At 43.5% G+C, this 1,137,589-nt stretch overlaps 7 protein-coding genes, 1 long non-coding RNA gene and 1 other non-coding gene across 17 annotated transcripts; 6 read left to right on the top strand and 3 right to left on the bottom strand.

The window, feature by feature from the left end:
• Nucleotides 1-32,505: 32,505 nt before the first annotated feature.
• Nucleotides 32,506-36,298, top strand: SFR1 (SWI5 dependent homologous recombination repair protein 1). Of its 4 annotated transcripts, none has more exons than XM_026494063.4 (4): nt 32,506-32,662; nt 33,429-33,547; nt 34,137-34,544; nt 35,612-36,298. In XM_026494063.4, the coding sequence occupies exons 1-4, from the start codon at nt 32,650-32,652 to the stop codon at nt 35,801-35,803; spliced, it is 732 nt and encodes a 243-aa protein (XP_026349848.2). In that variant the 5' UTR covers nt 32,506-32,649; the 3' UTR covers nt 35,804-36,298. The 4 variants fall into 4 exon arrangements, with proteins under 4 accessions (XP_026349848.2, XP_026349845.1, XP_026349843.1 ...); XM_026494060.4 differs by having other exon boundaries at nt 32,605-32,748; XM_026494058.4 differs by having other exon boundaries at nt 32,607-32,903.
• On the bottom strand, nt 33,648-138,302 carry CFAP43 (cilia and flagella associated protein 43). The gene is made up of 39 exons (XM_026494056.4): nt 138,106-138,302; nt 134,765-135,018; nt 130,289-130,385; nt 127,137-127,304; nt 123,899-124,049; nt 118,620-118,779; nt 115,584-115,651; nt 112,570-112,701; nt 108,329-108,445; nt 105,428-105,508; nt 102,283-102,431; nt 101,313-101,416; nt 97,893-98,033; nt 96,912-97,084; nt 95,494-95,643; nt 93,319-93,449; nt 91,246-91,393; nt 90,651-90,752; nt 89,819-89,896; nt 77,786-77,911; nt 74,168-74,272; nt 72,590-72,706; nt 71,413-71,637; nt 69,610-69,816; nt 67,654-67,743; nt 67,277-67,357; nt 66,529-66,654; nt 59,700-59,819; nt 56,066-56,173; nt 53,521-53,607; nt 52,139-52,227; nt 50,124-50,337; nt 48,852-48,964; nt 47,697-47,856; nt 42,407-42,571; nt 40,454-40,534; nt 39,893-40,046; nt 39,530-39,704; nt 33,648-33,949 (listed from the first exon to the last, which is right to left on the bottom strand). The coding sequence occupies exons 1-38, from the start codon at nt 138,168-138,170 to the stop codon at nt 39,538-39,540; spliced, it is 5,004 nt and encodes a 1,667-aa protein (XP_026349841.3). The 5' UTR covers nt 138,171-138,302; the 3' UTR covers nt 33,648-33,949; nt 39,530-39,537.
• An 11,941-nt stretch (nt 138,303-150,243) lies between these two features.
• GSTO1 (glutathione S-transferase omega 1) lies at nt 150,244-162,591 on the top strand. 2 transcript variants are annotated; one of them, XM_048218935.2, is made up of 7 exons: nt 150,244-150,276; nt 150,839-150,975; nt 151,199-151,307; nt 155,236-155,458; nt 158,289-158,387; nt 161,489-161,595; nt 162,363-162,591. In XM_048218935.2, the coding sequence occupies exons 1-7, from the start codon at nt 150,269-150,271 to the stop codon at nt 162,514-162,516; spliced, it is 837 nt and encodes a 278-aa protein (XP_048074892.2). In that variant the 5' UTR covers nt 150,244-150,268; the 3' UTR covers nt 162,517-162,591. The 2 variants fall into 2 exon arrangements, with proteins under 2 accessions (XP_048074892.2, XP_026349851.3); XM_026494066.4 differs by lacking the exon at nt 150,244-150,276 and adding an exon at nt 150,533-150,610.
• Nucleotides 162,592-162,690: 99 nt separating this feature from the next.
• Nucleotides 162,691-186,362, top strand: GSTO2 (glutathione S-transferase omega 2). Of its 2 annotated transcripts, XM_057308390.1 has the most exons (7): nt 162,691-163,857; nt 169,170-169,280; nt 169,544-169,652; nt 171,713-171,935; nt 173,090-173,191; nt 184,978-185,084; nt 186,064-186,362. In XM_057308390.1, exons 2-7 carry the CDS (start codon nt 169,250-169,252, stop codon nt 186,221-186,223), a joined length of 732 nt encoding a protein of 243 aa, XP_057164373.1. In that variant the 5' UTR covers nt 162,691-163,857; nt 169,170-169,249; the 3' UTR covers nt 186,224-186,362. The 2 variants fall into 2 exon arrangements, with proteins under 2 accessions (XP_057164373.1, XP_026349852.1); XM_026494067.4 differs by lacking the exon at nt 162,691-163,857 and having other exon boundaries at nt 169,121-169,280.
• Nucleotides 186,363-194,499: 8,137 nt separating this feature from the next.
• ITPRIP (inositol 1,4,5-trisphosphate receptor interacting protein) lies at nt 194,500-218,217 on the bottom strand. Of its 3 annotated transcripts, XM_048218934.2 has the most exons (3): nt 218,004-218,082; nt 208,437-208,600; nt 194,500-198,194 (listed from the first exon to the last, which is right to left on the bottom strand). In XM_048218934.2, the coding sequence occupies exon 3, from the start codon at nt 198,179-198,181 to the stop codon at nt 196,523-196,525; it is 1,659 nt and encodes a 552-aa protein (XP_048074891.1). In that variant the 5' UTR covers nt 198,182-198,194; nt 208,437-208,600; nt 218,004-218,082; the 3' UTR covers nt 194,500-196,522. The 3 variants fall into 3 exon arrangements, with proteins under 3 accessions (XP_048074891.1, XP_026349849.1, XP_044238029.1); XM_026494064.4 differs by lacking the exon at nt 208,437-208,600 and having other exon boundaries at nt 217,994-218,217; XM_044382094.3 differs by lacking the exon at nt 208,437-208,600 and having other exon boundaries at nt 218,004-218,217.
• Nucleotides 218,218-218,603: 386 nt separating this feature from the next.
• CFAP58 (cilia and flagella associated protein 58) lies at nt 218,604-324,438 on the top strand. The gene is made up of 19 exons (XM_048218933.2): nt 218,604-219,479; nt 225,095-225,166; nt 236,716-236,997; nt 239,014-239,162; nt 242,033-242,189; nt 243,049-243,243; nt 246,727-246,864; nt 248,831-248,990; nt 252,816-252,898; nt 256,228-256,419; nt 267,829-267,990; nt 268,926-269,072; nt 274,514-274,654; nt 275,424-275,647; nt 278,124-278,235; nt 280,278-280,382; nt 317,152-317,271; nt 319,796-319,929; nt 323,659-324,438. Exons 3-19 carry the CDS (start codon nt 236,854-236,856, stop codon nt 323,768-323,770), a joined length of 2,475 nt encoding a protein of 824 aa, XP_048074890.1. The 5' UTR covers nt 218,604-219,479; nt 225,095-225,166; nt 236,716-236,853; the 3' UTR covers nt 323,771-324,438.
• Nucleotides 324,439-355,063: 30,625 nt separating this feature from the next.
• LOC130543009 (uncharacterized) lies at nt 355,064-418,033 on the top strand. Of its 2 annotated transcripts, XR_008957985.1 has the most exons (4): nt 355,064-355,425; nt 356,344-356,432; nt 357,748-357,925; nt 416,307-418,033. It is a non-coding gene; the product is annotated as an uncharacterized LOC130543009 (long non-coding RNA). The 2 variants fall into 2 exon arrangements; XR_008957984.1 differs by lacking the exons at nt 357,748-357,925; nt 416,307-418,033 and adding an exon at nt 356,531-356,800.
• Nucleotides 418,034-477,710: 59,677 nt separating this feature from the next.
• Nucleotides 477,711-1,045,804, top strand: SORCS3 (sortilin related VPS10 domain containing receptor 3). Its single transcript, XM_057308491.1, has 27 exons — nt 477,711-478,378; nt 649,507-649,574; nt 724,282-724,381; nt 775,237-775,395; nt 840,671-840,744; nt 887,841-887,905; nt 905,544-905,662; nt 935,085-935,174; nt 943,254-943,433; nt 950,532-950,678; nt 952,167-952,269; nt 957,748-957,824; nt 960,901-960,992; nt 971,119-971,226; nt 996,485-996,602; nt 997,611-997,744; nt 1,007,959-1,008,072; nt 1,011,143-1,011,314; nt 1,013,653-1,013,839; nt 1,019,657-1,019,790; nt 1,028,923-1,029,046; nt 1,030,436-1,030,548; nt 1,034,613-1,034,744; nt 1,036,455-1,036,554; nt 1,037,591-1,037,696; nt 1,043,013-1,043,173; nt 1,043,906-1,045,804. The coding sequence occupies exons 1-27, from the start codon at nt 477,743-477,745 to the stop codon at nt 1,043,968-1,043,970; spliced, it is 3,678 nt and encodes a 1,225-aa protein (XP_057164474.1). The 5' UTR covers nt 477,711-477,742; the 3' UTR covers nt 1,043,971-1,045,804.
• Nucleotides 1,045,805-1,124,621: 78,817 nt separating this feature from the next.
• Nucleotides 1,124,622-1,124,781, bottom strand: LOC113252587 (U1 spliceosomal RNA). The gene has a single exon (XR_003314938.1). It is a non-coding gene; the product is annotated as a U1 spliceosomal RNA (small nuclear RNA).
• Nucleotides 1,124,782-1,137,589: the final 12,808 nt, after the last annotated feature.

The following is a 1,137,589-nucleotide window of genomic DNA, read 5'->3' as shown; positions in this document are numbered from 1 at the left end:
AGGAAAATGTGGGACGGTTAATGGCACAGGGATTCATTTTTTAAAAGGGGCAGCCAGATAAGTGATGTTGACTCCAAAGAGGGACGTGTTAGTGACAAGATTTTAGGCACTTAGCCACCAAATATAATGGAGAGGTACTGCTGGGGAAGGTAGAGGACCTTTTTGCCGTTCAAATCAGGCAAACATGGTCTCCATACATCCAAAGACATGTGTGGACTCCCAGAAACTCTCTCATCTCAGCTACATTCCCTGGAGCCATTAGACTTCCCTAAAGGGTCAATATACACCGATCTACATAATTCTCATGAATACCTGCTTAGTGCCCGGCTCTCCAGGACCCCTAAAGACTAGCATGAGACTCTTGGTACTGGTAAAATGGGGAGTCTGAACCTGGAACTCACTTAGGTGGTATTCCCACGCCGGAGGGGAGCCGTTGGATTCCTGCAGGGTAGCACTAATGCGTGTCTGCGCCCTGCTATCGTGGGCACTCACCCCACGTGGAAAGGTAGCGGGCCACCAAGCACAACCTGCAGGGGTCTCACTCCTATGCCCCCAACATTCCGCACCAGAGTCACACACTTCAGAAGCCTTTCCATGACCTAGAATGTGACACTACGGGGTTCTTGCTTTCTGGGATATTCCTGCCTACCCCAAATAAATACTTACTCAACATGTCTGCTGTCAATCTCATAGGAGAAGAGCACTGGGAATCTGGAAGATGGGGAGCTTTCAGCATCAAATTGACATAAGCCTGCATCATTCATTCATTTACTCATTAATTCATGAATTACACAAAAACATGTTGGCTCCTGCTTGGAGCCAGACATTAAACTGTATGTTGAGCGTTCGGTGATGAAATGGAGACCTATTATCTGTCCTTACCAAGTTCACAAGCTAGTGGAAGAAGGTAGGTCTTCAACAATGTATTACTCTGCTAAGGTTGCCGGGACAAAATTCTGGTGGCTTACACAACAGAAATTAATTTTGTCACAGATCTGAAAGCCAGATGTCCAAGACCAACATGTCAACAGCTAGGTTTCTCCTGAAGCCTCTCCCTCCTTGGCTTGCAGAGGGCTGTCTTCCGGCTGTGCTCTCATGTGGACTTTTCTATCTGTGGGCATCCCAGCTGTCTCACAATGTGTCCTAATCTCTTGTAGGGACACCGGTCAGATTGGATTAGAGCCCATCCTAACAGCCTCATATTAACTACTTGATTAAAATCCTATCTCCAAATTGTGGTCACATTCTAAGATACTAGGGGTTAGGCTTCATCATCTGAATTTGAGGAGGGGGACATAATTTATAACAAATGGTGCTCATAATAAACAATTATGCATCGATATGTAATTAAGAATGGATAACTATTATAAAGAGAAAATTCTGGATTCTATCAGAGAGGAGGAGAGGTCATCCAGAGGAGGGATGGGAGGGCAAATCCTGCTAAGAAGGTAACATTTAGACTGATAGAGGAAGGTTGAGCAGAGGTCTACAGGTGAAAGGAGGGGTTGAGATTGTTCTAGAATCTGGACAGGAAATAAAATATTCAAGAAGGCTCTGAAGTAGAAGAAGCAAAGGAAGTTTGAGGAAACGTGATGCCGATCTATTTAAGTGTACCGAATGAAGGGAGGGTGGCAGTAGGAGTGAAGCTAGAGAAAGAGAAGGGGCTAGATCACACAAGGCCTCATTAGCCACAGGAGGGAGGTGTTTTTAGGTATTAGGAAAATGTTCTTAAATTGACATTAGGAAGCAACTCCGTCCTGGCACCGTGTGAGTGTTTGGATTATTAAGAAAGAAGAAAGACTGGAATTAACGTTTTCTAAGGTCCATTGTGTGCCAGATATTTTATATACATTATTTTATTTATTCCCTATAGCAACTCTAAGAGGTGTGTACTATTATTTTTTTTTTAATTTTATAGCCGACAAAAGTGAAATTCAGGGAGGTTGAGTAACCAGACCAAAGATTTTATATCTAATAAGTGGCTCCGGAGAGGGCAGAGGGCCTGTAAATGGAGTTAATGATTGATCATATCTCCGTGATGAAGTCTCCGTACAAAACCAATGGTGCGGGGTTCAGAGAGCTTCCAGGTACATGAACACATCCACATACCAGGAGCGTGAGGCATCCCAGCTCCACGGGCACAGAAGCTCCTGTGCTCAGACACTTCCCAGACCTCGCCCTGCATCTCTCTTCATCTGTCTGTTCCTCTGTATCCTTTATCATAGCCTTTAATAAACTGGTGAACACACAGAAGTGTTTCCCTGAGTTCTGCAAACCCCTCTAGCAAATAATTGAATCCAAGAGGGAGGAGGTCATGGGAACCTCTGATTTATCGCCACGGTGGACAGAAGTTGTGGGTAACCTGGGGACCTATTACTTGTGACTGGCATCTGCAGTGGGGGGCAGTCTTGTGGGACTGAGCCCTTACTGTGGGGAATCTGACACTGTCTCCAAGCAGACAGTGTCAGAATTGAGATGAATTGTAAGATACACAGCTGTTGTTGCGGAATTACCTGATGTGGGGAACCCTCCCCCCCACTTTTGTGACCAGAGTGTCCAAAGTGCTGTGGGCTTGGTAGTCATGTGAGAGTAAAGGAAGACACAAGAGGTTGGTTAATTGTTTTTTTTCCCACACAGTGGCAGAGCCTATGTTCTGTTCAACTCTTGAACTCTTGTTTCCCACTGCCTGGTCTATCATTAAAATTTAAATATGCCCATAGCTTTGAACTGAAAGAAAATAGGCAATATCAAAATAGATCAGGCCAAGAGCAAATGACAACTTAAATCAGAATTCAAACCATCTGAATAGTAGGGGTATTTGCCGCCAACAGCATTATGGTGTTGGTATAATCTATTGATGCATTTAGATAAAAATCTATCTATTAGGACTTGGCAACCATGAACCAATCATTTAACGATAACCACTGTATAAAACCAAACATGCTAACCAACCATTGGAATCAGCATGGCTTTTTTTCCCCCCTTAGGGTCTTGTAATAACATAATTCTCCAGGGACAATGGAAAAGTCAGACCCAAAATAGATAAACTCCAAAGTAATTCACCCGGCATCCTCTAAGCTAACTCAATAGCTAATAAGCCTATGTGTATGTGTGCATGTGTGTGCTGTGTCCAGAGTCCTGTACTAAGCACTTTGGGAGAGAAGGAAACTAAAAGAATTCAAGTGTTTATATTCCAGTTACTCAGCGTTCGTCATTTGTTGTGTTTGGCAAAACCATTTATAAGAAGACATTATCTTCGTACATGGAGTAAAAGAAATCTTACGTTCATTCAAATTCATATATCAAGTTCCTACCATATGCCTGGTACTAAGGGAGTTGTCTTTTAAATGTTTTAAATTAACCAGAAAAAAATGAAATTCTTGCTGAAACGAAGGAACAGAGTCAGATTTAGGACAGAGCAGTGACTAAGACACCGGAAAGGTGTTTCTTCTTCCCTGCTCCATTCAGAGCTGTGTTAATGAGTCACATTTAATCAATTTGTGATGGACTAGAAAGAAAATTTCCTTAAGTGGCAACCGGAAAAATATTCATCCTCCCCAAGTTGTCTGCTGACTTTTAAACAGGTTGGGGAGAAAGGATGCCTGTTCTCGTGTAGCCCAGATTGGCACCTGGTGACCAGATTCACTTCCTGAGCAACGTGGAGTAGAGGGGGACCCCGTTTTACATGGCTGCCAAGTTTTTGTCAAATGAGCATTCACTACCTCGTTAATCTTTGTGAACACAGAGTTTTCTTTATTTATTTGGTTTAAAGGAATGTTCCTTATCAATGGATTTCTAGGGACTTTGTGACCTTCTTTCATAAAGCAACATCACATGATCGTGATATGTTGTTCTGATGATACTTTCATCCAGGAATCCTGAAGCTTTGGGACATACTTGCCTTATATCCCTAAGAGACAATAAGAAGTTCACTGAGAAGGAGGTGAGAGAAAATAATTTTATATTTAATGAGATAATTCCAGTACCTACGGTCAGCGATTCAGCTCTTTTGTTGGATAGAAAATCCACTGATTTTTTTTAAAAAAAATGAATTCCTACATAGTAAGATAAAAAGATACAATAATTATTTGTTGTAGTTTGCTACTATATTTCTGAGACCAGAAGACCATATTTCTGCCTAGCTTTCTCTTTGGTTGCATGCACGCCTGGATAATAAGACTTCCTGTAAACAATCATGACAACAGCACATGTCACAGTTTATGGAGCAGTTTGGCTTTTGGAAGGATGCAGCTGAGACCCGGTACCAACTCCTGCCCTTCACCCATGGGCTTAAGGTGTCCATCTGCTTTGTCTGTCTATAATGGTTCTTGAATTGTTCCCAAACTGTGTTCTTTGCTGCCTTTTTTTATAATAACAAAGCACCTGGTTTCTTTACTTCTATTTCTAATTTCAGATCTATTCATTCATTTATCCACTCAGAACCCATACGTATTTGTTGAATGAATAAACAAATACCTATTGAGTGTCTACTCTGAGCAAGGCATTGGGTGTATGGATACAATCGAGGATGAGATGTAAAACATGCCTTTAAGGAATTTACAAGGTGAATAAAAAGATCTATGGATATCCAGCTGTGGGCGTCAGCTATTGTTTCATGAAAGAGTTGTCATTTGAGCTAGACTTAAAAGGATGGGTGTATCAAGAAACTGTGGGTGGAGCTGAAATTTCAAGCACAGAGTCCAGCATGAGAGGCACAGACCTAGTATAGATTAAGGCTTGGGTGGAGGGTGGTAGAACATACCATGAAGAAAGAGTAGATCGGGAGAGGTTGGAAGTGTAGGGAGTGCCAGTCAGATCATGGGGAATCTGAAATACCAGTCTGAGGAATGTCTACGTCGTTCCATGGGTGAAAGGGATTTATGGGAAGTCAAGAAATGGAAGGATGGGAACTGGGTGGAACAAAGATTGATGTGATGACAATGTAGAGTGGACCAGGAGAGATGAGAAGGTGAGACCAATAAAGGACACCAGGGCAGTCGTAGAGGTGAAAGAAAGGGCTGAAGTTTAGCAAGGCAAAGATGAAAGAAGGAAAGGAGCCAAGGGGGCCAATATCAGGGAGGCTGGGAAGACACAGGGCATTGAGTGATTGCCTCTAGGTTGAGAAAGAGGGTAGGGCTTAGGATGACACCGAGATTTTTCCAAGCCAACCACTGACCACAGCAACTTCCCTCCTTTCCCCTAACTCAAGAGACCTTCTACCTTTCTCAGAAGACCGCCTGTTAGAGCTTACAGAAGGATATGGGAAAAAAAAAATCATTCCCTTGGTTTGGACTTTTTCCTGCCTCCATTTTGTCCTATGTTCATTACCTAACACATGGGAGGTTTAAAAAAATGGTTTCATTTTCTGTCTTGAAGAATTTAGAATTAAGACAGTAGTATAATATTAAAATATATCACCTATAGATAATACACTTAGTTTAAAACCACCATGTTTTATTTCTAACACATGCTCTACTAAATTATCTGGAACTCGTTTCTTTTCTTTTTTAAAACAGTTATTTATTTTCTAAAGATTTATTTATTTGAGAGACAGAGACAGCACACATGTGTGCTTTTGTGTGAGAATGAAGGGGGAGGGGCAGAGGGAGAGAGAGAGTCTCAAGCAGATTCTGAGCTAAGCGTGGAGCCTGACGTGAGGATCGATCTCATGACCCTGAGATCATGACCTCAACCAAAACCAAGAGTCCGACACTCAATCGACTGCACCACTCGGGTGCCCCTTAATATTTATTTATTTAAGTAATCTCTACACCCAGTGTGGGGCTCCAACTCACAACCCTGAGATCAAGAGTCGCATGCTCCTCCGACTGAGCCAGCCAGGCGCCCCTATAACTTGTTTCTAATAACTAAACATTTATAGATTACTTGTTATCAAAAGATAGCAATGAGCCAAAGAAAAATATGTGAAGTGTTAGTGTTAATAATTGCTACCCTTTCATTATCAGAGAAAATATACCCCTTAGGTTCCAAAAGATTTCCCCATTTATGGAAGAAATGAAAATCCTGTCTGGGCTGGAAGTCGTTCCTAGTCTTCTGTTTGGCACTGTTCACCTGCCCACCCTGGCAGTGTTAAACCTCTCTAAGAACTGGGGTAAGCCAAGTTATTTGTACTTTCTGTGCTCAGAGTTTACATGGAAGGGCTGTCAGAAGCATCAAGGAGATGAAAAGTTCACTAGTGCTCGTAGAAAAAAAGACGAGCTCTCAAATATGAATTACTGAATATAAAGAGACCCGTTCTTTCAAATGTATGTTAGGCTTGATCTCTATCGGGGAGAAGGAAAAACAATTCAACAAAATAGCAGGAAGCCACCTGACAGATGGATTTATTACTGGATTTTAATGGCACGTAGCCCAAAGATCTGAAACGTCTGCACCAGGTGATGCCCATTCTCTTGTGCTGTCGGCCATGATTCAGAAGACAGGCTTGGTTCTCACAAAACACGTCCACACAAGGACTATCTTCATTAAGACGAAGACCACACCCTATTATCTGGTTTGTGGTTACCACTATTTTCCTCATGGGTATATCTCTAGTACACAGACTCACACTGAAAATCATGTCTTGTTGCCTGACATGCTCATTGACTCAACATTCCAGTGATTATAACACTCATCCAAAATTTTTTTAAAGATTTTATTTATTTATTTGAGAGAGAGAGAGCATGAGAGGGAGAAGGGTCAGAAGGAGAAGGAGACTCCCCACTGAGCAGTGAGCCCAACATGGGGCTTAACCTCAGGACTCTGGAATCACGACCTGAGTCAAACGCAGACGCTTAAAAGACTGAGCCACCCAGGCGCCCCTCATCTAAAAATTTTCTACCTATTCTTTCATCAGTGGTTTCCAACTTGTGTTTTGGGACTCCTGGTATTTTAGCCATTTGCCAGCATCAAATGTAAATCAGATTATTTAAATTCAGTAAAATTCACCCTTTTTTGTGCTCCATGAGTTTTGATAAATGCATATAGTTGTATAACCACCACATTCAAGATCTAGAACAGTTCCATCACATCCCCAAATTCCATTGTGCTCCATTATAATTTACCCCATCTCTAGCCCCTGTCAACTCCTAATCTGTTTTCTATTCCTATGGTTTCCCTTTTCCAGAATGTCATGTAATGGAATCATACAATACATAGCCTTTTGAGCCCGGCTTCTTTGACTGGCGTTTGAGATTAATCCGTGTTGTGTACATCATTAGTTTGCCTCTTTTTATTACTAAGTCATATTCCATTGTTTAGATACACAATTTTTATACATTCATATGTTGATGGCCGTTTGGATTGTGTCCCGTTCTTGTCAATTATGAATAAAGTTGCTTTAAGTACTACGTCCTTATGTTGTATGAACACGAGTTTTTATTTTTTGTGGGCAAATACCTAGGAGTGGAATGTTGACCTAGATAAATATAGATTTAAGATAAGAAACTGACAAATTGTTTTTAAAAATATTTGTACCATTTTGCGTTTCCACCAGTCATGTATGAGAGGTCCACATCTTTGTCAGCTCTTGGGATTGTTCATTTTTATGATTTTAGTCATTCTCATAAGTGTGGAGTGGTATTATGGCTTTAATTTGCATTTCTCTGTTGACGAAGATATGGACCATCATTTCCTGTGCTTATTTACCATTCATATATTTTCTTTGGTGAAGTGTCTGTTCAAATATTTGCCCGTTCTCAAGTTGGATTGTTTTCTTATTATTGAATTTTGATAATTCTCTATATATTCTGGGGATAAGTCCTTTTAGAGAGAGGTGTTTTTGCAGATATTTACTTCATCCCAGTCTTGTGGTTAAACTTGCCATTTTCTTTACTTTCTTTGTTTTTTTTAAAGATTTTATCTAGTTGAGAGAGAGGACGAGTGGGAGGAGGGGCAGCAGGAGAGAGAGAAGCTCAAGCAGACTTGTCACTGCAGCTCAGAGTGTGACGTGGGGCTCAATCTCACAACCCTGAGGTCATGACCTGAGCCGAAATCAAGAGTTGAACACTTAACCATCTGAGCTGCCCAGGCGCCCCTGCCGTCTTCATTTTATTTACATGCAAGCATACACTATATATATAAAGCATAACCAATTTGTAATTTAAAAAATAGAAGTTTTTATTTCACATTCATTTATTACTTTTTCAATGTTCTTCCTTACTTTATGTAGACCTGAATTTCTTTTTTTTTTTTTAAGATTTTATTTCTTTATTTGACAGATAGAGACAGCCAGCAAGAGAGGGAACACAAGCAGGGGGAGTGGGAGAGGAAGAAGCAGGCTCATAGCAGAGGAGCCTGACGTGGGGCTCGATCTCATAACGCCAGGATCACGCCCTGAGCCGAAGGCAGACGCTTAACCGCTGTGCCACCCAGGAGCCCCTAGACCTGAATTTCTGACCTGTACAATTTTCCTTTTCTCTAAAAAACTTCTTTTAACATTTCTTGAAAGACAGGCCTATTGGCAACTTATTTTCCCAATTTTTGTCTGAGAAAGTCTGTATTTCTCACTAACCCCTTTTATTATCACTTTTATAGCAGAAATGATTGACAATAATGGTATTTGATCATAATCTCTGTGATTTCATCTGAAATTTGTTCATTGGTCAGATGTCTCTGTTTTTTCAGTAGCAACATTAAATATTAAGCATGATTTGTGTTATTTGTTGCAGTATTTATGATTTATCCTCTAGGAAAGATGTGCACACACAGGGTGATTTGCTTTAGAACTATTAATTTCATCTTTTTAATCCACAAAAGAATACAAATCATTAATAGTGTAGTGAGTGTTAATGGACTTTGGTATTATGGAGAGGATGTGACCAAGGAGCTCCAGAGTATTTGGAAAGAGAAGTGGGCAGGGCACGTCAACTTATTACCATGGCTCTGTGCACAGCGTTCTTTACGTATAGACTGAGGATATATCATCTGTTATAGTGGTCATGGCAGTGGCCTCCCAGTTCTACCCCCAAACTGTTTACTTTAACTTACTGCCCTTGTTAATGATGGTTTAGGAAAGAAATGTGATTCACTTATGGCCAATTGTACATGAAGAAAGCCTATCTAGGGACTTCTGGGAAAGGCTTATTGCTTCTAAGGAGACAAGAGATAACCCTTTTCTCTTTCAGGATATTGTTACATCTGGATGTGATGTGGACCTGCTGAAACACTACAGCCGCACGAGCGAAATCACCACCGTGAGGAGATGAGAGTTGAAAACATCCTTGTTCCTCATGGCAACGTTGAGTGCCAGAATAAATAGTAACGGAGCCACCCCATCTCTGGATTCCTTGTATGTTGAGACTACAAACTTCCTTATCATTTAAGCCAATTTGAGTTGGTATTTTCAGTTATTGGAGTTGAAAGCATCCTCGCTGATACATAATAATAAATAATGGTATTCTCCAAGCTTAGCTGTAGATAAGTAATAGTATTGTCTAAATGTACACAGATGCTGTTGCAAATAATAAAATATAAATTCATTTTGAATGTTAATGAAGTCAAAGTTTTCCTCTAGCATTGCCTAATTTTTTAATCAATTGGTTCCAAAAGTACAAATATCATCATGTGGAACTCTGTAAAATACTCTGACCTTAAGAAGAGGTATTCACATTTCAAAGGTTGAGAGTAATTCGCTCAAATGTAAAGACTCAACTATGGCTCTCTCATTATCAAGACCATGAATACCCAAGACTTATAAATACCAATTCTCAGAAGATGCTAGAATCTTTGAGATTAATTTTAGTAAAAATGAACATACTTTGAATATTAATATCATAAAATCTTGGAGCTCCAAGAGGTCTTAGAGATCACCAAATGATAACGCAAATGACAAAATTGAGACCCAGATAAACTAAATATGTTATTGAAGGTCATTAATGGTAGAGTCCAGACTAAGATGTATGTTTTTGTTTGCTTGTTTTGCTGTGGCCTTTGGGGAAATGTTCAAGATGCTTTTTGGGCCTCTTAATTATCCTAACTACTGAGGAGCTTGAAGGATTACCAAATATTATGGACCAAGCATGTGCCTCTAAAATCCTGTGCAGTTTTAACAATTCTCAATGATGAACTTCAGCAGAAAAACCCTGCTCTTGATGATTTGACCACCCATTCATTTCTCTTGGGAGTAAGAAGTAAGCTCACCCATTCTGCATAGTAACAAGATACTCGAAAGGGCGGGATTGTTAGTGTGACATAAACTCAAATGTATTTTATAAGGTAATTTTTTTGTTATGTGCTTCATGTTTATCAGATTATGCTCATTTGATCTATATTAAATAAAACAGCCACAGCAGGAAGAGTACCTGAAATGGGGTACTAAAATTTAAAAGAAAATGTTATCATTTCTGATTATCTCAAATCTTCCACCTCTTTGGCCTATAGAGCATTTAATTAAAATGTTAAATGACCAAAAAATGATAAAGATCCAATTATCCAATGCTAAATATCACTGATCATCAGGGAAATACAAATCAGACCTACAGTGAGATATGACCTCACACAGAATAGCTAAAGTCAACAACACAAGAAGCAACAGGTGTTGGCAAGAATGTGGAGAAAGGGGAACGCTTATGCACTGTTGGTGGGAATGCAAACCGGGGCAGCCAGTGTGGACAACAGGATGAAGTTTCCTCAAAAAGTTAAAAATAGAGCTACCTTACGATCCAGCAATTGCACTAGGAGGTATTACCCAACGAATACAAAAATACTAATTCAAAAGGATACCTGTGCCCCAATGTTTATAGCAGTGTTAGCCACAGTAGCCAAATTATGGAAATACCCCAAGTGTCTATTGACTGATGAATGAATAGAGAAGATGTGAAACACACACACACACACACACACACACACAGGCATATTACTCAGCCACAAAAAAAAAAAAAAAAAGAAAAAAGAAATCTTGCCATTTACAATGACATGGATGGAGCTAGAGAGTATTATGCTAAATGAAATAAGTTGGTCAGAGAAAGACAAATGCCATATGATTTCGCTCGTATGTGGAATTTAGAAACAAAACAAATGAGCAAAGGGAAAAAAAGAGGGAGGGAGAGAGCAGGAGGCAAACAAAGAAACAGACTCTTAACTATAGAGAACAAACTGGTGGTGACCAGAGGGGAGGTGGGTGGGGGATGGGTGGATTAGCGGACGGGGATGAAGGCGGGCACTTGTGGTGATGAGCACCGGGTGATGTATGGAAGTGTTGAATCACTATACAGTATACCTGAAGCTAGTATGACAACGTATATTAACTAAGTGGAATTTAAATAAAAACTTAAAAAGAGAGAGGGAAAAAAAGAAATATCTTCATTTAAAAAAGTCCAATGGGGCGCCTGGGTAGTGCAGTCGTTAAGCGTCTGCCTTTGGCTCAGGGCGTTATCCCGGCGTTCTGGGATCGAGGCCCACATGGGGCTCCTCCGCTGGGAGCCTGCTTCTTCCTCTCCCACTCCCCCTGCTGTGTTCCCTCTCTCGCTGGCTGTCTCTCTGTCACATAAATAAATAAAATCTTTAAAAAAAAAATAAATAAATAAAAAAGTCCAATAATCCTCCTCTTTCCCCAGAACTAACAAGAAGCAACTTACACTTCACTGTAATTTTTTTAATAATAATCCCACGTAACTTGGAAGAGTATCATAAATCAGGTGCAGGTCATCAATAATAATATATTACCATAACTGAAACAACATTTGAATAGGTAATTTTGGAGGGAAGTAGACAATCTATACCCAAAACCTGGAAAAACAAACCTAGACTGAGCAGAAATATCTGAGTTGATCGCAGTCGTATTGACTTAACTATATATAGACCCTCACACCGCTGTTCAAGGCTGCGTGTTTTCTTAGCAATAACTTGTGGCTAGAGAGCAGTATTCTTGGCAAAGGAAAAACACAAAAGGGACTCTTCCTTTAAAGGGATAAAAATGCAGCAGGTATGTGACCTTCGGGTTTCCATTTTTGGTCTTTCTGAGTTAACTCAGGCATCTGAGAAAGGGCTGGGAGAGTTAAGTTGTTGATGTAAACCTTAACTTGCTTCATCAGACTATGAGGATTTTTTAGGTTAGGAGAGGGATACAAATGGGTGACTGATGAAAGACGGGAGGGTTTCCTCTGATGCTCAGACAAATGGACTTGGGAGTAGGGTAGCGTGGGAGGGAATTTCCATTAGTTCAAGATCTGATAAGTCAAAGAGGTTTTTACCACAAAAGCTGGGAAGGGATTTTGAAATATAAAGTTAATTTCGTCAGATCTTACATGACCGAAAAGCCTCACAGCAATCATCTCCTTGCGCTCTCAGAAAGTTCTTCCAACCCATTAGAGTGCCGGCTTTATTATAGTCTGTGCACTTACCCAGAACACCATCAGGCTTGTTCTAGGGCTCAGGAAATGCTTGAAAAAAATGTAAGCCATTGTTGGTTATTTTGTTAAGCTTGACAATAAAGCTAACAAGTTTAGGCTTTTTGTAACAACTTGGGCAGGAGGCCTTATACAGGTAGCCACAGATTCCCCCTCCCCATGTAGAGATGGACACTGTTCTGCTCCTGGACATCAGTGCCCAGTTAGAGAACGAAGAATACAAATCAGAAAAGCTAGTATTACCCCATGGGCAAGACTTGCTGGAATGATTTGGTATCAACAGGACATCAAGGGCCAACAGCAAATTTAATGCCTTTGGACATCATCCTGGCTGGTCTGGTTAATGAAACCGAGGGGCCAACGTGACCTCCTTCCCCACATAGGACATTGTCTTTTGCCCTCCTCTGCACCTGCCCACACTTTCTCTGCACCTCTAACACTTGAATGCAGCTGTTTGTTTTCTTGAAGTCCTTGGAGAAATGGGCCGGGTTTTATCTTTTTACTCCCTTCCCAACACCAAACACAGTGCCTATAGTATAATGGACATTCAACAAGTTTCCTCTTTGCTGAGCTCCTGATGAATATTCCCAACCAGTACCATCTACCTCCATGGATAGCCTGGTGGCACTTCAACTGCCACATGCTAAGTACCAGACCCGTCACTCGCCCCCGTCCCCTCCCCTAGGCCGTGTCTCTGGTGCTGTGTTCATCTTTGCGTCTACAGCGCCTGGTCTGTATCCAGACCACTGTAGTATTCAGAAAATATTCCTTCCAATGGAATGAGAAGTAAGGAAAAAGAGATCAGAAAAGAAGTATGAGGAAGAAAAGAAATAAAATGAAGAAGGGAGTCACAAAGGTAACAAAGAAGAAAAGAGGAGAAATGAAGAGGGAAGAGGACGATGGCGCATAGGAAGGTGAGAGGGGTAAGGTAGACTGGTTTTCCCTAAATCGGGAGGGATAGGATGCATCTAGAGCCCTCAGAGGAAGAGCTAGAGCACTCTTCCAATTTCTTCCACTTCCCTTCCAACATTTTCCTAACTGCTTCCAATTTGGGTTAGACTCTCAATGTTTTGAGAGTGTGATGAGAGAAGTGACTTGTGGGCATGTTTCCACCTTCTCGGCCATTCTTGCAGCACAGGTAATATCAGCAGCTGGGCTCTTTCCACTATGGAGCCCGATAACAGTTGGTGAAAATAAAGTGTGATCAGCTTCCTCATTTGGAACCTCGGAGTTCTTGAGATGAGGCTCTGAAATGAAGGGCTGGGCTTAGGTTTCATTTGCTTTTCCCATGGGGAATGACTCCCTGTTTTGCCTTAGGTAAGTAAAGGGACAAGATCTCGCTTGCTCTTCTGGTCCTGGAGTTTTTACAGTCTTGTAACTTACTGTATGGTGTTCTTTTTTGGGGGTTCTATTGCCAGCTTATTCTAAGTCTGATGCTCTAATCTCTTTGAGTGATGACATGTCATAACTGTAACCCCAAGACATTTTCAGGTAAAGGCAGGATGCAGGCACTCCTTGATTTTATTTGTGGGAGGTACATTCTAGCCCACAGGGAAATGTGTAAGAAATATTCTGTCATTGTAAGCGGCTTGGTAAAATCATGCTGACATCTGGTAGTTGTGAAGGGTGTTTAGATCAATGAAAAGAACATTTTCCAGAGAAATTATCCTTTTTTCAACACTTGTTCCAAAGAGAGAATTAAAGGACTTCTGTGATTTTTTTTTTTTAACCAGTGAAAGCACCTGCTATTCCTAAGGCAGCCGTCCTTACATGCTGAGTCTCAATCATACACTCCAGATTCTGGGCATCCCTGGGAGACGTTTTTCTTCTGGGATGAGAATTTTACTGAAATATAAATGGGCTAGAGTTTGTGAGCTAACTCCCTCAGTCAGCACATGAGACACGATGTGAAAACCAACGACAGGAGGTCCCTTCCTGCTGAAAGCTCTGGCCCAGAGACTTGAAGGATATTCTTTTTTGCAATCGTTTAAACAAAACAGTACAAGTCCTCATAAAAATAAATTGTTTACAGGATACAAACCCTAGTAAGAGATTTCTGTAGATTTCTAATTTAAATGAATATATTAAAAACAATCCCGCTTGTTGCCCCCAGGCATGGGGCTCACAAGGAAATTAGACAACTGTATAGGTTAGGGCTCAGTACAACCCCATACAACACACAGACTGTCCAAAAAAAAAAAAAAAAAAGGAATCCTTTTCATGTAAGAAGAACAGCACATTATTTTTATTTTTTTTAAGCAGGCTCCACTCCCAGCATGGAGCCCAATGTGGGGCTCAGACTCACGACCCTGAAATCAAGACCTGAGCTGAAATCAAGAGCTGGATGCTTAGCCAATTGAGCCACCCAGGCGCCCCAGCACATTCATTCTTTTTTTTTTTTTTAAGATTTTATTTATTTATTCGACAGAGATAGAGACAGCCAGCGAGAGAGGGAACACAGCAGGGGGAGTGGGAGAGGAAGAAGCAGGCTCATAGCGGAGGAGCCTGATGTGGGGCTCGATCCCAGATTGCCGGGATCACGCCCTGAGCCGAAGGCAGACGCTCAACCGCTGTGCCACCCAGGCGCCCCCCAGCACATTCATTCTTAATAAAACAAATGACATCCGCCATACAGCAGAAAAGTGAGCACACAGTTCATTTTTAGATGAGTCGGATATTCCACAAATCATTAACTGCGAGGATGAACCCTGCATTCTGCTAACAGTGGCTATCTTGGTGCAGCTCTATGTACCCGAACGCATCTGAGAACCTTGCACTTCGGAAGGCAGCTAACAGCCTTTGGCAGAAGACAGATGTGGCCTCAGAGGTAGAAGCCTGTTGGTATCTCAGAGATCTTCTCAGCCACACCTGAACTCCAAGATCATGGTGTATCATTGGTAAGAATATTTTCAGAAAAGAAGGGTAAGTCCATATATTTGCTGTTTTAAAGTAATATTTAGACCTGGTGGATGGAAATCTCCAACAACAAAGATGGGTAGTAGAGGAAGAAAATATAATTTAGGATACTTTGAGAGCTCCTGTAACCTTCATGCAAAAGAGTGTGTTATAGGAGAAAACCTGAACTAATGAATGAAGAGTTCACTTCTAGCTTTGCAGTAACTGGCACTCAGATAACACACTGCGTCGTTGTAGCTAGCTGCTGAAGGCACTGTTTTATTGAATAAGCAAGTATCATCATGTTTGTAGGTGTACAAATAGATATTAAAGTGTTTAACAATGGGTATCTATATGAAATGGAATATTGCTCTGCCATAAAAAAGAACAAAACCTTGCCATTTGCAATGATATGGTTGGAGCTAGAGTGTATTATGCTAAGTGAAATAGATCAGTCAGAGAAGGACAAATACCATACGATTTCACTCATATGTGGGATTTAAGGAACAAAACAGATGAACAGGGAAAAAGAAAGGCAAACCATAAAGCCGACTCTTAACTATAGAGAACAAACTGAGGGTGGCTGGAGAGGAGGTGGGTGGGGGATGGGCTAAATGGGTGATGGGGATTAAGGAGGGCACTCGGGTGCTGTATGTAAGTGATGAATCACTAAATCTTGCTCCTGAAACTAATATTACACTATATGTTAACTAATTGGAATTAATTAATTTATTTATTTATTAAAGATTTATTTATTTATTTTGGAGAGAGAGCGAGCAGGTGGAGGGCCAGAGGGAGGGGAAGAGAAGAAGACTCTCTGCTGAGCATGGAGCCCAACACAGGGCTTGATCTCAAGACCCTGAGACCTTGGCCTGAGGTGAAATCAAGAGTCAGATGCTCAGCCTACTGAGCCAGCCAGGTGCCCCACTAACTGGAATTTAAATAAAACCCTGAAAAACCAACAGAAAAATGAAAGAAAGAAGAAAGAAAACCAATGGTTTTATTTTCTTACACTTGTAAATAATTCCTCACGATCTTGTTTTAATATTTTCCGTGAAGAAAAAGTTCATTAAGCCTAGGATCATTAGATATCAATCTAATCCTTTCCAGTGTTTTGGTTAAGTAAAATTAGTATTATAATGAGACCACACTAGTGGTAATTTCTATATAATCTGGCTTAAAGTGTTGGTAAACCCATCCTGCCTCATGACAACTTTGAGCTGCCTTTGATGTTATTCTTGACTTTGGATTTCATTAGTTCTATTTATGGATTGCGTTTATATGACATTTTTTGGGGTTGTTTCTGAACACACTTGAGTGTATCTGCTTTCTCTTCTTCTAATACAGAATCAACACTCCCAGTATGTTGTTTTCAATGACTAAAAAGTGGGTTTATCTTTAATCCAGTGCTCATAATCCCACAACCAACAAAGTCCACTCTAAGACCAAAATGCAGTCATTAGATTTTCCCCGTTAGTCCTGAGTACTTTCTAGAAGCCACCACTAAGTGCTTCTTTGTGAATGAAGGCAGGTGAGAACAGTTACCTTCCTTTCCTGTCATGATATTAGTCATTTCTGAGGTGCTGCCCTGAGGAATGCAGGGGGAGGAGTGGAGGAAAAATCTGCTCTCCAGACCCTGTCCAGGTTGAATATGGTCGATATGCACACACTAAGGTACACGAAGCCTTCTGAGATGACTGTGCCAGGAGTAAGACCTTGCACATCCTGTCTTGAGTCTTGATTGATTCAGAGCATGATTCAGTGATCCTCGGTGTGGGGGCTGAGGGTTGATGGCCCATGGCAAGTCCTCCCTGAAACATTTTAATAGAATCTTTCACTGGAATATTGACGCATCTTCTAACTGCCAAAGACAAATGCAAGGCAGGCGATCTCTGAAATTTCAGTCCTAGAAAGCAACGTGTTTTTTTGCCCAGCACTTGGCAATAAATCCTTAACTTGATGTTACTTAAACCACTGGCTAATGACATAAAGAAATGTGCATCCTCTCTGGGAAATGGATATAGTTACAAAGGAGACAAAATCAATCAGCAATGGGAAAGAATAATCATTATAGAAACTGTATGAAGCTAAAAATAAATTTAAAAATCCACTCTACTGTAATGGTGGATACGTATCATTATACATTTGTCAAAACCCATAGAATGCACATCACAAAGAATGAGCTCTCATGTAAACTATGCACTTTAGTTAAGAATAATGTACCAATATTGACTTACAATTACAACAGATGTATCACACTAATGAGGAAAATACCAATAATAGAAGAAGCTGTGATTGGTGCGGCGAGAAGGTGGGGGGATATACGGGAACTCTGTACTTCCTGCTCAATTCTTCTGTAAACCTAAAAGTTTTCTAAAAAATAAAGTCTATTAATAAATAATTTTTCAAATTCAATAAGTATATGTAATACAGCTAATATGTAGAAATGCTTGCTGCTGCCTCAAAACTTCTGGATTTGAAAAAGGAATAAATCTTGAAAGTAATTGATTCATGGGCTGCTTGTCTTTGTTTCCATTGCTTTAAAAATAATAACACACATACAGAAAGGTACACAAATTATAAATATTATATATTTATAGGTACACAAATTATAATAATAGAAATTATAATAATAGAAATTATAATAATAATAGCTTAATGAATAATCACAAAGTGAACATACCCTCATAACCACCACCTAGGGCAACAAATAGAACGTCACCAGCCCTCAGCACCTCCACTTTTCAGGACCTTTTAGCACCATAAATTAATTTTCTGTGTTTTCGAAATTATTAAAATGAAATTATGTGATATGTAATCTTTTGTGTATGACTTCTTTTGCTCAACATTATAAGATTCATCCACATGGTCGTGTGTAATATTGTGCAGCTTTCAATTGTATGAATAGGCTACATGTTACTTATACATCGACCCTTGAATTGTTTCAGACTTTGACTACTATGGAAAATGCTGCTACTTTCTTATACACGCCTTTTGTTGAACATGTGCACAAAATTCCTGGTGGACCTGTACCTCGGAATGCCCTCGCTAGGTTATAGGGTTTGTACACATTTAACTTGAGTCACTAATGCCGGATGTTCCACAGGAGTTTACATTCCCACTAGCAGTGTGTAAGAGTTTCGGTTGCTCTATATCCACACCAGCACTTAGTATGGTCAGTCTTTTTCATTTTTGTTATTTTAGTGGGTCTGTAGTAGTATCTCACTGGGGCTTTATTTTTAATTTCCCTGTTTACTAATGAGGTTTCCTACCTTTTCGTGTATTTATTGACAATCTGGATAGACCCCCTTGGTGCAGTGTCTGTTCAAGTTTCATGACCATTTTTAAATTAGGATTGTTTGTCTTTTTCTTATTCATTTCCTTGATATTATCACTTATACATTTTGTAAATAACTTCTCCCAATCTGTGGCATGTTTCAATCTTCTTAAATCTTTTCTTATAAACAGAACATGTAATTGTTTCGTTAATGATAAGTATGTTTTATCTCTTATCTAAGAAACCTCTCCATTTCCCAAGTTCATGAAGATATCCTTTCTTGTAAGTCTTTAAATTTTCATTTTTTTTAACCTTTCACATTTGGATCTAAATCCTCTTGGAACTGATTTTTGTGAATGGTATGAGCTAGGGGTCAAATTCAGTTTCTTCCCACATGGGTATCCCGTTGGCCTAGCATCATTTATTTAAAAGACCCTTCTTTTCAAGCACCTGGGAGGCACAGTTGTTTAAGAATTGGACTCTTGGTTTCATCTCAGGTCAGCTCAGGTAGTGATCTCAGGGTTGTGAGCTTGAGCCCCTGACGGGCTCCAAGCTCAGCACGGAGTCTGCTTCAGAATCTCTCTCCCTCTCCCTCTGTTCCACCCACCCCCCCACATGCACTCTCTCTCTCTCTCTCAAATAAATACATAAATGTTTAAAAATAAGTAAATAATTAAATAAAAAATAAATGAAAGATCCTTCTTTCTAGCATTTCTCTTTAGTGCTTTTTTTTAAAAAAAGATTTTATTTATTTATTTCAGAGAGAGAGAGATAGAGAACATGAGCAGGGAGAGAGGCAGAGGGAGAGGGAGAAGGAGACTCCCCACTGAGCAGGGAGCCCAATGTGGGGCTTGATCCCAGAACCATCCCAGGACCCCAGGATCATGACCTGAGCCGAAGGCAGATGCTTAACTGACTGAGCCACCCAAGTGCCCCAGTGCTATCTTTATCCTACGTCAAGTCTCTACTTCTATTGGGTATTTTTTGGACTCTGTTTCACTGTTATTCATCTCTGCTTGCTTCAATTCCACAGTGCCTAGATATGAAAATATATTTTTTTTTAAAGATTTTATTTATTTATTTGTCAGAGAGAGAGAGAGAGATAGTCGGCGAGAGAGGGAACACAAGCAGGGGGAGTGGGAGAGGAAGAAGCAGGCTCCCAACGAGGAGCCTGATGTGGGGCTCGATCCCAGGACTCCGGGATCACGCCCTGAGCTGAAGGCAGACGCTTAACGACTGAGCCACCCAGGTGCCCCTAGATATGAAAATATCTTGATAATAACAAGATATCTACAACTTGTTCTCTGTTTTTTTTTCTCTGTTTTTTTTTTCCAATGCATCTGGCTGTGCTTGGACCTTTCTTTGCATTTCCAGTTAAACTTCACAATGAGCTTGTCAAACACACGTAAATATGCAAACATCTGCCAAGAATTTTTAAAAAATGAAATTGCACAAAATCCATATACCAATTTGAGGGAACTCAATATCTTTAAAATGTAGTCTTCCAATTCGGGAGCACTTGTCTACATCTCCATTTATTAAGGTCTATGAGTTCTTAGAATAATGTTATATAGCTGTATGTATTTTATAGTTTATATGCTTTATAAACATACAGTTAATGTTTTAATGTTTATAGTTTATATGCTTATGTCTTATAAACACAGTTTATATGTTCCATAATTTTATAGTTTATACATTTCATAGTTATCTGTGTAGAAGTTTTGTCTTTCCTAAGTAGTAATGTTTCTGATGCTATTTGAAATAATGTTTTTAAAAATTTCACTTTATAGTTTAATAGATTTGTTTATCATTTTGACCTTATGTGTAGTAATCTTGCTACGGTCTCATATTATTTACCATAGTTTATGTGTAAGTTCTCTTGGATTTTCTGTATACTCAGTCGTATCATCTGCCGATAGTTTTGTTTTTTCCTTTCCAGGCCTTCTCTATTTTCTTTCTTTCTCTTTTGCCTTATATTTTGTAATAAGAATTACATCATCATTCAGAATGATGAATAGAAATGATAATAGTGAGCATTCTTGCTATTTTCAATTTTAAAGGAAAAGTTTTCAACATTTCACCATTATATTTATCATAGTTTTCAAATTACTTTATTAGATAAGTTTTTAAAAATTACTAATTCGCTTTTACTTATCATGAATTAATGTTGAACTTTATCGAGTGCTTTTTATTAACCGTCTAAATAGATGGTCATATATACATATATATATATTGGGGGGGCAATATGGTGAACTATGGTGATTATCAAGTGCTAAAATAGCATTGTACTCCTGCAAAAACCCATTTTGGTTCTTCTTCTTATACATTTCATGATTTGATTTGTTTGTTTAGGGAAAAAAATATTAAGATTCTAATTCCTTAAGCTCAAGGTTAATAGAGTGTAGAAAAAGATTTTGTGGATTAAAGGATTTGTTTGTGGTATATTCAGCAATATTGGGGCTCACACAGCTCCAATAAGAAAGAGTTTTCCAGGAAATTCTTCCAAGAGGGCTCTAAATTTACCCTGTTTAAAGCTAAGCCTCACCATCAAGCTATTCTTATAAATCCGAATGTGGTCTGGGTACAGAAGCCTTAGGAAGAGAGATTGTTACTCCTAATTTTTGTTAGGGTTTCAGATTCACTTCACAACAAGAAAGCCAGCCCTTGAGGTAAGCACTTAATAAAAATACAAATAATGAAATTTATTATGGTGATCGTCCTTCAATGTAAAGCATTACTTGCAAAAACGAAACTTGACTCTAACAGAAATGTTCATCCCGGCCTTCAGCAGTATGAGGCATCTGGAGAAGCCTAGACTTGGGTCTCAGAATTTGTGCCATGTTCTTTGAGCCATTTCCTTTGTGTCTGGATAATGAGATTTCCAAATCCTTTTCTTCCATGCCCTGAATTAACATGGAAAACTTAGTAAGAGGGTCTTAATGGAAGAAGTAACACTGAGCCACACCGTCAGAGGAGGGTTGCCCAAGGCTATTCACCAGATTGGCGTCCTGCAGTCCTCATTAATCAGTCCTGCCAGTCAACACCTAGAAATGTGCTAGATTCACGTACTTATCAGGAACAAGCAATCAATAAGTTACTCTGAGCCTCAGAGGATTTCTGAGAGGAAGATGAGTCAAGATTTAGTCATCAGTGTTTTCCAAAGCTCGAGCAGCTACCTTGAACAGCACTGTTCTCTCTTCTTGGGGATGACGAGTATAGAGCATGGGCTAAGGCAGGAGGTGTTTCTTCTATGTTTCCTATTTCTTCTTACTCGCACTCTTTAGGAGGACAACCTTCTATATAGTGACCCTAGGAGATGCAGGTGTACTTATCCATCCATAGCATGTAGCACAAGTAACAGAAGTGGGTAGCAACCAAGATTTCAGTTTTTTAAAAAATTCTGTATTTCTAATATGGTTCCTCTAACATAAGGGGGGTTAGGTGATGCACAGTGGGGTTCTCCATGGATATTTTAGTAAAGTCTTAAGGGTGCCCTAAAACCCAGGACTCTATAGCTTCAGACAATGAGATGCTGGCAATAGCGGACCATGTACTCCTGCAAGTGGCCAAGCACGGGGATGACATGGGTTCTTTGTGGAACAGAATGAAATAAAGCCATATTTCATTTTTTCATATGAACTAAGAGCAATAATATCAGCAATAAAAGTGACCAAAGTCTTTACCCAAAAAAATCCCCAAACTTCTATAAAACAAATATTTGGTGAATGCTGAATAAACACTTAAATCAGTTTACTGATGTTTCTTCTTAATATCCATTTGCTACCTATTCATTTGTTATCTGTTGTACCTTAGCAGACACAAAAGTGTAAAGGAGAGTGCATAGAAAAAATTGTAATTGGAAGCATCCTATATCTTATTTTTTTCCTGCAAATTTAGAAAAGATCACCCTAATTTCAATTTTACCTGTAAAACACCTTGAACTAGCTCATAGAACAACATTGTTCTATTGGAGCACAATCTGAGCAAATTTGGCTAAATGAAGGAGATGAGAAAAGTTCTCTGATCAAGCAGGTCTCTTGTCTTGCCCCTGACACTTGTCTCTACCCTCGGCTTTAAGGTAATCACCACCAGCATCTCTACCTTTACCACCATTATGTGGAGAGTTGCTATCTGGTAATTCCATATTAAACACTTTATCTGCATCATTATATTTAGTAGAGTAGATATTATTACCTGATTTGATAAATTATTTGAGAGAAGAGAGAGAGCATGGGGAGGGGCAAAGGGAGAAAGAGAGAATCTCAAGCTGACTCTGAGCTGAGCACAGAGTCCAATGCAGGGCTCAATCTCATGACCTTGAGATCATGACCTGAGCTGAAATCAAGAGTCAGACACTGAACCACTTGAGCCACCCAGGTGCTCCTGTTTACCAGTTTATTAAAGGATAGGAAAAAGGATACCGATGAACAGCCAGATGAAAAGATGCATTGGGTGAGGTCTGAGAGGGTCCTAAGCACAGGAGTTTCTGTCCCTGTGGAGTTGGGTCGTGTCACTCTCCTGGTACATGAATGTGTTCACCAGCCTGGAAGCTCTTCAAACCCCATACCATGGGGATTCTATGGAGGCTTCCTCACATCGGCATGATCAATGATTAACTCTGCTTCTAGCCCCTCTCCCCTCTCTAGAGAGGTGGTTGGGGGGGGCGGTGTCTGAAAATTCCCAACTTCTAATCATGGCTTGGTCTTTCTGGTAACCAACCCCCATCAATAATTCAAAGGGCACAGTGAAAATTCTGCCTGCTGTTAATATTCCCCCATCCCTTGCTCTATTAGGCTGCTACACTGTAACTTTCTCTTCTTACTTTGGGATTTTCACCCTTTGAGTTACTGATTAAATAATTAATCATTTATCCTTAAATTTATCCATTCCGAACACACTTATTGAGCACCTATGGTAAGCAACAAACTTTAATAAAAGGAAGGGCATGAGTTCCGGAAGATGAGAGTAAAAGTAAACAGAATAACCAGGAGTATGTCCTGCAAAGGCAAGTGGCAGGCAGGGAGAGTTAGCCTGAAGCCTAGGGCTTGGGAGACTGGGACTCTGATGATACCGGAGGGCTGCTGAGAGGAAGGAAAGGTCATTGAAGAAAAAAAATCCTCCATATAACAAATTTCCCCAGGGCTCATCCTGATTGAATCTATGTGATAAATACTGAAGTGTCCAATTTGTCTTTGTAAATTCCTAAAAAATATATTTACTTTTCCATTTTTAGCATCTAGCACATCTTCCATAGTGTCAGTTTACTGGTTGTTTCTACAGGGAATTTTATCTGTAAGTTTAACTTTCTGTCAACTGAGTAATGGTGGAACTGGTAAATTCAGGTGTACCAAAATGTACCCAAACTGGAATTAGAAAAACTCAGAGCTTGGAAAGATTACTTTTTTCTCTGCAATTCGTAGATGAGAAAACTGAGACCACAGAATTAAACTGAATCTGCCAAAGTCACACAGCACTTCCGTTGTTAGTAGCAGGGTGGGTAAAGGTCTTAGCTGCTCTGAATTAGTCCTATTCTTTGCTGCAGCCCCATTTCCAGCAGAATGAATGAATCAGAGAAAAACAGTTGTAAACATCAATATGTATCATTTGTACTCACCCAAAGTTGTAGTCAAACAAAAATCCCAAATGACTTTCCCACTTTCCCAATTTAAACCGACAACCCATGATTATGTCATGTGTAAGCAGCCTCGTCTTCACCGTTTGTGACCGCAGCCCGTTCCTCCCGGTTCACCGCACACAACAATGAAACGCAGCAATGGGAAGGTTTGGAATGCTGAACAAAATTGAAGTAAGGTCTGTGGCTTTACAGGCTTATTCATTTAAAATTTTACCTACTGTAAAATGTGGCTTATCTAATTTATAAGATGTAATCAGTTTTGCCCTGATTCTTATAATACTGCATCAGTCTAAGAAAGTATTGTTATATCTGTAATTCATGTTTATATCTTTATTAATCATAAAATCTTAAACTTCCATAATCTTTTTTATTCAACTGTATCAAAGGCCTGAAAGAACATGAGGTATGCATTTCTCATTAAGGAAGAAATCATGATTTTCTCAGAACATAGCCCCAGTTACGGTGCCCAGGTTTCATGGTGTTTGATCTGTAGTTGGACCTCAAATCCCAGATTAAATCTGCAGAGTAACTTGTAGTATGGCATGACCAAGCCTAGTCATCAGTAATCTGTTATTTAAAAAGTGGTGGTGTTTTTTTTTAAAGATTTTATTTATTTGACAGATAGAGATAGCCAGCGAGAGAGGGAACACAAGCAGGGGGAGTGGGAGAGGAAGAAGCAGGCTCCCAGCGGAGGAGCCTGACGTGGGGCTCGATCCCACCATGCCGGGATCACGCCCTGAGCTGAAGGCAGACGTTTAACCGCTGTGCCACCCAGGCACCCCTAAAAAAGTGGTGTTTTAAAAACAAGAGTTTTATTCTCCTTAAGGGCAAGAATTTTGAACTCTTGATGATGGGTTCAGTTATGAATGCAGCGATCCAGGAAAGTTTCCTATAATCTTAGCTTGAGCGGTTATTGTCTGGTTTATAAAGCTTGCCTTCAGAGTTGCTAAATCATATGCAATTGTTCAATTTTAGCTTTTTCGTGCAGACCTATGATGGTGCAACTTAGGATCGCTCAACTCTACCATGGTGCAAAAGCGATATGCACTCAGTAGAAACCATAAAAATAGAAAATCTTAACCTTACGATTTTGAATTTTGATCTCTACTAAGCAGTGGTGGGGGTCCGTGCAGTCACGAGGGTAAACAACCCATACACTTAAAACCATTCTGTGTCCATACAAACGATTCTGTCTTTCCCTCTCAGTACAATATTCAATAAATTAATGAGATATCCACCACCTTATTATGAAATAGATGCTTTTGCCTAAGTGCAGGCTGATGCAAGTGTTCTCAGCACACTTAAGGCAAGCTAAAGCTAAGCCAGGATGTTTGGTAGGTTAGGTGTATTAAATGAATTTTTGACTTAACGACATTTTCACTTTGGGTTTTTCAGGATGTGACTCCATCATAAGTAGAGAGAGATTTATGCTCTCATTAGTCCACATAATTCTAAGCTGTAGTCTTTCAAACCTGTAATAATATGCTATTTTCAATCCCTAAAATCAAGTCACTTCAGGTACTGGCTCCCTACGTCTGCAGTTTGATATCTGTGAATTTCTTTTTCTGAAATGAGTTCTCTTCCTAGAGCTTATTTCGGGAACTTAATCCCATTCTCAGCACAGAAGAATTCTATCTAGGTTGAGGGAATCAGCAAGTCTGATTCTTTCAAACTATAAAAATGGAAATAGTCAGAGCAGATTATATTGGTTCGTAAAATTGGTTTGATTAGGATTGATTCATCCTGAAAATTAGTGACTGAAAATAAACTGCTATCCCTATAGACAATTATTGGAATGAAACAAAATCAGCTTCACATCCCTGCAAAACCTAAGGGAAACAGCTCTGAGTGAAGATGATACATACTGGTGAGGCTGATTTTTTTAAAAAAAGAGGAACATCTTGCCAAAGATTCAAACTCATTCCTTTCGGGGCAGCTTAATTGCACAAGCTGTATGTTAATTATTGTTATGTTAAAGATTTGGCAGCTTTACAAAAATCTTAAACTTGTACGTGCAGGTTTAAAATACCCTATTGCAATGGCCCAGAGTTAGGCTAGGAAAGCATTTCAGATAATGGCAACCTGTAGTAATGCTTTTTTTTTTTTTAACCTATGGGCAGCTTATAATTTATAGTTTCATAGGAATTTGCTTAACAAATGTGGACGTGATTAGTTGCCTGCCTTCCAAAACCCAAACCTGTGTTCTTCGGTATCATGGTATGCCATCTGCCCAATGACAGGCTTTCAAAAGTCTGAGAAGACCATGTTTGCTGATGAGTGTTATCCCTGCATTTGGTGTGAATTTCACTCACAGTAGATCTTTGGTAACGTCGAAGTTGGGTTTTCAATATCCAGCGTTCATAGAAAGGCATAGAGTCACGGGTTACAACACAGTGTAAGGAAGAAGAGTCAGCAGTGCAATGGAGGTAGACTAAGCCATCTCTCCCATGCACTGTGGAGAACTGGAAAACAACTGAGGAACCGTCTCTTGACTTAAAAAAAAGATAAAAGTTTGTAAATGGCTCTAAGAAAAGGATAATTTGACTTCCTTACAATGTCACTTACATCGAAAAGTGAAAAATAACAGAGATGGTATAGATACTTGATAGCTGCTATAATAAAAACCAGAAGGGCACGTAAGGGGAAATTTTGAGAGGTGGGAGGTTTGGGAAGAGTTTGAGTTAAAGGAGTACACTGTTGCAGGAAAAGTATTATCTGTCTTACTTTTGTGTTAACGCTGTTGAAATAGCCGGGTGAAGTCTTGGAGGACCAGGTCAGGGTGAATGTAGCTGTATTCTATGCTTCTTTTCCAAGATCCTATCCATGCGAAACACATATTTGCACTATAAAAAATGGTGATCTCATTTGTCAGCTGAGGATCACCAGCATCATCATTAAGTTTCACACATTATTTTTTGGCAGCCACAGAGGTGTGACAGTGGAGAGTTGGGTCATGTTGAGGTCACTGACAAGTTAGGCATGGTGTGGGGGACATGGGCACGAGGCAGTCTTGGAAGAACAGGAGAGAGGCTCGAGGAAGAGATGGCTTTGCTCAAGCCACTTCCCCCATCTTTGAGAATGCCTCTCCAAGGAATCCTCCCTGGGAATTCAGATCTCTTGCTCAGGGGCTCTGCATTCGGCGGGTTTGGTACTGTTCATAAGGCCCATGATTAAAATCTAAGACATTTTAATGTTGCCTTTGGGAATGGTGGGAAAGGGATGGAGTTTCAATCTAGTCGTCAGATCCTGAACTAGACCAGAAAATTCCTGGTTATAGGCTGATTCATGGATTTTCTCTACTATTATACTTATCATCAAAGTTTGTCAAGGGTTTAGAAGAACATATGAAAAAAGATCAGTAGTGTCCTAGATCATGGTAGAATGGTCTCTTCACTCCTTATTTTCCTGGTACCATGAGACATTCTTGCTTCTCCATCTAAAAAATATCACTAAGAAGAAAGCTTTTATACTCTCAAGACTGAAACAATAATGAGAGGCAAGGGTAGAAAACTGCATTGACTTCTTTGCCGGCACTTCAAACAGATTTTAATACTGTGAAATTATCTTGGGAGTTGTTATCTCTCAAACTTCAGGTAGTTAAGGATGATTATAAGACATGTTCTGTTGCTTAAGGATTTGCTGACATCTAATGCCTTTTTTTCTCCAAATGAAAGCAGCAGTGACATTTGAGTTAATAAAGGATCTGAGAAAGATGTGGCCTTTGGCTACACTTTTATTAGCATTACCTTTCCACAGTCTAACTCCTCTACCACGACCCTCCTTCCCACACACACCCTACCCCCTTCCTCACCATTATTAATCTAACCTGAATCACTCTATTCTTCTCCAAGAGAACACACCCCAGGAACAGCAATGAATCATAGACACTCTTGCTTCTCTAGTCTCTAATGGACTTGACAAAATGCCAGGTCTAATAAAAGAAAAGGACAGGAACACCAGGTGAATGGAGCTCTTTAGGTTCTTCTTCAGTATATTACCCTCAGTATTAGTTACCAGATAAGTTTTCTAGTTGCCCAGTGGTGGATAAGTTTTTATCACACGAATGCTCTAGACCCTCCCCATGTCTTCACACTCGAAGTAGCCATCCTACGCAGGAAGGCAACCTCTCAGGCATGCCTAGTCTCTAAGCCAAGGGCTCTTTCATCTTGAGGTTGAAAATAAAATCTGTTCTTGCTTAATGTAGCTAAAGAATATTAGTTTACCCACAAAGGTCACACTTGGGTTAAAAAAAAAGTCTTCAACAGTCTCTACAAATCAATCAATTATACATTATAGAATTCCATAGGAGATCTTTAGGTAATAAAGAAAAGACATAGAAATAGTTTGTCAGTTACTCAAATGGAAATTAATAAGATGACAGCACTAAAACACATATTCTTTACCATGGATAGGTCTATGAGAATTGAATTCATGGCAAGAGAAACAGAGAGGAGTTTTTGAAGATTTTCAACTTATATACAAATGTCGGAAGAAATATTGAAAGCCACTTAAGAGAATTTAGTAGAGTTTTTTGAGTGTTATAAATTTGTATTATGAATTTGCCATAATGGACATTATATATCAACTTAATAATGTGGATTTTACACAATACCTCACCCAATTGGATTTTAATCCTGGTTTTAAAATGTATATTTATATTTTTAATTGTTAAAAAAAATCTATGGATACTAGGTATATCTACATGATAAAAAAAATTGTATTAATACAGAAAAGTCAATGGAATGGAATTTAGGTCACCCTGATTACCGTTAAGATTTGTAAAATAGGGGCGCCTGGGTGGCTCAGTCGTTAAGCGTCTGCCTTCATCTCAGGGAATCAGCCCCACATCAGGCTCCTCCACTGGGAGCCTGCTTCTTTCTCTCCCACTCCCCCTGCTTGTGTTCCCTCTCTCGCTGTCTGTCTCTCTCTCTGTCAAATAAACAAATAAAATCTTAAAAAAAAAAAGATTTGTAAAATAATGCTAAAACTAAGAATTTTAAAATAAATAAATCCAGTGAAATGAAATTTTAAGTTGTAACTTAAACGTGTGTGTGTGTGCGTGTGTGTGTGTGTGTACATTTACATGGAGAAAGAGAGAAAGGCTATTTTCTTCTTGCTATTAAAAAAGAATAAAAAGCCCTCATAAAGATTTTTAGGCATATGTCATCATCCCACTGACAATAATCACAGACTAAGGGAAGAAACGTTTACCACTCCCTAATGAATAACAAAGTAGCTAACAGTAGCCTTGGGTATTGCAGAAATTTAAAAACACACAGGGAAAGCCTGCCTTAGGTTAATATTAATTACTATTATCATAGAATTCTATTGTTCAAATTGTTCTCTATGGTAGAATAAGGAGTCCTTGCCCTCTGGCTCTCTAGGGCAGTATTTTTCGCACCCTGAAAAGTTTCAAGTAACATACGATGTCCTGCGCGTCACAAACAACAAACTACTTGTAAGTTGATAGATTTTGGGCGCCTAAAGTCATGGAAATGTTCACTAGGCTTTATCTAAAGATACAATGAAAACTGTACCGGGGCTATATTCCAGATCCCTTACACCAAGTTGAGAGTGGAAGCTATGTTTCCACTTGGGGATGTCACTGGAGTAAGTAAAATACAAACTTAAATGTGGGAAGATCATTCAGTTCTAACAACATGTGGAAGTCAGAGATGTAGGTCAACAAATGCACATTTCTAAAATACAGGTTTTTCTGAACACTTATTCTGAAGTTCTTTGAAAACCTGGCCCAAACAATCCCGTTTAATATAGCAGTTCACATAATAAGCAAGTCAGAACATTTGCAAGGCAAGATGTTGTTTTCCTTTATGCATCCAGCAAAAACACAGCTCTAAGCTTGGGCTGTCATGATAAAAGGATTTTGGAGCAGCTGATTTTAAAGAATCATAAAAACAACCCAACCTTATGCCCCAAGGTATAAAGAATATGCAGAGTCTGCATTGTGCTTCTAGTGTCAGGACAAATCATTCTGCTCTTTTCAGTGTTAGTAGTTGATGCCAATGGGTGAGTAAATGGAGAAATAAATGTACAGACAGACCTGTGGCTTGATGAGGTGAATAACACTTGTATCAGAAAATCATGAGTTCTCGGGCGCCTGGGTAGCGCAGTCGTTAAAAAGCGTCTGCCTTTGGCTTAGGGCGTGATCCCGTTCTGGGATCGAGTCCCACATCGGGCTCCTCCGCTGGGAGCCTGCTTCTTCCTCTCTCACTCCCCTGCTGTGTTCCCTCTCTCGCTGGCTGTCTCTCTGTCACATAAATAAAAAAATCTTAAAAAAAAAAAATCATGAGTTCTCTTTTTCATTTTGTAAATTCCTTGAGGTTAATTTATATAATTTTTGAAAAATTTGGGGCGCCTGGGTGGCTCAGTTGTTAAGCGTCTGCCTTCGGCTCAGGGTGTGATCCCAGCGTTCTGGGATCCAGCCCCACATCAGGCTCCTCCGCTGGGGGCCTGCTTCTTCCTCTCCCACTCCCCCTGCTTGTGTTCCCCCTCTTGCTGGCTGTCTCTCTCTCCACCAAATAAATAAAATCTTTAAAAAAAAAATTAGAAGGGGAATATATATTATGAATTATATATGGAGGCACCAAGTTTTCTGCTACTTATGGCTTAAATTGTGTGGGGTTTTATGGATTACAGCATCTCTAAAAAAATATCTGGCCTTTTTTGGGAGATAAGTGGAAGAATGAAAGAATTATATCATGCATACCTTTATTATCAATTACAGAATGGTGACTATCGTTGCATATATAAAATAACTACTGAGTGCTTCCTAAATATCTACTGCTGTTTTCCCTGCCTGTCATGAATTCTCATTTACTCCTCCAATCAATCAATAGTTGATACTATTATCCCTATTTTACAGATGAGGAAACCCAGGCAGAGACAATACTTTACAAAGGGTATAAAATAATGGTGTCAGGATTTGAACCTAGGCAATTTGCCTCCAGGTTTATGTCCTTAATCCCTGCACTGGGTTGTCTTCAGGTTCTGTATTTATATCTGACTGCTTAGGACTCCGTTAATTCCTCAGGGTCCTGGCACTTCTAAGCTATTAATTGTTTGTAAAGGGACAGTATCAAGGTTTACCAAGGCCATTCATCAGGTTGAAAACCCCAGCTCCTTAAAATTCCCAACTTCCATGTGACTCAGTATTACTGAGTAATCGTCTTTCCCCAAACCCAGTGCTCCACCCAACGTATGTAACTTTGTTGTTGCGCAGCAACAGAACGTCGCCACCAGGAAGTGAGGATTTTTTTTTAGATGTTTTATTTATTTTTAAAAGTAATCTCTACAGCTAAGCTGGGGCTCCAACTATACCACCCCCCCAATCAAGACACATGCTCTTCCGACTGAGCCAGCCCCCCCCCCCAGGATGATTTTAGATGAAGGCGCTGCCCAGTACTCAGCAAGGGCCATATCTGCCTCAAACATCTGAATTCTGGGCCAACACAATCTTATTTAGTGATTGGTCTGCTTCCTGTGTAGCCTAAAGGGGCTACAGTCTCAAAGTTGACCAGAAGAGAAGCCAAGCTACAGAAATTTGGGGGTAGATACAGTAGAAAACCGGTGACAGAACCGCCGTTTGCGGCACCAAAGGCTGGAAAAGAGCTCAACCCATCCGAGAGAGGGAACACAAGCAGGGGGAGTGGGAGAGGAAGAAGCAGGCTCATAGCGGAGGAGGCTGATGTGGGGCTCGATCCCATTACGCAGGGATCACGCCCTGAGCCGAAGGCAGACACTTAACCGCTGTGCCACGCAGGCGCCCCCATCCGCCGGGCCTCTTGGAGAGATTTCTAACACGTTTGATTCTCAACAGGCCATTTAACCCAGCGCTGCTCTTTTGTGGTCTCTGCCTTAGGAGAGTTTAGGGCCGTCAATCTAACCCACAGCCGGCTCTGCGGGTTTGGGCCCCGCCGGGTGTGATGACAGACTTTTGCGGTGGTGAGCGAGGAAAGAGACTAACGGGCGTGGGGGTGGCGCAGGAAAGCCTAACGGCGGGGGAGGGGCACGCCCAGCCATACTTCACACACACAAAAACAAGGAAGCTGGAAGGGAAGGCGAGGCCAGGAAAGAGGAGGGGGGAAAGCCGCGAAAAGAAGCACGGCCCCCTCAGAACCCGTCACGGCGCTCAGAAACTCGGCCCCGCCCACCCCCATCCCTGCCGAGGCTCGCTGCCCACCGCCGAGGCTCGCGGCCGCGCGCGCGCAGCACCGCGGCGCTCTGGCGTTGGGCGGAGCAGAGCGCCGAGCGTCAGTCCACCGGGCCAATCACACGTCTCTGCGGACTCCGCGTGGCCCCGCTCAGCCTCCACCGCCTCCCGGGCGCTCGAAGCCGCGCGCGCGGAGTCCCGCCGCTCTAGGGCGCCGAGCCCCGCGGAGCTGCGCGCGACAGACAGTCCGGCCAATCGTGCGTCTCTTCCGCCTCCTCTGCGGCCCCGCCTCGCCGCGGCAGCGCGCGTTTTCTACGCTCTGGGGATGGCGGAGGGAGGTAGAGTGTGGGGCCGCGAGTGAGCGGCTGAGAGTCGGGCTGCTTCGGGTGTCTGTCGGGGAGTCGAGTAGAGCTCCCTTTCAGCGGTCAGGGCACCTCTCAACCCTTCCTCTGACCTGGGGTCTCTCGAGGGCTAGTGTGGGTTTTCTGCCGTGGTGGAAGGAAGAAACTCCTCCCTCCTCCCATGAAAGTTGATGCCTTTGTTTGAGGACACAGACTTAAGCCAACTCTCCTTTCCAGGGTCTGTTCGCTACTTAAACTACACAGACGGGCGTACATTTATCTGCGCTTGTGTTCCTGGTTCCTCAGGCCTGAGTAGTCACTGGTTCTAGTCACACAGCTTTTTAGGGTTTAAGGTACTGTGACAGGTCTGATTATAGTTTTTCGAGTCAAGATTTCAATTGTATTTCCTTTCATTTAAAGCTGGCAAAACGAAATTAAAGAATTCCTGAAGAATTACAAAGTCGTTATTCTCCCCACCCCCTACATGGCAGATTTGAGGATATCTTGATAGATAACACAAGTGGAGAGTGTTTATATGAGACGCTAGCTAATTTGTCCTGAAAAAACTAGTCACCATGTGGACAGTCTTATTTAGGAAGGTAAAGGGAAAACTGCAAAAAGTGCAAGAATGAATCACAACTAAGTGAAGTTGCTGGCTTATTTGTGGATGTTATATGTACAACAGTAAAAAGTTCTTTTACAAAAATTGAATGTATAGAGGTATGGGTTAATTTTATTTACATTCTGATTTTTTTTTTTTTAGAGGTAAACGATTTCATTTTCAAGATGGAAAGCCCATCCGACTCAGCTGTGATTTTACCTCGCACTCCACGGGCCTGCGCCAATCCACCATCTCCCCGAACAAGTAGCTCAAGAAAACAAGTATGAATATCTTAGTTCTTCCAGTGGAGCTATTCTGTATTTCTAGATATTGTGCCAGTTGTGTGTCTAATTCTACTGAAAAATGTCAGTTAACATAATGTGTAGATCAATGAGTAGATATTTTATTAACTATTAAATAATTTTAGGTCTTCACCCTTCACCCCCCCCCCCCCATTTTCATCTTGAATCAGTTATTTTCATTTAGTTTCAGATCAGGTTACCGCAAAATTCCAAATTGAGGAAGTCTGAATTGGCTGTATTCTGAAGGTCTTTGGCGGCAGGGATCTAGGTCTTTTCCTTAATTTGTAACTCTGAAGCAGTAGTCAGGAATGTGCTAGTTGCTGAACAAATTGATGACAGGGATAAGCGTCTCAACACTGTTTTAGAAGGGATCTGACTTTGCTAAAATAAAAAGAATAAAATTAATGGGGCTTGCAGGAATTAAAGACATTTTGTGATGGTTACTTTGGATAGATGGAGATATAAAGCCATCTAGTGGTGTCAAGTATAGAAATGTAAGGTCTTTATTTTTAGTAGATTTATTTACACAGGAAGGTTTTTCTTGATTAATGTTTTGTGCTTTTTTCAGCCTATGAGTGCCACACTTAGAGAACGATTAAGGAAAACTAGATCTTCATTTAATTCCTGTTACAGTGTGGTAAAACGTCTTAAAGTAGAGAATGAAGAAAACAATCAGACTTTTCCTGAGAAACCATCTTCAACAGAAGAAAACTGTTTGGAACTTCAAGAAAATTTTAAACACATAGATGGTGAATTCAAAGAAAGTACATATTTGAAAAACACCTTCAAGGATATCAGTGCATGTGAATCTACATCTCTTGTTACTGAGTCATGCAGTGATCTCCAAAGTGATTTTGTGAATGAGGATCGTGCCAAACAAGGATTAAGTGAAGAAAGAGCAAAATTGGTGAAGCAGATTGAGGAGAAAGAAGACTTTCTTCGGAGGCTAAAACTGGTCAAAATGTATAGATCAAAGGTGAGAAGAATTTCGAACCACTTCTTAATTTTTCTTATTTTTAGATAATTATAGGAAAGTAATTTCAAAGAGAAAATAAGATTATTTAAGCATAATAAGCAGTAAGCCATATTATCGAGAAACCAGGCTTCCAACAACTGTAACTCAAATGTAAGTCATAGATTTAGAGCAGAAGAGGCCCTTAAACACCAGATAAAACCTCAGAAAGTCCCAGCTCTCATTTAATATGCAGTTGAAGTGTTTCTCTCTAGTTCCCGGCCTATAGCAATATTAGTATCAGATGACAGAGGCAAGTACAGTGAGAACAAAAGTGACAGCTGCCAGTGAATGATTAAAAAAGCTAAAAACAGGCCACAAAGTACAATAAAAAATATTTTTAGTAATAGTCTTGTGTTCTTCCAACTTATTAAAATGTTCCAGGTGTTTTGTTTGATAAAACAAATATGAATTAGATTTTTAGATTTCAACCCAGAAAGGTGAATTAAGTAGTGGTTGGGCACTTGGAAGAAGATAACCTTTACTGACCTGGATCATTCATGTATATGTAGCGGCCCTTCTTCCACAGAATGTGGTATAAATGGTGGAAGAGTAGATCTTATTTGCTGTCTTGAATTTTTAGGATTTTTCTAAATATCACTACTTGGGTTTTATGAGATAGTGAATTGAAAAATATTAAGTTGAATATTTTAATTTATATTTTATTTATATTAAATTGAATATTTTCATTTTTTTAAAAGTACAGCTATAATAAAGCATTTTGTTTTGTTTTAACCTATATTGTTGCTTCTTCACATAGTTTTGCCCTGTTTCATGATTTGATTTGTCCCTGAGGGTAAGGATGGTCCAGAGGTTGGACCAAACAAAATAGCCATAGAACTCAATTTCAGTGTCACTGTAACCATTCTACTAAAAGCCATCCTACTTTTTCCTGGGTAGAAGTCTCAGTCCTGACCAAGTGTGTTACCCTTTAACCCTACTCATTTACTAATTTAACAACTTTCATTATGTAAGTTAAAATAGGATGCCTGGCTAATTATTGACCTTTTTTTTTTTTTTTCCTATTTCAGAATGACCTGTCTCAGTTACAGTTGTTAATACAGAAGTGGAGAAGCTGTAGCCAGCTGTTGCTTTATGAGTTGCAGTCAGCTATGTCTGAGGAGAACAAGAAACTCAGCCTTACTCAGTTGATAGACCACTGTGGGTTAGATGATAAATTGCTACACTATAACAGAAATGAAGAAGAATTTATGGGTGTTTAATTTATAATTTTTTCTCCAGAACATTTTTGAGAATGACAACTTAAAAGATACTTAATACATTTTAAAAGGAAGGTAGAAACCATTAGGGCTTAAAGAAAGGTATCTTGATGAACATAATTTAGGGCACTCTGTTATATAAATATAAAATAAGTTCTAAAATGAAAATTTAGTATTTTGGATAAATTTGCCAAAGAAAACTTGACATTTAAAGAAATGTGAAAAAAATTAAATCATGTTTAAAAAATAATTTGGTCATTTCTGGAAGTCAATTTTAGTACACTGTTTTGTTTATTGTGGTAAAAAGTTCTGTTTTTTTAAGGTTTTATTTTAAATGTTAAAAAGTAGTTCAGTCTGGTGAATGTCTAAACCTAAAGTGGTCTAAAAATGCCTGTCTGTCTCCTAAGTTTATGAACCATGTTTCTGTCCCATTTACAACATATTTCCATCTGGATGGTATAGCAGGTAATTAAACTTGTTCATATGTCCAAGATCTTATTCTTCCCTGTCTTTTCAAATTTGTTTACTTTATTCTTCATCTCATTTAGTGAAATGGCTGTCTATCTCTTAAAAACAACATATTCTCATCCCCCACTTCAAGGCATACAAGGTTCTTCACATTCATCTGCCTTTCTAGTTGCTGCTATATTGTACAATGCTACCTGTCCTTGTGGCTGTATATAGAAATGTGACCCAAGCTGGCCCAGTCTGAGAATTGGAATTGTGCTCAGGAAAAGAAAGCCCATCTCTTTTTGTGGCTGAAGCTATTGTAGGTAAATTTGGAAGCAGAAAAGATAGTATGTGCTCTTACTAAGAAAGGCAAAGATGCTAGAGAACTTTGTGGATCAGTGGCTTCCTGGTTCTATCATCCAGTCCTTCCTGAGAGCCTTATGGATTTCTGCTTTTGGGTCCTTTTAAGGGGTAAAACAGCTTTACTTAGTTAAAAAAAAAAAAAAAAATCCTAAAAGAAAGTACTTCCCTAAAGTACTTCCCTAGTAGATAAATAGCCACTATCCTAAGGTTCCTCCTCCAGGCATACCTCGTTTTTGGCCCAATCCCGCCCCATGATCTAACAAATCATTAATATTTGGCATAGCAGGAGACCTTAGAACCCTGCTTTTGCATCCATTCTAATTGTTAGTGTCCATGCTGGTACTACCCTTCCCCCTTGCCACACACCCCCGCCTCTTGCCCCACACAAATTCCTACTTTCCAGACACTGCCATCGTCATTAGCTGCCATGAACCCAAGAGAACTGACCCAGGCCTCACATGGGCCTCCCCTGACCCGGAGATTCCTAGATGGGTATCCCTAGGGAGCTATGCTGTTGTGAGCCTACAGCCTTCATGGCTGCTTGCTGCACAGCTAGAAGGCCTAAATGTGGTATGGGAAGTGGTTTCCCTAGTGATGGTGCTGGTGTTTGGCTGCAGCTGCTTACTGTTGATTAGGACATCCCCTGGAGTCACCCCTCACATATAAACTTGGAGGAACTTAACATCAGTGGGACTCTAGTTCTGGGAGAGTTGGGGAGAGCAGATGGGGACATAGTAACGGACACTTCCAAGGCACTGGCTGGGTGCTAAGGGCTCTAGCAGTACAGTGGACACTCCTGCAACAGAGGTGGGTCATGGAACATGGATCAGGCTTATGGGAGAATTTGATGCCCAAGATGGCCATGAGGCGGGACCCTTTTTTATAATTTCTGTTGAATTTCACCTCTATTTAATGGGATACTTTTATTTTAAAAATCACTGAATACTATATTTTTATTCATAAAAATGAAAGCTACCACTTAGCAATTGCTTTGTGCCAGTTTACAAAGTACGTTAACTCATTTGAGTGTTAAAATTATCGGCATCACAATTTTAAAGATGAGAAAATTCAAGATAAAGTAGTTATTTAAAAACTAAATAGTTACTTAAAGCTCAAGTGGCAGAGCCAGGATTTGAAACCAGGCAACCAAGCAAGAGAGCCCTACTAAGAACCATGCTATATTTGACGCAGTTAATTATCTTACTATTTGATACTATAGATAATTTAAAGAACTATAAAAATATAATTGCCATTAGTTTAGCAGAAGCTGAGAGGAATCAGTACTATGGACAGTATCAAGAGTGGGTTGGGTGGATGACCCATGTGCCCTTTCAAAGCCAGCCCCCCAAACCAGAAGATGTCTCCTGTTAAAAAGCGCTGCTGGTAGAATATAGCTTGCAGACGAGATTTCTGCTAACCTCCACTCTATTCATGCCTCAAAGCAAAAAGCGTGAATTGTCAGAGTCACCCAGGTAGCCACTAAGAAATAGAAATTACATATAGGCTGTTAAGATCTAGGAATCCACGGTAAAATTTGTGGCGTTGACTATTTGCAAATGGGCCTAATAAGGCGACTAATCCTGGTCACCTGGAATTTATATCACCAGAAAAAATGGAGAGAAAAAAAGCCTAGTAGAGCCATGATTGACTCAAACCAACAGGACAGAGAACTTTGACGATCTCATCATAAGTACAAAGTATTTGTACTCTTCACACATTTCACCCTTGGGTTCAGCCTCCCACCCCCACAATCACCTTCTCAGAGATAATTTTGAAGGATCCAAGATGTAGGAAATGTTACCAGTGGGCACTTGTCTGCTGAATCAGTCAAATCAACTACTTGAGGAGTCATTCTGGTACAAAGGAGGGCTACCAAAAATGATGTTGGGCCTATTATTTCTCTTATGTCCCCATCCAGCATTGATCAGTATAAGGGTGATCAATTATGGTACTACCCTGGCAGTCTCAAGAAGATTGTAAATCTCTTACAGATTTTTTTTCTAAATAGAAGTTGTTACGATAATAGCTCTCTTGCTTTACCTACACCTGTGCGCATTGGATATGCTGTTGCAGGTTACACTTAACATTTAATTCACAAATTTCAGAAGAATGAGATGATGACATGTGAAAAGATTGTGGAGATTGTGGTCAATGATCCCAGGATATCATCTTAGAATGCAGCAGTCCACAGGCTACATAAGGGGGAAGAAGTTTTCTGAGCATTTAATCTTCTCATTTAATTATCATCATCTATTACAATGAATATGTAATGTAGAAGACTATGTTATGTTTATGCAGAAAAAATATGTTGTACTTTTCAAATGATTTAAGGCTTGGTAAAAGGAAACAGTTCATTTCGTTCTCATTGCTACAATTGAGAATAATCCTAAATGTTCTGAGAAACTTTTTTCTGATTACAGAAGAAATGCTTGCTGAAGAAAAACTGGGAAATATAGAAAAATATAAAAATCATCCATTAACTCATAAGTTTTCTGGTAATTTTATAAAATTAGAAATGCCAGGAGTGGCTAAGAATTTTTTGTCTTTATGACGAAAATTAAGACTAAATGAGTAAATGAGTAAAATACATCTTGAATATTTTCAGTTCATTCTTGAATGAAAACAATTCATGATATTTTACACATTCATGCAAGACAAATATTTTTATAATGATTAAGGTTAAAATTAAATAATTTGCTATTAAAAATATGCAACTAAGAAGACTCTGTACTTAAATTTCCTGATATGGGAGAAAAAGAAATCATTTTAATAAAATGAAATTATTTTTTAAATGATTGATTGCCTTGTGTTTCCTACCAGCATTTTTTTTTAAATATGCACTTCTATATTGGAAATAGATCAAGGGCACGCAGGTAAAAAAACCACATAATTAACAAACTTGATCTAACCACCTACCAGCATTTTTATATTTGACCAAGAGCAGGAAATGTTCTCATCCTTAATCGTTCAACTTCAGCCTGCAGTATTGAAATCTGTTCAGCTTGTTGTTTTGCAATATTTGTTAACTTTTGTTGTTGCATCATGTTTTCATATCGTTCTTTGGCAATCTTTTCACAAGTCAGTTTAGACCCTACCCCAAAAATGAAGAAGAAAAAAATTAGTTGGATTATTATCTATATTTTCAAATATAGAGATAGCACTCAGAATCAATTAAACATGTGGAAGAAATGCTGGTAGCTTTGTAACTACTAACCAGATTTCAGGAATAGTGATTACTTTTAAAGAAACTTACATTGAGTAAAGAAAAAATATTCTTACCCATTGCATTACAGATGTCTTTTCTCTCTGAGACAGCCACCAACTCTTCTCGTAAATTGCAGCTTAGAGTATAATTTGCTACATCTTTTTGATTGCTGTACCTTCCCAGTTTTTTTAGTAGCTTTTTGCAGTTCTCCACATTCTTTTTGTGGGTCTGAAATTTTCGTTCCCATGACGCCCCACAAAAATAATTTTGAAAAAAAGTATTTTACAAAGACATTATCTTTTAAATTTAAATTCATTATCATCAAGATATCATCTTATCACCATATTCCCAAAGAAAGACTATCAACACTTCTGTTACATAAATCACAACTTAATGTGAAATTGGAAATTCAGGTACACTCAGATATCTCCCAAGGGGTTAATTCTAGTATTAAAAGAAGTTTACCACACTTGTTGCAAAGACACTATTCAGGAGCCTCTAACTAGATCCTGAATGTGAATAATGGACCACAATTTTATTAGGTTCTGTTTGAATTCATGATTTGGAACACTATTACTTTGTTCAAATAATTCACAATTGTTGGGATTATAATGATCAATATCTTTGAGACCTACCTTCTCTAAAACAGCAATGGTTTGCTCCATTATTCCAATCTGAATGGCAATCAGAGTCTCATAGTTTGGTTCATTTAGGTACTTGGAGAAGAAAAAAAACCCCACAAAATATGTAAGAATATTTTTCTCTACTGTTTCAATAGATAACTTTAAAAAACATTCTTAATTTTGAAAGTTACCATTTTCATAAAAGTTATCTAAGATCAATTTGACTTTCATGCCATAATATTTACTTGTATTTAGCTATTGATACACTCACTTGTATATTAATAATTACAAATGCCTACAGTTTATTTTCTCATTCACTTATCCAACTCACCAAATATTTATTAAGTGTCTAATTTGAGTCCTACATTAATAGTGTTCCAGTTAAAGATACTAAGGGAGATACAAAGTTAGATAACATGACTTTAGCTTTCCAAAGAAAGAGCATGTAGATATAATTAATTGCCAGAAAATATGTATAGTGACATGCACATTCAAAGATGGTTTGAGAAAGGATGTGGTTTTTCTGGACTGGGGAAATCCAGAGGCTTTTAGAGGAGGTGTCATCTAAACTAGACTTTGAAAAATAGATTTGGGATGTGAAAAATGTGAGGAACGGTATTTCAGGTTGAAGAACCAGTAATGAGCAAAGGCACAGAGGTAAAATCCTAAAAAATATTAATCAGTTTGTTTTGAGAATACTAATGTATAAGAGGAACAGTGGGAATGAATTTGAAAAGTTAGGCTGAAGGATGCAGATCACCTACCTAAAGATTCCGTAATTCACAGGTAAGAAGTTGCAGTTTAAAATGTTTGAGCAAAGTAGTAATGTTATTAGAGCTGAACAGCAATATTAATCTGACAGCAACATATAGTATAGATTAGATAAGAGAAAGCCCAAAGGTCAAGAGATCTGCTAGGAGATTTTTTTTTTTTAAGTTTATTTATTTTTTTTTTTAGTAATCTCTACAACCCAATATGGGGCTTGAATTTATGAGCCTGAGATCAAGAGTTACATGCTATTCCAACTAAGCCAGCCAGGTGCCCCCAGTTGGATTATTATACAATAGTCTAAATCATGGAAAAGAAAAACTGAGCCAGGCTAATGGCAGTGGGGATAAAGAATGAGGGAATAAGTAGATAAACTAGGCAAGACTTGGAAGACAGGGGAGAGGGGAATCAAAGATGACTACAACTATAAGACTGAGTAAGTGGTTTAAAAGAAAAGAAATAAGCACATTAAAAAGGGTCACTGTTGGGAGGTGGGAATGTGGAAATAGAGCTTGAGGGAGACCAGGAACAGAGAACTTGCATCAGTTTTTTAGAAGTGATCACTGAAGTTAGAAAAATCGAGATCATCAAAGGAGAGCGCATGGAAGGAAACAGAGCAAAAGGCAGGATCATAAGGAATAGCTGTATTTAAGAGTTAGGGGGCGCCTGGGTGGCACATTCAGTTGAACATCTGACTCCTGATTTGAGCTCAGGTCATGATCTCTGGGTTGTGAGATCAAGCCCCAAATGGGGCTCCCCACTCAATGTGGAATCTGCTTGAGATTCTCTCTCCCTCTACCTCTCCCACTTGTGCTCTCTCTCTCTCTCTCAAATAAATAAATCTTAAAAAAAAGGGGGGGGGTTAGAAGCAAAAGAGAGTTCAGTAAAAGAGGCAGAGTGGCCTGACATGTTAAAAGAAAAAGAGCAGAAAACAGGGTTGAAAAAAGCCAGAGGAATGGGCAATTAAGATGGTCAAATGCTACCAACAGTTGAGGGATGGTGATGAATGGGGGACAGACCACTGGATCTGACAATTAGGAAATACTCAGAAGACAAAGAATTTGTAGACACATCGTGAAAAACTACTGGCTTAGAATGTGCTTGATATTACAAAGATGTCTTATTAAATACTGTTTGAATGAATGACTACATTAATGAATGAAATTAAAATTATATAATGGGGCAGGGAGAACTTACCTTTTGACGATCTCTTGAAAAAAACAGCATCTGAATATCCCAAGCCTTCTGATTTAGATCTTCCATTTCCATCTCCATTTTCTTATGTTCCCACTCAATCTGAAATATTCCTTTGTGGACCTCTTTACTTTCCATCATGCTAGCAACTTTCTTTTGTCCTTGAGTCTTGAAAAAAAAAGTACATTTTGATATTCATAGGACTCTACATACAGAATACAGAATATATGAAGTTGAATTTTGTTCTTAGAAAACACTTGGATTACAGAGGTAATTCTATCTTCTTTTTTTAAAAATTATTTTTATTTAATTTTTTTTTGAGAGAGAAAGAGTACATGCATGAGTTGGGGGGTGGAGAGGGAGAGGGAGAGAGAGAATCTTAAGCAGGCTTCATGGCCAGCATGGAGTCCCACACAAAGCTGGATTTCACGACCCTGAGCCAAAATCAAGAATAAGACCCTTAACCAACTGACCACCCAGGCGCCCCTCTATCTTCTTTTTAAAAATATAGCAGATATTAAAAAATTATTGATCACTAAAAAGCTGATAGGTACTAAACAGAAAGGATTATAAAATACATTGGAGTGGCATAGCCAATTTACTTTATATGTCAGTAATTAGGCAGGAACTCCTTTTGCCATCACCAATCTACCAGTCTGCATGTATTTGTATCCCTACTCTCTACCCTGCTCCCTGACGCTATAGACAAAGGAATATAGTTTAATGCAGCTAGGCACAACAGTATCTGGTAGGTAGCTAGTGGAAAAGCAAAAATAATAAAATAAAATAAAATAAAATAAAATAAAATAAAATAAAATAAAATAAAATAAATAAAATTGAGTGGGTTAAATATATTTAAATACCTAGATATTTTGCACTTCACTTCAAATTGCCTACATGAAGTTCAGGAATATTTTCATGAAGTTATTCTCCCAGATTGCTAATAGTGACACTTTTGTCTCTAAAATAAATTTGTATAAGAGTTCCATCAGTTAACATTTTATATCTTTCTTCTTCAAAAACTTAGCTTTTTGAAGTTCATGCCATTATATTATACCATACCACCTGCTACTCTTTTTAAAAATTATTTTCATCTTCTGATCACTGCTTGGCCTCTCAATTCCTTGAGTTACTCACCTTCGACGATCTCTTCTCCATCTCACTCAGACACCCAAATCCCACAATTATACCCTCAATCTTGTTGTATGTAACAGCTCCAAAATCTTAAGTTCAAGCATTTCTCTAGGGTAGTGTTTCTCAAATATTGGAGATATTGCCCTTCCATAGGCAATTAAAATTATGTTTGCAGAAATTTTTGGCTGACACAACTGGAGGGAGGTGCTGTTACTGGCATCTAGAGGGTAGGTGTCTCACACTAACAACAAAATATGAAGGAGAATTTAAGATACTCTGAGAAAATAAAGCTGATGGAATTCCTCATCAGTAGACCTGCTGTACCAGAAATGCTAAAGAGAGTCCTTCAACCTGAAATTAAAAGGCACTAAACAGTACCTCAAAGTCGTAAGAAGGAATTAAAAAAAAAAAAACTAAATTAAAAATGCAACTACATAGGTAGATATAAAAGTCAGCATTATTGTATTCTTTGTTTGTAAGTACTCTTTTTTCCTCTATGATATAAAAGAAAAATGCACCAAACAGTAATTATAAATCTATGTTGATGGACACATAATGCATAAAGATGTAATTTGTGACAATAACAACAGAAAAGGGTAGGGGCAGAATTGTACTGGAGTAGAGTTTTATATACTAGTGAAACTAATTTGGTGCTAATTTGAATTAGTTTGTTATAAAACTAAGATGCCAATTGTAATGCCCATGGTAACCACTAAGAACACAACTAAAATGTATATAGAAAAGTAAAAGGCAAAGGGATCAAAGTGGTAGTCTGCAAAAAAAATCAACTATATACAAAGTAAGACAATAATGGAGGGATTGAGGAACCAGAAAATATGATAGAAAACAAGTAACAAAATAGTAAAGTCTTTTTTTTTTTACTAGCAATTACTTTATATGTAAATGGATTAAACTCTACAATTAAAAGGCAGAGATAGGCATGATGGATTAAAAAAATTCCAGTGATATTCTGTCTAGAAGAGATTCACTTTAAGATTCAGTGAAACAAATAGCTTGAAAGTGAAAGGATAGGAAGATATCATCTGTGCAAATTGTAGTCAAAAGACAGCTGGGGTGGCTATACTAATATCACACAAGCACATTATTTGCTGATAAGAAGCCAACCCTTCAAGAAGATACAGCAATTACAAACATATATGCACTAAAAACAGAGCCCCCAAATATATGAAGCAAAACCCAAGAGAATTGAAGGAGAAATAGTTCCATAACAGTAATTGGAGATTTCACTACCCCACTTTCAATAATGAATAGAACAAGTATACAGAAGATCAATAAGGAAATAGAGGATTTGAACAACACTATAAACTAATTAGACCTAAGAGACATATACAGAACACACCACTCAATAATAGCAGAATACACATTCTTTGCAATTGCAAATGGAACATTCTCAAGTATAGACCATATGTTAGGCCATAAAATGAATCCTAATACATTTTAGAAAATTGAAATAATAAAAAACATCTGTTCTGACCACAAGGTAATGAAACTAGAAATCAATAACAGAGGAAAAGTGGAATATTCACAACTAGGTAGAAATTAAAAGACACATTTTTAAATAATAGGTCAAAGAAGAAATCACAAAAGATACTAGAAAATACTTTGAAATGAATGAAAGTGAAAACGTAACATACCAAAACTTTTGAGATGCATCAAAACCAGTATTCAGAGGGAAACTTATAGCTATAAGCACCTATGTTAAAAAAAGGAGAATGATCTCAAGTCAATAATCTAACATTATTAAACCTTATAGGATTATCAAAAGAAGACCAAACTTAACCCAAAGCTATAAAAGAAGGAAATAGGAAGGTCAAAACAGAGATAAATGAAATAGAAAATAGGAGAGAATAAATGAAACCAAAATCTTTGAAATCAAAATTGGCAAACCTTTAGCTGGAATAAGAAAAAGGAGAAAAGACTCAATTTGCTAAAATCAGAAATAAAATCAAGGATATTACTACTAACCTTACAGAATTTAATAACATTATAAGAGAATACCATGAACAACTGTATGCCAACAAATTAGATAAACCTAGATGAAATAGGAAAAAATTCTAGAAACACACACACTACAAAAACTGACTCAAAGAGTAACAGGAAATCTAAATAAACCTATCCTAACTAAAGACCGAGTCAGAATAAAAAACCTCCCAACAAAATAAAAAGCCCAAGACCACAATGCTTCATTGGTGAATTCTACCAAATATTTAAAGAAGAATTAATACCAATCCTTCTCAAACTCCTTAAAAAAATAGAAGAGGAGGGAATACTTCCAAACTCATTCTTCAAGACCAGAATTACCCTGATACCGAAGCCAGACAAGGACACTACAAGAAAAGAAAATTATAGGCCCACGTCCCAGATGAAAATAGATGCATAAGTCCTCAATAAAATATTAGCAAACCAAATTTGACAGTACATTAAAAGGATTGTATACACATACACACACTCCTAGGCATATGTTCAAACTGCTGAAAACCAAGATAAAGAGAAAAGCCCAGGGGCGCCTGGGTGGCACAGCGGTTGGGCATCTGCCTTCGGCTCAGGGCGTGATCCCGGCATTATGGGATCGAGCCCCACATCAGGCTCCTCCGCTATGAGCCTGCTTCTTCCTCTCCCACTCCCCCTGCTTGTGTTCCCTCTCTAGCTGGCTGTCTCTATCCTGTCGAATAAATGAATAAAATCTTAAAAAAAAAAAAAAAAAGAGAAAAGCCCAAAGGCAGACATATTATATGAAAAGGAACAAGATTTAGAAAAATATATAGTAGACATCTTGTCAGAAACTCTGTAAGTCAGAAGAAAATGAACCCCTTTAAAGTGAAAAGGATGAAGAAAAGAGAGAAAAAACCTGCCAATCCAGGGAACCTAGCAAACTATCAACAATAAAGGTGAATCAAAGACAATTTCAGACAAAGAAAAACTTAGAAAATTCAATACAGGCAAACTTGCAATTCAGTTAAAAGAAGTTCTTTAAGCAGGGGTGCCTGGGTGGCACAGCGGTTAAGCAGCTGCCTTCGGCTCAGGGCGTGAACCCGGTGTTATGGGGTTGAGCCCCACATCAGGCTCCTCTGCTATAAGCCTGCTTCTTCCTCTCCCACTCCCCCTGCCTGTGTTCCCTCTCTCGCTGGCTGTCTCTATCTCTGTCGAATAAATAAACAAAAATCTTAAAAAAAAAAAAAAGTTCTTTAAACAGAAGATATATAAGACAGACACTTTAATCCACACAAAGATCTCTTGAAATAGGGGAAATGAAAGGAAATAGAAAATGCTTTCTTCTTATTTTTCATCAATCTAAAAGATAATTATCTAAAGCAAAAATGATGGCAGTGTTTTGTGGGTTTAGAGCATTTGTAAAAGTAAAATGTATGGCAACATTAGCACATAATTCTCAAATAGTACAAAATCCCCAAATATTTGGAAATTAAATAACACTTCTAAATAGCCCATGAGTCAAAAAGGAAGTTACATGGGAAATTAGAAAATATTTTAAATGGAAAGAAAATGAAAACACAAAATATCAAAATTTGCATAATACAGCTAAAATCATGCTTAGAAATTTATAACATTCAATGCTTATACTAGAAAATAAGGTCTGAAATCAGTGATCTAATCTTACTTAAAATTATCATTAGGTGAGTAGATTGAGCTTAACAGAATGATGGCATATTAGAATGAACATTTAACTTTGTAGTCCTGAACTTTTTTTTTTTTTTAAGATTTTATTTATTTATTCGACAGAGATAGAGACAGCCAGCGAGAGAGGGAACACAAGCAGGGGGAGTGGGAGAGGAAGAAGCAGGCTCATAGAGGAAGAGCCTGACGTGGGGCTCGATCCCAGAACTCCGGGATCACGCCCTGAGCCGAAGGCAGATGCTTAACCGCTGTGCCACCCAGGCGCCCCAGTAGTCCTGAACTTCTTAAACCTTAGAATCATCTGGGAGGCTTTTAAAAAATACCATGCCTCTGGGTGGGGCCTGGACACACGGTAAAGTTCTTCAGGTGATTCTAATGTACGGCCAGAGTTAGGAACCACTGATTTAACCGAATGAAAATGATTTATCATGGAAATGGGAGAATAATGAACAAATTTGGTACAGCAGGTTATATGTCGGCTTTCTTCTTAAAAAATGAAAATTACCCGAATCACAGAATTCAAGTCTTCAATTATGCTCTTGTTGATGAGAATTGCATCAGGATACTCCAGCAATAACTGAAAATTTTCCAGTTCCACTTGTCCTTGTTTAAGGAGAATTTGGATTGTCAAATTCAACTGGAATCTCACTTTCTCTTCCTGCAATCTACATTGAGAAGACTTCAAAGTAAGTAGTTGAAATATACTTATATTTCAAATTTCATCTATTATCTGAGAACATAAAATTCAAACTTAATTTTCAACTTGAATTTCAAACTTAAGCTGAAGGAAAACCTGCTGGAGATTAACGCAAAACATCTTTTCCTGATGATAAGCTTTCTTGGAGGACTCTAAGATACCTCCTCTTGTTGATATAGAATTACACTTGGGCTCCTCAAAGAATGGCATGGACAGAAATGCATTCACAAAGTTTTACTTTATGATTAAGAAAAGATTAATATAAAGGTTGTAAGTGGAAAAAAATTGAGATGCTACCAGATAACACATCTATTAAAGTTCTGACTATGTATTGACTTCTGATATTTTATTAACAATGTTTAATCTGTATGCTACTTCTACCTCTTTCTGGCTAAGTCCCGTTCCTCCTCAGAGCCTAGATCTGAGGATGATGTATAGTGATGAATTTGGGACACCAGAGAAGCATTTATCAAAGTGGCTGCAAAATAAGGAAAAAGCGAAGCAAGGACTTAGAACAGCATCCCAATCACTCAGCAAAATACAAGCTCTCTTAAAGAAAAAGATATTAGCTGGCTAGTTGTCTACATGGGAATTTCTTGGATATCTGCCTAATTTTCCAGAGTTTGCTTGTATGGCTTTGAGCCCAAAAGTGCTGACTAGCAGAAACAAATTCTTTGTATTATATTAATGTGGAAGGAGCAGGTTAAAAAATAGTAAGGTTTTCCCACAACTTACCTATTTCTAATAAGAGCAATGGAACCTATAAGTAAGTTCCATTCTGAAGTAAGGTCTTTTGTAACAAAATGCACTTTCTCAAAAAGAATTTTTAAAGCCCAGCAAGAGACCAGTCTGTGCTGGCCAAAAACCAGCGAGCAGGCTTCCCCCCCCCCGCCCCATGACAACACAATGCAACAGCCCCAGCTTAGACTCTGTAAATGAACATGAATGAAAAGTTCAAATTACACCATGAGTTCATGGGACACTTTTTCAATTTCCTGCTGCAACTTCTCATCATCTTCTGTTCTCCTCCGGAGGAAAGCCATCATTTCCATTAAGCCAGCCGCTTTCTGCTTTACCTGAAGGAACCAAACCACAAACACCTTAGAGCATATGGGGCTTTAGAAATAAAAGCAAACTAATTTTAAAGAACTTTAGAAAACATAGATGTTTTAACTTAGTTACAAAGCCTTAATAAGCCCATTTTTCTAGAAGATTAATAAAAATTTAAAGCCTTCCCATTATGTAATATAAGATACCTAAAATGTACATGGCACATTACATGAATATTTTGAAAAATATTAAATTTGCTTCTCACTAAAAAATCAAATATGCAAGAAACTATAATTTTCCTTATATCTTATATTAAAATTTGTTCTCATCATCTCAGATAAAATGATAAAATCATAGATTCCTCAGCAAAAATATGCCAGTCTGATATTTGTGGTGCTGAACTTGGGGAATTTCGGGGAGGGGAGGCAGAAGGTGGTCAAGAAACAGCATAAGGAATGAATTTTTTCCCAATTAATACATTCTCAAATTGTTACCTTTGCCACATTAAAAAAATATTCTAGCAAATATAAAGTAGGTTCTAGTGAAATGTAATTCTAATCTATGCAAAAAGGGATGAGGACAACTCAACACCATGGCAGAGAGAAAGGAAGTTGTGTCTACGACAGTGCTGCCCAAGAGAAATACAATGTGAGCCATAAATGCAAGCCACATATTTAATTTTCAATTTTGCAGGAGCCACATTATAAAAAGTGAAATGAAACAGGTGAAATTAACTTCACTAATATATTTTATTTAATACAATAAATATATCCCAAACATCATTTCAACTGTAATGAATATAAAAAAAATATTGAGAGATTTTCCATTCCTTTTTCATACTAAGACTGCTAATTCTATGTATACTTTCTACTTACAACATGTCACAATCAGGACTGGCCACATTATTTCAAGTAAACAATAACCACATGTAGCTAGGGGCCACCATTTTGGACAGCGTGGGCCTACAAGTATAGACTTACACTTAGCTCTCCATATCACTAAGGTTAATATCTTATCTCATCATTATTATTATTACTAACATTAATAACTACTACCTTAGCAGGAAAACCTAAATAATTAACATTTCTGGAAGCATTGATCACTATAAACTATATATTTGATATTAGTACACTAAGTAAAATGAAATTGAATTGAAATGGAATAAAATAAAATGTCATTATATACTTTCTGTTCATTTTCCACTTTCGCTCGTCTGGTTATGCAGAAATGATCCCAGACCGAGGGGTCCAAGCCTTCTGGCATGTTATTAATATTGTCCAAGTCATCCATGGCTTTCATTAACTGGACAAAGGCATCCTTATGCAATTTCCCAGATTCTGGTCGTTCTCCAAAAGGCACAATACTGGCCGCATCTGAGTGCGTTTTCTGTTTGTGAATCCTGGTATTACCAATAAAAACCCATCAACCTTTCACATCCTCACACACGAGAAATCAATGTTAAATTATACAACCCTTAGCATCAGTATGACATCGCATGACACTTTCTTTTGGCAAGAGAGGCTTGTGGGTGGATTATTCCAAAGAGAAAAGCACCCACTTTGACCTTCTTCCATTCTCTTTGGATGCCCAGGCATGACCTTGGCTGGACTACTGATGTTCCTGACTGTTGTCAGCACCGGCAGCTTTACCTGCACTAAAGAAGTCTCCCTTCTGTGTATTTTAAGCAGGCAAGTAAATGCCCAAGAGGAGTGTGGATATTCCCTGGTTATGTCCCACATATCCTCTGCTGGTATCCTTTTTGCAGATGAGTAGCCTGGAATATTTCTGATATAAACTGAACTGGAAAAGCACTTTTTAAAAAATCTACATTAATGGATTAGTTTTGTTTCCCTGGGCTGTGGCTGGGAAGGGAAGAAAGGTACAAAGATTTGTACCAGACACTCACTATCTAGATGCTTTACAATATGCTGTGAAGTTACTGTTGTTATCCTCTTTCTCTAGATGAAAAACGTCTGAGAGAAGCTATTGGTCCAAGACCACAGGTCTGACAGATGGTAGAGTTAGGATTTAAAGCTAATTCTGTTTGACAATAAAGCTTATGCTCTTTCCACTGCTGCCTCCCAATATGTGGGAAGAGTTGCTTCTTTCTTCACAGGACTTATTATGACTCACTCCTTTAAAAATAGGGAAACCAAGATATGAGGTATGTTCTAGGTTGAATTTCCTGGGTTGTGTGTAAACTGTTAAAAGTGAGACAATGAGTCTGCATCTCAGACAAATATGAGCCTATACCTTTGTAACAAATTCCATGATTTCTAGCTTACCTTTGATTGAAAATTTTGGAAATCTGAGTTTGTAAAAATTTGGAAATCTGTGAAATGAATTCTAATGGTACTCTCAGTATAAAACCCCGATTATTTTAGAACCCTTTTTGATAATGGTTATTTTCAATCATTTATACTGGCATTTTCCAAACTTTATCTTGAACACAATCACATGAGATGCTCTCAGTGGCCAAATAAGTTTGGAAAATACTGCTTACTCTATTTTTGTTTGTTTTTTTAGAGAGAGCATGCACGTGCACATGAGTGGGGGAGGGGCAGAGGGAGAGGTAGAGAGAGAGAATCTTAAGCAGGCTCCATGCTCAGCACTGAGCCTGACTTGGGGCTTGACCACACAACCCTGAGATCATGACCTGGGCCGAAATCAAGAGTCGGACGCTTAACCATCTGAGCCGCCCAGGCGCCCCTCTATTTTTTGTACTTGGATACACAAAGGCCAAAAACAAATTCTGAGACGTTCTTCAGTAAACTGTTTAACTTTTTCTTTTAACCCAGTATTTTCCCAAACATATTTTGTCCTGGAAGCCTTTCATGTGTAATTCCAATTCATACAACAAGGGCCTCACATTTGCTATAACACATCTTGGGAAAATTGTAGATCTGTATACCATCAATATCTTAAGAGCAACTATTTTCATAGGACTATGATAGCACAATGCTTACCTTGATACTTAACTTTCTGAATAATGAAATCATTTTTCTTCATTGCTTACCTTAAGATGTAAGAATAATCTAAAAAGCCCGAGTTATGATAAAGACACTTGAACATTTTCACATAAAAGATGTTACACTGAATATTTCTATCTAGTTGGGATTGAAAAAGCCAAAATCTAACAACACTCCTCTTCATTTACAAACTTTTTTCCTCAGAAAAATGATAGCAAAGGAGAAACAAACCTTGGTCGGCGTTTAAAAAGTTTGTAGAGTATATCCACCTGATGACTGGGAATTTCAGAAAATTCTTTTTTAAAGCTGCGATCCAGAACCTAAGGACAGAGATATCATGGCTTGGATTGCAACTTTTTTCAGTAGCCCTTTCTTTGTTGACAATACTTTTTAAAATATAGGGTTGAATCACTTTGATTTTAAAAATCCATGAAAATTTGGTTTATAAAGTAGACTTATTTGAGGGTGACACTTGCTATGCAAGGATTTCTCAAAGATTTATTTTGAATAGGAAGTACCTCTGTGAATTACAAATATTATTTCATATAAGGTTCTAGAAATCATTCAGAACTAAAATTTTCACAAAATAATATTTACGAGTAAAATATTCAAGGTATTCTATTCTATTCTTTATGTTTTTCTATCCTATTCTTTTCCATTATAAAACTACTGATCATACATATGATCCAGTAATTCCACTACTGGGTATTTACCCAAAGAATATGAAAACACTAATTCAAAAAGATATAGGCACACCTATGTTTACTGTGGTATTATTTACAATAGCCAAATTTTGGAAGCAACACAAGTACCCATCGATAGATGGATAAACACACACACACACGTACACATATATGATATATATATATGATACATATATGATATATATATATATATATCATATATGTATGATGGAATATTACTTCGCCATAAAAAGAATGAAATCTTGTCATTTCCAACAACATGGATGGACCTTGAGGGTATAATGCTAAGTGAAGTAGGTCAGTCAGAGAAAGACAAATACCACATGAATTCACTTATAAATGGAATCTAAGAAACAAAACTAATGAACGAAGAAAAAAAGAGATACACAAAAAACCATACTCTTAAATACAGATGATTACCACAGGGGAGGTGAGAGGGGGTATTATGTGAAATAGGTGATGGGATTAAGAATACACTTATCATGATCTATACATAATGTATAGAACTGAGTAATATATAAAATTGTTGAATCATTATATTGTACATCTGAAACTAATATAATACTATACATTAATTATGCCGGAATTAAATTTAAAAAAATTCTGGTCATAGCCTACTAAATTGATTTCATGACCAACTAGTGCGGACTGCAACTTAAAGTTTGAGAAGCCCTAAAGTCTAGGTGATATCTCTCTTTTTCTGTACAAGAAATTTAAACCAGAGAAGTTACAAAAATTTATTTTACACAGTGATTATCAGAAATATACAATGGCTCAGAATTCACTGATAACTGAGGATTGTAGCAGGAGAAAATCTATGAGGAAATTAAATTACATCCCTTTTAATCTCCCCCAAACCTAAGCAGCAACTCTACTGCATTGATGAGTGGGTAAGACAATGGCTCTCACTTTGTCTTCTGCCAATAAGTTGTCATAGTGTTCCTTGTACACATCAAGGTCTTCTCTGGCTTTCTGGATGGCCTCTGAAGTCTGGTTCTATAATAACATCAAGAATAGGCAATTGGAACTGAGTGTTTCAGGATAAACAAAAATATTAGGGATACTAAAAATAAGAAATTTCCTAGTACAAGATAAATGTGTCAGTGAAATATCCATTATAGATAACATTTATAGCAGAAAGGAAATCAATTGGAGACTTTCAAAGGAAAAACATCTAATCACCTCTTTCTAAGTATACCCAGCTATGTGAGTGTGTAAGTGACTGTGGAGCAGGAAAGTATGATGATGAAATTGCACAGGCTTGGAATTCACATGGGCTTGGCTTCTGAGAGACTGAATATAAAAACAGACAATGGCCAGACCATATATACAAATAGAACTCTGACCCACAGCCCCTATAATAACTAGCCAGGAAACTAAACCATATCCTCAGCAGTGATCAGTCCCATACTTTCAGGATTTGATCAGTAACTTTCAGCTTTCCTAATTTTTGCCATTTCCAGTTTAAGACCAAACAGAGAAAGCCAAATATGCTCCCCAAATTGATCACGTAAGTTGCCTGTCTTCTAATTAACTTGTCCCTGGCTTCCCAATGCCAACAACAACAACTACTTCTTCTTCTTCTTCTTTCTTCTTCTTTCCTTCTTCTTCCTCTTCCTCCCCCTCCCCCTGCCCCTCCTCCTCCTTCTTTCTTCTTCTTCCTTCTTCTTCTCCTTCTCCTTCTCCCCCTCCCCCTCCTTCTCCTTCTTCTTCTTCTCCTTCTTCTTCTCCTTCTTCTTCTTTCTCCTTCTTCTTCTTCCTTCTTCTTCTTCTTCTTCTTCTCCTTCTCCTTTTTCCTCTTCCTCCTCTTCCTCTTCTCCTTATCCTTCTCCTCCTTCTTCTCCTTCTTTTTTTAAAGATTTTATTTATTTGAGAGAGAGAGAGAGGAAGCGAGCATGAACAGGGCAAGGGAAGCAGGGGGAGAGGGAGAACCAGACTCCCCGCTGAGCAGGGAGCACCATGGGGCTTGATCCCAGGATCCCAGGATCCCAACCTGAGCCAAAGGCAGACGCTTAACTGACTGAGCCACCCACGTGCGCCCCCCACCCCATGCCAACAACTTTTAATCAGGGTGCTCCTGAAGCCCTCTCTCCTTTCCATTATAAAGCTTTCCCATCCCCCTGCCTGCCTTTGAGTGTCCACCAAATACAACCGATGGTGGCTGATCTCTTACTATATCAAGTTCTGAATAAATAGTCTGCTTATTCCCGTTTGGATGGTCTTCATTTATTTTCACATTTCCAATTCCTGCTGTTTTACTTTCTAATGGGTGACTTGTGGGATGCCTGGGTGGCTCAACTGATTAAGCGTCTGCCTTTGGCTCAGGTCATGATCCCAGGGTCCTGGGATTGAGTCCTGCATCAGGTGCCTTGCTCAGCAGGGAGCCTGCTTCTCCCTCTGCCTGCTGCTCCCCCTGCTTGCATGTGCTCTCTCTCTCTCACAAATAAATAAATAAAATCTCTAATGGGTGACTTAGGCATGTTACCAGTCTCTCCAAGATGTTCTCCTCACCTGTGAAAGAAATTCAGTACCTTGCAGGGGTGTTATTAGTAGGGCTGCATTCAGAAGGTGCTTTGCATATGCTATTTAATGGACTTTTAGCAAAAACTAAGTACATATGCCATATATATGATACTTTAAATCATTCATTCATAAATTATCTTTATTAATATTACTAATAAAAGCTGACATTTTTTGAAAATTATGTGACAAGCATTTTGCATTCATTGTGTCTTTAATGAAACATATCTATTCATGCTCTTTATTAGAGTTTTCCAGAATATGACAGTTTTTCATTCTATAAGCTAACATGTTACATGTTTCGTAAAACTTAGGGTTCCAAATGATCCAGAGAGAATATTCCCAGGGAAGAGTTTGCAAGTAGCTTAAAAGGTTATATGTCCTGTCCAAGGTCCCACAGTGTCACAACCAGTCAGTGGTTAAAAGCGGGTGCTTTCAACCATGTCTCGTTTTATAAACCATATGTCATATGAAAGTCACATGGTTCCTTTGACTAAATGATTACAGATGCAGAATCCCATAACTTCATTAACAGATAAGAGCGGGCACTTTCACCTGACCCTGGAGCCAAGTCCCTGGCAGGGAGCCAAGGAACACACACAGCTGAGAGGAATGTGAAAGAAAGGGTCTAGTGTGTGAGCTCTTGTTTTTTGTTTTGTTTTGTTTTGTTTTTTCTAAATAGATTTTATTTATTTATATGAGAGAGAGAGAGAGACAGCACGAGCAGGGGGAGGAGCAAAGGGAGAGGGACAAGCAGACTCTGCTGAGCGCAGAGCCCGAAGCAAGGCTCGATCCCAGGACCCCAAGATCATGACCTGAACCGAAGGCAGATGCTTAACCCATTGAGCCACCCAGACGCCCCTGAGAGCTTATTAGACAAGGAGCATGACTGTCAGAAAATGCTTGTACTCAAGATATCAGATACTATCCTTACTTTCTCCTCCTGCTTCCTTGTAAGGTAGTTGTTCAGGAATGCTTCTCTGGAGCTTATTTCTTCATCCAACAGTAAAGAAAATACAAGATTATTTATTTTCAATTCCTCCTGTAGAAATATTTAAAAAGGTAGGGAAAATGATCACTACATCTATTTGAGAAACGATTTTCTACTGAGGGTCATAGACTTGACACTCATCAAGCCGGCTTATGACATACAAATAAGAGAAATTCTTTTTAAGAAAAAGGGAATATAGATTGTGGCACTAAATACTCAGTTATTTTAACTTTTCATCTTTTCATTGTAAGAGAAAACACATATAGAGAAAAATACTAAGACAATGTATAGTTTAATGAATTATTATAAAGGTAAAACACACTTGCAATCACCACACCGTTCAGGAAATAGAACTTTCACATCCCAGGAGCCCCTTGCATGTGTCCCCTTCACAGTCTCAACACTGGTAATAATTACTTTCCTGACATTCATAGTAATCACTCTCTTGTGTTTCTTTACGGTTTTTATCACCCAGGTATATCTCTCTAGGCACTATAGCATCGCCTGGCCATTTCAAAAATTGTCACATTTTAAAAATCTCTTATAATCCAGTTTCCCTTCCACCCCTTTCCTTTCTTCACGTTTTCTGTAGTTTCACCTCGCCTGGGCTTTGCTCTCTGCAACTTCCAGTGACTTCACGACATGAAGGATGCTGATGAACTCACTGGAAGTTGATGTCACATACTTCCTGAAAACTGGCAGCTGATCAGAGGCCTGCTCAGACACATGTTTGATCCTTTTGGCAATACCTTAGGTGATACTACGTTCTTTGATCAGGACACATATAGCATTAGGGTGTCCGCCTTTTTGTGATGTTAGTAACTGTAGACACTCAATGCCCAGGCCCATTAATCTATGGAGAGTTGCAAGACGGTGATATTCTCTTTGTATGGTTCCCTTTTCACTTATAAATTAAAATTGTTTCATAAATAAACAGATGCTTCTCCTTATCTGCAGTGTAGTAACCTAGTGGTATAGTTCATCTAGGAAGGTACAATCAATACTTGATGCTTTCTCTTTATCAGTTTTTACATAATGAATTGGTTGTTATCCTTTGAAGGTGAATGATAGGCATTTTTCTTTTTAAAATATCACAAATTCACAAATTAAACAACTTTGGTGGGTTTCAGTTAATTGCAATGATTATCACTGTTGAATCTTCAACTATTCCCTTTAGGGGAGCTTTTAAAATTGGCTCCTGAGTCCTTTGGATATTACCTGGTAGTCTTTGACAGTTTCCTCATTATCTTGTATAAAAAGATGTTCTCATTCACCAAAACAAAAACAGCATTTTATAAACCATGGATAAGCCCGTGTTTTCAGCAAGTTAAGAAATAAATCACTTAAAGTTAAACTGAAGTTTTTCCTGAAGCCTTAATCTTTCAAATTTTGTAATTAATTGGACAATTTAAATATAAACAGTTTAAAGTGGACAATTTAGGGGGCGCCTGGGTGGCACAGCGGTTAAGCGTCTGCCTTCAGCTCAGGGCGTCATCCCGGTGTTACGGGATCAAGCCCCACATCAGGCTCTTCTGCTATGAGCCTGCTTCTTCCTCTCCCACTCCCCCTGCTTGTGTTCCCTCTTTCGCTGGCTGTCTCTATCTCTGTCAAATAAATAAATAAAATCTTTAAAAAAAAAAAAAAAAGTGGACAATTTAAAAGCAGCCATATCAGAATCTATATCTGTATCTACAGTCATATAAATGCAAGTGTGTTTGCAAGATCCCTGAAAGGAAAATTTTATCACCACCAACGACCTCCCCACCCAAATGACAAAACTAGACAAGTCCTGGTGTGTTTTAATTAGGTAAACAAAACTTAGTTAAATGGACATTAAAGGTTCCTTCTAGTGAACCATTCCTTTTCAAGAAGTTGAAATCTCTGTGCTGTATTGACTAAAAGGTCGTGATTCATGGAATGTCTTAAGACTTCGTTCATGGAAACCTAATCATAAGCAGATGGTTAGATATGTTGGCAATTTAGCACCTGCTGGAATAAATGGGTGGACAGACTCCTGTAATCCAAATTCTTAACCTGCATGTTTTTTCGTTACCCCAACTCATTCCTGACATGTAGGCTCAATCTTCTCAGTATTTGAGTTACTGGTTCAGCAGAAATCAGGAAAAACAACTTTGTAGTCAAAATGTTACCCAACTGTATATTGTTTACTTTATTGTAAATACTGGCAAACAGTGGTCAATAAATAGTTTTATATTCCTTAAAAAAAAAAAAGATGTTCTGAGCTTATCTTTTTAAAATAACAGCTTTATTAAGATGTATTTCATACAATTCATCCATTTCATACAAGTCAAGGTTCATCCATGCTGTACCATGTATTAATGGTACTGTTTATTGCCAAATAATATTCCATTATATGGATAAACCATATTTTATTTATTTCTATGTAGTTGTTGGACATTCGGATTGTTTCTACTTTCTGGGCATTATGACTAATGCGGCTCTCATGACTAGTGCTGGGGCATTTAATTCCCAATGTCCCCCCACCCATCTACCATATACACACTCCCTCCCTGTGGGGCCAGTGGTTATGTTCAGTCTATAGCCAAGACTCCCAAGGAGCAGCCTCTCTCTCAAGGCTACAGGTCTTGCTGGGTCCTGGTAGCAGCTCCCTTCCTTTGCCTCTTTAGCTCTAGAGATGTTACTGTCTTCTTGCTATTTCTAATCTTAGTTTTTCACCATTCCTTGCTGTTTCCCCTTAACCCTGACCATACCTCAGTAAAGAGTGTTTACATTAAACCATCTTAAATGTAACTCTTTCAGTGTACCATTCCTGTTGGGACCCTGAGGATAGAGACAACCTCCTGGGGGTTCCCTTATCTTCTCTCATCTTTTTTGGCTGACCCCCTTGCTTTGGGAGACACATACAAATTTTTGAGATCTTGTATTTCTCAAAACATCATTATTCTCCTCTTATACTCAATTGGTAGTTTGACCACGTATAGAAATCAATGCTAGGAATCGTTTTCCCTCAGAATTTAAGACTTCACTCCTTGGTCTTCATGCTTCTAGTTACTATACACTTCTTTTATATTCTTACTGCTGAATCAAATTAACCCAGATTTTTCATCAGATCTTTTGGGGCAGGTGGATTATTCATTCATTTAACACGTAGTATGAGCCCAGCCCCTTGCTAGTTGCTGGAGATACAGGGATGAATAAGTTCATGGAACTTATAGTTTTGGGAGCATTAAAAAGTAATCTCATATAAATTAAAATTCAGTTGCATTAAGTTTTAGAAAGTAAAAGAACAGAGCATATACTCGGAGGCTCTAGCCGAGTCTGAGGAACTGGCTTGTAAGCTGGGACTGACAGCTGAGTAGATATGGGCCAGGAGGCAGAGCTGGGAGGAAGGGGCACTGAGGTGAGCTCAAGGCACCGGAGATGGAAGCACGGCAGTGAGGGGGAGGGTGGCAGAGGTGAGGTTGGAGCAGGAACCAGGTCTGCACGAGCAGGACCACAGTGCCAGAAGGGGTGTTGGTCTTTTTCCTAAGAACAAGGAGAGGCCCCGGAGGCTTTCTTTAAAAGAAAAGGTCCTGTGAGTAAAGCTTTTACTTACTTGGTTGACAACCATCTCTGCCTTCACTCTCCTTTCAAAGAGTCTTTTCAAATGTTCATCAAAATTCTGTGTGCTTTCTTGAATGGAGTTTTGAAGTTTCTTCATTTCTGCTTCTAATGACTGGAAGGAAGTCGATAACAAAATTAACATTTAGGAACATCAAATGCTCTAAGGAAAGGGTGTTCACACTTTGCTGCAAGGGAGGGGGAGGGGGTGAGGGAGGACAGGCCTTGTGAAGTGTCCTGGGCCCTCCACCCTCTTCAACCAGAGATGTTCCACTTGGATCTGTTTAATATATTGTGAGTCTGAGATTTTTGCTTTAAAAAGATTACACTGGAAAAAAAAAAGGAAATAACTCATCATAGCTAATGGTGCAGGCAGAGATAGGCCTAGTAAAACAAATCATAGCAAATCTTTCTGGAAAATTCTGACTCTCTAAGACAGAAATTTCCAGATATATAATCTGGCCCTAAAAAGTTTTGATTTTTTTTTTAAGCCATGATATATCTTCATGGAAATTTTTAGATTTTAAGGAAATAAAGACTGAAGTATATGGATATAGAGGTAGAGACAGAGATAGAAATATAGATAGATATAGACACATACAGATATATGTATTTATACTCTCTTGTTCTCTGCATATGTTGTCTGTCCAAAACATCTACATCAGGGGAAAAAAGTCCCCCCTGCCTTTTCTGAAATTCCACCGGGACTTAGAGCTAAGCATACAGTAGCTAAGTAGAAAGCTATAAATTTATATTTATTTTTTTTAAGATTTATTTATTTATTTGAGAGAGGCTGAGAGAAAGAGAGAGAGAGAGAGTGCATGCACGTGCACATGAGTGGGGGGAGGGTGCAGAAGGAGAGAATCTCAAGTGGACCTTTCCTGAGCACAGAGCCCGACGTGGGGCTCAATCTTACAACCCATGAGATCATGCATGACCTGAGTCAAAACCAAGAGTCAGATGCTTAACCGACTGAGCCATCCAGGCGCCCCTATAAATATATATTTTTAAAGACATAATATCTGCAGATCAACCCCAGACATACCATTACAAATAATTTTCATCTTTAAAAGTTTTTATAACTTTTAAGATTTTGATATAACGTTAAATTTATAGAAAAGTTGTGAGAATAGTACAAAGAATCCCCATATAATTTTTATCAAATTAATCAACGCTAATATTCTGCCCCATTTGCTTATGACTTGCTCAATCTCTTCTTTCTCTTTCTCTCCCCCTATCTTTTCTCAACCATTTGAGATTAAGCTGCAAACACTTAAATACAGGTGAGTCGTTTTGTAGTCTGTCACTGAGTTTAGGTCTGTGTGATGTTGTCTCAGGCTTAAACCAGGTGGTATATTACTAGCAGGAACCCTACATGAATCATGTTGTATCCTCAGTGCACCACATCAGGAGACATGATGTTGGTTTGTTTCATTATTGGTGATGTTAACTGTGATCACTGGGTTAAGTACTGTCTGCCAGTTCCTCTATTGTACAGTTACTTTTTTTCCATTTGTAATTAATTAATTTGAGGGAGAATACTTAGAAACCATGTAAAAATCTTATTCCTCATCAAACTTTTATCTACCAGTTTTAGTATCCATTGATAATCCTTACTTGAATAAATTATTACTATGATGGTAATGATAATATTATTATTTTAAATTTACTTTAAAAAGCCAAGTTCTGGGGTATCTGGGTGGCTCAGTCCGTTAAGCATCCAGCTCTTGATTTCAGCTCAGGTCATGATCTCAGGCTCCTGAGACTGAGCCCTGCGTCAGGATCCATACTGGGCATGGAGCCGGCTTAAGATTCTCTCTCTCCGTCTCCCTCTGCCCCCTCTCACTCCTCTTACACATGCATGAGTGTGGGCGTGCCTGTTCTCTCTAAGTTAAAAAAAAAAAAAAAAAAGCCAAGTTCTGTCTATGCTGGTTTAATGAAGTGAGAAACTAATTCTGGGAAAGTGATGGAGAGAGTTTAGCAAAATGTAGAGGCATTTGACACAAGGAGAAACACCACCCAAATTAAGCTAATTAAACAATGAAGAAATACTAAAATAAAACAAATACAGAAAAAGCACACTTCAGGGTCAGTTTGCTTGTCATAATTTATGACACTATCTCATAGGAATGGAAAAATTCCCACGGACTGTGGGCCCAGTAGTTGTGTATCAAGGCCATGTGTTCCTGGATAATGGAAGTACCATCACACGGCAAATGGCCAAAAGCTCAGCCTGCTGAGACCAGATTGTCCGAGGGTCTGTAGCCCACCCTTCTCTCCAGTTTGAAAGGAACTTTTTCTAATGTCAGAACAGCCTTTTGCTCTGTGCTTCAAATGCCCCACAGTTTTCTCACTGCAGGCCCCTGTCATGTGTTTTCAATCTGTCTGATCTCCATTCCCTGCTCTTCAACCTGTCATTTTTTCTCATTCTTCCAATTCGAGCATAAAAGCCACTTTCTCAAGTAGGCCTACCTTGAGTCCTGTCTTAGGCACTATCTTGAGTCTTAGAAGCAAAGCCTGGAATAGGATTCCAGGGTACGCAATTTTTGGAGGGAGTGCTTTTTCAGAGACACCTGTAAAGTGGGGAAGGGAAGCAAGCAAGGAAGGGACAGGAGCTGAGCAACAATGTGCTCTTAGGTGGCCCAGCCTTCGCCTGATTCCCAAAGGTATAAGGGTAATTGAGAGGCTCTGCTGAGCAGTCCCAATTTGGGCTAACTGGGCGGGACTTTTGTATCCCCATCTCATCAGTCAGTCACAGGCCTCTCTGGATAGGGGCAGTGGTATAACCTCGCGTGCTATAACAAGGATGTCCCCTTGATGAGTCAAGGGCAAGGCACCAAAGGTCTCAGGTATGAGCCTTTAGTTACAATGCACAGCAGTGAGGGAATGGGCATGCCAGCCTGAAAAGGGGACCTAGTGAATACCAATGGCCCCAACTACGTCAGTGCCTCTGTGTTTACTGTCATAGATGGCACCTGAACTTGTCTATCTTGATTCATCACACTGTAGTTAAATAACTATTTTGTGAATTTCCAGTTAATGTGTAACTCCCTCCCCTCAAGGCAGCGAGCACTGTGAGGGGCCAGGGCTGCGTCTGTCTATTCAGCAAGCATCCCTTGGGACCTGACACAGTGACCAACACATAGTGGGAACCAAAGGAATATTTGTTAAAGAATTGGGTGTCACTTTTCCTCAAACATTCCTGGGAAGATCTAATTTTAACTAAAAACGTCTGTAACAGATGCTGTGAAATGAGAAGCAGGGGAGATGAAAGGTGGGAGACTAAATAGGAGGGTATGAATGAACAACGCAGAACCCATCAGACCAAGAATTTCTCCCAGCCCTGGACAAAACCATGGCCTGCTCTTAAGGTTGAAGGTGGCAACCTTTCATATGCAAATTCCCAGGCCCTAGGAGAGTGCCTGGCACATAATAGCAGTCAATAAATTTATCCATTCATTCAGGAAGTATTTATTGAGTGCTTATTACGTCAAGCACAGTTCTCAAAACTTGGAATATAGTAACGGACAAAACAGACCAATTCTCTTCCCTCACGTTACATCCTAGTAGAGGAGTCAGGTAACGTGTAAACAAGTACGGATGAGGTAGGCCAGGTGGGGATGAGCACTCTGGAGAACAACAAAGCTGGGTGGGGGGGCAGAGCGGGGCTGATGGGGAGGGAGTTTGCCATGCTATGTAGGAAGATGAGGTGACAACCGAGTAGAGATCCAAAAGAAGTGAGGCGGCAAGCCGTATGGCTAAATGGGGTGAGAGCACCCCAGGTAACGGCCACGGCATGTCAAGGGCCCATGGCAAGAATGAGCTGTGGGTGCTGGCGTCAAGAATGTGCTGGGTATCTTTGTGGAACACCAAGGAGGTCAGTGGAGCTGGCACAGGGACCGCGAGAGTGGTGGGAGGTAAAACAGGAGGGGTAGGGATCAGGGGAGCGGGAGGGCAAGGAAACTAATGCCATAAATCGGGTAAAAGATGACAGTGTTTGGATTAGGGTGGGAGTTGTCGTGGTGCCCAAAGAGGAGCTCCTGGAAAATCTTAAAGAAGGGACTGGAGGTGCAGTCTCAGGCAGTGCTGCTTCTGGAAGAGGGAGGTGCCTCTTGGAGATGTGGGTGAAAGGAAAGAAGAAAGGAACAAGTGAAGATTAAGGGTCCTGCAGAGACCAAAGAAAATCGTGAAATCAGCAGACACACTGGCCTCTTCCCCCTGAAATAAGAACAGCGCTGCATGAAGAACTTGATATCAAGTTGATAATGTTATCTGCACAGAAGGGGAAAAAAGGATTAGTCCAAATAAATTCTGAATATAATGTGCAGGTGGTCTGCCCTCCATGGGATATATCCTAAGAGCAAAAAGAGGTGCCAGGAAATCTTAAAACCTACCAAGAAGTTTTGCTTTTGGTAGAGGCATTATATGTATATTGTAGGACTGAGCAGATGAATAAATCTATACTTATACTTGCAGAACTAGAGCTTGCACTGAGAAAGGAGATCTAAATGCTAAATTAGGGAAAGAGAGAAGAACCCTATGGTATGCTGAATTGGAATTGGAGGTAATAGTATGAAGTTTTGATTCTATCTGTCTATCTATCTATCTATCTATCTATCTATCTATCTATCTATCTATATAAAATCCAGGAGAAAAATACAAAAAACAAATGTGGCGATATTAAAAGTTGGTGGGTGTAGGTATATGGTACAGGTATACTAGATATATGGTATATGGATGCACTGTTGACATAGGTGTATGGTATACAGATGGTACTACTCATGCAACATTTCTGTACATTTGAATAACTCTAAAATAAAAATCGACAAAAAAATAATCTAGTGTTGGGAAAATTGGTGTAGATATACAATGAAATAAGATTTGTCATGACTTGATAATTGTTGACGCTGGATGAGGGGGTCATTATACTACTCTCTCTAAACTTTTATATGTTTGACATTTTCCATAATATAAAGGTTTTCCCAATAGATTAAGAAAAGAGAAATTGGAGACAGTGAACACAGATTTTTCTAAGGGTTTTCTGAGGAGATACTTGGCTATGGATTGAGAGGAAAGTGAGGTCCAAGGACTTTTTTTTCTCTTTTAACTTACTTTGAAATAAATTCACACTAACTCAAAAGTCACAGGATAGCAGAAAGAATTCCAGAATCCTCTTCAAAGGAGTCTTTTTTTTTCCTTCATTTTCTTTTCTATACGATGACAGATGGACCCAATGTATAATATTACAGCATGTGTATATACTGGAGGGAACATTGACATGGGAAAAGGGCATATTGCCGGAATGGTAAAATGGGATGGGATTGGGTGCACAAGTGGAGGACTGGGCTTGGGCAGGTGCAAGGCCATTTCATCCCTAAGAAACAGAAAGGGACAGTCTATGGATTTTGTGCAGGCGGGGGGTAGATGTGAGGGTGGAAGAGTAAGGAAAATCTCTTCTAGTGGCTTCTCTCCTCCCAGTGAAACAGAAAATGAGGTGAGTAAGCCGAGGGGGTCAGATTTTGGAAGTTTGGAGACAGAGGAGAAAGTGGGACATGCTCCTCTAGATCTTGCCACTTAAAGTGTCATCCTCTGACCAGCAGCAAGCCACACCACCAGGCTGCTTGTTAGAAATCTCAGGATCCTTCCATTTCCTCAAAATGACAGAATCAAATCTACATGTTTGACAAGATCCTCCATGTGATAAGGACTCAGCTAGGGGTGGGAGGGATGGAATAGCATCACCAAACAGCTCTAAAGACCCAATAAAGATTGAGGTCATTAGAGGGAAAGCAGTCAGTATTTTTTTTTACCCACAGCATGGTGCGTGGTACGTGGTGCAGAGAAGGCTGAGTACTGGCTTCAGCCACAGCTGGCTTTTACCCACTGAGTATGACCAAGGAGCAGGGAGGTGAGAGTGTTGGCAGCAGGCTATTTCACAATAGGAGACCATGGAATAAATGCCACCACCTTAGCCATCTATACTCCCTAACTGCTTGACATTTTTACTGCATTCAGATGGCTCATTTTGGCTTTTTGGGAACTACTATCTTAGGCTGAAATGTGAGGGCATTGTCGCTCCTGAGATACAGCCACCATAAAGCTGACAAACTGCCCTGCCTCAAATAACACCATGATTTTCACCTTCTTCATAGAGGAAGAGATATTTTTTATTTGGTTGTACGCCACCAGCTTTCATATCTCTATTATAATCGTAAGTAATTTTCTTTTTTTTCTTTTTCTTTTTGTTTTTTAAATTAACATATAATGTATTATTTGTTTCAGGGGTACAGGTCTGTGAATTGTAAGCAATTTTAATGTGGGAATGTTTCTTTGTGATGCAAGGAGATAACAGTAGGAGATATTTGTAAATATCTCAAGTTAGAACTCTAAAGTATGTGCTGTTGATTGTGTCATTCTTCTGTCAAGTCCTTTCCTTGAGATTGAGAGGAAATCAAGCAAGAGTTATTACTGAACTCAAACAGATATAGAAGACACAGAGCAGTGCCTAGAACATACCGTAAAAGATGTTCATTAAACATTTCAAGAATGAATGGATGACCAAATGAACTGTAGCAATCTGGGAAATGTTGAAATCTTAAAAAAGGAACTTAAAAAAAAAAAAACATTGCAATACATTCTTTTTGTTTTAAATTGTGTTAACTCTTCAAACTTATCTCTACCCACTTCCCCAAATTCTCTTGAGAATTTAAGCTGAAACAGGATCCTTAAACTACTAACAACACTGAGGGAATAAAGAACACTTAATTTGAAAAGATATTGAAACAAAACCTTGATAGGGTATATTAATTCTTTGCTCTTCTGACCTTTCTATACTTATCTCTTTCTTCATTTAACTCTTTGACTTTCTTCTCATAGTCTTTGAACTGTCTCCTCTCCTCTTCGGACCATACAGCATCAGGTTTTGCCATGAAAGCAGGCTGAGGAATCACCTGAAGATAAAAAGAAAGCATACACCGGGCGCAAACATGTATACAGCAGTACAGTAAAAGGTCAGAGTTCTCATTACGGTTAAAAAAAAAAAAAAGAGCCCTTTCAAGGGATATAGTTCTTCACATTGGCAAGACAATGGCCTGACACTTCGATGAAAGGATATGAAAAAAGTTACAATTGTTTTTCTGTGACGTAAGCGAGAGTGGGCAATCTGGGATGCACAGAGGCTCTTAGGTGACAGGTTCAGAGATGTATGGTGATATCTTCATAGCTAGAACTACACCTGGGCTCCAGGGACACCTAAGGCACGTATCAAAGGGAATGTTTCTTTTTATATCCAGAGAATTACAGATGCAACATTATCACTGCTTTTTATAGAGACCAAAACCACTATGGTTGCTTGTTTTTGTTCTTTTGTTTGCTTTATGCAAGATGGGGAGGCAGGCCTGAGGTTTCAAATTTCTTATTTGCCTAATGTGGTATGTTTATGAGGTACTGGGAGGTAGTATATTTGTTGCTGTAGAATTTCTAAAACTCGGGTCAATATAGACAAGAACGATCAAATCTGAGTAGCTCTCTCTACCCCATTCCATCTTCCATAAGAATGTCCAGAGATCTCACCATTCTCAAAATATCTTCCTTCTTGACTTCCAGAACTCCTCCCATCATGTCCATCAGGGCTCGACGCCTTGTGTTGGGGCCCTGGAAAAGAGCCAGGGTCAGGGAGGGCAGCTAAGACAGAGATCTGGCCCTCTGGTGGAATCAGAGGCAGCCTCCCACACAATGTTAGAATGACTGCATTTAGAATTGGGGACGGTGGTGACTAGCATGGAGGAAAGAGGTGAAGGAAGCCACTGAGATTCCAGGGACCTCTGACCGTGACAAATGCCCTGATGTGTTTCTATAGTGGAGTAAACTACAAGACTATTCAACCAAATTAGGAACAAGTATCCCTAAAGGAAAGAGAGTCTTAGGTACGTTTAAGCAGAACTGCATACCCGTGTCTGAAGCCATCGCTCCATTTCCCGGGACACGGTCAATTCTGCTTTGGCTTTCAGCCATGGATTAAGAAGTTTCTGAGCTGTAATCTGAAAGAGAAAATATAGTTTCCTGCTGTTGTTCTTACACAATTTAAACCAAACCTTCCTTCCACACACCAGGGAGGAGGTTAGAAGTTATCGACAGGATAAAGAAACCATCCAGATTTCACAATCAATTTCCTATCTTGGGATAAACATGAGATCTAGAATGAGAGGGTTGGGAAAATTGATCGTTAACTTCTCTATCAGCTCTCAAATCTCTTCTCTCACTAAAGAGATTATAACAGGGATCTGATTTAAACTAGGGGGGTCAGGAAAGGGGTTCAAAGGAGTGTCATTTAAGCCAAATCCTTTAGGATGGGGGTCCTGAGAAGTCAATAGCTTGGAGCATTCAAGGAATCGTGGGAATGCAAGTGTGGCCGGCCCAGAGCAAGGTAGTGAGAACAGCTAAAGAGGAAAGGGGCCATGGTAGGCAGTCACAAAGGGGCTTGTTATCTGAAGTGACATGAGCAGCCACTGCAGGGGGTTAAGCAAGGGAAGACATAAGTTTGGCTTGTAACAAGATCACTCTCGTGATGTGGAAGGGGTTAAAGAAGCCACTGCGGTGCGCTTGATCAGCACATACAGACTGCCCACAGCAGGATCTTGGTGAGAGCCGCAGAGTGAGGCCCTTGCTATCACCGTGCTCCACAGTCTTAGGCTACACGGCAGGAGTCTGGTTCTGGAAGAAATAATTTCCTTAAACAAGTACAGTAGACTGTAGAGATGAAGATGCACTCTGAAGGATAAGGGTTTGGGTTCAGACCCCAACTCTGTCACTTTCCAGCCTTCTAACTGTGGTCAAGCTACTTAACCTCTTTGTGTCTTATTTCCTTATCTGTAAAATAGAGGTAATATTAGTACCTACCTTGTAAGGTCTTATAATGATAAATCAGTTTCCATCTATCTAGGGCACTTAGAATGGTTAGCTGGCTTTTAACAAGGACTATGTAAGTGTTTGCTATTATTTCTAAGCAACACTCTTATCTTTTGTCCCAAAGCAATCAAGCTGGTTTCATATGAGCAAGGTTTGTTTGTTGTTGTTGTTGTTTTTAGTATTTTTAATTTGGTTATATTTTAATTGTTTTCTTTAAGCATTTATTTGTAGCCACCTCTGGCCAAACACCTTTTAAGAAGGCTGACCAGTGGGGTGACTGGGTGGCTCAGTCAGTTAAGCATCCGACTCTTGATTTCTGCTCAGGTTATGATCCCAGGGTGGTGAGATCGAGCCCTATGTTGGCCACTGGACTGGTCATGGAGCCTGCTTAAAGATTCTCTCTCTCCCTCTCCCTCTGCACCGCTGCCCCGCCCCCCTGCCTTGCACTCTCTCTTAAAAAAAGGCTGACCGTTGAACCCCCTTTCTCTGGGATCCATACTGCCTTACTGACCCAGATAATTACTGGAGCTTCATCAGGCTCTCTTCCACAATGTGATCCAAACTTCTTTGATACAGGCACTGGACCTAAGCTGGGTCAAGGAAACTCTTCCTAGTTAAATGTGGAATTAGACTAAGAGATTCTACTTTGGACCAGCTGTCCACTTGAATGAGAAGAAATAAAGTCGAAACTGCCAGAGGAAGGTGAAATGCAGAGAGAAGTAACCTAAGAGATAAAGTGGACTTCTTGACTCCCCACAAGATTCCAGTCTTTGGTCCCTGCTTCTTTCTAGGCTTGACATCCAAATCTTCCCTAGATTCCATAGGATTCCAAAAGAAATTCTCATTATTGCTGAGGCAATGTCAACTGGTTTTGTTTCTTGTGACCGAGAATACCACCTGAAACAGTCATTTCCAGTAGTGCACACAGGAGATAAGTAAGTAAGAACATGGGAATATGTCCTGAGAAGAAAGGGAGGGATAACACAGCTAGCCAGTACCTCTTTGTTTTCCACAACGAGGGTTCTCTCTGGCTTCTCGCAATCATCAAATTCTGGTTGCCAGACCACTTCTTCCAAGTCCAGATCTAAAATAATTTCTTGAATTCTTACATTTCTTTCCTTTACACGTGCAACTTCAAACTCTTTTTGTTTATACGCAGCATCAAACTCATTGTTGAAAGCAGTTTTCACCTTGTAAATGACATCCTGAAATATCAATGTGATACTGAGAACACATCACGTGTTCTAGATCATTACTAGTAACATGGTCCCACGGTTTTACCCTCCCTCCAAAATCACTTTATAACTTATCAGGAAGTTAATCTTTCTAAAATACAGTTTATATTAAGTCATTTCTTGGTTCAGTAATACACAGTGGCATCCTACCATGGGTAGGATTAGGGCAACAGCATAACTGTTATCCCACAATCTACTTCCTGAAATGGAGGCTGTAACTCAGAATGCAGGTATGTGCGTAAATGTTGAAGTAGGTGATGGACACTTGGAGACTCTTGGGCTATTCTCTCAACTTCTGTATATGTTCTAAAAAAACATCCATCATAAAATATTTTAAAAGCGATGTGTGATATTTAAATTGGGAAATGTCTTTCCTTTGAAACATTGTTTGGGGGAAATGTGGTAAGGAAAGGATGGCCTGTAGAGGTTGTTTGGAGAATTTCCCAGAAAACCATAATCACACGCAATATTCTTCCTCTATATGGTCAGGTCATTCTTGGGTAGGAAGGGTATCTAAGCTGGCTAGCTGGATCAGCCAGTTGCCCAGGGGGCAGTGAGTCCAACTGGATTGCTCCCACCTGTGCCGGTGAGTGGAATGATGGTCGACTCAAAGTAGCCTTTATTTTACCCTCAGAGTTCAGTCTATATATCTATCCTACTGAAGATGAAACCATTAAAGCAGGTAGAAAAATTATCTTAACAGCTGACATCAGAATTTTTCTTGGGCTGAAATTAACCTTCTTGTAGGAAAATGCCTTAATAAAACAGCAGAAAGGTGAGACACTGAGGGCATGGGTCAGCAAAAGCTGAGCAACAAAAGAGGATAACTGAACAGTTTTGGATATATATGCACAGGAATTTCAGGGGTTGGAGAAGAAAAGAAAAAAAAATAGGAAGAGAGAGCAGAGTACCATGGTAGGAGGCTGGAACTCAAATGGCAGATGGGGTTGGAGGGCTTTCAGGAATAGGAACAGCCAATATTAATTTTCGAACCATCCACGTTGGTGCAATCTGTCACTGAAATTTCAAATAATTTTGGTAGGCATATACAGATGTGTTCTGAGACTGACTTGTTCAGTGGAGAGTAAGGAGTAGGAGCTCAGAGTTTGCGGGATGCCACACCTTATTTCAGAGTCCCAGAAGAGGAGTTACGGAAGTCTTAGAGAGGAAATTGTATTTCCCCAGGTTAGGGGGGTAGATAAGCAATCACATCTTGACCCTACAAGGAGGTCCTAACGGACACCCGAGTTACCTAGAAGATGGCATTCAAGGATCTCTTTTATCTTTGAGCTTACTGAGGATCTAAGTAGAAGAATCGTTTGTTTGTGGTGTCAGCCAGGGTAGATATTCTTCAGAAAACCTGTTATAGAACCCAGTCCAAATAGATGAAAGCAACTCTTGTACACAAGTTCTGTTTGAAGAACATGGACACACTAGCCATCTGGATATTTCTCTATGTACCTTAAAGACATCATTTGATTAGCATTAGATTTCAATTTGAGCCTTTGCAAGATGCCTCATGGGACTTTTTAGAGATTTTAGAGGATAAAGAAAAAATTCACCTACTTTCAGTAATACAATTTGGTTGATTTTCTCCTCTCTGGAATGAAGTTCCAACTGGCTTGACAACAAAGAGGCTTGTACGCCAAAATCAGTACTCAGACTGCCAAGCAGGTAATTGGGCAAGTTGGGATTTTTTACTGCCACTTCTTCTTCTTCTTCATCCTCCTCTTCATGATGCTTTTTAGCCAAGGTAATTGTAGACTGAACCTCTACAATTTCTTTCCGTAGCTAAATATAGAACAGGTGACACAAAAGTTATGCCATGACAAGAATTCTCTAAAGGGCAATTTTGCAACAATGTAAATATTTCAGTCATTTTAGATATTAAATTGTCTTGCCAACAACTGAATTCAAAGTGATGGATAGATCCTGAAACTGATTCAGAAGAGATTTAAGCTTTGGAAACTAAACTGTGGGTAAGTCAAGAGAGTAAAAATTGTCCTTGATAGTATGTCATATTTATATTTGTCAGGATGACAGCCGCTTATACATATCTTGAGCCTTTCTGGTAACTAAACATTAAACAATATACCTTCTCTTTATGTTTACAAAGAAACTTATTCACATAGGACTGGTGAGTGTAGGTTAAGAACTGGTGAGTGTAGGTTGAGAAGACTTGAAGTATGCCTTCATTTTATGTTTCAGAAGAAGAATGGAAGCAATGTTCTGGCCAAAACTACATTGATGGGGCAGTGTTTTGTAGTGGTCTGATAGAGATTGCTGCTTTAAAACAAACAAACAGCTGGAATTGCTCTAGGAAAACCATAATTCCACCAAAACAGATACTACTTCATCTTTGAGCAATTATTTAAGAATATAATCACTCGTGATAAAAGAAGATAAAAAGAGTAGGGTAGATGAAGACAACTTCTGACCAGAACAAGAACAAAACCCCAGATCTCATTTTTTAAAAGTATGTCCTGCTATTTGAGGGCTCACTAGTATTGTATAGGATTATAGGCTTCTTGATTTATTGTGTGGATTTAGCTCCTGTATTTATTAAAATATATTCTACAAATTAACAAGGAATGAAAATGTAAACAATATCTAAACTAATCTTAAGTTGTATCCTAACTCAAATCTTTACAGAGACCCTAAAATAAAACATATTACTAATATAAACACATATATATTGTACTTTAAGATATTCTGTTTCAAAAAAAGTACAATAAAATTGTACTTTAAGACATTCTGTTTCAATCTTCTTTTGCTGCAAAACTCTCTTTAATTCTTTCAACTCTTCTTCCGTGCGTTCTTTCATTGGAAAGTTCTCAACCACGTAGGGCATGTGAAAGCACTTGAAAAAAAAAAAAAGCAAGATGAAATAAATTCATTTGTAGTACAATTGTGCATATCAGAGGTAGAGTGAGGGATATTATCCCCGATCAAAATTAATTCATAGGTCATCATGCATGAGTGGAATTGACAGTGGAAACTTTCTTTAAAATAAAACAATGTACATCATTTGTATTGGTGTAAACTTTGGGTAGAAATACTGTGCTTTTGGGGCACCTGGGTGGCGCAGTCGTTAAGCGTCTGCCTTCGGCTCAGGGCGTGATCCCAGCGTTCTGGGATTGAGCCCCACATTGGGCTTCTCTGCTAGGAGCCTGCTTCTTCCTCTCCCACTCCCCCTGCTTGTGTTCCCTCTCTCGCTGTCTGTCTCTCTCTGTCAAATAAATAAATAAAATCTTAAAAAAAAAAAAAAAGAAAAAGAAAAAAGAAATACTGTGCTTTTGTGAGGGATTTAGTTCTAGAGCAGTGGTTCTCAACCAGGAGTGATTTTGCTTGCCCTGCCCCCCTACTCCCCAGCCCTCTGGGGACATTTGACAATGTCTGGAGATACATTTGATTTTCACTAATGGGAGTTTTGGATGCTACTGGGGCCTAGTAGATAGAGGCCAAAACATCCTACAATCCACAGAACAGCCCTCACAACAAAGAATTATCCAGTCCCAAATGTGCTGCTCTTACAAAACCCTGTTTAAGAGCAATACTCAATCACAAATATGCAGCGTGGCCATATACTTTATTATCCAAATGGGGGGGGAAGCATATTTGAAAATGAGAAGGGTGCTCTTAATAGTTACTCTAGGACCACAGGCATAAACTGGGACTGCTGGTCACCCTACACAAAGAGGGAAATTGTGTTGGGAGGAATCTCAATGAAAAATTATTAAAAAACCCAGACGTTTAGAGGGTACAGGTAGAACTGTGAACAATATTGTCTAGTTTTCGATTTGTGTGGAATGTGAGCGAAGTGGCCTTTTGGAAGAGCTAGATATGAAGAGCAGATGCAGGTAGTTCAGAGAGGAGAGAAAATCTTAAGAGATGGTGGCTTGGAAGTGCCCCGGGACTGAGCAGAGGGAAGAATGATAACAAGGGAAAGTGGCACGATGAGGTGGAATTTGGTATAGGGAGGGCAAGGATGCTCTGAATGCTTTTCCATGTATGCATTTTCTTAAAATTCTTTTTTTTTTTTTTAAAGATTTTATTTATTTGACAGAGACAGACAGCCAGCGAGAGAGGGAACACAGGCAGGGGGAATGGGAGAGGAAGAAGCAGGCTCCCAGTGGAGGAGCCTGATGTGGGGCTCGATCCCAGAACACTGGGGTCACGCCCTGAGCCGAAGGCAGACGCTTAACGACTGCGCCACCCAGAACCCCAATTTTCTTAAAATTCTTTAAAAATTTTTTCTGCCATGACTTTCAATGAAAGTTCTCATCAGCTAAGGTGTTGTACCTGGAATTATATCTGTTACCTTAAGAGCTCGACCTTTCACAGCCATCGAATTCCAGCATTCTTCTTTAATAAGTTCAGCCAAATAGGCTTTGGCGAGGTTTTGCATCTCTGTGTCCTTTCTTATCTTGCAGAACGTAGATGAAGGGAAACAATAAACATGAATATGTGGCTTCTTAAAAAATAATTTGCACTGTAAATTCACTGATCAGTCAAGGCTGCACATTTAGTGGCTGTCTTCTTGCCCCACCACTCAGAGCTGCCCTGTGCTGAGATGCACTTGGGGAGAAACACTTTCCTGTTTCAAGGACTTTTCCTGAAGTTTAGTCTGGAGGCTTGTAATTCCCTTCCTTGAGGGTCAGGGTGTCAACACAAACACCTCTAAAGGCAGGCAGGTCCTAAACACGAGGCCAGTTGCATGGTCACGGTGGGCTGGACAGCTAAAATGCACACTATCACGGATCTGGCGCGTTGGTGTAGGGCTAGGGAGCGAACCCACTATGCCGGGTCTTCCTATTGTATTAGAGAAATTTGAAAATGTGTATTTTTTATGAAACTACCAGATATCTAAATGTTGGCTTAATTCTTGTCAATGCACATTTGAAATGCCAGTTTGTGACCTCTGTCTTGGGGTCACTTAATTCTTCTATTATTTATATTCACCATAAATAAATGTGCCATGACTCTTGGGGATCATATACTTGACCTTTTCTCAGTTAGAAACATGTTACCTTAATTGGTTTTATCTGCTTAAGTAAGCCAACCGCTTGACCTTTAAGTGACTAAGAATTCTTGTTTTAATGGAGTTTGCTAAAAGACCTAATATGAAAGTGAGGACCAACAATCTTTAGTCCTTAGGATCCTCTTCAAAACCTCTTTTGAACTGTTCTTTGTTGGCAGAATTATCAGCAAACTAGTTAAGAATAGTATTCCCCAGAGCAGAAAATGTCCTATTTGTTCATTCAATCACTCATGTTTATTTTATTCATTGTCTGATCAAAGGCTTTGATTTGTATTTTATATCTTTTTTATCCATTGAGTTAGTGGCTAATACAGTTTTAAATTATTTTTTCCTTAAATAAACAGCTGTTTTGGCCTACCAGTTGTCAGAATCTGCCTGATTTCTGGCCCACCCAGCCCTCCCCTCTCCACTGCTGAGGCTATTTGATCAATCCCTCCAGACTCAGTCCCTATTTCTGTGTCCAGGTTGTCATTAGTGGGCTTTGGTCTTTTCCCTATGGTTGCAATCCTGACCGGGGCTAACTAATAGCCTGGTCCCTTTAGGACTGGTATTTTCTTCCCAAATGTGCCTGGGTTTATGGTGCCATCTGCTAACACTGTTCTATGCTGGACCATCTGGTTTCACTATCACATCCAATCTGGGGCTAATATTTCTTCAAAGCCCAGAGCTCAAAAAAAGGTAATAATACTGGGGAAACAAGCATGTGAAGAGCCTTTCTCTGAACCAACGACTGCCTCCGAGGATTAAGAAGGCTTCTGGGAAATATGCAGGAATTTGGTAAGTGGCAGGAGCATCTGGAGCAGACGCATGTAGTGGGGGTAATCAGGGTGGGTTTATCAGTGGTCTGTAGGTCAGCAGGTCAGAGGAGCAGGTTTGTGGGGACGAGTGGTCACATGTGAGCTTGGAGGGAGAAGCAACACTAGAGTGAGGATGGGGGTAGGCACTCAACCCAAACTCAATGCAGAGTGGTTAAGCTGAGCCAGCTAGGAAAACTGGTGCCAGAATGGGAGCAGGCATTCCAGGCTCGAGTGAAGCCAGGGCCAAAGGAAAAGCCCGAAGCCTGGTAGGCAGACTGGGAGTGCTTGGCTCTTATCCAAGTTGTGAAACCTTAGCCAAGGGAATCTAGGTCCAAATCCTTAGCTTCCTCAAGTCGGGACAACAACAACCTACGTTTTTGGATGGTTTCAGCCATCGGAAATAAGTAACATTCAAAAGGCCCCTAAACTGGTGCCTATTTGTTATAATAAGAAAATGGGATCGTTTCTCATAGCTTTCTGTTGAGCGTGACAAAAGCCGAATTCTTTACCATGATGTACAAGGTCTTCAGGGCTGGCCTCTGCTCCCACCTCATTCCACTGTCTCTCCTGTCCACTGTGCTCCTGTTCTTCTGGCCTTTCTGTTCCTGGAATACTCCATTTCTGCCTCAGGGCCTTCATTCATGGTGCTTTCTCAGCCTGTCATTCTCTTCCCCTCTCTGCATAGCTAACTCCTCTCCTTTTCAATCCCAAATGAAATGTCACCTCTTTCAAGTAGTCTTTGACCACAGAAATAGATGCCCCACATCTATCACAGAATTCAGTTTACATCATAAAATACAGAGAGATTTGTTTAGGGTCTGTCTTCTCCACCAGATTAGCCCCATGTGGGCAGGACCTATCTGTCTCAGTAATTGTATTCCCAGCACCAATAATAGTGCTGGCATGTAATAGATGTTCAATAAATGTTGCAGAATGAATGAACGGATAGATGAATTTTACCTCCTTGAGGTAGATTTTACTTCTTTGAGTCAGTCTAGTAAGGTCCTCTTGGTCCTGATTCTGTTATCCAATATGTTTCCTTTCATCCTCAGCCTCACATCATTCACTAATTTGACAAATATGCCTCATTTCTATATCTTTACCTCAGTCATTAATTAACAGGAGAGAGTTCTGGAGCCTCTCTGCTAGAGGCATCAAATTATCAGCCTCTTTTTGATACAGTTGTTTACCCACTTATAATCTACTTCAATGTCCTTGAATCCAACCATATTTCCTTCTCTTGCTTAGAAAAAACTGTTTTTATACTTGCATACTCAAAAAAATTAAATGTACTATGCAGGTTGACAAAGAGGTAGCTTAAGAACATTCTGTGTAAATAGATAATAATTGGAATTCTTTTGTGGATGCCATACTCAAATATACTGAAACCAGAGGGAAAATGCATGATGATGATGAAACTATTGAAACTATGTTATATCATGGCACAGGACCTGGGATCGCTAGCATAGATGACAGAAGATAAACTGGGGACATGGTAATTGCTAATCTTCTCTATTTTCAGAGTGGCCATACAGTAGATGATGCTCAAAGCATAGAAAAATCAGTGAATAAAGGGAGAAAGATTTCAATTGTAATTAAGAAAGGGCTAGTGGCATCTGGGTGGCTCAGGCAGTTAAGTGTCCAACTCCTGATCTCAACTCAGGTGTTGATCTCAGTGGCATGAGTTCAAGCCCCACACTGGGCTCCACGCTGGGTGTGAAGCCAAAAGAAAGGAAAGGAAAGGAAAAAAAGAAAAAGAAAAAAAAAAAAAAGAAAGAAAAAGCAAGCAAGCAAGCTCACTAAACCAGAAGGTCCAAAGTTGGCATAAGGTGGCTGAGAGGATTTCTAAAAATGTTCAAACATATGGTGGATGATGGTTGGAATAAATGTCATGAAAGAGAGACAAACATCAGATGTGTGGCTGGCCTAGACACTCTTCTTTCCCCTAGCCCCCAAGTTTAATAATTCTCTGACTCATCGCATTTATATGTACTAGGTTTTTTGTTTTATTCGCATTATCCTAGAAAAGTTCTCCTTCCCATTTTCTTTTTACTTCTTTCATTATATTTCTTTATGGTGCTTAAATTAGATTTTTCAGTACCTTTTCCACTTCTTCCTCATTTTCATCATGAAGCCTTTCCAGTTCTTCAAGATCTAGGCCAAATTCCTTTTGGTCTAATTTTGCAATATTATCTACTGTTTCATTTTCTTCCATCATACTCAGAACCTGAATTTTCAAATAAGAAAGAATGATGACAAGTGAAGAATTAAACTTTATAGACATGCTTTTCTGAGTCTCTTTAGACAGCAGTCAGTAAAAAAAAAGATGTTTTGTTTATCTAAATGTAACTATCAAGTACAGCATTAGATTATGGGCTTATTGTGGCCTTTTAAATTTTCAGATTTAACCCTTAAAACCTGACTCATCTAAAAACAACAACAAAGATGTGTAAATTCATCACTTCATTGAATGAAATTGAGGAATTATTGATATTTAGGTGTGCTGATGGTTTTAAGAGTTCTTATTTTGGGGTGCCTGGGTGGGTCAGTCAGTTAAGCATCTGACCCTTGATCTCAGCCCGGGTCTTGATCTCATGGTTGTGAGCTCAAGCTCCATGTTGGGCTCCATGCTGGGTGTGAAGCCTACTTAAAAAAAAAATTAAAAAAAAAAAGTTATCTTCTAGAGGTACATACTTAATAATTCAAGATGAAATGATATAATATCTGGGATTTACTTCAAAATGATCAGGAGAGGGAATAGTGGGTGAAGGTATAGATGAAATGATATTGGCTATTGGATTTATTATTTTATTATCATCTCTCCTCTTATATATCTTTGAACATTTATAAAATAAAAATTATCTTTAAAAAAGTATCTTTAGGGGCGCCTGGGTGGCTCAGTCATTAAGCAACTGCCTTCAGCTCAGGTCATGATCCTGGGGTCCTGGGATTGAGCCCTGCATTGGGCTCCCAAGGAAGTCTGCTTCTCCCTCTCCCGCCTCCCCTGCTTGTGTTCCCTCTCTCGCTGTCTCTATCAAATAAATAAATAAAATCTTTAAAAAAAATTATCTTTAAAAGTTTATAACTTCAGAAAACTCAGGGCCAAAGGATATACATTGTAACATATATGACAAAGTACTAATATCATCAATACATAAAGAGCTCTTACAAAAAAACCAAAAAAATCAGAAAATATACTAGAAAAATTAAAGACTTCAATTTCAAAATGGTTGACTGAGAATGGGCTTTATAATCATCCTTTCCTGCCTCAATCCATAAAATTAAGAGGAAAGAAGTGTATAATAAATAGATAAGTTTATAACTATAATTAAGAGGAAAAAAGGATCCTTCTGTACCACGGAATCTGTAACATCTGAAAGATGAAAATCAGATGGATCTGAATGATATGTGATAGTCTCAAGTGCCCACGAGACAATACTTAACAAAACGTAGAAGCTATACCAGATATAGGAGCATAGGGTAACCTAGAAGTAACTGGCAGAGTGATTAGTTGAGGGTACTACATTAGAAACAGGGAGTGGGCAGAACCTGCACGTACATGTACTGCCACTTGATAAAACTCCCTGGGGGCCCAGCAGTAGTAACATGGGTGTTTGCTGCCAAGTGGAGGGAACTGGAATGAATATTTGGGTGGGAGAGATAAGGCAATGACAAGGAGTGTGCTAGTGGCTAGAAGGAATTCAGAACATCTCCCCCTGCCACAAGATAGGTGGCCAAGCCACTTCCCAACACCAGCCACCCCTTTTCATTTTACTGAAAACAGATCAGAATACCTGCTGAAGTCAGATCTCCTACACATCTTCCAAGGCAGGTTCAACTGGTGTAGTGGAATTATAATGGGGCATGTCAATTTTAAAGATAAGCACACAACAGTAATAATAATAGACTACTAATAGTTGGGGAACAACAAGACCATTAAAGAGAGACAATAAATTCAATAAACAGAAGACTTGTTACACAGAGTTAATTAAACAAGAGTGGAATTTTACAGTAACTAGGGATGCAAAATATTGTGTCTCAAAAAGAATCAAGAGATTATAGAACTTAAAAGTTTGATCTTTGAAGAAAAAAATTCAATAGATGGGCTGAATAGCAAGAGGACACAACTGAAGATAATTAGTGATCTGCAAGACTCAGTTAAGAATTCTGCTGGGTATAACCAAAAAAATAAATAAAAACATAGAAAGTGTGAAAGAAAAGTGAAAGCACTTGTATGACACATCTAGAAGGACCTATAACTAATACACTTCAGAAGGAGAGAATAAAGAGAACGGGGGCCACAGCTGTTGAAAGAAATAACAATGGAGAATTTTCAAAAACATAATACAGCATAAATACTGAAGAGTGTAAGGGCATAACCAGCATGGATCAGGCCCAGGTCTAGACACAGAAATACTGTGAAACGTAAGAACCAAATCCGAAACATTTCTGAAGGGGAAAAGAATATTGCCAAGTAGAAGAATCTGTCTAATAGAAGACCCACCTTAGCAATACTAGATGGAAGAATACATTGGATCAATAGCTTTGGATCAAATTTTTCAGGGTAAGAAAAACCTTGAATCTGTAATTCTATAGTCATTAAACCATCATTCAAGTGCAGAGTTGATATAGAGTAATTTATAGACAGTCAGGGGCTCAGAAAGTTCACCAATACCCACACCTCTGAAAGGATTATTAAGGATGTACTACTGCCAGAGGAAGTTGGGTAGAAAGACTTAAGTCTAAATAAGATTTACATGTTTTTAAGAGTCTTAAAAACTAGCAATTCAGAGCTATAATTCCAAATGGTATCATTGAGAGAAGGTGAGGGAAACAGTGGAAGCTGAAAAAATAAAAAGCAACAATAACACACTGAAGATCTTGTCTCATCTGGAGGGTGAATATGGTATGATATACACTAAACCAGAGCTTCTCCAACTTTGATGTGCCAACGAATCACTTGGGGGTCTTGTTAAAGAACAGATTCTGATTCAGGACATTCAGGATGGGATTAGGATTCCAGGTATTGTCTGCGCTGTGGTGCTCTTCCACTGACTAGGAAGGCACCAGATGACGCAGAAAAATAGAAAGTCAAGCATGTGGGTTATTTTTTTTTAAATAGAGATGGAATTATGACTACCAAAATAGTAAAGAAAAATAGAAAAATGATTTAAAAAGTATGAGCAATCCAAGAAGATAGGAAAGAGGGAAAAAGAAATAAATTGAAAATATGTTAAATAGAAAGCCAAAAATAAAATGGCAGGAATAATTTTAAACATACCAATAATCATAGTAAATGTGTCTAAACTTACCTATTAAGAAGTTCAGACAGGATTTACAAAAAATAATCCAGCTGTATATTGGTTAGCAGACAAAAGAAAGTTGGAAATAAAGGAATGGAAAAAGGTATATAAGTAAGTGAAATATATAGCAAAAAAATTAATACAGCAAGAAGAAATATAGCAAAAAAATAATATAAAAACCAAAATGTAGATTAAGAACATTAAAAGAGAAAAAGATAGATATTTCATAAGGATAAAAGGAATAATTTATTGAGGAGATCTCTTGTGCACATTTTGGCATCTGACATAAATATTGCTAGAAATACAAAGATAAATTGACAAATTGCTAATCATATCCTAGAAAATAACAGTTCAAATAGCAAAAACATAAATATGAATATAAAGAACTTGACACAATTAGACTGATCTAATAGGAAATTAAAGAACATCAGGCCTCCCCCCGCAAAAAACCCCTCAGAGAATAAAACAGTCTTTATAAATGCACATGCGACAGTTAAAAAAGAGACTGGATACAAGGCTACAAAGATGATCTCAACAAGCTTTATTTACTGACCACAGTGAAATAAACTTCAAAGTTAGGAAAAGAAAGATATACAAAACAATCTATAATAATATACAAGGCAATATGAAAAATGAAAACAGACAGATGCATACACTCTTCTAAGAAACCCTTTGGTTGATGTGTTCAAAATGGAATTGCAAATGTTTACAACTAAGGGAAGATGAGAAAGTTACTTATCAAAATCAATGCAATACAGTCAAAGTGGTACTCAGAGGTATATTTATAGCCTTTCACACATTGAAAAACAATAGGAAATAAACCAAGTTTTCAACTCAAAAAAGTAACAAAATGAGGACAAATAAACCTGATGGAAGTAGGGAAGAACAAATAAAATTCTCAACTGATAAAACCCTAAAATAGTCAAACATATAGGTATAAAATTATATATAATGTTCTCTTATCATAAGAGTCAAGTCAATAAAAACTGTACCATATTAATAAAATAGAAATGCTATTATAAAGTGTGATTAAAAAAAGACAAAAGGCATAAATATACAATTAGGAGTACAGAGCTGTATTTGAAAAATCAGAAAAGACTTGAAATTAGAATATTATATACATTTATTTATTTTAAAATCTAGACGAGACAGACAATATTCTAAGAAAATATAATTTATCAAATCTATACTTGAAAAGAAATAGAAAACTTGACAAGACTAATGACTGTAGAAAAACTTGAAACAAAGAATCAACTCCTGTTACAGAAATCAGGCACAGACGGTGTGTGAGTTTTTCATTTTTTTAACCAAATCTTAAAAAAAGAGAAAGAGAGAATTTGCACTTTATATAAACTGTTCCAAAGCATGCGGAAAAAAAAAATAGAAAACTACTCAAGTCACTTGTTAAGCCTAGTATAACCCTGATATAACTGGACAAAGAAAGTACAAGAAAACAATATAATAGAGATACAAAAATCCTAAATAAAATATTAGCAAATGGAATCTGGTGTAAAATTACCAATGTCTATTGGAGGAACACAGGGTACTTGATAAACTTCACAATAAAATTCACAATAAAAACTCTTAGGTAACAAGGGATAGAAAGGAATTTTACTTGTGAAAGCATATCTAACAGATGCTGAGGCAAGTATCACACTTAAAAGTTAGAAACTTTCCCATTAAGCTCAGGAAGAAGACAAGCATGTCCATCCACTCTCATGACCACTATTATATTAGAAGCCCTTGGCATAAGACAAGAAAAAGAAATGAAGTATAAAAATTGATAAGAGATACTAGCTGGGCTTGAAAAAAACATAGAAGACACCAGAGAATCCCTTACTGAAAAGATAAAAGAACTAAAATCTAGTCAGGCTGAAAATAAAAATGTTGTAACTGAATGCAATGTCAAGTGGAGGCCATAAAAATGAGGATGAATGAATCAGAAGAGCGAATCAATGATACAGAAGATAAAATTATGGAAAATAATGAAGCTGAAAAGAAGAGGGAAGAAAACTCAGTGATTCCGTAAGTGAGATAATATCCATATTACAGGAGTCTCAGAAGTTGAGGAGCAGGAAAAAGCAGCAGAAGGTTTATTTGAACAAATTATAGCTGAGAATTTTCCTAATCTGGAGAAGGAAACAGGCATTCAAGTCCAAGAAGCACTTGATTCTCTTCAAAATCAACCCAAATTAAAAAAAAAATAGGTCAATACCTCAACACATTATAGTGAAGTTTTCAATTTACAAAGATAAAGAGAAAATCCTGAAAACAGCTTGGGACAAGAGGTCCTTAACCTATAAGGGTAGGCACATATGGCTGGCAGCAGACCTGTCCACAGAGACCTGGCAGGCCAGAAAGGGCTGGCATGATATATTCAACATGCTAAACGGGGCAAATATGCAGCCAAGAATACTTAATCCACAAGGCTGTCATTTAGAATAGAAGAGATAAAGAGTTTACAAGACAAACAAAAACTAAAGGAATTTGTGAACACTAAACCAGTCCTGTAAGAAATATTAAAGTGGGCACTTTGAGAAGAGAGAGAGCCCAAAGGTAACAAAGACCAGAAAGGAACAGAGACAATCTACAGGATTAGCAACTTTACAGGTAATATAATGGCACTAAAATCATATCTTTCAATAATTATGCTGAATGTAAATGGACTAAACTCTCCAATCAAAAGGCATAGGGTATCAGAATGGATAAAAAAAACAAGACCCATCAATCTGTGCTTATAAGAGACTCATTTTAGATCCAAAGACACCTCCAGATTGAAAGTGAGGGGGTGGAGAGCAATTTATCATGCCAATGGACATTAAAAGAAAGTTGAAGTAGCCATCCTTATAACAAACAAACTAGATTTTAAAGCAAAGACTGTCATAAGAGATGAAGAAGGACACTATATCCTAATAAAGGGGTCTATCCAACATGAAATCTAACAATTGTAAATATTTACAATTGTTCCCTACAATAGCTCCCTAACTCGGGAGCAGCCAAATATATAAACCAAATAATAAAAAAAATTAAAGAAACTTACTGATAATAATACAATAGTAGAAGACTTTCACCCCACTCACAGCAATGGACAGATCATTTAAGCAGAAGGTCAACAGGGAAACCAGGGTTCTAAATGACACACTGGACCAGATGGACTTAATAGATATCTTCAGAGCAGTTCATCCCAAAGCATCAGAATACACATTCTTCTCGAGTGCACATGGAACATTCTCCAGAATAGATCACATACTGGGTCACAAATCAGGTTTCAACTGGTACAAAAAGACTGAGATCATACCATGCATATTTTCAGACCACAATGCTATGAAACTTAAAGTCAACCACAAGAAGAAATTTGGAAGGACCACAAATACATGGAGGTTAAAGAACACCCTACTAAGGAATGAATGGGTCAGTCAGGAAATTAAAAAAGAATTTAAAAAATACACAGAAGCAAATGAAAATGCAAACATGACAGTTCAAAACCTTTCGGATGCAGCAAAGGCAGCCCTAAGAGGGAAGTATATAGCAATACAAGCCTTTCTCAAGAAGCAAGAAAAGCCTCAAATACAAAACCTAACCTTACACCCAAAAGAGCTAGAAAAAGAACAGCAAATAAAGCCTAAATCCAGCAGGAGAAGAGAAATAATAAAGATAAGAGCAGAAATCAATGATGTAGAAATTAAAACAAACAAACAGTAGAACAGATCAATGAAACTAGGAGCTGGTTCTTGGAAAGAATTAATAAGATTGTTAAACCCCTAGCCAGACTTATCAAAAAGAAAAGAGAAAGGACCCAAATAAAAAAAATCATGAATGAACAAGGAGAGATCACAACCAACACGGAAGAAATCTGAATAATTATAAGAGAATATTATGAGCAATTATATGCCAACAGATTAGGCAATCTAGATGAAATGGATACATTCCTAAAAACATAAAAACTACCAAAACTGAAACAGGAAGAAATAGAAAACTTGAACCCATAACCAGCAAGAAAATTGAAGCAATAATTAAAAATCTCCCAATAAACAAGAGTCCAGGGCCAGATGGCTTCCCATGCTCATGGATTGGAAGAATAAACATTGTTAAAATGTCTACGCTTCCCAAAGCAATCTACACATTCAATTCAATCCCTATCAAAATACCACCAGCACTTTTCACAGAGATGGAACAAACAATCCTAAAATTTGTAGGGAACAAGAAAAAACCCTGAATAGCCAAAGTAATGTTGAAAAAGAAAACCAAAGCTGGAGGAATCACAATTCCGGACTTCAAGCTGTATTACAAAGCTGTCATCATCAAGACAGTATGGTACTGGCACAAAAGCAGGCACATAGATCAATGGAGCAGAATAGAGAACCCATAAATGGATCCTCAGTTCTATGGTCAACTAATCTTGTACAAGGCAGGAAAGACTATCCAATGGAAAAAAGACCATCTCTTCAACAAATGGTGTTGGCAAAACTGGACAGCCACATGTAGAAGAATGAAACTGGACCACTTTATTACACCATATACAAAAATAAACTCAAAATGGATGAAAGACCTAAATTTGAGACAGGAATCCATCAAAATCCTAGAGGACAACACAGGCAGCAACCCCTGTGACCTCGGCTAGAACTTCTTGCTAGACATGTCTCCAAAGACAAGGGAAACAAAGGCAAAAATGAACTATTTGGACTTATCAAGATAAAAAGCTTTTCCACAGCAAAGGAAACAGTCGACAAAACCAAAAGATAACCGACAGAACGGGAGAAGATATTTGCAAATGTCTTATCAGATAAAAGGCTAGTATCCAAAATCTATAAAGAACTTATCAAACTCAACACCCAAAAAACAAATGTCGAGAAATGGGCAGAATTCATGAACAGACATTTCTCCAAAGAGGACATACAAATGGCTAACAGACATGAAAAAACGCTCAACATCACTTAGTATCAGGGAAATACAAATCAAAAGCACAATGAGATACCACTTCACACCAGTCAGAATGGCTAAAATTTAACAACTCAGGAAACAACAGGTGTTGGTGAGGATGTAAAGAAAGGGGAAACCTCTTACACTGTTGGAGAATGCAAACTGGTGCAGACACTGTGGAAAACAGTATGGAGCTTCCTTAGGAAGTTAAAAATGGAACTACCCTACAACCCAGCAATCGCATTTCTACATATTTATCCAAAGGATACAAAAATAGTTATTCCAAGGGGCACAGGCACCCCAACGTTTTTAGCAGCAATGTCCACAATAGCCAAATTATGGAAAGAGCCCAGATGTCCATTGACATTTAAATGGATAAAGAAGATGTGGTATATATGTACAATGGAATACTACTCAGCCATCTAAAGAATGAAATCTTGCCATTTGCAATGAAATGGATGGAACTAGAGGGTATTATTCTAAGCAAAATTAGAGAAAGACAATTATGATATGATTTCACTCAGGAAATTAAGAAACAAAACAGCTGAACATAGGGGAAGGGAAAGAAAAATAAAACAAGATAAAAACAGAGAGGGAAGCAAACTCTTAACTCTTAACTATAGGAAACTATAGGAAACAGACTGAGGGTGGCTGGAGGGGAGGTGAGTGGAGGGATGGGGTAACTGGGTGATGGGTATTAAGGAGGACACTCGATGTAATGAGCACTGGGTGTTAGATGCAACTGATGAATCACTCAATTCTACCCTGAAACTAATAATACACTACGTGTTAACTAAATTGAATTTAAATAAAAAATTTTAAAGATTTATATTATACATTTTAATATATATTTTATGTAATATATAAAAAATATATATGTAAACTCAGAGATAGCAAATAAATTCTTACCCAAATCAAAGATAAACAATGTATTCTCCAAGTCAAATCAGAGTTTTTACTTTGAGATTGACAAGACAATATTAAAATTCAAATAGAAAAATAAATGTGCATAAAAAAGGCCAACACTTTTCTATTTTTGAAAAAGAAGAGTAAAGGGAGAATTACCTTCAAGGTATAAAAATATTTTATAAAGAGATACCTATCAAAATAGTTTGGAATTGGCCTGGGAAACGATCAATCCTCAATTTCAGAATAGAGAGTCCAGGAACAATACTGTATACGTGGGAATCCAGGGACTGACAGAGGAAGCACTGCAAATCATTGGAGAAATGTGGCAGAGATATTTTTGAAACTTGGTTTTTCTTAAAATGTCTTTATCCTACTGCCACACTCATTTGATAGCTTGCCTCAGTGTTTGAAAATTAATAAATTTGATCCATACCTCATACCATTCATGAAAATAAATTACAGGTGAAATAAAGGAGTATTAGAAAAAAAGTATGTGAGACTCTGTAAGACCTTTTAAAATCAGAACAAAAAGCTCTAAATAAATATCAATACATTTGGATCAATACTTATAAATTCTGCATTTTAAAAGGCATATCATAAAAGTTAAGACACAAGACAAAAATATCTGTAGTATATTGGGTTGAAACATATAAAACTGTGATTTCATGTAGCTCAACCTAATAATAAAGCCAGCTCTCGGTTTTTCCCCTTGAACACCTCTATGCTCTTTCCCCCTCCCAGCTGACTGTGACAAGCTCAAGCAAGGCAACCTCAGAAGCCAGGTGCGGAAGCCAGCAGACTCTCTGCCATCTGCATCTCTGAACAACTGCATGGAACAGAGCAGCTAATGACCTGAAATAAACTTCCAATCCCAATGCCACCATATTTTTGGAGTTTAGTTATTGTCACAGCTTAATTAGGCCTAATTACCACAAATATAAGTTAAAAATTAAAATAAAGAACTCTACAATCAAAATGAAAAAGACCAACAACCTGATAGAAAAATAGGCAAAGGATATGAACAAGGAATTCACAGAAGAGGAAGGTCTTTTAGAGTTATGAGAAGATATTCAACCTAATTAGTAATAAGGAAAATCAAACAAAGGGGAGGAAATTCCCAAAGAAAAATCTGAGGCCATTTCCCAGAACTGAAGGACAAAGGTTTTTTATTGAAAGTGCTCACCAATGTCTAGCACATGAGAAAGACAAAAACTAGCAAACAAACTAGGGTCCTGGTACAAAATAGGTGACACACTCAAAAGGGCTAACTGGGGAGAGGGACTTTTACAAAAGTATCGTCAGGGTAAAGGAAACCAGCAAGGCATAATAAAGCATCTCAAGCTAGCAACCACAGACAACGATCACCACTCCTATGTGTGAAGGGCAAGGTGGGGAGTGGCTACCGGAAGCTGGAGAGATCTGTAGCTATAGGAAAGGGCTGGCTGTCACTGCCAAATCATAATACCACAAAGAGGTCACTGGAGGAATAAATACTCTGACCTCTGATCTCCCACGGAGGCCACTCACTGACTATGCCCAACCAGAAGCCAGAGGCAAGACAGCACACTGATAACATCCACAAAGGCCAGCCTCTTGGGGCTGAGAACAGGGTGGAAAAGGGTGGGGGATGTATCAGCATCCATCAACTCTATCCAGATGCACAACTGTGAAATTTCCTAACAGTTGGGATTCAGGATCCTATAAGTTTACAGAGACAAAATCTGGTTACTTAGAAAGAAGTGGGAATCAGAAAGGTATTGGATTCTCTAACGCAAACACTGAGAGCTAGAAGATGATGGAGCAAGCCTTCAAAATTCCGAGGGGAAATCAAGGAACACTGAGGCAAGCTATCAAATGAGTGTGGCAGTGGGATAAAGACATTTTAAGAACAACCGAGTTTCAAAAATATCCCTGCCACATGCCCTTTCCCAAGAACAGAGCCCAAGCATTGTACGAGTCTAAGGGGGCAGGCACCACGCACACTGCCTTACATGTAAACGGCATGCCAGAAGCACGGCTACCCGGTCAATGAGGTCCGCAAGCACGGAACAACACAGCAGTCCTGCTTAGGAAGCTACTGGAAGATGTATGTCAAGAAACCAAAGAAAAATGCATGGAAAGAGGGGCTCCAACTCATGGGGCAGGTGAGAGGATTTCCCAGATGGATAGATAAGAGGAGTTCCTAGTTCCTTAGACTGGAGCTGGAAGATGGAAAAGAAGGTCCTAAAAACCAACCAACCAACCACTGACGGTGTGACTACCTCAGGTGTTTGACTGAATTGAGAAGTTTTTAGCATTTTGAGAGAGTCTGAATTGGTAATAGATACATAGAAAGGCTTAATCTAAAACAAAGGCAATTATTAATTCCAGAAAAAATATGATTATACAAATGGAAGTGTAATCATAACATACCATGTGGCTCAGCTATGAAGAACATTTACGTAACTATAATGGTGCGCGTGCTGAGTGTGGAGTCATGTGTATGTTGTAGTGATGGGGTGTAAAAGAACCTAAATACTCATCTTCCATACCAGGAAGCCCACAGTTAGCGTCAAAATAGAAATATCAAGAAAAAACAGTAAGAAAAAGACCAGTTAGAAAGAGGTAAATATTCAAACAAAAAAGCTAAAAGAATTGAAAACATTTACCTCGGGCATACAGGAATCACAGTGAAGAAAAGTATGGCAGGTGTTGCTTTAAAAACATTTTTAATTATATAACTCACTATTTAACCTGTAAAGGTATAAACACATAACTTTGATAAAAATAAGTACTAAAAAAAAGAAGTAAGACCCAGTGTCAGGAAGACCGAAAAGAGAACCACTGCTCATATATAGCGTGGTCTGGTACAAATGCCACCATGTTACAGCACCTCAGAAAACCGAGCTTACCGGCAGAGGGAAAAATGGGTACAGCTCCTCATGCTGTGTTGGATAAAATAACGCTCAAAAAGAAATTTTAGACTGAGGGCCAGTATTCGTTTATGAAATCACAACACTTACAGTTTTAGCAAGTGCTTTGATTCCTGTTTTTATCTCTTTCCTTTTCTTGGAAAACAGTTTCACCTCATTTTTGATGGCCTGAAATGGAACAAGTGTATCACTTAAACAAGCAAGGGAAATGATGGTTATATGACAGGTAGATACCTGCCCACAGAGGTACATAGATACATAGGTAGCACTTCTCTGGAAACAATTTTGTAAAGACTAATAATACAAAGTGTACATGGAACACCACACTGCAGAGCCTAGCTTACGTCCACTGCTGCTATGTCAGGGACCCTCGAAGCAACTTGCCAGTGATGTCATTTAGAAGGCCAACGGAAAGAAGATAAATAATAATAATAAAAAAATTAAATAGAGAATAGCTGGCAAAGGAAACCAGTCTGCTATTTTATTGGGAACTTGAGTGAGACTAACAACCTAAATCGAGACACAAGCTGCTAGCTTTGTCACTTTCCTGCACATCTGAAGCCACCATGTCCTTTCTCCTGTTCCTGGCCCACCCACTTTCTTTAAATCAACTTTGCAGCATCCCCCAACATTGACTCCAACATGAAGTATCTGATTATTCTTCACTTTGGCTTCCCCTAGACACATTTGTGCTGTTTCATTTTAGCTTAAGTACCGTTCCTAAAGCTAATAACTTCATCTAAAAGGCTGGGCTAGATTAAGGTGTTTGCTTTCAGGAAAGTTTACACTTGTATGACGTAATGCTCTGCCAAGTAGTAGCTCGTTCTACTTTCTAACTTTCCAATGGGTTTTCATAGGAAACTAATCTATTTGGCACGCTTACAGAGCATTACTTCAAACCTCTTCCATGTTTTATAAATACCTCTTGGCTTTTTTGTTGTATCCAGGGAATTTCCTTTATATTATCAACTTGGACTAATTCCTCTTGTGATGAATCAGTGCTTGGCTTCATATTCTCATTTATCTTAGAAGAAGACAGACAGACATTTTCTTAAAATTAAAATTATTTTCCTCCCACTCTACTTCATATATAATTGCTTTGAATCTCTTTACACTTGTTGCGTTTTTAAAAAAATACCAAAAATTTTGCCTACCCAAGATGTAATATTTTAATAATTTAATTCCTACCAGTCTGTCCTTATATCAGCCACACTTTTCTCTGAGAAAGCAAAAATGATCAGACAAGTCACACATTCACCAAATCACTCTTTGCTCCTGCCTATCAAGCCCAGCCCTGCCATTCGTACTTAGGATCTCAGTCTTTTCCTCCTTCTTGGGGTCTTTACAGTTAAATTAAAAAAAAGAAATCCCATTGCTCTTCTGCTCCATCCATTCCTCCTTTCTACTGAAAACTGATATCTGATTTAGAAAGGAAGAGAGAGTAGGTGGAGGGAAGAGGGGAAGGAAGGAAGGGAGGGAGGGAGGAAAGAAGGACAAACGCTATATTGGAACTCAACTGTGTGTTCAGATTTTGATTCCAAATTCAAGGACTCTCCTTGTTGCATACTTAAATAATCATTCTCCTCATCCATGGTGTTGCTCAGAGAAATTAAAAGTTTCTGGCAATAATGGATAATGTCACTGGCTAGGTTTCCTCCAAGCCGCCTATATTAATAAAAAAGAAAAGAAACGAGCTACAAAATCACAATTTCAAAAAGTCACATTTTAGCAGCATTATTTCCAAATACCTAACCATTTCTACAAAAAGAAATATGGGGTTAATTCTCCACAGTGCCCTGTAGTTATTAGGACTCTACTTCTTAGAGGTGAGCCCTTCCATAGGCTCCCAGACACGACAGTCCTCTTGACCTCTCTGAGGTGACCTCTCCTCACACTGCCCGTGGATCCTACATGTCCTCTGTACCCACCTGCCTTGGCCACTGCACAGAAGAGCCACTGTTCTGGTGGAGCCTTAGAACATACTAGGCATTGCTTTGCTTCACATACATAATCACATTGTCATATTTGGTTCTCACAACCCCCACCTGCCATTGAGGGAAGTGTCACTTCCATGCAATATACCAGGGCGTCTCAAACTTTAGGCACATCAGCATTGCGTGGATGAGGGTGTGTTACGAACAGATTCCTGGGCCCCACCCACAGAGATTCTGATTCAGAAAGTTTGGATAAGGACCAAAAATAAGCATTTCTAACAAGCTTACGGTTGCTGCAGACCCCACCTTGAATAACATTGTTATAGACAATTTAGAGAGGGTATTATTAGGTGCCTAAGGTCACAAGTTAAGTCCTGGACCAAGGTTTCAAAATCAACTTTGTTTTGCGTCCGAAGTCCACGTGATTAACTTACCCACGGATGGAAATGGCCTCACTTCTATAAAGAGGGTTCCAGCACTTGTTCGCCGTTGCTGGAGACGCTGTTTGTTCACTTAGTGTACGGGATGTGTTAGGACTCCCATATGAGATACAAGCTAATATTTTACTCAGATCCCATTCACAGAATGGGCATGATGGTGCCGTGTTCAAATGAGTCTCTGAAGTAAGTGACTACCAAAACCGTTATGACATTTATTTAACATTTACAAATATCGAACATTTTCACAATGTCACTGGGAAAGGCCATGTTTTGTTACTGTTTTAATCACAGGAAGCACTGCAAGGTATTATTTTTGCAGAAATAAGTTGCACGTTAACAAATGATATCCATCGACAGACCAAACAAGGCAACATAAAAAGTCCAAGCTGTCACCTTCAGGCTCTCTACCCCTTGGTCATCATTTATTAGCTTGAGTAGTATTTTTTTAGAATTTTAATTTTAATCTAAGCAAAGCCTAAATAATTTAATATTGTCTAAGCAAAGTTTAACTAGGGAAGTATATCTACATGTGTGTGCACATGCATACAAATCTATGTCAGGTTTTTAAGGGATGAATAGGAGTTTGAAAAATTATCTACTCTTCAGGTTTGCCCTGATTCCTTGTACTCCTTCAACAGGTGCTATGAAGGGGAGGACTGATCACCTCATACGCACTAATCATGTCTTGTTATTTTTTGTCTTTTGATGCTTTGACATCTGGGGCCTTGCTGACCCTGGAGGGGCTGCCCCTTTCAAGACCTGCCAATTGCTACAGACAGGAAACCACTCACCCTGGAGCCACCTCTCAAATGTAAAACAATCAATCCACTTCCAACACAGGGCTACTATTTCCCTGTCTTAATCACCCCTGGGCCAAGTACCAGACAACCAGGGCCAGCATCCATGCCCCAGAACCTGCTGAAATGGTCCCAACTAGCCAGTGCTAAACCTGCCTACTCTTTCTCATGGAAACCAAAATAAGGCTTTTGCCCATGTTTCCTTTGTTCTCTCTGCCTCCTTACCCACCTAGGGGCTTTCCCACGTGGCCCTGCCACATAGCTTGGCAAACCCCCTTCTTTTAGGATCTGTGAGTGTAATAATATTTTCAGTGGCAGTTGCCTCCTGTTATGGTGGCCTTGCTATACATAAATAGTCACAAAGTCTTTATTTTAAAACACTATACCCCATGAAGTTGCTTACTGTATACTGTACCTACCTCCATCTCAGGTAAACCAGGGTGCCATCATCTCTCCCATTCACCAGAATGTTTTGTCCATCCATTGAAATTTTCACTGATTGAATCCCACATCCCTGGTGAGAATGACTCCGACTTCGAACAAACGTTTCCTCAATAGTTTTAGGAACAAAGTGCAGAAATTACAAATGCAATTCTACCACATGGTTTTTCTAAGAGGGTCACATGCACTTTTGCTTGCGGGTAAATCTTTTTGTATTTGTTAACAACATTTTATTTGGCATGGAAGTAGTGTCTTAGTAACTCATAGTACTGAAAATCCCGAGTTCAAAACACACTCACCAATACTGGTTTATTTTCTCATTTGTGTAGCATGGAAGGAGAGAGATTGTTATCACCAATTTGTAATAGGAAAACCAGACACACAGAAGCAACTTCCTGAAGGCTACAAGTTAGGGGAGGGTCAACGTCAGTGAGCAGAAATGGCAGACTCAGGTGCCTTCAAGAGTCAGGTAGGTTTCATTTATGTGTGATGAGTGGCTGAGAGAGGGTAATAGGCACTGTGGAGAACGGAGGGTAACAAGCCCCACATGGAGGACGCTAAGCCAGTTCAAGTAGAAGCCAAAGAAAACCCATCACTGATTTGTTACACAGGGCAACAGTTTAAGTTCCTTGACTAAAAACTGGGATTTCTGTGTCACACTGGTTCTCAACCATGATTTTTTTTTAATTTAACTTTTTGAATAGGCAAGGCATTCAAATGGTTCAAGATTCAAAAACTAGAAGAGTATGCAGTGAAATCTCCTTCCTGTCTCCATTCCCCAACCACCTCCCAAAGCCAATCAGCCAATTAATACTTTAAATGTCCCTTCAGAGGTTTTTAAATGTATATGAACAAATGTTTATGCGGACATAATTTTAAACATAAATTGTAGCATAATATATTATGCACTTTGCTTTTCCTTCTTAAAAGCAGATCTTGAGGTTCTTTCCATATTGTGGCATAAATATGTTCTCATTCTGCATAATATATATTTTCTTTATGTATTGTTTATATAGCGTTATTTATTTATCCAGTCCTCCGCTGATGGTCATTAGGTTGCTTTTACAAACAGCACTGCCATGAATAACCTCAGATATGAGGCGCTTTGCATAGAATCACCCAGAAGAAATTTCATGCCACCATCAGCAGTGACATCTATTATAAATCATTTGAATAAGAGACAATGTAGCAAAGTTGGCAAATTGTCAACTTCAAAATAATCTCTAAAGGATTCAAGAGTTTTCCTGTATAATGATAGTATCAGTTTTGCCCAGTTGTAGTTCAAATATGGTTTCTTACACAGATGAACAAGGAGAGCCAGATGTACACACCATGGCCCAGTTCATCTGTGGCCCTGCAGGAGTGTGTCATGTAGGTGGTTGCAAGGCTCCAGGTGTGTGGGATAAGAATCACTGACCTCATTAAAGTATACTGATAACCAGTACAACATGGCCTTAAAAACCTAGAAAAGGATCCTCCACATTTGGGTGAGAAGAAACTATTTTCACTTTTTCAATGGAAATCAGAAATGGTAGCACTATTGGGGATGTTGGGGTCTGCAAGTGATGAGGGAAGATTCAGTAAGGGCTACATCCTCTCCCTTATGCTCTTCTAGCACCACTCAAAAGAACTGGGTGGGGGAAGGGGGCAGCAGCAACCAGCCCAGAGTCGCTCCAGGCCAGGGAGACAGGAGTAATAATCCCTAGGTTTGCACAGCAATTCACTATTTCCAAGGCAGTTTTGCATATACCCTTTCCCTGGCTCTCATCAGAATCCCATGGGTTGAGAGTATGGAAGGTTCCCCCAATAATACAGATGAGCCCCTGAAGCTCAGTGAAGCTCAGTGAGTATCCAAGACGCGAAACTAAGTGGCGACAGAGCTGGGCCGCAGCTCACCTACAGTATCCCTGTCCCACGCTCTTTATTGGCAGATCTTGGTCTACTGGTTGGTGTTTCCTCCCTTGGAAACTCAAACCTCAGTACATAAAAACACCTGTAAAATGTTTAAGTCAATACTACCATCAGTGGTAAATAAATGATGATTAATTTACCTAAGAAAGAAGCCCAATTCCTTCCCTAAGGGCTTTTTGTTCCTTAAATGAGATCAAGATACACATACCAAGGTAAAAAAAAAAAGGGGGGGGGTAGCTTACCAAAGTACGAACATCTCGGATGCACAGAATTCCCCCTTTAGCTATTGTTATGAGCCACAACCCATGTGGAGACAGAGAGAGTGTTCCAGGCCCATAGTGTTTGCTTTGCACTTTTTGGTGTGGCTTAAGCACGCAAATACCACTGTGTTCCTGCCGATCAAAGAACAAGACCCCATTATAGAAAAGATCAGGGGAGCAGCACCTTAGAGCTTGCACTTGTGCACATATGGTCAGATTCAAATCTGCAAACACTGTCAATGGAAATAAACCTGATACACCCCATTTCTTGCACCACATTTTCATCTCTGTTTGCAAATTAAAGTTTTTTCTAACCAACTAAGAGAGAAGTCTTTAAACATTAGCTACCATGAAAGATCCCAGCCTACACCAACAATCTTTATTTTTTAAAAAATATTTTTTTAATTTATTTGGAAGAGAGAGAGCACATGCACGAGCAGGGGGGAGGGGCAGAGTGAGAGGGACAAGCAGACTCCCCGCTGAGCAGGGAGCCCGACACGGGGCTTGATCCCTGCACCTCCAGATCATAACCTGAGCTGAAGGCAGAGGCTTAACTGACTGAGCCACCCAGGCACCCCTGACAATCTTTATTTACTTTTTCACATGCCCCCATGCTCAAGTCCAATTACATGAGTCAGTATTCCCTCATGTACTTCCACCTCCAAGACCCTACACATGCCATGCCTTTTGTCTGGAATGCCCTTCCCCACTCCATTCCTATCAACCTGTCTCCTCTCTACCCCCTGCCAAGATTGTACACAGTATTTCTCCATGTCTAAGTCTGACCTATTCTTCAAAAGCCAGGTCAAATATTACTTCCTCCGTGAAGCTTTCCTTGAATTCTCCTTGCCACAAACATTTCTTCTTTCTTGGAATCTCTGTGTCTCATACCTTGCTGACATTGACTACCCTGGGAGAGTAGGGTTTAGAAGGAAGGGTAGTAGATAATCTGGGCCAGTGTGTGTAGCAGGAGTGGTATTATACGAGAGATGCTTGAAATGAGTGTAATGCAAGGATGGCAGAAACACAGTTTATCTATTTTGTGCAATTTTGCATATGGCTCAGGTGCAAATTTCCATGGAAAACCATTGACACCTGACACCTGTGGAATAGATGTTCTAAGGCTATGTTGTTTATAAAGGCACTAAAATAATAGTGTTAGCTGCATGTTTATCTAACAAGTAGGATGTATGTAGCACAAGTATGACTGTGCTCAAAGGTATGTATGATGGATTAACAAACAATGCTAATAATATATATAATTCGAGAATATTATGTTACTATAATAAAGCCATTTATTAACTGGACTATAGTGTTAAAGCACGGATTGTGTCTAATTAATACAATGTGTCAATCTTGATTTCTAAGATAAATAACAGCATACTTAAGTTTTGGCATACTTGTTCAGGAAGAAGGTAGCTGCAGATGTATGGCACTTGGTTACAGAAGCCATATATTTGGTGACTTTGAAAGTCCAGCACAGCAGAGGACAGGCTGTGTTCTATCTCATACCGGAACCTGTGAATGAGTGCATCTTTCAGCCTCCCTCTTTCATCAGTAAAGCTCGCAGAAACTGTAAGATTTGAGGAAGAAGAGAGTTCATTTGTGCTGTATATTGATTTTATTTTTTAATCATTAGGAACAACTACGAAAAATGAAATAAAAATTTAAATGCTCAATTAATAACGCAGAGGCTATTGAGAAGATAAAAATTATTCAAAAACAACTTCATTAGAACTTCATTAGAACTACTTGAGTATTAAATGACTGATAGTGCATAAAATATCCTTTAGAAGGCCTTGGCTAATTTAATCAATTAAGTAGAGACATATTAAAAGATACTCATGATGGTCTAGAGATTCTTAATTAAGACACAAGAGTACTTTGAGATTTTCAGCTCTCTTATACTCTGTAATTATGTATTTTCAAACTAGATAACCAAATATATTTGTTTCCTAAAACAGAGTGTCTATTCTATCTGGCCTCTTTATCCAAAAAGCTTTCTTTTACAATTTTATCAGTGAAAGTAACTACACAGTAGCCAGTCTGAAGTTAACTATGTATATTTGAAGCTACAAAACAAGAGATATCACAAAATGACAAATCAATCTGACAGAAGTGCCAGTGGATCCCGTTTCCCTTCTCTTGTAATAAGATAGGTTCATATGAATGACAAGGCCTAGAGGAAAGTCCACATTTCACATTGTTAGCAGCCACATCAGTTTTACTTTGTAAGATGCACAAGAGACGGCCATTTTACCTCTTCATGTGCTAAGAGGAAAAAAATGCAATCACTAGGGGGGCAAAAAAAAGCAAGCAAGCAAGCTAAGCAACTACTCATTTGGGCCCAGCACAGAACTGGCTGCCTGATTTTTCTTTACCTTGTGGTAGTATTTTAGGCAGAGTAAATATTTCCAATCTGCTTCTTCCTGTTTCTGGAAGTGGAAAAAGCACCATCACTTCTACTATGTCTGTTTCCAAAAGAGACACTGTGGATATTTGTAAAATGTCTTTGCCCATCTCTGAAAGCAGATGGAAATCATCATAAGTGGTCATTCATAAGTTTAAAGAAGCTTTTGTCTTCCCAAGTAAGATACCACATTATAGAATTGGCTTCACTACATATTAAGATTTCAATTTATTTGCTGCATATTTAAAGTGTCTTTTAAATACATGTGATGGGGACATTTTTGATGACTGATGAGGAACTGTCGTGATTAGATATCCAGGTTGGCAAGTTCAAGCCGCTCAGTAGGGCTCAGCTTCTTTCCGGGTCAAGGAAGCCCTCTGGGGTCTGCCATGTTCACCCCACTCAGCAGCACCTCAATGCTCCAGCCCCTCAATGCTCCACTGTGGCCTTTTCATCCACTCCTGATACCAGACCAAAGAACATCAGTGTTCTTTGCATCTGTAGTCAAGGTATTGCAGGGGTGGTGGAGATGCCCATGACTTAATTAGTTTGCTTCTCTGGAAGTCAGGCCTCTGGAAGGTGCCATGCCTGGGGCACACCTTCAGTTCTTTCTGGAGTCACTACTCCCCCTTTCAACAGGGGCTGTTCTATACGTGTCCACTTTATCAGCCTCTCCCCTCAGGTGTTCAACTAATGATCTCTCCTCTGACATAACAAAGAAAACCAAAGACATCCGATACAAAGCGGACCTTAGTGTTCTTATCCAGAAGGCATTTTTGTATGAACAAAATGCAATCCTTTGCATCTCTGATTTTGAGCCCATGTCACCAGTCTCCTATTAGACCATGTGCTCTCAAGGACCTCATTTTATCTTCCTGTGTCTTTCATGGTTTCTTCTATTCAGCTCTCAAGACTCCCTGGTCTTCAAATTGAGCCCTTGCTGCAGCCCTGCTTCCCCACCACGGTTGCCATCTATGCCAATTCTCTTTTCTCTGGTGCAAACTCCTTAAAACAGGAGTTGCTACTTACTGACTTCACTTTCTGACTGCCCAGCCCTCAGGGCACTGGAGTTCATGCCAGTCCACACCCTCATCCAGCCTTCCTCCCTCAAGCTCTTTCCAGAGCGGGTGACTCCCAGTGCTCTCGTTACTCTGGCCTGTCCTGTTTGCTTCACTGTGCCATCTTCCTTGGTCCACAACTTCAGTGGAAGTTGCTTTTCCCATCCCACACTCTGACTGACCAGATATATTAAAAAATGGAATATTTAGGCAGGATATGCAACCACTCTGAGGTAAGCCATAGGTCCTACCATACTCCACGCTTTCAAATTTACATATTTAGCTTACCTGTTTGGTCTCATTAAGGAACTGGATTTGCTTTTACTCTGTCTTTTTTTTTTTTTTTAAGATTTTATTTATTTATTCGACAGTGCCAGAGACAGCCAGCGAGAGAGGGAACACAAGCAGGGGGAGTGGGAGAGGAAGAAGCAGGCTCACAGCGGAGGAGCCTGATGTGGGGCTCGATCCCATAACGCCGGGATCACGCCCTGAGCCGAAGGCAGGCGCTTAACCGCTGTGCCACCCAGGCGCCCCTTTACTCTGTCTTCTTAAGCCATCTCATCGGCTTCCATAATTTCAAGATCCAAATTCTATCATTGAGACTTGAACTACAGATCTCTACTTCCAAACATTAGCTAAACATCCCCCACTGAAGAGCTTATTTAGCTTCAACTCTAAAGAGCTCGTCAGCTCACACTATCCCTCAACATTCTGTCTTGAGTTTTTACTTCATTTGATGAAATCACAGGCTAGAAATTTTGGAGTCATTGCTGATCCTCCCCTTTCACATTTAATGGAAAACCAAGTCCTATCAATTCCATCACTCAGAGCTGTCCCTTCCTTTCTCTTTCCATGACTGCAACACAGTGTGTGCACTGTGGATAAGAGCAAAAGCCCGAGGATAGACTTCCTGAGATCGAGTCCTGGCTCCACCACTGCCGAGCTACATGACTCTGAACGAGTATTAACTGTGCCTCAATTGCCTCATCTGTAAATTCGGATAGTAAAAGTCTCTACCTCATAAAAGTTGTCTGTAAGGGTTAAATGAATTAACACATACCAAGTTCTTAGAACACTGACTATCACATGGCAAGGAATCCCTCAATAAATGTTGGCAGCTGTTATGATTAATATCACCTCTTGCCTGGGCTACTATAATTATTCCCTAACTCATCTTTTTTATTCCATTCTCTTGCCTTTCAGCTCTATCCTTCACGCTTGTGGCAGAGTCGTCCTCTAAAATCCAAGTCAAATCATACCTGTCTCATCTTGAAAACTTCTGATGGTGTCTCATTACCCACAGAAAAAAGTCCAGACTCCTTGGAATCATATTTAAGACCTTCGCCTTCTTTCAGACTTCATTGCCATGATCGTCATCTAGTAAACTCTTCTGTTTACCCATTATACCAGACTTCCTGCCATTCCAAGTGCCTTTGCTCAGTCTTTTATCTTGAGCTGGAATACTAATATGCCCCATCCTCCACGACTTACACCCTCAGAGAACTCTCCCTCAATCCTCCACACTTCCTTATCTGTGTCCCCCTCTATGCCCACTCCTTTCCTCATACCTGGCAGAATTAATTGCTTCTTCCTTTGAGACTACATAGCACTCTGCTTATTCCTCTACCACTAAATTGTCTCCTTGACCTTCCCATGCCCCCACTGGCCTAGGTTCAGCATTTTACACCTAGTAGTCACTCACTAATTTTAAGAAGTCAATGAATAAATTTAAAAATATGTTTTGGGGTAAAGTATACATATATATCTGGTCCTTAAGACAGAAAGAAAAGTATTAGTTCTTACTATTTATCATATAAGTGTTACCTCACCTGCCAGGTCTGTAGTTTACCTGGGCATGTGGATGGCATTACTGAAAAAGCTGGATATCATTTTGTTTAAAGAGGAAATATTAAAGATGTATATAATAAAACTTTCCTTAGATATCTTTATTAAATAGAAATGAAATATTTTAAAATACATTTCAAGGATAAACCAAACTTTTTTTGGTAATAACATTATATATATCTAGCATTATATATATATATATACACACACATATATATATTATATGCATATATACACTATATATAATGTCTAACATTAGAAATATTGAAATTAATTCATTAATTTATTTAAGAAGGTTCGTTTAACATCAACTATATACCAAGCAGATATATCAAAAACCCTTTAAATATGATATAGGAATTCTCCTATGTAACTTAGATGTTTCTTTTTTAGAAAATATACCACAAATAATTGTTTCACTAGAGCCCTATTTCCACAACCTTAAATTCTTTGGAATGAAGTCATCAATATTTTAAATTATGTAGTACCTATGAATCCAAGGATCTGAAACAAGCTTGATGGATTGGCATTGATAATAAAGACAAAACCTTCTGATGTTCCAACTAATAGATATATCCCTCGCTGGTCATAACTAGAAAAGAAAGAAAAAAAGAAATCTGAGGATCAGATTTTGCTTGTTTCACTAATAAGATGGTAAGCAAATTTACTGAATGACAGTGTGGAGATACACTCAAAACCAGTCATTCTTATGTTTGTGACATTCCAGGTTAATGCTATTCCAAATTGCAGTTTGTAAGTGCACAGTCGAGAAGACTCAGTGACTCTGAAGCCCAACTGCCTGGGTTCTGCTCCTGACATTTGCCATTTCCTACCTGTGTAACATGAAGCAAGTCACTTAAACACTTTGTGCCTTATGTCCCTGCTCTGTAATGGAGACAAAAACATCCATCTCATGAAGTTAACAGAACCAAGTACATAGCACATATTAACTACTCGATAATTATTTGTGTAATTAAAAGGAAGTATTTACATTTTTGCTTATTTATGGATAGACTATCTCTGGAAAGAAGACATGAGAAATTGGGAACAGGCTGTCTCCAGGGAGGAGAACTGGGTGGATGGGGACAAGAGGGGGAGACTTTTTGCTACGCCCCCATCTGTACTTTTGGAATGCTGAACTGAGTCAGTGTATTCATTTTCAAAACAAAACATGTAAAACTTAAAATTGAAAGAAATTACGGTTTGGGGCATCTGGATGGTACCAATGGTTAAGCATCTGACTCTTGGTTTTGGCTCAGGTCGTGATCTCAGGGGTTGTGAGATTGAGCCCCACATTGGCCTCCGTGCTCAGCACAGAGTCTGCTTAAGACTCTCTCTCCCTCGCCCTCTGCCCCTCCCCCTTCAAGTGGATAACCTTAAAATAAAAATTATGGCTTTCCTGGAATTCTCAACTGACAGGCCATGACAATGTTGCTGCCAGAAGCAGGAAGTACTTACAGGAGGTGCTGCACAGACCATTCGGAGGGGAAGGCCCTGTGAATTGCTTGAGGGGCCTCAGCATCCCTGACATCGAGGAAGTGGACAGAGCCACCCATGGTGCCCACAGCCGCAGAGAGGGAGGAAGGAGAGCAAGCCAGAACTGTCGCCTGTTTAAAATAACCCCAGATGCTTAACTCCACTGCGCCAGAACACGAAGCCTGCTTTACCCACATAAGAATCTACAGTTTATTTGAAAAGCCCTCCGGATGAGGACAGTGGCAAGGGTTGTATGGTATTACAAGTTAGGCATGCAGCATTCCTGAGCTAATTGACTGCATAAGTCACAGGAATCTGTATGTTATTCTTTTATCCTAACGTTAGAATCATAAAATTATAAAGAGATTTCTTGAGCTTTAAACCATGGCTTCATTTTTATCCCTAAATGATTTTAAAATGATTATACCAATAATAACGAAAAAATAAAACAAATTTAAAATACATCCATAGCATCTTTTGGACATCGTCACCGAATATTAGTGATGTTTAAAACTCAGCATTCATCTGCTGGATAATGGTAGATCCTGGGACGCTGGTGTGATGGAGGAAGACAATAACCATATCACCACCCCATGTGTTCTGTAAGCAAAGACATGCATCACGGATTCCTGCTCATCTCACAATCATTTACAGAATATGATGTCTAGCAGAATAAATTTGCTTTCATGACACTTAAGCAATCAGCTTTATTCCTCTATAATTATATTTGTAGGTTGTTTTGAATAAAATCATAGAACATTAGAAATAGAAAAGACCTTAAGAGATAATCATTTTGTAGAACAGAAAATGGAGGCCAAGAAAAGAATAGCAATTTGCCTCAGGATCCCATAGCTGATGATGAAGCTGAGAACTCAGGTGTCCTGCCTCATTTGAATGCACAGTTGCTCAACCAAGGAGGTTTTCATTTTATTTTTAAAGGTGAATTTTAAAGGTTGAGTCTTCAGTGGTATCTCAGTGTGAAACTGGAAATGGCGAGTGTCTTTCTATTTTTCTTTTTTTTAAACTGAAAGTCTTTATGGGATCTCTCAGTGTGTGTGTGTGTGTGTGTGTGTGTGTGTGTGTGTGTGTGTGTTCTCAAAATAATCTGTTGAAATTATCCTCCATTCCAGGGCAATAGTAGGCTGGGCTAAACATGGACAGCAGTATCTGGAGGGGTCTTATGTACCTTAGCAAGTACCATCAAGGGAAGCTGCTAGTGTCCAGATATCCTCCCATGATAGTACTGGGCCAGGTTCTCTGAAGCCCACTGTCTAAAATGTTCATGGGGAACACAGTCCCAGGCATCGCAGGGAGATCTGGCCTCAGCATTGCAGGGTCAGTGTACTTATCAATTCCCCACAAGGTAGCAGAATTCTCCAGTGAGGAAAAACCACCAATTATTCCCAACTCGGGCTGAACCACATGAGTAAACCGTTTTGAATAAAATCATATTCATGGTTTGGAGCTCAATGAAGGTTTGTCCAACTAACTGTGAATGCTGTCTGAATTTCTCCCCTCTGCTCTGGTGAAGTGAAGATCTCTGGTGCAGAAAGCAGACCTTCTCATGGTGCCTATCTCTCTCCTTAGCCAAGAAGAGCAAGGTTAAGTCCTGATTATAGGGACTCCTGGGTGGGTTGTTAACCATTTGCATGTCCTTTGTGAAAGCAGATGTGATCAGATGAGCTTTAAGATCTTGTCTAGCTCTAGCAGTTCTAATAGAAATGAACACATCTGAGCTCTTGTCACCAGAGTGTGTAGTCTACTCATATTTCAGTGCTTTAGGTAAGAATTTTTATGTTTACTTGTCAGGGTGAGTTTTATATATCCCGTTGAATTGTGTATCTTCTGCATCTTGTAATTTTCTTATGTGAGGTATGACACTTCCTCTTGTTTTATAATTGAGATTTTAATTTTATAAATGGGAAGGATTGTTACTTCCCTACCTACTACCAAGATCCAAGATCCGTATCTCACCTAGAACTGTATAATACATCAAAGGATGATAATTTTAAAGGAAAATAGCATTGCCATCATTTCTTGGTCCTTTTATGTTTTTAAAATATTATTTTATGTAAAATGTACTATGAACATGGCAGAAATAATGGTATCTCCTTGTTGCGAGTGTTGTGAGCAATTGCGGTTTGTCACCCAGCACCCAAACACCTTCCTTCTGGAAAATTCCTTGAATAGCTATTGAGAAATCATCTCTCCTACTTTGGGGGTTCAGTGAAACAGATCTGACTCCCATTTTCAAGGCTGAGCTTAAGCCAATTAGCATTTCTCATTCCCCTGTCCACAGTGATTATTTCAGAGATGTTATTAAGACATTAGAAGACATTTAGCTTCATGGAAAGGAGAAATTTCTTTTCTCTTCCTCTTCCCACTAGAGGAGGCTTTCTTCCCTGATGGTCTGACACCTGTGACGTTGACACCTGTGGCATTTGGGTACAGCTAAAAGAAGCCTGAGATGAAACTACAGACATAGAGAGAAAAACAAGATCCTTGGTAATATCATTTGAGTTGCTGGACTGAGCCACATCTGAGACCAGACAAATCCTATACTTTATAGCTGATTAAGCCAATAACCCCCACTTTCTTATTTTTGGCTCAAGCTGGTTAAAGTGGCAATTTTCTTTCATTTCTAACTGACCTCCTTGAGGTTAGATGGGGCCATTTAACAAGTTATGGCAAAGGGAGTGATTCATTTTTTAGTAAAAGCAACTAATTATTAGTTCAAGACTCTCTGGCACTCCCTTCCCATACTGTGGCCCTGAGGAGCTACTAGTTGGTGGACCCTCCCTCAGCCTGGCTCCCTGAGAGAGGGACCCTGGAGCAGAGACCCTGCCAATCCACAATGAACTTACAGCACGAGTGAGATATAAACCACTAGGACTTCGGCAATAACTGCCGCCACAGAAAAACTTTCCTATACACCAATTTAGTACCTTATGTTCCACCCTCTGGGCTGTAGAACATATTTTATACACAAGAATTATTCTAAATATATAGGATAAAAATGCAATAAGCCATCTGCATCAAGTATTTCCACAGACTATTGACATGTAATTATGAAAACATAGATTGGATTAGAATTCAATATTTTAATCCATTTATAAGGCACACTTACTGGGGTATTCAGATAAATCCTGCTGGCACAAGTACCATCTTCTATATACCAAACACAAACTTCCCCTGAATGTGTGAGTGTCTATTAAACAAAAAAAAAAGGAAGAAAAAGAAAACTCTAAATGGAATATAAGACTCTGTTATGGAAGCATGTTCTAAATCCCTTTATAGTATGCCAATAACTGATGATTTAGTATAAAATGTCAGTTTACTTATATGGATTATAGTGACAATCACAACATTAGTACTTCTGATTTGAACAAAAATTATTATCTTTTTTTAACTATTATCTTTAATACAATTTAAGTAACATATAATAACAAAGATCAGAAAAGTGAAATTAATTTACCATGTAACATAATTGAGTTACTTGGAAATTCAACAGGATTATTGTTTAAAGAATAAAGCTAGAAATAGGAAATTATATGTTTTTTTTTTTTAACTAACAGCCTTTGCTTTAAAAACAAAACAAAACAAACAAACATGGGTCTTGAACTCAAGATCCTGAGATCAAGACCTGAACTGAGATCAAGAGTCAAGAGCCACCCAGGTGCCCCTAACAGACTGCTTTTAAGAGCAGTTTTAGTATTACAGAAAATTTGAGCAGAAAGTACAGAGTTGCCCTTACCCTCCTCCACACACATACATACTATCTCCTCTATTATTATCTTGCATTAGTGGTGCATTTATTAGAATTGATGAGCCAATATTGATTCATTATTATTGACTAAAGCCCATAGTTTACATTAGGGTTCATTCTTTGTGTTATCCATTCTATGGGTTTTGACAAATGTATGATATGTATCCACCATCACAGTATCATACCAAATAGTTTCACTGCCCTAAAAATTCTCTGTGATCCACCTCTGTCTTTCCCCACTGAACCCCTGGCAACCCCTGAACTTTTTACTGTCTCCATAGTTTTTCTTTTTCCAGAAGTCATACAGAGGAAATCATACATCTTTCTCAAATTGGCTTCTTTCATTTAATGTTATGCATTTAAGGCTATTCTGTGTCTTTTCATAGCTTAATCACTCACTTATTCTTAGTGCTGAATAATATTCCATTGTATTGATACGCCACAGTTCGTTTATCCATTTACCTATTGAAGGACATCTTGGTTACTTCCAAGTTTTGGCAACTATGAATAAAGCTGCTATAAACATTCATGTGAAGGCTTTTGTGCAGGCATAGGTTTCCAACTAATTTAAGTAAATAACAAGAAGCTCAATTGCTGAATCATAAAGTAAGAGTATGTTTAGTTTTGTGAGAAAGTGCAAACTTGCAAAGTGGCTGTACCATTTTGATTCCTGTAGGCAATGAATGTTTCTGTTGCTTGCTAGCAACTTGATATCCTTGCTAGCACTTGATATTGCCAGCGTTTTAGATTTTAGATATTCTAATACGTGTGTGGTGTCATCTCATTGTTTTCATTTGCAATTCTCTAATGGTGAATAATGTTGAACATCTTTTGATATACTTATATGCCATCTGTATATTTTCTGTGGCAAAGTATTTGATCTTTTGCTCATTTTTTTACTGGGGTTGGTTATTTTCTTATTGTCGAGTTTTAAGAATTTTTTTACATTTTGGAAACCAGTCCTTTATCACATACATGTTTTGCAAAGATTTTTTTCCCAGTTTGTGGCTTGTCTTTTCTTTCTCTTAATGGTGTCTTTCCCAGAGTACACATTTTTTATTTTAATGAAGTCCAACTTATCAGTTTTTCCTTTTGTGGATTATATTTTTGAGTTGTGTCAAGAAAGTCATAGCCAAACCCAAGATCACTTCGATTTTTCTCCTATGCCATTTTCTAGGAATTGTATAGTTTTTCGTTTTACATCTAGGTCTATAACCCAATGTGAGTTACTTTTGAGAAAGTATAAGGTCTGTGACTATGGTGATGATGATGATTTTGCATGTGGATGTGCAGTTGCTCCTGCAACCATTTGGTGAAAAGACTATCCCTTCTCAACTGAATTGCTTTTGCTCCTTTGTCCAAGGTCAGTTACCTATATTCATGTGGGTCTATTTCTAGGTTCTCTATTCTGTTCCATTCACCTATTTGTCCAGTCTTTCACCAATACCATACTGTCTCAATTACTGTGGCTTTGTAATAAATTGGATAGTGTTAGTTCTATACTTTGTTCTTCAATATTGTATTTGCAATTCTGAGTCTTTTGCCTCTCCATATACACTTCAGAATCAGTTTCTTTGAATCTATAGGTAAGGTTGGAAAGAACTGACACCTTGACAATATTGAGTCTTCTTTTCCATGTACATGGAGTATTTATTTATTTAGATTTTTATTTCTTTCATCAGTTTTGAAGCTTTTCTTATATAGCTCTTGTAAATATTTTGCTAGGACTCCCAAAATCCTAATGGATTTATTGATGAATTATATATAAAAAATGAAATGTTTCTTGAGATCAATAAAGGTAAGCGTTAAACACCAGGAAAAAAGTTTCTTTTTTGAATGTAGCAGGTGGATTACTTTTCCTAAGTCAATTGAATTCATGTTTTGAGCATGGCTAGTATTTCATTTTCATCCTCAGAGGGTCTGTACCACTCTGAAAGAGGGTAAACATTAATTGTTTAATGAGTTTCATAACTCTTTAGCAATGAAGGTGTTGAAAGATCTGACTTGGAAAACTTGGATGGTGAGTATAAACAGGATGGCTCCTAAGATTTCAATTGCTTTGACTGTTTTCAGACACTTAATATTATGAAGTCACAATACAATGATGTCATCTAACTGGGGAGTAGATTTGATGATGGAAGTGGCTGGCATTTCTTCCACATCCTCAAGAATACCCTCTGCCTCCTATTTGTGCAAGTTTGCACATGATCTTCCAAAATCTTTTCTTTAAATCCTACTGTGAAATAATAAAGTGTTCCTTACCATGCAGTATTCATTTCCGGGTGGGATAAAGTCAATTGCCTGAAATTTCCCATCACAAGCCTCTAGGACTTTATCAAAAGTTGGCTTCTCACCAAGAGTATAAATATAAACAGATCCCTGTGAAATATACCAAAAAAAGAAAGAAAGAAAGAAAGAGAAATATGATGCAATTGTTGTGTATGCAGTTTAACAAATATTAAATGTTCACTGTGAGCAAGGCACTGTGTGAGACATTACTTAATAACTTAAGTAAGGCCCTGACCTTGAGGAGCTTAAAATCTACATGGTTAATTTGTTTGTTTATTGATTCACTCACTCATTCATTCATTCGTCATTTAAAATAATCAATAAATGGGACTTTCTTCTTTTCTCCAACTCCAAGCATTTGTTTTTTAAGTTATAAAACACAACAAAACATTTTTTCTGACTTCAAAAATATTGTCTATTTATCCAAAAAGTTGGAAAATGTGGAAAACCAGAACTAAGTCTTACCACATACTAAACCACGGTGGGCACGGATACAAACTTAAATAAGCCTTTGTGGAAATTGTGGAGGTGTGGCTGAAGCTGTTACTTTATGACTTCTTTATCATTCTCAGCTGCCAATTCACCTCTCAAAAAAATCTATCCTGTCATTTGTGACTCTCTGCCAATTAACTGTAATATGGTGTGGGTATTTAAGTAGCAATAAGAAGTCTGCTTTCAACTAACAGCAAGTTCTTCAAGTTTACTTGAGTTAAACGTGAATATTTCTGTTCTTGTTTATTTAAAAAATACAACTCTGTAGAGTCTAAATTTGATAGATATTTACTGATTTTACCTTTCATTCATTCCTTCAACAAATATTGAGTGGATACACTGTGCTGGGCACTGCTCTGGATCCTGGGCCTACATCAGACTAAAATTCCCCATCCTCATGGAGCTTACATTCTGCTGGGGGATTCAGACAATGGATAAGGTAACTAAATAAACAGCAGTGATTGTAAGAATCAAAAATAAATCAGGGAAAGAGGATATGGCATGGCAAAATAAGAATGTGAAATTCTAAACCGAGTATCCAAGAAAGGCTTTACAGAGGTGACTTTAGATAAAAGACTTGAAGGAAATGAGGAAAGAAAGGATTCATGTGGATTCTATGGGGAGAACATTCCAGACAGAGAGAGCAGCCAGTGCAAACACTGAGGGAGGAACATGCTGGGTGAGGTTAAAGAATATAGCATAATGGCCAGTATGACGACAGCAGGGTGAACAAGAAGCAGGGTAGGGGGAGATAAGGCCCAGTTGTGAGTAGAATCCACATCATGAAGGGATTGTAAAGCATAGTGAGGATTCTGGCTCTTAGTCAGAATAACATGGGGGAATCACTGGAAGGTTCTGAAGAGAAAATGGAAAAATTTTTCTCACTTTGGCTGCAGTGTTGGGGATACAATTTATTCTATCATGTACTGAGAAAAGTGTATTAAAGTCTACCATTGAGATTACAACTTTGCTTCTCCTTGTCATTTTGTCATATTTTGCTTTATATATTTTGGGACTATTTTATTTAGTACCTACATATTTTAAATGTTTATATATTCCTAGTGAATTTTACCTCTTACTATTCTTGAAATAAGCTCATTTATCTTTAGTAATGTTTTTTTGCCAGAAAGTCTATTTTGTCTAATATAAATACAGCACCATTGGCTTTCTTTTTGTTAATGTTTGCATGTTAGATCTTTTTCTTTTTACTTACTTTCAATTTTTAAATTTACTTTCAATGTTACTGTATTTTTTATTTTTATTTACTTTCAATCTTACTGTACCCTTATGCTTTAGCTGCATCACTTGTAAACAGTACGTAACTGGGTTTTGCTTTTTTTTTTTTTAATCCAGTATTGTAACCTTTGCCTTTTAACTACATCTATTATCTGCTTTACTTTCACTGTAATTACTAATATATTTGAGTTTAAGTATTACATTTTAATTTATGCTTCTATTTTCTTACTTGTTTTATGGTTCTTTTTCTCTCTTTTCTTACCCTGTTTTGGATTGCTTTTTAAAAAATGTTTCACTTTCCCCATCTATAGTGTAGAAATTTCATCTACTGTTTCAGTTCTTTCAGCGGTTACCTTAGAAGTTACAATATGCATACTTAATTTATAAATACCACAAGATTACTTAAAACCTTTACTTTCTGCCTAGGAAAGTAAAAAATGGACTTGAAGCACTCATTCCATTTACTCTTTCCCCTCCAGTTTACATTATTGTTGTCTGGGATTTTAATTCAATTCTATTTTTAAACCCAACCTCACATTATTTTTGCTGTTTTATACAGGCAGTGTTCATTTACATTTCTCCACACATTTACTACTATTCATTCTTATAACACAAACTTCCATCTGGGAACATTTTCCTTCTGCCTGAAGGACACTCTCTAGAATTTTCTCTCGTAATGGTCTGTTGCTGACAAACTCTCAGTTTTGGAGCATCTAAAAATTTCTTTTTTCACCCCTATACTGAAAAGTATTCTTACTGGATATAGAATTCCAGGTGGTAGTTAGCTTACTTCATTACATTGGCATACTTTTTCTTTAAATGGACATATAGTAAATATGTTGGGCTTTGCTGGCCATGTAATCTCTCACAACTATTTAATTCTAACATTGTAAATGTGTGAAAGCATTCACAGACAATACATAAATGAATGGGTATGACTGTGTTCCAATAAAACTTGATTTATAAAAACAAGCAGCAGGCTGGTTTTGGCCTACAGGGCCATAGTTCGCTGATCCCTCCTGCTCTACAAGGAAGGTAGCATTCCACTATTTCTTACTAACATTATTGCCACAGACAAGTCAGCTGTTAGTCTAATTGAAATTCCTTTGAAATAATCTGTTTTTCTTTCTGATTGCTTTTAAGATTTTGTCTTTGGTTTTCAACAGTTTTACTTTATTAAGTCTAAGTGTGAGTTATCTTTTTAGGTATTCTGCGTGAGATTCACTGAACCTCTCGAATCTGTAAATTCATGTCTTTAATCAGTTTTGGAAAATATCTCTTTAAATATTGTCTGTACACCACTCTCTCTCCTCTCTGGGGTTCCAATCAAACATACACTGTATCATTCATGTCTCCTACTCTCCCTTCTGTATATCCTACCCTTTTGTATATCTGGGCTACATTCTAGATAACTTCTTTTGATCTATCACCGGTTCACCAATTCTCTCTTTGGCTGTGTCTGACCTTCTGTCAGACCTATTCATTTCATTTTTACTTTTTTAGTATATTTTCTCTTTTAGAAGTTCTATTTCAGTCTTTCTCCCTTCTGTTAAGTTCCATTTTTTTGTTGTTTCCTGTTCTCTATAGATATTTTAGGATTGTCAATTATTTATTATTTATTAGAACATAGTTAGCACAGTTGTTTTAACTTCAGGTATTTACCAGCATGAAATCTTTCCATATTTAAATTTAAGTTTCCTTTAGGCAGAAAATCATTGATCTTTCCTTATAACCCAGCTAAAGTCATTGCCTAACAATATAAATTACTGCTAACCCTGTCTTTTGAGAGTCATTCCATTAATTAGGAGTCTTTCTAACAGTACAATTAAGATGGAGATTTTATTTTATCCTGCATTTATTCCCCTTCCCCTCTTCTTTTACAGAACCATATTTTCCTTAGAGAACCATCATTGACCCCAATCTCAGTCCATGTTTGGTTGGGATGACTCTACACAGGGTCCAAGGGTAGGCATGTGACTTAGGCCTGGTCAATGACAGCTTAGAATCCTCCTGGACATAGTAATTGCCACATGGGTAGAGAGGTGACCCAAGTAAGCATAATGAGTCTAAATTCCAGGACATTTTTTCATGGTGTCCTTCCCACTAGGGTCACCACGAGGGTAGAAATATAAACTAGAGTTTCAGGAGGCTCTCTGGATACCTCACAGGAGAATCTGCATGGGAAAGGTGACAGCAGAGAGGAAACAGAGCGAAGAGATGGTCACAAAACAAGGTCAGCAACATCATGGGAGCCCCTGGAATCAGATTAACTCCTTGCCCTTTTAGTTACACGCGCAAAAACAAACAAATGAATAAACAAAACACTTTTTGTTATTTAGGTCTTTTAAGTTAGGTATTTTTTCATTTGTAACCAAAGGAGTCCTGACTGGTAGAGTATCACTATGAAGCACTACATTCTTCATTCCTGTAGTGCAATGATAATAATATTTGAAAATTGTATATCAAGATATCACCATCTAGCATACCTTGTCTGTTTTAATCAGCAACATGTGGTAATTTGGGGAAAATACCATATGTTCCACAGGCCCTTCAATCTCAAGAAAATCCTCTACTTTGTAAGTTGAATCTTTAATAGTAAAAGAATACACAAAGCCATCCTAGAGACCAAGAACAATGAGATAAACAAAGAAGATCAGTCCCAGTCAATGCAGAGCATACTTTCCATGCCATACGAGCTAAGACTTATTGACTACCATCCACAGTTTATTTTTAGAATCATCATCAATGTTTACATTATCTAGAACGCCCTGTCTTATCTTTATTTAGGCAACTTTTAACCACCCTTCCTGGTGAAGTTTCAATTTTATCTCTTTTGTAACACAAAATTTTGTGACCTAAAATTTTACCAATCTCTCCTTTCTTTGAACTTCTCTAACATCTATCTTTTTTTTCCCCTCAAGTAATGTCTTCTTTAATGAAGTTAGAAATTTTTTTATTAGTTTCAGAGGTAGAATTTAGTGATTCATTGGTTGCATATAACACCCAGTGCTCATTGCATCAAGTGCTCCCCTTAATGCCCATCACCCAATTACCCCTTCCCCCACCCACCTCCCCTCCAGCAACCCTCAGTTTGTTTCCTAGAGTTCAGTGTCTCTTATGGTTTGCTCCTTCTCAATTTTCACTTTATTTTTCCTTCCCTTCCCCTATGTTCATCTGTTTTGTTTCTTAAATTCCACATATGAGTGAAATCATATGGTATTTGTCTTTCTCTGACTGACTAATTTTGCTTAGCATAATACCTTCTAGTTCCATCCATCTAGCATCTATCTTTTTACCACTTTCTTCATTATACAGGAGGTAGGGCAAATGAAGCAGTTCATTAGGTGGCTTATATATAGAGTCTCCTTACTTCAAGAAACACTAACCTTAATATATATTATTTAATCATTATTATGTGCATTTCTTCTCAAAGAAGAAGGTACCTTCAACTCAAAGGTAGGGAGTGTGCTGTTTCTTTTCTTTTCTTTTCTTTTCTTTTCTTTTTTTTCTTTTCTTTAATAATTTTTCTTTTGTTACATCAGTCACCATACAGTACATCCCCAGTTTTTGATGCAATGTTCCATGATTCATTATTTGCGTATAACACCCAGTGCACCATGCAATATGTGCTCTCCTTAATACCCATCACCGGCCTATCCCAATCCCTCACCCCCCCTCCCCTCTGAAGCCCTCAGTTTGTTTCCCAGAGTCCACAGTCTGTTTATTTCCTTTATATCCTCCTTTTGTGTTTCTCTCATAGTGCTGGAAAGAGGGCAAGTATCCAGTAAAAATTAGTTGGTTGGTTGGCTGTAAACAGATTTAGGTTCATTTAACTATTCTCAAGAGGAATTTGAGTTGTTTTCACAGTAGTCAAGAGGCTTTAGGCAATTAATCCATCATTTCTAGATTGGATCCCACTATAACTAAAGTATATGCATTAGTGAGATAGCTGGGTTTGCATACTTGGGAGCTGGGGGATAAAACATGCAAGGTGCTTTCTCCAAACTCATCATCATCCTCCATTTCTCATGGAATAGATGCTCCCACCATTCCTTTAAACTAGTTGTTTTGGCTTTTTTTTTTTTTTTTTTTTTAAGTAATCTCTACCCTCAGTGTGGGGCTCAAACTCACAACTCCAATATCAAGAGTCACATCCTCTATCGACTGAGACAGCCAGGTGCCCCTAAACTAGGTTTTAAAAAATGTCAAGGGTGAGGGGCACCTGGGTGGCTCAGTTGGTTTAGCACCTGACTCTTGATTTCAGCTCAGGTATGGTCTCAGGGTCATGAGATGGAGCCCTGTGTTAAGGTTCTGCACTGAGCGTAGGGCCTGCTTAAGATTCTCTCTCTCCTTCTCCTTCTGTCCCTCCACACTCATACTCTCTCTCTCTGAAAAAAAATAAAAATAAATGAAAATAAAAGTAAAAAATGCCAAGGGTGGCCTTGAGAAGGGCAAGAGTCATAAAAGGCCATAAATGCAGACTAAATGTAGGAGGTGGGGCGGCAGTGGCAGTGGCAGGGGTGGGGGGAGGATAGTCTATTGTAAGGTTGTAGGGGAGGGGGACGGATTACTAGGTGAGTGTAGGTTTATGAGTTCCAGATTGCTTTTCATTGGTGAAGCTACATCTCCCACCCTGACATCATGGCCCAACTGCCCTCAGGGTCCTGGAAATGTGATCTGTGGCAATGGAAGAGAAAAAGCTAACAGTGGTCTTGGGACATCTACCAGTAGACCTGAGATTTTAGTGTAGGTCAGCTCCAAACCTTAGCACTGAAACAACACCGAGGAAAAGCAATGTCATCTGACCCCTTTGCATACTTAACTGAGGCTGTATGCTCTAATAATTGAGAGCAAAGACTTTGGAGTTTGACACATCTGGGTTCAAGCCTCAGTGACTCCATTTACTGGCTGGTGAACTCTGTAAGGCTTGGCTCCTTCCTCTGTATAAGGAGGATGTCAATATTTCAACTTGATAATGTCATTATGAGAACCAATAAGATAATACATGCTATGTAGCACTTAGCATGGTGCCTGGTAAAAAGTAAGCACCAAATAAATGAAGGCCATTAATGCTAATTCTAATATGAACAATAACAGTATAATACATGTAAGCTAAATGAATATGCACAGGAGGCTAAGCTGAAGCTTAGACAAAAGGTTCTGTTTGTGTCTGACAACCAATATATTAAGTGCACAAACAGGCATGAAGTTGGGTGACAGATATTAGGTGTTCTGGGGGGCCCAGAGTTTTTAATTCTACTTTTGATTATTTGCAATAGTCCAGATATATGGCAGTCCATTTTACTGTTCTCTCTACTTTTATATACATATGAAAAATTCTTCATATAAAAAGTTTTATAATAGTATCCCAAAAGAAAACAATTTTAATAATCTGACAGAACCCGACACCCCAAATTATGACTCATAACAGTAAGTAGCAGCAAATGGAAATTGTATATATTCTTGAAAGCAATTAATTTTGAAGAAAAAAATACATTACAATTCCAGAAATCAGCACGCCTCCCTTCTGATATACCATGGTGACTGGACTGATAAGATTTCTTCCCTCTTTTGGAAAAGAAAAATAAGGTAAAATAGGTGACACATAATTAAAAGTGCAGTACAAAGTAATTAATCTCATTCGCTTTCCTAGGACTATTCATTTCTTTGTAATCCTTTCCAAAAATCAACTTCCTATCAGAATATGTGTTATCATGCCTTCCAAACAATGAATAAAAAAAGCTGCTCAGCATTGATTATTAATGTAAATCACATGAGTTTTTTAAAGCTCTGTATCATCAGATCTGTGTAACTAACATTATAGAATTACATAGTTAATATATTTTCTTATTTTAGGAAAGCATTGTGAGAGATTTTAAGATGCCAGGAAAAAATAAATAAAACCAAACCTAACTTATTATCAAGCTGCATACTTAAGATTTGTACATTTTATGGTATGTAAATTCAAACCTCAGTAAATAACTAAAAATGGATAAATAGAAGGTAAAAAGAAAAAATGTTCTATAAGAATAATTGTTAGTAATAAAATATTGTCCTTGGGGAAAAGAACAAAAGCGTATTATCTTTTATGTAGATAAACCATGAGAACTATAAGATCAAAAGCTCAGAAAGCATCCATCAAATTATTTGCTTACTGTATACTACGTGCTTGACATTTTGCCAGATGCTAAGAAACATACTGTTCTTTCCTTCAAAGACTATTCACCTCTCAGCAATTCCTTCTTTTTCAATCCAAGTACCACTAGAGTCCAGGTTCTTATGACTCAAGGCATAATCTAGATGCCTGATGCTTATAGCCTCCGGCTTCTAGGATCGTCCTTTCTTGAATGATGGCTAAGCTAATCTGCCCGTGCACAATTCCTTTTGGAGTACATCCCTATTCAGAAGTTTTTGATGTCTGCCCGCTGTCAGCTGAATTGAGTATAAACATCTTAGCTGGATATTCAAGGTCAGACATGGTATGTATGTCCTTTTGTTCCCCACTAGCCCTGTGTAACACTCAATGCTCCAGACAGACTGGACCACCTTTTGTGTCTCAACCTTCCCCAGTTTTTCTTGTCTCTGCAGATACCATTGACTGAAACTCCACCTACCCTCATCTGCCTGTGAACCCATCCTGCAAGGGCCATTTCAAATGCCACCTTCAAAATGACTTAACTTGGCCTGTTCCCCTCATTTGAATTCCCACAGCACTTTGTTAAGTTTCCCTTTAATAAAATTATCTTAATCTACTTGGCTATAATTATCTACTTGTTTAGTTCTCTTTAATAAAATATAAATCCCTCAAGGGTAAAAATCATAAGATCATATATTTACCATTTATATCACCTCTGAGGCACCTTGCTTAGTGTCTTCCACATCGTAGAGGTTAGACAAATATTTATACTAAAGCATTTATAATATACCATGAAAATTATTAGGAATAGTATGGAAGAAGGAAATAGTAAACAATATAAGACTATATATGATTAAGTCCTAAATTGTGTATAACATATTACAGATGTGACAGCAGTTTGGAAATGAGAAACATTGCTTTCGAATTCATTTTACAAACACATATAGGCACTAATTTACTCTGTAGCAGTCTCTGGGATTAAACTTTGGAGCCAAAGGATGAGTAAAACATAGTTCTTGACTTCAAAGAATTGATACCTGGTGGGAAAGACAGACATGCACACAGGAAATTGTGAAAGCACAGGATGAGGCTCTGTTACAGGCTCTGTTAGAAGATATCCCACACAGGGGCACTGAACTTTGCCCTAAGGTTGAGATGACACCGTGGATGCAAGATTAGAGAGAACTTAGCCTGGAGGGTACAAGTGACAGTAAAGGGAAGCCATGGCAGGGGCAGGAAAGTCAAACCTAATGGCCCCAGTGAAGTCTAAGCCAGGGAATGGCAGCAGGAGTAGATGAGGGGCACTGTGCTGAGGGAAACTTGCTGTAGGAGGTGGTACTGAGCTAGAAGCTCAAGGATTCGGAGAGCAAATTGGCAAGGGAGTGAGCTAGGAGGCAGGTCTGTGAAATGACAGGAAGAAATGACCAGCTAGATCAGAAAACTCATCCTGGGGAGTAGAAGGAAAGAAAGTGAATGGAGCAGGTAGGATCAAATTGAGAGGGCTTGGAATCAAGGCAGAGCAGTCCTTGAATTGCATGCTGAAACGATCTTTAAGGACAGTTTGGCAGGGATGCGATGCCTGGTTTGGGTTAGCTATAGATTAAGGCCAATGAAGTCAGTCCTAAGGCTGCTGCAGAAATCACAATTTGTGAAATAATAAGAGGAACTGGAATGGAGAGTGCATTGGACAGACTGGGGAGCTTGCCCTAGCAAGGCTCCCTTCTCAAAAGGTCTACACCTAGCCCCTACCAAATGGACATTAGCTCTTGTGACTAAGGCCCAACCCTGGCCACAGCTGATGGGACCAGGAATGGATACCAGATCTAAGGAGAATAGATTATATTCTCTTAGAAATTCTAACCAAGGAACACAAAGGTAATTTTCAAGATGACAGTTAAAAGATAAAGTCATTGTGAAAAAAATGCCTTGAGAAGGGTGGAGAGCAGGAAAAGGCATAATTTGCTGATTAAACAGAACAGGCATATACATGGGAAAGGATACAGCATAGGAGCTAAGAACTTGGACTCTGAAGTCTTATTGCCTGGGTTTAGGTGTCAGCTCCACAGTTTACTAGTTACCTGAATTTGGGCGTTTGTCTTAATCTCTCAATGCTTCCATTTTTTCATCTGTCTCATGGAGATGAAAATGTATCTCCGTATAAAGTGTTCTGAGGATTACATGAAATATACAGAGTATAGCAAAATGCCTAGAGCACAGAACAGTCAATAAGTCCTAGCAATGAGGAACACCCACGGGATTTGGTAACTATGGGATAAAGGAAAGAAAGGATCAAAGATGGCTCTGAGAAGGAGAAAAATAGGGAACACGCACCCATCTTCAAGTGTAAAACCATCACCAATGGTACACTTCGAGGAATAATGAAGTAAAGCAGTTTCTCACCCTTTGGTACTGTGTCTTCTATCTTAGTAAGTAGAGTCACCTTCAAGGTTTCTCCATTAACCATTAAAAGATGACCCTCTTCACAGCCAACATAGAGGTCACTTGTTGGAGTCCAGCAATGCATAGATGGGTGAAGCGAAGGAAAGAGATCATCTTTAGGCTTTAGGGAAAGATTAGAAACCCTGTATTAAGACAGCATGCATGGTTTAAGAGCCAGAGAAATACCCAACAGAATAACTTCCAGAAAGAAACAAATGACTATGGACCTACATACATTCATTAGTCCCACCATTTGCCAAGAGCTAAGTGAATTCTTGTTCCATTTATCTCTATTTTAATTCAGTAAGAATACATAAGATGGTCTTGCCAGTACATTTGGAGTTCTAGTGTCACAGATTTTCATGAAAATTTTGAATAGTAACTTCTACACTGTTTCTTCGTAGAGTTTTTTGGTGTCTTGAATCTAAGAAAGACATTGTCTAGCTAAAATCACCCTTTTTGAGGAAGACTTTCATCAATGTTTCACCCTCCTGATCCTGCAGGGGGGTTGGATATGATTTTCCTTGAGTGTCTATGGAGAGATTGGCCTAGATCCTTAGCTTAGTTAGCTTTTATGGGAAATGAGAAGAGGACACTTGCCTGATTCTGGTGGCCTCTCTAATGTGGTTCATGAAACATCCTATGTGATTTTGATACCATGGAAAACTCAAAGAGAAATGCACAAAATCTATGGAATGTGCCTAAAAGAAAAGTTGGCTTTGGGGAGTAAAAATAATATGGACAAGGATCTAAGGCAAACTTTTCCTGTAAAGGAAGAGGCAGTTGAATATTTTAGGCTTTGTGGACCACATAGGTCTCTGTCACATATCCCTATTATATTTTTAAACGCCTTTGTAAAAAATGTAAAAGAACATTCTTAGCTTGGGGGCAAACAAAAGCCTGTCATGGCTTGTTGATCTCTGCCTTAGACTGTAATACCTCAGTGGCGTGTCCCCTAGAGCCTTAAATACTCATGTCTGGCAGGGGAGGGCCCCCTTTGTCAGCATGGAGCAGGTCTCCTTTTAAGTATAGGCCTACCTGCTCTCCTTCCTGGAGGTCAAGGCAGCTGCGGCAGCTTTTTAGGGCATGTGCTCCCCACAGCACTGATTAAAATTCTGAATTCAGAATATCATAATAACAGCACTCTTTCCTTTCTATTTAAACAAGTCAAACATACTAGTTTACTTACTTATTTATATTGAGAACATAACATTTAGTGCTACCTAAGCTTTTTGTTATGCTATAGCATTACTTAGAATTACATTAGCTATAACATAATGCTTTTTTCTTTAGGATCCTTACACCCATTGGAACAGAAAACATTTTTAATAAGCTATTGGCCAAATTAACAGAATTTTTAAATTCCTTGAGAGCTCCATGTTTATCGCATTCTTTTGATCACCTTTTCATTCATCTAACAAATATTTATTGAACACTTACTACATTCTAGGTACTGTTCTAGGCAGAGGGATGTAGCAGTGAACAAAACAGACAAAAAAATCCCTGCCCTCATGGGGCTTACATCCTGGTGAGAGGAAACAGAATAAAAATAAGTTAAGAAGTTAAATATATAGAAGATTATATGTTGAAAAGTGCTATGGAGAAAAGGAAAGCAGAAGTTGGGGAATACTGCAACTCTATACAAACATTTTTCCTTTAAAAACTCCTCAATATATGCAAGCCACCTTTCTAATAAATAATTATTCGAATAATGTATTATATACTACTCTTTTAATTTAGGACTGGTTCATAGATTCAAGGTAAAGCAGGTACAGAGCTGTCAAAGTAATTATTTCTACCAGATTCCCAACAGATATAAATTTGTTATGTAATTGATATTTAAACAAACATTTATTGAATGTTGGTTATGTACCAGGCATTGTGCCAAGTCCTAAGGGATCCCTCTTCTCAATAGGATGATCACTTGTTGAGGGAAGAAGAAGTATCAACAAATATCAGAATCAGAAAACATGGTAGGTTAAGCAAAGGGGTGTTTAAATATTGCGGGAGAATTGATTAGAAAGCACTTCATTCTTCTTGGAGGAGTGAAGGAAGTGTGGAGAGAGAATTATCATTTGGAATGGACCCTGAAATATGACTAAGACAAAAATCATACATAGCAGCAGTCACCATGATAATTTTTTAAAAGGATATTTGACTTTGGTCAATGATTGATCTATTTCATGCCCTCATAGCCTTGGATTGTTAGAAAATAAATTCTTGATTAATAACCTGGCCACCCTACGGGCCAAAAAAAAGGGGGGGGGGGAACCACCCAAAAGGATTAAACTGCTGCTGATTAATGACATTTTTGTGGTATCTAATTGAGAGCTGACTCATAGGGAAGAGTTACTCACTGAACGGCATTATTTAATCACCATTATTTAAAAGTTTCTTGGGTTGTCTTGATGCCATCTAACCTTAGGCTATATATCACAAAGGGACAGACTCTTACATTATGGCAATGGGTTCAAAAATCTTTTAAAAAACACACATATCTGGTTCTCACACCAGTGGATCTATGTGTATGCAACAGAAGGTGAAGATTTAAAACTGGATTTTTCTGGCCTTATTATGTTAAATTAGTATTGTGTTTGACTTTTCTTACTTTAAGATAAACCTGGGCTTACCTTTCTATTACTCTCTTTCATCAATAAATATGTTCTGTGCCATTTAAAAATGAATGTGATATAACATGCATCATGTGAACAGAAGCAATAATTTTTAATTCTAAAAATTTTAAAAGAAAAATGTGCCAATAGTACTATTTTAAAATATTTGTTGATAACACCACCTCATTGTTTAGCTCTCTGGAATCATAAATCAAACATTTGATCACTTGAAGACCAAACATGAAAAATTAGAATCCAACTTAATATTATTGCTTTAAAAAATGCAAGTATCCAAATATGTTTCAGAATACTTCAGTTTATAAAAGGAATTCCTATTTAGTGAATTCTGTTTAAAAAAAAAAAAAAGGTAGATGGAAAAAGAAAACTGGACACTTGAGATTAAATTCATTATCTTGGATCCAGTTTCTGTCCAGATAACATCTGCCTTTGATTCCCCCATGCGACCGCTAGATACTGTTTCCCATGCCTTAAACAAGTTGTGTAATGCGACGCAGGCCTATTTAAAGGCCTATAGCGTGCTATAGTGTTAGCTACGAGACATAATGGGAGTATTTAATGTTTGTGATTTTGTAAAAGTCCATAACCTGTTAATTTTTAAGACTGTTATGTAGATCAGTTCATTACTGATTTCTCTGCCATTGGTTGGTACACAGGTCACATGAAATGTCATTCAAAGGAAGGAATAGAATCGAGACATTTGAGATCTATTTTTGGTTATGCTTTCACTCACTGTATAGACATTAATCAATGTTTTCGCTATTTTCCTCACCTTACTTATCTATAAGATGAAAAAAATATTGGAAAAATTAATTTCTAATGTAAAAATAAAGTATATGGCTTTATTAACATTCCCCATGTGATTTTAAAATGTAGAACTTTAGTATTAAATTTGTTTTCAGAAAAAGGTTAAAATGCACTGATTACAAAAGTCCTAGGAAACAAAGATGTCTGTTTATTATGAGCATTTTAAAAAATGGTGACTCCATATTTAAGTATTTAAAGAAGGCATTTCATAGCATTTTTCAAATGACAAAGACAGATGCCTTAATTTTACGTATTTTATGTGGGGTTCAACCTGTTGTGCAAAATGTGAAAGATGAGGGCTCCTACAGAAATATACGGCGGAAGAAAAGATTCTAGATAGTTGAAAATGTGGGTTCGTAGGCATCAAATACTAAACACAGAAGCTTTTTTTTTCATGTTGTAAACCTTGATAGCTGATCTGCTTGTATTTACTTTGCTGCCCCATTGTGGCTGAGTGTGGTGGTGTTTCTAAGGCTAGGATTTGTGCTATCAAAAGGAATTGGTCATTGTCTGTATTTAAAAAGCGAACAATGATCATCCTGTAGAGGAAATACTAAGAGCAGACACAACCTTTTCTCTTGCTTGCCAGAAATTTTTAATAAACTAATTACCACACTGAGTTATTTTTAACATCTATAGCTTAATTCTCTGCAGTGGCCAAAATATTTGGGAGCTTCTACTTCCTTTATCCTTGGCTTGGAGTTTTAACACAAATATTAGCATAACAGAAGTTGAAGAGGCTGAGCAGAATCAAGCTCCTCACAGTTTCCCAAAGGACTTGCCTGTGCTCTCTCTGCTCCCTGCCTACCCTTGACCTATACCTGCACCTCCCCCTCGTTTACTAAGCTGCAGCCATCACAGGTTTTCTTGGTTCCTCAAATACACAGATTTCTTTCCCCCAGGGCCTTTGCACATACAGCACCCTCTACCTGAACACTCTTGACCCTATTTGTAGCACTGAGCCTCCTTGTCCTTCAAATCTTAGGGTATGTGTTGTCTCCCCAGCGGCCTTCCTTGACCAACATATGTTAATCTCTTCCTCACTTCCACCCTCCTCCCATTTATCCCATTACTACAATTATCACATTTTGCAATGATTTAATGTATGTCTTTACTTTTGGTGGTGGTGGTGTTGTTGCTGTCTCCCTGATACAATGTAAGCTCCAAGGGTAGGGGTTATGCCTGGTTGGTCATCATGTGATCCCACTGCCTAAGACAGTGCCGGCCACACAGGAGGAGCTTGATAAATATATTGAATGAGTGAGTGTGTAGCTGTTAACAAACTCCCGTTTGAAACTTTCTTCCACTATTTTCCATGGCCGCCACCTTCTCTCCTGGATTTGTTCCTACTCCTGTGTTCCTTGTCAGAGTCATCTTCTAACTCTCGATTCTTGGCAAATCAGTTTCCTCTCTGGCTCTCTCCCCTGACACCCTGACTCTCCTTTCTATCATCCCTCCCCCACTCCAGTGCTCCACTAACCCTTCTGTGGTAATGACTCTGGTATCGGTGTCTTCAACCCTACCTTCTCCACCCCCGCAATAGGTCCGCTTGCCCAACTTCCACCTGGCATCTATAACCCCAAATTCAGTATGTCCAAAACTGAAATCAGGTCTGGGCTCCCTCTTTCCGTTATCAGTGCCATCCTTCCAGTTAACCAAACTCGAAACTACAGAGCCTTCATCTCTTGTCATCTCCAGGGCTAATCTGTATTGCAAACCAGGATGACCCTCTCTATCCTGCATGTCTCAAGGGATGATTTTGAGAATCAAATAAGCAAACAGGAGGAGGTGCCAGGTAATTACCCTGAAAGTTTCTGCCTCTTCTCCTACTAGCCCAGCAATGGCTGACACTGGGAGCACAGGTCCATAGATAAGATCCTTGGGCAATGAGGTGGGGAAAATGACATCTGTTTCATTAAAAAATGACCCATCTTCCATAGGTAGTTTTATTGACCTTTAGAAAAAAGAGAAATTAGAATAATCAGATGAACAAAAACTAGTCGCTGATATAACTACTACATGTTGGTGATAAACAGGGTGGGGAGGTATTGTAACTTTTAAAAAACAAACAAGTAAACAAATGAGATAAATGCCAAAGAGTAAATTTAAAAATATATATCACAAAAGGACAATAGTGCAGTTATAAATTAAGTACATAGGAATTTTCAAAATTTTTCAAAGTTAATATCTAAAGCAGGAATTATACATTTTTTTTTAAGATTTTATTTATTTATGTGACAGAGAGAGACACAGCCAGAGAGGGAGGGAACACAAGCAGGGGGAGTGGGAGAGGAAGAAGCAGGCTTCCCAGCGGAGCAGGGAGCCCGATGTGGGACTCGATCCCAGGACTCTGGGATCACGCCCTGAGCCGAAGGCAGATGCTTAACGATTGAGCCACCCAGGAGCCCCAGGAATTACACGTTTGAACACCGGCAGGACCAGGCAAATGAGCTGTGGCCAGGTGGGGGACTGTAGCAAATGGGAAAGTGTGTTCCCTCCTAAAGGTGTTATAGGTGCCACTCAGTTCCAGCCAAGAGGGTTTGTTGAGAATTCTGGTTCCAAAATTTCAAGAAACTATCATTATCTGGATATTTATGAGAAATCTCTCAAATGTTAAAATTTGACAATTAGTTCAAATAAAAATCAATGTGGGCCAAAATAAACATATAGATCTTCCTTGGTTTATGATGGGGTGATGTCCCAATAAACCCCTCATAAGTTCAAAAAATCCTAAGTCAAAATGCATTTAATACCCCTAACCTACTGAACATCATAGCTTAGCCTAGCCCTACCATAAACGTGCTCAGAACACTTAATTAGTTGGGCAAACTGCATTAGTTGCCAACTCACAGTTGGACACAATCATCTAACACAAAGCCTATTTTATAATAAAGCATTGACTATCGCAAGTAATTTATTGAATACTATAATGAAGATAAAAAACAGAATGGTTGTAAAGGTATAGAGTGATTGTCAGTGTATAGGCTGTTTACCCTCTGACCACGTGGCTGATGGGAAGCTGCAGCTGCCACTGCTTAGCATCACGGGAGAGTATTATAACACCTATCTCTAGCCTCGGAAAAGGTCAAAATTCAAAATTTGAAATACAGTTTCTACTGAATGTGTATCATGTTGGCATCACCCTAAAGTTGAAAAATCTTAAGTGGAACCATTCTAAGTCAAGGACCATCTGTATATGTAGGTTGTATTCAGCTACCTTTGCAACCTCTGATAACAAGAATTCATTTTGGGGGCACCTGGGTGGTGCAGTCAGTTAAGCATCTGAGTCTTGGTTTCAGCTCAGGTCCTGGTCTCAGGGTTGAGAGATCGAGCCCTGAGTCTGGCTCTGTGCTCAATGTGAAGTCTGCTTAAGACTCTTTCTTCCTCCATCCCTCCCCTCTCAAATAAATAAATAAATCTTTTTATTAAAAAAAATTCATTTTCAAATCTACCATATGTCTACTTTTAACCCATAATATGGTTATAAAGGGGTGTTTGAAGAATTCACATCTTTATGCATTAAATTCAAATTTTCCTTGGTTATGTTTTATGTATGATAAATAATTTTTTAAAACTATCATGTAAAAACAGTATCTACTATTCAGAATTAAGTCTTGAGTGTTTTCTAATAATGCTTGCTTTCTAAACCAGGACAATCCACTCACTTTGCCTCTCACTTTAGTTGCTTATAGAAAAATCACAACTCAACATTCAAGGCAAGCAAAAGGAGAGAAGGCTGGGATAAATTATTTGCCCACCTGGCAAGGATAAGATAGAAACATTACCCATTTTATGAATGTCTCTGCCTAGAGACAGATTTGAGTATTCACTGGGTTCTTATAAAAAAGAAATTAAGACACAAAGAGTACTGACCAAAAGAAGGTGTCTTTTTTAGGGTTCTCCAGTTAGACAACTTTACATTTTTCTTAAGAAGGCAACTTTTCAAAAATTGCAATTTCAAGGATATACATGTCCAATATCAATGTAGTCTTTAACTTTGTGGAATACACTGAGAATGGTCAGTTTAGAGACACCTTGAGTCTGAACTCTCTTTAACAAACACACCATTATCATCAATCACCAGGACACTGGTCATAAAATTTCTTTTTGACCCAGTTCTATTTAAGCAAGTAACTCCCATGACCCCACTATATGCAACTACCCTTCTGTTTATAGATCATGTGGCTGAAGGAATAATCTATATGCTTTCTATATCTAAAAGTTTTTTATTTTTGAGATTCCAATTGGGCATCAAAGTAATAGGATCAAAATTCATAACTATCCTTTCTATAAATAGGCATGTTTTGAAATACCAAGAGCAAATCAAATTCTGGTAAATTAAACCATGTTGGGAAAAGATTGAGGACGACTTGATATTTAAAAGAAACTCATTTGGGGCACCTGGGTGACTCAATCGTTAAGTGGCTGCCTTTGGCTCAGGTGATGATCCCAGGGTTCTGGGATCGAGCCCCACATAGGGCTCCTTGCTCAGCGGGAAGCCTGCTTCTCCCTCTCATGCTCCCCCTGCTTGTGTTCCCTCTCTCCCTATCTCTCTCTGTCCAATAAATAAAATCTTAAAAAAAGAAAAGAAAAGAAAAGAAAAGAAAAGAAAAAAGAAAAGAAAAGAAACTCATTGAGAAATTAAGTCATATGGGGTGCCTGGGTGGCTCAGTTGGTTAAGCATCTGCCTTCCACTCGGGTCATGATCCCAGAGTCCTGGGATGGAGCCCTGCGTTGGGCTCCCTGCTCAGTGGGGAGCCTGCTTCTCCCTCTCCCTCTGCCTGCCACTCCCCCTGCTTGTGCTCTCCTCTGTCAAATAAATAAATAAAATTTTAAAAAAAGAGAGAGAAATCAAGTCATAAAGAATCCTTTCAAAATGCAAGCAACCACTGCAAGGTAATTACATATGTTGAAAGATGTTATAACATAAGATGTTTAGTATGTACATATAAAGCCAGTTAATTCATTGAATTGATGCAATCACATTACAGGAATGCAAACTAAAACCACCACTTTGCCGTGTAGTGAGACAGTCTCTTACTTTGCTTTGAGATGATGCTCCTGATTACTTCTCTCAATGGTCCACACAGTCACCGCACTTGGACTTGATAAGCACAGCTGGTGCCAGTTCATAGGGTTAAAAGTCATCTGGCTTACATCCATACCAGGTTGTGACTTCTTGCACAAAATGACACCTAATTCCCAGTTCCTTAGAGGGAAATTATGTTTTATAAAAAATAATTCATTTGAATTTCACATCTTGAGAACATTTATCTAATTATTTGAAAACAATTTACATAAACTGAGTCTTAATTCACAATATAATTTATTTAGTCCATGATGTTAAGTATCAAATTTATTAATAATTATGCTTATCATTATACCCTTCTAAGAAGCAAAATAATTATGGGTTTTAAAAATATTACTCCATCTCAACTAATCTTTGACAAAGCAGGAAAGAATATCCAATGGAAAAGAAGAGAGTCTCTTCAACATATGGTATTGAGAAAACTGGACAGCCACATGCAGAAAATGAACCTTACACCATTTCCTTACACCATACACAAAAATAGACTCAAAATGGATGAAAGACCTAAGTGTGAGACAGGAATCCATTAAATCCCAGAGGAGAACACAGGCAGCAATCTCTTTGACCTCGGCCACAGCAACTTCTTGCTAGACATGTCTCCAAAGGCAAGGGAAACAAAGGCAAAGATGAACTACTGGGACTTCATCAAGATAGAAAGCTTTTCCACAGCAAAAAAAAAACAGTTGACAAAACCAAAAGACAACCGACAGAATGGGAGAAGATATTTGTGAATGTCTTATCAGATAAAGGGCTAGTATCCAGAATCTATAAAGAACTTACCAAACTCGACACCCAAAGAATAATCCAATCAAGAAATGGGCAGAAGACATGAACAGACATTTCTTCAAAGAAAACATACAAATGGCCAACAAACACATGAGAAAATGCTCAACATCATTCAGCATCAGGGAAATACAAATCAAAACCATAATGAGATACCACCTCACAATAATCAGAATGGCTAAAATTTAAACAACTCAGGAAACAACAAGGTGTTGGTGAGGATGCGGTGAAGGGGGAACCCTCTTATACTATTGGTGGGAATGCAAACTGGTGCAGACACTCTGGAAAACAATATGGAGCTTCCTTAGGAAGTCAAAAATAGACCTACCCTACAACCCAGAAATTGCACTTCTACGTATTTGCCTCTCATGGCTAATCTCTGGTTGCCATCATTATGATCTCTTAATCAAATCTTCAAATCTGCCATATTTTCTTTGACCTCAGAGCATTTGCATGTGCCTTTCCTCTGCTTAGAATCCTCTTCCTTATCTTCTTCACAGGTTGGTCCTACTCATGCTTTAAGTACTGTTACAGGTTGAATTGTGTCCTCCCCCAGATTTATATGTTGATGTCCTAACCTTCAGTACCTCAGAATGTGACTGTATTTGGAAATAGGGTCTTTCCTAACTTAAATGAGGTCATTTAGTGTGGACCTATTCCAGTAGGATGAGCATCCTTATAAATGCAAAGGAGAAATTTGGAGACTGATCTAAATACAAGCAGAACACCATTTGAACATGAATACAGTTATTCACAAGCCAAGGAGAAAGACCTGGAACAGATTCTCCCTCGTAGCCCTTGGAAGAAACCAACCCTGCTTACACCTTGATCTTAGACTTCTAGCCTCCAGAACTGTAAGACAATAAATTTCTGTTGTTTCAGCCATTCGGTTTGTGGTACTTTGTTAATGGCAGCCCCGGCAAACTAATCTATCCATGAGTAGGTGAGTGAATAAACAAACTGGTATATTCAGTCCATGAAATAGAAAGGAATGAACTACTACATATGGCAGCAAAAGAGAATTTCAAAATAATTATGTTGCATGAAAAAAGTAATTATGCAGCATAAAAGACAGACAAAAAAAAAAAAAAAAAGAGTCCATAATGGATGACTCCCTGGACATAAAAGCCTAGAAAATGCAAACAAATCCAGAGTGATAGAAAACACATCAATGACTGCCTGGGGGCAGGGGCTGAGGGATGGGGCAGGGATGGTGTAAGGGTGTGTGTGGCAAGGCCAATAAGGAAGGATCAGAAAGGGGTACAAGGAGGGGCTCCTGGGTGGCTCAGTCGTTAAGTGTCTGCCTTCGGCCCAGGGCCTGGGATCGAGCCCCACATCGGGCTCCCTGCTCCACCGGGAACTTGCTTCTTCCTCTAGCCCTGCTTGTGTTCCCTCTCTCACTGGCTGTCTCTCTGTCAAATAAATATCTTTTAAAAAAAAAAAAAGAAAGAAAGAAAGAGGTACAAGGAAACTTTGGAGTGATAGATATATTTATTATCTTAATTATGGTGATGGTTTCATGGGTGTGTACACAAGTCAAAACTTACCAAATGATATTCTTTATACACGGGCAGTTTTTTAATATGTCAATTATGCTTCAATTAAAGCTGTTTTTTAAAAAAGAAATTGCATAAACTAAATGTGGTTCTCTGAACCTAGATTATTATATTTTTGGGTAAGAAATGCTGGTGTGTACGGTATATCTTCAATCATTCCTAAAACAGTTTGTACTTCCCCTTAAAAGAAAAACTCCCCCCCACCACACCGCTGAAGGAGTTTATATTATATATGGAAGAGTGAGTACAGCTTTGAGGTTGGTCCTATGAAATGACCCAGCAAAGACCACAGATGTGTCTTATCCACAGGTATTTCCTATACAGTTGGCAAATGTGGTGTAATGTTCCATTCTCTAATGTTCCATTCTCTCTGAACATATAACTGTTCTAACATATAATTACTCCCAACTTAGCTCTAATAGAGAGTACATCTTAATTTCATCATTAATGGAAAACAGGCAAACCACTCAAAGCTACCATTTATTTGAAGGAAAGATGAAACTTTATACACTTATTATTCTTTACCCAACAGAGGAAATATTATAACACATCAACAAAAAGATAATTTTGCTTTCATACAGCTTTTGCCCTGCAAATTTTATGCCTAGAAGTAGCAACTATATTAAACCTTCTGATCAGGACTTCTATTCCTTCCATTTTTAACTTGTTCCAGATTTTTCACATCTATATCTTTTGATACAATCCAGAAGGACAAGATTAAAATGTTATCCAATGAAAGGAATTCTGCAGCATGCTGTAACTTACCAAACGGCTAGTTCAAATTCTGGGAGAGAGGAGTAACTAGCCAGGTAGGTGCCACAGTAACTGAATGAAAGTAAAGTGTAGTCCAGAAGAATGTTGCCTAAAATAAAAAAGTCATTACAAGGCTTTAATTATCATGTTCAGATTAACCAGTCTTACAATTTATTTCTTTTATCTAATGATATTCACATTTCAAAAGCATTTAGCTCTTGGAATAACAGATCTCCTAGCTGATTTCTAAGACTATGAACAGAAAGCTGAGAGCAAAGTTAAGGGTCTTCTTTTTAAAGACATTAGAGTTGGGGTGCCTGGCTGGCTCAGTTGGTAGCGCATGTGACTCTGATCTCGGGGTTGTGAGTTCAAGCCCCATGTTGGGCATAGAGATTACTTAAAAAAAAAAAATTTAAAGATATTAAACTGAATTAAGACCATTAGGTCACTGTCTCTAGACTTCAATTAAAACTGAGCATACTGTACCATGTGATTTGAAATGACGCAAGAAGGATTATATATTCCATAAATATATGAAACATTGTAATTTGAAAAGTTATTCAAACAACTTTAAATACTTTGGGAGGTTGTAATCATTCTAGATTACTTCCAGATCTCTATACCTTGGGCTACAGCTGGCCCTCTGTTTAGTATCTTCCATTTCTTGGAACAACTATAAAAAGTTCTTTCTCATTTGTCCCTGTAGTTGAAGACATGAAACAGAACTTTAAAAGTCTTAGTAACAACATGTTTAAAATGTGCATGGTGAGGATGCTCCTGCCCTCCTTCATATGAAGATTTGATTTCCCCTCTATCTGCTATTCTTCAGTGTGGTTCCATAGGTACCAGCTCTGCCTTCTTCCATGTCTGTCTTTTGACATTCATGTCTCTGTTGCTAGTTCTCTGTACTTTTAAGATCGTTTCCTGCTTTTTTGCTCTTCTCATTTTAACTGACCACAATAAAATGCTAAACTTCATCATTTATTGAATTCATTTAGCATAGTCTGCTCAACATAGAAAATTTGTATTCATTGAGCATTCAATGCAAAAATAAAAATTTTTCTATGGGATAGAGACCTCGATAGAATAATTTGCTATCCCTCCTATAGACATTTCCTCTCATAACTTAAGATTATTAATTTTATATTTTATTTACTATTTTCAATTTAAAAAATACATGGTATTTGAACACACACACACAAAAAGCTTTACAAGAAAATATATCCTCTGTAATCTCTCTACCAAATTTAGCAAATTTTTGGTATTTTTGTCTGTGCTTACATGTAAATATACATTTTTTCTTTAAATATAACTTTGAAAAAAATATGTTGCTTTTCATAGCTATAACAATCATGGATTAAATATTATATATAACAATTCATTTACAAGACAGGTCATACAGTGTTACTCCTATTGTTTACATTATATTGAGCATTTTATCATTAATAATTCTTAAAAATGTGATTTTTAATGTTCATATAATACTCCTTTATGAGATGTTTTAACTTATTTAACCATATTCATATTACTGGAGATGTAGGAAGTTTCCAATCTTCTATTATGACAGTGCTTTTAACTCCTATGCATACAAATCTTTGAACTGTATTTCTGATTTCCTTCAAATTGAATTCTAGTTCAATTCTAGTTCAACTGACTTTAACTGGGTCAAATATGGTAATATTTATTTCCCAGAAAGATTGTATCAATTATTCACACCTTGGGAGGATGGGCTAAATGGGTGATGGGCATTAAGGAGGGCACTTGCTGTGATGAGTACAAGGTGCTGTATGTAAGTGATGAATCACTAAATTCTACTCCTGAAACCAAAACTACACTATAGGGCAACTAACTTGAATTTAAATAAAAACATGGAAGAAAAAAAAATCATTCCCACCTTCAGCAAGAAAGTGCGCTACCAATTCCACTGCACTCTGCCTAGCAGTTACCAGCTTTAAAAAATCATGATCTTGATAAGCAGAAAAACCTCATCTTGGTTCAAACATCAAGTTTTTAAGTGAATACTTAGATAGAATATTTTTGATGATTGTGGTCATCTGTGGTTTTGTGCTTTGGGCAGTTACTTTTTCCACTGTTCTAATGGGACATTTGGTTTTTTTCTTATTGTTTCATAAACACTCTGAAAATACTTGATCATATTTGTTCCAAATATCTTCCTCAGTTTATTTTTTGCCTATTAATTTTTCATGGTATTTTTTTTTTTTAAAGATTTTATTTATTTATTCGACAGAGATAGAGACAGCCAGCGAGAGAGGGAACACAAGCAGGGGGAGTGGGAGAGGAAGAAGCAGGCTCATAGCGGAGGAGCCTGATGTGGGGCTCGATCCCATAACGCCGGGATCACGCCCTGAGCCGAAGGCAGAGGCTTAACCGCTGTGCCACCCAGGCGCCCCTAATTTTTCATGGTATTTTTGATGTTCTTAATTTTTAAATTTGTATGTAATCAAATTATGCCAATTTTTTTCTATTTTTAATTTTTTCCTTTCTGTGAAAAGTTCTTACCCATCCTGAAATAATTTCAATACTCTACCAAACTTTCTACTTTTCAAATGGGTTTGCTGTTTATATTGAACTCTTATTTTTGTCTGATACATGTTTTGATGTACAGTATAACATGAATATCCAAGTTGATACTTTTGTTCAAATTGGTTTTTTTTTAAGGTTTATTTATTTATTTAAGTAATCTCTACACCCAAGGGAGGAATCAAACTCATGACCCCGAGATTAAGAGTCGGATGTTCCACCAACTGAGCCAGCCAGGCTCCCCTCAAATAGTTTTCTTAACATCATTGTTAAATTGTTATATAATCTATATTATCTATTTTGGGGAGGAGGGGAAAGTATACTCAGCTTTTATGTATTTGAGCTTGTCCACAGTCTTCAATTCTTCCACTGATATGGTGATCCCTGCACCAATACCACACTCTTAATCACTGTAGCATAATATTAAAAGGACCCACTGTCTTACCATCATTCTCCTTCCAATTATTTCTATTCTCTACTTTTTGTTCTTCTAGGTGAACTTGGACATCATTTAAGTCCTCCTTGCTCTCTAAAACATGATAAACTTAGGAATTATTTTCTGTGAAGAACTATATAATAACTGGGCTTTCCATCCAGGAATATGTCTGTATATACTTAAATATTTTAAATCAATGATATTATTGTAGTTTAGTCACTGAGGTCACTCACATTTCTTCCTGAATCATTTCTAAGTACTTAAATCTTCTAATTGTGTGCGTATTTTGAAGCCAGCATCTTACAGAATTCTTTCATTAGTCCTAGTAAACTATTGTATTACCCATAATCTCTTTTTCCATAGCTATACTTTTACTGTTCTATATTTTATTGCATTGGCTAGAAATTCCAGGTTGATACTAAATAACTGTGGTAACAACAGGTATCCTTGATGACTTAGTCATCATTTTATTGCGAATGCCTTTAGAGTTTCATTATTTAATATAAATGTTGGCTACTGGTTTGAATTAACTTTTAATTGCTTTGGCAGGACTATAGTCAAATAAGCAAACAGAGGAAATTTTAAAGATGAACAGTAATTACAGTCCATATAGACAGTTACCAATGCATGAACAGGTTACACCTTAAAAGTTGTTTTTAATATGTTGAGAAGACAAATTTCCCCACAAATAAAATGTCATAAATTATAGATAAACTCCCTGGCTTAACCCAAAGACTTATTTGACCCATAAGCCTAAATAACTAAGACCAGCCTCAAGCTCTCCTGAGCTTTCTATCCATGATGTGTTAAAGGAGGGAATCACGTGCAGCAGCCCACTGTGGGTCAGCTACATCTATGAGTAAGTCAATAATAATAAATGGTGGGTAACAGTGATTGACATATTATATGTGTGTGTGTCACACTGACATATCAGTTATATATGTGTTAACATGACATATATAATTGATATATCAAATATATATCCACATATATAATTTCATTTATTAGCATTACAGCCTTAACAGTAGATCCTACCGTTACCCCCACACCTAAGGAAATTGAGGCTCAGAGACTTTAGAACTTGTATGATATCAATTTACTTGGATTTTCAATAAATCCTTAGAAAAGAAAAAAAGTGTTCTGAAAAAGCACTAAACTGCATTTAGTGCTGTAATAGTCTTCTAGCCCAGTGCTTCCCAAGTTTAATGCATGTATGAATCACCCAGGGAATCTTGTTAAAATGCAGATTCTGATCCACTAGGTCTGGGATGGGAGCCATTTCTGCATTTATAACAGGCCTCCTACGTGACGCCAATGTTGAAGGTAAACAGACTTCGAGCACAGGCTGTAGCCCACTTAATGAAATTCTCTGTGCTCAGCCTGATTCCTTCTTTAAAATTGAGTATTATGAAAAACAAAAATAAACATAAAACACCCTTCATTTATAAGAACAGATTTGGTCACATAACGAAATCCTTCAGTTACGGCAAATGAAGAGCTTTGTAGCTTACCTTTTAATTTGTTCCTTCTGGTCAATCCAGGAAAGTTGTATATGTAGATGAGTGGTCTTAGCCTCCGGTCAGAAAAAGCCACAACTTCATAAGGAATATTAGTTGCCACGACACCCACAATTCCATTCATACACTGGAGTACAGTCTTTTTCTTGGTTTCAATATTAATAAATATTACAAAATTCCCACACGGATAGCAGATGGTGCTGTTGTTGATAAAATGAACGTTCTGCTTAGGGAATCCTTGGACCCATCTTTGAGAAAAAAATATGTCACCATCAATATAACACATTTCAAATACTTTTTTTTTAAACAAAGCAAACAAAAAGGCATCAAAATATTTGAAACACATCTATTCCATTTTCACCCCCTTTCTGCCCAAAACAATTTCTAACATAAAAGAACACATATGCTGGCTGTGAGACCAGATTGAGTCCAGGCACTATAGAAATTTAGACTTAGGTCTTAAAAGCCTTCTTCAGAGACCTTTTTCAGTGAAGCAAATCCTCTTATCAAACCTGAGAAAGTCTCAGAAGGATTTCTGGGTTGTTGAACACTTGGAAAAGAAAAAGTAAAAACAACAGAGAGAGTGGGGCGCCTGGGTGGCACGGTGGTTGAGCGTCTGCCTTCGGCTCAGGGTGTGATCCCAGCGTTGTGGGATCGAGCCCCACATCAGGCTCCTCCTCTGTGAGCCTGCTTCTTCCTCTCCCACTCCCCCTGCTTGTGTTCCCTCTCTCGCTAGCTGTCTCTATCTCTGTCAAAAAAAAAAAAAAAAAAAAAAAAAAAAACAAAAAAAAAAAACAGAGAGAAAAGAGCTTGATCTAATAGAAAACAGAGTGTATCCTGGGCCATTCTATTATCTTTAGTTTTGATTTTAAAAATAAGTTTTAAAAGGATCTATATTCTAGAAACTACAAATCACTCTTGAAAGACACTGAAGAAGACACAAAAAGATGCAAAAATATTCCATGCTCATGGATCGGAAGAATAAATATAGTTAAAATGTCTACGCTACCCAGAACAATCTACACTTTCAGTGCCATCCCGATCAAAATACCAATGACATTTTTCAAAGAACTGGAACAAACAGCCCTTAAATTTGTGTGGAACCAGAAAAGGCCCCGAATCGCCAAGGAATTGTTGAAAAGGAAAAACAAACCTGGGGGCATCACAATGCCGGATTTTGAGCTGTACTACAAAGCTGTGATCACAAAGACAGCATGGTACTGGCACAAAAACAGACACATAGACCAATGGAACAGAATAGAGAACCCAGAAATGGACCCTCGGCTCTTTGGGCAACTAATCCTTGATAAAGCAGGAAAAAACATCCAGTGGAAAAAAGACAGTCTCTTCAATAAATGGTGCTGGGAAAATTGGACAGCTAACATGCAAAAGAATGAAACTTGACCACTCTCTCACACCATACACAAAGATAAACTCCAAATGGATGAAAGACCTCGATGTGAGACAGGAATCCATCATAATCCTAGAGGAGAACATAGGCAGCAACCTCTTTGACATCAGCCACAGCAACTTTTTTCGTGACACATCTCCAAAGGCAAGAGAAACAAAAGAAAAAAATGAACTTGTGGGACTTCATCAAGATAAAAAGCTTCTGTACAGCCAAGGAAACAGTCAAAAAAACTAAGAGGCAGCCCAAGGAATGGGAGAAGATATTTGCAAATGACACTACAAATAAAAGACTGGTATCCAAGATCTACAAAGAACTTCTCAAACTCAATACACGTGAAACAAATTATCAAATCAAAAGATAGGCAGAAGATATGAACAGACGCTTTTCCAGTGAAAACATACAAATGACTAACAGACACATGAAAAAATGTTCAAAATCATTAGCCATCAGGGAAATTCAAATCAAAACCACATTGAGATACCACCTTACGCCAGTTAGAATGGCAAAAATTGACAAGGCAAGAAACAGCAAATGTTGGAGAGGATGTGGAGAAAGGGGATCCCTCTTACATTGTTGGTGGGAACGCAAGTTGGTACAGCCACTTTGGAAAACAATGTGGAGGTTCCTTAAAAAGTTAAAAATTGAGCTACCCTATGATCCAGCCATTGCACTATTGGGTATTTATCCCAAAGATACAGACATAGTGAAAAGAAGGGCCATATGCACCCCAATGTTCATAGCAGCATTGTCCACAATAGCTAAATCATGGAAAGAGCCGAGATGCCCTTCAACAGATGACTGGATTAAGAATATGTGGTCCATATATACAATGAAATATTACTCAGTGATCAAAAAGAATGATATCACAACATTTGCTGCAACATGGACAGCACTGGAGGAGATAATGCTAAGTGAAATAAGTCAAGCAGAGAAAGACAATTATATGGTTTCTCTCATCTATGGAACATAAGAACTAGGAAGATTGGTAGGAGATGAAAGGGATAAAGAAAGGGGGGGTAATCAGAAGGGGGAATGAAGCATGAGAGACTATGATCTCTGAGACACAAACTGAGGGCTTTAGAGGGGAGGTGGGTGGGGGAATGGGATAGGCTAGTGATGGGTATTAAGGAGGAAACGTATTGCATGATGCACTGGGTGTTATACCCAAGTAATGAATCATGGAACTTTACATCAAAAACTTGGGATGTACTATATGGTGACTAACATAACATAATAAAAAATTATTATTAAAAAATACTAAATTTATGCTTAAAGACGGTGGGGAAGGAAAGAGGGCACTAGTTTGGTGAGAGACTTCCAGAGCCTGGAGAGTAGAGGCGGGACCGGTGGAAGATACTGTAGGAAACCCTAAAATGTGGAAGCAAAGAAATACCCTTTTTATCTGTGCAGCTCTTTATGCTTTTCAAAGACCACTAAAAGTGCAAATAATTCCAAAGTTAGCGGACAGTAGTTAGAAGGAAGGGATAGACGGCCCTAACTTGGGGGGGGGGTGTCACCAAAGATGACAAGGACAGGATGGCAGAATGGGTGTATGTTGGGGGTGGGGGGGTAGGTAATTTAGGAAAGGTCAGGGAAAACGGAGTACTGAGCCAGAAAGAGAAGGCAGAAATGAGGAGAGGAGGAGAGCAATTGTGGGTACGTGAGAGAGGGGTAGGGTCGCAGAAAATGGGGGAGGGGTGGTGGTTGTGCAAACAGCTGGAGATGTGGTCACTGAATAGGGGGATGGGGGAGGGAAACGAGGTCACAGAGGGAAGTCTGCAGGAAAGCGTTGGGGGGTAAAGAAGAGGTCCAAGTTGGGAGCGCAGGTCTAAAGAATAGGAGGAAGAAGAAAGCAGGGAGGAGATTAGGTCAGAAGGAAGTTTCTGGGAGACCCAAGTCAGTCGCTGGGCGGTGGACCCCGCACCTCACGGAGAGGGACGCGCCGGCTGTGCCATAGACGTTCTCTTCGCGCTCCCGGCCTTGCGCCATGAGCCGTGTTTCTCTCAGCCAGGTCCCGGGCAGGAAATGCCCGAGCCCGGCTCGGGTCTGCAGCCGTTACTCCGAGGTCCCGCCGCGCCGCCCGCAAAGCGTCCGCTTGTACCACAGTATCTAGGAGACTATAACCCCTGCTCCCATTGGTTCTGTCCTGTAGACTTGCTCCGTCTCGAGGCTAGTGGATTGGTGGAAGTGCTGCCGCGCCTTAGCCAATGGGAGAGCGGTGAGCGAAACGAGGGGCGGGCCCCTCGGAGTGGGTGCTGGACCGCCTAGCCCGGGGCAAATATTTACAATATTAATAATATCAGTAGCACAGGTTAATATTGTGGGCTTACCTCGCCAGACATTGTTCCAGGCGCCACGCAGACATTATTTCCTTTAAGCTTCAAATCACCCATCAGCTCCATTTCACAGATAAGCAAAGGGAAATGGAGAGAAGCAACTTGCCTCAGGCTGCAAAGTTGAGTGGAACGTAAAGCCAGGCGTCACCTACATCTAGAGCGCCAAGCCGTTAATTACTATATTACTCTCAAATGGGCCCTCAGCTGCTTCAAGGAGGCAGACAGCTTCAGGAATAACCTGACTGAAAGGTCAACATCTTGTTTCTTCCCTTCCCCCTCATACCGTCTGTTCCCTCTCTCCCTTTCCTTCTCCCCTCCTCCCTTACATTCTTCTCTTCCCTTCCCTCCCCTTCTCTTCTTTAGGTCTCTCTTACTTGTCTTGCCACTTTTTCTCCTTCTTTTCGTTCACCAATATTTACTGAGTATCTCCCATGCCTTGATCTAGTCACTAGAAACAAAATAATGAGCGAAACAGATAAAATCTCTTCCTTCTTGGAACTTAGAGACTGGTGGAGTCCAGGAAGGGGAGGATTGACATCCACTTCACTTCACAAATACAGAATTATAGATTGAACTAAAAAGAAGAGGAGCATGATATTGTTAGTAAATGTTTATGTTCAGGTCTTTGATGTGGGGAAAAAAGGCAACAGAAAAATCAAATTTCCTTACTACTTATGGTCCACTGACAAGTCCTTGAAACAGGCAGAGTGACATTCTTCTAGGAACTCAGCTGCCTGGATGTGAGTACTTTGCTAAGGGCAAAAGGCAATCGTAGCCTGACCCCTGGATCTTGTAAGTCTGCTTTAATATATAAAAATTCCTTTGGAAATTTCCTTTATCTTTACCCCCAGAGTTAGGTGTTGGCAATCATTACCCAAGCATATGACCCACTGATATACACCCGAAGGGTCTCATGACTAAAGTTTTATTGGACAATAATAAATGACCTTTTCCTAACAATAGCTAGCCCCCTCAAGGTCCTGGAAACCTTGCTTCCAAATTCTTTAGAGACTTTCACTATCCCTAACCCCCTCCGGACTTGAAAATATATAATTGGCCACTCCTCACGAAGCTCTTTCTGCCCACAGGTCCAGACCCTGTGCTTTGATAAAAACACCTTTTGCACCAAAGATGTCTCAAGGATTCTTTCTTGGCCATCAGCTCTGAACCCCAACATCTTTCCTATATCAGTCCTCCCCTAGCTGGATGGGTAGTCAGAGATGATTTCTGTGTGTATGTGCCATTTTCACTGAGAGCAGGATGAAGAGAGATTGTTGGGGCTGGCAGGGGTCAGGGGAGTAGGCTGGGCAGAGGACACTTTTTGTAAAGGTGTTAAGACAGGACAACAGATTGGATGAACTGGGAAGGGTAGTGTGATTGAAGCAGAGGGAGATGAGAAGAAAATACTGAAGATGAGGCTAGAGAAGTAGCCAAGGGTCAGGTAAAGGCCAAGTTGAGAATTCTGGTTTTCCTCCCAAGAGCCAATGCAAACACATTACATAATTAAGCAGGAAAATGTCATGATCAAATCTGTCTATAAAAGATTCTGGCTGCAGGAAGATTACCAACTGGCTAGGAGAGTAGGGAAAATAGAAATAGGAAGATCTGTTAGGAGCCCATTTCATGGTCCTAACAAGGCAAGCAAGGCAGGGTTTTCAAGCTCACCACTACTGGCATTTGGATCTGGGTTGGAGGGTTGGTGGGAGTCCCATGCAGGATGTTTAGCAGCATCCCTGCAGTAGAACCTCCACAGCTGGGATAATAAAAAATGTCCATGGACATTGTCAATCATCCATTGGGGGCAAAATCACCCTTAGTTGAAAACCACTGATCAGTTAATGTATTAAAAATTATTTTAGAAGGTGAAAATCTGGGGCGCCTGGGTGGCACAGCAGTTAAGCGTCTGCCTTCGGCTCAGGGCGTGATCCCAGCGTTATGGGATCGAGCCCCACATCAGGCTCCTCAGCTGGGAGCCTGCTTCTTCCTCTCCCACTCCCCCTGCTTGTGTTCCCTCTCTCGCTGGCTGTCTCTATCTCTGTCAAATAAATAAATAAAATCTTAAAAAAAAAAAAGAAGGTGAAAATCTATAGGATTTAGTGGTAGATTGATAAAGAGGGATAAACGAGAAGGAAGAATCAAGGATGGTTTTGGATATCTGATTATCTGTCAGAGATAGTGGTGCCCTTCACTAAGACAGGGTGAAGAAGGAATGGAGACATGTGTTTCTGCTCTAAAGAATTTTTTTTCCTAAAATGTAAGGGCCCAACACACACAGCGCTTAGTGTTGAAGAACTGCACAGAATTGCCTGACAAAATCCCACATTTCTGAGTCACAGGGAGAAGTGGCATGAAAAAAGGCAAGCTTTCCCCTCTGGTACTTCCTAAACCCTGGGCAGTTCTGTTCCACTCCCTCACTGGTTGGCTCATTTGTGTTTTGAATAAGCCCTCCCTCCAAACATACCTTTAACCACAACCTGAGCATCTTAAAGCCAACAGCAAAAAAGAATGTAATGAGGCAAATCCTGCCACTGCTCCCAGGGTAAGTGATAGGTAGAGGATATAAGGTAGGCCGGAAGTGTGTACTCCGGAAAAGAGATACTGACCAGGCTGGCATCAGCCATGATCCTGGAAACCTGAACTTGCCCAGTGCTAGAGCAAAAGAGGAACTGAATGGAATCAAATTGAAAAAGCCATCTTACGGCTATCTTACATCGGGAAACACTGACTGGGGTTTAAATGAAAAGGTCTCCAGCTGGGTTTCTGGGCTATCTATTGTTGATATCAGGGAGGAGGTGCCCTGATCTCGGCACCATGCCAGTTACAGGAAGATGAGTGGCCTTAGTCTGGAGGGGGAAATATAGATCATACCAGAGGATGGACTGGCAGGGATAGTTCAGGAAAATCTGTTCCAGTGCTCACTCTGACAGATTTACAGAGAGTAGAAACAAAAGCGTTCTCTAGAAACAGGTTCTTTCTCTAGTCAGTGACCCAAAGGAGCAGCCCTAAACCTCTTAAGGTGATAGCCAGTATGCTCCACCATTTGGGGGAAGCACCCAACCCCCCTAAACACAATCTACCACTCTCAACTCCCTTTCTCCTTGCAAATCTCCACCCTACCACTGTTAGACCAGCCCTGGACAGAATAAGCCTTATTCTCAACATTAGGTTTTATTTTTTTTAATTTTTTTTAAAGATTTTATTTATTTATTTGACAGAGATAGAGACAGCCAGAGAGCGAGGGAACACAATCAGCAGGAGTGAGAGAGGAAGAAGCAGGCTCATAGCAGAGGAGCCTGACATGGGGCTCTATCCCATAATGCCAGGATCACGCCCTGGCCAAAGGTAGACGCTTAATGACTGCGCCACCCAGGCGTCCCTCAACATTAGGTTTTATACCTTTGTAGGAGAACTCCGCTCAATGCCCCCCAAGAGCAATGGTCAATTCAAGTTCATTGAACCCTAAAGCCAAAACCTGTCCATAACCAGCCACGGAACCAAAAAAAAAAAAAAAATGCTTATGTCCCACTAAGAAATTATTTCACTCCTGGCTTCTCTCTGGTCCAAGCCAAACTCCATGACGTCTGAAAGATGAATTTTCACTAAGTTTTTCACCCATTAAGTAGGTTGTCTAGGACCATTTAAACATGGAAAAAGATTATATGGCATACTGGAAAGCATTTCATTAAGTAGATGAATGAATGACCTCTAGTGTATTGCCTAATTATTTGCTTTTTGTGAAGGTAGCAATGTTTATAAGAAAAGTCGAAAAACCAAGAAGTGAGCATTGTTTCTCTGGGTAAAAAGAAATGTAAATAATGAGGGTTTTTAAGGTAAAGGAATCACCATTTGCAGTAGGCAGTACCTTCCTATTCTTTGGTAGTTGGCCCATTTTATAGTAGTGGATGATAATAAACCACAATTTATTGAGCTCCTACTCTGTGTTGAGAACTTAATAAAATCTGGATTCTCCCAACAACCACAGTACAGAGGAAACTGGGGCTCAGAGAGTTGAAATATGTAACTCAAGTTGGCATATTTAGTTCTGCATAGATTTCCTCTCTGCTCAGCTATAATAACAGCTGAGTCTTATGCCGCTTCTCTGTGTCTGCTACACATTTATGAAACATGTCTTATTTTATCCCTACTGCATAGACAGGGAAATTGAATCTCAGAAAAGTTAAGAATTTTGCACAGGGTATCACAATCTCAAATGGATTTGAGCCCAGGTAGTTTTAATTGTCTTAAAGAGCCTTTCTTTCCAGAGATGTGCAGACTAGAAATTTTAAATCAAACTGGGCATTTAATTTAAATTGAGCATTTTTTTTGGAAGAAGAGGAAAAATAGGGAATCCTTCATAATTCCCAGAAGTTTTAGAATAAAGAATACGGGTGGGGCGCCTGGGTAGCGCAGCCCTTAAGCGGCTGCCTTTGGCTTTGGCTCAGGGCGTGATCCTGGCATTCTGGGATCGAGCCCCACATCAGGCTCCTCTGCTGGGAGCCTGCTCTTCCTCTCCCACTCCCCCTGCTTGTGTTCCCTCTCTCGCTGGCTGTCTCTGTGTCACAAAAATAAACAAAATCTTAAAAAAAAAAAAAAAAGAATATGGGACGAGGTTACATTTTATGGAAATTCTGGGACAATTAGTAAAAATGGCTGAATGTTATTATTTTGTGCATTTAATCTAACATTTTTGGGCTTTGCTTTCACATTTCAAATATTTTTATAGTGTATGTAGAACATACCTTTTTTATTACATTTCTTGTCCCCACTTGCTTCCTTGATCTTGATACTAAAATAACTACACTTGGTTGAAACGTGGAAAGGATTTGCAACCAACGTCTAAGTAAATAATATACTGGATATACAGTGTTAGACAATGTTTTAAAGATGACTGAGAAATTTAGTTAGTTTAAAGGGGAGAGGGGAGATTATCACATCAGACCCACCCTGAATTCCAAGGCAAGAATATAAATAGACACCTGTAAGCCATTTATCGAAGTATTTTAAATGATTTATTAAAGTTTAAAAGTCAATATACAAATCACAAGAATGAAAATTAAAAATTCAAATCAGAATTTTAAAATAAAGCCAAAATTGTTGTTTCATTTTTTATTTTAATTAAATCTTTTAAAATATTTCATATCAAAAATTGTCATTCTAATGTTCAATGTCCATCTAGTCAAAGTAAAGAATTAGTGTCAGGCTTCAACATGTTTCACCTAGACCTATGTACATAAATAAATGTAGGCATTATAAGCTTTGTATTATATTGTAAAATATTCCTCAGTCTCATGTGTTACTATTGCTAATGCCGCACTAATTCATGAGAACCCCTGGAACCACACATTGGAGCCCAAAGAGAAGTAAGAAAATAGTTACTTGATTCTACTGGGAAAGGGTACTTAGTAAGGAGAGCAGTGATGCTTTCATACTCTCAAAAACGACTAGATAAATTTATTAATCTGTCTTTTCTCTTATCCAAGCATTGCTGCCACTCAGATCTCCCCTACAGTCCCTGAATAGTTTCTGCCTCTGATGTCAGCAGAAGTACATTACACAGGCCTTCCAGGGGTCAAACACAGTAAGGAGTCTGGTTTCCGGGACCGGGGGCCACAGCGGAGAAATCCGGGGCAGGAAGAGGGTTAGTCACCACGGTAGATCTTTAGGGTCGCCATGGTTCTGGGGGAATGTTGAGCACTGTATCCTGCACCACAGAGACGTGGGCCCGCTAAAGCATGGGGTCCCTGGCAGGGGGCACTCCTTGCAGTGTGTGTGGATGGTACTATGTCACATATGTTTGACAAACTATGTAGTGAAAGATAAAATAATGTGGGAGAAAAACATTGTAGGAGATGATGAAAAAGAAACACAGTGGAATTTATAAGAAATATGACAACAACAACAACAACAACAACAACAACAACAACAACAACAAAAGTGTAACAAAAAGTCGGGAAGTTACCCCTGCGGAAAGTACCTGGTTGTGGAGAGCATTGGTATGGGTGGGGCAAGGCTTCTGAGGTCGCCTAGGGTCTTAGATTCTCCCGCAATTTTGCAGAACACACACTATCAATGGATTCTAGCATGGACTTCATTTAAAGACATCCAAAGGCCATTAATAAATAGACAAAAACAAATCAATTTGCATTGTGCCATAAATACCACTTAAAATAACGCTTTAGGAGAGCAGTAAATACCAAGTTTTTGAAGACCATGGTTCACCATCATTACATATTCAAAATTTGAGTTTGGATGTCCTCTTAAAAAGCTTCAAGGTTCATCCACATTAAATTCTCCATTGAACCTTCCTACAAAAGGAAAGCTTAAAAGCACTAAAACCCATCAATACATTCCATTTTATATCCTTTCATCTGACTTTCCTTCTATTTTCTTTGCCCATAGCGTCTTTCATACTCGTGCTCCCTTAAACTAGAAGCAAGGAAACACTGCTTTCCTAAAAAACACATTCTGCAGCCATATGTTTTTTTTTTTTTAAGATTTTATTTGACAGAGAGAGAGAGACAGCCAGCGAGAGAGGGACCATAAGCAGAGGGAGTGGGAGAGGAAGAAGCAGGCTCATAGCGGAGGAGCCCGATGTGGGGCTCGATCCCATAACGCCAGAATCACGCCCTGAGCCGAAGGCAGACGCTCAACCACTGTGCCACCCAGGCGCCCCTGCAGCCCTATGTTTTTACTGGTAGAAACCCGGCACGACAAGTCTGGGATCGGATGCTTCATTGTATTCTATAACAAATCTTGAGTCCACAGTAAGAAAGTGAAGATGAAGTGGTGAAATTACACATTTGAGTTCCGATTATACTCTCAGAGGCTATGTGATTTAGGGAAAAGAGCCCCCAGCCTAAAAGTTCATGTTTTTATTCTTACTTCTTACTGGATTTGCGATAACTGGAAAAGGTGAAAATTTCTGAAATTTAACTTCATCGGCTGTAAAGTGAATCTGGTATTTTCCTTGCCTATATTCACAAATTATTTATGAAGTGTAAATGAAATAATATACCTAAAGATGACTTTATGTAAAATGTACACTATAGGCATGTGGTCCTGTTACATGGTTGCGAGTAATTTCCCTCAGCTATTGAGCTTGGGAAGGAAGGTGATTTACATGCACACTGAGGGCATGCAATGCCTGGTGGGCTAACTCTAAGAAGGAAGATTATCAAGTTCCCTTAAATTGTTCATTAGCACTGGTAGCACATGTTTGTGTTCCAGCAATTTGTATGATCTGTTTACTAAGTTGTAACGAAAAATTTTTTTAAAATGAAAGAACATTGAACAGAAAACTTCAGAAGCATCCCACATGGTAGGGTAAATAATGTTTCAGGTGTGTGTGTGTGTGTGTGTGTGTGTGTGTGTGTGTTTATATTTGATCACTTTAAAATGCATTTTTTTCTTTTAAAAAAGTCAGTAGGTACTTTAGAGGTAACTGTGAGCAAGACATACTAGATTTCATCAAATCTCAGATAAAATAATAAGGGGAAAAGCCACCAAAAAATTACAAAACACTCCTTTCTCATCACTCAGAATTTTTATTTTATACTTATTGAAAGTGCTCTTTAAAACTTAGGTAGATTTTTTATCATAAAAGAACTGAAACTTATTGGGCCCCCTGGGTGGCTAAGTCGCTTAAGCTTAAGCGTCCAACTCTTGATTTTGGCTCAGGTCATGATCTCAGTGTTGTGGGATTGAGCCCCACATTGGGCTCCATGCTCAGCAGGGAGTCTACTTCTTTCTCTCTCCCCCTGCCCCTCCCCCACTTGTGCGCATGCGCGCGCTCTCTCTTTCTAAATCTTTAAAAAAATAAATAAAAGAACTGAAACGTATTTAGAGATAGATTTGTATCCTATATTACTCTTGTGGAAGTATAAAAAAGAAAATATAAGTGACATGAGTTTAGGTTTTCTTACAACTTGTTCACTTTTACAATCCAGGCCTTTTGAGCTTTTTGTTTCTTAAAAATAATTAGCCTAAAATCCACATGCTAAAGAAACACATTTTGGGGTGGCAAATTTTTCTTCCCTGCAATCCCTTTTAACAGTAGCTCGGTTGTTTTTTTGTCTTTGTTTTTCACCTGTTCTTTTCAAAATCAGTTTCTCAAATTAAAAAAAATTTTTTTTGAGATACAGCATATAGCAATAACTCAGACTATACAGAAAGGTTTTCAAATGAAGACAGTCTCCATCTCATTTCTTCTCATCTCATCCTTTCCTACCTCAATTCCATTGTCCAGAATCCACCTTCCCACATAAGAAATGGAACATAACCAATATTCTGGAAGCACCCCACCATGCCATGTGCCTTCTCTTTTTCTTTCTCTTCCTTGCCCCAAAGGTATTCACTCTTCTGAATTCTGTTTATTGCTCCTTGTTTTTAATTCCATCATATATACATGTGCCATAACTGACATGGTTTCATTCTGCATGGTGTTTGTTTGTTTGTTTAAGTAGGCTCCTTGCCCAGCATGGAGCCCAATGCAGGGCTTGAACTCACAACCCTGAGATCAAAACCTGAGCTGAGATCAAGAGTCAGACGCTTAACTGACTCGGCCACCCACCACCCCTCATTTTGCATGTTTTTAAAGTTACTATAGGTAGTCACGCCATATGTATCATGTTGTGACTTGCTTTTATGACTCGAACTTATCCTTTTGAGATGCATTTATGTTCATAGCTTCAGCTATAGTTTATTAGTTTTCATTGCTGGATAGTTGGCCATTATATGAATATATGAATACACCACAAATTATTTATTCATTGTACTCTCACTGTACTTTTACTATCCCCCTTCCTTTTTTTTTTTTGGCTAGTCGATCTCCTTTCTTTATTCCTATATGGCTTCTTCTTGTGAAGATTATAATGATTTTTTTTTTTCACTTGACCTTGTCTGGGCCCTATTAAATCTTTCACTCAGTCATTCAGCCTGTATTTTTCCATGGAATCTCTTTGATGAAGGCTGCTATGGACTGTCATAGAATGTTAATTTTGTAAGAAGACAGGGGCTCCCAATTTTTAAAGAAAATTTAAATATAACTAATTAAAATAATAACAAGAATGAAACACTTCATTTGAGTTTCAATGTTCCTAACTCATTTTATAAAAATATTAATTTCAATTGATCATATACTAACAAGTATAAAATTATTCAAATTACATTCCTGATATTTATAGCAGCATTATGGACAATAGCCAAATTATGGAAAGAGCCCAAATGTCCATTGATTGATGAATGGATAAAGAATATTACTCAGCCATCAAAAAGAATGAAATCTTGCCATTTGCAATGACATGGATAGAGCTAGAGTGTATTATGCTAAGTGAAATAGAGAAAAACAAATACCATATGATTTCACTCATATGTGGAATTTAAGAAACAAAACAGATGAACGTAGGGGAAGGAGTAAAAGAAAAGAGAGGGAGCAAACCATAAGAGACTCTTAACTATAGTGAACAAACTGAGGGTTCATGGAGGGAGGTGGGTGGGGGATGGGCTAAATGGGTGACTACTATTAAGGACACTTGTTATGATGAGCACCGGGTGTTATATGTAAGTGATGAATCACTGAATTCTACTCCTGAAACCTATATTACACTATATGCTAACTACCTAGAATTTAAATAAAACTTGAAACCAAACAAAAGACAAACAAAACCAAGTTACATTCCTAAAAAATCCTTAAAGAATTTTGTATCAAGTGGTGTATATAGTCAATAAAGACAGGTGGTACCTGGAAGGTAGAAAACTGTTTCTTGGGCACCTGGGTGGCTTAGTCGGTTAAGCGTCTGCCTTCAGCTCAGGTCGTGATCTTGGAGTCCTGGGATCCTGTCCCACATCTGGCTCTCTCTGCCCCTCCCCCACCTCTTGTGATGGAGATCTCTCTCTCCCTCGCTCTTAAAAAAAAAAAAAGAAAGAAAGAAAGAAAAGAAAACCGTTTCTTATCACTGGGAACTCCAACTCTAAATCTTTAACCAACAGGATCACTTCATGTTAGCCCCCTCAGGTTAATTATTGACAATTATGGTTCTAAAAATCTGAAATACCGTGCCCTTTCACCTATGGCTAACAGCAGTGTGTATTCAGATGGTGACATTATATACACAAACACAAAGGGCTTGGAGTTGATCCACTATAATCCACAGCAGTACTATAGGACAGTAGTTTCCCGGGACAATATAGCTTCTTTTCAATCTCTTCCTTTGAGCAATTAACCTTTTACTTTATTGTTGAATTGGATCTTTTAAATTATTACAACGAAATGTTACACTAATCAGACTAATTAGGGGACAGGCCATTACAAGTAAAAGTGTTCAAATAATGCCTTGACCTCAAATTTTTAGGTTAGCCAATTAGAGATTTAAATTTGCAGGGTTAATTTGCATGATATCATAAATGTGCTTAAAGATCTTCTAAAAAGTTAGTGTTCTAAAAAAGAGTTGAGCAAGGCCTGAGCAAAAAATGGGCCTTGATTTTTTTCATTTAGTATCCGTAATAATAAGCATTTATTTAACATTTATTTTGTGCCAAGAGCTGTTCTAAGTGCTTTCTATATATTTACTAATTTAATACTTCTTCAAACTCTATAAGGGAGGCAGGAAGTCTTTACCACTGCGTTTTACAGATGAGAGCACTAAAACACAGAGGGAACTTGCTCACAGTTAATAAGGGGTTATTATAATTCATATGGTTTCATAATAAATTCATACATTGAATCATTAATTCATAAATCCATATGTTGAAACCCCAACCTCCAGTACCTTAGAATATGAGTTTATTTGGAAACAGGTTCATTACAGCTGTAATTAGTTAAATTAAGATGAAGTCATACTGAAGTAATATAATATAATATAATCCAGTAGGACTAGTGTCCTTATAAAGAGGGGAAGTTTGGGCATACACGTGCACACACGGAAGATGCCATGTGAAGGTGAAGCCAGAGATGGGGCGATGCTTCTACAAGCCAAGGATGCCAAAGATGGCCAGTGAAACCAGCAGAACCAAGGGGAGAGGCATGGAATAGATTCTCCCTCACAGTCTTCAGAAGAAACCAATTCTGCTGACACTTTGATCTCAGACTTCTGGCCTCCAGAACTGTGATAGTACATTTCTGTTGTCTAAGCCACTGAATTTGTGGTACTTTGGTAACCTAACCCTTGCAAACTAATACAGGGGTGGAGTCAGGATCAAACCCAGGCAGGAAGGCTAAGATTGGTGCGCTTATCACCTCTTTCTCTGCCTCACCCATAACAGAACTAATCAAAAATAAAAACAGACCCTAATGCCCTGAGCAAATAAATGGCGCAGGAATTACCCACCAGCTTTCAAATCTAGGCAGAGGGAGAAAACACTGACTACCCTTTTCCTGTGTCTATACCACGCACCCTGGAGCCTCTTCCTCTCTACTCGGTTAAGGGGCTGTTTCAGCAGTGGCTCTAGCCAGACGTTTTTCATAGATCTACAGTTGAAATGTACTCAGCTCGCTATCAGGACTTTGAGCCTGTGTCCCTACTGGGCTTCAAAATCCAAACCTTCGATAGATTTTTAATAGATTTAATAGATTTTTGAAATCAGCACTGCCATTCTGTTAGTAATATCCACATTTGTGTGGTTTTCTTTGGGTTAAAATTAAAAGGATCCTACGGGTGACGTGGGGAACAATGGCCCTCCCAGTAGTCACAGTAGTTAATACTGACAAGGAAAGGAAAAAGCTGTGCAGATGGCTGGGCGACCTGGCACCGGACCATGGACAGGTATCTTTGCAGAGTAATTTCTGAACTGTGAGCGAGCTCTGGGCCCGGGGTTCCAAGCCTTGAAATCAGGGGGCCTTTGGGGCGGAAGGAAAACTGCAACCAGACCGGTGCCACGTGAAAGCAGCCGGGTGAGGGGTGTGGGAGGTCAGGGGCAGGGGCAGGGTGAGGCGTGCACCCTCGTGGAGGCGGGACTGGAGACAACGATCCTTCTGGGAGTGGGATTGGCCCTGACGGCGTCGAGCTTCTTCTGCGCCTCTGGACGCGGGCGCCTCTCTTGGCCGGCACAGTAAAAGCAGCCGCGGTGCTCTAGCGCCAGCCGGGCAAAACCGGGAAGGTCAGCCCGAGGAGGGCGCGTCGGGTGGGCGTCTCGGCTGCGATTTCCCTGCAGGCTCTCGGCCACAGGGGCGGCGCGTCCCTCCTTGCCAAGAGTGGGAACGGAAACCAGGGCGCGGCGGCCAGGGCCGCCCACCCGGATCGCCGCGCGCCGCTTTTCTTTTAGCGCCTGGGACCACGCGGGGCGGGAGAACGCAGCCCCCATCGAGCTGACTGCCGACCTCTGCAGGCACTTCGGAGAGGAGGAAGGCGGAAAGGACGGAGGGAGGGGCGACCCACTTCCTGAATCGCCTGCAAACCCGGGACGCGAGCTCGGTCTGCGCTGCGCGGCGATGTCCGGAGGGTCGGCCAGGAGCCTAGCGAAGGGTGAGGTCGGGCGGCTGCGAGAGATGGGGGAGCCTCGGCCACTCCCAGCCCCGTGTCCTGGGGTGGCTGCTCCAGAGCCACCTGGGGGGGGTCCCCCCACCCGCGGGGATCGGGCCGGGGCCGCAGCGCGCGGAACCTCTCCGCCGCCTGGCCCTGGGATGGCGGGAGGATGGGGGTCCCCGCCGCTCTCCGGGCGGTGACCGCCTCCGCGTCTCCCCCGCAGGAAGCGCGCCCCCGGGACCGGTCCCCGAGGGCCTGATCCGCGTCTACAGCATGAGGTTCTGCCCGTTCGCGCAGAGGACACGCCTGGTCCTGAAGGCCAAGGGAATCAGGTGAGGACCCAGGCAGCTGCTGCGGGGGCGGCCCGGTGGGAATCTCCGATGGAGCCCCAGGGGCTTCCTTTCCTGCAAAATAAACTATTCTCAGACTTTTGAGGGGACAAAGCAAATTATGAACCCACTACCCGGAGTGAGGGGTGGGAGGAGTGCCACAGATTACACCTGTTCAGGACACCCCATTTCGATCAACCTAACCATTTTATGGAATTGAAAAGCTGAGGCTCTCTTAAGGTTGATAGCGGAGATCACAGGTAATGACCAGCAGCCGCTCTCTTAGCTCGGGTAGATCACTGATTCCTGGTCCACTGTCCTTTTGCTTTCACCCCACTTCTGCATTCCTGTCTGTTTTATGTGATACTGTTTGCTGTTGTTCTGATTATGTAGTCCCTTCCCTAATAGTTGATAATTTACTCTGGTACAGAGTCCGGGCCTTGACCCTCCTGGCAGAGTCCAGAGTCGACTGTACCCTACATGCTTCTGTAGGTTGGGTTGGTGAGTCAAAGTGTGTATGATTAAAAATTCAGTCTTCTGCGAAGCCTCTTTGAAATTAAAAACCAAATGGTTTTTGACGTAATGGTTATCCATGGGGAATATGCGATAGTCACTTGGCTCCTGACACCATGTATCCTTTGGCATTGCCTCCCTTCCCATGACCTTTGGAATCTGTTGAGCAGACATTAGATACCTGTGCTGAGGAAGTTTAGAACATAGACCCCATTCTACCCCAAAGATACAGATGTAGTGAAGAGAAGGGCCATATGCACCCCAGTGTTCATAGCAGCATTGTCCACAATAGCTAAATTGTGGAAGGAGCCGAGATGCCCTTCAACAGATGACTGGATTAAGAAGATGTGGTCTATATATACAATGGAATATTACTCAGCCATCAAAAAGAACGATTTCACAACATTTGCAGCAACATGGATGGGACTGGAAGAGATAACGCTAAGCGAAATAAGTCAAGCAGAGAAAAACAATTATCATGTGGTTTCACTCATTTATGGAACATAAGAAGTAGGAAGATCGGTAGGAGAAGAAAGGGAAGAAGGAAGGGGAGGTAAACAGAAGGGGGAGTGAACCATGAGAGACTGTGGATGCTGGGAAACAAACTGAGGGCTTCAGAGGGGAGGGGGGTGGGGGAATGGGATAGGCCGGTGATGGGTATTAAGGAGGGCACGTATTGCATGGTGCACTGGGTGTTATATGCAAGTAATGAGTCATGGAACTTTACATCAAAACCTAGGGATGTACTGTATGGTGACTAACATAATAAAAAATTATTATTAAAACAAAACAAACAAACAAAAAAACATAGCCCCCATTCTTAACAAATTTTCCATCCATGTGCTTAGGGTTTATAAACTAACTTTAGTCTTCTAGGGGGAGAATTAGGCAGACAATAATTTTCCCGACGGGAATGTAAGATGCATTCTAAAGAAAAAAACCCCTATTTTCGGATTAGCCATCACTTCACTAAGATTTGCATCTTATTTGGATGAAACTGATTCTGAACGCATAGCAAAATACTCAACATTTAGTAACATGTATCCAGAACATTATATTTTATCCAAATACTGCAGCCTTTGCTGTATTAAAATTCTTTTATTGCAAGTAAGAGTAATCTTATTCAGATAGTATTAAAAAAAGATGTATCTTGTGCTCATGTAATTGAATAGTACAGAGGCAGGGCACAGTTGGATTGGGGGACATAAAGTCCTGGTTTCTGGGCCCCTCTGGAACTCTAGGTTGAAAACAACCCTACCTTATTTATTGGGACAGTTTTCCAAAGGAAAATTGAACTGATTTTACCAAATAGTGTGTGTATGGGGGTGAAGAATGGTGACAGCCGCCAGGTAGTGCACACAACAGAGGTCTTCTACATTCAGGGATCAGATTTTAGTTGGCCGCCCAGAAGACTTTCATTAGAGAGGTGCTGGATTTTTGCTACATGGTATCACCTAACAAAGCATGGTTTTCTTTAAAAGTGCATCTTCCAACTTGTTGTGGCAGGTGTGTTGACTTCTTGGCTCATAATGTCAGGTTACCAAATGCATGTGTGTTCTAAGAACCTTCTTTATCACAAAAGCCCGGGGATCTACCTTTTGTTTTCATGGTATAAAATTTCAGAAATGTTGATAATTCCTTGGCAGGGAGCTGGCCTTGTATTTCTTTTGCCGGCTCATACCTGAGTGTCCAATAACTTGTCAGCACATGAACCTCTTGATACAGAAATATGTTCTAGAGTTCAGTGTAGCCCTTCCTGTTTCCATTGGGGATTAAATATTTAAATCCTCAAACTAAACAGTGTTTCAACTACTGAGAGGGATGGGCAAGTAGGTGTTGGCGTATATTATTATTATTTTATTATTATTATTATTTTAAAGATTTTATTCATTTATTTGACAGAGAGAGAGAGAGCACAAGCAGGGGGAACAGCAGAGGGAGAAAGAGAAGCAGCCTCCCTGCTGAGCAGGGAGCCTGATGGGGGCTCGATCCCAGGACCCTGGGATCATGACCTGAGCTGAAGGCAGACGCTCAACCGACAGAGCCACCCAGGCACCCCTGGCGTATATTATTTTCGAGTAACTAACCTGTTCTATTCAACAGTTACCCAGCTTTGACAATTACATGGAACTGGCTTTAACAATTCTATGAAACTTTCCTTTCTCTTGTTTCCTGTACAATCTCTCAGGCAAGAAACAAGTTAGATCTAATTACAGTCTGAATAAGCTTGGACTTCATCTGTTTTCTTCCTTTTGGGCTTGCTTAGTGTGATTTACCCACGTAACATTTTAAAAAATATCAGTACGTGGACATTTAATCTGAAACTTTATTTTATGGGTGGATTATTTTGGATTCCTTAATACTCTTGTAAAAGTGAGGAACTTTCTTTTCAATTTAGCAAAAGGAATTGCATTTTATCATGTTGATTCTCGTATAGTAGGTGAATACAATTCAGTTAGTTACCTCATATAATTGACAATTAGAATACCTCTTAGCCCAAAGTGAAGTATCTTATTGACAGTCTTGAAGCATTTCTACTTATTTATTCATTCATTCAGCAAATATTTACTGAGTGCCCTCTGTCTGAAATAATTTTTATTGTCTTCATAGCATTTAAATCTATATTTAAAATGTCGCTCATTTATACGTTTATTAATATGAACAAGGCACACAGAATCCCTGCCTTCATGGAGCTTATGTTCTAGGGAGGTGACATAATAAACATGTAAATAAACGAGCAGTGTAATTTCAGGTACATTTCATCAGCTCAATGAAGAAAGTAAGACAAGACGATCATGCAGTCAAGGCTCTCAGCAGCTTCAGGGAGGGTGGTCAGGGAGGGCCTCTAGGAGGATGCGGTGTCTGACCTGAGAAGACAGGCAGAGATGGCGGAGGAGCAATAAATAACAATTAAATAAATAAATAAATGAACAAAATAAAATTTTTAAAAATGCTCTAAGGTGAGAACCTGTTTGACAAATTCAAGGAATGTAAAAAAGGCCAGTGTGGCCAGCTTGTAATGACCAGAAGGCAAGTCCTAGGAACAGGTGTGACAAGAAGGGGCCAGATCACATGCTAAAGAGGTGTTTAGGTTTTATCCTCATCGCAATGAGGAGCAATCACTGGATTGCAAGCAGGAGGATGGCCCGACCCAATTTGCTTCTGTGTGTGGAAAATACAGGGAGGGCACAGTGGAAGCAGAGAGGCCAGTGGGAGACTACTGTGGAGGTCTAGCTGAAAGGTCTTAGTGATCCACTGGGCTTGAGGAAGAGGGAGCAAGGGAAAAGGAATCAAGACTGAGTTGAATCCTAAATTTGGAGTCTGATCCGCTGAGTGGATGGTAGGGCCAGTGAAGATTTACTCAGAAGTACAAAAAAAAAAATTTTACTCTCTTCATTGTCTTCTGTGTCTCTTTCAGGCATGAAATCATCAACATCAACCTGAAAAATAAGCCTGAGTGGTTCTTTAAGAAGAATCCCTTTGGCCTGGTGCCAGTTCTGGAAAACAGTCAGGGTCAACTGATCTACGAATCTGCCATCACTTGTGAGTACCTGGATGAAGCCTATCCCGGGAAGAAGCTGTTGCCAGACGACCCCTATGAGAAAGCTTACCAAAAGATGGTGTTCGAGTTATTTTCGAAGGTGTGTATAAGAAATCTCAGCTCCTGTTTGAAAAAAACTTTGTTTTTTAAGCTAAATCAATGCTGTCATTTATGATTCCGTGAGGTGGGAAAGGAAAACACAGCCGTGTTCGTATCTGCAAGCCCTGTCATCATCTGGTTCCTGCTTCTCCTTGCTTCTCCAAAGTCAGCCCTCTTCACTCTTCAGACAGTTTTCCTGCCCGCTGAATGTTTTCTTTTCCCAGACTCACCACCTCCTCCTAAACTCTTGCTGGAAGGCTCTTCCCCCTTGCCAGTTTGCCTGGTTAGCTCCAAGTCCTCTTTCATGTAGCTGCTCAGCTTCTGCTGCCTTCCAGAAGCTTGTCTGGGCTGGGTTCATACCCAGCTCTGGGGTCCCACAGGTGCTAACTTCTCCCTGTCAGTGACTGCCCACCTTCTTGCCTTGTGTTGTACCAGGACTCTGAGCTCCTTTCAGGTGAGGCCATGTTCCCATCACTGTTGGCTCACTGCCTAGGTCTGTGACTAGCCCTGCTACTTCCTAGCTGTGTGACTCTGAACAAGTTACTGATTTACCTCTGTGCCTCAGCATCACTTGTGGAAGGAGTGTAATAATTGCTCCCTTCTTGCAGATAAAAATCAGTTTATATAAAACACCTAGAGCAGAGTCTGACACATGGTAAATGCCTTGTTGTCTCTTGTGGTTCTAGCCACAGTGTCTAGCAACAGGCATCTCCTGTGTGTTGGCGAGAGCTGTCAACTGACTGAGTAAATGGCATTCTAGAAGAACTGTTTGTGTATTAATCAGCCTCAAGGTTGTAGATAGTTCAAACAATTGGTATTAACAAAGAAATGCCCAACAGTGGACAACAAGAATAGCTGTGTCAGGTTATCTCTGTAGCCCTGTTATTTGTCAGGATATGGGTCAGCATGTCTTGTCTTCTTTGAATGGTTAAAGAAATACCCAGAAGGTGAAACTTACAGAGAGAACATATTGTGTAAGGAGAAATTGCAAAGGGAAACCAATGGGGAAGAAAGGGGGAGTTATCTAGCTTGGTAGAACGAGAGGGAAAGAATAGCACAGATGCCACGGTCGAAGGTAATGGATAGGGAAAATGACAATTACAAGAAAGATTTTGGAGGCTTAAAACAAACAGTAACAAGAGATTCATTATAGGGGCATCTGGCTGGCTCAGTCAGTATGTGACTCTGGACCTTGGGGTTGTGAGTTCAAGCCCCACCTTGGGTGTAGAGATTACTTTAAAAAAAAAAACAAACAGAGACAGAGATTCATTGTATTGTTTCAAAAGAAAATAAGCTAAGAGCTGGAGAGATGACCACCATTACTTCCCACCTCACGTTTAGGGAAGAGGTGACTTTAGGTACCATATGACCCCACCCTCCTGGCCATAGCTCGGCAAACCAGAAATGCCCCTACCTGCATCCCCAGCCCAATCATCTTCTCTCCTGAGATGTTGAAACTGAGACACAGAGACTAACAGTAAAGGTGTTGAAGCTTTGGGGATGTGTGTATGTGTGTGTATGTATATATAAAACTGGAGATTAAACAAACCAAAGGCATACAAAAAATAAATTTTTAAAAAGATTTTATTTATTTATTTGAGACAGAGAGGGTATTCACAAGCAGGGGTGAGGGGCGGAGGGAGAGGGAGAAGCAGACTCCCTGCTGAGCAGGGAGCCCGCCAACTCAGGGCTTGATCCCAGGACCCTGAGATCATGACCTGAGCCGAAGGCAGATGCTTGACTGACTGAGCCACTCAGGCACCCTCCAAAAATAATTTTTTTAAGGAAGCAGAAATTAAGAGCATTGCCAAGGGACTTGATATATAGGAATGGTATGAAGCAGACATTTAAGGAAAAGCCTGGATAAAAAAACCAGGCAGGCCCAGACGGAGCCATGGATAGAAGTGGTGCCTTCAAACCTTCAGTTCCAATGAGGGCAAGCTGTATGGACGTGGCTGGGATTTCAGGACACTCCTGTATTTTTATAAGCACCTGTTGACTTAAACTGGGATGGGCGGACTTCCGTCTCTTGCAATGAGATGATGCCAAAGACTGAAGTATTAAAACACACAAACCCCTCCAGCACGACCATGGAAGCATCTGACACCACACCTTTTGAACAACCTTCTCGCGTCCTCCCCAAGGGAGAAAGCAGAGTCTCTTCCCCAGCTCCCTTTGCGGTTGGGGCAGATGCCTGGGACCCCGGCTCCTTCTGTCAGAAATGCCCATGATAGAGCTGGATTCGGAAATGAGCCATGGGGAGAGACAGGCTTGGGGTGGGGCCCTGGGTCTGCTGGTGAGAGTGGCCAGTGGCAGAGCTCCAGGCTTTCGGGAGCAGTGGCAGTTGCAGGATTAAATTCCAGACCAGAGACGGCTCCAGGGCTCGAGGCAGTGGTTAGCTCAGAGTCTAAAGTCTGGCAGCAGCATGAACTGTTGGCACCCAGTGCTCCGGTCACAGGCAGCAGCGGGCGCTTCCCGTCGGGTCAGTTCTGAGCATGATTTCCCAATGTTCCAGCTTAGTCCCCAGCCTATTTTTTCAGCCTCTCAATAATTCTGAGTCACTCAGTGTCTTCTTAAGACCTATTTGGCTCAAACTCACCAAAGTGGTTCTATTATTTGCAAATTATAAATCCTGACCAAACAGCACCTTATGCCCCCCAACCGTTTCTAAGATCAGTACCCGATCTCTGTGAACGTTTCAGAAATCGGTGCACCTTTCGGGTTTCTAGAACACCCTGATCTGGGACTCTGAGGGTTTGATCATGCTTTTCTGTGAGGGGGCCGGTATAGTTTGCCTCACACTGATAACTAAGAAATTATTCTCTTTCTAGATTCCATCTTTGGTAGCAAGCTTTCTGAGAAGACAAAATGAGGAAGACTGCTCTGGCCTAAAAGAAGAATTGCGGAAAGAATTCAGCAAGCTTGAGGAGGTAATCTCTTCTCCCAGCTTTTGTCAGAGTAAATGATACACTGTATCCACCCTCTTCTTCCTTCTACACTATTCTTTATACTTCCCTTTCCCAAATCACTTTGTGGCAATTCGTAGTAACACCAAATAAGGAATTTTAGGTTACGTCAGATTGCTATAAGCTATTGTGTTTAAGATACAAACCAAAATACCTAAAAATATTTTGTCATGGCTTGCTTTTAAAAACATTTTTGTCACACTGACATTAAAATAACAAGGAAAAAAATGCACTAACATTTCCACAATTTGTCACCTTTTTTCATTTTCCATGCCTGTGTCTAGTCCTTGTCCATATATTAAAACAAAACAGAAAGAATGAAGGGGGGAAGGAGGAAGGAAAAAAGGAAGGGAGGAAGAAGGAAAAATTAACCATAATCAGGGCATAGATACCATGCTGTGTTCTTTTTTCTACTTAACAGTACATAATAAACATTTCCCACCACAGAGTTTGTCATGAATCATAAAGCCTGGATGAGTTTTTACCTCCTTTGGGGCAGAGCTGCCATTTGGGCCTTTGGATCAAGTCTTTCTCTTGGTCTTGAGACATTCCATTCACTCTCAACCTTGGGTTTTTACTGAGGGAGGACATAGTTCCTGCCTTGTATGGGAAGGCATCCTAATATTTTCAGTATTAAGTTTGTTGTAGATTTTTTGGAACTTTTTTTCATTAAGAAAGTTGTTACTAGTTTGCTAATTTTAACAAAAGTCATGAATGTGATTTTGTTGAATGTTTTGTTTCTATCTATTCCGTCTATTGAGATGTTCATGGGTTTTTTTCCCTTTAATCTGATGAACATGGTATTATTGACAGATTTTTCTAGTGTTGAACCATCCTAGCATTACTGAGATAAAACCTACTTGTTTCCAATGGATTTTTATATATACTCTAGAACTAGTTAATACTTAAAGGATTTGCATATGATTAATGAGGTTGGATTATTATTTTGTTTTCGTATCAAGGATATTCTAACCTGATAAAATGAGTTGGGTTACTTTCCCTGTATTTCTAATCTCTGAAATCATTTGATAGGGTTTGGCTGTTTCTGCTCTTTTACTAACTAGCTCAGTTCAGTAGCTAATGCACTTACTTTCAGTCTTTCTTGATTGTATAGTGCATTAATGACCAATACATTACTTCTAAATAACATCTTAGTTGCATCCAATTAAGTTTTAATAGGCAGGACTTTCATTGCTCTTTTTCTTTTTCTCTTTTTTTTTTTTTTTTTTTTTTTTGCTGTTTCCATTGTGATTATCTCATTGCCTAGCTATTATTTATCAGTGTACTTGTAAGTTTCCTAAACTTTTTGCTATTTTCTAATTTAATTACATTATGGTCAGAGAATACATGTAGGATATTGTTTCTTTGAAGATTAAGACTTCTTTTGTGTTTAGCAACCTAGTAGAGTCTATGAAGCCCTTCTCAGCATTTTTAAATGCTTAAATTAAAATATGTAAGATTAACCCTACTGTGGTTTATTTCATAATGGAAATACCTGCTAAATTTGGGGTTAGTGGGGAAGGGAGGAAATACGTATTTTTTTCCCATCTACCTTCATAGACTCCAGATTAAGAACTCATGCCTTAAAGTGAGTAGCGCCATTTCCATGTTTTAGGCTGCTGAGCGGGTTATTTTCTTCTGACTGAAACTGCCATACATAATTTATTTATACACAATATAATAACCAGACACGACAGTTGAAGGTCAGACCCAGTTAACATTGATTTGTTGTACAATTCAGAGTGCCTAATAATTGCAAGGCACTCTACTAGAAAGTGTGGGAGGCAGAAAGTAAGATATGGTCTATTCTCTTCAGATGATTAGCTTGGTCATAGACAAAAGACAAATACACCAGTAGATAAAAGCCATCAATCTACGATGCAGAATGTTATATGAGTCCTGAGGAAAACTATGGAAGTTTTATAAAAGGTAAGTTGGTTTGGTGTTAATTTGTTCCTCTACTTTAGCAAAACCATTAACACCAATGCATATTCTTGAATTTTAGAAACATAGTATTTGTGTTTGGTTTTCAAATACTTTTGACATCTGTTTAACAGTTAACCCAGTTATTTCCAGTGTATTTTGAGTCAGTTTTTTATAGAAGTATTACATACAGAGAAGTACCCAAAGCATGGGTACAGCTTGATGAATTTTTACCAAGTGAACATAGTCATGGAACCAGCATCCATATTAAGAAACATTAGTTTGGGCTGTTTTTATACTTCATACACATGCAGTCATATATTCTGCACTCTTTTGGGTCTGGCTTCTTTCATACAATATTAGCTTTGTGAGATTCTTCCATGTTGTATGTAGTTCACTCCTTTCCTTTGTGTTTCGACATATGACTGTAGCACAGTTTATCCATTTTACTCCTGATGGACAGTACACATGGGGCTGTTACAAATTGTGCTGTGATAAACATTCTTCCACCTATCCTTTGGTGAACATACGTTCACATTTCCATAGAGTAGAATTCCTGGGTTAGAGAATGCATGCACTCAGCTTTAGTACATACTGTTAAAACCTGGTTGCAACAGCTTGTACTCCTCCTACCAGCGGTGGTTCCACACCCTTGTTAACTTTATCTTGTTCATTTTAACTATTATGATGGATGTGGAGTGGTATGACATTTTAGCTCTAACTTCATTTCCCTGATGACTAATGTAGTTGAATACCTTTTCACATGGTTTTTGGCCATTTGAATATCCTTTTTTGTGAAGCTCAAGTCTGGTCCCGTTTTCTAATGAGTTGTTTGCCTTTTTTCTTATTCCCAGGAGTTCTCTCTATATTCTGAATACCAGTCCTTTGTTGGGTATATGCATTACAAAGATCTTGTATTCTGGTGCTTGCTTTATTTTTCTCTATTTTCCAGTTTATTTTATTGGTTGTTTGCTTCGTCCCAAACCTGGAGATTCTAACATTCAAACAAAAAGCCAGCTTGAATATGTCAGGGTAAAAGCTGCTGCTCTCACTTGCTCTACTTAACTTGCCTCCATCATTTCTGATGAGTCGTCTTACTAAATGCACAAATAACAAGTACTCTTATGCTGTTTAATGTCCAGGTTCTTACCAATAAGAAGACAACCTTCTTTGGTGGCAATTCTGTTTCTATGATTGATTACCTCATCTGGCCCTGGTTTGAACGGCTGGAAGTTCTGGAGTTAAATGAGTAAGACATTTGAATATTTTGTGCATAATTTAGGATAATGATAATTGGAAGAGTGTATATTGACCTTTTTTCTGAACAAAAATTAGAATATTTTATATAACTGGTATGAATAGGAACAGGCAGACAGGAGGAGAGTCTTGGACTATCCGGCCGGAGTATATATACTCACCACCCTCCTCCATTCTTGGAGTGTGTGTGGGAGGGGTGGACAGAGTTCTATGACATGTAGTAAAATGTTTTAAAAGTAATTTACCCCTTCCCTTCTGGTTAAAAATCCATAAGGATGTACATTTTTATAAGCATGTCATGCAGGATTCTATGACCAATGCTACCTCCCATTTACCAGCAGGATTCCCACGCTGTTTTCCAAACTCCATGTTTTGAAGTTTGGCAGCCACCTTGGCTTACTCTCAATCCTTAGGGCTTAGAGTATTCAGGTTTACTTTTAGTCATAATCTGGCTGTAGAATAATAACTATATAACATTCATGGTTGTCTTTCATGTTCTCCTTTTAAAAAGTTATCAGTCGGCCTGGACAAATTCTCATGCTGAGCAAGTCACTTCACTCTAAGATTCCTTTTCCATAAAACAAGGACCTCTACAGTGTCTTCCAAATCTAATAATCTGATTACGTGCATTTTGAAGAAATATTTTAAAAGATTTAGAGGAAAACAAAAGGAAACTGCAGAGTGATAATGATATAGGAGCCTTTGTAATGCCTTCCTAGTTAATCTAGCTCATGCCTTCATCCTTTTCCCTTCCCACAGTTGTGCAGACCACACTCTTAAACTTAAGCTCTGGATGGCAGCCATGAGGGAAGATCCTGCAGTGTCAGCCCTCCTCACTGAGCCCAAGGTCTTTCGAGGTTTCCTCAGTCTCTATTTGCAGAACAGCCCCGACGCCTGTGACTATGGGCTCTGATTGGGGCAGGAGTCAGCAGTGAAGAAATGTCTGGGATTTTCCTTCACTAATATGAATAAAAATAAGCTTTAATTGTACACTGGATCACCTTCTCTGATTCGACATCATGGCTTAACTGTGGGGTCTCCTTAAGGCCATCCTGCAGAAATGTAAAGCACATTTCCTGTCTCAGGATGCTCACCTGATTGTAAGGGTTTTATCATATTCTGTGCTTTATTCATAATCTATGAAAACCTCTAAGTCATCATCTCTGGTGAGAACTGGACTTCAACCTAGATTTCTTACTGCCCATAGGACATTTCCACTTGGATACCCTGTTTCAAGAGCTGCCCTCTCAAGTTTTCAATTCCTCATTCTTTCTATCAACCTCACTTTCTTATTCCCATTGTCACTACTGAAGACCAGACTCATATACCTCAAAGTCAGGTGACTAGCTGTCCTCCTATTTGGTCTCCCAGTCTCCAATCTGTATCCCCTTCAAATTTTTCCTACCAACTCCCGTGCTGGGTACACAGCAGGCATCCCATAGATATAATTAAATAGTGTGAAGACTACATCCATCAATTCAGTGTAAGTCTGGATGAGTAAGTCAGGAATATTCATGCCATCTTCCATATGCTTCCATAGCCCACTGGGCTTCTATTTAATTTTTATCAGCACCTCACCTCCATGAAAAGAAGGTAGGTCGGAGAGCATCATTTCATTCTACAGATGATTTCACCAAGACCCCGAGGTTGTGAATCCTTAAGATGCTGGCAGAAAGATCTGGAGAACACAGCCAGCACACTGCTCCTACTATCAAAATCAGGGAGCTGTCGACCCGCCCTATTACCGTTTCCTGTACTCAAACGTAAGAGCGCATAACAATCACCTAAGGCTCACCGCTTGATTTCCGACATAGTGGCTCCAGGGTGAGCTGCGAGGTCCACATTTGAAATGCTCCCCCCGCCCCATGGTGATGCAGGCGATCTGGGCACCGCACCCTGAGAGGCAGTGAGAACCGGTTGACTTCACAAAAGGCGAGCTGCCCTCGGCCGCTACCAACGCCCAGGCTCCGGGCGGACCCATCTCTGCCGCTGTCCGCCTGCCCCACCCTCCAGGCCCGGGTCGGCTGCGGGCGGATTTTTCAGTCGGATGTAGACCCGGGCGCAGAGGTACCACGGCCAGCCACGACCTGGCTCCCACTTTTGCCAGCCACAGACACGGGTAGGACTTGCCACTTCGGTGTCCAGCAGCCTGTAACGCGGCCGCCCATTGGCTCAGCTTCGTACCGTTCGACCGGAGAGCTTCCAAAGGCTTTAAGGATTGGCTGGATCTCCAGGCGCCGCGGCCGGTTGGCGGGTAGGATAGCGTTCTGAGGGGCGGGTTCCGCCTGGGCCCCGCCTCCCTCTGCTGGCACCGCCCCCTGCCGCCGCCTCCGCTCCGCATCCGGTTCCGTCCGCTGGGCGCGCGGAGCTACTTCGGGGTGTCTGTCTTTATCACCTCCGCTGGGTGTCTGTCTTTATCACCTCCGCTGGGTGGGTCTGTCCGGTCTGCGAGGCATTGGAAGGGAGAAGGGGTTTGAGGTCAATTCTGGATTTGGGGATTTTTCAGGAATTTCGGGTTTGCCTAACACTTTTAAAAGAAAAATCCAACAATTTATCTTCATCAAAGTTTCATCAAAGATTTTAACATCCAGAAAAGCACAAGGTCTTTAAAGCGAATCCCTTTAGCTTCAAGAAAAAAAAGAACCTCACTAAATTGTTCTTATTTTTCTGATTTGGCTGGAGACAGGTAAAGACGACCTCGGATCAGGAATTCTCTCATCCTGCATTGGGCGCCACTAGGTTAGCTACATTACAGGGCACTGGCAGTCAGGGGAATTTGGTCCTCGGGAAAGTCCTCCCTTTGTGAGTACTTACGGGACTTTCCTGCTACATTCAAATGCTAATAAAAAACATGCTCACTAGATACGAAATGCCTCTCAACCAGTATCCGAATCAATCCTCCCCAAACCACAGAATGTATTGTTACTATTAGCTCTAAATTATGGATGGGGACACCTGGACATAGAAAATGGTGTATTTCCCAAGGTCACCAAGCTAGTAAATGCTGAAAAGGTGATTCAAATCCAGCCTGAACTCTTTTAACAGTCATTCAGAGATAAGAGCTTACTTACACTTCTGCCAGGGTCTGGTCTGTCTTCATTCCCTAACATTTAGAGGTTGAGCCAGGAGAGGATAGTATTTTACAAACGTTTGACTTTGGCTAATTTCAGGATCTTGAAAATCTGTCTTTGCTCATTCAAATGTTATCAATATTAAAATGTTTAAAGTTTTTTTCTTCGATCCTCCAAGCTGTAAAGAGAAATAAGATAGGAAAGCAGAATCCAGTACTTAAAAACAAAGCCTCCTTTGGCTCATTTTTCCCTAATGGGAAGATGAAGTCCCACTTCTGATAACTTTAGTGATCTTATTTGATATATTGCAGATGGGGGGGGGGGGGTTGGATTGGGTAAAGGTGGTCAAAAGGTACACACTTTCAGTTATAAGTAAGTCCTGGGGATGTAATGTACAATGAGATGACTATATTTAACACTGCTTTGTGGTGTATTTGAAAGTTGCTAAGAAAGTAGATGTTAAAAGATTTCATAGGGAGAAAAAATTTTTTTATACCCGTATGAGGAGATGGATGTTAATTAAACTTATTGTGGTAATCATTATGCAATTTAGGTAAATCAAGTCACTATGCTCTGTGTCTTAAACTCATACAGAGCTGTATGTCAATTATATCTCGATAAAAATAAAACACAAAAGTCCCAAAGACATTAGAACACAGGATTCCCTGTGATCCTAACTTCTGGAGACAGTCCTGAGTTTAGGCCTATTTGACAATAGAGCCTTTTCTCTTATTTATCTCACTCTTTGAACTTGGTGAACAATTTTGAACACCCAGTAACATAAGTTTTCATGTAAATTAGGCTTCTGAAATATTAAGAGGAATGTCCTCCGGTTTCTGCTACTGTCAGAGATTGGTGTGGGGAAAAGAAGATTTTAAAAACTGCAAAAGGCAAACTCCACTTTCTTTCCTTTTCTCGAAGCAGAGACTTGTGTAATTAGAGTAAAGAAATTATTTCTGCAGTGGCATTCTTTTCCTAGAAGGCTTGAGTCATTATCACCCATCACTGAAGTTTCCCACATTTTCAAAACAGATCTGATTATATTTCAGGTAGCTAGAAATGGTTTGGAGTAGGTTTCATGTGGTGCTATTACTGTTTTGGGTTTTTTGTTTTTTGTTTTTTTTGCTTGAGTGAATCAGTATAATAGAGGTATAAACATGATATAATAACATAAGAAAGAAAGTTTGCTTACAGGATTTCAAAAAGGTAGATATTGGTTCTTAAAAAGGAAGTAGAGGTAAGTCTAAAGGTCGTAATTAAAATCTTTCCAGGGAAACCATAGCATTCAGTGGTAAGATTAAAAACCACATTACTGAAATGTAGGCCGCAGCATTCAACCCATTCAGCTGGCATTAAATTGGTAACTGGTGAAATAAGTATTCTGAGTTGAATTTCAATTCTAATGTGCTTGGCAAAGCAGAATTGCAGTGCATTTCATCTTTATAGATACAAAATTGGAGTGCACTACGCTATTAAATGTGTTCTTATTCACTAATATTAGTCATTAATTTTCAAGTACACTGAGCTCTTACTATACTGAGGATGTGCACGATTTCATTCAATATTCAAAACCTATCAAGTACGTACTATTTGTGTTCTCTTTTTACAGATGAGGAAGATGAAGGTCCAAGAGGTTAGACAGCTTGCCTAAGTTCCAAAGCCAGGGTTTAAATAATAAGGCCAAGCGAGAATCTTGATACTATACTGCTTCCCTTCAGAAGAAATGTTTCCATTGTTCTGTCTGTTCTTTTCTAACTACACCAAATACACTCCCATTTTAGAGCATGACTTCCCATACACACATATACTTTTAATAAATAATATCTTCCAAATCTTAGAGTTCATTTCCCTTGAAAGGTGGCAATGAGAAGAAAGTCGGAAATACATTCTCTTCTAGCATAGTATAAAGGTGATTCTTTAAGCTTCTACTTTACAATTGGAACTCTCAGTTTGTCCATTGCTAATTCAATCCTTGTCAATATAGAGCAGGGAGGGGCAGATGAAGGCCAGCAGGCCAAATCCAGTACACTGCCGGTTTTTGTACAGCCCAAGAGTGAAAAATGGTTTTTACATTTTTAAATGGTTTCTAAAAAATCAAAAAAAGAATCCTAATTTGTGCCACATGAAAATTATATGAAATTCACCAAGAGTGAGCCCTCATGAAAACTATGGACTTTGGGCAATAATGTATCGGGGCAGGGTTGTCGAGTGTAAAAATGTACCTCTCTGATGGGGTTGTTGATGGTGGAAAAGGCTGTGTTTATGTAGGGGTAGTGAGTATATGGGAAATCTCCATATATTCTCAGTTTTGTGGTGAACCTAAAACTACTCTAAAAAAAGTCTTTTAAAAATATATATAAAATTTAAATTCAGCATCCCTAAATAATGTTTTATTGGAACACAGCCACCCCCACTCATTTATATATTATCTATGGCTGTTTTCACTCTAAAATGTAGAGGTGAGTAGTTGAGACAATATGGCTGGAAAAGCCTCAAGTATTTACTATCTTGACTTTTACAGAAAAGTGTGCCCAGGAGTTGAACTTCTAGGCTTCATAATCCTCGCTCTATCTCTTGTTAGTTGGGAGGTGTTTGACAGGTGACTTGACCGTGCCAACATCAGCTCAGTTATCTTTCAAAAAGAAATTATAGAATTCTAATAGGACTATTTTAAGGATTAAATGAGTGAGTACACATAAAGCACCAAATACATGTAAGTAATCATTTATTTTTGTTTTAACGATTTCACATTCCTCTTATGACCCTCCCTTTAGAATCTGGATATATTTTCTCTCAACTCTTTGAAATCCGCTTCCTTTTTGTGGGATACATTTGTGTGCCTGGGAGTCATCTGCTTGTCTTCCAGAAGCTCCCCCATGACATGGTTATGTTTTCTGCTTTCATTTTACCACCAGTTTGTTCTTCTTGATCAGAATTAGCTCCAAAACAGTAGTCGTCCTATTACGTTATGTCTCCCAAAGTACAAAATTGTTAGCATAGCAAGTCAATTCATCTTTTCCAATACCAGATGTCTTGCTGATACATACGCATTTTATTTTCAGAGAACATTTATTCAAACATTTTTGCCATTCTCCAATTCTTATAAAGTGACAACTACTCAAAATCACATGAAGTCACTCTGACTTAGCAAAAAAATGTAACTGAGTCACTATTCTGAAGATTTTAAAAGATTCTTATTCAATAGAAAAAAATGTTAGCCTATTAACCAAGAATTTCTGGATAGATTGGAATTACCCATTCATAAGTTACATAATTAGGTTCTGTCATTTTAATAAAGCTATTTAGATTCAACTAACATTTGAGCAGCTATTATGTGCTATATCTTTTTCAGGACTTACATTCTTTCCTCTTCACACTGTTACCACCTTTAGAGGTCAAGACAATAAGTCAGGCTTTAGACTTTTAAAGTTCTTTGACCTCACTAGGTGGTCACATTTGGCAAGTAATTTCATTTTTCTGAGGCTGTTTTCTATTTTGTAAACTAGGAATAATTCTAGCTGCCTAACTGAGTAGTCATGGGAATCAAATAAGGTAGTTAATGGAAATCATTTAGTGTGAGTGGAACATACCATAACTTCCTTTCCTTCTCTTCCTGTCAATCTTATATAATCCATCGACAAGCAACTCCCATTTCAACTAAGTAGTGTAAAATTAAAGGAATTATTTTACCACCTGCTGAATTTCAGGATCTCAGCCTATCAGGGTCTGAGCAAAGACCAGATACCTCTTTTATGTAAGGTAGATGGAGGAGCTATCCTAGTGGCCTCACATTGCTGGGTTGTTGGCTGTGTTTTCCATAGCATCAGAAAGAGTTTTCTCTGAAATGTATGCTGGGGTTGGTAAAAGTTCACAAATTTGTTTCTGACTCTAGGTAAAGAATGTCTCTATTCATCACCTGTTTTCCATAACTGGGGCAAAAGCTCACAAATAGGCCCTAACTAAGAGGAAGCAAGTGTGGTCGGGTCTAGGGCACAAAATTTAAGGAGGCTCTCACTCCCAGGGTTATGCAAGATCTCAACACTAACAAGTTTTTCTTACTTATCTGCTACATCCTGAGGAAATTTGGCTTTATATAAAACAAACAAATCTTACTCATTATAGGGAGGTTGTGTCCAATTGTCTTAGAGATGCAGGAGGGAGGGCTTAGGATTGGAAAGAAAACATATCATTACCCCGGTCAAGTTTTATTAAACTCCCTTTAAAGACACGCTGGAGTTCAAATGCCCATTCTGCAGGGATTTTTTGATGTGGAGAGACCCCAGTGAATGCGCTACCCACGTGTTCAAGGCAAGGGGTACTTTTCAGGGGTTTCTTGCCCACTTCCGACTCTTAGGCTTCCAAATCGGGGGATGTGCTCTCTTGGTTAAGTTATCCTAGCTCCCAGATCACTCCCCCTCTACCCCCCTCGCCACCCTACAGGCCACCCCCACCCCCACCCCCGAGCTCAGTCGCTCAAAAATTGAATTTGGGGCAGGAGGAGCGCGCTGGAGCGCGGCTGTCCTCGGAGCCTGCGGCCGCGGCGAACGTTCCACGCTGCGCAGACGCTCGGAGATCATGGAGGATGCGACTAGGGCCTTGGGGAAAGGTGAGCGCCCTCGACAGGTGTCCCCGGACTGGGGGCGCCGCGTGGCTGGGAACGTTGGCTCTGGAGAGGGGCTGCACGGCCTTGGCCCCCAGGCCAGCGCGGCGGGGAGGGATTTGAAGGGATCCTCTGCACAAAAGCCACATACAAATGTGTCCTGGACGTGGGAGGCGGGGCGCGCGCAGTTCTCTTGCGGTCCCGGGGAGGCGAGTGAGCCCCTCTCCCCGTGGGCTTACGGGCCCCTGCCTCCTCCCCTCCCCCCGCAGGAAGCCTCCCCCCGGGGCCGGTCCCAGAGGGCCTGATCCGTATCTACAGCATGAGGTTCTGCCCCTACGCGCACAGGACGCGCCTTGTCCTCCGGGCCAAAGGCATCAGGTGAGAAGCCGGAGGCCAGAGCCGCACAGGCGTGCGGGGTGTTCAAAATCTGGGGCGTCCTGCTCACACTTCAGAGGGGCTCCTTGTGTCCCTTCTTCGGAGGCAAAGTCAGTAAATGGCCAGCCAAGGGCGGGTTCTGTAGCGGGCGGTCCTGAACCGCCGAGCTTTCTTCGGAGCCGTGTCTGTGCGTGAAACTTTCAGGACCGCTCGGGGCAAAGCTAACGGCGCCTCCGGGGCGAAGGCTCCCTCCCGCCACGCTGCTGAAGGCGGGGCGCGGCGGCGGCTCCCCGGGCCCCCTCGGAGGCTCCCGCCAGCGGGCCGCGCCCCAGGCGCCGTCAGTGCGCTCGCTCTGCGCGGCGCTTCCCGCCTCCGACGGTTGTGCTTATCCCTCGTTCCTCCGCGCTACCCAGCCCCACTTCCACCGCTGCCCCCGCCGCCGAGGCCCAGTGTGAGTTCTTGAGGGTAGGGCTTTGTCTCTCCTTCATGAGCTAGAAGAGAGCCTGGTGCAAGGTAGGTGCTGAAACATATTTTTTTGAAACATATTTTTTGAATGAATGAACAAATCGTTCCAAACAATGACATAGAAAGAACTTCGGTCAAGAGGCGTCTTGAAGGTTCTGACATACTTGAGAAATAGGTACATTTTCTTCCAGAAGGAATTTTGTAAAACCAGCACCTGCTGAGGAGGTCTGGACATGGAAGGCAGAGCCACTTGTCTGGAATAGGGCCGGAGGGGGCGGGGGTGCAGCTGGCCTCAAAGCTGAAGTGAGGTTTTGACTCTTGGAGAGCCCGTCCTTTAAGGGATGACTTCAGCGTTTCAGATTCATGTCAGAGAGATGCTAATACAGAGAAATTTTAAACAAAATTATGTAATTCTGCTTTGTTGAGTGTATATGGAATGTATTTCCAGATTCTTCCTTATTGCTCAAGTCTCCTTGGCCCTAAGGTTACCTATTTAAAATAACAATAGCCCAATGTTTTACCCTAGTGACAAACTGATAGCTTAGGAAAGAATGTAAGTATTTCTTTAGGGCAGGGTTTCTCAGCCTTGGCACTATTGACATTTTGGGCCAGGTAGTTCTTCCTTTGTGTGTGTGTGTGTGTGTGTGTGTGTGTGTGTGTGTGTGTGTTGGGGTGGGGTGGGGTGGGGTGCTATCCTGTGTGTTGTTGGACATTTAGCAGCATCCCTGCCCTCCATTAGCTTTGACAACCAAAAAATGTCTCCAGACATTGACTTGTGTCCCTGCAGAATGGGGCAAGATCACTCCCTGTTGAAAACCACTGCTTTAGGATTTAAGACCATCTCCTTGACTGAGCAAAGAACATACTCATTTGTTTCCTTTAATTTTTTAAACATAAGTGAGCGCTTCTGGTAACTTTATAGGCTTGAGCCTCTAATAATAATTAATAATGAGAAGAATAAGAAGGTTATTGATGCTTATATACCTAGGCACGGTCCTGAGCACTTTAGACATACCCACTCACTCAGTCCTCACAACAATGCTAAGAGATGGGTACAATTATTACCCCCATTTTACAATTAAGGACACTGAGCACAGAGCAGTTAAGGAATTTGGCCAACATCACAAGCTAGACTGCCCAGACCCCAGGTACTCTGATGCCAGAATTCAAGCTCATAACTGCTAACATTTACCATATTCTGTTGTGACCTGTTAATATCAGATTTGCATTTGCAAGCTTTAAAACATACAAAATTCTGGAATGCTGTGGTTGAGTGTGTGCGCTCTGAGTCAGACTGCCTGGCTCTCAGTGTGGCTCTGCTGTTTCCTCGCAGTGATCATGGGCAGGAGGCTCAAACTCCTGGAGCCAGGAATCACAAGGAGCGTGTGAGACAAGGCAGAGAAAACATTTAGCACATCTTAACTATGTGAATGGAGACAATGATGTTGTTATGTATTTTTCTCTGGAAAAACCTAAACTTTGGAAAACTTATTGCAAACTTAAATTTTATAAACTGGTTGCCTCTGTCTTCGGGATGAGTGTCTGCCTGCGTAAGCCTCTCATTCTTGTTCTGTCTTGTTTTCCCTTTGCTTTTTAAGACATGAAGTTATCAACATTAACCTGAGAAACAAGCCTGAGTGGTACTATACAAAGCACCCTTTTGGCCAAATCCCTGTCCTGGAGAACAGCAAATGTCAGTTGATCTACGAATCTGTCATCGCTTGTGAGTACCTGGATGATGCTTATCCTGGAAGAAAGCTGTATCCATATGACCCTTATGAGCGGGCTCGCCAAAAGATGTTATTGGAGTTATTCTATAAGGTATATCCGGTTTTTTAAAAAAGTCACTTACAGTCCATTTTACTTTGTGCGTCTTTCCCAAACTGCAGTTCATTTTTTAAAGCGAAATCATTGGTCACATTGTTTTAATACTCCCTGCATCTTAGGAGGGTAACTAGTATGGAATAATAGTAGGGCTGTCACCTCTAATCTTAAAAATTAAAGGCTTAACTGATAGGCTCTTTTCTATTTCAACTAGCAGTGTCAAGAGGTATGGTTATGGCACAGTTATGACCGTGTGACTCAAGGTAGGAATGTTGAAAGAGCTGAGAACTGGTGGTGTGTTAAAGGGAATATGTCTAAAGTTTCAGGTAAAAAAATGTTGGGGTGTGAGGAAGGGAATACGTGAAAGGGGACTGCCCTTTATGCGCAGCAACAGTGCCAACTGTCCAGGAAATGTGAAGAAGAGAGAAAAGGGGGGGCCTCTTGATAATATAAGAAAAAAGGATGGGGAAATTTTATGATAGAGCTCTTTGAAAAGAGCTAAAAGGCCTCCGGGACATCAGTGGCTGACATAGCTTGAGCATTTATGCTGTACCAAGCACTATCCTACCTGCTTTATAAAGGTTACTCATTTAATGCTCACAGGTGCCCTTTAGTGTGGGTACTGTTATTGTATCCATTTTCCAGATGACAACACTGAGGCTTAGAGAGGTTAAGTGCCCCGCCTAAGATTGTACAGCATGGAGTAGCGGAGCAAAGAAGGAGCGCTGGAGAACCCCTTTTAAAGCACCCTGTTTTACCATGGTGCTGTGACAGTGGATTTCTGGAACCATAGGGATGACCCTTCGAGGAGGTGGGGGAGCCTGGATGTGGGTGTTGGCCTGTTAAGTTGGAGTGATAAAGCTCCGGCTGCATTTTTTTTTTAAGATTTTTTATTTATTTATTTGACAGAGATAGAGACAGCCAGAGAGAGAGGGAACACAAGCAGGGGGAGTGGGAGAGGAAGAAGCAGGCTCCCAGCGGAGGAGCCCGATGTGGGACTTGATCCCAGAACGCCGGGATCACGCTCTGAGCTGAAGGCAGACGCCTAACGACTGCACCACCCAGGCGCCCCTCTGGCTACATTTTTAGGCAGAGCAGGAGCACAGAGTTTCCTCAGACTTCTCCACTAAGAACCTGTGTTCTCTGATTAGGTCCCGCATTTGACCAAGGAGTGTCTGGTAGCATTGAGATGCGGGAGAGAATGCGCTGATCTGAAGCTGGCCCTGCGTCAGGAATTCTGCAACCTTGAAGAGGTACAAAAAGAGCCCCTCTCCTGGTCAGATACAGGGGAAGAAGCAATGCACGGTCGCTAGCCTGGTCACTGTGACAACCCCTGCTCTCACACACTTATTCTTTCTGCTGGTCTTTGATCAGTTCAGCTACTAGTCATCTAATTTTAACTTGTGGGTGCTTGCCCTCTGCTCACCTGCTATAGAATTATTCTTGAAAATTTGGCAAGGAAACAATAGCCAAACTAGGGAAAGAGCCCAGCTGTCCGTTGACAGATGAAGGGATAAAGAAGATGTGGTATATATATATATACACAACAGAATATTATTAAGCCATCAAAAAAATGAAATCTTGCCATTTGCAATGATGTGCATGGAACTAGAGGGTATTATGTTAAGTGAAATAACCCAATCAGAGAAAGAGTTATCATTTGATTTCACTCATACATGGAATTTAAGAAACAAAACAGAGGAGCATAGGGGAAAGGAGGGAAAAATAAAACAAGATGAAATCAGAGAGGGAGACAAACCATAAAAGACCCTTAATCACAGGAAACCAACTGAGGGTTGCTGGAGGGGAAGGGAATGAAGGGATAGGGTAACGATGATAGACATTAGAGGGTGTGTGATGTAATGAGCATTGGGTGTTTTATAAGACTGATGAATCGTTGAACTCTACCTCTGAAACTAATAATATGCTATATGTGAATTAATTGAATTTAAATGAGAAAAATAGCGAAAAAAAACCCATACATACCAAATTTTCTTTATCCATTCACCCATCACAGGACATTTAGGTTGTTTCCATATCTTGGCTATTGTGAATAATGATGCAATAAAAATAAACATGAGTGTGCAGAAATCTCTTCGAGATAATTATTTCATTTCTTTCAGATAATATATCAAGAAGTGGAGTTTCAGGTTCATATGGTAGTTCTATTTTTAATTTTTTGACAAATCTCCATAATGTTTTCCGTTGTGGCTATACCAGTTTATATTCCTCATACAAATTCCTGGTATAAATATATTTACGTCTGGGCTCTCTATTCTGTTCCACTGATCTATGTGCCTGATTTTGTGCCACTACCATACTGTTTTGATTCCATTTATTTTTATCTTCTCTAATTAATTTTAAAACTGTAGTTTCAATGTAAACATCTTGCATTAAATCTATTCCTAGATATTTTTTTGATGTTATTTTATATGGAATTGATTTCTTAATTTTTTTTCAGATTTTCTGTTGATAGGGTATGGACATGCACCTGGCTTTCACATATTGATTTTGTATCCTGCTCTAATATTTATTGTATATTCTTTGGGGTTTTTTCTCAATATATAAAATCATGTCATTTCCAGGAAAAAGAAGAGAAAAGAAAATCTGGCAAGGAAGGGGGAAAGGCATGTGATGAGTTTCTTCTTTCCCTGAATCACTACATTCCTTAAGGAGCTCTGCATAGCTTCTGTACCTTCTGCCAATGAAGCTAAGGTTTATATTTGTTAGGGATTTTGTCTGGCTGCTAGTAAAAGGAACCTACCTACCGTAAATTTATTTTATAAGGCTTTATTCTCTTACACAAAAAAGCCAGAAGTAGTGCAGTATAGGGCTATTTTGATAGCTTTTTAATGTTTACTAGGGTTTGAGGATCTTTCTCTCCATCTGTTCTGTCATCTAGTACAAGCCTTTCATCCTCAAAATGACAAGATAGTTGCTGGAACTGCAGCCATCACATCCAAGCTCCAGGTTGCAGAAAGGAGAACGGAGGGGAAAAAATGGCAAAAGGCCATGCCCCTTTATTTAAAGTCTTTCCCAGGGGGCGCCTGGGTGGCTTAGTCAGTTGAGTGGCTGCCTTTGGCTGGGGTCATGATCTTGGGGTGCTGGGATGGAGCCCCATGTTGGGCTCCCTGCTCAGTGGGGAGTCTGCTTTTCCCTCTGCCCATCCCCTTGCTCGTGGGCATGAATGCTCTCTCTCTCTCAAATAAATAAAATAAAATAAAATAAAATAAAATAAAATAAAATAAAATAAAATAAAAGGCAAAAGAAAAAAAGGCTTTCTCAGAATTCCTACTCAATGACTACTTAAATCACATTGGCCAGAACTTAGTTGTAGCATAACTATGTGCGGGGGCGGGGGGGGGGGGGTGCGGCTGGGAAATGTAGTCTTTTTGCTGGGGACACCTTGGATGAAATCAGGGCCCTGTAAGAAAGAGGGGAAAGTGGCTTTGGGTAGGGTAGGCAAGGAGCAATCTCTGACGGCAGATCCTTCCCTAACCTGGCAGTAATACAGCTCCTTACCCCTTACCTCTAGAATAATCTGGAAGGTGGTTCTATGACTTCCTTTATCTTTGTTCTAGAAACTGATACTTTCCCGTGATGGGTGGGTTGTAACTCTGTTGGCAGCTATCAGAATGCTGTTTTCACCCCCTTAAGGGAAAGTTGATTATCAGTATTCTTCCATTTGACCTTTGTCAAGTGGAAGCAGATTAAATTTATTTACACTTCCAGCTACCTATCTTAGATTTGTACCATTGCAGTATTTATGGAACGAATAATCATATAAGACAGACCCTCAGAAAGAAGAAAAAGAAGCTCTGATTTATAGCATTTTCTGATTTCAGTGGTGTACATACTCCCTCCCAAGGCTGATTTTGACCTACCCATGTTGTGTCTCTAAGCTCGGGGTTGAGAAGAGATGTGATCGGTGATTGGTCAGCTCTGGCACATCACTGAATAACACATTTCTGCTTTATCTTCAGTAGCTGAATCCTAGAAATAACCTGTTAACTAGCCCAGGTTTAGGCAGCTCTCACTGATGGTATTTAAGGACCTTTGAGTAAATGAGCATTCAACATTGTTTGATTCGAATGTGGCTTTGTCCCATTGTTAGCAAGAATTATAACTACAATGCAGGCAATATCAGAATCTGAAACATGCCCAGTTAGCTTGAATTATTTGATCCAATCCTCTAAATACCAGTATATTGACTCTAGGAGAGTCTAGTGAAATAGAAACTTGTCAGAATAATTTTGATAGAGAATGTTCCCTGACTTGTGTGACTCTTTTACATGGTTTTGCATAATCAGGATTTTGTGTGAGCTGAAAGTATATTAAATATACATGGTCCTTCTGAGGGATAAGCTAGTTAGGACACCGACACATCATCTTCTGCCATGTTATTCACAAGCAAATTTACAGCCTTAAACTCTGACAGTTTCTTTTGACGTAAATGCCCTGACTTTAAAACTTTTCTTTCTTTTTTTTTTTTTTTTTTTAAGATTTTATTTATTTATTAGAGACAGCCAGCGACAGAGGGAACACAAGCAGGGGGAGTGGGAGAGGAAGAAGCAGGTTCATAGCGGAGGAGCCTGATGTGGGGCTCGATCCCATAACTCCAGGATCATGCCCTGAGCCGAAGGCAGACGCTTAACCGCTGTGCCACCCAGGCGCCCCTAAAATTTTTTCTTAAAAAATAGTTTCATCAAAATTAAATGTTAATCGTGCTTGTTCTATAACCACATTTTCTGTAATAGGTTCACAATTCTTTGAGATGCATGACTGCTGTTTTCATGATCAAACCAGCAGCCTCCCTGCTTGCTTTCCTGTTCTGGGGATTTTCGTGAGTTTGAAAACGACAGGGATGTCATTCCGTAACCACACTTTCTGTTTTCAAACCAACTTTCTAGTCTTTACTGAATCCGTCGCAGCGGTACTCATCTTTTTAGCTTTATTCTTTTTTTAATGCTTGTGATTGATTTCACCGTATCAGAACAGCACTGGAGCCCAGCTTCATTTTATCTGTGTGGATTTGAATGTGCCAGACCTTTCAGTGATGCTACTGCTGGCCCTCCTCCTCCCCCTCCCCCTCCCCTTCCTCCTCCCCTCCTCCCCCTCCCCCTACCCCTCCTCCCCTCCTCCTCCTCCTCCTCCTTTTTGCCAGTGCCCTCATTCTAAATGTTTTCATTGTGGAGGCAGTCAGCTCAAGGGCAGTGAGAGACAGGATTTGGCCAGATTTCTCTGATGCTTCAGAAGTTTGCTCTAATTCAGTGTTTCTGTGCATAATGAAATCTGTGTTCTGGCTATTGTTTGATCTCCTGCTAGTCATCAGCAGAACTCAGTAAAAGGGAATGAGAAGGGCGGGAACAGAGATATCTCTGGAAAAACCCTGAGTGAGTGACAACCTGCCTAGTAACTGGAGGCCTTCAGCTTCGGGGGCCACAGGACACTTGATGTTTTTAATTCTTGGCATTCCCCAACCTCCTTGTGGTATCTCCGCACAAAGCTTCCCCTGTCGCCAAATTTGATTACGTGCCTTGTGTGTGCGGCTGTTTGCATGAGGTCAAATTTGTATAAGTTGTATTTACAACCCCAAGAGCATCTCTGGTTAAATATTTTCTTGATTCAAAATTTCTCCCATAACCTTAACTTTTATTCTGTCCTTTCTCCTCTCCAGAAAGAATACATTTGTGCCCAGTTAGATATCGTCTTGGTTAAGTTTTGCTATTTTTCTTTCTTAATTTTTATTAACTTCAATAATGAAATTATTTATATGTTGCTTAGTTGTTTCTCTTTTGATGTCACTAGGACAGGAAGGAAAGAAAGTTTGTATCTGGCTAATTGTTCACTGAAAATAATTTTCTATAGCCTTTTGTGTATGGCAAACTATTTATAAGCTAAATTTATCTTGTTATCAACTAACTTACCGTGTCTACAAACTAAACTCATTGTTACTAGCTATTTTTTATAAAAGCTTTATTGACATAATTCACATACCACAAATTCACCCTTTTCAAGTACACAGTTCAGTGGTTTTTAGTGTATTTACACAGTTGTGCAACCATCTCCACTAGTTAATTCTAGAACATTTCATCATCTTAAAAAGAAATCCCTTAGTCATTAGCCTTGGCTTCCCATTTCTTCAAAACCTTCTCAGCCATAGGCAACCACGAATTTACTTTTTGTCTTTACGAATTTACCTGTTCTGGACATTTCATATAAATGGAAACATACAATGTTAGCCTTTCCTGAGCTTCTTTTACTTAACATAATGTTTTCAAGGTTCATCTTTTATTCCTTTCTACGGCTGAATAGTATTGCATTGTACGGATATACCGTATTTTGTTTATCCAACATTTGATGGACACTTGGATGGTTTCCACTTTTTGGCTACTACAGAGAATGCTGCTGTGAGCATTTATGTACAAGTTTTTATGTTGGACACATGTTGTCAGTTCTCTTGGGTTTGCTCGCTGATCTAGCGTGTCTACTAATATGTCATTTTTAGTCGTGACCGCCATCCTTCCACACCACGGAAGTGATTATCCTCTATTGACAGTGGCTAATTGAGTGGTTTTAGTGCTTTTGTGACTTTGGTAACTCCATCCGTTGTCCAATTCTGACAGCTGCTTTCTAGGTAAACTAATACTTGCCGTATTTCTGTGAATAGCCTTCTGCTATACCATCTACCACCATGTAAATAATAGAATAATAATTATTCCTATTATTTAGAGCTTAATTTTACTCTTCTCCAATTGTAAAGAAATACTTGTTCATTAGAGAGACTCTGGAAAATACAGAAAAATATAGAAACTCAGACAAAAAAATCCATAATCCCAGTCCCCAGAAACAACTACAGGTATCATTTTGGACTTTTTGTTTCCTGTTCTTTTCTGCTATGTGTATTTTTATGCAATTAAAATTGTCCTATATATAGAACTAGGTTACCATTAGGATGTAAAGATCTTCCCATATTTTTATAATATATCTGTAAATGCTTGTTTATATGTATAAGAGCGTTTATTAGAGAAGCATTATTTATGAGGGTGAAAAATTATAAACCTTAATGTATATTAGACAGGGGTTGGTTAGATAAATGATGTTCGCCTTGTGGAATTCTGTACAGCAGTTTAAAATGAATGAGGTAGATTCATGTGTACTGACATGAAAAGATTGCCTAGAAATATTTAAGTGAATTACACAGTAGTACAGATGGCATGATCCCTTCTTTGTAGAAGAAAACAGATGTACACAGGTGTACGTATCCATGTAAATAAATGTCCAGGAAAATGCCTAGAGAGATACACATCACACTCCTAATAGAGGCTGCTACTGGGAAAGGGATTAGTACTGGGATGGGAAGGAAAAGTGGGTAAAAGCAGGGATGGGGAAGGGCAGATCTTTGTCATTTAAACTGCTTTCTAGCATTTGAATTTTTTTAAATAATGAGAATGTATTTCTGTATTACATGTGTAATCTTTAAAAATAGAAGAAAGGTCACTTTCAGTCTACATAATTTGCCATGTGTATAAACTGGAGTTATTTATCCAGCACCCCATCAGGAATATTTAGAGTTTCTAGTCGTTTACCGTCCTGAATGGTGTTGCAAGAAACAGCAGCTTTTTTTGCATAAAAAAACATTTTCTCTATTTGAGAATGTCCTTGGGTCAGACTTCCAGGAATGGAATTACCAGATCAAAGGGTATGAACTTTGAGAGGCTTGAGCTGTGTTTGCTAAATTGCTTCCCCAAAGACTTGTGCTGTTTGCTCCCCCACCAGCAGTATATAAAAATTCTCTTTGCACTTCCCCTTTTCACTGTGGGGAGATTTCATTAAAGAAGATATTTGCCTGCTTTGGAGAGAAGCAGTAGTTTTTCGTTGCTGACTTAATTTGTATTTCTTTGATTGGTAGTGAAGTAGATGAGCTTCCCTGAAATCTACGCAATCTCTCTGTGTTTTGTTTGTGAAAATGGTCTGTTACCCATCTGTCTATTAAGATCTTCCTGATTTTCCTTGTTGAGTTGTAGAAGTTCCTCTTAATGAGTTCCTTATACATAAAGGATATTTGCCTGTTTTTCAAAAACACGTGGTTTTTTTTCTTTTGTTTTTAACATGTAGTCTGGCTTATCTTTTTTGTACATAATAGAAATACAACATTTAACAATATTGTGCTAAATAGGTCTTTCCTGTTGTGATTTCTTCCACAGCTTTTACGGGTAAGAAGTCATCTTCCCATCTAGGGGAAATTAAAAACATTCACTTGTATTTCCATCCACCATCCATCACTGTAAAGGTGTTCGACTTGTCAAGCGTTGGCCTCCTCGCTTCCCTGGCTACTACTGTACACATATATGCTGACGAAAGGAGGACGTCCGCTAAAAGGAGTCCAGCGTAGAATTTTCAGGATGGTCCTTTAATCCCCAAATGTTGACAGATGGCATTCTGAATCTTCATAAGGGACTCCAGGTCATAACTGAGGAGCCGCAGGAGGGGCGTGTTCTGTCCCAGACCCCACCTCTGAGGCTTCGTTCCAGAGGAGAAATGGTTTTATGTCCTCCCAAGTTTGTTTCCGTACCGCTGGTTCATTTAACAGGGAATCGGTTTGTTCTCCTTAGCGCCACCTCAGCTCCATTCAGTGTAACAGGAACCTGAAATTTGACATCTTGAGAACCTTCTCTTACTTTTATGGACTCAGGATTTCTGCCCTGGAGTTGAGTGTTTTTCTGCTGCTTCTGGGGAAGGGCCCGCCTTGCTTCTGTATTGGCAGGTGGTTTTGTGTCCTTAGAGGGCCAGGGGTGAGGGGTGAGGGGGGTGGGGTGGCGATGAGAGGGGGTAAGGGTGCGGGGGTGGATGCTGCTTCTTAGGAACCGTTTCCATCAAGAAAAAACGCTTTCTCTGTTCTCCAGCAAGGACAGCAGCGCCTTTAGAAGCCACCGGGCGGAGGCCGTGACAGTGGCGCAGGGCAGAGACCTCTCCGGGTTGAGCACAGTTGGTGAAGCTGATGCCAAGCTTCACTACCCAAGCTTCCAAGATGGAAGCTTTTTAGAATGCCTCGTGTGAGGAAGTCTGGGATTTGCTTCTGCTTATGATCTTGCGTCTCTCCCAAAAACTTATAGATTTCTCTTACCTCTTTGGTGAACCTCCTGGGGGAGCCATGGCCAGGGCGCCTCACCACCGATGGCCACTAGGGGGAGCCCGACGCGCTTCTTCCTTCCACCTTCTGTCTCTCGCGAACCTCTTTTGGGTCCTCCTGGGGGAGCCCGAGAGGCCCTCGAAGAAGAGACAAGGGGCTCTTGCATCCGGGCTTTTTCATGCTCAGCGGGTGGAAATCCTACTGTCTTATTTTACTGTTTATCCTAAAATCTGTTAGAGATGCTAACTGGCTGTAAGAAAGCGACTGAGTTTAAACTGAGAACACAGGAGAACTATTTTAGTAGAGTTGCCTGAAGACGTTCTTACTGATGGAATAGAAGAGGAAAAAGGAATTTTGTAAAAATTTTAGTTTTAGTCATCTCTACACACAACGGGGGGCTTGAACTCCTAACTCTGAGATTGAGAGTCCTGCGCTCTACAGACTGAGCCAGCCAGGCATCCCAGGAGAGAATTTTGATAAGGTTTTGTTTTGTTTTGACCGTGATTTAGTCTCATCTCCCAGTGGGGTAGGTGCTCTGGCGAAGCCCCTGAGCCCCTGTTTGAGAGAGAAAATAGGACTGGGGAGGCAGTTCTCACAGGGAAGCTCACAGCTGGGCCAGCCTTGGCTGTAGAGGGGCAGAGGCTTTCAGAGTTTGCTGATTCTCAGCTTCTTGCTGATACTTAAATTTAAAGAACAAACAATTCACAAGAGGCTTGGCAAAGCTGCTGTGATTAGAGTCCTTATATTTACATATTTGAAGTTCAGGGACACAAGGGCTGGCTCTCCTCTGGGAATAAATAAGGAGAATGCTGTTTTTGTCTTAGCTCTGCAGGACCCAGAGAGCTCCTTTAACTCCGTGGGGCTGTTTCCTCTCCTGAAAAGCGAGAGTCTCTTTGTGCTTCCACCGGAGAGGCAAGAATCCATCCCCGCTCATCAGCATGTTTTCCTCTCCCCTTCAGCTGCCAGGAAACTCAAGTCAAATTCAAAGCTTTATTTAAGGAACTCTGCAGGACCCCGGGCTTGATATCTTGATGTCATTTTCCTTCCTTGTTTTGACCTTCTGTTCTAACTTTTGTTTTTCTCTCATCTTAGTGTTTTATTATTTTCCATTTTAATATTTTATGCTATACATTTTTCTTTACACTGCATCTCTGATCCCTTGTGTAGTGAGCATGGTGTAAATAAATGGTACAATGGGAGGGGAGTCCCACTAGAGGAGTTCCGGTGACCCCGCCCATACTGATGTTCTGTGATTGTCAAGGGAAAGGCCACTGCACATGTCTGGAAGGTTATCAGGTTCACATGGAAGGGAGCTCTCCCACTGAGGGTCTTAAAGATTTCAAGAGGGGCGCCTTGGTGGCTCAGTGGGTTAAGTGTCTGCCTTTGGCTCAGGTCATGATCCTGGGGTCCTGGGATGGAGCCCTGCATTGGGCTCTGCTCTCAGCGGGGAGTCTGCTTCTCCCTCTCCTTCTGCCCCTACCCCTCTGCTCGGGCTCTGTCTCTTGCTTTCTCTCAAATAAATAAATAAATAAATAAAATCTTTAAAAAAAGAAGAAGAAGAAAGTCCGAGGGAATGTGAATATGTATTTTGGGGGTGGGAGAGTCTGGCAGAGGATAAGTGATGCCTCACCTATTTATCCATATGCTCATCCTGACTTTCTATTGTACCATGTACTTCGATAGGGCTTGACTTACTTTGAGTATTTATATAAGAATTAATTGTATCTATGGGGCGCCTGGGTGGCACAGCAGTTAAGCATCTGCCTTCAGCTCAGGGTGTGATCCCAGTGTTATGGGATCGAGCCCCACATCAGGCTCCTCCGCTGGGAGCCTGCTTCTTCCTCTCCCACTACCCCTGCTTGTGTTCCCTCTCTCGCTGGCTATCTCTATCTCTGTCGAATAAATAAATAAAATCTTAAAAAAAAAGGAATTAATTGTATCTATAACATCATGTATATTAAAGACATACTCCTACTTTGAGTAAATAAAAAGCTTTAAAAGTATATACTAAATAAATACCAATTACTAAGCAGTTATTCACTTTCAGAATATTACTTTACCAAAGGACCTATCATGGGTTCCAATAAATGTCCATATATGATCTGTTTTGACAAGGACTTTCCCAGGAGCACTGCTGCTCTGTAAACAGAAAAGCTATATAGATGTTCCAGGGCTGATCGATTTAGATTTCATTCTCGTCTGTGCCGTGAAGGCCAATAATAAGCTGGAGGTATATGTTTTGAAGCCAGGGTAAAAGTTTCGGTAATTATTATCCATTTGTGAACATAAAGAAGATTGGATGCTGTCTGGAATCCATAAAAACTGAACAGTTTGTTCCTTTCTGCTGTAACTCAGATCTGTTTTCCTTATGCCTTAAAATAGCCTCTGTTTTGAGTTTTCATTGGCCAGATTCCACTGGTTTAGTACCATCCTGTTCGTTTTCTTGAACAAAGTGATGCTACCTAACGTTTTTTCAGACTTCCGACACTAGTCACGGGAACTCCTCCGCGCCATATTGGGGGATAATGAAAACTTGGACTTTAGGGCAACAAGATTTGCTTTCTCCACTGAGAGGGGTGGTGGGTGGGGGACCTGATCCATCGATCTTTTCTGTCAGAGATGCGTCTGCTTTCTAGATGTAACTTCGGACGTCTCTGTGCTTTCTCATCGTAAGAGCTTATGTTTATTCATGCATGATTACGTCACTCCTCACCATAACCTCTGGGGTGGGCGCTATTTTACAGATGAGAAAACTGAGGCTTGGAGGAGGAGGTAGGTAGGTAAGTTGCCCGGATTCCATTTTGAATAGGAGGACCAGGTCTGGCTGCCCCTGAGCTGACGTTCTTAACTACAACTGCAGACTACATGAGAGAGTCCATAAACTGGAGTATGAGCAGTGAAGCCTGAGCAATAGAGACAGGAATATAGAAATCCAGATAAAGGACATAGGAAGCCGGCTCTATAGCTATAGGGAAGTATGTAGTTGACTATGAGTTATATGGGTCAGAGAGAGTTGTTTGCTTGATTTAATTAGGTAATTGGCACCGTACTTTTCTCTTTGGAAAGACCTGGCCCAACAATAACCTCTACTAAGCATTTTTGCTTTTAAATTTTTCAACTACTTTTTTTTTTTTTTTTTTTTTACTGTATTTTGGCTGTCTGTTAAGAGTATATCTGTTTGCTTTACGGTCCATCTATCTGGGTAAACTTGTCCCATTTGGAAATGAGAAATTCTATTTTAATGTAGAAAGTTGGTAGTGTTGAGTGGCCAAAAAGTGTGAAGTTCAAAGAGCTAAGATAAAAAGAAAATATAAAGACAGTGTTGAGATTTGAGGGCATCCACTACAATAGCATTTGCTCTTTCCTGTGTTAGTTTTGAATCAGGAAATAAGTCTAAAGAGGAAGACCTATAGAGACCGTGGTATCCCCTTAATTATGGATAAAGTGGATCCTGGAAAATGGGGATCGCAACTGCAGCAAGCAGGGTTGCTAACGAGGTGCCCTCCCTCTCAGTCATGGGCAGTGCTGGTGTGGGGCAGGGCCCCTGTCTCCAGGGACTGAGCTCCTCCTTGGAAAGCTTAGCACTTGGAGGAACCTTCTCGAGGCTAAGAGATCAGGGCTGTGCTCCCTCTGCCTGGGTTTTCCTCCAGATTCCGTAGTCAGATGAGCCACTCCGTTGTTCCAGTGCTGAAAGGGGGGAGGGACTGAGCATGGCTGGGAGTTTGGCCTTAAAGGAAGTGGAGGAAACCTCAGGAAAAGGGCAGACACATTGTGTAACAAATTGGAAGGAGAATCAGAGCCTTGGTTCTCCCTCTTTGGGAATCAATTTGATATCTGTATTTAGCATCTATAAATATGTCAGCAAGTAAGTAAATTAACTTGCTTTTGTTCTGTTTAAACTTTTAGATTCTTGGCTATCAGAACACCATCTTCTTTGGTGGAGACTGTATATCCATGATCGATTACCTCTTTTGGCCCTGGTTTGAGCGGCTGGATGTATATGGAATCGCCGAGTAAGACATTTGACTGTGGGGTTGCACTGGGTAACAAACAGAGTGACCAGCCATTCACCATGGAAATGTAGGGATGTTTAAAGTAGAAGAAATTACCCGGTGGACTCAGGGAGACCGTGTAGGGTCCCCAGGCAGAACACGGGCTTTTTTCCCATGATGCTCAGAGACGTTGAACTTGTGTGGGCACCTGCTCTACTCCCGGCCAGTCACAGGGTGGGTGCCGGACAATTCTGGCAAGGGGGAAGCAGGTCGTGCTGAGACAGAACCGCTTCTGTACCCTCACAATGTGCGGGCTCGAATCCACCCAGCAGTGCTCTCCCGCACCTCCCACTTTGGCTGTCTCCGAAGGAAGGTCAGATAGAACATATTTAGATATTCGAAACTATGTGTCAACATAAACATTACCAAAACCTGTCTTGTCTGGGGACGGAGTACGGAACCATGGCCCTGGAGCCCTCCCCTCCTGGATTTCCCGCTCACCAGTTGTACTGTCTTGAGCAAGTCGCGTGTATATCCTAAATCTCCATTTCCTGATCCAACTTTGGAAGGGCTCGGTCAGCTCCATTATTTCAAGGTTTGATGATGGTTTTGCTGATTTTTAAGAAGTGTTTTTGGAAACTCCTTGTCTTTACTTTTTTCAAACTCCTTAAAGTGAAATCTAAGAATGACAGGGGGTTGTCTCTTTGTGGGTGAACAGTGAAGCCCACACACTTTATTTTTCCGGAGCAATTGGTCCACAGGTATTTTGACGGTGTTGTTAAAAGCACCAACTTCTGTAATTCAAAACGCACACAGCTGTTTCCAAAGTAAGATTTTCCTCCATATATGGTCATGATCAGTTGATAATAAGGTAACTGAGATAACTTTGTGGCCCAAATAAACCGATCTTTTGTGTCTTGCGAATCTAAAAAGCAACGCGTGCCACGGTTCCCGATGGCCTCCCTTTCAGACAAGCTAACGGCTCTTTCCTGTCCTGCAGCTGTTTGAACCACACGCCAGCACTGAGGCTCTGGACAGCAGCCATGAAGCAGGACCCCACAGTGTGTGCTCTTCTCATAGATAAGAACATTTTCTTGGGCTTCTTGAATCTTTATTTTCAGAACAACCCTGATGCCTTTGACTATGGGCTACCTTGCTGAGCCCCAGTCCACCCCTTCACCATCCAGAATTCCCAAGCATGTCGTGACTGCATCAGAAATTGTTTTGGTGGGTCAGTCAATCTCTGTTCATTTTCTTTGAGGTTCCCAATAAACGTGGAGACAGAAAATGTATTCTTTCTGATAATCCATTTGTATGACTCTTCTGGCCCATACCTTCTCATGATTCCCTAGAAATCTCTAGTGCCCAGTGCTAATGTCCAAGCATTAGCCTGGGAGCCTGAGTGCCTCCTGGCTCCTTGGCCTTTGGCCCAGTTTGACCTCCACATTATTGGTGCTGATGCTAATATGGAGGTTCGAGGCGTGCCCATCAGTGATGTTCATCACCCCAGATTGGCACCGTCCACAACCTCCCTGGTGAGCAGGAAGCTAGAGAAGAGGAGGAAGAAGAAAACACTCCAGGTCCAAATGCTCTCCATTTGGCACACGAAAGCTGCCGTCCATATGGGCGTGCGTGAGTGTCATTCGCGTTCCCACTCAGGCGTGGGCCAGGGAGACACCGAGGGTCTTATGACTGAAAGAGTTCCAGAGCAGGAAATGAAACACCCGTTGTCCGCCCGGACTAACGACGTCAGGATTTCACCGGTGCTGTCAGGGCTCAGGATGGCTCACAAAATGTTCTATAGCCGACATCCTGCCTTGAAAAAATAAACACGCCCCAAACACAGTCACAGGCAAAGGTCACTTGGTTGGATTTGCGTCACACCCACTTTCAGTTTGCCCCAACAAATGCCTCTGGTTGCCTGTTGTGTACCGAGCCCGGGGCCATGTCGGGGGTAAAGATGACAAAAACGCGGAGGCCCCTGGTCATTCTACTCTTCTTGGTTGAGGTTTGAAACCGAGTGCTTTGCAGCTGCTTGTCTGGGCCCCGTGTGGCACCTCTATGCTCGGCCCGGCACTGCTCTCCACCAATGGTGACAAAGATCCCAGGAGGTGGCCGGGGGTGCTGGCAGGTACCAGAGCCTGGAAGCTTCTATCACTTGCCCCCTAGGAGTGGGACGGGCCTGTCCAATGCCATTTGATCTCAGGGTCTAGGGATCAGCCTGTGATCGTTTCAGCTGTGTTCACGCCTCATCTTTTCTCAGTCTCCCGGCCGTGAGACAGACCAGGCAGGGGTGGGAGTGATGTTTTGAGCTGTCAGTGCCCACTGAGAAGCTGTCTGCAGCCCCTGCCTCTGACTCAGCCCAACCACCCCAGCTTCTCCCCACGTCTCAGCCCGGCCCCGCCATCTGCTGCCTCTGGGTGGATTTGGACTCATGTAAATAGCTCCCAGTGTGACTTCGAGCCAGTTGGACAGAAGCAAGCCTGCTTGGTGAGGTGGCCTGGTGGCCAGAACAGGCTCCACGTGACATGGGCAGTCTGCTGTGCCCGTTGCCACAGTCCCTGAGCCAGTGCAGAGTCAAGGCTGCGAGTCACATTTTCCTCGTTTCTTTGCTGCGCCCCCGTAGCCTCTGCTAGGACTTGGGGACTGATCGGTCTCTGTGGGTGTAAATCCTGTGTGCTGGCGAGTATTTGGCGTGAGACCAAGATCGCTGTTGACACAACAGATAATGGCATGTCTTTGGATGACCAAAACCAAAGATGTTCTGTTTGGGGCTCTACATACTAATTTGGAAAGCTTGAAAAACCAGGCTACACAGGATGAGAAACGTGCTCGTGGGGAGAGGTTGCAGGCTGGTGGCGCACAGCCCAGTTTGGGGTGTGGATGCCTTTCGGCCAGGCGTGCTTTCTGTAGTTGGCCTTGGTCACCTGCACTGCCGTCCACGTCTCCCTTCTCACTCCTTTGCGTCACCCGTCTGCTCCGCCAAGGACTCGGTTGTCAACCTCTGGATAAAACTACAAGGATTTAGCCTGGAGACAAGAGGCAATTAAATCATGCTCCGTGAGGAGCTTTTAAAATACTGTGTCTTTTATTGCGGGAGACGGCAGAAATAATATATCAGGGTTTTAAAAGAAATGCAACAATGAAAAAAAAATAGGAATTTTTCTACCATCTCGTGTCAGAGATAACCACTTTTAACAATTGGTATATATCTTATAAAAGCATGTTAAACCTACAGATTTAAGGTGAAAGCTGTTCTCTATGTCCTGCAGAGCAGAAAAAGAGAAAAATAGTTTGAATCACAGCATTTGAAAGAGCCTCATTGTCATACATGAGGTTAACATCGGAATCCACGACCAGAGGAGGTCCTGTGAAGCTTGCTTTCTTCGAGGTTCTGAACTGGAGCCCATCTGGGCCGAGTCCAGTGATATCCAGACGCAGTTGGGGTGGGGTGGGGTGGCTGGGACAGCTGGCCGTGCTGGTGGCGGTGGGAGGGGGAGGGGAGATGGTGACTCAGTGTTACTTGAAGTTCCTTCTAGCTCTAAATTTCTCTGATCTCGGACAACGCAGTCACCGACTGTTCAAGTGCATTAAATCTGAATTATAAGGTACAAGCTGGAGTGTGTCTTCTGCGGGTGCCTCCACGTTGTTCTCTGGAGCTTTGGTGGCAGGTGGCAGTGGCTGGGAGTGAGGGGTGGTGTCTCTTTCACTAATTCCTCACTTTCATGTCTTGCCTGGTCCTTGTTTCCTTTGTCAAAGTCAGTGGCCTTCTTGATGTAGGGGTTCTGTGCTGCTTTGCCTTTAGAACCAAGCTTAACTCTGGTGGTTTATGTGGGCCTGGTTCCATTTGTTATCTAAAATCTTCACAAATATCCAAATATCCACCTTGGGGGGGGGGGGTTCTTGTGGATTAGCCTCCAGCCTTCTCCCTTCCCTGCACACACCCAACGCTGTGCCCACCCAGGAGACTCAGTTCCCATTCATCTTCCTCTGTGAGTCCCTGGAAGGCTGGACATTGGTTTTTTCAAACATTTTGCTCACCTCTGGCTACTGAGAGGTCTTGAGCCTTTGCGAATGCTGTTTCCTCCACTCTGCAGTCTTCCTCGGAGCAGCCTCTGTTTTTGATTTTTTTTTTTTAACCAGCCTTTTCTCTTGCAAAGTTTAGATAAAAATTCTTTGTGCCAAGAGGTAGTGTACCAGCGTGGATAAGAATAGGGCTGTTCAGTCAGACATCCCGAGCTCAAGTCCTGGCTCTGCCACTCATTAAATTCTGTTGCGTAACCTCCCTGAGCATCAGTTTCTTATCTGTAAAATGGGACCATTAAGTTTCTATTTCGTAGGGTTGTTGAAGAATCGTGGGGCCATCCATGAAAGGGCTCAGCGCCTGCCAGGTAAATGCTCAGCGAGTGGCAGACAACCCTGTTACCATGGCGAGACTTTGGCAAAAGATCAAACTTGACCTCTGTGTTCATTCTCCCATCACTTTGTGGGACAAGATGTCCTACATCGCACATGGCTTGACACAGTTCGGAGTGTTTTCTGGTTCCATGAGTGTAGGTTTAATCTCAAATGACCTGTGAGCCCTTGGAAGCTGGGACTTTTGTCTCTTCTCCTCCCCTTCCTAGCTCCCCAAGCCCAGTTGATCATTGAATCCCTAAATCTTGCCATATTGTTGATGATGGTAAAATAAATACCCTTTCCCGTGTTGTGGAGAAGTACCCAGAATCTTGTTTCTCTGCCCTCTTGGACTGCGTTTAAGTAAGATGGATTTGAAATGACTGAAGGCCTGCGCAGTGACTAGGCAGTCTGAGCGCTGCATGGAACACACAGGCGCCCCAGGGGCATGCTGGTCAGGGAAAGGACGCCAGGCAAGAACTGTGGAATACTCGGTCTCGTCACTTTCTTCCAAGGATCCAGCACTGCAAGAATCCCCTTCCAGACAGCAAGGGTCCCGGCAGGCCTGCTTCCTTGTTGGTAGCAGACAGTGTGGCTGAAAATCAAGAGTCAGCTCTCTGGCATTGGGCAGGCTGCAAAGTGCATTTGTGCAAGCTTGTTGGGCCCAGGACAAAGCAACCGAGGCAGGCTCTGACGTGCAGCCCACCCAGGGGAGCCTGAGCAGACCCTCTCCTAGGAGCACAAGACTGGGGTTTCTAAAACTAGCATGGTGATCTGTTAGCAGGAGCAGCCTTTGATAAATCTGGGTTTATGCTTCCAAAGCCGGCGAATATCTGAGTTATGCTCAGGGATTTAGAAAGTCTCTCAAAGGGTGTGTGCATGTGTATTGTGTGTGTGTGTGTGTGTGTGTGTGTGTGTGCGTATTTGCATGTTTCTGTGCATTTCTGCCATAGGAGGAAGGTACCAGGATAAATAGAAACGTTATAGATGGTAAAGGGAGGAATCCTTTTCAAAGTTCCATCCTAAAATAAAATGGTACTTGGCCATTCATTTGCTAGAGAGGAAGGCCCCCTTTGAGGACTTTATCTAGGACAATCTGATAGCAGCAGGGGTGGGGTGGGGTGGGGTGGGGGATGGACATCCCAGGTGCAGTGGCAGCAAGAGCTGCTTAACCAGGAAGCCAGAGGAAGAGCTAGCTGGGGCTCTGTGGCACCCTAGCCTAAAACCCAGGCTTCCGGTGTGTGGAGGAAGGAACCCCAAGGTAGAGTCAGAATAGAAGACCTTCTGTTTATGGTTTTTGTTTGTTGTTTTCTTTCAGTTTATTGTCCAAGTCCTAAGCTAAGTGCTTCACACAGGACCTTTTTATTCAATCGTCTCAATGGCTCTATGAGGTGGACAGTATCATCCCCATTTTATAGAATAAACTGAGGCAAATCCAAGGCTCATAGAAATTACGAGACTTGCTGAGCTAGAACGCAGCGCAGCTAGGATTTGAACACAGAGCCCAAGTTCTCAGCCCCTGTGCTACTTATACAGCCTGGAATCTCAGGCTCCTTGGTCTTGCATGGCTTTGTCATGTGAGATGTTGGGGGACTAGTGGGCAGTACCTCACCCATGGGTCTCCATTTTGAGTGGGTGCGTGGAGGCAGGGCAGGGGTCCGTACTTCCTCGTCTCTCCCTGGATCATGAAACATTCAGGCTGCGCGATCTTGCTGCTAAGTGTGGTTCTGGATGGGTGGAGCCTGAGTCGCTTCCCTGCCTGGTCAGATTGTAGAATGTGGCAAGGACGACACAAATGTGTGGAGAGGGCTTCTAGGAATTGGTCTGGACAAAGTGAGGGATATCGAGAGGGCAGAAGGCCACCAACCTCCTAGGCCCTGCATCTGGCTCTACTTGAGGTCTCTGCGGTCTCTTGGCTGCCCCAGACTCCTGGGGGAGGGGTATGTATGGGCTGACTCATTGTCCTTGGCTGGGCTATCTTGCGCCTGATTCAGCGCTAGCCATGCTTTTCGGAGGAGACGCAAGACAACTGTCCGCCACTGGAGGTCCAACCACTGTCCTAAGAGACATTTGGTCCAACAGAGTCCAGTGTACCCTCCAGAAATAAGTGAACAGTGAGGCCTTGGGGGCTCTGTGAGAAGTGGCAGGAAGTGGGTCTTAGCTTTGTTTCTATTTTAAATAAAGTTACCTTAAGAGAGACCTAAAAGATCACTGATGAGTGGGTTTTAAAGAAACAGATGGAACCAAATTCTTCCCAACCTCCGAGCCCGCCCCTGTCCTACAAACCTCACCTGGCACTTTTAAGACCTACCTTTGCCCAGCACGGAAAGAAGATGTTCTGTCCCTGAACATCTCTGAGGTTTATGTGGTTCCATCTTGCTGGAAGAGAGTTTGCTGCTGACAGCTTTATTCTCTGGTTTCTCTGTGGGGCTATAGAGGAACATCAAAGGAACAGAAAATGCCACTTACGCCAGGAAAGCAGGGGCCCTACATTGTGCAGGAGGAAATAAACCAGCCCCGGGGCCCAAATGAACAGAACACACACATTTGGGGACAGAAAAACAATCACGTTGAGTCAATTTTCTTTGGGGAGGCTCTTCACATCTTCCTGTGTGTAAAGGAGCTGAAACCGTTACAGCCCAAACCCAAAGCTCATCTGGGAGTTCTCAAATTCCCTCTTGCCATGCAGGCCTCAGAGCCACAGCATTGCACTTTCAATCACTTCACGCTCTTTACTGTTCTCTGGCTTACGTCTTGGCCATCGGTATTGTCTTCCTAATAGACCCACGTCCGTGCGGCAGAGCCCTGGTCTTATACTTCTCTTCCCCACATACTGCCTGATCCAGGGTGGAACTCAAGCTGTAGTGCTCAGTGCTTGGTTAAAAATGCCTTTTCCCCCTCCGGAGTCATGATGATGGACTAAAACCCGGGCAATTTAGTTTACTTTTACGGTAAGATATGTGGTGGTGAATCTGTATACACCAAGTTGGTGAGTACCTATCACAGCAGTTCTCAGAAGGGAGGGTCACGTCAACGCAGACTTCACGCACTGAGATGTTCACTGCAGGGTTTAGAAGAGCAAAAAAAGGGGAGACACTTAAGTGTCCCTCAGGAGAGGCTGGGTAAATTAGGGTACATCCGTACATACAGGGAGATAGTAAGGGAGCAGCTATTTTGAAAAATACGGTAGAACCAAATGTTGAAAAATGATATCCAAGAAAAGTTAGACGGTATGATGCAATTTATGTAAAAAGGGAAAGGGATGCATGCACACATGTGATAAAATTCTGGAAGGATGCCCAAGAAACCTCGTATCAGTTACGGCTGGGGAATGGACAGAGAAGTAAGGGCTGGGTGCTTTTATCTGTTACTTAATTTTTCTGTCAATGGTTGAATTTTTTTATCATGACTGTATTGTTTTTATAAAATAAAAAAAAAAAGCAACTAGTTAGAAAAACAAGCTATTTTTGGATGGCAATGAGAAAAGTTAACTCTAAAAGATGCCCTTTCCAGGGCGGGGGCCCGGGGGCAAGGCAGAGAAGGGTGAAGTGGGGTGGGGACAAGTCAAGGGGTTATTGGCTCTCTCTGCTCCCGGTCTGCTGGCCAAACCAAACAACCTTCCATCTCTATCCCATGAGGTGGAGACCGCATGGAGCATGAGAATGTTCTGAATCATGGCCGATGAGGTGACTTAAGTTAGAACTTCCGGGACACTGACTGACCCTGCCACAGTCACCACTGACCCCACCCATCCTGGAAGCCGGCCATAAACCCCCGCAGCACCTAACACAAGCACTGATGACACAGTCAGGGACTTCACGTTGGGGGCAAATCAAGCTACTGTCGCATTCACAAATCAGCGATGACTGCTGCTTGCTGTATGAAGTTCAAATTTACCTTGGCTCAGCCTTGAAGGCTTTTCTGTGATCAGCCCCAACATTTTCGAACTCATTTGCTAAAACTTCTCAGTATCTATCAGCATATATACCAGCCCTGCGTGGGTTCAAATCCTGGCTTTGCAACTTACCCTTCCGTGCCGGAGCACCCCCTCTGGGAAATGGGGAGGACATTAACAGCACGCACGGCACAGGGCTGACATGGGAATGAGACGAGTCAATGTACATAAATGCACATAGAAGGGTGACCGGCACAAAGCAAGTGCTATTAAATGTTGCCTGCGTCTGTCACGCTCCCCCCCTCGCTCCACGGTTCTGGCTGGAACACTTTTCCAGCTCAGTCTCACCCATCTTTGAGAAGCTCTCTCAGGCAATGCCTAATCCCGAATCCCCCAGGGAGTGGCGGTTCTTGGACCTTCAGAATCACCCGGGGAACTTGGCACAATACAGACTCCTGAGCTGGACCCCTACTAGAGACTCCAGGGAATCTGCAGTGTGGCCCAGAAGCCCGCACCCGGGGGACACGCACATGTGTAGTGCGGGGCTGCCGCCGGAGAAGCAGGCTCTCACAGGGCTCCTCCTTCGCACCAGCCAGCAGTGTGTTCCCATCTTTCTTGTGGCCCTTCCCAACCTAATCGACGTCTTGGCCTCTTCAGCACCATCAAGAGATGCGGCAAGATGCGGTCTGCGGCACCTTCCCCAACGAGCGAGCAGATGCCCGGTGGGGTGGGATCAAGCCTGCTTGGGAAAGGAGAGAGCTTCCTCAGAAAAAGAGGCCTGGGTGTCCTCAGTGCAAAGGCCTATAAAATGCCCGGATGGACGAAAGCCTCTTTCGAAGACAGTCTCTTTCCTCAAAACCCAAAAGCTTCGTGTTCCTTGTAGCTCCCACATGTTTGCACACTGAGCTCTGTGAAAGAAGGTCTTGTGCCGGCATCCCCCACGTTCCCCTTCTGGAACTCTGTAGGCTGCTGCAAAGATGGGCTAGAAAGGTTCTATTTTGTTATTTTTTTTTAAAGCTTCCTGAAAGCTTAAGACTCAAAAGCAAGTGAAAGCTTCCGCTGGTCAACAGGAAACCCTCCCTGCTCCCCAACTCTGCCCGGGGAACCTCACAGACTTCCTGAAGTTAAAACAAACACTGTGACCAGTTTCTACTCCTTGCAAGAATTTAATTCTTCCTTTAATATAAATAAGGCAGCATGAAACACCGAGAGCTCTGCTGCTTTCTGCTTCAGAAGCAGCTTTGGCGCACAAAAGATCCCCACTGACCCGCCGAGTTGTCGTCGCTGGATAAACAAAAGGCCAGAAAGTAATTTTTCAGTGAACTTTCTCCTGGAAGCCAAGGGGAAGCCGAGGGAGGTTCAGGCTTGGTCTTGGCTTCTGGGACCTGGTTCCTGGCTGTGGGGTCTCCTCCAAGCACAATAAGATAAGGATGAAGGGGGAGGGGAAAGGCAAGGCACGGGCAATAATAAATACGGAAATTCACCCCGAATTCTGGAAACAAACACAACTGAATGGGGGGCTTGGGGCTACTGCTGGGGGCCACGTGGACATGACCCTTCCCAGCAGCAGCCCGGCCGCCAGGGTGCCGGGGAGACACAGACCCACATCTGCGCAGTCCGACTCCAGCTCACACGGAAGGGTCGCTACCGGCCTCAGGGCCCCATCACGGCCGAGCCTCCTGAGCAAGTGAGCCCTGTCAGGCAGACCGTCCATCTTCCGGGACCCCTGGGGCCAGGTGAGAGCACCCCTGGGCGAGGGACAGGGTCCTCGGCAGCCTGACATCCCCGTGGAACGGGTATGTGGTTCGGCAGGCCTGGCCCGCTGAAACCCGGGAGGGGAACCCAGGTGCTGGTTCGGGTGCGCTCATTCTCGCCTCCCCCTCGGCTTGCTGCAGGGTTACTGAGGCAGTACCATGGCAGGAAATCCCAAAGGGCCAGCGAAGCCACAAGTGGAGGAGTGGCTTCCCAACCCCCCTACACAGGCCTGGAGTGCCGAGCAGTGCTGGCAGTGCCGAGGTGACCTCTCTGGGGTTTGGCGGCTGGGTCGGCAGTGTTGTCCCTGCGTGTTCCCAGTCAGCTGAGCCTCTTCGGGTCTTGGTCATCTGTGCGGCTGCCAAGGCCCCTCCAGAAAGGGGGGTTCTGTGCAGGGAGGGCGCCCCGCTGGAGTGAACAGGTCTTGGGGCCAACGGACGGAGCTGGGTCTCCTCTTGCCTCCCGGCATGCTCGGTTCTAGGACTGCGACCCTGCTGAGGAAAACTCAGGGCTCTGGCATCCCTCCCTCACTCCTCAGCTCTGCCATTTTCTCTGAACTGGGCATCAGCGGCAGACCCCAGCACCCCAAGGACAGGTTCTACTCTTCACCCCAGTCACCCTGTGTCTCTTGCAGCTTCCACCTTCAGGGTCCGCCCTCCCCCAGCACATGGATGGTCAGAGACCAGCTGCGGAGCTTGTCCCCAGCATGGTAGGTGGCACAGCACACTGGGGGAGGGGGTGCACCCTGAGTGAGACACGGAGCTGAATAAGCGGCCGACTGAAACTTCTCTCTGCCACCAAGTACCCACTTCTGTGCAACAGACATTGGCCCCTTGGGGCCTTGAATCTCTTCTAGGTCTTTTCTCCAAATAGTTTAAAACATGGCAGCCGCAGTTGGACCGCTACTGTGCAGGCTGGGGACGGAAGCTGAAAATTCCAACTGTCCCTGTTAGAGCCTTGGCTGCAGATGCCCGGGGCCAAGGATTACTGGAAACGGGCTGCGGGGTCTTAACACGCATCCCCGTCAGCATCCTGCAGACCCTCTGTTGATACTGAAGTAGAGACCGACCTGGGATGTAAAAATTACACCCGAATCGATGTCTGCGTTGTCTTTAGCTCCATGTGCAGAGAGGATTTTGTCCTCATCTTGGCCATTTATGGTGACCCAAAAGTAAGCTGCAAAGGATCGACCAAACCCGGACAATAACTTCACCAGGAGGCCCGAGTGGCATGAAAGCAAACCAGCTTCCAGCTTGAAATTCTGTTTCCTCTGCGCCGTGGGGCCTGGCTTCCCTGCTGGGCTGAGCCGTGGCGCCCCACAAAGCCCGCCATTTTCCCGTGACAGGGCCTGCAGATGCCCCCAGAGGTGTGGACAGGTGGGGTGCCCTGCGTCCTGGCCGTCTGGGTCCCGGACGCTCTACAAGACAGCAGCTTTGTGGGGCAGGCTGGCATGGTCGGAGGGGATATGGAGGGAGTACTCGCTAATGAGCACCGGGGCGTTCTTGAGCATTTCGTAGAAGGAGTCCACTGTCTTCTGGTAGAGACTTCGCTGCAGGACGAAGGGCCGGAAGAGGTTGAGAGGCTCGGCCCTGCGAACGGCCTCAGGGAGTCCCATGCCATCGGGCACCTTGCGGTTGCCGATGAAGAAGTGATGGAGCTTCTTCTCCAGCAGGCTCTTCTCCAGGAAGCGAAGCAGCTCGTGCAGGCGAGCGTCTAGCTGCCCGGCCTTCCAGTCGGCCGGCCGCCGGGACAGCAGGAGGTGCAGCAGGGCCGTCTTCAGGTGGTAGTTGCCCAGGCCGCTGGGGCCGGTCAGGCGGCCCTGCTTGGACAGCAGGAAGGAGGCGATCTGCAAGCAGCTGAGGTGGCAGGCCCCCTCGGGCAGCGCCTTCGATGTCATCCGGAGGAAGTGTCGCTCGTAGACGGCAAAGGACAGGAGCCAGTCGGTGCTGGACGCCGGGGTCTCCCCGGAGGGCTCCCTGGGAAGGTGGGAGACAAAGTACAGGTCCGAGTCGTCACACTGGATCACAGGAATCAGGTTGAAGGGCATGAACTTCCCCGAGCGGAACTTGATCTTGAGGGAGCCTGGTGAGTCCAGCTGCCCGAAGGCCAGGTCGAACTCGTATTTGTGGGCAATGCGGTGCCAGGCCCTGGTGAGGGCCGTCTGGAACCACTTCATGACCTGCAGCGTGTCCAGGTACGGGGAGTCGCCGGCGCACAGCAGGGTCTCCAGCTCGCTGCCCGGCCGCGCGGGGTTGTCCCTGCCATGGAGGAGACACAGCATGTCTTCCCCCAGCGTGGTCTTGCCGCAGACGCAGCCCAGCGCGTCCTCGTCGGCCCGGACCACCTTGATCTGGCCGTAGCCCTGGCGGTCCAAGGGCACGGAGCGGCGGGAGCAGCAGAGCTCGGGGCGGAAGTGGTAGGGCTCGGGCGGCATGAAGGGCACAAAGAGGTCACACAGCAGCGGCTTGTCCACCTGCCAGTTCTCGTACATGCTGTCCACGCCAATGAAGTCCTCCACCTCCATGTCCGTGTCCCGGTTGCAGAGGCTCCGCAGGGCCTCCAGCAGGTCATCCACGAAGCCTTCCACGAACTCCCGCGTGCGGGCCGCATCGGCCGTGGCGCCCCGGATGCAGTGCTCGTAGAAGTGCTCGAGCGTGGCCTTGTTGGGCAGGGTGAGGCCCCGCAGCGGGGCGCCCTCCAGGCCGGGCAGCTCGTCCTCGTCCCCGCCCGGGCACTCCGGCGAAGGCCCGTCCTGGTAGTCCTGCCGCCACACCTCGATCACCAGGAAGAGGATCACGCAGATGGTGCTCCACAGGTCCCAGGCCGTGCGGGTCTCATTCTGCTGCTGGCCTTCCTCCGCCACCCGCTCCAGCGCCTCCCTCTCGGCCACCAGCCGGGCCACCTCCTCCTCCAGGCGGAGCTGCTCCAGCTGCAGCTTCTCCTGGTGCGCCTGCATCTTGCGGATGATCTCCTCCTCGTTCTCGGGGACCGTGGCATTCTCCCGCGGGAACAGCAGCGGGTGGTTGATGATGGCTGTCACCACCACCAGACACACCCGGAAGAGCCCCAGAGCCATGGCTGGGACTTTCCTGCCAGACAGAGAGACAGATCAATGGTCACACTGAGCTTCCCTCCATGCCACTTCCTCCCCGGACCCTCACTCTAACCTCTGTCCCACTGAGCTGATGAGAAAGTCTCGCAGTTCTCCCGCCCAGCTTTCAGTCTCCCCTCGTCCCATGCCTCGGGATAGCCTTGGAAGAAAGAACCACAAAGCCCTGAAAGCCAGCAATCCTGGCTGAGCGACTTGTGGAGGCTGTCCTGTTTGTCTGCTCAGGCTTTCCTCCTTCTGGAAGCAGCAACGCACTTTCCCCAGGAGCCAACCCTTTTCTGGCCCCCGTCCTATGGCTTGGGTGGGGATAACCCCACCCCCAGCTCCAGGGGTGAACATATAACGCAGGCCCAAGCTATTCTGTACCCCCGCCCCCACAGTGTGGATTCACTAAGGAGCATAGGACCTCCCTCGGGCCAATGGGAGGGACACAGAGGTGGGATTTGCTGGGGCCGATGGGAGAAAGACTAAGTTTGCCAGGGAACAGGATCACAGCTGCCAGAGGCTCTCTAGACCTCAAAGGGGGGTCTGCTTGAGAAAGATGCCAACATAGACAAAAGCAGATTCCCTGGATCCAGCTATGCCTGAAGCCATTGCCTCCGGACTTTTAAAGTCATCTAAGTCAACAATATCTCCAACTTTGTTTAAATCGGTTTGAGTTGTTTTCCTCTACTTCAACCCACCTCTTCCCAGTGAATGCCTTGTGGTGAATGTGACTTTCCTTAAGGCATTAAAGCCTAGTGGTTAAGAACAAGAAGGCTGAGTTCCAAAGCCATCCCTGTCATTGATTAGCTGTGTGCCCCTGGGCACGTTAACACACCTCTCTGAGACCCAGTTTCCCTACTGGACGAGAGGAAAGCCAGAGCACGCGCAGGCCACAGTACCGAGGGATGTGGTGACCCACGCGGACTGCGAACACGGCACAGTGGATGGTGCAGAGTGCAGACTCATTGAACAGCAAGTGTTTCCGAAGCAGTTTTGGGCCCTTGTCTTCTGCCACTGTAAACCCCTTCTTCTGATCCGTAAGACCTCAGCCCAAATTCAGACCCTGACCTCCTGGCCTTCTCCTGGGTCTCTCCCCAGGGCAATCTTGGAGACAGCCAGAGTGACCGAGTCATTGGATTTCCTCTCCTGAGTCGTCTAAACATTAAATCTGACTTCTTAATTGTGAAGGGAGACACTCCATTCCTCCAGGACAAACGGATTTTTTAGATCTCAAGTGACTTTCAGGGAAGGGCTAACCCTTCACAATCCTGGGAGTCAGATAACACAGAACCTCGGCCCCATCCCAGACCTATCGAACCAGAATCTGCATTTTAATACTATCCACGTGAAAGTCCTCCAGGCGCAGTCGCACAGGATAAGCCTTACATCACGCCCTCTCCTCCCAGGAAGGAACCTTGGGAAGTAACAACGGGCCTTTGCCATGCTTGCCCTGCCCTCTTTGTGCCTGGAACCTCAGCGAGGAGAACAAATGGCCAAATGAGGCTGTTGGACGGCAGAGAGCACAGAGGGCCCCCCGGACATTCTGTCTGCCAGTGCGGGCTGATAGGAGCTTCTCCACTTTGCTTGAGCCCCATTCCCTAACCCTGAATTTACACCCCTGAAACCACTTGTTCTGGTTCTTACCCTAACGGTGCCAAGGAACAGGGACGTGGCATCAGGTAAAGACACGTCTGCAGGTTCTAGCCAGCAGGGCCGGGATGTACGTGAGCTGAGTTGCCACACGTGGGTAAAGCCTGCTGCTCAGATGTGATTCCATCCCATACACAGCTGGACACGCAAGCAGGAACCGAAAGCGGGGTCCACCGGCAGAATTCAGCACGCACACACATTCAGGCCTCAGAGGTGAACTTGAGGAGGAGATGGAGGACAGGAGAAAGTGCAGGACATCAGGCCGGAAGGGGTGTGGGGTGAGGAAAAGGTCCAGGGTGAAGCTAGCCAGCTTTTCTTCCCTAGGACAAGGAGCGGCTTGCTAGATCATTGGTGAAACAGGTCAGCCCTGGTTTCCCCATGAGAGAAACCTCAATGGAAAGTCTTGCCGGGGTGGTCCAAGGCAAAGCCGTGAGGCTGGCTTCTTAACAGGGATCAGGGTTTTAGGATCAAGGCGTGCGGTGCTAAGTAGCACAGCACCAGGCAGCAATCAGCTGGGAGAGAATTTGGAGGTTCTGAGGTCCTTGGGGGCCCCTGTACTATAGGCAGTCCCCTTTGGGCACAGCAGACCCTGACAGGTCACAGTCATAGTCCTGGGCAGCCCCTGACCCTGGAGGTCAGCCTCCACACCAATTCAGGGTAGGACGTCAGCAAGCGGGGAGCGGCGCCATCGTCAAGCCTCAAGACTGGGAGGTCTTCCTTCTCTCTCCCCAGCAGCTTCCATGGGGCTGTGTGCATCCTCATGCCTTGTTCAAGGGCTGTAATGGCCTCCTTGTACACCGGGACAGGCAAGTTTCAAAGCTCCAAGCCAACTGGAGCCATCAACTCTGTATGCAAGGGATTAAGAGGATGGATTCTGGAGTAGCCAAGACGGGGCTAGAAGCCAGCATGGGCACGTACTAGCTATGTGACCTTGGACAAGTCACCCAACGTCTTAGACCCTCAGTCTCTTCATCTGTGAAATGGGCATAATCATACCTGATGTTGTAAAGCTTGAATGAGATCATGCATGTAAAGCCCTTAGCAAAATGCCTGCCCCCGAGCAAGTTTTCTCATGAAAAGGTATCTGTGATGGGATGGGGAAATGCAGTGACCCTGCCTGTAGGGGTTCTTGAGGGGCCCCACAGATGCCCCTACAAGGTACTCTGGCAGGATGCAAGCAGCCCTCAGTGACACTGACAGGAGTAGGGTTACCAGACTCACTGGAGCATGAGGGCGATGGGCGGACAAAGGGCCTGGGTTTGAAATGTGACTCTACTCCCTGCCAAGGGGCCTTGCCTCTCCAGGGCTCCACGGCTGTCCCTCTGAGATGGCGCTAAGAGCAGAGCCTCCCTCCTAGGAAGGCTGAGTTAAGGGAGATAATCCATTTCAGGTGCTTGGCACAGAGCCTGGCACAGAGTCGATGCCCTTCAACATCCGCTCCTTCCCTCTAGGCCTCCACAGGCCTCTGTTTTCTCACCTGCTAAGCACACCAGCCCTGCCAAGTCCTAGGGGTGTGGAGGAAAGCACGCTCGAAAGTGCTTTGAAAGCACAAACGCTCCTCTAGAGTAGCCGTCCCTTGGCGTGCCACTCTGCCCACCCTGCCCCCCAGCAAAGGGGAGAAGGCTTGGATCCTCCCGGAGGTGGAGTTCTGACTCACTCCTTACTTAAACCATCAACTCCCTCCCAGGGATCAGATGAGATCCCAGTTGTCATTTTGCTCCTTTTAACGTGTGGACAGGCCAGCTCTGCTTATGGCAACCTAAGGGATGGGGAACAGGCTGAGGCTGCCATTGGTCACTAGACGGGGCCAAGCTGGAACCTCTATTTCCCCTTCCCAAACCAAGCCACAGGGAACACTGCCCTGGGGGCCATGGGGCCAGAAGAATGAGGAGAAGGAACCAGAGTGGTGCGACTTTTATTGGAGACCATAGGGACACACAGGTATTTGGGAGGCTCTCTCCAAACCATGAATACATATGCATGTACGTACACACACACACACACACACACACACACACACACACCTTCCCAAAAGGCCCCTTTCTCCAATTTCAAAGTTGTCCACCTCTGCCTTGGCCCAAGGCTCTCAGCCCTACGAGGCTACCCCAACACATGGCCCAAGACATCCAGCTGGGTTCAGCTGAAACATTAACTTGGGTCACTCTGAGGGCTTTTGTCTGTCTGCTTGCCAGGAAGCCGGCAGGAAACCTGCAGAGTTCCTCTCCACCCCCGCTCCTGCCCATGGAGTGTGGTGGCCCATGCAGGTCACAGCTAAACTTAGCCTGGCAAAGAGCCAGGGTCACGAGGCAGCAGGGGCTAGGGCACAGGGCTGCGGGTGGTCAACCCAGACCAGTGGTTTTCTCAGACCCTTATTCCGCACCAGGCCAGAAGCCTCAGACTCGGGGAGAAACCCCAGATGGACTCTCTGTTCCCTGGGGTCTGTCACTCCTGCATTCCCCAGAGCCCCCAGCACCCCAATCCGAGCTTAATCCAAATCAATGCCACTAAGAGCTGTCTAACAGACACAGGCTTCCGTTTATCAGGCCTCACTAGGATGTGCTGGGTGCACAGCGACCCCTATAACCTAAGTGCGTGCTGTCCCTGTTTCACAGATGGGTTAACCAAGCCCGAGAGACAACCCACAGATGGGTTAACCAAGCCCAAGAGACAAAAAGCAGTTTTCTAGCCACACGACTAGAAAAGGCACAGCTGGGTTGAGATAGTCTGTTCTATCTGCTCCACCTGGAAAGCCCAAGTTCTTTCCACCCTGATGTTTCCAGAGCACCTACTATGCACAAGGAACATTCTGGATGCTGTAGGGCTCACACACATGAGCCCAGCACGATCGCAGGCAGAAAGAACACCACAATCCACACATGGAGGCAGACAGCCACCAAGGACCGTCACAGGACTGAACGAGCTGGGGAACGTTAACGGCGCATGAGCAGTAGGTGACGAAAACGCAGAGTTTCATTTCTGTTCTTTGGGGGCCCCTCTTTGTCTGTGGGCCTTCCTTGTGTTCACTAGCAGGGGAGATGTGGGTGTGCAAGCCTTTGGCTCCACGTCCCAGTAGCCCTCTCCTTCCAGACAGAATTCCCACAGCAAACCTGGAGCAGTGAGAGCCTGGGTTCATCCACACCCCTTCTGCCCCCTCACCCACCTACCCCCACCCAACGCTGGCTGGTGGGCCTCAGGACCCATTTCTCAGCAGCCAGCAGTCCCCTGGGACAGTGGTTCTCAAAATGTGGTCTCTACTGGGCAGACCCCGTGGGAACTTGTTAGTAATGCGAATGCTCGGTGCAATCCCAGCCCCGCTGATCCGAAATTCCAGGGCCGGGGCCCAGCACCTATGTTGTAACGAGCCCTTCGGGTGGTTCCAGCACCCACTCATGTCTGAGAACCAGCCCTGCCCAAGCCAGGCAGGCCTCCAGGGAGGAGGAGGGTGTGGTTCCTGTGGTGTCCCTGCAGCCCAATCCTGCAGCTCGCCCCGTGGGTCAGATGCAATTAGCTCTGCTAATTACAACAGCAAGAGCCGCCCGCCCCGGCGTCCCCTTCCGAGCTGAAAGGAGCAGCTGAGGCGGTTTCCTTATATATTTAGAAGAAAGGAGGAGGTTGATGGCAGGGGAAGCCACCTGCAGCCCAGGTCCCGGGGCATTCCTTGGGTCCCTTTCCCACTGCTTCGCTCTGCATGCTCTGAAGAAGGGACCAAAGGAGACCAAGCTGTCAGTAAGTTTGGGCTGCACCCCTACTGTGCGCCCGGCCTTGTGCTGAGTTTCTCAGGCCCAGCTGGCAAGGTACACGGCTGTTCGGGGGCAATAAAGCCACACATTCAAGGAAGTCAGAATTTAGTGTTCTACTCATCTAAGCCCCATTTTACAGATGAAACTAAAGAGACCCAAAGAGGAGACTCACTCGAGCAGGAGGGTAGGGTCAAAGTGGCCCAGGCAGGCGGGCCCTCCCAGGGATTCACAGACGGACAGACAGCTGAGAAGGCACGGTGGGCGCTTGTGTTCTCATCAACAGCAGCACTCGGCTAAGTACAGCTAAGTACTCGGCGTGTATTCTGTCGTTTGGTTCTCAGAGCACGAGTTAGGTAGTTGAAACAACCTATCTTATGAAGAGACTGATGATCAGAAAGGTCCACTGTGTGGCTTCTAAGATTCCCTGTCTGCAGTGAGCCTGTCCCCCTTTCCTCTGCGCTCCCCCCACCCTCCCAGGGGATGAGCAAGCCCTGCCACCTCCCAGGCATCACGGCCAGGAGCGACCACCCAGATCATCGAGTTGGCTGTGCCTCGAGGAAACAGGACCGTAAGAAAGTTTGATCCCGAGTCTTGGGGGTGGAGTTTGGGCCCCATGAGCAAGCAGTCTGTCTGCAGCCCTGGTGAGGCTCTCCTCTGCGGTCTGGCCTGTCTGTCTGATCCCCGATTCCATGCCTCTTTCTAGCAGAGCCCACGCTGCACACTGGTGTCAGCTTCCCCGCCCAGCCCAGGGGCACCTTCATTCAGGGCCAGCTCAGGGGCCCCTCCTCAGGGAGCCTGCCCCTGGGTGCAGGCCTGCCTTGCCCTTCTCAGAACTCTTGCAGGTGAGGCCACCTTCTCACTCTTCCCTTGTGTCACTTTGCCCACCAGTACCTTCCTAGCTACAGTTCCAGCAAGTTCCCAAAGCTGGATGTCCTCCTGTCTCCTCCAGGGCACCAGGCTGCCCAGTATGTCGGTGAGAGCTGACTAATCATGTGTTAGAGAGGAGATGGTCGCTGTGGGAGTGACATGTCTCCACAAACTCCTTCCTCTTCACCTAACTCAGGCCCGGGGGTGGGTGAGTGGGGTGTAAACGGACTCACTGTAGATGGCTCCCACCCTCCAGCACAGGAGTCCCCTGCAGGAGAGGAGAAAGGCCTTGTAGACTGGCCTGCCCCCCAGCAAGGCCATCGCTCCCTGAGGTTCCTCTCTGCCTGCACCCCCAATGGGGGTGGGGACAGGGGAGGGGCTGAGCGGCACTGGGGAGGGGCTGGGTCCTGTGGACTCAAGGCTGGGTAGGAGAGGGAGGGCAGAGCAAAGACAGCAAGTGAGAAAAGAGGAAGGAAGAGGACCAACAAAGCGTAATTGAGAAATGGGTTGAAGGGCGAGGTGCTGGGCCCCCGGTGTCTCTTCTTCTCCGTGTCCTTACAGCCACCCCCATCACCTTCCACCCCACCCCTCCCCGCAGCAGAACCTCTGTCTTGGCGTCCAGCCAGGCTCGCCTGCCTTGGACCTGCCACCCTCATGGCCACTGGGCTCCTTCCCTTCCCTCCTTCCAGTCACCCTTCCCGAAAGCAGGGCTTGTAAGACCAAATGTGGGGGTGCGGGGTGGGGAAGGCCCCGTAGTGAATGGACGAGGCTGCGGATCCTAGAGATGCAAGTGGCGGGCGCAGGGCAACCGGGTCCCACACGCTCTGTGTACAGGACAGAGCCGCCACACTGCATGCGCTGTGTGCCGAGAGCGGCACCATCTTTTTTTTTCTCCCAAGAGAAGCCAGAAATCTGGATTTTATCAACATCCCTCAAATTTACAAGGTCGGGTGCTATTTCAAAAATTCTTTGAAAGCCATGGAAGCCAAATAAAATATGTCAGTGGGCCACCTAAAGCCTGCAGGCCCTGGGCCCCAGCCCCCTCTGTGTGCCTCCTTTCTCCTGGCCACCAGCACTCCCCAGCCCCTACCGAGCACCCTCAAGGCTGCCCTTGACCCTGGAACTCTCCTTACTTTTCCCCCTCAGCAACACCACCTCCTTACTATTTTCTCTGTGAACAGGACTCCCTGAAATAGCCCCCCGGCTCGACCCTTCTCCCCAAACCCAGTCCTGACTGTATTCCAGCGTCTCCCAGTCATCCCAGCAGCCACCCTCAGCATAATCAGAACCAGCATTTATGAGGGCGGGCCTGAGCCAGGCCTGCGCCGGAGATTTACATCAAGCCTTCTCCACAGCCTCTCCGGGGACTAGAAGAAACAGAGACTCTAGCCTATCAGGTACGCACAAGGAGCACTTGGAGCTACTGTCCAAGGTCTGTGGCCCCCGGGAGAACCGGACCCCCACTGCCCCTCCCTAACCCAGGGGAGATCCTACACTGGGCTCAGAAGAAGCAGAGGTCAAGACTGGACCCTGGTCGGGGTGGGGGAGAGAGCAGAGAGCACAGACAGCCCCTCCATCTCGCCCTGCCAGGCCTGGTGGAGGAGAGCCCAAGGCAAAGTTTACACTGTGAGGGGAGTGGCCTTCTCGCCAAGGTGAGCTCTGCTGTCACCGCCCGTGGCCTGGCCGGACTCACAGAGGGTGCCGAGTCACACAGGCCAAAGCACTAAGTTTCCTCAAGGCCCGATTTCAGAAGGGGAGGGGCTTCCAAAAAGTCACCAGGATGCCAACCCCGTCCTCCGGTCTGGGGTCACGCAGCTGGTCAGCGAAGTGCAGGAAGGACAGGGGCCTGGACTCCGCCGATGTGGGTGGGAGAGCCCACACCCTTCCTGTTCCCGCTCTTCCATCAGCAGCTCACACACATCCCTTGGCAAGCAACAGATGGAGAAGGCAGGGGAGCCACCAATCTCCCAGGAAGGACATGGTGTCCTTCCGTCCAGCCACGCTGCCTGAGGTCCCCACAGCACATCATGGGAAATCGCAGTGTCCTGGGACAGACAGAAGCCTGGTGTCACAGAGGCTAAGGCATGGCAGGGAGCTTGCAGACCCCAGAGACAGGAAGGGGCTCCCCTAGCAGCCTTTTGTCTTGGCCCACATCCAGCTTTCTCTCACCTGTTCCCCCCCAGGGCACCCTGAATCCAACAGTTGCTGCAGTGGGTTGAACGCTGACCCTCAAAAAGATAAGTCCACAGGCTAACACCCAGACCCTGTGAATGTGACTTTACTTAGAAGGAAGGGTCTTTACAGATGTAATTAAATTAAGGACCTTGAGATGAGCTCAGCCCATATGCCCCAGGTGGGCCCTAAATCCAGTGACAAGTATCCTTATAAAGGGGCAGAAAAGGAGCAAACAGACAGAGAGGAGAAGGTGCTAGAAGCTGGAGGCAGAGGCTGTAGCGAAGCTGCCACAGCCTGGAAGGCCTGGAGCCCCCATGCGCTGGACGGGGCAAGGAAACAGCCCCCCTCGGGGCTGGAGACGGTGTGGCCCTGCGGGTACCCCGATTTCAGACTTCAGGCCTCCAGAACTTTGAGAGGTTTGTTTCTGTCGTTTCACCACCCAGTTAGTTTGTGATGTTTTGTCAAAGCAGCCGTGGGAGGAGAACAGTCTCGAAGCGCAGCCTCCTCGCCCACCCTGTTCCCCTGCCACCTCTGAGGCAGCCTTTGCCCGGCACCCACACCGGGGGCTCCCCAGCCTGGCTGGCACGGGCCCCTGGCATCAGCTCCCCCGGGCCCTCCCTCACTCCCAGGCATGCCGGGTGGCCTCCTTGTCCCTGGAGGTCTCCCTCCTCCATCTCATTGGGTTCTAGTTTCCATTTGACATGGGTCAGAGGTTTAAGACTGATGTTCGGGGCCTGGCCCACCCAGCCTCGGGGGACCCCTCAGTTCCCTTCCCACCTGCCCTGGCCACTTCAGATGATTGACTGTCCCCTGAACATCTCCTATATAGCCCCCAATTCCCTGCACCGTGTCCAGAGCACACAACCCAAACCCTACCTGATGGTCTTCACAGCAAGCCCATCTCAGAAACTGCCTCCAAGAGCCTTCCTGATCCCTCTCCACCCCCACCTCCTGAGACAAACCCTTCTTTCTTGAAAGGGATACAAGAACAAGCTAGGGTGGGGGGGCGGAGACGGCATATGTAGTAAGCCCTTCTGAGTGTGGCTAAGTCTGGTGCCTCGTGCGGATGGCATCCTGGAGATGTCCCACAGCTGGGACCCCACAGTGCTTGCTCCCCCCTCCTCTCCTTACTTAGCTCGGCTCACCGGTGCAGCAGCCCCATTCCACAGGCGGGAGCCCGCGGAGCCGAGAGGAGGAGCATTCGCTCACGGTCTCACAGGAAGAGAGCAGAGGAGCCAGAGGCCATGCTAGGCCCACAGCTCCAGACCCCGCCATCTCCCTGCTTCACCCCTTCCTGCTCTTTTATCACAGTGAGCCGCTTGAGCTCTGGTCTTACCCCACAACTTCCAGGGCTGCCTGCTCAGGGCACCAAGGATGCGTGGGGTCCTGGGGACCCACCAGGGTGCTCCCATCCTGTGCTCTGGAGACACCCGCTTTCAAAAGAAAGCACACATGTCCTCCATCCTTAGGAAGGATGCGTTTCTTACAGCGAGTGTGCACCAAAGTGTGTCCCTTGATCCCCGGATTCCCACCTCAGATTTCTGGACCTGAAATCACAGGGGCGTGTTAACAATGGAAACACAGAGGTAACCACTTCCCGCAGTGAAGCAGCCCTCATACACAGTCAGATGTTGGCTTGGCTTGAGCTCGTGTTTCTCAGAATTTCCCTCTGCCCCTGGGCCCCATCTCGCCCACAAGAGCGCTGGCTGGGAGGGAACGTTAACACCCACCTCAGGCAGGGATGCCAAGGCTCCCCAGATGTGCCCCCTTCTCTCCCTGCACCCTGTGTTCTCTGCAGCCCCTACCTCCAAGCAGAGCGGGGAATGCTCCGGAAGAGCCACACTCTGGCTGTGGGGCAGGGAGGGCCAGGAGGGCAGGCCGCAGTGACAGACGGCAGGCCGCAGTGACAGAACGCAGGCTCCAGACAACAGCGAACACGCTGGCTCAATGGGGAGGGTCTGCGAGGGGCCTGAGCGGGAACCAGAGAGAAAATACAAAGGAAAACAAAGTGGAGACAAAGCCCTCCCTTGGCCACCCTGCTTCCCCTCTCACAGAGGAGCTGGGGATGGATGGAATGAACCAGGTGGCTGGGCGCCACCTTCCTTGTGATCCCTGGAGGAGAACAAGGACAGACCAGCTCACAAGGGCCCCCAGGACTTTTCCATAGTCCCCCCCCCCCCATCTGCCGTCTCTTACTCACACCCCGGCTTGAGGGATTCTAGCCCCCACACAGTGAAATCCCAGGCTGTTCTCCCACCCTAGCCCCCCGGGGCTTGGGCGGTACTGGACCCAGTGCCTGTGCCCCAGCTGGGCTGGGGGGAGGGGGAGAGGGGAGGGGGGCAGGGGGAGAGCTCTGGGCCTCCTGCCTGTACACACACACACACACACACACACACACGCTTTGTGCCTGCAAAGATCTAAAACGCCTTTCATCTTAATAAAGGGGACTAGCAGGAGACACAAAGGCAAGATGGAGGCCAGCCCAGTTGTAAAACGCCTCAGAGCTTGTGGGGGCCTCTCTGCCTGTGCTCTCTGCTGCAGGAACCTGCGCTGAACACCAGGGCCAGAGTCGGCCTGCCCTCCCTCTCCGGGGCCGCCTCAGTCAGGGTGAACCAGATCTCCCGTCCGGGAAAGCAGGGGGCCTAGACTCTAAGTCCTGAACAGTTGGCAAAATTATCCCCAGAACCGTCTCGCACTGCACGGAGTCCTCTTCCCTGTGAATCAGACAAAACGCCGACAACCAGCCACGGGGATGGAATGATGCCTGCGCTCTGCCCTGGCTTCTGCCCGAGATGGCGCCTGGCACATAGCAGGGGCGCCTGAACCAACGACAGCAACCAGTGGGTCAGGCTGGGCAGGCGGCAAGCGGCCCCCGAAACTGCCAAGTTCACAGGGACATCCTCCACCCCAAGGCCACCCAGGAAGAAACAGCCCAAGAGGTTCAGCTGAGGAGCTTAACACTTTGCAGAGGCTCAGTGCACAGCAGTGAAGGGGCCAGACCCTGCAATCAGAGGGCCTGGGTTTGAATCCCAATCTCTCACGGTGACAACAGTACCTCCTTCTTGGCATGGTGGTCCCATACATGGTCATGCTCTGTAAAGGACATGGTTATCTGCTGTGGTATGGGTGATAGCCCAGGTCTCTGCTTTGATTTGTTAAATCCTGCATCTTAGGGACTCCCCTGGGGAGACGGGGGTGACCGACATCCCTGCAGCATTCCAGAAGCCTGGGGACCTGGTCTGGTTGTCTCCTCTACCTCCCTGTTTCTTCAAACGGCCCCAGGGGCTACCACAGAGGGAGAGCAGGAAGCTTGGCACCTGGGGAGTTCACAGCTTGCGCCCCCCCCCCCCCCGGGTCTGGCAGCATCGACACTGACCGATCTTCTAGGCCTTCTAAGCACCTAGAAGGAGAAACCACAGTGGGTCCCTGATGCCTGGCATTAAAGGTGCAGGGGTTCCTTGATGCTTGCTGAGTGAATGAATGACGTTGGGGGAAAGAAAACCTCGCTGCTTTTGAAATGGGGGTGTAGTGGGAGGTCCCTGATGAAGTCACTTGTAAGGTTTTGCTTCCTGGGAGGCGCTCTGCAGTTAGAAAAGCAAAGTGCTAAGAATGGTAAACGCCTAGGGGAATGTGAGCAAAAACCCTTCCAGACGAGGCCCGGGAGACAGACCTCAGCCACTTCAGGTCTGGACGGCCTTCTTCGAACTGTAGGCTGACTCACCACCCGTGTTTACCAAGAAAACGACCCAGGAATGAACCCTGACACAAGTTTATCTGACCCCCAGCTGCCTCTCCCCTTGACGCCCACTTCCTTGCTTGAGAGCCTTACAGAAATATAAGATAAATGGAGGATACAGGATTTGAAGCAAATTCAGGAAAAGCAGCAGAGAAGCAACCCTTGGTGGACTGGCAAGCAGTTCTCCCTTTCTGGGAAAGAACAGCCCAGCCCCGTGACCCTGACACCCCATGGAAGAGTTTAAAAAACAGCAGCCATCGTGTGACATTTACAGAGATTCAGGCATTGTGCAAAATGCTTTATGGGTCTCATCTGCACAATAAACCCCTGAAAGAGGCACTATCTGTGTTTTACAGATAAGGAAACTGAGGCACAGAGTGGCGAGGCCACTTGCTCACCATCAGCACTGGGATTCGAACTCAGGACTGCCCTTCAAGCCTCCGATCTTCCCATCATGCTGTGCTGCTCAGTGACTTGATTATCTATGAAATATTACATGTGTCTATGGCCTTTCCTGCACCGTTTAGGACAAGGCGCTGACAATTTAAGTGAAATGTGGGCTTGAAGCAGGGAGTGAGACTTAATGAGCGTTCAAGGCCCCTCCCACCCAGAGACTCTGGGTGTGACCTGAGATGTCTGAGACTGCTTTTCTGCTGAAAGGACAGTGCGTTGGGACAAGGGAGGGAGGGAGCACCCTTCTGACAGTGGACAGTGCCTTTTGCCAGGAGGCATCAGAGAGAAAGTGCCTTCTGGAGTGGCAAGCAGGGGTAGGGCCTAGGCATCCCCCATTCTCTTCCCCTCCAGCCCAGACTTGCTGTGGTCCTGCCCCTTCACTGACTCTGGAACAAAGTCTCAGCAAACAAAGGACCTTTTCATGACCTTCAGGCGGGTCCCTGACTGCTGCGAAGACGGCTACTGAAACCGGCTCCCAGGAGCACAGTTTGTTATGAGCGCGCGGTTTTGTACCAACAAGCAGGACCAGAATTACGACAACGCCCTCCCCATGGTTTGGTGCAGGTTACAGGAGACTCTCCTGTATCCACTTCAGGGAATGACCTGGGGGAGAGAGGAGTAGCCCAGGAGAGCTCCAAAGCTGAGCCCTCCCCCCAGGCGGCCAGGCAACCACTATGGCATTCACCTGCAAATGAGTCATTTGAGAATTGTGGGCTTTGTCTTTTTTCCAGGACTTCCATCTGAGGATCTTAAAGTGCTCTGTACTTTCTCTAGTACTGGCTGCTCCTATCCCCATTAGACAGGCAGAGAAACTGAGCCCAACTGCTAATACCACAGAGTCAGAGAGGGAGGGGACCTGGAGTAGGTGGTCTGCCTGTTGTCTTCTGACCTCTGACACTCAGACTTTGTGGGATTCTGTTCTTTGGCAGGACACAGTTGACACCCATGCCCGTCCTCTCTAACACCACTCCCCAAATCTCGGGTATATCTCAACCACCTCCAAACCTCTGTATGAATTACTGGGGAGGAAGGGATTCCACAGCTTTAGTTTAGGCCAACTTGAAATTCGATGGGGCGTGCCAGAGCTGGTGAGAGGTGAGCTGTGAGACCTTGCTTCTGTTCCCAGCTGGTATCAACTCCTGGGGCAGCGGATCCCACACAGTCCTCCTCTCTGCGTACCTTTGATTATAAAGCTCCATGAAGCCAATGAATCCCGAGCACATTCACTGCCTTGCACATTGTACATGCACAACCAATACTCGAGCAATGAATGAAGGTCCCCTCTCTTAAGTCAGTCCCTGTAGTGAGGACGTGGGCATCCTTGTTTCCCACCTTCCTTTGGAGGTGAGGGTGGAGAAGGAGGGAAAGCCACTTTTCTGATCTCCCTATCACTGATCCCCTACCTCCCACTCTCCCCTACCAGATTCAGGTTGTAGAAGGGAAACCCAGGGCCATGGAAGCTGCCAGAAGTTACTGAAAGGAGTCATGCTCTTTGCTCTAAGTCACAGCTCAGAGAACTAAGACTGCAGCCCTCAGCACTGAGCTCTATTCCCCTGGGCCAAGTCCAAGGCCCAGAGACCAACTGGCTCCCAGCCTAGACCTCTGAACTGCAGCCCCTCCCTCTTCCCCCTGCCCAGCCCCTGAGAAACACACCTGTGGATGTCACACCTTCTGTGCTCCCTCCCTTCAACATGTGTCTTACAGTTGGGATGGTTCTTATTCCTCCCGGTCTACCTTAAGGTGGAGGTGAGGTGTTGCCGTGGGCAACAGTGATGTCACCTTCCAGGTGCTTCCATTCTGCTGATGTCAGGGGGTGGGCCACTGGATACAGGGGGAATATGCTTTCAAAGAGAAAATACCACAGGTCCCAAACTGCTGAGGAAGGCCCTGCAGACCTCTTAGGCACCCCCGCAGGACCCTCTTCCTTGCCCAGAAAACCTCACCCTTCTCTCCCTCTGGAAGGACGCCTGCTCAGACCAAGCATCAAACCTGACTCTCCCTCCCACAGAGTTGGCGGAAAGTGGGGACTAGCAGCTTTGTCCTCAGCTCTGAACAAACCACAGCAAGGGCACCAATGAGCTCCTTCCTTCTAAGCCTCTAGGACAGTCTGGGTCCCTACAGCCTTGTCCTTTGGCCAGACATCAGTGGCACTAATGGGGAAGCTGGGGTCCCAGCTGGGCAGAGAATATGGATCCTCGACTGAACTCTACTGTCTTTAAGAGCACGTACTAGCCCGATCAGAAGTCTGTGCTGCGCACAGTGCTCAGTGCTTTCTACACATGTCCTGTGAGTGGTTATCCCCATTTTACCGATGATGAAACTGAGGCCTGAAACAGTCAAAGCACTGGCCCCAATACAGAGAACATCCATGTACTGAGCAGTGGGGCCAGGACTCAACCCAAGCCCACCCTACCCCAAAGCCCACGTGGATCACATTTCCTTGGCGCTGGGGCACCTGAAGACTATGGCTTACTAAAGATGAGCCATGCGGGGCCAGACAGAGCTCACAGAGAGCCCTTTAAATCCCGAGAGGCCATCTGGGCAGGCCAGCTGACCCGAGGCAGCCAAGGCGAGCAGTGCCTTAGTACTGCTTCACACCCATGCTCGCACAGGGGCTGCCCTAAGTGGCCAGTCTGGGCTCTTCCACTTCCCCAAGCATCTGTGCTGATTAGGGACCATGTTTCTTTGCTCTGTGCTTGGCTTACTGTTGACCCATCCAGGCCACCTGACCAAATCCTCTTAATTTGCATACAGCATTTACCCCTTCGTCTTGGCCTCCAACCCTGGAGCTGTATAGTGGTTAACTTATGCAAATAAAACTCTATGTAGCTGGGAGCTAAAGCTTATAAAGCACTAAACAAATTAAGTAAGTAAAATAAAAATAGCTAAATTATGCAAGAGGAAATGGAGAAATCCTATCAGGTAAACACTGCCCCTGAGACACTGGCCAAGGAGACCTACACAGCCAGGCTGACTGGAGTACTGGTCTACCTGGCAGGTGTCTCTCCACTGATCAGAGGTCCATGGAAGTCAAGAGAGTCCCGTGTTATTAGGCATCCCCCTCCCTCCATTTCCTGCTTTGCTAAGCACGAGCTGATCTTTGGATTCCCATGTGGCTCGCCCAGGACGCAGGGACCAGATACTATCTAGTCTGCGTGATGGTGATGGTCATTAAGTCTTCCAAATTAATAAACTAGCATTCTAATTTGCACACCCACTTCCGGGATCTTCTAGAGGTGACTCAGTAGTCCAAGACCAAACCACTCGGAAAATTGTGGAGATGGGATTTCTGAGTAGGCACAGCTAAGAGCTAGACTTGGGACAGGTGACGTGATCCACATAAATACCACCTTTATGCGAAATCTGCTGGGTACCAGCTGATCCTTCCCAAGAGACTGTGAGGCACCCTCACTGGATGAGAAGCTAGTTTGTTTAAACTGCTGTCTGTAGACAGTATGTAGTAACATGCTTCATTTCAGCTACCTAAGTGCTAAAATGTACGGTGTGGAAAATAAGTGATATATGAGGGTGTGAAATGGAATTTGGGGAAAGATTTCCTGAACAAGCTTGGGAAAGGCATTTGCAGGTGAATAGGGCCTGGACAGGGAAGGGAAGAGGGAACAGATGGGGACTGGGGGATGGGAAGTGCTAGAACAGCATGTTTGGACACTCGCCACCACCTCGTTCCACTCCTGGGGGCATTTCCTGCCTGGGTCAGGGGCCCCGTGTAGCTGTGGCCTTTTCCCTCTGCACCACATACAGGTGGCACTTACTCATCACCCTCATGTCAGGCCCCAAACTGGATTTGCCACCTCACACTGCCCAGCAATTAAAGAGAAAAGTCAGTTGATACTTGGGCCACGCCTCCCATGAGCTGTCAAGGCCAAGAGTGCTCTTTCTTTCCTTGCCTTTCTGCTGCCAGATGAGTTTTCCATCTTTTCTCCATCTGAGCAGAGAGTGGGTATTTCTTCCTTGGACAAAGAAAAAAGCAATTGCTCTTTCCTTCTTCCCACAAGGGCCCCCAACCAAACTTTTTTTTTTTTTTAAGATGTATCCATTTATGAGAGAAAGAGAGAGAGAGCGCCTGAACAAGAGAGAGCGTGTGGGGGGTGGGAGGCGCAGAGGGAGAGAGAGGAGAGGATCCCAAGCTCCCAAGCAGACTCCCCCTGAGTGTGGAGCCTGGCACTGGGCAGATCCCATGACTCCTGAGATCACGAGCTGAGCCAAAACCGAGAGTCGGGTGCTCAACCAACTGAGCCACCCAGGCGCCCCCGAACTAGCTTTTTAAGCTTGTTTCTTGTTCTGTGAACGTTCAGTGACTGGGACTCAGCTTCCAGACTCCTGAATACTTCACTGCTCTGTGCCTTAGTTTCCTCATCTATTTGGGGATAACAGTGCCTACCTCATAGGACTACTATGAAAATTAAATGACTTAATGAAAGGAAGGTGGTTTTGGGGGGGAAAAAAAGCCTGGCAAATAAATGTTAAGCCCTCAATAGTGGCTGGTTATCAGGGCTGCTATGTATGGTTGCACAGGTGGTGTACTGCTCAAGAACACCTGGCCCAGGGTATGGTGAGGATGAATCCAGCTCCCAGGTACTTGTCCAGCTATGTGCCTCGGCCATGTCCATTAAGATGAGGCCCCAAGGTGGTACCCTAAATGTCACCAAGGCGCCATCCCCTTGCAGCGAGGTACATCTTATTGTAATTCACACCAGGAGCGGAATATACTAGCAACAGCTTTGGTGGTTATTATTAACATCCCTTGGCATTCTCGGATACATCCCTCTCCCCAGCAATAAGGTGCTGCTCCTCAGCTCCCCAGCACTCTAGGACGCTTCTCTATTAAAACCCCACAAGCTCCACTACTACCTCATCCCTACTGAGGGGACTTCTCGGCCCCAAATATGGAGCCACAGTTTTGGCCTCTGAAGGGAGTCTCTCCTTCATAATGGCTGATGGCCAGCTATCTCTGGTGACAGGCATGGGCAGTGCATTACCCAGTGAGGAGTTCTAGTTGTTGGCGAGTTACTGCTTACTTCTGAGTAAGACCTGTCTCCCTGTCTCTCCTAATCAGTGAGTCTCTGAGGTTAGACAGAGCAAGTCTTCTCCTTTTCTCAAGTGCCAGTGCTGGAGATTCCTGAAGGCCACAGCCTCAGCCCCCTCGGCTTCTCATCCCGGAGACAAATGTTGCCGGTTCACTTCCTTTTCCCTCACAAGACGCACTTTGCAGAGCCCCCTTGCCCTGCCATCCCCTCTCCTCTGGACCAGTTTCCTTTGGCAGTGCTGTCCCTTCCAAGAGATGGCATGGAGCACTGAGCGCATGCACTCCAGGGGCCCAATACTACCCTTCCAGGGGCTCTGCTGGTCACTGCCTCCCACTGAGATGTGTACCTCCTCCATCAGACAGAATCCCCCACCTTCTCTTTATTGACCCCAGGGGTTCAAGAAGGGAAAAATACAAAACAGTTTTCTCTAAGATTTTATTTATTTGAGAGAGAGAGAGAGAGAGAGAGCACGCACGTGAGAGAGCACAAGCAGGGGGAGGGGCATAGGGACAGGGAGAAGCAGGCTCCCTGGGAGCAGAGAGCCTGACTGGGGCTCAATCCCAGGACCCTGGGATCATGACCTGAGCTGAAGGCAGAGGCTTAACCCACTGAGGCACCCCGGCATCCCCAAAACCAGTTTTCTCCCAGACAGTACTTTCTCAGGTGGGCAATTTTGCCAGAAGCCTCTACCAGAAGTTCTTCCCTATCACTGTCCCCAGATAAAAAGTTCACCCCCACACCCTCTTCTTTGTGTCCCTTTGAGCACCACAGGAGCTGGGGGCCATTCCTGGTAAGGTGACAACTTCTGGGATGATGGCATCGGGTTAAAAGTTCAGATCCTTGAAAGCCAGAGCTTGAAATTGCCGCATCTTTGAAAATTATGGAGCTAGGGTATGGCATTTGAACAAAAGCCTTTCCATCCACCCAGGGAGCGAGCAGAGTCAGTATAACCACTTTATGGTTACCCACAAGTGGAAAATACGAGGGCAGAATGGCCCCGAGCAGCAGCAGGCATAGGGAATTAGCAAACAATGAAAGCCACTTAGGCACGTAGGCTGGAAGGATGACTCCAGAGCACAGCCCATTATGTTATTAATAAAGACATGAACGGCAGCAATTCTACCTGTGTCTGCCATGCCATTTTCACAGCTAACCTGGACCTGTGACTACACCAGCCTCAGATCAGCTTAACCTGGCAGCCTCTCCGAGGCAGAACTGGTTTGTAAAAGGGAAGGGCCCTGAGTCAAAACCAGAAGAGTAACAAGAGAACAGAACAGGATTCTCAAACTGATTTGGATCCCAAGGACCGGGGTCTCGGATCTGCCACTATCTGGAGCTCTTTTGTTTTGAAGGTGGTGCCTTCTCAAACCAGGCAGAGGATGAGAATGGCAACGTGCGGTCCCTGAGTGGCTCAGTGAAATATTTTCCCTTCCTGGTTGGTTTTTAAAGAGGAGCGTTTCGGATGGGAAGCCTGGCCTCGGGGCTTCTGAGTCCCTTCACCTGGAAGCAGAAAGCTAGAGACAACTGGGGAGGGGTGCGGATGGGTTAAGGGTCAGACGGCAGAGACTATTTGAATCCGCAAGAGAAAGTTCTGCACAGCGTGGGGTCTCCTCCACTAATAGTCCCGAAAGAGGAAGCTGTGGAGGCTTCATCCGGCCCCCATAACCCCCTACCTTCACTACCTAAAACCGAGAAAAAACACGCTGCACTCCTCCTGCCTCCTTCCAGGAGGGGAAGGAGGCTGGCCAAAGGGCCGGTGACCTGGCCTGTCTTTCTGCCCCGGCACTCCGCTCCGACGGTCAGAAGTAACGGATCGTCGGGGCACCGGGCACAACGTCGCGGCCCCGCTCCAGGCGCCCCGAGGAGGAGCTGCCCGCCGCGCGGGGCTGCAGCGAGGTGCCCCCGGGGTCCGCGCCCGGGGCTGGAGCGGAGACACGGGGGCGCAGGACTCGCGCGCCTCCAAAGACCACGCAGCCGGGGCTCCCCAGGCAGCCCAACCCCGGGCGGAGCAGCCGCCCGCGCCCCCCGGGACCCCGCTCCGCGGCCAGACCGCGGGCGCAGCGCCGCCTACCCGCGGTCCCCCCGCCCCGCGCTCCTCTTCCCACACCACGCGAGCTGGACGCACCGGGACTTACACTGGCTTTCGTCCGGCTCCCGGTCTTGGCAGGGACCGCGCCAGACCGGCTGCGCGCACGGGTCCCCAGGGCCCGGAGGCCGCGGTTCGCGGGCGGCTTCGGCCGAGCGTCCAGCCCGGCACTTAGGGGGACGGGGGCGGCGACACCCCGGCCGGCTCCTGCCTTCGGGCCTCCATCAGCGCGGCCCTAAAGGCTGCGGAGTTACTCATTTCCTGGATGTCACAGAAACTTTTTCCTCCTTATAAGAACAAAACACCCGCCTCTACTCCGGGCGGCGGAAGCTTCTTAAGGAGGACCAGGCGGGTTGCGGGGGCCCGGAGCCGGGGCCGCCGCAGAGGTCGGCCCATTGACCCCCCGAAACTCCAGAGGGGCGAGCAGAACTGGAGGGTGACCGAGCGAGTCGGGCTCCGGCCACCGGAGTCAACTAGTGCGGGCGTACGGGGAGTCGGGGAGGACGCCCTTAAAAGTCGGTGTGGGCCGGCGGAATGGAAGGGGTTAAATCACCGCCAGTCGGCGGTGCGTTTTCCCGCGGCGCGTTTTACGAGCGGCGGAATTCCAGGGGCCACCTCTTTTGTCTTCGGGAGGGAAATATAAATCGAGACGCGACGCCGGCCCTTTTCTTTTTTTGCGGCTTGAATGGATTAAAATAACTCAGCAAATTGAACGAGAAGCCAATGCTTCGTTGTTTTTCTCCCCGAGTAACCCGGCACAAAGGAGCATGGTGACTGCCCGCTTCCATCTGTAGAGGGCGCTGTAGGACCCAAAGCTTGTTTACCGTTGTGCGTGGGACCCTGTTTGTGAAGTTCGGCGCGTGGGACAGCGGCCGCGCCACCCTGGTGGTCCTTAATGGGTTATGAAGTCCATAACGTATTCTTTTCCACTGGTGAGCTGCTGCAATGTCACAGCCAGTAGAAGTGGCCGGCAACGGTTTGAAAAAAAGCTGCATGAAGAGGGTTTGGGGGAGTCACACGCCACAGAGGGCGCCTTGGGGAAATTATGAGAACACACTGTCCAAATGGTTATCACCATTGCTGCTGCTGTTGGGTCTTAGTTCACCTATTTCCCTTCCTCTCGGAGCCGGCCAAATAACTTTAACACTCGCCTGGAAGACATTAGGCTGAGTCTCACAGATAAACAGGCGGTGAGACAAAGTGCTAAAAATAGACCCCCCTGGCCCTTGGCCCAGGTTACTCTTGTTTTCAAGCTTCTGCTGTTGCTCATAGAGCTTTCCTTACATCAGGGACAGATGGCAGAGTTTTGGGGGCGGGTGGGGAGGGATGGGGAATGGGCTTGTAGGGGCCAAGGGCAGGCTGCCCCAAGATGGGCCAATTTGGCAGGAACGTTATTTTGAGTTAAAAGCAATCAAGCCCCGGCAGATTCAGGAAAAGCTCTTCACCCCCTCAACCGCCTGCCTGCACTAGGAAGAGAGCTATTAACAGATTCCTCTTTACCTAAGAAGCTTCTCTGCATAATAAGGCAAGTTTCATTTTCCAGACTTCTCCTTTCCACGTCTGGTGACGGGTCTTTCTCCCCTTTGTATCCTCAGGCCCCTACCCCGCTCCTCAGCTCACATTACCTCCTGTCGCCTCACTGTCTTTGGAATTTCCGCATCTATATGGGTTCCCCTTATAGAGGAACCTAAATTTGATTTTCTCCTGTTAAAAAAATCTATCTCATGGCAGTTTGATTCTTGGTCTTGCTAGTAGAAGGACCTTAACGGGCAGAGGAAATTCTTCCTTCTTGACTGAGCGATCTAGGGAAACATTTGTGAAAGAGCTGTGTATTGCCAAAATGTCTGCAAAACAAATGCCAAACGTCTGTCATTCTCCCCAAAGCAGGCAGAAGAAATTCTTGGAGGGTAGGGACACTGCCCTAAGCACCCCTACACTGGCTTATAATCCTTGGGGTAAGAGTTCAGGGTTCTGTATGCTGGAATGTGAAGGTTAGTACTGAAATGTCCTCTGGGATTGTCATTCTGCGAGCAAAGTCGTTTCAGCAATTTCAGCTGTGTATATTTATTTATATAAGGAACATTTATTAGGTTTGTCTTTCCTTTAAACTTGATTTCACTCTTTGTGTCCTGGTGTGTCCTGCATTGGCTCCTCTCTGCTCTCAGCGCAAAGTTCACTATGTAACCTGGCACACAGGCCGTTCATGAATCCTCCTAGACTTGTCTCACCAAGTTCATATCTCACTACACGTTCCACACCGAAGTCCTTGCGGTTCTTGGAACTTGTGCTTCTCAGAATGTGATATGGGCTTTGTTCCCTGCCCCTACCCTGTAGATATGCACATGTGCTCTTTCTTCTGCCTGCAACCGACATCCACCTCTTTCTCTAACCTGTCACCCCATGCACACACACTTTTTTCTGGCCTGGCTAAGGTCTTCAAAATAGGCAATTTCTCTTCCAGGAACTCTTCCTTGAATTACCATGCCTTGGTTAGAATCCGCCTCGCCGCCACGTAGTTTCCACAGTGCCTTGTGCTTACTCTAGAAAGTGTTTTTAGAAGACAGGAAGGAACAAAGATTCAGCTTCTGGGAGCAGGAGGGACCAAGAAGTTAGGGACCCTCTGCTTCAAACACAGAACAGCTGAAAAAAAAGGTAGCGATGATTGAAAGGAAGAAAGGGGGAGCTCTAGGGGTGAGGCAAGAAGATAGAACTCAGAAGCACCTCGGGAGAGTTGTCTTATTTTATTTTTAAAGATTTTATTTATTTATTCGACAGAGATAGAGACAGCCAGCGAGAGAGGGAACACAAGCAGGGGGAGTGGGAGAGGAAGAAGCAGGCTCATAGCAGAAGAGCCTGATGTGGGGCTCGATCCCAGATCACTGGGATCACGCCCTGAGCCGAAGGCAGACGCTTAACCGCTGTGCCACCCAGGCGCCCCGAGTTGTCTTATTTTAAATAAGCCCAAAGGCTGACTGGAGGTGAGGACTCACTCAGGCCTTGGGTTCTAGAAAGGCAGAGATCTGGACTGGGGACCCCTGCCCACAACTGGGACCCTACCAAGGAGCTTAGGGACTAAAGGATGGAGAAAAGAACTCTCCCACTTGTCCAGGATCCCAGCAAGGAACTTTGTGGTTTGTCTGGGGCTCTGGATGAACCGAAGTTGTCTGCTATAGAAATGGAAACCACTAGCCTGGCTATGGCACGCATAGGTGTGAGGCCCCAATTTACACAACCGGTGTGGTGAGGGAATCCTGAAGTCAACATAAAATATCAAAGCTGTTTCCAAAGTGATGACTCTCCTTGGTCCTGTCAGAAGTGATTGAGAAACCCAGGTGTTTCTTCTGCTCTCTCGCAGCATAAACAATGCCCACTGAAGATGAACTTATAATAAGAAATTATAAACTAGGGGACAAACCACATGAGGGATGGGATTGGTAGGTATAATAAACAAGAGAATTAGCCTCTTAAGAACTCGATACAACAGCGCAATTTGAAACAGCCTATAAGATAGTTATAGTTCAAAATAATTACAAAGATAAAATGATAAAAAAAACGATAGAAATAACACTATGAAAAAATGGGCAAATTTGAAAAGTACAAATACAATATATAGAAATAAAAAGTTTAGTCATTGACACTCAAAAAAACTCAATGGTTAAAATTCTTTTCTTAATAAGCAGTAATAATAGTCAAAATAGTCCAATAACAATAACTCATTAAAAAGGGGAAGGGGCACCCGGGTGCCTCAATCGGTTAAGTGTCTGACTCTTGGTTTTGTCTCAGGTCATGATCTCGGGGTCCTGAGATGGACACTCAGTGGGGAGTCTGCTTTTCTGCCTCCCTCTCCCTCTCTCTCTGCCCCTCTCTCTGCTCGATCTCTCAAATGAATAAATAAATAAAATCTTTAAAGAAGGGAGGGAATAAAGAGAAGTGACATGTTAATCTCATTTACAAATACTCTATCAGAAATCCTAATGAAAATATTTCAGAATTCCAGCAGTATATCAAAATACAATTAAACACTTCTGTAGCATGATAAAAGTCAGGGGTGAAGTTCAGCCCCAGAACTAGTATCATGCTTAATGGGAAAATACTAGAAACGTCCTGTTCAAGTGAATGCCAGATAAGGACGTCTTCTTTCACCTCTTTTTCTTTTTTTTAACTCGTCAATTTGGAGTGTGATTGGTTGTAAGTAATAGAATACCTGACTATAATTTTGTATATGTTTGAGACTACAAGACACTTAAACAAATGGATTTATTTTTCTCAAATGAGAAGTCTGTATATAGATGGCTGCTTGGGTTGAATGCTTTGACAGCTTTGGGTCTGGTCAGAGGTGATGTACATATTACAAAAGCATCCTCCAAAGCTGTTTTCACCAATTTAGACTCACTGATAAGTATGAGAATGATTGTTTCCCCATATCCTTTCCAGCCCTGGCTATTTCCTAACTTCAACTAGGGTGGTTCTTTTTTTTTTTTTTTTTTGAAATAAACTTCTTTTTAGAAAAAGATTTTATTTACTTATTTATTTGAGAGAGAGAGAGAGAGAGAGCACATAGGGAGAGGGGAAGAATCTCAACCAGACTCCATGCTGAGCTTGGAGCCCGATGCAGGGCTCAATCTCATGACCCTGAGATCATGACCCTTGCCGAAATCAAGAGTCTGATGCTTAACTGACTGACCCACCCAGGTTCTTCTAGTATGCTTCTTTTATAGGTAAAACAGATATCTCAATGTGTTGATGTGTACTTCTTTAAATACAAGCGAGGGCTGAACGGAACATGATTATTGGCCATTTTTATGTCTTCATTTGTAGATAGTCGGTTATAACTTTGCCCGTTTTTCTGTTGGCTTGTTTCGTGTGTGTGTGTGTGTGTGTGTGTGTGTGTGTGTGTGTGTGAAGGTAAATAGAATTCTTTTCATGACCTCAGGTGCTGGATGTCACTTCAAATTCCACAGTGAAAGGTGACTAGTGACCAACACCAGACCAGCTGTAGGGCGGTCTCACACTGTACTTCACAGTCAAGAATATTAAAATAAACCCAAACAAACATGGGGACAGATTTCCTGTTGACCCCCAGCTGTGATTATCCCAGTATGTGGAATAAAATACACGACAAAGGGAGAAACAGGAAGCCAACGCTAGTCATGAACAGGGTGATGGATGGAGGAAAAAAGAGCATCTTCCTTGATTTGGTCAGTCTCTTGCCATCATGAATTCACCTTTGTGTGCAGTTTCAAGAGGTAATAAGTTGGTTTACGGAGCATTTCACTGGAGCAGGCTGCTTTGCTGAGACCTCAGATGTGTCCGTTGAACAGGACAGATGACTTACATTTGGCTCTTTCTTTCTTCAAGGCCTGTGCTGGGAATTGCTCCCTCTTCTACGAATTTTGGAACCAACAGGTTAGAGATTATTTACCCATAAAAGTGAAGTCGAGAGAAACTAGGTCACACAGTCAGGGTCACATTATTGTTCGGTGATGGCACAGTAGGTAAAACTTCCAGCACGTGGTTATACTATCGCTTTAACCACGTTACATATAACAACTCATTTAATTCTCGTAATAACCCCACACAGAAGGTATCATTAGCATTCCCATTTAACAGATGAAGAAAATGAGGCCCAGAGAGGCTAAGTAACTTGTTTGAGGTCACACAGCTAATAAGCGGCAGAGCCAGGATTTGAACCGGCACTTTGGCTCCAGAATCTTGACCTCAACTACTATGCTATATCTTTCTGTTCAAAGTAAATCCCCTTCAAATGTACAACGACATGGAATTTCCCCAAGAATGAGATTACAAAGGTTAAAATGTTTTTTACCTCAGAACCCAATATACTCACATATAAAAGATTCCCTAAAAACAATCCTTGTGCTTACTACATGTGAGACACTCTGATGTGTTCCCTCTTCTTTTTCTACCCATCTCTTACCCTTCTTGAAAATAAAAATGCAGGCCACAACTTACTAATGAGTCATGATCCAGAGTCAGAGAAAAAAATCTTCTTAATTTTTTTTTTTTAAGATTTTTATTCTTGGGGCGCCTGCGTGGCTCAGTCGGTTGAGCATCCGACTCTTGATCTCAGCTCAGATCTTGATCTCAGGGTCATGAGTTCAAGCCCTGCATTGGGCTCCACGCTGGGCATGGAGCCTACTTAAAAGAATTTTTTTTTAATTCTTTATTAATCTCCACACCCACCATGGCACTTGAATCCACAACCCTAAGATCAAGAGTCGCACGCACGCTCCGCTGACTAAGCCAGCCAGGCGCCCCCCAAAAATGCTTCTTTAAACCACTCTTCTAAGTCGCATCTCTGTTATGAAAGCTGTTAGTGGTTTATAGATGTTAAATTTCCAACCACACACAGCACGTGGAGTGGGGAAAACTGTCAGATAATTTCTGTCAAACTTGTTTCCGGTCAGTGGGTATTCATTGCTCTCCCTGTAGTTAATGTCTAAAGATGGTACCCTGGGACTTGAGATCACTATGCTGTAATCCTAGGAAAAAACCTGCCTTTACACATTCACTTATTCATTTACCCACTCATTAATTCAATAAATATTTGAGCACCTACCACATGCCAGGCGTTGTGCTAAATCAGGAGTTGGCAAACGACGGCTGGCAGGCCACCTCCGGAGCGCCACCTGTTTCTGTAAGTAAGGTTTTACTGGATCAGAACCATGCCCATTCATTTCTGTGCCGTCTGCGCCGGCTTCCGCGCTACAGTAGGAGAGCTGAGTGCAGAGGCCGTGTGGCCGAGGAAGCCCACAGTATTTCTTAATCTGGTCCTTTACAGGAAAAGCTGGCAGATTCTGGTGCTAGAGTCTAAAAATACAATGTCAGTTTAGACTGGTCTCTGCCGTCCTGGAGGTTTGAATGGTCCTGCTCAGCTTCAACTGGGTTTCAAGCGCCTTGGCGGGGGTGGGGGAAGGGGGGGGAGGAGGGGCTCGGGGCTTTTTGCCTCCCTCCCATTGTTGCCTCTGAGAACACCTGTTCACAGCAGGTGCTCCGCAGTCCTGTTCTGCTGCTGAAATTACTCAGTAGATCTGGCAGCAGAGATTGGAAAGAAAGAAACCTACTCACAGGGTAGAAAGGAGAGTTTATTCCTTTAACATAACACATAGTTTCATTTTATAGATGCCTGTCTGCTGCTGTGGGGAGCCAGTCGTCAACTTCCATTGAGTACCTACTGTGCATCTGGCCCTGGGGGTAAGAAAAAACATTTGGCTCAAACCTTGGCGCTTGTATCAAGGAGAGAGAAAGGAAGGAGATAAATGGATTTTACTGTACTCCTGAATACTTCCGTGGGGGGGCCCGGCGTACCTGGGGGTGATTTTGGTTATAACCACCTTAGGGTCTCAAATGTTTGTGTTCCAATGGCTTTTAACTTCCCGTCGTCACTAAGCACTCCTGAAAGTAACTGCTGTGTGCGTGCGTGTATAAGTGAATTATGTTTTTTCTTCCTTCATCAAACTTTCTGTTTTGACTGTCTCTTCTGGGTCAGCACCATAGATATATTTAAAGAAAAAACTGGTCCTTCGAGTCTGGTGGGAAAGACAGAAATAAACACATGGTTACAATATTGTGTACTGACAGCGACACTGAGGATTTTCTAGCAACACAGAGGAGGAGTACCGAACTAGGGAAGACTTCCTGGAGGAGATGACACTGAGCTGAGCTTGGAAAAGGCCAACTGGACAAAGAAGGAGACGTAGGATATTCCTGACAAGGGACCAGCATATGTGAAGTCTAGAGGTGTTCGAAAATAGGGTGTCTTCAGGGAATAGCAGACATAAGAGCATCGGCCCATCATCAAAGGGATTTGTGCTTTGATTTTTTTTTAAATTATTTATTCACTCATTTATTTATTCAATTTAATTATTCACTTGTGGTGGGAACAGGTTGTGTGGAGCTCCTCAGTCTTTTGAACTAATCTGGTTAGCCAGTTCGTTTGCGTAAGTCCTCACTGTCTCTTGGAAGGCATCAAACTGCAATCTTGGCCTGGCCTCTCTCGCCAGAGCACCCACTGAATGAGCCGTCAGACCCAAACATAATCTGACTGGGGGAAGCGCAGTTGCCGTTAAGCCAAGAAAATGCAAGGCAGGTTGGACGACAGTGTGGTTGTGGCACTGTCATCCCCTTCTGGTGAAAATTATCGCCTGCGGTGGGAGATCGCCCACTGCTTCTACCTCATGGCCAATCTTTCAGTCTTCCTGACGAATCTGCCCGAGCTGCGTCGCCTCCTCCGGTATCAAGAGGGAAGTCTGTATGGAGACCCTTTGGGAACCGATGTCAAATGCTCAACAAATGTTCTGTGAAGTAGATTAGGAGCAGATTAAAGGAATAAAATATGGCCCGCACCGTTTTGGAGAGCACCAGCCAGCTGGGGCTCTGTTCTGCCATCCAAGGTGAGCAGGGGGTCGGCTGATAAATGCTAACAATTTTCTGCAACATGTGGGCTTTTAATCTTCTCAACAGCCTGCAGGAGAAATGTTAGATGTGATGACTGGAGCAGTTTCTGCCCTGCTGTTTTGGGCCCCAAATACAGTTTTCAGATTTCATGGACAGTAAATTCAAGCAACATCACAAGAACGCCTGCATAAACAGGATTTGTGTTGGTCAGGGCTTTGGGGTTTTCCGGGCGTGTAAGCAATGGACACCAACTCCATCTAGCTTAAAGAAAGGAGGTGAATTTGTTGGGAGGTCCTATCTGGCAGCACTCGAGAGCATAGGTGTTGCCCGGCCTTCCCAGGATTGTTACCAGGCTCTGAAGAGGCATCAGCCATCAAGGAGGTCCCCTTCTGCCGGCTCTCCCTTCTTCCCTTGGGCCCATGGGTGTCCCTCCATGTTCAATTCGCTTTATTCTTCCCCCTAGGCAGCCTACCTTTCTCTGCCTCTCCTGGGCTTCATGTGCTCAGTTCCAGGCCCCAGCAATGAGTGGCTTGCAACTCTTGACCCCAATTATAGATCCCCAGGAAAAATAATGGAATTGACCTCATGTGGGTCAGGTCTCCACCCCAGCCCTTTCAGCTCTGGCTGCAGGGAGTCAGATAAGGCCATCTACAACATTTTGGCTTCTGGGAGGTACATACTTCCTGGTGGGAGTTACTAGTTTCAGAGAAGGGGATTGTGGGCTGCTCAGACTCCCCCCTAAATTGCCTCCAGGACCCCTCTGATCCCTTAGAGGAGTAGGTTTCCTTTAGGGCACAGTTGCTTTGCATTGCAGGCTGGGAATTTCCATGGAGGACCACATCTCAGTGTTTCTTTCTGCTTTTCTGGAGTTTCACTTTATATCCTCGCTGGGTGCTATGGAGGAGGTGAGCGCTATGTATGTAACGCTGTCCTTATTAACGAGTCATAACACAGCTTAGAAATCCTAGGAGGATACCGTGCGAGGCACTTACATCCAGGTTTAAACAAAGAGCTTTGCAGAGGTGTTACAGTTCATGACAATGTATTCAAGTTATCTGGCAGAGCAAAGGGGTGTGTCCTTGGCTGTTCCTGGTCTTTGTGTTTGTAGCCACTTCTCTGCATTCACCCACACACCTTGTTATCAACATTAGTGTCCACTGGCTCCTGAGAGGGACCCCATCCTCGCTGTAGCAGGATTTTTGCGTTCTTGCCTTGCTATCTGCCCAATGCTCCTTCCCATACTTGGGATTCCTTCTATTTTCTTCCATGTCTCTAATCCATCTGTATCATTTAAGGTGAAGTTCAAGGGCCATGTCTACCGTGTAGCTTTTCCTCATATGCCATCCTTCACTGTTCTTCCTTATTTTAGAACTCATTCGATACACATTCACTTAATAGTTATAAACTGAGAGGAGGGAAGGCCATTTATATTAGTTTGCTGGGGCTGCCATAATAAAGTGCCACCAACTGGGTGGCTTAAACAACAAGAAACTTACTTGCTCACAGTTCTGGAGGCTGGGAGACCAGGGTCAAGGTCTCAGTGGGTCTGGTTTCTCTCCGTGGTTGCAGATGGCCTTCTCACTCTATCTTTCCCCTGTGTACATGCATTCCCGGTGTCTCTTTGTGGTCCCAATTTCCTCTTTCGATAAGGACACAATTTAGATTATTTTAGGCCCACCCTCATGGCCTTGTTTTAACTCAGTCACCTCTTTAAAGGCCCCATCTCCAAATATAGTCACATTCTGAAGTAAGTGAGGGTTAGGGCTTCAACATATGAATTTTAGGGGGATATGGTTCAGCCTATAACATCAATGGAGATGGGGCTGAAGAAAATATAACATGATCCTTGTCTTCTTGTTGTTTGATAGCCTGGTAGAGAAGACAGATATTAAGCAACCATTTCTGTGAATACACGATTAATTACCATTGTGGGAGGGTCCAAGAAATAGAACACATGGTACTTGTAAAGGTAATCTGGTGCTGAGGGCTGGTCAGAAAAGATCTCCCTGAGAAGGTGAGGTCTGAAGGAAGGGTGGATGGGAGTCAGCCAGGTGAAGAGGAAGGGTTGAGTATACCGGAGGGAAAGATCTGCCTCTGTGAACTCCAAGCAGTGGGAAAGAACATGACATACACAAGGAATTGAAAGAAGCCATTGGGCTAAGAAGTGAGCTGTGGGAGAAGGCACCAGAAAATCAAAGGGGCCAGATTACACTGGATATTATATTCCGACATTCTCCTTTCAGTGCTTATGACATCCAGCCTTGGACTGTTTTAAAATTTTTTTTGTGTGGGGGAGGGGTGCCATACATGTTTTGCTTCTCCTTAAGCTCCCAGAGGAGGAGATCCTTTCTTCAGCTCCTTTTATATTCTCCACAGTATGCAGCATAGGTTGGGCATATAGTAGATGCTCAATAATTAAGTTAAGTGGATGTAATGAAAAATGAAATTGATAGAAGCAACTCTTGTCTAAAATGGGCTGACCCAATCTTGGTAGTCTGAGTTTCTCCTTGAGACTTTAAAAGGTGAGGACTTTTGGTAGTATGATGCCACCTAGTGCTCCTTTTTATTACAACAACAAAGGGGAGCAGTAATCTGGAAAATTGGAAATGAAGCACTTTCTTTCATTAGCATAAATTAATTTGTCCAACCACCCATCCTCTCATCCATTCAGCCATCCAAGTTGATGTCTACCTACATCTCTTTCCTGTGAGTTGAAGGTGTCATGTTCCTTTCCACTTCCCGTGGATCTCTGGTTTCCTTTGTTCTGGTCTTTTTGTCCCTATATTTTAAGTAATGCTCTCAGGCATCAGTGTCTAGACTGACAGAGCACCCATTGTGCTCAATATTGGCATGGCATGTTCTAGATGATCTAGACCATCGTATAATGTTAGAATTAATTGCAGATTTTCCTTTTTCTCTTTCTCCCAAAGCCAGATTGTGAATGCAAAGGGCAGTGACTCTGCCATAGTTAGTGCTGTGGTTCCTGTGGCCAGTCTTGTACCTACAACGTAGCCAGTGCTTTAAAAAAGTGTTTTCTGGATTGAATTTCTGTCACCTTGACAGGTCATCTGCTTGTAAAATAATCCTTCAGGGGATTCTTGGGAAATGGGAAGACATATAGCACCACAATGGACTCCAGTACAAAATATGGGTGGCCAGGGCCCTCTTAGTCTTTGTTATGTACCTTCAGGAGTGTTATGGCATCTCTCTGGATCACGGTGGTCCCACAACCTGATAGTCCCAATGTGTGATCAGGTCTCCTGTAAACACACAAAGTAGCCTGAGTCGTGTTTTCTGCCCTATGTTCACCTCATTCTAATTAGCTTGGCTTGCAGTTTGATTCAGCCTGCTTCTCCAGCTTCATCTGCCACCTCCCCCATCACCTCCATGCACATCATGCCTCAGCCATATTATGTCATGTTTGTCTACCAGATATACAACCTCTGTTCATGAATGAGATATAATTGTACAAATGTGGATTTTCTCCAAGTTCACTCACAAACTTAGTAATGTTCCAAATAAGATTTCTCATGAAGAACTTGAAAAACATCCTGAAAATTATATGGGGTGATGGAGGTTCATGAGAAGCCAGTGCAGTCTTGACGGAAGTAGGGGTGGGGGACTTGCCCTTCAATCATGATGACTGGCTACAGAACCAGCGTGGTACTGGCACAGGATCAAACCAGAGTGCTCAGAACATACCCATATGTATTTGGGAACCAAGATGTTGAAAATGGGCTCACTCCATTGAGAAAAAAAAACCTGGATCCTTATCTCACACCATATGCAAAAGTGAACTCCAAATGGATTCTAGAACTGAATGCTAAGAAATAAAATTATGAAACTAATGGAAGAAAATGACAGAGACCTTTATGACCTTGGGGGAGTTGAGAAGGACTTGTTAAATCATTTGAAAAAGTAAAAAAAAAAGAAAAGAAAAAAGAAAAAGAAAGAAAGAAAGAAAAAAGATGAAGGGCTGCAAAATGAAGGACTGTTGTCTTACAAAGGACATTACAAGCAAAGTTTCCAGTTTTTGAAGGCAGATTAATGTCCAGACTTTACAAAGACCTCTTGCAAATCAAATAAAAAAGAAAAAGAGCAATTGAAAAATAGACAAGGCTATAAATAGACACTTCACAGAAGGAGGCTCAAGTGGTTTATAGATGTATGAAGAAATGTTCAATTTCACTAGCAGTCAGAGGGATGCAAAGTAAAACAAAAATATGTTGACACTACTTCCATGATAATTGACAGAATCTATCAAATTGGCTAATTAGACGAGGTAGTATATGCAAGGCACTTACGATAGTATCTGGCACTGAGTAAACACTGTGAGTGTTTATGAATCTACAAACTACCATGAGCTGACAAGGATGGGAGTGGGGGACAGAAACCCTTGCACTATGCAGTGGAGCATAGTATAGGGCAGCAATTCGGGGGTTCAATCCAGCAGTACTGGGTGAAGGTAAGTACCCAGGGCTGCTTCCGGGTGACTAGGCACCTTTGTGCCATTGGAGAATAGTGTCCACCACTAGGCAGATGAATTTGAAAAAGGCTACCTTCTGGATGGTTATAGCCTTCTAGGTTCATGACAACCAGGGAAGAGAGCTTTTGTGGGAAGAAAAGGGCACATCTTCCTTCAGCGGGGCACACGACATAAGGAAGAGTAGAGGCTGTGTTCCAGCCCCCACATGCCCTGTGGCTGGATGTGTTTGTACAGGACAAGTTGCATAACCCAATGCGATGGCCCTGTGCATCCCCTGTAACTTTACAGTCTCATTTGAGGCATGTATTTCTTAGGAATTGCACATGGGTCCATAAAGGACCAGGGACAAGGATGATTATGCCTGCATTGTTTGTGGTATTGGAGAGGTAGAGGTAGCCTTGGTATCTGTTTGGGGAATGGAAGTTACGTGTGTGGATGCCCAATATGGAAGGTTATGCAGAAATCAGAAGTGATGAACTAGGGTTGCAATGCCAACTGCAAAAGGACAGATCTGGAAAAAGAATATGGAGTGAAAAAAAGTAGAAAATAAGGTGATCCCTAAGTCCAATATCATTATCAAACATTTAAAAAACACACTAATAAAAGTGTATATACTTTTCAAAAATACATATCCATGCACAGTAGCCTGAATGGCTATGGGACTGAGGAGAGGTAGGAGTAAGGATGGGGATAAAGGGAAAAGATAATACAAGAGAGGGGTCTCGCGCGTTTCAGGAAGCGAGTTGTTTACTCCAGCACTCTGTACCTGAAGGCTAAAGGGGATGGTGGAAGAGGGGGAGAGGGAGAAGAAACGGTCATGAGAGAGGAGCCCCAGATGAAAGGTAGCTTTTTAAAGTGTGGTTCCACATTCGTTTTCCCAGGGTGCTTCGAGCGCTGCACCCTATTTTTCTCACCACTAGTGACTAAACCCTTTGAAGGCAGGGTCTGTGTTTTCTCTACCTTACTTTCCCTTCCGTGTCTTGCGTACCGTAGCTGCTTCATTAGAGTTGAATTGACTCGAACTGAGATTATTTCTTGTTCCCGCGACCAAACCTTTGTCACAGAGAGCAGACGGTGTCTGCCGGTCCTTCCAGAAACCTCTGATGCACATTTCCATCTAAGCTTTAGTCCTGGGCTGGCCCTAGAGGCCTCCGGGCTCTGCCCCACCGCCCTCTCTCCTGGAGCCTCTTGCACGCACCTTGGGATTCCGCCTAGCCTCTTAGAGGCCCCGCCCCTTCGCCTCCTTGGTCCCGCCCCATTCAGGATAATTTGCATATGCCTCTAAGGGACACTGCCCAGGCGCCCGCCCCAGAGGCTCCGCCCCTTTAGGTCATCCGCCTGTTTCCCTAGAGGGCGTGGCGGTTGCCAGGCGACGGGAGGACGCGCCGAGCGCTGGGTTTCTGCCCGCTGCGCTGGATACAAATAAAGTGGCGCCCTTTTAGACGCTGGGGGGAGTGCACAGCCCCTTCCTCAGACTCGGGCCCAGTTTCCGCGATCACCACAGCAGCCTCTGAGGCTACCCCCAGAAAGCGTCAGGATGGCCGAGGTCAGGAGTCAGTGCCCCTCTTTCTATCGTCTCTCGCTCGACTCCTCCCCTTAGTCCCTCTCCTACCGTTGACTTATCCCCTGTCACATCCATTGATTCCGACATTTCCTCCATCAACATCCTGTCCTCACCTGCAGCCTCACCCCATTCCTCTGTCTCGTTGGTTCTGACCCCTTTACCAGGAGAGAGACAGGAGTCTCTTCTTCAATTGGGTAGACACACCCCGCCCCCACTCTTAAAACTGGCTCTGTGTTAAACATAGTATGAAATTCATGAGTTCCCAGACTCACACATGACAGGCACCCACTCCTAGATTTTGAGCCATAAGGTGATACCACAGGAGAGACACGAAGAAATATTGATGTCTCACTGACTGGGGGGACCTGGAGGAAGGCTTCATAGATACCCACTGTCACCCTTATTCATTGATCCTTGTCCACCTGTCACACCATGATTCCCTATCATCAGATCACCTGCTGTGACACATCTCCTTTAAGCTCTTCACCCACCACCAATGTCCTGTCATTGATCACTGTGTTAAAATCTTGTAGCGTCATTCACTCCCCCTCTTTGCAGTATACCCCATCTTCAGCCTCACTGATGAGGGGTCATTTCTGCAGTCCTTTATTGACCCTTTGTCCATTAGCCCCCTCATTTGTAATTTGGACAACCTCGAGTCCCTGTCATCACTTGCTAGTCACAGTCCCCATTCATCATGGTCCTACCCCATTCCTCCATCGTCCCATCAGAGTCCTCCCTCATCTCACCTGTCACAGGGTCAGTCTCAACCAGGGTCAGCTACATAATTGGTGGGACTCAATGAAAAATGAAAATGCAGAGCTCCTTGTTCACAAATGATTAAGAATTTCGAAACGAGACAGCAGAGTATTAAACCAAGCGTGAGGTTTATTGAGCAAGAGGCCCTGTGCACCCTTGCAGATTGTGTACCCACCGGAAGCCTGGTCCCCTCTTCTCTCATCACCATCACACTCTCATTCTGTTCTACTTCCTTCTATCTCCTCTACACCATTCACATCCCTCATCATTCCGTCTTCTCCTCCACATCTAGTCTCCCCTTATAAACTCCATCATCCTGTGGGCAAAGCTCCCTCCTTCCTTAGCATGCAACCCCCTTCCCACTCTCCTCCTCTTCACTCCTGGGCTCCTCACGCTCGTGTTCCTCTCACATCCACACAGCGGTGGCCACCATACCCTGTTACCCTAGCTCGTTCATGTCCCTTTCCTCCCCATCTCCTCCTCCTGTTCCTTCCAGCTCTCCTTTATTTGTCCCTTTATTTGCTTTTGAGCATTCCCTCCTTTTCTCCCTCGCCGGTCATCTTGGTTCATTTCATTCTTCATTCTCCACACATAAACCCCAGATACTAACACCATGAACAGATTATTTCCCGGTTCCTTCCCCTTCATGATCTCCTCTCATTTCTTCCCTTCTTCTATTTTTCTTCTCACTCGATGTCAGCCAGGTTTTCCTCACCTCTGCTTCTACAAGTCTCCATTAACACTCTGGCCTCATTTATCACGGCAGCTCTCCTGTCCCTTTTCCTTGTCCTTCTCTCACTGATTGGTATTCCCCGTGCCCAGAGCAGTGCCTGGCAGATAGTAAACGCTCACAGGATAGGTGTTGAATGAAGGAACATCACAGTTCCTTTCTGACTTGTTCATGTCGAAATGGTACTTGCAAAATAGATACCATTATATGCTCTGACGGAGCAGACACCAACTGCTTATTAGTCCGAGCTCAGAGACTATTTTTGCCGTGCTTTTAGTGGCCATGTATTTTTAAAATGACAATATGAACAAATCTGTTTATAAAAGTTCTTATTAAAAACTTTGCTTTCTTTGATATTTTCCCATTCCTGTGCTAAGTGCCAGGTGTACAGGGAAAACCTAGTCTGCAAACAAATCTTTAGGCTAGTGATCAAGCGTTGACATGAGCACCGTCGAAAGGGCTGGAACCGAGAACGTTGCCTTGCTGCATCTTGCTGTGTGCTCATGTTTAGCATTAACAAGGGGAAAACACAGGGCAGCAGCAGCACCGTGTTTTCTTAATACGATTTTTCTCTCCTTGGTGGAATTGCTATATTGTGATGTTGGCAATAAGCTGCTTTTAGTCGGGAAGGAAACCTCTGTTGAGTTTAACATTAGTACCAATGTTGTTATAGAAAATGTTATAGATATACTTGCTACTCCGCATCTATTTTAAGATGCGGGTTCTTTTGCTTGGGTGCCATCTTTGGAAATCAGCAGTACGAGTGTTTTGGAAAACCAAAAATATGTAGACTTTCTCTATATTGGGCAAGACAGGCTTGTCAAGGCGGAAGGTAAACGAGATTGCTTACCCTAAATCTGCAGGGTGAATTTAAATTTTACTTTCTTTGGGGGATTAGAGAAATCATCTCAGTTGATTTCTTTGATTAGCGATGGGGTGTTGATGTTGAAGCTCTTTTCGGGGTAGACTATCGAAGCGTCATGTTGCATACCTAAATAAGGCCTTTCAGACCTTCTCAGTTCCGAAGTCTTGAGTGGGTCTGCATGGCCTACAGATTAATCCGCTTCATAGCCCCTAGAATTCCACTGAAGGCCTCCAGTCTGTCCTTATCTCCCTGTCTCGTCTTCTCTTTCCTTCTCCCTGTCGGACTCCTTATACTTTAGCCAACGTGAGCTTCTTAGAACCAATCGCAAATCCTGGATACTGCTGGGCCCTGAGCGTTTGTTCAGGCTTTGCTGTGGGCCAGGCATACCTTTTCTCTCCATGTTCACCTGTGAAAATTTCGCTTTCCCTTCTGGGCCTGTTCAAATACCACCTCCTTTAGGAAATATGCTTTTATTCTTGTTGCTGGGTGTAATTCCATCTTCCTATAGGTCCCTTGTAGAATGTTGAATCCATTTTATGGCAGGTATCAAATTCCTTACTTCCATTGTCTGAAAACAATTCCTTACTTCCATGGCCTTAAATAGTCGAGATTTATCGTCTCTCAGTTCCGGAGGCTAGAAGTCGGCAATCAGGGCATTGGTGGGACTGTGCTTCCTCTGACTCTAAGTAAAATCCTTCCTTGCCTCTTCCTGGCTTCCGACAGTAGCTAGCTATCCTTAGCTTTCCTTGGCTTATAGCTGCCTCAGTCTAATCCCTGTGTCCGTCTTTGGGTGGTGATTTCCTGTGTTGGTGTTCCTATCCAAGTCCCACCCCCTACTTTTTTTTTTTTTGAGATATAATTGACACGTGACATTGTATTAATTTTAGGTATACAACATAATGATTTGATGTATATAATTGTGTATATATATATACATACTGCAAAATGATTACCAGAAAAAGTTTAGACATCCATCACTACACAGTTACAACTTTCCCTCTTCTTATAAGGACACCAGTCCTATTGGCTTAGGGCCCACCCTACTCCCATATGACCTCAAGTTAACTGATTTTATATATAATGATTCTACTTCCAAACAAGGTCATGTCTACAGGTACTGGGGGGTAGAACTTCAACATACCTTTGTGGGGAAAAAATTCAACCCTTAACACTAGAGAAATGAGAATTCTTGTATAACTGACTCCCAGGTTCTCATCTAAGTCATAGCCAGATATGTTTGAATTACATCTGTATGTCTGGGCTTTAAAAAAAAAATAATTTGTTGTCCATCTGAGCATGGGAAGCGAATCTGGAGAAGGCCTATGAACATGGCACAGGGGGCGTCTCAATACACCTGTGGAGGTGACCTCACCGAATTATTTTAAGAGATAAAAACGATGGAATATCTTTTAGGAGACTATTCCATACTTCAGATGGGGTTTATTGTCAGTCTGTGAGACTTCAAGGTATCGACAGCAAAATCTCCTTATAACTGACCATGAGATGCCATGGCTTTCCTCTGCAGTCCTGGGGGCGGTAAGAAGCAGAATGAAGTGAAAACAAATCAGGGCTTGGAATAGTCATAAAAGCTATCAAAATTTATTGGGTGCCTCCTGTTTGCCAGGCACGTGGCCAAGTGTTTAACATGAATGATCCTATTTAATCTGCTCTTTGACACCACGTGGTAGGAAATATTACTATTGTGTACATATATATAATATATTGTTATTATATTATACATATTATTATCCTAACACACATGTGTACATTATACATGCATCAGGGGATGAACAAGATGTCTTTCCATCATGTAGTTTTGTCAGTGGCCTTTATTTTGCTTCGGTGAAGGTCTCACCTTCATAGCTAATAATAGCTAATAATCCCCGAATAGTAATGGTGTACATGTTGCAATACTCATTCCTCTCCCTGCTCGTTTGTACAGGAAAAGAGTGAGAAACTAGCCCTGGAAGAAACTGCATTTGAAGAAATCGAAAGGGATTTTCAGGAGGTTCTCAATGAACTTTCAGGAGACAAAAGTCTGGAGAAATTTAGAATCGAATATGAGAAGCTTCATGCTGTCATGAAGAAGTCTTATGACAATGAAAAGCGTCTGATGGCCAAATGCAGGGAGCTAAATGCAGAGATTGTGGTTAATTCCGCGAAGGTCGCCACTGCCCTGAAGCTCTCCCAGGATGATCAGACCACCATTGCCTCCCTGAAGAAGGTCAGTGATCTTGTAGAAACGAACCGAGGCAGAGGGGCCATAAACGCATCCTATATTTGAAACGTCTTTCTTTCCTTATATTGGCAGCTCTAGGCTGGTAGTAAATGAGTTATTAAGTAAAAATTTACATGATTTATATATTCATTAAGCCTAGGGACTAATGTTCATTTTCAAAGGAAATAATTAGCCTGGGTGAATTTCACTATGCAGAAAATAACGCAGAACCTTACTGGCCTGGTTTCTAAGAAATAGTAGGTTAGCTAAAAGAGTTAGAGGTAAGTAAATGTAATATTAGGGACCTCGGTATGTCTTGTTTGATACAAGATGAGTAATTAAATATCTCATGATGATAGCTTGTTAAGGATTTTTTTAAAAGGATATTTTCATATTTTTGCTTTTCCCACTGTTTTAGGAGAAATTACCTTGAAAATTCCTAGATAGTAAATTTCATGATCTTGCTTCCTCCTTAATCCTCCCAGTTCCTCCTAACGGGAAACCAGGGATTCAGTCTGGGGAATATTGAGGAAGTTTGGCTCCTTTTTACCCTTTATTTTTTTCACTCTCAACTGTGTTGCATTATTTTGAGGGTAAAATGTAAGTGTTCCTCGTTGATCTCAGGGTGATAAAAAGTTAAGAGATTTTAATTTATAATTGAGACCCTAGTGATGAGAAATAACTCATGAACTTTTTAGATAAGTCCCTTGATATCATACAATGAAACGTCACCCAATTTAAATGAATCTCCAAGACCAGTGCAAATGATGACATCTGTTTTCTTAGAAACGACCTTTTTTAAAGTGCTATTTTCTCTCTATTGTCATTTTCTTCTTTTGCCGAGAAACCAATAAAAGAAGGCTTTAATTCATTTTCTGATGAGAAAAAAACCCCTTTTTTATTGTAAATTAAAAAACTGGAAATGGAAGTCATGAACTGATTAAAATATAATTGGTGATTGATCGGGACAAAACTTCATATAATCGTATTTTCATTTAACTATCCTTCATTTGTTCTGCTGAAAATAGTACTTACGTTTGCTACAAAAAAAATACCCCATAACTGTTTTGAATCACTAAATTATGTAAAGTTACCCCAGACCCTTCTCTCTTTCTAATGTAATAGTGAGCACGAATTTATGGAAATCCTCTCTTCCGCTCATTTTATGACTTGTCAACATGAAAGTGGAATATTGTCACCTCGAGCTTATAGGTTCTTACCTGTATAAAGGACTCACATTCCAAGGGACAAAATTTTGCTAAAAAAATTGAGGAGCAGGGTAAAACTCAAGGCTGTTGCAACATTTACTATGCTTTGGTCACTTATTTGAATGGTTGTAATTCCCTTTTAAGTATTTATGCTAAGATTCCACATTGCATTTCGTAACAGTAAGAAAGCCCAAACTGCGTGAGTTGTTTCCACTCCCAGCGAAGGGCTTTGTTTTTCCCCTGTGAGCATTTGATGAGAAAAGGACTGGGTGTGGGTTTCTGGAATGAGAATCACCGAGGCTGTTGTATACAATTACGTGACAGCGAAGACCACTTTGCTACGAATTGTTCTAAAGCTGACATTACCCCCAGGACTGCTTACTTGGGACCCGAGAACAAAACAGTTTTTAAATTTGGAATCTATCAGGACCTTCACATTTACGGCTTGCATCCAAGGCCACTCCTCATTATTTTTTTTCCTCCAAAAATGTCTGGACTTGGAAAGCACATACACTTTCCCTTTTAATTTTGTAACCGTATCTTAACATCTTTATTAGAAATATCCCTCTCGTTACAGCAGCCCCTGTAGGATGTGAGCCAGGACTCCTCCTAAAGCTGCTGTTGGGTATTGACTGGCTCCTGTTGAGCAATTCAGTAAGTCAATATCAATGGGATGCATAATGTACAATATGTAACCTTCTTTCCCCATAAATGACTGCTATAGTGGAGTTGTTTCGTTATTCTGTTTGCTCAGTTTATCTTGCATCTGGATCGTAGTTTTGTTTTTCTCACGAATGTCCCGTGGCCCATATAGGAAATCGAAAAGGCCTGGAAGATGGTGGACTCAGCCTATGACAAAGAACAGAAGGCCAAGGAGACGATCCTTGCCCTGAAAGAGGAAATAGTGAACCTAACCAAACTAGTGGAGCAGGGGTCTGGACTGTCCATGGACCAGGATAGCAAGTAGGTCATGACTTCTTGATGGGTGTTGAACTTGCTTTTGCGGAGGCCCCCTTTTCGGCAGACGGCCCGGGGCTTGCAGTGTCACCTTGAATGTTCTTTGTGATACAAGAGTCTCCTGTTGTGGTTTCCTGGAGATCGTTTTCCGTCTATCGCTATTTTTTTGTTTTTAATTTTCCCTTTCTCCGTACCCAAGAGCTCCTAATTTGTGGTTATATTAAACTTCTGGCTCTGCGGAAATATGAACTATCTGAAAACGAGTATAATATTTTAGGTTTCTTTCAAACTTTTGTGGACTGGGACTGGCTGCTTTTCCGCTCTGATTTCCAGCTTCTTCCCCAACTCCCATGATTAGCCCCATCACCATCCTTCTTCCTTCTCAGGTTCTAGGCCAGGAAACATGTTCTAGGCCACTCCGTTATCCCTTAAAGCTTCGTCTTGTTGATTCTGTCTTCTAAGCGTCTCTTCTGTCTTTCCCCGCTTGCTATTAGCAGCGCTAATGCCTTGCTTTGGGCCCCTCATTCTCTGCTGGGTTTGGTGATGGACTGCTCACTGGTTTCCCTGCCTTCAAGGAGACATCTCCCCTCTGCACCACCTTCCACATCTCAGATTTAGACTTCTGAAACATGAACCTGTGTGCTTCTATCTCCAGTACGTGTTCCAAACACCTTCAATAGCTTCCCATTCCCAAAGGATGCAGCCTCGTCTTGAGCTTGTCTTTCAGGGTCCTGCATAGATCTGCCTGTCAGCCTCACTAGATTTGTCCAGAAACACCATGCTTGCTTATGCCTCCACACCTTTGAACATGCTGTTTTCTATGCCAGGAATTCTTTTGCTTCCTTTTGCCACACAGTAAGCAACTATGCACCCTTCGAGACCTATCTCAAACACCGTCTTAATTTCATCACTCTCAGCATCTCTGTTTCAACCTCCTTCCCATCCCTAGAACCAATGACTAAGCATGAGAGTCACTTGTTCTGTTTCCATAGAACGCAACCAACATCTATCTCAAGTATGGCACTGATCACATTGTACTGAAATTAGTTGTTGATACACTTTGTTACCCATTAGGCCGTGAGCTCCTTGAAGGAAGATACCTTTACCTTCCCTTTAGGACTCTAGCACTGTGCAGGTCATGCGAAACCTTGCATTAAGTAATGAGTCGGGGTGAGCACACACACTTCCTTAGCCATTTTTGACCATATCTAACTGGTGTCTAGATTTCTCATGCTTTGTAGGTGTATTTATCCAATGTGGAGAGATGGTTCTAAGTGCAGGCGTTGGGGAGGGACTAGGAAAACTAACAATAGATGCAGTGTCCATAATAATGGGCTCCATTTTCTCATTAAAGAAGTCAAGCCTCATCAGAGCAACTACTAGCAATGGGAGGGAACTGACCAGTTAGGGGGAGTATTTTTTTTTAAAGATTTTAATTTATTTATTTGAGAGAAACACAGAGAGAGAGCGCACAAGTGGGGAGAGGGGCAAAAGGAGAGGCAGAGGAGGAAGCAGACTCCCTACAGAGCATGGAGCCAGATGTGGGGCTCGATCCCAGCACCCCCGCCCCCCGCAAAGTCAGATGCTTAACTGACTGAGTCACCCAGGTGCCCCAGTTACGGGGGAGTATTAATTCTCATTCTGCTCTGATTTCCAACTTCTGCCCCAACTCCCCCAACTCCCATGATTAGTCCCATCACCATCCTTCCTCCTTCTCAGGTTCTAGGCCAGGAAACAGGTGGAACATGGTGAGGAAGAGAAGAAACTATCCAGGCCAGAATTTCACCTTCAACAGTGCACTTAGGTGTGGCTGTCTTCATAGTAACCTTAGAATTCAAGGTTTTGTTTCCGGAAAAGAAGCAGAATGCGGGCTTGAAGGTTCCTTATTAAATAGTTATGTTCTATCAACATACTGGTAAAAAAAACATTGTCAGATTACTGTGCTTCTGACAGTCGGTTGATGACTGTCCGTGGCAAGTGCCTCAAGTGCAAGTTCTCTGCTTTCTCGGGTCTCATGTAGCTGCCTTGCTGTAGACCTTAGCTCTGCTGCACAGGTCAGAGCAGACATAGTCTTTCTACTTTCAAAACACTAATTCTGCAGAAAGTCATGCCAAATCGTACGTAATGGTTTTTGAGATGTGGAAGTAACTGGTTTGCAATTCAAATCAACAAATATTATCACATACTCTCTCAAAACTGGCATCATGAATGATTTTCCAAATTTTGTTCTTGGGAACATTTTATCTGGGTTGCATCCCTTTGGAAGAAACTAATCTCTATGGGTGAATGGATAGAAAACTGGCAATGTGTATTATTTGCTTATGTTTATACTTCATTTTAGAGTTTATGGCTGTGATCATAGCCCTCCACTGGATATATTAACCAAATAATCTCTTAAAGTAATATCTCCTTAGGGTTAATTACAAGAATTGACGATAGCAATGTAGTCTTGCTGTAACAAATTCAAATAATACAGAGGCGTGGAAACTAAGGAGTAAAAATCATCCCTCCAATTCTTCCAACCCTATATTCCACTTTTCAGAGATAACCAGTTACCAGTTTCAATCAACTTTTCTGCACTTCTATAAAAATGCCTATAAAACACATGCACACACATATATACAGACACTGTAATTATTTAAAGATAAGAAAAGGGGTCATATTATGTATATTATTATTGGAACTTCTTTTTCCGTTAACAACTCACAAGCAGCGACCACGTCCATGGTCAGGGCATAAAAATCTTTCTCTTTCACACCTGAGTAGTGTTAGTCTTTGACCTGAAGTCTTGCCTATGAACACCAGCTCAGAGGGTGATAAGAAGGACTCCTGAGCCGATGGCCTTTTAGTCTGACTCCTGTGTTCTTCTTTTCCAGTATCCGAGATTTACTGAAGTTCAAAGAAGAAGTGACCAAGGAGCGAGACCAGCTCTTGTCAGAAGTGGTGAAATTACGAGAGTCCTTAGCTCAGACCACTCAACAGCAGCACGATGCGGAGCGATGCAGGGAAGAGGCGGAGCAGGCCATCAGTCAGGTCTGCTCTGCCATGGAGGGCAAGATGAAAGAACATTAACTTCCAGAAGTCCTTCCCATCTTGTTCCTCTGTTAGATTTACCCCCTGGTGCCCAAACGAAGCATCCGTAGTCCTGCTTGTTTCTCTGGTTTGTTCTTGCAAGAGCAGTTTGATTTGTGCATTTCCTCTCAACAGTCTGTGGCTGAGAAGTCACTAAGACCGGGCACTGCTTACAGTTTTGGCCTAGGAAGGTGTCCCTGGTAGAGGCCAGGATGCCCTGCATGTGGGGATGGTGGCAGTAGTTGCCTTGCCTGTTCTCCTTTGTAAGCACTGTTTTGAACTCTTTTATGTAAATCCAGAAGTCAAATAGATGATTCTCACATGCAGTCTCCAGGAGAAAAACATGAGACTCCTTTGAGCATGAGACGACAGAAAGATTTTTCATAGATTTTGGCCATCATGATAAAACTGTAATGCTTTGTTTAGTAATATCCAGGACTCATGTGAAACAATTTCATATTTGGGGTAGCTGGTGACATTTTATTTAGATCCTATTGATAGAGAATTGGATGAATTCTCTCTGAATTCTTTTCATGCTTAACTTCTAGAATTCTAGGCTTCCATATTTCATTGGATTTTACACCATTCTTTGTGGATTTGTTCCCATCATCTGGGTGGATGTTTGGTGTTAAAGCTCTGAAAAGCAATACAGAATATTCTTGAAAAGTTTAAACATTGGGGTTCAACGATGACTGTCCTGCAGGGGAAAGGCTACTACAAGGTGACTGCCCTGAAAAAAGAAGATCTGAGAAAGGGAGAAGCTCGGCTTCTCCTGGCATGGGCTTCATCTCTTTCCTCCCTGTCCTTTCTGTGCCCCTAGTTCCAACAAGAAATCCAGCAACGTCAGAACGAAGCTTCACGGGAGTCTCGGAAGAAGGAAAAACTAGAGAAAGAGCTCAGACAGATTCAGACGGACATGGACAGCAGGCAGACAGAAATTAAGGCCCTCCAGCAGTACGTGCAGAAGAGCAAGGAGGAGCTTCAGAAGCTGGAGCAGCAGCTGAAGGAGCAGAAGGTACGCAGGGCGTGGGCTGCCCCGTGGTCCCCGCGAGGGCAGGAAAGGTGGCTTTGGAGCACTTTGAATTTTCTTTGGAAAGTAGCAAACTCTCTTCACTAGAGATGTGGGTAACATAACACTTAGCATTGCGTTGCTCTTTGAACAGTTGGGAGAGGTAGATATGACCTCCTTTGTTTTTTTTTTTTTTCTTTCAGCTCCAACGGGTTAATTTCTTTGGAACCTTCTACTGATGTATAATGTACGCATAGGAAAGTGTGTAAGTCACAAGTGTACAGCTTGATGAATTTTCTCCACTTACACACATCTTGGTCACCTGCACCCAGCCCAGTAAACACTACCCCAGACGTCCCCTTGTGTCCCCTCCTGGTCACTCTCTCCCCCGAAGTTCACCTCTATTCTGAATTCTCAGCAGCGTTTAGTTTTGTCTGTTTTTGTACTTTACAGAAATGCAATCATACAGGGTATCCTCCTTTGTGTTTAACTTCTTTGGCTCAGTGTTCTGTTGGCGAGATTCATTTATGTGGCCGCATAGTTAGAGAGCGGCATTGTCCAGTATGGTAGCCACGAGCTACGTGTGGCCATTTAAATTTAAGTTATTTAAAATTAAATAAAATGAAAACTTTAAGTCCTCAGTTGCACTAGTACCATTTCAAGTGCTGACTAGACACATGGGCTAGTAGATACCATATTGGACAGCACAGCTAGAGAACATTCATGTCATTGCAGAAAGTTCTATCGGATGGAGCTCAATAGACCTTTCACACTCGTGGTATTCATTGTGTGACCATTATATGATTTATTTTTAACAGACTTATTTTTATTTTTATTTTATTTATTTACTTATTTATTTATTTATTTTATAATAATGTTTTTTTATTATATTATGTTAGTCACCATACAGTACATCCCCGGTTTCCGATGTAAAGTTCGATGATTCATTAGTTGCGTATAACACCCAGTGCTCCATGCAATACGTGCCCTCCTTACTACCCATCACCAGTCTATCCCATTCCCCCACCCCCTCCCCTCTGAAGCCCTCAGTTTGTGTCTCAGAGTCCATAGTCTCTCATGTTTCATTACCCCTTCTGATTACCCCCCTTTCTTTATCCCTTTCTTCTCCTACCGATCTTCCTAGTTCTTATGTTCCATAGATGAGAGAAATCATATGATAATTGTCTTTCTCTGCTTGACTTATTTCACTTAGCATTATCTCCTCCAGTGCCGTCCATGTTGCAGCAAATGTTGAGAAATCGTTCTTTTTGATAGCTGAGTAATATTCCATTGTATATATGGACCACGTCTTCTTAATCCAGTCATCTGTTGAAGGGCATCTCAGTTCCTTCCACGATTTAGCTATTGTGGACAATGCTGCTATGAACATTGGGGTGCATATGGCCCTTCTCTTCACTACGTCTGTATCTTTGGGGTAAATACCCAGTAGTGCAATGGTTGGATCATAGGGTAGCTCAATTTTTAACTTTTTAAGGGACCTCCACACTGTTTTCCAGAGTGGCTGTACCAACTTGCATTCCCACCAACAATGTAGGAGGGACCCCCTTTCTCCACATCCTCTCCAACAATTGTTGTTTCTTGCCTTGTCAATTTTTGCCATTCTAACTGGCGTAAGTTGGTATCTTAGTGTGGTTTTGATTTGAATTTCCCTTTGGCTAATGATTTTGAACATTTTTTCATGTGTCTTAACAGACTTATTTTTAAGTTTCCAAGTTTAGGAAATCATATTCTGTCTTTATGCATTTTAAATATGGTACTATTTTTAACATTTCCCCTATAATAGCAGTTTAAGGTAACTCAAATAGTAATAATTCTGGTCTGTCTTTTCTCATTTCTTTTTCTTTCTTTCTTTCTTTCTTTCTTTCTTTCTTTCTTTCTTTCTTTCTTCTTTCTTTTTTTTTTTAAAGAGTTTTGTATTTATTTTAGAGAGAGAAAGGGACAGAGAGAGAGAACGTGTGCTTGCGAGCTGGGGGAGGGGTAGAGAGAGAGGGAGGGAAGCAGGCTCCCCATTGAGTGCGGAGCCCCAGTCAGGGCCCCATCCCACAATCCTGGGATCATGACCTGAGCTGAAATCGAGAGATGCCCAACCGACTGAGCCAAGAAGGCATCCCTCTTCTCTCATTTCTTAAAGAAACAATTCATGTAATTGAGAAAAGTTATTCCTTGAAAGTATTTTCTCTTAGGAAGGTTCCAAAGAATTGCCAAGCCATACAGCATTTTGCCACTTAAAAAATAGATATTAGAACACATTTCTTTGCCAATTGCCTCATTGATTTTGTATATAGGCAGGAATCAGATCGGCACGACACAATGCGCAAGTATCCACAAGGGAAACGTGGGACGTCTCAGAGCATGAAATTTGGGACGTTTTTGAACATGATGATCAAACTACAGTGCTTTGTTTAGCGACATCCAGGACTCGTGGAAAAGACAGTTTCCTTTTTGGCATTGCCAGCTAGATTTTATTTAGTCCCTACTGACAGGAAATTGGATGGATTCTTCCCATGTTGAACTTCCGCTCACATCAAGTTATATTTTGGAATAATTGTCTAAACTATCTTCTCTCTTTTCCCTTCAGCGCATTTGCTATCCCTCCGTCCTCCCACTAGTCTGCCAATAGAAATGACTCCACCCCACCCCAATAGATTCTTCCTTTTTTATTTTTTTTAAAAATATTTTATTTATTTATTCGATAGAAATAGAGACAGCCAGCAAGAGCGGGAACACAAGCAGGGGGAGTGGGAGAGGAAGAAGCAGGCTCATAGCAGAGGAGCCTGATGTGGGGCTCGATCCCGTAACGCCGGGATCACGCCCTGAGAGCTTAACCACTGTGCCACCCAGGCGCCCCCCCCCTTTTTTTTTAATGAAACTGTGTCTGCTCAGGACAGTCAAAGTAGGGGAGAGGAAACCCTACTGACTGAAGTCAGGCAGACAGAAATCATTGCACTGCTGTTCCACGGTTTTGACTTCAGTTGAATTCAAGGGGAATTGTCTCTGCGTTGGTGTCGTGAATGGTTCTGCTCACGAAAACGTGGTAGGCATGTTCATGCAGGATTTGCTTCTGAAGACGGAGTGTCCCAGCCCCACAGCTGATAAAACCCATTTGAATCTCTAGCTCATTTGCAAAGATTACAGCAATTGTTGTGTATGTGAAGCTTGCCAAATGGCAAACAGGCATTAAAATATTTATCCGCCACCTGTGAACAAGACTTCCCAAGGCTCTCTGGGAAAAAAAAATGATGCTGTCTGTGTTATTCATTAGAAGACGTCGTTTTCCTCAGCCATTTAACGTTTATCATATTTGAGTGCGTTAGTGTTTTCACCGGGGATAAAGAACAATTTCTACAAAGACAAAGAAAGTGTGCTTGCTGTGACGGTCCCAGGAGGTTTGTGGGGGCCTCCTGTGTGGATAGGCAGATACTGTAATCAGATTAAAAAGCATTAACCAGCTCGTTATGCATCTTTCAGATCTTGAACGAGAGAGCCACAAAGGAGCTGGAGCAGTTTCAGATGAGAAATTCCAAACTTCAGCAAGAGAACGAACAACACAGTTTGGCTTGCGAGCAGCTATCCCAGGAGAACCAGCAGAAGTCTTTGGAGCTCAAAGTAAACACCAAGTGACCGATCTGGTCCCTAGCACTCCCTCCTTCATTCCCTATGAATATAGGTTTGCCTTTGTGGCTGGAGCCCTTGGTGGGGTAACCTGCATTAGCCTTGAGATGTCAGAGGCAGGCGCAAGCCTCCAGTGATGGCTTTCTGCCTGGAAGTAGATACTTCGATGCCTTCCATTCTTCTAAGACCGCAAACCTGAATATTGATCATAGGATTATGCAAATATTTTCGAAAGCAAGCTCAGATGCTCACGTCTGTAACTTAGCCTCGGAAGTAGCTAGTTGCCCTGAGCTAGAAACCATTTACGTGAGTGGGTAGCAAAGAAGTCAGATTATATTTTACTATTTGTCTGGAGAAGGTGGATTGGGAGGGGTCGGGGATGGATTGGTTCTACTAGGTATCTACTTCCATTATCGTAGAACCATGATTTTTACTTTTGTCCACTGTAAATTTCATGATCGTCTTTCCATTCTTCTCCTGGTCCTCAATGAAGAGTGCTTGCAAATTATGTTTGGATAACAGTTGTATACTTGGGTATGTATTGTATACCTACATGCATAACAGAGCAGCCTTATTCTTTATCACTGATTCTGAAAAAGTCCATAAACCCTCCTCTGGTTACATTTAGGATACTAAGCACAAAATGAGTGACCAATCAAGAATGATACATAGATTTATCAGTGAATCATAACAGTTTTTGCATCACAGGCCCTTTTGACCGTCTGATGACAGCATGTACACACACACACACACACACACACACACACACACTTATTTGCACATCTTGCATCTTGTTTTGAATGCAGTCTTAGGTTTCCAGGATTTTTTCTGAAGTCTACCCACAGGGTCTGGATTAATAACTACTGAGTTAGAACATTCTATCATTCTAATTGGAAAGGGCCCTAGTTCAGCTAATTTAGACCATGGAAATCTGAGGCGGAGGAGCATTTAAAGCAGTCCAGAATGGTCTGACTTGAAACCATTTATAAGAAAGCTGTAAATTGAAGCAGAAATGAAATGGCTACTTAAGGCAAAATAATATATTAGCCCCTAAGGTGAAATTAAAGTAAAAATACTTACACCATTAATTCTCTTCTTTGATAACATGAATGGGGCACCTTGAAAGATGAAGTATTTTTGTTATCAGATTCTGAACCTACAGGATTCTACTTCTAACAATAATCCGAGAATAATATGCCCGGCTAATTGCAGTTTCTTCCTTGTCAAGAGCTGGGGATAATTGCTGATGTTTATTTGCGGAAGAATCACTGGTTGCTTTTCTGGTAATTTCTACGAATGGCAAATTAAAAAAATGAATTTAATTTAAATTTTTAAAAAATTCATAAACCTTGAAGTCCATTGACAAAAATCTAGTGCTTTCTTTTGCTAGAACTATTATTTTGGTACTTTTTGCCTTTATGTAGACCTGCCTATTTGTGTTGCCCTGCCCACCTGTCTGTATGCATGCCCACTGGCGAACATCCTCTGAGGAGGGAGGGCCCTTTCTCTAGTGTATGTTACTGTGCTACGTTGGCCACGTGGGTTCACAAGAGGATGAATATGTTATAGATTGTCGTTACTCTTCTGAGAGAGATCACTCTGTGAGCCCATAAAAATTGCCAACCAAATACAGCATTTGTACACCAAATTCACACATTTATGATACATACGACTCAGCAGTCTTATCCTGTTTGATTCCACAATTCGGTGGTATCTTGGGACATCAGGTCTAATCAGTCTTTTTACTATTTTTTAGCTTACGTAGCCACATATTTTATTCAGAGAATAGTTCTTCAATTTCTCTCAAAACCAAACACTGTGTGTTTTTGTTTCACCCGTAGAACAACTTTGCGCTCACACAGGAACAATTTCCTTCGATTGGTTCTGAGCTTACCATCATGAAGTCACCGGTCCTTTATTTACTGAGCGTCCCTGGTTAATGCTGTCTCACTAATTACAGGCGAAAGAGGAAGAAGTCCATCAGATGCGTCTTGACATCGGGAAGCTCAACAAAATCAGAGAACAAATCCATAAGAAACTGCACCAGATTGAAGAGCAAAAGTCAGAAGTGGAACAGAACAAGGAAACTCTAAAAAATCAGATCCTGGGATTGGAGAGAGGTGAGCCAAGAGCCATCTTGCACTATGTTTTATTCTTTTGTAAACATTTCATTGATGACTAATGTCATTTGGTAACCCAGGGCTCTATGCGTAGGAACACAAACCCGCCAAATGTCATCAGGAAAACAACTTTCAAGCTGGTAAGAAGCCAATGTGCAGGAGACATCATTTCGAATATCTTGAACTAACTTACCTTAAAAAATTCTTCAACAGACTATTTTGGCATCATGTAAATCCAGCCAAAAGTATTGCTCAGCGCTTGCCATGGGAATAAATAACGTTTGTACTCTTAGGTCTTGGGTCTACATGGCCGTCTGCTTTAGTCCCTTTTCTCATGGCAGATGGGGATAAATTAAAACAAATGTCCCCCACTAGCACTATCTGGGACAAAATTGTACCAAGCATCAGTGGGGCCAAAATAAAAGCCTCCCTCACTTCTTTTCTCCGTTAGTAATTTACCATGTGGTGAACGCTTGTTTTACCAGCTATCACATTGCCCTGGGGAGGAAACATTAAAGTGCCACGGAAGGCCGTTATAGCACAGAAAAACCATTAAGGATACAAACTGTGGAGTCATGTCTACCTGGGTTCAGATCCCGCCTTCATCGTGTTTACTGGTGGGGGGTGAGATGAGCTAAAACATACAAAGCACTGTGGACAGTACCTGACACATAGTAAGTGCTCACTAAATGGCATCTATTATTATCCAGGTGCGTTACTGTTTGTATAAATAGTAAGATATAATGCCATCTCATTCTGAAAAAGAATAGAATTGAAAATAGGATTTACTAGACAAATTTGGTGTGGCAGAAACAGCTCCGGGCTTGGAGACAGAGGCTCCAGGTTTGAACTTAACCACACCAGAGTATGTGAGGCAGGAACACGGTGTCGAACTTACGTGGGCTACGGTGAGTTGTAGGTCATCGAATGAGGCAACACACCTGAGAGCATACAAACATACATTGCCTCGCTAAAAGTTAGGTGAAACCTAAATCTCTAGGTAGGGTTATGAGAAATCCCGTTCACCCTTGAACAACATGTGTTCCAACTGTGTGGGTCCACTCATATGTGGATTTTTTTTTCCGATAAATACGGTACAGTATAAAATGTATTTTCTCTTCTTTATGATTTTTAAATACCATTTTCTTTTCTCTAGCTTACTTTATTGTAAGAATATAGTATAGAATATATATAACATACAGAAGATGTGTTAATCGACTTTTTACGTCATCAGTAACGCTTCTTCTGGTCAACGTAACAGTGGTTACGTTTTGGGAGAGTCAGAGTTATATGTAGATTTCGACTTCATGTGGGATTCGCATCCCTAACTCCCGTGTTGTTCAACAGTCAACTGTATTTGTTATGTAAGCCTTTGAAAAGTGCAGGTATTTTTCCTTCTAAGACGTTAGGAAATAATCTTTTATTGAGGTGCAGTTGTGGCTTATCTTGACAATGTCTCCATTCATCCCCTCAATAAATTGAGAGCCTACTATGCGCAGGCACCAAGGTTGGCATTGGGTGTATGGAGGTCCCTGCACTCAGAATGCTTACAGTCTTGCATGAGTTTACAATCTAATGTCTTCAGTGACAGGAGGAAAAATGGAATTACTAGAACATATTTTGTAACTGGTTTAGTGACTTTCAAAACACTCCCATATTTAAATTTCTGTATTTTTGCTTGCAATAGTTCTAAGTTTTGGAAAAAAAAATTCATTCGGTGTTGAACCCAATTCTTCATCCTTAAATCATGTTTACAGAAGTCATCATGCTCTCTCCTCTGGTTATTTTATAGATCTTGTTAATGTCATTATTTCTTCTTAGGGACCTCTTCCTTTTGATGTGCCTGATCAAAGGGTGGCATTAGACATAATAGTTAGGAGCACATGTCCTCCATGTGTTGTGATTTTCTATCACAAATCCCAAGAAACTAACTGATAAACTGCCAGAACCAATGAGAATTCACTGGGGTGGCAGGTTATAAAATAAATATATACATATCAATAGCTTCTTTTCATACAAAGAATTGGTTAGAATATATGATGGAAAAACCCCTTTTCACAATAGCAACTAAAGTAATAAAATATCTATAAATAAAGTTACCAGGATATCTGCAAGACATGTATATAAAACATGCTACAGAATTCTATTGAGGGGTATAAAGGAAGACTTGAAAAATGGAGAAGTATACAAACTTCCTGGATGAAAAAGCGTGATATGATAAAGATATAAATCTGCCTAAATTAATCTATACATTTAATATTTCCAATAAAAATTTTAGGAAGTTATATTGTTGGGACTCGAAAACTGATTCTAGAGTTCCTCCAGAAGAATAAACAGGTGACAATAGCCATAAAATTCTGGAAAAGAGGAGTGATGAGGGAGCATTTGCGTTACTAGGCGTTTAATATTATAAAGCTTCAGTAATCAAAGAGTGTAGTGAAAATGCCTGATAAACAGATCAATGGAAGAGATTGGAAAAAACCACAAAAGACCGAAGGTTATCATCTAGATAAAGGTGTTGTTTCACACCAGCACGCAGTATGGGTTGTTAAGAAGATGGTAGCATGACAGTAAGTTACTTTTTGGGAAAAAAAAAGTTAATACCAGATGTGGAAACCAGAAAGCCTAGATCAAGAAGATTAAATGAAATAAAAGCTGAGGGTTTTTTTTTCTTTAATGTATCAAAGTTTCTCTATATAAAGGCAAATTGACCAAAATATTGCCAAAGAGTTAGTATTTTTGTCATATAGAAAGAGTTCTTACAAATCCATAAAGAGGATAAGTCATGAGAAGAACGGGCGTAGGGCAAATGTGGGCAATTTTAAAAACAGAGATACAAGTAAATGGTCTTTTAACTAGAAAAAGTAGTCAACTTTACTACTGATCAAAGAAATGTAAATTAAATACAGACATAGGGTTTTAATAATCTATTAAATTGCCAAAGAGATCAAAGAGCATGATAATACCCAGGGGTGGTTTGGGTGTGGATGTAAACTGCTCTTAGTTTTCTGGAGCAAAATTTGGCAGTAGGACAGAAAGGCCTTTTTTTTAATCGCCTTCGATCCAGGACTACTTCTTCTAGAGTAACAAATGAACAAGAACTTTCACAGAATTATGGCTTATAATTGCAAATAAATAAGTAAAATGGAAGCAATTTAAATGTTAAGGTGGGGGATTGGCTAAATAAATTAATGCATTTTCGTATAGTGAAATATCACAGAGCCATTAAAATTCTGTTGTAGATGCACATTTATAATATAGAGAGGCATTTATTTTATGTTAGTTAATTATAGAAGCAAGCTACAAAACAGTATGTGTCGTATAATTCACTTTTGGTGTATATATATGAGTGTGTGGATGTCTGTATTTTTATGCACACACATATTTGCGTAGGAAGAAGTCCGGAAGGAGACTTATCAAAATCCTAAGTAGATTCTGGTTGACTTGAATTTTTTTCCCTTGTGTTTATTTGGATGTCTCATTTATTTCTGCATTCCTAATTACGTGTGTAATTAAAAAGATTGAAAAAGAGCAAGGACTTTTGGAGTCAGACAAACCGTGCTCCCAGCCTCAGCCCTGTCACCTCTTGGTTGCAGACGAGTGGCATGTGGCTTAATCCCGCTGAGGCTCAGTTTCCATGTGTTCAGTGGGACAAGAGACCTCCTTCACTGAGTTATAATGAAGATCATGGAACACTCAATAAATAGGAATTTTATAGCTGCAGATAAACATGTCAAGCAGTTTCTAGGTCGCATTGGCTTTGGCCTTGGCAGATTCTTTCTTGGGTCAGCTCCATATTTCTTCTTCTTCTCCTTGGTCATTTAGAGGTGGAGGCTTCAAAGAAACAGGCAGAACTTGATAAGAAAGCAATGGATGAGCTTCTGAGAGAAAGGGACATATTAAATAAGGTGAGTGTGTTCCCGTAGCGCTGTTAAATAAATGTCTTTCTTTAATGCTATGATATCTGCCTCTTACTGTTGTGCAGGGGAAAGAAAACTCTGAAGCGAACAAAAGTAGATTAGGGATAAATAATCGTGCTCTGTTTTCTTCCAAGCTGCCGGGCGAGTCCACCCGTCGTGGGCTGAGAACCCTAACTGCATTATCACCTGTAGCACAGAGGGATGTGGGGGGAATTATCATATAAACGAGCAGGGATTTAAGAGTGTTTTGTGGATTCTGATTTTATTGCTCGTGTGTCATTTGGCATCCTAAGCGGTTGATCACAATTTCTGAATTTAATATCTATAATCTGCAACTTTTGCTAGTCCAGAAGGTACAAGTGAGTGCTCGTACAATTCTACCTTCGATGAGTTTGGTGTAAGAAGGGCCAGTTGATGCCAGAAATCTTCCCTCCATCTTTCGGGGAATGTTGTAGGTTTCCGTTTTTGTTTTCAGCCCTTGTATCTCCTAGTGTTTGAGCTCAGTCTGGTCCAAAGCTGAGGGAGGGGTTGCGGGGATCTTGGGGTCCGGAAAGCTTCCAATCAAGGCAGGACTACCCCCGCCCCTTTCCTCTCCAAACCAGTTCAGAGGATTCCTTCCATTGACAGTCAGTCACTCTTAGGAGGTTAACTACTTCCAAGGATTTGGGGTAAACTTTCCTGCTCAGGGATTTCCTCCAGGGAGGGAAAAGCAAAGGGCCAGGTGTAAAGTGGGGAGGCTGTTGGTCAAGACAGTCATCTCATCAAGTAGAAATAGCCTATATTTTTTTATTCCAACTTTCATTATTTCTTATGTTTCCCAGAATTGAACAAATATTGACAAAATAGACCACTCTGGAAGCTTAAAGAAGACTATTTGGGGATCTCAGGAAATAGTAGAAGATTACCTACCCTTACATGCTGAGCATTCCTCAGAAAATCATTTTTTCGCATAATCCTGGAAACTGGTCCTTTATTCAATAAATTTACACATGCAAACAATGTTGTTGGATTTAGATTTTTAAACGTATTTTTTTTTAAAGATTTTATTTATTTATTTGACAGAGAGAGAGACAGCCAGCGAGAGAGGGAACACAAGCAGGGGGAGTGGGAGAGGACGAAGCAGGGTCCCAGCGGAGGAGCTTGATGTGGGGCTCGATCCCAGAACGCCGGGATCACGCCCTGAGCCGAAGGCAGACGCTTAATGACTGAGCCACCCAGACGTCCCTAAACGTATTTTTAACACATGCGTTTTATCCATTTATATTTTATGTATACTGGTAGACAACCAATAGATTTTCTGCCACAATAGGACACGTAGCACAACATTAATTTTACAATTATTTGTTTGACTTGAAACATCAGTTCATCCTCCAGGGCAGGATATACTTTTTTTTTTCTCTGGCCAGTGTGCATCCTTACTTAGTGCCTAACACAGCGCCCGACCCTCTGTAGAGATGCAACCAACCTTCGCTAATAATACGTTCTTTCCCCACTGACTTGAAATGCCCCCTCCGTTGAATGAATGAGTGACATGGTTTTGACAGGCAGCAATGTTAATATGTTTTCGTTCTTTCAGTGTCATGTTCAAGTGGCTTTGTCTTTTATAGTGTGGATGTTTAATTCAGTACTTGAAAATCAAGTTGACCTTTTCTATTTTCTGCATCATCACCCAACTGAGGCGTAGTGTTTATATGTTCCAGTGGTTTTCTGACCTGGCCGCGGGTCCATATTGCTTAGAGATTTGGGAAGGGACAATCCCGTGTCTCATGGGACCCAAGGATACAGCTGGGCCTTGGGAACTGATAGGAAGCTGACCTGACATTCTTGGGATACTGAAAGCCCTCTCTCGCCACCACTGGATTTCCTGCTGAGTTTTGCTTTGGTTCCTCTCTTTTGGGGAAGAATGCCTTCCTGTTCCCTGGTCTGTTTGGCAAAAAAAAAGAAAAAAAAAAAAAGCCTATCACCAACAGCTCCCAAGTTTACATGCTCTGTTGAGTTGCAGAAAGTTAAAGGCCCTTTTTCTAAAGTCCCTGGTCCATTCACTTGTGGCCAGAGAAGTGAACCCTTTTGCATGAGCTCAGCTGCCAGAGAGGCACTACAATTAACTTCTCATTTTCAGGGCACAAGCTGGCTTTTTGGGCAGCCAATCCAAGGAATTTCTGTCTCACTAGCAGAAATCACTTGAGCAGCGTTAAAAAAAAAATATGTTGGCGCCTGGGTCCCTTCCCAGATCCACTGAATCGGCATCTCAGTTGGGACACAGGCTTCTACACTTTTTTAGAAACTGGCTTAGTTGTTGTGTTATTGTGGTCAAATATACATGACAGAATTTACCGAGTAACCTTGAGTATATTCACGGTGTTGTGCAACCATCACCACGCTCCAGCTGCAGAACATTCTCATCGCTCCAAAAGGAACCCCGTCCCTGTAAAGCAGTTATGTCCCCCCATGCCCCACTTCTCCCACCCCTTAGCGACTACTAATCTGCCTTCTTCCTCTGCGGATTTGACTATTTTGGATATTTATAGAACCAGAATCCTATTAGACATGACCTTTTGTGTCTGGCCCCTTTCACTCAGAGTAATGTTTTCAGGCTTCAACCATGCTGTAGTCTGTATCAGGACTTCGTGCCTTTTTCTGGTTGATTACTATTCCACTGGGAGGATATACAACATTTTGATTACCTGTTCATCGGTTGATGGACATTTGGGTTGTTTTCCCCTTTTGGCTGTTGTGACTAGTGCTGCTGTGAACATTTCATGTACAAATTCTTGTTTCAACACCTGTTTTCAGTTCTTCTGGGTGTCTGTACCCTGGAGTGAAATTGTTGGATCATATATTAATTCTAGTTATTTGCATTTTTAACGAGTTGGCTTTATTTTACTTTGTAGTCAAAGCCCTGTTCTGTGATTAGGTTCAATTGTTCTAAGCTCACAGGAATGAGGCGAAGCCGGAATGGAGGTTACCTTTGGGGTCAGTCAGCCCTGGACTCAAATCCCGGTTCTGCCAATCCCGTGTTGTATGAACTTGGAGGCAAGCAGCTTAACTTCTGAGTGTCAGTTTCCTACCCTTAAAATGGAAGCAAGGTAGTGCTCACTTCCTAGGGATGCTGTGGTCACTTCTTGTACTAATGTATGTGTTTGCCTTGTGCAAAATTAACAGAGTAGGCTCTAAATAAGCCGTAGAGAATATGATTATCTTTATTCATCCAAAAAATGATGTATCTAATTATTTTAGGGATGAAACAGGGGGTACATTTATCCAAAAATCCCCACACATTTTGAGTAACGCAACCGCTCTGTTTTCCTTATTTTTAGAATATGCTTAAGGCGGTCAATGCGACCCAGAAACAGATAGACCTGGTAAAGCTCCATGAGCAAGCCAAGAGGAACCTGGAGGAAGAAATCCAGAACTACAAGGATGAGGCTCAGAAGCAGAGAAAGATCATCTTTCATCTGGAAAAGGAGAGAGATTGGTACATCAGTGAAGCCAGCGACCTTACCCAAAAGGTAAAGTCACCCCTTGATGATGTGGGTGGAGCACAAGCACGTTCTTTCTGATGGTCACACGATGTAGCAAAGAGGATTTCTTCAGGTTTGAGCTGGTGGTTTGCATGAGAATTTAAGAGGAATGATGTCAACAGAAGAAAAGCTGTCCCAGGGTTGACCTGGGTCAAATTGTGAAATGGACAAGGCCAATGCTTCTGGGGTCTCTGTTTCCCCTTTGAGGCCCCTCCCCTGTTACCCTGCTGTGCAGTTTCCCTGGGCTGGATGCTTAGCTTGGGGGTGGGGGGTGCTGTCAGCATCATCCTCTCTGCACCCTTTGTTCTCACCCCCTCACATCTGTCCCTAAAACCCTTGTCCCTCAGATGGAGGATTCCAACTAGTTGTTAGGAGAAAGGCATCTAATTAAATGGCCTCAAATTAAGGTGTGAGTGACTCCTGGCATCAGGTAAATGTTCACACATTCAAAGGGCATTTTTATTTCTCAACTCTTGTGAACCTGAAACCTCACGGTGGTGGAAATTCACACGTTGAGTAGCTAACTCCCAGATCTGTACTTCCTGTAAACTGCGGAGCTGGGAGAGTGCTCACCCAGCGTCTTGAAGAACGATTTCGGAGATTTCAAATCTACTTTAACCAGTTGTCTTAGCACATTGCCAGCATTAAGCATGAGGGGTTGGACTCTGCTGTTTTCAGTGCATTCCCAGATGGCGTAGAGCAGAAGGTTTCACGAGGGGGGTTTCATGGTGTCAGGAAGGGGCTTTGGGGAATGGAGGAACGTTTTAAGTATGAGACTGAGAAGAGGGTTTGGGAGAAAAGACTGGTTTAATGAGATTTCTCCCCTCCCCCCCCCAGGCAAAATGTTCTCTGCGCTGCAGTATAAGCCCTCTCTTTGATCTCCTCAGTGAAATCTTCAGTGTTTACCAGGGCTCCTGCGTGTTTACGTTTTGTTTTGTTTTGTTTTTGGACTGGAATCTCAGTGAAAATGACAAGGAGGACAGCCAACGTTTGATTATAAACATTAAGAAAGTGGGAAACAAGCTTTACTGTTAGGAAATCAGCTTTTTCCCCGCTTAGGCTAAATAAATGCTGAGCAGAGGTTTGTAGGACGTAAGTTTGGAGGAACACGAATGCATATGCTCAGTCTAGCCCTGACTGGACGCGTCTTCCTTATAAAAGATCACCCCTGCACGCCCCTACCCCCACCCGCCCCCGTGATTCTTAGAGCCCTGATCGGGGGGCCATTGGAGTACAGTGTGCTTCTCTTCTGACTTAATCATCTTTTAAGCTCCGTTGATTGATTTCCTGACTCTGAGAAAACCAGTGGTCAGTTCAGGACCTCGTATTCTCCAGCCTGGGCTAGCCCATCAGGCCCCGCATCCGTCAGCTTCAGCTGTAACAAACGACCCTGAAATTTCAGTGGTTTATAGCAACAAAGATTCATGTTTAGCCTTTGTGGGTCAGCCGCTGCCCTGCTTCGTGGCCTCTTCCCTCCAAGCTGATTCTGTTGGGATGTGCTGGCCTCTTTCCGAGGGAAGACAGTGTAATAGTGGACCTTGTGATGCTCTCCGAGCTTCTGCTGGTAAGGGAAGGGCACGGGGCTTGTCCACTCATATTCCCTTGGCTAAAGCAAGTCACATGGCCAAGTCCAACGTCCCTGGGTAGGAGTATAATCCTTCTAAGGGAGAGGCGCTGTATGGTGAGACAGGAAATAGATCTGAACATGTAATCTGTCGCCGCTTCCTGCTTCACCTTCCTGATGATAATCCGTGTCTCTCCACCCCTGGCTGCCATCACACTATCAAAGTTAACTGTTAAAAATTCCAGTGTGATCTTGGTATCACTCCTGGCCTTAACAAACCTCTGTCACTTCTCAGCAACCTGGGCCAGTGCTTCTAACATTTTTTTGCATCCTTAGCACATGTAGAAAATAATATGTCTATAGCTTGTTGGGAGTAAGGTGGAGACTGTCCAGGGCTGGAGGGGACTAACCTAGGGATGCTAGCTGCCCTGGTCCCACCTGGTAGAGTCAGTATTTTGGTACATACCTATAATCCGCATTAAGACAAAGCAATTGTATACTGTGATTTATGGGACAGAGTCCAAGCTCTTTGTTCTCCCTGGAAAGTCCTTCCTTCCCGTCTCTGCCTCGCAAACTCCTCTTTATCCTTCAATACCCAGCTCAAATGCTCATCTCTGGGCTCAAGCCTGCTCCGACTCTCTCTTTTATGGATTTGTTGGTATCTCTGCAATGCCACTTATCATCCTTAGAGTAATTATTTTCTTTTCCACATTTGTTTTTCCTACTTTAGAGTGAGCTCTTGGGAATGATGATTTTATCTCATTCATTTCTTCATTTCCAGTGTGCTGGTAAATAGTGGGCACCAATAAAGTGTTTGTTAAACAAATAGATGATGAATGATAAAAAGGACACTAGGGGCGCCTGGGTGGCACAGCGGTTAAGCGTCTGCCTTCGGCTCAGGGCGTGATCCCGGTGTTATGGGATCGAGCCCCACATCAGGCTCTTCCGCTATGAGCCTGCTTCTTCCTCTCCCACTCCCCCTGCTTGTGTTCCCTCTCTCGCTGGCTGTCTCTCTCTCTGTCAAATAAATAAAATATTTTAAAAAAAAAAAAAAAAAGGACACTGTCACTGATTTTAAGATAGGATTATTTCTTTTTCTGTTTCCTTGTAAAAGTGTAGAGGTACCAAGTTTTGCTGGTAATTGTTTCTCATAATTCTGATGTTTAACTGCACAAGATTAAATAATGTATTGCTAAATCATTTAAGCACAAGTTCTTAACAAATTCTTTATCCACTGCAACTTTTCTATTTCTTACTTAACCCCTGACAGCATAGGTCAGTAGCTACAGCAACTTGGGTCATCTCTGGACTTCTTTTTCTTTCTTTTCTTTCTTTTTTCTTTTCTTTTCTTTTCTTTTCTTTCTTTTTTCTTTCCTTTTCTTTTCTTTCTTTCTTTCTTTCTTTCTTTCTTTCTTTCTTTCTTTCTCTTTTTTTTTTTTTTTAAAGATTTTATTTATTTATTTGACAGAGGGAGAGAGCCAGCACAACCAGGGGGAGCAGCAGGTAGAGGGAGAAGGAGAAGCAGGCTCCCTGCTGAACAGAAAGCCCATGTGGGCCTGGATCCCAGGACCCTGGGATCATGATCTGAGCCAAAGGCAGATGCTTAACAGGCTGAGCCACCCAGGCGCCCTTTTTTTTCTTTTTTAAAGATTTTATTTATTTATTTTAGAGAGAGAGCGAGCGAGCAGGAGGAGGGGCAGAAGGAGAGGGAAAGAGAGCATCTCAGACTCTGCAGAACCTGACTCACAGCTCGATCCCACAACCCTGAGATCATGACCTGAGCTGAAATCAAGAGTCCAGTGCTGAACCGACTGAGCCACCCAGGCAGCCCTGGACTTCTCATTAAGGACCTGCATGTCCTTAAAACATATAAGGAATAGTATAAGAAATATGCCCCTCCCCTATTTCTTTCTTTCTTTTCTGCTGCACACACACACACACACACACACACACACGCACACCTCATTCCCACAAACAGAACATTCCCTTTCATGCATTCTATTTCTAGGGAATTAACGACTAATATCAGGGACTGGGGATAATGTCACGAAACTGACATTTTCATCAGCTTCTAGAGTGAGTGTACATTGTTCCAAGTTTTAACCCAGCAATTTCTTTTGTAAGAACTCAATCTATGGAAAAATAAGAAATGCAAAGGGTTTTATAAAAGGATATTCTTTAAAATAAATTGTGCTATGCTTATCTGATACAATATTATGTACCGTTAAAACCACGTGTTTGAAAAATTTTTTTTTAAAATGGGGGACGTGTTCACAATATGAATCTGATAAAAACAGAATGCAAAATTACTTATATGGTTTGCCCTAGTTTTATCTCTGTGCATAGAAGAAGGATTGTTATTCAACTTTGAGCTCTTCATAATACCTATTTCCTAAATAGGTCCAAATATTTTTTGAAAGAATGAATGGAAAGTGTAATTAGAGATCTGAATTAACCACTCAAAGACTTACTTTTAGTTATTTATATTAAATTCTTCTTCACTAATATATTTATCATTATGGGTCTTCCCCCATTTTAAATTCATTTGAAACATGTTGACATAATGGACGATCTTATCTGAGTTATCCTCAGCAATTTTAGCTGTGAGTGACTCGCGGCATGGTCTCTTCTGCCTTCTGGGCTGCAAAAACAGTGTCAACATTTGCCTTCTGGTTCTTTCTGTTTAGAGAAAGAAAGGTGAAATCTTAGATACTGAAAGCCCTACATTACATTTTATTAATTTAACTTGGCATTTGCAAACGAGGAAGAAGATCCTTCTCTGTGCCAGAATTGGATGGCTTAGAATCCTAAACCTTATCTCATGTGCTTGTCTCAGTCAACACTTGCCATACTAAGGCTGCATAATACACAACCACCAAATCTCATGGGCATGCAGAAATAAGCACTTCTTTCTTTCTTTCTTTCTTTCTTTCTCTCTTTCTTTCTTTCTTTCTTTCTTTCTTTCTTTCTTTCTTTTTAAAGATTTTATTTATTTATATGAGAGAGAGAGTGCAAGAGACCACAAATGGTGAGGAGGGGCAGAGGGAGAGAAAAAGGGAGGAAGAGACTCCAGGGCTCGATCCCAGAACCCCAAGATCATGACTTGAGCCCCCCAGGCCCCCCAGCACTCACTTGTTCCACGTCAGCAGTTGAGTGGGACTCAGGTGGTCTAGGCTTGCCTGCACTTGGCTGGAGGCTGTGAGTTGGGTCTGGTTTTGCTCTACGTGTTTCTGCTCCTCCAGGATGCACGGTGTTCTCATGGAGAAAGAAAGGAAAGCAAAGGGCAAACCCAACGGCACAAGCACATTTCATGGCTCTCTCCTCTGACTTCCCGTTGGCCATGGCAAGTCACATGTCCACGCCCAACAGCAAGGGGAAGACTCTTCCCATGGAGGTGGTAGGGGCAGGGAGAGGGAGTGAATATTTGCAGAACCCTAAGATAATCTAGTTCAGTGATTCAGGGCTCTTTGTCCTCATGCTTTCTGCTCTGCTGCACTCTAACTTTTACTCCTTAGTTAGATTGAGAGGCACCAGGAATGGCATTATGAGTTGGGGTCCACTACATTTACTGACATTTTGTAAATTCTGGGTAAAACCATTCCTGGTGAATCATTAAATCTGTGGCACATGTTGCACATTGTGCACTTGGCTCATTTTAGATCCCCTCCTTTCTCATTCTAAATATTAAACTTGTGGCCAGTGCCCTTCCAGACATTTTATACACCAAATAGCATTCTTTCACAATTGAATCCTTACCTCCATGTTCCTTAGCTCTCTGCTTATTTGCTTATAACAGTGTCAAGCAAAACTCTCCTCGACAAAGGTTCCAAGAAATGAATAATAATGTGCTTTCAAGGGCTTACAAGTAAGTGAGGAAAGCAAAAGTTGATCAAAGAAATATTGTTGATTGAATAGGTTCTTCATAATGAAATGAAACTCCTGTTTCTTTGGTTATACAGAGTATCTTTCACAGTCAAATTATAAGCTTTTTGTGTTGGTATAAAATTAGTGTCTTAGGGATTACTGTTTTCCTGCAAAACAGAATTTGATCCGTAGAAAAATCAAATGGATTTGTTAAGTACTAATATTATATAACACGACAGAATATTAACCTATTATGACAATCTATTATTTATTAAATGATTAAATTATGATCTGCTTGGTACTTATATGATGGTGTGAATGTATGTATCTTTCCACTTAAATCCTCGTAACTGCCCTCTGAGGTAGATATGATTATATCCCTCATTTTATAATATAATGTAATATGTTATTTATTTTTTCTAAAGATTTTATTTATTTATTTGACAGAGAGAGAGAGTGAGAGTGATCGCACAAGCAGGGGGAGCGGCAGGCAGAGGGAGAGGGAGAAGGAGTGGAGGCTCCCCGCGGAGCAAGGAGCCCTATGATGCAGGGCTCGATTCCAGGACCCTGGGATCATGACCTGAGCCGAAGGCAGACACTTAACTGTCTGAGCCACGCACACACCCCTAACATAATGAGTTATTAAGAACAGAAACATAGAAGAGGTGCCCGGCTGGCTCAATCAGGAGAGCGTGTGTCTCTTGATCTTGGGGTCGTGAGTTTAAACTCCATGTGGGGTGGAAAGCTTACTTAAAAACAAATCTTACCCCCCCCCCCAGAAACATAGATATGCCTCTCTAAATTCAAGGTAGAGAATAAAATAAGAAAGCAAGAAAAATAGAGAAGACTTAAAATCTCACGTGCTTGGCCACATAGGTTTTTTTGTTTTGTTTTTTTTTGTTTTTTTCCAGAGATTGAGTTTTTCAGTTTCATTATGAAGGTAAAGGCATTGTCAGCATTCAAACCATTGACACTGAGTCAGAAAATCTTATTGGAGGAGTTTATTATACTGATATTTCATCAAATGTAAGTTAAAGGGCTCCAAATTCAGTGACCTACTTTCTTATCCTGCCTTAGTCTATGTGATGTTTTGACTATGCTGCAGATTTCCAGCATGCATTATTGATTTTTATCTCACTCCTACTTCTATTGGCAGGTTGTTTTAACAGAAAAAGAAAAGGTAGTAGGTTATAAACTCGGACTGTACCCTCAGAGTGCACTGTAAGCATTTTCTGGGCTAGTCTGAAGTGGGCTTCCAAAGGCTGGGATCTCCGAGTCTCTGGCTGTAACAAAGCCTTTCATATTTGGGTGTGATTTCTCCCATGAGTTGGTTGGAGGTATCTAAAGTTATCTAAAATTAATGAAGCTCCAGCCTCACAGCTGGCATCTCACATTCTCTGATATGCCATTTTCAACAGGGACCATTCTGCTGACTAAAGGTTTTGCTCCTACTTAACACCCCACACATTTTATGAATTTTCAGGATTTGACATTGGTTTGAATGATTTCCACTGAAACAAATTGAGTTCCGACACTTAGAACTAAATTGCTTTGTAAATTGTCTGTTCCCTTAGTTTCAATATTTTTTTCATTGTCATTTAACTAAAATATCTTTGATCTTCTTGATATCATGATGAGTTATTATTACTCCCAGCTTCAAGAATCCAGAAGCAAGTGCACTGTGGTTTCCTGCACTGTTGCATGCAGAAAGACGGACCCTGCTAGTTGGATGCCCCCAAAAGAAATGCCCTTGGCTGCATCCTTTCTCTGGATCTTTCTTTCTTTCTTTCTTTCTTTCTTTCTTTCTTTCTTTCTTTCTTTCTCTCTGGAGCTTGCTTTCTTTCTTTCTTTCTCTCTCTCTCTCTGGAGCTTTCTTCTTTCTTTCTTTCTTTCTTTCTTTCTTTCTTTCTTTCTCTCTCTCTGGAGCTTTCTTTCTTTCTTTCTTTCTTTCTTTCTTTCTCTCTCTGGAGCTTGCTTGCTTTCTTTCTTTCTCTCTCTCTCTCTCTCTGGAGCTTTCTCTTTCTTTCTTTCTTTCTTTCTTTCTTTCTTTCTTTCTTTCTTTCTTTCTTTCTTTCATTCAGATTTTTATTTATTTATTTGACAGAGAGAGAGAGACAGCCAGCAAGAGAGGGAACACAAGCAGGGGAAGTGAGAGAGGAAGAAGCAGGCTCCCAGCGGAGGAGCCTGATGCGGGGCTCGATCCCAGAACTCTGGGATCACACCCTGAGCCATAGGCAGACGCTTAATGACTGAGCCACCCAGGCGCCCTGGAGCATTCTTCTTTCTGTGCAAAGGATGTTTCTTGTTATAACATCTCTCGAAGTGATTGAACAAGCAAATTTTTTCTTTTCTCTGATGTGCTGCTCGATATTCTGAATGCTGATGATGCTGTTCAAAGTGTTTTTCAATCCATTCATTTCACTGACCCCCAAAGAGGGTGATCATGTCCATAGAAAGGCTAAATTTTAGTCTAAGACAGTGCCTTTCCTTTTTTATTTTAATCAAACAATTAACAGTTCTAGTAACAGATACCTTATTTAGGTTTTACATTTATTTCTAAGTTGTACATCTTAGTTACTGGTAGTGGTAGCTTAAAAGACTGCCCGTTACTCATTTTTAAGGATTCTTTTTTTTTTTTTAAAGATTTTATTTATTTATTTGACAGAGAGAGAGAGAGCCAGCGAGAGGGGGAACACAAGCAGGGGGAGTGGGAGAGGAAGAAGCAGGCTCCCAGCGGAGGACCCTGATGTGGGGCTCGATCCCAGAACGCCAGGATCATGCCCTGAGCTGAAGGCAGACGCCTAACGACTGCGCCACCCAGGCGCCCCTCATTTTTAAGGATTCTACAGATATGGATCAAAGAAATGACGGGAAAAGGAAAGGGGTTTCTTTTCATTTCAGATCTATGCACATACCTTTTCTCCAGACCTCCTTGTCTCAGATTTTCTAATTTTGTTCCTTGTAGGCCCTCAACCAACCATCCAAACCGTTCCCACAGTCTGTATTTATTCTTACTTTGCGCCACTCTCTTTCCACACAAAGTGGGTGATCTCAGTAACAATAAAACAGCAAAAGCATGTAAAAATACTTTGTACAAATCTGGTGGCATAAATTTAAAAAAATGGCTGAAATAGGTAATTCCTTTGAAAATACGTACAGACATCAAGGTTTAACTTGGAGAGAAGTAGTAAACGTCGGAAAGCAGGAGTATGGAAGCCACTGAAGTTGAGGGAGAACTAGCTCCAACACTCACAGAGGGCCCAGTAACTGGAGACCTGAGTTTCTTCAAATTTTTAAGAATCAAATCATTCTCAGGCTATGTAACTTCAGAAGAAGTGCTGCTCATGCACTTTGCGTTCGTTGAGGTAACACGATTGGCATTGCTGCCATGTTACATGGAACCCATGCCTTCTGCAGGGATAATGAGTAAAGACTCCAGGCCTGGGGGAGAGCTTGGGGTCCGACACGAGTCCTTGATTGGGATGGCCGAGGCATAAAAAGGAAGAGGCAGTTCCCACAAATGGTGTAAATCCCAAATATTTACTGTTTAGGTAGTTCGTGTAGGACCATTCTCAAAGAAACTATCCATCTGCCTTCCAGTGTTTGATTCCCTCACAACACCCAATACATGTCTGTTTCCTGGTTCTCCTTATTCCTTGATTACCCATTTTGTGGTGGAGTCACTCCCTAGAGGTGAACCTTATTGTCTTTTCATCACTAATGCTTTTACAGGGCCTGCCATAGATAAGTCCTCAGTACGTGTGTATTGAGCGAATGAATAAATGGGTGAGGGAATGAATGGCTGAACAGAAAGGTACTCTGTTCACTTTACGACACTAGCAGAAACCTTGATATTAAAATAGAATGGAAAAGAAAGTTATAGACTTCGATCACTTGTGAATATGTATGCAGAATCCTAAATGAAATTCTAGCAAACCAAATTCAACAGTACATTAAAAGAATCATCCAGTATGACCAAAGAGGGTTTATCCTGAAACCGCAAGGATAGTTTTCTATTAAGAAAACTATTGCTGGCACTATGGAAACGTAAAGTGTTACAGCATTTTGGAAAGCAATCTAGCAATATCTATGAAAGTTGAAAATATATATGTCTTTTGAGCCCGATATTCCGCTCCTGGGAATCCATCCCAACAGAAGTGAAAGCACAAGTGCATAAGGACCCATGTACCACAATGCTTAGTGCAGCAGGGTTCAGAGTGGCGAAGAAGTGGAAACCAAGCTAATGCCCATCAGAGGGGAAGCGCTGAGTCTCTGATGGCTCAGCCGCACGGGAGTGTTAAGCCACCTCTAAACAGAGTGCGTTAGAGCTACTCCACATGACCCCAAAGTACTGTTGAGTGATTAAAAAGCAAGGTGCATGCAAACATATATAAGATCACGTTTTGCTTAAAAATAAAAACAAAACCTGAAAAGCAAGACAAAGGAAGACAAACAAATCCCCGTGTCTGTATGTTTCCTAGCTGAGTAGCTGTGGACGATATTACTTTCTTTGACTGAAATTTCCTTTTTTGTAAACTTAGGGTGATAATAACACACATCTTGTAGGGTTTTTGTGAAGAGTAAGTGAGCTAATACATACACCTGGTACATAGAACGTGTCTAAGACGTATTGGCTGCTATTATGCTAGAAGACCTGAATAGAGTATGTAGAATTCAAAGGAACCGAAAAGGCATTTACTAACATTTAATCCCATCCCTCCCTTAAGTGTGTCTGAGAAAACGTTGAAAGGTATTTACTTAAAGATACGAAGGATAAGTAGATTAAACACTAGCCATCATCACCTCCGATGGGAAAACATGAGGGTTTCTTGGAGCGTATTTTCTGGCATACGAATTCTACAGGCGGAGAAAAGAATTCTGTAGCGCAGGGATTTGGGGACACGCTGTTCACACGTAGCCCACGCTTGAGTTGCAATGAGTATGAGCATGGCAAGGGTCTAAGTACTTTTTGACCTAGATATTTGCAGTTCTAGATACAGTGCCTCTTCTTCCCAGGAACCTTCCCTGGCCATGTTACTGCAGGGACATGCCCGGCCTTCTGGTCTCGGTCACGTGGCGCCGTTTCTCTCCTTCAGCTGCAACCGTTAATTAAGAGAACTCCCCCGCCACGCGGTAAAACTCCGAAGCATTTTTCTTGCGCGTTCCAGCTTTTGTCCAGACCATAATTCCATTGATTCAATCAGTCTTCCTTGCAAAAGTTTTTCTTCTTCAGGAATTTTCCAAGAAGTTTGTCCTTAAAAAATCAATTTCTGTGGACACTGCCGCTGAGAGTCATGATTATGTAATTTCCGCGGGATGGATTGCTTGTTGAGAAGTATTGGCTCACGGTGGAATTCTGCGCCTCGGTTTTTCATACTTGCAAAAAACAGGCAGTTATTCTCACATCTCATCTTGCCTAGAAGTGTTTTGTCCACAATAGAATGCATTTTTATGAAGTCCTTTGAGTTTCCCTGACGGAGCGAGTTTGACATTGGCAAGACCGCGTTTTGATTACTATCGATGTCCAAAGGCCACTTTTCTTTCTCGCGGTTAAATTTCCGAAGCTGTGAGTGTGGCCAAACAGCTAAGTTACTTCTTATCTTTCTTAGTACTCCGTGTGAGGATCTGCTTAAACTTGTGCCTTTTCTTTCTCTTTTCTCTTTTGGTGGGTGGGTGTTCAGGAGAGGTTTTCAGAATTGAAAGAATTTATTATTTTTTTCCCTCTTGTGATCGCAAAACAGCTGTGCTAAGCCTTCATGCTCGAGCAGAACTCTAGCGTCGATAAAACGTATGTTTGCCCCTAATCAGTGGGGCTGAATTTCTGTGTTGCACCGCAGTGATTATAACCAGTCAGATTTTCTGATTGTGAGCTTTCTACCAGCTACCCTTAGATCAAAATCTCTGTTTGTCCTGAACTGATAACCACAGATTGGCTCTTCAGGCATGTCCTATACTTCTTTCTTCTCCAGGTCCTCATGAACATGAAAGACATAAAAATCCGTGAAATGCAGATTATTGACTACAGCAAAAAAATAGTTGAATCAGAGAATAAATTAAAACAGCAACAAAACCTGTACGAAGCTGTGAGGTCAGACAGGAATCTCTATAGCAAAAATCTGGTTGAGGCTCAGGTAAGGAATATATTTCTGTCTTTACATTTTCACTCCTCCCTCTTCTGGGTTTAAAGCAGTTTCTGTTTTCCTAATGGCAGAATTTAGAACGGGGCAAACGAGAAGTCTCTGGGAATTCACCTGAAAGAGAAGATCAGGGTGTTTGAAGTGGAAATGACACAACTTGATGGGATGTGAAGATTGTGGTCCTGCTTTTAATTATTATGCAGAATCTCCAGTCTCCTGTTTCTAATTTTTAAAACTGCTGATAGCTACCATGACTCAGGGGGAGCAGCACACTCCTGCCATTTAATTGCAGATCTTTGCTTTGTGATCTTTTAGTTATAATGTTTGTCGTGGGGCCAATTCCTCCCTTGTAAAATGAGGAATAAAGCATGTGGTGTTGTATGTGTGTGTTTTTTGTATGTGTGTTGTGTATGTGTGTTGTATGTGGGTTGTGTGTATTTGTTGCATGTGTGTTTGTGTGTTGTACGTAGGTTGTGTGTTTGTTGTGTATGCGCTGTATCCTATGTGTTGGTGTATATGTTGCGTATGTTGTACATGTGCGGTGTGTGCTGTGTTGTATCTGTTGTGTGTCACATGTGTTGTAGGTATGCTGCGCATGTCACATGTGTCACATGTGTTGTGTGTGTTGTGTGTTTGTTGCATGTATGTGTTGTGTGTTTTGTATGTGTGTTGTGTGTATGTTGTGTGTGTGGCATAGTCATCACGCATACTTTGTGTATAGCTCATGAGAATGTTTTGAGAGTTAAAGCTATGAAGCACTTGGAGGTTGATGGGCACAAGACACAGAGGAATAGCCAGTGGTTATTGCTCAGGAGACCATCGTTTTGAGAGAACCTCCCTTAAAAGCTCTTGAATATGTGTTGAACTTCTATACAGACGGTGATGTCTATTTAATTCCCTTTCAGACATTTCTCCTTTCATTTCATTAGGATGAAATAACGGAAATGAAGAGGAAATTAAAGATTATGACCCATCAGGTAGATCAGCTGAAAGAAGAAATCGCAGCCAAAGAGTCAGCGCTTGTGAAGCTGCATCTGGAACAGCAGCGGATAGAAAAGGAGAAGGAGACTTTGAAGGTACGGAACTCAGAATAAAAGTGATGGAGCAGTAGTCTTCTGTCTGCCCCCCTTGAGGCAGGCTCCGTGCTCGCCGAAGGAACGAGGGACAAGGGACAACCGAGGAGCCGGGTCAGGCTTCCTTATGGGCAGTGCTCCCGGTAGAAGGGGGAGGAGGCCAGGTGCATAAGCGCCTAGTTCACCAACTGCTATCATCACATCAGCAGGAGAGAACCGAGCAGGTCGGCAGTGCCCAGGAAGTCCCGGGGCTGGCAGGCTTGCCACGGTCCCTTTCGTATCACCTCTGTCTTCATATATATTACTGTGACACATCCTTTTAAATCTACTAACTTGGAACAGTATATGTCTACTAATATAAAGACTTTTTCCAAGAATACATACCAAATAATTGTACCATTCCAAATCCTCGAACAAATACATTTTCTTATACACATTCACTAAACCTAATATTTTTCTTTTCCTATCCAGTCCAATGGATTTCCCTTCTAATCCATTTGACCCAGGAATTAAAAAGGAACCAAGAGTATGAAAGTATCACTTCCATGTATATGCAGAACGCTCCTGGACGTTTCCGAGCCGCTTGGAGGAACTCTCTATAGCAAATGAGAGACAGGGTGTCTTGGTTTCTGCACATAATTAGGTTTCAAAGATAGTTCCTAACTTGAAAATGTGTAGCTGGTGTTGGACAGCTTTAATGTCAAATTTCCTTGATTCCAAGACGCCCTGGATTGAAATATGCCCTCTCAATTTCATAATAGGTTTTGTCAACTTAATGATAGGTCTTCGTGGAAATAAAACAACTATATGAAATCAAGGCATATTTGGTTTGAGAAAAATTAAAATATAACAAAAGTGCCTTTACAGAAAGGACATGATAATTGATATTTACCTGATGAGACTTTCATTTCCCCACTCTAGCTTATGATAAAAAGGAATAAAAAATTGTACATTAAAATTCATATCCATATAAAGAAATATAAATATATTTTTTAAAATTAGAAAATATCCTGCATCTTTGCCCCTGTTTTCCTTGTTTGAAAGAATAATTTTGTAGATGGTAGCATGTCTACCCCGGAGCCTGTAGTGGGATGGGTTTATTTATCATTGAATGAATCTGAAGAATCTTATTATAAACATTGCTTGACCCCCGGGCCTCATGGACCCATGTTAGCAAGGCTTCAGTGTAACTCTATTTGGTACATCATCTCTTTCTTTTTATAGGATGACATCGATCCTCATCTCTTACTTCCTGACTAATGTTCTTTTCAAAAGATTATTACCCCATAATGGGGTCCAAGGTGGAATTAACTGCCTTCTACAAAATTCTGCTTTAGAAAAAGCAATGTCCTAGGCAAAAGATCAACTATTCCTAGTTCCCTAGAGTTTGACTTTGGTTAATATTTGTTTCAATTATGCCCTCCATCATCATGCATATAGAGCTCCAAAGAAGCATCAAAATAAAAGAAAATAAAGGACAATAGGGCTCTGGTTTTTGGTCCCGGACCAGCAGAGCTGGCAGCGGGTGAACGTGGGAGATGAGTAGAAAGTGCTTCTGCCCTAGACAGTCTGTTCTAAGTGGGGAAAGCTAGGTCTGGGGAGCTTGGGGCCATCGGTGTTAGAAAGATGATTGCTTTGGACTTCCTATGAAACCAGGATGACTTTCCCCCCCGGCATTTCCCATTGAGGTAAGAATGAGGAACAGAAAAAGGATGCCTGCTTGATTTATTATTTGAGGTTATCCAAGGGTGACTTGCAGTGGTGCTTCGACTGGATAATTCTGGCCTATCACGAAGCCTGTTTGACATTCTTTAGAAAAATATGACAGCTCAAATGTTGAGTTTCAGCCTCTTGACTTTTTTAGCCTCACATTTGAGTCACGATTCATACAGGTCTCTGGATTTCATGCATCTGAAGTTTGCAAACCCAGGAGGGAAGGGCAGATTTTCTAGTAACCTTGCTCCAAGAGACATTTAGCTTATTATTTTTGCATTCTACAAAGCTCTGTGGGCACATAAGCCCTCCTGGAAGGGCAAGTCCCCTCCTGTCTGGTAGACCGTGGGACACCTTTTGACAGGGCAACCCAATTTACTACTTCTCCAAGATGACAAACAGTTGTCCATAATAGATCATTTTCGTTCTCATTCAACCCCCTCAAAAGAAATGCCTTGCTCCTTCCATGTTTCTTTTCCTTTCTTAGTTGCTACCAGGCGCTACTGACTCCTCAGTATTCTAGACATTGTCAGCACATTATGGTTATGACAGAATGTCAATAGTCCCCTTAGATATTACTGCATGTGCGTTCATCTGCCCATTCTGTCTCAGTCTTGTTTCATCAGTGCTGACGGAGCCGTCTCATTTGGAGTGTCCTAACAAGCCCCTGATTCTGCCTCGTCACCTCCAAATCATCCCACATCATTGTGACAGCACTTTGATTCCTGGTGAATAATTCAGTAGCGGATTCTCTCTGTCTAGAGCCCAGCATCACATTAGTGACTGGCTTCAGGGCACCTTATCCTTTTACTGGGATGACCTGGACGGGAGCTGCCATAGAGAGAGAGCGAAAGCCCAATTATTCTCAGGGCTGGAAAACTTGAGGTGGTCCTATTTGTCTTAGATGTAAACAGATGGTTTCTGTGACACCCAGTGAATGTTGGGATCATGTACGCAGGGGTGAAACACCTGTGTGTACGGTTCTTGAGATAGGATATATACCCACTGCCACATCGGATGATACATATTCCGTAAACACCTATCGCAAAACTATTGTGGAGGCAGTGACTAAAGAGTGTGTCCTGTGGGTGTATTACAACTTCATACCACCGGTAACACTTTGAGAGATGAGGACACCTCAGGTCCCACCTAGAACATTGCCTGATAGGCTTTCAGGCACACAGCAGTTACCGTCTCTCCTGGGTGAGACAGCTCAGATTTATAGCTGCTAAATGCATTAGACTCGAGGTATTTTGTTGATGTTAACATTTGCTGCCATAGTCTAATGCCACATCTTGTTTACAGCCCATAAATTTATGACATAAGGAGACCACTCAGAATTTTGATATATTATGAAAAAAAAAAACCCCCACACACAGAGCAATGCCAAACGCGTGAATGGTTTTACATTTCAGACAGATACTTTTACACGCTGTTGATTGCATTTTAATATAACAGAGGTTTTATTTTGTTCTGCTGATGGATTCTGATCAGCTCTTGGCACTTAGGAACAGGGAAGTGAATGTTGCACATCTGGGAAAATAAAAGTTTTATTAATGAAAACATGAGCCACAGAGGTATTTTATGGCTGTCTTCACTGTCACCTTAACTGATGATAGAAAGAGAAAGACTGGTTCTTTGCTCTCTTTCCCAACAGGCAATCCCCCGAAGTGGTAAATACTAGACCAGATCTTTTCTCAATAAGCCTTTCCTTTTGCTTATCCCCAAACCAAAACGTATTTCATGAGTGAACACACCAAATGTCATTAAAGAACCCTTTGGTTTCACAGTAGCCGGATGTATTTAGTCTGTGACATTACATGTCTGTTACTAGGTATGCAGTATCTTCTGTTTGGACATGCTTGAGCTATGGAATTAATGGCTCTTGGTCTCCATGAGTCCAACCCAACTAGAGCTGGGTTGGGTCACAGGCACTTGTAAATATGAGGTTTTCTATCATCCCGGTCAACTTTTTGGGTGGGTGGGGGTGTCCCAATACTTCCTTGAAGGAAAAAAAATGTATTATTTTTTTTACTGTCATTTGCCAACCTGCAAGCTATTGAAAAATTAGAGCCTCCATGTCATCTTGTCATCTCCCTTGTGTTTCCAGCCGTGGGTGAAATCAGAGCTCTCTTCTCATTTGTTTCTTCTGGTGCTGACCTGGTCCGTGGTAAAAACCTGTCCTTTCCGCTTGGGCGTGGAACCCCTCAAAGACGCACTCTTCTTTCCTTTAATGTGAATACCTCTGTGGCTCCTCATTGCATACTCTGTACAGTCCGTGGCACACAAAACCCTTCCCAGTCTCCTCGGTTTTACCTCCTGCTATTCCCTACCCAACACTCTAATAATCCAGCCACACCGGCTGCTTGGCTGTGTGGTAAACACACCAGGTACTTTACAGTTTGCATGCTGGTCTGTTTAATGCCTTCCCCCAACACAAGCCTGTTCTCTTAGGAAATATCTCTCAGTTGCCAAGGCTCTCACTGGTTCTTCCCTCTAATCCCTGGGCAGGCAGGAGGTAGAATCTCATCCCTGGGTACTCTCATGTCCTTTTCTCCACAGTGGATAGCATTTCCACACTGTGATGTGTTATATTTGTCATTTCTCATGGATGATGAATCTTTCAAGTCTTACTCCTGTATTTCACCTGGAACGATTGGCTGGTGATGGCAGCCACGGCACAGGCTTTGGAATCACAAGATCTGGGTTGGAATCTAAACTCTGCCGCTTACTGGCTGTGTGACCTTGGGCAGTGAATTTGCTTTTCTTTGTCTCCTACACATTGTATTTGTAAATGAGGGTGAGAGTAGCTATGCAAAATGCCTGCTATCATGCCTGAGACACGGTAGGTCACAAACATACTCATGGAATTGGAGTGAATGTGTCCTCTGACGAGAGGTATTTTCCTTCTGAAACTGACCAGTCTGTGGCACCCTGACCCCATCACTCTTACAAATTCCGTGTAACCTCAAGAGCCTCAAGATCTGAGCTCTCCTAGGAAACCTCCCTGACAACCATAGTCCTCTGGCCCTCCTGCAACATCAATTCCCTGTCTGTGTGCTAATAAACATATTGAAAAATCACTGCCTGGACTTGTTAATGTTCACATAATTACTTGTATATCTCATCTTCTCATCTAGATTGGAAGCATCTGAGGAACAGGATCTATATAGCTTTCTATACCATGACATCTCTTCTGTTCCATCAAGACATTTTATAAGATAGACACTTGTTTGTTATCTTTATTAATTTTTGCTTGCAACAGGCTTTATCTCTGTAGTTTGATGTGCTGGTGGTGTTAGGACCATTACAGGAGCTAGTGCATACAAAGGCCCTCCCCTCTGTCCTCACCCCTACGTCCTCCTCTGCACTATTCTTTGTGAATTCTCACCTTGTTTAGCTGGTAAGAGAAGAGCTGCTGAATACCAATGAAGCCTCTGCTACATGTATATAGAAAAATGATGGAAATCCCTCAAGGGCACAACTCATAGAATAAACATGATCACTATAATGTGCCTTGCTGTTTCTTTACAGGCCTGTGTGTGCATGCGTGTGTGTGTGTGTGTGTGTGTGTGTGTAGCTTGTTTTGCTTGTGAGAATGATCAAACCACATTAAGCGAAACATTAGAGTGAAGTCTAAGAAGAACAACTGTGTGTCTGAATCTGGGCCCTGCAGTCCAGTCGGTACTGCCACAGAGCGAGATCTCTCGGTGTCTTTCATTCTTTGTTAGGCCGAGCTGCAGAAGCTAAGACAGCAAGCTCTGGAGACCAAACACTTCATTGAAAAGCAGGAAGCGGAAGAGAGAAAACTCCTGCGAATCATCGCTGAGGCGGATGGGGAGAGGCTGAGACAGAAGAAGGAATTGGACCAGGTAGGACCATCTCCTCACCAGACCTGCAGACCTCATCAGCAGACGCCGCTGTTTGATTCAACTTTTCATGAATCCTCATTTTTCTCTTAGCTCTTGCATTCAATCTATAGGAAGAACAGCAGTAGAAGGCCATCTTCCGTTGATTACTTGTGAAATAGTCATTCATTATTCAAGTCATATTTACAAGCCCTTACTATCCTCTAGGCCCTTGGGGATACCCTGGCCAATGGGAAAATAAGACCCCTGTTCTCCGGGAGCTTACATTCTAGTACAGTATAATTGCTCACATGTAATTGCAATGAACAATTACATAATTCGGGAGTTAGAAACTCAAATGCATAATTAGGGGGTTAGAAACTTAAATGCTTTCAGAGATTTGGCAGGTTGAAAAAAAGAGAAATTGGCCAGTGTAAGACAGTAAGGAGTGGTGGAAACTGGCAAGAGCTAGCCCACCATAAAGTCATTCAAATGTTAACATTTATAAAAGAATGGGTTGGGGAAACAAACAAAAAAACACCCACAGGCCAAGAAATATGGGATGATGATGATGATGATGGATGATTTGTTGCACTTTTCTCTTTCCCATGGGACTGCAAACACATGGGAGGAGCTGTGTTGACTGTCTAGCAGGATCTTTCCAGTGCCCTGCCCACTGGACGCCTAGCACACATGGACATTTGAGAGATCTTTGATGGGATGAAAGAGGCTGCCATAACGAAAATGAGACTTTTTGTTTCCCTGACGGCCATGCCTTTCCCTGTCTTTCTAGGTCACCAGTGAGAGAGATATCCTCGGGTCTCAGCTTGTCCGGCGCAATGACGAGCTGGCTTTGCTCTATGAGAAGATCAAGATCCAGCAGTCCGTGCTGAATAAAGGCGAGAGCCAGTACAACCAGAGGGTGGAGGACATGAGAATTCTCAAACTTGAGATTAAAAAACTTCGCAGAGAGAAGGGGATTCTTGCCAGGAGTGTGGCTAATGTTGATGAACTCAGGTAATAAGAGACCCTTCAGAGGTGAGGGCACCACGGTCTGGGGGGAACTCCTGAAATGACCTTATGTTCATTGCTTGTTGGTCGTGGAAGGTCTTTATCAAGTTATATAAATTAATTTTTTTATATGATGGAATTATAAGCAAATAATGAGAACTTTTCCATAATTCAGAATCTACATTATGCCCATTCTATGTCACCAAAAAAGTGAACTAGTCTCCTCTCAAGGGAATATAAGTGAGTGCAAAAAGATTTTCTAGAAACGTATTCTGGCTTTTAAAAAAGAAATTTCAAGACAAATCACAGATACAACCTAGTTACAATCCAGAAAATCATTTCCCCCAATGAGCTTTTTAGAATTTCTTTAAGAAGGCAGCATGCAGTGTTATCAAGCAGCAATATTTAAATTTAATCCTGGTAACATTTGCACATCTTCTTCTTGGAATTATATACAGAATGAAAAGAAGGGAAAAAATTTAATTTTATCACTATTTGAAAACTCTGTTTCCTTAGAAGGCAGCCAAATTTTATATCTCACTCTTGATTTATCTTCTGCAGCTTTCACTTTAGCTTAGTGGGCCTTCTTCTGGCTTTAAATCTTGCATTATACAAGATCTACTTCCCCTTTGGGAAAACCTCACCATGTTTTATACAGGCAATTGCAGGAAACCAAATAAGAGGCCTGGTGTTGTCCCTGTAGCTGTCCTTATTCCCCACGGACTTGTAGATGAACGGTATCCTTGACCACCTGGGGACAAGGACACGGTCTGCATCTGCTTCTTAAATGAATTGGATTAGAAGATAGTTTTGATATTTAGATGCAGTGAATATATTCAGGAATAGCAAGAGAAGTTGCCACTATCAAGGCTGGATCAATACTTTTTATTTTTTTTAGAGTCGCTCGTATTTCAGATGATGAAAGTAGTACAAACTCACTGTAGACTGTAGAAAATGTGGGAAATGCAGAAAAAATATAAAGAAGGGATTAAAAAAATCACTCATAACTTTACTATCTAGAGGTACCACCACTGACATTTCAAAGACAAATAGATTCATTCTAAGTCGTTTTTGAATGATCTCGAAGATCATCGCTAAACTTGCCAGCCAGGAGTTATTTTTATTATATACACAAAGGACCAAATTCTACCTATTCCTAGTTAGTATTGCTGGTTTGTGGATAATCGATTTTATTTTTCTCTTCAGTGGAAAGACACCTTACTAAAGAAATTGGAGGCAAGCTGGCATGAATTTCATTCTCAGCCTTGCCACCCACAAGCTGTGTGACCTTGGGCAAATCACTTCACTTCTCTGAGCTTTAGACTTGTAGTTAAGCATGAAAACAAACACAATGTGCCTAGCGCAGAGTCTAGAACAAAATAAGCTGTCAATAACAGTAGCTAACTCTCCCTCCCGCTCTCCTCTTCTGCCGACACTCTAGAAAATTGAAGTGTTAAAAATATGCTTTTAATTCTAAGCAGCTTGTGCTGAGCTCCCTGTCGAGTGAACATCATGCAGTTAATTCTAATGGTTTGTCTTGCTAATGAGGGGAAGTTGTATTATTGGTTTAAATGAAGCAATTAAGTTAAAGAGATGGTTTGGTATTAGTAATCTGCACACCCACAGCAGACGAGGACAGATAATAATATCCTTATTGCCCACGTCGACGTGAGTGTTTGCCTCTTCTCTGCCCCCCAGCAAAGCACCTTGTTCCGTAGGGTGGCGGCCAGCTTCGGGTCCTGTGAACGGCTGTAGTGCAGGGCCGACTGGTTTAACCAGAGATTCCGGCAGACTGGGGCGGTAGGTTTAAGCCAGAGCTAGGTCTTCAGAACTTGTGCAGCCACCTGTGTACTTAGTTGTGGAACATCAAATAAAATATCGCTTCTAACTCGGTCTTTCTCAATCTTGGCTGCACATTAGAATTACCAGGAGGACTTCGCAATCCACGAAAGCCAGGTAATGTGCTTGACCATTTAAGGCAGAATCCCTGCGGGGATCGGGTGCAGGCAAAGGTGGGTCGCACGGCTCCCCAGGTGATTCCAATGCACAGTCAGGGGGAACAGCACTGCCCTAATTGGTGTCAGGTTATCACCAAAGCCTCAGTGTCCTACAGGTGCCATCTTTTGTGGTAGAACATAAAAGATAGATTGTTCTTTATATAGAGATATTTAGAAGCATTGAAGAGTATATTGAAATTCTTATAATTCGCTTCCTCCCTATTCTTTCCATATACTTGTAAACTCTTTGGGTATTCAGAACCATGATTCGGAAGCTCTGGTACTTTCATTAAAGCTAACGCTGAAGTTTGCGCTCTGCAAAAGGCTTGGTAACATCTGGGTCTGGCCCAGATGGAAGACTGGTCTGTGTTCACAGAAGTCTCCCTAATGCCAACTTTTTATGTAAGATGTAGTGGGTCTGTAGCCACACAAAGACATGATTTTCAAATCGGTGGAGAATTTCTTAGTAAGTTTGTCTTATTCAGGCAGGAGCTTTTCCACATGCAACGAGAATTCTTGAAGGAGAGGACACGATGTCGCGCCCTCGAGGAGGAACTGGAGAACCCCATGAATGTGCACAGATGGAGGAAGCTTGAGGTACAGCTGGCAGAGCCTTCCTCTCCTCCCCAGATCTCTCCTCCTACCCCACACGATCTCCTACCTAAAGCACAGGAAGAAGCTCAGTTGTATTTAATGCTATGCAAATTGTCACCTAGAATGTAAGTCTGGATCAAATGTAAATTGGGTTGTTTCAAAACCAGATGGTTTACTTGGGTTTTGTTTAAAAAGTCTTGGACAAAATCCCTTCTGTTTAAAGAAGACCCAGGGTGAGCTTCAAACTAGCCTCATCAATTGACATTTTTCCTGGTAGGTAGTTTCTGGTCAACCAGTTATCCTGAGGCTGCCTGTCTCAGATTGTTGATTGCCTTCAGCCACTGGCATCTATACCTACTTTCAGCTGGTCTTTGCATTCTTTGCCAAAGCAAACAAGGCTCTTGTCAGCTAGCTTTTTTTTTTTTTTTTTCCCAAAGGACTAGCATTGTGTAGCCAAACCCCTTCTCTTAGGATCTGGGGACACAGCCAACATCTCACTGGTAGGTGATGGATAACAAACCTCATATTTTATTTTATGACTTCCTGATAGACATTACCATCAGCCCTGCAGATAACAGTTAAAGACAAGCTCTGCTTATTCAAGGAAAAGAAGGTCATCTGTCCGAGTTATAGCCAGCCTTGTGGGTGCCAGGAGGGGCTTCGACTACACCAACAATTAGGGTTTGGGGAGGATAAAATATATGACATAAGAAGGAACCATCAGCCAAGTCAGCTTTTGGTTTTCATTTCTATTTTTCCTTTTTAATGAAGAAAGCATTAAGGATAATGCATTATAAATTGTTATGTAAACACGAGGCCTGAATTTTAAGAAAGTCCAGTCTTGCCAGATGAATGTATGTCAGCTCTAGTCCCTGTATGTGAACATCGGTTGGCGCTGCTTAGTGTTTCTTAAGCAAAGTCAAAGTCAGTGAAATGTTTTCTCTCCCCAGTTTCGACCCTCATTTATTTCTCTTTAAATGCCAAGAGTGGTGTCATTTACTAAACTAACAATAATATGGATGTGTCTGGGGAAGTAGAGCTGAAGACTTAAAATTCATTTACTGTCGTATTAGTTTATTCCATGTGTTTTCAAGCAGATCTTTAAAGTTTCCAATTCCGTGTCAATTTCTATTTAAAAATTAGAAAATATTGGGGAAGCAGATGAAAATATTTAGCTGCTAGATTAATTCAAAATGTCAGTACAGTTGAAAGCAGAACTTTGGCTCAAAGTCGAGAGGACAGATTATCAATTTATAACTGTAGCGTTTGTTTGAATTGTACGCAGAGTTCCTGAAGGTGCCTCAAAGCTTTACGGATTGATAACCCCATCTGAGAGCTAAATGCCATGGTCGTGTTTTGCTGCCAATTATTAGCAGAAGTCCGTATCCTAGGAACCTTCCCCATCATAGGCTATAATGAATCTTCTTGTTGGCAATTACCAAAGGAGAATCCTGAGTTTGAATAAATTAGGGAAGCCTGTCTCATTCATTCGGAAACAGAGGGCATAGGAGGAAAAACCTCAGAGCATAGTAATGAAGAACCGCAGGCCTCGGAGCCAGGCATTCTGGGCTTGAATCCAGCTCTGACCCTTACCAGTGTGGGTGGACGACTTACTCCTCTGAGCCTTAGTTGCCTTCTCCGTAAAAGGGGAAGACTGTCTCTTAGGACTGTCGTGTGCCTAAAATTTGATATTGTATGAAAAGCACTTAGCATGGTGTCGGGATGGTGGCAAAGAATCAAGTATGCATAGTTGCTGTCATTATTGTTATTATTAGTATTATCACTGTTCCCCCTGGTGGAATAAACATCTTCGTTTTCCATTTATTGGCCAACTAGAGCCAATAGACAAGACATTAGCTTCAGTCTTTTTTGGTGGTCATTGCAATCTGTTATGCTTTTTTTTTTTTTTTTTGGTTTTAATTCTCTCTGTATGGGGTCTGCAGGTTTGCAATACATTTTAGTAAGACAATAATTATTTTACAAAGAGACTTCCGTGCTTTGAACTGATGCTATCTCAGCTGCTTTATTTTGTTCCCTTTGAACAGGCCAGTGACCCCAGTACCTTTGAGCTGATACAGAAGATTCACACCCTGCAGAAGCGCCTCATCGGCAAGACGGAAGAGGTGGTTGAGAAAGAGCTGCTTCTGCAGGTAGCGTCTTCCTTTTCTGGACTCACTGAGCAAGCGCGTTTTTGAGCATCCCCAGCTCTAGGACTGCTTGTAGAATTAGCTATCTGGCACCACTGCACGCCCCGTCTTTAACTGTAGATGGCAACGGTGACTCACACACAGAGAACAAACAACATGATTAATTGGTCTTTTATGCTGCCATCACTGATATTTCAAGAATTCTGGAAAATTAAGTTGAAGGCCAGACTTACTGCATTGGGTGATGTGAGCCTTCCCCCCCTTCTCTACAGTTTTATTTGTCAGGTTCTTTTAAATACTTTTCTTTATGTCTTTATATAATGGGAAATGCTATGATTTTGATTTTGAAAATAAGCTTTCACATAGAGCACAGATGATCTGTCCTCTTGAAGATTTGTGAGATGAACTAGAAGGAGAGACTACTTTTTGTGGCTTTTATGCATTCAGTTTTTCTGGAGCAATCAGGAATGGTAACATCCTTTTAGGCCTGTGCCTTGAGTATAGGCTGTCACCACCGTTACTGCCGTCACGCCGGATACCGTGCTGGTGGTTCCCCTTACTTGCCTCAGTTCCTCTTCACAGTTTGTGGGTGGGGTGGACATTGTCACCCCCGATCCGTGGATGAGGAAGTTGGGTTCCAGGAGTACGGTGTGGATACGAATGTAAGCTCCGTGTTAGGGGGACAGGGTCGGAATCCTGCCTCTGCCAATTTATAGCTGCGTGAGGTTAACTTCTCTGCACTCGAGGTTCTTAATCTTTGTTATGGGACAATAACAGAACCTGGGGGAAGGGAGGTTGTGAAGATGCAAAGAGCTAAGTGTTATGCTTGGCACATAGCGTTTAATAAATATTAGCAAGTATTCTTATTATTTCTAACTCCAAAGCCCATGATCTTGACTGCTGGGTTGCCGTTGGTAAGAACAGGAACGTCTATACCTGAGCAAGGGACTTCTATGCATTTACCCCTTCTGTTGTACATTTTACCTTAAAAAGACATTGTCCCTGGGGTTGGGTATATAAAGGAAGTAGCTCTCCTGAGCGTGGCTTTGCTGAATGGGCCATAGGGGTAGTCCTTTTCTCTTATAGATGAGCATAGTGGTTAGGAGGGCAGACTTTGGAGTCAGAAAGATCTGGTCTTGAATCAGCTCGAATGCTTTATATTACATGACTTGAGGGAGACTTACATAAATTCTCCAAACTTCAGTTTTTCCATCTGTTCAATGGGGGCAGTAATACCCCGTTTCTTTATGGGAGGAAACTTCTCCCATCAGAGTATACAACTTGGAAGTCCTGTTGTGAGGATAACCAATCAGTGCAAGGGCACTGGGGTCTGGCGGGTAGTCCAGGCTTTAGGCTGTGACTCCACCCATGCAACCACAAGTCACGTCCCGAGGCCATGCAACTGGGAAGTGGCAGAGTGGGGACGCAAACCAGACACCTCCAGAGCTCGTACTTTCTACCAGCACCTTACCTTGCCTTTCTGAATATTATCGCGTTGTTTTCTTTAAAAAGAAGGAGATTTTGTTGTAAGTTTGTTTTGTATTTCACTGACTGCTCTAATTTTATTACTTCTTTCCCTCTCTAGGCTTTGGATTTATTCTGTTCTTTTTCTACCTTCTTAACGCTGATGCTCAGCTCATTAATGTTAAATCCACTTTCTATGAGATGCATTTACAGCTATAAAATGTCCTTTAAATGATTTCTTGAATTCCTCCCCGCAGGGTTTGAAATACAGTATTTTTCATTTTCATTTAGTTCTAAATATTTTCTGTTTTCAGAATTATTTCTCCTTTGAGAGTAAGTCTTAAAAAATATCTGCTATTCCTCTTACGGTAATTAAAAGTACAACTTTGAAGTCCCAAATATATATGCAGTTAAGTTATCTCTTAGTTACTGATCTCTCATTTTTTTGCGTTGTGATCTGCATTCTACTGATTCTTTGGAATTCGTTGAAACCTGCTTTGGGACCAGTGAAGGGTCCGTTTTTGTAACTGGTGCCCGTGTGCTTGAAAGGGTTGTGTACTGTCAAGCTTCGGGAGTCTCTATGATGTTCACCAGGTCAGCCTTGTTGATTATGTTGTCCGGATCTGTATCTTTCCTCATTTTCTTTGTCTGCATAATCACTGAGAAAAAATTTGAAGATTTATCTATTTTTCCTTGTAGTTCTGTCATTTTTTTTTTGCTTTAAGTACATTTAATATTATGTTCATAAGGTGAGTACAAGGTTGCAATTGTTCTTTCTTCCTCGTGAATTGTGCCCTTAATATTACGTGAGAGTCTTCTTCAATCCTTAATGCTTTTACTTACAAAATTGTCTGATACTAATATAACTCTACCTGGGGTTTCTGTGCATAAGTTCTCTATACTTTTAAACTTTTGTTGTCTTTATATTTTAGGTGAGTATCTTGTAATTTAAAAAACATCCAATCAGATGTATTTGTCTTTTGATTGGTATGTCTAGTCTACTTGTATTTATTGATAATTTTAGGTTTATTTCTAGCTATTTACTTTCTATTATTTACCCTGATTATTTTAATGCTTAAAAAAGTTCTGTTCCTGCTTTCTGTTGGATTGAGTTTTCTTTATTCCCTCTTTTTGCCCTCCACCAGTTACTTTTCTCTCCTCATTACTCCTATTCTCCTTTTCCTGGCTTATTTAGTTATTTTCTGCACGACTCCCACCACTCAGTGTAATTCTCACTCTCTGTCTAATGGATTTCCTAAAAAATGGAACACGTAAAGCGGACATCGAGTCTAAACCAATCTACAGTTGATCCGTATGCTTATTCTTAACCACACAAGGACCTGGATGCTTTAATTCCAAATTCCCACTATGGTCCTGCCAGCATCAGCCAGTATCATGATTTTATAGAGTCCATGAATATTTATTTGGATTTACCAAGATGTTTACCAGTTCTTTTGTTTTCTTTGTTTTTTTAATTTTTTAAAGTAAGCTCTACATCCCACGTGGTGCTTGAGCTCAAGTCCCCGAGATCAAGAGTCACATGCTCCATTGACAGAGCCAGCCAGGCGCTCCCAGTTCTTTTGTTTTCTATGTCTTCATCTCCCCAGTTCCTTACTTCTAGGTTCCATCCCCTTTTGAAAGTGCATCCTTTCATAGTTATTTCAGTGATCAATTTTTCAGAGGCTAATACACTCTTTTGCTTATCTGAACATATTTTTATTTTGGTCATACTCATAAATGATTCTGTTGAAATTCTATTTTCTCTTGGTACTTTCAAGCTGGCAGGCCCTTGTGTTAGCTTCGAGTGATGCCATTGAGAGGTCTGCTGTTAGTCTCGTGATTCCTGCTCCTCTTCAGGCATATCCTGCCTGTGCTTCTGTCTGGTTGCTAGAGCTCTGCATTGGCTTTGGTGTCCTGGACTTTCAGCACAATGCATTTGGTATGAACTTAGCTTTGCTGACTGCGCTTAGGATTTGCTGTTTCCTGATTCTGAATCTGAATTTGTCTTTGAATAATGTCTCCTTTTTATTGGGGTGCCTGAGTGGTGCCGTCGGTTAAGTGTCTGAGGTCGAGGCCCGTGTAGCTTGGAGTCTGCTTGAGTTTCTTTCTCCTTCTCCCTCTGCCCCTACCCCCTGCATGCATACCTGCTCTCTCTCTCTCTCTCAAATAAATAAATAAATAAATAAATAAATAAATAAGTCTTTAAAAAAAATAGTGTCTCCTTTTATCTTCTTTATTCACTCCTTCTGGAACTCTTACCAGATATAGGTTGGATTTTCTCATTCATTCTTCTTTACCTACTGGCCTCTTAGATATTTTCTTCTCTCTCTCTTTTTTTTTTAAAGATTTTATTTATTTATTTGACAGAGACAGCCAGTGAGAGAGGGAACACAAGCAGGGGGAGTGGGAGAGGAAGAAGCAGGCTCCCAGCAGAGAAGCCTGACGTGGGGCTCGATCCCAGAACGCTGGGATCACGCCCTGAGCTGAAGGCAGACGCCTAACGACTGCACCACCCACGCACCCCCCCCTTCTTCTCTTTATCTCTTATGTTACATTTTTGCAGCTTTGTCTTTTTACTCACTAAGTCTTTCAAGGTGTGCTTATCTGCTAATAGCCAATTGAACAAGATTTCCTTTTCAATGATTTTATTTTTATTTTCTAGAGGTTTTTCCCCCCATATGAATGGTCTTTGTTGCTAGTGTCTTGATTTTTTTCTTATGTTTTTATTCCTTCCCTTACGTCTTCAATTAATTTAAACATTTATTTTATAGTCTTCATCTGGTTGTTCTATTAGTTGAAGGCCTTGGCGATCTTTCCTATCATGTAATATGACTGCTGACTTTGATTCATGCTGGATCTTTTTCCTTTTGTGTTGTAAATTCGGCTTGTGGACTAATTTTCAGAAAGGCTTTATTTCTAGGATTCAGGAACAGTTCAGGTTAAGGGTCCGCCCTTCCATTTGTTCCTACCAGGTGCCCTAGGAGATACCACTTGCTTAGGATAATTTCTTATATTAAATTCTCACCTTGGAGCTTCTTGGACAACTTAGTTCATGTATATTAGAACCCCAAACTCTTGTGATGGAAGAGCCATGAATATACATTCTCCACACAGCCCAAGAGGTGTTGTTAGATATCTTTGTGGTCTTCCTGTCCCAGTGGGTGGACTTCTATCTATCTATCTGTCTATCTATCTACCTACCTACCTATCTATCTTCTTTTTTTTTTTTTAAAAGATTTTATTTATTTATTCGACAGAGATAGAGACAGCCAGCGAGAGAGGGAACACAAGCAGGGGGAGTGGGAGAGGAAGAAGCAGGCCCACAGCGGAGGAGCCTGATGTGGGGCTCGATCCCAGAACGCCAGAATCACGCCCTGAGCCGAAGGCAGACGCTTAACCGCTGTGCCACCCAGGCGCCCCTACCTATCTATCTTCTATCCATCATCTCTTTTCGCACAGGCCTAGGACCTTGTCTCTTATCCTTTTATGGCTTAAAGTCCAAGCCCCTTGTGCAGTGAATCCAGCCACTTGTCCCACTCAAGCCCCCCAGACATTTCTTGTCTTCTCTTCTCTAATCCCTAGTTTTCTCATCCATAAAATGGGGACAATGATAGTTTTTACCCACAGAATTGAATGTGTTAAGTCCACATAGAGATTTGCCAGTGCGCTTGGTTATCCTTACCAATGTTCTTATTTACAGTATTATGATCATTAACGTTATTGACCACAAAACAGTGTTTTACAGCTCGCCAAGGTTTAACATCCAGCCTCACTCCTCTTTATTCAGTCCTTCATTTAAACTCTCTTTGAGATGGTTGGGTTGTCCTGTGCCTGCGGCAAGTTTCCTTCTGGGGCTTGCATATCCACATACAACACACCTTGTTGTCTTCAGGAAGCCCCCGGCGCTCCACAGAATTGGACAATTTCTCAGTGTCATCTGTTTTTTAAAATTATTGGAGAAATTTTCTGCACTTAGAACATGTTGCAATTAGGAAGATTTTTGGTTGAATTTTTCTGAGTATCAGAACATTTTTAAAATGACTATTTAATGTTACATGGCAATAAAGAGACCCCATCATTTCCAGCAGCGGATAAGATAGAAGCCTATTTTTTTTTTAAAGATTTTATTTATTTATTTGACAGAGAGAGACAGCCAGCGAGAGAGGGAACACAAGCAGGGGGAGTAGGAGAGGAAGAAGCAGGCTCCTAGCGGATGAGCCTGGTGTGGGGCTCGATCCCAGGACTCTGGGATCACGCCCTGAGCCAAAGGCAGACGCTTAACAACTGAGCCACCCAGGCGCCCCAAGATAGAAGCCTATTTACCCCCAATAGACTGTGAGTTCTTTGAGGAAAGACACTTGATAATTCATCTCTCTAACCCCAATGCCTGATACGGTAGCAGGACATGTAGGAAGTACTCAATAATGATGGACAGGCTCCCTGCCTGAGCAATTCCTACTCAACCTTTAGGCCTCAGCTTAAATGCTGTTTCTGGGGGGGTGGTTCCAGTTCCTAGGTTGGGTCTTCTGTTCCCATATGTTGACTTGACTTTTCTTTTTCTTCTTCTCTTCTCTTCTTTTCTTTTCCTCTCCCTTTCTTTCTTTCTTTCTTTCTTTCTTTCTTTCTTTCTTTCTTTCTTTCAATTTTATTTATCCATTTAACAGACAGTGAGAGAGGGAGCACAAGTAGAGGGGGTGGGAGAGGGAGAAGCAGGCTTCCCACTGAGCAGGAAGCCTGATGCGGGGCTCGACCCCAGGATCCCGGGATCATGACCTGAGCTGAAGGCAGACACTTAACCACTGAGCGACCCAGGCGCCCCTTGACTTCTCTTTCATGCCCTCTTTACACTTGTAATTCACAAAATAATTGTAATTATGTGTTTAATGGCTCCTGCTAGACTGTAAGCTTCACAAAAGCAGAGCCTGCATCTGTCGTGATGATCATTTCATTCCTAGTCTTGCCCACAGATAGATATTTGTTTAGTGACTGATGAAATGTTGCAAGAATGGTGGTCATTCAGTTAGTGGTATGTCTGTTAGCCATTTAAGTTCTGTCTTTGAGCTCTGAGAGATTATGGGGATTATTCTTCCTGTTGCCTTTGCATTTTTGTTACTAACTTCTAACTTTATAGGAGTCTGGTATTTACTGTGGGTTTACGGATCTATAAACTTGATGCAAACTGTCAGTGTCCCTTTTGTGTGCCGAGGCATGCTGATTCATGGGGTACACTCAAAGTTCTCCCCTTGCTCTGGGTTAAGGTGAAAATGGTTCTTGAGCTTGACTTTACAGCGTCAGTGGTAAGACGAAGTCTGCATTCCTGCGAGAATTGGAATCTAAGGTGTAGATGGAAAAGATTTCTTTTCTTTTGCCTACCAGTCTACCCTACTTTTCCCTTCAAGGGAGCAAGGCCAATGCAAGCATACCTGAGACGTGCCTCCCGGTGGCCTCTTCTTTCTGTTTTTTTTTTTTTTTAAAGATTTTATTTATTTATTTGACAGAGAGAGACAGTCAGCGAGAGAGGGAACACAAGCAGGGGAGTGGGAGAGGAAGAAGCAGGCTCCCAGCAGAGGAGCCTGATGTGGGGCTCGATCCCAGAACACCGGGATCATGCCCTGAGCCACCCAGGCGCCCCTCTTCTTTCTGTTTTTAATGCATTTATTCCTCATCTCTTCTGAATCCCTCTGTGTTAATGACTTCTTTAAAAAACAAAATAGCATCTGTAGGACTAGGCAGGCATATGTGCCATGAGCGACTGCCATCTATTACCCAAGTATCATTACATCATCATCAGCAGCAGCAAGATGGGATTCCAAATAATGGTATAAGGTATGATAGCATTAGAGTAGGAAGCCCTAACCTTTTGCCAGAGCACTTAAACACCCAAGAAACAGACACAACAGTTGGGACTTGTGTTTTCCAAGTGTTTAAATATGGAGTAGCAAGCTCAAATATACCCACCTTTAGGGCAGGCAGGTAACAAAAAAGACCACAGTAAACTGTGTATCACAATCAGAAATGGCAACAGAAACGGACAGGGGCCTCTGCATCAGAGGCAAAAGGGAGTGCTGGGGACTGGAGTGCACAGGGGCTGTGCGTCCCTAGGGAACACCTAACCCCACCCTAGTTCATTGCGCTGTCAGGCCATCGGAGCTTTAATTTTTCAAGAATAACTTGAAATGTGGATTTTTATGTTTCCTATACTGAATTTTAAATATTGGTGACTTTAGAGCATTGTATGGACTTCCCAGAAACACAGCTGCGAACCACCCTTGATCCACACGAGGCTAGTTTGCAACCTCTAGCTTCAAGGCCTGGGGGAAAAAGAGATTTAAAGGAACAGCAGCAGCACAATCAGCTTTACTTGTTTCAATTTCTTTGATCTAGTCCTTTGTTGTGATTCCTTGATGGAAGTACAGAGCATAAAAATCAAAAGAGAAAGAGGAGATAAGAAGGGAGGAGAAGGAGAGGCTGCAGGTGATTTATGGTGATGGACAGTCAGAGGTGAATGAAGCTGAGTTCTTTCCCAGGAGGCAAGCAAAAAGGCGGAGAAACCTGGGGTGTGTTTTGTGGGGCCAGCCATGTGGGTGCATGTAATAGAAAATGGACCTTCTTTTTTTTTTTTTTTAAAGATTTTATGTATTTAATTGAGAGAGAGAGAGAGAGAGTGCATGCACAAGTGGGGGGGGAAGGGGGAGAGGGAGAGGGAGAAGCAGACTCCCCACTGAGCAGGGAGCCTGATGCAGGGCTTGATCCCAGGACCCTGGGATCATGACCTGAGCCAAAGGCAGACGCTTAACCAACTGAGCCACCCAGTGCCCAAAGATGGACCTTCCTAAGATGTCTTTTCCCTTGCTGCTGATATCTCTGTCTTAATTTCATTTTATAAGCTTTTCTAAAATGGAAAAGGAATTCCCTGAATTGTTAAAAAGACCACGGGTTGCCTCCTGGCCCTCCGATGCAGGCAGCAGAACTATTGCTGGTATCCACTCAACTAATAGTTACTGAGTGAGTCTATGTGCCAGGGCACCTGGGGTTCCAGGGGTTCACTTGATCTTGGCCTTGGAAGACCTTGGAGCCACAGTGCAGTGTAACAAGGGCTGTGATTCTGTACAGGATGCTACAGCACTCTGAAAAAAACGTTGGTGTGGTCAGGGGTCTCAGTGTGGATTCCCCAAATCAGAGAATGAGACATGGCTTGGGTTCCACTGGTTTAGGAGGTGGTCTCAGCTGGAGTGAGGGAGCAGGAGAGTAAGACCAGGAAGGAGGAAAAGCCAGTAGAGGGAGGGAGACAGCTGGGCGCCTTGTGGACATCTGAGTTCCAGGGCTACTGGAATTTCTCTGAGGAGCCACATCGAATTGTCTTGTCAAAGGAGGGGAGACTCGAGATTGTTCATTGACTCCCATTCCCCACCGGCTGACAGGTGCCCCGGGGGCATTGGGTTCCTTCTGAAAGCAGAGTGAGACACTTTAGTTGTATCCAGACCCACATCTGGGGAAGCCCCGGCCTGAGGCAGAAAAGCTGACTCCACCTGCACTTGAGGCAGAAGCTGCCAGAGTATTCCAGGAAATGATGGCCGTGCCAGGCATTTCCTCCATAGCTGAAATTTTGAGATGGACTGAGAGGATGAGAGTCGGGGCTGCTGTAGGAGATGAGCTTTCCCGACAGGTCCTGAAGACCGGCAAACAGTAGACCCTCTTCCTCCCAGTCCCTTACTCACTTAGCTTCTCACCGATCCAACTTCAGAAAAGGCAATGGGCATTTTTCCAGCCAAGTTCCCATTTGGCCTCCCCCCTTCCACTAACCTCCTGGCATTCCAGTTGATATCCAGTAACCAGATGACATGGTCATACTGTGGTTCATTTAAAAGATGGCGCCCTGATTTTGCCGTAATCACAGCCATCCTTTAGTGCATGATTCCTGCGTGCTGGGCTCTGTGCTTTCCCCGCACACAGACCTCGGGGTGGTGGTGAGCACACGGTGAATGACAGCTGGCTGGAAGGGAGGGTGAAATAATGCGTGGTTCACTTTTGGAGGAGATCCAATGTGGGGGAAAGGAAGTAAACTCAACCCCCACACCATGCACCGCGGCTTATGTCACCCAGCACATGCATTGTACAAATGAGAACACTGAGGCACTTCCCTTACTATGTAGACTGGGAGAGTTAATTACTTCGGAGGGTTATGACGCATGGGAGCACACTACCTACCGAAGTGACGCACTGAAGTGACCCCAGTGCGGAAAGAACTTTGGTGAAGTTCAGGTGCGTGCGGCTTAGGAAATTGTCGCCTGCGTTCTCCAGTTTCTCCTGCCTCGAGGTCGAGGGAATGGGCCTGCCCCTCAGATAAGTAAATCATGAACTGAACTGGAAATCGCTGCTTCTTTGGTGGCATCTGGTTTCTGCCCTTTCAAGGTGAACTTTCTCCCTAAGTTAGTTTTATGACTGACTGGGTGCAAGTCTGGTTTACTTAACTGTAAAATGGCCTGAATGATAGGAGGGTTTGAATGGATCAGCACAAGGCAGTAGCTATACAGGGGAACAAACCTCCTACAGCACATTGTAAGAAAATTCTTTGGTAAGGGTCTTCATTTTTCCTGATCTTCTGATTATCTTACATTTATTGGGCATTTACAATGTGTTAGGCATTCCTCTAAGTGCTTATATGGATTATTTCATTTAATCATCCTCACACTCCTATGAGATGAAAACTGTCACCTTGCCCCTTTACAGGCGGGAAATATGAGGCACAGGAAGGTTGGGAGACTTGCCCCCAAGGCCACACACCCGGTACCTGGTGGAGTTCTGAGTCTGACTTCGGCAGTCTGGCTCCAAAGGCTCTTCACTGTGGAAAACCATGGCCATTGATTCATCTCGCGTAGACCACTTTGGTCACTGATGGGCAAAATTCACCTTTCTCACTGCGTGTACAGCCTGACTACTCTAAGCCTGGTCCTAGGACCAGGGGCATTGGCATCGTCTGAGAGCTTTTTAGAAACGCAGACTCTCAGGACCTTGCCAGGCCTAATGAATCAGAATCTACATTGAAACAGGATCCCCAGGGGTGTAGGACACTGGTTCAGATAGTCACCCTTTCTTTGCAAGAGCTATGGTTCCTAGAGCCCCACGCCCCCTGGTTACTAGGAGCACGGTCTTGTTTTTTGCCTAACCTTCCAGCACTTCAGATGTTTTCTGAACCCTGAAACACTTCTCTGAAACTGGGAACTCATCGCCTTGTCAGGATCCTTCGGTTCCTGTGAAGATAATGGGAAAGAACCGCATGAAGCCCTTGGAGGAATGCCTGTCTCATGAGAATTGGCCGGTGCTCAGAAAATATCCTGGTTTCTGGCTTAGGGCAGGATAACCTCATTCTCTGGTCCCCAGCTCCTGAACTCCAGGGCCTGAGACCTAGGAAGGAAACTGACAAAGGAGTGCCTCCAGGATTTGGGGCATGTTTTAGGGCCCCATAAACTCTCAATGGCTAGTGGTGTTACTATGCAAAGTCTAGAATGTTTCTTTGTTGGTAGAGACATGAAAAATCTCGATCCTGTTTGAGGGCAGCATGGATGGATTAGGCAGAAGCTGCAGAGAGTTTCGGAGAGTGGAGGGGAATGGCGGTCACAGCTCATGTTTACAGCCCGCGGACGATGTGCCCAGCTGCCCTGCGCTGAAGCAGTTTGCTTTCACTGTATCCGCGGGGAGCCCAGATGAGCTGGTGCTGTTACTGTTTCTGTTTCACGGAGTGGGAAACAGAGGCTTCACAACAGACCATGCCCAGGAGTTTACGGCTAAGATATGCCAGCGCTGCCATTATAAACCAGGGCTTGGTAAGCGATGACCCAACGAGGCCCACACCCAGAATGGTGTTTATGCATTTAAGGGGTTAGAAAAAAATGGAAAGAATGATCGATCACATCTCAGGACATGTAAAAATGGAGTGAAATGCACCTCGCGCTTCTGCGTCCACAAATCAAGTTGTATTGGCGCATAGCCACACGCATCCATTGGTGTGTCATCTCTGGCTCCTTTTGTGCTGGGGCAGCAGAGCCCAGCCGCTGTGGCCGACACCGTATGGCCCATGGAATCCACGAAAGTTACTCTCCGGCCTTTTGCAGAAAAGACTCGCCGACCCCACTTCTCAACCTTCGTCATCGGAGGCCAGACCCGAACCATTCACCACTGTTCTGTGGTGCCTCCCAGTAAAGCCGCTGAGCATTTCATTTCTAGGACTACTTCCCCTTCCCCAGTTCCAAAGGAATTGCTCAACTGAGAAAGGACCGCTTCGAGATATGGAAGGCAGCATTTCCGTGTTGCTGGCGGTGTAGCCTGCACGGACGTAACGCTCTGGCTCCGTTGGCAGAGTTTAGTGTTCATCCTCCGCAGAGCTGAGCTGATGTCAGAGATGCTCCCTCCCCAGACAGACCGAGGGACAGAAAGGCACAGCGAAATCTGCGGGCCAGAAGCCCATCTGCAGGGTTTTGTTCTGTTTCAAAGTCAAGGGGAAGGAGAGTGAGATGAGAGGGGGCAACACCTTCCGCAAAGTGCTGTCCTGGCCAGAGAACGTGGAAGGTGTCGGGGATGGTTGAGGAGGCTGCTGCCCCAGCGTGCCCCTTGTGGCTGCTTCCCCACTGTCCCCTCGTGCTGGGACTCCCTGGGGGACGTCTGCTTCCTGCACCTGCCCCTCAGGTGTCAGGGAGGGTGGAGGGGCAGCTGGAGACGGGTCGTTCAGAAACCAGAGTGCCGACGCCGTAAACGGAGATGGGCCTACCTCCATGTGGCCTGCCTGTGGGGCGCTGGGTGCCTGTGTTCCCCTGCTGTGTGCAGGGCTTGGTGTGAACACTCTCAGAGGGGGGCCCCGGGGCGGCTTGGGCATGATCTTCTAGCGCCATGGCACCCGCGACGGTCTGCTGGGGACGTCGTCGAGTGCTTTCTGGGCGTCGTGTCTCACACTCCCCACTTGCCGATCTGGGGGCCGGGAGAGTGTGTATGCTTGCTCCCCAACGTGTTTCACTGGTCTGTGATGGAATGAGAACAATGACTGGGGAGCATAAGGCCAATTTTACTTTTTAGTTTTGGGGACTGCATTTTCTACCCCCTGCGTTCTTCTTTCTTTCTTTTGGAGACGTAAAATGTGACGTATTTTTTTGAAATGACATTCTCTTTTATTTTTCATACATTCCTTTATGGAGTGATTGGTGAGTGCTCCTGACCATTTCGTATTTGCTGAGAGCGTGGATCCTGTCGCTAGATGATGACGGTTTGAATCTCAGCTCTGCCATGAGCTCTGAACCCCTGGGTGGGTTACCTAACCTGTCCGTGGTAGCTAGGTTTCTTCATTTGTCAAGTAGGGATAATCATCGCTATCTCATGGAGTTGCTGGAGGGATTATAGTAATATATGTGAAACATTTAGTGTAGTCCCTGGACCAGAGTAAACACTACATTAGTAAACACTACATTACCTATTAGTCTTTTTCTATTTCATGTTAAAACTTAGCAGCAGAAGAAATTAGTAAGACTGTGCTGGGGCTTTCAAGAGCTTGGCCGGTGGTGGTGGGGGTGTTATTCATGTCTAAGAAATCTAAAGTGAAGGAGCTCTGACTTTATCTCTTCATCTTTGCAATAGCCCCATTTAACAGATGAAGGGGCTAAAGGCCAGAGGTCTATGGGCACTCAGGAAATGCCTGCCTGCCTAAGAAAAAGGGCAGTTGTGAGGACCCGCTGGTCTCCTTGGCAAGGGAGCAGGTTTTCATATGCAGATGTTTGGGGCTTTTCTTAAAATTGCATTCAGCTTCATTTAAGGTGAATACGGTTCTCAACCTGTGTCCCCTCACCCTTGCCTAAGTATACTTAGTGTTCTCAGTTATCACCTGCCTTCTATTCCCTCTCACTAGCTCTCAGTCAGTGTGCCAGGAATAACTTCCCGGGGCGTGTTAGAGTCCCGCAAGCATTAGGAGTTTGTTCCTTCTTTCCTTCCTTCCTTCCTCCCTCCCTCCCTCCCTCCCTCCCTCCCTCCCTCCCTCCCTCCCTCTCTCTTTCTTTCCTTTTTATTAAAGATTTTATTTATTTGACAGAGAGAGAGACAGCCAGCAAGAGAGTAAACACAAGCAGGGGGAGTGGGTGAGGAAGAAGCAGGCTCCCAGAGGAGCAGGGAGCCCGATGCGGGGCTCGATCTGGGGCTCAATCCGGGGCTCGATCTCAGGACCCTGGGATCATGCCCTGGGCCGAAGGCAGATGCTTAACGACTGAGCCACCCAGGCGCCCCTACATTAGGAGTTTCTTAAAAAGAGATTGGCTCTGGTAAGCTCCATTAGGCAGACAGAGGTTAAAAACCAGTTTATACCTTCAGCCGTGAGTCCCTTAAACATATGTGATTCAGCCAACCCAAGGACATACTCAGCGGCCTGGAGCACTAGATCTTTGCTTTGCTTTAGGAAGGGTTTTATTCGTGTTACTTACTTTGAAACAAGTGCTTTTCAAGAGGGTCTGTGTTGATGGACTCCCTTCTCCGCACTCTTGTTTTCATCTCAGTATTAAGAGGATGGAGGCAGTTTAAATTGTCAGGAATCCAAGAAATAGCAGGCCTGATTCCAGAGGTTTCATTAACAAAGGACAGACAGATATTAAATGTGCAGCAGACATCGAACCTCTTCCCTCTCCTCAAGGGAACACTTTCTCCGCCCGCAAGAAACAAGGAGCCTCTGCCCAACTGTCCACCTATTTTTCTAGCCCTCCCGTGACTCCTTTCTCCTCCCCACCCCCATTCCCCCAAGACTGGAAAGGGAGGCATTGCTAACCTGATGGGCACATAGCCCTAAGAGGCCTGGGCCACATATCGCTGGCAGGCCAGGCCGTTATGTGTTACACAGCCCCTGCCCATGTGCGGACGCTCTCCTGTCCACCCATTCGAGCTCCGTTGTAGTTTTGACTAGGTGGCTCAGCCTCATTGGGTCTATTCTGTCTGGCCCTCTGGAGTTTAAGAAGGACAGAATAAGTGTCTTGGTGTAGATAATTTCTCAGCCCAATGGACTGGGGAGCCTTTCACGGGGGGAGACCGTGGGGGGGGGGGTCATGTAGAAAAGCCTAGTGATGAAGAGCTCGGACTCGAGCAAAGCAGGTTTGTGAGTTCAAGCTCCCGCCTAATACTGTGCGGCCCCAAGCAAGTTACTCAGCTTCCACAAGCTTCAGTGTCCGATTTGTAAAGTACGAGGATGATAATCCTTTCACGTGAGGTTTTGTATAGATTAAGTGCAATCCTCTTTACCAAGCCCAAGCCCAGTGCCTGCACTTCGTGAATGTTGGCTGCTAGTGTCATGGTGTTGCACTTTGGATGCAGATTTTGGAAGGATCTCCGCAACGGTAGCTTATCTCCACTAAACAAAGCGGTTTGGTGTAACAACTCAGCATTTCCTATGTGACCTCACTTTCAGGAATAATTGCTACGCCCACCTATCCTTCGGGCAGCCTTTCGCTTTACGTCTATGGTGAGCAGGTCATAAATCGGTGTGCTCGTGGGATGGGTTCTGTGGTGACCTCAGTATCAGTTAGCTCTTGCTGTTGAACAGACCAGTTTAAAACTTAGCAGCTTAACATAGTACTCATGTATTTGGCCATGATTCTAGCTGACGATTTGGACTGGGCTCACCTAGCCAGTTCTTCTGTTGGGCTTGCCTGGACTCCCTCATGTTTCTGTAGGCAGCAGGTTTTGGGGAGCTGGTTGATCTAAATGGCATCATTGGCATGTGTGGTGGTTGGTGTTGGCGGTGCTGGGATGATGGCAGCGGCTGAACCACGTCTCCACTAGGCTAGCCCAGGTTTATGCTCATGATGACAGTCTCAGGGTTTCTAAGGGCAGCAAGAAAGGACAAGCCCCAGCATGGGCTTTGAGCCTCCATTTGTGTCATACTTGCTAATGCCCCATTGGCCAAAGCAAATCACATGGCCAAGTTCAATGCGGGAGACGACTGTCTAAGATCATGGATACATGCAGCTATTATTGCAACAATATACCCCAATTTCTTATCTTTGGTGAGTTTGTGTGGAAATACTTTGCATTTAAGCTTTCTAGTGCTACAAGATTTTTTTTTTCAATCCTTTGTCAGATATGGTATTTTAATGTGCCTGGCATCTGGTTGCTATCCTTAGATTTTATTGCTGACATGCTTTTCTTTTCTTTAATCTTTTATTCCCTTTATTTGGGAAATTATAGTTTGCTGCAGGACATAGTTCTTTTTATAGAAGAAACAGCTGTGATGTCATAACTGAGCATATTTCCTTAGGGAGATGCATTTATCCCCATGCATTTGGAAAAATGATCCACAATCCGTTTGTTCGTTTCTATTTTGGTGTCTGACTTCACATTGAATCAGAGCAAATATGTGAGCTAAAAGTGTATTAGTTGATAAATTAATCTCTAAAAAAATGTTATTTACTATTTTCTTTTGATTTTTAGTTATTGAGCTCTAATAGGTGAGGGGATGCTACAAAAACTTAATTTTCTTTCTTTTATAAGGGTCAGTTGGAAGTTTCACAAAACCTATTGAGAAGGAGACTAAGAGGAGTTTTTGATATCAGAAACTATTCAATTCTTTTCATTAGAGGAGTGCTTAAGCAGGAAATTTTTTTTTAGTAAAAACAAATGCAGTGATATGACTAGTAACTGAAAATGGAAATAACTAGATTACTTAGAGTCCAAACAAAACATTTTCAATAAAGAATTTCTCAGTGGAACATTTAGATTCTTATTGAATCTGTATACAATTATATCTTACTCCCCAAACAAAACAAATTTTCAGTGATAAATGTTTTTGGACAGCAGCAAGATTCAATTCCGTTCAAGATGCAGATTTATTTGTGAAATTAGAAGAAAACAGGCGCCCACCTGGGGGAGTCCTGTCTATCTTTAGCTGCTCTGTTGCTGTTTCACCCAGAAATACCTCAGAGATAGAGGTGCTCCTTACAAGGATGAGAAAAATTGCAGCTGGAGCAGAAATTAATCTGTATTTATAGTCCAAACACCTACATGAATCCTTAATCTGCTTTTTTATGATTTTAGGGGAATTTATAGAATCGTTTAGATTGGAAGAAATCTCCAGTGGGTCATCAAGTTTCCTCTCCTTATAATGGCAGCCCTGATTTTATCATCCTTAAAGCAGGTCTGATAGATGGGTGTCAAGTCTGGCTCATGTTTCATGCATTTAAAAAGGTATATTCCCTTGCCTGAGTGTATTTAATGTGTAGGAGACAGACTGAGAGCTGCCTATATGCCCAGGAGACCTTTTCTGAGTTCCTGACACACAGTCTCCTCAGGAACAGATGCCAAATACCTAGCATATTAAGCATCATATCGATGCCATCAAACCAAGTTTGCTTTTGGCTTCTGACAATTGGAAATATTTTCCCCAGTGCGTATAGGGACCGAGTGTGCTGTTCTGAGATGATAATAGAAAATCAGTCCCTCTTAAATCCTTTTTGTCCTGCCTCATCCAGAGATCTACCATCCTCACAACTAAGAGAGCCTGTTTGGAAGACCAATTATGAACCAAAAGGTATTTTGGGAGGGTTTCTAATGTCTGCAGAAGTTTGTGGACACAAAGGAATATAAGACATGGTCCTGACCTGCAAGAAATTTATATTCTGTTTCAGAAGATTTCTGAGGTATATCTGGGAAAAAAAGAGACTGGTCTCTATGAGCAGTGTCTAAAAAATCCAGACTATCACTTTACAGTTCCACTTAGTGAACAATACCCAATTATGCATCATTACATTATACTGGATACAGACAATAGTGAGTGTCCAATTATGCAGAAAAGACACTGTCGAGGAGAGAATATGATATGGTGTTTGTTGTTTAAAACAGCTGTAAGCGCCAAAGGCGTAGCAGTAGGGGAGATGAATAAGAACTGGCTTCCTCACGGACAAAGAAGATGTGATCGGGCTTTACTTTGACGTGTTAAAATTACTTATCCAACCATTGCCTAAAAATATGTGTTGAAGAAGAATGGGGTAGCAATTGCGAGCTCAGACCTAGTTTCGAGTCCTGGTTTTACCAGTGTCCAACTTTGTGACTCTGAGCAAGCACCTTACTCTCTCAGGGCCCAGCTGTGGAATGGGCAGAGTAAGAGCACCGGGTTCATAGGGTTGTTGTGAGGACCAAACGAGATAACTCATTCAAACTGTCTTGGACAGAGCTAGTCGTGCAGGGTTAGGAAGAGCTAAGTGCACATGGCGGTGGGGGTGCTGGTGGAGGAAAGGCCTGTGATGGAAAGTTTTCTTGAATGAGGCACATTTGGAAACAAGTGAAAGGGGCATTTTAGGTGGAGGGAAAATGAAGAGTCAAAGTTCTGAGATGGGGTGACTATGGTTGGGGTGTGGAGATGGGGCAGAATAGAAGGGACATACGGCTAGCTATTTGGTGTCAGAGAGCACCTTTGAATATGTTAGGTAGGGACCAATCACATGGTCTTAGAGACCAAGGGTAGACATTCAGCTTGCTCCCAGAGACAAGGATGGACTAATTATCATAATGGCTGCGACTCCCATGGCAGAGGTTAAAGGTTTGAATGCCTATTGTATTATTATATGTCCAATCCTGTGATGGGTCCTTTATGTTAATTATCACAATAATTTTTTTATTTATGTATGAGGCCAGTTTTACAAATGAGGAAATTGAGGCTCAGAATGATTAAGTAATATGGTCAAAGTCACAGTGCTAACCAGTGGCAGAACTGGGTCTCAAACCCATGTAGTCTCTGGTGAGAGGTGAATCCATATTCTAGCCCAGCTTGGTTAGCCTTCCAGGCCTGTGTCCTGCAGGATATTAACTAGTCAGAGGAGTGGTACAGTACACGTGACCAGGAGGAAAGACTGAAAGGGGCAAAGGGTCAGGGACTGGGCTGAAGGAGCAGCCAAGAGACAGTTGTAATTTGGGCCCAAGTTATTGAGGATATTGTTAAGAGACAGGCACTGATGGTGAGGAGAAAGGAATAAATCAGTGAGATCTTTAACAAGACCAACTTAAAGGACTTGACCATTGAATGTCTGTGAAGGTCAAGGGAGAAGAGTCAAAAGTGGTTTTCAGTTTTCATCCTGGTCAGGGATGACTCCCAGGGTGCTGTTGGTGACCCATGGCCTTGGGGCCCAGTAGCTACACCACTCCGCTCCTCTTGCTTCTGCTCCCCACCTCCCAAGGTTGTCCAGGCTGAAACTTGGACCAGGAGACTCTTTGAACCTTAAACAGAAGATGACAAATAAAACAAAACAGGGAAGAACACCCATGTCACACAAAGGCTGCAAACAATTACTATCACAGAAAAACTAAAGACTTCAGTAATCCTTTAAATCCTGTTCCACTCATCCTGATTATATCTCTGGTACGGATTGGCAGTTAAGGCAAAAGAAATCTTTCCCGCCATCATGTGTTCCAGTTGGTTACTGCTGCCATATTGGAAAGCTATTGATTTTTGCATGTTTATTTGTATCCAACCCATCCTACTACATAGCTTCTCAGTTAATTTTCTGAGGTTTCTAGTTATATAATCATGTCTTCTCTAATAAGTGATGGTTTTCCTCTTCTTCTCCGTAAGTATTCAATTTGTTTTTATTTCCTGACTCATCACTTTGTTTATAATATTAGTTATTTTAAGAAATTAATTGGAATAATGGAAATGATGTTGGGTTGTTGGGCACCTGACGGAAGGATGGATTGGAAATCAGAGAGGCTGAGATAGAGTGAAAGGCCCAGAAGCCCCTATAGTAGAACCATAATGTTATGATGCCCCAGGAGATTGAAATGAAAAAAACTGTAATAGTCACAAGAGAACATGGACTGGCCTTCTTATGGTGGGCAGGGCACAAAAGACGACTTTCAGGCCTCAACTCCGAAGTCCGTGGTCTAGTTCACAGTCGCCAGGAACTTTCACTCTGTTTTTAATAGAGTTTGAAGTTTATTGTAATCAATTTATCTGAAAAGAGGTGAGAAAATGGAAATTAATTAGAATTTGAAGTTTATAAACAGCTCCAGGAATGTGGATTTAAAAGAAATTAGCAGGTATTTAAATTTTCTTCAATATTGCCATGGTCTGACTCTTAATCTAGCCCGAGGCAAAACATCACATAATAATTACAATTTAAAAATGCTTTTTCCAGTTGACAAAGCAATTTTACATATATTGTCTCATATGGTCTTCAACAACTCCTAGTTGGATGATGATGGAAGCATCTAACATTTGTCTAGCGGGTTACGTTTTGCATGGCGCTCCCACCTACACCACCTCATTTAATGCTTACACTCATTGATTTCTAACGTACACTCTAAAGGTTTGTCTAATTATCTCTACACACAGATATTCTTTTCTGTTTCTTTTTTTTTTTTTAAGATTTTATTTATTTATTTGAGAGAGAGAGAGACAGCCAGCGAGAGAGGGAACACAAGCAGGGGGAGTGGGAGAGGAAGAAGCAGGTTCCCAGCGGAGGAGCCCAATGTGGGGCTCGATCCCATAACGCCGGGATCACGCCCTGAGCTGAAGGCAGACGCTTAACAACTGTGCCACCCAGGCGCCCCTCTTTTCTGTTTCTGAAAATAAAATTCCCCAGAGAATGTCTGTCCTTGCTTTGTCTGTGCACTGAACCCCTCTTCGTTTTTGAAAATCCTGTTCAGGGGACACCTGGGTGGCTCAGTCGGTTAAACACCTGACTCTTGATTTCAGCTCAGGTCATGATCTCAGGGCCATGAGATTGAGCCCCGAGTCCAGCTCCGCACTCAGCGGGGAGTCTGCTGGAGATTCTCTCCCTCTCCCTGTGCCCCATCCCTCACGTTCTCGCTCTCAAATAAGAAAATAAATCTTTAAAAAAAATCCTGTTCAGGTAGGACATGGTTTTTACCCTCTCCTCACAAGAGGGAGGTAAGAGACAGAGGTGAGTGGAGAGAGGCTGAACGACTCAGCTCAGAAAGGGAGCACCCAGCCCCATGGCCCGTGTGGTGGGGGTGTAGCAGAAGGTGGCTGACAGGAAGTCCCCTTGGCAGCTGTGAGGGTTACGGGAACTTCAGAGTGACCTTCTCATCTTTGGCTTTTCCCCAAAGTGAGGACAGTGGGGAGGGTGGCTGTGTGAGGGTGTGTCGTGTGCTCTGTAGAGGATGAGGTTTCATAAGCAAACACACGTGCACACGTTTAGAGGCGCCCCATTCTGCAGTGCCTGTCACTTCCCTCAACTTTAGAAGAGAAAGAATCTCGTTTGGCTGTTGGCAGAGTCTTTCAGTGAAATGTGTCCCATTTTGCAACAGAACTCAGAGGACAGTCTCACAGAGGCCAAGGAAGGAGGGAATGTCAAGGAGGGAGTGGGTTATCACGGTTGGCGTCTGCCACGAGAGCTAGAACTCGGAAGGATGTGGCCACAAGGACGACAGTCACTGGTGCCCTTTGAGGGTCCAGTTCTGGGAGGTTGTTGGGCACGAAGCCTGACTGCCAAGGGCCTGGAAGGGAAGAGATGGTGAGAGAATGGGGGCAGTAGACTTCGGTTACCGGTGTAAGATGTGTAGCTCGGAAAGACCAGAGGACAAACACTAAACACACACATAATTTAAATACATTTTTGTTATAAAAGTTTCAAGGTATCGAGAAACATAGAACAAAGCTTTTTGTTGCAGCCCCACTGCCCGAGTGTAATGGAATGACATGTGCTCTTCCAATCCTTGGGAAACATTTTAGAGACAGGGTGAAGCTCATGTCGACGTCAGGCGTGAGCACAGAGGAAGCACAGAAGGAGAGGAGGAGACTCGAGGCGGGCATGTGTGTTTGCGTGTGTGCGGGGTTATAGAATGTGTGCCTGGGTGGGTGCGTACCTGTGTTATTCACACGCACACACCAGGAAAGTACGCGAAGGCCAGCAGCTCTTCATTCGATATGGACCGGAGGGGAGAGAGAACTTAAGCAGCACTGACGTCTTGTGATGACGAGTGGGGTCTCTTAAGGTGCTTCTGTCTGTTCAGAGCAGGTGGTCTGCTGGGAGTGAGTGTGACCATGGTGAAACCGGGGTCCAGAGGAGAGAGATCTGAAGAAGCTGCTGAGCAGATGACCTATGGGTGCTCACAAGAAAGGAAAAGGAGAGTTTCTGTGAGGAAGCAGAGAACAAGTCCATGTGCCTACCTTGAACTCGTAATGGCTCCGCTCAGTACCTCCTGCGTTGCCCTCCAGCCGTGCTGGGTGGCCTGGGAGCTGAGAGTGGTCAGCGGGAGCCAGGTGGCCCTGGGAACGTGCCTGGCGGGTGTCACAGGAGGTCGGGGCGGAGGGCTGAAAGTGTTGTGGAGGGCACTCCGGAATATTTGACCCTGGGGTCGAGGTGGGGGAAGGAGAACCATAAAGCCAGGGGGAGGCTAATGGGCTGAGGCTAGCGGGAGGGTTGAGTGATTGCAGGTCCCAGCGAGGGCAGCGTGAAGGAGGGAGGGAGGCGGCGGGTAGGAACCTGCATTCAGAGAGGGGGAGCATGGACTTAGGGCACTTTAAAGCCAGCTCTGGAATTAGCGGCATTCATAGTAAACTGGCCATGGAATTTCAGGTAGACTATTTCAATCAGATAAAAGCCAAACAAAAAACCAAAACCAAAACAAACAAAAAAGCCCAGGGCTATTGTACTATATCTGACTCTATTTCCCAAATTTATAAAAAATTTCCTTGTTATTTACAGTCCCTTTGTGTCATTTCTGAAAATCAGTACGTCTCCAAATGGCAGCTATTTGAGGAAGACTTAATTCCTCTTTAATGTAGACTATTACTGATGCTCCCTGACTTGTGAAATCCTTCCACGCTGCAGGGCCTGATGCCATTTGAATTACTCCTCAGTAACGCACTACTCAAGCTACGTTTTTGTACCTCCCCTCACCACCCCCACTTTTGTTTTATGAAATCTGATCTTTTAATCAGTTGTGCTCCCCACGTTGAACCTTTAGCTACGCATAGACTTAGAACTTCAGGCTTTGACTGGTTTGGACAGGACATCAAACATAAAAGTTTTTTCACAGCTTTTCGCTCTTCTGTCTGCTAGAGATGGTTGCGGCTTTGCAGTCTCTTCCTTGCAAGAACTTCCATATATTCTCTTCCCCACCTGGGGGAGGGGTCTGCCTTTATCAGAACAGATCTCCTGGCTTTTGAGATACATAGTCATGATAACAAGGAAGGAATAGGTGGGCAGCATGTGAAGAAATTTCCTGGGGAATTTTGGAGTTGAGGATGTGAGAGCAGCTGCAGGTTATGGGAGAAGAGCGGTTTAAGTATTCATGTGGATAATACACCCCCTTCATAGTCATTGATGCCAAAGAAGTACTGAAGTTAGCCTGAAATTACTTTTTGGTGGCCTCCTTTGACCATGATACTTCTCTGTGACTGGTGCACACCTGGATCTTACTGTCCGTAGGGCTACGCTAGAATCATCACTGTCTAGACGCAAGGAGACCACGTTAATAACAAAGTAGCCCCAGGACCACTGAGTAACATGAGCTGATTCCGTGGTGGTCCATGGGGCAACAGAAACATTAGGAGACTGACAACAGAATGTCATTTCTTTCTGGTTGGTACATTTCACGTCACCTTCTCGCCTTATGGTCTACTTCTGGACATGAGCCTATTTTGTATTACAGAACTTAATACAAAATTTTCCACTTCCCTAAAATTTTATTAAGTACTTTATGGAACAATTTGTGTAAGGTCTAATTTTCCAAGTTGTCGGCTGTGCAGCGTAATGACCTCATACTTTTTCGTCTAGTTTCATACCATTATTTATATAAAGAGGTGGCTGGTTTGCATTCAGATTAGGCAAATGTGAAAACTGAGCATGTTTTTTTTTCTACAATTTTAGATCTAAAGCAACATTGTTGCTGTATTTTAGTGCCCTCCAATAAAAATAAATAAAAAGCCGTATCTGTAATTGTAAATTTTCTAGTTGTCATAGTAACAAGGTAAAAAGAATCAGGTGAAATTAACTTTGATAATATACATTATTGAACTGAATTTATCCAAAATAATTATTATTTTCACATGAAATGAATTTTAAGTTATGTGATATTTCAGATTCTTTTTTTGTACTAAGTCTATAACATCTGGTATTTTATACATAGAGCACATATCAATTGAGACTATCCACATTTCAAGTGCTTAATAGCTGCATACGGCGAGTGGCTTCCATACTGACTGGTGCAGATCTACTTTTTGGCCATGATTACTTGAGTATCAGCTTGACTACTAAATTCTTTCTAATTTGATGAGTATGTCTATGTAATCTGAATGATGACACTCATAGGAGTGACAGAGAATTACTTGGTAAGAATCATTCATTCATTCATTCATTCTTTTCATTTATTTGCTCATTCACTCATTTTCATTCACTCATTTATTCATTAGGTTAGAGTTCTACTTCATACCATACACTAAATTTTACGCATATTGCGAAAGTTATAGAGTAGAATAAAAGTGAGTTTCTATATGTTCTTGGAGGGTGGAGTAAGTCCCCCCTTTTTCATTTGGGAAAAAATTATAACGTAGAAAAGTAAAGTATAATAGAACAAATATACCTGTCACCCATCCAGAATGGTGAATTTTAATGTTTTGTCACATTTGTTTTAGACTAAAAAAATAAATAGAGTAGCTCTTTCAGTTTGGGTGGACCCCTTGAAGTCCTATTTCTTTCCTGACTTTTCTAGAGGCAACAACTATCAGGAATTTGATGTGTATTCCTTCAGTGTATTTTTATGCTTTTACTGCGAATTGATGCATCTACAAACAACGTAATTACTTCGTGTACTTTACATTTATGCAAATGGTCTTACAGTATATATATTATTATTAATTTTGTTCTTTTTTCCACACTCAACATTATATTTTGAGAAATATCCATGATGATATACATAGATGCTGTGGATAATTCTCTTGCATATTTCTTTCTTTTTTTAAAAAAAGATTTTATTTATTTATTTGAGAGAGAAAGAGAGTGCAGGAGGGCGGACAGAGGGAGAGGGAGAAGCAGACTCCCTGCCGAGCAGGGGGCCCAATATGGGCTCCATCCCAGGCCCCTGGAATCATGACCTGAGCTGAAGGCAGATGATCCACTGACTGAGCCACCCAGGTGCCCCTGCTTTGATGTCAACTTTCTAGAAGAGAGTTTTGTAGTATGTATTAAAGGCCTTCTAGTGTACTCAGAAATTCTACATTAGGAATTAATCCGGAGAAAAAATTCAGTTGTGCATAACTCTGCTGCACTGGAATGCTTATTGTCGTGTTATTTACGTTATATATAAAGTTAAAGAGGAACCAGGGATGATAACACACCATAAACTGAAGAATATAGTAGTTTCTCCTTATTCTCAATTTCACTTTGCGTGGTTTCAGTTACCTGTGGTCAACCGCGTTCTAGAAGCTAATGATCCTCCTCCTGACACACGGTCAGAAGGTCCGTGGTAACCTAAGTTTACGTACGTCACAACGCCTCCGTCATTCACCTCACTTCGTCTCATCTCACATCATCACAAGAAGGGCAAGGACAGCACAGTAAGATGTTTTTAGAGAGACCACATCCACACAACTTTTATTACAGTATATTGTTGTAATTGTTCTTTTTCGTTTTTAATCTCTTCCTGCACCTAATTTATGAACTCACCTTTATCATGGCGAGGCATGTATGGGAAAAAACATAGAATGCATAGGGTTTGGTATTATCTGCAATTTCAGGCATCCACTGGGGGTCTTGGAGCTTATCCTCTGCAGGAAAGTGCTGACTCCTCTGTAGCCAAATCCACCCACGGATAAAATCCCGAGCAGCACTGCGGTAATGCTAGTGGTGCAGCTAATCTGAGGAAACTGGGAAAGCCCCCAGGGGAGGTTACTCTGAGCAGCATTTTGAAAGCTGAGAGGTGTTGGACAAGGGCTAGAGCTGGGAGTGGGGGGAGGGCATTAGGGAGGAATGGGTGGCCAGTGCCAAGGCGAGGGGGCTTAAAAGAATCCGGTGGATTAGGGAGGGAGAGTGACTCAGTGTGATGGGCCCACAGGAAACAGGAAGGAGCCGAGCAGGACGGAGCCCTCTCTGCTCTGAGCCCGTTCTGTGATGTCACGGTCCTATGAATATTTGGAAGCTTTTTAGGATTTAATCACAAAATCCAAATTACTTGGTGTTATTTCAACTTGAGTATGTAATTCCATCAGAGTATTTCTTGTTTTAAAATTTAATTTGGCTTATTTAAAACTATGTACCACTCCAAAGAATTTTCCAGGTTAGCAAGATTTCCCTCAGCTGCCTTTCATTGGCCCCACTGCATGTTTTAATAACTTGATTGTGTAAGGCCCTTTCTTTGTGCAGCTGTCATTGTCAGTGTATAGTGGCACAGCTGCTCTATTCTCTCTTGATGCCTCTCCACCTTGGCCATCCCTCTGGTGTGGCTGTTAACTGAGAATGGTGGAGGCAGGGTGCTTGATAATGGGTGGGAAGAAGCCAAGAGTGTGCTGGTCCGGGCTTGGAGTCATACTGGGTGGGTTAGAGTCCTGGCTCTGCAATTTGTAGCTGTGTGATCTTGGACAAATTACTTAGCCTTGCTGAGCCTCAGTTTCCTTAATACATGTTTGTCAAAAGGATGTCCTGCTGCCTCCTTATAATGGAGCTCACCGTCTTCTTCCCGAAGCCAGCTCCTTCCCTGGCTTGGGTGTGCACATTCATGGTGTGGCAGCTTGTCCAGGCACCCAGAGGCTTAAAATGCCAGAGTTTCTGACTCCCCCATCCACCTGCTGGTCAGTTGCTGAGGTCAGTTCCTGAGTCAAGTAAATTGCATCTCCCCATGCTCTTGCATCTGTTTCTAACCTTACATGGTTTGTCCCCCAGCCACTCTTCTGATGTAGGTCCTGACTTCTATTATCTTAGACCAGTGTTCTCCAATGTAGAGCACCTAAGACAATCTACTGAGTGTTGGAAGAAAATATCGGAACTTCTACATATATGCACATTTTAATCTCAGTCTTTAAAATGCTCTATTTTACATGTGTCTTATAAATTATTAGAGTAGTACATGTATATAATATACTATAATATATTAATGTTATTAACATATTATTCACCAAGAAACCCTCCATGGTTTCCTCCTGCCTATTGTGTTGAAAGCAAACTCATCTGTCTATCATTCAAGACACACATAGTCATCTTTTTTTTTTTTTTAAAGATTTTATTTATTTATTTGACAGAGATAGAGACAGCCAGCGAGAGAGGGAACACAAGCGGGGGGAGTGGGAGAGGAAGAAGCAGGCTCATAGCAGAGGAGCCTGATGTGGGGCTCGATCCCATAACGCCGGGATCACGCCCTGAGCCAAAGGCAGACGCTTAACCGCTGTGCCACCCAGGCGCCCCTATAGTCATCTTTTCTAGTCTAGTAAGATAGTCACTTGCAACTGTCCTTGCATATACTGCAGGCTTACTGGATGCTTTTATGCTCTCACCTCCTTACCTTTATACTTTTGTTTATATTCTTCCCTTCTTTTTCTTTCCACTTGCTATAGGAAGCAGTGTGAATAATGCTTAAGGACAAGGATGGAGAGATATACACACATGCATATATATATACGTATGTATATATACATACGTATATATATACACACACACACACATATAAACACATATTTGTACATATCTACCTATATCTGAATCTGTGTATATATACACACATATAGGTATAATATATGTTTATCTCAATCTTTGAAATGTTCTATTTTATATAGGTTCATATCTTGGTTCTGCCACTTTCTAGTTGTTTTATTTAGGTAAGTCACTGACACTTCCAAGCCTCAACTCTCTCATCTGGAATATAGGGATAATAATCAATTCTCAGGTTTGTTGCGATGATTTATTGAAATGCCACATTTGAGGGACGCCTGGGTGGCTCAGTCGGTTAAGTGTCTGCCTTCGGCTCAGGTCACGATCCCGGGGTCCTGAGATGAGCCCCATGTCAAGCTCCCTGCTCAGTAGGGAGTCTGCTTATCCCTCTCCCTTTGCTCATCCCTCCCACTAGTGCTCTCTCTTTCCTCTCTCTCTCTCTCTCTCAAATAAATAAATAAATAAAATCTTAAAAAAAAAGGAAATGCCACATTTGAGCTGAGCACCAGGCCTGATGCATCCATAGTACCTGTTCTGTAGACAGAGCTGCTGGGACAGCTTCTGTTATTCTTTTCCAGTATTTCTTGTCCAGTTCTCCCAAATTCTGAGATTACGCAGGAAAATGAATATTTTCATAACATAAATATATTTACTAAAGAGCTTGCCATTTATGTGACTGTTACCTATACTCAGACATCCCTACCAGCATCATGTGACTAACTCCTGCCCATCTTGATATCGTTGGTCTCTCTTTTTCAGTAGGATTGTCCACTGTTATTATCAGCCAACAAGACATTCAAATACAATGCAAAGCAATTGTAAGCTTTGCAAAAGATGCCAGATCACTTGAAGTCAATGCAAGTGATATTAGAAAAATTCTAGAATCCTATCAAAGGCAATGGCAAAGCAGCATCTGGCAGGAAAAGAGAAAATCAAACAATTATAAGTGTAGGTGCCTCAAAACAGAATGTTTTAAATATCAAAGGATTAAGAGGGGATTTGGGAGAAATTAATGAAGGCTTTGAATATTTCCGCTAACGGAAGTCTTTTAAAAATAATTGGCCCGAGTACTTAACTAAGATACAAAAAGCATTAACCATAAAAGAAATTATGGATAAATCTTACTACATTATCATTAAGAAAGTCTGCTCCTCAAAAGAAGTCGTAAAGAAAGCAAGGCACAAACTTTATATGTCTTTATCCAGAATATACAAAGAATTATAAATCAGTAAGAAAAAGACAACGGTAGAAAATAGGAAAACAATGTGTGTGAAACAGGCATTTCTCGGAAGAGGAAACACAAATGATGAAGACACTTGAAAAAAATGCTTAACCTTATTTTATAAGAAGGGAAATAAAATGTATGACCGCATTGAGATACTGTTTTACTATTTCTAGAGGGACAAAAGGTATGATGTCTGTATTAGTTATTATTGCTTGGCTTTAAATTACCACCCATTTGGCAGCTTAATACACATTATTTCATAATTTCAGCAGATAGGACTCTCGACATGGCTTAGTTGGGTCCTCTGCTTGGGGATGCCTGGTGACACTGAGCAATAGCAACGATGCAGACCAGTGGGAATTTTTAGAGCACACTTTGGAAAATCATTTTTACATTCTCCTACAAAGTTGAACATTTATGTTGCTTAAGGTTCAGCCATCCCGCTCCTAGGTCTGCATGCTGGGAAGACTTGTAACTGGGGACTAGGGAACATGCAGGAGAATGTTCATGGCAACATTGTTGATAAAAACAAAACCCTGGAAACAATCCAAATGCCCACTGGCAGGAGAATGCGTAAACTGTGGGATTTTCACCCAACAGAGTATCAGATAAAATACAGAACACGGAAGCGCACAACGGCGTCAATAAATCTTTTACCAATTATGTTGAGTAGAACAAGCAAGTCAAGGAAACTAAGTATGCTGGGATGTATTTTTATAAAGCTCAAAGCAAAGCAAAATTGAATAATAGATGTATGATAAAACTCTCTGGAAAACTCAAGGGAGTGACAACAGCAGGGTTCGGATGGTGCTTACCTTGGCTGATGGGGGCAGTTGTGTAGGCACGGGGATGGGATGGAGAAGGGAATGCACGGATGCTGTCAGGTATTGATGTTCTATTTCGTAAGTTGGGTGATGGATTCATCATGAGCATTCATTTTCTTATGATGCTTTATAGTTATATATGCTATATGTTCTTTTGTATGGCTGTTACATAATAAAAAATTTAAAAACTGTTGTACTGCAGAAGTCAGATATATGAAAGAAGTAAAATTGCACCATAATATTGTTAGCTATGTAAAAAAAAAAAAAAAACAAACCCTGAGGCGCCTGAGTGGCACAGTCGGTTAAGCGTCTCGCTCTGGGTTCTGGCTCAGGTCGTGATCTCAGGGTTGTGAGATCGAGCCCTGTATTGGCTCCGTGCTCAGCGCAGAGTCTGCTTAGGATTCTCTTTTTCTCTCCCTCTGCCCTTTTCCCCCCACCCCTCAAATAAATAAATAAATAAATAAATCTTAAAAAAAAAAACCCACTTATTTTTTTAAGTTTATTTATTTAAGTAATCTCTACACCCAGTGTGGGGCTTGAAATCATGACTCTGAGATCAAGAGTTGGGTGCTCTTCCAAACGAGACAGCCAGGTGCCCCCCAAACCCAATAATTTTAATTCATCCTAATTGTACTTTATTACAATTAAAATGCAAATTTTAAAATTATAAGACAAAATACTCAAAAATTAAAGAAACTCCTAAAATGAATTTTAGATCCGTTTTTCAAGGAAAAAAATCTCAAACTTTTTCTGTACTATTTATTAGGAAAATTGATCCTATTCTCAGTGGATCGACTTCAAGTGGCTTTATCTATTCAATCTGTCCTTTGGCAGTGAGGCTCTTCTCTAATTCATGAATACAAGTATTACCGCTATGACTACTGTCCCCACTGAGACCCATCTGAAATCTCCCCCTCTCCGCAGTCCATCAAATGAGTATCGTCTCTACTTCTGAACCTACCCACTACCCAGCACTCCTAGCACCTCTCTGGGGACCTGGCAAGACTTGGGCTTATTTTATGACTTAGTTATTTGTTTTTCTTCTGCCAAAAAGTGAGCTCCTTGAAGTCTGGACCTTATCTATCTTTGTATGAAACTAGCACAATCATATGCGTCGTGCTGGCACTGAGTAAGACCTCAGTGGACTTGAATTTTTCTAGACCTGTTTCATTAGAGGTTTTAAGAAAAGCCAACACCATCCTGACTTAATATGTGCAAATTCTTCACATACGTGAAGTTGTGAGGTAAGGTACAAGGGTAAAACCAGCCAGCAGTCTCGGTAATGAAGTTCAGGTCGATCTAAGCAATTATAGACCCTGTCCAGGACTTCGCAAACATATATTTGCATTTGAGAACAAAACCCGTTGCAAAGAGATCTCTCAAGAAAGTTTGTGCTGTTTCTATCAGAAAGTACCAGAAGCATTTTTCCTATTATTACAAAAATGGTAAAGGTTAGTGCGTGCAGATTTCTCCTATGCCTCATAAAACACTTAATCGTCTACATCCAGAGCCAAGAACCACTGTGTAACCAAGCAGTTTCCTGCTCATGAGGAACTCAGCTGTGTAATTCTGTTTCATCCCCAAATCCTGCATCTCCCAGCCTCTCCAGGGGGCTTTACCACTTCATGACATCATAAACAAGATAGGTCCAGAGTTCAGGTTAGCTGACATTTTCGTTATAAAGCTAATAAACAAGAAAGCCCCAAGGTATCAGCCATTATTTTCCCTTTCCTAAAGCTAGATAGAAATGTAATATGTTTACAGAGTTTCTCATTTATTTTCCTACTAACGAAAAGAAGCATTTCTAGATAAATTAGGCAGTGCTCTGGAGTTGCCTTCATATAAAGAGGGAAGCAGTTTTACTTAAAATTTTAAATTTGGCTTTAGTCCTCTGTTAAGGATTATGGATGGGGGTGGGAAGGTGGAAAACAAACTAAAACCAAACAAATAGGCAAAAATGTAATGCATTTTTTTAAACTGTAGAAAAGAGTTCTGTGTGCAATTAGAATTCTTGTGTTTAAGGAGGCTGTTTAAGAAGTCCACACATTATTTAGTTTCAGAGTTAAGCTTGCATTTTCATGTGTCCGTATGCACACGCCCCTACAAGCAGAGATTCAGAGCCAATTAATGTGAAGACTTTTGCCAGTCTTATGAGTTAAAAAAGGCATTTGAAACCGCTTGCACTATCAGAAACTGCTATAAACCTTTTACTAAGAGATCAAGGTTGTATATCAAGTGTTTTCATGAGTTATACAAAACACGCGTGATGAAAACGTTTCACTCAAATGTATATGATTTATAGGACCAACTGGCTCATTAGGGTGAATTATATAAGTTCGGCTAACTGGGAGTTGTGACCCAGTGATCTAATTAAAGTGAAAGTTCTCAACATAAATATATCTCACCTCTGTTGATGTGTATTACTAAAATATGATGGACATAGTTTGCTGACAATATAATTGCAAGCCACAAAATTACCGAGCATCTACAATGAGTAGAACACAATAGCAGGTATGAAGGACACGTAGAAAGATCTGTCATAGTTCTGACCTTAAAGGCTCATAATACAACTGGAAAGAATGGATTCATAGGGATTAAATACCGAAGTAATGTAAATGGTATCTTGACATTTTGGAAAAAAGATTTTCTGTGTATTCTGTGCAGTTGGGTCTCCCAGAAGGAGTGATTGGGGGATTTTTTTTTTTTTTTAAACCAATTTCTTCTTGAACCCACTGGGTGAGCTGGAGTGAAGACAAGGTGCTGTCTCTTTCTTTGGAGTACATGGTATCCAAGCATCTCAGTGAGTGGCTTTAGCCCTGGTGGGTATAGATAAGCATGTGATTTTGGATGAGGAGCCAAGCTGCCTGATTCACAGGAATTAGCTAGTTCACCGGGTGAGCGATTATTTGCAACGCACGCCCAAGCAAATTGATGAATCCAGGGTGAACAGAATCAATGCACTGGCATTTGCCAAGCACGGATTCAGATTAAAGCAGAATACATTAGTTCGTCTTAGTCAGTTATTGCCTCAAGTAGGCGAGCTGAGGAAGAGGAGGTGTTAAGGTGCACGTGGAATGTGAACTACCTTCTGTTTGCAGTTGAAGATGCAGAGTGAAAGACAGGGAATATAAACAGACGGTGAATATAAAATTGTAGCTCGGCGGGGAAAGGAGTTCTGTGAGCAACTCCATTTCTTCCTCCGAATTGTACCCAGAATAGCACTGACTCCTATTTGCATAGACTGTTCAGAATGTAGACTTTTAATTTATTGTCAGATAAAATACAAACACCTGAAGTCTGAGTGACTTCGTGTCTGGAGTTTCCAACCTGGGGTTACAGACCGTCACCGTGTAATGACAGCATTATTTGAAGCTAATACTGTAATTAATTTCTTACCACTCTACTCAGCCGATGTTAATAATGAGCCGTGCTGTTATCCAGGATAACTTGGCAGAGACTCTTGCAGCAAGAGAATCCATAACATGTCTGACAGTCTGTCCAACTGAGAGGATGGGATGTCTAGCAAGGGAGCATCATTTCGAGGATGGACATAATATGTTTTATGCTTGCAAGTCGTGTTCCGCCAGGGCGAGAGCTAGTCTCCTGATGGTAAGAGTCTAGCTTTTTTCCAGTATAGCTGTTCACAAAATAATTTAGAGAGTGAGGCATGCTACGAAGTAATATTGATGCGCATTATGGACAAACTCTGAATAAATAAAGAAATGCCAACCCGAAGATGCGATCTTTTGTTGGTGGGGAAATAATAAACTATTTATGATTTTCTTATGATGTTTCATTGACATATGGTGCTTCTAACCCAGTGACAAATTAATTGATTTGGTTTAAAAAGAAATGAGTGCAGCTTAACGAAGAAGGACAGGATATGTATTACAAGGCAGCTGGTTCTGCCACTGCTGGCTTATGGAGACAATATCCATCGGACAGCCTAATGAGTCTCTCTGTTGCATAAGATAGATTCTCTTTATAATAGAATTGCACGCTTTGTCTCTAAATGGGGTTATTATACACACCATTGCACAATGTTTGAAGAGCTTGGTTGGCCCTTGTAGAGGGTTAGGAGAGAAATAAATTGGAAAACAATCGTACTTAAGACCTTCAATCCATCAAACACTCCATATTTATCTAAATTACCAGAACGCTCTCCCAAAATACAAATCTGTATGATACACACAGCTAGAATGTTAATGCTGACCGGCCTTCACTTTGGTTTTATCAGTTAGGTTTTCTATTGTAAACACAGACCAAAATTCATCCACACTGAAGCCTGGTAATGCATTTCAGCCACAACCCCCCACTCCTTTTCCCTCTGCTCTTCCCATTTCCACTGTCTTGGTCCCTGAAGTTTCATTTGGTATTCTCTCCACCCACCATGAACACACATGCATCACTTGGCCCAGGTGATTTAACTCGTAGAACTTTTCGACTTTGAAAACTGTAACAGTTTTAATGGTAATTCACTCAGCTTCTTCACTTTTCTCCGCACTTGTCGGTCCTCACTGTTCAGTCGCTCAGTTATTCTTTAGAATAAATCCATTTTGATTCCTTTTACAGCCTTGGAAAAAAACCAGGAAGTGGAAGTGGGGGAAGATGGGCTAAATGGCGGCCTCATTCACTGTATGTGAAAAACACATGTCCTGTTAGAGGGCGTGGGTGGAGCCCATTCAGCTGGCCTAGGTTGGGAGAGCATGGAGCTGAGTCATACTCTTATCTCTGGGTGCTCTCCCCTGGCTGCCAACCCAATTTCACCTTCTGGCTCCATTCTTCTACCGATAGTATCACGTAGCCTTTAGCAATTACGTAGCGCAATTTCCTCCAAATTCTTTCAGCGTTATAAAATGTCTTCAAGCCCCAGAGGAGGCGTTGCATGGCAAAGTGATTCTTTCCTATACGACGACTGGATTTTTGACTTGTCACACTTTGGACTTTGGGACACACCGTTCATTGTTGTTGACCTTGGGATTCTCACTTAAGAGGCGAGGTAGCAATATTTGCTTCTTCCAGCCTCTCTCCTCTGCGTCTCTTTCCTCCCTGCCAAGAGCAGTTGAAAAGTGTTCCGCCTGGGAAACTTTCGAAGGTTCTTGGAGTAAGACGATCTTTTCAGCTTACGACGTTATTATATCCCAAACCAGATTGCTTCCTTCTCGTCTTTGTGGGGTTCTTTACTTTTCAAGTCTACCTGTATTCTGGTAGAGAGGAAGGGGAGCTGAAAGAAATGGACAAAACAGTTTCATGGGCTTCTCCACATATTTATTACCCTCTCCAAATTAAATCTTGAAGCCTTGTCAGAAGTGTTATTTCTCCAACAGAGCAGGCATTAAGTGGCTATAGAAAATAAACTCACCTCCTGACATCTTTCCCATTGCTTGCTACATCCATTTACTGGGAAGATTATATGTAAGGTGTGATGGGAGGTGTTGTACAATAAAGGAAAATCACCACTTTGTAATTCTGTTCATTCAGTTTTCTTCTTTTGCACGGGCTTTTGGATTTCCTTGTCGTTTCTGGAATTATTTCTTAAATGTTGAATACTGTTTTTTTTTGATACATGTTTCTCTAGAATCTTATTCCATCCAACTAATTCTTAAGTTACATACATTCTTTTAAAAGTGGAGTCGTGTTATTTGTGATAAAATTTCTATAATTTGGCCAGGGGGAAGAAAAATCTAAAATAAATGGTAACAATGAGTAGTTAATGAATTTTCTTCTACTGATTTTTTTTTTAATGATTCTCATGTTCTCTGTCAAAAACAGATTATTTGATGACAGTGCTAAGAATACTTAGCTCCAGGTAAAAATTAGTTTCCATTTGCTTGGAGGTGTCATTTACTGAGAGGGCTTTTACTTATATTTTTTCTTTAACATAATTACCTTAAGGAAATAAATATGTACAGAGACAAATGAATAGACACACTAGTCTTTATCAATGTGTGTTCAAATTATTGCAGTTTAGAGAAATGGGAATCCGGAACTGAGATGCCTAAGAAATAAATCTTCCCTTGTATGTAGTTTCTGTAGTTCAAGAATCTGAAAACACATTACAAGCAATTAAACTTTAGGGTACAAATGGGAATTCTATATTGTTTGTTGGTTAAGTTCAATTATGAAATTATGATTTGCTGTGGGTTCCTCGCAAGCCCTTTCTTTTAGTTCTACCAGTGTGCACGCCCTAGTTTTCTCGGCTTTTTACCTATTCTCTCAAACTACTTCCAGATCTCTGTTCTTCCCATACCATATTTCTTAAAAGACTCGCTTTCTTTACTTCCTACTTCTGATTTGTTTTCCGGCCTTTGTGACTTTTGCTCCCCCAATGTTACTGCACACTCTCTAAGGTCAGTGGTGTCGTCCTAATAGGCCTCTCCCAAGGCCATTTTCAGTCCCCCTTCTGTTTCTTTTCTTAGACCATCTGATATCACTGACCACTCAAATCACGTTTCCCTTTTTAAACCCTGCCATTTCCTGGTTGGGAGACATTCAGTTACTACTCTCCCTTGTTCCTTTTCTCTGGGTCTTTCTTCTTTGCTTCCTCCTGATATGCTGGCTCTCCCAAAGATCTCGTTGTTCTGGCCCATCCCAAAAGCCATCCTTGGATGATGGAGCCACTCTCATGGCTCTAGCCATGAGCCACCTCCAGTTCCAACTTGCTCTTTAGTTCCAACTCTGGGATCCCATTTTCAACTCCTCTTCTCAATATCCCACGACACCTGAAGCTCAACATATCCAGACCCCACTGATGATCAGAAGAGAATGTTGGAACTCTTCCTCCCCCCCCCAACACCCCTTCTTTGCTAGCCTCCCTGCCTCCATTACCATCACCCTTCAGCCCCCAAGGTGTCCATATTAGAAGCCTTGGAGTCTTCTTGGTCCTGCTCCTTCCTTCCTCACATGTCTGATCTTCCACTCAATCTCACTGATTCTATCTCAGGAATGTCTTCACATCTACATCCTCTCCATCTTAGTTGCCTTAGGTCCATCCGTTTTCATCTTCTGCTTACCCTGGTCCCCTGAGCAGTCTCCTTACTCTGTTCTCTGCCTTCCTGCTGGAGCTATTCCTCTGAAGACAAATCCAGGCACGGCTCATCCTTTCCTCCCAAACCACACAGCCTGGAGCCTACCTATGAGCCCAGCCTCTTCACTCCACTTCTCCCTCCTTTGGCCCAGGGCACCTACTGAAACTAGACTTACTTCTCCCCTTTCTTGACTCTGAACCTTGGCCTAAAAACCTTTCCTTTCTTCCTCTGCTTGGGGAAAAGTACTCGTTCTTCAAGCAACAATTCAAAGGACATTTTTGTGAAAGCTCCCCCACTCCCTGGTTTTACTGGCCACAACACTTGTCCAAGTCTTCCATCTCTGCCCTTGTCTCTCAGTCATGTGATCATAAGTTTAGGTAGAGAGAGACTTTCCCTTCCTCACGTGTCATATTATTTGTACCCAAATGCTGGGCCCATCCTAAGCCCTTGACCGGGGTTGTTTGGACGTACTCTTGATAGAATCTACGGTGAATGTGATCAGTGTGGCCTTCCGAAGCATCTTAGGGTGGCCCCAAGTCCTCCTGAGCTTGCTGGTAAAGGCACTTTCCCTGTGTTGATGGGGCTGTTTACCTCCCTTGTGGTTTTGCTCTCCGCCAGGAAAAGGAGAAACTGTACGTGGAGCTGAAGCACATCCTGGCCCGGCAGCCTGGTCCCGAGGCTGCAGAGCAGCTGCAGCTCTACCGCCACACGCTGCGGGAGAAGACCAAGCAGCTGAAAGTAAGTGGGAGCCCCCGCCTCTGCCCGGCCACACGCGAGGGACCTAGACAAGTCCACTGTCTCGGTTCAAGGAGCCGGTCTCCCAAATGCCGCAAGCCACAGAGGCTGGCTTTTTTAGAACCCCAGTCCCAGGAAGAGCAGGGCACATCTCAGAGCTAGCCCCCTGCATCTAGACCAACAGACCCACGAGTCTCTGTTTGCTCAAAGAGGGAGGGAGCTGAGCAAGTACGGAAAGAGTTGGAGGGAGGATGATGGCACCAGAATGGAAATTTGGGGGATGGGCGTACAGGGATGATCTCAAGATGAGTGAGAAGACTTGGATGGGGGGAAGAACAGAGGGAAGGTTTTTTTTTTTTAAAGGGGAGTTTCTTTTCTTTTTTTTTAAAGATTTTATTTATTTATTTGACAGAGAGAGACACAGCCAGTGAGAGAGGGAACACAGCAAGGGGAGTGGGAGAGGAAGAAGCAGGCTCCCAGCAGAGGAGCCTGATGTGGGGCTCGATCCCATTACGCCGGGATCACGCCCTGAGCCAAAGGCAGACGCTTAACGGCTGAGCCACCCAGGCGCCCCAGAGGGAAGGTTTTAACACCGTCATCCCCCAGAGCAGACCGCTGGGCCAAAGCGGGTCTTTGCTATTCTAGTCCAGCTGCAGTACATGTGTGGAAAGTACAGGCTAGTCCCCAGTCCCCAGGGTCGGCCCTCGCGACCATCTCTCAAATCAGTCACTATGGAAGGAGAGTAAAATCGCTTTAGAATTCCGTGAGCATAAATTCCCTTCTAAGTGACTTCAGAACCTCAGCTGGGGAGATGGAACGTTTTATTATGACACGTGCCTTTTAAAAGTTTTCTCAAAAACTGTGTTCCCATTATATCTGGAGCTTTACCTCCTGAGCAAGCGCTTAGATATTCTTGGCATGTCAGCGAAGTCTTACACACGCGTGCGCAGAACGTAGCACACGCCGGCTGAATTCTGGCACTGACCTGCGCAACGAGGGTCGTAATCGTCGCCTTTCTGCCTGGGGTGATAGAGCTGCCATGCTCCTATAGTTCTCATCCTTTCACAAATAGGACATTGTGAAATCACAGCCTTCTACTGTAAAAAGGCAGATGAAACAGAAGTGTAATTAGAACGTGAATTTTCAACTTATCACTCAAGTGTTTATTTCATATGAGTATCCAGAGATGTATTTCGAATTTTGCATGAGGCATAATCTTTTGATGATTTTCATCCTTTTAAACAATCGTATATTCCAAACAAAATAAAAGCTCATTGTCTCAGGAGTGGGTATAGATTAGAACAGCACATGTCTGTCTCACACTGTCAGCCACCTTCAGCACTGGATGGCCTTATATGGCTCACAGGGGCTTTTTGGTATTTTAACCCTTTAACTCAGGAAATCGAGAATTTTGCTCTGCTGAAATGTGACCCCTGGTGGAAGAGGTCCAGAGGTGGTGGTCCTCAGCCTGTCTGCCAGTTTGTCCTCATTATCTGGGCTCTTTTAGGAAATGCTATAGTCATTGTTTGGAAACAGAGCCTTTGTTCCTAATTGCTTAACTATTAAGGCAGGGTTCCTCCCAACATGAAAGTCCTATTCTTTAGCTCTTGATAGCATAGTCGAATCGTTTTTCATAGGGATTAAGGGAAAATGTTCAGAAGCAGATGAATACTCAGAAGACAAAGATCCTCCTTTTGTGCAAATTTTCAAAATAGTGAGCAAGAGGGGAAACAAATCTGTTACATGCCCCTTAGAATGGTAACCTTCCTTCCTTCCCTTTGGTTTCTGTGGGGTGCACTTCTAGCTTGGGCATGCTTTACACGCCCTGTTCAGATGAGTAAATTCCCACTCTTCTTGCTCAGCTGAGACCAGAAGCATCTATGGGACACCGGAGTGGAAGAGGCAGGTAATCAGCGTTCCTGTCACACATGCTTTAGACTCTCAGCTCCCTGCTTCTCAGAGCTTAAGTGCTGCGGTGCTGGGAGAAAGGAAGAACCTGTAAAGAGTCCCAAGGAACACAATGAAGAGGTGATAGGCATTTAGCAGAATAGTAACCCAGGAAAACACATTAATTGAACGCCTACTTAGTGGTCGTGGTGGCAGGATGATTCCAGAATAATTTTTACCCTAATCCTCAAATGTATCCCTCTCCCTAGTGATGACTTCCCTGAATGCTCTTTAAAAAGGCTTTAAATGCAATTTGATACTGTGTGTCTGAGAGTTTTTCTGTCTCTGCTCACAATATATCTGAAACACACCATACATGTGTGCGCATACTTGAATATGGCCTGAGAGTTCTTCTAAGCAGAGGTTTTACTACGTTTGTCACTGGATTAGGAGTCTTCAGACCCGAGTCAGATTTTTACCTACACACAGACCTTGAGAACTGGCAGAACTGAGCAGATTAGCTATTAAACTTGGGGCACGGTTTTGTATCGTGCATGGCAGTAGACTAGAAAAAATTTCCAGGAAAGGATATTGTCTCACTGTGTCTCTTCTGCTAATGTTGCTTTATTTGTCATGTTAGGTTTTGTCTGCGGACTTGAATATGTATGAATCACAGAACCAAGAATATAAATATGAGATCGAGAAACTTACCAATGAATTGATGAACTTAAAGAAGAAATACCTAGCTCAGAAACGTAAAGAATACATTCAGAAGTAAGAATTAGTCAAATGTTCTTCTAATTTTATTGTGCCTATTACCTGCTGATAAGAAAATAATTGGCAGACAGTTACAGAGTCATGGAATCCATGGGGGTAAACTAAGGCACAGGGTGAACAAATGACATTCTACAGGTCCCCACTGGTTTGTGTCAGAGCAAGATGCATGACTCATCTGATACTAAGGCCTCTCCTTAGGACCCTAACAGGGATCCATTAATATCTGCTCATCGGTGGACCTCCCACGGAGCAGAGGAAACATAGTGTGATTCCCCCCTCCCCCACTTTTTCATGGTTCTCGTGATAATCATGCCATAACAATGTTTGCAAATGAGGTTCACAATCAGGCTTGTCTGAACGAAAAGCACATTCACGTTTACAAACACAAATAATTTTGCTAAGGGGTGGAAGCTTGGTAACGCTGTTCCTTCCAAGAATGCAGCTGTGCCACTGTGATGACGAGTAGCTCTCGGATCCTTTTTACCTACGTTTTAGATAATCTGTCTCTGAACCATCTTTATGTCTAGTAACTGACTTCAGTATCTGCTGGGGGTGTGACGTGAGCTCTTATTCTTCCAGGAGAGGATGATGCCATCGCAGGTTAACATTTTGGGTTTCGGGGTGCCTACATGTGGAATGATAAATGTGTCTTCACTTGGTTATCATCATTTGGCTAACGCTAGGGTGAGAGAGTGGGCCCGAGTGACTCAGTGGGTTTGAACCTTGGCTTGGCCGTGTGGCATTACCCAGCTCATCCAGTTAATTCCGTAGTGGCTCACACTGTGGGTTTAAGTCAGGTTGGGTATTTCATCCACGTGGGTGTTGCAGGGACATGGGGGAAAGCGGGACATCTGCCTGTGATTCGTCAGTGGCAAACAACTACGTGAAGTAACTGGATGCAAATTGATTTGCCAGGAAAAATTTACCCTTCTTGTAAATCAGAATATTCCCTCGTTCCACATTCAGATGCCAGCTTCTCAGTAGAATAAAATCCTGCTAAAAATTAGAGCTAATTTTGGTGGGTCTGTCTTGATGTATGGGTCTGGCAACTACCTGATTCAGAGTCACTGGTGGGATTGGTTAGACATGCAGGTTCCCAGGCCCCATTTCCAGACGTTTGGGTTCTGTGGGCTCTGGGTGAATTTGCAGTTTAGTCACTCCTTAGGTGATTTCCACGCACGCTGAAGCTGGAGAAACACTGATCTGAATGGCGTGAAGCAGTGCGTGTCGGGTGGAAACACTGGGTTTTTTTCAGGACACGAGGGGCGTGCTGTTGGCTGGTTCCAATGTGAGGCATGCATCCAGTCTGGTGACCTTTGACCATTTTGATCACACTCTCTTAATCAGTAAAGCACTTTTGAACTTGTAGCCCCCATATATATGCATGCATACTAAATATACATGTGTTTTGACTTTTAAAATGAAATTTTGATTTTAGAATAGTTTTCTACCTCCAATATATTTTAACTTGTCTAAATTGCATGCAAAATACTATTGTCCCTTTGTCAGTAAGTGGTAAGCTGAGATTTTTTTTTTTATTTTTGAAAGACAAAATATGAATAGAATCTTAAATACCGTCTTTGCGCCTCCCAGTGGGTCCTGTTGCTCATCTTGTAGAGTACATGCAACCATTCTGGGGACCAGCAGTCTAGCTTACACAGTTACAACCAGCCAGCTTAGCTAAGCAGTTCGATAACTCTCTAGAGCGGACTAACTTCCCCACCTTGGCCCTGCAGCTTGGCCTGTTGACCTTATTGATCCCCTCCTGCACACACTCCCCAGTTTCCTTGACACAGAGAGCCTGTGGAGCCAACAGAAATGCCCCTCTGTTGGCTCAGCCCCTCCCAGTGGGGCACCCACTAAAACTGAAATGCCCCCACCCGCAGGCCCCTCATGGATATTTAAATTAAACAGAATTACAGTTAAATTAAAAAGTCAGTTCCTTAGGTGCACTAGTCACGTTTCAACTGCTTAATAGCCATATGGAGGTAGAGGACACAGCCCTGGGCTCCAGATAGACAGCTTTGCCATCATCTTGGAAAGTTCCATTGGGTAGCACGGCCCTAGAATCCTTGCTTTAACTCGTTCTTTCTGCCCTAAAATACTCATTACTTGTAGCCACTCTGACCTGGTTGGGGTGTCATTGGCAGTTCCATTTCGGTGGGGATCCATACACTGGAGATAGACAGAGAGGGGGTTCACAGGAAAAGAGCAAAAGGATTAAGGTGCTGAAGGAAAGTATGCTGAGGCAAGAACAAGGGTGCGGAGAGGGTGTGGACTGGAAGGGAGGAGGCTGAAGGGGGCCAATGTGATGGTCTACGAATATATGACAAAGGCGACATAAAGGAGACGTCATTCCTCTCAGTCACCGTAGACCAAGCCAGCAGCGGTAAGCTGAAGTTCCTTCAGAGAGGGAAAGTTATGTTACTGAAGGCAAGAGAGGGATGGGGGAGGGGACTGCCTGCATCCCCCAGCCATCAAGTAGGCAGGTGGCGAAGTACTAGAAAAAACCCTCTTTACTGGATCCACTCAAGGCTAAAGCTTCTGTCCTGCTTATGGAGGATGATTTTTTTTTTTTAAATAATAATGAAATCAATCCTGCTAAGAGACTGCTGGATTGATTAACCAAATCTCTACAGGTTCTTTCCAAATGGAATAATTTAGAATAATCTCTGTGGATGTTTTCCCTACACTTGCTCTTTATAAAATAGCAACTCATGCCATTTTTGCCTTTATGCCTTCTTTCACTTTTCTCAAACACCCTTTTCATCATGTTTCCATGCTGACCTGCACCCTCCCGCACCTGCCTCTGACTCCCCTGCCCCGGACCCCCAGGCTGGTCTCGAGTTTACAGAACTAGTCAGATTCCTTCCCCACAGGTGGAATTCTCTCCCCTAAGGTAAATCACTTCTAGTTGCCAAGTCTAAAGGGTTTGGCCTTAGTTGTTAGCTTAATTTTTATTTTTAAAAAGGGATTCCACAGATGTTTTTTGTAAGACCCCTAAATACACTATAAGGAATTTGTGTAAATTTAAGCTACCTCTGCAGGAGACCTGAATGTGTATGTGTGCGAATGTGTGTATGTGTGTATGTGTGTATGTGAATGTGTGTGTATATACGAGTGTATTTAAAGGAGATATGTTGTAGATTTTCCTTTATCTATTGCCGAAGGTGCCATCTTATTTATCTTTCTCAGATTTTCTTGTATCTTAAACTATTTCTAATAACAACTGCTGCCTGTCTAAAGTTACAGAAAAATTTGTGTTTTATAAATATCCAAGTTTGATGAAGATACCTTGCGTGTGGTAAATATTTATAAGTTTCCACGGAAACTTTGGAATATAAAAGTTGATAAATGATGAATTAGTCATTAAAACTGGGCCAAGAGAAAGATTCTTCTGACTGATCTTTTTAGTTAAACAAGTGTTTTATAAGACAGGAAGATGATTACAAGTTGAAGTCTCAAGTCCGTAGTGACTGAGTTATAATGAGGTCTTATGTCCACAGTTAGATCAACATTAGGGCGGCACCTTTAATTGTGTCTTTCCCTAATTCTGTGTGTTATCAGTGGACACCTAATTAGATTTAAACAGCCCCCTTGTCTAAGACTGGAAGCTTTAATCACAGCAGTTTTCAGGGGCTACCTCACCCTAGGAACTTAGAGAACACCAAACTTAGAAGAGGAAAAAGATGTTAAGGAAGTTAACTTTCACTTCCTGTCTTACAGAAATAAGGACAGAGTATCCATGGATAACACCTTCTCAATGGCCAAGCCAACTGGCCCTCATTTTACTGGGGGTGGATTTCCCCTCAACAGGCCATCCAAAGTGAAGTCCTAACCTGAAACTCCTGGCTGGGTGCATTGGAACAGCTCCTGAAATTCGCTTTGAAGCATTTTGGAGGAATCTCTTTCAAATCCCTTGGACCCCAAATATTTAGAGAAATCAGTGCTCAAATTCCAGGATGAAAAGAAATGCAAAACTATCATCGTCATGTATATCTAAGAGTGATGACATTCTACTTGGTCCTCACGGATGTTAACAGATTGTAATTATATCATTCAATTAGGCTGACACGTTGCATAAAGCAAATCTTTTGTTACTACCACATTGATTGATTTGAAATGCACCACATACCTAGACACTCTGTAGAGATGGAAGTTTGGATCTGAATTTCTCTATTATAAACATCAGTGTATAGGTTTTACATTTACAAAATATTTTTGAAAAGCAATGCATTTCTTATTAATAAGAATCTATTTTAATTATTCCTCATTAACAAGTCATTGCATGAGGTGAGAAAAAACAGACAAACTCATGTATTTAAAACGTGTTTTGAGAATGATTTCTATGTGGAATTTCTTTTCAGGCCTGGGGTATGAAAATCTATTCCAAAGAGACATACTAATAAATACTTCATCATAAAAAAATAAAAAAGAACCTTTGTAGAGATTTTGATCTTTGCTTTGGTAGAATATGTAATTAAAGTTTAGAACTACTTTGAGAAATATTTAACATAAAGATCTGATTCAGAGGAACCAAGACTTTAAAATGAGGGGCTTGGTCTGGCGTCCTCTGAGGGCTTGCGTTCCTTAGACCGCCCACTTGGAGAACGGAGTTACGTGGGACAAGGATCTGTTTGGCTTTCAGGCTTCAGGCCGACATTTAGAGTCGTTGAATCCACTGTATTGTCTTTCTGTTGAAGCCGCAGTTATGGGGACTTCAGTTCAAAGTTTCCTCATTAAGAGAGTTCATTCGGGAATATTATGTATGGACACTCTGGTCATCTCTCTCACAAGAATTTGACCTCTGCGATTTTTTTAAATCATAGAGGAGTAAGCAGCTCAAGGATAGGACAATATAAGTGGATCATTGCATTTGTGCTGTGGGACCAAGTTTCCCACAGCAAGGAGCAGGAGACTTAATGACCCCAAGGTGCTTGTTCGGATTATACAGAGAGGTGGGATTTTAGAGGGATCGTCTGCATGTTCTGCTGTCCTTCTCAGTTCACCCCCAGAAGCAGATACAAGACGATGATGGCCGTGAAGTGATTTATTATGAAGTGATCCCAGGAAACCCACTAATAGTGGGGAAGTAGGTCAGAGAAGGGAAGGAAATCAAGCTAGGGGGGCATTTCAAGTCAAGTTCCATGGTGGAGACTTTGGCTACATTTTGCAGTGGGCTCTGGAGACCATGTAATCACAGCTCTGAGCTGTCCCTGTCAGGGGTGAGGAAGCCGGAGTGTTTGCAAGCCCCATGCTGGCTGTCGTTGGTCAAGGACTGCTCTGCAGGGGTCCTTCTGCCTGCAGGCAAAGCAGGGTGTGGCAGCCTTGGGGGCAGCCAAGAGACAGAAATGGCATTTGCTGACTGTCACAGTGAAAATGCTAAGGGCTGGGGGAAGTGGGTTAGGCAGTGCCACTCTCTGTTGCTTTTCTCACGTGGTCCCAGGAGGAGAAGGACAGATGGGAATCACCCCGCACTGTAGCTGGTGACCCTGTGGTGAGGTGTGGTCATCAACTCTTAGTATACTGTCTAGGAGGGTGGAGGATAGGTATGTACCCTAGAGAATTTGCCAACAGCAAACCCTAAAGAATCACAGTGGGACAATTTCCATTATTGAAACTCACTGGTGGTATCTTACCTCAGGGACATATTTTGTTTAGACAAATGACTTTTGCAGGTAAGGTAAAGCAAGGCAAAGTTATTATACATGTATAACACTGGAGATTTTCCAGTCCATTCAGGGACATTTTGGAGGATATCTATAGCCAACTTCCTTCCGAGTCCTTGGGGGGCTTTATAAGAGGTTCACTTCTCTAGGGAAGAGGGGTCTATGATTCTTAACCTATTCCAGTATGGTAAAGACTTTGGAGGCAGATGCTGGGTTCAAGTTCTGACATATCGTAACAATGAGTTGTTTTGAGGACTAAATGAATTAATGCAGAGGCAAGATTAGAACACTATCAGGGTCATAGTGACTAATATCTGCCATTTTTATTACGTAGAGATAACTTACATTTTGAAATTAGAGAATAAACAATGTTTATGACACTACAATGTTGGGATGAAATTGGATTTGGTAAGGTGATTTATAGTTGAATATCTTGCAGAAATGCTACATTGGGTACCTCACGAAAAAGTCCGTGTATTTATTTTGTAACTCTGATCTGGGGACAGATCCTTCACCTTCAGAAATCAGAGCTTCCAGAGGGAAAGACCCTGGTGGCCTCCAGCTGCCATCTTCTTGTTTTTCCTCCATGGGATGGGGAAGGGCGCTCAGCCTCTGTGGATGACAGAGGTCCCATGAGCCAAGATGGCGCAGGCTCCCGGAGGTGACGGGGCCACTCAGGATGGCTCACTATGCTTATGTTCAAACGTAGGAGGAGTAAATTAAGGTTTGAAAAGGTGGAAGATACTGCTGCTGCTTCTCATTTACTGCACACCCTGACAGCCCAGGGTATTATAAGCAATAACGATTTAGGTGCAGGTGTTACCACCACAGCCACAGTACAAAAATGAGTTGTTAAAAACACTGAGATTTGCAAATCATTAACGATAACTGTGAACTCACAGTGGGCTGAGGTGCTTTTAAAATCACAAATTTGAGCTGCTTTGTAAAGCAACATTAGGAAACCGTACAGTAGCATCATTTTACCCTGGGGTTTTCAGAGTTTCAGAAAGAAGTCATGTTGCTAAACCAGCCATTGACTCTCCACTGGGCTGATGGGGGAGCTGGGGTGGTTTCTCTGTGGATGGAGAGAGACATGATAAAAGGGACTCCCTGGTCATTATTGGCTGCTCATAGCTTCTCAGTGACTGCGCTCCTAGACAGGTTTTATTGTGCTTACCTCTAAAGAAATTGCCCAGAGCAAAGGTTTGTTGCTGTGATAAGCCTTAGAGACGGAGGTAGTTATGCTAAGAGGAGGCAGTAGCAAATCTCAGGTCATGGGCTATAATTTAGCTATAAAAATTTATCCAGGGTTGATAATTATCGTTTGATCTCCTGGCTTGCTCAGTCAGATTCTGAAGTGTGACCTAGGCCAAGATACCCACTGGAAAATACTATATAATGAATTTTGAGCAATGTGGCATTTCAGAGCCTGGACTATTTGAGGAAAGATACTAGGTCTTTTAGTAAACATAGTCAATTATATGGAGATCTAGCTGGAATAGGAGCAAAGGGAAGGCATTTAAAAATATTAAAATGGTAAAATAGTTTAAAAATATATCTCACTATTTTCTTTGTAGTGCATGGGAAATATTTTTATGGCATTATCCATTTTTAACTCCTAATTCAATGCTGTTTTAGTACACCATTTCTCATATCTATTATTTAAAAGTTCCATTAGGATTTTGAGACCCATTAGAATTTTATAACAGTATGAAATGTGATATCAACAGGGCACTATTTTTCTTTTTTTTATAATTAAATATTGATTTTCCCCTTTATTTTAAAGCACATATTTTAAGTGTAAAGTTTAGTAGGTTTTGACAAACGCATATACCCAAATAACTACCGCCACAATCACCACCTTCTAAGAATGCCCTTATGTCCCTTGGCAGTCAATACTCATAGCCCCCACCCAGCCTAAGCAACGACAGATCTGTTTTTCATCATTATATGTTAGTTATGTCTTTCTTAGAATTTCATATAAGTGGAATCATACACCATATACTCTTCAATGCCTGGCTTTCTTTCATGTAGTATGTTTTTGAGATTTACCCATGTTGTTGTGTATATCAGTAATTTATTCATTTTTATTGCTGAGTAATATTCCATTACGTTGACATAATACAATTTGTCTATTGATTTACCTGTTGATGGGAATTCAGATTGTTTCCAGTGTTTAGTTATCATGAATCTAGCTGCTGTGAACGTTTATGTACCAGTCTTTATGTGAACAAATATTTCATTTCTCTTGGGTAAATGCTGAGGTATGAAACTGGTGGATCAAAAGGTAAGTGTACATTTAACACGATAAGAAACTGCTGGACTGTTTTCCTAACCAATTTGACCATCTTACATTCCTACCAACAATGTGCGTCAACTGCGATTACTCCAATCCTTGTCAATATTCAGTATTGTCAGTATTTTTTAAGTCATTCTTTTGGCTATACACTGATATCTCATATTTAAATTTATATCTCCTGATAATAATGTCAAGTAGTTTTCATGTGCTTTTGGTCATTCATATGTGAAGTGTCTTCAAATCTTTTGCCTACTTTTTTTTTTTTTATTGTATTAGGTTGTAGACGTTTTTTTGTGTCTTCTGGATACAAAACCTTTGTCAGACGGATTGCAAGTATTTTCGCTCAGCTTGTGGCTTACCTTTCCATTTTCTTAACAGTGTATTTTGAAGAGCGACATTTAAAATTTTAATAAGGTCTAATTTATTTTTTGTTTTCTTGTGTGGTTTATACTTTTCTTGTCCTAAGTAATTTGTGCCTATTCCAAGACAGTAATGATTTTCGAACCTGTGTTTTTCTTAAGAAGTGTTAGCTTTTATGTTTGTATTTATGATCCATTTAGAGTTAATTTTATGTATGGTGTGAGGTTAGGGTAGAGGTTCATTTTTGTTCCATATGGATATCCAGTTGTTAAGCACCATTTGCTGAAAAGACTATTATTTCCCCCTTGAATCGCCTTGGAACACTTGTAGAAAATCAATGGACTGTTTGACTAGTTCTATTTATGAACTCTCTGTTCTGTAGTTCCATATCTGTCTCTCTCGATAACAAGAGCTTTATGGTAACTCTTAAAAATTAGATGGTGTAAGAGCTTTAATTTTTTTCTTCTTTAGAATTATCTTTATTATTCTAGATCCCTTGCAGATCTATAAACAGCTTAGAATCAGCTTGTCGATTTCTACAACAAAGTCTGCTGGGAATTTGGTTGGGATTGCGCTGAACCTATAGATGGATTTGGGGAGAATTGTCATTTTAACAACATTGAGGCTTTCAAACCATGAATATGGTATATGTTCCCATTTATTTAGATAGTTTTAAATTTCTCTCATCAACTTCTTGTAGTTTTCAGTGTACAGATATTGCACATGTTTTATTAAATTTATGTCTAAGTATTTGCATTTTCTGATGTTACTATAAATGGTACTTACATTTTTACTTTCCATTCATTATTAGTATGTAGAAATGCAACCTTTTTTTTTTTTGTATATTATTTTGTATTCTAGGATGTTGCTAAATTCATTAGTTTTATAGCGTTTTGGGATTATGTAAAGTTTTCTATGAACATAATCATGTTTTCTACAAATAAAGACAGTTTCTCTTTGTTTCCAGTCAGTATTCTTTTTTGTTCATAATTACTATACTTGTACTGGCCAGGAATTTCGGTACAATGTTAAATTGAAGTGGTGAGAGCACATCTCTGCCTTGTTGTTGATGTTAGGGAGAACCTTTCATCATGAAGTATGATGTTAGCTGTAGGATGTTCATAGATGCCTTTTATTGGGTTGAGGAAGTTCCCTTTTATTTCTTGTTTGCTAAGAGATTTTAATCATGCATATATATTGAATTTCATTGATTCTTTTTTGCATGTATTGAAATAATCATCTGTTCTTTCTCGTATTTTGTTAACATGATCAATCAGTTTGATTTTCAAATGTTAAACCAATTTTGCATTTTTTTGGGGTAAACCCTACTTTATCATATTGTCATTTTAATGTATTTCTATGTTCTTGAATTAGACTTACTGATATTTTCTTAAGGATTTTCACAACTATATTTATGAGGTTTATTGTTCTGTAGTTTTCTTGTATTATATTTCTCTGGTTTTTGTGTTAAGATTTTGCCGGCCTCATAAGCTGAATTCTCTATTTCCTGAAATACTTTGTGTAGAATTGATATTATTTCTTCCTTAAATATTTAATATAATTTGCCAGTAAAGCTATCTAAAATTATACTTTTTCTTGTGTGAAGGTTTTTTTTATAACAATTTTTTATTATGTTATGTTAGTCACCATACAGTATGTGTGAAGGTTTTTAAATAGATATAAGGCTATTCAGTTTTTCTGTTTTATCTTGTGTCACTTTTTATAATTTGTGTCTTTGAAAAATTCATGTATTTCATATAAGTTGTTGAATTAATTGACATAAAATTGTTCAAAACATTCTTATCCTACCCCAAAAATTGATAAGATCTGAACGAATGTTTTCTATTTCATTCTGGATATTGGTAATTTGAATATTTTCTCTTTTTTTCTTATTTTATTTTATTTCATTTTATTTTATTTATTTGTCAGAGAGAGAGAGAGAGAGAGAGGCAGGCAGAAGGAGGCATAGGCTCCCCACTGAGCAAGGAGCCCGATGCAGGACTCAATCCCAGGACCTTGGGATCATGACCTGAGCCGAAGGCAGATGCTTAACCGACTGAGCCACCCAGGTGCCCCTCTCCTTTTTTTCTTTATGAGAGTCTAGCTAGGAGTTTATCAACAAAATTTTATTGATATTTCTCAAGAACCAGCTCTTTATTTCTTTAATTATTCTCTAAAATCAGTTTTTTATTCCATTGACTTCTGGTCTAATACTTAGTATTTTCTTCCACTTATTTTGGGTTTAATTTTCTCTTGTTTTTATGGCTTCTTAGAGTAATTGATTTTAGCCCTTTCTTTTTTTTTTTTTAAATAGCCTTTAAGGCTACACATTTTCTTCTAAACTCTGCTTTAAATGCATCCCACTCATTTTAATATGTTGTGATTTCATTATTATTCAGTTTAATTAGTTTCTACCTTCTTTTATGACTATTTCTTTTACTCACGGGGTGTTTAGAATCATGTTTTTAAATTTGCAAACATTTAGGTACTTTTCTAGATAGATTTTGTTACTGATTTTTAACTTAATTCTGTAGTCATCAAAGAACATGTTCTGTATACTTTATTTCACTATACTATTTTATCTTATTTTACTTTAATTCTTATATAGTTAATACACAGTGTTATATTAATTTCAGGTGTACAACATAGTGATTCAACAATTCCATACATCACCCAGTGCTCATCATGACAAGTGCACTCCTTAATCCCCGTGATCTATTTCACCATTCCCTCACTGTCCTGAGTACTTCGAATCATTTCAAATTTATGGACCAGAATACAGGTTATCTTATTTCTTGTTCTATGTGCACTTGAAAAAAGATATGTATTTTTTGCTTCTGTTGGGTGGAGTGTTGTATAAATGTCAGTTAGGTAAAGTTGTTGCTAGTCTAAATTTTTGCTGATTTTCTTGTTTTATTGATTACTGAGAGTGGAGTGTCAAATCTGCAAATGCGATTGTGGCTTTGTCTATCCTCTCACTGTTAGTTTTCACTGTGTGTACTTTGAAGCTTTAAATAGTACATAAATATTTAAGATTATGTCTTCTTGATAACTTGACCTTTTTTATTATGAATTATCTCTATTTCTGGTAATACTGCTTGTCCAGAAGTCTACCTTGTGTAACATTAATATAGTCACTCCAACGTTATTATTTGTAGTGTCTTCATATATCTTTTCATATCCTTTTACTTTTTTTTTTTAAGATTTATTTATTTACTTTAGAGAGAGAGAGCACAAACAGGAGGGGCAGAGCAAGAGGGAGAGAGAACCTCAAGCAGACTCCACTCTGAGCATGGAGCCTGATGCAGGGCTTGATATCACGACACTGAGATTATGACCTGAGCAGAAACCAAGAGTCAGATGCTCAACTGACTGCGCCACCCAGGTGCCCCCATATCCTTTTACTTTTAAGGTATTGGTATCCTTATATTAAAATATGCTCATTGTAGATAGAATATAGTGGAATATTGCTTTTTTCCCCCCAAGTTCAGTGTGGCAATGTTGTCTTTTTAATTGGAGGTATTAGACCCATTACATTTAATGCAATTATCAATATTGTTTAGGTCTACCATCTTACTATTTGTTTTGTATTTGTCCCATCTGTTTATTGTTTCTTTTTTCCTGTTTGCTTTGTGTTGAGTTTTCTTTTCAGTTTTCTTGAGGTATAATTGACAAATAAAATTGTAAGATATTTAAAGTATATGTGATGATTTGACATGTATACATTGTGAAAGGATTCCTCCCATTGAGTTAATCAAGAAATCCATCACCTCATATATTTACCTTTTGTGTGTGTGTGTGTGGAGGGGATGACAACATTTAAGTTCTAGTCTTAGTAAATTTCAATTATACAATGCAGGGTTGTCAATTACAATCACCATGTTATACATTAGATTCTTAGACCTTATTACCTTATAACTGAAAGTTTGTATCCTTTTGCCCACTTCTCCCTTTGCTTGTTGTTATATTGTTTTCTGGTTTGTATTAGACTGCAGATATTCTTACCTTTGTTCCCCTGAATGTAATTTGTCTTTTGCTTTATAAAATTTGTCTTTATAATTGATTTTTAGGATTTGATTATGATATGCTTTGGTGTGGTTTTCTTTATGTTTATCCTGCTTGGGGGTTATTGAGATTCTTGGATCTATAGGTTATAGTTTTCATAAAATTGGGAAAAATTTGGCCGTGATTTCTCAGATTTTTTTTTTTTTTGTGCACACTCTTTCTGAGATTATTATTATTTTTACGTTAGACAGTTTGGTAGGATTGAGTTGGCATTAAAGTCTCTATTTTTCCTCCTTTTTTGTTTTGTTATTCATGTTGGATTGTTTCTTTTGCAATGTCTTAAAGTTTTCCTAATATTTCCTTGGGCAGTGCATACTCTGTGGTTAAACCACATTTAATACTTTTCTTATTTTAGATATTATGTTTTTCAGCTTTAGAAGTTTTATTTGGTTGTTTTTATATCTTTCCTCTCTCTCTTTATGTTCATGCTTCCTTTACATCCATGAACATATTTATCATAGCTGTTTTGAAATTCTACTAATGTCTGCTATCATATCATCTCTGTAATTTATGATTATTTCTATTGACTAAATTTTCTCCTGGTCTTGGTCACATTTTCCTGCATCTTTGCATGTCTGGTAACTTTTTATTAGATGCTAGGTAATATGAGTGTTATGCCATTGAGTGTCTAGAGTTTGTTGTATTCCTTTAAAAAGTGGGCAAGTTTATTTTGGTAGATAAATTGCTTAAGAATTACCTTAAAGGGTTATCCAAACAATTTTTTAAAAAAGATTTTATTTATTTCTTTTTGTGTGAGAGAGAGAGAAAGAGAGAGAACACACACGAGCTGGGGGGAGAGGCCAAGGGAGAGGCAGGCTCCTGTTGAGCAGTCAGCCCAATGTGGGACATGATCTCAGGACCCTGGGATCATGACCTGAGCCAAAGCCAGATGCTTAACCAACTGAGTCACCCAGGTACCCCCAAATGATTTTTTATTCTGGCTTATTTTTAGACTTAAAGGAAAGTTGCAAGAATAGTTCAAAGAATTCATTGATATCATTCACCCAGATTATCTAATTTTTATCATTTTATTATATTTGCTTTGTTCACTTATCTATTTATGTTTTTTCTGAACCATTTAAGAGTAAATTGTAGAAATGATATGTCTTTATTTCTAAATATGTCAGAGTGTATTTCCTAAAAATGAGGAAATCTGTTACATAACTCCAATAAAAATCAACCTCAAAAAATGAACACTGATATAACACTGTTTAAATCCATAGAATTTATTGAGATTTTTACAAGTTGTCCCATTTATGTTCTTTATAGCAAATGAAAATTCAATATCGTATCTCTTTAAATTCCTTTAATCTAGAAGAGATCTTTAGTCTTTCTTTGTATTTAATGGCACTGAAGTTTATTTTTCAAACTTAATATGATTTCGTTTAATGTTTTCTTTTTTTTTTTAAGATTTATTTATTTATTTGAGTTGGGGGAGGAGCAGAGGGAGAGGAAGAGAGAAACTCAAGCAGACTCTGCACTGAGTGTGGAGCCCAAAGCAGGGCTCTATCTCACTGCCCTGAGATCATGACCTGAGCTGAAATCAAGAGTTGGATGCCCAACCGACTATGCTACCCAGGTGCCCCATGTTTCACATTTTCTTATGGCTACATTTAGGTCATATACTCTTGGCCAGAATATCACAGAAGTGATGCTGAGTTCTTTTCAATGCATCATATCAGGAGGCAGATGACTGGTCTCCTTACTGACCATGTTACGTTTGACAGTTTACTTGAGAAGGTATCACCGTGTTTCTCTACTATAAATTTACTCTTCAACTCTTGTGACTAATAAATATCTAGTAGGTAAATAATCTGAGACTATGTTAATATTCTCCTCCTCCTTAAACTGTACCTAGTAGTTTTAGCACCATTGATGAATCTTTCCTTAATCAACCACAATTATAATATTTTGTCAAATGGTGATATTCTATCATTCCTTTTCTACTTATTAGCTGGCTTTTGACTGGGAAGAAGAATGATTCCTTCCTTCTTTCCTCCCTTCTCCCCTTTCCTCCCTCCTTTCTCCCTCCCTCCCCCTCCCTCCCTCCCTTTCTTCCCTTATATTTTCTAAGCTACTTGTATAAACAATATGATTGCAATAAATATGAGAATTTTTAAGATGAACAAAAGCTTTCAGAATGTGAGCCCTTTGGCAAATCAACTATTTCCATTAAGATTTCTCATTTAATGATATGATGACAATTGAAAGAATATTCAGTCAACAGTATGTTTTGAGCTTCTATTGTATATAACTTATTGTGCTAAGTGCTTTAGGAAATGTAAAGGTGTCCTTGTAAATTTTAGAATTTTTGAGTTTTCTCTTCACTTCCAAATTCTTTTATATCCTTTTCCCCAGAACTGTTCTCTACTTTATTCTATCAAGCAAGAGACCATGTGTCTACTTTTTCTCTAAGGCTGATTCCTCCATTTGTGCCCACAACCCTGTTCCCTTTTATGTCTTACAGAATCTTGTAAGCAGACAAGATGGCATAGTGGTTAAAAGCACACAGATTTTGAGACCAGACTAACTTTTTAATTTGAATCCATATTCTTCCAAGTATAGCTTTTTGATCTCAGGCAGGTTAAGTAAGTCCCCAGTCTTTGGACTCTCATTTGCAACATGGGGATAATAACCCATCTCAGAATTACTATGAGGATTACAGGAGATCACATGTGATATTTGCACAGTGCCTGGCACATAGTAAGTGCTCAATAAATGTCAACTTTAATTATTATGATCTAAAAGTCATCTCCTTGCCCTAATAATAGCCTGGAAAGTTTTAAAATATTGTTCTATGTGGTCAGGTGAATGGCTAATAATCGTGAAAACTGCTTAACTGCTGTCTGAATGGATATGGTCAAGAATCCTCCCTGGATTGTGAAGTCTTCTATTATGCCCTTTAAATAGGTATTAGAAGATTGAATGGTTATTAAAATATATTGTGCCAATTCTGTCTCTTTCACATAAGTGATTAGTCTTTCTTACACTTAATCTGAGACAGAATGCCAGGAACTCTTTCCTCCAGTTCCATAATAACACCGTTCTTTTCTATTTAAACAAAGACAATGTCTTTTCCTCCTTCCCATTGTGATGATGCATGGGAACTTATTGAATGTAACAATAATTGTAATAGCTGCCATCCCAAAGGCTTTTAAGAACCCTAATGCTGAGGCCACACCCTGACTCTTTGGGAGAGTAACCCATATTCTCAAACCTGGTTGCACATGGGAATCACTTGGGGAACTTACAAAAATACTGATATCTGGGTCCTTCCCCAGAGACTGATTCCACTGGCCCAGGGATACTGTGGACATTCAGATTTTTTAAAGCTCCAAGGTGGTTCTGATGCACAGCCAGACTTGACAATGGCTGCTTTACGTATGGCAATTCCTCCTGGAGAGAAGCCCGTCTTCAGACCCAGGTAGCAACCTCCTGGATCATGGCACTTGATTTCAGAGGCAAGACTTGAACTGCTAAGTTTGACTAATCCTATCACGTCCCACATCATGACATTGAGGTTTTCCTCAGTCTCTAATGAAAACACAGCTCCTGGCCATTCCATTCTCATTCTGCTCAAACTGACCCAATCCCCTATCCCTTCTCTCCTTCATCGTGCCCTCTAAACTCTGACCTGTGATCTGCAAACGTCCTGCATCCTCAACATTTTATTCTGAATGGAAGTTCTCTTCTTGCCCTTGTCCTGACACGCCCCTGCTTCCCTGGCAGCCCTCTTAGGGGGAAATCTTGTTCTTAAATCTCTCAGAAGTCATGCTCTTCAGGTTACGGATTTGGAGTAGGTATTATCTTTGCTCTCCATTTCTACTTTAATTCCTATTTTTTTTTCTCCTTCAAAATATCAGTGCATTTGAAGTTAGGCCATCATACTATATCACCTACCAACCCTCAAAATTTAATTCCCTACCTGCCCACCTTCTGGGCACTCTTTTTGTGCCCCAAAGGCCTTAGCTTGAGACTCATTGTGTGGTTTTTAATGCCTACTCCTCCCATTGATTCTGGTGACTTCGGCAGCCATGTGCATGACTGACACAATGCCTTGGGACCTCAGTTCCTTGAGTTCCTCACTTGCAGCAACTTTTCTTCCCTTCCACCTAAAGTCACTGTCCAATTATTTCACCAGTCTTGAAATCTTGATTTCAGATATTCTGTCCTCTGACAGCAGCTTCCTATTCTTCCTGATAATATGTTCGAGAATAACCGATGCAATAGTTTCCCAACATCATTGACCCCTTTCAAACTTAAACTCCACTGCTTTGTCATTATTCATCTCTTTTCTTCCTTTCCCTCCATATGTGGCTTAGATTTTATTGCCCACAGTTACCATTGCTTCCTTGCAAATATTTTCAGCTCCCTTGGCCCTCTCTGTTGCAATGGCCTGGCAAGGCTCCTAGTGCATGTGTGCACCCATTGCCTTCTTTTTACTATTCTTCCTCGCCTTATCTTCTTACTTTCAACTCATGGATTGCTTCATACTTATATGAGACTACAGAAGCCATAATCTTTCCACCAACAAATCTGGATATCTACTTGGACTTTTGCTTGTCTTCAATTCTCTCCTGTTAAGAGGTGAGAAGTGACTCCACTCCAACCAAGGCCAACCTCTCTTTTTGTGTTCTGGATCCCATCTTCTTGCTTCCTCAAGGACGTGCTGTTTCAGGAAGTTTTATTGCCTCTCTCCTGCATCATTGGTCTGTCCTACTCTATAGGATCATTCTCAATAACATAGGTATTTACCCACATGGCCCATTAAAAACTAATAAACAATTCTACTTGATTTTACATCTCTCTTTAGTTGTATCCCAATTTCTCCTCTTTCTTTTCCAGAACATCTTCTAGAACCCATTATCTATCCTTGGTTCCCGTCACTCTTCAACCCTTCAGTGCTTAAATCCAATCTAGTTTCAGTATCCAGCCACACCTCTGGAGACACTCAAGTCAGCAAACCTTTCCCATCCTAATCTTAAACAGTCCCCTCAGCAGCATTTGACCCAACCGACTACTTCCTCCTCCTTAAACACAATTCCACAGATGTTCTCCAATATGAAATTGTCTGATATTTTTCTCATGATTAGATGGGAATTATGGTTTTTGAAGAAGAGGACCATAGAGGTGCAGTGCCCTTCTAACCCCCTCATACCAGCTGGTGCATGAGAGCCACATGGCATCACAGACAAAGTTCACCTTTATTATTTGGTTAAGGTAGTGTTTGCCAGGCTTCTCCACTTTAAAATTACCAAATTTTAAATTTAGTAAAATTAATTTAAAAAAATTAAAATTTTCCCTTTCCACACAGTGTTCTATGGAAGAGAGTCACTAATTCTTATGCAACCTCAACCCGTGAAGGGATGGTAATAAATAAGTTCCACCAAGAAAAATACATTTATCCCAGTTTTCGGATGAGGAAATTGAGGCATAGGGAGGTTAAATGAATGTCCTAAGGCCACACATGAATGGATGATGAATGATGTAGGCTAATTATCTAAATAACTTAGAGCTACCCGACTTGCATTTATTCAGACAGGCTTGCATGAAGGATTAGTTTGGTTGAAATGGCTTAAAAAAAACCCCACAAACCTCCAGGTAATTGCAAACAAATGTGCTCAGCAAGACAATCATTTCCGCAGGCCGGTGTGCACACCAAAAATAACAAGGGATACCAAACAAATTAGCCATTGTCATCTAAACCTCCATATGCCTACTTCAGAGAAGAGAACATTTGAGAGAAGTGATTGCAACTTGTGTGGTTTGGAGCTGGCTGGCATATGTGTTTCATTTGGCCTGCATGGTATTTAAAACTATTTTTTCTCTCAGTTGTCAACTTTCGAAAATTGGGAAAACTGGGAAATTTCACATACAAATACAGTTTTCACACTTTGCTCCGAAATTTGAAAGATTTGGCAGCATTGGCTCTTCCTTTACGTATGACAAGGGTCATGTGGTGCCCAGTCACTGCCAGTCCTCTTGGATGATTCTCTCTCTGGTTCTACAGGGTCCCATGTAGCCACCTCATGTGACTTTTGGCTTTTGCAGCTGTCTGAGTCCAACACCCCTGCTAAGAGAGACCAAATCACGGTCTGTAGTTGATCGAGGGGTTACCGAGATAGAAGGGGAGTTGACGTCTTCTGTGGAGCTCCTGAGAAGGGAAGCGGAGTCAACCACCCCAGCTTGGCCGACAGTCTCCAGTGAATGTAAAGCAGAATGGTCTGCAGGTGTCTGTGATCTGGCAATGTAGCAGGTGGCCCCAAATATGCTGACTGCCTTTTCACCTGAAGTGTTTAAGCAAAGGCAAGAAGATCATGACTCAGCAGAGACAGGATCTGCGCACTGGAGAAAGGCTGGAGCAGGCCCACTGGAAGAAGCACAACTCAGATACAATGCAGCCCTGTTTTCCTGAAGAATTAAATGAAAAGGTTGATGGAATGGCAATTCTACTCATAAAGAAGTATTATACCTTATAACTAATTATCCAGGGAAGACCACATTAAAGCTCCCAGTTATTAAAAAAAAGTATGGAGCACCTGGCTGGCTCAGTCTGCAGAGCATGTGACTCTTGATCTCAGGGTACAAAGCTTGCTTTAAAACATACGGGAAGCAAAGGCTACAGCGATCGGCCTCACGTATATAAGCTACAGGGGACGGTGAGCAGGACAGAGATGTAGGGAGAGAATTGGGCAGTGGCACAAGGTAAAGGGACCGGCAGCAGATTGTGTCTTGTTGTAGATGGAAAAAGAAGGTTGAGGACGTGACGGAACGATGCAGTTAAAGGAGCAGCGTGCTTCTCACTGGGCAAGCTGCATGCTGGATTTTATCTTCTGACTGAACAGCTTTGGCTTCCTTGAAATAAGAGGAAAGCCAGATGTAATATAAATAATTTGCACAACCGCATCTAAACACAGCCTGCCAAAGATCGTGTTTCAGTCTTTTTTTGTTGTATGGTCTTCTGCAGACTGATGGCAGAGCGGGTTTTGGTTTAGGTGGTTAAAAGGGGTGCTCCCTATCTGGTTTGTTACCATTAGAGATTGTTCCAGCTTTACCCTGAGTTGCAGTCACCCATGTTTACGTGGCTTGTTCTAAGGCTGTTTATGTTTACAGATGTGAAGATTTGCCTGAGGAAGCATTTTGCTTCTGTGACTCTTTTCATCTATAAAGAAATCACTCAAATTAATCTGGGGCGTGGTGTTACCGAGTCAAGACAAGCGGAGCGCGCCTATCCATCAGGTGGGCTTATTACCCTAACGGTGATACAGACATTAATCTCCTTGGCGTCAGTGGCATTTGAGACGAGAAAGAAATGCTTGCGGCAGCTAATTATACCTCCCTGTATTAATTACCATGTTAAGTGACAGTTTTGTTCACACCTTGTTGTTTGGCTAAGGAAAAAGGAAAAGAACAATTCTGCGTCGTTCTCTGAAGATTTAGAACAGGAATCTTGGCCCTTGTTCTTAACAGAATTCAGGTCGAAATAAGGGAAGGAGAGAACTATTCCACTTGTGTTTGGTGGCTTAATAGAAAAAAAAATTAATGACTTTCATCTTGTTTTGACTCAGACGCCTACCTGAGATATGATTTGAAATGAGTTTCCTATTCCTGACTCCCCTTGTTGAGGACCCAGGGATTTATCAATACCTCACAACAACAAGGAACATTGCTCAGTGCAATTTGACACAGATGCTGCTTCCTGCTCCGCGGAGCCAACCACATGTCTTCTTAACTTCTATAGATTTAAGCAGGATTTATACTTCATGAACCCAAGTGTGTATCCAAATCCTCTTGTTATTATAAAGAATGACAACAAAAAAGTCATCCTCTGAATAAGCCAGTCTTGTTTTCTATAAACCTCTAAAGAAAGATTTGTACTTTCCCCAGTCCTAGCTTTAGAAGAAATAAACCCAGTTTGGCCAGCACCCCTCCTGGAAAGCAGCATCTGAGAACAGCCCCTGGGGCCCCGTAACTTTGCAGGCACTAATAGCAAGGACTCTGCAAAGGAGCTAAAGTGAATTTGTCATTGGCTTTTCTTTTTTTAAAGTAGGAAGCAACTTATGTTTATGTTTGTCTTTCTGGAACATTGGCGTGTCGTGCTGTTATCTAGGCAGAGACATTTTTATTATTTCTTTATGGGATTTATGACCAGTAGGGTTATTTCCCTGCTGACGTTTAGCATTGCATTTTAGAATTATGCCCACCTGACACTTCAGGAAATTTCCTTTGAAGAGGTTGTATTTAAGCCAGAAATGGCCAAGCTCGTCCAGAACCCACTTTTCAGCCGCTACTATCTATGCAGTGGAAGAAGGAGTCTTTAAGTTAAATTGATTTTACTCGTTCGGAGTTAACTCTACCATCTATTTTCCTTTTTCATTTGAGTTATTCTCAGCTGGCATCCTTGCCTGCATATTGATATGTAGCCACTGCAGAAAATGTGGCACCTGAGCATTGCACGAGTGTCTCATACACGTGACACCCACGGTGCGGATGCTGTGTGCGGGGATAGTTGGGGTTGCTGGGAAGGTCACGTAGGCGTCATGGAAAGAAGAGCACAGGACAGAGTTGAGAGAGACTTGGATTAAATTCTGGTTCTTCCAGTGACTAGTATTCATTGATTTCCCACCTTCCAAACCCTGGAGGGTGGTTGTAAGGGACTTCTTGAAATATACGTATAAATCATAGGAGATGAATAGTAAATATTAGTTTATTTCCGACTGATAGTTGTTTCCCTTGGGAATTATATCAGATTCAGAGTCCGCGTGAATATTACATATGTAGCTTGGTGTTCAATCACTCAGTGGTTTCACATCTGAGAAGCACCAACATACTCTAAAAATTGTATTTCTTATTTGATCAGCAATCCTACTTCTTCCAAGATGGGTCTGGGAATAAAAGTTTAAACTTTTATTAAAGTTTGACTGGCACGTATGTATGTTTCTATACCTGGGTGACAAAGCACTCCATGAAAAGTACTATACTGTACCAAGACACTTTGATCCTATTCAAAACATTAAGATCTAAGTTTAAGCTATTTCAAAGGTCTGATAATTTCCACTTTCATTCCCAACACAGAAATGACTCTTTATGGAGCCCCCAACCCCAGCGGGAACATTTCTGCTGCTGTTCGCAGGAAGGGAGCACCCTTTCATGCTCAGTGTGGACAATCGCTGATTGCATCAAAAGGCTACCCCCTCGTGTAGATGATAGAAAACACACTGTCTTTTACTTAGCTGCTAATGAGTAATGGCTCCATGACCAGAAGCACATGTGGCTGGCCTCCGCAGGGCTATTGTGAGAAGGCAAACACTTTTTATCCTCCATGGTCTTGGGTGCTGCCTCAGGCTTTGCCAAGAAGAGGCCGGGTATTGGGCCATCATCTTGTGAGCAGTCTGAGGCCCAGGAAAGGCTTGAGCAATAAGCATGGCTGAGTACCATTATTATGGAGAGACATAGCTACTGTGTGCTCTGGCTGGTCACACTGTTTTCTCTCTCTCTTTTTTTTTTAAATTTTAATAATGTATCTTATTTAACCCAGTCTATCAAAATATTATCATTTCAGCATGTAATGAATATAGTTAATGAGATATTTTATATTTTTAAATGATTTTTTATTATATTATGTTAGTCACCATACAGTACATCCCTAGTTTTTGATGTAAAGTTCCATGATTCATTATTTGCATATAACACCCAGTGCTCCATGCAATACGTGCCCTCCTTACTACCCATCACCGGTCTATCCCATTCCCCCACCCCCCTCCCCTCTGAAGCCCTCAGTTTGTTTCCCAGAGTCCATAGTCTCTCTCACACTGTACTCTCTTTTGTAGCAAAGTTGACTTGGGAAACTAGTCTAAGCCTCAAAGGGGTGCTTCGTGCGTGTAGAATCAGAGGAATGAGACTGAGAGGTTTTTAGCATTACTTTTTCCTTTTTAAAATTATGTAAGCAATAAATTTTCATCACAGAAAGATTGGAAAACATGATATACAACAAAGAAAAAAAAAAAAGCCACACACACCACTTAGAGATAACCGATGTTAACATTCTGTTGTGTAGTCTTCTACACTTTTTTGTGCACCCTTATCGAGTTTTGCACACTCTAGGGCTTGAGGATACTTCATCCTTTTGGAGACTTAGGCCCTGGAAATAGCAATTGTTTTTTTAGATTTTATTTTGAGCAGGGGCAAGAAGGAAAAGATCTCGGTCCTGTAAAACCAACTCTTTTGCCAGATAAATGGATGGATGGGCTGGAGAAAGGAGGGAGGAATAGAGTAATGGAATATTTGGAATGAAGACACCTTAAATTAACTGGTCAAGGTTGGGTAGCTTTCTTAGGGTGGGCAGGATTTTGTCCGCCAGCATCCTGCCCTTGGGGGAGCCTCCTTTCTCTCTACTTGATGTGATCTGGTTAATTGTCAAATATGTTGTTACGCCCTCTGTCTAGATCACCTGGCCACAGGGGGAGCGTGTGACCCAATCTGAGAAATCATATTCTTGCCAACCTCATGGATGCAGTGTTCAGGGGTGGGCAGGTGATCCAAACAGGGCTAACCAGAGTTTCGTTGTGTTTTCCTGGAATTGATTTGTGAACATTAGGCGAAAAAGTCTCTTTATAGTGAAGTGGCTCACTGGGGAAAATGGGCAACAAGGGCTGCCTGATGCCTTCTTGCCACCACGTGGCAGAGAGCTTGTCCAAGAGCTGGGACCAACAGTGCAGAGATAGACAGGGAAAGATCATAGATAGACAGATAATAGATGGACAGATGATTGGTAGATAGATGAGAGAGAGAGAGAGAATAATGAGAACTTTCGGTCATTAGTGAGTTGACGTTCTTTGAGCCCTTAGATCCAGCCAGCCTTAAAATTCTGTTATGGAAGCTAGCTAAATTTTCACTTCTACTTAAGCTAGTTTTAGTTGGTTTTGGTTAAATATAACTAAGAGTCAAGACTATCATATTTCTCCAGCTCCTTGGGGACAGGGGCCTTATTTCTAAGCACACTGCCTGGCACACACCTGCCCAACTCGCTATCTCTTCTCTTTTGTCTTCAAGGTATAGTTTTTCCTCCCTCGAAGACTTCAGCTTCCAGCTCTGCTTTCATGGTGGTGATGGGCCAGTCTCTTCTGGGGAAAAGAGGAGCCCAAAGCATCCTTTTGGCAATCAGCATAAGGTGGGACCTGTGACTTCTCTGACAGCTGATGGGGTCAGATGGGGAGGGCAGGCCCAGTTTTGATTAATAGGCCTGTAAAATGGAATTCTGGGACTGACCTCCACTCAACTCAAGCAACACAAAGATAATTGACCTTTGGAAACTGCCTTTGTCAGTCTTTTTATTATTTTTATAGGAAAGTCCCGCAAACCAATTACATCTCACAATGGGCCTTTTATGGTGCTATTAGTTTAATGCAGCTTTCAGAGAAATTAGTCCTCAGGGAGCCTGAAATTCTAGAAAAAAAAAAAAAGCCCTCCATAGACTTATTTGACTTTTGGATTAGCAGGAAAGATGGATTGGTAGCATGATATCCCCTATAGTAACTTTTGACATTTGAGCCACCTGACCGAGGTACCAAATTCCCATTTTGGGCCCCTGGCGACTGCCCCAAGCAAAAGGAAAAAATAAATTTAAAAGAGGGCAAGCTGGCTCTTTAAAGAATTCAGTCTACAAATCAAAAAGGGTTTATTCCCCCTCAGTCTAAGGTTAAGGAAGCCCAAAGTGAGAAAATTGAAATAGAGCTTCTGCTCAAAGGTTTGCGTTTTTCCAAATGTGTGAGACAGATGCCTGTCTCAGATCCTCACATGTTGGCTCTGCCCCTCTGGCCCTGGCCACAGTGATTTGCAGAGTGACAGTCCTAGGGCCACTGTCACAGAGTCAGGCTGTGGGTCTGGGCGGACAGAGAGGAGGTGCCATCTCGGCAAACGCACTTTGCCCTGGCCCAGGGATCAAGTGCATGGGGGGACGGAGGCCCTGAAGCGTGGCGGGGGGGTGGTGGTATAGAGAGAGCTAGATGGTGGCAAGGAGACCAAGGACTTGCAACGGGTCCTTTCATTGCTCAGAGTCTGATCTGCACGTTGGCTGCCCAGCTCATCCCTAGGATGGGGGTGGGGGTGGGAGTGGGGGGCAGGTCCACAAGGGCCAGAGGGCGTTCCCATCAGCCCAGCCCTCACCCTTGAAACCCCAGCCCTGCCTGTCTCTGTGTTGTGTGGTCATTAGCCAGGCTGCCCTCAGGAGCTCACGGTCCTTCTGTCCCCTATAGCTTGAGGACTTTCGCTGTGTTCTTATTCTCTTTCCCTCCCAGTTCCTGCTTTGTTCTGGCTCTGGTCTTGTCATATGCTCCCTGCGGACCCAACCAGGGCTTTTCTCTGCGAGCGTCTGCAGCCATCTGCCTGTGGGCTTCCTCTGGCTGTCGGAGGATCTTGCTTAGCCTGAGCAGGTGGGGCAGGCTGAAATGCAGGGGTCATGTCACGTGGGAGCGGCCCTCCACTGTTCATGTGAGGGTGTTGGTGGACTAAGACCCAGCTCCCTAGCCTCTGAGGTGGGACCATTTTGAGGTATGTTCCACATCTCCTGGAATTCCCCGGTGCAACCAAGCCCCAATTGCCCAAATGGTAAACTTCTTATGAAGCCCCTGTGTTTGCTTCCTTCCTCTCCTTGCCTCAGCCCTCACTCCCCTCCCGCTGCTCCTCAGAGTCAGCTCCCAAATAACACTCCAATTCAGCCTTGTCTCCGAGCCTAGCACCAGGGCTCACCCCCTAAGCCAGACCTCATACCTCGTTTCCTATCTGCTCTGACTCCCGCCCTCTGCCTCCAAGATCTGAGGTGACTTGTCCCATACTGTCCTGGGCCCTTCTTCCCCTCCTTACCTTGAACTCATAAGACTTCTCAGATCATATCTGTCTCCCCCACACCATGACCTGGCTCGACTGCCAGGAAGCTCCCTCGTTCACGCGGCCGGTATTTCTGCTGGGTTTGACCCAATCCTTGAGTGGAAAGAATGGAATCTCTAAGGGAGAAAAGAATAGAGAGAAAGAAGGAAATCCTGAAAGGACCACACCCTCAGTATGAAATGTAGGGCTGTGTCTCTAGAGAAGAACGGGGTGGCTGGAGAGCTGTGTTCACCACCCACGGGCCGCGCCCGTCTCTGGTCCTAACACTGGAAACGGCAGATGGGTTGGCTTTATTAGAAATGGGGCTGTGCCCTCTCTTTCCTTTCTCATAACTGCTCCCTTTGGAAGCAGAAGCGTCCTGCTCGCCGGGCAGCAAGCTCGGGCTGCACGCACTGCTTGGGTGTCGGTGGGCAAGTTATTTAATGTCACCATCGCTCAGTGTCTTCATCTGAAAAATGAGACTTATCATGTACATCTCATAGGGTAGTTGCAGGGAAACTAAGAAAACGTGATGAAGGGCTTAGCCGAATGCCTGGCACATAGTAAGAGCTCCGTAAGTGCTAGCTGTCCTTATTAACCTGGTGGGTACTGCCTGGTTCTGTTCATTATCTTTTGATATTTTGTCTCCGTGCAGGCAGGAGGCATGCGGGAGCATCTTTCTTCCTCTAGGTGTCTATAGGTTGTGTATGTAGTAAATATGTACAAAGATGCATGTGTTGGGACCAGGTAGGGTCACATCCTAACTGTCCAATCCTTGCTTTTTCCTCCTGACCTTGTAGGCATGCCGCAGCTTTATCTACTGCAGAAAGTTCCAGTTGCATAGAAGACACGTTGGCGCTAGTGGATTGGTAGAGTCCTGGCCTCTGCCATGAGGCCACCTGGGGGTTAGGGAGCGTGGAGAAGCAGTTCTAGCTGTGACCAGGGGCTCAGTCCCATCCCTGTGCTCCTCAGGATGCAGCCTGGTTAGGATGAAACGCTTCTGTCCGCAGCCTCTCTCTATTGTGCGTAAAACCTACAGTCAGTGCGGGGGGTCTCCCAGGGAAAGGCCAGTGGGTAGTGCAGCAGGGGGGGTATTTCACCCTCGGAGGTGCAAAAGTAAGCTGAAGAAGTCACTTAAATAATGGTGTTATCTGCTGCTTCCTTGTCAGTGTTCCGGACAGATAAAGATAAAACAGCCGAGGTAATTGTGGAGATGGAGTGTCGCTGGCAAATGAGCTAAGCACAAAGACCATTTCCAGAGACAGATGGAATGGAGGCTCCGGTAATTTTTCTTGAATCATGTTTAAAGTGGCACAATCCGAAAACCAATTCGGCAGGAGGGCCACTCCGGGGGTCCCGGGCCACCTGAACTTTGAAAATATTAAAGTCCAGTGAGGTTGACCAGTAACAAAGAAAGCACACTTTGCCCAAGTAGCCTGGAATAGGGGTGGGTTGAGGAGGGGAACTTGATGGTCACTCCCTGGAGAATTCCACCCCCACAGTGCTGGGGGCCAAGTGCCGACGTGTGATCACTGGTGGATCTGGCGACACGGCCATCTGGGCTTGGCTTGGCTCCAGGGCCAGGAGAAACGATTGCATAGATAGGGGTGGGCTCAGCTGAGTACCCTGGGAGATTTCCTCCCTCCGAATTTGGTTTGTTTGGGGGCATGGGGGCAATGGATTCGAGGAACCGGGCTCTGTGGATCGAATGTGCCGGCAGCGTCCTTGGGCCCAATGCCAGTACTGCAGTGGGGAGGAAGCAGGTAGGGGACTTCCCTCGACTCACTCTCAACCTGCTAATGAAGGAAGTAATGGGCTCTGAAGGTAAAATGACAACTTCTTATGGAGCACTTTGCAGCCGTTGAAAACCATGTCGTAGAAAACTGTCTAATGACTCGGGGGGAATGTTCGTGATATATTACTAGGGGAGAAAAGTAGACTACGAAACAGCATGCAGGTATCCTCTAGGTGTTTGCTTTAAAAATTACAGTTACGCACCCATATGCAAAGAAAAATGACTGAAGAGACAGCTAAGATAATACGTTATTTACAGATTTTTTTTGGCTTTGAATCTTTCTACATTTTCCACTTTTTCTGCAATGGGCGTGCATTTCTCCTGGAATGAGCCAAAGAGATACTAAAATTATACCTTATGTTCCTATTGTATTTATAGTTTTCAAAGTTTTCTACATACAGACTTTCATTTGGCCCTCCTAACAGTTCTGTGAATTAGGTAGAACAATTGTTCCTGTTTCACAGATGAGGAAACTGAGGCTCAGAGCAAATGGAGGGCTTGAATACCGCAGTGCCCAGCATGTGTGTCCCTGAGCCGGGGCTAGAACCCAGATCTCGTGTATTTGGGCTGTCGAGTTCTTTGCACCATGTCTTAGGGGTTTTGAGACAGGACCGTCAACATCATCTGCTACCTCATGTCACACCCCCAGGAATGCTCACCCCGAGCCCCTGCCGCAGACCAGCTCCTTTGTTACGTATGCGCTCTCAGATCTGAGTTCATTTTTCTCTGTGTCGTCCGATACAGTAGCTGCTAGCCACCTATGGTTATTTAAATTTGGATTTAAGGTAACAAAAATTAAATAAAACGACACATTTGGTTTTTCAGTTATATTAGTGACATCTTCAGTGCACACTAGCCATCTGTGGCCATGCTGCCTTTGCAGATATCCGTCACCGCAGGAAGGGCTGGCAGGCGATTTTGGTTGTTTATCTCCCTTCATGATTACACATTGGTTTATCCAGTTATTTTTGGATTCATGTCTGTTCCCTGCACTAAACTGAAGTCCACCAGGGCAAGGATCACCACTGATTTGCTTCCTTCCATATCCCCAATGCCTAGACCAGTCTTTTTTCAAAGATTTTATGTATTTATTTGACAAGGAGAGAGAGAGAGCGCGTGCGCGAGCACAAGCAGGGGGAGCAGCGGGCAGAGGAAGAGGGAGAAGCAGACTCCCCGCTGAGCAGGAAGCCTTATATGGGACTTGTTCCCAGGACCCCAGGATCATGAGCTGAGTTGAAGGCAGACGCGTAACTGACTGAGCCACCTAGGCGCCCCTGAAGATCAGTCTGACACATACAGGGCGCTTATTAAATGTGTGTTGAATGCTCTCTGTGGCTTTAGGATGAAGTCTACCTGCCTCAGTGTGGCTTCTCAGGTGCTGTGCCAAAGGGTCTGCTCCCCCTCATCAGGCTCCCTCCAAACATTCACCTCCTTGTCTCCAGCCATCTGGTTGCCTAGGTCTCTTTCTGTTCCTTAGATGTCCCATTCCGCCTTGTCACCGAGACTTCACAACACTCTTCCCTCTGCCTGCAGTCCCCTCCACCCCCCGCCACTTCTCCTGGATGACTCTTTTTCATCCTTTGGTTCTAAGGATTAAAGCTTGAAGGACCCTGCCTCCGGGAAGCCTTCCCTGTCTCCCTGAGTCTGGGTCACATGATCCTCCTGTGTGCACTCAGAGCACTCTGAACTTCCCCACCCCCCCACTTCACACGTTGTAGTGTAATGGTCTCTTAAGGTCTCTCTCCAGTCAGATTGTAAGCCCCGTGGGACAGAGGCTATGCCTCTTTTACTCCATCATGTCCCCTTGTGCCTAGATCAGTGCCTGGCACAAAGTAATCGTCTGGCCAACAAATGCTCATTAGGAACCCACTATGTGCCAGGACCATGTCGGGCGCTGGCAGAGAGTAGTGGACAAAAGAGACATAGTTCTGACCTTGAGAGGCTCCCCCAGTCTTTAGAGCCCTGCAAATGTGTGTTGAATGACTACAAGACTGAGGCTGTGTCTCATGGGACTGGCCTAAGACTCCAGCTGTAGAGACAGCACGGCAGGCCGGGGCTGTTTGGTGGGTATTGGTCACAGGGGAGGTTCTGGCTGTGGGCACTCATTTTCCCAGGTGAGATTTCAGGTGAGGTATGGGTTTGAGAAGACTCTTCAAAACCGACTTCTCTGTGCCGCTGTCTCTCTCTCTCTCTCTCTCTCTCTCTGGCGGTCCTATTTTGTTTCAAATCAATGTGAAAGTACTCTTATTACCCCACCCGCTAGCCTATTAAAACCGCCTGGGCTTGGTTGCTTTTTCAAAGCATCTCAGGTCTTTTCTCTTGCTTGGTGAAATGAAAACAAAATTATTCTAGTGGAACATTTTATGTGAGATGCAATCTAAGAAAACAGCTTACAGAACTGAGGGCTCATTGGGAAGCAGCCCGGCTTGGAGGGGCGGGAGGGGTGAGGGTGCAGACAGCACTTTCTCCAGGAGCAGGGAGGGCGGAGCCAAGGGTGTAACTGTCTCTAGGCGCTGGGGTGGCACCCAAGCAAGTCACCACACAAATTGATGACCCTTTTTAGTGTTTTTATCCCCCTGGGATTGAATTCTTATTTTAGTCCAGAATTATGCAGCCCTTCAGCCAGGAGCCTCTGTCCCTCTCCCCCTCCTTATATCTTCCCATTCTCTTGCTTCTAATGTTTTTTTTCCCCTCTACTTCGAGTTTTTACTGCGCGCCTAGCCCCAGCCAGAGCCTCCACTTCCTCTGACACCCACCCACCATGCGTCTTTGGTGGTAAATGAACCGCCCCAGCAGGAGATGAAGATTTCTAGCTCCTCTCCTCCTTCCTGCTGAGGCTCCGTGGCTGGGAGTTTTCAGCTCAGCCTGTTTCTTTAAGTTTTTCTTTAAATTCCGGTTAGTAACACACAGCATAGTACGAGTTTCAGGTGAACTACAACTTAGCACCTCCATACAACACGGGGTGCACGTCAGAGCAAGTGCACCCTTTAATCCCCACCCGCCCGTGCCCGCACCTCCCCTCGGCTCACCATCAGTCTGTTCTCTGTGCTTGAGAGTCTGTGTCTTGGTTTGCCTCAGTCTCTCTTTTTTCCCCTTTTGCTCCTTTGTTTTGTTTCTTAGATTCCGCATATGAGTGAAATCATACGGTATTTGTCTTTCCCTGACTGACTTATCTCATTTAGCAGAAATGTCATCGCACACGGCGAGATTGCACTCTTAGTGATGGCTGAGTAATATTTCACTGGGTATGTATGCCTCTTCCTTATCCACTCCTCGGCTGGTGGACGCTCGGGCTGCTCCCATAGCTGGCTATTACAGATAACGGTGCTGCACACACGGGGTGCGTGTATCCCATTGAATTAGTATTTTTGTATTCTTTGGGTAAATACCCAGTGGTGCAATTGCTGATCATAGGGTAGTTCCATTTTTAACTTTTTGAGGAACCTCCCGACTGTTTTCCAGAGCAGCTGCCTGAGTCCGCCCTGTCCCTGTTGCTCAGCCTCTTTCTGATGGGATGAGCTCTGACTATGAGCCAGGTGATCAGGGTCATCGTGCGGCTCTACCCAGCTGACAGTCAGCGACTCTGCATTAGGACAAGGCAGCATCAACGCGAATCTCTGAGTCCCACTCCTCCAGGTGCCCAAGTTGCGGGAGGAGAGACTGAAGTCCAGAGAGGTGAGAGGGGAGGATGAATTCACATGCAGCTCAGGTGCCAGACTCCCCATCCAGTGCTCTCTTCCTACTGGGAAAGTCTGGAGGGTGAAACACTGTCCTTTTTCTTGTGGCGCCATGCTAGGGACTCTGGAATCCCATCTGTTTGTCTTCTTCCAGAACATAATAAGGCTGAGGGAGGGTTAAGTACGTGGCTCTGGACCTGATGTGACAGATGCCCTGGGGCCAGGCTAGCGATGGGAAGCAACAGGGAGTGGTGAGGACTGTGGTAGACTGGAAACTGCCTGCCTCAATTAAAAGAGGAAGGAGAGCCCAGTGTGGCCTGATGTCTAACTTCTCAAGAGGCACCAGAATTCTGGACTTTTTAAAATAGACAATCTGATTGGCTGCATTAAAATGGGAAACCCAGAGTCGGTCAGACAAAAATTCTCCTGTGACCTGAGTTCAGGCTGCTCTTATGTGGACTGAGTGTAGCCCGAGCTCTAGGCACAGTGATGGACCTGGGGGATCTGACAGGGACCGGGGGGTAGAGGCAAAGGCTGCCAAGTGTTGAGATAACATCGATGAACATTGGCCCACTGCCCGGCACTTCCTTTCCTGCCGCTTTCCTTGAAGAACTTCCTCAGACAGGGAAAGAAATTGTAGCAGAAGAACGCTGTGGAGTTTGTGTTTTAAGAGTAGACGGTTAAGGTTAATGCGGGTGGAACTTTCTATCCTATGCAGACAGTGAGGAGTTGCGGGGGGCGGGGCGGATCTTGTTGTAGGAACTGACAGAATTCCCAAGTCTAGCTGAATTAAAAAAAAAAAAGCTGCCAGTGAGCGCTTACGATGTGCCAGGCATTACATGTTAGGTAATTTATTTAAGCCTCACGATGACCCTGTGGGGTGATTTAGCTCTCTTTTTTTTTAAATGGGTGAAGAAATTGAAGCTCAAAGAGTGTAAGTAACTTGCTCAAGGACACACGTAAGTGGCGTTCTCTAGCACTATGCTTTCCCTTCCAGAGTTCTCCCCGCCCCCACAAGGCCCAGGCACGTGTGCCCGTAAGCACCCCCACTCTAGATATAGACACAATTTGGAAAGTCATCCTGAGGCTCCTATTAAAAAGTGACTTTCATATCTTGCAGTTTTTCATTAGTGAAAACTGTCTTTGGATGAGCTTACCTTTCCCACGAACTGCGGTTTATAGGCTTAGCAAAGGTATCAGCGAGGGTTCGGTTGTGGTTTATTTCCCAGCTCCGGGAGAAGTGCTCAGCCCGGGAAACAACCCAGCCCGTCCTTGTGGCAGCCAGCAAGCTGGCAGCAGGCGAGGAGCGAGCACTGAGCGGAAGTCGGCTCCTTGTCCTTTCTTCCCGTTCCCTTTGGGACTCAGCCAGGCTTTCTTCTCTCACTCCTGGCCCTTCCCTCCACGATAGAATAGGACCAGCCTGCTGCCCCCCAGCTCTCTGTCCCTTGTTCAGCCTCGGCCACGGCGTCAGGTGCATGGTGGGAACTCGGCACCCACCTGCCTGGGAGTTTGAGTATGGTCAGTGTATGATCTGAAGCTCAGAAGAGACTATCTGTCGTATTCCTGTGAATGACGTGCATTTTATTTTTTTAAGCAAAATCAATGTATCTTAGAGATCCTATACTTGCTAGGAATAGAAGTCCCTGGAGTTAGCTTAAGGAAGGGCTATGGGCCTGCTGGAATCCAAGTAAAATCTGGGGCCGCAGGAGAGGTGGGAACCAGGCTATTCCCAGGCCAGCAGGGGCAGCAGAATGCCCTGACCTCGCATTAGTGCTTCACCATTAGTGTGACTCAGCTAAGCTCCACTTCTGACCTGCTCCCGTCTGTGGCTCAATCTCAAAGTTTCCATTTCAAATTCCCAGAAGTGACAGGCCAAAGGCCATCCCATGGGCAAGATGGCCATCAGTGATGGAATCAGCTGTGGACAGGGCATCTCCAAAATGTTTTGTGCCTCCATCATTTTACGGCAATATTATTATTGCAGCGAAGATGAGATCAGAATGCCCAGAAGGGGTGATGTCATCCTTTTCAATACTCATCCTCAAATGCCTCTGCTGTAAATTTTTAAAATTAAAAAAACATTTAATTAAAAAAATTACAATATGCACTTGCTGGTGTTAAAGCCAAGTGATCCTTCCTCCATGGGGAAAAGAAAGGGAGGAAATCAGAGGGCAGGAAGTCAGGGCTCTAACCCATCAAGAACAGGTGGCATTTGGGTTTAGATGTCAACTCAGACCCAGGGCTGTCCTAATTTTTGATGAAAACAATGTAGAATGAGGGACATTTTTGCAGCCAATCCCCAGAACTGGAATAGTAATGCTCCATACTGAAGTAGTCAAGAACATCCGGGACAGTGACTGGCACATAATAGATGTTCAGTAAATGGTAACCGTGATCACCAGCTCCCAAAGGCAGAGCTCAGCAACGACATGGGACTGAGTTATTAACGGAGTAACTCATAACCCACCGTGGCCCACAGAGAGCAGTGACTTGTGTGGAATGGACTTGGTGAAGAACAGAGAGAGAGTCTGGATTGGCAGAAAGAAAGCTGGAAAGGAACGACCATGGTAGTTTTACAAAAACACTAGTGAGTATAATTGATATGCTAAGAAAGAAGAGAAAATGGAATCGTATTAAATGCTCATTTAACACCATAAGAGACCAAAAAAAAAAAAAAAGAGTGGAAAACAAAAACAGGAAGAACAAGGGCAACAAATAGGAAACAGGAACAAATGCAATATTTATCCACCCAGATCAATAATTACCTTGGACATCCATGGTCTAAAAGAACCAATGAAAAGACAGAGATTGTCACAGTGAATGAAAAAATAACACCTGAATACATGTTGTCTACAAGAAACTCACTGTAACAAAAAAGACACATATTGATTAAAAATGGATAGAGGAAAATATACCAGGCTAACACTAATCAAAAGAAAGTAGGAGTAGCTACGTTATCTCAGAGCATATTTCAAACTAAAGATGGTTATCAGGGCTTATGATGGGTAATGATGATTGTGAGTTTGAAAATCCTCAATGTGTCTCCAAATGCAGAGCTTCAAAAGAGCCCTCTCAAAAAGTCCAAAAGAGCCATTTTACAAAAATCTGAAATCACAGAGAGCATCCTCGGGAGGCTGTCGGGCCAACTTGACTGTCTCTTGGGGCGAGAGGACAGGTGGGTGTGGGGACCGACCAGGCTGGACAGGTTTCCAAAAGAAGACTCAGGAGTGTTTCACGCCAGGAGGATCAGATCCCTCCAGGCACCTGCCTGCTCTCCTAGGAGCTTGGAGAGGACAGATACCTTCAGGAAGACATGCTGCTGGGAACCCCAGCTCCCTGGTGGAGAAGGGCCGCGCTGGCAGGAGTTAGCGGCTGAGCCCAAGTTCTGCTTTATTCCCAGAGGGAGCCAAGGGAGCCAAAGGTGGGCTCGATGGGGACAAGGGCCAAGTTTAGCTCTTCTGGCCCAGAGGTTTCTGTAGCACAGAGCAGGGGTTGGGGGAGAGGTCCTCCCACTCCTGATTGGCCCCTGTACCTGAATGAGTGTTGCCTTTTTGACCAGCACAGGGAAGGACAAGCATACCTCCTTTGGAGACAGACCGAGCTACACTCCAATTTCAGCTCCACCTCGAATTATCTGCATGACCTTGTGCATCTTCCCCTCTGTGTCTCAGTTTCCCTCATCTGTAAAATGGAAATAGTAACATAAGGTTGGGGTGCTGGTAAGTGCGCAACAAACATCAGCCATTATTATTAACCAGTAAACCTGGTCAGAGCAGAAACCACTTCTCTTTCCTCAGCTGATCTCTCGAGGGCAGCTTGGCTCATATGGGCTCTCTGGCCCGATGGGCTGAATGACATCCATCTGTTTGTCTTCAGACCTCAAATACGTTCACCCGTCTCTGTTCGCTGGTGAGCTCACCCACCAGGCTTCTAGTGTCACGGTGAGGGACGCAGATTCTAGAGCTGGAATGCCTGGGGTGTTTTTTTTCCCCTTAAGATTTTTATATTTTATTTTATTAATTAATTTGAGAGCTAGAGGGAGCCCAAGAGAGTGGTAGAGGGAGAGGGAGAAGCAGACTCCCCGCTGAGCAGGGGAAGGGGGGGGGCCCCACCACAGGCGGGGCTCGATCCTAGGACCCTGAGATCATGGCCTGAGCTTAACCGACTGAGCCACCCCGGTGCCCCTGGAATGCCTGGGTCTTAATCCCAGTTCTGCTACTCAGTAGCTGTATGACCTGAGGCATATAATTTAATCTCTTTGTGCATTTGTTCTTCAGCAGTTAAAGTGACCTCCTCACTTTTTAGCTTTCTTGCCAGGAGTGAACGAACTCCTACACGTAAGGAGCTGAGAAAGTCTCGCGGTGCCTTGGGATCCTGCTCCTCCCCTCCGAGGGACGGCGTGGGGCGGGGGCTGCGGGGTCTGCTGGGAAGTAAGGGCCTGCCTCAGGAGCCCGCTTCCGTTCAGACCTGCCTGCACTCAGTCCGGGGGCCCGCTACAGCCCCGCGTCCTCGTCCTTGGAGAGGCGGCTGGCTCTTGGGGCTCAGATGGAGCCTGGAGGGTGGAGAGGGTACGGACTGCCCTTCAGCGGCCCCGCGGGTGTTTGCTCAGCCTTCCAGTTGCCCATCCAGAAGCCCATCCAGATTCCCATCCAGGTGTGAGGGGAGCACAGTTGGCTAATTAAGCTGAAAGCAGCGTGGAGGTGCCAGGCAGGAAGTGGAGACATCTGTTCTCTGATCGTCCACGGGCTCCTTTGCTGCTGCTTCGTAAGAATGGGCCCCCTCCTCCCAGCCCAGCTGAAGGCGGTGGGAGGCACAGAGGGAGGGCCGTCAGGGGGAGCTGTGATGGGGGGTTTTCTCCGCCTTCTGTGCGTGCTTTCCGGGCCTGGCCTGTTCACGCAACATCTACCTTTGCTGGAGTTGGTTTCCGTTTCCGTCTGAAGATAGCCTGCCCAGCTGAGCTTCTTTTAACTCCGTGGACTCAATTCTGTATCCCTTCTCTTCTCCTGGCTCCATTTATTTATTTTTATCATGTAATGAGAGCTCCGTCTACTGCCCCATCCAGTGAGGAATTCAGGGCCGCAGTCTGGATTATTAAGGGTGAGAAGCCCTACAAAATTTGAACAAAACCCCTCATGGGCCTGGGTGCCTGAGGCCAGCGTGGTTCCTTCGGATGCAAGCACCTCTCAGCTCTTCTTAGGGACGACAGGTCCCCAAACCAAAGGGAGTGCGAAGTCATCTCTTTCTTTGGTCTGTTGTGAAGTCAGAGACTGGACACACACATTCATCAACGTTTAGTATGTCCCCAGCCCCCAACGTTTAGTACTTCCCCAGGACGGAAAGGGGGTGAGAGGAAAGGTAACTGAGGTTGCTTAGGAAGTACTACTCAGTGAGCGGTCAGTTCTGGATCTTCCCGTGTGTATCATTGTTCATGATAAAATATTGATGGAGTGGTTCTATGTGCCAGACGTTGTTTTAAGTACCTTTCTCTGCAATTCCCAGGACAACTGAGTTCAGAGTCATATCCTGAACCCAGGTCGCTGATCCAAGCCCACATCATTATCACATGCTACACTGTGTTTTCTATTTTATGTGTTTTATGTATTTTTAAATTTTTTGGATTTTAATCCCATTCGTTGTCCTTGCCCTCATAGTTAAGGCTGTTACCACCATCTTCGTTTACAGGCTAGGACACTCCGGAAGGCCCGGGATGGTGAACTAAATCAGTAGCCGGTGAAGAATACAGTTACGGGGCTCCTGGAGCAATTACTCAGGTAATATCAATACTCATTGGAGAGTGTGAGTTTGCCTCAGTTTCAGCTACTCATTGAAAGTGACATTGTGACTGTTGGGTTCGCTGTTCTGTCCCCAGTGCCGAGAGCTGTTGGCCTGCTAACTGCCTGTTGAGTGTGTGGATTCCACAGCAACCTATGTTCCAGTCGTCCCCATGACTATGCCTTGTGGGCAGGGCTGTGCGGGCAGGAAGGCTCTGGTCCTCCAGGGACGCCGGCCCCAGCACCCCGGCAAGGTCCTCCTCACGGGGCAGCCTGCACACCGGCCTTTTGCTGCCTGTGGCGTATCGTTCAGTCTGGAAGACTAGCGAAGGAATAAGTGAAATAAAGATATGCTGACAAAATAAAAACTCACCCCAGTTTTATGAATTTTAACCTTCAGAAATACTTGGAAACCACTGTAATTTAATGTTTCCACCAAGGTCCAGAAAGTGTGCCAGTATATCAAATTGAAATCAGGTTTTCACAACTGGTGGGCTTCTGTGATGTCTGCAGTCACAACACATCAAAAGAAAGGTGTATTACACGAAATGAAGAAGAAACATTTTGTTCTCGGAATCACCCACGGTCCACCACCCCCCACCTGTAAGGGAAGGGCAATCGTTGCTTGTTTTAGGGTTTCCCACGGCTCTGTCAGTGGTTGGTTGGACATCGGGGGACGGGCTCGCTCTGGTTGTGTCCAGGTCTTTTTCCAGATAGCCGTCTCTCCCTACCTGCCAGGGTATTCTCTCTGCTCTTGGCGAAGCTGGGAAATCGTTGACGAGCCTCAGTGCTCTCCTTGTGGTCTGAATAGGGTTTTGGGTTCTCCCAGCTCTTCTCAAATCAGGTGGTGGAATCAGACACACTTAGCTTACGTTTCTAGCTCAGTCATGAGCTGGGTGAGCTTGGGCAAGTCATTAAGCCATTATTACTATTACTTAAATTTGAGAAGATCATGAATAACCCTTAGAATTGCTAGATAAAGACAAAGAATAAAGATATATTCTACTCTTCCACTGATGACCCCCAACTCCAGACGACACTGAGCGTGTGCCCTGTGGTGTGGTGTCTGGGAGCGCAGCTCTAATCCTATAGCCTTCTGCTCTGTTTTAAACGTTCCCGGGGTGCCTGGATGGCTTTGTCGATTAAGCATCTGACTCTTGATCTCAGCTCAGGTCTTGATCTCAGGGTCATGAGTGTGAGCCCTCCACTGGGTTCCACAGTGGGCATGGAGCCTATTAAAAAAAAAAAAAGAATCGAAAACATTCCTGCGGAGTTTGCGTTGTATTCCATAATATGCCCATGCTTGTTTTGATAGAAAATGGTGCTCTCTGCTCCCACATCATCAGATAGAGAATCAACATTCCATGGTTAATAGCATGTGTGTGCATCCTGCAGCCCTCTAGGACCTTTGGCATCATCTGCCTGCAACCACTCCTCCTCCATTTCAAAGGCACCGATGTCTGAGAAAGCATGACCACAGTGCCTGGTGCTTGGTAAGACCTCTTTATTTTTCAATTTGTTTTTAAATCATATAATTCAAGTTTTTAAGCTGTGCTTTAAAATTGAAGTATAGTTGACCCACGTGTTGCATTAGTTTCAGGTGTACAGCATAGTGATTGGACAATTCTGTATGTTATAGAATGCTGCACTCACCACAGGGTAGTTCCCATCTGTCACCATACACCGTTATTCCAGTACCATTGACTCTATTCCCCATGCTGTACCTTTCATCCCCCTGACTTTATTCATTCCTAACTGGAAGCCTGCACCTCCCACTTCCCTTCACTCCTTTTCCCCCTTCCCACCACTCCCTCCCCTTTGGCAACCACCAGTGTGTTCTCCGTATTTATGGGTCTGTTTCTGGGTAAGACCTCTTTAATGTTGCTTGAAAATAATCTCTGGAATAAAGGCTGAAGGGTAGTAGGTAAGGGACTCCTTGGAGAACACCTCTTTGGCCTTCCCTCACCCCCAGACCTGCTGCCCCTCTGTTTTGATGTGGTTCCACCCCCACCCCTGGGGGCCAGGCGCTTGCTGCTTCTTGAATTTGTCAGCATTTCCCCCATGGATCTCAGACTGACTAATTAGCCTACCCTGCCTGATTGCCGAAGCCACGGGGCCTTTCCAGGCCAGCACTTTTCCACATGGCATCTGCTGAGAAAAAGCAGGGCTGAGCCTTTAACCCTGTCTTGTCTACAATGTGTGGGTATGCATGAGCTCGCTCGCAGGTGGTTGTGGGTGATACCCCCGTGGCTTGAGGGAGAGGGGCTGTGGCTTCTGCTCCTAGAGCCAGTAGATATTTCCCTGCATGGTCAGAGATGGTCAGAACACTTGGAAAGACTTAAGGCAAAGATTCTCATCAATGTTGAGGATGATTTAGGGGGAGAGAGGCATTGGGTAACTGAAACTACTACCCTCATTTTGATGCACATTTTATTAATATTTTTTTTGCCATCTAACTTGGCCTTTTAGTTTGAAAGAAATCAGGATCAGTCAAAAAAAGGTCAGGCTGAGGATCGGATAGTTCTCTCTTCCTCTCTCTTGGATTTACTATATGTTAAAAGTGGGTCATGTCACCAGTGATCTCTTATGCTTTCTTGGCTCACATACCCTCTTGCTAATGCAGGACCCCAATCCTGACCAGTGCCCCTCAGGTGTTCCCGGGTGTACCCAGGAAGTTTCCCATGAAGCAAGTCTGGTCAGCTGCTGCAGGTTTCCGCTCGGCACCTGCCTCTGGGCCAACTGTGTATGTCTACCTCGGCTGGACATGGCCATGGCCACAGGGCACTCTGCCTTCTCCCCACCTCCACCACCTTCCGCCACAAAGCAGCACAGTCTCCCTCCATGAACACCTGCCCGTCCACGGAGGCATCAGTAATGCCCCAGAACTTTTGAGGTGCTAAAGCATGGCAGTCTGTGGCACGGTTGGAGGGAATAGCTGTCTTTACTTTGTGCTTCCCGAAGCAGCCCTGCCTGCAGCTGCTGCCTTAAAGAGCAGTCAGGCGTAGGTCTCTTTCATTTTTTCTTGAGGGTCCTCTCTCCCTGGGGGATCGGGACAGTGTGAGGTTAGAATCTGCATAATGGGTTCAGACTGTTTAGGGTTTGAAGCCTGGTTCTCCCACTCAGTAGCTGTCTGTGTTGGACAAAGTTCTTTATTTCTTTAAGCTTTAACACCTTTATTTGTGAAATAGGACTAAAACAGTGGTATCTGATTCAGGATTGTTTAGGGGCTAAATGAGCTGATGCACACGAAACTGCATGGATGCCATGACGCTCCGTAATGCTAGCTGATACCGGCTAATAGGGCCCAAGTGATACAGCTCAGGGGCTGGGCAAGGACAGGGCCAAGCGGCAGATTCTGCACTATCAGCAGGGTCATGCCTCCCCTCTCACCTTGAGGACTTGACATTGGGTCAAGCTTTTCCTTATCTCCCTCTTCCCTCAGGAAGTTCACTGCTGGAAACTCCTCAGTCCTCCTAATGACCAATTTGTCAGATATTCCGAAGCATGCGTGAGTCCCACAGGTGATACAGCATAGGCTCAACATGGGACCGCGTTCTCCATTCATCTGATTGTATCTTTTTATCTACACATCTAAGCAAATGGGTATTTATATATTGCCATTTGCTGTATTTGTGTGTGTGTGTGTGTGTGTGTGTAGACACTTGCTGCACACACACACAGACACACACACATATTTGATTACAGCTACTCAGTTCTTTGATGTTGTGGTTTAAAAATCTCCCCTGTGAGCAGACTTGCTTAGTAGGCTCCGTGAGAAGATGCCAGTGGAGGTGGAAGGAACTTGCCATGGTTCCCCATGCTCAAGAAGACTTATCTGAATGGGGCATCAGAGGATGTGGACTTGCCTCCTGGAAGGCCTAGTCTGATAACAAAGGCATGATATTGCATCTTGGAAGAGAGAGGTTTTCCAGAAAAATCTGCGAGAGCCACTGTGAATACACTGATGTTCTCTGAAAGCAGGAGTCTCCAGCAGACCCACTTGGCTCCGACTTTCCTGGCAATGAGTACATATTCTGTTTTCTTGCATCCCCCACCTCCTCTCGCATATGACAGAATTTTCTACCATCTTAATGTGCTGTGATACTATGGAAGGAAGTCTGCTCAGGTTAATAATGAACCCAGATGGGATTGAACTTGGCTTGGGGTGTGGGATTTGTTTTCTCCTGGGGTTACTTGTGTTTCACAGTCTTTGGCAGGACTCGGGTATGGGAAGTAAACACTCGCTTGAATCTCTTCCTACACTTTCTGCTCAACCCTTGCCTCAAGTCCAGATGCATTCTACCTGCCGGGGCTGACAGTCTGGGTGAGGTTAGATCTGAGTCAGGACTGGTCCGCAGAAGCGAGCGTGTCTTCTGAAACACATTTCCAGGCCCCTTTCCGCACGTGGTTGGTGAAGTATGGGTGCTCGATACTCCCCTACAGGCATCCTGGATTTGATGGGCTCTGGCATATACCCAGTTCCTTTGACACTACATGCACTGCTCTTCCTTCTCTCCCACTCGAGGAAGCACGTGGGTAGGTGTTATGAAGGATCCTTGGGAAAATCCTATAAAGGATTTGAGATCCCTGGCAATGGCCATGTGATGGATTTTTCCCTTTCTAAAGGGTACAGCATATACTAATAAATTATGGCCACTGTTCTTAAGGTAGCCCGAGGCCCCTGCATCCTCTCAGTTACACGCATACCTGCTGTGAGGGAGAAGGTAGAACTTCTACACACCCTGTGCTTGGGGCCTCATGTTTAGGCGAATTTTTACACAAGTTCACACGTGAGCATGCACACACATCTTCAAAGAATTAAAGGAAAGTGGTCCCTTTGTATTTTTTAAATAAAGCAGAATGTTGTAATGTAAATTCACCACGGGGTTGAATTTTATCTGGGGGCCCATAATCTTTCTCCAGGATCCCCATTCGGCAGGAGTTGAGCAAATGACTGTTGTATGAATCAGACTGTGATCAGACACCAGGGATGGTTCCCGTTCCGCATGTAAAGGCAGTCAGAATCAAATTTGAAAAACTGCTGGCCTGATGTGTATGGGTTCCTCTCAGCAGAAAACAGCCATGTTCTTGGACCCCCACCTCACCCCACTGCAGGGCACCCCTGCCTTCTCCCGCCCGGGATCTCTCCCTCCTTTTCTCCACTTGTGCTGGTGTCTGCATGGTCTGGTTCTTTCGTCCTATTATCCAGCACCGTCGCCTCATTGTTCAGTTAGGTTCTGAGCCCAGGCAGCTGCGGCCTCAGTTTCAGCTCCACCAATCCCTATATGCCACATGGCCTGGCTGTTTAAATTCTCTGAACTTCAGTTTCCTAATCTGTAAAACTGGAATAATAATGCCTTCTTCATGGGCTAAGGACAAAATGGTAATATACACCACTTAGCACAGAGCCTAGCATCTGACATGGGTTTAGCAAATGCTGGTTAATATTAGTGTTACTATTAATATTTAGCATTCATTCATTCATCTGACATTATCCTCTGCGTCTGTACCTCCCTGTTGGCTGACACAGAGTAGGAACACAGCATGTGTTAGCTGAAAGAATCAAGTCAAAGGGATTGAATTCCTTCTTAGGTCATGGGTCACGGCAGGAGTCAGTGCTGTCCCTACTCAAAGGCAGGACCCAGGAGAACTTGGAGAGACCAAGGAGCTGGGACTTGGGGAGCAGGCGTCAGCTAGGGATGGCTGCCTGGAATCTGGGCTCATCTGGGTCCCTGACTCCATTCTGAGTCTCGCCTTGACTACTGCTCCGATCATGGAGGACCCCTCATGTCCATGGATGGCATGGAGATGGTCAGGGTCACCTCTGCAGACCTCTGTGCCTGCCAGGAGTGCTGTCATACAACCCTGAGCATAGCTATGGAAGACAGAGACTGTGGCCATTTAAATGCCCTGAACGTTCCAACCTCTTGCCTTATTTTTGTGGAAAACCACGGATGGATGCAGGAGATGACCCACTCTCTGCTCCTCTCTTGGGACCTGACCCACAGAACCTACTCCAGCTTTGATCTCCATCTCCAGAATAGCCTTCCCTTGGCAGCTCAATACCTCTACTTTCAGCCCTCCCCTTTCCTTCTTTCTTTGCTAATGATTTTTGTAGTTAATGAGGATCCCCCCCTTCGCCGTTCTCCACTTACTGACTTTGCCATCAACTCTAGTAACCATCCAGCTATTTATAGACCACTGGGCTTCTCAGCTCTTCCACCCCAAATTCTTCCATGACCCCTTTATTTTTTCACAACTGTAGCAAACAAGGTATGTCTTGGCGAAGGTGGTTATTTCTCTAATAAGGAATCTCAGTATGTGAAGAGACACTGCTGTCGAATAATTAACAACTTTGTTGGGACCCTTGGCTTAAGACCGAGTGTTGGGCAGCTCAGTTAATGCTCATCTGGAGGCATCTAATATTCTATGGAGTTTTCTCTTGATTAAAATGGAACCTAATAATAACGATGCCTGCAAGGAATAGTCCCCTCCCTGTCAATCATATCGTCACAGAACTCTGCATCTCCATCAGTTGATTAAGTCCTTCTCGAACATTTGTTGAACTCCGTGTTGTGCTGTTCGCTCCAGGGAAGTGGCTGAGGGAGCTTTAGAAGAATAGATACCCGAGCCTCACTCCAGGATCTCTGGGCATCCGAAGCTGTCCACCAGACTCTCCTGTGTAGCCAAGCTTGAGAACCAGGTGCCGGGGCGGGGGTGAGGGGTGGGGGGAACAGGTGCTCCTCAGCGTCTGGAAGCTCAGTAGTGTGTTCAGTAGCTGCCATGTGCCTGAATAGGGCTGAGCACTCTCGCAGCCATGGTAGCTCACCTTCTCAGTTCTGTACCTTAACTGCTTAAGTTTCTTAAATTCTAAGCATAGATGCTGATTCCAAGACTCAGGATCAAAGTTATACAGCCTGCAGGTGCAGGGCGCATCTCCAACCCCGAAGCTCTCTGGCTACAAAACCCACCCTTTTGCACCCTGTCAAGTGATTTATGCCAGGAAAAGACTCAAGGCCATGTATAATTGAGTGCCAGCTCCTTGATTTGGTTGGTCCAGTAGGCATTTAGGAGGGAGAGGGCAAGAGGCGTGGTGTTTGGAGAACTCAACCGTTATTCTGCTGAGGAGGTGAGATTAAAGTGGGACCTGGCAGATCCCCTCGATGAGCTTGGAAAGCGTAAGTAGACAACGCTTCCTCCATTCCTGGGCAAAATGAGAGTAAACAGGTGTGTGTTGGGGGAAGGAGGTGGATGCCATTGACGATTTACTTGCCAGGCTGGGGCCTCCTGGAATTTGTGATCCTCTAGGGGGTCATTGGCATCTTCCGCTCTGCGAGTTTAGAACTTCAGCTTTTTCAATTGGCTTGGCATTGAGGTTCTGAGGAACAGATCTGCTGTGGCCAAATAGGACTCTGCTCCCACGGGAATGGGGCACGTAGCGGAGTGTGGAGTGCTGGTGTGGAAATTTACAACAGAAGCCCTCCCAGCCATATGCACCTGCGGGAAACATGGCCTCCTTGTGGGGGGTGTGGTGAAGGGTGGTTCTTGAGAAAGCCCCCACCGTACATCAGAATACTGTCTGAGAGCCTGGAAAAGAAGCGAAGGGTGTTGGATATTTACCAGGAATATTGCTTCTTATTTATCCTGAAGATCTTTTTGCCTTATTCAGAAGTATGTGTTATTACAATCAGACCACCCACACAATTAGGCAGAGATAACCGCAGAACATTCTCTTTTGTCTTTCTGTGCTCCATCCAATACTTTTTGACAACTTTATGAAGGTAATTTGTAACTAATCAGATACAACTTATCTCACTGATTGCACGTTTATCTTCTTGATTTTTAAAATTGTGGTCAAGTATATATAACAGGAAATGTACCATTTTCACCATCTTCACGGGTACAGATCTGTGGCGTGAAGTACATTCCCATTGTTCTGCATTCATCACCCGCCCCCATCTCCAGAACTTCTTCATCTTCCCAAACTTCCCGGTCTGTCCTCACGAAACACTAACTGCCCACTTGCCCTTTCCCTGGCCCTTGCGTCCTTAAGGACACTCGAGTCTCCCCAAGAAGGAACTCATCAAGTGCGTAGTAGTCTGACCTGGGATTGTGCGTAACCTGAGTCATAGAGCAGGTCTGGAGGGAGGTCTGGGGGCCTGAGCCTGCTGTGGTTGTGAGACACGGATACACGGATACACGGTTCATGGATCGTAGAGCTGGAGGAAGAGGTTCTTTCGAGGCTGGTACACTAACACCCCCCCCCAGCCCCCAAAGCCCACCTCCACCTCAAATTCCTCCCTGGCTAATGGATTCAGGAGATGCGTGATGCCTCTTCCTTTTCTCCAGACACTCTCCAGCTTCTTTCTGGACATATGAGGAACACCAGTTTCTGAGCCTTCGGAATATTTATATATGTGTGTATGTATATGTGTATATATATATAAATATGAATATTTATATATATATATAATATGTATATATATATATATGTGCTTCCTTTACAGTCACTCTGTTGCAAGGCTGCTTTTTTGACAGCCCCTTGAGGGCTGTAGTAGGGACAGTTTAAAATGATTTATATATTTCCATTGGCTAAAAATTGGGACAATTCCAGAAAAATCTGAGCTCCGTGTGTGTGTGTGTGTGTGTGTGTGTGTGTGTAGATGTTCGTATTTATGTTTCTCCTATGTTAAGTGAATGGTTCTCAAGGTGTGGTCCCTGGGCCAGCAGCATCAGTATCACCTGGGAACTTGTTAGAAGTGGAAATTTCGGGGGTTCATTCTTGACCTACTGAAACTCTGGGATGAACCCTAGAAATCTGTGATTTAGCAAGTCCTCCACATGATTCTGATTGCAACAAGGTGTGAGAACCACTACGTGACATACATTACCTAATGTAGCTTTCACAAAAGTGCTGAGAGAATCCCCATAAAGAGAAGACAAGGGAACTTAGAAAAATTCAAGATAAGGGGGTGGACCAGGTCTCCCCCCAAATCCCATTGTCAAGGATTTAGGGATTCTGAAGATCCTGGCAGGTGGCACTCTGGTGCTTTCCCCTTGCTTTCCTGGCAGCCAGTTGCTGCTTAGATAGCCTCAGGCCCTCGCCAACATAGGGAGGGAAAGACAGAGAGACCAGGAGAGAATGCAAATGGGAGTAAGGGGCTTGGGGTCAGGGGGCCATTTGTGCAAAAAGCAGTCAGGAAGCCTCTTTCCGCCCCAGTTCCCTTTGTCCTGTGTGTAGCCAGCTTGCCTACCTCGGAGGGGCCCCCTGGCTTCCTCTGGCATCGGCAGCTGGCTGGGCTCTGCAGGAGGTGGCCGCTGAGGTCTGCTGGGGAAATGTCATTACTCAGGGTGGGCAATCTTGGAGCACGGAGCACTGGAAGGGAGCGCAGGAGGCCAGCTTGTGGCTCTGGGACTGTGCAGAGATGGGCGCCAGGGCCATGTGGTCCTGGCTGCTGCGTCCTGTGACCCCCGGGGAGCTGTAGCTCTCACTGCTCACTAGCCAGCTGTTTCTGGTGCCTCTGAACGAGCATAAAATTCCTAACTATTTTTCTTTAGCCTTTAAAGTTGGCTCTAATGAGTGTGAAGTTCGTTAATGGAAAATCAACATGTCTTTCTGACTCTCGCTCTGACAGCCTCAGAGGCTCCTGGGCATTGGATTCTTAGCTTGTATTTTGCCGCTGGTCCGACCTGAGGTTCAGATGAGCCGTGGTGAATTCGTTCAACCAACACTGGGGAGCTCTTGCTCTGTGCCAGGCCAGGCGCAGGTGGTGGGGATGCAGCATTGAGCAAACAGCCGCTCCCCGGAGCTTACCTTCTAGACGAGGCAGTCAGAGACTTTTGTTTCTTTGTAGTAATAGTACGAAGAAGGTGAAACAGTGTGATACAGTGTCAGGGATCAGTTGGTGCATAAGACACCGTCCTGAAGCTCAGGGGTTTCAGATACCGCACCTGGGGCGGCTCCGTCGGTTAAGCGTCTGCCTTCGGCTCAGGTCATGATCCTGGGGTCCTGGGTTTGAGCCCCTGCATCAGGCTCCCCGCTGAGCTTCTCCCTCTGCCCCCCTCCCCTCGTGCTTTCTCTCTCTCTCTCTTTCTCTCTCAAATAAATAAAATCTTTAAAAAAAAAAAACCACACCTATTCAATTTGCTTACAATTCTACGATCAGGCTTGGAGTCAGCAGGATGGGTTCTTTTCAAATCTTGCTGATGGTCACCTGTGTGGGCTGCATGGCTGGCGGGTTCGCAGAGTCTCTCTCTCTCTTTCCGTGTGGTCTTGGGGCCTCTCACTCTCCCTGGGGCGCCTGCACTTACTCTGTCCAGGAGGGGAGCTGGACTTCCTAAATCAGGGCCCCAGGCTTCCAAAAGCACAGAAGGGGAAGCTGCCAGAGCTTCCTAAGGCACAGCGTCACCTCTCCCATGGTCTGTGGTTAAAGCGGGTCTCAGGAGCAGCCTAGAACCAAGGGGGTAAGACTTTGTGAGGCGTGAGGACCTGGAGGCATGACGGATCGGGGATCACCATTTAAGGGCCATCCCAGATACGCCAGAGGAGGCTAGACTGACGAGGTGTTAGGTGGGCTGGTCGGGGAGGGGGGCCTCTCGGAAGAAATGACATCTGAGCTGAGGCCTGCCTGACCGTGTGGAGCCAGGCAGGTGCAGATCTGGGGTGAGCATTCTGTTCAGGACAGTGTGGCTTTCTCTACCATTAGGCCCTCCGTGCCCTCTGCTTCCCAGGCGGGTGCTGGATACAGTCTGCTGTGACAGGGGTGGCAGAGTTAGGAAGCTGGAGAAGACAGGGGCCTCCAGCGCAGGGGCCGGTCAGCAGTCAGCAGGGACGGACCAGGTGAACGGCTTGGGGACATTTTCCCAGACTGCTTTGGGGGCAGCTGTGGACAGATGCTGCATCCCTGGCCCTTTGCCCAAGGAACGAATGGAATATGGGCTCCAAGTCTGAAGAAGCTCTTTGTACGCTCTTGGTGGCATCACTGCTGCCAGTAGCGGTTAGTTTGCTTCTTGGGAGGGGACAACCGTGTGGAGGTTTCGGGAGTTGTCAAGTGTCAAGTGTCTTGTCAAGTATCTGAAAACAGCCCTTAGGATTTTTTTTTTTTTTTTTAACAATACACATAGAATCAAGAAGGATTGCAGCAGTCCTTTCTCAGAATGTGGTCCGCAGACCCACTGCCCCAGAGTCACTCGTGAGTTTGCTCCAATGCAGATCTCAGTCCCATTTCCAGAGGGACTGATGGGACTCTGTGAGAGATGGGCCCCAAGAATGGACATTTTATAGGTGTTTCCCAATGAGTCATGTGTTCATAAAAGCTCAGGGAGCACTGCCTTAAAACCTTCTATGGCCCCAGATGCAGTTACGACTGAATTGCTTGGAAATGAAGGTCCAGCCCATATGTCACCTCCTCCAAGAAGCCATCCAGATTCCCTTGGAATGAACCCTTTCATATGTATCCTGGGGTACTTAAAATACATTGTTAAGATGATCTGGTCGAGGCCCGTGGGTGGCTCAGTTGGTTGGGCATCTGCCTTTGGCTCAGGCTGTGATCTCAGGATCCTGGGATCCAACCCTGCGTGGGACTCGCTGCTCAGCAGGGAGCCTCTTTCTCCCTCTCCCTCTGCCCCTCCCCCCTGCTTGTGTGCACGCTCTCTCTCTGTCAAATAAATAAAATCTTTTAAAAAAAGATGATCTTGTTACACATTCTTTGTTCTTGGCAAACTGAGAGCTCCCGATGGTGGGAACAAGTTTTATGTGGGTTTCTGTCCGTAGTGCTTGGCACAGTGCCTGACACACGGTAGATAGGGTAAGTGCTCATAGTGAATGAATAAATGAACGGAGGGAACCCTAAGGAACACCTAGTCCAATCCTCTCTTCTTACAAGTACCTACGAGGTGAGGCGACTGGCTCCCAGCCGCAGGGCTGAAGTGCAGAGCCGGGACTGGTGCTTAGGCTCCCAGGCTTCTCATCCAGTGCTCGTTTCTCCCACCCAGGCCAACTTCTTCCTTAAAGGGGCAGACAGATCAGTTCCACTCAGAAATTAACCCTGACCATTTCCCCACCTTTCCCCCAATCTCGCTGTATGTCTGATCCAGATTCTTCTTTGCTCTCCCCACTCAGGCCCGACCTGGGGACAGGGGCAGGACTATTGATAGAAGAGCTCTGAGGAGCCCCCTCAGGCCTGGGCCCCAACTCCAGCAAGACATAGATTTACTTTGCTCCCCTCCAGTTTCCTTCAGTTCACAGCCTGCAAACCCCATTTGGGGTGCACCCATCTGGGCCTCCTCCAGATGAATGCAAATGACTGCTCAGAGCACCTCCCCCTTCATTGTGGGCAGCAAAGGGCTCAGGGTGGGATTTGCATATTGCTAATTACTGTTGATTCCAACTCTAGAGAAAATCATTGATCCATTTATAACTTACAGTAATTTGGAAAGCAATTACCTTCTGGCATCTCCTTTCTTGCTAAAAATGTGTCATTATTTTTTTCTATGCTGTTTTCAAAGAAAAATGATCTGGGCATTATCCATGAAGGACCACCCTCTCTGTGTGCCTGAAAGAGGTACATACATGCAATCTTGAAGGCCTAGAACTGCAACCAGAGTATCTAAATCTTATCCAGTGCCCATGCGCAAGGTGCGTGTGCAATCAGGCTTTGGCGGAATTGGAAACATCTTTGTGTGGCATATGTAATTAATACAGACGCTGAATCTGGGACCTTTCTCCTCTCGTGTATGTATTGGGGTGATGGTGGGTACAGCCTCTGGAAGCAGGCTGTCCAACTTGGAATCCGGGATCTCTCCTTTACTACCTTTGAGACTTCAGACAGATATGCCTTTTTGTGCCTGGTGTTTCTTATGTGTGAAATAAAAAGGCTAGCAATACCTCCATCCCCAGATTTGATATAAAGATCAAATGAGACGATGTGGGTAGGGTGTGCTTAGCAAATGATAAATGTTAATGTTAGCGATTACCTTTCCTTGGTTCTAGGAGTTGTTTGTTGTGATACGTCAACTTCTTCCAAACTCCTGTTAATGTTGATATTTTGACCTCTTCCTATACATCATGGCATATAGAATGGTAAATCCTTTCCAGAAGGTTTTCAATCGACTTTGCCCAGATCCATCAGGGGAATCGCTACAGATGGGAGCTATAGTCTTACAAAATACATTTCTTAAATAATAAAACTGGAAAGTCCAAATGACTCCTTGATCCACGGGCTGCAGAATGGATGCTGTGTTGGCAGGCGTGAAATCAACATTAATTTTGTGGTGTATCTTCATCAGAACTCTTGGGTGACCAGGCGCATTGTCAATGAGCAGTAACACTTTGAAATAAATCTTTTCTGAGCAGTAATTCTCAGCAGTGGACTTAAACTATTCAGTAAACCGTGTGGTAAGTAGATGTGCTGTCATCCAGGCTTTGTTGTTCCGTTTCTAGTGCACGGGCAGAATAGATCGAGCGTAATTGTTAAGGGCCCTAGGATTTTCAGAATGGTCAGTGAGCATTGGCTTCAGCTTAAAGCTTCCAGTTGCTTTAGTCCCTAACAAGAGAGTCAGCCTGTCCTTTGGAGCTTTGAAACCAGGCACTGACTTCTCCTCTCCGGCTATGAAAGTCCTGTATGGCATCTTCTCTAATAGAAGGCTGTTTGGTCTCCATGGAAAATCTGCTGTTGAGTGTAGCCCCCTTCGAGAATGATCTTAGCTGGATCTTCTGGATGCCTTCCTGCGGCATCTCCAGCAGCACCTGCTCCTTCACCATGCACGTTTATGTTGTGGCGAGGCCTTCTCTCCTCAAGCCTCACGAGCCCACCTCTGCTGGCTTCAAGCTCTTCTTCTCCAGCTTCCTCACCTCTCTTGGCCTTCACAGAATTGAAGAGAGTCAGGGCCTTGCTCTGCATGAGGCTTTGGTTTAAGGGAATGTTGTGGCTGGTTTGATCATCTATCCAGACCAGCCAAACTGTCTCCATATCAGCAATAAGACTGTTCTGCTTTCTTATCATTTGTGTGTTCACTGGGGTGGCACTTGTCATTTCCTTCAAGACCTTTTCTTTTCTGTGCACAACTCGGCCAACTGTTTGGTCCAAGAGGCCTTGCTTCCAGCCCGTCTCAGCTTTTGACAGGCCTTCCCCGCTGAGCCTAATCATTTCTAGCTTTTTGATTTAAAGTGAGAGACCTGTGGGGCGCCTGGGTGGCACAGTGGTTAAGCGTCTGCCTTCGGCTCAGGGCGTAATCCCGGCGTTATGGGATCGAGCCCCACATCGGGCTCCTCCGCTATGAGCCTGCTTCTTCCTCTCCTGCTCCCCCTGCTTGTGTTCCCTCTCTCGCTGGCTGTCTCTATCTCTGTCAAATAAATAAATAAAATCTTAAAAAAAAAAAAATAAAGTGAGAGACCTGTGACTCTTCGTTTCACGTGAACACTTAGAGGCCGTCGTAGGGTTATTAACCGACCTAATTTCAATACTGTTGTATCTCAGGGCTTAGGGAGGCCTGAGGAGAGGGAGAGACGGGAGTGGCTGGAGTCAGAATGCATACTTTATTGATTAAGGAAGTTCTCCATCTTACATGGGCGCGGTTCGTGGTACCCAGAATGATTACAACAGTAACATCAGAGATCACGGATCACAGATCACCATGGCCAATATAATAATAATGACAGGTTTGAAGTATTTCTAGAGGTGATACAGAGACACGAAGTGAACAAATGCTTTTGGAAAAAGAGCGCTGAAAGACTTGCTCGATGCATGGTGGCCACAAACCTTCACTTGCTAAAAAATGCGACGTCTGCGAAGCACGCTCAGGTGAAATGCAGTAAGACGAGGCACGCTGGCAGCGCACCGAGCGTTCTCTGCCAGCCGCAGTCTCCGATGGCCCCTGGGCGGCATCCTCTGTGGATAAGGGGGGACTGCTGGAGGTTCTGAATGAACCGGAAATAGAGCTGTTTCTTGCTAGCGAGAAGCTGCGGCAAGAGAAGGTACAAGGCAAAGAAGTGTCTCCGTTTCTCCAGGCTTAGCGCCGTGCTCAGTTGTCTTTAATTTTCTTGTCAGGGCAGACAGTTTAAATATCCTGTCTCGTTCGCCCAGCATGCCTGGCCTGCTAACTTGTGCTGTAGTTAGATACGTTTTAGCGGGTGCGCTTTTGTTTCTTTTCTTTTCTTAAAAGAACCAAGTAAAGAGTAAACATGTTATATCTTCTTTTTTCCATTTAAGTAAATATCTCTCTTTCCTTTCTAAAAAGCTCCTCACTCCGTGGGTTTGCATCCTGGCATTTATCCTATCAGCTCTCAATTCATGCATCTGCGGAAGAGGCTTTGGAAAATCATCTCTGCCTCTTCCTCCCAGCCCGAAGCCTCCGCTGGCACAACTAAAAGCCCTTTCTGCATAAAAATGCCATCTTCTTTTGGTCACACATGTAGCTGGAGAATGTTTGGTGGTTAAAGTGCAATTGGTTAATTTGTATCATGCGGTTCCATTTCTTTCTCTGTTGACAAAGGCACTTTAATCCACCGATAGCCCTGTCCCAAACGCGGGAATGTTCTATGTCTACGCTAACACAGCAGCCTCGAGCCACAGGTGAGCACTTGAAATACGGCTTGTGCAATGGAAGGGTTACATAACGGAGTTATGTTTTGTCATGATAACCCTTCCATGATAAATAAATAAACTTTATTTAATTTTAATTAGCTTGAATTAAAATGAGAAAAAGCCACGTGTGGCTACTGGTCACCACTGTGGACAGTGCAGGTCTGTGAGCAAGATCACTCCTGATTAGAAGGGAATGGTCCCCAAACGCTGCACCTGATAAGGGTTTGTGTGTTTCCGCCGGGGGCGGGCTGAGAACAGGGGGGTCATTGGCATCTCCCCAGACCTCCCTGAACTGCTTCAGACCCTTTCTTCCACCAAAGGTACCCCTCTGTTCTCTGCTCAGTGGTTTTAACACATCTGGCCATTGGGTACCCAAACATATCTGAAAGCGTGTGGTAGGTCCCCTGAGCAATAGATGGGGAGCTCTAGAGCTGGCCGTTCAGATCCCTGCGATCACAGGATGTTTGAGCACCTTCCTTAGTCTTCTGCAGCACAAGCCCGTTGATGAGTTGTGTGGAAAGTAATAGACCAAAGGGGTCTTTGCCTTTGCCTTCCAGGCTCAACACTCTTCCATAACCAGGGAGCTGGTATCATGAGGCAGAGCCCAACCGGGAAAGTAGACAGCACTGTGAATTTTCACAATGTTGGGCATCTAATACAACGTGATGGAGGAGTTTCAAGCCAAAAAGGATAGTGAGGCAACTCAGAGCTTAGCTACAGCAGAAAGTAGCTGTTCCCTCTAGGCTGGAGGGTCAGAGGGAAGACGTGGTCTTACCAGAGCCCAGGGGTGGGGACAGGTCTGTCATCTGGTGGAAACTGGAGCCGTGGGGCAGGTGTTTCCGATGGGAGAAGGAGCCGGTTAGGAGAAGCGTCTGTTGCCATAGACACTTCCTGGGAGACAGAGAGATTCTGACTTCTCCCTTTTTCCCACCCTCCAGTCTCCTACTAATGCTTCCCATTGGGTCAACGCAGCCAGAAGCCAGCTGATAGAGGAACCCAGGAAGGGCTCCTCCAAGGTCTCCTGTTATAGAGAACGGAGCCGGGGAGGGACGAGGACTGGTCTGGAGTCTCTGTGTGTGTGTTTAAAATAATGCGAGCCTCTGTTTCCCCAGCACCCAGTTACAGAGGGCAAGAACCACACATGTCTGTGTTTCCCTTGCTCCTTTCCCCACTGTTCCCTTCCCTAGTGCCACCCATCTCATCTCAATGCCCGGGTCAGAGCACAGCTGGAGCGAGTGTCAGTGGTGTTGCTGGGGTATGGACGTCTTAGAAAGGATGCTGTGGAGTGAAGTTCACTCATGCATGGTATTAATGGTTTGAACGGAGTTATGTTTTTGTCATGAACTATTATTTGTTAATTTCAATTAAATTGAAAAACTGTTGCCACAACTTAAGGAGCACAACAGACATTTTAACCATTTTACAGCTCAGGGCCATTAAGTACATTTGCACTGTTGTGCAGCTCATCTCCAGAGCTCTTTTCATCTTGCAAAACTCTGCTCCCTGTTCCCAGCCCCTGACCACCTCTGTTCTTGTCCGTTGCCATGAGTCTGACTGTTCTAGATAGCTCTGAACTGAATGATTTTTGAAGTGACTGCCATCCTGGAGATTCTGTGATTTAATCTTAAAAAAATCTGTAGTAGAATGTCCTCCCGATTTAAAACAAAACAAAGAAGACCATCTGGGTAGGATTGCTGTGGCTGGCCTATTTCCCTTCCAGCACGGAAGGACAGAAGTTCGGGAAAGCCTGTGCTGGGGGCTGGGTCACTGCCGAGATCCTGGCCCTAGAGGAGAGATGGCAGGACGGGGCTTTGAGGAATTTAGCTGGGAGTATTTGGAGTGAAAAGTCAGAGGCAAGGCTGTCTCTCCAGGCGCTCGTCTCTCGGGTCCACGGCAGGGCTCTGATGCAGGCGGGCCAGCCCCTCGGGGGCCCCATCGTGTCTGAAGAGCCCGGTACTGTTTGGGTTGGAAAGGGCCTCAGAGGTCCGCTGATGCAGTCCTATCATTGCACAGGCAGGAAACTGAGTGGACCCAGCCACCCGATGGCAGAGGCAGGACCAGAACCAAGCATGTAGCAGCAGAAGGAAGACAGGCCATCTGCCTTGGAGGACAGGCTGCTGTTATGGAAGTCTGGGCAACATCTCTCTGTTAGTCTGGATGGACACTTTCAGTTACCCTTGTTAATTTTGATCTATTTATTGGGAATTTGCAGTCATGTGGACATGGAACCCATAGACCTCGTTGAAAAACAGGTTGAAATAAGTAGCACAGGTTGGTAGGTAGTTGGCCCACTTACCATCTCTTCCCGCCTCCATAGCTTTCTGAGGTCCTGAGGTATTTTAAACAATCATCAGGCGTTTATTAAGTGCCTGTTACATGCTTGGCCCTGTGTTGAGAATCTATCCATGAAGTAAGAGGAAGGGAAGACTTGGCTCTTGTCTTGAAGGAACTTGAACTTCCTGGGGCACCAAATGGCAGTGAGACAGTATGTGAACATGTTCTGCCCTGGGGGCATATATGTTATTGTTCAGGGCGGGTGGGGTTGGGGGCCCAGATCCTTCCATTCACTTTTAAAAAAATAATCTGATTTTACAACAGTTTCAGATTAACAAAAAACTGCAGAGATAGTAGGAAGAGTCCCTGTAGACCCCACACAATTTTTCTGTTGGTACATCTCGCATTAGTGGTGGGTGTGTCCTGAGCAATGAACCAGTGTTGACTCCCAGCCTTTGTTCAGATTTCCTTATTTTTTGCCTAATGTCCTTGTTCTGATCCAGGATCCCATTCAGGATACCTCATCCCATTTAGTCATTGTGTCTCCTTAGCTCCTCTTGGTTGTGACAATTTTTCAGACTTTTGTTGTTTTTGATAACTTTGACAGTTTTAAGGAGTACCCTTCAGGTGTTTCGTAAAATGCCCTTTGGGGGAGAAACTAGGGAAAGATGCCCTCTCTGATGGGCTGGGGTTGAGATAGGAATGGAGGAAAGAGACAGGTTTGCCTTCCCCACAGAGTAGTCAGGAGGTTGTGAAGGCCGGAGCGGGGTGCACTCTGAGGAATCAGGGAAGGCTTACTGGGGGATGGGCTGTGGGTTGGGCAGCATTAAGGCGGTGGAAGGAAGCTCTGAAAGGACCATATGCCAGCATTTCCTCAAAGACAGAGCCTGTTCTCCTACGTGATCTTGGAACCATGTCCTTGGGCATGTGATGGCATTGGGCTCCTCACACTGAACTTGGCAGAAGTGTCCGTGTCTCCAGGGTGGGCAGGAGAGGAGGTCGCTGGCTGGGGCTCAATGCAGGCTGCACTGGGCCTGGCATGACCTGTTGGGGGTTCAGAGGGAGCTCAGGGGGACAGGCTGCCCGGTGTCTGCCAAGCAATGGTATTAGTTAGGAGGCCGATAGCCCTGGCAGAAATGTTTGGGACATGACAATGATTTGTTTTTATATTATTTAATTACATGACGTAAGCAAGTGAGAAAATGAACCAACCTTCCCCTTGACACTTAGGGTGCAGCTTGGGAGGAATAACTGAGCCTGTGGAGAAGGAAAGGAGGTAAAGATTCAGGGTAAACTTGAAGGGACCAAGAGGCCCGAGAGATCTCCCCAGAGAAAGGTCATTCTGTCTGTGCGTCCATGTGTCCATGCATCCAGCCATCATTCCAGCCGTCCTTCCAGCCATCCACCTATCACCTCCTGTAAGTGTCGGCAATGGCAGGCCGCATCCTCAGTACACACTGAGCCAGCCCTCCCATGGCCCATCCAGTGGATTGACTTTTCTGACCCACAGGCCCCTCCCGCTTAAACACCTCTTGCTGGAGTTCCCACCCGGTGCCGGTCCTGTACCAGATCCCAGAGGGAATCAACAGCAAGCATAAAGGCAGCTCCGCCTTCCAGACACTGTCCCCGTAATGAAGGCGGCAGCACATCCCCTCTGAAAGGAAGATGGAAACGTCTGACGGCGTGACAGAGGCTTGTGGACAGCAAGCAGCAGCAGCAGAGCACAGGAAGTGCAGGGGCAGACAGCTCAGATCTCCGAGCAGAAGTGAGCCGTGAAGGATGCACGGGGTGGAATGAGGGCGATATAAGAAGGGAGAGAAATAACGTCCTGCTGCGGCTGTTAGTACCAGCATTTTACAGATGAGGAAGCCGGGGTGAGAGGCGAACAACATGTCTCATGCCACAGGGGCAGGTTTGGGGCCCAGACACTCAGACTGCAGTTCTGTCCGACACTCTGGCTCTCTGGCCACGGGCGGCAGGGAGGGCCTTGCCACCACGCCCCCCAGCACTTCCCTCCCTCTCCGTGCCCATCGGAGGGCCCTACGGCCACGCACCAGGTGCTGGGTAAGAGTTTGTTCCACTGTGGACTAAGTTGCCATCTGAGTTGTTTGAGATCCAGCCGATCTCTAATATCCATTTCCTAACACCCACGCTTTTGCAGCAAAGAGGAAATGGGGTGGGGTGGGAATATTGGGGAGAGCATTCTTTCTTTTTTTTTTTTCTGATGTAAAGTTCGATGATTCATTAGTTGCGTATAACACCCAGTGCACCATGCAATACGTGTCCTCCTTACTACCCATCACCGGTCTATCCCATTCCTCCACCCCCCTCCCCTCTGAGGCCCTCAGTTTGTTTCTCATAGTCCATAGTCTCTCATGTTTCATTCCCCCTTCTGATTACCCCCCTTTCTTTATCCCTTTCTTCCCCTACCGATCTTCCTAGTTCTTATGTTCCATAGATGAGAGAAATCATATGATAATTGTCTTTCTCTGCTTGACTTATTTCACTTAGCATTATCTCCTCCAGTGCCGTCCATGTTGCAGCAAATGTTGGGAACTCATTCTTTCTGATAGCTGAGTAATATTCCATTGTATATATGGACCACAACTTCTTAATCCAGTCATCTGTTGAAGGGCATCTCGGCTCCTTCCACGATTTAGCTATTGTGGACATTGCTGCTATGAACACTGGGGTGCATATGGCCCTTCTCCTCACTACATCTGTATCTTTGGGGTAAATACCCAGTAGTGCAATGGCTGGATCATAGGGTAGCTCAATTTTTAACTTTTTAAGGGACCTCCACACTGTTTTCCAGAGTGGCTGTACCAACTTACATTCCCACCAACAATGTAGGAGGGATCCCCTTTCTCCACATCCTCTCCAACAATTGTTGTTTCTTGCCTTGTCAATTTTTGCCATTCTAACTGGCGTATGGTGGTATCTTAGTGTGGTTTTGATTTGAATTTCCCTGATGGCTAATGATTTTGAACATTTTTTCATGTGTCTGTTAGCCATTTGTATGTCTTCATTGGAAACGTGTCTGTTCATATCTTCTGCCCATTTTATGATTTGTTTATTTGTTTCTCGTGTATTGAGTTTGAGAAGTTCTTTGTAGATCTTGGATACCAGTCTTTTATCTGTAGCATCATTTGCAAATATATTCTCCCATTCTGTGGGCTGCCTCTTAGTTTGTTTTGACTGTTTCCTTGGCTGTGCAGAAGCTTTTTATCTTGATGAAGTCCCACGAGTTCATTTTATCTTTTGTTTCTCTTGCCTTTGGAGATGTGTCATGAAAAAGGTTGCTTTGGCCGATGTCGTAGAGGTTGCTGCCTATGTTCTCCTCTAGAATTTTGATGGATTCCTGTCTCACATCGAGGTCTTTCATCCATTTGGAGTTTATTTTTGTGTATGGTGTGAGAGAGTGGTCAAGTTTCATTCTTTTGCATGTAGCTGTCCAATTTTCCCAGCACCATTTATTGAAGAGACTGTCTTTTTTCCACCGGATGTTTTTTCCTGCTTTATCAAAGATTAGTTGCCCAAAGAGCCGAGGGTCCATTTCTGGGTTCTCTATTCTGTTCCATTGGTCTATGTGTCTGTTTTTGTGCCAGTACCATGCTGTCTTTGTGATCACAGCTTTGTAGTACAGCCCAAAATCCGGCATTGTGATGCCCCCAGGTTTGTTTTTCCTTTTCAACAATTCCTTGGCGATTCGGGGCCTTTTCTGGTTCCATACAAATTTAAGGACTATTTGTTCCAGTTCTTTGAAAAATGTCCTTGGTATTTTGATCGGGATAGCATTGAAAGTGTAGATTGCTCTGGGTAGCATGGACATTTAACTATGTTAATTCTTCCGGTCCATGAACATGGAATATTTTTCCATCTTTCTGTGTCTTCTTCAATGTCTTTCAAGAGTGATTTATAGTTTCTAGAATATAGATCCTTTACGTCTCTGGTTAAGTTAATTCCAAGGTAACGTATGGTTTTTGGTGCTATTGTAAATGGGATGGATTCCCTAATTTCTCTTTCTTCAGTCTCATTATTCGTGTATAGAAATGCAACTGATTTCTGAGCATTGATTTTGTATCCCGCCACATTACTGAATTGCTCTATAACTTCTAATAGTTTGGGTGTGGATTCTTTTGGGTTTTCCATATAGAGTATCATGTCATCTGTGAAGAGAGACATTTTGACTTCTTTGCCGATTTGGATACCTTTTATCCCTCTTTGTTGTCTGATTGCTGTTGCAAGGACTTCTAGTACTATGTTGAATAATAGTGGCAAGAGTGGGCATCCTTGTCGTGTTCCTGATCTTAAGGGAAAGGCTTCCAGCTTTTCCCCATTGAGAATGATATTTGCTGTAGGCTTTTCATAGATGGTTTTTATGAGATTGAGGAATGTACCCTCTATTCCTACACTCTGAAGGGTTTTAATCAGGAAAGGATGCTGTATTTTGTCAAATGCTTTTTCTGCATCCATTGAGAGAATCATATGATTTTTGAATTTTTCTTTCTGGATAAAATCTAAGACACTGATAGATTTGCGAATGTTGAACCACCCTTGCATCCCAGGGATGAATCCCACTTGGTCATGATGGATAATCCTTTTAATGTACTGTTGGATTCTATTAGCCAGGATCTTGTTGAGGATTTTGGCGTCCATATTCATTAGGGAAATCAGTCTGTAATTCTCCTTTTTGATGGGGTCTTTGCCTGGTTTGGGGATCAGGGTAATATTGGCCTCATAGAATGAGTTTGGTAGCTTTCCTTCTGTTTCTATTTTTTGAAATAGCTTTAGGAGAATAGGTATTATTTCTTCTTTGATTGTTTGGTAGAATTCCCCAGGAAAACCATCCGGGCCTGGAGTTTTTTTTTTTTTTGAAAGTTGTTTATCACCGACTCAATCTCTTCATAATTAATTGGCCTGTTTAAAAAATCAATTTCTTCCTGTTTCAGTCTTGGTAGTTTATAGGTTTCCAGGAAGGCCTCCATCTCTTCCAGATTGCTTAATTTATTGGCATAAAGCTGTTGATAAAAGTTTCTAATAATCCTTCCAATTTCATTGGTGTTGGTTGTGACCTCTCCTTTTTCATTCATAATTTTATTAATTTGGGTCCTTTCTCTATTCTTTTGGATAAGCCTTGCCAGTGGTCTGTCAATTTTATTAATTCTCTCAAAGAACCAGCTTCTAGTTCTGTTGATCTGCTTTACTGTACTCCTGGTTTCTAATTCATTGATTTCTGCTCTAATCTTGGTCAACTGCTTCCTTGTGCATGAGATCATTATTTCTGTTGCACTCCGAGAGAAAACAGCATCCTTTAAGTACATGACTGTCATCCTGTCCACAGCTGAGTCCCCTGGGGAACCTGAGAGAGCTCCTCTAGGATGTCTGCCATAACCCACGTGCCCTGGTTTCATAGGTAGGTAAACTGAGTCTTCTAGAAGTTATTTTACTGGCCAGTCCAGATTTTCTCTCCTTCTAGCCCCTCCTGGCCCAGTCCCTGCCCACTGGGGTGTAAGTGGCCCTGCCAAGTGATGCTTCTCTGGGGCCAGGGGCCCCCGGAGACCACTCTGAGCCTTCTCTGGCCTCTGTGGCAAGCCCAGTCTGACCCCAGAGGGAGAGAGTGTCTCTGCTACATGCGTGACTTAAAATAATGGCAGTTGTCTTAGCGAGAAGAGACAAATAAATCACTAGGAAGGGTTTTTCACAGGTCAGGTTTGGGACTCAGATACATTAATATGGAAAATTGCTTTTCCTTCTGAGTGGGGGCTGGGAGTGGGTGGGGCACGAGGGCTCGGGCTTCCTGGTCCGAGGGGCGGGACATGTGCTCGTGCCCGCAGCCACTCTGGGGGCCCTGAAGTCCCTCCTACACTCAACACGGAGACCCCACCACTCCTCCTGGCCCACTGGAGGGGGAGTGCCCTCACTGGCATCTCAGAGTGCCCACCCTGCGGGACTTGCCCTCCTCCCTCTGCCTTTGCTTGGGCCGGTCCCCTCTGCTGTGGCCAGGCTGTCCTGCAGCTCACCCCTCCCATGTGTCCAGCCGGGAGCCCTCAGGGATATCTCTTTCTGTGAGCGTCTACACCTCCTGCACCAACCCTCACTAGTGGACACTCATAGGGGCTGCTTAGCGGGTTTGGTAGCTGCCCTGTCCTCCCACTTGTTTGCGTTTCCTCGAGGAGAGGGAAGGTATCCTAGGGGCTGCGGGCATGGGCTCTGGGTTTAGACGGACCTGCCTTGTGCTTCTGTGAGAGTCTTTGGCCCTTGAGGAGGGATTCAGTGCACACAGAGCACGGGCTTTGTATTCTGAATTGGGACAGCTCGGAGTTTAAATTTTGGTTCTGCCACTTTGCACTTTGGGAACGCGGAGAGGGTACTTAACCTCTCTGAGACTCCTTTTCCTTCCGTATAATGGGAATAACTCTAGTAATTATCGAATCAGGTAGTTGTGAGGGGCACTTACTACCACGTCGGGCCCCGAGTATGAAGCCCGGGGGGAAAAGGCAGACCTCTGATTCCCCAGGCCCCGCTCCGACTGATTCGCACAACCAACTAACACACCCACACGCTCCCTGGGAAAAGGAATCTCCCCTCGTGAATGAAAGTCTCCTTCTTCCAGGGCTACGTCTGGGGGAAGGGTCTCTGTGTGGGTGTGGGATGGGGCTGCTGGGCCTCACGCTCACACAGCTGCCCTTTGCCCTCCAAATTCTCCTTCCTGGTTTCTGTGAAGTGGAGGCCCTTGGATTTTCAAGTTATACTTTACTAAGTTTTCAGGTGTGTCCATAAGACCACGGGGAATGGAAGTGTGATAAGAAAGAGCAAAAGGTTTGGGGTCCGAGGCCCATAGCACTTTCTGTGCAGGCCACAGACCTTTTCCTCGTGGGCTCATGTTTGGAAACTGCGTAGAGAGGCTGAGGGTCAGGCCCCAATGATCCCAGTGTCAAAGCTGGGCTCGGCCACAGGGGAGCTGTACGAGGTCGGGCAGGGTGCCGCGTGTGATAGTGTGTGCTTCCGAGGATTGCTCTGGGACTGTGGCAAGGTGGGGCAGGGACAGTGCTTGCTTAACATGGTGCTTGCCCCAGGGAGCGCAGGTGGTAAGGAACGCATCCATTGTTGGTAACAAACGCAATCTCGTTACTCCCTTCACTGTGGCTCCCTGCACTGGGACCCCGTCAGTTAGCTCCCACTTTACCGCTCCGAGAAGCTCCACCCAAAGACGTCTGAGTCTCCAGGAGCTTGGAGTGCAGAAGTCCAGGCCGACTGCTCTGTCACGGACAGCGGTGGAGCCCTCCCTCAGGCCCCTGAAGGTGCTCTCAGGCTGAGCCCCCCATCTGTGGGGTCTTTCAGAGGGAGGGGACGGGGAGTGGAAGAAGGCGAAGAAAGATGGGTGCAAAATCATTCTATTAGAATGCCAACAGCTTCGTCTGCCACCTTGTTAAGAAATGTATTAGTTTCTGAGCTTTCGGAAAGGAAGGAGACTCAAAGGTTGTGGCCACAGGGATGACAGGGCCCATTTGTCAGGCATCGCACGTTAACCCCACTTCTTAGAAACTCCATGTCTATCCCCACAGCTCCATGCGGTGTGCTCTTGTCATCCTGTGTGTCAGGGTCGGGGACTGAAGCACAGAGAGGTTGAGCACCTTGCCGGATTCACACCACTAGCCAGCCGGAGAGTCAGGATTTGGACCCAGGCACCCTGCTTTGCTTTCAGGATTCTTACCGATGCCCTCGTCTTTGAGGAAGGGAAATCATAGTTCAGAGAGGCAAAGACACCTTCCCAGGGACACAGAGCTGCCTCAGGACCCTGGTTGCCCGTTTCTAGCTTGGCCTGGTTCTGTTTCAGAGTCAGCATGGTCCCCTGGAGTCCACCAGCCCCCAGGGAGGTGGAGCGGGGTCCTGGCGGGTGGTGCTGGGCTGTTCAGGCAAGGCCTATGGGGAGGAGCCGACCCTGGCAGCAGGGGCTGCTGCAGCTGCAGATGGAGGGGCTGAGATGAGGGGCCAGCACCGAGCCCGGGCTTCCTGCCAGAGCCGCTGACACCGAGTTGCATTTTGTCGTCTGCTCCCTTCTCCTGATTTAATACAACCTTAAATAATAACAGGCAAGGGGTCGGGGGGATGAGGAAGAAAGAGCCCAGCCAAGAGTCTGCGTAACAATCTCATCAAGCCTGGTGTTTTCCCTTTGCTGTTTGAGAAGCAATTTCTCCTCCTATGTAAACATTTTATTTTTTATTTTTTATGATGATTCCGGGCTGAGCGGCGCCAGGAGCCGCTGCTCGGTGCTTTCCTCCGGTTCCCTCTGGTCCTCAGATGCAGGCAGAATGGGGCCTGTAACCATGGCAATTCTCTAATGTTCTCTTTCCATAAACCATAGACAGAGGGGGAGTCTCCATTATGGCTTCTTCAAGGAGAAAACAAAGCTTTCCCCGACTGGGGCAGGGCAGGGTGGCAGGGAGGGGTGGAGGGGAGATGATGAGAGGCTTAAAATTTTTTTTTTCTTGTCATAGAGATGAATTGCCTCAAAATTAGCTCAGTCCAAACCATGGTTTCAGTAATTAAACAAGACACAGCCCGGGCCAGGCATAAAACTTGTGCTCCTTAAATATTGGTTGAAGGCACGAAGGGAGGGAGGGAGGGTTGGGGGAGCAAGGATTTGGGGAACAGTGAGGAACGGTGTTGGGAAGTGCTGCCGACCTGTCTAACGGACTTCTTGCAAGAGGTAGATGATGTATGGATCGTCCTACCTGAAGGCTGGGGGGATGTCTCGCTTCCTTGCCTCCCTAGTGCTGGGCACATGGTCTCTGGATGGTCAGCATCAATACGTATTTGTTGAAGAAATGAAGGGAAAGAGTGGATCAAGTTTTTAACTTCTTGGGGGTGGTCCTAATTGTACTGAGGATGTAAATATAATGAGAGATATGAATTCTTGCTGTAAAATCCTACTCCTTGAAAACATACATCTCATACGTCATCTCAGGGTGCTTACAGACTCACTCCTGGCCATCCCCAGACTCCACAGGGAGAATTCCTGGCCACATCAACCTCTAGGTGCCCTTCAGAATTTCTTAGGTTGGATCATCAGTGAGTGGTTTACTGGGCTGCCTTGGTTTCCCCAGTGTAACTGAGATTAGGTGGATCCGAAGAGGCAATTTTACTCTTTATTTTTGTTAAAGATCTTATTTATTTGAGAGAGAGAGAGACAGAGCATGCACACGGACAAGAGAGAGCGAGCACTGGTGGGGAGAGAGGCAGAGAGAGAGAGGAAGAAGCAGGCTCCCCACTAAGCAGGGAGCCGGACACAGGGTTGCATCCCAGGACCCCGGGATCATGACCTGAGCCGAAGGCAGATGCTTAACCAACTGAGCCACCCAGGTGTCCTGCTCTTAATTTCTAAGTTCTGGGAAGATGAACAGGGTTCACCTAAATACTTTGGAGCCCAGGGGCCTCAAGAGAAATTCCACTCCAGACACCTGCACGCAGAGAGAGAATTCCTCTTCCAGGAAAAGTCTCAAGAGTGTGGACCTTGACCAGAAGTCCGTTGGCATTTCTCTTGTCCTCAGGGCTGCCACATTCATCGTCTCCCTGTGTGGTTGGGTGCCACAAACTGGTGGTTTCGATTTCTCACAATCACAAGCCACGCACCTGTTCCCCTCTGTGCTGAGGGGAGAACTGCCGAATCTGAAGGCTGGGAACTGACTCTTGTTCATCTTGGTGTCCTCAGGGCTTCACAGCGTGGGGGTCCTGCTTAGGGGACCTCGTGAATCTTCCAGAGCATTACCATGCTGGCAGTCTAGTACCCTCTGTGTCTTCGTTATCCAGTATTATGAAAGTGGTTTACAATACAAAAGGATATAACCTTAGGCATCATTGCTGATCTTGAATTTCTTGCCCTTGGCTTGAGAGCTCAGGGTTCTTTCCTGTTTTACTCATCAAAAGCATTCTTGTACCTAAAGTGTTCCCTCCCCCGCAAAGCATTCCTTGACTTTCACAAGCAGAATGTGTTACTTCCTTCCCTGTTCCCCAGCTCTTCTCTTAGCATTCAAATGTCACCTTTTTATGGACTCACTTGTTTCCTTTATTGTAAATTCCTGGAGGGTGGAGACTGGATCCAATTCAACTTGGTGTCCCACAGTGCTTTGCATGTAGCAGAAACTCAGCAAATGGGGGACCTGGTGAATAGCAGGAAAGCAGATGGTTCCTTATGACGAGGGATGGGCTTCCCCCCTCTCTAGATCCGTGCCCTGGGCTGTGTCACTTTGCCATTCCTTTCACAAAGGTGGATTGCCTGCCCCTGCCCTTGGATGTGAGGTCTGGCCATGGGACGTGCTTTGCCAGCGGGCTTTGAGCAGACGCGATGCGAGCAGAGGCTTGGGATGCGCTGCGGCAGTTGCGTTGCCCTCTCGTGTTTGACCAGCACCTGCCTTGCGCAGGGCCCCGCGATGAGGATGGGAAACTCGCGGAGCAGAGCTGCCCGCCAGCCTGCCAACCTGTGAGTGAAAGACCCGTGTTGTTGTTGCCACTGGGGTTTGCAGGGGGTTTGTTACGCAGCAACAGTTTTTTAAGACAATTGCTAACCTAAAATACGGGCTGAGAAACAGAGAAGGCCTTGATGTGTGAGTTGTTTTTAAGGGATGGCATGGACTTTTTAGAAAAAAAAAAAAAAAAAAAGGAACATTGAGTAGTGACTTGAAGAACCCGGTGGTCGTTGCCCCGGTGAAAGACTCGAAGGGACGTGGAGGAGGGGTAAGATTTCCCCCAAACATCTTCCTTTCTAAGCCGGGCCTGTTGCTGTTAAAACCTGAATGATGACAGCTTTTGTGGGTGAAAAAAAAGAAACTGGGCTTCTTTGAAAAGTGGCGCATTTCCCCCATAGTTACAAAAGGTGTTGTTTACCGTTGCTGACTTCTGTGAGTGACTCTGCAGCCTGAAGTGATGTCCACGTGTGTGCACGAGGGTGTGTGGATTGCAGACAGAGTCTGACTTCGATGCCTTTTAGAAAATTGGACTGCTCCATCATTCTGTCATGGGGTTCCCTGGCTGGCTTGTTGCATTACCAGCGGCATAAGGGATGGGACACGAGAGGTGAGGGAGCCTCATCTGGTTTCCGCCCTCGCCTGTGGCTTGATGGTTGTCACACGAGGAGTGGTCTTCAAAATCTGGAGGTGCCGGAGCATAGCGGTGGGCAAACTTCTCATCCACTTCTGATCCACAGCAGGTCTCCAAGGAACTGGAGCCCAGTGATGGAGAAAGGGTTGGGGGCCAAAAGTCACCCTGCAGAGCTTTGTGGTGACCGACAGCTGGAACAGTAGTTCTCACTTAATAAACCTTGACTGACCATTTACTAGGTGGCAAGCACAGCTAGGCACCAAAGCAACCCCTTGCTCCCTGCTTTCTTGGAGATTATGATCCGGAGGGAAGGTAGACATTGATAAATATTCATACAAATAGATGTGAATTTGTAAATGTGACAGGTGCTACACATGGGAGCTACTTGGGCTATGACAGCTAATAATAGAAGTATTTGACTTTCGAACATCAGAGATGGGAGATGACTTCTGAAGCAGCTTAAAAATCTTTGTCTTCTCAGGGTCCTAGCTACTCCATATGAAGCCATTGTGCAAATTAGGAAAGGACTTCCCAGCTCTCAGAAGCCCTTGGCCTTGTGGTGCACGACCCGTAGGGTTGTGCACAGTGGTCCTGCTGCTCAGTCCCATCCTCCGTTTGTCCTCGATCCACAGCCATGCTCCCACAGCTCTGAGATGCGGGTCTGGACCTGCCTCCCTACCTCGCGTGGCCAGGGCATACCGAGCCCCATGTGTTAGGCACCTGGGGCGGGGTTCTGCTCCAAGTGCAGGGGCTAAAAGATAACATTGTAAGAGCATGACCTTCTCTGGTACAGAACTTGAAGATTTTCCATTATTTTCCATAATAGATCTGGCGTTTTGATGGGTGGAAAACATACTTTATGTAGTCTGATCTGGGCTCTTGCTCATTTCTCTTCTTCCTACCCTGTCCATATTGATGCTGGGAAATACGGGGGCTTCTCTCAGGATCGGGGTACAGGAGTTTTCAGACCGTCCTGGTCTCCCCAGTGATGTCACTAGCCCACCTGATCATAGCTCATCTTGCTGGCACGCGATGGTGGGTGGGGCAGAGGCTGGTAGATTTCCCGGCTTCTGGAGTCAGTAGAGATCCTGACTTGGCTTCCCCTTAGCTCTTCCTACCAGGGCATCCCGTGTCTCTGCCATGCCCTCCATCTGCCCCATCCCAGCTGGTCTATATCTAGCCTTTGCAGCCTTTCGCCTCTGCCTCAGTGGACCCCACAGAGAGCCAAACAATTCTTGACTTGAAGTCAGTGCTGCATGCAAACGGAGAGGCTTGGGAGGGCCGCACCCAGCTGGTTCCCTCGCTCAGAGAGAGTGAGCCTGCGTTCTGCAGGGTTCCTGGCACAGCGCTCTCTTACCCGCATCCCCCACACAAACGCACTCTGTCCGCTGCATTGCTTTCAAAGTCCTAACATGGTGTGTGTCCAACTTGCCATGGCCTCGTAACCTGCTTCTAATCTCCTCCCTCCTAATCCAGCCTTCCACACGGCTGTCGCTTTCTTTATCATAAAACAAAGCTCTGGTTAGAAACATCTGCTCAGGGGCGCCTGGGTGGCACAGCGGTTGAGCATCTGCCTTCGGCTCAGGGCGTGATCCCGGCATTGTGGGATCGAGCCCCACATCAGGCTCCTCCACTATGAGCCTGCTTCTTCCTCTCCCACTCCCCCTGCTTGTGTTCCCTCTCTCGCTGGCTGTCTCTATCTCTTTCAAATAAATAAATAAAAAATATTTAAAAAAAAAAAAAGAAACATCTGCTCAGAAACCTTCAGCAACTCTTCACTGCTCCTAATTAAGCCCAAACTTTTCAACACGGTGGCTAACAAGGTCTTCGCTCCTGGCACCAACTCACCTCACTGACTTCGCCTCTCATTTCACTGCCCCTGTGTTCTTGGTGTCGGACCCCGGAACTCCTGGTATTCCCCAAACACACCAGCAGCTTTCATACCGCTGTGCCTCTGCTCTCCCTGTGTCTCTCACAGCTTCCCTTTCTCTGTGCTGGCTGGAGAGTTACTCCTTTCCTTGCACGGCCCGATCCAAATGCCGTCTTCACTAGGAAGCCTTCCTTAAATCCCCTGATGGGAATTAGCATGTTGCTACTGTGTGACAGCCGATGTCTCTGCATTTCTTTTCCTGGCTGTTTTTCTTTCTAGGTTTCTTGATTCCTCGAGCTCTAGGAAAGGCTCTTGGCCATCTTTGTTAATGTGCTCGGTGATTGGCAGGGTCTCTCTACGGTGGGTCCTCCAGGAACAGTGATCGCTGTCAGATCAGTAGGCCACAGAAGATGTTGTCCTTGCCTTGATTGTCCGGATGAGGAAACATCGCAGGAACATGAAATGTTGTGAATGCAGTGCTAACAAATGAGTCAGCGATGGTGGAATGTCAAAGGGTGTAGTCGCTATGGAAAACAGTCTGGCAATTCCTCAAAAAATTAAACAGAATTATCATACAGCCCAGCGATCCCACTTCTGGGCACATACCCAAAAGAATTGAAAGCAGAGGCTTGAACTATGTTCTATACCCTTGTTCATAGCACCATCATTCCCCATAGCCAAAGGGTGAAAGCGACCGAGGTGTCCATCTATGGATGAATGCAAAGACAAAGTGTGGTTTATACGTACAGTGAAATATAGTCAGTCTTGAAAATAAAGGAAATTCTGATATGCACTGCAAGCTACATGCATTGAAGACTTTATGCTAAGTGAAATAAGCCAGTCCCAAAAGGATAAATATTCTATGATTCCACTTATATGAGGTACCTGGAGTTGTCCAACTACTAGAAACAGAAAGTAGGCTGGTGGTTGCCAGGGTCTGGAGGGAGGAGATGTGGGGGAGGGGCTGGAGGGAGAAGTGGGGGAGGGGCTGGAGGGAGTGTTAGTGTTTAATGGGGGCAGAATTTCATTTTGAGATGATGAAAAATTTCTGAAGCTGGGTAGCACTGGAGATGGTTACATAACAATGTAAATATACCTAGTGCCCCTGAACTGTACGCATAAAAATGGTTAAATTGATAAATTTTATATTATGCATATTTCACCACAATAAAAAAAGGAAACAGCAACAACAAAAAGAATCAGCAAGTACAAATACTAGCCTGTATACTAGCCTATATATGTACTGGCTGCAGGTTCACTAGTCTTTGGTTGCGAGTGCCAAGGTGGGTTTCAAAGGCAAAGGGGGGGTGTTTTAGCAGAAATGTTATGAACTATTTGGAACCTGCCTAAGAAAGAAGTGGGTGAGGGGTCTTCTGGAGTCATGGCTGCCTTGGTGGGAGGTTCCATATCTGAGTCCCAGAGGTTGACTACTAAGGACCACTCAGGTCAAGTCTTCTCTCTTCCAGGTGCGTCCGGCCAATGGGAGAGATGAGCAGGTGGTAGGCAGGCAAGAGAAAAATGAGGTCAGGGACCCTCCCCCCGCCTGTCTGGCAGTGGCTCTGGTCCTCTACTGCCAGCATACCCAAGTACTGGGCAGTGAATGGGAAGAAGAGAAGGAAAAGAAGGCTTCCTGGAAGTTTCCCACCACTCTTCTGCTGCACTTCCTGTGGTCAGAACCCAGCTGCGTAAGGAGTCTTTACTCCTGGAGATAGTATGGGAATAAATGTCAGGCTTCTATTTCTAGGGAAGAAGGAGGAATGGATACAAGTTGTCCACTGGCTGGCTTTGCCACGAGGTTGTTAAAGCACCTTCGGGACTGGGGTGGACAGAGTCAACTGTGTCTTCTTTCTTCTCCCAGTATCAGATGTCTAGGCTTTGGTCTTCTTTGGCTGACTTGGCCCCTTCCCTGGGCTGAGTATAGAGCAGGGGATCATGTGCCCAGTCTCACAGGGAGATGGTAAAAAACCAGAATGGAACCAAGCACAGACATCTTAGATCAGGAAGCTAAAAGTGCTATTTCAAACTTGCTCCTCCCACCTGTCCTCTTCGTTATGATGGGATATAGGTTGCTATAGTGATGGGAAGATGAGGGAGGGGATTGTGGGTGCTGAAGCTGCTTTCACCTACACATAAAACTTTGTAAAAGTTTCCTCCAAGGAGCTGGACTTGGCATAAGGCAAAGCCTGCCTCTAGATTCCAGAGGGCTTGAAAAGATTTCCCAGGTTTCTGTCCACCAAAACAGGGCTTGCAAGAGGCCAGTACTGTTAACTGGGGAGTCCGGCAACATTCCAGGAGGGGGAATGATTCTGTGCAAATCCTAAAGCACTGGGATGAGCTGAGAAAGCTCTCCTGCTTTGGCCTTGGGAGTGGGGGCACGAAGAGGGGTGGTCAGGAACGCAATCCAGGAAATGGCCCTGTCTTCTCAGTGCAAATGGACAGCGGTGGCGTGGAGCCCAGCTCTGGCATTTCCGGGGATTGGAGCCTTGCTCTACCACTTTTTCGTTGTATGACCTTGGAATAATTTCATTTCTTGAGCCTCTGCTTCCCTACTTGTACAATGTGGATAATACCAGCTCCTGAGAGAATCGCATTAGGGAAAGCATACAGCATGCTTAGCCCCGTGTCAGGCACATGGTGTGGGTTCTACTGGTGGTTATCTTAACTGGCATTTCCAGGTGACGAGATCCTGGGTACTTCAGTGTGTAGAGAGTTACAGTCTTTTTTTTTTTTTTGAAATTAAGAAGTGCTTCAGGAGCGAGGAAAGGGTGGGAGTGGAGGAGGGGTGCTGTGGCACACAGGTAAGGAGCCCCAGCTTCTTTGCTCCTGAATTATTCATAGAAACAGGCTTTGAATATTGAAATTGGAGGCCATTTTTCATTATCATTATTACCCAGAGAAATGACTCCGTAGCTAAATTTTGAGGCTGGGAAGTACACTTGATTCCGTTTAGATTGCTTCCTTAAAAACTGCTTAGGGATAGCCCCAAACCAGCACCTCATTTTGGGACGTGTGAATGCAAGGGCATAATCCCACCTTGTCAATTACTTCCCAAAATGAAATCAGGAAGGGGGGGATTGAGGGGAATGGGGGGGAGGGAGAAGGGCTGTGGGGCTGTAGAAGGACCTTGGGCCTGATGGATGTGGGGCCAGCCTGGACAGAGAAGAAGTTTTCTGTGTCTGTGCCGGGAGGGGCTCTGAGGAGCCTATCTGGCCATATGTCCCCATCCCCACTCCCGTGTTCTGTCCCCATCGAGGCATAGAGTATTGAAAAATTCCTCCGCTCCACCACCGGGTCACCTGGGGCAAGCCCTGTTCCTGTCTCCATGCCTCAGTTTCTCTTTCTGAGAAATCAGGCTGAGAATATGTCTTTTGGAATTGTTATGAGGGCTGAACAGGATGATGGGCATGACCTAAAGGAGACTTTAAAAAAAAAACTGTTAGAAAACCTGTGTCCCTAGCTGCTGCCCCACTTTAGAGGTCTAGTCCTAGGGCTTAAGCATTGCCCCTTTCAAAATGTAGAGACAAATGTCCCTGTAAGGTAAGAGCTTATGCCTTTAATCATAATAAATCAGTTATCTCTGGGGCTGGAGGGGGCCACTGTTTCTTCTGTGTGTTGTGGGTGGGCAGTAGAGGAGGTGAGGGTAAGGAGGAAGGGGGTGTTGAGGAGAAGGGGAGAAGGGCACTTAAATTGGAGGCAGGGACAAACGTGCAGCTGGACATTTTGGGCAAAGGCCAGTCCAAAGATGTTCATGCATAGACATGCACGCATGCACGCACCCCCCGTGTACCCACACACACACACACACGCTCAGGCACACGCATGCGCACATGTAGTTGCCGAGTCTGGGTGTTTTACGAAGCCTCCTTGGACCACCCGTCTCCACCCACCTGCTCCAGCCCAGCTGCCCCCGTTCAAGGCAGACACGTTCGTACCTGGTGGATGAGATGTAAGTAGAGGTGGCACGGGCTGGTTTCTGGGACATGCTTTAAGGCAGCGGGCACATGCCCTTGGTGGTAATTTAATCGTTGTCTGGGAGGTTGGTTAGGGTTACTTCTGTCTGTCTAATGAGTTAGTAGCTCGAGGGGAAAGGATTACCTGTTCTGTGTCATGCCCCCTTGTCTCCCACCCAGGGCCAAGCCCAGGGCTCCGCAGGTCTCCACAGGGTGCTGACTGCCTGACTGATGAAAGCAGGTGCCGCCCACTGATGTGTTTTGAACCCGGCTGAGCTTTAATTCTTTTTTTTAAAGATTTTATTTATTTACTTGACAGAGAAAGAGACAGCCAGCGAGAGAGGGAACACAAGCAGGGGGAGTGGGAGAGGAAGAAGCAGGCTCCTAGCAGAGGAGCCTGATGTGGGGCTCGATCCCAGAACGCTGGGATCACGCCCTGAGCTTAACGACTGAGCCACCCAGGCACCCCTGAGCTTTAATTCTGGGACCCTTTCAGTGAAGAGAACCCCGGCACAGAGAACAATTGGATCAGATTTGACAAAGCAAGCAGGGGCCCGCCCTCACCCCACTCCCAGAGAGAGCCCTACCCTGGCGATCCTTTTCTCTGCCAATTCTCTCCGTTCCACTCTGTGTGAGGACTTCCTTTCTGGGTTCTCCAGCCCTCCCCTCCCCACTCCCGTCCCCACCCAGGAAGAAGGGGAAGAAGCTGTGGTGTACTGAGTTGCACAGGTGTGGGCCACTGGTCATTCCCAGAGGCCTGCAGAAGGCAATGCCTTAACCCAGCAAAATAGACACTGGGGGGCCTCTCAGCACTTGACGGTCCTTTCCAGAGCCCCTGCTCTAGAAAACCACGCAGGGGCTACATCTTCACGATAAAGCAAGGCCTTTGGGGTCTGTGGATTGTGCGTGTCTGGATGCTCTTTGCTCCGGGCAAAGGTTGTGGTATTTTCCCTTCCCTCTGTCAGGCAACCGAGCAGTCACATGTCACACCGGGGCAGACCCGAGCTTGAATCCCAGCTCTGCTGCTTCTGAGATGTCACAGAGTCCCCATGGGGGAGCATTTTGTCCATTCATGAAACCAGGGTCGCAGGAGAGACTTCTTCCTGGATGCTCCGTCTTGCCAAAGGAATCCTTTCCTCTGCCACTCTCTCGGACCAGCCTAGCCTCTTTGTGGCCAGCTGTGCATAGCCCGAGACGATGCTTGGCAAGTGTAAGGGCTCTAATTAAACTTCTTGTAACTCATGGCAGAGGGGACAGGTCGTCCTCTAATACGTATTTTTTCTGTCTTCTATAGAACATCTGATTTTCCTCTGGGCATGTGGCCAACCACATAAAGATCGTATTTCCCAGTCTTCTTTGTCGATAGGTGTGACCACGTGACAAAGTTCTGGTCAATAAGGTATAAGTGCTATTTGTTAGTGTAGGAACACCTTCGTTAAGGCAGTGGGCACACACTCATTGTCCCTTCTTTTTTCTTTCTCTTTCTTGCTGCCTGGAAGACATAGATGTGATGGCTGGAGCTTTAGCTGCCACATTGGACCATGAGAATGAGGACAACACTCTAGGGATGATAGAGCAGTGAGATGGCAGGAGCTTTAGTGTGTGAGGGTTTTATGGAGCAGAACCACCTTACCAGCCTTAGATTACTTACCTTTAAACTTTCATGTAAGGGAGAAGTAAGCTCTTATTTAAGCCATCTCATAGCTGAACCTAGTGAAAACCAATCCATTAAGAAACTCAACACATTCTGACCCCTAGCTACATATTTTAATCACCTGGAGGTCAGTTAAAAAAAAAAAACAAACAAACCATCCCAGACCAAAAGACCTAGAACTTCTGGAGGCTAGTAGAGTCTGGGCAGAAGTACATTTTTAAAGCTCCCCAGGCAATTCTGATGGGTAGCCAAGGAAGAAAAATCACTGCTCTCCATCAAGCAATGCATTTGTTTCAAATCTCTGTTCCCAGCCCCCCAGAGGGAGGGGAGGGGCACAGAGGGGGGTGAGGAGCTACCCACTCTGTGCTGGTATTCAGAGGGGTTTGGGATGGCAGTTCTTAATATTTCTGTGCACCACTGAGAAGCTCTGTGAAAAGCATTCTGTGGTCAAATAGGCCCAGTAACACATTAGCATATTAAAGACTCTGAGAAGTACTAAAGCAAAGAAACAGGATTAACTTTGTTAAATTCACTGTTTTCCAAACCTATGTCCCAAAGTACACACCCCTTTTTTCTTTTCTTTCTTGCAAAGTCCATATTAAAATCCTACAGAAGGATTTTCATATGTTGGTTTGGGCAAAGGCCAGAGATTCAGCAAAGCAAAGATTTGCTTTGGGGGTACTTCTGTGATTTTCAGAGCTGGGATTTTCCTAAGACTCCTCCATTGGAATCTCTGGTTGTAGATTTGAAAAAGTAGGTCTGGGTTCTAGGAAGTGTGGAGAGAAAAGGAAAGAACCTTCTGCCTCAGGGATAGGGCAGGAGAAGCTGTCTTAGAGGGTTTCCAGGTGTCCAAGGCCTGCTCTCGCATCGCAAGTGGGGGCTTAGGGCAGGGTGTCCAAAGCTGCGTGGGAAGGGGATATCTATAGGTGGGTTGAGGGAGCCCATAAATCCTGTGGAATGATGACACATTTGCTTGTGGGCTTACCTTCTAATGGAGAGTAGAACCCTCCAGAGGGTCTAACACTCAAAAATTTAAGACCGCTGGCTCAGAGAAAGCCAAGCTTCAAAGAAATTCAGAAAGCTAAGCTGATGACATTCAGCACAAATTACCAGCATGCTGCTCGGAGGCCGCACCGCGGCAGGTGAGTTAGTCCGCGGAGCAGACTGGCCCCTGGCCTTGCTTTTGGCTGGGCTACTACAGGAGTATCACTTTGGATTGAGTCCCCCGTGCAGTGGTAGGGGGACAAACTCTGGGCTTCCCAAGGGGTGGTCAGGCCAGGATGGTGGGGGATTGAAGAGCAGGTCAGGAACCGGGGAAACTTTGTCCAGAAGACGGGCTCGGTCATTCCCATCCTTATCTGGAACCGTGCTCTCTCTCACTCTGGATTTGCTTTAATTCCCAGAAAAGAATTCCTCCAACAAATCTCATCTGTGCTTGCTCAATCACAGAACTCAAAGAGGTTTCCAGAAATAAAGTTGGAGCCGGTGGTGCCCCATGTGCCCCTAATGGCCAGGTGTGCTTATAAGATGGGGGTTTTTGAGGCTTGGTTCCGGCTTGAGGAAGGGGCTATGTAGGTGAGGGAAAAAAAGGGAAATGGAAAGTCAGGACAAGGGCAGATGTCTCTCAACTGGGCCAGTTTTATGAATGGGTGTGTCTGTGGAGAGGGTTCCATACTCGGGAAGTTGGGCTTTGAGGTGTTTCTGCAGGACCCTGCCCGCCTTCCCTCCGCTTGCATGGTAAGGCACAGACCCTCTGCCTGACTAGCAAACCCCCACAGCGTCTGGTGGCTGAGTCCCCTCCCGTCTCATCGCGCTCCTCCTGTCCCTGGCGTCCTCTGATTCCGCCACAGTGGTCTTCCTTCTGGTCCTGTAAGACACCTTTCTTCCTCCTGCCTCAGGGCCATGGCACAGGCTGCAATATTCTCTTCTGTCCCTTTTACCGGACGACTCCTACTCATTCTGTTGCTCTCAGCCCAGGGCGCCTCCTTCCAGAAGCCTTTCTCAGGCTCCTGCTTTGCTCAGTTCTGGTGGGAAGCATCATTTGAATGGTCTTTTACATGAGGGACAACCCTTGGGGTACAATCCCAGAGGAAGTGCTCCAAAGAAGGGCCTCTGAGCTGTGTACCGCTCCTTGCTTGCCCTTCCCAGAGAAGCCAGTTGCTCTCATGGCTTCTGTCATAGTTATAATTTTACAGCTCTTTGAGTTAATCGTTAAGGTCCATCTTCTCTGCTAGATTCAAGCACCATGAGGCCAGGACGATGCCTGTCTTGCCTTGGCACCTAGCCCAGTGCCTGGTGCAGAGGGAGTGTTGACTGACTCAATGAGCGAAATAACGGAATGATGAGAAGAACCAGTTGCAGTGCTCCATGCAGCGTGTATCCAGAAAAGTAGCCTTGGCCGGCCTCCCCAGAGGCTTATTTCTGCCCTCCTTCTATGAGTAAGACATCCGATGTGCCTAGACTGTGTATCTATGTGAGGGGATGTGGGGGGAGGCGTGTGTGAATGTGTGTAAAGAAGGGCCAATAGGAAAAGGAGTTACAATATTAATTAATCCAAGCAGAAAAGCCAGGCCTATGCAATTTGTTCTTTTTTTTTTTTTTTTTGCTTGTTCATTCGTTTATCAACTAATAAGTGCATACCGCGTGCCAGAAAATACACTGTGCAGTGAGAGGGATTCTAGTAGGAGCAAGACAGTGTCCCATCCTGAAGGAACTCACAGCACAGTAAGAGAAATAGAATATTTACAGTAATGACTACCCTAGCAGCCATAACACACCTGCTGGTTTTTAAACAGTCACTGTATGCCACATGCTGCCATTCGTGCTTTAAGATATTGGCCCATTTTTCTCCACAACCCTCTGAGGTAGGAATACCATTCCTATGGATTAGGAAATCCAGGCACAGAGAGGTTAAGTCATTTTCTCAGGACCATACAGCATACTTTACATTCTAAACTCCATGCCGTGCTGTTGCCATACAAAGTAGAACAGGGGGAGTGTCCACGAATGCCCAAACAGTGCCGCAGGGCTTCAGGGGAAGGGCTCCCAGGTGAGCTTGGGAACCTGGGAAGGCTTTGTGGAAGAATGATGTTTGAGCTTACAAGCTAGGGAGAATCTCGGGAGCTGGCTGTTCTCAGTGGGGTGCGGTTGCCAGGTGAGCGGCCTGATGGAGGAGTCCGGGAGAGCAAAGGCAGAGGGATGAGGAAGGGCAGGGGGTGTCTGGGGAAACAGGGCAGTTCAGTGTGGCTGGAAGTGAGGGTATGTGGAGAGGAGGGCAGAGGAGGCTGAAAAGGAGGGTCCAGCCTGGGTAGGATCTCAGGCGCCACTGAAGGCCTCATCGCGGGCTATGAGTAGGGGACAGATAGGAAGACCGTGAGGACCGTGAGGACCTGGTGTGCCCTGTGCTTGTGGTTCCTCTGGTGTGAGGGATACGGAGGCAGCTCTCACTCAGCCAGGTGAGTGCGGGCTCTGTGAGTCCCAGGTAAAGTTGCTCACTGGGGGAGGGGCCACACTGACTCCAGTGATGCTCCTGTTACCCCCAGGAAACCCTTGACAAGGTTCTCCGCTGCTCAGGGGCCCCACCTGGATGGCCGGCAAAGGTCACTCATAAACTGAGCTGTTCCCTGAGCCTCCTGGACCAATCGCTGGCGGAGCGGGCAAATCCCGATAAGGATCCTTGAGTATCCATGGATTTACCCCTGCCCAGGATTTACCCCTGCCAAGTGATTTCCTTGCTTATTTTGACCAAGATTTTCCAGCATGCCTCAGTTAGAGCTGTGGGTGGCGGGCGGGGGGAAAGAGGAGATGGTGAACATAACCCACTGTGCAAGTGACGGCAGGAGAGGTCTAGGGAAGGAGGCTCGGTGGGGGCTGCCGAGAGCAGCTGAGAGAACATATGAATTCTGTCGTTGTAAGTGAAGATTAAACAGTGGAGAGAATGGGGCTTTGCTGGCAGCCACTGGATTAACAGCTTGTAGATTTCAATAGTTGAAAGCTGAGTTTATCACGCAGGCCGTGAAACCTGGCTCTTTAAGATGAGCTATGCCGTTGTCGCTGGAAGTGGTTGAAAGTCAGAGGGAGGGCGATTTGCAGCCTGAAGAGGCTGCCCCTCAGAGAGGAATCATGGCTCCTGCAGCAGCAGCCAGGGAGGAGAGATCCTGCCGATTTCCTAACACCGTGAATTTGAGTTGCTACGCCCCAAGAAAAGGAGATGCTATTTTCAGGATAGTGACTGAGAGGAACTGGTTGAAGCAGTAACAGCAATGCCCCACGGCCAACAGGGTAAAGCTCTAAATCCTTGGCCCAGAAGCCTCAGCCTTCCCCCCAGCTCCCCAGGGGCCTCCTGAGCCCATTTACAGTCCCGCTTCCTGGGGGCCCCTCACAGGCCTGGCCTCGAAGGACCTACCCTCCCCACCCGCGGTGTAGTGTTTCTGCCTAAAGGGCTTGTCCTTGTTTTCACCTGTCTAAACTCTTCCCACTCACCAACACACACTCCTCTCGTGAAATATTTCTGACGCCCTACTTCTCCCCAGGTGGGAAGGCATCTCTGCTCCTGCAGGAGCATCTCCCTTGTGCCATAACATGTGGAGACTTGGGACAAGACTCCTACTGGGTTGTAAGCTCCGGGAGGCAGACGGTGCATCTGGGCTTCTCCATGTGTCCTGTAGCATGTAGACCAGTTGGCCAAGTACCTTGCCCGTGGCTGCCACATCACACGCTATCTGTTCATTCTTGGCTTTCCCATCACATTCTTTGACCCACAGTAGCCAAGTCACTGATTCCCAACGTACGGTGAACTTTCACATCTCTGGGCCACTCATTCATTCATGCATTTGACATACATTTTTGGAGTGCCTCCTGTATGCCAGACTCTTCCACTTCCAAGACTCAGGGGTGAGCCCATGACCCAGACCTGGCCAATTGGAACATTCCATTCTAGCCAAAGAGGTTGGTTACATACAGTTGGGCTGGTGACACAAGCCACACCCTTGAAACTCAAATCTAACACTGCTGAGGACACTGTTGGGGAAGGAGCTTGTGTGTTCCTCTGGAGTTATTTAATTACAGGTATCAGCCTGGCTCTTCTGGGGGCCACCCATGGGTAGTGAGAATCAAGTCCCACCAAGGAAAGCAGATCTGAAAGGCAGAGAGCTGGAGCCTCCTGGTGACATCCAGTAACTGCCTAGATCCAGCTATGCCTGAAACACCCCTAGACTTCTCAGTTCTATGAGCCAATCAGTCCTGCCTCAGCCGGTTTAACCTGGACTTCTACAACAGATGGCCAGTGTTCTCATTCAGATAAATGTTAACATGTTGGCCTTCATGGAAGTAAAAACCAGTCCTTTATTCTCCTGGGTGTTCTAAACCTGGGTCTAGAACATCCTTTGCTTTCTTGCTGCCAGGAGAGCAGTGGGTACAGGTGGAGGGGTTGTTTCCTTGTGTGTCACCATCCTTCAGGCCTCACTTGGTTGGAGCCTCCTGCTTTGTCTAGGCGCCCTCTCACATCTCTTGGAGAGCATGGGATTAGTAGCACACACAGGATGCAAGATGGGCTCTGGACAGTAGAAGGAAGCTGATTCAGAGGCCATTGCTCATTCTGATCAATAATTGGGTGTTAGTATCCCATAGGATTTGAATGGGAACAGTTTCGGGTTACTTTTGTATTGGGTGTATATTTTTGTCATTACTGCGATTGTTTTTACCCTGGGTTTTACTTGAGTTGCCATCCCTCTTCTGCCTCTTGAGATCCTGAGGTCCCATCATTGCCCCAGGGACTGAGAATGTTCCTGCACATTTAACGAAGTCTGCAACGGGTGTATTTTTAGTTGGCTTGTTTGCATCTGTTCTCTCCCTGTTCCCGGCCTGATTGACACCCGCTGGGTGAGAGGCACAGGAGCAGAACTTTGCTCTGGGAGAGATTTGGCTACAGTGGCTGGCTTCACAGCACCCCTGTTTCTAGCTTGTGAGGGGGCATGGAGATTTCCATCTCTTTTAGCTCGCCTACATTCTTTTGTTCAAATGGACTGACAGGAGGTAAACTGGGCTTATTTACCACCTGTCCACGACTAGTGCATCAGAGAAATGAGAGGCTTCACTGTCAGAAACCCCCCTAGGTTCAGGACAGTCTGCTGGAGAGAGGAGTTTTCAAGGCATATGTGTCTCTGGCATGGAGAAGCTTCTCACAGCAGAGACCGGGTTTGCAGACAGCCCTTGCTCTGTGTTGGAGCACCCCACAGCCCTCTGCTAGCGACAGAGAGCCGGAAAGCTGCTCAGGGTCCAGGCAGGAAGCAGACGGCCCATCCATGATGGGCGGATGGAAGAGAGTATAGTGAAAGGACAGTTCATAAGGGCACAGGTTTAAAGGAACCAGCAAGGGGTGTAAAGCGCCTTGGGATGAAGAACAGCAGGAAATTGTTCCCGTCATTGTCCCCCACCCAATATGAGGCACAAACCACACCCTGGGAAAGTGACAGCTGCAGAAGGACCTGGGGTTTTCAGTAGAGCAATACAACTGTTGTCCATCTGGGGCTGGGCTGCTCTGTCCTCTTGCCCTCTGGTCTCCTGTTGGCTGAGCCCAACCCAGTGGGTGAGGGAGTCTTATTGATGCAGTCCGTGGATGCCAGCCTCTGGGGCACTGACCAAACTGAGGGGGTGGGGAGTGCACCGGCAAAGAAAAGCAGCCAGCTCTCAAGGGCTAGCTTCCGTTTCACACAGGGCTCTCTGGATGCAAGAACCAGATCCGCTCATGGTCACCCTGGGGGAGGAGTGCATGATGGGATGGAACCTCCAAGGCAGGAGTGCAGGGGGCTGTGGAGTTTTTGAGAAGATCTCTTCTTAAGCTCCCTAGGGTGACTGTGTGTGGATGCCGCACGAGGTGGCGGGAGGCGCACATGATCTGCCCGGCCCCTCTGTACCCCGGCCTTGGCCTTTGGCCTCATGGAAAAGAGGCAGTGCTGGGAGGGTTAGTGCAAAGTGTGACGTGGCTGGACTTCGCACTATTTGTACTGCTTACGGACTCCCCGTCAGAGTAGAAAGTAATGGATGCTCGTTTCAACACACCAAACAGCACAGAGCCCTGCAAAGGGAACGGCTGACTCCTTCCTCCGTCCCCCAAACCGAGAAAACAAACATTAATGGTTTGGTGTCTATCCTCTTCTCTGCACTCAAATACATTTAAATGTTTACAAAATACCCAGGCAAGTATTTTTCTCCAAACGTGGGATCACACAATGTGCATAACCCTACAATCAATGTTTTCCCATTAAAACTGAAATGGATATCTTTCCAGATAAATCGATAAATATAGCCCCCACTCACCTTTTTAAATTGCTTCCGAATATTTCATAATACCCATATATAAAGATTTTGCTAGAAAATTGCACTTCTCTTTCAATTAGCCAACATAGAGTTCTTGGTGACCGAATGGGTCAAATCGCCATAAATACGACTGGGTTTTGGTCTTTGTGTACTTCTAGTCTAGTCAGGGTTGTAAGAGTGGGTGTGGGACAGAACTCATAGATCAAGGGAGCCTGTGCATGGCACACACTGGCCCAGGCTCTTGATGCTTGAGGGGAAGATGTGTGTGCTAAGAAGTCCTGGAAGGCCCCATGCAGGGGGAGGAGGTGGTGGTTTGGGCTGGACCTTGGAAGGAGGGAGAGTCACCATTGCTATTTTACGCACGTGCAACAGCACTGATTAGCCACCAACAACGCATTAGGAGGCGGAGGGTCTGCTGGGTCTGTGCTGAGTGAGACAGCAAGCATTTGTTAGTGACATTGTTTGGATGCAAAGAGAGAAGAGCTAATGTCATTCCAAGTTCTTGAAATCGGTGGGTTTTTTCCAAGTAGGTTAATTATCCCTCTTGCCCATCACCCTTTCACACTCTCCATTCGCGTAACAAACTCTATTTTCATTGAAAGCTCATATGTCAACTCGACTCTCGTCTGTGTCCAAATGATCACAAATTTGAAATCAGGCATGTTTCTGTTAATGAGGTTTGACATGATGCCCATTAGCCAGTGAATACCCCTGGCCCCACTGGGCTGGGGCTCATCCCAAGGGCATCGCAGCACAAGCTACCATCAGCTCCCCGCAGAGCAAAAATAGCCCTTGCTCTCTGGGTGGTGTGGGAGAGCGGAGACCACGATTCCTCCTGGTCACACAGTGGGTACACCTGCCTTTGGCCTGGCCTTCCTCCTGCTGTCCCCTTGCCTTGGCCTCCACCCCTCTGCTGCCCCCTCTCCAGCATCTCGGAATGCATTCCCTCTGCTTCTAGGCAGCCAGCCATTTTCTCGGGCTGCCTGTTTGTACCCTCTTCCCGGTAGAGAGACAAGAGACAAGACACTCTCTTGTCTACACTTCCTCTTATGTTTCTAACCAGCTCACCAAAACCCCACCTCTTAGAGTCCTTATCGAGGGCAGCAACAATCTGATCCAGGCCCGATGTATTTCTCAAGGTCTACGCCCTGGGGACACACACTTTCTCCTCATGCCCCCGCCCCCAGCTCTGAACTCCTGGAACACTCCAGAATTTCTCACCTCCTTACCTCTCTGTTGCTGTAACTCTTGACTCTTCCAAGGTTTGTGGGCATAAAAATTCACCACCCATCTCCAGTGCAAAGTTACACTTTATGACTCTTTATTCAGAAGCCTGAGGAATCATTACAAGCTCTGATGAGGAATGAAAGAGACATGGAACTTGATGCAATCCCCTTTAAATGGGAAAAACTCCCAGTTATGAACCATGTGGGGGAGGCAGATTCTTGCCTTAAAGAGGTGGTGCCAGGAATTGCTTTTCCTCTCACGGCGTTCTCCGAGCTGCTGAAATATCTCCCTTCATTATTGGGAGCCTATATAAAAGCCGGTAAACTTTTATTGCAGGCGTATTATAGCTTTACTTCAAAACACTGCCTCCCCCCCCACTTGGCAGCACTGAAGGATGGATCTCATAGGCAATTTGCAGCTGCCATCCAGGCCCCCTTTGAGCAAGAAAGGTGGTGGGAAGTCTCTCTGGGAGCCCCTCAGACAGACTCAACTGCTCCAGGCTCACTCCCCCCAGACTTCCCACTTGGCCTCGCCTTGCCTCATCCAGGGCCCTGCATGAAGGTCGTGGGGCCACTTGCACAGAAGGAAGAAAGAGCGTCATCAGGATGGGAGAGTCATTCCTAATAGTTCCCAATTTGGGTGGCTGCAAGCAGAAGATTCTAGAGAGAGTTGGAGACTGGCCAGAGTGACCCCAGTTGAAATGGAGATTGTTGGGAACAGAGGAGCTGCTCTCTTTGCTCGACTCTCACAGGAACAAGCCCCCAGCCCCACTAAGTACTTCAGGCCTTAGAATATGATGGCAGCTGGGGAGCTGGGTGGGGAGCCCTGGCTCTGACATTCAACTCTTCTCTATTTTCATCTTGATTTCCCCACTCATTGGCTTCGTGTCCACAGGCAAGGACTTCATTTCTCTGCTTCTTGGATCTCTCATGTTTTAGGAGGGAGAGGTGAGGAGTAAGCGAGTAACGTAGGTGGGTCTCCCAGTGCTGGTCCGAGCGTGAAGTGGGTGCCTGATTGATGTGGGCCCGGGGCCTTCTCCTCCTGGACTCAAGCTGCTTCTGGGGCGGTCATAGATTCCCCTCGCATTCAGTCCTCAGTGGTCTGCTCTTATTCATGACTGTAGGAAATACTTCTAACGGTAGACCCTCTAGGTCTCTTGCAAGGCCAACTCTAAGACACCATGTGTCCATCGTCCTCTTTTCCATATACATTTTGGAACCATTAAAAAAAGTTTCTTTTTTTTGGTCTTCTCTTGATCTTTTCTACATTCTCCATTTGTTGGCTTGGACTACCTGAGCTCTCCCAAATGGATATCTGGCATAAAGGCCAAAGTCGAGGTTCGGGATAATGAAACGATGGTTCATACTTTTTAAACATCCCTTATATACAACCAAACGAGGTCATGTGTTGGGTATATAATAGTGAAGCATTGCCCAGTCCTGCCTAAAATGATTTGCAACTGACCCTTTAGATCAGGGGTCGGTAAACAACAGCCTATGGGACAAATCCACTCCACCATCTGTTTTTGTAAATAAAATGTTATTGGAATACAGCCATGATCATTTGTTTACAGACTATGGATGTTTTTGCGTTGCAACGACAGCGCTGAGCCCACGAATCCTAAAATATTTACTTGAGGACACATTTTGCCGACCCCTACTCTAGATCATCCGCTGGTGTGTTTCGAGGCTCCTGCCTCAGCTCCAAGGGCACACTGAGGAATTCACTCCACGCAATCCGCTAGGCAAGCTCTCCAGCTGAGCCAGTCATTTACTGGGAAAACTTTGCTTACGTGCAGTACATATATGTGGCCTGGGTGTCACATGACCTATATGTTCACTGTGCGTTTTAGGCAATTTGGACCTATCCTGACAAATTCTTTAAATCTCAAGATTCATTTCCAGGGCAAGGCCTATCCTGGAAGACCCTACCCGCTGAAGGAAGACCCGGAACGCAGTTAGCTCAGCTGCAGGTGTCCTTGATGCTGCTCTCAAGCACTGAGAGTCCAGCACCTTAACAAGTAGCATCTTATGTTTGTTAGACAGTTAATGGTCTTCAAAGGACTCTAAAATGTGTTTTCGCTCAATTCTGCTATCGTTCCTGGGAGATACACAAAACAGAGTATTGTGTATGCGAATGGTAGGACCTGGAAGAGTTCAGACTCTTTCTACACCATGCCTTAGCTATATTTTCACAATTACTGCTTGATTTTCAGCCTCTCACTAAGCCTCCTTCTGCCTTGCCTGCCGATCTTGACACATAGGCTTTGCTGGAATGACAAGATCTCTGGCTTTTATTTTGGTATTCATCTTGCCCAGACCTACTCTTGACTCCTTGAACTCCTAAAGTCCCAGGCCAGGCCCCTCCGCAACCTCTCCCCGTCTGCCCTCTCCTCAAGAATTTCCCTTCTTGTGCTTCCTGCTCAAGTTCCTGCCATTCGCTCAGTATCAGACAACTTGCCCCCTTGTAATACATTCTCTGGACACAAATTGAAGCCTTCAGGCAGTTGGTAAGTGTTCATCTTGTTTCATAATGGGTAGTCCTGAGGTTAAGGATATTTACTTCTAAAGAGCAATGATGTGGTCCTTAAAATCCCATGAAACTCCAGCTCCTGACTTCCTGAAAGCCCACTTCAGGGACTTTGCGCTAAGGTAGGTATGTCACTTTTTGCTTCTTTCACCCTCTGACCAAAGCCACGGATTCATTCCCAGGACCCTAGGGAATGACTGATTCGTGGCATGTGCCATTCTGCCGCATGCAAGGACCCCGATGTGGTCCAGGGCAGCACATGATGATACCACTTCGTGTAATAGAAGCAATTGCATCCTAGTGGCGGGGTTATAATGACTTCATGGAGTACCGCTGAATAGTCATTCAGCGATTTGATCGATTGGGGTTGGCATGGAGAAAAGACAGGAAAACCAATAATCAGATCCAGTAACGAGAGTTTTCCTTGAGTTAGAGAAGTCAGAGCGTCATTAGTGGTCACACACCCCAAGCTCCTCAATGTAACCATGAGAGAGCTGAGACTCAGAGTGTGGAGTAGCTGGTCCGGGGTCTTCCTGGGAAGTAGTGGCGAGACAGACATTAGAACTAGGGTCTTCCGATTTATCCTGCACCAATAGGTCCCTCAGGGTTCGGAGGCAGTCAGGAGACCCTTCAGGAGAAAAGGGGATGATGGGACTCATTTTATCTTTGTGATTTATTTTGAGGAAAATATTTTGCTCCCTAAAAAGATATGAAAGTCACTGCAGCAAAACATGCTGACTCTTGGTTTGGCAAATTAGAAACCCTTAAAGGAAAACTGAAAAGTCATTATACAATTGACTTCCGTTTATTGAATGTCTATTGTGTACCAGGTACTTGACACTCAGTGGCTCATTGAAGCTTAATAACATTCCCGTGAGGTAAATATTATGATCTTATTTTAAGTGGGGAGACTGAGTACTGTACAATTTAAGACCCTTGTCTAAGATACACAGCAAGTAAGGGGGAGGAATTTTATTTCAGACTGAGGTCTCTCTGATTTTGAGCTATATTCTTCCTCATCACCCCCAGCTTTCGTGTCATCTGGTCTCTTCCACAGCCGGCTCCCTGGGGAGATTCCAGTCTTCCTCTGCATCTCATGTCCCTCTAAGCTGACGAAGATCCTCCTTTTGTTTCTTTGGTAGCATTTAAAAACTGGACTGCAGCAGTTCCTTCTGGCTCGCTCTCTCAACCCTACCCTCTCCATCCTCATCTCCCCACCTCCCCCAGTACAAGACTCTCCTGTTCTGTAGAAAAGAAAATGAGCAGCACATAGAAGTGACACATTCATCAAGAATGTTGCTGGTGCTAATAGAGGATATGAATGAGACACTATTTTGAGATAAGAATCAATTGTTTGTCTTCCAACATCCCTGATTCTTTCCCCTGAACAGTCTTGCATTTTTGTAGTGTGGAGAGGGAATGAGTTGTAAGCTTGGGGAGACGGAGGGGTTTCTGGCTGCTAGTTGTAGATAGGCTGGTGGCCTAGAGAGCTGTCTCCTCCCCTAGATGCCATCTCTTCTCTGAAGGTAGTTATGACTGCATTGAGGGTCTTCCCTGAGAAATGCTAGCCGTGTGCTGGCCGGAGGGTTCAGATGGTACTGGTATTGGCATAGAGGCTCTTCAACCAGGAACATCTCCAAATGGCAAATAAGCCTTTGCTTCTGGGGAGAGGATGTAGCCGTGAGAACATGCCCATTGTCAGAGGAGGGGACAAAGGCTGCAGGAACCATACTGGTAACGGTATCCAGACAGATGGGGAACGTGCACGTAACCAAGGCGTCATGGCTCCAGAGGCTCAGCATAAAGTCAGGAAGGGGGAAAAGAACCCTCAGTGTATGCTTACCTATTCTTCCAGTTCCTATTGTCAGCCACCACCAGAAATGACCCGTGTGAGGTCACACAGTAGAGGAATTCTCAGCAGGAGCGAGTAAAAAAGAATTGGGGTCTGGTCCTAACTCAGCTGCAGGCTCACTGTGATGTAGGGCAAGAGAGGTCCTGTTACTGAGACTCGGTGGCTTTTTACTTTGTAAAACAAGAGAGTTGGGTCAGCTGGTCCTTTCCTGCTCACGCCTTTCCACCACAAAGGTGACATCCATACCACTCGGGCCAGAGCTGCATCTGCTGCCCTCTGGTGTATTTGCCATGTCTGCTGTGGTTGTCTTGGCTGTGTATAGCACGTGTGTGTGCAGTCATGGGACACGAGGGCAGGGAGATGGGGGCAGAATTCTAGGAAGCCAAGTGAGCAGGGAGAGATAGGAAATAAAATTTTGCCTCTTCTTTCTGGACTCCTGAACCACCCTTGAGTGGGGCCTGAGATACTGCTTAGAGGGAGCTCCCATTGTCCCAGCCATCTCCGGATCACTGTCTCTCCCCCAAAGCATTCCTCCCCTACACATGTGGTCTGCCCTAGAGAAAGCAGGGCTAACGCTGTTAAGCCTTCCTGCTGTTAGTACCATGTTCCCCTGCACACGAAGGGAGCATGTTTTCCTCGGATAGAGGTGAGAAAATGGTGGAGATTTTGGCTTGAAGAGTTCCGGGGAAGGTCAGCTCGTGGAGCTCACTATGCCAATGGGGATTTCACCCTTAGTGGCAGAGGTGGTACCTGCAGTCTATAACTGTAGGAGGACTACTTGTCGGTGGGATGACTGAGACAGAGATGCTCCTTTATGTTGTTACCCAAAGGTGAACTCTAAGTTCAGGAATAGGGAACCAACCAAATGGTACATCTGCCTTGAAATTCCTTCTGGAGCCTCCTTGTCCTCTGGTATTTCAGGACGAGGGTCGTCCCCAAGTTGGACATTTAGGTTTCTCCCCTCATTTATTTTAAAAACACCTACCTGCCTGATCTTGGACTGTGCCAGAAATTCCAGTGCTAATGCTTAGTCCCTTTTTGTTGAGGCATTGCTATCTTTAGGTTCCTTTTTTAAGAGCAGATATTCTGTGCCTTTAAAAGAATATAGACATCTATAAGTCTGTAACACCTCTGTATAAGTTACATTATCAAATAGTCTCCTTCCAGTTTACTGGGAATATACCCAAAGAGAATGGTGGATGTAAAGAGTAAAATGTCAGAGGGCACTGTTTTCTTTGAAGCATGAGACGCTGCCTTACGGCAGGCCTGGGTGAGGTACATGGGAGGATCTGGGCGACCAGGGGCCGCATGCATAGAGTGGGCATAGAATGAGATGCGTATAGCTGGGCGGGCTCTGGAAGGTAAGGTGGGCAGGAGCCAAAAGCAGATACTAATCGCTAACATCTCTTGAACATGTAGTGTGTTCTAGGAACTCACATGTGCATTAGCTCATTTACCCCTGGAGCGCTCTTGTGAAATAGGTGTTATTATCACGGGCTTCCTTTTATTGATGAGGTTCCCGAGGCATAGAGAAGTTAAATAATCTGCTCAAGGTCACAACTAAAATGTACCAGAGCCAGGATCTGAAAACAGTACCACCCCAGTGCCCATACTCTCTCTCTCTCTGTCTCTCGCTCTCTCTCTTTTTTTTTTTTTTGGCAAAGTTCACAAATGTAAGGCTGTGAAATGTACAGAAAATATGTATGACTCTTAAGATTCTATTTGAGGTTTTCTCATCATACAGCAATGATGATTCTTTACACTGCACGTCTCTTTACTCTCTACAAAGTACTTCCACATATATTCATCTTGTGGGATGGGCTGGAGGTGGGGAGGGTCTGCAGACTGGCTAGTCAGGGCCTTTGAGTGCTGCTGTATAAGAGGGAACATCTTGACTAGGGGAGAACTGACCGTCTGGAGTGACTGTTACCTCTGTCCTATAAAATTTTAGGCAGGGCTTCCACACCTTCTCTTCAAGCCTTATTCTCTGCTACTCTTCCTGGGATTCATTGGGGCCACAGAGCATGGGGTTCTCTTCAGAATAAAGGGACCCCAACTGGTTAGCAGCCAATAAGACTTGGGTGAATTTTGGGGTAATAGATTAAGTTTTCTTTTTCTGAAGTCATGGCCTGATAATTATGGGCACAAACCTAAATTTCATTGGGTCAGTTTGGGGTGGTGGTGATGAAGAGGGGCAGAAAGGACCTGGACTCTGTGGTTTTACAGGTCTGGCTTTAGTCCTTCCTTGTTCATTCAGTCACTCATTTATTCATTCAAAAATGTTTTGAGTGGTCATTCTGGCCTGGTCCTGTGTTGATTTGTGAAGGAGACAGTGCAGGGAGAGGAAACCATCCCTGGCATCGAGGCATTCCCAAGCCCATTGGGGAGAGAAGACTCCCACTAGAGGAGTTTAGCACCTAACCCAAAGGCCTCCTTCTCTCCGAAGCTTCTGGGCTCTTGCATTTACATGGCTCTCCCTCCTTTCTGGGACCAAACAACATTTCTGTTCTCTTACGCTCCTTGACATTGTTCTTTTCTTGAGTTTTCCTTGTGTTTCGCATCTGGACCATGGCAGACCCTGCTGTGATTTCCATCTTCTGTTCCATCTTCTCTCCAGTGGGACTTTTCAAAACTCATTGTCAAGGGGAGTCACCTGGGGAACTTGTTAAACTATATATTTGGATCAGTAAGTCTTGTGTGGAGCCTGGGAGCCTCCATTTCTAACAAGTTCCCAGCTTCTACAGTATTAGACACGGACCGAACCTTTCAAGCCAACTTGTTGATTTACTGAACTGGCTAATGGCCGTGTCACTTCTTTTCTCTGGCTCTCTTTTTCCCATAAGCCAGATGAGGAAATTTTTTGAAGCTTGACAAATGCCCAGTTTCAGTACCACCATTTCTCTCTCCTGTTTCTTGGCTGGCAGTGATCACGGAAGATGGTATTTTTCCCCCACACGTCCTGTTGAGAATTTTCTCTATATAGTGTCCTAGAGAATGACTTCTGGTCCAACAAAGTTGGCTTGAGGATGAATCCCATTCACAACCCTGGATGAGATGTGCCTTAAGGTCTTTTCTAATGGAATGATTTGGGGTGTGTGGGGAAGCTGTCCTGGGGACCACACACAGATGCCTCAGGATCTGGTGCCCACGCTGAGAGATGAAGGCATTGCTGCCTCTGGAGTCTCTCATCCTACAAAAGCCCCCCAGCGCAGGTCTGGGAAGTGAGAGGAGGGGCAGGAAGACAGAGAACAGGTGCTGGAAGGGTATGATTAAGTTGGTGGTTCTCAACCATGACTGCACATTAGAATCACTAGAAAGCTTGAACCAATAGCGATGCCTGGAGCGACTCCTAGATACTCCATTTAATCGGTCTGGGATGTGACCTGGGCAGCAACATGGAAAAGTCTCCCAGATGAATCTAATGTGCAGTCAGAGCTGAGAACCGCTGATGAAGCCCACGTGGTGGAGCTCAGCAAGTGGCAAGAGCTTGAGGAGCTGGGTTCAACCTTCCATCGTGGCCTCGAGAGAAGGAGAGCCCTGACCTCCTTCCCCCAACTGGCCATTTTCAGGGCTGCGCTAAGATAAGCTCTTGGAAGTAGCTTTGGTTCAAGGGCTTTTCTGGTTAGAACGGACCCCATCTCAGAGGCCAAGTCAAAGGTAAAGGATTGGAGGAAAAAGCAGCAACTCCTAGTTTTTGTTTTTTTGTTTTTTTGCTTCAAATGCATCCATCCTCCAGAAAACAAGGTAAGGGAATCCCTTCTGAGATGATTCTCTCTTGGCGGGATGTCGTTATTATTGGCCCTGTTGATCTAGATTGGCCTTTCTTGTTGCTGTGTGTTGTGAGGGGACCTCTTCTTCCTGGCTGGGGCTTGGCGCTGGGAGGGAGTTTTATTCCCATCCCCCTCACCTCCAGGCTGCCCTTCTCCTCTCATTTTCCTCCGTGATATGCATGTCCATCTCCTCCCCCCGCAGTCCTGCAGAGCTCAGCTATTTGTTCAAGTGCAAGGACTGGATTAGACTGACTCCGACTAAGGTGTAGGGGACTGAGCTCTGCCCATACCCCAGCCCTTGAATTTGAAAAGAGGATGCTTGCTGTCCTAGAATACCTTTAGTTTCTAGAATTCTAGGCAATAGATGAAGAAAGCTGAAGCACTTTCCCCATCACCATGGGGGAGATTGGCTGGGCTTTTTAGAGGGGAAGGGATAGTGTCCCATGCTCTTCCCTGTCTCCTCTAATGGTGAGAACAAGGCATTGTTTGGAATGAGCCAGACACCTGAAGAAGAGCAGTGCCTCTTCCGTCTTAAAAAAAAAAAAAAAAAAAAAAAAAGACAAAAGGGGGTCTGCTTTAGGCCGTTTCAGCATTGTTCTAATTATAGTGTCCATTTGTAACCAAGACTTTGGCCTTCCAAGAAGGCTTGATTACGACATTCATAATTCATTGGCAGTCAGTCTATTACCGATTCAATGATTTCTCCAGCCAGGGAGAGAATTTTGATCCTTTAAAAACTGATTTTTCACATTAGAATAGCAAAAGCAATTAGTTTTATTTTTAGCTTGGTTAAGCAAGAGCTGTAATGAAGCTGAAAGAAGGTTTATTCCCTTCTTTCTTTCTTCTGTTATTTCCCCTGAGCTACTTTGGGAGAATTCAACCCAGAAGTTTGCCCCCTGCTGCTGCAGGGTCTTTGCGGGATGCCTCTGGCTGCTTTAGAAAACCTGCAGATGACGAGTTTGTGAAGGTGGGGGGTGGCTTCTAGACTTTGGTATGTAGCCCTGTATTTCCTGAGGCCTAGACCCCACCTCCCCTCGTTGTGAAGGTGGGGGGTGGAAATGTGTGTAGGGGTGCGCTTGGCAGCCTTAGTCCCTAAACCCCACGTCTTATCTGGAGTTGGTGGCATGAACAGCTGAGAATAATAGTACTTGGCATTCAGGGCCCTTGTTCCAACAGGATGAGCTCAACTTACCACTCCCGGCTTGACTCCCCCGGCTCCCCTGCACTGGCAAAAATGGTTTACACGTGGACTGCAAGTAGGACCACACACATTTCTAACTCCGTTCCTTGACCCCTGCCCTTGCCCTTCCTTACACCCTGGAGATTCCTTTCCTCTGAATTCGTGGGGGCCAGCTCTACCTGTCAGTGTAAATTCCTAGCCGGGGGTGGTCAGATGCTGCCGAGGACCACTAGGCGATCTGGCCAGACTTTTTACCCACTCAGCCACCTACAGGGCCCAGGGAGGTGGCTTAAAAGAGGAAAGCTGATGGTAGTGAGAAGTGTGGTGACCTGCAAAGGCCAGACTCGGTCTAAAGGACGCAAACCACTCTTCAGTCTTATGGAAGACTATTTTCAGGTTGAGCTTCTGCTCTGGTGTTATCAGATTTTCTATTTTTTAAGAGCAGCTGAAAATCCAGATTTTAAAATGTAAGATCTCCTTATTTTAAAATGCTCAACGAATTCAATTTTCTTTAAAACCCTGTGTGGGCCCCAAACCCACATCTGGGAGCCACCATTTTTGTTTCCTCAGCTTTGAGAGCATACCCCACAGATCCCAGGTCAAAACCTCTGTGTTTAAAGCATCTTTGAGCTCCTGCTGCCTCTGGTAATCCTGATAGATGGGGTGGAAGAGCCAGCCCTACACGCACCAGGTTCAGAGCCATAGGGGCTCCACAGTCACACAGGGACCTGAGGGCAGAGCCAGCATTAACTGGTGGCCTTCAGGGCAGAATCCCCTCTGCTGGTACCACACAAACCCGTGCTGATGTCGTCTGATGTGTGGTGTCAATTTTTGTAACATCTTTACTGTTTCCCAATTTTAATGAAAAATGAGGAAAACACTTCCCTGGAATGGATTAGATAAAAAAAGAAGACTTTGCTCCTGGGAAAGGCACTATTGAAATTTAGCACTGAAGAGGCACTACAGAGTCCCTACTGTGGGCCAGAGACTGGGGAAGCCACAGGGCAGAGTGAGCCACCCAGACCTGGTTCCTGCTGCTGGTAGGCAGGCTTCCAGGCACAGGACTCGGCCACACTCCTCACTGCATGTCTCCCAGCCCTTAGCCCATAATAGGGACTTAGCAAATTGAACTAAAGACAGGGCAACCCAAGTCAGACACAAAATGGAGGAGAGGCAAAACAAAGCTTCAAACTAAGCTAGTCAAACTGTTTCATCTCGATTCGGGGATTTTATTTCTCATGAATCTGATCTTGTATGTCATGGCATTATTTTCTCTTGGTGAGAAGTAGTCTCTTGTGAAGGACTAGTACCTCGAACTGATATGGAATAATACACCATTATTCAAAGTGATATTGCCTGAAAAACCTGAGATGGGGCTGGGGGAGGGGGGCAGTAATGGCAGACAGCAGGCAAAAATCCATGGTTAGTAACATTGCTTCTGAATCCTCCCCTCCTTTTCCCTCTTCTTAACTTATCCTGACCCCAGCCCCTAAGCTATTCCCAGGAAAAATGGAGCATTGCTGTGTGTCTCCCACCTGTAGGCCCTGAAAAATGGCCTGCCATTCTCAGGGAGAGAGTATACAAATTGGACTCCAGTGGAAGCCAGCTCGAAGTGTTGGATGAGCCTCTGACAGAGGACATGAATCTTGGCCCCAGGTGCCGGTGAAGGATGGCGGTGCTGACAAGTGTACCTCAAACACCTCCTTTCGGGGGGAGCCGTCACTCACCCCTCTGAACTCTCGCAGCTCATGCTAATGAGGACCCAGCTCCTGTACCATCCCGGCCTGAAAGCTGGGGTGGGGAGGGGGCCCGGCCTCTTGGCAGACCTAGAAAGGGCAGCCCTTGTGGAACTGTGAAGGAGACAGCACCTCGCTCTACCGCTCCTACTTTCTAGGCGGTCTCTCCACCTGTAGGGGCCTTTTTCATCTCTGCCTCTGCTTCACCTTCTCATTTGTCCTTCCTCGGTGTGGACTCCCCTCTCAAATGGCTAAGCGAATGCTATTAAGGATTGTGTGTGTTATTCAGTCCTGTTGGTGGCTTTGCTGTTCACACGGAGATCCCAGGCACAGGACAAATACTTAACCTTAGGAACAAATGGCTGATTGTCGCATTTCAGGGAGGTGCTAGGATGCTCTTGAGAGCCCTGGTGAAAACAGGGGCTCCCTTTTTACCAACAGGTGGCCCTGTCAGCTGCGGGGCAACTGAACCCCCACGGTGACTGTGGTGACGACACGGTGACGGCAGACGAACATCTGTGACGTGCTTGCCACATGCCAGGTGCTATTAAGAGCTTCACATCCACGAGCGCACTCACTCCTTCTGTCAGCTCCACGGTGGGCACTATAATTATTCAGAAACAAAGAAACCAGGGCTCGGAGAGTTTAAAAAAACTCGCCCCTGTAGCTAAGAAGCCTTACTGGGAGATTCTCCAGAAATCCTGCCTTTCCATAATAAAAATGTGGAGGCTTAGTCTGCTCAAATGCCACTTCCTTTGTGAGGCGTTCCCCAAATCCCACGCGATCCCCGGTGACGTGGAGTTTAAGAGCGAGGGACTTAAGACTTGAGTTTGCATCCCGTCTTTGACATGTAGAAGCTGTGTGATCTAAGGCAAATGACTTAACTTCTCTGCTTCCCACCGGATCCAGTGGGATCAAGCGGACCAGCTGGTTGTGAGGGGTAGATGGGAGGGTGCAGGCAGAGCTGGGGCGCAGTGCCACACCTGCCTCTGTTACAGGGCACGCGCCAGGCGGCCTCCCTCCCCCCCAAATGTTTCATGCATGCGTTTGTCTTCCTCGTAAGACTGAGTATCTGGGGGCAAATTCCATGTGTTACTCAGCTTTGGAAAATATTTCCCGTGGATCTTCGGAGAGAGCGCATCGAGTCGGTGACTAGAATTGGGATAATAAGAGCCACTAACACTAATGCCTACCTCACGCTGCGCTCAGCTCGGTGCTTCCGGCCACCCGGCTAAGTAGGTACCATCGTGCTGCTTCTGCAAGTGAGGGGATTGTGGTGTGGGCCGGTTAAGTCATTTACTTAGGATCCCACTGCTGGCAGGGGAAGGAGTCCGGGTGGACTCGGGGTCGGGACCCCTAGTCTCTGCTCTTAGTCCCCCTGCCGGCGGGCGAGCCACTTCCCGCACATCACTCAGCTCATTTAGCAGCTGGGGCCGAGCGCTGGGGACTGCCAGCCCCGCGCTCCTGGCTGGAGGTGTGCCCTGTCATATGACGCTGTGATTAATTGGGAGAGAAGCTGTAGGAGGTTGACATTTCCCAGCCTCATCTGTGTTTCCTGCCCACACACCGGGCCCTGAATGTCAAAGCCCCCCACGCTACTATGCTGGAGGGGAGGAGGGAAGCCCACTCACTATTATTAAGCAATTAAAAATACGGGCTAAGCAGATGTGGGACAGCCACGCTTCCCTGGTATGTTGGGCAACAAGGTAGCTGGCTGTATGTCACTCACGCGGAGAGACGCTGAAGGGACTGAATGAAAAATGGCTCCTCTCAGCATTCAGGGCAGGTGGCTCCGAGCATCTCACTCATCACCTTGCCAGCTCAGCGACCCGAACAGCCTGGACACGATGAGGAGTGGGGGCTAAAGGGTGTACTCAGTGGCCTCTGAAATCCATGGCTATATCATTATATGCACAAAAGTGAGGTGGAGTCTAAAATCTTTCTCTGGATCCTTGGGTCTGTTCCCAAAATGAATGTGCTCCTCATTCCACTTCCCTACAATTGTCCAGACCTCAGAAGTCAAGTTCATGTCAGGTTGGACCCAAATCATTCCTATTTTTCATTTCCACCTATAAAGATGAGTCCAGGATTTAATCTATTACAGGAAGAAATAGGGACAGGAGCTGTTGGTGCTATGGTCTGAATGCTTCAGAATTCATAAATGGAAATCCTGACTCCAAGCTGATAGTATTAGGAGGTGTGGGTCTTCGTGAACTGATTAGGTCAGGAGTGCAGAGCCTCATGAATGGGATTAGTACCCTTGTAAGAAATGCCTGCGAGGGGCGCCTGGGTGGCTCAGTCGTTAAGCATCTGCCTTCTGCTCAGGGCGTGATCCCAGAGTCCTGGGATCGAGCCCCACATCAGGCTCCTCCGCTGGGAGCCTGCTTCTTCCTCTCCCACTCCGCCTGCCTGTGTTCCCTCTCTCGCTGGTTGTCTCTCTCTCTGTCAAATAAATAAATAAAATATTTAAAAAAGAAATGCCTGCAAAAGCTCCCACCAGGAGCAACCACTTTTAAAAATCTTTTATTTTGAATTAATTTTACACTTACGGAAATAGTTGCAAAATAGTCCAGTTTCCCCGTACCCTTCTCTGAACATCCCCTCATGTTAACAACGTCCATAGCCATAGAGCAATTATCAAGATGAGGAAATTAACCTTGGTCCAATCTATTAACTAAACTACAGGCTCTGGATGGTCTTCTACTTCTGTCCCTTGTCTATCCCAGGACCTTTTACAGCATCCCACATGGCATTTAGTTGCTATTTCTCTTTCATCTTCTGCAGCTTCTAACAATTCCTTAGTCTGTCCTTGCCTTTTATGACCTTGACCCTTTCAAAGAGTATAGCACTGAGGGCACAGCTTCACTTCCATGGAAAAACACCACTTCTATGGTATTTTTGCCCAAAATATATAACCTCAGTCCAATCAAGAGAAAACATCAGACAAACCCAAGTTGAGGGGCGTTTAACAAAATAGCTGGTCAACTGATACTTTTTTGAAATAAACTTGAGCCTCTGCTTTTATACTCTGTTGATCTCAAAATAGGTTTGGGGACATTGCTCACTGGGGTAGAAAAATAGGACACTCGGTTGGAGTTTTAACATGCAACCTTGTGAGGGAGCAGTGGATCTTCTCTTGGGTGATGGAGATCATCCTGGAGAAGTGGTTGGAGCCATGGATTCTGGTCTCAGCTCTCCCCTGACAGTCAGATGCCTCCCAGATGTCTTTATATGAAATGGTGATAAAGTACAGCCTTAGAATCCAATGAGGTCATGTGGAGGGGCTTTTTGATTCTCAAGGGACAATGCGAGCTTGAGCTTTCTCAGCCAGCCAACTTCCCCACCTTCCTTGTTAGCTGTAGTGTTTGAGGGAAACCAGGGAGGAGAGAAGAGGAAATGTTCCAGATGTCTATATCCCCCAACTTTTTCTAGAGGACTGTAACCTTTGTAAGAGGAGATGTAGCATTTCTTTCGACGAATATTTTTGATCATCCACTGTGTGCCAGGCAGGTATGCTAGGTGCTGGGTGTATGGCCCTGAACAAAGCAGATCGAAATCTCTGCCCCGTGCAGGTAACATGCTAGTGGGGGAGGCAGACAGTAAGCCCAATGAATAAGTAAATATTAGATGGTGATGAAAATCCGTCTTTGAATTGGTGAAAGTTGAAATACTTTTGGATAAAATCCACGCTGGGAGGCTAACAAATGGGAATGGTTATAAAATAACAGATAGCTTCTATTAGGGGTGGGAGAATGGGTGTTGCCAAATGTCTCACCCACTTAAGCTTTCTCACTTCAAGTTTCAAATCAAACTCTTACTTTGTGTAATTAGACAATCCATGTAGCAGTGGAAGTGTCAGTCCTCTGACCTGGGAAAATGCCTCCTGCTCATTCCCTCTTGGCCCCCAGCATCTCGGGAGAGAAGATGAAGGAATAAAAGCACCAGGAGGAATTCATCCTTGGAATACTAATACCGGCATAATCACTGAGAGACGGATTGCACGCTTCATTCGGGGATATTCGAATGAGCATGAAGAAAACGGTGGAAAGATACATCCCAGACTGTCAATCCTGTTAATATCAGAAACCTGGTGTTTTTGAAGAGTGCAGGGTGGCAGTGCTGGGGGGTGAGGTGGGCAGGTGGCAGGAATACTCAGTATCCTTCTCTGTTTGGCTTGTAGTAACAAGTGAGTACTGCTTTTATAGTTGAAAAGAGAAAAATCTAACGGAGCATTTTAACAGACAAATAAACAGGGTGAATGAAAGGTTAGAAAGATCTTATGAGACTTCTGAGTCTCTGAGTTTATAGCTTTTCTTCAAATTATTCCTTCATCCAAGCAGACACTGTTCATGGTCTGTGTGTGCCTGCCGGTGCTAGAGGTCGCGGGGATGAGGGCCCGTAAAGATGAATGCACTCGATTTCTACTTTCGGTAGCTTTGTTTTTTAATACACTGTTTTTTTATTGGTTTACCTGATTTATTTCCTCTTTAATTGAGGTGAAATTCACATCACATAAAATTAGCATTTTAAAGTGAGTAATTCAGCGACATTAAGGACATTTACAATAGCGTGCAACCACCACCTCCAAAACATTTCCGTCATCCCCCAAAGAAGGCAGTTACCTCCCATTTTCTTCTCCCCTCTGGCAGAAGCCCCTGGCAGCCACCAATCGACTTTCTGTTTCTGTGGATTTATCACCTCTTCTGACTATTTCACATAAATGAAATTTATACAATATTATCTTCTGTGTCTGGCTTCTTTCATTTAGTGTATTTTCAAGGTTCTTCCTGGTTGTAGCATGTGTCAGGGCTCCATTCCTTTATTTGGAATTCCTAATTTTCCAATATATATATATTCATTCATTTAATCCACTCATCTGTGGAAGAACATTTGGGGTTCCACCTTTTGGATATTGTGCTGCTATGAACATGTATGTCCATATATTTGTTTCAGTACCTGTTTTCAATTATTTTGGGTATCTACCTAGGATGGAATTGCTGGTAAATACTGTAGCTATATTTAGTGGTTTGAGGAACCACAGCAGCTGGATATTTTACATTTCTGTCAGCAATGTATGAAGGTTCCAGTTTCTCCACATCTTCACCAGCACTTGTAATTTTTTTAAATAGTCATCCTAAGTGGATATGAAGTAGTATCTCTTTGTGGTTTTTATTTGTATTTCTTTAAAGACTAATGACGTTGCTCACCCTTTCATATGCTTCTTGGCCATTTGTACATCTTTAGAGAAATGTCTGTTCATGTCCTTTGCCCATTTTTATTTATTTTTTATTTTGGAAGATTTTGTTTATTTGAGATAGAGAGTGAGAGAGGCAGGCAAAAGGAGAAGCAGGCTCCCTGGGGAGCCCAACGCGGGGCTCAATCCCAGGACCCTGGGATCACAACATGAGCCAAAGGCAGACACTTAACCGACTGAGCCACCCATGTGCCCCATCTGCCTGTTTTTAAATCGGGTTGTTCATCTTTCTTTTATGGAGCTCAACAGTTCTTTTTCTTTTCTGGCCACCACACTGCTATCAGATACATGATGTGCAAATATTTTTTCCCCACCATTCAGCTTGTCTTTATACTATCTTGACGATGTTCTTTGAAGTAAAAAGATCTTTAATTTTGATGAAGTCTGATCTATTTTTTCTTTGGTTGATTGTGCTCTTGTTGTCATCATTAAGAATCCATTTCTCAATCCAAGGTCATGAAGATTTGCTTCTAAGTTTTCTTCTAAGAGTTTTATGCTTCCGGCTAAGTTTATTTTTCTTCATTCTTGTTTTCCCCTGTTTCTTTAGACTGAATAATTTCAATGGACTTATCTTTAAGATCACTAATTTTTCCTTTTTCCTGCTAAAATATGCTGTTGAAACCCTCCAGTAAGTTTTTCATTTGCTAGATTTTTTAGCTCCAGAATTTGCTTGGTTCTTTTTTATAACTCCTATCTCTTTATGGATATTCTCTACTTATTCATACATTATTCTCCTGGTTTCCTTTAGCTCTTTGAACGTATTTAAAACCGTTTATTTAAAGTCTTTGTCTAGTAAGTCCAATGTCTATGCTTCCTCAGGGACAGTGTCTGTTAATGTTGTGTGTGTATGTGTGTGTGTGAATGGAGCATGCTTCTTTCTTTTTTTTTCCTAAATTTTTGTTGAAAAATGGACACTGAGCATTATAATGTGGTAACTCTGTACATCATGTTCATCTTCAGACTTTATTTTTATTGCTTGCTGTAGACTTTAGCTATTTGCTTAGAAATTTTTCTTTCTTTTTTTTTTTTTTTAAAGATTTTATTTATTTATTTGACAGAGATAGAGATAGCCAGCGAGAGAGGGAACACAAGCAGGGGGAGTGGGAGAGGAAGAAGCAGGCTCCCAGTGTAGGAGCCTGATGTGGGGCTCAATCGCAGAACGCCAGGATCACGCCCTGAGCTGAAGGCGGACACTTAACGACTGAGCCACCCAGGCGCCCCTGCTTAGAAATTTTTCTAAACTATTTTTACATTCTTTATTGTATGGTCTCTGGAGTTTCTATTCCTTTTGAGTTCAGCTAGTGTTTTGACAAAGTTTTTCCTGGATTCTAGGAGCCAAAGGAAAGGGAGTGGAAGGAGGGAGAGAGGGGTGGGAGGGAGAGAGAGAGAGGAAAAAGGAAAAAGCCCTTAAAGGATCACATATTAAAAATGTGCCCCAGTCTGTGGAGATTTGCTCTGTACAGGAGTAGTCCTTCAATGCTCAATTAGACCATTAAAAAATTTGCCTTAGCCCTCCTTTCCTACCTGCACTGAGCTTGAGGTCAGCCACAGGTGAAAGTGTAAGGTCTTCTCAGGTCTCTTCTGGGCGTGCATTTACCCTGAGCTTATATACGCACGGCTTTCTTAAATCTCCAGTAGACAAGGGGACTTTTGAATGCCCCAGTTTCTCAAAGAGACTTCCTCCCTGCTTTAGTTCCCTGGCTTTAGCTCATTGTCGCATGCCTCAACTATAACCTTTTGCCTTAGGTGGCTTCAGGTTTTTTCCTTTGCTTCACAGTAGCTCTAAGGAATGCCCACTGCCTTTTCCGCCCCGAGTGGGTTCCGTGTTAGGCCAGCCAGGGACACGCGGCTCGCAGCAGCCGCTGTGTTTGAACAGACAGACACAGCTGCATGTGAACAAACCCTGCTCCCCTCCCTCGGAACCAGGGACCCCTGTGGGTAACACAGGCTAATGTCTTCAAGACCACTGTCAAGTTGGAAAGGGGCTGGGTCAAAGGGTGACTAAACAGTCACAAAGCTTTCTTGTCATTTTAAAGTTGCCTTTTTATTGCTTCAGAATTCACTTGATTGCTATAAACTTTGGCTGGTTTTCCAAAGTTTTGACAAAGTTGATTCTGACAGCCTTTCCTTGGTGTGTGTGTGTGTGTGTGTGTGTGTGTGTTTATTTATTTATTTATTTATTTATTTATTTATTTATTTATTTATTTATTATTTCTGTGGAAAGATGGGCTCTTAGAACTACTGATTCCACCATTCTGCTTTTTTTTTTTTTTTTAAGATTTTATTTATTTATTTGACAGAGATAGAGACAGCCAGCAAGAGAGGGAACACAAGTAGGGGGAGTGGGAGAGGAAGAAGCAGGCTCCTAGCGGAGGAGCCTGATATGGGGCTCGATCCCCGAACGCCGGCCGGGTTCACGCCCTGAGCTGAAGGCAGACGCTTAACCGCTGTGCCACCCAGGCGCCCCCACCATTCTGCTTCTTAATAAACAAATTCATAGTATACAGCTGGATGAAGTTTTGAATTTTCACAAGACATACACATCTCTATATTCACCCTCTAGATCTTTTTGTGTTTTAAAACATATTTATATCTCCTCCTATTTCAAAAATTGCTTACGGTAACTTATAAAGATGCACATAGTGTCAATGATGGAAAAAATAATCTTAAGTGAGGAAAGTGGAGGCAGGAGAAGTAATGAAAGAAGAAGGAAAACAAAACCAGGAGTAAAACATTACCCCCAAGTACATGGAATCATGTCTCACACACTTAAGAGAGGCAGGATAGAAATCGGTCCCTGGGTTCCTAGCTGGGGACGCAAAAAGTAAAACGCATCACGTGTAGATTTTGCAGTGTCCGAGGATAGAAGCGAACTAGTGGTTCAGTAGACATGCAGCTGTATCAGGTCCTGAGGCTGGAAGAAATTTCTCCTGGAGTTACTATTAAGAAGACCTTGATGGAATTAGTCAGATGTGTGACCTTTAATATCTCCAGTAGTAAATAAACCCCACAGCCCAGATCCCAGGCCTTCTATATATGCACAGCACGGAATGCCAACAACACAGTGACCCATTGAAGAGTCATGACAGCAAGCCTATAAGGGGCCCAAATGCTGCTGATTGGATGGGTGGCGGAGAGAGCTATGGAAATAAGGGGGAGTCGTGAATTAACTGCCCTAAGCCTCAGTTTCCCTAGTTGTAAAATGAGAATAATAATAGTTTCCAAGTATATACCAGAAAAAGAGAAATTATGTATGTCTCTGGTGTGTAGTATGAGCTTGCTAGATCTAGTGACAATTATTGTAATTTTAAAGACTTGTTTAGAGACTACTGATGACCTTTAGTCCCTTGGTTGAGTCACTCCATTTCTTTTCACCTGTTCCTCTATTTCTAAGCCCTGGACCATGCCACCGAGGCTTTCAAATGGTTAAACTGTACTCAGAGCATTTGATACTATGGACCTAAGGGGTGGTGAGGGTGTGCAAGTCAGGATGTTCCTAGTTCTGGAGCTCCTGGTCCTGCCGTGGATCAGTCCCAGGACTCAGTGGAGGCAAATGTCACTCTTACTGGGGGAGGAGGAGGAAGTGACTATGTCCGCCCCGCTCCCCCCTATATCCCAAGACCAGCTGCTTGAGGTATGCATCCCTCCTTGTATACAAATCGGGCTCAGAGAGGAACAGAATGACCATGTCTCCTTGCCATGGATAATAAGAATACAATTCCTTATGTCAGCAGCACAGCCCATGGTCGCTCTCAGGTTGGGATAAATGCACATGGCATTTGTCCTTTTCCTTGGATGATGACCACAGCCCAGATGGGTGTGACTTCCACGGCTCTGGTGTGGAACTGCCTGAAGGGCAGCAAGGCGCCCTCTGACCTCTGGTAGGATGAGCATCCATCTACAATTACAGCCAGGCCTCTGCTAGTGTCTCAGGAAGAAGCACCTCTTTATAGCTGGTCACGAGCCTTTAATATATGACCCTTAAATCATTTAAAACTGGGCCAGCCTGAGCAGCAGTGAATATGCCAGTGCAGCCGGGAGCAGTCTCGGGCGGGCCCAGTGAAGTGGCCGGGATGATCTGATAGATTTGCTTTATCTCCAAAAGTCTATCACCCTGCCTCTCTCCTCCTTATTAAACCAAGCTCCCCACTCACAGGAAATACAACTGCTACCTGATGTTTATATATCTTCAGAGAGTAGTGTAATTCAGAAACCAGGGAGAATGGTTTAAAACTATTTATTGAAAAGAAGACTGTTTCTTGCATGAAGTAATCTTATTGGAAAAGTTACCTTATTTCTTCTACTGCACTTGGAAAATCTAGACCATCTGTAAAGCAAAGGGCAAAACAGAAATTGATTTTTGTTGGCATGAGGTTGGTTTTTATACTTTGATTAGTGGCTTGAAGCTGATGAGTCATGTGATGGCTCTGGTATTTGGGGGGAGGGTATTCAGACTGAGATCATAATAGCTATTTCTAACCTTGACTTGGGGCAGAATATTGCGGGAAGTCTTGTGTCACGCCAGGTCTCCAGCTATTTGAAACCTTATGATATCTTTGTGATTGGTCTTTTGCTTCAAGCAGGCCCTTCCTTTCCCTCGCTGTGACATTCCTAGACTTTAAAGTTCTGAATGGATTTACATCTATGGGTAAATTTTACACTCATTGTTCTAGCCTCCATGTTCCTCTGAGATCTGACCCAATCTGACTACTTCTAGACTGAGCTCCCCCTGCCTCCATCGTGTGAGCCCTCTGCCAGCCCCAGTCCCTCTCGCTGCTCCGCACACATCTGCATACATCCAGACCACTCCAGCATTCATGCTTCCCTGTGCTCTGCTCCCCCTGTTAGAGTGTTTACTCCTTTCCTGGGTGTCTGTCCAAAGGTACTCTCAGAAGTCACGACCCCCATCTTGCCCACCAGTGGACCTTCTCAGTTCTCCATGAGCTCTCTATCCTCTGAGCTTGATGTATTTACTCGGCTTGCCATCCACTCAGTGTGGATCTTGAACCTAGAAACCTCTCATGCTGATGGCATCTGCATGGATCTTATGAAAATTCAACTCTACCTGTTGGAGAGGGAGAAGGAAGAAGAAAGAGGGAGAGAGAGATGTCATCTATTCCCCCCAAATTTCATATGTTGAAGTCCTAAGCTCCAGTAATGCAGAATGTGACTCTATTTGGAGTGTTAAAAAGAAAACCACAGGCCCAAAACGGTGTCAGTTAGGTCAAGGCCCCTTAGTCAGCAAACCACGACTTGATACCTAACCTAATTGCAGTTTCAACCCCCATGAATGTAACCTTCAACCAGACAACATGGGATTTCCTGGTCAACACTAGGAAATTCATCGATGGACCCTTTCCGCTCCCTTTCCGGGGGGGGCAACCTTGCCTAAACAATAAATGTCGCACTAATGAATTCTTTTCATGCTTTCTTTTTAACACCCTCTCTCTGTCTTTAAAAACCTTTCTTTTGTTTAGGACAGCAGAGCTCCCCTCTACTTGCTAGGAAGGATGCTGCCAGATTCATGAATTGTTTAATAAAGTCAATTAGATCTTCACATTTACTTGGTTAAATTTTGCTTTTTAACAGGAGATGGGGACCTTAAAGAGGTGATTAAGTTAAAATGAGGCCGTCAAGGTGGGCTGTAAGCCAGTCTGACTGGGGTCTTTGTAGGGAGAGGACATTAAGATCCATAAAGGGACACACACACACACACACACACACACACACACACACACACACACAGGAAAGACCATGTGAGGACGCAGCCAGAAGACAGCATCTGTAAGCCAAGGACAGAGGCCTCAGGCTTCTGCCCACACCGTGATTTTGGACTTCCTGCTTCCAGAACTTTGAGAAAGTAGATTCCTGTGAAGTCCCCCGATCTGCGGCATTTTGTTAGAGCGGCCCGAGCAGCCTCCGCCGCTCGCTGGGAGCGTGTCCTGGAGGGAGTGTGAGGTCCGAGGAGTGGCTGCAGGCTCGGTTCCTCAGGCTCCCGGGAACGTGAGCGTCTCCTTATGCTGGATGTGCAGTATTTGAAGATTGTCTGTCTGTCTATTTTCTACCATCTATCTCTCTCTTTAGCCATATCTTATCACATTCCCCCCAATCATATGTAACTACGTAATCTGAGGCTCCACGAGAGAGCTTCCCAAACTGGCTTGGACCCGGGAAACATCACCTCACCAAGGCGGGGCACGCCGGCTGGAGTGGCTCCAGTGGGAACCTATAAGCTTAAAGGAGCAGGGAGGTGGTATTGGCTGTGTCCTGACCTGTTTCCCTGGGGGTGGTGCCATGCACGGGGCACTGGCGGGGGAGCGCAAAGACCCAGTTCTTGACACATTCCATGCAACACGCTGTTCTGTGATCCACCAGACACCACTTATCGAAAGCTTTGTGTGTGTAGGTCTCCGTAATTCTCTGCCTTTCCAGTCCGTCTTCCACCAGAGAACAGAGTTCATATAAGAAATCTGAGACTCCTAGCAACACCTTCTGTGACCTTCTGTTCACATTTTAGGGAGTGAAAAAAGCCCCATCAAGACAGTGATGTTTCAGATCATGAGCTCGTAATGAAGGAGAGTCCTGAACAAAAATTCTGTGCAAGAGGAGGGTCTGTCCTAGATTTCCTTCGCTCTCGTCTCACAGGCTAGGTCTTGAATGGAGGATTGCTTATTTGGTATTTGGGAATTTTATTACAAATATTTGCTGAATGTTTTTTTCTGTGGCAAGCACATTTTGAGGACAGGGTGGGGAGTGAGGATGAGGAGGCAGGGGGAACTCAGGCTTTTAAAAGACATAGACTAGTTTCCTGCAGATGCCAGGGGATGAGCCCTCTGAAAACTAAAATTAGCGGTTCTAACTCATTTTCCATGGAAGGGCCAAGGGTGGGTCGCTCCAAAATGTGCCACTTTAGCATATTGATTCTTTTAAATGAAAGTCACTTCTAATTATTTTAATAGAAGTTACAGTCTGTGCAAGAGGGGCACTCAAACCCTCCTCTGTCCCCCCGAAGGCAGGAAATAAATCTCTCCTGTGAACGGTCCCCTCCCTGTAGCAGGAGATAAAGACCTCCCTGTCACCAGTGATGGGAAATTCAGGGCCCAGGATGCTGTATAATCACTCGTTACTTTTTACTAATTCATTACCACAGCCCAAATTCTGTTTAAAATTTCTTACTAATTGAAGCGCCCAAAGTTAAGCTTTCTTCGTCATCAATTCCTCCAAGGTTTATTGCCTCTTTATCTAGAAAATATAAAAACCGCCTGCCTCGGTCACTTGTTCAGGTGTTATTGGGCCTCCTTGTGCGCTTAATAACTTCGGGTGTTCTTCTCCTGTTCATCTGCACGTGTAAATTTAATTCTTAGTCTAGCTAGAAGACCTTCAAGAGTAGAGGAAAAGTTTTTCTTTCCGCATATCCACTATGGGCAAAGTGCCTCTTAGAAGACCGCTGCCCTGTGCAGGACGCCCCGGGGGGGGCAAGCTCAGAGTACCCGCTTGGAGCCAGCTGATGCCGTCCGGATGAATGCCAGTCTGCCTTCTGCCCTTTGAGCCCGCACCTCCCCAGTCAGCGCTGCCTGCAGAGAGCCCTAAAATGCGGCCCTCTCCCCCGTGTTTCCCTCCAGACAGAAAGGGCCCTTCTGGCGATGCTCCCGTCCATCACGACAGTTGGTTGGTACCCTGTGTCCGGGCTGGGACTTCTGATCTCAGCTTGGAGCTTGTTGATGGGCTGATGACTGCTGTTCTCGCTGAGAGCCGGCAGGACATGGTCAAATCACTGTTTGAACGTGGCAAAGTGAAGAACCGCGCTTGTATTTACTCCGTGCTTTCAAAGGCGGCCGTCTAATGTGTAAGACCACGGAGACATTAGATGAACAAACAGTTTGGTGGAGAGTAGAAGAAGTGGACACAGCCATGATTGGCTCCTTCATAGACAAACTTTACTTTATATGGCTCAGGTGCAAGAGCTTAAAAGAACTCCAACGCGTAGGTAAGATCTGGGAAGTCTCAATTATGCTGCAGATGTGGGGAGCAGTGCCTTATGCTAATGACAGTTTTTGTCAGAAGATGGTCTCCTTTTTGTCACCAGCTTGTCCCTTCAATTAGTTGAAGCCCGAGGCCATAAATTAAAAGCCAGAAAATACAACGCAGCAGATTGAATTTAGGTTCATGTGCTGGGTTTGAAATATATGAGTGGCTGCTAGAGACCAAATTTAAAATGAACGGTGGGTTCCTAATGCCGAATCCACTTGACTGTCTGGTTATTGGCATTGGAAACTCAGTCTCCACTCAACACCATAAAAGGGAGAGCTCCCTCCCCCCCACCTTCACCATGACCATGGCTTGCTCTCCAGGCTTCCTTGAGGGGGCAGGACCACCCTAGAGTCCGCTGATGCCATTACACCTGTGGAAACCTGCTCCTGGATTGCTGTCCCTGCCCAACCTGGAGGAGGCAGATCTCTCTTGGGGTCCCCCTCCCCCTCTGCCATCAACAAGAGAGGTGCCCAAGAAGGAGTGAAGGCTGGAGCGCTTTACCAGCCCTGGGCTTAAGATCCTTTCTTCCTGGCCTGGGTCTCAGGGTGTGTGGAAGGCAACATTACAGCCTGCTTTTGCCTCATGCATAATTGGTGAGTCTCTGCTTTCTGGGGAAAGGCCGGCTCATTCACAGTGGTTCTTAACCCTGGATGTGTGTTAGAACAAGCCGGGAGCTTTGGAAAAACACTGATCCCCAGGCCCTGACTCCTAGAGATTTTAATTTAATTGGTCTGGGATGGGGCCTGGGTATCGGATATGCGGTGTGTGTATGCACACTCTTCTCAGCTTATTCTAATGTTCAGCCAGAGTTAAGAACTGCTGGTTTGGAAGAAAAAGTGATCCATTTTCACTGTTCGAATTAAGCAGATTTTTTAAAAAAATCAGTCCAAGACAATGTGATAGGCAGACAATGCAGAATTAGCTATGCAGAGAGAGGGAATTAGAGACTCTAGGCATTCATGACAAAATTAACCATGTACCCTTTACACTGTACTCAAAATAGGAGATATGAGAAGGCTCTGAAAAGGCTCTTCGGGGCTCGGATAGGACTAGAAAGTAAGCGGCTTCAAAGCTAGACCTATCCATGTTGCAGATATTTCCTCAATCAAGTTATTCCATTCCTGCATTCCTGCGTGCATGCATGTGTGTGCTGCCTCCTTGTTAGGCACTGTTCGGTGTCAAACACTTTAATAGGCTCCAGGCTGCAAAGATGAATAACTTTAAGATGGGAACTCTGAAAGGGTTGGAAACACAACAGAGTAGGGTTAGTTTCCTTAATCATAGATACTGGGCTTTTCACCTGGGCTCCCGTTCCTTTGCAAACGCCGGAACCCAACATTCTGCCCTTGGGTCTTCCTGGGGGAGATCCCACCACCACCCTCCCCCCTTGTTGCTTCACCGCTTGGGAAATCTTCCCACTGGCATTTTCTGCAGGACATTTTTGTATGATGATGAGTGGCATATGGGCACTTCTTTGTCAGACACACATTATCTTAAGTACATCCTCATTCCCATTCTGCCTGATTCCTTTGGTGATTACAGAAAGTTGGAATGAATAGGCGAGCATGCGGGCACAGGAGGAGTGGTTTAGAATTGATCAAGGTTGAGTACTGGAGTATATAGGTATGCATAATATCTGTATCTATGGCTTTTTAAGTAACGAAAAAGTACAGATGATCTCATGGTAACTTCACAACACACTTAGTAGAATGTTGGGCAGGAATTACACCTATTTTAACAAACAGGAATCTGAGATGCAGAGAAATTGGCAAACACCTTCTTCTGGATTCCTCTCCTTGTGGGTGGTGGACGCACATCTTTAGGCTTTACGCATATCTGGAAGTACTTCCCTTTCCAGCTTCAGGCTCCCCTTTGCAAAGTTCCCAGCCCAGCCTTCTCCACCTCCAGACCTGCCCGAGGAGCCGCATTCCAAGGGGCACTCCTCAGCCGGCTGACTAGACATGACCACAAGGGGGCACCAAAGAGTTTCTATTACTTCTGCGTGCCTGCCTTTCCAGGGTTTTCTGCTGTGTAGGGACTAGGGAATAGTGCGAACTGAGAAGAAGGGATGATGTTGGAAGGTAAAGCCTAAGCCCCAGCTAGAAAACAGGCTAGACAGCTGAGGTGATGCCTCTGGTTTTTACTGTGGTTGGAGAGATAGGGAATGCTCCCGGGTAGGGTGAGGTTCCAGTGTTCTCAGGACCAGGGAGATGGCCCTATGGATGTTTTAATTTCCCTTTCAGAAGCAAAGGAAGATAAGGTCAGTGCAGCAGGTGTTTGTTCAGTCGGTCATTCCCTGAGTGTGGGTGGGACATGAAGTCTGAAAGGTAGGCTGTGGATTAGTAGGACTATGTGGGTCATGGAAGGGAGTCTGGATTTTATTCCAAGTGCCAAGGGGTCTGTGGAGACTTCCAAGCAGGGGGGTGCTTTACCTCCGGCTGCTCTGTGAGGAACAGACGGCAGAGAGCACAGCATGGACACCTGGGAGGCAGCAGGGTGGCACTGGTGAAGATGGAGAAAAGCAGGGACCCAGGATAGCTGTTGGAGTTAGGACTGCTAGGATTTCTTGGCGGGTGGCCACCAGAGGTGTGAGAGAGAAAGGTCTGGGCCCCGGGTGGGTAGTGGTGAGATTTATGGAGGAGAAGGGCTTTGGGAGGGCCAGGAGGGGAGGGACCAAAGTTCTCTTTGGTCATGGCGAGTGAGTAATGCTACCACATTCCCACAGAGACATGCCCAGGGGGCAGTTGGATTTATAGGTCAGAGCTCCGGTGAGAGGTGCTTGATTAACGGGATAATTGGCACATTCAAGGGGAGGAGCTAAATGCTTGGATGCCAGGTGGGATCTTCACCAGGTAAGAGAAAGCAGGAGGTAGACGCCTGGCCCCTGGGATTCCAGAGATGGCTGCCATGTTTCCTGGTTGGAGGGTTCAGGGTGGTGGAGGTGCAGGGGTCTGGGTTGGGGTGTCCATAAAGGCAGGACAGGCCTGGTCAGAGGGACTCATTCAGTGTTAAATCTCGTTAAGGGCTGACAATAGGGAGACTGAGTCAGGGGTTTTACTGAGAGGAAAGAGCTGGCTGGAAGGAGAAGTGTAGACTTACAGAGAAGCCACCCAGGGAAGGAAAGTACAGATAGTGGGATGTAGGGAAAGCCTCCCGGGCCCTTTCTGTGTGCACACTCCCTTCTCTGTCTGCTTCAGAAACTGGCTGTCTGGGGCAGAATAATGTAACGTGTGAGCACTTGTTGGGGAACGAGGAAGCCAAGCCTTGGACAGCCACCCAGCCAACTTCTGAAGGATGAGGGAGCCTCTTTGCTGGCGGGAGTTGTGATGATGGAGCTGACTGGGAAGCCCAGGGAGGTGCTGAGAGCACAGACCTGCGAACGCTCCAGAAGAACAGGACGCGACAGCATCTGAGGCTTGAAAGCTGGAAGCCAGAGTTATTTCAGGGCCTTGAGCTTTGCAGAGTGGCTTCAGAAAACCCTGGCCCAGGACTGGTCTGTTCAGAGAAAAACTGTGACAAGAACATGGGCAGGTCAGGGCATCTTTAAACCAAGCTCCACTAAAACCTCTCCAATCAGCACGGAGGACACGTCCACTGGCTGCACTGAGCTCATCCTCTGTGTCTGTGGCCTTGTCCTCCGTGGATTCCCTGCTGCTCTCCACTTCTGGGGAAGCCTGCTGCCCTCTGAGCACTTGGCTGGCTTGGTCAGCCCCGTTGGTGGCGCTGGTCCCAGGGGGCCTGACGGCAGCAAGGGCAGTTACCGTCTGCCTATCTTAGCCCTTCTCCTGGGGTGGCCATGGGGATTCTCACTGGTGTTTTTCCTTTGCCTTACGTTATTGCTGAGAGGCTGCTGGAAAACCCACAGCTGGGACCTGTACTTGGTTTATCTGGAGAACGCTCAGTAGGATGGAAGCAAGGAACAGAGCCGTTGGGAGATGGGAAGCAGAGGCCAGGCGAAGAGGGACTGGAGGAGGCGGCCCCGAACAGAGAGCAGAGCCACCGGCAGCTTCTGAAGAGATGGACAAGCTGGTGTGTCCTCTGTGGGCACGTGGGAGGGCTGTCCCCTCCCTCCTCTCAGGGTCCCATCGAGGCAAGCTGGGTTGCGCCCCCCCCCCCCCCCGCCGGGACAGAGATGGAGAAGGAAAGCAAGCACCTGATAGATGCCCTGGGGACCCTAACTAGCTATCCTGCAGCCCCTCCAGACGTCTGCCTCTCTCCAGATAACAGAGCGCACACAGCACAGCGAGAGGCGTTTTTCAGGAGAATGCCATCTCCCTTACAGCCAGCTAGGGCCCATTGTGTACCCAGAGAGGAAGCAAGAGAGAGAAATATTTGGGGGAATAAGTGTGTGGGAGAGATGTGCTGTCGGCGAGTGAACGTTAAGTGGAATGGATCTTGTTGTCTTGGTAGCTTTCCCTGAGCTCAGTAACGAGATCGCTCTGGGGTCTGGGCTCCTTGGCGGCCTGCCCCTCCCTGTGCCATTCATATTCATTGAGTTCCTTGCGACAGTGTCACCTGGGGAAGGAAAGGGGAGCACAGAGCAGGGGCGGGTGGTGCCGATTTCCTCCAGGGAGGGGAGCAGGCACCCCTGTCTTCAGGGCTCACAATCAGCTGTCCCCACCTTGGGACACAGAGCAGAGGGGTGAAGTGGGTTAGGCGGGCTTCTTTACTGAAGGAATGGAGAGGAGGAGTCAGGTGTGTGTTTGGCCCAGACCCTAGCTCTCAGACATTCGGGAGATTCCAGCCCATGTGTGAATCCTTGTCAACCAGCCTTTTAGAACCTTGGTAACTTTCCTGTCTTGGTTATTTATTTGTATTGAAGTATGAATTCCCATACTGTAAAATTCCCTCACCGGCCACGTCCGATGGGTTTTAGTAAATGTGTGGGTTGTACCACCATCACCACGATCCCATTTTAGGACGATGTTTGTTTTTATTATCCTGTTTCTCTGAGAATGATTAGCCTGGATGCTTATGGGAGGGGATGCCAACAAGAGCCGTAGTTCTTACTGTGTAGGTCCAGGGAGCCAGGGGCCATGATAACATCGTCGTGTGAGATATCACATTTGCTTTTCACAGGAGTCCAGGGAGATGGGCAACCCTCTTATTCCCATTTTGCGGATGGAGAAACAAAGCTAACAGAGGTCGAGTCACTTGGACCAGGTCCCACTGCCACAAGGTGGCTGAGCTGGGATTTGAGTGCATACCTCTCTGCGTGCCGAGCCGGCAGCGTGCTCCCACCAGTATCGTGTGGGGCATCTGGAGGCTCTGATCTGGCTACACATCAGACTACAGTCGAATGACTTCATTTTTTAATTTTTATTTTTTAAGATTTCATTTATTTATTTGAGAGAGAGAGAGAGGCACAAGGTGGGGACAGAGGCAAAGGGAGAAGCAGACTTGCTGCTGAGCAAGGAGCCTGATGTGGGACTCGATCTCAGGACCCTGGGATCATGACCCAAGCCGAAGGCAGACGCTTAACCGACTGAACCACCCAGGTGCCCCAGTCAGATGGCTTTAAATGCGACAGATCCTGACAGCATGCTGCAGCCCTCTAATTTTGTGACTCATAACCAATTTGAGTTTATGGAAAATGGAAAATTAACCCCTACCCCTGATTGATTCTGATTCTCACCCAGTCCTGGGTTCACCGTCCTTTTGGCTTTGACTGCACGTGGGAAAATAACCACTGACGGCGGGGCTCCTGCTCTGGCCCTCAGACAGCAGAAGGCAGCCTACGCCGGGGGCCTTCCCGTGTGCCGCGGGGTAAAGGCACTTGCACACGCGGCCGTTCCACAAACAGCCTGCCGGCCTCTAAAGTAATGGTGTTTGCTGAAGCCCTGCATCTCTCCCTTTCAAAATCAATCTTCTGATTGTAGGCCTGAAAACCAGACGCACTGTCTTCTAACGGCATGCCAGGGGTTAGAACCGATTGCTCCACACCACGTAACATGTGAAATATGATCTTTCTGTCGGGGCATATCTGAAAAGAAAGAAAGAAGCACCCAACAACAACCCTCTGTTGAATTTTGAAATGTAAATGTTTGCTAATGCTTTGCTGAAGACAGCTTCACTTGGGCTGAGAGCTATGTGTAAAGAAACATTAAAATGCATCATTTGCTCAGGGCTAAAAGTCATCAGCTTGTGATATTAATGCCCTTTAAAAAATAATTTGTCGGCATGAAATCAGAGCATGCCTCGTGCAAAGGATTGGCTCTTGTCAATTTTCTCATGGATCTCCTCAGTTAGAATTGCATTTAGATCTTGCCAAAAATGAGAGTTTTTCTTCCCCCAGTCTCTCTCCCCCTCCCCCTCCCTCTCCCTCTCCCTCTCTTTCTCTCTCTCTGCTAGAAGAGAGGTAAGGGGGTTAACTTTGACTTCATGGAGTGTGAAGGGCCCCAGCCCCACAGGCTAGAACCATGTTGGTCAGCTAGAAGGTCATGGGTTGTTATGTTGGCTGCTTCTCCATCCTCGACCTATGGGTTTCAATTGGGGCTCGTCTGGGCAAATGCTGGGAAAAACAAAGGCTTAGGGACACCTCGGAGAGAGCGCCCACAACAGGTCACCTAGAATTATTAAGGCCACTATAGCCTCCAGTGACCAACACCTTCCTCAAACTGGCTTATGCAACAAAGAGGGAAATCTTGCCGGGTATGGGAGTGTGGTTCGCAGAGCCCAGGGCTGGGAAGGGCTGGGGCTTTTGTCCACCTGTGCTCCTGACACCCCCTCTCCTGGGCGTGCAGGGTGGGGCCGTGTGAGGAGTGTGGTTGGAGGAGAGCTGAAGAGGTTGACCAGGGAGCTCTGGTCTTCCCTTCCTGCCTCATCCGGAGCAACCCCGCTTTCTCTGGCAACTTGTGGTGGAAGATTCCATTTGGAATAATGATTCCATTGTGAAGGAAGAAATTGGAAATGACTGGACTACATAATTCCTTGGCTTCCACACACGTTCTGCTGCCAGGAGATTCCTGTCTGTGATTTATCACCTAAGGCATCTAGGCTTTCCTTTTTAATTTCTTCGTTTGAAAAAGTTTCAAGCATTTTAAATAGATTCTTTAAAATATATGTGTGCATACATGCCTTTTATTCATTTAGTCATTCACACGTTTATTGAGTGCTCGTAGGGGTTCTAGGATCTGGGGACAGAGCAGTGAACACAGGAGAAGGCACAGGGGAGGTGGGGACAGGTGGGGAGGTGGGCACATGCGTGTCTGCTCTTGGTGCAGCTGGGGGGCTGCTGCCCGTCCTGCTCCTCCCCACCTGTGCGGGGGGCTGCCGTTCTGGGTGTTCTTATGTTCCCAGCTCCTGGTGAGGTCTAGGGCGCGTGTGTCTCACGGCTGCCGCCTCGGAGCCCAGGGAGCGCAGAGGATGGCTTGGGCTCCTCGAGGAGGCGGCATTATCTCACACCCAAGAGTCCGGAGTGGGAAGTGATGGGCGGCCAGAACTCCTGACCAGTTCCAGAGTGTTTCAGAGAAATTCCTGGGGCCTGAGGTGCCCTCTTGCAACCTCCCTTGAGGAGTTCCAGGAGTGCAGAGAAGGGCAGTCATGTGTTAGTACTTCGGGCTCCATGTCCTGGGCACTTTTGTTTCTAAGCCGTGGAGGCTAGGGATCTTTTGTGGCTGGTTGCTGGGCAAGGGGCACGGAACACAGAAAGGGGAGAGGAGAGCCTACGACACTTCTGGGGCTGCCTCCTTTCCCAGGTACAGGGCAGGGAACGAACCTAACAGCATAGTACAGTGATTAAGAGCTCAGTTTCTGGAAACAGACCAGGGTCCCAACTGGGACCTGTGCTCTGCTTCCCTGGATATGGCTACTTCTGTAAAGGAGCCAGGTGGCCGTGTCAGGGAGACCCGAGAGAGAGAAGCAGAAGGAAACAGGCAGGGAGAGCAGAGCTAGCTGGACCGGGGCTGCTCCACTTAACAAGACAGGCATGTCCCACACAACCATCTCTGAGATCTCCTCTCTCGTCTGGTTTCCCACCCGCATCCCCAACTCGGAGCAACAGGCAGGCCCAGTGAGGGGTGGGGAGAAGTTGGATGAGGCTGGAGATGAAATGAGTGGAAGACTCTCTCCCTTTGCTGCCACCTGCCACAGCTCCCAGGCCACTGCAGAGCTCCTTCCCATGGTCTGTGAGCCCGGGATGACCTGCTGGTTAGAGCTGGGGACTATGCTGGCTGGAGGTACCCGGGAATGTGCCAGCCCAAGCGTCAGAGACCCATCCTGCTTTCCCTCTGGGAAAAGGCAATGAGATGCCAGAGAAGAAAATCCTGGAGGAGGGGGTGGGACCCTGGGACAGCAGCTCTCGGTGAGAGCCAGCGAGGCTGTGAGCTTCTGGAGGGCGGGCCCCATAGATAGCTTGTTTCCCTGGCACTGGGCAGAGGGCCTTGCGGGACCAATGACATTTGGGTGGAGGGACAAATGGCCAAAGCTTGAGGGGATTGCGGTCAGGCTCCCGGTGCCTGCTTCCCTGCTCACCTGCCGTGCGCGCCTGCTGAGCCCCGGTTCTCCCGCCTGCAGAGAGCTGTCTGCTAACCCACGTCCCAGGAAGACGTCCTGCTGAGTGTGCTGCCTTTCTCGAGAGTTTTAAAAGGAAGCAACGAGAGGGCAGTGCTTTATCCAGACTGGTAATTCTCAGATGCGATCTCCTCTACCTGTTTCCTCAAGATTTTAATTGGCGTTCTGTAAAACTTTTTATTAAATCCCTTGTGAATTTGCCAAACCTTGAACATTTGAGCTCCATCTTGAAGATTTAAAATGTACATCAACATATCCGGGCTCCGAACAGTCTTGTGGTTTAAAACAACCTGTTTGATTTTCTTAAAAGCAATAATTAGTCTTTCTGACGGATGGCTTACAAACAATAGAATTCACTTGTTTTACGGGTGCAGTTCAACGAGTTTTGACAAACATATACACTTAGGTAACTAACTCCACAGGACATTTCCCACTGCCTGGAAAGGTCACTCATGACCCTTCGTGGCCATTCTCCCCCAACCCCCGAGCCTTGGCAACAGCGATCCGTTTTCCATAGTTCGAGTTTTGCCTTTTCTAGAGGTTCCCATAAATGGAATCCTACAGCAAGTAGTCCTCTGTGTCTCTGGTTTCTTCCCCTTTGCACAGTGTTTCCTGAGGTTCAGTCATGCTGTGTGTCTTAGCAGTTGGTTCCTTTTCACTGCCAAGTAGTAGCCCCTTGTCTGCAGCACCCCCAGGTGCTGCCCCAGCCATCAGCCAATGGAAACTGCTCGGCTCTTTGTGCATTAGTGCTTCCGGGGACATAGACTGTCATTTCTCGTGGGTAAACAGCTGCGTGTGAACTCGTGTCATTGTATTTGATCAAGGGACATTTAAATTGAACATCTGTGAATAAATGTCTAAAGAACTGTTTCAGAAACACAGCTCACCTCGCTCGAAGGCTGGGCCTGTCAGCGCCACCGAGGTGGTCCCCCTCACGTCCGCAGGCAGAGCCCAGGTCCCTAGCCCCAGGTCCCTAGCGGACATTCAGGAGGGAGAATGGGTGACCCTCGTGAATCAGCGTTAGAAGGGCAGCAGCTTCTCTCCCGTGGTAGTAAACTCAGCCCCTGGCTGGGCTCTCTGCTGTCTCTGCTGTCTCCTGGGTGGGGAGACTGCGACTCCGGTCTGGGGGCCAGGCCCTGTGTCGCTTCTCCCTGGTTCTAAGAGGGACAAGGAGCTGCAGTCGTTGCCACCATGAATACCATCACCCTCGCCGGCAGATGGTGGAGGAGAGGCTAAGTGAGAACTCCCGGAGCATATAAAACGAAAGCCAGCCAGAGGGACCCGCAAGGTAAATGATATCATGACCAGGCGCGTAAAGGCAACAGCATCTGTCCCCTGCCATGGCGGGAACGGAGCTGGGGTGCTGGGGAGCGGGCTGCTCAGCACATGCTCCTACCCATCTCGCCTGAACAGAAGAGCAGTTTGGGAGCGCCGGGTGGTCTGGGTTTTAACCGTTTAACGAGCAGCCTGCCTTCCTTTTGTTTGTTGTCAGGCGCTCTTGACAGACTCCCGTGATTTTCCCATTCTGTTGATCAGTTCAAGTTGGAAATGGCACGTTGCTCATCCCACTTTGCGTGGGGTGTCATATGTCATAGGGGATAGGCTTGCCTGGGTGGCCAGCCTCTCTGATGTGGGGGCGGAGACACGGGGCCGAGGCACAGGGCACGTGCAGTCAGAACCAAGAATTTAGAAACTCCTTTTCTTCTCTTTAGCTCCTCTCAGCTCTCAGGCCCCACTGCTATCTGGAAATATTCCCTAGGTATTCTGTGGTTTTATAGAGAGAGCACAAGATTCTGGAATCCGACAGACCCGGTTTCCAATCCGGCTCTGTTACGGACCAGCTAACCAGCTAAGGCCAGGCCTTCATCTCGTCTGTCAAATGAAGGAGTGTACCCCTTCAGTGGTGTTAAGAGGAGAGTATGAGACACAGTGTCTTTTGCGCATAGACCCCCAAGCCTGGTGTGTATCAGATGTATAATACTTAGGCGTTCATGACCCCAAACTCCTGGACCCACCCTACACGTCCCCCAGCCACGGTGCGTGCCTGCCCACGATGGGGAGGAGGAAGGTAGGAGTGTGTCCTGGGGGGGAAGGCACAGTGTTGAGACACTCGTCTACCAGAACTGCTCACTCAGCGTCCTAGAACCCTAAAATCCCAGGCCTGGGGGTTTCCTGAAAGGTCTTTCATCCAGCTGCCCTCCCCATGCTGGAGAAGGCTTCCCAAAGCCTATGCTGAGTGGCCATACAACTTTTCCGGAACGTCAGTGGCTGATTACATGGTCTCTGTCACTTCTGAGCCACAACCTTAGGGCTAGTTCCTTACCCTCTCCCTGCCTCAGTTTCCTCATCTGTAAAGTGGGACAATGATAGTACCAACCAAGTGGGTTTGCTGCTAGGACGAGGTGATAGATGTAAAGTGCTTAAAGCAGTCCTTGGCAAGAGAATCCCCTCAATGAATGCCAACTTCAGAGATTTCCATGGGGTGCCTATCTGGTTCGGTTGGAAGAACCTGCGACTTGATCTCAGGGTAGTGAGTTCAAGCCCCACGTGGGGCGTAGAGATTACTTAAAAATAAAAAACCAAAAGCTTTCCTTGTTGCGCATAACTTCTCTGTGATGAGGAACTTGCTATGGCGAGTTATGCCCCGTATCCTTCCTAACACCTCAGGCAGCTTTGTGTCCAGGAAAGGGGGCTCTCCCTGTATGCATGAAATTTCCACTTGGGAGTCTATTTACTATCTTTCTCAGGTTTCCTTCTTTCCTTCCTTCCTTCCTTTCTTTTTTTTCAGAGAGCTCTCATTTCTTCTCTGCGTCTTTCCCCCTGTTACCCTTAACCCTTTCACTCAAGAAAATATCATTAGGTTGAACCATATGAAATTGCCAGTTTGTGTATCAAAAGCTGCTGAATGCCAGCGATCTCATATGGTTCAACCTAACAGCGGGTTACTCAAGCAGCACTATCTTTGGGCCCCCAGAACCACAATCATCACTGCCATGTTGAACACCTGCTGCTGGGGCCTGTCCCAGGTCTGGTGGAGGGGGGTGCCCAGGAGTCTGTATTTCTAATAAGGTCTCCACTGACGCAGTGGAAAGAATACTGGCCTTGGAAACAGGATACAGATTGGGGAGCATCCTATGTCTGGCTGGCCATGCAACCTTGGGCAAGGCACTTTCTGTCTCTAGGCCTCTGCTCTCTAACCTCCATGATGGGATTTTCCAGAAGGTGATCTCTCAGATCACTTCCAACCCTGAACTCTTATGATTTACGAAATATTTGTTAGGTGCCCACTAGGAGCTGAAGGTTACAAAAAATAAAGCCCACACCTGCAAGGAGATTACTCTAGTGAGGGAGATCCAACCCAGGGCAGTGGGGCCGAGCAATATCATATGGAGGATAATGCAGTATAGCCGCTGAAGTGCTTTCACTGAGGAACGAAGGGTTGACCGCAGCTGTAAATGATGGCTGCAAGTTCAGAGGAGGGTGAAGACATGGCGGACGGGGTAGGCTTCCTACTGGCAAGGGGGACTTTGAGGAGGGTCTTGGGGTGAGAGAAGGAAGATGTACCTTGCCTTTATTTCTCTTTGGTGTTCCCAGCACACTGGCTCCTAACATTTCAGCAGCCTTAAGGTACTTCCTTCGTCCACTTGCTCATTCATTCACCCGTCTATCCATTCATTATATCCATCAACAGATATTGGGTGCTGACATAGAGTAAACAAGATAAAATTAGTCTCTGTCCTTATGGAGCTTCACAATGTACTGGAAAGATCAGATAAGCAATGAACACACAAATCAATCAAAATATGAGATGTAGTGTTTTGCAGAGAATTAAAACAAGATGACCCATTAGTGACCACATGGTGTCTTGGATCGGGACAGGGGTCAGGAAAGGCCTCTCCGAGGACATGACATGTAAGTGGAGATCTGAAAGTCAACAAGGAACCAACCAGGACTAGACCCGCACAGAGGACTCTAGGCAGAGGGAGCTGTTGGTGCAAAGGATGTGAGGTGGGAATTAACAGGAACAGAAGAAAGGCACAGCGGGAGGAGTGAGGTGAGAGATGGGAGGGTGGTACACAATATATCTGGTGCAGTAGGCAGGGGTCAGAATGTAAAGGGTTTTGTAAACCAGGATAAGGATTTCATGCTTTATTCTAAGTGCAACAGAGGACCATTGAATGGCTTTAAGCAGAGGAGCCTAATTTGACTTATGCTTCTGAGAGATCTCTCTGGCTTCAGAATGAAGAATGGTTCTGAGGAGGCAGAGTGGAAACAGGAAGCCTGGTGAGGTTATTGTCACGGTCCAGAGGGGCAGCGGCGATGGTGTAGACTGGAGGAGTAGTTGACAAACAGTACACGGATATTTAAATACCCAGGGTGGAGGTGGCGGGGTAGAGAGACACAAGGAGGTAGGGCACGTTCTCAATAGTTAAAGCAATGTTTCTCAGACATCTTTTTCCTGCCCTTGTGGGGGAATGTTGTACACTGGCATCAGAAACAGTGCACCTGGGGCACCTGGCTGGCTCAGCCAGGAGAGAGTGCAACTCTTGATCTCAAGGTTGTGAGCTCAAGCCCCACGTTGGCATGGAGCCTACTTAAAAAGAACAAAACCAAAACCCAAAGAACAATGTGTCAATTCGGCAGTGATTGTCAGCTGGGATTCCCCTAGAGCTGGTAAGAGCACAGCGTTGGGGGAGGCCATGGGGGGCACGCCCTACTCCAGTATCCCACCAACTGCCACATGGTTTTATGTCTGATTACTACACAAATCCCAACTGGGAGTGAGGGCCTAGGGTAGCTGCCCAAGTGATAGGAAACATTTATAAATACAGCCCAGTGTGACCTCCTGAAAGCTTGTTCCTTGCCGTGTTGACCGCCTGAGGACATTTTGATTCCTTGTGGATAAATAAAGTCATGTTAACATTAATTTTTGTCAAAAAATGATTTTCGAGAGCAAACTCTAGTAAGTACATTTAATTTCTTGATCATCTTCTGCTATGTGATGAACCTAAAAATTTCTAATCATTTTGGTTTTCATTTCCATTTTTATTAGGAGAAATTCTATTCCATATCTACTGTACAATGAATATTTGGTTTGTCACTCAGGGTTTTTATTTTTCACTTTTTTGGACCGTTAAAGCTTTTGCCATGATGACTGATTTTACTTTTTACAGGTCCAGTTTTCTCGGGCTCGATTTTGCAAATCTAAATTGTGCCGAGGAGATAAGATTCTTTAGTTACATTCTCATTATAATGAATTTATTATGTACAGTTTTAGCTACTGTCAGTTCTATTTTCTATTCTGTATTTTCTACCAGCAGTATTCATTATAAACTGAGAGAAGCAGCGGCGCCTGGGTGGCTCAGTCAGTTGAGCGTCTGACCCTTGATTTCGACTCAGGTCATGATCTCAGGGTCCTGAGATGGAGCGCCGTGTCAGGATGTGGGCTCAGCAGGGAGTCTGCTTGGGATTCTCTCTCCTTCTCCCTCTTGCCGCTCCCCACCCACTCTGCCCTGCTCATATGCTCCCTCTTAAAGATAAATAAATGAATAAAAATAAAAAACTGAGAAAAGCTGATGGTTGTATTTATAGTCTAGCTGATTCGCGAGGGTAATATGAGCTATCATCTCAGGTATATCAGAATTGTTCTCGAACAGGGCAGCCCAGGCTGGTGCTGAGTGCTCAGGCTCTGGAGTCAGGGTGGCTGGTTTCAAGTCCTGGTTTTACCGCCTTCAAGCTGTGTGGTGTTGGCCCCAGTTTCTTCACCTAAAATTGGGTGTCCACCTTCCGGTGGACTGAGTGCACACTGAGCACTTGTTACTCTGCAGCAATAAACGGACCTGATTCATTACTCTGATGAAGGCAGCAGCCGCCCCCCCCCCTCCGTGAAGAAAGCCAGAGTGGGTGGAGTTTATGTCCATTACTCCATGTCCCTACTGCACTGTCTTCATCCATTTTACTATCTGCTTCTATCTCCCCAGAAGCCTCTTGGGTTCTCATCCCCACCGACTAAAGTTTCTCAAAATGAGATCCATAACCTGCAACAGAGTCTGTTTGGAAAGTTGTTAAAATGCAGATTTCTGCTGAACTCGAATCTTTGAGGTCCGCCCCCTGAGTCCTTTTTAATACGCTCCCAGTGATGCACCCTAGATATGAGAGACTTAGGTCCTTGGCCCCAGAAGTCCTTCAAGGGTAGATAGCGATCTGCCCCGCCCGCCAGGCCAGGTGTCCAACAGCAAGGTAACCCTGAACTGCCCTCTGCCCAAGGTTTTGAGCAATACCTTCTAATTAATGAGCGCCCCAGAAGGGCCAGGAGAACTCGACCACCTTCTGTGATTCCTAGGGTCTGAAAGCCACCATCTGTGTCAGACTAATAGGCTTGCCCCCATTCATAATTTTAATTGAAGCTGAGTAGAAGCAAGTCTGTCATTTTTAGCTGTCCAAGGTTAACGCCAGCAAAATGGCATCATGACCAAGGAGTGCTCTGGTTTCACGTCAACAGGTCACAGACAATGCAGAACACATCAGCGTAACCACATCCAGTGTGAATGTGTCTGCGGTGCACGCTCTCGACTTTGTCTTCATACCCCGTCAAAACTGACAGCGCCCACCACAGATGAGCCACCGAGGAAAACGCAGATTTGTTGGGTCAAGTCTGCAGGCAGGGAGAGAAAACGCTTAACATGATGCTGTACTCTCCTTTGTCTCCGTGTAAGGCTGACGAGGCTAACCCATCATTGCCCACTTCCCATGAGCCTGCGGGACAGACGGAGCTGACAGGCTACCTGGAATCAGGTGGTTTAAACGTCTTCTGCAGCCATTGGTCGATAGCTCTGCCTGCAGAGCTCCCCTTGCTCCTCTCCGCACTGGGCTCACAACCAAAGAGTGAACATCCAGATTGGGGGAGTGCCTGGAAGGGCCCAGAAGCCTTAGGGTTAGGGTCAGGTTGGGCTGGGAGAGCTAGCTCCAGCTCTGCAGCGGAGGTCTGTGCTGATTGGTGGGTTGTTAAATCTTTTGAATATCACCCTGGGGAACAGCTTAAAAATTTTTTCTCAGTACAATGCTCCAGGCAGTCATTACCAATTGATAACTGTTGGTAGTTTAGATGAAACTTATTTACCATCTGTGGATTAAGGTCTTGCCTCCCCCAAGGGTATTTGGTTTTAAACAGTGTGCTCTGGAAGTTAAAGAAAAGGCTCCCAGGACTGGACCTCTAAGGCTGTAACTTCTGGTACTGGACTTGGAAGGAAGTCGGGGAGGGGCGCGGGTTTCCAAATCTCATGCCCTGACTGGCTCTGACCCTTGAACACAAGACAGGGTAACGGGGGCAGACAACAGAAAATCCCCCCAAGCCCTCAGCACCGTGTAGGCTTCCAGCAGAGCAGAAGCAGCTCGTCAAGGTCTGCATTCAGTCTCAGCATCCTCCAGGTTAGAAGATGGAGTTGTCAGTGGTTTCTCTGCCACACATTTTCTTTTTTGCTGCCTATAGAAGGCAAAAGTCACTTAGCATCTAAACAGCATGACTTGTGCCCTAGGTAGAAATAATTTTGCCATATTCATATGCTTTTCCTTTGTCATAAGTAGCAACATGCCCCTGATTTTAAAACGATTATGGTCATGCTATCCCCAGCGACAACCTGGGCAAACATGGAATTGCTGTGAAGTAGGGCTTCTGGGGAACCGGAGCAGAGAGGGAGCGGCAAGGGAGCATCTTGGAATAAAGGTCTAGATGTGGGTGGATGGTCCAACGGGAGAACATGGCCGCCCTCCACAAGGGCTGGTGACACTGTGGCATGCTGGAATAATTTCTCTCTTCAGGATTCCTTTGTTTGCGTCTAGACTTGGCTTTTCTGACTTTCAGAGTTGCCATAACCCTCATTTCACCAGGGAGAGGACTGAGGTCCAGAAGAGTTAACTAACTTTTCCGAGATCACACAGCTAGCTCAAGACCGAGGCAAAGGTAATGGAATCCTAACTGCAGCTTCTATTCACTTTAGACAACACGTCAATGTCATTTATTCATTTCTGGCGAACCCAGGGTGATCCTTAGGAACACGAATTACCATATAACATTGCAGTGCAGGGCTGGCTGAGGTGTGTGGGTCCTTTCGCCCCTACGCTCGGTCGGCTCATTGAATGTTATTTTGTTGTTTGCTCCTGGCGCCCCTTAGGTCTGTCTTTGTCATCGTCAATCTCTTAGTGTGCCTGCTTGAAACAAATCTTCTAAAATCTATTTCCCCACACACTGTTGACTACGAAAGTACATTAGTAATTTAATTTTGCATAATGATTCTCCCAGCATGGCTGGTGGAAATCTCAGCAATGCAGTCTTGTCTCCTCTCTCTTTCTCCTCTCCATTTCCTGGGCCCTCTGCACCCTCTTGGGCAATGCATGGTTCCAGGAGCAGGAAAGAGCAGGATCCATATCCTGAACAAACAGTGTGACTGTAGGCAAGTTTCTCAGCCTCTCTGAGCCTGGGTTATCCTTCGGGTCTCTCAGGCAGAATGTGAGGCCTAAATGCCCACATCGAGTTGTCTTTTAACCAAATCTAGTTTCATCCCTGCACTTAGAGGCACATTCCACCTTCACCATAGATTATGGCTGGTTAAGGGCATGTCCGTGCTCTTCGGTAGGATTCAGAGTCCTTGAGGTTGGTGACTGCGTTTGCTGAGTCTGGGTCCCCCTGCCGAGCACAGACTTGCTGCAGGCTCTCCGTTCACGCCTGCAGAGGGAGACTGTTTAAAGTCACTGAGTGCTGTTGAGGCAGCTTGCAATGGCTGTGTTGTCACCTGCAGGCTCAGGGACACAGGCCTTTTCCTCTTCTCCGTGCCCTAGAAGAGGCAGTTGCTGAAGCCCGGACATCCACGGGGGTGGAACATCTCTGTAAGTCACGACCCCTCTTTGGAACGTGGCCCCATGGCGGAGAGTCCTTCTCCCAAAACAGAATCAGATTCCGGGAGCCAGCTTCGAAGCCCATGTGTGATGAGCCGGCCCGCTCCTTCCCCGTGGGCACAGAGTCCCCTCGGAAGCCGTGATTTTGAGTGGCTCTGAGTGTTTCTCTCGAGCAGTCTCCTGACGCCCTCACGGCTGGGTTTGGTTGTCCCATCAACCACTCTCCACACGCCTGGCCATGTGGAGGCAGAGCGGCTGGTGGGAAAAGAGGAGGTGAGAGGAGCCTTGAGAATGGAGACGAGAGAGTGAACCAGGGGTCCCAGGGAGGAGAAAGGGACGGGAGCCGGCTCCCTGCACCTGCTTCCTCATGAAGCTGCTATTCCTGCCAACAAATCTCCCTTTTTAACTTGGGTCATTTCCGTGGGTCACTTGGGTTTTGATCCCCCTCAACAAATAACCCCCAACTAATTTCTTCTTTAAATAAGCCATGGGGGTCACATGGTAGGTGTCTTGAGGGCATTTCTGTTCTTCTTCTTCTTTTTTTTTATTTAAGAGAGAGAGTCAGGGGGAGCTGAGGGAGAGAGAGAGAGAGAGAATCCCAAGCAGGTTCCACACCCACACCCAGCTCAGAGATGATCCCAGGACCCTGAGATGATCTGAGCCAAAGTCAATGGTCAGAAACCTAACCTCAACTGACTGAGCCACCCAGGTGCCCTGGGGCGTGTCTATTCTTATCTTTCCCCCAATGCACAATATAAGGCCGGGCAAGCAAGAGATGCCGGCGGCATAGTAGTTGTTGGTTTAATGAATGATGAGCCTGGGTAGCACGAGGCTGGGCACAGGGAGTGTGTTTGCCCCTGGATGTGTCAACAGTTGTCCAAACATTTCAGGCAGAAAGGGATCACCTCTGTTCCCCCATAGAGTGTGTGTGTGTGTGTGTGTGTGTGTGTGTGTGTGTATCCATGGGTCTGGTCCTCTAAACCTGTCATAAACCCCGTTTATGGAGTGTTCTGCAGTGTTTTTGAACACTTGAATGCAATATTCTTAGATTGCCTGGTTCATTTAGTAATTAGAATATGTCACTCTCACAGGTTACTTGAACCTTTACTTCCGTGGTTTTCAGCCCTGTCTAGCCTCCTCCAGACCACTGCTAGTGAGCCATTTCGATAAAGTTGTAAATGCATTTGCTGTATTTTTCTACCTAAGTTATTTGCAGCAGGTTTTATGAAGCTTGTAAATATGAACTGATTTTCTTTTACATATGTGAGTCAGCCTTATTTTGGTCTTAAGTGGACTTTATGAACCTGCGCGGATTAGAATAAACACTGAAGCCAGCAATCAGTTCTATATTTAGCTCTTAAACAGCTAGGATTTTCGTGTGTGTGTGTGTGTGTGTGTGTGTGTGTGCTGAATATTAAGAAAAAAGATTATGTGTGAGTACTGACTGCTGCTGTGTGTGAGGCCAGTTGACTTGGAGATGGGTCTAGCAGAATTCCTGGTCAGCTGGGGCCAGAGTCGGTAGCTGAGAAGACTCTTTCTCTCCCAAAGGCCACTGTTTGCTTACCTGCAAAGTGGGGAAGAAGAATACTCCCCCATTATTAGGTTGTATCTGCAAGGGGGGTAGCCCATATTGGGCTGGTTGTGCAAAGGAAGCAGGGGATGCAAAAGGACCCACCACAGGGCTAGTGTCTAGTTGGTACTCAGTAAATACTTACTACTTCCAGAATCTCAGCCTTGAGTGAACTTTAACATTCCAAAGGACAAATGTATGTGTCTTCTGCTGTGTCCCTGACAGTTCCTAAGAAGCTCGGGGCCAAATAAATAAGAGTATAATACAGATTTATTACATTGGATGCAAGTGTCTGCCTGGGTCTTTATTTTATCAGAGTCCTGCCAGAGAAAAGTTTCCACTCAAACAATGTTGTCTTGGATCATGGTGAGTAATAGGGCAGCAAGGTGGGGGAAGAGCAGAGGGGTGCTCAGGGTCTTTCAAGCTTGATTGCTTGGGTTTATGTCTCAGCTCAGGCCATTTAAGAGCTGTGTGACTTTGGATGTGTTATTTAGCCTCTCTGTGCTTCAATCTCTTCACCCGTTAGAAGGGCACAATACTACTAACATTCTAGTGATCATATATATATATATACACATATACATAATATACACATATACATACACATATACACATATACATAATACGAATGCACATTAAGTACTGAGCGTGCCTGGCCCACAGTGTTTGTCAGCATTATCACTACCTTTGTTATTGTCACTAGTAGTTAGAAGAATGGATTGTGGTGGCAGAAAGATTGGGGTTTGAGTCTTGGCTCTGACACTTACCAGCTCTGTGACCTTGGATAATTGTTCAACCTTCCCAAGCCTCTGTGTCCTCCTCTCTTATTTCGGGGTATCTTTTATCTCCTGGGGTTATTACTACCATCAAATAAGACAAAACGTGTAAAGCACTTAACATCGTGCCTGTTGTCGAGAAAGCACAACCAGTGTTTTCTATTTTATTATGTGGAGAACTCCCCAATTTAACACCATTCATTCAGCAAATATTAGTAAAGCCTGTGCTAAGTGTGGGCTCGGGCATGGAATAAAGTTTTTCCCTTCTTTAATGAGGAAGCTCGCACATCTCTTCTGTTTCAGAGGAATATTTACTTCCTTGACCCTAGTCAGAACACTGTAATCTTGGATAAAAGGTCTCTGGAGGAGAAACTTCCCCCCAAGGGAAGACTTGGCTCTGGCAGTTGGGGTTCTCATGAGGAGATCCCAGCTACAAAGCGGTTGCACCCTTGGGACCTGGGATGGGAACTGATGACGGAAGTAGATGTGGGCATTAGTGGGGCGGCCGCTCAGCCCAGTCTCTGCTTACCTTCCCGATGTTGTTGTTAACTGCGCCCCGTTCCACCTGCACACTGTCCTGAGCTAGATAGCACATGAGTATTTCTCCATTCCTGATCTAATTAAGAAATACATCTCCTTCCAGCTCAAAGGAGTGTGGTTGGAAGTACCACTTGGCCACCTCTGGCATTCGGGAAGGATCGAAAAGGCGAGTCTAGTGTTAGGGAGGCCACAGGAGCAGAGAACCATGGACAAGACCTCTCCTTCCCTCTCCTGGAAAAGTGATGGATGTTTATATTTTCCTCTCTTTTTCCAAGACAGTACACATGGTAGGAACTTCGTCGTCCTCCTAGACTGTGCAGGGGAGTGGCTACTTGCCGGAGAGAGACAAGGCAGAGAGGGAGGCCAAATTAAAATGACAACTGCACAGCAACACTCAAGTGAAAGGAACTGGCAGCGGGCCTGGAGGAAGACCCTTCTGGCCTTAATTTGAATCCTGTTGTTTCTCGGTTGTTCCTTGTTGTCATTGGGGGAGGGGGACAGTGTGCAGCTGGGCCTGTGTTCTCACCCCTGTGTCCTTGCTGTTACTGGGACCGCCCAGACGGAGGACAGGTACCACGGGGAGGAGGCGTTGGCTGAATATTTTGGAGCAGTGTTCTCCAAGACTCTTATTAAAAAGTAATTAAGTATAAATAGCAAAGTAGAGCTGTCCCAGGGTTTCTACAATGCTGATGTGTTACTTTTAGTAGCAGGAAAAAATATATTTGTAAAGAATAATAAGACTAATAGTAAAGTTCACAGAGTGATTATTGCATGTCAGGCTTTTTTTCCCCAAGTGTGTCACATGTACTTTGATGTGGGCAACAAAGGCAGAAGAAAAATTATTAAATTTCCTTACTATCTACAGCCCATTGACAAGTCCTTGAAACAGGCAGAGTGACATTCCCCTAGGAACTCAACTGCTTTGATATTGATTCTTTGCAGAGGGCAAAAGGGCAATCTTAGCCCAACCCCCAGGACCCTGGAAGTCTACTTTAATATATAAAAATTCCTTTGGAAACTTCCTTTATCACTGCACCCCCCCCAGATACATATTGACCATCATCCTCCAAGCATATGACCCACTGATACACGTCTGAAGGGTCTCATAACTAAGGGTTTACTAAACAATAATAAATGACTTTTCCCAACAATAGCTAGGCCCTCCTCCGGGTCCTGGAAACCTTGTTTCCAAAATACCTGGGAGGCTTATGCTATCTCTAACCCCCTCCTAACTTGAAAGTATATAATGGGCCACTCCTCATGGCCCAGTGCAGCTTTTTCTGCCTACCGGTCCTGTCTCTGTGCTTTACTAAAACCTCTTTTTGCACCGAAGTTGACTCACGAATTCCTTCTCGGCCATTGCATCAAACCCTAACATCTTTTCCTACATCATACTTATTTGCTTAATCCTCACAGCCTCTGAGGTGGAGAGATTCTCATTATCCCCCGTTTCCAGATGGGGCAACTGAGGCTCAGAAATGTTAAGTAACTTGCCCAAGGTCAAATGGCCAACCAGTGGCAGAAATTCTACCTAGGCAGTCAGGCTCCAGAGTCTGAGCTCTTAACCCAACTCAGTATCACCTTCCAAGCGGAAAGTCAGCCTGGGATTAGGGAACTAAGGCACAGAAAGGTTAGGTAACTTGCTGAAGTCACACAGCTAGGAAGTGAGAGCAGGACTCAAACTCAGTCGGCTTCGTCTAGCTCTAGAGACTGTACCCTCAGCAGTTACTCTGCTTTTCCTCTTTCCGAGTTGGGCTCCTTAAAAGGATTGTCACGAAGCTCAAGGTAGACGAGGTAGGCGGCTGTGTGTAGACAACTGTAAAGCACCACATGAGCCATTCGTCTACTAGGTCTGGGGGCTAGAGCGCAACTGGAGAAACTCACCTTGTGTTCAAGGAGCCTCAGGGAGAGGCTGCAGAAAAGAGACCCCCACATTTGCAGTGAGGAGGCTGAGCGGTACAGGTGTGAGGTGTGAGGGGATCTTAAGACCAGATGGGGTGGAAGAGCGGAGCCTTTCTCTTCTGGTGCTAAGTGTGAAGGCCAACAGTCTGGCCCTTGTTACCTGGGACCCTGGCGCAGAGAGCCCCATGCTAATATAGCATCCTCACCAGTGACAACAAAAATGTCCTTTTAGCCAAAGACTTTCTATCTCCTTCCTCCCACCCCACTTTTCCTTTCTCCAAGCTGCTTCCGAGCATTTCCCGAGGTTATTGGCTCTTTTCAGACACCTCTGCAGCCAGGCCCTAATTTGCATCACCACGTGGAAATCTGTACCTGGAGCTGTGCCCCGCCCCCCAGCCGTAAGATACCTACAGAGCTGCACTTACCAGCGACTGGAAGTGGCACAGAGACTGCAGCTCCTTCCCTCCAGTCGTGTCCCCCCCAACACCACCCCCTCCATACTGGCATCTGCTGAAGGCCAAGTTGTCTTCCACGGGGGCACATGCTCTTGTCTTTCTCCTCAAGTCCACTTATGGCACATTTCCTTGCATCTGCTCCGAATTGACTTAAATGTGAATCCACGGAACACAACCGCGCACCCCCCCCCCCCCCAGAACTGTAACTTTGTTAAATTTTGCTCCGTCACAACAGTTGTCTTCTTCTTCTTCTTTTCTGCTTGCGGATGTCCTGTCAACAACAGAGACTAAATGACAGTGTTTGGAAAGATAGCAACATGAATCACATGGAAGTGATTTGTTTTTAATCCACCACGCTGCAGGCTGGCCCCTAGTTATTTGTGAATATGTATCAAGCCCGAACTTTGAAATTTTGATAATTGGTTTCTTACAGTTCCATTATTTCTCCTTTTCCTCTGTGTCTGATGCGTGTGGAAAGTTTCCCAAGTATGCATCCAGTAAATGAAACCTATATATAAAGATAGGCACGGTGACATAAAGTAAAATACAGCCTTAGTTACTCACGTATTTAGTGACTATTTATGGCATCTTCCTTGTGTCAGGTACTGTATGTGGAGCTGGGGACAGTCATGAACAAGGTCAGTGTCTGTCCTCACGAACTTACTGGCTAGCGGAACACAAGTCAATGAAAGAGCAAATAGACATTTTACACATTGCGATGAATTCTCAGAGTGAGACAAGTATGGGTATTGTGAAAGAAAACCATGGAAGGAAAAATTCAGGAAGGGAGTGCTTTCTGATCACCCAACCCAAAGACCTCATTTAGCCGATGAGAAAAGACAGGGATGAGTCATTTCCCCCCATCCTATACAAACGACTTCTGGTAGACCCGCGGCGAAAGCAAGCTGCTGTCTCTCGGAAGAGAGACCGTTAGATGTGTGGTGAAGCGCTCCATCTTCTTGCGATGAGTTTTCTAGAAGGATTTATCTCAAGGACATGTGAGTATATATAGTTAACACATTTCTGGGGAAATGCTAGAAAGCATTCTGGTATTCCTCTTTTTCGCATTGCTAAGGGCAGGAAGCTGTGGAAGAAGGAGTTCTTCCCTCTCCTTCCAGACTAACTAAGTCGTCTTAGGGTAAAGTTCACTTCCATGCATTGAGCAGAAGAGGCCCCTAAACTCTGGACCCAAGATCTGTTAGATCCAAAATCCAGGTGGCTCATGCTGAGAAGGAATTGGAAGGAAAAGCAGGGCCTGTGAGAAAAGGGGTAGAGAGGTGGAGAAAAGAGAAATGAAGGTGGTACCAAGAGAAGAAGAGAAACCAGGACAACAAGCTACTGGCAAAGTAGGGGCAGGAGCCCCATTACTTGGCTCGGTGTGTGTACCAGCCCAAGGGACGATAATCCCAGTTCACTAGTAAACACCACCCCCATTTTGCTTGTGCCCGCTATCTCTGCCTGTGGTCCCCTTTCCACATGGGAATACTTTTTTTTTTTTTTTAGATTTATTTATTTGATAGAAGGAGTGAGCACAGGTGGGGGGAGGGGCAGAGGGAGAGGGAAAAGCAGGCTCCCCCGCTCCCCCAGCAGGGACCCTGACATGGGGCTCGACCCCAGGACCCTGAGATCACAGTCTGAACCAAAATCAAGAGTAGGTTCGCTTACCCCACTGGCGCCCCTCCACGTGGGAATTTTGAGGATGGAACCTACTTTGGTTATCTTTGTGGTCAGGTCTTCCTGACGGGTGCGAGTTACCTAGCAGCTTATTACAGAGCTGGAGGTGTCACCCCTGCGCTTGTCTCTGGGGCCACACACACCTCCATCCTACACTGTGTCAGCAGAGCACTTACCATGAAGGGCAAGGTAACTTCTCTTGCTCAAAAATCCTGAATCTTTCCCTATTGCATGTTATACTAAGATCAAGCTAGACATCACAAGCATTCTGATTTTCTACTGCTTTGTAACAAACCATCCCCAAACACAGTAACTTCAAATAACTATTGTTACCTTTCATGATTCTGGGATTGATGGGCTCAGCGGGGCGATTCCTGCTTGTCATCCCTCATATGGTTGCAGCCAGAAGTTGTCCACAGGCTTCTTCACTCGAATGTCTGGGGCCTGGGCTGGGATGGCTGGATCAGCTGGGGTCTGTTTAGACATCTCTCCCTCTACATGGCCTCTCCACGTGCTAGCTTGGGCTTCCTCATGCCTGGTGGTCATAGTGTAGGCATACTTCTCACAAGGCTACTGGCTTCGCCGGAATACAGGAAGAGGAAGTTGCCAATCCCTTAGGGTCTAGGCCTGGAAACTGGCATAGTGTCACTCTCATTTTCTGTTGATCAAAGCAGTCACAGAGACCATCTCCATTTAAAGGGAGGGGACATTGATTCCCATCTCTCAATGGCACAAGTATGGAAGAATTCATGGCCATCTTTAATCTGCCACAAATCTGCTCCTTCCATATGGGAACACTTCATATTTATAATGAAAGCAAACATATCTCCATTCACTTTTTTCTTTATAGGCCATACTTGCAAGGTTCTTCAACCTTCAGATCACTTACACCCTTTCCAAACCCCCTATGAGTCCAAATTGTCAAAGTGCCCCTTTAAGACATGATGTCCAGGACTTGATTCATGATCCCAGATATGGCTGTCCCCGTACAGAGCGCAGGGAACTGATCAATATCTCTCTTCTGGGAAATGTAATTCTATGTGTGCAGCTTAAGTCTGCATTCCTTTTTGTTTTTTATCAGCCATGTTACATCGTTGATCCATATTGAACAAAAATGACATTTTTATTATAAAAAGTAATTGCAGCAAATGTATAAAATATGAAACAACACAAAGAAGAAAATAAGCTCACCTGTATTTTCACCACTGAGAGTTAACTGCTGCTACCTTTTGAGTCCTTTTTCTATTAGTGTGTGTGTGTGTGTGTGTGTGTGTGTGTCTTTTCGGTAAACTGGCTTTTATCCACTGAAGAAAACGGCGTGAGGATCTTCCCCACGTCAGGGAATTCCTTCTACGTGGTCACCTGCAGTGGCGACGACATACTGTACTTTGTGCATCACCATCATTTTTTTAATGAAATGCAGCTCAGCCAGGTCTTCTCCATTCTGTACTTGAGTAATTCTGTTTTGTTTTTTTTTAAACTTAAGTGTAGGACTACCTTTTTCACTTAAAGTTATCTTTTTGCTTTTAGGGTAAATTACTGTAGCCTGTTATGATCTTTTAAGTCCTGATTTCATCAACCAGTCTCTCCCCGGTTTATATGATTTTAAAATCAATAATATGAAAATCACTGATATATCATTTTAAATAGGATAGATCCTCATAGCATTCCCTTGGAGGCCAGTCTCTACATTTCATTACTCCATTGATCAAACACTCTTTGGCTTTGATAATTAATCATTTCATCTGTACTATCAGATGGCTTGTTTCCTCATTTGAAAATGAGAATTTTCAAAAACAGAAAAAAAACAAACACCTGCCAACCACTTTACCATTTGGATTATGTCTGCTATGGTCCTGTTCATGCCCATATTATCATTTTATTAAAGAAAGGAGTTTGGAGTGGTTTGGTGTAACTTGTTCATAGAACCCATGCTGTTGTTCTAGAAGAAAAGAAATTCATCAATTACTAATATCTAATTCAATTCGCTTACACTTCATGAATGTATGGGTTGGACCTAAAGGTCTCATCTTGAGATATCTCTCAATTTGGAGATTAAAAATAATTTCTTTTTCAGATTAAGTTTTTTTGTTACTATTGTTTCTCTCTGTCATATGCAATTGCTGGTGGGAAACAATGGGACTAATTAGTTCCTTCAAAAAATATTTAATTGAAAAATGAACACATTTTTCTGTGTTCAAAAACCAACTATTTAATTTTCCAAGGATTAAATACAACTCATTAGACTGTAAATAATAAAATCCATTTTTAAAAATCCAGATTACTTCGCAGTTCCCCACAGTCCTTCAGAGAGTACCCCCAGTGGCTCAGCATTCTCATCTTTAAGTCCTGGAAGCACACTTCACCATGTCTCAGTTGGGAAAAGCGATTTGGACTCATCAAAGCAGTGATGAGCTTTCTTCTTTCTTCTCATTTATCTCAGATTTCTGAACCCTGAAAAAACATTTGTTCTACCCTCTCCGTATGAAGATTAGTTTTCCTGAAATAATGGAGGCAAAAGAGAAGTGGACCAGTTGTGCTTTCTATCTGCTGTTCTCATTGCATCAGCTGCTTCAAGTAATGGCTCCATTTCTTTCCTTTGTAAACTACCCGAGCGCCTGCTCATCTGAAGTGCCTCCGTAGTGCCTAACGCAACGCTTTACTGTTGTAGGTGTATTAATCAGAACTCTCGGTTGCCAGGGATAGAAATCAAAGTCAAATGTCCTTAAACCAAAAAACATAAAATGTATATAGACGATCCAACAGCAGGCAAACTTCAGATACAGCTGGATAAAAGGATCCAAATCATGCCGTCAGGACCTGGATTCTCGCTCTCATCTCTCCTCAGTGCGTTTGTCTCCGATTTCACTCTGAGAATGAAATTTCCCTCGGTGTGGGAGCTCAAGGTCTGCATCTTCACGCCCTGAACTGTGAGAAAAAGGACATTCCCTTCTTGGTTGCTCAAGCCAAAGTCTTAGGGTTATCTGTTTAACCTGATTGGCTTGGATTCGGTCATGTGTCTACTCTGGAGCCAATCAGTCACCACGGCCATGAACACGTGGTGCTCCAATTGGACTTACCTGAGTCACGTGATTACCCACAGTGCTTGGGGTGTAATCAGCTCTATTGAAGGGGCAGTTGGGAGAGTGCGGCACTTGTACTTCCGCCAGAGGAAAGTCAGAGTTTCATTATCAGGAGAATTAAGGATGGATGTTGGATAAACAGAAAAACACATAATCATGACAAGTTTTGAATATTTTAATTAATTAGTCCATTTTTTCCCACCAGCGGTTGACAAAGGGAAACAACAATAATAAAAAACTTAGTCTGAAAAAATTTATTTTTAATCTCCAAAATGAGAGAGACCTCAGGATGAAGACCTTTAGGTCCAACCTGTACCTTCATGCCAGGTAAGGGATTGGAATTGGGTTTTAATATTTGACCAATTTCTTTTCCTCCAGAACATGTGAGTTATTTTTCATCTTGTGAATTTCCTGGAAGCAAATACAACACTTCCTATCATCTATCCTTTAAACAAAAGGAGATTTCTCACTTTCAACTAAAATAACATTTGTTACAATAGTATTAGAAAAGATAGGCTCCTAGATTGTGGTGGCCTTGGCAGAGTGGGGATCTTAAGGATGAAGTCCCGCTAATGCATTGTAGTCCTTCTATCAGTGGTTTGATTCTGCCCTCCTAAAGTGCAACCAAGAATAGGAGTCCAGAGGCTGGTGCTCTGATGATGATATGGCCTATTTGAAACAGTATCCAGTCAGAAAAACAGAGCACATGCTAGGTAGCCCAGTAGAAGGAATTTAACATGAGGAATTGATTACAAAGGCATTGGGAAAACTCAAGAGCCAGATGGGACCACAAGGCAACCCAGATATTAACTAAGCAGGAAGCCTCTAGGAGCTCTAAGGTGCAGGGAATAGAGGGAGGAGATGGAGTGATCAGACTCAGGATGCTGGGGCCATCTAGCAGGACTTACAGCACGAGGGGCTGCCCAGCAGGAACTGAATATATGAAAAAGACTGCCCGATGTGAGTTGGAACCAGAGAGGGGATGCCAATCAAAGCAGAAAGAAGGGGAGAAACACCTTAATTTCTCCTCTCTTTTGCCCTCCGATCTCCCAACACGATCTCTCACTGGCTAAACCAGAAGGCAGCTAGCAAGGCGGTCAGGGAAGTGTAGCTTTCAGGGCAAAGGAAAGGAATGTATCTGAGACCAAAGCAGCAATGAGTGACACACTGCTTGTAGCAAGATGTGAAGACTGGGGCTGTTTTCGCGTGACAAATTAACAGCTTTCTTACTAGTCCTTTTCTTTGTTGCAGTTAAGAGGATTTGAAAGCTTTCTGCTTTGAGGAAAAGGAAACTCATATTTGCTGATTCTGATCATGGGTCTACTAGACTACCAGGGACCAGGGACCAAAGAAAGGCGGGGAGGGAGGAGCAGCAGGAGTTTGCAGAGGAGGGAATGAAAAGAAAAAGGGCTGATTCGTGGTGTGACGTATCTTGGAGAAGCAGTGGGGAGTGTCGGGATTTCCCTCCAAACTGGAGAGGTAGGGAGAGAAAGAGAGTATTGTCAGTGGTTCCTTAATCCTTTGAGTCCTTCCCAGCCCTTCTTCCTGGAGAGTGAAGAGCTGGGGGATGTATCTGTCCTGTTGGGACCACAGAGTGCCTTACAAAAGGCCCCTGAGCCCCAAGCATGGAATGAGATCAACAGAAGACAACCAAGAGCGGAATCTTGGGAGGGGTTGAAGTCATTCTCTGTAAACTCCAGGGCAGATCATAGTAGCTGACCCTTCTATTACTCTGTTGAGGATCCTACCGTATTTGCCTCTCACCAGGGCTCCCCTATGGGGGAGCTGCTTCACGGTATCCCCAGACCTTGCTCTCTTTTCTACTCACCGTGTGTGGGCGTTGCCACCTGATGGGTAAGCCCAAGAAAATAAAGCTCAAAGCTGCAGCTCTGAGTACTTGGTTTAGGTACAGAGTTTGAACAGTGTGCATTAGGTAGTAAGTTCAGATAACGAGAACTGAATTTTCTGAATGTGGCTTCAGAGCTTTGGATAGTGAGGGTTTGGACGAGACAGTGAATCCTGTATTTCAATATTTTAACAGCTGGCACAATCAAACTACTGTGTTCTAATTGAATATCAGTGCTGGCCATAACCCTCCCTCCTCCAGGAAGCCTTGGGAGGTGATGGCCACCCACAGGCATTTTACCAGGTCTGTGGGTGCTCTGGAAAGGCAGTTGTGATGGGAATCCATATTGAGATTTCAACTCGTGCTTTATGTTGTCGTTATAAGCTACAACATTGGTTCAAAAGCTTGTCCAAGAATATAGAACACAGACAAACCTCTGAACTCCTTTGCCTCAGGAACTTCTGTGTTGCCAGGCTACAGCAGACTTTCCCTTTGCTTTTAAAAGCCCAGGCTTTGTGAAAGGGGAACGCCAGGCCAGTTGTGCCTCACGGAGGCACAGCCCAGGGCCAACGTCAGTGAAGAGATGTGTCTGGTAGAGTCTGAACAGGATTAGTCAGTACAGAGTTTTAAGTTTGATGGTTGTTAAAATTTTTAAATGGAGAGATTCTACATCTAAACCCAGAGTTCAGGCATTTTCCAGAAAATTGAGTGCTTAGTCGATATTAGCTCCACATTTGCAGTGCCGGCAACGGGTGCGTCCCCTTCAGAAGGTGTGCGTGTCTGGTTCGCCACAGTCCCTACCACTCCATCTTGTCTTCCTGACCCAGGCTTGTGTTCTTTGCCATCTTGTCATCTTCCGTCTGCTAGGTACCATTAATTTGCACTACCTGTTGGGCTTCCTAGGTAGTTGAGTCTCTGACTCCTGGGCTAGATCAGGGCTTTTGGAGGGGAGAGGCAGAGGCAGCTGGAGGGGGAAGCAGAGTTGAGATTCTCTGAGCCTTGGAGAAGACTGGCTCCTGTGGGTCTTGTGAAGGGAAGAGGCCAACTCCCCATGTTAGGACTGCTGTGAGGTAGCTTGGGAAGGCCTGGGAAACCGGAGACTGCGCCCTTGGTTATCGTGTTGGAAGAGCTCTGGGCTCAGGCTTGGATCTGTCCCCTCAGGTGACCAGACTAGCTTAGACCAGGATCACCCAGTGGTAATTGTGAGGACTGAAGATGAGGGGATTTTCATCTGAAAATTTAAGATGTACCAGAACCCTGGAACTTCTGAACAGCACTTAAAGGAAGGCCCCCAGGATTATAGAACTGAATACCCTCTGGTGATATGGGAGAGAGTTCAGAACAGAGTATTGATTAAGAGAGGAGACATCGACTGTTATATATTAGCCTTGGGGATGTCTGGCTGTGTCTTCATGTCTCCCTGTATCGAGAGCTGGGATGAATCCCATTCTTCTACCTGCAGGGCTGGATTTATGTGGTTTGCTTATGCGCTGTCACCAAGGAGCACTTTCTCTTTGTTTTGTCATTGTGTGAAGTTGCATGCCTGAAATGATCTGGTGATGATTTTTCAAAAAGCCCCAAGCACAGAGCTCAGTAATTTTTTTCTTAACAGCAGATGTTCTAATAGTCTGTCTCCTTTGCACGGAGAAATATAAAGAAAATTATGGAGCCACCACATATATCCGAGCATCGGCTGATGTTCCTATGGGATTTTGTGGTAACTTCCTAAGTGACTTCCCATATTTTACTTTTCCAGTACATTCCATGCACTAGTCTCAGAGTTCTTTTCCCAACTCCTAAGACTAACTCGTTCATACTCAGTCTTTTACAGTCCATCTCTGGATCCCTACACCTTCATATAAAGCCCAGTGTCTTTAATAGGCTTTCTAGACCCCTTCTGCATCACCAGCTTCATCCCTCCACCATCATGTGCTCCACTCAACTTCCCGAATACTCCATTCCCTGCTTCTCTCGAGGCTTCAGCTCAACCTGCTCCTTCAGCCTGAGGTGTCCTTTTCTTCACCTCTTCTGGTTGAACTCCTGTCAAACTCCTATTCTACCTTCAAAACCCACCTTGAATGCTACCTTTCTCAAAGACATTTCTGTTATTCCCAGTAGGCATCAGAATGCTTTGGGTCTCTATCCTAGCCCCTTCCCTAAATTACTGTGTGTGTATCCCCTATCCCCTGCTCCCCCATCCCATATCCAGAACTCTTTAAGAGTAGCAGAGTAACAGCCCTCAAGAGAATTTGGACAAAAGGCAAATGAGAAGAATCTTCTGATAATTAAATTACAAAATCAACCTAATGGGCCAGCAAAGTCATATATAAAGACTACTTACATGGTGAGAATGATTCCTGGTTCAGAGCATAACTTGATTGAAGCTGTTTTTAAAATAGCGTCAATAAAACTATAATCTGGGGCTGGTGGGAGGCATGTGTGCATGGGAGAATCTGTCTTATTATATCTTCCTCTGGATGGTTAGCATCATGAATTAGCATATTTGTTAAGGTTCTGAAAAGTCCTGTACTAATGAACCCTTTTTTTCACTTTATTGGATATAGTATTTCTTGGATTTATGTGACTTATATTTTTCATACAACATTATGGAACAATTTTTCATAGAATGCTAATACTATCTGTTGGACTAAAGAAAGGATATATCACTCAGAAGGAGAACTGGTCTATATTGAAGCTGGAAAAAAGAAAAACAGAAGGACCAATGGTGTCAGTGTCCATCCAAGGGCATTTGAAGGAGATGGTATCTTGGCCTAAAGTCTGGGCTGTTGATTCCTGCAGCTGGTGGGTTCTTTCCAGGGAGATAACACCATGTATCCCCTAGACCTGATCCTGTAGGATCATTTGAGTTGGACAACAAATTTCCCTTATTCTCACTTTATGCTCGCCAGACAATCTGATTATTTAGCTTCCAAAGTAAATGTCTTACATGAAAGAAATAGTCTAGCCTGAGGGCAGAGCATTTAACCCCCTTGCAGTTCTGTTAAGGTAGTAAATTGGCATTCTGGGCTGTACATCAGTCCCTTGTGACCTTGGTTAGTGACAGTCCATCCCTGAGATGGTGATTCACTCTCTCTGGAATAAAACAAAATCACATTTCAGAACCTGCAAGGCTGTGGATGATATCCTAGTGCTGTAGTGAAGGACAATGTCAATACCTAACATTTACGAGGCACCATTTCAGTTATCTGTTGCTGTGTAACAAATAACCACTTAGTGGCTTAAATAAAAAACAATCATTTCGATCCCCCCGCCCCCACTATTTCTGTGGATCAGGAATTTGGGAAGATTTAGCTGAGCAGTTCTGGCTCGGGTTGTGGTCAATGGCTACAGCAGCTGGGGGTCGACTGGCATCTCTCTATCTTCATGTAGACTCAGGACTTCCCTGTTTGTTCTCTCCATGTGAGCTGTTTGGAGCTTCCTCACAATATGGCATCCTCAAGGCTCCAAGAGCAAGATTCTCCGTGAACCAGGTGGAAGTGCTATCAATTTCTCTGATCTTGCCTCAGAAATCACGTCAGTTCCACTTATCTGCTGTTTGTCACAGGAGAGTTACAGGCCCAGTTTCAGAGTGAAGGGAACTAAAATCCCCCTTGGGAAGTTCAGTTGGGAAAGTCTAGATGGGAAAATGGCATGGTTTTAAAGAGCATGTGGAATGGGAGGTAATATTGTGCTCTCCTTTGGAAAAGGAAAGGTTTCCTTTGATGCAAGGACTTACTATATTCAATTGCTTTGCTAAATCAATCTCTCTCTCTCTCTCACTCACACACACACACACCCATTATACCCACCCCTCATTTATTCCTCACAACAAACCCACGAGATAATTCTTATCATTCCCCATTTTTACACAGGTTAAGTACTTGTCCAGGGCCCTGTAGTTGGTCAGTCATAGGGCTGGGCGTTGAAACCAGTGTGCGTTCTTAAACAGTATGCTCCACCACCTCCTGGTGAGCCAAGGTAAATGGCACCTGAGGAAGTTCCTTGCAGTCTGTCGGCCAGCCTTCCTAGTGACTCCCACCTGACTGTGCGCGCTAAGTGTGGTGGGAGGATATTTCAAGGTGTTGAGCAGAATGCCCTCCTCCTTAAACCACCACACTCCTTTACTTGTGCCTGTTCCTCACCACCTCTGGTCCCAATAACTACATACAAGTCCCCCCTTCATGGAACCAGGCCACATTATTAAGTTTCTGAGTTTTTGTTGATGGAATAAAAATGTCCCAGTACTACTGACAATGTTGGTGCTCTGCGCAGGTCCCCCCATTAGTGTTCCTGAGCTTCTAACAGTCAGCACCTGTGACTTCTTTTCAGAGGCCTGCCCTTGGCCACCGGGAGCTTCCTCTGCCCAACCATATGAGGAAAGAGAAGAGAACTTATGTTCCCCCAAGTTGGTCCTTGGCCAGTGCCTAAAGTATTGGGATCGTGAGGGCCAAACCCTCTGTTCCTTGGTTGGGACAAACCTGAGGGGTAACTTACACTCCAGAGCACCCCTGAGGGATCAGGGTGAAGGTATCCTCCATGGGACTTCCATGAAATTGCACCCTTGGCTTCTTCCCCCTTTTCTCTTGTTTTCCCCACTTCCCTGGAAACACCACCTTTGAAAAACACGCCGTCTGCTTCTGGGGAACCTGGCACCTCAAATGGGAAAGGAGAAGGGGAAGGAGCTAGAGGAACTCCTTCAGGACAAGCCCGGTCCTTTGCCAGATCAGAGAGTTACAGGGAAGTTAGGCCAGCCTGGCCTGTCTCTTGTCCTTCAGAGTAGACCCCCGCTCCCCCTTAGCCAAATGACAGAAGCTGTGCAGTCTGACAGCCACAAGCATAATGCTCTGGACCAGGACGCCCCCTCCCCCACCTTCTAACCTGCCTTCTTATGCCCCTTTCAATGGGACAAGCCTCCTAGAATGAAGTTTAAAGGGGTGGTGGTCGCTTAAGGAAGGTCCCCCCCCCCTTCCATTATATCTGACCAGGGTGATGCTGGATGGAAGTGACGTGCCACTGAGCTGGGGGGGGGGGGGTTGGAACCCACATGGAACTAGGAGTTAGACTTCTTGAACCTAGCTCAGCCCCCAGGTAGCTCTGTGATCTGTTTTTTCATGTGCAGTGTAGTTTCTGAGATCCCTCCAGCTCTAAATGTCTGTGCTTTCAAATGACATGTTTGGTGCCTCCTGAGAGCTTATGATCTTGTTAGGGAAACACGACACAATTAGAGGACTGTATATGACAGACTATAGTACAAAGCTGAAATCAGTCCAATTAAGAGGAAAAAGGAATGGTGCAGAAAACAAGTAAGGGCTGATTAGGATGAGTGGATCTCTGTGGGACAGTCTTCAGCAAAGCATTCAAGGAAGAATTTGAGAGGGGCCTTGGAAGTTGACTATTGCTTGGATGAAGGAAGGGAAAAGCCACCCTAGTCTTATTACCTGTGTGCACAATGAGGGAGAGGCAAGGGAATGGAATCCTGGTTATCATCTAATTGCTGTTCCAGCTCTAAGTGAATAGAACACACACACAGCTCCAGTTATAATATGCTAGTTATTTACAGGGCTGTATTTCTATTCTCCCTGGCTTAACACACATCACTGGAAATCTGACATTCAGAATTGGCTTTTCCAACCCCCTAAATTTTAATTAAAGTAATTATGTTACTAACAGAAGCTGTAATTTATCTTCTCCCTGTGTTTACAAAGAGGAAAAAAAGGCAACTTTGGCCAAGCACATTTTCCCTGCATCCTATTGCTGGTTTGGTGGTGGGGAAGGGAGGATGTCTTTGTTTTGGGGGGGTCCAGAGACCATATCGCTCACTGGTCTCTTCTCTCTGAGACGCAGAGGGCCCTGTTACAGCTGTCTGGAATGACTGGGCTGGTAGTCTCAAAGTGGGCTGCGCTGTGTCATTCAGAAGCAGCATCTGAGCTAACGGGCAAGTCCATGTTCTAGCAAAGTCCTTTTGGCACCAGGCACGCTGTGTGTGTGCATGCATGTGCATTTCTGGCATCGGTGGGAATAAGGAACTCAGTGATTTAGATGAGAACTTTCCATGCAATTAACTTCTTGCATCTTAAAGCAGGTGCTGAAGGGAGCCATTGGGCCAGTCTGCTTTGTAAATACCCATCCCCAGATGCAGGGCAATTCAATGGAAATAATTATACTGGGTCAATTAAGCAGAACTCAGACCTCCTCCTGTTAGTCTGTCTGAATTTTTTTATTTCCATGAGTCAGGTTTGCTCAGGATTTAAAAGCCTTTACCTCTGGGAGAGGGAGCCTCTAGGGAAACATCACTGATTTGTGCGGTGGTGGTTGCTGGAGAAGGTGGCTGTGCTTCCCAGGCAAGAGCACTTGGGCTGAGCCTCAGGCAGGGCTGGGCTGGAGTGCTGCCTCCAGCACTTAGCAGCCCTCTAAACTTAGATAAGTTACTTAACTCTCTAGGCCTCAGTTTTCTCATTTTAGTCGTGGGGATGGGAAGACAGCTTCTATCCTCATTCTTTCTTGAGGATGAATTGAGAAAATGCTGGTAAAGCTTTGAAAAAAAGGTCCTGGGATATAATCAATGCTCCATAAGCAGCAGCTATTGTTATTATTGTTCTCAACAGAAAAACTGGGTATTATTATAACTGGGCCACCTATGATGACCCAGTGGAAACATTGAGAAAGGCTGACATGTGAAGAGCTAATTATGCTCACCTCCAAACATGCAGAATTTAAGGACACCAATAGGTGAGGTTATGAAATTAAACAATTAGGGGGTGATGTAAGGGCTGGACACAAGAAGGAACACCAGAATTCAGTGAATTCTGAAGACCCTTGGCTGCAGAGACGCTCAGTCCATTTGTAGATTACCGATGGCATGCCACAAAGGCTGGGAGGGAGGCTGGGAAACTAAGCATTGGGGACCATTGTCAGGTTGAAAATGAATCAGAAATGAAATGACATCACCTCTAAAACGATAAGGGAAATCAATAAAAAAATGCACTCTGACAAAAATTTAGTTTTTCACACAATAATAGTATTTATTGAGAACTTACAGTTTGACAGAGGCATTTATGTGGGTTCCTTATTTAATCCTACCATAACCTATAAGGTTGGTTCTATGATCATCTCAGTTTTACAGACACATAACCCTTCAGAGACGTGCGTACTACAGAAAATGAAAGGTCACTTTCTTCTTAAAGGGGTTCCTTTAGAGCCTGCAAGAGTGTAGACCCACTAGAAGCTTATGCGTGGGAGGGGCTTACGTAAACTCTGGAGAATGTGGATTTAGTTGTATTCATACAATCATTAAACAACCATTTATATAGCTTCTACTACAAGATGCTAGGAACTGAGTTTGGTGTTGAAGATACAATGATGAACAAAAAAGTAGGTGTGATCAGCTTCTGAGAAGATGGAACAGATGTACTTTTCCTCATACCTCCTGCAGCTACGAAGAACAAAACCCCTAAACATTGTATGTGAAACAAACATAAGACCGAATGATGGGAAGAAGATGGCAGATCAGTTAGAGACCTTGGGACCCAAGGAATAACATGTGAATTCTCTGTTTTTGTTTCTGGTTCTTGGTTTCATTCATTCATTCATTCATTCATTCATTCATTCATTCTGCCTCAAGTATCCCAGACTTGGAGATGAAGAAGCCATCAACTTGGAAATGCCCATGCACACAGATAATACAAATCCCGCTCTCCCTAGCCAAAGGACTAGAAAAGCGGCAGATTGGCAAGACAAAGAACTTTTAGACTATAACAGCTTTACTCCAGCCAAATACCACAGAAGCAACTCTGGCCTCACTTCTACCCATACCTGCAAAGGCTGAATGGGGACCGTAGACTCCTACCTTCTTGCAGATGTAACAAGGTGCTCCAACCCCTGCAGGTGTAGTGTCAGAAAAGGCCATGGAGGAAGCCAAGACTTTCATGTGCTCTAAGTGGTAATGGGGCTCCCCCTTTCCCTACCCGTGATGTCAGTGGAAGCCACTTCTACCACCACACAGCAGTAATGACGCATCCCTACTGCTCCCTGCTAGAGTGGTATCGGGAGAGGCCTACTGGAGAGTCAGGATTTTTACCTCTGCCCATGGTAATGAAGCCAGCCCCTCCCCCATGCTTTTGTATCAGTGGAGACCACATGGGAAGCAGTAATGAAACAAACTCTAAGCTTTCCAGCTAGAGTGGTATCAGTGAAGGTTTGGGGGGAACAGGAAGCTCCCACCCTTGCCCAGCGCCACCCCTCAGGTACCAATGGAGGCCAAGTAGGGAATATGAGCTTATACCTCTACCTGGCAGCACCAAGTTACCACCCCCACCTTTTCCCCCACCAGGGCTCTGTCAGAAGACAGCTAAAACAGGTTCAGATGAGATCCAGAGTCCTAAAACATAATACTCCCAATATCCAGGTTTCAGTAAAAAACCACCTGTCATACCATGAACCAGGAAATTTCATACTGAATATAAAAAGACAATAGATGCCAGCATAGAGATGACAGATAAATTAGAATTATCTGATAAAAATCTTAGAGCAGTTATTGTAAAAATACTTCAACAAGCACTTAAAAACAAGCTGGAAACAAACGGAAATATAGAAAGTTTCAGCAAGGAATTAAAAGATATAAAGAAGAACCGAATGGACATTTTAGAACTGAAAAACATAGTAACTAAAAATAAAAATCTCAAAGGACCAATTCAACAGCAGAATAGAGGGAACAGAAAAAAGTAATTTAACTTGAAGATGGAAAAGTAGAAATCATCCAATCTGAACAACAGAAAATAGACTGAAAAAATAAAAAAGAACAAAGTCTCTGGGGTTTGTGGGACTGTAACAAAAGATCTAACATTCACATCTGGGACTTAAAGAAGGAGAGGAGAAAAAAGATTGGGAAAGAAAAGTGCTAAAAGAGATAATGGCTGAAAACTTCTCAAATTTGTCAAAAGACATGCCTACATATTCAAGAAGCTGAGTGAACCTCAAACAAACAAAACAAAGAAATCCACAGCAAGACACATTACAATCAAACTTCTGAACACTAGACACAAAGAAGAATCTTGAAAGCAGCAAGAGAGAAGTGACACATTACCTACAGGGGAAGATAATTCACATGACAATGTATTTCTCATCAGAAACCATAGAGGTCAGAAAGAAGTGACACAACATTTTTCAAGTGCTGAAAATAAAGGAATACCAACTCAGAATCCCATAGCCGGTGAAAATATCCTTCAAGAATGAAGGGGAAATGAAGACATTCTCAGGTGAAGAAAAACTAACAGGATTTGTCACCAGCAGACCTACCGTAAATGAATGACTACAGGAAGTATCCTAAAAAAGGAAGAAAGGAAATGATAAAAGAAGGAACTTTGAAACTTAAGGATGGAAGAAAGAATGTGGTAAGCCAAAATATTGGTAAATAAAATAGATTTTCCTTTTCCTTTTGAGTTTTCTAAAAATTTTTTATGGTTGAAGCCAAAATTATAACACTGTCTCATATGGTTCTAAATGTATGTATAGGAAATTTAAGGCAATTATAAATAAAAATTATAAAGAAAAATAAGGTATTTATACTTCACTCAAACTGGTAAAAGGAAAAACCGACAGGCTATGATAAATTGTGTATGTTTAATGCAATACCTAGAGTGAGCACTAAAAATTTGTACAGAGATATATTCAAAAATGTTATGGATGAAATAAAATAAAACTGGAATTTAAACGATGTTCAAGTAACTGACAGGAAGGCAGGAAAAACCAAACAGATAAATTAAAAACAGAGAAAACAAACAGAAAACAAAAAATAAAATGGCAGAGTTAAGCACTAATGTATCACTAATCACATTAACTGTAAATGGTCTAAATATACAAAATAAAAGACAGATAAGCAGAGTGAATTAACAAACATGACCCACATATATGCTATCTACAAGAAGTGTACTTCAAATATAACTATGAAAGCATGGAAAAGATATATCAGGAAGACATTAATTAAAAGAAAGCAGGACTAGCCATATTAATGACAGATAAAGTAGACTTCAGGACAAAAAAATTACCAGAGACAGAGACATTCTATAAGGACAAAAGGGTCAGTCTAACAAGAAGATAGAGCAATCTTATATGTGTAAGTATCAAACGATAAAGCTGCAAAATGTGTGGAGCACAAACTGACAGAACTCAAGGGAGAAGAAATAGACTCATGCACAATTACAGTTAGAGAATTCAACACCTTTTCAATTGTCCGATTGATAAAGCTAGATAGAAAATCAGCAAGGACATAGAAAAACTCAACAACGCTGTCGACCAGCATGATCTAGTCCATATTTATAAAGCACTCCACAGTAGAATATACTTTGTTTTCAAGTACGTACAGAACATAACTAAGATAGAGCATATCCTGGGCTATAAAACAAACCTCAGTATTTTCATATTTTAATAAAATTATTTACTATTTTAATATTCAAAAATTGAAATAATGTAGAAGGTGTCTTCCTACCACAATGGAATCACAATGGAAATCAATAATCAAAAGATACGAGGAAAATCTCCATAAAACATGAAAATAAAAGAATATACTCCTACATAATCCAGGGATCAAAGAAGTCTCAAGAGAAATGAAAAAAAATGAACTTAACGAAAATAAAAACACAACATATCAAGCTTTGTGGGATACAGGTAAAGTAATGCTGAGAGGGCCATTTGTAGCACTAAGTGCGTATATTGGAGAAGTAGAAAAGCCTCAAGTCAATAATTGGACCTCCCATTGCAAGAACCTTGGAGAAGATAAAGTAAAAAGAAAGAAGTTAGTAGTCAGGAGTGGCGGATATCACTACTTATTCTGCAGACATCAAAGGATAATAAAAGAATACTACTAATAATTCTAGACACACAAATTTGTCAACTCAAACAAAACAGAGCAAGTTTTTGAGAAACACCAACTACCACAACTTATTCAGTATGAAATAGATCGTTTGAATAGCTCTGTAACTATTGAGGAAATTGAATTCATAATTTTAAAAACTCCCCCGAATAAATTTCCAAGCCCAGATGATTTTACTGGAGAATTCTATCAAGCTTAAAGAAGAATTAAAAGCAATTCTACATACTATCTTCCAAATAATAGAAGAGGAGGGAACACTTCCTAATTCATTTTATGAAGTTAATATTATCCTGATACCAAAACCAGATAGATAATACAAAAAAGCGCCACAGTACAACATCATTCATAATTATAGACACAAAATTCTGTAACAAAATATGAGCAAATAAAATCCAGCAACATATAAAATAAATTTTATACCATGGCCAAGTGGGGTTTATTGCAGGGATGCAAGATTGGTTTAATGTAAGAACATCAATCCATATTAATAGGCTAAAGAAGAAAAATTAACTGATCATATCAATTGATGCAGAAAAAGCATTTGAAATTTAATACCTATTTATGATAAAAACAATAATAGGAATGAGGGAAACTTTCTGGTTAAAGAGTACTACAAAAAACAAATAGGGAACATTGTACTTAATGGTGAAATACTGAATGCTCTTTCCCCAAGGATGGACAATCTTATTGTTTTTCTTCAACATAGTTGAATTCAACTGGAAGTTCCAGCTAGTGCAGTAAGGCAAGAAAAACAAACAAAAGGCATGTGGACTGAAAAGGAGGAAATAAAACTGTCTCTGTTTGCATATGACATAATTGTTTACATAGAAAATGCCAAGAAATTTACAAAAATAATCCTAGAATAAGTGAGTTCACAGAATACAAGATAAACATACAAACATCAATTGTATTTCTATGTGCCAGTAATTAATTCATAGTACCAAAATTTTAAATATAATACTATTTATAATCACTTAAAAAATGAAATGTGGGAATCTAACAAAGCATGTATGGGAATTATGTGCTAAAAACTATAAAATACTGATAAAAGAAATCAAAGAAGGTATAAATAATCAAAGAGACATACTGTGTTCATGGATTGGAAGACTCAATATTGTAAAAAAGTTAGTTCTCCCCAAATTAATGTGTGGGTTAATATAATTTCTATCAAAATCCTAGGGAGATTTTTTTTTTTTAAGAGAGAGAGAGTGGGGGTGGGGGCAGAGGGAGAGGGAGAGAGAGAATCTTAAGCAGGCTCCATGTTCAGCATGAATTTCAATCTGTGGCTCCATCACGTGACCCTGAGATCATGACCTGAGCCGAAATCAAGAGTTGGACGCTTAACTGAGCCGCCAAGGCAGCCCCCCAGCAAGATTTTTTAAAACATAGATAAGATTTTTCTAAAATTTATACCAAAAGACTAAAGCTTTTTATCAAAAGTATTAAAATAGCTAAAACAATTTTGAAAAAAGGAATAAAGTAGAAGAAATCAATCAACCTGATTTCAAGACTTAATATATAGCAGAAATAACGAATTCGGTATGGTACTGGCACATTTGATGGATCAATGGAACAGAACAGAGACCTCAGACACAGACCAATAATATGCCCAACTTATTTTTGATGAAGGTACAGAAGCAATTCATTGGAGGAAAGTTAGCTTTTCAACAAATGGTGCTGGAGCAACTGGACATCTGTAACCATAAAAGTGAACCTCAACTTGTTTCATACTTTATACAAAAATGAAATCAAAATGGATCATCAGCTAAAATGTAAAATGTAAACTATAAAACTTATAGAAAAAACCATAGGAAGAAATCTTCAAGGCCCAGGGCTAGGCAAAAAGTGTTACTGACACCAAAAACATGATTCATAAAACAACTGATAAACTGGACTTCATCACAATTTAAAAATTCTGCTCTGTGAAAGATCCTGTTAAGAGGATTAAAAGACATACTATAGACCGAGAGAAAATATTTTTAAACCACATGTTTATCAAGCACCAGTATCTAGAATATGAAAAGAACACTCAAAACTCAACAGAAAAACAAATCAACCCAAGTAGAAAATGAGTCTAAGACATGAAAAGATAGTTTACCTATGTGGACATATGGTTGGCAAATAGTACATAAAAAGATGTTCAGTTTCTGGGCATTCATACTCCTCATCTTGGGGACCTGGGCTGTGGGGTTTTGTGTACTATCCGACAGAAAGTGTTGACAATGCTGCTAGGATGAAGCTAGTGAGATTTTTGATGAAATTGAGTCACAGAACTGTAACCGTTGAATTAAAGAGTGGAACTCAGATCCATGCCATAATCAGGTGTAGACGTCAGCATGAACACGCATCTCAAAGCTGTGAAAGTGACCTCGAAGAACAGAGAACCGGGACAACTGGAAACATTGAGTATTCGAAGAAGTAACATTCAATATTTTATTCTGCCAGACAGCTTACCTCTGGATGCACTACTCGTGGATATTGAACCGAAGGTGAATTCTAAGAAAAGGGAAGCTGTTGCAGGAAGAGGCCGAGGCCGAGGAAGAAGAAGAGCACGTCCTAGGCGATCATGTCTCCCAAGATTACTTTTTCAGAGTGATATGTACTTTTTGTACAGGTTTGGTTTGTGCCAGTTTTTAATAAACAAAAATGTAGGAAAAAATAGAAAAAGATGTTCCACACCCTTCACCTTAGGGAAGTGCAAATTAAAGCCACAAGGAGATTTTATTATGTATCAACCAGATCGACTGAAATAAAAAGTAGTGATAACACTAAATGCTGGAGGGGATTCAGAGAAACTGGATCACTCACACATTGCTGGCAGGAATGTGAAACAGTACAGCCACTCCGGAAGACAGTGTAGCAGTTTGTTAAAACACTAAATACATGCCTACCATGGAACCAAGCAATGGTGCTCCTAGGCATTTATCCCAGAAAGATGAAGCCTTATATTCACAGAAAAACCTGGATGTGAATGTTTGTGACAGTTTGATTCATTATAGTCCCAAAATGGAAACAACTCACATGTCCTTCAATGGATTAAACGAACTGTGATACCTCCATTCTATGGAATATTATGCAACAATAAGAAAGAATAATTACTGATACAAGTAACAACCTGGATAAATCTCCAGAGAAGCAGGCTGAGTGAGAAAAGCCAATCCCAAAAGGTTATATGCTATATGATTCCAGGGAGAACATTCTTGAAATGACAGTTACAGTGCTGGAGAACAGATTAGTGGTTGCTAGGGTTTAAGGGGAGGTTGGAGACAGAGCAAAAGTGGGTGTGGCTATAATATAGCAACATGAGGATCCTTGAGTGATGGACTTGTCCTGTAGCTTGGCTGTTTTCAGAGTCAAGATACTGTTGATATTGTAATTTTGTAAGATGTTACCATTGAGGGGAACTGGGTAAAGGGTACATGGAATGTCTTTGTGTTATTTCTTATAACTGCATGTGAATCTACAATTACTTCAAAATTAAAAGTTTAATTAAAAAATAGGTATGACCCCTTTGCTGATGGGGTTTATAGTACTCTGGAAGAGAGAGTCATTAATTAAATCTCTATGTAAATACATAACAATTCAACTGTAATAATGCTTTAAAAAAGAGGTGTCTAGTCCCAGGAGAACATGTGATAGGTAGGATGGGTGACCACATAATTTAGTACTCAAACTGGGACACTTTTGGGAGTGAAAGGAGGTGCTATTATTAATGAGGCTGGGAAAGTAAGCCTACGTTGGGGCTCATAGTCACCCTAATAATAGGTGGGGGGGGGGGGCTGAGGTCAGGGAAGGCTCCCTGAGGGAGGTGAAACTAGACCTACGATCTGAAGGAAGATTGAGAGTGAATTAGGCAGGTGGGGAGGAGAAAGGCAACACAGGCAAAGACCCCACAGCAGGAGAGCCTGCACCTGTGGGAGCAGGGGCACCCAGGGTGCTCCCAGGAGTACTGGCAAATAATCCCTGCCGGGTTTTCTGCAGGAGAGGCCTCATCTGGACTCTGGTTCTTGTGACCTGAGCAGCACCCCCCATTCCTTCTGCCTTTCTGATGCTGAACTTGGGTGTAAACCACGTTTGTTTTCAGGCTATATTTAGTTCCCTGCTTTGCTCTCTGCTGCGCTTGAACAATTTTCCAAGAACTGCCAGCTCTCTTAGGTCCCCTGTGATGCTCCTGATTCTGAGTGTGGATGGGTGAAAAGAGTCATGGCCCAAGCTCAGGGGTGGGAGGGCTGCAGGGCATCCATGATACATCATCTCCTTCTCCTTTGACTGCAGCTACATGGCCTCAGGCCGTTCTTGAGGGTGTCCATCCTTTTCCCCAGTGGGTGCTTCTTCTGAGCTTCAGCACGCTCTTTACTTGGCTCTCTTGCTCCTCTGGAAGCTAATCCCTGCCCTCTCTTTCTCTACCCAGGCTCCTCATTCTTGCTTCTCTTGTATCCAAACTTGCACTCAGGAGATACCACCATCCATGGGTTGCTCTCCTACTGCTCAAGCTGCCCCTTCCCAGGCTCATCTGTGTGTCCTCCTGGCTCACCCTCTTACCAACGTCAAGGGTCTCAGTCAGATGCTTTCATTTCCCATGCTGTCTTAAGAGACCTCCTTTTCTCTAGAAATGTAGCATTGCTTTTAGAGTCACTGGGGAGAAAAGTAAAATAAGAACTGTTTCCTCCAACCTTCTTTCTCATTGCACCCACCTCATTGGATTGATGCCCTTCTCTTCTTTTGGAGACATGGGTAGGGGGCAAGGGTTGACAAAGTTGTTGATGACTTTCAGCAGCTTAATGCGTGTGTTCTTCCCTGGAGGTTGTTATGTTTCCATTGTTGACGTTACTTCTTCAGCCTGAACTTGTTACTTGAACACAGGCCTGGAATTCATGGACCACAATTTTCTCTTCCTTACTAGGGGTGTCATTCAAAGATAAGGATGTCACCAACCAAATCATCACCCTCTTCTTAATTGCTAGGCATGTTGCAGGAACCATGTGCCCCATCAGTAACAGCTACCAGCACCAGTTCTCATTGTGTGTCCTTGTGTGGGGACAGCAGAAAGAACCCTGGCTTTAGAGCCAAAGAAACCTGAATATAAATATTGCCTAGGTTATGTTGTATGACCTAGAGCAGGAAGATAATCTAAACCACTGTGTAAGAACTTAGCTCTGACGTCAGACAGATCTGGATTCAAACCCCTAGTTCTGTCACTCACAAGCTGTGCAACCCAATCTCTCTGCATCAAGGTTTCCTCATCTGTTAAATGGGGACAAAGTACTGACCTCTACAGGACCGTTAAGAAGAGTAAGACCATTTATAGCCAAATTTACCTAGCATTTTATCTGTGCCACACTTTGTTCGACTGTGCATTAAATTAATCTTTACTATGACTCTGTACTGTAAGTATTTTCACCATCCCCATATACATATGAGGAATGGAAGCACAGAGATGTTAAGTAATTTGTCCAAGGTCACACAGCTGGAGTTGGGATGCTTGGCATGGGAACACAGGTAATTTAGTTCCACAGTTTGGACTCTTAAAATCAACATTACTACACATCTGGTCTAGAGTTAGTGCTCAGGGTATGTTAACACTCATCATTAACATCAGTGTGATGGCCTTTATCATCACAGCTCCACCTGCATGCATTTCTGTTTCTCAGTCTATGGACTGGACCCAAGGAACACTACTTTGGCAGAATTAAGTAAAGCAATGGCATAGAAGCCACAGAGGGGGACTTAAAGTCTTATTAAATGTCAGTGTTGATGTTGTTCTTTCCTGCTCCTCCCTTCTTTCCTCTTTCTTTTCTGCTTTTCCTAGTCATAAAGTCTTTGGTGCCTTTATGGCCAAGCTTCTTTTTTTGTTTTTTCAATTTTTAATTAAAAAAATTTTTTTTTTTTTTTTTTTTAACAATGGCCAAGCTTCTTAATGTTACTTCCTATACTGGGGCATCTGGGTGGCTCAGTCAGTTAAGTATCTGACTTTGGCTCTGGTCATGATCTCAGGGTCCTGGGATCCAGCCCCTCATCCAGTCCCTTGTGGAGCTTCATGCTCAGTGGGGAGTCTGCTTGTCCCTCTCCCTCTGCCCCTCTCCCCGCTTGTGTGCTCTTTCTCTGTCTTAATAAATAAATAAATAAATAAATAAAATCTTAAAAAAAATGTTACTACCTATACCTATGACCACTGGGCATATGGTCACCTGTGGTAGGGAAGAGCACCAATCAAATCGTAGAGCATTTGCTTCTTTAGAAAGTGCACACGTGCTAAAAAGAACAGATGACTAAAAGCTGCAAGCAGAAGTGTTATTATTTACACTCATCTGTGTCACCTATGTTTGCACATTTATCGCGGGCCAGTGCTGTGCCCGTGACTGGGCAGTTGCGGAGGTTATAGTGTGGAGCAAAACGGACACTTCCTGCCTTCATGGACACTCAGTGGTAGGAAGTCCTGATCCCAGTGGTCTTCTGACTGCTTTCATCTGCATTTCAGGGTTTGTTTTATAATCATTTCCCTCTGTAGAAATTCGGAGACTTACAATGTGAACTGCTGTTTTGATGTTAATCAATTAATTAATTTCCTATTTAGTTCCAAAAAGGATGTGAAGTGGCTTATCAACACTGCACAGATATAGTAAGACCGAAGAGTATCAAACAATAAAAGCAAACAGTATTTAGTAAAAGGGGAACAGAGGATAAAGATCTTGTTCTGAAGACAGTTAGAGCAAGTGAACCTGGGACTCAGCTTGACTGTAGAGACAAGAGGAAGACAAAGTGAGAAGACAAAGCCACTTTAAGAAAGTCTTTAGAAAAGGATGTCAGTTTCACAGGAGACATCCACTTTTTCCTGGCTCTAGCTTTTATGAGGAATTTGTCTTTAGATCCTAATATAAGGAGTGCTGAACATGTTATAAAATATGAGAAACAGGCATAATTGGAATGCTTCTCTGTATGTGATGGCCCTGGGTGCTGATGGCAAGATCTATTACAATATTAAAGGTTTTGGAGGGGGGGGGAGAGAGAAAATGAATATGAATGAGAATGTATTTATGATGTCAGGAAGAAGAACAGTTTCCCAAAGTGTTATTTCACTGTGATGGTTAAAAAAAACAAACAATCCTGAAAGAAGTCATATTAGGGTGGCAGTAGTGTAATCTCATGGGTAACTTACAGGATACTGTTTGCTTTCTCCAGTTGTTTGTAACAGGGACAGGAGCCTGGAGGGAAAATGTATTCTCAGTAGGGCCTTCTTTGCTCTCCCCATCGGACCTGGGTGAGAGGGTTAATCCGGCTCCCAACATGCCTTTCCTAGCCGAAGTAGGCATTATACCGGCAAGGGAAATGACAGTCCGTTCTAAGCCTAGCCTCTCTTTTAAATTCCAAATAAATATTGGACGGCTCCCATCTTACAGCAATAAAATTTGGTGATGGTGATGAAAGTGATGGTGGTGACAATAATGGATTCAGTGTCAGGTACCATGGGATAGTGGGGGTGGACTTCACGGAAGAGCTGGCATTTAGAGCAGACCATGACGGAAACTGTGCCAGACGGCAGAGTACAGACTTAAGGAATATGGTAAGAAAGTTCATGGAGGTAAAGCAGTGTGCGGAGCCTTCCTGCCATTCTGAGAAGCTTGGACTTTATGGACAATGGTTGGTCATGAAGAATTTTAAGGAAGGCGATCCATGACATAATCTTCCTAAAGATTTTTTTTTTTTTTAAAGGCATCTTTGGGGACACCTGGGTAGCTCATTTGGTTAAGTGTCTGCCTTCGGCTCAGGTTATGATCCCAGGGTCCTGGGATCCAGTTCCGCATCAGGCTCCTTGCTCAGTGGGGACCCTGCTTTCCCCTCTGCCTGCTGCTCCCCTGCTTGTGCTTTCTCTCTCTGACAAACAAATAAAATCTTAAAAAAAAAAGGCATCTATGGAACTGTGCTGTCTAAAGCAGTAGTCACTAGTCACATGTGGTTATTGAGCTTTTGAAATGTAGCTAGTAGTTGAAATGTTAAGTAAGTATAAAATATACATCGGATTTGGAAGACCTAGTATAAAATACGTAAAAATGCTTCAATAATTTTTATGTTGATTATGAGTTGGAATGAAAATATTTTGGATATATTCAACTCAAGAAAGTATATTATTAAAATTAATTTCATTAATTTTTAATTTTTAATGAAGCTACTAGAAAATTTAAAATTAACTATGTGGCTGACTTGATTCTTTTATTGGACTGTGCTGGTGTGGAGGCTGGCTTGAGGAAAGAAGAACTGAAGACCAGGAGAAGACAGGAAGTCATAGTAAAACCCTAAGACAAGGGGGGATGAGGGTCAGATCTAAGGCAGTGACTCTGGGAATAAACAGGAGACAACAGGTAAAAAGGCTTTTAAAATAGGACTTGGCAATGAGTATTCTGGATATGGGGATTAGAAGGAGGGAGGAGACAAGGTTGCATGTTAAGTGTCTCGTCAGGGTGATGGAGAAGAGGAGGAGGATGGTTTTTAGAACTTGATGCCTATGGGTTTCAGTGTGGACCTGCAGATGTAGGAAGCAGTGGGAAATTCAGATGAAAAGCTCCAGAGAGAGAAGAGAGTAGATTCAGGAGTCAACAGGCAGGAGGTGACAGGTGAAGCACAGAAATGGGTGAGATCTTTGAGCTCACTCAGAGGGAGAGAATGAAGCACAGAGAACTGGGGTCATGCTGGAGGTTAGGGCTCGGAATGTAAGAGTTGGCCGGAGAAGGGGGGTTGGCTGAGCTTGACGGGGGCTGGTCAGGGAGGACCTAAGAAATCCTGGTACCACATAGACCAAAGGAGATCTTTCCAGATTACAAAAGCAAGAAGTGGAGGCTGTTGGCCACGCTGTCTCAAGGAAGCCACCAGGTGGTGTTTGTTGGGAGTAAGGCTTTGATGAGTCACCTGAAGGCAAATGTTAGCTTGCCAAATGTCCAGCAGGGAGTGGTAGGTGAGGAAGGGGAGACTACTGGTGGAGGGGAGAACTCTTTGAAGAGGTTTGCACACTAGCAAAGGCTGGTGGGGACTGGGAGCCTGCGGAGGGAGAGGCAGCACAGGGCTGAGGACAAGAATTGTTAGGCAAAGGGTGAAGGAGGGAGAACGTGAAGGTAAGAGGGGCGATAATTGATAGAGCAAGGCTAAGAGGATGACTTGGAGGCAGATGTGTGAGAATAGGACATTTGTTAGTCTTTCATCCATTTTTTCCAAATAAATAATAGCCACATCTCCAAAAGCCCACCTGGAGGATCCGACCTTTCCGCAGGCTCGGTCTAGGTCCAGGTTAGATCCAGGTCAGATGGGAGAGGGAGCAGGGTGTTGCCAGCATTACTCTTGCAGACAACTGTTCCCCATGGGATTGGACAGCACACCTTCGCTGTGGGCCTGCGGCTTGGGAGGCGTCCCGCTCCCGGGCTCTGTGAATGTCCGCTCAAGGCCTTCAGGAAGGCCTGCCTGAAAGCCCAGACCACTTCTACTCTGACACCTAGCACCTCTGCCCAGAGCCCACGCAGAAGAGAGGCCTCGCGTCCCTCCCAAATCCCGAGCTCGAGCTCGGGCTGCAGCTCCCGGCCTTCCCCGGCAGGGGCGCTGGGAACCCGCGGATGACCGGCTCTCGTCCAGCGCCCGATCCCGCGCCCACCTCAGCCTACGGTGCCGCAACTTTTCTTGGGGCGTTCCGCCGCCCGCGGTCCTTGGAAAGCTCGACTCCAAAATCCGCCTCACTCTGGGCTGGCTCCGGCTGGGCTCTCTGGCGCAGCCTCCTCGGTTCCCAATTTCCGAGTTCAGCACCGGCTGGAAAAACATGTTCGCCAGGGTGGGGGCTCCCGGGACCCGCTGGTTGCCGCCCTCCGTGGCCGGCGCCGAGTCCCAGGCCTCCTCGGCCTCCTCCATCCCTCCTGGCCCTCCCCTGGCGCTCTTTCGCCTCTTGTTTTCTCTGGCCTTCCCCCTTCGCACCATTATCTCGCCTTTCCTCCTCCACCTCATTTCTCCTCTCTTCTCCCTTTCCCCTTTCTCTCTTCCCCTCCGTTCCCCTCTCTTACCTTCGCCCCGCCTTTCTCCTCTCCCTTCTCCCCCAGTTTCCCTCCCTCTGGCTATGCTTTAACCATCACCCACAAAGGAACTCTTCCGCTAAGAGGAGGGGAAGGGCCTTCAGGCCGTCACGCTCTCCAAGCCCCCTCTCTCCATCCTACTTCTTTCTTAACAACCCCTCCTCCAGCTCCGCGCATCTCGCCTTTCCGGCCACTAGATATCACGGGAGCTTCTCGGAGGCGGCGGGCGGCACTACGTGCCGGGGCCTCTAAACCACATCTCCTCCTCGTCCTCGAGTTTAGCTTCCCTCTCTCCGAAGTCTCTTTTCCTACAGGGCTCCAAGGGTCCTAGCCCAGATTGCATCCCACGCGCCCAGGCTGCGCTCTGCAGCGGGGTACGGGGGGCCTGATAAACCCTCGCTGCTCCGCGCCGGGGGCCCTCTCATTGGCAGTCGACGCTTTGAAGGAACAACTGAGCCCGCTCAGAAACGAATCTGGAAGAGTGAGGGCGCGACCTCAATCCCAGGCTAGAAGACAGGGGCTGGACTCCGCTCCCCCCCCCCCATCACTGTCTTCCTAAGCTCTGAACAGGGGTCCCAGGAAGGAGAGCGGTGGATCGGGGGAGAGCCGGCAAACCCCTGACCCTGCCGCCGGCGCCTCCCTTTTCTCTTCCCTCGCCCTCCAGGGCGTTTAAGGAATAACCAGGTTCCATCCGCGGGCGATGGGGGAGCATGTGTGAACGGGGCGCCAGGAGGAGGGGGCTATCCAGGGCGGCCTGCCTTGCTCTCAATATTGCCTGAGGACTCGCAGGCTCAGGAAATGCAAACACAGCCCGTGCGTGATCCGAGCGCGCCCACGGCCCGAGCGGACCCCTCCCCGCCCCACACCCCATGGCTCACACTAGCACGCACACATACGCGTGCAAACGCGCACGCACGGAGCCGCGCGCCCCGCACACCGAACCAGCCCCGGGCTCCACCAGGTGCCCCCAGCCCGCGGCGCCCGCCCACCCGCCAGCCCCTGGCGCACCTCTCACTTCACCCTCTCCCGCCTGCGCGCACGCACGCGCACGCACGCAGTCCCCGGGCGGGGGCGCAGGCCGTGAGGGGCGGGGGGCGGTGGGAGGGGCGGGCTCTGGAGCCGCGAGCGGAGTCCCGGGTCCGTCCCGCGCTCTGCTTCCGCGCGCTGCCTCCTCACGCGAAGGCTCTGGTCTTCCCTTCGGCTTCCGAACCCGAACAGTTGGCGCTGAAAACACTTTACTCCTCCTCCTCCTCCTCCCTCGAGACCCCCCTACCTTCCCCGCGCGCCATCTCCCGTTCCCCACAACAGGCCCGAAGAGTAACCCCCCAAACGCAGCCAGAAGCGGCTCCCAACTCTTCGGCGGGAGCAGGTTGGAGGCTGGATTTCGGAGAGACTCCGGATTGGGGTCCGTCGCCAGCCCCTCCTCCTGGATCCGGCTTGATTTTCATGTTTTAAAAGAGGATTTTCTCATTACCTTTGAACACTCCTTTTAACAAAATTTCTGGAGGAGCTCGGTGAGGAAGATTTGGGGGGGATCTTATTTTAAGGGGGAAAAAGCACCGAGGGGCATTTATTAATTTTTCTTGGGTTTTGGAATCACCCTTTGGACGAGAGAGCGAGAGATCGAGAGCGAGGAGGGAAGAGTGGAGAGGACCCGCGAGGCGCGCCAGCCCGAGCCGCCTCCTTCCCGGCCGCCCCCTCCCCACTCCCCCCGACACACACTCGCTCGCTGGCTCGCCGGCGCGCGCACACCCCCCGCGCCGGACCCGCACCTCGGCGGGCGCCACACTCTCGGCAGCCCGAGCCGCGGCAGCCGCAGCGGGATGGAGGCAGCGCGCACCGAGCGCCCCGCAGGCTGGCCCGGGGCGCCTCTCGCCCGGACTGGGCTCCTGCTCCTGTCGACGTGGGTTCTGGCCGGCGCCGAGATCACTTGGGGCGCGACGGGCGGTCCTGGGCGCCCTGCGGCCCCGGCTTCGCGGCCGCCGGCGCTGCTTCCTCTCTTTCCGCGGGCAGTGGTAAGCCAGTGGCCGGAGCAGCTGGCGGCGGCGCGGAGAGGCGCCGCACTGGGGCGCCGGCCCGGACCAGAGCCGCTGCCCCAGCCAGGAGGCGGCAGCGGCAGCGGCAGCGTTGGAAAGAAGCAGGGAGAAGCCGGGGGACCGTCGCCGGAAGGCGCGCGGTGGGAACAAGGCACCCCGGCTCAGGGCAAGCCTGGCGGCGCGAGGAGGAGTCGCCGGGCGCAGCCCCCCAGTGCCCTGGAACGCGGGGACGCCCGGGCCACTGCCTTGGCCGATGGTTCCAAAGGAAGCCGCCCTCTGGCCAAGGGTCTTCGGGAGGAGAAGGCGCCGCGGGCCGGGGGAGCGGCGGCCGAAGAGCTCCGGCTGCCTAGCACCTCGTTCGCGCTGACCGGGGACTCAGCCCACAATCAAGCCATGGTGCACTGGTCGGGACACAACAGCAGCGTGAGTACCCGCCCGGCGGCGAATCTGTCTCCTGACAGCGGGGCAGAATGGTGGGCGGGAACGGAGGACAGATAGTTGCTCGAGGGTCGAGGCAGAGGCTGGGGCGCCCTGACTTGTAGAGAGAACAGGTTTATCCGGCTTCCCCCACGCCCCCAACAGGTTAGCGGAGTTTGTTGTAAGATGGTGTGTGCATTTGTTTGCTGGAGACCCTCGGTTTGGGGCTGCCGGGAAGGGAGGGGGGAAGAAGTGTCTTAAAGACGAACAGGGAAGGGATCTGCGGTCCCTTTCCCTGGTACTCGGCTTGGAGAGTCCGTTTTCCCGTCGGGCGCTTGAATTCGTGGGTGAGGACGCGGCCTGAATTGGCGAACTGACGGATTCCTGCGACTGACGAGCCTCCCCCTTGCTCCCCTCCAATCACGCGAAAGGGAACCCGGGAGCTGGAGGCCACTCGGACTCCCAGACTCCTGCCGGCCTTAGGGTCGCTGCTCTTTGCTCCAGGCGCACTTTCTCCCAGCCCCGGCGGGAGGTTGCGCCTTGTCCGCCCGAGCCCCGGCCTTCAGGTCACAATGAGCACCCCTTCAAAACCCAGGCAGCTGCCTGGAAAGCTATAGGAGAGGCAGTTAAAAAAAAAGTTTAAAGCGTGAAGTGAAATTCAGCACCCATTTCGCACCCCTCACCGTTACGCACGCACAAGCACACCTAAGTCTCTGAGCAAAAAAACTCTCCTCGCCGGCTGCGTCCCGCATCACAAAGGGTTCCCAGAGTGGAGTTGGGTCCCTGTGCTTCCTGCGTACCTTTCCACCCTCTTTCTCTCCGCGGCCAGGTTCCCCTGAGAGCAGCTACCGACAGGTGGCGCCCTTGAGTCCACTCCAGCGGCCGCGGCGCTGGTGGCCCGGCGTCGGGCTCGGAGCACAGGCGGCCCGGGCAGCTACCGCAGCCGGCAGAGCGTCCTCGCAGAGGCTCCCCCACCCCGCCGCCTGCCGGGACCCAGCGCCTTGTGGCCACGCCAAGAAACGCCTGGGAACGCGATCTCCGGCGGAGGTGGGGGGGGGGCCTCCCGCGATCTACCCCACTCCCCTCCCGTCCGCGGCCCCCCACTTTCAGCCAGTCTTGCAAAAATCCTTTCCGCTTCGCTGGCTCTCCGGATCAAATCAGAACCCGGCGTTGGGCAGAGTCGGGAGGATGATGGATGTCTGTACAGGCAGCTTTGGGGAAGTCATTTGATCGGAAAGCACCGCCCCTCCCCTTTGTGTTTCTCTTTATGACTGGCATTAAAGATTTCCCTCGAAAATTCTGGCCTTTTTTAAAAGGGGCTTGGGGGTGTCTCAGAGGCGAGGAGTGAATAACAGGAAAGCCAGGAGTCCGCAGAGTGTAGCACATGGGAGCTGCCGAGTACAGATTTCGTGTTTTTTAATGATACACAGCACAGAGCGGGCAGCCCAGCCCGGGTACAGATGCTGGGCTGGAAGGATTTGTGCGGTCTGGCTCCGCAGCGGCGCGGTGGCTGGCTTCATCTGGCTCCAGTGAAGACTCCATCGCTTCGGAGTGCCCAGCTCTGGGCATGGGGGGGTGGGTATGGTGTGCCTTGGCGGGGATGGGCGATTGAAGTCTTTCAAGTCCCCAGAGGAAAGAGGGAGAGAGGGAGAGGTAATTCTCTGACAGCAGGGGGTGTGAATCAACTTCGTTTTAGTTTGATAATGAGGAAGTGTGTGTGTGTGTGTGTGTGTGTGTGTGTGTGTGTGTGTGGTTTTGTTCACATTCATACTGGGTGAGGAGGATGAAGAGGATGTGTGGAAGTGAATGTATCCCTAGGAGGAGGAGGTGCTGTCCTCACATATCTATGACTTTATTACTGTCACATTTGGACAATATAAATTCACTCTGACTAAAGAGTTTCCTTATGTCTGTGCTTTTATTTTAAGGATCATTTTTTGTGTGTTGACTTATCGATGGGACTTTAGAGAGGATGCTTTTTGCAAACAGTAACATGTGCATGGCCTTCTCTGCCCAGGTTCAATGCAGATGTGCAGCAGAGGAAGTGAGGGGGCAAGTCTAGTCCCAGGCCCCCTGGGGAAATGGTTTGTATTTGAAAGAGAGGCAGAAGTGCCTGGGGAGTGGACCAGTTGGCCTTGGAGCCCTTAGTGACAGCAGTGAGATTTGGGCAATCCAGGAACAGCCCTCGGGATGCTTCTTGGTTGTGTTCTTGGCCAGTCTTAACTGTGGCAACTCACGTGGGTGCAGGGACCCTCTCCTGTTGTCCTGTCCTTTCTTTCTGGTGGAAAAGAACTGCCTCTTGAGCACCTGGGCTGGATCTGCCTCTTCTGACCACACTGTGCAGGCAGTATCAGCTGGAAAGTCTTCATTGGGTATCAGATCTGTGCAGCTCTGAGGGAAGAGGGGGAAACATGTTCACGTGGCCCTATCTTTGAGAGACTTTAAGGAAACACCCCTATGAGAGGAACGGGGAAACCAGTGTCTGCAACATTACTAGGTTGGTTTTGTTCCCCATCCCCCTTCCCTGAAGACAGCAAAAGAAGATGCTGTAAATAAAAGCCAGGGTGAAGAGTGATGGGGATGATGAACTTTCTGGAAGCTTCCGTCATCATTGGTTTCAAAGTGGGGGCAGATGTTCTAGCATCAGGCTCTTTTGGCATGAAAAGAGAGTTCCATCTTCTCTTCTGACTTCCAAAGTACTAAACACATCCTTTTCTGGGAAGGCCACTAGTTTAATTTTGAACACATTGGGGTTTCCTGGCCTCCTTCCAGGTGCCGTTGGTGGACCTCATTATTTGACGTGAATTCCCTTTGGAAGGGAGGGTTTTCAGTCAGCCCATATAACTGAAATGAAAGTCCACTCTGACAATTTGCAGTCAGGCCCTCAGAGCTGGACATGCTCGGCTCCATTTGTCCAACTGTGCCCCGGGGGCATCAGAGGGAAATTCTTATGCAAGGCTGGGGTCATGGATTCACTTTGGTTCAAAGACTGTGGTCAGATAGCTTGGGGGGGAAAGGAGAAAGTGCCCGGAAGGCTTAAACCGGAAGCTGTCAAGAAAGGACTGGAGACTGGGTCCCTCTCTGACTGCTAGTTACTACGCTGCCAGGTGTTCTGGGGGAGAGGTGCGTGGACTTGGGCTCGGAGCCTTTACTCCTCTACTCAGGAGGGGCATTTGCCACCCTTTCTCTCTGGCAGTCTCCAGCTGGGCACCTGGTGATTAATGGGCAAGAGAGTGTTTCACAAACACCCCAAGGGAGCTCCATCCCCAGCGCTTGCAGGGAAACAGAAAAACACATCATTCTGCCCTTCTCCTTCAAATAAAGGAAGATGCCTTCTGCTTGCTCAGTGAATTGGCAAAGCAAATGGTTCTGGAGACGGGAAAGTTGTAAAAGCGATGGTCCTCTTCTCCATGCCCCCTCCTCCTTGGAGTAACCCTGGCTGGGGATCCCCCTTCCTGGTGCTGAGTTGAGAATGCTGCATTCTCCCTTGGATGACCCCCATCCCTTTCCAGCAGCTCACTGGCAGGGGAGAGCGATTTGCAGGCTGCTACCCCTGCAGTGTGTGTCTGGTTGGAGTGACTTGCCAGATAGTTTTCAATTAATGTGCCCAACAATGCACCTTGGTGAAGAGAAGCAGGGAATGCTGATAATTCCGGGTCCCCTCCAGATCACCCTTCCCTAGCACGCGAGGACACGCAGATGCTCCCAGGCGGGATTTCATACCTTTAACTAATTCAGCTGGACCGTGTTCTAAAATATTTACTCCTAATGTGCAAAATAGTGACAGCTTTGATCAGATTAATTGTATTTCACTCACTGGAGCAGCTAATTGTGGCTCTCAAACAGATTTTTCAAATAGCTTTTGGCTGGATTGTCTCGCCTTCATCCTCCCTGCTCACAATCCTCGTGTCACAATATCTTAATGCATTTTGCCTTCTCAGAGGCTTAATAAAGAAGCCTGCCACCGAAACTGTTCTTCAGGGGTTTGCCAAAAAGAATCTGTTTTTAATTAATATTACAAGGGGAGCCTCTCCTTTGAGATGGAGCTGGGAAATGCAGTGGGACAGAACGGGCACTAATTGCTCCTGGTCACTGTCGGCCTGGGGTTGGGGGTGGAGTGGGGAGAGGAGGGGGCTGGACACGAGGCTATTTGTCTCTATTTGTCTGCTCTGTGTTTCTTCTGATGGCTGGGTTATAGGGTGTGATTTGCTTCTCAGATCCTGCAGTGATTTCCAAGGTGAGCAGAATTTGCAAACTCCTTAATTGGGAGGCCTGATTTAATGATTGCAGAAATGCAGTGGTTGGAACTTGCTTCGTAGTTGGCAAAGAAGGAGTGCTGGGAAGTGGCTTCCCCAGTTGTGTTGGATTTAAGGAAAGGGGGGATTGTGGCTCCAGAGGCAAGAAGGCTCAGGGGGCGCAAGGGAGAACTGCTTTTTCATTGGGCTGTGGAAATCGTGTTATTGGCACTGGGGAATTTTGGAACTGGATGATAGGCGAGACCTGAATCATCTGGGAAGGAGCAGAGAGGTGTGACAAAGCCAGACCAGCTGAGATAGGAAGATGCGCCAGGGGTTTCTCCAAGGGTAGGTACACCTGAGGCCTGGTGGCTTGACTCACCTGTTGATTTCCTGCTTTCTTTGGCCTCTTGGCGGGCTTGAGATACTTCCCTTACAGAGGGAAAATGTCAAAGGATGATTTTTCAGCAAGTTTGGGAGAAAAGGGGTCTTATGGAGTTGGAGGTGGAAAATAGGGGCTTTGAGCATCAGCCAGCCACCTTCGGTGGGCGGAACCAGCATGGGGGGAGGGGATGGCTGGAGGCTGGCTAGCCATGCTCACCCCCTGGTGTGGGGAGTGATGGAGAGAAGGGTCTGCATGGTGCTCTGGTTTCACTGGCAGTGAGTGAAGATGAGAGAGCTCTAGCTCATATGCAGGGAGGGACTCAGCCATGTTCCACGAAGTGCGTGAAGAGTGATAGCCTCAAGTCTTCTTGAGAAGAAGCTATGAAGGAATTAGAAGTCCTTGTCCCTTGGAATGCCAGTGATTTCTTTCTTGGGTTCTTCATCGTTTGACAGTTACTATGACCAGGCATGGTTCAGCAAGGTATCTACCTTCTGGCTCGAGTGCCTTCACCTTCTTGGATTCAAATCCAAAGTCCTTTAGCCTGGCGTTCAGGGCCCTTCACTGCATATGTCCTGGGTCTACTTCTCTACCTGTCTGTTTGACTCTTCCCTGATGGGTTCCTTCCCTCTAACCAAGGGAGCTGCTTCATTGTCCCAAGCCCCATTGCTTCTGAGCCTTTGCACCTGAGGTCTTCTCCACTTAGATTACCCTTCTTCCTTCATTGAGACGCACCTGTTCTTCACAGCTCTGCTCAAGATTCAAATGCAGTGTCTCTCTAGAACTTTCCTTAAGCGCATTTGTTTCTCTTTTTCCTGATTGTAGAATTTAAAGACTGCATCACACATGTGATCATGATTTAGTTCAGTATATGTTCATTTTAACTTTGTATTATTTCATAAGTGTTTTCAAGGGGAAGCATGAGGGGCGATGGATGAAATACTTACGACCTCCCCCACCCCACAGTGTGAGGTTTGGTCTTCTCCTTGTGGCATGTGGCACAGAGCTTGTCCCATGGCTCAGTACATACTCACTGACCTGACCTCGGGGAGCTGGGCAGTGCCTTAGCTGCGTGGGGAGGACAGCCTAACACTGGCTCTTAATAGCTTTGAGTTTATATAGCTGGTTGATTACTTCATATATGAATTTTAGCATAAGGTTTGGAGGCATCTCTACACCACTTAGTAAGAATATAGAAATAGGCACTAGGCAATAAACCTGGCTTCTTCCTCTTGGACTTCAGAGAGCAGACGGACTTCCAGAAGGTACTCAGCCATTTGCTGAGTGTTTCCTACACGTGCAGGAGTGTTCTGGGCACTGTGGGGTCGGTAGGGATGTGAGGAGGGAGAGACAAACAAGGATAAGACACCACTTGCCTCAAGGTCCTTCCAATATGCTTTGGATATGAGACCACTATCTGTAGAGTTAAATAACACATGACACCAAGATAGAAGCCAGGGGTGATGTGTGGTTAATTGTCAAGCAGTCATTTCAGGCTATGAGCTCAGAGGAGAGAGGGTCCCTGGGGGAGATACTATGGCATTGAGACTCACAGAATGTCAAGGTTGAACGTGCACCGGGGTAATTGTCTTCGACAACTCACTCCACGTAGAGAGGAGGGGTTTGAGACTCAGACAGAAACATGGCATCCTATGGTCTGGACTCTGTACTGTTCCTTTTCTTTGTGTAGCCACCCCTTACTGGGAGTCTGGGTTTTCTTCTTTCTCCTCGGGTTTACAGACCATTTTTCTTCCAAGAGGACTTATGCGTTTTCACTCAGGGGAGGTAGGATGCTGCCCATTTGGTAGGTAGGATAGACTGAGGCCTAGGACAAATATACATGAGGCTAACCAAAGAGGCTTAGGATTAGGTTCACCGCTAGTTCCCTGGCCATGGCCTACATCCACCCTGCCCACCCGCTGAGGTGTCTACACACATAAATACCAAGCTCCTCCATGTTGGACAAGCTGTATCTTACTAACTGTTGTTAGGGGGGGCCTCTTGTGAGTCACCTCCTTATTCGAGTTGGTGAGTGAATCGAGCCTGGTTGCATCACCAGGCATATTTTGCTCATTTATTTTGATCAGTGTAGTTGGGGTTTAATTATTTATGGAAATGCTTTTCTTTAGAGTACACTAATAAATGCGCTGTAGTAAATTCGGAAAAAGTAATGGAGTCTAAGAACTTCGGGATTGCACAAATAGCTTTCTGCTATTAACTCCTTCCATCCCTGCTGGGTTGAGGTGAGAGGGACCTGGAGCACAGTGGGGCTAGCCACACAGGACTGTTGGCCAGTAAAACTACCCGCTGCTATGCGGGGGCCTGTTACCTGGCACCCACTGGATGAGAACCTAGTTTAGGGGGAAAACTGGAAATAGAGCTAGATAGGGTAATCAAGGATCCTGCTTGGTTGTGGATCGTGGGGTTACTTGGTCTGGGTGTGAATTCTTACTTGTGGAGTATATTCATCATGAATGAAATCTTATTCAGAACTTATTGGGAGCAATCGTATAGTAAATAGGAGCTTGGGTTCTGGAACCAGATGACTGGGTTCAAATCCTGCCTCTGTCTCTTAATAGCTGTGTAACATTGGGCAAGTTGTTATTCTTTCTTTGCTGTTTGTTGATCAATAAAAAGAGTGGTAATAATAGTACCTCTCACACTGGGCTGTTGGAAGGATTCAGTGAGATCGTGTACATGGCAAAGTGCTTAAGAGAAGTGCCGGACTGGTAAGCCCTCCGGGTACTCTAGTTTGCTTTAGTTGTTATTTTTGTATTAGAAAGGGCTTTCCCTTCATTTTCAGATAGAAACATTGAAGCAGAGGAAGGAAGTTCGTGCTCCAGGTTTTCCAGTGAGCTGATGGCAAAGCCTTGGCCAGAACCCTCAGGGTGATGCTCGCTTCAGGCACCTCCCGTCCTCAGTCCTCGGCCAGATGAGTCTCTGTGATGTCCCTCATATGTGCTGTGTGGAGATAGACAGTGGAAGAGAGAGAGAAGCGAATGACTGGGGCCTTTGAAATTCATATTCAGAATTTGTAATAGAAATGGTTAGAATTGCATAGTTAGAACAAGAGTAATGATCATACTAACGAACAGCTTATATGGTGGACATTTTTGGGGGATTTCACTGAACGGTTAAGGAAGGTACCCAGGAAGGTGAAGAGTAGCTTATCTCGATTTGGGTGTCTATAATTAGACCTCACAGCTAATGTCGGAAGACTTCTTGAAGGAGGTGAGTGAGATGTGTAGCTTCAGGAAAGTAGGAGAACAGTGGGCTGCTGGGGCTGGGTGGCAAATAGACTCATCTACATGGAAGCCATAGGATGGAGCTTGATGTTCCAGCTTTACTCGCCCTCTTGATCTCCCAGCTCTCTCTGCTTCGTGCCTGGTGTAAAAACGGGAATATCCATAACTAGGACTATCTGCAGAATATCTGCAGCCTTTTTCCCAGAAATATCACACTCACCAAACCCACTAGTTATTTTGTAGTGATCACTACTCATCAGGATACAGGCCTGTATTCCCTTTTTGCCTGTACCCTATTGTACCAAGACTGGAACCCGAGATCCCTACACAGACACTAGAGGGAGTGTTACCCTGGGAAAGAAGTGAAAATAAATAGGATGAAATAATAAAAAAAAATGCTGCACAAGGAATTGTTCCAAAGGAGAGAAGAAGAGAAACAGTGTCCTGCAGGTGCATGGTGGGAGGGGTGGTTTGGTGACCCAAAGATGCATATTGATTGACAACAGGGTAGTTCAGTCCCTGGGGGGTCGATCATTCAGCCTCTTCCTGCAGAAAAAAGGAAATGGGTGTTTTGTTCAAATCTGTCCTTTCTGCAGTCCATTCGACCCACTAATGGCCCAATTAAGACTCTAGAAGTAAATTTGGCAGGAGTGATGCTCAGGCTTGGTTCCCCTGTCTCTTGTGCATTTTCTCCCTTTCTGCCCCTTCACTTCCTGCGTGCGCATGGCCATCAGTCAATAGAAGCCTACTGAGTTGAATGGATAAGTACTTTCTTAAATACTTAAAGCTGCCTGAGTAAAGAATGAGTGTCCTGAAGGTAGAGGAGGACCTCTTCTTGCTGCCCCCCGGGCCTAGGCTCTGCACCCCTGGCCCTCTCCGTTCTCTCACCGGTGCTCAGGTCCCACATCCTGGATTTAGTACTTCCCCAGTCTTTTTGGTGTCTATGATGAGGTGGACAGTTTCTCTTCCAGATGGTTAGAGTCAGGTTAAAGATTACACTGCTGCATCAGAAATGAACTTTTTCTTTTTCAAATCTGTTCTCAGTGGGAGACGGAGAACAATTACTGAGTTGAACATTTTTTTCAGGGCTAGAAAAGTAGCTCAAGCTGCCATATCTGAATGTGATTACATGTAGCGGAGGAACTTGTTACAATAAGAGTTTTGAGACCATAAAACTGGAGATGCAGAGAAATTTGTTTTCCAGGGTGGTGGTAGGTAGAGGAAGCTATTTTTAGAGGCAAAAGAGTTGCTCATATCACTGTGTTATTGTCAGTGTTACTCATCCTTGAAAGCAAACTTTTGACTGGAAGATTTCTCAAAATGCTGAAATGTCTTTTGGGTTATGAGAAGGTCCCCAAGCAACAGTGACTTTGAACAGATCTCTGAGCCTCAGTTTCACTGGCTGTAAAATTGGGATAATGGTGAACTATTGGATTGTTGGTAAGCCTAGAGACGATGCGTGTAAAGGGTCTAGCATCATAGGCCGTTTTGTTGGTAAGGAGTGTTCTCATTATTTGTCTGGGCAGGAAATGGGGTAGACTGACAGTCTATCCTTTTCATAGCGGATCTCTTGGTCCTCTGCCCTATTCCCTTGGCACTTGGTGTTTCTCCGCATGCTGGCCTGACTTCTGTCCACCAGCACCAGGGGCTGTTTGCCCATTGGAACTCACTTGATCACACAAGGCGCAGGCTGGAAGTGTCAGTGCAAGAATCAAGTTCTTGATTCCCATCAAGGACTAGGGAGCAGCCACTTACCAATGGCCAGTGGAAGTTGGTGGATAAGTACCCCAGCTCCCTTACCCTTTAGGGTGGAGTAAATCAGAGACTTGTTTTCCACACTCTCTCCCAGAGTCATTGGGATTAAGCCCCACTTGCCTACTGTGGTAACTTGTTTGCTTTATCAGCTCCCTTCCCATCCCTCCCTCATGTCCCCACTCCCCTGACAGTATTTCTTGAGATCACCTCCCAGATAATCTTCTTGAATTCAAGTCTTTGTTTCAGGGTATGTTTCTGGAGGAACGGAAACTAAGATACCTTGGTTATTTCCAAGTGTGTTAGTCTGGGCTTTCTAGAGAAAGAGAAGCAATAGGTGTGTGTGTGTGTGTGTGTGTGTGTGTGTGTGTATACATGTACATATATATACATATATGTATATGTAGGACATGGAGCAGTAGGATATGAGATTTATATATATATATATAGTGTATATATGTAAAGGAAGTTACTATAAGGATTTAGGAGACAGTATAATAGGGGCTAAGAAGTCCTAAATCTGTGGTTGGGAAGCCGGAGTTGATGTTGCAGTTCCAGTCTGAGTCTGAGTCGGAGGGCAGGAGACCAGTGTCCCAACTTGAAGATGGTCAAGCAGAGAGAAAGAATTATTTCTCACTCAGCCTTTTTGTTCTCATCAGTCCCTCATGGCTTGGACGAGGGCACTCCCATTGGGAGGGCAATGTGTTTTACTCAGTATACTGATTCAAATATTAATCTCATCCAGAAACACCCTCACAGATACACCCAGAGTCATGTTTGGCCAAATCTCTGGGTACCCCACTGCTCAGTCAAATTGACACATACAATGAACCATCACGCCAAGCCAGGAATTTTGCTCGGACTCTTTTAAAAGCCTGCTCAGGGCTCTCCTGTAGTAAGGATTGGATGTGGGGAAGGAGATGAAGTCACTGACCCTACTTCTGAGACGGTCTTCCTTTTGAGTTGGCCCCTACCAGAAGAAAGGAGCCTGCTCCGGGCTTATACTGAGTGGCAGGAATGTGGTGCTGGGGCTTTGAGGAGGGGATGACACCTCCAAATTAGTGTTCCCTGCCATGTGACAAGGCTGAGGAGCCTCGCCTCACTCCAGGGTCTGTGCGGGGTCTTCATAATACACAGAGGCTCCCTCTAACTGTTGACAGATGATCTCCTGCCTGGGAATGGGTGCAATTCCTCTTTTTCTTAGACATTGTCAGGATTTGGGCAGGGAGCAGCTGAGCTTGTGTTGGTATGTTCCTTTCTAAGATCTCATCAGCGAGGGGCATCATAGTATTTTAGAAAGAATATTGGCTTGGGAGCTGACACCCCTAGATTGGGGTTTCTGATGTACACTAACTGTCTTCAGCAGGTCACCATTTCTTAGGTGTAAGAGAATGAAGACTCTTCAGTATATGTCTATAAATAAAAGTTTTTTTTAATGGGTGCATCAGTAAAGAAAGGGTCTAGAATGATGATAAAAATACCAGAAAATGCTTCTTTCAAGCACGCATAAATTTGGTCTTACTCAAGCAGATGTGCATTCATTCATTCATTCCTTTGCATAGTGTGATGCTAAATCAAGTCCCTGAGTTTTCTGGGATTCAGTTTCTTTATCTATAAAATGGAAGCGTTGCATAAATTGATGCAGGCCCGTCTCAGCACAACCTAGATGTGATATTAGGTCAATCATTTCTTTATGTGTGAAATGGGGACAATCCTATTTGCTCCCTTTATGTCACCGTTAAATAATGACATAATGCACCTGGAAGCATTTTAAAAAGAACTCTTCTCAAAGCAATATGAATGGGGGTGATATGAATCCAAGGTGTTAGTTCACCTTACCTCTCCTTTATTAAGCAGCTAGAGGTCCTTCCACAACAGATTTGAGACCATGTCCAGCCACCACCCTGTTTTACCTTCTCCCAGCAGAAGTGAAACGCTTCCATTAGCACACATACCATGGTGTTAAAAACCTCAGGCTTTCTTATTCTAGGCACGATGTACAATTTATTTCAAGTCACATCTGATATAATAAAATTCTCAGATGGGAGTGTAATAATTTGGATGTTTAAAAAAACATTTGTTCCAGGACTTGACCTGCATTGATTGCTCAGCCTTATTCCTTTCAGATAATATGAAGTATTTGGGGAGCATCTGCTGTAATGTCTACTGATGCAGACCGGACACCCAAAAAGCATATAGTCTTGTGTGTGGGAAACACATATTGGGAACATATTAGAGAACAGAGAACAGCGTGAGATACTTAGGAAGTGCATCAGATATCATCTGGGCCACGGTGAAGGAAGGCCAATACGATGTGGAGAATAGCATGCTTGTTTGATTATCTACAACAGAATCCGGTAACCTGGTTGACAATCCTCACAACTAAATCTGTGTGACGTGATGAGAAGTGTCCGAGCTTTGAGATCAGGTAGTTTGTTTTGTGCTCTGACAGTTGCTCAGGATTCTGCCACATGAGTTTGGGCTGTAGCTTTCTCATACAGCTTTTTGTTTTTGTCTTGAGTTTCTAATTGTTTTATCTTCCTCCTAGACAGAAGAAACGTCTGTTTCTTTTCCATTGTACTAAGATATTCCAGCTTCTTAGTTGTGTTATTAGAGGTTCTAATTTGTGCTGATTTCTTTCTCAGTCTGCCTTCCTGTTGTCATCTTACTCCTTCTATTTGTTCTACTCCTGGGTTAGTGCTTCTGTTCCTTGGGCTCCGTTCCTCTTTTTTGGGGGCTGATTTTCACTTTCCTGAGGTTTATCCTCAAGTATTCTTTTGTAGAGAGGGCACAGGAATGTCCTGGCTTATTCCTGTGTCCTGATATAAGTATTAATAGATTGCTTTTAATTCTCAAAAGATCCTGGCTGATAAATTATATGGCCACCCAGTGCTTGAGCCATAGTTTTTTTTTTTTTTTTTTTTGCCTCATTCTTGACATGTCAAATATTTACTTGGCTCTCACATTGGCTTGATGGTTTATCTGGACATAGAAATCTAGGGTCAAAAAAATTTCTCTTGGGGGGCGCCTGGGTGGCATAGCGGTTAAGCATCTGCCTTCGGCTCAGGGCATGATCCCGGCGATCCGGGATTGAGCCCCACATCAGGCTCTTCCGCTATGAGACTGCTTCTTCCTCTCCCACTCCCCCTGCTTGTGTTCCCTCTCTCGCTGGCTGTCTCTATCTCTGTTGAATAAATAAATAAAATCTTTAAAAAAAAAATTTCTCTTGGATCTTTGAAGAACTTAGATTACTGCTGGTTTTGCATCATCTGCTAATTTTGTATTATATGTGTCCCTCTCCTGCTCAGGACGGATGAGGGTAGGGAAAGGAGGTGTCTAGTGTGGGCCACCTGTGGCTTTGTTCAGGTTAGGGATGCACAACCCTTTAAGGAGACCTGATGCATTACAATCAGATTTATATAGAATCAGCAACATGTGTGGGGGATGAAACACTATGGAGCAATTTGCCATAGACACTTACTGTCTGAATACCTTTAATATAAAACTTAGCCCAAAAAAGAGTAGTTTTAGTCACTTTACATTTTAAAAATGTAAGACAGCTTTTAAAAAGTTCATCAATATTCAACAGGTATTTGTGGAGTACCTGCTGTGTGCCAGGTGCTGCTGGGCTCTGAGTATATTATGGTGATCAGTGCTCTGAAGGAGAGGTTCATGACATTATCAAAGATTACACTGGGCACATTTCACTTGGAGAGGGCAGAGAGGCAAAAGCAGATGAGCTGAGATCTCAAAAATGCACTGGGTTAATTAGGTGAAGAGGAGAGGGCAGAATGTTCTGGGCACAGAGATTCTGGAACATGAGGGAAGAAGGTATATGAAAGGGACAGAGAGAAGGACATTGTGGCTGGAGCAGAGGGTTTGTGGGCTGGAGGCTGGTGAGAGATGAAGCTAGGTAGGCAGGCATCGGTAGGGCCTTTTGGGTCCAGGGGAAGGAGTTTATTCTGTAGCCTAAGAGCAAAGGGGTAAGCCATTGGGAGGATTGAAAGTAGGAGAGTCATATCATTAAGTTTGCATTAAATAAAACGCCTCTGATCATTCTGTGGGTTAGATGGGAAAAGGAGGCCAGACTGTCGCTGCAGCTAGAGAGGGTGATGGCTAGTGTGGTAGCCATGGAGGTGGGCAAGGAGAAGCCAAAGGAAGAAGTACTTAGCAGGTGTAGTTGATTGTATTGTTGGCTTCTCTATATAATTCTTCACTCCTCCATATAACCCCCTTTGCATTGGGCCCTGGGAGTGCCCTTTCTCTGGGGTTGGGCCTTCCTTCCCTTCTTCCTAACTTTGGGTTTGGCCTTGTGTCTCACTTTGGTCAGTGGAAGAAGTGCCAGTTCTAAGCTTAGTTAGCAAGAGACATCATGTGTCCACCCACTGTCTTGTGCCTCTGCAGTAGCCATGAGGAAACATGCCCAGGCTAGTTTGCTGGTCCTGAAGGAGAATGACACAAGTCATATATAGCCACTCCCAGACAAGCCTAGCCTACATTAGCCCAGTCCAGAGCAGCAGAACTGCCCAGCTGGGCCTAGCTGTGTCAGCCAACCTCCAGCTGCCCTATATAGTTACGAGCATACGTGATTTTTATGAGAATAAGTGGTTGAGATTTGAGTGGTTTGTTCCACAGCATTTGTGCAGCCAAAGTTAACTGATACAGCCGGTAAAATCAACAGAACTTGCTAGATTGGGTAGAGCAAATCTGTGGGAACATAACTAGAGTATAAAGTAAGGTTCACCTATATTTCAAGGTCATTAGCCTCATATGTGCTCGGGGCTATACTTAGGTGTGTCTTTGGTGGTTTCCTGCCCCTCACCTCTCTTTATAATTCATGGCTTTTCCCAGAGCTGAATGAGGTAGGTCAGAATTCATGGTCCAAAAGAATTAATCTTCCCCCCTTTTCCCTTCTCTCTCTTTCCAGCAGCCTACTCGGATTCCAGCAGAGCGTTGGAGCCCAGCGATTCTTAGGTCCCTCAACGGGGGCCTTCAAGCCCTAACACTCGGTGTATTCTTGTTCGTTGAAGTCAGTTTCTGCTCTAACTGTGAAGATGGGATTTCACTTCAAGTGGGGCAAGATGAAGGGCCGGGGATTTTTCTTGGTCTTGACTGATTATTTAAAATATATTAGTTCTGATAAAAGATTTAGCTTTTAAACAACACATTTAATATAGGGAATTGTGTTTTATTTATTAATTGCAGTTGCAGAGAGATTGGTAGGAGTTGCACTAACGTGCACTGTTGTGATTTTGCGAAGTATAGTAATTACTGTAATATTTTGTTGAATTATTAATATCTACTATGCCTGCAGGAACATAAGCTTCTGCAGTCAAATTCATTCGCGATTGCCTTTCCCCCCTCTGGTTCTGTTTTGTGTTTTCTTCTCTTTCTTGTACACTTATGAATTTTTTAAGAAATGGAGTTGGAGGGGCAGGGTTGGTTATATGGTGTGAAACACCATTGTCACCCTGTAACTAACGTAGGCAGGCAGAGGAGAAAGCCTGTGGTTTCCTGTTGGTCTCTGGCCCCAGCCAAGCCTGTCGGCAGTACCAGACTGAGGGATGCTGAAAGGGCCATGTCTGGGAAGAAAGGACTCATCAATGTGCCTTTTCAGGAGCTGAGATGCAGAGAGGAGATAGCAGGGAGGCCAGTGTGTGTGTGCACACGTGTTATGTGTGCACGTCTCCAAGCAGGGCTGCTCTTTCTTGTAGGTGGAGTTGGCAGGTGTTTGGGTGTAAGAGTGGAAATAGCGCTAGCTTCCTTTATTAATTGTTTTAGCAACTACTGCTAAGTGTCTGTTATGTTCTCCAGTAAGATCACTGTGGATGATGATGGTAATGATGATGATGATGATGGTGATAGCTTAGGTGTGTGGATGGGCTCATGGTGCGGTAGGAGTCCAGATCCAAGCACAAGGCACATGTAGGAGTATCCCTTTGGTTGTGATTATATTGAAGTTGGAAGACCAGCCTTCACATCACCATCTCCCAGCTTTACAAAATGGCCCAAGTCAGTCAATAACCCAGACTCAAGTTTGCTTATCTGTTTCATAGGTGCAGGAAGCAAGATGCAATCATATTGGAAAGGGTGTTATAGACTACACATTTCCAGACATATTTAAGGGAATGCCTTTGTTATTAAATCATAGGAGAAGTGGCCTGTATTTGTGGTGTGATTTCTGAGGGGCAGCAGGAAGTGTTCCCTGCTCGATATCTGTTTTTATTTTGCTAGAAACTTCACAATGCAGGAATCATTCTTTCGGGTTAACGTTAGCCTCTGCAAGATCCTCTTAAAATACCAATATTCGAGAGACAATATTTAAGAGCTGGAAAGAACAAATAATGACCTAACCGCATCCTTTTCCAGATATGGAAAGTGTGACCAAGCGAGGTTGTGGAGTGATCAGATTCATCAAGATGGCGGAAGCTCCCATCCCCATGTCCATCTCCCTGATCCCTCATCCAGTGCTCTTCCTACAACACCCTGATGCTCTTCCATTTTCCATGAAGTTCTCAATACAGTCTAGGGCTTTTTCTCCCAGAAGGGAGCCTTGGGCAGAACGAACACATTCAGTGACTTTGGGGAGACACAGGGGAAGGGATGTTCTAGGTGGTGTAGTCATGCTTGGGTCAGGTGGGCCTCACTCCACCTCTGACTGGCTCTGTCACATTGGGCAGGTCACTTCTCTGCAACCTGCTTCTCTCCTTTATAAAACTGGGATTATAATCCCTATTTTATACAGCTTTTGTGAGGGATTAGTGAACTTGGAAGACTTGGCATGGTTCCTGCCCTGTGGTGGAGGATACTGGAAGGTGATCTTAGGTGGTAAGAGGCCCTGAAGATTAGTGTGGTCTACCTCATAGTCGGTCTCTTCCTGAGAGCCTTGTTGCCCACTGTGAGGGTGTGTGTGAAGATGAAAGGGAAGTTGTACTTTCCAACACTGCCACTGCCCTTCCCCAGGGTGGGGGAGAAGGAGAGGCCCGTGAGGTGTCCGGGGGAGGAAAGCCTGTCATGGCCAGAGGGATGAGCCGAGACTTACCAACTGCCCTCCTTTTCTCCTCATCTCAGACAGTACAGATCCAGCCCCACTGGGGATGGCAAGAGGTGAGGCTGAGCAGCTCCAAAGATCAGCAGGTGACTCTGAAGAAGAGACAAAAGGCCTTGCATCCACAGTCTGCATGGTTCTGGGTCATATGGGGCTCTTCTCCTTGACTTAACTTACTAATGTGGTTTCCTGAAAATGGTTTCAATTTTTTTTTTTTTTAAACTGAGAGTTTATCTTGCTTCTAACAAGTCCATCCTGAATCCCTCGTGAGATGGGTAGGACCTGTTGTTTCTTGGTGAATTTATGGCAAGTGAAACAGGGCCACCCGTCGGTTAGAACTTGGGCAGAGGATGGAATTTCCAGAGGGACAGAAGGACATCTGAAACACCCCAGAGACTGTGTCTGCTCTGAGGTCCTGGGGCTGGTCTGGCATTTGCATCAAGTGAAATAAGAAAAGAAAGGGACCAGGGAAGTGTGTTCCGTTTCCCTTCCTGGCTCTTTTCCTCCCCTCTGTCCAGCACCATCCACTGTCTTCCTTCTCCCTGCACCGGGAAACGGTTCTAACATCAGTCCTGCACTGTCTCAGTTCCCTTTCCTGAGGCCTTTGTGTTTTATTAGACTTTTTTTCCAGCTTTACTGAGGTATAATCGAAGAATAAAAATTGCATATATTTAAGGTATACAATGTGATATTTTGACATATGTATACATTGTGAAATGATCAGCAAAATCAAGCTAATGTATCCTCACCTTGTATAGTTACCTTTTCTTTTTTCTGGTGAGAACATTTAAGACCTATTCTCTTAGCAAATTCCGAGTATGTAATATAGTATTAATTACAGTCCTGGGGCTGTACATTAGCTATCCAGAATTTATTCATCCTGCATCATTGAAACTTTGTACTCTTTGACCAAGCCCTCCCGATTTCTCCTACCTTCTAGCCCCTGGCAGCCCCCTTTCTACTCTCTGCTCCTATGAGTTTGACGTTTTGAGATTCTGCGTGTGAGATCACACAGTACTTGTCCTTCTGCGCCTGCCTTATTTACCTAGCGTCACGTTCTCCAGGCTCACCCACATTCTCACCAATGACAGCGTTTCCTTCCTTTTTAAGGCCAAACAATCTTTCATTGTGTGTGTACACACACACACACACACACACACACACACACACACACACATATACACCACATTTCCTTTATCTAGTCATCCATTGATGGACACTTAGGTTGACTCTATATCATAGATATTGTGGATAATACTGCGATGAACATAGGACTGCAGATCTCTCTTTGAGATACTGATTTCATTTCCTTTGGTATACCCAGGAGGCATTTTAGGGATAGGGACTCTTAAAAATCTTAGCCTGTACTATTTGTCTACCTTTTCCACCTTCAGGGCTGGCCTCAGGGAGAGGGAGGCTGGTGCCATTTCTGGCCAGAGATGCTTGTTTCCTTTCTGACTCCCCTGAACCTCAGAGCACCACTAGGAGCTGAGAGGGAGGGCTGTGACCAAGGGCTGGCTTTCATCTCTCTGTCAGTTACTTGCTGCCTTTTTTTTTTTTTTTTTTAAGATTTTATTTATTTATTTGAGAGAGAGAGGAGAGAGCCTGAGCGGGGGGCGGCGAGGGAGAGGGAGAAGCAGACTCCCCACTGATCAGGGAGCCTGAAGCAGGGCTGGATCCCAGGACCCTGAGATGATGATCTGAGCCAAAGGCAGACACTTAACCAACTGAGCCACCCAGGTGCCCCCTGGTCACATGCTTCTAAAACTGTGTTTTCTTTGGCTACGGAGGCAGGGAATTGAGATCTCTACTGTCTCCCCCGCCCCTCCTCCAATCTTATTTATTTATTTAAAAATATCTATGTAACATAACAATTGTCATTTGAACCGTTTTGAAGCGGCATTGATGATACTCCTGTTGCTGAGTACCCGTCACCACGATCTGCTTCCCAAGCTCTCTCACTGCCCAGCAGAGACTCTGTAAATATGGATCAGTGACTTCTTATTGCTCTGAATTCTCTTCGTCATTATCTGAGCAGGTGTGGGGGCTTCTAGCTCGTTCCTGGATTCTGCTTCTCCTACCCCATCCCTAATCTCTCCCCCTCTTCTCCTTTTCTCCACCACAGGGGCCCGTGTTGTTGGGGATGAGGACAAGGCTTGTAGTACTCAGGGCTGAGAGATGGGCAAGATTTCCATCTCCTCCCCTTCATGTTCCATGTTCTTTATTTATGTGATGATTTTCACCCAGAGATCTGTGCCGCCTTCTGCCTTCCGCTTGTTCTTGGCATGGGGCATTATGCCACATCACTGACAGGCTGGCCGCTATGTCCAGGGTAGTCTTGTACTTGGGACTTTGTCTCAGCGGAGCCTTTTTTATGGGAGACTTGTTTCTCTAGAGCTGAGATCGGAAACAACCACACTCCATAGTTGAGCTGTTATCGCCTGTATTCGTTACTATCTTTGTCATTATAAGTAGTGAATGATGATGATGAGCACTGTGTTGTAGTTTGGGCACTTTTATGTGTTTACGAGTAACGTATATCGTCCTGCAACAGTTCAGAACCCATTGTGAGCAAATTCCGAATTGTGCTTCTGTGCTGTGGCTGATGCTGAGCAGAGAACAATGCGGCTTTGGTCTGGTCTTCTGGGAACTTGAAACCTAAGATACGTGTATGTAAGTAGAGGCAGATGGAAACATTAAATCCACACTGACACCCAAAGTGAAGCCTTTGGGGAGGCAACCTAACATTTACCGAGGACCTCCTAGGCGTCAGGGGTCTGTCTTGGGTCCTTTGTATGCGCTGTCGCCTTTCCCTGTGCCGGTGAACAACGAGCTGGGGCTGCTGTTACACGGGTCCCTTACAGATGAGGAAACCGTGATGAAGACAGGTTGCCTGGATTGCCAGGGTCACACAGCTGATATGCTACAGAGTAGGTAGTGAAATAGAAGAACAGGTCCCTGAGTCTGCTATATTGTTGACATAGAAACCAGGGGGTTGCAGAGTTTGGGTGTGGGGATGGGCTGAGAGAACCAGAGCGAATAGTCGGGTAGAGAGGAGGGCATGAACTTTTATTTCATTCTAGAATGACACAACTTTGTAAAAACCACAGACAACACGTAGTGTACTCTTCCTGTGCCAGACGTTGAACCGTGAGCTCCGCATTCAGCATCTCACTTAAAGTTCCTCGCCTTTCCGAGCGGCTACGATTATGAGCCTCCTTGTAAGGATGAGGAAATAAAGGCACAGAGGGGTTACATTCCTGGCCCAGGTCACACAGCTGCTGAGTGACCGAGCCACAAGTCCCGCGTGGGCCCGGCTGACTTGAGAGCTCCTTACAGGCGGGGCCAGAGAGCCTCCTCTAGACCCTTCTCCGCCTGCTCCCAGAAAGGAGGGCGAGGCTTTAGGACTGTGGGGTTCAACTACGGATCCCACCAGGGCTAAGATGCATCTCCAACTCCTGAACCTTTCCCCACTTAGACCATCTTATTCTTCTCTAAGGTGAGCATTTTTTCTTAAGTTCTGGTGTTTCTAGGTCAGGAGCAGGAGGAATAAAGACTCAGAGGTAAGAAGTAACAGGGTGTGTGTGGGAACCAGGAGAGAGAGGGATGAGGTGAAGTTAGATCATGGAGGCATTGCACATCCTGCCGGCTTTTTCGGCTTCATTTTTGTTGGCAATAGGCACCCCTTAGTCACTATGAGCAAGGGCGAGATGCAATTAGCAGAGGCATCAATCCTTCTCATTCCATCTCAAAACCCATCCTCCCTCCTTGGTGGGAGGGAAAACAAAGGCTCAGAGAGGCGTGGCAGCTTGCCTGGAGGCTCCCAGGAAATTGTTTCAGGCAGTGAAACCACAAGCCCACAGTGCTTTCTCTCCTTCCTGGAGACCCGGCTCTGGCAGCTGCTGGTTGGTCCCCTTTCCTCCGCTTGCTCAGCCTCCTCCCTTCCCACCAGCTGTGCCCCTGGCCTGCTCCCTCCTCTCCACCATGAGCTCTGCACAGTGGCACCCGGCCCTCAGCCCTCTCCATCATTAGAGCAACCAGTGGGGTTCTGCTGTAATTAAAGGAAGCCAACAGGAGGAAGCAAAGCAGAGCAAGGAAAAAAAACAATCACCAACAAAACATCTTATTTCCCACGCAAACTCCCCACAACTAGCGTCTATTGGCTTTCGTGGGAACCTGCTTGCTTTAAATACAGCAAAGGGAAACCCCACAGGATGATGTGGGAAAGCAGGTTGTTAAGATACCTTCAGGCTGCCAGACTGGGGATTTACTCCTTTTTTTCTGCCCTCCCTACCCTGCAGGGCAAAACCGATCAAAGGTTGGTATTGCAAGAGACCTCGAAGGTCCATTAGTGCAACTTCACTCCCAGGGCGGCCTTCCCTCCAACCCCTGCCTCTCCCAGGACAGCATCTCTGACACATTGTTACCTGGCTCCCACTCTCCCCGGGTTCCCCAAATTTGCTGGACCAAAGCTCAGGTAGGGAGAGGAAGACACTTTAGCTAGCAAAAAAACTGGCCACCCACGCCTGTTGTCATTTACGGCCTGACTCCAGAAATGTCTAATTAATTCATTTATCCAATTAGCCCCTTGCTCTCTGAAATGCTTTTTCTTGGTTGCTGAGCAACCAGGATAGACTTTGAACACATGCATGCTGCTGGTGAATGAACCACTGGTTCCTTCTTCACCCTGGCAACCCCCTGCCCCTCTGTTACTTTTCTGATGCACAGTAATGAAGACCATCTCCACCAATCTCCAGCCTTCTCACCTTCCTCAGGCCTCTGGATGTGTTTGCTGCCCGACTTAACACATTTCTGAAGGTAATTTTTATACCAGGCATTTGTCACAGACAAGGAGAATGACAGAATGACAGAATATACAGGTACACGTTTGCAAAATAATGGAATTAGCCTGGCTCAGGCAGGACCCAGGAAAAGCTCAGCTTGTGCCTGGGGACTGGGGGGGGGAGGGGGGGGCGGGGACCCTGGACAATGTGAGGCTCGGAGGTGTTCAGGAAGAGGAGGGGCTGCCTGTCTTTGGGGGACCAGGCATAAACAAGGCTAGCTTGACTAGGCAGCCATTCAGTTTGTGTTGCAGGCTACCTTTCATGGGGTATTGTCATCCCTTCCCAGTCGGGAATGCATGGTGAGCAGTAAACAGGAGGGGGGTCCGTTAAAGGAGGCCAAAAGGGACAATCTCAACCTAGGAAGGCAGTGACGTGCCTTGGGGAATCATCCTGAAAGTAGAACATGCTTCTGTTTCAGGCTGTGAAAATGCCACGTACGGCCCCAGTGAGTTAGAATGTCAGAGCTGGACTTGGGGCCCAAACGTTCACCCTTCCCTGTTTCTATAGATGAGAACATTGAAGCTTCGAAGGAGAAACTTTTTGCTCAGAGCTAGCGTTTGGGTCTCCTGAGTCCCAGACCTTCTCAGTTGACTGCATGGCTTCTTGTCCATCTTATTAAGGGACCCTTGTCCATAATATTACTCACTGGAGTCACTGAAACTTACTTTTCAATATCCACTTTTATCTTGGAAGTGCTGAAGATTTGCAGGGCGCAAGGATCTTGGCATGTGTCCCACCATGCACTTTGGCCTGTGTCTACAGCAGATGCTGGGCACGTGATCCAGCCCAGTATTCAATATGAAGAGGACTGGTCCTCGCCCTCAGAGAGCCCCTACCGTAGTGGAGGGGATGGACAGGAGAGGGAGGAGGGACTTCTTCTTAGAAGGAAGCATTTAGAGAGGAGGATCTGGGCCATTTGATCTGATGCAGATCCTACGGTTGAAGGGGCTGGGGGGGGAGGATGGGGGTGGGGCTGTTCTCCACCAAGAGGGAGCATGGGCCAAGGTCAGGAGGTGTGAGAGATTGTGACATGTGTAGGGGCTGGAGAGTGGCTTAGGAATGAAGCCTCTGGGCCGTTTGACTTTTCTGGGATACACAGTAGATGGCTTGGTGCTGCCCATAACAGCATCCGGAAAACATCACCTCCTGCTTGCCAGAATAGGGAGAAAGCACAGCTTTCTTATCTTTATGCATGGGTGGGGATGGAAAAGCATATGTCAGGTTTTCTGGATGGAAATGACTTCCCCTCGAAGTTAGTTCATAAATAATGATGAAGGCCATAAAAGTACACGTGCACTGTACACGTATTCAGCTACCGCTGTGGACCCAACTCGCCAGGAGCAGCTGCCTAGAGAAAGAAAGAACTATGCATTGTCTCAAGTGCTGGCTCCCAGAGCCTCCTGCAGGACCAAGGGAAACTTTTTATTGAGAAGGACCCGTTCCTTGGCACTCACAATTGTGGCAATCACTCAGTCTGCAAGTTCAAGAGATAGCGAAGGAACCGGCTGTGGACGATGGTCGCCTCGATCAGGTTCCTCCCGTTCAACCAGTGCTTCTGTGCTTCCAAGCATTGCTCCTCAGGGTGAAGTTCTCCTTCCTTCAGCCATCCAACCAAATTCCCCTGGTGTCAGGCACTCCTCTTCTCCCCCCGCCCCAAGGCTGGGCTTGTTTTTAGAGAACCTAGAGATGGCAGACAGCATTATGGGATATTCTTTTATATAAAATCTCCCCTGGGAATTTTCTTAACAAGGTGGGTTGAATTCCTCTAGGAATTAAGCTGGGGGTGACTGCTATTTTTCTGGGAAGACTTGTTATCATAAAAGGCATGCTGGGCTGAAAATCACATTGGTTTGTCTTTGGAGCAATCAGACACACATGGCAATCTAAGGCTTTGGTAGGAAAGAGTCTGTGGCTTTTTACTCAATAAATATTTGATTCACTGGGGCTTTGCTGGATGAAGCCACCGTCTGCTTGGATCTTCCTAGACCAGAAGGTGGAGTCTCCGGTAGTCACTGCCTCTTGTTCGTTCCTTTGATTTTCTTTGGTGAAAAATGACTCTTGTCTTGGTGAGGTCTGTGAAATCCGTTCTTTTCCAGATGGGGCTGCTAGTGTGTGGAAGGGATTGGAACTTTCTCTCCCTCTGGTCACCCCTCGCCATCCCTTGGGTGATTCGGTTGCCCATTTTCTGGGACGTGTCCACAGGGTTTGTCTCCCGCCCCCCCTTATATAAGGAGGCGGTGTGCATCTGTGCCAGATTTCATTCAACCCTGTAACAATCACCCCTTTATGACATCACTGCTCATCACCATGGAAACATCCCCCGAGTCACAGAGACTGGATTGTGGCATCATAGCATCAGGCAGGAGGAGGGGGAGAGGAGAGAAGAGGATTGAGACTGCCCAGTGGGATGAAATTCCAATAAAATACCGTGCGATGGCAGGAATGTAGGACTTTCCTGTTTGGATTCTTGAATGGAGAGTCTGACCATGGCTTGCCAGAGTAAACCTCGTCTAACAGAAGGAGGAGGAGCTGTTAGGGAATCTGGCCCCTGGACTCTTCGTTCTTGCTTAGGGAAAATTAAATAAATTTAATGAGAGCTATCCTAGATTTTATATGTATTTCTCATTTGATCCTCATAAAATATTCATGAACACTTGGACCAGAGAGGTTAAATAACTTGTCTAAGGTCACACAGCTAGAAAAGGCAGAGCCGAGAGTTGGAGGTAGAAGCTGTAGTCTGTGCTCTCACATGGCTTGCAGTTTTTTGCGTGTGTGCACGTAGACAATTATTAAGTAAATAAAATATAGTTAAAAGTGTGTGGTAGATGTGGAGAGACTAGACATGGTGCTTCCATGAGGGGGTATTGGAGAGTGAGTGGGAAGGAACTCTTGTATATTATTAAATTTGGAGCATGGCTCTGCATCTAGTAGGTGTGCCTTGAAACACACAAGGCACTGTGCTGTCTGAGGCTCTGACCTGCCTGAGCTTGTCTGCTGGGCCCTGTGGCTATTACCCTTCTCCCTGGCTGCTTTCCTCTGCCTGGACCCTGCTTCTCCATTTGTCTCCTCCCTTTACCTGAAATATGCCTGCCAGCCCTCTTCCCTTGATCCTGTGTTCCCCTACCAATTCCCCCACCTTCCCTTTCTCTAGACTGTAAACTAGAGAGAGAAGATATTCTCATCTGATATAAAAGATCCTTGGTTTACCCAAGGATCAACCTAGAAGATCTGTTGCAAAAATGAATGAGCAGTGGCTCTTTTTATAGGAAAAAAAAATATGGCTAGGTTTTACAAGGTTAAAAAATATTCTTAGAGACTTATCTAATTTTGGCTACTAAATGAATGGGTAAGTAACAAATGAGCATTAAAAGGGAACTCCCTCCCCCCAGGGAAGGGGTCAGTCATGTTTATTTCAAGATTTATTTACTTGAGAGAGAGAGAGAGAGAGAGAGAGAGAGAGCAAGCACACAAGAGCAGAGGGAGAGAAAGAATCCTCAAGCAGACTACCCACTGAGCTCGGAGCCCACCACGGGGCTCGATCCAGGACCCTGAGATCATGACGTGAGCCAAAACCAAAAGCCCAACCAACTGATCCAGCCAGGCACCCCCAGTCCTGTTTAGTTCAATAGAGTGTTTGCTGTTGTTTGCATGGTTCAGGCCGATTGTGATTTCATATTGTGTTCAAGTGGTCCAGCAACATTTTCTGTTAGTAAAATTGGTGCTAGTCTGTAAGATGGTGGCAGGTAACTTAGTGTTCTCCAGGTTTCTATGAGCCGTAGGTGCTTTGCCATGGGCCACCTCTGGGCCCCCCTATCCTTGTGCCCCACTTGGGCAGTAGATGCGTTTAAGGAGGTCCACTGCTCTCCATTTGTGCCACCTTGCTGGGCTTTTTGGAGTATTTGCTGCTTGAGTTCAAGTCCTCATCATTGCTTTCCTAGGACTTAGGGTAGACCGGTCTGTGTTTGGTTTCCGAAGTCCAGGCTACCCATCTCAGCTGAGCATCGTACTGATTGAAGCTCTGCTGTTATACGTTATTGCAACAGGTGTGTGTGCGTGCGTGTGTGCGTGTGTGCGTGCACGTGCATGCACACATGTACAGTTTTTAATTAGTAAACCATATTAAATGCACTCACAATCTACATTTGTTCTTTCTAGGACCTAGAGTATCTCAGTCTGACTGATCAGGGGGCCCTTTATCGAATCTGTCAGAACCATTTATGACTGGTGCGTAACAGAATTAGTAAGTGGCTTATTTTTTTAAGTGATGCATGAAGATTCATATCATGAATTAGTTAAAACCCCACGCTTGGGAGTGAGATAGACATGGTTTTGGATCTTGGTTGGACCTCTTACTTGCTAAGTGATCTTGGGCAATTCACTACGATTCTCTTGGTGCAAATGTCTTCATTTACAAAATGGGTATGAATCTTAGTACCTACCTCATGGAGTTGATGTTCTGATTCCGTGAGACACACCTGTAAACTTGCCGCATTTTTGTCTTGTCCAAGTTAACTATAATTAAGTGGGTTAAATGTACTATCTGTGTTTTCTCCAATAATTTGTGAACACTTTTGAACTCAGTGCACAACTTTGACTATAATCTAGATCACATCTAGATTTTTCAAATTTTGATGTAGAAGGATCAGAATAATTGGCTTTTTTTTTTTTTCATCATTAACAGGCTCCATAGGTGAAAGGGGCCCAGAAAGTATAACTCCTGGTATGGAACTGATTTCTGAGAACTGAGTCATATATTGGAGATGGTTTCCCAAGTGTGACCCTGACCTTAGGGCTGTAAGAGAAAATTAAACAGGTGTAGTCCTCTGCCTCCAAGAGGAAATGGTTCTCTTCACATGGTGCTGCTAGAGGGGAAATTCAGCCAAATTTGTGTATGGATCGACACGCACACCCTGACCACGTGAGAGAGGTTACTCTGACCTTCAGGAATTCTTTTCATCTTTCCATATCCTCAGATATAGAAGTGGAGAAGGTAGGGGCTACTAGATCCTTTCCCCCCATACCTTTATTGATGTGTAACATACATGCACTGAGTGCACAGATTTTAACCATACATCTCAATCTTTCTACATATGATTACACTGATGTTACCCCACTAAGTAAATGAGATCAAGCTATAGAACTTTACATTTATAGCACCCCAGAAATCTCCTTCTTTACCCCTTCACATCGGTAGCCTTTCTCCCTACAAGTAATCAATATTTTGATTTCTATCAAATTTTGCCTGCTTTTGAAATTCACATAAATGGAATAACATAGTGTTATAGGCAGCTTCGGAGATGGCTTCCAGCAATCTCTGCCTCCTCATATTCATGCCCTTGTGTAATATCCTCCCCTTGGGTGTGGACTGGCCCGTGAAACCTGCTTCTAATGAATAAGGTATGGCAAACGTGATGGGATATCACTTCCAAGATTAGGTTACCAAAGACTCTGACGTGAATGCTGCTTGTGTGCTCTCCTTCTCTGGCTCTCATTCTGATGAACCTAGCTGCCATGCTGGGAGCTGCCTTCTGGGTAACAGCTGGTGAACTGAGGCCCTTGGCCCAACAGCCCTATGGGTGATCCTGGAAGCAAATCTCCGCCTGGCTAAGCCTTGAGATCACCAGAGTCTGGCTGACACCTTGATCAGAGCCTTGTGAGCAGCCCTGAGCTGGAGGATTCTGCTAAGTTGCACCAGGATTCCTGACCCACAGAAATGGTTGAGACAAGAAATGTCTCTTGTTTTAAGCCACTAAGTGTTGGTGTAATTCATTAGTAGTAGATAACTAATATGTATACTATGTTCTGTTTCATGTCTGGCCTTTTTCACTGAACTTTGTGTCAGTGAGGTCTAGCCTTCTTGATATATACATAGCTTCAATTTGTTCTCTTCTATTTCTGTAAAGTATTACAGTGTAGGAATATACCCAAATTTTTTATCCATTCTTTAATTGATGAATATCTGGGTTGCTTCAATTTTTTGGCTAGGTGAACACTGTGTGTGTGTGTGTGTGTGTGTGTGTGTGTGTGTGTGTGCACTACTTTATCTTGATATATATATCCAAGAGTAGAATAACTAGATCATAGAATAGACTTTAGTAAATACTACCAACTTTTCAAAATGGTTACACTGATTATACTCCCTCTAGCAATGCATGATATTTCCAACTTTGCTACTTCCTTGCCAAGGTCTGATATTTGCAATGTTCTATTTAAAATTTTTATTTTAGCCATTCTGGTGGATGTGTAGTGGTATATCCCATGTGGTTTTTAATTTGATGACTATGGATGTTGACCATTTTCCATATGCTTAATGGTCATTTGGATATCCTCTTTATTGGAACACCTGTTCAAATATTTTGCCCATTTTATATTAAATTGTTTTTTAAAAATGGATTTGTAGGAGTTCTTTATAGTCTGGATTTAAGTTCTTTGTCTGATATATTTATTATAGATACCTTCTTCTGGTCTGTGGCTTGCTTTATTATTCTATTAATGGTATATTTTTATAAAGGGGTGCTCTTAATTTTAATGAAGTTAAATTTGTTAGTTTTTTCTTATGAGGTTATAAAATCTTTACTTCTTCCTGTGTCAGGAAGATATTTTCCTTTGTTTTCTTCCAGACATGCTTTGTTTTAATTTTTATATTTAGGCCAGTGACTCACCTTAATTTCTTTTTTTATATGCTGAGTGTCTGATTTGAAGAAGGGGGTCAAATTTATTTCCTTTTTTCATATGTAACTCCAAATGACCCAATGTCATTCATTGAAAGGGTATCGTTGTTGCAAATTAGGCATCTTTACTTGTGTATGTCAGTTTTTGAGTTCTTTATTTGGTTCCATTGCCCCCCACCCTCTTTTTTTCTTTTTTGCTATTGTAACACCAGTGTTACCTGTCTTAATACTATAGTTTTATAATCCATTTTATTATTTGGTAATTTAAGCTCATCAACTTTTTGTGTTTCCTTCATGACTGTCTTGGCTCTTGGCCCTTTACATTATATATGTAAATTCCATATTCGTTTTAGAATCAACTTGCCAATTTCCATAAAAAAAGACTGGTAGGATTTTTTGGCTAGGATTACATTATACCAATTGGTCAATTTGGGGAAAATTGACACTATTTGGTTTTTCTTAATTTCTTTCAGCAGTGTTCCACAGATTTTAGTGGAAAGGTCTTGGAAATTTTTCAATAGGTTTATTCCAAAGAATTTCAAGTTTTTTTATGCCATTTTAAGTATAATTAAAAAAATTATTTTCTAATTGTTTGTTACTTGTATTATATTAGGTTCTTTTAAATTTTCTTTGCATACCATCATGTCATCTGTGAATAATAGAATGGTCTTTTCTTTGTACCTTTTATTTCATTTTCTTGCCTTATTACACAGCTTATAGCCTTCCTCCAGTGTGGAGTGGAAGCAGTGATGGCAGACATCTTTCTCTTGTTCCTGAGTTCAGTGGAAAACATTGAATATTTCACAGTGAATCATCATGTTTGCTGTAGCTGGTTATAGATACCTTTATCAGGTTAGGGATAAAAGCCTCTATTTCAAGTCTACATTTGATGATGATCTCTGACTATTCGAGAAAAGTAAAAGCTAATCTATAGGAGGGAATAATAATGATAACATGAATAAGAATCAGAGAGGCAAGAGAGAAAAGAAGGAGATGACATATGCTGACAAGAAGAGTAAAAGAATTTCCTAGATGCCTCCTGTGTTTCAGGCACCGCGAGAGCTAAGGTGAGCTGTGATCGATAGGTCCCCTGGCCAATGAGGGCTGAGGCTGGGTGAGAACTCAGGTCTTCTGGGAACCAGGGAGTATTCTTTCTGCTGCACCCAGAGTGAAAGTAAACCAAAGGAAGACCTGTAAGCAAGAGAGCAGCTATTGCAAGGTCCTACTATGGGTTTAGGACATTGGTCTTCCTTGCATCTCCCCATCTCTGTTTCTTCCTGTCTCTTTCTCAATCTGTGTCTCTGTCTCAGTCATGATATTAATCGTGGACTCCAGCTCAATCTCATGCTCTCTACAGTGAGGAATGGTGGTATGTGTCTTCTTTCCCCTTCCATCCAGATCATATGAGGCTCCTCTGCTCTGGGCTACCTCTTATTTTAATTCAGCTTTTACATCATGCCAGTTGACCTGTCACTCAGATCACGGTGGCTGGAGCATGAGATTAATGTGCGTGCTTGGTGGCTCCTTGGTGTCTCGGTGTCCATGCTTTGCAAGTATGACCATCCAACATTTGCTGGTACACATGGAATAAGAAGGATGAGCAAGCTCAGCCTGGAGTGAAGGCTGCACCCACCATTCCACACCCCAGGCAAGCCCAGCCTTTCGTGGTGACAAGCCAAGATTATCTGTGGTGGCTAAGACCTCTGTCTTGGACCCGACCTAGCTGTGTTTGCAAGCCAGGCTGCTGCTGTGCTACCGGAGCTTTCTGTAGCTGGCCCAGTTCTCCTGTCGGTTTTGCTTTCTCTTTTGCAAAGTCTATCCTGAGGCTATTGTTTGGTTTTCTTGTCCTGACTGAATTAGGATGGTTCCATTTAAGGTGAAAACAATATAAAACCACCACAAAAATGCACCAAAGAAGAAACAGAATAAAGAAGTGTTTTTTACTCTTTGAAAGACGAATGCAAATGTGTTCTTGCAGTGGTTTAATATATTCGAAATGCTCCCTTAACATTAGCCAATCTATCATAGCTGCTTGGGAATCTGGTGCATTTATTTATTATGTTGCAGAAAAGTTTGTTGAGGAAGAGGCTGAGGGTTGGGCTGAGAAGGTGCCTGCCTGAAGGCTCCTGAGTCATCATTTTCATTGCTGAAACATTAAATACCTGATGGTCCCCAGGACTGACTATTGGAGGGGAGGTTCAGGGGGCAAAGTATGGTGGGAATGAGGCCATTATCTGACATTATCCTGTTGTTCTATGCAGGCAGTAACCTTTATCCCATCCCAGGGCTACAGCCAATATCCTCTGAGTACGACCTTCTGGAGAAAGTGTGGATAATGCAGAGCTATTCGTTTCCCATTCCTGGAGTCAAAGAATTCAGTGTGTGTGTGTGTGAGTGTGTGTGTGTGAGTGCGTGCGCACATGTGCGTGTGTGTGCGCGTGCACGCATGTGCATGCTTAGTGAAGAGGACCATTGAAATTGCTTCCAGATCTGAGATTTTTCTAACTTTTTCTCTTAAGTGCAACGTTTTGAAGTAGGAGGGATGGTGCGTGACCAGTCATTTGTTTATAGCAGTAGGCAATCCTACTTCCTAGGAACCTTCTAGTAGTGATATAATTGATGTCAGTTGTAGACAAACGTGCATGGTCTTAGAACAGAAAAATGTGAGTTTGTCAAAATTAAATTTCTTACCTGGGCATTGATAGACCCCTGGAGTGTACTTTTAGAACAAACAAGGATGGGCTTCAACATTTCACACCTTCCTACTTTCTGCCCTCAGGGTGTTGAGTTCGGGATGGTGATGTGTGACAATGGCACGAGGCTTTAGGAGTAGTGAACCCTATTGAAACGAGGTGACTCTGTCATGTGGGGTTGCCTGGTTGGGTGGACTAGACCTAGTCCGCTCCAGGGACTTCCAGAAGCAGAGTCCAGACCTATAGAGGCTGCTGTTGAGTGACTTCATACGTGTAAAGCTCTTGGCTGTATCTGGCACAGAGTAAGCCCTCCATCAATATTAGTGAACATGAATGTTATTGCTAAAAGGGAGGTGATGCTTAACAGCTATCTGGACCTGGTAAAAGGCAGGGAGAGTCAGGGTTTGGAGGCAAGACTGCCATTTATGATGAAGGCTCAAGTCTGGAGGCTTAAGACAAATCAGAGCATCATTCACTGAGAGATCAGGACAGGGAAGGATGTGGAAACCCTACTGTAAAATAAACTATTAAAAAGTTAGGCTCGGGGCGCCTGGGTGGCACAGCGATTAAGCATCTGCCTTCGGCTCAGGGCGTGATCCCCGCATTGTGGGATCGAGCCCCACATCAGGCTCCTCCGCTAGGAGCCTGCTTCTTCTCCCACTCCCCCTGCTTGTGTTCCCTCTCTCGCTGGCTGTCTCTATCTCTGTCGAATAAATAAATAAAATCTTTAAAAAAAAAAAGTTAGGCTCATTTAGCCTGGAGAAGAGAAGACCTAGGGGTTCGGAGCTCTTAATATTTGAAGGGCTTCTGGGCAGGAGGAGGAGAATTGTTCTTTATAGCCTTATGGATAAAAGTTAGGCAAGAGATGAGGCATCGCAAGGAAGCTGTTTCCGTTGCCCTGTAAAGAGGAACTTTGCCCTGAGAAGAAGTGGTTAGCAGAGTCTCGGGAGCTTTTCAGATAGCTGTCCTGGGGTGTGTGGAGGACATTGGAATCTACCTTCAAATTTCCTTCCAAAGTAGAAATTAAATGGGATGAGAACTGGCTTCTCTTACTTGTGGAGAAGTGAAAGCTGTTGGGCTGGCTCATTTGAGCCAATCAGGGTTGGTGAGAACCTCGTCCATCTTGAAGGAGAAATGAGGGGACCCACCATTTACTGAGCACTTCCTGGGCATCAGGAGCATTGCCATGGGCTTTCTTTACATGACTTGCCTGTCTGGGAACAGAGGTGAGCAGTGCAGAAGGAAGCACGTAGGTAGAATACGTTGGCCAAGGCTCACATTTTCCTTTCCTAATCATCCCCTGGAACCCCGGGCCGTTAACTCGATTCTTTCTTTATGCTAAGTCCACTTTTTTCTCATCTAAATAAATGATTTGCAGGTAGAATACACCTGCTTCTAACCCTTCTGGAACTTTCTTCAGAGGCTTGGATGGCCCTCTAAGCATGGATTTTTGCCTTGTCAGCCAAGACTTTCTTTTTCCTGCAGAGTCCTTGCCCAGGACTCTCGATCGCAGTGTCCCATTTCTCCCCCTTTCCCTCGGTGGAGAGTTCCAGAAAGCCTTCTGTTGACCTTCTTTTAATTGCTAATAATTATTCAATTTTATATAGCCCAGAGTGATAAATATTCATGAATAGCACAGTGCATCAGGATCCAACACTTTAAGCTATTGTGTTTTTTTAATTAAACTGAAACATGGAATTAAATGCAATAAAAGGAAAAAAAGAGAGAGCATATGTATGGATCTATTTCAGTCCTGCTGTGGGACTGTGTGGGCGGCAGCTAGGAGGCTTTGACCTGGATGTTGTGATGTTCTGTCTTAGAGTTTCTAGAGGAGACACCTGAAATATCTGGACGTGGTCAAGTCCATTCCTTCATTCACACGTTGTTTCATTAATTCACTCAGCACATATTTACTGCTATGAGCCCTCACAGCGGTGCTCAGTGGGGTGCCGACAGACTAGAACAGGGACCTCAAGGAGTTCATGGTTTAGTCCTGGAAGAGAGAGGCCCACAAGCCAACCACACTGGAGCTTCTTGGTAAGTGTAAAGGGGAAGCATGAACTAGAACATTCCCAGAGGAGCAGAGGGCAGCTGCCTGGGGTGGTTGATGAAGCAGCATAGAGGTGGTTGATCCCCATCAGGGCTTATTAGTTGGTCCTGCGTTCAGTGCTTCTCTTCTCAGCCTCCTGAGTCTCATCTCTGGCCGTGTCCCAGAAGAGGGCGGCCCACCTGCCTTTCTCTAGAGAAGCTATGCAGGGTACGGACTTGGAAGTTGGACTGCATGAGTTCTCATCGTTGCTCTGGCACTTCCAGTGGGTGAATATGACCCTGGGTGGGTCATTTCACCTCCCAGAGCCTCAGTTGTCTTGTTTGTAACATGGGGATTATCATAGAACCTACCTCACAGGGCTGTTGTAAGGGCTACACTGGTTGATGCATGTGAGGTGCCCAGAATGGTGCTTGGCACACAGAATGCTGAACTCACCACATGCCAACTACTACTGCTCGTTGCTCTGAGGCCTTGGTCCATGAATTTCTGGGGCTTCTCTCCTGCCGTAGGGCTTTGAGATTCTCTAGAGGTCCCTTGGAAGGTTTGACTCCTTGAGGAAGCAGGAAAACCACAGTTGAGCCATTGTTGAGAGTTCTGAAAGGCTCCTGAGAGCCCACCTTGGGAGCCAGCACCAGGAAGGCAAAGGCAGGGCCTTCACAAATACCTTCCAGAATGCCCCTCAGAGACGCAGCAGGAGCCCCGGTGGGCACCTTGGGGATCAGAGAGCAGGGGGGAGTGCAGGGGGAAAGTAGCACACCTTCCTGTGGAACCTTCTCTCTCTGGGGAGGAAGACATGCTCACGAGTGGGAGTAACACATGCTGCACTCCGTGGGTCGTGTTTTCCTGCTTTAAAATGGGAAATGTGAGTTATTTATTTGTAGCACACGCATGGAGAGATGCTCATGAACCAGCCTGGGGATTTTCTCCAAGTAAACAAACCCACTTTCTGGAGAGGCGGTTTCTTTTTACAGCCGGATAGTTAAAGGAGCCCAGGAAAGCTCACCATCACCAGAGAGTTTCCAGCACCTTGGTGCCCCTTCCTTTGCTCTGGGAGGCCCATCCCTGCCATCCTCGCCTGCCCCTGACTGCATGGGCAGCCCTCCCACTGAATACCACCCAGCTTGCCTTTTTGCCTCAATTCATCCTGTGGCTGTTTAAAATCAGGTGGGGTTGCCAGGTCAAAGAGGTTGTAGGCATGAGGAAAAGGCCCTGGGGTCTCTGTCTGATGGGATGACCTGTTAGAGTTGATTTTGTTTCAGAGCCTTGGTTTACACACTAGCTCTGTGTGTTTTTTTAACAAATCACCAGCCTTCTCTGAGCCTTATTTCTTCATCCATCACAATGAGATTGATCACAGTCAAAGCCAGAGCTCTTACTAGAACCTTCCAGGCTGCATGATTATGATTGGGCCTCGTCAGTACCCTCACCTTACCTTTTTCTTGTTCCCCTGGTTCACTCGGTCTGGCTGTATTGGCCTCTCTGTTCCCCAAGAGACCCTCAGTGCTCCTGCCTCAGGACCTTTGCACTGACTCTTCTCTCTGTCCTTGGCTAGCTGCATGGTTCATTCTCTCGTGTCCTTCTGGTTTTTACTGAAAACTACTTTCTCTGTGAGGCCTGCCCTTGCCCCCCAATTTAAAATTGTGTATCTCTCCTCACATTCACCTTCGTTCCCTGCTTTAGTTTTCCTCAGTAACCATCTTGCATATTACACATTTCACTGATTATCTGTCCCTCCCATGGGAATGCAAGCTCCATGAAGACAGAGAATTTGTCTCTTTTGTTTCCAGCTCCCATGTACTATAGCCTGCAGGGGGCGTGGGTAATGACAGAGATGGGGAAACTCAACAAAGCAAGGTGGTAGAAACACTTTGTGATTGCAAGCTTTCTGGCTCTTTTTTATCTCCTGAGCTGTGGAAAGAAATGGCCTCTCCAGAAAGCAGTTTGTTTACTTGGAAAACACAATCTTCGTGCTGATTCAATTCCTGATTCTATTCGGTGCCTAATAGATATTTGCTGAATGAGTGACTATGAGGCCAAGCCTGGGGCCACGTGGCCTGGATTCCTCCACTTACCGGCTCTGTGAACTTGGGCCAGTTCCTTAGGCTCACTGACTTTGGTTTCCTTTCTTGTGAAAAAGGGGATAATGATGTAACTACCTTGAGGGGTTGTTGGGAGCGGTCCATGCAAGTCTGAAGAATACCTGGTTATCTGTGCTTAGCAGGTCAGCTATTACTTTTTAAAGTACTTTCAGCTCTCCCATTCCAGTTCCAGGCAGAGGGATGCCTTCTTTCGGGTTAAGGATCTTGGTTCAGGCCTCAGGAATGGACTCCTGTAGGCACTGATATGGTGAGCGCACCCTGCCTCTCATGCCGCCTGAGAAGAGAGAGGGTTGGGCATATAGCTAATGCTGGGCATATAGCAGATCGGGCGAAACTTCATCCAATGCTTTTATGTTGCTGAAGTCTTCGGAGAATGGACGTCCAGGCAGAAGAGAAGAACTCTGAAGTGACACCTGGTTAAGAAACTCGGATGCCCTAAGTTCAGTACCTGGGGCGAGGTTGGGATGGAGGAACCAGGTTCTGGGTCCTGGAGCAAAGCTGGGAGCCGCTCTTGAGAGTGGATGCGGGCAGCCTCTGGTCTTCTGCTTTCTTCTCCAGGAGCTTGGCCAGTCTTCCTGCAGGATCTTACCTATTCAGATCCTCCCTGGCATCACCGCCAGTCTGGGGGTCACTGGCTTTTAGCCCGTGTTCTAGGGGCTCTGCTTACCCATGACATCTAAGCGTGCTTTGGCTCACGTCCTTACAGAGCTCAGAGGAAGACCCTGAATGTGCCGGTTCTAGAGATAGTTACGCTCTCCCTGTCCACCATATTCCTCGCAAGGGACCATTCAATCAAGGTGACCTTGGAGCTGGGTCTTGATGGGTCCAGAAAGCTGAGGAAGACTTGGAAAGAGAAAGCCTTTTTTCTTTGGGGACAGTGATCAAACAGGAAGCTTGAGCATGGGCTTGTGCCTTGGCCCCTTAGTCTTAGAGAAGTATTTCTTAGGGCCAGAATGCCCAAGAGTCTCAGAGCCCTTGATTCAGAAATAGCAGATGCTTGGAAGGGAGCCCTAACTCTCTGACCCTTGCTGGTGCTCTTGCTTGCTTGTTTATGGAGAGGTGGAAGAAGGGGCCTCCCAAGACCTACCTGGTATGTCAGGGAAATGTCCAGGGTGATTTTGTTGTCAGCATGAAGCCCTGAGGGAGGGATGACTGAAAATGGGAGAGAAAGGTCTTTTTACTCTTTCTCCTTGGTGCTATTGTGATGGCTCATTATATTGTTGCTGTGGGTAACTTTTGGTGCCAGCTGGTGTCTATCATCTGACTCTTATCCCAACCAAACAGCAACTTGGAGAGGGATGGGGCAGCCAGTTATATAGGTCTGGTAATTCTGGGGCGGCTCCGCATCACCAGTGGCTTGCAAGACCTGGAATGGGCCTGCCTTAGTCCGCTTGGGTGGCCCGATGGACACCTTAGTCTGGCCCTTAGATGCCGGCGTGGTCTGCCGTGTGGCAGCGTGCCACGGTCCTCCCTCCCTAGACTTCTGTGCTGGCCAGCCATGCTCCACACCGACCACCCGTGGGACCCGTGGACAGTTTTTAACTCACTTGATAGCACATCTGTAGAATGGGGATGACAGGAATACCTATCTTATGAGGGTTTTGTGGGGACACGCACAGTGCCAGGCATTTCTTTAGAAAGTGCTCAGGAAACGTTGGTGTGGATTATGAGTTTGAGAGAAGGGCAGGATACGTAATGGCTGTGGAGGAGGCCCAGATGGTGTCTGCGAGTCACAGAGAAAGGGCGCCACCCCTCACGTCCAAGCATGAGCTCGCTGCCCATCCCTGGTGTCACCTCTTACACCGAGTCTGCTGCTTCCCGGCCCCTTTTAGCGGGCAGAGGCTGCTAGGGCCGGCCACCATTGTCCTTCTAGAGTGAGATCACAGGGCCACGGGCCTCACTCGGCCCTCCCTGCCCAGCCAGGAGCAGGGGGCAGCGGCTGCGAGGGTCACCTGTACACCGTACCCCACACATCCAGACCCATGTGACATCTTCCCTCTGTTTGATCCTCAGCTCCAAAGCCTGAAGCCCAGCATGGCTTCCTGCGGTTTATTGGAATTCCTTACCCTGCTGACTCCAGCCCTGGCCCACCTTCCACACCTCTGAGACCTTACAAAAACTTGCTTTGCCTAGAAATAAGGCATGACTCCATGCAATATTTTTTAATAGGGTGCACCTTGACATTTTGGGCAGAGAAAACATTCTTTCTGGTGCTGACCGTCCTGTGCATTGAAGGACTTAACATCCCCCCTCCCCGCCCCCCCCCCAGCTGTCACGGGCATCCCCCCCCCCCAACATGTGTCCTCGGACGCTGGCACCTAGCCCACTGAGACCCACTAGCATGGAGGTGGGATAGGTGTTTGCTTCTCCTCTTGTGGGTTTCTTTGCTGATTTTCCTTCCTCTTTGGCATTGGCTTACCCCCTCCTGACCCTTTGTCTGCTCCTCATTGCCTGGTGGCAGTGATGTCCTGCAGCTCTGGGGTGGGAGGGAGGCAGCGCCAGGGAGAAGCCCAGCTCGGGCAGCTCAGTGAATGCAAACGGAATGGAAGTAGGCAAGCGCAGGGGGGCCACAGCATGGGGCATCCCTGGAGGGGCGTCTGGGTCTGATTTCTCTTGCAGACCGCACTTGTCAGCTTCCCTGTGGCAAGAGGAGGTCAGGGAGGAGGGCACTGGGTTTCTGGAAGTGAAGCTCTGACAGGGGTCTGGCTTTCCCAGAGGCCACAGGGGCTCTGTAGGAGTGCTCTCCAGATCTCAGTTCTGGGGGGTGGTAGACGGTGGGGCACAGGCGCCTGGAGCAGTGGTGACCAGCTTGGGGCTGGGGGTGGGGTTGCAGGAACTGCCAACTGCTACAGACTCAGGCTGTAGAGACGTCCGCCTTACACACCCCTACAGTCAGCCTCCTGGGCAAATAAACTGACAAAAAGCTGATCATCGTGAGCTCTATAATACCCAGACTCAGTAGATTGCTGAGATGAAAAGCTGGGGTCCCCATGGGGCTGGCTCTGTCCTGGTGTAATAAGCCTGGAAGGTTCAGGAGCCTTGGGAAGGAACCAGATGAATTCAGAATGACACACAGTTTTTTCTTCTGGCCTGTTTTCCTGCCTTGCTTTCTTCCTTGCTACCCTTTCCTAGCTATGCTGTTCCCATCCCTTTTTCCTTTCTCCTTGCATTTAAAAACTTTCACTGTACCTGATGGAGAAGACCCAGGCTCCTATGTAGTCAGTGGTCTTTCTCAGATCCACAAACCCATCCCTCTCAGGCTCTGCATTCATCCATCCATCCACCCACCCACCCTTCTGTCCACCTGTCTGTCCGTCCGTCCATCCATCCATCAGTCCATCCCAGCCCTGCTTAAAATCATCCCTCCACCAAGTGGCCTCTCTTTCCCAGCAGGACAATAAGCTCCGTTAATCAGAGCACACAACTCACGCTTCTTTTTTTTCCCAAGATTTTATTTATTTGAGAGGGAGAGCGCATGAGCAGGGAGAGGGGAAGGGAGAGGGGCAGAGGCAGAGGGAGAAGCAGGCTCCCTGCCAAGCAAGGAGCCCAACCGACCGGGGGCTCAGTCCCAGGACCCTGAGATCATGACCTGAGCCGAAGTCATGCACCTAACTGACTGAGCCACCCAGGTGCCCCCATGACTCACACTTAAAAAAAAATCACCCAACCTGACAGGCCTGGGGAATGAAGTGCTGTTTGAGACACTGGGGTGCTCCCTGGCTGTCTTGCCTCTTCGGTTGCCTCCAGGTAAGGAGTGGCTGAGTGAGTAGAAAAGCCCTTTCCTGAAACCAACTGTCACCAGTGACTGAGCTTTTTTTTGATGGTGCACACCTTTATTCTCTAATGTGAGACAACCCCAAGATCAAATGTCTGGGAGAAGTCACAGTAAACAGAAATTCACATTAAGGTGTAAATGACTGATGGGAAGTTCTCCTTGGAGTGTGCGTGGGGAGCAGGCGCTCAGAGAGAGAGAAAGAGCGTGGAGCGTGGGTGGGAGGGACCTATGCAGGGGTGAGGCAGGGGTGGAGAAGCCCTTCAGGATTCTCCTGGGACAGTGGTTTCAAACTGAGAGGTAGTAATTTCGGCAGATCAGTGCTTAGGCTCCGGATGTTTCCAGATCCACTGTGTGTCTGCGGAGGGAGGTGGGGAGCTCAAGGCTGGAAGTCATAGGCTTTGGAGCCTGATTTTCCTGGTTCCAATCTTAGTTCCCACTTCCTAGCTGGGTGCTTTCACACAAGTTCAAGGCTGAGGTTCTTCATCTGTAGGATGGGGATAATACTGAGCTCATAGGGTCGTCATGAGGATTTGGTGAAATAAGGCGTGTTCTTCACTTTGCACAGCGCCTGGCACATAGCATCTCACAACATGAGTCCCCACCATCATCATCATCCTCTGTAGCTTTGGGAGAGGCACTTGGAGCAAAAGGAAGAGGAACTCACATCCCTGAACCATCAGTCATAGATAGCATTGCTAGGTTTAGCAAGTAAAAGCACAAATAGATTTATTTGTTATTTATCTGAAATTCCAATTCCACTGAATGTCCCATATTTTATCGGGGAACCCTAACCAATCAAGCCTCTCAGAAGCTGGGTCTGGATCTCCTCCCCCATCTTGGTCCCAACTAGGATTAGCCACAGAAGTGGTCCGGGAGGAAGTGGGGGGCAGCGCTGTGAGGGGCTGCCGGGCAGAGGCTGTGTGTGTGGGGGGAGGGGCGGGGGAGACTCAGCCGTGACGCAGCGCTGCGTGCTCGGTGGATGCGGAGGGCGTTGTGAATCAGAGCGCGTAGACTCCAGCGCCTGCCAGCAGGCCGTGGGCAGAGGGAGTAGCAGCGTGCATGGAGGTGCTCCAAGCGGATCCCAGAGGCAGCAGCACGGCGGTGGGGACTGCTCCTGTTTTCTTCTTAGAAGAAGCAGCTAGCGGAGCTCTGAGTTTTCCCACCCCAGTGGGTGTGTAGCGCACCTCACTCTACTTTTCTCCTGTTCCTGCTCTTTTTCTTCTTCTCTGTCCTCTTTTCTTCCCCCTTCGCCCTCCCCCTCCCCCCCCTTCCCTCCCATAGCAGCCTTTTTGAGAGAGCTGGTGTGGGTGGGATTCTGACGCATTCTTGGTTACCTGCTGTTCCACACCCACAGGCTTCTGCCCCTCCACGTGCTGACTCCCGGAACCTCCCTTGGCAGCACGGCCTGAGCCCCCAGCAACAAGGGAACACCCAAGGGCAGGTTCTGTGTGATCTGGGTAGGGGGATGAGCCCCGGCCCCACCACACCAGGTGGGCAGGCATGTCCCGGATGCGAGGATGTGACATGCAGAGCTGCCATCATTTTTCGTGTAACTGGGGGTGTCCTTTTATTGGGTTAACATTCTGTTCCATCTGTTTAGGGGGCTCAAAACTCCGGCCCCCATTCTTTTTGCCTTGGCATGAAAGACCTTTCATGACTTGCCCACTTTATCTCTTTCTTGTTGTTTCTCCCGTCACTCCTCTCATCTGAATTTCCAAGTAAATGGAAGTGCTTTTAGTTTTAAGAAAGCTCTGTGCCCCTCATACTTTGAGGCCTTTATCACTCCGTGTTTTTTTCCTGTCTCGGCGAGATCTCATCCTTCAAAATTCAACCCAGGTACCTCTTCCTCTGAGAAGCCCTCCTGACCAGCCTCTGTCCGACTTCACCTTCAGGGCTGTTTCTTTGGTCTGCTTTGTCCGTAGTGCCAGTGAAGCCCTTGTTACCTTGTGAAATTGTGATTGTTTTCATATCCGTCTCTTATCCACATTGAAAGTTCTTTGAATCATGTCTTTTAATTATTCCCGCCTCAGGGCCTTTGCGTGTGCTATTGGATCTTCATGGAACACCCTCATTCTGTCACTGTTCATGCAGCAGTCCATATCAACCCTCAGGTCTCAGCTTAAATGTCACCTTGTCAGACAGGTCTGCCCTGACTCACCTTACCTCTAGATAATTATTTTGTCAGTCTTCACTACTAGAGGATAGCACCTAGGAGGGCAAGGCCCTGTTAGCTGGTTCACCAGTGTGTCCCCATGTCTTAACCCAGCGCCATTTACTGATGGGCTGGAGAGTGAGAGGCATGTGGAGCCGAAGCACTGAAGGCCAGGAGAAAAGGAATTCCAGGTCAGGATTCTCTAGATGTGGTTAATGGAGAGGGGACATGGGGGCTGATTCCTCTGCCACCATCCATTCCATCTTGTGTGTCATTACCTTAGTTTGGAGCAGCTACGTCCAGTGGGTGCCATTATCGTTGCTTTCCCTTTGCACATTTTAAGTTTAATATATATGTCTTTGAAATTCTTCTGTTTGGTTACTATTCACCAACAGAAGGGTTCTTTTTCTGAAAATATGAGGATGTTTAATGAGGAGCGCTACAGTGCCTCAGTCAGCCCTGGGTTTTGGCCCACCGAGGGGCTGGGTCCTCTGTCCTTGCCTGCAGGTGGGAGACTCCCTTATAAATATATCTGGCCCTGGGTGGCAGCATTCACAAAGGCCCGTTCTTGGTGGTGAAGCCGATCTCTGGACCCTGGAAATCCTCCAGGCAAGGGGATGGGGAGTGGATCTGGGGATCCAGAAGTCCAGTTCCTGGAGCCCCTGCTAAGAGTGAAGCCTGGCCACCTGGGAAGGGATCTGAGAGATTCTCGGCTCAGAGCCCCACGCTATGTGCAGGAGGAAACCAGAACTCAAGGAGAAGAAATGCTTTGCCCAGAGTCACAGAGCTGAGGCAGGACTGGAACCCAGGTTTTATGTCACCTCATCTGGGGCTCCTCACCCTCTTCTAGCTGGACCCTCCTATGACACGGGTTAATTCAGAGGTGTGCATTTCTGTGCAGCAGGGAGCTTTACATTTATTTTCATTGTATAAACATATATTTTCCTTCTTTTGCGTTCCTCCTCTCCCTTCCGTTCAGCAGTGTGAACACACTGAGCAGATGAAGGCACAGTCTTGGGTTCGAGGGTAGTGGGCGGGCAACAGGTGTTTCCCTGTGACCCCTGATCCAAACAGGCTCTGCTGAACCCTGGCTGTGCCTCTTGGGACCAGACAGACTGTGGTGAGGGCTCCCCTCTCTTAGCCACGATCTGATGGTTTCTTGATGGAAGAGAGCACCTACGTGTGTTCAGAGTACTTCGTTTTTCAGATACAGATTATAAAAGCCTGTTTCTATGCAGCTAACCTTCCGAAGGGTCTGCTGGAAAACTATTCTGCAGACTGCTTTGGTTCAGGTGTGAGGTTGCAGCTGGCTCTGACCACTGCATCCTTCTAGGCCACTGTCCAGGGGATGGGCTTGGCCAGCAGCCCACAGGCAGCTTGCTGGCAGTGTCGTTGCCCTCCTGACATGCAGTAAGGGATGGGGAAGGGAGGATTCCATGGTAACGAGGCTGGAGAGCCCTAGCGCCATGGTGTCATGGCAACCAAAGAGAGGAATTCCATCCACATAGTGACAGAGGGACCCTGGGACCTCTCCCACTCGGCTGGCCCACTGCATTAGCAACCAGGCTGTGGCCTCCTATGATGGGAGCTGGGTGGGAGGAGGGTGAGAACCACTCGGGTGGGAAGGTTGGAAGAAGTTGTTTTGTGTGTGGGTTTAGAAAACTAAAAAAGAAAATATTAAGAGAAACAAATAAAGAAGGCTCTGCTGGATAAGTACCAGTAAAACAGAGAGAAATCAGGCCTGTATTTACAGGACATATTCTGGAAAGTGTGTCCTGATTCATCTCCTCACTCAGGCCATTTTGTTTTTCTATTTCATGCCTGGTCTGAGCATCTGACCCTGGTCTTGGAGACAACACTCATTTCCGGTTTTCCTCTCTCTCGTGACGTTGTTTTCCTCTGTTGCTTTTGCTTACTCAGGATGTGGCGTAGGTGCTGCAGTAACCCTCGTTGGCTGTTGTGTCCCTCACCGCGTGGCTTGTGGTGTTTCCATGTGTATCTGTTTTGGCTAATTGCATGGATTGTGGTACTTGACCCCCGACACTGGACAAGTGTCTGCATTCTTACTGGGCAGTGTGGACACAGGCAGATAATTGCGGGTCGATCAGGATCTGATTTGGGGTCTGGTGATTGGGTGCAGCCTCCGGTGCTGGAGTCTTCTAGCAGCCTGGCAGTCTTTTTGAGCTGGGACCAGCTCAGTATGGATCCAAGGAAGGATTTGAGCCTTCATTCTCCTTCCTCATCAGTTGCAGAAGGGTAGGGACATTGGAGGATATGGGAAGCCTTGGAAAGAAAAAACAGAGGGAAGCATGGACTACAGCAGGGAGGTCTGTTCCTGTAGCAGTAGAGAAAGGACATGGGGTCTGTGACCTCTAGCTGTAAGTCTGGATTACACGTGCCTTGGTGGTCAAGATGCAAAGCGTCTTTGAGGCCTTTGGCTGTGATGGGTCGAGTTTTCTGTGTATACACAATAAACTCCCGTTAAGGTTAGGCCATGGCTTAGACTTCTCTATCCCCCATGCCACCTGCACAGGGATGGGCCCCCGTATTTGGATACCTCATATTTGTTGAATGAGCTCTTGTTCTTGTCCTTGTCAAACTTATACTCTACCTGAGAAAATGGAACATCTCTCTATGAATTACCAAATCCAGGGACATTAATAGGCTACCCGTTTTCAAGTGTAAAATAAGGATTTGCTGACCACTGAGTGAATGTTTAGAACATATGGGGGCAAGGGTTAGAGATCTAGAGATTGGAGAAGTTCAAAAAAAGAGCGTGATCACCAAGGCTGGTGATTTAGGCTGTGAAGGAAAACATGCCTGTATCCCAGGGGGCCTCAAACTTTAGTTGAATCAGAATCATCCGGAAATCTGTTTGAATAAGCAGCTTCCAGGGCCCTGCTCCAAAGATTGTGGTTCAGGAGTCCTGGGCATCTGCATTTTTAACGAGGTACTTCGGTGACTCTGTTGGAGGTCAGCTGGGGACCACACACTTAGAAACCCTGGTCTGGCTTAAAGGCAATCCTTGTACAGCAAAGCCTCTTTGAGCCACATGAGTTTTGAGGCTTACTCTTCTTAGGGGATTTGCAAATAGGTTTAACAACAGTAAGATAACGTCTGCAGGTCTGGCAGATCTGGGAACCTTGCCTTCTCCAGTAGAGGAGAAAGCATCGATTCAGTCTTTATCTTTAACTGGTGAAGTGAGGAGGCAAAGGCAGGGGGCTGAGCTCCAGTGTATGGGTTGGGAAGTGGTGCAGCCCTCGCTGGGTGTGTGAGCTTCACACACAGGCAGCGAGGGTGAGCGCCTGTCGTTTCATGGGCCGCACCGTGGGAGCTGTGAAATGCAGGAGAGGATAGAGAGTTTCGGGGGAGGACTTGCTGTTTTAGGGGGTATCTCTAAATAGGAAAGCAAAGCCATTTATAAGTCAACCTACTTCACAGAAGGTTCAGAAGAACCCAGTCCATCTACCACACTTTCATTCATTCTGACTTTTCTCGCGGCAGTTGGTTATTGGGAGGGTGCCGATGATTATGTTAACAACCCTGACAGTGATACGCAAGAGCTAACATTTGCTAAGCGCTTTCTGTACATGCACAGTGCTAAGCACTTAATAGTCATCATCCCATTCAGTCTTCACATTGACCCTATGAGGTCTGTGCATCTTCAGTTTCCACTTAACGGTGGAGGAAACTGAGGCTGCCAGAATAACTTGCCTCACGATTCACAGCTGGCGATGGATGGAGCTGAGGTTTGATGCTTGTCCCTCAGTTGGAAGCCGTATGCAAGGACAGTCATTTTTTTTAAAAAGATTTATTTATTTTTTTGAGAGATAGAGTGCGTGCGCGCATGCACACAGTGCGGGGGGGGGGGGCAGAGCGAGAGAATCCCCAAGCTGAGCATGGAGCCCGCCATGGGGCTTGATCTTGCGATCCATGAGTTCATGACCTGAGCCGAAACCAAGAATCAGACACTCAACCGACTGAGCCACCCCAGGCACCCCTCTTCTGTCTTCTCCCATTACCTCCTTTTCTCATGTGCCAAAACGTGCATTCTCCGCTCATCCAGTTTATCCCGTATAGCTTCTAGTTTTGGTGGTTTATTATGGAACATGGAGAGTGGAAATGGAATAGAATAAATAGGTTTTTTTAAGCGTGCGTTTGGAACAAAACCTTTCAGTAAGACTCACGGTGCAGGTGGGACGAGCACGGATTCTGTGGGAGCTGCTGCGGAGCTGGTGATTACAGAGCAACAGGGCCTTGATTATCTGTGTGGCTGTGAGCAAAACCCCTCTTCTGTGCTTGCGACAGGCATGCACGGCTTGATAGATTCAAGACCTTTTCCCTCCTGTCCTCTCGGTGGGCGGATGGGTATGCTTATCAGCATGCGTCCAAATACAGATACAGAACCCCAAACTACCCTTCCCTGGGGTAGGTGCCCCAAGGGGGTACTTGGTTTGGGGAGGCAGCAGGGCATTAGGGAAGGAGTTTTGGAAGTAGATGGTTTAAATCCTGCCTTTCTCTTTGCCTTGGGCTACTTAATTTCTCTTGGTTGCTGTGAACACGGTTATTATAAGTGAATGCAGTGGCTGCTGTGATGTGTCGCCAAGATTCCCCCCTTCTGGATCAGCCTCTGTTTCCCTGTGTTCCCCCACTTCTGCCATTAGTGTGGGCAGCTGAGTCCTCCCCAGGAATCACCCTCAGCCTAAGAGAGCTGCCTAGCCCAAGGGCATACCTGTTCCTGCGGGCAGCCTGCGTCCATGTCAAAGGTATAATGGCCTGGCATCTTGACCCGAGGCTGGATGACCCCAGACTCCTGTGGATAGACTGGGGCCTCTGTTGGGCATCATCCCTCCGCCTTCGCAAAGAGGGAGACTTCATGTCCTTCTGCCCAGTCCTCAGACTTCACTTCTCCCTGGGCTTTTGTCTTGAGACTCTCCCCTGAAAAAACCCTCTTGTATGCAGACCTCTGTTTCAGAGCTCCAAGTACCCAACCTAAGACCCTTCTGTTTTGTGATAATTAAATGAGATCGTTGATCTAAGTGCCTAGTGTGGTCCTTGAAAAGCAGTAGGTCCTCTGTAAATGTACCTTTTTGTTATTAGCTTTAACATTTCATAAAATTTATAGCTATACAATTTCAAGCCACTTTTCTGTATTTTGGAAAAAATATTGAATATGCAGTTGTGATCAGGGCTTAATAAATTTCAGAGAAAGTAGGAATTCTTTGGAGCCATGAAGGAAGACTTCCTATTGATTCATGTCAAACTTCATTATAAGAAGTGGTTTGGGACATTTGGATCAGGTCTGTGTAATGGAATTTTATCATTTTTAAAAAAAATTTTATTAGAAGTCTTATGCTCTCTAAAGGATCTTCCCAAAGATATTTTCACTTTTAGGAAGAGCTTAACCAAACTCAATCTTTTAGTGGGGAATTAATGAGGAAAAGAAGTGCTACAAATCCCGTAGGGGAAGAGGGAGTGTGTTATCATCCACATCTGCTCTTTCAGTCTTCCTGTGTGTGTCTGTGTCTGTGTCCTTAAGAGGGTATATGTGGTTCCTTATAGGGAACTTAGCTGATGGTCATCAGTGGGAGTGGTTATTAGGATACTCCATTGAGGGAAGAGTGTCTAGTATATTGCTTTGAAATAACCTTTTGCAGATGATTATAACAGAAGTAGAAAGGGACTGGAAAGGAGTGGAAAGAAATTCATGCATTACTGAAATGTGTAACATAAACAGTGAAAGGCCTTTTTCCATCCTTGTCTCTCTACACAAATTCTATTCCCTAGAAGTAACCACTGTCATAAATTTAGCACGTCTCCCTTGAATTTTCTCTATATGTGCATGATCATATTCATATATATTTATAATGATACAGGTGCATACGTATATATATATATATGTATATATATATGCATATATGTATTTTTTGATGAGGTGCCATCGTAGATTCTCCTGTGTAACATACTTTTTCGCTTCCTCTAATTGGGTGTCTTTCCAGATCTGTATATATAAACCTCCGCCATTCTTTCTGATGTTTGTGCACAATACTCCATGGAATGATTGCACTAACATTTATTTAAGACTACCATTGGTAGGTATTGAGGTTCGTATTGAGGTTCTTTCCATATTTTCAATATAGTGAACCAAGCTGCAGTGAATATCCTTGCTCATACATCCATTCTACCATTTAAATAAATGACCTTCAGCTCTCATAGGGTTGGATGCACAACAGTGGCTGAATCAATAATTGTTGAATTGATTTCCAGGCTCGGTGCAGCTTGAGGAGAGATTAAAAGGCCGAGCTCTCTTTAGTGCACAACCAGGCACTGATTTTTGGGGAGACATTGACTATCTGATATAGATTTGGACAAGAAAGAGTGTGGTGCACCGAAGGCTTCCTTGGTGAAAATTTGTTTTGATCTGATTGTCCAGCCCCTGGTCCTGCCAGCCCTTCGTTTTTATGTCACAGAGAACCTTTCCTGTACGGTGGGCTTTGCCTGTATGCTGATGTCAGGATAACTGGTGTTTCCTTCCTTTGCAGTTATAGGGTATGGGCTTTGATCCGAGCACATATGTTGATGATCACAGGGCTGTCACCCAAGCCAGGTAAAACGTTCACAGGTGTTTTAGGTTTTACATGAAGTGAGGGCTGTTCAAAGGGAACAGGTGCGTCGTGCGGGTGTTGAGCCTCCAACATGTAAATACACTTCGAAAATGATCCCCTATGAATAGTTAATTTTAAAATGCATCCAGAACACACTCTGTGACATAATAGTTGATCTATAGCCCCATTAATGCTTCTAAGTGAAGGGTCTAAGTTTAATGAAGCCATTCAGTATATTCATGGTCCTGTCTAATTCTATCACCCAGGAGCCCACGCAAGCCCAGTGCACCTGATGCTGCCTGGCCCTTCGTGCTTTAGCAAAGGGCGACTTTTTAAGGGGCTTTTCTACTGTATTACTGCAAGTTCAGCAAAGGAGGTTTTCATGAGGGCCGCTAACTGGAGCATCTCCCCAGGAAATCATGGACCGTGCACATCCAGTAAGCAGCGCCGTCATTTTGTCAAAGCATTCCCTCATTTCCTTCACACAACACTCTTGTGGAGCAGGGCGCACGTTAGCAGCCCCATTTTACAGGTGTGAAACCTGCGGGTCAGAGTTCACTGGCTCATGCAAGGTCCCACGGGATCAGTGATAGGGCCAGGACCTAAGACCAGGTTTCCTGTTTGGAAGTCCTTGGATTCCTTCTGCAAACACCAGCCCATTATCTAAGTTGTGTACACAGACTGTATACACAGATACGCATCACTCTGAACACAAAATGGGTTCAATGTGTTTGCTTTCCTCGGTGAGCATTTTTAGGGTTTTCATTTACTTTTGCTACTCAGCAGGCCTTTTAGTTCCAGTCTCATGGTTCACTGTACTGCTGACCTTCAGCCCAGCTGCCTACGCACACGTGTATCAGCTCTTGCAAATTAAATAATAAAGCCATTTAGGAGGAAAGACGTGTGATGTCATTATAAGGAAACTTAATTAGACCCCTCACGGAACAAATGGCTATTGAATGCCCACCCTGAGTAATTCCGGCCTTGACACAGAGAAGGAAACCAAGCTGTGAAAACAATGGTCCCTACCCCCAGGAGCTTGCAATCCAGGTGAGGAGAAGAGAAGACAATTAAATGACGCAGGGAAGTGTGTAACCAGTTGTCCATCATAAGCCATGGGATTCCTCCGGTCCCTGGGATTTTTGAGGAAGTGGGGTCCCTGCGGGGTGGGGGAGTCCGGGAAGCAGCATGGGTCCCTATAGTCTCACCACAGAAGGGTCTTAGAGGCTGAGTCGCACTTAGATGAAGGGAATGGGAAAAGGAAGGACATTCTAGGATGCTGTGAGCTCCCAGAGTTTGAGGGTCAGTGAGGAAATGTCAGATCCTAGTAAGCAGAGCTGATGCATCTTGGATCACGTCCGTTAGCCCCCAGGGCAGCTCACACAGGTGCCTGAATCACTGACTCCCAGGACTTCTTTGCACAGAAAAGGCCCGGGGTGTATGTGTAAAAGAATCAATATTTTGGCCTACCAAAATATCTTGCAGACTGAATACTTTGGGCTTTAGCTTTGGTGTCCCTGATGACTGGGTCATCACCCCTACGTCCTCACCTGATCACTATCATCCCTGGATGTGGGGGCAGAGCTCTCGAAGGGGGCTCATGCTGGTGTAGGGAAGACTTGTCCTCAGGCTGCCTCCTCAAGAATATAAAACCAATCCTGCATAGAGATCACTGTTCTACCGAGTGTATGCCCGGGAGCAAACAGGTCCAAACTCTGAGAAAAGAGAGTTAGCTTTAGGCTAAGAAGTCTAGTCTTGTTTCAAAGAGGTGGTGGGAATTGGCCCTCGAAGAAGGACTGGGATCGGGGTGGGTGGGAAGACCTTTCGGGGCCAGAAGAGCCACCTGCATAAACACGGGGGCAGCAGTGTGATGGTCTGTTTGGGAAAGGGTGGGTCTGTTTTTCTGGAGGGTGGGGTACTTGTGGGATATGAGGAGAAGGAGAAGGCCACTCTCGTGTGGGAATCTTTAATATCAGCTTAAAAGATTTAAGAATTTGGTACACAGCATTTAAAGTTATAATCAGGAAAAATAGATACAGAGATAATCAGGAAATTCTTGATTGTCAGAACATAACAGGAGCTAATAGATTTTTAAAAGTACGCAAGATTTTAAAAGATGGATGATTTACAGTTACTCATTAGGATAATTGCATCTGGGTGCAGTGCGAGCTTTCCTCTAGAAATAATATATTCCAAGATTCTTAGAAATTATTTTCTCACCCAGCACTAAATAAAAATGTAATAAATAACCATTCAAGAGGCTGTTGACATATTGCAAACATAACATGCCATGGAACAGAACGACGTCAAAGCACCGCCTAAGGCTGTACCTCAAATGTCTGAGTGTGTGGGCAGGCGTCGAGCTGGGATTTCAGGGCTGGGATGGTTTGCCCTGAGCCATCCGCCTTCTGTCCCTTGATCACTTCGTGAAGGTAAATGAGATGTGCATTTAGTGTACTGGTCAGGAAGCTTTGGGTGGCAAGTGACGGAAACTCAGCTCAACGTGTTTAACCAAACGTACAAAATTAACTGAAGCTCCACTGAGAAGTCTGGGGTGGATGTAGCTTCAGTTGTGGTGGGACCCAGAGGCTCAGTTGGGTGAGTCTGCCTATTTTCTGTCTCTACTTCTAACTCTGCTTTCCTCATTGTCAGCCTTCATTTTCCAGCAGGCACTCTCTGTGTGGTAGGTAAGGTGGCAGTTCAGAGCTTGCGTTGACAAAAAGAGAGGCAGTCTCTCTTGTTGTTGTCCTCCTCATCCTCCTTGCCCTTTCTTTATTTTTGTTTCTGAAAAAGTTGTTCCTGCTTGATTCATGGGTCCACCGTACCACTGGACCAATCACTGGTCAGCTCGAGGAGACGGCTCTCTCTGATTGGCAGCCTCATCAGAATAAAATGGGGTGGGGAGAAGCAGTTTCCCCAAGTTAGGTATATGGACCATAGCAGAGAGAGAGAGAGATTGAGAAAGAGAGGGAGTTTGAGAAAGAAAGAGAGGGAGAGGAGAGAGAAGCTCAGATAGAGGTAATACCAGCTGATGCTTGATGTCATGGGGTGGGGCCCTATGGTCCTATGGCCTTAGGTGTTCTCTGCTCCATACTGTTAACCCCATACCTGGGGACTTTGCCTTAGGTCTGAATTGCAACAAAGGAAGTGGCTATCAGAATTAGGAACCTAGGGGCGCCTGGGTGGCTCAGTTGTTACGCCTCTGCCTTTGGCTCAGGTCATGATCCCGGAGTCCTGGGATTGAGCCCCGCATTGGGCTCCCTGCTCAGTGGGAAACCTGCTTCTCCCTCTCCCTCTCCCCCTGCTTGTGTTCCCTCTCTCACTGCCTCTCTCTCTGTCAAATAAATAAATAAAATCTTAAAAAAAAAAAAAAAAGAATCAGGGACCTCTCACAACCAACTGCAACGCAAGCTCTTTGTCTGGAGAAGGTGACTTAACTCTTTGAATTTCCACCCCAAATGCCAGAAAAAGCTATTCATACTGATCGAAAGCAATACTTGCTTAGAGGATGAAGATGTTGAAGTTCTTCTCTTAGAAGTTACCAGGATGTAATCCATAGAGAGTTTTCCATTGTGCATTGCCATACTTGGAATAAGGCTCTTGGAGGAGATGAGTTAATAGGTCATTTGCTTTTGACTCCCAGGCTTTTGTGCTACTGTGTCATGTTCCTATTTACTGAGCTCCACCTCCCTGGAGAACAGTCTGAGCTTAGAGAATGTACACATAATGTTTAGCCTTTCTCTGTGAGGGCCTCTTAAAAAGCTCACAGCAAACAGTTTTGTGCCTGCTTTCCACATCACTGTTGGGAGGAGGGAGATAAGGGGTAGAAGATGGATAAGATTTTCTCCTTTTGGTAGGTTAGGAAAGTAAGACATAGGGTGGGCTAAGAGATTTGCAAGGGAGTATCAGTGGCAAAGCCTAAAGATGGAAAACGGCACTCCTCATTTGAAATCCGTTTTCCTAACAATCGGTCGTCGTCTTTTCTGATTTCAATATGCTATTTCCTTTCAAAAGAATAGCACCTTGAGCATTCACTCTCACTGGAGAGCCCATTCAGATCCATTGGTAAGCCCAAAGGGTAATAGCCAAGAAATCATTTAATGAGATCTAGACCATTTTACAAGGCATGCTGAGTTTCCATTTATTTGTAGCACTGCATTCAATGTGCCCTTCTCTGATTTTTCTCTTAAAATAAAGTAAAAAGTTTGTTTTCTGTAGCTTTTCCAATGAGTGCTAATCCTCAATGGAGTGGTAATGAAGGGAGTGGATGTCTAGTTCAAAAGTTCAGGCAAGAGTAGATATTATTGACAAGAGGTTTCTAAGCAGGTATCAAGTGCTGAAGTAATTGGTTTGTGATTTTTTTTTTTTTTTTTTTAGTATTGGGTGGAAAATGATCTTTCCCAGCTCATTGAACATGGTAGTAGTACATTTGTAGTATTGTGTTTCCTTTCTGCAGCAGCACCTGCTGCTGCTGCTGCTGGGGGGTGTTGCTAAGTGAGTGTAGTACCCAGGAGTTGGCAGACTGTTTCTGAAAAGGGGCAGACAGTCAATATTTTTGGGTTTGTGGGCCACAGGGTGCACTACCTGTCTTTGCTGTTGTTGTGTAAAGCTGCCGTGCGCAATATGTACAGGAATGGGGGAGCCTATGCTCTAGTAAAACTTTATTTACAAGAACAGACGGAGGGCCATATTTGGTCCACGGATAGTAGCTTGCAGATCGCTGGTGTGCACTGTCTGCTGGAGTCTATGTGGACTCCTCTGCCTGAGCGCACCTGAAGGACATGGTGTTCTCCCAGCGTTTCTGCACCCTCCATCCCACTCCCTTCCCGTTTCTTGTGCAAGTATATTATAGGATTCGTTTTAAATGGTGTTTCATAAAACCCCTTTTCTAGTCTCTGCATTTCCATCTTAAGAGCTGTGGACCTTGGACTGGATTCAGGGGCCTGATCTTAGCTCTGTAGAAGCAGAGAACAGTCTTCCGGTTCTAATGCTGGTGTTCAGGTACATGGTCTAGTAAAATGGCTCTAGACAAACGTTGATGAGTCCTAGGCTGTGTGACCCTGAGCAAACTACCTAACCTTCATGAGTCTGTTGTGAACTGCAAGAATATCCACCTTGCTAACCCCATGGGGCTGTTGTAGGGATTACTCATTCATTCTGTTTCTCTTTACTGAGCACCTACTTTCTGCTATCGCTTTTGCTAGGCATTGGGGATATATTGGTGAACAGAACACTTATCAAGGTTAACTTCAGGTGATCAAATTCATTAATGTTAGAGGAGACAAGACTTCAAATTGATTGATTATACAAGAGTTTAAAATTTCCTGATCCTTTTAAACAAAAATCATCCCAAAGACCAAAGGAGATTTTGGGCTCCTTGTTTAGAAGCTGAACTCTAAAGAAAGCCAGTGGGAGGGTGGTTGAGATAAAATGATAAGTGTTGGGGGTGAGGGCAGGGAGAAAATGAAAGCAAAATGTGTTAGAGTGGCCTGATGGAGCTGCTTCCTACCAAAGTTCCCTTCTGAAAGAAATCAAAGAGATTTTCAACTCCATCTGGGCTCTCAACCTAAGGAGATTACCATTAAAGTCAGCTAGTCGAGGGTAAAAATAAGAGTGTAGGAGGATTCATTCTGAAACGTTGTCAGCAACCAGCTGGAAAAGATAGCAGTTGCTGTGATTACTAGGAAATTTCTTGGAGGGTGTAGAGGTGTTTATCAGGTAATCTAATCTATCACCCATTTCAGTGGCATTTGGGTAGTTGGGTAAGCATTTCAGTTTCGAAGAAAATAGCACCCAACAGGAGAGAAAATGACACGGTTATTTCCAACTCTGGGTCATCTTGGGCCGTGTGGATTTCTTGTCAATCAGAACTGATAGCCTGTTCCAGTTCACTTCTGTGATATTTTCTGAGAAATAACTCTGGGCCCTGCGTGGGTTTGGAAACCGAGGGTGGGGTGGAGGTGGGGGTGGGTATCTAAGCACAAGCAGACCCCAATTCCAGCTCTCTGAGGATCAGCTTTCTGGAGAGCGTATGTGAAGAGGCTTTGTAAGGTGTGATGGAACACTTCCCTAGAGCAGCAAGGAAGTAGGCCTCATGAGCGCAGATCCCAGGACGGCGCCTGGCAAAACCAAAAGTGTGCAAATCATTGTGGAAAGAATGCCGGCGTATGTTTGGTCTTCCAGTCATGCCAGCTCATTTGGAGATTCACAGATGCACCATGTGCCTGTATAGATTTGGCTCTGTGTGTCTGGGCTTTGCCAGGCCAGCTCTTCTTCTTCTTCAACACTCTGCCCCGCGTTTTTTCTCCCTAAAGGTTTTTTCTCTTCCCGTTTCCCGCCTCCTCCACCACAAGTCTGGTTCAGATGCTGCACCTTACCCCCTGCTTCCATTCTCCCATTCCACATGCCTCCGGTACTTCCCTGAGACTCATGGGACTGCAGTTGTTTGTATTCTACAATGGAGACCGGGTGCTGGGAATTAAAAAACGTGTGTGAAATTTGGGGGAATCATAACATATACACATAGCCTGAACATATTATTTTGGTGTGAAACTGAGATACGTATATTTATTTACCCATTTTTTAAAATACAGGCAAGCGTAGGTCTTGCACATTGGTCTGCTGATTAGCATTCTAGGTCTTCATTTTTGTTTAAATCATGCCTATAACACATCATCTCTAATTTCCTATGCCTGATTTTTTTATTTTATTTTTTAAAATTTTTTTATGGAGTAAGAAGACAGTGGGAAAACAATTCAAAGGTTCTGGAGTCTTCCCACACCCAGTTTTTTGTTTTTTTTTTTTGTTTTTTTTTTTTTTTTTTGATGGGCAGCAAAGCGAAGTTTATTGAGTGATAGTGCAAAGCTCCCAAGAGGGAAGGGACTGGAGAGGGTGGCCACCAGGGTTTCTAAGTCTAGCGGTTTTTATGGGCTTGTCGGCAGGCTGTTTTAACCTGATTAACCCTCCAGGAGCCAGTTGCCCAATCAGGTTTTTGTCATCTACCTATCATGTGGGAAAGGGTGGAGGGCTCCTTCCAGGGAGGTGTAAAATCCTTTTAGGGTGGTTTCCTCTTAGGACCCGCGGGCCCCTTTTCCCTGCCTGCCTTTCTTCCAACTATCCTACGTTAATACTTCCAAGAAGATGACATTTGTGCAGAGACATGAATGAGACAGAGTTAGTCATGAGAAGATTAGGGGAAGAGCATTTCAGGCAGAGGGAATTGGACATGCAAAGGCTGTGAGGCAGGACTATGCTTGGCGTATTGAGGAGCACGAAGGAGGCAAATTTGTCTGAGAAGCGAGCAAGGAGGGAGCCCTAAAGTATGAGGTAGACTCATGGGAGGGGTCCGGAGGCTGTGGCAAGTAGGATAGCTCTTATTTTGAGTGTAACGGTGAGCCAGTAGAGGGTTTTTAGCTGGGGAAGAAAGTGGTATGACATTACTTAAAATCACGTTGGGTGTTTTATAGAGAATAGACTGTAGGAGGGCAGAGCTAGAAGCAGGGAGACTAGTTAAGGAGGCTGTTGAGAGATGATAATTCGGACTAGTGCATAAAAACAGTATTACCAATTTTTCTAGAAACATTGAAACAGAATCAGCTTTTTTCCTTCTGTTTTTGGTAAGTCTTAAATGAAGTTTGGGGCTAGAAATAGTTTGTAAAGTGAGTGCAGTGACATGGTTTTGAATATTTAAGTAAGTGGCGATCTATGTGAAGGGCTGCCTGGGCTGCTCCAACACCAGGTCCAAGGAGGACGCAGGGGAGGGGGGTTTGCCTTTTCATTGTCTGTAGCTCCCTTCCTGTAGTGCTGGGGGCTTGTAAAACAGGTGAAGCCACACCCAGTATTTTATACTTTTCCTGTTCACAGCTGATTCAACCACATTTTTAAATGACTTACATTTTATCAAGTCTTTGCAAAACATCCAAATAAGCTTTTATAGGAACATGGATTTTTTTTGTATTCATTTTCTGTTGATTTACACACTGTTTAATAATCTAGTTATAATAATAAGTATGACAGCTATACATAGTTTTGAGAATAAACGCAATTAGCTCCCGTGAACACATGATGCAGCTGGTGGGAGAAGTAACGCCTGGGTACACGAGAAAGGTGTAACATGTAAATCAGGTGGCAGGACTGGAATGAGGTGGGCATCAGAAACAACGAGAGCATCAGTTAATCAGCAGGGCGGGTAAGCAAAGTTCGGTTTAGGGAGCCTGTTCTTGATTGAGCTGGTATGGCGCCTGTTCAAGTAGGTGTTCAATAATTTGTTAAATGAATGCGTGAATGATCCGGTAAGTGAAGGAGAGAACTTTTGGGGATAAACTTTTATAGGGCCGATGGTATTTGAACTCATAATTGGACATCTCTATCTATAAGAATGCTGAATCCATATCAAAAGGCTAGAACTTTCCCCACCGTCTTTGAAATGAAGAGGTGAACAGAAATCTATCTCCAATGAACAGGGCGCAGATTTCTGGGTGAGCCTACCAGCTGGCTCCCCAAACCCCTGCCCCACCTTCCAACACAGCGGCCATCTTGCTGATGACTGAAGTGTCTCCTTTGCTCCCTGGATACTCCTTCTGCTATTACTTCTTATTCCAGCCCCTTCTACTTTGGCTCTGAAACCTGTGAAATGTTCAGGGACCAGAGTTTCTAGATATACCACTGAAGGAAGGCTTTGTATTAAAATTCTGTGTTGTAAACCCTTTTAATGAATCTGGTTTCACTGCAGCATATGGAACATCAGCTGTTGAGGGAGGTTTCATACACATCAGCGTCCTATTTCTGATAGAGCCCCACTTCCCTGTGGATAATTTTACCTTACCTGTAAGGAGACACTGACGAGAAGCTAATGTATATGTGTGATACACACACATACCCACCACATATATATGCATTATGGACACACACACACACACACACACATCTATGTAAAATGATTTTTCCCTTAAACATGAAACATATAAGTATGGGTACATGGAAGATTGCTATGGAGATAGGGTTCACCTCTTGCAAACCAGGGATCATGGAGAGACACAGACTAAAGATTTTAGAGTGTATGTGTGTGTGTGTGTAGTGGTTAACAGAAGCAACATCTGTCTGAGCCACTGTCTAGAGATAACGGCACTCCAGGGCTTATCCACAAAATGGGAGTAGTATGAAGTTAGATCCAAGAAGCAGAAAAATGTGGTGATGTGGTGGCTAAGAGCAATATATGCTAGCTTCAGATAGTTCTGGGTTCAAGTTCTAGCTCTGCTACTTGCTATGTGGCTGGGTCACTTTAGCTTATTGCTTTGTGTTTTTGTCTATCAAAAGGAGAGTGATGGCACCATCTTCACAGAGCTGGTGGGATGATTAGATTTTTTTTATATGGAAAGTAATTCACACAGTGTCTGCTCCACGGTAAAACACTTAAAATTGTGATATTCTTGTAAATATTAGTTGTATCTGGAGACAGCACAATTAGGTCCTGCTATCAGGGCACTTTTTTGGGCTGCTTGGGATCAGGAGACCTTCACTGAACTAGACTCTGATTAACACTGTGTGGTACGAAGGGTAGCGCTGGGTATTTTGGAGGTGGGGGATCAAAGAAGTAGATTTCAAGATTGCATGATATAGATTTGCAAAATAATAGGAGAGGGGGCTCATATCCATACAGAAGGACAGAACTGCATTCAAAGAAAATGTATAAATGAGTATCTCTGATGAGCTCCCATCCCATGAAGGGGTCAAGATATCGTGGGCATTTTGTTTCCTCTGCTTTTAATCTCCGATATTAACACTCAGGGACTGAGAGCTGGCAAGGACGCATCTGCTTCATGTCTATTTCAGAAACCAGAATAGAATGCCTGTTGCTTCCCCTCCCCCTCCCCAGTCCAATCCAAGCCTGTTCTTCTTTATCTCTTATATTGGGAAAGATTCGCCTATGACAGTCTTGAGACCTAATGTCAGATACACTCGGGATGCAGTTCTTTTATTACTGAGAAGGTTGGGACTTTACACGTGAGAGAGGTTGAGATGAATGAGTTTCCATTGTATTTATAGAAACTCAGTGCAATATCTCCCAAGGTATAAATAGAACAATGGAGTGTTGACAAAGGCGCTGGTTTTCTGTAACTGTGAAAAACCTGCAATTATTCCTGGAACTATACTCATTGTTTATCTGCATCTGAATTTTAATAAACAGGGCTCTTGCTGCTTATTCATGAATTTTCAAATGGAAATATATCTCCCATTATTATCCCCTTCTTGTGAGTCAGGCCCCATCTTGCAAATTTGCAGCTGAGTAAATATACGGAACATTAGCAGCAATTAGATAATTGGTGCCCTGGATGAACCCACCCGCAGCTGTGAATGAATACGGACTGCACCAGTGTCACCTGGTGCAGCTTCCCGATGGCGCTGCATGCCACCACAGGCTTGCAATTAAGTATAGAAGTTTACCAGCCCGTGTCCTGGCCATCCTTCCTCCTAAGAGACCCAAGTAGCAAAGTGAGGGAGGTTCCTTGTTGTCCATGTGAATCCTTGTACATTGAAAGAGTAGACGCTAGAGAATTTAGTTTAAAAAAAAAAAAAAGAGTAGGTCCATTTTTCTTTGCTTGACTGTTTGTTAAATTGCTTATGGTAACTTGTTTGGTGCATACAGACAGCAAAAATTCATGCTTGTACTCTGGGTTGGGGAGAAAGGAGGTTGGGTTATAACTCTTGTTTTTCTGGAAATCTCCCCAAACTTGCTGGCTTTGGGTTGTTTTCCCCCCCCCCCATCATTGTTTGGACTCTGGCAATGATTTGAGTTCCCTTTCCACTGTCATATTTTCATCTTTCTTCCCTTGGGATTCTATTGCTCCCATGTTGAGTAGGATGCCTTTTCCAGATCATTCTTTACTCCTGTCCCTCGGGCAATCACATTTGAGGTAGCTAAACTGTTTTTTTTTTTTTTTTTAAATTGCTAGTGACTCCAGTCATGTTACAAAGGGGAGAGTGGCAAGAGGGCTTCTCCATCCCATCATATCACTATGATGGAGGCTCATTATGGCACAGTGGAGTTCACCCCTTTGTCCTCCTCTGTCCCCCTCTTGTCTTGCCTTGTCCCTTCACTCTTGCATTTGGTTTGAGAGCAATTCCCTATAGACCCCCAGTCTCTCATTCTCATTCTCATTCTGCAGGCTAGCAGCCCTACCCAGCCCCTCGCTTTCCCAAGTCACTGCTTTCATTTTGTATTGCATATACCTTCTGCGTGTTTGGAAGGATGTGGCTGCAGTGGGATTTGGATGTAGCAGGGTAGTGGGGAGATTTGGGCTGGGTGTTTGGGTCTATGAATGAATCACATGGAATTCATTCATCTCTGGGGGATCATTTCAGGCCATCTCACTCTGTCCCTGCTTAGAGCAGGAATACCATATGGGTCTGGAACAGAAGGGCTGTGAGGAAAACTCCAGGAGAGGCAGCAATCCTGGTGGGATTTGTTGCCAGTCCTACTCTGTGTTTTAATATGTACCATCCCCCTTTATAAACTTGGGGTACATTATCTTTTATGCTCCTTATTGCCATTGTTTTCTTAACATGGCTAATATCTGATGTCATTCATATAATAATGAAAGTATATTTCCCATATGGAGCACCCACTCTGCCTTATGTATAATTATACATTATTTCAACAGTCTGTGAGATTAATTTTATTATCCTTATTTTATAGATGAGGAACTCAAAGTTCAGGGAAGTTAGTAAATATCTCAAGGTCACACAGCTAGTAAGTGGCAGGGATGGAGTCCAAACCCAGGCTTGTCTAATTTCAAAGCCAATGTTCTTAAGCACTGTGCTAGATAGCAGGACTCTAGTCATTGGGGGCTACAGTTGACGTCTGAATTTGCCTCTGCTTGAGAGTGAGATGTTAACTGTATAGCCTACATTTTAGTTCCTTAAATCATTTGTCCATTTTGGAAGACATTAAAAACACAGGCAGCAAGGCTTGGTGATGTGTGTGTGTGTGTGTGTGTGTGTGTGTGTGTGTGTTTTCATACCTTTGCTGAATTTTCCCTTCCAGCTAGAAACTAGTTTTCCCAATACTCTCCTCTTGGTTCTCACTGCTGCCAACACATCAGTTGTATCAACCACCTGAAACTGAGCTGGAGGGGTAGAATTTATTTGCAGACATTTTAATTTCCCTGGTGATAAGCAAATTAATTTTGTTGCGACTCTTTACCGTTCTAATTGAATGATGGAATGTCTCTGAATGTGTTTTCTAAAATAAAAGGCAGTCAAAGTCTTACCATCCACCAGAAAGAACAGGATTTGGACCCAGGTTTGCAGTTTCCCTTTGCCCTACAGCCCAGTCCAGCCCATCCTCCCAGGGTTGAGAAAAGTCATTTGGCAGAAGGGTGTCAACTCTGTAATCTAGCCAGACGGCTGTTGGTCACCTCTGCTGGGGAAGACCTTTACTTTGTTCGTTCATTTATCAGCTATTTCTTGAGTGCCAACTAATATATGTAAGAGGCACTGTTCGAGGCCCAGTAGTGAACAGAAAAGGCAAATCTCTGCTGGTTTTTGGAAGCAGATGATAAACTAATGAATAAACGTCACATAAAATCCTATGAAGAAAAAGCAAAGCAGGATAACAGATACATAATGTTGAGGGAGCTGTTCCAGAGGGCATCTCCCAGAAGGCGGTAATTGAGGAAAGCCGGAATGAAGGGAGGAACAGCATTGCAGCCAGAGGGAACAGCAAATCCATGAGGTGTATGCTCACCATGAGACCAGCTGACCCCACCACCACTCTGTGCAGAGCAATGAATTGACCCGAACTGGATCTTCTGTAGCAGCCCTTGCCTGTGGCTCCTCGTGGCTTCCTCCAGACCAGCTCCTTCAGAGAAGGCTTGTAACATCTGTGTCTCTCACTCATTAAGAAATCTGTTGGAGAAGTAAGCAGCACCCCCACCAAAAGGCAGTGGGGGAAGCATCAGGCCAAGGTGATGGTAGCACGGGTTCATGCTTTCTGCCTTTCTTGGCTAAGAAACACAACTTATGAGTAGATGGAACATAGCAGTGATGGGAGATTAGATGAAAATCACCAGGATCATTCACTGGACGTGTTTGTCCATTTTCTATTATGTGCAAGAGGCAATGGGACGGGGTGGGGCTGCTTTGGTTTTCAAGCTCCTTCAGCAATAATTTCCTACTATTATTATTTGTTTTTTTAAACAAATATTTGCTCTCATTCTTGGGCATTTACAATATGGTAGATACTTTTTAAAAAACACTTTACAGGGATTAATTAATTTAATCCTCACAATAAGTCTAAGAAATAGGTTCTTTTATTGTCCACGTTTTAGGATTGAGAAAACAGAAGCACAGAGAAGTTGGTCATTTGCCCAGAGTTGCACATTAGCTAAGTATCTCATCCAGGTTTCAAACCTGGGAACCTGGGTAGTCCGAGTGGACATCTCTACTTACCATGGGCTGGACACCGTGGTCAGAGCTATAAGCTAAGTTCTCCTATCATCCTTATATAAGAAAACTGAGGCTCAGAGAGGTCAAGCATCTTACTCAAGGTTACGTAGTTGGGTAGTTGTGCAGAGGCGAGACTCTAGCTGTGCCCCCTCCCCAGCCCAGCATTTCTTCAGGAATTAGGATCCAGGTGAGGAATTTTCCAGCCTCTGGGCATGATGGTGGAGTTGTACTGGAAGGATTTTTGGAAGCCTTACGGGCTACTGAGTTCTTTTCAGTCTGGGCCTCGAGGTTTGGCTCTGGGATACCTTGAGGATAGTTCAGAGATGGGGATGTTTGAGCTAAGGTGGTACCCTGTGAGTTCTGTCACCAGCAGAGACGCGAAGGGAGGCAGGAGGTGGCCAGCCACCCCTGGCTTTCCTGCTTTCCCATGCTTCCTGTGATGTGCCTGTAGTGCAGTTCAAACAGCCAAGTCCCCATTCATTGTTAGGTTTTCATTCTCCCTGAAATGCATCTCCAGCACCTGGAAGACCCTCCACTTTTCCTTCTCTTGTGATTCTTCCAGTAGTAACAATAATAAAATGAGAGTAACAAATACATTTCAGTAGTACTTCCCACTTAACAAAGAGGAAGAAGCGGACGTTCAGAGAGGGTCTCGTCCTGCCAGAAGCCACACAGCGAGTAAATGGGCCAGAACCCGATCCTCGTTGCTTGACTCTTCCCCCCCGCCCCTGCCATGCCGGCTCTCCGGATCATTTCCTAATTAGTCTATTTAATGGTTCTCTGTCAGGCTGGCTCCAGTTGCCCTTGCAGAGACAGGCTTGAATGAAATCAAACAATTTTGCTGTTGAATGAAAACATTCACACGATGCTGTTTTCTAGGCCATCCTCACATATGGTTCTCTTGGCTCAGGGAGCCACTCCAGGTTTGGGGAGGGCTGCAGAGGCTGAGAAGGATGGGATGTCCTTGTTACAGGTGAGCCCGTTAGCGATTGCAGAGCCCGACAGCCATCTCCCTGCAGGGTGGGTGGGTCCGGGGAGGAGGAGACGGGGAGGCTTCCATGGTGTGGTGCCCCTCTCTCTAAGAAGATGCCCACGGCGGCAGGATGGCTGTTGCCCTTTCTGTCCCAACCCTGTGACCCTCTTTCTCAGTGTTCTTGGCCCCTGAATAACCTAAAAGATCACAGAGGCCTGAACTGGGTCATTCACCACCACTCACACTGTGTGGGGGTGAGATGGCGGTTAGTAAAGCAGCAAAGGCTCCTGCCACCCATTCTAGCAGGTGAGAGTCAAGAAAATAGATCACACAGCACAGTAGCAGGTGCTCAGTGCTGTGGCCAGCACACAGAGCATAGAGGTGCTGTAGGTCGGCATCAGGGGTGCTGCTCTGTCACCTTGTGTCATCTCAGCCGCCTCCCCACACAGCGAGGTCATCGTCCCAATTGCAAGTGGGGTGATGGGAACAAGGAATGAGCCCCAGCCCCCCTCAGCCGGCCCTAAACCTCAGGAAGAACGTCCACTTTCACTGTTTGTCCTTTTCCATGGGATTCTCTCTTTTCTCCTTAGCTTATGACACCCTATTAGCAGGTGTTTTTTTTGGGTAGAGACGCTTCATCAAAGTGTGGAAATTTCCCTCTATTTCCAGTTTGCTGAGATTTTTTTATTGTGAATGGGTGTTGGGTTTTCTGCACCAGTTGATATTATCATGCAGTTTGTCTTCTTAAGTCCACTATTTTTATTTTTTCTCTTTCAAGTAGGCTCCTTGCTGGGTGGGGCTGGAACTCATGACCCTGAGATTGAGACCTGAGCTGAGGATCAAGAGTGGGAGGCTTAACCAACAGAGCCACCCAGGCGCCCCTCTTCTTAAGTCTGTTAATGTGATGACTTTAAGTTGATTGGTTTTCAAATGTTGAACCAGCCTTGCATACCTGAGATAATCTCATTTGTTTGTGTTGTAGAATTCTTTTTATACATTGTTGGGCTTGATTTGCTAATATCGGTTGAGGATTTTTACATCTGTGTTCATGAGAGATATTTGTCTGTATTTTTCTTGTAATTTTTTTTTCCTTCCTGGTTTTGGCATTAGGGTAATTTTGGCCCCATGGAATGAGTTAGGAAGTGCACTCTCTCCTTCTGTTTTCTGAAAGAGGTTGCCAAGAATTGGTATACTTTCTATCTTAAATAATTGGTAGGATTCTCAGGTGAAACGATCTGGACCTTGTGATTTTTTTTGAAGATCGTTAATTATTGATTCTGTTTCTTTAATAGATACAAGGCTCTTTAGGTTATCTCTTTATCCTTGTGTGAATTTTGGTAGCTTGTGACTTTCAAGGAACTGGTCCATTTTATCTAAGTATCAAATTTATGGATATTTATTTATTATATTTTTTATAAAGATTTTACTTGTTTATTTTAGAGGAGTGAGCAGGGGAGGAGCAGAGGGAGAGAGACAAGCAGACTCTGCCCTGAGTGCAGAGCCCCTCTCCGGGCTTGCTCCCACGACCTTGAGATCATGACCTGAGCTGAAATCAACAGTTGGACACTTAAACAGCTGAGCCACCAGGCAGCCCAATTATTTATTATCTTTTTAATATCAGTGGGATCACTAGTGATGACTACTCTTTCATTTCCGATATGGGTATTTTGTGTCTTTTCTTTTTTCTTGGCTATCCTCCCTAGAAGTTTGTCAATGGTATAGATCTTTTCCAAGAACCAGCGTTAGGTTTAGTTAATTTTTCTCTATTATTTTCCTGGCTTCAAGTTCTTTGACTACTGTTCTTCTTTTTCTTTTTTTTTTATTAAATATTTTATTTATTTATTCGACAGAGATAGAGACAGGCAGCGAGAGAGGGAACACAAGCAGGGGGAGTGGGAGAGGAAGAAGCAGGCTCATAGCGGAGGAGCCTGATGTGGGGCTCGATCCCATAACGCCGGGATCACGCCCTGAGCTGAAGGCAGACGCTTAACCACTGTGCCACCCAGGTGCCCCTGTTCTTATTTTTCTTATTTCCTCACTTCTGGTTGGAATTGCCCTTCTTCCTCTAGTTTCCTAAGGTGGAAGCTTAGGTTATTGATTTCAGATCTTTCTTGTTTTTTAACATATGTATTTAACGTGCTGTAAATGTTATAAACTTACCTCTGGGCACTGATTTTGCTATATCCGATGAATTTTGATCACCTGTATTTTAATTTAGTTCAAAATATTTAAAAATTTCTCTTGAAACTTCATTTTTATCCAGTGTTATTTAGAATAGAAATGTGGGGAATTCCAAATATTGGGGTAGAATTGGGGTATTTCACCACTATATGTTATTGATGTCTCGGCTGATTCCACTGTGGTCTAAGAACACACTTTGTATGATTTCTGTTCTTTTAAACTTGATAAGGTGTGTTTGTTTGCTCAGAATGTGATCCCTCTTTGGTGAAAATTCCATGCTTTCCTGGGAAGGCTGGGCATTCTGCTGTTGGATAGAGTATGATGTCAATTTTAGACTTAGGCTAAAACTCCAGGGTTCCTCACCTTTTCCTCCTAGCCCAGAAAACGGTACTTTTCCAGGAGGGAAGCTTTGGGATAGCTGAGAGTTACACTTAGGCAAGTGGCCAGGTCATAGACAGCATCAGGAGATCCAGAGGCTAGAGGACAGTAGGGCAGGGAGTCATAGGCTAAGTCAACTAGGGGTTGGGGCAGGAGGGACCAGTATAATTAAGCTTGTCCTGTGTTCTTACATCTGTGCTTGGTACTTTACATACATTATTTTGCATCACCTACACTGGTGCTTTCTAAAGGGGGGTATATCCAGGGAGTGGACAAGGTATTCTTTTGAGTGGTTGGAACAAAATAGTAGATCTTCTGTTTTTAATTTTGAACATTTTCATTTTTCTATTTTGGGGTGTATTATTAAATGTATGTCACACATTAGTGCAGAGCTACAAAGTAGATAAAGTCTGCTGCTCACCACCGCCAGAGCTAAAACCCTGCCCTGAGCCATCATGATCTCGCTTTAGGATCATGGCCATAGCCTCAGGTCTCAAATCCAGTTTCCTTGTTTCTGCCCTTTTCCCCGTGTGTTCACACCAGGTGATCCTGTTCCACAGAGATAAGTACCCCTTCCTCCCCACACCTCTGAGCGCCGCCTGATCTAGTTCTTGTCTCATTTCAAGCAACTCCAAAGTCCTTACCACTTACCTTCTCTCCTGCCTCTCATCTCACTCACAGCCACCCAAGTACAAGGCCCCTTGCTGCTCTGGCCTCATGGTTTTGTCACACTGTGTGCTCAGCCTGGGTGCTCTTCCCCAAGCCCGCTTCAGGTCCTTTAAATTTCCACCCACTGCATTTCCTATTCTTCCTCCCTGCTTCATTTTTTCTTCACAAAATTTATAACTGTCAGACTCACAATTTACTTTTTCATGTTTCCTGATAATCTTCCTCCAACTAGAATTCAAAATGCACAAGGTCAGGATTTTGGTCAGTTTGGGTAATGCTCTGTCTTCCACATTCAACACAAACATGGAAGGTTCTCAGTAAATACCTGTTGAATGCATGAAAGAATGAATATTTCAGGGGGTGTTATATTTTGTTGACTGTTGGGGTAGAGAGTAGAAACCTATATCCTCAGAGAAGGGAGGCTGAGCCATGCCACTAGAAAGAAGCAGAGCCGAGTGTCAAATCCAGGAGTTTCTGATGCCAAAGCCCGCACTTCCCCAAGTTGCTTTTCAGGAAGAGAGTGGGGGGTTGCAGAGAGAAGGGGGTGGGGAATGGAGGAAGGGAAAGAGGTAAGGAGGGAGGGGAGAGAGAATGAGAATTAAACAAATAAGAGAAATGATCAGAACCAAGGAGAGCAAACATTAGCCGTGTCAAGTCAGTTCTTTTGGGGCAAGAAATCATGTTCATTCCTCCACGCCCTTGACATCTGGCCTCTGGAATCTTTTTGGAGTGGGAATGTGGTTCTTTTATTTTACCTGAATCCTCTGAAATTGAGTCTTAGGTCAGTGGAGCCAGATCCTCTGGTTCCTCTCTGCCCCCCCCACCATGGTAGACCATTGTCATCCTTATTTGGAGGGCTGTCCTTAGTGAGTTAGATGCCAATTGACAGTGCAGTTCTGCCTGACTAGGGAAGGGAGAAAGCACTCGAAGGGCTTCTCTGTCATTGGAAGAGGAGCCATCCTCCCGCTCCCCTTTCCCACCAAAAAGGAAGTATGTTCTGCCCTTAAAAATGGCAGCACACAGTACAATGAAAGGAAATAGAGGTCTGTTTCCATCTGTTCTGTAGTCCCTTTCTCTTACCCAGAGCATCATTTCTTCCCTTCCAGCCTGTCACCGACACTGCTTTGTTGCCTGCGGTCTGTGATCTGGTCCTTTCCACTGAGTGAAAAGGACCAGGTGTCTTTCTTTCTCTTCCTCCCTTTTGGTTGCTGCCTTTGCTTATGAGCTTCTTCTCTTTGATGATCACGTATAAAATCCAGGGACAGTGACAATTAGGAGGCCCTTGAGGGCACCACCTGCATATATTATGCTTGTGAGATGGTCACATTATCAACTGGAAGCAATTTCAGTGGGAAAAGAGGAGGCCAGGGCTGGGCAGCGTGATGAGGTGTAAGGCACACGGTGCCTTGGGACGGTGAATTTTGTTACTATAGAAAAAAAAGTTCAGGATGTGACTCTAAAGTACAATTAGAGTCTCCCAAATCTGGTCGTGCCCTGATGCTGTCCCTGTGATTTCTACTCTGGGAAAGAAATATGGAGGCCAGCAAGGGAGGGGCTCTCCAGCCGCGGGCTCCTGCTCTGAGGAATCCGGTGTGTTGAGTGTGGCAGTTTTATCAAAGACCGTAACACAGAACACTCTGATTGTTCCTGAGAAGTGAGTCAACATGATGGACAAACTAGGCCAGCGGCGCTGGGAGAAGTCCAGGAAAGTGGGACAAGTGTCAGGAATATGGCATTATGGAACATCTGTTTACCTGCTAGGAAGAATGTTGGAAAAGCAGGACATTCTGGTTTTATTCCATAAAAATAAAGAAGAAAACTTTCTAGACAAATGCTGCCCCATAGAAATTTAATGTGAGCCACACATATAATTTAAGATTTTCTTTCTTTCTTTCTTTCTTTCTTTTTCTTTCTTTCTTTCTTTCTTTCTTTCTTTCTTTCTTTCTTTCTTTCGGGAGGCTCCACATCCAGCATGGGGTTCGAACTCATGACCCTGAGATCAGGAGTCACGTGCACTATCATCTGAGCCAGCCAGGTGCCCCATATAATTAAAAATTTTCTAATAGCCAGGTTAAAAAAAAAAAGTAAAAAAGAGGTGAAATTGCTTTTAGTAATATATTTTATTTTACCTACTATCTCCAAAAAGTGTAATTTCAACAGGTAATCAATCTAAAATATTAATAATGTTTTATTATTTTTCCACGTGAAGTCTTGGAAATCAGGTATGTATTATACACCTGCAGTCCATCTCTGTTCCAACAAGCCTCATTTCCAGTGCTCAGTTGTTACACCTGGCTGATGGCTACTGTATTAGTCCACGCGGATCTAGAAAATCCTTTTTCTTTCTCTAAAATCTCTGTTCTTTTATTTCTTCATCATCATAAACATTCCCTGTCTTGCTTGCCCTTTGGTACAAGGGTGTCTACTGCATATGTGCTCACGAGTGGGTTGGGTTAATTCAGGTCTTTAGGTTTCATGAGCGTAATTGAACGTAAGGATGGAATGTAAGGAGGATGAACTGTCTCCCTTCACGTCTGTATTTCTTGGCTCAGGCCCTAAGGGAATGGGGAGTTTGTGGAGAATGGATGGTGGAAGCAGTGCAGAGAGAGACATGATTGTGGGTCACTGTCTGATCTTAGGCTAAACCATGTCACCTCTCCATTTCTCTGTTTCCTTCCCCATTAGATGGGGATGGTGGGTCATGTATACCTGCCTGCAGGACTGTGGAGAGGATAAAGGAACACCAGATTAGAGGATACTTGAAAAGGTACAAACATCACATGCTCATAAGACAGAGTTATTATTATTATTATTATTATTATTATTATTATTATTATTATTATTTTAAGGTGATTGAAATTAGCCGGGTCCTCTCTGTCTTTGCATGAAGGTAACCTTGTTGGCAGCAAGAAACCGTGGGAATTATGCTCATGTTGATCTGGAGCGGTTTCTTTGTGCATGTGTTGGGGTGAAGGAAATAAATAGGAGTGGGTTTTAGGATTGAGGCACGCGTGCCTCCCTGTCCTTCCGCTTGTATGTAAGACCACGTCAGGAAGCTAATCAGCCAGCTGAGCTTTCTGCTCGGGGAGCTCTCTAAAGTAAACAAGTTGGGCAATTTAAGCCACCGGAGGCAAATTTACCTTAATGTTCAGCGGCTCTGAATTCCAGGGACCCCCTGCATCGGGTTACCATCCCGTGCTTAAGAGAGCCCCTCACCCCCAGGAGATGCTGTGCACATCTGGTCGCAGCCTCTCGGAAGCTCTGGAGCCTGGCGTTTCTTCATCGCTGTGAAGGCACTCACTTGCAGGAGGTGTTTTTCTTTGTTAGACAGCCTGTTTTTGCTTGGAGTTAACACTGTGCTTATTCATTTGAGCTCTTGCTTTAGGCAAACAAAATGGCAGCTGAGGTGGTGGGTGGAGCCCAGAGCCAGGGTGTAAACCTGAGGAGCCTCTCCCCCCTCATCTGTTTTGTAAATGGCATTAGTGCCATCCTGCCACGCTGCCTCCCCAGAGGGAGTCTCTCGGGTACCTTTCTGGGATCTCAGCTTTATTCCTCGTCTCCTCCTCTAGTTTGCCAGGTAGACTGCTTCCAGGTTATTCTTCCGAAGTTGCTCTTCCTCTAAAATCTTCAATAGCACTCCATGGTCAGGTTAAATCCATTCCCTGGGGCTACACTTCAGAACCATTTGCGGTTTGGGTCCTAGTTATGCTTTTCAAGGTGGACTGCCTTCCTTCCAGGGAACAAGCCTTGCCTGATCCTATCTTAATGCCTTCACATTTGCTCAGTCAGAGTGAACCTCCCAAAGAGGGTGACCAGTAGTCTCTGTTGACCCGGGACTTGGGGATTCCTGGGGTTCGGGACTTTCGGTGCTCAAGTGGGTACAGTCATGGGTGAACCAGGACCAGTGGGTCACCCCCTTCCCACACCGTCTCTACCTATTGAAATTGCACCCACTTCCAGTGTGCTAATCAGTTCCTTGCTGGGCTTATGAGCTTGGGCACTCGTTGTCTACAGATTCACATGAAACAGGCTGTTTCTGTTGTCTTTTGTCATAGGTGTTTGTGCTCCCCGATTGTCTCCCCATCTATGTGTAAGTAATTTGAGGACAACATCACGTCTCATTCTTTGCATCCTTTGGAGTGCCTGGCACAGGCTCTTTCACGTGGTAGGTGTTTAGATCTTATTTGATGCAGGAATGAGAGAATGAATTCTATCCTTGAAGTGAAAGGATGTATCATAACTACATTGATTTTTAGTTTTATCAATTACAAAATACATATTCATTGTGTTTTTACAGAAAACACGGAATAGAAAAGCACACGTATATTGCTTGAAAGCCCACTATCCAGAAATTACTGTTAATATCTTTCTATCTCTCTAATATCTTCTCTCCCTCCTTTTCATCCGTTTATCGAATCACCATCTATCTGTTTATATATCTTTTAAAAAAATACTTGTATCTTATGGTACATATTACTTAGGATTGTTTCAGAAATTTTGCTCTTGGTCTTTTTATCATTCCTGATTATTTCTTAAGGATAGGTTCCTAGAGGTAGAATTTCTAGGTCAGAGCCTTCTGAGTGATTTTAAAATTTAGGCAGGGTGCAGCTTGTTGTTTGCAGGTTACCCCTGATAGAGGAAACGACCTCTAGAGGTTAAACCTTGCTTAGATCTCAACGTTGGTCACATCCTTGCCCTTCTGTGCTCTTCGAAGACCTGAGCGGTGGAGGTTCGAGGAGATGGAGTTCTGTGGCAGGACTGAGAGAACCCGGGCAAGGCTGAAAATGAACCGTGTTCTCAGTAGTCTGGATTCTGGGAGTCTGAGTGTGCCCAAGACCATAATAGGAGGGTGGTGGAAGCCAGGAAAGGGTTTGGGAATTGGGTTAGGGCAGTGCACTTGGTCAGATTAGGTCAAATCAGGTCAGAGACCCTTGACTTTGGGGATGTAGTACAGTGAACCAGAGGACTTGGCTACTGCAGTGAGTCTTGCCTCAGGCAGGACGCCTTTTACACCCGTCCTGCTGGAAATAAAGGACTAATTTCTGTGATGGGGCTCTCCCGGGGCTTGCAGGTTCAAATAGCATCTCAGTATAAGCCCTGGAAAATACTATCTGGCTGATCTTTCCCAGCTCCAGCTTGTGCAAGCTTAGCAAGTGACAGTGGGAGTCCAGGCTCCCCGGGAAGCTAGTCCGGTAGGTCATAAGCCTGGGGTAGATCAGCGCTAACAAGTGTGGATGACCAGCTCTGGTGATCCAGTTAGTAGAGAACTCCCTCTGCCTTGAATGGGCTCAAGCCTCTTGATCTCAACAATTACATCCCAGGTTAGATGTCAGACTTTGGTGTGATATCATATTGCTGGCAATACTTAAGGAAAACGTTGCAGAGTGGGCATGTTCTAGAAGGTTGGAGACAGGCAGTTATTCTTGCTTTCAAAGTGGTCTGTATGAGCTAGTTTATAGATTCATGAGCTGGTTTAAAATCCTCGGCAAGATTCTATGATAGAGTATTCAAAAGATGGTTTGTGTAACCTTGGAAAAGCAAATAGTAATCGCTAGGAATCATCGTGTGCTGAACAGGAAGCAAGTCTTGTTCAGCAAACCTCATTCCCTTCTTTGCAGTAGGGGTGTGTATCCTAATTTGAGCAAGGTATTGGAAAAGCCTCTCAGATAACCTTGGGCTCAAGGCAGAGGTCTTTGGGCTGGGTCCGTTATTCATGGAATATACTCCGAGTACTTTTTAACGAAGCATTCTTCAGCCAGAGACAGGTTTCTAGAGCTACAAGGTTCTACTCTTGATTTTGCATTGTTAACATTTCCTTTAATCAATGACAGAGAAAGAAATATGTAGGTGACACGAAGATGGGAGAGATAATGGATATGTTGGATAAAAAGATTCAGATCCAAAATGATTAGTTCAGGCTTGAAAAAAGGAACTTAATTTATCAAAATGATGGTTAATAGGGTCATATGTTAGGTCTTATCCTTGCATTAAAAAAGTAAAACAACTGCCCAGATACAGGATGGAGAGGCTTGGCAGACTCATATGTCAGAAGATATGAAGTGTCAAGTTCAGTATGTGTCCGCTTACGTGAGTGCAAGTGCCGAACCTGCGGTGAGGCTGGAGAAAGTCCTTCTCCCTTGGCACTGCTTCTGCTACACTGGAATGAGGTGACTTGTTTGGGCACAGCACTTTGAGAGGGATGCAACAGAAGGCAGATGGTGTGCCAGAGAGGAAAACACGGCAACCTCCACATCTGCCAGTGACAGGCCGTGTGTCCCTCAAGGCAGGTGCGCAATCTCTTTGAGCCTCAGTTTCCTTGTCCATCAAATGGAGCAATTAATAGTTACCTTATTAAGTTGTGTGAGGATTATATAATTAGTGAACATCCCTTAGAACAGGCCTTTGTTCAGACTTGGTGCTCAGCAAATCCTGGATTTATTTTTGCTGTCCCTGCTAACAGAGTGAACACGATTCTAGGAAGAGTTGAAAGTCGTGTCAAGTGAAGATATGTAGTCTGGAGAAGAGTCGACTTGGAGGCATGCGAGACAGATGTGTATGATCTGCCAGACATCGTTCACTCAGGAGTGTTTCGTTTGGATTATTTCATTTGCCTTTCTGGTAGGCCTGTGAAGTACGTACTGTTCTGTTGGCATTTTATAGATCAGGCAAGATGTGTTTAAACCAAGGCTCTGTAGCTAGTTATGGACCGAACTGGTCCCTTTGCCTCCCTGTCTAAACTACTGTGTCACGTCTCTTGCATTCTAGAATACTGAAAACGGGCAAAGGATTAAGGGAATGTATTTCGGGGTGAATGGAGAGATCCATCTAGATTGGGCACCATGAAAGAGCAGCTACAGTCTCCCCCCACCCCCCTGACCCCCAGCCTCCCCCACCTGCCTCTCACTTTTCCACCATGTTTTCCTCAGTTGGGTCCTTCAGGCATTTTGTTGGGTGATTAGCAATATCCCTCCTGGAGTGAAAAACATAGGGAGTCCAGGCTTGCCATTCTACCTGCGGATGACCCAGGGCCGTGACTGGGAGGGCAGGGACTCATGGGATTTGACCGTGGGTGAATGAATTCCCAAGACAGCCAAAAGCTGTCCTTATCTGGTCTCACCCCCTACCCTGGCTCCTGCTGAGCCGACTGCCTGGTGAGGAGGCCTGGAGGGGCCTTTGAGAAACACCATCACCCTGCATACATTCACGTCTGCGACAGATAGCTACTTCTCTGGGAGAAAGCGCGACAAATGATCCATGGGAATATCGTGGTGACCTTTTCAGAGGGTTTTCTTGGGTCCCAGCCAGAGGCAGAGATGCAAATTGATGTGGCTTCTTCGGCTGCATCTTCATTTACTGAGTCATGTTCCTTCTGTGACAAAGAGTCAGGCTTGGGGACTAACTGTAAATCATCTCCCTCCCAGGAGTCACTGCTCAGGATTCTTCCAGAAAGGGCTGCCTGATTCCTGACTCTTCTTCCACTCTGATTGTGGGAGCCTCAGTTTCCCTGTCACCTTGACTCCAAATGCCAGGCTGTAGGACTTGGCTCCCATTCTTTCTCTCACTGTGATGAGTCCCTTATGCCCCATGTATTTTTCCAAGTTTTTCTCTACAGTCTGCCCCCTCCATGGTTTGGCCCAGGTTATTAAGCCCATGTAGATTGACTGGACTGAGTAACTGAAGGGCAGGGACCCTGATCCCTATACCTAGAATGTGCCTGGCCCTCTGAAGATGCTCAGGAGACCCATTGATAGAATGAGAAGGAAGGAAGGGAGGAACACAGGTGGGCACCATTTGGCCCTTCAGGATTCTCTGGTTGTTTCACGTGGGTGATTAATTGATACTACCTTCAAGCTACGGTCTCAGAAGTCAGAGGCCTGCGTTCAAATCTCAGCCTTTCCACTAACTTGGGCACCTTAGTTCAATTCTCTAAGCCTCACTTTCTGTAATACAGGGAGATATCTCATAGGTTTTTTTGGGAGGTTGAAATGAGATTATGGACACAGTCTTTTTTTTTTTTTTTTAAAGATTTTATTTATTTGAGAGAGAGAGGGAGAGAGAGAGATAGAGCATGAGCAGGGGGAGCAGCGGGGGGGGGGGGAGAAGTGGACTCCCCACTGAGCAAGTAGCTCAAATTGGGGCTGGATCCCAGGACCCTGGATCATGACCTGAGCTGAAGGCAGACACTTAACCGACTGAGCCACCCAGGTGCCCCTGGACGTAATATTCTTAGTCACAGCAAGTGCTCAAAAAATCGTTGCTGGCTCCAGTGCACGTGTCAGGAGGGCAGGACTCCACCTTATGTTACTACTATTGATTTGGTGTTTAATTGGCCCTCAATAAATCCATCTTGAGTGCGTATTGGATAAGGACCCCAACATACAAAGAAAACAAGAAAGGACTCAGCAAAGGAATCTGACACATTTATAATAAAACATGGTATCGTTTTACTTTCATAGAATTGTGCTAGCTCAGAGGCTTAATAGCAGACATTATGGGAACAAAGAGAGGAACAGAGAACCATGAGGTCAGGGCCATTGTTACGTCAGTGTTTTCTGTTGGCTCCGGACACAATGTTCCTGAACTGTGGTGCTCGTACTTGAGAGGCGAGCCTCTCCAGCACGACACTGCTTTTAGAGATTATGATGGATCCTGGCGAGAGAGGAACACTCAGAGCCAGGCTCTGCTGCAGGAAGTTAAAAATGCCAAATGCCTTTGCCGTTCGGTCCCCCAAGGGGGCGGGTGGGGGTGTCGGTATGAAATTATTAGAGGGATGAACTCCGATCTCAGTCTCCTTAGCTTGGAGCCACCTCTGCGTCTGCCCACGGCTGCCAGCCCTGTTCCGATGCCTTGGTCTTGGGCTCACGTGCACATTGTGGAGCAGAGATGTCTCACCACTTCCCTGGAAAGAAACAGCCATGCTAACAAGCAGGATTGGCAAGAGGGTGGGATGGGGTCATAGCAGTGCTTTGTCATCTAGAGGGGCTGTTTAGCTGGGGGAGCTTGGTGTAGGGGTTCTGGTGCAGCTGGGAATACCCAGAATGATGGTGGGCATAAGGGTAGGAGTGACCAGACCCCATGCAGGCAGGGGCTGCTGGAGAAGGAGGGCCTCCTCCAGGCCCTGTTCCTAGCCCTGGTACCTGAAAGTTGAGGGTCTGAGCAGCAAACATTGGAGGAGGGAGCTCCAGAGCCAGAGTAGGGCAAGTCAGGCTACAGTCAGCCTGCAGTAAACAGGCTGATTAATCAGGGATGGATTCAATTTCCCTGCAAGAACGGCTGTGGATTGTCATGGGTGTCTACAAAAGAATAATGACAACCCTTGAACTCGCAGAATGCTTTATGCTTCTGAAAGTGCTCTGGAGTTCATGAGCTTCTCTGATGCTCCCAGGAGCCCTAAGAGGTGGGGAAGGGAGGGCTGGCACCACTCTCCCCTGGGCAGAGATGAAGAGGGGCCAAAGGACCTGTACAAGGCTGCCACCTAAACCCAAATGCGGTGGACCTGATGCCTACCCTAATTTCTGTTCGTTCCTTCTTTCATTTATTCACCAACTCTGTGGGTGCATTTTTTGTGTCAGGCGTTGAGTTCGGTTTAAGATATAAGGAGATCTGGAGACTTGCCTTCAGATAATCCCAATAGTTTATGTGTTTAAACAAAGCAGCTTTGCAGTGTTTCCCCTTCAGTTTCTCTTGGGAAGCACCAGGTTTGGTACTTTGCTGCAGTGTCCAAAGGTTTCCCTTTTTAAAAATTTCCTCAATCCCTATTTTTGTGGTGGGGGAGGAAGATGGGAACCCCCGTGTTGAGCTGGCTTGCAAACCTAACCCTGCTGACATGGGGCTGCTCTTTGTTCAACAACTGAGGTCATAGTCCCCAGCAATGTCTTTAGATGCATGTCTGTCCCCAGACAAATGATAAGCTTCTTAAGGGTCCTGGTGTCCTGTTTATCTTGCCAGTCTGCCCTCATTCTCTCACCACAATAGGAAGCACTCAGCAATAATAATTGGATTGAGTTGGTGGAGTTATTACTATTTTTAAGTTGTCTGTGTGCCTAATTGCATGTTTGTGTGTTGTGAGTATGTATATGTTAGGTTGCTTTAATCTAAAATGTGAGAAAATTGTCTGCTTTTGTGATTTGTTTTCAGGGATGCAAGAAAAATCTCTTCCCTAGAAATAAGCCCTATTTCCCACTCTAGTGTGCAATGCTAATTTTTATCATGAGAAACGTACTTCTTTATTAGAAGGATAAACATCTATAGTCCTGTACACTTTAGTATGAATTAGTCAGTGACTTTTTCTTTTAGTTGTAGGAGAAATGATAGTAGTGAGAGGTAGCCTGGAGCTCCTGGAGATGAAGAGGAGACAAACGCAGGTATGGGCAGAGAAGGTAGCCAGAGCCCCGGCACCAGACTCAAACTGCTGCTTTTGTAATCTAGCTGAGAGCTCCCCTTGGCCCGATCTTCCCAAGTAGATTGAAAGGGCTTCAGGGGCAGAGTTTGCACTTCTCCCTAAGAAGCATTTACTAAGCAGTCAGATCATAGACACCGCTGTGCCTGTGCACAGGACGGCAGGAAAGCTGGGTTGCCGCATAATGGATCACACGGGTGTGATGGCCTTAGCCACTGTCACCGTAGGAAGGAATCATGGGGGGTCCACTTGTGGGCAGAGAGGCGTACCTCTGATATCCTCCTCCGTAGCCTGTGCTGGTAATGCTCAGGACCACTTGACAGGAGAGACTTTTCTGCAGGCTTTTGATGGAGCTGGCCAGACCTGGGTTTGACCCCACCTCGGGCACATCATACCTTTGTGACCTTGACTGAATGATTTAACCTCTCTGATCACTAGAGATAAAAACAACGCTGACCTTGTGTATGCGATGGGAGTATAAATGACGTGACATGTATGTATGCAGGGCTGGTTACTGACTTAGTGTTAATAGGCCTGGCAAGTGAGGTCTCTTTTCCTTAAAAAAAAAAATTCTTTTTTATAGTTTATAAAAGAATGTACACTTTTAGGTGTTCAGTTTAGAAATTCTTTTCCTGGAAGGGGTGGAGTACACATCCAAGAGTCAGTGAAGAACATCAAGAAGGAGAAGGGCTCCCGGAGGGGGCTGTTCCCCCGCAGCTCATCTTTCAAGTGGTTCTCCTGCCTGGTGAATGTCTGCGGGCAGGGGGCCGGGCTGCTCCTCCTCGGGAGCCGTGCCGCTGCATTGTTCCTGGCACTTACGCCAGCCATTCGGGCTCTCCAAAAATTGGCTTAGGAAATAGTTTGAAAGTTATTACTTGGGATTCAGGAAACTCCAGGTGGCTTTTGAGAGCTGTCCCCAAATGCAGCCAGAGATGCACCCTCAGCTGTTCACTTTCAGGACTTTCATTATTTTTCATGTTTGTTTCTGGCTGGAGCCAGAGCTGGGGTATTCATGAGCTCTCACCGTCTGTTTTTCACCAATCCCTTTGTTTCTTTGGGAGAAAGAAGCTTGCTCCCCAATCCCCTGTGCCCCATAGTAGGGTTCAAGGAAACTGGCCGTTGTAATTGTAAATTACCTATGAAAAAGACAAAGCCCTTGGCTCCCTTCCTGGCTGAAGCTTCAAGATCAGCGGTGATAGCAGAAATTAATGAAAGCTGCCGCTGAGCCGCTGGCCCGTTGGAGGCTTCAGAGATGAAAAAGCCGCCGTGGAAGGCGGCTTTGGGGATGAGCATTCTGATAAGGATTTCTGTTTGGGATACGGTTATTACACATGCCATGGGCTCCAGCCAGGCCTCAGCTTTCTTGGAACTAGTTCCGATTTGCTCTCTAATAACCAGTTTTCTTTTCTTTCAAAATGTGACCTTTCCCCCCCCTCTCATCTGACCACCACCTCCCCTAGAAACAAATGCAGCCCTCCAAACACAAGACGGTAGTCACTCAAGGTGAAGCCAGCGTCTGCATCTCTCTTTTCTTCTTCTTTTTCTTCCTTTTGATTCCAGAATGAGTCTTGGTGGAACTCCGTCCCTTTCATCTTGGCACATCCCCTTCGGGCCAGTGTTAAACAGCTGTCATACCTGGGCTGCCCAGGAACCCACTTATGAAACAGACCATGCAGGCTTCTTAATTGTCCTCCTGCGACTCGACTAAATTTGTCATCCTAATTTTTGAACGCTTGAGTTCCGGGTATCATCACTGAACGCAGCCCATCATTTGTCCTCAGCCAGACCCTCTTGTGAGTTGATTGGATGGAGTGCAGAAGCCTAGTGGTTGGGGTCTGACTTCAAACAAGGACAGGTTGGAAAGGAATAGGCCATGGAAAGGGTGTGAGCTTGTTAAAAACAAAGTGATTTTTTGTTCATGAGCAAGGGATACTTTGTTCTCACTGTTCTATTATCTTCCCCAGAGATATAAACACTTGAGTGGAAGGGAGCCTCTGGGGGAACATGTGTGCCCCGAATCATGGTGTGTCATGCACACATACATGTGTGTTTTGTTGCATGGCAGGGCTGTGTTTTAGAGAGCACAGTGACGTTTCGTTATTTTGTCAATTTAGAAATCTATTTTAGGGGCGCCTGGGTGGCTCAGTTGGTTAAGCATCTAACTCTTAATTTCGGCTCAGTTCCCATCTCAGGGTTGTGAGATTGAGCCCCGTGTCAGGCTCTGCAGCTGGACATGGAGCCTGCTTAAGGTTCTCTCTCCCCCCCGCCTTTCCCCCCTTCCTCTTGTTTAAAAAAAAAATACATATATATATATAAATAAAATGTATATATATACATTTTATTTATTTATTTTTTAAAATTTTTTATTATGTTAGTCACCATACAATACATCATTAGTTTTTGATGTAGTGTTCCATGATTCATTGTTTGCGTATAACACCCAGTGCTCCATGCAATATGTGCCCTCCTTAATACCCATCACTGGCCTTTCCCAATCCCCCACCCCCCTTCCCTCTGAAGCCCTCAGTTTGTTTCCCAGAGTCCATAGTCTTTCATGGTTCATTCCCCCTTCTGTTTACCCCCTCTTCATTCTTCCCTTCCTTCTCCTACCGATCTCCGTGCTATTTCTTATGTTCCATAAATGAGTGAAACCATATGATAATTGTCTTTCTCTGCTTGACTTATTTCACTTAGCATAATCTCCTTCAGTCCCGTCCATGCTGCTGCAAATATGGAATCGTTCTTTCTAATGGCTGAGTAACATTCCATTGTATATATGGACCACATCTTCTTAATCCAGTCATCTGTTGAAGGGCATCTCGGCTCCTTCCACAATTTAGCTCTTGTGGACAATGCTGCTATGAACATTTTAAATTGACGTTGATGAATTTAACAGTTATGGTTTTGGATATTATTGTTGGCATTCCCAAAGAGCTATGTGTAGTGTGGGTCCTGACAGTTTTGTTTTAGTTTTTTGTAATGTGAATGCCTCACTTAAGTTTGGATCACGGGGTATCCATTTAAAGAGGCATCTGCTTCGAAGACCACTATCTCGAATAAGCACGTTGCCAGTCATGGGCCACCTCCCCCCACTGAGGGGGCTTTGTTTTAGAGATAGTGGTTGATTTCTATAACTGACCATTTTGGGCCACTTGCTTTTCTCTTCCTGCTCTTAATGTTTTAAATTTACCAAGAAAGGGTGAGCCCCCAACAACCTAGGCTCCCACCTCCAACCCCAATGAAAGCAGCACGCCTGGTCAGTGTGCGTGTGCGCGCTCTCTCTCTCTCTCTCTCTCTCTCTCCCTGCGATCTCACTCCATGGCCCCAGGTGTGTTGTATCATCTCCAGGAAAAAATTTTTTTGCTTTTTCCAAGTTTCCTGATGGTTGTTGCTGAAGGTCATCTTGCAGTCTTAAGAACCAGAAGGGCTGGCCCAACCACAGCATTCCTAATTGATAGGCTGAGACCTGCACACAACACTGTGGCATTATAGTCATTTTTAATGACTTTGATAGTTGTGCATATTATTCGATGAAGCAGTTGTTATATTCTCTGGAGAATGAGCCCTTCCGAAGTCTGTTTCCCTTGCACCCTTTGCAAGTGAACCTATTCTTTTCTTTTCAAAATGTTTCTGCGTCTGAGTCCTCCTTTGACTTTTTCAATTGGAAACTTGATTCAATTATTTGTCATCTTTCCTGCTTGTTCAGACTTTTAATGTGATGACTTTTTCTTTGTTCACAACTCACCCACTCATCATGACATTTTACACCGATCCAACCCAGGCAATTGCCTGAGACAGGTTCTCGATGCATTTAGAAGCAGCAATTCACAGATGTAGCCTCTTATAAACACGTGGTAATATTAGAAGAACTTGGGAATATTTGAACCAGGGGTTTTCTCCCGCTTGCTCTTCCTTTCTGGACGGAGGTAACATATCTCCTTGAGGGGCCTCTGGCCAAATTGCAATATTTGCTTCCCAGTGACAGATTTTCATGGGTTTCATCTCTCTCTCTCTCTCTCTCTCTCTCTCTCGGGATCCCAAGGCAGAAGCGTAGATGTAAAGACTCTGAGGCAGACACATTTGTGATTGCACGTAAATGGAAACTATCAGAGGCATTGAAAAATGAAATGGCTTTTAGGTCGTAGTCCAGGAAAACGCTCACTTTGTGTGAATTTTGATTCATGAGGACAACAGCGTACAGTTCAGAATGGACAGCAACTTGAAGTCTTCCCCCGGAGACTCACAACCCAGCACCCACGGTCTGAAGATACACAGGGAGTTCCCCGACGGCACGTGGATGCCCTGCAAACGCCCACAGCCTAGTCAGCGAACTCTCCCCGCTTCTGCCTCGCAGTAGTGGCGGCCGCAAGTAAAGTCAGCGGAACCCAAGCCACGTGCTGCCCACCCCTGCTGGGTGTCTCGGGGTTGCCTGGTGGAGGTGGACTCCGCCGGGCGTTCCCAAATCTGACCCGCTGAAAGTTATTAGCTACTGGCCATGACTGGATCCAGGCTTATATTCGCAGAGAAGTTGAGCATCCAGCCGCGCATGCTCAGTGCAGGCATAATCTTAGTTACCGGCTGCGGCGGCCGTGTTGACCCGGATTGTCTGTATCTGAGAGATGTCAGAACACGGGGGACAACTGAAAAGACCATCTTGGTTCTCTGTCCGAATGCCTGAGACAGGTGAAGCAGAGGCTGTGTTTGCAGAACAGCCAGCAGGCGTCTTCAGAATTGTTCAGGTAAATGGATGCAGTCTCTTTTGAGTTTCGCTGCCATGGCCCCAGGGAAGGTCAGCATCCCAGGGTGAATTCTCAGGCCTGGGCTTATTATTGGCTCCACTCTGATGAGGCTGACCAAATTGCCCAGTGCCAGGTTTGCCCGAATTTTTCTTCTTCTAGGAGGACTGAAAGCACTCCAGGCAGATGAAAAGCCTTTTTTATCAGTGTCCATTACCAAAAAAAGGCAAGGCACCTTGGACATACACGGTGTCTATACTTCATAGAGAAGGGCTCTCAGAGTTGTCTCCGAAACAGGGGCAGGTCAGTGCTTTCTGGAGTCACAGCCATAGGTGCTCTTCAATGAGGTCCTCTCCTCAGGCTTCAATGCTGAAGGCTCCCGGTGCATCTGGAGGGATCTGGAGTCATGGCTGCCCATTTATTGGGACAGGTGAGATCACACCTTCCTCCCCCACCCTGCCACACCTATTTCTCTCCTTTGATTGCATTTCCACTAAAAGCCAATCAGAATAAAACATGGAGTTCAGGCACCTCTGTAGGACTCCAGGATTCCTGGATGGTAATGTAGGTTTTGTGTTTATTCAGCTATCAAACAGCGTTCCACTTGGTACCTCCTTTGTGTAGGAAGTATGTGAGGAGATGCAGTGTGTATAATGGTGAAGAGGAAAAACTTGGGCCACAAAATGGCAGTTAGTATTACTTTTGACATGATGGAAAATATTTCCTTTCACTTGTATATAGAATTTCTTTGTTGGCATGATTAAAAAATATAAAAATGTACATATTTAAAATTTTGCAATATAGTCTAACAAAGACACACTGAGTAGTATTTTCATTATATAAAACTGAAATAATCAACATTAATTCTAGCAGATTCCTTAAAAAATATCTGCCTGTACCAAATAGTCCTTCTATTTTTCAAATCTGTGAGACCTTCTTTCCTCACTCATATATCACTGAATCAAATACTTGATTCATAAGTTTGTGTCCCTTGATATAATGAAGGCTTCGTAAGAGCAGGTAATTCCCTAGATCAGACAGTGATCAAAATACATTGAATACCAACCCTCTGCTTTGTCTCACCTCCTTGTTCTGCCTCGATGCCACCTGCCTTGATGCCACCTGGGAAGTCTTAGCTGATCTCCTAGATTAAGGGTCCCCTTGTTTATGTTCTCAGAGCCTTAACCTGATTTTCTACAGCCTGCTCCTCTTGTTACCTGCTTAGCGTTTCTCTCCCAGGTAACTTTCATAATGATATGGACCCCCGTTTCCTTGTCAGGAGTGGATGCCTGCATCAGGGTCACATGGGTGCATTGTTCCCTGGGAAATCAGTGGATCAATGTGCATCACACAGAGCGTTTATAAAGGAAGGATACCTGCTGGTTTTTAGTTCATTGTTTCTGTGTGGGAAAGTGGTTTGTATGGAGAAATCACATAAAAAGGGTGAGGTTCTTTGATTTGAGGCTAAACTTTCTTCCAGGATCTTGCCAACTGCTTGGCCTCATTAAATCAGGAAAAAGTTTACCTTTCCATCCACGTGATAATATTAGCTTCTCATCTTGACAGTCTTGGTTTCAAAAAATAAAGCCTTTCCTTTGTTTAATTATTAGAAGGCAGTGCCAATATTCACCATCCAGCCATCATAGTAGTGCACTTGCCCTCTAGGGTCCTGGTGGCCATATTCATCTTGTTATGTATCCAGACTTTTGATTTTTATTTATTTTTTAACTAAGCATCCACCATATGCTAATACCATGTTGGGGATGCAAAAATCTTTGTTCAAATGGTCTCCCTAAGTCTCATGGTCCAGTGTTAGGCTTTACGGAAGCTCCTGGGAGGTTAAGTTTAATGCTGGAATGGTGTAGTGGAGGGCGAAGTGGGAGGGGTGCTGTGACAGGCATTCACCCTGTGCTAGAGGTCCTTGACTGGATGGATCATCGTGGCGTTGAGGGGTGTTAGGAGTTGGGTGCCCCAGAACTGTGCCCAGTTATAGAAATTTTCTCTAGTAGTCAGTGTTCCGGAGAGTGGGCTGTCAGGACAGCCTGTGGACTGAGTTCTTTCTCCTGGGGAGCAGATGCGTTTGTTCTGAGCCGTCCGCATGCCCTCCTAAGCCCCTCTGTGTGCATGAGTATGACTGTGTGAGATAGACGGCCCGGGCCAGAAAACACAGGCCATCTGCCTGGTCTGTACTGATGTGGACATGGAATCTTGAAAGAGAGGTTCAGAACAAGAAAATGAAAAGCGCCCTTTTCAGGCATACATGGAAAAGCCAGGGCTCCAAGAAAAGGATTTCAGAGTGAGTTTCCCTAAACCTTCGATCATTAATAATGACACTGCTGCTGCTGCTAATTATGCTAATAATATCCGCCGTAAGCTCCCATAATGATGCTTTCAACTTCACCCAGTAGTTCATCACCTCTGCTGCCCCTCACAGTGCCATGACATGGACCCTCTCATCTTCATATTGTAAATGGAGAAACCGACACTTAAAAGCATCATGGGCCTGTGCATGGGGTCTGGCTGTCACTCCAGAGCTCTCCGTGGCCCCGCCATCACTCTGCCCTTTATACGCCATCCTCTGAAACCGTTGTTTCAACAAAACAGAACAAAACAAAAAACTGAAAATGAAGAGACCATCAGAGGTGTCTTTGCCCTCCCTCCTCTCCTCCCTGCTGGGACCCCTTGACACACTGGGCCTTCTTGGGTGATATTTATGCAGTATTTCCTGTTGGATGAGAGTCCTAGCTTGTAATAGTTAATTTTTCTATTGCAGTAATGATGATGATGATTAATTATGGTGATGCGGTTTTTTTTATTAAGATACAAAACATGTGCCGAGAATAGTGCAGCATTTGCTTTTTCTTCTGTAATCCTCTCACAAGTCCTGTGAGGAGCACATTGTTATCTCTGCTGTTCCAGACGGAGGAGCTGAAGTTTAGAGAAGTGGAGTGACTTGCCTAAAACAGGATAGCTAATGAGGAGCAGAGCCAGCATTTGAGACCAGGTCTGTCTGATTCCAAAGCCCATGCTGGCTTCCAAACCTGATTTTCTCCCTCATGAATGTTTTCTACTGCTGGGTTTGCAGAATCTGGACTCCACCTGCAGCTCCAGGATGCATCATGATCTCCGCAAAGTGAAGGACAAGCAGAATCTTCTCCCTGTTCTTTCTCTCTTGCCTTTTGCCTCTCTGCAGGGTGCTGGTGTGGTGTCGCGTGCCTGGGACCCATTTTAAGGCTGTGCTGCCCAAGACGTGAGTGGCGTATTAAAACTGGAGACTCATTGTTCACTTCACGGGCGTTAATCAATGGCAAATTAGAATGGAATTGATATATGCATATGACATGCACATTAATTCCAAATGTGTTTATCGTAATTAATGCTATTACAATGAATACCAAAGGAATCAGGGAATGATTAGCTACACTTAGTATTTGTTACGGTTTGTTTAAAAAAGTTAAACATAAAATTAGTTGAGGTTTGAGGAGTGATGTTTCATTTTCACGGTGAACATGGCTGCGAGCCTTGGGTTTTTGTGAGATGGGAGGTTTCAGGGGGGCTCCCCATGCAAGATTTTACAGAAAACTGAGTTAATGAGGCTATCATCCTCAATTAATGCTGTGGTTTTCCTTTCGAATCATTTGTATCTCACAGCTGCTCCCTGTTGTTGTACCTATATTAAAAAAACTACCAACACAGAAAGATGCAAATGGAGGAGATAGAAAAGTAGCCTATAAAACATTGAAAAGGATCAGTGTATACTTTTAAAAGACATAGGCTGTGTTGGCTGGGTGGGCTATTCGTATTTGCTGACGTCTATGATGTTCTCGCACCTTCCTTTGTGTGATTCCCCATCTCATCCTCAGAATGACTCTGAGGCAGATATTAAAATGAGAAGACTAAGCCTCAGAGAAGTTGACTTTCTCCAGGTTACGTGACTGCTGGGTGGGGAAGCAGGGATTTGACGTCAGGTCTGCGTGAGTTCAAATTGTGGCTTGTTTCACTGAGAGTGGCGTACTTCCTCCCAAGTGGCAGTCTTCCTCCGTCTGTACCCCTCGTCTGGTGGGTCACCTCCCCAATGGGTAGATCTGGTTGTAAAGAAGACAGGAGGAAAGGGAATGGTTGGTTCAGGAGGAAAGAGAATGGTCGGCTCAGGAGGAAAGAGAATGGTTGGTTTAGGACAAACCCAACTCTGTCAATGGACCAGCTGCTCAGTGTTTGTCCTACCACCGGTGACTTTTATTTTCAAAGGATGGGTTTTTGAAGAAGAAATAGGTCCTATGGAGGAATCTGTTTAACAAACATTTGTTGAGCACCTACATATGCTGGGAATTCTTCCCAGCCCTAGTGAGACAGTTGGACAGCACGGTCACACACACAAATAGCTTATGTTATAGGGGAGTAAACAGACACACAGATACTTCCAAAGTGCGGTGACAAGTCTGCGATAGGTACATGAGGTTCCTGGAGAATCAGCGAGGAGTGCTATCACCTAACCTGTAGATTGTAGGGAGACAAGAAATACTTCCCATATGTGGTGTGTAGGTTGAGCCTTGAAGATGATCAAATGCCTTCTTGGTCTAAACTACTGTGCTACCCTCTGTATGGATCCTGTAAGCCTGGGGATTCATGGTCTGCAAGAAGGGCACTGCTGGGACTGTTCTCAGTGCCTAGCACAGTGCCTGACAGTAGGAGGCTTCAGGAAGTGTCTGTTGAATGGATAAGTGCACATAGAAATTGCAGAATAATTCCCCCAAGACGGTTTCCTCTCTTCACCTTTTCACTTCTGCACTGAATATACCAGCGTCTGGAGGAACACAGCTTACCCTACATTGTTAGGAGTCATGGGTTTGAAGCCTGGATCTGCTGCCTGTGAGCCATGAGACCTTGGGGAAGTAGCGCACCCCTTGTCTCTGAGTTTCCTCATCTTTAAATGGGACTGATAATAGCTCCACATCACACGTTTATTGTGAAGCTTAAATGAGCTAATGCCTGAAAAAGCCCGGAGAGCGGTAGCCAGCACACAGCACGCCAGCATCGGCTCTTCCCTTTGCCATGACGTCGTGATTCCTCTTCTCAGACAAACCTCTCTTTTGGCAAATTCTGGCTCTTTTCTGATATCCTGTGGTCTGATTCCAAAGTCTGTAATCTGATGGAGTTTGATGATACTTTTGAGGACATGATTCCATGATTTCTTTTTTAGATAACTTAGTGAGTCCCGTTGAGTCTGATTTTACACATAGTCAACCATGAGATCTTGTTTTGGTTGTTTGTATCAGCCAGAGTGTGTGCAGCCATGGGGAGGGCCGGGCTGTTGAAACCAGTGGTCTCTCTCCTCTTTTTTCTCAATGTATTAGTTCAGGTGTTTTTGTTTTTTTAATATTTATTTCTTTGAAAGACAGAGAGTGCATGAGCTCACAGGAGGGAAGGGCAGAGGGAGAGGGAGACAAAGTCTTAAGCAGATTCCTGCGGAACTCAGAGCCCAGCGTGGGGTTGGATCTCAAGACCCTGAATTCAAGACCTGAACCAAAAGCAAGAGTCGGACACTTAATGCTACCCAGGTGCCCCCCCCCCCCCACGCTTTTGGAGTTAAAGGCAACAGAAACCAGCTGGAATTCACTTAAGCAAGAAAAGGAAATTTGTTGGAAAGATACTGTAGGCATTTTGGGGAATAACCAGGCCTCAGAAAAGGGTGGGGCCCAGGGAAATTCCACAGCCTCAGGGGCAGGAGTCTGCAGACCTTTCTTATGGATCTCTACCAATAGTGTAACTAGATTCTTAATAGATCCGCAGGAGAAAGAATCCAGTTTTCCGAGCTATGGCCAGGTGTCCCCCATTAAACCATCTGCTGTTGCCGGGGCGGGGTGGGGGGGCTAGGATTGTGAAGCAAACACAGGAGTGTGTGGAGGCCACCACTTACGTGGGCCAGGCGGTTCCCAGGGAAAGGTAGACAGTGTATTTACTGCAGCTAATTTCTGTGTAGCCTGGAGAATGATGAATTTACTTCTTGTTTTCCAATTCTGGGAAGATCACTGCTCAGTCAGGTGTGGTTACTGAGCACCTACCATGTATCTCACTCAGCAAGGAGTGGTGTTTGTGTGAGTGTGTGCACATGTGTGTGCACGCCCACGCGCCTGGTGGTCCAAAGAAGCCTACTTAGGGGACCTTGTCTCTAAGGAGGTTACAGCACAAGGGCAGAACCAGGCTGAGATGGTTTTATCAATTTGGACATGATTGTGACCAGTTGTTTTCCTGGTTCCTTTTTTCCTAAGCTATTTATAACTACCCCATATTTTGTGCTCCTTACAAATTGGGGCATTTTTGGCCCAGGGGGTCTGTATTAAGGGTGGATTTCAAATGAGAGCATACAAAATACCATAGAGTTTAGTGAGTGCTTCTTGTATGTCAATAACTGTACAAATTCATTATTTCTCTTTTCTTACGGAATTCGGTCAGCCCCCTAAGCAGCAGGCACTAGGAGTATGCATGTCTCACAAGTGAGGAGGATGAGGCCTCCCAGTAGGTAGCCTTCTCAAGGTGATGTACCTAGTGTGAGCTGAAAGAAGGGACTTGAACAAGTTTCAGCTTTGTAAAACACAGAGCCAGCACTCCTCACTACTATACTCTGCTAGCTTTTACTTTTTGTAGGATTTAGTCAGTTGTTTTGTTTGCTTTTCACATGTTTGATATTTTCCATTGTTTTCCCTTACATTTCCACATGAAAGATTTCCCTTTTTTTTGAAAACCATAATCTCGTTGGTGTTTCTTGAGCCTAATTATAGGTCCCTTGCAAAATAATGGAATTGAATATTGTGCTTTGAAAATCAACACATGAAAAAATTATTAAATTTATTTTGCCTTAGTCAGCATCAGATATAATTTTATTTTGTCTTAATCTGCATCAGACACAGTTTTTAAGCAGTCTGTTTGAAAATATGTTCAAAGGCAAGGTGCGTATAGTATAAACTAGTAGGTGGCATTGACCTAAAAGAAAACTTTGGAAGGGAAAAACTTAGAATATTTTGTGTTAAAAAAAAAAAAAAAAAAAAAGAAACCCAGGGACAAGAATGAGATTTTTGTAAATATTTGGAACACGGATATTGGGGAAGGTCCTTTATTTATATATTTATTTGAGATTTACTTATTTGAGATTTATTTGTTTGAGATTTATTTATTTATTTATTCATTTGAAAGAGAGCACGCATGTGCAAGAGCACAAGCTGGGGGGAAGGGCAGAGGGTGAGGGAGAAGCAGACTCCCCTCTGAGCAGGGAGCCTGACACAGGGTTTGATCCCAGGACCCTGAGATCATGACCTGAGTCACAGGTAGAGGCTTAACCAACTGAGCCACCCAGGCGGCCCCCCTGGGGAAAGGTCCTTTAGAATGATGGATTATAGGGAGGAAGCAGAGCACTTTAGTTCCCACTTTAATTTTGTCTTCTGTGTCAAGGAAAATGATCTCTGGACTGAATGAACAATGTGAAATGAATACGTGTAGATGAACATGGATACAAGAGGAAAGCCACAAAGGTGTGCGAAGAGACTTACAGAAGGGGTATCTGGGTGGCTCAGTTGATTGAGTGTCTGACTCTTGATTTTGGCTCAGGTCATGATCTCAGGGTCCTGAGATCAAGCCCTGCGTTGGTTTCTGCACTGGGTGTGGAGCCTGCTTGGGATTCCCCCTCTCCCCCGCCGTCTCCCTCATATTCTTTCTTTCAAAAAAAAAAGAGACTTACAGAATAGCATATTGCTCTAAATAAATTCAAATCCTCTATCATGGAGGAGATTTATGCCAAGGCTCTGGAAGATATGACACAGGGGATCACTGTTAAAGACTGAGGAATCTCAAGAATGAGGTAGACAGATGTCAGATGATGGGTGTCATAACCCTGAAGCAGTCAGTGGGCTTAATGAGGAGGTGGTGATGATCACTGGGATGCTGTGAGGATTTGATGCGAGCAATTCATGTTAGCATAAATCTTTCCTTCTTTGTAAGGGTCACTGATCTATTAAGTGAGAAAAAAAATAACACAAGCAAAAAAATCTCGGCAACATATCTGAACAACGTCCTTGTGAAATCTTTGTGATCAATATGGATATGTATTTGTATGTAAGGGAAACTGGATGGATGAGTAACTGGTCATAAATCATTCTCAAAGGATCCTGACCTATGTTTTGAAAGTTAATCTGGAGATAGTCTCCTAGTAGCCTGCTGTAAGGGGCTGTCCTTGGCTCTACCCTCCTCTCTACCTAAGAGATATTGGCATTGTTTCCCTCGGTTTGGGGAAGATATTTCCCAATTCATCCAGTGTGCAAATAATACAAAGACAGGAGGGACAGTGAATACTAAGACAGAAACAGGATATAAAATGATATTTATAGACCAGAGATCTGGGCCAAGTCTAACAGAACAAAATGTAGCAGGGATAAATGTAAAGTTCTACAAATCCCAAAATTAAACTGCACAAAATCGGATGAGCTCCCTCCTGTTTCAGAGAATTAGTATCATGAGTGAAATATTATTAAATGGCTGGGGAAACAGTAAGCTCAAGGATCCCTATGAGTCAACTCTGATATAATAAGCCAAAAAAGATCACAAAACCGTAACCGATGTTGATACATGCATGGTGTAGAATGAGAGTGGGGACGACTTCTTTGTGCCCTGCTCTTTTGAGTTTAGACTACTGTGTTTGTAATGTTTTAGCGTGCACTAGTTTTTCTGTTTGGGTAAATACTTGGTAGGATATGGACACATTGGAAGACATGTAGGAGAGAGAGAATCTGATGATGAGAAGACTTCAAGCCATGTCCTGCGTGGGATGCTTGAAGAAACAGGGACTTACTAATATGAAAAGAGAAAGGGAAGGCAGAGAAGAGACATGATAACAACCTGTAGACACAGGAAGGGGCGTCAAGTACAAGAAATATTAGGACTGCTTAATATAGTCTCAAATTGCAGAACCGGTGCTCATCTATGGCAGCTGCAGGGAGACAGAGTGGGGTTCAAAATAAGGAATAAATTCCTAATAGGAATGCCTGGTCATGAGATGAGTTTTCTTAAGAAGAGGTATTTAAGTTTCTATTATGGGAGGTTAATGCTCAGTTGGAACACCAAGTAGGGGGAATCTCAACAGATATTCCTGTAGATTGCTGGTGTACCTGCAATGGGGGGACTAAGCTTTTGAGTGACCTGGGTTCTCACTGTTCTGCAAGAGGTAAGCTAGCCTGCAGTCAGGGAGACTAGTTAGGAGGACCTTGCTACTGTCAAGGTGAAATGAAGCTTGGCAGCTGTTTGGATGTAAAGGTTAAGTAGATGCGGAAGAGTCTAGGATATATCCATTTTTCCAAACCCCTTATAAAGCACAGTGAGTGAATCCAATGTGGCTGTAGCTTGCTGTATGATCTGGGCCAACTCATTAAATGGGTGAGGTCTTTAGCTTCCTCACCTGTGAAATGAGAGGCTAGAATCAGGATCCCTTTCATTCATGACATTCTGGGATGAAAACAAGCTCTAAGGATCACATTTTCGGAAAAGTGCATTAATGGCTGAGAGGCTGCCCACTTATTTAATATGATAGGAGGAAGGAAGTGAAGGTGGCTCCTACCCAGATATATTTTCTCATATTTTCCTGCAGTGACTTTATATAGTGACTAGAATTTCACTATTTAGGTTTTATTCAATTGAATTAAGACCTCGTCTTCTCTCTTAAAAGCTGAAGAAATGCTAATGGAAGGACCACATGTTAAACCATAGTTAATGGTTTAATTCTAGCAGGAATTAGGTTTTTGGTTCATTTTCTCTAAAAGCTCCAGCTAAACACAGGCTCTTAAGGAACTTTTGGTGTTAAGGAAAGGAAGGACCATGGTGGAGCAGAGGACAGGGCACAGATTGCAGAGTTGAGTGATAGACGTAGAGTGGTGGGGAATCACCATTGGGGGTAAACGTGGAAGGACTTCAAGGGCACACCTAAATCATTTGAGTTTTGCTGTGGGTTTGCCGGCTCTCTGGCTGGGTCACAGATTCATTTAGCTCCTTCCATTTTCTTGAGAATAAGCTCTCAAGGTTAGGTGTGTTCCATTGTAATGGCTGTTCTGTCTGCTCAGTCACTGAAATATCACCTCCTCTCACCAGCGCTTGAGTCTGTGACATGAAATTAATTACTCTCATCTGAATATTTCCTGCTAAAAAATCAAAGTTTACCAGGGACACCTGGATGGCTCAGTTGGTTAAATGTCCAACTTCAGCTCAGGTCATGGTCTCACGGTCCTGGGATTGAGCCCCATGTCAGGTTCCCTGCTCAGTGGGGAGTCTGCTTCTCCCTCTCCCTCTGCCTCTCCCCTTGCTCATGCTCTCTCTTTCTCAAATAAATTAAAAAAATCTTAAAATCAACGGTCAAAGAATGGTCTGAGGCAGTATATAATACAGAAGTTACTGTTGGGTTTCAGATGATTACTCTGGACTTAAAATAGAAAGTTTAAATATTTTCCATGTATTTTGAATGCCTGTAGACAGATGTTTGTTTTTGTCTCTTTAGCAACCTTGGAAAGAGTTTGCTGGTGGAATTCAGTGAGAGTTTTAAGAAAAAATAAAAAATCTTCATGGAAACAGGGACTTTGGCTTCAAAAATAATTTATTAAACTCTTTCTAACAATTAACTACTCAAGTAGGAGTATGTCTACTCTATTGACTGACCTTCTTTTAATTAAATGCTGTACCTGGCTAGGTATCTTTTAAGAATCTGGCATTGACTTTAGACAACCATGGGGAATCTGTCCAAATAAGATTTGCGTGGGTCTCCCCCACAGAAAAAGGTCTAGGGCATCTTCTAATATTTTAAATTAAGAGTGAGGAATCCATTTGATGGATGGAACCGGGGCCACCTTCACTGTTTGAGAAAGGTTAAATGATATTTACTAGCAAATTTTCGTGCCAAGAAATATAAAAGGAAAAGTGATCTACATCCATGTAGAATGATGGGCCAGGTCACGTCAGGAGGACTTGTGTGCTGACGTCTTGCCTCGGCTTCCATTAAGGCTGGCTTCTGAAGGATGCTCGGATTATAAGATGGGTGTAAAAACAAGAACAGAAAGAATGCAAGTTTTTGTTGATAGCAACATTTAACTTTAACCCAAAGCCCATTTCCTAATACTATACGAATGATTAACTTTGGTAATAGAAGTATAAGAATGATCCTAATGTGTGACTTTGTTGATAGTTTACCCTCTGTTCCCTGTAAATGTGATTTTAAAAGATACTTTCATTATTCTAGGGTAGAGTTTTCAAAGGACTTCCTCGTCCATGATCTTATCTTCTAATATGACATTGTCCTTGGGCTTTATATGGTGGCACCATATTATGACTGAGGCAGCATTATCATGATATTCTTTAGGGATCAGTGACCTAAAAGTTCAAGGCTGACTTAGAACTAGGGAATTCTGTGCCACCGTTATGGTGACCATATTTTCAGAAGCCCCAGGTATACTTTTTCCTAATTATTTATGTATGTGCAATGACTAAATCATATTTACATCCTGAAACAGAGGCTTAATTTGATAGATACGATAGACCTGATATGATTTAGTGAAATGTGGACTGGGCCAGGCCATCTGGGAGGTAGGACTTCAATTTGTGGGCAGTTTTGTTTACTAAACTTCTACCACGTGCCAGGCCCCGCGCTACTTATTTTGGGTTATGTGCTTAAATTCCTACAATAGCTTTTTGCAAAAGCTATTCTTACCCAAAGGTGAGGTGACTTGCCCCAGTTTGCTGTAAATAATGGTGCTGGGATTTCCACCAAGGCCTTCCTCAGTGAAGAGCACACGTGGTTATTTTTATTTTTTTGTACAGAAACCATCTTTATTTTTTTTTAATTTATTTTTAAAATTCAAATTTGGTTGATATGACATAGTGCTTCTATCAGTCTGTCATATGGGCTGGCTACCTCCGAATCATCTGGGGCCCATGTTAAAAATCAGACCATCAGATCAGACCACCCCCCCCAGGACCTGCTAAGTCATAATCTCTCCAGCTGTTGTGGGCCAGCTCTGCAGGTGATTTGGATGGTTCTTCTGCCTTTGACCGTAACCTTGTAGAGGGCGAGACTTTTGCTGTGCACTTACTCCTACCAGCAGATCTTAGAGACAAAGTCCAAAACAGTGGGGAAAAACCCGTTATCCACTGGCGTTTCTGGTTTTAGGTGCTGTAATGGGAGATGTCAAGAGAGACACTGAAATATAAGCTTCCCTGGGCTTGGTGGTTGAGCACAATGTTAGGGCTCATGGCCTTGCTTGCGGTGCTATGACGTGGAAATTTACTCAGGAAATGATTCCCATCCAGCCCGTTTGTAGCTTGGGATATTCACAGAGGAATGAAAACCGATTATAGAAGTCAGTCCCTGCTGGGGCCCCACCAGGCTGGGCCCTGACCTCCATGCCCATGCATCGGCATCTCGTTTATTAGCACCAATAAAGAGTTATTCCACTCATTAGTGGATGGCAGTTTGAACCGCAGAATTATACCCCATTCCTGCCAGCTCGCTTTACTCATTTTCTCCTTTTCCCCAAGCACTAAAAAAGTCCAGATGGAGTCAGGGTGGGTTGGAGGGGGGATGCCAGAGAAAAAATTAAATTAGAAAAGGTGCTATTGAAGTAACCTAGCTAATCTTAGCAGAGATCTGTGGCTAATGCATTGCAGGTGAACTCATTCTGTTTCACTGAAAATAGTATCATGTGTCTGTGTGTGTTAGTGTATAATGGGGAAGAGAAGAGACACCCAGAGGACAGATTTATCTGGAATTGTTGAACAACAACTGAAACCTGACTACTGATAGGGCACATTCATTCATTCACTCATTCATGCAGTCCTTCTGCAAGGAGCTATATTCACCACCTGCTGTGCTCCTGAGACTTGTCCATGTGTGAATTTTCTAGGTAAGAGAACTCGGGACCCACCATTAAGGAATTTAACAATTTAGACCAATAACAAGAATGCATGAAAGTTAAGTAAGGGCATAAGAATTTGACGAGAAATATCATAAGAGACCAAGTGAATGTTGCAGAAAGCAAGTGATAAAGTAGTTAAGGAAGAGCCTGGGTTAAAGGAATAATCATAAATGATTTAGAATTAAACTTGAAACTTGAGTTGCAAAGATGAGTGAGATTTACATGGAGATGAAGACATTTTTGGGCAGGGAGAGTGTGTGTGGAGGTGTGTTTGGGGCTTTGGCAAATAGTCAAGCCAGTCATGGTGTGTTCATGGGGAACATGTTGGTGAGTCAAGAGAGAGAGGTGGAGTTTCCTTTAATGATCGAGAATGATACTACTATGCCTTTTCTCTGTCATCACACTTGTCACACAGAGTCATCGTGTTCTGTGATCCTATCTTTCTGTCCCATTAGATTGAAACTCCTCAAGAGCAAGGACTATCTTTTTTTAACCCTCAAGTGCCATCCCTTACACAAATCCGGCAAATAATGTGCACCCAGTTAGTGTGTGGGGACTGAACTGTGATATATCTGGATAAGGGTGAAGGACCAGTCCCTTCACCTGCTACGTGCAGGACACCAGCCAGAGTCGTGTGCTCGTCTATAAAATTATTAGGTTATTATGTGGCTCCTCATCAGTGTAGTTAGAGGAAGCCAAAGTTATTCTGAGCTCCACAGTACTATTATTGGATTAGGTAATTAATAAACCACAGAGGAAAGTGTCCAATAATGGACAGATATTTATTAAGGATCTACTTCTGTCTGGTCCTGTGTTAACTACTATGGAGGTATATAGAAGATTAACATATGGAGAAATAGAGAAGCTCTGTCTTTTGGAAACATACAGCCTATTGGACAGATGAGAGTCCGTTATATGAAACCGAAATTAGCCAAAGAATGTCTGGATAAGCCAAGTTACCTGCCTGGGCCTTGGTGTATTTTTATCTATAACATTGGACTGGATGATCTCTAGTGCAGCAGGGGTAGATAACTGTGCAGGGCAGGTCATGCTCACTCAGCACCTTCTTCATAAACAGCCTTTCTTGGCAGGGTAAGGGTGGGGTCAGGTGGAGCTTGGAAGGTACCAGGTGGGGTTTGAGTGGCAGAGGAGAAATCATCCAGAAGTGGAAGAAGCCAGAGTGACGGGTCTGAGGCTGGAGTGAGCACGCAGACTGGAGGCTGCCTGTGGAATTAGAGTGGACCTCACAGGGCATCGACCCTCTGGCCCCGGGCAGGGTGATGTTGTCATGCAAATCCCTTAGGAGGTTAAGTACCTCCCTTCACCAGGGGCTGGCAGGTCATCGGCTGGGATCCTGAGTGTTCGTGCTTGGTGCTGGCGCATGGGGAAATCTTCCCGATTTTCAGATGAGTGATTCTGGGACTGAGTGCTAAGGACGTGACGTCTTAACAGTTCTGCCTGCTTTTAGGACCCCCCTGGGGTAGTCGCTTGGCTTTTCCTGAGACTGGAAGGTCTGTAGCCACGTTCAAGATCAACCATTATCTTCAGACACCTCACCCACTCCAGCACTGAACAGCTGCGGTTGTCCAAGTTAAAGGTTGTTTTTTTTTTGTTTGTTTGTTTTTTGGCCCAGTTACAGCTCACAAAAGTTTGTGCCTGCTTTGTCCAGGTGGGTCTGCCAGAGGCCCCCTGACCCAAATGGTCTGTCCCCACATCATGTGGCAGCACAGCCCAATTACAAGTGACCAGGGCAACAGCCCACTTAATTTTATGCAGTTAACACCTAACCCTTGGTTTCCTTGGCAAAGCAAAGGCATTGGCCTTTTGGCCTCTTCTGGTCTGGTCAGCAATTACCCAGTTATTAAAACTAAATAATTGCCATTAGCGCCTGTCCTCAGTGCATCCCAGGTCTCACTGCAAGCTCATTTCCATCTCATTTGCAAAGCTCTCAGAGGCAGAGCTAGGAAGGCTCGTCCTTCAGACGCCAGGCAGGTGCAGCAGCAGAGCCGGCTCCCGGGCACCCCTTCCTCAGGCTGTCTTTTGCTCTTAGAGATGGCGCCCCGAGTTTTGTGCTCTCCTTCACGCTTCTGCTCCAGGTCCCCCACCTGTGTGTCTGTTCCTGTTTGTCCGGTGGGCTGGGGTTCTGTTGTCGGGGGAGTAGGTTTTCCTCTTGCCTTTTCTCAGCTGGGTAGTGCCCCGTGGTGGTGGTTTGAAATTCAGTTTGGGGGCGTGAACTTTCTCGCCCCATTGCTTTCTCTTTCCCTTTCTTTCTTTTGAGTTCTCCTTTCTGAAGAGATTTCTCTTCTTAAACTCTGGCATTACAGGGAGGCGTTCTCGTTTTCTCCGGGAGACGGCTCTGCGAGCAGGTGTGTGCTTGATTCCTGCACTTGCGGCTTTCTCCCCCAGCCGCCCCCGCTGCCGTCGCGCTGGTCGCCGTCGTCTGAAGTACAAAGGGAAAGTCGGGATTGCAGGTTGTCCTTCTCTTGATTGTATTCTTGGCTGTAGCTTCTCAGCCCTTTGCGGGAAGAACTCCCATCAGGCTGGGACGTGGAAACAGGAGAATTCGCAGCCCCCCAAATAAATGCTTCTCAGTGCAGGTTGCTGGGGAACCCTCACACCGAAGAATGGATTTAGACCGAACCCCAGCAACTGCTAGGTTCTGGCAGGGGAGAAAAGGTCTGAGATCTGTGTTGGAGGCAGAGAAAATTCTGACAGGGCCTGTGTGCATATGTATTCGGGAGTCTAATTAGGCCCTCAGTGTGTTTGCACTATGTTGCAGTGGCTACAGTATTATTCGATTTTAACTACTTCCAGAGGGCAATGATCTTTAACCCAGATTTATTCCTGGTCTTTTTTTTTTTTTTCTTTTTAGGAATGTTAACTAGAATGAGGGTTGCTGCATTTTATCCTCTGGTCATGGGCTCATTCATTTATTCCTTCCTTTCTTCAGCTGTCTGATGATGACTACCGGATGTGAACCGTGCCACAGCTGGGAACTGATGGAGTAGATCATGATGATGGGAATGGTCCATAGGTGCCATGGTCCAGGCTCTCATTTTGCAGACAAGAAGCTTAATCTCTCATTTCCCCATCTGTCTAGTCTCTCTTTAAGGCCCAGGCTCCAGGATATCCTGTTTTCCAAATGTCTTGTGCCTCATCACTTTACAATGACAGCAAGGACTTTATGGGATTTGTGAGCTGATCATGTGATCTAGCTGGCACTCCTGGTCATGTGGCCCTCCAGGTTTACAAGTAGAGCTCCCATCCCTCTTGTGGTTCTTCTTCCAGGTTGCTTCTTACACCCAGGGCAGGAGGGAGGGGGTGTGCTGTTCTTTTTGTAGTTCCCCCTTAGTGGCCTGACAAGGCCAGTCTGCCTCCACGGGTTTCCCAGGATGACCCCTCACATGTCTTCGCCCTGCTGAGGCAGCCAGCCCCTGCTAGGGAAACTGATTTTAGCTTATTTTTATTTTTTTTAAATTTATTTATTTTTAAATAATCTCTACACCTGATGTGGGGCTTGAACTCATAGCCCCGAGATCAAGAGTCGCATGCTCCTCCGACTGACCCAGCCAGGCGCCCCAGGGGAAACTGATTTTAAATCTGAGGCTCTGTTATGGATTGAGTTGTGTCCCCCTCAAATTCATATGTTGAAGTCCTAATGCCCAGGACCTCAGAATGTGGCCTTATTTGGAAATACGGTCATTGCAGTTATGATTGGTTGAGTTCATATTGGAGTCGAGTGGGCCCCTAAAACAATGTGACTAGGGTCCCTATTCAGGAGAAATTTACACGCACACACAGAGGACACCATGTGAAGATAAAGTCAGAGATCAGGGTGATGCGTCTACCAGCCAAGGGACACCAAAGATTGCCAGCAAACACCAGACACTATGGGAGAGGCATGGAGCCTTCTCTCTCTCAGAGCCCTCAGAAGGAGCCAACCTGTCCACACCTTGATCTTGGATTCCAACCCCCAGAACTCTGATACAGACATTTTCTGTTGTTGAAGCCACCCAGTTTACGGTACTTGGTTACAGGAGCTGTAGAAACTAACACAGGCTCCACACACAGTGAGAGTGCTCTCCCAGATTTGTGGAGGGGAAGATCATTGCCTGGGGAGGGTGAGGACAATGGAGGGGCTTCTGTCGTCTTACTGCCATCCCTACAGTGCAGGGATTCTTGGCCAATAAATCATTGGGCCGAGATTTTGTGTAGTGGTTATTCTCATAGATGTTTTTGGTCCGTTACATGTGACCTTTTCTCCAGGATACGATTGGACTTTCCTCGCCCATGTGAGAGCCAGCTCAGAGCTCACTTTCTTGAGATCTTTCTCTGTTCCCAGGCTGGGGTGCATGTTCTCTGCCCTCCCTCCCTGTAACTTGTCTTGTATTCTAACCATTTGTGCTGCTTTGCCAGTTCAGTGGGTGTTCCGCAGAGGACCTGGTGCTGTCCTGGGGAGTGGGGGCTGCTGGCTGACACGGAGGAGGCCCTGTGCTCAGGGAATTGATCAGCAGTGGGGCAAGTAGACGATAAGTATGTGAGTGGATCTGAGTAATGTCAGATCATGGCGAGTTGTATAAAGAAAATAAATCGAAGTAATGCAATAGAAGGGAGTGGGAGGCTTGGACATAGGGAAGTTAGGGAGGCTTCTCAGAGCGGGGATAGCTGAGTTGAGACCTGAAAGAGCAGAAGGAGCCAGCCAAGCAAAGATCTGCAGGGAATGTCCTGGGGTGGGGAGAGTGCCAAGTGCACAGAACCAGAGGGGGCAGTGGGCCCAGCACACTCTTGCCCGAGTGGTTGGAGAATGGCAGCTCAGCAGGAGATGGGGGATGGGGTTGAAGCGATGAGCAGGATCGGGGTTGTGTGAGCTGTGCCTCCTGCCAGAGCAAGCTGATTGTGTAAGGACCTCATAACCTTTGTCACTGCAGCACCTAGCACATGGTCAGTGTTACATTATGTACACATGTATGTGTGTGTTTACAAATAGCCATAAACACCTGTGTGGACACATGCTAGTTAAAAATCACTAAATGCCAGACGTCACTGGACATTTATTAAGGATTCCTTGTCACGCAAACTCTGCTGTCCAGGGTGTATCAAGAGACAATAAGTAAATAAATACGGTTTAGAGATGCGAAGGCAAGATGTTGAGAGTTTTAATGCGCTCAAGGTCACACGGTTTCCTTAGCCAGCACTGCCTTCGGCCTTTGTTCAGAGCCTATTAATTCTCTTTCTACGTACTGTTATAATGATGTTGGTTGTTAAAGTTTCCTGAGTCCTAGCACATGTAGAGCAACAGATTAGAAATTGGGAAGCAAGTAGGGTGGGGAATGGACACTGGAGGCAAACAGCATGATGTGGTCATGACGTGATGGCGGGCAGACTGGCTGCAAGAAAATGGATAGGTGTAAAAGGAGAAAGCAGAACCGCAAATCCAGAATGCTCATTCGTGTGAGGCTATTAATTCAGGGCAAGCAGGCCTAAGCATCGCAATAAGCTGAGACACCCTGTATTCCAGCGTGGTAAAAGTGCAGGCTGTTCACAGTGAGGGTTCTGAAATACTACAAAAAAGGTTACATTTTGCTCCATGTATTTTGTCTAAGAAAATAGGGAAGTGAGGACCATTCTAGAATAATTTCCATTTGAAATGGTTCAAATTAAAAAACAAATCTGGTGCTTAAGGGTAAGCTTCGTTTATCTGGAAAACATATGTCTATGGAATTCTACCTGCTTGAAGGGTGTCAAATAAATGAAAATGCGATTGTTTAGCCTTCTGATCTTCAAAAACCTTCGTACAAGTGGTAGATGATTTTCTGTGACCTCCCAATCAGAGGAAGGAATTATTATTTCTGGTTTTTTCCTCCCGAAGAGCCAGGTAGAAAATGATGAGCAAACAATGACATTATTATAGTGGCACTTTAATGGGTGTTCAGGGAGCTAAAAAGTCAGCAGAGGCACTGCATGAAATATTCATGGATATTTTTCCTTTTCTCGCCTCTTCCCTCCCCAAACACAGGAGTGGAAAGCTTCCAGGGCAAGAGTTCTGAGTCCAGGAAGCCTGCGGAAGTGGCTCCTGCAGGCCTGTCTTTGACCTCTCGGGGGAGGGAGGGAGAGACAAAGCTCTTCCTCTCTGAAGTCAACTTTCTTTTTCTCATTCTGACATCTTGGTTCTCCAATAAACTGAGCTGCACCTGTTTGTTACAGAGGCTCCAGGATCCTGAATGGATATTGACAGTTCCAGCTCCCCTTGGGAATGAGCACAGGATTTTGAAGATGCAGATTTTTCCCCTAAAGGCTTCTGGGAGGAGGTGCATGGGATCAAATAGACTGGTATCATCAATGGGAGAATATGGAGGGTGCTTCTCAATAACTGCCTGCAAGCTGTTGACTGATACAAAGTCAGGAGGTCCCCAGGACCTCTGTGGCCTGCTTTTGTCCTAACGATCCTTGCAGAAAGTGTGGCCAATCTATGGTCCTATATTGCCGGTGTGCACTTTTCTGTGGAAACCCATTCTATGAAATTCTAAACCTCTGAAGTCAGATTTTCAGAAAAACACTTTTCTACAACAAGAATCCTCACTCTGCCCAGAGGCATCTTGCCCTGTCCCACCTTCAAACATACACTTCTCTTTTCCTCCCCAGGCAGATGGCCTTCTTTCCACACAGATCCTATTCATCTTTTATGGTCTACCCTTGGCCTCACCACCTCCATGAAGTTCTCCATGACCACTCCAGCCCAATGGCATTTCTTCTTCTTCTCATCATTTGTTGCCTGACTGTTCATTTGGTACCTGTCACACCTATCTTCTCTTCAGTGGTGTGCTGGTAGATGTTTAAGAACTGGCTCTCTAGAAGAGGGGGGAGAGCCCTGATTTGTAGCACTTGCCAATTTCTGCAGTGTAAATACCCCTGCAAAGGTCAGTTTCAAGCCAATGACGTGATGTGACTCAATTCAGAGCTGGGAAGAGGTGTGCCTGTTTGGCTTTCTCCAGCTGGTACCAGCTGCTTCTGGCGCCCAGTGCTCTGGGAGCCCCCCCCCCCATATCTTTCTTACCTTCCCAGCTAAATTCTAAGGCTCAAGGGTGCACAACTCTGACTTTGCATTAGAAACACCTGGGGAATCTATGAAACATTCCAGTGCCCAGGCTCCACCCCCAGAGATTCTGATTTGCCTGGTTCTTAGAAGGAACCAGGCATCAGTAGATTTAAAAGCTTCCCAGGTGATTCAGATGTATAACTGAGGTGAGAACCACTGCTCCAGATACAGGGAGGATACTTTAGGTCAGTTCTTCTCAAGTGTGATCCTTGGACACATCATCCTGGGACTTGTTAGAAATGCTAAATTTTGGTTCATACTCCAGACCTACTGGATGAGAGACTTGGGGAAGGAGGGTTGGACCTGAAATCTGTAGTTTCGTAAACCTTCCAGGTGATTCTGGTGTATGCTAAATATGAAAGCTACTATCTTATGTCTCCTGAATCCTTATTAGAACTAAAAACAGTTATAGGCACACAGCTGTGCCCAATCAACACTTGTTGATTAAAATCTGTCAAGGAGAGTACATTTTCATGAAGCAAGCTTTTTTTTTTCTCCTCTCTTTGTGATTTAGTGCAGAGTACCTTAAAATAGAGATTTCTTCTTGCACACTGAATCATGTGGTTCACAAATATTCAAGGATCTAAAATTTAATGTTCATTCAGCTCTGCAGAAACAAACTTCTTACATAAAACTAAATACAATGGCATTCATCCGTTCATTCACCAAATGTGTGTTGATGGTGGGAACAAAGTACAGTGAAATTCATTCATTCATTTATTCAATCATTCATCAAATATGTGTTGGCTGGGAGCCTCATGCCAGGCACGAACAATTTGTTATCAGTTCATCTTCACCTGTGGTGGCCGGCCAGCACGAGGGCAGCACAAGCATGGATTTTGTGCTTGATCTGTTACTTACAAGCTGGGTGATCTCATGGCAGACACTTACTTAACTTCCCTAGACCTTTAATTTTTTTCATAGTTATTAGTATTCACATAGGATTTTCTGCCTTAACTGACATAGGATATCTGTCAAAAACTTACAATAAGCATCATAAATGATGTCGAAAAAAGAGACACTTTCTCATTATAATCAGAACAAGAACCAGGGTACTTTTTACTATTTTTACTTCTCAACAGGTAGTAGAGCAGTGTTTCTCAAACTTTAACACGCATGCGAATCACCTGGGGATCCTGTTACAATGCAGATTCAGGGCAGTCTGAGGTGGGGCCTGAGAGTCTGCATTTTCAGCCAGCTTCTGGTGATGCCAGGGCTGCTGTGTCATGGACCATACACTGAGCAGCAAGGCTCTGAGGTCCTGGCTGATGCAACAATAGGAAAAAGAAATGAGGGGGATGAGAATTACAAAGGAAATTATTTACAAAGGTGATTGCCTACTTTAAAAATTGACAAACCACTAAAACTAATAAGGGATTTGTGCTTTACACATTACAAGGCACCTGCCTGCCTGGTGAGGTGGTTGTGAGAGTCAAGTGATGGTAATTTGTAAATCATAAGGTGTTCTAGAAGTTTCAGCTAAGAAAATAATGACTTATTAGTGTCTGAAAGCATAGTTAATTGTACAGCATTGCCTAGTCCATTGATTTTTTTTTTCCAAAATCTTAACTAAGATTCACCCAGCAAGCTCTAAGAATATATAGTATCACTTGTTTCCTATGTCCCAATCATTTCCTTAAGTAGATTTCCCCATCCTTTGAAGACTGGGGGCTTCTTAATCTCCTTTTGACAGCATGGTGAAGAGAAAGGATGGCAAATAGATTTTATCTAGTAGTCACCTCTGGTTGATTGGCAGGGCTTCCTGGAGTGTGAAGGCTGGGACTGCTTCCAGACCTGAAGGCATGAGTGCTATGATCGATTATTGATGTCTGCCTTTGACAGAAGACAGGAGAAGTGATGGGCTGGTCGTTAAAACCGGACTGACTTAGGTTGGGGTGTCTACCAAGAATCAGACACTGCCAGAAACTCCTCTCATTAAGCTCTAGGACCTCCTTCTTGGTCCATCTCAGCCCCCCAGCTTTACCTTTCTTCTGGTCCCATGGAACCTCATTTTTTCCTCTACCTCACACATACATACACACACACATGCACACATACCCTCTGTTCCCTGTGATTTCTCTCTCCACGGATCTGAACAGAGTGGAGGGATGTCTCCCCAGCTCCACTCTTCTTCATAACCCCCATTCCCTTTTGGGCTCAATTCCTGATCTTTCTGTGGAAACAGACAAATACCAACATGAAGAATTTAGGAGGTTTATGGACCCTTCCAAAGCTTTATAGTCAGGGAGCTGGTCTCTAGTTTCTAACCAGGTCAGAGGAGTTTCTGAAGCTCTGTTTCCTTATCTGTAAAATTAGAGATAATGATTTTGACATCCCAGAGTTGCTGAGAGATTAAGTGATGTATAATGTATGTGAAAATACTCACACCAGTGTCTGGTCTACAGTAGGCAAGCAGTCAGGGTTGGTTCCCTCTTCCAGCTGGTCCTCTGCACATGGTGTGCAGTGTTTCAACAATGTGACATCGGGTGGGCGTTGTGACCTGACTTAGTGTAGAAGCTAGATGACCTTCATATATGCTGTTGGATGGGAAGAAAGAAGAACAATTATTTTATTTAACAAAAAGTTCCAAGGCTCTTGCTCTGTTTCAGGTATAATTTGGAGTGCATTATAAATATTAACTTATTTAATCTTTATAGTAACATTGTGAGTCAGGTACTGTTTCACAGATGAGACCACGCCCCTGGGAAGTTAAGTACTCCTTTTGTCCAAGGTCACCCAGCTAGTCAGTGTCAAAGCTGGGGTTCTCACCCAGGAAGTCTGGCTGCAGAGTCTGCACGTTCAACCACTGCACGTGCTACCTCATCCAGCTCAGGGTTGGGGACAGCTTGGTGCCTACACACACCAGCTTGCCTTTTGGAGTCAGAGATGGTGGAGATTTGTTTTGTTTCCTGGAGAATTCCTTCTCTTCTAGAGTATCTGGAAGCAGCTCTTCTCTTTGACTCTGGTATGATCCTGCTGCTTTCAGGAGAAATGACCCAGGAGAAAGTCAGCATGGGAGAGAGGGGAGTGAAACAAAGTCTGGGACAGACCCACTGAAGCTATAAAATCAGGCTAGAGAGAACCTAGAGAGTAAGGCTGTGGTCTGACTTCGGCGATATCCATGAGAAGAGTGGAGAAGGTGGGTCACAGAGAGCTGGTGGAACAGAAGCCTTCACCAGATCTGGTTGATATTTGTTTCCTTGTCCCAGTGCTGGAGCCGCACCCTGACTCCCATGCGTTCAGTGAGGGGAGCACTGTGGGACGTGAGTCAAGTGGCATTCTCCTAGTACATGATAGGGCTTGTTTGCTTCTCTGTGTCCAGTGTGGGCTCTGTGGGAGGAGCAGGAGTTGTGTTTGCATCTTAAGCACAGACACAGTGCTGGGCATGCAGTGGGTAGATGAAGTGTGGATACATGACTTATTAAAGGAAGGCCCCTTCATACTGCTGATGGCTGGAGGAGGCTGGCTTCCAACCTGGTGCCAAGTTGGGCCTTCACCTTGGTTTTCTCTTGCTGCTGGTATAGGGACCATGACAAAGACAGGATTTGGGGAAGTCATAAGTGGAAGGAGAGCAAATGCTACCCCCTGGGCTCAAGGAGATGTGGGGCCATAATACATGAAGGGTATAACTCTGCATTATAACTTGAATGATACCTCCTTCCCATCCCCTCCCCTCCCCAGATGTCCATATTGGCCTTCTGTGACATGTTCTTCCATCATTCTCTCCACCATGACTGCCTGTGGGGTTTAATTTAACATAAATATTACCTGTACTCCATTGTGGTGGGTGATACTCATTATTGCTTAGGTGACAGATGTCAGATTTCTAGTTTTTCTGGGTTTAGAGGAAGGATAGAAAAGTAGTCATTCTTTGGGTTCACATTCCTCCTTTTTAGTTTAGTTTAGTTTTGTTTTGTGGATAGCTTCACGTCCAGTCCTCCTCACCACCCATAAAATGTGGTTCTGATTCTCAAGGTCTTATTTTCCCAGCTCAAGTATAAGCCTTCCAAGAGCTGGTTCTGTGACTTGTTCTGATACAACCCATGATTTCCATAGAGAAGATGATCAGTATTGGTACAGCTACTCTGTGCTGGAGCAGCTGAGAAAAAGACCTCCCCAAGAAAGTAGGCAAGGTCTGCTTTCTGAATCACTGATTAAATGAAAAGCTCTAAGGAGCCCTGGGCTCTCTGGCCTATATGCTAAAAGAAATTTCACCTTAAGATATAGGTGCAACCCTAGCTCCCAGGCCTGTAGAAACAACACCTTTTTGTAATGCTGATTCCAAAGGACTGGATTGTGGCAACCCCTGAGGTTCTACTCTGAAAGCTAAGGGTCACTGCTTTCTTTACAACGGAGGCCCTCCCGTCTTTCCTTTGATTCTTGGGGATTTACAAGTCTTTTAGAGCCTGGCGTAATATCAAAGATGGGCAGTAGGTGCGGCTCATTAAATTGTTTTACTGCAGGTGAAGCTCAAGGTGGTCTCCGGCCGGACAGATGCAGGGAAGGAGAACCCAGGGCTTTCACTAGATAAAGCAGAGTTAACACTTGAGTCAAATATTTTCTGAAAAGAAACCTCTACGTACATTCTCGTGACCTGGGTCGTTTAAAACTGTTGGAGCAGAGCTTTTCAAGGTGTGCCTGACTTGTTACCGGGATGGTTGTCTGAGCTCCAAAGACGACTCAGAGTCATAGGGGAGGCGCCGGGAATCCGCAGTTTTGTAAGCTCTCAGCTGACTCTCGTGTGCACGGAAGTTTGAGAATCTTTTGGCGAAAGCACTCTCCCTCCTTCAGGGGGAGATAAGTAGGCACATCGATTGGCGTTTAGTAGCGAGGAGGTGGTGAACAGGCATCTTTTTGAGAAATCTGAGAACTTGTTAGATTAAAAAAACACCGGAACCCTACTTTTTCTATCTGTAAATTGCGTTCTTTAATGCAACGAATAGTTGATGAGAGGTTGTGCTCAAGATGGGGCCACGGGAAGTGGGTGGAGGAGAGGGAACTCTTGATACGCAGGAAAGAAAAAAAGCCGTCATTTTGCTAATCTGAGTTTTTGTTTTCCTCGACAGTGTGGTATCCATGGCCACCACACAGAGCGCCTATAATAAGCCACTGAGGCCCTTGAAGGCGATGGTGAAGTTTCGCTCTCCGTGGTGCTTATTAGTCATTCAGTGCTTGTTGAGATTCTCCTGTTGGAGAATTTGCTCTTCCGGGGCTTCACAAGTCACCCTTTGCTCCCTCCAGCCCAATTTTCTATGCAAGAAGCATCTGCTTCTCTGCCTAATTGGAGGCCTTCCTCCTCCTGAGTGACACTGGAGTGACCTGACGTTGGAGGCACACTGCGAGTGCACATTGCACGTGGACACGTGTGTAAAGGCCTGGACGTGGAAAGGAGGTACCGGGGCAAGGGCGGCAGGCGGAGTCCTCCTCCCTACGCAGGTGGCATCCGAATGGCTGGAGGGACTAGCTCCACCTTGGAGCATCCTCTCTGCAGAGACTGACGTCGGGCTTCACTCTGGTCTCTCTCCACTGCCATGTCTCCTCACCCGGCCCTCCGTCTCCCAAACCTCCCACCTTCCTTGTGCTCGTGAAAGTCAGAAGAGAGGGTCAAAGAACCACCAGTTTACTTACACGTAAAGAAGTGGATGTGTGTGTGAGGCTCCTCACAACTCCCCTGGGGGAACGCAGAGAGGGAGAAATGCACCCCCAGGGAGCTTCTAAACTGCTGTGCATTGGGCCTCTGTTAGCTTATAGCCAGAGGGAAAGCCAGGGTGAAGCCAATTCACAGAGGTTGGGTCTGGAGGCCACCCCAGGCACTGTGCCCACAGGGGTGCTGCTGGCTGTTTCCATTTCTGGGAGCAGTTTTATTTATTTATTTATTTATTTTTTTAGCATTTCTTTTATTATTTTATTTACTTATTTGAGAGAGAGAGAGAGTACAAGTAGGGGGGAGGGGCAAAGGGAGAAGCAGACTCCCCGCTGAGGGGGAAGCCAGACGCAGGGCTCGATCCTGGGACTCTGGGATCATAACCTGAGCCAAAGGCAGACGCCCAACCTACAGAGCCACTCAGGCACCCCTCAGTAGCATTTCTATAACACAAACAACAAAATTTCTGAAAAATAAAAAGTAGACTGATTCCATTTATAATAGCATGAACACAATAAAATACTTAGGAATAAATTTAACTGAAGAAGTGAAAGACCTCTATGCTGAAAACTATAAGAAAATGATAAAAGAAATAACAGACACAAAAAATAGAAAGGTATCCTGCATTCATGGATTAGAAGAAGTAATATTGTTAAAATGTCACTACTACCAAAAGCCATCTATAGATTCAATGCAATCCTTTTTTTTTTTTTCTGTGTTGTGCTTTTTTTTTTTTTTTATTTATTAATAATGATTTTTTATTATATTATGTTAGTCACCATACAGTACATCCCCGGTTTTCGATGTAAGGCTCGATGATTCATTAGTTGTGTATAACATCTGGGAGCAGTTTTAGAACCTAAGTACCTGGTCAGGTATTTGGCATGCCGCAGTGGACATTCCCACCCCTTGGGGGTGAGATCACCTGCTGTCCTAGCTCTGGAGAATGTGCCCAGGTGGGTGAGATGCTTGCTAGGAGCTGGGGGCCCAGGTGCAAGATTCAGTGTCAGGTGGAAGAGACTGGCAGGCGTTACCAGACTACTTAGAGGGGGTGGAAGGGGTCTTCAAGATGTCTTGTTAGAGCTAATGGAGGCCCACCAGGAATTGGCACCTGGCTTCTGGGTGATCTAGGACGTCTGGTCAGAGCCAGAAGGGCATTTTGCTGCCAATTTCTAAGGCAGGGCTGTCGGGGGTGAGCACTGACTTGGAGTCTGACGTCTACTTCTGTCTGCATGTGTGACCTTGAATACGACTTGCCGTTCTGTGTGTCTTAGCTCCTTAGCTGTAAAACAAAGGATTTGGCTTGGCAAGCCCTAAATCCTGACTTGATCTTATAAGTTATGACTTTTGGTCAGATGACTCTTCTTTTGGGGGCCATTTAGGGTAATGATGCTGGTGATATCATATCACCAATGGGTAATAGCTGTTACAACAGTGTTAGCTGCCCAGTATTGAAACAGGCTGCCTTGAGAGGTGATGAGCTCCTTGTTAAAGGAGTATTCAAGCAACATCAAAGAATGCTTTTGAGCGGTTCCAAGAAAACTTCATCAGAATCATTTGGTCATTTAAAAAATTAGATTCCTGGACCCCAACCCCAGAAACTCCAATTTGGCAAGCTTGAGATGGAACATGGGAATTTGCCTGAAAAGCGAGTCTGGAACAGTTTGCTGCAATAGAGAGGTCAAAGCAGTTTGAGAAACCCCAAACTACACTGTAGCCTTTGTTGGAAGTTCACAAGGGGCAGGAGCCAGATAAAGGTTCTGAGAAATCTGATAGAGAAGGAATCTATTTGATTTTGATGAACTCAGCGTTTCCAGAGTTGAGTGTGGGTCCTCATTGTGTATAAGAGGAGCAGGGACTCCTATGATGAGGCTTCGGTACAGTTCCATGGGACTCTGTGGGGTGCTGCTTCTGTGGGGTTTACTGTTTCACGGGAAGATCTGTGACAGCACTGTCCGGTAGAAATACAACATGAACTCCATAGGAAATTTAAAATTTTCTAGTAACCATATTTTAAAAAGTAAAAACCAAACAAAAAACAAAAAACCCATGAAATATTTTTCATGATTTATTTTATTTAACCTGGTATATTCAGAATATTGTTATTTCTTTTTTAAAATTTTATTCAAAGATGTTATTTTTTATTTGAGAGAAAGAGAGAATGTGCATGAGCAGGGGTAAGGGGCAGAGGGAGAGGGAGAAGCTGACTCCCTGCTCAACAGGGAGCCTGATGCTGGGCTTGGTCCCAGGACACTGGGACCATGACCTGAGCTGAAGGCAGACACTTCATGGACTGAGCCATCCAGGTGCCTCCAAAATATTGTTATTTCAATACATAAAATTATTAATGCTGTATTTTGTATCCTTTTTCCTACTAAGCCTTTCACATCTGGTGCAGTTTGTACTTGTAGCCCATCCGACTTGGGACTGGCCATGAGCCAAGTGCTTAGTAGCCACAGTTCTTGGATAGGCATCGTACTGGACAGAGCAGAGCTCTGAGATCTTTGCTATTCACCGTGTGGTCCAAAGGTCAGCATCACCTGGGAGCTTGATGGAAATGCAGATTCTCAGGCCCCACCCCTCATCTCCTGAACTGGAATTTGCATTTAACACTACTTGGGATTCTGTGCACCTCCAAGTGTGAGAAGGTGGGTTAGATGACCTGCCTTCCTATTCCAGGATTTCCTGTTCCTCAGATTCTGAGTGGATGCAGTTAACTGATAGGTACCCCTCACATGGGAAATGGGAGCCCCTGTGTGCAAAAGTAGGTGCGTTTGATTCATGGAATGGCTGCTTGACCCCCAACCCTGTAAAAGGCCCCTGGGGCTCTCTGGACAGAGGATGGACACATTACATAATACTGAATTGTTGTACTTTCAGTCCCAGTTGTGGTAGGAGTGTCTTACAGAGAGACCTAACCTCAGAGAAGACTTCCCTAGAGAAGCAATGTTTAGGATGAGAAATGAAGGAATAGATATCTAGGCAGTGTAACAGCATTCGTGTGAGCCCTGAGGCTTCCAGAGGAGGTCAGGAGACTGGAGAAGTTGCTGGCAGGGGGTCAGATCCCTCAGGGTGACTGAGGCCTGGCCCTTCATCCCAGCATGGCATTCTTTCTCAGGGCATCGTTGGGCTGTGAGCTCCTGGCAGGCAGGCAGGCAGGCAGGCAGTGCCCTGAGAAACCTGTGTCTCCCCAGCAGCGGTGGGCTGATGCCTAGTGACTTTGAGGACTGATTGATACATTTTCAGGAATTTTTTGAACTGGGTAATGCACGCGAGTTGTTTGAAATTGGCCGTGATGACAATATTTACACTATGGAAATCGGTGAATGCTATAAATCAGGGCTCTTTTATTTTTTCTTTCAGCGAGCTGGTGTTTACACATTTTCCAGCGCATCCCTGCCAGCTGATAACAGTGCTGGTCGGCAGAGCCCGAGCCAGAGGTGGGGAGCAGGAACTCAGAACGGGGAGCTAGGCACTAGCCGTGTACTGCTGGTCAAGGTCTTTCGCCCCTCGGAGCTTCGGGTTTCTTATTTTTCACGTGGGGATATTGAGACAGATTTGAGAAATCAGTGAGAAGAGCTGCTCAAACTGTAAGCCTCAGCTCAGGTCCACACAAACCAGATTTCCTCCATCCCTCAATGCTCTGAGCGTCCTCAAGAACTGGGATTACCAGTTCTCTGCTCCTTTTGAATTGTTTTTTGATTATAGTTTTAAGTTTGACCTTATAAAAGATGATATTCTATGTCATGTTTAATTCTGCAAGCTAGTTCCCATCCGTTTTGGGAGAAGGTGGGATGTGCCTCCCGGTAAAGCAGAAACTCCACGAATAATTGTTCGGTGCCCTTACATTCTCCATTCCCCCTGCCAGCCCCTCTGCTACCCCTCTTGCCACCCCTGTGTTCACAGCTTTCAGTGGGAGATCCGGCTTTACTTTGGACTGAATGGACTGTCCCAGCCCTTCCTGTGACAGCAGGAGGGAGGCTCCCCTCGTCCTCCTCCGAGGCTCTCTGGAGTTTATGACTCGATTTTTTGAGGCTGCGTTGTTAAACCCCATGCCTCAAAGGCTGAGCAGTCTCCCCATCTCTTTCTGAGCCTGTGCTGATTTCACCATTTCCCCAGGAAAAGGGAAGACAGTGTTGTCCCTTGCAGGGTGTCTGCCGTGTATTGATTATTTAAGGATAATATTTCTGGCAGTGGAGCAAACGAGGCGGGAAATGGCTTTTGCGGGTGATTAAATGCTGAGATGATGTGGCAGCTTCCGTCTGTGGCCATGAGTCCCAATTACCTGACAAGAAAGAGAGATTTGGCCAGCAGTCCTCCTGCGAGCCTGGGTTCAGGGCTGTGGGCAGTGAGAAATAATAGCCAGGGCATTCTGTGCTGGCATCCTGGAACGTAGAGGGAGCAAGGAGGGACCATCATGGATTCTGGTCCCGTCATGGCTGCAACTTGATGGGTGACCTTGAACAAGTCGTTGCCCATCTGTGCCCGAGTTGCCCTCTCTCTGCATCATGGACGGGAACTCCATGATCTCCAGCATCCCTCTCAGCACAGAGATCGTATGATTTTACGAACTTCACCAGCCAGCAGAGACATTCCTATTTAGCCTTGTTTTATGTTCTAATTCCCAAGGACATATTTCTAGTGGACTGTACTCCAGAGACTCTAATTATTTCTTGTTAGCTGAGAATAATTTTAACAAGCAGCAATAAGCTATGAGGATCCTGGTCTGGGTGTGCATTCAATTTTAGAGTGTTCTGGGTATTCAGTTTAACTCAACCAACATTTATTGAGTGTCCACTCTGGAGATGAAGTATGGTGCCTTGGAAGCAACGTAGGATTTAGGACTGAACGCCTGGGTCTTGATCTGTGATTTGCTCTTTGTTTAACGGTGGCCTTGAGCAGACACTTAAACTCTCTGAGTCTCAGTTTCTCCATCTGTAAAATGGGGATAGCTAGAGCCCCTTCGTCACTGAGGAATAAATGAGAGAATGTGTTGGAAGCACCTAGCACAAGGCTTGAGGCATGAATATGCTTGATAAAGGTTTCCCCTTTCCCTGTTAGGTGCAAGGTCTTGATTTGGTGTCAGAGATACAAAGATGCATGTAAGTCAGGGGATTCTGCAAGATTCCCCACTGAACTTCAGGCAGACGGACACCCAGTCCATGTGAGGCCCACATCAGCACTTGATGTGGGAGTGTACTGATCGGGGGCTCAGAGATGTCCAGCTTATAGAGTTGTGACCTAGCAAGCCAGTGGTCAGCGTGCACCTGACAACAATGATGAAATGCAGCCCCAGTGCAGAGGGACCAGTTCTGTAAAGACGGAATGACAGACTGCAGTGCTGCCTTGGTCTTGGGCATGGCATTTAGACTGCCTCCCTCCCGGCGCCACTGTCTTCCGGACAGAAGGGCACTGGCATTTATGTTTCCAGTGCCGGACTAGTACCATGGGAGCAGGATGGGCTTCTGCTGATTCAAAGACGCAGCCCTGAAGCCAAGAATTCTCACTTCGTTTGGAGACAAGGTGTGCTCCCTTGAATAGCAAGAAGCTGGAGGCAGAGCTGAGCCGTTGCTTCTGACCCTGGCAAGTGCGTGATAATGTAACACTTCCCCTCCTGCCCTTCTCTTCTTTTCTTTCATTAAATAAGCAGGTATTGAACACTTGTTGGTGTCAAGTGCTAAGGGTCCTAGAGTGAGCGAACCTAGTACTTGCCTCTGGAAGAGGCTGACTGGGAGACAGATATATAAACAAGTATGCTCAGCAAAGTATTATAGGTGCTGAGGACGTTGGGAATAGAGTTGGTGGCCAGGTTGGGGGGTAGAAGGCAAGAATCTACCTGGATGTGAGGGGCATGTGGTCGTACCAAGTCATGTAGAGAGGGGGTTCGTGGGAGTCCGTAGTGGTCAGGGGAGGTTTTCTGCGGGGAGTAAGCTCTGCACAGTTTTCTCAGGTCTCCTGCAGGCCACGGAGTCCTCCTCACACTCCGTGGACTTCTCTGGCACTCCCCAGGATGGGGGAATTCTTAGGTCTGTTTTGAGTTCTTTCCGCTAGGCCAGCTTGAATGTTGCCAAGATGTTGCAAGGGTAGTTAAAGTTGGCATGAAGCCCGCATCTGAAACTCAATTGCATTTGCCTTTTGAAAATGGGACAAGACATTTATGCTTAATATTTGGGTATTTTTGTTGTTGGCTTTTTAAAACATTTCCTTTTTCAGGTCATACTCTGCTAGTGAAATAAGATTAATTTGAAATGGAATTAAGTGCCTGTTCTGTGTAGGACACCCTTGCCAAATAATTACATCAAATATAGTTTGCACGGACGGTTGTCTCTTTTATCTTTTCATAAAGGGCAGTCTGGAATTCAAACGTGTACCATGCCTGCCTCTGAACTGGCCTGTTCTTGGGTCTTTACCTAAGATCACTGTATCAGCTCATGCTTCTCCGAGAACCTGGGTCAGGCAAAATTGTAATAATCTTATATCTCAGGACTCAGAGAACTTTTCTGTACTGTCTTCACTGAAGGTATCAGCTTTAATCAAAATGAAAGTACCTGGGCTTATGCAGCAGTGGGGGTAAAAAAGAAAAAAAAGCCTCACAAAGCCTTGATTAGTTCCTCTGTGTTATATGGCACCAGTGAGAGACAAAGAAAAACCTACAAGGAGGGAGAGATGGAGGTGTTCATAGAGCGAGAGAGAGAAATGGGGGTGTTGGGGAGCAGAGACTTTTGGCTCACTGTACACGCCCAGGCCACAGTGGAGCTGTGGGCTTGCAGATGTCTGCGGCCCTGCCCTCCTCCTGGGAGCCCCCGGGGCTGGGAGGGGGCTCCTGGCATCTAGTGGGTGGAGGCCATGGAGGCCGTCACATAGCCCGCGATGACGGGAGAGCCCTGCACATGAAGAGTTATCTGGCCCCCAATGCCGATAGTGCCGCTGTTGAGAAACTGTCTGATTTTGTGTGTGGCTGTGGGTGTGTGTGTTTGAAAGGGATGAGAGTTGACTGTGACCGTTGAGAGGATACTGTTATTATTTCGGGGGTGGATTAGGCTCTTGTTTCATAAACTTGCCCAAGCATTCGAATGAACATGTTTAGCTTGTTAAAAAAACACACAGTTGACGCTTGAACAGCATAGGTTTGAACTGTGTGGGTCCACTTATATGTGGATTTTTTTTTCGGTAAATGCAGTACAGTGCTGCAGGCACATTTTCTTTCCCTTATGATTTCCTTCATAACATTTTCTTTTCTCTAGCTCACTCTATTATAAGAATAGAGTATACAATACATGTAGCGTGCAAGGTATGGGTTAATTGACTATATTATCGATAAGGCTTCTGATTAACAGTAGGCTATTCGTAGTTTTGGGGGGAATCAAAAGTTAAATGCAGAGTTTTGAAGGCACAGGGTTTGGCATCCCCGTATTGTTCAAGGGTGAGCCGTCTTTCCCGGCCCCGCTCCCTGTATATGAAATCAGAATCGGCAGCGGGGGTGGGGAGGAACCTGTTTGCTACTCTGCCACAGAGCCTGCCACGATTTGGTAACATAATGGATTAGGTAACAGTGCTGGTTGAACATTTGTTTTTTGCCCCTTCAGATCAATCTGGATCTTAACCTCAGCTTTGCCCTTTGTCAATTTGTGTGACCTTAGACAAGCCACATACTCCCTGAGCCTGTTTTCTTATCCTCGAAAGAAGGACGACCACATCCATCTCCTGGCTGGCAGTGAGCATACAGGGAGATAATGTGCATCGGAGCTCCTGGTCAACAGCAGGTGTTTACACCTGTCACATGAGTTCTGTGTTTGGTAATCAGGACGCCCACCAGTCATCGACCACTTACATGCCAGGCACCCCGTCAAGTGCTTTTACCGTATCTTTTCCACTTAGCTTCACAGCAACCTTGTTTTATAGCTGGGGCACATTTTAGGTACTCTGACTGTGGTGGGCTGGCTCCTGGCCTCCAGGGTGTCCATGTCCTGGTGTCTGGAACATGTATGTGTTACCCTACCTGGCAAAAGGGACTTGGCAGAGCTGCTTTAGTGAAAGGTTTTGAGATGGGGAGATGATCCTGGATTATCTGGGTGGGCTGGACATCATCACAGGGGTCCTTATAACAGGGAGGAAGTAGGAGACAGGACAGTGGAGGCCAGAGGTTGGAGTGATTTGAGGAAGGGGTCGCTGGCTGCCGACCTCCAGAAGGTTAAACAGGCAAGGACTCGGATTCTCTCCTGGACCTTCCAGAAGGAGCAAGCTCGGCTGACACCTTGACTTTCGCTCAGTAAGATCTATTTCGGACCTCTGAGTTTCAGAACTGTAAGAAAAGTAGATTGGTGGTGGGGCACCTGGATGACTCAGTTAAGTGTCTGACTCTTGGTTTTGGCTCAGGTCGTGATCTCAGGGTTGTGAGATCAAGCCCTGCTTTGGGCCCCTTGCTGGGCATGGGGCCTGCTTGAGATTTTGTTTCTCCCTCTGACCATCCCCCTCCAAAAAAAAAGAAAAAAAAAGAAATTTTTGTTGTTTTTAAGCCACCAAGTTGTGGTCATTTGTTAGAGCAGCCGTCGGACACTAGTCCACTTTCCGTGGTCTCATATCCAGAAATTCTCCGTGAAAGAAGGTGGGTCAGATGTCTGTTGTCTAAGCAGAGAGAGGAGATGAACACAGCTGGAAAAGCTGGGAGAATTTGCGTCAAGGAGCAAACGAAAACATCTGAGAGAAGAAGAGAGTAAGGGCCCTTCTAGGTGGTACTGTCAATCCAGAGCACCCCTGAGGGCGTGGGGAGGCTGCCGGCCCCTGCGTGTCCAGCTGCTGTCTCGTAAAGGCATTTTGCGATCTTGGAAATGACTTCTCTCGAGCATAGTGATCAGCTGACCCCTGAGATGTTGATCCTTCCATCTGGTCTTGTGCCTTTTCCTTTGCCGTGTGGCACAGTGACCCCTGCTGCTGGTTGTCATCTTCCAGAGCAGCTTTTGCCTCCCGGGTGTCTCTGATTAGAGAGGATGGCAGGGGAGGCCCCTTTGCAACCCTGTCTTTCCCACGCACCAAGCCTCACCCTGCACTACCCTGTGCCAGTTGACGAGGGCGGTGTAAGTGCTGACTAACACGCTTATTAGAAGTAGGAATTATTTAAGGAGATGTGCACATCATTAACCTGTCATTCATCAGAGGGAGGCTCGGCGGGCGTATTAACCTTAAGCACATTGCTATTTTGCTTGTGGGAAGGAGGAGGGAGGCTGGTGGTGGGATGGGGGTGAGGGGAGGTACAAAGAACTGGCTGCGTTGTGGAGGATGGGGAAGAGTTGCCCTGAGTACAGACGCAAAGGGGAGAAAAAGCTGAGCGTAATTTGATAACGGGAGTATTTTTGGCTGGAGGCATGAATTGCAAATGGAAGAGAAGCAGCACATCACGGGACTAGAGGCATCTGTGAGCACACAAACCAATAAGATCACTATAATAATAATAATAATAGTAATAATAATAATAATAATAATAATAAGTGTCCCCTCATGCTGTGACTTGTGGAGGTCACCCTGAGTTGACAAGGCGATGACGAAGAGGTGGAGAGGCAAGCTATTAATAACCTTGGGCACGACCCTTAGCTTTCTCACCCCTTACCCCGAACCCGTGCGTGCTTGGCTTTGCCTAAACTTGAATGACATATGAGCCTGTGCCATGTAGTGTCAGGCTCTTGTTTCCAGATGGACCAGGTAGTTTGATGAAATGGGCAGGTCTGGTTCTTTTCCCTGTTTGGATCTGGAGGGGCTTCTGATCCAAAAGCCAATTTTCCTTTTGTGGGGTAATGGGGTGTGGACGTGGCTGTCTGGGTGGGATGGGAGATGAGGACTCTCGGCCGGAATGTGCCAAATGGAGGCTCTCAGACCAGTTCCCTTCCAGGAGCCAGGCCTGTGGCCAGCCAGGTGGCATCCACCAGGAGTTCCCTGTGTCTTTTGTCAATCACACGTTTGCTGAGTGCTGTCGGATGATCCTCATCTTATAGGGGACATAGAAGTGTTAGATACGATCTCTCCTCCGGAGATCACTGTCTTCTTAGGGAGAGAATAGCAACATAAGGGCAGGAGCTATAGAATATTATGATTAGTACTGTTGCCAGCACTACTCAACAAAGTATCATCCTCTAGTATCAGGGAGCAATGTAATTGTTATGAGAGATGGTATGTGGCTTTATTAGCTGTACATACTAGTACTGGTAGTAATAAACGGAGAGCACTGTTGTACCAACATGAATGTGTTCTCCACAGAAAATGAGTGTCACTGGAGATTACAGGTAGTAGGAAACTCTGTAGGCAGGTGCAGCCGTAGTACTGACATCTGACATCTGCGGAAGGTTCCAGAGCTCGTGCTCACGTTTATGTGTCATGGGATCTTCACAACAGTCAACTGTAAGTCAGCTGAAGCCCAGAGATGTTAAGTAGCTTGCTTATATCACACAGCTGCTAAGTAGAAGAGCTGGGGTTCAAACCCCTTTGATGCCGGGGGAAGGGACTCATCCCCTCCACCACAGCTGCCCACCCCACAGAATGTTACATATTCGTATGTGGTACGTGTGTCCCAGTGCTTGACATTCCAGAGGTCTTTGCCAGGAGCCATCTCTGAGGGTCATAGAGAGGGAGTGCATGACGTGGGGTTGGCTGTATTCTGGGCCTTTCAGAGGACATGGCTTTGAGTCACCTGCTAGCTTAGGTTAGGAGAAAGCACACACACACACACATGCACACACGCACACGCACACACACATGCACACACGCACACGCGCGTGCACACACACAAACACCATGAAAAAAAGAAGACCCAACACACAGAATGAACAAAGATATAGTCCTAAAAAGCCATAACCACTAAGAACATTTGGCTGTGTCACTGTTGCTCGCTAATCGCCCAGTATCAGGATTCCTTTTCTATCTTCCAGAAAGGCAACAGCAGATGACGAGTGGAATTTACCCAGTGCCCCCATTTCCTTCTGCTGACCATCAGGCCCCATCTGGGCATTTGTAGTTGTGCTGGTCTTTGGTCTCAGAGTAGATCTTTCTGCTCCTCTTCCCTGGATCTCCCGGGTCTGCCTCCTGCCCCTGCCAACATTTGCACAGTGGGGCTCTTCCTTCAGATAAACGAGACACACTGCTGGTATCATTTCTGCAGGTAGACAGGATGCTTGTGTGTCTTGGCCAGCGTGTGTGCCCATGTACACACCCACAAGCACGCCTGGGCCAGCTCAGTAATCTGGAGCAGGGGCTGCCATCTTGTTCATGGATCATTTGCATTACGAGTTCCAAGGCAGCTTTATTATTTTAAGCCTCCCTGATGATATTTCCTGTGACTGACAGTCACTGTCATGTTTCTGCCTGATACTCCCTGAGCCTGGAGTTGTTAACTTGGCTTAGGGGTGTGTTACCTGGTGGTGCACTGTTGCTCACTCATGCTGCACCCACTGTTCATTTCAGCTGGCCTGCTTCCATCAGGAGGAGAGGGCAGTGGCTTGGGGACCAGGGAGAACAGGCAGGGCCTCCCCTTCGTCTGGGGCTGTGTTGCTTCTCAAGAGTGGGCTTCTCTAAGCATCCTGTGGCTACAGTGAGGCAGGACGGGGCAGTGCTAGGGAGCCTTTGAGAAGAGACTGCACAGATGTCTAGCTCCTTACAGCAGTGTGGCCACCAGACCTTACAAGTAGCCGCCAGCCCGTTCTGGCATACCTGCAGAAAGGAGATCGCTCCATTCCAAGGCAGCTCATTCTATTGTAGGGTTAGTGCTCTCTTTCTTATGCTTAGTCATAAACACGTGGTGAGGTGAGAAGAGCGCTGGGCTAAGAGTCAGGCATGGGCCAAGGTTCTTCTGACTTTTACTGAGAAGACTTGGGGTCCCAGGCAAGTCACATAATCTGTCTGGGCCTCACTTTCCTCAGCCTGTGAAATGTGGGGACTGGGTTCCCAATGTTTACTCTGAGAAGCTTGGGCTTTCTAGAAGGTTCTTCAAGGGAGGTTGAGGTGGGGGTTAAGGGTTGGGTGGGACTCTAGCCAATACTAAATGAGAATATTTACAATTTTGTGTTTTATGTATTGGGCTTTGAGTAAATGATGTTTGTAGATAAATACGTTTAAAAAAGAATAGGGCTGGCTCAGTCGGTTAAGTGTTTGACTGTTGGTCTTGGCTCTGGTCTTGTTCTCAGGGTCGTGAGTTCAGGCCCTGCAACGGGCTGCATGCTGGGCATGGAGCCTACTTAAAAAATATAAAGAATAGGGTTAGATAACTCAAGGTCCTTTTCAGTGTTAATGTTTTATGATCTTTGAAATATGTGGAAATCACAAGGAAGTCTGTTTAGTAGAATAGTAGTATTTTAAATCTATTTTACACAGCACAAATCTAACCCCTCTTACAAGACAGCCTTCCTACTGTCTCCAACCTTTCTGAAGTCTGTACGTGCAGGCTTTGAATGTGAATATTACCTCAGAAGCAGCGCTGGCCAGACTGGTGAAGTAGGAGAGGTTTGTTTTGGTGTCCTCGTCCCTTCTTTCTTTCCTCTGTTACTCTTTCCCACCCAGGTGCCTCTGCGGTTTCCCATTCCCCATAGACCATCAGACCCCGTCTGTTGTCACCGTGGGGACATTTTCTGATAACCATACCCTGGTTACCAAGTGTTAGCTGATGGTGATTTAAAGTTTTAATATTTTCCAAAATATTTGGGAGCTTTTGAAGACTGAAGTCTAAATCTGTTCTCAAAAAATTAATCTCTGCTGATGAAGTCTGTGTTTGTGAGATAAACTGTGTGGTGGGAAGTTGTGTGTCCATAGGCTGCTCCTGGCTCCTCCACCCCTTCCTTCCGGGAGTGTTTGCCGCAGAGGTACATTTCCAGTTCTGCCTTACAGAAGTGTTTCCAGAAGTAAATCCCTTGGAATACTAATCCTAAATGCTCTGAGGTAAAGGGACTGTGCAACCAAGCGCCTTTGGGGAAATGCTGGGTATTATGTTTTCCCTTCAGAGAGTCATGGTACACCCTGATCTGTTTCAGACTCCAAGAAATCCACCAGCAAAGGGTCCTGTTTATCTTTGTTCAATATGGCGTTTCCCAAACTATTGACAGTATCCTACTTTCCTCTAAGTAACACCGTCTAACATCCCTCAGTATTGGTGTTCCCTGAGACACAGCTGGCAGATTCTAGAGCATCCGTTCTCAGGGCAGTTTTGTTCTCTAGGGGACCCTTGACAAAGTCTGGAGACATTTTTGGTTGTCACAGCTTGGTGTGGGACAGGGAGTGCTCCTGGCATCTGGTGAATAAAGGCTGCGTTATTGATAAAGGGTGCTGCCACATATCCTAAATGCACAGGACAGCCATCCACAGCAAAGAGTTATCGGGCCCCACGCCTGGGTGACTCAGGCTGTTAAGCATCTGACTTCAGCTCAGGTCACGATCCCAGGGTTCTGGGATTGAGCCCCACGTTGGGCTCTCTGCTTGGCAGGGAGTCTGCTTCTCCCTCTCCCTCTGCCCCTTCCCCCTGCTCATGCTTGGTCCCTTACTCTGGCTCTCTCTTAAATAAATAAAATCTTTTTTTAAAAAAAGTATTATCTGGCCCTGAATGTCAGTAATGCTGAGGGAGAGAAATTCTGTTCTGGAGACAGGCAAGGACAGGGTCTGGGGTCATGTAAATATGAGGCAAGGCCCTGCAAAATCAGGTACTCAAGCCAGGCCATTTATGATGAGGAATATTTTCTGGACAAAGCTGAAGGAGATGCAGGTAGCTGATATTCCCTGAACAAAAATCCAGAGCTCAGTGTTCCTGCAGGCTCAGAGGCAGCGCCCAGCTTCCCTGCATCCCCCTATGTGGGTTGGGATGAAAGGCCCCTTCTCACAGCAGAGCATCTGGGATCAGGGCTGACAAGGTGCATCACCTTGTTCTTTTCCTCCCTTCCCAGAATCAAGCAGTTTAATACCATTATAGGATGAGCCTGTTTCCCCAGCTTGCAGATTGTGCTTTATTTATTTCTTTAATCTTGCTCCAAGCCTCTTTTCTTTTTCTTCGACAGGGCTTGGCTGCTCCTTCTGGAGATGTTGACTTGGTGGAAAAAAATGTGCTTGCTGTCAAGCACAAGAGTGTTCCGGGGACTGGGATTCTTTAAATCCTGGTGATTTATCTGTTCCCATAAAACAGAGCAATGATGCTTGTTAGTCAGCAGAACTCACACCTGCAGTGCCCCCCCGCCCCCAGGCCTGCTCAGCTTCAGGGAGGGCAGAGGAGACCATTCTAGGTCTCAGGTTTTCTGATTCTTTAAGTCTGTGAATGTAGAGCTTTTGGGGAGCCGTGGATCTCTTTCAGAATCTGATGGAAGTAAAGGATCTTCTTACAGAAAAGTGCACACAGATGCATGTGCACAGTTTTGCATGTGATTTGACGTGGTGCGTGGACTGCTGTGTTCGGGAACACAGAACCTGACATGCCTAATTTACGGGACACTTCTTGGAGACTGTGGCTGTTCTGTGGCTCTGTGTTGAGCATTATCATTGGGGAGGACAAGGAAAGGAGCCACCTCAGTTCTCGACCCCAAAGAGTTCTTGGGGAAATCAAAATTGCCACAGCGAGTTAGTGACTCCTTGTATTTTAGCTCATTTGTTCATTCATTCAGCACATATTTTTTAGTTCCTATATGTCAGGTACAGTATTAACTACTGGGAAGTCAAAGATCGAAAAATAATCTTCTTTCTCTCAATAATGAAAGATATAGTAATTAAAAGACAAAAAATAAAGAAAATTGAAACTTGAAGAAAGAAGCTGGGGGGGAGTGGCTTCAGGCTCAGAAGGAAGATGTGAGCTGGGTCAGAGCAAGCCATATGAGACCAGTGCTTCCATTCAGTGGGCACTGGCTCTCCTGGTCTAAGATCCGCCTGCTGGGATTGAAGAATTGTGCAGCATCAGGCAGGGTCTGCTTTGGTGCCTGGCACTTGGTCCTGGACTCAAGCTTGGCCTGAAAAGCACTAAGAAGTCAACCAGAACTTTCCAGTGCTCCAAGAGACCACTGCCTACTTCCCCTTTTCAGTACCCTCTGCAGAGCTGGGGCCACTTTTGTAACTTTCCATAGGTGTTATAGGCAAGAACAGAGGACACAGGGTCTCCACCTTGGGGTTTTAGGACTTGTCTCACCAGTTAGGGTCCACAGCCCCCACAGCCCCTACTGAGCATAGCAATGAGCATGGTAGGGGATAAGGCTGACTTTTCTCATCTCGGTCCTTATTGGTGGGTCTCATTGATGTGGGAGTCTCCATAGAGAAAGTACTTTGCAGAATGATGAACACCTCTGCAATGAATCCTGTTAATGCCATGGTTACCTCTGTTTGGTCTGCATTGTTTGGGCTCCATAATGAATTGTAATGAATCCAGTAAAACAACTAGACTCCTCATTTCTGGCTAGGACACATACTTTGGGCAGCCTGGGAAGAGGACAAGCTGGTCTGTTTGTTTGAGCTGGTGAGTGCTTTGAATTCAGCTATGATCCAGCCTAACCAGCTGATGCTCCTGGACAGGATGGGCAGGTGGGATTTCTTTTCCTGAAACGATTTCTGCTTAGCCCCAGGTTGTGATGTTCTCACCTGAAAAGGGGCAATGAAGTTCATAGCAGTTGGATTCAAAAGAAGAAATCACTTTTCCATAATTGGTACCTTTCCATTCTCCTTTTAGAAATGCCTAACACCACTCTCCAGCTCTGAATCCCCAGAAAACTGCAGTGCAGGAAAGGAAAAAGACCACCCAGAAATTACAGTTGTAAGCAGGTAATGAGAACCAACTACAAGCAGGCAGCATTCCGTTGTGAGAATGGGGTTGCAATTACAGATTTATACGGCACCGTTCTCTGCTTTCAATATAGCCTGTTGACATCTCAAACTGAGAAGCCCATCGCTGTGGCTTGGGCACCCTCCTCCCGGCTCCTATGTCAAGAGAGATTTATTATTCTTACAGACTCCGCTCATTGTACCACCCTCCAGGTGGGCCCATGGAGGGAGGATTTTATTTTATTTCATTTTGCTGAGAACCACGGCTCTGCAGAGGTGTTTGCTCTGTCTCTCAGGTAGGCTCCTGAATCTAGGTGAAGAAGGTGGGGAAATGGAATCAGGCAGTGGTTGCATTGAAAGAAAATGAAAATGGAGCCAAAGGACCACTTATTGCCACATTGTGGGAGCAGAAGACTGGGACAATAACCGTAATATCTATCAGTTGGGGACTGGTTAAGTTAATTATGGTCCATCCACACACTAGAATACTACGCAGCTGTTAAAAGGAGTGAGGAAGATTTTATTGCCACTGATGAGGACGGATCCATGGTATCATGTGAAATGAGAAGAATGAAGTGCAGTGCAGTGTAGCTAGTGTGCTTCTTCCTGTTGTTTCAAAGTGTGAGCTATGGATAGGTCCTTAGTGTCTAAAGGGTGATCTCTGGAAGGACTTGCAAGCAATCTGTCATATTATTTGCTACTGGGGAAGGACTTGATTAAGGGACAGGGGAGGCAGGAAAGTTTTTTGTAGAAGACCTTTAGTGCTTCTAGATTATTTTTTTCTATGTACTTGTATTACATTCTCAAAAATCACTTAAGGCTAAAAAATGAATTTGAAATCTAATAATGCCTAGCAAGGTTTGCTTTTGGAAGGATGAGCAAATTGTGGTTTGAACGTGACTAACCGAAGCTACCCAGAAATGAAAAGTTGTCTCCAGGAACTCCCGTTATTGTGTGGGATTTATCACTGCTAATGATAAGTAAGAACTAGAACCTGTCAGGTGAGGTACGATTTTACCTTCATTTATGGGGATGAATTGAGTACATTATGGTCCACATAAATTGCATTTATACCACACCGATTTGTTATGTGCCATCTATTAGAAGCTCTGACTTCCCTCCTAATGACATCATTGTTTCCACCACCCGGGCTCCCTGCCTTTTCTGCCAATGTTTTGGTATTCTTCAGCAAGGTTGGCGTGGAGGGTCTGTTTCTCAGGGCTCTCAGAGTTTCCTGTGAATCTCAGGGGTCAAAGAGGTAACGTAAGTGTTTGAAACTGCCAAGTAAGGGAGGCAGTGAAAGTGGTAAGGCTTTTGGCAACCAGAGTGGCATGGAAAAAATAAATTAAATTCAGCTTGAAAATAATCTGCAGGTCATACCTTGTTCAAGGTTTGGGGGGTTCTACCCTGTCCTGAACCTTTCTCTCATATCCCATTTTCCTCCTCCAGTAATGCCTTGGCCTGCACATTTGGTAGTCAGAAAGTATACTCGTGGGCACTGACATGGAGAGTCTGTGGGGGAAAGTTGGCTAGGTAGCCGGGAGGTAGCCCGACTCTTCACATCTCCATGCATTCTGCTTCAAGTTATTGAAAAATGAATCTTCTCTTTTCTCTTGGACATCAGATTCCTGGAGGGCGAGGATATGTTCATTTTACCCAGGGCAGAGGCTAATCTTACCTTGGGCTTTTCTTCGAAAACCCAGGTCATGCAGGGTGTTAGTGGGATATAGTGTTGCAACTGGGAAGCTCTCTTCCCAGGGCATATCTCTCTGCCAGGAAATGTAGAAACTAGAACAGATTTGCTGAGAAAATTAAGTAAATGAATAGAATCATTCTTAGCACAGTGTGAATTCAGAACAAGAACTTGATAGCATTAAGAAGAAAATGGTTGCCCTTTGAAAGTGTAGCTGTATGTGGAGGTGAACACGTGGTCGGTCCTGCTCTGAGCCCTCTGCTGCTACCCCCATAAAGAGAATATATGGTTGTGTGACTTGTGGAGTGATGTTTCCTCTGTCTGGCTTTCTCTGTCTAGTAGGGGTCTTGGCGATCCCAGTGCCGAACTTTGTTGGATAATTCAGGACATTCTCCCTCATCCTGTCTCTTCTTAATGGGTTGGCATGACTCAGGGATTCTGTGCCAAGGCTGCCGTAACTCTCCTCAGTAACTCACCCATGCAGGAGTTTCTTCCCCAGAACAGGAGAGCGAGAGCCCATCCAGGTTCCATATAACACTGCTTCTGTCCTCACAGAAGCACCCCTGTGCAGACTATATTCGAAAGCCATCCACAGTATTAAATAACACAATGCAGCAGACAGCAGTTCCTATAAATTACTGAAAATGGTGCTGAAAAGACAATGTAGGGTGCATAAATTCAAGTATTTAGCCAGAAGCCCATTAACTTAGGGCTGACAAAAAGAAAGGAAGAACATTAACAAACCACTTCTGGTAGGAGTTTGCAGTGGCTGGGGAAGTAGGTGAAGGAGGAACAAAAGATAAGCTATATTGGAAAGAAGGCCAGAGAAAAGGAAAAGAAAAAAGGACAGAGTTTCTTTTTAAGACAGCAGGAGAGAAAAATCTCTGGTCTTGAGTTGGAATCCCCAGGTAGACTGATTGCCATTGAAAGGTCCCTTTGTTCCCACTGTTTGGACAGCCCTTCCCTGTCTCTGAGTTTAATAGTTTTCCCATCTAGTGGCTCATGTGCCACCTCCTCCCTGAAGCTCTCCCGGATGTTCCAGATGAAAACAATTTTCCCTCTTAGGATTTAACTGTGTTTCATTGCTGATCTCTCTGTTAGTGCTGACTTTTTATTCTGTGATGGTTATTTGTGTCCAGTTTTTTTTTTCTACAAATATATTAAGTACTCTGAAGGCAAAGATTATAACTTGGTGATTGACATTTTAACAACTATTTTACTGATTGCTTACTATATACTACTCCCAGTGCTAGAGGGGGATACTTAGATGAGCAAAATGTCATCTTAGTACTAGTGGCATTTACCTTTAGCAGAATCAATATGGTTCTTTGCATAATGCATGTGGGATCTCTACTGAATGAACCAAATTCAACCCTCTCTTCCCTGTTTTAAGGATGAGGAAATTGAAGTCCTGAAGGCTGCTTGATCTTCACAAGATGACACTTCCGGTTTGCATAAAGATGGAGACTCCTGCAACTCTGTTCTTGATCTGTTTTGTAGTCTACAAATGGCATCATTCTCCTGGCCAGTTGTGTGATAGATGAAGGCAGGACTGGGAGAGTCTGGAGCTAGCCCTAGCCCCCCACAGCTGGGAATAAAATGCTGAGATCTAAAGAAAGAATATGCATGAGCTATTCAAAGCAAGGTCAGTGGAGTAGTGGGTGTGTCTCAGAAAGGTTGAGACAGGGCTTTCTGAAGTAAGGGGGAGGCTGTGGTGGAGTGGAGGGCTGCAGCCAGACCCTGGGCTCAATGACACACCTTCCTTTAAATGGGCACTTTGCAGGTGTTTGTAGAGTACTAGAGGCAATATGGACTCAGAGCCCTACGAACAAGCATGTATCTATTCAAACTTGGGATAAAATAACCCATTGTCAAACTTGGAAAACAGCCTTCCCTTTTCCTGGTTGCTATGCAGATGAGTTGGAGCTGGAAGATAACTCCAGAAGCCATCTGATTTAGCCCCCTGCCTTTATGCCCGTTAGGATATTGCCTCCATTAACAGATGATTTAAGAGAGGCTCAGTGGAGTTTAAGGGTCTCAAACCACCCAGGAGAGATGCCTAGCCCAGTGGTAGTCCAGAGGTGATCAATGGTATGTGGAGTGGCCATTTTGTGAACGTTTTTTATTTTTGAAATTTGTTTGTTTGTTTATTTATTGTTATGTTATGTTAGTCACCATATAGTACTTCATTAGTTTTTGATGTAGTGTTCCTTGATTCATTGTTTGCGTTTAACACCTGGTACTCCTTGCAGTACGTGCCCTCTTTAATACCCATCACCAGGCTAACCCATCCCCCTATCCTCCTCCCCTCTGAAACCCTCAGTTTGTTTCCTGGAGTTCATAGTCTCTCATGGTTCATTGCCCCCTTTGATCCACCCCCTTCATTTTTCCCTTCCTTCTCCTAATGTCCTCCATGGTATTCCTTATGTTCCACATATAAATGAAACCATATGATTGTCTTTCTCTGCTTGACTTATTTCACTTAGCATAATCCCCTCCAGTTCCATCTGTTCAGATGCAAATGGTGGGTATTCATCCTTTCTGATGGCTGAGTAATATTCCATTGTATATACGGACCACATCTTCTTTATCCATTCCTCTGTTGAAAGGCATCTCGGCTCCTTCCACAGTTTGGCTATTGTGGACATTGCTGTTATGAACATTGGGGTACATATGGCCCTTCTTTTCACTACATCTGTATCTTTGGGGTAAATACCCAGTAGTGTGATTGCTGGGTCATAGGGTAGCTCTATTTTTAACTTTTTGAGAAACCTCTATACTGTTTTCCGAAGTGGCTGTACCAACTTGCATTTCCACCAACAGTGTAAGAGGGCTCCCCTTTCTTGTTTCCTGACTTGTTAGTTTTTGCCATTCTAACTGGTGTAAGGTGGTATGTCTCAGTGTGGTTTTGATTTGAATTTCCCTGATGGCTAATGATGTTGAACATTTTTTCATGTGTCTGTTAGCCATTCATATGTCTTCTATGGACAAGTGTCTGTTCATGTCTTCTGCCCATTTTTTGACTTGATTATTTGGGTGTTGAGTTTGAGAAGTTCTTTATAGATCTTGGATACAAGCCCTTTATTTGAAGTGTTATTTGCAAATATCTTCTCCCATTCTGTGAGTTGCCTCTTTATTTTGTTGACAGTTTCCTTTGCTGTGCAGAAGGTTTTTATCTTGATGAAGTCCCAAAAGTTCATTTTTGCTTTTGTTTCCCTTGCCTTTGGAGATGTGAACCTTCTTTTTGAGTTGGATTTGGGTGGATAAGGCACTTCATTCTTTTGACATCCATGCTCCTCAAGGATGGACTCTAAGCTACCCCTTTGGCCCTCAACTTGAAACATGGGAATCTTCGAGTCTAAGATTTTGCATTCTGGCCACTGTGCTTTGGTGACATAGGAAGACTTGGAGAGACATTCATGCTACTCTGATGTGGTCAGGAGCTGGGGCAGCTGCAGACACACAGGGTCTCATGCCAGGTGTCTCCCTTAGCTCTTCTCTCATCATTTGTACGCAGAGAAGCTCTTCTGTTGATGCATAATGGATCATCTAGAGTTTCTGTAACTCTGGGAAAGTTAGAGTTCTCCAAATTGGTAATGGTTAGGTGGCTGTGTTCAGAGCAGATATTCATATTTTCTGGACCTCTTTCCATAACAAAGCCAGAGATTATAATCTTCTACAGAGTTGTCATATTTCTGCTTTGGAATCAAATCAGAAAGAAGGGAGGGGAATAGATGAGAGGCATAAGCGTATAGAGAAAGCTGGACCAATGTCTGCATTCCCTGCAAAGAGAAGCTCATGTTTTGGTAATAATTCTGGTCTTAATTCAAGACACAGGGCCCAAGAAAGTCAGAGTAACCCTGAAACATCATAGGCCTATCGTGTTAGAGGTATGTGGGCAAGAGGGCATGGCGGGAAGTAGGTGGAGAACGCATGATGGCGCTTCCACACTGACCCTGCTGGCCACTGCCAGATTGTAAGGTGTGGCCTTAATGCCACTTCGGGTCTCATCTTCCTGTGGCACGTGGTTGTTTTCTCTTTTCCACTGCATCCCGTTCTGCTTTGCTTCACTAGTTAAGCATGTTAACGGCTTTATAAGACCATTTGGTCCTTGAAGGCAGTGAGTGTTTTATTCCCTGTGGGTTGCTCATAGCATTTGTGCCATTCCTGGCGATGAGAGGAAATGCAGTGAACATTTGTCCTGATGGTCTTGGCAATAGTTCCTGTTTTAGAAAGTGAACTTCTAAGAGTTCTTGGTATCAGGGTGGCTACAGTTCTCCTTCACAGTTATTATTTCCTTCAAAAAAGGATTATTTAGAAGCAGCCTCCTTCATGAAACTTCTAATGACTGTGACTTACATGGCCTACCTTTAAAAATTCCTACATTTTGTAGGTTGTGTGTTATTCTTTGTTTGTTTCTTGTTCTTCTACGCTCAGGTAGACTGTGGGTTCCTTGGGTCTTTCACAACAGCTCTGTCCCTGCTTTGAATCTGAGTGATTTTTGGGTGATTGATTTCCCAAGTTTCTCTGTTGATGAGTTTTCCCACATCAGTATCATGGCTGGGCAAAGAAGGAGAGGAGACTTGGAATTTGTGCTGAAATATATATACATACAATATATGTACATATGTAGAAATGCATATGTATATATGGGTATATACACAGTGTGTATATATAATTCTAAATAAATGTATGTGCTCATCTTTAATATGTATATATAATTTTATGTAAATTATGTGTGTATGCAATATGTATATAATTATATATAAATGTATATGTGTATATGTGTAATAGACATGTATTTTTTCTCTTTTTAATCCTCACAACAAACCTGGGATAAGCATCATTATCTCCATTTTTGATAAAAGACAAGATTTTTATCACTGTAGAAGTGAGTCATTTTAAATGCCAGATAACATAACCCCATCTCCTATAGATGCATTTTTTTTTTTTTTTACCTAAAGTGGATGAATAGGAAGTTGAACTTTATATACAATAAACACAGACTCTACAATTAGGGTAATTGAAATAATGAGTCCACACTCTTGTTCTTGTCCAAGGTCACACAGCCAGAAATCTGTGAACCTATAATTCAACTTCAGGTCTGATTCAAATGCTTCTATTCCTTCCTGATTGAAAGGTAAACAGTCATGGAGGGCTGTGTTGATGAACTTGGATTCTGCACCACGGGTGACCATTAAAAGCTTGGTGGGGAGCGAAGTGTGAGATTTGACTAGATGCTTTAATAGGATCATAGTGCTAGGAGGTTGGGGGATGGGTGGGAGGCTCTGAGGGGGAAGAGCCATGAGTGCAAGTCCGTGGCATCACCATTTTCCAGGTGAAAGATGAGAAACATCTGAACTGACATCATGGGAACTGAGGATGCAGTAATACATTATCATTGCAAAGATAGGGTTCTTAGAACTTAGCCATGAGTTTGGGGAATGGTTAGGTTAGTAATAATGGCCATCAGACTTCTCTTATGGGTGCTGGGAAGGCAGTGATGACCACTAATTGAGACAGGAATACAGGTAGGAACAGGGATTTGATTTAGCAGGAGAGAGATGGGAGGAGAATGTGTATGATTTTGATATATTGTGGTTGAAGTACTGGTGGTTCAAAAGGTTGGATTTTTCTAGGAGACAGTTGGATTTATAGGACTAGAGAGCAGGAAGGAGGTCTGGATGGAAAAGGGAAGGTTTGGATCCACTGGCACTTAGGTGGTAATGAAACTGTCATAGTGGATTAAATTTCCCAGAAATGGAATGTGGAGAGAGAGGGGAGCTGACAGTGGACTCTGGCAATGGCCAAAATTTAAGGGGTGGAGTGAAGCAGGGCAGCAATAGCAAAGCTGGAGAAGATGCTGGCAGAGTGTTAGGAGGGTCATGACTGGAATTTTCACCTCTGTTTCTAGGCCAGGGTTAAGTAATATGCAGCTGCCACTGTTCTTGGCAGCTACCTCTGAAGAGTTCTAAGATCTCCCTGTCTGGATCATTCATCCCTGAATTTCTGGAACAGTTGTGATTCTCAATAGTTTGTTTTGCTGTCAGACTTCATGCCCATATTTTCATCAGGTGTTGTGTCTGGGATATTGGTTTTGAAAATGTCATACATGTATTGCTCATCAGCTCTTTGGAGTATGGGGTATTCCCCTGTGCACCTGTTTTCCTTCAAGGGTTGATGGTTGGGATGTTTTTTATCATGAGGCCAAAGTGGTGAAGAGCCAAATGGCTGCTGTTGTTGGGAAAGACAAACAGTGATAAAGGGGGCTCTGGGGCTCAGAACAGATGCTATGGTCTGGGGTGGGAGAGGCTTGAGAGTTCCAAGGTGAAGTAGCTACAGGAATCTAGGGGAAATGGACCAAAAGAATCTCTATCAGAATTTAAACAAAAGATCAGGGAGAGATATAAAGGTAGATTGTGTGTGTGTGTTTTGTGTGAGTGAGTGAGTGTGTGTGTGTGTGTGTGTTTATGTGCAAGAGAGAGAGAGAGGGAGAGAGAGAAAATTGATATTATTATCTAGCATATAGTTGATGAGGAGGGATTTAGAAAGTTACTTCAACAGACAACACCCTCCTACATCCCTTCTTATAGATTTTGCTGCCAGGACAAGAAGTTTGCTATGGGATTCAGGAGGGACTATACTGACATTGAACTCCTTGCCTAAGTAGCCTGTCCCTGTGGATGTCATAGCCTAACACCCGCATAGGGCTTGGAGAGGATGAGGATCCTGTTTCTCTCTGCCCTAAGGAGGGTCCTTCATGGACTAGATGGGGGTTACAGAAACGGTGAAGACAAACCACAATGGGGCCAATCACTGAGAACAGTATTCTCAGTCTTATCAGACCCACTTCCCCCTTTTTATAACAAATATTTTGAAACACTCACTTTATAGTACTGAAATGAAATTCAGAGATAATGTAACCTGCCTACACACATAATTAAAATCAACATAATGCCCTGACTCTAATATAAAGGAGAAATAAACGGGGAGTAATTTATAACTAAATAGCATGTATTTCAATAAATGTTCGGGTATGACTACACTGGAGATGTAATGAAGTCATCATCTGCTTGCTCCTATACCTAGAATCACAGAGAGGCAGCTACAAAAGCAGACTGATACAGGTATGTGGTATTGGCAATACAAACACTTGAATGGTGTTGCCATTTACTACGTGATTTTTTAAAAATGGCAAACATTTTTTTGTAAAATCCTTTATAAAACAAAAGGCAGTCTTCTTATAACCTACATGGTACTTATGTGCTTAGAAATTTCAGTCTATTAATACTGTGAAAAATACTTTCTGCTTGTATGTAAAATGAATTTAGTTTCTAGGCTTGGTTAATGACAATTGGTTCTTCCCTATAAGAATGTCTGATGGCTGTTTCAAGCTGTGTGAGTGTGAGATGATTTTTCCATGGCATAACCCAATGTAGAATGATCAGCATTCCTGCCTCTGCCCGCTAAAGCTAGTATTGATTGCCTTGTTCTCCCCAATTTTCAAAGTGCTAAGGGCCGGTAGATGCCCTGCTGATACCTATATGAGGTGTCCAATAAAGCATTATATATATATGTATGTATGTATATAAAAAGAGTTGGTGGTAGCTAGAAAAGACCAGTTCTACTGGGAATTGAAAAGTTCCAGTTATCTTCTGTAATCAATCCTTGGGAACCACAGGAGCTGTACCTAGTGCTGCTTGTACAGAAGTCTAAACAGCACCAGGGACAGCTCCTGTGGTCCCAAGGATTGATTCCAGAAGCTAACTTGAGCTTTTCAATTCCTGCAGCTTAGACCAATTCCAAGTCTTACCTGCCACCATAACACTTCTTTGATCCTGGCTTCCTGATTCAAGGCTCTAGTTACCAGCTTTAGCTTTCTTCATAATATGAGTTATGTGCCTAATGGCCAGGCCATCAGTCAGGCCTCCTTGCCCTACTTTGGACTGAGAACCCTCCTGAGTGGTGGTGTGGCTTTGGCTGAACCTTTTTGGTTGGATCCAAAGTAGGAAAGGATCACAAACTAAGATATTTCCTAGTAACGTTCTTGGGGAGGGATTCCATGAGTTGTCTACCTTTTAGCTGGGTGGAGTATTGTTGTTTTTTCACATTTGGATTTAGCAGGGTCTGAGATTCACATAGTTTGTTCTGTATCTGTGAAAAGCCTGTCAGTGCCATACCGTCTGTAGCCAGAGCTCTTAGTAGTATTTTCTGAAGTGTGAGACTTGTGGGAGTTCATCTAGTGCATGGATGTGGCTGTGAGTAGCATTGGCTGATTTGGTGAGATACTTAATTCTTTTCAAGTTGCTTTTGATCCGTTTAGAACATCAAGGAGAGAATCTCAGTTTGGGGCTAGTGTGTCTTAACACCTTTCTAACACCTGATAGTCTCCTATTTTAACAAAAAATGGTGGTTTCAGTCTCAGAGCCCACAGCAGGGGACAGTATTGGCTAGATTTTAATGACCTTGTTTTCCTTGCTTTGCAATTATTTTCATGATTCCTCTGCATTTATGGCAGGTGATATAGATTTTCCATTTTGGTAGTAATACCAAGTTTTCTTTTGAAATCAATTAATTTTAGTAAGAAGAGCCAATTTAAAGAAATATGTGCATTTAGTACAACTGTCACACAAATGTAGCTTGCAAAGTAGGTAGGGAAGGAAAGATTGAAGTTTAGGAAACACCGACATTTCGTATCATTCAAGGAGCAGGTGCTGGGTGTAATATAAGTCCTAGGACAGAGGCAGGCCACACTTTGAGGGTATTGGCTGGTTGTCAGGTCATTAAATTATTGGTTTCTTGCACAGACCCACTCCAGACTATTTACTATTCTTGTTGCTGTCTTTGTCCCTGGATAGGAAAGCAGCATGTTAATGCCTCATATAATTGGTGATGGATGGCCCCAGCCTGTCAGTCTCTGACACTTTGAGTGTTCAGTAATTTCATTATCTCCCCATTTCTCTACTCTTTGCAGCCTAGCACTTGTGACAAGGTGGCATTCATCCCTAATGACATGGGCTGGGTTGGGATTCCCAAGAATCATTTTGTCTTTAGGAGGGGTGAAATTCTTTGAAAGAGGCATCCCCCCTTCTTAATTCCTCAGTTTAGAACAAAGCAAGAAGCTGGGCCAAGAATATTTGCTGCTGTAAAAATAGAAAGAAAAATAATAGCATAAGTAAGAAGGCTGTACAGTGAAACTTTTAGTGACCAGTGACACTGCTTGAGTTAAATGTCTTCTAACTCAAAATGGAATCAAAGTTTTTTTTCCTTCTAAATGCATATTTTAAAGCAAACATGGATGTGGGTTGGATGTCCACTGAATAAATAAGATCAAAGGAGCCACATTTGACATGGGCTTGATGGAGCCATACTGTTTGTTTAGCCAACCTTGGCCAACTTTGTGGCGGTGAAAAAGGTAGCAAAACCTTGAATCTGAATCAAGGCTGATTTTTTTTTTTTTTAATTGAGAAACAGTCCACAAGTGTGCTGGGTACTTACAATGTTGGCTGTAATTGTTTGTCTAACTCCTATGGGCCACATACATTTATTTCACCTAACCTTTACAGCAAACTGTAGCTTCAGAGAGGTAAGACTTCATACTGGTTAAATCAATTGCCCAAAGTCACATAGCAGGCAAGGTAGGACTAGGATTTGAATTTCACATTTCTCATTAATGTCTCTACAATCAAAATCCATGCTTTGGGAACTTAGCTGCTTTTTTCTTAGAAGAATTTTTCTAGCCTGGGTGGAAATATTTCTTCCCACTGCTTTTTTTTTTTTTTTTGTTTTGTTTTAATTGCAAAACTTTCCCAAAGATAAGAATCACCCTGGGAGATTGAAAAACAAAAACAAAACCAAAACCCAACACCTTGGATGTTTGAATAAAAGAAGAAGCAAAAACACACATATGGGTTTCTGGGCCCCAAACCAGATCTAACTGAATCAGTGATTCTGAGGGAGGGACCTGATTTCTAACAAGTCCAGCAGGTGTTGACAGTTATCAGGAAAGTTTGGGAAACAGTACATAATCTCATAGGGTAACCCCAGGGGTGATATTTGAAATATTTAATAACCTTGCAGAGACTGGGCTTGATCAGTCAGGAAGGACCCTGGCTGTTGCTAGAGCAGAGTTCTAGAGGTCCTCTCAGGGCCAAGCCTTAGTTCCTTGGGTACAGGATGTGAGAAATGCTTGAAGGTCTAAGCAGTGGGTTTGGGGCTACTTGGATGGTGGTGGGATGTAGGGAGGGCTTGCAGCAATAGCACTTCCTTAATGGGCCTAGGACTATGTCAATATTTGAGCTGGCAGGGCTGTACTAGTGAGTACCAGCTGAATATCAGCCTTGGTAACCCTCACATGAGAAACGGCAAGCTGGGGTAGAGGCTTCTTTTTCTTAAGGTTCCTACTTCTCAACCTCAAGCCATCTGCAGGAGAATCACAGGAAGACTCTTTTTAAAAATGCAACTTTGGTACTACGACAAACCTATCACAATGGCGAAAATCCAAAACACCAGCAGCACCAGATACTGGAGAAGGTGTGGAGCAACAGGAACTCTCGCTCACTGCTGGTGGGAATGCAAAATGGTACCTCCACTTTGAAAGATAGTTTGGCAGTTTCTTAGAAAACTAAACATACTCTCACCATCCAATTTAGCAAAATTTGGTATTTAACCAAATGAGTTGAAAACATATGTCCACACAAAAACCTGCATATGGATGTTTATAGCAGCTTTGTTCATAATTGCCACAACTTGGAAGCACCCAAAATGTCCTTCGGTAGGTGAATGGAAAAATAAACGGTGGTACATCCATACAATGGAATAGTACTTGGTGTTAAAAAGAAACAAGCCCCAAGCTGTGAAAATACATGCAGGAACCTAAAAGGCATATTATTAAGTAAAAGAACCGAATCTGAAAGGCTACATACTTATGATTTCAACTCTATGACATTTGTGGAAAAGACAAAACCATAGAGACAGTAAAGAGATGAGTGTTTGCCAGGGGTGAGCAGGGAGGGATAGGTAGAGCACAAGGGATGTTTAGGGCAGTGCAAAGATGCTGTATGATGCTGTCATGGTGTGTACGTATCATTATGCAACTTTCAGAACCCACTGACTGTATGACACCAAGAGTGAACGTAAACCATGGACTTTTGGTTTAGACCGAGTCAGTCGCTGAAAGAACCTGTGTGTATAAATTTCCTTCCTCATTCCTGATTACTCTGATGGTGAGGCTAACCCCCATCTTAAGCTACTAGTTTCAAAAAAACACCTCTGCTATGAAGCATTCCCTGATTCAGCTAGCCAGGACTGACTCCTCCTACTCCTAAATTTGTAGAAATTGGTGACTGTGTCATTGCTCATTTTCAATTTGTGTATTTTCACTTCTTTTGGTAGAGGGAGACAGCTTTAACGTAGTGGCAAGGGGTATAGCCAGACAGCCTTGGGTTCAAGGTGCATTTTCACCACTTATTGTTGGTGTCATCTGGGGAAGTCGCTTCATCTGTCCATACCCATGCTTCCTCATCTGTAAACATGGGGAAATTAAGAACACCTGTCTCATTTGGAGCTTAGGGCTAGTAGGTTAAGGCACCATAGGTTTTATTATTTGTTTTCCATTTTCCCTCCTCCTGGAGGGAAATAGTGTGGGGGAATGGACAGGATCTGCAGCCAGACAGATCTTTGATTCTGACCTCGGAAAAATTCTTTAACCTTTTCAAACCATAATTTCCTCATTTGTAAAATGGGAATAAAAATGCCTACCTCTGGTATATATGTATATATAAAAGATTTATGTATTTATTTATTTGTGTGTGTGTGTGTGAGAGAGAGAGAGAGAGAGAGAGAGAGAATGAACATGGGCAGGAGGGGCAGAGGGAGAGGGAGAGGGAGAGAGAATCCCAAGTAGACTTCTCACTGAGCATGGAACCTGACAGAGGGCTCGGTCTCAAGACCCTGAGATCATGACCTGAACTGAAACCAAGAATTGAACTCTTAACCAACTGTGCCACCCAGGCCCCCCTCTGGGCATATTTTCGAGGGTGAAAAATATACCAGTAAAAGGCCCAGCTCTCTGATTGGCTCAGTCTGTGCTAATATCTCTTTTGTGCCTGTCACTCATGCTGCCATAAAAACAATGAGTATGTGAATGAATTAATTATGTATTGCAGTGCAGTGCAAATGGAATCTTTGAGGGTAGATACGAATCTGCTGAGATGATAATTTTTACATCTGAAGACTTTCATCTGGGCATGTATGTTTTGAAGCAGAGCCTGAAAGGAGGAACTAACACACTGAAACATACGTTTAGTTCTAACACCAGAATTGTACATGAATTTACAGATATGTAAAAGCTTACAGTGCCATTGTAGTATATGGCAAGGGCAGGCTTCAGATCCTGTTAAAAAAATTTGGAAGTTTCACTTCTGAAGGTCTTAAGTTTAAACATGGATAAGAATAGAACGTACAATGATTTTGAAAGATCCTGGCTTCTTTGATGCTAAAATGGGATTTGTATTCTCTGAGATTTTCCCATTGCCAGCTCACTAAGCAATTGCTCACATTCTCTCTTTTCACTTTATTATATTTTAAGACATTTTAAATATTTTGGTGAGTCATTCTTCTTGGTAATTAGATGTAGTGATTAGAATAGCTTTTATATTCCAAGGCATTAAGTTTCTTTTATACACCTCAACATCATCATTTTCAGTAATGATCTAGTATTTAACAGTGGTTTCACGAAGATTCTGGATCTCTGAAGCCAAGAAAGGGTGAACCTGTCAGGTGATGGGAACGGAGGACCAAAAATCTCCTGATTCTGGCTATATTTAACAACTGAATCATCTAAGATGAGAGAATAGAAGAGAATAGAAACTGAGTAGAACTTATAACCGAGTTAGGACTTATGGGGTTTATGCAACGGTTGTTTTTCAACATCTTGTAATAGTTCTTGGGATTGAGATACCACTTTCAGCCTGAGCTGATAGATCTCTTTAGGATTTAAAGAATGAGATACTAGACTGACGTTTCCCCCAGAAAGCAGTGGGCTCATTCCGGGAGAGGCCTGGTGGCAGCAGTGCTGAAAAGTGAAGAATGTGCAGCACTGTGACATCCCAGCTCCACATCTGAAGCCCAGATGTAGCAAAGGTGAAGAGAGGGAAGGAACTCTGTGCTGCCATAGTCTAGTCCCCAGGTCCAGTTGGGACCTACGGACCATCTACAGAATGGCTTTCCCTAAAAAATGAAGCATAAACAGAATCTGTTACCATTCAAAGCTATGAACAACTTCTGGTCTTCGAAGAGGTCATCATTCTGGTGTTGGGGCCAAGTCATGGGCTCAGAGAAGATCTCAGAGGTGTGGTAGGAGGCACCAAATTGAGGGTTTCCCCCCCTACTTTTTCTCCTTCCCTCTTACACACTCGATTAGTTGCATCATAGTGGATCTGTAACCATGACACTCGGAGTGCTGAGGCTTGAACAGGATGGGGATTTGTTTCTCTCCCATGTCCAGGTGTAGGTGGGTAGTCTAGGGAGGGAAGGGGACTCTGCTCCACAGGCTCAGTCAGAGGCCCAGTCTCCTTCCATCTTGTTGCTCTGCTTGCTTCTAAGTTTGTCCTTTCCCCATGGTTGAAGCTAGCCATTGTCATGTCAATGCCAGTAGTGAGTGAGAAAGGGAGCAGTCAATTTCGCTCTAAGCAAGCGACTCAGAAACAGCACGCACCGCTTTCACTCACATTCCACTGGCAAAACCCAAGTGTTACAGTCACTTCTAGCTGCAAGGGAGGCTGGGAAATGAAATCTCTAACTGGATGGAGACTAAAAGGTGGTGGGAGGGGTTTCAGCTCTAGAAGGGAGAAAGAGAAGCGAGAGTTGGTCGTCTTTGTCACAGATCCCATCCCTTAAGTCAGTGGCCCCTCTGACTCTACTGTCAGATCCCAAAGGCATCCTCACATTCCTCCGTGAGGCTGCCTTTGGGGGACGGAGGGGCTGTGGGGCTGAGCATTCAAGCTGCAAACCTTTCCTCACCTAGCTCACCTTGATTTTACTTTGTTTTATGCATTGGATTTCCACATCGATTTCCTTTAAAGAAAGAATGGGCTAAAATATTTTTATAAACCACTGCTGTAAGCACTTTCTGGTAATCCTCCATACTACCTATCACTGGCACTTTTTTTACTTCCACCTTATCACCTCTCTCCTTTTCTGGGTATCTCTGGGTTGCTGTTTATAAGGAATGCATTTGATGCTCCTGCGTGGGTTCCCCAGGCTCATTTACTCACTCAGGCTCTTACTGCAGGTGAGTGACCCCATTATTGCTTCTGAATTCTCATGAAAGGCAGTATTTTGTTCCTGATCATTTTCTCCTTTAGCTCTTCTTTGGAGGGCCCTCCTCCAGGGCTCAAGGTCTCCCTCCTTGACTAGATTTACTGCTGTCACAGAGTTTCTTCATCTTCAACTAAAGCCGGTTTCAAACCCCAGGGAAAGAGCCATCTGTCCTTGCTTACCACACAGCGCTGGGACCCAGATCAAACCTGAGGAATTGTTTTTGGAAGTCAGCCCCCCCGTTGATGGGTGTACACCTCCCATTTGCCTCCAGCGATGTAATTACCTTGTTGGGATAAAGCATTCTGTTATCTTAGTAATAATACCTTGACATGGGTTAGTGCTCTACGGTTTTCATAGCTTTTTCACATGGAGCATCTCATTTGATGCTAACAAGGACTTGGAAGCAGGGATTTTCCTCATTCCTATTTTAACATTGAGGAGACAGTTGATAGAGGTTAAGGGACTTGGCCCAAGGCAACACAGCTACTAAATGACAGAATCAGGATTTGGACTCAGTTCTTCTAGGCTCTCCCTTCATGTGCATAAATTCTTGTTTATATGGACTGTAGAGAGGATGAAATAGGTTGTTGAAAGTTTCTTTCATGGTTCTTGCTTCATGGGAGGGACACAAAGTGAATATTCATTTCCTTCCTTCCTTATCATACCTGGTACTTTTATAAAGGTGCCCTCATTTACAGTATTCGTATACTCTGATAGCCCTGGAAATAGGCAGGGTGGGCATGGTTATGTCCATTGTACAGATACAGAGGCTAAAACAGACCAAGTGGCTCTACCACTGTCACATAATCGGCAGCAAAATCCACCAACTGAGGCTTAGTGTAGTCACTTTCCATGAGCTTAGCTGCATCGGGGAAGTGGGATCCTAATGCACTTATTTTATTTTTTAAAATATTTATTTATTTTAGGGGGGAGGGGCAGAGGGATAGAAAGAGAGGAGGGGGAGAGAGAGAATCCTTAAGCAGACTCCCCACTGAGTGCAGAGCCCGACACAAGGCTCAGGCCCAGGTCCCTGAGATCATGACCTGAGCCGAAACCAAGAGACCAATGCTCAACCTACTGAGCCACCCAGGTGTCCCTAATGCACTTATTTTAAAAATTGATATTTGATATTTAGAAGTTACCAAAGCTCCTGGTAGAGGTAGGACAAGATTTGGAAAATTGATACCAGTCGGGAAGCCAGAATAGATGCCACATCATATGAATTGGGCAAACCGATTTGATTTCTACCAGAAATACTAGAGGCGGCCTGGCTGCTGGGTGTGAGCTTCCTGGGTGCCTTATGAAAAGATCAACTCCAGACACTCTGAAGTTTCATTAATTCATTCAAACAAGGAGGTTTAAATAAGTAGATAAATAGAGGAAGACAAACCATGAGTTATCACCCTTAGCTGATTCTTAGGTGCTGCATGGGAGTAATTTGGTTTTCTTACACAGCCCACCCAAACCTAATGAGCACCTGATCTCTTTAAGTCATCAGGGGGATACAAACCATGGTCCCTGTGCTTCAGTTTTGTACTCTTGAATAGAAGAAGACTAGAGCTAGGATTATAAACAGAATATTTATGACTAAGTCCAAGTCATTCCACCATTCTGGGTTGTCTCCTCTGATTTTCTGTGTGCCCAGAGGCTGAGTCTAAGCATAGAGAGGTTGGGAGCTTAGTTACAGGTGACATAGGAGTATGGATAGTGCCCTCAAATAACAGCAGCACAACACTTGATTGTGACAATGAGGAAGCTCTAGAACATTCTTCAGTTGGGGTGAAACTGGAATAATTATGCTGGTGGCGTTATAAATCAGAACAATTGTTTTAGAAAGCAGTATGACAGGTTGTACCCAAAGCTATAGCATTGATCATGGCTTTTGATTCAGTAATACCACACCTTAGAATTTATCCTAAGAACTTGCCCTAAATTGAAAAGAGGCTATCTCCATGGCAAAAAAAAAAAAAAAAAAAAAAAAAAAAAAAAAAAAAATCACATTTAAAACAAAAAGGAAACATAGTAAAGTATATTCCCGGATAACAATAATGATCATTATGAAGTCTTTATGGAAAAATGACAATACATTTATGATAGATTAGGTGAAAACAAAAAGGTAGCTCAAAATGGCACATGTCCTAGATCACAAGTCTGTACAAAGGTCTACATTTCATCCGACCAGAAAGGAATCCTAGGGGCGCCTGGGTGGCGCAGTCGTTAAGCATCTGCCTTCAGCTCAGGGAGTGATCCTGGCGTTCTGGGATCGGGCCCCACATCGGGCTCCTCCACTGGGAGCCTGCTTCTTCCTCTCCCACTCCCCCTGCTTGTGTTCCCTCTCTCGCCGGCTGTCTCTCTCTGTCAAATAAATAAATAAAATCTTAAAAAAAAAAAAAAAGAAAGGAATCCTAAAGCTAGGAGAGGTAATGTGATGATGGATGACATTTTTTTCTTCCCAAAATTGTCTTTGGTGTTCTGTGGTTTTCATAATGAAAACATATGGAAGAGAACTAAGGGATGTTCACCAGAGTAAGGTTTGCCCTGAGCTGTTGAGACCTTTCCATTTTAGTTGATGACAAAGTCTGGAGAACTCCCTGGATCCCTGGGGCTCTGGGGGCAGAGCCCGTTTCCATAGAGCTTGTAACCCAACCCTTTTCTTCCAGCATTCTGAATGCTGCTGGGAAAACATCCCAGGATGTGCACCCCCAGGGAGCATTTACAGACACTTCTGGACTGTTGCTCTTTTTAAGAAACTTTTAAATTTTTAATTGAAGTATAGCTGACATACAGTCTGAACTATTGATCTTAGGAAGCTATCTCGTCCTAAAATCTCTTTACTAAGTTCCCTGTACTGTGTGTGCGTGTGTGTGTGTGTGTGTGCGCGCACGTGCGTGTGTTTTGGGGGGGGTTCTGTTTTGTTTTTGGAGGCTTCAACCTACCACTGCTTGTTTTGCAGTCTTCGTTGAGGAATAATGTAGAACAAATTAGTTTTTGGGGTTTCTCAATCCGTGGAAAGGCTTTAGGGGATCCATGAACACCCTGATATTGAGTGGAAAATTGTACGTTAAGTGTGTGTTCCCGTGGAGAGAGGACCCATCATTTCATCATTTTCCGTAAGAACTCTTTGAGCCTCTGAATTAAGGAGAGCTGAACTGAAGGCTCAGGGCAAGGAAAAGTAAAGAGAGAACTAGACCTGAAGGAGGCCACATGAGCGGCCTTCTAGAAGTTTAAGAATCGCCTGTTCGGAGCATCTCCCATTGGTGGTGGCAGGGAACAGCATCTCTCCACTGAGCGCCTACTCCATCTCTCTGATCCTTTTTTTTTTTTTTTTTAAACTTGAGCTTGATTTTTATAGCTGAACTTTGTGAATGTGAGGGTGACAGCCCAGAAGTTAAAATCATTCTGTGGCTTCCAACACTTGCTGTTCTCCCAGCTTGTGACAGATGGATTTATCGCTATTATTCCATAGAATATGATGCATGATGAGGTCGTCCTCACACCAGAAAAAAAGCCTTCATAATTTACCTTCAACTCTGGCTTTGAGTGAATGCTGGAAGGCCTGACTCTGCCATGGTGTGAAACAGATTCCTGGGAAGGGGTACTGCTCAGTTGTCTGACCTTTACAGCATATTTAAATACATATTATGGCGTTCACGGTGGTAAATAATATAGCTAAGGTTATGCACAGAGGAGAGCTGACGGAAACATTTGCAGTAAAGCTGTGGGCTGCCCTGGCGGGGAGACAGGCACTTGGCTTTGAACTAGAATTTGGAATCTGGGTGGGGGAGTGACAGCAAATATTTTCCACATGGGTGCCAGTTACTTTGGCACTGAAAGAACTAAGACTCCCAAAGCTTCTAGATGAAGTTGGTTCCATTGATTCAGGGTATGTTCTGCTTCTACGAGGTGGTGGAGGACATAAGGATGGAACTTCATTTATTTTGCCATTCGCCAAGCATTGATTTAGCACGTACTGTGTGCTAGGCACTATTTTATGTGCCCGGGATATAAGGACATGGCTTCTGCCTCCAACTAGCTAACAGTAAACAGAGATGGGTAGAAATAAGAAAGTTATGATAATGTGAAAATCAGTGGAAGCACGTATGGAGCATGAGGAAACGTGAAAGAGGGACTGATTAGAGGAGTGCTTAGCTCTGTATGGAGGGCTCAGGGAGAGCTGAAAGTACGAAGGTAAAAATATGACTTGGGTTTTGAAGGATGGATAGGAGTTCACCTGTAATGCGTGGCTGGGAAGGATATTCCAAATAAAGGGAAAAGCATGTGTAAAGGCCTGGAGGCAAAAGAGAGAATGGAGCATTGGGTGAAGGTGGTTTGCATTGCTGCCAGGTTACGTGAGATGGTAGGGACTGTTGGCACGTGAGAAGACTGGGTTCCGTCATAAATGGGCCTGGTGTGCTATGTGATTAAGGAAAACAAGCTAACATTTCCTGAATGCTTACTTTATAGCAGGTCTTCTTCTGAGCACTTCAGATGCATTATGTCATTATGAAGCAGGTGCTAGTATTATCTCTGTTGTACAAAGAAACAGAAGCTCAGAGAAGTAATTTGTAAGAGGTCACACAGGAGAAATGGATTGATGGTAACTTAGAGAAGTATTAGTGATAAAGACTGATAAGTAAATGGATTGGCGAATATTTAGGTGGAAAAATCAACAGAACTTGATACATTGGATATAGAAACACGTGGGAAAATATGAGGGGGGATTTGAAGATGATTTCTAGAATTTTGTCACAAGCAATGGGAAGGATAATCATGTCATTCCCAGAATACTGGAGGTTTCAGGAGGGAGCACTAGAGTTCCATTTTAAGTGTGCTGGGTTTTAGATACCTTTAAGATATATAAATAGAGATTTAAAAGCTGAAATAAAGGTCTGTGTGTCACACATCTCCCATGACTCAGCATCTTAAACAAACACATAATTGGCTTAGGACTGTGTGAGTCAGCAGTTTGGGCTGGGCCCAGCTGGTCTGTTGCTCTGGTCTTGGCTGGGCTGCCTCACGCATCTGTTCTCCTGTCCCCGTCCTGGGCGGTGGTCAGCTGGGTGTCTCCCAAACCAGCAGGCTAACCCAGCCTGTGCTCCTGGTGGCGAGGCAGGCAGGGCTGTTAAAGAGCATGTTGAAATGCGGTGTCTCTGGGGGCCCAAGCCCAGAACCGGGGCACCATTGCTTCTGCCATATTCGTTGGGGTCAGAACAAGTCAAAACCAACCCAGATTCAAATGATGGGGTCATAGTTTCTGGCTCTCCATGACAGAAGCTGAGAGTCACAACTGGGAATGTGCGTGGGGGCCGGGACATGTGACAGGTGGGTCACACTACAGGCAGCCAGCCACATGTGTCCTCCAGGAAAGCAGGACCCCTCTGTACTTTCAGAGCACATCTCCCCTCTTCCACCTTCCAGCTCTTACTCACGTCTCACCCACCCTCCTTTAACAGGCATTTTGTGGTTGTCTGTTGTGTGGGCTGGCCACGCTGCGAGCTGCTGGGGATGCGGAAGGGAATGAGGCATGGTCTCAGCGCTTGAGGTTAAGGGCAGACACGTACCTGTTCGTGGTTGAGGATGAGCCCCGCCTGTCCCAGACCCTGCCCAGTGTGCTTTATCTGATGTTCCCCTGATGTCACCGCGGTGGCAGTCCTGGCCCCTGGGCACAGGGGTCCACTTCCTGTGGGTGTGCAGGAAATGTGTCACCCACCAGTGGGATGGGTTATTTCTGAACATGCTTCAGACAGAAAGCACACTCTCATGTAAGCAGAGCCATATGCCACATCTTGAATGTTAAAATTTAGCCACCACTGAATCATCTAGAGATGAAATAAAGGTTATGAGACTTTTAAGGCAGAAAGAAAGGCCTTTCAAGTCTATTTTTATAACATTTCTGATTGTAAAAGACATAGGAGTATCTATTGTAAGAAATCAGAAAATATAAAAACACGTAATGAAAATAAAATCCACGATCATGCACTGATGATTATGCGAACATACATGAACATGTATTTTGTAACATTAGGTTAATACTTTAGATAAAAAAAATTTTTAACATTGTCTTTATACAGAATATACACATAGGCATATTCATTTAAAAATATTTGCTAGTATATATCGTGTTTTATAAATTGCATTTTACACTTGACATGGCACAATTATACATTCTATTCAATACTTTAAAATGAGAACGTGAGCATACGATTTTACCTTGTTGTCCGGAAGTACCAGAATGGATCTTTCCTTGCTTGTTGGTGTCTGTGTTGTTTCTGGTAGTTTGCTGTTGGGAACAGTGCTGTTGTGTCCTTCCTGGTACCTAAACCATTGTGGGTATCTGATTGTTTAGTCCAGATTTTGTCCTAGAAATGGACGTACTGGGCCAGAGGCTACAAGCACTTCTTAAAGAGTTCAGGTGGGTATTGAGGAATGGCTGCATAGAAAGGTGGTGGAGCCCTTACAGTCTCAGCCTCCGGAGTTGCTGTGATCCAAGAACTCTCTGGGTGGACGTTGTGGAAACTTTCCTACAAGTATTTGTTTCTTGTTTCCTTCCTTCAGTTTTTGTTCTCTTATTCGGTAAACATTTATATATAGAGAAAGTAGGTAGAGAGTACTAAAAATATCAAAGATGGGTCATTATACAACTTGATGCATTTGTCAAAACTCAAAGAACTGTGCACCAAAATAAGTAAGTTTTGCTATATGTGAATTTAAAAAAATAAATTTTAAAAAATGGCTGAGACATGTCTGTCGCTCCAAGGAACTTAAAATGCAGTGAAAGACATAAGACATGCACACAACAATTCCAACACAAGACAACATAATAAAATCCCATATAGGAAGGGAAAATATTGGCACATTTCGTGTGCTAGGGACTGGGCCAGGTGTTTGGCACGTTCCTTTATTCGCTCCTTTCCTGGGACTACATAGATGGAAAGCCAGAGCACCTGCTCTCAGAGTCCCCAGCTTCCTGGGGTCAGACCTGCCCACAGTCACCGCTGCGACAGGTGGTTACTGTGGCAGGTGCACACGCATGAGCAAGGGGTCCGCCTGGGGCAGCAGAGGCTGGCTTCTGAGAAGAGGGGGAGTTCGATACGAGACACAAAGGAAGAATAGTGCTTTGCCTCATTTCTTGCTCACAGTTGTTTGAAAGGCAGGGGTCTCTTACTTGGTTTACAGAAGAACAAACTGAGGCTTATTGCAGAGTGAAGTGACTTGCCCAAAGTTACTGAGCTTACAGTGGTAGAGCCATAAATTCCACCTAGATCCATCCTCTCTGTCCTCGTCACTGGGTCCCTGGGGAGGGACTGGGGTTGAGGATGAGCCTTGTGAAACAGGGAAGAAAGAGAGCTGGAGGGGACTCTGAAGCCGGGAGTCCATGGAGAGCAGAAGTTCATTTAGGGCAGTAGTGCGGGGAGGTGATGGGGGAGCCAGACTTCAGAGGGCCTTGCATTCTAGATGAGGGCTACAGGCCTTAGCTGGTCGGTAGGGAAGCGATTGATACTTTGAGAACAAGAGAGTTGCCTGCCTGAGAGGTGTGCGTCAGAAAAGATGAATCTGATAGTAGCAGCCTCAAGGGTTAGATGAGGGGGAGGGGAGACTTCTGTCTCTCTCGGAGAATCATCCCGCAGATCTGTGCTAGGCTGGGGAAGGTGGGGCATCCTAGCCCAAGCTCAGTCCCCACCTCTTCCAGGATTTTGTTTGCTCTAGAAATTCTTTTATTTAATCAAAACAGTAGGAAAAAAGTGTGACCTAGATTTTGTTGTGTTATCTCAGTTAAAATAGCAACTAAACAAAACCTCTTCCACTCAAATATGATTTCCTTTCTGTTTTCCATCTCCACTCCTGGTTCATGATTCCAAAAATAAGAAGTTTTGTTTTCTTAAATAATAACAATACACATGTTGAAATACTCCAAGGAGTCATGAATGTGGTGCCCGGAGCGCTTAAGGATGGGAGAGACTGGGGCCTGAGTGTCCCGGCCCCCAGCAGAAGCCATTCAGGCAAGAACCAGATTCTTCCTGTCAGGTGGTCTTGGTGCAGCTGGGGCCGGTGGCTGCCCTGTGGCAGGGCTGGGGGATGACATAGCAGGGTGACGCTGTGCTGCTCCCCAGGAATCTCAGCTGGGGAAGGGCACCATGCAGAGCGTCCCAAAGGACAGCCAGAGTAGTTGGCTTTGGGAGGAAATGTGGGCCAGTTTCACCTCCATTTCCCTGTTGATGAGGGTGTTCTAGGTGGGAATCTGAATTTTAAGTCTTTTTTTTGAAGCAACAGAAGGAAGCACCCACCTCTTTCTTTTCTATAGTGCCGTGGTCTGCCTCCACCTCTAACTCCAGGACACCGGCAGCTTGGTCTTGAGCTCCAAAATTACCCTTAGGGGAGTTTTGTTTTCATGTTCTACAAGGCCCCTGCCCACTTCACCCCCTTCCCCGTTTCAACCCGCTTTGATCTGCCACCCGCCAGCCTCGCTGACGTTCCTTTGGTTCCATAAATGTGCCAAGGTCTCTTCAGCCTGAGGGCCTCCAGCACTACTGTTCCTTGTGAGGGCTGTGATTTTCTTTCTGCTCTTTAAGCTGCCAGCTACTTCTCCTGATCCGTTTACTATTTAGAAAGGGCAGTTCTGATCTCTGGATGTGACAGATACCACCTTTACTATTTTTTTTTAATTCAGAAAACGTCATTGTAATTTGTAATTATACATTCATTTCTTTGGTTTACGAGTCTCATCTTTGCTATAGGGGTAATACTTCCTGAGAACGGGGACATCTTATTTATGCCTCTCTCTATATAGTGTATGTATATATAGTAATATACATACCTGGCTCAGTGGCTGAACATAAAAGTAACAATATAAAGAGAGTGCCTTTGATGGGTGTCAGCATGATTTGTTGGATGATTGAACCCGAGATATTCCATTTCTGTGGCCGCATCAGCTCATTTCCAGTGTGACTGGGTGTGAGCGTAGTACACATCCTCAGAGCAGAGAGGCTTTCTTTTCTTCAAGGTCGGGCACATTGGCTTGTCCTTCCTGTACCCCTTGGCCTCTCTTTGTGGGTGGGTGGCACTGATGGCCCAAATGAGAATATTCCATTGAAGACCCTCTGGGCTGGCAAAGAATTATGTTAAAGGGATATAATCCATCTCTGCCATGAAACAAAATTTGGAACAACATTTTCATGGGTTTATTGAAAAAAAAAGAGAGGCTGTTTTCCTTCTATTGTTGTCGTCAACATTTTAGATATTCTAAAACCTGTTTCTTCAAGCAGGAAAAAAAATTCTTTCATTGATAACGTATATCTGGGTGAGTCAAATCTTTTGGGGGGGGGAGGTGTCTATGAGTAGTTCAGGAAAACGCATGATTTTTTTTCACCCTATTCCAGAGTAACTTTGCCATTTACCAAGTAGAAATCGGTCGGTGTTCCCTCTCAGTCACATAACATTCTGCTAGAATCGCTCTTGTCTGAGTAGCTTCCAAGTTGCTCGTCACTCTGTGCAGTGGGAGTGGTGGTGTTCTGAGTCTCTAGGCATGTTGAGGACGTGAAACCAGCTTTCCTTTTATGTCAGAGACGGTGTTCAGATGCTTTCTGCTGTCTCTCCCGACCTGCAGTGATAGGTGTCACTGGCCCTTTCTGTTTCTTACCTCCCATCTTCCTGCCCACCTTTCCTATTCCAAGGACACACACCACCCTAAGTAATTGAGTGAGACCCTCCTCAAACCTGGCTTTTATGGTGACCCAGCCTCAGCTGTCCCTCACTCAAATCCTGTGTGTGAGATCTTCTCGCTGTTCCCAATCATCATGCCTCTGCCTTTGTAGATATTGTTTCCTTTGCCTGGAACGCGGCTCCCTTCCTGTCCCTCCACCAACCACTGTCTCCTTATGGCCTCCCCTTATTCATTCTCTTAGGACTAACTCAGGTATCAGTCCTCCTCCCGGAAGCCTGCCGAGAGAGCCTTCTCTCTGCTGACAGCACTTCATGCTGACGGCCATCAAAAGCACTCTCTTTATATTGTTACTGTATGCTCCTCTATCTAATGCACTAAATGTGAAATACTCTGGGGGCAGCACAGAACCAGGTTTAATTTATCTTGGTATCACTGGCACACATAGTAGATCCGACGTATCAATTAGTGAGTATGGAGAATCACTTATTTGCTCCAAGACCTTTGCCAAAATAAAACACAGCAAGTTAATTATTCTTATCTAGCTCCTATTTTTAGTCTTTCAGCATTATTACAGCTTGTAAATATAGTTGATAATTATTCTTCCTTTTCTCTTTATCTTCATCATTAAATCCTAATTGAGACCCAGTCTGGGAATGATAAGTTCAAAGATGCTCTCTGTGGATACACATGGAAGAAATGGGAAGATGCAGTCCCTATTTTCAAAAAGCTTGCAGTCTCAAGGAAGAGGCAGTATTAGCAGAACAAGTATTAGCAGAAGAAGGATGTGCACGATGATTGCTGATATGTCACGTAAACCACAGTGATTAATAATGGTCAACCACAGTCGTGAAGAACAACATGGAAGTCAGCCATTGGGGATCCTGTAACATAACATTCTTGGATACATTTAAATATAAATAAGTAAAGATTTGAAATTGATATACAAAGTAGATTCATCATGATCGTTCATTTAAAAATATTATTCTGTCTTGATTGTCATTTATGACCATTTATAATGGGGTATGTATTTGCATTGCCACAATTACATATTAAACAGACATACTTTTTAAAAAGGTAGGCCTTAGGCTAAGTCAATACCTAAAACAAAAACAGTTTTTCATTATGTATATAACTTCATAGAATATAATCTCATTAATACCAAACAGGTTGCTCAGTGGATATACATATTTATATGTAGCTATAATAAGCATCAGCGTACTCTTTGCTCTAATTTGTGACTTAAGTATGTTTCTACATTTTCCCCCTGTATTAATATAGGCATGTAGCTTCAGTGTTCAATTTGTAGAAACAATGTGGAATCCATCATAGAATATGCTATTAATTGCTTGAATATGTCTGTGCTGTTGGGTATTTAGGTTGTTTAATTGTTTTTTCCCCCCCTGTGAGGGATGGCAGTGTTAGGAACATTTCCATACAAATAGCTTTTTTCTTTTCTACTTTTGAATGATTTCTTTGGAATATAAAAGTATATTACCCAAAGTGGAATTAGCAGAGGAATGGGCATAAATAGCTTTGTCATTCTGCTAGAATATTCCCTGGTAGGCCTGGGCCAGCATACAGTAGAGAGGATACTTGTTTCTTTAGACTTCATAACTTCAGAATTAATTTTCACTAATTCAAATCATATCCTGGCATTTCAGAAAGGAGTTAATTTGCTTTTCTATATTCTGTTGAAGCTGGGCCGCCGGAGAGTCGTCCTGCCTTGGTTCCCTCTATGTTTCTTTCTGGATAAACTACCTGTCTTTTGCTTTCGGATATCCTTGCTCCGGTGCCTACAAGCGCAGCATTGGGTCTTAGACCCAGGTGGATATCCTTTCCAGTAGGAGGGAGAATAGAACTGAGTTGCATCACTTTGCTAATTGTTTTCCTTTTATTTGCCTTTCCCTCCCAGCTAATTTCCACATTACACTAATGACACTTGTCCCAGGTTCCGTGTGCAGGACGCTTACGAGCTTAGTGGATTCTTAGCTGTGCCCATGGGGCCAGGAAAGGATTGACTTCTGCTCAGTCACCTTCCAGACCCACCAGAGGCTTTTATAAATCACGTTGTGTTGAGGAAAGAGCGAGGCTTTGAGGTCCAGCTGGACTTGAATCCCAGCTCTGCACTGTGTGACTCATGGAATCTCTAGCCCGAGCTTCCCCCGCTGGATGCTGGGGAAAGCAGACCCTGGTTTGGGGGGTTGTTTGGACCATCAGATTGGTACTATGTAGAGTGGTCTCTCTAATTTCCAGCCCCTGCCACTTACCTCTCAACTTTCTCTCCTCTATCTTTTAAGAGAAGTGGAACATTCCAGAGTTAGTTCTAATACCAGCTAATGTTACCCAATTTCTTTCTATGTACCAGCCGCTGAGTTCTTGATTGACAGTTTTCTTGTTTGTTCCTTACTGAGGGCCTGTGAGGTCGGGGTGCCTGTGGACAGAGGTAGAGAGAGGGGCTCTTGGGGAAGCACACAAGAAGGGGTGTTGGAATGTGAATCCAGGGCTGTTGGCTTTCAGGATTTGGGCTTTAACTACTAGACATTTAGTCTCTAGGGTATTTCTCTGTTAAATAGTATATACACTAGGATACACCCCAGGAGCTCAGGGGTGCTTTGCTCTTTTCTTGTTTTAAAGGGTTGCTTTGCTCTTGCATGCATCCAGCCAACAAAGGCTTTTTGAGAATGCCCATGTGCGAGGGGCCCTGCCATCCTCAGCATCCAGTGGGGGCTCTCCTGTGCAGGCCTTGCTGTGAAGATGAGCAGCACAAGAATGTCCTGTCAGTGGTAGCTGTAGGCCCCAGTGTCTGTATCGTGCCATGCTGGGCAGCTGGGTGTCCCATCTGGGGCGGGATGTGTTCGTGCTGTACCTAGTGCTGCTCAGGGCTGGGGTCATCAGAGGCTACTGGAGAATTTCAGTGATGCTCATAAGTAAAAAGGAAGCTGGGCTTCTGCTGACCCACAGATCTCATGGCACAAGGCCCTTAAAGTATGGGTTCATTCTTGTTCTGGGTCAGCTGGGAACAAACATTTGGCAGTCATTAGCAGATGCTCTGTGGCTACCGTTACCTTAGCCCTACTCCCGTGTGTCCTGTGCCTCCTGCCACCTTCCTGCAGACAGTACTCCTGGAGGGGTTGCTTGTGGAGTTCTTGATCAGCTTGAGTCACTGGAGTTGTGGGAATAAACCTAGCTTTCCAAGAGGCGGTTGGCCTCCTCAGGAGGTTCCCACAGGTGATTCTGGTCTGCTTGGGAACGGAGGTCTTGAACAGCTGGCAGCCCGAATGCAGTTTGGGAGGAAAGCCCACCTCTGGGCACAGATCTCAGTGCATGAAGGGGATGAAACAGAACCTGCATTTTAAAAATAAGTTTCTTAAATGTGTCTGATTCCTGTGATCCACGAACCACACATAGGTTCTTACCTGTTGCATGTGTATGTTGTATATATGTATACAAACACACACACACACACACACACACACACTATACAACTGTATCTCCACCTCATTTTCTCTCTCTGACCCTCCCCCCACCATACCCTCCTGCCCTCAGCCTCCCCCTCGCTTACCTATCTCAGTAGGTGCTTCATCCTCCCCTCATATGTCCACAATACCTGAGAAGCCCTTGGCACATTTTAGATAGTGGGTACATGCTGGTTGCTTGAATGATCCCTTTCCTGTAATTTTGGGCTTAACTCTGTGAAGTAGAACCATACCCCATACCGAGCACCTGGACCCTTTCTGTGTCCTGGGTGGTGGGAGACGGGTGTGTGTGTGTTTCTTCCCTTTCCCCAGATCACCTGAGACCCACATGGAACCTACTCTTTTGAGTCAAAGTTCCAATTTTAGAAGAAAAACTAGAGTCTGCCATAGGATCCCTGCCAGGAGGTGGCCTGGAGGCCTGGAGTGTGACTCAAAATGTGGAGGTGGAGCTTGGATGTGAGGAGAACAGAAGGAGACTGTAGAAGGATTGTCATTGTCCTTGCTCCCAGGGAGCTGACTTCGTTCATGCGGCCATCATGCCCGACCTACACTTTCTCGTGTCTTCCTTAACCACTGAGCTAAGAAGAACAGTTGGCTTGAGGTTGAGTCTGTGGTTCCATCTTGAAGGTTTTGTTCAGTTATTTTGAACTTAGCCTTGACAGAGGCTTAGCCAGCATAGAATTTAGTATACACCATGCTGCCATGGTGCTGAAATTGCTGAATTCATCGGCACCCTTAATCAGGAGGGAGGTGGGATATGAAACACTGAGAGGGAACAGCCACATTGTTTTTCAGTTAGAATATATCAAGTACTGTCATTTATGTGTCATGGGAACTTTGCTTAGTTACATAATCTTCCCAAGACTCTGGTTGATCCCTAAAAGAAAAGGGAATAATGGTCGTGACATTTCACAGGACTGCTCTGAGGGTGAAATGATGTAGTGGAGGTAGATGTTGACATGTAGTCCTACTACTATTACTGTTATTAATTGAAATTTATCCACTGGCTACCATTTATCCTATAAATATTTACTTATTAACAGATACTTAGAAGCATCTAGTATGTATAAGGTCGGGTGGTGTTTGTTTATTTACTTCTTTGTAAGAAAGATCAAGAGGTTCAAAACTTGCTCTCAAGCATTTCACGATGTCCTAAGAAGATACAAAATATTAACATCCCAATTCAGTAAGAAGTTGCTGTAACACTAGGATGCATTGAGAAGGAGGGACAGTCTGTCCGGAGAAGTCAGGGAGGGCCTTGTGGAGGAGCTGACTTTGACCCGAGGCCTAAAGGGTGGCTGGAGTAGTTCAGGTGTAACAGTTAAGAACATGGATGAACTGAGACAGAAGGAATTTACTGGCTGATTAGACATAAAAGACTAGAGGTTAGTAGCTTCAGGTCAGGCTTGATACCGCAGCTCAAATGCCATCATCAAGGACTTACGTTCCTGTAGTATTTCTACTCTGGCTTATGCAGTGTTGGCTGCATCCTCAGATTCTACATTGTGTTACCTCAGCAACTTCGGGCTCTCCTTTCAAGAGAGCAAAATGGTCATAGTCTCCTAGAACTCACACCTTCAGTCCATATTACTTAGAAGACATGGGTCTCTTCTGATATTTCCTGAGGAAGGAAGGGGATGCTTCTATTTCCCAGAAGCCCCAGCAAGACTCATCTTGGTTGTCATTGGTTCCATTTTGGTAACATGTCTTTCCCTGAACCCATCACTGTCCCATAGGGCTTGGGTGGATGATTGGCTTAAGATAAATAGAGCCAGCTCCTCAAGCTGAGAATAGGGTCAGTGCCATGGTCCATGCCACCTGAACCATACGGCTCATCATGGGGAGAAACTGGTTCCCCAAAGGGACATTGTTCCCAGAAGGAGAGGGCATGAATTCCAGGCATGGAGAAGCTAGCTCTCCACTACACAAGTAATGGGGATTTAAAGTCTGCTTTTTCGATGAGAAAATAGGGAACTGTATTTCAAGATCAACTCTTAGTTGAGAATCTAGGGATCAGCGCTATTCAGCAGAACTTTGCGCAATGATAGAAGTGTTCTGTGATCTGCTGTGTCTAGTATATTGGTCACCAGCCACATGTGACTGCCGGGTGTTTGGAATATGACTAGTGCGACTGAGGAACTGAGTTATTAATTTTTTTTTACTTAATTTTATTTATTGACTTAATTTTGATTATTTAAATTTAAATGGGCATGTGTAGCTAAAGGTTATGGTATAGGAGAGCACAACTCTAGAGTCTAGAGAGGCTTCTGCAAGATCATTCAGCCAGGAAACAAGACGGAGGCAGAGAGAGAGAGAGACAGGGAATATGAGAATGAATAAATTAAGCCTGAATGGTCTGGTTATGCACCATTGTGAGGAGAATTGAAAAAAAGCCACTCAAATCATGTTCTCTGTTCTTTGGTTCAGATGAGTAACCCAGAAAATAGAACCCAAGGGGAAGGGCTGGTGACAGGAAATAAGGATAGAGACATAGAGACCTAGGTCAGGGCCACGTGGACAAGGCACTCGTGCCTTGCCAGTCACTGTAGATTCTACCCTGGAGGCAGTAGGGAGTCAGGGAGGAGTTTGAGAATGGTGTATCGTATTTGGGTGTTAGGAAGGCAGCCTGGCACTTTGCAGAACAGAGGCTTGTGGACTAGAGGCAGGGAGACCGGAAGGAGGCAGTAGCAGTAGTGCTGATGAGAGAAGATGAGGGTTTGAACTTGGGGAGGTGGGGTGGGCCTGCATAGAAGGGCAGGAGATGAACATCAGGGGTGGAAGAGTAGGGGGTGGGTTGCATGTGGTGCGGGTAGGAATATAGCAGGATTCCTGGGTGTTTGGCTTGGACAGCTGAGGGATGATCACGCTGTCTTTGAGATGTGGCAGTCCTCAGGGAGGGCGTAGGTCTGAGGGGTTCCTTGATGAATACTCTGCAGGGCATGTGGTATTTAGTACACCCATAGGAAGATGCCCACAAGGTTCTAATGCATTCTGTCAAGGAGTATACATTCCACCTGTGGAGGTTAGGGCTTCATGAATCAAATCATTCGAAAAATAATTCCACATGCCTAATGACTGTCTTCCTTAAATGCTGCATGTGTTTTTTTGAATGGTGTTCTAGGTACATTTCTGCATAACAATCCGCTCTGAAACTTAGTGATGCAAAAGAAGAGCATTTTATTATGTTCTTGGATTCTGTGTGGGTCAAGGAGTTTGATAGGGCTTGAGGTATGCAATGTCTGGAGCCTCAGCTGAATGAGTCAAAGCCAAGACTGGTTGGCTGGGGCTGTAGTCATCGGAGGCTGTCTTCCCACATGTCCAGTGACTTGGCCGAGTCCTCGGCTGGGCTGTGAGCTGCAACACTGTGGTCCCTGCATGTGGTCTGTCCTGTTGTGGGCTGGGTTGTGCTTCCTCATGTGTGGCATTTGGACCTGAGAGTGACAATCCTAAGGGCACTTAGTACCACTTCCCCCTATATGCTATTGGTCAGGGCAGTAACAAAGATCTGTCCACTGTCAAAGTCAGGGACAGGAATTTCACTCAATGGAAGGAGTGTCAAGGTCAAGTTGTAAGATAAGCATGTGAGATGGGAGATAGTGAGGAATAACTTGGCCACAGCTGGAGAGATGCCTGTGTACTGGGGTAATGGATGATTCTGCCAAGGGTGGCAGGCTTGAGCTGATACTGGAAGAGTAGGTGGGGGGATTCTGGCAGGCAGAGAGAAACAGGAAGTGGAGAACATATGGCAGAAGGGAGGGTTTATGTTCCTTTTGGGGTCTTCTAGACCAGTCTCCTTAATGCCAAGGGCCACTAAACAGGCTAAAGGTGTTACTGCCACATCTCTGTGGGACACCAAGAGATACAGCAGTTTCAAAGCCAATGGCTTCTTTCTACGTGATGGCACAGCACATTCAACATCAGGTTTAAAGTTCCCTGTGCCCACCCAGGTCGATCAGCCTTGGCAAAATGCAAAGCCATTTCTTTTTCTCCACTGTTTTCTGTTCTATTTGGAGTGGGAGGAGCCTCTACACCACGGGATTGCAAGTGTCACCCGAGTCTTTGAGTTAGTGCAGTTAAGTACCCTTGTTAGTGCAGAAATCACATGAAATATTTGTTTATCTGTTCCCCGCCCCCAACATTAGATTGAGAATCTCTGGAGAGAAGAAACTCCATTCTAGCTTCTGGAGCAGAGCCAAGTACATAGCAGGTGCTCAATACAAGCAGGTTATTCGTTCAAGGTTAAATGGAAACAGTGCTGAACACCTGGGCATTTTTATGCCACCCCAGTCTGTCATGAGGTCCAAACTTTTTCTGCTCCTCACTTTTTATTTCGTCTCTTTGTCTCAGAATCTGACCAGCTCCTCTGTGCTCCTTATTCCTCTAGAACAGGAATCTGATCTGTCCCCAATTTCTGTTTCTATATCTGACAGTCCCTGTCTGAAAACTGAGGCTTCGGTTCCCATACACACTTTCCTGCTTTATGGAGGCAGATTGTTGAGACCAGAGTCAGTATACAAGAAGGGCTGCCGGCTCCCTTTCCCCTTTTCCTTGGCCAGTCTCCCTGGCTGGACTCTTTTGCTGTAGCTAAGATATGTGAGGAACTTATTTTTTACAGAGATATTTTGCAAAAGATAAATTTCTCAGGACTGTGGCCATGGATTCTTAGCAAAAGGAAGGACAAGGAGATATGATCAAACGTGTGCTGGTGAATCAATACAAATAAATTATGTGTTCTTTGTTATTATGTCCTAGGCTACACGAGAGAGAGCTCTTAAATCATCCACCATCAGCTGCTGGAGGTTCTGCTCCTTTCCACAGAGTTATATGGAGACAAAGTCTAGGCTTGTGTTATTTTAGGCAATCCATATAACTTTCCAGTGGGGATATTGGTTTGGCTGCTAGGGGAATGCTGGTGGCTGCAAAAGACTGAGGGGAGCAGTTCTTCTCTAGGTTATGGTGTGGTCCTGATTACACACTAAATATTCTCTACCTCTAGTGTCTGGGATTTGTGACCACTCTCTTGCTTGAATGGATGGCCCTTTTACTAGGATATATGGTAGAGACCCCTGGACACTGACTAAGTGCTTGTCCAAGAGCTTAAACAGATTAAAATCTACTCCCCTTCCCCACTCTCTACCACATGAATGGGGCAGTTCTTCATCTGTTATGTCTTGAGATGTGGCTGCCATGGCGCAGTTCTCAGCCATTCTGGGTCAAGCTCTAGAACAAAACCAACTCAGGAAGAACATGGAAATCTGGGCAACCCACAAGTGAGATCCAGGCATATGGTTTGTGAATGTGCTCAAGAGGTGACCAGATACATGGGTTAGGCCAGAAAATGTTAACCTCAGGAGGCAAATTCTTAGAAGTTCAGGGAGTTAGTCAGGCAATCACAAACATGCCCATCTATCTCTTAGGTAGATGGACAAGAGCAAGAGTGGGCAAAGGGAGAACTTTGGCCATAAGCATGTATCCGAAGAGAGGGAGGATACACAGATTCAGGGAATTAGACTGGAAACTCATCCAACCAACCTGGGGGATGAAATGAGTGTTAGGTTATGGAAGCATGCAAGATGGTCCTCTTGTAAGTGTTGGAGCTGGATTCAAGTGCACACCTTCAAATCGCAATGAAGCACACCAGCTTCTGGGAGACCTCTGAGGCATCTTTGACTCCATTCTTTTCTGTTGTGTCCCGTTTGCAATTCTTAGCAACAATTTTCAGAGGGTTTTTTTTCCCCCTCCTTCTTTTCTTCTCATTGTCATTGTCTCAGTTCAGATCTTTTATCTCTTAGGTTTGGACTATTGCAGCATCCTTTTCACTGGCCTCCCTGTTTTTCCTCTTCACTGATCCACCCTTCATATTCTGGGACAATTTTGTTTCCAGAACACGGGTGCCAACAAATCATTCAGCTGCTCAAGCACTAAGACATCTCTGTGCTATTTGCTGAGTAGAGTAGAAACTCCTTAACCTGGCATGGTAAGCAGAATAGTGACCTCCCCAGATGTTCATCTACTAATGCCTGGAGCCTTTGACTATGTTAGGTTACCTGATACAGGGGAATACCCAATGTAATCAGAAGGATCCTTAAACAGGGAAGAAGAAGGCAGAAAGAGTAAGAGACTGATAGAACGTGAGAAAGAGTGACGAGCCATTTCTGGCTTTGAAGATGGAAAGGAGCCACAAGCAAGGAATGGGTACAGCCTGTGGAAGCTGGGAGAGGCAAGGAAATGGTCCTCTTCTAGAACCTCAAGAAGGGATGAGAAACACAGCCCTAACTGGCACCTTGATTTTTGCCGCTGAAACCCATTTTGGACTTCTCATCCCCCAAACGGTAAGATAATACAACTGTATTATTTTAAATCCCTACATTGTGGTAATCTGTTACAGAAACAATCGGAATTTACATTCCTTGCATTTAAAACCATCATTATCAGACTCCAGTCTGGGTCTTCATCTCTGTGCGCCTGAAGCAGACCATCTTCTGGTCCTGAAATGTGACCAACAATTCCACTCTCCTTGTGTTTTCTTGTGATGCTTCCTGAGCCCCCCCTGCAAAAAATATTTTTTTGGCTTTCTTCACCTACTAAAATAAGCCAGCTCAAATATCACCTCTTGTAAAAATTTTCATGGAGGGTAATCCTCTAGTTCATCCCAGTTTGGAAATCACTTATTACTATTGTATGTCAACCTTGCAGGGTTACTGCGAGACTCACCTGAAATGTTAGGTAGTATGTATCTAGCCTGGTGTAAGTCAGACCATTTCCAGTTTTCACCAAAGGTAGTCGTGTAAATATTAATCTCTCTTCTTGCATTGAAAGTGCCTTAGGTCAGGAACCTTGTGTTTCTTGTCTTTCCACCTTTCACAATATTTAGCACAGTGCAGAGCCCATGAAAGAGTAATTTATAGGGTTGGATAGGAGACAAGTTGTGATAAATGGCAGATCACGAATTGGGTGATAGACCATTTGCTCCACCATCACGTACAGGGGATGGGGTTGGGGGAGGAGTTGAGGAGGGGGTTCTAGACACTGTCCCAGATGCTGAAGCTATAGTAACAAATAAGACAGCTGTTGCATTTGCCCTGAGGCATCTTACAATCTAGTTGAATCCCTGCTCTTGGTTTCATTTGAAGCACCTCAGGCTGGTAGCTACTTCTAATCTGGGATTTGCTGATTCCAGAAAATCCACTGGGGTCAGCAGCTAAAATGGTGTGGCTGAGAGCTCTTTCAATTCCTGAGACCAAGAGGGGATGATGCCCCTGACAGGAGTGGCAGAAGGAGGGGGGTGTGTGTGTGTGCGCCTGCAGGCGGGACTGGCAGAGACAGACCCTGAAATGAAAATAGACAAGTGGGTAGGATCACACACCAGGCAAAATGGACTTGATGGACCTGTGATCTTTCCATTGCTGAGGCTGTCAATGCATGTCCACATAAAGCAAGCACCAGCACTCAGGGAATGCTCTGGGCTTTCATCTCTACATCAGTGAGAGGCCTGGCGAGGTTGCTCTTTATTTTGTAAGCTTCAAGTTGTCATCACTAAAGAAGTGACATGCTCCCTCTCAGGACATGGCATTTTTCTACTCTGGTGGCAAATGACCTGGTTTGCTCAGAGACAAACTGGGATGGAAGGGACCTGATGCATGCTGAGGGCTTTCTGTGCACCTGACAGAAGATACCTTTCATCTAATCCTCAAAACAATCCAGTGAAAAAAGTGATATTGGCTTTGTTTTCCAGATGAGGACACTGGGCTCCATAGGCTCAGCCTCTTGTCTCAGGTCACACAGAGTAAGTGGCAGAGCCTGGATTCCACACCAAGACTGGTGTAGAGCTTTTGCTCCTTTCCCAAGGAAACAGATTTCTTACCTTTTCCTTTATGTTGATTATCTCCGAAAGCTTCACTTGGAGCCAGCATTTCATCTTTTATCTGCTCACATCTGTTCCTGCCCTTGGCCTCCTCCTCAGGGGGCGCTGGTGGTGGTTGGATGGAGGGGGGTGATGGGCACATAGGAAGGTCTGAACTCAAACTCCTAGTTAATGGCAGACCTTGAGCTAATGAACTCTAGTTCTGGTGAGCTGTTGTCATGGAATATAGACAGTGGCAGGGAATTCTGGGGTCATTTGGCCCCACCCCTGTTACTGGGCTGCATGCTACCTAAATCATTTCCAGGAGATGGCTCTCTCTCTCATTTTCACAGTCCCTTAGGGAATGAGAGTGAATGGATTTTTAATTAATTTTTAATGGCTCGTTATACAAAACCAGAACAACCCCCTACTATTCAACAGCCATTTTTCACAAGCTCCTTGTTTCAACAACACTCTATTTCCATTTCCTTGATCTGTCACTTACCTTTTTCAGCAACCAAATTCTGCAAAGTACTTTCTTAACAATAGCCCTGTTTTAAATAGGGATGACTAATGCTTGTTACTTTTTGAATCTCTTACCCCTTACTTGGATCATGCAGGAATAAACAAACCAGTGTTGGGTGTTGACCTAGACAGTTTCCTCATTTGGACAATGTGGATAATGGTATCTACATTTCACTGTGGTTATTTCCATTATCTATATAATGCACATAGAGCACCAAGCACAGTGCTAGGCACTTAGTAGGTGCTCAATATATATTCGTGTCCCATCGCTGCTTTTTCTGTATTTGTTCTGTTCTTGTCTAAGCTACTGTACTTGATCAAGTCATGCTTTTGTCATTAGATCTAGTATTTTCATTAACCTATATCCCTTCAGGTATAGGTATATACCTTTGTCTTTTCTAGAAGTCCCTATGGAATAACAGCTCTTGAAAACTTAATACAGTCATATTTAGAAGATTGTTTTCACTATCTTCCCTTCTTGCCCTTGCCTTGCTCCTTTCTCTTACTCTCTTGTGTATATTCATGAATTTCTCTCCTAAACCACCTCGAATTCTCCCTTCTGGAGAGACTTGCAGGCTAGGGTTATCTAAGGAAAAGGGACTAAGAAAAGTTTACAAAATACTCCAGAAAGAAGAGGGTGGGATATTTCCATTTTCCTCCCATCTCCTAAGATCTTCATTTATACCTCTTTTCCTCTCTGAGGACCTTGATTACCCCAGTCCAGACCCATCTTCTCCTCCTTTGAACACCTGTGGCAACAGTTTCAATGCATTGGAAGTGTTGTATCTCTGTTGCTTATAAGCACCACATCAAGGAACAGCATAATGATACTCTTACAACATAATAAGAAGAAAAGCAGGGTCCCTGTCCTGAAGGAGCACATAGCCTCATGGTGAATATACACATGCAAATAGAAAATTACAATATAATCTGGCGAGTAGCATCATTGGAAGTATGTGCAACAAGTTAGGGGAACATGGACCAAGGAGGACTCATCCTGTCTTAGAGGACAATTGAGAGACATCAGAGTGTTGATGACATTTGAGCTGGGCATTGAGGAACCAGAAGGAGATCAGGGAAGAGTGGGGGAAGGACTTTCAAGGAGAGAAGAGAGCTTGTGCCAAAGCTTGGGAGCAGGGAACAGGGAAGAAGATGGGTATTCCGGTGTGACTGGAATTTAGATGTCATTTGGGAAAGTGACTCTAGAAGAAGGTTAACATGTCAAGAGGGGCCAGGTTGCAAAAGACCTTCTGTGCCGTGCTGAGGAACTTGGATTTGATTTTAAAGGCAGTGCAAAGTCAGTGGAGATTATTTGGCAGTTGGTCATAGGACTGGGTCTCCGCTTTAGAAGGGTCACTCTGGGGTAAGGGTGGAAGAGGGGCGAAGATCAGAAATTAAGTCAAGTAGTGATTTTGGAGGCCTCTGCAGCCATCCATCAGCTAAATGCACTGGTCCATTCTTCATCTATGAACTGTCAGTGGCACTTCACACAGCGGATCCCTCCTTCCCCCTTGAAATGCTTTCTTTACTTGGCTCACTCTCCTGGGTTTCTTTCACCTCGCAGACCATTCTGTGTCAGTGAGGGTCTCTGAGTCCAGTATTTCTAAGGGAAGACATTGAAGGCAAAAGTTGCTTACAAGGCTGGAGGAGTTTGGAAGAGAAAGGCAGAGTGGCTTAAAGATTGGTGACTGCAGAAACCTTTACAGGTCCCTGCAAGGAGGAGAAGAAACAGGACAGGAGGTCAGGGTCTCCCCTCACCCCATGGGCTCTTGCTGTGTGTGCTGAGCTGCACCTGCAGGGGCCGCGGGAGTCTGTGCTTCCTCTCTCTGCGACCCAGCACAATTGCTATGGCTCTCGCCAGCTCCCTTGCTGCCCTTGTGTTGTGACTGCAAAACAGAAGTGGGAAGAGAGTAGCTTTTCCCTTTTCTGCTGGTCCCTACTAGTACACTGCCTCCCCCATTGGGTCAAACTGGAAGCCACATGACAGGGGAGTCTTAGAAATACAATTCTCTGTTACCCACAATACATAGGAAAGAGAATGGGGAGTATACAGCACAATTCTCCCTCTTTGGCTACTTTGAGCATCCATTTCTCTCCCCTATTCTTTTTTTTTTTTTTTTAAAGATTATTTATTTAAGAGGGAGAGAGAGAGTAAGAGTGAAGGAGAGTGCACTAGTGGGGGGAGGGGCAGAGGGAGAAGCAGGCTCCCCACTGAATTGGAAGGCTGACTCAGGGCTCTCTAGATTCCAAGGACTGTGGGATCATGACCTGAGCCAAGGGCAGACGCTTAACTGACTGAATCACCCAGGCGTCTCTCTATCCCCTATTATTAAATAACCCCTCTTTTCCTTCTTTTCAGCGGTAGCATGAGACACTCAAAATAGATGGATCTTGGTTTCTTCTTCCAGTTCAGTGGGTCAGGTGCTTTGTCTTCTTTTTGACAATTGAATCCTCCTTAGGAACCAAGAGTTCTCTCTCAACAGAGCCAGAAGTTGTGGGGACGTGAAGAAGATACTGTGTCATGGCTTACTGGGGACCATCATGAGAGACCCACTACCATGTTTGCGCCTTGATTCTCACACTGTTGTATTTTGACCATGTAGTGGTCAAATGCACATCATGGAAGAGAGCGCCACAACGTCACAGTGTTGGCTCCCAGCTAGGGTTTTCACTGAATCTTTGAAAGTCCATTCAACCATTGTACCTAGCTAGCTGCTTCTGGGTGATGAAGTTTGTGGTAAGACCAGTGAATTCCTTGGACATGGGGAATGCAAACTTCATTTGCTGTGAAATGAGTTCCTTTGTTGGAAGTAATGTTGTGTGGGATACCATGACAGTGAATAAGGCGTTCTGAAATGGAAAGATTTTGATTCTAGCATAAGCACTGTAGGTAGGGAAAGCAATCACAGAGAAGAAATTGCGCCGTGTGTGTGATGAGAGGGGTGCATTGTAATCAACCTCCAGGTGCCATAGTGAGGCTCAGCCTTGGTTTCTGGATGTTGGCAGGTGGGGAACATAGCTGTTGCAATAACCACATCATCTTGGTGAGAGGAAGTCCATGTCAAGCCCAGGCAAAGCCTTCATCTTTGCCACAGTGGGGGCTACAGAGGAGCCCACAGAGCAAACACTGGGGTATTTGGGGGAAGGGGCTTACTGGTCTCAACTGAAGGCCATCTTATTCACTTGATTACTGAAAGTCTTCCCTATAGTAAATATCATTTGATGAGCATTCATGCAGGACACAAATACTCACTGTGCCAATTTTGAGAGGTCCAAATACATGCTGGTTTTCCCTTTCTCACTCCCCTGACCTCTGGATGCTGGAACACCCCAGCTTTCAATCCTCATATCTTTACTCCATTCACACTCCATCTCCTGGCGATCTAATCTAGTCTTGTGTCTTTAAATACCAACTAATTACAGACAATTCCCAAATGGATATTCCTGTCCTAGATTCTCTTCCCTCAACTCCAGACTTATTTATTCAGCTGACTATTGGACTTCTCCCTTTGAATTCTCTTAGGCATCTCAAACTTCATGTTCAAAGCTAAACTTCTAATCTTTCGTCCAGACTTTCTTCTTCTATAGACTTCATCTCATAAAACGGCAACTCTGTGCTTCCACTTGCTTAGTTCTGAGCTCTGAGGGTCATCCTCAACTCTTCTCTTTCATTCATACCCCGTAGCCAGTTTGTCAGCTCTTCTGCCTGCCACTGCCTTCAGTATTTGTAAACATCCTGCCCCTCATGTCCCTTTTCCTGCGCACGGCTGTTGCTCTGCTCTAACACACACCCTGTTTCACCTGGATGATTACAACAGGATCCTAATTCACTTTGGTCCCCTTCCTGCCTTTCTCGACGCAGCAACCAGAGTGATCCCATTAAAAGTAAAGTCCTCTATCAAAATCCTACAGCAGCCCCGCATCTCACTCAGTGAGAACTGGAGTCCTTATAATGGTTCACAAGTTCCAGCAAGATCTACGTCTCCCAGTATCTCCCTGGCCTCATCTCCTGCTCCTCTCTGCTCCAGCCTCATTGGTCTCCTTGCTCTTTCTTGATTATGCCAGGGATACTCCTGCCTCGGGATCTTTGCATTCGCTGCTCCCCTGCCTGCAATGTTGATTACGCACATAGCCACACGACTTAACCTCTTGCTTCATGCAAGCTTTTGCAGGAGAGTCAGTTTTTCATAGAGGATGTTCCTGGGTTCCTTCATCTTCTCATTTTCTTTAACCCCCCCCCCCACAGTAGCACTCACCATCATCTGACTCTGTCATTTACCGACTTATTTGTTTGTTTATTTCCCCTGCCAGAATGTCAACTTTATGAGGGCAAAGAAACTGGCTTATTTTCTTCAGCGCTGAATCTACACTACCTGGCAAACGGAAAGCATTCTGTATGTATTTGGCTAGGGAATGAGTACAACAGTTACGAGGACCTGAAGTTGGGTGATACAGTTGCCCAAAACGTATTTCAGAAGACTCAGTGTTTGTCCTCCTATGTGTGGGGTGAGAGAGGAACCAAGGGTCATGCTGAGGTTCTATCTTGAGCCACAGAGTGGGTGAAAGGCCCTTATCAAAAGCAGGGAAGGGGATAACAGCTTTGTGGAGTTCCATACCTTGTATATGACAGAGTTGCTATATTTTGTACTGTTTTCTTGTCGTCTTAACGAGACTGTAAACTCAGAGCAGGCAGGGAGCACTCTTGATGTCATTCCGAATTTGGCACACATCCAGCACAGCTCAGGCTACCCAGTTGGTGCCAGACATCCGGGTATTGGAGATCAGTCAGACTTGGGACTGCGAGTACTCAATTTCTGTTCCCTGATTGGGGGGGTGGAATGCTCCCAGAGGTGTGAGGAGGACCCTGGGACTGAGACTCTGCTGGAACTGAAAAGTACACCCTTGTAGGCAGTCCCGGAGGGGTACATTTTAGCATCCTTGTTATGTTACCATAGTCAACTACTTCTGGTAAAGAAAGCCACTGTCTTTATTCCAGTTGGCTGGAAACAAAGAACTTGTTGGGCTTTCAGGTAGGGGCAGGAGTGAAGTGGTAGGTTGTGAGGGGGATGTGCAGAGAACCCCATGGATTTCAATGCACCGAGATTTCAGGAAGGTTTAATGAACTAAAGTAATTTTCCTTCAGAGTAAAATTTTACAGGCATTAAAGGTCCTCCCTTTACTGAATGTGCTCACGGGTGAGAGCGTCCTAATGATTTATGAATTTGCAGGTTATGCATTATCCTTTCAGAGGACGGGAATCCCCCCGGGCTGCCTGCCTGCCTTCTGAAGCTGAGTCGCGGGGGTGGGGGTGGTGGTGGTTGCAGCGGGCAGGTGAATACGCAGGCTCTGATCTGTGACCTGTATTGCAGTTGGGGTCTAGAATGGATGAGTCGTTTTAGGAGGAGCTTAGCAACTCTAGAATTCCCCTTTCCCCCCCACCAAATAAAAATCACTTGGAACCCTTCTCTCCTGAAGAATAATTATCATGCTCATAACTCATATTGCCATAGTACAGCTTATAAAGCAGGTCAGCTTTCCTTACTTGATTGGAATCAACAATCCCATGAGGTTGGCAGGGGCAAGTGTATCATTATCCGCGTTTAAGGACATTGGAGCAGATTCTGAAAACATAAAGAAGTTGCTCAGTCTTACGCAGTGGCATGTGGTGAGACTGGGTTTTGATGCAGCCCTCAGATTGCATGTGTTATGTTATTTCCAGGCTGCCCTGCAAGCGCCATCCAGGAGGGCGATGGCTGGACCCATGGGGTAGGTGAATCTAGACATAGGGACATTTGGAACGGTTCTGAGGTGGAATAGGGACTGAGACTTCTTTGTCTGCAGTTCTGAGTGTGGTTACCTCCTCCCTCATAGGAAGTGGGTGGGAAGAGTATAGAAAGCTCCCTTATCCCCACATATCACTTTCCCCAGCCCTGCCAGAGACTTAAATTCCTGAGATCAAATAGATAATCCTGGAAGCAGCAGGTTGAGGATGACTCTGCTTTTCACGAGGACAGTAGCCACTTCTCTTCTGATCACTTTATCATCAAGAATCTTATGCTGTGCTTGGCATAAGTCAGGAATAGATGAATGGCAGAGAAAATGGAAATGGGAAATAAAGACATTAGTTGCTGCCTGCGTGGGTCTAAAGAGCAGGCAGTTAGCCAAGGGCTGGCCTGAGCACCTGGGGGCAGCAGAAGACACTAGATGCCTGGGGACAAGAGAAGTGGAGGTGGGTGGTCACCGAAGACAGCACCAGATGATTTTGTAAGAGGCTAGCCATGTCCTTTATTGTCCCATTATATAAGTCCCTTATTATAATATAGTCCCTTAATATATGTATTACTATATAATGTATATGTTATATATATAGTAAGTCTTGTATTTTAATTAGCCCCCTTATATATATTATTTAGTAGAGATATTATGTATATATTATATATACACACATAGTAAGTCTCTTGGTATAATATTGTGCCCCCCTTGTTATCACTGTCCTCACTCTTATACAACTTTTTATCTGCCCATAGTTGACCACAGGTTGGGCTTCCTCTGTCCTTTCTGCATGAGCCCATTGTCCTTTGTGCCTTCTTTCCTGACCTGGCATGGCCCACGTGTCCAGGTGGCTCACGTACACATGACATTGCATTCAACACATGATTGCTCCTGCCTGTAATGGCCCCCGCTGCTCTACTTCCATGCTACTCCTTGTAACTGGAAAGGCACCCCCCTTCCTTTTCCCCCATCTATCTCTGTTCAATTAAAAACTGAAAGAAAGAAAGTGAACGAGCTCCATTTTAGTATATCCAAATTCTTACCATACTTTAAGTTCCAGCTCATGTAATCTTTCCTTCATGGAGACTTTTCTGGTCACATTCTAGGGACTTAATTGCTTCTTCTTTTCAGCTCTTATAGCACATTATCTGTACCTCTCAAATACATTTATCATCTCATCTCTTCTTTTATTGTCCTGCATCCATAATTCATTCAGTGGCCCCTGTGTAGTGCCTGCCAAGTGTCAGGTGATGTGGCGTGCATTGGGGATGCAGAGTTGAGTGAGACCTGATTTCTAACGTCAGCGAGGCCACAATCTAACACACAAGTCAGACATACAGAAAAGTCACATTGACCCTATGTGATGGAAGCTGTGAGAGATGAATAACCGGAGTGTAATTCCAGACAAGAGGTCAGATGCCAGTTTAAGGGTGCGTGTGTGCGTGTGTGTGTACTCATTCTATATACATAGACCTTTCTAACTGTATTTATATATACACACACATACATGTCTAGGGACTTCTCTCCACACTCTCTCTCTCTCTGTGTCTGTAGGTAAATAGCTTATATTAAGAGAGATGCTATTTACTCATGAATTAGTCCAATTTATTTTCATTTCTCCTGCTGTCTAAGAGCCCCCAGGATTGTAGCCGGTTAGGTCAAAAATGAGCTTATTTGACAAACCTGGGTCTCCCAGCAGTTTGTCTAGTTCTTTTCTCATTCCATATCTCTGCTTCCTATTACCTTCTCCAAGAACAAAGAAAACAAAAGTTACCTTCACCCTTGGGCCTTGAGCTCTGGATCTCTCCCAGAGTCCCAGAGTTTAGCAGGTGCCTTTCTAATTCACTGAGGTGGAGCCCAGTAAATATTTGTGAAATTCATGAGTAAATGTTCAACTCCTTGAGGTCAAGGATGTGCTTTTCTCCTCTCTGTATGACTGCTCATTGCCCGCCCACACAACCAACTCACATCAACATTTGCAGAATGGGAGAGTGTTGCATTAGAGCAGAGCAGGCGTGCTGTGTCAGATAGCCATGGGTGGGGATGCTGGCTCCGGCTCTTGCTCATTGTATGCCTTGGGGGGCAACTTGCTTAGCTCTTGGGACTCAGGTTTCTCATCTGTAAAACGGGAATGTTATATTACACTTGCTCAGTTTCAAAAGTTTGCTGTGAGGCTGGAGAAGCACCCAGCGCCGTGTTTATTACATGGCAGGGGTTCAATTAATGTTTGCTCACTGCTTTTCCTTTGTTGATTTTGACTGTCCACCCTCCTCTGGGGGCATCTGCTGGGGAGGAGTCAAGTCAGGCTTTGCTGTAGGTCTCAGACTAGCCCCGCTAGCCTTCCTGTGCCACCTCCCATCCAGTGGTGAGTCCCGAGGCCCACTCATGTCTTCCCCTTCTGATCTGTGTACTTGCCCAGGCGTCTGAGGCTTAGTGGGTTTACTGCATCTGCTTCCAGTTTTCTTCCCTGCTAATTCCCTCCTCTCTGGAGGCCTTTGGATGGCTGTGAGTGGTGAGAGAAGCCAGGGATGGGCAGGCTTTGTTTCACTCTTGGTTTTGTTTGCTTGGCACAGAATATCTTAAGGCTAAAGGTTACATTATCATATCTTCATAGCTCTATTATTGTCCTTCTGTGCTGGCTCCTGGGGAAAGGAAGCTTCCAGCCCCAAATTCTCAGTGTTTGGACCTTTCCTCTGGGGAATGCTGGGGTGCGTTTGCTGAGACATCTTCCTCCTACATCTCTTGCTGCGTGCTTTCTTTGTAAGGTTTCACTCCATTTAGAGGGGGGGATGCTTCTCTAGATGAGGATCTCGAACATGGTGGAAGGTTGGGGTCACCACAGCACACAGTTGGGAGAGGAATCACGGTGGGATGGGAGTCTTTCTCTAGTGTGGTTTTCCAGTTACCACAGGAAGATTTCTGGACCCTACCCAGGACCCACCAAGTCAAACCTCCTAGGAGTGGGACCAGAGAATCTGAATCTGCAAGGTTTCCCAGTGATGGTTAAGCTCCAGCTGTACTCATGGAGTGGAAGAACGGTGCTCTGGGTACTTGGTCAAGGTCACATGTTATCGAGACTTTAACTTGAGTCCCGTCCTTTCTCTGAGCATCAGTTCCTTCATCTATACAATGAGGGAGAGAGACTAGATTAATACCATCCCCGTCTGAAGACTATGATTTATTGCTAAAACACCATTATTCTTCATTGGCTCAAAAATGATTATTTTTAGGAAACTTTGACATGTTGAGCTTACCTGTTAGGGAGACAGAAGTACAAAACACAAATCCTGCCTCAACCTAGTCGAGAAGGCAAATCCTGTGACACCTAGAAGGGATCAGGATAGTGTTTGACTAAGTGCCAAGTTATGTAATCCCGTTTTAAGTGCAGTAGGACTTCAGAGGAGAGAGAACTCTGATGGCTGGTCCGGTCCTGGGAGGCTGCCTAGAGAAGGTGGGCTTCAGGTTGTTTCTTGAACAACGGTCAGGCACGTGCAGGTGGTAATAAAAGGCTGAGGCATAGATGATACAATGTAACAGGAAAGAAACCAGGCAGGGATGTGAGAACAGGTTTGGTTTATATTCAGCACCTTGAGAAACTTGGATTGTTAAAGCAGAAGACAGCATCTTGAGAACTATGGAAAAGTGGTTGGAGGAGTGTGTGTGTGTGTGTGTGTGTGTGTGCATGTGCACGTGTGTATGTGTAGTGCCTTACATAACAAGCTAAGGAGTCTGGAGTTCATCCTTAGGCAGAGTGAATCAGCAACAATTTCTAACCAAAAAAGTGCACAAATCAAGAGGCATAATTGGAACTATCTACCATGAAGGCAGAAATAATAGTCCTAGAGGTATGGAAGGGTGTGTCTGTCTGGATTCCTCAAGAAGCAGACACCAACATGAGATTAGATGTATAAGAGACATTAAGGACGGAGAAGATGGAGGGAAGGAAGAAGAGGGTCTAAACTTTGAGTAAGGAGACTGATAGGATGAGAACAGCTCTTGGTTCTTTCCAGGGCTTTCCAGACCCAGTTGTTTGTTAGAAGCTCTGTTGGTTAAGTGGAACTCTTACCCCCTACACCTCTTTCTTCTCTTTATGTGGACTTTATACTTTTTGGCAATTGTTTGATGTCCCTGAAGGCTTGATATTGGGAGAAAATGAAATGGCCTGATTTGCTCCTGCAGAGCTCTGAATGGGTGTTCTGACCTATTTCTAGAAGAGCACAGTTTGGAGTTTGTCCAGAATTTGGGTTGGCCAGAACATAGCCAACCCATGTTTTTACATAGTGACTGTGATCATGGCTTTGTAGATGAAAGAAGGTAAAATGAAGGGGAGACGAAGTCTGCTGTGTGTGTGTGTCTCTCTCTCTCTCTCTGTGTGTGTGTGAGTGAATCCAGCAAACAGGAATTATTGGTGCATTCCTAGGCATTTGGTTGGAGAGGATGGGGATATTAAGTCCTTTGCTTTTGTTAGCCCTTGACTTTTACAAATGGGGAAACTCTCTATGAGTGGGAGAGGCAAGGACCCCTGAGAGACTGTGGGGAGCAATTCTCTGCAGTGAATGCACACTCCTTGCTGTTGGGCTGTGTTCATAGGACAGGTAGTGGGTAGATTCTCCTGTTCTGCAAATAGCCATGTCATTGATGTTTTTCTTGGCTTGGCTGTTTCTTGCCCACCTACCACTCTCCATCAAAGAATGCACTCTGAGAAGAGCCCTCCAGTCATGGCCCTGCAGAGAAGTTGAACATCCCAAACCAACTTTGCCATGGACTCTTTCTGACCTATAATGGGTCACTTCCTTGCCTCTAATTTTTTCTTAGCTTACATAAAAGGAATGGAAATAGTGCTGACCGACCCCATGGGGTGCTGGATGAGAATAAATCTCCAAGTGAGTGTTCTATTGTCAGTGAAATGCCATAAAAATGTTCAATATAATGGCTGATTATTTTTCTGTAATCTTAAATAGATACCTAGAATGGGAAAGTTCCATCTTGGTAGCAGAAATTCATTATCTTGGAAAGAGTTTAATGGCTGCTGTGCAAATGAACTGGAGGAAGTTAAATTGTGGAATGGGAAGGAGCTGAGAAAAGTGAAATGAGTTGTGCATTAAATTTAGATAAACACAATTATGTGTAACTGGATTATCACGTGTGCAGGCAGGCGCTGTATATAAGGCACCTGCGTTTTGATTAAAATCGATTCAGGTGCACACGCTTGAAATCCTTGTAGATTCGAAGTTGTGTCTGAGCCGCTGCCCAGGCACACAAAGGGCAGGCAGGGAAACGTCTGGTATCCCAGTCCCTGGCTGGAGAAGTTTAAAGGACATAGGACCAGTCTGACCAGCCCAAGACCGTTTCAGGAAACTGCTAATGCTGCTACAGGAAGTCCCACTCTCTTTCATGTACAGCTTCCTTATGGCTTTTTTCCTTTCAACTGAGTCAGGAAAGTGGTCCTGGAGTCCAGTGGAGTCCAATGACCTGCTTACTCCATGATAAGGACAGATGCCTAATGGTAGATGTCAGATGACATCAGAGGATGTTGGGGACTGGGCCTGCCTGCCATTTAAGTCTCTGTGGCTGCTGCGGCCTTAGTGAGGGAAACACAAAATCTCTTTGAACCTGTCTGTAGATGCATAGAGTTAGGCCCCGTTCCTTCTTACCCTTTTAGGTCCAAGTCTGTAAGTCAGAGTCATCTTCAGATCAAAAGCGAGCCCAGCCTCTGATCCCTGGGTGGCTGGAGGAGTGATCAGAGCCAGCCGGCCGGTACCTTGCCTTGAAGGAGGACAGATGTAGAGAAACAACTGTCGATACCCAGTTAATTCCTGTTGGCATGTTTTATTTCAAATGCAAAGCATCGCCAGGATTAAAATAAATGCTACCAGTTACGGGGGTGCATTAAATTAATAATTGTTTTCCCTTGCTTGATCCTATAATACCCCTCCACTCAACGGATAAGTACTAAGCCCTCCTCTGGGTGATTTGAGATGCACTGTATATTGTTACACAAACTAAAGTAAGCTTCCTTTTTTCTCCCCTTTTGCTCCTCTCCTCTGCCCTCCTCCCCTGTCCCCACTGCAGGTGATCCTTATCCTGACGAAGCTGTATGACTTCAATCTGGGGAGCGTGACTGAGAGCTCACTGTGGAGGTGAGTGGATTAGAGGTTCTTAACAAGCTACTCTGGCCCGGCTTATGTGAAGAATGCCAGCCACACGGTTGGGAAGCACGTTTTGGAAGAGACAGAAAACAGTCCTCCTCATGGAAGGCCTCTTTAATGCCCGGGGTGGAACGGATGGCCCCACCCGTGAATTCCCCTAGCACTCTGCTTATCTCTTTGGGGGCCTGTCACACCTTCTGCTTGGCTCCGTTGTTGCTTTTGAGTTCCTGGTTCCTGCCGAGTCTCATTTGCTTGAGGAACACACTTCTGGTTAGAGAGATCAGATAAGCCTGCCCAGAGCAAGGAGAGCCTGCTGGAGGGGGGATTCTTGCCTTGGGTGTGAGTCTTAGCCAAAGGACCATTTCTAGTCCTTTGCATCTGTGAGATACTGTGGTTCTTACCTGTATTTGTGAGAATAGACACATGTGAGGATCAGGTCCACACAGGGACCTTCGTGGGATCCTTAATATATGCATTTTATTTATATATATATAATTATTAATATATATTGGTAAATTTAATGTACATATTTAGTAAATATTTACTATTTAACAAGTTTATATATTTAATAAACGTTTACTATATATTTAATTTCATATATATTAAAATGTATATTGGTAATACATGTATTTTAACATAGAGAGAAATGTATATTTTACGACAGCATTGGTATAAAGATAAATGTATCAATATAGTATATGAAAACTTTTTTCAGCCTAAAAGTTCATCAAAATCTTGCCATTTGCAATGATGTGGATGGAACTAGAGGGTATTATGCTAAGTGAAATACGTCAGTCAGAGAAAGATAAATACCTATGATTTCATTCATGTGTGGAATTTAAGAAACAAAACAGATGAATATAGGGGAAGGGAAGGAAAAATAAAATGAGATAAAGACAGAGAGGGAGGCAAACCATAAGAGTCTCTTAACTCTAGGAAACAAACTGAGGGTTGCTGGAGGGAAGGGGGTGGAGGGATGGGGTAACTGGGTAATGGGCAGTAGTAAGGAGGGCACGTGATGTAATGAGCACTGGGTATTGTATGCAACTGATGAATCACTAAATTCTACCCCTGAAACTAATCATACGCTATGTGTTAACTAAATTGAATTTAAATTAAAAAAATAATTTTTGGATCCCTAAAAGTACTGTAAGCCCTAAGCCCTGTGCCCATTGTGCCTACTGGATAAGTCTGCTCTGGTGGGATGCTGGTCACAGGGGACAGGAGAAGGAGGATGTGGGTGATTCGGTCAGAGAGAGCTTGAATGAAGCCATGACCCGAGGAGTTGCTCTGGATGGGGAGCACGGGCAGACTCGCCCTTCTGTACGCCGCACACATACCTGTGCACGCACGCACACACACACACACACACACACACACATTCATTGCCAGCAGTCACACAGGGCAACAGCAAATTGCATCAGTCCCCATGAGTCGACACTTCACACTCTGGGAAGGCTGTGTGTCCCTCTGGTTTGCTTCGTCATTGGTAAACCCTGGGGAGGACACTGTCCCCAAAGGCCATTCACCTGGCAGTGTCATCATCCCCAGAGCTCTCTCCTGAGGGTTTGGAGCCAGACACGGCTGGGGTGTGAGTATCTGTGTGCCTTGCTGCTTCTTCATCTGACCTGTTTGTTTGCAGAGGACTAACCAGAGTCTGCCCCAGGGAGGGGGAGCAGTGAGAGCATCTATTAAATATTTAGGGGTTAATTGCTCATATCGACTCAGGCCTGCCTCCATTTGCACAAGATGTCCAAAACCTAATTTTGCTGCTCAGTGAAAATTGGCAGAGATATAAGTAACTGGGGCTCGTCTAATAGATGAGAGCATGCCTATTTCCACTCACATGGGACTCCCAGGGAATTAGAGCCTCAGAAACCTTCCCCTTAGGTCTAATCGCAGTGATACCGTGCTGATACCTTAAGCCTGACTCCCATGCTGTCTTCTGGGGACAAATAATGAAACAAGCCAGAAAATCCTGTCCTTACAGTGGGTGAGAGGTCTACCTGGCAGCCCGTGTTTGGCTAGTTCTAGGGGTGGGCCAGGTGAAGCCAGGGAGCCAAGACCAGGTGCTTGCAGCTCGGGGCCCATATGTGATGAAGTGTGTGGCCCTTGGTCATAAAACTCAGTGTATTCCCTGGTGTGTAGCAGAGACTGTAGACTGCCGAGTGGCCCCAAGGGCATCCTGATGTCTACTTGCCAGGATTCAGTCCCACCTTGCCCACCTAAAGAGCTCTGTAACTGCAGGATCCTTACTTTATCAGCTTCCCGGGGCTGATGTAGCAAAGTACCCCGGACTGGGGGGCCCTAAAGCAGCAGAAATGTGCTCTCTCTCAGGTTTGGGAACTAGAAGTCTGAGATCAAGGTGTCTTTAGGGCCACACTCTGTTAGGAGGCTCTCGGGAGCACCCTTGCCTCTTCCAGACTTGGGGGCTGTTGACATTCCCTGTGGCTGCGGTACTCCCTCCCTGCCTCTGAGCCCCCACGGCCCCTCCTGTGCCCCTGTGCCTTCTCCTCTCCTGTCCCTTTTGAGGACACTTACCATCGCAGTTAGGCCCATGGCATGGTTTCATCTTGAGATCCTTAATTACACCTGCAGGGACCTTTCTTTCACACAAGGTCCCTTACAGGTTCTGGGGATGAGGATGTTGAACGAATTCTTGCGGGTGGTCGCCATTCAACCCATTTCTCTTGCCCTGAATGTAAGTTGGAGATAGTACAGAAGCTACCTTTGCTCCAACCATGTAGTCCTTGCTGTTCCTGAAACACACCACCTTCTCGCTGCCACAGCCCTTACCCTTGGCTCTTCCCGCTCTTCTCTGCAGGGCCGGGCAGCGCCTAACTTCTTCCCGTCTCTGTTTGCCTAATCAGGGAGGCCTTTCTTGAGGACTTCACATTGCATTACTTAGCTTGCATTTTCCTCCTTGGTACTTACCGCCATCTGGCATGCTAAATATCTTACTTATGGATTGATTTATTGTCTGCCTACACCCACTAACATCTAAGCTTGTGGAGGGAGAATTTTTGTCCGTTTTAATTCAGGGCTGTACTCTCAGTGCCTAGAACAATATCTGGCACACAGGAGATCCTTAATGGTTGCTCAGTGAATGAATTAATGGATGGATTGCAAGGATTAAATGAAATAATAAATGTATAAACCCTTAAGACGGTGACTCACATGTAGAAAGTGTTCACTTAATTTTAATGACTAATGATTACTGTAACCCTCAGTGTTTATATAGTGTTCATTACATTATTGACTTTGTTTATAAGGATCCACTGATGTCAGGGTCCATGTGGTGGAAATTACAGGGCACCAACGGAATGTATTCTGTGTTATGGATGAGTTAGCAGAGATCTTCAGGGGATTAGGGAGGAGAGAAGAGTGATTTAGATTGTTGTTCATTATGCTGATTGGAGGGAGTTAAAATATCAATTTCTAGCGGCACAAGGATGTTCTTTTGTAGATAAGGTTCTCTGACCTGGGTGTTGGACTGATGAGTGGGATAGGATTTGGCAAATGAGAAGTGGAAAAATGTCTCTAGCAGAGGGAAATGGCCAGGTAAGGCTGGGCTGCTGGAGAGAAGAGAGCCAAGCAGGAGGCAGAGAGAGCAGCTGGTCTTGGACCAGGGAGGAAGGGTTTGGGGTCTCATCATGTTCACAGAAGGGGCCAAACAAAAGAGGGTAACACAGAGTGTGGTTTATAGGTAATTGACCCATACAATGCGATTTGGGATTTGGAAAGCTGGTGGATGATGTAGGCTTTCCCTCTGGATAGATGTTACATACGAATGTATTTTTGTGCTGTGTTTCCAGGGGTCCATAGGTCTGATAAAACCCAGCTTGGCAAGCCGTGGGTAGAGCTGGAGTGAGAAAAGGGGCTGCTTCTAAACTTCAGGGGAATTTTCCAGTGTGCTGTGGCCTCACAGAGTTTCTTCAAACCTTTCACTGTCTTCCCCACTCATCCCCTAAAGATCTGTGTCTCCCATCCTCTTTTCTGTCCTGATAATGATGATGTATTTTGCAGTTAGAGCCTAGAGCACTGTGATCTCCCTTACTAATACAGTGTGCGGAGAAAGGAAACGAAATTAAACACACACCCTTTCAGTTTCATGATTTGGCCCAACATGCTTAACCAAGTCGAAATTGAATTTGGGGATTCTTCTTCAATTTTCTGTACAGCAGAGGAGCCTGGAGCAGCAACTGTCATGACAAGATGACATTCCCTGCCAGGTTACAGTGTGATATAATTATTTGCCTCACTGGATTAATAATTCAGAGGCCATCTACTTCTAAATAGACAAAAGACTGTTTAAAAGCATTCAGTGTGTGTGTGTGGGGGGCAGTATCTTGTGCCCCCGTGACATTCTTTCTGAAACTCCTTGGTACTGTTATACTGAAGGGGCTCCAATTTTTTTCTCTGCCACAAGGATGGCTGTGTAAGCTGGTTATTAGCACAACCATCTGTTGGTATCCCTTAGTCAAAGGGCATTTTCCATATAGGAGTCAAGCTTATAGACTAATGAGGTTGGGGACTGACATTTTTTAAAAGACACAGGGCTTCACTTTCAGGGCATTTTCAGTCCACAACGTGTCAAGTCTGGAGGCTGCCCATCAGTGAGGAGGGATGCTGGCACCCCTCTGTTAGATTTTATAGAAGCCTGACCCAAGGAGGAGAGATGAGTTAAAGGCAGGGGGCCCAGCGTCAGTGGATCAGTTTCGTCCTCACCGAAGTAATTACGAATGGAAGCTCTGGGACTAAGTTCAAGTCCGCACTCCTCCACTTAGCCACTGAGGGACGTCAAACAAGTTTCTTTACCTCTCTGTGCCTCCGTGTCCTTACTGTACAATGAGGACTATATTGGCTCCCACCTCACAGCGTGGGGATGGTATTTTGCATGAAATAAAATGCTCAGGCTGCCTAGAAAAGTGCCTGGCGCCCAGTGCCTACCAGTGGAAAGCACTCAGAGAGGGTTGGTCATCATCATGTCACCTGGTAGCTGAGCTGCTTCTCTCTGCCATCTCCTCTACCTGACAACAGCGGGAGACACATTGTGCTCTTAGAAAAGCAACCAGCCTGGGGTACATGGGTGGCTGAGTGATTGAGCGGACGACTCTTGATTTCAGCTCAAGTCAGATCTCAGGGGCATGAGATCGAGCCCTGCACTGGGCTCCCTCTCCCTTTGCTCTCCGCCCCCCTCCCCCTGCCCGGTTCTCAGTCTCTCTCAAATATATAAAATCTTTAAATAAAAAAAGGAAAAGAAAAGCAACCAGGCTGCTCGGCCATTTCTCCTGGGGCCCACAGAGCTGATGGAGGGGTTCCTGGTTAAGGTGTTTCTAGAGCTTACCACTTCCTGCACACATCCTCCCAGGCAGCTCCCCTGCCCCTCCTCCCTGAGAGGGGTGCCCCTCCTCCGCTCACCACTAGCACCACTTACACTGTGTTGTGATTTTTTTCCAGCCTGGGACCCTCTCAAGAGCAGGGCCCCTGTGCCTTTCTTGTTCCTAGATCTACAATGCCTAGCCCTTGGTCTGCACTACAGAAGGGCTTGCAGATTGGAACTGAAGCACAGTAGCCCCTGTTCAATTGCAGCCTCAGCCTGTCGCTTTCCTTGTATTGAGTTGTCTCATCCTCCTGCCACTGGGGAATCCCGTGACTTTTCATCTGGTCCGCAAGCTGTTGACTGGACCATTTATTCCCTCCCCTAATTGTTCTGTCAGTGACCTTTCTGGGGGACGCTGGTGTTCCTTTTTAATAGAAAATGGAGACCTTTGGATTTATTAATTTTTTGTTTGCCAAGAAAACCCTGATAATAATTGCTAAGACTTCCCAGAAGTTATTAGTTTACAAATTTTAATGACACTCATGATTTATTTATGTGTTTCCCTCCCTCTACAGCTGCTCACCCCAATTCCTTAGTGGAATTCCTGCTGAATCTGAGCGAATTAATAGAAACAAAACTGCAGATTGGAATGACATTTTTTTCGTTAGGCTGTTAATTAAAAACTTTCCGTCCTATTCGCTAGGCTCTTCATATGTGAAGTCCCGAAGGCTGGGCTGATGATACAGGCTGTGAAATCCTCTCTCTAGAACTGGGGCCTCCTTCTATTTGCTTTCGGTAGTAATAAATCTAGTGAAAGCTCCTGAATGGGTCACAGAGCATTCAATTGAACAGATATTAATTGAGCATCAATTATATAAGCAGCCCTGTGCTCATTGCTGGGGGATGCAGGATAATTGTGTCATGCTTGTTATCCTCAAGGAATGTTTCGTTTGGTTGAGAGGTAAGATTAATGTACTAGGAAACAACATTGGGCATATGCAAGAATAATATGTATATGCAAACTACAGTGCACTCTGCAAGGAGTGGCCTTGCTCTAGAAATACTTCTATATTTTTATTATTATCACCCACCTCATTCTATAAAGGATGCAAAACAATTCTAGGAAGGAATTAGAGAAGTGATCAATAGGGCACCTATTTTTTTGTTTTGGTGTTTAAAATAAAACATCTTATTTCTCTGTTATGGTGGAAAACTCCTGAGAGGAAAGACTATTTCATATACTCGTGGTTCCCATGGTTCTCAGAAACACCTGATAATAGGTGGGACTGAATATGGGTAGTGGTTACAGCAGTGGGTCCTGGATTCAGATTGTCCGGATGTGAATCCTAGCTCTAATGCTTATTAGCTGCACCACTTTGAGCAATGTTTTAATTTTCTAAGCCTCACTTACTCACCAATATAATGGGATGACAATAAGGGAGCTTTGTGGGAAGTTAGTGAGATGGAATATGGAATGCAAAATGCCTGCAGTCAAGTTATTACTTAATAGAATCATTATTGTTTGTTCACAGGTCCACATCCTCTTAGCCCAGCAGCTTCTACCAGGTTCTACATGAATGTGGCTGGTATCTTTAGGAGGGCGGGGTACAGAACACATCTAGAATCCTAAGGGCATAATGCCTGGACATGATACACTTCTTTTTTTTTTAATGAATGTTTTATTTATTTGAGAGAGAGAGAGAGAGGAGAGAGGGGCAGAGGGAGAAGCAGGCTCCTTGCTGAGCAGGGAGCCCAATGCTGGGCTCAACACCAGGACCCTGGGATCATGACCTGAATCAAAGGCAGATGCTTAACCACCTGAGCCACCCAGGCATCCCTGGACAATGATATACTTCTACTGAGAGAATACTCTGGAGTCTTCTCCTTTGGATACTCATCTGTGCTTGGCAAAAGGGGAAGGTTAATACCTTTCTTGGTTTTTCTACACCAGGTGCTGATAATGATTGATTCTCGGGTACAGGATACAAAGCACAATCTGATTTAAGTTACCTTAACATAGTGTTGAGTTAGCTCATCCATTACTGGTGATTTTCTTTTTAATGGAACCATAATGGAATCTAAGCCCATTGAAAAGTTTTGTTACCTCCCAAGTAATCAACAGAGGTGGGATCATGTGTATGTCTCAAACTTGGCACATCCTCAGAATTACTTGTGGAATGTGTTATAAATCTAGATTCCTGGGCCCTCTCCGAGATTCCAGTTTAGTAAGGCTGGGGATTACTCAGGATGTATAATTTTCAGTGCACCTTAGTGGCTTCTTACCATCGGATAGGACCAGGGACCAGTGAGCTCAGAGGAAGCCTGGCTCTGGGCGCATCTCACTTACCAGTAAATTGGATTACTCTTGCCATCCTTCTGTTTGCTCATAAATAGAGGTGTGAGATTAAATGATCTCTCAAGTCTCTTTTAACTCTCAAGTCCACAGATCCTTCCAACCTGGGAAAGCAAACAAGAAGATGCCACCACTTTGGGATTTATGATGTGCAGCAGGTAACAGCCTCAGTCCTGAGCACAGCCACCTTCTGTCAAAAATCGGGTAGTGTCAACAACACAGACACAGCTCTGCTAACGTGCTGTTCACTGATGGGTAGTGTCCAGTTGGCAGGTGTTTGCTGGAACACCTCTCCAAACTAAATTTTAAATTCATTTAAATTCATTAAACAAAAGGAGCATCATTGAATCTATGAAAGTCTTTGTTTCAAAAAACAGAATAAGAAAGGGGTTTGCCCTAAATACTGAGCCCTCAAACATCTTCCTTTGTTAGAGAATAGAGAAATGAGAACACTGGAGAAGGGGGTCTGGATTACAGATTTATTGTTTTCCTATTTATTATGGGAAAGAGGGGTCATTTTTATGGCCTAGTCTTTTTTTCTTCCATGAGGCAGGACCCAGACATGTATAAATCTTGATTTTTGTCCAGCGGCTGAGAGAATGTAACACTTTTGTATGGATCGTGTCTGTTGATTGTGATTTTATGTTGTTTTCGCCTTCATCCAAATGCAGTGCCACTTTATCACAATCATAAATAACTTCACCATTTGGAGAAGGGGTGTGAAATTCTTCCCATCCCTTTCCCCAGCCTGAGCTCCCTCTCATTTTCTCAGCAGTAGATTCATTAGCCTTCTAATGAAGTTAATAAGTAAACAGGATCAGACAGTACCTTCTAAAATAACATTTATAAATGGATGCATTTCCCTGCTCTCTAAGGTAAGCCTTAATTTATTTCCCTGCCAGATGTCCATGTGTGTAAAACTATGATAGGTGGGCCCTTGGAATTTGGTTTGAGGCCAAAAAAGAAAAAAAAAAAGGACAATTTTCCATTCACATGGAGCCTATTTCCAAGTTTATAGGAGAGTGGATTTTTACATACCCCATTCCTGCTTATATATACATACATATATGTATGTATATATGTATGTATGTATAAAATGCCTATAAAAATAAGCTAGTCAAGCTTCATAGTTACTTTCTCATCATTTGGTAGTCAATTACTTTGTTGGACATACGCTAAAATGTCTTTAGGAGGCTTTTGGCCACTTCCCCACAAAGCCCACTGCCCTAGATATTATTTGGGAAGCAATAAACTGGTAAAAAGACCTCTTCTTTTCTCACGCATGTCTGTGAGGGTTCTTTTCAGGAATTGCTGAGTTTACAAAGGAAGCATTTCACATCTTGCTGTTGCTTCTAAATGCTTTGTGCCCAAGTTAAAGCTGAAGTCATGTCTTAAAATGCAATACATAGAGTTTATCTTTTAAAAGCTCCCCCTTTCAGTGGTACTTATCTCTTAAACTGGTATAATATGTGTAGTCACTGCTCACGTGAGTGCCTGGCACGTCTCATATTTTGGGGAGGAATGTGAGGCCTGTGCGTTGAGCATTCCATTTTATGAATGGATGAACCAGGGTCCCGAATGGGTTGGTGCTCAGTGATTTCAGATCCGGGACCCAAATCTAGGTTTCTCCATTCTCAGCAGCCCCCTGCTCTTGCTGTTATATTAGTAGTCACTCTTTCCTGGCCATTCTAACTCAGCCACCGTTCATATTTCATAAGAGATCTACAGCCAAGCCACTGCACTGGGGACTAGGAATGGGTTTCTTGGATATTTTCTAAGTGATTTTCAATTCTGGTGGATCATGAGAACCACCTGGGAAATATAAGAAAAGCCTGTTTCCTGGGCCTTCTTCCAAACCTATTGAGACTGTTTCTGGGGTCAAGATCTAGTTGCTTATAGTTTGAAGGTACTCCCCACTTGATTCTGATGTAACTGCCAACCTGAGAGATGTCATGTCCACCTTTGCTTCTGAAAGGTGTATGATAACTTCTTTTGGGGAGTTTGCCCTCAGCATAGCACCTTTCCCTGTTAGCTGTTGTCTTTATGGCTGGTTCAGAATGAGAGGCACAGCCATTCATGCAAAAATCTATAGTTGCACCCTCGTCTTTATAAATGACAACCATAAAGGTTAATAATTGGAATGAGCTCTGGCACCTACTAATTAGTTCGCATTCTGTCAGCATCAAGCTTGTTTAATTGGCAATTAACATTGATTTTAGAGAGTGGCACCACAAGAGAATGGTTACAAGGTGCTGCTATCCATGGAGTTGTGCTTGAGATGAACCCTATGACGGTGAGTTGGCAGCTGGAAACCCAGGCTCCCTGGGGGATTGGAAGGCACAACAAATGGGAAGTGGTTTCCAGGTGACTTTGGAAGGCTTTCTATTCATAATTTTTGGTTGCAAGCCACAGAATTAATCACTAATTTAGGCAAGATATAGGATTTGTTGGAAGGATACTGGGATCACTCAGCATTTGGAGGAAGAGATAACAATAAGACTCCAGGTAGGAGAAAACCCTAGGCATCCCTAGGGACCGTGGTATGTCATGGCTCTATTCTCTACATCTCCAGCGACCACAGCAGCTGGATGTCATGGCTGTACTCTCTAGTGAGCTACCATCATATGACAACAGCCTTCCCTGTGATTTAAAGTCCTGAGAGAGACTTGAAAGGACTACTTGAGTCAAGTAGTTGAAACTTTAACTATGTTTGGGGGTGAAAATTTCCTGGCCTAGGCTATCTTTCTTGTTCATTCTTATGCATAGGGAGACTGGGACCACCAGAAAAAAAAGCTAGGGAAGGGTTTTGGGAATACGAGACCAATAGCCTTCAAGAGTATCACATGTTTTCTGATGAATTCTAATGTAAAGAAGACTTAAAATACACAAAATTTTAAAGAGCATTCCTTTACTTTTATTACTGATTTGAAAGACTCATTTATAATGTGTAGAAGCTTTATGTATAAAGATATCACTTGTAGCAACCTTGCCAAGGATTTTATCCCATTTTGGTAGAGATGAATCTGAGGTTTTTATAATCAGCAGGTAATGGAGATGAAGTTTGACCTCATGTCTCTAAAACTAAAGTCCATGCCGGTCTCAATTGGCCATACTGCCTCCCCAAACAGTTGTAAACTTAGGTTGTAGTTAGTGAGCACTTTCTCAGTTTTGGATACTGCATTTCCATGTTTGTTCTCCGGAACTTTAGACAATGTACTATAGTCCCAATGGTCTTCATAAATGGTGGCATTAGGATTGATTCGATATGTTGTCTAAAAATCTTAATTTTTGGAATTCCCCCTTCCCACCATCTCACCCAGAGATCCAGATAAAATGCTCTTAATCATCTGCAAATTCTCACTTGTTCCTTTTATGAAGGATGGTTTTTGATTATAGGATATTTTTTGGGATGAGTGCACGATTTGCAGTCACACACATTTTTAACTGAAATTTTTACTGAGATAATTGAAGATTCACATACACCTTGAAGAATAATACAGAGAGAGCTTGCATACTCTACACCCAGGCTCCCTAATGGCAATATTTTGTCAGACTATCATATAATATCACAAGAGTTTATTGACATTGTTACAATCCACCAATCTTCTACAGATTCCTTCAGTTTCAGTTGTTCTCATTTGTGTGTTCGTGTGTGTGTGTGGGGGGGGTGTAGGTTTGTCTATCCACCACCGCAGTGAAGATACTGCATACTTCTATCACAAGAATCTCTTGTGTTCCCCTTTTATAATCACAGCCACCTCCCTTTCCCCAGACCCTTAGTTACTGAACTTCAGCAACCCCTAATCTGTTCTCCATTTATAAAATGTTTCATTTCAAAAATGCTGAAGAAATTGAATCATACAGTATGTAACATTCCAGGGTTACCATTTTCACTTAGTGTAATTCCCTGGAGTCCAACCAGATTGCTGTGTGTTAATAGTTTGTTTCTATTTATTGCTGAGTAGTATTCCATGTATGTATGTACCTTACATGGTTTAGCCTTTTACCTGTTGAAGGACATTTAGGTTGTTCCCGTTTTAGGTTATTGCAAATAGTGCTGTTATGAACATGTGAGTACAGGTCTTGGTGCAAACATGTTTTCATCCCACTGGGATAAATGCATAAGAGTGTCATTTCTGGGTCATACTGTAGATGTGTGTTTAGTTTTAGAAGAAACTGACAAACTTTTTCAGAGTGGCTGTACCATTTTTTATTCCTACCAGCAGTATATGAGTGATCTAATTTTTTTTGTAGCCTTGCCAGCAAGGATGTTTTCACTATTTTAAATTTGAGCTACGATAGGAGGGAGGCAATAGTATCTCATTGCGGTTTGAAGTTGCATCCGTGGTAGGCAATGATGTTGAACATCTTTTTATGTGCTTACTTGGCATCTGTGTATTGTCTTTGGTGAATATCTGTTCATGTCTTTTGCCCATTTAAAAAAAAAAGGCTTTGCAGATATTATTGAAATACAAGAAGCTGTACATATTTAATATATACAACATGGTGAGTTTGGAAATAAGTGAAACTGTCACCACAGTCTCTGCCATAAATATCCATCACCTCTAAGTTTCCCCCTGTCCTCTTTATTCATTATTATTATTTTTTTTTGTGATAAGAACTCAACATAAGATCTGCATCTTAGCACATATTTAAGTCTGCAATACAGTATTGTTAACTATAGCTTTATGCTGTACAATGGTTCTCTAGGACACAATTATCTTGTATAACTTAGAACTTTGTACCATTTGATTAATACCTCCCCATTTCCTCTCCCCCCAAACCCTGACAACCACCATTCCATTCCCTGTTTCTATGAGTTTGACTATTTTAGATTCCTTGTTTAAGTGGTATCATGTATTTGTCCTTCTGTGTCTGGCTTATTTCACTTAGCATAATGCCCTCCAGTGTCATTTATGTTGTTGCAAATGGCAGAATTTCCTTCTTTTTTAAGACTTAATAATATTCCATTGTATGTACTTACCACATTTTCTGTATTCGTTCATCCAACCTTTATGTTGGTTCCATATCTTGGCTGTTGTGAATAATGAAGCAGTAGACATGGGAGTGCCGATATCTCTTTCAGATTCTGATTTAAATTCCTGTGGATGTGTACCCAGAAGTGGTATTGTTGGATCATATGGTAGTAAAACGACCATACTGTTTCCATAGTGGCTGTACCAGTTTTCATTCCCACCAACAGTTTTTGGATACTGTAGCTTTGTAACGTATTTTGAAATTAGGAAGTGCGATGCTCCTAACTTTTTTCTTTTTGCTTACAGTTGATTTGTCTTCTTGGGGTCTTTTGTGGTTTCACATGAATCTTAGGATTATTTTTTCAATTTCTGTGTAAAATTCCATTGGGACTTTGATAGGAATTACATTGAATCTGTAGATCACTTCGAGTAGTATTAGATTTTGACAGTGTTAACTTTTCCAATCTCGACATGGCTGTCTTTCCATTTATTGGTATTTTCTTTCATTTCTTTCATCTATGTTCTGTAATTTTCAGTGTATAGGTCTTTTACCTCTTTGGTCAAGTTTATTCCTAAATGTTTTATACTTTTTGATGTTATTGTGAGATTGTTCTGTCAATTTCCTTTGTGGATAGTTCATTGCTAGTGTGTGGATGAAAAGTGAGGGCATTAGGCTAAGTGGAATAAGACAGAAAAAGAGTAAAGAGAAATACTGTAGGAACCTTCTTATATATGGAATTTAAAAACAAATGAAGCCAAACTCAGACAGAGAACAGATTAGTGGTTGCCAGAAGTAGGGAGTGGGAGGGGGTGGGAAAATAGGTGAAGGTGTTCAAAAGGTACAATCTTGCAGTTATAAAATTAATAAGAACTGGGGATATATTATACAGCATGGTGATCTTAAAAGTTGTCATCACAAGAAAAATAGTTGGTAACTATGTGTAGTGATAATGGACGTTCACTAGACTCATTGTGGTGATTATTTCACAGTATGTACAATGTCAAATCATTATGTTGCACACCAGGAATGTGTTATAAGTCCATTAGATCTCAATAAAGAAGAGAGAAATGCAACTGATTTTTGTATATTGACTTTATATCCTTCAACTTTACTGAATTTGTTCATTAGTTGCAATAGTTTTTTTCCTGAGACTTTAGGGTTTTCTTATTATAACATTATAATAGCATGTCATCTGCAAACAGATAATTTTGATTTGATTTTGGGATTTGAATGCCTTTTATTACTTTTTCCCCCCCTAATTGTTCTGGTTGGGATTTCCAGTGCCATGCTGAATAGTAATGGTGAGAGTGCTTTTTCATCGAGTGCAGTATTAGCTATGGACTTTTCATACATGGCCTTTATTGTGTTGAGCTAAATTCCTTCTATGCCTAATTTGTTGAGAATTTTGTGTGTGTGTGTGTGTGTGTGTGTGTGAAAGGATGCTGAATTGTAACAAATGCTTTCTCAGCATTTATTGAGATGATCATGCAATTTTTATCTTTTATTCTGTTTCTGTGGTCTGTCACACTGATTGATTTGCATATGTTGAACCATCCTTGCATCCTACGGGTAAGTCCCACTTGGTTATGATATGGGATCCTTTTAATGTGTTGTGAATTAGGTTTTTGTTCATATCTTGTTGGAGATTTTTGTGTTTATATTCATCAGAGATATTAGCCTGTGGGTTTTTTTTTCTTTCTGTTGTTCTATCTGTGCCTGGGTTTGGTATCAGAGTGACACTGGCCTCATAAAATGAGTTTGGAAGAGTTTCTTCCTCTTCTCTTTTTTGAAAAAGTTCAGGAAGGATTGGTATTGATTCATCTTAAATGTTTGGTAGAGTTCACCTATGAAATCATTGTTTCTGGGCTTCTTTATTTGTTGGGAGCTTTTTGAACATTGATTCAATCTCTCTATTTGTTATTGGTCTGTTCAAGTTTTCTATTTTTAGGGGGTTCAGACTTGGTAAGTCATATGTTTTATGGAATTTATCCATTCTTTCTGGTTTTTCCAATTTGTTGGCATGTAATTGTTCATAATTGTCTTTATAATCTTCTTTATTTCTGTGATATCAATTGTAATGTTTCCTCTTCCATTTTATATTTTATTTATTTGAGCCTTCTCTATTTCTTAGTCTAACTGAAGATATTTTTATTCTTTTATGTCTTCAAAAAAACCTAACTCTTAGTTTTGTTAATTATTCAATTATTTTTCTATATTTCATTGATTTCTACTCTACACTTTATTATTTTCTTGCTTCTGCTAGCTTTGGGCTTAGTTTCTTCTTCTTTTTCTAGTTCCTTGAGGTGTAATATTAGCTTGTTTGAAATCTTTTTTTTTTAATGTAGGCACTTATTGCTATAAGCTTCTCTCTCAGGGCTGCATTTGCTTTATTCCATAAGTTTTGGTATGTTCTGTTTTTGCTTTTCTCAAGGTATTTTTCTTTTTCTCTCTTTTTCTTTTTAGAGAGAGAATGCATGTGGGAGCAGTGGGGGGGGGGGCATGAAGAGGGAGAGAGAGAATCCCAAGCAGGCTCCACACTGGTGGATTGATACTAGGCTCAAACTCACCACCTTGAAATCATGACCTGAGCCCAAATCAAGAATCGGATTCTTAACCGACTGAGCTACCCATGTGTCCCATCTCAAGATATTTTCTATTCTCCCCCCTCCTTTTTTGGGTACTGATTAAGAGTGTGTATTTAATTTCCATATATTTGTGAATTTTTAGTTTTCCTTTTGTTATTGATTGCTAATTTTGTTCCATTGTGGTCAGAAAGAATAATTGGAATGATCTTAATCTTCTTAAACTTATTCAGACTTGTTCTGTGACCTAGCCTGTGATTTGTTCTGGAGAATGTTCTGTGTGCTGCTGTTGGGTGGAATGTTCTCTATATATCTGTTAGGTTTATTTGGTCTGTAGTATTGATCAGGTCTGTTTCCTTATTGATTTTCTGTCTGGATGATCTATCAACTATTGAAAGTGGGAGATTGAAGATTCTTGCTGTTATTGTATTGTTGTCTATTTATTCCTTCAGATCTGTCAATGTTAGCTTTATATATTTAGGTGCTCTAATGTTGGGTGCATATATATATATATATATATATATATATATTTTCTGCATCTCTCTTTTGAATTAACCCATTTAAAATTATGTAGTGGCATTCTTTTCTTGTGACAGTTTGGGCTGGTGTAAACATAGTCACCCTGATGCTCTGTTTTGGTTACCATTTGCATGCAATATCATTTTTCATCCTCCACATTCTACCTGGGTGTGTTCTTAAACATAAAGTCAGTCTCTCCCAGACAGCATATAGTTAGAACTTTAAAAAAAAATACATTCAGCTACTCTTTCTCTTTAGATCAGTGAGTTTAAAACATTAAATTTAAAGTAATCATTGATAAGTAGGGACTTAGTATTGCCATTTTGTTAATGTTTCCTGTTTTGTAGTTCTTTCTGTTCTCTTGCTGTCTTCCTTTGTTATTTGATGATTATTTGTAATGAAGAATATTTTGATTCTTTTATTTTATTTTTGTATTTACTAAAGGTTTTTTTTTCATTGTGGTTCCTTTGAGGCTTGCATAAAACTTTTTATAGTTGTTAATAGCCTATTTTAAGGTGATAACAACTTCAATTGCATACAAAAACTCAACACTTATTATTCTCTCCCCCAACGCCTTTGTCAGTGATGTCAGAATTTAGTTTTTAAAAAATTTTAAATATTTATGTATGTAATTATGTTTGTATGTGTTCATTTATTTAAAGGGGGGTGTGCACAATGGGGGCGGGGAGGAGTAAAGGGTGAGGGAGAAAGAGAATCTTAAGCAGGCTGCCTGCTCATCGCCAAGCCTGACTCGGGGCTCCATCTCAGGACTCTGAGATCATGACCTGAGCAAGAGTTGGATGCTTAATTGACTGAGCCACCCAGGTGCCCCAGAATTTACTTTTTTTACATATTACATATCCATTAGCAAAATGCTATGGTTATAATTATTCTTAATACTTTTGTTTTTTAACCCTTATACTAGGGTTAAAAGTGATTCATACACCACCATTACAGCGTTAAATTATTCTTTATATATTTATTTTGCCAGTGAGATTTATATTTTCAGATTTATGACATCTTTTGTATGTTGAGTCTTTTAATACATGAACGTGGTACACCTCTTCATTTATTTAATTCTCTAGTGGTTTTCATCAGCATTTAAAAATTTTTACCTGTATATGCTTTGTTTAAGTGTGTACTTAAGTGTTTCATTTTCTTTGGAGTGATTACAAAAGGTATTGTGTTTTTAATTTCAGTTTCCTCATGTGTATTGTTAGTGAATAGAAACAGAAATGCATTTGTGTTTTGTCTGTTGATCTTGTATCCTGTGACCTTGTCCAACTCATTTAGTATTTGCTTTTGAATGCTTTTTGTGGACTCAGTGCTCTCTGCTTGGTGCCTTTTCTACATCATGGAGTAAATACATCATGGGACAGAGTGAAGTTCCCCAATGAGGGCTCCGAGTCCAGGAAATTTGGCTCTTCTATGACCATGCATTAGGTCTGTTCATTTAATGGGACTTACTCTGTGCAATTTCTGTGCTAAGCACTGTGGACCATGCAAAGATGTAGAGGATTTTCCCTTTTAGGAATCTCCAGTTGAGACAGACAGGGCAAGATAGAGATAGAGAATACAAACCTTTCATATTATTATTTATTGTTAGAAGTAAGTAGAATAGAAGTTTAAAGCAGAGGCTTGAGAAAGGAAGGTATTCTTTCTAGCTTTGGGAGATCAGAGGAAGCTTAATGTAAAGAGCAGTATATGAGGTGGTCCTTGGAGGAGAGAAGGACTTTGATGGGTAATGTGAGGGGATGGGCATGCTAGGTAAAGAAATAGATAAAATCCCGGGGGAGAAAATGACCAGGACCGGTTTGGAGAGTGTTCAGGAGACCGGGGAGTTGAAGTGTTAATGCAGGGCAGGGAACGCAGCTGAGGAGGAGGCTGGACAGGAAGTGAATGTCACATTGGGGAAGACTTCGGTGCCTGATGGAGCAGTTTGGAACCTTTCCTGTGGCATAAAGAAGGAAGAGCACAGGTTTATGAATAGCAACTGTACATCGTAGCTGTGCTTTAGAAAGGGTGATCTAGTGTGGGAAAAGTTGTAGCCTGGAGGATCAGTTTCGATATGGTTAGGACATTTGGATTGTTTTTTTTCCTCTTTGCTTTTTTATTTATGCATCTATCTTTGTATTTGATTATGTGTTTATTTATCTTCTGACCCTGTAGACCCTCCGGTGATCTGATGAATCTGTTTAATGGGTCAGGAATGAGGAAGGCAGGAGGTTTGTGAGCTCCAGGCCCCCTTGCTTGAGGGAAACCAGAAACTTCCTCCGCACCCCCCCCCCCCCCCCCGCCCCTGAATCTCTGACTGGCTTTCAGATGTAGAAATGTGGGTTCTATACCATTGAGGTTAAAGTGTGGTGATTGGCTTACGAGTTGGACCTGGTGAGGGGCCCTCATGGACAATGTCTTGCTTCACTGGTTTTCTGCACTCAGACTAAGGTCAGACTTTAGTATTCTGAAAGCGTGGGGCAGAGGATAAAGAAGGTGGCCTAACTTCGTAAGGTTATTCTCTTTCATTCCTCAACATGTGCTCGCTGTGGGGAGAAGGGAAGTGGGGGCATAACAAGGCTGCCTGTGAAGAATTTGGAATTGCACTTAATTCTGATATACCTTGATACTTTGATACCTTATGGTGTCATTCTCTTTAAACTTATCTACCTGAATTCCCTAAGATTTGAGAATTGAGATGTTATACAAGATTGCTTCTGGCCAACATGGAAGAAACAGTGAGTTTCCTAAGCTTCTACTTTTCTTCTTCTTTATGCATATTTAAATTTTTAGGCAATAATTTCACAATAAAAATAATTTTCCAAAACTTGAAAAATGAAGAGTACTCTAAAGAAATAGTCACCATCTATAATCCTGTTCAAAAATGTTGTTTCAGGGCACCTGGGTGGCTTAGTCGTTAAGCGTCTGCCTTCGGCTCAGGACGTGATCCCAGCGGTCTGGGATCGAGTCCCACGTCAGGCTTCTCCGCTGGGAGCCTGCTTCTTCCTCTCCCACTCCCCCTGCTTGTGTTCCCTCTCTCGCTGGCTGTCTCTCTGTCACATAAATAAATAAAATCTTCAAAAAAAACCAAAAACGTTGTTTCAGTATATGTATACCTATCCCTGTTTTACCTGTTTTCACATAATTGAGATCCTCTTGTATCAATGATTTTGTTTCTTATTTTCATATAAAATTTGAGTAAGCATTTTTCTATGTTACTCAGTGTTTTACAAACATAATTTTAATGTTTGCATAATAGTGTATTATATTGCTGTTCTGTAATTTACTCAACTATATTCATCTATTTTTGGAGATTCAGATTGTTTTACAGTTTTCCACTATTTTAAAAATGTTGTAATGAATAGCTAGATACATCAATCTTTGTTTTCGCCTGCATTTTATATTATTTCCTTAGGATAGACTTCTGGAGGAAAAATTTTGAGACTTTAGTATACATTGTCAAATTGGTCACGAGAAAGTTGCTTTTCTGAAATTCTTATGCTGGGAAAAAAAACCAGTCACAACAACTCTGAAATTAAATGAGAGAACTTAACACACGTGTTTGCAGGCTTTAGGGTAATTAGTAGGCTTAAAATCATTGTGAAATTATTAGAATAAGACTTGGGTAATGAGATCCTTGAAAATGATGTATCCCTAGAGTCCAAGAAGACCATGCATGTCTCCTGCTGACTGAACATCTCCAGTCCATTCTGCATCGATAAAATGGAAACAGCAATAACCACATCAATACTAACAGCTGCTCACACTTACTGAGCACTAATCATGTGCCAGGCACTGGCTGGAGTGCTTCCATGTGTTTAATGTAGACGTATAATAAGCCCGTGCCATCCCCATTTTACAGCTGGGGAGCCTGAGAGCCAGGGAGTTGAGATGACTTTGCCCCAGGTCATGCTGTTGGTAGGTGGTGGAGCAGGGATGTTGGTCCAGGCCCTCAGATCCTAGAGCCTGTGCACTATATCCTACTGTAGATAGTCATTCATTTAGACCTGACCGAGATTGGAAGTTGTTTTGGGGGTTCCCAACAGTCTGGACTTATAGCCCACTGAGTGTAAGTCTCACGTGAAGGAAGGAGAGCAGAAGAAAATACCTCAAGGCCCTGTCTGTGCAATTGTCAGGGCAGGAGCCTGGGAGGGTCTAGTCTTTAACTACTACGAGGGTTTGGAATAGTGTTCAACCTCTTCTCTCTCTTTTTTTAAATACGATTTTATTTATTTATTTGAGAGTGAGAGAGCACAAGCGGTGGGGGGGGGGTAGGGGAGAAGGAGAGGGAGAAGCAGGCTCCCCACTGAGCAGGGAGCCTGACACGGGCTTGAACCCAGGACCCTGAGATCATGACTGGAGCCAAAGGCAGATACTTAACCAACATCCAGGTGCCTCTCAGCTTCTTCTCTTAATAACCCCTAAAGGACGTGTTGAACAGAGCTTACCTGTTCATGCCTGTCTTACCTGTTACCTGTACCCGCTTACCTGTACACTCCTGAGAGTCACTGTGTAGATAGGTTCAAAGCACAGACGCTGGCACGTACTGCCTGCGTTTGAATCCCAGCTTGGCTCCTTCCCAGCTGTGAGCTTCAGGCACTTCTCTGGGCCCCCCCTTTTTAATCTCTAAAGGAGTGACGACAGTCCCCACCTCACTGGGCAGCTGAGAGGACCCCAAGTTAATACTGGTAAAGTGTTTGGAGCAGTGCTCACTCCCAGTAAGCATGTGCTTTGTACTGGCTTCCATTCCTGTTGCGACTGCTCTGCCTTTTGTCCTCACCCCTCAAGGCTCCAATGAGGGCTCATGCCGCCCAGGGCTTATTCCCATATTTCCCAGACACGATCAACGCAGGCTTATGGAGCGTGCCCACCTGCTTGAAGCCACAGGTATGGCGGGGAAGCAGACAGACACGCTGCCTGAGCCTTCGCTGCTTCCCTCCAAAGTGGAGGCAGAGATCAAGTAGTCTCGACAGGGCTTGAAGGAAAGCACAGTCTCCACAAGACAGGGAGGCAACAGGAACTTACCCAGTGGAAGGATCAGGGAGGGCTTTCCTGGGCATATTAGTTTCCCATGGGTACTATAACAAAGTGACGTGAACTGAATGGCTTAAACCACAAAAATGTAGTAACTCACAGCTCTGGATCCTGGAAGTCCGAGATCAAGGTGTCAGCAGGGGTGGTCCTTTTTGCTGCGAGGAAGGATCTGTCCCATGCCTCTCTCCTAGCTTCTGGTGGTTTACTGGCAATCCTTGGCATCCTTGGCTTGTAGAAGCATCATGCCACCTCTGCCTTCATGTTCCCGGGGTGTTCTCCCTGTACGCATGTCTGTGTCCAAATTCCCCCTTTCTATAAGGCCATCAGTCATACTGGATTAGGGGCCCACTCTCTTCCAGTACGACTTCATCTTAACTAATTATATCAGCAAAACCTTGTTTCTAAAACAGTGGGTGTTTTGCTGGGGGTGAAATATGAGGCAGAATTAATCAAGAGCCAAGGGGTTAGGGAAGAGAAAGGGGGATACATTCCAGTCAGGTCTGTGCAAAGATCCTGTGGTGGAGGGGAGAGGAGTTTGCCTTTTTAAGGAGCTAGAGTAAGCCAGCGGGTGTGGGGCGAGTGTTCTCTAAGATGTGCGGTGGGGGCAGGGGACATGCCCTGTGGTATCTTGTTAACCATTTTAAATAGTTTGGGTTTTACTTGGGGCACAATGGGAGATAATTAAAAGGCTTTAAGCAGGGGTGTTTCATCCTGTAATGAATGTTTTAAAGATTTATTCTTATTGAACCTTAATTAAATTTTTATTACTGATTCTGTGTTAGCATGAATAGAACTTTTTTTTTTTTTTCTTATTTATTATCTACTTGTAGCTCCTCGGTGCATTTTCTTTCCACACATTTTGTATGGTTATCTACTGGTGACTTGTTTTCCTTATCATTTTGTACATATTTTTTTAATATAATACATAAACTGAAAACGTGGAATCTGATGCCAATATTCCCCCATTCTATTTTTTCCCGTTATCATAGTTTTATTTTTTTCATAAAGCAGGAGTTTCACATTTTGTAAATAATCAAGTCTGCTAATCTTTATTTAAAATCGCATTCCTTCTTTCTTTCATTTGTTAAGATTGAAGAGCTCTCACCTTCTTCATGTATTCTTACACAGCGGCAAACCCGTCCCTTCGGTGGGAAATGTCTGCTAAAAATTGTCGAATAAGCTGTGACATTCATTTGAGGAAACATCTGCTTGTTTTGTGCTCAATTATCTCATCAACTCCTCCCCCGAACCTTATGAAGTAGGTAAGATTGTACTTTTCCTTTTGGCAGAGGGGGAAACTGAGTTTTTAATACAATGAGTAACCCGCTGAAGTTCTCATATGGGAGGATTTGGGCTGTTCACCTCCGATAAGCAGACTCATGACTTCTTCATCCCCAAGGAACTTCTCAGCTGGGAGGTCTGAGTTATTTCTTGGGTGGCCTCCATCCGACCCTCTGGACCTCAGTACCTACTAAGCAGACAGAAACGAGAATGTTCCCACTGGAGCAAATGCTGCGTTCCCATCTAGGCTGCGCCTCACTTTCCAACACGCCTGCCTTGCCTTACGCCATTTCCCGTTCTGGAACTCCCTCTTCTCCCCTCCTATTCACTCTTGGGATTTAGGTTCTGATTTCTCCCGGAGACTTTCCTGAGCACCCTGTTGCTTCTTTCTTTTGAGTCCCTTAGACTCTGTTCTCCCGCCCACTCAGCTGCTGCTTGGCCTTACCGTGTCTGGCTTCTCGAGATCACTCACAGCCCCTGGCTGTGTGCTCTAGACGTCACATGTGCTCCATAAATGTCTTTTGGGTAGAGGAAGAGCATGATCCACCTGAGCGTCTTGGGCCTTCATATTGGGAGTGCGTGGAAAGCCTGCCCGGGTCTAGCAGCCTTGGGTCCTGCGGAACCCCAAGTGCCGGGCAGCCTCCTCTGGACACTTGGTCCTTGGTGCCCCCTTTGCTCCTGTCACCAGCCTTGCAGTGGCAATGTTTCCTGCTCTGTGGCTTGTCCTCTGTCACACTTAGATGGTGTAGGATGGGATAAATGGATATTTTGGAGTGACAGCGTGTGTTGGAAGGCAGCCAGCTGATAGCTGAGAATAGCACGCACAGAATGCCACAGTTATCGAAATTCACGAGCTGTTGTGAGGCATTTGCCAGATTGCTTCTCAGGGTTGACCAAAGGAACATTGCCAAGAGATTGGGGGACAAGTGGGGCCAATATGTGCTTGGGGGTGGTTATAATTGTTAGCACATCCTGAATGGCTACTGTGTGCCAGGAATAGGTCGTTTCTGATATTATCTCTAATCGAAACACCCTGCTGGCAAGATGTTTCGGTAAGTGCTGGGTATCGAACCAGCGGTGCAGGATGGCATGTGTGTGGGGCTATTGCATGGCCTTCTGGCTTTGCTGTCTTGCCCAGAGATGTCAGGAACTGTTACATGTTTATAAAAGCCTTAAGATTAGGAGGAAAAAGAAAAAACAAACAAACAAACAAAAAAACTTCGAGAGATTTTCCTCTGCTAGGAACCCATAGGACTGGGGGATTGCTTACTGTCATTGCAGCCACAGCCCCAGAGCCAGAGTTTGGCCTCCTTGGGATCACCGGATGAATGCAGTCCCAGAGGCACCATCCAGCCTGGGACATCTTAGGACACCTCACTGACCTCTTCATACACACTGGCCCCAAAACCACACTCAGTTCTTTTAGGGTTCCGCTCACTTCTGTCACCAGTGCACCCCTGGAGTGGTACCCAGTATTAGGCTTCAGGAGGTTTGTCTATAAGGGTGTCCCTGGGTGATACCATCTTCCTTTCATGGCCCTTCGGTATGTTGTGATGGGTGGCATCTGCCAGTGAGCGCTGGACCAGAACGTACCCCACATGTTTGCGTCGGTGACATCATTAGACCTGCCACTGTGCTCCTTGTTGTCCACTATGAAAGCGTCAGTGATAAGGCGGGTGCACCAAGTTCATAGAGGCTGGTATGAGCAAATCGTGGGGTGATGATGCATGCCACCCCAAGTCACCAAAGGCACGCTGGTGTTCTTTCAGTCTCTTTAGAACAAACCATACTTTTTCCTGCCTGGGGACTTCACATCTGTCTGGAATATTCTCCTTCTCTCCCTACCGCCCCCTTTCCAAAAGCCTGCCCCCAATCTTATTTTTTACAAGCCTCACTCTTTTTAATTTTATTCTCTTCTTTTAAAAATTTCTTCAGTGTGAGCATTTCTTCCCCAGAGAGGCGTGGTCTAGCTGTGCTGTCTACCCGAGGTTTCCGCACTGGTCCAACTCTGTCTCTCACAGCACAAGATGTTCTACCTCTTGCAGTCATTTCATTTTATGACTTTTGTAGGGATGTTTCCTTATTTCACTACTGTTCCTACCTTCCCTGCTGGACAGATTCCTTGAGCTCAGGGTTGTGTTTGTTTCAGACAGCCGATTCTCATGGTCTCCTGTGACCTTTTCTCACCACCAGGCACTGCTGCGCACGTGATAGGAGCCATGTGATGGAAGGAAAGAAGGGGGGAGGAGGACAGGGAGGTAGGCAGGAATCCACAGACAGAAGCCAGAGCAGACAGGTAGATGTGTGATTTCCAGTTCCCTGGGTGGCAGTTCTTGAATGAACCCCTTGGACATCCCTTCCTTTATACGTTCTCTCGCTTAGATTGCTGATATTTAGTGCTAAAAGAGACACATTTCATCAAGTCTTCCCTACAGACTGGTAGGGTTGAGGACAGTGAGACTCACAGAAGGCAAAAGACTTGCTCTGTATCACTTAGTTAAGACAAGAGGTTGGACCAGTGGTAAAACCCACACGCTTCAGACAGGAAGGCAGGCACCCTGAAAGATCTTGGGAGCCTCATCTTTCAGGATTTGTGACTAAACCTTTTGCCTTTTAGAGGAACAATAGGAATCGTGGGGAACTTAAGACATGAAGCCAATCAAATGCTGGGCTTTTACCTAGGAGCAGTTGCTGAGTCTGAAAAGCCTTTCTCTGAGAGGGACCTTGAAAGAGCAGGGATTTTTTCTGTTCCCTACAGGGAACCTACAAGCTGCTCACAATGCACCCGACAATGAGTCAGGCTCTGCCTCAGAACAGTCCTGGGGGTGGAAGGCTTGTGCATCTTTGGCCTTCTTTGCATGGCAGGGCTTCCTGTGTGGTGGCTGCCTGCAGGGCGTCTGTCCTCAGCCACGGGTCTCCCCAGGAGGGAGATGTGTAAGGGATCAGACAAGAGTCTTCTGTTCGCTTCTCACACTCATCCGCTTGTTGCTGACACCTTCCTTCCATGTACTGTCCCTGAAATTTGAAAAGGGAGGGAGCAAGGAAATAGAGAACCTAGGTTCAGCCATAAACAGGGAGTTTGGATAAAGGTCTCAGAGGGAAAAGGGAGCCAGTGGGGTGGTTCCTTCGAGGACGTGTGCTGAAGCATGGCTTACTACTCACAGTCAGGGACTCGAGGCGTCGGGGTCTGAACAAGAAGAAACAGATTCAGGCAAGGGAAACGGGTTTATATAACAGAAGTTAAGGACTTGCGGTGCGAAAGGAGCAGGGTGGTTCTGTAAATATGTAAAAAGACATGTATTTCTGAAAAGCACATTGTCTAATTATGTTGACTGCTCTTCAAGGATAGATTTGTTGGGTGTGCTGGTCTAGGAATTCTTGAGAATAGCCAAGGTTGGGAGCAATGCGTGGTGATCGTCAGTCATCGTTAGCTTTATAGCCCGAGTCCCTGGAGTGAAGTCCGTCCAGCCGCTTTGTTAGGTCACGTGAGAAGTAATTCTGGTGCTGGCAGAAACCGGAGTTTGAACGCCAACTGCCTCAGTTATTCGCTGTGAAATCCTGGACAGGCTGTAGAACGTCTTCAGTCTTCACATCGATGTCTTCATCTGGAAACTGGGGACAGTGTTGACTTCCGAGGGTTCCTGTGAGCAGTAACTGAAATAATCTTCAAATGCCTGTTGTAAGAGGGATTCGTTTATTAATTTCCATTTTCTCTCTCAATGATTTAGAGAAGGTGGTCCTCATGCTTGTGGAGTTCATATTTTCCGAACTGCTCTTTACCAGATCAGGGTCTTTTTTGGCCCCAAATTTCTTTCGGAGTTTCTCACTCTTGAACACGTACCTGTGACACTGGTTCTCTCGGTGTACTTTAATGTAAGTAGGAAGATGAGGGCTTGGGAGGATTCTGTTGACTTGTCCAGGGTCACTGGGTGTCGTTCTGCTAGGAGGTTTTCACACCCTTGTTTTATTCCCATTCAACACACCATCTCCTGGGAGCCGGGTGTGTGCTGACACGGTGGGAGGCAGTGGGGACTGCGGGCGGGGTTGGGGGGAGATAGATCACATTCCTGCTCTCATGCGGCTGACAGAATATAATAGTCTGTCAGTGAATAACCAGGTAAGCAGGTGATAACCGCTATGGAGAGTGCTGCAGGGGTGTGCGATGGGCGCTAGGTGGAGCTGGGAGGGGAGAGGTGAGGGGCGCCTTTATTAGCATGGCCAGGGGAGACTGCACCTGGGAGCAGGGACTGGGAGAGGCCAGGGCGGGGGTGGTCCGTGGGGTGCCTGGGGTGCAGAGTGTAAGGAGGTGCTCCCTCTGAAGATCCCACAAGGGCCTCCTTAAAATTTGGGCCCTAGACACCCTGCTTGGCTGTCTCATGCTAGTCCCAGCTCTGCCCAGGAGGTGATAACTGAGCTGGGACCTAGAAGATGAGGAGGAGCCAGGCCTTCAAAGGGCTGTGTGGTCATCAGTTAAACAAGAGAGTGAAGATTGCCTTTGCTGGGCCCATTTCAACGTGGTGTGAAGATAATCCACGTAAATCCTAATTGCCAAAATTGACCCATCAATGTTAAAGACCCTTTTTAAGTGGATCATTTTCTTCCTTTTACACAGCCATCAAATGCAGCACTAATGAGGGGTGGTATTCATCTTGTTTTACAATCCTGAGCTCCTCTGTATGCATTAGCATGCAGGAATCTGGCTGCGTGTGGTTCTTACAAACACGCACCCCATCCTTCCTCATATTTCCATGTACGGCTGTTTTTAATTGTTGAGGAGCCTTGTGGCTCAGGCCAGGTGGCCCCATCCCTTTCCTCCTCAGCTCTGACTTCGCAGTGCTTTAGGGTTGGTTCTCTGACTGAGGGAGAGTGTCCTAGCTGCCTTCCTGGGGGGAGGTGTCTCTATCAATAACATGCACAACTAGAGATCATGAATTAAAAGCACTTCCATGATATTAACCCATCATTGAGAAATGCCACATTGCAGAGTTCCAGAACTGTGAGTGAAGTTCTAACTCCTGAGCCATGTATGATGCGTGACTCTTTCTGACATGGTCTGAAGGAGCATGTTTCAGACATAGCCTCGCACTATTGCAAAGCTGGGCACGGGATTACCTCCCTGTCCAGCGAACTTTCCCCTGCCCCTGCTTTCCTGATGGCATCTCTCTGATGGAACCCTCCAGGCACAACCACCAGCCATGTCTTCTCAAACCCAAAGCAGGACACCCCCTGTGCCCTGGGTAAATGTGTTGGATTGAGGGTTGGAACTCAGCACTCAGTTGGCATACCAGGAAGCAGCGTCACTGCACACGTGGTGTGGTGCTCACTGCCTGTGTCCTCTTGCTGGCTCCGTCATTCTTAGCTGCACGTCAGTGTCCTCATCTGCAGAATGGGCATGACCATGGTGGCACATACTACCTAGAGCTGTGTGAAGAAAAGGAGTCATTACATAGAGAGCTCTTGAAACAGTGCCAGTATATTGTAAGAGCTCTAGAAATGCTCTGTATTATTATTATTATTATTATTATTATTATTATTATTTTATCACAGAGTTGATGTGTATTCTGAGTTTCAACAGCTCTTAAAGGATGGTGCGTTTTACACTATTTTTATCTTACAGATGAACCATATAAACAAAAAGGACATAAATTTACTAATTTATTAAAGGACATCAATATTAAGTTAATATTTATCATTTCTATCCTTGGCCCTACATTCTGGAGCTGTCCTTGGCCAATCTAAATCTTGGGAAAGAGAAACATGGAGACCCCTTTGGTAAGAGGCGGTGAGTGGGGCTCATGCCTTCATTCATTCGTGCATGCGTGCATTGATTCAGTGCCAGGCTCCTGGCCAGCCCCTCCATGAAAGTGACACATCATTATTATAGGTAATTGATGTTTTCGTTAAACACTGTTGTAACACTTCGAAGAAAAGTAGCATCAGTGCCTGGCCCAACAGTGTGAGAAACGTTTTGAGGGAGACTTTGGACAGGGGTCTGGGGACTGGGTGAGGGTTCAGGTTGCCTTGGGCCTGGGGACAACAGAGGGCATAGGGAGCTAGCCAGGAGGGCAGACCCCAGGGTGGCCAGGGTGTGAAGGGAATGAGAAACAAGTTCACCCTGGAAAGGGAGAGGTCGGCCATGGTGAAGGCAGCATTTTGCCATTTTGAGAGTGACCCCACTGGGCCTGTGCTCAGCTTGGTTTGGATGGGACGGGCCTGTCCCACACTCCCCTCTTCTCTGACCGTTGCTCCTCTCCCTTCCCCTGGACATCTGTCTTGGAAGGAATCTTGCAGTGAGTCCAACTCAGAGGCATCCATCTGCCTCTTTTGTCCATGAGTCTCCTGAATGTGCTGTAGAGCGAGCGGAAGGCCAAAGGCTCTAAGGCTGCGGGCTCTCAAGGAGCCTAGAAACCAACACAAAGCACAGGAGTGAGCAGAAACCACAGCGGGCGGAACAGCTCTGCCTGCTCACGTGAGACCCTGCATGTTTGGATGTGAAGATATGACAGGTCTGAGAAGAAACAAGCCTGTAGTCTTCACATACATCGAGAGATCACTACATGCCATGCACCATTCAAAAATGAGACATTGCTTAACTTTTTAAATTCTCACAGGAATCTGAGGAGATGGATACGATCATGATCCCCATTTTGCAGATGAAGAAATAGAGGCAGAGGGAAAGCTTCACAGAGAACTCCATTGTGGATTTGGTCTTGAAGGATGGCTAGGGTTTAATTACGCAAAGAGAAAGGAGGGAGCTTTCCAGGAGGGGAGGTGGGGAGGCATGCAGTCTTATCTACAGGGTCCCTGTGGCTAATGGGTGCAAACCAACTTTTTAAGAGTCAGGATTCAGCAGTGGTCCAGTGTCGTGTTTAGAGTTCTCCTTCAGAATGTGGAGCTCCCGCCCTCTGCCCCATGGTGAGCACTAGCTCTGGGCCTTTGGCAATCCAGGTGGACCTTCAAATGCAAATTTCCAGAAAGATAAATGAGAATTGGCAGCTGTATTTAATTATGCAGCCTTCTGCAACGTGTCTACAACAGACGTTTTTCTTACAGAGAGTAATTATTCTTAGCATGCCCATCTGAGTGAGGTTATGCTTTGGTAATTGGTTTTGAATCCTTGATCCATTTTTATTTGAGCTGCCTTGCTGGAATCCTTTGTCTCAATGTTTGTGAGGTGAGGCCAAAGCGCTCCTGCCTCTGAGACACAGCTTAATGGTGGTCTTGTTTCTGCCCTTCCTGGAAACCTGCAGAGGAAGGCCGGGAGTCCCCCCGGGCGATGGGCAGACCCTCTCTGTGGGATACGCTTGCTTAGTACTCTCAAACCCTGCTGAGAGGTCTTCATTTTGCTCCTTTGCCTTCTAGTTGTGATTACAGTCTTAACTGATTGGAACAGTTGTGCTTTAGGCAAGGAGGTGACTTCTGCGCTGTCCCACATTCTCAGGCTGCTCTTCTCTCTGTGACCCATCGATTCACAGATTACCCGACACTCGTCTACTCGGCTGAATAAAGCACACAAACTTTACACCCTAGTCAACCAAATCCTACTCCGATCCTCTCTACCCATGTCTGTAATATAAATATAATACTAACTGCCACGTGAAACTTAGAAGATGCCATGAGCAATGCATGTGATCAAAGTTGGCAAAGTGCTTTTAAATTACATGTTAAATTATAAATGGCGGCTATTGTTACTGGACTGAATTCTAGCAGCGACTCCTGCATGACCTTTGGCAAGTTGGGTTTCCTTCCTGGATTTTCATTGCATTGTCAGGAAGATGAGGGGGTGGTGACTGATGATACTCCTGAGTAAGTATTTTTGAGAATCTGTTTGCATGCAGGGCCTTTGCTCTGGGGAAGCAAATAGAGGTTCCACTCTCAGACTGCACGGGCATCGACATTACCTGGCCACAACAGAACACAATCCTGCTAAAACACCAGCTTTGGGGGGCTCACCCTTCTGGGACTCTGGTCCAGTAATGAGGGATAGGGGTATGGGATCCTCTTTTTCTTTTTTTGCAAGCATCTCAAGGGATTCTGATGCGGTTATAGTCTACCAGCCATCCCTGGGGAATTCCTGCAGCACAGGAAGGAAAGCCAAGGGAGAGTGAAGCAGAAGGCTCCTTGCGCCGACCCTCCTTTTGGGGTGTTTGGGTTTCCAATGAGCTTCCTCTCTTGAGTTCCAGGTCCTCATGTGTGTGTCTCATGTGCTTGCCCAAATGTGCACAGGCACGCCCACGGCACACACCATTACAAACAATATGGGTTGAAAAGTTTGTTTTCTGAAAAGCACAATATGCTGGAGTCTTGGCAGAAGGAAAATTATGTTATGTGCTGAAAGCATTATTTGCCATGCGTGAAAGCTTATGGCTAGAAGGACTGATGTTCCATTTGCAAAATGTGATTTATAATCATGTGCACACTCGCTCACACACACACACACACACACACACACGGACACAAATACTTGAGTATGCTCCCACACAACAAATGTGTTAAGAAAAGAGCAAAGAAAGATCCAAAGAATCCTTGCCCTCTCTGCAGCAGTGGGCAGGGGACGCCAGTGTGTCAGTCATTCTCACAAGAAGAGCTTTTGCTTCTTGTTTTCAAAACTAGCAGAAAATAGAAACAGAGCGAAGGCTTCTGAGACAGAAATGCAGTCCGGGGTGTGGAATGCTGGATTTCCTTGTCCCGGACCCACTTTCCCTCAGTGGGATGAGACCCCTGGTTCTTTGCTTTTCCTTCATCGCTGGCCAGATTCCTTCTTACCAGGAATCCATTCATTCCTAAATGGGGTGGACAGCCGGTACCCACTCCAGAGTGCTCCCCACTGCAGTGAGCAGGCTTTTGAGCAGTGGGGCCTAGTTCTGAGCATAGAGCAGTCAGTCAGCAGCCCCATTTGGCTTTCACCTGACTATCTTCAGAAGCACTGTCCCACCTATTCAGCAGGAAAGTGTGCGTGCAAGGTAATTCCTCCTCTTTTGTAGCAGAAACAATTGCCTTTGGTGGGTAGAGCCCCATGTTCTCTTTTGGATGCAGAAGTGACACAATCAGCGTTTGCAGATGTACAATCTCTCATTTTTATTATAATTGTGGCATATCTTTAATTTGCGTGGCCTAATGCACTTAATCCATAATTATAAAATATGCCACTAGCCCTTGGCCTCATTCTGCTCTCCCACCACAGAGGCAGCTTGGTGTTTTTATTAATTTAACTTTATACAGGCTAACAGATTGCCATAAAGGAAAACAGAATTTCTCAACCAGTTCAGCTAATAGCTGTGCTTCAGCAAAGGGCCCTGTGGTATGTGTTGGACTATAACTACCTCTCTCCAGCTCCACTTGCCGTTTTTAATTGAATTTCTATCCCATGGATATCATGTTGGAACTATTCATCTGTTCCACTAAGTCTTCTGATATTAAACAAGTTCTTCCAGGTTATTATTGTAATACAAATACTGTTAGACAGTTGATTTGCATTAAAAATTCACTGCCGTGGCGAGGCTAGCACAGTGAGGGGTGTTTATCCTGAACATGGCCAAGCAGAGAAATCACATTAATAGGGGTGAGAATGTAGCCTGCTTATCTTGTTTGCTTCCTTCATAGCCCCGTTCTTTGTTTGACTGAGAGGATTTGGTCATGCTGACAAATTTTGATAAATGACAAAATACCAGGCATTTTTAGATAGTGCTTGGTTTGATTTTAGGTATCTGCCATTCAGATCTGGCATGAAGAGGCACATACATTCAGCTGGGTTTCTCTCTTACTTTCTTTTTCCTTCGCTATCTTGTCGCTAGCTCACGTTGCCGCTCTGGTTGACGTTAGGAATATCTGCCACCAAGAGCTATTCTAACTGTTAGGAGAAACATTTTAAAAGGCCTTATTGTCCCCTGAATTGTGTGTGCTGTTCCCTTTCTAGCGTTTGCCACTTACACTTTCTGATTTTTGTAGACTGACAAGTTCACCAGATTTTCAGAACATTTAAACTATGGGGGCTTTATGAAAACCTCCAAGGTGAATTTTCTTAATAAATGAAAAGAAACCTTATATGTAATCGGGATGGGTGAAGTTAGGAATGGCTTTACTGTGTTTTCCAGCTCTGTGAAGGTGTCGTCATGGAGGGCGACTACCATCCTGCCTGCCCTTGTTCCTTCAGAGTGTAGTGCCTGACCTCAGGAATACCTCACCATGTTCCTAACCACGTCCCTAGCTTACATCTGTCTTCATCATTGTGTCCTCTAACACCTACTGCGATGACTTTCTCCATCTGTGTTAGAAGACACCTTCTATACTCTGGCCTCATTGTCTTCAGCTCTCTTCTTCCACCAACTACTAGCACCAGTCTTGGTCCTCCTCTCACTTCCACTGCCTGACCTATGATAACTTGAACCTTGAAATTCCCCTATGTAATCACATTCTCTTATTTCTTCAATTTTCTCACACTCTTATGTCTGCTGAATTTGTTTTTGAGTCTATTATGTCTCCCATTTTCTCAACTGCTCCTTACCTTCATGTTCTGAAGTCACATGTCTTCTCTTCCTTAAAAGACTATCTTCTTCACAGGCAGGGGTCAAGCCTTCTATAGACAGTGCTTTGTTTGGAAGAGATAGATGCTCAGTGAATGTTTGCCAAGTGGTAGATCTTTTCAAGTCAAGAGTGGTTGACCGATCAATAGGAAAATTACTCTCTGACCTTGATTTTGGGATAGGCATTGGATCAAGGATGCCATCTTGACACAATACCATTATTTGAACTTTTGTTTCACAAAAGTGATTTACACGAACCATCACTTCTGACTTCAAGTTCTTGCTCTCACCAAGTAGTTGTATGACCTTGGGCAAGTTACTTCTCTTAACTTCAACTTTTTCATCTGCAAAATGGAACCTAATGATAGGGTCCACCTTATAAAGTCACTGTGATAATTACATTAATTAATGTTTGTAAAATGGTTTGCATAGTTCCTGGAATTTAGTGAACTCTTAAGAAAATGATACTGATTATTACTAGGAATCCTTGACCTGCCAGAGTTTCAAGCCTGTGTTTGCTTAAGAGGAACCTCTGAAATTTCAGGTTCAGCTCTGAAGTGTTGGAGAAATTTGAGTCTATAAATTGTGGCTGAGACCCAGTTGCTCTAATGAAATTCCTAGTTAGTTATTGCCGCTGGCCTGCCCATGTCCATGAGAAAATAGATGGTCTCACAGGCTCAATGGTGCATATTAGAAATGTTTCTAAATTGTAACACCTGCACGCCTGTCTGAGTGAATAACTGCTAGGCTGATGGTCAATGCAGAGCTCTACAATGGACATAATTATTAGTGTTTTTGCATCTCTAGACACTGTAACACTGATGGGAAAGCCTCAGAATGGCTAAATAGACTTACATGGCAAAAAGAAGGTGGTTCTTTTTCACATAACACTACAAACAGAAGCCCACAGGGTCCTAAAGTTTATTTGGGAGTTTTGAACCATGTCTTTTCTCGCTAGTTAGTATTACTCCGGATGTCAAGGTTAGATGCCAATAAGTAGCAAATAGTATTTCTCACCTTGGCCTGGTTGTTAGACCTGATCCTTCTTGAGAAAAACAGCAAAGCCTGCTGACCAGGGGGGACTGTGACTTCAGCAATAAGTCACTAAGGGCAATAAAGTTTCCTGAAAGGGATTGTGTTCTGAGGATTGTAATCATCTCCTTTTGTAGCCAGTCTGTCTTGGATAACTGTGTCATCCAATGTAATTACTTGCTTTGATTTTTCTGGCTGTTGGAGGGTGGGGCTTGTTTTTAATACCTTTACCCTTTATCTTTGGGTTTCTGTCCTTTTAGCTGTTAACAAATCAGGTTCCAGAATATTTTATACTTATGCAACCTCCAAATTAATCTGTAGAAGCATAGAAATTGTAGATCAATTAAAGGTCTGTTTCCATTGGCGAGATACCAGGGACCCTAAAAGAACTTCTGGTCCTTGTAGGAAATGATCATACCTCAGTGTGATCTAAAAGAGAGCCTGAGTTGGAGCTGAGGAATCTTGGATAGAGCTTTCATGGCTCCTACACTTGTTGACTGTAGAGTGGAAGGGATGTCTCACGCATGTGCAGTGCGGTGGCTCCATGCTGATGCACCACGTGGCCCCTCACCTGGGCCGGCTCCACCTGTTTCCATCGTCACACCTGCTGTTTCTCTGTGACTTCTAGCCCTGCTTCATCTGGTCTGCCCACTGCCACCCGGCACGCTCTCAAGTCCCCCACACTGCTGTTTCCCCTGAGATGTCTCTTTCCCCATTCTTCCCTTTGCCTTTTCTACTTTACATCTTTCAAAGTCCAGCCCCAGCAATTTCAGTCCATACTGATCTGTGTGGCATTGAGCGATTCTATTTACCCCTCAGAACCCATTTCCTCATCTATAAAATGGATACAGCTGTATCATATGTCTGATGAGGATTAAACAAATCAGTGGTTAGTGTGCAGGTTTTTGACCCATAAAAGATGTCCAAGAAATGTAATTTCCCACAGGGATTAATTTAGTGTACCATCGTTTATCCCTTCAAGCTTGTGTGTGGGGACCTGGACCAGGCACTGGGGATAAACAGGGTAGAGATTGGCCACACTCTTAAGGGGCTTAGAATCTAAAAAAAGAAAGATGTCCATTAATAATTTCCAAGGCAGAGCCTTGTAAAGGAATGCCACAGGAGAGACAGAAAATAGGCTAAGAGAGGAGAGGAAGGCTAGCTTTAAAGGGTGATGAGAGGGAGGGTCCCGGGGAAGGAATCAGATACCACAGAGGATGTCCTTGCTGTGTCATTATCTGTAATTTTCCAAAGTTCCGAAACATATACAGATTGTATTTTTAATATTTTGACTTTGAAAATCTGTAATCTCTGTGTTATAAAATTTGTTTTCTTAGGAGGTCTTTTGGCTAATGACATTTCTATTTTGAACAATTTTTATTTATGTATACATGCCTTACTATTTTCCAGAAAGGATTTCAGGTGGCCTGATAGTATCTTGACTGTCATCCCAGTGCCTATGTTAACTCCAGCTTTTAGGAAATAAGCACAGAGCTTTTCGACTGCATTTGTTTATGAAATTCTTTGGTCTTTATTGAGCATTAGTTTGGAGACAAGGGTATAACCATGGAGATCTTCATGGAGAACTCTGTGTGTCCACTTACTCTACAAAGATGTTGTGCCTGTACTCTGTCTGGGAACAGTGCTGTGCCCCTGGGGGTCCACATGTGGACAAGACATGCATGGTCTTTGCCCTTGGCAAGCTGACATGCTAGTGGGAGAGGCAGCTAAGAAGCAGATCAGTTAATAAGCAGTATAATTATAGTTGGTAGTAAATCCTATGAAGGAAATAAACAGGTGCCATGGTAGGGAAAGGGGCTGGTAGGGCAGGGCTGTGGAGTACTCCATTAGATGAGCATTTTGGGCAAAGGACTTGATTTGTCATGGAAAGTACTTGATGTTCAAGAAGATTTACTCAAAACCTTCAAAGGCTATGACCTCTCATCTCCTGTGTTTCTTGTCTTCAACTATAAACGTGTGCATGTGTGCTTGTGCACATGTATGTACGTGTCTATGTTAGATAAAGATGTTCACAAGAGAAAAAAATGAACTCCTCAGTTCAGACAATGGTTAAGTAATTTGTCTTATAGGATAAAATAGTATATTACCATTCAAGTGATGTTACAAAGGTTTTAAAATGACATGAAATACTTGTGTGAAGAAGCTAGTAAAATTATGTAGGTTGGAATGTAAGTACATAGAATTATACCATTATCAGTCATGCTTCAGTCTCTGGGGAATATATTCTCTTTACTCCAAATATGGAGGGTTTTCATAAAGGGATTAGAGAGAATTGCATAATCTGCTGGAAGGGCTAGGAACAGAAGTAGGGGATGCCCCACTGACTGCAGCCTGCAGCATCCTAACGGATCTCTTTTAAGGGCTCAGCCTAAAGCTATGACAAATCTCCAGGAACGTCTGGAAAGCGCCAGCCTATTCCATCAGTTTCCATCGGTAGAATCGGTGGTTTTCAAGGACGGCTTTATGTTACAAGAGACTTTTCTGAACACATTTTTCCTGAGACTTCTGCCGCATGCGAGGACTCAATTTTGGAGAGTTTTAGGACAGACAGACTATGATGGGTAGTCATCATATCCATCATGTTAATTTCCTGTTGTTGCTGTAACAAATTACCCCCAATTTAGTGGCTTAACACAAGTTTATTATTTTACAGTTCTGTGTGAGAGAAGTTAGACACAGGTCTCATGGGTCTAAAATCAAGGTGACAGCAGGCTGGGTTCTTTTCTGGAGGCTCTGGGGGAATCTGTTGCCTTGCCTTTTCCAGCTGCTAAGGTGCTTGTATTCCTTGGTTCATGATTCCCTTCAATTTCAAAGGCAGCAGTGGCGGCCAGGTCTTTCTCATGTTGTATCTCGGGATCTACCGTGGCTGGGAAAAGTTCTATACTTTCAAAGACTCATCTGATTGGATTAGGCCCACCTGGTAGTCCAGGAGAATCTCCCTATCCCAGTATCTGTGGTGACCTGCATCTACAAAGTCCCTTTTGTGGGTGACGTATTCCAAGATCTCAGGAATTAGGGTGTGGACATCTTTGGGGATCATTATTCTTTGTTGTCATGTACCTGAAAACGATGGTGGAGCTAAGCCATGACTAGCCCACTGTCTAACACATGCATTTGTCTAACTTGCAAAAGGCACCTCTTCTAGTTTCACATGGCACTTTGATGAGAAGATGGCGCCTATGCGTGAATTTGAGAATTTACCCCTTCTACTGAACAGATGTGGCCCTGAGCCAGGGCTCCCAGCCTGTCCGGCAGAGCACTGATTGGGTTTCAGACCAGTTTTTCCCTTGACAGGATGTCCTCAACCTGTACAACAATATACGGAGGCCCTGGGCAAGGTCAAGGAGTAGAAACATCTAGAGGAAGGTTGTTGAAGTCTATTGAATTTCACCTGCCACTTCTTCCTCAGGATGGTGGAGGTGGTGGTTGTCAATGTGGCTGACACCTTGGGGCAGGTGAGGATTCCACAGCTCAAATTCTTCTCCCCAGGGCTCAAGACATCTTGGATTCACATCCTCATAGTTTCATCTGTACTTTTAAATAGTTATAAATCACCTCCTCAGCCAGGCTGTAAGTTCCTGCGGGACAGCAAAGCTACCTTGTCTTCTCCTTATGTTCCTTATAGCCTAACCTGATATTAGATGCTTAATGACACGTGTGGCCTAAATGAGCCAGTGACTGAAATAAAATGTGATGGGGGTTGTAAAAGATCTTCGAGGCTTACCAACACATGCTGCCATGCTCTTCTTCCTATAGTCATACAGAGAAAAAGTATCAGACATCAAAGTTTATCTTCCTTCCCTGAGCACTTCTTTCTTCCATGGGACGTCCCTCACTCCCTCCCCTGTGGCTGCTGCTGGCTCTCTGCCTTGCCTTTCCTCTGTCCAAATCTGCTGGCTGGTATTGATGCTCAGGTATGAGTTTATGACTGCGATCTGCCTTTCAGTGATACATGCCTTCGATGCCTAATTACAGAATGAAAGTCTTTAATTTGTGTGAAGATCATTGTCAGCGCAGGTGGGAGAAACATCTTGAGGTCCAGGGCTTCCTTGATGCCTCAAACATCCTATCATGTAGGTTTGTCACCTCCTTCACTATTGCCTTTAGCAGCCAACCTCCAGCCCCCGCCCATGGGGAGGAGGCATTCTTGCAGAACATTCGAGCATATTCTCTAACCGCAGATTAGAAATCCTGCTTTCCCCCAGCTGGACCTCCCTGACTTGCTCTGTAACTTTATAAATGCAGATAAGCAGGGAGTTGGCCTGTATCAATGGGGTCATTACTGAAAAGATCGCCATCACAGACAATTCATTCTGCAGTGGGAATGTCATGATGCGAGCCACAATTGGATTTCAAAACCACACGTGTGTCGCTCTACATGCAGGGGAGAAAGAGATTAATATTTCAAAATTCCCAAGATGGTTCTCTGAATCTGACTTGTTAAAATATATAATTTCTGTAGTCCAAAAGATAATGCCTTGAAGTTGAAACCATGATTATTTATTTGCTCCAATTTCAACATTACTTATGCAGCAAAGTATGAAAAAAGAGTTATACTCTTTGATAACATCACTAAACCCACGTTTAATGCAGGTTTAAAAGGACAGCTGCTAGTTTACTGGTTCTCCTGATCATTACAAACACATGGAGTGTTAGCAGCTGTGCAATAGTTATGTGCAGAGTACAAAAGAGATACAAACATGGGTGAGCGCATATAGATTGTAGTTTAATCTCCCGGAATATTTCTACTGATCAATTACTGCAGCATAGTGGTGTGCAATCGTCCCCTTTAAACCAGAATGCCCTGCCTCTTTGTGAACTTCAGCTCTGTGCCTTGCTGGGGGAAAGAAACGGGAAAGAAATGTGTTAGAAATGCATAGAGCCATACTTTGTAATCAGAATATTAACATTTTGATTGAATTGATGGAGCATTTAAATGGAAATATTCAATTGCAAAGACCAAACTTGGGAGGGAACCTACAACATGCAGACAGAGTTTGAGCCTTTCTTCTTGATTAAAGTGAATTCTTTTAATAGAGAAAAGAGTAACAATCTTAAGAACTTCATATTAAGAATAGAAGGGCGGGCAGTGTTCATTTTTCAATCGCTTCTATTTAAATATAGATAAGTACACACATTGGCAGCTCTAAAGGCAAAGTCTTTGATTTACTGACATTTGAAGAACTGTATAGTAGTTTTATCAAGAACCAAGTAGAGTGAGCAGAAAGACCCTGGAATGTGGTGTGTTACCAGATTTGGATGCTCGCGCTGCCTCCGTTGCAAAGGGGCTGCTGTAGTGTTGGCCAAAGCACCTCGCTGTCTGAGCTCAGTTTTTCTCCCTGGCAAAATGGGAGCAACAATACTAGCCCTAAGGAATTCGCATGTTTTTCATGGGACCGAATGGGATAAAAGCTGTTTGCATCCTCAGCAGTCAGCAGCCATCTCTGTTCCCAGATGGGAAAAAGTCAATCCCCAAATGGGATCTGAAGCCAGAGGTACTGAGCTGCTCAGTGGATGCACAGTGCAATTTAGAAGGGAGATTCCCCTTTGAAATCATAGGTTCTCCTTTGAAGGGTTTTAACAGATCACATGCAGTGATCAGTACACCAGTCATTTTAGAGTAGGGGAGAAATATCTGAAATTTCCTTTGCAACAAATTGTGGTTAGAGATCCACCTGATTAACTTTCTACCTACTTTATTCTCAACCCACCTGTGAAATGCCCAGATTTATTATAAAGGTGGTTCCCTAGTTACTTTTTTTTTTTTTTTTTGGCTTCAATGCATGATCAAAAGTAGGACTATTTCCTGGGTCAAAAGAAACCTCCTGGCTTTAGACACTTTTAGAACAGAACCTGTTGTTTGGAAAAAAAGAGAAAAAATGACAGAGCATCAGCTTATGAAGCAAGTATCCTCTGAATATCTAAGGTTTTGAAAGGAAATCTTGGTAAATATGGTCTCCTTGTTTGTGATGAGGAAGGAACATGATCTCCTAGAACTATAGAATTCTACAGAATCATTTTACAAATAGAGCAACTGAGGCCCAAAGAAAGAAAGCATGTTCTATTTCAGGAAGGAGCATCCAGACGGACACTTCCTTATGCATAACATGCCCTGTGATTTGTATATTTCCTTGGACATCTTTCCAACTTGGTGCTGCCTTGTTCCATGTTATCACTGCCTATTCCAATCTCCCCAGCCACGGCCCTCTCCCAGCTGCAGCTTGGGATGAGAGAATCTTTGCAAATATCACAAGAGCTAGTGAACATTTGGGCTAGAAGAAAGAATGCTGATTCACTATTTCATTGTCACCCACTGTTTCTCCTCTTGACCCTCTCTTCCACTTCAGAGAGAATGCTGCTGATTTCCACTGAAGTATAGAAAAGTGTCCTGGTCCTCAGGAGACCAACATCACTGAATTACATGGAGGAAGAGCACACATTTTAAGGTTACAAGTGGCTGTACCATCTGCTTGATTAGTTCTCAGTAGACAGCATAGGGGCTTTATTTTTCTATTCCAGAGCAGAACAGTGGGTGTGGCGAACTTTCCTGGACCTCACTCAATCTGGTTGCCACAAGGTCTGGGGAGCCCAGGAGTCTCCACTTCGGGGTGAGTAGGTTTGACAGCAGAGGCGGGGAGGGCATCTACGGGAAGGAACTACCTAATTAATCACAAGCTATCAGAGCCCATTGGCAAAAAGAGTCTCTGAGGTCTTAACGACACCCCTCAGTAATGTTAAAAACCAGCTTGGTATGACTTCATTTTCTTAGAGACACATGATTGATCTGGCTATTGGTGAATGGAGACACTGCGGCTTCTTTCCGTAGATGGTGTCATTAGATGAGAAGATTAAGTGCCTTTGCGCAGAGGCTATGAGGAGACTGTGAGTGATTCACTGGCAATGAAGGGAAGATAAAGAAAATTCTGAAATATGTATTTTTAAAGGCAGAACCTTAGACTTTACCTCATTTATTAGCATCATGAAAAGCTTGGTGGAGAGTCTGAGCTAAGAAAAATGGCTTTTTGGGTCAGGTCTTTCAGGGATGTTGTACAGAAAAGCCAACTGGGGCTAGTCTCTCTGGGGAATGTCTTATTTCTTATTGGTGATCCTACTGAGCATTTCAGGGCTCTGAAAAGAGGTGGGGGTCTTTTTACTTGGAGCCTGTTAGGTATTACGGGGCCAGATTGAGGCAACTCAGCTTGTTTTATTCCAAGGAGGCAGGGAGGTGGGTTTGTTAGAGTGGCCCCTGAGGCTGATATTCTGCCTTTGCCAAGAGTTCCTGGACTTCCTATAGACGGCATGGCACCTTTTCTTCCGGTAACCTTCAGTCCCTTCTGTGTGTGAACTGTGGGGACCAGCCTCTCTCTTCTTTTGGAGATTCTGCTGTCCAGTTGTGAATAATGGCTGACACTACTGACCTATGAAATGCATAGCGCCAGGCCCTCGCTGTTCACTGCCGGATTGTATAAAACGCACAGAAAAATACATGAAGAGTACTTAGAACACATTCTGGCTCAAGCAAATACTCAATAAATGTTAGTTATTATTATGATTAAAATGTGTATGAATTGGAAGTCAAGGATTACAGAGTCAAATATACAGAGAAGAGCAAAAGGGTAAAGCAGGACAAGTACTAGAGGGGGCTTTGGGCCTGTGATCTATAAAAGCATTTGTATCCCCTCTGAAGTCATTCAAGTTCAAATTTTTAAGTACTTATTCAGGAGGACGTAGCTCATAAGCTTCCAGTTTGCAATGCTATGGATGATATAGGTCTTCAGAGGAGAAATAATTTAGTGCATGTATGCTGTGATCACTCCATTCATTCATTCATTCCTCAAACACGGAGGGATTACTACCTACTGGGTTACATTGGAGGAGATACAAAGATAAATAAGACCTAAAAAGTGGTATAAAGCAATCCAACATCTAGGACCTGTGACATAAAAATCAGTATGTTCTATGAGAGACCTTGAAATAGAATACTGTAAAGTCCGGAGAGAAGCTAGGGCAGTGCACTTTGGACACCAGGTTAAGGAAGCAGTCAGCAGACTTTGGGGAGCTGTCAAAGGTTTTGAGCTGGCCACATGAGGATTAGATATGAAAGCTGGGAAGGATAATCAGGTGATACTCTATGGGATGTATGTGGTGGGGTCTTAGAAAAGAGGGACAAGTTTCCACTGGGTATAGACAGAAGGTGACCTTTTCACTAAGTGATATGACTACAAAATCCATCACACTTCATAGAACATCCTGGTGTAAGGAAAAGTAGACATTTCCAAAATCAAGTATTGAACTTCCATAAGTAGTAATTGGGGTGAAAAAAAATAGTGCCCATCTGAAAAACTCTCCAGAATCTGGTCCCATGCACCTTTCTAGCTTTTCTTTTTTCCCTGTTCCTCCAGGCATGCTTGCTACCAATCATAGTAGACCCAGACTGGCTTCTTTGCCCAGAGTATCCCTTGTGTTTCTTGCTTATAGACTGTTTTCTTACACCATGCCTTCTGCTTCACTGAAGTTGGTAGGAGGTCGGGAAATTGTGGGTGGACTAGTAATACATTTCTAAGTCAGTAGTTTTGACAAAGAGTTCCTGAGAATCCCCTAAGTGCCAGGCACCATGCCAGCAGCTGGAATGCAGCGACCAGGCTGATCTCTGCTCCAAAGCCAGGCTGAGGCAAAGGAGACTGATGTGTGGCTCACCCACGCAGGAAACATTGTCTCCATGTCCCCTTACCGATGCTCAGAGCTACAGCCAAGTGGGCTGCAGTCTCCCACGTCAGTGGCGTCTATTCACTGCACATTCTGGAATCACGCATTTTGGCCTTTATCAGGGTCATGTTAACAAAGATCTCAAGGAAGCAGATTTCAGTTTGTGCTGCCAGGGACACTTAGTAGCTTTCTGAGGGCATACACACTTGAGTTTCAAGTGGACAAGAAGCACTTTAACGATGTTCAAAACATTCCTTTCTATTCCACAGACTTCTGTGTAGTTGGCTTTTGTGGCAACAGAGTCTTCAGTACTCAGCAGGATTTTTAAAGTATATTTTTATGTACTTTAGTTTTGTTAGGATTAGAAAAGTGTTAATGGCCACCATTTTTAAAAATGTTTGCAGGGTGTTAAGGCTCAGGAGAAAAAGGTTCTCCTTCAAATATAAAATTCATAACCAAGAAATGATCGTTTCTGTTTCTTTTTACTTCTCTTCCATTCCCAAGCTTACCCTACATACACGAGGTGTATGATGTAAAGCAGATGGTGCATAAAACTAGCCGGAACGTATGTAGGGGGAATAGCCCATCATCTTGGAAAGTTTGAGGTACACCTTAGTGTTCTCTGAATGTTTTAGGATTTCTACTTTCATTCTTAGTAGTTCTAAGAATTTCTCTTGGTTCATATGATCTGAAGCCAAACAGCAAGGCAGCAATGTCAAGGGAATGGTTAGAAAAGAGAGAGCAGGGGCACCTGGCTGGCTCAGTCAGTTAAGTGTCTGACTCTTGATTTTGGCTCAGGTCATGATTCAGGGTCATGAGATTCAGCCCCGCATTGGGCTCCATGCTCTGTCTCCCTCTGCACCCCCTGCCGCATGCTCGCTCTCTCTCTCTCAAATAAATAAAAAAATCTTTAAAAAAGAAAAGAGAGCAAAAAAAGAAAACATAGTTATATCTATTCTCTGTGACAGGTTATTTGGTAATGTTCAAAGTAAAGCAAGAACCTCAGAGCCCGAGAAGACATCATAGGTATTCCTCCCATTTAACAGATTGAAAAACTGAGGGTCTGTAACTATCAAGTGATGGTCTCACAGATACCCCAGCTAGATAACAGTTGTGTGAGGACTAGAGTTTGTGTCTCTTGGCTCCCTATTCCGTGCTCTTTAAATGCATCTTTAATAGTTTTTTTTCCAGTGAAAGTAACCTGGTCCATAGTTTTATACAATGGAGTTGGGGTAGAGGCTTTTATTTGGGGGCATTCCTGTATGGAGGCAGCAAAATCTATCTGGATCCCTTCCTCATCAGCAGCTCTAACATTCTTAGTCAAGTGCTGCTTCTCTCTTTTCAATATTCCTGGAAATTGAATTTGAATACCTTTGTTAAAATAATTGGTGAATTCTTTCCATTTACTTTGTGGCCTTAATTTATATATATTTCCATTTGTTTAGAATAGGCACATACATAGAATATGCCCCGAGGCCATATAAGTAATAAATTACCTGTATTTATATGTGTCTAATGTACATTATATATATAATAATGTATACAATATACAAAAATATTATATATGTATGTGTGTGTGTGTGTGTGTGTACATGTATTTTTTCCCTGAACATAAATTTGGAATTATAGTCCTTTAGGTTAGAACCCAGGATAGTCACTAGGTGTTGATTGGAAATGGCATGTGATTTAGAACCTATTTGCCATTCTGCTATTTGTTTAAATTAATATGTAAAATTTGTAACATAGTTGAGAAAATTTTTTCCCTAGATTTCCTGAATAAAATGTTTACTTTTATCTTTAGTGGCAGTGTTCAGGCTTGCTTAGAGAGTTTCTTTCTTTCTTTTTTTTTTTCCTTTTCACAGTTTACCCACCACCTCCTTCATCCAATTTTTGGAGTAATCTGACTGGAACACAGGCAGGTTATCCACTCTCCTGTCTGTGAGCTCAGTGGCAGTGTTGTTTGACGGTTTCCCAAAAGGAATATTTGGGTGGGAGGATCTGGGTAACCCTAGTGATTCAAATTTCTTCGTTTAGCAAGTAATTTAACGAATACCTCACTAAGCATAGTAAGGAAAATATTTATTCTAGAGTGTCTGTTTTATAGGAATTTGTGATTTCATTGGGGAGATAAAGGACTCACATAAGCAGTAATTATAGGAGAATTTAAAGCCTTATTTGAGCAAATGGTATAGACCCTTCGCTGTTTATAATAATGCCAAGGGACTTCAGAATAGAAAACATTCATGGTGAGCTGGTTGGGAAAGGCTCCCTAGGTAGGAGCAGCTTGGGTGAGGGCCGAAAAGATAGGTAGGGAAGAGCTGGGCAGAGAGGCATCATGGAAAACATTCTAGAAGGATGCATGGCAGGAGCAAGGGAGCCATGTGGGAGACTTGGGCTCATTCAGTTCTGCTGGTGTGGAGAGGGAGTGCAGAGGAAATAACCAGACTTACAGTCACGAACACGGAGGGTGGAAAGATGGAGATTTCAGAGGGCTTTCAAATTTCCAGTGATGAGTTAACATGTGCCTGTGTGCTTGCTACGTAGAATGCCACTCCTGGACAAGAGTCTACTTATAGGAAGGGGTAGAACTGCCACTCAGGGTCAGGTTGTTGGGTGCGTACCTGAGGAATTTCCCTCTGCCCCAAGATCTCCAGGTGGTGATATTGATGGTATGTGGCTCCTATCCAGAATTTTATTGGATCCCATGTGAACTGGATTGTTTTCAAATGGTACCGCTTTTGAGAATTGTGCTTACCTCCTCTGCGTCTTTGTTACTTTCTTGTTTTCCTCATGAGTCTGTGGCTGTTTTAAGTTCTGCTGCATCTCTCAGGATTTGCCATGGCCAGATCTGCACGCTGTCCAAGCACACATGCCTGCACATTTCATGCCAGGCGGGCCTCCTCTCTTATCTCCCGTACCTTCCCAGCAGCAAGGGGGTGGAAAACCCCTTGACACAGCAGGAGACCAATGAGAGTGCTTCTAAGAGTCTGAGTTTATGGTCTGCTTTTTTGAAGGTGGCCGGGAAGCTGTGCTTTCCCCCAGGACCTCTTTTCCTCTTGCTTGCGGCATTGAGACATCATAGATTTCTTTTAGTGAGCATTGTAAAACCGTTCCCCTTCCTTTCACTTTTTAGAGTCTCATACAATTGTAACAGTTAACCTCTTTTAAACGATTTTACTCTTGACTTTTATCCCCCTGCTACTGAGAATAAAACTGAAAATTAAACGTTGAAATCAAATCCATAAATCCCTAGCTACCACCAGAGCAAAGTGATCCGCCGAGTGGTTGGGCCAAAAGCCTCATGGGCGGGTTGAGCCCAAGGATTCCACTTGTTTGTGTCTCCCTGCAGAGCATCAGAACTTGTGGTGGTCAGCGAGAAATGCAAGAGGGCCCCGTGGAAGAAGCCCTTGTTTTCTATGTTTTCCAAACACGTGCTCTACACTTACCCATGCCAAGTGAGGATATTGTCCATTCTTGTTTCTTCACTCTTACATACCCCTCCACCATTCAATGTGTACTCTGTGTCGAGTCAGCACGAATAAACACAATGATAAAACCTTGTAAATGGCAAGAAATTTGGAGATTACCTTTATCCAAGCCCAGAGGTTATATTTAAAATACTAAGGAGCTGATAGCAATCGGTTGGTGTGGAGAGAGGTCGTAGGGTTGGAATACGGTAAGGAGACGCCATGGTGTACAGATGTTACCCTTTTAGTTTCTGAGTTGGGGAGGATCCGGGGGGAGACACAGAGATGTCTGGGAGATGTTTGGGGGCCTGGGGCATCAGCAATTTACCAAATTCCATTATTTTAACATTATTATGGTTGCATAACAGCCCTGCCTGTGCCTTATTATAATTCATATATTTTGCAATTCTATTAGCAGATGTAAACATTAGGAGTGTTCTGTCTGCTGGAAAGATTGAGTACTCTATCATTATGAAATGGTCTTCTTAATCCATGGTAATATACTTTGCTCTGAAACTCACATTTCCTGATGTTAGTGTAGCCGCTCCAGATTTCTCTTGATTGGTACATCTTTTCCCATCATTTGCTTTTAATCTATTTGTGTCTTTATATTTAAAGCATATTTCTTGTAGACATCATAGTTGGGTCTTGCTTTTTTATCCAATCTGACGGTCTCTGCCTTTTGGAATGTTTAGACCATTTCTTTTTTTTTTTCTTAATTTAAATTCAATTAGCTAACTTAGCGTACATCATTCATTTCAGACGTAGTGTTCAATAATTTATCAGTTTTATGTAACACCCAGTGCTCCTCACCATTTACTTTTAATGTGATTATTGATATGTTTGGATTTAAGTCAATCATCTTAGTCTTTGTCTTCTATTTGTCTCATTTTCCCCTTGTTCCATTTTTCCTTTTTCTTCCTCCTCTGGATTGAGTATTTTTTGTTATTTCATTGTACCTTCTTCTTCTTTTCTTTTCTTTTCTTTTCTTTTCTTTTCTTTTTTTTTTTTTGGCTTATTGGACTTAACTCTTCAATTGTGTTATTTTAGCGATTGCTTTTGGGTTTATAGTTCATGTCTTGAAATGTTCGCGGTCTAGACTCAAGTGACATTTTACCATCTCACGTATGGTATAAGAACCTTATGACAGTATGCTTCTGTTTCTCCCTTTCTAGCCCTTGGACCACGTGGGCACGTATTTTACCTCTACAGATGTTATAAATCTCACAACATATTGTTATTAGTTTTGCCTTAACAAGGAGATTTTTTAAAAAGACTTTATGTATTTGAGATAGAGACAGAGAGCATGAATGTGGAGAGGGGCAGTGGGAGTGGAAGAGTGACAAGCAGATTCCCTGCTGAGCAAGGAGCCCGAAACACAGGACTTGATCCCAGGACCCTGAGATCATGACCTGAGCCAAAGGCAGCCGCTTAACCGACTGAGCCACCAAGGCATCACTCAACAAGGAGATTTTTTTTTTAAAGATTTTATTTATTTATTTGACAGACATAGAGACAGCCAGCGAGAGAGGGAACACAAGCAGGGGGAGTGGGAGAGGAAGAAGCAGGCTCCTAGCGGAGGAGCCTGATGTGGGGCTCGATCCCATCACGCCGGGACCACGCCCTGAGCCGAAGGCAGACGCTTAACCGCTGTGCCAGCCAGGCGCCCCAACAAGGGGATTTTGTAAATGAGATTTAAATCAGAGGAAAGACTTACATTTATCCACATAACTGCCATTTCTTTGATCTTCATTCCTTTGTGCAGATCCAGATTTCTATCATTTTGTTTTGTTTTTTGTTTGTTTCTTTTTCTTTCAGTGCTTTAAAAATATTGCTTCACTTTCTTGTCTGCTGTCATATATATCTTTGCTCCAGTCTTTGTGATATATCTTTTTGTCTCTGTATTTTTATGTCTTTACTACCGGTATTAGGCAATTTGATTTCGATGTTCTTTGATGTTGTTTTATTCATGATTCTTGTGCTTGGGAATTTTTGTGCTTTTTGGATGTTGGTTTATAGTTTCCATTAAATTTTGAAAATTTTCAGCCATTATTTCTTCAAATATATTTGCCTCTCCCTCCCCCCCGCCCCCCACTTCCTTTGGGGACTCTAATTACATGTGATGTTGTCCTGCAGCACACTGATGTTCTATTTATGTCTTTTCCAGTTTTTTAAAAATTTCATTTGTACAGTTGCTATTGTTATGGTTTCAATTTCACTTGCCTTCTGCAGTGTCAGATTTGCCATAAATCTCATTTAGCCGAGACATAGTAGTTTTCATCTCTGGAAGTTTAATTTGTGTCTGATTTTTATATCTTTCAAATATATAATTAACACGTACACTTTTTTCCTGGCTTCTGGAACACATGGAATAAAGTTATAATAACTGTTTTAATGTCCTTTTCACTAATTCTATCATTTGCGTCGTTTCTGAGAGGGCGTTGATGTCTCAACAGCGGCAGTGTTGGCATCGTGGTTTGGCAAAGTTTTGGTTATGGGGGATTGTCTGTGCCCTGTAGGATGTTTTGCGGAATCCTTGTTCTCCACCCACTAGATGCCAGGAGCATTTTCAGTTGTGACAATTAGAAATTTCTCCAAACGTTGACTAATGTTCCCAGGTTGGAGGGGGTGAGGAGTCACCCCTAGCTGAGAACTAGTAGTTTAGATTGATTGATTTTTTTTTTTCTTCTCATTACGGGTTGCGTTTTTCTGGTTTTGTCATGCCAAATAATGTTTTATTTGCTGCCAGCTATTACGATTCTTATCTTACTGGGTGCTGGATGTTTTTGAATTCCTATAAATATTGTTGAGCTCTCTTCTGGGACACACTGAAGTCACTTGGAAATGGTTGAATTCTTCCAGGTGTTGATGTTAAGCTTTATGAGGTGGCATCAGATGGCAGTTTGTTTAAGGCTGATTTTGCCCCGCTACTGAGGCAGAACTTTTCTGAGGTCTTCTCCCTGATACTCCATGAAGGTCACCACTCTGGCTGGTGGGAACACTGATGTGACCTTCTGGGATTGTTCCCTAATCCTTTCAGGTGGTTCTTTCTCCAACCCTGGGGGTTTCTTCACATGCACGAATGGAATAATACTCAGCTGAAGACTTGAGGGGGATCCTCGGCATCCTGTGAGGTGTGTCTGCTTATGTACCGGCTCTTCTCCAGCACCGTTTCTTGCAAACTCGAGCCACCTTTGCCTGCCCACCCTCCCCATGGCTTCAGCTCAGCTCAGGGAGATCACTGGGCTTTACCTCAGTTTCTTTCCCTGCGTGTGGCCTGGAAACTCTATCTCTGCCGTGGTCTGGGACAACTGAAAAGCTTACCTCGTTTGCTTCTTGTCTGTCAGACATCACTGGTGTTCATTGGCTGATGTCCACTGACTTGAAAATAATTGTTTTTATATATTTTATTTACATATTTTTTAGTTGTCTCACGTGGGAGGGTAGATGCAGTCCTGGTTACTCTATCATATCTAGAATCAGAAGTGCCTGTACCTTATTTTGTACGTGATGGAACCGAGGTCAAAAGAGGTGAGTGTTTACCCGAGGTTTCCTCAGCCAGTTTCGAGGCAGAACTGGCCTTGGTCCCCAGATCTCTTTCTTCCATGTTTGTACTCTTTTAGTCATGTCACACCCTGCAGTTGCTGACTCCAAAGGCAATGACTTGGCTTCTGGATCTTCAGTGACAAGATTTTAAATCACAAACAGAGTGAGGCTTCTGGAATCTCCCTGCCTCTTCCTTGCTCCTTATTTGTTAAATGCGTTTTTCTGTAGACAGGGTTGTGACCTCTGGGAAGAAGATGTAGACTGTGTGTCGGCATGAATATTTTGTGAAGATTCTTGTTTTAAATTTTACAACCTTATATTGTTTGATGTTGTAAAAATATGTACTGGGTTGTTGATGTGTCCCTTTAAAAAATTCTGGTTTGATGATTAAGATGTCCATTCAGGGTTCCATCCATCTCTAGTTTGGAGGAAACCTGGATTTTAAGTGTAGAAAAAACTTTGTGTGTGTGTGTGTGTGTGTGTGTGTGTAGAAAAAACATAGTAATGATGGACTAGCTCAGCACTGTGTTGAGGGAACTGAATCAGGGTCGTTGGGATTAAGTGTTATTTTGGCTGAGGGGAGGTGCAAAATGACACGTCTTACACACAAACTTTAACCAAATCAAGATCAATAAAAATATCTCCAACATGACTGACCATTCTTTTTTTTTTAATATTTTATTTTTAAGTAATCTCTACACCCAACCTGGGGCTCAGACTTACAACCCCGAGATCCAAAGTCACATTCTCTACCAACGGAGCCAGCCAGGCGCCTTCATGACTGACCATTCCGTTCTGTGTATGTTCGTTCTCTCTGTAAGCTTCTACAGGCAAAAGCAGAGGCCATCGTTGAAAAATCTCTCTCCCCGCTTGAGACCTAGGACACAATCAGTCTGTGTGAGTTCCTCCCTCCCGCTTTGTGTCGTTGGTGTGAAACGTGAGGCTGGGCCACGTAGCGTGTACTTACCATGTGTCTTTCTCTCCCTTGTTTGCTGTCGTTCTTAAACTGGGCAACCTCCTTCCTGCTTCAGGGCCCTGACACCTGCCTTTCCCGCTGCAGGGCTCAGGCACCCCACATGCATCTGCTCTTTAGATCCAGCCTCACTGGCATCTCCTCTTAGAAGACACTTGTCCCCACTAGCCTCTGCCGTAGTTCCTTTTTATTTCCTTTGGCGTGCTCCTCAATTAATTTTGAATTTGCTTATTAACACGCTAGTTCACGATGTATCCCACCCCCCCAATCGTGAACTTCACGTGAGCTGCAGTTTTGTTTGCTTTACCACTGATGGAGTGGCTGATTTGCGTCAAGAACAACGGGAAGGCGTTTGGCTCACAGTTTGTGTTTGTGAAAGAGGATCACGATGGAGAGCTGATGGAGATATTCGTCAGGTACTTGGGGAGTTGAATCTCCAAGAGCGGTGAGTCAGTCCCCTGGGCATCACCAAGTACAAAGCATAACCTCAGTCGGAGTATAAAGCCACTGAGGACAGTGACCTCTTCCGTCCAGTCCCTACGCTGTCTGCCTTGTCAGCTCTGGCATTCAGAACAAGGGAGGGCACAGTTCACCCTAGTTTGATGTCACTTGAAGTGTGATTTCCTGGCTTTCAAACTCTATCAGTGGTAGGTATTGGTTCTTTTCAATGCGTTTTGTCCCTCCTGTCCTCTTTCATGCCTTGTCTGACTTTTGGTTGCCTGGTCTCCTGGTATGGGTTCTTTAACTGGTGCTTCTGTGGGGTCTGTTTCAATGAATTAGGGCTTATCGCTGTCCAGGTACCCAAGACGCCTTACCATCCCTGCTGTGTATGTGGAAAGGCAGCCAGCAGTCTAAACGGCAGGATGAACAGCGGCTCCTTGCTTTTCCAATTATTTCCTGCTCAGGCAAGCCCTGTCACACTCAGTAGTCTGGTCAGCCTGCTGCTCTTCTGAGACTCTCCTTCACCCATCCTGATAAGGACCTCAGGTTTTCTCCTGTGGCAAATTTATGCCTCTCTCCAGCACCTGTTCCTGCTACCTTTCTGCAGGACTCCGAGCCAATAAATTCATTTCTGTTTAGCTACTCCTTGTCCATAAATTACTTTTCCCTGCCTTACCCGGGCCCTTCTGTTTTATTCACAGCCATTTCGGGGTCATCCTCTTAATTATTCTGGCTGCTCACCGACTGGACTTCCTCCCTGTTATTTGTCATGAACTCCAGTGTAATCTCCTTTCTTCTCTCCACCTTCTGCGTTCTTATCATTGTTTTACACACTTGTAACTGTCAAATCAGTTCAGTTTTATAAGCCTACAGGTTCTCTCAATGGCAGTGTTCCTCCCAAATAGCCATAGAGGGAAAGGAAAAAAAAAAAAGCATATAGCTCTTCTCAGCCACCAACCATTTCAGCCTCAAGCAATTACTGAGATTGGACTGTGTGCAGCCCCCTGGGTGGGGGGTGAGCTGTGGCACAGGTGAGTGTAGAGTAGGGAATACAGAATTCCATTTTACAATAAATATGGAACCATGCTGGTTCTTGAGCTGGAAAGTGACTTTGTGCTCACAGCTGAGCTGTAGGAGGGTGGATTAGACACCACTTTGGTCCCTGGACTGAGGAAGAGGATGTCTGGAGGTGGACAGCAAGCTCGGGGAGCATTCCAGCAGTCCAGGCAGCCCATGATGTGGAACTTGGGTTATTCAGAAGGAAAGAAGGAAGAACCAATGCGAGAGGTGTTTCTGAGGCACAGTTGATGGGACCTGGTCCCGGTTAGAGGTGAGGGAGAGGAGAACATTCACTATGATTGTAATGCTTCGGACCTGGGCGAGTCAGCAGGTTTGGGCCCATTGCAGAAGTGGGGAGTGGAAGAGGACAAGGAGGTGGGGTTGGGGAGGAGAAATGGGTGCAGGAGTGCTGCGGTGGAGGAAGTGCCCGGCTCAGTTTTAACATCCTGGGATTGCAATGGCAGTGGTTCATTGCACAGCATTTGGAATGTGGGATTGGAGCCCACGGGAGGGACTGGTGCAGAGTAAATTTTGGGAGTCATCCAAAGAGAAGTGGGAGGTGAACCAGAGGAGCAGCCGTATGCGTATGAAGAGGCAGCTAACAGTGCAGGCGGCAGGTGTGGAACCCCAGTGTGGTATGGACGGGTCCTGTGGGCCGTGGACACTCAGGTGGATGGACCAGGGTGGCCAGGCGCTGTCAGCAAGGGCTTTCCCATAGAGCTGGGCTTTCCTCTGTCCTCACCTATCATGTCATTTATATTTATTTTTTTCTCCCTTTTCCGTGCTTTCCCACATCTGGATGCTATTTTCATAGGTATTAACAGTCTTCAACCTCAGTGTTTTCCTTTCTTTCCCTTGTCATTGAGTCTGAAAGTGGAAGGTAGAGCATAAAGGAAAACCATCAGGTGCAAACCTGTATCTTTTCCTTAAAGGCAGTGAGTGATTGCCTTTCTTTGCAGAGTGTGCTGGGCAGCAGGAATGGAATCAGAAATCCTGCTTATTTCCCACCAAGAAAGAAAGGAATTGAACAAAAGTGCTGTAGAAGCCAGGGTGTGCTTTGCCTTCCTGAGAACTCTCAGGCGCTGCACGTCCGCTTTCCTGGGCCAGAGAACTGGTTGCCCCAGTGCCTCTGCGCCCTCACTCTCCTTTCCAGTCTGTCTCTGTGTCTGTGTCTCAGTCTGTGTTAGAATGGAGAAATGCATCCCCTTCCTCAGCCAGTCTCATCGGCTGTCCTCAGTCCCACTGCACCGAGTTGTGGCTTTGCCAGCAAGCCAAGGCTCCCTCTGCTCTCTGCGTGCATGCCTCCATGCCCGTGCACGCTTACACATGTGTTGGAGGTAGACTTTGGGATGCTCTCTTGGCCTGCTAGCTTTGCCAAGGCCATTGAATTAAGCAGGCGATTTCCTCTCACTTTGTCTCTCTGTAAATTTCCCAACCATATGGTATGAGGAGAGTTCTTGGATTATAAATAAACAACACTGCTCATAAATCTCGGGGTTTTTGTTTTTCCCTTCAATGGGAATAAATAGAAACCATAGATTTGTAACTTCAGAAAAATGTGTTGAAGAAGAAGATAATGTCTTTCTCTCTCTTTATGTATATAAATATTCCCTCCACCCCATTTCTTACGGAGTTTCTTTTTACTGAGAGTCATCTTTTTGGCTGGATTCCATTTATATTTTATTGCTGCCATTTTCCAACCTGGAGGTAAACTGTTGCTTTAGGCAACGTGAATATGGCCACACAGACCTGGCCAGATTGCACCGACCAGATGGGTTTGGTGCATCTTTTTCCCTGCTGGAAATGTCAGTTTCCTTCTTTACGGGACACATACTTCCTCACTGGTTTTGTGGCAAAAAGAAAAACGGAAGTGGTGGAAGTTTCCCATTTTCTTCTGGAAGAAGCCCAGCTTGGGCATCTTGCATGTCTGTCCATTGGGTAAGCTGCAGCTTGGCCACTCTGAAGTTGCAGATCCTTTTAAGGCATGAAGAACCACAACATTTGGCAGCCCTTTTGTTTGCTTTCCTACTACTAAAGCTACAGTGAATCAGATGGGCATGCCAACTACCAAGGACAAATGCCAGGATAGCGTCCTGGGACTAGGGTGGTTCAGGCAAGGGACAGCTCAAAGAAGACATGGTTCAGAGTCTGAGTGCAGATCTTGGTCTAGGAGGAGATCTGAGTGTCGGTGCTGCTAGGTCAACCAAAGGTAATGGGAGCTTCTGGTTGGAAGGGGGCAGGTAGGCAGCGGACACAGTTGGGGGTCAGCAGACTGTGACCCCTAGGCCAGATCCACACTGGCTCCTGTTTTTGTAGAGCCTGTGTGCTTAAACACAGCTTTCACATTTTTAAATGGTTGAAAAACTAAAAAATAATACTACATTGTGACACGTTAAAAATAAGAGGAATTCGCATTTTAGTGTCTGTGCACCACGTGTTGTTGGGACTTAACCGTGCCCAGTTGTTCATGTGCTGCCCTAGACTGCTGTGGTGCTACCGTGATGGAGTTGAACAGCTGCTCCCCAAAGTCTACAATACTTGCTCTCTGGCCCTGAGCAGAAAAAGTCTACCGTCCCCTGGCCTCGGGCTCTAGGAATTACAATCAGAATGGTGGAGAGCACCTTTAGGGGAGGCAGTGGCTTTAGAACTGGGCTCTGAATTCTAGGCTGCGGGGCGTGCCCCATTGGGTGCTGCCCATACACCATGTTGATTAGAGGCAGGTCAGCTCATTTTCCATGCAAACCCGAGACAAAGCCCCATCCTCTGAGGATGTCAAAGCGATGATACTTCCAGCTTTGTTGGGCTTTGGGAGACTGGGGTTAATCTTTCAGAGTTTTCTAAGAGGTAGAGAGGTCTATGAGTCCACCATATTTCACTTCAAACTTGGTCCTTGTTTTATTTGAATTGTTTGATATCATACCAAACAATTTCAAATAACATAATTCACGTAAAGGCATCGACTATTCAATACCTTGCCCAGGATTTTGGCTTTTCCAACAGTGATCTCAGTCAATGCATTTTGCTTAACCCAAAGAAGTGAGTATCTACACATGGAATTAGAAGCACTGGACAGGCTGTTGGGGGACATTTTTGAGATGGGGTGACTTCATATATCATAACATATCCAGCCATTAAGATCAGTTCTACTAAAATCTGTAAGATTCTTCAAAAGGCAAGATAGTTGAAGTTATTCATTTACTTTTCTTTAAGGGAAATATATTTTTCACTCTGGGAAGCTGTATTAAATTCCAAGATTTTAATTTCTTTGGTATTGTTCCCCTACAACTGACTTAATGGCTTCTCTCACCCATTATTCTTTGGTCTGGTAAACTATGGTATGATAGGGTCAGGGATGGAAGCTAGGGAGAAAACAATTTCATCTTTCTCTTGTGAGTGAAGAGCATAGCCTTCCTTGCAGGTGAAGCCATTGTTGGGTGGTCCTGGGAATGCAGTGCTTTGAGCAAGTCCTGCTCTGGTCCCCATGCATTGGAATAGGTTGCCCGGGGTAGTCCCACTCGTGCCTGCCAACCAGCCTTTAACACACACCCAGATAGCTGCAGCCCATACTGACTTCTCGTACTTAGTCCGGCTGGCTCATTCTAGTGGAGGCGGAAAGTAGAGGGCTAAATCTCCTTGGTTGCACATCTCCTCCTTAGCACCATCGAGAAGCTGGTTTAGAATTGGGTTGCAGTGGCCCGTATTGAAGGCATCTGCCTGTCTCTTTGGGTCAGAGAAGGGTTCTATTGAGAGCTAGTATGACATCTAGAGAAGAACTTGAGTTCCGAAGTAAAGCAAAACTGGTTTCAAATACCCACTTTGCTACTTACCAGATAGTGAATTTGAGCAAGTCACTTGGCCTCTCTGAGCCCAGTTTCTTCCTTTTCTTTTCTTTTCTTTTCTTTTCTTTTCTTTTCTTTTCTTTTCTTTTATTCTTTTCTTTTCTTTTCTTTTCTTTTCTTCTCTTTCTTATTTTTAATGAACATTTTTCATTGTGGTAAAATATACATAATACAGAATTTATCAATTTAACCATTTAAGGTTATAAATCATTGGCATTAAGTACGTCCACCATGTTGTGCAATAATCACCACTATCGATTTCTAAAACTATGTAGATTTCAAGCAGAGGCTTTTAACCTCTACTTGGGTGATTAATTTGTTCCACACTTTTACCATTTTTTAAATTTTTTATTTTGTGGTGGGAATTCTTAAGTTGTACTCTTTTACCGAATTTCAGTTACACAGCACAGTATTATCAACTATAGTCACCATAATATAGATTAGATCTTCAAATTTTATTCACCTTCAAACTGAATGTTTGTATCCTATTACCAGCTTCTCCCTATTTTTCCCTACCCTACAGCCCCTGGTAACCACTCTTCCATTCTCTGTTTCTATGAGTTTGGCATTAAATTTTTGTTTCTTTGTTTCTACATGTGAGTGATACTGGGCAGTGTTTTTCTCTGACTGACTTATATCACTTAGCATAATGCCTTCCAGTTTCATCCTTGTTGTCAGAAATGGCAGGATTTCCTTCTTTTTTAAAACTGAATAATATCCCCTTGTATATAGAGACCACATTTTCTTTATCTGTTCATTGGGCATTTGGATTGTTTCCGTATCTTGGCTGTGTGAATAACGCTACAATGAATACCCCTTTGGGATTCTTTTTTTTTTTTTTTTAAAGATTTTTATTTATTTATTTGACAGAGAGAGAGACAGCCAGCGAGACAGGGAACACAAGCAGGGGGAGCGGGAGAGGAAGAAGCAGGCTCATAGCGGAAGAGCCTGATGTGGGGCTCGATCCCATAACGCCGGGATCACACCCTGAGCCGAAGGCAGGCGCTTAACCGCTGTGCCACCCAGGCGCCCCACCCCTTTGGGATTCTGATTTCAGTTCTTTGAGGTGTATACCCGAAAGTGAAATTGCTGGATCCTATGGTAGTTCTATTTTTAATTTTTTAAGGAACCTCCATACTGTTTTCCATACTGGCTGCACCAGTCTCATGCTCACCAGTGGCACCGAAGGGTTTCTGTTTCTCCACGTCCCCCCAGTATTTGTTATCTCTTGTCATCTTGATAATAGACATCCTCTCAGGTGTGAGCTGATATCGCACTGTGGTTCTGATTTGCATTTGGTAACTGATGGTGTTCAGCACCTTTTCATGTACATGTTGGCCGTTCGTGTGTCTTCTTTGGAAAAATGCTTATTCAGGTCCTTTGCTTAATTTTGATTGGGATATTTATTTATTTATTGATTTATGTGCTACTGAGTTGTAGGAGTTCCCTGTATATATTTGATGTTAACCCCTTATCATTTGCATATATTTTTTCCCTTTCATAAATTTCTTTTTCATTTTGTTGTTGCTTTCCTTTGCTCTGCAGACATTTTTCAGCTTGATGTAGTCCTACTTGTTTATTTTTTGCTTTTTTTGACTTCACTTTTGGTATAAAATTAAAAGCATCATTGCCAAGACTATGTCAAGGAGCACACCCCTTATATTTTCTTTTAGGAATTTTATGGATTCAGGTCTTAAATTCAATTCTTTAATCTATTTGCATATGATTTGTGTGTGTGTTGTAAGATAGGGATCCACTTTCATTCTCTAGTTTCTTCATTGGGAATATTGGGATAAGAATAAAAATTCCTGGGCTGGTAAGAAGTGCCCGACACTTGCCTGGTTTGTTTTCCTTTAATGGGGGGTTCTGAGCACCTAGAACAGTGTCAGCCAAGTCATAGGTGCTGCATAAATATTTGGCAAAAGAAGAGATAACCAACAAGTTATACTCCTGCTCCTTTGGTGAGTAGAATGTGTTTCAGGGTGTTTTAAGTGAGCTCAGAATCTCCTTAGGAGCAGGAAGTCATGAATTAGTCAGTCTTCTATGTAAAAAGATGAAATGCTGATTTCAAAATTCTGAAACTTCACCGTCATGTTCCCGTGGCAGGGATGAAATAGATAGGTATTCACTACACCTATTTTATCTTTGTCCAGGACAAACAACTAGACTACATTCTTTCATGTAAATGTACCACAGGACTGAATTCTGGCTGGAGAAAGAGGCTAGAAGTGATTGATGCCCCTTCCATACCTGGTAAAAACACTTCTTACATCATTCCCCATGCTCACTCATTTCTCCTTCCACCAGTTCAGTTGAGAATTCCTAAGATCTGTAAGATCGCACAACCTTGATCTCAAAGGAGCCTGGGTCTCTGAATCATTGCCCCGAGTCAGAGCCCCCTCTGGCCCCTTACCTCCCTGCTGGTCCATATTGCACTATGATGTGAGTGAGAAATACACGAACATAGTGTTAAGGCACTGAAATGTAACTAAGTGTCGATGGTGTTTGCTACGACAGCTAGCTACCTCAATGCCCACGATCTCTGAAATGCATATCCACTCCTTTTCCTCCTACATTACCTTTGTTCTCTAGCCAGAATGTCTATTTACTATTCCCAAGATATGCTGTGTTTTTCCAGCGTCTAGCATTGTGCCCTTCATACCATTAGCACTCAATAGTAACATCTGTTGATTGATTTCTGGGTCAAAGAATGAAACAGCAGCGTTCTATAAACTAAAAGCATGTTTTAGGTTAGATCTGATGTTTCAGAGGAAATATGCATTTGGGTGTGATTCTCCACTGTGGGATTTTGTATACAGCTCTTAAACATGGTTCAGCTTGCTTGGAACATTAAAACTAACATTAAAGTTACACAGCCCTTTCAGGGAGATTCCTGCCATGTAAAAGGAAAATATAGCCATAGAGAATCCCAGAAGCGTTAGAGTACCCTTGCAGATAGGCTCCAGCCAGGAAAGTGGCTCTTAGACCAGATTATATGAACTAACAGTGAATGGTAGGGGCCCCAAAAAATAGAGCATCCATGCCAAGTTTTTCCATCCATATTCAAATGTTTAAAATAGAAACAGCCTATCTCTTCCACCGTTTTAGAAAGCCTCACCTAACTTTGCATTTCCACCTCTGATGCATTGCATGGCCAGTGTTGAAAACCCAGAAAGTGACAACTACTTAGCTTTTTGCTGTTTACACAAAGCAGACCTGGACAGAGGTTGCACAAGGGCAGAGAACTGGAGTTGCCCAGAGTTGTTCTCTTTTCATCCATGAGCTACATTGGACATCTTGCCATTTTCTTCATGCTAAAATTGATGATAATAATAGAAGACATTTGTTGAGTGTTATGTGTCAAGCCTTAGGTTGACATTCCCTTTACCCCATCCATCAGCTGCTGTGGGAGAAGTGGTCACCATCTGCAGGGCAAAAGCTTAACTTAGATCAGGCTTTACCTGGAACCACCTCCTTGCTGGTCTGCTACTCCTTGCCTGTCTTACCTTCTTCTCTTCAGATAGCTTTTGCCTAAAAACACTCCTTCAATACTTTCTGAGCTTCCAAATCCTAGATGCAGGCTCTGATTTTAAGGAACTCAGCCCAGAAATGTTTTTCTTCTTTCTCAAAGCCCATTCATAATCTGTGCCAGAGGTGTTAGCTCCACTCTTATTTCTGCCAATGACAACACGATTCTCTTAGGCTCTCAGGTGGCTTGGAATCTTTGTCACCACCACCAGCCCCTTCTCCTTCATCTCTGCCCCCTGTCCAGGAAACAGATTCTGTTTCTTCTCTGTGTCCCTATTTCATTTTTTACAACCTACTGCCATCAGACCAGTGAGACAGATTGCTAATAAGTATTTCTACCTCCAGGAGGACATGCTTCACTGATCCATCATATACCTCACCAAAAGATTAGTCTTCCCAAACAGGCTCCTATCACGTCCCTGCCTTATTCAAAAGCCTTTGGGGCCCCTATTGCTTGTAGATAAAGTTCAAGCTCTTCAGCAGATATTCAAGACCCTTCACAGGGTCTTATTCTCCTAATCTAAACTTACACCCCTTTATGCCTATATAAGAACATTTCTTTCCGGCCTGCCCCATTTCCCAATGATCTTCTGAAAATAATGTGCATGTTTCAGGTTCGAAGCCCTTGGACGTGCTCTTTATTTTGCATTGGCTTTCCACACTTCACCTTTTCCTCAAGGCTCCCTTCTCCCATGAAGTCTTTCTTCCTTTCCTCTGAGATCCTTTAGCACTAATGAATGTCTCTGTCTTCAACACTGTGGTCCTCATCATTGTGTTAATAATGGCCACCTTTTCTTAAGAACCTGTAATACCGACATTGTGATAAGTGCTTTGTGTGCATTTCCTCATTGAGCTCTCAAACAACCCTGCGCAGTAGTTGCCTTGGATAATTCTGCCTCTTTTATAGGTGAGAAAACTGAAGTGCACAGAGGTTAAGTGACCTGCTGACGATCACCTGCTCTGTCAGGGGTGTGGAGCCGGCCTTGAAACCACCATGCCTCTGACTCCGAAACTTGGCCATTTAACCATACTGCTATCCAATTGCATCTGTTCTAACTGCTTCCTACCCATTTATCTCTTATGACTTATTAAAACAGAGGGGCGCCTGAGTGGCTCAGTCGTTTGAGTGTCTGACTCTTGGTTTTGGCTCAGGTCATGATCACCCAGGTATAGGATCAAGTCCTGCATTGGGCTCTGTCCTCAGCCCGGAGTCACCTTCAGGTTCTCCTTCCTGCTCATGTTTTCTCTCTGTCTTTCTCTTTCTCTCTCTCTGTCCATCTCTTTCAAATAAATAAATAAAATCTTTAAAAAAATAAAATGGAGTTGAAGTACCAGGGAGTGGACACTAGGGACTTAGGGCCCTTGTCCTCACAGAGTTTTATCTAATTGCATTTTTGAGCCCTTTTCCTAATCACCACCCCCCTTCCCCAAGCTTCTCCTTCTCCTCTAATCTCTCCAGAAGAGTAGTTGATCAGAATTTCACTTATGTGCTGCATCATTTTACCTGTCATTTTCTGGTGGTTCAGGTGGTGGGCTTTATTCCTTGGCCTTCAGGACTCACTCATGTCCTGATTTCTAGTTATTTAATGAGAGTTGGTTTTGCCACCCCAAGACCCTATGAGTCTTTCAGACTGCTGTCCTGTAGGTGCCTAGATTAGGGGATCCATAGGCTGGTAGACCTTTGGTAAGCTGAACACTTACTTCAGGCACACGCTCTAACTCAGGCAGATTTTGCAGGACCTCAGTGGCACATTTGCATCCTTAGAGCATAGATCTGCATTTTGGAAGCAACCAGAAGCCATTTGGATCTTGATCAGATGCACAGAAGGTTGGAGATGGCAGGGGCTTTTGAGATCAATGATTCCAACCCTCTCATTTTACAAAAGAGAAGAGTAATCAAACTGTGAAGTGTTGTTTTGGGTTGAAACAAGGAGTGTCTGTAACAACAAGATTCTGGAAACCTGATAGACCAGAACTTACAGTGTTGGCTGAGTGCTGAAGTTTGAGTCACTGGAGACACTCAATAGCATCATGTTGCTGCCAGTCCTGGTGTTTGTTAATGTGTTGAGAGACACTCTGTTCCTAATCAGGGCGCTGGCTCCTCTCCACATCTTGACTTGCCCAGTTGAGTAGTACCCTTCCCCCTATGGGAGCAACCCATCTCAGCAAAGATGCTGAATTCCAGGGACTTGGAGTGGACATGGGCCTGACGAATGTCTCTGCATGTTGAGGGGGGTGGGCTCTGGTGGCTTGGTCCAGAGCCAAGAGCCCTGCAGGCTGCCACAGGAATTGGCAGTGAAGGTCTTTTTGTAAAAACCACTGTCCTCTCTTTCCAGCCATACTTTTGGCCTGGGCTTCTGCAGCTTCTGTGTTCCAGAGATCCCAGATCCAGGTGTTTGGGATAAAATGTTTTTCTGTTCAATAAATTGCTCAGACTGTAGGAAGTTTCTGCTTTCATTTCATGAAGTCATTCTTGTTTTTGCGAGGGGAAATGGGAAATGGTGGAAAGATGGCCTTGGGAAGGAACGGAAGGATTTCGGGGGACTCAGCGGGTTCTTGCACTGTGCTTTATGCAGATTTCTCACTTTAAACAGAGGGTTCCCAACAACTCTGCCTGGTGGCAGTTGTTATACCAGTATTAGAGATGGGGAAACTGAGGCCCAGAGAGATAAGGCAAGGTGTGCAGTGTCATATTAGAGTAAGTGGGGAGAGCAAGGCTTCCAGCCTAATTTTGACTCCAAACACTCTCCTCTTTAATACCCATAATGCCTCCTAGTTCGCAGTGCCTTTGGAGATCCCCTGAAAGGCTGAGTCAGTGCACCCCCCACCATGGATACCTTGTGAAACGTTTGCTCCCTTACCACTGCTTGAATAACTAGCCACACACCAGGGTAGAGCCCAGGGGACTTGGGATCAGTTGACCTTGATTCCTGTTCCTACACTGTTGTTTACTGAGCCACTACACCTCTCTGAGTCTCTATTTCTTCATTTTATGAAAAAGATAAAAAACCTATGTCAAAGGAACTTCATGAGAATTGAATGAAATATTTCAAGAGAAAGTGTTTTGCATAAGGCCCTGTGCATAGGTTACCTAAATGCCACAGTGATTTAGGGTGGCACTCTTCTGAGAGGTCAATTATGAAGCCCAAGTGTGTGCCAGAGGCTTGATTTGTGACCTCAAGAAGCTTCTAGTTTGGATGGGGACAAGTTACTGTGAAAATCAGAGGGTATAGGCCAGGCGGTGCTGTAGATACCTAAAAGCAGCAGAGCCTCAGAGAAGGACAAGATCCCAGGGCGGGGGGGGGGGGGGGGGGAAGGCTTTCTGCAGGAGGCTGGAGCTGAACTTTCAAGGGTCTAGAGAAGAACAATGTGTGAAGAGGAGATTTGCAAGAAGTCCATAACTTTAGTTAAAAAAAAAACAAACAAAAATAAAACATCTTTTTGTGTGTTGTGGTCCTCTTGGGATTGGGCCGTCGTCCTTTGGCACAGGGCTGTGGCTCTCCACAGGTGGCCATGGAGTTCCTGGGGGATGTCCGTGACCTTCCAGGGGATAAATGACATCAAACTCTTTTCTAATAATAAAATGTGTTTTGCCCTTAATTTAGTCTCATTTTCTCACTGGTGTGCTGTGGGGTTTCCTAGAATCTATGTGATACAGGTGATTCCATAACAGATTAAATGCAGACATACATAGGAAAATCCAGTTGTCTTCCATGAAGCCAAGTATTGAAGAGTTTTGCAAAAAAAGTGTGCAATGCCACTTTTTCTCACTAAATTGTCTTTGTTCTGGAAACTGTAGTTGTTTTCCATAAAAGTGTGGTATTTCTGATTTATTGTTCTTACTTTAAAATGAGTGAATAAGTGTAAAGTTTTATCCAGTGTCGTTTCTAATATAGTACATACAGATGTAATGTGTGAATTCAATCTCTTCAGGTCCAGTCCTCCATAATGTTTAAAAGTCTGAAGGAATCCTGAGTCATAAACATTGGAGAGCCATCGTTAAAGGCATGGTATTCCGGTGTGAAAATGCAGTCAAGGTCTCATACTTTCACAGTGTTTTGGTATCAAGATGTATGTCCTCTGGTATCTTAGAACACATATGTCTGGAAGATTTAGAATCGTAATGCCCAATGTTGTCAACTATGCAGTGAAACTTGTCTTCCCGTCTATTACCGGTGGAAGTGCAGATTGACTGGAATGTTTCTGTAGGGCAGTTTATAACAAGATCCTTAATGATCATTTGTCCCCTTTGAACTAATAATTGCACTTACATAAATCTATTCTAAGGAAACAAATAAAGATTCACATGAGGATTTATGTACAAGGATGCACACTAAAGTTCTAGCATGTAAAAATTTGGCCCGAAACCGACCAACTGGCCAAGAAGAGAGTTAACATAAATTGTGATACATTGTTATATTGAAGTGTTGTGAGGCTTTTAAAATGATTTTTGAAGAATATTTAACAACATGGGGGAATGCTTAAAATATTATGTTAAATGAAAAAGGAGGACACCAAACAATATACAAAGAATGACCCCCGAGTTTTAGAAACGTACACGTGCACATAAATTAGAGAAAAAAGCACACCAGATGTTCACTGAGGTTTTCTCTATATGGTGTAGCTACAATTGATGTCTATGTTGTGCATTACTCTTTTCTATATTTCATGTTCTACCATAAATTTTCAGTACTTTTATCTTTTAAGAAGAGCAGAGAGTGTGGCATAGGAACCAATCTCCTGAGTCAGCCCGTGCCGCCTGGGCTTTAGGTGACAGCTAGCTCAGATTCAGGAGGGGGCATTTTGCAAGGGGCCACAGTGATGGTTTAAGGAAGACTCTGTGACTTGAGGATAAACCCAACTTCTAGCTGAGTTGCCTTTTCTTACTTAGACTTTCAAAAGGAAAGCTTTAAAAAAAAAACAAATAAACTGGGGCTGCTTTCCATGCCCTATAGTGCTCTGGTCTCTTGTTTTGAGCATTTGGCATGTGGAATGTCAGTCCCAACTGGGCAAATATTGAAATAATGTTGGGCAGCTGACACAATGGAGGGAGCGTGGCTATCAGTGTATAATTCTTGTAAAGGAAGGGGTGTCTGGGCCCATGAGGAAATGTGGTGATTAAGATATAATAGCCTTAAATAGAAGAGCTGGGATTCACTCCTTGGTATCTGAGAATTTCCTCTTCTTTCCTGTGTTGGGAGATATCTGGTGTTGGAAGACTTTCGTCGTCTTTTTCCCCTGAATGACCGGCAGGATAACTGGTAGAGCCAGCCCTGCGTGAGGGAACATCTGCTTTGTTCTTAGTCTCTGACAGCAGAACATTTTCACAGTCAAAATGGAATGTTTGAATGTGACTATTTCAGTTCCTGGAACATATTTGCTCAGTTTGAGTATCTACCCTGCATGGCGTTATTCAGCACGCTTTAGGGGTTAAAAGAGACATCCAAGGGAGTTCCTTGACCTCAGAGAACTTATTCTGTCTGGAGAATGAAGCCTCATGCAGAAAAAGTTAAATAATGACATGAAACAACAGCAGAAGAGAGGAGATGTCTGTCCCCAGAGAGCAGGTGCGGTGCTCCCTGAGAGCGACACAGAGAAGGGGTGCTAGGAAACCAGAGACGGGAGAGATGAGAGGCTTCTTGGAGGAGGATACAGCAAAGGGACAGGCTCTCTTCTTTACAGGGCTGACTGCTCCTGGGAGGAACAGACTCCCGTTAATTGACAGTAACTAATGACTGCACTGAGTGCTCACCACATACAAGGGCATTGTGTTTATCCCTGAGAAGAAAACGATTTACAAATGAAGGGGACCCAGAATTGAACTTGTCTAGGGTCGTGGGGTGGTCCAGAGGCTCGCCATCAGCTCACATTTCTCCATTAGGCAGCTACACATTTTATCCTGGTGGTTTCTGGAAGTGCACGAACAGACATAATTGCTCACATGTCATAGGGACCCAACCGGCTGCATGTAATTTTAAAGGGAAGTGGTAAATATCTACTCCCCAGACAGGGATGCCTTGCTAAAACTGCCCAGCACCTTCTAGTTCATGCCTCATTATTTTTTTCCCCAGGAAAACTTAGTAGAAAAAAAAAAGTTGATTCTGTTTTCCCTAGACTTTAATTTGCAAGCATTGGCCACCTGCTGGAGGCTATCTCTGATGATGTGTAGCAACCCCTCCATCTTCTCTCGTGCCTTTTGGTAGCTTACTGCGGATTTGATGGGAATGGGATGGCATTTGCCGTCCGCTGGTGACTGTGTAACTACAACTCGGAGGCTGTTTGCTCAGAACTGGACAGGACAGTTTCTCCTCCAGCGATTATTGTTCTACCATGGGGGCTCCCAACAGCTGACGGTGAAGTGAGCTCTGTGATATTAGGGCTATTGAAGCTTCACAGTAATCCTATGAAGGCAGTATTTATATTCTCATGGAGTCGATAGGAAACACGAGACTTATGTAATTAGCCTGAGGTTCCGCAGGCTGGATTTGAAACCAAATCTGCTTGACTCTGAAATGAATCCTCTTATGATTATGTTGGGCTGTCTTTTTGAATGCAAATGATTATCTATAATAGGGTTCCTCTACAGATGTGTCAGTTTACTATCTACATTGTAACCACTCAGTAACAAATCACTTTATTGCAGTTATTTTTACCTATAGGAGTGATACATGGATACCTTTTTATTTTAAAACTTTGCAACATTACAAAAAGACTCCTGTTCCTGTATCCAAGGACACCACCCCAGTCTTTTACCCAGAGTTAACTTCTATTACTAGTTATTTGTGTTTTGCTCTAGAATGTTTAAAATATACTGTGTACACACTTAGAAACTTAATGGAAATATATTTTATTTCGTCTGGCTGTACCATTTGTGTATTTAATATATGATTGTTCAGTAACCCTTTGCATGTAGTCATATGTTAGGGACTTTTCTAGGGCAGTAATTTTCAGATCTACCATATTCCTTAATGTCGTTATACAGTGTGTGTCTGTGTATATGTGTGTGTGTGTGTGTGTGTTGTAAAACACACTGTGTCTTATTGAGTCTTTCTCCTAATGATTGCCATTTCATTATGATCACATGAACAAAGGTGCAGTGAATTATGGGATGTCACACCTTTGTGGGGGTCTTCTCATGCTTTTTTTTTTTCCTCTGGAGGACTTCTTTCCTGTCCTTACCTGTATGACACAAACAGGCCTCTTGGCTGTGATAGGATTGAGATTGTCCTTTTGAATCCTCACTATAACAACCCAACAACCTTAGTGTCTGAACTGAGGTTCTTCAGTGAGGACCAAAGTGCTCCCACAATGAGAAAGACCAAGGATCTGAATGTTGGGCCAACCCCACACTCCCAGCCTTCCCTCCTAGATCTGTGCTGGGATGGAGCTGCTGTTGGATGTCCATTTTATCTGATATAAGCCATGGATCCTGCATGATCTGGTCTTCAGGGTCAGCTGACCCCCAGTTTTCTGTATTTGAAACCCAGTGGTGGCTCTCCTTGAAATAGCCGGGGCAGGAGGACATAGAGATGGGTTAATTATCCGTGTCATTGTGCCTCTCTGTGAGACCAGGTAATGCAGCCGAGGAGCCAGATGACACAGAGAGGTCACCCAGAGCTTTGTGCGCTTCTGCCTTGGCATTGGCCTGCCTGTGGTTTTTTCTAAATGGAGGATGGGACCAATACCCGCTTGGAGAATGAAGCTATTTAAATCACTTGCTCTTGGCTTGAGGTCTGAAATTAGTTATATGGCTAGTTACTTGCGGTCAAGCTGGGCTCCTGCCATTGCAAAGATCCAAATTAATATGGCTTGGAGCACATGGGCCTTAAGATGAGAAGTGGAACAGGCCAGAGGGGAGCATCACTGGTTTTCCCATTTCAATCATAAAGACTCTCTGGGCAGCCATTGGTCTGGAGCTGTGCTGTGGAAACTCCTGACCTTGACCCTAGAATGCTCTGTGGTTCACCACACACCAGAGCCCCTAATTGCCTGTGGCTTTTGATTGTTGACTATCCTCAGTGTAGTTCACTGGAACATACTCAGGGGGAGTGGCTGGTGGGTGCTTCCCCAAGGCATGCCACTTTGAAGCTTGGTTCTGTCTTCTGATTTTCCAGGCAGCTGGGCCATCTTGTACTTTCATGGTAGCAAATTGAAACAGTGGCCAGAGATTCTTTAATGATTTATTGGACATTCACATGCCTTACCCCCCGTTAGTGTAAGGAGTGTAAATCAAGGAAAAGAAAACGAGGTGACTGCCGTTGAGAAAATACAATCTGGGACATTCATACAAATGACAGTCGTAGCATTTATGGCACAAGGGCTTTTATCAGATCCTAGACTAGGTATCTCACTCCTCTTCATTGACACAACAGCCACTGTATTGTCTGAGCTGAGCATTGGCGGAGCAGAACACGGCTAGTTCTTCCAGCTCTGTGTCTAGTTGGCTTTGCCCCCGTCCCGTCTCCCTTGTTTTGTCTTCTTAGAGCTGTGCTCTGCACTGTCAGAGATTCAAGAGAATGTCATTTGTTATTTCTCTTTTAAGGAGCTTTTAGCAATGGCTGAAAAGAAAATTTGCCCATTTGGAGAATAAATAGGGACTCCAAGGGGCCGTTGATAACAAATGAAGAGGAGGGCGTGGGCTGAAATTGTAGGAAAAGTCCCCACCATGTAATCAGTACGAAGAGAGCTGAGAGTCAGAAAAGGGGGAAGTCTGGACTGTTGCCAGCCATCCCTCACTGGGAGAGTGGGAAATGGAAGGTAGGCGGGGCGGACAGTGAGGGCTTGAATGCGGGGCTCAGGCAGGCATTTGACCTGATGTGGCAACCAGGCTGGGAAGGGTGAGTTAGGGCATCTGCAGCCCTGGCAGGAAGCTTGGGAAGTTGTCTCAGAGACAGAAACAGGGTGGGAGTCAGGCTGGTGGTGGGGATGGTATGGGCTGATGCTTTGATCAGCTGGAGCAGGGGCCGCCAGATTACACACTGCCTGTTTTTGTAAATTCAGTTGTATCAGGACCCAGCCACACCCATGCATGGACATACCATGTTTGGCTCTTTTGGAGCTAAAGGGCAGAGTTGAGTGGTTGTGACAGAGATCAGGGAAACCTAAAATATGTACTCTCTGGTCCTTTTCCAGAAAAAAAGTTTGCTAACCTGAGCTGGAATGACACAGTGTCCGAAAGGGGAAGCAGAGCCCAGTGACTGGCACGTGGCAGGTGCCACAATCGATAATAGGTGTATGTGAAGAAATGAACAAAACAAAATAAACTTGCTAATAGGAAAAGGAACAATGAAGCCTGTGATTGCTGAATTTGGATGACCTCACAGAGAAAGGAGTCCATGGAGGAGATGAGAGACTGAGAAGAGAATCCAGGAGTGAAAGACTTGTGGTGTCCCTGCAACTTTGCTTTGCAGAATCCTGGGCAAGGGTTGCAGAGGGAAGGAGGAGGGGGCTGAGGAACTGGGTGGTGAACGAGGGAAGGCAGCTGGCTGGGTAGGGGAAGCAGTGTGCCCACTGGATCCCAAACATCTGGAGGGCCGGTGAGAACTGGCAGAGTGCCTTCCAGAGTCCTCTCACCTCTGGCAGGAACATGGCATTGGAACGGGAGGTGTTGAGTTACGGCTCATCTCTACTGGGAAGCTGACTTGGCTGCGTTGGCAGAAAGTTTTTCTTTTCTGTTCTTTTACTTTTAAAATAGCAGCCCATATGCTTGTTGCCACCAGCCTTTCCCCCAGAAGCTCACTAGAAGAGTGGGAGCTTGCTGGGTGGATAAAAGTATACCGTATTCTCAACTCAACTCTGGAAGCTGTCATGGAGAGAGTGGCCTAGGCGAACAACCAGGGTTACAGCAGATGAGGCTGGGATGTTCTCCTGGAACGTGCCAGCCCACATAGAGCTCTTCTGGAGGACTATCAGGATAGGACAAGAGTGCCTGCATAGTTGTGGGGTTCAGGCCGAGAGTCAGGTCCAGACATAAACCCGATTACATCTCAGAAGTTGAAGATGCAGGGCATCCAGCCTGCCAGTCAGCATTGGGTACCTGGGGAGTAGGTGAGTGGTTGGCAGCTGGGAGGCCCAGCTAGATAACAAGCAGGAGGGAGACATAGAATGGGTGACCCACTATGGTACCGATGGGAAAACCAGGGTTAGCATTAGTGGGGCCAGGATTCAGGGCCCAGATGCTAACTGAGTTCAGATGCTCTGCAATTCAGGACTCTGGAATCAGAGATAGCTGGGATGAGACTGGTCAGAAGCTATGGACATAGGCCCTGGGAATAAAGGACTTAGTTGTTGGAGCTGGAGAGTAAGGGAGTGTCTGCGTCCTTCCTGGAGAAAATTTTGTCAACAACCAGCAAAATAGAAGTTACGCATAGAGTATGTAGCAGTAATTACACATCAGGGTCTCTCCTCTGAAACTTTTCTTCATAAATATGTGAGAAGCCATGGACAAGAATATTCATTGAAACACTGCTTACTATCACAAATTTTAAAGGAAAAAACCCAAAATATTTATTAGCAGTTGAAAGGATAGACAGTGGTTTATTCATAAGCTGTCATGCTCTACAGCAGTTAAAGATGGATGAATTTGGGGCACCTGGGTGGCTCAGTTGGTTAAGTATCTGACTCTTGATTTCGGCTCAGGTCAAGGTCTTGGGGTCATGAGATCAAACCCCATTTTGGGAGCTTGGGATTCTCTCTCTCCCTTTCCCTCTGCCCTTTGGGATTCTCTCTCCCTCTTTTCCCCTGCCCCTTCCCCTGCTCACAAGCTCTCTCTCTCTCAAATAAATAATTTTTTTTAAGGACGAATTATGGCTAGGTGTGTCAACATGGATAAATCCCAGAATTTGAATGTTGGGCAAAATAAGCAAGCTGCAGGACATACGTCCTGTATAAAAGGCTTACGTAAATGTGAAAAACTCTGAAAGATTGTATGTTGCTTATGAACATTAATACCTGTTAAATCTAGTAGTGGGCATATGATTGGCATCTCATATTTTTCTGTGTGCTGGAAATAATTCATTAAAAAGACAGGAAGAAAGAGCAGGAGAATGTAGTGGAATAGCCTGCTGGACTTGGGTAACCTGAGCCAGGGCACAGAAGCCAAAAGGCTGTGGCCTTGCGCCTCTCACCTGTTGCCTTCCAGGTTCGCTGTGTGTTCGGAGGGATTCAGAATGGTAACCAGCATCGTGCCAGGTTCATAACAGGTGTGGGATGCATATGTGTGATGCTTCCGGTTTTCTGGACATTTCAGTGTTGGGAGCCTAGTGTTGAGATTTGAGAGGCTCGCTTTGAAATAGGAGAAAGGAGCCTGTTTCCTCCAAGTGACCCCAGTGGAGAGGTCTGGAGTGACAAGGTGGAGGATGGTCTGCTTTCTTGTCAAAGTGAGTTCCGTGGGTGCAGCTGTCTCTGGCAATGGGGCTGAGGCCTCTTGCAAGCTGCCTCTCACCCTAGGCAAAGGGGGTCCCCCAAGCTCTGTGGTCAATGTGGTGTGCAGCGTCCATGCTGGAAAGGACGGACTCCAGGGCACCTTTCATCCCACAGGTGTCCAGGCCTCTTGAGGTGTCCTCAGTGAGTGAGACCTTTTTGATCAGCCTGAATGAGCAGAGGAAGCTAACACGTGGAGAAGCCTTTGAAGGGAAGTCCCCACTCTGGGAGAAGTAGCCACTCTTGGAGAAGAGCAGAGTTTCTGCGAATCTTTAGTGCAGTCTACGGAAAGAGAGACCATGTGTGGTGCTATAAGCACACTACCTTTGATGAGGCTTATTTGGATTCTGGAAGGAAGTTTGTTGTGACATCAGTCATGCAGGGAGCCCTGAGGATTTAGCTCTTTATAAAAGTAAGATGTTTGCTATGTATGGAGTGAGGAAAATCCGCTGGTTGGAAAACAGCTTAGCTCCATGTTGCTGGCATAGGATATTTAAGATCCAGACGGGGCCTTATGATTTGGGGAGTTAAACCTCTTGTTTTGACGATAGAATAGGGCTTGACAGACGCTCTTATTGGCCAAACTCTAGTCAGGACCCTTGGGGCTCTTTGTGAAGTAGGCTCTGCCCTTGGGTGTGTCCTCAAAAGCCCAGTTTTACTAAGAATCCTGCTAAGTCAGTTTAGCCAGAATCCCCTCCCCTCAATATCTGACTGGTCTCCTCACCCCTACCATGTCTCATCACCCTGGCCTGCCTTCAGTAAGAATCCCATCAGGTCAGTTTATAAAGGAATTACTCTACCCTCTAGTAATATTCCATCCACTCCCCCCCACCCTTCTCTTTGGCTATAAATTCCTTGCTTTTCATTGTATTCAGAGTTGAGCTCAGTCTCTCTCATTGGAAAACCCCATTGCAGTGGTCTCTATACGTATTGCCTTTGTCCTGAATGAAGTCTGCCTTACCATTTTAACAGGTGTTGGGGTGATTTTTTTCTTTAACAGATGTAGGGAATTGGCTTGTCTAGGGTAGCACTTTGCATATGTTTCAGAGTCACTTTTAGAGTCTGGATTTCCAGACTCCAGGTTCAATGTTCTTTCTTCACACCATGCTATCTTTATACCTTCAAGAGTACAGAACCAAGAAGTGATTCATCCTATAAAATGTTTTATTTGGACCATTAAAAGTATGCAACTTACTGCCTTTAGAGATTAGGCTTTCTCCTTCCCTGCCCTGGAGAGGATTGGAGCCTGGGGTGATTGGTCATTTAACCTCAATGCTAGTGTGAGTGAACCACAGATCCTTCCCTGGCACCAGATGCTGCTAGACTTTTCCACATGTGCCAGCATCCAACAAGATGAGATGTGTTTTCTAGGTGTGACTATGTGTTGAATGGCCACCAGACATTAGCAGTAAGCCAAAAACTCGATCAACCAAGAACATGAATGACCATTCATTCATTCTTATGAAGATAAAGCAAAATGGAATAATATACAAACCAGTACATTGAGCACTTACTTTGCATCAGACAGGGTGCAAGGCATTGGGGTTGTTACAAGAAATGGCTCTTGCCCTTAGGGAGCTATAGTCAAGGGAGAAATCCTAGAATAAAAATAGTATGACTGAAACGATAGGATGAATGCTAACATAGAAATGTATACAAGGTGATATGGGAATACAAAGGAAATTGTGATTAATTTCCCAGTGGGAAAGCTGGCAGGAGGGTGGTATTGGTGGTGTCAGAGGTTGGAGAGAAATGTCCCGAGCAAGGAAATAGCACAGGGATAGTTCACACAAAGGGAATGATACTTATAGAAATGGAGGGCAGTGAAAACACAGGACATTCAGGAAAGTTTGGTGAAGCTGGAGGGAAAGGGGCAGGGAGCAGGTGGCTGGAAATGAGTCTAGTACTGAAGACTAAAGCCATATTTGACAAGACTAAGCTTGGAAGCTACAACCTCATTATGTGCAGGCAGTGGGTAATTACTACGAGGGATGAGGTGGAGAGACCCGAAGGTTGAAATATAGCCTGTTGACAGCATGGGGGATGGCAGGAGGTGGAGAAGGCTGGAGGAAAAGCCTCCTGTTGCAGGACTATTGCAAAAAATAATGATGCATGAGCCACAGCATTGACGTGAAGATGGAAGGACTAGGGGTCCAAGTTATTTAGGAGATAGAATCATTAAGACTTGGAGACCGAGCTGGGTTTGAGAGATAAAGGCAACAAGAAATATTGGGAGTGATTCCCTGTGCTTAAAGGTAGACAGGAGACAGAAGATAAGAAGTCGCTTTGGGGGGGGGGGGGGTTGGTTCTAAAAGTTACCACAGACACTGACCATGTGGAGCCAGTAGCCTAGGGAGGGATTTGAAATACTGCTATTTGTTTATTCAGTAAACATGCCGAGTGTGTATGATGTGTACAGCCTGGTTCTGTACATTTTGGGGAAGGGAGAAGTGAATGTCCTTTTTCTTTTTACATTTATATTTTTTTGACATTTCATTATACCTACATCCTATCAGGAGGTTTCCCATGTGTCTTATTTTTGCATCCTTACAAATGCCTTGTGAGATCAAATTTCCCTGATTGTTTTAGTTAAGAAGCCTGAGGCTCTAGCAGGTTAAGTGACTTGCATGTGGTCATGCAACCAGAGAGCTGCGGATCTAGCAAGGAAGTTGAGATTTTGGGGGGCGCCTGGGGGGCTCTGTCGGTTAAGTGGCTGCCTTCGGCTCAGGTCATGATCCCAGGGTCCTGGGATCGAGCCCCAGGTCGGGCTACCTGCTCCTCGGAGAGCCTGCTTCTCCTCTCCCTCTGCTGCTCCCCCTGCTTGTGCAATCTCTCTCTGCTAAATAAATAATTAGAATTAAAAAAAAAGAAATTGAGATCTTGCAACACCCAAAGTTCATGTTCTTTCATCTCACCATAGTGTTCTCTGAGAACGCTGTCCTTTGGGAGCTGACGTTGTGCTAAGGGGACCAGAACTTAAAGAAACTCATCACGACGATATCACAGAGCCAAAAGGAGGCACGCGCAGTGTGCTTTGGGCATGCAGTGGGCTGGGGAAACTTATTCCAGGGCAGAGAGGGGGTGAGGGTGACTGGGAAGAGGGTTAGTGAGGCCTTCACAGAGGTGAGGATGGGCATCTCAGCTGGGAGTGGGGACATGAGATTTGCTCCATTAGATGGGGTGGGGATAATTTTTAAAGGTCATCACACACTACAAGCCTTGGCTGCTAGGCTTGTAAAACAGCTGTGGGCCAGGGCAGGAGCAGATTTTGGAGAGGAAGTGGGTGAAGAATCCGGGAAAAGGCAGCAGCAGGCCGTTAGTTCCTAGGGGAGCACCCAGGCAGAGCCAGGCACTGGGATCTGAGGCAGAATGCAGGCACCGCCATGCGGTCAGGTGACCACAGGGAAACTAAACTGAGCTCAGACTTTCTAAAGCCTGGGTGGGAGAAGTTTCGTGACCTAGCCAAAGAAGGCAATGGGGGAAAGACAAGGTGCAGAGCTGATGCTATCGGTGGTTTGAAAAGGGAGGGGGCTACGTGTGGACTGGGGTTGCGGAGTGAGGCAGAAAGCATGGTGGCGAGGCTGGCTCCTGGGATCCCCCTCTTAGACACCCGCTCTCCTTCCTCCACCATGGAAAGGCGGACCTTTTAAGCTCTTGCATATAGGGCTTCCTTCCACCCAGGTTGGCTGGACTCTGGTGACCTCAGGAGCCAGTCTGGCCTCTCACACAGCTCCTGGCCGGAAACTGTGTCCCTCCGCAGCACCACATGGAGGACCCTGGGCTGAACTCGGAGCGGGGGAGGTGGACAGGCAGTCTCCAGCAGCAACTTTCACAGACAGCTTCACAAAGGGCAGAAAAGTAGGTCTCTGAGAAAGGCCGGGAGCAAAGGGGGGTGAGCTTAGGTAGTAAGCAGATGCACTAGTCTAATTGCTCTTCTAAAATTAGTGGGGCCTTTTATCTCTGAATCACTTCTGTGATTTGGGAACAAAGGTGCAAGTTGAAGGAGAGCTTGGCTCCCCTCTGAACACAATCCCCATTTGGTAAAATGATCTCTCCCTTCCTTTCTCTCTTACCTGCAGGTCAACGGATTATGGCACAACCTATGAGAAGCTGAATGACAAAGTGGGCTTGAAGACTGTCCTCAGTTACCTCTACGTCAATCCCACCAACAAAAGGAAGGTAAGACTAGGGCTCAGGGGTCCTGAGCACTCCCCATGCGGTAGTGAGTCTTCCTGGGGCCGGGCAGGAAGAAGAAAACCAGTAGGCATGGACTCCGTTAGAGAGGGCCTGCTTTCTAGGCCAGGGGCATCACAGAGCTTGCTTGTAGTTCTGCCAACTGCTTTGACACGAGTAGTCACGATAATAATAACAAATTTCAACAACAACAGTAAAATGATGTAACTAGTGCCAGGGATGCCTTATCCCATTTACCCTCACAGTGAATCTGTGGGCTAGAAGTTACTGTTGTCCCCATTATACAGATGAAGAAATTGAAGATCAGAGAGATTAAGTAATTTTCTAGCCCGAAGGCAGACAGTGGTAAGTAAAAGATCTGTGATTTAAGAGTGGCTCTGCTTGTCTCTGGAGTGGAGTTCTTCCAGCCTCCCTCTTGCTGCTCTGTGTTCAGAGAGCTCCTTGTAAACAGGGAGTCTGTTTCTGCCAAGGGAAGGATAGGTAGGTCCTGGATTCACCTGCTTGACCTTGAACTCCTGCTGGGGAAGGGAGAGCAGACCGGCTCTGCTGGCTCCTCTGTTCTCTGACTTTCCAACTGACTTAATAGCCAGGATGTGCAGGAAATCATAGAAGACCAGACCGTGGTCATGGAGGCCCACTGGTTGGAGGGGCCTGGGAGTCCATGCAATGATGGACCGTTTTAGAAAATAAATATTGTATAATATGTTGGCTCTGGGGTGGGTGATCTTTCTGCAGCCAGGAAGGCACTGCTGTTTAGAAACTTAGGCAGGCCTAGCCCTTAGAAATACACCAGGAATCTAAAAGGCCATTTCAGTGTTTCTCAAAGTCTGACAATGGTACTCCCTAGCTTTCGTCTTGCGATCTGATTTGCATTCCCCTGTAGGTTTCCAGCCCTTTCTTTTGTGAGAATAAATGCAGAGGTGAGCTTCAGCCCAATGTGCAGATGTCCCTGACGTCTGAGTCCAACCTGGTGGAGGCCAAGCTGGGATGATGATGATTTATGCCGCTCGAAGAACAGCTTTGACTCAGTCCCATAGCAGGAGCGCTCACAGCCCCCTCTCTTCTCACTCCCTTCTCTGACACCCCTAATCCCCAGCAAAGGGAGGAAATAGAATGTGTGACTCCTGGTTCAGCGTTGATGATGGTGCCCCGTGAACTAGCTAGGAGGCCCCAGACCTGAGACTATGCCCACCGGTCAAGTGCCAAAACCCAGGTGATCATCAGGATGGCTGTTTGTGCACCTGTTACTGGCTTTGGTGGAGTAGTTTCTCTTTTCTTTGTCCCAAAGTGCTGTCATCTCCATAGTTCTCAGTTTTGTCATGTGACTTGTTGAACGTCAGAGCTGGAAGGGATCATCGATTTTATCTATATGAGCAATTATTATTAGTTTCTGAACTTCAGTGCTTTTGCAAAAGTGAGTAACGCTCTAGGTCTCTTCTTTGGAAACATGCTCCTGCCCACAAAACTGGAAAATAGTTTTTAGCAGTTTGTGAACAGCTGGGATCCCACCCATGGACCTGGGATGTCCATGGAGTCTCAGTTAAGAATCCTTTATCTGTACCAATAACCTCATTTTACAGATGAGAAAACAGAAGCCAAAAAAAGCCCACAGAGCCAGGTGAGAGGTCAGGACTCTTGATTCTCAGTCCAGATATCTTTGCTCCAGACCGTCCTTTGCACCTTTTCCTCCTGTACAATCACAGCCTGGTAGTTTACGATGTACAGTCTAGTCCTGTATTGGAAGCTTGAGGCAGTTGCTTCTTGACCCAGAGGAAAGCTAGGCGCCACGTCCATGATGGGCCCATGATAAACCTGGACTGAATGCAATCAGCAATGGTCTGTCTCAATCCTTCCTCTGCCCTGCCCCCTTCGTTAAGAAGGAAGCTGAGGTCCACAGAGGATAGACGTCCACCCATGTCACTCAGCTGGTTGGTGGCAGTGGTGCCAGTTGATCTCCTGACTCCCAGAATAAAGCTTTTTCCATCCTACACAAGTGACTTGGGGTTGGATGGAATCACATCTTGGGGTGTCCGCACTGTGGAAGAAGCAGGTTTTTGACGTGCGGCAGATGTCAGTCAGTGCTGATCTTTGACCTATGACCACACAGAGTTAATCGTATTTTCTTGTAGTTGATAGGTCAGCCATCTTTCTCCCAAGTGAGATGTAAAGGGTCACACCTGTTGGCATCCATTTTGGTGGTAATCTATCCTGTCTGTTTCCTGCTGGGCTTCTACTCATAATGATGTCTCATTTGATCTTTTGCTGTTTTTCTCTACCCCTGACTTCTTTATCTCTCCTTGGTACAACCTAGAGGCGATTAGAAGTGCGGGAGGGTTGTCTGGGTAGCTCATTCAGTTAGGCGTCTGACTCTTGGTTTCAGATCCTGATCTCAGGGATCATGAGATCAAGCCTGGCGTCAGGCTCTGCACTCAGTACAGAGTTTGCTTGTCCCTCTCTCTCTGCCTCTCTCCCCACTTTCTATCTCTTTCTAAAATAAATAAATGAAATCTTAAAAAAAGCGCAGAAACAAAGGGTTGGTTAACACAGATACTGAGGGTCAGAAAGAACAGAAAGCTGGGATTTAGAGACCACTGGTGCAGAAATTCTGTCTCCGTTTCTCCTGCCTAGAGGTGATATCCACACCATGGGCTCTCTAGAGCAGTTTTTCATGGGAATTAATTCCCACTTAACCAAAGTTCAGCCTATTTTGTCTGTCTTCTCTGAGAAATGCCATCAAAGCACAGTTAACTCCCACTTAAGAGTCACTGCTACCCAGAAAGTTAAAAGCATAGATATTTTCCTCACTCAGCTTGGGGAAAGACAAATGGCAGGCTATTGCTGTGGTTTTATTTATTTTCTTTATTAGCAGTAGAAATTAATTCATAAAGAGACTGTGTGATCCTGAAGTGCTTTCTGAATCATCCAAGGGAAGATGAAACTAGATTCTCTTTCATTTTATGGTAAATGTTTTTGATTGTCTTCTGAGGCTCTGGATGCTGAAAATTCACAAATACTCTACATAGTGACTTTTCTTTTAACCAGAATATTCAGTTTACTAGAACTACCCTTATCCAGCCACTTACGCAAAAGGACAGATACAAATGAATATACTCTGATTTGCTTCTTTATTGCTTAGTGCTCTGGGTCATTATGACCTTGTAATTCAACTTTTTCGTTTCTTTGTTAACTATGTCTTAAAGTTTAAACCTGTGGTCTCTGGATTCTCATCTCCGCTCACATTATTCAAGATCTTCTGATCCTCCAGCACCCAAATTATCTGTAGCTGCCGTGTTCATCGACAGCCAGTGAAAAATCCAGCAGGTTTTCAGTTAATCTTGTGGAAACACTTGCTTTTTACTTAATGAGTTATTTATTTAACAGATGGCCACTACTTTCCTTGGAGGCTGTGAGGACATCAGAGATCTGTGGCCCCTGGCAAACAGTAGATTGTGCTTGTATTTACATAGTAGTTGGTTTTCTAATGCTTTTTTGACAACATAAAAGCTTCAAATACAGATAGCCAATAAACCATTACATTGAAAGTAGAAGTGTTAGCATGTGTATATCCTTCTACCAGTAATAGTCTTAGCATTAATTGAGCACCTACTATGCTCAGCTGTCTTTTAGGAGCTTAATCTGTATAACCTCCAATCCTCCCAGCCACTTCAGAAGGCAGGTAAGATAAGAAAATGGCTCTGTGTTGATTACCTCAAGGCTGTATTACTTGTAAATGGGGAGTCTGCAACAACTTTCCAGTTGGTGAGGGGAATGAATGACAAATTCATCAGGATACATCCTTCCAGATCAGGGAAGTTGAGATTTGCACTAGCTGTATTTACTGGTCTTTCCTATGTGAGAGTATTGTGTGAAATACTGTGAGCTACTCCAGTTGAAGGTGTTCTAGACTCTCCTATGATGTCGTGACATCAGCATTATTTTAATGACCGTGACCTGCCCTGATTGTATTTGATGTGAATTCTGCATCCCTCCCTGTTTGCCTTTCTCCAGCCATTGGCCAAATAGCTCACTTCCCCAGGTGATGTCTGAGCCTGGCACTTTGGACATGAAGAGAGTGTGTTCGTTCTAGAAGCAGGTGTGTGTGAGGTTTGTGTCCCCGAGGAGGGGCTCTGCTGGGGGGGTGGGGCTCTGAGTTCCCTCTCACAGCTTCTTCTGCTCACAGGAGACAAATGTCTCTGGGTTCCTAGAACTGTCAGCCGGTGCTTGCCCTCTGGTCCATGCAGAATGGCACACGCCAAGGTCAAGCTTGCATTGAACAGATCTGTGCTTCGTACAATACAAACATGCTGATGTCTTTGTGCCCCAACAAGAGAGGGGTTTGGATCCTACGGGAGCCTATTTGAGAACAAATCTTTAGGTGGATAAGGAGATGGAGGCATGCTATGGCCTGATTGCGCTGGCTCGAAAGTGGCTGCCACCTGCAGATTTGGAAAGAGTCCTTTGGAAATGACAGAGAGCATAGGAAGGTCTGACTGCCAGGGAATGTGGCTAAATTGCTGCAGAGTAGAGGTGGGTGTGCCTCTTGGGGGGGGGGCTGTGGGTGGGGAGGCTGTATGGTCTGATACCAGAATAGGGTAACGACTTCTTATTGAGCTTCTCACAAGTCCCAAGCCCTGCGCTGAGTTCAATTCTATCCCCTTTTCTAAGTTTCAGTCCTAATCCCCTGAGCCTGGTACTTTTATTCCCATCTGACAGGTGAGGAAACTGAGGCTCAGACAGCCGAGCCCCTTGCTTTTTGTCAAGTAGCTAGCAAGAGCGGCCCAGGATCCCCACTCACCTCTGTCTGACCACAGAGGCCACGCTGTCTGCTCTGATCCATAGGTTGGCCGCCCTGGCACAGGTAGAAGGACCAGGTGGGTGCAGTCAGCACCCTAATAGTGTCTGCTGCTTGGGGTTTTCTGCCCATCAGTGTTAGAGAATTCGCTGTTTCTTGGAAGAGGAGGGGAGTGTTAGATCTTCCCTTCCTAATTGATTTACCATTGAGGAGGATAATTACTTCCAGGCTCCCCTGCCTGGGAACCCCCAGTCGGATTTCTCTGACAAGAAGCCACCTCTGTCAGGCTGTTAGCGAGGCATTGTGAATGTGGTTGGAGCTTGGTTATTCCCATAGCGTTCTCCTAATGCGGCAGCATCACCCTGAGCCCCGTGACACACGGGGACACCTCGAAACAAAACAAAACACAGGATGTGAAGCTACTGGCGTCCTGTGTTCCCTGACTGTGTCTCCTGCGACTGTTGGGGGATCAGGGAAGTCCTTGGGGTGGTACACTTTCAGTTCACTGGTATTAAAGTGTCTTACACGGAAGCAGAGCAGTAGCAATCATAAGTGGAGAATGCGGAGAGATAATGTCAGGCTGTTTAGCAATCTGTTAAGTGACTAGCTCTGAGATAAGTCTTTTGGAAGGGAGTTTTCTGCTTTTAGAGATGTGCAGTCTGCTTGGGCAGGGACTGCCGGTGAGGGATGTCGGCTTGGCGGGAACTGCGGTGGCCGCTTGGGAAAGGGGCTTCTACTCATGTGCCCCAGGTGACTGTGGGCCTGTGGGAATGAGGGCCCGGTGCAGCTTGACATCACTGTCGTCATTTCCTGATTTTCTCTGCATATTTTCATATGAAAATTTGTATTCTGAAATGTTTTAGATGGGCTAGGACGCGGAGCTTGGAGTGTGGGGCCTGGCGGGCTGTCCCAAATCCATGTCCGTTCCTTGCATCCAGCCGGCCTCCTGTGCCATATTCTGGGTACTAAGTTGTTCTCCAGCCTTGAAGTTGATATTTGCAATGTGGCCTTTAGGGGTCACAGGATAAGGATAAGACTTGGTGCTCTTACTGAGGGCCCACGGGGATGCCTTTTTGGCCTGTGTGAGGCATCAACTAAGCGGAGTGTGGCTCACAAAGACTTCCCTTTGACTCTAACGAGTCACATAGTAGGTCCTGCAGTGCAAAGGGACCTGGGGGGTCACTGAAGGGAAAGACCTTTAGAGTAGGAATAGAAGGCAGACCTCTGCTTTCTGGTCCTGGCTCTGCCACTGGGTAACTGTGTGTTCTTAAATAAGCCAGACCCCACTCAGAGCCTCCATTTCCCTATCTGTATAATGGCAAGGTTAGCTCCTACCGTTTTTGAGGCTCCTTCCTGTTCAGGTTGCCCAGATGACCACCATTTGGACAGTGCCTCTCAGAGGGCTACATTGTAATATGTGACGATGCTTGGACTTTGGGCTCCATGCACAGCCAGTTGGGTAGTCGTTGGAAGGTGTGATCCCCATAGCTCTTGGTTTTAAGGACACCTGTTGGCCAGCTAAGCTCTTCCATCCAGGCTAGAAGCTTCTTTTCTGAAGTTACAGTTCCTTGGTCAGAAGGCGGATGCTTTCCTCTAACCTACTGGCTCTGCTGGTTTAACCGAGAGCAGCGTCCTCCTCAGGGGCACAGCCGCGGGCTGGCTTCCATCAGCACGAGGTGATGCAGGTTCACAGGAGCGTCCCTGTCCTTGTCCAGGCATGCACAGCCCTGCTCTTGCAGGAGAGGGAGCTGGAGGTGCTGTCGGAATGTGCTTTGGCAGCCCAGGCGTGAGGACACGATCGTGACAGCGGGCAGTGCCCCGGCTCGGCTGCGTCCCACTTCCTCCTCCGTGGCTACCTGCTCGCTGCCCCCTCAGCCAGGCTTTCTCCCTTCACAAAATGTGCATAATAAGCCGTGTGTCAGAGAGCAAGTAAGACAAATCCCTCCTCGTGCTAATGTTCATTTCTGTTTCCAAAGGTGACAAGTGTCTGCCATATTAATGACAGTGGTGTTGATAATACAGTAACAATGATAAGCAGATGGCATTTTTTGAGCGTTAACTATGTGCCCCAAATTATTCTAAATGTTTTCCGGGAATTGACTCATTTAATACTTCACCAGCAACCCTGGGATGTTGGTACTATCATGATTCCATTTACAAATGGTCAGAGTCTGGCATGAAGAGGTCAGTGACCTGCTCGGGTTCGGTTGGTGATGGTCACTTAGTCTAATGTGCTCACTTTTACTCATGTTTAATTTTAGACTCACTGCAAGTTGGATCTAAAAGGGCCCTCTGGGACCCTGTGGGCTCTCATTTAGCAGAAGAGGCCACTTGGGGACTTGTCCCGGGTCCTGGAGTCATTTGCGGCAAAGCCAGGACTGGAACTGGGTCTACTGTCTGCTAATCCGGTGCTCTCCACAGGTCCGCAGGCTGTCGGCTGCTGGAGCGCTCAGATCTTGCGAATGAATGCAAGTAGGGAACAGATGGGAACACGCACTGCCCCCCCACCCCGCCGCCGTCTCACTGAACGTGTGTCGTAGCTGTAGGGTCATACAAACACCCGTAGCGTCTTGGTTCTCTGGTCTCTGTGGGAATCCCATTTCAGATGAACCTGGCTGAGAAACCAAGGGCCCGAAATCCAAACTGCCCTTTGCACACTGGAAAGGACGATTGAGAACGATTGAGTAGCGCGCTCACGGCGAAATGGCTATCCAGGAAACAAGGGGCTTGTGCCCTTGGGGAAGAGATGTTGGGGAAGGAACTAGGGTTTCTGGTCTAGGCCTTTCTCTTATTTGTGAAGATTGGGAAAATCATTTAAATTCTCTAAACCTCTGTTACTCCATTTGTAAAATGGGCATAAAATGGGCATTTTTTACATATGTCTCCTTTGGGAGCAAAATGAGAAACATAATATTGACTTGGAGGAAATAAGCTACAGAAAGGGAAGAGAGGATTGTATCTTCTGAGATGGAGCTGACATTATGATCACAGACTGGAATCAGCTTCCCCGCGTACACGGGCTCCTTGGCTGTGCCCCCCTGCTGACCGGAGGGGCTGCCAAGCCTCCCCTGCTGGGCTGCCTGCTTCTCGGCTTCCTGGGGGAGAGGCTGCAGCCCTCAAACCCTGGGTTTTCAGGGGCCTCACATCCTGCCCCGTCCAGGAGGCCCACTGCCACCTTTCCCCCTGCAATCTTCTTCCCGGTCTCTAAAAACCAAGCTTGCTGACAGCCTGAGGGAGATGGATTATTCTGCTGATGGAGAGAAATGGTAGCATTCTTGTTAATTCACAATCACCTTGTTTTTCTTGCCTCATAAATTAACAGTTACCAAGAGGCTAGAGCAGTGTTTATGGGAAAATGTGTGAAACGAAGGAGTGAAAAAAGGAAAAAGAACACATCTTGGACCAAACCTTCTTCCTTTAATGATTCCATGTTCAAACCTTGCCTCTTAGTATACCCAGAAAGTGGTCCAGAGAGTAATCCCCCGAGAATGAAAGCATCAAACTTCGTTGAGGGCTGAGGAATTTAATAAAGGAAAATTAAGACATCAGAAGAGGGTGGGCACTGGTTTATAGGTGTCCACCTGCCTTTGCAAGTGTGACTGGTGATGGAGTGGACGTGAAGTGTGGTTCAACTCAAACTAATCACTTAAAGGAAAGAGAATCTAAAGTAATTCTTGGAAATTCACTCTTTAGTCACAAAGTCCCTTTCTCAGCAAATATATGTATGTGGTTCCCCATATAAATTACTGCAGTGTGCTCCAGCCAATAATTTATTTAAAGGCTCATTAAAATGATTACTAGTTTTTTCTTTTGCATTTTATTTGAAAATGGGAAGAATATAAACCTATAGCCTGGCTTCTCTCCAAAGTGCCCTTTGGGGTTTGCATTGAGTATATCATATTTTTTTTAATAAAGATATGATTTGCAGTAAGATTGTTCAGGCATTTAAGAGGAATAATAAAAATTAGCCACTTACTGCACTTTTTAGTGGCTTGTGTTTGCCTAACCTGTTTTTTAAAATTTGATTTTTATTGGATTTGGGATGTGTGAGTGTGTGTGTGTGTGTGTGTGTGTACTTGTGCATCTGTGTGTTCAGAAAATATCAACAAAGAACATTACGGAACCTTCAGAGTTAAGAAATAAGAAAAAAAAAAACCCTCTTCCTATTCTGGGCAAACTCTGGTTTGGCATGAACTAAGGATCAAAGGAAAGCCTGTGCTCCTGGGTGGTCATGTGAGATGCTCGTTCTGTTTTTCTGCCTGGCTTATCCCAGGGACCCTGGCTGACCACCATAGTTACTCAGTGAAGCCTCTGGGGAAGGATTCTGTGCAGGGGGAGATGCCAGGCAAGGGTACAGGTGAAGGCTGAGGCAGTGATAGGAGTGGAAAGTCCTAGGACTCAACCCAAAGGAGAGGGCATTGAATTGGCACATGAAGGAGTCTGGTTGGGTATGAGAAAATAACACGATGGGCTGACAAGCGCTTCCACACCAGGCCCAGATGACCTGTGGAGATGGTGGGAATTTTACATGTTAAAGGCTGTTAAAAAATCACAAGGTATCCTGGTCAGAAGGACTTAATAAAGCACCAGGCTTCGAGGAAGATGTCATCCTGTGGCATAATCAGAACGAGTGAAGAGTAGAGGCAAAAATCGGGCTGACTTGGAAAGAAAGCTTGCAATTTGGAGCAGAAAGGAAGAACAAGGACGATCCGTTAGGGGAGGCAGGCTGTTGAGGTTTTCACAGACGTACCGAGTTTAGCAGTTGCAAGTCAAGAGAGGGAGTGGGATTAAATATTGTAGGTCCCCCCAGATCTCAGGGATGGAGGTAGGACTGAGGGCGGGGGCATGGGGAGCCCCAGCAGGTGTTTGAGCAGGGGGCCGACAGCATGAGAGCTGTCCGTGTACAGGAGGGCCGACGAGAGCCCACGGGCGGATGAGGTGCCCGTGTTAAGCCTTGCACACCAGCTCTCCATCCTTGCCCTGCCCTCCCCAGACCTCTGGGTGTATTTTCTGAGCATCACAGGCAAGAGCAATTTTAACAAAGAGCTTGGGATGGCAGGAGGATGTGTTCTTCCTAATGTTCCGACGCACAGTTATATAGCAAATGGATCTCGCTGCCCCTGAGGTAGAGATATCTGTAACGAAAACAACCACCACCACCAGTGAAAGAAATCACTCTATTTTTTTCTTCCTTGGTGAGCTCAACCAAGCAGAGAGATTGCTACTGGCGTGCATGACTCGCCCCCAGCCCGGCCCCCCATTACTGGCCCAAGGTCAGACCGACAGACGTCCGTACTCGGCGCACACTCTGTTGGTGAGCGTGTCTGGGTAATGAGGGGCAAGCATCCTGGGATCCTCGGGTCTGCCAAATGGCTTGGGGGCTGCTCTGCAGCAAGGAAGTCCCTGTCCCTGAACACTGGGGGTCTGAGCCGGCAGTGCAGAGCCAGCCGCTGACCTCAGTGACAAATGGAGACCAAGCTTGGTGCTGGCAGCTCCATGTGGAGGGCCCCCCGGGAGCAGACGCAGACAGTCAGCTCTGCCATTCCACAGCATGAGTCTAACGCTGAGAAATGGCTCGGGCTGTCTTATAATGACCAAATGGAGGAAAGAAATGAGCCAGAGAGGGAGCAGCCATGAGAAATGTGCCTGAGTATCTCCTTGCTTCCAGAGAAAGGAGGATGTGTTCAGTTTAGAGACTTGCCACCTGGTCCTGATTCCTCCCTAGTGCCCAGCAAGGCAGTGTGATTGTGGAGGGAAGAGCTTCACAGCACAGCCTGGTTCTGACCAGCTGGGTGACCTTGCACATGTCATTTCACTTCTCTGCACCTTTGTTTTCTCATCTGTAAATGGGGCTCCCAATAGGATTAAAAAAACAATTTTAAGAATTAAATAACTTCTGCGTGCCGTGCACAGAGTAGGTGCTCAACAGTGTGCTTTTCTTTCCCCGGGTTAAATGAACCTCTTTGCCTTTGTCCCCTGCTCCGTGATGCTTCTCACTCCCCAAGGATCCCATGTCCATCTAGCTGACTTCGCTCTCCCGTGAGAAGGCATCCGTTTCCCTCAAACTAGCATGAGGCAATGTCCTTTCAACTTCTGTTTTTTTAAAAATTTTTTAAATTTTTTATTTTTGTAAATATTTTTTTATTATATTATGTTAGTCACCATACAGTACATCCCCGGTTTCTGATGGAAGGCTCGATGATTCATTACTTGGGTATAACACCCAGTGCACCATGCAATACGTGCCCTCCTTACTACCCATCACCGGTCTATCCCATTCCCCCACCCTCCTCCCCTCTGAAGCCCTCAGTTTGTTTCTCAGAGTCCGTAGTCTCTCATGCTTCATTCCCCCTTCTGATTACCCCCCCTTTCTTTATCCCTTTCTTCTCCTACTGATCTTCCTAGTTCTTATGTTCCATAGATGAGAGAAACCATATGATAATTGTCTTTCTCTGCTTGACTTATTTCACTTAGCATTATCTCCTCCAGTGCTGTCCATGTTGCAGCAAATGTTGAGAAATCATTCTTTTTGATAGCTGAGTAATATTCCATTGTATATATGGACCATATCTTCTTAATCCAGTCATCTGTTGAAGGGCATCTCGGCTCCTTCCACGATTTAGCTATTGTGGACAGAGCTGCTATGAACATTGGGGTGCATATGGCCCTTCTCTTCACTACGTCTGTATGTTTGGAGTAAATACCCAGTAGTGCAATGGCTGGATCATAGGGTAGCTCAATTTTTAACTTTTTAAGGGACCTCCACACTGTTTTCCAGAGTGGCTGTACCAACTTGCATTCCCACCAGCAATGTAGGAGGGATCCCCTTTCTCCACATCCTCTCCAACAATTGTTGTTTCTTGCCTTGTCAATTTTTGCCGTTCTAACTGGCATACGGTGGTATCTTAGTGTGGTTTTGATTTGAATTTCCCTGATGGCTAATGATTTTGAACATTTTTTCTTGTTTCTTTAGCCATTTGTATGTCTTCATTGGAAAAGTGTCTGTTCATATCTTCTGCCCATTTTATGATTTGTTTGTTTCTCGTGTATTGAGTTTGAGAAGTTCTTTGTAGATCTTGGATACCAGTCTTTTATCTGTAGTATCATTTGCAAATATATTCTCCCATTCCGTGGGCTGCCTCTTAGTTTTTTTGACTGTTTTCTTGGCTGTGCAGAAGCTTTTTATCTTGATGAAGTCCCACAAGTTCATTTTATCTTTTGTTTCTCTTGCCTTTGGAGATGTGTCATGAAAAAGGTTGCTGTGCAACTTCTGAAATGAAAAATTGCCCCCTCTGCATCCCTCCCGATTTCTTTCTCCAGCCACCTGCCTGGCGTGTCTTTTCACTGATGCATTGATTGCCTCTACCTCACTTAATGAAGTATAAATTAAAAGTGATGGTTGTCAGCCCTGGGCAGTGTGCGCAAAGCAAGTTTCCACCCATTATCACCCAAGCCCCATTAAGTAGTTGGAGCTGGTAGAGCAGGGATTCAGATGCAGGGCTGCCTGCCTTCAGAGCCCCAGATAGTTCCTCAAGTGTTGTACCCCCACGGAACAGCACCGCTGTCTATGCAGACACACATCTGGGTGCATCGCTTCCTCTTGGCGGTATGCAGATGATCCTTCTTGACAATTGCGGATCTCCTTGCTGTGCGGGGCCAGGCCCAGGAAGCAATCAGGCACTTCAGGCCTAGATCCCACAGTGGGTGACATTGTGTTTAAGTGGGACTCTCCCTTGGGGCTGAGCTGGGAGACGAGTCAGTAGCCAGCCCCTCGGAGACTGCAGTTACGGCAGCAGCGCCAGGTGCCGAGGACACCCCATGGATGCTCAGCCCGCTGCTCGACAGAAGGAATGGGTCGTGGTCTGACTCGGGCATTAGAAAGACAAAAAATGCTTACGTTTATTGTGCACTTACTGTGTGCCATGCCTACGGTTTTACACGAACATTTTTCTCACACACACAAGTATATAAGATAACACAGTTACTCTCTGTTTTGGGAGGAGGGCATGGGGAGAGGGTGAGAATGCTTCACGGGAGAGGGAGAGAGAGAGGAAGTGATAAGCGTGCAGGGAGAGAGAGGGGGAGAGAGGATGAGCACGCTGAGGCAAAAACACTAAGTTCTCCTAGGTGGACAGCGGTCAAGCCAGGTTTCGAACCCGCATTGTCCAACTTTGAAACACAAGGTCTTAAGACAGTGTTTTATTGGCCTTTCTAGGCTTAGATGGGCACCATGACCTTCTAGAACCTCTCTTTGCTGTTTACAAAGGAGTGTCGCTATGCAGAGGGATACGTTTCCCTCTAGTTCAACAATGCCATGGTCCCGTGCTAAGAAGTTCTAAAGAATGTTCTCTGCTGAGGGGAGAAGTCAGAGGAGTGTAGGGTTGCCAAGTTTTCTTAAACATAAGACAAATGATAGGGTGGGGTGGATGGGGGCAGTAAATAGCCTGTGGAAAATGCCTTAGCATTCAATAATTCACAAGAGCAAGCAGCAGGACCAAACTCCGGCATTCCCATTTGGAAGCCCCCACAGGGCGGGGGCTGGCCCGGTTCCTGAGGGTCTCTTTCCACTTGGGCAAGGAGCCATTTTGTTCAGATCCTGACTCTACCTCTTAGCAGCTGGCGGCTTGCACACGTTACTAAATACTCCAAGCTTTCGTTTCCTTGTTGTAACCAGAAGAATATTCGTACCCACCTCAGAAGCTGATACAAGTATTAAATGAGAAATGCTTGCAAATGCTTTGCCAGCAACTGACCCCTCGTCCTCAGTTAGTAAAGACGATTTAGTATTACTCTTATCATTGCCCTAATTTCAAGACAACTGGCTCCCATGGGGTAGTTTCGTGTCTGCACATTTATGAATGGACACCCAGCCTAGCTGAGCACCATTGGCCTCTTTCTCTCGGACATTAGGTGTGCTGTTTGGAGATGCAGCTGGTCAGGAACTCGAAGGTTGTCTGGTTCAAGCCTCTCATTAAACCGCTAAAGAAACCAAGTCCCAGTTAGGGGAGCCACTTATTCAAGGTTATACAGGCACTTAATTGCAGAACCGTGGTTTTTGAAATCAGATTTCTGGCTTCAAGCCCAGTGTTCTTCCTATGAAGTTGCACAGGAAGACACGACATCACGCAGGCAGACCAGGAAAGACACATAGTTATGGAGGATGCTGATAACTAGGAGCTTTGAGATGCTCTTTGTCCTTGTCCAGTAAACCTGGAGTTTCCAGGGCACTGGGATTAGAAGAGGCCAGGTCAGTCTTTTGGACCAGTGGGGAGCCATGTGGTCATGGAGAAGGGCCCCAGGACTACGGCAGACCCAAAGCAGCCAAAGGCAGCAAAATGAAAGAAGTACAGTCAAGATTGAACAACAGAGAAAAGGTTGACATTGGAGAAGGTCTGCTAAAGTCCAAAGGGTGAGAAAAGGCCCCAGAGGGAAGCAACAGTCAGAAGGGATGAGAGCAGGAAGACAGGCCATGGAGTACAAGAGCTTGGGTGCAGGGACCTGGACTGAGACTGTAAGGTTATTGGCAGCCCATTTTTGTAGGGTGTCTTTCGCTTGTCAGGGGGATGGTCACAGGAGAGGCACTTGACTGATTAAAGCAGTCGGCCTGGGCCAGACAAGAAGGACAGTCACATGAAAAGAGTAGCAGAGAGATAGGATGCAATTATCCAAAGTGGTCCTTGGCCTGAACCTCTAATCTTCAGTCATCCCGGGGGAGGCAGTGACAGCGGAAGTCTGCATGGGAGATCTCCTGACTCGGCTCTGGACCTTCGCAGAGGGAGTGAGCTGATGTCAGAGCAGCATCTTGCACACAGGTTAGCCCTGCAGAGGCGGCTTGGAATAATAAACTGCTGGTTTCCTGGTCTCAGCTGCCCCACCTTGATCCCGAGTCGCAGAGCATCAGCATTCGATAGCTCAGAGCAGACCAGCCTCGCAGACGCAAGGTTGTAAAAAGTTATTTCTCGGAGAAGATTCCCTCCGCATTAATGACCGTGTGACGTGGCTGTCTGGAGGAGCTGTCTTGCCTCGGCTGGACCCCAAGCCAAGTGTAAATGGTTTCAAGGACTCCATGTCACCCTCTTCTCTTGAGCAGCTATAAAAATCATTTCTCTTTGATCTCACAGATGCTTGCTTATGAACTTCCTCCTGCTGAGTTTTCCCCTGCAGTCTTAGGGCAGGTACTTGGGGCCCGACCGTCAAGCCCTGGAGGTAAGGCAGAAGGAGGCGGGGAGGAAGCAGACCGTTACCACAGTCATGCTCTCAAAAAGTGATACAGTCAGAACTTTTCGTTTATTGTCAGGCATCACCACTTTGATATTGCCAGGCCTTACTCAGAAACTTTCAAGAGCTCCCTGGTGTCTATGGGAGAAAATCTGCATACTTGTGTTACAGCAAGTGGTGCTGAGCTTAACTGTCCACTCTTCTCTGTGGCCCTCTCAGCTGTGCCAGTTCTGTGACCTCGGACAAATTTTAAAAGCTCCAGACCTCAGACGAATATCCCTAAAATGGAAATCATCACACCTGCCTGTATCAGTTAGGATACTTGGGCTCGAGGAGCCACAGAAAGCCTCGCCTTGCCCTGCTAGAGCATGGGGGATTTAGTGCTTCCTGTGATGATGTTTAAAGGTAGGGTACTTTCCAGGTCGTTAATTCACCGATGCTGTGACATTGTCAAGGGCCAGCTTCTTTTACTCTTTCTACTCTGCTGTCTAGAGTGTTGGTCTTTGTCCTCAGGCTGCTTTCCTCATCCTCATTTCTAGCATTACATCCAGACATGAAAATCCAGAAGAATAGGAGACAACACATTTCCCAAATGAGACACTCCCAGCACCGCATCCCTGGCGCGGTCCTGTTGCCAGGACTGGGCAGACCAGGGCAGCCAGCATGCAGCTGGCCACCTCCAAGCACATATCCACATGCAGGGGGCACTTCAACAGAATTTGTCAGGAGGGAAGAAGGAGAGGCAAACAACAACGCCTGTCACACTGCCTTAGGGGGGCCTTCGGAGAATCAAATGGGAAAATCCATATAAATCATATAGACGTTAACACCTTTCCTGCTCACCATCCTGCCCATCTGTATGTCCTGGTTCTCGATGATACGTGTCTACTCCACTTACTGAAATCTTACTCCTCTTTCAAAGTTCAGCTTGTACCTTCCTTCCTCTGTGAGGTTTTCCCTGATATCCCAATATCTCACTTTCTTTTTTTCCCATAATGAACTTTTGCCCCCCATTCCTGATACTCTGTGGGCGGTCTGTGGATGGTCTGCATCAGATGACCTGAGGAACCTTGAAAAATATTGAAACCCACCCCATTTCCTCCTGGAGATTCTGATTCTAAAGGTTTGGGGAATATTGTTTAAACAAAAAAGTCTCCAGGCATTCTTGATGGAAAGCCAGGTTTGGAAAATAATTTCTAGAACTTAACATCAGGGCTTCATCACCTGCTGTGAAGAGGTAGGTAAGTTATCAAGTCTTGTCCCTGGCTGGAGAGCGGGAACCCTATCTCATATATTTTTGGGTTTTGCTTAACCCACAGCCTGGGCGCAGGTGTGCTAGGAGTAGTTTTTAAAGTGTGTTTTCATGAAGTGTTTTGAGTGAGAGGAGTTTTTTAAAAAATTTCCAGATTTCTTCTAGATGTGTGGGTTAGTGTACTCCTTTCATCTCTACCTCTGGTATTCTAAGACTCATAACCAAAAGAGGCTTGCTGGTGTGTTCCTCTGCCCCCTCCTGCCAAGGGATAGAAGGATCTGCTGGCCAGTTCCAGTCTCCCCACTCAAGGCTCCTCTCCTCCTCTCAGAATTATAACCAATTGAGAAGGTCTGACTGTGGTTTCCTTTATAATAGAAGAGGCGGAAGAAGTAAAAATTGCCTTCACATTATCTCTGAAAACAGCCAACGCTGGGAAGGGGCTCTTTGCACTGCTTCCTTGTCACCAGTAATGATCTCTGCAGCAAGTGACGGCGTTTCCAGTTGGAGTTCCAGGGAGCTGATGGGGATCCTGAGCAGCAGAGCCGTCGTCTGCTCTGTGAACGTCCTCCCTGTGACTGCGGTGCACGCTGGCTTGCTTTGGGCACTGAGGGGGACTATGAAGGAAGAGCAAATACCAGCCCATAGCACACTCACTGTGTGCTGGGGTTGGGACTGTCTTTATAGGCGTGCTATGATCAATGCTAACACAGCCCTTTGACCCTTGTGAGTTAGGCGCTGTCATTACCCCTGCTTGGCAGCTGTGGGAACGGAGGCTGAGAAAGGTTGAGAAATCTGCCCCTCTAAGAAGTTGATGACCTAAGTTTTAAACTCAGGTTTGATTGACTCCAAATTCCATACTCTGACCCACTCGCTGTCCTGAGTTCTAGAAAATACACATTGCTGTTTTCAAAGGGTCTGGAGTGACTGCCATTGATTCTGAACTCTGGCTGCCCTTCAGACTTCCTGAGGGGCTATAAAGCCACCCACGCCCAGGCATCGCCTCAGGGACTGTTAATAGATCTAGGGTCGGGTGAGGCCCTGGATTATATATGTAAGGTTTCCTAGATCATTCCAGTGTGTTTCTAGCATCAAGAACTTCTGGTTTAATTGGAGTGAAGGATATTCAATCCATTGACTCTTTTGGAGTGTGTCTTATGCCCTGGGCCTTTGCTTTCATGGAGGAATGCCCAAGAAGGTGAGAAGGGCTGTGGGGCCCAGAGGAAGGAGACGCGGATTCTGCCCAGCAGGGCCAGGAAGGCTCTGAGTGAAGCTAGTATTTAAGCTGAGTAAACACAGTAGTAGGGCTTTACTGAGGATTGGCGGTGGGGGTGGGTGGGAGGGCTCTCTGGGCAGAGGAGGCAGCATGTACAGTGACGGAGATGTGTGCGGGAGGGAAATGTGTTCAGGGGTGCCCAGGAACGTGGGTGAGGAAGGGCGAAAGCATATGGGAGGAGGTGGCAGAGGGGAAAGAGCAGTGGTAGGGGCTGCATGATTAAGGGTCTCCTGTATTGGGCTAGAGACAGGTTTGTTTTTTTTCCTTGATGGAATAGGGAGTCATTGGATCTGATCGGTGTCTTAGAAAGATCACTGGGGGCACAGTGATTTAAGAGGATGGTGAGACTAACAGCAGAGAGTCTAGTATGACATCGCCTTACAAAAGCAAAAAAAAGATTAGAAGCCACCTGAATGCCCAACCATGAGAGATTTATTAGTAAATTAAAAACATTAGTATGATGGAATACTATGTAGAGATTAAAATTATTTTTGGTGCTATGGAAAGCTATGTGTTATTATATAAATTTTAAAAATGTGATAGAATGATATGTTAGAAATAGAACAGACAAAAAGAAAGAAAGAAAGAAAGAAAGAAAGAAAGAAAGAAAGAAAGAAAGAAAGAAAGAAAAAAAAAAAAAAAAAAGAAAAAGCTGCCCTGATGTTCTAGGAAGGGCCGACATGGGCATGGACTCTTGCAGCGGTGGAAGGATGCCATGGGAGTTGGCCATGAGAAGAGCTAGAGAGGTAAGTTCAGCCCAACCTAGTGCTTGCTTGGATGTGGGGGTACCAGAGAGGATTGGAGGGTAGGTCTCGGGATTTCAGTTGAGTGGCTGGGTAAATGCGTGGGGGTTGGGGCATTCATAAGCCATGCATGGACTACAGAGCAAGAGGCTTTGGACCACAGGTAGTTTGGTTGGGATACATTGATACTCTGAGACACCCAGGTAAGAAAGCTTTTAGGCAGTTGTACTGATGGGTCCAGATCCTAGGAGACCAGCTTATGCTTAAGAGCACACATAAGTCTTGGCAAACAAAAATAAATTCAACAATACAGTCTGTTTGTGATTCTTGTTGTTGAACCTAGGATTGAGGGCTTAGCAGCCGAGCTAGCCATCAATTCAGCAAACATTTATTGAAAACTTACTCTGTGCTCAGCACAATGCCAGGCACTGGGATCACCAAGATGAATGGGACTTGGTCTCCGTCCAAGAAACATATTATAATAGAGAGATGTAGTAAGTGCGTTGGTAACACAGAAGGACGGGCGATTAATTCTACCACGAGTAGTTAGAGGAAGAGACGGAGCAGAGGTCACATTTGACTAGGCCTGAAAATATGAGTTTGAGTTTGCCAAGTGGATCAGTGTTTTATGCATTGCCACCGCAGTTGAATTTCACTTTAGAAATTAAGCATATTTGAGAAAAAGTGGGTATTAATTTGAATGCCAGGAAACGGAAAATTAAATCCATTAGAAGAGGCCACTGTAAAATTCAAGAAGTTCCTTTCTAAGAGGACGGCACACACTGACTATGTTTTGCAAACCCTTTTAAGTTCTCTCTCAGGTTGGCTGCCTGTCACTTGCACTCAACCACGAGGCAAAGTGACATTGAATATCTGATATGTTTTCCTCCAGTCCGTACTAGCCAAGTCAAGCTTGGGTCTTGGAAGGACAACCCTTCCCCAAGCTCTAGGCAGATGCCCATTCCCCATGGCTGCTTAAATAGGAACTGGTGAACCAGTTCTTGCTCACTTCAAGGGGCCTTACTGAAGGTCACACAGCAAAGTGGTGGCAGAATCCCACTGTCGTACGCACCTTGCCCCGCCATTGGGTACTTCCAAATGATACTTCCCCACATGTTGGCTGCTCTCCTTTGGCAGTGCTTGTGTGTACTCTTACCTTTAATTACAAGGCACAGCAGCAAGTAGTGGTTTGCATTCAGGTGCCAGTGGGGATGGAAGCCAGCCAAGTGGTAGACGCTTGACCCGGTGAAGGATGACTGATTGGCAGAGTTTGGACTCTGGTCTTTCCCTTTCATTTTGCTGCAGTTTAATGTGTTTCTGTACTTCCACGGCTCTCTGTGCATCGGGAGCCCATTCAGCCTCAGCCTGCCTCGTTCTCTACTGTTATTCGTGACTTCAGTTTTTGACTGGGAAATAAATATAGTGCAGAGACCCAAACCTTCTCAAGCTGATTTGGCTCTCAGTTAGTTGGCAGGTAAATTTATAACCTGAGACTAGTCTGTGCTTTGACATCTTCCAATTGAATGGCCTTTATTGGTCAAGGAGGAATGTTTTTTGGGGAGAAACGTTATGTGAGATAATTTGCTTCTATGCATTCCCTACCCTGCTCAAAATCCGCCAGCGATTGCCCAGTGTCCTCAGAATTCAGGCCAGACTCCACAGCAGGAGACTAAAGCCCCCCTATAACCTACACCAGATATTTTCTCCTGCCTCATCTCCCTTGTTCTCTTGCATCTTTATAGGATTCAGACACGCCATGTTCCCTTTCAGCTCCCCAAGCAGCGTATGTGCTTATGCTCACGGTGTCTTCTTGGAATGATCCCTCCCATTCTCTTCCTACTACCTGACTTCTAACCATCTTTGGGGCCCCATGCAGTGGTCACGTCCATGAAGAGGCTTTTACTGATATACTCACCCAGTGTTTCCTCCCACCTTGCATATTATCTTTTAACCTTTCTGTCTATAGAAATATGGCTCGCTCTCTTGGGACAGGCACTGAGTTTTTCCCATTCTTGCACCCTTTGTTGTGCCTGGTGCACCGTCTTGCAGGCTTTCAGAGTGCAGTATCCTTGTTGCTTTTTTGGAGGGAAACCATGGTGCAGGTGTTCAAGTTTGTTCCAGGGTAGCTGGATCTTAGTCACCTGTCGATGGTTCTCAGTCTGTCCCTGGGCAAGGCCTGTGGAGGGCTAACGAACGAAGAGGACCTTTGCTTCAGGTTTTATCCCAGCTTCCCAAATCTGCTTTCCTGGTCCAGATGGCACCTGAGTTTGGCTGTTCTATCCTGGACTCACCTTCCGTGTTCAGCATTCTGCTGGCCTCTCCTGTCATTGCAACAGGACTAATGGCTTCCAGCTGTAATAGCTTATAGTCTTCCTCCAGCATCCCCTGCCAGAATCCAGAGCCTAGCACCTTCTGCTGGGGGGAGAGAGCTGAGTGAGGGGACGTTTATGGTGGAATTGATTGCTCCCTCCTTGATGCTTTTACAGCATTCTGTTTATCTTCTGTCTAGCATGTATCTCCCTGCAGCTCAGCCATTTATGTTTCATCTCCCCTGCTAAACATTGGATGCCCTAGGCTAGAAACATGCATTATCTGTTCAGGCTTCCTGATACCTAACACAGTGCTTGGCACTGGGTTGACTTTCATTTCAACTAAGCTGAAATCAAGAAGCAATTATTAACTGACAATGGCCCAGAAAGTGCCCAATCAAAGCAGTGAACCATCTGAACTCCATACTATGTTCCTGCCACTACTCTTCCTAAAATCCTTAAGTGTATCCCCTTGGCCTTGATACTCCTGCATACTGGAGTTTTATGGGGCTATTTTCTGTCCTCTGGGTAGAAGTATCATGGGGGAAGAGGGACATCAAGCCAGGCCAAACTGTCTTCGAGGCTCTGTGAAGTGCCTGCCCTCACCTACTCAAAAAACTAATTTCCTTGTGGGGTTTCATCCTTATCCTATTTTAGAATGTCCAAAGAGATGTGGACATGGGTTTCTTTTGCTCCACAATACTCAGAGGGTAGAAGGTAACCTACATTTTAAAAAATGTTATTTATTTGTTGTTGCTGAAAAATGAAAAAAGATATGGGAGATCAAGCCCTTTATCACTGGACTTACTGACCCAATACATCGCAGTTATTCTTTCTGGCTGTCTCTCTCGAGTCATGCAAAAATGCTGGATTTTAGATAATCCAGGGAAGAATGAGAACATCTTTGACCTCATATGGTGATGCTCTTCACTACGCTTGGCCCTGGACAACTATCTGGTCCATGCAGAAGTAGCTGACTTTGAAGCCATCTCCACTCCCTCTGTGCTGAGCTGGGCTGCATATACATTCTCTAGGGTTCTTAAGGTCACCAACTTTGTTCACAGTTTACATGGGCACTCATAGCCACCATCATTTGAATTTCTGCCACTCTAAATGATGCTTATCAGAATCAGAGAACCTCAAGCCTTCTTACTGCTGTTGAATAAGACTCTAAGGACTTGGACTCTCCTCTTTTCAGCGGGAGCATCAAAATTTAGACAATCTGGCTAACTTCCCTGGACTGGTCTAGATTTTGGAGAAGAAAACAAAGATGACTTTAGGGTTGGCTTCTAAGTACAAGCTTCTTTCTCTTCTTTCTCTGGCTCTGAAACAAGGTAGCAAAAAGTTATAACATTCCCACTAGGAGAGAAGAGAGTCTAGTCCTTGCAAACAAAGACTTAGCTGCCTGTCTGGCAGGGCTTAGGTGGGGAATTGGGACCTTACTTTTGTTTCTGGCTGATTAGTCTGAAGCATTGAGAAAGAAGACATAATTTTATGTCCTACTAGTTTATTCTGCTATGTTAAATTCTCAATAAATCACCCTGCTATAGGGACAGGGGTTGTCTTTTTTTTTTTAATGATAAAAACATTTTGCATTCATCAGAGAGGCAATGTGGATAAAAAGATGAGAATGAAGGAGATCTGTCTAAAAGATGGAAGACTGTGGCAGGAGAATCATGGGTGGGACCTGCTAAGTGGGGCATGTTGTAGCATTTCCCAAGGACTGCTACGAGGCTAACACTGTAGCTTCTAGAGAAACTGTTGAAATATTTTGGAATACTGAACATTTGAAGAGATCAGTATCTATTAGAGAAACTGAATTTGTATTTAAAAATCTTCCTACCAAGAAGTCTCCAGGCCCAGATGGCCTTACCAGTGAATTCTTCCAAATGTTAGAGAGAAAAAATAACACGTCTTAGAGAATTCTTCAGAGAATTTAAAAAAAGGGGGGAAACTTTCCAAATCATTACGGGGACAGCATAACCTTGATACCAAAGCCCGAGAATGACATTAAAAGAAATAAAAATTACTTATTAATTCCTGTCATGAACATAGAAGTAGAAATCCTTAACAGAACATTAACTAATTCAAGCCAGCAAAATATAAAAAGGATAATACATCACAACTAAATTGGATTTATTTCAGGAAGGTTATTGCAAGGTTACTTTAATATTAAAAAACAGAAGTAATTTAACACAATTATATAATAAAAGAGAAAATCATGTGATAATCTTACCTGAAGCAGAACAAGTATTTGATAACACTCAGCATCCATTGTGATAATAATTCTTAGCCAATCAGAAAGGAAGAGAACTTCCTTACTATGATAAAATATATTTTTGAAAAAAACCTACAGCAGACGCCACACTTAACGGTGAAATTTTGAATGTTTTTCTCTAAGATTGGGAACTGGATAAAGATGGCTACTCTCTTCTCTTTTATTCAGCATTATAATGAAGGTTCTAGGCAGTGCAAAATGCATGAAAGAAATAAAATGTGTAAGGATTGGAGAGAAAGAAATGATAACATAATTATGTGGAAAATTCAAGAGAGTCTGCAAACCACTAGAATTAGTAAGTGATTATAACAAGGTCACTGGATACAACGTCAGTTTATAAAAAAATATGTCTCTGTGGTTGTAATGAGAAAATATAAAATTAAAAAGATGAAATTGTTCTGTTCATAATAGCATCAAATAATGTGATACATAGGTAATATAACAATATAATAAATAGTGTAATAAACAATGAGCAAGGCCTCCGTAGAGAAGACTACAAAACACTGCTGAGAGAAATTAAAGAAGGCCTAAATAAATTGGAGAGAAAACATTGCTTATGGATAGAAACAATATTGTAAACATGTTAATTTGCTCCCACACTAAGTCAAAACAATCCCAATAAAAATTTCAGCAGATATTTTCTGTGGAATTTGACAAGCTGATTCTAAAATTTATAGAAAAATGTGAAGGGCCAAGAGTGTATAAGACAATCTTGGAAAAAAAAAAAAAGAATTACACCACCAGATATCCAGACGTATTTCAAGCTGCAGTAATTAAGACAGCACGGTATTAGCACAAAGATAGAAAAATAGAGCAGTGGACTAAAGCCCAGAGTAGGTGTGTGTTTACACACACATACACACACACACACACACACACACACACACACACACACAGCATATATACGCTTGCTTGATTTAGAACAAAAGTAACATTGAAATGTGGTGATAAAAAGGTGATCTTTTAAAAAATATAACTTGATCTACTGAATATCCTTCCATATTTTTTAAAAAGATTCTTAACTCTTGTTTCACTCTCTACACAAAACCATTCCCGATGTATTACAGATAAAAATGTGAGAGTGAAAACCATAAAGCTTCCCAAAAAGAACATCAGAGGTCGTCTTCATGGCTTCTGGATTGGCAAAGATTTCTTACATAGGCCACAAAAAGTTTTGACCATAAAGAGAATATTGCTAAATTGAACTTTAATGGAATGAATAACTTCTATTCAAAAAAAGCATTATAAGAGAGTAAAAAAGACAAGCTACTTGATAAGAGAAGGTATTTGTAATACATATATATGACAAAGGACTCACCTAAAATATATAAAGAACTCCTAAAGTCATTAAAAAAACACTGACAACTTAATAGAAAAATGGGCAAAAGATTTGAACTGACTTTTCACCAAAGAAGATATCTAAATGTTCCATGAACACATGAAAACGTACTGGTCAGTCATTGGGAAATGCAAAATGAAACCACTCTGAGATGCCTTTATATAACCAATATATTAGCTAAAATGAAAAAGACAATACTGAGTGTTGGCTAGGACGTGGAGCAACTGGAACACCCATACACTGCTGAAAGGGATGTGAACTCTTATAACCACTTTGAAAAACTGGCAATATCTACAAAACCTGAGCATACACATGACCTATGACCCACCCGTTCTACTCTGAGGTATGTGCCGTCCAGAAATGCATGCATATGTGCACCGCACGACATGCAGAAGAATGTTCATAGCAATAAAAGCCACAATCTGGAACCAACCTAAATGTCAATCAGTAGTAAAATGGATAAATAAATTATAGATTATTCAAAGAATGGAATACCACACATTAAAGAGAAAGAATGAATCACTGCAAGTGACAAGATGGATTAATCTCATAGAATGTGGAGCTATACAGGCAAGACAAAAAAGTAATCCTCCGTATGGCTCTGTTGATATCGTACTTTAGAATAGTTATAACTAGTCAATGTTGGTAGAAGGAAGAATAGTGGTTACTTTGGGGAGAAAAGGGACACAAGGTAGGTTTCTGAGGTGCTGCTCCTGTCCTTTTTCTTTATGTTGAAAGAGAATGCACAGGCACACTCACCTGTAAAAATTCATGAGGCTGTGCCTTTATGATTTGTGAACTTTATGTATTTTGACTTTAATGCATTGTTCACATTATTTTGTAAGGATAAGAAAGTGCCTTGATTTAAGAGAGGACCATGACTGCTCTATTCAGCAGCACACACTTGTTTCAAAAAAATAACCACACACATGTACATGCACCAAAAACAAACAAAAATTGTTTGCTCTGTGCTGTGCTCTGTCTTCAGACCAATATGTCCTCAGTCATGTTGGGGAGGTGGGGGGTGACATAGTTGACCCTTGAGTACTATGGGAATGGATTTTGACTTAGGGAGGTCTTTGATCAAGCAGGACTTCCTGGGTTCCTCCCTACCACACCTAGTTCATATTAGAATGTAGTTAGCTGTGGTGATAGCTCTCTTCCTAGAGCAGGTCCCCTGTCTAAATTCTCTCAAGCATTTGTGGGGGTGGGTCAAAGTTTCTTCCTGAGTCTTTTGGATCTAGATTGTTTTCAGCTCAGCATAATCTGCATGCTAAAGTAGCCTGTCATGGGGTGCCTGCCCTTGGCCTCTACACTTTTCTTATCTCTAAAATGGGAATAATATTAATGCTTACCCTATAGGGTGTTATTAAGTATCAAACACAATAATACATGAAAGTGCTTTGCACAGTGACAGGCATGTAGAGTATCTCATAAATGACAGATCTGGTGGTTGTGGCACAGCCGTGAGTACTGGCTAAGGAGGGGCTGTGGGGCTGTGGATGATGCCTGTAGGGTACTGAGAGTAGAGTTGCAAATACAGAACTTTCTTCTTGCGGTGCTCGGTTGCCTGTCTCTTCCTTTGGGGCCCCATTTTCAGAGTCTCTCCTGAGCTCCAGCCACATTGCTGCCTGCCTGGCTCACGCTGCCCCTCTCTCTCTCCCAGTGCTGTGTGTGGTTATCGTGGAGGTACTTGTATACACTTCATCAGCAGAAACCAAAATTGTTTGATAAGTGCTTTGTTGTCGTCAGACCATTGCAGGGGCTTGGATGTGGAGACAGGCCACTCAAATCTCTGTAAATGCTACGACCCATCTTTTGCTTTGACATGAAGTTGCCTACAGGTTGGTAGCCTTGCTGACTTGCAGATTCCATGGTTTCAAAAGAAACCAGAAGCCCCATTCCCACTGGTAGAAAGTGTTCCCACATTCAGGGATTGCTCAACCCTGTGCTTCTTACCTGCTCCCCACCCTCCCTCGTGGGTACCAACTTAACTGAGACATTCTCCTTCCTCTTCTCCTTCTGCATGGAAACCAATTTTTAAGTCCTACCAAAAAAAACAACAACAACAACAACAACAAAACAACAAAAAAAACAGGAGCCCTCACTCCCTCTGAGCTCCCAGTCTGCTCCTTGGGGTGGGCTTATCGGAAGGCACATGTACCAGCAGTGGGGACAGCAGGGGATGAGTCTGTGTTAAAGCTAAACTTACCTCTGAGAGTGGCGAGTTGGGTTGTTTGCAATCCCAGGCATGGCAGCTCCTGTCCCAGAAACAGCAGCCATGTGTCCTATAAAAGTTAACACTGCCTCCTGTTCTACTCTACTACCCCCATCCTCATTGCCCGATCACTTTTCCTATTTCTCCTTTTAGGAGGGAAAATGTGATTGACCAAGGAAGGACTCTGTTGGAAAGAGGTGCATTTTGAAAAAAGAAGGTTCTATGCAGAGACCAGCAGTTAGATCCATGCCTGCTGTAATTCATGCAGATTGGGGAACAACTTCCTCTTCTCCATGGATACTAGAAAGGAGGGCTGATACCATTAGAAATCCCATACTCCATTTGGGACAGAGGAAAGCTCAGAAAATGCTGGGATTTAGAGAGAAGAGGCTCATTCTCTTTCCTCTTGAGGGACGCTCAATGTGTTTAAAAGCACAAAGGTTCTGCCAACACACAGGTGCCGTCCCTTTGTGGATGGTGAGGATGACCTCTGGGGCAGGAATACCCCAGCCCCATGGACTCAGAGAAAGGCAGTGCTTCCCAGGGTCCACCTCCTAACCCAACACTGGCTTGTGTGGCTTTTACTGACCTTGGACATAAGCATTCAAAAAACAAAATTGCCTTTGTCAGGACACCAGAGCTATTTTTGTCATTGTAAAAATGAATGAGGATGTTTTAGGACTCTTTATAGCAGATTCCCAGCAGGGCTAAGAATGGTCTTGGCACTGAGGAACAGACAACACATATACAACCCAACTATACTGTCCACCTCTCTGACTGATTCGGGATACTGATCCCCCTGCCTGGCCCTGTCTTGAGTGCCCCTGGGTTTTGCCTTCCCCCAGAGGGTTGGTAGCTATATGCCACCATGACAACAGTGTTCTGCTGTGCCTGATAGAGGTTGCAGAGAATGGTGGTCTACAAACCACAGAAATGAGGGCTTTACCAAATTAGTGAGTTATTATCAATAAATTCTGATGTGTGGGTGCTTCCTGCCAGAATGGAGAAACCAACAATAGGAAGCTGGGAAACCAGCCTCACATGTCACATAGACGTCCAGTTGGGTGTGAAAAACTGAAAGACTGGGTGGGTATGGGGGTGATGATAGAGAAACGGGCAGTGGGGAGGTAGGTGGAATGGAATGAGGAACTTCTCAGGAGAGAAGTGGTCTAGCTGGGAACTGAGTTTGCACATGGAGCAATGCATTTCACAGCATCTTCAGGGTGCCAGGCCCTGGGGACACAGTAGCTAAAACCCAGATATAGCCCTGCCCTCATGTTCTTGACTTTCCAGTTTGAAGTCTATTAGCCTTTCCCTTTTCTTTGACCCTGACATGCCTTATGCACTCAAGGGAAGAGTCTGAAATGAAAGAAAGCTCTTCAAGAGGAAGAAAGCACAGGAAGTGAATGAGTGAAGATGGGATGTTCCTCTTCTTAGGGGTTATCGAACTGGACAGACAACTGTAAACCCAGCATGCTTTCCATTATCCCAGTGTTAATGGGTCACAGTGGTGTCTCTGGGGACAGCATTTCGTTACTGGCCACTACTCTCCCAGCCCCATGGGTTACCACCCTCATTCCTCCCTGTCACGCATTAAATATTACTTACTTTGTCAAGGAATGTGAAATCATGCTAATAGTAGCCCAAGCTAATTCAAGCTAATTTGTTGCAGAAAAGACCACCATCCAGGATATAAAGGAAAAAATTGCTTTATTAGTCACTATTTGGGATTCCATAGCCCTCCAGGTCGTCTCTATGTATGAATAACCAAGCTTTGATAGTCAAAGCCCCGTTTGTTTTTTCTCCCATGTTTACAGAAATCAGTAGATCCCTTCAGCACACATAATCTTCGCCTCACTCTAGAAGCAGAAAATTGAGAGTTGGCTTTATTTAAAATTGCTATGTTCACTTTGTCTTTAAATTGCTATGTTCTCCACAGATACTATGTTTGTGTTTGGGCATCAGTGGGGAGACCTGGGTGGTGAAAGGAGCTTTTTGCTTATATGCCATAGGGGAAGCAAAATAGTTCTGAATGTAGCCGAAGCCTGGCAAGTTAGGCTTTTAGTTTGAATTGGCAGTTCAGGAGAATGATAGACATGCTGAATTATTTCTCTCAGTAAGAGAGTGAAACGCTTTAAGGCTTTCTCTTATGGGTTCAGCGTGTGGAGTATTAAGAAGTTAAATGTGACTTCCATCTTTTACTTCTTAAGAAATTCGATGCTGTCTCTTGGAACCTCTTTGCAGCGTTTCATAAATATATTCTGTTTTCCTTCACATAGGTAGGTAATAAAGAGGTCTTAGGGCAGAGATCTCTGGGTTGGTCCAGATTTTGGATCTTCGTTCATTGTGGTTTGTGGAATAGAGCTAAGTGCGTGTGTAAATTTGTACTGCCTTTAAGAAAACCCACTCCATAAACATTTGAATTGTAAAATCCGTAGGCTTTGAGTTCCTGTGCGTATGGAGTAGGGCAGGTGGAGAGAACAGTGAATTTATTGGTCAGTTCCTTGGTGTATTTCACTGTTCATTTGCAGATCATTAGCTACTTGGCAGAGAACTGAGAGGAGAGAAACTTTAAATTGCACATTGAATATCAATTTGAAGTGAAACGGTAATGAGTCAGTGGAGAAATAAGATTCGATTTACACAAGTTCAATTTCTTCAGTTTTTGTTTAAGCTGCACGTGTCCACAGTACAGGTGTCAGGTGAGTCATGGGAAGCATCCATCTAAGATTCAGAGGTGAAGCCAGGATCAGGAGAAGGCTGAGCAAAAATAAAGGGTAGCAGCCGGCAACGTAGGACTCCTCTGAGCATGCTCACCTTTACACCTCTGTTCTCCTCTTTGCCACACCCTTCTGCTTATTTCCTGTGAACCCGCTACCCCATCAAGGTCTTTTTCAAAATGTCAATCCCTTGGAATGAAGCCATGTGTAATCACTACCCACAACCACTGAGATACTACCAATTGCCTGTTTTGATCAAAAAAAAGAAAAGAAAAGAAATGGCTAATTTTAGTGTAGTATGCAATAGCGAGTTTTAGGGTTAGAAATATTGGATTTAGTTCCTGTGATATTACCTACTAGATCTTGGGTTATGTTTCTCTACCTCGCTGGACCTTTCTCTGAACCACTGGTTAAAAGAAAGAGTTCTAATGCATTGGGGTCCTGGTGAGGGTTAAATGAAGTGCTGCGTGTAAACAGTTCTTAGCATACAGCTTGGCTCTTAGCAAGAGCTAGGAATATTAGCTATTATGATTGTAATTATGATTTTTAAGGCTATTTTTATAGATCTGGTTTAGTTACAAACATGTTTCATAAATTGGTTTTGGAGAAAACCTGCTGGAAATTTCCATTTGAATAGAAGGGCTAATCCAAGTGGCTTGGGGAAAAGCAACATTTTCTTCTGGCTCAGACTGGGGAAATGCTGTCTTAGAAGAAAAGGGGAGTGGGAGGGAGGTAGATGTCTGCACCACAGAACTCCAGAATCCACGTCTCCAGAGCAAGGACCACGGAGTTCGAATGTTCTTTCAAGCTTTCCAGGTGATCTTATGCACACTAAAGGTGAAACCTATTCTCACAGGGGTCTTGTAACTAAAAAGCCAAGTCCTAAATATAAATGATTTCAGCGAAGTGGTGTTATAAGAGGACCATCTCAAGTTGAATACTTTTTTTTTTTTTTAAGAAAGACTGCTTTTTGACCTTTTCTAGAGGAATGATCATTCCTATTACAGAGTGCTTCAGATATCTCTAGTGGGCACTGGCAATATATTTACATTTTCTGGTCATCTTTACTATTTACAAGTAGTTTCTTTCTTCGTCTTCCGTAATGCTGCTTATAAGTTCCCTATGAAGTATCTAGCGCGTAACAGCCCCTTCAGCGCATGCTACTCAGTACTGAATCTCCCCTTCCTTTTAAGGTTGTTTCTTGAGGGCAGAAGCCATCTTGCTCAGTTCCCAGTTTCAGATGTACCTTCCTCACTGCCTTGCACATGTAAGTCTCAGTTAAATAAGTACTGAGCAGTCAGGTTTACCTACCAGTCCATGCACCAAGGGTGGAGGTCAGAGATGGGCAGATCAAAGCAGACACAACACACAGAGTCATGATTATCTTGAATCCTGGACAGGCATTCTTATAATTCAGCCATTCTTCATTTTGACTAATCTTGACAATAGCAAGGATGCTCATTATTGTCCATTTTTGAGGTCCTAACAAGTTGTGATACTTTATATACATTATCTCTTTTTTAAAGATTTATTTGAGAGAGAGAGAGAGAGAGCACGCACACTTGATCAGAGGGAGGGGGCGAAGGAAAGGGAGAGAAGCAGACTCCCTACTGAGTGTGGCGCCCCACGCGGGGCTTGATCCCACAACCCTGAGATCACAACCTGAGCCAAAACCAAGAGTCAGATGCCTAACCAACTGAGCCACCCAGGTGCCCCCTTTACATACATTATCTTATTTAACCTGCACTTCAACCAACCAACCAACCAGTAGATTTTATTATCTCCATTTACACCAGGTTCAGAGAGCTGAGCAGGTTAGCCCCACCATGAGATCTGAATCCAGTTCTGCCTGGTGGCATGTCTGGTGTCCATCTACTACACCTGTATTTCTCAAATGTGGTTCCTGAACCAGGAGCTCCTGCATCACTTGAGAACTCATTAAAAATGTAAATTTTCAGACCCACCCCAGATTGCTTGACCCAGACCCTATAGGGTGGGGCCCGAAATCTGTGGTTAAGTAAGCCCTTCTGGTGGTGGTTTTGAAGCACATGAAGGTTTGGGAACCACAGCAGGACACCAGCTGTGTCTCACAGTCCTTACCACTCTAAAGCCTTGTTCCTCGAAGTGTGGTCTGCAGACGACCGCATGGGCTTACACAGGAGCTTGTTACAAATGCAGAATCTCACACCTCTCAGCACACCTATAGAATCAGAATCTGTACTTCCGTGAAATTTTTGGCCATCGATGGCATATTGGAGTTTGAGACACACTGCTCGAAACTGTATCTTTTCTCCCCTTAGTCTTAAATTAGCCCTTTCTGGTCTAGATGTCTAGGATCCTTGGGGTTTGCATTCACTCATGGTACAGAACCAAATGCTGAGGGGCCTTCCTCCATGGGACTGAGTACAGAGCTGTGCGTGTTCTTTTCTGATCAGATTCAAGTTGACTTCTGCACGTGCTTGCCTCCCTAGCCCAAATGCATGCACACACTGACACCGAATACTTTTATTTGCTTCCCTTTGATATCACCTTAAGCTAGGCACAAGAGCCAGGGAGTAGCTGGAGTGATGTTAACATGTTGTAAACTAGCAGGAATGGCAACGCTTGCCTATTAATGAGCAAAGAGAATGGCTAATTCCTGCTCATTTCTATTCTGGAAACTAAATGTAGAATCTGAAAGCAGCAGCTCATTGCTCCACAGTTGATGCTAATTACTTTCCAACCATGGTATGAGTAAATAGGTGATGTTTAGAAAGCCTAAAGTGTAGGCTCTTTAGGGGGAAAGACACACACCTCCTGGGGGCTTAGTGTGTAGTTATGGAAGTTACAAAAGGAATATTTGGATATCCCACCTCTGACAGTAGTGGGGGGTTCAAGGTGATTCAGAGAAGGATATTAACAAATGGTGCCCTGATTCCCTTGTCGTAAGTAGCTCTGTTCCTGTGGCACACGGAACCCATCATTCTCTCCTGCAGTCCTTGATTTCCTTTTGAGTCCAAGGAAACTGACCCATCATGGTGAAGGCTGCATCTACATTTCACAGTCCATTTTACTTGTATGAGTCCTTCAGACTTGCACGGCCACATCCTGGATGGAGGACTATCAGGCACTAGCAGTTTATTTCCATTCTGCAAGGAACGGGAGACGAATTGTTTTCTTGTGGCAAACACCTTACAGCCGTGATGCTCACACTCGTGTATTTGTTAGAACAATCTCGGTGCTTGTTAGAGGCAGCAATTCCTTCTCCCTGTGGCAGAAAGTCCAAGCGAAGGTGTCTGAGGTAGGAAGACACAGTGGTTAGCAAGTTTTCAGGTGATTCTGTTGGTCTTTTCCGGGGTGCCACTACTGGCAGCAATGATATCAGTGATAACCGTGGGATTTTAAGAAGATGGCTGAATTTCTCCTGTGCCATAGTGAAATCGTTGGGTTGGATGAGCTTGCTCTGTAATAGTTTTCCCAGAGTTAGTTAACTATTATTTCACTCAGACATATCTGTTAACATTGCAACGTACCAGATATTGTGCTGAGTGCTGGGGATAAAGTGATAAATCAGATATAGTCCGTGTTCTCAGAATTGTCACAGTCTGCTAAGGACACAGACATACACAGCAGTGAGTGGCACCAAGCACGGTAGCTGGATAGTAGCAAAAGGACATTGGACCCAAGAAGATCCGGAGTAAGGAGTAGTGACATAGAATGAATTTGTTCTAGTAGCTTTCTATATTGGGTTCTCTAGGAATGTTTGTCACAAGGGGAGACCAAGAATCATGGGGAACTAACTCTTGGTCATATGGGAAGAGCAAGGTTGCCCTTAAAAATTTCCAGTCTGATAGAAAAGACAGGTCCAGATATTTAACTAACTGATTTTCCTCCAATTGATAAGGGGTTTGGTCACTAAGAAGCAAAAACAGACCAAAAAACAAAATAAAACAAAACAAAAGAAAACAAACAAACAAAAAAAACCCCGCAAAACAAACAAACAAAAAAATGACTCCTAAGAAAACTCATGTTGCCAAGAGGGAATCTCAAAAGGGACTCTGGGAATTTGTGTCACTTCCAAAAAATATGGTGGTCTTATTATTAAAAGCTTAGAGGAGATGTGGTTCACTTCATTGCCTGGAGTTTTGAAGGCTATGTGTCCCATTTTTCATTATCCAATAATAAATATCATAGTGAAAGTCACCTTTAACACTTAAATATTGCTTGGATTTTATGAGATTGAATTGAATGGACTACCATGGTATTAAAAAGCCGTATGGGTGAGGTACTTTTATCACACATGCTTCATAAAGCTGTATATAAAGCAAGCGCCTGTATACCATCCTTTAAAATGAGAGCATTCAAGCATGGCATTTAGGCACGAGGGGCCTCTGCTTGTGGATTAAACCTGTTGGTAATGCCAATTTTTAAGAAATAAGAAGAGGAGGCTTGAGGCAATTAGAATAGGATTTGTTGCTGGGAAGGGTAATCCACCTGGAACCGTGGCTTACATCAGCAGGACATGTGGATTGCAGCCGAGCTGGAACGTGGGCATCGTGGGAGGCAAGCAGATCTGTAAGGAGACTCACTAGCCCGTAGCTGACTGTGAGGTTCGTGCAGCTGCTCTGGCTGTCCTGTTGCTGGTGGTCTGTGGCACCTGTTTAGACCAACTGTATTATTAACATTTTCCATTCAGCAGAGGGATTTACAGCAGCGTCACTGTACAAGGGAGGAGGGAATTTGGTGCTTACTAGTCTCTTTGGCTTGATGTTGTCATCCTAGTTTTTCTGTGCAAGAAAGCGAGAGGCAGAAGCTGACCAGTTCTGGCCACAACTCTCTTATTTTTTTTTTTTTATTGAGGTATAATTCACATAATGTAAAATTAGTCCTTTTAAGGGAACAATTCAGTGGCATTTAGTCCGTGAACAGCATTGTACAACCACCACCTCTGTCTAGTTCCAGAACATTTTTATCACCCTAAAGCGAAAGCCCTGAACCAGTAAGCAGTCACCTCTCCCAGCCCCTGGCAACCACCAATCTGCTTTCTGTCTCTATGGATTTACCTGTTCTGGGCATTTCGTATAGATGCGGTCATAGAATATGTGACCTTTGTGACTGGCTTCTTCCTCTTAGCATGTTTTCCAAGTCCATCCATATTATAGCATGTATCCATGCTTCGTTTTTATGGCTAAATAATGTCCCATGTGTATGTCCTATAATTCGTTGATCCATTCATCTGTTGACAAATGTTTGGGCTGTTTTCACATGTTTTGGCCACATTTTATGAATACTGCTACTGTGAACATGAATGTACATGTATTTGTTTGAGTATCTGTTTCCAGTTCATTCGAATGCATATGTAGGGGTGGAATTTGAGTATTTTGTTTGTATAAAATATTCCTTGCCTCCACCCGGCCACCAGGGCTCTCCCCTGGGAGGATGGTACACCTCTCTTCAATGGGAGCAGGCTCGTCCATACGACTTGCATGGGCCACTGAGAGCAGAGGTGACTAGCGCCTGTTGTGAAGAGAAATCTTGTGAGCCATTTTGAGGCTCTGCCAGACTCCTTTTCCTCATTTGAGAGTTCTGTAGGTGCGTCAAGGGCTGCTCCTTCAGGCAGGTCATGAATGCAGGCCTCATGGGGTAGAGCAGTGGGTCTTCTGAGCTCCCTCTTTAAGATACTAAGTTGCACTGCGGGGGCGGGGGGACTTAGTGGATGAGGGAAACTCAGCCACTTTTTCTGCCATGAAAAAGCTTACAGTTTTACTGTAATTTAAGCAACTAGTTGTAAGCTCTGCAAAGCACTACAGAGTGAAGAGGGAGGAATCCACAGAGCTTTCTTACAGGACTTTTGGTATGGCCTTAAACAACAGATCGAGTTTAGGTGTGCAGAGTGCAAAGAAGAACATTCCAGGAAGAGGGATGGCCTTAGCAGTGGCTTCAAGGTGGGGCAGCAGAATGCCTCAGGAGCAGTGAACTGGGCGATCCTTTTCAAGAGTTAGGCATTCTGGGGACATGGGGTTGGAAAGTTCTTTTATTTATTTTTTTAAATTATGTTAGTTACCATGCAGTACGTCATTAGTTTTTGATGCAGTGTTCTATAATTCATTGTTTGCGTGTAACACCCAGTGCTCCATGCAGTACATACCCTCCTTAATACCCATCTTCAGGCTAACCCATCCCCTCACCCCCATCCCCTCTAAAACCTTCAGTTTGTTTCCCAGAGTCCATAGTGTCTTGTGGTTCATTCCCCCTCTGATTTCCCCCCCTTCATTTTTCCCTTCCTTCTCCTAATGTCCTCCATGCTATTCCTTATGTTCTACAAATAAGTGAAACCATATGATAATTGTCTTTCTCTGCTTGACTTATTTCACTTAGCATAGTCTCCTCCAGTTCCATCCATGTCGATGCAAATATTGAGTAATCATCCTTTCTGATGGCTGAGTAATATTCCATTGTATATATGGACCACATCTTCTTTATCCATTCCTCTGTTGAAGAGCATCTCGGCTCCTTCCACAGTTTGGCTATTGTGGACAATGCTACTATGAACATTGGGGTGCATATGGCCCTTCTTTTCACTACATCTGTATCCTTGGGGTAAATACCCAGTAGAGTGATTGCTGGGTCATAGGGTAGCTCTATTTTTAACTTTTTGAGGGACCTCCACACTGTTTTCCAAAGTGGCTGTGCCAACTTGCGTTCCCACCAGCAGTGTCAGAGGGTTCCCCTTTCTCCACATCCTCTCCAACATTTGTTCTTTCTTGCCTTGTCAATTTTTGCCATTCTAACTTGTGTAAGGTGGTATCTCAGTGTGGTTTTGATTTGAATTTCCCTGATGGCTAATGATGTTGAACATTTTTTCATGTGTCTGTTAGCCATTCATATGTCTTCTTTGGAATTGTGTCTGTTTATACATTTGCCCATTTTTTGACTTGATTATTTGTTTTTTGGGTATTGAGTTTGAGAAGTTCTTTATAGATCTTGGATACCAGCCCTTTATCTGAATTGTCATTTGCAAATATCTTCTCCCATTCTGTGGGTTGCCTCTTAGTTTTTTTGACTCTTTCCTTTGCTGTGCAGAAGCTTTTTATCTTGGAAAGTTCTGTTGGAACTGGTAAGTGAAGCACTCTGACCTCCAGGCTCAAGGAACAGTTCTCTGTAATCTGCCATTGCAGATACCAAGCATGGCTGTCCCTCTGCTCCTTCCTTGTGCTTAGAAGGTTGGACACCTATTTCTACCACAGTGGTGATCAGTCTTTACATTTTTGGTTTTTGCTTCACACATCTCAACTGTGCAACCTGAGTGACCCATCTCCTTCCACAAGTGGATTGTCTGTTTTTGCCCCCATCTCACATGGGGACTTCTGTTCTCAAATGTCTCAGGGAGCAGGTGGGGAAGAAAGGCCCTGACATTTGCTAAATGCCAGTATATGTCAGGAGGTTTCCAAACATTACTGCTCTCTCTCATCTTCTCTAAACCCACCACCGTGTTGAGGGTGGGCATAATTCCATTTTTTTGTCCCCCAGAGAAAAACTAAAGGTTTGCCTAATAAACGAGCTAATAAATTGAGATGGGCTATGCCTCTTACTCACTCTTGTGTCCCCCATGCCTGTCCCAGAATCTGGCACATAAGGTCTTCATAAGTGAATGTGATGAACGATTGGCGTCATGGCTGACTGACAAAATAAAAAAAAACAAAAACAAAAACAAGGTCTGTTTGATTCCAAATCTAAAGGGGATGAGATTTTGTAAGATGTTTGTTCCGGGACTGTTTTTACCTCATAAATACGAAAATACACTCCGGAGCTGTGGTGAATGTGGTCAGGGGCTAAGATGACACAGCTCTGGCTGAAGGAAGGAGGGAGGGACTCTGCGGGTTCCTGGATAGAGCTGGCTTAGCTAAGAGTGTGTTCCCATTTATCTCTTGTCCTCCTTCTCTGGACAGACTGCTGGGTGCAGGAAAATCCCTTGGCTGATCCTTTTCAAGTACATCGTCAAGGACATTTTCTGGCCCTTTGCTGTGGGATGAGAGCTTTTTGAAAACCCTAGCTAGAAAAGGAGGGAAAAGTGAAGAAAGCAAGGTGAATGTAATTTCCTCTTTAATATAGACTGTCATTTAATCTAATATTATAGAAAATGATTAGATCTTAAAAACCTATAAATTACATTTGACAACTCTCTGGTGTGCCTCTGCTTTCCCTCTCGGCAATTACACTGTGCAACAGTGGGCTGAGGAGGAGCAGAGCTCCTGAATGCAGTTTGTTTATTGGCTCTTAATGAGAAGCAATTAATCTAAATCACCATAGGGGTGGATCCTTTGCCGAGCTTTGGAATCGGAAGTGGCAGTTGGACCTTTTGACAAATGTGCTGCTCTATCCTTAACCACAACAAAAGTTGGTGAGGGGAGGAGTGGTGTTTGTTTTCTTCCTTTGAGCGCTGAGGGAAAAAAACACACCGGCACACTCACACACACACAGAGCAGCACAGAGGGAAGAAGAAGAAGGCCACCGCGGGCACCTCCATCTCTTCCCGCCATCTCTCCTCTCCTGCCTCTGCCCACCCTCCCCACTGAGGCAGCTGGGGCTCCTCGTTATGTCGCTCCCCGTGAGGCCCTCTGCTCCGTTTATTACTGTGATTGTGGCTTTCTCTTTCCTGCCGGCCTGGGGACCACCTGGCACAGGATGAGGGGTCATTAGAGAGAGTACCTGCCTGGAGAAATTGCTACCTCTCTGTCCCCTCCCATCCTGCTTCACGTGGGGAAAGAGAGGAAGCATCGCCAAACAACCAACAGGAACCCTTAAAAACCCTACAGGAAACAAGTGCGCACACAGATCGCCACAGGCTCTTTTGTTTGGGGAGAAAGGGGTCAGATTTGCAGCTGAAAGGACGAAAACAGAAGGGAGAGGATGGTGAAGGAGAACCTTTCCAGTAAAGGCTTCAGTTTGACTGTTTTCTGCCTTTGTTCGCCTGCACTTCTTGTCATTCCCTTGCTCATTTTTACTGTGCTTCCTGCGCAGGGCCCTGTGGCAAGAAGGATTCAACTCGGGAGGTAAAGTTCTGAGTTGGAGCCCAGTTTTCCCACTTGGTAACTAGCCCTGACCTCTAGCAAGTCGCTCAGTGCCTGCTGTGCTGGTTTCTTACCTATAGAATGGGGTGCCAGGGGCAGGATCCTGGCCTCCCAAAGATGTCCTCACCCCAGAATCTGAGAATGTGTTAGGTCACATGGCAAAGGGGGGATTCAAGTCCAGATGGAATTACGGCTGATGAATTAGATTTTAAGTTAGATCTTAAAAACCTATAAATGGCTGACGTTGAGTCAGCCAACGTTAAAATAAGGAGAGTACTCTGGATTCTCCAGATGGACAAGTGTACTCACAGGAGTCTTTCCAGTTGGGAGAGAAGGAGGGAGCAGTCAGAGGGAAGCCAGAGGAGAAAGACTGGCCTGGCCATTGCTGGCTTTGAAGATGGAAAGGGGCCAGGAGCCAAGGAATGTGGGCAGCCAGCCTCTAGAGGCTGGAACAGGCATGAAAATAGATTCTCCCCCAGAGCTTTCAGAAAAAAGCTCAGCTTTGCTAACACCCTGGTTTCAGCCCAGCAGGACCCATTTGGGGCTTTTGACATCTAAATTGTAAGATACAAAATTATACTGTTTGAAGCCACTAAGTTTGTGGTCATCTGTCCCCAGCACTGGGAAATGAATATAGTAGGCAATAGTACCTGGCCTGACTTCCCCAGGGAGGAGAGAGAGAGAGGATCAAGGAGAGAATATCTGTGGAAGGACTTGGCAAATGTTAAAATGCAATGCAATCCAGAGCCTGTGATATTGCTTAGTCTGTTCTGAAGGTGAAGGGATGCAGAGCAGGTGTCTTGAGCTGGGGGCGGTGCTTCAAGGGTCTCCCAGCTCCTTGCATGGTCTGGCTCCATTTTGTTTTCTCTTTCTGGTAGCTGAATGTCTCCCCCCTGGGAGAGTGGGATTGGTGCCCCCTTTCCCTTTCCTTGGGCCGATTCCCATACTGGAGAAGGACTGTAAAATGCCATCAGTTATTATAGCCTGGCTCTTATGTGGGTCATTGGCCCAAAAGCTCCCTTGGAAAGTTGCCTTGTTCATTGTTGATCACATCTAGCATTTAGCTGTGTGTGAGCCCCTTCCTGCCCCTTTGAAGTGTGGGCAGTACATGAGGAATGGGGAGTTGAGTTCTAACGTTGTTCACATGATCAGTGTTCTTACTGGGCAAGGTGGTACTCCCTGCCTGCAGTGACCTTGACATTAGTTCCAGTGATGCTCTGGACTGAACAGTCTCTTCCAACCCGACCAGGACATGGGATATTACCTATAACCCATTTAAAGGTCATCTTCCCTCTCCTAACTAAAATAATCTTTGCCAAATATCTAATGTTAGGTCTCTGAAAATTGCCTAGGTCAGGGGCTTCTCATGTGAAGAATAAGATCCAAAGGGAAAAATAGGATTAGCAGGGGAATTTACAAAAGCCCTTGTTCCCCCCCCCTTTTCTTTTAATGTTCACTGAATTAAATAGTAAAGATAGCACACTAAATACATACTATGTCAGTGACAATCTGCAATTCTTAAATTAGTCATAATGGGTACTGTGCAATTAATTTCCACTTACCATCCTTTGTACCCTGGAATCTTCTCAGGATGTCCTTCCCACGCAGACTTAACAAGATGCTTATAAATTAGGGTTTGTTTTGTGGCAGATAGTATGAAGACTTGTGAGCATTATTTTCTCTATCTCTTCATATAGCCTTTGCCTTTGTGAGTTTAGGATTTGAAGCAGTGACTCCTCACTCTGGGGTTCCACCTTGTTCCCAGGCAAGCACAGTAGCAACCTGGAGGCTTAAAACAGCAAACACCTTGGATGACCTTGATGCACCTGATTTGATATTTATCAAAACCTCTCCCAAAGCACCTGGTTATTATCTGTGCCCATGACAACGTTGTGCCAGATCCCGTGTCTGCTCCCCATCTAAGCTGTGTCTCACATACTCTGTCTGATGGTGGGAGTCCACAGCCGGGTTTGCGTCTTTCTTTAGTGCTTCTAATGTGGCAAAAGACGAAAAGAGCAAATCAAAACCCCTGCATCGAACCAAAACAAGACATTAAAAAGAATTCAACAGAAGTCATGAAAATTACTTCTAACCCAAGTCCTATAGACTTCAGTTTTGCTATTTTTTTTTTTTTAATTGTGAAGTTTTTTCCTTCTCTCCCCGGGGTTGACTTGCTTTTTTAAAATATTGGAAATAAACACCTTGCTGAAAAATTATATGGCTATTGATGTGTTAAATTTGTCTGTATTTCCACAAAAGAGATACTGGAGTGGAGAGGAGCCCTGAATGGCGATCCTGGAGGTGGGGCTAGTCATGCCTGGGCCGCCCGCAGTGCTCCGGTGAAGATTCTGCCCACTACCTTTATTCAGATGGAGTGAGCTTCTCTGGCTAGGGCACCAGTAAGCATTGAAGAGTTGGCCGAGCAAACTCAGAGACCCTTGAGTGACCTTCCCCAAGCCACGCATCAGATGTTTATTGAGCATGTGCTTTACTGAGCCCAGCAAAGAAAACCGGAGTGTGAAATGAGTGAAGCTCTCTGCTTTGAGGAATGGAACACCTCGGTAGTCAAGTGAGATGAAGACAAGGGAAACAAAATGTAACTAATGTTTTTAAATATAGACAAACACTTAGAAATTTTCAGACATTTTATTTTTTTAAAGATTTATTTATTTAGAGAGAGAAAGAGAGAGCGCGAGCACCAGCAGGAGGGGCAGAGGGAGGAGGAGAGAGACTCTCAAGCAGACTCCACGCTGAGCCTGGAGACTGACGCGGGGATCTAGCTCATGACCTTGAGATCACAACTTGAGCTGAAACCAAGTGTTGGACACTTAACCAACGGCACCACCCAGGTGTCCCGTAATTTTCAGATATTTTAAACCTAAATCCATAGTTCCGTGTGATAACAAATTTGCCAGTGGAGTTCATAGAAAGCAGACGTTGCTCTGTTGGTGTATCCAGGAGGCTTCATGGAAGGGAAGGAATTAAAGTGGGCCTTGAAGGAAAGAATGGGCAGGGAGGATGCTGGGCTTTCCAGGCTTGAGAGTAGCATTAGCAAAGACAGGAATGTTAGGGTAAGGCATAGTGATTTGAAGAAAATTTGGGGGGGGGGGGGATGTTTCGTAGAACACATGGTTGTGTGGTCGTGGCTGAGCCTGAGAGCAATATGGAAACCCAGTTGTGCAGTGACCGAGGAGCCAAGCTTGGTTTTCATGACATGTGAGGGGTACTGGAGTTTCTTCCAGAGAAGAAACAGCATGTTCAGAGCTGGGTTGGGGGCAGGGGGGATCCATCACGCAGTGCAAGGTGGGCTGCATGGTTTAAAGCATGGGACTAGGTAGGCAGCAGAGATTCCTGCTCCAGAGAGTAGGTCAGGAACACCAGTCCTGGGCTGGGAGGTACTTTCGTTGCTATCTCCATTGACATCCCCCCACTATCCTACCTTCCCCCCACACTTTTCCTGTGCTCAGAGCAGTGCCTACAATGTGCACAGATACTTATCCAGCTCCCCAGTTTTTCTAAGAGCGGGCAGTGGGTTGCATAATCCTGTTGAAGATTCTTGAAAGGGCTAATGGGAAAGAGTGTGTGTGTGTGAAGAGAGAGAAGGAAAAAATTCTTATGAAGATAATATCAGCTCATTGCAGAATATTTGGGAAAAATAGGAAAGTATAAAGAAAAAAATGAAAATTACTTATGATCTTACCACACAGTTGTAACTGCCAACATGTAGTGAATTTTCTGTCGAGTTGTTTATCTATGCATAAATTTAGGCATGAGATATAAACAACATTTAACAAAATTGAGATTATGCCTTATGTGTTTTCAGCCTGCTTTTATACACACTGCTTAAGCATTTTATTATTTTTCACATGTCATAAAACTATTTGAATTCATGCTGAATGGCTGCATAATATTCCGTTGAATGAGTTTGGCCTACTTTATTTAATCATTCTATCAGATATTTGTGTTGTTTCCAGTTTTTTATTATTCTAAATAACCCTGAGATGATCGTATAGGTGCATTAGCCTTTTATTGGGTCCCTGATGGTTTCCTTGGACAGATTCCTAGAAGAGAAATGACAGGATCAAAGGTATGAATATTTATAAGAGACTTGTTCCATATTGCCACTTTGCTTTCCGGAACAGTCATGCCAACTTCTAGTTGCTTCCACACCAATTGTCCATCTACTTCACTGCACTGCCTTTGCCATGGTCACCAGTGTCCTCCAAGTTGCTGGATTCAGTGGTCAATTCTCGGCGCTCTTCCCACTTACTGTCGGTCACATTTGCCACCGTTGAATACTCTCTTCCCTGGGAGCCTGTCTTTCCTTGGGTTCAGGGTTTCAAGGACACTGTACTCTTTGGGGTTTTCCTTCCCTTCTCACACTCCTTTTCTGGTGCCCCCTTATCTCTTTGACCCTCCAACAGGGCACAAGAGCTCAGTTTTCTATTTGCTGTCTTGTTGAGCTGCAGATTCACATCTTCAGATGCTATTCAAACACGGATACCTCCTCCGTTCATATCTGCAGGCCAGCCCACTCTCTGAAAATATGCCTTGTCCACCCATTGTCTACCTAATGGCCCCTTTTGGACGTGTTAGGCATCTTACACCTAGTCTTTCCACAGCCATGTTTCTTCTTTCCCAAGGCCCCAGCCTGCCCTTCTACGGGCTTTCCTATCTCATAAATTTTGCTTCCCAGTTGTTCAGGCCAAAACCCTATCAGACAATTTGAGTTATTTCCAACTTTTCATTATGATAAGCAACATCGAGATGAACATACAGGTAGACAACTTTGTAATGGGCTTCCTCACTTTCTCTTACACCCACCGTCTCATCTATAAGCAGATCTTTTTGACTTTTCCTTAAAAATATAGCCAGAGGGGAGAATGAATAACTCAGTTGGTTAAGCATCTGCCTTTGGCTTAGGTCATGATCCCGGGGTCCTGGGATTGAGCCCCACATCAGGCTCCCTGCTCAGTGGGGAGCCTGCTTCTCCCTCTTCCTCTGCCCCTCCCCTCCCGCCTCATGCTCTCTCTCTGGCCCTTCTCTCTCTCTCTCTCAAATCTATCAATCAATCAGTCTTTAAAAATAAATAACCAGAGACGTAGACAGAGCACATCTCAGTACCTCAGCACTCACCTTAGCCCAGGCCAACAGCTTCTCCCTCTGGATCATTACAATGGCCTCCACCTGGACGCTGACACTGTCCTTGCTGTCCCCCGCTCCTGCGAAGCTCTATGCAGTCAGCCCAGTAGCCCGAGTTCAAGGGTCAAGAAACAAACCATGGCCTGTCAGTGCCTTGCTTAAAGCCCGCCAGTGCTTTCCACATCACTTGGGATAAAGACAGGATGTTTCTTTTTTTTTTTTTTTAAAGAGTTTATTTATTTATTTGACAGAGATAGAGACAGCCAGCGAGAGAGGGAACACAAGCAGGGGGAGTGGGAGAGAAAGAAGCAGGCTCATAGTGGAGGAGCCTGACGTGGGGCTCGATCCCGTAATGCTGGGATCACGCCCTGAGCCGAAGGCAGACGCTTAACCGCTGTGCCACCCAGGCGCCCCAAGACAGGATGTTTCTATCACCTACAGACCCCATCTCCAACCCTCTACATCCTTCCTTCTGTTCTAGCTCGCTGGACTCCTACAGCCTTTTTCAAATGTCACCTTCTCCCTGAGCCTTTCCTGACTGGTAAAACTGCAGACCTTCTTCAGCACTTCCCATCTCCATGCCTGCTTTATTTTGCTCTGAAGGATTTATCACCATCTGAAAAGCTACATATTTTACTTATTTGTTAGCTTATTGCTTATTCTTCCCCCACTAGCGTGTGTGCTCTCTGAGGGCAGGGTTTCTCGTTTGGTTTGATTATTGTTCTTATTCCAGTCCTTATAATAGAGCCTGGCATAAAGACAGTAAATAATGGTTGAGTAAATAGTGTTTATGTGTTTGTTTGATTACTTTTACATTTTCCTTGGCATGTTGTTTTATGTCATTTTGTGCCTAACTGTATATTTTTATTTTCGTGGGTTTTTTTTAAAGGTTTTATTTATTTATTTGAGAGAGAGAGCGCGCCAGTGCGAGCAGGGAGGGGCAGAGGGAGAGGGAGAAAGAAGCAGAAGCAGACTTGGCACTGAGCGTGGAGCCCCACGTGGGGCTCGATTGCATGACCTTGAGATCATGACCTGAGCTGAAACCAAGAGTCGTACGCTTAACTGACTGTGCCATCTAGGCGCCCCTATTTTTGTGTTTTTAAAAAAAATTGTGGTAAAATGCGCATAACATAAAATTGACCATCATAAACCTTCCCATTGTTGGGCAACCAGGTTCCAGACTCCCCTTATTTTGCAAAACTAAAAGTCTCTACCCATTAACAACTCCTCATTCTTCATTCCCTAGCCCACCACCATTTTACTCAGTCTCTATGAACTTAACTACTCTAGGTACCACATGTAAGTGCAATCATATAGGATTTGTCTATTTGTGACTGCTTGATTCACTTAGCATAATGTCCTTGCATTTCATACATGTGGTAGCGTGTGTCAGAGTCGCCTTCCTTCTTAAGACTGAATAATAGCTCATTGTGTGTATATGCTGCATCTTGTTTATTCCTCCATCAGTGGACACTTGGATGGCTTCCACCTTTTGGGTATTGTGAATAATGCTTTTATGAACATGGGTGTACAGACATCTCTTTGAGACCTGCTTTCAGTTCTTTGGGGTATATCCAGCAGTGGAAATGCTGGTTTGCATGAAGTTCCATTTTTAATTTTTTGAGAACCACTATACCGTTTTCCATGGAAGTTGTACCATGTTACATTCCCACTAGAAATGCACAAGGCTTCAGTTTCTCTACATTCTCACCAACACTTGCTAATTTCAGGTTTTAGTTTTTGTCGTTTTTGATCATAGCTGTCCCAGTGGATGTGAGGTGTGGTGTCTCATTTGTGGTTTTTATTTGCATTTCCCTAATGACTACCGATGATGAACATGTTTTCATGTGCTTTTTGGCCAATTTTTATGTGTCTTTTTTAGAAAATGTCTATTCACATTCTTTGCCCAGTTGCTTGTTTTATGTTGTTGAGTTGTTGTTTCTATGCTTTTCCCCCCAACCGGCCTCAATGATTGTTGCTTTATTGGTGATGCTTGTGTTAAGTTCTGGAGGACAAGGAGAAACATACCTAATACAATGGGTTGAGGTAGAAAGACGGGGAGTCTCATCTTGGCGAAGTGAGTGGCATGTATAAATGGTGGTAGGTGAAAGAGACATGTGTAAAAGCATAAATATGCATTAATGTATATCTGTAAAACGTATGTAGTTTACATATTTTTCTCAAAAGAGGATTTATATGCACCCCTGCCCCCCAATTGTGGCGATTAAAATGTGTCTATACATTGCTAAATGTCCCCTGTGGGGAACCACTGCTATAAGAGGTGTTGGATAGATGGGTGGATGGATGGATAGATAGATGCATAGATGGATAGACAGACAGATAGGTGGGGTGGTGGTGAATGCTGGTATATTGTTATATCGTGATTAAAAGCCTTATCTATAACCGGCTCTATTTATGTGTAAGTCAATATTCAACAACCTATCAATTATATCAGTTGGTTTGGGGGTCAGTTTAAAGAGCGTCTCTCTTATATTCTTTGTGAGCTTGTATTGATATTATTGTTATTTCTTATTGAGCACTGTGCTAAGCATCTCCCATTAAGACTGAATTATACAGTAAATTATGGTATTTCTCCTTTTCTATTCAGAGGGAGTTTACTTGTATTCTGAGACCATTTTCAAAGCACTGAACTCCAGTTTGTTCTTTGCATGTCTGAGCTCTCTGTCAGAGTGAGAGACTGAGAAACCTTTAGCTTTCACCCATTTTATAGATGGCAGACAGAACAGAGAGGATACAATTGACTAAAATAACATATTCTTCAATGGTATTATTTAAGACATGCCAAGCAACAGGAAAGGGTGTGTTGTGGAAAGATTTGTGGGGAGGATGTTGACCTCTTCAAAACTAATTTTGACTGGTTTAGATACAAATAAACTTAACAGGCTTTTGAAAGCATAAGTTGGCTAAGCACAGCCCCTGCCTGATTCCTGAATTCCATGTGTGTCCTTCGCAATTTGCAAAACTCCATTAAAATTAGGGCTGCTGTTATTCAACTTCCCGAGGAATTTCCTGCAGAAAAACATTACACACTTAAAAAAAAGAAAAGAAAAGAAAAGAAAAGAAAAGAAAGAAAGAAAGAAAAGAAAAAAAGATATTCCAAATGTTGATAAACTGTAAAGCTTGTCCATTTCCAACCTGAGATGCAGACAATTCACGTACAGTAAACGGCCAAATCCGTAGAGACTGGTTGTATGAGTTTCTCACCCCTAGCTCAGTGATGTGTTTAATTCCTTCAAGGGCTGGAATCTTCCTTCGAAGAGAGGAGAGTGGTCATTCAAAGCCACAAATGAATTTAGCAAATTCACAATTACCTACTGATGGGTATTCATGGTGGCAAGGTTGATATATGCTAATAAAGTGCATGTTTCTTAAAATATTACCAGCTATGTAAAATGTAGTGTTTTTTTTTTTTTTCTCTTTTACCCTTTCATGGTTTTTCTAACTGGGGTAAAAACCAAAAACAAAAAACATCTGATAGGAGATATGCCCTCTCATCAAACTCTTCAAATGGTACAATAATACAGTCTCGTTAATTCTGAGCACGATTTTGTACAGTAGCTCTCTAGAACTTTATCATCTTGCACCTCTGAAACTCTGCTCACTGAAGAGCAACTCCCCTTCCCCCCACCACCAATCCCTTTCATTTTTATCCACAAAGCTCAGGAATGATGGGAGCCAAGAGGGAGGCTTATAATCCCCAAATTGCTTCAATTTGTCTCCAGCCTCCTTCTCACTTCAGTTGTGCTCTTGCCCTGGGTGATTTCAAGATAAAGGTTAATGTTTATTTAGCAGTTATGCGCCTGTGCTAAGCTCTTTGAATCATTATCTCATTTAATCCTCTCAACAGCATTGTGAGTTGGATACAATTTTCTTCTTCTTCTTCTTCTTCTTCTTCTTCTTCTTCCTCTTCTTCTTCTTCTTTCTTCTTCTTCTTCTTCTTCTTCTTCTTCTTCTTCTTCTTCTTCTTCTTCTTTTTAACTTTTGTTCTAACAGTTTATTTCCTGTTTGGCTTCCTACTAGTTTAATTCTTCATGGCCTCTAGGGAAGAAGTGGCTATGAATGAGAGGAGGAAAGGGGCTTTCTTGAAGCGACTTTTTTAATTTTAATTTTAATTTTTTTGGTGGATTTCTTAGAAACGCTTAGGAAAAGGATGAAGCTTTGCTTCTCTGACTCCTACCTATCCCTTGGTAAAGATAGTAAAGAGCTGTGATTTCAAGGTGCAGAAAGTGTTAGTGTTAGAGACAGGTAGTGGCCTTTGGGCCACTCAGAGGAGGTGGTAGGCAAGTTGCTTTCCTCCTCTGGGCCGCTGTTTCCTTATCTATAAAACACAACTGATGATACTTCACTTAATTTGTGTGAGGTTTTGATAAAGTATCTGGTGGCGTGCCCAGCACAGATTCAGAATCCAGAACATACAGGTTTCTGTTTCCCTTCATTTCATTCTTCGCAGAAACTGGGATTGAATACAGACACTGCCAGTGGTATCAAAGTATATAAAAGGATTTCTGATGAGAATGTCAGAGAAAGGTTGCAATAAAAATGTGCTCTTGCCAACAAAACCTCTCTAAAACCACCACGCGGTGTCAAGATGCCTTATGTATGCATTCATTAATGTGTGTGTGTGCTCCTATACACAGCATTGGTGTACGTGTGAATGCGTGTCTGTGTGTGGCACACATACATGCAGCATTTGTGTGTGGATACATGATCTGTGTGTGCAAGTGTGTGTGTGTGTGTGTGTGTTTGTGTGTGTGTGCCCGCACACTGGGGAAGAGAATACGTTGTACTAGATACTTGATGGTAACCCTTATTCAGTATATAGTATATAAAATAAAGTCCGTTTGTGATGTTGGTCTTATCTTCTAATTAAAATCATAGGCATGAAGCTTCTTTATACCTGCATAAAATAAGCAGTTTAATTTCTCTGCACCAGGGAAAAAATGATTTCATTGCCTGTTATGTAGCCCATCAGCACATGGTGGGAAGCAAATCAGGGTGGTGATGAAAGCTTCATTCTTCCTCAGCCTTTTTTGTCCTCTCAGACGTTGTGAGAAGTGTAGATGCACCCTCTGAGGTGTTCTCAAGGGCAGTGGGGGTGCTTTTATCTGCTACCCCTACCCCTTCACAGTGTCAAGGGAGGTGAAGCTATTCTGTCAATGAAAAATCCATCTCAGAGCATTTCCCCTACATTATTCACATACGAATGAAAAAAAATTATATTGCATCCATTCCTTAAAAATTTGCTGATAACTAGTAATAACTTATTTCAATGAAGCCAAAGCAAATATTTGAGAAAAAGAAAGTAAGCTTGTCTTGGAAGCTATAAAGGAATAAAAGAGGAAAAGGACTATGAATCTTTGCAGTTAAAGGGGTTGAATCTGTTTTAAACCTTACTTTATAATAGTAATACATACCATGGGTAACATTTTTAAAATCCTGCTATTTAATAATTTTATTTTATAAGGTATGGGAATGGTTTTTGGCTCTATCTTGTACTTTGGGCCCTGTGGTTCGATCATGTGTAGAAATAGCCCTAACGACTGGTTGCAGTGTAGCCAGAAGTAGGAGAAACTCTAAGAGGAAATAAACTCGTTTGCTTGTTCAGTCACTCAGCAAACATGAGGAACTCAAAGAAGCTGAGTCTTGCTGAATAGTAAAGGTCAAAAAGGGTTGTGGTACTGATGAAGTCAGAGACAAAAGTGGGGGGCAGAGTTTGCTAGGCTGTTTTAAGGATTTTAGAATACAGGAAGATCAATGATAAGCCATTGGATGGTTTTATGTAGGGGGATGTTGGAATCAGATTTGTCTTACAGGATAGTAGTTCTGGCCACCGTGTGACAAAGTGGATTGAGGGCCAAGAGGTGACAGCACTGAGATTGGCTAGGGGTATTTTACAGTAATCCAATGTAGAGATTATAACGTTTTGGACTATGGTAGTTATAATGGCAGGAAGAGAATGGATCTGATTTTAGAGCTAATGAATAGGTAAAATACACGGGGTTCAAAGACTAATTAATTTTCAGAGGTGAGTGGGAAAGGAGAGTCAAGGATGCATCTCAGGTTTTTGGCTTTCTATTGAATCACTGGTAGAAACATGAAGTGAGCCAGGCAGGACACGGTGGGAGAGGGATAGGACTGAGATCAGATACATTGTGGGGCATGGTTAGTTTGAGGTGTTTGTGGACATCCAAATACAAGAATCTGCCAGGAAGCTGGGTCTGAGATTCAGATTGAATTTTTGAGTTTTCCCTAGAAAGATGGTAATTGAAAAAAATAAAAAAAAAGCTTGGAAGAAGTCACTGAGAAACAGTGCGTTGAATAAAAGAAAAGAGGGTCTGGTCTACACTGAAGGTTTAGCAATAGTCTTATTATAAGGAGAGCAGAGAAGGTTGAGTATTCAAAACAGACCTAAAGGAAGGCAAGAGGAGCATGATGTTATGGAAGCCCCCAGAAGAGAATGCTGCAAGAAGGATGCAATTGCCATGGGTATTGAAGACTGTCAGTAGTTCAACTGTGGGGAAGGTCCAAGTGTCTAAGTGTCTGTTGGATTAAATACTGGAAAGTAGGCACACCTTTAGTGAGACCAACGTCATCGAGGTACTATAAGTAAAAGCCAGTCTGTACTGATGGGAGGGGGGTTTTATGTTAAGTACTGAAAGGTCAATGATAATTAATAGCGATCACTTGTAAGACTGTATGTTATGCCAAGTGCTCAAAGCCATTTTCAGATATCGTGATACTCAATTATTGTTGTGGGAACTGAGGCCTCTAGAGTTAAGTAGGTTTCCAAGGTGATTCATGAGGAACAGAGAAGCGTTGAATTTGAATCTGCTCCCTCGGATGCCAAAACCTTTCTACTACACCATTCTGTCCATTTGGCTTGGGGATGATGCACTTTCTTGAGCAGCGGTCTTTGCCCCAGGGGCCTTTGGGGATATGGGCTTTGGAAAGTATGTAGAACAAAGGGATCCTTGAAACCACTTAAGTCAGTTAAATCACTCAAACAATTCATTCAGAGAGAACAAAACAAACAGTGGGATAAGAGGGCAGTGGGATAAGAGGGGGATCCTTTTCAAGACTAAACTGAAGTAAGAACAATGGTCTGATGAAGAGTGCCCTGGACAATTGAGGGAGGGGGAGAGGGGAAGGGCTGTGTGATGGTCTCATGGTCAGGGGACAGAGGACCATAAGAATATGTTCCCATTACTTAAAAGACGGACATCAACAGTGAAAGTGCCATAAGATGGACATCACAAATCGAAGCCTCATTTGTATGCAGACCTAACCATACATAATATTCCAGCTCCATTCAGTAACGAAGGACTAAATCAGGGGGAAAATGCCAATATTTCATATAAAGACCCACATGCCCCTTTCTGTGCTGTGATATACAAGTGCAGATGCCTTTATATTTATGCTTGAATTTCCTGTATTTGCTCTCTCACGCTAACTCAATCTGTATTTTCTCCCCTCTCCTTTCTGTAGATCATGCTTCTTAGTGATCCTGAAATGGAGAGCAGCATATTAATCAGCTCGGATGAGGGGGCCACCTATCAGAAATACCGGCTCACTTTCTACATCCAGAGTCTGCTCTTCCATCCCAAGCAGGAGGACTGGGTGCTGGCCTACAGTCTGGATCAAAAGGTGAAGAAACACTGTTTTTATTCACATCTTGTCACCCCGGTACCACCTGGCGAAAAGCACTTGTTTACTGAGTCCAAATTTTGGAGGGGATTCGGTGACGTTTCATCATTCCAACTGGGTTCATTTTGTCTGCAGCAATGAACTTTCCTCTCTGCTCTTTAGTATCAAAATATGCAGTCAGGTGTATGTCACTTATTGGCAGTGCTGTTTATCATTTCATAGGCTTAAGATGGTTTCCTCTATAATTTTACTCGTTTGACCTTTAAAACAACCCTACAAAGCAAGCAGGAAATGCGTATTCATAGTAATTTTATAGTGATTGTAGTAAAGGAAGGTGCAGAAGGGCTAAGCTGTTTGTTCAAGCCAGTAGTTGGAAGAGCCAAAGCTGGAATGAATGTTGTCAGGTTCCAAGTCTAGGGAATATTCCAGCATGCCATGCTGCATTGATTTGGTAAAATTTGAATATATCATTGTTTGTAGTTTAGCAAAGGAGGGGAAATCTCAAACATGTCCATTTTGTTGTTTTCTAAAAGTACCTTCAAGATATAATAACCCATTAAGTCCTCCTCTTTGAGCTCAAGATCCATTTATCCAGCTGTGTACTTGACGTTGTCTATCGTATGCTTCAGAAACCTCTGGTTCAGTGTATTCCAAAAATGGACTTCTGCTCTCCCTCCAACATAGCTGGTTCTCTTCCAGTGTTCCCTAATTGTATCCATTTGGTGGCAAAAGTCAGAGACCTAGGAGGTATCCTTAATACTGCCTTGTTCCTAAGCTAGCATCTCTAAACTATCATTCTCTCTCCATCTCTTAATTCCATGGGCTTCTGTTACCACCACCACTCAAACATAGGATATATGTGTCACTCGAGTGATGACCAGAGCCTCTCCCAGTGTGTTTATACTATCACCTGAACGATCCATTTCCCAAATGTAGATCTTAGGATTCCCACCCTTTCTCCTTGCTCACAGAAGAAAGACCACAGTCCTCTGTAGCATCCGCTAGGACCTCCTTAGCTGGTCCCTCCTCCGATTTGACTCCCCGTTACCACTCTCCCTTGAGTGGCCTTCTTTCAGTTCTTCATCCCAGCTGTCTCCCTGGCTCCATTTCCTGGGCCTGGAATCTTTTTCCCTGAAGTCAACTTCATCGCTGTCAGATCTCAGATCTAGTATCACTTCCCCAGGACGTCCTCCCTACACTTCCTGACAAATCCCTGACAAAGTTCAGCGCTCCACGGTGTAGTGCTGTCCACCTCCCCTTCAGAGGGCCTGTCACGGGTGAGATTTACATCGACTTATGTGGTCTTTGAATTACCTGTGTTCCTCGCTGGACTGCAAGCTCCAGGAGGGCAGGAGCAGGTCTGGTTTTGCTCACCGATGTAGCACCAGTGGTAGCACAGTGCCTAGTACTTAATAGATTCTCAGTAAATATTTGTGAGGTGAACAGGTTCGTGGAGGAAAACATAAATGCTATGGTAATGAGCTTGCGGGAGCTGACCAACTTCTAATAAAGAAAAGGGACTTCAGATTATTCTCCTTTGTATTTCCTTAGTATAGAACCTTAGTACAGTGCTTGATGCCAAACTATTATGTAATCATGTTGTGGAATCAATCAGTGAAAGAAAATAGATAATTATAAGCACTGCCTTGTGTAGAGATACCCACAGATGAACCTTAATTGAAATAGCTTCGCTTCTTCTCTTCTCTCTTAAAACCTGAGACAGTTGCTCCTCAGTATATATTAGAATATGTGATTGTAAATGTGAGTATGTGTGTGTGAGAGAGAGAGAGAGAGAGAGAGACAGACAGACAGGAAGAGAGAGAGATGTCAGCACCTTTAAACAATAATTTCAGCATAACCTTTACATCTCTCATTAATGGAGCCTCATGGTGGGTGCCAGGTGCTTAATGCAATCCCCTAAGGACAGCCACATGACATTTGCAAAGCAAAAGCCATTGCAGATACATTTCTTTCATGGCATCAAGTGGATATTGTATGAAAGACTTAGCCAAATGTCAGGTAGTCTGTGAGTTTAGATGCTTCGTATTGCTATGAATTTTGAAGCTGTATTGAAAAAAAATTAAATTTTTTGGCTATTGTTAAAGGCTGGATGGTAATTTATTTAGATGACACTCAGAAATCCTAAACTGTGTTTTTATTTATATAGAGACAAGCTAGATTAGACATCTCACGCCAAGAGGTTGATGAAGCAGATGCAGCACGCCTTGGGTGTATCTAGAAGGAGGATCCTTTTCCCCCATCTCCATAGCACTGAGAACATCTGGGGCTTTGCTCATGATGTAGTCTTGTGGATATCACGCATTCCAAATACTTTCAGGCTTGGTGGCTGCCTTTTTTACAGAGTAAAAATATTTGGAAATGTGGCAGTGGGTGATGATGGATTTTCCTAATCACACTGCACATTTCTGGATGTATTATTTCTTAGATACTCTTTCTTGTTGACATCTTTTGCATAAAGTGGCTGAATGTTCTTTAGGCCCATAAAGTTTCTAACTGGTACCCTGCCATTCTTTTAAATAAATGGTGTGAGGAGGCAGACAATGCCCCTGGCAACATTTGCAGAGCTGCGTAACATACCTAGCCTCCATCTTCCAGGGGTTAGAAGAGTTTGTCTTTGTTTTGGAATAATTAATTGGTTTAGAGTCAAGGAGAGGGATGCTATGCAGCAGCAGATGGAGAGTTGAGATTGATATACAAATGTCTTATTTCAGACTGGAACCTTCTCTGATGTGCATGCATCGAGGCAGCTGGTTTCTTCTAGAGAAAATGAAAAGCATTAGTAGGAAGGTAATGCAGCATCGAAGGGAGATGTTTGTGGTGAGGAGTGAATCGATGTTTCCATTATTGTGCCTTTGATGAAATGCACTAGCAATTTCTTTAGAATCGGTAAGGCTATCTCGTTAGGTTGTATGTATTACAAAAGACCTAATTGAATGATATTTTAAAGGGACAATATCCAATTGCTTTACCTTCCAAATTGCTACCTCAGAGCTGCAGGAGACTTGCCAAGCGATCTCACTGGGTAAAGGCACTGCTGGAGAATTAAGGAAATACCTTCTGGATAGAACACAATTGTAGCTAGAAATTGAGACATGCACTTAACGTTGTGTTAGCTGAGATGCTGAATGGCAGGTTGTGAGCCAACTAGGAACCGTGGCTACCTTGTACTGGTCAAGGCCAGGTTGTGGAAGATCACCCAAGCCTCCCAACTTCCAAACCTGCAAAGGGGTGGGGAGGTAGAGACAAATGCACTTTGCACTTGACCCTTTGGAGGGCCATGGCTCTCCAGTTTTGATGTGTCACAGTATAGCAAAGTTATTCTGTTTCCTGTTCAAGTTGACCTGGGCTTTTGACTAAGTCCTTCCATTCTGGCCATCCTAGAAACTTCCCAGTTCCTGCTAATTCCTGTGCCAGCTCCTCTCTGTCCTACAGATTCTCCTGGCACTTTGCATTTTAATATAAAAGAACTCAGTACTGACTAAAGACGAGAGATTCTTTCTTGGGTATACGAATCTCCGGAAACGCTTTATAAGAATCTTTGCGAAACAGCCAGCAAAAGTAATAGGTTATGGTTGATCAAATTTGGAATAATAAAAGAAAAGCTACTCCTCTCCTCTCTGAATCAAAGCCCTAGAATGTCTTTGGAGGGCTGTGTATTTACGAGTTATTTAAGAAGTAGGATTCTCTTTTGCTTCCATCAGGCTATGGCCTCACTGGTGACTGAAACTACACTGTGATGTTTTGGATTTGCTGGAGGGCTCAATAATATTATTCAAACTGAGATAAAAAAAAAAAGACTTTGAGATAGGTTTTGAGGACTTTACAGTCCTCTAAATGGATGGGTGCTGTTCTCATTGCTGTAGAAAGCTAGATTTTTAAACAACCCTCATTTTGACAAGAGACTTGGTGTAGTTTTGTTTTGTTTTGTTTTTAAGGGGGCACACGCTCATGTATTCACAGATGCATACGTCCTGGCACAGGGGTCTTCCGTGGGAGACAGTTGAAAACAGCTATTTTTCTGCAGGAGAAGTGGAGTTACAAAACTCTCTGTTATCATTTATCTTCTTGGCAAAATGAAACTTTAACAGATACAGCTGGCTTTGGAGATCAGAGATGAGGAACTCCACGGGATTTCAGACTCTGTTGTTTCTCACACACTTCTGGGCTAGACTGGTCTAGAATTAATATTTTCAACATAAAAACCACTTTCTGAAACACTAGCACACATAATGAAGGGTTGCTCTTCTAGTAGTTGGGCGCAGTGGGCCACTTTGTGTGTTTTTTTGTTGGTTTGTTTTTTTGTTTTTGATCACCTGCTACCAGCCAAGTTCAATAGTAGCTGACAGACTGACAAGCTGGTTAAGGAGCTGATGCAGGGTCGGGCATGGTCACTGGCCAAACAGAGTCCACAGAGGAGGAGGTGATGGGCTTCCATGCAGGCTTTGCTGGTTGGACCCTATCCGGGGCTGCCGCATCCTGCAGGAACAGGCAAATTAGAGTATCTGGAGTGTGGAGGGCCTGAAAATTCAAAAAGAAGTTTAAACCTGTACTCCGGGAATGCTGGATACAAATTATGCTGTTCCTTTCATTTGTATTCTCCTGTAAACCCTCAGATTAGAAATGTAATTGTATTCAGAGCTCCAGGATTAGCAGGTGATGACAACGTTCCTCAGTAGCCATTGGCAGAAACAGGCTTTATATCTCCCCACCTGGTGGGGATAAAGCTGCTGGGGATTAACTAGGGATGACTGTGGTTTTGAAGCGTATCCTCCATGGAATGAGAGTACTACTGAAGGGCACCTTCTATTTAAAGAAAAACATTGCGATTTCATTAGGTCCCTTCCATGCCTGTAAAACCATTTGTGTATCATTTAAGAGAAAGAAAATCCAGAGCCCCACTCACCAATGGCAAGCTGACTGCTCTTCAAGAGAGCTCCCTCATGAGTACAGTGGGGATGTGCTATCTCCATCACCATAGAAACACCGGTTTCCATGAGGCCGCTTGCATGGACTTCTGCTTGTCCCTTCCTTGACTAGCCTCTCTAGACTTAGGAACCAGTCTACCTGACCCGACCATACCTTCTATCCTGCCTCATTTTCTGCCTATTTAACCACTCACCCTGGTATAACAGGACCTGGCCTTTTAAAGTCAGGGTCAGTCTTTAAACCTTTTAAGGAACGGTGTAGCATAAAAATAGGAAAGTTCACATCTCATGAGCTCGATGAATTTTCGTAAACTGAATTCACCTATGAAACTAGTACCCTGATTAAAGGAGCACATGACTGGCTTCCCAGAATTCCCTTGTGCACTGTGCAGTCACTATCCTCCACCCCCCGGGGGGGGGCTGCTATCAGTCAGGGGTTATTTTTTTTAAAGATTTATTTATTTACTTTAGAGAGAGAGTGAGAGAGAATGAGCAGGGGGAGGGACAGAGGAAGAGGGAGAGAGAATCCTCAAGCAGACTCCCCACCGAACGGAGAGCATGACCTGAGCCGAAATCAAGAGTCAGACGCTTAGCCAACTGAGCAACCCAGGTGCCCCTGCGTATGTCTCCTGATACACATTGCCGAGGTGTCTTCTAGGAAGGCAGACTCATTTGGATGACCATCGAAACTATGTCAGAATATGGATTTCACCTCAATTTTGCTGAAACTGGATATTCTCCTTATGGCACAGAAAGGAACACATTTTTGAAAATGAAACGTGTGAAATTAATTCAATTTTATTTATTTAGTTACTTAGTTATTTTTTTTTAGCTTTGACATTGAGAAATATACTTTTATTTGGAATTACATTGCTTTAAAAATCAGTGTCTCATAGTATAAAATAAATAATGTAAATAATGCCTTATTAAAAATTATGCTAACAATTTAAATATTTGCAGAAGCATATAAATTTTTTAAAAAAGGATTACCATTGTCTTTGGCTGGGTTATAAATTATTTTATCCCATTAAAAAGTATAGAGTTTTTAGTTTAAGGTGGCCATTTGAACAGATACCTTGGGCTGTGTTTTCTCCTGAAACTCACTAAAACAACAGTAAAGGTATTTTTTTTTTTTTTAAGTCATAAGCCTATAGGGACCAGAAAAGGAGAGGAAATGGCAACATAGTTTTGAAGGTTAGAGAGTAGGTAGATTAGTGGTAATTACTTTAGCAGACCTAAGAAAGCTGAGTCCTAACTCATCAATGGAGAAAGCAAAGAAGTAACCAGTTTTCATCCCAGAATCCCAAAGAGACACAGGACTTAATGGTACCTGGCAGGAGAAAGAAACAAATGGAAAAACAATTTGGAAGTACTAGAGATTATGCAAGGAGAAAATTAAAAAAAAAAAAAAAAGGGCACATAAAGAGCCCTGTCCGAAGAATCTGACCAGTTCAAGAGAAAAGACCTCTTAAGGTTACTCCTGTGGGGAGTCCCCAATGACGGATCCCTGCCCTAGTCACCTTACTGTGAAGACCAGAGTCCTGGGGCTCACCCATAAACAAATAGATTCCAAACAGCTTTTCAGTGTCATACTATTAAATAGAAGCAGATAGAGAAGGATAGTCAGATATTTGAGGAAAGTATCTCATTTAACAGACAAAAAAATAAACACAAGGAGAAAAAATTGGGAGGGAGCAGAGCTTATGCAGGGAGAAGAACAATGCGGAAGAATCATGAAATTAATTTTCAAGGGGCTTTTTGAAAGTTTCCTTACAAATGCTCTGGATGAATCGGGCTTACTCAACATCATTGAATTATTGACTTTGGTTCACTAATTCTCTAAAGTTGATATTTTTTAACTTCTCCTTCTCTGTCATTTCCCTCACCTGCTGTCTTCTAACTTTTCTTCCAAGGAATTCATCTTTGTCTATTCCTTCACCAGTTTAGCCAGAAATCAGCTACATGACATTACAATGACCCTGCCTGGCGCAAAATTGAGGCAAAACCCGTATTCTGACATAATATTGATAGCCATGCAAATGAGTTTGCCTTCCTCGAGGATATCTTGGCAGTGTGTATCAGGAGACATACACAGGGGTGTCTGGGTGGCTCAGTCAGTTAAGAGTCCGACTCTTGATTTTGGCTCAGGTCATGATCTCAGAGTTGTGGGATCGAGCCCTGCATCAGGCTCCTCCTTCAGCCGGGAGTCTGCTGGAGATTCTCTCTCCTTCTCTTTCTGCCCCTCCCTCCACCTGGCACGTGCGTGTATATGCACGCTCTCTCTCTCTCTAATAAATAAATAAATCTTAAAAAAAGGAGCCATGCATATCATAACTTTGATCCAGTGATTCAGTTACTCCAGTTCTGAGACTGTACCAAGAGAATAATACCAAATACCACAAAGTTTTAGGTATGATGATGTTTATCACAGTCATTCATAATGGGAAAAACTGCATGGAAACTTCCTGAATGCCTAACATTAAGAGAGTTTAAATCATGGTCCATACATGCCAGTATATCATGCGGCCATCCAAATGGTGGTTATGATGAACATGTAACAACATGAATATACATTAGCTCCTATTTGATACAGATATATCTCATATTATATGCATAATATATATACGCATGTATATTTATACATTCATGCATAAGACATGTTAAGTAAAGTAGTGCTATTTGAATACAGATACGCAAAAAATAAAACAAGACAATGGGAGGAAGAAAGGAAGCAAAGAGGGAGGGAGGGAGAAAAACTTTAGAAGGAATGGAATTTGGAATATTCCCAAATATTTCCTGGGTTCTCTTCAGACGATGAAATTATGTTTATGGGTTTTTTTTCCATACCATTTGTTTTCTAAGTTTTCTATTATTTCATCAGATTACTTTTATAATTGAAAAAATTCTAAAAAGTAATCCACTTTAAATAATTTGTGTTCTGTCCTCGTTATAAGATAGTGCTCTTACAAAAACATTTTAGGTGTGAATAGGGTCACTTGAGGTAAAATTGTCTCAAATCATTATTGAAATTCCTTTTCAAGAGGCAGTGTGGTGTGGAGGGAAATTTCCCTGAACTCGGATTGCATTGTGTCTAAGATTTCTCTTTTCTTAAGCTTTGCTCTTCACTCTGGTCCCTTTTAAACTGAAACTCCAGAAATTGTTTTTTCTCCTAACAAAAAGTGCACTCTTGTTGGCTACAACTTCAATCTATATTATGTACAACTCAGCGATAGATACAGGTTTTATTATTTAGAAGCACCCACTATAGACAGATGTTAAGGAAGTGATTTATTCTGGTAGTTTTTTCAGATGAATTTTGTGACTATACCCCAACATTGAATTAGTATTTGGTTATTTGATTTGATAGCTGTAATGGAAACAAATACTCTGGAGCCAAAGGGTGGAGACATATGCAGTGAATTAAGGTCTGTGCTGAGTAACTCTTACACACCCGTGTTATGTTATTCAGTGCGGGACATATAGGTGCTTCTCAGAAATGGAGGTATATGTCTTTAAATATCTCCTATGCATGGGCAGTGACAGGTGCTTTTATGTACATTATTATGTTGAATTCTCGTAGGAGTCTGCAAGGTGGATAGTATTATTTCCAGGTGACAGGTGAGCCTATGACTCTTGAGAGCTGTGTTCACTTGCTCAAGGGCACATAGCCAGGGAGGGGCCTGGCCTGCTCTTTCTCCTAGGCTTTCTGAGATCCCCCACTACAGCTCACCAGCACACCTCACTCTCCCTAGTGGGTGGACAGCCTTCCCACCCATCTGGGCAGAAATGCGTATGGGCCACTTCACACTGGATCCTAGCCCCAGAAAATGCTATAATAATGAGACAACAAAATCAGCCATGCCAAGACTCGACCTTCGGATGAATCCAGTGGCTTTTCTGTCACATCCCTCAGCTGATGGCACTTTCCAGGATGGGACCTTGAGGCCGGAAGCCATCAAACTGCTTACTGATGTTAGGCCATAGGACTAATTAATTCTGCCTCCAGCAGAGAAAGAAACAACAAGGCAGTTGTGTTTCCTTTTCAGGTTTTGTCCATTTTTGCTCTCTTTGCCCATTAATTTGTTCCAACGTGTGGGTTAATATGTAGATTAAACCAAAGAGTTTGCCATTTAAATAGGTAATACTATGATTTGAAGTTTTTTAAGGAAGTTTATGGAGACAACATCTTTAATATGGTAATGAAGATAGAAGTTGAAATCATTTAACTTCATTTACAAATCATGAATATGTATTATGCTTTAAATGAAAAGAAGGGCTAAAACAGATATAGTGTTTGTTCAATTTACTAAAGAGAAGACAATTTGTCAAGATTTTTTTCCCCCAAAACTCAAGCAATATGCAAATGTAGGAAAATCAGACCCCCATGTTAATTCCATGGCATGATGAATATTTTTATAATCCTAATTAGTACCAGTCATTTAGTCTAGCAATTTCCCCCAATCTAGCCAATTTGAAATTAAAATAGATGCCTTGATTACAAAACTCATTAGCACAGAAGCACCCTTCTCACTAACCAGTTCGTTTAAAATGCACAAACTGAATGAAGTGTGGAACACTTGTGTTGTCAATTGGCATAAGTGAAGTGAGTCTTAATTGGAAGCATTGTGAAGTATTTGTATTGCTGCATGTTTCATTGCAGTATAATATATCATTCATTAAATGTAACAAAAGCAACTTTTAAATGGTTTAATTAAGCAGAGTTGGTGCACTTGGTAATTTTTATAAAGTCGAATGTCACAATTGTTTGCATTTGAAGTCCTGATGGGTATTAATGTCAGGAAGACGGAGTCTGACTCTGCATTCATCACTCCGATTATGTGAAGGATGGCAGATTTAATGTGAGAGGAGAAAATTAAATTCTAGAACATTGACTTCTTACTTAAAAGTACCCACATGCATATTGTCCTCCTGCACGTGGCCGTGGAAACTCCCGAAGTGCCTGATTTCTGGCTGGGGGTGGAGAAGAAGGGCTGAGGACGAGGAGTGAAATGGAAGGTGCAAATAACAGTTGGAGATTTTTCTTTTTGTCATTTCTTTTTTAATTTTCTTTTTTAATCAAGGGAGGAAGTAGTAGGTGGAGAGAAACTCTATCCAATATATTTTCATCTACTCAAAAGAGCAATAGAGATGTGTGGCAGTGCAGATTGATGTTCTGTCTAAGCCAAATGTGGTGGGAGTGGGAGAGGAGGGGGAAACTGGCTCCAGACCAGGGAAATACTGGAAACGGGGACTCCGCAGAAGTCCTGAGCTGGAGCCAGATAGCAAGAAGTTCGAGGCTGCTTTTCGTGTAGAAGTTTATAGAATGAGTGGCCATAATGGCGGTTCTGGATGCATCAGGTGTAAGACAAGCACAGAAGCCACTGCTCTGTTGATATTTACTCTCTGTGTGTTCCAGATGTCAGCGGTTACCTCATGTTTATGGAGTATTTCAACCCCGCATCAATGAGATGTAAAACTCAGCCATGGCATTGGTCTAATCGAATTTTAACAGACACTGTTGATGTCCTGCCTATGCGCATTTGGTATTTCCACTGTAGTGTGTTCTCACTGACATCTGATTGCTAGGATTTGCATTTCTTTGCTGGAAGCCTATCTCCAGACCCTCTAGAGGCTACCGCACTTCTCTGCACATTACACAATAGAAGTGCCGGGGAACCAACATGTGGGAGCAACCCTCAGCCAGTGACCAACAGAATTTGGTGTACAGATCTTCTTGTTCCCTCACTTCTCCTGTGGGACAACTCTGAGCCAAGTGCTACACACTTTTTTCCCCAGAGTTTCCCATTGCAGGTAAGCTTTAGCTGTCCACAGAGTTAGCTGGCTTTATAATATACCATGTATTGACTGCCTTCCATTGCCTGGGTAATTTCTCTATTCCCATACTGTCTCCCAAATAAACTACTTAATTCTTGGGTCATTGACTGCTCCTGGGGGGAACTAGAACCAAGTATGCCAGGCATTTTGGGATCAGGTGGTGGTAGCTGAAGAATTGTGGTGTCAAGGATCATAGCACATTGGTTCCCACTCGGGAAATTTCCTTTAACATTTCTGCGTACCTAGTCTCTCCGCTGTCATGCCACCCTCTGGGGAGGAACACCAGAAGCTGAATGATGCCCCCTCCCGCAATGATGTCCACTTCTGAATCCCCAGAACCTGTGATTACGTTTCCCTACAGGGCAGGAGGGACTGGGCAGATGTGATTAAGTTAAAGATCTTGGGATGGAGAGAGAATCCTGATGACCCATGTGAGCCCAGTGCAATCACAAGGGTTCTTATAAGAGGGGGGCAGAAAAGGAAGAGTCAAAGAAATAACAACAGCAGAAACAGAAGTTGGAGTGATGGTGCCATGAGGGCAGGGAATGCAGGCGGTCTCTAGAAGCTGGAAAAGAAAAGGAAATGGGCTCTCCCCTGGAGCCTCCAAAAGCAATGGCAGTCACGTGGTTACCTTGATTTTAACCTGATACTGATTTCAGATTTCTGACTTCCAGATAATATTTTAATGTATATTCTATAAATTCTGTTTATATTTATAAGTTAAATTTATATTCTATAAATTATAAAAAACAATAAATTTGTATTGTCTAGGTTTGTGGCAATTTGTTATAGCAGTGATAGGAAACTGATACCCTCACTGACCTTTCCCACAGCCTTAGTAGGTCTTCTGTCCCACAGCAGAGAAAATCCTCAGCTTGTCTTCACCTTCTTCTTGGATGCCCAAGCATCCACAGACCCAGACTCGGCTAGCCAGGCTATACTTTTAACTCCTCTTTACACTGATCCATGAAGTCCTGAAGTAAGAAGAGGTCCTCTTAAGAGGAATTCTGGTGAAAAAAAAAAAAAGTTCTCTGTCTTGTCACATATTGTATTATTTTGCTAGGCCTGCCCTAATGAGTATCATAGACTAGGTGGATTAAATAATAGAAATGTAAGGTCTCACTGTTCTGGAAGCTAGAAGCCTGAGACCAAGGTGTCAGCAGGACTGGTTTCTTCTGAGGTCTCTCTCGTTGGCTTATAGATGGCCATCTGCTCCCTGCATCTTCACATGGTCTTCCCTCTGTGTGTATCTATGTCCTAACCTCCTTTTCTTAAAACGAGGCCAGTCATAGTACATTAGGGCGCACCCTAATAACCTCATTTTAACTTAATTAACTCTTTAAATGACCTGTCTCCAAATACAGTTACATCCTAAGGTACTGGAGGTGAGGTCTTCAACATATGAATTTGGAGGGAATACAGTCCACCCATAACATAGACACATGTCAAGGTTGGTGAGTAATCAATGTCTTATTGAGGTTTAGGTCTCTACTGTCCTGTGTGAGGGGAGAGTAGGAGTCCTAATTTGTAGCCTGAGATGTTCCTAAGACATGTGGAATGGAACCAACCACCAGGAAAGATTTGCAATGGGGGTGGGGGGTAATGAAGTGAGGATGGGACTTAACCCAAGATGGAAATCAGAGCCACATGAAAGATTTTGAGACTAGTCAGGAAGGTTGCAAATGATCTTTGGGCTTGACTCTGGATAAAGTTAGGAAATCAGAGAGGGCACAGCAGAAAGGATGTTGCCCAGGGCAAGGAGACCATTGGGAAGAACGTTGAGGGAACAGAGTCTGAAAGAAGCCTGAGATGGAAACTTATCCTTTAGACTCATGGCTATGTGCTTGTATAATCTAGATTTGTTTAGTTTGGTTTTATTTTGGTATTTTATTTTTATTCTTTCTTTGCACTTGAAAATGTCAGTAGATCTCAGATGTGCCAGAAGTTATGGAAAGAGGTTTGGTTGACCTTAATGTGTTACAGATCTTCCTCCTCCTCCTCCTCCTTCCTCTCCTCCTCCACCTCCTCCTCCTCCTTTCTCTTCTTCTTTTTTGAGCATAGTTGACACACAATGTTACATTAGTTTCAGGTGTACAACTTAGTGATTTGACAAGTTTATACATTATGCCATGTTCACCACAAGTGTAGCCACCATCTGTCCCATTACATCGCTATCACAGTATCATTGACTGTATTCCTTATGCGGTGCATTTATTTCTGTGACTTACTCATTTTATAACTGGAGACCTGTATCTCCGTCTCCCCTTCACCCATTTTACCCAACCCTCTATCCCTCCTCCCCTCTGGCGACCATCAGTTGTTCTTAAAATTTATTGTCGACTTCCCTGTAGTTTGGAGGATTAATTTAGCTTAGCACATAGGCCATCATACTTTGGATCCTGTCTAATTTCCTACCCCTCTTTCTATGTACTTCCTTAGCTCCTGCCACAGGGAATGCACCCTCCTGTTTCACACCAGAATACCTTGGCACATCCGCTTCCCTCTGGGAGACCTTCTCCCCTTCTTCATCTAGCTAGTCCTAAAACTCGGTGTAAATATCACTTTCTAGAGAAGGCTTTCCCTGGTCAAGATTGTCTGTGGAAACATAACTAAACTACATTTTTGAGAAAAATCTGGAAAGAAGCTATTCATTTCAGCATATGGAAAGCTTTTTATTTTATGGTTTTATATTTTGTAAGTACATAAGGAATGGAAGGACTAATGTTTTTCTCAGTGTTTACAGCCTGCAATGATCTTAAATTGCCCCTGGACAAGAGATAAATAAGACTTGGATTAACGTAATAATTGTGGGGTTGAAAAGAAAGGGGCAAATGATAGAGTGATTTGAAAATAGAAGCCGACTTTGTGACTGCATAAAGTCACAGGGAGGAAGAGTGCCTGATGATTCTGACCATGACAAGAGCCAAAAGGACACCATCGATCTGATAGTCTGATTGCCTGAAAGAATATCTAAGGCCGAGGGCTGTGCCCACAGCATGTTTCATTCCTGACAAAGGAGGTGCCTGTTTCTCAAAAGCACAGAGTAGTAGAGGGGAGGCCCTGGTAGGCATGGCTGCCAAGGTGTACCATGGAGGTAATAATGACCTTCCTTTGTGGTCGCTTTTCCCTGTTAGCTACTTTTCTGACATTTTGCCCCATTGCCTCCCTCAGCTGCTCAGAGTGCCGGAGGCAGCAGCTAGCAGGAGCTGTCTAAGTTATTGAAACAAGGCTCTTTAAAATGGAGACTTTTTCATTTAAAGCGCTTGGTAGAGATACCAGAGGTTGTAATCTAGAAGCTTTGTAATAGGCAGCTGGGGAATGAGTGAGGGAAAAAAGATATATTAACTTTCCTTTCTTCAAATACTGCTGTACTAATATTGAGCTTGAATGTTTTCATAATTAAGATGTGGGAAGGCGGCAGAGGAATCCACTCTCCCGCGTCTGTCAGGCCTGGATGGTCTCAGAAACCGTCTAGCCCAGAGGCCCAACCCCCGAAGGGAGCTTTCGAGTTTCACGAGTAGATCATTACTTGTGATACAGTCTGTCCACCCTTAGGTTCATACAATCTCTTTCCCTTTTTTGACGTTGACATGCCAGTTTAATCGTCAGGTAAAAAGCTGATATTATTCGTGTGATCTCCATGGGTGGTGTCGCACCATCCGTCGTTAAAAATCACTGAAATTATGTCACAGTGTTGGTCTTTTTACCTTCCCAGTAACTTACTAACAGAGACCAGAGTTTAGCAAACCCCAACATTCATGTTTTAAAATACTGAAAAAAACTTCTTCTCAAGTGAAAAAATGATAAGATAAAGGGGAAAATGAAAAGCGTAGAGAGCAAAAACCATTTCTCTGCTTTAAGCATATGCCATTGAAAGTATCAACAGCCTGCTCTTTATCACACAGATACCAGGTCAAGGATATTACATTCAAATATTTACTGAGAACCAACTAGGTGTCAGGACCTAGGGATTTGGTAATGAAGGGTGCTGACGCTAGTTCTGTGGTCATGGGAAGAAGAAACATTGATCAGGTAAGTAATTGATGGCAGTTCTGACAAGTGCTACTAAATGGAAATATTGATTGTTACAAGAGCATATGTTGGGGGGAAGGTCTGACCTAGTCTCAGAAATGTTTGACATTATTGCTGCTCTCAGAGTTAAGATACTCTTTTGAAGTTAAACATTTTTAAGTGCTCATAAACATTATTTAAAGTAAAGCTAAGGCCAGTGTAAGAGTTATCTTCAGATTTCTTTCTTTCTTTTTCCTTTTTTAAGAGAGAGAGAGCAATGGGGAGGGACAGAGGGAGAGGGAGAGAAGAATCTTCAGCAGCCTCTGGAGCCCAGCATGAGGCTCGGTCTCACAACCCAGAGATCCTGACCTGAGCTGAAATCAAGAGTCAGCTGCTTAACCCACTGAGCCATCCAGGTGCCCCTAGTTGCTTTCAGATTTCTGTAAAGACTTTATCGAGGTATAATTGATATTCAATCACTGCAGAGTTAAGGTGTACGCATTGGACAAATGTTGATGTGAATGTACTCACACAGCCATAACTGCAGTCAAGAAAAGGAGCATATCCATCACCCACCCCCACTCCAGAGTTTCCTTGTGCTCCTTCGTAATTCCTTCCTCCCACCCTTCTTTATTACCTCTCTGCCACCATTGTCCCAGTTGGGGATTTACTCGCTGTCACTATAGAGTTAGTTTGCATTCTGTGGAGTTTTTGTAAAAGGAATCATACAGTGTAAACTCAGTTTTTTGCATGGCTTTCTTCTCATCATAATTATTTTGAGATTCATCTGTGTTGCTGTGTGTATGAGTATTTATTTATTTACTTGATGGGTAGCATTCCGTTTTATGGATATACCAAAATTGGTTTATTTTTTCACCCATAAATGGACATTTAGCTTGAATCTAGGTTTTGGCTATTACACATAAGCTGCTGTGACCATTGCTGTGCAAGTGTTTCTATGGCTATATGCTCCTATTTCTGTTGAACAAATGCCGAGTGGTGAAATGATTGAGTCATACGGTAGATGTAGCTTCCAGTTTTTATGAAGATGGCAAACTCTATTTCAAAGTGGTTGTACCATTTTACACTTCCATGAGGAATACATGAGATGTGCAGGTGCTGCCTATCCTTATTAATACTCACTATGGTCTGTCTTTTCAATTTAGCCTCGATTCTAATAAGCCTGCAGTTGTATCTCATTGTGATTTTAATTTTCATTCTCCTAGTAACTTAGCTCTTGTGAACATCTTTTCATGTGCTCGATTCTGATCTATATTTTCTTTGGTGAAATCTCTGGGCAAATATTTTGCCCACTGAAAAATCGTTTTTATATTATTGAGTATTGAAAGCTCTTCTATACTCTGGATAAAAAGTCCTTTATCGTATATGTGGTTTACAGGTGTTTTCTCCCATACCATAGTGTGTCTTTTAATTCTCTTAACAGAGTCTTTCAGTGAAGAGAAGTTCGTAATTTTGAAGAAGTGTAATTTGTCAATTATTTATTTTTGGATCGTGCTTTTGGTGTCATATTTAAGAAATCTTTCCCTGAGTCAAGGTCACAAGGATTTTTTTTCTACTGCTCATTTCTAGATGTTTTATAGCTTTATGTTTTATATTCAGAACTGTGATCTATTTTGAGTTAAATTTATATATGGTATGAGGTATGAGACAAAATTTATTATTATTGTGTATCTCCATTGAGTTGGCTTTGCACTTTTGTCAGAAATCAGTTGTCCATATACATACAGGTCTTTTCCTGGACTCTGTTCTTTTCCATTCATCTAATTTTCTATCCTGACACCAATACTACATTGTCGTGATTATCGTAGTTTTCTAGAAGTCTTGAAGTCCAGGAGTATAAGTCTTCCCAGTTGTTTGTTATGAAAGTTCTCTTCATCATTTCAGGTATTTTGCATTTACATATGAATTTGAGAATCAACTTGTCAATTTCTACCCTCCAGTAAAGCCTTTGGAATTTTTATTGAGATTACAGTAAGTCGATAGATCTATCAAAGGACAATGGACATTTTACAAACATTGAGTCTTCTAATTTATTTATTAGAATAATAAATTTATTTTTTATTTATTTTATATTTATATTGTATTTATTTATATTTTATCTCCATTTATTTAGGTTTCCTTTAATTTAACTCAGTGATATTTTATAGTTTTTAGTTTCTAGATCTTGTACCTCTTTTGCCAGACCTATCCCTAAACATTACAATAAATGTGATTTGAAAAAAAATGGTATTCAAAATTCAATACTTAATCTTTGTTGGTACTTTATAGAACAAGTAGAAAGAAAAATCAGTAAGCATGTAGAATTGAACAACACAATCAACTAACTTGACCTAATCGATTTTGATAGAACACTTCACCCAAAAAAAGCAGAACACACATTCTTCTTAAGTGCGTATGGAGCACTTACCAAAATCGGCCATTCACAAAGGACTACACTTACTGTAACTCTTCACTCATAGAATGGAACTATTTTGACTAGTTTCAGAGAAGTATGAAAATTACCTAATGTGTGAAGAAGTATTTTGAAGCCATTAGAGAGACTTTGAGAATCAAGAATTAATAGTAGGAAAAAAAAAATCCTTACTACTAAAGTGTGACTTTAAAATGTCAAGTAAGTACAAACCTCTGCCCTCACATCCCATTGTATACTTTAGTTCAGTGGGGAGAGATCGAGACAATGCAGTGGGAGATGAAAAAAATGGCTTTTGGGGGGATGGTTCCTGGAAAAGGTGTCAGATTAGCACATGGAGAAGATATTCTCCACAGTGCAAACAGCGGCCTGAGTAAATTTACGGACGTGGGGAAAGGGAAGTATAGCTAAGATTCACGAGTACTTTAATTTGGCTGGGGCACAAAGTGCATGATGGGGAGTAATAGGAAGTGTGGTCAGAAAGTGAGTCTGTGGTCAGCCTGGTGGGGTGGATTTGGTATTAACCCAGGGAGTTTGTGCTTTATTGTGTACAGATGGGAGACTATTTCTTTTCTTTTTAACACAGTCCATGTAGAGGGTGGAAACTATTTAAAAATAACAAAGGCTATTTGAATAAGTCATTTCTTGACCATGAACTAACCATTAAAAAACCGAAGAGAACTTCAATTTTGTCTTTAATCAATTTCATGTGAACCTCCAATTTGTTTCAGAATTTCAGATGCGAAGAAGGTTTTTCTCTGACTCTGTTTCTCTGGTATGAGACTTGAACTTTCCATCAATGGTCTTATCCCAATGAAGAAATCCATTCTAGACTGGGTGATAACCTGACTCTAACACCCCTCTATTGTCATCAGAAATAGCCCTTTGTGAATGCTTCTAGTCCTTGAAAGGAGAAGGCACATCTGGGCTTGAAGAAGAGAGGATATAGATCTGTGTTTTCTGTTTTCTGGGGACTCTCCCTTGGAGTTTGTTCTATAGCAATTAAAGTCTGGGACACAGTTTAGCATTTAATCATTTCCCATTCTTCAATGTTTGTTGTACATCTCAGCTCTGTAACAAGACCCCGATTTCCTCATGCCAGAGCCTATCTTTCCATTCTGCAAACCTTTACTGAGGACTTGAAGGGTTTAAATAATTGTATGCAGTGCTTGCGTGGCTACAATGATGATCAGACTCACCTTCCCTGAAGTAGCTCAGTCTTGAACTGTTCACCGCATCCAGTGCCATTGGAATCTTAGGAAATTTCTGAAGTCACCAGCGGGGAAGGGTCTTTGAAGGATGAGGAATATTTGGGGAGGGAGAGATCTGAGTTTGAGAGGATGAGGGGGATTTCACCAAAGAAAGGAACTTGCTAAGGGTACTTATGTACAAGGATACCCAAAGCATGCTTGGCGACAGGTCGGTTATGAAGAAAGAGACTCAGTTAAGAAGAATCAATACTTTAGAGGACACCTGATAGTTAATATGCCCCTGAAAATGGGCCTCCACGAGAGAAATAGAACTAGGCTCTGGAAAGAGAATTGGACTCAAAAATCCTGGATTTCATCCTATGCTTCTCTTTTTCCAGATGTGTTATCTTGAGTGGATGACTTAGCCTCTCTGAGCCCGCTTCATTTTCTGTAGAATGAGAATAACGATGGCGAGCTCACAGGTGTATTGTGGGAGCCCTATGAGAGATGGTGTTATGGATACGCTAAGTCCCTCCTCAATGTGACATCTCTGCTTGGCAGAAACCAGTTCTGCCTGCTGCCGGGCCCCACAGCTGAGTAGATGATACCACTTTTCATATGATTTGGTGTCTGAACTGGCTGAGCTAACTTCGATTTTCTTCTCCTCAGGGCAGTTATTTGCTTCTTTTTAAATCTCTTTTTTTTGTTACTTTGAATTTTAACTTCTCTAAGACTTAAGGGGGTATATTCTCTTGGGTGAAGTTATCTGCCAAGATTCTTTAGAACTTCAGTCTCCTTAATGCCCAGTTGTCCAGACTCAGAACTCGAAAGGCCAGAGGTCTCAGGCAAAAGGAGGCTGACTGGGTAATAGTTGGCTAATAGGACCGTATATCATTGAGGACAATTTCCCAGCAGAAATCGTCAGCCATTGATTAATATGGAGTGTGGACGTCTGTGACTGGGCTGTCTTTGCCCATTAAGTCACAAGCTGGGCTTCTGACTCCATTTGCAATTCATCAGGGTCCATGTTCTCTAATTACAGAGTTGAAGACAGCAGTGCTCGGATTATCCAGCTCTTTCTCTTTATCACGGAAACATACACAGAGGAGGAAATTCATGACAACGTGCGAACTATGACATTTTTAGCATTTCAATTGTGCCAGCATCTCTTGGTGGTGTTGCTTTGGATGGCTTATGTGTGTGTACATGAACTCACACTCTGCTACAAAATGAAATGGGGAGAGAATAAAACCCATACTTATTGTTTCTTTAATTAAACTCATTGGTTTTTATTAATACTTCTAGGTATGGAGTTCATTGTGCATAATCTCATTGGTAAATGTTTTTGTAGTTGTTTTGCTTCTCTTAACCTCTCTGCTTTTTATTTATTTATTTATGTATTAATTTATTTATTTTTAAAGATTTTATTTATTTGTTTGACAGAGAGAGACGCCAGTGAGAGAGGGAACACAAGCGGGGGGAGTGGGAGAGGAAGAAGCAGGCTCCCAGTGGAGGAGCCTGACGTGGGGCTTGATCCCAGAACTCCGGGATCACGCCCTGAGCCGAAGGCAGCCGCTTAACGACTGAGCCACCCAAGCGCCCCTGCTTTTTATTTTTTTAACTCATCTTATAGAATTTTGAGCTAGACAGGTCTTTAGTCCAACTCCTCAATCCTCCATATTTCAGCTCTGGCCAGCAGCCACACAGCTTCTGTTTACATACCTCCAATTTCAGGGAGCTCAGTCCCTCAGTGCAGCCAGTTCTGGTTTTGGAGAGTTCTGATTACTAGCTAAGGCCTTACATGTAAAATAAAAATTTTCTTGGGGTGCCTGAGTGGCCAAGTTGGTTGAGCGTTCGACTCTTAGTTTTAGCTCAAGTCGTGATCTTGGGGTCGTGGGATCAGGTCCCACATCTGACTCCATGCTCAGCACAGACTCTACTTAGGTTTCTCTCTCCTTCTCCCTCTGCCCCTCACCATGGTGTTCTCTCTCCCTCTCTCGAATAAATAAATCTTTTAAAAAATGAAAATTTTCTCTCTTTTAGTTTCCACTGGAAGTAGTTTCTCTTATGTTCTACCTTGTTCAGACACTCTGTTCTTTGAAACGCACAAGTCCCCCCTGTCTCCTTAAGAAAGCCCTTCAAAGAGGTGACAGAGGACTCAGGACTTGTTGTCTTACTCCTCTGTCTCCAGAACTATTGTCTCTTGTTCCACCTGGTAACATCTGGACATGCTGAACTGTGGCCCTATTGGTGTAAGGCTGGAGGGTTCATGCTCCAGTGGCCCAACTGTTGGCTTTTTAAGCACACACAGAAAGTTTGGACAAATGCCTTTTGTACCTAAACTTGGCTTCACGTCATGGATCCAGCACATTCAAGTCCACTGGTGAAGCTGAGCATTCCTATGTGGTTCCCAGTTCTTTCCCACTATGCTCCATCTCTCATCCTTTTTTTTTTTTTAATTTTTTAACCACATGGCCACCCTCCTGTGGTAGGCAGAAGAATTCCCTTTCCCTTGGACAACCTCCCTGCCTTTTGTTTGGTTCCCGGTCCTCCATTATTGCTTCTGATTTTTTAAATCTTTTTTTTTTTTTGCATTAGTGAACATATCAATATGGTGGTAGTATAAAGTGCAGTCTTCCTAAAACTCAGTTCTCATCATGCCCTCCCCTACTGAATGAATGAATCAATGAATTAATAAATGAATGAATCAATGAATCAATCAATGAATCAATCAATGAATTAAATATAGCAAAGCGAAAAATAAATGTCTAAAACCAAGAAGAGACAAGGACAGAGTCTTGGAACCAGTATTTAGGGTATAGAAGAAAAGGGAATGGGAAATAGGAGCTAGTGAATACCAAATATATATTAAGCATTGTGCTAAGGTGCTAAGTATTTTACTTAGGCTAGTTTTACTATTCCAGCCTCTTTCTGATTCATTCATTAATTCCATTCATTTCAAACCTCATAGTGGTTTATGTGTGTATGTGGTAGTGTGTGTCTTTTAAGGTTAGTTCATCTTGCCTAGTCTGCTTTGTTACAAGAAGCCCTGGGTTATAAAATATCCTCCATAGGTGGTTTTCTTTTGTTTCTGCTTGAGCTCTAGGAGTATCAGTGGACTAGACAAATTTATGTATATTCTGCATTATGATTTCTGCATTATGCAGATCATATGCATTCAAACTTCAGATTCAGAGCTCTAGCTAGCCTTGGGTTTTGTTTCTTCTCGAGTGACTCTTCCCATCTCCCCCACCCTAATTCAAGGCTGTGATCAGAAGGCAGTTTGTTTCTGCTTCCCTAGAGAGCGGCTGACAGATTTCAAGTCTCCATGTCATGTATCTGATAACGCTTCAAACTTTATATATGCACTGTTTCCAGCTATTTACCTTGTAGGGCATAAAGACAAGAATCATTTCCTTGTGTAGATATTAGAACCCTCCCCTTGGTTCCCAGAGCCCGTATTGGCTTCACAAAACACCATGGATCACGATTGAGTAAAATCCTATTTACCACTTTGGTTTTGAGTTCTCTGTTTGATTTTGACATGCAGGAATTTACTTTCAAACTTAGAAATTATTTCATATTTTGAATTTTTCTTTATTTACTATGTCAAAATGTTTGTTAAGAGATGAGGTCCCATTCAGTTGTGGCCCCTCTCTCTCCTGAATAATCTTCAAGCTAACCCTATGAGGTAGGTATCATTACCTTGATTTCATGGATGGTACTGAAGTTCAGGATGGTTAGGTGAGTTTTCAGAGGTTACAGAGCCAGTAAGTGGCAGAACAGAGATGTACAGCAGCCAGCAAAGGAGACAAAGGAAGCATGTTGGTAGAAGCAGGAAGAAAACTAGGAAAGAGCAGTGCCATGGAATTTAGGGAAGGAGAGTGGTTCAAGATTAGAGAAGAATCAAATGCTATTAGAGGGGTAAGGACTAAGAAAATCATTGGGGTTAGCAATTTTCTAAAGAGACAGATTGTGTTTAAGTGACTCTTTGAAGCAGACCTGGAGGGCAATCCTGTAGTTCTGTCCTCTTCCTTCAACACCACTAGCAAATAGGCACTTGCTTTTTGATGGTGATGGTGATTATCCAGAATTTTCCTTGGAATTGTCTTCCCATTTGAAAAATTTATGCAAAAATGTGGAATCAGGTCCAGCTTTATGCTCACCCTTTGAATACATGTTTTCTTTGGGAATTGCCTATAGAACCCCTTCAGGGGAAAATCACTGAAAGGAAGGATCAGTTAGGACAGGCCAATTAGAGGAAGTGGATGAGGTCATTGTAGCCTTGTAGGGGGAGACAGAACATTCTTTCAGGAACATAGACAACACACTGGGCACTACACAAAGCTCTTCATACTCAATATCTCAACCCTTTGGAAAAGGGCATGGTTAGTCCCATTTTATTTATTAATTTATTAATTTATTTTTGGTGCAAAATGGTGGTTTTATTAAAGCATGGGAACAGGATCTGTGGGCAGAAAGAGCTGCTGCACTGGGGTTGTGAGGGATGGCTGATTATATACTTGGGAGTTGGGGGTAGGTAAAAAGGGAGGTTTTCAAAAAAACTTTCAGCTACTAAAAAGGACCTACAAGATATTGGGATCCCTTGCCATTGTCAAGTTAAGGTTGTTTTTCCCTCTAGTAAGGCATTAATATGGTGATGGGGAGCTTCCTGGAGGAATGTCACACATATCCCCCCCAGGGGTGAAGTGGTAGGGGGTTGCAGGGTGTCAGCTTGTGCTTTCTCCTTAGGTAGCCTTCTGCTCCCTCATCGTTTCCCCCCTTGAACAATTTTGACTCTGAAGTCTTTAAGGTTGTTGGAAGTGGAAGGTCTTATCTTCTCTAACTTCTTCCTGCTGAACAGGGGTATAGAGATGTCCTTACCTATGGGTCAATTTTGGTCAGTTGGGGAACATATAGGGGAGTTACAAAAGGTGGGGGCAGCTGACTCCAATGTGGACAACATAGTGAACCTCCGTGAGTAGAAAGGATCATCTGTCCGCTGGAAGGTGAGGCAGGGAAGGAGTCTTGGCACTGGGCAGGGCGACCCTGGAAATGACAACAAAATAAAGTTGATATTATAATGAGAAAGAGAAGTCTGAATAAAAGACCTTTGATAGCTGACCTTTGATAATTTTCCTCCAGTCCAGGAATTTAGAGCAATCACTAAAGGAAAGAGAGATCACTTAAAGTGCCAATTTGAGTGTTCACGTTAGTTCCACTTTAAAGATGAGGCAGCTTAGGTTTTAGAATATTGATGTGGACCAAGGTATAAGAGCCAGAAATGACAGAGTTGGGAATCAGAGGCTGGTTAGACTCCGTGGTGAGGCATCCTTAATGCTTCAGGTACCAGCGTGGGATCTGTTTCGAGTGGTTCTTGAAGTTTCCAGGGGCACATTGGGGGACTGTGACTGCCAGACTCAAAGTGAGAGATCAACACGTTCCAAATTGTCTTCTAGACACTAAGATGTTTGCCCAGGGAGAACTCAGGTCACAGGTGATTCAGGACCTTTATGGGCTCTGAGTTTGGCTCACTGGTCTCTTCTTAAGAGTAGACAGGAGCCAGAAGGCTACAGGCTGTGGAGGCTACAGGCTGTGTGTGCCTCATGATAGAGGAGGGGAGATCGGGAGATACAGCTGCTTCACATGGAGCCATTTCTCAACCAAGCTGAGGTGAGAGTTTCATTCATCTATTTATTCATTCATCCTACAGGCATTTATGGATTCATCTGAGGTGAATAACCATTCATTGAGGACAGACTTGTGAAGGCAATAAAATCAGAAAAATGGGAATGAGGGTATGTCCTGCAGAGTGACACAGGAGTGCCTACCATATGTCAGGCACTGAGTTAGGGGTATAAGGACAGCAAAATGAATAAGGTAGTAAAGAGATGAGCTGTCTAATATAGTAACTGCTAGCCATAAATAAGATAAAATTCATTCCAAATAAAAGTTACATTCCTTTTTTTTTTAAAGATTTATTTATTTTAGAGAGAGCATGTGCATGAGTGGGGGGGGGAGGGGAAGAGGGAGAGAATCTCAAGCAGACTCCCTGCAGAGTGTGGGGCTCAATCTCAAGACCCTGAGATCATGACCTGAGCTGTAGTCAAGTGTCAGATACTCAACCTACTGAGCCACCCAGATGCCCCAAACAATTCCATTTCTTGTTGCACTAACCACATTTCAAGTGCTCAGTAGCTGCAGATGTCTACTGTATTGGTTAGAACAGCTCTAGACCATGTTCATCATTACAGAAGCTTCTATTGGACAGCATCAATGAGAGCAAGCCTTGGTTCTGGAATCGGAAGACCCAGGTTGGAACCTGGCTCTGTCCCTTTGCAGCTGTGTATTTGTGTGAGTTCTTGAGTAGGTTTAAAAACTGTCTGCCTGCCTTTCTGCCCTTATCTGCAAAACAGAGAACATAGTACAACAGCAGACTAGGGACTTCTTATAGAGCGCTCCCTGTGTTCTAGGCATCATTATAACTGCATTATGTGTATTAATTAATGTGATCTTTACAACCACCCCCATGGGATAAATGCTGTTGTGAGCTTCATTTCATAGATGCAGAGATAGGAACAGAAAACTCATGCAGCTCGTTAATGGTGGAGCTGAATAGGAACCCAGACAGTCAGGATCCAGAATCAATGCTCTCTGTCTTCATCACAGTTCCGTAATGATGGCATCAATCTCACAGCGATGTTGGGAGAATTAAATCATTTACTCCATTAAGATCTTAGTATCTTTCTGGCATGGAGCGAGAGCTCAGGAAATGTTAGCTGCTATTATGCTGGCCTTCAAGGAAGTTAGAGAAATTCTTATTTTCTTCAAGAATCCAGGAGGGGTGGACACCGTGTTCTCCCTGTTTGTAGAAAATAACAAAATGTGGCAGAAAAAGGACTGTCGTGGGAGACGGGCCCAGAGCCCTTGTCTGTCCTGCCTTGGACGTGTCCCCTTCTCTCTTTAGCTTCCTCATCTATAAAATGTAGGGGCCGAGCCAGAATGACCCTGGACTCTGCTTCCTTTTCCAAATTCTTCGATTCCATGATAAATGGGGCCTAATTTGCATGGCACATTGCAAGTCATGTATAAATATTAGCTTATGCAACTGGTTAATCACTTAATGTCAGATAAATGTGCAGAGCAAGGTGTTTAGTGTGTTTACATACACTGTACAAACCACTTTGTCATTAATTGTGCTCACCCAGCATCCTCGCGCGGGTGCAGGGAGGCAGGGAGCTTGGCCTGGGCGCCTGGCCCCCTACCCTGCCCTTCTGACTGGCCTCTGATTTATGCCGGGGGCTCCTGCCTGCGCACTTGGAAGCTGGGGTTTTGAAAATATGTATGCAAACAGCGCAGCCCTCAGAATTGGAAGCACAGGCAATGTTATCTCTGTCTTCAGACAGGCTGAGCTCCTCATGGGGACTTCATTTTTCATCCCGTCAGGGAAAAGATGGGAATTACCATCAGTGTACACGTGGATGTCAGACCTCTCCGCTCCCCCCCCCGCCGCTGCCCCACCCTGAACCTTCCTGAAGTTTTACCGCAGGTGATCCAGGACAGTTTCAGGGCAGTTATGGGAAATTTCTCAGGTGTGATAAAGATTCTCTGGGTTTTTGTTCCATTGATTTTTATGGGACAGTGGATGGCTGTAAAGTTGGAGCAGGCATGATGCTGCAGGCTGCCTGATGGCCCGGACTGTGTGCAGGATGCCAGGAGGGGTCCGGGCTGAGCAGGACGGTGCCGAGAAGGGATGCACTTTGACCTTGTATCCAGAGAAGATTGGTGCTCCTGAGAATTTTGGTGAGCACTGAGTGAAGGGACTCTTTTTCAGAGGGACAGACAGGGTTAAGGGAAGCGACACAGCACGGCCCCGCGCCCAGACTGGCAGCAGCAGGAGGCAGCGGTAGGGAGCTGTGAGGACCTGACACCTGAAGGACCCAGGCGGGAAACTGCTCTGTGAATTCCTGGAGTCATCCAGGTGGCTGAGTGGAGGCGGGGGCATCCAGCAGCTGAAATCGCAGCCAAGGGGAGCCCATGGCAGACATGTGGGGCCCCTGCAGGCAGGCAGGGAGTGGGGAGGTGGAAAGGCAGGGGGTGACCTCTCTCTCTTCTCACCTGCCAAGTTCCTCCTTTTGCCTGAACCCACTGGGGAGGCCAGGAAGCCAGGTGGGCTGATGCAGCCCATGCGGGTGAGCCCTGCAGGGGTGAAGGACCGGCCAGAGAGGCGCGACAGGAGCTATGGATTGAGGACGAGTGGAAGATAATTGTCACAGACAGATGCGGGCAGCTGTGTGGTGTGAGTGGGAGGTGATGGTGTCAGCGGGGAGAGCGTGGGGAAAGGAAGGGGAGTATCTCCAGCTTATGGAGTCTCCTTCTTCCACCGTTTGTAGTCAGCCGCCCTTTAAACAACCCAGCATCCAATATTGACTGAGCTGTTAACAGCAAGGGTGGAGAGGGAGTCTGCTTAACTCAGACCTGGCTTTTCTTTTGACCACTCACTCAACGTTCTCGGCTTCAGTTTTTGTATCTTAAAGCAGATAAATTGTACAAACATCACCATATGGTTCTTCAATTACGATTAGGTAATGAACGCAGGACACGCAGCCCAGGGCCGGGTGCGCCCTGGGTGAACGGAAATCCAGAGGACCCAGGCGTGCAGGTAGCGAGCGGCTTGCTGAAGGCAGGTATTCAGAGCATGTACATGTGAACAGATGCAGTGATGCGAATTGCCATGTGTCACATAGCAGTGTGTGCAGAGATTCGTACTCAAAGTGTTTAGGAGGCAAAGACCAATGTGATATGACAGAGGGGGTAGTTCTATATTAGGGGAAGGGGAAGTCCTTTCTGAAAAATTAGTACGAAGGCTGAGATTTGGAAGATGAATAGAAGCCATCCAGCAAAGCCAGTGAAATGTGTTGAGGAGGGGGAAGAGGAAGAGAGGGAGGAGGGGGAGAAGGAGAAGAAGGAGGAGGGGGAGGAAGATGGGGAGGAGGGGGGAGGGGAATTAGGAGGAAGAGGGAAAACTGTTCTCCTTTGTGTCTCTCCCTCACTGGGTCTTCCTTCTCAGAAGGCTCTCAGGGTTCTGCCTCGTATTCCTGTCATTTCCTAATATTGAAGAGCCCATGGGCACTATTCTTGGACCCCTTCCATCTCTGCCCTCGCTCATTTATTCCTGTTATTATTATCATTATCTCATCCAGGCTTGTGGTTTTAAATGCCATTTATTTGCCCTAATTATTATCCCACACCTCTCCTCTGTACCCCACACTTTTTTATCTCCCAATGCCTACTTGACTTCTCAACATGAATGTCTCCTAAATATGCCAAATATTCCATTCTAAAATCAAACACCTGGTTTCTGTTCATTCTCCTTTGCAAATTTACTCCTCTTGCAGATTCGTTCTTCTGGTTTTTCAGGAAAAATACTTTGGAGCGTTGGCTCGTCTCTCTATTTCACACTCTACTGTCAGTCCCTAAGCAGATCATTTTGGCTCTATTTTTAAAACACATCTAGAATCCCACTACTCCTCATTCCCTCCCCCACTGCTCCGGTGGGTCCTGCTGCCGTCTCCCCTCCCTCCCATGGGTTGGGGTTACAGCTCTTTCTCCCCTGCCTACCTACTGTCGATTCTCCATAAAGCAGCCCAAATGAGCTATCAAAATGTGAGGATTATGTCATTCCTGTTTTCAAAACCACCAGTATTTCCCATCTCACTCAGAGTAAAACCTACACTCTTTTCTGTGGCTCATGAGATCATCCATCATCTCCCCTGTGTACCTGCCTCCATGCTGCTTGGACCCCGCCTCCCACTGCTGTCCTGTGTACTCACTGTGTGTCCCAGCCGCTCTGGCTGCAGTCAGCAAACACAGCCCTGTCCCAGTCCCCTTCTCTAGCATGCTGCTCACTGGGATGCAGGCTATTCGCTTGCCTTGGGTTCTCACTGCCTTCAAGTTTCGGCGCAAACACCATCTTCTTAGCAATGCGTTCCCCAACCACCTGATGTAAAGTTCAAGTTCTTTCTGACCCATTCCTGGCACCACTTATCCTGCTTTGTTTTTCTTCATGACGAGTTGCCACCAGTCAGCATGTTAATTCTTGGATACATGTCTGTCTCTCCCACTAAAATTATAGTTCCAGAAAGGCAGGGATTTGGGTTGTCAGTCCTGGGATGGGACTTCAGTACCTCGAACAAGGCTTGGCACAGGACAAGTGCCTTAGACTTACCTGTGACCAACTGTGTGAGTGAGCCTGAGAAAGTCCTATATAAGGTCCTCACTATAGGGAGGAACCATCCTTGGCAGCTTGTTCCCCAAGAAAGGAAGGGAAGTTACTCCAGTGTAGAACTGAGGGTTCCCATTCATCCTGAAGTCCTAACTCAGGGCTGGGCTTTTAAACCAGTTTGTCAATTAATAATTATTAATAATCAACTTTCTGTGCAGCCCTTTGTTGGGTGCTATGAGAGATACCAAAAATATGTGATATAATTTCTGTTCTCAAGGATCTTTATAGTCTAATTGAGGTGAAACACACACACACACACACACACACACACACACACACACACACACACACATACACAGCAGTAATGAACAATACTAGGTGATGCCAGTAAATATTAATAGCTATGTTCCAGGCACTGTATCAAAATCTTACATTCAGAATGTCATTTGATTTTTATAACACTATGAGAAAAGTACTGCTGTTATCCCTACCCCTGCCACTCCAGCTCCCTAAGAAAGAAACCAACAAACTGGTGAGCGAATGGATGTCTAGAAGGCATGAGTAACTTTTTCAAGGTGAGTGTTGGAGTATAATTTGTGAGGAAGGGAAGTGAGTGAAGCAGCAGAATCTGGATTCAAAACCACCTGCCTGACTGTCAGTGGCATACTTGCAAACATGGTTTCTGAACCAAAAACAATCATGGCGTAAGATCAGTTCTGAACAAAAGCAATCGTTGGGATGATTTCTCATTGGTTGTCTATTTATAGGAGTGCCACCAGACAGGTGCTTTGTGAAGGACATGAAATGATGAGCAACCCAAGACGATGATCTTGCCCGAAGAGCTCAGAAGATAGGACATACATTCGAACTCAGGATAGCAACTAGAAATCTATAAGTATGGAGATCTTCCAGGGAAGAAGTCCCTCTGTGATGAGGTGATTGGCTGTTACAGAGAAGGAGAAATTTTAGGTTGGCCTAGAAAATAGAAAAAAGAAACCGTGTAGCTAGAGAGGGATGGGGAAGAAAAAATAGAGAAGTCAATGGCAAAGCATGATTCTGGTTGCGTAGTATCATTTCTGTTTAGCAAATTCTTCTCTCAGCTGAAGTATCTGGGAAGCCATTCTGATCTCAACCAGGCTGTCCTAGGTCCCTTCCAATTGTTGCAGACACATGTCCATCTTAACATCTACCACTTCATGTTATAACCACTACTTTTTGCTCTGTGAGCAACAGTGGAGAAGACACCTTGTCTTTTCTTGGTGACTCCCAAGTACCCAGCACGTGCTAAATACCCAGTAACCAGCTCGTGGATGAAGGTCCACATGTCACTGATGTCTAGTAGAAAGTCTCCATGAAAGGATCTTCTTCCTGTCAATAGCCCTTGATCAAGGAAATATATTCAGACCTGGCTGAATGTGAAGGCTGTCACACCATTCTTGTCGCATGTAGCTCTCTGATGTGGCTTTAAGCCATGATTTGATGTGTGAGCTGTAGTTTTTGTTGCATCTGTGTTATCAGAAGAGGTGGTGAGATACTTCATAGCCAGGATATTTTCAGAGGGTGCTGCCCATCCTATTGAATGTTACTGACAGAACGATGTTGGGTGGTTTCGAGAAGGTAGTGTTGAAGCAAGTTTTGACTGCATATTTTTTTCTTCTTCTTCCCCTTCCTCCTTTAATTCTATGAGGGACTACGAACAGAGACACATATTGTTCATATTCTCACATTTGGCACATATTTATTGAGCACCTTCTATATTCCAGATACTGTGTTAAATGCTTCCCTGTGCTTTGTAACTCATGATAACCTGGTAAGCTTCGTTATTATTATTGTTATTTTTAATTTGGATACTGAAGAATTAAATACATGGCATGGAGAAGTAAGTAAATTGCCACTATACCAAGAGTGAGGCCAGAGCCTAAATGAGAAAGTAATTCTATTAGGAGAATATGAAAAGGAAGCACAGTTTTAATTATGGAAAGACAAATTCAAGAAGGAGAGAAACATACTATACATGTGTGTTGAGTCCTTCTATGCTTCTAGCAGTAAACAATAAATGCCAAGGTACATCCAAAGAGGTGACATTTAGGGTCTCTGTCCTCAAGAGGCTTACAATCCAGGTGGAGAGAAAAAGTTTAGCAGGAGGTACCATTTTAACCAGAAAGAAGAACCAAAGGATGTACCTTATTCCCTGTGAAACAGCAGTGAGATGACATATCGGCATGGAAATGTGTAGATGAAGGTTTGCAAGGCCTGACAGAGATCATGGGGAAATGAAAACAATGATCTATGAGAGTTATTGATTAATGAATGATTTTTTTTGAGTCTGATACTTTTATGACGACATTTTTTTTTCTCTTGGTAAGTTTGAGAGAAAAACCAGAAATGATACTATAGGAAAGGGTGAGCTTTTCTTCATGGTATAACATGGCTCTGGCCAGGAAGAAAATTAACCAGCCTTCCAGGTGATCAGGAAATGAAACCCCCTTTCCTCCGGTTTCCCATTTCTCAATTGATGGAAGCATATATAAAAGACTCTTGGAATTTAAAAATTGAAGGGATGTTGAAATATCAGCTCTGTTTACACATGAAGAGACTGGAACCCAGAGAGTGTTCCCTAAGTCAGTCGTAACTCTTGGCAGAAGCAGAATAGTCCTGCATGTCAGCTCCATGCTGGTGGAAAGAGCACCAGACTCAGAGTCAGCGGTGTGGATCTAATGCATTTCTGTGGGTTTCTGTGCAACTCTGGGCCTCACTTATCCTCTGAGTCTCAGTTCTTAAGTCGCAATGGGAGGTTATGATACTGACTTCACAAGCTCTTCAAGAGGAGTCCACGAAGAAACATAAGGGTGTTTTGTAAACCATAAAGTATCATATGAATGGCCGAGATTGTTAATTCCACTTCCCTGCACCACCTTTTGAAGATTATAGAAACCATCCAGCACCCACTGTTTCTCTGCCTGGGGTTCAGTGTTTCTTTCTGGAAGTGAAGGATACAATCTGAGATAGACAACAAGACAGAACCAAGCAAGGTATTTGGAAAAAGAAATTGGTTTTTCAGACCAGACCTATTCAGATTGATAGAGGGCATCTCATCATATTCGGCCATTAACCAAAATCACCTTGAAGATTATCTACTTCTTAGAAGCTCAGAAGATCAGGGAACTACCACTTTAAGTTCCACTCCAGCTAATATGTGAGTTTCCACCGCATTGCCCCAGCTACTCTTGCATTCAATAAACATGAGAGATTGCCCTGTAATAGCAACCAATGCACCCAGACACACACTTTAATTAAAGGAATACATCACACAATAAAGTGCATTTAAATGAAAAATCTTTCTGTTGGAAGTACACTTTCTATTTTTTGTTTCTGTGGTACTTTTCTGATGTTTAAACACTTCTAAGAGAACAGGAAGGGCAGGCTAGGGTCAAAGGGAGATTCTCCATGGAGATGTTGGGGGTTTCGGCTGCCTTTGCCCAAATAGTGTGAGGTCAACCTTATGTGGTGACAGATGGTGCCAACAGCGTCTGTTGTGGCCACACAGTTAACAGGATGGGCGAGCAAATGGAGCTGGTGCATGTATGGGATCCTGTTAGAGGATTTCTTCATTTCAGGAGGAGGAGTCATGGCTGGAGAAAGAGGGAGGGTGAGTGAGAAAAAATGACAGAGTTGACATCGCACGTTGTAGATGTCTGGCCTGACTACAAAGTCTGAATGCTCATGTTGCTTGGATAGGAGACTGAGCAAAAGAGCCATCTGCCTCTCCCTATGCCCATTATGGCCTTTTTCCTTATCAACTTTATTAAAAAATAATTTATGTGTAATAAACCACATTTATTTAAATTATATAGTTCAAGAGTTTTGGCAGTTGTAAGCTCTTTCAGAACGACCACCAAGATCCAGAACATATCCATCGCCCCCACCAGAGACTTCTCATGCTCTTTTGCAGACTATCCTTCCCTCCACCTCCGGCCCCAGGCCAACACTACTCTGCTTTTTATCACTATTGATTAGTTTGCACTTTATACAAATGGAATCGTACAGTATGCACTTTTTGTGTGTGTCTGGCTTCTTTCACTAAAGCGCAAGGACTCTCACATTCCTCCTTGTGGTTGTGCTTATCTGTAGTTTATTCCTTTCTATTGATTATGGTGTTTTAAGGTTAACACAGTTCTTACTTTTATTACGTGGATGTATTTGCTGGTTCCGTACCTGGGAAATTCTCTATGGATATCTGAGCTGAGGGCATTTGTCACCACATTTTAGGAGTCAGGGGACTGCTCTAGTGACCAACAGGGGTGATCATCATTTTCTAGTCTGGGTTGCACAGTGTAAGATTGAGGCCGGCATCCCCTCCTTCCCTCCCTCCCTTCCAATTTCCCTTCCTTTTTCCTTCAATATTTATTGCACACTGACTATGTCCCAAGCACTGCTCGAGGCACCTGGATATACCAGGAAACAAATCAAACAAAAACACAGACAGCTAGAATCTCTCCCATTATGAAGTTTGCTGTATCTGTCAAATTAAAAATAAAATTATAACATTTATCATTATAATTGGTTTTATGTAGTGGGCCAACTGTTGCTATAGCTGATCTAACAATAGCATATATTGTTAGTTGGTCATAAGTGCTACAAGGAAAATAACACAAGGAAGGGAGTAGGGAGAGCCAAGATGGGAAAATAGCAGCTTAGGATGGCCAGGGAAGGATTCATCTAGACTGCTATCTGAGCGAACCAAAGATCCAGAGCCAGTGCTGTGGGTCCTCAGTGTAACATGAATATTCAGAACATGAGCTCTTGAAGGTGGACAGGCTTTTTAATAGCACATAAGGGATGAAACCTCCTGACACCCATTCTTGGGTTTCCCAAAGGCTTTTGCCTCCACAGAGTTAGGTATTCTTCCCACCTCATTTAAGTTCTCTATGGTATTTAGTTCTGGTGGCTAAAGTGTGAAAAGGATGTGGAGAGAGGCGCCTGGGTGGCACAGTTGGTTAAGTGTCTGACTGTTGATTTCAGCTCAGGTCATGATCTCAGGGTTGTGAGATCGAGCCCCACATCGGGCTCTGCATTTAGCGTGGAGTCTGCTTGTCCCTCTCGCTCTGCTCCTGTCCCTACTCATGCTCTCTCTCTCTCTCTCTCAAAATAAATAAATAAGTAAAATCTTAATAACGGATATGGAGAAACTGGAACAGGCTGAGAAAACATATAAGTTCAATGTGAAACCATACTTGGGAGGCAATCAGATGGACTTTTAGACATTGGATAGTTTGGGGAGAGCTTGTCAGTATTTTCTGGTGAATGTCCTTGCAACTTAAAATTAAGTATTGAATGACTGACAGTACTGAAGGCTGTAATGAGGAGTGTGAAATTCTGTAGAGGTGGGGCTGGGTAAACAGATTTGATACATTCATAAGTCTAGATGGGAAGGAGGTAAGGAGGCCCCTTCCCATTAAGATAGTAACCTGAAAACTTCTAGCCATTCCCCATAATAGCCCTAAAAGACATTTCAGTCTTCATTGACACCCGTGCCCTCTGGTCTTTGAGCATTTTAGTGCCAGCAGTTCTAGCCTCTTTTCTTCCCTTCATACACACATCTACAAGGGTGATTTTCAAGGTCTGCCAGTCAAGTGTAATTACATTAACTGGTGGGGATTTTATTCTTCTAAGAGTAAAAGACTGGACTATACACCTAGTAGACGCTACAAAAATGCTATATGTTGAGATATTATCATGAGTTGTCAACTTCAGAGCACCTGGAGAGCTATGGCAGCATATGGTTAAAATCTTGGAGTTTGGAGTCATACAGGCCTGAGGTTGGGTTGTACCTTTACCCGTCGTCACACCACTAGTAAATAACACTCTGTGAAGAGATTTTAAAGCACGTATTTCATAATGTGAAGATTTAAAGAGATAAACTGAACCCAGCTATGTATGCACAAGGGAATATATTAGAATATATTAAGATTGAGTTTGGTTTATTTCTAGAATGCAGATCACTTAATGTTAGAAAAATCTAAAATGTAATTCGCTGTATTAAAGGCTTACGGAGAAAAACAACAGTAACATCTCAATTGACTCATAAAAAAGCTTGAGTAGCATTCAATACCCATTAGTGATTTACAAAATGAAACTAAGAAAACAAATAAATGAAAAAAAAAAACCTTAACAAGTGAAAGAGGAGTGCTTTTTTAACCTGATAAAGATTATTAATAAAAATACAACAAACACTATGTTTAACTATAAAATATTAGAAGCATTTCTTTTAAAATCAGGAGTAGACAGGGATACCTACCGCAGCGTCAAGTCAGCATTGTGCGTGAAGTCTTAATCATCATGATAAGAAAAAGAAAATCATTCTCTGTAGATAGAGACTATGATTCTCCACATATAAGATTCAAAAGAAACTATAAATTATTAAACTTAATAAAGCCTGGCAAAATCAAATGGATTTTTATTCCCCAGCAATAATAAAACAAATAAAAATAAATAAATAAAGTTAAAATATAGAATATTTTCTACCATCCAAAAGCAATAACATTGGCAAGTGATAGAGAAAACTTTAAAACTTTTAAAAAGACATAAAAAGAAATCAAACTAAGTGGAGAAAAATACCATGCATATTTACTGGAAGCCTCAAAAGCATAAAAATGTCATCAGTTGCTGTGTTTCAGTACAATGCAATCAAATAGCAACAGGTGTTCTTAGGAACATAACCAACCAGACTTTCTAATGCATAAAAGATAGCTAAGGTCTAAGAATAAGGCAGACTGATCTGAATGGGATAAAGTGTGTGTTGCTAGGCTGGGTTGGAGAACTTACCAGATGTCAAAAGTTGTAGTTAAATTTGTGCACGTGCGTGCACACACACACACACAGAGGCATAGGCAGATTGGCAATTGATACAGAATAGAGAGCTCAGAACGGATCCAGACAAAACATGTATGGGGAACTTGATAATAACAAAGTTGGCATATGAGAATAGTAGATATAAGATGGACTCTAATTATTATGTTGAGACAATTATTTATACGTAGGGGCAAAATATATTTTAAGATACATAAAAGTAAAATTCCAGATCTATTTTAAGACTTAAATGTAAAGAAAAATACACCTTTTTGTTAAAAGATTTTATTTATTTATTTGAGAGAGAGAGTGGTGGGGGGGGATGAGGGGCAGAAGGACAGGGAGAAGCAGGCTCCCCACTGAGCAGGGAGCCCTGCACGGGGCTCCATTCCAGGACCCTGGGATCATGACCTGAGCTGATGGCATACACTTAACTGACTGAGCCACCCAGGCACTCCAAAAAATATTAACTTTCAAGAAGAAAATTTTGGAAACTATCTTTCATACCCTACGAGAGGGAAGGGTTTCTTAATTAAGACACAAAAAATGCTAACCAAAAATTGAATACATTCAAGCTATATTAATTAAAGTTCATAATAATGGAGAATAGTTGTTCATTAAAAGATACCATAGGGGTGCCTGGTTGGCTCAGTTGGTTGATTGTCTGACTCTTGCTTTTGGCTCAGGTCATGATCTCAGGATCGTGGGATCAATCCCCTTGCTGTGCTCCTTGCTCAGCACAGAGTCTGCTCAAGATTCTCTCTCACTCCCTCTACTTCTGCCCCTCCCCCTGCTCTCTCTCTCACAAAATAAATAAAATCTTTTAAAAAAAGATACCATAAATGGTGTGTGCAAATATAAGCCATAGACTTGGAGAAGATATTTGCAATACACATCTCTATCAAAGGATAAGGATCTGTTTTGTATAAAGAAATATAACAAACTTATAAAGAAAATACAGTCAAATTAGCAAAATAATTGCCAAAATAAATGAAAAGACATACAATTTAAGAGAAAACATGAAATAATGGCAACCAAATATGAGAAAAATACTTAGTCTCATTAGTAATCAGTGCAATGCAAATTAGAATGACAATAAGGTACCATTTAATACCTGTCAGAATGACAACACTAAGACGCTATAATTTCTTTTTTTTTAATAATATTTTTTATTATATTAGTCACCATACAGTATATCCCTGGTTTTTGATGCAAAGTTCCATGATTCATTAGTTGTGTGTAACACCCAGTGCACCACGCAATACGTGCCCTCTTTACTACCCATCACCAGCCTATCCCATTCCCCCACCCCCCTCCCCTCTGAAGCCTCAAGTTTGTTTCCCAGAGTCTATAATCTCTCATGCTTCATTTCCCCTTCTGATTACCCCCCTTTCTTTATTCCTTTCTTCTCCTACCGATTTTCCTACTTCTTATGTTCCATAAATGAGTGAAACCATACGATAATTGTCTTTCTCTGCTTGACTTATTTCACTTAGCATTATCTCCTCCAGTGCCGTCCATGTTGCAGCAAATGTTGAGAAATCGTTCTTTCTGATAGCTGAGTAATATTCCATTGTATATATGGACCATATTTTCTTAATCCAGTCATCTGTTGAAGGGCATCTCGGCTCCTTCAGCAATTTGGCTATTGTGGACAATGCTGCTATGAACATTGGGGTGCATATGGCCCTTCTCTTCACTACGTTTGTATGTTTGGGGTAAATACCCAGTAGTGCAATGGCTGGGTCATAGGGTAGCTCAATTTTTAACTTTTTAAGGGACTTCCACACTGTTTTCCAGAGTGGCTGTACCAACTTGCATTCCCACCAACAATGTAGGAGGGATCCCCTTTCTCCACATCCTCTCCAGCAATTGTTGTTTCTTGCCTTGTCCATTTTTGCCATTCTAACTGGCATAAGGTGGTATCTCAGTGTGGTTTTGATTTGAATTTCCCTGATGGCTAATGATTTTGAACATTTTTTCATGTGTCTGTTGGCCATTTGTATGTCTTCATTGGAAAAGTGTTCATATCTTCTGCCCGTTTTATGATTTGTTAATTTGTTTCTTGTGTATTGAGTTTAAGAAGTTCTTTGTAGATCTTGGATACCAGTCTTTTTATCTGTAGTGTCATTTGCAAATATCTTCTCCCATTCCATGGGCTGCCTCTTAGTTTTTTTAGACTGTTTCCTTGGCTGTGCAGAAGCTTTTTATCTTGATGAAGTCCCACAAGTTCATTTTATCTTTTGTTTCTCTTGACTTTGGAGATGTGTCATGACAAAAGTTGCTGTGGCCAATGTCGTAGAGGTTGCTGCCTATGCTCTCCTCTAGGATTTTGATGGATTTCTGTCTCACATCGAGGTCTTTCATCCATTTGGAGTTTATCTTTGTGTATGGTGTGAGAGAGTGGTCAAGTTTCATTCTTTTGCATGTAGCTGTCCAATTTTCCCAGCACCATTTATTGAAGAGACTGTCTTTTTTCCACTGGATGTTTTTTCCTGTTTTGTCAAAGATTAGTTGCCCGTAGAGCTGAGGGTCCATTTCTGGGTTCTCTATTCTGTTCCATTGGTGTATGTGTCTGTTTTTGTGCCAGTACCATGCTGTCTTTGTGATCACAGTTTTGTAGTATAGCTTGAAATCTGGCAACGTGATGCCCCCAGCTTTGTTTTTCCTTTTCAAAAGGTATCCAAATAAGCAAAGAAGAAGTCAAACTGTCTCTCTTCACAGATGACATGATACTCTATATGGAGAACCCAAAAGAATCCACCCCCAAACTACTAGAAGTTATAGAGCAATTCAGTAATGTGGCCGGATACAAAATCAATGGTCAGAAATCAGTTGCATTTCTATACACAAACAATGAGACTGAAGAAAGAGAAATTAGGGAATCCATTCCATTTACAATAGCACCAAAAATCATACGTTATCTTGGAATTAACTTAACCAGAGCTGTAAAGGATCTATATTCTAGAAACTATAAATCACTCTTGAAAGACATTGAAGAAGACACAAAGAGATGGAAAAATATTCCATGCTCATGGATCGGAAGAATTAACATAGTTAAAATGTCCATGCTACCCAGAGCAATGTACACTTTCAGTGCACTCCCAATCAAAATACCAATGACATTTTTCAAAGAACTGGAACAAACAGCCCTTAAGTCTGTGTGGAACCAGAAAAGGCCCTGAATTGCCAAAGAATTGTTGAAAAGACACTATAATTTCAAGTACAAGGGAGGTTGAGGTTTAATGGGAATCTTAGTACATCCTGGACAGCAGTTCAAATTTGAACAATCACTTTGGAAAACAATTCGGCAGTACCTTTCACTCCAAATAAGTACAAATCCTACCATTGAAAAGTCAACTCCTGAGTATAAATCCTGGGGAAACCCTTGCCAGGAGACATATGCATGAATACTCATACATAATTTCTTATTACATCAAAAAAGCTGGAAGTAAATAGGTGAACAGATGAATAAATTGTGTTATATTGACACCGTGGAATATTACTCAGCCACGAAAATTAATGAATGAAAATTGTGTCGAACATGGATGGACCTTGGAAAAATAATTCTGGGTGGAAAAAAATCCCATCCAAGTAGGACTTTATACCAAATGCCATTTTTATACAGTTTCCTAAAACAACATATACAATATTATTCATCTTGAACACTGCCTCGGGGGAAAGATGTGTTTAAGCTGATTTGACTCTTGGAATCAGGAGAGTCGTGTTTTCATTTGGAGGACAGCATTTTTAACGACGACTTTGATGCAGTACCAGGGACTCCATTATGTCTCATTTAAAGATTAAGTTTTGCTTGTTCTCCCATGCTGGTAATATTTTTTTTTCTGCCACTTCTGGGTAATTATCAAGGTTATTTGTTGTTGAAATGAGGGGGTTTTTTCTTGAGGGAGCCATCTGCTTCTTCTGCAGATCTCTACATGACATGGTTGTACTGTAAGGGAATGTGTAGCTGGGGGCGGGTTGGGGGAGTCCGACACAGAGGTGGTCCTGGTGACCGTGGTAGAAAGGCCTTGTCTTCGATGGGCAGTCCTGCTCAACTGATGCATAGGACCCCAAGAGGGAATCAAAGAATGGGAAGGTAGTTTTCTACTTCTAACTGGTGTTGAGCAAATAAAGAATCTTCTCTGCAGATTCAGGGATGAGTAAAGAGATCAGTTAACCAGAAAGTCCAGTTGGGTCAGCCAGGCAGTGAGAGGCTGCTAGGGTGTGTAGTGTAATGGTTAAGGCATGGACTTTTAGGTTATACAGTGCAGTCTAGAAAATAAAACGGGGGAAGTAGTCATAGGCTTTACGGCTTTTATTATTATTATTACACTTGCTTTTGAGAACAGTACTACAGAGATAGTAAATATGAGAAGTTCTAGCACATAGGATGTTGCTCACTAAGTGCACAGTTAGAGAAAGAAAACAGTCCTCTTAATTTCATTTGTTTCACAAGGATGGATCCTTCCCTGTTTGGCTCTACTCTTCATCCCCTTCAACTTGGTTCACTTGTTTGTTGCGTGTGGCATGCAGCTGTTTCCTACATGAAATCATGAGGTCCCTGACTAGCAGGAGCTGCACTGAGGTCATATATATAAATCATATATCACATTAAATATATTTTTTATATTCCCCGCAGTGTCCAGTAAAAACTTCATTAGTCAAAGCACAATGAAGCAGCCTCCAAGAACTGGCCTCTGGCACGGAGTGTTCACTGGCTTCTGTAGCCTGTACAACACGTGCTTCTCTCTGGACTCAATTTCTAAACGATGCAGGGTTACACCTGTTAGGTGCTGTGTATGGTAGGAATCTTTTGGATGGAAGCGACAAAAATCCTATCTCAAAGTGGCATGAAGTGAACGGGAGTTTTGGGGGTAAAATAGCTGTGGCATTGAAGGGAAGACCTGGCTTCAAGCGTGTTTGGGTCTGAGAGCTCAGACCTTGCGTGAGCGCAGTTGTTTCTTTTTCGGTATCTTTCAGCTCTATTTTTGTTCAGACATTGCCTTTGTTCTCGGGAAACTTCCCCCTCAGAGTGGCAAGGCGGCTGCTGGTAACTCTAGGCTTCTGTGCTAGTGTGTGGATGACCTTGGTGGAAAGAGGGATCATTTAGTAGAAAGTCATGGGGTTGGTTCTGATTGCCTTTGATTGCGCCCCCTGCCCACCTTTCCAACTCATTACCAAGCCACTGCAGTTGGTGGGGACCTGGATCGTACACTGACCCTGATATCCGGGATTAAAGTGGGGGAAGTTCCACACAAGTCTCATGAACTGGTTCGAGGAGGATTGGACCCAGGCAAGTTTGACGTTACTGGGAAACATCAAAATGTAGGAAGTAGGAAACAGAGATGTTCAACAAAGAGGTTCTTATGTTGTCTTATGCAGAAACACAGGTTTGACATTTTTTCATCTGCATTTTAAGGTTATTACGTGTGAGGCTATATTTTCATTTGTTTCTCTCCTAACTTTTAAAGCAGAATATACAGTAATGATTTGAGACAGACTCAACATGATCAGATTAAATTGTTTCTGTCAGAAGAGTCTAGAAGAAGCCATAGCGCCTCATCCAGATTCTCCCTTGATTAATTAGAGTAACTTACTCTAAAGTCAGTTTCTCTCTTTCTTTCTCTCAAACTTATGTTCATGGGGGCACGAAAGAAATATTGAAACTCTTCCACCTCATCTGTCAAACCCCAACCTGATTTTTTTTTTTTCTCGTCTTCCCTCATTCTCCCAAAGACCCATCTATTCTTCCTGCCACTTAAGCTTTACCTTCTCCTCTCCCTTCTGACCCGTGTTGAAATCGTTGTACCTTGGTGGACTGTCACTGACTTCACATCTTTCCATTCCCACAGTTACCAACTCAGTTTTTGTGTTTATTTTGCAACACTTGTATTGGCTTCCTAAACATGCTTTAGATGTCCTTCCAAGTCTCTTCCTTCTCTAAGCATCCTGTGCCAGGTTAACATTCCTAAGAATGACATGTTTGAACATTCTCCAGATGTCATCCGTGTCCTTATTTTACAGATGATATGACTGAGGAGAGATTGAGATAACTGCTGGCTGTCGTGCAGCCAGTCTGTGGAATTCCACCTGATGTAGCATGTCATCCCCACGTGGAAGAATAACCCGTGGGTCTCTATTGCTCGTGCTTAGAGTTAGCATTTGGGCCTTCCCTTCTAGAAGGAATTTCTACTCTACCATTTCTACTTCTCCTCTTTTCATGCTTCATGTTCTACACATGTTTGAGGCATGTTCATTTCTATAAACATTTATCATTCTGGTTCTTTCTCCTGCTTCTCTTACCTCTCCAACCCACATGCTAACATACTTCCTTGATCAAGGCACTTTTCCGTGAAGCTTTCTGTAGTCATCCGCAAAAAGTGATCACACTTCCTCTGAGGCTTGACATTTCTTTCTTCCTTTCACCTAATGCTAAATGTAGCTATTTATCCAGTATGTAAGTGCCACACCCTGTGTTCAGCACTTACCCTGCCTTGCTCATGATGTGCACTCCCTTTTGGCATCTAAGAACCACGAACGGCTGGAATGAATTCATCTTGTCATCTTTATTATTCTTCAAGCATCCAGAACTGTGCCCTGCACACAGAAAACCATCAATATGGCATTTGTGGAATGGGTGAAAAATTGAATAAAGAAGGAATGTACTTCTTTCTGAATTAAAGATCAACTTGATACAGGGGCCCACTCTTCCTGAATAAAGTGGCAGCTGATTTTTTTGTTCTATGTCAGAAGGATACTGGTTACCATAGAAATGCATTCCTTTCTCTTTCCTTCTCTTCCCTGAATTTTGCAGAAACACCAGCAACTAACACTTGAATTTTGAGGTCTTAGAGCTCTTATCCTTTATGACTCCACTTAACTCAGCTGACTGAACCAGAGCCCAAGTTTGCCCTCTGAAAATTCTTGCGTCTGGTAACATGCTCTTCTTGCTGCATCAGGATCCTTCCTGGCTCTGTCACTGGCATCCATGGGGCTGCCCATACTTACCTGTTATTGGATATCTTTATGGAAAGAGAATCTTTTAAGGCAAGGGCCTCATAAATATTGACCATATAAGATAGTTTCTTCCAAAGTTGTCAAATGTTCAGTGGTTCTCTATTGCTGTCAGGGTGAACTACAAGCTTGTAAACTTGAAATTCTGCCTTTTCGCGGTTTGTATCGTAGATGCATCAGCCTCTGATTCTCTGTACAAATCCTATACCCCAGGTTTATCTCAGATGCACATTAGTGAGGGGCAGGTTATATATAAGAATGATTTTAGACTAATACATTGGTGTGGACATGCCCTGACTAAAGAAAGCAAGAGCAACTTTACTTAAAAAAAAAAAAAAAGGCCAGTAACAAAAGCTGGATTCAAATCACAAAGTTGAGACCCTGCACCAAACCCCCTCCAAAACACAAACACACACACACACACACACAAACCAGTCACCTGATCTTCACCATCACCCTCATCCTCCTTATGCAGTTCTGTCACTGTGCCATTGTTTATGTACGAATTTTGCACTTCCTGAAGGGCTGTGAGCTCCCATATCACCCAGTCAGAAAGGATTTCCTTGTCTGAGCTCCCATGACACCTGTGATCTGTACCTCCCCCAGCTCCAGCTCTCGATGTCTAACATTGTATTAGTCACTGCAAGCATCACCCTTCTCCAGATCATATGCTGCTAATGTGTGGGGTACATATCCGAGATAGCCTCACCCCCAAAGTGCATTGCATAAAGCTTTGCCATTACTGCATTATCAGATAGCGCCCACTGGCTGGTACTTGATCCATCAGTATGTATATACACTAAAATGGAATTAACCAATTAGTTGAATGAATATCTCTTCCGTGCTATTTTACAGAGTTCAAACACTCTTTTTTCTCCTACCTGAACTCTGACATATTCTCATTTTAATAGTGAATAATTCTAATAGTAATTATAATAGTCTTCCCTGAGATGGGATAATTTGGGTTGGCTCACTTGACATATTTATAAATATCCACCGGAGAGTATAAAGTGAATCTTTGTGGTTTTGCCCTTACAAGTACTAGGAAATACCAAGTTTTTGTTTGACTGTTTTTTTCATCATGTCTCCGATCTGCTTCAGAGATTACAGTAAAGAGAGGAGAAACTTGGGGGGCGCCTGGGTAGCGCAGTCCTTAAGTGTCTGCCTTTGGCTCAGGGTGTGATCCCGGCGTTCGGGGATCGAGCCCCACATCGGGCTCCTCTGCTGGGAGCCGCTTCTTCCTCTCCCACTCACTGCTGTGTTCCCTCTCTCGCTGGCTCTCTGTCAAATAAATAAATAAAATCTTTAAAAAAAAAAAAGAGAGAGAGGAGAAACTTGGGAGATGTTTTACACGTGACTAGTTTCAGACCTGGGTTTAAAAGTTACTAGTTCTAGCAAATAAACAATCAAAACCAAAATGCAATTCTTCCACAAAAAGACCTGAAAGAAACTTAAAAAGCATGTTGCTAAGTGAAAGAGGCCAATTTGTAAAAGCTACATTTTATATGTTTCCAACTATATGGCATTCTGGAAAAGGCAAAACTATGGTGATAGTAAAAAGGTCAGTGGTTTCCAGGAGCTGTAGGAAAAGGAAGGATGGGTAGGTGGGGCACAGAGGATGTTTTTAGGGTAGTGAAACTATTGACTGTCGTACCACAATGGTGGATACTTGTCATTATATGTCATATAAATGTCGTACATTTGTCATTTGTCAAAACCCATAGAATGTACACAAAGAGTGAACCCAAATGTAAACTATGGACTTGAGTTAATAATAATGTATCAACATTGGCTTATGAATTGTAACAAGCGTACCACACTGATGCAAGACCTTAATACAAGGGGGAGGTGACGGATATGTGGCAACTCTCTGTCTGTACTTTCCACTCATTTTTCTGTAAACCGCAAACTGTTCTCCCCAAAATAAAGTGTATTAATTAAAAATTTTTTTCATTTAAATAATTTAGACAATAAAATCATCCCCAGTTGTCAAGGGATGACTTCTTCCACATTTTACCCAGAAAACCACCTTGGACATTTTGGGAAGTTGGTGAAAGGCCATGGCCAGTGGGACTAAGGTTAAGTGGATTGAAAGTACACTGGGCAAGCCAGAAATGACGGTTTATTCTTCTTCACACTTTTACCAAACAAGGAGCTTTTAAAACAATAATTTCTAGGGTGCCATCAAGATTATTGGAATGAAGCATGAGAGACTATAGACTCTGAAAAACAAACTGAGGGTTTCAGAGGGGAGGGAGGTGGGAGAATGGGATAGGCTGGTGATGGGTAGTAAGGAGGGCACGTATTGCGTGGTGCACTGGGTGTTATATGCAACTAATGAATCATCGAACTTTACATCAAAAACCAGGGATGTACTGTATGGTGAATAACATAATATAATAAAAATATTATTATGATAAAAAAGATTATTAAGTCTATAATAAAGAGACTTTAGAAGAGATAGGGTTAAAAAAAAAAAGATTGGAATGCCTGTGGAACATAGTCCAAATATGACCTGGTTTTTAACCTGCTTCCCCTTCTACCAGCCAACGACACGCGTGAGGTTACCCCAGGCTCACTCCTGATCAGAGTGCTGGGGTGAGTTATTCCCACAAACTCCCCTGCTTACTGAAACACTATTTTAGAGTTCCCACCAGTCTCAAATCAACAGAATAAAAGTGAAACCAAGTCCAGTAGATAAATGGGTCTGTTTGTTTTCATTTCAGTTACTGGTTTCATGTTTTTACTATGAATAAACAAGGGCTGGAAATGGAAGCACATATGCAGATTTAATGTTTCATCTCCCAATTCCTGTCTGCTGGCTGCTCCTGAAATTGCTTGGCCCATAGTAGTGGCTGCCTCTCAGCTCCCAGCCTTAGAAGAAAGGGAGCAGAGAGTGCCCAGTGTTGGTTGGAGAGGAAAGTTGCAGTGGGGAGGCTACTTTTCGGAGTTAGGAAAACAGCTCCCGGCCCTTGCCTTCTTTGGCACTGATGGATTAAGTCATTGTTTTGGGCACAGCAGCTTTTTTTGTGCCTGGGGCTGCCGGCAGAAAGCTGTTTGAGTCAGAGGCTGTGTACCGTGCCATATTGGCAATTCTGTATTTTCAGCATTTTGTCAATGCAAGGAGTAAGAGAAATTGTAATTGAGACTGCCTTTCTATAAATCATGCCACAGAGAGTGAGCACGTCCTAGTGATGAGTCCAACAGGAACTTTTGTCCCTTGCCCGGGGACAGTGGGGGGGGGTTGGAAAATCAGTCTGAGGAACCTCTGTAGTTGCTGAGCAATGCAGGGAGGAAGAGGTGGAAAATAAAGTCTACATTTCCTGGCAGATTATGAGCTGTGCACGGGGATAGGCGGGGGGGAGACAAATAGCAAGAAATTATCAACTCCTTGAATTCAGTTGAAAGTGGAAAGACCAGATCACATGAGGAGCAATTCCAGTGCACCTACGTGGACAGACAAGGAGTCAGGAGCCTCCTTGGAGGAGTCTCCTCCATTTTGAGGAGAAGCCAGCCTCTCCTTTCTCAGCCTAATTACTTTCATCTTTGTAACTTGACTCTGGCATGGCAACACTGTCAGAACAATACTGTTCTTTGTACAATAACGTGAAAATACAAGTGGAAAGCAAAATGGCAGAAGGGGCGTGTATATCTGTATGTAACTCACACTCCATAGGTGATATGCCATAGTACAACGAAGCCTGGGGAGAGAGCACATCCGATAGACCCTGCGTGATTGTGTCCATCGTCTTCTTGGTCTTTCTCAACGGGCTGAGCATCCTTCTCTGTTCTTGTAACTATTAACGGAGCCAGGAGTGCCTTGGACTGTTGTCTTTCGCTGTTCTTGGAGTGTGAAATGCCAACATGGGAGGGTTGTAGGGCCACTTTATGATCAGATGAAGATACAAGCCCATCTATTGGGTTACTGGTTTCAAAGGGATGCTAGCATTGATCCCATGGACCCTCCCAGCCCTGGATTGCAAAATTTTCATGAAATAGGGATGCAGTAGGGGCAGGGGAAAAGGAGAGGACATCAGATCTTGGCCCAACCCATGTCTTTGTTCTTATATGCATGAAGGAATGTGAATTTTGCATTATTTACCTGGGGAGGGGGGAACTTCAGTAACCCCAATACTCATATTTTTCCCCCCAAACTGCCACTGGACTGGAGTTTCCACTCCAGGCATTTGACTAGAGAAGAGGCAACCAAGGAGTGATCTACATGTCTGTGTGTGCACAAGGTGCCTCCTTAAGAATTTAACAGGTGTTTTCCGGACCCGGAGCTTTCAGACAGAATGTGCAACAAAACAGGGCCTGTGTGCCTGGTAAGTAACAGCCCTTGTAGGGTCAGGAACTTCTGCTTGGTGACAGCAGTGCTTTCCCAGTTCTCATAGTTTCTTTGTTTATTTCCCTTTTGGATTTCTAGAGTAAGTTCTTTTTGAAAATGCTGGTCTTTAACAGCTGTTCTGAGGGGTTTAGGGAAAGGATTGTTGTCCTATTTTTCAGTTTCGTCTCTCTCAGTGCTGGGATCAGAGAGAAAGGCAGAAGCAAACTCAGAGGAAAAAGTATCCTGTCTTCAACAGGGATGTTCCTTAGGAGAGCTATGTCTCCCTGGCTCAGGCCTTGGAGGAATTCGTGTTCTGTGTGAGGCAGTTCCCTTGCTTCAAGGCTTTTCGCTTAGTTGGCAGCTCTCCCCAGGAATTACTCTTGGTTTACACGTTAAAAGCAACAACCACATCTAGAGATGGATCCAGCAGGTTGAAGGAAGGACTATGGAGACACTGGTCCCCATCGCCTTTGGCTGCCTTCTGAGCGAGGAGACACTTGTGTGGCACTTACTCTTGCCGCGGCTCTCGGCCTGCCTGGCTGGGTTTCTCATAAACTTTTCCCGGGGTGATCGTCCGCTGAGCCACCTGCGCTGAAAACTTCTAGCCGTCTGTTTCTGTGACCAGCGAAATCACCCTGCCTCAGGTCTTCCTCTGGGGCAATTGGAGTTTCTGCACATTAGGATTTGGGGATCTCTGTCCAGTGCTCTTTCTGTGCAGCATTGGGCACTGCCTGGCATTCTCTGGCTTCAAAACCTGCACTGAGTTTTGTTCGTGTATTTTTTGTTTTATTTTTTGTTTTACTTAGGTATTTATTTTTTAATAATCACCTATTGATTTGTTTGTCTCCCCCACTAAACGTCAGGCTCCCCCTAGGCGGCCGTGTTTGGTTTCTGTCTAATCCTGAGCCCTTAGCAGAACATGCGCAATAGGTAGTTGTAAATATTTGGTGAGTCCTTATTACTTGTCTATAATTTTCTCCTTTGTCCCCCCCACACAACCTGAGGAATCCGTTCATGCACGCAACTCCTGACACCAGCACAGACTCATTTGCCTCTCAGGTTTGAACTGCGGTAAATGCCACCGCTTCCCATGTGCTCCGGTTCTCGGAATCGTCTCCCTGTCTCTCTCAAACCCGCCTTCAGTACGCGGCAGATAGGCCTTCAGACTATATCCCGAATATGGTCAGTTGCCTCATCTTCCTCTACAGCTCAGTGCACCGAGGCCACCTCTCGGTTTCTGTGACTCCTCTTGTACTCTCCGCCTGCAGAGTGAAGCCATGCCCAGACCTGCCTGGCGTCCCCTCCGCCTCCCCAGCTCCACCGCTCACGCTGTTCCCAGCCGCCTCTCCTCCCTGGAGCACCGCAGCCATCCCTTTAGTGTCCCTGCCGGCAGTCGCCTCCCCACTCCCTGCTCTCCCCCAGCAGCCGGTGAGCTTGAAAACTTAGATGGTAGCCGCCTTCCCCTCACGCACCTCTGGTCATTTCCGGCCTGCACAGAAGGACCGCAGGTCCTAGCTAAGGCAGACCGGCCGTGGGACATGATGCTGCCCCTGGGTTTCTCTCTCACTTCCTCTCCCCCTGCTTCTCCCTCATGGACACGCTACTTCTGCTGTCTTAGGTCCCCCTTCGTCCGATGTTCACCTCACCGCTCTGTCCCTTCATTCAGCTTTCTGCTCAAGTGTTTGCCCTTCAGAGAAGTCCTCTCCGACCACCTTCACAAAATGGCCCTACTTGCCACGCTTCCGTTTTCTCCTTAGCTTTATCTCTGCATGACGCTATACAGCAGATCCTCATGATGGGCCCGTTCTGTATCTGTGAGTATACTTACCGCTAAAATGGGTCATAATCCCCAAATCGACACTCAAGGTTATTTTCATGGTCATCTGTGGACGTGAGCAGAGCGGCAGAAAAGGTGAGTCGTCCCAGGTACATGTTCTCAGCTGAGGTTGAGGAAACACTCTACCCCCGTCTAGCTCTTATGCTATAAGCAGTTGTCCTTTCTGTAGTCTTTTTTGTGCCATGGTTTTGGTAATTTTTGTGCTCTCCTGGGGGTGGTTCCACTATTTAAAATGGCCTGCAAGTGTAGTGCTGAGTGACTATGATGTGCGTTCCTGTGATGGGGTGGCCGTGAGCTCAATGTTAGTGGATTAACAGTACACATTCAATAACGTGTCTTTAAACAGAGACACACCTAAGACAAGGCTGTATATTGGTTGTTTGATGAAAATGTGACCAGACCTTCCCCTAGGAGCAATGGTTTAGTATTTGCTACATCAGTGTTTGTGGTGACTATTTTTTTATAGCTATGAAAGTTAGTTTTTATTGAGTATTTACTATGTGCCAGATATTTTACTAAGCACTTATATTCTCTAATTTAATCCTCAAAACAATTCTATGAGTTAAGTGTTATTATTATTTTAATATTTTATTTAAATTCAATTAAGAACATAACCACTATGGATAATCAGAAGTGTGTATATACACAAACACACACACACACACACATATATGTGTATATATATTTAATTTATAAATAATAATATATATTGTTAGCATATATATTATTATATTATACGTATATATATATACTTATTTATACTTATTTTTTTATATATAAATATCTGTCCCCCACTTCCGTGTAAACTGCATGAAGTCAGGGACTGGCAAACTGTGTTTTCCAGCATCTTGTTCTCTCCTGTATATTTAGCACCTAGAACCACATGTGGTTTATGGAAGGTGCTCACTAAATTACTGAGTTCATTAAATGGATGCAAAAAAATGAGTGGAATATAGTCAGGAATGTCTCAAGAAAAACATCTGACAAAATAGTAGTTTCATTGTGCCAGACATTCTCATTTTATTAGGCACCATGCTATCTCTGATCTTGCCATAGCCCTACAAGGTAGGCATCTTAGAACCCCCTCCCCCCAACCCCTGAAGAGGTCTGCTCAAGCTCCCACTACAGCGTGGCTCAGAAGCTCTGTCTCCATGTTTTGAATCTTGACTTGTACTGTTACTGAGCACATGGGCCAGAGAATCAGACAGCTTGGTCTGAATATAACCTCCACACTAGCTCTGTTTTCAGGCAAATGTCTTAGTTTTGTCCAAATCTTTGTTTTCTGCTTTTTAACATGAAGATAACCAGAATTTTTCTACTGGGTAGTTGTAGGGATTAGGTAGGATGATGCAAACCACTTAACCAAGAGCCTGATACATGCTAAGTGCCTGTTAAAATTATTATAGACTTTGAACTCCTGATGTTGGAAAAATAGGTCAAAGGGATGTGAAACCAAGCCAGGAGGCACTTAAGATAAAGCTCCTGTCAGGACCCCCTAACCAGTATTAAAGATCAGTACCTAAGAGCCAGGTTGGCAAACTTTCTGTAAAGGACTGAATAGTAAATACTTTAGGTTTTGCTGGCCATATGATCTCTGTTGCAACAACCCAACTCTAAATAAATGAGTGTTCCAATCAACCTCTCTTTACAAAAACAGGTGGATCACAGTTTGCCAACCTCTGCTTTAGGCCAATAGTACCTAACCTTGTCTGCACATTAGAATCACCTGGGGAGCTTTAAACAGACCTATGCCCAGGTGGTATATTCCCAGAGATTCTGATATTATTTTTCTGGGGCACAGGCATTAGTATTGCTTAAAACTCCTGGGTGACTCTCTTGCAGAGATTAGAATCCCTGATTTGGATCATTAAAGCCATGAACAGAAGATCCTCAAAGCAGTCGCTGTCTTCCAGCCCCTACCCTATCACCCTCCTCACTCTGTTTTAGAACCCAGGGATCAGCACTGTTTGAGAGCTCTAGGCGAGGGTTGGCCAGGCTGTGGTAAGTCTTTTTTGCTTAGTGCATAGACCGTATCCCTTTCGTATCTAGAGGGAAGTCTAATTATCTGTGTAATAAATGCATTGTACTTTTAGGGAACACAGTCCAGCTGTTACTGTGCATTTTAGCTGAAGCTATGCTTTTTGCTATTTAATTGTATTCCAGCATTGGCAGTTGAACAGAATGGTATTTGAGAGACAACACTCTGCCATTTCCTTTGTCAAGGCCATGGCTTCCGTAATGGAGCTAGGAGTGGGTTCCCAGGAGTCAAGAGATATCTGACTTAAGGTCAAGTCACTCTTCTCTAATAGGCCCCAGAGAAAGCTTATGGTATTTCGATCTCTAAGGAGCTCTGAATTTTTAGCTGGACATGGCCTACCTGTGATGGGGTAGAGCTTGGCTGAAGATGGGGATGAGCTTAGTTATAAATGTCTAAGCTTCCCTGAGAATTATCTGGAGCAGTGTTTCTCAGTGTGTGGCTCCTTAGCATGTACAGTCATCTGTTCCTTGTTAAAATGCAGATTTTAGGCTCTACTCTTGACCTCCTGATTCTAGAATTTCTGGAGAGGTGCTTGGATCATGCATTTTTAAATAAGATATCTGGATAACTTTGAAATTTGAGAGCCACCATTCTGGAGAAAGCCCTTCTTCATACTTATATAAGAAGGCTGAGCTTGGAGAATTTAAGTCTTCCTAAAAACAGCCCAGTGAGGTCATTGATAGAGCTAAGACTCTAAGTACCAGCTAGCTAATGCTGTGTAACCAACTCTCCCTAACTTGCAGGCTTGAAAACAGTAAACATTCATTATTGATCATAACTCTGTGGGTTAGTGGATGGTTTTTACTGTCTCAGCTAGATTCATTCAAGTGTCTGTGGTCATCTGTGGTTGAGTAGGCAGCTGTGCTGATGTCAGTACACTCTCTTATGTTTAGAGGTCTGCTGGCTATGTGGTGATTTGAGATGGCCTCCACTAGGACACCTAGATTCTCTTCTCTGTCATCTTTCAACCCCCATCAGGCTAGTGTCATGTGGGCAGTGACAGCACTCTGAAGGATTGGAAATATTCATGGCTTCTTAGAGACCACACTCAAAACATGGACACTGTCACTGCCACGGCATTCTGATGCCATGACAAGTAACAAGGACAGCCTTGATTAAAAGGGTGAAGAAATAAATTCTAACTCTTGAGGGGAAGGGCTGAGAATTCTTTTATAAAGGTGGTAGATATAGGGAGACTGAATGAATCCACCAAAGCCTGCCACACAGAGTCCTGGGCCTTTCTCATCACATTTAAATGCCTTTAGAAGAAAGTTTATCTGCCAGCTTGTACAAATGTTTAGAGAGCATGAGTAGTAATATTCTGTTGGGTTCTATTTCTAGGATTACTGTTCTTGGATGAAGAATCAAAAATCATATATCTTAAGGGGCATAAGAAGTCGTTGGTTTAAACCCCATCTGGCGCTTGAATTTCCTGATAGTATCACCTTAATCAAAGTGCACATCCATCTTCTACTCAAACACACCCCGTGAGGCCCTGGAGAACTTGCTGCCCTGTGAGGCAGCTTTTCCACCCTCAAAGAGTTCTTTCCATTAGAATATTATTTCTTACATCAAGCCAATATTTACTTCCATTTAGATTTGACCTTTTGGTCCTACTTCTGCCCTCTGAAGCAGCACAGAAGAAAGTTCCATCGCCCTTCCATGGAAGAATGTTTTTCCACATTTGAATCCATTATGAAACCTCTTTGCTCATTGGTCAGTTTTCTGTGCCAACAATCCCAAGTTTCTACAACTTCTCCTAGGACATGGTTTGAGCTCCATCACACTTCAGGATGTTCCCTTGTAAACACTCATTTCTCAATGACAGCCAGGTATTTTAGAATGAATACTGGTTTGGACACCTGCATGGCTCAGTTGGTTAAGAATCCAACTCTTGGTTTTGGTTCAGGTCGTGATCTCAGAGTCATGAGATTGAAACCCATGTCAGGCTCTGCCCTCAGCAGGGAGTCTGCTTGAGATCTCTCTCCTTCTCCTCGCTGACCCTCCCTCCTCTTGATAAATACATAAATAAAGCCTTGAAAAAAAAGAATGAATAGTGGTTTTGGAATCAGATGTTCTAGAATATGCTTTGAGATCTTGATCAAATTTATAAAACCCATGAGGCCTCCATGTTCTCCTCCTAGAGGGGTAGACAAAAATAACCATCTAACCATTTATTTTGTGTCATTTAAACTAGAAAGCATATACAAAAATGCCTGTTGGGGCAAATCCTCTATAAATGTTAGTTTCTTCCTCTCCCCATTTATTCTTCGGAAGGAATAATCTCTGAAGTACACACTGTTTTTTTCCTTTACTATCTTGAGTTTGAATGAACTTTAAAATTTTCTGGCTATATATTAATACTAAAATCATGTGCATGTTGAATGTCTACCTGGAGATATGTTTTAAATGGTGTTTCATATGTTAGGGGAAGTGAAGTCTTCATTTCTTCCAAAATGAAAGCAGGTATCATTTTGATACTTAGAGAAGGTAATTTAAATTAAATGAATGACCTAAAACTAAGAGATTTAAGTTCTTCACGCCTCTTTTGGATTCAGGCTTTTAGGAAGGAAAAACAAATCTGAACTTGGAAAGGAGTTAAGGACAAATTGGATGCAGTGAAAAGGCCAGAAAAGTAGGTGATCAAGTGGATTTAATAATAAGATGTGGTGTGAAACCAAAATCAGTAAGGAGAGACAAAACACAGGTAAGGGTGGAGGGATGTGAGTCAGAACAAAAAAGTCAGCTCACAGAGGAATACCAACATTTGTGTTCAAAGGGCACTGCTTAATATGAGATATTTCTGAATCATAATGTATAAAAATGAATAGAATCTGATTGCAAAGGAAAATGGTCAAGAGAATAGGCTTGTGGAGACAAAAGAATGGATTTTGGTAAATACTATGTAAATTGTTTATAAGATTGTTTTATATGACTGTTGGCTCAGAAAATGCTCTTCAGTATAAAAGAGGATAAAGTGAATTGTGAGAATGACTTGTAAATAAAAATGCTGGATAGATTCAGGGTACAGTGTCATTCATGCACGGCATACCCAAATGAGCCATTGTTCCTTTAAGGTAATATTAACTTGTTTTTCTTTTAAATTCATGCAGTTAATTTAAAAAAAAAAAAGATAGCACATGCAGTAAAAAGAGCATTGAGATGGGAGTCAGGAATTTGGGTTTGAATCCCAGCTCCACAGCCGAGGAGGTGTGGGAACCACAGGCAGGACACAGAGGTTCTCTGAGATGTCGCTTCCCCATGTGTAAAAACAACTGTCCAGATGATTCAGTCTCAGCTATAGAAGTTTACTATTCTCTGATTCTGTGTTGTCGAGCAGCCCAGGGACAGTTTCTTTGAAAGGGGGTCAGATCAAGATTTCAGAGGGGGTTCCTGTCATCCAGGAGCCTCTAATCAATTATCAGTTTGAAGAGATCACCTGAAGTTTTGATGCATTAGCGAATGCGTGAAAAGATCACTGTTTGATGGAATTAAATACAAAACAATTGTAGAACTTAAAAAGAGAAACCTGTTATTAGAATCTGATTGGGCACTGGGTGTTAAATATGAGAAAAGAGATACTGTTTGTAGTGCATTCTTCCCTTCTCCCCAGCATCTTATAATAATGAGTTGTATGAATTTGCTTTTAAAAGTAGTTTTTCAGTTTTCCTGTTGTAATTTTGCCTCTTTGGGCCAAGTATGGCCACAGATAGCATCATGGAAGGGAGATAGTTTGAATTAATATGGAAAGAAGAGTAGACTACACAGATTTGGGAAGGGAAGCGAGGCCTTTTGGGTGGAAAGAACAGAGCTTTAAAAAGACTTGGAAAAGAATATTTATGTATTCATTCAGTGAATATTGATGTGAGCATCTATCTATGTGAATATTCTGTGGCATGGTGTTAAACACTTGAAATTATTACGGTAGCAATCCCCACTACCTACAAAGGGAGACAGACATCAATCATATAGTTACACGACTATGTAATTCCATATATTTTTTAGTATTTAAAAAAATATTTATTACTTATTTGAGTTGGGGGAGGACAAACAATGATGGAAAGGGACAAGCAGACTCTGCATTGAGCCCAGAGCCTGACATGGAGGTTCAGTCTCATGACCCTGAGATCATGGCCTGAGCCAAAACCAGGAGTTGGATGCCCAACCAACAGGGCCAGGCGCCCCTGTAATTTCATATTTTGATGAATGTTATGAAATAAGAGACTAGAGGGCCATGGGGGCAGAAGGTACATGGGCAGGAGGTAACCAAAGAGGGCTTCCTTTAGGAACTGTTATTTCTGCTGATACCTGACATGTGAATAGCAGTTCAGTACGTGAATGGAAAGAGGGAGAAATGCAGAGTGGCAGGAGAGCATTTTAGGTAGAGGGGATAGCATGTGCAAAATCCCTGAGACTGGAGAGCCCACGACATGTTTGAGAAGCCAAATGAAAACCAGTGTGGCTGGAACTTGGAAAATAAGGGGGAAAAGAGAATCCTGGAGAAATAGGCAGGGGGCATATGAGCATGGTGTCACCTCTTTGACAGAGTGTAGACATCAGTCCCATTATGAGCCAGTTTCTACATGCCCAGTGGGAGGGGGGAAGCACTCTATACTGAGGGGTGGGGGGCACTGGGAGAGTGGGGGTGAGCATGATCTGTGCTTTGTGTTCTCAAGTGGACATTTAAGTTGCTAGCACCTCCATCAGAGACGAGGATACTGACTTGGGAAATATAGAAGGCTTTTGTTATTCAAATGTACACATGGCCTCTGACATTGGAGTCCTAGTTAGGAGGGTAAGTCCAAGGAGTCATACATATTTACCAGACTTTCTTGGTATCCCTTCTCCCTCTTCTTCAAATTTGTCTCAAAAATGCACCCCTGGGGGCAGTGGTGAAAGGGAGTAAGTATGATAGATATAGAGTGTCTTTCTAGAGGGTCCACTCACCTGAAGATTTGTGAAAAAATTAATCTTGTATTCTAAGCACATATATATAGTAGCATGGACTACAAAACATCCATGGAAGTTCAAGATAAGAGTTAAGAGATATGAAGATCTTTATCCTTCTATCAGACTGCTTAAGGCCAAACCCTCAGATTCCTGGTGGGAGCTGTATTCTCTTTGGCTGTGGGAGATGTTTGGATGAACAACTTTGAGAAGCATGGAGTCTTAATTTGTATTTGATGCTGTTTATAGGATATCCTGTGCCTTTCTCACCAACTTCCTACAGTAGCGTATTTTATGAACTCGCTTTTAGAAGTAGTTCTTCATGTTCAGTGTTTTAATCTTGCCTCTTTTAGGTTTTGAGGGAGGGTGTTTCCAAATCCGAGGAATGAGTGTGTATCTGCCTCTACTTCCCTGCTCTTACAGGCTTCACTCCTGCTGCTCATCCTGAAGCCTTCGTTTTACCCACAGCCCACACTCTCATGCAGTTATTTCCTCCTCTTCTTCTTAAACCCTTTAGATGACCTTATTTGGCTCCTTTTCCTTCTCTGTTCTTTCTCCTTTTTGATGTGGCACTTAGACCAATGTGCGCTGATCCAGGGCCAAGCAAATGATACTCTTGGAGGATGAGATAATGTTTCTGTTTTATTTCCAACATCTTTCCTAATGACCAGAATTCTTCACCTTTGTTAGTTGCAGTGGTTGGGGGGAACTTATCCTTCAGGCCAGTTCCTACTCATTCATGATGACTCAGCCCATGGCACAGTGCCCGACCCAGCAGCACTGACCACTCCTTCTGTACATTCCCCCAGCCGTTGTCCACCTCTGTGGGCATCGGCCTCGTTAAGTTGTGTGGCACTTATCTGTTGACATGTCTGTCTTCCCACCGAAGTTCTGAGTTTCTGGAGATGAGGGAACCTGGTGTTATTCATCTTTGGATCATTAAACCTGGCACTGAGCCTAGCACATGCTAGGTGCTTAAGGAATACTAAATAAGTTGAGTAATGATGTGAGTTAATAGACTACAGGGAGTATTTACAATTCTTCACTTGGGGACATCCAATGTCAGAGAATAGAGACACATAGCATAAGGGGATGTGTCTTATGTTCCAGATGCTTAGAAATGGAATGGGGGAGACTTCAAGGGAGGGTTGCTAGATAAAATACAGGACACACGAATAAAACACAGATAACTTTGAATTTCAGGTAAATAACAATGTTTTTAAAAACACAAGCAGATCCCTACTGTTACATGGGATCTGTAACCTGTTACCTACTTACACAAAAAATTATTTATTTTTCATCTGAAATCAAATTACCTGGACATTCTGTATTTTATTTACTCAATCTGGTAACCCTACTTCAAGGTCAAATAGTCACATTCTCTCCTTCAGGCATTTGTATGTTTACTATGCTAAGATTCAGGTTACAAATGGGTGGCCCTCAGGCAATCCGTGGCCAGCTAAATCAATACATCTCATTTGCCCTGCAATACATTTTTAATTTTTTTTGCCAAAACTGAAAAATACAGAGATTTCTCATAAATATCTGAAATTCCAATCCCCTTGAAAAATTACAAAGCCTGACCACACTAGATTAGCTCTCTTTGTCCAGCTAAGGAACAGCTAAGCCCGTTTTTAGATGGAGCATGAGCTTTCTGGATTCCCTGTTTCTCCCCAGTGTTGTGGGAAAATGTCATCTGCCAGACAGTTTATCACACTTGCACCTGTTTTCCTTAGAGTTGAGAGGAAAGCCATATATTGAGCTTGTGTCTCTATCAAAAGCAGGAAAACAAAAGATAGCCCTCACGTGGCAAGCGTTTCAATAAAAGTGGGGAAAATCATCTTCTTGAGTAAGAAAAGAAAGTTTCTTCATGTGTGAAGTGCTAGCAAAATGATCGTGTGTCTAAAGAATACTATCAGTGGTACCGCGTTTCTTACACCTCCCTCACACATTCATGCTACAGACTTGAGGGCATTTGAGTTCCTGATCTCCACTGGAAAGTAAGATCCCTGAGGGCAGAGCCTTTTGTCTGGTTCATTGATGTATCCTAAACCCGTAGAACAGTGCTTGGTTGTTAATAGACATTTGATCAATATTTGTTAAACAAAGGAGTGACTGATGTAAGCCATTTGAGAGAAAGAAAACCTCTATGGTTAGAAATCTTGGAGAAGAGAAGAAAAATGTTGCCTTCTACAAAAGAATGGCAATACTAGGTGGATGCCTATTTTAAAAATAAATATATTTATGCCTTATATCTGTCAAGGGCAAGAGAAAAAAGCTGCTAAGGACAGCTCTGTACCCAGAGAGAGGGACATTGAATGGGGTTGTCCCCACCAGTTATCATGGGAAAGGCTTTTTGGAGAATATCTGAGGAAGGAACCAGAAGCACATGTTGGAAAGGACTCTTTGCTACTGTGTGACCCTGGTTTCTCTCCTGCCTTCCATAAATACTACCGCAACACAGGGGATTCTCCCTGTAGTCCTACGTAGCCCAGCCAGCTCTACCACATCCTCTGTGGCTACCAAGGAAATAAGTGCGGAAACCTTATTTTTAACAGAAACCAGCCTCATTTTATTTGAAAGACAAAGACCATCCTGACCATGATTCAGCAGAATGCTACCAAAATTCCATAGGCTTTGAGGAAAAAAAAAATCAGGACAGCTGTACATTAAGTTTGAATTTGCTACAGGGGAGAGCTTTTATATAAATGTGTTCCAAACCTTTCTTCCCTCTTTATGGACAATATGCTGGCTCTAGGGAATCTGGCTGGATCACCAAAAACTCCCATAAAATGCATAGTTTGTTGCCTCTTCTGAGTATGTCTGGTTACTGCCATATGGTCATTATTAATTCATATTTATTCTTAGAAAATACTATCCTTAGGGGTGTGGTGAAAATGTATAGGAGAGAAAAATATAGGCAAATGAGATTTTGGCTTTTAATCACAGATTCAACAATCTGGTCATACACCAGACTTCTGGTCTTACAACTAAATGCCTAGGAATAAAGATAAAAACAATACAAAAACAAAAAACAAAAGTAGAGAACTGTATTACTCTTGGTGGTAGGTGTAAGATGTCTGTATATTTGACCCTTGAAAAATACAAGAGTTAGAGGCACTGACGCCCTGTGCAGTTGAAAATCCATGTATATTTTTTGACTCCTTAAAAACTTAACTGCTAATAGACTATTGTAGACTGGAAATCTTACTGATAACATAAACAGTCAGTGAACACATATTTTCTATGTGACATGTATTAGATGCTGTATTCTTACAATAAAGCAATCTAGAGAAAAGAAAATGTTACTAAGAAAACCATAAGGAAGAGAAAATACATTGACAGCACTAGGCTGCGTTTATCGAAAAAAAAAATCTGTGTGTATGTGAATGCGCTCAGTCCAAACCCATGTTGTTCAAGGGTCAATTATATTAGTCTCACGTGAGCTGCTGTCACAGAGTAGCCCGAATTAGGTGACTTGGAGCAATAGAAATTCATTGTCCTACAATTCCGGAGGCTGGAGATCCAAAATCAAGGTGTTGGCATGGCCATGTTCCCTCTGAAATTTAAAGGGGAGCCCTTCTTTGTGTCTTCTTTGCTTCTGGTGATTTGTCATTAGTCTTGGACATCCCTTGGCTTGTGGACACCTCACTTTAATCCCCTGTCTTCGCGTGGCCTTCTCTCTGTGTGTCTTCATATTGTCTTCCCTCTGCTCCTGTGTGTCCAAATTTATCCTTATGAGGATATCAGTCATATTGGATTAGGGCCCACCCTGACCTCATTTTAACTTGTTTACATCTGCAAAGACCTTATTTCCAAATAAGGTCACATTCTGAGATGCTAGAGGCTAGGACTTCAACATATCTTTTTGGGGGGACCCAGTTCAAGCAATAACGTCCTAATTAAATCATATCATTCTTTGGACTTAAGCTTTCCAGCTACAACTTGTTGTTCCTCTGGTGGAATATTACATTGATTAGATTGCCTCTAGTTCTTCAGCTATCAGATGCTTTTCCCTGGCAGGCTGATGTAATTAGGGAACTAATAACTGGATCAATAAGGAAAAGAGCGTGTTCTTTCATATTTTCCATCTGTTCCAATGATTCATTTAGGGCTTTCTGTGTGTGTGTGTGTTGCCACTGAATACGTGGTTGTTAAGAGATATGAGACCATGACACATAGGGGAAGAAGGGAGGGGAGAGCATCTGGTTTGTTCTCTGGTAAAGGTCCAGGAATGTCATCCTTACAGGGAGGGGGCATCATGAGGCAGGATGGGGAGGAGAACAGTCTCATATATGTAACTTTGTATAAATAAGAAATGCTTTTTTTCTTTTATTTTGTTAGTCATCGTACAGTACTTTATTAGTTTTTGATGTAGTGTTTCATGCTTCGTTGTTTGCATATAACACCCAGTGCTCCATGTAATACGTGCCCTTCTTAATACCCATCACCGGGCTAACCCATCCCCCCACCCCTCCCCTCTGAAACCCTCAGTTTGTTTCCCGGAGTCCATAGTCTCTCATGGTTCGTCTCCCCCTCTGATTTCCCCCCCTTCATTTTTCCCTTCCTTCTCCTAATGTCCTCCGTGCTATTCCTTATGTTCCACATATGAGTGAAACCATATGATAATTGTCTTTCTCTGCTTGATTTATTTCACTTAGCATAATCCCCTCCAGTTCCATCCATGTTTTTTTAAAGATTTTATTTATTTATTTGAGAGAGAGCAAGTGAGAGAGTGAGGGGGAGAGGTAGCACCCGGCTTTGTGCCTAGCGCAGAGCTTGATGTGGGGCTCGAACCCATGACCCTAGGATCATGACCTGGGCTGAAATCAAGAGTCGGAGGATTAAAACCAACTGAACCACCCAAGCACCCCTAAACAAGAAATGTTTCTGAAGATGTTTAATGTTTGGAAAATCTATTTTAGTGTTGTATGAAGCACATTGGGTTGAAGCCATGCAGGACTATTTAAACAGCATGCGAGCTAATACGTTGCTTGTCCTAGGAAGGATTCACCGTTATCCATGATGATCTCTGTGTAATACCATTTTGTGGAAAATCCCATATTGCTTTGTCTGATTCCAGGTCCCTCTTGGAAAAAATTGGAATTTTAATTTTTGGACTTTTAAATTTTTAAAGGTAAATATAACGTATACATTATAATTAGAAATTACTATTATAAAAATATAAGTAGAATAAAACATTGGCTTATATTACTATTGAAATATTATATCCATTGTAAAGAAATTTGAAAATGATAGAAAGATTAAAAAGTATGTGTTACCCATGGTCCCACAATTCAGAAATAACCACTGCTAATATTTTGCATATTTCCTTCTGATGTGTTTCAAGTTTTTGCAATACTTTAAATAAATTAGTGTCAATGTATACATGTTTTGCAATATATTTTAAAATAAATAATATATCATAAGCATTTTCATATCATTAAATGATCTTGTAACACTTACTATTGAATGGTTGCCTAAATAAAGAATTTAGGCATTCTCTTTGAATGTTAGAGCTTTTTAAATTACTAAAGTAATGCATGTTCCTAATAATTTTAAAGACCCTGATAACCAAGAGAAAAAATACCAATGGCTTCCAATTTTACCCTTGTGGAGATAACTAGTAATAATATTATGACATACGTTGCCTAGCAGTGTAATTGTCTGAATTTCTGTCTTCCACTGTTCATGGCATTTTTAACCTTTGTAATTCCAGCACTTAGTTCAGTGCTTAAAGCATAGTGGTTTCTTGATACACTTTTAGTCAATGAATGAAGGAAGGAAGAAATGGATGAACACGTACGTGAATGGAGAGACTGCAAAGATCCAGCTTGTGGTAGAATAAAATTCATTTCAGACTCAGCAACTTACTGTGGATGGAGAGACAAGGTATCTAACCAAAGGCTCTTAATGAATAGGAGCCTGCTTTTTCTGTTCATCTAATCAGCCTCTAGGCAGAGAATTCAATTTAATTTTTCTCCCATCAGTCAAACGGAAGAGCTGAAAAAGCAAAACGAGAGACAAGGGAGCAGGAGGTGGAACAGGCTTGGATGAGGAGATCAGCAGCTGATCTCTTGTTCTTTCTCTGTTAGGAAGAGCTTGAGATGAGAGGAGCCATGCTTCTCCCAAGGGTGAGTCCTAGCAGGAGCTGTGGTGGGGGCATTCTGCCACTACTGGATCCTCCATGATGGAGGGACTAATAATTTCTCTGGAGGATTGAGACTCCAGCAGTGTCAGTGTGACCCCCATGGCTCTTCCCTGGCTTGTCTCTAGAGTTTGCAGCAGAGAAAGACACAATCATGTTGGGTTTTATTTGACAGGATTTGGGGCTCTGCTTCTATGATCGGGATCTGGGCTGACAGAGAGTCTGATATCTTTGGGTTATAGAAGGCTCCAACCCAAGTCTCTTCTGTATTTAATTGGGAAGCGTGTCTTAAGTCTGAGCATCTTTCTCTCAGACACCTGCCATGGGAAGGAGAGTGACCCATTTCTTAAAACTCTGCATGGAAATCTCAGTCCTTGCAAAAAAAAAAAATTATATATATATATTCTTTCCAATGCAATGGTTTGGTCCTTACCAACTCTCTCCTTCCTCCCAACACTGTCCCCAATATAAATATACATACAGATAAATATAGGATCAGCCACAAGTAGTTGGATGTATAGAAAATGAGACAGACAGGAAAATGGACAGACAGCCTCCACCTCCTTTTAGCCAGTGACAGTCATCACATCTCTCCTTCCTCTTAAAAGCTTCCCCCATTAGCCAAGTTCAAGACTTCAACCATATTGACACCTTTGTTCTTATTGTTTTCTTCACCCTATAAAATCTCTATGCACCTTCTCTCCTGTCCATACTACCTATCCCCAGAGGCCTAGCTCCAGCTATGTTGTTCTAGGAAGGTTCATTGTTCCATTTACATTCCTGTTAATCTTGCCTGTTTCTCAACTTCTAGAGCTCTAGTCTTTGGCCTGTTTTCCACTTTGGTGTGGTGTATGTATATTTGAGAGTCATCTGTGTACAAATTGAGAGATGGGAAATATTAACAGGGGTGAAAATGGAACAATGAGGCTTCCTGGAACAATATATCTAGACCTTTAGAGATAGCTGGTGTGGACAGGGCAGAAGGCAGGTAGAGATTTTGTATGTATAGTTGAGGTTCAGGAAGGGTTGTCATTTTTGCTTTCTGAAGAATTGGATGTCGTTCTGTGTGTTCTATAATTTTAATGGCATAGAGCTAGTTGTTTTCTTCACTACATTGGTGAATAAAGAAAGGGACAAAGGGTGATGGGGGATAGTTTTGCCTATTTTTCTCATATGCAGAGTTGAATACACATAGTAGTTAGTGCTTACTGATGGCATGGGAACCCAGTTTGGGTAAATACTGGGAGAGTTGGTAGAGCTGGTGAAGTATAGTATAAACTGTGATCAGCTAAATCAGGATTGACATCTTGGTTTTCATACAGTTGTTACAGTCACTTTGTAGAACCAAGAACCAGTATTTTCATTCATAAAATGGGAATGCTAATATATCTCCTTAACTACCTTGTAGGACATTTTGAGTTTCAAATATATATATATATATATATATATATATATATATATGATGTGATAATATATCACAACACACACATGCACATATTTCCTTGCTATTTACTGAACAAAAAGAGATGTTTTTATGTAGTTCATGGAATCAATGTCCAATGAATATTTGAATTAAATTGAAATGGGCTAAAACTTCTTTAAGTCCCCTAAGGCTTATTTGAGATTACCAGAAGCTCATTAAAAAATTATTTCTGTATGAGTTGCAAGATTATGGACTCAACATTACAGATGGCAGCATTACCTGGGTGTGGTATGCCAGATAGCACATCCTTATAGGGGAACAGTATTTGGGGATGTAATAATGGGAAGATACTTCATCCGACCTCATTTCTATAAACTTGAGGCCCATCTATTTCTGCCTTTCCCAATTTCCCCAACTGTGAAAGTGTGGAGAACAAAAACATAATAGAATTCTCATTATAAACTAGGCACCATGATTCCATAGAAGAAGACAGGAGCCAGGCATCAGCAAACTTAAATCCTGGTTCTTTTGACCAAAACTTCCCCAAGACGGAGTTTCATTAACTGTGAAATAGGAGGTTTGTGTGCTCACCTGTATATGTATTCTATAACCACTGATACACAAAGGTGATTTGGGCATGATTCCTGCCCCTCTTATGACTCATAGCCTAACGGCAGGAGGGGCATGCCAACCAGTATTGCCTTGATGTGAACAGCTTCTTAGAGGCAGACAGTGAAAATAACGATGGTACCTGGAGGGAGTGGTTGACTCTACATGGTAGATTAGAAAATGCTTGAGAGGAAGGATTCAAGTTAGTCATAATTGCCTTGCCTTCCTTTCAGTGTCATATGTGAAAGAGCAATGTGGTCCATCTATTATTATTATTAATAATTATTAATTATTATTATTATTATTATTATTATTATGTCAGAGCTATTATACTTCCAGGCATACAATTAAAAATAAACTCCATACTCTTGGCTAGTTTGTTATAGGAATGTTGGCCTTTCTCTTATGTGTTAAAAAGTGGTCAGACTCTACATCCATAAAGTAAGTTAATGTGGAATCTGACTTTATTAGCCATGCCAGGGGTTCTTCTTTATTTTTCTAAAGTTATGAAGCTCTTCTAGAATTTTTTCTCATTGCATGAGTTATCCATTTTTATGTGCCTATTTTAATTATTGATTTATTCAACAGAATTTAGTGAACACTTTATATGTGTTGAAGGAGTCTAATCACAACTAAATAATGAGACAGATCTGAAAGACATAACCACATATTACCTCATGATAAGTGCTCAGTGGAAACCAAAGATGAGTGCAGTGAATTGAGAAGGGAGAAAGATGAGTGGCTTGAAGTGGTTGGAAAAGGGTGCATGGAGGGAGCCACCCACACTTGGTTAATGTTTACTTAGGCGTAAGCATGGCCTTATCTCTGTGAAGACATGGGAGTATAAAGAAGCGTGGTATCCTTATTGGCAGTGGAGAGTCCATTTCATTTAGATTCTGTGTCGGAGCAGTGAGAGATAAAACTTGAACAGCACAGTATTTTGTACAGATACCAGCTGATGAATATTTTTACATGTGGTTTATTTCCCTGAGAACACAGAGTCTACCTCTTCTTTACCTTCATATACACCAGAGTGCCTTACACGTAGGAGCTAGTCAATAAATAAATTTTAAATAAATTTTGCTGAGTTGTTTTGGGTGGAGCTAAAGATACCATGGAATTTGAAGAAAAATAAGAATTTTATGAAAGGCTTTACCCCTGAAGGAGAGAATGATGGATGGCATCAGAAAGGATTTACTGCACTCAGCTCAAAAAACATGAGTCTTTTGGATGTATGTTGAGCACCTACTTGGTGCTAGAAGTCACCGTGATAAGCACAGCATGGTCGTGTTCATAGGTTTTATCTAGATAAAATGGATGCCGACTTGGGTGCATTAGGCACTCTCGTGTGCTGGAATGTCCTTATCGAGGGGGATGCCATGTGTATTTATGTTGACCCGTGCCCTTGATGCTTATGCTTTCCTCACTTCATTGTTTTGCAGCTCTACAGCTCCATGGACTTTGGAAGACGGTGGCAACTCATGCATGAACGCATCACACCCAACAGGTTTTACTGGTAAGCCCCATCCACAGACCCATTACCCTCTTGGATAAAGAATTATCAGAGCATAGCACTCAGAATAATACTGGACACCTTCAGCACTTGAAGACAACATGTGTTCTAGCCCTTTGCTACTTGGTGTGGTTCACGGACCAGCGGCATCAGCATCACCTGGGAACTTGTTAGAAATGCAGAGTCTCAGGCGAGACTTCCTGAGTAGGAGTCAGTGTGTACCATGGTCCCTAGTGACTCAGTGTGTACATTAAAGTTTGAGAAGCACTGGGCTAAGGTGCTCCATGAGAAGGTCATGACCAGGGGCTGTTGGCTGGCTGCTAATCTCCCTTTGTTTGGGAAAATTATATATTTTGTGTACTCATTCTAAAAGCAGTATTTCCTAAAATGTACTCTGAAGAACACTAGTTCCACAAAATACTTCTCCTTTCTTAAGCATTTCTATGGTCAAGCAATCTTAAGTAATGATTATTTAAGTCTGCCTCACTGAAGATGCCGGGTTCATGTTAGGGTAATTAAGACCCTGGAGAAACCCAGAGACCGAAGCAGCCTTCCAAACTTATTTCACTAAAGAATCCTTTTCCCATGTCACACGTGATAAATCCTTCAGAACAGCTTCTGTGAAGCACATTCTGAAAAGCCTTTTTTAAGAGTGAGTGTATGTTCCAAATGGAAAATTAGCGCTCCCCCTATCAGAAAGTGTTTTTATTAATTGGTGTTCCTTTATATGTGAGTGCTATTTTTACCTTGGTGGTAACAAAGCTAAACGTGGTTTGGTATAAGTTTATATTTTGTTCTTCCCTGCTGCAATGTGAAAAAACACTTCTTGTATCTTGCTTTCATTTCAGCAGAGGTATGGCCCAAGGAATAGAGATTAGGAAACATGCACCCAGGTGTTTAATATGCTTAATTATATACTCAATTAAAACAAAACCAAAATTAATCTTTGAAAGTAGTCCCTATTTCCTATCTCTTTTTAAGCACCTTAGTTCAATGCCCTTAAAAAGTCATGAGATGGCCTTTTTTTGTCTTATATAAGGTGCGGGTGTGTGTAGTGGGGGATGGTGGTGAGTACTTTGTATAGATAGATAGATAGATGATAGATAGATAATTAGATAGAAAGATAGGTAGGTAGACTTAAGACAGATAGATAGATAGGTAGATAATCATACCAACATCTTTGAAAGCAATGGCCCCACCCAGGCCCCTCTGTACGCACAAAACTATGAGCAGAATCTAGAAAGATAACTGCAGAAGCATCCCATGAGTACGCAGTGTGTACCAACCTACTAATTTCACACAGTGAGTGGGGGGTAGTGCTCTTGGCTCAACACCTGGATTATCCCCACTAATTTTGCCCTTTTCAGACCAAATATTATTTGGTCTGTACTGTTATTACACTTATTATTGTGTCTGAACTATTAGGAACTATTAGGTTTAGAATTATTAGGATTTTTTAATAGACTAAGGCAGAAAAGCACGTATTTATTCTCTGATATTCCAGCTATCTCACTACAGCCCTTTGCTCAGCCAAGAGAGACCAGTTTCTCGGTGTGCCATCACTCACAGGTCCCTCAAAGAGAGAGAGAGAGAAGAAAAAAAACCCTCTGCTATTTCTGGAACAAACTCTTGAGATGGCAAGGCTGTTGGCTGACTAGGAAGTCAAGTTGATGGAAAAGGAAAGTACAATAGACTGGATAAGCCTTGTCATCGTTTCTGAGGGAAATTAAATTAAGTGGACGATGGGCAGCATTTTCCTATGTTTTGCAAAGAGCAAGAAGAGAAGGTTCCAGCTGCGGTCTGCCCTCCCCCTTCCTTTGTGTAGCAGAAAGAATAAATCCCCAGGTCCTGATAATTGTGTTTCATCTGTCCTGCACTCTGTGATTCTTTCATATATGCCCCCATGGGGAAATATAAAAGTTAGTGCCCGTGCTGGCTAGCCAAGTGGTAGCTGGCAATTCCATCTTCGTAATTATCACTTCTTCGTTTCTGATGTATAATTGCCATGATTATTCTTCTAGGTGTCATAGGAGTTGCAGTGAAAGAGCTCACTTTACATAGACATTTTTTTCCCCAATGACAAAATCCGTGTCTGTCTAAAGCTCTTAACCATTTGTTTTGAACAGACGTGGCCTGTGTGGGTTAGGACTAGAAACATTCACTCGGAACCTCCTTGAGGAAAAACAAAGTGTGCATCTGTCTGATGTAGAGCCCTGCTCTGGCTGATACAAGGACTCTTCAAGCCATGGTTCCCTCATCTGTATAATGGGAACAAGATTCTTCTTGTCAATTTCGTAAGGTTCTGTAAAGGACCAGATATGATCAATTGGACATTTGGCAATTTCATCTCTTCAATTGCATATCAGATTTATCATTTCTACATTATAAGTCATTAAGAATTATGCTTATTAGCATTTCCAAAGACCATGACACCTAAGTGAGTCGTCATTTTTCTGGGACACAAATTTGTATCCCATGCCTGATGATGAGATTTGTATACCTGTGGACATCTGATAACAATTGAGTAGATCTGATTTATTATGAAAGATCCACTTCTCAGCCTAACCCCTACTGCCCTCTACTCTTTATTGAGACATAATTCTTGTGCAGTGGTACAGCCAAAACAAAACAACAGCAAAAAGCCCTAAAACTACTTCTCTGGGAGAGATGGTGCAGTTAAGTGTTGGGGAGGGTGGGGACACACAGGAGGGAGTGTAGTCGTGCTAAAAACAAGACATTGAGATGAAGGATGACGTTAATACTTTTATCTTGTATGTAGACAAAGAGTGAATGTGCAATTCACAAGTAATATCGCCCAGATATTGCTATCTATAATTTGGAGATTTGCAGTTGTCTAGGGATAGATCCTTCGTGAATATAAAGTTTCTTCTCCATGCTACCTTCAGTTGATGGAAAATAGCACCTGGGGGGGGGATTTGTAGGAAAAACACGGTGATCCAGAAGGAATTCTTGCCAAGGGTGCTGGAGGGAGAACTGACCACACGTGCCTCATCTTTGCTGTAATGGCTATGAACGTGTATTGGGAAGAGTAAGGGGCTGTCATTGTTATCCATTTCCTCCTAGTGCCCCACAGTGCCTTTGAGTTAGGCAGGGCATGGGCATAATGTTCATTAGCAATAACAAAAGCTTCCTCTGGAGGTAAAATTTTCTTTGTGAATTCCAGATGCTCTAACCCCATCAGGAGAGGTCACCTAGGAATCTTACATTATGGAGTGATTCAGCTGTCCAATGCATGCCCAGAGAATAGTATTGACTGACATGAAAACTCCTTCTTTATATGTGACCCTTTCACTCATTTGATACCTGGTTAACAGGCAGATCACCAGGCCTGTCTTATGTTCCCATTTATCACCCCAGCTGCTTTAGCAATTATAATTTGTATGCAGAACACAAAAACGGAATGTGTGTCTTAACATAATGCCTTTCTTGTCTGCTTGGGCAAAGCTATCATGGGGGAAAAAGTATGTGTTTTCTTTTGTTTTGTTTTGTTTTGTTTTTTAATATCCTACTGAGCTGCAAATGAATAGTATTTCCACTCTTCCATTGGGAGATATTTAACAGGCAGGCGCATTCTGCGGTGGGAAGATTGTTTTCTTTGCACATCTAATGTGGATACTTGTGGTTCACAGCTTTGCCTTTATGGTCCCTCACCCTCCCTAGGTGTTCAACTTCTTCTGGTGTGACTTGGCTGGCCGCTACATGCCTCTGGTCTGATGGCATTTGCTTGTATAGAATCTTGAAAGAGAGAAAGCATGTCTCCAATATCTCTTCCTTATTAACTTCCCCTTCATTATTCTGTCTCCTGAAAGATTGGGGTCTTTTTTGTTCCCATTTCTTGCTGTCACTGCAGGAGAATGTTCTGATAAAGTAATACACCCTAGGGTATAGGGGACTGTAAACTCTTAATCCTTTTCTGGGATGTTTGGGTTGCAACAATGACTGATCTTGAGTATAGGAAACCCTATAAGAGGTCGATAGATGTAGTGTTGGGTTTATTTATTTATTTATTTTATTGTTTTTTAATTTAAATTCAGTTAGCCAACGTATAGTACAACATTAGTTTTTGATGTAGTGTTCATTGATTCGTTAGTTGCATGTAACATCCAGTGCTCATCACATCACACGCCCTCCTTAATGCCCATCACCCAGTTACCCCATCCCCCCCACCTCCCCTTCTGCAACCCTCAGTTTGTTTCCCAGAGTCAAGAGTCTCTCATGGTTTGTCTCCCTCTATGATTTCTTCCCATTCAGTTTTCCCTCCCTTCCCCTATGATCCTCTGCGCTATTTCTTACATTCCACATGTGAGTGAAACCATATGATAATTGTCTTTCTCTGCTTGACTTATTTCAGTTGGCAAACTGAACCTTGAGTTCCACCCATGTCATTGTAAATGGTGGGTATTCATCCTTTCTGTTGGCTGAATAATATTCCATTATGAACCACATCTTCTTTATCCATTCATCTGTCGAAAGGCATCTTGGCTCCTTCCACAGTTTGGCTATTGTGGACATTGCTGCTATGAACATTGGGGTACAGGTACCCCTTCTTTTCAATACATCTGTATCTTTGGGGACAATACCCAGTAGTGCAATTACTGAGTCATAGGGTAACTCTATTTTTAACTTCATGAGGAACCTCCATACTGCTTTCCAGAGTGGCTGTACCAGCTTGCGTTCACACCAACACTGTAAGAGGGTTCCCCTTTCTCCACATGTAATACTGGTTTTAGATCAGCCCACTTTAGAGGGGCAGGAAGACGGTCTCTTGAGGACTGCTCTTTTGAGCTGTTATGATGCCTGGTTGCAGGCTGAATTAGTGGCTGGTGTATAGGACAGTCAGGGTGGGCTCCGCGTCTCTGTTGTACTTTGATTAAGGTCAGTGTACTCAATGTAGATTTCTGGTGATGGTTTGTGCCAGCACCTTCTCTCTCCTGGTTTTCAGAAAGGCCATAAGAGAGGGTAGGAAAAAAGGAAAAGTAGATAGGAGGTCCTAGGATAATGTCTTTTAAAGGAGAAAGGCATGGAAAAAGACAGCAGACTAAAAGTCTTCTCATTACAATCTTGCATTTTCAAGCTCTATTCTTCTTGTTTTCCCCAGTTTCTTTTTGTCTGCATATGCTCATTTATTCATAGCGTACACACATTACATGTGAATTTCTACAATCTACTTTTCCTCCTCTTAATGTTCTATTACACCAATTTTTATGTTATAAAATCTTTATAACCATCGTTTTTAATTGTCTATGCAATACTTCATTATATAAAGATATATATTTTATTACTGTGTTTTCTTTTTATTGGACATTGGAAATTTTCACATTTTTTATTACCATAAATAATAGTTTCATTAATATTTTGTGCATATATCTTTAATATCTAGGATTGTTTTCTTGCACCAGTGTTTAGGTAGCCCAAGTAAGAACTTTGATTGTGTTTTTTCCCGGTCTCAGCAGAGTGTTACATTTAAGTGATTATGACCCAAATTCAATACAGAAACATTTCAGAACAATACTGCTTTTTACTGAACATTTTCTTAAATGGGTTGCAAAGAAGCATTATATCACACAGCACACAGTGAGTCTTTCTAAAACTCCTTTGCCTGTATTTGTCTCCAGAAGTCCTGATCATCCGGGTTACCTTCTCATCTTTCCTTCTCTTTCTATGGGCTCTCAGTCACAGAGGCTTACTGTAAAAGCAGTGCCCTTCCAGAGCTCTCCTTCCCCTCTTCACCTACACATTCCTCCCCAAGTATCACAGGCTTTTCTTATGTATGGTGACCTACCCTCTGTCCTTTACTTCTCCACCCATCACCCTCACCCCACCCGTCCAGCAAATGAATGTAATATTTGTTAGGCACACATCCCTCAGAACATGGAGCAGGGGGAACTGGTAATTGTTTGGGTTTAATATTTTTGGTTTGATTACCACCAGAAGGGAAATAATTATATCAAAATACATATATTTTGAATATCTTTAAAACCTGTCATTAAAAATATTATCAAAGTTGGGGCACCTGGGTGACTCAGTCAGTTCAGCACCTGACTCTTGATTTTGTCTCAGGTCATGATCTCAGGGTCGTGAGATCAAACCCTGCATTGGGCTCCGCCCTGGTTGTGGAACCCACCTAAGAGTCTTTCTCAACCTCCCCCTCTGCCCCACCTCCTGTTCGTGCTTGCTCTCTCCCCCTCTCTCAAAAAAAAAAAATCAAAGTTGTGTGGTAACATACATTCCCACCCATAACATATGCAAAAAATAAGTCTATTTATAGTTAATATTTCCTCCTTGTGGCAAGCAGCTTCCAAAATGGCCCCCAGTGGTCTTTGTCATCTGGGATCATGCCATTATGTAGTCTCCTGCCTTTGAGTTTGGGCTGAATTTAGTGACTTGGTTCTAGTGAATAGAATGTGGCAGAGGTGATGAGGTGTCACTTCAGAGATTTGGATTCAGAAAGACAGTGGTTTTCATCTTAGGTGTGCTCTCTTACTCGCTTAGCCAAAGCAAGCTGCCATGCTGTGAACTGCACTGTGGAGAGGCCCATGTGGCAAGTATCTGGGGGAGGTCTCCAGCCAGTAGTCAGTGAGGAACAGAGAGTCTCAGTCCAACCACCCAGTTCCAACAAGGAACAACTGAACCCTGCCAACAACTGCATGAGCGTGCTTGGAAGCAGTTCCTTCTCCACTTCTCCTTCAGCTGAGACTTCCAACACATTGATTGAAGCCTTGTGAGGGGCCTTGAGGCACAGGCAGCCACTTGAGTCTCGTCCTGATTCCTGACCCATAGATACAGGAAGATAATAAATATTTGCTGCTTGTAGCTGCTGTGTTTTATGGTGATCTGTCACACAGCAAGTGTGCACAGGCCCTTTTGGAGAAGTGTTAATTTCAGTTACAGCAAAAACTCCCCCGTGTCTGAGTCCTAGACCTACCCATCTCAGTGCAGGAGCAGCTGTGGGTGTAGAAGACAACGGGCAGACACGCAGGAGGTAACAATGGGGAGTGATTACCTTGAGATAACACGGTTGGTGTGAACCCTCTCGTACCTTTACCTCAATTTTGAACTCTGTAGATATCACCTATTCTGGAACTGTATCCTATGTTTTGCTTCAGAAATGGGCTCCTTTCATCCAGGAACTCATTTACATCGAAACTATGATTCCTGAAGTACTACATGGCAGGTCATCTTTAGGCTATTAATACATTATCCACGACAGAGACAGAGTTAAGGAACAGGCAGAATGGCTTGAGATTGCTTCCTGGAAAATCAAGGTCTTTTCAAACAAAGTTAACATTATGGGCTGAATCTTTGAAGCCGCCTCTAAATGTGCATCTACAATTTTGCAAACACAGTCATTTGCAATCTCAAGTAATGGGATTTAGGCATCGACCTGATATAAGAGATCAGATTTAGAGGCCCTTTGCAAACCAGGGTATGCCACAAATAATATTTAATTCAGCTCTCCCTTACATTTTTAAATGGTGCAGCAATTTAAAAATGCATTACATTCAAAATAATACATGCAAGGTCAGGAGGGGAGATGTGAAAACTCAGCTTGCAAGCAGAAATCAGTTTCTACTTTGCTGCTGGGGGCTGCCCATGCTGTATGTCTGGTTGCATCTTGGCCTTGGAAGAGCTATGTTAATGCTAAGAGCAAATGCAATGCTCAAAAGCTATCCATGGTAGTCAGCCAGGGCACTGAGGAAGACCAAATGCTCACCACTTTGAATGAAATCAAGATGTGTTGGACTCATGTGATAATTACGCTTAGCACATACGTGTTCTATGAGCAACAGAAGTTAAGGGCACATATGGAGCTATATACTTAATGACTTCTCTATTATGAGGAGAAGACATCATTATTTGACCAGCCCTTGGGATATCTGAAAATACTTGCATGTGTTAAACAGAATTCAAAAATAGCCACATTACTCACCTAATCCAGTGTAAGAAAAATTACTTGAAGTGGGGGAGACTGTACATATGAATAGCCATGAATCGTTCTGCAGCCTCATGAATAGGGAATATGAGAACTGGTGGGTCAAGAAGAGGCCTAGGGAGAAAAGGAAGAGAAGAATGGTGAGCTGAGCAGCCCAAGGAGAAAACACCAAATTGAAGGCTTGGAGGCTATTTAAAATGCAGGTTGGATGCAGGGTTGCGGACTGGAGGAGTCACCCTTTTCTCACTGAGGAAATGGAAGAATGTTCTGTTCCAGCTTGGGCTAGGGGTGTGTATTAGTCTGCTGGGGCTGTCATAATGAAATACTATAGGCCGGGCAGTATATACAACAGAAATTTATTTTCTCACATTCCTGGAGGCCGGAAGTCTGAGATCAGGATGTAGATACTCAGTTTCTGAAGAGAGCTCTCTCCTCGCATGTGGATGGTCACCTTCCTGCTGTGCCCTCACATGGTAGAGAGGGAGAGCAAACTCTGGTGGCGCTTCTTGTAAGGACACTAATCCTTAGGAGTTAGAGCTTCAATGTCTGAATTTGGGTGGGGGGGTGGCACTATACAGATCAGCCCATAGCAGGGTGTCAAGCCGGGAAGAGCTTGGAAAGGAATGCAGACTTTCTAGAGAACCTCTTACCAACAAGTGTTCCAGAGCAGAAAGGGCTGGACATGTGGGGAAAGATGGAAAGGCAATGCCAGAACTACACAAATAATTTTAAAAAGAAACAAACATATTTTACTTTTTTTTCTGATTATAGATACAAAAGAAGCTCATTGTAGATATTTAAGGAAAGGCAGGAAAATAAAACGAAAATAATTACCTATAATTTCATTGCCCAGAGAACACCACTTAAAAAAATCAAGTACTTCTTCATAGACTTTTTTACCTATTATAATTTTGAACATAAATATTTAAGTTTTCATCATAAGTGAGATCATGCTGTTTATAAGATTTTGTAACTTTTAAAAATGTACTTCAGGGGCGCCTGGGTGGCACAGCGGTTAAGCATCTGTCTTCGGCTCAGGGCATTATCCCAGCGTTATGGGATCGAGCCCCACATCAGGCTCCTCCGCTATGAGCCTGCTTCTTCCTCTCCCACTCCCCCTGCTTGTGTTCCCTCTCTTGCTGGCTGTCTCTATCTCTGTCGAATAAATAAATAAAATCTTTAAAAATAAAAAAAATAAAAAAAATGTACCTCAACATTTTCCTGTACCATCCTCTACACTTTCCAAACATAACTTAAAACTTGTATTACTTGCATTGTATTCTAATTGGTGGGTATATAATTTAATCATTCATTCATCGTTTAACATTTTTAATAATAATTTTTTATTATGTTATGTTAGTCACCATACAGTATATCCTTACTTTTTGATGTAGTGTTCCATGATTCATTATTTGCGTATAACACCCAGTGCACCATGCAATACATGCCCTCCTTAACACCCATCACCGGCCTATCCCAATCCCCCATCCTCTTCCCCTCTGAAGCCCTCAGTTTGTTTCCCAGAGTCCATAGTCTCTCGTGGTTCATTCCCCCTTCTGTTTACCCCCCCTTTACTCTTCCCTTCCTTCTTCTACCGATCTTCCTGCTATTTCTTATGTTCTATAAATGAGTGAAACCATATGATAATTGTCTTTCTCTGCTTGACTTATTTCACTTAGCATAATCTCCTCCAGTCCCGTCCATGTTGCTGCAAATGTTGGGTAATCATTCTTTCTGATGGCTGAGTAATATTGCATTGTATATACGGACCACATCTTCTTCATCCATTTGTCTGTTGAAGGGCATCTCGGCTCCTTCCACAGTTTGGCTATTGTGAACAATGCTACTATGAACATTGGGGTGCATATGGCCCTTCTTTTCACTACATCTGTATCTTTGGGGTAAATACAGTAGTGTGATTGCTGGGTCATAGGGTAGCTCTATTTTTAACTTTTTAAGGGACCTCCACACTGTTTTTCAAAGTGGCTGTACCAACTTGCATTCCCACCAACAGTGTAAGAGAGATCCCCTTTCTCCACATCCTCTCCAACATTTGTTGTTTCTTGTCTTGTCAATTTTTGCCAACTGGCATAAGGTGGTATCTCAATGTGGTTTTTTTAAGTAATATTTTTTATTCTATTATGTCACCATACAATACATCCCTAGTTTTTGATGTCAAGTTCCATGATTCATTACTTGCGTATAACACCCAGTGCACCATGCAATACATGCCCTCCTTAATACCCATGACCAGCCTATCCCATTCTCCCACCCCTCTCCCCTCTGAAGCCCTCAGTTTGTTTCCCAGAGTCCATAGTTTCTCATGGTTCAATCCCCCTTCTGTTTACCCCCCCTTTCCTTTTCTTTTCTTTTCTTTTTTTTTTGAAAAAAAAATTTTTTTTTAAGATTTTATTTATTTATTTGACAGAGAGAGACAGCCAGCGAGAGAGGGAACACAAGCAGGGGGAGTGGGAGAGGAAGAAGCAGGCTCCTAGCGGAGAAGCCTGATGTGGGGCTCAATCCCAGAACACCAGGATCACACCCTGAGCTGAAGACAGACCCTTAATGACTGCGCCACCCAGGAGCCCCCCCCTTTCTTCTTCCCTTTCTTCTCCTACCGATTTTCCTACTTCTTATGTTCCATAAATGAGTGAAACCATATGATAATTGTCTTTCTCTGCTTGACTTATTTCGCTTAGCATTATCTCCTCCAGTCCTGTCCATGTTGCAGCAAATGTTGAGAAATTGTTCTTTTTGATGGCTGAGTAATATTCCATTGTATATATGGACCACATCTTCTTAATCCAGTCATCAATGTGGTTTTGATTTGAATTTCCCTGATGGCTAATGATTTTGAACATTTTTCATGTGTCCGTTAGCCATTTGTATGTCTTCATTGGAAAAGTGTCTGTTCATATCTTCTGCCCATTTTTTGATTTGATTGTTTCTTGTGTATTGAGTTTGAGAAGTTCTTTGTAGATCTTCGATACCAGTTTTTTATCTGTAGTGTCATTTGCAAGTATCTTCTCCCATTCCTTGGGCTCCCTCTTAGTTTTTTTGACTGTTTCCTTGGCTGTGCAAAAGCTTTTTATCTTGATGAAGTCTCACAAGTTCATTTTTTCTTTTGTTTCTCTTGCCTTTGGAGATGTATCATGAAAAAAATTGCCGTGGCCGATGTCAAAGAGGTTACAGCCTATGTTCTCCTCTACGATTTTGATGGATTCCTGTCTCACATCGAGGTCTTTCATCCATTTGGAGTTTATCTTTGTGTATGGTGTGGGAGAGTGGTCAAGTTTCATTCTTTTGCATATAGCTGTCCAATTTTCCCAGCACCATTTATTGAAGAGACTTTTTTCCACTGGATGTTTCTTCCTGTTTTGTCAAAGATTAGTTGCTCATAGAGCCGAGGGTCCATTTCTGGGTTCTTTATTCTGTTCCGTTGGTCTATGTGTCTGTTTTTGTGCCAGTACCATGCTGTCTTTGTGATCACAGCTTTGTAGTATAGCTTGAAATCTGGCAATGTGATGCCCGCAGCTTTGTTTTTCCTTTTCAACAATTCCTTGGTGATTGGGGGCCTTTTCTGGTTCCACACAAATTTAAGGGCTGTTTGTTCCAGCTCTTTGAAAAATGTCATTGGTATTTTGATCAGGGTGGCATTGAAAGTGTAGATTGCTCTGGGTAGTATAGACATTTTAACTATATTTATTCTTCCGATTCATGAGCATGGAATATTTTTCCATCTTTTTGTGTCTTCTTCAATGTCTTTCAAGAGCGACTTATAGTTTCTAGAATATAGATACTTTACATCTCTGGTTAAGTTAATTCCGAGATAACGTATAATTTTTGGTGCTATTGTAAATGGAATCGATTCCCTAATTTCTCTTTCTTCAGTCATCATTTAACATTGATCTTGCTTCTAAACTTTTCCTATTAAAAAAGGCATTGGAATGTTATTTTGAAAACCTTTAAGTAATTATTTGTCCAATGTCTGATTATTAGAATTTTTAAGGATAGAGTAAAATATATATAATATTGTCATGCCAAATTATTCCCCAGAAAGTTTATACCAGTTTCCACTCCAACTAGTAAAATACCACTTCACTACACCTCATAAAATTTTAATTTAAGAAGTAATCTAATTCAATATGCAAAAATGGATTTTCCTTGTTTTAATTTGCATTTCTTATCAGACCGGTGAGTTTAGACATGTTTTCAAGTATTTATTAACCATTGTATTTCTTTTATGTGGCCATCTGTTTTTTCTTCTTCTTTATTATGAGTTCTTTATATGGTCTCTCATTTTGTTTCAATATTGTACTCAGTTTGTTCTTTGGGTTTTAATTGTCTTACTATTTTTAACATACTTTTCAGTTAAACAAATTGATCACATCTTTTTATTTTTCCCATTATAATGTCTTCATGTTCAGGTAGTATCCTCAACCTGTGATCATGTGAACATTATCTGAAATTTTCTTATTTGTAATGCAGCTTTATTAAATAATTATGCATAATGTATTTTTATACATTAGATATACATCGTATATAATATATTCTATGTACAAAGTACATATACTATATGCTGTGTATATATTATCTATATTAGGTAATATATAGCATAAAAATACTGAACATTCTCTGATACTATGCTTCAGAAATTTCATATTAATAGTTGTCCATATCATCTTGTGACCATATTATAATCAGTTAAATAAATTAATCATTACATTCATACTTATGGATATTTTTAGAATTTATAGGGTTTCTTTTTTTTTTTTAAGTAAAATAAAATCCAAAGAACATATTCCCACTTAGTTCTGTGCCCTGAACTGATTCCTCTGATAATTTCCTGCAAGGGAGGCTCTAGTCATGTTGGTGGCATTAGTCAGCTTTTATTCTATGGGATTGGTTGGTCCTCTGTGCCCTGAGCTGGACCTTACTGTGTTTAATTATTGTTTAGAAGACAGCATAGTGCCTAGCTGGGCAAGTCTCCTCTCCTGAAAGACCTAACAAAATAAAACAAAAATGGAACCCTGACTTCTTTTTCAAAATATTCTTGACTTATCTTACTCATTTATCTATTCAAATGAATTTGGAATCACTTTGTTATGTTCCAAAATCTCCCACTACCCCCCCCAAAGCAGCTAATTAGAGTATTGAGTAGAATTGAGGCAAAGCTATGAATTCATTTGGAGAGAACTGCATTTTTTTTCAGTATCCAGTTTTCATTTTTGGCCACATGGTTTGTCTCTTCTTTTACTCCACTTTTGTGTGTTCTTCAGGAGAGCTGTATCATTTTCTTCATATGAGTCCTACACATTTCTAGTTAATGTTTTTCCTAAGACTTTCCACTTCCGGTGCTGTTCTGCACACAGCATCTCTGCAGGTTGGCGTGATTGACCTGGGAACCATGATGTGGAGCTGTAATTTGCCTGTGTGCCTATAGAGTTGGTGCCATTACATACTTTACACTGTAAAGAAAATATGTCTTTGAAACTTGAAGTGATTAGGAGAGTACAATGGGACTGGAGATTGATTCTTTTGGGGGTTTCGAGATCTACATTGCAGGAGAGCACTGCCCTTCTTAGCCGTGTGACAATTGTACTTGATCTCTGACCCATTAGTCAGAAAGGGTACCAGCTGGTCGACCCTACCATTGCCTCCTGGCTGAATGCCCGTCTTCTTAGCTGGGCACTTAATGAGTACTGTATAAATATTAGCTATAAAATTAATAATAAAACAACTTACAAGATAAGCAGATAATTGGAAGAAATGACCATCCTCATTAATTAGCTGGCATATAGCACTTAGCATCTCTTTGAAACTAAACAAGGTTGGGTGTGTCTGAGTATCTTTTGTGCGCCCCCCCCCCATATTCAAATCCCATTGCCTAATAGTTGGTGTTTGCATTTCTGATCTGTTTTTCTGGCTCTCAGCATATGTCTATTATTATATGTGCTAGAACTATTCTTAGAGAAAATTATTTCTGGCTTGATGTTAATAAAAGTAAATAAAATGTATAAGACCATAAATTAAAGACTGTGCTGTATCAGATGATGTGTGCTTTAACAGATGTGATGCAGATGTTGAGGCAAGTCCGTGCGGATTGCCCAGGGCCCATGGCCAAAACGGGAAACACCAGAAGAATGTTAGATCGAGTGCTATCCCTCAGAGGCTGCGGGGCCCAGTTTAGCCTGGTATGCTCAGCAGAGGCTTCTTGGAGGAGTTGGGATTGAAGAATCTTGAAGAGTGGGTTGAACTGGTGAGGAAGAAAGGGAGGCAGCTTTTCCTGGGAAGGGAGAATCATTGGAACAAAGCGGAGGCCATGATTGGAGGTCATGTGTGGAGGGCAGTTACTGGATCTGCTGGAGCAGGGTTTCTCAGCTTTGGCTTGTGGGTATTTGGTCTGGAGGATTGTCCTGTGCATTGTCAGGGGTTTAGCAGGATCCCTGATCTCTGCTCCATAAATGCTCACATCACCCCTCCCCAGGTTGTGACCACCAGAAATGTCTCCAGCTATTCTGATATTGCCAAATGTTCTCTGAGAAGCAGAACCGTCTTCCCGGGCTGGGCCCTGCCAGGGAGAAGCTCTGTGGGAGAACAATAGGGTTTGCACTGAGAGGCAGTGAGTAATAAAACTGGTGTAGATTGGATTTGGATTGTGTAGGGCCTCACATACCGGGGAAGTGATTTAGACTTGTCACTCTGGCTAATGGAGGGCATTCATCTTTTGTGTAGGTGAATGGCATGTATGCATGTTTTATGAAGATTTATTAACATATGGTACTTTTTTTGAGATGCTTAAGTGCATTTCTGTGCAACTCACTGTCAGTAGATAAGCTATTGGTTTTTCTCAGGGCAGATGCAAATCTCAAGTATCCTGATCCTGAGTTCCATTCTCCAATGAGAAATTATGGAACTGTAGACTTTAAAAAATATGTGTATCTAATATATATATATATATATATATATTTTTTAAAAAAGATCACACTTTTATGTACATTTTAGTTGATACAGTGGCATTAAAATTTTTATTAAACTAAGGATTTAATCATTTTAACATGACATTTTTTATTCTTGTCATCTTATGATTTTTGTACCCATGAAAGCAATTTCTCACAAAATTATAGTTCTAATATGTGCCCCTTTCAGATTTTTCTCTTTTTTTACTTGTACCTAGCCTGAACAGTTTTCTGTATGTATGCATAATTTCATAAAGATCTTTTTAATGGTGGCAAACTGTTCCACTGAATTGATATACTCTCATTTAGACTAAAGAATTATGGAAAAGTTAGAGTGAAGGACCCTGTCATGTTATGAGGTTTGCTGATTTCTCTGACAGTGCTCTTGAAAGCTCTATGGGGATTCCCCTGATTTGCCCCAGAGACTGCATGATTCACAGAAAAGCCTGTAAGGGGCTTAGTGATCAGGTCCTTGGCCCTCCCTTTTTTGCTACTCAGCTTCTTATTAGTTTTATATACGAGGTTTCTGCATACAATGTCCTTTGAAGATAGAAGACCCTTTATCAAAGAAACAAAAATGTTTACAAAATCATTGATCTAGACTGATCTTTTCATTTTACACAAGCTGCATACGGACGGGAGTCTTCTGGGTATCTTTCCTCAGTGCTTATAACATCCTGACGAGTCCAGCTTCATAGTATAGACAGTGTCTCAATGGTGGCAAACTACATAAACTGTTGTATGAGTGAGGACATGACCTGGTGACCCTCTTCTGTATCAATGGGCTCACCATGTTTTGAAGAGATAATTGCCCACACTTACAAAAACATGGTTTTTTTTTAATTTATTTTTTTAAAGATTTTATTTATTTGAGAGAGAGCACAAGCAGGAGGAGCAACAGGCAGAGGCTGAGGGAGAAGCAGACTCCCCACTGAGCAGGGAGCCCGACATGGGGCTCGATCCCAGGACCCTGGGATCATGACCTGAGCTGAAGGCAGATGCTTAACTAACTGAGCCACCCAGGTGCTCTAAACACAGTTTTGACAAATGAACTGCTAATTCACAGAGCTAGATGGATAGAGGATGGAAGCCTGTGGGGACTGGATTGGAAGAAATGGGCCCTATCATCTCTGGTGGCAAATGGCACTGAGGATCATTCATTCAGTCACAACCTAACTTGTTTTGTTCTCAAAGGGATGCCTGAAACAGGTAACTCTTTTAGGCAGTTAGACTTTTTTTTTTTTCAATTGTCAGCATAATGCCTTTCAAAGACAGCAGTTTTGTGCCTGTGTGCATGTGTTTGTGCATTTCTGAATCTAGCTACTGGCATATTCTACCACGTTGACCCCCTTTGCTTGCAACGAGGGACAGAATCCTGAATCAAGAATCTATGCTGTTTCTCCTCCAATCCCCCCACTCAGGATATGTTATCCTGCCTCAGGCATCTCACTCACGTTTGCTCTTTGAGAAGACAGCCTGGATGATGGATTAGGGGCAGGCCCTCCCCTTTCTCATCTCCCCCCCCGGCCAGCCCTGTCCTGTTCAGGCGCTCTCCAACCTTTTCTTCCAGCAGTATTGAAGGGAAGCTGTCAAGTAATTTGGGCAGGACTGTGCACAGTGGAGGCAGAGAGAGTGCCCCCAGGGGAATCCCTGCTTTGCCCACTCAGCATTTTGAATGGATGCAAGGAGACTGAAGTGTTGAAAAGGTGAGACCCTGGAACCAGGCTGATCTATAAAAGGCACCAAAGTATGCAAGGATTGCTAGGGAGCCAGGCCAAAAGCATTGTGAGGTTAAAATGGGTTGGCCATGCCCTCGTCCACATGACTCTGGGAACAAGATGTCCAAGATCCTGCTTCATACATTTTTTAGGATTATTGCCCCCTGTTTAACAAGTGTCATTAAAGGAAGCAAAAGTGAAATAGAACAAATGGAGTTTGGTTTTATGACTATTTTCTACTTTCATGGAAGGGGGAATTCGGAACATGGATTACATAATTGGGGGAGCCATGCCTCCTTTCCTTCCTTCCCTCCCTCCCTTCCTCCCTTCCTGCTCCTTCCTTCCTTCCTTCCTTCCTTCCTTCCTTCCTTCCTTCCTTCCTTCCTTCCTTCTGTTCTTCCATCCTTCCTTCTCTCCCTATCTCCCTCCTTCCCTTCTTCCTTCCTTCTTTCCTTTCTGTGAGATTTGTTAGGATTTTTCCAGAGCAGAGAGAAACTCAGTAAATTGGGTAGAGAAAATCTGTGACTTGTGATGTATAGTAGGAAGAGAGTTTTGAGTACGAGTTAGGGCTTCTGGATACAAATTCTGCTTCTGCCCCCGGAATGGTACCAGCCCTTGGGGGCGCTCAGAGATTTCTCAGGCCCTCTGTGTCTTCAGCTGTAGAATTCAAAGGGCTGACCAGTAGGTCTTGGAGCCTTTTCCCAGTGCTTTCCCGCTAGGAGTCCATGATTCTCTTGCAGGCTGTGGGTTGGTCTCCAGCAGTAGGTGGTGGCATAAGAGGAAATCCTGTCCATTCCTTTGACCATCAGGGAGAATTTTGTTTCTCAATTGATGGTCAAGGGAAAACCTGCAGTGAATTGATCTGAGGTGCTTATTAAAAATGCAAATGCTTGGGTCTCACGTCAAAACTCTAGATCTTAATCTTTAGACATGGACTTCAGGAATCTCCACATTACTACTGTCTCCTGGCAACTCCTTTGCACCTTAGGTTTTCAAAACCAGAGAAAGTCTTTAGGAAATGGTTTTGAAAACCAGGGAGGCAAATTAATGGACTACCAGGTGTTGTGTTTTGAGTCGTACACACTGGGTCCCCCTTACCAAAAAACTTCCCCTTTCTCTGCAGCACTTGCCAGCCCCAGTTAGAGAGTAGCTGCCGCCAGTGGAGACACGGCCACCTCCGGGCATCTTTGGAAATGCACGTGCTCCGTGCTAAATGAGATAGTACATTTCGGTGCACTTTGAAAGCTGTAAGACATTATTGAAATGCTTTGTAACGGCAAAATGCTGTCTAGATGGGAGTCATTATAAAAATAATGCCTCTAGTTTTTATAAACACTATGGCATGTATGACGTTATTGATTTTTCTCTATGTCCATTTAGATGTACTTACTGAGCAATTCTGTTCAAGAGATGGTTTTGAGCACCTGCTCTGTGAACTGTGTATCCATCTAAAGGGAAATACAGGACAGTTGATGTGAGTTGTTCCAATGCTGAGCCCTCTGAGGTAATGGAATTATACATCCAAACCTGCTACCATGTAATTTTGTGGTGCCTTTTGATGATACACGGCAGACACTTCTCACCCCCTTGACTGTGGGCTCATCCATGCGACTTGCTTTCTCCAAGTTCAGTAAATGTGACATAAGTGGAAGCTTTTAAAGTCCCTGGCCCATTGGGTATGCCTCTCTCACCTGGGCCGTGGCATGGTCACTGTGGCTCCCCTGCCCTGAGTCCATAATGAACACACGATGAGTGCCTAAGCCCACAGCTCTGAGAGGAGCCAAGCTCTGCTGGATTCGTAGCATGGAGCAGAGCCTCCCATGGAGCCCAAACTAGATAAACCAATCCTCAGCTGGCCCCTAGACGTATGAACAAAATAAAGAACTATAGTTGTGAGCCACTGAATTTGGGGATGGCTTATTATGCAGCAAACGCTAACTGATACAGTAGGACAAAGGAAAGTTGAGACAAAGTGACAAATATCTGATACAAAGGACAATGGTGACGTGGCAGAGGGAGGTACAGCTTGTGATAGAGGGCCCGGGAAGGTAGCATCAGTTAAGTCTTCACGGAGGAGGTGGCCTTTGGGAGGAACCCAGAAAGATAGGTTCCATTCCAATAGGCAAAGTTTGTGTATGGGCTCCTGGGCCTTCTGGTGTGATGTGATGGCAGAAATTTCAGGCAGAGGAAGGAGCAGGGGGAGAGCTTCACAAGTGGGGGAGCATGGGATATGTTTAGAAAATTGTTAATAGTTGAGATTGTCAGGAAGTTCACATTCTGTGCTTGTGGGAGAAGAGATGCTGATGAGGCTGGGAGAGAAGGTTAAATAAGTGATCTCTGAGCGGCCCTACATGCCAGGTGGGAGATTTTGCAGGTCATACTGTACATCTCGAAGGGTTCTGCTCAGGGCCAGGGCATGCTCAGGACTGGCCTTTAGGAAGGTCGTTCTTGCAAGTCACTGGAGACCACGTGGCCTGTTAAAAAACTATTACTTGGAGCGAGCAAGCACTGGAAAGAAGAGACAGAACTCTAGGAAATTCTGGAAAATGTGCTTTGTGATTAAAAGAGGAAATGAAAGGAAAGATAAATAAATGAGGAAAAAAACGTCCTGAAGAATAGAAAATCAGTCTAAATCCTTCTTCAGTCCTAGAATATTGTTTCATGGTTTCTTAATATCTAAAAACTCAAATCGTACTCGGAAGTAAATGGACAAGTTACAACGACCACAGATTCATAGACATCAGAAATAAATCTTTTAATGGATATTCAAATTTGGTATGACGTTTACACACGCTCTGGATTTAGGTATGATTTCGCCCAATGTACAAAGGCACCGAAATGTTCTCTGAGTGGTTTTGTTTGTTTGTTTCTGTGTGTTGTGGTTGTTGTTATTGTTTTTTAATTTTTTGCTTTTCGTTTTTGGCATGGGTGGCTGTTGTAGATAGTGTTCACTCGGTCAGTAGACTTCACAACAGAGGTTTGTGGTGTGTAGGAGGTTTACTGGGAGCTCCGACGTACAACATTCCCTTTGAGGGATGAGGAACGTGGCGGGCAGGGAAGAGGTGGGGCTGCCATGCAGTTGCCACCACTGATCCCAGGGGGCTACATAGCTGGGATAGCCCTTCAGACACATCCAGTCTTGTGCCAAGGGGTTGGGCCTTCATACCTCCACATTGGCCGGCCATAAGATGAGGGCTGCCCCTCAGGAAGGGGTGTGACCTTGGTGAGGTGGCTGTCATCATCTGTGGAAAATTCCAGAGAGCCGCTGAGCTGGGAGTCATCAGCCACACGTAGGTTTCCAACACTGGGCAGGGAATGCCTAGGACCGAGCAGGCTGTGGACCGCACGCCACTGTGCCCATTTCAGCAGCGAGAGCATGGTGTACTCCTTCTCCTCCTTGTTCCTGAGAGGGAAATGAGTTTTGGTAACAATAGCAATAAATAACAGTGCAATAACAAAAAACAAGGTAAGGTAATAATAAATATGTATGTAAACAATGACTATAACAACTTACCATTTAACATTGTGCTAAGTTCCTGGCAGCCGTTAGCGCAACTCTTTTTAGCAAGCACGTAGGCAGCACAACGTAGCGGCCCGATGTTGGGTGGGCCACAGGCCACTTAGGTTGGACTCATACTTGTACTGCTTATTAGCTGTGTGGTCTTGGGCCCAGAGCCTCAGTTTCTTCATAAAGCAACGTGATTAACACCAATGAGATTAACGCCAATAGTCTGCTCCATAGGGTTGTAATAAGTGTTCATGTGAACTAGAAAATCTCGGGGCTGGTCTTTCCTAGCTCAGAGCTGGTACAGTCAAGTTTGGTTTTTAGTGTTTGTGGGAGGGTTAGCTGGAGCAGCGTGCTGTAACAGGGACCCCGCTCAGCGAGGGGGAATCAGGTACTTTGGGGGTGGGAGACTCAGGGCTAAAAGTGCAGTGAAGGGCAGAAGTGTGATAGGCAAGACGGTGCAGAAGACTCTTAAGCTCGGACTGTTGGCATGCCTCTCCCTGGTGAGGGTGACCCTGTCATACGAACAGCAAAACCTAGGGAGTCAACACCCGCTACCGAACACCCACCCTTGGCAGTTCGTCCAGGGAAGCTCCAGGCTCTCTGACATCGCTCTGTGCCGTCGGACTGTGTCTGTTTCCGTGGTTCCATTCAGCCCCACCACAGCGCCAGACTCTGTTGGACACTCTTTGATGGAGGTGATGGTCTTTTAGGATCAGAAGTCTACCCCAATTGTAAAAAGACCCTTGTCACTCCAGGTATGATAGCCTCACTGAGAAGCGGGTGAGACCAGAGAGAAACAGCAGGGGGGGGAGGTGACCACAGAGAAACTTACCGTTGTATGTCATTAATCACTAATTGCTGAATGATTTTATTATATGGCAGCCATAAAATATCACTTGAGGTTTTACAGCCAGTTCTAGCTTTAAGAAAACAATTCCTTATGTCAAAATGACTATTAAATTAAGTGATTCCATATTAAACATCCTATGGACTCCGGATGATTTATGGGGCTGTGTAATGAATAGGAACCTTTTCCTTCCGGCTGCTCAGAGGAAATCAGCAGCCATTTCTGGAATAGCCATTGACCTTGGGAGCCCCGGAGAGACAGGCTGGTTTCTAAGAGACACCTGGATGATTAGAGAGGCAGGAGTCTAGAGAAAGCCAGCCTAGCACCCTCATTTCATGGATAAGGAAACTGAGGCCAGGAGGTAAAGTAACTCACCCAGAGTCACTGCGTAGACACTGGCACCACACTGTATCTATTGTGCTGCTGTTCCCCGTCATTTCGTAGTTTTCCTATTATTCCCAGCTGTCCTTATTGTCCCCATTGTATTTTTACTTATTTTCTTTTTTTTTACCGTCCCCATTTTATAAACAGCAAACTGAATCTTGGAAACCTCTCTTGTGTGTAACCACTGCCGAGGTAGGGCGCCATGCCTTTCAGTGACACTATTTGTATTTGTTGCCCTGAATTTGCTTTTACATGTTCTAGGTGGGGTAGACCCGGAAAATGACCTCAAACAAAATTGTTTTGGCCTAGCAGCATGTTTCCACTGCAGCGCTCAGTTTCACACTCGGAGCACTGTGGGGTCACTGAGTACGTAGCGGCCACAGTCCCTTCCTTCAAAGAGCTTATAATCCAGCTGGGAGGCCAGACAGCGAGTGTCAGACGCCCTAATGTTCACCTGTGTGCCACAGGTCATTTGTGCCCCGGGAGACCGAAGCGGAGTGTATGTCCCCCAGGTGACGGCACCGGAGCTCAGTTCTGGCAAGGTGAGACCTAGCAAAGCCGAAAGAAGGCGAGAGGAACGTTTCAGGCAGAACAGCAGCAGGGGCCCGAGGTTCAGAGGCAGAAGTCACTGTGATGTCTGGAGGTGCTGAGAAGTCTGGGCTTTCTGAAGCACGCCAGCTAAGCCTTGACCAGACGGGATACGGTCTGATTGTGAAGGGCTTACGGTCCCGGCGGAGGAGTTGAAACTCCCGGAGCTCATGTTGTCTCAATGTTTATTTTTGCTGACATCTCTCATGACCTGCCCATGGTACTTATCTCTCCACTACTAGATTAGAAACCTTTTCTAGGCAGCAGTCCTGCGAGGTGGTCTCTGTATACATTGCCTCCCCTGGTGTTCAGTACGGGAATAGTTACAGAGAGGCAAGAAGGAGGAAAGGATGGAAGTAGAGGGAGACAGGACGGAGGACAGGGCAGGGAGCAGGGAGGGAAGCACTGTCCTGCCTGCTGTATTGATGAAGGGCCACAGAAGTGGCTAGACTTGAGCCACCCTGGGGAAAACGTAGCAAGTCAGCCAGTAGCTTGAAGAGCCAGGCTCAGCTCCGTGACTTTGCTGGGGTCTTCCTCACTGTGGCAGCTCTGGGCTGGCTGCTAGCTTCCACAGTGCCTGCAGATGGCCCCAGAGTGCTACCCCACAGTACTTCACTCACTAATTCGTTCTTTCAACAAACACGTGTTGAACATCTACTAGGAGCCAGGCACTGTACTAGGCACCAGGATATAATGGTAGACCAGCCCATGTGGTCTCTGCTCCCTGGGTACAGTCCAGTAGGGAAAACAGACGGTAACCAAATAATCAGAGAATAAAAGATGGGATCACTTAACTGTGCTAAAAGCAATATAGGACAATTTAAGTTTGCCATATGTCAAACTGACAGACTGCATAATCTGGGAGTCTGAAAGGCCTGCCACAGTGTGTGTGTGTGTGTGTGTGTGTGTGTGTGTGTGTGTGACCTAACCTAGTCAGAAACACAAATAATCTCAACAAAATCAAAATATGTAGAGTGCAGGTAGGAAGTCTTCCTGCTGGGTCCTTCTGTCTTAATCTATATGTGAGGGACTGATGAGGTTCAGTAGTTGTGGCTGGCATCAGTAGTCCTGGTACTAACCTAATTCTCCAGCTAAGACACTGCGTGTTTGTGGTTAATTGCCTCGTCATTCACATCAGCTTCTCACCTGAAGAATGAAGAGTTGGTACCAGCATCGTTGCTACTCGAAGTGTGGTCCAGGAACCAGTGCTGATCCGTAAACTGTCACTGACCTGTGATGAGATAAGTACAGATAAGTACGTCCACTGAGAGTTTTTTAGAAACTTGTATAGCAGTTTGACATTCTGTGATATTTTTATTGCATTTAAAAAAATATCAGTTTGCAGTAGTTTGGGAAAATATATTCCTCCCAAGTAGTTGAACACTAACCATAGAAGATAACCTCTGAAAACTCTTCCAGCACCAAGAGCCTTTGTGTCTAATTGGGTGTGATGGAAACTTCTAGATCGACAGTATAAAACACCCAAGGTGAGATCTAGAGCCTGGAGTTAAGTGATTATGAATGACAAGATGTTATTCTGGAAAGAACTCTTTTTCAGCCTGGGTCTCTGAGACATTAGGCAGGTCAACTCTGGCACACTGATAGCACCCAGAAGTCATGATCTCATCAGAGTCAAATATTGGTCATTCTAAGAAGACAGCCACGTGTCCTTTTCTGAAAAACACCTGATCTCCAGGTCAAAGATGAACACACCAGACCTAGCTCAGAGCATCTCCATAAAAGAGGTCAAAGACAAAAGAAAGAAAAATCGGACAAACTCAAGTGACCACATATATATTTACTTCTTGTTTGTTCTCCTTAATCCAATCCACTCCCATCGAATTGCTCAAAAGCTACTTTGATTTATAAATGGAACTTAGGAAGTGAGTAGTGTGCAATATAAGCAATTTAAACTTTGAAAAGTAGCTCCCATGAAGCAGAGTAAAGGTACTTAAAGGATTTCTATTTCCCAAGACCCTAGAATACAATGAATTAGAGTGTCTCTGTTTAACTGCTGTTATGGATGGTCCCCTGGGTAAATATTGTGCTTTATAAAAAGCTAGTACTCAAAAGGGTTTTTTTTTTAAAATTAACATTCATTCATGGGCTCATCCTGGGGAACCACCCACAGCTGACATTTTGTGATTGTGTTGCACAAAAGACCTGTGTTAATACTGAGAAGCAGCCCTTCTCCCCCATCCTGTCCCAGCTGAAATCTTTCCCTAACAACAATTCCTTGACTTCCCCTTCTTCAGTGTTCAAGTCAGGAGGATCTATTCTGGACTTGATCTTGCTAGGAAACAGTGCACTGCAGGAGGTGGGGGTGGCAGGAGAAGAAGGGTCTGGGTTTACAGGTTGGGAGAGCCGGAGATAAATTAAGGACAGATTTGGGCTACCACCTCACTGGCCACAAAAGGCTGCTGCTTTTTCCTTGCCAGTAGCAGAGCCTGGATGGGACTGGGGATTTGCCACATTGAATTTGGATCATTACATCCAAAGACCGAATTGAATTTGTCATCATTCTCTGCCATTTATTTTATGGGCACCTACCGCATGTCACTCTGTGCTTGAAGAAAGAGGATCATAATATATTGCCCTATACCAGCCATGACCTGCTTCCTTCCACTCTCTTATTTGATGAGCCAAATGGCCCTTGCTCTTGCCACAATGTTTTTCTCTAATTGGCTCACCTCCTGTCCTTAGGTGGGTTTGTTCCAATCTTTACTGGACCCTCACCACTCACCTTTGCCCCTTCTCTTCCCTGTCCTTTCCTCTTAGCGATCACTGAGCCTTCTGTCTCACCAAAACAAGAGGCTACAGCATTTAAACACACCCTACTTTCTTTTGACCCTCCCTCCGAGTTCTCTCTGCTTGACCCTATTTCTCTGCTGTGTTGGAAGGCTAGCTGTCCTGTCCTAGCCAACTTAAATTCCCAGTTATACTTTTGTCCTGTCTCTTCCCCTCCTTAGGGGCTTTGCTTCGTCAGTTACCCTTTCTGTCCAGTAAATTCAAACTCTTTATTCCTTTCCACCTACACACATCACTAGTTCTCTTCCATCCTGAAAACGAAAGGAAAAAAGGGAAGAAAACCGTCTAGTCTTCCACCCAAATGACTTTGCTGTTTGTCTCCTTTTTTTTTCCATTGCCAAATTTAATGAAATCATTATAACGAATATGCTTCCTTCCCTTCAAACCACCTTTAAACCCCCTCCGTCTGGTCTCTGCACCACAGCTCCCTGGACTGTGATCATTGGGGACCTCCTCCTGCCAAATCCTGTACTTTCTCTTCATTCCTCATTCTGCCTGACTTCAGCAGGTGTTCTCATTGTTGTCTGCTTCCTTCCAGAGTTATCCTTCCTTGACCACTGTGATTTTCTTGTTTTCCTTTCTGTCTTTCTGACCATTCCTCTGCTGCATCCTTCACTGGCTCCTCCTGATTTGGGGACCCTGTAAATGTCAGTGTTTCCAGGATGCTCACATCATTGTTGGTTTTGAAAAGGTCCAATTTCCCAGAGAAGCGTACCCCCTACTAGTCATCACTACTGTTCGATCCTGTAAAGACCACCAAACCCTTCCCCCACTCTACTCTCTCTAGAATTTCAGACTTACACTTCCCATGCCCCGCTTGACATCTCCACCCCAGTATTGTTCAGCCACTGCTGAACAGCTCTACTGTGGTATTTCTCAGATACCTCAAAGCCCAAACTATCCACAACAGAACATATTGCATTCCCCAAAGGCACAAAAATCTCCTTCCCCCAACGTGCTGAAATTATTCCTCCTGATCTCATAGAAGATCTCAGTGAAAATATCACCCTCCATCTCCTTGTCTAACTTAGAAACCCCGAATCACCATGGACTGCCTTCATGCAGTCTCACAGCCATCCCACCCACTTGATCCCCATGCCATTTTCTGACATCTGCAAGACCTTTGCCCTTTTTTTCCCTCCCTGCTGGCATTTTCTTACACCCGGTGCTCATCATTTTTGCTTGGACCAGCGTCTTCTCTGCCATCAGCTTTTCTACCACTTAAGTCAGTCCATTGTATTGCCTTGTAAGTTGTCTAAAATGCAGACAAAATGATGTTATCTTCTGGTTAAAATCTGCTGTTGAAGTCAAGAGAGAACTACAAAAGAATTGTAAATAAAAGTGTAATGACACACTGGTGAGTCATGATTACATGTGAAGTGTGTCACAAAAATTTTGTGGCCAATAATAAATAACTGATGTCGATGAGCTCTCTCCTCCGATTTTTTTTGGGGGGGGGAATTTGAGGCAATTCAAGGTTGTCAATAAAATTATGTCATTCTTACATACTTGCATTCCTAAATGAACAGAAATCACTTGAAAGACAGCTATTGTGTCCCTGGCTTCTTCTCTCTCTCTTACTGACTGTAGTAAGCTGCCTTTCCGCACAGGCCATAAAGAGATGCAGTGAATGTCCATCATTGCTAATCAGGGTTTCACTAAAGATGATTTGAGATTTTCTCAAAATCGTGGTATGCTCACCTGATTGTGTCTTTTTTTTTTTTTTAAGATTTTATTTTTGCGAGAGAGAAAGAGAGCATGCATGAGCAGGGGTAGGGGCAGGGGCAGGGGCAGAAGCAGGCTCCCCACTGAGCAGGGAACCCAATGGGGGACTCGATCCCAGGACTCCGTGATCATGACCTGAGCCGAGTCAGATGCTTAACTGAGCCACCCAGGTGCCCATCACCTGATTGTGTCTTATGTGAATGGAATCCACCACAGATTTTTCAGGGAATCAAGATTGAGAAGAACTACCCTAGACATTAAATTCCAAACCCTTTAGCATGCCATAGAGTGCCTTCTCACACCCAACACTTTCCAGAACTGTTTCCAAATTAGTGCTCCTCACCTCCCACCTACCCTCTGCACCCATCACTGTTCTGCATACGTGTTCTGATGTTGTTTCCCTGAAGGTCTGTGGTCATGCCTCCCCTTTGCCAGGACCATGGAGACAGGGCAGGAAGCGCCAGGAAAACTGGTTAATATCTTCTAAAATTTTGCTCTGGAGTTACTTTATTTTTGAAATGACCTGAACCCCCTCTCACACTGTGTTGCTGAAAGGATGTTTCCTGCAACAGACGTCTTGACTCTTGCATTAGAGGCTCTAGTATTTTGGGCCCATTTTCTAAGCCTCAGTTTCTTCATCAGCCTAATGCCGATAATAATGCTGTGTACCTCAGGGAGTTGCTATGGAGAGTCTAGGTAATGAACCATGTCTGGGGGCTTCTTCTGTGGCCCTTCCATGCATTTGGGTTTGTTAATATCTGCAGCTCATTCAGACAGTACATGGTAATGCCACGCTCAGCTGGGGTCAACCTCACTTTGCATTTCTCCAAAGCATCTACACTGTGGAGTAAATTAATTTTCAGCAAGTTAGATGTTGTCCCAAGGTAATTCTCTGTGATACTTTCCAGCAGGGAGGCTTTGAAATGCCATTCCTTGTATAATTAATACGTTGCAGTGTGCTGCACCCATCGGCAGATGGGTTTCTCCTTGCACACTTGGGCTTGACAGAGGTCAGCCATCATCTCTCTCCGTGTGTCCTCTTGTGCCCCCAGCAAGCTGGCCTCTTCCTTTCCCTTCTTTTCCTAGCCCTCCCCATCCCAGCCCGCCTCCTAGTCTAGCCAGATCCTTAGCTCACTGGCTGAACATAATTATGATATCAGGCTGGAGTTTTGAGGCTTGGAAAGACTCCACTGTCTGTTTAGATTTCAGTTCTGATTGGAGTCACTGAGCCATCACATTGTCAAACGTTCTGCTTTACTCCTTCCAAACAGTGGAGGACATAGGAGTCCAGCTCTTCCCAACCTTCTCTCTGCCCCTCACACTCAGTCCTGGGTTCCGTTTCATTTAAACATTTCTCAAAAATGGGGTTAGGATGAATAGTGTGAACATTTATCGGTGTTGTCAGCATCTTTGGTTTGCATGCCCTCATGAGACCTATTTCACAGAGAAGGGAACTGACATTGACGGAGGTTACAATAGCAACCCAGGTTCACACAGCTTGTAAGTGACAGAGCTGGGACCCAAGCTAGGCTTACTCCAAAGCTGAGATCTATGCACAATGCTGTACCACCTCCCTGTGTCAAATGAGTATCTCCTTCAAGGCTGCTTTCAGGTTCACTGCCAAGGAGATTGCTGGATTTAACAGACCAAATAAGAAATACCCACATCATTAGAGAAAGGGAGAGATCCCAGGTCCTTTGTCAAAGAGTCACTTCCCAGCCTGTGATCAAGGTACTGCACATCATCTCTTTCAGTGGAACCACCATCCCCAGCCCTTTTGTGAACCCTCTATGGGAGGGAGGCAGCTCATATTTTCTCCACAAGCCATGAGACCCTCCCTTGATAGTTAAGCAGGATGATCTCAGCAAAGCTGACAAGATGTTTCCATGTTTGTTAAACAAGAACCATTTGTTTAGCTCAGGAGCATCTGTTGAATAAACAAGATATCTGATGTGCCATTTGCTCGTTGGAAATTAACAAACCCTTTAAAAATGGCAATTTGTCAGGAGTTATATGAGGCAGAATTCATTCTCAGCAAGTGAACAAATTGAAACTTCCTTCCCAGGCTTTCTAGAATCCCCCAGAGCCAGTTGTGCAGAAAAAGTTCAGTTTAATTCTGCCATCATTAAGGAAAATATGCCGGCAATGATGGGGGAAGAGAAGCAAGTGTCCTGTTAGGGAAATTGAAGGGTCCTGGAGGATGGATCCTCTGGAACAATTGGTACGAGCTATTCCCCTCCTGGGTTGTTTCCTTTCGGAGAATGTAGGTCTCTGGAATCGGAGGCAGCTATTGCTTCTTCCACGCTGTTTCCAGGCATCCTTTGGCAACACTGTCATCAGCCAGCATTGTTCCCGTATGTGGCTTCCTGTGGGGAGGGATTGGAGGAGGGAGGGTTTAACTTACTACAGAAATAAAGGAGATGGGGAAAATAATAAAAGGAATAAAAAGGCTGTCACTTCTCTCTGGGGACGCAGCAGCCATTAGAGAGCTCGCGAAGATGAAGTCTGATTACAGTCCAGTTTTTCCTGTGGAACAGGAGCTTCCTCGTGCTGGTCCATTTTTACTTACTCTCCAGATGAGCACAGGACACTGACCCCAGGTGGCCCCGGCGTAATGGACAGCGAGCGACCGCTAGCATTTTTTAAGTGCGGTGGCCGTGCTAAGCACCTAACTGGGGTTATTTAGTTGTGGGCCCACAAAGCTCTGTTGGGGCTCCCATCTACAGATGAGGAAACCAAGGTTTGTAAAGACCAGAAATAGGATTTCAATCCGGGCACTTTGAGAGCTCAGTGACTAGATCATGATGTCGCATTGCGTAAGAGAGCCTTTGAAGGTGCAAGGTCCCTGGGATCTTTGGGGTGAAGACTGAGAGCAGCAGGCTCTGGACTCATGAGCCCCATCCTAGGCAGAAGCCCAAGTGTATGAAGTAGGATCTTCCCGAGGTTCCTAGGAAGTGCAGGCTGGCTTGGGGCTGATCTGCTCATCTTGCTGGGTTGCAGTTCAAATTCTTTATATAGAGGAGGACTTGGGATGGGAGGGTGATTGAGCGAGGCAAGTTCTCAGGCTTTATATAAGTGGGTCCCTGGGGGCTCTCCTTAGAAACTAAGGAATTAGCTGACGCTGGGCCCACAGCAACTTTGCTGCCTCATCTCCTCACATTAGCCTGCTTAGCAATTGATCTTATAAACTTTCTGAATCAGAGGAATTAAAGATGAAAAAGGGGCCATTAAGTGATCTTGCCCCCGCCCCAGGCTTGGCAGAATGACTCCCAAGAGAGGATTCCAGAGTGTCTGGTTCAGTTGAATTTTAATTGTCCTGGAGGGTCTGACTTCTTGCTCCCCTGGGCAGCCCTTCTCCCGGTGCAAGGACGCAGGTGTGAGCAGGATCTCAGAGGATGAGGCTGTCATCTCGGACTCCGATTTCCAGGGCCTGAGAATATTCACATGATGCCTCTGAAATGTGCAGGGGCCCCAGGGAGAAGTCTTTTGGGGGACAGATTAAAGAGCTCTACCCGTAGATAATTGCTGCTGATTTCACCTGCTTCTCCTCTTAGCCAGGAGATGTGGCCACAGCAGTGTCAATGCAGGTATAATGTGGGGATGGGGGTTCGTGACAGTAGTGGGGGTCAAAGACAGATCATCCATTAGGAAGACCAGACACACTCATGGCTGGCTGGTGTGGAGTATTCCAAAGCCTGTACTAGAAGTTTCTTTCTATTATCGAGTTTAATTCTTATGACAACACTTTGAGGTCAGGATTGTTATTATTCTCCCTTCAGAGGTGAGGATTCTGAGGCTCAGAGAAGCCAAGTGCATGTCAAGGTCCAATAGCTGGTGGGCAGTGGGGCTGGGTTTGAAACCAGGTCTCTCTGAGCATGAAGGGTATGTTTTACCCGAGTTCCCTCTGTCACCACCTCATAGTAAAATGTACTGAACAAGGTTGGAGTGAGACGGAGGCGGGAAGAGACCAGTGCTGACTTTGAGCAGAGGATGGCTGATCCTCAGATTAGCCGGCGTAGTTCTCAAAACCCGTGGCGTGAACTCTCGTGCAGGTCCCGGGTGTGGAGATCTTGGGGTGTTAGCATACGTGTGGGCACCTAGACTGTGAGCCCTTCGCGGTACAGACAGGGGGCATTTCACTCATGTATCCCCTGCGTAGAGAGTGATGCTGGGCAGGAGGGGTTCAATGTCTGCCACCGGCCTAGTAAGTAGAACTGGTTATTGTTGGTTTGTTGTGCTGCCCTCCCAGGAAGACCTTATTTGTTACTGAAGGAGATCTTTATGTTCATTCACTTGCTTTCCTTTGGCTGCTGTTGGCTGAGGGCCTGGGCATATCCACGGACCGCTGGTGGCTGATCTTAGAGGCCAGAATATTAACCAGGAAGGGTAGGCCTAAGTGGGGAACTGTCTTAGGTCCTGGGGCAGGAGAGGGGTGCATGAGGGTGAGAAGCACGAAGCTACTGGCTGGAGAAATCAGACAACTGCAAGAGTGGTTGAGTCAGGGATGGAGGGGTCATCAGAGAATGATCTGCATCACAATTCGTCCCCAATTTCTCCTAAAGGATTTGTTTAAAGGAATGGGAAACTATAATTTTATGTTCTTCCCCTCAATGCCTGGTGTTTTCTGGATATAATTTCATCTGTGTGGTGTTGCTCTCCGGGAAGCCACGAAGGAAAGGGAAACTCTGTGGAGGTTAAGTTATGGAGTCATTTGAATCCTCCCTCTTCTCCTTTGCTACCTGAGTCATCTTGGACAAGATACCGAAATGGCCAGGACCTCTGTTTCTGCCTTTACAATCTCTGGGCAATGCCTGCTTCATATCCTTCTCAGGATTAAATGATGTAAAGAAATAAGGTCCCTGGTGCAGAGTAGCTGATTAACACACGTTGTCATGTTCTCCCCTTCCTCCCTGTCTCCACTCAAGAAAGGTGGCCTCCATGCTGATCACAGGATGTGCTCCAGAGCTGGGTCCATCTGACCTGGGGTTAAATCCCAGGACTGCTGCTTACTAGCTGTGTGACTTAGACAAGCCACTTGGCTGCGCCGCGCCTGTAGTCCCCTGTTAGTAAAATGCAGATAAATATTGCACCTCCCTTGGAGGAGGTTTTTATTTTGTTTGTTTTCTGTTTGTTTTTTTTTCAAGGTTTTTTTTTTTTTTTTTTTTTTGACAGAGAGAGAGAGAGCCCAAGTGGGGGGGGGGGGGCAGTGGGAGAGGGAGAAGCTGGCTCCCTGCTGAGCAGGGAGCTCAATGATGTGGGTCTCAATCCCAGGACCCCGAGATCATGACCCGAAGGCAGATGCTTAACTGACAGAGCCACCCAGGGGCCCCCTCCCTTGTAGGAGTTCTGACCATTTGTTCAACTAATAGGACTGAGCACCAGTTTTGTGCTAGAAAGTAAAATTACCATCATGGGCAGGCAAGGCCCCCTTCCTTTAAGAAGCTTACAAACCAGAAGGGAGGCAGACATTATTCAAATAATCACACAGACTATTTTAAGTATTAAGTAAGGTCACGCACACAAAGCAAACATAACAGGAACCAGCCCAGCATAAGACAGCACAGTGCGTAAATACTGGCTGTCCTCACACCATCATTGAGGGTGCTGTGTGCTTACCGTCCTCTCCTCGGGGTCTGCACGAGATGACAACCTGTCCCCTCGCACGCTTGCCTGTTGCCCTCCAGACCCATTTGTATGCAGGATCTCATAAAGCAGATGCCCTTTTCCTAACTGCTTTCAACCCCAGTTGGGCCTGGGACCCCGTGAGTAAGGCCTTCCCCTGTAGACTGTGGGCGGGCATGTCTACGCTGGTCTGATATCCCAGAACGTGTGCCCCGAACAGTCCTGAGGCAAAGACTAGGCAATTTTGTTTTTATTCTCTTCAGAGCTAAGATACAATTAAAAATGTTACCACAATAATTGGCAACATCCATTAACTTGATGAGAATCGCCAGAGGCGGCCCACGTTTCCCCTCTTCTACACATTGTTAGCCTATAAATACACCTGGTTCTTTTCTCTTCTCCAGAACTTCCACAGAACATCCTCCCAAGCCGTCTCCTTAATGCCCTTTGCCTTTTTAATGAACTCTCTGGAATCCTCCCGCGCTGCCAGTCGGCACCACGTAGTCTTGCATCCGACGCTGTGTGGTCTCGTGGCCTACGGAGAGGCGCGGGGAGCCCGCCACGCGGGGGTCTCTGGGCGCACAGTCCGCGCCGCCGGCTGGGAGCCCCGGCTCTGGCTGGTGATTTGCAGTGACCTCCGCATTCTGAGGTTGCTCATCTGTGGACTGGGAACAATGGCGTCTACGTCTCGAGATTAAGGCGTTAAAATGAGGTGACGGTGTGAAAGTGCTCTGCAGACCGTCCAGAGTGGGGAGCCTCCTGCTCGCCAACGTCCGGAGGCTCTGGAAGCTGCAGGCCCTGCTCAGCCTTTATGTCCCCGCGGAGGTGCGGGTGCAGGCTGTCTGGCAGCACGAGGCTGTTCACAGAAGCCCTCACCGGCTGGCTGTGGGCCCTGCCGGGGGTGAGCAGCACCTTGGGGATGTCCCCAGCAGATTGCTCTGCTCTGCAGGGCACTCACCTGATGAGAGAAGTTCTCCCTTGGGGGCGCCCGGGTGGCTCAGTCAGTGAAGCATCCACCTCTCGATTTCCGCTCAGGTCATGATCTCAGGTTTGTGAGATCGAGTCCTGCATTGGGCTCTGCACTGAGCATCAGGCCTGCTTAAGATTCTCTCTCTCCCTCTGCCTCTGCCCCTCCCCCACCTTCTCACTCTCTCCCTCTCCCTAGCCGTCTTCCTCTCTAAAAAAGAAAAGGAAAAGTTCTCCCTCAGAGCAGGGGTCAGGGAGGGGTGGAACAAGAGGGAACCTGACAGTCAGGAGTAGAACAGCTATCCGTGCAAAGAAGGAGCTCATATGCCCGAGTCCTCCTCAGGTATGGAGTTAACCCAACGTGAGAGACCACAGACCGAGAGGATCCCTGGGTGCCCCACAGCCCTGGTAACCTTTTCAATTTGCAGAGCAAGAAACTGCCCGGGGAGTCAAGTGATGTATCGGGTCAGTGAATAGACTAGAACCAGAATCCAGGTCTTTGTCCTTGATTCAGTTCAGTGGTCTTTCTGATACCTTCCAATGCAAATTTTTATTAGACACATTCTACATAGTCAGTAGGTGTCGAAACGAGTGTATGTGTGCATCTGTGTTGTGCACGTGTGTGCACATGTGTGTGTCCATCCCTGGATGCTTTGTAAGATGCCTGGAACCTATGTGCATGTTCACTACATGTGTGCAGCTGTCATTTTAGTTCACCCTCATCAAGACCAGATGAGGAAGTTTTGATGGTTTTGGAGAATAGGACATTTAGAGAAGTTAACTAACTTGCCCAAGGTCGCACAGGTAATAGGTGTAGAACCAGAGTTAGGATCTAGAACCTATGATTCCACAGCTCCTGTCTTCACCACTGGACTATTGAGGAGATAAGTTCTTGTTCCCAGAATACATTATCAGTTAAAAGTAATGCTCAGTTTGGTCAGTGGAACCCCAGTATGCACTAACTGGGTCATCCCAAACTCCAGCTTGGGAAATGTGGGGCATTGAGCATTTTGTTCATTTCTAATTGGTTTTGTTTAACTGATTTCTAAACCTTCACAACTCTATTTCTCTGAAGTTATGTCCTGCCCCACCTTACCAATCCCTCCACTGCCTCTGTCCCCTGGCCAGCCTCATCTTATCTTCAGTCTCCATGCTGAACACACAGGAAGCTCTTGAGAAATACTTGTTTTGGGAGCCCCAGGGGCACGCCGTGGACCAATGGGATCTATTTGTACCTCGTCTATTTGTGCCTCTCTCTTCTACTCACTTTTAAAAACCTACCCCTTTGTGGACCCCCACATTTCTCTGCTAACATTTCATATAAATTCTGTCTGCCTCTTATGACACATCAGCCTGGGCTTCCAGAGAGCTGGAACTTCATCTTATTTATCTTGGCATCTTCCCCCCATCATGCTTTGGTACTGGACTTGTAGTTGGTGCTCACTATTTGTGTGTGAACAGTAGAACAAATAACTTAGTTTGGTGCTCTGCCCAGAAGGGACCCTGTCCTGTGACCCTGGGGATGAGAGGGAAGTGTTTGTTCCTTCTTAATCCAAATTCCTGCCGACTAAAAGGCCCCCTTCCACTCTTCTCACATGGCAGAGTTTGAGTGGTTTAGGATAGTTTGGTGTGCACTGCTTTCATGCTCAGTTTGCATTTCTTGTTCTTTGGCTTGCCTCCCACCTGAGTGGCCATGGGTATTGACTCAGGCCCTTGGCGAAGGACAGAGTGAGAGAATCTCCACAAACACCACTATTTGGGGATAACATTTGCTCCAACTTGTCATATTTTAAGCACAACCCAAAAACTGAAAAAAAAAAAAAGAGAGAAAGCAAAATTTTAAAAAGTCTAGACTTTTCTAAATAAACCAGTATACAAAGGTTACATTTGTATGAATTCATTTCTGAGGAAATAGAATGAATGTACCTTCAGAAACAGGAATTTCAGTGATGTAGTAAAATGAAGGGAATGTTACAGATTTTAGTTTGTAGGAACCGATCCATAGTTCCTGGGGTGGTGGCTTTTCATGGCCTTCAAATTCTTTCTTATTCTGTCTCCAGAGTCATCTCTTGTGACCTCTGCCCAACATTCCACTCCTACAGCATGTCCATTTGCCCCACTGTGCCTGGCATCATGTCACCCCTTTCTTCTCCCTGACTTCCAATTCCGCACATTCTTCAAGCCTACCCCTTATCTCCCCATCTCTATGAAACCCTCATGATCTACCATGTCTTTCTAAAGGTTCCTTTATATATCACCCCTTTAATACCTAGTAAAGGAATAGTATACTCTCAGGAGATAGGTAGTGGGGTCTGATAGGCAGTTCCAAAATCAAATGTCTAGGATAAAGGACTTGACCCATTCTCTCGGAACGCTCTGCAAATGTTGCAATGCACTTGGACTGTTTCATAGGATTAATAGGTCTTCTATGAGCAATACTTCTTTTTTAGGCTGTGTCATGTAACACCATCTTGTTTGGAAATATATGGCTGTTCGCTAGAGCTGTGCCAGGCTGTAGCCACACATATGTAGCAAACACATGGGCCAAGTGGTGGGCTGTCTGGCAACTCCCTGAATGCTCGCATATAGTAGGTATTCACTAAGTACTTGCCGAGGGATTATTGGTCATATTCCTAGTTGTTTCAGTTATATTTAGATAAAGCCTCATGAATTGTCACTGCGTTAGCAGAATCATGCCCCACTGACCAAAGCTCAGCTTCAAATTACTACTGCAAATGCGTAGCATGGTGTTGGCTATGCTTCACCGAGACCCTCCAGTTAAGTTCAGCCTCTTGGTATGCCTTTGCCTTGTCCTGAAACTATTTCATGTGACTGGTAGATTTGGTTCCAAACATTTATAGAACTTATAAAAATATGTAGAATTATACAATATTGGTTTTTTTCCTTCCTTTTTAAAAACTGTTTCTCTAGTAGGCATTGTTATCCTTATGATCCATTATAACGCTGTATCTTTTTATGTGTCTCAAATTTACATGGAAAATGCTCAGTCTACCACATGAGATGCTCTCTGATATTTTCTATCCCATTTCATTCTATTTGATAAAAAATTGGGGTTGTGGTCCACCAAATACATTTTATGACCCACTAATGGGTAATAGCCCATAGGCTGAAAAACACTGATCTAGTAGTCAGGGGTCCTTTCTGCTAGGAGGACCAGGAAGCTGAAGGGACAGTAGTGAATCCAAGCATTGTGACAAGGCCCAGTGTAGGCTGAACAACTTTTATCAGGTGTATTGGTAATGACTCTAGGGTTGCAGGAAACAGTAACTAACTTGAGCTAGCTTGATGAGAGAGAGAGACAGACTGGCAGAGAGAGAAAGAGAGAGAATGACAATAAATGAATTATTGGGATCCAAGAAAATAAGTACATTCAGATCTTAGAAGGGACTCTATTCCAGATCCCACAGAATGCTCTTTTTCTGTCTCTTATCTCTGGTCCTCTCTTCTTTCTGGCAGAGCAGCTAGAAGTGTCCAAGACAGATTGCTCCAAGTCTCAGGTACAGTTTCTCAAACCAATCCCAAAGTTTGGGAAACCGATATGTTTAACCCAGCTTGAATTGGGGGGGTATATCCCTTGTCGAATCAGCTGTAGACAAGGGATAGGGCCGTGATTTGGGAGGAAGGCTCCCAAAGTGCTCACAAGAGGGGCCATGTTCAGTTGAGCTAGCTGAGATCCCTCTTTTTGCTGCCCTAGCATTTTCACACGATGATCACATTTGTCAAGCAAATCACAGATGACTGTGTTTGACAGATCCGATATTGCTTTGAGGATAAAGGTTAAAAATAGTAGCATAATAATATAAAATGAACACTTTACTCACTTAATTGCCTAGAGATTAATTAAATGAATGAAATCTGCTTCACCATATTATGGAGCTATTTTCAACATTTATCCTATATACACTGATGTGATTCTTGTTCTGATTTGTATGTTTATTCATCTACTCAGATGACACTTAGAAAGTAAAGAGCAGGGGCGCCTCGGTGGCTCAGTTGAGTGGGGCTCAGAGCCCCGCATCGGGCTCCCTGCTTAGCGGGGGGCCTGCTTCTCCCTCTCCCTCTGCCTGCTGCTCCCCCTGCTTGTGCTTTCTCTCTCTCTCTGTCAAATGATTAAATAAAATCTTAAAAAAAGAAAAAAAAGAAAAGAAAAGAAAGTAAAGAGGAAGGCTCAATGCTAGGTTCTAGTGGAAAACATGATTTAATCAGCTCTAGAGCCTGACTTTCAGGATAGCACAATCAAAAAAGAGAAAAAATTCAGGCCCACAAATAACTGAAGATGCAGTAAGACAGACCATGTTTGAGTCCAGACTGCATCTCTTTCTCACCCTGTACCAATGGCTAGGTGACTTGACATCTCAAAATCTCCATTTCTTCCTCAACGGGGTGGGGGATGGGGATATCTATATCTATATCTCTATATCTGTATCTATATCCAGTCTCAAAAGTTTGTTTAAGGATTAAGTGAGATAACATTATAAATTGGCAGTACAATTCTTGGTCCATTAGGCACTCAATAAATATTAATTGTACTTAAGATAATGGGAGCACTCTCTCTCTTCAAAATGTTTTACATGTATTTAATTCATTTGGTCCTCATAAAAGTAACGAGAAGGGCGTTATTATTATCTCCCCGTTGTGCAGATGAGACAATTGAGGCACAGAAAGGTGAAGTAAATGGCCTAGGATCCACAGTATGTGGCAGAGCCGAGACTTCACCTCAGAGTCTGATTCCAAATTCCTGCTGTGACACATCAGCGGGAGCGGCTGATTCAGGTTGGTTGGTGGAGGCTGTGTTTCGAGCTCTAATGAGTGATTCTCAGCTCTGACTGCACATTTTTATCACCTGGGAACATCTAAAAGCTATTGATTCCTGAACTAGACTCCAGGCTAGTGGTTCTCAGAGTGTGATCTCTGACCATATTATGATATCATCTCTGTATTTCCCAAGAATCCAGATTCTTGGGCCCCACTCCAGACAAGTTTGATGGCTCCAGACCAATTAAAGCAGGATTCCTGGGGTAGGGCTTGTGCACTGGGATGGGTAGGGCCTGTGTAGAAGGGATGATACTGTTCTGCCAGGGTCAGGAGCTTTCATGGAAAGTAGGTATTGAGCTGGGCCTTTCACAGGTAATACACAGAGTAGAATGGAAGGAGCATTCCAGTGGAGGGGCGGCCTGAGCAAAGACATTAGGGGAAGAACGTGATGTGAATTGGAGAAATCTGTTGAGATAAGATTGTTTTTGTAAATGTAAAAGTATAGCTGATCAGTTCATAAAAGCATTTCTACTTTGGCCTTACCACTGTTTTACCCTTGCTACCCTCCTCATGCATCCCCAATGTCCAATTTTCTTCTTTCTGGTGGAGACTTTGCTCTGGGATTCACATCCGCGAAGAGAGAAACATGCACAGAAGTCTAGCCCCGCTGCTTCCCCTGGCAGCCGATGTGTTAGGAGAGGCTGGGCTGAATGAAGTGCCAAATTGGAGTCTAAGGCCACAGGATGCAAACTTGCTGTGTCTTTGGGTGGTTGGGGAGACTCAGTTTTCCGTGAAGGGGTTGGATGAGATCAGAGTGTTTCTAAGGTGGCTGCATTCAGCTCTAAGGCACTGTTGGGTCTGGGTGAACCGCGAAAGGTTCCTAGTAAGTCCCTGTTTGACCTACTTATATGTTAGGACTTGGAGACTGCCTTTGAGCAGATGGCGTAGGTGCCAAAAATACATTTGAAAGCTACTTGACCTTTGTCAGGTGTTTCCATCAGTACCACCTGTGAGTATATGGTCCTGGGTGCTGATGAGGGTTCCTTCCCTGGAGGTGTGCCTCTGGCTTGGCTCCTTATTTCCTTTGTTCCCCGTGTCCTTGGTCCAGGCTTCGAACTCAGAAGACCATCAGTTTTGGAGAATAACCATGACCCTTCCTCTCAGGTTTCACATGATCCTTGTGTGCTGATGTTGGACTTGTTAATTGTTAGAAAGTTAAATATCCTCAGGAGGAAACCACCTCACACATTATTCATGCCTCTGTAGATTTTTCCCCTTTTTAACATCCATTGAGCAATCCACATGGTAATCATTATCTGGGACACAGGCAGGAAAGTGAGCTCTCTTTTGGCCTGAAGAGAGGTTTGTCTTTGAGACCGAAACGTGATCTCTAGGCTTACAGAGGGCCTTACGAAGCTTGTCTGACTGAAGGAAAGTGCTGTAATCGTTCATTCATCAAATACGTACTGGTGGTCTACCATGTGCCAAGCACTGTGATGGAAAATGTCAAGGGCAGATCTAGCAGAAGCCCGTGAGGTCAAGGCTCGTGTCCCACAGACAGAACGAGGTGAGTGCAGTTCAGCGTGATGGTTTCTACCCTGGACAGGAGAACAGGCTGTTAAAGGGACCCCAGGTTTGTGATGTATAATCCGTCCGAAGAGGGGGAAAGGCGCTTATACCGAACCTCCCTAGTAGGGCCTTTTCAGATCCAGTGCCTGGAACATGCTGTATTCTTCAGAGCTGCACAAATGTAGAGCTGAGGTCTGAGGGCAGGCAGGAAAGCAGATTAGACTATCCCCCCCTTCCAGTGAAAAATAATAATAGCTAAACTGTGAAGAAAGATTTCTGTGTCAGGCACTGTTCTAAGTGTTTACTACTTAGCTCATTTAATCTCATAACTGTGTGAAGTCAGTGTTACAATCGTCCCATTTCACAGATGTACAACTAAAAGTCATTATTGGCACATATATGCAACATGTGGTGGGGAGTTTGCAGAAAAGGCCCTGATTATCATTACTTTCCTCTAGAGGAAGAATGGGAAGATCCACTGGAAAAGATTAGTTTTTCCCCAAATATGGGTGTTAAGTTTCAGGAAAACCCTGTGATAGGAGAATTAATCACTGAGGAATTTTTACATATTTATAGGGGTTTTCATAGATTCTTATCTGTTCTTGATACTGGTTTGTTCATTTAAATTTTGTTTTATAGTCACTTCATTAAAACCGGGAATACACATCACCAAATAAAGGCACTACTGATGACTTGTTTTATTTGGTATTAGTAGTAATCCACACTTAGTTTCTCTTTACTGTCTGATAATTTTAGACACTTACCGATAGTTTCCCTCCGTGTAACTTCAGTGGGATGCTTGCAAGTTCATTTTTACTTTGTTGCAGGCATTAAGCACAGGGAGCTTGATGTGTGCCCTGGTTGATTCTGCATTGGATACAGCTTCTGGCCTTCCAGCCCACCCTGGCCTCACGTGGGTCCTGGAAATGTGAAGGATCTTGTATGGCTGTGATGGAAGAGGTGTCAGGGGCGATGATTAAGCTTCTTGACCCACCCGAGCAGGCATGCCTCTCATCCCCTCCCCTACACTCATGGCAATTTCATGGTACCTCTTATATATGTCTTGGCTCATTCCATTCTCATAGACCTAAAGGAGACCTCGCATTTTCTTTTCTTCAACTGTATTTATCCTTCTCAGGCTTCTGCAAAGATCTCAACTTATTACTTCTCTATTATTGGCCCAACCTCCTTGTTCTGTTCCCAACATTTCCTTCTTAATGATTATCACCAATAGGTGGGACTCCCGGTTCATGTCATCTTGAATCAAAATTTTCTGAGACACTGTATTGAAAATGTACACAGGGTACATGTGTATTTCCTACAACGCTCCAATAAAGGACTTCATATGGGAGGAGAGGAGGCAATGGGGCAAGATGGTTCTCGTCCTTGATTCTGAGAGAGACAGCTGCATGCAAACCTCTCACCAGCCAGGAGAGGCAGTTTACTCCAGAGGTTAAGCTCCTGGCTTAAAGCCACCTGCCTGGTTGAGCCCAGGTTATGCTGCTTACTAAACTGTGTGCCTTTTGGCAAGTTGCTTAATCTCTCAAAGCCTAATTGCACCCTTTTAATATGGAAAATATGGAGAAAGAATGGTTCTGGACTCTTAGGATTGATATGAGGATTCAAGATCAGCATTTGCATTTAAAACAAGGCCTGACACACAGTACTAGGTCTGTCAATTGTTATTATCATGTGACTTTAAGCACCTTAATCTCTCTTATTATCCCCATTTTACCAAGGATGAGAATTCAATGAATGGTACCTTCCTTAAAGAGTCATTTTGAGGATTTATTAAGATAATGCATTTAAAAACCGAACAGGATGCCTGACATATGAATGGTCTCAATTCCCATTAGCATTTATCCTTATTACCATATGCTCTCTCCCCTAAATTCTCACAGGTTTATCCCTTACGATTTCTGCCTACTGTCAGAAAAATCACAAAATACCTTCATCTAGTGTTTCTTTGCTTGCTTTAGTTGTGTGCACTTTTCTAACATTGGGTTCTTAACAACCCTTTTTTGGGGCTTGAAGGTTAGGGACCTGATGATTGTCGGAGAGTTTCCTGATAAGGGGGTGTGGCCCTGAACAGCAATAGTTCATGGGCAGCTCAGCCGTGTTAGGACTAACGGAGGAAGAGAAATCTGTGTGTGCTCATTTTTTTTTTTAAAGATTTAATTTATTTATTCGACAGAGATAGAGACAGCCAGCGAGAGAGGGAACACAAGCAGGGGGAGTGGGAGAGGAAGAAGCAGGCTCATAGCGGAAGAGCCTGATGTGAGGCTCGATCCCAGATCGCCGGGATCACGCCCTGAGCAGAAGGCAGACGCTTAACCGCTGTGCCACCCAGGCACCCCTGTGTGTGCTCATTTTTGCTGCCTTGTGAGCAGGTGAGAAAGAGAGTCTGGGCGTCAATTAAGTGTGTCCATGTAAGGCACTAGTTCTCAACTGGGGGCAGTTTTGACCCCAGGGGATAGTAGGCAACGTCTAGAGACAGTTCTGGTCATCAGGCCTGCAGGGATGCTACAGCATCTAGTAAAGACCAGGGATTCTGCTAAATATCTTGCCATGTATAGGAAGGCCCCCATAGCAAAGAATTATCCAGGCCCAAATGGCAACAGTGTCAGTGTTGAGAATCCCGAGGCTAATGCCAGCCATACGGCTGAAAATAGGCAGTGGCCTTCCTCTTTGTGCTGGAAAAAGGCAGGAGTATTCTTGCCCACAACACCCAAGTCCCTCTGCTCCACCTCTGGTCCACTGAGCCACTTAATCTCCTCTCCTGTGGACCCAGAGACAGAATAACTCTGAAGTACAAATGTCTTATCCCTATCATTGAATCTGAAGGTAAACCTAATCTTGAGTTGTGTGTGGTAGTAAATATTAGAGAAAGATAATTAGGGTCTCTGTCCTTAAGAAACTCCCTGTCTGATAGGTTGTATATTAACAAGAATCATTTTCTTTGTAATTCATAGCTTAAGCAAATACAGAAACATACTCACACAGGTATGCTATGGGCTTACATGGATAAATGGGCTGTAATATTGGAATGGGACTAAGGAACAAATTTTATTAGCCAGGGCTCTCCAGAGAAACAGACCAGTAGAATATGGAAGAGACAATAGTATATGCAAACAGACCAATAGGAGGGTGGGGGAGGAGACTGGGAGAGGGAGAAATTTGTTAGAAGGAATTGGCTCATGTGATCACGGAGGCTGAGAAGGCCCAGAGTTTGCTATCTGCAAGTGGAGATTCACGGTTAGTGGTGTAGTGCCAGTATAAGTCCGAAGGCCCAAGAATTAGGAGCATCAATGCTATAAATTCCTATCTGAGTGTAGGAGAAGACCAACTTCCCAGCTAGAAAATATTAGGTCGAGTTAGTGAATTCTCCTTTACTTCTTCTTTTGTGCCATTCAGGACTCTAGTAGATTGAAGGAGGCCCACCCACATTGGAAGGGCAATCTGTTTTACTTGGTCTACTGATTCAGATGTTCATTTTTCCAGAAACTTCCTAGAAGACACATCCATAGTAATGTTTAACCAAATATCTGGGCACCTCATGGCCCCGTCAAGTTGACACACAGAATTAACCATCACACAAATGGATTCAGATTGAAGTACCTTCCGATGACTCTAGCTGCCAGCCTTCTCTCTCTCAGTGCATTTCTCTGTGTGAATCCCCCACCTCCACACTTTATGTTTCAATGTCACAGTTTGCATCTCTTTCCATATATCCATTAACAAATTAATTATACTTAATTTAATATTTTTGTCTTTTACCATTCGTACTGGACTTGTCAGTGACTTATCTACCACCATTACAACGTTAGAGTATTCTGAATTTAACTATATATTTATCTTTACCAGTGAGTTTTATACTTTTTTTCTTTTAAAGGTTTTATTTATTTATTTATTTATTTATTTATTTATTCGACAGAGATAGACACAGCCAGCGAGAGAGGGAACACCAGCAGGGGGAGTGGGAGAGGAAGAAGCAGGCTCCCAGCGGAGCAGGGTGCCCAATGCGGGGTTCGATCCCAGGACCCCGGGATCACGCCCTGGGCCGAAGGCAGACGCCTACAACTGAGCCACCCAGGCGCCCCGAGTGTTATACTTTTTAAAATATTTTTCTGTTACTAATTAATATCCTTTTTTTCCATTTCGAAGAACTTCCTTAGCATTTCTTGTAAGACTAATCTATGACCTCGTTTAGCTTTTGTTTGTCTAGAAAAATCTTTATCTCTCCATCAGTTCTGAAGCATGGTTTTGCTGGGTAGAGTATTCTCGGTTGATTAGCAGGGATTTTGTTTGTTTGTTTAGTACTTGCGTATATCATCCACACCCTTCTGGCCTGTTAAGTTGCTGCTGATAATCTTACTGCGATTCTGTTGTATGTAACAAGTGGTTTTTCTCTTGCTGTTTTTAAGATTTTCTACTTGTGTTTAACTTTTGATAATTTAATCATCATGTGTCTTATGTGGTTCTCTTTGGACTCATCTTTTTTGGAACTCTCTAGCGTTGCTGGGTCTGTTACCTTCCCCAAGTTAGGAAAGTTTTCAGCCATTATTTCTTCAAATAAGTTTTCTGTCCCTTTCTCTCTTCTTCTGGAATCCCTACTATGAGAACGTTAGTCCATTTGATGTTTTTCCATAAATCCCTTAAATTATTTTCACTCTTTTTTATTCTTTATTCTTTTTCACTCCTCTGGAGGAATTCCACTTCCATCTTAGAGTTCACTGATTCTTTTTCCCACTTGATCTAGTCTGTTATTGAAGCCCTCTACTGAATTTTTCAGTTCAGTTATTGTACTCTTCAGATCCAAGATTTCTGTTTGGTACTTTTTAATATTTCTATCTCTGTTGAAATTCTCGTTCTCATGCATTGTTCTTCTGACCTCAGTTAAGCATCTTTATGACCATTATTTTGAACTCTGTATCAGGTAGATTATTACCTCCATTTCTTTAAGATCAGTTCCTAGAGATTTATCTTGTTGTTTTGTTTGGAACATATTTTTTTGTGTTGTTTTGTTTGCTTGTTTGTTTTCCATATTCCTGGACTCTTTGTGTTGGTTTCTGAGAATTAAACAGCCATCTCTTCTAGTCTTGACAGAGTGATCTCTGTAGGAGAAGAACCTTGTAGACCAGCCTGACTGAGCTCTTAGCTGTCTCTCAACTCTGTGATTGGTGATTGTCATGGCATCCTTCTTTGTTCCTAGTGGCTTTTAGTAGTTATGAATGTCCCAAGACCTGTCAGTGAGGATTGCAGTCAGCATCTAGATACAGGCTAATGAGAAGCTGCATCCTCAGGTACAAGCTGGGAAAGTATGTAGTTAAACTTTCAGGGAGAAACTTTTTCCCCCGCTCCCTCAGTGTTGAGCTCAGGTGGGTAGCTGTGGGGGAGGGTGGTGCTCTTGTGCCCATTAATAACTGTTTCTTTGCTTGCTGAAGTCTTGCTAGTGCCTCATTGCAATGTCAATGCAAGGCCCATTGACTACTAATGCCAGGTGACCCAGGGGCCCATCCCTCAAGTGATAGCTGCAAGACCTGGGGTGCCAGATATGTGCATGACTTCTTCCATTCAGGGAGATACTGGTGACTTGATTTTATTATTGGAGCAGGCTGGTGAAAGAAGTGTCTGTCAGTTTCCCCAGTCCACGAGGAGGATTACAGATAGCCCCCAGATATCTGCTAAATTAGAAGCCAGGTCCTCAGGTGGTAGCTTTTAATGTATGCAGATAAACCCCTTTCAGGGAAAGACTGGGAGATGGGTGTTCTTAGCCTGCTGCCTCTGCACTGAACCTTGGGGAAGAAGATGAGTAAGAACTGCTTCTTTGTTTGCTACAGTCCTCTGGGACTCATGAGTGAAGCCCTGTTAGCTATCAGAGCCTGGTGATCTGGGAACACATCCCCTGGGCAGCAGCCCTAAAAGCTGAGGTGTGGTCATGTGCATGACTCCTTCCAGAGAGCTACAGGCAACTTGGAGTGGGCTTCAGAGAGAAGATGGGAAAGGTGTCAGTGGGCTTCCTCTGTCTCTGGGGAGGATCACAGGTAGCTCCTTGAAGCCTGCTAAATTAGAAGCCTAGCCCTTAGGCAGCAGCTTTTAAAGTATGCGGATAAACCACTTTCAGGGAAAGGTGGGGAGAAGGTGCACTGAGCCCTAGGGCAAGCACTGTAGAGATTGCCCGTGCGCCCGTGAAGAACTGCTTCTTTGTTTGCTATCCTCTAGTGGACACAAACCCCATTGGCTTTCAGAGCTAGGTTTTTTGGGGTCCTTTCCTGTGGTGCAAGCCTTAAAAGTTGTGGTGCTAGATGTGGAGACCAAACTCTTTGCTCCTGGGTAAGAAGCTGGGAGTTGGAAGTTCCGTCCTGGTTGTGCGGCACTATGCTGGACCAGGCGGGGGCAGGGCGGGGTTCATGGTGAGAGTGGGTCTCAGCCTTTTCTACCCATTTTGATGTGGGATGCCATTTGCCCCCCTGCTTCCTGTTTGCTATGCCTTTCTCCCCTCAGCCTAGGTGTCAGGTACTGAACTCTGCTCTAATATAGTAATGGCCTCAGGGCCAGTGAGAAGTGTAGAGATTTGTGGTGTGGAATATTGGGTTTTGAGTTCTTAGCTCTGTTTTTCATAGGTTTTTCTATGTTCTTGCTGTCTGGATATCAGCTGTTGATTCTCACTGTTTTAAATTCTACTTTTTCTTTCTGACTTGCCACTTCTTACCTACTGAAGACTGGAAAACCAGAAAGCCCATCTTAGAATGATATTTAAAATAAGAGTAAATAGACTGTGAGTAAGAGCTTGCTAAGAGAGTGGATTATGTGATCTTTCTAGTGCATGAATGTTTTAATGTCTGTGTTGCCTCTTTTAGCTCATTTTTTGGGTCATCCTCCAGCCTGGATATCTCACATGGGGGATGGCTGAGTGGGCTTTATGTGTGCAAGGTTGAAGACCCACAAGAATTAGTTTGTAAGGATTCTCAGCCTGTCTTCTTTTGGCTATTGGCCGTAGACCTTTAAGCTTTCCCATCCTGATCCCTAGGAGAATTTTGTTCTTGTCAGACCAGATTTTAAATGTTTGTCACCAGGCATTCATTGTTTCTGGGGCAGGAGGAAGGAAAGGCACACAGCGTCAAACTTGGGAGGGCAACTGTGCCCTGAAGCAAACAGCCAGAGTGGAAGCAAAACCACCCTCCCGAGAGGACAGGACAGGGTGGGGGATAGCACAGTCCCACTCCCAGTGGAGGACAGAGAGGGACAAAGTGCTGGAAGGAATCAGGTGTGGCAAGACATGGGAGGGCCCGGGGGGTGGGAGTTGTGGGAAGGAAGATGGTGGGGAAGAGAGAACGTCTTAGGTGCCAGGTGGTGGAGCAGAGGCAAGGACACAGGTTTGGACCTATATTACTATGAACACTGTCCTGTCCTCTTTCATGGCTTGTTTGTTTTGTTTTGTTTTGTTTTGTTTTGTTTTTGAGAGTCACCAACTCCCCAATACCATTCCAGGACTCCTGAGTTGTGACCATTACAGGTGACAGCTGTATCTGCCAGGCTCACCAGTGGCCACACTCTGTGGGTCCCCTCTGGAGAAAGTGGCTTTCTGAGTACTAGTCATCCCTGAATGCTTTCCCACTTTTGCCATCTACCGTGCATGTGGTCACTGAGCTTCTGTGTCTCCTTCCTTCCTCAGGTCGGTGGCCGGATTGGATAAGGAGGCAGACCTGGTGCACATGGAGGTGCGGACCGCCGACGGATGTGAGTGCTGAGGCCGTGGTGAGGCCAGGGGAGATCTGCCAGCAGGTCCCTCTCCTCCCCCAATTTGCATTTTAATGGCTTGAGAAGATGAAAAGCCCTGAGCTCCATTACTGCCAGACCATCCTATTTCCCAGAGTAGGGGGAGAGGCCTCTGGTCCCCAGGGAGACATTTCATTGAAATAAACCCTCAGGAATAAATTTTTCTGGGGATGTGAGTTAATGTGATGAATTTTGAGGCTCCTGTTAGTAATTTCCTGGCATCTTCAGTGTAATTCGGATAGGGGTGTCCATAGCTCATCACGGTGCTTTGCATTCACAGAGCGAATTACAGGGACTGCCAGCTTTAAAAATGAACCCTTCATACAGTCAAGCTTACCAAAAAAAGTCACTGGGCAGTTTTTTCCAAACTGTTTATTCATTCATTCCACAAATATGTAAGGATGGACTACTATGTGCCCGGCATTGTTCTAGGGCCTGGAGATACAGTAGCGAGCAAACCTATATTGTCGCTACATAGAAGCAGTAAAATCCCAGGATCTTGAACACGTGACCCCTCTGTACATTGTGCACCTGCGTACATCTTTCACTGAAATTGACCAATAACATATCATTTTGCACTGCTTTAAGCATTTTGCTCTTCCCAGAGTTGATCATATTATTATAAGGCTCTTTCCTACCCAGGAGAAATCAGCCTAAAATCAACTTAAAAATATATGTGACATGTGAAAATATATGATCTATATGAAATAGATAAAAATATAATTAGCATAGGTGAACAATAGAGCCACATACTCTATGGAAATAGTAGTGATGGAGGAATGCAGCAGAACAGGCACCTGCTTGGGAGTTGGGGTCTTGGGTTCTGCCACCCACTAGTCATGCGGCCTGGGGAAGCTCCCTCTAATCTCTGTGCTAAATCCCTCCATAGTCAGAGAATACTCGTCCTTGCCCTGCTCACCTCAGAGAGTTATAGGCTGACCAAGTGGACAAGGATGTTATAGAAATTATAAAACATACAAACGTAAGGAGGAGTGGTTTTGACCTGGCTGTGTGTGTTGGGGTATCATTCAGAATACGTTAAGTAAAACTAGATGAGAAACAAACTGAGGGCTTCAGAGGGGCGGGGGTGGGGGAATGGGATAGACTGGTGATGGGTAGTAAGGAGGGCACGTATTGCATGGTGTACTGGGTGTTATACGCAACTAATGAATCATCGAGCTTTACATCGGAAACCGGGGATGTACTGTATGGTGACTAACATAATATAATAAAAAAAAAATTAAAAAAAAAAAAAGATGGGCTTTGTCCATGAGAAATCTGCTGTTTTTGAGATCAAACACAGGTACCTGCCAGAAACATGCATTTTGGGGAATATTTCATTTGCTTTGTTTTTATTTAAAAAGACTTTGAAGATAGCCACATTTGTTACTATATGTCTGACATTCTGCAGAGTACTTGATTTTCGTCTTTCTTTTTCTACGTGTGTGTGTGTGTGTGTGTGTGTGTATGTGTATGTGTGTGTTTTAATTGGTTTTATTTGGCCCTTGAATAAATGTTAAGTTCGTGAAGCAGGCAAGGATGAGGGATGGTCCACACTCTCAAAAAAAAAAAAAAAAAAAAAAAAAAAAGTTTTTTTTTTTTTTTTAACAGAAGAGCTATTTAAGATTTAAGAAAATAGGGGTACCTGGATGGGTCAGTTGATTAAGTGTCTGACTCTTGGTTTTGGTTCAGGCCTTGATCTCAGGGTCATGAGATTAAGCCCTTCATCGGGCTCTACATTCAGCACAGAGTCTGCTTGAGATTCTCTCTCTTCTTCTCCCTCTGCCCCTTCCACACATGCTCACTCTCTCTCTCTCAAATAAATAAATAAATCTTTAAAAAATGAAAGACTTAGGAAAATAATACCATGTATCCAAATTCACTGATCATAAGGGTTGTAAAGCTTGGATCCAAAATTATATTATCTGACTCTAGCTGCTGAGAAAGTGACTGGGGCGGGGGGGGAGTGAGATGTAGGGGTATGAAGGAGCAAGCCTGGGCAGCAGTAGGAGAGCAGAGAGTAGCTCTCAGATGACCCATAAGCCAGTTTTTGGTAAGATTCCTGCCTTGGCATTGCTTCCCAGGTCAACTTTTTTATGCCTTATATGTGATCTATGCTGGCTGTAGTATTTTAGAGTTGGTAAAACTTTATGGAATTGTCTGACCTCCTACCTAGTGTAGGAATCCCTTCCCTGAAAACTTCTAACAGTGTGTCCTCAGGTTCCCTGATTTCAGGCTTAATTAGACACATCCTTTCTACTGCCGGACAGCTCCCATGTGTTGTTTTATTAAGCTAATTTCTTACATTAAGCTTAAACGTATTTTCTGAAAGTTTAAGACTTCTGATCCAAATTTGGATAAAGCCTGTGGTGCAGGACGGCTGCAAAATTTTATGAGATTGAAAATGTAAAACACATAGTATAGTTTCTGGCCTATTGTCAAGAATCAAAGAAAGTAGACAGAACTATCGCAGGGATAAATGTCATGTACCACACTTAAGTTGAAGTATAGTATAGATTAGTTATGTTCCATTTTCTAGGTTTTTAAAAATCAGTTTTTCAATAGTTAATCTTCTCTCAACTTAGTGAATTGGCTCTAACCCATGTTTATGTAGAAGATGCCTATAACAAGACTGCATTAACCTGGAGGTACTGTATTTTCCATATCCTAATGAAATGCATGACGCCTTTCTTTTGTGCTGTGTGGTGGGAGCTTTCTTACTTATAAACTCACACATCACACACGTCTTTAATCATTACAAAAAGGCATGGCATGTATTTTATTTCTTTTTTTTTTTCTGGTGTGGTAGTCTAAACTAATATTTGTCCAAATTCATGCAGCTAGCTAGTGACAGAATAAAAACTAAAGCACACAACTCTTAATACACTAGAAATAGAAGGGAACCTCGAACAAAAGATGTCTACGAAAGACCTACAATTAACATCATATTTAATGATGAGATACTGAATGCTCTCCATGTAAGAGGAGGAAGAAAGAAGGGATGTTTACTTAGTCTTACCACACACATGCCAAAAGTCCTAGCCTGTGCAATAAAGGAAGAAAAATGAAATGCAAATGTACTTCATACAGATTGCAGAGGAAAAATTAAAACTATTATTATCTTCATTGACATAATTGTCTATGTAGAATACCCCAAGAAATCTACAAAAATAAAAAACTCCTAGAACTAATAAGTAGGTTGAGCAAAGTTATAGGAGACAACAAATTCAGTGGAGAAAACATGTAGTTTTTGACAAAGGGTATTGAAAAAAATTGGGCAGCCATATGGGGGAAAAAAGTCAACTTCAACTTGTGATTCACAACTTACATATATTTAATTCAAAATGGTATTTCTAAATGTAAAATATGAAATTGTAAAACATATAGGAAAAAACATAGAAGAAAATCTCCTCAACCGTGGGTTGGCATCAAGAGCAAATTGACAAAATAAAGAATTGGTAAATGGGCTTTATCAAAATTTAAAAACAAAAACAAAAACATTTGCTCTGCTGAAGACACAATGAAGACACTAGGAGAAAATATTTTGAGATTACATATTTAACAAGGGACTTGTGGTCAGAACATATAAGGGACTTTCAAAACATAGCAATAACAACCTGATTTTTAAAAAATAGGCAAAAGTTTGAACAGACCACTTACCAAAGAAGATCTAAGAATGACAGATAAGCACATGAAATGATGCTCAACATCATTAGACATTAGGGAAGTGCAAATTCAAACCATAATGAGATGTCATTACATACCAATTGGAAATGCTAAAATAACAAAACTGGTAATACCAAATGCTGGCAAGGATGGAAAGCTGTTGGAACTCTCATGTATTCCTGGTGGGGATACAAAGTAGTACAGTCACTCTGGAAAAACATTTTGGCAATTTCTATAAAGTTACACACACCTTATGATTCAGCATCCTCACTCCTGCATTTTTACCCTGGAGAAATGTTATAATCACACAAAAACCTGTATACAAATGTCTGTAGCAGTGGTAATAATCACCCAAAACTGGAAACAACCTAAATAAACATCCTTAAATGTCCTTGAATGGATGGATGGATAAGCAAGCTGTAAAAGAACATAGGTGAATTTCAGAGGCATTATACTGAGCGAAATATGCCAGTCTCCAAAGGTTACATACTATAGGATTCCATTTATATGATCATATGGAAAAGGCAAAACTATAGCGATGGAGAAATAGATCAGTGGTTTCCAGGGTAGGGGGAAGTATTTCCCAAGAAAGCAGCATGAGGGAATTTTTCAGAGTGGTATAAATATTTGGCAACCTGACTGTGGTGGTCACATAAATCCATATATCTGTTAAAACTTTAGAACTGTATGGCCTCCAAAATTACTGTGTATAAATTGAAAGAAGTTTATATTAAAAAATAATACTAAAATAAATATTTAAGGAAAAAGGAAGGGCACCTGGCTGGCTTAGTTGGAAGAGCATGCCATCCTTGATCTCAGGGTCATGAGTTCGAGCCCCACATTGGATATCGAGGTTACTTAAATAAATATTTAAAAATAATACTAAAATAACCTATAGTGAGGAAAAATTGGAACACACAGTTCTTGGCTTCTAGTTCTATGAAACTTCCTACCTTTTCTGATTAATGAATTAATTAGTTTCTTGATCCACTAATTTCTCCTTTTATTCAACCAGTGTTTATTTAGAATCTGCATATTCTGGTCACTGAGGGGACATAGAAGTGAATGTGATATTATCTTCACCTCAGAGTGTTTGTAGACTAGCTGTGGAAACATAAGGATTTGAGTAATTCTAGCACAAGCTGACAGGAACATTCATAGAGTTGGATTTATGTTGAGTTACAAATGGGAGTATGGCTAATGGTCTAAGAAAGTTGGAGGCAACTTCTCAGAAAGACAAAGTTTTTGTTTGATCTGGCACTTCAGGGATTAGTAGGAATTTATCAGAACATTCTGGATAGAGAGGAGAGCCTCACATGGCCCAGAGCTCACCCCTGAGGAGTGGTGTGTGCAAGGCTGTGGATTATGGTGCGTGGCTGTCAGAGATGGAGGGAGAAAAAGCCAGTAAAGGTATGCTGGGGACATCCTATGAAGGAATGGGTGGGTAGCTTCTTGAGTCATGATCCACATTAAGACACCAAGCATCAAAGGCCATTTTTACCTTTATAATGAAAAAGCTTTCATGTTACCATTGTAATTTCCTAGCTGTGACCTTGGATATACTAGACAGTCCCCCCTGGTTTTTTCAAGTTCCTTTCTCTCTGCCTCTTCTTTTTGTATGTTTAATGTTCAAGCCATAGCCACTGACACATGAAAAGCAGGCACCCATTTCAGCTTATTCAGACTGCAGCTCTGAGACATTTCTCCTGACACTGCTATGCCCACATCTCTGGAGTACGAGGTGGCTTTGCTATGTTTTGTTAGTCCCCCATCCTGCCTAACTTGGCTCCTAACTCTGAAATGATGCTGGGAGATAGAGAAGGGGGCTGGCTTGTGTCTGACCAACTTGACCGGGTTAGGGGAAAAGAACAGAGAATCTGCAATGAGACCAGGTGGCATCCTCACCCTGCTTCTCAGGGATGGTACATTGGTCAGAGAGGCTTCTTAATCTCTCCCAGCTCTGTGTCCAGGTCCTTTCTTGTCCTGTGACACTGTGCTTGCTGAGATAGCCTGTGCTTTCTACCTGCCAAGAGAGGCAGGTGGGCTTGGGCAGAGTGCTGGAATGAGCACAGTCTCCATGCCCTGGCAAAGGATTGGATGGTCCTGGACCATGGGTGGGGGTTGGGGGGAGGCACCAGAAACAGGGTCATCCCTCCAGCTTTGTCTCCATGGGAGCCATGTTTGCAATGTATGTTTATCCTTTGAAGAGCAGGGAGAAATGGTCTTTCAGATATTTGTAGGCAAGCAGGCTGGGAGAATGGAAACCTAGATCTTAATTTCAGTTTTTCCACTGAGAGGTTATGTTTCCAGGAAGCAACTAAAATTCTTGAGGTTTCTGTTCCTTCATTGTAAAATTAAACAGAATTAATAATTTATTCACTTTTTTTTCTAATTCGTTTATAGGATTTTTACTGGCCATCTACTGGGTGCTAGTCATGAAATGGATTTCTGGAGATATAAAGAGGGAATAAGGCATGGTCTCTGTCCCCAAGTCTGTACTCTAACAGGGAATAAGCAGATGGATGTCCCAGCAGTTCCTGGATAGCTGATAGCCTTGTAATAGTTACACACAGGACATACTAGGAGCTCACAGGAGAGGTTACTTCTTTATATTTGGTATATTTGAAGTCAGATGAAACTTAGATTTTTCTAGCCCTTTTGTTTTGTGATTCATATGTTTAAAAGGAAAGTGATTCTCTGAAAATCTTAAATCAAAAGAACTAGTAGATGTTAGATAATTGCTATTTTTCCTTTCTCTGACTTTCCTTTGTTATTCTCCTTTTTTTTTTTTTTCCAATGTTGGAGAGCCTGTTCCTTAATCAGCCCCTTTCAGACCATTTACCTTGTATTCTGGATTTGCCAATTGCTATTTAGCAAATTACCCTCAAAGGTGCCTTGAGCAGTAAAATTCCATTCTCTGTTTCCTCCTGCAGTACAGTTCCTGTGGTCATGTCTCTCAGCTTCTAACATTCATGATCCTCTTTTGGTTTAGATGGTCTGCTCTGGGGAGTCTGTATATTGCTAAGCACACTCCGGACATGATTCCAGGTGGCCCTGGCCCATTGAGAAACACTGTTTGGGGAATCCCTGAACTCAGTTGGTGCTGGGATTACAGCACAGCACAGTTCCATCCTCATAAGCATGAAGAAAGAGCCTTGATGTTGGAGTCTGGAATGACCCTGTTGTGGAAAATGCATGGGTTCACAGGGCTGGAAGTGAGAACATACAAGTAGGGCAAACATGTCTTTCTTTTCCCTTTTGTATCTCAAGACAAAATCACAATAAATCATAACTCATAAGTGCTTTCCAGGTCAAGATAACTTTCATGTGTCTAAAACCATGTTACTTGTTGGGGTGAGAGGGAGTGATTCAGAAGTAGTAGTAGAAATGGTTTGAAACCTGTAAGAATGTTCAGAGAATAGAAACAAGATAATGCTATGAAACAACAATTAAATGTTACTCTGTGTAGTTCCCAGAGCAAGACAGGGATATGGGCATTCATACGCGTAGCAATGTAGAAATGTGTGTTTCCTGTTTATTCATCATCTCACATTCAGTCCACTGAAATGGAGCACTTCCCCATGTGTAGAAGACAGTGGTTCTCAAGCCTAGCATTAATTATAATCACCTGGAGAACTTAAACACACACGCACACGTGCGCGCGCGCACACACACACACACACACACAGGGAAGGTCCTGGGCATTGGCCCTTTATAAAATTGTCCTAGTGATTCTAAAATACAAGTAGGACTGAAACCCCTGCACTACATCTAAGCTTCCCCAAATGTAACATGCATATATGAACCGTCTGGAGAGCTCATTAAAACACACATTCCATATTCTGACAAGCTCCCAGGTGATGCTGCTGGTCTGTGGACCCTACTCTGCTCAGCACTGCCCCGTGCTAAGCTGTGGGGGACATACTGATGAATAGGACACAACTGGGACTGAGAAGCACACAGGCGAGGGGGGAGGCAGATAGATACACAGATTGCTATTGTGATTTAATGTGCTGAAAGCTACCGATTGTCTGACTTAAGTCTCCTGAAGAAAGTGCTAAGGGAACCAAAAAGAAGGGTACCCCAACTGCTCACAGAAGAGGCTGTGGTTAAGCTTCATCTTGGGAGATGAGTTGGATTTTCCCAGGAGGATTGTAGAAGGGGGGACGGGGACCTGTGCTGTCCAGTGTGGCAGCCACATCATCACATGGGGTTGCTGAGCACTGGAAACGTGCTGTCCAGATTGAGATGTGGTGTGTGTGTGCGAAACACACCAGGTTTCAAAGATATACTATGAATTCAAGGATGGAAAATAACCCATTAATAATTTTTATATTGATTATATGATGAAATCATAATATTTTGGCTATTTGGGGTTAAATAAACTGTTACAATTAATTTCACCTTTCTATTGACTTTGTAGTAAAGGTTATTTGCGACTCACGTTGCATGTGCGTTGGACAGCCCTGCTCTAGACTGGAGGGACTGCAGGTGCGACAGGACAGAGGAAGGCTGTCCTGTACTGTGTGTGACATTGACCATCCTCTTTCTCAGCCTGGCTCCCACATGCCAGAGAAAACCCAATGTAAACTAGTCCTTATTCTTGTTTTGATGTAGGAATCTCCACTCCAGCCCAGTCCTGGCCCTTTTTTGGGGGAGTCAGACTTCCAGATTAAGCTGAAACCATTGAATTCTCTCTTGCCCTGGCAGGGCTTAACAAGCCAACGCCAGCCAGTTTGGTTAACAGCAATGTGAAATGAAACCTGGTTCTGCCATGCAATTCGGGATTCAAATGACTTTTTCTCCCATTGTCTTCTGGAAATCCTTTTTCTCAGAATGTCCCATACATACACACACCCTGCGTCCTCCATCCAAAAGACAATTGGGTGTCACTAGAAAGAGCATCCCCTTCGTGCCGTAAGAGTTGAGCTGGAGAATTAACTGGTCATTTAGAAGCTATTTGACCTTGGAACTTTCTTTTGTTTTTTAATGTTTTTTTATTGTATTATGTTAGTCACCATACAGTACATCCCTGGTTTCTGATGTAAAGTTCCATGATTCATTAGTTGCGTATAACACCCAGTGCACCATGCAATACGTGCCCTCCTTACTACCCATCACCGGTCTATCCCATTCCCCCACCCACCCTCCCCTATGAAGCCCTCTTAAGCTTTCTGTGATCCTTTGTCTTCCAGTGCTTTGTATATTTGAAAAAAAATCCTAACAAATACAAGTATTTTTATTAGACATTAGTTTTTTTTCATCAATGGGCTAACAAAGGTGTTATTGTAAAGTAAAATTTACAGTGAGGCAGAACTCAGTTCAGTGAACAGAAGAGCAAAAATTAAGAGTGCCCCAAGGGGTGCCTGGGTGGCTTAGTTGGTTAAGTGTCCAACTCTTGATTTAGGCTCAGGTCATGATCTCAGGGTTGTGAGATCAAGCGCCATGTCAGGTCTGCCCTCAGTGTGGAGTCAGCTAGAGATTCTGTCTACCTTTGGCCCTCCCCCTGCTTGTGCTCTATAAATAAATAATTAATTAATAAGTAAGTAAAATCTTAAAAAAAAATGAGTACCCCAGAATGACAAGGGCTACTGTGTGAAGTAATGAGTTTCTCTTCATTAGAAATTCTCAAGCATGAATCATTTGGACATATCATAGGGACACTATAATAAGTGAACCTGGATATAGGGAGAAAGTTTTTGACATCTAGGCACCCTGGAAATTTCTAGAATCAAAACTTGTAACACATATGCCACTCTTTCTTGTCCTGGTGCCGTCATCACTTGTCATTAATCAATCACTGCACTTTCTCACTGAGCCAAGATAAAACCTGGTATTTCTTAACAGACTCCAGGGAGTCGTAAGTAATCAAATGGGCTTGGCACACAAGGCAAAACTATTAACTCTGCAGCCTAAACTTCAGGTTCTAGACACACAGAATATTGGCTCTTAAAGAGCCTTGGATTATTGACTAGTTCAGTAATTTTAAACTATGTGACTCTAAGCTCTAGCAGTGTTCTAAGAACTCAGAGGCCAAGATGGGGATGAGGTGTGGGGTTAAGTCAGTGGGATTGCAGAACTCTTGACTTCTATTCAACTAGAGCTGGTACACTAAAATATACTTCCTATATGGAGAATATAGGACTGTCTTTGATAAAAGGGCTCAGGGTTGGTTTTTTTTTTTTTAAGTTGAAATAAAAAACGTTACGTTGCTTTCAAAAATGCACTAAAATGTGTAACAACCTCCCCAAGGTCACACAGATAACCAGGGATGACGACTGAAGCAGAACACAGATTCCGGTCTAATTCTCAGACTGATTTTTCTTTCTTTCTTTCTTTCTTTCTTTCTTTCTTGCTTGCTTGCTTGCTTGCTTGCTTTCTTGCTTTCTTGCTTTCTTGCTTTCTTGCTTTCTTGCTTTCTTTCTTCTTTCTTTCTTTTTTAAATTATTTGTGTGAGAGAGAGAGAAATAGAGGGAGCAAGCAAGCACAAGCAGGGAGCAGCAGTCAGAGGAAGAAGCATGCTCCCTGCTGAGCAAGGAGCCCAATGCAAGACTCGATCCCAGGACTCTGGGACCATGACTTGAGACAAAGGCAGATGCTTAACTGGCTGAGCCACCCAGGTGCCTCAGACTGGTTTTTCTTCCATGGTTCAAATAATGTTTGGGATCATTGGTTCTGGTATCAGTATGCCTGTGTATCAATCCCAGCTCTGTCATTTCCTAGAAGCTGTGGAACTCAGGCAAATCACTTAATTGTTTTGCCTCACTTTTCTCATCTATGGGGATGATAATAATTCTTACTCCTTATTGGATTGTTACCAGGATTAAATCAGTTAATACATGTAGCTCCTGTAACACTGGAAGACAGAGTGAGCATTCAAAAATGTTACTTCTTGTTTTCTTCATCATCATCATTGCTGTCCTCATTGTCAGCATCATTGTCATCATCATTTTCATCATCACAGTCAGTGTCACTGTCATCATCATCATCTGTCATCATTATTGTCACTGTCATCATTATCATCATCATTGTCATCACTGTCATCATCTAGTCATCATCATTGTCATCCTCATTATCACCATTGGCATCACCTCTGTCATCATTGTCATCATCGTTGTCATCACTGTCATCATCATCTAGTCATCATCATTGTCATCCTCATTATCATCACCATTGGCATCACCTCTGTCATCATTGTCATCATCATTGTCATATCTGTCATATCATTGTCATCATCACTATCATCGTCACTTTCATCATTATCGTCATCATTGTCATCACTGTCATCATCATCATTGTCATCATCGTCATCATCATTGTAATCGTCACTGTCATCCTCATCGTCATCTGGTCATCGTTATCATCGTCATCATCACTGTGATCATCAATTGGTCATCATTGTCATCATCACTGTCATCAACACCATCATCATCTGTTCATCATCATTGTCCCTGTCATCACCATCTAGTCATCATATTCAGTCAGCGTCAGTTTATTTGGCAATTGGAGTGGAAAGAGTCCTGAATGCAGTATCAGAAATCCTAAGATATTCAGGATCACTGTGATTTGTAAATATCTATAATTGCCAGAGTCCCTCTGTGCCTTAAGAAAGCAGGAGATGCTAGAATTATCTTTTGTGCAATTGGAAGTTTCACAAAAACTCTAGATCCATAAGCACAAATAGGCAGGAATGGACTACATTTTTCAATTCATTGATTTTGGTTTTGGTATCTACCATGTCTCGAGAGCAGTACAGGTATTTGCAGCAGTGTAGACATCCTGCACACCGATTAGCCCCACTCCTCAATCAAGGAAAAGGAGGCTTATGGAAGCTAAATAACTTTTCAAAGTTTCCTGGAATCTGTTTGTTTGTACTTATTTGCATCAGAGAGTTAATGTTATTATTCAAAAGAAATAGCTCCTGGGTATTTCTCTAAGAGAAGACCTGAGGAGCTGATTTGCTTTTTGTTCACGATTTTAATGCACGTTTTCAAATTTTGACAACATGTATATTACCCAAAGGGATGGAAGTTGAGTGAATCGTGGAAAGTTTCTTTCTCTGAGGTGGCAAGAGGCAAGATGGCTAGCGTAGCTTGAATATTTAGTAATCTCAAAGGCAAACCATTACCATAAGTCACAATACTTTTCAACATAACAAAAAAGTTTAGGTTTTTAATATAATTCACTTCAATTAACTAGAATTTACTGCGGCTTTATAAAGTTAGCTTAGGAGACAAACAAAGATGACTAAGACTTTATTCCTGCTTCTAAGGAGGTGACCCTTTTGGAAAAGTTTGACAGAGAGAGAAATGCTAGATATAGTTGGATGAGAAGCTTGCCTTGCTGGATGGGTGAAGTTAGAGGCTGCCTCCTTTGGCCTTATAGAACTCCTGGCAAAAATGTAGCTCCTTCGGAAGAAAAGAAGGCTAAGGATGCCACATTATCTCCTTCATTCTCTCTGTGCATATTCCCCAGTTCTCAGATCTTCCTCTGTCCAATGGAGACCCCAAGACAATGTTCACTTGTGAATATCCCATTTCCCTCACTGGTCTGGGATTCTTCTGAGAATGCTCTTCGCTTCCCGGAACTTCCTGGAACTTCATAGAGAACTGACACCTGCAGCTTCACTGTACACCCTGACGCAATACAAAAAGGAATAAATCAGTCAGTCTAAGACCACCCGTTCTTGCTATCTGAGACCTTTTGGCCCAACCAACATCTGCTATGTGGGAAGGCATGAAGACTGGATGCATTAGGGAGATGTTTGCACCTTCCCTAAAGGGTCTTCCAGTGCTCAAACTAGTTCCAACAGGGCCAGATATTTCTAACGTTACTGAGTAGATCCCTCTATTCACATGCAGGGAACAAAGCCTTTGACTTTTAACTTTTCTAAGTGGAGCAGTGACTACACCAGCTCTTCGAAATACACTGGGAAGACATTTGACATTTAGAAATACATTAATCATCAGGGTAATGATTGACTCTCAACCACTGGGGAAATCACTCTCTAATTTTCTTACAGAGATATCCAAATCAGTTCTTCATTCAATCTGGTCTTTCTAGTTTTTCATTTGAGAACATTTCAGAGGAAACGATAGAAAATATAAGTGCAAGAATACGGATTAATCAAAGTTAATCCATTAACATGTGACTATATTGTGTCTTCCATGAGCTTTGCCTACCTAAAAGACCTTGTGAAGTTTCTATTCTCTTTCCAGGAATTCCCTTCTCAGTACTATACTTCTCCACCTTGGCTAAACAGAAAGACTGCCTCCTGCTTTAAATCCTTCTTGGTTATTCGAGCTCAGACATGTTTTTGTTTTTGTCTTTTTCTTGTCTTCTGCACACCCAAAGCACTTCAAGAAATTAAGTAGTGATGTAACTTTGGAATATGACTTCACTAGTAGGACCTGTAATATGGGCTTTTGATTCTCCACAGTCAAACAGGACATTACCTGTTATTATTTGAAGGTATGAGAGATGCTGAGTGTTAAATTTCCTTCTCTTTTCATAACAACAAAGGGATAACATTTATTAATCTTTAAAATATATCCAACAATGTGCTGAGCATTTTTCATACGTGATCTTTAATCCCAATGACAGTCCTTAGAGGCAAATGCTGACTTGCGGGCATCTCACAGATGAAGAGCCATGCTACTTAGTTAAGGGTGCTCAGGTTCAGAACCCGAACTCAGCCCGTTCTAGCATCAGAGGTCTCCCTCTCAAACACAACACTGCACTCAAGAGATCTGGCCCTCTGCCATTTTATCAGGCATCTGGTATTATTAAAAGCAAACAAAAAGGCCACATGTATTAGAAGCCTAGTTTGGGATTCAAGTTCAATGACAAATATCTTTCAGTTTCATCTTTGAATCTCCATAACTGTATCTGGCCTCATTTCAGGATAATGTCCAAAGCCCAATTTTGAGAACTTTCAAAATGTGAGGCTCTTGTTGTCCCCTGCTCACCTTTGACACCCAGAGTCCCTTGTCACCCTCAGTCACTTCCATCTGGTGACCAGGCCTGCCTGATAATTTACTCTCCCCATTCCCTGCATTCTGGGTTTTCACCAGGCAGTGGGTGCCATAGCACTTACTATCATGTCTCTCTGTTTTGAAAAATAAGAGCATTGAGACTTCTAATGTATAAGTCCAGCTGAAGACTGCAAGTCCCCTGAATTTTAAGTGGATTTGAAAAATTTATTTTAGAGCTGCCTTCCTGTTAAATTGGACCTTTCATTCCATGCTGGGCAATAGCAAGCAGGGGGAGAGCCAAGAAGTAGGATGAGTTTGGCACAATAGCTCACCTGCCATGGGCCAAGGTTTAGGTAGGTTTTGATTTTGTTTGGGGTGGCCTTGAATACACTTGGTTCTTTTTTTTTTTTTTTCAAAGTGTCCAAATGTGAGAGTGAATAGTAAATAGACAGGGGAAAATTAGCCTATGTGGGGGGACAAGCAGATGTCCTCCTGTGTGTACCTTTGATTCGCAGTGTAAGGAGCTTTCTGAGACACTGGCTGGCAAGAAGGAAGCAGGTTGTCATGTCAACACTAGTGGTTTCTTTGTATGTATTTAGCACAGCTTTTTGCTGGGTTTTAGTGCCTTATTCTAGGAGAAAATTACTAAGGCTTTGTGGGTCCAAGAGTATTCCTGGTGGGTAAGCCATGAGCTGCCCAGCACAGCCTGGGCTCCTTGCCTTCCGTTACCCTCTCAGCCAGAAGTGGAAAGCCAGGCCACTCCTGGCTTTCTCTGTGAACAGAGACAAAGAGGAAGGCTCAGGCAGGGTGTACTTACAGAATGGCGAACAAGTTGGTCTTGCTAACGGGTCAGGGAAGAGGGAGAAAAGGGTCTGTCTCTTCTCTGGAGAGACAGGTAGGAACCCAGTTACAGAATAGAGGTGGGGAATGAGTGGCTCCTGGGGCTTGTTTTGATGTAGGCTATTTTTGTTTGGCTTTATGGTGTTCAGTCTGCACCCTGTTTTGAATTTAAAATAGCTGTCCATTTTTTTTAAGTTTACTCTTTTTTATTTATTTTATTTTTTTTATTATAATAATATTTTTTATTATATTATGTTAGTCACCATACAGTACATCCCTGGTTTTTGATGTAAAGTTCGATGATTCATTAGTTGTGTATAACACCCAGAGCACCATGCAATACATGCCCTCCTTACTACCCACCACCAGCCTATCCCATTCCCCCACCCTCCTCCCCTCTGAAGCCCTCAGTTTGTTTCTCAGAGCTGTCCATTTTTTAAAAGATGTTATTTATTTATTTTAGAGAGACACAGAGAGAGAAAGTGCACATGACCCAGGAGGGAGCAGAGGGAGAGGGAGAAGCCGACTGCATGGAGCTCGATGTGGGGCTTGACCCAAAACCCTGAGAGCATGACCTGAGCCTAAATCAAAAGTCAGACACTTAACCAACTGAGCCACCCAGGCGCCCCTTGCTCTCCATTTTTTTTAAAAAAATCAGGCAACTTCACATTTAAAAAATAAGGACAGTTAGATTTGTAAAACACAGACCTTCTTATTCCTGTGTGTCAATGATGAATGGACATAGAGGAGTCACGTGTTGGCCATTTTACTGCAGTCCCCAGTGCTCCTCAGTGTCCCTGACATCAAGGCCATGCTCCAGCTGCCATTTGTCATATCCATCCAGCTCATTTTACCCCTACACGTGAATTGTCTGGCCCCTTAGGCATTTGATTTTATTAGGCTTCTTGTAAAAAGCCTTCCATCCTATAGGAAGACATTTGGGTTGGGCTTTGTCCCAGGGCCCTCAGAACGGATTGGAAGCCAGGAGAGATAAGCTCAGGTTTAGGTTTTAGAGAGGGCTTCGGCTCCTTGCCTCGGGCCTGTCCAGCGTCCAGTCCGTCACGCACGTGCAGGCTAGTCGTGAGAGAGATGCCACAGGCCACACGGCTGAGAAGGCCTCGTCCCAGGCAAGCGGCAGGGCTTGTGGAGAGAAGGGGACAGACTCTGGAAGCACTTCAGGGGCAGAATGTCTGGGCTAGGAACCAACTGGATTATATGGCACGTGGAGGGAAGAAAAGTGAAGAGGCTTATGCTCGTGGGCAGACGATACAACCACTGACGGAGAGAAGGAAGTGGATGTTTGACACATTCCGAGTAAGAAAACCAACAAAAATAGACTGTGTTCAGCTCTGGATGCTCAGGAAGTCGGAATATAGCACATAATGAGTTCATTGCTTACGCAAATATGTTTCTTTGTTAAATTAGCATCATGTGTGTAAGTAAACGTGTGTAATAGCTGAGCCCCTCCAAGGCAGCAGGCGCTCCTGTCCCGCTCACTGCTGTACTCCTAGGACCCGAGCAACCCCAGTACCTTGTGTGTGCGCGAGAAAGACACAGTGAAGCCTCCGGTAAACTAGTTAATTTAAGATACACCAGGATAATTTAAAGTAATGGTGGTTTAAACTCAACTGTTACAAATTTTTGCTTAGTTAAGCCTTTTGCCTTTCCCTCTGCTGCCCGCGAGCTGCCTCCCCCGTAGCCCGTGACGTCTTCGCACACCTGGGCGTACATTCCAAGGAACAATGGCATGTGGTGCATATAGTAATGAATGTGGTTTTTAGGTGATAACAAAGACTTCTGTGCTTTTAATACTAAAATGATTCCTAACTTTTCATTTTGGCCATTTACTATTTTTAAATACTGGTCAATTAATACCATTTCAAAAGCCAATGTACTACATACAGGTTTCTTCACAGAGACTTACCTGTATTTTTTCCTTAAGGAGCAAATAACTGAGTAGATTGTCTTTCATGGATGATCCTGTGGTCAGAATCAGAATGCATTTTATACTCAAATATTTTTCCCATTCAGCTACAGCTTTGGCCATCATGTTCCTGGGTTGGTTGAGGGGCTGTTCACCTGCTGAGATCTTCAGAAGATTTGACAAGTAATCATACAAGTTTTAAGATTTTATACAAGTAATAGGTGAATAGATTCTTATCGTAAAAATAATAAAGGTGTACGTAATATAAAAAAGGTCCCACTTCAACATTACCTCCTCAAGCCCATTCTTTTCCTCCACAAGTCATCATAGTTAATTTTTAATGGGTTCCTTTAAAACTTTTTTCTATGCACAGGAGCACCTGGATGGCTCACTTGGTTAAGCATCTGACTCTTGATTTCAGCTTAAATCATGATCTTGGAGTTGTGGGATTGAGCCCCAAGTTGGGCCCCGTGCTCAGTGTGGAGTCTGCTTGAGATTCTCTCCCTCTCCCTCTGCCCTTCCCCCTGCTCTCTCTCAAATAAATACATAAAATCTTTAAAAAAAAACCTTTTTTCTATGCACTATGGCACAAACCTATACAGGACAAAGTTTTTGGGACTTGAATTATATCATGCTATCATATTGGCAAAGACTTTGTCAAAGGTTATTTGAAAAGGAACAGGGACCTTAGAGAAATCGGCATGTGAATGTATCGCTATCCACTTAATTCTTTTAATTGCAGCTAGCCCTCTGTAATATGTGCACGTTGGTTTATTGAAATGTTCAGGGACATTTAGCCTGTTTCTGATATTTCACTGCCGTGAACAATGCCACAGTGAGCATCTTTGCCCTTGACTCTTTGGGAAAATATATGAGTATTTGTCTACAAGACATCGCTTGCATTAGAAATGCTGGTGTAAGATATGTGCATTTAAAATTCTGATAGATATTTCCAATTTGTTCTTCTAAAAAGCTACACCAGTTTACTCTTTTGCCAGTAGGATGTAAGATTAACTCTTTCCCTGCTCTCTTGCCACATCTAGATACTGCCATTTTTAAATTATTACAACTTTTGTGAACGTGAGTGGAATCTTGTTGTTTTAAACCGCATCATTGATTTCCCATGAGCCTTGGGTGCTGATGAGAGAGCTTTGTCACCATTTCCCCGTGTCTAAATGTCACTCTCCCATTTCAGATGCTCACTACCTCACCTGCAGGATCCAGGAATGTGCTGAGACCACTCGCAGTGGGCCTTTTGCCCGCTCCATTGACATCAGTTCCCTGGTTGTTCAGGATGAATATATCTTCATTCAGGTGAGTCCAGAAAATGCAGTCAGTGGTAGAGAGGGGCTGCTCAGGTGATGTCAGGAAAATGAGGGCAGCTTTCCTGCAGTTGTGAAGATGTGGAGCTGGCGTGCGGTCCCTCCTTTGCTGCTCTGGCGACCCGTTCTCTGGGGGATCCAAGACTTTTGGTGAAAGGTGAAGGTGTTATGGGTCAGTATCATGTACAGGGCTCTTTTTGTGGCCCACTGAATCCTCACTTGGGTTCCTGTTTTATTATAGCAAAAAGGGCTGGAAATGACTTGGACTTGGTCCAGGGTTTGGAGCTTACTTAGAGCCACCTCTCCCGTGGGATCTGACTTTAAGTAGTTTATCAACGCTCCTTTCCATTTCTGGCCAAAGTGACCTGTCTAACTTGGGAATGAGAATCCCCAAGAAATGAAGCATCTCTAAGATTTTCTTTCTAGAACAATCTAGAACTCACTGAATTTTGCCCTCCCTTTCCAGTGCTGACTACTCCCTGATATGTTCCAAGTCCAAAATCCTCTCTCCCGAAAACTCTGACTCACAGAGAAAGCTAGGTGTGATTCACATTCATAGACAGGCAAAGGCAGCTTTGTGTTAGGCGTTGAGTTTCACTGCAAGGAGATGCAAAGAAGAGCAAAAATGAGAAAAAACAAAAGGTGATGCTCCACTGAGTGAGTGTGTGTGTGTGTGTGTGTGTGTGTGTATGTGTGTGTGTGTGTATGTGAGATTGAACTTGATCTTTGACAACAGCCTTGATTTCCCCCATTCTGCCTTTCCTCCCTTCTGCTGTCTGTTCCTTTGCGTACTGTTTCCTGTAGGAACCTTAACCTTTGGAATCTCCTGGAGTTTGCTCAGACCTAAGCACCTGATTGACTTTCTCTGCCCCACTCCTGGTCTCTTAGTCCAGCTCAGCTCCACTGCCCCTGAGCTGGGGATGCCTCTCTTCCTCTGAACCCGTGCAGCTCTTCGTGTCTGCTGGTCCTCTAGCACATGGGCTATTAGGAATTGTTACTTAAATCTTGGTGAATTTGTCTTCTTTCTAAATTTATTTTATACCCTCTGAGGATAGGGACAATATTTTATACCCACATTTTACTCCTCATCCTTGGCCGTAACAAGAAGTCATTACAAATCCAGGGTGCTCAGTGACTGCTTGTTGTACTGATAGGTTGTAGATGGAGGAGAGACTTCTTTTTAAAAATTAGTTGTGTAGACGTTGGAGGGCTTGTAAAATACAGGAAAAGTAGCCAGCCACTCAAAAACCGGCTTGAAGAAGGGAGGGAAAGAGAGGTCTTTGTTGCTCAAGAAAACTCCTGTTTCTTAGTTTGAGTAAAAGCCAGAATCTCAGATTTTTTCCCCCCCTAAATTTTGGCAGGTCATTGGCACTATCGTTTCCTTAATCATGAGTATGTATTGAACATATACAATGCAAAATAAACAGTATTGGGCATAACTCTTGGTTTTCTCTAGGTTTAGTCCTTGGCCTGCTTCCCTCTGCACCTAGTACTCACTGTCTGGGCGATCCCATGGTCTTAAGTATCATCTCCATGTCCTGATGACTCTCAATTCAGGGAGTTGTGACCTTTTCCCTGTACTCTAGATCTTAATGTCTAATAGTCATCCTGGTATCTAAACTTGGATGTTGCACAGCTAAAATAAAATCAACATGCCCTCCTTGAGCCTGACGCACTGGTGGCACTCCCCTCTACCAGGTCACTCAAGGTAGAAAACTAGAAGTCTGTCTGTGTTGCCAAATTCAGCGAATCCAGGCTCCTGCTCTTATCACCCTTAGTTATTTCTCAAATGTTTCCTTTCATTCGATTTCCATTGCCATGGTCCCAGTTTGAGGCTTTATTATTTCTTTATCTCTATTTAATTTTTTCAAGGTAGAAGCACAGAGATGATTTATGAATTTACCAATCTGATTGCCCTTTCCTTAATGCTAATACTCCCTATAATGATGAACATGGCAGAATCGTTTCTGGGAAACATGACTTAGAATTTAAAATGTTCGGCTTTTTTAAAATTCATTTTTCCTTTTATTGCATAAAGTTTTCTGTAACTCTGCCGGCAGATGTCCAGGTTTTTTTTCTAACTAATCTAAAATATTTATTATTATTATTAGACTGGAAGCTGGTAGAAGTTTTTTCTTTCATAAGCATCAATTTTTATTTTGTTTGAAAGAGATACGAGTTCCCATTAGTCAATAAAGTTTTATTGATTGTCTGCTACATTTCAGACCCTTGTTCTAGGAGCTGGGGTTAAGACAGTGAACATAATAAAGCTCCTGCCCAAGTGATGTTTATATTCTAGTGGGAGACAGGGAAAAACATGTGTATAGATATAGATATAGATATAGATATAGATATAGATATAGATATAGATATAGATACAGATTAGATATAGATACAGATATAGATATAGATATAGATATAGATATAGATATAGATATAGATACAGATATAGATACAGATTAGATATAGATATAGATACAGATACAGATATAGATATAGATATAGATATAGATATAGATATAGATACAGATTAGATATAGATACAGATATAGATATGAAAGCCTGTAAAGAGTAGTGGTTGAGATCCTGTAGTTTGAATTCCGATGGCCAACAATTATTCTGACCTCTGTAGGCTACACTTTACCTGGGTGACCTTGAGCTGTGCTTCCTTCATTTGATTCATCTGTAAAAAGAGGGTAATTACAGTACTCACTTCATGGGTTGCTGGGCAGATTCTATTTGTTAATTACATCTATAAAGTGCCAAAACAATGCTATGTACGTGTTGCTCTCTTTCTATCTATCTTGTGCTATCATCTATTTATCTATTTACAAAATATATCAGGTAATGATAATGTTCTGGCTGAAAATTCATAAGGAATGTGAATGTTAGGTATCTAGGTAGGTATTGTTGTTTTATTTAGGATGACCTGAAAATGCCTTATTAGGGGAGTGGTGACCCAGGAGTGGGTGGCAGAAGTCAGCAGTCAGAGGGGGATGTAGAGCCAGGTTGTGTTGGGCCCTGTACTTTCTTGAGCCCCACAGGGGATGCGGGTGAACAGGTAGAGATTTGAGACTGGCTTTAGGAGCAGCGGTGGTGGGGAGGCCAGGGCTGAGGATATAAGTTGGAAGGATGTCAGCATATTGATGTTATTTTTGAATTGCAAAATTGAAGTCACCAAGGGAGTAAGTACAGACAGAAAAGAGAAACAATACAAACACACTAGGGCACAGGGGACTCTAGTATTAAGGAGATGAGAAGGAAGGAGTAAATGAGACCTTGTCACAGAGTTTAGAGATAGCTACAGGAAGACCTAGGGTACTAGGTCTCACAGGGCCTCAAAGGCTGTTTTAAGATTTTTTTTTTGTAAACCAGGAGAGAGATGGGAAGCATGGAATAACAATGCCCCAAATAATGCAAAAGGCCTATACTCTTGAGAAAAAACATGAAATTTCATCAACCACCAAATAAACACAGATAAAATGCTATTATTTACAACTATCGATTGGCTAAGTTTAAAATAAAGTAAAAGCATGTCAGTGGGTTACACAGGAACACCTGCGCATACGACAGGTACAGATGTGTGTCATTCGGGTAACAGCAGCTAATGAGTCCTTTCCTTGTCATAGGTGAAATTTGCCTTTTGCATTGATATCTTAGTTCTGACAGTATATGCTTAGTATTTAGTTAAAATTGCTTTTTTTAAAAAAAAAAAAAAACTCATTGTATGATGTTTTCCTTGCTTTCCTAACGCTGTGTTTCTTTGATAATTTTGAATATTTGTTCTAGCTACTTAACTTTATGAATATAACAGTGAATCTTCTATTTTTGGATAGTATCTATTGATTTCCACTTGTGAGCAATGATACAATTAATGGATTTCCATGCATTTCTCTTTCCTCCTCTCTCTCTTAAATTCTTCCCCCGGTTTTGGATAGTCATATTATCTCTTTGTTTGCTTTTCTATTTTAAAATACAATTCTTTTAGATTTAAATATTTCATGAAGCATGGCTGGACAAAGGTAAAAAAAAATAGCCTGTGTTTATGACCTGTATCCAACTCCAGTTTTGTTAATTAAATCATTAAGAGCATTTGCATTCTTCTGTGAACCATCATTCCTGCATTTATTTTGATTTTAGTTTTACAGGTAAATCTAGACCCTTTACTACAGTTTTGCTATTTGTTTCTTGATTGTCTGCAGTTTGTCCTTTAGTAAAGTTTCCAAGAAAGGTGAGTTCTTGAATGTTGAAAATATGTTTGTCTCTCCCTTTAGGCTATAAAATGTGTGTGTCGTTTGCTTTCTATAAGAACTTTGCTCCATTAACTTATTGAATCTTATACTGTGTCAGGCCAGTCTGACATTTTCCCTTTTAGGTCTCCTATTTTTTTTTTTTTTTTTTTTTTTTTTTTTTTTTTTTTTTGCCCTTGATACCTAAAACTCCTTTAAAAAAATATATTTGAATACTATTTATTTTGTTAATATATGTTTTGCAGTTGGCCATACTGTGCCAATTCCTTTTCCTGAAGTGTAAGTCTCATTTACTTGGTTCAGTTTCCCCTTCCTTTTTAATTTCTCAAAAGTTTCTGATTTATATTTGAAATATGTATTGTATTTCAGTTTCATTATTTTGGTTCTCATCCTCCAGGACACTTAGGATGTATACAAGAGACAGGAAAAGCAAAGGAAAGTCATAATTTTTCCCCCTTCTAATCAGTTTTAACTCCCCAAGCAAAGTGATATTAAAGTCTTACCCACATTGTCCATGAGCGAGTAGTTAGCAGTGTTCAGGCTCCTTTTTGCGTTTTTTGCTGTTATTGTTGAACTTCTTCCTGAACTTTGCCAGCTTATATTTTATGACTTTTTGTTGTCTCAATATATCTACCCTTAGCTCTTGTATTTCTACTTTGAATTCTTCTCATACAGAGGTGATCTCCTCATCATACAGATTATTCTTACTCATAGCAGTATGGTCATAATTTTCATTTGCTTCATGGAAACAGTTTTTATTCTGTGTCTCCTATTTATTTTTTTCTGTCCCTTTCCCTCTCTTGTTTTGTTATATTATTTAATAATTCCTGTGTTGTTTTCTTTTATCTTTTAACCATTATTTATTTTTTTCATGACATGAGCTCTTCCTGGACAAACTATTTGAGGAGGTTCCTCTTGGTGATAGACTAGAGCTCTGTTTTAGCTTAACAAGAATCTTCCTTCTCAGTGAGGTTCCCTATAACTCAAGACAGTTTGTCTGTGAATGGGTTCTTCACATAAAGTAAAACTGCCTCGCTGCTTCTTTATCCAGCCACACCTCTCCAGCTTCTTGTCACCACTCAGTTCCCAGAATAAAGCCACTGCCAATTCCTCGGCACAGTCCCTTGGTTCCAAATAATAGATTGTTAGTTTTGCTCCTTGGGAAATGTCATCTTTAGAGAATGCTATTTCTCTGGCTTGATCCAAGCTTTGTAGCTGTAGGCATTTTTGCCCTTGTGCCTGTCTGTACCCTGTTCGTTCTTCACTGAATTTGGCTTCCTTTCCATATATATTGTGTTTCACGGTTATATTTTCATTGAGTATACAGTTTGTACTTTTATTTCTTATTTTTCTTGTTGCTCCAGGGTGATTTATTAGAGGAAAAAGGAAGCACCATTATTACTTGGCTATTTAAAACCATTTATAAACCTTTATCATGTATTTTCTGAAATGTCGCAGTAGCTTGCTAACTGATTTTCTTGTTCCTAGACCTACAATCCCCACCCCCAAGCCATTCGCAGCACTACTTCCGAAGTAATTTATTTAAGACAATAATCAGTGTTCCTGCCTTCAGCAGCTGCTCATCACCTATAGGTTAAAATCTAATTTCCTTAACATTGCCTACAAGGTCCTCCATGATCTGGATCCTGCATACTCCATCAGCCTCATGGGAATTCCTTAGCCACTATGGCTCCCTGCGTACCTTCCTTGTTATATTTCACCCTTCCATAAACAATAAATCTGTTCAGGGTCCATACACACACCATGTCATTTGTTGCCTAACATGCCTTTCTTGCATGAAAAACCTGCTTGGAATGTCCCTTTACTAGACAAACTCATACTTAGGTTCAACTTAGGCATTGTTGTCTGTAGAAAGTCTTCCCTGACATCCTCAAACGGGGTTGCACAAAGCTTCTTTGCTGACTACTTACCCATGTGTATTATGTCTCCCCAGCCAGGTCTGTAAACTTTAAGAGGAACAGGACTATGTCTTATCCATCATTGTTTCTCATGCACTTAGCATAATGACTGGTACTCAATAAATGTTTGTTGAACTGAACTGAACTGAACTGAGAAGATAAGACACCGTCTTTATTCACAGGGAATGCAGTTAGTTATCTTTTTAAAGCAAGGGAATCTTGTTTCTCCAACTAACAATATAAGACAACTTAGGGTAATTGGCAATTGTTCGCTGCATAAGAAATAACCATATGTAGAATGTCTCTGCATTTTTATAAAACTGCTGTCCAACAATTATCCATTATGTTATTCAGTATCCTTTTTATATTCATTCATTTAAATATATTAAAATACAATCAGCCCAGTGGGAAACACAGACAGCTAAACAATTATAATGTAGCGTGATGAGAGCTGTATTAGTGCAAAGCACATGTTGCTCCTGGAGTAAGCAGGAAGAGCTTCGGGTGGAGGGTTAGTACGAGCTTCCTGGCAAGGTAGACTAGGAGTACCACTTAGGTTGGTGAAGGAGAAAGAGCATTCCAGGCAGAAGGGAGGCAGGCATAAAGTTAAGAAAGTGAGAGAACATAATACACCAGGACTTATATCCAAGGACAGGTATCGTTGTGGGAGGGAATGAAGTGGCAGGAAAATCAAGTAGAAGTTTGTCCTGGTGAGGTGAACCTTTTCTATTTCCTTTCATTTAATCTGGGTAATTTCGTGTTTCCCTCTTTCCAGTGCGAAGAAGCTCAGAACTAATTTTGTGTCGCTTGTAGCAGCTTCCCCACGTTAAGCTGCGTGGTATTATTCTTCCTTTCTCCTCCTGGCCATTTGTGATCACACGGCTGCTTTCTTTTACGTATTTATGTTTTGTTGTTGATAATTGCTTTTCTTTTTAATTATTGGAAGCCATCTCAGAGAAATTTCTGAAATCAGTGTGAGTTTTTAATCTTTGTTGGAGGGTCCGAGTTTTGAAAGTTGAAATGGGGATCAGGAAAGGCCTTATGGGGAAGGTCAGATTTGTACTGCAATGATTAATGTCTATCTCAGAAGCAAGGAAAAGGCAGGGATCCCTCATTCTGTTCATTGAAATAAAGCTGCCTCAGAAGGCTTTTGTGAGGGCAGAAAATCCTCAGACCAATAGTAGCTTCTCCTCCAGGGTTTAAACCCACAGATTTCTATCTGCGCAAGGGAGGCATCAGGGCATCAGGATAACTGGTATCTACCTCCCTTGCCAGCAGTTTACTAAAGGACAATCTCAAGAGCAGAAGCTGTAACGTGTCGAGGCTCAGGTCCCGTCCACCCCTCACGGGCGACATCTCCTGGGAGCACCGCTAAGACACTGAGGACTGTGTTTTCTGAAGGACGCTCGCTGTCGCTCCAGAGTTTGGTTTTTAAGGGGGATCCTTGTAGAGCCACATTATTTTCTTGTTTACAGTCTGAGCGGCTGCATAATAGCTAGGTGGGCATAAAGGGCTCTGGTGGCTTTGGTTTTTCATAATTTTAAGGGATTTATCTGCTTGAATTTTCTAGTTTTGTAGAGTATTGATATCCCTTATTTTGTTTTAGTGCCATCAGAGACCTACAACTGAGGAAAAATCTTACAAAAAAGGATGCCAGTCAATCCTGTCACCTGTTCCGGCCCTTTTTTTTTTTTTTTTTTTTTTTGCCAAATGTGTTTTTTGGCAGTTTTTACATTGAGTGTTAGGGAACTTGTCTCAGGAGTTATCGAAAAATGGAAGAAGGTCTCTGGCCCTCTTAACCCCTCCTTAAATAGAGTCACTCAGCTTTTGTTTGCTCTGTATGTCAGGGTTCTTAATACCTTTTTCATTTGACAAAAGCAATCTGCTGCTAAGACATGTTTGAGAACCACTTTTTGTAGCACCGTTGGCTCCATAGGTCAAAGGTCAGATGTTTTTGTCTGTGGACAACTGAGCCACTAGGGATTCAAGTGACACACAGTCCCATTTCCTTTCTCTGCAGATGAATAAATACTACGTATGTGTGTAAGGCATACTTATTTCCCCATGAGTGAGTCCTATGCAAATGTATATGTATTCAGGAGTAAAGCTTAAATAACCAAAAACCCAGGTAACCTCTTCATAATAAACTTCCCATGACATTAATTTTGCATAAAAAAAATTCACCCTTAAAAATTTTTGCCCTTCTAAAGGAAAGCTCCTCATGCCCAGTTATTTCTTTTTTCTAAACATGGTTAGTTTTGATTCTGTATCTTATGTGTGGTTGAAGGGTCCATGCGGTACTCACATGGCTCCTACAGTTTAGGAGAGACCCAGAGTTTCTGCCTCACCTTTTATTGTTCTGTTGACAAAGAGGTAAAGGTAGTCATCTTGATGGTTTTGCTTGAGGGGACCTAGTGTTTGATCTCCTGCTTTCAGCTCAGCTGAAGATGTACAGAACACTGTGAAATTTGTTAATCTGTCAATGCCTTTTCTGTGCAGGGGGCCCCAGGGCCTGGGGTTTCATAGTGAAATCAAAAGGAGCTAATCCTTCCCAGAAGAGCCCTTGTTTTAATGGGAAAGTGTCTGCCTGAAATGTCTCCGTTCCACATGGATAAAAGAGAAATCGGCTTTCCTCTGTAGGGGCAGGGGGATAGAGATAAGTTGGTTTCTGTGTTCTGAGCCAAGAAGGTTGGAAATCCTGCCTTTTCTCCTTATGGAGTAGCTTTTCTAGTGATTATCCTGGAGAGTAGGTGGTTCAGCAGTCATAGCAGTAAAATCCCTTCAGCGATAGGATTCATACCCTGGCTATTAGGGAGTGTGATGAAGAAATAAGAACAGAGCCCTAATAAGCCATCTTAATAGAATTGTGTGTCTTCACTGAACTACACGGAGCCTGGCCTCATCCCCTCTTCATGGCACAGGAAGTGGCCTTCAATGTAATAAAGATTCATTCACTCATTGAACAGAGTTTCCTTGTGAGTGCAATTGCATTAAAAGAAAAAACAGGTCTGATACAGATATCTAAAACATAAGGAAAAACCCAACAGATCCATAATTAAGATAGAAACAAAATAGTCCAGAGGCGTGGAGAAAGCAGAAAATTCAAAGGGAAGGCCATCCCAATTCTGCCAAATCCTTCTCAACATCCACAACTAGACCAGTATCAGTGTGTAGGTCCCCACTTTCAACTGCTAGTCACGTTGGGTAGATGTAGTCCAAAGAGAAGGCCCCTCTGTAGCAAGGAATCCGGTGGGCGGAGCGATGGCGTGCAGAAGAGGGGTCCTAGGATAACTCCAGTACTACAATGAAGCCAGTCAGTAATTGGGATACAAGTTGCTGTTGTTCAGAGTTGAAAGGTGTTCCAGAAGTATTAACAATTAATACGTACTAGTCGCTAGTTAACAGATATTTCTCAAGGTCCTAGAAGTATGCTAGGAGCCATGGAGCATGGCAGGGCTAGAAGACATTGTCTCTGCTCTCGCGCAGTTTAGGATTCAAGCAGCTGGTGGTCTGATGTGGGGCAGAGGACCCTGAAGTTACTCACTTGGGGTTATAGTCAGGGTTCTACCACCTACCAGCTGGGAACCACGGGGCAGCTCACTTGGACTTTGAGAACGCTCATTTCCTCATCTCTGTAGAATGGAAGGATGCCTCTTGCCCTGCCTGAATTGAAAGGTTTTGGTTTTTTTTTTTTTTTTTTTTTTAAGATTTTATTTTATTTATTTGACAGAGAGAGAGAGAGACAGCCAGCGAGAGAGACAACACAAGCAGGGGGAGTGGGGGAGGAAGAAACAGGCTCCCAGCGGAGCAGGGAGCCCGATGTGGGGCTCAATGTGGGGCTCGATGTGGGACTCGATCCCAGGACCCTGGGATCACGCCCTGAGCTGAAGGCAGTCACCCAGGCACCCCTGAATTGAAAGGTTTTTGTGAGGATCAAGGGAGATAACAATGGCTTTGAAAGGCTCTGAACGCTGCAGAGCCCTATCGGATGCAAGAATCAGGAGATTAATCCACATGCAAAAATCCTCCTTCCTTTTGTGTATGCACATTCTCTTTTAAGAGTTTTTATAAGCCAGTCATAGAAAAGATTTCTAAATCTTTTCTCCAAATTCATTTTGTAATCATTCATGGATTCAGCTCATGTATCAACATATGTGCATGATAAAATCTTCCCACATACCTTCCATCGCGCTAGTTATCGAAGAAGCCAACTTCTCATGATACACATGTAACTGTAGATATTCGGGGGTTTAATTCTCTTTCAAGACTCTCGAGGACCTTCTTGTAGCATGTTGGTCCCCAGTTCCCCTGGGGTTTGACAGTTTAAGTTCCTGCTTTAGGCACCAATGTGGGAGGTGGCAAAGCCTCTATGGCATGGCTACTGTATCCCTAATAGTTATCTTTCTGACAGAAAAAAAACCCGGAGGCAGAAATTAATAGAGTGTAATTATTCAAAGAAAAACTATTTGGCAATATTTTAAATGATGTTAATTTGGCCTTAATGGGAGAGATTTGAATGTTAAATAAATAGCAATTTCATCATTAGGGACACATTTACAACACAGGAGTTTAAAGGAAAATGAAAGAGTTTCAGAGACAGTCTTCAAAAGAAATTCAATAAAGACATCTTCAGGTGAATATTCTTGAAGCACTTTCAGAATCTTAAGTGAGGTGTTTTCAACAGCCAGCACTAATGGAAGTTCTTTAAATAGCACGTTGCTGGGATGTGTCTCCGATACAGGCCATGATTTTAGTGGCTGGATGTAAAAGTTGCTGCTAGTATTTGAAATACGTCCATGAATAAACACAAACGGGCAAACTGGCTGGGAAGTCACGATGTTTAGTGGATCTTGTGTTGAAGAGGCCCCACCTCAGGCCCTTCTGGCTCATGTTTCTCAGCAGCGAACTGTGCGCAGAGCTGACCTAGCTTCACCTTGCCTCTGCTGCACTGTGAGCCTCCTGCTTCTTGGTCTGGGCTGATTCCTCCCCAAATGGGTTGCTCGTGAGAGACTCTTTAGCCATCCTGGTGGAAATACAAACCTTGAAACACAAAGGTGTCAAGATCCCCTGGGCCAGTTAGACGACAGGAGTTGGGAGCCAGTGCGTAAGTACTCCTCTCTTCCTGTCGGGAGCACAAGACTGTGTCGCATTCTCTGTGGGTCTTCATAGGGTCCCCAGCAGGATTGAGCCCCAAGTCCTCATGGTAATAACCAGTTCAGTAACGCTCCCTGGGATGGCTTTTCCTCCCTCCTTGTTCCCTGATTTCTAATTCCACCACTTCTATTCTTTAAGATCACATCTCAAACACAAACAAACAAATAAACCAAGCAGTCTCCCACTGAAAACAAAGCAAAACAAAACAAAACTACCTGCATAACAGCCCTTGTCTCAGGCTCTACATTTCCAGGCAGAAGGAACCCAACTCAAAGAAACTAAAAGACTCTCAAATTTGTTGAGCCCCTACTATGTATCCAGTATTGTGAATAGATTGAACTATCCAAGAAAAGTAGAAAGAATCATCTTCATGCCCATATAAAATTTCTTAATCCAAACACCCGATCTCATCCCTTCTAACTTCTCAGGGACCTGGCTTTACTTATTACCCTTCTTCCCCTGTATCTTTACCATAGTCATTCCTATTTCAGACTTCCCATCAGTATTGAAATATTTTAAAATATCTACTCTCTTTAAATTAAAAAAAAAAAGAAAACAAAACTTTCTTTGAGCCCCATGTACCTATCTATAAATGTCCCATCTTACGTTCACAACCAGATTTCTTAAAAGCTGTCTATATTCATTATCCTGTTTTCTCATTTCCTTCTCTTTAACTGACTTGAGACTTCTGCCTTGTCCATTCTGTTGAAATTACTTTTGCCAAGTGCGTCAACGATGTCTTTGAATACTATCCAGACAACACATCTCGATCCTTCACTTAGTTGACCTGTCTGCAGCCCTGGGGTCTCTTGCCTGCAGTGCTTCCCTGAGCACATTTGCTCCCTTCACAATGCATGCTTCAGCTTCTCCTTCTCCCTGTCCGACGTCTGCTTCTTCCTCCTCTCCTACACAGGGGCCTCTTCCTCTGCCCACCCTTTAAATATGAACGGTTTTCAGCTTTTCGTAGGCTCCCTGTCTCTGCTCACTTCCCATGCCTTCTCTGAACAATCCTACCTCATTGATTCTTCCAGCATGGCCTCAATTACCATCAGATGCTGGTGATTCCCCAGTGTCTCCTGCTGAGACAGAGGGGCTTCAGGAGGGGCTCTTTATGTACAGAATGCCCGTCAATCCTTGAGGTTTGCGATCTCTTCACTCCATTCAGGGCTTTCCTGTGCCTGTTCCCTAATGAATGATGAAAACCTGTTTTTCCCCAAGAGATCTGATGAAGCTGCATGAAAGTTACAATACTTGTTATTTGCTAGGCCAGCATAGCAAGGAATCTTTTCCCTTAATCTCAGAGAATCGTTCTGTCATTTGCCCTATATTATAACACAAGTATTTGCTTTTCTAGTAGCACATGAATGGGATGTGTCTGGCTCCAGGGTGTCAGATTGTTTTCATTTTGTGTATCACCTTTGGGTAATTAGGAATAGCTGCATAGAAGGCTGTGTTGTTGTGGTTCAGTAGGAGAGACTGCTGCTGTTAATTAGGAGTGTCTCCATGGGCATGAGAAGGAAGAGTAGTGGCATGGATGCCGTGTGCAGTATATGTTACGGCAAGGGTGGCGCTCGTTGTGTTTAATTATCCGGGAGCCTTGTATGATTAGATGCAGCCTATGCATTCTGGTCTGGAAGGCAGATATGTTGTCCGGGGGACCACGAGTGTTTCTGTAATTCAGCCCAAAGGAGTGAGCTCAGCCGCACTCAGTCTCATCCACTATTTAAAAATCTGCACTTTCCTGTCTTCAAAGCAGGGATGGGTCAGAATGCTCTTTCCACGTAACCTCACCACCAGTTTTTACCCACCCATCAGCAAATTGAAAGAACGGTTGTCACGGTTGATTTGTAGTGTCTCACGTTTATTTTCTGCTAAATGGATGACTGCTAAGTGTGCATTTTATTTTAATTCTACTTTAATCTTCACAGGATCTGGGTGTGATGGATATCATTCTCTTTGGTGTTTAATGGAGAATTTCAGAGAGGTTTAGAGACTCTCCCTTTGTCCTAGAGCTCAATGAATGGCAGGGTCAGGATATGACATCAGAGCTGCCGTGGTTCATAAGAGATGATGAAAGAGGACAGTGATCTATTTCTCATTTTGTTTTCTCAATCTGAAGATCTTCACGTTAATCCCGAATAGCTGGTTTTCCCCAAAACTTTTCTGGATGCTGTGAAAGTGAAAAAGAGGCAGCTGTGGTCCCCGTCTTGGTGGATACCAGGGGCAGGGAAGGCTTACTCCCTCCTTGTTCAGTGGACTGTTTGTCAGGATCTGTTTCAATTTTGTTTCAGATCGGAAACTTTCTGCACCATTAACCAAAGAAGGGCTTAATGGGATTCAGTACAATGTAATCATGCCCGCACCTCTGAGAGTTGTCCCTCAGATGCACCTACAGGATTACTCAAACACCCATCTCTAGGGTGTGGGGGCAGGGGGCGGTGAGCGGCAACATGGTCAATCACCGCTCCCATCCCCAGCTCCACTTTCTTCAGCCTTCTTCCCCACTTACCTTGTACCTCTTGCCATGAATTATCCAGTTTCTCACGTGCTTCTGGCCACAGCTTCTCTTGCGTCCCATTCCTGGGTGCATGAATTCCTGAATTATGACCCAGCTGGGTCTCCCCATTGTCCTTCCCTTCCAAGTCCCAGTAAATTCCCCACTCCCTCTCGTCTAAGCACAGGAGGATGCTTTCCTGAGGCCTTCCCCTATCAAAGATAATTGTATTGTAAAAACGACAGTGCTGATAGTAAAGGCAGTTAGGCTGTGGACTGAGAAGAAGACTATTAAGTCCACTCCTCTTCGCATTACCATTCTAACTAGGATACAGATCTATTCATTTCAGAGTTTCAGCTTTTACAGATTTTAATCGCTCTGCCTTTAACTCTATCACTAGTTAATGGGGTAAACAAATGCTTTGGATTTCTGCAAGCAACTTTTAAGAATCTGATTCTGAAAGCCCTCATGATTAGTCAGAAATAAGGTCTTTTTGGAGTTTAATAGTGGCAGGGCCGTGGCTGATCAATCAGCTTAATTTGATTGAGCACCTACTATGTGCTCTGGGCTGTGATAAGTTCTGTCTGAGACAGAAGGATTGATCATTCGTTCATTCATCCATTCAACAAACATTTGTTGAGCACTTCACATGTCCCTGTTATTCTAAATGAAGGGAATATTATGGTAAACAGACCGACAATGTTGTTGTCCTCATTTTGTTTCACACTAGGTGAGGGGGTGGGACTCTGTGGCCTGACACTTGCCCTGAGCGATGTTCAAAAGCTCTTGAGAAAGTGCTAGACTTTTTCTCAGAGTAAGGGAGACCCATGAGGCATGATATGATCAGGGATGCCTTTCTGGAAAAGGCAAAGCTCAAGCTAGGTCTCCAAGTGGAGAATTGACTTGAGGAGTCTACATTTAGGACCAACCAGTGCTCTAAGAAAGAGACCCTTTTGTGGCAGGAGACAGTGTGCCACAGGATTCGATGGGCAGGTTGGTGGAGGGAGAGGGGATGGGCAGTACAGCATTCCTGGGTTTAAGTCTGGTCTCACCATTAATTCACTCAGTGACCCTGGGCCCTCACCTTTGCAAAACAGACACAGGTGGTTGGATCTAGTTTAGGGAGCATGAGGGACTGTAGGAGCTCTCTCGCCCACTCAGCTTCTTCGCCATCCATTGTGGACACCTCCAAGGCATCACCGTAGGATTCCAGAACTCCATGGAATCCAGCGTGGAAGGCAGTGGGGTATATGACTCCAGAGTTCCCTTCTCATGCTACCGTTCCACAAGTCTGCTCAGTCTCCTGGATGCTGCATTTACTTAAACATGGATGGGCAGGGGACTGTTATTCAGAAGTATTTCCCAACTTATTTCTCCAGTGCCAGAAGCAAAACAAAAGATATTTAGGATGTAGCTAATCCTTAAGAGAGTTGCTGAACCGTTCTTTCCTCCTTTCCTTTCATGTACATATACTGAGGGCACGAGGTGGGGATAGTGCAATAGATCAAAAATTAAAAAACAAAAAGTAAAGGTTCCTGCCATAGGAGGTTTTGTCGTCTAGTGAGAGAGATCATACATGTGCAGAACAATGAAGAAGAAAAATAATCACATGCTGTGATCCATCAATGAAGAAATAAACATAATTGCAAGAGCTGATCATAGCAAGGAAGGGACTTCATTAATTCATTTATTCTGGCAGTCCCTTAACAAGGATTTCCGGAGTTACTACTATCCACAAAGCACGGGACCCCACTTCGGAGATTTGGTAGTGAACGAGAAAAACCCCAGCCGCCTTCTCATGGGAGTTCACGATTCATATGGATTCTCATCTCTAATAGTTATTAGGAGGCAACAATAAAATACTGTGAGCATCAACTAAGAGAAAACTACGTGCATGCGTGCCTGTGTGTTTGTGTGTGCACGTACCTGTGTACGTGTAAAATAGCTCCGATTTTGCATTCGAGATTGGGACACATGAGGTGATTTCATGACAGGGAGATCCCGTGCACTCTTCCCTCCCCCTTTCTAAACTGGGAGTCAGAAGGTCTGAACAGAAATCAATCGCGGCAATTTATTTTTAACTTCTTTCTCCTTAGCCAGGATTGATTTTTGTCTTTGTGATCAATGCCACAGAGAATAGCTCCATGGCCCGAGCAGCTGTTCCAGCACTTGGTCTGGTCGGCCTCACATCTATCGAACAGAACATTAGAAGCCGATTATGGAAGTAATAGAATGAAGATGTTTGAAGGATGGGCCTGATTACCCCTGCCTTCCTGTGAGGAATGCCTGCAGGCAGGGGCTACGTGTGCTCCAGCCCAGGAGAGCTGCAGGGCTGGGGAGACAGCGGGACACCGCCTGTCCCCAGGGGGTGGAAGCGAGAGCGGGAGGAAGGAAGGAAGGCTAGGGAGGCACTGGAGATTCACTTCCCCTTTGCCAGCCTGACTCCCTCCCTCCTTTCCTTCTTAGCTCTCTCTTTTTCTTCCTCCAACTATTTCATCTTTACTACACCAACTGCTATTAGATTTGGGTCTGCAAGTGAAACATCTGTTGCAAAACAGAAAAAAAAAGAGAAAAAAGAAACTGATTGGCTCTTTCGCTCTCCGTTCTTCTTGGGCTTTAGAGTTTTCTGATTCTTAATCTCCATTCTCTCCTTCCTTGTTTTCTCTAATCTGGTGTGTATGTGATGGGACTGAACATAGCCACATCCCCTCTCCCTCTTACCCTGTAACCTCTAGAGGCCAGGCAAGATTGCCTCCACCTCCTCCCCTGAGAAATGCTTTCGGGAGGGGCGCACACCTCGTTGTAATGCGCAGTGGTGATTCCAGCGACGCGATTTGAACCGAGAGTCTGCCAAACCCAAGGCCTTCTGGACGATTCTCGGGGATGAATGCCTGCGGTTTAATGCCTGCGGTTTTACACCTGCCCTGGGTGGCGATGGCTTCCAGATTGCAGGAGGGAGACATAATCAAAGTGCTCTTAATATGATTGTGTTTATTATTTCGTTCTGCTATGTAATTGCTTCTTAGGTATTCTGTGTGTGCATGGGAGGGAAGGCATGGAGGTGGTGGCTTCCTTCCTTCCTCCGAAAAGTCTGATAGGAGTCCTTGTGAAGTTGATTGAACAGAACCCTTCCGTGTAAGAAACACTGTAATTCTCAGCATTTTCTTATTTAAGATTTGTCCTCTGCGTTCTTCTGTGACTTTTTTACCTCCTGGCTAATTTTCTTATTGAATGATCTGTAGTTCTTACAGAGTCAATGACATACCATAGTAATAGCTAACACGTACTGAGTGGCTGGTGTGAGCTAGGCATAGTATTAATGCATTTTGTTGTTATGACATCCTATAAGGGAAGTCTTACTCTTACCTCCATTTCACAGAAGAGGCACAGAGAGGTAAAGTCCTTTTCCTACGATCACACAGCCAGCAAAGAGTGAAGCAGAGATTTTGACCTAGGCTGTCTGATACCAGTACACTTGTTCTGCTTTTTAAATGAGAGTCACAACCTAAATATTCTTATATGTTGAGCCAATTGGGTCAAGACATGTTTAAGGGGCAGTAGGTAGGAGCAGAAAGCTTTAACACAAAGTAGCAGCCCAAAACATGTTTGTGGAGTCATTGAATGACTACGGAAGAAACGGGCAGCAGACAATCTTAGGATATAAGAGTTGAAGAAGACCCTCGTGCTGAGGAAACCAGGACCTGGGATGTGAAGGAGTGAGGAGCAGAGGGGTGTGACATTTTTGAGTCCCTACTTTGTGTCTGGCTTGTGTTGGATTGATAGGTTGTGAGTGTTCCCACCTGTTTTAGGATGAAATCGAGGTCTGGAAGCAGTTCAGTGCTTTTCCCAAAGACCCATAATAGCCAGTAGGGGTGAGGGAAAGATGGAATCCATGTCTAGGCTTCTGACGCAAGGTTCTTTATGATTTCACCACAAAGAACTAAATAAATAACCAAAAAGGCTCAGAAAGATAAATTGCTGGTAACCCAGCTGTAACTCTTGGGCATTTTCTTGAAGCAGCTCTACCTTCTTGATATGAACACCTCTGCAAAGAGACACAAATAAATAAATAAAATCTTAATAAGATTATTGAGCACTGTGGTGTAAACTTTTTATTGGAAGTGTCAAGCAAAAACGAAGCACGGTGTTTATGTCAGATACTGCACGGCAAAAACACCTAATAAAACCTACACACACCCATTGTTTCCTCTGAAGCGTCGCTTCGGGAACCAGCAACCAGTGACCCACCCTCTTGGATCTCGCTTCCTGCAGTCTCTCCAGATTTGCTGTGAGCTTTTTCTTCTTTCAAGATCCATCCCCACCTTATCTCTCCATTCCTCACTTGTTTATGTGGTACACTTTAGTCATATTCTCGTTACTCCTTTGTTCCCTCTTCAAACCCATCATCCCATTCAGCAAACAGAGAGTCCTTTATTGTTGAGAACCCATTCTTCTCCAAAGGCAGTGGGAGTGTCAATAACATTATATATATATATATATACACACACACACACACACACACACACATATATTATAATATCTATAATATAATACATATTACATATGTGTGTATATTACACACACATGCACATATATACGTATATACTCTATATTACAGGGTGTCTCTGTGTGTGTGTTGTGTGTTATGGTAATTCTAGAAGGATCATGAAAATAAGCATTGTAAAGTACTATGGTTCTGTGGGGGTATTTCTCCAGCACCTGGCCTTTACCCTGCTCAGGGTAGCACAGCATTATCACTGGTATTATGTTGTCATTTGTACATCTTATTAGGCTTGCTTTTACAAAGAAATGGTAAACTCTATAAGGTCCCATGGTACCTGATGCAGCCTGGGCACAAGAATACTGAATAAGTTTTTGCTCATTGGTTGATAAATGCAACATACAGTTGCAGCATTGGGGCCAGTATCCATCATGAAACGTCTAAACGTGAGCAGTGTTCAAGGAATGATGGGAATGTGGCCGGACCCTTAATTAATACGTGGATTCAGTGGTAGGTGGAGAGGAACATCTTGTAATCTGTTTCCCACAGGAAAGCACACTCTCTTATCGCCATGTTGTGGTGTTGCCAAACACTCAGAGGAGTATTTGATGTAAAATCACGACCCACTTGTGAAAACCCATGCAATTATCTCCACTTTGTCTTCTTCTGATCTTGACTTAGCAGACACAGACTGAAGCAGCCTGACAACATGAAAAGAGCCTGGGGTTTCAAGGCAAAAGTTCTGTCGTTGGCTTTGAGCTTCACCTTTTAGTAACGAGGTGACCTAAAGTCAGGCCCCTTAATTCTAAAATGGGGATGTAATTAGACCTCCCTCACAGGGTTGTGCCCTGACCAAATGAGATTCAGTCCAATAATAAAAACTAACAGCAGAAAAGAGAGCCCTCTACAAATATTAGTTGTTATGACGTGGGTGCCAGGTACTAAGAGAAGGTAAAATGGGAATGTAGCACATTATCTACCATAGAAAATAGTACAAGAGACCTAAAAGGTACCAGCTTCCCATAATTTAGAACAGCAGCTGGTAAGTGCAACGAGAAGGCCGCAAAGAGCCCTAAAAATCAGAGGAAGAAAAGATGAATTCCCCCCGGGAAATTGGGGTGGGGAGGCTTCCTTAGGGAGGGAGTTTGTGATGCCAGTCACTGTGATTTCATTGATGCTGGAGGCTTCTCGTGATCTGGGTCATGGTAAATCCCTCCAGGTAATTGGTCCTAAATTAGCCATTCTTTGGAAAGGCTCGCAGGAGACACTTCAGGCTTGTTCCAGGTTGTGCAGTGTAGGGGATGTGGTCAGGATTTTGAGAGCCAAGCTCAAGTCCAGACTCTGCCACTTTGGAGCTTCACGAGCCTGTGCGGTCAGTGGACTTACCAGTAGAGTGGGACTGCAAAGTCTCTGCTCCGGGTGGTCATCGTGCACAAGAGCAGACAGCGTGTACAGAGTGTGAGGACAGAGCTTGACTCTTCAGCGGTGCTTCTGCTGATGGAGGACAGGAAAGGCCTGACATGGAGAGCGCACTGGGGAGGCTCCGAGCAGCAGTTGGCATTTCACAAATATTCATGGCTCCTGGGGAAGTGGTAGTGTTTCCTGAGAAACAGCTTGACAGATGGTTTAAATCTGTCCACTGCTATCCCAAAATTCACTCATGAGGCACGCAAATCCCATGTTGGCGAAGTTTTGCTGTCGTATCCAGCAGCCCACACGTATTTCCAAGGCCGTCTGGAAACCCCATGTCCCAAAGAAGCATCCCTGATTCTCTAGAAAATTAATAACTTTGTTTGCCTTGCCCTTTTAGGTTATGTAAAATATCTTGAACATATCGATAAAATTAATCATTCTAAGTGGCTCTGTACGCCTGTCGTTCATCTTGTGTGGCTGAATACACTTCTGTTCTTTATCTCTGCCCATCCATTTCCTGCTTCTCTTGTGACATTCCTTATTGCCCACTGGTCTGTGGATAGCTATAGCCTCACTGGCAAATTTCAGTGCCCCCCCCCCAGTCAACGGGGCGGGCCTATCTGGACCATCAGCTTGATTTCTGTCTTAGTCTATTCATACTGCTATAGCAGATAGACGATAAAACAGAGTCTTATGTACAGATAACAGAATCTTTTCCACAGTTCTGGATGCTGGGAAGTCCAAGATCAAGGTAGCGGTGGATTTGGTGGCTGAAGAGAGCTCATTTCCTGGTTCATAGACACATGGTAGAAGGGGCAGTGGAACTCCCTGGAGCCTCTTTTATAAAGGCACTAATCCCATTCATGGGAGCCCCACCCTCATGACCTAATCACCTCCCAAATGTCCCACCTCCAAATATCATCACATTGGGGATTAGGTTTCAACATCGGAATTTGTGGGGAACACAAACTTTCCGTCTACAGCAATTTTCCAGTGAAAATACTTCTAATATCTTTGGGTTTTTAGGTACACACTACAGGTCAATTATAACATTCTAATCATTACATTGTAGAACACTTTACAGTTCTGTGAAAGCATTTTATTATCTCATTTACTGCTCTGTAAGAGAGGGTAATTATTTGCTCCCTTTTTATAGAACAATAGCCCTGAAACTCCAAGAGATTAGTTACCATGCCAAAATGGCATATCTGAGAACTGGTTAAGCTGAAACTAGAAACACAGACATGACATATACCAGGACCTCACACCCTTCTTCCTTCCTCTCCTTTCCCACTATTTTGTATTTATTTTCTGAAATTCTGGCATACTAGAGAAAAGACAGAGGCTGGTGTCTGGCTTGGGAATATTTCAGTTAATGAATTGACCTCATAACATCCACCTGTAGAAAGGAAAAAGGCTACGTGAGGTCTCAAGTCGATGAGAAAACTTATGTAAGTGTACAAAGACTACAGAGCTAGACTCCTTATGGTACCTGCCCCGCCCTCCCATGTGCCATCTTTCCTGCAGCCACATGAAGCTCGCAGTCCACCAGGAACAGGGCCATTTCTGAGAGGGGAAGGGGGGGATGTTTTGGCAACAAGTTTTAACATGTCACTTTAGGGTTCCATGGCTAGTCCTTTCTTTCTTTCTTTCTTTCGTTCTTTCGTTCTTTCGTTCTTTCGTTCTTTTCTTCTTTCTTTCTTTCTTTCTTTCTTTCTTTCTTTCTTTCTTTCTTTCAGGCAGCTCTGGTACCCTGATCTAGAACACTCAAAGTAGATTGTTTAAGTTTTGGCTTTTTAGCTCTTATTCATTGGGAGTACCAAGGTGCTCCCAAGTTTTGTGCTCCAAGATGACAATTCAAGTCCTTATTTGTTCTTTTTTATTTCTCCACTTACCTTTGCCTTTTTATCTATGAGCCCCCCAAAACAACAACAACAACAACAAAAAGAACACAAAACACAAACAAACAAAAAAACAACTAAGAGAGGGAAGGCAGGGGGCTTCCATCCTGAAGCGTCAGATGCACATTCCAAGAACTTCTTCCCCTCCCTCTAAGTCATGAAAGCCAGAACAGAAAGATAAGCCTTACACCCAGTAATGGTTCAATCTCTGGCACGAAACACAATGGCTTCCTGGTCTCCATAGGTGTCTTCTCCATGAAATCATCCTGCCTGAAGGCCCCAAGAAGAATTTCAGTCCTCTATCCCTGGTCACTTCTGACCAGGTAGCCCATGTGGCTACGACAGCACTTCCTGAAGCCTCCAGTTGGCATATGTAAACCGGCACCATGGTCTACCCCCCAGTTGGCCCCAAGATGTTATAGGGGTACAGGCAACTGTCCTCTAGCTCAGCAGGGGCAATTTCTATGCACTGAGAACTTAGTGTGTGCCAGCTTCAGGGCTAATGCTCTTTACATGCTGTACTGTTTACTCCTCATGGCAACATGTTGATGGTTAGTATTGATGTCTTCACTTTCTAGAAGAAGAAATTAGGAAGGTTAAAGTAATTACCTGTCCAAGGTCACCAAACCAGCAAGTGGCAGGAGCAGGATTTAAACATAGGTCTGGGATCCCAACCAATGTCCTATAATGCTAAAAAATCAGAGGGAGGGTCCTCTTTGAAAAAATGTAATTGGAAACTTACCAAGTCTGGACCTTTATTTTATTTGAAAAAACAGACTCAGAGTCAGGCAGACTGATTCCTCTTCTAGTACCGTGGATGGTCTAGTCATAAGTCTTTCCCCCGTGCTACTCTAAGTCACCCCCTTTTCTCTCCTTTCCTATGATTCCCAGTGGGCAGTGAATGTTCCAAGAAGTCTTGGCAAGGGTGGGTGAAGGTGGCAGTTCTTTCTCAGTATGTTTTGGCCAACCTCAGGATTCACCTTCCCTCCAGCACCTCCCTTACACACACACACACACACACACACACACACACACACACACACGCACAAGTTGAGAGAACAATATTGACTTCAGTGTCGACTATCTTGTTCCAAATCTATTCTTGGTGAGGTTATTTTGGGGTTGTTATGTTAGGGTTCCAGTAAAAGATTTTATTGTGTTAGGACCCCAGTAAAAGATTTTATGTGCAAATCTGTTTCAAAGGAGGTTCAGCCTCAGCACAGTCTATACGTGGTAGGTAATAGACCCACTCTTCCTAGAAACAAGCGGATAAAACTGCATATTACATTAATATCACACAGCCTCCGGGACATAAAATGAGCAAACACCAGTTTGACAAACACTAAATTCAACATCAAACAGTCTAGCAGAGGAGATGGCTTGCTGGTAAGATGTCATGTTGTTTCAAATGCCATACCAGAAGTTTTGATTCAGACCTCTAGTGTGGTGCCTCAGCAAAAACACTTTTGGAAAATGAGCTTAAGTTGGCAGGGGCAATGTCAGCTGCCATGGAGAAGCCGCCAGGACCATCCCAACACTTAGAGCAACTGCCTGATGAGACCTGTGGCTGTGTATTGACTTTGTGGTCCAGCAGTCAAATCCTGCTCCTTTGTTCTTGAAAGAGAAATGTGATCTTTGAAGGAATTATGTAAGTGGAGAGGAAGAGAAAGGCCTAACAATGTCAAGATTTATTTTAAATAATCTGAATACAATTAATGAGCAAAGAAATTGGAAAAGTTAATTGTGCATCCTAACAACTGTGCTGTTCCCTTTTGTTTCTTGAAGGAGGAGGGAATGCTGCAGGGGCTGCGTGGGAGTCACTAATGGAGGCCTGTACAGGTGGCCACTTCCCTCGCTTAGGCAGATTATTCACATCATACTGGGCCCAGCAAGGTCTTCTAGCTGAAAAACCTTCTAAATGTCGTTTCCTACATTTCTTGTGCCAGCCAGAATTCTTTCCACTCTGGTCGCTTTTATTCACAAATCCTAGTAGCAGCTCTGTTCACTCCCGTGCAACAGTAGAGCATTGATTTCTCAGGGCTGAGAAACTGATATGATCCCTCACATAAAAAGATCTGCCTTGTTGGTAGGTATCTTACCTGCGAAATGGGAAGTTGAGTGACATGGGATCTATTCGCCTCCACAGAGGTTGGGAAACCTGACCTAGCCTGAGGGACCAGCATCAGCTTTGCAGTCAGATAAACTTGGCTTCAAATTCCAGCTTCACCATTTACTTGCTGTGTGTCTTTGAGTATGTTGTGTAACTTTCCTATGCCTCAATTTCTCATCTGAACATAAAATAGAAGGCTAGTATGTACAGAGGAACAGGGCTTGGCATATACTATATACTCAGAGAATGTTATATCATTAATATTTTACCTTGTAGGGTACTACTAATATTACTACAGTAATAATGTAATACTAATCATTACTGTTGTGGATATTAAATAATATCATGAATGTAAAGCACTCAACATAGTAGACACCCGAAAATGTTAATTTTTCCTTCTCTTTTCAGATTACCTATGCCCACTTACGAGTTCTAGAGATATTACAAGTTTTCCTCTATCTATGGCAGAAACAGGCTCAACATGACTCCAGGCACTTTGGTTCCTTTTTTTTTTTTTTTTTTTTTTTGGCAGATTTCTCTCTCTCCTCCAGGGCAAGCCATCTTCCTGAATCAAGGAGAAATGAAAAAATAAAAGATATGTCAGGTTAGACTTGGTTACGGCAAGAATGGGAACAAGTCAGAAGAGACAGATGTGTTTAATGGTCAGTGCATTTGTCCAAAGGAATCATTTTCATTGGCCAGGAGCCCAATTAAACCTGTAAAATGGAAATCCAGAAAATCAGATTAACGAGCCAGTCATTAGTGAGGAAAAGACCCAGCTAATTCAGTGTTTAGCATGACGGATGGGCCCAGAGCAAATAATTGGATGACATTCATCATATGTAAAATAAAAGGTGTCACTGAAAGGGAAAGTGGTAATAATCTCTGGGATTTACAATGCCAGCAGATTTGCTTGTGAGGAAGGGAAAAGTTCATCAAAATAGATTAATAGTCACTAAACTTTATTCTTTCCTTGTGTGGTTGCCAGAGAGCCACGCAAATAGTTAGTGGAGAGGCAGCAAATGCATCAGCGTGGTATCCTCCCAACACTGTGAGGATCCGGCTCCTAAGGAGGGGTGCTAGAGATAAGTTCCTGTGACCATCTAGGAACTGGGTGGGAATGGAGAGTTCTTCTGTGCTTCCATGGTTTAGTCACTAAACAATGGAGGAAATCAAACTCAAAGTGTCTCTGGTTGAGTGGATTAATCCCCACAATTCATTATTCAGTTAGTCAGTGAGTATCGATCCCCTGCTCTGTACCTGACATTTTGGGGATGTGCTTATTCCTAGCTAAGGCCTTGGACACAGGTGAGAGTCAGAGGTTGGCTGTAACAATGAAAGTCTGTGTGATGTCGAGCAAGTTAGTTGACTACTCTCAGCCTCAATTTCCTGACCTGTAGAAGTACTATATATTATATCATATATAATTAGAATCAAATGAAGTATGGTATATAAACTGCTTATTGTCCCATTTTCTGTGTAATAAGCTTTCATTGCATGGTAGTTATTAGTAATCTTGTTCTTATTACCTCATATCCTCTCTTCTATGAAGACATTTTTAAGATACGCCATCAATGTCATAACAGATTTTCTGGGAATATGAAGAAAGATAAACATATATACACATGCCAATTATGGGCATTTTTATATGTTTTTTAAAAAAATCTTGGAGTCAAGAAAATGTATTGTTGTTATAGTGAGATGAGTAAGGTGAATGGAGAACAGGGAGGAGGAGAACAGGTCTAGAGCCAAACTTTGCTAGGTTCAAATTTATCTTATCTTGGGCAAGACAGTAAGTACCTTATAGTCTCTGAAGGATTGTCCTGAGGATTAAACTAGATAATTTATATAATGGCTACATGCAGTTCTAGAGCATGGTAGATGAACTCAGTAAATGACCGTGGTGTCATGATTTTTATTATTATGTGTTCACCAATCACTGGCCATGAGCCCAGCATGGCCTAGGAATCAGGGAGGTTGAAACCTTATAAGAAGACATGGAGGGAAGATTGTAGGAATATGTGTACCACAAGAGTAAATGTTGAAATGGCTGTAGGAATAGAGAGAACAAAGTTTAAGAGTTGAGAGGAGAGAGAAATTGTAATGAATGGGTGGCATCCAGAACCCTTCCGTGAACCCATGGGTGTTACAGTGAGGTTAAACCATCAATTAGATGGTCGCAGGTACAAAGGATACAGCCAGGACGAAGCAGAACTGCAGGAGCCAGCTTGGTATCACTAGGAGATACTCTCATAGGTACTGGAAGAATCTCTGGCCTCCTGGAGCTTCATCAGCCCCTTAGTAGTTTGGATCATCCTATCGTGTATCTGAAGAGTAATCCTCAGCTTTGATTACTCAAGCACAAAGTCTTTCAGGTCGTTTGTGTGAGCTTGTAGAAGAGAGGGTCTGTGCTCATGCAGGGCTGTATCAGGCATGGCTGGGCTGAGTGCCCAAGTTGGTGGGGTCCATCACCCTGTCGAGGAGACCACTCTGTTCTCCTTTGGCTCTTGGTGATTTGGAAACCCCAAGGGACACAGTTCTGTTTTATGGTACTGATCAGATGCTTGGTGGTGCTATCACTTTGTTCCCTGTGGAGCCAACTGGGTCTTCTCAGGAGAAGCTTCTTTTAATTGCTGTGCTCTGGCCAGCATTCAGTGACAGGACTAGCCTTCTCTGATGCTGCTTTACTTCCCCAGGGCAAGCTTGGTGACATTCAGGGTGTCCTGTAGAGAGCTGTTTTTTAAGCATATGATAAACGACCAGAGCATATACTTTGGGGTTTAAAAACTTTATCACTGGGTATGAGATCTCCTTTGGGGGTGATGAAAATCATTTAGAATTACGTAGAGGTTGTGTAACATTGCAAATGTGTTAAATGCCACTGAATTGTACATTTTCAGATGGTTAATTTTATGTAATAGGAATTTCACCTCAATTAAAAAAAGACTTAATCATCATCATCAACACAAAATCAGGAAAGTAGCTATATCTCAGAGGGAGGCCGGGTCAGGGGAGGTGTATAGGGCATGGGGACACAGAAGTATATGTCAGTTGTCGTTAAAGTTCTAGTTCTGAGCTGCTTGGGGTGGGGTCCCTGGACCAGCAGCATCAGCATCATCTGGAAACTCATTAGACAAGACAATTCTTGGACCTCATCCCAGATTGATCACTCAAAGACTCTATAGGTGGGGCCCAGAAGTCTGAGTTTTTTTTTTTTAATTTTTTATTATGTTATGTTAGTCACACTACAGTACATCATTAGTTTTTGATGTAGTGTTCCATGATTCATTGTTGAGTTTTAAGCAGCTTTCCAAGTGATTCTGATGCAGTTTAAGTTTAAAAACAACTGTTCCAGTTCTTGGGTTGACAGGCGTACATGTGTTGGTTTTATAATTTATAATTAAAACACTACTTCAAAAAGATGATACACACTGCTATGTTTATTGCAGCATTACTGACAATAGCGAAATTATGGAAGCAGCCCAAGTGTCCATCGATACTTGACTAGATAAAGAAGATGTGGCATATATATATACAATGGAACATTACTCAGCCATAAAAAATAATGAGATCTAACCATTTGCAACAACATGGATGGATCTAGAGAGTATTATGCTCAGTGAAATAAGTCAGTTAGAGAAAAGCAAATACATATGATTTCATCCATATGTGGAATTTAAGAAACAAACAAATGAAGAAGAAAAGACAAACCATAAAACAGACTCTTTACTATAAAGAACAAACATATGGTTGCCAGAGGGGAGCAGAGTGAGGGGAATGGTGAAATAGGTGATGGGGATTAAGAGGATACTTATCCTGATGAGCACTGAGAATATACAGAATTGTTGTATCACTATATTGTGTACCTAAAATTAACATAACACTTTATGTTAATCAGACTGGACTTAAAAAAAAATAAGAAATAGGGGCAAGGGAGGAAAGAAAGAAGGGAGGGAAGAAGGAAAGAAAGAAAATTAAACAAACAAATAGGATCGAACAGGGACTAGTGGTGACTGTGTATTTAGCACCAAAGATTATATTTTAATCTGATTCTATGCAGTTGAAATTTATTTTAAAAAGAAAAAAGCTTCTTAGCAACTCATTGATCTGAATATGCCCCACCTCTAAGTCAGTGCAGAGCAATATAGATTCAGAACAGATATGTTATCAAAAAGCAAAAACCAAGGGCACCTGGGTGGCTCAGTTGGTTAAGTGGCTACCTTTGGCTCAGGTCATGATCCCAGGGTCTTGGGATTGAGCTCAGTGTGGGTTTCCCTGCTCAGTGGGGAGTCTGCTTCTCCCTCTTCCTCTGCCCCTCCCCCCCTTGGGTGCTCTCTCTCTCAAATCAATAAATAAAATCTTAAGAAAAACCAGAAAAAACAAAAGTCCTGGAATACAAGACATGAATGGCTCTAATTAGGAAATAGAGATGCGGAGATAGAGCTGAACACTAGGGATCAAACCCATCTCTCCTCTTGATTCATAGCTTAAGTCTTTGCACCAAGTTTTTCCCAAGGTTCTGCCTTCACGCGGACTCTAACATTTGCTCTGCCTGGCAGTCTGTGTGCTTCCAATCTGTGCAGAGCTGGGCGAGCCATGGGAGATTCCACCTCTTGGAGTGAGGAGCAATGGGTGGCTTTCAATAGAGATGTGACACCTCGCCTGCTCCCTGCAGCCGCTGTGGATGGGCGCCAGGTTTGGACTGGAGTGGGAGGACTGGCCCGTCTCCAGCAAGTGCTTGGTGAGAACAGAGTGGGGGCCTCCAGTAATTGCCTCCTTGGCACAGCAGCCGGGTTGCTATTGTCATCCTGCTATTTTCTCTGAATAGCCTATGGTGTCCTCTCTTGTGAATATTAATGTCTGCCTGAGTTAGGATGATTGGGCTGAGAGCAGCCATCTGCAGAGCTGTGCCATGTTGGCAGGACTTTTCAACAAGCCCAGACCAGAGGACCATTTCTTGGAGTGGTTTCCAGGTTCCTATAAGAATCCATCCTTCCCAAGTGAGATTACAGAGCTTGACTCCCCCAGCCGTCAGATGGCAGAGCTGGGACTCAGACCCAGGATTTCTCACTTTCCTATCCAGAGCTCTTCCTCTGACCTTTGAGCCCTTTAAATAACTTGCCCATGGAAAGGACCAAAAAATACCCGCTCAATGCATGGATTTGTAAATATGAAGGAAAAAAAAACTGTGCTCAGATCAGAAATGAAATTAATTTCAAAATAACAAGAGCTTTTGAGCAATAGTAGTTATTAGGTTCAGGGACAAAAATTCATTTTACAATCATGTCATGATTGCAAAGGATTAGAAACTTCTTTTAATGCAGAATAAATCGATCATGGGTACATCCCACATCAGTAGCTTCCATTTGCAGTTGAAACTATTTACTAGGTGTGTATGTTTGCAGAGCACAGTGACCAAATATAGAGTCCCTGCTCTTACCAAAAGTGCCAGCCATTGGGAAAGACTGTTGTCATTGCTCATTTGTTGTCTTAAGTGTCACGGCATGGGAACAACTTGATGCTATGGGCCTGGAGGCCTAACACCAGCAAGGGATACTCTCTGAAAGGTTATCACAAACCTATTGTGGCTGTTGATGGGGAAGCTAATACTTTCCAACTTGGCCGTGATCCCTGGCACCATCTGACTTCTTTGTGTTTCCGTTATGATCCAGGTGACAACCGGTGGAAGAGCCAGCTACTACGTGTCCTATCGGAGAGAGGCCTTTGCCCAGATAAAGCTGCCCAAGTACTCCCTGCCCAAGGTGCGTACAACCTACCGTCCTGGGTCCTGCCAGACAAAGCAGCAGGGAGAGGCTGCCAGGTTGTACCATGGGGAGGTTTGACTTCTGCCTGGGAGATAGCTGGCATTGAGCCTGACTTGCCACTGTGGGGTTCTGGCCTCTGCTGATGGCCCTGAACCTGGGTTCTCTATTCTCCTCTCAGCAGGGTATGCAGGCAAGAGCTTTGACCCCTTATGTCTCATATATCCTGTATAGCCTGGGGTCATTTCCCAGTGAAAGGGGAGCTAGCACTCAGTCTCTTCTGGGAGTCCCTCCCTCTTGCAAGGCCCTTACTGCCAAACAGAGGGAGAGGCCCAGAAGGGCCCAGGCTGGAGCCCAGACGCTGTATGTACACGTGCATAAAGGTGCACAGGTGAGTCTCGTGGAGTTCATGCTTCTTTCTACATTTTAATGCCAAATGTTAATGCAGTGCCTGTGTTTCTGCTCCCTTCTGCCACTATGAGTAATTAAAAAGGAATAATTTACTATAATGTTAATATCAAATGATGGCATTTTAACTCCTCTATTGGAAAATCATAAAACTTACTGTGGACTCCATCCCTTGTGAACAATGGCTTCCTGGAGGAGATGGATCTTAGAACCTCAGTCTGAACATGGACAGGATACAATTGCATCACCTAATGAGGCTGCAAAAAAGCCAAGTCTCTGGTTGGACACATATCAAATGTAATGTTGTGAAGATCTGTGTCTGTAAGCTGGTGCTGGGAATCATCCTGAAAGGCTCAGTGAGTACAGAGCGGGGGGTTATGGGACAAGAAGGTGGGTAATTGTCTACCCCTGGTTGTTTTATTCATTCATTCATTCATTCATGCATATATGCATGCATGAATTCATTCATTAATTTTGATCCTTCTTTTAGTCGTCCATTGAACTGTTCTTTCTCCCATTTAAGCTTTTACTCTGTGCCAGGCAGTAAATTAAGCTCTATGGAGAGGATAGAAAAGAAGCCACAAATCAGTCCCTGCCTTCCTGGAGCTTATATTCTGGTAGAGAAGAGAGACACTGAACAAGTGATTGTGGGTGTAGGAAGTGTTACAGGTGTAGAAGTTCAAGGACCATTGTGACATAATAGGTGGAGCTTTCCTAGAGGGATACCGAGGACAAGTTTCCTAAAGAAAGTAAGGTTTAAGATGATACAAGAGGGTTAAGGAGTTAACACTGCAAACAAGGATTAGGAAACCAACAGAAAAGTCACACACAGACCCTATTTTAAGAAAATATGGTTCATTCAACAAATGGAAACACCATCTCAAGAGACTGAGTTGCAGAGAGAGAGGTGGAGAGGCTGAAGGGATGAGCAGGGACTGTATGAAGTAGCCTCAGGCCATGGGATCAATTTCTCATTTTCTCTACCCTCTCTGTGAGGCTGGTATGGAACCATTACATGGCACGTGGTTGCGGGATGTACCCATCAGATATTCTAAACCCATGCAGGAAAGCACTATCCCTGCTTGGAGAGGATGAGGAAGGGGAAGTTCATAATCATGCTCTTTCTGAAGGAGACACCTTGCAGTAACTTGATGATTTCCATGTATTGGTTCAGAAGTATTTCCGGACCTTTCCAAACCATATCCCCCATGTAAGGCCTGTTCTGTCTCTGCATTGTGTGCATATTTGATGTATTTTTAACCTTCTGAGGAAAACAAACAGTTTGCTCCCCTGGGCAGTGTGGCTGCAGGTGGGGACAAATGAAGCCTGGGATTGATCACAACCCTGGAACACTCCATTAACGATCAGCAACCCCATGGCAATTTATCGCGGTGGAGTACCATCCGCGCGGCCCCTTTTATAGAACTCCATCCAGTGCAGCTTCATTAATATGAGGGCTGCTGTGAAAATAGCTGGATGGTTATCGATCCCCTTTATTAGCCAGCGTTGGCTCAGATTTTCCTAGCCTAGGCTGAGGAGGTGAGGACAGAGGGGGTTGGAAGTGTTTAAAAATGGAAATGGCTTTTAAGCAAGTTGTTGCTGTTCCAGGAGCGGCGGCTACTGTCGGGCGTCTTGCTTAAAAACAAAAACAAGGAGAAGCTCCCTGTCATCGCAGCCCTCACACCTCTCCTCCCAGCCTGTCTGTTCAGAACACCCTCCCCTGGGGCGCTCCGTGGCTTGGAGTGTTTTGCAGAGAATGAAATGAACACCATTAATAACGAGTGGCATTATTAGGGGCGGCAACCTTGTGCTGAGTCCTCCATATCCAGGCCCCGGGCCTGGGGGGTGGGGGGAGGGCATGGAAGGCACGCACCAGCAGGGGGCGAGGAGGCAGATGACGGGGAGCCCAGGGGGCAAGGAGGCAGATGACGGGGAGCCCTGGTAGCCTGGCCTAAAGGCTATGGAGCTTCTGAGCAAGAAGCCCTGAGCTTTCTTTCCAGCTCTGCCATTTGCTTATCCAGGAGCCCAGGTCTTCTTATCTGTGAAGTGGGCCTCATAATACCATTGAACTTTCCTGAGCGCAGTGCTTCTGGAGAACAGCGGGGTTTAAGAAATACCCCCACTCTTTTGTGTTGCTGGAAGTACCTCACTGCAAAAACCCACTCTTCCCATGCACCTCGCTAAGACGCAGGTGCCTACCTATTTACCTTTGACAGACCAAATTCCCATTCTTTATCTATAAATGGTTAACTGAACTCTTTGTCCCCAGTGACCAATCTGGACAAAGTGCTAGCTAATTTGACTTGAGGAGACTTAGTCTGGCTTTTCACCGACCCCATCCCTCACCCCTCACCCCTGAACTCTGACCCACTCTTGAGCAGATGAGCGCATAGGGCGCTTAAGCAGGCGCTGGAACTTAGAGCAGCCCCTGTTAACAGCCCTTCGGAAAATCACCTGACTGTAAGGAGGACGGTTTCCTGTTCAATGGCCCCTTCTCCCACCACCTGCTTCCCCTGCTCCCCACACCCAGTTCTCTCTAGCCTTGTTTTACTTTCCCTACATAAAAACAGTTCTTTTTTGCCTTCACTAAGAGGGGCTTGCAGGTAATGACAGCTAGAGTCTTCTCTCTGTTGCAGTGCTGTTGCAAATAAAGGCTCTCTCTCCCTAAGTCTGGGTTTGCTTTTAGTTGAAGGTAGAATATGTTTCAGCCCATTTCGAATACTAAAAAGGAGAAGAGGGAAATATGCTTGAGAAAATTTATTATAACGGTAATGACAGTGATATTAACCTTTTCCTTAATTTCCTTGGGACAATTTTCCTTAATTTTTACATTTCCCCAAATACTGATTTATCCTTCTTTGCTGTGTCACAACCACACTTCTTAAAATGTTATCTGTAATTCTAATTTCTTTTGTCGCTTCCTATCCACACTTCAACCTCCCGCCAGCTGCCTTCTGCTCTCCCACACCCCTGTCTCCACTATTCCCCCCAAAATCCTCTAGCCATTGTTACTAGGGACCACCTCCATGCCAAATCCAGTAGATATTTCTACAACTTTATCTTAGTGTTTTTTGGTTTTGTTTGTTTTTTTATTTTTTATCTTTCTGGAGCATTTGACACTGTTGGAAAAGAACCCATACCTGATACTCTTCCCTGTGGAGTATTTTATTCTGATTCACTTTTCTGGATCTCCTTCTCCTGCCACCCTTAAATGTTGATGATCCTAAGTTCTCGTGGCATTCTGCGTGGTTCCTAAGTGACCTCATACCTTCTCTTCATATTGGTGACGTCCATATCTGCAGCCCCATTGAACCCTGGGCTGCTTTTTTGAAGTCCCTCCCCGGAAAGATCCCATTTTAAAACTCTAGAACTGAGTTCAGCATCTCTACCTTATATTATGTCCGTAAAATTCCATCCTTCTCCTGTGTTTACTTACTTCATCTATTCATTCACACAAAAACTTTTATTGGATAGCTACCGTGTGCTATCGATACTTAGTAAGTGTTAGAAATGAAGTGATGCAGGAAAAAGACACGGTGTCTGCCCTCTGGGAGCTTATGGGCTAATGAGAGAGGCTCACATAGAATAAATAATTATACACATAGTTAATTATGAGTAGTTAATTATGATTGTATGAGTACGCTAATAAGCAGAAAATTTTGTAAGTCAGATATCGGACTTACGAAAGATATGCCCTTTTTTTTAACCTCCTGTGGGTTCTGCCTCCCTGATATCTCACCAATCCATTTCATAGGGTTCTTGTAGAAAACCTGCTTCCTTAGTTCAGGCCCTCACGTGTCACTACTGGGGTAGTTGCAGCCACCTTGTAAACCTTCCCCCTGCCCCTCTGAAATCTACCTTTCACACTGTGATCATTCAGTGAAGCTGGTCTTCCCCAGCCAAATCTCTGCATCGGTCAGTTTTAATTCTCCCCTTTTCCTTCTTAAAATCTTATGCTAGTTTTATATTTACTTCTGGGTAAAACTTAGGTGTGTCATGCAGAGCACCTTATTGTGTCTTCTATCTGTCCTCACCTCCCTCAGGGAAAAACTGCTTTCAAGCCACTCAGGTTCCACACGTTTCCATGGATGCCCCCCCGCCCAGCCCCCTGACCTATAAGCCTTTGTATTCCTATCAGTACTTGTATTGGGGACCCTAGTCACGTTCCCAGAAGGCCAAGAGCACATGATATCCCCACCACCACTGGGCATCTGCTTAGGTCAGGTTCTCCATCTTGGTCTTCTCTGGTTTTCTATTATAACGTCTGGCATATGGCAGATGCTGAGTAACATATGTGTTTTTATAATGAATGAAGTTACATTCGGCCCAGATTACACGAAAATGTTTCAATCGTGGGGAAGTTGTTTTGTTTTTGTTTTTGTTTTTTTAAGACTGTATTTACTTATTTGACAGGGAGAGAGTGTGCACACAAGCAGGGGTAATGGCAGAGGGAGAGGGAGAAGGAGGCCCCCTGCCCAGCAGGGAGCCCAGTGCGGGGCTCCATCCCAGGACCCTGGGATCATGACCTGAGCCTAAGACAGACGCTTAAATGACTGAGCTACACAGTGCCCCTATCATGGGGAAGTACTTTGATCATTGTTTACCTACAAAGTCTCATGTTTAGGTTTGCAAAAGGCAACTATGATTCTTCCAAATTAATGGGAGGGTATAGGGGGAGTGTTATTAGTGATTGTTCTCCAAATAAAAACTTGCATGTGGTTATGTCTAATGTCCAAATTCCAGTTTAGTAAAATTCCAATCAGAATTTACTTATTGCTCCCCCCCCCCACTTTGGTCTCTCTCTTTATCACCAGTCAAATCTCGCCCTGCATGTTCTCAGGAGTAGCAAGAATGTCTTTGTTTTTTGGTTTTTTTTCAGGAGGAGGTGACACATGCTTTGGGGTTAGATTGAGATTGCAGGATTCAAGAAATATGCTTTATTATCTTTCAGAATCCCTATTAGATCAATATTACTGAAAATGCTTTTATCTGTTCTTGAAGACTTAATATTCTGGTTATTACTGGTTGATTCCTATTCAACTATCAGATCTATTTGGAGAGAGGACACATAGTTCAGAGCATTTTCAAAGAGTCATGACCCAGACTGAATGCACCTGACTTGTCTGGAAGGCTGGTTCAGATGGTACGATTTCAGCCTTCACACTGACTCAGAACCTCAGACAATGGGACATAGGAGTGTGTGTGTGCTGAGTTATACTCCCACTGATCACAGAGTTTAGGTTCTTGATTCAGGTAGTCTTGGGTTTTAATATTAATAATATCATTTATTAGCTAAGTGACTTAGGGATATTAAGAATGTTTCAAGCCGACTTGGCAGAGTCCTGGCTGCCAGAGAGCACCCTACCCCCCCGAAGCCTGAGTACCTGTGCGCCAGGTGACATACCCCACACTCACAGCAAAGCTGGCTGCCTTTCATCTGGACCATGCCCCAGTACTTTAAGTTGTTTTTTCCCAGTTCTTTTACATTAGTTTAGTCTAAAATAACTCAGCTCATTCATTTTTATAACCAAAACATCTGGGAAAAGCCCGGCATTTCTATTGCATTTTTAACAGGGTAAGTGAATTTAATCTGTATTTCCTGCAGCTGCTATTTCCCCTCCTACTGGGTTCTCCGGCTTTCATTCCACCCCAACACAACACAATTTCATCACAGGGTTTTTAAGAGGAAGGCTTATTTCCATTTTCAAGCAGCTCAGCGGGATCCTGTAATTCTATAAGGTGTGTAAGCACAAATGAGCTAGTGAGGTCTTAGTCAAGGCGACCTAGGGAGTTCAAGGCCAGACGCTGAGATCTGACAGATTCTCCAAGAAAAAGATCCAGAACGCTTCTCACTTTCCCACCTCCTTGTAGTCCAGATCGAATGAGCTTGCTCCTTTTGAAAAACATCTTGGAGAAGCACTCCACAGTTGTGACATTGCTCCCTCCTTTTATAGCTGAATCATTTCTGGGAAAGGTTGGTCAAACAAGGTAGAAGCTAGACCCAGCCTGGTGATTTACTCACTGTCAGCCCCAGTTGCCCAGGCCCCTACTGTGAATGCTTGTCACCAAGGTGACCAGGGTCCTCTCCTGCCTTCTCAGGAAGCTATGATTTTTGGCATATCTACCTGTGTAGTTATACATTTTTTAGGTTTTTTTTAAATGTTTTTTTATTATATTATGTTAGTCACCATACAGTACATCCCTACATCCCTGGTTTTTGATGTAAAGTTTGATGATTCATTAGTTGCGTATAACACCCAGTGCACCGGCTTCCATTATGTCCAGTGTTTATCTGTGTCAACATTTCCTCCTGACAGTGCGAATTCCTCAGGGAAGGACTTGAATTTGCAATGATCTTTGTACAGCGCCTAGCCACGTATGAAAACTGGCTTTTTAGAATCTATTTTGAATTGTGAACTGATCAGATTTGATCTTAGAAATGTTCTAGTCCAGGTATATAAACTAAAGTGACTTTAGGGCCCAGGAAGTTAACATGCATATGTAAGAGGCAGGTCATAGGAGCGTTCGGGTACCTAAGGCTGAGGCTTCCTGAGGGCAGACTTCACCTGAAGACGACACCGCCAGGTGTTCGGTAGAGGCTGTGGTCAAACCAAACATTTGTGATTCATAGTCATCCCGTGGGTCGTAGGGTTGCAACTTCTGTTGTGGAGGCTACGTATCCAAATGGTTAGAAGTCACAATTAGGTTAGAGCCCTGCAACAGGGGCTCAACACTTGGTTCTGCCACTTACTGGCTATGTAATATGAAGCAAGTTGGCAAACCTCTGCATACCTTATTATGGGAATAATACTACTTCTGTTGTAAAATTATTTGGATTTTTAACTGAAATAATACTTTTAGATGACTTAGCATAGTGCTCAGATGTTAGCTATTTTTATCGATAGCCCATCCTCTTCAGTATTTTGGTGAGAAAATTGAAGCTCAGGGACATAGACACTTTCACACCATTTAGCTAACTTTTAGCAGAGTTTCTACTAGGACACAGAACACTAAAGCCCAGGTTGAGTATCCTTCCTGCTATTATCAGTGATTTTCAAATATTATTTTACTAGCAGCAGAACCTCCCTCACCTCTTCCTCCCCAGATATCATGCAGAACTCCAGGATAAAACAGATTCAAGTGGTACCGCTCTGGTTGAAACAGAGTTGGAAGCCCAGAGCCCCCCCCCCCCCCCCCGCTGACTCTGCCTCCCTGCCACCCTTCTCCCAATCCCCACGACTCTGAAGATCCCCAACAGAAGTTTCACAACCACTACACTAAAAAGTTTGAAAACATAAATGAAGATCTAAAGAAGGGATAAGCCCTGTCTTCTTTGCATGTGTGAGTTTCCTCTTGCAAGGCTGTATGTCTCCGTTAGCGCTAATACTAACTTTCAGATATAAAAATAAAAAATGAAAGTGGATGAATCCCTTGAAGCCATGGAAAATGATACCCACCAAAGCCCCTTACACCCATTTTACTGTCACTTAGCAAGGAACAGAAATCATGAAGCTCTTAATTTATAGCCTTGGTCCGACACAGAATTGTTTAACATTGCCTATAACTCAGGCTTTTTCTCCACCATTCATAAGTCATGGTAATTACTCTGGGTCCCCATGGGCAGAGAGATATGGAGATCTGCTGCCTTACAGGTGTTCCGTCTTCTTCCAGGACATGCACATTATCAGTACCGATGAGAACCAAGTGTTTGCAGCCATCCAAGAATGGAACCAGAACGACACGTACAACCTCTACATCTCAGACACGCGGGGCATCTACTTCACCCTGGCCATGGAGAACATTAAGAGTAGCCGAGGCCTGATGGGAAACATTATTATTGAATTGTATGAGGTATGTAGCCAAGATGATTCTGCACCTGGGTCTGCCTCTCTTTTGCAGAAGTTTTAATGGAATAAACACAAGCATTGCAGTCAGCCAGTCCTGGGTTCAGATGGCAGCTGTACCCTTTATCAACTGTGTGACTTCGGGCAAGGGACTTAGCTTCCCTGTGCCTCAGTCTCCTTACCTGTAAAATGGGAATCAAATATTTGCCTAATAAGATGGTTGTGGGAATGAGAGAGAATGTATATGAATCATTTGGTGTGGTGGTTGACTCAGCAAAGTTGAACAGAGGGTAGCTGAAGTGGATGCTCTTTTGTGAATGAGCACGATTACGAGCCAGACGTCCAGGTATTTGACCTACATGAGCTCACATAAGTCCCTTTTTCAACTCAACGGACTCTGAGTGGAGGTACCTACCTATTTGTATATCTTAAAGTATTTGGAAAATTACATCTTATGAACACATTTTACGGGAAAAGAAAAGTGACTATCAATGCTGGGATGAGGGTTTCCCTAAAATGCCACCAGATGCCAACATCGGTGCATGGTGAAGAACTAACCTTGACTTATGCTGAGCTGTTGCTTAATAAGAGCACCTTACTAGGTTTCCAGTTCTATTGAGGTTTTGTTTATTGATATGATCACCAGTTAAGAAATAAATTATCTAGGAAACCAAGTGACTCCACGGAAGAACGAGAGGAAAACGAGTTGTTTCAGTGATCCTAGGCCTGTGGTACTTTTTATGTCTCTCGTGGCAGTGTCTGAGCTTTAGATCTAAATGTTACCAAGCTGATTATCAGTCTTTTTGCCCTGGGGAGGAAGAAGTGGAAGACATTCCATATTTTAAGACTTGCATGAGTCAAGAACTAGATGGATGGTGTACATTGTAAGACCGTGAGCTGGCCAATCTAATTGCACAGAATAGATGCTCGTCAAGTACAGGAATGAGTGCCAGATAGGTGGTTGGAGTTCGGATTCTAGAAGGCATTTAATACCAAGAAAATAAACTGTATCCGGACACAAGCTAGACCATGACCATATTGAAGGCTTTGGAGGGTGATGCTGTTTTGCACCTGGAGATGCATTCTGTGATTTGGAGATAAAGCTGAATTTAATTGGTCTCTAGGGGTCATTAGTTTTTAACCTCCTTCACTGGAGATTCTCATAGAAACTGAGATTGTGTACCATATGGCTGGTTAGCAAAGAGACTATAATTTTTCTGGACTCTGAATGCCCTTGAGTAATGCAGCTGGGAAAACTAGTAAGCTTTCACATTCAATTCCACTAAATTAATACACTTTCATAGAGTATATTTTGTTTGATGAGATGAAGCTGGTGCACGTGACTCACAATCTCCTGGAAAGATACGTGACCCTATTAGGGTAGTTAGTGATCACAGACTAACTTGTCTTAAAGCTGTGATTTTCCATGTTGTAGACTCACTACAGAGGAAGGTTCATTCTAACTTGAGGAATTTGGGGGGAGGAGGGTACTTGGAGATGAATTGGCTTAAAGAATGAATTACTAGAACTTGGGAGAAAGGCATGTCTGGCAGAATCCCAGCATAAGATGAGAACCAGAGTCTGATGAGTAGATGCCCATTTTCTTAGAATGTTGAGTGACTTTGGGGAACAGTGGGGATAAATATTGCACAGATGCTAGTAAAGAGCTGGATTGAAGAGTTGGGCATTTATTTGATGGGCTAATATTTCTCTCTGTTTTTCCCCTACATCTACATACCCAGAAAATGATATTTGGATGTATGATGCAGTCTCCTATGCCAAGTTAATGTGTAACTTTATAGTATGACATGATAGGATATTACACCTGTTTAACCTTGTCTGAAATGTCAGAGAGATGCCTTCAGGTCATGCAGATGTGAGTTGGCTTGGGATGAGCACAGCCACTTAAATCTACTTACTAATATATCACTCCATCTTGCATGTGGCCCTCTCAAGCTTCTTCTTGACCATGGGAAGGGGACAAAGAACATGAGAACTTACTTGAGAATTCATCTTGCGGGTCTTGGCACTAAAAGACCTTGGAAACCATTGAGTGGGAATCCACCCCCCCCACCCCACCCCCACCACTGAACTCCCTAAAACTGAATAAAGCAGAGACATTGTCTGTTTCCTCGTCTGTTGGAGCAGCCTCCTGCTGTAGAGAGTCCCTTCTCATTCTTCCTTTAATCCCTGCTTCCAAGCACAATAGTGTCATGACTGTAATTACATAATCAGGTGAGAAAATAATTCTTGAAGGCCAAATAATAATTTCTCTTTTAAGGTGTCAGAGCCCGTTCCATCAAGACAAGTCTGATGATGATAATGAATATAATCTATTATGCGTGTTCACCATTATTCTGTGATACTCTTTTCACATAAAGCTTTGTTGTGGTTTCTTCACATCACTAACTCCAAACTACATTTCTTCTTAGTTGCTTTCCACTGATAAATCAAGAAACAAATATTCTTTCCAACACCCTCAATTATATTATGGAAACATGCTCCGAGCTGCTGGTCAGATGCATTTTCTTCAATATTTTCCTGGATATTAAGCATCCAACTTGTACCTCATTATAATAATAACAACAGCATACCAGGTACTGCCTAAGACCGGTGTTGAATAAATACATAATGTCAGCTACAGATGCGCTTCTAAATGTTCTACCACCCCCATTGTTCAAGTAAAAGAAACAGGTGAAATTAATTATAATAATATATTTTATTTAACCAAAATATCTAAAATGTTATCATTTTAGTATGTGCTCTATTTGAAAAATTACTAATGAGATATTTTATGTTTTTCCATACTAAATCTCCAAAATTCTGGGTGTATTTCACACTTCCCATATATCTCAATTCATGTGCTAAATTTTCATCAGAGATACTTCATCAGTATTTACATTTCATAAAATTTACAGTAGAAAAAGTAGATTCACATACCCAAGTTATTCCAAACATACTTAAAAGTTTGCCAATAACAGAATTGGGTATCAGTTTTTAAACTGAAGTTCAAATTGGTTAAAATGAAATACAGATAAACTTCAGTTCCTTAGTCACACTGGCCACATTTCAAGTGCTCAGTAGCCATACATGGCTAGTGGCCATAGTATTGGTTTACATAACCCAAAATGATTTATATATTTTTTTATTTATCTATTTCCATATCTCTTAATGGTCGGTATCATTCCCCCTGGTGCCTATGAGAGTACAGAGGTGCAGAGAATTCAGTACCTTGGCTCAGATCACACAGAGAGTAAAATCGTAGAGCTATGTTTGAACCGGTCAATGTATATTTGAATAAAATGCCCAGGCTCTTCCCACTATGCATTTTTTTCACATTTATTTTTTTAATGGAGGTATAATTTATGTATAGTAAAATTTACCCTTTCTGGTATGCAGTTCTATGAGTTTTGACTTGGGTATACAGTTGTGTAACTACCACCATAATCAAGATAGAGAACTATCACCCCCAAATATTTCCTCCGATGGCTTTTTTGAAGTCAGCCATTCTCCCACCCCAAATCATTGGCAGACCAGTCTGATTTCTTTCTCTGTCCTGTTTTGCCCTTCCCGGATTTTCATGGGATTGGAATCATACAGTAGGTAGTCTTTTGAGCTTGGCTTCTTTAGAATCATGCACTTGAGGTTCCCGCATGTTGTTGAATATCAGTAGACATTCCTTTTTTTTATTGCTGAGTAGTATTCCATTGTGTGGATGTACCCTAGTTGGTTTATTCAATCAGCAGTTGAAGGACATTAAAGTTGTTTCCAGTTCTGTGTGATAATGAATAAGACTTCTATAAACTCTCACGTGAACATACGTTTTTCTTTCTCATGGGTAAATACCTAAGAGTAGGATTGCTGGGTTGAATGTGATAGAATATGTTTATAAAAAGCCACCAAGCTGTTTCTAAAGTGGTGTCCTCATTTTTCATCCCCACCAGAGATGTTTGAGAGTTCTGGTTACTTCACATCCTCACCAACACTCGGTATTAGCAGGTGTGTGTGTGTGTGTGTGTGTGTGTGTGTGTGTAGCCCTTGTGAGAGGAGCCTAATGGTACCTTGTTGTGGGTTTAATCAGAATTTCCTAATGACTATGTGGACCTCACTGGGATGAATAAAATGAGACTTTCTGAGTCATCCTTAGTGTTCTGGTTTCTTTGCCCATCTTATTGACGTTCCCTTGCTCTCCCTGTCCCTTGTGCCTACTACTCCCCACCCTTGCTCTATCATGAACTTAAGTGACTCATCTTTGGCCAGATGGACAGCTGCTTCTAGACTCCACAGGGGCATCTTTCCCAGACTCACCTTCATGGTTCCCTCACCACCAGTCCCACTCTAGGGACAGCCCAAGGCAGACTGCGGTAATTGCTTTTCTCAGCGGAACCCTGGTTTCCTTGTCCTACGGGCCCAGGGAGGTGAGCAACAGATGCCCATGCCACCTGGACTCAGTGTTCTGCCAAGAGGCTGCTGTCAGTTTCCCTTCATACCTCAAATTGATTCCCAGGAGGAAAGTGGGCCATGCAGGCCTGTAGTTTTACTACCCTCTTCTGTGGGCACCATCCCAAGCTGGTGCCCTTCTCTTTGAACTCTGGGTCCAGCAGCTGCAAGCCATGCTTCGATTTCAAACAACAGTAGGAGGAAACGTGGTCAGAGTTTATCAGATGCCATGTACCTCCGTGGGTGGAAGAGTTAAAATGGGTGTCTCATTCTCTAATTCCTTTCTATCATATGTAGTCAGGACCAGTAGTGTTTCATGTCACCTTTGCATCAGAGACATACATATGCCTCCATGTGTCCACATGCATGTGCATGTGGACGTGAGCACCAGGCTGCAGCATAAGTGCATTTCATAGTGGGGTTGCAGTCAAAACGTTTGAAAGCTGTTGGCCTAGGGCACACAGAAGCAAAGCGCCCTCTAAACTTATAGCCTATTTATACACGATATGGAGCCACGAGCAATTCAGTAATAATGTAAGGGTTTTGAGCAATCCAAATACAAACCAGAAGTGTTCTGGTTCTTTCGGACTGAAGGGAGATTGGTGTGGCTCACATGCAACTGCAGGGAGAAAGGCCTTCAGAGCTGCAAACGGCTTCCCTGGAAATCTCTCCTTCCCGTATCTTTTCAGACCTCATTCTCCAGAATTTGCTCTCAGAATATGTGGGGAATGCAAAAAATGCCCATCTGAGTGGTGTGGCGCTCAGTGAGAAAATATGGTAGTGACCATTCCATTTGCCAAAGACACTCATTCAGAAGAATACAAGAGGCAGCTGAATGGCTAGTAATTCATGCCATGATGCATCCAGCCAGGAGGCAATGGATTGGGGTGACAGGAGCCCCACAGGAGCAGGCTCAGAAGTCTAAGTCCAACTTGTATATTTTCTCCAGGCAGGTAGACACCAAGGCCCTGGATACGTCTTGGAGGGGGCCAACTGGCTCAGGGGAGAGTGTTCTCTAGAATATTATCTGGTGGTCCAACAGAAAAGATACCAGCCCCATGGCTAAAGAAAATACCAGAAGGCCTCCATCAGACAGTCCTAAAGAAACACAGATTCCATTCTCTGTGAGGAATAATTGGTAGTCAGATCTAAGAGAAACATTTTTGCAGTTGGTTTTAAAGGCCGAGGTGACGGGAGAGCCTCAGAGCCCCTAGATGAGCATAGAAGATGCCAGTCTTCCTGAAATGACACTGACTTGAAGCAGCTAGGGCAGGGAGGGTTTGTCTGGGGAAGGACAGAACTCTGACACCAGTGCCCCTCCCCCCACCTTGGCTCCTGTCCGTACCCACCCTCTGTTCAAGTTAGGAATTTAATCAATTCCTTTGTTGGCCATTTGTCAAATTCCCCTGGTGGTGTCCTTCCCAGATAAATTCTGTTCTCCTCTTGACATTCTTTGTCCATTTTTTTGTTTGTTTTTATCTGGGTTGGCATTCTTTTTCAAGGGCAGTCAGGTTACTTAAAAAAAAAAAGAGCAAAAACAAAACATACTTCTTATTTCACCAACTAAATCATGTCATTAAAAAAAAAATAAAAGCTCACATGTCGGCGAAATTTTTTCCCACTGGTATTCTCTCAGTTAACCATGATCCTCAAAGAACGGGGAATAAATACACTTAAAATTCTGAGATATTTCCAGAAAACCTATCATTCAACCTCATGTTTATATACATTTAAATGATTTGACTTGTCTTTTGGCTTTGGAACATGCTGGGATTATACAGGAAGTTAGGGATTCTTTGACATAGAGTGTTCTCATTCAGAATATCTGTTGTTATTGCCCAATGGTGTAGACATGGAAGGAATAAAAGTTTGAGTTGAATCTGTACTTACTCTAGAACCTTTCTGAATCATAAATTTCTTTTACTTCTCTAGCTTCTTATTTTGTGGTGTTCATCTTCTCCCTTCTAAATATCAAGGGCATGCAAATTCTAATAGATCAGGAACTCTGGCAAGAGTGCTCCACATTATCTTGTGTATCCATGGTTAGCCAGCTGCGGGAAAGAGGAAGGGCAGGGTTGAGTCTGTCTATTTCAAAGTGACCATTGGCTGAGACCCAGAGATGACATGGAAGTTATGCTGGATCACACAGAGAGCCAGTGGCACAGCCAAAGATGGATGCCATGTCACCAAGCCGGGTCATCTGCCTGAAAATATCTGCCTCGCTACTAATTGGGATGCCTAAACTTCCAGCATTAAGGATTATACCTTTATGCTTTCAAAATCTGCCTATAAGCTCCTCCTGAGCCAAAGTACATGTTCCCCAGAAGAGGTGACTCCTTCAGTTGTTACCAACCACTGCCACCTCAGAGGGAATGTTAATAGTTAATTAGGATAAGAGCCTATGAGAAGAATGCAGAAACATGTACGGTGGGAAAAACAGATGGGTAAAAGGGCAGTGGGACCTCTGGGTTAAGGGCAGGCAGTAAAGGGTGCAGAGATGAACTTAAACTTCTCTCAGAGACCACATGGTATATGGCATTTCTCACCATGTTCCTCCTCTTCTCTTCTTTTGTACCCCCAACACCCTGTGGAAAGTGCTAGGGCTTCTCCAAGATTATCAGCATTTGGCCCAACATGGTTCTCCATCTCTTGCCCTTTTTCCTAGGTAGCAGGTATCAAAGGGGTATTCTTGGCAAACAAGAAGGTGGATGACCAGGTGAAGACGCATATCACTTACAACAAGGGCAGAGACTGGCGCCTCCTTCAAGCCCCAGATGTGGACCTGCGTGGAAGTCCGGTACACTGCCTGCTGGTCAGTCACCCAGTCTCGCATAAGTCCACAGGGCAAGCTGGTCATCTGGGGATGTCCCATCAGGGGCTTTCTTCCAGCAAGGGGTCTTACGACTGTGGCTAGTGCTGGGCAGAGATTTCCCATAACTCCCAGGGCGATGATCTCCAGACTCAGACTGCCATACCACTTGGATGGAAAGTTCAGTTGAAATTCACAGGCTTGTACTGAGAATATAGTATGTGCTCCGACTCCTAGTAAGATAGAGACATGTTTAAGAGACGGTGCCTGCGTTCCGGGGTCCCGGACAGAGCTCAGGAGTAGAAACATGCCTGCTAACTGATACTGGTATGATACAGTTTGTTTGATAGATGTCAAAGTAAGCAAACGTTGCCTTACAAGCCCAGGAGAGGTCAGGCTGGTGGGTCCACATGGGACAATGGTTAATCTATCAGCATTCCCAGGGTGTCAGGTGTATGGAATACTGGGCACTATGGAGGGCATGATGTATAAGAAGTTTTCTCTGCCCTCAGTGGCAACTCTAGGTGGGAAGAGAAGACAGATTGTTAACAGTGAAATTCATGACCCTAAGTGAGAAACTCTTCCAAAGCCCCACAAATGGTTATGTTTGTTCTTAGCAAAAAGTTGCCTTTTGCCGTTGTTAAAAAGGTTTATTACCAACTTACCACTTTGTAGACATTATGCTAAAAACTGGTGATATGGGGCAGATAGGGCCCTTTCCTTTTTTGTAGATTTCAATATAACACCCTGTTTTCTGCTGCGGTGCCAGGAAGATCAGAGACAAATGGGCACCCACCACTAGGAGCTTGTCATAGTGTGAATTTTCTTTTTTTCCTAGGCCTTATGCATGGCTTTATCTTATTTTCTTAACCTAATTTTTTCCTTTCCCCAATTTCATCATTCTCTTATTTTTATTTATTATATAGGCTACCTCTCTTTAAATCCCTCACCCTTTTTAAGAACACCTAAATAAGGATAAATGAGTAAATAAATTTCTGTTAATTTTAGACAGTGACTTCAAACATTTTAGGTAAAATTCAAGTAACATTATAAACAGGAATCAAATAATAAAGAAGAAACAGAAACAACATGGTTGAAGAAGAGGGTAGAGGGCCTGGAGACTGCTTCACTTAGCTTCCCCTCTGCCTCCCTCCCGGTGGCTACCTACAGCTCTAAAAAGCAGGAGGATGTGATGGTCAAGATCAGAAACAGAAGGTCAGGATTGTTCTGTGGGAAGGAATGGTCAGGGAGGCTTCATAAGGCTTACCGTGGACTGGACCTTGATGGATGGGACAGGGATGAGGAAGTGAGGGGAGGCCTACAGTTGTGATGGGGGCAGCTTCTGACGTGAGCATACGGGCTGCCTCAGGCAGAAATGTCTCCTGCCCAAATCTTAGTGTGCAGCTCTTTCTGGAAGCCTTATTTCTGGTGGGGCAGAGGGGTGTGTGTCAGAAGTTTGCTGGAATGAAGCTGTTTTCTTCTCCATTTTAGCCCTTCTGCTCCTTACACCTGCACTTGCAGATCTCTGAAAATCCATATTCTTCTGGAAGAATCTCTAGCAAGGAGACAGCCCCAGGACTCGTGGTGGCTACAGGTGAGAAGGACATTTCGTGTGCTTCTTCCTCCCTTGACAGCTTCTGGAATATGTTTATCATCTCTTTGGACTCATTTGAGTGTTTGGGTGAAAGTGATGGGTGCTCTCCCCAGAAAATAGTCAGGGTCATGGAACCCCAGAGTCAGTCTTTTGACCCAGGAAAAGAGCTCCAGACACTTGTACCTTCTAGGTTACTTGCATCCCACACCATCACGGAGCTGTCCCCTGTGCTTAACAAGAGGCCAGAGTTCCTCTCAAAGTAAACCGATCAGAAAGCTTGTTTGTCATAGGGAATACTCACTCTAAGACACCTTTGATATATGAACTTGCCAGCTCACCAAATATAAGTTGGGGTAGCTTTCTCTTTACACAGAGGATTCTTTGCAAAGGCTTTCACCCCAGAGCTGTTTTTAATCAGGAGGTCTCTGGTGCATGTAAAGGTTTGTTTACACATGATTAACCACTTGGTCGAGAGCCTGGGGGAAAGGGCAGAAAAACCTAAGGTTGCATTGTTGAAACCACTGTCCACTGAACATCAATCAGAAATAAAGATAAAGCAGCTCTGAAATGAAAATGAAAGTCTGGGGAATGTGCTCTGATTAGCATGCATTTGATTTACATGTACCTTTCAGGAATACATTGATGGCATAAAGCAGGGCAGGCTTCTCATCTCTGAGGTTAGAGCTCTGGTGTTAGGCTTTTCTTTAATGAAAGCAGATAAATTCACAGTGACTTCCTGAGATGGTATATTCTGCCTTGTCTTGTCAACCCGAAGCTCTGGCTCCTGGAGTCACTGCTCTCCTAGACAGGACTTCCTTCTCCATGCCCCCAGTTGCAGGAACTTTGAAACACCATCAGTGACTGACCACGTGAATCAGAATGCCTCGAGCATTCCAGGCCATTTCTGTCTACCCCGTAAGGATTGAATCGCTATATTGAACACCACTGGCTTCAGGACAGACTTTAGCTGAGGCTAGCGAGAGATGAGGGTTGGCTCTGTTGCTGTTCTGGCTTGGAGACCTATCCCCATACTCCCTAATCCTTGTGGGTTGGACCTCCCAACTCAGGGACTGCAACACTGTTTGTCTCTCCTCAAGGCCTACTGGACACGCTGGCTGGAGTAGAAGCAACATGGAAAACAGCAATCGGGGAAAAAAGAAAAAAAGAAAAAAAAAGAAAAGAAAGCAGTAATCAATAATGAAAGTTAGTATTATTTAATATGCCAATTATGTAGCCAGGCATTGTCCTATGGCACTTAACCACTCTGAACTTCAGTGTTTTCATTGGCAAGCGGGGTTGACAGTATTGACGTAACAGAATTGAAGGATTAAATGGAGAAATGGATTTAAGGTGCTCAGACAGTTCCTGGGACATATTGAATGCTCAATACATGTTAGCTCTTATCATCAGTAATATTACAGGCATTTAACCCTGATCTTCTTGTATCAGAAGACTATGATTTTTGCATCTCCTTCAACAGAATCCGTAAATCATATGCATACCCTAGGCCTACACTGACTGAATGAATATACTCAGGAACCCCGGTGTCCTGCTTTAGGAGCGGAGCTCTGACACTAGCCTTGTAAATTTGGCTTGTTCTTCAACCACTGGGCTTCGTTTTCCTCATTTATAAAACAGGTTTTGTTTTTTCCTACCTTGTGGGAGTTTGTAAAAATTAGAGATAGAAGAGTGTGTCCACAAGATCCAGCAGAGTGCTCAGAGAGTAGTGAGGTGGGATTAGCCGTAGATATTACCTGAGACCATCATGTGCCCCTAAATTAGTTGAATGTTAAGTCTTTATAAATTAACAAACATGAACAACACATTAAAGATTTGTTTTTGAAGGTTTTTTGTCAATAGATGCTTGACCCTTGAACAATGTGGACGTTAAGGGTGCCAATTCCCCTGTAGTCTAAAATCCACATATAACAATTGAGTCCCCAAAACTTAACTACTAATAACCTATTATTGACAGAAGCCCTACCAATAATATAAATAGTCAATTAACACGTATTTTGTATGTTATATGTATTGTATGCTGTATTCTTACAATAAAGAAGACTAGTGGAAAGAAAATGTTATTAAGAAAATCATGAGGAAGAGAAAATACATTTACAGTGCTGTACTGTATTTACAGAAAAAAAATCACAAGTGGACCCACAAAGTTCAAATTCATGTTGTTCAAGGGTCAACTATATATCAGAATTTACTAATGCCTTTTACTCTCCCCTCTGTAACTCATAACTTTGTATGGCTCCTTGCCTTACAAATGTCCCTGGGACGCTGGGAGGGATGTAACACAGCTGAAGAGATCCTGAAGGAAAGCCAGGCCTAGATCCCTGGCACATGCCTCCTCATGCCCAGCTTCTGACCCTGCTTGCCAGCTCTCCCTGGGAGCTTGTTCGCTATCGGGAAAACAATTACGAAGTCAGCCAAGGATGTCTTCGGTGGCCTGCATGGAGCCTGTCTCTCCAGGGCCCTTTCCCACAGCCAGTCATTTCGCCTGCCTCTGGGTGTCTGTGACCCTGGGCTCTCTCCCCTCCACTCCCACTGCTCTCCGCCTCTTCCCCTTCACTCTGAGGTGTGGTCTCAGGAGAGCTGCGCGGCGGCAAGGATTCATCTCCAATTCTTGTTGAGGACGTCTCAGAAGGCAGATGGAATTCCAGTCTGGAGAGTTTGACGATTGCTTTTAGGCAACAGGTACACCAGGGTTCTAATTATTCTCACCACTGTGCTTTCAAGGTAGGCGTCAAGACCTCCCATCGTCACAGTGCCTCACAGCGCGCGGAGCATTCTCTGTGCGTCGACTGCGCGGCAGCTCTACGATGCGGAAAAGGCGATGCCTCTTCGCCTCAGTGTACGGATGAGGAAGAGGAAGAGATGTCAGGCCCACACCACACTCACTGTGGCTCCAGTTCTCTTCTGTCCAACCAGACCTCGTGCTGAGCCCCTTCACTGGCCGGCGGCACGCGACCCCCGGCTCCTCCCAGGCCTCCTGTGAGCAAGCTCCACGGAGGCACGTGCCTCCCTGCGGCGCATTGGGCACTGTCGGCTTCCTCCTTGCCGAGCCGTTAATCCCCTGAATGGGCATCTGGGCTGGTGAGAGAAGCATCTCTTACTCCAGAGGACTCCAGAATCCACTCCCTCTCTTTATGCCTTTTTTTTTTTTTTTTTTTTGTACTGGTGTTTAAGGAGCAGAGAAAGGTAACCCTGAGAAGAAATGTGAGTTTTTAAAAGTTGTTAAAAACTGCCAAAAAAGGCAGTGGAACCTCCCAGATTTAGCAGCTAAGCCATTGGTGAGAGAATCTCTGTGTTCCTCTGGGAGCCTCTCCTTCCTCTCTCCCATTGCACCACTTCAGCGGGGAACAGCTACATCCTCCAGCCCAATAGATACCACTTCAGGGAGCCTCCCGGTCTCACTTCAACCAGTGAGGCATGTTCTTCAAGTCTTCCTTCTCTGACACCTGGACCCAAATTCTTCCCATCAGAGATTCCCCATGGGGCCACTTAGGGACTGCCTGTGTTCTAAGACCCAGCTATCCTGGATGCATCTTTTCTGTCCCTTCCTCTGGGAATGAACTCTCTGGTTCCTGTGGTCAGCAGCATTTCATCCAGAGGTCCTTTCAATTGACAGAAGATATTTCCAAAAACAGACGTCACTGTGAGCCTTGGATTCTCATCACCACAAAACCTCCAAAATCAGTCTGGTGGAACTTTGGAAGAGGGGCTTAGGAAGTTGACAGAACCAGCTCCTACAGAGAGTACAAGGTGATGAGATAGACCCTAAGAAGCCATGACAGGGACAGCAGATTCCAGCTCAAGGGTGACTCTGCTCTTGCCTCCGTCTCTCGCTCTCTACCACTGTGGTAGACATTACTGATTGGTCACCATGCTCTGCTCTTTTGAAATCAAATCTGGCTTTGGAATCCCTCTTAGCAGGCAGCCATCACTGAACGATTTGAGTTGACATTCTCTGCCCCATCACTCTTTTCTTTCTTCTTCTGTGTCTTCCGAAAACTGTATCTGGAGAGTTGAATTCCAGATTCCAGAGAGATCTCCACAGAGCTGCTCACTGTGCCTTTCCCTGCTCCTCTCGTACCTACTGCCTGAGCTGTGAGCCCTGGGTTTATTTTTGGAAGCCTGAGTGTCAAAACAAGTTGGCTAGCTGTGTGCGCCCTGGTGCTGATGGGAGCTTGACAAGCTGTAGCCTGGCTTTAATTTCTCATTTTGAAGCATTAAATGTCAGGAGCTCAATTAACATTTTCATTATTGCATTTTTATTGTGCTCTTATTTAGGCTACAGATGTGTGGGAGCTAACATTCCCTTCCTGCTATTTTTAAAGAAAAAAATATCAGCCAAAATGATAAATTCTTACGTCTTTAGGGTACTTTCCTGGTTCTTGATACCTCCCCAAATGCACATCAACATCGGAACATGATTTAATCATTTGTTGACTCATTCATCCATTCCACAATTATTTATTGAGCAATAAACTACTACATTTGGGGCACTGTTCTGGGCTCTGAGGTGGGGGGTGCCCATTGGGGAACCTTGGGCAATGTAGGTAGACCAGAAAATCTTGATCACTGCCTTTTTTAATGAGCATAACCACAAAGTGATGATGTGCAAGGGGAGGAAAAAGAATGGGGAAGAAAGAATAAAGGGGTGATAGGATGGAGGCAGTTAAGAGTGGCACAAACCAGATGCCTTCTTCTCCTGCCATGCTTGATGGCCATGATCTGCTGAGTATGGTCATTTTATTCTGGGCATGCTGTAAACTCGGTTACATAGTCGATAATATTGGGTCATTCAACTGCCTGGTACTCAAGAGACAACTGGACATGTTTAAGTTGGATACACACTCAAATGTATACATACAGACACACACAGACAAACACACACACACACACACACACACACACACTCTGGTTTTCCTTAGGCTACAATTATACATGAGGAGGAAGGTGCCCTTAGACCTAGCTTCTCCATGCATGTCTACTGTTCCACTCTTGGCTACCTTCAGGGAGCACCTATCACAATCAATTTTAAGAGACTATTGATAACAGCATGAATAGTTCAAGAGATCCAAGTTCATTAGTAGTGAGTCTTTGAGTCTTATCATTTAAAGATGCATTCCTATTGTATTATTTACTTTGGTTCCCATATTGTTTTTTTTTCTTCTTGCTGGGTTTTTGATATGACACCAAGAAAACACTACACCCATCAACTTTATTTTTATTTATTTGTAAAGGAATTTTTAAAAATTAATTAATCATTGTTTTTAATAATCTCTACACCCAACAGGGGGCTCAAACTCCTGACCCAAAGATTAAGAGTCGTATGCTCTTCCTACTGAGCCAGCCAGGTGTGCTCCACATCAGCTTTAAGCATAACTTGGAAAACCTTTACTTTCTGCTGCCTTCCCCACCCCAGTCCCAAATCTGAAAGCAATTACAAATGATCTGCTTATGTTTCAGGCAACATTGGCCCGGAGCTCTCATACACTGATATTGGTGTGTTCATCTCTTCTGATGGGGGCAACACATGGAGACAGGTAACTGGGAGAATTGGGGACAGGGAAGAGGCATTTAGGGCAAGTCCTGCCAACATCTCTTTTTCCTATAGATTCTCAGGCTCAGTATAATTATGATTGCAAAAAAACATGGAAGCAGCTGTTCAGTTTGGTCCATTTTTGCTGACAGATGGGCAGTGGAGTAAAATGGAAGCATTGGGTAAGGAATAGGAAGAATGGGAACTTTCCCATTTTTTCCATTCTTTCATTCAGCAGTTAAGTATGGAACAGCCACCAGATGCTAAGTACTGTGCTGGTTTCTGGGGATCTAACTGATGAAATGGTTCCTGTCATTAATGTGTCATGGGATCTGGGCAGATCCTTTACTTTGCTGGATCTGTTTCTTTATCTGCAAGATGAACGGCTTAGAATACTAAAAACGCAAAGCTTGTGGAAGTCTCTGGTGGGTTAAATATTATGTAGGCCCAGGCTTAAGTAAGTATGAAGCAGCTTAATAGATACCTGAGTACATTAAAAATTAATTTGATTTTACAAACATTTGTAGCACACTGTCCAATAGAACTTTCTGCAAGGATGTAAATGTTCTGTGTCTGTGCCATCCCACGTGGCTATTGAACACTTGAAATGTGGCTAGTGTGACAGAGGAACTGAATTTTTTATCTTATTTTAATCAATTTAAATTTAAATAGTCTCATGTGGCCACTGTCTTGAACAACACAGATTCATACAATGTCAGCTAGGTGTCAAGTACAAATCTGAGGAGGCAGTTGAATATTCTGGAGTCCCGTTCCTCAAGGAGTTCAAAATTAAGTAGAAGAAACAGCTTCATGAATGACTATAGTTTAGAGTGATTTTTTTTTTAAGAGAGAGAGTGCCCATGAGCAGTGGGGAGGGGCAGAGGGAGAGGGAGAGAATCTTAAGAACTGTAAAAGAATCCTACTCAGGGCTTGATCTCACGACCCTGAGATCATGACCTGAGATGGAATCAAGAGTCAGATGCTTACCTGACTGAGCCATCCAGGTGCCCCTGATTGTATTATTTTAGTGGCATTTTTAGCCTGCAGAGAAAAGGGAGGAATTCATTCTACTTGGGGAAACTGGGAAAGATTTCACAACAAGAGTTGACATTTTACTAAGTCTTAAAGGTGAGAAGGTTTTCACCTGAGGAAGATGAAGGAGGAACACTGAACGTCTTGATGCAGAAGCAGCCGCCATCAGCTATCTAGTAGGACAAGTTCCAACTTTGGATCCCTTAGTGAAGCTGTCATCACCATAACCAGCATCATCATCACCACCCCATTGCCACCACTGTCACCACTACCACTATCAAAAGAAAAATTTGCCAAGGACCCACCAGACGCAACCAGCTATTTTAAGTACTGTAAGGCATACAACAAAGAATAAGTTAAAATTCCTACCCACGAGGTCATAATTAGGTAGATGGGGAGCAGACACATAATAAAGAACTTATCTTCAGAATATGAGATAATCTCTTTTAAGTGTCAAATGAGGATGGAAACTGGAACATCAACTCTTCTGGTACAGAAACTCCCAACAACAAACCATTGTCCCTTCAACTCAAGAAATAACTCACTGGCTGGGTGGCCACTGCAACATTCCTTCCTTGTGTTGTCACTACTTTGGTTTCTTTTTTCTTTTTCCAAATAACTAAGGATTCCAGTTTCCACTCCAGTGTTGGACAGGACAACTGTTAGCAATGGCCAGAGTGATAGGAAAGTGAAAATATAATGGTGTCTCTCTCTTCCCCATGCTGAGAATCTTGTACTCCTTATCCTCAGGCTTCAATCCAGCATCTCCATTATGTGATTTATCACAGAGCCCACCTTTGAGCTCTGAAGAGAAAACACTGGCATCGTATGCCCAGAGTCCATAGACCCTGAGGTCCTTTTTGCATTAAGACTACCATTAGTACAGACATTTTATTTCCTTAAAAGGCAAATGTAAGAAAGGAAACCAATTGAGAGGTTAGACCTGAGAATCCTTTTACTTTTTCTCTATGGTGTTCCCTGGGGGCATATGTACAGGAGACCCCATTCATCCTATTCCTTCCCTTTTAAATATGTAAATAAATAAAAAAAATTATGCCTCTTTACCTTTTCTACTATGGTTCACTTAATCTACCAGCCCAACCTCTCCATCTAGGCTGTTAAGAACCACCAGTAATGGTTAAGAACTAGAGGAAATGTCCAATTCTACTTTCCTCTAGAAGATCTAAAGTAGGAGGTTGGTTTTCTGCTGGAGAGATGATTTTTTCCTATTTCAGGTTGGAGATATGATAGTTACATATAATGGAAGCATTGATACATGTGGGATTACATCCAAAGTTCTCATAGCTCAGAGCCTGGCATCATAGTAGGTGGTTAGGAAATGCCTATGGATAGATGGATGGATCAATGAATGTGTGAATGAATGAGTGGATGGATGAATAAGTAATGGACAAAGGGATGAATCAAAGAATAAATAACTCTTAGGTCCTTGGAAGCACTGTGTTCCAATGTACATTCAGAGTGAAGGTCTGCAAGGGTCAAACTTAGGCCCTCATCCAGCTTGAATTGAAACCTAGGAGGTGGCTCAGTCTAAGAACGCAGTCATCATGTATACCATGATGCCTAGAGAAATTGGCATTACATTCTGAGACAGTTTATGAACAACGCTGTAAGACACAGATCAGACCATTTGTAAATTAGCAAAAATCTGCATAGATGAGAAAGAATGGAGCTGAGTGGTAAGTTACTCAGATGCAAAGACAGGGAAGAATTTTTGAAGTCATATTTTCTTTTGGGTTACCTAGCTGAGCATTTTCTTGTCTCAACTCTTGTAGCACACTGGTTCACAGTACTAGTGGAGAGAGCCCTGGAAATGCCATTTGAGTGGCCTTGGGAGAATTATTTGTTCTCTCCAGAGCCCATGTCCTCATCTATTAAGTGGGGATGGTAGTATTTGCCAAACTACCTGATAGGAATGCTGGAAGGCTCAGAACCTAGATGAAACAATATTTGTGAAAGACTTTGTAAACTGTCAAGCACTATGCAAATGTAAGGTGTTGCTATGATTGTTGTTGTTGTTGTTGTTCCAGATCTTTGATGAAGAGTACAATGTCTGGTTCCTAGACTGGGGTGGCGCCCTCGTGGCCATGAAACACACACCTCTGCCAGTCAGACATTTGTGGTAAGGACAGATCCCTACCCTATTAATGAGCAATTTTTTTAGTGGAAAGTGTTGGGACAAGTTTTTCTGCATGACATTGTACCCATTTACCCATTTCCTCTTCCATTTATTCATCCATCCATTTAATATACATCCCATCATCCAACTCTTAGGTAGCAGTGGTAGGCCAGATAATTTAGATGGGGAAGTATGATGATTAGAGCAGGATGGTAGGAATGGGGGATCAGATAAGCAGAACAGACCAGGAATGACCTGTGAGTTCAAACAGCCAAGATTAAGAATCCAAAACACAGGAAATGGAAATTGCTGCAAGAATGTTGGGTTCATGTAGCAGACATGAAATTCAGTTCTAGATAAGCTGAGTTTGATATGTCTGTGAATATCTAAACAGAGATGATGAGTTTTCAGACATATTCATCTGAAGGTCAGGACAGAGGTCTGGGCTGACACTCTAGATTTGGAGTCATTAGCCATTAGATGGTAGGTAAAGCCATGGCAGTGGGCTCAATGCCTCAGAAGAGTGGGCCAGAGGAACCAGGGACTCCTATGGAACATTGTTGAATACCAACACACAGAGCAGAAAATAAATTTGGAACAGACCAAGAAGAAGTAGACAAAATGATAAAACACAGGAGAAATATTTTCATGGATGCTGAAGAAAGGGGTGATCAATAGCACCAAATTCTATAATCAGACCAAATTAGTTATGGAATGAAAAAACAATCTAGGATTAAGGAATATAGAGGAGTAAAGGAGGTCATTGGTGATCTGTGTTAGAGTAGTTTCAAAAGAGAAGTGGGATTGAAAAGTAAATTAGAATAGATTTATGAATGATGAATGAATGAATGAATGAATGAATGAATGAATGATAAGCAATGGAGTGAAGTGAAGACAGTGTAGATAACTCTCAATAAAGTCGATTATGGAATGAGGTTGAATGTGTATATGCAAGACCCTCCGGTGAGCACAAAGATCTGTGAGAATATATTTTGATGATGATGATGATGATGATGATGATGATGATGTTGGAGATGATGATTCTGTTGTTTGTTTTGGCTTTTGGCAGGGGATAAATAAGTATCATGTGTGTTTATATGCTGAAGGGGAAGAATTTCAGGCTTCAGATGCAGCAAAGTGAATATTTGAGAGTGAATATTTGGCAGTAGAAGGTATGCTATCTAGAGTGCAGTTGTTGGGATGAGCCATGAGCTGGAGGCTGGACTCTGGCTTAATTTCCAGATCCGTGATTTCGGGAGACTAACTCTTTTAATGTCAGAGTTTTACTGGGAAGCATCAGATTGTAATCACGAAAAGCCATAGGACTTCCAGGTGCCAAATTCAAGTTTCAGTTACCTTGGCAAGGACTTATAAAGGTTTCTCTCAGTTTTTTAGTTAAACTGTATCACCTTGCCATTTTTGTTGGTCAGAAATGGTCAAATATCATCAGTTTCTTAGAGCTTGAGCTAACATAAAGTCCAGTGGTTTTATCTACTGCTCTGTCTTCATACAGAGAAATTATGAGATTAAATTTTGAAAAGATGCGTGGAGCCATTCGTAAGGAAAAGTACTCTACGAACTCAAGCATGAGCATGTACAAGTTCCCATTGTAATTCTTTATCATCCTTTTATTACTGGTTATATACGTTTTGGGTGGAACCAGAAGAGTAGAATTACTCAATGCTAATGATAGTCAGGAGGTTTTGAGGAATTATATTCCAGGCATCGTTCTAAATCCTTTACATGAATTATCTAAGTTAGTTCTTTGAACAACCCTATGTATGTGGGTACTCTTTTTATCACATGTTTATAATGGCATTGAAATGCAGACATATTAAATTCTTTGCTCAAGGCTACACAGCTAGTACCTGGCAGCACGAAGTTGGGTCTCTGTTATGGATGCTCTTCTGTTTTAACTGAATTTTCCAGATACTTTAATGAGTACACAGAGGCTTATCACATGGCCCCAGCTCTCTAGGCGATCATAGTCAAGATTAGGAGTTTAGACAGTCCACATATCACCGGAAATCCAAGCAATGCCTCCTAAAGCATGCTGGCTGTGTGTATTGCTGGGATCTTAGCACAGGATAGAGTTCTGCCTAGTGTGTAAGGGGGTCTTCATGTAGCTGCTGACATGAGAGTTAATTCTTAAAAAAGGATGCCATGAGTCAGAAGACTAATGAAAGGCAAGCCAAGGGAAGAGAAACTGTGACCAAAGCCTGAGATTCAGGAAAAGTAGGGAATGTTCAGAAAATATATTTGATTGGAATAAAAAATGGGAGTAAGTTAGGGTGGGTAGGATGCAGAAGAACTTAAATGCCAGGTTGAGCCTCTAGGTAATTCCTTCTACTGCAAAGATCTGCCTCCTTGTGGAAGAAGAGCTTCTCTATTGAAGACTGAATAATGCTTACACTCTCAGAAAGGATTACTTGACTATTAAAACAAGTTCAGTTCTTTATTTGTTTTTTAACCAAGAAAGGCAACATTTTTTAGTCCCTATCATGGTGTTCTAAGAACTTCCAATGATGTCTCAATAAGAAAATGGGTAAATGTCCTGCAGACAGGTATAGCTGAGCAGATTTCTTCCACTTACGTCTTGAGCGAAGGGGGTGGCAACTCCATCTCACACTTGATCATCACCCTCTTGCTCTTTCTCCTTCATTATTGTAGGAACCTAATACTTAGTGGTTGATTTCTAGAGCCTTTTGCACAAAAGTTTCCTTATTCTAAGGAAAAGAGGAATTTGGTGATGTTATTTCCTTTTGGGGATAGGAGAAGCGAGTACATCTGGTGTGGAACGAGGGACTAGAGAGTTTTGGTTTTGGTTCATCTTCCATCCTTATACCTGACCATTCAGACTGTTTTGTAATAGTTTCTCACCCAAGACCCAATCACTTCCAAAAGGAGCATTTGTCTGGGAATTTCTGGAGGGAAACCATCCAAGCTGGTAAAATAGTTTAATATTCTCTCAGGGATATGTAAGTAGGATAAAATCGTGCCTCTCAAAGTCATCAGTACAAAGTTTGAATTTTCCTTTGCTCCATGAAATATCTCTTTTGTTGGTAGAAAATGTTTGCAAATCTCAGAAAAAAATAGGTGCATTCCCATTCGGCTTCGTCTTACAATATTATATTATCACCCTCCTTGTGTTTGCCTACTCCAACTTACAAAGTATTAACATGATTTTCACACTAAGCTTTTGAGATAGAATTTTCTCCATTTACAGGATGTTGACACTGCCATTTGTCATAAATGCTACAAATGTTTCCTTGAACACCACCCATGATTTCTGCTTACTTGCCTACCTGTGAACGCCATTCTCTGAAATAATTTCTGCAATGGTTAAATGCCAGCTCTTGAGGACATGTGTTAGAACACAACGAGAAATGACCCATTCCAGAATTCTCCTTCACACTTCTCTTTCAAAGACTAAGTGAGTGTTTTGGAAGGACTTGGCCATCCCATTATCACCAGTGTTTCCTTATGAGATTCTTGTCTGATTTTTGTCTCGTGCATATGAATTGCAAGCTTGTGAAACTCAAGCAGTTTCTTCATCACCAGTAGCTTCTAATTAAGTCACAACCTTCAAGGTAAACAAATAGCTCATTTTAAGTGAAAGAAGAGTTATCAGTTCATTGCTTTTTCTGTGTAGGCCTCAAAATGACATTATTTTATACACAGATGTACATATATTTGCATAGAAAAAAACCCCCACACCGGCCTACCCACTCTTACAGAGGGTATAGTGGTTCTCAAATTTAAATAATAGCTACATTGTCTTTCAGAGAAAAGAGGAGTCATAATTGAAAAGCTGGGGAAACGTCAGCTAGACTAATAAGGCATGCTGTTTCCCATAAATTGAAATGATAGGTAGCTAGATATGCATGAAGACAAAACAGCATACAAATGAACCCATCTCTTTGTGACCGTGTACATTTGGATGCATAGAGATTAGAACCTAAGTGCTGTTTCAGGTAAGCCCTCCACCCAGTATAATCTTTAGACCATGGATGCATTAGGGTGAAATGAATAATGGAGCCCTATGGAATGCAGTGCTCTAATGAAAACTCACAATAGACAGAGCTACTAATTGGCAGGTAGACGGGGGTCCTACTGTGCTTAGCCCTGACAAGCTGCAGCATCTCCTTTCAATAGGGTGTTCTTGGAAACAGGAAATGAAACATCACCTGGCCTTTTGTGTTCCTTTGTTTTTCTATAAATGATCGTGAGCACTGGAGTCTCATCCAGAGGCACATTTCCATGCAAACAATAGTCCTAACCAATATATGCCTCTGAAAAGTGCTATCGTGAAGAACTTATGGGTCGCTAAACTGCCACCACCTCATGTGTTTGTGATCAAATAAGATGGAGCAATGCACCTGACCAAAGGGAGGTCACTGATTCTCAGTGACCATTATAGCTCTGTTTCTGTGCTAGAGACTTCTGGGGAGGACTGGGTTCTTCTTGGAAGAGTCTGTTCCTGCTGGTGGATCTCATCTCAATATCATAAAATCATAGATGCTGGAATAAGGATGGGTCTTAGAGAATATGTAGTTTGGTTTCACACCTAGTGTAGCAGATACCTCTAGGACACCCCAGAGGATCACCCTACTTCCCCACAATGCCACAGCGCTGAACAACTCTTATATACCCAAGACAGAGAGTTCCCATCTTGTATAATGGTTTTAGCTGTTAAAAGATTCTTTCTATGCTGAGTGATAGTGAATCTACTTGTAATTAATGTCCATCAGTATCTGTTCTGCTGCCCAGAGCTATGCTGAATAAGTCTGATCCAGGATTGCACATGATTTTTAGAATCACAGAGCTGGAAAGGACCTCAAGAGATCTCTTTGTCTAACCTTTCTAAGTTCTGGAAAATGTTCAGATATGCAACTCAAGACAGATTTTATGGCATTTATGCATTCATTCCTCACACATTCATTGAGCATATACTATCTATCCAGCATTAGTTTAAGGGCTGGGTTGTAAAAGTGAACAAGAAAAAAATACTTGGTAGTTTAAATTCTTGTTAAAAAATATTTGACTGCTTTCTTTAGAACAGTTATGAGAATGGAAATATTTTCTCCTTTATTTTATCTGTATTTATTTATTTTTTAAAAGATTTTATTTATTTATTTGACAGAGAGAGACAGCCAGCAAGAAAGGGAACACAAGCAGGGGGAGTGGGAGAGGAAGAAGCAGGCTCCCAGCAGAGAAGCCTGATGCGGGGCTCGATCCCAGAACGCCGGGATCACGCCCCGAGCCAAAGGCAGACGCTTAACGACTGAGCCACCCAGGCGCCCTTATTTTATCTGTATTTTTAATTAATATTTTTATGTATCCAATGATTGATTTCTTTCACAGACATTTCCCCTTTTCAGTAGTCAAAAAATAGGTATGTTTTTATTTAACTACAACTTTCTTACTAAAAAAATTAAAAGGCAATGGTAATTAATTCAGCTCTATTCTTCTTTTCCCTAAGCTATCTTCAATTCATATAACCTGTTTCTAGAACAACCTGTTTTTTTATCTTTAATCACATTGATTGTCAGTTTCTCTACAATGATTTTAAGTAAACATAGTATTTAGGATTTAGTGGAAGGATAATTTCTTCTATTATGCATGTTATCTGTGAACACATACTAGACTCACAGTGGCTTGATTACCTCTCACAATAGTGTCATTTCTAGAAAATACTTATGATTGGCAGTGACCCCAGTTGTTTTCTGCTTGAGCTTATCATTAGTTACTCTTTTCCTTTCTCTGTCTGTGGGGCTTTTTTTTTTTTTTCTAATTAAACATTCTGCTTTAAGTTGGTCCTACCTTTTAAGCGACTTCCAAATCTATATTCCCAACTTTGATTACTGCCTGGAAATTTGGATCCATCCATCTAAAGGTCTCCTTGACAGTGTGTCACAACATGGAATTTGTGAAAAATCATCTAAACCTTGAAGTGGACCAAATAAAAACAAGCAAAAAGCTTTACTTCTCCTGTTCTTCCCATTTTCCCATCTCAACTTCTTGACCGCAAAAATATATGTTGTCCATGATTTCTTTCTTTTGCTCAAGCAACCTGTATACATTCTATCACCAAATCCTATTGACTTCACCTCTAAAAATATCCTTTCCATCTCTTTCTTTTTAAACTACCATAACCTTTATTCAGGCCCCTTTTCTTACCTGGTCTCTCACAACTGTTACTCTTTCCCCCAGCTCATCTCCTTGTATCCACTTTGAGTCTTGACAATCCATTCACCATAAAGAAATGAAAATCATGTTTTAAAGTTTAAATTTAATCATATCTCTCTCATTTCAGCTGGAAACAAGGTCTTTCATAGTCTGCCCAGCCTTATTTTCTGACTCCATTTCCTTCTAATCTACCTTCCCACTAATCTACAACCACTGACCATCTTTCTGTCCTTCCCACACATCAGCTTCCTTTCACACTAGATCTTCCCTCTGGAATGGCTCTCACCTGGGTCTTTGCATAGTTTGTTCCTTATTCACATTCAGATCTCAGTTTAAATGTCACCTCTTAAAAGAGGACTTTCTTAAATTTTCAATACAAAGTACCTATTGCAGTCACTCTGCCACATCACTCTGTTTTAATTGTCTTCATGACATGTATTTATAACTCATATTTTTTACAATTTATATTTTTTATAAATATTTTTTAAAGATTTTATTTATTTATTTGTCAGAGAGAAAGAGACCACAAAGCAGGGGAGTGGCAGGCAGAGAGAGAAGCAGACTCCCAGCTGAGCAGGGAGCCTGATGTAGGACTTGATCCCAGCACCCTGGGATCATGACCTGAGCCGAAGGCAGACACTTAACTGACTGAGCCACCCAGGTGTCCTACAACTCATATTTTTGAATTCATTTGTCTGAATTTTGTTTGTCTCCTCAAGTTAGAATGTAAGCTCTACTTAAGCTAGGCCCTTCCCTTTCCTGTTTACCGCTAGATCCTTTGAACACAGGCCACTGCCAGACTAGGCATATAGGAGGCATCGATAAATATTTGACAAAGGAAATTTATTTTATTTTTATTTTGTAGTCCTGTCTTGCCACTATTTGGAGGTCCGTTGGAACTTTATATCTGTCTGAGTAGTGGCAATCCTACCAATTTCACTTTCATCTGTGAACCTAATAAATAATTCCCAATTCCTTTGTCTTGGCCATTAAGGAGCTTTTGAACAGAGTGGGGGAAAGAAGGTACATCCCCTGGGGATACCATTCACTATAGTTACTTCAGAGCATTAAAGAAAACTCCTAGCAATCAAAAAAGACTAGCTCTCACAAAAGACAGACCGTCCAGCACCAAATTTCTGATACCTAAGAGATTAACTCTTCTCAGGTCGTATTTTCTGGAGTTTGTTTAGAGAGTTTTGTTTTGTTTTGTTTTTAAAAATTACCTCAGCTCACAATATTCAAGTGTTAGAAATTACTGATCTCATAAAGTCTCCTGCATGGCACAATCCTGAGCTTCCAAGTGGTACGTTGACCATAAATGAAAACCACAGGATCCATTCCTCGCCCTGGCTCTGTAGGGCTGTCCCTTTGCTTGTGCTTCTAAGCATGGATTATAAATGGCTTCCTTGGACTTCAGTTATTGTATGTGCTAGCTTTCCCACCTGGGTTTTGGCATTTTTTAGGTTTTCTTCTTATCTCATTCTTCCATCTAACCCATGCTGCTTCTCCTTCCATATGAAATCAGTTCATACAACAGGGCACTTATCTTCCACTTTTTCTTTCCAACTTGGGCTTGGCTTTTCCTTGGCACCTCCATCTCAGAGCTAGAAGGCTGTAATGGTCCCTCCTTGTCTAATCTGTGGTATTTTGTCTTCACGTTGTACAAAGTAACAATGACTACCTTCTGCCTTGTTCTCAATGGTAGTGGCATGAAGGCTCCTCCTTTCCCCAGGATGCTGGTAGCACCCACTGCTGTTTACTCTGCTAGTGTTAATAATGACCTTCAGTGGTCAGGAAATTCTGAGAAGAAAGGACAGAGGCCTTCAACTCACTTTGGCTTCTTCCTATCAATACAATAATCAGTTTATCCTAACTCACCCAAACAGAAAACTAAACAAATGATTTTTTATCTCCTAGACTTCTCTCTAGTTAACTAGTTAGTGGCCACAGCTTAATCAAAAACAACTACGATTATTTTAGGAACCAAGCAGGTCCATGGCAAGAAAGGTGAAGTCCATTCCCAATCATGCTTTTGTTTTCCCTTTTGAAATAAGAAACTCATTTTCAAGAAAACCAGTTCAGATCTGCCCAACATTCTCTGGGTCAGCTTGATGTTTACGTAACCTTCAGCCTATTAAAAAAAGTCTGAAATGACCAAGTTCTTAAAAGTCAAGACAGTATCATTAACTGTCATCATCACATTGTACATTAGATCCCCAGAATTCATTCTTCTTCCATAACTGAAACTTTGAACCCTTCCATAACTGAAATCATTTCTCCCTCCTGCCCCCACCCTGCCACCCCTGTTTGAGCAAGACCAGCTAGATTGTGGTGCTCTTTTCCCAATGTATACATATATCGAAATATCAAGTTGTACACTGTAAATGCATACAATTTTTACATGTCAAAAATAACTCACTAAAATTGTTTCAGAAAAGTTAAGACAGACACTGATAATTTGTGAACTCATAAAAATTTAATGTCAGACTTGTCTGATTTTCTTTTTTTGTGAATATAGACTTAGGTATACCACAATTTAAAAAAAAATGTTAAGGAAGTATAAGACAGAGAGAAAGAGAAAGACCAGAGAGGGTGAGAGAGACAAAGAAGTAATTATGTAGAGAGTAGGATGACTAGTAATGGGCAGAAAGACTCCGCATCCAGTTCATGGATGCCAGCATAAAGCATGCTTGAAAAAAATGGATGGATTGGAAGAGTGTGGTAAATTGTTCTTTATTTCTTTCATTAATTTATTCATTTAACATTTATATAGTGCCAACTAGGTGCCCATTTTTCTGCTAGGTACTAGGAATGCAAAAATTAATAGTATATTCTTCGACCTCAAAAAAATTCACAGTTCAGTGGAAAAATCAGACATATATTTATTTAAGTAAATAAACACACACACACACACACACACACACATATATATTTATAATGTCAGGTAAGAGATATTATGATATTATAATAAAGATGTGTGTGTGGTGTTAAGGAGTCATTCAGCGAACCAGACATACATGATCAGTGAACGCCCAAGATTATATTTTTGAATTGGTGGATTTAAAGTCCATTAAGAAGTCATCACTCAGCATTATAAGAGGAGAACCCTACAGAGTTCCTATAGTTGAACTCAGAAGATCCTGAGTTATGGAGTCAGGAAAGAATTAAGAATTAATTTAGCCATGAAGGGTCATAGGGAATGAAGCAAATAAAGCTGCCTTGGGGAAGAAGGAGGGCCAGGTACTTGATAATATCAAGAAAGGGAAAAAGCAAGCACTCAAAATTACCCCAGTCTCCTCCACTAGTAACCTTCCCTTTAAAGAGTTTCAGGTGCTATAACCACAAAGGGCCGGACCTTTTCCAACCATTGGATGAAAGATGGCACAGTTTTGCCCAGTTCATCTTAGACACTCAGCACTCATCTCTAAAAGCTCCAGAAAGTGGCACTGGGGAAGGAAAATGATCCTAACATTCATCCTGAACAAATAGGAAATGGCTTGTTTTTAAAAGTTTGAACTGAAAGACACACACCTCCCCTCCCATAGGGTACACCCTGCACTACTCAATTTATCTGTGTCAGAAACTCCAAGGACTGAATTGATTGTGCTGTAAATTGAACCTCGGGTTGCATTCTGAGTACTTGAAATGTGACACTCCATCCACTAAGCCCTCCTGCTTGGGTTGGGTTTTTTTGTTGTTGTTGTTTGATTCTAATATGTTGAAATATTTCTGCAGCTCTGGTGCTGTCTCTGCCTGGGCCAGGAAATGCAGTTTTGATCAAATCTCATAATAATATGGGGAGATGTTGAAGATGAATGTCTATTGATAATTCAAACTGCCAGAAAGTGAGATACAGAGAATTTAATAACCTGAAAAATGGTTGCAAAGGAGTGTGGTTTGATTTTCAGCTGTCTCTCCCCTGTACTTGTTTCTAACCCAGGGTGAGTTTTGACGAGGGCCACTCCTGGGACAAGTATGGCTTCACTTCGGTTCCTCTCTTTGTTGACGGGGCTCTGGTGGAGGCAGGAGTGGAGACCCAAATCATGACGTGAGTACTTACTTTGCTGTGGCCTGTAGGAGCCTGAGACCTGGGTTCTTTCTCCACTGAGGCCATGGGTTTTTCCGGGGAACCCCAAAGCATTCCAATCTGGTCCCTGGTTTCCTCATCTGTAAAGTGGAAATATGTGTTCTTGTCCCCACCAGTTCAGAAAGCTACTGATAGCATCTGAGAAGCTAGGGTCCTAAGTGACCAGTTGCTTCTAACAGTATTTAAGATACTCTAACAAATTTCCATTTATCCAAAATCCAACAAACAGAAAGCTTCAGTCTTTAGACATGTCTTCTTCCTTTCCACAATGGTCCAGTAAGGGGCGAGGCACAGGGACAAAGACAGCAAATAAAACAGGCAACATACTGAAATAAAAGAATATTTTAAGGGAAACTCCTGGAGTCTATGCCACACACACACACACACACACGCACACACACACACACCACACAGAGTTGTCATTCTACTTCAGATTAATTTGCTGTGAACATTTTTCTCTGTTCCTTTAAACTGAGAATAGATCATCTTAAAGTTGTAAAAATCCCCAAAGTAGTTTCTGAATATTAAAGAAAATTTTAATAAGTTGGTACTATTTTTTAAAAGTCTATCTAATTCTAATTCCTAAAAAGCTGATCACCTATGTGTGTTTGTGTGCTCATGGATTTGTAGGGGGATGTGGGAGGATGGTCACGGTAACCCTACACCAGCCAATACCACCCTTGCCTCCCACACTTTGAAGTGACTAGAACATTGTACACCTTCATCTTCGCTGAACAGAATGAAGTGGGTCTGCTGCACAAGATTAAGGAAATCTTTTGTGTTGTGGATTTGGCATAGAGGGGCTCACAGAATGTTTCTGTGCTGGCTTGGGGGAAGAGCGTGGTCTTCTTCCCCTAGGGAACACTGCTGTTCTTTGAAAAATTGAGTTCATGAATGTCTTTATAGTTTGAATCAGTCTTTTCCAGGATGAGACTTACAGGCTTTGAAGAGGAGGCAAATACAGGGCAAATGGCTAGTTCTGTGCTTTACCTTTTCCCGAGAGTTTCAGTTAAAAAAATCTGTTACGACTGCAGATGTGCAGTTTTGTCCACATGTCATAATCTGGCCCCCAACTTGACTACTTTGCCATGACCCACCTCTCTACATCCATTCTCACTTCCAAAGTGTTGACTGGCCAGTCCTCTGGACTTTCCGAGTGACACAAAATACTCAGCTGTGATGAAAACTGGTGCACACATTGGGGAAAACAGACAAAACAAATGGAAAAAAGTTTCATCCCAGGTTTAGGCATCCCAGGTGTAGGATTCTGTACAATCCATGGCTTACCTGTCTGGTAGCTAGCCATGCTGGATCTTCATTTCTTCATTTCTAAGATTGAATCGCTCCTTCTGCTTCTTTTTAAAATGTTGAAATCCTAAAAATCTTCTTTTTACCAAATTTAGCAGAAGCCCTGCAAGGATCTCATGTCTACAGGACTTGTCTAGAGAAAAAGTCCAGGATTCCCAGTGTCCTCATTATTAAAAAGAGGTTTATAATAGAAAACCTGAGTGGTTCCAGAAGAATGCCTTTAAAACATTTAGGACAAGTGCAAGAAAGAGTGATTTTAAATTCTCTTCTTTAATTCTCTCTGAATTTCCTAAATTGCCAGGGAAATATTTTCTCCTAACTCTAAGGGTGGTGAACTTGTCTTTTAAAGACTGAACACTCCTTTTTGAGCATCTGCTATGTTTTAGGTGCTGGGTTGGGTCTCAGAGCTCTGTGATTGAAAATGGAAAGATAGGATATCAAGCCCTCGGAAGAGCTGCTCTGATCCTCCCAAGGGGTATATTGCGTTAGTAACTGATGTTTGTAGATGTGAACCTGTGTTATGGCAAGGTTTCTCTGGGCAGTTCTGTTATAAAATGTGAGCAAGGATTTCCCATAGAGTCTGTTGCTCAGGATATAAGGTTACAATTTGAGTTTTGTCCATAATTTCTTCCCATTTTCTTAAAGTACACCCTCTACAGGATTGTCTCACCAACCAAATTTCTAATTAAAGTTCCTAAACAGACTTCTATTGTTAATCACTTTATTACGACTTAGCAATATTATATGCAAGTGTAGCTGCACAAGTATAGACAGTATTTAAGATACAGCGTATTATTATTGATGCTTAGAGTCTAAAGCTTCATCATTTGGTTGATACATAGCAATACTGTGTGTGTAGCCTAAGTTCTGGATATTTAAAGCAAGTATTATAGTATAAATATTATTTCTAAAATACAAAAGATTTGGTAAATACATAGATATACATGGATTGCAAATACGCATATGCAAGTGATGTGTGTATGGATGTCCACACACATCTACATGTGTGTGTGTACAGAGATACATAGGTAACAGAGATGCAGTGAGAGAGAAATCCCAAGGGTTTAGGGTCCTGGCAAGACCTTTATAAAGTTATACTGTAAAAAAAAAAATAATAATAATACAAGTTAAAGAAATTGTTGGTACCTATGTGGTAGAGACTGTTCTAGATGGACAAATCAGAAATTCCTGTATTTGTAAAGTTTGTGCATTAAATAAATGTTACATACAGATGACTCTGTCATTTTACCCAGAATACTCTGCCAGGAGATTAAGATGTTTTCTTACAAATTCTGGGAAGTATATGAAATACTGGGAATACCACCATCTTTGTTCATGAGAATCTCTAACATGAGCTAACTTTTGCAAATTATTTCCTATCCTCAGTCACCGGCTATAAAAAGAAAACCTTCCTCTTTTCTAGGACTTCCTCTGATATGGCCATCAAGGAGTTAAAGTACCGAATTCTGAATTCCGTAAGGCAAAGGTACACACGTTCAGGAAGGTTGTATAGTTTGTCTGAATTGATTAAACCAGACGTGGCTGCCCATCACAGTCAAACCTGACATGGTCCTAGAGTCTCGGGCAGTGAAGATATATATGGTCCTAACGTCAGGTGTTCCCAGCTTTTGCACGAAAGACACATGCTGGCCCCTCTTTTTAGCTTTCTCCTCATCCGGTAATGTGATTTATCCTGCATCTTCTTGTATGGGGCCTCTTTGAACTCACTGCCTGCTTCTCTTGGGCATTACTTTGAACAATATCCCATGTACACCAACCTCTGCATGACCAGGCATTCCCTAGCAAGTCTAAGGCTACAGTTTATTTTCTGTGTTCATCTAATCTTAAATGGTAATAATTTTTTTCTCAGCTTCAGATGGAGTTTAGCTGGTCACATGGATATGAGGGAGATTGACCTCAGGGCCAAACCATTTACTGAAAAGACGAGATAGCACTCCTATTTTCCTTTCCTCCACACTAAGACTCCGCAAGAGCAGGCAAAGCTTCTGCCCCCTTCTACCTTCTTTATCAAAATACGTTAAATGCTAGTAAGTAGAAAAGGAACAAGAGTAGAGCATAATTGTCTTACATGGGATTTGGGACAGACAGTTATTTGTCCTTTCATGAAAGTAAGATGAGTTTGGAAACAGTTGTCCAACCAAGTATAAGCAATTCAGGCTGCCTGTTTTTAACTTTTTATTAAATTCAGAGTTTCTCTGAATGATTGTTTTAGTATGAAAACGATCCAGATGTTGTCAGGGTTCTTCAGAAAGCCACAAGTGTGAGCCCTGAAAAGACTGTCAAGAGGCAATTTCTGTCTCTGCCTTAGATTTGAAAACAACTTTAAAACCAGGTGACCCAGTAGAGCTAACCAGTGATTTTCCCTCGTGGGATGACAATGACATGGGTTGAAGTAGGAGTTCAAAAAACTTGATTTATCCCCTAAGCACTGTGAGGGCAAGGGGCCCATTTGGGGATAAGCGTGCTTACTCTTGCCATTTAACCAAAAACTCACTCATCGTATAGGCTGTTTGGCTGCTGTATTTTTCTCCTCATGGTTAACCCTGATTGCAGCTCAGCTGTGGTCAGGGAGGAAGAAAAGCTAGCTCATTCTCACTAAGGTTTTATTGGCTTATCTTGTTACCTTCTTTTGGAGGATTTAAATATTTATCAGTTTAGGATATTTAATTTTATATGTCAGCTTGATATGGCTGCAGGGTACCCAGCTATTTGGTCAAACATTGTTCTGCATGTTTCTGTGAGGGTGTTTTGGGATAATACTAACATTGAAATTGGTAGACCTTGTAAAGCAGAGTTCCCTCCCTAATGTGGGTGGGACTTATCCCATCAGTTAAAAGTATGAATAGAACAAAAAGGTTGACCTTTCCATGAGCAAAAGAGAATTCACCCCTCCTGGCTGCCTTTGAACTGGGATATGGCTTTTTCTGGCATTTAACTCCAACTAAAAAATCCTCTCTTCTTGGGTTTGAAGCCTAGAACTACTCTGTCAGCTCTCCTGGGTTTCTTAGCTTGCTGACTTACCCTACAGATCTTGGGACTTGTCATCCTCCATAACTGTGTAAGCCAATTGCTTATAGTAAATTCTTTTTTCTCTCTGTCTATATATATTTATGTACACACACACACACACACACACACACACACACACACACACACACACAGTTGACCTTTGAACAACACAGGTTTGAACTGCACAGGTCCACTTATACATGGATTTTTTTTTTCAATAAATACAGTACAGTACTATAAATGTATTTTCTCTTTCTTACGATTTTTTTCTCTAGTTGACTTTATTGTAGGAATACAGTATATAGTACATATAACATACACGATATGTATTAATTGATGTTATGTTAATGGTAAGACTTCTAGTCAACAGTAGACTACTAATAGTTAAGTTTTGGGGGAGTCAAAAGTAATATACAGATTTTTAACTGTGCAGAAGTTTAATGCCCTTAACCCCTGCATTATTCAAGGCTCAACTCTATATACATATCTTATTGGTTCTGTTTCTCTGGAGAGCTCTGAATAATACATAGTTCATTATTAAAAATTGTGTAATAAGCTTCTAATATGTTTCAGACTCTTTTAGAGGGAATTAAAGAGATAAATACAATTCTTTTCACCTTCAAGGAACACTGGCCAGTGTGTTGGGGGAGGGAGATACACCAATCATCAAAGAACCCTAGTTGTGTAACCGGGATATGCGTAAAAGAAAATAAAGACTTCGCGCACACAAAAAAGTGTCAGTTGAATAGGTCTTGAAATTTCAATAGCAGTTTACCAGTGGAAAGCCAGTTAATAGGTAATAGAATATAAGCTCAAAGCAAGCACAAATTTAAACCCTTTTCTTGAGTACTGTGACCTCAGTACTCCTCCTGAAAGGGAAATTGTCACATTGTAGTAAGTCAGTAATTATTTGTTGAAAAAAATTACTGATTTCAAGACAAAGGACACAAACAAAACAAAGAGCCGTGGAAGAGCGCATGGCTGGGTGTCAAGGGATTGATACTGTGAGGGTTCTTAGGTTGTGTTTAGGAATTTGACCTTATCCAAAGTGATGTTCTTGAAATGGAGAATGGTAATGCCACTCTTCTCAAAACCCATGGAAAGCTGTCCATTGCCTTTAGGATAAAGTCCAAACTCATTGAACGGCTTACAAACATCTACACTGACCACATGACCGGGACCTCATTTCTGGCCCCCCGATTCTGACCACGTTTCTCTGATCCATTGGTGCCTTCTTGCCTCAAGGTTTTTGTGTATCTGCCTGGAAGGTGCTTGCACTCCACACTTGAACAACCAAACTTCTAGGCATCTTTCCGGTCACAGCTTAGGGATCAGCTCTTCTAGCACACCTTCTTTAACTCATCAGATCACGTGGGGGATCCCCTTGCCATATGCTGTCTTAACCCTAAGTAGTTTTCCCTTGCAATGTGTTAAACAATAAATATTAATGAAAATGACATTTTTTTTTTGGTAACTTCCTCCTTCACCTTCATCTGCCCTTAAGACAGACAGACATGCCTGTGTATGTGTGTAAACACATAAATGGCTTTTAAGTTCTATGAGGGAGGATCTTTGTGTATCTTGTTCTTTGGGTGCCATATGTTTATCAGTTTTGTGCTTGCACTAAGGATTTAATGGCATTTATGTACTGAATGATTAAATGAATAAGTGGATGAATTAACAAGTGCATTTTAGGGTCCCTCAATAATCTTTCTTTTTAAAGATTTTATTTACTTGCAAAAGAGAGAGAGAAAGAGGAGAGAGAGAGAACGAGTGGGAAGAGGGGCAAAAGGAGAAGCAGACTCCCTGCAGAGCAGGGAGCCCTACTCAGAACTGGATCCCAGGACCCTGGAATCATGACCTGAGCCAAAGGCAGACACTTAACCAACTGAACCACCCAGGTGCCCGTCCCCAATAATCTTACCACCGTTGTGATTGCAGTGACTTCCCCGGACTCTGAAGTGCTTTGATCAGAATCCAGTTGTTGCAAGTTATGGGGACGTAGGGATTGGGTTGAAGTCAGAGCCTTCTGTGTGCAGACACCTTCTGAGGTGTCTATGGAGGATGATGATGCAAGGGGTGGAATGATGCATGGGCACAATGGGGCAGCTAGAGAATGGGGACCCTCCTGGGAGTGATCCCTGACTTCCTCCACCTTTCACAAGAGTCCACCAGCTTCCACTTCTCCTGGAGGCCAGTGCTTGGGCAGCATGGTACCTTCCAACACTAGCTCGATGGGAATTTGTATGAGAGAGACAGTCCCCAGCTTGCAGGCATGAGATTTGCTCACTTTCATTGATCTTTTTTCCACTGTCTTTTCAAATGTTATTATTTCAACATCTCCTTGGCAGGAACCATCTAGTCTAGCCTAATTCATTGTGAAATGTGACCATTCTTATTACTTAAGGCTGAGAACAGGGCCAGATGATTGACAAGCCAGAGGGACTATTGCCATCTCAGGCAGCAGCTCTCTAGCTGAGATCCTGTGCTGCTGGCACACTTGGGCCTCTTCAGTGTATTTGCCCCCAAATTAGCCCTTTAAGGAAAGCTCTTTTTGGTGTGCCTCAGATGTGGAATCAGGTGTAAAAACACTGCTTTCCTGCATCCTCAAAACTACATTTGAAATTCTTTCTTGATATGAGGTATTTGAACCAATTGGCTGTGATTTAGCTGATCTTTTACAGGAGCCAGGGAGAACCTGGCAGCCTCTCTGGGGAAAAAACAATGAAACCAAGAGGCAAGTCCTGCATCCCTGGAAGAAAGTGGACACTTCTTGCCGGGAGTAAGAAGTATCTTCTTACCAACCTGTGTCTGTCCAACACCCTCTTTTGCTCCAGGTATCTGAGCACTTTCCCAAATTCTATTCATAGATTTCCCCCAACAGCCCCACCAGGTACATCAGGTGGTTATCACTGGGCAGATGTGGACATTGAGGCTCAGAGAAATTCAGTGCTTAGCTCACATGTTCAGGAAGAGGTAAACTGAGAGCAAAGAATGTGAATTTTAAACATCAGGCTCAGAGCTGAAATTGGAGGGAAGGTACTGGTGTTCACCAAGGTTCATTCAGTAAAGGAGCATGCTGTGTGGGGGCAAGAGTGGCGGGATGCTAGTTATTCACTAAGTATTGAGGGGTGGCCACTGTGCTCCAGACACCAAGGCACAGCAGACCCACTCAAACACAGCCTGTTTGAAAAGATATGACGAACATGTGCTAGACCTGGAGAACAATGAAATTGGAAGGTATGGGATAAATTGTAGTTGCCATTGGATATCAAAGAAGGGATTAAAGATACAATAGCTAGAAAAGTCTTTGTGGCTCTGAAGAGAAGGGGAGAGGGAGCATTATGAGCAAACATGGAATAGTAGACCGTGCCTGGGCTGCAGAGGGGAGAGTGAGTGGTAGGAAGACTAGAGATGCTTACAGCAAATTGTCTAGGGCCAATTGCCTTGCTGACTCTCTGGATAAATCCAGTTCTAATTGGCATAAATCTCTGATCCATTGTTCCACCAGCAGAACTAATAGCCATAGTGAAGGGGAGAGATAACATTTTGCCTAGAAAATTATGCAAACCCTGAAGATGCAGAGGTTAAAAAAATGAAGACCTTCTTTCCACTTAAGAGACTGTGACCACATGCTTAGCAGGGAACGTGCCCTCAAATCTAGCCTTTGCGCCACACAGAGACCCAACCTGGAGCATAAATGCATTGTTTAGCCTCCAGTAACTGCATCCGATAAAGTCGTTGGAAATGAACCAGCGCTGCTTCCATTGATCTGTTTTTCAATTCTCTGTTGTTTGCTGGGAGAGCCCCTTTGCCCAAAGTAAGTCATTCGAGTAATCGGTAAATCCAGTGGAACTCTGAAGTCATTGCCTCTCAGGCCCGCTGCTGGGTTCACATCCTTCACGTTGTCAGCCGACTTCCATCATCCCAGAAGCACCATCCTGTTTGCGCCAAGGAACACACAAGCAGCATGTGTGCCTGCGTAGGGGCTGCTGCATGTCACTGGGACGTGTGGGAGGCTGGCAACAGCCTGGAAGGAAAAGACTTGTTTTGACCAACAAACTGCTGTGTGGGATGGAGCGGTGGCCAAGAGCTTGGGTGTTGGAGCTCCACACTTTGGGGAGAGCGCTCAGGGTACCACTTACCATCCATGTGATCTTAGAAGCCTCACCTGCTCTCCCTCTGAGCTTGGCTTTCCTGACACGGATATGGGAATTAAGTGAAATAATCTCCAAAGGAGGAGGTTAGAGATGTTTGTAGTCTCTGTCGTCTCATGAGCAAGAAATGGGTCACTTTCAGGGAAGAACTTTGGCCCCCTAGACAGGGGTTGACGAAGATTTTTCCTAAAGATTTTTGACTTTGCTGGCCACAGGGCCTTTGATTGCACCTACTTGACTCCCGATCTAGGGTGAAAAGAGCCATAGCCACTCACTATATACAAATCAATGGTCATCAGTGTGTTCCAATAAAACTTTACCAATGGACACTGAAATTTGAATTACATGCAATTTTTACATGTCACAAAATACCATTCTTCATTTGCTTTTCTTTCCCCAACAATTTAAAATGTAAAAACCATTGTTAGCTTGTAGGCCTTCCAGAATGGAGAGCAGGCCAGATTTTTCCCACAGGTTGTAATTTGTGGACCCTGAATGAGAAGGCACATGAAGCTTAATGTATGGTAACTTACTACAAATATAATTTGAATTTTTGACCCAGTTTCTACAAACTTCCCCCACGCACCACCTACATCTCCAGTTGCACTCCTCTATGAAAGATTGAACAGGCAGATCATTTGGAATGCCGTAGAAGTTTTCTCATTTCTTATCCTAGCCACACAGGCAGGATACCTCTTTTGGGAAGCCCTCCTCAATTCCTTCAGCTCTTTCTCATTCCCTTTCACTGAATTTCTTTCTTAAGCTGCAGGATTTGGCTCACAGGTGTATTTAGTTTTGTCTGCACTTTTTTTTTTAATGGAGCCCAAATTTGCCAAGTTGGAAACATCTGGCAGCATTGAACCCAAATGCCCGTAGTCTGACAGCTTTCTAGAGCTGCATGGCAGCTGCCTGCTTTGGGCTGGGCATGCTCTTTCATGCCCCGCCTCTCACCTGATGCACGTGAGTCTGCTCCCGTGCTTCAGCTCAATCATGGTCCATTTAAGCTGCCCTCCTGGCTCCTGTAAGATTTTCAATTTGTGATTTCCACAATAGATTCTACAGCCACAATTTCATACCTATATTTTTTCTTGCAGTTCTCTTTGAGAGTTTCAAACCGCAGTAAAAAAGTACAAAGAATAATCTCATAAGCACCAGTGTACCAACCACCTGGAATTAATAAATATTAACACGCTATGACTTTGGCTTCAGATTTTTTTTAAATGACTATACAGGGAATCCCAGGAGATTCAGCCTTCTCATTATTGCCCCGTTTCAGATCCTTTTCCCTTATTCCCTACACAGATCAGTGACTGCCGTGAATTTGATGCATATCCTTCTAGGGTGTGTATTGATACATTTAGGACGTATTTAATTATCCACAGAAATATATGTAGTGTTGCTTTATGTGTTTTTAAAGTGTATAATTTATCTAAGTGCTATCATTCTCCTACATGGGTCTGTCACTCAATATTATCTATCTTGGGGCATATCTATCTGGTCCAGACGCTTTCAATGCTATATGGCATTCTGTCATGATAGGAATACACACAGTGTATTTCTACATTCTTTTATCAATAGATATTTAGGTTGTTTCTAGTTTTGTACTATTTTCAGCAGTACTGTTCTATCTCTGCACATGCCTCCAAGTGCCTACATAGAATTCTTGGAGCTCCATACCTACAAGTGGGATGACTGGGTCATGGCGAATTGCCATTGTCTTTATTTTTGCACTGTTTTCTGAGTGTTGCACATATTGGTCATCTCTGCAGTGGGGTTGTGAGGTCTTTTTCTCAGTCTGTGAGATGCATAGGGTTTCCACCTGTCTTATTGGTCATTTCTCAGAGCCCTGAACATGGAGGCTTGCGGATGATTCGTGCGCAGCAGATGCATTGCAAGTGAATACCATTGGACTGCACTGCAAACATTTAAAGGCAAGGGCTGAATTTTATGCTTTTTAGGATTCCTTTTATCCTCTGCTTGAGGACTTGACACAAAGTAAGAGACTGAGAAATGTGATGTCATGGGAAAAACCAGGTGGCACTCCTCCTTTCTCCCAGCTCTTTTGATTTCCATACATTTCCTCCTGCCTTGAATGTCCAACTTCTCCCCTTGTTTCCATCTCTTAGATTCCTCTTCTTCCCCCCCAACTCCTGATTCATCATTCACAGGTTCACAGACCAGTTTGTAACCCACTGTTATGGACTTTAAACTTCAAACCCATGGAAGGAGCCTATTAAGTTTTGAGAAAGGAATTGAAGTTGTTTGGACATAGAATGATTCTCTAAGTTCATTGTAAAAACCCAGCTTTCTTCCCTTTGTCTTGTTGGTTCCAGTGACTTTTGGTTTCTTTCTTACTTTCCCCTCCACTCTCTGCCTCTTCCAGAACTCATTTTCAAACCTTCTAATCCCTGCCTCTGTCCACCATCTCACAGATCGGGGCATCATGCTGCGGGGATGGGCTCTGCTTGCAGGATCCCTTGCTTCTGATCCCCTGTCTATTTCTATTAAGGTCTGATTCCTGTCTCACTTTCACTCAGTACAATCCCGCCGCAGCTGCTGACCTCCTTTAGCGCTAAGCCCATCTACACCCTAATGGGAAAACAATCAGGTGGCATGGACACACACCAGTAGCCAAGGATGCAGCCTGAATTTCTGGAGACCGACAACTGTGGGCTGCTGATGGCTGGCCTTCCCAGAACACAGCTCTTTCTGCTTTGATTTTAAATCGGTCCTCAGCAGCTGGCCCATGGAAGCAGAGAGGAAGGCTCATGGAACAGGAGGCAAGAGGAGGCATGGGGAGCCTTGGCCTTCTAGAGAGAACTAGATATTTAGAAAAGGACTCAGGGATCCACATGTATCAAGCCCCTATTACAAGAACATTTATTAGTTCTTTATTCAACAGGATGCCTCCTGTTGTTTGGGCATAGAATGTCCACTACAAGATAGACACTGTTCTAAGAGTTCCAAGAACTGGGCTAAGGCAAGACAGTCAAGGACTGTGCCGATGGGAAGTTTGTGTTCTAAAGCCTCTTCTGCACCCTATGGAAGAAAGATCAGTTTTGTGTGAAGTTTACTTAAGGTCTAGATTTCGTGGAATCTGTTCTATAATCTAATTATGAGCTTTTAATGGTGGTGATGGTGGTTCGGGAGGTGCACATGGTGAGGGGGAGGGGAAAGAGAGGGAGAAAGAGAGAGAGAGAGCTTGCCATAAACCTCAGGGAACCTTTAACTTCCAACAGTTCCAACCCTGGCTGTGGTTTCTGATTATTGCTTATATCCTAGTCTGAGAAAGAACAGCACTGAATGAATAGAAGGGACCTTCACAGAATATTAAGAGTGGTTACCTCCAGTGGGGCTTTTATTTTCTCATCTATACATTGTTATAGTTTTCTAATTTTTTATAATGAGAAAATGGAAATCATTTATAAAAATGTACATGAGAAAAAAAGTATCTCCCAGATAATGAAAGACAGGAGCTACACTTAAGTATATTTGGGTGATTGTATGAGTCACACTTACTGTACCTTCGAGGCTATCACCTAAAGGAAGGGAGAGTCTTAACTACCCACTGTCACTTCTCAGTGCTAACTAATGCTCTGAGTGAATTAATACAAAATCATTTCAAATAAACAGGCTACTGGAAAACAATCAAAGACCAGAATGGAAAATAGACAAATCCCACTCATAAAATAAAAATTCAGGAAATTGCTAGATAGTGTCTTCTGATGAAGCAATACTCTAAATAATTTCTTCAAGGTCATCTGGTTAATTTATGATGCATTTGTAAGTTATTGTGTATTTTAAAAATTAATGAAAGATTTAATTATAGCAGGGTTGCCTGTGACCTTTTGTGAAATGACTTCATCATAAATCTGCAGGCATTTCAGAACTGTTTTCCAGGTTTCTAATAATTTACTCTCAAATTAATGACATCCACCCAGTGAAAGGAGTCAAGGCTGAGTAAAAGGACTGAGTTGGGATTTGCGGTTTCCTAGCAATGGCTAATTCTGAGTCCTGGACGGAGGTGGCAGAGAAGATGGTGTGTGACTCACCGGAATCCACAGCAGGTTTAACTGTTTACTTAGAGGAATGAGAAATAAATCCAGTGTGTCAATAGGGGAAATTGCAGGTAGCCAGATGAGGTCATTGCAGAAGATTTGATTTGGGGCACATTTATCTACATGTCAATGTGGAGGTAGTACCTGGACTGGTGGGAGAATTCTTCTTCCCTGGGACCCACGGGGGTTCTCCCCCATTTATAAATTGAAGGTTTATGCTTGCCCTCTAGCTTGCCAGCCCCCTGTGAAGCTCATCTTAGACTCCATCACCCTAGAATCTCTGACCTTCACCTATCTTAGTGAAAACAACTAAGCTGTCTTTGGAGAAAAGGAAGCTCACTTCCCCAGAAACCAGGGACATCATTATCTATGTCATTCTGATGATTCATTTGATTCAATAAAGTGTACAAAGGAAAGTGCTACATCTTAAAAAATCCAAGAAAATCCTTTCTCTTAAAAGAAGCTGGAGCACACATCTGTAGTTCCAGATTGGCAGGTTAGAGTTTGGAAAATCCAGAGCATCCTTTAGACATGGAAGCCTGAAGGAAAAGCCAGCAAAATGCAGAAGGTGAGTCTTGGCTAAAGACTTCCTTTAATGCTATAGTCCCAGATATGACCTCTAGTCTTCTCTGTGTTCCACCAAGTAATGACTCATAGCACTACCATTCTACATGGCGCACCATGACTCAGCCTGCATGCTGCAAAGGTTTCCCATGAAAAGCAGTCAGTGTGGGAAGAAGAGTTGGGTTTCAGGATACTTGGATCTTAGTTCTTTGTGTTCTTGAGCAGGCTACTGCTTTGTTTTCCCCAGCCTATGTGTGAAGGGGGTGGGTCAAATGTTCATCCCTAAGGACCCTTGGATGACTAAGACTTTATAATTCTGTTTGTCCTTTTCCATGCCTCCATGGACTCCCAGCTAGAGATGGAACCAATAAAGGTGGTCGTAGTTCAGGTTCAACTACATAATTGCCCACTTAGTAGATGCTTTAGACCTTGAGATGAATTGGGTCATAATTGAAGCTCTCTGGATACATCTTCTCTACAGATTTCTCTTTTCTTCCTTCCTCCAACTGTGCTTTCAGTTTTATATATTTCATGGGGTTTCTGCCTTTTGTGCAAGTAGCCTATAATGAGCTGGTGCTAAGAAGATCTCTGTGCCCATACCTCAGTGCCAAACTGTGCAGTCAAATGATTGTTAATGAATCATGAAACACTTACAGAGGGGTATGGGCCTTGCTAAAAGTAGGTGCTGAAACTGTGTTATATTAGCAGCAACTGCCTAAGTTGGACTGGCTCCAACAACTACTTGCTCTTTAATTCTTTCTGGATGAATTATTTAACTTCTTTGAGCCTTAGTTTCCCTTTCAATTAAATGGGAGTAATAAATGAGGTATCCATACAAAGTAGCTAATAGATTATAAGTGTTCAAAAATGATCACTATTATTAGTATTTCTAATTATTATTGTTATTTGATTGACTTTTACTAGGGTACCTACTGTTTACAGTCTTGTAGTAGAGATCATGGGGATATAAAAGCATACAGCATACAGTCTGCCCACAAAGCTCTTAGGCATCCAACAAAGGACATAAAGTAAATTATCATAATTAGATACTATTATATAAAAATATTAATAGTTGTTTAAAATTATTTACTTCTTAATTTATACAAAACACTATATATATGCAACACATTCAAACCTCAGAACTCTGTTAGATACTGTTATTATCCTCATTTTGCACATGAGGAAACTGAAGTCTAATTAATACATGTAAGGAACTTTCTATAGGTCCGAGATTGGCACTCACACCTTGCCTTGTATGATGCCAATACCTTTGTTTTTGACTACTTCATTCTACTGGCTCTCAGACCATAAATATATGACAAGCACTTATGATGTGGAAGGTACAGCGTATGTAAGTTGCAAACTTTCAAGAGCTTAAAATCTAGCAAAGAGGATAAGACGCTTATGTATATAGTATATGCACTTTGATTCCTATTGGAAGTACTAAGAGTAATATGCAAAATACAGAAAAAAATGCTACCAGAATTCAGAAGAAAGAGATATTTATTTTTTCTTCCTAAGGAAAGGAATGCAGAAAGAGGGAGGATCGGGGAGAGCATAATAGAAAAGTTAGCATTCGAGGGGCGCCTGGGTGGCTCAGTTGGTTAAGCGTCTGCCTTAGGCTCAGGTCATGATCTCAGGGTTCTGAGATTGAGTCCCACATAGGGCTCCTTGCTCAGCGGGGAGCCCGTTTCTCCCTCGGCCTGCTGCTCTCCCTGCTTTACTCTCTCAGTCTCTGACAAGTAAATAAATGAAATCTTTAATAAAAAAAAAAGTTAGCATGAGTTAAAACTAAAGAGAATAATCCATGAAGAAGATAGAATAATCTCAAAACCTGTATAGTGTTATGATTACATAATGCATAAAACATACAAAAACTCAAGGAGAAATGGAAGATTTGTAATATCATAGGGGAATATTTTAATAAATTTCACATGGAAACCAATAGGCCAAGCAGTCAAAAAGTTGGTATGATTTTGATGAATAATACTATTAGCAAGCTTTATTTAAAAGACCTGTATGTGACCCTCCACTCAACAAATAGAGAATATGTATTTTTTAAGCAAACATTTAATTTTTTTTAATTGATCATACACTGGGCCACATGGAAATTCTGGACTAATTAGAAAGAGCTGATATAATTGAGATCATGTTCTCTTTAAATGTTATAATTAGATAAAAATTTTAAAATAGAATGATGATAAAGAAAATAAAGGAAAAAAAACCTCATATATTTGGAAACAAAACCCTGGTTTATTTAAGAGTAGTTTTGTTTTTTAAAGAGGAAATAAAAATGGCCACTCTGAAATATTTAGATTTGAAAAGCTCTTCCTCCCCTTCTTTCACCCTAACCCATTATTTCCCATCACCCTGCCCATTATTTGACTTGAGACTTGGAGAATGAGTAGGAATTGGACAAGATAAGATGCTGGAACAGCATTCTGAGCAGAGGAAAAGCAGGCATTAGGAAATCATGCTGCCTTTGTTGGAACAAATGGAATTCTGTTTGAGCAGAAGTAGCATTGGAGAGTAGCGGGAGATAATACTACAAAGGTAGATGGAGGTACTGCAGGGTGGCTTTTGAATCAAATGCAGAGGTCCTAGCATGATATTCATGACTAGATCTTATGAGAGTTCAAGGACAATAGTGGGTGCCTTGGGAGTTTTCTACATAGAGGTTGAAGTTGCAGAAATGAACAGGATTGCCAAGGTCAAGTGTAAGAATTGAGAAAAAGAAGGCTTAAATTATAACAGTCAGAGATGGGAGGAGGGAGAGGTGGGGGAGAAGTACACTTAAAGAAGTGAGAGGAAGGCAAAGAGAATATAGTGTCACTGAAGCAGAGGGCTAGAGACACTGAGGAAAATCCTCTGCCTCTGTAGGAGAAGGTCACCATCTGCTCACACAGGAAGTCAAAAGTTGAGAAGAATGAGAGATCACTTAGACTTGCAATATCTGAGGAGTGCTTCTAAGAGGTGGTGACATTTACAATGGGTTGGGTTAGGCAGAGAATGAAGGAGTGAAGAGCATGGCAAAAACAAGGTGTTGAATTAGGTTTCTAGCCTGATGACTGAGAACTCAGTTTAGTCAGCCACAGGGAGAGGAAAGTCAGGAAGGAACTGACATGGTCAGATTTGACCTTATTCTCTTAAGTTTTTCTTCAGGCAGATAGAAGTGGGGGAGTTGGTGATTAGAAGAGCTGAGGATGCGGGTACAGGAGTCCCTCAAGAAAATAAGAGAAAGAGGGGGTGGTTCTGGGGCAGATCAAGGGTGACACAGTATCATCCTAGGTGAGTTCGATCAAATGTTCCCTCAAAAATTAGTCTTCAGTAAAGTCCTAATCTGACTCCGCAAGCACCATTTATTCTTTCTTTTGCAAAGTGACTTTCTTGTAACAAATCCTTGTCCTTTTCCTCTCTGAAGGACTGTGATCAACCACTCTCTCTTAGAAACTTCTCTTGGCTTTTACAACTATGTATGAAGGTTGATATAATTGGAGGTGGGGAAAAAGAACTATGCAGAGGAGAATCGGGTGACCCAAAATTGCTTTCCTATAAAGAGAAAAACAACTTTACAGAGGCTGCTCCTCTAATTACATTTAGTGTGGCATTGTTTCCACCTAAATTATAGCAATTATATACCAAGATCCCCTTTGAAATCATTTAATTAATGAGTAGCTAACCCCTGGTGTGTATGGAATTCTAATGAAGTTTTTTGTGAACTACTTCCCTCCCTCAGATTAATCACTCCCCTCCCCAAAAGGCTCACTCAAGTCTGGATTGTGGATTAGATAAGGTGTGTTAGTTAGGGTCCCAGAAAATCATAGTTGTTTGTGGAAATTCGATCACAGTCCAGGATAACAAAGACAGAGAAGCCACTGCCATTACTCTCTTGAGATTGTTTTTTTGTCTTTCTAGATCCCAAAGGACATGCAGCTCAACCATGTTCTTTGGCCCAGAAAATAAGGGCAGGTAAAGCTATTACCCCAATTTTGGAAGAAGTGAATGACTTTGATAGATTAATTCTATCCATTAATCAACCCAGAACTATTTAATGAGCATCTGTTATATGGAAGAAGTGCCAGTGGAGACAAAGATGAATGACTCTAATAGATAAATCCTTTGTGTATGGGGTCACCAGGAGATAGATGGCTTGTACACCTCGAGGTAGACATAGGGAGTGAAAGAAAATAAACTCTTGAAAATTATCTCGAAAGGGCTACATTCCACCTAGACTGTTTCTGCATCCCATCCTTGGAGTATATGTGTCACTGATCAAAGTCATCTTCCATTAGGAAGCTGAAGGCTTGAGAGATGAAGTGACTTGCTCAAGGTCACCTAGCTAATTTAGTGGCAGACCAGGATTAGGGAAAGATGTCTTCATTTCTTTGCTTCATACTCTTGCCACCATGCCCAGACCATCTGTATGGTAGAAGTCAAGTAATAGCACAAGAGCATAGGAGGACACTGTCTGACCAGAGTTATATTTGTAGTGTAGACTACTGGCACCAAAGGAGTTTAAAGAAAGAAATAGAGGGTCTCTTAGGTTTATACAGCCCAAGAAGTTGAATCTTAAGTGGAGCCAAAAACTCTCATGAAAAAATCCAGGTGGCAAGGTAAAAAGAAAAAGAAAAACAGAAGTAATAAATTTTAATTGATTTTTCCTGAAAATCCATATAGTGAGAAATGGCTTAGAGAATTCATTAATTTTGTTGTGTGGTTGGGAGGAACTTCTTCAAGGGAACTAAAAGGAAGGCTACCTGTTTCTAGACAATCATTTGTATTTATGTAGGAAGTATCTACTTTCTCCAAGGCTGTGTATCAAATATCACACACACACACACACACACACACACACACACACACACACACACATGGCAAAGCCCTGCATTTGAGGTTAGTATATACCTTGAAAAAGGGATATTGAGCCAGACCTGTAAAAATGGCCTTGGGTATGAGTCTGTGGGGGTTCCAGCAATATTATGGTGATGGTAATGAACATTTGTTGTCCATTGGAATTTTCAAGATTTCCCATACATTATCTCACATGATAGGGGTTTGTTATGTTGGTGAAAATACACATAAAGTTAAGAAGGGGGACTAGGAATGCATTTCCATAGAACAAGCTTAAACTAGTTTATCTTGGTAATTGCAAGGAAGTGAAACTATGGATGGTAGTGGATTTGGGCGTGCTAGAAATTAACTTTTTTTTTGCCAAAGACTTGAGAATGAAACCACAGTCTAAAATTTCTTGTTCCTCAATAATTAATTACCTATTCTTTGTCAAGCATCTACCGAAAGGCCATATGGCATACAAAGAAGTACAAGGAGCATTCCCAGCCTTAAGGAGCTTTCTAATTGGTTGACACAAATTTGACCAAAGATAGGAGAATTAAGTTCTAGGTAAGTGGTCTAGAAGTGTGTTTCTTAAAGGATGGTCCTGGGACCAGCATCAGTATCACCTAGGGAGTTTTCAGAAATTCAAATAATCAGGCACTCAAAACATACAAGTCTGGGTATGAGACAATCTATATTTAATAAGCCCTATAGGTGATTCTGATGCAGACAGTGGAGAACCTCTGGAAGAGGCATAATAGGACCATTTGAGCTTCTGAGGAAAGAGCTCATGTTGCTGGAACAGTCACAGAAAACTTTCTGCAAGAAGTAGCACCTGATTTGGGAATCACAATATCTTTTTAGAGATAATCCATGTCTTTGGTTCCTCCACCCTACCTTTCTCGGGTTTCGTATTAAATTGGCATGTAAACCATGTTGTTCCCCAAAAATGTACCACAAGTGGGAGGAGTATGCTGTGCCTACTTTATTGGTTATGAGCTTTGTAACTTTAGAGAAACATCTCCAATGGATGAGAAACTTTTATTTGGGAAATTTTTTTATTAATTAGAAATGGTCTGGGCTTTCTCTATCCCTAATCCACCTCGTGGATGCTTATCACCCCAAAGTGACGGACATGGCCTCTCATGATGGTCACGCTGGTTTCTCTGCTGGGTTCTCACTTTCACAAATCTTATTGTGAATGTTAACATCTGTTCTAAGAGTAGTTATGAAAAGGGATGAGAAATGCTTGAATTTAAATTAGTCCTTATTTTATCTCCTGCTAAGTTTGCTGCATTTCTGTCATTTCCTTGGCTTCCGTGGGCTCTAATCAGAAGAGCTGTGAATGAATGCAGTATTGTACGGAATTAGGGAAGTCAGATACATGCAAAAGAGAGACCGTGTATCAGTTTCTTATGCCCCACAGGAGGGGGCCAATGATGAGCATTTTTCTTCCCAGAATTGATAATCTGTGGGGAAATGGGGAGTACATTAATGTCTGAAAGTTGCCAAGGGGTTTTAGTTGGGCTCCCCTGATCTTAGTTGGGGTCCAGTGAGAAAATGAGCAAAGCTCATAATCCTAACACTAGATGTTTAAATGGCATATTAAAGTGATCACATGGGAGAGCAAACTTGCACACTCCTTAGTAAAAATATTAGCATATCAATTTACAATTTGGGCAAAGACCTGGGAAACACCATGTAAGGACATTTGGGATAGAAGCCAAAGAAATCTAGATGAAACGATGTGCCTGGAAAAATTGCAGGAGAGGAGAGTCTAGGTTAGTCCACAAGTCCTAACTGGGCCCCTATTTTTGTGTTCAGTTCTGAATTGAGCAGTCTGAGCCCAGAAACAGAGAACCCAGAGAACTGGGAAGACCAATATGACGGACATCCTTAGAATGTCTGGGTCAGTGAGGCTGGGCCCCTGGAGGATGCTTGCCTCCTGCTCAGCAGCCCTGGGAAGTGGGTAAGCCTGAGTTTAGGGTTCTGTGTTTACTCGGTCTTGAGCATTCTTTTCCTCTGTGGGCAAGTTTGTCCATCTGAAAGCTCTCTCACACTTTGTAAACTTTCACACTTTTCCATTTTGTTAGTTTTTTTTTATACTCAAGAGATCTCCTGAGTTCCCACTTGTTAGTCTCCCCTCCCCTGCCCCTTCCCACGTCATCTCCCAGTTAACCGGCCAGTGTTTTCACACCACTTCTTGACCAAAGAGATGAAAAGTGGTCTTGAGTCATATCACCATCTGTATGAATTTCCTGTGACTGCTACTGACAAATCCCACAAATTAGCTGGCTAAACAACTAGAAATTAATTTTCTAAAAGTTCTGGAAGCCAGAGTCCAAGATCAAAGTGGCAGCAGAGCAGCATTGCCTCTAGTGGGAAGGGAAGAGGTTCTTCTCTGCATAGTCCATCTTCTGGAGGCTCCTGGTGTTCACTGGCTTGTGGCCATGGAACTCCAGTCTTCGCTTCTTCTTCACATGGCCTCCTTCTCTCTGCGTGTCTCCCTTCTTTATATCTCTTATAAAGATGCTTGTCCTTAGGGCCCACCTTGATAATCCAGGATGATTTCTTTTTTTTTTTAATAATAATTTTTTATTATGTTATGTTAGTTGCCATACAGTACATCCCTAGTTTTTGATGTAAAGTTCCATGATTCATTACTTGCGTATAACACCCAGTGCACCATGCAATATGTGCCCTCCTTAATACCCATCACTGGCCTATCCCAATGCCCCACTCTTCTCCCCTCTAAAGCCCTCAGTTTGTTTCCCAGAGTCCATAGTCTCTCATGGTTCATTCCCCCTTCTGTTTATCCCCCCTTCCTTCTTCCCTTTCTTCTCCTACTGATCTTCCTACTTCTTATGTTCCATAAATGAGTGAAACCATATGATAATTGTCTTTCTCTGTTTGACTTATTTCGCTTAGCATTATCTCCACCAGTCCCTTCCATGTTGCTGCAAATGTTGGGTAATCATTCTTTCTGATGGCTGAGTAATTTCCATTGTATATATGGACTACATCTTCTTAATCCAGTCATCTGTTGAAGGGCATCTCGGCTCCTTCAACACTTTGGCTATTGTGGACCGTGCTGCTATGAACATTGGGGTGCATATGGCCCTTCTCTTCACTACATCTGTACCTTTGGGGTAAATACCCAGTAGTGCAATGGCTGGGTCATAGGGTAGCTCAATTTTTAACTTTTTAAGGGACCTCTACACTGTTTTCCAAAGTGGCTGTACCAACTTAAATTCCCACCAACAATGTAAGAGGGATCTCCTTTCTCCACATCCTCTCCAACATTTGTTGTTTCCTGCCTTGTCAATTTTTGCCATTCTAACTGGCATAAGGTGGTATCTCAATGTGGTTTTGATTTGAATTTCCCTGATGGTTAATGATTTTGAACATTTTTTCATGTGTCTGTTAGCCATTTGTATGTCTTCATTGGAAAAGTGTCTGTTCATATCTTCTGCCTATCTTTTGATTTGATTATTTGTTTCACATGTATTGAGTTTGAGAAGTTCTTTGTAGATCTTGGATACTAATCTTTTATCTGTAGTGTCATTTGCAAATATATTCTCCCATTCCGTGGGCTGCCTCTTAGTTTTTTTGACTGTTTCCTTGGCTGTGCAGAAGCTTTTTATCTTAATGAAGTCCCACAAGTTCATTTTATCTTTTGTTTCTCTTGCCTTTGGAGATGTGTCATGAAAAAAGTTGCTGTGGCCGATGTCAAAGAGGTTGCTGCCTATGTTCTCCTCTAGGATTTTGATGGATTCCTGTCTCACATCGAGGTCTTTTCATTCTTTTACATGTAGCTGTCCAATTTTCCCAGCACCATTTATTGAAGAGACTGTCTTTTTTCCACTGGATGTTTTTTCCTTCTTTGTCAAAGATTAGTTGCCCAAAGAGCCGAGGGTCCACTTCTGGGTTCTCTATTCTGTTCCATTGGTCTATGTGTCTGTTTTTGTGCCAGTACCATGCTGTCTTTGTGATCACAGTTTTGTAGTATAGCAACGTGATGCCCCCAGCTTTGTTTTTCCTTTTCAACAATTCCTTGGCGATTCGGGGCCTTTTCTGGTTCCACAGAAATTTAAGGGCTGTTTGTTGCAGTTCTTTGAAAAATGTCATTGGTATTTTGATCGGGATGGCATTGAAAGTGTAGATTGCTCTGGGTAGCGTAGACATTTTAACTATATTTATTCTTCCGATCCATGAGCATGGAATATTTTTCCATCTTTTTCTGTCTTCTTCAGTGTCTTTCAAGAGTGATTTGTAGTTTCTGGAATATAGATTCATCTCAAGATCTTTAACTTATGTCTTCAAAGGTCCAGATAAGGTCACATTCACAGGTTACAGGGAATAGAACATGCTCATGTCCCTTGGGGGAGCCACTATTCAATCTAGTACATCATCTTATTACTCCCTTTTTCAGTGGTCCTTAAGCTTAGGGAACTGTGAACTCCTTTAAAAATCTGATAAAATAGATGTAATTTCTCCATAATAGATATACATGGGCCAATGAATGCATATTTTTATTTTATTTAAAATTTCAGGGGATCGAATGGTGACATCCAAAACTAAGTACAATTTTTCCTCGTGATCTAGTTAATGTAAAATCGACCTGGATATTGCCTCTTTCATTCTAGGTAATATAAAAAATGCAGTAATTAATGCATTCTAAGATCATCTTAAATATTTTTGGTTTCTCTGAGGTATTTACTTATATTAATCACATTGTGTATGAAAAGTCTTAAGCTGCCATGTTATTATTTTTATTATTACTACTACTATTATTATTTAACCTGAGTTGCATCAAGCATTATTTCCTTTATTCAATATTTATGTAATTGCCAGGGGGAGGACTTGACATCTCTCTCTGTGATGCCACATGTTATTAGATTCATTCTCTCCCTTCAGTCTGTCAAGACCTTTTTGGGTCCTGATTCTGCCATCAAGTATATTGACTGTTTCTTCCAGCTTGTGTCATCAGGAAATGTGATTTCCAATGATGACCATTATTTTCATGTCTTCAAGTCATTAATAAAAATGATGAACAGGAAAGAGCAGACAGCAGAACCTTGTAGCTGACTACTCACGCCCTCCCTCCTGGTTGATTTTAATGCTTTAATTAGGTACTGTTCAGTCACATAATTTTACTGGCACCTGGCTCATATTTTTTCATCTTTTCTTCAAGACTATTATGGCAAACCCTGGCAGATGCCTTGCTGATATCCAGGTAAATCATGTGCCTCATATTTCCTTCTTCTGTCTGCCTAGTAATCCTTTCATAGAAAGGAATGTGACTAATCGGACATGATGTATTTTGTGATCCATGAAATTTAACTGTAAACTATTTAGAGTAGGTGGAAGTGTTTGGTTTGGCATCACTAAAATAATTCTACTCAGAGTACTCCAATCAGGGAAGAATGAGTAGAGGAGGTGGCATTTGAATGTGGAAGGATTTAGATGGGCTGGATATAGATGGGAGAAGACATTCTTCCAAGTCTCCTTCCATTGTTTTTTGTTTGTTTGTTTGTTTCTTCTGACGATGTTTCAATATAACTTTCTCCTCAAACAAGCAAAATTTTAAGATATAACTGCTTTGTTAGAGATTTAGAAGGGCCTGACTCCTGACTTCTCCATGAGATGAATTGAGACTAAAAGATAGAAGTACCTCAGTGGTGACCTGGTACAGATGTATTGGATTTGGAGATCACTGAATACACCGTGAATGAAGGAGAACCAAGAGAAGCTGGGGGCGGGGGGTGCTTACATTTACTCTGCTTCACATGGTTTTGTCCACACAACCCAGGATATTCTAGCCCCATGGCTTCTGCTACTCAGTGCTGAGCTAAGATTCTTATAAAGACCATATGTTTTTGGTTTTGTTCTTTTAGTATAGTTGGCACACAGTCTGCATTAGTTTCAGGTGTACAACATAGTGACTCAGCATCTCCATACGGTATGCTACGCCCCCAAGTGTAGCTACCATCTATCACCATACAGCGCGATTATGGTATCATTGATTGTATTCCCTATGCTGTGCGTTTTATCCCCATGACTTATTCACCTCAAAGTCCGTTTAATCTTCTTTTAGACAACACTCTAAAAAGCCAAATTTAACTTTTAAACTGATAAAACATTAAAAGGCATTTCCTAAGGTGTAATATAAGTTGTACAATCTACAAAACGATCCCATTTCTTTGTCCATTTCATGGTTTCATTCTGCTCTCACACCTCCCAAAGTGTCCAAGCTCATCCTTCAGACAGCAGAAGGGACTGTCCCTTGAGGAGAGTTAGTCTCTTAGGTGTCACTGTAGGAACATCTGGCTGTGGGGAGAGGAGAATCCAGGGCTGGAAACATGATTAAGTTTTGCTCACATGGAAGCCATCCAATGCCTTGAAAGGCTTCTGTTGGTTTAGGTTCCCAGAGTGATTGGTCTCCCCTTTACAGCACTATGATAGATGTCTTGTGTCATAATTACAAGACATGCCATCCGAGTGGAGTATGGATGATCAGTCTTTTTTTCTATTTTTCTAGAAATGATTGATCATTCATATTTACAGGGCCATCAACTTCTGGGCTTTGAAAAGGTCAGTATTGATTATCTAAATCACACAGATGGTATGCTTCTTTACTATACATAAATATGAGTTCCTTTTATGAGGCTACTGTGATTTTTCAGGGAAGGGGGAAGGAAGATGTTATCCATGTGAATTAAGCAATGGGGGTTTCAACTAAAACACACTTAGATTTAGTCAGAAGTTTGGAACTGGCAGCCATACTTTAGATAAGCTAATCCACCCTCCTCCAACGTACACACATACAATTTACTTTACAGATGAGAAAACTGAGTCCCTGTCAGTAGACATCAGTAGATAAAATACTGTGCTTACATTAAGGTGAAACAGGAAGGCTACATGTCAAACTATGCACAACAGTTCTATCTGGGTGGAAGATTTTGAACCATTTGGTGAATTTTTTCCTTCATATCTTTCTGTATTTTCAATTCTTCCTATAAATCACATCTATTACTTTTGCAATTGAAAAAAAGGCTACTTTTAAACCCACTGTGAATACCATGTCAATTGGCTAGAGTTATATAAATGGCGGACTTTGTCCTTGGTGACCTTCAAAGACCTCATTTTGGAAGAACCTGTTGAGTCTAGGCTGCAATTCAGTCCTTTCTCCTTCTGGTCTTTGTACATTAGTTACTGACTTGGGGGCTTTCTCTGCTTGTCTCTCCCATGCCTCCCCTAAATACTTAGAGTTTTTGGCCACTTCAGCCTCCGTTCTGAATGGCAGTTGGTAAAAGTGGACTACAAATCTATCTTCAGCCGGCGCTGCACCAAGGAGGACTATCAGACCTGGCACCTGCTCAACCAGGTACCCCAGAGGGTAGGGGTACACTGTCTTCTAGGGGGAGGAGCTTCTACAAGCCCTGTTTGGTCATCTCTGGGCCTTCCTGTTTAGAGGTGGAAGGTAGAAAGCCATTAAAAAAAATAGTAGATTTAGGGGGAAGGGTTGGAGTCCACACATCCAGGTCCAGCATGGACAGATGGTATTTCATGACCCTTTTGCACCCTGGGATCCCCATCTACCCAGTGAGGTCACTGAGTAGCCTAGGGGTGAGGTGACAATGATAAGCTGGGGTTTTAGCTCTATCTATGGAGAAATAAGCCCAGACAGCCTGGAGACCTTCTAATGGTTTCATTATCTCCCCACCTTCCAGTGGGGAGGGTGAAACCATTTGTCAGGCCAGGCTGCAGTAAGAGCCCCAAAAGCACTGGAAATAGGACCATAGAGAAAGGGTGAGGGATGAGGGTGAATGGCTCTAGAAATGGCAGATATTTGTTGCTATGCAGCATAAACAGACTTCTGCATTCTCAGAACCATTGGGTTCATGTAATTTGTGGCAGCTTCTCCTCTTTTTGCCCTTGCTTGGGAATAAGGACTTGGGCATGGTTGTTTATCAGAGAGAGGGAATTTTTTGGGGCCAGCTTTGGTTTTATTCTGAAGATGGTGTGAAAACTATGCCAGAAGTGGGTTCTTTTCCACTAGAATTTATGCTGAGGTCATTTGGGCAATTTGGAGATCTGTGAAGATGACTTGGAATCTTTGCATTCTCTCTGAAGGTGGAAAAGAAACAAGATAAAGAAGACATCATTGGCTAGGGTGGGTGAAGGGTAGTGATGGGACAGCCCTATGATGTTCCTCTTGTAATAAAAGATTGGCCCTTTTGCCCTTGAGACTCCTGAATGGTTACTGGGAAAGAGATTGCTACGCAGAGTGACCAAAACAGAATGAAAAGGCTAACGTTTCTTATAGAGAAGCTGGCTTATTTCATCTCCTTTGTGTTTTTCTGCCTCTCTCACTATGGACTTTCTTTCTAAGGGGGAGCCCTGTGTCATGGGAGAAAGGAAAATATTCAAGAAACGCAAGCCAGGAGCTCAGTGTGCCCTGGGCCGAGACTCCTCAGGGACAGTGGTCTCAGAACCCTGTGTCTGTGCCGACTGGGACTTTGAATGGTGAGTCCCTTGGTATCTTGTTGTCAATTTCAGCCAGACATCTACCTGTTGGGGGCTGGGGATGAAGATGCAGGTAAGGGAGGACGTCATGCCCCACAGGTAAGGTGTGTTCGCTGGCCTGTGGGCCTGATGGTTCCAGTCCCTGGGCCAGATGGGAAGTCTGCACCCCTGGTAGGAGGACGGGAGGAGACATTTTCACAAGGAAGCTCACTGTTCTATCAGAGCAGTGTGTCCAAGGAAACTTCTTCTCATTTTCAGTTATCAGCTCTGGGAAAGTACCAGAGAGGTTGGGTGGGACACTGACAGAGCTTGGAGAGCTGCCACCATGAAGAGCTACCTCCAGACCCATCAGCTCAAACCATGGTTTTCAATGGGAACTCTCTCTCTCTCTTCATCATTTTTTTCTTCCTCTAACAACAACCACGAAGAACAACTTTAAATTTCATGACCAATGATTCACAAATTTCCAAATATTTACCTCCAGCTCTGACCTCACTGACCTCTAGGATGGAGACATTTGTGCCCATGTACGTACTCAGCTGCCATCTTCCCTGGAATTGCTAGTAGGCATTTCCGACTCAGTGAGGCCAAGGGGGAGCTCTTCCTGAACCTTTGCTATGGGGAGCAGTTTTTCAGCTCTTCTTCGGACCAGTTTTTCCAACTCAATAAAACACATGGTTGCTTAAGTCAAAATCCCAGGAGAGCTTGATTTTTCCCTTACCCTCAGGTCCAGGCCATCTGCAAGTCCTTGCAAGTCTTTACCTCCAGAACTTACTTACTTACTTATTTACTTACTTATTTATATATGAGAGAGAGGGAGAGAGAGAAAGTGTGAGCAGGGGGAAGGGGTAGAAGGGAGATGGAAAACAAGAGAGAATCTCCAGGAGGCTCCCTGCTGAGCATGGAGCCCAAAACGGGGCTTGATCCCACAATCTCAAGATCATGACCTGACCCAAAACCAACAGTCAGACACTTAACTGACTGAGCCACCCAGGTGCCCCTCCAGAACACATTCTAACCCAAAGCACCTTTGCCCGTGTCTACTGCAACCTGAACACTCCAAAAGCCTATGGTATCTCTATTTCTACCCTCATTGCCCTAAAACCTCTCCTCCTCACAGCAATCAAAATTAGACTGTAAAAACCCAAATCCGATATTATCACTCCTACACTTAAAACGCTCCAGTGGCTTTGTCTCTCCCCTAAAATATCGTGCCATTTTCCTTCTTTGGCTTGCTCCACTCTAGATGATTTGGCCTGGTACCATTGTGCCTTAATTTCTTACTATTCTCACCTCATTCACCATTTTGCAGCCACATTACCATCTTCTTTCTGTATCTTAATTAATCCAGGCTCATTCCTAGCAGAGACAACAGCAAATGTAAAGATTTCTTCCAAATCTCAGCATGGCTGGCACCTCTGGATAACTCACAACTCAGCAAAAATATCAGCTTCTCAGAAAGCATTTCTGAGACCACCGATCTCACCTATACCCTGTCACTCTGACACCTCACCCGAATTCATGGTCTTAGTATTAGTCACCATATGGCGTGATCATGTTTTCTGATCGCTTTATCGCCACCTGCCTTTCCCCAACAGAATGCAAGTGCCACGAGGGTGGGAACTCGAGACTTGCTTCAGTGCCTTGCCCGGAGTAAATTAAATAGTTGCACCATGTTCCTGAATGTTGTTCCTTTTAGGAGAGTCAACAAATTTCCCAAGGCTGAGCATGGGTGATCCCATTGTTGATCCCACTCTGATCCCAGCTGGGTGAATTCCTCCTCTACATGACAGTCTAAAGTTGAAGTTCAATCTAGATATTTCCATAACCCATTACAGGTTAAAAGACAAAGCTATGGGCTCGGACATCAGCCTGTAAACACGGCAGGGCAGTGACAGAGTTGCATTTGGGCTTTTCTGGTGTTGAATAACAGAAGTGAATCCAAATAAGTGCAGAACAGCTGCACCTGCCCAGCAACCTCATCAACCTATTTCTGAAACTTGCTTTGTGCTGGAAGCCATCTTTGGTTCCCCACTTTCTACCAGAACTATAACTGGTAACTGCAAGCCAGCTGGAGGACTATGGCTGCTCCCTAGCTACTCTTCGTCCCTGAACTCATGCCCTGGAAAGCTTGACTTCAGTGAGAGTCATTCAAATGGGATATGTTAAATGGAATTTAATTTGAATGTCAGCGTCCTATCTGTAACACTTCTGACCCATTGGAGACAGGATATTTTCACACTTGGAAAGACTAATTTTCAATTATTAACCACAATCCAACAAAATTGTCATAGCAATATATACAGTAGGCCCCTGAGAATTGTGCTGTGTGGCATATGGATGTCAGCTTGAATATTCAGAATGTGAGTTTCAGTCTTCCTGTGCCCACCTGCAGACTGACTCCACGGAGGCACACTGTCTTTACATGCCCTGCTACGTTTTCTCCCGTGTTTCGGAGCTGTAACAGACCCTCACCCGCTGTCGGGAAACCACACAATGGAGAAAGAAGAATTGTAACATAGATATTTTTCTTTCAGTAATTCCATTAACATTTACATTACATTCATCCCAGCTCTGATAGTCATAGTTTTTGACCTTGGGAAATTTTCTTAATCTCTATGATTTCACCTTCTTGGCTGTAAGATACAAATATAGATCATGCATGTCGTTGATTGCTGGGGAGGAATAAATGAATTAATCTACGTCATTCATGTAATAAGCCGTTCATCCTAGTGGTGTGTGCATCCATATGGTAGCTGTTGTTGCTGCTGCTGTTAGTCTTGTACCCGAGTGAAGTGGTCCCTGTGGTATTTTTAGCAAGTAAACCAGAGCTTATACATCCGAATGAGTCCTCTCTACAAAGTCATACCTTTGGGTGTAATCCGTTCACTTATTATTGGTGGCATTGCTTAAAATATTTCTGAGCCCTTCTTTGGGAACTGCTATCAGAATGCATCTGTGAGGAGTGCCTGGGTGGCTCAGTCAGTTAAGCATCTGCCTTTGGCTCAGGTCATGATCCTGGGGTCCTGGGATCAAGTCTTACATCAGGCTCCTTGCTCAGTAGGGAGTCTGCTTCTCCCTCTTCCTCTGTGTCTCCCCTTGCTTGTGCTCTCTCTCACTCTCTCTCTGTCAAATAAATAAAATCTTTTTAAAAAATGCATCTGTGAGTAAAGCAGGGAAAAATAAAAAGCCTTTGCAAGGTGTTCTTTGGTTCTCACACTTGCTTTGGTAGAGGTACCACCTGGACCCAACACTCAAATATCGCCATTGTTAATATGACATTTTAATGAGAAGAAAGTGAACACCTGGAATGTAAGTTACTTGGCTAAGATCACATAACTGAGAGAAATCTGGAGTTCAAATGCAAGTCTAGCTAAATCCTATGTTCTCTCCTATATATCATGCCATTTCTTAAGAAATCAAACAAGTCTTTGTTATTAGATTCACCTTATTAGATTCACCTGTTTCAGAAGAAATAGTTCCCCAAGTTTAGTTATTCTAAAATTAAAATTCATCCTCAAATAACCTAGGTTAACTGCTGTTGATATGGATTAATCTGGAATGTTCCATTAACTTTAACACAATTCCAGATGAAATTGTTTTGACCATTGGTACTGGAATTGTAATAGGTATATGGTGTTCAAGACTTTATAGAATTTTTTTTGGGGGGTGGTATTTGAAATATCATGTGGTGGTCTTTCTACTACCAGTTGTAGCTCAAGAATATAGAAGACAGTATGGAGGTTCCTCAAAAAATTAAAAATAGAATTACCATATGATCCAGTAATTTCACTACTGGATATTTACCTAAAGAAAATAGATAGAAACACTAATTTGAAAATATATATTCACTCCTATGTTTATTGCAGCATTATTCACAATAGCTAAGATACAGAAGCAGCCCAAATATGGCCATCAATAGCTGAATGGATAGAGAAGATAGGGAAGTTAGCTAACTAGCTAGAGGATGGATAGATAGATAGATAGATAGATAGATAGATAGATAGATGATAGATAGATGTCTATATCTATATATATAATGGAATATTACTCAGCCATAAAAAAGAATAAAATCTTGCCATTTGCAACAACATGGATGGACTTAGATGGTATAATGCTAAGTGAAATAAGTCAGTCAGAAAAAGACAGATACCGTATGATTTCACTCATATGTGGAATTTAGGAAACAAAACAAATGAACAAACAAAAAGACAAAAAAGAAAATGAGAGAAAAAGGAAAAGACAACCAGACTCTTAAAAATAGAGAAAAAACTGGTGATTGCAGAAGATTGGGGGGGATGGGTGAAATAGGTGATGGGGATTAAGAGTACACTTATCTTGATGAACACTGAGAAGTGTATAGAATTGTACACTTAAAACTACACCTGAAAGTAATAGAACACTGTGTTAATTTTACTTGAATAAAAATAATTAAAAAAAAACCACTTGAGTCGAAGGTAGGATAAACAAATATATAAGACTTGAGGCTGGTTTAGTGGTCAGAATCTGAGAACAAGAGCAAAAAATAACCTCACAACCTAAAAAGTATTTTTGCACCGCTTTTGAGTATGGAAGAGACAGTTTCATTTCTGAAATTTCTGTTGTCTTTTTATAGACAATAGAACTGAGTATTTGAAATTGTTTTGTTTTTAAATGAACTTCAATAAGCATAGGTATTGATTTCAAAATATAGTTTTTCCATCAAATATAGTTTGTCTCCAGTGTTCTTACTAGAAATCAGTGCTTGGGAACAATTTCGTAGCCCTTCTCAATGGTCCTTCCACTAGCAAGTGTTATTAGATAAAGAATCTGAAAATCCCAGCTCAGTTAGTGTAAGTAATTATGATGCATCTTCTACCTAGTTGTTTGCCTAAGCCAAATCAGGTCATGTTTGTTTGATTGGTTCAGGCAACTTTTAAGTGTCAGACACAGCAGGGAGAGGGAGTAACCTAGTTTAATCAGATTGGTGGAGGGGGGAGCCAGGGGCTGAGGAGGATGAAGTGTCTTGATTTTGGTGGAAAAGTTAAGGAGTATAGCCTGGATCCAGAAATGGAGGGTATTTTCACCCTGTATCTTTCCTTTGTTTGATGAGGGAAGGTTTTATAGATTCTCAGAAGCGTTTATTTGTAGAATAATAGTCACCCTTCCATCCAGAGTGCATGTCAGTAATAAGCATGAATTTTGCATAAATAGTGATGTTTCTACTCAGTAGCTTCATGCTTATTCTAGAGAGCCACTTCTATTGCCGCACTGGTGAAGGGCCAGGAATAAATCCTCCCCGAGAATTAAGTTTGTCAAGGACTAGCAGGTAGTCAGAAAAAGGAGCACAAGGGTCCTGCTCTGAAGTCGTATGAGGCTCCTAGAAAGGAGTTGCCCTCTGAGAGACGCAAATACCTTTGTTCGGTGAGAACCAGGTTGAACCAGAACTTATGCTTAGTCATCCTTTTATCTTATTCATCCAACCACTCCCTCAGCAGTAACTTCTGCTGAGTACCTACTATGCACCAAGTCCTTTAGATGGATTATATTACTTAATCTTCTCAACCAGCTTCTGGAAGGAGAGTCTGTAATTATAGGCATTTTATAGATGAAGACATGGAGACACAGAGAGGTTAAGTAATTCCTTCACAATTAATATTCTGACCCCTAGTCCTAAGTCTTGGTGTGTTTTAGTGTTTCCTTCCATGGGCAGTATGGTTCCAGATCCCCACAGTGAGTTTATCATGTGATAATGCAGAAGATAGAGGAAAGAGATAGGGGCATGCTATAGTACGTAAGTGCAGGTGTGTCTGAAATCCATCCAACAGTAAGTATTCTGCATAGAGAGCACAATTATGTATGGTTTTTTTCTGTAGACTAGCATTGTAGAAAAGGCAAAGCAAATAATATTGTAGCTAAAGGCTAAATTCTATAATCCAGACCTATGCTGTCTAATGTAGTAGTCACTAGTCACATGTGGTTATTTGCATTAAAATTAAATAAAATGAAACATTCAGTTCTTCAGCTGCACTAGCTGTATTCAGGTGTTTAGTAGTCACACATGACTAGTGGCTACCATAGTGGATAGCATAGATGTAGAACAGAAGGTTTCATTCAGACAGCACTGTTCCTACCTATAAGTTCCAGAAATGGTCAGAGCAAAGAGTGTTGAAGACTGGAGTAATGACGGAAGGCTTTCTGTAGGAGGTGGTGATGGAGCTGTGTAGACTTGCTGTTGAGTACAAGGAATAGGGGCAGCACTTCAGAAAAAGCAGATGTATGAGACTGTTGATGAGTAGAGGGATGAGTTGAGGGGTGAGTTGCTGATGAGTGGAGGGATGGGGGCAGATGGCTAGCATGGGGTTTGATAAGGAGATGTATTTGAGGGATGCTTGTTGGGTTATTCAGTTTCTGAAATAGTTCAGATGTAGTCATCTTTCTCTATGCCTATATTTAGACTTATGCCCTAGTGAAATGCTGATGGTGTTAATTATTATTCCATTGTTTGTGTTGATGTTTTTGTTATGGTTGCTCCATTTTGTTGAGTGTTCACTCTGTGCCTGCCAAAAACTTCTATCTGCCCAATCCCAACCAGCAGGCGATCCTGTCTCCTAAAATGGGATGGAGACACCTGTGGAGGACTGTTCCTGGAATCTCAGCTGCCAAATGGAAGAACAGAGGAGCTGGGGGGGTCAGTGAAGCAGTGATAGGGCCGTGCATGGTCTGAGAGTAGAACAGCCCTGGCACCTGGGCCAGCAGAGACCATGACTTCTGGGTGGGCTCCAAGAGTCTCAGAATGTCATTCTTGGAGACTAGGGGGTTCTCCCTTATGACGATTAAGTGGGTCCTCCATGAGATTGTACTAACTCTGATTCGAGGGTCAGGAGTCTCCATTATAACCTCCACGTGCCATTGTTAGCTGTGTACAATCTTGAACACATCACTTCTCCTCTTTTGCTTCTCCCTTCCCACCTACCAACTAAGAGGATTGGACCAAAGGAATACAAGCATCCCTTCCAGTTCTGATGTGCAGAAACTTTGTGATTTCTCAAGTTTGTCTATTCCTTCTTTAGATGGTCTAAGGCTTCTCCCTGAATGGGATTTGGAGGGCATACATCTCCTGGAAATGGACAAGTTTCCCCTACACTTTTAGAAGTTCTAAACCATTTTATAGTCAAGAAAGATGCAGAGGTGACTTATTTCTGGAAGGAAACTACTTGTGTGTTTGCAGAAGCTGTGGCAGCATACTTCCCTGAGGCAAATCAGACTTTCTGGCACATTCTCTCCAAATGTCACAATTCAACAGAAAAACACCTTTCCCCCAGGAAGTTGGAGCAGCAGCTGGAACTGCTTGTTTGTTGAAATCATGCAAACTCCAGAGCTGGGGGGTAGGTTGGGCAGTATGAGATTTTAATATACATTTAGCAGAAGTTAATGAAGAAGTCCACAGCTTAGGGGCAGCCAGTGATGTTTCCGTTAATGTTATTAAATATTAATGAGGTGCCTTTTCTCTTTGGGGCAAAACGGCATGCCTCATGCACCTTTTTTAATTACTGCATCGCTAACAGGTAGCAGAGCTGAACAGAACTGCTAAAGATGGTTACATTTAGGAAAGAGCATTAAGACATTTCTCTCCTTCCAAAGCTGTTTAGGGAGGTACCCTACCTTCAAAGATTACTAATATTTCTTAGGGTTAGCAGAACATTCAATAGATTTAGCTCATACAGCAATTGGGGAATTTTCTAGAAGCAGGGCAGACACACCACAGCCCAAATGTGTCTACAGATAAGCAATGCTTAGAAATCAGATATTCAGTGCTGTGCTGGTAAATATTTAACTACCGGCTCTCTTGAAACAAATAAATAAATAAGCCCTCATTAGTAACATTGGCTGATTGCTATAAATATCCCCAAATGTGGCCGATTTTGAGTTACCAACATAATATCAGTGAATACAGGATTGAGAAGAGATGTGCAGTAGCACAACAATATACAGTATTTCTACCACACAGGCACATAAATGTAAATAACCTCAGGAGCAGAGATAAAATAATAATACATAATGCTTTATCTATATTATTATAATAAAGCAGCAAAATCATGAGGAATCTGTGTTTGAGTGTTTGTTACCTTTCAAATATAATCTATTTAATGAAAATTTGATGTAACTTACATTTTGATAATGACTATGTTTAACAGCCGTTAATGAGCTTGCAAAATTCCTGAAATTTTAAATTAGTTCTCATGAGTGGTTACAGGCTGTCACAACACCAAGTCCGCAGTGAACTTGCAGGCTTGTGAGATCTCCAAGCATTGATCAGGAGGCATGGCAAAAGATTTGCTTGACAGACATGTCCCTTTCTCCTTTTCTTCCAGTTTTGTAAGCACATGGCCGTATCAAGGCTGGTCTTGAGTTCCACCTTTCTAGCTCAGGCATCCATCGAGCACTTGGGATACTGTCTGTGGTCCACACTGGAAGGTCAACTCTGAGCTCACATCTCCCTGCAGAGATAGACCCAATACAATGGGATAATCAGTGTGATTACTTTTGAATATAATTGGAATATTCATTCACCCAGTAAATATTCAGCACCTCCAACATCCTAAGTACTGCTCTGAATTCTTATATTGGTGAACAAAACCAACAGAGGTCTCTGTAGTTTCAATGTTTCCAACATGTTGTGGTCACAAAGATTTTGTCTGGGGAATCAGGGAAGGCTTCATATGACCTAGGTATTGAAGAAGGATACTTAGCAAACTCCCAAACCCAGACAAGGTAGAGTGCTTCAAGCCCAGGGAATAACACATGCAGAGACAAAGAGGGTTGAAAAGTAGGTCTGGACTGTTCAGGTGGGGGTTTGGTGTAGAGGAAGATGGTGAGGTGGTAGGGTGCGGTGATGCTGGGAGGACATTTTATATCATCTCATCAATCAGTTGGTGCTTCCTAACTACCAGTTCAGTGTTCTGCTTCATGCTCTATGTCCTTTGGTTGGATTTGAGGCATATTGTATCCCCTTCCCAAAGACTCAAAGTTCTTGAGGGCAAGGATTGTTGCATTTCTTTCCCAGGACAGTGCACATATTGAGTAATAAACATGGAATTGAACTTGTATTCCTGTCTCCCTTCCATTCCTGCCCTAATCACACACATAGACCAAAATTTGCCTCCATTTTCATTGGGCTTTAATTAAATCTTGGCTCAAAGAACATGGGAGCAGAAAAAGAAAGAAGGAGTAGGTCTGGAGAGAGTGACTTTCCTTGCTGTTTTATGTTTCATTAACACTCAATGGATCAATATTCAAATGTCCAGATTGTTCTGCCGGTGTGTGGGTTTTAGGAAACCCTGGGATGCTTAACTTAGAAGTGTGAATTCTCCCGCCAAGTGAAGCCACCCTCCCTGACCTCTGGTTGGTTTCGAGAACAATAATACTTTATTGCTCTTTTTCTACCCTGACATTTATGCATCTGGGAGCCTTATGAAACTCCAAGAACTAAGGAAACACCATTCGCATTTTAGATGGGGCCCCTCCTCTCTACACTGGTCTGTTACTTTTTCATTTTGAAATGGGAGGAAAGGAGAAGGGGATCATACCCGACTTTCTTTATTTTCTTATAGCTAGGCTTTCATGAAGACGTGGAAAAGAACCACAGTTTTGTGTTGTTGGCTGTAGGGAAACAGGGGACCTGTGTTATATGTATTTGGGACAATTTGAATGGCTGTTTATATTTTGTGAATGCAAATGTGTATATTTGTTTGAGAAAGAATTTGTAGGAAAAATTAAAATAAAATCTATGAAATTAATTTTGGAATAACACCTCTGGAATCTCACCCAGAAATGAATCTTAACCTTTAAAATCATCTTCTTGGTTGTCACCTATTTCTGTCAGTAATTCCGCTGTGGTCCAGAGGATGCTTTTAAGCTTCTAGTATCCCCGACCCCCACCTCCAGCCAGTGCACCTGCTACGGGATGTACATATCTACCTTTTTTTAACCTGGAATCTTCATTTGATAATGCACTGTTTCTTCTGTATACTGGATTTCCAGTGATTTGGGATTATTTCTAAATCTAAAACTCTATTCTTAAAGTATGAATATTTGCTCTGGCTGGGAATATTTGAAAGAATGCATTGCAGCTTTTTGGAAGGCTGTAGGGATGGATTTGTGTTTGTGTGTGTGGGGGGGTGTTTTCTCATTTGTGCCTCTATACCAGTGTGCAATATTCATTTTCTGGGCAGCGACTATGGCTATGAGAGACATGGAGAGAGCCAGTGCGTCCCAGCTTTCTGGTACAACCCAGCATCGCCATCAAAGGACTGCAGCCTCGGTCAAAGCTACCTTAACAGCACTGGGTAAGTAAAACACCTGAAGAAACTCCACTCACTGTTCTTCTGTTTCCCTAGGTTGGGATCAAAGGGAGCATTTCTGTTGAAGCAAGCTAGAGCATAGAGAGTTTGTTTACAAGTGGCTTCTGAGGAAAGCTGAGGAGTTCTTTAGCTTTTTTGGAAGTATCTGAAGAGATTTCTGATTACTAGATTTCAATACCTTTTTCCATTTGCCTCTGACAGACCATAGCTATTGTTTTGGTCAGGCCTTCTCTTCTGGAAAGAAATGTCACCTTATTTTGGGGGCCCTGAGGGAAATAAATCAATACAAGTGGTATGCACATATTACAGTGCCCTCCAGGGACAGATGGACCGAAGCTCTCCTAGACTGATGCTGGAAACTGAAACCGAAAATTCCAAAGTCCCATTCTAGGGCTTCCTGGAATAAGAAGGTCAAGCCACACTTTCTTTAATTGTCAGATGATTTGTGTGTTTCTCTCTCCGCTCACATACAATTACTCAGGTGCTTGAAAAAATATTGCCTTAAAGACTTATCGTCTTCCCCTCTCCTTTATCACCTCGATGGCCCAGAAGAGATTTGGAAAATAGATTGGTGGTCTGAGACAGCACTTTTCAAATTGTAATATGCTGTGAATCACCTGGTGATCTTGTTCAAATGCACCTTCTGATCTGGTAGATCTGAGGTGGGACTGAGGTTCTTCATTTCTGAGAAGCTCCCAGGCAATGTTGTCATTGCTGGTCCCAGGACTACTCTGAGTAGCAGAGGACGAAGGTGTTTTGGACTCCCATCTCAACTCTTCCAATGGATCTCCTGCCATTTCATACCAGTTACTCACCATCTCAGTACTTTTACCTTCTCTGGTCATAAAATACTGGTACGTACTATCTACCCAAGTGATATCTACAGAGGGGGAAAAAAAGTGATGGAAGAGATGTGCCGAGTGGTGTGAGCTACTGAAAAACACAAATTTTTAGCTCAATATTTGGTTCTAGGGGGCTGTTGCTGGAGCTGGACTGGGGCTTAAGCGCTTTTGATGTTATTTTATTGTGGGCGTCTGGTTCAGGGATTGAAGCCATTCACACTACAGATCCAGCAGCATGAACTTAAAGAGATATGGTATCAGAGAACATAGTGCTATGAAGTTTGAGGAAGAGAAATATGATGGGGACAAGTGATCAGCTAGGCTGCCAAATTCCAAACCAGAGCATACCTTGGACAGAACTGGAAGAGAATTGCATTACAGCATCTCCTATGATCATGTGACATGTATAGACACACCCAATTTTAAGCAACTTAGATAAAACAGAACACCAAATGGCCAACCAAATAAATTAGGGAGATGAAAAGGAAAGACAGTTTGTATTTTTTCAAAAGATTTACTACAAATGTCTACACGTATCTCTAGGTTGCTTAAATGTTGGCTTACATTACAAGTTGTCAACCAGGTGGCCAGTTGAGATTGAAGAGGAAGAGTAGAGGATATCCAGTTCGCATTAGAACATGGTATCCACCAAAATATCTGCCATAAGTAAAAATTAAATATCTTGTAAATGACTAAAAGTCAGCAAAAAGGTATAAGGTGATTACAGAAGCTTGATTATGTAGACTAGTGCAGACCAAAAGAACTTTAATATGAGCCACATATGTAATTTAAAATTTTCTAGTAGCTACATTTAAAAAATTAAAGGCAAATTTAATTTTAATAATATATTTTATATAGCCTAATATGTCCAAAATAGTGTCATTTCAACATGCAAGACTAACCACATTTTAAATGCTCAATAGCCACAGGTAGAGAGTGGTTAGCATATTGGACAGTACACCTCTCGATCCATCAGGAGCTCAGCTGGCAATTAAAAATAATGTGTATCTACAAGGGGATATATTGTAATTCTGTCTGAGGCAGTAACTGCACACAACATTTGCTTAACATCCTCCTGAGATCCTTGGATGGAGATGTAGGGCTGGTAGTTCAGCAGTGTTTGGGGCGTGGGAAGTGGAGAAAGGACCAGGGAAAATATCAGGTACAGTGGAAGATAAATATCATTCATAAAGGATTTTGTTTCATCTGCTTTCAATTGAAGGGCCATCAGAAGAAGGCAGCATGGATGGTTGGGTTAATTACTCCTGGCATACAGGGTAAAAGAAGATGTGATATAATGATGGTGGTGGTGCATTTATACTATGTGGGTTTACCAGAAGGCTGATCATACGCAGCCTTATAGAGAGTGGAAATAATGTCTACCCTACAGCTCAGGGCTGTGGACAAGCTGTTGGCTCGGCTTCCCGTGCTTAGATCAGTGGTCAAGTGACATGATGTGGCATCACTACGCACAAAGTCGCCCTTAACCTAAAAGGCCGCAGTGCTTTGTGGGGAGGTTTCCCATGCTGATATCTTCTCTAAGCTAATTTTCCCTCAGCAGAATAGAATAGGAGCTTCAAACGTGTGCTTGTGATCTGGCATTTGTGTTGAGTGGGAAGTGAAATATTAGGAAGGAGAGAAAATGTGCTATAAAATAGCCCAGTGTCTCCAGAGCCAGGACTAGTAGGTATGAAAGGATGGATTGATGTCCTGAGGGTAGAGGGAAGGCAGGAAGAGGCTTCCTGAAGAATCAGAGTAAGGAGTCTGATCTTCTAGCTGCTTGTTGTTACAGAGGGAACTGGAGACGGCCTTAGGGAAATACGAACAAGTCCCTCTCTCACAGAAGGGGGCTTGTTTCCTTGCTCCACTAGTCCAGTGGTTCTGCCTCCTTCCGTCTTGCATGTGAGTCAGACATTGATTTTTCTTGACTGGTTTAGACACTGATCTGATCCGTGGCTCACCAGGTAGGATCAATAATAATGTTTAAAGAGCTGCTCTTCCTCAGATGGGGGGATAGCAGCTCCTCAGCATTTGTTTGGCTTCTTAAATGGCTGTCTTCTTTGAGACTCGGTTTTTAGGAGCAGCTGTGTGAAACATCTCTCACTCTGGCTTTCTCGCGCTCTTTTTCTAACTCAAGCATGCGCACACATGCGCACACACACACACACACACACACTCACCCCACACCACCGACAACTGTCAATACTCCTCAGGTACCGGAGGATTGTGTCCAACAACTGCACGGACGGGCTGAGGGAGAAGTACACGGCCAAGGCCCAGATGTGTCCCGGAAAAGCCCCTCGAGGCCTCCACGTGGTGACAACCGACGGACGCCTAGTGGCAGAGCAGGGGCATAATGCAACCTTCATCATCCTCATGGAGGAGGTAGGTGTTGTCTCGGGTCTCTGAGGTCATAACTCACTGTTCCCAGAGAGGGAAGAGAGAGATCATGTATCCCCAAAGGTCCCAGTCCCAGAGTCAATGGTGAGAAAGTACAGGGGGTAAAAGAAGGCTTGGATATTTAGCGACCCTCTTCCCTTCATCCCACACCACAGACCCAGGCTGCAGGGGGCCCGCTTGTCTCTGGGCAGATGCAGATCTGGATATATTCTTTGAGGTCTCCCTTTAGGGTCTGCTCTGTTGAAGGAATGTTTATCACCAGAAGACCATATACTGTAAACGCTTCCAGAAGAAGGGAATTCATATTTTTTTCTGTTGTTCCCAGGAGCCTCTTTTGCTTCATTCTAACCCTTAAACACCCCCTGATTAAAAAAGCCTACAAGGCTTTCAGAGGGTCTTGAAAGTATGAGTGTGAGTGTGGGGGAAGATTATTGCCATCTTTTAAACTTATTTGTATAAAGAATGTCACATTAGTTTCTTTCCATCAGCTAGCTGCTCCATTATTTCACTTTTTTGTATCTTTTGCAATCGGGGCAGTAAAATCAGCCTGCATTCATTCATTCCAGGATGGAAATAGCTCTGTCATATGCTTCTTGCTCCCTATATGAGCTATTTCATTTCTTTCCCAAACGAGGGAGCTTTTCAGGCACTCCTTGCTGAGGTGGTGGGGCAAGAAAGCTTGCCTGATTTACAGAGCCCTCTAAATTTGTATGCAAATTGCTCTGTGCTCTTCAGATCTTGGAAGGAGACCAAAGCAGGCCAGGAGGGTTTTTTTTCCCAAATGTGAATACTTCAGAATCCTTTAAAGTCTGGCCCATACTGAACAGGACGGTGAAGGTTCCTTATCCTGGGTTGACAGATTCTTCAGCCGTCACCCACACTGGGTGCTTGAATTAAAGGACTTTAAGATTCAGAGGAGGTCATTATCACATTTCCACTAGGGAGTTTCCAGGACCAGCATTATAAAAACCTTCTCTTGAATGGATGTGAAGAGCCACGATCTTATCCATTTGAATTGCCTCCAGTTCATTTCCACTTCAATTTATATTCATAAACTCAAGGGTAGTCAACATTGTGCGGGGGGCAAGGGAGCACGTATCAATATTTCACTCACATCTGGGTTGCCACAGGGGAAGAGGCAGAACATGAAACTGTGATCAGTGCGCGTTCTCTGGACAGAAGGATTGGCTCATAATTCCAAAATGATGTAGATCACTTTTTTATTCTATCAACCATCTTTGTAAATAGAGCCGATTCTTCTTTTTCACCTAAGATCCTTGTTTCGTGATCAGGTTCAATTGCATGTATCCAGGTCGTTGACCCAGTATAGTGGGAGGAAGACAAGGAAGGGTGGGGTTCAACATCAGCTCTTAAGAAGCTGAGCATCAGCTTGGGATGGTAAGATGACATCACACCTGAACCGATGCTGTCACACTACCAGACAGCACCCAGGGGGCTCTTGGCCTTCCAACAGGCAGATATCTGTGAGCTGGGATGGTTGGAAAAGGCTTCAGGGAAGAGGGGCTTAGGCAGGTTTAGGGCAATCTAAGGTCAACCAAGCATAGATGTAATTTTGACTGGTAGGCAGGATTCATGTCTAGACTGGCAGTAGTCATCCTACCTCACAGAGTTATTTTAAAAGTGTTGTATAGAGTATGTGTTAAGTGATTAGCATAATACTTAGAACATAATAATAAATCTCAAAACATAGGAACAATTATAATTATAGCAGTGTGGTTGAGAGCATCAATGTTGAAACCAGACTGTCTGGGTTCAAAACTTGTCTCTTTCACTATTAGCTGTGAGACTTAGGTCTACTTAATTAATTTCTTTTTGTCCCCATTTGTAAAATGGGGAAAGTAATGCTTTCTGCATTATAAAGTTGTAAGGAGATTAATTACTTGGAACCGAAAGAAACTTTATAAATGTTAGCTGTTATTACTATTGCTATTGTTATGATTTTGACACAGGAGAGGAATAATTCAATGAAATGTGTGAGGGAGCCAGGGAATGCCTTGGCCTTCCCACTCCAGAGCTCCTAGGGGCTTTATGCTATCCCCTAGCACTCGTTCAACCAGCTCAGGCTGCCTCAAGCTTGGACATGCGGGGAGAACAGGTCCATAGTGCCTGCCCATAGTGCCCAGTGGATATCAGATAGGAGTCTGATGTTGTGTGGAGGGTGCTTCATCCCCCTGGTAGAGGCTCTGGGTCCCCAAGAGGGTGATGCTGAGGGCACAGGACCAAGCATCCAATAGGAGTCAGTTCCGGACCATGTAAATGAGCCCCGGCTGACTGCTGTTCTGCCCCTCCCTCCCCCATTCAGGGTGATCTCCAAAGGACAAACATCCAGCTTGACTTTGGGGATGGAATCGCGGTATCCTACGCTAACTTCAGCCCCATTGAGGATGGCATCAAGCACGTGTACAAGAGCGCAGGGATCTTCCAGGTGACGGCCTATGCGGAGAACAGCCTGGGCTCGGACACAGCTGTCCTCTTCCTGCATGTGGTTTGTAAGTAGCCTGAACCATCTCCTTTCTCATGCTCCTTCTAGCTGACAACTCCCACTGTCCACAGAGTTCTGAGATGCAGAGCTGAGACTAGATTTGGTGTGACTACTACCCCAAATAATGACCCAAATTGAAAGACTAAGATGTGTGCTCATCCATGTTTCAGTTTTCTGATACTGAAGTAGATTATTTTGAAAGTTGGGATAACATTCCCAACTGGCCCCTTCTTTTCAGTTCCACTATATTCTGATGGACGTGTACACGTGCAGATATGCATTCAGGTCAAAGTCCCTTCCCTTTGCTTTGGAGAATCCTAAGGATCAGGAAGAAGAAACTCATCTGGTTCACAGCCACAAGTTCACTTTCAAGCTGCTGTGAGTGAAGGCAGCTCAAATCAAAGTAAGTTTCTAATCTCTGTTGGAAGAGGCAAAGAAGGATTGAAGAGACACGTTTAGATTTTTTTAAATATAGTCCTGAACTCACAAAAGTACTTAATTCTTACATACAAGGTTACTGCATGCTCATTCCTATTAGGAACAATTCTAAAGACTCTCCAATTTTTTTGTCCTAGAATGTATTTCATTGCTCTTGACTGTTGCTCGGCAAGAACCCAACAGCAGCTGAAGTTCCAAAGTACTTTGTCCGGGATACGTGTTGTGTATCTGCTATCCCGGGACTTAATTCATGTAAATTCAAACTTAAATAGTATGATTTTAGAATGTTGGGTCAAGACATATGGTTATGGGTCTGGTATGGATTTCCTAGGCCTTTGTCAGTGACATTCATGGACCTAAGGGATTCTGTAGTTATATACCCCATGAAGTTTTGGGGGCAATATGCTACTTACGGGGAAATGTATATTTAAAAGAGTCTAAGTGAGTACAAGGAGTACCTCCAACTCAGTGATGACAAACTCTACTATATAAACAACCCACATTTAAAAGGTTTCTGGAAAACTGTAAGCCACTTAGTCTTCTAGCATTTTGATCCTAATAGTAGCACAAGGGCCAACAGTGAGAGGGGAAGTGCACGGGAGGATACCCACATTATAGATCAGTTCTATCCCTAAAGATGCCAGGCTACATGGCCATGGGATAAATCATTTCTTCTGTGGGTCCTCTGAACTCCAACTTTAAAATGGCTTAATTCTAACTGGTACTTTGCTTCACAGGGCTCTTAATAACAGCAAATAGGACATATAAATAAAACATCCAATTATTTACTAATTTATTCAACACATATCTGTTGAGTTCTTAATATATATAATATATATATTATATATATAATATATATATTGTGGCTTCCCCATATACAAGGCATTCTGCAAGGACCTGGGGAAGCCACAATACAGATATGGCTTGGGCCTGGCAGATTTCACATTCTGGTGGGGGAGGGAAGGTGCTGCTAGAAATGGGCCACACTCTACCAGCTCCACTCATTCTGTGCCAGAAGCACCAGGTCAAACACCCAGGCAGGTGCTGTGCAAGGTATTCATAAGCCAGGGTTTGGAGGAAAGGAACCTCTGTTTGAAATCTGAGCATAACCCTTTGTTAAACATCTAATATTGGTCAACTTTTGTACTCATTGCAAACTTCTGATTCCTCATCTTGAATACTTAGGTTATAGGGAAGCTATGAGAATCAGAATGGATTATGTGTATGGTTCAGGGTCTCCAAGATCACCCCCTCATGTTTGTTGATTCACTAAAAGGGCTCATATGACTCAACATATAATCATATTCAGACTGTGATTTATTATGGGGGAAATAGCAAGATCAGCAAAGGGAAAAGGGCCATGGGGCAAAGTCTGGAGGAAATCAGTTGTGACTTCCAAAGAGTCCACCCCCTTTGGTATCACACAAGACATGTGTAATTCGTCCAGCAAGGAATTCTAGCAACATATGAGAAGGCTATTTACCAGAGAAACTCCTTAGAAACTCAGTACCCATGTTTTGTTTTGTTTTTTAATTATTTTTTTTATTTAAATTCATTAGCCAAGTTATAGTACATTATGAGTTTTTGATATAATGTTCAGTGATTCATCAGTTGAGTATAACACCTAGGGCTCATTACCACATATGCCCTCTTTAATGCCCATCACCCAGTTACCCCATCCCCCCACCCACCTCCCCTTCCACAATCCTCAGTTTGTGTCCCAGAGTTAAGAGTCTCATTTGGTTTGTCTCCCTCTCTGATTTCTTTCCACTCAGTTTTTCCTCCCTTCCCCTATGGTCCTCTGCACTATTCCTTATATTCCACATGTGAGTGAAACCATATGATAACTGTGTTTCACTGATTGACTTATTTCACTTAGCATAATACCCTCCAGTTCAATAATGTCAATGTAAATGATAGATATTCATCCTTTCTGATGGCTGAGTAATATTCCATTGTATATAAGAACCACAGCTTCTTTATCCATTCATCTGTTGAAAGACATCTTGGCTCCTTCCACAGTTTGGCTGTTGTGGACATTGCTGGTGTGAACATTGGGGTGCATGTGTCCCTTCTTTTCACTACATTTGTATCTTTGGGGTAAATACCTAGTAGTGCAATTGCTGGGTCATAGGGTACCCATGGTTTTTACTGGGGACCGGTCAAGTGGACATCATCTGCCTAGCATATGCCAGAATTCCAGACATCCTAAGGAAAATACATATTCAGAATAAAACATGTTGTTGGCATAAAAAGTCTAGGCATAGAGAACCACTCTTATCAGTTAGTGTTGATTGGAAACACTCTCAGAGCCAAGTTTCCAGGAGCTAGCAAGGGTTAATCTTGCACACGAGTCTTTCTAAGGATGGCAATTTCAGGTCTATGTTAACATTTTCCTGCACAGTATACAAAATGCCACTTAACCACCCTGCTTGGCACATGATGAATATGCCTTGTTACAGTAATTACTAAATACCACCTACTAACTTTCTGCCTGACACTTCTGCTGCATTTAAAAACGAAGACAAAGAGAAAAAACTTACTTTCCTCTACCCCAACCACCTTCCCCACCCATATTCCTAACTCCACCAATAGTGGACCTGCCTGAAAAGTGCAAAGACCAGTGTATCTTAGTAGCAAAAAATACAACAGCAAGGAACCGATTTGTCCTGTGGGTTATGTGCATGAAGGAGGAAGTGTTCTTGAAACTTTGATCATGCTCATAATTCCCTCCAAATCAATCATGGCTGCATTTACCAGACAGGTATTATAGTGGAGACTGCTCTTGGCCTCACCTTGGGCCATTAGCTAACACAAGTAGTTGTTAGCTGCCCATAATAACCAATCTCTCACAGATTATTAGATTTTTATCAAAAAGAGCACTATTTGACAGGATTTTAGGAGTTTCCTTTATTCCCTCCTGAATCCCCTCATCTCTCTTCTCCCTGGGCCATGGTATGTCCGTACCTAGGTTGAAGCTGGAACCTCTGGCTCAGATTCTTTGCCCTAAAAAGCTGTTACATGTTGTTGTTCCTTGAGATTCTGTTTAGCCAAACATGCTTGTCTTAAAGCTGGAATAAATGTGATTATGTTGGATGGCGTGCCAATTCATGGAAGCCATATCCCTTTGTTTGGCATGAATTTAGGGAGGAGGAGAACTTCTTTTATCTTTTTGGGTGTAGGTATCCAACAATATGTGGCTGGGCCAAGACCCCTGAGTGACAGAAAGCTGAGAAGAATTTCCAGGCCATTAGCAGTATCACTTAACCGTGGGAAGGCCCGAGGTTCTGAAGAGCTGGCAGGGGAATGAGCTTCATGCATTTTGAGGGAGAAATAACAGGAGCATTGACTTTAAGGGTGAAGGGCCCTTTCCCCAGCAGGGGAGGAAAGAGCTCTGCATCTGGGCACTGAGAAAGACTCTGAGGTGTTCTCATGAGACACAGAGTTCTCACCTCCCTGCTAGGGCATGACTGGCCAGGGACTCCTTCCCACTGCCTCATTCTCTTCCCCGTGGATCAGTAAAACACGAACAACAAAGAAAGAGAAATCAGATAAAGTCCTACAAATGAGTGAATAAAGTCACAGAAGTGCCAGTGTTTTCTCATACTCTGTTTTTTTTTTAAATTTCTCCAACAATCAAATCATACAAAAATCATGGAGCAGACTTTCTTATTGAAAATAACTAGCCCTTCAGCCAAATGTGTTTCTGAAGCAACAAGGTTGCAATGATTTGCTAAAGGAAATTATTTGCTGGGAGAAACCTTGAGGGTCCTCTGTCTGTGGTCAGGTCAGAGAGCTGTAGGTAGCAGGAGGTAGATACACAGATTCTCCAACATTTGTTGCTTGTTCTGGCAAGTACCGTGTGCATGGGGGCAAGCTGACCAGGCAGCTCTCCTCACTTAAACATCAGTCTTTGTTCCAGCACCTTCTCCCCCAACATAAATTTACCTACAACACACTGAGACTCAGACAAACTCCCACTGTGTTAGAGGGACTTCTACCCAATGATACACAGAGACAGTGATGGTGGTGATGGTGGTGGTAGAAATAGTGCCAACCCATAACTAATGCTATGGTGCTTTTAACAACCACACATCCCATTCATTTGTTCTTATTCCTACAAGGAAGGCAGGGGACGAGGTAATAGTCCGTGTAGGGTCAAGGCTCTGGAAGATAGAGGAAAAGACCATACAGCTAAATTTAAACCAGAGCAGAAGTGAGAAGAAGCCATCTGTTGTCTTCCTTTTAAACTGAGCTGTCCCCAAAATGACCCACGATGTAAATAGTGAAGGCTGAGTGGTCAGAAAAATGTCCCACCTGTGAGAAGAACTCAGGGCCCCCAGGCTAAGGAGACATGCGGACTGTGGTCTTGACCTTTAGCCACGTTTTTTGCACATCAGCACTATCATAGTGGAAACAGGGAAACTATGCACTAGCAGAGTGTGAATGGCTAATTAGAATACTTTAATTGGATTTGGTTAAGTAGGAGGGATAAAAGGAAGGGAAATGAGGAAGAAGGAAGGAAAAGAGAGAAAAAGGAAAGGAGGGGTGGAAGGAGTAGGGAGGAGGAGAAAACCCCCCAGAGGTGAAAAATAGCATCCCCATCCCGGAGTGCGACTCTGACATGTTAGTATTTCCCATCAGCATTTTCTTTCCTCTTCTCATTTTATTTTGGAAATGAATTAAATTACAGTCCCCATTTGTTATGGGTAGGGTGTGTTCATGTATGTTCTCTTGCTGCTTATATCAGTTTTCTGGGGAAACGAAGAGAAATTTGGTCACCTTTTTTGCAAGCAGCTTTTTTATTCTTTGGGAACGTGGCATTTGTTTCTCCTTTGATTTAGGGAGATACACGTTTTCCTTTTTGTAAAACAGCCTTGCCAGCTTCTGAATGATACCCACTGAGTATTGCAGATGACAGGCACAATGGAGGATTATTGAAGAGGATGGAACCAATTAACAATCAAGGATAATGGAAGAGCCCTCCATATGATCCACTGACCCCACATCACAATACAGGCTAATTGTCAGAAATGAAAGAGACTGCTGTTTATCTTCCTATTTATTGGCTAAGTGTCTAGTCAACTAGCTTTGTCCTTGGATTGGAGGTTCATAAGCATTCACGGTTGGGCACATCAGATGTAAATGAATTTCAGATGTCACTCAAAAAGTCTGAAGCCTGATTTGAGTTCCTGTTATACAAGGTGCTTTGTTTCAAGCACACACACACACACACACACACACATACATCTCAACATTTGTGCGTTTGTGATCCTTGTTTTATTATAGTTTATGGTAATAAGGGTTAAGATTAAGAACTTGGGAGTACGATAAAATTTGTTTATTCCAGCAATAGAAACACTGACATTGTTTCCTGTGTCCCCAGGTCCCGTGGAACATGTTCATCTCCGAGTGCCATTTGTCGCCATAAGAAATAAGGAGGTCAACATCAGTGCAGTCGTGTGGCCCAGTCAGCTGGGGACCCTTACCTATTTCTGGTGGTTCGGCAATAGCACGAAGGTTTGGCCTTTTCTGATCCATGTCTGAGTAGATCTGTACTGAATTCTCCTGTGTTCCAGCTGCCAGGTTGATGTTAGGGGCACTGGGGATGGAAGCAATAGAGAGTACTTAATGAAGTTACGAATCCACGTAATTGAATGCCACATACGTCTCTATACCAGGCTCATTGTTATAATAGGGAAAGTTCAAACAATCCTAAGGAAGAAAGAGTACTTGAGAAGCTCTACAAACTTACTTTGTATTCGATATTTTAAAAACTTCATTTGCCCTATTTTTTTTGTTAATCCTGGGCTTTGCACTCACGAGATATATAACGTTAAGGGAGTCACTTAGCATCTCTGAGATCCAGTGACTCCATCTGGAAATATGAATTCTATCTCTAAATGCAGGGCTGTGAAAATCAATTGGGGTAATGCATGTAAAGAACCCTTCTCCAAGACCTACTAGGTGATCTACGATGGCCAAGGTTCGTTTTAGGAATGGTGGGGATGCTGACAAGTCTCTGAGAAGGGAACTCAGAGGGCCAGACTCTGAGCATGGCACATCCTCCCTACTCCCAGCTGCTGGTGATGGTGACACCTGTGTCAACAATGACCACACTTAGACAAGAGGAGCTGGGAGCAGTTAAGCTGAGGGTCCCTAAATGTAAGGGCTTAACGTTTTTCTCTATTCCTGATTTTGCCTTTACATTTTGCTTGGCCATTCTTGATGTGATTGGCACTGCTCATCTCAGAGAGACCTTTCATTTTTTTTTTAAAGATTTTATTTATTTATTTATTTATTTATTTATTTATTTATTTATTTGAGAGAGAGAGAGAGTGTGTGAGGGAGGAAGAGCAGAGGGAGAGGGTCAAGCAGACTTGGCGCTGAATGTGGAGCCCAACATGGGGCTTGATCCCACAACCCTGAGATCATGACCTGAGCCAAAATCGAGAGTCAGATGCTTAACCAACTGAGACACCCCAAGCACCCTGAGATCCTTCACTTTTGAAAAAATAGTTTAAGAAAGATACCATATCAGACTTGGAAATGCTGGACATCTCAAGAAAGGGGAAATAATAAGTTTTGGTGTAGTAATTCCTTTGAAAAAAGAATGAACAATGATGGTTTTGGTTGTTTCAAGATGACCAAAAAGAACTTCAGCCCCTGCATGATAAGAGTGCGAGAAGATTCACCCCTGCTCTTTCTTAAGGAGGCAGCATGATATGGTGATGAAAACATGGACCTTGGAGTCACAGAGGCACTGCTGGCCGTGTGAGCTTGAGAAGTCATTTGACTTAAAATTCAGTTTGCTCAACACAAACTAGAGAGAATAATGCGTATATCATCTTGACTGTTGTGAAGGCTAAGTGAGATGCTGTATAACTCCCTGGCACACACTAGGTATTCACTACATGGATGCTTTTAATTTTGATATAAAAACTGGGAGTTAGGATGGGTTGATAAAAGAACTACACTTATGGACCCAAAGGACCCTTTTCTGTTTGCATTGTTCATGCTGTGTACTTTCAAGTCAGTGTCTTAGTAGAGATTACAATGCTTTTGCATTTTTGGACTTACTGTTCACCAGGACAAGAGATACAGAGGTGGGTTCTTAAGATCCCCATTTGGTACATTAGAGAAGTAAAGCTCCGTGTGTGAGATGAGCATCCCAAGGTCAAACATCTGGTTAATTGTGGAGCCAGGTCTCCTAACTCCCAGCCATGCTCCACCCCCAGCCCCAGGATGCTTTAGCTGCATCACTCTATTTGTCCTCTAGAGGTTACAGACCCTAAAATCCTGCTTCGATCACCAGCAGGCATACATGGTGAACCAAAAAAGAGAAAATCATTTAGGAGGAGAAAATTAGAAACAGAGAATTTTAAGTTCATTTCTGTGCTGAGAACTTTTGGCTGTCCACCCAGGGAATTCTGTTCTGTTAGTGTTCATTTACTTGGTCATCTTTACTTAGGCTGCTGTGCACGAGGAGGGCAGTTCTTGGCCATTGTCAACACAGTGATTTACTCAGAACCCCCAAGGAGCCAGAGCACAGCATTTCTCTACAGTGCCATTTTCCCCTATCAGTGTTTTTTTTTTTTCCTTTGAGTATTCTAAGACGTGAATTTTAGGCCCTTCCTAGATTAGTATCTAATAAATTTTGATAAATAAACACAGAAGTGGATAAAGTGACTGCAGCGTCAAGTTTCTATTTCTTTAATGGTTATCTGTGTTCACTTGAACAAATCACCTGAACTAAATCTCAGTGGTTTTTCTTTCTGTAGAGTAAGGATACTCATATCTAATCCATGAACATTGCTGAGTTATTATTTGGAATATCTATCTAGCTAATCTATAACATATTAAGAGAGAGGAAATTTTACATTACAGAAGGGCATTACAGTTGGTTTGTTTCGGTTTGTTTTGGTTTGATGATGACCTGATGTATTCCTTCAGTTAGGAATTTCCATCTATAAGCTTGAGCATTAAGTGCTCACAAATACCCAGCCACTGTGTTGCAGTCTAGACGCAAGATTCCTTTTTGCAATATGCCTTTAATCAAATTATGCAATTTCCCTGAACCTCAGTTTGGGTCATTATAACGTCAGAATAATAATAGCAGTAAAGATTCGTAACTAGTAGTAAACAAGTAGTAATCAGTAATAGTAAATATTAGTAACTTCGATGGGCTTAGACTCTAAGCGCTTGAAAATATTAGTGTTGTGCTCAGCGCTTACGTCAACGGCATCTACAGCTCGATGGTGTAGCTGACTTGGTTCCACGGATTTCTCTCCCACCTCTAAGAATAATTATTTGTTCCAGTTGAAAGAGGTATATTTTCAGTGCTATTTGCCAGCACCGTACCAGAAACACATCGAGGTGACCTCATTGCCCAATAATTGATCCAGTGAGTACCATATTTGACTGGCAAATTAATGAGTGTCTTTGAGTGTTCTGGTGAGCACTCTGATTTTGGAGCTATTTTAGTTCCCTTTGAGTAGCAAACTGGTCTGTAAAAGGAGCTAATTTTGAGCATTTATTCCTACTTCTGCTTTGTAGGAGGCTCTTCGTACACATTATTTAATTTAATCATTAGGACATTACTGATGGAGAAATTATCCCATTTTTCAGAGAAAACACTTAGGCTAATAACCTTGGAAAGTAATGTTTTGTGTGTGTGTGTGTGTGTGTGTGTGTGTGTGTGTGTGTTGTGACTAAGAGAATTGGGCAGGTTCACCCAGATGGTTGAATTAAATCAAGTTCTCAAGAAGAATTAATTCACCCCTGCCTTTATATCTAGCCCTTCACTTGGTGTTCTCTGGAATAGAGGAGCACATACAACATGGTCCCTACCTTCAAGAAGATTATAGTCCAAATGAGAAGGCATGACGGACACAAATGCAATGATGGTGAGCAAGTGTGATATATAAGTAAACAGAAGAGAGCAAGCATTCCTAAAATCCAATAATAGTCTCGTATACCCACAAACCTATCAAGGGAGATGTGAAATTGCATCAGTAGCTCTGTGGATCTTTTTCAAGAGCCAGTATTTTATGCTAGATGTTGTGAGGAATACAATTCAGTGTAAATTCCATTTGTTTCCCTTTAAGAAATAATCTATTTGAGAATATGAAGTTATAGGTACTCTAAGGTATGGTGGTAGGAATGTGGTGTTACTGGCCCAGTCAAGCGGCCTAGGTGGTGATGGATAGACACATTGCTGATCATGGAGTAAGTCATGGATGAAGCTGGTCTTAACCTGGCATTGAAAAAACAGTAGAGTTGAGGTAGGGGAGGGGAAATAGATTTATATGGAAAGGTAAGACATGGTTGTCTTCTGTGTAGATGGATTCAGACAAAACAGAGGATTCATTTGGGCAGAAATTTAGAGAAAAAACTGAAAGGTAGGGCAGATATATAACAGGTGGCTTTGAATGGCATAAATGATGATTTTTGTTTGAAGTCCATATTTATGATAGGATGACAGAAGATAGAACCAGATTCATGGGCAGTGATACTTTAGACAGTGAGATACTTTCGAGGAGCTTTTGGATATGTCTGAGAGAGAGAGAGAGAGAGAGAGAGAGAATGAGTGTGAAGTTTTGAGGGGATTTTTTCCCCCTCACTATGAATTTTCACATTAATCCCATACCATAACACGTCTAGAGATACCCTTTTGCTTTACTTCCTTCTGGTCTTTGTACATATATCAGGTTGTTTTACATAGTTCTGATCGTAGTATAGCCACCATTACGTATCCTGCCTTTTCCACTTCATATGGTAAATGCTTTTTTACATGTAACTGTATAATCTGCTGAAAGCTTTAAGTAAGGCAAGCATAGTGATTGCATAGTCTGTCCAATTTGGAAATGGCAGCTTTTATCAAGGTATACATTTAAATTGTGGAGATTTTATAATGTTCAATATTGACTTACAGCATCTGGGAAACTGGTGTAGGCTGCATCCAAAGATTTCCCTGAAGCTCCTTGTTCCATTAGTCAAGTGGAAATCTCATAACTAAATAGTGACTTGGAGCTTTGTCGATATCTTTCTGGGCTCAGTGGATAATATGTGACCTGTCACACACAAGGGATTCTCTGTGGGCAGGGATGTAACCCACAGCCTAGGCAGGGAATGAGGTATTATTCCAAGGGGTCTCACCATGGGCTGGCCCTGCAGCTTGGACAAAGCACAGAGACAGAGATGTCAATCAGCCGCCTGTTGGATTTGTAGAGCTCTGAAAGGCCAATTTGCTTGGATTAACAGAGGTCTGGCTTAATAAATGTGTCTGCTTGCCTAATAGATTTAGTAAATGAACCTTACAATACTTGATTTAATTTAGCATTACGCACTAGACATTGGTGGCCAACAAAGAATTCAGGAATCCTGTTGAGTGTTCCAGCTTTGCAAGGAAGGTGAAATCAGCTATGATGCCATATCAGTTGATGAAAAACAAAAGCAATTTGGAAAACAAAATTAGCTCCTATCTCTTTCCTAGCATGGAAGCCTGTGGTCTGCCACCTGGGGACCAAGTGTTCCCATTCAGCACAATGTGCTGTGAATCAGAGTCCTGACTGGCTGATAGGATGGCACACTCCCTCCCACCACAGATGGCATCCCCTTTGTCCTGCCGCCCTGCACCCTTGGGTCTCCTAGGGAAGCAGCCAGATGGAGAGAAGAGCAAATCTGCAGGGACAAGAAGAATTCCACTCTTCTCAAAAGAGATGCCTTTAGGAGCACCTGGGTAGCTCAGCTGGTTAAGTGTCCAACTCTTGATTTCAGTTCAGGTCAGGATTTCAGAGTTGTGAGATCAAGCCCCACATCAGGCTCCATGCTCAGTGGGGAGTTTGCTTGAGATTCTCTTTCCACCTCTCCCTCTGCCCCTCCCCACCCCGCTCTCTCTCTCTCTCTCAAATAAATAAATGAATCTTTTTTTAAAAAGTGATGCCTTTGCCTGGCAGAGTACCAACTACCCAAGTCTAAGGCTACAAGAGTGCGCAAAGAAAGGGAGGGGCACATGGACTGCTGAGAGCTGAAGAAGATGACATGGAAGTAGTGAAGGTTTCATGAAGAGATAACTGTCAAGGGAGAAAAATGCCTACTGGTGAGAGGTAGGAAGACGACAGCTAAGGGCAGGGAACCAAAATGGAGGACAATGGAATATAGCCATTGTCAGAGAAAGTCATTCATGGAATTAGGAAAAATAAAATCACATTGATTATTTCTTTCATGTTTTCTATCTCAACATTGTATTATGGAAAACTTCAAATATACACTAAAGTTGAAATAATTTTACAGTTAACATGTCTATACCCACCATCTGTAGTCTACCATTAACACTATTTTTTTTATCACATGGTCTGTTTATCTATTTGTTCTTCTCTCCATCCATCAGTTAATCTTAATTTTTTGACTCATTTCAAATTTTAGACACCAATATACTTTGTCCTAAATGCTTCAGCTTGCAAATCAGTAACTAGAATTTAGTATTTGCTTATCCTTTTTCTCCATGGTAGTACCGACGATGAAATGCACAAATCTGTGTACTTTCTGAGTTTTGACAAAGGCATTCACATGTAACCCAAACTCCTGTCAAAATATATATACCAAAATATATATTACCATCACTCCAGAAAGTTCTCTCATGTCCTTTCTCAGTCAATACTTACGCCCAATCCCCAAAACCAACCACTCCTTTTTTTTCTGTCATAGATTAGATTTGCCTGTTCTAGAACTTCATATATATAATTATACTATATGAATTATTTTATGTAAGGCTTCTTTCACTTCTTATAGTTTTGGGATTTATCCATACTGTTGTATATATCATTTTTTCTGCTTTTTTGTTCATTGTATGGATATACTATGGTTTGTTTATTCATTTTCCTGCTGATGAATTATTGGGCTGTTTCCAGGCTGGGGCTGTCATGAATAAGCTTCCATGAACATTTTTGTTTGTTTGTGGACATATATTTTCTTTTCTCTTAACTAAATTCTCAAGACTGCAATTGCTAAGTCATAAAATATAAAATGGTAGATCTTCTTTGGAAAAATTATTGCAATTTCTTGTAAAACTAAACTTTTTCCTAAGTGGTTGTATCATTTTACATCGCACCAGAAAATGTATGAGAGTTCCAGTTGCTCTGCATCCTTAATCATATTTTATATTATCATTTTTAAAGAAAATTAAGCTCTTCTGTTGGGTATACAGTGGTATCTCATTTTCATTCCAAAGAACATGACTATCAGGTAATGAAGCAATTGAAGGTTTCCTAATAGACAAGATTGAATGGGTTGACCAGTAGGGACTAGATCGTTTGGCTTAAGCTGTTCATCAAGCCTGTATGTTCTGACTGCTGAATAAGAGCTCACAGCTCTTCCAACGCAGACCCTTCATTTAACAGATAAAGAACTGAGGCTCAAAATGGGGACTAACTTTGCCCAAGTAATTTATTACAATAGCAACTGAATAAAGCCAGAGTTTCAAGTCTTTGTTCTTATTATACTGGAAATGGCAAGTCTGTGGCACACGTTACCCCATTGCCATGGCCAACATTGGTATGCTGAACCCAACTTGACTTTGGCTTCCTTCTTGACACAGGACACTGAACACCCACTATCAGCCCATAGGAGTTGATGTACATCACAGAACCTATTGCAACTCATTCGTTGCTTAATTCAGAAGGCCATACCCTTGTGTGTACTGTCTGAGCCTTAAAAATACTTGAACTCTGGGGTCTGCCTTAGTTAAAGGAAAGAGTGTTTCTTTTTCTCTTTTTTTCAAATTTTTATTTAAATTGTAGTTAGTTAACATATAATGTAATATTGGTTTTAGGAGCAGAACTTACTGATTCATCCCTTACATATAACACCGAGTGCTCAACACAAGCGACCTCCTTTCTATACTCACTTCTTTCTTTCATGTAGCAAACAAAGAAGAAAGCATGTCACATGCTTAGGGCAATAGCTCTCATCTTGCCCAACTCCAGCTATCAGCCTGGTCATAAAAACGAAGCTACAGAATTTTATTTTATTTTATTTTATTTTATTTTATTTTATTTTATTTTATTTTATTTTATTTTTAAAAGTTTTTATTTAAATTCATTAGTTAACATACAGTGTAATATTAGTGTCAGGTGTACAATACAGTGATTCAACACTTCCATGTATCACCCGGTGCTCATCACAGCAAGTGCCCTCCTCCTCCCCATCACCCATTTAACCCATGCCCCCCACCTACTCCCTGCTGGTAACCATCAACTGGTTCTCTGTAGTTAAGAGTCCGTGTCTTAGTTTGCCTCTTTCTCTCTATTTTCCCCCCTTTTCTCATTTGCTTTGTTTTCTTAAATTCCACATATGAATGAAATCATATGGTATTTGTCTCTCTCTGACTGACTTATTTCAATTGGCATAATACTTGTGGTGCAGCGGTAGCCTGTCTGACTCCAGAATTTTAAAGCAGAAGAAATCAAATTATGTTTCAGAGGCCCAGTTGGAAATTCTGAGCTAGACAGCAATTCTAGTCTTGCAGCGGGGACACTGTCTGAAAGCCACATCTTTGAGCCTCTGCAGGGCTCTGGCACACACACATCTAGGCCATGTGCAGTCAGGAGTGCCTGAGTGCGCTGTGTACGTGCTGGCCCACACCTACCCCCTTCAAGAGCTGCCCTGCGCCTCCCCGGCTGGCTGCCTTCTTGGTCCCCATCCCGTGGCTGTCCTGACATGCAAAGAGGAGAGGGAGTCTGCTCATCTGTACCTGTGACATCTCTGTAAGAGCTGCCTGAGAGCAGCTTGCTACTGTTAGGTCGTACCTTGCAGACAACAGGAGCTTGGAAGGGCCCAGGCCTTAAGACAACCACTAAATAATGACTCTTCAACCTCAGGATCTGCATTCTTCTCTCCAAGAAGCACCTGCTTTTATCAAGATCCTAATTCTCAGGAAAGTACTATATTCTGTTTTTCTCTATCCTTGGGAAGTCCTTATATGTTATGATCAGGATAATAAAGCAGAAAAAGAAAAAAGAATTAAAATAGTCACAGATATGTATGTTTATATATTTTCCAACCTACTTAAAATGTTAGAAATGCTTTGCAATGGAAAACACACATGTAATAAAACAAAATGCCAGTGATTGGACCATGCATCCAACTTACATATATATTCGACTACGTGAAAGTAATGTGCCAAGGATGGGTGATACAGAAGTAAATAAAATGTGACCGCCTCTCTGAAAGGTCTTATACACCAGTGGAATACAGGAGGAAGGGCAAGTGACACAGAATATTGGAGGAGAAGAGAAATAAGTGATCTATTCCTGAGCCAGCTGGAATAGGTTACGAATGTTGCTTCTACTTTGCCCCAGGAGAAGGAACAGAGTGACATGCAAAATCCAGAGTGTTCATTCTTATCTTCATCTTTCAGGATTACATTTTACAGCATATTTCAAGGATAGTAATACTCTTCCTGGATACTGGATATAATCACAGTTGTTGGAACCTATGAAAAGTCATTTTCTTTTTTCTGGTTTCAAGTTAGGATCCCTTGGGGACACGCAAATACCATGCAAATTTGTGACAGTCTGAGATTTGTAAGAAAGGAAGACACTATGATATCCCACAGAGGACTAAATGGGTATTTCTTCTTCTGTCTTTTAGCCCCTCATCACCTTGGACAGCAGCATCTCCTTCACATTCTTGGCCGAGGGCACCAACACTATCACTGTCCAGGTGGCTGCTGGGAATGCCCTTATCCAGGACACAAAAGACATTGCTGTGCATGGTAAGCCCTGAAAATTGTTCTGTGATGCCCCCTCCTGCCCAACCAATCCCCTTGGCCCACCCTCATGGCAACTCCTGACTACTTTGGAAATTCCCCAGGCCAGGGGAAAATTATGTAGGTCAACAAGAGTTTTCCAAACATACTTTCTACCTTGCTCCTGAATAGACTGAGGGCTGCAAGAGAAGCTGCCACAGATGGGCATAGACAAGCAGTTATTACCAGCGTCACATCCTGATGGGATTCTCATTAGATAAACACATATCATAAGTTGAGGATACTAAGCTAGAAAGACTATCATAGAAGCACCTAGATTGATGTCCTGCTGAGGTATCTATAGACATCATGCGTGCAGCACTGACCCTTTGTGACCATGGGGACCAGTGATTTCCAAAGAGCAGTCTTGGTTCCTTGACCTTGCAGAACTCATAGCCGAGTTACTGAGATGAAGTACACATAAGCGATTGTTAGAAAATTCTAACACCCTTGGCTGCAAAGACTCAAGAATAAGGCTAAGAATATGAGGGCAGAACTAGAAAGAAGAGTAGATAATAAGGTCACCATCCTGTTCTCAATCCTGTAAAACCATTCCTAATTATTAAATAAGTTTTGCTCCCAACACCATCCCACACAACCTCCCCCAGACCCCTAAAGACTGCCGCTATACCTGGGGCTTTCTAAAAGTTGTACCAACCGTATGTGATCCTCTGACTTAGAACATATTTCTTCGGCCTCACTTCAGGTGAGTGCCTTTTCCTACATCTCTGCAAATTTGATACTCTGGTTCTCTCCTCAGGCACCTGGAGGACTTTTTTTAAGCAACCATTTTTACTGAAGTGTAAATTTAATGCAGAAGAGGGCACACATCACAAGTGTTTAGTTTCATGACTTAGCACAAACAGACCTGTATACCCACCAACTGGGTCAAGAAACTGAACATTACCCACACCCTACACACAGGATTTCGATCTAATCCCGTGAGCCAGTTTCTAGGAGGAAGGTCGGAGGAACCAAGGGGAGGACAAATGGCAAGACCCCATTCCAACCAAGCCCAGCTTGTTCATGCCTCATCATTGGCTCTGCATGATACCACCAGCAGTAACAAATACCTCCTCCTTCTGGGGTTTCATACTTATCTTTCATTTCAAATAATATTCTTTTGCCAGAAGAAGGGCTTAAGATGCTAGGAACTCCTACATGGTAGGAGCATAAATCCCCCTCCAGTCACCAAGTCCCACCTTCTTTCAGAAGCCAAGAAACACGCCAATAGGAAGGAATTTTAGCTGAGGCCACATGGAAGAACGGACCCTTTCCCTAAAGCACAGTGATTATGGCATCTGCTAGTCTTCCACCCCTCTCTCAGCCGCACTCACACACCCTCTGTCCTTGCAGAATATTTCCAGTCTCAACTCTTGTCATTCTCTCCAAACCTGGATTACCACAACCCTGACATTCCTGAGTGGAGGCAAGATATTGGCAATGTCATCAAGAGAGCTCTGGTTAAAGTAAGTTGGCTTTATCTTTGCTCACATGTTAGTGTCTAAGGAAGGGGACCAAATGGTCTGGGCCAAGAACATATTTTCGTGGGTTAAAACCACCATTCTACAGTTACATAACGATTATCTCTCTGTCAAAAGAGAGGTAAGAATGATGAGGGTTAAGGAAGGATGGAGGGAAGGAGGGTACAGGAGAGACAGAGAGACAGAAAGGAACCAGTGTTTAAGGATGGGAATTGGTCCTGTCTTTCTACCGAATTTTTCTAAGACAAGAGCTGGACCCCTTTAACTAACTAATGGAGGGAGCACTCATTTAGTCTATACAAATCTCATTCACTGGGCTTGTTCTTTGCCCACCAAAGGGGTTTCTTAACTGGTATTCAGACTCACAAGACCACTATTGGCTATACGTGGCAATCCGAAGTCTACAGGCCAGAAAACAGAACGTGCCATGAGGGTAGTAGCGCTCTGGAGTTAACCCAAGGTCCGATTGGCCTTAGGAAGCTTTGAAAGGGATTTGTTAACCCTTTGCTCAGAACGAGGCACTAGAACATAATGACAAATGCAACATGGGTTTTCAAATGTAGAAGTAAGACTAACATGTGACTAGTTCTATGGCAGAGGCATGGCCAGCATTTCAAAAACACATGGAGAAAAGTAGGATTCACTCTATCCAGGGAAATGCAGGCTTAACACGTTTTTCATGATTCGATAAATACTTGTGAGCTATTAGGTGGTCTTTGCAGGGAATACTTGAGCTCGTTTTTAAAGGATACATAACAGTTAACAGAAAGAGGATGGTGTCTTTTAGGTAGAATGAACAGTATGTGCAAAGCCATAGACTATTGAAAGAGCACAGCGTTTGGGGGAAATGGCAGGGTTTAGTGGAGCCAGTCTGCAAGTTGTAAGGCCAGTGTCTCGACTTGAGCTAGGATGGTTAGGGCAGCTCATGAAGCATCAGAGGAGCTTGCAGGGGTCCAACAGACACCCAGTAGGCACTGGGAATTGGGGAAATGTTTTCTTCGTTAAGCAGAAAATGCTGAAAATAGATTTATCTTCAAGCACCTATTCTGGTAACAGTACAGAGGATGAGTTGCTGAGGTGGGACGTGAATAGGGTGGGGGAGAAATTTCACAAAAGATGACCAGTGAAAAGACTACTGCCGTTCTCCGGACCAGAGGTAACAAGATCTTAAAGAGGAAAGATTCAAAGGTTACTTGGAAGTTGAACAGTAGAATTGGTGACATAGTATGTAGTGGGAATGAGAGGAAGAGAAGCTTTCTGATTCCAGAGCAGGGAGGAGATGGCCTTGCCCTTAGTTGGACCATGTCAGAGAAACATGCTCAAGGAGCAGTAATGGTGTGATTGATTGATGGATGGATGGATTGATTTGAGAGAGAGAGCCAGAGAGTGAAAGCAAGCAAGTTGGGGGCAGGGGGGAGCAGAGGGAGAGGGACAAGCAGACTCCCTGCTGAGTACAGAGCCTGATGTGGGGCTCGATCTCATGACCCTGAGATCATGTGACCTGAGCTGAAATCCAAAATCGGACATTTAACTGACTAAGCCACCCAGCGGCCCTGATGAGTGATTTTTTAGTGGGAGTTTGGAGCACATGAGGAACAGTTGGGTGAAGATAACCAGGGGAATCGAAAATATGGCTCTGAAGGTCAAGTGGATGCTCCCTGACTGGAGGCAGAGACGTGGGAGCTGAGACTGTGGAGGTGGTTAGACCCGCCAGGAGGGTGGGGGGCAGGGCGCACGTGAACGTTGACACTCCCCAAGGCAGAGAAGGGATCCAGAGAAAGACCTGGAGAAGGAGCTGACAGAAATGTAAAAGAAGAAGAAGGAAAAGAGAATGATGTGAGAGAGCGTTCCTGTGGGGAGTTGTCTACCAGAAGATGTTCATCTGAAATCTTTTTACAAAAAGATTATGCATAGAAAGGGATGGAAATGCGACTGCTCTTGTATGCCTGTGACTATGAAACATCCAGAATTGTACATATTTTGTATGATTGTGTGTATTAAAAACATACCAGCTTTTTAATAAAAGACTTGGTAATTATAATAATAATTCTAATAAATAATAATAATCAGCCATGTTGGTTGATACCTGGGCCTTAAATCTCACGAGGACCTGTCCCCAAGTATCCCTTTGGATGGGATTAAGTGGATGTAGACACACAGCTCCAGAGTCCCCCCGAGGTTGCTAACTGACTGACCCCCCCTGAGACCACTATTCCCTGGGACGAAGTGTCAGCCCAGCAATGGCACTCACAGGCCTTCGCTCCATTGGGTGATTCCCTGTGCTTTGCCCTTCGGAATGGTCTCCGGAGACTTGCTTCCCCTGGCTGGTTAGGATGAGGCCTCCTTGCCCCATAGACTTGGGCACCAAGACTTCTAGCTACTTGGGATCACGTCTCCCATCAGGAAACCAAGGCATCTGGCAAAGCCAGTTCCAAGGGATCCTCTGTGTTTGGTGGACTCTTCAGGCTTCTGAATGCCACTTGTCAGTTCCCTACAAGTTGGTGCTCTCACTTTTATCATGTCCCTGAGAATGAACTCCAATCTCTGAGCCTGGTCTCAAATAAGAATCAGAACTGAGCTGATGGGAAACAACCCCTCCACTTCTATTCAATCCAGCAACTGTTTATTGAGTCTCTACTCTGTGCAAGCATCTTCAGAACAGTGAGCTGGCCACAAAGACCCCCAGAAATGTTTTGGGTAAACATTCATAAGAACCTATCAGAGAAAAGATTGTATCAGCCAGATTTATTCATGTCACAGTCAAGATGATCTAAGTCCCCGAAATGTGGTACACATGGTGTCTGGAAATGCTTAGCGTGAGAGGCTAACTTGGAGGAGGTCACTGGAGGTGGAGATAGTCAGGGGAGACTTCTTGGAGGAGGCAGATGTTTCTGCCAAATCAGAACCTACACTATTTGAATTGGCAGAAGAAGAGGAGGGGTTCTGGAGACACATAGGGAAGAATCACCACACTCTTTATTGGGGGCGGGGGGGTGACTCAGAGTTTTGTTTATTTTAGGAATTTACCTCCAGAGAGAAGCTTCCTTTAAGTTTTTATCAAAAAGCAATATAGTTCTTTTACTAAATACCCCGGAATAGAAAAAAATTCACTCACAATCTCAGCATCTTAACACAACTTTTAGTGCTTTATTTTGGTTCTTTACTCTTGCACATTTTTATTTTTATAGGGTTGTAACCAAAGAAATGTAAGGAAATAGATCAGAATGCAGCTATCATAAGTGTTTTTCCATGTTGGCTGACTGTACTAATTATCATCGTAATGGTAAAATAACATTATATCGGGTGATTATACCATTATTTACTTAAGTTTTTGCATATCTGAGTTTTTCCCCATTTATTTGCTATTGTAAATAATGTTTTTCTTCCTGTATGTGGCTTTTTCTATATTTTGGAACATTTCCTTAGGACAAACACTCCAAGTTACAGTTACTGAATGAAGGCTCTGAATATTTTTATGGCCTTAAAGTAAGTCTTTTGAAAAGCAAATTGGCAATGTGCATTGATTTTCAGTGCTGCCAGCAGCAAATGAGAGAGCCTCTTAACCAAAGTCTCACCAATATTAGCAATTTTGACTTAATACAAAAATCCTGCATTCGTAAGTGAAAATAGCACTGCTTGTCTTGTTCTTTTTTTAAATTTGCATTTCCCCACATTTGCTTATAACCTCGTATTCCTTGTTTGCAGCTGGCACGTTCATGTTTTTGCCAGAAGTGCTAGTCCTCTCCATGCAGAAAAAATGGAAAATATGGGAGGAGTTTAGCCAGTGTTCGCAGCAAACAATATTTTGAAAATCACTGTAGTATTTTAGTTGCAGTGAAAATGTATGTAAGAGCCAGAGGAGGGGGTGAGACTAATCATAGCACTTCCAAGGGGAAACAGAAAGGAAGTCTGGATATATACCGGGCCCTGTGCCTCACAAGTTGTGTAAGGCGGCACACACATGAGCCTTACACCCGCGTGTGTTCTGCTTCTTGTCACGGACTCGGGGAGGCTGGCTCGTCCATGGCTTTACTCTGTGGTCTCCACAGGTAACTGGTGTCCCAGAAGACCAGATCCTAGTGGCCGTGTTCCCTGGCCTCCCCACTTCAGCAGAGCTCTTCATCCTTCCCCCCAAGAACTTGACGGAGAGGAGGAAAGGCAACGAAGAGGACCTGGAACAAGTAAGTGAAAGAGCGCTTGGTCGGGGTACTTGCCCGCACCTCCCGTCTAAGGGAACACAACCGCACCTCCAGCCGCAATATGGGGGGAGCGTCCTCCCATTGGCCTGGCAGCCTGTCCGTCTGTCCAGCACCCGGGGCTGTGAGGAACAACAGGCTTGCCCGGAAGATGACCACACAGCCTGGAGCATTTGGCACATGAGAAGGGAAGGCGGCCCAGCAGCCCTTGTTCCAGCAGTTGGCATTCCTGGAACTTCCTCAGCTCTCCTGCTCAGTGACCTGCCCCCTGGGGGGTGGGGCAGACACAGGAGAAGGAGGGAGGGATTTGAGTGTCCTTGTCTATTTCTGGGAAAACAGGCTTCTTGTCCTTAAAGATCCCGGTCCATCTAAGGTTCTGCTTCAGGAGAAAATGAGCTGCTTCATTGTGGAGAGAGATGGATTGCTTCATTGTGTTTTGACTAAGGAAATAGCATGTCCAAAGGGACTGTGGTTTACTGTCCTCATTGAAGGGGCGTGTGTATTGTGATGGGCACGCGATCCCTGAAGTAAAGGAGCTGGTTCTCCCTCTCTCAGTCCCTGCTCCTACAGGCTCTCATGGGCTTGTGCTGTGCCGCTCGCTTCCCTGCCTTCCCATGATGCTAAGTGAGTTTGAGACTTCTAAATGTTGGCACGAAGCCCACATCTGCTCCCACACGAGGCAGTCGTTGTGCAGACATCTGTGTCCCTCCGCTTCACCTGGCTGCTACCTCGTCCCCACGGCCGGCGACTGTTCTCCTTGGGCAGGACAGACACAGGCACAGTCCGTGCAGCCGGATAATGAAGCAGATCCTCGCCGTGCAGGGCTGCATATCCAAGCTGGCCAGAAATAAATTCACCCTCTCAGTGCATACATCACTTTTACAAGACCTCTTTATTCTGAAATAGCAAGTGGCATGTGTGAACTATACTTGGAAGCTACAATATCCATCCGTTTAGATAAATAGGTAATTACGGTGATGAATAGCAGCTGTGATATTAAGGCGCGTACAGCCAGATAAGAGTTAGGGACCACAGCCCAAGTCGGCCTCGCTTTCATGTGGGAATTACAGAGTGATTAAATCGATGTTATGTGTTCCGAGACTTGCTGGGGAAAAGTAAAGAGGAAAAATTATCCCATAAAAAGAAGGCAGCGTCTGCTTTGATGTCTGCCTCCCATTGTCTCCGAAAGAGAAAAAGCAGAGGAGTGGGCTGGGGAGGAACATCCCGGCTTTAATCCTGGCAGGGGCTGCTCTACCCTGTGTGTGTTACTTCATTAGATTAAAGAACTAATGATGGGTTGACGTCCTTTCATTGGAAACCACAATAGGTTGTGCTACGGTGAGTTATAAAGGCATGGATGAAAAAGCACTGAACCAGAGATTGAGCGAAGCATCGATGTCTGTTATCAACTGTAATTCGCTCAGGGACTTTGGACAATCCACTCTCTGTCTCACTCTGCTCGCCAGTATAAGCGAATAACACCAACTACTTCCTTGGCCTCACAGGGCTCCAAGGGCTGTGCGAACCAGATTGATGAGAATGTCCCAATATCCTGTCTGCCGATTGAACCTGGTCACTGTTTGCCTCTTGACCCTGGTTTCTTGCTCCATGAAGGACTATCTCATGTCATGTCTTCCTGTGCACTTCTATCTCTCTCTCTCTCTCTCTCTCTCTCTCTCTCTTTTTTTTTTCCAGATTGTAGAGATGCTGTTTAATGCTCTAAACCAAAACTTGGTGCAGTTTGAGCTGAAGCCAGGGGTTCAAGTCATTGTGTATGTCACACAGCTGACATTAGGTGAGTTCCTGCTGGGATCCAGGGGGAAATGAGGATGGTGATCTGTTATCCTGGGGGGAAAAGGGAGGAGATCATTAGCAGACGCTTCTCCGCAAATGCCTGAAAATAACTTTGTGGGCAGGACCCTTGTATGTAGTGATGGTTATGAAAGATTAATCACGTCTTTCTTGGGGCTTCCTGTTGAGGTGCCAAGAAGACTTCATTAGAAGCTATGGCTTTGCTACTGAATCCCTGGATGACCTTGGGGGGAAATCTGCAATTTCCTTGGGCTTTGACTTAATTGTTTTTTGTTTGTTTGTTTGTTTCTTTTTTTTTTTTATTTGCAACAGTCAGGATTATAGTGGGTAGTCCTCAGGGTCTCTTACTTTCTTCAGTTCTCCAATTCCATGAATCTTGGTTGTGGGGCCACATGAGATAACTTTAAAACTCCTTTTGATTTACAACAGGTAAATCTGAATGAGTACAGAGATCAGCTCTAGTGATTGATTTGTAAAGGCATTTGAAAGGGTATGTCCCATGGGGCACACACTACTGGCTCTCCAGGAGAGCCTCTTTGCTAAATATCTCTTATTAATGTAAGACTTTTCAGATGTGGAGGTTCTAAATGTGCCCACCCAGCAGTGTTTTAGCAGAACTGTGGAAAGGAAAAGAATGAAGCATTGCATGAATTTTTAATCCAGAGTTCCCAATGGGCCACCCATAATTATGTTGACAGGCACTCGGGCCTTCTAAGAGAAAGAGCATTCAAGCCCCTCTTCTACTCCCCTTAGCTAAATACACATTACTCAGTTTATACCAAGAACAGTAAGTTTCTCTGGGTGGAGCAGAGGAGTTTACGCGTCTTGATAAGCTGATAAGTTGTGACTGAGGATACTGTTTTCATCATTGAAACCAAGCTTCCCGTGCCTGGATCGCACACAGAGCAGGGCAGTTGGAGACTGGGTATAAGGATGGGACATGAGCTGACCTCCTTTCTCTGGTGGGAACTCCCTCCATCTAGCAGCTTCCAAGTGAGCGGTCTGCTTTTTCCCCCTAGCGCCGTTGGTGGACTCCAGTGCTGGGCACAGCAGCTCAGCCATGCTTATGCTCCTGTCAGTGGTGTTTGTCGGTCTGGCTGTGTTTCTGATCTACAAGTTCAAAAGGTATGTGCTACTATCACTCCGTTTTGAGAGTGAGGCTAGATTCTTGGGAGCTGATTCTTTCTATAGCCAACATTCCTAGACTCATCCCAAATATATGAAATTAATTCTTTTGAAGCTCTGTTTGGCATTGGGGGAAAGCAGGAATGGTTGAGGGTCAAGGAATAAATGGGTTTAAGAATCTGAACTCTATCCAATTTATGGGTGTATTGAGTTAGGAAAATAAGGGATAGCCTATGAAATCAATTTATTCTCTTCAAGAGAAGTGGAAAGAATTTTTAAACCTCACCTAAATTTCTAAAGTAAGGTCTTGGATATTCAGGAGATCTTTTCTACAGCTTACCACCCATTTAGGGTGGTTAAGTAGACAAAATGCAGCTGAAATCTGGTGCACACATAGGCACACACATGTACATGTGCACGTGCGTGTGCGCGTGCACACACACACACACACACAGTTTTCTTATCTTTTGTTGCAGCTACCTGGTCTCTCCGTGTAAATTTGCATGCTAAAGATATTCAACCTTTATCCCTCTCCCTCTTCTTCCTCTTTTTCCTGTTTCTAAAGGGCAATTGATCAGGAAAGACCAAACTTCACATGTATTCGGAAATTATGTTTGAAGGCCACAGGAGGGGTGACACGACAGGATACTTATTAAAACATGAAATTGAAATCAATAATTCTGTAGCATTATTTGAATAATGTAATACTTCTACCAAGAGATGTCCTGATTCAGAGTATGGACTCTGTAATAAGACAGACCCAATTTTAACTTAGCATTTGTAGCTTTGGGCAATTGAATCTGCCTCCCTAAGCCTTAGTCTCTTTATCTGTAAAATGGAGAAAACACTACTTAATAGGCTTGCTGTGCAGTTTAAATATAATAACATCTATACCTGGTACATACTAAATAGTCAACAAGGCTAAGCTGTTATAGGTAACAGAGAACGTGACCTCCGAAGGTGCCTTCTGTGTCACAACACAGCCCATGGTGGGTTCTCAAAAAAATGGCATCAGTGGCACGGAAATGTGCTTCACAGAAAGACTGGTTAGAGTAAAAATATCATTGATTATTCTGAAAGCAAAACTTGGTCCTGGGAGTCTTTCTAGACACTGAAGGTAATGCTTTTAGATTGTGAAAGCCATCAGTTGTAGAGGTGATTCGCTCCACCCTCTCCCTCGGACCTCATTAGCGGCCCTCTCGTGGATGCCTCAGGCTTCAGAACGTGGGATTTCCTCAATATACATCTCAGCATTACCGAACTAGCAGGAAGCCTCCAACACCCTTCATATCAGGACAGAGTGAGGTTTACCTTCCTACTCAATTAATAGACCAGTGTGTGAGTTCATACCCCCTTGGATCAAGACATGTGAACCCATGTGCCCATGTTGCCTTTGAAGATGGGAACAAACCTTCGTACCACAAGTAGAGAACAAAGATTCCATATAGAAACAGTCCAGTGAAGGCAACACCCATTTGTGGGTGTACTTCAGTTACGTGCAAAGCACACCTTTATCCATCCAAAGATTTGATTGTGGAGAAGCCTGGTGGTTGCTGGAGCTTGAAGAGCAGCTAAACCAAATTTGTCACCTTCTGGCTTCTAAAACCTCATGGTTGGGGAGGACAAGAGCCAGTAGAAGTCCTGCAGAAAGGTATTTGTGTCAGGCATCTGCAAACTAAGGCAAGACATCCTGTGACTTAGGAAATGTTCTGTTCTGTTACAAATGCTGCTAAACTCCCTAGATAGTGAAGCTATTCATGTAGGCATCTCTAAACGTGTACATTGGAATTCTTGAATCTCTGCCAGCTAATGACATCTCTGAATTATTCTGCCTCTATAGTTTCCCAATATCAGCCAACTCTTTCTGTGTCCCTGACAGTGAATCGTGTAGCTAAGGCCACGGGGAACAGACACCACTCAAACTGGATGAACAGGAGAATTAGCTAAGTACACTTACCAATCATCAGTTACCTTTTCTTGTCTAGCTACCTTTTCTGGAAGTTTTCTTCCCAATGCTCAAGCCCTTTGGTTGAGGTCCTGTTGGATGTTCTTTAATTTCTTTGGTCTTTTTTCCCTCCCCATCACCTAGAACTCTTGTGATGGCTTTATGGAGGGTGCTGGGCTTGCTAATGAGTAGAGGTCAGGTTCTTATCTGCACTTCCCAGAGGCTCCTTTGCTGCTTTAATCACTGTCCAATAGAACTGTCTGCGATGACGAGATGCTCCGTAAGCTGTACTGTCCAATGCAGTAACCGCTAGTGTGACTGAGGAACTGAATTTTAAATTGTATTTCACTTTAATTAATTCAAATTTCAATTTCTGCCCCTGGCTAGCAAACATTCAGTACATCTAGAGAAAGGGCAGTTCTGTTTCTGTTTCTAGATCGCTGGCCACACGGAGTTTTCAGACCCAACGCTTTCTCGGTGTAATCATCAGCATTAACTCATTAAACCACTTATTCATCCAGCAAACATTTACGGTGTGTCCACTATGTGCCAGGCACTGAAAACAGTCTCAATGCCCCAAGTGGTCACTTAAGAGAGGAAGGAGAAGAGAGCCACCATGAACCCCAAGCTTTCCTTAAGTAAATATCACCCTGTTTCTCATATTTGATCTTATTCTGGGACAGTTATTTTCTGAAGTTTAGACAAAGTAATTAGAAATCACTATGACATGGCTTTCCTTATCTGAAAATTCTGCCTAACAAGACTTTCTTTCTATACTGTAGATCTGTTTTTCTCTGGTTATCCAAGAAAACTTTTGAGCTTTTATATGTTTTTCTAGCTTTTTTTTTTTTCCCTTAGCAAGTCTCTAATCACAGTCTGAAGCCTACTTGCTTCAGAGAAATTTAGGGAGACCTAAATTGCCTCCCACGGGCTCCTAACACTTAGAGCTGGAGCAAACAAAAACTGAAGTTTTCATGGGCGATTCGGTTGATCATCTTCCCTCTCTATTAAGACCTACATGAATGTGTAGGCCAAGAGAGGCCCCTGAATCTCTTTATTTCCCACCTTTCTTACCTGCAAAAATAGGGCTTAGTCTGATACTCTCTCATAGTCCTTCAGGTGCATATATTAAGATATGTAAAGCAATTTGATAAGTTTTTAAAATGTGCACATGATGACATAAAATTTTCTCCCCTCCCACCCATCTATGAAAAATGTTGAAGAAATCTGCCTGTTGTTTAGATATTGAAATAAAGTGAACAGTCTTTGTAAGGGCAGATTTATCCACATCCTCCCAGGTATTGCTAGGAAAGCAGCAAGGGGGAGGCAGTGAACTCTGGCTAGAGCTCTGAAGTACACAGACTTGTGGGATCAGGAAGAGCTCGACCGCCTCCAGCACCTAATAAATATTACAGCTGATCCCACCATTCATGAGTAATATGTGTTTTCATGATTAGAAGAAATGTTAAGTCATTAGGCGGCATTTCTATTTAGATAAGAGGAAAGTAAGGGCCAGCATGAATTTTTAATTGTACATATTTCGAGAGCCTGCGGTCTGCTGCCTCAAATAGAATCTATTCACTTAAGGTCCTTGTAAATTATGTTAAGCTGGTTTAGACCAGTAGGAGTCACAAGGACACCTCTCTTAATGTATGAAAACCAACCATCAAAGAAACAAAAACAACATAAAGGAGTGGTAGGAACTACCCATGTTTCATACCTATTTTGGAATCTCTCCTAATGAATTAGCTATAAGCTAACCTCATTAAATGACCCCATACTCTACCTTGTTGGGGCTGGAGTAGGGAAGAGAGTATAGAAGCTTGAAAACACCACTGCTTGGTCATAGGGCAACAGAGTGATTCTCCTTTAGGAAATGTGCAGAATGTTCTGGATTGGGATGGGTGTCAGATACCTTAAGTTTTAATAATATCATTACCAGTGATCAGCTTCAGGATGTCTGGATGTTAATCCAATTTCCCCATCATTTAATGGGGTAAGAGAGGTCTCTTCTAGAGATAATATCCCAAGGTAAAATCATGGTCTTTTTGTTTGAGGATCAAATATATGAAAGTAGAAAGAGCACAAGTTTTGAGGTTATCTATTCATTCACTCAACAAATACTGAATAGCAACCATGTACCAAGCACTGTGCTAAGTTGCACGTACAGCAGAGAAGACAGAGAATATAGACCCAGCACACAGCAGACTTGCCTCTTACATTGCCCTAAACCCAGCACCCTATTCATTTCTTTCATAAACACTGTCCCATAATTCTATGTTTTTCACAGGAGAGGTGGGGTGGTCTGGAGAGGCCTCTCAGAGCCAAGTTCTGAAGGACAAAAAGGATACCATCATGAGAAGAGTAGAAGGGGGAGTGTTATAGAGGGAACAGCTGGTTCCAAGTCCCCAAGGTGGGGACAAGTTTAATGTACTAGGTTCTTGCAACTCAAAGTTTGGGGCTCAGACCAGCAGCCTCAGCATCACCTGGGAGCTTGGCAGAAATGTGCTGCTTCCCCCCATCCTGTCCAGACCTATCCAGTCACAAATGCACGCTAGCAAGAACCTGGGTGAGAAATAAGCACATTAAAGTCTGAGAAGCACTTGGTGAAAGGAGTTCACAGCGGGCTATAGGCCTGGAACCCAGTGGGCCAGGGAATATGGAGAGGGGTCAGAAGATGAATCCTCCAAGAAAATTCCAATCTCAACTGGCTGCTCCTCCAACCTTAAGTCTTTCTGCCTTGTTTCCAGACCTACAACCTTTTGTGTCTTTGAAGGAGATTATTTAGCTTCTTTTAATCCTTGCCTTAATCCTCTCCACAACCCTACAAGGAAGCTATTATTACTCCCACCCAGCAGATGAGGAAACTGACTATCCAAGTAGTTAAGATCTTTGGCCCACAGGTGGTGTTCTGAAGATAGTAGCAATGGCTAGAAGCCTTTTCTTTCTTGGCTCTTCATAAAGGAAACCAATGTGAATTGATTAAGTTGATACAACTTTAGAAAAAGATGTCTTTTCTCTGTGACACAACCTTATGTGTGTGAAAGTCCAGCTCCTTGTAAAACTTGATAACGGACAAGTCTTTTAAGGGTTTTAGCGCATATCTGCTCAGCAGCATTGCCCTTCTGTTGACACCTGTTCGGTTTACTCCAGAAGAAGGTGCCATCTCCAGGGAGTTTTGTGGTTTACATCTCCCCTGGGCATCTGGTCTCTGGCCTTGTGTTTCTTGGCCTCATGGCCACAGTGGGTGACCAGCCCCTTTTCCAGATATTGGCCTGTCCTACAAATAGCTTCTTCCTTCCCCTTGTGACCCAGAACCTCCCAGTGGCTCAAGTTTGGTGTACCCTGTGATCATAATTTGATTTTTGTAGGAAAATCCCCTGGATTAACTTCTATGCTCAAGTCCAACACGACAAGGAGCAGGAGATGATTGGGTCAGTGAGCCAAAGTGAAAACGCCCCCAAAATCACACTCAGTGACTTCACCGAGCCCGAGGAACTGCTGGACAAAGAGCTGGACACCCGGGTCATAGGTATGTGTGCTGGTATCACCAAGCTCCTGTGTCCTCTGTCCTCCGAACTCGAGGGCAGTCAGCTCACATGGCCTGTCCTTCAGCTCCTGCCAGACTGGAGGGGGTGGGAAACAGCTAGCTACAGAGACATAATTGTGTTTTTAAATTTGTCTGCCACCTCTGGCCACATGAAAGTGGCAGATTTTTTTTTTTTTTTCCCCTTAAAAGTAGACCAAGATCAAAAGTGCTGGAGTCGGAGTGGGGGAGGGATAAGGCCAACTCTCCATTACTGTTGAGATTTTTTTTTCTATGAAGCAAAAGCAGCAGATGTCCTAATTAATAACCACATAAAAGTGGGCTCTAGCATATTCCTCATCTGTGAAGTGGGAATAATAGTACCTACCTTCTAAAATTGTGGTGATAACGAAATGAGAGTATGTCATTAGCACAGAGCCTGCCACAGAGTCCGTGTTCACTTACACAGCTCTTACGGTCGTCGTCAGTGGCGTGTAAGATGGCAAGGCGTTGCTCCCCACTCGTGTGCTGGTGTGAGAGGTGGACACTTGAAGCATAGGTGACAGAAGAAGCCAATGAGCTGGTAGGATAGGCTAGCCAGGTGTTCCATTATATAAACACCTACTAACCACCTGCTCAAGGTGGCTTGGTATGTAACAGTAAATAAAACAGACGAAGATTCGTGCCCTTGTGAAATTGACATCCTCTTTCTGTCTGTCTGTCTTCTCTCTCCCGCAGGCGGCATTGCCACCATTGCAAACAGCGAAAGCACAAAGGAGATCCCCAACTGCACTAGCGTTTAGTACCAACCAGCCACGTGCTCAGCCATCTTTCTGACTTTATTTTTGATGATCACTATGACTATTATTATGGAAAAATGAAAATGTCTTTTTTACCTTTTGTTTACCAAGGGCCCCTTCATAAATAGCAGGCAGATGCTTAGCTTTGGGAGGCAAAAGGCATTCTTAGCTGATTAAAATGAGACAAAAAGAATAAATGGCTGTATTTGTGCTAAGGGCAAAGGACGCATCTTCCCACGGCCTTCTTGCTTTATTCTGCCACTGACTGTGTGAGGACTGTCTTTTTCCTAGTGGTCTTTTTTCTTCTTTTTTTAAATTATTTTTTATTTTTTTAAGTTGGGTTGGCTTCTCATTAACCTCTCCTGTGCCCCTCCCCCCCAACACCACCCACACTCTCCCCCCAACACACACACCTGAAACACACACCATTTCCCAGTTAGATCTGCAGGAGGTGGGTTGGTGGGGAGTGAAAGTAGCTGCAGAAAGCGTGCACACCTTAATGAATGAGGCCCTGCCTCGTGCATGTCAATAGCGAGGCTACAGACGGCTTACTGTATATAATTACAATGTAAATAGCTTTTTATTTCCTGAGAAATAATTTAATGTTTAGTAAAAAAGAAAACAGAAAAAAGAAAGACGCGTGTGGTGGCTTATGCACTCACCCTCAGAGCTGACCAACCCCCAGGCCTGCGAGATGTGTTGGGTTCTGGATGCTTTCCGGTTGTCTGTCACACTTAACTCTTGCATCGCTGTGCCCATGCCATAGCTGCTTTCTACTTGTGTATATAAAGGGGGGCGGGGGGAGGGCTTCTCTGGGACAAGTCGTCAAGGAAGGACTAGAGTGACATCCTAGAACATGGGGGGCTTTCTGTGCCATCGGTGACCTGGGAGAAGTGGCGAGATGAAGCCCACTGGAGACTTCGAAGTGAGACGCAGGTGGGGAAACAAGGCTTCCCCCCTCCAAAAGGAAAGCATGCAGGGTATTTGTCAGCCTGAGAAGATGGGTTTTCTCTAAAGAAGCTTGGCCACAGATCTGAAAGAGACAGTGATTCTGCTTTCTGGTTGGATTCCATGGAAAGGGGTAATCTTTCTGGAGAATTCTTGGGCTATTTTGAGCTCAGAAAAGTCCCCTGGGCACCAGGTGAGGCCTGGTGAGTTCATCTTGGCACAGGAGGAGTCACAGCGGTTGGGAGGAATGTGGCATTAGTGGCATCACGAGTCTGTATAAGCCCTTGCAGGCCAAATAGGGGGCTAGACTTTCATGATATTAGTCAAAGATGATTTTAGCAAAGCTGTGCTATTTGCTTGTCAGGTGTACACAACTTCCTTAAAGTCAAATGTCTGCCTTCAGTTCCCTTAAGATAGTTCTTGCCTCTGGGGCGAGCGGCTTTCAAAGCCAGCGTTCTCGTCCCCAGCGCCCCGGCCCCTCCACCCATTCGCACACACCACTTCTGTTCCGTAGGGTCACTCTAAGCCATGCCGTAGCATTGTTTTCTCTTCAGGCTCAGCCTGAGAACACTTGTTTTACACAATGATATCCTGTATATATATGGGAGGAAAGGCCGGATTTTTGTACCTGTGAATCTTTGTGAGATATCGTTCGCCTTCTTCTCTGTGAGACCCTGAGAGAATGCGACTCAGAACAGTCTGACTGGCTACAGCATAGATCCGGATAAGGAGTGCTTCTCAAGATCCTGCTTTTTTGTTTCAAGGGTTAAATGGGGCAGACAATTGCAATACTTGTACTAAATACTGGAATACAAATGCATGAGTCATGTCTATATACACAGTATATGTACATATACTGTTCTTGATTTTATTGTTCCATTTGAATATTTCTACTGTAAAAAAAAAAGACAGTGGTTTTGAAATTGTTGAAAATAAATGTATTTTTGTACATCAAAGCTATATACCCGGCTGAGATTTTTCTCTTTGGGCTGTTTTCTTCATGTATGGCTATCAGTCAGGTATCGCCGCAATAATGCTACATGGCCAAAACCAAACCAAAACAAATAGCCTGTAACCCAGATACTCATGTTTTACTCATGAATCTCCAGGTTGGTTATGGTTTGGCTGAACTCCATTGAAACTGACCAGGCTCTCCTGAGCTAGTCGGGGTGCTGGCTTCAGCTGGGGTCCAGGCTTGCTTCCTGAGTTGTCATCTTCTGGGACCAGAAGCCAACCAGGGCATGGTTTTTCAGGGTGGATTACAGAATTCCAAGTGAGGCCAACAGAATACTCTATGCCTGTAAGGCCTTGGCTCAAAACGGTCGTTCTTTTACCATCATCTCCATTCTGTTGACTAAAGGAAACCACATGGCCATGTCCAGCATCAGTGGGCCAGGGAAACAGGCTCTGCATCCTGGTGTAAGACACCACTAAGTTACATGACAACAGGTTGATATAGGATTCTGGTCCAGGGGAGGGCACGATGTGTTGGGAACAGTAGTAACAATAGTTCAGTCTACACTACTTACTCATTTTCTGTGGTCCTGTGGGGACCTTTCATTAGAAGGCCCATTTTCAAGTATCCCACCCTAATATTTGTGGCCAGGACTTCTGAGTGGAAGGCTTGGTAACCACACGGCTTTAGAGCGGCATCAGATCCCACTGAGTGGAGACAGAACTGCAGCGCAGGCCTTGAAGACCTTAGCAGAGAAAATGAAAAGAGGAGAGGGAACCAAGAAGACGTACATTCTTTTTTTTTCCCTACAATTATTATTATTATTAATCTTTGTAATGCTGTTTGATGCATCCAACCAGCAACAGATCTTCTCTTGCCCACTGCTGAGTAAGGAATTTGGAAGAATGAGTGAGCGGCTCTTCTCCACATTGGGTAATAAGGGGATATGAAGTACGTACTTAGCATAAGGGCTGTAAGTTAGATGTTTTAATCTCTTTAGTGTTCAGACTATGTAATAAAGTACCATAGATCCCAGAAACCCAAGAAGCCAGAGAGCTTTGGTCAATAATTTGCTCCTATATTTTGGATGCGAGCTGACCATTCCAGAATCATATTTTCTGAACTCAAATGATTAAGATGTAGGATGAAACAAGGTTTTCTTTAGTTTTCTTTTGATGTGTGAATATATTTAAAAATGATGTATTATTCTTGGTGTAACAGTTCTTGGGTTATACTCACCTTCTTAAACAATTTTTACTATATAAGTTAACTTCCTCAAATATTGAGGATGTCATTTATGGTACCTCTAAAATAAACAGGTTTGTGGTTTTTTTGTGTTTTTTTTTTTTTTTTGGTCTAACTAGTGGTTCGTAACATAAAATGCCTGCATATCTTGAAGGGGTTTATAATGAGCTTCCCCAATAATGTACCATGTCTAAATTTCTGATCCCACGTCAAAAGTGATTTTTCCAAATGCAGTAGTTTCTGCATTCCCATGGGATCTGAGTTCTTCCCTTGTTCTTTTGCGTCGGGGTTGATAAACTCGGTTGATAAAATTGCTCCGCCGGATTATAAAGGACAGAAGTGAAATAGGAAGTAAAACAGCGGTAGTCAGCTGGTTTCGCCGGGCTGGGGAGAGAGCCCGCGCATTCACCGCTGGCGCAGGGCCGCCAGGTTCCTCAGCAGACAGGCAAAGGCAGGTGGCGGAGAGTGTCATTGGCTTTGTAGTTATTTCTCTGCGGGGTTTCTCATCGGAATTAGCTTCTTTCAGGAGATTCTAAACCCAACAAGCAAGCCCCCAGAAGTACTCAGGGTGGAGCCCAGCTCTCAGCACCTGAAGCAGAGCTACTGAGGATTCTCCTGCGAAGTCAGAGAGTAACTGTTCTCTCCGCCACTGACATTGCTCAGGGAGAGTTCGCGGGGAAAAGGCACCTCCCCTGGCTCCTGTTACCATGATACAAGGCACCTTCATCTGCAGAAGTGAGACCACTTCCAAACTGGCTCATTTCCTCCTGGGCAACAGTTGCAGCTCTGAGAGAGTCACCCGATTGAGTTATCTGGAACAAAAACACACTGCGAGTCAAGGTGGCGATGGATTGTGCCTTGGAGAGAATATTAAGCTGGGAATTAGGAGATCTCTGACTTTCAGCAAGTCACTCTGGACCACAATTTCTTATTTGCAAGAGGCAAACACTTTATGGCCTGCCTCACTGGCTACTTTTGATGTACAGAGGTGCGAAGAGCACATTGCCAATTCCAAAACTGATAGATGACTGGGCTGGGCACCCTTCGGAGACGTCTCATCTTCTGTAGACGGGGAAACTGGGAGGCAGAGAGCAACGTGACTTCCCTAACGTTAGACAGCAAATGAGTGTGGAGGTGAAGACAGGACCCGCGTCTTCTTGATGTTAGGGCAGTATTCTTCCCACCACACACCCTCCTGACAAAGGCAAAGCTGAACGACACGTTACTGAATGTCAGTGGAAAGCCTGATGGTCATGCCAGGGTGGCTCCTGTATTTCCAGTGTCCAGAACGGTTTAGAACTAACTTCCCAAGCGTCCTCATCATCCAGTGGCTCACAGCCCTCCACATGTCATTGCCCTGCTGACCCACTTGTTTGGCAGCCCGTGGCTTGATGCCCTTGCTTCCCTCACTGGGCTGAAATAAGGCCGTCAACAGACAGCTGCCAGGCCCCAGCTTCACATGCTATGCTGCTTGCCTTTTAAAGCACTTGGCCTCGTTCAGAGGGAAGAAGGCCAGAGAGCAAACATAAGCAATGGGAATGCCTCATCCTGACACACACACCAGATCCTGCCAAATTCTCTTGTCTACTCCAACGGTACTGCCAAAGGGGACCAGATGTAGCCCAACAATGACCTCCCGGGTACTACTGTGTCTTGATGTCCCTTAAACTTGGTTTAATTACCATTAACTTTACGGTAGCAGAGTGCCCTTCAAAATGCTCTTTGCTTCTGTGTTCTCAGGCCGTATATCATGATGAGATGTAGGTTCCTTCGGAGCAGAATCAACGGCACATTGTACACAAAAACGGGAGGAGAGCCTTAGCTAGAGCTCAGTTTATTCAGAGACTAGAAGTCTCAATAAAACTCCATTACTTTTTCATTGTCCGAGGCCCAGAGAGTTATAATGACATAACCAGGGGCCAATTTCCCTGTCTATAAATTGACAATAATGACATCTATCTACCTCACAGGGTTGGAACCCAGATGAAATGAAATAATTTGGGTAAAAAACACCCAAAATAACTAATGGCTTGACAGATAATGAATTGAACCTGAGAAGCCCAAGTTCTTTTGTGCTGATCCCCTTTCTCTGTCCTCCCTGGCCTCAAGTTGTAAAAATTATCTGACCAGTCTCTTACCTACTCTCACCTAGGGCTCTACTTTCAGGGAAAGAATCAGAATTACCTGGGAAGACATACCATCCTCCTCAACTCCCCCTCAGAAGGAAGAGAACTTTGGTTAAAATCAGCTATTTACACCTTAATCCCAGAGGTCACAGCTCCTTTTATTGCTTTTTTTCTTTTTTAATATATAGAACTGATCTAATTTTCCTTGTGAGATAGTTAGGGACCATGGGAGCAAAACCCCAAGTGGAAAACATTATGCACTTGGGGCACTTTCTATTTGCTGTTATTGTCAAAAATTTCTCCTGCGAAGCAGAGTCCGGATGCGGCCCCAAACACAAGCCGGACTTAAAACAGAGGACCCTAATTCCAAAACCACCAATGAGCGGCCTGAGTTGCCTGCCAATATCGACCAGTCAGGACGAGGCCCTTCCAGCCAATCAGGATGAGGCATTTTTTTTCTTCCCCTTATTAGCATATTGGACTAGAGTGGGAACTTAGGTGGGGACTTTATATAAGCAGGGCCTCCGCTGTTCTTGGGGAGGTCAGTCTAAGGACTTTCTGTGGGTTTTTTGTTTTTTTTTTTTTAAATTATAAGGTGGGGGGCTGCTGTAGCTCCAGTGTACCTTTGACTTTTGGGTCTGGCCTAGTTGCTATCATGGTGGGCCCAAAAACCTGACTCTGGTAACAGACATATAGCAAGGACAAGAAATGGGTACTTCTAATCAGGGCTGCCGAGAATACCTCATAAAATTAAAGACTACAGGCTCTCGGGTTCTGAAATATGCTCAGTCTTCCCAAATGCGGCAATGCTCTGGAGATAGCCATGGTATTGGGACCAAAACAGTTTGCCCTTGCTCGTTTATGGGGTTTTCTTGTGGGGGCGGAGGGGGCTCCAGAATTTATAACGTAACTTGCTTCTTGTTTATTCTCCCTTTTCATACAAAGCTTTTGTGAGGGTGTGTGCAGTGCCAGGTTCTGGGGTCCCTCAAAGCTTCTCTTAGGGTCCCTGACTTGAGTTCCTTTATTGTCACACATTGAAAAAGAATCAAATGAAACAATTATTTGTAAAAATATACATTTTTATGTATCTGAAGGTACCAAGGACATGTTTCTTGCCTTCAACTCTGGTCACAGCTCAAGGAGAGTTCTTTCAGAGAGGGAGCACAAGATGCAGATTCTTTTCAAAATGTCAACCAAAGACAGAGGAAAATAGATCATGACAGGCACACATGCCATCTGTCATTACAGCTCAGTATCTGGGGAACAGCACTGTTTGCAGCTATTAGAAACGAACCAGATAAAGTGGGGCCTTCAGTGATTTGCTCCTGAGAAAGTATGTGGTCTGCTCCCAGAAGAATAGAGACTTCTTGAGCTGAAATATCTGTGCCCAAAATATCCCATGGGCTGAAAGCTGCTAGGCTCTAAGGATTTCTCCCCAGTAAGGTCCTACTTCTCCTCCCTAGAGCCTCTCCCAGAAGCGCTTTCTTATGATGCAGAGTCTTTTGTTGCTTTCTCTCTTGCAGACGGTGACTGCTGTCACTACTCCAGGAACTGGCTGCAATTAAGAGTATGTCCAAACATGGTGGATGGAAAGAGAAAGGCCACACAAGAAGCAACAGAGAACAGAATTGTTTTTCTTGTCACTAATCTATCTTCCTTGGTTTCTGGGTAGAATCACCTGGGAAGCATTTAATTGTCTCCGTAAACACACACCTGGTCCTCAGAGCACCAGAATGGTTTCCAGGCACTGACCTTCCAAAATCTTACGGTTCAATTAGAGAATTGCTGGGTTTCTTCCATTGGCAGATGGGATATTTTGTGGGAGGGGCACAGAGGGAGGAAGATGAGAGAGATGAGTCTAGAGAAATAAAGTTTTAAAGCTTTACTTGACACATTCTCATTTCAACCTGTCAATTTCAGATTCTCCTCTGTGAGGGGAAAATACAGATGCTCCCCAGATTTCTAATCTATTTATAATGGTAACAAGACAACTCTAGGCAGTGTGTGCTCATCATGAGCTAATCATCCTCTGCTATGCCTTGTGCCTCCTAATTAGTGGCATGTTGGTTGCCTACTGATCAAGTTGGAGCCTCATCCAGGCAGTAGGGAGGGAAGGTAGGGGGAGAAAGAATTCTGAGCCCAGTGGAGCTCAGATCTTGGCAGACTTTCTAACAACAGGTGGGCTTCACACCTTGCCTTGCAATGCATCCCTTTTAAAGAGGCAGCCACCACTACCATGGGTGCTAACAGGAACATGGCAGGCTTCCAAACGGGTCTCTAAGAGCTCCCCGTAGCAAGATGCTGTCCTTCCAAAACGTCTTGGCTTAATGATACAGACCCAGCAAGTGACATCAAGTAGAAGAAAAATAAATAATTAAATGCGCATCTGTAGATGATAATGGGGCAAGAGCCCTTTTGTTCATTCATTCATTTAAAAAGTATTTATTGAGCTCTATAGTTAATAGTCTCTTATGGTTGCTGGAGGGGATGTTGGCAGAGGTATAGGCTAAATGGGTGATGGGTATTAAGGAGGGCACTTGTGATGAGCATTGGGTGTTGTATGTAAGTGATGGATCGCTGAATTCTACTCCTAAAACCAACATTACACTATATGTTAAAGGAAGTAGAATTTAAAAACTTAAAAGAAAAAAAAGTTTTTATTGAAAACTTGCTTTCCAATAGACTCTGCTCTGGATACTGAGGATAATGATCAAAACGGACTTAATATAAGGTAACCATATAATTTTTTATCCAAACTGGGACACATATAGGGGTGAATGGAGCACTATTCATAATTACTCTGGGAAACCAAGCATGATGCAGGACTTTCTCAGCAAACGAGGATGCATGGTCACCCGAACTTCAAATTCAGAGGGGACTTTATAAACTCAGATGTGTCAATGTTCCATTCACCCTTGAATTGTTTTTTTTTCCCTTTTAATCCCTGACTCAGGGATAGAAATCTAATTCTCTGGGCCCAAAAACTGTTTATGGAGAGCCCCTATCAGCTTTGCAGTCTTTGGAGGGCCTCTCACTGGGGTGGGGAACCCCTACACAGAGGTCAGTGAACAAAGCCTTAAATGGTTTTTAAAAAGTTATCTAAGGAGGGGCACCTGGGTGGCTCAGTTGTTAAGCATCTGCCTTTGGCTCAGGGTGTGATCCCAGAGTTCTGGGATCGGGCCCCACATCGAGCCCCACATCGGGCTTCTCTGCTGGGAGCCTGCTTCTTCCTCTCCCACTCCCCCTGCTTGTGTTCCCTCTCTCACTGGCTGTCTCTCTCTGTCAAATAAATAAAATCTTTAAAAAAAAAAGTTATCTAAGGAGTGCCTGGGTGAGTCAATCAGGTGGGCAACTGTTGGTTTCAGCTCAGGTGATGAGCTCAGGGTCCTGGGATCAAGCGTTGTGTTGAGCCCTATGCTCAACTGGGAAGTCTGCTTGGGATTCTCTTTTCCTGTCCTCCTGCCCCTTCCCCCACTCATGCACATTCTCTTTCTCAAATTTAAATATTTTAAAAAATTAAAAATATTTTTATTACATTGTATCAATTAGGTTTCTTGGTTGCAGAAAACAGTCACTGCTCCTGGCTAATTCAAGCAAAAAAAATTTATGGGAAGGTTATCAGAAGCCCATGGAACCAACTGAAGTTTGAAGAACATAACTTGGAACGAGGCAGGAGCTAGGACAGCTTTGGAGGGATAGGGATCAAGAAACACAGACAGTATCCTACCAGGGGTTCCTGGCAGATAGTATCTTACAGGGGGTTTCCTCTGGAATGGAGGAACTACAATGATCTCTTCTATCCTCATGTTACTGAAAATTCAAAGTTCCTGATAAATTTCCCAGTTGGTAAAGTTTAGGTCACACGCTCATTGCATGACCCATGGACTGAAGTGTGTCACCCTGAGATTCATATGTCAAAGCCCTAACTTCTAGCACCTCAGAATGTGACCATATTGGGAAGTAGGGCCTTAAGGAAGTAAGTTAATATGAGGCTCTTAGGGTGGATATAAGCTCAATCCGATTGATACCCTTACACGAAGAGGAAATTAGGACACAGAGAGTTTGCAGGGAGCTGACCGGTGAAGACACAGGGGCTGGGCAGCCAACTGTCAGGCAAGGAGAGGGGCCTTAGGAGAAAGCAACACAGCTGACCCCTGATCTCTGACTTTGAGCCTCCACAGTTGCGGTAAAATACATGTCAGCTGTGTAAGCCACCTCACCTGGGAAACTTGTTTTGACGGCCTTAGAAACCGAAAGGTGACGGAAACTATCTGGGGAAATAAACCTGTAGGTATTGCTCTGGCTTTTCAAGGGGGATTGCGAGGCATTTGATTTACTCTCCACGGCGACTCCCTACACTAGGAGACAAGCCCTCCCTCCTCCGCCACCGGTGAAAATAAGAGGATGGTCATGAAGGCGAATGGATAGTGGACAGAGGATAAACGTTCCGGTCATTTTAAAAGTCACTCTTCTTTCCACGTTTATTGAGCACAACCCAAGGAGCGAAGTGCGTGGAGGTGCGGTGCTGGAATCTCAGGGAAGAATCTGTGCCCACGTCCTGCCCTGGTGGAACTTACAATTTAGGGAGCAGTCTTGTAAGTATTTATTCGATTTTCTGTAACGCTTGGGGGAAGCGGGAGACAAAGTACTTGGATCGTTTGGAGAAAAGTAACAGAGAGGTCGAGAGGGATAATCACCACCCCCCAGAGGAAAGGTGGTGGTGAGGTGAAGGATGAATTCGCAAGCAGAATGACACTTAGCAAATGTTGGGGTTTACACTTTCTTTACCACCTGGAATCTTCCTTTCCCTTCTCTCCGGCACAGTGATGGAACTCAGAATGTGGAGGAAATGGCAGAACTGGGGGATGAATAGGAATGCAGGGACGGTGAAAAATGGACTTGGAAGACAACTATAAAACAAATTTAAAAATTAGAGATTTGGGGGGTGCTTGGGTGGCTCAGTTGGTTAAGCGTTCGGCTGTTGATTTCTGCTCAGGTCATGGTCTTAGGGGTCCTGGAATCCAGCCCTGCACTGGGCTCTGTGCTCAGTGGGGAGTCCGCTGGAGATTCTCTCTCCTCCTCCCTCTGCCCCTCCCCCCCACTCGAATGATCTCTCTTTCTCTAAAATAAATATTTAAAATTTTTTTTTTAAAAAATCAGATTTGGATTTACAAAAATGTAGACCTTCTCATCTGCACACCACGGTTTGTATTTTCCATATTATTCCAAATTTTTATGATGAGCCTGTGTTCATTTCATAATTAAAAAAAAAAAAAAGAAAGAAGAAAAGTCCCATCAAATGTCTGTAATGGTTTTCTGGATGTAGCAGGTTTCTGGGTATTTTATTCAAGTTCTCTTAAACAAACTTTTGAAAAATGTAATAAGATTGTTCTGCAATACCAATCATTGAGCAGTTAAAATTGAACATTCATAGGTCAAAGATGGACAATAACTTCAAAAGAGACTTGTGGTAGCATAATACCTGCTTGAGAATGGTTTATTGGTCTTTATAAATGGAAAAAGAAACTGTAATTACTTAGGTCCTTCACAATGAGTATTAAAGATACAGGAAATCATTACTCAAGATTCTTGGCAAAGGAAACGGCTCTTATGTTGCTCTCTGCTACTCTTTTATTTCTTTCACAAAAGTAGAGAAACTTCTCTGCTTAGCAATTTCACTGGCAATGTCCCATCCATAAGTAATTTGCTGTTGTTAACAAATGTTGGAACAAAACAGCACCAATTAACGTTCCGAGTGGTTATCAAACATGGCGAGAGACTGTGCATGAACTGCGGGATGAAGCCCTTGGCTTGGGGAAGGCAGGGCCTGCTGCTAAAAACCATTTTAAACAGAGGGGAACATAGGCCCAGTTTCTTGCCTGAGCTCTAGCACCCACCTGATGCTTTGATACAGGGGGCTAGCTAGAGGCTCGGAGCTGGAATTCTGGAAGCCGTGGGCCTGGGTGAGATCACCAGGGAAAGACAGGGAATGGAAAGTGAGCGGGTTCAAATGGGCCCCCCCGGCTTCGGAAAAGAGTCTGTTCTCCAAACGATTTTCCATTTACAGTATATACTTTTTATGAGTGGTTATCAGTGTATCATGCAAATGTCCTTCCTTCGAATGGAGTCTCTTCCACTCAGCTCTACGAACTGAGGGCTCGTACCCCATCCCCCACTGGTGGCGGCAGGCTCACGATGTCGTCCCGAGGATCTTGCCTTGGAAGAGCTATGGATCCAGGTTCAGTGCCAGCTTCTGCCTTTGTTAGCTCCGTGGTCTTGGGTGAGTCTCTTATCTCCCTAAGCCTCATTTTCTCTTTTGTTCTTATGAAGAAACTGATATAGAAAATATCTAGAGCAACATAGATTCATCATAAAGGAGCATTTCCTCCGCCCCTACCCTGCCTCTGTGCTCCCCTGGGACACCTGTGTGGCAGAGCAAAGAGACACCTTAGCAGGACAGAAGCAGGGGCAGTTTCGGGCTCCCCAAAGCATGCGCCGTGCCCCCCTGGGCCACATGTGCCCTGCTCTAACCCACCTGACAAACCCAGTGCTGCCTCTGCTCCCTTCTCTAGGAAACAATGAAATACATTTAGAAAAGACGACCCCTAAACCATCCCCACCATCCCATGAATGTTTACACCTGTTCTTTTGTCAAGTCTCAGAAAAGAGGCTCGATACCAATAATTTCGTAGGGGGACAAGGGGGGCTGGAAGGGTGCAGGAGACAAGTAGCCAGCCCCGGACGTGGCTGCTGGGCTGCTGGGGATGAATGCCGCATTGCTAAACGCGGCCACGCTTGCCAGCTGAACGGCTCCTTTTCTTTATAACAAATCTGAGACCAAGGAGGTCCTTCTGAGAGCCTATCATTAACTTTGTTATTATGGTTATTATCAACAATGTGCCAATTTTCCTGCATCTTTTAGGATCTTTCAATTACTACATGCTGAGTTTTTCCTCCCCTTCTTTTTCCTGGTCTTCCCACCCCACACCTCCCTACCCCAAGTGCTCAGATTTCCTCTCTCTCCTCCTCCCAGTCGTTTTCCCTACACAAGAATGGCAGGGACGGGGCGGAAGCTCAGCAGGGTTTGGAATCTCACTGAGGGAAAAGAAATATTTGTATATTATTCAACGTCCTCCAAGTTATTCATCAGAAGTTTCATTTTTCACCCAAGTCTTTTCCTTATCTTAAAGCCGCCGACATGAATATATATCATGAAGTTAAAAAGATCGAATTACGCTTCGCTGCTGCTGCTGAGATTCATGGGGGCTCAAAGCCCAGCGAGTCCCTGGTCGTACCAAGTGGCAGCATTTTACGTGTGTTTTGTTTTGTTTTTTTTCTTTCTCGGTGAACACACGCTAACAGGGTTTGTCTCTTCATTGTGATACGGGAATGATTGAAAATATACTCTCTATCGCTTGATAAAAGACCTTTGCCAACAAGGAGAACAGCTTTGTCATTTGGACATATTTCCCAGGAGCCCTGCGATGTGCTTACGCCTGGTTTAATGGGATATTTTCAAGCAGCGATGCTGGCTGATGGGCCAGAGGCAGAAGCTTCCGTGGGGGGTCACCGGCCCCGGGGGAATATGCAAACCCCCATGTTTCAATGCAGATGAGAATGAGGGTTGATGGGCTTGCTCCCTGGAAGCTGAGGTGCCCGGCCGGGGGCTGTCTGGCGGTTCATCCGTCCACATGTTACTAAGAGCGGTCCCGAAGCACAGCACCTCACAGGCTGTCCTCTCCTAGAGCTGCTAGAACAGACTGCCACAGAGCCAGTGGCTGAGAATCCATTCCCCACCTCTCTCCTAGATTCCGGGGGCTGCTGCTCAGCCTTGGCGTTCCTTGGCTTGTAGTGGTGTCACTCTGACCCCTGCTCCCCTCTTCATATGGCTCCTCTGTGTGCTCTCCCCTTCTTTCTTATACGGAGACGTATCATCGTGTTTAGGCTACACCCAGTTCATCCGAGATGATTTCATCTGAAGACTTTTAATTTTATCTGCAAAGATCCCTTTTCCAAGGAAGAAACTTGTCATACTTCAGGTTCTGGGTGGATATATCTTTTCAAGGGTCATCATTTCAACTCCTACCATAAGCCCATTCCTAAAAACAAAACGCACCCACGCACACACACACAAAGATTTAAGCAAAATAATGGAAGTTGGGATCATCATCTAGTGGTTCTCAGCATCCAAAGCCAAGTCCCGTGATCCATTTCTTCTTCCCTATCAAAGTTTACCAGGCCAGTGTCCCAGACCTTTGGCTCTCTAAAGTGATCCGGGCTATCTGCTATGACTTCGTTTCTCTGGTCTGCATTTTATAAGCTATTATTAGACACCATAATTTGTACAAGTCCTTCAATCCCACAAGCCTAGTGGTCTATTATTAACAAGACAGTTCACTAATACCTGCATCTCCACTTCTCTTTGAAGGAAGAGTGAGAGTGAACCCATTGCTCAGATTCTAGGACACGGGTCAGGCCTCCTTGGCTAGTTGTTGGGATCACTGTAACACTATGATGTAGCCAGCCCACAGCAAAAACAGTTTTCTTTTTATGCACTCTTGCAGCTTTCCATATTTCCCATAGACTGCTCCACTCTCTCCTGGTTGTCCCTGGAGCTTGCAGCAGGGCGGAGGGGGGTGGGGAGGCCTCCTCAGTGTTTAGCCCGGGCCACAGGGATCATTCAGATTTCTCAACACCTTCTGCATGGGGGTTTGTGGCCCGGACCTTAGGAACAAGAGGTGCAATTTCTTTTCCTTTGTCTTTTTCCTTGAGATTCTGGGGAACCTCTTGGGTGGGACCGTTTGAGGTAAGAGTGGGGCATTTGAATACTTTGACCTCATCTAAGCCATGTTAATTCTATGAAATCCTATCATGACTTCATAGAAACTGCATGTGAAGTTTAAAGGGCGTTCTTCTGCTTCATCTGATCATGGAAAGCCATTTCATACAACTCTCCACAGTCTGGGGCCAGTTACTCAATAGGAGTGAACCCTCAGAAACTACAACTGAATGTACAAGCTGGGGAAAGGTGTGGGATGGTCATGGAGAGACTGTGAGATGAGTGAGAGTAAAGATGGGCTTCCGAGATTGAGGACGCTCTTTCCAACATACACCCACGGCCCAACATGGCTTGGGCAAATCCAGCCCCTCTCCAGAAGGACTCACACACTCTACTCCAGATGAATCCTGGCTCATTCTAGTCTCTGGATTTGCTTGAGCCTGGGAAGCTCTCGTCCCTTCGTCGTCTAAACCCTGACCAGCACAGAGGAGGCTCAGCGCGGATGTAACCCCTCAACAAGGCTTCCCGATGAAGCCAGCTCAGCTCTGCTCCGCCGTCCCGCTCCCTACGGCATTTGCTTCCTCCACGTCCGGGATGCTTGCTGTCACCATTTGACTTTTCTCACCTTTAACCATGAGCGGTAAGAGACATAGGCAGCAGAAAGGGCGCAGACCTTGAAGGCCGATGTCTTAGATTCTAGTTCCAACTCTCCTATTACCGGGCTTCTTTAGGCTAGGCATTCCGTCCACCTGCACACATTTCCTCCTCTATGAAATAGGAGACGGTCCTGAAGAGAAATTGTGCTTGGCCTGCCGATCTTATCAGGGCATTGTATATATCAAATGAGCTACCCCGTCCTGCAATGGATTTAATATTCGGTCTCCGAGCTACCGCCTCCACGAGCTGAGCTGGAAGGCGATTTCCCAGCTTCTCCCTCCCCCGGCACGTGTCCTTCTTTGCCTGCGGCAGAGCACCGGGAGCGGCGTCCGTGAGGGTTGGCTGCTCAGGGCTCGGAGCTGCTCCTGCCCCAGAGGGATCCTCGTCTCTCCTGGAAGTACCCCCCCCCCCAATCCTATGCATTGACGGGGCCTGTCTATGGTATCGTTTTTGCTCCTGAGCCCCCTGGGGTCAAGTCCAAACTCAACTCAACCTGAGACTACATCCTTGCTTGATTTTTTTCTCTCTCATCATCCTTCTGCCTTAAAGATAAATAAAAGGCCCTATTAACAAATCACCTGCCCCGAATCTCCATCTCAGGCTCTCCTTCTTGGAAACCCAACCTAAGACACTATCCTATGGTGGTCAGATCACAGAATGAGACACCCCCATTCCTGTGATTCAAAATGCCTGCACAGACATGAGCTCTGTAAGACACACTTTCTTCAGCATAATATCTCAGGAGCAGGAGAAGCAAGTCCTCCGACCCCCAGCCCCCCAAACACCGAGAGCGGAGTGCAGCAGACCCCCCTCCAGCAGTGAGCCAGCGCAGAGGCCAGCGGGGTACACAGCCCAGTGGAGTCCTCCTGCCCCAAGACTTGACTACCGCGGCCTATCCCAGCAGTGGGCCTTAGAGGGCAGCCCTCCCTCCACCAGGAATTCTCTTCTGTGGCTGCTGAGCCCCCACACTCAAGAATGATTATCATCTAGACAAGCTGAGCTTTCTTGAATGTGATTGTTTAGTGGGAACATCTGGTGTGAATGGCTTCTGTGTTGTTTTTTTTTCTCTTCTCTCCAAGTGACTACTTGGAAAGACCGCCCTGCTTCCCTCCCAAGGACCGGAGAACTGCTTCATTATTTCACTCTGTGCTTTCGTCACTGCACAAACTGTTTTCACATTGCACTTGCCTGGCGGGAAGGGACACAAGCCACAACTTGGGAGATTTTCTTGCTAATTAAAAGTTTCCAACAACTCTGTTTGCCAGAGAAAACACTGCCATACTACCTTGTGCAATTATTGCTAATTAAGACCAGCTCACCATTCCCAACAATTGCTGAAGTCCTGTGTATTTCTATTTTTTTGCTTCAGGAACTCTGAATACATTCACACAACTGTCCACTCACATACTGTCTTTTTTTTATTGGAGAATAGTTGACACACAATGTTATATGAGTTTCAGGTGTACGGCATAGTGACGCCCTTCCATACATTCTGTGCACTAGACTATGCACCATGGTAAGTGTAGTGACCGTCTGTCACTATTACCGTTGACTACATTTCCTGTGCTGTTCATATGTTATCTTTGGCTTAATTACATCCAGGTTTTTCTAGGTCATTCTTTGCGACGGTCCTTCCTGTAGGCCATAGATACTCTGAGGGTGATAGGTGAATGTGTAACTTAGACTGTGATCATCTTGCTATTGCCAGTGGTGTGGGTTAGTTTGGGTGAGAAGTCTGGATGACATTTTCTGCACAGTGTGATGATGGGCTGCAGGAACAAAACGGGGTCTTCTCTGCCTTGTGACTTTGGCAAGTGATTTACCATCACTAAGCTTTTGTTTCATTTCATCTCAAAGTGCAAATAATAATACTATGTATACTTCACGGTACTATTTGAGGATTATAGAGGCTAATTAATTATTGCATCCCACTTAGCTCCCATTTGTCAAATGCTAATCTGGGTGCCGCTGGCCTGTGCCTTATTTTTGTGTCTTGGGCTTGGGCTCTCAATGAAGAAAAATGTGTTTGCATTTTATAGGAATTAGCCAAGCCAAATCGATATATTCCTCTTGGTTACCGTGTTCAGATGATGGTTTTATACCAGAGAAAAACTAACTGGCCTGTCAAGTGGACTAAATGGTCTATAGTGTCTGAGATAAACACAGAGAAGCTGCAGGTACCTGCGACTGGCTTTTGGAGTCTGAGCTGTCCTCAATTTGCTGATAGAAAATCAGATAGTCCTTCAATTACTGCAGTCTCGTTCTACCCTTTCGTTGTGACTTCAGCTGCTGTTTCAAATTTTCCTTTTCTACTTTTTCCAAAGAATTCTTAGCACAGAGGATTTTCTTTTCTTTTTCCCATTTTTGAGAACTATTTGAGGCCAGTGAAGTTAGGGCCTAATGCTCTATATGATAGAGTAAGTTCTTTTTTTTTTATTATTCAAGTATAGGTAACATACAGTGTCATGTTAGTTTCAGGTTTATAAGATAGTGATTCCGGAATTCTATTCATGACTCAGTGCTCGTGATAAGTGTACTCTTAATCTCCTTCACCTCTTTCACCCATCTTCCCACCCACCTCCTCTTTGGTAACCATCAGTTCTGTGTATTTAAGAGTCTTTTTTTTTTTGTCTCTTTTTTCTTTATTCGTTTGTTTTGTCTCTTAAATTCCACATGTGAGTGACACGTGAAAAGATGCTCAACATCAGTAACCATCAGGGAAATGCAAATCGAAACCATGAGGTACCACCTCACACCTGTCAGAAGGGCGAAAATCAAAACCACGAGAAATAACCAGTGTTGATGAGGGTGTGGAGCGAAAGGAACCCCATGCACTGGGAACGCAAGCTGGTGCAGCCACCATGGAAAACAGTATGGAGATTCCTCAAAAAATATATAAATTAAAAATAGAGGAAGTTCTTAATAAATGTTTATGGAAGGCATCCAGAAGCAATCACGAACTATAGTATCTTGGATAAAACTCGTGTCTCTGCTGTTCAGGGCTCTGGTCATGAACTGAGGTCTTGGGTAAATGATCTCTGGATCAGACTTTGTTCTTGGTTTCTGACTTTCCAGGTCTACGCTCCAGTTCCTATGAGGCTCGGAGCTCGCCTCGCCCTCTCTGTCTCTCAGGCAGCGCCATGGCCCCTCACCTCGGATTTCCACGGCCTGCCGGCACCTACTGCCCTGTGTTTATTTTCCCTTCCAGCACACGTTCCTGCAGCGGGAAGGGTTCAAGCTAAGACTCCTAGAGGGAAGTTTCAGAGAGAGAGGGAATCTAATTCCTCCAGCCTGTCTTTTTGAGCCAGCAAGTCCCTGTCTCTGTCCAGATTTGAAATGACCGTGAGTTGAGTAGTTGTCCATTCCCAACCCCATCAGCTGAGACCCGGATGTGGGATATCCTGGCACAGAGCTTGACTGTGCCTCTCAGTGCACCTGCAGATAAGGCCGCTTCTCTGAGATGCGGATGGGGTGGCGGTTACTAAACAGGCAATGGAAGTCTTCCGCTCTTTTCTTCTTCCTCCTTTCCCACAAGCCTCCTGCATCTTTTATGAGTTAAAAATGAGCAGAGAAAATACTCCCTCTTGGAGCATATGTTCATGGGTAAGAGAAAGGTACTCCCTAAGCATGAAATTTAGATTACCTTCTGAGCAGAAAGCTAGGAAAAATCCAACATGCGGGAAATGAGATTAGCCATCTGTAGAAAAACCTAACCTAAATGATAAGCAGTTGAACTTCCAGGTTCGGTGATTTGGGCGTCATCAATCTCAGGAGAGCACGGTTGCTTAGCAGAGCTAAAGCCGTTGCCTTCTTCATCCTCTGTGTGAAGAAGGAAGGTGCAAACAGGAAGGTATTTCCTGTATCAGGAAAAGAAAATGGATCCAAGGGGTGAGATTTGGAAAATAATACTTGGCTCTCCTTTTTCCAGAAGGGAGGGCCTCCCCACTGTCAGACATGCGCTCTCCGGTTCTGTCTCCTCATTATCTCCACTCTGCTCCCCACCTACGTTCACTTTCTGCACCTGACTTCATTCTCCATTCCCCCTTGAAAATGTCCAAGTTTTTCAGCAATTCACCTCAACGCAGTTACTAAAACTCTTGGACGCTTGCTTAACTTCAGACAAGAGTTTAAAAAGATTAACAAAGGAAAGTAGAATGCTTCCTTCTGGAAATGTCCTAGTACACTGTCCCTTGTGAAGCTCCTTCCTGATACTTCAAACCTAATGAATCTCCTGTGAGGCTATTTGTTTTCTTTGCTCTACCCCTACCATTGTTGGTTGTATTTTAAGCTCTTTTCTCCATCTTCTGCTTTTATCACTCTTTCCTAGGCTATTGTATCTACCCCAAGGCTTTTACTACCATATGTAATATTGTATTAATCCCTAAGCTTAATTACAGGCTCTAGAATCCAAGGAAGTTAAAGTCTTTCTCCCGGTCTGCATACCCAGTCCTCTGCTTCTCTGTCCAGTGATGTGCCAGTGAATCTTTAACAACTGGCTCTCACGGAGAGAGGAAAGAAGAGCTCTGATTTGAAGTTTGCCAATTTCCATGGCATAAATACACTGACCGTGGCATCAACCAGCTCACAAAATAACTGAAAATTGAGCAGTTGGCTCTCCAGAGCTGGCATGAGCCAACTCCACCACACCATTGCCTCTGCTGGAAATATCCTCTTAATTAAGCCATAGACACTTCAAATTCTACAGAGTCAAAGCTGAACATCCCCTGGCTTGCATGACTGTTTCCCCCTTAACTAGAAATTTAAATCATCAGGACTGATGATGTAACCACCATGAAAGTGGGGACCTTTCTCATATGTACTATCTTATCCCAAGCATCTAGAGCTCTGCTGGCCCCTGGTGCACAGTAAATATTTGTGGAATGAATGAGATGCTGTGCCCAACATTCCCATCTGTCTTCTGGGCCTCCTTAGCCCTTTAAATAATGAATTAGAACTTTTGTGTATCAATCAGATTCCTGTGTAGCTGGTAAATTAGTTTTTGATGATGGAAAAAAATGAGTTCTGAACCTAAAGACTGAGAACCCAAAACTATAGGAATCCAGCAAGGACCTGTGAAGTCAGACGCCATCTTACTCTTCTAATGCCCTACAAATGTGCCGGGGATAATAGTGTGAACATGTTTGCTGAACGTCTATAAACAAGAAAGCACCACCACATAGAAATCACTTAAACCAAGCTGAGTCATCTCCTAAGCTGCCTGATAGAGGAAAAGGTGCGTAGGTTTGAGATGTTTCTAAAGTTGTGTTCGAATCACAGATTGGACAATTGGTAGGCTGGCGGCTTGGGCGAACTCCTTAACCTCTGTTTTGCCGACTGTAAACGCTTATGATGATATCTAACTTGCATTGTAAGGAAGGTTAAATGACTTGTCCTAATCAAGATGCAATAATACGCTTTTCCTGGAGAATAAGGATTGGGGGGGTGTCTTGAGGCTAACAGGAATGATGGCATGTGAAGGCCCTCATCTGAGGTGCTCACTGATCTTGCTGCCCGTGACAGAGAAGAGATGACATCCTTTCTTGCTTCCCAAACGGGCACTGACTCTGCTAGTGGAGAAGGGGTCAAAGCCTCCGCAGCTGGCTGCTGTCTGTGCCAGGGCCGAAGCACGTTGCGGCAGGGATGGAGGTCAGTCTGTCCTGCTCTGCTGTGGGTGCTTCTACCAAGAGGAGCCAGATTCTCCCCTGCACAGACAATTCCTAGATTTCTGCCCAGCAACCAGCTATGCTTCCTGAGAGCCCTGAGCTTGGAAACCAGCCCTGCAAGGCAGAAACACTGGATAGATAGGCCTTCAAGTGGGCTCTGGAATAAAAAATTCAAAAGATGTGATTAGAACAATTTTCTTTCTTTCACAGATGTGATAAAGTTATCCTGAAGCTCTGGGGCTGGCTAGAAAATTTCTCCTAGGTTTTCCTTTGTCTTTTAAACCAAAGGAGTCCCTGAAATTTGTCTATAGTTAATCCTATTGCCCACCACTAACAAACTCAAATGCAATGCTTGATAACAATGGATATAAAGTCTTCTAGAATCCTAAGAACTGAGCCCAGTACCTGAAAAATCCCCCTGACTTTGCAGGGCCCGGTGCTGGCAAACTGATTATAACTCAGTGGCTTGTAATAAGGTGGGTTAAGGGAGTTGACCATAGCAATATGGTTCTTCAATAGGCTAATTTCTCTCCAATCACCAATAGAGACAGAGAAGGAAAATTCCTCCTTTCCCCATCCGCCTCTCATAGGTACCCTGACTTGGATCGTTCTGGGACAGAATCCTAATTATCTGACTGTCCCTCTGACTTTTACGATGGTCATGACATCTGAGAATTCAAACCATTGGACTGCAGCCAGGCGCCCCTGGCTGGAAGATGTGCTTTGTGGGCCATGTCATTGTTAAAACAGCTTTATAGAGACATAATCAAAGTACGATAACTGCAAATTTTAAAGTGTACCATTTGACAAGTTTTGACATATGTACACACCCATGAAACCATATTCACAATTAAGATAATAAATTTTTCCATAACCCTGAGAGTTTCCTCATGCCGGTTTGTCAACCATCTCTCCCTCCACGCCCATGCTCAGGCAACCACTGACCTGCTTCTCTCACTGTGGATTCATTTGCATTTTATAGAATTTTATACACTATGATCTTCTGTGCTATGTTTCATCTGGCTTTTTTCACTGAGCATCATGCCTTTGAGACTAAACCATTTTGCTGTATGTGTCCATAGTCCATTCCTTTTATTTTATTTTAAAGATTTTATTTATTTATTTGAGAGAGAAAGTATGAGTGGGGGAAGGGTAGAGGGACAAGCAGACTCCCTGCCGAGTGGGGAGCCTGTTGGGAGGTCAGTCCCAGGACTCTGAGATCATGACCTGAGCTGAAGTCCGATGCTTAACCGACTGAGCCACCCAGGCCCCCAGTAGTCCATTCCTTTTAATTGCTTCACGGTATTCTACCATATAGATACACCATAATTTCCAAATTGAAATCCATGCAACTCTCAATGGCTATTCAGGTATTTCCCCCAGTTTTGACTATCACAAATAAATCTGCCATGAATATTTGCATACAAGTCTTCGCATAGGCGGAGGTTTTCAATTGTCTGAGGTAAAGATCTAAAAATGGAATAGAGATCACATGGTAGTTGTCTGTTCACGTTTTTAAGAAACTGCCAAGCAATTTTCCAAAGTGTACTTCTTTGCTTTCCCACCAATAATGTGTAAGTATTCCACTCGCACCATGATCTCCAACTACTGGTACGGCAAATCTTCTAAATCGTAACCATGCTCACTGGTGTTCAAAAATAGCTCGATGTGTGTGTAACTTGAATCGTAATGACTCATGAGGTTGAATATGATTTTACTGTCTTATTGGGCATTCACGTAGCTTCTGTGGTGAGCTGTCTCTTCCAATCTTTTGTCTAAGTTTAAAATTGGGTTGTTGGGTTTTTTATGCAATTGTAGGAGTTCTTTATATATTCTTGATACAAGTCCTTTGTTTAATATATGTGTTGCAAATACCTTCTCCCAGTCTATGACTTGCCTTTTTATTTTCTTAATGGTGTCTGTGTTAGTTTTCTATTGCTCTGTGAGAAATTACCTACACAGAGTGGCTGAAAACAACATCTGTTTATTATTTCACTGCTCTGTAGGGCATAAGTCTGGTGCTGTGTGGCTGGATTCTCTGCACGGGGTCTCACGAGGCCAAAACTAAGGTGTTGGTGGGGCTGTGTTCCTTTCCAGAGGCTCAGGGGAAGAACGTACTTCCAAACACATTAAGGTTGCTGTCAGAATTCAGTTCCTTGTAGTTGAGGGACCGAGGTCCCTGTTTCTGGACATGTGGCTCCCTCCAGCCGGCAACATGAAATCATTCTCATGCTTCAAATTTCTTCAACTTTCCCTACTGCCTTTCTCTTCAGCATTGAAGGGCTCATGTGATTACAAAGGGGTCTACTCAGAAATCCAGGACAATCTACTTACTTTAAGGTTAGCTGGTAATCTAATACTAATCTAATTTAGCAATGACAAAGTCCCTTTTTCCTATAAAGTAAGATATTCACAGTCATCCTGGGGATTTGGACATGGAATCTTTTTTGGGGTGTGTGTGGGGGGGTCATAATTCTGTCTACCACAGTGTAGAGCAAAGAATATTATTTCTGATGAAGTTCAATCTATCAAAATGTTTTTTGTTTGTTCTTTTGCGTTCTTAGAAATCTTTGCTTACTTCAGGTTTCAAAGATTTTTCTCCTATATTTTCTTCTAAAAGCTTTATCGATTTAGGTTTTATGTCTATAATTCATTTCAAGTTAATTTTTGCATATGGTATGAGACGACAGTCAGTTCCACCCCCCCCCCCCCCGTTATGTCATGGATGTGCAGTTGATCTGGCACTATTTGCTGAAAATCCTTCCCTTTCTCCATTGAATTGAATTGGATCATTTGCCTATGTATCGAGTTGTGATCATTCTTTATGTATATTGGATACAGATGTGTTTTTCAAATATTTTTCTCCTAGTCTACAGCTTATCTTTTAATTTTCTTCACATTGTCTTTCCAAGAGCTTCAATTTTAATTTTGATGAAGTATAATATATACATTTTTTCTCGTATGGTTTCCGCTCTTTGTGTCTTATCCAAGAAATATTTGTCTAATGCAAGGTGACAAAGATTTTCTCCTGTGTCATTGTGAAAAGTCTTACGGATTTAGGTTTTCTTTTTCGGCCTACAATTTACTTTGAGTTACATTTTATATTCGTGTGAGCTATAGACTCAGTTTTTCCTTTCTTTTTTAAAATATGGGTATCAAATTATTCTAGCATCATTTGTTGAAAAACTTACCATTTTTTGATTGAACCATCTTAGCCCTTTTGTCAAAAATCGATATGTGGGGGTCTGTTTCTGGACTCTGTTGTGTTCTTTTAATCTATGTCTTGATTACTGTATCCTTATAACAATTTTGAAAAGAGATAATGTGAGACTTCCAACTTTATTCTTCGTTATAAAAACTGTCTGGATTATTTTAGTTCCTTTGTTTTTCCACATCAATTTTAGCACGTTTACACAATTGGAGGGACAGAGAACCTGTTTATGAATTACGGAAGAATTGACACCTTAACGCTCTTAAGCTTTCAATCCATTCATGCAGTAGGTTTTCGTTATTAAAGTATTCTCTGATTTGTCTCAACAGTGTTGTGTAGTTTGCAGAATAAAAATATTGTACGTATTTGGCATATTGAAATACCTAAGTATTTCGTGGTTTTTTGTGTGTTTTACAAGTGGTATGGATTTTAATTTCAATTCCCAATTATTCCTTGCCAGTATAAATGCAAACGTAACTTTTGTGTAGATTATTTGGAGCCTTCTGTGACTATAGCTCCCCTGCTATAAGATACCCCACACTGCAAATACCAACCGTCTTAGCTCCCCAAATTCTGATCACTGTTCCCTCAACTCAGAAGGACCGTCACAGCCTGCACAGATGCCAGCTGTCTGTACCATGGTCAGAAAATTTTCCCCAAGGAGAATGCTACACCATTGTGGGCCGTACCTTCTTACTCTCTCTTCTCTCAGGGGTCACAGTCTTGTGCTGTTTGTAGTCCAATGATGAAGAATATTGTCCCATATATTTTGTCCAGTCTTATAAGTATGGCCGGGGAACTAGCTTATACTAATTACACCATCATAGCTGCAAGTGGATGGTCCTCCCATAGTTTATTCATCCAGGTATCTGTTGAATCAATAAATATGTATATTGTTTTCTATCTTATCTTTATCTAAAATACTACAATGAGGGTGTTAGAAGCATGTCATGCTGCACATATGTGAGTTTATCTGTAAGGTAAAGACATAAGAGTGTCGTTGCCGGGAAAAAGCACTTTAAATTTTTCACCAAATCTTGACAAATTGCTGAACCCATTTTTAACCATTCCACAGTCATCATACGTGGGCCCCATTTCATAACTCAGCACAGCAGAGGATTGTGGATCTCTGCTCAATGGCACGAACAGACAGTTCATGGAAAAGGAAATACAAATGCTCTCCAACATCTGAAAAGAAGATCTATCTCATAATTATTCATTCACGTACTCTAAAGATACTATTTCTCACTTAGATCAGTGATGTCATATGAAACTTTCTTATTAAAGTGAGAGTCTACATGTGGATGTAAAAAAAAAAAAAGGCAAAAAAAAAAAACAAAAAACAAAAAAACAAAGTGTGGGCAGATTGGGGAATGGCAGTGCCATTTTTCCCTGCCACCTGCTGCTGACAGTTACTTGAGAAGAGCACTAACCACAGCCAAAAGTTCCCTAAAGCCTCTACAGGTCGCTGTCAAACCTTGGCTACCCACTCGGTACCATACCATTGTCCCCTACTGCGTTCCAAGAACTGACTTCTGTCACCAGCATTGCCAAGCACAAATGATGAATTGCCTAAGCCGCTTCCACCAACACAAAATGTGCAGAGCGAAAACAGAACCAAGTCCCAGGCCAAATTCTCAGCACACTTTTTAATTACCCCATTAAATCTTGTGCAGGGCTGTGGTGAACTCACTCTGTTCCTGGCAGCCAGCTGCTAGGAGGAGGAAAACCTGTTGGGGATTTAGAAATTGAGTCTCATTTTGGATAAGGGAGTTTGGATTCCTTCCACCTACTGGTTTTCAAGTTCCCCTTTTGCCTTTAGACATGTTAAACTCGGAAGAACACAGTTAAGTTTAAAATTGTCATTTGCAATGTAGACAGTCTTTAAGTTATATCCTAAATATAGATATGCATGGCCGATCTCTCTTTAGATTAGAGAGTCCAGAAATATTTTTAGAAAGCATATAGCTTTTCTTTCTCATGCCCTTAGTAAAAGAGCTCTTGTCTCATCAAAACTCAAGAACCATTAGGAAACAAACTGAGGGGGGAGGGGGATGGGGGACTGGGATAGGCCGGTGATGGGTATTAAGGAGGGCACATATTGCATGGTGCACTGGGTGTTATATGCAAACTATGAATCATGGAACATTACATCAAAAACTAGGGATGTACTGTATGGTGACTAACATATCATTATATATATATATATATGTGTGTGTGTATATATATATATACACACATGTATATATATATATGTATATATATATAAACAAACATATCATTATATATATGTGTGTGTGTATATATATATAAACAAACATATCATATATATATGTGTGTGTGTATATATATATATATGTATATATATATATATGTATGTGTGTGTGTGTGCATATATATATATAAACAAGCCTCAAGAACCAAGACTAGAAACTCTAGACTTGGGAGCTTGATGAGTAAATATACACAGGCTCTAGAATCTTCATGCCTGCTGGAATTTGAATTCCACATCCATCCCCAATAGATAGATAAACCCAGGTAAATATTTAACCTTATCTGCCCCCAGTTTCCCTGTGTATAAACTGCACATAATATATATCTTACATGATTGTGTTTAAATCATTTGATTCATGTTGAATATTAATAATACCTTGTTTATTGGAGACTATTATCATTTGTGTGATTATTTTTTGTGCTTTGATAACTACGAGTGGAGGCACCTTGGAGAATTGCTCTGAGGATAGAGGGAGAATGGCTGCTTGCAGATTAATTAGTAAATTAACCAAACATTTTGAATGGCAACTATATTTTCAGCACTTTGCTAAACTATAATTCTGAGCTTTATGTATTTGGTGGCCCATTTAAAATTCAGTGGGTAATGTATGTGAAGGTCTAATGAAAAGAGAAAAGTATCTGAAAAAATGTCAGTTACTATTTTTATTATTAATAGTTAACAACTCAAGAAATGCACTTTTAAAACCATCAACAAACAAGCCAAGATGAGGTATATAATAGTCAGACTGCTATAATTCTACTTTACTTGGACTTTTGTAATAGACTCATAATTACTTTTGGAAGGAATTAAAAGGGCAAAGCTTAATTTATATCATTGACATGGTCTTACTCCAATCCATCTTGCTGCCCAGGCTGGCAGATTAATCCTCTAAGAGTTCATTTCTGATCTTGTCAACCCACATTAAACACCTTCAAAAACTTAGCAATGACCATACGACTAAGTTCAAACTTCTTAGCACATTTTTCATGTGTTTGTCCTGCTGCGTTCTTACCTACCATGCTTACCCACCCTTTCCTCGTGTTAAACCAACCTACTCATTATCGTCTGGATAAGGCTCAGTTCAAGTGCCATAAACCTTATTTCAGATGAAGCTATTTTGTTTTCATCTGAAGTCTCATAGCACCTTGCCTGTACATTTTCTATGCTACATGTGACATTTGAAATATAAATGTCACCATACATTTCCCTGAATAACTGTGTTTACATACACAGACAGACACATGGAAGTGCATGTATATAAAACAATTATCCAAAGACATCATAGCCTAATGGCCAAGAGCTTTGTTTCTGGAGTTTGACAGTTCTGGGCTTAATTTCTGTCTCTGCCACTTACCAGTAATATGACCCTGGACCGCAGAGCTGTACGTTCATCTAAGCATCACCTATGAAGCTCTCGGAGACTGTCGTGAGGTTTCCGTAAGACAGTGTATGTGATGTCCTTCTACCATAGTGCGTGCTGTATCATGATTCTTCAGGACTCTCCTCTGAAATGCTGTTAGCTCTTTAAAACAAGATCCACATGTGATTGGTCTTATATTCGTAGGGTAGATAACCTAGAAATATACACAGGGAAGGTGCTTAGAACATTTTGATGAATGAAAGAATGCATGTAATTGATTTCTGATAATGACTGCATCTGACTGTAAAATTCTTTGAGTTCAGGGGAAAGAGTGAAATGTGGACTCAAAGAGTGGGAGGCATCTTCCTAGAGCAGTTGGGAAAACGGAGTTGAGTCTTCAAGACTGAGAAGGATCTGAGGAATTAGAGAAAAGGGCAAGAGTAAGGCAGAGGATGCATTTTCCTTAAGGAAGAGAAAACCCAGAGGACTGGAATGGTCTTTGGCTGCATGTTGGCCAAGTGGAACAAACCGTACATCATTCAGCCATGGAGGACTCCCCTACTCCGTGCCCAGAGGAAAATATAAGCTTGGCACACAAGCAGCGGTTCCAACTAAGAACTTGCTCAATGACTCTGTGGATCTAGCTTGAGAACTGCTTTACCCTCTTGCAAAAACATCTCCATTATAGTGAAGTCAGGAATCTTGAACCTCATCAAGGGTTTTTCGGTTGTGAGTGCAATCAATGGCGAGAAGGAATATGGAGGGAAGTTGATAAAGTCCTGGACTGAGTGGTTCTACGCTCATTACCTGGAGACTTTTCAGCAAAACAAGTACTTCTCTCTATTTCAAGTTCCTCAGCAACAAAATGGAAGGAATCCTAGCTGAGCTACCTACATTGCGAGTCTTTGAGAATTCTAGATGTAAATGCGCTCGGTATAATTAAAACTATTTGCAGTTTTATTTGAAATGATAGTTCAGCGTGGGGAGGGCAGTACTGTATCCTTTAGAGAGCAGAAACAGGAATTATTGTGGTTAGCACCTTTTATTAGGTGCCAATGCTGAGAAATATCTGCTCTTGCTACATTTCCAAAGGTATTTTAGGCCAATGTTACAGCTAAGAGGTTGGTACCTAATCTGTCCTTCTATGATTGTTGAATTGTCAAGATGTCCTTGTGGAAAACTCAGATCTCTGTGTTGAAACTACCATGGATAAGAACACTGTCAATGTGGTCAGTATGGTAGATTCAAGATGGCCATAATTCTTTGACATTCCTCTTATTAAGAGGTCAACCTATTTTCTGTCCTCTTGAATCTGGGCTGGAGTGTGGCTACTTTGACCCCCAAAATTGAATTAAAGCGACACGGTACCTGTTCTGGGCCCACGCTTTGAGAGAACTGTCAGCCTCTGTCTCAGTCTCTTGAAGTTCTTTGCCTCCACGTAATAGCTTGACTATGCTGGAGGGCCCAGTGAAGAGGCTCAGGAACTAAATGGGGAGGGACTCAGAGGAGCCCAGGCTTTCATCTGACTCTGACAGGGCACTGGGCTTGTAAATAAAGCAATCCGGGGCCTCCCGAGCAGTCCAGCTACCAGCCGGGAACTAACAAGGGAGCCTGGTCAGTGTCCTGTGGTGCAAAAGAATTCCCCAGTTGAGCTGTTCCCAAACTCCTGATCAACAAAATCATGGGACGTAATAAAATGATGGTTTTTTTTAAGCCATTAAGTATGGAGATAGTTTGTTAAATACAGCATATTCCCATGAACAAGGTGCATGCATAGAAAGTCATGTGTCAAAATTGGGGAAAGTATGGGAAAAGTTTGATACCTTTGTAGTATCTGCAGTTAGTAACGTGGGACCATCAATGCCAAGTTTATTAATGCAGTTCTAAGTGAGATGTTTGCTTCTTTATTTTTTAATTTTTTTAAAAGTTTATTTTTCAGAGAGAGAGAGCACAAGCAGGGGGAGCAGCAGGCAAAGGGAGAGGGAGACGCAGACTCCTCGCTCAGCAGGGAGCCCAATGGACTCGATCCCAGAACCCTGAAATCATGACCCGAGCCGAAGTCAGATGCTTACTGACTGAAGCCACCCAGGCACCCCGAGATGTTTGCTTCTTTAGAACTGAAGATCATTTAAAGTGATAAAATGAGGAAATATGTTGTATAATTCTAAATTCAGCCAGTGCCAGTTTCTGATGATTTTCTGATTAAATTTAAGCAGGAGGTATTGTAGTGCAAGCAACAGATCATCTCCAGATTCCACTTGGAGATGGAGGCAGGTGCAGGACTCTTTAAAAATGCTTAATAATGAATGTCTGCCATCTTTACCATCATCCCTTGCATCTTGGAAGCTGTGCACATCTTAATTAATTAAGCCTCAGAATGCCTCTGTGATGGCGAAAAGAAATAACACAGAATCATTTTACCCACTACTGAAACGTAGTCACCTCTTGGGTTGAACACAACAGCTGTTTAGCAGCTGTAAGGGAATCCTGACTATCATTCTGGGCAGCCACGCTAAGGAGGATAACATATCTGATTGAAATTGCAGGGGAAATTTGAGCGGACAGGATGCAATTACCTGAATGGGAGCCCAGCCAGCTCACCGGGGCTAAGTGGCGAGCGACTGGAGCTGGAGAGCGTGCCTGCTGCATATTTCACAGATTACTGGGGACATTCGGCCCCCTGTGTGGACAATAATCGGAGGCTGTGTAAGTCTGTGGTCCCGAACCCATGTTACATCTCCCCTAAACACAGTTTCTAGGACGAAGTGGCCATTCGGTTAAATCTATCTGGGAAAGGAAGGCTCATATAAACCCCAAACATGAACATGGCCAGGAAACGATGAAGCAACTGGACATTCAGCCTTCAGCTACTCATCCTAAGGACGCCTGGGTGGCTCAGTCAGTTAAGCGTCTGCCTGGAATTCAGCTCAGGTCATGATGCCAGGGTCCTGGGATCCAGTCCTGGATCGGGCTCCCTGCTCAGTGGGGAGCCTGCTTCTCCCTCTGCCTGCTGCTCCCCCTGCTTGTGCTTCTCTCTCTGACAAATAAGTAAATAAAATCTTTAAAAAATAAAAAAGCTACTCATCCTAGCACAGTTCCAGGCACACATTTTCTAGCCTCTGAAAAACAGTAAAGAAAAGGTCCCGAGTAGGAGTGGGAGACTCACGTACTCCAGACTGATACAGTGTAACTAATTTAGTAAGCCAGAAGCACACGCGATAAGTAATATTTGAGTTTAAATTCAAGAGCCACTGAGGCTCACAGTTTCCTTTAAAAATTCAAAGAAAGACTGAAGGTATGAGAACTAAATCTGACTCTACCAGAAACTTCCTGGGTGGTACTGGGCACACGTGAAAGCAGGGTGTCTAGCTCCTCATTTGAAAAGCAAGAATTTTAGGTGATATGCACTCTGATAATCTGTTCGCCCTAAAATGCCCTAAGTCTGTGAATCCAAACAGCAATTGCTGGCTTTACTCTTGAGTGAAGCAAGTCCTTTTCTAAGAGCGTGTTTACATGAGGTCACTAAACAGCATTAGTGAAATAAAATTAATTTTCCTAAAGGAAATACACGATTTTATTTTTTTAAAGATTTTATTTATTTGAGAGACAGAGAGAGAACACAAGCAGTGGGAAGGGCAGAGGGAGAAGCAGACCCCCCACTGAGGAAGGAGCCCGATGCAGGACTCGATCCCAGGAACTTGGGGTCATGACATGAGCCAAAGGCAGATGCTTAAATGACTGAGCCACCCAGGTGCCCTGAAGTATACTATTTTAAAAACTAATGTCAAACAAGCCAATTGCAGGATCCCCATGCCAACATCAGAGTAGTTGGTTCGAGAATTCTGTATTCGATTTTCCTGTGTAACTTGTTTAATTCTCCATAATGCAAGTCCCCCTTCTAAGTGCTTAGGAAAAGTGTAGATGGCAAAACAGACAAGGGGCAGAAATTAAAAGATCCTCCTACTTAGTAAAGGTAAATCATATGCACAAAAATTTGGGATTAAAAAAAATCTTGAAACGTCTCACTAATCTGTCTTCCTACAAAAAATATGCAGTATCAAAAATGCTACATGACAGGTATTCAGTTTTCTCACATAAAGTCTGGAAGCACGCTAGCACTTTTCTTCTCAAAGGACACAAATCTTTAGTACTGGCATCACATGGAAAATTCAGAATCCCAGGTCCCACCTTCGACCAAAAGAGTCAGAATCTGGATCCTAGCATGATCCCCCAGGTTATTTTTTTTTAATTTAAATTCAATTAGCCAACATATAGTGCATCATTAGTACATCATTAGTTTTTGATCTAATGTTCAATGATTCATTAGTTGCGTATAACACCCCGTGCTCACCACATCACGTGCCAGGTTATTTTTTAATCACATTCAAGTTTGAGAGGCTCTAGGCTAGCATGTTAAATTTTTGAGGAGTCCTGCACCCGTATAAATTATTTGACCTTGTTTAACTTAGTATCTTCAAATATCATCAAAGACCCAGACCTAAATATACAATGGCATTTGATTATCACCAACCAGAGTCACTTGAGATTTCCAATAATTTTGTACACTTTACTGCTTCCAAGTAAATATTGAAATAATTTATTTATCTTTGACTCTTCAGGGTCTTATATATAAGGGAGAATTTAAACTACAAGCACTAGCTTTGAAAACCAAGGACTCAATAAATCAAAGACCCTTTTTGCTCTGCTTTCAGTTTGTCAACCCAGCAAGGATTTCCCTTTCGCTACAGAATTTACATGTTTTTGATACATCACCCCCTATGCAGGCCTGTTGTGAGTTGTAATTTTACATAAACTTATTCCAGTTAGCTTAATAATATCCATTTATAGCTCAGTTTATAACACATTCTCTACTTGAGAGTAATAAAACTGCATTTTGTTAACAAAACGACTGTAATTTAGTTCTGTTAGTGAGTCATATTAGTCTCATTATTCAAAATTAGTGAGGCTTTACCACGTATGTCGTGGCGGCAGACGTCAGCCGAACACTGTGAATAACACCAGCCCTGGATCTGGAGTTCGGGTGTGTTGGTGAATAACACCAGCCCTGGATCTGGAGTTCGGGTGTGTTTGGAGCTTGCACTGTTCAGGGCTGGGCTAAGCGCGTCTCGTCAAGCACAGTGGCCTGAGCTCTCCCTGCGTCTCAGGCTTGAGAGTGTGAAGTGAGTCGGACCACAACTCTGTTGGGCCTTTGCACCAACTTTTACTTAAGAAAGGGGTCTAATTCAATTATTGTTTTATTATATTGCACTCATTAAAGATTGATTGAAGAGTAGCATAGATTAGGCAAAAATTACTGCATTTCATGCATCATTTTAAAAGTAATTATTTACTTCCAAATTAATATTGGATGAAAGACCTTAAATACCCTGCCACTGAGGACTTTTGGAAAACCACAATGGTGACTCTTTCCAGGGTGCAGCAGCATGAAAGAAAATAATTAAGATCAGAGTAATGTTTAATAAGCACTCGTGGAATGAACCACATAGTTTCACTCAGAGGACATTATATTCCATGTGTTCTACAATGTACTTAAAAATACAGATTTCAATGAAGTCTAAATAGGCTCATTTTTAAAAATAAAATTTAATTCATTCTCTCGAAAGAAAGAAAGAAAGAAAGAAAGAAAGAAAGGGGTCTGCACCTGACGAGTTTGAAGCACACTCCTTCTCCTTCAGTGTCTTGGGCCCCACGAATGTGTCTTGGTGAGGAGAGACAGTGACTAAGGCCACATGGGCTGTCACAGCCCAGAGACCTTCAGAGTTACGACAAGGCTCAGCGTTAGCCCCGCCCCCCCAGGCCACCCTGTGCTTCCTGCCCCGTCAGCCAATAGCAGCCCTGAGGGGCCTTTGGCTCACTTTTTCCTTGTCATGCCCCCTGAGCATCAGGGAATACTAGATGTCCAGCTTGACCTGGTTACTTACTACTTCCTCCTGGGACATTTCTGGGGTTAATCTAATCGTGCCTCATATCCCCGTTCTCTTTGGTCCTCACAAAAGATAAACTATCCATTGCCAGGATCCCCATCCTCATACTACTCTCTGTAGATACTCTTATTTCTCCCAGAAAATAGCCTTCTATTGTTGTCTTTTAATTTATCATCTATTAGCTGTGAATTACCCTATACCATCCCCCTTTCTGTAAACTTCCTCTTCATCTTCTTGCCCTAATAGAAATCTGGGTGTCCCCTCGTAAATTGCAATAATAGTCTCTTCTGGAGAAAGCTGCATGGGAGGCAATGCTTTTACCCAAGAACCTCAGAGCACGAAGACATCTTCTGTCTTCCTTCAAAACCACTGCTTCTGCGAAATTCCTGCCACCAGACCTTGCCCTACATCCTGCTTCAATTACCTTATTCCCTCATCCCTTCATACGCTTCTCTGTGGCTGGCTCATTGTCTTTTTTTCCATTGTGACTCTTGAGACCATTCTTACTGATTTCAGTGGATTTCCTCTTGGTTCCCTGCCTAACTTAGTTCCCTTTTTCCACTCTTGCCCTCCAGAGAACCTCTTAAAATAAGCCATATGATGCGACGGCCGCGGTAAAAATCCTCCAATGACATTTCGTTGCATTTAGAATAAAAGGAAATTCTACAACATGGCAGTGAAAAGGTTTGTAGACTGATAAATCCCTGCCCAGTCTGGCTTCTGCCCAACTCTCGTTCTTACTTTCCATTCTATCCATGATCCACACAGCCTCATTGGCCTTCTTTCTGTTTCTCTGATATGTCCAACTCATTTCTGCCTTTAAGACCTGAAAAATGATGTCCTCAGGTCTTCAAGGCCTGGTCCCTCTTGTCAATATTGCAGTTGACGTGTCACCTCCTCAGTGACCCCCCTGTCCCACGCCTGGTCTGCAAGGGCAACACAATCACTTTCTGTCCCATCATCTGATTTTAAATTTTCGCATAGTTAATATTACTTTTAATTTGTGACGTTATCTGTCTGTCTTTTCTCATTAGGTCCTCAGCTTCGTGTCATGTCTTTTTCTCGTGCACCTCTAATCCTCACCGCCCACAGGAGGGGCCAACACGTGGTAGTAATTGCCCAACTACTACCAAATGATTTGGAGGAAAAAAAAACACGAATAAATTAAATTCTTCTATGGCAATATTGCAACAAAGCCAAGCTGTGCCCATGCTTGGCCTGTTTTCTCTCAGAACCATTCAATCTATTGAACATTTTCTCTTGGTGGTTATACAGGTACTTTCTGCTTTGGATCGTTAACTTTCAAGACTTGAACTTATTCCAACCCCTGGGGCAGAACGACACTGTATCCTTCCTTCTTCCCTTGAGCCTAGGAATGGCAATGGCTTTCCCTTGCGGCTAAAATCTGGATTTCCCTACTGATCTACATGCGGTTTTGGTTTTTTTTTTGGTTTTTCCATCCACTTCTATTAAATTAAAATACAGTTCTAAATACAGATAGTGACTTTTGTTTTCTTAGAAGGACCCGATCTGATACACCAAGATAATAAAAATGTATAAACTTTATGTTTCCAAACGTGTCTTTCATTTTAGGTTACTGACAGAAATGTCCTATTATCGAATCACTGTAGGTAAAACTTTACCTTAGAGCAGATGTAAGTGTCGTGAATTGTTGCGAACTTACAGGTTGTTATAGATACAGAGGTGATTTAACCCTGATCTGTATTTTCAGCAAACCCTGTAATGGTCAAATTGTGGAAGAAGGGAGGAAGGCCAGAGCATCAAGGCAAGGAGAAATTATATTACACGAAAAGATAAATAGATGATTGATAGATAGATGATAGATAGATGATAGATAGATAGATAGATAGATAGATAGATAGATAGAGGAAGAGACAGAGAGAGAGAGGCAGGGAAAGGGAAAGGATTTCCTCAGAGGACAAATTAGTATAGCAATTTTCAAGGTGTGGCCACAGACCTGCCACAGACCTGCAGGCCACAGACCGCTGAGGTCCACAAGGTCAAAACTATTTTCACAACTTTACTAAGACATTATTTGCTTTTTTTCCACTCTGTTGATATTTGCACTCATGGTACAAAAAGCAACAGTGGATAAAACTCTGACCACCATCACACAAATCCAGGCCATGGCACCAGACTGCTCGTGGAATAATGATGCATTTCACTGCTATGCACCTAGAGGGGAAAAAAAAGGGAGGAGGGGGCATTCATTTAAAAATGTCCTGATAAAGTAGAAAAAATAATAACATTTATAAAATCTCAGACCTTGAGTACATGACTTCTCGATATTAGGTATGCATAAAGCCTGTCTGCCGCCAGATGAAGGGCTGTGATTGCTTACAGGAAAAACACATGTACGGTTGTTTGAGTTGCAAACTGAATTAGCCACTTGTTTCATAGAACACTATTTTTACTTGAAAGAATGACTGGCAGCAAAAAAAGAAGATTATTCAGCTTAAGTATTTTTCAAAAATAAATGTTGTAAGTATGTCACTTCATGGAAAGCAACCCATAATATGTGTTACCAATGAAAAATTTAAGAATATTGAAATTTGGAAAACTTGTTTAAGCCACTATGACCCTGACAGATTAACAAAATTTGAAGACTTTCCTGATGAGATCAAGGGTGGTTTTAATGTATGTGACTTGTTTGCTATTTTATAATGAAATGTTTCAATATTCGGAATGTCTGCATAACCCAGTGAACCAATATTTTTTTATTCAAAGCCATAAAATGCAAGATAGACTAATCAATTATAATAAAGCCATAAAATTTCATTGATATGGCTTCAGATTCCACATTGTAACTAATCTATAATAAACTACCACTTTTCTGATTTGGGTATAGTATCAAAGAAGAGTATCCACAATTATTCAAAAGGCTATTTATTCAAAGACTTCTCCATGGGGTGCCTAGGTGGCTCAGTCAGTAAGTGTCCAACTCTTGATTTTGGCTCAGGTTATGATCTCAGAGGGGTGAGATTGACCCCCGAGTCTGGCTCCATACTGCTGTGGAACCTGCTTAAGATTCTCTCTTTCCCCCATCCTCTGCCCTCCCTGCCCCTGCTCATTCACAAGCTCGCTCTCTAAAAAAAAAAAAAAAAAAAAAAAAAAAGACTTCTCCATTTTGTAAATGATTGTCTATAGGAGGCCATGTTTTCTTCTTTATCTTTCAACCAAACATTATATTGCAACAGAAAGAATACAGAAGCAGATACAAGAATCCAGCTGTCTTCTGTTTAACCAAACACCAAACTTTGAAGTGATTCGTAAACTGTAAAGCGATATCACTCTTCTTACTACATTCTGTTTTGTTTTGGAAAAATATAGTTATTTTCATTAAAAAGTATTGTGTGTATTAATACATAATGGGATTATTGTAATTTTATAGGAATTAATGCATTCATATTTAGAGATCCTCAGTTGTAATTTGTAATATGCTGACCAATGGCAGGTATAACCAGCATTAAAACGAAAGGCTCTTTGGATCCTCAATAATTTTTGAGAGTGTAAAGGGGTCCTTAGATTTAAAAGTTGGTGAACCACTTTTCTATATTAAATCTTCTATAAAAAGATAGGAGACAACCACATTCAATGTGTGAAACTGAATTAGAACTTAAAGATATCCAGCTGCAAAAACTTGTTTTTGTGGAAATTAAGAAAACTGAAACGATGATATTAGGGAATCCCCTTTGCTTTGTTTAGGTACAATCACTCTACTGTGTAGAAGAGTGTCCCTTTTGAGGAGATGCGTGGTAAGTACATGAGGGCTAACTAGCCTGATGAATGTAACTTATTTTAAGATAAGTGAATAAAATATATAAGCGGCAGGGGTACATGGGTGTTTACTATAGTTATATTCTTCAACTTACCTGTATTTTTGGAACATTTCTTAGTCATTTTTTAAATTATGAAAAGTAAAAGCATTATGTTTATCATGTGGCTTTTAAGTCTATATAAAGTTATAATACTGGGATATGAAATATACATTTAATTTATAATAAAATGATACAGGCATGTCCCACGCCTCCCATGAAATATAACAGGAAATGTAAGAAGGGGAAAAAGAACCATCATTAAGTATCCTGGAAATGTCAGCTGCCACCCAGTCTGTGTTGCAACCTTTGGCTCAGGTCCTAAAGGGTTGTCAGTGGTGTGGACTCTCAGAGATGGGAGTGGCTCCTGTATTTTCAAACAGCCAGAGGTCCTAAGAGGTGGGAAAAGTGTTCCTGAGAGGTAGGGTGTCTTCTGTCATCGAAGGAGTCCATGAGTAGGTGTGATAATTTGGACCAATGCTTCTCACATATTAGTGACCCTCAGACTTACCTAAGTTCACCTTAAAATGCAGATTCTGATTCAGGAGGTCCGACATGAGGCTTGAGATTCTGAATTTCTAACAAGTCCCCAGGTAATGCTGGTGGTGTTGGTCCGTGGAACACACTAAGGGCTCTCAAGTAGCTAGGAGACATTGAACTAAGTAAAGCAGGGTTTCCCAGCTTTGTTTGGTTATAAGAACCACTTGGTATCCTTATTAACCTAACACTCTAATATCTTCCTCTGGACATTGTGACTTAGGTGGAAGTCTAGAAGCTGTGTGTTTTAATGAGGAAGTGTTTATGATCAGGCAAATTTGGGAAACACTAACTAGATGATCTTCCAAAACTTTCCGTGATGCTATTTTTCTATATTTCCCATAAAACTAGCTATTGATTTTTCCTGATTTTTTTTTTTTTTTTAGTTTTTGCTTTATTATTTTGCTTTTGTTTCATCTCAGAGATAGTAAGATTCCTACGAGAAGGTATCACACTCTTTTATTATTTGGAACCAAGAATCAACACTCAATATGTGAGCCTGTTACGATCATTCATTTAGTGGTTAAGTGGTTTTGCAAACAGTTAAAATTTGATTTTCACAGCAACTCTTCGATGTTTATATTATTTTCCTCATCACGTGGATCAGAGACCAGAAGCTGACAGAAGTCAATGACTTGCTCAAGGTCACACAGATGGAAGAGGCTGTGGGATCAGTACCGGATTCTCATCTCAGTCTGAAGCCCGGTCACTCACCTATCCATCACCCTGGTCAGGATCAGGGTTGATGCCCAGTGCTAGAAGACGTGGGGAGAGCAGAAGCAAAAGTAAAGTCCTGGTCAGGAGATGGGAAGCCGAGACGACGAAGACAGAAAGTTGGGAAGAGAAGAGCCGATGATGTGACCAGGGTCAGGTCAGACTCGCTCACTCCATCCACAGCCATCTCAGTCTGGAGGAAAGCAACTCATGGTGTAGTGAGGATCCTGACAACAGGCTCTTCGGACCGGTGGTAAAATGTATTCCTAGAACTATTCTGCAGCCAGAACCAGCTGTCGGGTGCAGAGCCACGTGGTGGGGTGGGTGGGGATGTTGGGATGGAAAATTAGGCCTTGCACATGATGAATAATGACTTTTGCCGATTTTCTTTTCTGCTCCTCAGTGATCATTGATACAAATTCCATGGAGCTCATGTATTCATTTATTTAATAGACATGCATGGAGCACCTCCCACGTGCCAGGCATTGTGCTGGTAGCAGGAGTTCTAAACCCGAACGGAAGCGACAGCAGATGCCGTGCCCACAAGGTGAAGAGCACGTTTTTAAGCAAGTAACCACAACCGTGAAGGTGTAACTACAAGGCATTGTCAGAGTCCCTAAGGAAAGGAATCCAGTTCTCTGAGAGTTCTGTAACTGTGGAAACGGACTTAATCCATAGTAGTAATATGTAGTGAGAAAGTAGTAATAGATAAGATACACGTACCTGGGGTGTGGCTATGCGTCCCACATTCTACTAAATGCCAGGCACGAGTCATCTCATGGTGTCCTCAAAACAGCCATATGAAAGTTACCTCCAGTCATAGGTGAGAAACCAGAGGTTCACGAAGTTAATCCCTAATCCCAGAATGTGTTCCCATGGACCACCAAGGCTTCCTGCCGGTGACTCTTTCATCTTGTCATGGTAGCGACAAATCCCGCAATCAGGGTTTAACGCAGAAGAGACGGTTCCCTACCAGCTGGGGTTCTCTGCCAGGGTTCCTGAGGGCCGGTTAACTCCCAGGCTAAAGGTACAAAAAATAAGGAGCCAAGGCATGCCTGACTTGAGAATGCATGCAGCAGTTGTTCGAGTAAATGTATTCGGGTGCCAGTAAGATTGGACCAGGGTGTAGAGAGGAGCTGACAAAGGCCATGGGTAATGGTCTCTAAATCATTATAGGGTAAGACTCTAGATTTAAATGCAAATTAAAAATGTTTACCACGTTGATAGAAATCCATAATAGAAGCACTACCATTGAGCCAAATTACCCCCCCCCCATAGCTTGTAGGGCCTGCTTTACCTTTGTTCTTTCTGTACCATCATGAGAAGACTTTAAGTAGAGTCTGTTTAATATCTTCCTTATAGTCTTTTTTTTTTTTAAGGTTTTATTTATTTATTCAACAGAGATAGAGACAGCCAGCGAGAGAGGGAACACAAGCAGGGGGAGTGGGAGAGGAAGAAGCAGGCTCATAGTGGAAGAGCCTGATGTGGGGCTCGATCCCAGATTGCCGGGATCATGCCCTGAGCTGAAGGCAGATGCTTAACCGCTGTGCCACCCAGGCGCCCCAATATCTTCCTTATAGTCTTAATATCCTTAATATCTTCCTAATAGTATCTTCCTCATTCTTTAGCAAGTCCCCATTCATGCAGTGCATGTAATAGTAACTTTTCATTTATATAGGATTTTGAGATTTTTTTCAATGGGTTTATTTGGGTCAAGTCTCATCCCCCAAATCTGTGCGTACACTGCATGTATTGTAACTCTCCGTTGTTAAGGCCTAAAGCAGTGAATGAAAGTTCTCAAATTCACACAGTAAATTAGTGGTTCAGCTGGGATTGCCACACAGACTTTCTGATTTTTTATTCTTTGTACTTCCAATAAACAAAATTGCCATAATTTACTTTAAATTAATGAGACTGTTTTATTATCCAGACTAGTTTATACTGTAGACTTCCTTGAAAATGCAATAATTGCATATAAAATTTTAGGCGCTAGAATGTGAACGGAATATATAACACAATAGTATGTGGTTACACAGATGTGAATATATGGGAGAGCAGGTTGTGTTCACTGACGTAAAGGAATGGTGTGCACTGATATTGATAGACAAGAACAGCTCATTTTCCTGCCATATTTTTTTAAAGAGGGGGGAGGGGCCAAGGGAGAAGGAGAGAGAGAATCTTAAGCAAGTTCCATGCCCAGTGTGGAGCCCGGTGTGGGGCTCGATCTCATGACCCTGAGATAGTGACCTGGGCCAAAATACAGAGTCAGACGCTTAACCGACTGAGCCACCAGGCACCCCCCCTGCCATATTCTATCAGTAGTATAAAAGAGTATCACATAGAATATTATTTTAAACTTAAAGATCATGGCCCATGTGCTTCTATGTCATAATGGTGCCATGTTTAAAAGAACATAGTTCGTGTAACAAAATTAATCATAAATTAATTCAATTTTCTAATTTATATTTCTAGAATATTGTGAAGGTGAACCATAGTTTCTTTCATGTCTCTGAAAACTCCCCATTTCACTCTCTCTTCTGCTGAATCACTCTCCAAAAAACCAACACTCCTGGTTTTCACCTGATTTTCTAACCACAAAAAAATCCCAGTAACTGATCTGGCGTGACGGAGTTCTGCTTTAGATGGTACAATTCAAAAATAAAACAAAATAAATAAAATAAAGGCTAAGAAGTCATTCTACCTAATTGAGGAAAGGGGAAAGGCTTGGGTCAGCACAGACTGTATTTGATTTTTCCCCACATCATAAGGAGCTTCACCAAGCTTGTGTTGGGTGTACGATGTTCATGGTACGTAGCTCTACCAGAAGCATCCTGACGATGCAGATGTGGGACAGGGCTCTGGATGGGACTGGATGAGAGCAGGCTGGCCAAGGAAACCTACTTAAATTTAAGTTCAGAAACATCTAGAAATAGTGACTCTGAAGACCCTTTTCAAAATGTCATACCGTTGGAGGCACTTTTTGCTTTCCTTTATTCTTTATTCATTAATTCACCAGGAATTAATATGTTGTATACTAACTTCCTTACAAGATACCACGAGGAACATCTTGAGCAATTATGTCCAGTCCTTGATGTCCCTGGCCCCAGTCAGTAGTGGGTCTGAGATCCTCTGTATTTCCCACCCAGTCTTCTGGTGGCCACTACACCAGTCTTCGCTCAGCAGATAAATTGGTGCTTTGAGCAGTCTCTTGAAGGAGCTCAGTGCTTTATGAATTAAAAGTAGTAATAGCATCCGCTCCCCTGTTTTGCTTTTTAGCTATCTCTTAATTTTTGTTTCTGTCCTTGTGACCACTTTTTGATTTATTAGCACACACTCATCAGAATTCCCAGAGGTAAACGCTGATGATTGCTGAGAAATACAACCATTTAAATTCTAAAATGATGCAGTTAAGCACCAGGTAAGACCCAAGGCACAGGGCTCTGGTCCGGTCTGAGCTCTGTAAATCATCCAGGGTGACCACGCGTCCTGATTTGCCCTGGACTGGGCGGGATGGGGTGGGATGCATGGGTGGAGCTGTTGCAGGATGAGGGACTTTCTGTCATAAAACAGGACAATCCCAGGCAAACTGTGATGCTTGGTCATCATATAATTGGCTGCAGTTATCTTGAAAGATCTTTGGCTAAAGCTGCCCCCTGCACAGCATTCATGTTCTTGGAAAGGGGAGGCAGCTTTAAAAAATGTCCTGGCTCTGCCTCCTGCTCTGGGATGTCACTGTGAACCAGAAGAGATCTGTTTTTTAAATGGCTGGGTCTGAATTAGAGAGTCCCTGCACTTTGTTTTTCGGTCCTTTATGATATACCATGTAGATTCTTATTTACACAGAGAAACCCATGAGAGAGAAAAATGCATGTCCCCTAGTGTACCAATTATTTCAAGAAATCATAGTCCACTCTGGGGAATGCAGACCATTAGAGGGAACGTGCTGAAAGTCCCAGGGAGATATGAGCTGTGCAGATCATAGAGCACATTTTGTTCATCTTTTTGGACTTGAGATTGGGTCTGTGCCCTCCTTTAAGGTAGACAAGTTACAGATATAGGTCTCCAGCAACTAGATGGGAGCAAGTGTCAGTCTTTCTATATAACTTGGGGCAATTCAGGTAATCCTGGCAACAGCTCTCAGCTATTTTCCCCATTTGATGGATGTGTGCTTGTTTTCACAACCACTTTCCATTATTCCCCATCCTGCTGGGATACTTGGAAGGGCAACCAATGTGAATGGTATTCCTTTTTTTTTTTTCTGGCTTCTGTTTCAGTTCCACCAACAGGGAATAGGAGAGGACTGTAGGAAAGGGTGAGAGCGAAGTTGGGGTAGGTACTTCCCATCCAGCTCCTTCATGCCTTTGGATGGCTACACATCTCAAATGAAGGCTGCATCTTCTTCCAGGCAGCCCTTTCCACACGGCTCTCCCTCATCCCCCCAGTTCCAACATTCTCCCTCCGTCAGCCTCTGCAGCCTTAGGGAGGCAGCAGCTGCTGGTACTACTCCTTGCTGGGGAAAACAAGTCTTTCCGGTGGTTTCCAGGAGCCCGCCCACACCTGTGTACGAAATCACTGTACTAAACTCCCATTAAGTCCCCAGTCTTTTTCTAAGCAAGACTCTGACTAATATAATGGAGAGCCTGAGACTCAGAGTGGGGAAGGGCATGCTTGCCACACACGACTGCCAACGGGTTAAAACAGGTTCCGGATCACAAGGATGGATTTCAGAGCCCAGGTTCATAACCACTATGTGACGTTGCCCTATAAAATCAGTTACTGTGCACTCGATTCGGAATTCAGTTTAACTTGTCTCCTATAGACTAAAGCCTGCTTTGACAGATTTTATTAAAAGTAATTTTGACATTCTGGGGAATGTATTAGACCTCATGCATATATAGAAATCTTGCACCAATGAGCAATTCACGCAGATAATGGCAAGTGTTGGGCTTTGAATCAGATAAACGTGGACTCCAACCCCAGACACACTTTCTAGAGGCGAGACCGTGGGGAGGTTATTTCATGCGATTAAACTTTTCTGTATCACAAGGCATACAGAGATTAAATTCCGTTCCTAATGAAAATAGCGTGATGTTAATAGAACATCCAGTTTAAAGCCTTGGTCAGAGGAGGACCCAGCAGATGTTCATTTCTCCTATCTTCTTCTAAACTTTTATTTGTCAGTTTCTTGGAAGCTACTGTGCTGTGACTGTGTCCCATGTGTGTTTTCAGGACCACTCTCAAATTTGGGTCTCTGCATTTCCCATTTGAACATAAAGACTGAGACACACATATACCATTCCTGTAGTAGTTACTCGAAAGCTGCCTGCTGAATAAGTAAGTAAGTAAGTAAATAAATAAATAAATAAATAAATAAGTGAATTTTTTGGTGAAGTACTGACCAGGATCTAGATTTCAAAAGTTTCCTCATTGAGATTCCAAAAGAGGTTATTTTTTTAAACAAAAGTCACGGATATATACACCTCAACTCATTGCTGGGCCCCCTTTGTTCTCTACTATTATCAGAGCTGGAGGGAGAAACAAAGTATTACATTCTTCATTTACAAAATAGCCATGCGAAATACAAATGTATTCACCTGCTAATAGATATTTCTAGGAACCACTATGTCAGAGCCAAACTGAGAGGAGGGATTGATACCAACAAAAGAGATATATGTAGGGGTTTTGAGTTATGTCATCTGGGGGGGCTCCCTTTCTCTCTCAATCCTCTCGCCCTGGAAAGGCACGTTTGCCATGTGGAATGTTACAATTTCATGGTGTGACTTTCTCATCTCAGGTTAGCTGGTGATGCTGCCACTAAGCCCTTCAACAAAGCCCTGGCTTTTCCCCAACTATTGTCATAAATGGGGATTACACATCTTGTTTTCCTCTTAAATTAATTCAAGTACCAGAGGCTGCTCACTCCAGATTTATTTTATTCTTAAGTCTCCCAAATTTGGGTTGTTATAAAGCCAAACTGAATTAACGAATACCTCAGATTCAAAGGAAAAGAAAAGAAAAGAAAAGAATAGAAAAGAAAAGAAGAAAAAGAAAAGGAAAAGAAAGAAAAGAAAAGAAAGAAAAGAAAAGAAAAGAAAAGAAAAGAAAAAAGAACCTTGGGTGAGTCAATGCATTGCTCTTCTTTCTGTGATGAAAGTGGGATTTATGAACAATAAAAGTATAAGAAAAATATCTCCCAGTTTCCTTGCGGTGTGGTAGCATGTGAGCTGAATTACTCTCTGAGTATCAGTTTCCCTCTTTATAAAACACAGGACTTGCATCTGATGGTCTGGAACATTGTCCTCAACTCCCATTTGCAGAGAGTGATTCCTTGAGATGCTGCCCTGTAGGCATTGTTAGGAAACCATAAAATAAGCTCCATACAGGCCCCCTGCCAACTGGCTCCGAAGATTAAAAGAGCCTCAGCAGTAAGTTTCTTTGAAAACGTTACACATTTAAAATAACCACTGGGGGAGGAGAGTTACCTGGCTCTGTGATCAGAGACTGGAGGAGAGAAACCCCACCCCCTGCAGACTGAAACTGCTCTCTGCAAGAGAAGACCAGTGCTCCTTACCAGCGCTGTGATCCCCCCTCTCACAGCACTCACAGCACTCCTGGAGACCAGGCCAGGATATTTAAAGAACCCTCTCCTTGTTCTCTTTGGGCTCCTTCTCTTCTCCCACCTCCAAGCATCTCACTCTTGAGTTTCTAATGACAGAGTTAATGTTGTTGCAAGCTGGTGGCATCTGACATCCACAGGCTCCTCTGAGGATGTATTTCCAAATCCTTTACGACCTTAGGGAGTGGTGTATAATTGTTCCTATAAAGCAAGGCGCTGCGGTAACCTTGGGAATTCGAAATCACTACAGGAAATTGAAGAGTAAATTCCTCTTAATAAAGCAGTACACAGCAAGATGCCGAGAAGCAAGAAATGAGCTCATGCGCCACTTGGGGCTTAGAGGAGAAGAGTGATCTCTGTGGCCAGAAGCCATTGGGGTAGGCTTGGGACAATTTTTCCACTAACAGGCTCCTACCCCATTCCAGAAGTGGCCTTATTACTTCCTGGATGAAGAACTTGAAGAGCAAAATGGTTCCTCCGCCTAAGTAGCAGAGGCAGCAAGCTGGAGGTTGGGGGGTAGAATGTAAGATCCGAGGAGCAGAATCTGTGCCAGGGTTTGGTCTTTGATGTTGAGGACCCGGATCACATCCTGTCGGCCTCAGTGTCTCTGGAACTAAGCCCAACATTAGAATGCATGGTGGTTTTTCTTTCCCCATCACCTAGGGAGAAAGATGATGTCTATTGTGCTAAATGTGTGAAGTCGACAAGAGAGAAACTATGTTAAGCTTGGGCAGGGAGACACCACATTAATACAAATCACAATATTGTTCTGATAGCCCTGCTGGCGGAAGCACTTTGTACGCGCTCTCTTAGCCCTTAATGATTTTTTTTTTTTTTCATTAAAAACTGAGTGCAGACAACCTGTCTAGGCAAAAGAAGGTGAAAACACCTCTCAAGCGGAGTGATATTACCCCAAAAGGGCATGGATATGAGGTTGTCTGGGAGGCATTTGTCTAAGGATATTGATAGGTCATGGCTAAAGACCCCACCCCAGGGAAGGGTAATACTAGCTGGAGTTGGTTACAACCATTGCTTTCCAGAAATTGCCACACTCCCGATGATTCTAGTGACTTGTGATTCCCCATGTTATCGCTGCCCACCCAGACCACTTGTGTCTCCGGCCCAGTCCTTACTAGCATCTGCCAGTTTCTCCCCTTGAGCAAATACGTCTCTTTTCTTGGCCTCAGTGTCTCTTGCCCTTCCGCCCTAACCTCCTGATATGCTGCTGTTCTATGTTATTAGAGCAACGAGAGGTTAGCTGTTAGCATGGGCCCTGGAGTCTGAGCCAGATATGGCTGAGTCTCAGCCACGTACACACAAGTTACTGAATTTCCCCTTGCCTCGGTCTTCTCGTCCTTAAGATGGAGAAAGGATTGCTACGAATATGAAATGAGACCAGGTATGGGAAGCGGGTAACACAGTAAAATAACAGCAACACATTTTTACGTATAATTATTTTTATCATTGAGTACTTTTTTTTTGAGAGAGAGAGAGAGAGAGACAGAGAACACACGAGTGGGGAGGAGGGGCAGAGGGAGAGAGAGAATCTTAACCAGACTCCTTACACAGTGCGGAACTGATGTGGGGCTTGATCTCACAACCCTAAGATCATGACCTGAACCGAACAAAGATTCTGATGCTTAACGAACTGAGCCACCCAGACGCCCCAAGTCACAGAGGATCTGTTTGTACTGACTTCTGATTTGCTTTTTGAAGCTTTCCCTAAAATCTTCCACATACTCTGTTCTCCCTCTATCTTGATTTATTTGGCAAGCCCTTAACTCAGGCTAGTTACTAAAACTCTCTAGGCTTCTGTTTTTTCACACGAAAAATGGAGACAAGAACAATTATTCTCTCGTAGTTTCCTCTTCTTGTGCCCAGTGGTCTCATCAGCAACCCCCCATCCCCACCATGATGTCATGCCACCTCTGCAGGAGAATCTAAGTGCCAAGGACAGCTTGTCAAGTATCCTGAGTCTCATGTGCCCGAAAGGCAACAACATAGTTTTATTTATTCATTTAAGTTTTGACTGCTTTTCATATGAAATTATTTCCCAGCATTTACCATCCTGCTTCTTTCCTCCAGATGACTTGATTGTTCTCTATATAACCTCACTAGAAGGTGTCGAACCCTGTGGAATACAGCAATTCCCCTTTCCAAACGGTCAGCTCAGATAAAGCAACGCTGTCTCCTCTTTCCTTTGTTTTTTTCACAATTTCCCCAAATTTTACACATCTCAGAGTGAAGCACCGATCTCATTAAGGGTTCTACGTGTCACCTTACACTGTTGCCGCATCTTGGGTGTCCCACCCAGAAACATTCCTCTGTCAAAATGTGAAGTGTCATCTCCGCAGTTCTATATACCGTTGAGACTCTGAACTCAAAAGGCAAGACTTCACGTTCATTCACGTCACATTTCACATTAAGAGATGCAGACCTTGGTGGCAATTTTTGTGAGTACTGATTTTGTCAACCAACCTATTCGCTCCTCCTGTCAGCATTTTTGGTCCACACATGGGATGAACTCTCCCCTTTCATATGTTTTCCTAGGTCCACTGACAAACTGTTTCGGACAGGGCCAAGCACAGAGCCCCAGGCAGATGCTATTACCAACCTTCCTCCTTTTTGCCATCCATCAAAAAATCTCCTTTGGGTCTGTGGGTTCAACCAATTAGCAGTCTACCTAATTGTCCTTACATTGCTCTTACCACTCTCTCTGCATCCTGGGCCCTGTTATGACATAAGACAACGAGCTCTCAGCACACCATGTCTACTGTAATTCCGGAGGCAGTAAGCAATCAACAGTTGTTAAGAGTCAGATAGACCTGTTTTCAATTCTGCAACCATTGCTCCCTGTCTGTATGATGCTTGTGGTTCCTTAAGCCCTCTGTCCCAAACTCGCGGATGAAGAAACTCGAGTGGATTGAGAGTAGCTATTTCATAGGACGAATATAGTTTCTGTGCAGATATAATATGATAAAGCATATCAAGTACTTATAAGAAACTAGTTGTACATAATAAGGAATCAATAAATGTTAACTCTTTTTACAACTATAAACATCACAACTTCACTAAAAGGAAAAATGAGATTAACCTGATTAGAGATTTGCTGACTTCTACCACACACCTGAGACTTTATTCCAACATTCGCATTCCTTCCCTTCATAGCCCTGATCTCTAGCTGTAGTCCAACATGGATTGTTTTGACTATTTAATTAAAAATATCTTTTTGGGGGTGCCTGGGTGGCTCAGTCAGTTAAGCATCTGACTCTTGATTTTGGCTCAGGTCACGATCTCAGGGTCCTGAGATCAAGACCCTCATGCTTCCTGCTCAGCGGGGAGTCTGCTTCTCTCCTCCTTCTCCTTCTGCACCTCCCCCAACTCACGCATGTGCTCTCTCTCTCTCGAATAAATACACAAATCTTTATTTTTTAAATATTGTATTTATTTATTTGAGAAAGAGAGAGAGCATAAACAAGGGAAAGTGGCAGAGGGAGAGGGAGAAGCAGGCTCCACACTGAGCAAGGAGCCAGATGCGGGGCTCCATCCCAGGAGCCTGGGATCATGACCCGAGACAAAGGCAGACACTTAACGGACTGAACCACCCAGGTGCCCAATACATAAATCTTTAAAAAAATAAAGTATCTCCCTCACAGAATCAGAAGCTCCATGAGGACACAATTCATGGTCACTGGGGCTCAGTTCTGCATCTTCAAATACCTTGAACAGGTCCGGGCTGGTGCTCAAAGAGTATCTGTTAGGCAAACGATTTCCATGCAATTTGCAGTAATGATCACCAAGGAATAGAAAAGAATCAGCAAGTCTCTATTAACCACCTATGAGTGCGGATTTCCCCACCACACCAAGCTCCCTGCCCCGGGGCTCTGCACAGAGCAGCTGGTTCTGCGTGAAGAATAATTCAGGGAATATAGTTGATGCCTCTTCTGAAGAGCCTAGCATCAGGAAGCTCATTCCATCTCAGTGTGGCTTTTCCTCCAGACCAAGATGAATGTGGATGTTCAAAAAGACCAGAGGAAGATACTGGAGAGATCGAGTCTGAACCTGACACTGGATACAGTCAGGGGTGCAGTGCCGGGGGACCTGGGGACAGCAGGTGCACAAGTCAGAGCGTGAAGTCCTAGCAGGAGGCAGAAAGCTGAGGTGAACGGAGACAGCAGGGAGAGAAGGGCCGAAGATGCGAACAGCTGCGGCTCTGTGGTTCACAAGCACATGGCGGGAGTGGCCGCCGAGCTGATGGGGCCTCTGGCATCTGTGGGACCAGCCTTGGGACTGACAGGAAAGTCAAATCCAGACCCCACAACTCTGTCCTTCTGTATGACCTTGAGCAAGTCACTTGGCCTCTATCGACTTCTGTCTTCTAATCCACACACTGAGGACAATAATGAAAACCTTACAGAGTTGTTATAATAATGAAAATCTATTACTTAATGAACTCATCCGACCAAATGATGATGGCAGGTTCATGCATAGAGTGTTTATTCTTGGTTATTAGCAATAAAGTGGGGGTGAGTCCATGTAATAGATTCTGACGTCCCCGGGATGAAACAACACACCAAGCCAGCGGTGGAGAGAGGCATCCATTGAAAACCTAATCTACAGCTAGCCCGTAGGAGAAATCTGGAGAAGCAGAATTGTGGGAAGTCAATGCCAAAGACCATTTTAATGATCATCTAATATTTCCTCAAATTAGCTGGTCATAAAAATCATGAGGCTAAAATCATAACTACTAGACTGCCACTGAAGACCAGCTAAGGCATCATCCCCGGGAATGGGGCCTAGACATTGCTATTAATGAAGTACCAGGTGATTTTAATGAAACTGGTAAATACCGCATAGTTAGTTCAACCTGTGCCAATTATTTGACTCTCTTTAAGCTCTCATGACTCCAAACAGTGGCATCAAGATCACCTGGGAGAGTGTGAGGAATTGCAGAACCTCAGATCCCCCTCCAGACGTCCCGCACAGGACTCCGCCACTTAATAAGACTCCAGGTGATTCTTATGTGTGTGAAACTTCGAGAAGCGCTGGTTTAAAATATCTTCACCTGCACTTGGACAGTCGGTGGCTGGTAACTCTCTCCCCCAGGAAACTTTTTCTACCTCTTGGCGCTTCTGACAATTAAAAATGCCGGAGCCACAACTCTCCCCCTGGAGTCAACACCACGGAGAGTAGTTTGGAACCTGAGCCCTTGATTACAACCCAGACTCCTGTGGACTGCCGATGCCAGGGCATCTCAGAAAGGTAGGCAGTCATTTTCTTCTACAGTATTAATCCTTGAAAGCAAAAGGTGTTTTATGTTTTCCTTCTTTTGGGGTTTAAACAAATGTGCTAAAAATAGATGATGTAAGTTCACCATCTTTTTATTTTTTTTTAAGATTTTATTTATTTATTTGACAGAGAGATAGCACGAGTAGGCAGAGAAGCAGGCAGAGCGAGGGAGAAACAGACTCTCTGCTGAGCAGAGACCAACGTGGGTCTCAATCCCAGGACCCCAGGATTATGAACTGAACCAAAGGCAGACGCTGAGCCACCCAGGCGTTCCCATAAGTTCACCATCGTACTGTCTCAAAGTGTTTGGTTCAGTATTGGTTTTTTTTTTTTTAAAGATTTTATTTATTTATTCAACAGAGAGACAGCCAGCGAGAGAGGGAACACAAGCAGGGGGAGTGGGAGAGGAAGAAGTAGGCTCATAGCGGAGGAGCCTGATGTGGGGCTCGATCCCATCACGCCAGGATCACGCCCTGAGCCAAAGGCAGACGCTTAACCGCTGTGCCACCCAGGCGCCCCTGGTTCAGTATTGTTAACTGGATTCACATTGTTGTACAGATCTTTTGACCATTTTCATCTTGCTGGGCACCTGGGTGGCTCAGTCACTAAACATCTGCCTTCAGCTCAGGCCATGATTCTAGGGTCTTGGGATCAAGCCCCCGTGTTGGGGGGAGGGGGGGTTCCCTCTCAGCGGGGAGCCTGCTTGTCCCTCTGCCACTCCCCCTGATTGTGTTCCCTCTCTCTGTCAAATAAATAAATGAAATCTTTAAAAAAATTGTTTCATCTTGGAAAACTGAAACTCTACCACTGAACAGCAACCCCCCAGCCCCCTCTCCCCCCAAGCCTTCATTGTCTTTGAAGCAATCAGCTGCCTTGTTGTGAGAGGTCTTTGAGAAGGCCACCTGACAATGAACTACAGGTGGCTTCCAGAGGAACACGGCCCAGCTGTCACCTTGAACGCAGCCTTGTGAGACTGTATGTCGCATACTGTGCGTCACCGAGAGCCACGAAGTTTGTGGTAATTTGGTGTGTGGCCACAGAAGTCAAAGATATCTCTGGAGTGATACTTAGAACTGTACAAATGTTCTATTCCCCATCAACTTTTCATCTAACAATTTTATTATTATCTTGTTCCCTTTATATGGTTGTTGAAAGACTTATTCCACATTCTTAATTGTCAATTTTCAGAGTGTGGAATTGGTATAATAGTCACCCCCAATGGTGGTAAAGGATTTTTTTTCCTTTTATTATTATTATGGACTCATGGGGTTTTATTTACTAAATATATTGCATATAATTGCAGTCATTCTTTTCATTCCACATAGTTTTTGAAACCTATCATTTAGTTAACGTAGGTAATATATTCATTTTAAGAAACAGGAATTGTCCACTTAAGTTGTAAATAAACTCACAGGTCTTGTGCTCGTTCCCCTCCTAGAAAAGATGACGTATGTTTTCTGTTATTCAGCAACCCCAACATTTCGGGCTCCGTTTGACCTTGCAGACTTCCTCCAAATGCAGGCAGACTTTTAGTAGATTCAGATATGAATCTGGCTATTTTGTATTCATTAATGTAATTCCTAGTGTTAGGTTTTGAGAGATTTGTGAATAATTACAGTCAGATCATCTGGAGGGGATCTGTGGGCCAGGAGTTCTTTAAACAAGTGTTTCTTAGAGCAAAAACACTTCTGCCTAGTTTCATAAAGCATTACTTCACTTTATTTTTATTTTTTTTACAATTTATCAGGTTTTATTTATTTTTTTAATAATATTCATTTTGTTATATTAGTCACCATACAGTACATCCCTGGTTTTTGATGTAATGTTCCATGATTCGTTACTTGCATATAACACCCAGTGCACCATGCAATACGTGCCCTCCTTAATACCCATCACCGGCCTATCCCATCCCCCCACCCCCCTCCCCTCTGAAGCCCTCAGTTTGTTTCCCAGAGTCCATAGTCTCTCATGGTTTATTCCCCCTTCTGTTTACCCCCCCTTCATTCTTCCCTTCCTTCTCCTACCGATCTTCCTATTTCTTATATTCCATAAATGAGTGAAACCATATGATAATTATCTTTCTCTGCTTGACTTATTTCACTTAGCATTATCTCCTCCAGTCCCGTCCATGTTGCTGCAAATGTTGTGTAATCATTCTTTCTGATGGCTGAGTAATATTACTTCACTTTAGAACACGGAATAAGAGGTTGAGAGTTGGTTCCTGTAGCACTAAACTTTCTGTGTTTTCTTCTCTTAGGGTAGCCTCATTCTGAGCCTTAGTTCTGCTCTGTGTGTGAGTGTGGGTACATATTTTCTGGAGAGTCTTCCTTGGGATCCTTGAAATATTGCTCTCCTAAAATGCCCTCTCCTCTGCTCTTTTATGAAATTCATGAATCACTGGTCCTTGTGAGTTCTGCTCAAGTAGCTTCTCCAGGTTGGAAAAAGGGAGAAAGTCTGGATTTCCCTGGGAAGTATAAAACCCAACATTTGCAAGTAGAATAGAAAGCATCATGAATCATTAATGGTCAAAATGCAGTAGGCAATTTTGCACCAAACACAATTACTTCGTGTCTTGGGAAGCAAGCCTATCCTATTGTTAAACTAAGAAAATGTTCACTTCTAGTTTCAGTGACAGTAAAAACTAAACACTCTGAGACTTCAGAAGAGAGAAATCTGTTCCAAAGGGATCTAAGAAGGAATTATAGAAGAGAGAAAAATTATATACCATCATTGCAAAATGTAAAGTCATTGAGAGGATGAAAGGGAAGATTCCTGTGAAGTTCAACGATTTGTATTTTTTTTTTTTTCTTAAGTGAAAGGAGGCTTGGAGACCCACATCACTCAGTAATGCCTCCACCGTTGACTAACGTATCTGGAAAAGAACAGAAATGGGAGAAATCATAGAAATAGTCCTGGGCTGCAACCTGGGGAATCTGAGTTCTAGCCTTTGCTTTCAATCTGTAGTTTTGCGTCCTTCTCTGTATAGGACACCATTATCTCTTCTTCTACTCTTCGTTTCCATAAGCCCACATGGGAATAGGACACCGTTATCTCTTCTTCTACTCTTCGTTTCCATAAGCCCACATGGGAATAGGACACCATTATCTCTTCTTCTACTCTTTGTTTCCATAAGCCCACATGGGAACAGGACACCGTTATCTCTTCTTCTACTCTTCGTTTCCATAAGCCCACATGGGAATAGGACACCATTATCTCTTCTTCTACTCTTCGTTTCCATAAGCCCACATGGGAATTATCTTGCGACCTCTCTCAAAATGGTAAAGCACACTTAGAATTTACTGTAGAATAAATGGATTATTAGAACTTAGAAGATGTCAAAAAAAATTAGAAGATGTCTCATAAATCCACGAGCCAAATACCTGGCCCCTATTGCTATTAAACAAGAAATGGATGAAGCAGGCCAGGTTTATTTTGTAATGATGACTTAAAATCGATTACGTTTTCGCCTACCTATACATATGGAAGAGTGTTCTACATTTCCACAAAGACATATGCTGTCTCCAACTTTTCTTGAAACATATGGTCACTCTGTCCTTTTTTTGTTTTGTTTTGTTTCCTTGAATAAAATCCTGGGAAAAGAGCCCAAACACCTTCCTCTATATTAAATGACCGCTGGTGTGCAAATCTCAGTGCCCACGAGACAAGGGAGGCACGAGACTATGATAAACGTGGAACATAGGAGAGCTAAAGGAAACAGCCTCTTCTCAACTCAGCAAATTGTTGCACAGGATTAGATATCTTTTGAATTTTTAAAATAAAACTAAAAATTCAAAGACTTCTATAACAATGCCAGATTTTCAATGTTGACAATTCCAATTTTTAAAGACATTGAATAGGCCAATACTGTACAAAGTGGATCCTATCCAAAGACAGCGAACTAGCAGCCTGATTTAGTTTGTCATTTTCTCAGGTTAGAAGCTGAGATGTCCTAAAGCCTGTTAACTCTAAAACCTAGAGCAGGACTTTCTTCTCTGAGCTCTGCGCAGGGAACCATACAGATATAAATGCCCCCTTCAAAGGAAACAATGTCAAATGTGTCCCCCATGGACTCTAAATCTTGCTGTGTGATTTGTTCTTCCATTTCTTTGTTCTGAGAGAGAATCTGCTCGATCATGGAGCAAAGCTTTTATTCAGTTTTTAAACTTTAATGTTGGTTAAAAAATAATAATGCGTCTTTAAGGCACATATTATAATGGTCTCATAAATCCACCAGGACAGATTCGCAAGTCAATGGAAGTGGATAGCAAAACTAAAATGTGCACACTTTCTCCCTGGTCCTCTCTCCCAAGTCCTTCTTTCCCTTTTGCTTTAGTTCAGGATTCCTCATTTTTCCAGGCAGAAGCAATCTTAGATGTTCATAAAGAGGCTTCCATTCATCTCATATTCTCCCCAGTCTATAGATTTTTCACAATCAAACATGTTAGGTAAGGGCTCTCAGATCTAGTCCATGGGCAAGATGGACAATCATCAGCTGAGTTTCCCTTGACCTTTTCATCTGGCCCCAAGGACACTCATCTCAGCCTTACTGCCTCTTCCCAACTTATTGAATTGTAGATAAGTCATGGTTTACTTCCACTCAGATCTTGGCTTAAATTAAAAATTGTAAAAATATATAAAAACACATGTAATATAGTTATGTACTATATATATATTAATGTATGTTACATATTTTCATATCTATGAAAATATGCAATATATGTTTATAGTTTTCCTGGTTTTCTTTTATATAGACTATGCCAGTATGTCTTTTCAGCATGCTCAGTTTTTATTAAGCAATCAAATATTTCTCAAGTATGAGCATATCATTACGGTGATCGCAGAGTAGATGTAAGAAAGAGATATTCCTTCCTGGCTTATTGACTCTTCAGACATGGTGCTGTGCACATTAGAATCTTGCTGGAAGGTAACATAATTATGAAATAGAAGAGAATGTAAATGCATAAAGCAACTTTTGAGGTAACTAACACAACTTATATAAACTAGCTCCTGATTCTATTGACTTGTATTATTTTTTTTTAGTTTCTATTTCATTTATTTCTCCTCTAATCTTTATTACTGCCTTCCTTCTACTGGTTTCCAGTTTTGTTCTTCTTTTTCCAAGTCCTTTATGTATAAGGTTAGATTGTTTATTTGAGATTTTTCTTGCTTCTTGAGGTAAGCGTGTATTGCTGTAAACTTCCCTCTTAGAATAGCTTTTGCTTCATCCCCAAAGATTTTGGACCATTGTGTTTTCATTTTCATTTGTCTCTATGTATTTTTTTATTTCCTTTTCGATTTCTGATTTCTTGGCTGGCCCGTTCATTGTTTAGTAGCATGTTGTTTGACCCCCCATGTACTTGTGCTCTTCCCGGAGTTTCTCTTGCGGTTGATTTCTGTTTCATAGCATTGTGGTCAGAAAAGATACATAGAATGACTTCAACCTTTTGACTATGTTGAGACTGGTTTTGTGGCCTAATATGTGATCTATGCTGGAGAATGTTCTCTCTGCACTTAAAACAATGTGTGTTCTGCTGTTTTAGGATGCAATGCTCTGAATGTATCTGTTAAATCCATCTGGTCCAATGTGTCATTCAAAGCCACTGTTTGCTTGTTGATTTTCTGTGTGGATGATCTATTGATGTAAGTGGGGTGTTACAGTTCACTACTCTTATTGTATTATTAGTGATTAGTTTCTTTATGTTTGTCATTAACTGCTCATGTTGGATGCATAAATATTTACAGTTGTTATATCTTCTCATTGGCTTGTCACCTGAATGATTATATGGTGTCCTTCTATGTCTGTTGTTACAGTCTTTGTTTTAAACTCTATTCTGTTTGACATAAATATTTCTACCTTTTCTTTTCACACCCACTTGCATGACAAATGCTTCTCCATCCCTACACTTTCAATCTGCATGTGTCTTTATGTATGAAATGAGTCTCTTGTAGGCAGCATATATATGGGTCTTTTTTTTTTTTAATCCAATCTGTCACTCTATGTCTTTTGATTGGAGCATTTAGTTCACCTACATTCAAAGTAATTATTGACAGGTATATATTTATTGCCATTTGCTAGTTGTTTTATGATTGTTTTTATAATTCTTCTCTGTTCCTTTCTTCCCTTGTCTCTTCTCTCATGTAAGTTGGCTTTCTTCACTGATATACTTGGATTCCTTTCTCTTTATTTTTTTGCATATCTACCACTGTTTTTTTTATTTGTGGTTACCATTCAGTTTGCATATAACATCTTTTTTTAATGATTTTTTATTATGTTATGTTAGTCACCATACAGTATATCCCCAGTTTTTGATGCAATGTTCCATGATTCATTAGTTGCATATAACACCCAGTGCACCATGCAATACGTGCCCTCCTTACTACCCATCACCGGTCTATCCCATTCCCCCACCCCCCTCCCCTCTGAAGCCCTCAGTTTGTTTCCCAGAGTCCATAGTCTCTCATGCTTCACTCCCCCTCTGTTTACCCCCCCTTCAGTCTTCACATCTTCTGTGTGTAGCAGTCTATCTTCACTTGATGGTCATTTAAGTTTGAATCCATTCTTTATTCCTCTCCTCCCCACATTTTAGGTATATGGTGTCGTATTTTACATCCTTTTATTTTGTGAGTCCCTTGACTGATTTTAATGTGGCTTCTTCTCAACATTTAGCTGTGGAGTTTATTCTGCCCATCTTCGGAACATTTTCTGGAGTATTTACACCGCTGTGAGTGTCATCTACTTGTATCTGTGGGACGAGGTGAGCCTAGGGTCCTCTTACTCTGCCATCTTCCCCAGAAGTCTCTACATTTTATTTTTTAGACCATAAAGACTATAGACTGTGTTTGTAGGGGTTCATAACTGGATTGGATAAGTCTTCAGGGTCTCAGCCTTTGAAAGAAAGAGAAGACACGAGTTTGGCAAACATAGGTGAAAATAAAGTGGGAAAGAAAAGGACAACGATCTAACACTCATGTAGTGATCTTTAGCTTACAGAAAAACTCTCCCTCAATCCTCACTCTAACCCTGAGGTTTACAAATAATTATTCTAATAATTATAGAGCAGAACACTACTGCTCAAGGATGTCAAGCAAATCCTACTTTATCTGAGCTGTCTTTGTATGGGGTGGAGTTGGGCACAGAGAGAAGACCAGCATGCGCTAAACAGGTGTCTAGCCCTCTGTGCAATTATGTGCTTTGTTGCTTCTTCTGGTGTGGGGGTAGGATGACCATACTCAAGGGTCTCTTGGCTGAAAGTTGGGGAGATGCAAGCAGTATACAAAGTGGCAAAGAAGGATTTTTTGTTTGTTTGTTTTTGAGTGAGTGAAAGAGCGGGAGCACAAGCAGGGGGTTGGGGGCAGAGGGGAGAGGGAGAGGGAGAGAGACTCCAGGCAGGCTCCACACAATATCAGGGCCCTGAGATCATGATCTGACCCGAAATCAAGAGCCACCCAGGCACCACAAGAAGGATATATTTTTTTATCCTGTAATGCATATCTGTTTGTAAACCAATAACTAATCAAATGGTATCTAAAATGGAAAACATAGAAACCTGTGATTTCAGTTATTTGGCACAAGGTGTTATGTGCAGAGAGCAAGTTTTATAGTCATAAAAAGATAAGAAAATGTAGGAGGAAACACAGGTTACCTGCTGAAGGAGAAACACAGTTACCCTACTTCAGACACAGATATATTCTCCACAGCACACAATTTGAGGTGTCAATTCAGGTCTGCCCAACAAAACTTTTCAACATGGTGTAAGCCTGTCCATTCCATAGGCTTGGATCTCTCTTCATGCCAGGCTGGCCACTGAATGTTTGCATTTGCTGGGACCCCAAATAGTCACTCACTCACTTACCTGTTTGCTTGTTTGTTCGTTTGTTTTTAATAAGGAACAAACATTGTTGCACGTGACAGAATGAGGGTGGGTCCTTCCTGGCAGTGTGGTCTGGGCTCTGAGAATCCACGTGGACTTTGTAGAAGCCTCTTCTTGGACGTATGGACTCCCGTATGCTTCAACCAGCCATCCATTGGCTAAACTGAAACACACAAGAATATAGAAAGTGTCTGGTTATGTCTGAAGAGTTCAGGGCATACGGTGAATAAGTATTTAGTGAGAGTGAGCTTAATCCAAAAGTAACAGGAAACAGAAGAGAAAACAAAAATTAAGCAATGACAGCAAAACCCCCCTAAACACAAGCAGAAGTGAGTGAGGAAATAAGGGGTGATCTATGTTTTCTTCAAAATTGGATACAGAAACTAAGAGCCCAGGAGTTTGAGTTAATGGTTACTGCTCTCAAAATGAAACAAACGCACCCCACAAAAACCTGTGTGTGCGTGAGTGTGTGTGTGTGTGTAACTGTGATTGAGAGTTGTTGTTGTTGTTTGTTTTTGAAACATGGCTAGCCCATAAAGATTCATAGGTGTTGATTGGGGGGGAGGGATACGTGGTAAAGTTTAGGAATAATATCCATGGATCCCAATCCCAACAGCTGGCTATCTGGCTGAGAAAGGGAGTGGACAGAGAATGGTATGGAAAGCCAAGAGGAAAAACTCCATCTTACAGGCAAGCATAAGATTCTCTGACATGGTGGAGAGTCTCAATTAGAAACTTTTTTTCTTGGGGCCCCTGGATGGCTCAGTGGGTTAAGTGTCCACCTTCAGCTCAGGTCACAATCCGAGGGTCCTGGGTTTGAGTCCTGCATCAGGCTTCCTGCTCAGCGAGGAGTCTGCTTCTCCCTTTGCCCCTCATCCTACACCCTCACCCCCGCCCCACACTCTCTCTCTCTCATACACAAAAAAGTAAATAAAATCTTTAAAAGAAAGTTCTGTGTTAAAAAAAAAATTTTTTTTTCTTTGAAGGCGTTTTTCTATAACTCTATACACATTTGAAACTGACAAATTAATGAACTCTAGGAAATAAAGTTAAGTGAAATTTTTAAAAAGCATTATATATAAGGGTCTCATTGGACATAATGATAGACTGACAATTAAACATCTCTCCAAATTAATCTCCTCCCATAGGCTTGTGATACTTGGTACTTATGCCATGAAACTTGTCATAATGTACAGTATATTATAGACAAAAAGGACATTTGCCTTTGTTGAGAGACCGTGATACGCCATGCACTTTCTTACATTGTCTATCTCATTCTTTCTCTCTCTCTGTTTTAGTGTATTTGACGCACAATGTAACAGTAATTTCAGGTTACAACATAGTGATTTGTGTCTTTAAAGTTACTCAAAAAACAAGATATCTGGGATATTCAAATCATTATTTCTATTTTACAGAGAAAATAATTGAGGTGTGAGAGGTTAAATAATTTCTTAATTAGTAAGTTTCAGTGCCAAGATTTGAACTCAGATTTGTCCATTCCCTTTTCTCTGCTTGGTTCGGCACTCGCAACATCCACAGACAGGCAGCTTGCATCTTTCTTGGCTTAAATGACCTGCTGTGCCTAGATGCTCAATAAAATCTTATTAAACTGACTCCAGTGGACACATAACAACTAGGTGTGTCATTTTGCAAGCTGAAGACCCAAATAACAAACTTGAGAAACTTTATTCAGATTGCACTGCAGCAAATAAACTTCAGACCAGAATCAGCCCAATCTATGGACAATCCTTGAAGATTCACTGGAGAAGTAATTATTCAGAGCTTCTCGATCTGTATATCAAGAATGGACTTGCTTTACAGATAGGTAGAATAGGCATTATCTGGTTCTTAGTCATTTTGATGAGTTCTGGAATGTGTGTCTGTCTCAAATTCTCTTCATATATGACCCAAACACCAATGGCATGCCTAACGTGCCCTCCTATTAGAATTAATGCCTTGTGTAAAATTATAGTCAGCTGAAGACCTCAATTGATCATCTGTAGTAGAGATAAATTAAACATAAACCTCGTTTTATAGTAACACACACATGCATGCACACACACATGCACACACAAAATACTGTTTTAACGTAAAGAAATCCAGGGATTAAGGGAATTCTACATGCAGAGGGGAGGGGAGTGAAAAAAATTAGACTCCAAAGAGGGTCTCGCCAACCTCATCGTGCGGCTCCAGGCTGGTTCTGAACGAGAAGCACATTTTCCGTGTCTGAATGATGTAACTCAGTAGAATCTTAATCAATGTGACTTTGGTAGAAATGGTGTTCTTTGCCTTCTATTTAATACTCTCAGAGTGCCAGACATGGCATCTCTCCAGGGCTGGAAGACCTGTTGGGATCTTGAGTCATTTTGGACAGAGGGTCCACTGGGAAATAAAGCTTTGGTGGTTAGTAAAGACATTCTGCTTAGCTATTGGTGTCCTAGCAGAGGTCATAAGGAAAGAAAAATTGTGGAAGCTATTGGAGAGAAAAAAAGGAAGAGACAAGGTGGCCCCTGAGTTTGATAACTCGAGAGTCTAATTACAGGGAGGCTGTGTTGAAAGAGAGAGAGAGTTAGTGAATGAATGAATGAATGAATGAATGAATGAATTAGAGGACTGAAACACTGGGACACCGTCTGAAAGTTACATAGTTCTTCATTGGACCTTCATAAGAACTTCAAGAGAAAAATACTGTTATGGCAGAAAACTAGATCCAGAGGAGTTAAGTTACCCAGGACAAAGAGCTAGAAAGTGGTTCAGTCCCCCTTCTGTTTACTCCCCCTTTCTTCTTCCCTTTCTTCTCCTACCAAACCATGAGAGACTATGGACTCTGGGAAACAAACTGAGGGCTTCGGCGGGGCGGGGCGGGGACGGGATAGACCAGTGATGGGTATTAAGGAGGGCACATATTGCATAGTGCACTCGGTGTTATACGCGAGTAATGAATCATGGAACTTTAAGTCAAAAACTAGGGATGTACTGTATGGTGACTAACATAATATAATAAAAAAATATTATTAGTAAAAAAAAAAAAGAGCTAGAAAGTGACAGCCTGACTCACTCCCCATATCATGTTTTCAGGTGGGGTATGCTTTCTGCTGCATATCAATACAAACTATAGAACATTCTATAATTTCGGTGCTACATTGTGTCACATGGAATATAGAAAGGACTGGAACAGTCAAGGTTGGCTTCCTGGGAAAAGTGAGGTTTGACGTGACCTGGACAGGAATTGCGGAGGGGGGAGGGTGAAGAGTGGGCCTGCCCGAGTTTGAGCTTTCACTTTTCAGCCATGTGAACTTGGCAAGTTAATTAACTTCTCCGTACCTCGGGTTTCTCATCTGTAAAGTGTGGATGACTGTTGTGAGAATAAATGGGTTAACATTTGTAAAGTGTCCAGCATAGTCCCTGGCCACTGCACCTGCTCGGTAAATGACAGCATCGTTGTGAAAGTCTAAGGGGGAGTGGGCCCCAGGAAGGAGGGAAGTGTTTGTTTACCCACCCTGGTCATTTAGTATTTATTGAGTCTCCATGAAGGCTAGACAGGCACTGCCCAGGACACTTGAAATAAATGACCTAATCAAGGCTCTGCTGGCAAATCACAGAACAGTGCAGAGATACGGCTGTCACCACCTGAACCCACCGATCAATCTTCGCATCACCAAAAGTGAGACAGACGTGGCGTGGCTCCTTGTGCTGTAGCCGGCCCTACACGGCGCCGTCTGTGAGGGGTTCTTGCCAAAATGGCTTAACCTGGGTCTGAGGAAGCCTTTAGGAAGAATTAATAGCCTGCAGGCCATGGAGGAAACCCAGGGGATAGAGGGGCAAGAGAATGACACGACGAGGAAATAATTAAGCAAATTTAGAAGGTGCAACTTTCTCCAAGACGATCCGGTTTATTCAAAATATAAGAAGTGTTTAAATAAAGAAAAAGGAAAGGAAAAGTGGTTCTGTTTTAGGTTGGAAGTGAGTGAAAGAGACTAAAGAGACAGCTACCAAATATAACAGTGGACCTTCGCTTTACACGCCGATTGAAGAAACCACCAGTAAAAAGACATTTTGTGGACGATCATGGATAATCCTAGGTATTAGATGCTGTTTAAAAAAATTCAGCCTTTGATCTTAAGTTTGAAAATGGCCTTGTTGTTGTGTAATAAAATAATTTTTTTGGGAAAAAAAAGGATCCTTGAATAAACTTTTATTTCTTACTTAAGAGAATAAATTGATAAAGTAAAATTGACTGATGCAAGATTTGAGAAGCAGATGGAACTATTTAAAATTGAGCTCCCCCTCTCCTTTCCTCAAGACCCGAAAGGAGCCCCCTGGAGTACCCTGGGCTTTTATGGGAGCTAGCATCTTATCTGTGCCCTCATTTGGTTTGAGAATCGTAAATGCTTTACTTGCAGAGAGGAGCTTATCTCCATGTAGGAGCAGAGAAAGATGAAGAAAATGAGAGAAAGACCAGAAGGTGTCAGGATAAATGAGAGGAGGGAGTGGCGAGGTGAGGGAGCAAAAGAATAAAATCAAGAAAAATAACGTGGATGGGAGGGACGAGGGGGGTGGGTAAAGGGGCGAAGGGATGAGAAACAGGGGTTGAAATAAAAGTGAGGGCAGAGAATCTGAGAGCTCCAGAATATAAACTCCCAACACTTACTATTTGCCAAGCAAAGAGAAGCAGAACTGACCAAGGAGGGAGATAAATATGAACAAGGTCAAGAACAAGATCACAGACAAGGAGAAGGCTCTGTTCTATGTGCTTTATTCAACACAACAACGCCATGATGTGTATATTATTCTTACAGCCTGGAAACTGAGGCACAGGACATTAAACAACTCTCCTGAGGTCATACAGCTAATAAGTGGAAGTCCAGGATTCAAACCCAGGTGGTCTTGCTCCAAAAACTTCACTCCAAATCAATAAACTCTCTCTGCCAAAGGATCTCATAACAGACAACAAAATGCAGTGTGATTTCAGTGAAGCACATTTAAATTTGCTTTTCCACCCAGACGGCTCACTGTCCCCCTCATGAGTAGTCACTGTCTGCCATCCCTCCTTATCGAGGACAAGGTAGGGCGTGGGTGTGCAGTGCGTCATCACGGATAAACCAAGCTCCTTGTGTTCATAAGTCTGACTGGAACCACAGCCAGTACAAGTGCAGAACCATGGAAAGTTAGAGCTCAGATGGGCTCAGATAATATCTAACTTCCCTTTTTAACAAATGAGGAAACTAAGGTCCAAAAGGGTAGAGCGACTTACTCAAGCGTACATGTCAAGTAAATGATACAAATTTGATGAGAGTCCATGCTTTCTCACTTGGAGTTCAAAGATCCCCACAGAATCAGGTAGCTGAGCTACACCCTAACCTTCACTGTTAAAGCAAACACCCCTAAGATCCACGAATTCCACTTCTGTACATGAATTCCAAAAATTGAAAGTATGGTCTCAAAGAGATATTGGTAGGCCCGTATAGCAGCATTATTTATAATACCAGAATGTGGAAGCAATGCAAGTTTCCACTGTGGGATGAATGCAAAAACGAGACGGGGTGTCCACATGCAATGAGATATTATTCTGCCTTCCTAAGGAAGGAGATTCTGACACATGCCACAACATAGATGACCCTGGAGGACACTGCCAGATGAAAGAAGTCAGTCACAAAAGGACAACTAGCATATGGTCCACTTATGTGACTAGTCACATAGTCAAGTTCATAGGAGCGAGAGGTGAGATTGGTGGTTGCCAGGGACTTGGAGGGTTATTGTTCAGTCGATAGAGTTTAAGTTTCGCTAGACGAGAAGAGTTTAGTGGGTGGATGGTTGTGATGGCAGCATAATACCACGAAAGTACTTACTGCCACTGAACTCCGCGTTTAAAAGAAGTCAAGATGGTAAATTTTGTGTTATATGTATTTTGTCACAATGAAAAAAAAAAAAAGCCAGCCTATGACCAACAACAACAAAAGATTAAGGCACTTTTAAAAAAATGACATGTTTCAGGACTCAAACCAGAGTCAACCACAAGGATCCCAGCTTTTTCCTTGTTGCATTCCATTGCTTTACAGAAACAAACGTGCTGTGGTGAAGGAACTGTGGACAATATTTAGCACCCTCATGCTACGTCTGCCTTCGGTCAGCCCCCACAGGAAAGGTGTAATGTTCCCTTTTTAACACATGTCTACAGGCTTTTGTAGGAATCGTTCCCTCTAACTGGAGGTCACTCCCTTTTCCTCCAAAGTGTGCATTAAGGGGACACAAACACGCACACACACACACACGATACCACCTTGCCTGCTTTCCCAACTCCTATGTGTCCCTCCAAACCCTGCTTAGAACCTTCCAAATCTTTTCTGGGAAGCCAGAAACCTTCACGGTTACTTGCCCCAGATCGAGACAATCTCCACCTGTCCTGTGCCTCCATTAATAATGTTTTTACTTTTAACTTATTTCTTGATGTTTGCATCAATAATTACACTGTGAGCACTTCCAGAGTAGGTGCTGTCTTTCGTCTATCGCTGACCTTTGGAATGTGATACCTGATGGTTTTAGTCTTAGCAAATGAACTGAGTGAATAAACAAAAGAAGAAATAATACCGAGGCCGGGCATTGTGTGTCTCTTTGGCGTCTGGCACTCACATGCCTTAAAAGGCTCTTGTCTTTCGAATCAACCCATCAGTGTCAGTTGGAATTGTCTGTGACATCTAATAAACCCAACATCCTGCCCTGTGCTCACACAGTGCTGCCTTCAAATATGTAAAAATGTCATGAAAGACAGCTTACCCTTCTGGAAGATGATGATTAAGTGAATAATTAAAAATTGATGCAATTTTCTTTGATGCAACAGTATTTTGCTGTTTCTCTTCCTGCAGCATATAAATGGAGAAGAACATAGAAAATAGATTGGTTCCCAGTTGTTGGTACCCTCTGCCCTCCTTCCCAACTCTGGAGGGAGCAGAGACCTTGATTTTCTTCTGTCCACTTTTGAAAAGAACCATACAGTTACTGGTCTGCCGCATCTCTGCTTGAATACAGCCTTTATTCCATACATGTCATGGGATAGGAGGGTTCTAGACATGACTAGTGCCATTTGCAAGCCACATGGATGGTCAAGCTTCATAATGGGCAAGGTATAAAAAGCACAGGTTTCCTGTCTATGTCATCCTAATATTTTGCCGCGTCTGTATTTTCATTTTGAAATTGGTAAATCAAATGTTAGGAATCCCGATCATACAGAGATGTAGTAAAGGAAGAATTATCATCATAGACTTTGTGGTTGTTGTTAAGCCATACTCGTACTGTTCCCCATGTTTTCTACTTCAATTCCAGGTTATTACCCACTAGATTCTTCTGAAGAAAAAAATATTTATTTTTTACTCTTGGAATGTTAGGTAATAGACACGCAGAGGTGTGGGAAACAAGGAATGAGACCAAAGAAATTATTGTAAAGAAGAAAATAATATTGAAATCAATTAGAGAGGTTTGTCCTCATCCATAGGATTCTGCCAGTGAGCGGTTCATTTATTGTCATGGCTTCTCTTCTCTTCTCTTCTCTTCTCTTCTCTTCTCTTCTCTTCTTTCTCTTCTCTTCTCTTCTCTTCTCTTCTCTTCTCTTCTCTTCTCTTCTCTTCTTTCTCTTCTCTTCTCTTCTCTTCTCTTCTCTTCTCTTCTCTTCTCTCCTCTCCTCTCCTCTCCTCTCCTCTCCTCTCCTCTCCTCTTCTCTTCTTTCTCTTCTCTCTCTGTGTTTTAGATACAGCGAAGTCATTGACTACCGACTAGCTCATTGCAGGCTGTTCGTATAAGACACTAGACGAAGTACGTAATGCGGTGGGCAAATACAGAAGGCAGGTCTGAAGAGGAACATCTAACTCCAAATCTTGTGACATTTTCTAAGACCCCCAGAAATGCAGATCATCCTTTCGAGCCTCACTTTTCTCTTCTCTCAACTGTTTAACACCTGCCTTGCTCACCTTATGAGCTGGGGTGAAATTTCTGGACTCAGGGAACGCAGACGCCGAGGGAGCCATGACCGGATGGCCGTGGTGGAGGCAGGGGCGCCCCTTGTAAGGTGGGCCTCAGGGCGTGCTGCCCAGGAAGGCGGCAGGGGAGCTGGGCTTCCCGAGGTGGGTCAGGTTTAACGGAAAAAGAGGAAGAGATGAGCGGTAGCGGAGCTTAACGCAGGGGCTGGGAGAATCACCTAGAAGACCATCCTTAGAATGGCATGGAAAATAGGCAATCTATGAGCATATCTGAGAAAGAGTTTTTAAAAAATGAATAGAATGATCCTGCATCTATTTTCATGTCAGCTTTCCTTCTGTTAAAAAGAAAAGAAGTCACCGTAGCTAAAATGAAAGGGTATCAGGCAGTCCTGTTATTAGTTCAACATATAAGGGGAAAGAATAAATGCAATTAAATTGTCAATAGAACTCTCTTTACATTTGGCCTTTCAATACATCCCCCCCAGTGCTGCCTCTCTCTGCCTCATTGATTGGGTATTGTTAACCTTTATCTATCTCTTGTTTACGTTTCTCTATTAGGGCCAAACATCAATAGGAAGCTTTTAGAAAGGACAGAGGCAGCCAGCAAGGAGACGTGGAGAAAAGGTCAGAAATCTCGGAGATGAGGAGTGGTATTCTCAGCCAGGCCTAGAGAAGCACGCAGAGAGAGCGGGTCAAGGCTCAGTGGCTGGCATCCGTGGTGCCTGCCGTTGGGGAAGAAGGAACACGGCTAGCAATTCTCAGGGCCTCCTCTGTGAGGGCAGCTGTGGGCAGCAAACCCCCAGCCTGAAGGAGAGGGGGAACAGGGCAGCTTCCCGGGGGATGGGTGGGTGTGAAGGCAGCCGAAGGGCTGGGTGGGGAGTCAGGACAGGGAGGAGGGACAAGTCAGTGGGGCCCACCACCACTGGGCCCTTTCCCTCTGACCCCCTTCTCCCTCTCCCTGCTCCGTTCCCCAAGGCTGGAGGACAAGCTTTTATTTCAGATGGGAGGGGACTGAGGCCATGGGGGTGTAAGTGACTTGTACAGGTCTCACGGTGCCAAAGCTGTGCCTGGATTTCTCAGTTTTGAAACCCTAAGTCTGCATTGGAGAAACACAGGAAACTGCTTCCCTTCTGCAAAAGATGGCAGATGCAGTGCATCCCCAGAAGCCATAACGATTTGGCAGAATTTCTCTTCTTTTGTGTATTACAAAGACAAAATGTATAGTTGCGATACTAAATTATAATATAATCTAGTAACATTTATCATATTAATATGCTCCTTCCCTTCCTCTTCCCGTTCTCGCTAGCTTAGCGCTCACTGTACCATAGTCCTGTTACACCAAGCCCAGCCCTGGCCGGTGGTGACGAGCTTGTTACTCCCTCCTGCCCCGCCTCCAGGTCCCAGGTCTTGAACACTAATATTAATATACTCCAGGACTACTATTGATAGGCTACTACTGAGATTTTGGTGAACCTTGGACGCAGTCCCGAGTCTGGCTCGCTCCAGACTCCGTATCCTAAACGATTGTGCCAAAGAGCCTCCAGGTATGGGCAGTGGCACTTGGCGCTGCTTTCTGGACAGGATGCTGTGAGCATCCGAAGTAAAAAGTAACATAAATCACGGCAGGAGATGGGAACTGTGATGGCGCTAGCCGACCATCCTCCTCACCACTGAGAACGGAAGGGTGGAAATGGGCTTCAGGGCAACGGGAAGCCTGTGGACACTGTGGGTGGATTTGCTGCCGGATTGCTGCCTGGCTAGAAATACTAACAAAGATTGTGACAATTTCTTAAAGGCAGCTGGGAAGTTTCTTAGAAACCACAGGGTGCATCCCCTCCCCATATTTAGGATGGGGAATCCAAGGCCCAGAGGCATCCCCTGGAGTGCCCGAGATCACCCGCTACTTGCCGGCCGGAAGGATGTGTTCCGATGAGACTGCTCAGGACTCGTGCTGCTCTCCTACATTGGCTGCAAAAAGGGGAGAGAAACAAAGAAACAAAGAAAATACAAAAACATAAAGAACCCACCAGAGTATGAGTTGGTATAACTGAGTTCTTGTGCTGGGTCCTCTAGAAAATTCGGTGTGATTAACCACTATGGGCCTCATTTTCATTGTCTGTGTAATGGAAGCGATGACTCTGCCCTGCTTACCACATTTATTTGTTGTAATCAAATGTAATTTTAAAAAAGGATTTTAAAAACGGTGTATACAATCTTTAAAGGCATGAACATGGGGCTGCTCTGTCCTTAATAGATGGGTGACTGTGGGCAAATGACTCTAGTGGCCATGAAAGTAAACCTCCCTTTCCCTTACTCAACATCCTTGGGAGTGGGAACGTCCCTCCGTTACATGGATTTTGCTGAGATGTTTACAGAACAGGACAGTGTCCTTGTGTCCTAAGCTTCATGTAGGGTGGGCTGCACATGACCAGACTCGTCTCTCAAGGGGCTAATCCCGGAGGGCAAAGGTGGCCTCTTTAGCTATACACAGGTGCAGGAAATTCCCATTTCCCGCCCTTTCAGGAAAGTCTAGATGACAATGATCCCACCTCTATATCCTATAAGTTAGCTTCTAATTATCAGTCCACGTGGTCTGATTTGGGGTCTGGCTACACTCATGTTTGTAGTGATGGTGCTGCCTGAGGTCTAGCCCTGGTCAGAGGAAGACCAGCTATTCAGTTGCAGGAAAAAACAACCAGGAAGATCTCTCCTTCCAGCCGTCACCTTACATGGAAAAAAATCCGAATACATTTCAGAAGTGTATATTTCAAGTTGTTGGGAGTATACTACAGCTTGGTGACAGGCTTCTTTCTGACCAAGGAGGGAATAAAGCAGATTCATGGGTGTTCTGGTTCATAACTAACGTTACACTTAAATGTCTTAGGATAGGTGGATGGGTGGTGGCTGTAACTGGTGGATACTATAGAAAGATCCAGCTTGCAAATGCTGAGTCCTGAAAAGCCACTTTATATACTCATCCTTTGGTTAAGGCACTGTCACTGATTAAAATGCAAATACCACTAAATGGGAAAATATATTAAACTGTGTTGGTCATTAGCAATTTAGTGCTAGTGTGGCTGTGAGATTGCTTTTCTTTTCCTTACCTGGACAGCCAGTTGCCATTAGCTTTCTATTAGGAATAAGACACATATAGAGTCTGATGAATGTAGGGAAGAGAAAAAAAAGATACTAGAAATTGAGCCTTATCTGAGAAGCACTGTCAGGAGCATACTAAAAAAGTATCCTGGGGGGGGATAGTAAGAGGAAGGGCATTACCGTTTTTTTTTCAGATTATATTAAGTGCCCAAAACCTTACTGGTCCTTCCATCTGTCCATCCGTCCATCCATCCCCCCCATCCATGCAATATGTATTTTTGAATACTTGTTAATTACTATGTTGGCCCCTGAGGGTCCAATCTAGAAAGAGCCAATTTCCTTGCTGCTATAGGTTGAAGGGTTATGTCCTCCTGAATTCATATGTTGAAGCCTTAATCCCCAAAGTGATGGTATTTGGAAGTGGGGCCATTGGGAGGCAATTACAGTTAGTTTAGGTCATGAGGATGGAGCCTTCACAATGGGATCAACACTTTTACAGGGAGATGAAGGGACCAGGGCTTTTCCTTTCTGCCACGTGAGGATATGATGACAAGATGGTCATCGCAAACCACGAAGGGGGCTCTCACCAGACACCTGAGCCACTGCTGTCACGATCTTGGATTTCTCAGCTTCTAGAACGATGAGAGATGAATAGTGTTTAAGCTACCCAGTCCGTGGTATTTTTGTTATAGAACCCAAACTGACTAATATACCTGCCCCCAAGAGCTTAGTCTCATGGTTGTGCTCGCAAGTATACAGACAACTCTGATCTAAATCAGAAAGAGCTTTCATTGGGGCCGAGGGATCCAAGAAAGTACAGGGGATGGGTGCCTTGCCCTGGAGCTGCGGGGATGTCAGAGAGAGTCATAATGTAGTATTTCATTTAATCTTCACACTAGTTCTGCTTGGTAAAATTTTAACCTGTTTTGGAGATGAAGAAACTGAGGCCCAGAGACCGTAGCATCCATAATTATAATAGCAAAACAGAGAGCCACCACTCATTAATCACTGTGCCCAACACACATGTCAATGAAATGCCTGAAGTAACAAAGTCAATAAGGTAGAAAGTGTAGATTTCAATTAACTGTGGACCCGATGCTAAATGAATACATATTTGATCCCCTCGTTCTCTACTTGGACAAGGGAAGTGAAAGGGAACAGATACATTTGTGGCTCGTGGGGGTGCTAAGAGTGGGGAGGCTGAAGCAGAGAGTAGAGGAGTCTTTACCGCTCTTCAACCCCAACGATGGTCATAATGAAAACTGTGTATAAAGGGGACTTATCATCGGACAGCTTCTGTGTAGTGTCTTTTAGACAAAGAGCACAGCAAGACACATTTTCAAAATGTCACAGATTCCCCAACCACCCTTTCCCTGGCAAGAGCTTTGCTATTTTCCTTCCTTCGCAAAGCCAGCAGCCTGATTGGGGCTGGTTCCCCTGCTCCAGCTCGTCAGCTAACGAGGCCATGGGAACTGCCCTTTTAAAGTCCTTGAGACAAGGATCAAAAGGAGATATAATGTCTATCTTTACACAGAAGACCCTCATTCAATAAAGGGTTCGTGTTCACCTGCCCCAAGACCACTCTGGACTAGGTACAGGGGGCTCTATATTCAAGCGGTTTTGCTGAGATTTTCCCAGCCTTCTTAGGAATGGAATTTCTCTCTAGGCCATCAGGAATCAAGTCTCAGGAGGACAAAGAACGCGGGATTGCTGTAAGAGGATTTGTGAGTCTTAAGAAAACCTGACCTCCCTCCTCTGGGGGCTCAGAGGAGGCCCCATCTTGGTAAATAGCCCCGCCCTGATTGCCGTGGAGGAAGTGGGATCATTAAGTCAGTCCCCGCCGACAGAAGCTGTTGATTGCAATACTGGTCTTTACGTGACTTACTGGCTCGTTCTGATTGTGTGCTGGCTCCCCAAAGCCAGCAGTTGGCTAAGGGTACAATTTCATAAATCACAAATAAGTAAACACAAGAGTTTCCTCCGGGAGGTTGAACAGACAGAGTTCAAGCTTCAGTGCCCCTCACCGGAGGTGGTACAGCGGCTGCAGGTCTGTAGTGCTCCGGCCCGCCCTCGTCATCACAGGCAACAACAATGCTGGAGGCCGGAATGTTGGAGAAGTTCAGGTCTTATTCCCACCCCACCCCCGCCTGACTTCTGCTCCATCATCCTGTATTGCTCAGCATGGAAAAGATTGCCAAGAGTCAAGAAATGAGACTGTGAGGCTTGCCTGGGTGCTCCTTGAGCCTGACAAACCCACCCTGGACCCATCTCATCATTATTTTAAATCACGGGAGACAGGGCTGAGGACTGTGAAAGCAATTAAAGGTCAGGGTTGAGACGTCTTCATGGAATTACTGGAAGCAGCCTCTTGCTACTCCTGACTGCCTGACACACTTAGGCGAAATGTCACTCTCAGCCTGGCACTTCCATCAAAAGTAACATAACAGGCAACATCAAGTACAATACAGAAGCCTTCAATAAGGGATCAGTGTACAAGGTCATGAGGCAAATAGCAGAAAACACATCACTCTCTTTGATTTTCCTGTAGCATTCTTCTCTCTTAACTCCCAAAGCTAGCATACAATTAACAGAGAAGCAAAGATGGCGGTTGGGGGAAGATCATGGGAAGGTAACAAGCAGCAACAAAGTCCTTTTGTGAAGTTGTTTAGAGGTAGGGCTGCATCTGCATGAGATGAGACAAAGGATTTAGAAAGTGACCATTTGGTAAAACAGAAAGGAATTGACTGTGGGGAAGGTAAACCATGAATGAAAGCCACTTGCTTCCCGTTTCTCCTGATCTAACAAAAATATTTTGCCGGGGGGGTTAATACCGGATTCCTCGCCTAATACAGAATTAGAAAACAAGAAGCTTCAGGGGCTAAGTCAATGTTTGCAAAAATCACAAATGCAAACACAATCAGAGTCATAATGCATTAAATATATATAGCCCTTTTATTTTGAGGAGCTATGTAAAGTCACACAAGGTATCTCCTTAATCCTTACTTCTCTCTGTGTGAGATGAGGAGATCAGCAGAAATGGGGCAAAAAATTGAAGATCAAGCCAGTGGAAGTGTCTGAGGAATCAATACGGTTCCTACCTCCATAGCTACAATTGGATACGCACCAGAGAGGTGACCATTCTGAGCTTCCCACCTTGCCCAACAGAGGGAAGTCCTGTATTCATGCCTCAAAAGAAGTGCATTTGCAGACAACTTTGTCCTGTCCTATCATATTTTCATCAAATTGTAGCAAACAGAATAGAAATATTGCTTTATAAACTATAAAATTCTAGCATTTCATGACTAGGTTATTAAACATATGCAGCGTTTCTACTGTAACCCAGGAAAATATCATACACAAGGACCCTTGCATGATGGGAAAATGACCAATTCACATTTACCTTTTAAAGCTTGGGTCTTTCCTTCCACCACCCCCTAAAAGTATTTTTTTAAACAACAGTTTAAAGAATTTGAACTGGTAGGCTCCGAGAGTTAAGATAAAAGGAAATGTGATTATGTGACCCGAGGAAAAGAAAGAGCAAGAGAAACTTTATAATGTAGATCTTATGTGGAAAAAGATCTTAAAGAATGAACAGTGATCAGCAATCCTTTATCCTCACAGAGCAAGGAAGAAGGGACAAGAGGAAAGATTTTTCAGCAGCTGTGTAGGGGATTAAATGGCAAAAAGCTTTGCCGCTATGATTATTGATATTAAGATCGCCCATCTCCATCCATCATGCCTGTCGCCTCCTGGGGTCCAAACCGTGGTCATCTCTCCCCTGGGTTCAATTAACTTGCTAAAGGACCACTAGGTTTGCACTCTTTTCTTTCTTTGATTTATTCTCTAAACAGAAGCTGGAGTTGTTTTTTGAGACTCAAATCTGATCATTTCATTTCTTTCTTATAAAACACTTCAAACATTCTGTCGTGTTCAGTATTGGAACCAAAATGTTGGGTTTTAAATGGCCTGTGAAGTCTGACCTATGTCAACATCCTCTTCCTCCAGACATGGCCCTCTGCTTCCTCCCTGTTCTCAGTGCTATAGTCACACCAGGATTCTTCCAGTTCCTCAAGTATGTCACCTGCTTTCCCTTTCCAAGTCCGTTGTATGTACTGTTCCTTCTTCATATCTACATTGCAGCTAACCCATTACTAGTCATCCTTCATATCCCAGATAGATTTGACATTCTGTCTTTATCTCACCTAGGATTTGTAATTATTTGTTCAATTCAATGGAAGCTCCTTGAGGACATATTTACCTTATTTGCCCTGTGTTGCTTTATAACCTGGTTGGTGCCCCGTGTCCAGTAATTACTTAGTGAATCAACAGATGATTCTAGTAGGTGCTCAATAAATATTTGCGGAATAGAATAGAGCCTGGGGAGTGAAGCAGAGAATCACACACACACACACACGCACACACACACGCACACGCACACAGAAATCAGGTTGGTTGGGTATCCTCTCACTATGTTCCAGCCTGATTCCCAGTCATTTATTTCTATCCCAAATTTTATGGGTGGGATTCAAATTAGACCAGTTAATGTACATGATTAATAATCAGCAAATAAATATATAGTAAATCTGATTAACTTCATATTGACTGGTTCGAGTTTTATGATGATCTCAACCTTTTCACCATTTGTAAAAAGACAGTTTCCCTGGAAGGTTTCATTAATTGGGCTCTTTAATATACTGCTGGTGGGAGTAGAGATTGGGGCCACCTTCTTGGAAAGTAGGTTGGGGTATCAGTAGCCTTAAAGAAAGGGACCTGAGAGCCCTCTTTTGAGGAAGCTTTCTGAAGTAAATATTATAACTAGAAGTTCAGATGAAGACAAAGATTTACACGTTACATGTTCAATGCAACCATTCTTACAATGAGTGTAACTTTGAAGCTACTGAAATGTCAGACAATAGTAGGTTGTTTGAGGAAATTCTGACACATCTACCCTGTGACTGTCAATAAAATGATGTGTTTAAATGATTTCTAAAGATGGGGAAAGCTTATGATACAAATAATGGGTGTAAAAAAGAAGAAAGCAGCACTATACATCAGAAAGACCTTGACATTGCAAAGATTATACAATCACAGAAAATAATCAGAAGGAAACAGGCTGATGCATTTTTATCACTGTGTGGAGAGTTTATGGGCGGTTTTGACTTCTTCCTTCTAGATTTTCTGGTCTCACTTGTCAACACAACACCAGACATGCTAACCTAAAAACAAAAAACAAAAAAAAAAGGGAAAACACAAACACCTAAAGTGTAGATCCTTTTAAATAAATAAAAAAACATAAAAATGATAATTTTGGGGAAACAAAGGAAGGGGGAATGTGGGACATTTAACTTCCTGCTTAGAAACTTCCAGTGTGTTTATTTACTGAGCAATGCCTGTTGGAGAATGTTTACGCTCGCTCTGCTGTGCATGCTGTCTACACTGATATCCCCTGTAATGTTAGCGAACTACGTCAGGCGGAGTCTATCTCTGATCCTTCCCATGATCTATGCCCGGCTATTGACTCATTTCAATAGGGAGGCACTTCTGTGGAAAATACATGTAGTATTTACTTTCTAACCTGAAATAATACCTTAACGCCAAATAATCCAATGCTGGATTCCCAAGGGCGTCGAGCAGGGCTTGCATGGTGAGGAGGCACAGATTTACCAGAGAGGGGAGCCCCGTCTAGCGCTTCTCAAAGTCAACAGTTGTGTCCACGTGCCGTATTTAGCCGCCATCACGATCAAGGTGGGCACTTTCATGTCTGCTATCTCTTCACAGTAGTGCATGGTAAGTGCTATTAACCCATTTTACAACTGAGTTAAAAAGAGTTACGTGACTTTATTATAGTCATAGGATAGAAAGGGGTAGAATGAAGTTCCAACTGAGGTCTTTGAATTGTCAATACTGCTCAGTTATCAAGCTGAGAAGCATCTACTCTTCCCACACTTAAACCATAGTTTTACCTTCAAGAATTAAAAGTACAAGGATATTTGCTTTGAGCCCATAGGCAGCGGTGGTCTCTGATTCACAATGCCAAAGATTAGGGTGTTGGTGATAACAGATACTGACTGTCTGGCACCATCAGAGGATCATGACGGTGTTAATTCATCTCATCCTGACCACATTCCGCCCAATACCCAGTAAATGCTCAAAACATGGGTATTGAACAAGATGTCGAAGTATGTAATATTATTATCCTTCCTTTACAAGATGACGAAACTGAGGCACAGTTTAAGTAACTTTGTCAACAACATGCAGCAAATAAGTGATGAATTTGTGCCTGATAGTCAAGCCGTCTGGTTCAAGAGCCCCCCCAACTCATGAAACATGGTGGCCAAAAGCCATTCAACAGAGGTTACCAGATGGGCATATGTGAGTGTCATTTGGAGAGCTTGTTAGTACTGTAGATTTGTGGGACCTGACTGAATGAATCTAGAGAGGAGCGTGGTAATCTGCATGCTAACACGCACCTTCAAGTACTTGGGAAGCAGCCAGTCTGTAGGACTAATATTCAAACCCAAGAATGCCGGCTTGGGACTTAGACATGTGTGGGAGCCCTGGCCACTGGCTGTGTGATGGGACAAGCTGCAGAAACTTTCTAACTTCAGATCTCTCATCCCTTATAGAAGTATGAGGATTTGGCACACCTGGGTGGCTCAGTCGTTAAGCGTCTGCCTTTGGCTCAGGGTGTGATCCCCGGGTTCTGGGATCCAGCCCCACATCAGGCTCCCTGCTCAGCGGGAAGCCTGCTTCTCCCTCTCCCACTCCCCCTGCTTGTGTTGCCTCTCTCGCTTCCTCTCTGTCAAATAAATAAATAAAATCTTAAAAAAAAAAGTATGAGGATTTGATGAAAAAAAAATTGCTTTACTACAATGCCTTGGAGGTAGGAGTTACTCCATAAGTGAATTATCATAAAAGCGACTTTTATTGTTGCTTATTAAAATTATTTTATTGCTAACTGATATAAATAAATGAGTAGTCAATGCAAATTAATATGATTAGCCATAACATCGTTAATTTATTACATTAATTTATCATTATTGCCGTTATGACTATTGGTTTTTTTAAAATATAATGGAAGCCGGCTATGTCTCCGACTCATCCGTGGGATAGGATTCCTGTAACAATGACCTGCCCGGCTGAGCTCCCAGAAAGCTCGGGCTACAGCAGAGGGGACGGAGGACGCTGCCGCTTGCTTACTCACAGCCCATGGAGCAGGCAGCCACCGCAGCCTCAGCATTATCAATATGGATTTTGAAATCACCCACGGCTAATAGCCCAAATTAATAGCCTCGGGGTGACTCCAGAGCAATTGAGAAAGAAAATCTATAACTTCACTAAAGACGCCAGCGGCTGTTCAGGAAGAGAGGTCTACATTAATTAACAGCTGTGAACACTGTAAAACCTGGTGCATTCAGGAAAGAGGGAGAGACGGTTGAAATGAACCAAACACAAGAATCCCACCAGCCTGTCCAGGTTAGGAAGCAGAGGGAGCCACCCCTGGAGAGGTTGGGCTGGAGGCTGCCCTGCTGCCAAGGAGCCTTTTCCCCAGGGGGTCAGAGGCTTTCTCCTACCAGCCCTGCCTTCCATTGCCCACAGCAGCCCCGAGGACAAAGCCTGGCCTTTTGCATCAGCTACAAACTGTAGGAACGTTTAGGTTTGGGTTGTGCATAAAACTGTGTGGTCCTTTTCTTCTGCCACAAAATCATTCAGTTCCGATGCCCTCCTTTCTTGAGGTCCCTGCTGGGTACTTGGCAAGGCGGGAGACTAAATGAGGAGATTCTGCCAGTAAAGCGGGCTGAAGATGTTAAAACAATGATCATTATCCGTCAGCAGCTTCTCTCAGGTGCTTCGCATTTAGGGGACTGATGCCTAAGAATACCTCCAATCTCAGGCGAGAAAAGGACCCACACTTAGGATAAACTGTGGTGTCCAGAGCCTACCGTCAGCAAGGCAGCGGTACTAAAGGAGGGTGGTGTCTTGGATCTGAGTTCCATTTTGTCATTTGCCACTTGAATTAATTTAGGTAAGCCCTTAACCTTCCTGCATTTCCCATGTGTGAAATGAGATGAATACTACCTACCTTGCAGAGATATTGTAAGATTCCTTAAACTAATATATATATATCATATACATTATGCATATACTATCCTAAATATATATAATGTATATAGCATGGTATTCACATTTTAATTATTTTTTTTTCCGAGTACATTTCTCCCTGTGTGATTTTTTTCAGTGGTATAGCTTTAAATACCATCAATATGCTAAATACTACAAATTTTTATTTCTAGCCAGGACACCCCTCCCAACCGCAGACTATATATAAACTTGTCTACTCAACATCTCCTTTTTGATATCTAATAGGCACCTCAAGCTTAACACGTCCGACACTGAGCTCTCACAATCCATTCCCCATCACCGCTGATGGCTCAGGCCAAAAATCCTGCAATCATCTTTTTCCTCCTACTCCTCGCAGCCAGTCCTCATGGCAAATCCTGTTGGCTCTGTCTTCAGATAGACCCTGAACATACTTCCTTTTCAACTCTTCCATCACCATCCTCATGGATCATCATTTCTCATGGGGCTAATCACCATCACCTCTAAACTGGGTACCCTGCTTCTGCCTTCACCCCTCCTAGCCTGGGTCAATGTCTCCCCAGCACAGTGGCCAGGGTAAGCCGTTCAGATCACGTGACCGTTGATTGTGTTCAAAACCTTCAGGTGGTTTCCCATCTCAAAGTTCAAGTCCTTGCTTTGGCCGACAAAGCTTTACGTGATATCCCTGCCTCGTTACCATCACCTGCCTGGCCTCATTCCCCCCCTGCACCTGTTCACTCTGCTCCAGCCACACTGGCCTCCTTGCTTGCACGTGATAAGCAAGCATTTGCCTCAGGGCTTTTGCCCTTTGCTGGAATGCTTTCTGGAATTTTCTTCCCTCTGGTAAGTAGGTAGCTTAGCCCTTTACCGCTTTCAGGTTTCTGCCCAAATAGAACAGAGAGATAAGCTTTCCCTGATCCCCTATGAAAATAGCACTTTGCTTGCTGCCCTGCATTCCTTTTTGTGTTTGCCTGCTTTCTTTTCTCCATGGCATTGGTCACCATTAGACATGTTATATATTTAAGTATCATGTCACTTCCCAACTTGAAAATCAGATCCAGGAGAGCATTGGATTCTCTGCTCTGTTCCTTGCTGTAATCCCCAACACCCAGAACAAAGGCAATAAACACATATTTTTAAAAATCAATGAATGCATGAATGAATAATTATGACAAGTTGAGTCGGTGTAGTCATGGAGCCTTTTTGGAACTTATTACCGGTCCATAAGCCTTGTTCTACATCCTTTGTACTTGTTTTGTATGTTTGCTTGCTCTGTTTATTCTTGCTTGTTTACATGGAGGTGGGGTCGATACAAGGGCATAGAAGTTAGAGGCTCCTCATCAGTGTACTCACCTCAACATGGCCCTTGAAAGGAGAGCTACATCACACTCACCCAGCAATTTCCGGGCCAGGGCAGTGCCTCGAGAGTCCTGGAGAGCCCAGCTGTCCCACTCATCAGGGGACTTGCTCTGGACCCAGAGGACTCTGGGAGGTACCACTCACTGGCCGGTTTACAGATGCCCTCCTTCCTCCCAAGGTGAACTAGCAAAGAGGGGCTCCACCTCACACCCCTGCAAGCTGTGGACACAGACAAAGTGGGTTCTTAATTCCTGTTAGCAGAAATGCTCTCAGGTAAAGGCAAGGTCAATGGCTATGCAGGGCTTTGGGATGTTATCATTTACAAAGCAAAGAGTTTTGCATTAAGAAACAGACAGGGTTCTAGTATTGATTGTCCAATTATTACCCTCTAAGACCTTTAGGAAAATTTCTAGGCTCTCTGGCTTTGCTCTTCCCAACTGGTTAAAAGGGCAGGTTGGACTGATTGGAACTGGTGCCCAGGCTGGTAATGAGCTGTGGCCTGGAATTTACCTAGATTTGTGTTAAATCTTATTTCTTCAAATGAAGCTGTGTCGTCTCGGGCAAGTTACTTAACTCTCAAGGACTTAATCTTTTATCCAAATGGAGGGAACAACAGATTTTAAGGTTAGTTATAGGGTAAATAGAGATAATGCATGTGATGAGCTTAGATTTACGTCAGCCATATAAAAAGTGTTCAATATGTTTATTATTAATGTGATCGTCCCCATCAAAAAGATCCCCAAGGTCCTCGCCATGTGAATTGGCTTACAGAATTTTCCTATGAGACATAATTTAGATTTAGAACTCCATCTAGCTATCCATAATCTATCTGATCTGTCTATAGGTCAGAATTTCATAAACAGTCATTACACTGAGTTCTAAATCTAAACTATATCTGTTACCTGAATCAGGGTGAGAAGATTGTCCTTGACAGGTCACCCACCAAACACATGTGGTGCTGCCAGCCCCAGGCAGTGAGCAGAGACAGCTGCCACCATGTGCCTGAGCTCCACCCTCCGTGCTCAAGGAGGGGCAGCCCCTGCTGGGGACAAAGGATGATGGTGGGATGCAGGTCTTTTCAGGCCAGCACCATTTGGTCACTGCCCCAGGCGGGGAGAGTGTCAGTGGTCATGGGGCCAGGATAGAGTGGGGGAGGGCTGGTGGGTCCCATGGTACTGGGAGCCAGCAGCTGAGGCAGAGAGGTTGGGGGTGGCAGGAATGTGTGTGAGCTGAGGCTCCCAGCCCCTGCGCATGCTCCATTGTCCCACTGAACTCTGCTTACAAAATATAGTCAATAACCAAATTACTAAGAATTTCAAGACAGACACTGCAGAGCCTTGAGCCCCCAGTGCAGCGCCCTTTTTAGGATCAGGCACTTTTTGACGGAAACTTTTTGACATGGCACTTTTGGCTGTGAAAGCAGCCCTGAATCTCTGCCCCACGGAGTGGAGGCAAAGGTTAAGACAGTTACTCTACATAGACTGCGTTGTCTGTCACATAGCAGGCTCTCGATGCCAATGAGGTTATCTTCAAATTGTCCCAAACCTGCTCTTGTACCAGTGCCCTGTTCTCAAAAGAGGGCACTTTTTTAAATTGCAAATTCGATCATGTTATTCATCTGCTCAAAATGTTTAAGTTGCTTCTCTTTGTTCTGAAAATAAAGTTCAAACTTCACGTGGTCGGTGAGTCCCTGGCACAATCTTCCTAAGACCCACCTGACCCCCTCACCCCACGGCCCTTTTCTCCTCCATCACTGTCCTCCAAGCTCACTGCTCTTCGCTTTCATCAGGCTTCCTCCCACCTTGCGTCCCTGGCCAGGTGTAGGGAAGGGAGGAGTTCCAGGCAGAGGGAAGAGTCCATGTGAAGCCTTACTCATTTGTAGACTTGAGAATTCACTTCCTCAGGGGGGGTTCCTTTGAGTTTTTGGACCAGCCAAAACAGTCCCCATCCTGTGATGTGCTTTCATAATATCCTGTATTTGTTTGTTTTCAGCTTCCTAAACAAATTAATTTTCTTCAAAAGGACCCAACAAGGGCTCAGGCTTAAACAAAAACCCACACCAAAACAGAAAATGAAACATTCTTTCCTTGGCCAGAACTAAACAGGGGAAAGCATGAACCCAGTTCCCCCAACCACAAATCATGCAAGGAAGTTTCCCACATTTGGTAAATTGCAGGTCAGCACATCCAGAGTCCAGGGGATAAGACTTGCCCTGGAAAAACCACCTTTGTAATCATGCTATCTTCCTTGCCAGGCAACTATATCCTGTGTTTTTTTTTTTTTTTAAATAGAACTTCTAAAAATTCTAAATATAATCTGCTATTTAAAGACTATTGATTTAATGTGTCTCTAATTAAACTGTAAGCATCATGCAGGCAGGCCCCATTTCTCTCTTGTTTATAGCTACATTCTGATGCCTAGTTGAGTGCCAGACACATGGTAGATACTCAATGACTATTTATTAAATTACTTATATACAGTGCCTAACCAGGATGAATAAGCTGATGTCCAATCACTTGAGATTATTATCTGGTAAAGAATGCCCTTTAATACAGGCAAATCCTGGTTAGGTGTTAGGACGAGACTAGTTTCAAGTTTCTCTCAATTCTTGCTCTCCTGGACCTCCTGGTCTCACCTTTTTGGGTTTGAAACATTTTGTTCAGCATTTCCCAGGATCCTTACCCCTGTTGCTTGTATTATCACTGCTCAGCAGAAGGTATGTATATATCCTTCTTCCCCATCATTTGTCCAGTCGTTGAACCTTCTCGTTTATTCAGGTGGTAGTGTCTTCACATAATCATTTTCTAGAATTTTCCTATAAACTGTCTGCTATTATACAAAGCTGAAAGTTGGATCAGATTAGCATCTGGTTTTTTATTTCAGCTCAGGTCATGATCTCTGCATTGTGAGATCGAGCCCCATGTCAGGCTCCATGCTGGGTGTGGAGCCTGCTTGGGATTCTCTCTTTCCCTCTGCCTCTGCCCTTCCTCTCTGCTTGGGCTCTCTCTCTCTTTCTAAAAATAAATAAGTAAATAAAGAAATAAATAAAAAAATAAAGGTGGAAGGAAAGAGTCCAGTGATGCAGCTTGCAAAATAAGCTTTGCAGAAGAAAATGGTCTTTAAATTAAAAAAAAAAAAAAAAAACAAAAAACATCCTGGCGTATTTAAATAACCTTGCCACATAAGCAGTGCTGAGCTTCCTGTGAGTTTCAGCTCCCTGTGCTACACAGTCTGGTAATCGCAAAACGGGTGTGGAAGGCAGAGCCCAGTGTACAGAGCCACTGAGTTTCAGGAGCGTTTTGAGACGGTCGCTAATATATTTGTCATTGTCTACAGCCTAATAAGATTGTGCTCCCTTTTCTCCTTTCATTTTATCATTGTCCGTCATAAAGGAATACATTAATTTAATCCATAAGTACAGATATGATGGTTTTATCCCGTGGCTATGAATGGCGCTTTAAAATAAAGAATCCAAATGATAAACCGGTGTAGTAATTTACCATAATTACAGCAATGAAATATTACTTTGAGTTAGTCATGGCAGTAATACACACACAGCTCAGGAACTTCTGGCAAAATCCGCTAAGTAGAAGAGAACAAAGAGAGGAAGAAACGAGATGTGAGGTCGTGCAAGGTTTCTAGCCACTAATCCAGACAGTTGGGAAAATAAATGCAAGCTGGAGGGCTCAGGGAAAGATCTGCCCTGGGAGGAGATGCCCTTGTTTTCTCTGGAAAGCCCGCCAAGTTTAGTAGGAGACTTGCCACAGTTTAATTAAAGTCTGCAGCTGGTGTGAAAGCAAAGGAGAAAAAGAAATTAGGGCAGCAGAAAAACTAATGAAAGTCTAGAATCTCATTTGAAACTTTTCTCTCAATTATGAAAGAAATACGACTTGTCACGTGTGCCCCCATTCACGGTGACAAAGGCCTCAGGGAAGGAATGTTCTGGACTATGAAGAGAACAGACCTGTAGTCAGGTCTCTTTGGACTTGACTGCCACTGCCTTTTTCAGTGAAAACTCATCAAAATCTTGTTTGTTTTTTGAAAACCAGATTGGTAAAAGAGGGCAGCACAAATTAAATAGCTTCAGGGTTAACTACGGGAAAGTCCACGGAAACTTTGAACCCACCGTTGCAATCTGAGTGGGATTCACAGTCAGCCTGCATGGCTGTATTCATCAGGGTCTCCAAGGAAACCAAACCAAGAGGATAGTCCCTATTGTGGGGACTGGCAAGTCCAAAATCCATGGAGAAAGCCACACAGGCTGGAAACTCAAGCAGGGTTTCTATGTTGCAGTCTTGAACTTGAATTCCTTTTGCCGTCAGGAAAACTCAATCTTTCTTCTTAGGACCTTGAACTGACTGGTTGAGGCCTACCCACATTCTGGAACGTAACCTTCTTTACTGAAAGTCTACTGATTTAGATGTGAAATATATCTAAAAAATACCTAGACAGCAACATCTAGTCTGATGTTTGATGAAGCAAATGGGCACCATGGCCTTGCCAAAGTGATGCATGAAATTAACTGTCGAATCAACTAATATTAAAAATAATACAGTAGTTAATATTTATATAGCACTTCCTTTTTGTCAGGTAAAATGAGCTCATTTAATTCTCACAGCAACCATATGATACAGATAATGTTATTGTCCTCAATTTATGGATGAGAAAACTGAGATATAGGAAAGGTAAATAACTTCCTGGTTTCACAGAGAGTAGAGACCAAGCTAGGATTTGAACCCATATAGTCTAACTCCAGAATTTGAGTTCTTAAGCACCAAAATCTGATGAATCTGGGCATGTTAATTCATTTCCCTGAGCTTTTATTCTTTTATGGGAAAACATACGTAATAGCAAATAATGTGTGGTTTGAGGAAACAATTAAATCAGAATATACATATAAAGATCCTAGTATTCTACCTAATAGATAGTAGGTGCTCAATAAAATTAAGTTTTCTTCCCCTGACCTTAAAATTGCTTAACTTTTAATATTTTTTAAAGACTTATCTATCTATCTATCTATCTATCATCTATCTATCTATCTATCTATCTATCATCTATTTATGGGGGGGGGGCACCGAGGGAGAGGCTTAAGCAGACTCTGTGCTGAGCGCAGAGCCTGACACTGGGCTTGATCTCACAACCCTGAGATCGTGCCTGAGCAGAAACCAAGAGTCACATACTTATCCGACTGCACCACCCAGGCACCCCAGAATTGCTTAATTTTTTATCATCATGTCTAAATTTAGAGATCCCTTCACTCTAGAAAGATTCACTAAAGCACTGAGGTCTTAGTGTTATGAAATAGGATTATTTTTATAATTATCTGCTTGATAATAATTTCATATGATAATCTCTAAGCTCCATGTAGGCTAGAATTTGTGTTATTCCCTGCTGCTCTTCAGCAGTAAACGCAATCCTTGGTATATAGTAAGGTCTTCAGTGCATGAAATAAATCGGTAAATAGATTTTCGTTGTCCATTGACAGGTAAGAAACTGAAACGGAATGATTAAAGGACTTGCTCAGGAATATGCAATTTTTAGATGATGTATCCAGGTCTTCAGAATCCCATTGTTTTGTTTATTGGTTTCCTTCCACAAAAGCAATGTTAGATGTAAGCAGAAGAATATGCAACCTTAAGGTTCGTCATCTCCCTGCCCAGTTGGTGTTGGAAAAGCTTTAAATAAAATTCAAGTGTTGAGTGATATTGACCTCCATGACTGGGTACCGTAGATGGGTCCTGACCAGAATCTGAGAGTTGTTGACCCCAAGAGCCTTCATCTGATCAGGAAGATGAATAGCTTTGGAGCTCAATAATTAAAGGGTCAGTGATTCATGCAAAGCATTTCCACGTTTAGACATGCATTACTTGCACTTCAAAAAGAAAAGGAAAAAACTCCACACCTTTATCCAACTTTCACTTCTCCTGCCCTCTCCCTTTTCTGGAAACTGATGAGAAGTACCTTTATAATTTAAATCTAATGACAATTAAAGTGCAAAGCTATTACCTACTTTTATTGAACTATCTTCTCTTTTATGGACTAATTGAAGGAATGACACGTCGCTACAGAAATGTGTGGGTGCACCCTGTCTGGCTCTGCCTCCTCCTGCCTGAGATTTGCTGTCTTTGCTGTGGGAGACTGATCTTGGACTTGAAGACACAACACATGGGACCTGGCTTGGCCACTCACATGCCAGGTAAGCTCAAATGAATACCTGAACCTCTCTGCCTTACTTTCCTCACAAATAAGACATGGGTAATAATTTCTACTCTGACTACGGAGAAGTGAGATTTCAATGGGGTGATTTATATAAGATCTATTTGAACACGACAATAAATAAAACATATAAATTAAAAAACAAGAAAATGTACAAACTATTATTGTTATTATTACTATTACAGATTTTTTGAAAGAAAAATACATTCTACTTGGTGATGAGTTTCCTTCACACTATAAATTCAAAGTCTAGATTTCAAATACAAGTAAGCAGATAAACAACTCACAGTCCTCTAGGCATTACCATCTTCTGGTCATTCTGGCTTCTCTCTGAAAACCAAAGTTCTGGTCAGTCACCCTTTACCTCCTGATCTCCTATAGATCCTTGGTTCCCATTATTTTTACACTCCTTCCCATTTCCACGGCCATCACCTCAATTTAAAACTTCATTGTTTTCTAAGAGGTCTTTCTGTTTCCTGTCTCTCCTAGATTGACTTTCATAATGGTTTTCCACTGCTTAGAGAAGATTCCAAGTCCCTTAGATCTCTACAACTTGGAACTATCGAGATATTACTCTTTATACTTCCATTTCCATAAAGAAACCCTCTGCTCCGAAACTGTGATTGTCTTACTATTTCCTCAAAGCTTCAATGTGGTTTAATAGAGTACTTCACAAATTCCTTCCTTTCACACCCTATAAACCGTCACACCGGGGGTTTATTCATTTTATGGAAACTCCACAGTCATTTCTCTCCCTTTCCTGAAAACTTCTGAGACCACATTGTCCTTAGACCAATATCCTTGAGATTGATTTTTAAGGTCCTTCAAAATGAACTTAGCTTATGCACTCCACCCCTATATTTCTTCCCTAAACAGGCTGTTCATATCAAACTTGAATACCTCCTTGCTTCCTGATACTGCTCCCCAGTCATTCTTTTCCTGGCTCAATTTCTCTTCCTACCCCTTCTCTGTTTATCTAAAGCCCAGCAGTCTTTATGGAAACAGTTCATGTAAAATCTCTCCCAAAGTTTTCTTTGTTGCTGCATATTTCCTCTCATTGACCTCTAAGAATACGGAGGAAGTAGTATGGCATAGGAGAGGCAATAAGGCATTCTAGAAATAGAATTTCACTTGGAGTCACACAGGCCTGGGTTTGCAATCCCGGTTTGGCATTTAATATCGGTAAGTCCTTGGGAAAATGACATAACTCCTTGAGCTTCCTTTACCTTATCTGTAAAATAGGAATATTAATTATAACTTTACATAGATTGTAGTGATTGAATGAGGCAATTTATATAAAACATCTGCCACATAATAGTCCTTCAATAAGTGGTAGCTACTATCATTATGAGTACTGCCTCTATTGCTCATTTGGCATCTACCATATGCCACCTTGTGTTATTATTGAACTACTTTATGGGTTTATATCTGTCTCCTATAAAAGTGGCTTTCATGGACGTGCTGTGTATTACACTTATTTTGAACATCCCAGGCTGGTAAGCACAATGATGGTGTCTTGCCATTTATTAACAATCTAAGAAGCTCATTCCTTGAAAAATTCATTTCAGTAGTATGCCTTGTTACTTTAAGTATATACAGTTAACTATATATTGCCAATACTAATAAAGTGTTACTAAGTAGAAATCCTTCTGGATTCTTCTGGCATGTTCTTTGAGAATCACTTTACAGTTCTATCTTGTTGCTTTGTGCCATTATTGGAAACTTAGGAAGAGACTCAGAGCATCTCTTGGGGTGATAACAGATGATTGGGTCTCCTCACCTCAACCACAGTGAAACACACTATTTCATGATTTACATATCTAATGAACATATTGGATGACTCATAATCCCTCTGAAGGTTGAGAGTCTCTGACATAGGGTAGGCTGAGCAGCTTGGAGCCATATGTTTTTACCTCTCTGAAACTCGATTTATTTTTTAAATACAAATGATCGTAGTTCTACATAGAACTTGTAAACAACAACAACAACAACACCTCTTAGCTCATCCTTTAGTACACAGTAGTTACTTAAAAGCCATAGCCATAATTATCCTTGTCAGATCAATAGCTGTAGGCATTATTATTCTTGATAGATTATTTGAAATGTAGCGTCTCAGGCTCTATGACTTAACAACTGAAACCAGATCTGTCTATTGACAAAGATGCCAAGATTATTGGAAGGCGCAGTGAAGTTTGGAAAGAACTGCTCCAGATCATTTCTGAATCTGTAGGTCTAGGAAGGGACCAAGGACATTGCATTTCTGACAAGCTTGCAGACAGCAGTTATGCTGTCAACCCACAGTCAGCACCACAAGTAGCCAGTTTGGATCACTGGCCCCAAAGTTGGCTACCCGTTGGAATCGACATGGCAAGGGGTTTCAGAAGATATGGATGACTTGTTTCCAATCTCAGATATTTCACTGGAATGGGCTGCAGCCTCAGCATCAGAACCTCTAAAATTAAATAGTTTATTCTAATACACGGAAAAGTTTGAGAACCACTACTGTGGATTAATTTGGTTGTTTTTGTTTCATATATAAATCAAAAGTAGCATTCTAATCAAGACATTACATCAATCATGATTTAAAAAACTTCATCACTGAGATTTTACTAGAGGTATTTTGACAGATTAAAGTGTAAATACACACACACACACACACACACAGACATACACACACAGACAGAACTGCAGATCAATTTAAATCCTTTTAACCTCTGACATGGTCTTGCATAAAAATAACAAAACACAGTTGAAAGCCTGTGAAATATAGAGTTCCAAGACAGAGTGAAGGCAAAGGCTGACGCTAAAATCATGTGGAAGAAAGCACCATTGAACTCTTGAAACATTAAGGAATCTGTGTACCATGCTTCTGCATTGCCAGATTTTCACTTGTCAATACATCAGAATTAAGGTTGAGCCAGATAAACTGTTAGCAATGTCAAATGTGACTGTTGCAGTATGTTCTAAATCATGGGTGCCAGGGGTGGATCTTGCTGACTTTTGCATCTTCCTCCCCAAATCTCAAAAGAGTGATAGAGGATGCATTCCTCTCCAAGGGTAAACAAGAAATCTATTTAGAAACAAGTGATACTTGGATGGGTGGGCTTGTGTGAAAATATTCTACCTACCGGTAAGACCTGTGAAAAATCTCATTGAGAATTTCATCATTAAAAAACGATTGTAGGATGTCATCAGGGTGGGAGTTTTTCCCAGGCTTAGGCAAAAGCACTGTTTTTTCAATATAAACTAAGTGATACAACATTGCTCTAAAAAATTCGGTGGTTGACGATACTCCAGATATGCCCTTCACGTGAAAGAAATCCTGAACTTAAAATCACTCTCAAGATTGTGTTTATTCACATTAACTAAAAATATACCAGAAGGAAAATCTGAATATGCCTAGTACACTTTGTAAAAATGGAATTGATACTCAGGTCTGCAGGAAAAAAAAAAATACAAAGTATTGTAGCCCATTCATTCAAAAACATGTTTGAAAGCCTACTATGTGCTAGACATTTTTAAAAGACCTTAAAATAACATTCTCTTCTACAATTTAATCTTAAATTCCTTCATGCAAAATAATTTCATTGGGGGAAAAGGGTGATATGAGTAATGAGCAGTTGTTGAGAACTGAAAAGGGTCGAGCACTATGTTTGACCCTTTACATATAACCTCGTCTCTTCAATGTTCATGGCAACCCAGTGTGGGTGGAACTGGAATTAGCCACAATTTAGGATGTGGCATCTGAGACTCAGGGAGGTGATGTAACTAGAGAAACAGTAAGCAGTGGGGCCAGCGTTTGAAATCTGATCACCTGAATCCAAACCCCACTTTTTAGTCACGAGGGAGGAAGTGAGTGTACCTGAACTGTGTTGGGCATGTCATGGGGGCTGAAGAACTCATCTAAGGAGCACTATGCCTATTTTAAGAGAAAAGTGATTCTTGGGGCGCCTGGGTGGCACAGCGGTTAAGCATCTGCCTTCAGCTCAGGGCGTGATCCCAGCGTTATGGGATCAAGCCCCACGTCAGGCTCCTCCGCTATGAGCCTGCTTCTTCCTCTCCCACTCCCCCTGCTTGTGTTCCCTCTCTCGCTGGCTGTCTCTATCTCTGTCAAATAAATAAATAAAATCTTAAAAAAAAAAAAAAAGAAAAGAAAAGTGATTCTTGTTCACATGAAGAATTGTCTTTACTCAGTCCAGGAAGCTTCCATGGACAAAAGAACTCCACCGTATCAATGCCCTGCAGCCAAAGTTCCTCTTAAATGTGCTGGTAGTTGAATGAGTCTTGTTATTACTCATTGCAACACGGGAGAGCATGTACCAGGGGAAGGGAAAGTCTCAGTAAGTTGGTGCTACAAAGAATCTATTAAAGGATCTGGACTTTGGTTGGGGGACTTTTTTATTTTTTTAAGTTGAAGGAAGTAAAGATTTACTCTGAATGGGATGCTTGTAAGGAAGTAGAGACAATCCCATGATCTGGTATCTCAATTTAATTTTTGAGGGAAGGAAGCGAGGGCTGAGATAAAGCTGAAGTTGATACAGAAGCAGCTGTCACTCACACAGGCTGGGAGGGGGACTTTGGCATTTGGTGGGTTGCACCTTGACCTTGTCTTGTCTGTGCTTATGGGAGGTAATGAAGTGGCCCTGTTTTGTCTCACTTTAGCTTGGTGTCATGGTGACTTTGTCTGGTGTTGGTGATTTGCATGACTGTTGATGTCCAGGAAAATAAGAGCCTTGCTGTGAGCAACAGGCCAGCTTCTAAAAACACTGAGGCATAGCTGTGTCAGACCAGTTCCCGGATGTCAGGGGCAGGTGGGTTTTTTTTGTTTTTGTTTTAATAGTCTATTGAGAAAGATAAGACCCCCAGGTCTATTTCAGATCTTTGGGGAAAAGATCTGGAAGTAGAGCACATCGTGTGTCTAATTGTGTGCCTGAGGGAGAATGTAAATCATCAGAGAGAGAGAGAGAGAGTGTGTGTGTGTGTGTGTGTGTGTAACCCACTTGTGTGTATAACTGACACAGAGAGCAAGGGAGAGCTAGCTAGCTAGATCGATGGATCTTAATCATGTTAATCTCTAAAGATGAGGACAGAGGACCTATTGTTTCAAGAAAGATTGAGAGTTCTGAGCTCCCGTGGCTCAGGAATGCTTCTTAGGTCAAATGGACAAGACTAAACCTTAAAGTGGGAAGGAATTTTTGGAAAACTAATAACAGATTTATCACTCGAATTATTTTTTCATGAGTTTGATTCTTCAAACAGCCCTGCTTTCATCCTCACAGCAAGGGACTGATTTATTCCTTTCTCTCACCAACCATCCATCAATCAGTCAACAAGTTCTGCAGAATTGACCTCTATTATAACTGTTAAGGATTTAATTACAAAACAATTCAAACACACAATAATGTACAGGAATAGTGTGACCAACACAAAGGTCTCTCTTTTTTTTTTTTCAGTCTCCCATGTAAATGTCTTAACCTTCAGGACATCAAGATGTCTACCATTTCCCCCTTTTAAAAAAAGTGTTTTTCCCCCGAGAAATTATTTATAAAAGCAGAACATGCAAATTAAGAATCAATCAGTACAATAAAACTTCCACAAAACACTTTCTTTGCCTACCCCCACTCCACTTTATCCCTGAATACCTTGGTCCTCAGAGTCAGTTACTAACAATAATATATGTATATATACATACATCTCCATCAATTTGGCTTGACTTCCATATTTCTAAGTAATATGATACTATTAGCAATTTTTGGTTTGTACTGTGGAACATCACTTCTTCACTTTATAGTGTGAGAAATGAGGATTTAGCCCCTAGCTCTGTCTCAGCCCTCTCCCACACCTCCCCTCCCCTCTTCTTGTCCCTCCATTTACACAATGTAATTGTAATCCACTTTTCCTTAAATACATATTTACTTATTACATTACATGACTACAAAAGTATCATTCAATAGTAGGGTACTATGACTACCTTTTTCTTTCTGGAACCACTTTTTATATTGGAGTTAATGATTGCCTTTATATAAAAATGTGCTTAATTTTCAATATATAATCATTTTCCCCAAATTCTGCAAAAGAAGTGGAGAATCCTTTAGAGTACCTTCTTCCATAGCAACGGAGCTAATATTTATATATATTTTTCTTTTGAAACCATCTCCGCCCTGGGCCCTCCTTCCTCCACTTCTACTCTAGACTGGTTGCCTTCTAAACTGTGTATCTAGCCTCTCAAGACTTTTTTTTTTTTGTCACTCTTGTGGTCGATCTGATGTTTCCTGGATGAAGTGGTCTATTTTGTCATTCTTGGTCTATTCCCTCATCTTGGAGAGGCACAGCTTCAAGTGGTTTTCTGAGAATGATACACAAGGGGGAATCTTGAGGCCTTGAATTTCTGAAAATGGAATTTGCTATTTTCACACTTGATTGATGATTTTGCCAGGTATGGTGCCAGAATCAGAAATAAATTTTCCTTTAGAATTTTGAGGGAGGTGGTTGGGAGGATGGCATAATTGGGTGATGGGCATTAAGGAGGGCACAGGATGTGATGAGGACTGGGTGTTATAGGCAACTAATTAATCACTGAACACTACATCAAAAACTAATGATATACTGTGTGTTGGTTAACTGAATTTAAATTTTAAAAAAGAAAGCATTGTTTCATTTTCATTTGGCTTCAAGTAGTACTACAGAAAAATCCTATATCGTTTTAATACCTATTATTTTGTGTGTAACCTTGTTTATTTTTTTTTTCTATGATAATTTAGGAACTTATTTCTATCCCTGGTGTTCTACAATTTATATGGCAGACCAGGCACTAACTAGCTGATTAGAAGTTCTGTAATAGGAATAGAAATTGTTGAGTGATTTGATTAGTCCTGACAGTTGCACTGGGGGGATCCCAATGGCTGTATCTTTGACTTTTTCTCTTACCTGTTCTTTTTTTGGAAAGATGGAACAACAGGCTTTGTCTGCAGCCAAGTCCAGGTCCAGAGTTTAGGGTGGGTAGTAATTATTGGGGGAGTCAGTGCCAGCATTCTTGGGGCTGGGGAAAGTTTAAAAACAGTTATGGGAGGTGGCTAGGGTAACTTCAACTCAACTGTGTTGTTTTTATCACATCATTGCTCTCCCATTATGTCCTGTGTCTAGGGTCCCATAGAACAGAACGACACTGGTTTACCTGTGTTAGAGAATAAACCTCACATTGGGGTGGAGAGAGCATAGCTGCCTGGCTGGGTGGAATTGGTAATAGGCCAGGGTTCTGACTTTTCTATCAACATCTCCCCCTTTATTTTCCCTCTAGTGCTTCGCTGTTTCCTCCAGTGGTATTGGTGCCCAGAGTTCTGGACTTTTAATTGGCTTACATTACTGGTTTCCTCCTGTGCAAGCATTCAGGTTTCTTAGCAAAATCTCATCCCTTCTGTTTCCTGTATTCCAAAATCATCTTGAAATCTCCTCTCTTAGTCTGTTCCTTGTATATCTTTATAGCTTATTTTTATTAATTTTCTTATATTTTAATGGGGTTTCATGAAGGTACAAAGATTAATTCATAGATGACATTGACAATTGGAAATCTTTAAACTTTTCTTCTAAATTGTCAGATGTTATGTAATTAGCCAGCCGCATGTGCATTGTTCTTACAGGAGATGTTAATATATCCTATGCAACAGGATGCAGTTTTAAGGCGGTAGAAAGAATGCTCTAGCCACTTCCAATAAGATTAATCTGATCTCAGTACATACAATTTCCCTATTAATAAACTGATTTGTTTCACTTTCTAAGCTTTCTAATAGTAGTCTAGTAACTTCCTCAAATCCTTTGTGAAACATGTAGTGGGATATATATAAATGAATAAATAAATGAAAAGTAAATGAATGCCTGTTGTTTACTAACATAGTACAGCAACAAGAAAAAAAGTCTCCTATCCAATACAGTTGGTCTTTGGACATCTGTTTGAACAATAAAATGTTTTGACTTCAAGAGCTTTGCGGAGGCTCTATCACCACGATGTCAGGTTAGCTTCGAAAGCCGACCGGTGTGAAGGATCCACTGATGTTTTTCACATTTAGTACAGTGGAATCAACATACAATTATTTACAAGTGTGAGGTGGGATTTCAGACTTCTGGGTATTGCCACGTTTTGACAGTGGTATGCAGAAAAAGGAGGAACAGCATGAAAAAAAACCCCATCCCCTCAGCGGGCATCTGTCTTGCTCTAATATGCTGCAGTACCTCTAGACTTCTCCAGAATTGATGGCCCTCTTTATACAAGGGGATTCTGAAAGCCGTCTCATTAATGCACTGAACGGATAGTGGTGTTTAGCCAATGTCATTTCCAGGTCTCCCTTATCAATGTGGAATGATCCATCATGGAAGTCCACTTCCCTCCGAGGCATTTCTCAGTGTAGAATGTTTCTTCTAAAAACCAAAGCTTACCTTCCACGTCCCTTTACCATCATCACTCTTTCTCTCTCTCACGGAGGAGGTGTGCCTTCCTCCCCCTCTCCCTCTCTCTGAATGAACGCCCACTGGGCTCATCTTGAGAGCGTGTGATGTGTTTGACAATCACTGATGCATTGCAGGGCATCACTCCTGGGGTAAGCAATGTAAGACAGGAGCTTTCCTGACAGATTAGAAGGCGCTTTGTAGCCGGGGGAAAATCAAATCAAATGCTTGTCATAGGGAATTCCAAGCTATGTGGGAAAGCAGAAAGGGCATGGGAGAGAAGGAAGAGCTGGGAGAAGGTGAAAATGCAGTCTAATAAATTCAATGCAAGCACCTGAAAACAGCGTCAGTTGATGAAACAGTAGAAACACTGCTCGAAGGCTCCTGAAGGATGAGCTCTGCTTCATGGCAAAGC

The sequence above is a fragment of the Ursus arctos genome, unplaced genomic scaffold (genome assembly GCF_023065955.2).
Source record: "Ursus arctos isolate Adak ecotype North America unplaced genomic scaffold, UrsArc2.0 scaffold_7, whole genome shotgun sequence".
Taxonomy (NCBI): Eukaryota; Metazoa; Chordata; class Mammalia; order Carnivora; family Ursidae; genus Ursus; species Ursus arctos.
This window is presented reverse-complemented; position numbering and strand designations above follow the sequence as displayed.

Excerpts from the sequence above, each read along its gene's own strand:
- GSTO1 (XM_048218935.2), top strand. Across the intron at positions 151,308-155,235 it reads CTGAAGGCCAAGGGAATCAG|GCATGAAATCATCAACATCA; the intron begins GTGAGGACCCAG and ends TGTCTCTTTCAG. Across the intron at positions 161,596-162,362 it reads GAAGTTCTGGAGTTAAATGA|TTGTGCAGACCACACTCTTA; the intron begins GTAAGACATTTG and ends CCCTTCCCACAG.
- SORCS3 (XM_057308491.1), top strand. The coding sequence starts at position 477,743 with ATGGAGGCAGCGCGCACCGAGCGCCCCGCAGGCTGGCCCGGGGCGCCT. Across the intron at positions 935,175-943,253 it reads CCAAGTACTCCCTGCCCAAG|GACATGCACATTATCAGTAC; the intron begins GTGCGTACAACC and ends GTCTTCTTCCAG. Across the intron at positions 957,825-960,900 it reads GGGGCAACACATGGAGACAG|ATCTTTGATGAAGAGTACAA; the intron begins GTAACTGGGAGA and ends TTGTTGTTCCAG.
- CFAP58 (XM_048218933.2), top strand. The coding sequence starts at position 236,854 with ATGAAGAAGTCTTATGACAATGAAAAGCGTCTGATGGCCAAATGCAGG. Across the intron at positions 252,899-256,227 it reads AAAGGGACATATTAAATAAG|AATATGCTTAAGGCGGTCAA; the intron begins GTGAGTGTGTTC and ends CCTTATTTTTAG. Across the intron at positions 267,991-268,925 it reads AAAATCTGGTTGAGGCTCAG|GATGAAATAACGGAAATGAA; the intron begins GTAAGGAATATA and ends TCATTTCATTAG.
- GSTO2 (XM_057308390.1), top strand. The coding sequence starts at position 169,250 with ATGGAGGATGCGACTAGGGCCTTGGGGAAAG. Across the intron at positions 169,653-171,712 it reads CTCCGGGCCAAAGGCATCAG|ACATGAAGTTATCAACATTA; the intron begins GTGAGAAGCCGG and ends TTGCTTTTTAAG. Across the intron at positions 173,192-184,977 it reads AATTCTGCAACCTTGAAGAG|ATTCTTGGCTATCAGAACAC; the intron begins GTACAAAAAGAG and ends TTAAACTTTTAG.
- SFR1 (XM_026494063.4), top strand. Across the intron at positions 33,548-34,136 it reads CAAGTAGCTCAAGAAAACAA|CCTATGAGTGCCACACTTAG; the intron begins GTATGAATATCT and ends TGCTTTTTTCAG. Across the intron at positions 34,545-35,611 it reads TCAAAATGTATAGATCAAAG|AATGACCTGTCTCAGTTACA; the intron begins GTGAGAAGAATT and ends TTCCTATTTCAG.
- ITPRIP (XM_026494064.4), bottom strand. The coding sequence starts at position 198,181 with ATGGCTCTGGGGCTCTTCCGGGTGTGTCTGGTGGTGGTGACAGCCATC.
- CFAP43 (XM_026494056.4), bottom strand. The coding sequence starts at position 138,170 with ATGGCGCAAGGCCGGGAGCGCGAAGAGAACGTCTATGGCACAGCCGGC. Across the intron at positions 53,608-56,065 it reads CAAGGAAGCAGGAGGAGAAA|AACCAGACTTCAGAGGCCAT; the intron begins GTAAGGATAGTA and ends ATGTTATTATAG. Across the intron at positions 42,572-47,696 it reads ACTTGAATTCTGTGATTCGG|ACTCAAGGACAAAAGAAAGT; the intron begins GTAATTTTCATT and ends TTTTTTTTCAAG.